Raw genomic sequence first — 1,153,433 nt, 5'->3', positions numbered from 1 at the left:
GTGGTACACAGCGGAAGGATCTCGTGGGGAGAGGCGTCTGGGGACAAGGACAACCATCTCCAGCCACTTCCTTTACCTCCCCTCAGTCCATGAGTGTCACCTTCACTTACATACCACGCACGTCCATGTATATATATGAGAGACTGAATACCATACAGTTACTGAGCCTAGTAAGAAAGGGTATGACCCAATGAAGACCTCCTTGACAGGTACTGCGACTTTGAGAAGGTGCAGAAGAATGAAGAGCCCTCTTAAGAACTTGAATGAGCATTCTAGCCATCATTGCCCGTACGTGGGTCATTTGCACTGCTGCCTCACTTTTTAGGGCCCCTCATATCGTATCACGTATGTCAGACTATGTTGAAGCTGTTTCACCACTCTCCACTAGCGAATTATCCACCTGAAAAATTATATACCTACACCTGTAGGACTAATGCCTTGTATATTACAGTAATGTTATGATTGAGGCGTATTGCTGTTGCTCCCACTTTATAGTACTAACTTGTAGTACTAATGCCATGTATATTACAGTAATGCTATATGATTGAGGCGTATTGCGGCTGCTCCCACCTTATTGTAGCAATTTTAAGTGACCACGGAAACAATACCACTGCTAGTTGCCTTAGTTCTTAGCTGCATAACGTTTCTAGCCTAATCTGTGATTGTCATACCTAGACAGACCCTGCTACCATATTGCCTCCTACTTACCTGAATTTGCGACTGTATTTAACCTTGCCTTTGTAGTTCTTAGCATATCTGTACCTGTCTAGTCAGCCTATGCCCAGTACCTTGCCCAATCTGCATTTGTCTAGGACTTGGTAGCTCATAGCATAATTGCACGTGCCCAGTCCACCCTACTTCCAGCACACTGTCTAACTACACAAGTCCATGCAGGGCCAGGTCCTAGCCTAACTTGTACTAACTAACTCAGGTACTCATTGACCACCACTATAATGAAAACTACCCAAAAGTATACAGTACACCTTGCATTTAGCCTCCTCACTATCATGGCCCTTGCACTCATTGCCTCTTGCCCACCTAAAGATAGAAACATGAGACTAAGGGCCAGACTGTCCTATCTACATGAACCATCATCCTACCACACATTCAGGGGCTATACCAACCTAACTAACCCAACGAACAAACGTTCACATCACCCCAAGCCTACTCCTCTCCTTCTAGGTGTCTCACCGCCCAAGCAGATTATATCTCAAGTAGCTACCTCAACCAAAAAGATGCAACCCCCCACTACCATACCAACTAGCACCCTTTTGTTAACTGGATCCCTCATTAATGCTAGATCTATGGTAGCCCACGCCACTGAGATTTCAGACATCCTAACTAATGATAATTTAGACTTGCTGTTCATAACTGAAACTTGGCTCCATGAGGCTGCGGGCCCTGCTATTATGCTAGCAATACCAGATGGCTACCAACTGCTAAGAGTTGACAGACCTAATACCAAAGGAGGTGGCTTAGCTATCATCCACAAAGCTAACTTGCCTATTAGACTAGTCACCACAACGACATCACTGTCCTGTGAACTCCTTGCTGCCAAACTCCAACTCTCATGCAACCGTACTCTCACCATCTATGTGATCTACAGACCACCTGGCCCACTAGGAACTTTCGAGGACGACCTAACTAGTATCCTGACTAACAATACAAAAGACCATGCGCAAATCCTACTATTAGGAGACTTTAACCTTGGCTTCAATGACCATAATGATAAACATGCCACATCTGTCGCCACACTACTGCATGATTATGGATTAACGCAAAAAGTCACTACCCCCACACACTCTAACGGTAGGACCCTAGATTGGGTTGCTGACTTGAACTGTAACACCAGTATCACTAGCATAACTACTCAAATATGGACAGACCACCATTTAATCTCATTCTCTGCCTCACTCGACCTTACCCACCCTAAACCTATAATTATGGCCCCGCCACTTCCCACTAGAAGTAAAAAAGACATCACAGCAGAACACCTCCTTCCACACCTTCTCCCCACCCTTAGCAACGTAGACAACATCACAGACCCGACCCTACTTGTGGAAACCTACAATAGCACTATGACTAAGGCATTAGATCTGATCGCCCCTACCAAAGTCCGTAAAAGTAAACAACTCTCACACCTGAATAACTGGTTCACTCCTCAACTGAAAGACCTCCGAACCCAAAAAAGAAAATTGCAATCAATCTGGCGACATTCGCCTACTGAGGAGAATAAAATCAAGTTAGCTACCCATGCCAAACGGTACAAAAAGGAAATTACTAACACTAAAAAGAATACCTACAACGACAGAATAGCTAAAGCCAAATCTGATACTAAGGAATTATTCTCCATCCTCCGGGAAATGGAATCACCCATACCACAAACTGATAATACTCCTAAAAATAAGATTTGGTGCACCAATATACAAAATGCCCTTGCAGGAAAAATCAGTTCTCTTCAAACCAAAATTGCCATCAAAAAAGCTGCATTGCTATCACCAGTGGAGCCTATCTCTAAGGCACAGCCCTCCCTAAACCAGCCCAACAACACCCCTCACCCCTTTAGTTTCAAACAGATAACCATACTAGAAACAGAAAAAATTATACTCTCCCTTAAGCCCTCTAATTGTAAAGGAGATAACTGCCCTGCCCAAATTATAAAAGATGCTGCGAGAGACCTATCTCCCTTCATCTCCAAACTGATTAACGCCTCCTTCAAGACCAACCTAGTCCCCAATAACCTTAAACAGTCCTGGGTCCTACCTTTGCTAAAAAAACAAACCCTCGACCCTTCCATCCCGACAAATTACAGACCCATCACCACTGTCCCATTCCTACTCAAAATCATCGACAGGGTAGCTTACCTGCAAATTCAGGACTATCTTGAAACTAACAACCTTCTGGGCTCACGACAATCCGGCTTCCGTCCCCTTCACGGCACCGAAACAGCCCTGATTGACCTCAAGACTCAAATCGACGAGTTGAAGGACAATGGAAAATCAGCTATGCTACTCCTCCTTGACCTATCGGCAGCCTTTGACTTGGTAGATCATGCAGTTTTATGCAATCACCTTGGCTCCGCTGCCCATTTCTCAAGTGATGCCATAAGCTGGGTACAATCCTTCCTTGCTAACCGGACAATGAGAGTCTTCTCCCCCCTAGCAGCTGCCGATCCCATACAAGTCTCCTGCGGTGTCCCCCAGGGATCATGTGTATCCCCCACTATGTATAACATCTTTACCAAACCTTTGTTTGACAAGTTGGATAGACTGGGTGTCATCTACACTAATTACGCAGATGACACTCAGATCCTGATCCCCCTTTCGGGTAACTTCTTGGAAGACTCAGCTCTGGTAAACAAGATATATCTCCTCATTCAGGCTTGGATGGCATCCCATGGCCTCTGCCTGAATGACGACAAAACGGAGATCCTGATCCTCGGCACAGAGACAGCGATTAAAAAACTTGACCCAAACTATGCCTCATTTAACATCGATAATAACTTCATTAAAGTGATGCCTGCAGTTAAAACCCTGGGAGTTTATCTGGACTCAGCACTCACCTTTAAGAAACAAATCAACTCCCTAGCCTCCTCCACCGCCTATACTTGTAAACTGATCCGAGCTTGCAGACCATTCCTAACAGAGGCTAGCTGCATTACCTTAGCTAATGCACTTATCATATCCAGACTGGACTACTGCAATGCTCTATATGCGGGATCCAACAAGTATATCCTCAACAAACTCCAAACACTCCAAAACAATGCTCTTAGAGTAGCCTTAAACATTCCCAACAGAGGCCATGTCTCTACCTCCAGAAGGAATATCCACTGGCTAAAAATTAAAGACAGAATCACCCTCAAAACTCTCTCGCTCACGTCGAAAGGGCTTAACAATATAGCTCCCCCCTACCTAGCAAATAGGCTTAACAAGAGAATTTCAAACCGCCCCACAAGAATGACCAACGCTTATACCCTGATGGTGCCCAGATACAAAAAGAGTACAGCTGGCGGCGCCAGCTTTCCAGTCATAGCTGCCCAAACCTGGAACAAACTCCCCTTAGAACTTAGAAAGGACCAACCTTATCCAAGTTTCAGGCGTAAGGTTCTTTCATGGATACGATCAAATGACATCTAACGGGATCACCCCCCTCTACTAGAACCACTCGTCTTGAGTGTCACCCCCTGACTATGCCCTTTGTTAACTTGACCTCCTTTAGGGACCCGTCCACCACTGCCATCATCTAGGAATTTCACTGGTTCTGTCCGAAACTACAAAACTGTGGCTGATTGTTACCTAGCATTGCATGCCTCCGATACATGGCATCATCTGTATAAGTATACTCAGACTGTAACACTGCTGAACTACCCCACTGCCTATTTTTGTGTGTCATTGCATATCTTTTGCTTGTCATTGTAACTAAGTTCTCAAGTCACCTTGTAAATGCTTGCGCCCGGCTACCTGCGGGTTTGGTTTTGCGCTATATCAAATAAACAAACAAACAAACATCATAAAGAGCAAGGAATTACTTAACCTTTTGTCAGACCCTCCCAGGAGGAACCACGAGCAAGAAGATAGTCCGGTGTGGGAAGGGGAGAATGCTTCTGTCCGGGCAACGACAAACTAGGCTCAGGCGTCTATCCAGTAACATGGATGGACTGGGCAAGAAGCTGGCGAAACCGAGGTCCAGGCGATTACAGGAGCAAGACCGCGAGGGAGACAGCCTGCAGGGGACCAATGACTGCAGAGACACCACTGGTTGCCAGGGGCCCACGGAAGCCGCAAAAGACCCGAACGAAGAAAAGGAGAAACCCAATTCCAACCAGAAGACGCCGACTACTAAACCTAAAAAGGTACAAAAGTTCTCAGGATGGTTGGGGGGACCACGAAACTGTTGCAGAGGCAGCAGAAAATGGGTGTGGGGGCATATGAAATTCCCTCGACATATGGGCATCAGTTAAAGTAATCTTCAGGGCAGTGTCTGCCAGGAGGGTGAACCAGGTCTGCCACAACAAACCAGTGGAAGGTTGCATTCTGAGAAAGGCCAGGGGAAGGGAGACATTACCAATGGTGTTGCAAAGAGTGAACTAGCCTGAGAACTGAACAAAAGTCAAAGGAGGCTGGGAGAAGGGAGACATTCTCCTAGTAGTCGAGCTTACATGGAGGACCAAACCAGTGATTCAGGGGAAGGGAGCCATTCCCCTGGAGTGAAGAAATAGTGAACTTTTCTGATGCAGAGTGTTAAAGGATCAGCAATCCGTTGTTGGTTAAGTATTAAAATCAGGGGAAGGGAGTCATTCCCCCCCGGATGAGGAACTGCCAACTAGAACTGGGCCACTCAGTCAAGACAAAGGGAGTCATTCTCCTGGACCAAGAACATTGGCACAACCTTTAGTTTAGTCATAAGTGTAAGCAACAGTGACGTTGACAGGACGGTGGACTCTAGTAACAAGGACATTCTGACAAACCCATTAGTACTTTAGTTGAGGCAGAGAAACCCCTCAGACATAGGAAATATATGTTTTTCTCCATTTTTACCCTTGAGGGGCGTAGAAGAATTCCAAAACGGGTCCCCGTTATCGGAAGTAGAAACGGTGGAGCTTGAGGCTCGATTAAACCGAAAAAATAAGATTTTCTCATGAGCATGTGAATCCATGCCAGACCCCATGCTGGAGAATCAAAACTATCAATCCAGACAAGCAAAGACACTTACCCACCTCAGTCACCCACAGCCTTCGGAAAGGCTCTAACCGCTTCCTGAGCAAGCAGTAAATCACTCATATTCAACTCATTTACCAATATTGCTCATTTGGGGTCCAAGGTTGCCTGGTTAATGTCAGTGGAAATCAGAATGCAGTGATTAGCCACCAAAACAACCTGCTTGATGGCGGTCTTCAAAAGCCCAAGCCTCAGCTCTACAGAGCGCAATACCAACGCAGTAGCCCCCCCTTTTCCACAGCAGGGTTCTGTCCCTTTTATTAGCCCAGCCTATTAATTTAATTTCTGGATCCCTGTTAATACCTCTGCAAGTAATACTGACAGAATCTCATCCTTTTTAGCTGGTAACTCATCTGCTTACAGCCCCTTTGGACGAATCTGCCCACAAAACTAGTTCTACCACCGTTTCAATTTTTTTCTGACTTCCTAATCACATTTGCATTTACAAATCTGGACAGTTTTACATCCCCTCTCCATCTTTTCCAGGTATTGAAATTACGATTGGCTAAGCAGCTAAAAGTAGCTCCTGTGTATCCAGGATTAGACAATGACCAGGAACTAGCACTGGGGAATAAGGAGCTAGTGCATACTGTTTCCGCAAATCTAACATCAACATAAGATGCAAAACTTTTAATTTCATCCATTATTATTGACCGTGTGTGTGTGTGTGTGTGTATATATATATATACATACACACACGTGTGTACGTGTGTATACGTGTGTGCATACGTGTGCGTGTGTGCATACGTGTGCGTGTGTGCATACGTGTGCGTGTGTGCATACGCGTGTGTGCATACGTGTGCGTGTGTGCATACGCGTGTGTGCATACGTGTGCGTGTGTGCATACGTGTGCGTGTGTGCATACGTGTGCGTGTGTGCATACGTGTGCGTGTGTGCATACGTGTGCGTGTGTGTGTATACGTGTGCGTGTGTGTGTATACGTGTGCGTGTGTGTGTATACGTGTGCGTGAGTGACAGTTGGCCTGATAGACACAAAGCCAGCCAGTCTTCGGCAACAAGCAGGAGCCAAATAGCTCTCAGGGCCACCCCAACCCCCCCCCCCCCCCCATTTGGGACCCTGCTTTCTCTACAGGGGGTTTTAAATTGATCTGGCTTTCCACTGATGTTTTGCCATTTTGAACCCAAGACAGTAATCCAAAAGGGACACTCATTGAGGGGCTTGGTCCAAATTATTACTTCATTTTTAAAACTTACCACATGCCCATGGGCATCAAGGCACAAAATGTATTGGACACTCAGTGTAAGAGTAGACCACACTTAACTACTGCTTTGAGTGCACCCAAACCTTAACTTCATTCAGCAGTTTACAAAAGCATGACATGGGAACAGAAACCAGTGCCACGAAAGAGCTTGGACTCCCCTCTGGCTGCTGTTAAATCCAGCATATGGTTCCAGGTAGATGAAAATCACCCCCACTATAGGGTGCGGTTCCTCTCAGGTCTGTCCATTCCCTTAGCCAACCTTAGAGCAATGCCACAGCTTTCGACACCAGTGTATTCTGTGAAGTAATGGCAGCCCCAGCTAGGAAGGGCTTAGCTGTGTGCCAATATCTCTTGTGTGGCTAGTCTGAAAATAGTTCTGAGGAACCCTGGCCTGTTTGTGCAGGTTTGCAGCTTTGTCTGGTGCTCCCAAGAAAAACAGCCATTTGAGTCAGGGCCAACAAGGACCCCTTGCAGACACTATTAAGATGCATGTGTGGGCATGGAATAGGAACATGGAGGCTGGGACAAAGGCGCTAAAGATAATTCAAACTCTTTAAATCAAGCAATGTCAATATACTTCCATGTACCCTACCTGACCCTGAATGCAGTGCGTGGAGGTGACCTAACAAATTAGCAATAGAGTAAACTAAAGTTAATTCATGTTGAAATGAACTACATTAGTGTAGCACTATGAGGCGCTTTGGCAAGTCTGAACCCACAGTGTAAACCTTGACACTTACCTTTCGAAGAATATCTTCTGCTAACGTGAGGAATGCCTTCTCTATGTTTACATTTGCTTTTGCGCTAGTTTCGAAAAACCTTATCCCATGCTCCCTAGCGATCTGGAAAAAAAAAAAAAATAGGACACTCCAGTTAATCAACGTTTGCAATAGTTTTACTCAATGCAACATGCTCCTCCGTTTTTTCCATTTTGCAGGCAATGCCCAACACTGCATTTGCCGAATCGTTAAACAAGTGTGCTTCAGTCGCTACAAAAAGGGGCTACTCCACTAAAGAGCACTGTCTTCATATTCAAATGCAAACGCTATGTTTTAACTTATGCAAGGTCAAAACTACAGGCTCCTCCCAAAAACAGTAATTGTCAGGGTGTGTGTGGATTAAATAAGTTTGCTATAAGTGAAACAGTTACCTTTGCATGTGCTGCATAGAGAACCTTTTATTGGATGGCCCATATTACACATAATACACTTAGTTACAAAAAGAAATGTAGGTATCGATAGGCTCCATTTAGGAAGTGTAAATGCCACCGACAATGCTTTTACCAATAGTACTCCAAGGCCTTTATCTGTTTTACAATCACATGCATTGCATGGTCCATCAAGTGGTTGGTCCAGAGTATTACAAGTTCTTAAATGAAAAAAGCATTGACAGGAGTGTTCCTGTATCTTTATTATACATGTACAGGTACCCAGAATGATCCTGCAAGTCAACACCCCTCAGAATCTTTTTCTTCCTAAAATAGATTTGCTGGTCAAAAAGACTTACCATTATCCGCTTTAAAGTTAGGTGTGAAGTGAGGGGGTTCAAAGAGTCCTGGTAGCAAAGTTAATGATCTTGTTGAGAGGGCAGAAAGCATAGTTGGGGAGACCAAAAAGGAGGCAGGTACAGTGGTCCAGTTTAGAGAAGAGTGTTGGAGATGATTGCTGGTGTTCAAAAGGAAAGGGGTGACTGATTTTCCTAATATTTAGTCGCTGCATTCGTTCTTTTGGCGATGAAAGTAGAAGGTTCTAGCTGAAGAAGAGTTGGTGAGAGTTTCAGGTGGGGACTGGATAGGCAGAGGAAGCGACGAGAGAGTATTTGGCAGGGAAGAGGAGCACCTCTTCTGGTAGAGTTCAACATCAGTGCGCAGAGCCATCCAATATTTAATTGCAGAGACGGTTGGAAATTATGAGAGCAATCCAAGGAGAATTCAGGAAAAGATATGATTTGGGTGTCGTCCGTGAAAAGTTGGTACGATAACCCAAATGAAAAGAATAGGGCCCCCAAGAGCCGAGGTGGAGAGTGTAAAGAGGAGGGGACCCAAGACAGAGCCTTGTGGAACACCAACAGTTACAGAAGTGAGTTGAGAGGTGGTGTTCCAGGAGACCGAATTGGTGCAGCACCATGTAGGATTCGATCCAGGCAAGGGGTCGATCGTGAATTCCAAGAAAAGAGCATTAATGGAGGTCAGAGGGGCAGACAGCGTCAATGGCAGTAGACAGGTCAAGAAGAATTATTGATTCTTTAAGATACATTTTATTAATTGCAATAAATGAACAAGTTACTTACCAACTGGTAACGTTCTTTCAATTGGATGTTCCTCCAACATATTCCTCATATTAAACGTATTCCATCCCGCTTTAGCTGCTTCGGCAAAACACTGGCAGAGGGTGCCGATGTCGTCCAGTCGATAGTCCCTCGAAGGCCTCCGTCAAGGGTGACGTCATTGGGTGTTATAAGTAGCACGTGTGGCGCCCGTTGGCCTCAGTTCTGTTTTTCCCCCTTTTACTATTGATTTTGCACTGTGTAGATTGAGCCGGCAGACAGATATTCGCCTTGCGAGAGTTGAAGTGGCAATAACCCGGAAAAATCTACAGAGGGGTAGGTTGGGAGGGCGATGAGGAATACGTTGGAGGAACATCCAATCGAAAGAACGTTACCAGTTGGTAAGTAACTTGTTCTTCGAGTGGATTGTGTCCTCCAACGTATTCCTCATCTTAGATAGACTCCCAAAGCAGTATGGAGAGTTTCTCTGGAAGAGGGGTTACATTTTTCGAAAGCCTTAGATTGCTGAATATAGTACTGCTTTACCAAAATTCAGCTCCTTAGACTGGGAAGCATCCAGACTATAGAATTTTGAAAAAGTATGCAGCGAAGACCAAGTTGCTACTTCACAAATGGACCTTATAGGAACACCTCTTTGTAGGGCTGTCGAAGAGGCGATGCCTCTGGTGGAATGAGTCCTTAGACCTTCTGGTGGGTCTTTTTGTGCTAATCTGTAGCATTCTGAAATGCAAAGCACAATCCAGCGTGATATTATTTGCTTCGTCACTGATTGACCCAATTTCCTTCCTGTGTAGCCGATAAACAGTTGATTGTCCCTTCCAAGCTTGGAAAGCCTAGAGATGTAAAAGCTTAAAGCTCTTTTTGGATCCAACCTGTGTAATCTTTCCTCCACCTTACTAGGATGAGGTGGAGGATAGAATGTGGGTAAAACAATTTTCTGACTTAAATGAAAATCAGACACCACTTTAGGTAAAAATGAGGGTTTAACCCTCAACACAACTCTAACCTTAAGGAACACAGTATAGCATGGCCCAGAAGACAGTGCCTTCTCGCTCACTTTTCTTGCAGATGTTAAAGCAACTAGGAAAGCAGTTTTACATGTCAGTAATCTTAATGGCCAAGTGTGCAAAGGCTCAAAAGGAGCACACATTAAGAATTTTAGGACCAGATTGAGATCCCAAATTGGCACTTGAAATGGGCAAGGAGGGAACACATTAGTGAGTCCTTTTAGGAATTGCACTACCAAAAGGAATTTTGAAATAGGAGCATTCTTCAGACGAGCGGTTGAAGATGGAAAGCGCCGTAAAATAACCTTTAATGGTTCCAACATTTAGAACTATGTGCTAGGGACAGGAGGAAGGACAGTACTTCCGAAATAGAACATAGAAAAGGATCGACATTCTTTTCTCTGCACCAGTTGCAAAACATTTTCCAACTGCAACAGTATAGAGACTTTGTTGCTGGCCTTCTTGCCGAAAGCAACACCTCCATGACATCATCTGGAAGGTCCCAATTCTTGTATCTCAGCCTTTCAGATACCAAGCATGAAGGTTGAGCGTTTTGACCTCTGGATGGAGAACCTGACCCTCCATTTGTGAGAGAAGGTTCTCTCCGAGGGAGACGTACTGGGGGACAGATGGAAATGTCTAGACGGTCCGGGTGCCACGTTCTCCTGGCCCAATCTGGGGCAATTAGGATCATGCAGCTCCCAAAGCGTCTCTCTCCTGATGACCTGAGGAATGACGGGAATCAGAGGGAACGCATACAATAGTGGGAAATTCCACTCAACCACGAACGCGTCCCCCAGGGCTCCTCTCGGTGGAAATTCCCTTTAGCAATACCTTTCGCAATTCCGGTTGATTCTGGTCACAAATCTGTCCACTTGAGGGGTTCCCGACAGGGCAAAGATCTCTTGAATGACTTCCTGAGCCAATTCCCATTCGTGGGACACCGTGTTCTGCCTGCTCAGAGCATCTGCAGTCATTCTCCTCCCCGGTTAGATGAACTGCCGTTAAAGATTCCTTCCTGAATTGTCCAATACCAGAGCTGCATTGCCTCTCTGCACAGAGGTACCGACCCTACACCACCACCTCTTTAGATAATGCATGGCCACTGTGTTGTCCGTCATTATCAGGACATTTTTACCCCTGACAGACGGCAGGAAAGCTTTCAGTGCTAGTCTTGATTGCTCTCAGCTCTAAAAGGTTGATGTGTAGTTTGGACTCCGATAGAGACCAGCGACCGCTGATTGTCAGATCGTTGGCATGAGCTCCCCACCCCATGAGTGAGGCGTCCGTCAGTACTGTGATCTCTGGCCATGGTTGCCAAAAAAGTTGTCCTTTCAGGATATTCTCTGAACAAGTCCACCATAGAGGATCATGTCGGACCTTGTTCGGAATCTGGAGAAGATCCGTCATTTGACCTGAGAACAGACCATTGAGTCTTTAGAGCCCATTGAAGGGATCTCATCCTCCGCCGTGCCTCCGGCACCAGGAAGATGCAGGATGCCATGAAGCCGAGTAACCTTAAGAAGTCGTAGTCCTGAAGATTTTGGAATTTGGAAACCATCTGAAGAATGTCTTGAGCCCTCGAACTGGGAGGCGAGCTCTTTCCCAGGGATGTGTCTAATACAACTCCTATATATTGGAGCAGTTGAGGTGTCATTTGTGACTTCGTAAACTTGAGGGAAAAGCCCCAGTCTGTGGAGGAAGTGGCAGGTGACTTTCAGGTGATCCAGTGCTTACTCAGCAGAACATGCTCTGATGAACCAATCGACTAGGTAGGAGTAGACGTTAAACCCCCTCTCCTGAGGTGCGCTACCATCCGTTTGGTGAAGACCCTCGGGGTGGAGGTCAATCCGAATGGCAGGACTCTAAACTGATAGTGCGAGTCACCAACTACAAATCTCAGGTATTTTCTGTGCTCGAGATGAATGGATACATGAAAATAAGCATCCTGGAGGTCCAATGACACCAACCAATCCTGAAGTTGAAGGGCCTGAAAGATGAAAAATATGGGGAGTACCATCCCTTGTTCCTCTACGCTGCAGGTACTGGTTCTATAGCACCTTTCTCCAGCAGGGTTAGAACTTCCTGCTGTAGGAGCGGGTCTGAAAACTTCAAAGGGTGTCTCCTTGGTGGATTGCTTTGAGGTTGTGTTAGAAAAGGAAGGCAGTAACCTTGGGCTATTATTTCTAGAGCCCAAACATCTGAAGTAAAAGCTTGCCATTCTTGCAGATGCTGTGACCGTCTGCCTCCTACAGGTGTCTTGTGATGCAAGTCATCAAAGTGGTTTAGTGGCAGTTGCTGCAGCCACTGTTGGCAAAGAGGCTGTTGCTGGTTTTGCACGTTTTACTCGTCCACCGCAAGTGGCCTCTCTGGCCCCTTTGACTGGCCATCCCTCTCGCCTTTCCATATGAGGAGTAGTAACAATAGGATCGTCCCCTCCAAGATTGTCCTGGCGCACAAAAAGGCTGAGGTTGCCTAATGGCAGCTCCCAAAGACTTGGCAGCTGCTTTTGAGGTCTGAAACCTCTCAAGGCTCTCGCCAGCCTTGCTGCCAAAAAGGTGAGACCCATCAAAGGACATGTTCAGAAGACGGTTCTGCATGTCTGGTGCGAAACCAGACTTACGTAACCACACAAATCTGCGCATTACGTGCTAGTGCCCATGGACCTGCTCACACCATCTACAGTGTCCAATCCAGATTCAAGGGATTCCCGCATGGCCTCCTTCCCATCTCTAACGATGGCTAGGAATCCTTCCCTTTTGTCCCATTCTGGTATGTGCTCTGCCGCCATTGCAATGCACTCCCACAGAGTGTACGAAAACATTTCCAAGGCACATGTGGAGTTGGGTCATTTTAACGACATACTCCCAGCTGAAAATACCTTCCGTGCCCAGCCATCCACACGCTTATCGTCCCTATCCGGAGGGATAGAAGGGTACGCCAGTTTGTTAGAAGCTGTGGCTGCCTGTATGACCAAACTCTCAGGAGTGGGATGTTTAGACAGAAAGCCGTGGTCGCTACTGGCAGGGCGGTATTTTGAAGTGAGGGATTTATTCACTGGCAGAATAGAATCCGGAGTCTCCCAATTTTTGGCCACCCTATTTTGCAAGGCTACGTGAAAGGGTAGTATTGGGTTTTCAGTAGGAGCATGATCCAAGTCAGTTAGATCATCTTGGATGAATTGGGCTGGAGGTCAGGCCCATCCTAAATAATCTATCAACTTTGTTATTAGCTGACGGTATGATGGACTGGTATGTTCTCCTGGTTCTGGCCTACCAAAGTCATTTTCAGGAGATGTATCAATGCCATTTGCATTGTGTAGTGATTCAACCAAATCCCTCATCCTGCTTTCTTCTGAAATCAGACATTCTGGGACATTTGGGGTGCCATATTCAAGCCCAAAGGGTATATTCTCCTCATCAGATTGCTCCTGTTCTTCAAAAATTGAGGTCAGGGACTTGAATGCCTTCCTAGGAAGAGGTTTGAAAACCTTTTCTGGAAGAGGTGGAGTATTAATGGGTCCTCAAGGCATTACAGGTCGTGTAACCTTCTTTCCCTTTTTTTCTTGTAGCCTTCTTTCCCTTTTTCTGGCTGATTTGGCCGAACTGGAGCTTTTGGCGCCGAGGGCTTCTGGGTAGACGTCGACAAAGGCGGTGATGGCGTTGACGTAATACCTGTCGACTGCGCCAGCTTCGAGGGCGTCAAGGCGCTCTTCGAAGACTTGCCCTTCGAGGTGTGTTTGGTCTCGGCGGCGGCGGTGACCTCGAGCAGTCGACTCATGGCTTTTCTCGCTCTGCGTCCTAGAAGGTTCTCTATCCTTCCTCTTTCGATCACCTGGGCTCGAGGGCGTGCGAGTGTCGGAGAGATGACGCTCCCGGCTGGCTTCCGAAGAAGGTGCGGATCGAGGCTTTGCTTTCTCGAACACCTCCATCATTTTGACCCTGAATGCTTCCCATTCTTCGGATGAATGTTTAGTGGGACATTTCATCCTTTGTGGGGGATTCGTCCGAGGACGAGGTGGAGGGGGACCTGTGGCATAGTTTCTTCGATTTTTTTTTGTCAAAGAGGACGCGCGATGGGAATCGCTTCGGGACCTGGACCGATGCCTTTCGCGTCGAGGAGACTTCTCACGGGACCTCGACGCTAGAGGCTTTATGGTCAGATTTACGATTTACCTGTAATTTTCCCCTCCTCTCGCAAGGCCTTTCCCGTCATCGCCCGACACTTCGTACAGGGCTCCATGTCGTGGCCTTCTCCGAGGCACCACAAACACTCTCAGTGCGGGTCTGTGATAGACATTTTTGAACTGCACGATTTGCACTTCTTGATACCCGATCTCAGGGTCGAGGTCGATGACGAGGACATATTCGTTATATTTAGATTATTCTCACAGAACTCGAGGCGCGCGAATCTCCTAAGCAACGTATACTGTGGAAAAACGTACCTCAAGGCCAACGGGCGCCGCGTGTGCGACTTATAACACCCGATGACGTCACATTCGACGGAGGCCTTCGAGTGACCATCGACTCTACGACAGACGCACGGCGCCCTCTTCCGAAATATTTTTCCAAAGCAGCTAAAGCTGGATGGAATACATCTAAGATGAGGAATACGTCGGAGGACAAAATCCACTCGAATATAAGTTACTCGCCGTAGTGACTAACGTACTCCTAGTCCATAGTCCCCTTTCCGCCATACTGCATAGGCGTCCCTTCCAAGAGACGGAACCTTTTTCACCAGAAAAACCTTCCCTTTAAATTTAGAGGCACGCAGGGGCACGGCCCAGGGAGCATGCGCTGCCCTGACTCTGCCGCCACACCTCAGTCCCCATTGACGCAGCGACAATGGATTTAACGTTGCCTAATGACACCAATATTAAGGGGGAGGTTGGTGGGACGTATAGAGGAAAGGGGACTATGGACCAAGAGTACGATAGTCACCACGGTGAGTAACTTATTACTTTTACGTCCTGTCCCGTTTCCTCTACTGTATGGGAAATTACAACTGATTGCAGCCACAGGGTGGACACAAGACCCTCCTTAAGAAAATAGGCTTCCGAGAACCGCCTGTCCGAAAGCCACATCAGATCTAGAGCCGGCATCCAAACAGTAATGCTTGCTGAAAGCAGAAGGAGAGGCCCAAGTAGCCGCCCTCCTTAGGACTTGCCAAGGGACATGGCGCTGGAATGCGATGGCCGGTGCCTTGGCCCTGACTGCGTGGGCATGCATGTTGGGTGGGAGCGGCTTGTGCTAGCCCTCATAAGCTTTCTTGATGTCAGAGACCATCCAGCAGGATATGGAGGCCTTAGAAGCCTGATAGCCAGGCCTCGTGTCGCTGAAAGTAACGGAGCGTCCGACTTGCGGAAGCCCTTGGTCCAGTCCAAGTAGGATTTTAGGGCATGCCTGACATCCAGGCAGTGCAGCACTCTGTGCTTTGCCCTTGGGATAGGGAAAGAAGGTAGGAAGGACTATTTCCTCATTCAAGTGACATGCCAATGGAACATTGGGCAGAAATGCCGGGTGCGTCCGCATGACTACCTTGTCCTTGTGAAAGGTGGTATATGGTTCAGAGGCGACCAGTGCCTGAATCTCGCCGACTCTGCGAGCCGAGGTAAGACAAACTAGTAAGGCAGTCTTGATTGTGACCAGCCCAATGTCCACGGACACCATTGGCTCGATTGGCTTGTGTGCCAGGGTGCCCAACACTATATTAAGGTCCCACACAGGGTTCAGTCTCTCGACGGGCGGGTAGAGCCGAGCAAGACCAGTCAGGTGTTTCTCGATGATGGGGTTGGAGGAGGAAAAGATGCCTTCCTCGGAGTTCCTGTAAGCCCCAATGACTGTGAGGTGTATACAGCAGGTCTTCCAAATTGCAGGACAAGAGGTCAATTCCCTTGGAGTCTGCCCAGTGGCAGAACCTGGTCCATTTGCTCTTGTACTGGGCCCTGGTGGCTTTGCTCCTGGCACCCTGTACGATTTCCAGATTGGCCTGTGAGAGGCTAAGGTGCCGAGTGTTACCCTAGCGCAGGGTGGATGATCCTGCCCCCCCCCTGCTGTGCCAGAAGATGTGCTGGGGCCCTAGAGAGGTATATCGGAGGCACCTCCAAGAGGCTGAGGAGCTCCAATAACCATAGCCTGGCCAGCCACTATGGAGCAATCAGAATTATGAGGAGTCGGCGCGACTCCTTGATCTTACAAATTACCCTGTGGATCAGGAGAGTCGGCAGAAAGGCGTAGGCCTTCATGCCGGTCCACTGGAGGTGAACTGTGTCGCCCAGAGAGTCGAGGCCCTCACCCTGCCAGGATGCGAACTGAGTGCATTTCTTGTAGTGCCAGGTGGTAAAGAGATCCATTTGGGGGAGACCCCACTTGTTGAAAAACTCATGCATAACGAGGTTGTTTAGCTGCCACTCATAATTGTCCGCTCCCAGCCTGCTGATCCTGTCCGCCTCCAGGTTGGATTCCCCGGGAGGTGCACTGCAGAGAGGTAAATTTCGTTTTGCAAGGCCCATTCCCACATGCTGATCACCAGTCTGCACAGAGGAGGGGATCTAGTGCCTCCCTGCTTGTTGACTTAGTACATGCTGGTCGAGTTATCTTTATGGATGAGTACAACCTTGCCCGAGGAGTGGTAGGAATGCTCCAAGCGCTAGCCAGTTGGCGTTCAGCTCCAACCAACTGATGTGGTATTCCTGCTCCTGTCGAGTCCAGGTGCCGTGGACCGCAAGATCATCCAGGATGGCTCCTCAGCCTTCAAGTGAGGAGTCTCTGGTGATGGTGGCCTGTGGAGAAGGCGGCCGGAATGGCTTGCCCGTCCGTAGGTTGCAGTCCCTGGACCACCAAGTTAGGTCCGGGTGGAGAGATGGAACGATCATCATTTCGGGATTGAGAGCCCTGTTCCCGAGTCCATGAGGCTGCAAAGTGCAGCTTAATCCTTCTCATCCTTAGTCTTGTGTGCGGAACGGCTAGTAGCACCGCCGCTAGAAGACCCAGGAGATGTTGATACCACCAAGCCGGGTCACCTCTCTGCTGAGGAAATGGACGGTGGCCCTCTTGATGGCCGAGAGCTTTTATTCTGACGGGAAGACCTCTGAGCACCTGTCCGAAATGAGTCCCAGGAATGTCAGAGTCTGCGTAGGGAGCAGCTGCGACTTCTAGAGGTTGAGCGCGAAGCCCAGGTCGTGCGTTGTGTTCATAAGGGCATGGGAGGAGTGGTGGACCGCCTCTGGAGATGTAACCCTGACCAGCCAATCATCGAGGTATGGATCGATGTGGAGGACCTGCTCTCCGAGGAGGGCTGCTACAGGGTTCATGAGCCTGGTAAAGACCCTGGGGGCCCGAGTTGAGGCCAAACGGGAGGACTTTGTATTGGAAATGGTAGCACATGATCCTGAACAGTAGGAAAGATTGGGGCTACCAAATCGGGATGTGTAGGTACGTGTCCTTCAGGTCTAGGGAGCACATCCAGTCGCCCTCGTCCAATGTCTCTGCTATAAAAGCTGGCTTAACCATCTTGAACTTTTGCAGCGGTAAGGAGAGGTTGAGGGTGGAAAGGTTCAGCACAACTCTTAGGCCCACCTGGTTCTTCTGAATGTCAAAAATCCTGGAGTAGAAGCCAAAGCCTCGCTGGGAGGCTGGAACTTCCTCCACTGCCTGGCTCTCTACGAGCGACCAGATCTCTGGCAAAAGAGTTGCTGTCCCAACCTGTGGGAGTGGAGGGGATGACAGGCTGGGGAGGCAGTACCCTGTGGATACTAGAGAGGATCCAGGGGTCTGCGAAATTCTGGCGCCAGATATTTGCATGAGAGCAAGCCCGTCTCCCCCCCCCCCACCTGAAACATGTAGACCCGAAGGGGCGTGTCATGCCTTCTTTCCCTCAGAGGCTGAGGACTGAAAAAATCCCTTACCCCTCCACCCCCTTTTTGTCGTTTGCGCTGGCTCTGAGACGCTCGCTGGATCTGTTCCTGGAAGCCGCGGAACCCTCCGCATGTACTACTCTTCTGCGCGTTGCAGAGATTGGGTGTAAGATTTGGGGTATAAGATTTGGGTGTGGTCTTTGTAAGAATGGACAAAGATGTTGCCGTTTGTGAGCTGTTCTTGTCCAGCTCTTCATCTGTAGACGAGTGGAAGAGCTTTCCCACCCCCCCCCCCCCTGAACAGTAGATCTAGAATGCGCTCAGGGACATCCAAGTTGAATTTCATCACCCGGAGCCAGGCTGTGCGCCTCATGTCTGAGGCAATGCATATGGCTTGGTCTGAGGTATTGATATACGCCACCGTGGATTCCATGAGGTTGTGTGCCACAAGGTTGGCCTCTGCTTGCCCTGCCTTAAAGCTTGATTGGCACTGGGAGGGGAGTTCCAGGAAGAAGTCTGCAATTTCCCGCCATAACCGTTGGTCAGCGGCAGCCAGCATGGCATCTGCGTTGGCCTGGCGCAAGGAGGCCAGGGAGTAGACCTTCTTGCCATAAACCTCCAAGATAATCTCCTCCTTGCCTAGCAGCACCTCAGGGGAGGCGGTGGCGGATGACTGAAGCTTGGAGTAAAAGTAATGCCACAGCGATCACTGCAGTGTGGCCGAGGATGGATCGAGAGCAAGAGTGTGTCCCACTCCATCTGCCCATCCAGGTGTCGATTGACCAGCTGGACCGAGTGTGGCTTAAGCCAACCCTTCTTGGCCAGAGAGATCACATCGGTTTGCAGTGGAATCCCCGTGTTGGCAGTGGGGTGTCTTGTGAGGACTTCAGCCAGAACCCCCTGTGCCGGCTGTTCGACCTCAGGCTGAGGGAGGCCGACGTACTCCGCCAGGTCAGCAAGACGTTCATGGAAGGCCCTGGCTGAGGAGGACATGTCTGGATCTTCCTCCTCGTCCATGTCCTGCGGATCTGGAGGGGTAGCTAGCGCTGGAGGCTGGGGTACAGAGACCGGAGGCTGAGGAAGCGGCGGAGGTTGTGGAGCTAGCTGTGGAGCAAGAGAAGGCGGCTGCACTGGGTCAGGGAGCCTGATGAAAGTCTGTGCTGCCGCTAGCATGGCGGGGAGGACTTCCCTATCTGCGTCCTTGATAACCCCCATCTGAGGAGACCTCATGAGGCCGAGAAATTTATCGAAGAGCACCTCCTCATTGGCCATAGGTGTGGCAGGGGGTACTGACGAGGTAATGGGAAATGCTGGAGCCTCTGCGTATCCAGACCGTATGGACGCATGGGAAAGTTGCCCTGCGCATATGAAGGGTAGACTGTAGGCCACGTACCTGGTTGTAACCGGTCTCACCTTGACACTCTTTCTTCGCCGAATTCGTGGAATAGCGTTGGACGGGTGTTCCTGTTTGGCGCTGTGGCCATCTTGTCAAGCTACCTGCCGCCGCGCGTTTCCCAGCCCGCTGGTCCGGCCTCGTCCAAAACACTCACGTGTGGATCCCCGAGACCTACCCTGCTCCTCGGGTCTCAGCCCGGTAGATGTGACACCCTCGACCACGGGGGTCGGTAGAGCTGAATATAGGCGCCCCCTCGGACATATTGCCGATATTAGGACGTAGCCCCTCAGATGTATTGCCGGTGACAGGGCATAGCCCCTCAGACATTGTGCCGGTAAAAGGGCATAGCCCCTCGGGTGTAGACCTGGTACAAGAACCTTCCGGTCACTCGACACTGCGTCCGGAAGGATCCGAGGACCCCTCGACCCGAAGGCCGGTAGCTGAAGCAGCCTCGGCGCACGTGCCTGTGGAAGGACCTGGCTGGTCCGTCCCGCACAGGAGAGACCCTGGGAAGGAGTCTTCCTTGCGGGGTGCGCTGGAAAATATCGGCCCGACCTTGGACCTGGGACGATGTTTGACAAAGTTCTTGAGATCCTCTGGATGCGACTTCTGGAAGAGATCCTCCACCTGGCTAGTCTTGTTCAGCGCCTTCGAGGACAGCGAGTCACACGTCGAACATGACTGCCAACCGTGGTCTGGGCCAAGGCAACGTAGGCAGAGGGCATTGGGGTCTAAAGGTGGGAAGAGCCCATTGCAGGATGGCCAGCTGCTGAACCCTGTAGAAGTCGACATGTGCCAGGGAGGAACATGACGCCGGAGGACAGAGTACCTGAATAACAAAGAAGTATCCGTGTGTGGAATTACATGGTTGAAGCCAAACCCAGGAGCGCTGGTGAATTCGGCCAGTTCCCGTTGACGCGGGAAAAGGGGACCGAGGTGTGGCGGCGGAGTCAGGGCAGCGCATGCTCCCTGGGCCACGCCCCTGCGCGCCTCTAAATTTAAAGGGGAAGAAGGTTTTTCTGGTGAAAAAGGTTACATCTCCCGTACCTTGGAAGGGACGCCCATACCGTATGGAGGAAAGGGGACAGGACGTAAGAGTATGTCAATGTTGATGTGATTGGTATGTTGTGTATAGTGATTTGATGAATTTGCAAAGGTTTTTGATAATAAACTTACATCACAATTAAAAAAAAAAGAAATTAAAAATAAGAATTAGGATAGGTTTGAGTTGTTAGCAGAGGCAATTTTGAGACATTTACGCAGTTTCCAGAAAGACAGCAGCAGAAACCTGTTTGTAGGCGGTCTCAAAGGCTATGGATGTCCAAGAATATTTTAAGACTGTTGAACACAAATCTTGAGCACTTCGGGTCAGCCCCTTGTTCTTTAGGAGAGGGATGACCATGGAAGTTTTGAAAATAGAGTGAAATCAAGCAGAGTAGAACAGGTTGAAGAGTTCAGCAAGGTGAAGGGCCACTAAAAGGGGCAAAATGCACGACTCGGGAGCAAGATGGTCCAATGGAGCACAGGAGGGGTTACTAGCTGTTCGAGGCAATGGATGATGGTAGAGTAGACAGAGCGTAGAAAGGAGGAGGGAGTGTGAGGCAGGTCAGGAGAGTCGCTCTAATTTTTGAAATGTTAGCAGCAAAATATGCAACTAGGTCATTAGCTGTGAGTGGGGTTGGCAGCCACAAAGTTAGGAGTGAGTTTAGGGTGCCCTGTAGCCAACGAGGATGGACTGAGTCAATGAGGGCGAGGTAGAATTCTGTTTTGGCTCCATCAAGAGGACTTGAGCACTCGGGGCAGTGAGGAAGTTGCAGGTCCTCGGGCAGGTGGGTACACCTCCATCTGCAAAGCGGCCAACAAATGTCTGTGCAGAAAGTGTAGAAATGGGGTGACCCATGGCCGAGGATGCTGAGATTTAGCGGTGAAAGCTAGCAGTGGGAAATATGAGGAGAATTAGACCTATAGTAGGGATTATAAATTGCAGAAAGCAGTGTCAACGGAAAAGGCATCAGTGTGAAGGAGGAGAAAGAACTGTAGGTCTGAGAGAAAGGAATGGCTGAAGTTTTCAATTTCCTTTTAGTAATAGGTGTTATGAAAGATTCCCATTTATGTGAAGTTGTCCCTCCAGTTGTGTACTCCCCAACTTTATGCTGCTGTTTTACACATAGTCTGGCTTTGCCAGTGGAGCACAGCCTTCTGCTGCACTGCCCTGGGCTTTTCGCTCACTGTTATGGGGAAACTGACATGCCCTTAAAGACAGTCAGTACTGGGAGACTGTTTAGCTTAGTCCTTGTCAATGTTGCAACGTTTCTGCGACATGTTGCAAGTGCACAATGTACCCTACAGTACAGTGCACTTGGGTCTTCGTGTCGTTTCTAAAGGCCCTAGACACCCTCAAAGGATTGTTTAGGAGAAGTGCAGCTGTTGCTTGGACAGGGCTGGTGGCAGCTTATCTTTTTCATGTAATTGTAACCCTTTCATGCCAGGTAAACCACGTTTAGCACAAATAGGTGGCCTGGCTCCAAAATAGCCATGCCACAAGGTTCTTTGTCCTGGCCTTTGGCCATCTTGCCGCTTCACCTTCCCCAGGTCAGTCCTTATTTGGGCATGCATTCTACCACGAAACGCCAAGCATTCGCAGGCTTCTGCATGCCTTGTGTGCTTACAGGACGTGGGTTGGAATGTCTGGTTCCAATACACATCCCGGGTGCCAGAGAGTCTGGTGTGCTGTGAATGACTGGGACCACCGTGGTCCATGATTGGTCCACGTATAGTGTGCCTGTATGTGAGCAGATCTCCCATTGGGTCCCCTTTGTTTTGGCGCAAAGGAGATTCTGGATGAGAGAAGGCTCCAAACACCCATACCATGTTGATCTCTGGAGTTTGAACGAAGGATCCAAGTATCCTGAAACTAAGAAGCCGAGTCAAGGAACCGCTGGTGGCCCGCTGAAAGGTTTGGCACCCTGAGCCCACTGTTGTTCCGCCGGACTTCTCTGCATTTGATCGAACTAGAATGTCTGCAAAGACACTTCGACCCATTGGAATAGTGAGACTAACTATTCTCGGCACCTTTATCAATCCCTCCAAGTAAGCCTTTTTGGAAGTGCGAGGACCCTTGAAACTTAGTACATCGCAAGCTCTGTGTTCACGGCACTCACACCGAATTTCATACACTTGGTGTTCCCAGGTCTGAATTAAAGAGAAAGCGCCCGAACCAGAGTGCAAGCGGTTACAGTGTCGCCGAGCCGTGGTGACAAACTTTGCAGGTGCCTTGCTGCTGTGGCCTCCCCCTAACCACCCCCATGCTTGAAGCCTGCTACAGTGAAAGTGGCCTGATCCATCCACCAGGAGCGGAGAAATCAACATTATCCCATTTGGAAATCAACATGTAATTTTGCTGCTGAAAGATGAAGAGCCGCACAATTGCTGCATTTGAACCTGCAACTGAAGTGGACTCGAATGCCAAAGTTTGGTCCGGAGTGCGCCCGGGGTCGGCGAGTACTTGCAACCCTTACCGGTGGCCCCTAGTGCATCCACCTGCTTTTACGCACAAGTGGCCCCTGAGGCCGCTTCTCCTTTCCACAAACAGCCCGAGCTATCGAACCATTCCCAACTCCTGGTACCTGTTCTGCCCCTTTGGGTAGACCCTCTACGAATAGTGGGAACTTATTCTGCCTCGCCTCACCCACCTTTCTGAGCTGCTACAGACCCTACAAGAGAACCCGTTATCGCCCATCTGCACTACCACGTGCGCCAGCATTGCAAGTACATTTGAGCAATAGGCTCCCCCTCTTAGGGACTGGACTGCCTTTCAGTTAGGATTATTACTGCAGAACTGCCTAAGGACTCTCTGCACTACCTGCTTCCTTCCCTTTTTAGATTGTGGACACATGTGCATTAACCCTTTAGGCCACTTGCTCTCATAAACATGTATTATAGTAGGATTGTGTTGGTTTAAAAATGTTATGAATAACTATTGTGTTTTAACTCGAAGGCCTAGAATAAAGGTATTTGTATTGTTGACATACCTGACAGTGATTTTTAAGTGCCTTTTACTCCGTGTGCTCATTGAGGTCTTTCAGTCACCCTCACCCCTCCTGAGACCTATGACAGCCACCAATGCTACCTTGATTGGTCTGGCTTGCCCAGAAGGTTACCCTGTTCCAAGAAGCTATGCTGGCCTTCTGAACCTCTGCCCACCAGGTCAGAGTTCAGAAATCCATTTTAACAATGGGTAAGGCAAGTAGTAAGGTGTTCAAAGGGTGCATGCAAAGGAGATGGTGGTGGAAACAGACAAGTTACTTACCAACTGTTAACGTTCAATTGGATGTTCCTCCAATTTCTTCCTCATCTTATATTTTAGATGTATTCCATCCAGCTTTAGCTGCTTCGGAAAACATTTTCGGCAGAGAGCGCCCATGCGTTGATGTCGAGTCAATGGTCCATCGAAGGCCTCTGTCGGGGGTGACGTCATCGGGTATACAAGTAGCCTTGCGAGAGTTGAAGTGGCAATAACCCGGAACAATCAACAGAGGGGTAGGTTGGGAGGGTGATGAGGAATACGTTGGAGGAACATCCAATCGAAAGAAAGTTACCAGTTGGTAATTAACTTGTTCTTCGAGTGGACTGTGTCCTCCAACGTATTCCTCATCTTAGACTCCCAGAGCCGTATGGACAGTTTCTCTGGAGAAGGGGTTAGATTTTTTTGATGCTCTTAAATGGCTTAATATAGTACTGCTTTACCAAAATTCAGCTCCTTAGACTGGGAAGCATCCAGACTATAGAATTTTGAAAAGTTGCTACTTCAAATGGAGTTTATGGGAACACCTCTTTGAAGGGCGGTCGAAGAGGCGATGCCTCTGGTGCAATGGGCCCTTAAGCCTTCTGGTGGGTCTTTCTCCGCTAATCTAACCAGGTTACTCACCGTAGTGACCACATTACTCCTAGTCCATAGTGCCCTTTCCTCCATACTTATGGGACATTCCTCGGTCCTGTGGAACAGGACCGGAGCACTTTGTAAAAGCATCAAAATTTAGCAAAAATGTTAGCCCTTCCTCTCTTTTACACGGGGTAATGCACGCGGCTGTATCCCCGCCCATCTTAGGTCCACCCTGTGCATCACCCATCAGTCCTTTTCTATCACAAGGTCAGAGACCTTTAAGCAATAATAGAGGAACCTTATTAGAGGGGACGGCGGGTGGGCGTATGGAGGAAAGGGGACTATGGATTAGGAGTAAGGTGGTCACTACGGTGAGTAACCTAGTTATACTCCTACGTCCCGTCCCCTTTCCTCCATACTTATGGGAGATTCCCAAGCACTCCTCACAGGAACTACGGGTGGATGGAAAAGTCCTTACTGAAAAAGGTTCTTCAGCACAGCCTGGCTAAACTGAGCGTCGGATCGGACGCTCGGGTCCAGCCAATAGTGTTTACAAAACGCTGATGGGGAGGCCCAGGTAGCCACTTTTGCGATCGTCTCCCAGGGGACATTTCTGAAAGGCAACTGCAGCTGCCTTGCCCAGCACCAGGTGTGCATAAATTCCTTTAGGAGGCTGCAGACCTTGTACAGTAGTGTAAGACTCCATAGTACAGGCTGCAATTCATCCAGAGATAGTCGCCTTAGAGGTCTGCCTACCTTGTGGATGACCAAAGGTCACCAATAGTTGAGAACTCAAATTCAGATTTTCTGTCCAGATAGAACTTAAGAGCTCTTCTAACATACAAACAATGCAAAACCCTTTCCGCTTCTGAAGCTGGATTTTGGAAGACAGGGAGGGAGATTGATTTATATGGAAATCAGAGACCACCTTTGGCAGGAAAGAAGGATTTGTCTGTAGGACCACCTTACCCTTGTGGAAAGCCAAGAAGTGATGCTCCACCGACAGAGCTTGGAGCTCACTCACACCTTGCTGAAGTAATGGCAACCAAAAAGGACACCTTCCACGAAAGGTGCTTAAGGCCCACCGTGGCCATGGTTTGAACGGCTTATGGCACAACGCCACAAGGACCACGTTCAGATCCCACGTCGGGTGCGGCCTGTGAACCGGAGGGTAAAGACGCATCAAACCCGCGAAGTGTCTCCTAATCACTGGATTTGACAATGAACAAAATCACTGGTCCGTGGATAGATAGGCGGATACCGCCGAAAGATCAGTTCAGCATGACATGAATGCCCGATTCTGCTAGGTGAGACACGAAGGACAGCACTGTCAATCGTAGCCACCCTGGGGTACAGCTGTTTAAGCACCAATGACAGAACCGAAGCCATTTGCTTCTATACCGAGACCTTGTCGAGGGCTTCCTGGCTGCCTGGATAATGCGCATGTTGTCAGCAGACAGATTGAGATGCTCTAAAGACCTGAACTCCGGCACCATGCTGCCAAGCTGAATGATTGAGGGGAGGGGTGCCACAGCTGTCGATCCCTCTGGTGAAGCAGATTGGGAATCACCGGTAGCCTGATCGGTGCACCGACAGGTGTTGAAGTTCCGAGAACCAGAACCTGGGCGGCCACCACGGGGCTATGAGCAGAAGAGACCAGTTCACCGTGTTCCTCAGCTTGCAAATCGTCCGATGAATCAGAGGCAGAGGTGGGAAAGCATAAACCCTCATGTTGTGCCAAGGGATCTCGAGAGCGTCCCCCAGAGAGAAGGCTCCCAGACCATTTCTGGAGGCATACAGAGGAAGTTTTTTGTTTGCCGATGTTGCGAAGAGGTCCACTTCCGGAGTGCCCAAACACAGGAATATCCATGAGAGGACCTCCGCCTTCAGTTCCTACTCGTAGCTGACCATTCTCCGCCGACTGAGGGCATCTGCCCTGACGTTCAGCTGGCCTGGGATGTGTACTGCTACCAGCCAGACACCATGACGAACCGCCCACTCCCAAATCTGGAAGGACCGATCCACAAGAGGAGACTTGGTGACCCCCTGCTTGTTGATGCAATACATTGACACCACATTGTCTATGCGGACACGGAGTGTTAGGGAGAATTCTCATTCTATGGCTAATTTCCCTAACCTATAGGGTCCCCTCTCTCAAAGGTTTCTGGCTGGTGGCAGTGGTTACTACCATAAATATTCAACTGCAAATATTTGCCTATGGGATTTTCCCATTGTTCGAGGCTACCACATTTTCTGACAGCCTCTAACATACCGCCGGTGTATTTTAATATTAACTTTACTCCGATAGGTTTTTATGGCCAGAACTTTAATATAACTTTTCTCGTGTCTTTCTCTAAACTCCTAACCCAGGTTGGGGTCCTTTTGGCGGGCTTCTGCCAAGAAGCCCTCCTTTCGGCACCACTGAGTCCGGGGTGGGTCCATTGTGTCCGGGGTTGGGGGGGGGGGGTGGGTTTAGTAGGACCCCTGGACAGGGTTCCCCCCGCAACCCATGTCACACTCTATCCTGATAGGCTGGAGGGTCTCCCGCCAAGATGACCACTCCACTGTGTGAGTGACAGCTAGGCTGTATGAATGGGGATCTTTTTGCATAAAAGCAGGGTCCCGAGGACTGGAAGAGCGAGACGTCGCCACTGGAACTAAGAAACCCGAAGAGGAGAGAAGCCAAAGACATCTGCAACGACTGAACCCCCAGTGAAGCCCTGCTGCAGCATCTCACCACTTTTATCCACACGACGAGAGAAGATCTTCATCTGCAAGAACCTTCTTCCCTTGAGCTGGTGGGGCCAACCAGTTTGCCAATCGCCTTCCCGGACCTGCCTTGGTCGAATCTCCCGTACCCTGTACTCTGAGGCCGGACAGCCAGGCACCAGTCCACACGGACCACGATTTAAAGGAGCATACCTTTTATTTGTCGGGCAGCACCGCGGTTGGTTTCATCCCTGGGTAGTGCAGGAAATCTAACCTTCCTCCACGACGGGAGCCTCTCTTCCTCTGGTGGATCACCCGAACTGCAGGAACTACCAGGAACAACCGCCACCGCAGGAGCCACTTCTCCATTTTAAGGTACATTGTTCCGCCAGGCCGCCCTTTCTTCGCAGTAGCACTAAAGGAGTTTCAAATCCTTTACCTACCTGTTGGGTTGGCCGCCCCTCTCAACATCGTCTTTTCAACGTCTGCATCCGCCTTTTTCACTTCGTTAACCAAAGACTTGACTGCAGCTACAATTACCAGGTTACTCACCGTAGTGTCCATAGTCCATAGTCCCCTTTCCTCCATACTTGTCGGACATCTCTCCGTCCTGTGGGACGGGACTGGAGCACTTTGTAAAAAGCATCCAATTTTTTTTCAAAAATGTGTCCCCCTTTCCTGCACGGGGCCCGGCACACGGCCGTATCCCCTCCCCCACCTTGGCTCCGCCCGCGCATCACCCATCAGTCCTTTTCTATCGCCAGGTCAAAGACCCATTAGCAATAACAGAGGAACCTTATTAGAAGGGACGGCGGGCGTATGGAGGAAATGGGACTATGGACTAGGAGTAAGGTGGTCACTACGGTGAGTAACCTGGTAATACTCCTACGTCCCGTCCCCTTTCCTTCATACTTGTGGGAGATTCCCAAGCACTCCTTACAGGAACTATGGGTGGATGGAAATACCCCTTACTGAAAAAGGTTCTTCAGCGCAGCCTGACCAAACAGAGTCAACTCTTGAGCTCATGTCGAGACAGTAATGTTTACAGAAAGCAGACGGGGAGGCCCAAGTAGCTGCCCTTGCGATGGACTCCCAGGGGACATATTTCTGAAAAGCAACCGCGGCTGCCTTGCCCCGCACCAGGTGTGCATGGATACCCGTAGGAGGTTTCAGCCCTTTGACGGTGAAAGGCTCCGTGATGAAGGCGGCGATCCACCTAAAAATAGTTGCCTTAGACGCCGGCTTGCCCCGAGGGTTACCGAAGGTCACAAAAAGTTGAGAACTCCTAAACTCGGAAGTCCTGTCCAGGTAGAACTTAAAAGCTCTACAGACATCAAGACAGTGTAGAACCCTTTCCGCCTCTGAGGCAGGGTTCGGAAAAAAGACTGGAAGGGAGATTGACTGATTCAGATGGAATTCGGTCACCACCTTTGGTAGAAAAGCCGGGTTTGTCCGAAGGACTACCTTGTCCTTGTGAAAGACCAAGAAAGGATGCTCCACCGACAATGCCTGGAGCTCACTCACTCTTCTTGCTGTCGTAACGGCGACCAGAAAGGACACTTTCCAAGACAAGTACTTAAAGTCCACCGTAGCCATTGGTTCAAAGGGTTTATGGCACAGCGCTGTCAGGACTACATCTAGCATGGCGGGTGCGGATTACGAACCGGAGGGTAGAGGCGTGTCAAGCCAGCAAAATGCCTCTTCACCACTGGGTTAGTTAGAGAATAAGAACACAGGTCTGTAGAAAGGTAAGTGGAAACCGCTGATATATAAGTCCTGCATGACAGGACATGAACCCCTGACTCTGCTAGGGAGGACACGAAGGACAACACCGTGTCAATCGTGGCCACCCTCGGATCCAACTTCTTCTCCAAACACCAATGACAGAACCTGCACCATTTACTCTTGTATTGAGATCTGGTCGAGGGTTTCCTGGCTGCCTGGATAATGCGCATGTTATCCGCAGACAAACAGATGCTCTAAATACTTGAACTCAGGCACCATGCCACCAAGCTGAGCAATTGTGGGGAGGGATGCCACATCTGTTCCCTTTGGTGAATATCGGGAGTTACTGGTAACCTGATCGGCGGATACACAGACAGGTGTTGATTTTCTGAGAACCAAAACCTGGCCGCCACCACGGGGCTATGAGTAGAAGGGAACAGTTCGCCAAGTTCTTCAACTTCCAAATTGCACGGTGAACCAGAGGCGGGAAGGCGTAAGCTCATGTTGTGCCATGGAATCTCAAGAGCATCATCCAGAGAGGAGGCTCCCAACCCCCCTCTGGAGGCATACTGAGGAAGCTTCTTGTTCGCCGCCGTAGCGAAGAGGTCCACCTCAGGTGTGCCCCAGCGTGAGAAAATCCATGAGGACATCCGCCTTAAATTCCCACTCGTAGCTGACCACTGTCCGCCAGCTGAGGGCATCCGCTGTGACATTCAGCTGGCCCGGGAAGTGCACTGCAAGTAGCCAGACATCATGAAGCACGGCCCACTCCCAAATCTGGATGGACAGGTCCATGGGAGGGTGGGGGTATGGGGACTTTGTTCCCCCCGTTGTTTGTTCATGTAATACATTGACCCCACATTGTCCATTCTTATGCGGACCACTTTGTTGACATTGAGAGGTCTGAACACCCTGAGCGCTAGGAAGATCGCCAGAAGCTCCAAATGATTTATGTGCAGGAGCTTGTCCTGAGGCGACCAGAGGTCTGAAACCTGAAGATCGAACGTCGCATCCGACCCTAGAAGGGAGGCGTCAGTCGTGATCGTCACCATGGGGACAGGGTCCTGAAACCCAGCGCCCCCAGACAGATTGCTGAGAGATGACCACCAATCCATGTCCACTCTCATGGAATCCGGAATCATCCGCATGGAATCCGGATCCACTGCCTGACGCCATGAACTCCGAAGAGCCATCTGGGTCCGTCTCATTTTGAGACGAGCAAGAGGAAGAGCCAGCACACACAAGGCCATGAGACCCAGAAGCCTCTGGAACCACCAGGCCGACATGCTCTCCGACTGCGCAAACATCTGACATGTGGCTAACAGATCAGCCATTCTGTCCTCGGTCAGATACACTCTGCAGTCGATGGTGTTCCAACGAAAACCCAGGAAGATCAGGTCCTGTGAGATCCTCATGGATGATTTGCGCCAGTTCATGGACAGCCCAAGATGGAACAGGAGCTGAAGGAGAGACTGAGGTTGCCCGCTGCTGCCAGCGGACAAGGGCTGCGTAAGAGCCAGTCCAAATAAGGATAAACATGGATACCATGGAGAAGACGATAGGCCGCAATCACCGCCATCTTCCTGAAGATACGCGGCGCCGAGCTGAGGCCAAAAGGAAGCACCCGAAACTGGAAGTGCTTCTCTCCCAATGAGAAGCAGAGATATCTCCTGTGTGGATTCCAAATCAGGATATGCATATACGCATCCTGAAGATCCACAACGCTGAGCCAATCGCCCATCTGTAAGGAGGAACGTTATCTGGCTGGGGGTGATCTTGAATTTCTCTTGGGGTAGAAAAAGATTGAACTGGGAAAGGTCTACGGTGGTGTGCAGGCCAGCCTGGTTGGGTTTGGGCACCGTAAACAGCCGGGAGTAGAAGCCCTTCCCTCGCTCCCCAAGGGAAACGGGTTCCATAGCCCTGAGGTCAAGAAGTTTCTGAACTTCGGCCTTGAGGGAGGGTGAGCCCGACAGCTGAAAGGGAGGGTTGAGGGGTGGGGTAAGGGGTAAAGGTAAGCGGAAGCCCGCTCGAGCGACTGACAAGACCCATCCGTCTTCTGTGATGGTCTGCCACGCCTCCCAATGAGACGCAATGCGTCCTCCCACCAGGGTCTCGTGCGAGCGCTGAAAACCCTCATTTGGCAGGTTTATCGGTGGCGGTGCCACCTGAACCTGATGAGGCTGAGGAGCGGGAGAAAAACCGCATGCGTTGTTGTCTATGGCAGTTATTCCCTGCAGGAGTATCCACTCTGGTTTTAGGGGCTTCCTCGACTGCAAATCTCGCAGAGGGTCGACTTTGCGACAACGGTCTCTGGGATTTGAAAGGAGCTTTGACCAGAACCGACAATGATTTAGCTGTCTGAGTGCTATCCTTGGTCTTGGTGAGCTCCACATCAGTAGTAGAATGAAAAAGCTCCTCACCATTGAATGGAAGGTCCAACACCTTGTCTTGCACTTCCTTAGAAAATTTAGTGGCATGCAGCCACGCCTGCCGTGAGGTATCACAACCCCAAGCACCAGGCCCCGAGCCGAGGTGTCTACGTGGTGATCCGCAGCCTCCAGAAGCTCCTGGGCCAAGACCCTGGCATCGGAAAGGCCTCCTTTGAAGTCTTTCAACTTCTCGACCGGGATGTGCTCCTCAAACTCCAACAGACCTTTCCCCATCGGCATGTTAGCTTTCGCCAATATCAACTCAGCTTTGCCCTGCCTGAGCTGCAAGGCTGAGTTGGCAAAATTTTCCTCCCTAGGGAGTCCAGGATCTTGCCCTCCTTTCCCAAGACCTGAGTAGCCGTCGTGGAAGAGGATGCTACAGGTCTGGATTGCAACGTAGCCACAGCCACCACTGTGGAGGAGGGAGGCGGACAAGACAGGGCCACCTCTTCCGAAGAATGCAGCCTGTACCTCGCGTCAATCTTATTGACAAAAAGTCCAGAGTGTGGTTTTTCCCAGACCCTGTGGACCTCAGCCAGAACGTCCTTCTGCAAGAACAGGCCGGTACGCTCCAAAGGAGACAGGGTGAAAGCCCCAGAAAGCATGCCCTCCTGCGGAGCGGGTGCCTTGAGCACCGGAACATCCAAGAAGCACATGTCCAGTACCCGGTCATGAAAGCTCTAATAGAGCGGGGCAGTTCCTCATCCTGATCGCCTTGCGCGTCGTCGGCCAGGTCAGGATCCTGCTGAGCCGTGTCGGGTGCTGCCTTGTCCACGGGGGATAATGTGGGCAAAGGGGGAAGAGTCAGGGAAGGCACCGTAGGCAAGGGAGGCGCCGGCAGAACCACCAGAGGAACGGGTGGAGCCGGAGGCGCGGGCGGACATATCTCCCTAAAAAGCCCTTTGAAATATTCCCTCATGGGGTCAGTACGCATGAGCGTTTGAAATTTACCGAAAAAGGCGTCCTCCAGGGACTGCTTTGGAACCCGAGGTGGATAATTCCAGGGACGTAACGGGGAAGGGTGCCACACCCACCCCTCCACCGACTTATCCACATAAACCAAAGGTGCAGACCCCGCAGGCAACGAAACATTGTGCAAAAGGGGCATCCGGGCGTTCCAATCATAAACTGGCCGATCAGGATGTGCACAAGGAACTGTTCACCCACGGAACGTAGCCCTATACCTGAGGCCGATGACGTAGTTGTAGGGGTAGCACCCAAAATGGCTATGCGGTTGGAACGGGCGCCTTTTTGTCATCGCCTGACGGGAACTGCGGCACGTGAGGAAGTGAGGCAGGGGTCCCCGTCGATGGATCAGGGGTCTTAACTTCAGCCTTAACATAAGGAACCTCAGCAGAGCCGGTACTATGAGGCCTGGAATGTTTCTGCGACATACCAACCGCCAAATTAGCCTTCCCAGGAAGGACCTCGGCACTGCCAGTAAAGGAAGAACTTTCCTTCTTTGCCCCCTCAACAGATCTGGTGTCGACGCAAGAGCGGGAACGGTGAGAAACAGCCATCGCCTATAAGGCCTCGTCAGGCCTCTCAGAAATGTTGGTAGCTTTAGCCTCTGTACGAGGGACCTCAGGCTCAGGCCCGGCAACAGCCTCATCTGCGCGGGCCTCGAACATCCGTTCGGTGACACCAAGCCCAACCAAGGCCTCGGGGCGGACCCCGGTCTTATTCTTGAGGGAAGCCGATAGAGAGGCCTCAGAGCAAGCTCCGGTACCAGACGTCTCAGTAGAATTGGGTCTACAAACAGCCCCCAGGGGAGGGGCCTCAGAGCGGGCTCTGGTATCCACAGACCCCTTACGGAGACCCTCAGAGAAAAAACTGGTACAATGATTAGGCCCAACGGGCACCTCAGGGCAATCCCCGACAGAACGCCGCTCCTCCCGGCCCGAGAGGAACCTGGAAAGGTATCCCCCGCCCGGGGTGCTCTGAAAAGTAAAGGACTTACCGGGTGTTTCTTCTTTTCGTCTATGAACGCCTGAAAATGCGAAGGAGGAGTTCGTCGGAACACCTCCTCCCACCGATCCAACCGACGTTGAAGTGCCTGGACCGAAAGGGAGTCGCAGTAAAAACAGGAGTCCCAACGGTGATCCGGACCCAAGCGCTCTAACCAAAGAGGATGGGGATCCGCCCTCGCGAAGCGTCAGTGACACGATGAACAATCTGGAAAGTCTAGTTTGAACGACAGACTAGTACACGATCGCTAGCGAGAGCCAGAGAGGAAAAATGGGAAGAAAATCTTCGAGGATGCAAGTGCGTCCAGTCCCGAACGAGCGGAGAAAAGGACTGATGGGCGATGCAGAGCCAAAGTGGGCGGGGTTACGGCCGCGTGCCGGGCCCCGCGCAAGAAAGAAGGAGAAATTTTTGAAAAAAAATGTTGGATGCTTTTTACAAAGTGCTCCAGTCCCGTCCCACAGGACGGAGAGATGTCCCATAAGTATGGAGGAAAGGGGATGGGACATAGAAGTAAGCAGGGTCACCCATGTATCCCCGCCCACCGGACATCTACAAATCAATCCTTGCACAAGGAACGCCATCAGAATACTTCAGAAACCTAACTCTCTCACTAGCAACAGGAACCGTACCAAGAACCTTCAAATCAGCATATATCAAATCACTTTTAAGAAACACAAGTGACGACATAGAAGACTTCAACTACAGAACGATCTCAAAAATTCCCTACAAAGCAAAACTCCTGGAAACATACGTATACAAATTAACCCAAGAACAAGTAGACGAACGCCATCTGCTAGGCCAGGCACAAGTCGGTTTCAGACCCGCAAGAGGAACCGAAACAGAAATACCATCCATCTGGGACGACCTAAAAACAAACGCAGACTCAGACACCACCTCAGCCCCGATTCTGCTCGACCTCTCCTCAGCCTTCGGCAGTTAGCCATGACACCCTAACCAGAAGACATAGGAATAACGGACATTGCAATACCAAACTCCACTAATTGGAATCTTCCAAAAATACTAAATTACATGCTACAACTACGCAGATGACACTCATAGCTACAAGATCAAAGACACGCAAACCGATCATTCAACACTAATCGAGTATCTAAAAAATCTTTTCCTGGATGAACGCCGACAACTTGAAAATCAACCCAGGAAAGGCAGAAATCATGATTATATCAAAAACCCAGAGAACAGCACCTATATTCCATGGCCGACGGAAATGAGAACTGCACCAACCCCATCTAAGGTAGTAAAAAAATCTGGGAGTCCTGAAGAATCTTACCCTTCCTCTCCTTCACCCACAAAACTCACAATTTTAGCCCTCATGTCAAGCATCAACTATACAAGCAGCCTCTATCGCGGGATACCAGAATACCTCCAGAAGAAACTACAACGGATCTAAAACACAGCAGCAAGAATGCTCCTCAAACCATCCAGAAGAGACCACATCACTCCAGCCCTAAAAGCACTGCACTGACTCCCAGTCAAACAACATCTCATCCTTCAAAACAATGTGCAGAACACACGGGGCAATCAGCGGACAAGGAGCTGAATTCCTAAAAAACTAATCAATCTACAAACCAACGACACCACCCCTCAGATCAAGCAACGAAATCCATCTGAAACAAAAACCATACCTTAAGAAAAAACATGGGATCCTCCTTCTCCCACATTAGCAGCGAAAACCTGGAACAACCCGAAAGAAATGAACACTGAAGACCACTTACAATTCAGAAAATTACAAAAAACCTGGCTCTTCATCACAGAAACTGAAAAAGCGAAACTACCGAACAGTAACGACAAAGAAAAGTATGACAAATGTAGGACGACACTGACAACACCCAGAACCGAATAAAGAAACTCTTACTACAACAAGAGAGGACACCAAGTCAAATAGGCCACAAGTGACACCCATAAGGACAGAAATCAGCATCCCTAGCCACTACTTCCAGCGAACAACCTCACCCGCTCCATAATTGCTATTGGAGATCATACCTGCACAGAGTTGTGTGAACGTCTACACTTGCCACCCTCAAACCAAGTTGTGGACACTGGCAGGGGCATTGACCGAAGGGAGTTGTGAATGAAGGCAGATGCCACCCCTGGACATAACTAAGCGTTGGCATCTGCCATGTTCCAAAAGGGCTGGGAGCAGTAGCAAGCAGTATCATGCATGAGCAACTGAATAAGATGATGAATGTTGAGCAGCCGCCACATATGGAAGAAATAACCCTGGGTGACAAACAGGTACTGCATATACGGCCCGTGCCCAACTTGGGAAAGGTTATGAATTTGAGTGAATGCCAGGTGGGAAAGGGACTGAGGATTGAATAGCCCCAGATCTAGACTGAGACGCAGAGATGCTCACGCACCCCACCTGAAGAGAATACAAAAAGTTAGCACCTCGCCCCCAGACAGCAAGGCCAATTTAACCAACCCACTAACAATTTCCCTCCTCTGCATACACCTCTCAAACTAACCAAACAACCACAAGCCTACAACACAACAAACAGCACAAACAGCACAAACAGCACAAACAGCACAAACAGCACAAACAGCACAAACAGCACAAACAGCACAAACAGCACAAACAGCACAAACAGCACAAACAGCACAAACAGCACAAACAGCACAAACAGCACAAACAGCACAAACAGCACAAACAGCACAAACAGCACAAACAGCACAAACAGCACAAACAGCACAAACAGCACAAACAGCACAAACAGCACAAACAGCACAAACAGCACAAACAGCACAAACAGCACAAACAGCACAAACAGCACAAACAGCACAAACAGCACAAACAGCACAAACAGCACAAACAGCACAAACAGCACGATCTGCACAGATCTGCACAGATCTGCACAGATCTGCACAGATCTGCACAGATCTGCACAGATCTGCACAGATCTGCACAGATCTGCACAGATCTGCACAGATCTGCACAGATCTGCACAGATCTGCACAGATCTGCACAGATCTGCACAGATCTGCACAGATCTGCACAAACAGCACAGACCTGCACAACGACCGTAAAACACCCCAAGCCCAGCCAACGGACTTCCGGGCCGAGGCCGCCAACAGCACATCACTGCTCTCTTGAACTTTTCCAGATTATTCCCACTAACTCACCCCACCCCCCCAATCTCCCTTATTCAGAGCTGCCAGAGGGTTACTCCGGTGATGCTAGTGTGCGGTACAAATATACTTTAACATTCTCTCCTTCCACCCTTTAAGTAAGCCAAGACTCTGAAGAAGAATCACGTGTGCAAACAAGCTCTACAGAGGCTTCTATCCCAATAATGCAACGAACCACCAAGTACTGAATGGTGCTGAACAACTCGGACTTCATAGGACTAGTAGGAATCACATTGTGTTCCGTTCCCTAGACTCAGTGGCAACATCTGGGTCATGTACCTCCAGAGTGCCAAGTTCCATTGCAAAGTACTGGGTGGCTCTTATGCGGCTCACATTTTGTCTTGTCCCCATCCTTCACATCATGGCCCACTCCCCTCCAAATGAGTAACATTGCCCTTAGAAAGCCATTGGAATGAAGTAAAGCACAACATGCCTAACCTCCAACAACTCAATTTTCCACGCCAACTGCAAGCTTGATTTGCCAATTGGATGGCAACCGGTTTTGCATCAGTTATAAACTCCCCTTGGAAAACACTGAATTCTGGACTAATTGGCAGTCACTGCCCTTCAGACTGCATACTCTAAAGTTACCTAGCTGTAATACACAGCATTTGTGTCTCCTGTAGGGGTCAATATAACACATGTGTACTAATATACTGTACGAATGAGCCATTGTGTGTTTATGCTACACTACCTTTACACTGCCCTGCTCCTGGTATCCAGGCATTGCATCGAATAGATAGTATCAAATGCAAAAGCACCGAACAAAATGCATAGAAAAAATGCATTTCTTTTGTAGGTAAAGATTTTTATACTATTATGGGTTTTAAGGGTTAAAAAGAAAACAGGGGTTTAAGGGACCCCCCCCCCCATTTTTTTTTAAATGCATTATTTCCATGCATTTTTTTTCCAATAGTTTTGCATTCGATTCTTTTGCATTCGATGCAATCACTAGGAACCCCTGCTCCCCTCTTTAGAGTATAGCCTTTACAGCTTTCCCACATTTATCTCCTTGAGGCGTTTGCCAAACAAACTGGGAGTGGATTAACTTTCCAGAATTCAAACTCTAGTTAGATCTATGAAAATTCTAAAACTGTTCTAGCCTCCATTTTGCACCTGCATAAGAGGTGGCCTTAATTGCTCATCTGCAGCAACCAATTGGTGAGCATAAGAGAGCTAATGATTGCCTAGGCAAAGCACGCACACAACCCATTTCTAGGACTGGGATTAAACTAAATCACAAATCAAGAAAGCATGAACCTTGGAATGAACACAAACATTCATATGAACAAAAAATACTCCGAAACCTTAAGGTGCTGCAAAAAAGATTTTCTTTTTGCATCACTTCTGCAGTTTGCCTCTTTCCATCCATGAGCAAACAATGGTAGGAGGAGAAAAAAACAAAATATTGCACCTATTAAAGGAGGCACTGTCGCCATTTACATCATAGAAGGATCTCCCAATAAAAAGTTGGTCCTTTTTTTTACTTTCATTGAGAAAACAAGTGACAAGTTCATCAGAACTAGATGTAGGCGTATGCAAAAGCATGGTGTGGCAAGTTAAAATCAGGACTCTTGACAAAGGGTTTATTTTAAAGGTTTTATTTTGCTCAGATTCACCCAATCTGTCCGTTAATCTGCAAGCTCCAGCGCCATCATATAAAGTACAAAGAGTGTTCGTCAGGATGTCTGTACATTAACAAACTCCTCTGTCCATAATCCTACTCCAACTAAAAAAAAAAAAAAACACTAAAACTAAGCAAGGCTTTCTAGAAATATTAACTGGAATGGATGGCTTCTAACCCAAGCTGGAACCTTTTTAGTAAAGGCCTTTGCCAATAGTTCAAGATTGACCGTTCTTGGTGTGTAGGAATGCTATGAACGTGTTCCAGCCCAGGCCTCTCAGACTCTTCCCATTTTGGGATTATTTTTGCCTTTCTCCCCTCAAGGATTCTTTCTGCTACATTCTGGGATTCCACAAGTTTCTCCTCACTCCGGGATTCTCAGTCCCTGCACTCCAAGGCTTCTTCGCCCTTCTCTGGGTTACGCTTTCTCTTTCTCCAGTCCCCATTCTGGGGTTCTCCCAGTTTCCCTCCACTCCTCTGGGGTGTTAGTCTTTCCTCAATCTGAACTTTTCCCCTCACCTTTGCCCGCCTCCATCTTCACCTAAGCCAGCACGTACCTGAATGTCTTGAGTGATGTTCCCAATGAGGGCCATTGAGTCGTTGCAGTTCTCCGGTCAGCAGGGAGCTCATGCTTCTCTTCTGCAAGGCTCCACATCGGTCTTCTGGGGTTTGAATCCCTCAAGCTGGCAAATCTGTCGGTATTGAGTCAATTGTGACACCACTTCTCTGGGCTCTACGTCTACCCACAGAGACACTTCTGGCTGCTCGGTTGTGCCATTGTGGCTTTTTCACTGGGCTGCGTGTCCCCTCTCCCTGTGTCCCCCCTCTCCCCGTGTCCCCGGGGCAGAGCTGCTTATGTGGCTTCTCCACTAGGCTCCACACCATCCGACAAGACACTCAATTCTCTCTGCCTCTCTGGGAAACTGTCAGCTGACACCCAGCACTCTTCTTGGTGCACGTGTTTGTCCTGCCTGCAAACACTGGCATTCTCCCTCCAGCCACAGCACTCTGCCTCAGACGCAGTCCAACCCTGTGGGGCCTGCTTAGACTCCGCAGAGATTGGTTGTTCCAGTGAGGATCACCCAGTGGGATGGCTCACTAGTCTCTCCACAGGAGAATTGACAAACCTAGGGTCAGAAGCCAAGTGGGCATTAGTAAAGAGGGCAGTCCCCTCCAGAGGGACCCCGCTTTCCCTGTGTCCCAGACTGGGAGTAGCAGACACTCCTCCTTAGTCCCAAAGGGTGTGGCTCCCTCTTGCAGAGAGGCAACGACAGCTCATGAATCGTCAATATAAATATAGACAAGATTAAGGTTACAAAATTTCTATTTGCATTTATTTCAGAAAAAGGAGGACTTAGTATAAAACAGAGTAAACGGGCAACAGAAAATAAAGCAGGGAAAGTTTCTCAAATTTCCTCAGTCAATAAGGCAAAAGCCAAGGTGGGCTCGCATACACCGAAAAAAATGTGTGCATGACGTGCATGCAGCTAATTCAGTTTCTGTAGCAGAAGAACAAGTTACTCTTACCTGGTAACATTATTTCGATGGGATGGTCCGACGACGTATTTCATATCTTTGACAGACTCCCAAAGCAGTACCAAAGCAAGGAGGTGGGAAAAGAATTTACAACACAAATTTAGCATGCCCAATCAAATTGTGGAATAAAGGACTGCCTTGCCAAAGGCCTGATCCTGTCCTCGGATGGAATCGAAGGAGTAGTGACGTACAAAAGTATGTACAGAAGCCAAGGTGGCTGCATCACAGATGTTACGAATAGGAACACCCCTCTGTAGGGCAGTAGAGGCAGCCATACCCCTGGTAGAATGGGCCCACAAGCCAGCGGGTCCTTACCCACCAAGCGGTAACACTCGGAGATAGCCAAAATAATCCAACGAGACAGTCTTTTTCAGCACAGCTTGTCCCAAACGCTTTCCAGCGTAACCAATGAAGAGTTGATCGTCCACTCTGACCCGGGACATACGTGAAATATAAAAGCACAACGCTCTCCTAGGATCAAGCCTATGGAGCCTCTCCTCTTCCTTACCAGGATGCGGAGGAGGATAGAATGCCGGAAGAACAACCTTCTGGCCCAAAAGAAATTCCGAAACAACCTTCAGAAGAAAGGAAGGACGAACTCTAAGGACAACCTTGTCCTTATGAAACAGTGAAGGGTGGCTTAACTGAAAGTGCCTGTAACTCACACTGCCAGCGGAAGTAACCGCAACCAAAAACACAGTTAACAGCCTCAAAGGGCAAGAATGCAAAGGCTCAAACGGGGCACCCATAAGAAACTTAAGAGCAAGGTTCAAATCCCAAACGGGCACCAGAAAAAGTGACCGGGGGGGGCCAGGGGGACACATTAGTGAGCCCTTTCAAAAACTGAGAAATTAAAGGAATCTTAAAATAGGAACATTCTTCAGACGAGCGCTTAAATATGGACAGCGCCGCCAGGTAACCTTTAGTGGTACCCACTTGCAAGACCCTGTGGGCCAAAGAAAGCAAAAAAGACAGAACCATGGAAATGTCACATTCAAAAAGGATCCACATTCTTAACTCTGCACTGGTCGCAGAATTTAAACCAACGGCAACGGTACAGAGACTTTGTTGCCGGCCGTCTGGCCGAGAGCAACACCTCCAACACGTCTTCAGGGAGGTCCCAATCCATATACCTCAACCCTTTCAGAAGCCAAGCGTGAAGGTTGAGGGATCTGACCTCTGAATGGAGAGTCTGACCCCCCCCCCCGTGAGAGCAGATCGTCTCGGTAGGGAAGACGACATGGAGGGCAGATGGACAAGTCTAGAAGGTCCGGGTACCACATCCTCTGGGCCCACGCCGAAGCAATGAGGATCATCGGGGAACTGAACCTCCGTAACCTCTGCAGTACTTGCGGGATGACGGGGACTGGAGGAAACTCCTACAGCAGTGGGAATGACCACTCCACCGCAAACGCGTCTCCTAAAGCTCCTTTTGGAGGAAATTCCCGCAAGCAGAACCTTTTGCACTTCCGGTTGACACTGGAGGCTAAGAGATCCACTTGAGGGGTCCCCCAAAGGGCGAAGATCTCCAGGAGAATCTCCTGAGCCAGCTCCCACTCGTGAGAGATCGTGCTCTGCCTGTTCAGAGCGTCCGCCATCTCGTCGTTGTCTCCGGCCAGATGAACAGCCGAGATCGAAACTTCCTGCTGGATGGCCCAGAGCTCGAGCTGCATCGCCTCCCTGCACAGAGGAAGTGACCCTGCCCCACCACCCCCCCTTTTTGTTGAGGTAGTGCATGGCCACCGTGTTGTCCATCAGGATCAGGACACTTTTCTCACACAGGCTAGCCCGATGGCCCTCAGCTCCAACAGATTGATATGGAGTCTGGACTCCGAGGGAGACCAACGACCGCTGACTGTCAACTCGTTGGCATGAGCTCCCCATCCCATGAGGGATGCGTCCGTCACGATAGTCACCTCCGGCCAGGGAAGCCAAAACGGAGCCCCCTTCATCAGATTGCCTTCGATGGCCCACCACAGAAGGTCCTGGGCAACCGAGAGCGGCACCTGAACAGGGTCTGACATCCTGCCGGAAGATTAACCACTGCATCTTGAGTGCCCACTGCAAAGATCTCATCCGCAACCAGGCCTGTGGCACCAGAAGAATGCAGGATGCCATGAGGCCGAGCAACCTCAAGAACTCGAACGCCGGGAGCGTCTGGGCAAGTTGAAACTTGTGCACCATCTGCTGAATGTGAATAGCCCTCACCTGGGGAGGAAAACAGCCCCAGGGATGTGTCGAGCACTGCTCCGATGTACTGGAGCCGCTGTGTTGGCATCAAATGGGACTTCTTTAAATTGAGGGAGAAGCCCAGCTTGTGAAGGGAGTGGCAGGTGACGGACAGATTATCCAGGACTTGCTTGGGAGAGCTCCCCCTGATCAACCAATCGTCCAGGTAGGGGTAGACGTGAATCCCCCTTTCCTGAGATGCGCTGCCACCATCACCATGAGCTTGGTGAAATCCCTCGGGGCGGAGGTCAATCCGAACGGCAGGACCCGAAACTGAAAGTGCGAGTCGCCAACCGCGAACCTCAGGTACTTCTTGTGCTTGGGATGGATCGGCACATGGAAGTAAGCGTCCTTGAGGTCGAGAGACACCAACCAGTCCTGAAGTTGAAGGGCCTGGAGGACTTGAGTAACCTTCTTGAACTTGTCCTTCCGGAAGAGTTTGTTCAAAGCGCGCAAGTCCATGATGGGTCTCAATCCCCCATCTTTCTTTGAAATCAAAAAATAAGGGAAATACCATCCCTTGTTCCTCTTCGCTACAGGCACCAGTTCTATGGCGCCTTTCTCCAGCAGGGCTTCAATTTCCTGCGCAAGGAGCGGATCCGGGCTCTTCAAAGAGGCTCCCAGGTGGATTGTCGTGAGGCCTCTGCCGAAAGGGAAGACAGTAGTCGTGGGTTATGATATCCAGAACCCACACATCTGAAGTAATGGCACGCCACTCTACAAGATGATGCGCCAGCCTTCCCCCCAACCAGCGAACTATGGGACATGGCCTCATGACTGAGTCGTAGCGGCTGCGGCGTTGCCTGAGGGTAAAGAGGCAACTGCCCAAGCGGCTCTGGCACCTAGAGTACCCTGTTTTCCACCTCTGGTACTCCGAGTGGCCTCTTTGGCTGAAAGCTCCTCTCACTTTACTGAAGGATGAGTAATAACGAAAAGGAACCTCCCCTCCATTGTTGTCCCCTAGGACGAAAAGGCGGAGGTTGTCGAACTGCAGCGCCCAACGACTTCGCTGCAGCTTTGGAGGTCTGCAACCTCTCAAGGCTCTCGTCAGCCTTGCTGCCAAAAAGATGTTCACCGGCAAAGGGCATGTTGAGGAGCCGGGACTGCACATCAGGAGCGAACCCCCGACTTCTGCAACCACGCAAACCTGCGTATTACGGTGCCATGGACCGACTGACACAATCTGCCATGTCCAAACCCGATTGAACGGCCTCACACATGGTATCCTTGCCATCCTGGACCAAAGCAAGGAAACCATCCCGTTCGTCCCCAATATGTTCAGCCGCTAATGCAACACAGTTCCACAGAGTGTGTGAAATGAGACAAGGCACATACGGAGCTGGCCGCCTGAAGCGCCATACCCCCTGAAAAAAACACTTTCTTTGCCCAGCCATCAAAACGTTTGTCGTCCCTATCCAGAGGATGGTAGGATATGACGCCTGTTTGCAGGGGCCGTAGCCGCCTGCACCACCAAACTCTCTGGAGTTGGGTGCCTGGACAAGTAGCAGGGGTTGCTACTGGCTGGATGGTATTTTCGCGACAAAGACTTGCCCACTGCCGGGACACTCTCCGGAGCAGTCCAAGCCGCCGCCACCCTCGATCACGGGGGGGACCGTGATCGAGGATGTCCGTGAGATCATCCTGAACAAACTCCCCTGGGGGAGCCGACCATCCCAAGTACTCGGTGACCCGAGACATAAGGCACCGGTACGAAGAATCTGCATGAGTGCCAGGCTGAGGCCTAAAAAACTCCACCTCCGGAGAGGTGTCCAGTCCACTGGCATCATGCAGCGACTGCCTCAGGTCTTCAAATTGGCTATGGCCCGAGAGAAGCTCATCTGGTACCGTATCCGGAACCGGAACCTTGCCGACCACCCGAGCCCGAAGGCATGCGAGCGGTGTCTCTCGACCCATCACGACTGACCCCACTCGGCGGCGCGGACGGACCAGTGCCCTGCGATTCGAGAATCGCTAACATCTTCTTCCCGAAGGAAGCCCATTCCTCCGGTGTTGCTTGCATGGTGGGATAAGCGACCCGCCGACGGGCGGAGTCATCAGAAGAGGACGGGGAAGGCTACCAATGCCGGCGCTTCCGGGAATGCCTTGAAGAGGCAGAGGAGTGGCGAGACCGACTCCTGGAAGGAGACCCACTGGACCTCAGACGATGACGCGGAGAGTCGCCTCTCGATTCATCCGTCGAAAGCCCCGCAGACCTCGACTTCCAGGGCTTAGACACCTTACCTACCGACAACAGCTTCTTGCGCTCCCGCAAGGCCTTGCCCGTGAGCGACTGGCAGTCGACAGTCCGCGTCGTGGCCCTCCCCGAGGCACCAGAGGCAGGCGCTGTGCGAGTCCGTTACCGACATCTTGGACCCACAGTCCCCGTAGTTTTTGAAGCCCGGACGTGGGGTTGAAGACGAGGTAGACATCGTCACGAACAGGCTTTTTCACAAACCCGAAAAGGTTCAATGAACCGAGAAGATTACAACAGAAACTCCAAAGAATCGAGGCGTACCGAGATTCACGAAGCGAACATGTTCGCGGAAAAAACAGAACTGAGGCTACAGGCGTCGTGCGTCCTACTTATCACATCGGGTGATGTCGGCCGTCGGAGGAGGTCCTCGGGGACGGCGCATCGACGTAGGACGCAGATGCTGAAATTTTCCGAAGCAGCACAGCTGTGGTGATTACTGTCAAAGATAGAGAATACGTTTGAGGACCCAATCCCCTCGAAGTAAGTTTACAGACCCATTTTTAAAACATAAAGGCAGGCGTGAACGAAATATACTGCAAATGTTTCCCATTTCATCCGCAGGCAGTATCTTCACTCACTCCTACACACCTCATTAAGACCACAAAGACGAAAAAACAAAAGCTGGGTGCACAAGTTAACAATTAACTGTAGCTACCAGTGATGCATAACTACTACTGTAGAGGGGGCATGGAATATTACTGATGTAAAGCAGCCTCTGTACACTTTGCAGGTGAAACACAAGTTTTATTCTTAGTTACATCAAGATCTTACAAGATCTTTTTCTCCCCCCGCATACCGCACTGGGTGATTACTACCCTTACTTTGGGATCTTTCTCATCTTTGTTCCCTGGGTGATGGAACTTGCATCAAGATCTTCCGTTAGAAGACACCACTGGGTCCAATTACACAGCTAGGCCCAGCTCCAACTGGCATAGGCTGGAACCTTCTCACACTCGCAGGACAACATTTTACAGCAAGACTCACATTCTCACATCTCATGCATTCACAGATAAGGAATTTGCAACATATCTCCCTCTTACTTCAGACAAAAACAAAATCTATTTCACATCTCCTTTTCTCACGAAAACAACGCACATTCACACAGCAACTTGCACCTTTTAAAGAGGGAGTGCTCCTCTAAAAACATCATGAGGTTGACCCCACTGCCAAGTTAGAAACACTGGTGGCTCCGGCGCGACCCAACCATCATCCAGTGGAGGCGTTACCTCTCACTTGACCTCTGTGTAAATCAATATCCCACCTAGGATATATGGCGGTAAGCACTACCTCCCCATGACAACTTTCAGGGACCCCTCCCTCTTCTAAGAAATGTTTCTTGGTGCGACCTAACCATTACCACCTTGCAGAGGCGTGACTTCTTACTAAATATAATATGAAACTTACTACTCCCACATATATATCAGAGTGCAGGTGTGACCTCACCCCCTTAACCACTGCTGAGGCATGACCTCGTATAACATCTTTGGGCATGACCCCCTACTTCACATCCCTACTTTAATCTGACACCCAGATTCTCAATGTGGGAGGCACTAGCTCCATTTATTTATTTCAGAAGATTAGATTAGGCACAAGCTCAACTTAAACATTTGAGGGTACACAACTCTTGCACTTTGACAATCACTCTCATCTTTGGTACATTTCAGATCACTTAGCGCTATACTTCCACCTTACCAAGAATGACCTACACATTAAAATTACTACAATATGGTATGGTTTTGCTAGGACCAAACAAACATGCATGGTGAAAAGTCATGTTTTAGTGCTAAAAATCAGTTCTATTGCACAACATAAACCCTGCAATGCCTCAAAAAGAATTGCCTCTAGCCCCCTTACACTGGCTCAATCATCTTGCTGTACCAGGCACATATCATGCACATACAATTGTCTAGCAAGACAATAACTAATTTCTATAAAGTCCATTAGTATCTACAGGCACCTGCAAAGCCTCAAAATCATTATCACTAACACACACAGGCTCTTCCATTTTGCCACTCCTGGCATTCTTCATGCTTTTCACTTAAGCACACTTAACACAATGACTTTCTAAAAAGTCCATAGATGCTGCAAATCCTAAAGTGACACCCTCTACTGCAGCATATGTTAATCATGAATTCAACCAACTACTTCAACATGCCGCTCTAGCACACATACATGTATGACAATTCCAACTAGAACAGACATCTCAAACCATGTCATACATTGTAAAAACGAATTTTTAAACAAAAGGATCCTGCATACGTAATTTCACCCGATAAGACATGCATTACTTACCGTAATAGCATTTCTGATAATTCTATCTGCTTAGATTCACATGCTGTGCATATGGTCCGACATCCAATGGTAACCGCCGAGTATTGCATCTCATCTTTCGGGGACCGAAAGGGGACGTCGGCATAGATGTGTCTGTAACACTATCCCTATCGTGGCGTGTAGTGTACCCAAAAGACCGCACGCGCCGAGGTCCCTCCGATTGAAATTTTTCTGCCATGAGGAAGCACAAGGCTATGGTGAGCGAGTACATAAAGAGAGAAAGTAGTAAGACGTCTATGTTCCTTCCACGCAGAGCGGGGAGGTAGGGAGGGCGCATGTGAATCTAAGCAGATACAATCATCAGAAATGCTATTACGGTAAGTAATACATGTTTTCTGATGCTTGTTAATCTGCTTAGAATCACATGCTGTGCATAGACTAGCGAGCAGTACCTGGAGTGGGGGGTGGGTTGTGATAAGGAACAGTAGAGAAAAAAGAGGTCTTAGTATTGCTTGACCGACCTGAGCATCAGACCTAGAATGAGTGTCTAGGCAATAGTGTTTTGTAAAGGTGTGTCAAGAACTCCAGGTTGCCACTTTGCAAATGGACTCAAGGGGGACATTTTCAATGAATGCTATGGAAGCCACAGTGCCCCGAGTAGTGTGCTCTAGGCTTGAAGGGCAGTTCTCTCTTAGCAAGAGAGAGAGTGTGATGCAAATGACAATCCACCTTGAGATTGCTGATTTAGAGACAGGGTCCCCTTCTCTACCAGCTGCCACTGAAACGAAAAACTGGTTTGTTTTTCTCAGTGGTTCTTTCCAGGTAGAACATAACTGCCATGCACACATCTAGTGTGTGTAGGCTTCTTTCGGCCATGCTAGTGGGATTCTGGAAAACGGCACGTATTTCAATCGATTGGTTCATGTGGAACTTCAAGATGAATTAAACCTAGCACTTGCAAATTGCTGGCTGCATTACCACCGTTTGTTGCCTTCATTATTTATTGTTATTTATCAGTTTCTCCTCTGCTTCGCACTTTCCACCTCTCCCCCTTCCAAGCACTTTTCCCCTCCCCCGCTCCCATGCACTTGCGCGTTCTCAATGTCACTGGGCCTAGTAAGATTGCCGTTTTGTTCTCCCCTGTCCCCCTGCCTTGCCTTGTCGCGCTCTGAAACACTTGTGTACGAGCGCGATAGAAATAAAATATCAATCAATTTAGGCGTGAATATGGGATGAATACGAAGAACTACCTTATCCCTGTGGACGGTCTCAATGGGGTCTAGAACAGAAAGGGCCTGTAGTTCGCTAACCCTTCTGATAGAAGTGATAGCCACTAGGAAGGCCGTCTTAGAAGTCACGTCTTTTAGACTTGCTTTATGCATTGGCTCGAAGGGAGCTCCAATGAGCCTGGTTAAAACCACATTAAGATCCCATCCAGGAGCTGGGTGAGAAATGGGAGGATAAATCCTCTTAACCCCTTCCATAAAGGGCTTAATTACTGGTATATTCCACCACGACACCTTTTGTAGTTATGTGGTGTCGGCTGAAGGTGCAGCCAGATGAACCTTTAGAGAATTGAAGACCAACCCAGTGTCCAACAGATGGGTTAGGTACAGCAATGTGTGTGGGTGAGCAATCTATGGGATTGACGGCCTTGGAATAACACCAAATGACAAAACGTTTCCATTTGCTGGCATAGCAATAACGTGTTAGGTTTTCTAGCTTCCCCGATTATGTCCATGCATCTCTGAGGGAGCTGTAGGTGTCCAAACTATGACCACAGGAGCCAAGCTGCTAAGTTCAGACTTTGTGGGCATGGGTGTAGGGTCTCCCCCTGTCCTGAGACAACATGTTGTATGGGCAGGTTAGTTTTACTGCTGGGGAGAGGGACATTTCAATTAGATGCGCGAACCAGGGTTGGCGGGCCCACATGGGGGCCACCAGTATCATGGTTACTGGTTCTGGTTGCATATTGTGCACTCTTGTTGAGAAGGGGAGTCGGGGGGGGGAGAGGGGTCAGCGTAAACACATTTTCCTGATCATGTATCCAGAGACTGTTCCCCCTTGGAGTGGTTCTGGGGGTGGGGGTACCTGGAGGCAGTCTTGGCATTGGGCGTTTTCCTGAGTTGCGAACAGGTCGATCTCTGGGAAGCCCCATTCTGCGAAGACGTTGAACACAATGTCTTCGTGCAGACCCCATTCGTATTCTGTGGGCAGAGGGAAATCTCTGCTGAGAACGTCTGCCAGAAGATTGAGTTCCCCTGGAACATGTTGGGACAACAGAAACATCTTGTGTTCGAGAGGCCACATCCAAATGTTTTGGGACAGCTTGGATAGCCTCGGAGTGTGTGTGCCCCCCTGTTTGTTCAAGTACTACATGGCTGTAGTGCTGTCTGCTAGGATCAGCACTGTCTTCCCTTGCATTTGACTGAAAGGCATTCAACGCCTTGAACACTGCTTATAGCTCCAGTAAATTTATATGGTTGGATGCACCACACTCCATGCGCTGTCTGCTGAAGCAAGTGAGCCCCCCCCCCACCCCGTGAGAGATGCGTCTATCGTGAGAGTGGCTTCCACTGCAGGGGTGGTGAAGTTTTTCCCCCTTCAGGTTTTCCAGGGACCACCACTGCAGAGAGAACGAGGGCTGGAGAGACAACTACCAGATCTTGTCTGCTGGCCTGACATCACTGGCTGTTGAACCACTCTTACATGGGACGAATGCCCATCCACGCGTGGGGAACCAAGTAAATGCACAACACCATCATCCCTAGCAAACATGGCTTTGTGTACCGTCACCTACCGACTGGCTACATATTGAGGGATCTGAAAAAGCATGTTCTGAACCCTCTCGTTGGAGGGGAAGACGAGGCAGTCTTTCGTCTGGATTATAGCTCCCAGAAATTTTTTGATTTGGCTGGGGACTAAACTGGATTTTTTTCTCGTTGATGGAGAATCCGAGACTGAACAGGTCTACTGTCTTGGTTGTTCAAAAAACATGTGTGGTACGAGTCTCTTGTTATGAGCCAGTCGTCGAGGTAAGGGTAAACCGGGACGGATAGTCTGCGCGTGCTGCTACTACTGCCAGGACTTATCTCCTCCCATGCCATGAGGAAAGAGGTTACTCGCCCCCTGACCGGGGTGACATGGGAGGGGACCTGGATCCGAGTGCCATTTCTAGGATTGGGGCCTCTGCCGCATCGCGACCCCTTGACAGGTAGTATGCAGTGTTTCCTGAAGTCTGTACAACATTAAAATTTCCTGTGCCATAGTTGTTCTGACTTGCACGGTACTGCCCTCGAAAAGACCGATGAGAATTACCCCCCTCTTTGGGGGAAGGTTTTTGGGTAATTTGTTGTAGAGGCTTAAGAGTCTCATGGTCCTTTTTGGCTGTTTCTAGGGCCTCATCAACCGCCTTCCCGAAGAGGTTAGCGTCTTCAATGGGCTTATTGATGAGGGTGGCCTGAGTCTCAGGCTTAAACCCCAAGTTACGCAGCCAAGTGTGACACTTAAGTGAAGTGCCCTGGGCCAGAGACCAGGCTGCTGTTTCAGCTGTGTTCAGAGTTTTTTTTTATCACATTCTGGTTCACCTGCTTGCCTTTGGGCACCAAGGCAAGAAGTTTAGATTTGACGGGTTCTGGGACCTCCTGGAGGCCTTCCGGAAGCAGGTTCCACTGAGCGTCAACATAACTCGCCAGCAGCATAGTATTATTCACTATACGCGTGGTATATGCGGCAGCCGAGGTAACGCGCTTGCCCAAGGCATACAGCCTCTTGGATTCCCTATCCTAGTGCCTACGTGGCATGGGGTACTCCTGCCCTTTTCCAGGTGGTAGTCACTACCTGAGAATCGGGGTTGGCATGCCCTTTAATGTATTGAGGGTCTGAAGGAGCTGGCCGAAATAATTTTTCAACCCTTCGGTTCACTGTCCGGGTCTGGGCTGGCGATACCAGGGAGGGAGCCAACCTTCTTTGGATAGAACTAAGGAGGGGAATGGCCTGGCTTGTTTTTTGTTTTTTGTGTTATGTTATGTGATATCTTTTGTGTCATGCAAATAAGTGAACTTTGTATTTCATGTTTGAGTAACTGTTTTTTAGTGTTTAGTACACTGTGTTAGGTGAGGGTAGTGTTTTATGTTTAAATTCAGTTCGAATTATTTGAATAAAAATTTGTTATACGCATTTTTTAATCAATCATAGCAGACGGTCCATTTTTTCAGGACTAGTGATGCCGGAAAACCTTATAGAGTTCCTGTGTAAAGGGGGTTGGATGTAAGTAAAACAAGACGTGTTATCTTACTCTTTATTGTATTATACATATTGATATCCCTGTCAGTAGAGTAGGATGTTATTATAGGGACTGTTTATACCTATTTGAACATACTACTCGAGGGGGGTTTCTCCTTGAGGAAGTCTTCAACGAAGTCTTGCTCAGGTACCGCCTCTTGAGTAGAGATTTGAAAATGCTCAGCTGCCTTCCTTAACATGGCATTGAAGGCTATTTAGTCGTCTACAGGCGAGGCCTGGCGAGCCGGTGTGGACTGAGGGGAATCCAGGACACTGATGTATTTTGCCTGATCATGTTGGGGGAGCGTCCATGGGTCTGTCCCCACTTGCTGGCTTTCTTCCCAATTGTCCATGGCATCCGCCTGGTCCTCATTATAGCCCTGCAGAAAGGTAGGTTACTCATCTTCACTGTATATGTTCTCATAAGTATCCATCTCGACGAAGTCTTCATGATGGAAGGGGACAGAGGGCTGATCTTGTAAATGTGAAGCAGGTTGAAGATTAGGATCTCCACGAGATCTTTTTGGGGAAGGATGTTCTGAAAAATTGATAGTTTTTTCAGAACTGTCCATACACCCTTCAAATTTCTCCCTTATCCATTTAGAGGGACCAAAAAGGCCTATGGGTGGAAAAGCGTCTTCCGCCCATTGGCGTCAAATTGTCTCTCAGGGTGTTGGAAAGAGGCTCTTAACTGTCCTAGGTATTACGAGAATCGGGGCACCATGTCGTATCTAAAGATGTCTGCGGCCTGCCCCATGTTTTTCGATGGAACGGGAATAAGCCCAACCGCTGAATTAATTCTTGCGATGCTATGCTCCATTACCGCCAAATCGGTATGAGTTAATAGGGACGAAGGTCTATCGGTAGACTTACCGCCTACCTAGCGGTCGATTTTTCGGCTTGAGGCCTAGTTGTCGTTTTTGGGCCTACCGGGACCATCGGAGCGTCGGATTATTGCGCTTCAACGTGTGAACCTGATTTAGGGGTAGCGCCCATTTGTTTTGAGATGTCGAGTCGCAAAACGCTGCTACAGATGCTGGGAAGGCTGTTGATCTGAAGGATCAGAGGAATCGGCCAAAATTTGACAGCCCTGCTGGCACTTTCACCTTTTTTGATCTACCCGTCGAGATAGGTGTAGTGGTTGTGTGTTTAGTGAAATGTGCTTGTACGTCCCTGTTGCCGGGTGCTGTCCCTGAAGCGAGATTAGTGCCAGGGCTTGAAGGGTCGGGACGGGCTGTCAGACCTAGAAGTGTCCGCCTCAAGGTCCATCACATCCCGTCACTTTCAGCGGGTGTGGCAGTAGGGGAAAGGGTTCCACCCACGACATTCCGTGCACAGCCTACCGCTTTACACGGCACTCCTTAAGGGTCTTGGGCCGAAGGAGTTTACAAGCCGCACACTGCTTCTCGTCGTGATCTAAGGGGAGACAGGAGTAGCACGTCCTACATTCGTCCTTCCATGGGTATCCGACTCAACAGCATAGCAAAAGGGGAAGATGACCAGACCTAAAGGGGAAGATGGGGAAGAGGAAAGACATACCGAAAATATGGCCACCCCGACCCCACTCTCCCTACTGTAAAGGCCGGCCAGAGGGCCTGACCATGTGGAAGCTTCGGCCGCCAGATCCAAGGCACCGAAATCCACCGCCGTAGACAAACCCCCCGCAGTCTTCGACGAAGTTGTTCTTGGCGTCGAAGTGAACGGGGAATAATCGACAAGTCGGTTTAAGATTAATGTCTCCTATGTAAGAGCTCTGCTATAGGGTGACCTGTTATCTGGGTGGAAAAAATCTGAGGGACCTCGGCACGTGAGGGATTTTGGGTACACTACACGTCACGGTAGGGATAGTGTTACAGACACGCCTATCCGGACGTCCCCATTCGGTCCACGAAAGACGAGATCCAATACTCCACGGTTCCCACTGGATGTCAGACCATACGCACAGCATGTGATTCTAAGCAGATTAACAAGCATCAGAACTTCATTTTCTTCAGAATTATGCTCCATTAATGTGCACAGCACTTCACTGCTTTATACCACCTCTCGCAAAAGAAATTGCTTCCAACGCTGTCCTGCTAGCCCCTTGTGGCTGCCATACAACTCCCATCATATCCTGAAATACTGCTCCAGGATCACTTTGCCAGGCGCAGCTCCATTAAATGCACTGGCTGGTATGTGTCTTTTGTAGTTCTATATTCACCATATCAAGGAACTGCTGAAGAACACAACGCCCAGTGCCTTTACAGGGCTACATGCGGTGGGCTGATTTTACTCTTCCCTGCTGCGGGGCGATTACGCTTCCATATGCAGCTCTTCATGCCCTTTTTTAATCCTTGATTCAGCGCTGGGACTATCTTTTCAACCTGCTTCATGCTACTTGATGCTGCATCCACTCTTGCACTGGGCTTTACGCCCCTTCACATTCACTATTGCTCTTTAGAGCCTACGCTGGGGAAACCTTTGTTCAGCAACCCCTTTGATACTGAGTGCCTCCTCTTCACTGGTGCCCTGGGTAAACGATGGGGCCTTTTTTCCTCCCCCTGCATATCGCACTGGGTGATTACTACCCTTACTTTGGTCTTTTCTTTCTAATCGGTGTTCCCTGGGTGATGGGACTGGGGCAGTGGTTCCTCTTCACATCTTGCTGCTCCCCCCTCAACAGTGTGGGGTACATTTACCAACCCAGCAGAGTTCCCCTCCATCACCAAGGAACACCCCCAAGAATGGCTGCCAGTGTTTTCCTTATGTGAAAAGAATTGAAAAGCAGCGCTGCTTTGCTGCTAGCTCAAAATTTCCCATTGAAAAAGTAAATATTTTACATTTAAAATGACTGCGACCAGATTCTCTTTTCCACCGTTTTCAACAGTACACAGTTGGTTCCAGTGAGACCCAGCTATGCCCAGCCATATTCAGGTTGTGCTCCAGCAAATTAAAGCATCCATCACTGAATGACCGGCTGTGTCAGGCAAGATCTGCGAAATAAAGAAACTTCACTTCAAGCCCTGTGCAAAATGCTTTACTTTGCAACAAAATATCACAACTAAATTTTTTATAAAAAGCCATCTCTCTCCTATATCATGTTAGTTTCAAGGGATCTTTATTTGGATAGATGCCTGTGCATTGGAAACATGACTGGGGCTTTGGAAAGATTCAGAAAATGAATGGGAGAAGGCCGCATTCGAAAGTGACATCCCAGCAGAATTAATCCACTGTAAAATGTGCTTTTGACAAACAAAGTAAATGCTGTTTAAAAGTGAAATGTTGAGTTAAGGCCCAGTCTTTGCACAGAATGTGAGGGGAGGGGGTGGGGGTTGTTGGTAAACATATGGGATATTTAATTTCAACAGATTTGCTTTCTGGTTCAGAAAGAAAGATAATAAATACATATACTGTGCTGAAGCCACAGAACAGGTTTCCTGGCCTGGTTTCAAATGACATTTGCTTCCTGGGAACAGCATATTCCCTCCCCCCAAGGGGACCAGCATCTGTAAACTATAAATGGACCAAGAGGAAGAATGCAACACGCTCAGACGGCTCTGTGGCAGTGCTTCAACCTGATACAATAGATTCTGGGACACAAGGGTGTGAATTTGTTAGTAACATCTCCCCTCAACTTAAACTGGCGAGCCTCAAAAGACCACTCCAGAGCAATATTTGGAAATATGTCCTCATATGGGAGGCAAAAGATAGCCCATTTGGGGTGAAAGACTGTTCTGAACGAATAAAGTTTGGACTTTTATTTCTGCAACCGGACAACGCAGTAATGCGAAAGTTAAACAGTTTAAATAGGATTTTGGGGGCATTAAAACAAGACATTGTAGACTTCCCTAGGATGTAGGGGACGCAAACAGCAGAAAAAGGTAAATCATGGGGAAAGTATCCATGGTGGCACGTTAAAAATTAATACAAACATGCTCTATGATAATATGTACACATGTATGGCAAAAGATTTAAAAGGATGAAACTATGTCGTACAGACCTGGGTGTTGGAATATTAGGCAAATGACATGCCACACAGGGCATGTGTGTTTTGCGAAAGTGCCACAACTGTATAAATGTGTGATTTATGTCCCGACTAATTTTTGGCAATAAAGACAGTGGGATGGCTTTGTATCTCATTAAAACACAACACCCTAAAACTGAGTCCCCTCCTTCAGCCCCATCTGCTTCTGAGGAGGAGACATAACATAGGCTGACCTATTAAGATTCTTAGGGGTAGGTATAGCTTAGTTCTGCCAAAAAATAAATCCTATATCGTCACCCGCCTTATAAAAAGGGGGAAGCTCAGAGACTAGGACACTTTAGAATTGTCCAGCTCCTGATATTCAATATCCATCCTGCCAGATTCCACTGCCAGGCCAGAGCATAGCTGACCCTATGCTGGCAGGACCACTGAGCCAAAAAGAAACCCCACGAAAATCCAATAACTGGAGAAAAGGGGTGGAGGGGAGGACAGCTGTGGTACCCTTTTTGAGAGCATCCTGTGACCAGACCTGCTTCTTGCCCCACTACCTGCATGCCAGCTCTACCTTCGCTATCCAGTGACCAGACAGGCCCAGCTTTCTTCCTTTAGGAGAGCCTGATGTTGTGCCGTGACTAGATCCTTTGAGTGCAGAAACCCAGCTGGCTGTCCCAAATCTCAAACGCAAGTGTGGATTGTGAGCATCACCGCAACACCTAGCATACCCCATCTTGATACCTTGTCTTTGTTCCATCCTCCAAGTAATCCCATCCATACTCTGATAACTTGTTTAAACATGTCAGAATTCTCTGTGCATCCGGTCCTTGATTTCCTAGTGTTAGCGCCATTCTTCCACTCATTTCTGTCATTTGTCCTTAATACTATTTTGATTAAATAAAGTAATTCTGCCTAAAAAGAGGCACACTGCATGAAGGGTTACAACTGCAGCGTAACTTCTATTCACTGGTGGTGTTTCTCTTTTCTAGCCACTAAAATCTAGTTAAAGTGAAACTTGCCATTTCCTTTCTAAACTGATTCTCTGTCAATTGCTTTTATTCTTAAAACCACATTTTTCTTATTGAGAATCTCATCCTGTCATTAATCTAGAGTCACTCTTTCACTTGCATATTATCCCTTTGATGTGCCTCTGTCAGCATAAAAACCGCATTCCGATTCGGTCCATTTCACCCGTTTTTCAAACCGTTTTGACATTTGAACCTGTGTAAATTAGCAAATGCAATTTCTATGCGTGCGATTTGGCTGCACTGTGTTGTCACTTCAAAGTTGATTTTTGAACTGTATGCCCTTTATTGGTACCTTGCCTTGAAGTTGCTAGTGTTTTTACATCCCCGATAACGTTATAACTCAGATTTCCCTCTTCATTCAACCGCACATTTAAATATTTAGTAATTCCGAGTGCTATTTTATGCAATTGCAAAGGCTTAAAATCCTCGTCTCATGGGGGGGCGGGGAGGGTCTCGGATTTTTATTCCATTTGCTGCCTAATATACCTGACTCCTTGATGTTCCTTCCTATCCACTCAAAATTGCACTAATAGCATTATAGGGGGGAATCTAACTCAGGTGCCATCTACCCGAACAGTAAATTGCTCCCATTCATTTGTGCTTTGGATATGTTATAGTAGAAGGTCAAACTAAGTCTATTAGGCGATTGTTGCCAAATATTAAATGTGGGATTTTCTTTGAATTTAAAATAAATATTGTATTACCACCCACCGGCCTGGTTCATGGTCCATTGTGACCCGGGGCATTTGTAAAAAGGGGGTGTGAGACAGGTTGGGTATCAGCTCAATCCGAATTCTAGGAAATAAAGCAAAAGTATTTTAATTGTGCGCTACATCCTAGGCTAAGGGCAAGAGCCCTGGTCTGGTGTACGACGTCCGATTGCAATCCTTAACAGCAGATTGTTCTTTACTTTCAGCACGCTTGCTCTTGGTTTGTTTTCCTCGTCGCCATTGATGTAAAGCAGCCTCGGTACACTTTGCAGGTGAAACACTTAATGTTTATTCTTAGTTACATAAAGATCTTACATTAGAGGACACCACTGGGTCCCATCACCCAGGTAGGCCCAGCTCCAACTGGCATAGGCTGGAACCTTCTCACACACTGCCAGGACAACATTCTACAACAAAACTCAACATTCTCACATCTCATGCATTCACAGATAAGCACTTTACAACAATTACAATAAATAAAAAAACATGCATGTTTGTCTTTGCTAGTATTACAATAGCGTTTGAGGTGAGCGAGAGAACCTGCTTAATCCATATGATCTACCACATTCATATCTGAATAAATTGGTGATACTGAACAAACCTACAAAAAAAGCAATCTTCAGCTTTTGATGCAAACAATAGAGCATCAAATAAAAAAATCCAGGAATACCAAATAAAATTAGAACACTAGAAGAAACCCTAAGGGAACATCGGCAGCTTTCAAGACATGTACTCCTGGTATAATGATGCAAATAACCAAGAAAAAACTTCAACCAGCAGCAAGCAGTCTAAACTAGGAAATCGCTTCTATCTTTTGATATAGTTCATAGTTCTTGCAGGGGCACCTAATCACACTACAAAAGCAGGGATACTACACCTGCAAACCTCGTTTGAATGCAGCAAGTAAAAGTGCATTTTAAATAAGGAAAACAAAAACTCACCTGCTCTCCTTTAGCTTTAGGTACAATTCGCTTGTCCTCCATGTCACACTTGTTTCCTAGCAGCATTCTCTCTACATCTTCATTGGCATGCTAAAAGAGAATTCAAAATTGTATTTAACAAGTAATCAATCCAGATTCAGGGTATGTACTAGAACGAAGACTAAATCGACTTGAGACCTTATTGACAACCACAGACTCATAAAAGAGCCAATTGCTTTGATGGACAGGTGCCAGCTGATTGGCTTTGAGAGGATTGGCGCGGGGCCTAATTAAAATTCAAAGTATTTCGTTTGGGAAAGCATCAAACATGTAGAAGTCTTTTCAATATCTTCATATAATCCAATTTTAAATTTGTAAGAAAACCAGTTTCAATTTCAACAAAACCACTAGGTGGCATCATATGCAAAAGCATGTTAATCTAGAATTGATTTAGATTACAAAATTTCAATTAACATTTCAGAAAAAAGTAAACCTAGTATAAAAAGGGCCTCAACGTAGGTGTGGTGAAATTGCAAAAACCACTGGAAGAGGATGGAAGAACTGGTGGGAAAAGCAACTTCCCATTTCACAGTTTTGGTGTACAGAAGACTATTTTTACAGCAAAACTGCATGCCTTCATGATGTATGTCATGTAATGTATAACACGCGTGTACACAAGTGTTTCTAGGCGCGACAAGACGAGGGGGAAACAGAAGGGCAAAACGATCTTACTAGGCCTTGTGCAAGTATGGTAAAGAGGGAGGCGAGAAGTGCAAGGGGCAAGGGGGAGGAGAAGTGCAGGCAGCTCAATGAGTGCTGCCGGAGGCTGGCTCATGAGTGCGGAGAGAGGGGACTGTAGGGTTGCTGATAGACGCTTAAGTGCTGGGGGAGCCCGGAGGCAGTGTACGGGCAACTGGACATGCATGAGCCTGTGTCAAAGTTCAGTGGGCCGCCAGGTAACCAGTGCACGGAGCAGTCCGGGACATCAGCAGGAGAGAGGAATAGAGAAAGCAAAAAGGAAGGTCTAGAGTTGCTTCCGGAACCGGAGGTGGTTCTGCTCAAGTTTGAGAGAGACAGGGAGGCTGTTCCAGAGGGAGGCCCCAGCCGAGGAGAGGGATCTGCCACCCACTCTGCTTGAGAAGCGTTTGCAGGGGCGTTTGTCTCCCACCCCTCCCCCAACTTGCATGGCACACACCATTCTGTACTCATTCATTTGGCTGGGGCACCTTTTCTTCAGATGTCATGTCCCCCCCCCCCGACCCACCATCTTTTAAGTTACTCTACTGAGCGTTTGACCCTCAGTTGGACGTTGATGAGCGCATAGCTCAAGAAAGAAGATGCGTAGGAAGAGAAAGTTGGAGGTATTGCGGTCCCAAGCCCCAGAAAGACTTGTGAACGATGCAAAGGCTCTTGAACTTCACTGTTGCAGCCACAGGGAGCCAGTGAAGAGATTTCAGAGCTGGAGTGATACGATCCCGGAACCTGAGGCCAAGAACAAGTCTCACAGTCCTGTTCTAGATAAGTTATAAATGTCGAAGAGTAGAGGCAGACAGATTTAGATCGAGGCTGTTGCAATAGTCCAGCATAGAGAGGAGCAGGGCTCGTGAGACCGTGAGCTTCTGGGGGGAAGTGAGAAAAGGCAGAATACCTCTGAGGAGGTGCAGCTGATAGTGTGACTTCTTAGAGTAGCATGAAGAGGGCCCAGAGTGGGCAGCAAGAGGGAAAGGAAAGGAGGGAGCAGGTGTCCCTATGAGGAGGATCTCATTCTTACTGGTATTAAGGCACAGATCATTGGTGGCACACCATTCCTGAATTGCGGCCAGAGTCTGGTAAGAAAAGGCATAGAGGCAGATGAGGGGAGCCTGAAAGAGCTGGGCGTCACCCGCTGGTGCCGGGTAGCGGTGTGGTTGAAGATCCAGGGAGAAAGGTTAGACCCCTAGGAAACACCACAAGTCGAGAGATAGAAGAGAAGAAAGACCGCAGTTGGAATTGGGAGGGTCGACAAGTGAGAAAGGTCAACCAGGACAGGGCCTGACCAGTGATACCCAGGTTTTCACTGAGGCGATGGAGCAGGATGACATGGTTGACCGTGTCGAAAGCAGAGGATAGCTCGAGGAGAAGGACGACAGAAAGAAGATTAGAGCGCAGATCTTCAACTGGTGTTCAGGATAGCGGTTTCAGTGCTTCTGGCAGCTCCAAAGCCAGACTGGTGGTTGTGAAGATGGCCAGCTTCTGCATGTGTTTGCCAAGGAAAGGAGTGATGGAGATTGCGCGATAGTTATCCGAAGAGGAAGGGTCAGCAGATGGCTCCATTAAAAGGGGGTGCACAAGGGAGTGCATAAGGGGGAGGGGAAGGTTCCAGTGGCAAAGGCGAGATTGCAGAAAATCAGCCTATGCTGGAGCAAGGGTTTCAATGTGGTCCTTGATGGTTCTGGATGAGCAGGGGAGAACCTGCTTTGACTAGACTTTTATAGATCGGATTCATAAACCTGAACAAGTATATTCATGATTTTGCAGGGTTTAAATGCAGATTGCATTTTTGAGAGCGGGATCAGACCTAAAATCCTCTACTGCAGATTTAATAAACCAGTATTGGTAAATGAAATAGATTATGCATGCTATTGCAAAGCACAGCTTCAAAAGTCCTAGTAAAGAAATCATACCCCTAGGAGTCTCCACATGCTAAGGTTTAACCAAACATTGAGCTGCAACCATCGTATCACATCTGCAGCCTCAAACATTCCAACAATATGTCACGTAAAACTTTGAAATTGATAAATACATGTGTATTCATGTGATTGCGTAAATTCCCTTGATAGCAACTTCTCTATTACATTTCCGCCTGACAAAAGTTTACAACCTATGACTAAACTCGCTTTTAAAATCCATTTGTACATTTTATAAAAATGCAATTTACAATATTAAGTCATAGGGAAAGTAATATCCTTATAACCCACAATCTGCCAACTAAATTGGGTTTGTGAGAATCAATCTCACTGTGGTTTTAACTTGCTGTAGTTTTACAATGGAACGGGCCTTTAGTAGGTCCAAGGCAGCAGCATGAACAGCAGAGGGTTGAACATTTCAAAACCTGGCTAACGGATGCTAGACATCTGGCACAAGATGTATTATAATCTGCTATTTCTCTACCCACCACAGGCATGTCGGCTAGAGAAATAGCCATATGAGTGGATCTTGTGAGGCATTGCTCCATACAACCAAATTTGCCAAGCACATTAAGAGAACCTGCTTCCTTTCGAAGGCAAGAAGCCCTTTCACAGCTAAATCGAAGGAGCTTGTAAAGAAGAAAATAAGTACCCTAACAGCCAAGTCACCCTCCAAACGGACTAAACCTACTGGTCAAAATTCCACCTATGCGCAAAGATCAGACTTTTGCGGCTTCAAAGAAGGCAAATCTAGACAGCCAGCCAATCTCCCAGATTTCAAAGCAGAGGACAGCAGGCCAAGGGTTCTTCTCCCAGTCAACTTCATCAGGAGCATCTTCTACGATCACTGACAATCTCCAAGTGATGTGCGGCATAGTAACATGCAACTCCAGTGGGGGGTATATTTCTCACAATCTGGAATCATGGCGGTCCTTAACTTACGCATTTGTCCTTTCAGTGACTTGCAAAGGCTTCCACCTTCCGCTCCACCCTGTCTATACCTCCCCTTTTTGTTTCCAGGGTGCAGGTCTAGTACCGGGCGCATGGTCAGATCTTTCTTTGGAACAAGGAAGTACGTTGAATAAAACCCCTTGTTTACCTTGTACTGCACAACTTCGATGGCGTCCTTGACTAGAGCCTTGACTTCCTCCAGCAGGATGAGTTCTTCCTGTGATTTTTTTTCTGGCGCGGTGGGAGGTTTGATGGTCTTCCCTGGAGTTCTATACTGTAAACTGTCACCGTCGACAACACCCACTTGTCCGATGTTATACCCTCCCATGCGTGGATGAAAAAAATATATTCGTCCCCTGACTGGGGAGGCATGGGAGGGGACCTGTAGCAGGGAGTCATTGCTTGGAGGGTGTCCCTCCACCTCTTGTGGGGGAACCTCTCCCTTTTCCACGACCCCTGCACTGACCTCTGGGGTAACCCTGGGTAGCCGGTTGGTGTTCCATGAGAAACCTTGGCTCCGATTATATCCGGTGCTTGTGTTTTGACCGCGAAAGCAACGAAAATTGCTAGTTGGCCAAGGCTTTTTAGTGTCTCATTCTTCCTTGGCAGACTTTAGAGCGTCATCAACTGCTTTACCAAACACATTCTGCTCAACAGGCATGTTGAGTAAGGTAGCTTGAGTTTCCAATTTGAACCCCAACTGTCTAAACCAGGTGTGGCATTTTATGATTGTGGCTTCCGCGACAAAGCGGCCAGCACTATCCACTGCATCAAAGTTGTTTTTCAGGAGAACGCCAGCTGTAGCTCTTCCTTCGGCAGCCAGAAGGGAGAGTTTGGAGTTAAGTGGCTCTGGTGCCGACTCTGCCAGGGCCGTCACCTCATCCCATTTGGTGCAGTCGTAGCTGGATCGTAAGGTGGCATTATTTGCTATCCGCGCTTGCTATGCCGCTGATGACGCTATATTCCTACCCATGGCATACAGTTTTTTGCTCTCCTTGGCCGGAGGAGCTTCGGAGGATGCCAAGGGGGTACCAGCTCTCTTCCTGGTAGTGGTGACTTCCAAAGAGTCTGGCCGAAGTTGGCACCTTATATATAAAGGGTCGGAAGGCGCTGGGCAGAAGAGTTTCTCAATTCTAGGATTTACCGCCCTGGTTTCATGCGGCCTAAGGATGGCTGAATCCTTCCTTGGACTGACTTGCAGGGGAATAAGTTGGGCTGCAGGTTTCTTGTAACCCAAGATATTTTCTGTAAAATCTTTATCCTGTTGGATCTCTTGCGTTTCGATCCTGAAATGTTCTGCAGGCCTTAGGAGTATATCATTTATCAGGGGCTGGTTGTCCACCTGGGAGTAGGGTAAAGGAGGGTTTTGCAGGACCAGAGAGTCCATTGCAAAAACTACCGACTGATCTAGATCCTGATCGTTCTCCCCCCACCCCCCTCCCAGTCGTACTCTTTGATGTCATCATAATAAGGCTCATCCTCATCTATGTATTCATCACCCCCTACATCCAGGTCGTATAGAGGAGAGGTGGGGAGTTTTAGGGACTGGCTCCACGGACAGTTCCACTGGGGGAAAAGATCTTTTCTTAGCCGGTTCTGCCAGTAATTGGTACTGAGAGGCTGTGGCTCTTGTTTTTGAGCCCGACGCCTGGGTAGTGGGAGGCGTGTTGGCAAGATGTTAGAACATGTGGATGTTCATCAAAAAAATTAGCCAAACAAGTCATACGACTCATGACTATCAATATCTTGTGGGGTCCATAAGGCTGAACTGGCGGCAGGCAGGGGTAGAATTAGAGGTGGGATATAGATCTTCCTCATCTACACAGATAGGATCAGGCTGCTCTGCTTGATCAGGCTCCTCAGAGGTGTGTTGGACAGGAATAACCACAGGTTCTGGGGTGGATGACTGCTCTCTAGGTCTGTCTCCCGCCCGCCCCCCCGCACGAGTCCTTATCCTTCGAGGAGCTGGACTTGTGCTTTTCTCTATGATCCTTGCTCTTGGGGGAAACTCTTTTGGAGATCGGGGTCGAGGAAGGGGCCTTCGGGGTCTGTTCAGCAGAACGGGCCAATCCCGACTCCCGGGCTTGTCCCCGGGTGTAGGTCGAGTCTCAACTGCAAATATGGTTTGCACAGCAACTTCAACGCCGCAAGGCCAGGTGGGAGAGGTTTGTAGTACGAGTCTCTTGCTTTAGTGGGCTTGTCGTGATAAGGCCGTTCAGGGCATTCAGGACTTCTGACCAGAGGATCTGCCCTTCGTCGTCGACTCGGTGTGCGACTTCGCTCGCAACGCCGTGGGGATTGTGTTTAGTGTGGGAGAGTGCTGTGCCCGGCCTGTGTTAGGGGCGGGGGCTGGCACTGGGGAACATCGAGGTTCCACGTCACCCTCGCCATCCGAAGGGACCGCATCACTGCCTTGGCTGGACGCCCTTTCAACGTCCATGGCAGCCTCTGCCTGCGTGGTGTGGTGGGCCCAACGCTTTGTCTGCCTGTCCTTGAGGGTCTTGGGTCTGAGCAGTTTACAGGGCCGACAATGAGCCTCGACCCTGTGTATTTTTTTTATTGCAGGGTAGGCAGAATTTAAAATGAGTATGACCACCCCCACTCTCCCTACTGTAAGGCAGAGGCCGAAAGGGCCTTCCAAATCTTTGTCAGACGGTCAGCTTCGTCGTCTTCCTAGAGTCTTCACCGTGTCGACACACAGTCGTTAAAGGTTAGAAAGTGGTACTAACTTAAGTTATAAAGGTCAATGGCGTAAGCCGAAATGCACTCCGCAGATATGCAACCGTTCACGATGGAGGAAAGAAAAACAATCTGAGGGAACTACACGCATGAGGGATCATGGGTACACAATAGGGATAGTAGTACTGGCACGTCCATTTTTCGAAAAACTAAGACTCTGCAGCTTCCACTAGATGTCAGCCTATGCATCATATACATATACAATTTACTTAAATTGAATAAGCTGTGTGCCTCCTTAAGTATCTCAAAGTCTTACTTTCCTTGGAAACTGTCTCGCCATTCTAACAGACCGTAGATAGGTTAACTTACTCACCTGTGAATTGGGTTCCTGTCTTCGCAAAAGTAATATTGCTGGTTTCACTTTATTATTCTTGTTAGGATAATTGTATGTGTCCCCTATTGGGTCTTGCTTCCCCCGACTTGCTGTTAGCCTGTCCACAATATGTCTGACTAGGTCATACTTACCTTTTAGGTTGCTGGTAGCTCCTTACAAAACGTATATAGGTTTTACTTAGCTTGAGTATAACATATCCTAAAATAAGTTAAGAGTTATTGATTTCACTAGTCTGAACTGAAAAGCAATTGTAATTGAATATTACACCCCAAGGTCCAACTCCCCTAGAATAACTTATCCTGAATCAGAGGTATAGGTGGTTACTGTTCCTAGAGTAAGGGTTGCACATTTTAGAAAAGTATATTGTCCAGTTGATTTACTAAATGATTTCTTGCTGAGCATCACTGCATAACTGACAGGGTCTACTTGTATTACTGAAAGTAATCAGAAAGAAGTTATTGGTTTTACTCACCAAGAATAGGTGCGACCTATACTAAATGTGTTTGATAAGGTCCGACTTCGCTAGAACTACCATTAAGCGTTCCAAATAAGGTTACAAGTTTTGCTCTGTGCACCTTCAAACAGTGCTGTGTTTTTAAAATTGTGGTTATATATAATAGGATGGTACTCATTTCCTCCAAGATTTATCTGGGTCTACTTGTATTTAAATCAAATTTTAATTTTACAATATATTGTGTTTAATTGGACCATTTGTATAACAATTTCTTTGTACAGATTCTACAGCCCTTTCTCCCTCCTAAGATAAGCCTGGCTACTCTGTCTACGCTACCTTGAACTCAGCTGGCAGAGCCTTATACTAAAAGTGGGGTCTTGTACTGCCTCAGTTGAATGGTTTTACTAAGCCCTTAGTTGGACTTCGGAAAAATTGTACTAACAGCTGCGAGGTTGGTAATGCCAGTGGGAATACAGAGAATAACAAAGGACATTTGGGGATGACTCAGATCAAAGGGATGTTGAAGGTAGATTATTGGTGGCCTGGGATGGATGCTGAGACTAAGGGCCTGGTGAAGAATTGTGCAGTGTGTCGGGATGCAGACAAGATGCTGAGGAAATTTAGTTCAGCCAGTTAACTCCAGTGAGTTGTCCAGTTAGCCTTGGAATTTTGTGGCAGACATATGCAGTCAGATAATTGGATCAAGAATGTTGAGGAAATAAATCATGGGACTGGTTTTACAAATGGGTTGAAGCACAAATTGTTTTTGAGGCAGACTTCAAGGTTGTTATCGAGTTTTTGGACAATGCATTTCAGAGAGTGTGTTTATCCCAGGAAGAATTTGACAGACAATGGATTTCAATTCATGGAGTCCTTGAGAACATTGGAGTGACATAATCCACCAACTCGTTATATCACCCTGAAACTAATGGTGCAATTGAGTGGTTTAATTGCAGACTCATGCAGGCGATCAGGATGGATATTGTCGCTAGACAGAGTTGGTAGTGAAAAGAGTTTGCGCATACTTTGAGGAATCAGGAATGAAACTCGGAAACAACCCGAGCAATGACCTCAATTCTCCAGGCTGCTCTCCCCCGGACTCCCCACCCTACTCACAATCTATGCAACACCTTAATAGAACACTTCCACAACATTGCTATAAGACACTCCGCCATCATCTCCAGATTAGAAAGAATGCACCCGCCCAGTACCCATCCACAGCCCAATCCCTGTCCAAACCCCTTTATACAAACCTTCACTTCTTTGGTTCCAATCTCACGCCAGGAGTTCCTCTTGCTCCAAGCACAAAGTCGCCCACCAGGCTCCCCCAAGGAGTCTTGCCCGACCATCATCCTCAAAAACATCATACCCTCAATCTGTGCAGGTAGAGGGTATGATGAGCACGCTCAAGCCACAACCACTCCAACATCAGGAACCTTCCCTGGAAGCCTTAAAGTCTCCTACATCAAACCCTTCCTCAAAAAACCTACAATCGACCCACTCCTCCCCCAGAACTACCAGCCCATCGCCAACACCCTCTTCCTGACCAAATTCATGGAACGCACAGCATACAAGCAGCTCAGCCATTTCACTGAAGACGACAAACTCCTGGACCTTGCCCAATCTGGCTTCAGACCGCTCAGAGGAACAGAGTCCTCCCTGGTGTCCGTCTGGGACGACCTAAAAAGAACAGCAGATGCAGAAGGTTGAACTGTGTTCATTCTCCTTGACCTCTGCCTCCTTCAATACCATCGACCACACCATTCTCCTAAACAGGCGACACTCAAATCAGACACTGCCCTCTCGGGTATCTCCTTGTTCATCTCTAATCGCTCACAAAAATCACACTCCACTTTTTTACCTCTACTTAACAACAAGTACCAAAAAAGGTCCCACAAGTAGCCTCCCCATCTCCCCTCTTCAACATTTATCTCAACCCACTCCCTGCAATCATCTGCTCCCACAACCTCACTGTCTACAATTATGCAGACACCCATTAAAATGTGTAAATCACAAGGCTCCAACCGTCCAGCCCCATCATCATGCCTCTAGGATATTGACCACTGGATGGCTACCAACCACCTCATCCACAATCCTGGGAAAACAAATCCTAGACTGCGGGGAAAAAAGCACCACTGCCCCAACCTGTTCTGTGGCCTCAAGCCCTAGACACCCCCACCGGCCCTCCATCGCGATGAAAAGCCTTAGATGCACACTGGATATGGTGTTATCCCTCTCCCAACACAACTACGTATCCAGAACCTGTTTCTTTCCTCTACAAATCCTCGGACATATCTTCCCATACCTCACCTATCCACAGTTTCTCTGCCATCATCTCCATCCTTCTCCCCCACCTAGACTATGCAAACTGCCTTTACCTAGGCGCACCAGCGTTTCAGAGGAGAAAAACGCAAAGAATCCAAAAACGGTGCGCCCCGCCTGCTCATTAGTCTACCTCCAAGAGAGCACATCAGCCCTACAGTAAGATATTCTACTGGCCCCCTATTGGTCAACGCAATACTCTCAAAGCCATCACCAGCCAGGAATTCCTCCAAGACAAGTCGCTACCACACCTCAAGGACACTCCGATCCGGCACAGCAGCTCTCCTAGTTGTCCGACATTACAACTCCACCAGATGGATGCATCCTTCTCCGTCCAAGAACTCTGCCCCTGCACATCTGCAACATCTGCATTCAGAAAGGCCCTCTTCAAACCCTCCTGCAATCCATACAGTCGAAAGGCGCACAGAAACACTGTCCCAAACCCAACTACACACCTATCCACACAACCTCCACAGATGCCAGCAGCGTTCGCAACGGCACACCGTGACATATTTCCGCCTTCCACACCACCCCCTCAACGACAGACTAACGCACATCACACCCTGCCCACAGACCAGCACCTCCGGGCCCCTCTCCCACTGCTCAGACTTCAAACTAGGGAGACCAGAACTGTCGAGACCAGCCAATCGAGTTGGACCTGGAAAAACATCAAAGATTAACTCCATCCAAGTTAACGGTATGTATACCAAGCACCACGAATGGACACAGGCCGTATGCACGACCACCCATCCATGCACTCTAGATTGCAGCTATGGCTATGTTACTCCTGTCTAGCAGCTTGCATAGCCGTCCACACAAACCCCAGACGTACCTCAACACCTCTGCCATTAGTATGCCGCGACAACAGACAAAATACTTTGGTCTAGCTGGGCACACATTGAATCTCCAGCACTAGCACTCTATCCTAAACAAACAGCAACCGCCCACAAGCGTGACCTCCGGGCTGCTTACTGGAGCCTAGGCAGCCCACCCAAGTCTTAGTCAAAATGCACACATGCATCTTTAAATCATCCACAAAAGGTCTGCAGTCACCAAGGGCGTTCCAAACACAAAGCGCATTGAGGCCATACGAATGGGGAAAGGGTGATAAGTAACAAATACAATAACTTATTGAAAATAAAAAGTGTTGAGAAAAGGCCACTCTGACGGTTGTAAGAGGAATTTCCCCGACTAAAACCATAACTAAGGATGTGTCGGTCAGGATGTCAATATCATAACTGTCCTGCTGTCCAAAGGTTCTATTCTGGCCCTCGCACTATAAACTAAACTTAAGTTAAAAAGGGAAAATGTTTTCAAACTTTGGTGCATGAGAAAGAATTGGTAAAGGAAGAATAAATAGTTCCAACACAAACATGCTTGAAGGACAAAAAAAAAAATCTTTGTTCCAGAGGGTGGTTCCCTACCCCCTAGTCTTCTTTAAAAACTAAAGGTTCTCAAAAGGAATGTAGGTCCTTGTTCCAGCGGATGGTTCCTTTCCCCTGGGTTCTCCTCTTAAAGCTAAATAATTATTTAACAGTTCCTTGTGTCTTTAGCACACAATAACACTCACTTTCAAAGCCAATTATAGCTATGTCTTTTTCAGGCTTAATGGTACCCTGCCTTCCAGGAAATTACTTTGTCTTTTAATCAACACCACCCCGATATTCCGCCTCAGTACTTTCTGTATCCACACTCTTGCAATTGCCTGGCATTCTCTGCTACCAGGGCTTTTTACAGTCATATTTGATATTGCCTGCTGTACTCTCATGCCAGGGCTTCTTGTAGTGTCAACGTTTCGCTCCACTCCAATTGTGCATCTCCCTGTTGCATAATATATCTTCTTGATATATCCTTTGCTTTGGGTTCTCCATATATTTCCATTCCTTACTTTCACATTACTGATTGGGATTTCACTTGCAATATTCTTTGTTTTACAATTAGGCTCTTGGCTTGCTTTCATTCTGTTGCTCCAATGATCATCGTTAGTTTTTGGCAAGGTCGACACGCCCCAGGGTCCCCTCTATCCTTGTGTTGACTCACCGGCTCTTGTGGGCATTCAAGAGCATGTTTGCGTTCAAGCAGCAAAGATGTACCCCCTGCTTTCCTCTTGTGACTGCTTTCTCTTTGTTCTTGTTTCTCTTTCCGCTTTGGTTCAGGCTCCAGTAGCTAAGTTATTGCTTTCTGCAGTCGGCGACTACCCCAGGAGTCTCCCAACGGCTCCTGGTGTTTCTGCAGCACGTCCCGTCTGCGCAGAATTTCTCTTCTCCCTTGCAGTTGAGATGCCCCCAGCTCCACCACACCAGGTCATTCTTCTTGAGCCTTGCAGAGGGGTGAGACATTCTCTCTCCAACACTGCCTTCAGTCATTAAATCTCCCAAGCACAAGTGCTTCTGAAAACTGCAACGCTCACAGGGCTTGAGGCTCCTTACGCTCACACTGCCCTTTCCCTCTTCCTCATCCTCATCCCAGTATTCGGGTGATTCTGGGAAAAGGGGTCCATTGTTGATGGTCGATCTAAACAGCTAGGAAAGTAACTTTCAATAGCTCTGTATGATTGATAATTAGAACTGGAAAAGGTGGTCTTGTTTCCCCAAAGCATATGGACCAAACTTGTCTAAAATGTGGAAAGATTTCCCCCTACTCTCCCTTTGGGGAAGATGTGGCAATAGGCATTGAGGGTATTGGGGATTAGAGGATTATCTTCAAGGGCAAATGGGGGATAGCATGTCTCATCCTATGAAGCCACAACATCTCCCCAGAGGCTGTCTGCTACATGTGATTCCTCCCTCATATAGCTGCCACAAGGATCAGGTAGATGCTGCAGTCTCATGGCCACACAGGAGGAAGTTACCGCCAGGGAATCAGTGAGGTCTCTTGGACTATCACAATACAGGCTAGCGCCACATGCAACCACTGGTCTGATTCAATTATGTTTTTTTTCGGGTTTCGAGGGGCAAACTGTAGTGGTCCGCGGCTTCCACTGGATGTCGGCCTGTGCACAGTATGTGAATCTTAAGATTATGGATATATATAGATATATATAGATATATAGATATATAGATATCCAAATTCTCAGCTATAACGTACCTTCGTAATGAATTTAGACTAATTATTGAATCCATTTATTGCTCCATCAAATGGTATCACAGAACGGTTATGTACATTTTATTCCGAAATGGTCTTTTGAGTTAATAATATTGCTACACTAGAAGACTTAATATAATGAGAAGCATTATTTGAAACTGGCATAACTGACTCTAAATGGTGTAGATATGTTACAAAAGAGCAACTGCATTATGTATAAATCCTCAATTCTAACTATGTAAGGGACTACTCGACACAAGTTAGCCATCTAACTACAAATGTCCAGGTCTTGTATACTAAGAAACCTCAACTATTAGTCTCGTTATTTAATGTGTATAAAGTTGTATAAGATGCTTCTTTTTTTTCCCCTTCCTCTTCTAATTTATATTTAATTTGATCTATATATTGAATCTGTTATAATGTAGTAGGTTAATCGCACCATAAACATGCTATAGGTGCAGTACTGTGAATAATCGCCTAAATTCTGATTCAGTTACAATTTAATTGAAAATGTTATAAATCCACTAAACCAAAAAAGGGAGAAAAAGACCGGAGACCTTGCGTGTAAGTGTTTATATATCAATAATTGTGTGAAACTCTGTTATAACCTTACAGCACACATTGACCCTTCATGAGATAGGCCTCGCTGCGCAGTCACTCTACCAACTTGTGTAGTGCATGCTTATACCAAATGTTGGGTTAACTATTGCCAAGAGGACAAGGCTGATGCAGTCTCCCACAGGGTACTGCATACAATCTTGGCTAACAGTGTGGCGGGCTGCTTCAGCCCAGTCAGTTTTAATGAGGTTGCTGCGCGCCTGCTCCCATGCATTGCCGGGAGGTTAATTCAGATCCTGCTGCTATCTGATCTAATCTCGCATGGTCCAGGCTGTCAGAGAAAATAAAACAGAATTTAAAAGTGGCAGCAGCAGAAGGGCGGTATGCACACATGGCTACTGTCCCCTGGTGTGACCACTTCTGTGGCGTTTGTGGCCTCCTCTCTTAGTTGCAAGCCCAAGGCTACTCTTCCTCTTCAGAGAAGCGCCAAATGAAAACCGAAAGTATGCAGCAGTGGAGTGAAGGACATGTGCGTTACCAGAAAAGTCTCCCATGTCCCAGGAGGCGGGTTGAGCCCTGGATACATGTCTCAGAGAGACTGGGAAGGGAAGGGTCTGCCTGGCAACACCAATAAATCTGCCTCTGGGCAGGAGCTTGCTTGCGTTACAATGCCATTTAGTGGTGGAAAGTATATATTTTTTAAATGAATAAATGCAGCGTACACGTACGCAGTAAAAAATGAAATCATCCATATTGGCTATAATTACATGCGTAAAAAGGCACCATATACACCTTATCTGGAGGGCTGCTGACAGATTTGAGCTCCAAAGGTGTCAGGCCTATTGTGCAACAAAAATTGCATAAACCCTGACATCCGGATTCACCATGAATTCCAAACATTGACCGTCACGAAAGATGGCTTACCCGGGAGCTGAACTGGATACTAGTGCCTGAGAGTTTTATTTAGTCTAGATTTAAAGATCTTTTTGACAATTGTCTTTATGACAATTTGCATACTGCTAGTGGGGTAGACCTGAAGCTGGTGAGCATACAAATGCATCATAAAGACAATTGATGTCTAAAGTTGTGGACTATATTATAGTTGCACTCAAACTCTGTCCCAGCATGTGAAAGGTGTCTATAATTGCATTTAGAACTGTACCCAATAGCCTCTCTGTGAAAATTGATTGTAGTATTGTTCCCACTACATTTAGAAGTGTACCCAATTGCATTTAGAAGTGTACCCAATCGCATCTAGAAGCTGCGCCCGACAGCCTCTCTAAGAAAGTAGAACATTGAAGTGTACCCAATCGCATCTAGAAGTTGCGCCCGACAGCCTGAAAGTAGAACATTGAAGTGTACCCAATTGCATCTAGAAGTTGCGCCCGACAGCCTCTAAGTAGAACATTGAAGTGTACCCAATCGCATCTAGAAGTTGCACCCGACAGCCTCTAAGAAAGTAGAACATTGAAGTGTACCCAATTGCATTTAGAAGTTGCGCCCAATAGCCTCTCTGAGAAAGTTGAATTTAGATTTGTGCGCCCAACTGCATTTAGAAGTGCCCCCAACTGCATTTAGAAGTGTATCCAATTGCAATTAGAAGTCGTGCCCAATAACCTCCCAGAGAACGTTACATATACAAGTGTACCTAATTGCATATAGAAATCACGCACATTAGACTCTGAAAACTTAAATTTAGAAGTGTACCCAACTGCACTTAGAAGTGTATGCCAATTACACTTAGAAGTGTATGCCAATAGCACCTACAAGCTGCACCCAATAGCCTCCCTGAGAAAGTTGAATTTAGAAAGTGTTCCGAATAACACTTAGAAGTGTACCCAAGTGCATCTAGAAATTGCGCCCAATAACCTCCCTGAGAAAGTTACACTTAGAAGTATACCCAATTGCATTTAGAAGTGCACCCAATTGCATATAGAAGCGTACCAAATTATAGTTAGAATTATAAACAATTTCTTAGAAGCACCAATCAATCTTTGACTAGTTGATCCTGGAAGTGTACCTAAAAGCGTGAGTCACCGATCCTAGAACTACAATCAGAAAACCCTCCTAAATCAACCCAAAGCTCACACCAATCATGAGCGCACCAACTCCACCAGTGACTGTCAAACAATTCCCGTGGACCTCCTCCACTCTCCGATCTGCCTTCCTTCCCACCCCCCCCTCCGCAATCCCTGCCATCACCCTCTCCAAACACCAAGCCAGGGGGGCACGATGGCGTGCCACTCACCCCAAGACCTTTCATCCCCTGAACCACACCGCCAACCCGCCAGCACCGCTCATGCCCGCTCCCCACACTACCACACCACACCCTGCAATCACCCACCCCCGCCTTGCCATCATACCCCTGCCATCCTTCTCCCCCCCCCCCCGACTGCACCCTTTCCCCTCACTAAAAACTGCGTGCCTAGCCCTAGCGAGAACCGAAGCTGCCTCCCTCTCCCCCCCTATCCTCTCTCTCACACCAGTCGCTGCAAAGAATAAAGAGGAAACGCTCCTGGTCCCCCTCAACCTCTCTGCTCTCCTCGCCTCCCTTGTGTCGACCCACCACCTCTCTCCCACAATCGCCCCCTCCCCCTTGACCTCTCCCTTCCTGGAACCCCTCTCCCTCGATTTCTCCTCAACTGTAACTGAAACTCCCAACCGCCCACTCCCCATCCTCAAATCCCCCACCCAAACCCTGTCATCCTATCTCATACAGCCACCCAACCCCGCCCGAAACCTGCAAAACTTTCGGCTTGCCCACTTTTCCCCCATCACCAACCTTACCCCTCTCCCTCCACCCTTTCCCCCTCTGCCCAATCCCACTCCAGCACCGATACCAACCTACCCACCGATTTGAACTGTATCCTATTTAAGGCCCGTTCTGTAGCAAAAAACAGACATTGCATCTTTGACCTCCTCGCCTCTGTCAAACCAGACCTAGTTTTCATCACTGAAACCTGGTTCTCTGATGACTTCAGCCCAATTGCAAGTGAAGCCTTTCCGCCCGACTACTGCCTCATCCCACTGAACCGTTCGTCCAGAGGAGGGAGGGGGGGGTAGCATTTGTCTTCAAATCTCTCTTCCGCGCCTCAATCATGGACAACCAACCCTCCATTCCATCCTGCGAATCCCTCCTCGTTAAACTATCCCTCTCCCCGTCGCTCTCACACACCTTCCTAATAATCTACAGGCCCCCTGGCCACGATAGACATTTCGCAAACAACTGTTGCGACTCTATTGCCACCCTCCAAATAAACCATCCCAACCTCACCCTTCTCAGAGACTTCAACATATGGCTCGACATCCCCGCCAACCCTATGACACTCGCCCTGGTGGACGGTCTAGATGCAATTAATCTCCAACCCCACATAAACGGCCCGACGCATTTTAAAGGACACACTCTCGATGCCATCTTTAGCTCCAACACCCTGATTCAGTTAAAGCCCCCTACCCCTATCATCTGGTCCGATCACTTCATTCTCTCGTTCGCCATCCCCTCACCCGGCCCCCTTCCCGTACTCGCATCTGAACCTCCGAACCTACGCAAATGCTGGAAAAAACTAATAATCACCCCGGACCTAGCCGAGGCACTCCCTCCAGTCCCCACCACCTACCTGCCACCCCAACAACCAACTAACACCTGAGGCCTTTGACACATGGCTCAACCCATCTTTGGTGCGACTCACCCCCCCGTGCAAACCATCAACCCGCTGTGGCCCTTTCCCCAGATGGTTCACTCCTGAGCTGAAGACCACTAAACGACACTACAAATACCTAGAACGCAATTGGCAGAAAGAGAACCCATGAGAGCAGGACCACCTTGGCCCGACACTTGTACCTGTACAAGGCCGAAATCCGGAAAGCCAAAAAAGCCCACTACAACACCTGAATCCTAAACTGCAAAAACTCAAGCAAAGAACTCCACAAAATCATCGCCGAATTCACCAATCCAGCTTGTAATACAACCGTCCTGACCCCGTCACAATCACCGACTCACTCTCCCTCCACTTTTACACCACAGCTATAGAAAGGACAAAAACTCTAAACACCAAACTGACTCTTAGAGCCAACCGACAATCCTCCACCCGTACCGGCCAGCCCGTCAGCTACAACCTCTACCCGACCAACGTTCGAATCCTTTAGTCCAATATCACCAGAACAATTTCTCAAACTTCTATCTGCCCGCAAACCATCTGGATCCCCCCTGGACTCCTGCCCAGCCACAACCCTTAAAGAAATGTTTGCTTCCACCTGCGCAGGAGAACACGCAAGATCTATCATAAATGCCTCCCTTTCCTCTGGTATTTTTCCCGAAGCATTCAAAATGGTACACGTCAAACCTCTAATTAAAAAAACCTTTGCTCGACCCTCTTGAGCCCAAAAACTACCGCCAAATCTCAAACACCAGATTCCTTGCCAAACTCATTGACCGAACCGCCTACTCAACTAAATGCCTTTGTCGAAGCCAACAATCTCCTTGACCACGCCCAATCAGGTTTCAGAACACGTCACGGAACTGAAACCACCCTAACCTCCATCTGGGACGACCTTAAAATGACAGCTGACTCTGCGGGATGTGCCGCTCTAATCCTTCGACCTATCCGCTGCCTTCGACACGATCAATCACTCAATCCTCCTAGACCGCCCCCACTTCCTAGGAATTCGTGGAACCGCTCTTAAATGGATAGCTTCATTCCTCAAAAACAGGCACCAAATAAAGACTCTCCAGCTTTACCTCCCAAGCTCGACCAGTCGACACGGGAGTCCCTCAAGGAGCGTGTCTATCCGCCCTCCGGTTCAATCTCTACCTGATCACCCTCACACCAATAATTCGTTCTCACAACATCCTTTGTTACAACTACGCCGACGACACAACTAATTCTAAAATTCCTGAACTCGAAACCCAACTCCCGACCCGACCTGGCATCCTGCCTCCTTAACATAGAACGCTGGATGACCCAAAGCCACCTCTTGTTAAACCCCTCCAAAACTGAAATCATGGTTTGCGGCAACACCGATCTTCCGCACCCACTACCCTGGCCACCCTCCATGGGCAACTCACCTACACCCTCCAACACAGTGAAGAATCTTGGGTGCACCCTGGACTCCGACCTAACACTCTCGCGCCAAGTCAACAATGTCTCAAAGTCCTGCCACTACCACCTTAAAACCCTTAGACGCATCTTTCCATACCTCTCATTTCCCAACAGAGTCTTCCCTGTCCAATCAATCGTTATTTCCAGACTGGACTACAGGAACCCCCTATACCTCGGAATCCATGCCTACCAACTGAATAAACTCCAAAGAGCACAAAACGCGGCGGCCAAAATGCTACTTGCGCTCGGTCCAAGAGACCACGTATCGCCAGCTCTTAAAACACTGCACTGGCTTCCAGTAGCCCATAGGGTGGCTTTCAAAACCTTATGCCTCTCCCATCGAGCACTGCATAAAACTGGACCTCAATATCTTCAAGACAAACTAATACCTTATAATCCCACTAGCACCCTAAAATCAAGCTCAGCCGGCCTCCTGGTAATTCCCAAGACAAATTCAGTCAGGCTAGGCAGATCATCATTCTCAGCCCTGGCTCCAACCCTGTGGAACTCGCTCCCACCCCACATCCGCCTAACTGAGAACTTAACGTCCTTCCGCAAACTACTGAAAACCTGGCTCTTCCCCTAAAACTAAACTAGCGTCATCACAATAATACCTACCCAACAAACTACCTGAAGCGAGAAAAGGACCGCCAAATAAACTAATGTAAACTAGAAAGACAAACAGACCTAAACGAGTAACAGAGATCAAAACAGTGAAACGGATAATAGGAATGAATCATTGAGAACCATAGGAGATGTGAACCGATGATAGGGACATAATGAATGAGGAGGGAACAAAGTGAATGGCATAAATTAAATAGCTAGAATGGATGAAACGTATAGAACAGACAAATATACTAAGTGGAAGTGTGCATGAGTGGAAGAACAGACGACTAGAAAGATCAAATGAGTATGGTGACCGGATGAAGTAGTTGAACATAATAATGCCAATGAGTATGAACAATGGTTGGATGTGTAGAGCGGCTGAGCGAATTGAGTGGATGAGTACGTATAGAATAACCGAGCACGCAAATACAGAGAAGCGAACAAAACGCAAGAGCGCATAGAACTCAGCTGGATAGTGCAAGAGGGCGAGGGCGTAGAACTATATTGAACGGACAAACGTTTAGACAGGGAAAAAAAAAGATTGTGCGCTGAAGAGCGGATATGCGGGGGCGAGCACCTAGAGTACCTTGTTTCTCACCTCTGGCACTCCTACGGTGGCCCCTTTGACTTGCAGCCCCTCTCGAGCTACCAAAGGAGCGGGTGAGCGTGGAGAGAGGCAAGAGTGAACAATGTCTGAATGTGGAAAGCGCAGAAGCAAGTGTGGAGAGCGACTGAATATGAACACTGGAGAGCAGAGGAGTGTGGAGAGCAGAGGAGTGTGGAGAGCAGAGGAGTGTGGAGAGCAGAGGAGTGTGGAGAGCAGAGGAGTGTGGAGAGCAGAGGAGTGTGGAGAGCAGAGGAGTGTGGAGAGCAGAGGAGTGCTTGGTGCGAATGAATGTGGAGCAGACAAGTGTGTGAAGCGGGTAAATGTGTGGTGCGGATGGAGCCGACGAGTGCCTGAGGAGCGGACGAGTATGTGTAACGAACGAGTGGAGCGGATGAGTGTACAGAACTGATGAGTATGTAGAGCCGATAAACGCATGGAGCAGATGGGTTTGTAGAGCAAACATACCCGCACGGAACTGCGTGACATACATATTATGCCTTGGAATGAAGGGAACATTTGAAAAACATACATCATACCACACCCCACCCTTACACCACCACTCAACTAGAACACAGATACTATGACACCATTCGGTATAACTGTTCCCATATCTACATTCTCCCGCTCACTCCACATCACTCTATGTAAACATTGCTGGTTTTTACACCCCCCAGCCAGGCGTTCTCCTCAGGCCTAACGCAGCCACACTCATTCTGGATAAAGCTGGCCAGAGCGAACACATACTCCTGATCTCTCATCCACCACAACTACTGCTAAGAAGCAGCTACCACTTGAATTCCGCACCAGCTGCACACATACCTGGTGCACACACGCACCTTTTAGACCCTCTACTGACCCGAACTTCGGTTCCCAAGGGCGTTCAACCTACCAGCGCCTTCAGACCATACCAATGGTATATAAGGCGCTATATTAATGCAAAATTACTTAACAGAAAGCCACATTCAGTGACCAACCTGCCGTGTTTGGGTAGGTCAGGAATTGCTGAGTGATGGGGAGTTGAGGGTGCGTGCCAGTGGGATACACATGAAAGAAGCGTTTGATGGGCAGAATCGTTTGAGAAATGGTGAGTGCGGAGCACTGAAGCGGCAGTGCCTGAGGGTAAATGGGCAACTGCTGAGCGGCTCTGGCACCTAGAGTACCTTGTTTCTCACCTCTGGCACTCCTACGGTGGCCCCTTTGACTTGCAGCCCCTCTCGAGCTACCAAAGGAAGAGTAGTACCGAAAGGGACCTCCCCTCCATTGCTGTCCCCTAGGACAAAAAGGCGGAGGTTGGCGAACTGCAGCGCTCAACGACTTAGCTGCAGCTTTGGAGGTCTGCAACCTCCGAAAGGCTCTTGTCAGCCTTGCCGCCAAAATGATGTTCACCATCAAAGGGCATGTTGAGAAGCCGGGCTTGCACATCAGGAGCAAACCCAGACTTCCGCAACCACGCAAATCTGTGCATTACGGTGCTCGCCGCCATGGACCCGCTGACACAATCTGCCACGTCCAGACCCAACTGAACGGATTCACACATGGCATCGTTGCCATCCTGAACAAGACCAAGAAAGCCATCCCATTCCTACCCTTCGGGAATATGTTTAGCCGCCAAAGAGACAATTCCACAGAGGATGAGTGACACGTGCTAAGGCACACAGTTGACCGCCTGTAAAGCCATACCCCCCTGAAGAAAACACTTTCTTCGCCCAGCCATCAAAACGTTCGTTGTCCCCATCAGGAGGGATGGTAGGGTACGATGCCCATTTTGCCGGGGCCATAGCCGCCAACCACCAAACTCTGAAGTGGGGTGCGTAGTCAAGTAGCCGGGGTCGCTACTGGCAGGACAGTATTTTTCGGCAAAGACTTGCCCACTGCAAGGAGACTCTCCGGAGCAGTCCAAGCCGCAGCCACCCTTCTTTGTAAGGCCATATGGAAAGGCAGTACCAGGTCAGTATGTGGACCTTGGTCCAAGATTTCTGTCAAGTCACCCTGCAGAAAATCTACTGGTGGGGCAGACCACCCCAAGTATTCTGTGACTCTCAACATGAGGTGCCGGTATGAGGATTCAGCATGCGTACCGGGCTCAGGACTGCCAAACTCAACCTCTGGAGAAGTGTCCAGACCACTGGCATCATGCAAAGACTGATGCAGGTCTTCTATCTGGCTACGACCAGACAATCTGTCATCAGGCCCTTCACCCACCTCAGAAATATAGTCAAGAGGCTGGAATAAATCCCTGGATGAGGGCACGTGTTTGGACTTGGCCAGAGCCTTCCTCAGGGTTCCACCAGTCTCCGGGAGACATCTGAGAAATATTCCTCGAAAGGAGTCGTGGAAATCAGCGCCGACGTCGTGTGTGGCGCCAATGACTTCGACACAGGCCTCGAGGGCAGAGCCCCTAGCATGTGCTTCGGCAGCCTCGACGCCAACATCTTCGACGACGTCACAGGCTCTGACGGTCTCGATGACGTAGAGGACTGGGACCTGGAGCAGGCATGGCTAGAGCGATCCACCTTGTCCGTCCAGGACCTTGAAGGTTCCCGGTGATCTCGACGACCGCTCGAGCCCGAAGGAGTGCGAACAGTGTCTCTAGGACGTTCCCTGCTGGCGTCTTTCGACGGTGCTGACAGAACAGAGCCCTGCAACTGAAAAATCGGCATTCCGTAAGGAATGAATCCCATTCCGAAGGAGTGGAATGGTTGGTGGGACAAGCAACCTGCCGACGGGCAGAGTCCGAGGACGGGGAAGGCAACCTATGACAGCGTTCCGTGAGTGCCTCGAGGAGGCAGAAGAATGGCGGGACCCACTCCGGGATCGAGACCACCCTGGACTACACCTACGATGCAGAGAGTCGCTCCTCGAATCGTCAGTCGAAAGCCCAGTGGATTTCGACTTCCGGGGCTTGGACACCTTACCGACAGAAAGCTTCTTCTTGCGCTCCCGCAAGGCCTTCGAAGTTAACGAAGGACAATCGTCCGTGGCGTGGTCCTCACCGAGGCAGGTGTCATGCGGGTCCATCAGTGACATCTTGGAACCGCAGTCCCGACACCTCTCGAAACCTGGCCGCGAGGTAGAAGACGAAGACATGAAAATCTTAAACTGGTTCGAAGATCCGATAGAACAACTCAGAAGAACTGAGGTGCGGCGAGATCTCCGAAGCAAACACGTTTGCGGAAAAAAATGTAACAGAGGCTGCGGGAGTCGTGCGTCCTAATTATAACATCCGGTGACGTCGGCTCGACAGAGGCCCTCGAGGACAGCGTATCGACGTCATCGACACAGGAGCCGAAAATTTTCCGAAGCAGCGCAGCTGTGGTGATTACCTGTCAGATATGGAATATGTCGGAGGACTCAATCCCCTCGAATGTAGATTATGTTGGCCAGAAACCAATCTCATGTGACAAACATCGCAAACACAGAATCCTCAATGTAACCAAAGGGGGTCCATTTTTTGAAATATCCACCATTTGCTTTTTCCATCTGTAAAAAGACGCATCACAAAATGTATTATGTTTCAAAGTCATGCACAGTGCGAGGCCACAGCCTCCATGTTGAAAGATCAACCAGGACAGGAATGCCAGATGATACAGAAATACATTGTTTTCCTCCCTCACAAAGCCCTTGGAGGCAAGCAAAAACTGCATCTAATCAGCGGCCCAGGTGCTGGCCTGTCTTACAAATGCTATAGCAATAGGCACTTAAAGCATGAATTATATTCTTATAGCGGTACTCCTTCACAGAGACTGGAATTTTTTGCCTCAGAACTGTCTGACCCTTGGTTCATTAATAGAAACACAGATAACGTACTAAGGAATGTTTCTCTCCTACGAACATGATATCCTTGCTTAACTTAGAGCTTTATGTTCTCCATAACAAAAAAATTCCTCTGCTACTGTTGCTAGAATAAGTATATTTAGACTGAATAGGGACTTGTCATAACTGTTATGATTGTCAATCACCGAACCCTAGCCCAAGAAGATACCTTATGGGCAGTCTGAATTGCCTTCAAAGATTACATGTTAGGTATATATATTGTTGCTCGCTGTCTTGCGTCTCACGAGGTCTGGGTACACACGTTGCGAGGCGTTAGACCCCAGTGAGCCGACTGAGTATACTTTGAAATAAACCAGACTTGTTTGGAAATCGAACCTTGTGTCTGGCGTGTCACTAGTATATGGTTCTTGTGCCTTGGTTTCCATATGAGGGGTCTTTTGGCCTAGCAAATATAGCACCCGAATAGGGACCCCTCCCCCTTTTTTCCTCCATCGTATACGTCAAATTTGAAGACAAACGAGTCGAGGACGAAGCCGTCGAGCCGGGATCGAGAGGTGTTCGGGGGGCCCCTGTATAAGTGATGACTCTTTTGCAGATCTGTACACAGCCGATCCCTGATCGACGAGCAGCACCGTGAGAGCATCGAAGCAAGGGTCCTGAAACAAGGCAGATTGAGCATGACATGCAGTCACGATGATTCTTGTTATGTCTGTATACAGACGAATTGCGTCCTGAGGGACAAATTGATCAGGTGAGTCGTGCCCCAATTCTAAAGCGTCCTGCTATTAAGTGTTGCTCTTGCAAGATCAAACACCCAGGGCAAGAAAAGGGCAAGGATTAACGATGCCTGGGAAATTGTCTTCCTGCTTAGTGGGATTTTTCCACTGCGGTAGACAATCTTTAGAAACTGGCCAGGTCGCGCCACCCACAGGGTCGCCGTCATATGAAATGTACATAAAATACAGTATTGGGGAAATAGTTTAATGCGATTTGTCATAGGCAAACCAGACATGTAGCAGACTTACAGTGGCCTAATAATGAGAGCTTTGAATTAGAACAAATAGAACACCTAGAATCAGTATTGCTACGTAAGAAGGCCAGACCAGCGGCGTTGAACGTCGTGAGAGACTGGAGGAAGGAAGTCGATCTCAGTTTGAGAAGTAGAGAGAAACACGCCCAGACATAAAATGCAGAGAAAGTGCTAGAGCTTGATCAGCATCAACAGACAGAGGCCCTTAGGCACATGGATAGGGCGTTCCAATTAGGAGTACAAAAAACATATCCACAACAAGATTTGCATAAATCAGTTGAGTAAATAAAATACTGGATGAACGAAGAAATGAACATCAAAATACTGACCCAGTTGCACCTCCCGTTCCCGTTGTCCCGTCTGCACGAGTTAGCCGCTTTGGTAGGCAGTTCTACAGAGGTGGGGCCAGTGCAAGGAAGCAGTAGAGGGACTCGTAGTATGGTTAGTAATGAGAGGAAAGTTGAGAAATTGGGCAGAAACATATTGAAGGTGGCGATGAAGCAGCCATGCAAAGTTCCATATCTGACTATAGAGGCCTCGGTGAACAACAGGTATTGCTAGAATGCATGGGGAATGATCTTGTGAAAAAAATTGAGTAATTTGACTGACACATTGGCACTGCAAGGGTTGCATGATTCGATTGTTCTCTCTCAATTGCGGGATAATGCGTCGAAAGCACGAGAACATGTAGGCCAAATATTTGTGTTTAAGCACGAGCGTGATCAATTGCATAGAGAAATAATGAAGAAAGATAAACAGTATGTGTCAGACATCCAGCGACGATTTTTTCCACCATTGAAACCTGTTAGTGAGGAGATAAGAATTTGTATGCGAGATGCGCTTAGATGGATTTCAGATGCCACCATCTCCCCAATTGAAGTGCATGATACGTTTAGAGAGTATTCACCAGAAATGCAGAGAAAGGTATTAAAGGTGGTAGTGTATTTGCAAGATGAATGTATGAAGAATAAGACCTGTTGTCCCGCTGATTTAATGAAGATTTATAAAAGCTTTTTCGCCTGAAACTGGAGTGAATGCCTTTTCTCTTGATTTAGCTTTATTGCTTAGTAAACGGGTAAATGTAGAAACACATAGTTTGCAATTACCCAAGAGGGAAGTGCCTCCCACGTTTGTCCAGAAAGTAGAAGTTGCCGCCACTGGAACAGTTGCAGCACACACAATAGAAGCACATTATATATTGCACAGTTTGTACGTGTCCCTTTTTCCAGACAAGAGGTAAATATCAGGCAGACAATCCCTAACATTAGAAAGAACCTGTCAGGGTTCTATAAAGAAATTGAATCGATTTTGAATTCATCTGTTTTTACATTAAGCGACATGGATTTATTGTTTCCCCGTGATTATTCCTGTAGACATATGGAAACAGGTTAGAAATGTAAACAACAATACGATGTTAGGAGAGACATGGGAGAATTTGATTAGAATTGCCAGTGAGAGAAAGGCTGTAGAAAAACTGTTGCAAATCATGTTGGTTTTACCATCGCGAATAGCAACGAAATTAAAAACTTTGGTGCCCGAGAAGAGAATAGTTTGGGATAAATTGACTGCTTGTTTACAGGGCAATGATGAAGGAGCAACGGTTTATTTTAATCGATTTGAAGTAGTATTTGCAGATTATAGTGGTGAAGACTTGAGTACTGAACCCGGGAAGAGCTTTGTTGAAAGGTTTGTGCGAGGATTGTTACCGAAAATTTAAAATTTAATGACGCCTGAAAGTGCATGGCAAGCTAAAACACAAAGTGAGGTATTACACATGGCCCAGTATTACGAGAACAGAGTAAATTCAGAGAAGGACAAGGAAATAAGGGACAAAGGGAATTTGAAAACTAGAGTATTGTTGAAGCAAGTAGCAAACAATAGAGGTGGCGGGAATGCACAATCCAGAGCCCAATATTCCAACATGCAAGGTGGTCCAGTAGGTATTAATCAATGCGCCTATTGTAGACAAGGCCATTGGCGAGCACAGTGCCCGCAGATACAGATTCGAAATGGGGTTTTCGCCGAGAAGACAGAATAGAGGTCGCCTGGGAACACAAGGACAGACTAGAAACCAAAGAGCGCCACAATTTCAGAATAACCAGGGGAATCAGAATCAACAGCGAAACAGCACAAATGATGGAAATGTTTTTGACAATCAGTCCAATGCATATTACTCTGGCGATTTTACATCGGACGATGTATTTTTTTTACTATGACAGCCCAAGACAGGGGTTGGAACCAGTATCTATTCCCGTAGACCAGAAAGGACCTTATGTAGAAGTGAAGGTTGGGAATAGGGAACACATTTTTCCAGCGGACACAGATGCACAAAAATGTTCGATTGACCATCAACAGGTTCCAGATATACCACTGTCAGGGCATGACAATATCTCAGTAGGGTTCTCAGGTACACCAGTAATTAGTCCAGTGTCTCAATCAGTACCTATAACACTAGGTCCATTCACCGAGTCTTGGCCATTACCTTTGACGAAAAATTGCGGTGAAAATTACTTGGGATTAAATTTTCTGAAGAAGTTGAATGTGATTATTTATTGCTCCGCTGATGGTGTATTTGACAATAGCGCCACAAAAGACAACTATCACAATCTTTGTCTAAACCATTACCGACTGAATTGAGTAAAGTACCGGCTTGTATATGGGCAGTGAACGACAATGATGTTGGTTGTTTAAAAGTAGAGCCAGTGAAAATTGTTTTGAAAGAAGGAATTACTCTGCCGCATATTCCACAATATAAAGTTTCGGCCGAAGGAGAAAAAGCATTGAAATGCATTTTGGTGGATTTGATTAAAAGAAACATAATTGAAGAAATTTCAGGTAGCACTTGCAATAGTCCAATTCTTCCAGTATATAAGAAAGGAGGTAATGACATTCCGTATCGTTTCATAATTGGTTTGCGCGGAGTGAATAAAGTTGTTGATCTGCAATTTCCATTAGTCCCGGATGTAAATCTGCATCATACTTTAGTGTTGTAGATTTGAAGTATGCGTTTTTCAGCATTCCAGTACATTCAGATAGCAGATATTGATTTGCTTTTACTCTAGGACGTTCATTTAGTCACGAATTCCACAGGGTTACACTGAAAGTCTGAGTATTTACAGAAGAGCATTAAAACAACAATTAAACATGTTAGAACTACCAGCAGGTTGTGTTCTGTTACAATACATAGACGATTTATTGATGATAGCAGACAGAAGAAATTTGTAAAGAAAGTACTGTTGCACTATTTACACATTTCACAGAACATGGACATATAAGCTTCATTAAAGAAATTCCAGTATTGTCAAAAGGAAGTAGCCTACTTGGGCTACCTCCTTTCGAAGGAGGTAAGAAGATGGACACCACAAAGGATAGAATGCATCTCTGGTATGCCTATTCCAAATACGCAGAAAGAAGTCAGGGCTTTAATTGGCCTGGCTTCATATTTTAAGCAGTGGATCGCCAATTTCTCTGATTGTGAAACCAATAGTGGCATTGACAAGGAAAGATATTTCCTTACCTTTGCAATGGAACATGGAATGTCAGGAAGAATTTGACCTGCTCAAAGCTGCATTATGTTCAGCTCCATTTTTGGGCACACCAAATTATGACAAGAGTTTGAAGTTATTTGCGCAGGAAAACAATGGTTGTGCTTTGGCTGTTTTCACTCAGGAACAAGGAGGGAGAAATAGACCATGCAGCTACTTCTCTTCCATGTTGGATCCTGTCGCATGTGCTTTGCAGCGCTAGTTGCGAGCTGTTGCTGCAGATGCGTCAGTAAAAAAACAGGTATGGTTTTAGGTCACGCTTTAACCATCATGGCCACACTCAGTGGACGTTCTTTTAAATAGAACACAGACGCAACACCTTACATCAGCTAAATTAACAAGGCATGAAATTGTCCTGTTTGCACTGCATATACAAATTAAGGTGTAGCGCTTTAAATCCGGCAGAGTTAATACCCCCGCCCAATGAAAAAGGACGCAAAAGAATTCCCTCACGATTGTTTAATGGTTACTGAACAAGAGACAAAAGGAAGAATTGACTTAACTGATACGCCACAGAAAGAGCCAGATGGAGAACTGTTTTGCGATGGTTCTCGTTTCAAATTACCCGATGGTACATCAACTGCTGCATATGCCATCACAACACTAAAAAGTGTTGTGGAAGCAAGAGAATCCCATACAACTCAGCACAAGCTGCAGATATTCTAGCTTTAACCAGAGCATGTGAAATTTCTGCAGACCTAAATGTAAACATACTGACAGTCAGTATGCATTTGGGGTGGTACACAATTTTGGCTGATTCTGCGCTGAAAAGGGGTTTCCTGACATCACAGAACAAAAATCCAACATGGCACTTTGATAGTGAGACTACGGTCTGCACTTGCGCTTCCCAAACGATTAGCAATAATGAAATGCAAAGCGCATAAAAAGGTAACATGCAACGTTGGAAAGGGAAAGGGATTTGCAGACAGAATTGCGAAACAAACTGCCCCCGATTTACACACAAAAATGTATGTTGAAAAATTAACAGGTAGTGACCACCTTACTCCTAGTCCATAGTCCCCTTTCCTTCATACTTATGGGACATCTCTCCGTCCTGTGGGACGGGACCAGAGCACTTTGTAAAAAGCATCCACATTTTTCCAAAAATGAGTCCTTCCTCTTTCCTGCGCGGGGCCCGGCACGGGTCCGTAACTCCGTCCACCTTGGCTCCGCCCACGCATCGCCCCTCAGTCCTTTTCTTTGCCAGGTCAGAGACCCATTACCAATACAGAGGAACCTTAGAGGGGACGGCGGGCGTATGGAAGAAAGGGGACTATGGACTAGGAGTAAGGTGGTCACTACGGTGAGTAACCTGTTAATCCTCCTACGTCCCCTTTCCTCCATACTTATGGGAGATTCCCAAGCACTCCTTACAGGAACTACGGGTGGATGGAAATACCCCTTACTGAAAAAGGTTCTTCAGCACAGCCTGACCAAACTGAGCATCAGCTCTAGAACTCATATCGAGGCAGTAATGCTTACAGAAAGCAGATGGAGGCCCAAGTAGCTGCCCTAGCAATGGACTCCCAGGGAACATACTGCTGAAAAGCAACTGCAGCTGCCTTGCCCCGCACCCGGTGTGCATGAATACCTTTAGGAGGTTTCAGCTTTTGGACAGTGAAAGACTGATACAGGCGGAAATGCACCTAGAAATAGTTGACTTAGACGCCTGTTTGCCTTGAGGGTTGCCGAAAGTCACAAAAAGTTGAGAACTTCTAAGCTCGGAAGTCCTATCCAGGTAGAACTTGAGAGCTCTTCGGACATCAAGACAGTGTAGAACCCTCTCCGCCTCAGAGGCGGGGTTCGGAAAAAAGACTGGTAGGGAGATCGATTGATTCAAATGGAATTCGGTTACCACCTTCGGCAGAAAAGCCAAATTAGTTCGAAGGACTACCTTTGTCCTTGTGAAAGACCAAGAAAGGATGCTCCACCGACAATGCCTTGCGCTCACTCGCTCTCCTTGCCGAGGTGACGGTGACCAAAAAGGACACTTTCCAAGACAAGTACTTGAGGTCCACAGTAGCCATCGGCTCAAAGGATTTATGGCACAGCGCCGTTAGGACAACATTCAGGTCCCATGGCGGGTGCGGATTACGAACTGGAGGGTAAAGGCGTGTTAAACCAGCAAAATGGCTCTTTACCACTGGGTTAGCCAGAGAGTACGAACACTGATCCGTAGAGAGATGAGCAGAGACCGCTGACAGGTAAGTGCTGCATGACAGAACATGAACCCCTGACTCTGCTAGGGAGGACACGAAGGACAACACCGCGTCAACCTTGGATCCAATTTCTCCTCTAGACACCAATGACAGAACCTGAGCCATGTACTCTTGTAGTGAGATCTGGTCGAAGGTTTTCTGGCTGCCTGGATAATACGCATGTTATCCGCAGACAAAGTCAGATGCTCTAAAGACCTGAACTCAGGCACCAAGCTGAGCGATTGTGGGGAGGGGTGCCACAGCTGCTGCTCCCCCTGGTGGAGAAGATCGGGAGTTACCAGTAACCTGATCGGCGGATAAACCGACAGGTGTTGGAGTTCTGAGAACCAAAACCTGGCCGGCCACCACGGGGCTATCAGTAGAAGAGAACAGTTCACAGAGTTCAACTTCCAAATTGCCCGAACTAGAGGCGGGAAGGCGTAAGCTCTCATATTGTGCCATGGAATCTCTAGAGCATCCCCCAGAGAGGAGGCTCACAGCCCGCCTCTGGAGGCATACAGAGGAAGGTCTTGTTCGTCGCCGCAAAGAGGTCCACCTGCTGTGTGCCCCAGCGTGAGAAAATCCCTGAGAGGACCTCCGCCTTCAACTCCCACTCGTAGCTGACCACTGTCCGCCGGCTGAGGGCATCTGCTGTGACCTTCAGCTGGCCTGGGATGTGTACTGCTACCAGCCAGACACCATGACGAACCGCCCACTCCCAAATCTGGAAGGACAGATCCACAAGAGGAGACTTGGTGACCCCCTGCTTGTTGATGCAATACATTGACACCACATTGTCTGTGCGGACACGGAGTGTTAGGGAGAATTCTCATTCTATGGCTAATTTCCCTAACCTAGAGAGTCCCCTCTCTCAAAAGTTTCTGGCTGGTGGCAGTGGTTACTACCATAAATATTCAACTGCGAATATTTCCCTATGGGATTTTCCCATTGTTCGAGGCTACCACATTTTCTGACAGCCTCTAACATACCGCCGGTGTATTTTAATATTAACTTTACTCCGATAGGTTTTTATGGCCAGAACTTTAATATAACTTTTCTCGTGTCTTTCTCTAAACTCCTAACCCAGGTTGGGGTCCTTTTGGCGGGCTTCTGCCAAGAAGCCCTCCTTTCGGCACCACTGAGTCCGGGGTGGTCCATTGTGTCCGGGGTTGGGGGGGGGGATGGGTTTAGTAGGACCCCTGGACAGGGTTCCCCCCGCAACCCATGTCACACTCTATCCTGATAGGCTGGAGGGTCTCCCGACAAGATGACCACTCCACTGTGAGTATGACAGCTAGGCTGTATGAATGGGGATCTTTTTGCATAAAAGCAGGGTCCCGAGGACTGGAAGAGCGAGACGTCGCCACTGGAACTAAGAAACCCGAAGAGGAGAGAAGCCAAAGACATCTGCAACGACTGAACCCCAGTGATGCCCTGCTGCAGCATCTCACCACTTTTATCCACACGACGAGAGAAGATCTTCATCTGCAAGAGCCTTCTTCCCTTGAGCTGGTGGGGCCAAACCAGTTTGCCAATCGCCTTCCCGGACCCGTCTTGGTCGAATCTCCCGTACCCTGTACTCTGAGGCCGGACAGCCAGGCACCAGTCCACCCGGACCACGATTTAAAGGAGCATACCTTTTATTCGTCGGGCAGCACCGCGGTTGGTTTCATCCCTGGGTAGTGCAGGAAATCTAACCTTCCTCCACGACGGGAGCCTCTCTTCCTCTGGTGGATCACCCGAACTGCAGGAACTACCAGGAACAACCGCCACCGCAGGAGCCACTTCTCCATTTTAAGGTACATTGTTCCGCCAGGCCGCCCTTTCTTCGCAGTAGCACTAAAGGAGTTTCAAATCCTTTACCTACCTGTTGGGTTGGCCGCCCCTCTCAACATCGTCTTTTCAACGTCTGCATCCGCCTTTTTCACTTCGTTAACCAAAGACTTGAATGCAGCTACAATTACCAGGTTACTCACCGTAGTGACCACCTTACTCCTAGTCCATAGTCCCCTTTCCTCCATACTTGTCGGACATCTCTCCGTCCTGTGGGACGGGACTGGAGCACTTTGTAAAAAGCATCCAATTTTTTTTCAAAAATGTGTCCCCCTTTCCTGCGCGGGGCCCGGCACACGGCCGTATCCCCTCCCCCACCTTGGCTCCGCCTCGCGCATCACCCATCAGTCCTTTTCTATCGCCAGGTCAAAGACCCATTAGCAATAACAGAGGAACCTTATTAGAAGGGACGGCGGGCGTATGGAGGAAAGGGGACTATGGACTAGGAGTAAGGTGGTCACTACGGTGAGTAACCTGGTAATACTCCTACGTCCCGTCCCCTTTCCTTCATACTTGTGGGAGATTCCCAAGCACTCCTTACAGGAACTACAGGTGGATGGAAATACCCCTTACTGAAAAAGGTTCTTCAGCACAGCCTGACCAAACAGAGTCAACTCTTGAGCTCATGTCGAGACAGTAATGTTTACAGAAAGCAGACGGGGAGGCCCAAGTAGCTGCCCTAGCGATGGACTCCCAGGGGACATATTTCTGAAAAGCAACCGCGGCTGCCTTGCCCCGCACCAGGTGTGCATGGATACCCTTAGGAGGTTTCAGCCCTTTGACGGTGAAAGGCTCCGTGATGAAGGCGGCGATCCACCTAAAGATAGTTGCCTTAGACGCCGGCTCTCCCCGAGGGTTACCGAAGGTCATAAAAAGTTGAGAAGAACTCCTAAACTCGGAAGTCCTGTCCAGGTAGAACTTAAAAGCTCTACAGACATCAAGACAGTGTAGAACCCTTTCCGCCTCTGAGGCAGGGTTCGGAAAAAAGACTGGAAGGGAGATTGACTGATTCAGATGGAATTCGGTCACCACCTTTGGTAGAAAAGCCCGGTTTGTCCGAAGGACTACCTTGTCCTTGTGAAAGACCAAGAAAGGATGCTCCACCGACAATGCCTGGAGCTCACTCACTCTTCTTGCTGTCGTAACGGCGACCAGAAAGGACACTTTCCAAGACAAGTACTTGAGGTCCACCGTAGCCATTGGTTCAAAGGGTTTATGGCACAGCGCCGTCAGGACTACATCTAGGTCCCATGGCGGGTGCAGATTACGAACCGGAGGGTAGCGGCGTGTCAAGCCAGCAAAATGCCTCTTCACCACTGGGTTAGTTAGAGAATAAGAACACAGGTCTGTAGAAAGGTAAGTGGAAACCGCTGATATATAAGTCCTGCATGACAGGACATGAACCCCTGACTCTGCTAGGGAGGACACGAAGGACAACACCATGTCAATCGTGGCCACCCTCGGATCCAACTTCTTCTCCAAACACCAATGACAGAACCTGCACCATTTACTCTTGTATTGAGATCTGGTCGAGGGTTTCCTGGCTGCCTGGATAATGCGCATGTTATCCGCAGACAAACAGATGCTCTAAAGACTTGAACTCAGGCACCATGCCACCAAGCTGAGCGATTGTGGGGAGGGATGCCACATCTGTTCCCTTTGGTGAATATCGGGAGTTACTGGTAACCTGATCGGCGGATACACCAACAGGTGTTGAAGTTCTGAGAACCAAAACCTGGCCGGCCACCACGGGGCTATGAGTAGAAGGGAACAGTTCGCCAAGTTCTTCAACTTCCAAATTGCACGGTGAACCAGAGGCGGGAAGGCGTAAGCTCATGTTGTGCCATGGAATCTCAAGAGCATCATCCAGAGAGGAGGCTCCCAACCCCCCTCTGGAGGCATACTGAGGAAGCTTCTTGTTCGCCGCCGTAGCGAAGAGGTCCACCTCAGGTGTGCCCCAGCGTGAGAAAATCCATGAGAGGACATCCGCCTTAAATTCCCACTCGTAGCTGATCACTGTCCCCCGGCTGAGGGCATCCGCTGTGACATTCAGCTGGCCCGGGATGTGCACTGCAAGCAGCCAGACACCATGAAGCACGGCCCACTCCCAAATCTGGATGGACAGGTCCACGAGGGGGGGGGACTTTGTTCCCCCCCTGCTTGTTGATGTAATACATTGACACCACATTGTCCGTTCTTATGCAGACAGCTCCGTTGACAATGACCGGTCTGAACGCCTTGAGCGCCAAGAAAATCGTCAGAAGCTCCAAATGGTTTATGTTCAGGAGCTTGTCCTGAGGCGACCAGAGGTCCGAGACCTGATGGAGATCTAACGTCGCACCCCACCCTAGGACGGAGTCGTCCGCCGTGATCGTCACCATAGGGACCGGGTCCTGAAACCCCGTGCCCCCAGACAGATTGCTGAGAGATGACCACCAGTCCAGGTCTACTCTCATGGAATCCGTAATTATTATCTGCATGGAGTCTGGGTCTACTGCCTGACGCCATGAATTCCAAAGGGCCATCTGGGTCCGTCTCATTCTGAGACAAGCAAGAGGAAGAGCCAGCACACACAAGGCCATGAGGCCCAGAAGGATTTCCGCCAGTTCACCGACAGCCCAAGATGGAACAGGAGCTGAAGGAGAGACTGGAGGTTGCCCGCTGCTGCCAGCGGACAAGGACTGCGTAGAAGCCAATCGTCCAAATAAGGATACACTTGGACACCCTGAAGACGAAGATATGCCGCAATCACCGACATCATCTTCGTGAAGACACGCGGCGCCGAACTGAGGCCAAAAGGAAGCACCCGAAACTCGAAGTGCTCCTCTCCCAAAGAAAAACAAAGGTACCTCCTGTGTGGGGCCCAAATCAGGATATGCATGTACGGATCCTGAAGGTCCACCACGCTGAGCCAATCGCCCGCAACGAGGAGCGAATCTGGCCGGGCGTGATCACCTTGAATTTCTCTTGGGGTAAGGAAAGATTGAACTGGGAAAAGTCTAGGATGGGGCTCAGGCCAGCCTGGTTGGGCGCCGTAAACAGCCGGGAGTAGAAGCCCTCCCCTCGCTCCCCAAGGGGAACGGGTTCCACAGCTCTGAGGAGCAGAAGTTTCTGCACCTCGGCCTTGAGGGAGGGTGAGCCCGACAGCTGAAAAGGAGGGTTGAGGGGTGTGGTAGGGGGTAAAGGTAAGCGGAAGCCCACCCGAGAGACTGACAAGACCCATCTGTCTTCTGTGATGGTCTGCCACGCCTCCCAATGAGACGCGATGCGTCCTCCCACCGGGGTCTCGTGCGAGCACGGAAAAACCTCATTTGGCAGGTTTATCGGTGGTGGTGCCACCTGATCCTGATGCGGAGGCTGAGGAGCAGGAGAAATCACACATACGCTGTGTCTACGGCGGTTATTTCTGCAGGAGTGTCTACTCTGCCCTATTTGCGGTCGAGGAAGCCCCTGAAACCAAAAGGTGGTCGACTCTGCGATAACGGTCTGAGGTTTGAAAGGAGCCTTAATCAGAACAGACAATGATTTAGCCGTCTGAGTGCTATCCTTGGTTTTGGTGAGCTCTACATCAATAGAAGAATGAAAAAGCTACTTACCATCGAATGGAAGATCCAAAACTTTGTCTTGCACTTCCTTCGAAAACTTGGTGGCATGCAACCACGCTTGACTCGAGGTATCAACCCCGAGCATCATGCCCCGAGCCGAGGTGTCTACGTGATGAGCCGCAGCCTCCAGGAGATCCTGGGCCAAGACCCTGGCATCGGAAAGGCCACCTCTGAAATCTTCCAACTTCTCCACCGGAATATGCTCCTCAAACTCCGACAGACCTTTCCACATCCGCATGTTAGCTCCCGCCAAAATCAATTCGGAATTGGCCTGCCTGAGTTGCAAAGCCGAATTGGCAAAGATTTTCCTTTCTAGGGAGTCCAGGAGCTTGTCGTCCTTTCCCAACACCTGAGTAGCCGTCGCGGAAGAGGATGCTGCAGGTCTGGACTGCAACGTAGCCACAGCCACCACTGTGGAGGAGGGAGGCGGACAAGACCACTTCCTCCGAAGGGTGCAGCCTGTACCTCGCATCAATCTTTTGACGAAAAGTCGTGTGGCTTCTCCCAGACTCTTCGGACCTCAGCCAAAACATCCTTCTGCAGGAAAGGCCGGTACGCTCCAAAGGAGACACGGTGAACGCCCCCGAAAGCACGCCCTCCTGTGGAGCAGATGCCTCGGGAACCGGGACATCTAAGAAATTCATGTCCAGTACCCAGTCATGAAAAACTCTAACAGAGCGGGGGAGGTCCTCGTTGTCCTGCTCGCCTTGAGGGTCATCGGACAGGTCAGGATCCTGCTGAACCGTGTCAGGCACTGCCTTGTCCACTGGGGACAACGGTGGCAAAGGCAGAAGAGCAGGGGCAGGCACCACGGGCAAAGGAGGCGTCGGCGGAACCACCAGAGGAACGGGTGGAGCCGGGGGCACTGGTGGACAAATTTCCTTAAAAAGCCCTTTGAAATACTGCCTCATGGGGTCGGTGCGCATAAGCGCTTGAAATTTACCGAAAAAAGCGTCCTCAGGAGATTGCTTCGGAACCTGAAGAGGCCTCTCATGAGGTGGGCAATTCCAGGGACGTAACGGAGAAGGGTGCCACACCGGGCCCTCCGCCGACGTATCCACATAAATCAAAGGGGCCGCCCCTGCAGGCAACGAAACATTGTGCGGAAGAGGCATCCGGGCGTTCCAATCAAACGGGCTGGTAAGGATACGCACAAGTGACCTTATGTTCACCCAAGGGACCGAACCCTACACCAGAGGCCGATGGCGTAGTTGTAGGGGTAGTACCCAAAATGGCCACCGTAGTCGTGGCGGGAACGGCCGCCATTTTGTCTTCATCTGAGGGGGAACTGCAGCACGCGAGGAGGTGAGGCAGGGGTCCCCGTCGATGGATCAGGGGTCTTAATTTTAGCCTTAACATAAGGAACCTCGGCAGAGCCGGTACTATGAGGCCTGGAATGTTTCTGCAACATACCAACCGCCAACTGAGCCTTGCTTCTTTGCCCCCTCAACAGATCTGGTATCACCACAAGAGCGGGAACGGTGAGAAACCGCTTTCACCGACAGGGCCCTGCCCGGCCCCTCACAACTGCTGGTAGCCTTAGCCTCTGTACGAGGGACCTCGGGCCTAAACCCGGTAATAGCCTTATCGGCATGGGCCTCGAACATCGGTTCGGTAAACGCAAGCCCAACCAAGGCCTCGGAGCGCACCCCGGTCTTATTTTTAAGGGAAGCCGAAAGAGAGGCCTCAGAGCAAGCTCTGGTACCCTGTGACTCAGCAGTACTGGGTCTACACACAGCCCCCACAGGGGGGGCCTCGGAAGTTACTCCGGTGTACACAGGCCCCTTACTGAGACCCTCGGAGACAACTCCGGTAGAATTATTAGGCCCGACAGGCACCTCAGGGCGAACCCCGGTGACAGAGCGATCAACACCCCTCACGGCCCGAGAGGAACCCGGGAAGGTATCCCCCAGCCGGAGTGCTCTGAAAACTAAAGAACTTACCGGGCGTTTCTTCTTCTCGTCGATGAACGCCTGAAAATGAGATGGAGGAGCGCGTCGGAACACCTCCTCCCACCGTTCCAACCAACGTTGAAGAGCCCGGACCGAAAGGGAGTCACAGTAAAAACAGGAGTCCCAGCGGTGTTCCGGACCCAAACACTCTAAACACAGAGGATGGGGATCCGCCCTCGCGAAGCGACGATGACACGAAGAGCAGTCTGGAAAGTCTAATTTAAAAGACAGACTATAAGACGAACGCTAGCGAGAGCCAGAGAGGAAAACAAGGAAGAAAATCTGAGGATGCAAGTGCGTCCGGCCCCGATCGAGCGGAGAAAAAGACTGAGGGGTGATGCGCGGGGCGGAGCCAAGTTGGGCGGGGTTACGGCCGCGTGCCGGGCCTCGCGCAGGAAAGAGAGGAAGGACACTTTTTTGGAAAAATTTTGATGCTTTTTACAAAGTGCTCCGGTCTCGTCCCACAGGACGGAGAGATGTCCCATAAGTATGGAGGAAAGGGGACAGGACGTAGGAGTAATGAAAGTACCAACCTGCATGATAGAAAATAGGATTGCCACAGTTAAGGAAATGCAAGCAGAAGCTACTGCATATGAAATAAAAGCATGGTCTGAAGGAGAACAAACGATGGATGTTGCCAAATGGCTATGTAACGGCAATGGTCACTATGGCCCACAGCCCAACACATGTGCTAAGAAAATGGTTCAACATCTGGATTCTGTATGGCAGAATCCACATATTAGAAAAACTGCTGACAGACCGGTCCAAAATTGTATGACTTGTTTACAACATAACATTGGAAAAGGGACAGCAACACCAACAGGATGTTTTGCCTCTCCCCCCCCAATGCCGTTTGAAGTCATCCATTTTGATTTCATAGAAATGGAAAGATGCCAAAACTATAAGTATATCCTCGTGGTGGTCTGTGCATTCAGCAAAGGGGTAGAGGCATATCCCCTGAAAGATTGTACAGCTATGTCCACAGTTAAAGTTATGCTGAAAGAGTACTTTTCCCGTTTTGGCCTACCCCATGTCATATGGTCAGATAACAGCCCACACTTTATTGCAGCCGTGATATTACAGATATGTGCAAGCCTCCAAATTGACAAACCATTCCGTTCGGCCAGACACCCGATGAGTGCCGGTTTGGTGGAGCGCTAGAATGGTATTTTGAAAAATAAGATCAGTAAGATCTGTGATGGAAGCAATTTGAAATGGCCCGATGCATTGCCGCTAGCTTTGTTGTGTATATGAACCTCTGTACAGGCAAGGACTGGACTCTGCCCCTATGAAATAATCATGTGGAGACCAGCATATGTTTGGAATGCCCGCAGCCAAAAAGTCTGCGAGACAGAGCACCCTTTGCTTATTAATTACTGTAAACAGTTAACTCAAAACTTGCGTTTGATTCATCAGCAAGTGCAGGAGGCTCTTCCTGTCAGATATACTGGGCCAAAACATCGTCTGCAGCCTGGCGACTGGACACTCATTAAAGAGTGAGAAAATCTTCGCTCGCACCTCAATGGAAAGGGCCCTATCAGGTGCTCCTGGCTACACAGACTGCAGTCAGAGTAGATGGCCGCAAGTCCTGGATCCACGCAAGACGCACGAAAATAATTCTGTTTCCTTTGAAAGAGCAGCCTGATCCCGACGTCGAAAGAAATACAGCTGCACTTGATCACAAAGCTAATATCACCAGTTCTTTGCCGAAAGTGCTTCCCAAACACGAAAAAGGGATTGGGGAGATTGCAACAAAGATCGAAGGACGAAAAGTGCCTCAACTTTGTCAAGAGTACTGCCGCGTCATCACTCATTGCATCGCAAGCTGGCACGGATTCTGCATCTGGAAATGAGTGCATTGGTCATCGATCATACTGTACCTGGAGCAAGGTACAATCTGCGTTCACAAAATCGGAAGTGATCTGTTTTGTTTTGCCTCTGTTCCCAATATGGATGAAGTGGGAAACGGAGGACTAGGGAAAAGGAGTCAATGAGCTGTATCAAGCTGCATCAAATTGAGAGCTCCGACACGCGGTTTGCCGGTGCTACCATTGAAAAGGTGAAGGACCAGTGCGACTGCATACGGACAAGCGGGGGGACATATAGTGCCGACACAATTGATGCTTGCTCCTGGCCTTTTTGGAGCCCTGCGCGAAATCACATCAGCTTGCTGTCATTCAATAAGCAGGCTAGCCTGTACTGGCCCGAGCGCTTTGCTGCAACTTGGACGCTTTGCTGTGAACGTGTGTTGCTGTGGAGAACTTTTCCGCAACGAACATTGAAAACCTTTCCTGAGATAAGCGTTAGACAATGCCTGCATTCACTCCTGCTCGCTCCTGCACCAGTGCTGATATTGCAGAAATAGAGACAAAGCTTGGTCCTGAAAAGAAATTGGTCTGGAAAGAATATGCCAATAATTATGATACTGCTTTGCATTTTATACACTGGTCCCTATGCGTATATTCTGGTATCTGGAAACTGTGCATCCTTTGAAGTCTTTTACCTGCTACCAATGCTCCTACTACAAGCAGCCCAGTAACATGTGCTCTTACACTCTCCCCTCACAAGAAGTGAAACATAGAAAAGGTTATGACAATAATACACTGTTATTGATTATGAATATGACATTACCTTGAACAGGTCCAGCTGTTGCGTCTGCTCTCATTTACCCCAGCACAGTGGAAAAGGAATGGTTAGTATGTACAGCCTATCATATCATAACGAGCACTATTTTATGGAAAATGGAACAGTGATACTGTCAGTTGGATGGAACAAACATGAGTTTGAAAGGGTGGTATTGGAACCGGTGGATTGTTCCATATTTAGAGGTGCAAGCAAAACAAACATGGTATCAACGAACCAAGTAGATACACTTTTTGGGCCTCACAAATCGGTACTCACTTTTAACATGGCTCCAGTAGGAAATAAGGATGCTGTGCCTCCCTCCTATATTATTACAGTCCACGTTCTGTCCCGTTTTGCTTACGGAAAAAGGGTTCCCATCCTTTGGGATCATTTACTAGATGCATGAATACTGCTATACTAAAAAAGGAAGGGGAACCATATATATATATATATATATATATATATATATATATATATGGTTCTGTTTATTTTATATGTGGCAAAAAGGCCTATTCATGGTTATCTAGGAATTGGGGAGGAACGTGTTATTTTGATATACTTTTCCCTGGTGTATTTCTCTCCAAAACTTCTGGATAGTTTTGATATTTCTGATCTAGACCACGGCAAGATGATGCAGCAGGATTAATTGCAAGCGATATAGCAAAGTCAGTCATACCATTTTGGGGACAAGCAATAAACTCATGGAATATAAGGAAACTATCCAGGGTGTTAGAAAAAACTATATATGAAACTACAGATATACTTTATATGACATTGGAAGAAAAAGCTGTCAGATTAATGAATTATCGATTAAAGAATAGAATGGTCCTTGACATAATTGTGTGATCATGGGGGGTATGCAAAATCGTGGGGTCAGAGTGTTGTGTATTCTTAAGTGACTCCTCCCCCACTATATTTGAAGCAATCAAGAAATTGCATGTTCTGATATTCATGTCCCCACAGGTGGTTGGAATCTAAATATAAGTTTATGGTTTTGGGAACTGCTGCGATCATGGGGATGGAAATTAATTGCAGTTTTAATCACGGTACTTGGAATCGCCATGTTCTGTGAATACAAGGCCTGCCAATCCTCTGCTCTCAAGTTGCAAATTAATGTGTATATGCAAACAAAATGACACAGGCCCCCTCCTCCCTCGCATGTTGGGTGAAGGTGCCCAACACGAAAATGAAACAAAGTTCATGCCAATTAATATTTCAGATGATTGCAGTAGTATGGGTAGTTCAGAATTCAACACATGGTCAGATGAAGATGCGATGTATGGATGATGCTCTTGGTTTACAGCCAAAAGGGTTTGTTAGACCAGAAACGACCCTATAGTATTTATATTATGTTGGCCATAAACCAATCGCATTATGTGACAAACATTGCAAACACAGAATCCTCAATGTAACCAAAGGGCGTCCATTTTGTGAAATATCTGCCACTTTCTTTCTGTAAAAAAATGTATTCGATGTTTTAAACTCATGCACGGTGCGAGGCCACGGCCGACATGTTATAAGATCAACCCAGACAGGAATGCCAGACGATACCGAAATACATTGTTTTCCTCCCTCACAAAGTCCTTGAAGGCAAGCAGAAACTGCATCTAATCAGAGGCCCAGGCACCGGCCTGTCTTACAAACGCTATAGCAATAGGCACTTATATATTCTTATAGCGGTACTCCTTCACGGAGACTAGAATTTTCTCCGTCAGAACGGTCTGACCGTTGGTTCATGAATATAAACATAGATCACGTACTAAGGAATGTTTCTCTCCTATGAACATGATATCCTTGCTGAACTAAGCTATGTTCTCCATAACAAAAAACTCTGCTACTGTTGCTAGAATAAGTATATTTAGACTGAATAGGGACTTGTCATAACTTATGATTGTCAATCACCGAACCCTAGCCTAAGAAGGTACATTATGGGCGGACTGAATTGCCTTCAAAGATTACATGTTATGTATATATATTGTTGCTTGAGCGTTGCTCGCCCTCTTGAGTCTCATGAGGTCTGGGTACACATGTTGTGAGACGTTAGACCCCAGTCGACCGACTGAGCATACTTTGAAATAAACCAGACTTGTTTGGAAATCGAACCTCGCGTCTGTCGCATTACAAGTATATGGATATTGTGCCTTGGTTTCCACATGCGGGGTCTTTTGGCCTAGCATTAGTGTCAACGCCCGTAGCCAGAGAAATTGGAAGAGGCCCCTAGATCTTGCCGGTTTTAAATATAGCCCCTAGTTACGCTTGGCAGGAGAGGTCTACTCCAACCATAAGGCCTCGAGCGGAAGTGTCTAAATGAGGGGCCAAGGCCTCCAGGATATCCTGCGCAAGAACTCTGGCTTCAGATAAGCCACCCTTAAAGTCCTCAAGCCCATCAGGAGGATTACATTCCTGGAACTCATCAAGCTCCTTCCAAAGCTTGATATTAGAGGCCGCTAGGATAAGCTCGGTATTAGCCTGATGCAGCTAAAGAGCCGAATTGGAAAATACCCTTTTCCACCAATGGCGCCAACAAGCTTTTTCCTCCTTGGAAAGAGATGCCACAGTGGAGGATGTAGAGGCTGGCTTCAACTAGAGCGTAGCTGCTGCCACCACCGATGAGGTGAGTGGACATGCAGACAAGGATAGGTCTTTAGACGTGTGTAGCTTGTAGCAAGCGTCAATTTTCTTGTTTAGGTGTTGCCCGGAATGGGGTTTTTCCCCCCCAGACCTTGCAGGTTTCATCCAGGACATCCTTTTGAAGGAACAGGCCAGTGCCCTCCTGTGTCGAGAGTAAAGGTTCCAGAAAGTATGCTGGAGGATCAGGTATTGGATGTCTAGCAACACCATCATATCCACAACCTGGTCAAGGAAGGCTCTAATAGAGCTGGTCCTGGTCCGTTTGATACTCATCCAGAAACCTGATGCTCTGCACATAGCGCCTCACGTCCCGAGGGCAGGGTTGACTGCAACAGTAGTATTTTCCACAGGAGAAAATGGAGGCAGAGAGGAGGAAGCCCCACAAGAAGTGGTGGAGGAGGTGGCACTAATAAGACCTACAGAGGGATTGCCGGACAGGGGCCGGTTCAGCAGCTTAGGTTACATTTCCTTAAATAAATCCTTAAGTACACCTTCATGGGATCAGAATGCATAAGCGCCTGAAACTTGCGGAAGAACGCATACTCATAAGGTCGAGTCACTTGAGTGGGTAGAGGGTGCTCGGAAGGGGCATAGACTCCCAGGATCGTAAAGAGGATGGTTGCCAAGATGGCCCTCCACCAACCAGAACCATGTAAACCAAAGGAGCAGACGTTTGGAAGAAGCAAGGCTGTGCAGCAGCGGAGTGTTACGCTCACCTGGTATCCACAGGGACGCTACCCAGCTGGGTTACTCGCTGGTATGCTTCCCAGCTTTGCCCTGATGTGGTCTGCGGGGAAGGTTCTGCCTGAAAATACAGGAGGACTGTGTTCAAGACTGACCGACTGGGGTAAGTATCCTCCCTCCACCCCTGTATGCTTTGTCCCTCTGGCGCCTCCTCACCTTGTGGTAGAATTAGGCATGCTCTCCGTCCTGCCTTCTTTGCAGGGGCGCGTTGTCTTTCATGGGCGAGTGTGGTCCAGTTACTTCACTGACGCCGGCCCGTTTGATATTGTTCAGGTAGGTCTTATTGCTTTTTAGTTTTGTTGCTATCCTGCATGCCTTTGTTTAAAATGTCTTTTCTCCCTTAGGTATGCAGAGCTTCAGCGCAGCAAACTGGCTGGTTGAGCCCCGCTGGTAAATGATGGCGCATTAAGAGCACTATGATGCGGTAAGTAAGCGCTATGCGCAGCGCTGCAACGTCTTGCCTTTGCTAATCTGTGTTTACCCTTCCTTGTTGGTTGCAGTGTTCTTCAGCGCGAGTGGAATGTCCGGAGTGGTGCCAGCTGAGACGCGACCAGCCAGGTAAGCCTTTTGAGCAGTTCGTAATTTGTAAATGTCTCTACAGCTTTCTTTAATGTTGCCTCCATCTTCCTCTTTCAGGTCGTTCAGTCCGGGAGGCGTGCAGATTCGAGGAAGCTGTTCTCAGTAGCTGCGAGTGTTTAAAGATGGACTGCAGGTAAGATGCTGCTGCTAATGATGTTCCTTTTCTCTCCTTGAAGGTTCTGCTTCTCCGAGGTTCGAGGGAATAGCTGGACACGGTGAGCGTCACGTTGCAAGCTGCAAAGTAACACGAAGCATGTTCTGCAGTCAGGGTGTGGTTTATATAGCCCAGGTAAAGTAGTACCAGGGAAAGTAGTTCCAGGCCTGCCACACCCAAAACCCTAGACCGCATTGCTTGGTTCATGAGAACCAAGCTATGTGGATGCCCCCATGTTGGCTGACAATACAATAAAGTAGTTCCCAAGCACATTGTTCATGGTGTATGAGCCTGGCGCCATAGGCGCCAGGACTGGCCCCATGAGGGCTTTTGAGGAGGATGCCAGGCTCTAGAGGCCAGAGTCCTGACTCCACCTGGCCAGTGGGTTTGCCAGAGGGGGTTTTGGGCGAGGGTCGTGACACAGTCAGAGCACGCCAATCCGTTGGAGGGCAGAACGTGTTCTTGTTATCCACAAATCGTGGAAAAGACTGCTCAACCCTTAAGACAGGGCCCTCAGTACCAGCCGTTGTGAACGTTGGTGTGAGAGGTAGACAAAATGGTCGCCGTGGACCACAGGGGTTGGACCGCCATTTTGTTAACGCCTGAGGTGAACTGCGTCACAGGTGCCAGTAAAACCATGGTCACCAACGGGAAACGGGACCTCTGCTCCATTCTAGCATTGAGACAAGCAATCTGGGCAGAGCTGGTGTTGGTAGACCGAGTGTTTCTGCGACCCCTTAGAGTCTGCTGTTAATTTAGCCCCCAGTGAGGGAACCTCGGCTGACTTAAGTTGTTGAACCGGCTTCTTTGCCCCCTCTGCAGGATCGGTTCGACCAGAGGCCTTAGTGTGGGATGGCTTAGAGTCATCCCCTGGAGCCAGAGCCCTCAAAGCGGGCCCCTCAATCTTGCTGGTCTTAGATAAAGCCCCAAGATAGGGACCCACTGGGATAAGCCCGGTATGTTTAGTCACTTTAACAGGAACCTCGAGCTGAGACTCGGTACACAGTTCCAGATGTGGAAACCTCGGGACTGACCCCAGTGACGGCGGCACCAGAAGTACTAGCCTAACATTAGCCCCCAAAAGTGGAACCTCGGATGAAGATCATAGCCTGGCAGTCCCTTTGCAGGGGACCTCAGAGGAGACCCCAGAATGCCACTTGGATCCTTTTGGGAGATACCTGTTAACAGCCACTTGAGCCCCTCCCAGACCCGAAGACCCCAGGAAGGAGTCTCCTGGTTGGGCTGCTCTAAAAAAAAAAAAAAGGAACAAACTTACTGGTCGTTTCCTTTTTTCTTCAATGAACTGCAGCAATGGTGGAGGAATTTGCTGGAACACCTGCCACCTGACAACACGAGCCGACGCTGAAGTGTCCGGACAGAGTGAGTTGCAGTAGAAGCACAAGTCCCACCGGTGTTCCGGGCCTAAGCACTCCAGGCAGAGTGGGAATCCGCCCTCACGAAACGACAAGTGCACGATGAACAAGACAAATCCCAGACACTCCAGCATAGACGAAAAAAGATTACCGCGGAACTGAAGCAGGAAAATTAAAGGACAATGAAAAAGAAAAAAAAAATTTGAGATGAAAGTACGTCCGACCATGACAACAAATGGACTGAAGGGCGATGCTCGGGGTTAGGCCGCATGCGGTACCCCGCATATAGAGAAGGACAACATTTTCAATTTTGATGCTTTTCAACTAAAGTGCTCAGGTCCCGTCGGACGGAATGTCCCACAAGTATGGAGTAATGAGGAATCCATTGGAACCATACTGATAAGGCAGGTAAGCTTTGATAGCCACCTTACAATGCTCTGACATTTCTTTGCTTAATTTTCATAATTTTTTATAATTGCGATTTACCATTACCTGAATCTATCTTTCGTTAACTACCATACATTTTGAAATAACTACGTGCACATTAACTTCTGTAAAGCAATGGCTGTTCTTCCTAATGGCAAAACGTCATCAGCATATGCCAAGCATGGTATGAACTGAATGTTATGAACTGAATGTTTCCATCGGTACATCGTCGTAAAATCCTTTGAAACTGAATCCAGCTCATTGACGTATAAATTAAAAGTAGTGGAGAAGTAACAAAGCCCCAACGTAAACACTGATTTGTAAAATTAGTTCTGCGTTCACCAGGTAGGCCTTATAAAAGGCAAGCTTTGTATGTGAATAAAATGGACTCAAAATAGCTATAGTTCAATGCCTAGTTTCTACAGATGGTTTTGAAGTAAAACTATCAACTTTGTTGAAGTTAATAGATACATCCATAAAAACAGATATAGTGGCAATGTTTAATACCTCCCTTTTACCCATTAGTAGGGACAAATTGAGCCATTGCTGCACTGTACCGAGGCCTTGGCGAAAACCTACATTGGCAAACTGGTACGATATTAATCAACACCAAGTGGTATCACTTAACAAATGATTACCCAGTATTTTCATAGCAATATCACTCAATGATCTAGTACCAACAGGTGGGTACCTCACAAAATCCGTTCTTAAAAATCAGAATGATGTTGCTTAGGTTCCATGTATCGGGGTGTTTGTGGGAAATCAAAAAGGCTCTAATCACATTAATGAGGGTGCTCACATGTCAATGTTAGAGTTATAAAAAATCCCCAGGTACAGCATCCGGCTCAGGAGCTTTAGCAAAGGCTAATTAATACAGAGGTGGCAACGTAAACTCTTCAGCCAACTTCTCACGGTTTGCCAAAGACAAATTACTGTCCTGTCCTCGACTAACAGTTGTACTGTATAATATGTATATTCACCTGCGGCTATATTTCCCTTAATTGCCTCATCCATAATTGTCATTAGTGTCCATTGTTATCAGGCGCCAATAATTCGTAGACTTGCCTCATGTAATAAAGTCTATTAGTCACACGGGACACACAGACCAGCTGTGGAGACTGGTGTTGATCCAGGTATGCTTTATTGATAGTTTATAGAGGTCCAGTTCTTCTTAGGTATATACACAGTAGTATGGGTGACAGGACATGGACAGGGATGGGTAGTACAGTACACATGAGTGAGAAGACCTACCGGCCATCCACTCACTCCAGCTCAGGCCCCCAACTGACTCACTCAGAACATTCATACACTGATGCACTCAACATTCTCCTGAGCTGCATTATACATTACATTCTATTGGCAATCACTCCAGGCCAATGACAAAGTCCAAGACTATATATAACATCTCCCTTTCTTACCAGATTCAAACAAAACATAACATCTCCCTTTCATACCGGAAGTACCCACGCGTGACATCTTCCTTTCATATCAGGTTCATACACACAAACATCATCCTTTCATACATGATGCAGGAAAGTCAGCCAAACACATCACTCACCCACCATAAATTTAAACACAACCAGAATCTCACACAGATAAACTACATGTAACAGATGGGGTGCTCCTGGCAGCACCGGAGGTCTTAAACTATCAACTATTACTAAAAGAACAGTGGTAAATACTTAATGACTGATACTAAAGTGCGCACTGTATACAGGTTATGTACATTTGCCAGCAATATCAAATTCTTTTTTTTTGGCACAACCATTCTTCAGTCAGTTGGCCAGTGCAACCCTTATTCAGTCAGTTGCCCACATAAGTATCTCACATTAGAGCGTACGCATATACCGCCATATCTTTGTTTTATTATGGCTCTAGTGTTAATTTGAAATTTTCACACTACCTTCAATTAACTCCACACTTATTGATTAGTATACGTTAACTGGAATATCCTGCACCGCGACCATGAACTGCAACACGTGAGTCATGGCCGGGATGGGACACAACAGTGGGCCACAACCTCACACAAACTGAGCAAGACAATGGCCCTTCGTCAATTGCAGGGTATCCAATGTACCTAATGTTTTGTTCAACAACTCTCCAAAGGGTAAATCAGACCCTTAACACCATAACCATAGAATAGGTTGTTCAATCATAAACATTTCTTAGTGATGGTGGAAAATTGAGAAAATAAAAAAATAATATTCATTGACTGTGCTTAAGAAATCTAAATTGATTTTTCCATTTATAATGCTCATGTTTTGCATTATGTCCACCCTTGTAAACTCTAAATGCGGTGGTGGCTTTTCCAGATACATTTGCAAAATTGCTGTATTACATTACACCCACCATTGTCAATTTCAAGGTTTTGTAAGATTCACTTCAGGTATAAGTCTATCAGTGGTGGCTTGATCAGGGCCACGCACAAAATGTAGCTAAACCCAAACATAGTAGCGATTACACGTATCATTAATAGTGGCTAAACCTCTGGGAAAAAGGAAAAAGGAAAAAAATGTTGTAAATTATCACGTTTGCATTATTGCCAAAAATAATTAAATCCAAATATTGGTGCCAAAGGAAAAAAACATGTTTTGCCGTAGCCCATTTAATTTATCTGCCGTTTGCCCACGTTGTAGTTTCAGTTCCGTTGATAAATGATAAATAAAAATGTCTTACAAAAGGTTCCTTAGAGCGCCCAAAATCAATGCTTGTTCATTACTTCTATTGAACGTTGGTTAAAACACCGGTGCTTGTGCATATTACGCCCATAGACATTGCTGAAATGAAATAACGTTGGTTCCATTTCACTCCGTAACATTTTTCAAACGAATGCGCTCACGTGATGTGTCTCTGGGCAGTCCTCCGAGTACGGTATAGTTCTGTACTAGGATACAGCAATACGATGTGTTTACTTCCTCATTACGTCCACGTAGTGACATCATTCCGTCAGGTGCACTTTTCCAAATTGTTCCCTGAAATGCGAACGAAATGAAACTACAGCGCTCATGAACTTGCATTCATGACGTTATGTCAATTGCCAACACCTGCAGAACATTCGGCTGCGTCATCACTTGCTTACTGGACAGCACGGAGGGTGGCCTCGTAGAGGCTCCAGATCAACGGTCACTTTCACACAGCATCTTTTAAAACATGCGAGTCAAATGATGTGCATGCCGCATATGTAGCCATTGATCTCCGGATATTGAAATAATGGCATGGCATAACAAAAACATGTCTTAAATTACGGGCTGCGCATTGCCTTTGTAAATTGTTTTCAGTTATTATGAGAGCGGGGAGCTCTGGCGCCACCCTGTGGTTTGCAGAATGTACTGGGTGGTCGATGTAACTGTAAGACGCTTGCATGAAGCTTCTGCATTTCATTGACACACGTAGTGTTTTAACATAGTTTAACATACGGCTGAGCAGCAAAATGTCAATCTTCAACTAGGAGGGCCCTTTTTGTCCCCATTAAGATCTAAGGGGCATTTTCCTCCTTTATGTGCACATTTCCATGGGGAACTCTGGGGAAATTATGGTGGCTGGGGACCTCCCTCCCAGAGTCCAGTGGCACATTATAAATCTTAAACCCTCGAGCTGGGCAGGATGTTTATTTTTGAGTCTTTGGGGGAACGGTGGGTCACTCTTAGGCTGCTTCCCCCCCCACAGCTCTCCTTACTGTACAATATTGTAGCTGCAGCTCCTCTGTTGCACTCTATTCCTGGGTTCTTTAACTCTCGTTGCCAATGTAATAAGGTCTCTTATTAGTCACACGGGACACAGACCAGCTGTGGAGACTGGTGTTGATCCAGGTATGCTTTATTGATACAGTATGACAATGCATTACTTACCGTAAAAGCATTTGATGGTTGTATCTGCTTAGATTCACATGCTGTGCATAGGTCCGACATCCAGTGGTCACTGCAGAGTATTGCATTTTGTTTTTCGTAGTCGAAAAGGGACGACAAGGCGTGTCTGAAATACAATCTCTATAGTGACTTGCGTTGTACCCACAATCCCTCACACGTCAAGGTCCCTCTGTTTGTATTTTTCTGCCCTGAGGGAGCCTTCTAGACGTGAGCGAGTACAGAAAAGAGATATAAAAGGAAGTCTATGTTCCTTCCATCCGAGCGGGGAGGAAGGGTGGGCGCATGTGAATCTAAGCAGATACAACCATCAGAAATGCTTTTACGGTAAGTAATGCATTGTCTGATGTTTGTTAATCTGCTTAGAATCACATGCTGTGCATAGATTAGCGAGTAGTACCCGGAGTTGGCGGTGGGTTATGAGAAGGAACAGTAGAGAAAAGATGTCTTAATACTGCCTGTCCCACCTGGGAGACAGATCTAGAGTGTGCAGCTAGAGAGTAGTGTTTTGTAAAGGTGTGCACAGAACTCCAGGTAGCCGCTTTGCAGATGGACTCAAGGGGAACATTTGCAATGAATGCTATGGACGCCCCCGTGCCTCGAGTAGTGTGCTCTTGGCTTAAAGGGCAGTTCTCTCTTAGCAAGAGTATAGCAGAGAGTGATGCATTGAACAATCCATCTAGAAATAGTGGACTTTGAAACTGCATCCCCTTCTCTTCCTGCTGCCACCGAGACGAAGAACTGATTAGTCTTCCTCAGTGGTCTGGTTCTTTCCATGTAGAACATGACCGCTCTGCGCACATCTAGTGTGTGCAGAGTTTTTTCTTTCAAGTTGGAAGGATTTTGAAAGAACGTTGGCAGTTCTATAGACTGGTTTACGTGGAATTTCGAGATGAATTTCGGAGCAAACCTTGGGTGTGTGCGTAGAACCACCTTATCTCTGAACTGTAACGAAGGGGTCTAGAACAGAAAGAGCCTGTAGTTCACTTACTCTCCTGATGGAGGTGATGGCTATTAAAAAAAGCAGTCTTTAGAGTGAGGTCTTTAAGAGTTGCTTTGTGCATGGGTTCGAATGGTGAGCCCACGAGTCTGGTAAGTACCACGTTAAGGTCCCATCCGGGAGCTGGGTCAGCTATCGGGGGGGTGTATTCTCTTCACTCCCTCCATGAAGGCCTTTATAACAGGGATCTTCCACCACGACACCTTGCGTTGGGAAGTGGTGTATGCAGAAAGTGCTGCTAGGTGGACTTTAATGGAATTGAACACTAGACCTGAATCTAATAAGTGGGTCAGGTATAGAACAATATGTGTGGGAGAGCAGTCTATCGGGTTGATGCTTTTTCCTTTGCACCAGATGACAAATCTCTTCCACTTGCTAGAATAGCAGTGGCGAGTGTTAGGTTTTCTGGCTTCCCTGAGGATGTCCATGCATCTCTGCGGGAGCTGTAGATGTCCGAATTCTATGATCTCAGGAGCCAAGCTGCTAAGTTCATGTTCTGGGGGCATGGATGCAGAGTCCTGCCCTTGTCTTGTGACAGCATGTTGTACGGGCAGGGGAGTACTGGGGGAGATGGAGACATCTCCATCAAGTGAGCGAACCATGGCTGTCGGGCCCACATTGGGGCCACCAGTATCATGGTCACTTGTTCCTGGTGCACCTTGTGCACCACCTTGTTGAGAAGGGGAGTCGGGGGGAAAAGCGTAAACAAATTTCCCTGACCATTGCATCGACAGACCGTTCCCCTTGGATTGGTTCTGGGGGTACCTGGAGGCGTAACAGGCATTGTGAGTTCTCCAGGGTTGCGAATAGGTCTATTTCTGGGAATCCCCATTGTGTGAAGACGTCAAAGACGATGTCTTCGTGCAGTCGCCATTCGTACTCTTCGGGCAGGGGGAAATCTCTGCTGAGTTTGTCTGCCAGCAGATTGAGTTCCCCTGGTACATGTTGTGACAGTAGGAACATGTTTTGTTTGAGAGCCCACTTCCATATATTTTGGGCCAGTTTGGACAGTCCTGGAGAGTGGGTGCCCCCCTGCTTGTTGATGTAGTACATGGCTGTGGTGCTGTCTGTAAGGACCAACACAGTCTTGCCTTGTAGGTGTTCCTGGAAGGCTTTTAGCGCCTTGAACACAGCTAGTAGCTCTAGTAGATTTATGTGTTTGGATGCTACGTTCGGAGTCCACACTCCGTGAGCAGTCTGATGGGATAGGTGATCCCCCTATCCTGTGAGGGATGCGTCTGTGGTTAGAGTGGCTTCCGCCGCGGGTGTGGCAAAAGGTTTCCCTCTTTCCAAGTTTTCCTTTGTCCACCACCGTAGCGAGAGAACCAAGGCCTACGAGACCACCACTAGATCGTCCCATAGTCCGCTGGCCTGACACCACTGGCTGTTGAGCCACTCTTGCATAGGGCACAGGCGCGCGTGAGGTACCAAATAAATACACGACGCCATCATGCCTAGCAAGCGCATTGCGTGCCGTCACCTCTCGACCGGTCACATATTGAGGGATCTGAAACAGCATGTTTTGGACCCTCTCGTTGGAGGGGAAGACGAGGCCGTCCTTGGTTTGAATTAGAGCCCCTAGGAATTGTTTGATTTGGCTGGGGTCTAGGCTGGACCTCTTTTCGTTGATGGAGAAGCCCAACTGGAACTAAAGGTCTACAGTCTTTTGGGTATTGGAGAAGCATGTTTCGTAAGAATCCCCTGTTATGAGCCAGTCGTCGAGGTAAGGGTAAACTGGGATGGACAACCTGTGCAGGTGGGCCGCTGCCACTGCCAGTACCTTCGTGAATACCCTTGGTGCTGATGCTATGCCGAAGGGTAGCACTCTGAACTGGTAGTGTTTGCCCTCTATCATGAACCTGAGGTATCTTCTGTGCGCTGGCAACATTAAAATATGAAAGTATGCATCTTTCATGTCCAATGTTGTCATGTAATCTCCCTGTGATAGCAGTGGGATCACTTCCTGTAAGGTCACCATACGAAACTTCTGGGGTTTGATAAACTTGTTCGCTGGGAGCAGATCTAATACAGGGCGCATGGTTAGATCCTTTTTGGGTACAAGGAAGTACACTGAATAAATACCTTCCGTTACATGAGATAGAGGCACGACCTCTATGGCTCCTTTTTCCAGCAGTTGTACTTCTTGGAGAAGGATGGCAAGGTGTTCCGATGTCATGCGTCGTCCCCTCGGGGGTCTGTATGTTGGGGAACTGTTGAATTTGATGCAGTATCAGTGGGCTACGGTGGAAAGTACCCAGCGGTCTGACGTTATTCCCTCCCATGCTGGAAGAAAGGATGTTATCCAGCCCCCGACCGGTGTTGCATGGTAGGGGACGCGAATCTTCGCGTCACTTGGTGTTGTTGAGGGCTTGGGAGCCTCTGGGGGTGGACCCCCGACCTCTCCCTTTGCCCCGGTGCTGGCCTCTTTGGCTGTACTGCCCAGTATTGGTCTGGTAACTGGTGGCAGGGTACTGTTGCTGCTGATTCTGCTGTTGGCGTTGGCCACGAAAAAAGCGTTTGTTGCCATAGCCGCGTCTGGTAGTGGGCTTAGAGATCTGGTCAAGAGTTTTGATAGTATCGAACTCTTTTTTTAGCCATCTCCAGAGCCTCATCCACCGCTTTCCCGAAGAGGTTTGAGTCTTCAACAGGTTTATTTATTAAAGACGCCTGTGTCTCCGGTTTGAACCCCGAGTTGCGCAGCCATACATGGCGTTTTAGGAGTATTCCCTGAACCAGGGAACGTCCCGCTGTCTCAGCAGCATCCAGAGAGTTCTTTACAATACTCTGCTTGACCTGGGTTCCTTCGCCAATAGTTGATAGGCGTGTACGTAGTGGTTCCGGCGCTTCTTCGGCGTCTTTGCGCAGTTTGGCCCACTGCGCGTCCGCGTAGCTAGCTAGCAAAGAATTGTTGTTCGCAATTCTTGCCGAAAAGGCAGCCGAGGATGTGACTCTCTTTGCAAGGGCATATAACCTCTTGCCCTCCTTGTCAGGTGGTGCCTCGCTGGTGGACAGCGGCACCCCTGCCCTCTTCCTTGTATTAGTTACTACAAGGGAATCCGGAATGGAATGTCCCCTGATGTACAGCGGGTCTGAGGGTGAAGGAGTGAAAAGTTTTTCAATCCTTGGATTAACTCCTCTGATTAGTGCGGGTGTGGATAGCGAAGGGATGATTCTTCTCTTCACTGAAGCGAGGAGGGGAATGGTCTGGCTGACTGGGGGTTTCTCCTTAATTACTCTTTCCACAAAGTCTATTTCAGGAGAGATCTCCCCAGTGTCCAGTTCGAAATGTGCTGCTGCTCTGTGCAACAGGGCATTGGAATGTGGGCTGATCGTCAATGGGAGACGTGTTTCTAACAGGTGAATTGTCAGGAGGATTTAGGTTCAGGACATCAGTGTCCGAATATACTGATGGGGATTGCCAGGGATGAGAAGGTCCTCCTTCTGGATTTTCTCTGAAGCCTTCTCCTACCATGTCTGGGCTGTCTTCCAGACCTTCCTCCTGGTTCTGTCTCTTCATCGTCCACAAATTCATCCTCCTCCTCTAAGTATTGTTCCTCACCAGTGAGGTCATACACATTATGGAAGTCTGAGGCTGTGTCCTGCTGGGGATTGACTAGTCTCGGATATTTGGCCCTGGGGTCCTCCCGAGGCCCTTCTCTTGTTCTCTTGGGAGTGGGAGGGTTCTGGGTCTTCATAAACCTCTCCATTCTCTCCATGCAGAGATGGAGCCTTTCCATGGTTTCATGGGGTACCCCTGAGCGGTCTAGCAGGGGAAAATTAGTGTCATCTAGCTGAAAACGGCTCGACCTCTCCCATAACGTCGAGGAAAGTGCCCCGTCGCCTTCCGGTGTGCTGGGGGTCCCCCCGACTGAAGGGGGTAGTCCCCGTCTTTCTTCGGGCTTTTTCGGCGTGTCTTTCAACCTCTGCGTAGCGCTCGGCGTGTCTTTCGGCGTACGCTTCTGGGCGTGGGCTACAACGATCCTCGACAAGCTCTCTGCGACTCGTTTGTCAGCGGAGGACTGTGGTTTCGACGTTACGGGTGTCCATCGTTCTACGGCGGCGTGCGCTCTCTGCTGGTGCGCGCCGGCCGATGGTTTGGGGGCGGCGCCCTTATTTGCCGAAAGCCCAGTCGCTGGTCGCGGCTGCGAACCTGAACGATCCGAGGAGGCCGCCGGTGGAACCTGCGTCTCCTTGGGCGCTGATGCTTTCTTCGTCTTCGACGAAGAAGAGCTATGGGTTGTGTGCTTATGTGTGGTATCGTGTGCGTCAGTGTCGCCGGGGTGTTCATCCCCATAAGCAGGGCGTGAGCCGAGCCCGTCGGGGCCGGGGACAGACGACAAAGAGCGCGAGCGCTCTTAAGAGGGGTGTACGACTTCCGTAGCGGAGGTCGTGTTATCACGTTCCTCGTCACGGTCGGTGGTAGCAGCGGCGGGTGAAGAACCGGCCTTCGACATAGCGTAGGCCGCCCACCTCTCGACCCTACGGTCTTTTAGAGTCTTTGGCTTCAGAAGCCGACAAGCCGTGCAACCCTCCTCTTTGTGATCGAGGGGCAAGCAGCGGTTACACCGTGAAAGCTTGTCCTTCCAAGTAAACTTGCCCTTGCAAAGGGGGCAAAACCTAAAGGGTGTCCTCTCCATAGCCGAGGCAATTAATCGTGATAACGACCCCAAGGGAAAGGAAGGGGAAAAGGAAAGGCATTCTCAGAAAAGAACCAGAGATTTCCCACGACCCCACTCTCCCTACTGTATTTGGCCTGCGAGGCCAGGCCACGTGTTCGGCAACGCCGAAGGATCTCCTCCGCTCGTCCCCTCCGTCGAAGATCTTGCTCGGCGGAGACAGCTCACAATTGCGTCGAGGGAGGGATCGATATGTTATATATTAAACAGGAAAAACGACCAAAGGTCGAGGAGATGGAATCTGCAATGTCTCTCGAGGAGCTCCGCATAAAGGCGACCAGTAGCTGGGCGGAAAAAAACAATCTGAGGGACCTCGACGCGTGAGGGATTGTGGGTACAACGCACGTCACTATAGGGATAGTATTTCAGACACGCCTTGTCGACGTCCCTTTTCGACGACTAAAAACAAAATGCAATACTCTGCAGTGACTACTGGATGTCGGACCTATGCACAGCATGTGATTCTAAGCAGATTAACAAACATCAGAAGAACAAGGTACTTCTTACCTTGTAACATTCTTTCGAAGGGATGTTCCTCCGACGTATTCCTCATCTTAGATATCTCCTTCCAGCTCTGCTGGCCTCGGAAAATGTTTTCTCTCTAGAGGGCGCTGCGCGTCGATGTCCCTCGACAGCCGCCGTATCGACGTCGACGTCATCCTGCCTATAAAGGCCGCGCGCAGCGTCCGTTGCTCAGTTCCGTTTTGTAGCCCACAATAATACTTTCTGGACTAAACTAATCACCCTGAAGGAGCATAAGCTGCAACAACAAGGGAAGTAGAACTGCGGGGATGGATGGGAGGGTCGATGAGGAATACGTCGGAGGACCATCCCGTCGAAAGAACGTTACAAGGTAAGAAGTAACTTGTTCTTCGAAGGGATTGTGTCCTCCGACGTATTCCTCATCTTAGATAGGCTCCCATAGCAGTATTCTATTATTGGAGGAGGGAGTACTGACTTCACACTGTCTTCTATTGATGAATAGAATGCAGTACAGCATTTCCAAACCTAGTCTCTTGACTGGAGGAGGAATCCAAATTGTAAAAACGTGTAAAGGTATGGACAGACGACCATGTAGCTGCCGCACAGATGTCTTTAACCGGCACGCCTCTTTTGAGGGCCGATGAAGCTGCAATTTCTCTGGTCGAATGAGCCCTAAGGTTTTGAGGGGGCTCTTTCCCTGCCAGTTTATAACATTCCAGAATGGCTAGAATGATCCATCTGGAAATGGTCTGCTTAGTTATTGGTAACCCCAGCTTGTGACCTGCATAACCTACAAACAGCTGGTCTGCCTGTCTTAACCTGGCTAGTCTACTGATCTAAAAACTTAAAGCCCTCCTAGGGTCTAGCCTGTGTAACCTCTCTTCCTCTTTCCCCGGGTGAGGAGGAGGATAGAAAGATGGTAGGGTAATCTTCTGAGTGATATGGAATTCAGAAACCACCTTTGGGAGGAAATTAGGCTTCACTTGCAGGACAACTTTGTCTTTGTGAAATATTGTGTGAGGGGGTTTACAAGAAAGAGCTTGTAATTCAATCACCCTTCTAGCAGATGTGAGTGCTATTAATAAAACAGTTTTAGGGGTAAGGAATCTTAACGAACAAGAATGGAGAGGTTCGAAAGGTGTGCCCATCAGGAAAGTTAGTACTAAGTTTAAATCCCATAGGGGAACTTGGAATGGTCTTGGGGAATAAACATTGGTTAACCCCTTTAGAAACTGTATTACCAAGGGTAATTTGAAATAGGATGGTTCTTCCGCAGTACGCTTAAAGATGGATAGCGCTGCGAGATAGCCCTTAATGGTGCCAACTTGAAGGCCTGAATTTGCCAAATATGGTAGGAAGGACAAAACCATTGGTGTACCACATGAAAAAGGGTCGATATTCTGTTCTCTACACCAGCTGCAAAATCTGTTCCAACGGCAGCGGTATAAAGACTTTGTTGCTGGCCTCCTTGCCGAAAGCAACACCTCCATATCATCATCAGGGAGGTCCCAATCCTTGTACCTCAGCCTTTCAGAAGCTAAGCGTGAAGGTTGAGGGTTTTGATGTCTGGATGGAGAACCTGACCTCCCTTCTGAGAGAGTAGGTTCTCTGAGTGGAAGTCAAATTGGAGGGCAGATGGACAAGTCTAGAAGGTCCGGGTACCACGTTCTCCTGGCCCAATCCGGGGCAATTAGGATCATGGTTCGCCGGAATCGTCTCAACCTCCTGATCATTTGAGGAATGACAGGGACCGGTGGGAACGCGTACAGAAGCGGAAACTCCCAGTCCACTATGAACGCGTCTCCCAGAGCTCCCCTCGGGGGAAATTCCCTTGAGCAGAACAGGTCGCATTTCCTGTTTAGGCTGGTGGCGAACAGATCTACCTGAGGGGTTCCCCAAAGGGCGAAGATCTCTTGAAGGACTTCCTGAGCTAGCTCCCACTCGTGGGAGACTGTTCTGCCTGCTCAGAGCGTCCGCTGTCAAGTTCTTCTCTCCGGCTAGGTGAACTGCCGATAGAGATTCCTTCTTGGATTGCCCAAAACCAGAGCTGCATCGCCTCTCTGCACAGGGGTAGTGATCTTACGCCTCCTCTTTTGTTGAGGTAATGCATGGCCACCGTGTTGTCCGTCATTATCAGGGCGTTCTTCCCTTGTACAGCTGGCAGGAACGCCTTCAGCGCAAGTCTGATGGCTCTCAGCTCTAACAGGTTGATATGTAGTCTGGACTCTGATGGAGACCAACGACCGCTGATGGTCAAGTCGTTGGCGTGGGCTCCCCACCCCGAGTGAGGCATCCGCGACTACTGTTATCTCCGGCCAGGGTTGCCAAAACTGTTCTTTCAGAATGTTCTCCTGACAGGCCCACCACTGAAGGTCTCGAGCTAATCTGTCGGGAACCTGAAGAAGATCTGTCATTCTCCCTGAGAATTGTGACCACTGAGTCCTCAGTGCCCACTGGAGGGATCTCATTCTCAGGCGAGCCTCTGGCACTAGGAAAATGCAGGATGCCATGAGGCATAGCAACCTCAAAAAGTCGAAGGCTGGGAGACGTTGGGCATGTTGGAACTTGATAACCATCTGTAGAATATCTTGAGCCCTCACCTCTGGTGGCGAGGCTTTTCCCAGGGAAGTGTCCAGGATCGCTCCTATGAACTGGAGTCTCTGCGATGGTATCATTTGTGACTTCTTTAAATTGAGGGAGAAGCCCAGTCTGTGAAGGAAGTGGCACACGTGATTTAGCTGGATCTGAGCTTGTTCCGAAGAAACAGCCCTGATCAACCAATCGTCCAGGTAGGGGTAGACGTGAATCCCTTCCCTCCTTAGACTTGCAGCCACTACCGACATTAACTTGGTGAAGACCCTCGGGGCGGAGGTCAGCCCAAATGGCAGCACTCGAAATTGATAATGAGAGTTGCCAATTGCGAACCTCAGGTATTTCCTGTGTTTGAGATGGATAGGCACATGGAAATAAGCGTCCTGAAGGTCCAGCGATACCAACCAGTCCTGGAACTGAAGGGCCTGGCGGATCTGAGAAAGAGTGACCATCTTGAATTTGTCTTTTCTGAGGAATTTGTTCAATTCTCGCAAGTCCAAGATGGGTCTCAGTCCTCCGTCTTTCTTTGGAATGAGAAAGTAAGGGGAGTACCAGCCCTTGTTCCTCTCCGCTACAGGTACCGGTTCTATGGCACCTTTCTCTAGCAGGTCCAAAATTTCCTGCAAGAGGAGCGGATCTGGAGCTTTCTGAGAGCTGATCCCCGGTGGATGACTGAGGTATACGTAGGAAAGGCAGGCAGTAACCTTGGGCAACTGTTTCCAATGCCCAAGCATCTGACTTGATAGCCTGCCATACCGCCAGATGTTGAGTCAACCTGCCTCCTACAGGTGTCCTGTGAGGGAAGTCCTCAGAGTGGTTTTGGGGCGGCTGATGCAGATGCCGATGGTAAAGAGGCACCTGCTGTTGCTGCGGCTTTTGAATATCTACCCCGTCCACCTCGGGTAGTTCTTTGTTCCCTTTGAGCCGGTCATCCTCTACCTCTTCCGAATGCGGAGTAGAAGCGAAAGGACTTGCCCCTCGCAGAGGTTCCTGTGGGAAGAAAAGGAGTCTGACGGATTGCAGCTCCTAGGGATTTTGCTGCTGCTTTTGAAGTTTGCAGTTTCTCTAAACTGTCATCCGCCTTTTTCCCGAACAAAGAAGAGCCATCGAATGGCATGTTCAAGAGCCTGGCTTGCACATCTGGGGCAAAACCAGACTCTCAACCAAGCGAATCTCCTGGTTGATGTACTAGCCGTCATTGCTCTGCTGATACTGTCAGCCGAATCAATGTCCGTCTGGAGTGATTCGCACATAGCGTCTTTACCGTCCTGTATAATATTCAGGAACGCATCCCTTTCTTCTCCCTCTGGGATGCAGTCAGCCGCTGTAGAAGCACACTCCCAAAGTGTATGGCTGAACCTAGCCAGGGTGCAAGTAGCATTAACAGATTTTAACGCCATGCTACATGCTGAAAAGACTTTCTTTGCCATAGCATCATATTTTTTATCGTCCCTGTCCTGTGGGACGGTAGGATAAGCCGTCTTGACATCGGTAGAGGATGCTGCCTGTACCACCAGACTTTCTGGGGATGGGTGTTTAGACAAAAACTCTGGGTCTGTAGAAGATACCCTGTACTATAGACAGTTTTTTATTTACTGCTGGTACGACATCTGGGGTTTCCCAGTTTGTCATGATCTTCCTCTGAAGAGCTTTATGAAAAGGCACCACAGGATCCTCCTGTGGGCCTTTGTCAAGAATATCCGTAAGGTCATCTTGTTGGAAAGATTGTGAAGGTGCAGACCACCCCATGAACTCTGTGATCCTGGCCATTAAGGCTCTATAGGGGGTTTCTGCATGCTCCCCCGGGTCTGGCCTAGCAAACTCCACCTCAGGGGAAGTGTCTAACCCACTTGCCTCATGTAAGGAATCATGAAGATCCTTTAACCTGCGTTCTTCAGAGGACAATTCCTCTCTAATTGGGGTTACAGGTCCCTGCAACTCAAATGTGTCCTCCTGTTCAGACAATTCACCCTCTTCCAAAATTGAGGACATATTTCTCAAATGTTCTGAACTCAAAGGGAGTAAATCCCATTTCCAAGGCAGAGGGTGCCGAACTTGTCATTATCGGCCTCGAAAACGTCGATGCCGACGGCTTCGAGCGTGGCGTCGAAAACAAAGGCGGAGGCCTCGAAGACCTCGACAGAATTGGAATTCTACTCGACAATCTCGAAGCCATCGACGTCGAGGACCTGGGGATAGTCACTCGGTGTGTCGTAACCGTGACTTTTCTTGGCGTCGAAGCTGGCGTCGAGTCGACAGACCCGTGTGTTGAAGGTCCCTTGGACAACGGCGTCGAAGACATCAACCTCGGCGTCGACGGAACCTTCGAGGAAGGTTTGGAGGTCATAGTCCTACTCGAGGGTTCGAGACGCGCTCGAGAGGTTTCCTTCGCCGGGTACTGCGACTCGCGGCGTTGACCTTCGGGTCTTTCGACCAGAGCATCGCTCTCGGCAGTCTTTGAGGGGGTCGAGGCCGCTTTCTCGAAGACGCTCATCATATTTTTGCGGAATTCCTCCCATTCAGCCCGGGAACTATGTTTCGTGGGGCAAGAGATTCTTTTTGGCGAAACAGAGGAAGAGTAAGACGGAGAAGGGGATCTTCGACGTCTCCTTTTCGAGTGCTTCAATCTCGAGGAGTGATGGGACCCACTCCGAGACCTGGAGCGCGAATGGTGACGAGGAGACGAGTGTCTCTACTTCGTCGACGAAGAAGCTTTAAAAGTCTTACCTTTCTCCAGCTTCCCCCTACGCTCCTTCAGGGCCTTAGCTGTCATGGACATACAGTCCTCGCATTCCGAACAATGGTGTTCAGCTGCCAAACAACAGACAAACTCTGTGAGGGTCAGTCAGCGACATTTTTCCCACAATCTCGGCATTTTTTGAAGCCGGATCGAGGAGTTGTCGGTTCCGACGAGGAAGCCATCGAGTACGGATTGAATAACTCGAGGTAAATAGGATTAATCTGACAAGAACTGAGCAACGGTATTCCGAGGCACTGAGTAAGCGGGGAAAAACGGAACTGAGCAACGGACGCTGCGCGCGGCCTTTATAGGCAGGATGACGTCGATACGGCGGCTGTCGAGGGACATCGACGCGCAGCGCCCTCTAGAGAGAAAAAAAATTCCGAGGCCAGCAGAGCTGGAAGGAGATATCTAAGATGAGGAATACGTCGGAGGACACAATCCCTTCGAAATACAGTTTCTCTTAGGTATATACAGTAGTATGGGTGACAGGGATGGGTAGTACAGTACACATGAGGGTGAAGACCCACCGGCCATCCACTCACTCCAGCTCAGGCCCCCAACTGGCTCACTCTGAACATTCATACACTGATGCACTCAACATTCTCCTGAGCTGCATTACATTCTATTGGCAATCACTCCAGGCCAGTGACAAAGTACAAGACTATATATAACACCTCACAACAAAACATTGCATCTGTCCCTTTCATAAGAGCGTTTGGCTTTATACAAAACATTTTTGTAACGATTTCAACGTGCCTATCAGTGCAGACCTATTTAACTATAGCTATTTAACAACCATATAATCTATGTTCTTATGGAATTCTTCTGCTGTAATGAAGACATTGAGCTCGAAGGGCAGAACTCATTTGAATAATTGCATTGAAAACCAACACTTCGTTCAGAACCAACACAAGTAAAAAGGTGAATTAATTCCAATCTTTTGGTTAAACTTACCTCGTCAATGTTTCGGAGCCATTTGCTGATATTTTCAAAGCTTTTGGCATTTGTGATGTCATACACAAGCATGATTCCCATAGCACCTCTGTAGTAGGAGGTGGTAATGGTGTGAAAACGTTCCTGTCCTGCCGTGTCCCTGTAGAGATCAAGAAAAAAAAGTTGTCACATGAAATGTGTGCTTGTAAAAAAGAAGCAAATATACATTAAGAGGGGAAACTGGAAGCCTGTCAAGACACATGCCTTCTTTCCATCACATTGTTAGAAACTCAATTTAAAAACCTTATCGTGCTTGTTGCGACCAGCCCCAGAGAGCCTGTGCTTTGCCACTAAATGTACTGGATAGCCTATTGTTGCTGCAGGAGTAATGTGGCGTCCCACTATAGAACATTTCATTGCAAGTAGATCTGTGCTGGAGTTTACCATTTGTGCCTAATTGCACCAACGGGATTGGTCACGGTCACCAAGGTTTCAAAAAGCATTTTGGATGAAGTCTGCCTAACAGATTAAGAGTTTCACGGGGGTATTTCCCTGGGCTCATGGCGTGAGGCCGCGTTTGAAAGGAGCTCCTGCCGAGATCCTTCATTATCCTGAGAACACATCAAAAAATAGTAAATCAAGCATCCGCGACAACACCCACCGAAGCTGCAACCGTTTCCGACCGTAATGTGGTCAGTAATCTGAAGAAAGCTGCTGTGGAAGTTGGCAGAGAAGAGGCGCCCCTGAATCCCCAAGATGGCGGACGCAGCACGCCAGAGATGACGAGAGGGAGCGGAGAGAGCTACTAGAGGAAGCGGGGGCGAGAAGCGAGGAGGGTGCTCAAGCACCGTGGTCTGTCTGGGACAGGAGGTGCAGCTCTGCACACCGAAAGAAACAAGGCGACCGAGCACCTGACGGCCCGCGGACTACGGCCCCCAACAGGCTTTGCCACATCAGAGCCAGGGAGCAACGGATGCAGCACGCTGACCCAGGAAGAGGGTACCCGGCGTATGAGAAGCTCCGCGACAGGAGCCATTGGGTGTAAAAGGTACACGCTTCAGCGAGGTGATGTGCGAGCGAGCCAGACAACACACCGAAGACGGTGGGGACCCCACAAGGCCCCCGCACTGGAGATGTGCGCGCAACAGTGCCCAGTGGCCCCAGAACGAGACATCGTCAAGGAGAAGCATGCAAGCCGAGCTAGATGAAGATTTGACCATGAAGGGGTAAGGCAGCCGCACACCTGAACGTGAGGCAAGCACCTGGCGCCATGGGGGCTCGAGGCTAATCGATCAAAGCATCAGGCAAGGTGGCGAAAGGGCGAACCTGGGACCACCCCAAAGTCCCTGAAGAGACATATGAGGGGCCCCGACCCAAACAGACCGCAGTGGTTGACCACAGTAAGGGATTCCCCACACACCGCACCGGCTGTAGCCCGAGCACACAGGGTCGGAACGCACCGCCAAGCACCAACATGTCAACCAGCTGGTCTGTCGCACCAGAGGACAGCAAGCAGCAGGAGCCGGCGTACTGAGAGGAGGGGGAATGGGTGAGCCCGCATGAAGCCGCAGACACGCGGTAGCCGGAACAATGCCCTGCTGACAAAGGGGGATGCAAGGAAGACACGGATTAAGCCCAGAGGGAAGGCAACTGCAAACCCCCATTCTGAGACACTCAACGAGGGGCAGCTCCAAATAAGTTCTACTTTAATACACCAAAACTGAACCCTCATAGTGAGACTCGAGATAAGAATACAACCACAGGGCAAATTAGCAGCCCAGTGACTGGGCATAGAACTGAAGGATCCCCACACAAGAGGGACGCTGCACAACCAACGAGTGGCATGCCACCCGGACTGCACCCGTTGTAAACCAAGTGGGGGCACTAGTGGCAACAAGCCCTCAATAACTTAAGGGGCAACAACCACATTGGGCTGCTTGGGACACGCACAAAGCCACACAGTGCTGTGAACCCCACACAACAGTGTCACCACCACAACTTGCGGCCAGTAAAATGGGCACTCGGACCCAAGGACGCCCCAATCAAACAGGGCGCCAGGATACTCGACATTTCAAAAAGGACCCTCATACGGATCGAACGAGAACACTAAACCAGAAGGGTGCCACCATCAGTATTACACTTTCGTCACACCCGGGCACCAGCGGAGACAAGCCCTCAAAAAAAACAGAAAGGACTTGCCAATCATGGACTCCATTAACCCTGCTAAACAGAAAGGGCAACCACATGGCGCGACCCCACCCCCCGGAAGCACAACTAGTGCAGCTGAATAAGGAATCGACCACCTCAGAGAACAAAGTGCTCGAAGCAATCGCTGCCCTGAGATCCTTCATTGACATAAAAATAGAGGTCAAATCTGATGTGCAATTGATGAGGCAAGATGTCTGCGAACTCACTGAAAGGGTCACAACGGCTGAAACTGAATGAAAGGAAATGACAGATGTCACTAAAGACCTAGGTAGACGGTTGACAGCTGGAGAGGGTGAATTCGGCACTGGAGTCCCGGGAGGAGAATGCAGAAGGGCGCGCCCGGTGCAACAGTGTACGCTTGCTGGGAGTTCCGGAAGGAACGGAAGGATCCAATCCGACAGACTTTGTGGAAAATCTAATACTACAAGAAGTTGGGCAGAAACGTTATGACAGGGATTTGTGGTTGAGAGGGCACATAGATCCTTGCAGAAGAGACCACTGCCGGGCTCACACCCTCGCCCCATGATCACAAGGATATTGAACTTCCGCGAAAGGGAAACTATCCTGAAATGTTCCAGAGAGGGCGGACAGATTCGCCGGGACAACGCCAGCATAGCCATTTACCCGGACTACACGCCTGCAGTGCAAAGAGCAAGGAACTTGTTTGTACCAATCAAACTCAGACTCAGGAAATTAAAACTTAAACACATGCTGATGTACCCGTCCAGACTCCAGGTGCTTTACAAAGGACGGGCAGTCTTCCTGGAAACACTGGCGGCGGCCCCAATGTGGTTAGAACATAACCGACGGGCACGAGTCATGAGGAGCACCTTATCCCTTTGCACACCTTCCGCCACTGGGACACCAATGAAGCTGCAAATGTGCATCAAGCAACAATGGAACACTTTCTCTCGTTAAACGGCAGGAACCTTGAATGGAGCATACAGTCACACCCCACAGACTACCAGAAGTCGGCCAGTTACCGACGCAACACAGCCCACACGCTGAAACCCAGATGGGTCAAGCAGTTGCAGGGGCGCTTGAGCGCCATGACTGAAAGGCGACAGCTGAGTGAAGTTCTTTAGTTATGGTTTGGTTCAATGTTTATATTAGTTTGACTCAGACACGGAGTAAGGTATGTGCCAAGACATGCGTGAATGAGGTTCTGTATGATTGGGCGGGGGCAGCCCGAGGTGGTAAGCAACAAGCAAGGTCCAATATGGAAACTGTTGACCCGGGGGATGAGAACCAGGGGGAGGGGTGGACCCACATATTGATATAGCCAATGAGATCAGAGTACGGACGTGGAATGCCCGTGGTCTGGGAACATATATTCGAAGGAATCGGGTGAACACCTTCATCAATAGCAAAAGGGTGGCTATTGCACTACTGCAGGAGACCCACCTGATCCAACATACCATGGCTGCGGTAACTGAACACTGGGACAGGCAATGTAGGGGCCCCCTATTCAAAATATGCCAGGGGGTGCTCATCTGGATAAGTCCGGCAATCCCATTCAAACTCCTGGGCTGGGAGGCGGATCTTGAAGGTCGGTACCCAATAGTGAGGGAATGCATTGAGTTGGTCCAAGTTTGCATAATGAACTTGTATTTACCCAATCATGGGATCCCGAAACACCTAGATGCTTTGGGGGCCAAACTAGCCCAATGTTGAGATGGCTTCTTCATATGGGGGGTGACCTCAAATGCGTCAGAGATTGGGAGCTCGATAGGTCTAAACAGACAACAGCCAGAAAGGACGCTGCAAACATCGCATTGAACACACTAGTAGAAAGCCTAGACCTAGTGGATTGTGGCGGGAGCTACACCCCGCAGACCAGAGCTACTCTCACTTCTCATCCCCACACTCCCACACACAAGAATAGACTACCTATTTGTAGCCAACGGCCACCAGACACAAATAGAATTTGTATTTATTTTATTTGTAAAGCGCTCCTGGCCCTGGGGCATCTGGGCCAGAATCAGCACACTATCTAGGTAGATAGCTATCGGACCACTCTCCGCTATTGATGACCTGGAAAACACGAGGGCCCATGCCTCCCATACTGCTATGGCGCATGACACCGGACGCCCTGACGGACCGGGACTTCACAGAAGGGCTACGGACAAACGAGAGGAATATGGACACAATAACGTTGGCAGAGTCAACAGATGGAGTACGGTTTGGGAGGCGATGTAGGTAGTGGGGGGGGGGCTAAGAGCTGAACTGGAGAAAGTGAAAGAAGAGATAAAAGGCAGTAGATACACGCGGGACCAGAGAAGAGGAGTCCGAGCTGGGACAATTGCACAAGGACCTCCAGGAAGCTTGGGGTAGGCTCTCCAAGTTTGATTATTCGGTAAAAACCGCAAGTGTACATGCTGAGGGAGATAAGCCCAGCAGACTCCTAGCTTGGCTATGCAGAGGGGAACACCTACGACTCCAAACCACAGAAATCAAAGACACGATGGGCACAACACATAAGCTGCAACAGGAAATCAATAACACGTCCGAGACTTCTACTCTCACCTCTATAGTCACTCCCACCAAGTACCACAAGAAGATATCTTGAACACTAGACGAAATAGGTCTCCCCAAAATACTCATCACAGCGGGAAACCCTGGATGCCCAAATTACAGAGGATATCACAGAATTAATAAGATCACTAGACTCCAGTAAAACTCCAGGAAGTGACGGACTCCCTCCGGAGTTCTACAAAACATATGAAGCAACCCTGATGCTGGTGTTGCTTGAGATCCTTCGGGAGGCATACACTCAGAGGGAGCTGCTGGAGTCTATGAGGTAAACACTAATTATACCACTGCCCAAACCCGGAAAGCCGGGGGACGAATGCAACTCTTACCGCCCGATAGCGATGCTAAATTATGATGTTAAGATCCTGACCACGATACTAGCCACGCGCCTGAACAGGATAATTGGGGGACTAATACACTGCGACCAAAACGGCTTCATACCCGGGCGCAGCACTGCACCTACGTAGACTACAACACATTCTCGCGCAAACCGCAGAATCCCAATTACAATACGCTATACTTTACCTGGACGCCACAAAGGCATTCGACTCAATATACTGGGAATGGCTGGTGACGACACTGAAGAAATTCGGATTTGGGGGGGAATTCATCAGATGGGTGCAAATACTATACATGGACCCAAAGGCCACGGCTAAACCAGGGAGTATAGTGTCAGCGACATGGGCCACAAGGGGGATGAGACAGGGATGTCCACTATCCCGATGCTATATGTACTGGGCCTAGAACCAGTTGCAATATTCCTCAGGAAACATCTAGATTCTGGGATCTGGGTTGGAGGCCAGGGACACTTACTATTGCTCTATGCTGACGACGTGCTGATGTACGTGAGGGATGTTAGGGAAAATTCTCATTCAATGGCTAGTTTCCCTTACCTAGTGAGTCCCTGAGCAGCTTTGCTGGATTTCTGGAGTTTATTTTTTCCACCTGGTAAGGGTGGAAGCTTTTCCCCGCACTCTTACCTGTGTTTTGCAATGTGTAGGTTGACTGTTTTTGGGATTGACGACTCTAGAGTACACCACTTCAGTAGCCCCACTCTTTTGTGTGTTACACAGCACCTTCAGTGCCGTAACATCGGGTTGTCTCTTATGCTTCCCACCGACTCCATTTGTCCACCGGAAAAGGGTTAAGTTGCCATTAACTTTACATAATCACTTAACCATGGATCCAGTAACCCCATCTTATGAGTATTGGAAGGGGTTAATTATTAGCCCTTTTTATCTGGGCCTCTTGGAGCATTATTTCACTCCCTTAACATTAAGAGTTGGCTGGTGGCAGTGGTACCTACCCTAATTTTTCCTACTGCGGTTAGATTATATAACGTGGTAACGTTTTAGGCTATTTTAGTAGCCTCGAACTTTAAACCCGCTTGCCCAAATCTTTTATTTCGTCTCCGGTTGGGTTTAAATCGCCATTTCTTTTTGTTAATATCCTTCTTGGGTCTTTCTTTGAGCGGCAAACCAGGTTTGCCTCCTTTGTTCGCCGACCTTTGGCGGGCTTCTGTCCAGAAGCCATCCTTTGGCGTCTGGGTGTCTAGGTGGGCTGAATGTGAGGGAGGGGTGTAGTCACCCCCTGCACAGGGTCTCCTTGGAGACCCAAGTCGCACTTTGTGTTGATTGGCTGAGGTGGCTGTCCGGGCTGGACAACCCCCCTGCTGAGTAATTGACCGCCAGGTTATGTGAATGGGGGATTTTGGAATAAAAGGCAGGACTCTTGGGCTGGAAGGCAGAGTCGCCACTGGAACTGCAAGGAACCGAAGAGAAGCGGAGAAGATGATGGCTGCTGCAACCCTGGATTCTGATGAAGCCCTGCTGCAGTCTTGAGCCATCTACCCTTAAACGACAAGAGAAGATCCAGTCCGGAGTCTTCTTCCCTTGAGCCTCGTGGGGATCAACCAGCTCACCCTTTCTTCAGTCAGAGCATCCTCTCCTGGGTCGAAATCACTGCTGTGGTGGTCCGGATAGCCATCAGAAGAGCCCTCTCTTTATTTAAAGGAGGCACCTTTTATTCATTATTGTCTTTTTCGCTGCTGCTGGCATAATCACTGGGTAGTGCAGATCGCTCCAGACGTCGAGACAATATCCAATTAGTCTTGGCATTTCGAATCTGGAATTGTTCAACTTGTGATCCTCGGCAAATGAGCATCTGCTCCATTGAAACTGGCACAGGCCTATTGACTTTAATATGTACCTTTGTCTAGGCAAGGGAATCGGAGGACTTGTTCAAACGCATTGCCTGTGATTTTATCCCCTTTTCCCTTGTTTGAAATTCTAAAGTACAAAGTGTGTTTTAACTTCGTGAGCATTTCTATCCACAGGTACGCGTTAGTATCACAACACCGGTCTGTCAAATCCTAATGTACGTACCTTGAATTTACTGGAACAAGTGGAAGTGGTTATGTGTGGTGTATTTTACGTGTGGTTTTGAATTTATAGAAGTTTAGTGTTTTATGAAGAGATGGTTTTAAATAAATGTACTTCTGTTTTACCTGAAACCTTGAGTCGCAGTAATTGGGGTCCTTTGTGTAGTCTCTACTATTGCTCATTTACTCTTGAGATAAGTCTGGCTGCTCCACTACTGCTACCACTTTAACAGTGTAGTACAGGCTTGTACCAAAGGTGAACTTTTATTACCACGTAGTCTTAATTGTGTGAAGTGGTCACTAAGGGCGCTGCACAGGATTCTGCCTAATAAGGGATCCGCACCTGAATGTACCGGTACTCCTGGACATCCTAAACAACTACACAATAGTGTCAGGAATCCACTTTAGCAAGACCAAATCCTGCGTATTCCCCATAGATGGGCTTAGAGGGAAGAGCATAAACGAACTACCAGAGGTGGGACGCAAATGGGAGAGACTTGTTTAAATACCTGGTGGTGAGCATCAGACATACACCTGAACAAATGCATAAACATAACATGGCAAAGGTGGTGCAGGGGTTGAAGAAATCGATGTTTCTGGTCTAGGCTGCCACTGTCGCTACTGGGGCGGCCATCACAAAAATTATAATCCTTCTGAGTTTTCTGTATTTTTTTGGCAACGTGCACTACTACATCAGGGCGTCCTTTTTCCGAACCCTAGAAGTACTATTGCGAGAATTCTTGTGGGCCGCTCACCGCCATAAACTTTCATTAACACCACTATACCTACCATACAATAAAGGGGATTGAAGCTACCAAACCTTGAGAGGTACTACCTTGCGGCTCAAATCAGCCATGTGATTAAATGGCTGGCGGATGAGCCCACCCTAGAAACAAACCTACTGCAACACCTAGTGGCCCCCATTAAGCTAAAAGACATACTACGGGTATCGCACGGGAGCCCGAAGCAGACCCCGCTGGTGGTTAAACTAGGCAGATCGGTATGGAGCAGTATAATCCCTGCTAAAACTAGAAAGACCCTAGTCACCCAAGGTACCAATAGCGGCGAACACATACAAAGATAGTACGGACATGGCGGTGGTGAGGAAATGGGAGGAAAAAGGGATATACACATGGGGAGATTCATACGAAGACGGGGTCTTCAGGGAATTCGGTTCAATGCAAGAAATAGAGGGACTCCCGCACGGGCAATTTCTCTGGTACCATAGAATCTGGGATATAGCCAAAGAAAGGTGGGAGGGCTGGCCAGAGGAACCACAAGCAAATTCCCTCCTGACCCAAATGTACAATCTAAATCATGGCTGGAAGCCAGTCTCTCGGCTGTACGGCATGCTAGTTGACACACCTAATCCTAAAAGCACAGCGCTGAAGCAGCACTGGGAGAAGGACCTAGGTGCAAGCATAATGGAGAAAGTGCAAGAGAATTCTGAGCTTTCCCAAAGCAGTATCGAGAAACCACCACTTTAGACTGATACAACTGAATGTGCTATACCGCACATACATGACCCAGCACAGGATAGCCAGATTCAATAAGAAAGCGAGCTTGCAGTGGTGCAATGGTGAAAATGTTGACCTGTTACACATGTTCTGGGAGTGTGCACGCGAGAAGCTTCTGGGCGCGCATAGAGCGAGCTTGCAGGGAGGCGGGTGTGACAAAGTATGAGTGGTCACTGAAAGAATGCCTCCTTGGTGTCTACCCCAGAATCAGCAAATACAAACATGTAGTTAGGTTCATGGACTTGGCATGCATATTAGCCAAGAGAAAAATCGCCATGGCTTGGAAAGCTGCTGCAGGACCACAATATCGAAAAGAATTCAAGGTGGGTAGAGGCGGAGACTAGGACATGGTGGAAGGAGCTAAGAGGGTGGAACCTGAGGGCAATGACAAGTGTGCAGCAAGGAAGGTGCTAATCTGGAACATGTTTCACTCATCTGACGATAAACCCCCAGGAGTGCACCAACCACACTGGGAACACCAATGGCATGCTAAGCCAACCATTCCACGACACTCGATTGACACCATCCAACTGGCAGCCACGTGGAACGCAAACATGTTAACTCCTAGACACTGTGGACCTTGCCCCCAACAGCGGTTACAAAACGGCACATGGGGGAAGTTGTATGTTAAGTTATTGGTTATTACTCTAAAATGCAGGCATGCTAAAAGTAAAACGACATTTACAGCTTCAACCATATATATGTCAATAAAAATTTGTGGAAAAAAAATGAAGTTTCACATTCACTTCAGCTAAAATAAAATCTCTGCACGAAAACACCAAGTAAGCACTACCCATTTTTCATTTTTTTTTTTTGCTTCTTAGCACAGGTTCGAAACTGATGAGCTATTTAAGATTGTAGACTGGGAGAACCAACAGATGAGGAGATATATTTGGCTGTCCAGGCCAACTTGTGCCTTACAAACATACATATGGTTAATTTAGAATTCGGACACATCTAGTACACATTTAATCAAAGGATACTAAATAATTGTCAAACAGTCAAATTGTGCCTCTCCTGTGGAAGTTACATTTGTGGTGCTCTTGTGTACACGCTCTTGGTTCCCCAATGTACGCTCATGCCCATTGGGTGAGGCCCAATACCCAAGAGCTGGTTTTAGCTCCTGATCACGTTTGCTTATTTTCGGACCCTGTAGAATAGGAGACTGTACAATACTTTAAACAGTAAACTATTGTGTAACTCAGCAAAAACTGAAAGCACCTTACACTAACCAACACACTAAATCTGGAGCCTACTAATTGCAATGCAAACTGCAGCAAGGTAGGAAATTACAGTGTGCGATTTAATAGAGGCAACTGTTTTAAAGGTTACAATAAGATCTGAGCACTAGTCCTGAAATGTTGCTAGTGTCAGCGGCTGGCTGACAAACTGGGCAACGCTGGGAGCTTTAACTGGTTCAGACACTGCCACAGACAATGGTACCATGCAAAACTGTCCAGCGCAGATTTATATGCTTTTATTTCCAAACTGGATGTAATTTCTTTTCATTTAAGCTGTATTTTTAAACATGTTTTGAAAGCGAAGATTGTTGCGAGAGTGTTTCTTGGTGCTGGTGCAGAGTGCGGAGAACAGTCTTTCCACCATTCCCTTTGGAGGCGGCAGCAACATTGAAAACACTCTCCGGACATGGAGCATCGCAGAGAATGAAGCAAGAGTTTCTTGGGATTCCTGGCTACTTAGTTTCCTTACCGCAGGCACTTTTACTAGAGAAATGGACGCGGCGCTGACATCAAAACCAAAAGAAGGAACGCAGTGTGATTAAAATCACCCCAAAAATTATAAGCCATAACTTTGCGCAACACATCAACTGGAAAGTGAATACTTTAGTAACCAGCACACAGTTCACACACGCACAGGGAATAAGAGACTGCCAACCCTTGCACGAGGAGTCAAGCCTCTTTGATGGCAGATATAACACATGAACACTTTTCAGCTAAACCCTCCTCACTCCCCACCCCTCTCACCCCCCACCCCCCCAAGAAAGAACCATTGGTAAAGGAAGCAGCCACCTGAAAGAGTGATTATGAAAAAGGGACGGAAAGTGAAAATCTACAAACAAATCTTGAAGCCCAAAACTTTGATCCCATGAACACAGTGATCACACCATACCCACCGACTCCCAACTCATATCTATAAAATATTATGGCGCAACGAATGGGATCGGACAGGCTACCAAGCATGCCCAAAGCAGCAAACCCTTGGAAGACACCGAGCCTTACGGTCTGACCGACAGATTCTGGCATGTGGAAACTGGGGAACAGGAAAAAAGAAAAATGAATCTGCAGACCCCCATGAAAAATAACGTAATGCCCTGGAGTGAGGTGCAGACACCCCACCCGATAATGGGAAAAAAATATAATCAAGAAATAAGTGCAATCTTGAAGACCACTCCTTAGTACAGGCACACCCATTACACCACCAGAATAAAAAGACTGTTCAACAATACTTCAAGGAGGAGAAACCCACAAGGGTGGATAAGACTGAACAACTGCCTGCACAACAAGAGACAAATCAGGAGAAATTTACATGAGTGAAAAGGATGTTAAACTTGCAGGCTGCTCCGGTAAAGTAGGTTTGAATCCCAGAAACAATTTTAAGTGTCATCAGCAAACACAAGCTCAAGTTAAACTCAAGCAAGAATCTTTTGAAAGAACCACCAAATATGAAAATAGCACATTACCAGGGAACCTAGGAGAAGTGAGGAAACCATGAGCACAGGCTCCAACGATCCCAAGAAGGGAAAAAAAAAATCTAGTCTGGACAAGCAACGGGTTCAAGATCAATTAAATGAATGCTCCCCATACAAAATTCCAGTACTCATATCGTCCACCTCCTCACTCGATGACTTTTCTCCCCAGAATTCCAGGAAATTCACTCTAAATCCACTGAATTCAACCCCATTTCAAACTCGTTGCAATAAGATGGCAGCTCTGAACTCGCTGGCTCCTTTTTCACATGCTACAACTACGCCGACGATACCCAAATAATCTTCAACATAAAAAATACCCGAGAAGAAAACACCACACTAGAGAATTGCCTTCGTGACATTCAACTGGATGAACCTCAACCATCTCAACCATCTCAAAATCAACCCAGGCAAAACAGATGATTGTCTCAAAAAAGGGAGGAGACAAAGTACATCCCCTGGCCAAGAGAGCTCGGCACCACACCAGAACCATCGACTGTAAAAAACCTAGGGGTCCTGATGGATAACAATCTCACTCTAGAGCCACAAGTAAACTCAGTAATCAAGAAATGTTTCTTCCTCCTGCAAGCAGCAAAAAGGATCCTACCGTTCCGGTCATTCGCCAACAAAACACTTCCCATCATCGCTCTGATCATGTCCAGAGTAGACTATGCCAACAGCCTATACCTGGGAATGCCCAGACGACTTCTAAAAAAACTGCAACGCATACAAAATCAGCCAGACTCCCCCTCAAGCTACCCAGGAAAGAACACACCACACCCGCGCTAACAATACTAACACTAAAACAAATAAAGTTCAAGTCCATGTGCATCACGCACAGAGCAATACACAAACAAGGCGCAGAATTCCTAAGCGACAAACTACGCCTACATCAACCGACAAGAACACTAAGATCAAGCACAGACATACGCCTGGAACCAAAACCCTACAACAGAAAAAAAAAATCAGGATCCTCTTTCTCCCACCAAGCATCCAAAACCTGGAATTACCCACCTAAGAATATACGGAACACAACAAACCACCTAGCATTCAGGAAACTCCTCAAATCATGGCTCTTCACAGGGTAACCACAATGGAGACGCACCAGAATGCGCAGACATTAAAACAACGATGAAAATAACTCCAATCCCGGCTACTCCCAACATGGACAAACTCAAACCAAAGAACTAACCACTCGACAGAGCATATGATAGCTTGGAAAATAGCCACAAAAGGAAGGCTCCAGAGACTGAACACAGACCCAGACGAAAGCCCTCAAGTGAATCACCCACTCGCATGTACCGGACACACCTTATCCAGACCGGCAGACGCATTTAGATAGAATTGAGATTAGCATGGCCACACGTGGATGGAATTGTGGACATTGGTCGGCGTCGCATCTAGAGGGAACTTTGAATGCTAGCATGCCCGCCCTTAGAACTGTGAATATTAGCATGTCTACAGCTAGAGAGAATTGAGAATATCAGCCTGCATCGCATCTAGATAGGACCATGAATGTTGGCATGCCTGCACCTAGGTGAAAGCTTAATGCCAACATACCCACACCTAGGTTTGTGAAATATTAGCCAGCGTTGCATCTAGATAGGACTTCTAACGTTAGCATGCCCGCACCTATGCAAAACCTGAACACTAGCACAGGCCACACATAGAATTGTAGACATTGGCCTGCGTCGCATCTAGATGGGATTGATTGAAGGATAGCAAGCCCGCGCCTAGATGAAACTTGAATCTTGGCGTGTGCTACACTTGGAATTGTGAACACCAGCCTGCATAGCATCCAGATAGGGTTGCGAATGATAGCATGCCCACACCTGGACAGATCTCTAGACGCTAGCTTGCGCCGCATCGGGATGGGACTGAATGTTGGCTTGCCCACACCCGGATAGCGTTCTGAACATTGGCTTGCGCCGCATCCAGATAGAGTTGTGGGGGTCAACTGGTGCCACACTGGGACAGAACTACAAATGCTAGCATGCCAAAGGTCAGGTAACCCACTAACCAATATAAGCTCAAACTTTGCATTCTTATCTCACTCAAACACACAACCATCTCTCGCACAACAAGCCGCACGCACTTCACAACACTGCAACAACACATAAGCCGGACCAACAGCACACGCAGCCTGTCACCGATCCAATACCCGCACCAAAGCTCAGCATCTGGTATATACCGAGTTGAAACTGCCAACAGAACACCACTCCTCTCACTATCCTACTCCCTCTTCACCTACTAACCCACGCCACCTTATTTACAGATCCGCCAGAGCGCCTTGGGACCAATTCCGTTGGCGACGGTGTGCGGTACAAATACCTTTAACATTTTTAAAGGTTTTACAAGGTGATAAACGAGAATTACAACTAACAGCCAGCAAGGATGAATTCTAAATTAATATTCACAGAAACATACATAACATTGCAATCGAGTTGATCAAGAAGCAGCTAGTGCAGCCAAACTAAAAAACAAGATTCGCTCAATGGAGGGCACAGAAAAAAAAACTGCAATTCGGAACTCTGCTGTAAATATTAAAAGAACGTGAAAATCTAAATTTGCAAAACGAGAAAGAAAACCATCAGACAAATTTAACATCTGCAGAAACCACAAGATCCAGTAAGATACTGACCATACACTATACTACAACTAAAAGGATTGAGTACAACTGTGAAGCCTATTTCTACAACTGTCATAGACCAGCCTATGGGAACACCAAAAGCCTTTTCCAGCTGTGGAAATACAAACAATTGTGTTGGAGCCGGATTTACCTAGGATACTAATCAAAAACTCAAATTCATAACCACCAACACTAACAAAAGGGGGCAGTGTTCATACAGGAATTGAAGAGCTAATTCTTTATACTGTCTTCCAAAAGAGTGAGAAGAAACGTAATGATCCAACAAAGGTGACCAAAGGGAAAGAAAAGAGTCAAACCTCCATATACTGGGAAGTCCAAATCAAATGTGACTAGCCTTTTTCCGGGATATCTCATGCCACCCAAAGGATGCAAAACCTGAATCAAGACTTAAACAATTTAACCTTAAATAAAGCAGAAATTCAGGTACCTTTGGAGGTGGGATGCGCTATTATTGAGAACACAACGAGAAGGGAAACACAGGACAAGCAAGCAAACAAACCTGATAAACCTTTCAACTTGTAAGGTAGAGGACAGAGAGGACGAACTGGACAACCAAGGTTTTGAGGAAAGAAGGCCCATAGGAGAAACAATTGAGACCAGGGCAAAAATCACACAAAGGGGGAGTAGGGGAGACATTGGATACACCCACACCTTTTCTGACTTTGGCAGAAAAATGGACTTCAGTTGAAAAAGGACAAGCGGAAAGAACCGAGACACTATCCTTCAGATAACACTAAAATCAAAGCGGTGAAGGAGGTGGTGGATAGAAGGGGAAACGAAGGATGCAAATTTGACTCAAAATTGAATAGACTTCCAAAAGGAATAAGGGGAGATCAAAGGTGCAAGCTAACAAAAGACAAACACCCATTGACAAAAGAAAGGGGAGCAAAAAATTGCCAAGACCTGGAAAAGCTGGATTACAAAAAACAGGCCAAACATTCACTATCCCAGAGATCTGATAATCCAAAATTTGATGGAAGGCAAAAGGAAGAAGCAAGGAGGCATTGCATTTACCTAAATTGGCTTCTACCAGCAGATGACAGCTTGATCCTGAATCGCCACAATGTGCTTAGATTGTTCCACCATATACCTGCGTATAGATTCTTGAAAACAGATGACAGAACGGTAGAGTTCCCAAATGGAGTGCTCAGATGGTGTCATTTTACATTTACACACAAACTGAGTTAAAAGCACTTTATTGGAAATGGCTACTCTTCCCCCTCCTCCTGGGATTCTAGCTGCTGGAGGAAATAAAAAAATGTTCATCAGCTCTGAGCCTTCGGACAAAGTGAGCACACTATTACAAAAGGAACTCGGAAGGAATAGAACAGGACATTCCACCAAAAGAGCTGGGAATCCAGGACAGAGTGAAAAAAGTCACTTAGGTAATCGTATAGCAAAGGAGGAGAGTAACACTGATGAGATTTTACCAACCGCTAACAATAACTCAACTACACCAATGAGACTAGACAAGAAAAAGATTGCAAAAGGAAACCAGGTGAGACCTCCAAGATCAATGGATGCCGACGTTTAGTGAAACAACTTGAAGGAAATTACAAATCGATTACCAGCCCAAACGAGAGAAACCATCTAACACGGATCTCACAGAACACAAGACTTCTACAATAACACCAACATGGATCAAAAAATGTGTCAAATTCTTTGTTTTCAGGAGACTTGTATAACTCCTCCCCCGATTGTGGATTACAGTGTCCACCTAAATCCTGCATTTAGGATTTGTTCCTGGAGAAAAAGGGCGACCTTCATCAGGCCTCCTCACCCTTATTAAATCAGGAAGGGGAATGGGAACCATTTCATCCTGGAACCCAAATCCCTTCATACAAAGGACCCTATTGATCCCAAAAGATCCCGAAATGTCACGGCAAAGACTCCTTTATACTCAATCTTTACTGGAGCCCGATGCCATGCAACCGCCAAGTTTCACCGACATTCTAGACTAGCATATTACCCTGCCAAATCCTCTACAAATATGAATTTGTGGAATCTCAATATTGCATGCCTGGACGAAACGGGTAATATCCAAACACTTCGAAAGTATGTCCAACAAAGCTGAGGCTAGGGCTACGTGGACAATGGCCATAGAGTCCAAGAACCTCGAAAATGTTAACAGCCAAATAAAAAGGGATATCCCAGGGAGAGCCACCTGGTCAAACAGGACGTACTTTAAGACCTTGGACTACCATCAGCACTTGTCAGGATACTAAAAATCAGGTAAGACACCTGGAAAGTGATAACAAAAAGTGATCATTTCCCTTTGAGACTAAATGCACACAAACTTGAGCAAGAGCTCAAATAAATTTGAGCAAAGAGAATTATATCCTAAGGCAGAAATCTGATACTCGTACAAAAGGAGGTTGATAGAATCACTTCCGGTTACATGTCACCCAAGCGATCGGGGAGGTTGAGTAAACTACCTCCCACTTCTACTTTAAGGTTTAAGTTACTTGCAACTATTGTTCTCCAGCATGGGTCTGGCATGGATTCACATGCTCGTCAATATTCCTAGTCGTCAAGCTGGGAATCCTCGGTAAAAGAAAAAAGTGTCACTTTCAACTAAACTGCATGCACTTCTCCTCTAAACCAATCAGTCTTCTGTGTCATACTGCTCCCATCAAATGACAGTCATCTCCCTAAAATGGCCTCTGGCAGCCATCTTCAGATTTGGTAAGCAGGTAAAGTGGCAGTATGACCAAGAAGAGCCGCAGAGGAAGGGTTTGCAAAGTTAAATCAGCCATGCCCCAATATTCAGGAACATTAACACATCCAATTTGGCCAATTCCAGAAGAAGGCAAGACCAGACCATTCCAACTAACACTCCACTCAACATGCGAAGGAAGATTGAACAGTCCGGATGGTTTGCAAACTTGTTTCTCAATCAGCAGGAAGAATAGCAGTAGATTGAGATTCTTCCATCGTTTGGACAGGTGATGTTCCTTCCAGCAGTCACCCCCATAAAAACGTGGGAAGCAACAGCAGTAATGCTTTTTATGGACTTGTGTATTCGCAAGACAAAGTGAAACAAAGTGTGGTTGGTGGGGATGCACTTTTATAGGAGCAACACTGAGCAACGTGGCAAGAAAAGCCACAGTGAAATTCCTAACGAAACAGCAATTACAAAGTTTCCCACACAGTCTGATGCAAAAGATTTCTAAAGGGGAAGAGCAGGACAAGAGTACTTTATCAGGAATGTCCACAGAGAAATTTCACATTTTCTCCAGCTATGCCACCTCTGCTCAAGTGCAATGAATGGAAAACTTTACAATCTGGCATGTAGAGCAGGTGGCAGACAGAAGACAGTCATGGACAAAAAAGTTGCACACTACTAGCCAGCACTAAAAGGTCCCTCACCACTCCAATTCTATACACAGAGCACACCATTTCTTACTCGCCAAGCGTCAAATATCACTAGCCAATGGCATGTGCACATTTTTCACCCAGATATAGGTTTCAAAAGTTACTTATTAGCGTGGCCAGTATGGGAATTGCATAAATGTCTATGGTGATATGGTTTTGTTCTAAAAAAAATAGAAGGTTCCTTAATCTGTCCAGTCGGTCATCTTTTTTGTGGATTTGTCAAACACAGTGTATTAAGGCTTCCAACAGTCAAATTGATTATGGGCCCATGTTATGCTTTCAGTGATCTAGTCGTCATCGGTTCACTGCTTTACAGCCCAGGTTATAGTGCAGAGATAATTTAGGAGCAAGTTAAAGACGTCTCGTCTCCTCAGCTTTCTTAGGTTTTGATGTTCTGCTGCAAGACAAGATGGGTCAGCCCCAAACTAAATTTCTTAAAGCGAACACTGGTTAACCTTTGTTTGTCCCACCTTTAGTACACTCCTTTCCCCTCCAGTGTCAAACTCCTCAGTCGCTGAGATTGGTGGCCTTGGCCCATGTGTTCTTCTGGGTCCAGGCCTTCCTCACAATCACATTCAGCCCCTCCCAGCACATGCCCTTGGCCACGCACTGGCCCGTGTTCACTCACAGTACAGCACTATCGGAAGATGACCACTCTTTACTATGTGACCTTTGCCAAGCACTTACCGGTTTCCTGGCAACGTACGACTGGATTACTTCCCCCCCCCCCCCCATCCCCTTCTCCCTCTCTGCACTTGCATGATCCGAATGCTCAGGTCCTAGTAGGACCACCTCCATCCTGTTCATTATTGTATTCTATTGCCTTGTCCCATGGTCCCTCCCCTGCCCGAGAGATATACATATGCTAACTGAGCTTTTATAAAACGCAGAATCACCACCAATGGTCACAAAGCACGTACCAAGCTTTAGGGCATATTGCTGCCCCACCGCTAGATCACTAGCCAGCCTGCTAGAAGAAACTTAAGAAAAAAGAAAATTAAGATAGGTGTAAAAGAAATAAAAGGACATTTGGAATATATGAACATGTGAATATGAGTATAAATAATGACATGTGGATGTATTGTATGAATGCATATGTGGCTCAAGCAGTGCTCATACCATTGTAAGTATAATAAAAGGCATAACTAACGAGGTCACAACAAAGTCCTTTAAAGGTCTAGAGAAGTACACTGCCAACGTCAAAACAGTCCAAAATGTGTGCTGCTATACAAGCTTTGGGGAAAAGGTAAAGATATTAGGAGGAAGAAGATTCCACAAGGAATTACAGGGTACAAACCAAAGACTTTTCAAAAAAGTAGCAGGCGCCCCTCTCCAGAATGACCAAGGCATAACCTGTGTTTTTTTTTCCCCACTTTTGAGAGTTCACAGCCATCGCTTTTTGCTCACTGTACCTTTCACAGATGGGAAATCTCCATTTGCATATCAGACTGTCCCGTCCAGATGTGCAGTCCAGCACCGAAATGCTATGGCAATTCCTTTCTGAACTAGAGTACCAACAGCAACCCCATACACGTGTTTAGGCCTTGTTGGGCTTCATCAGTGAGGTGGCGCTGTGCCTCTGAGCACAGTGTCCACGTCTGTGTTCCCCCAGGTAACTCAGGGTGACCAACCCCAAGTTCCTTGAAAAATATTTTCAAAAACAAAAGAAACCAGTGACTTGTGCGCATCAATGATTGTAATCAGGTTTTCTAGTTTGATATTAGGGGTACGTCTGGTGCAATTGGCCTCTGAAGCTCTAATACACAGGGAAAAAAGCAAATTTAAGTAACTAATGTACAGGCCCGTCGTGCACGCGTGCCAAAATGCAGGTTTTCATCCACACTGTAGGAGAACATTATATCCTAAGCTGATAGCTCTTTTAGTGGCAACAGGTGAAGCTAGGCGAATTGGACAACTGTAGATCCTGAAGCAACAGCTCCCTTTAGCAGAGCATTGTGCGTTCCAGCAGCCTCAACTGTTCATGACAGCATCGGACAAACATACATCTGGCCTTTTATTATTGTTAGATGTAATATCAGACGGTACAGAGAATGCTCTCTCATACACACTATACAGAATATAATATCACAAAAATCTACTGCAATGCAACAATTCGAAACTGGCCTACCCATCCCTGGAAAAACATTAAAAAGAAAAAAAGGTCGAAGTGACTGCAAAGTGGTCGATGCAGTTGGCAGTGCAGGCTTGTGTGCTTCAGACCAGTGTGACGGAGAGCGGTGTTGGAGGGGAGAAGCACCACCCCCTTCTACAAACACTGCAGGATCTGCAAAGGGGACTGCAAAGTGTCAGCGTCAGTGAGGATGCCCACCTTGATTGGAACGGAGGTGGGTCAGCGTTGGAGGAAGAGCCCTTGGTAGAAGGAAGCAGTTTTGTGCTTAGGGGGTGGTAGGAGAGAGAGAAGAGTCCCACTCAATGATAAAAATACCTGGAACTCAAGATCAAGGGAAAATAACAGACTTTCAAACAGGATAAAACATATAGCCAGGCACTACAATGTCACTCAGGCCTCTGAGGTTTCAATAATGGGGCAGTGCTGGAGGCAGCTGATTAAGTCTAAAATCTTGGAACCTGTACTGACGGCAGTTGAACACAGTCGAAGTCTGACTGTTAATTGAGCGAGTCAGCCTAGAAAAGTAAATTGCTGCCTTAGAGTTGGAGATAAAAAGTATTTCTCCAGCTATATTTAAGATCCAGGCAGATAACATCTCGCACTCTACTAGTCAGGAAGGTGATCCAGAACTCAATACTCCTATGAAAGGGACCGTATTGCTCTACAGTTTTTCAAGGTGACATTTTAACTAGTAAAGAACTGATCAAGGCAGACATGAGCTAGTTAGCAGCGCTGGATATAGTTCTGCAATCCTTCATAAGACTTTACGGCACAGTAGCCCAGTTAGACCTGACAAAGTAAGGAAGAGAAATCGAGGGCTGGAGAAAGACAATACTGCTGCTTGTCACATGACTCCTCAAGTGCCCTCACGGCTAGTTCAAGGCCCAAAAGGGCCCGGTTTTTATGGGTCAAGTCAAATCTACCTTAACTTGCAAGAAAAAGCCCAGAAATATGAAAGGGGTTCGACAAAACAAAGGCTCGAGAAAATTTGAGAGAACCAATAGCAGCTTCCAAAACAATTGCCCTGAGCCCACGTTATCTGAAGTACGTGCAGAACAACAAGTTACTTACTCATCGAGACATTCTTTCGACTGGATGTTCCTCCCATGTATCCCTTTTCTTATGATATTTCCAATACCCAGCTTAGCTGCATTGCAAAATATTTTCAGCAGAGGGCGTTGCACGTCTTATGTCGACTGTCCATTGAAGGCTTCGTTCGATGTTGACGTCACCAAAGGCATATATAGTGTGCGCCGTGTCCGTTGGCTACAGTTCTGTTTTTCTGTGCTAATGCTTCGTACACGGTATGCTTTGTTCATTTGTAAAAACAAGAGAAATCTACGAAAATGGCTTTGTCATCGGCGTCTTCTAATCCAAAGTCAGGTTTAAAAAAAAACTGACTGCGGGTCGAAGATGTCCATTACGGACCTCCACAGAATAGGCTTGCAGTGTCTGGGATCCGCTCACCCTTCATTTGAGTGCGAGGACTGCTTGTCCAAGATGAACGCTTTAAGAGCGCAGAGGGAAACTTACGGCTGTTAGGACCCATATGTTCCCATCAACTGTCGAAAAGGCACACCTCGGATGATTCGAGAACTGTTTCTCCTTGCTGTAAGTGGTTCCCACCATTCGTCAAGACACTAAGAAACAACGCCATAGGTCGCCGTCTTTGAGTTACTCTCCAAAATGGGCCGTATGTCCAATAAAAACAGACTCCCCAGCTGAGTGGAAAGAGTTTAGGCTCAAGATGATCAAACTATTTGAGAATGCAGCCTTGACCTCAAGTACTGTCAAAAGCCATGCTCACGTCAAAAGACCGGATAAGCATAAAACTTGTGCGCTGTCGGGCTCGGCAGGCAAAACTCCGAGAACGTTCTAAAGATCCCCTTGAGTCGAGGAAAAGTCCTTTCGAGGACTGAGTCGCTGACGCTGTCGGCGCCAAAAGCCCATCATAAAACCGACACATTGTGCTTCGAGCTGCTCTATGCAAGGAGAAGTCACTTTTTCCCCGACTCATGTATTTCTTTTTAATTTGAACTCTGTTTCTTTTGGTTTTGGAGTCTGACAAAACCCATAGGCATCTTTTTACATTTTGACAAAGCACCTTCAGTGCAGTGGCACAGCGAAGTTCCTTGCATTTCCCAAAGGTTTGAATACCTTCTCTTGGATAAACTGTTTCCAACAGCAGGAAGGTGAAATTGACTGTACTTACCTTTTGTAACTTTGTAGACTCGGCACACACAATCTTACATAGAGTGCTGGAAGGGTTACTTCGTATCCTCTGTCTACTTTCTCATGTAACATTTTATGTTAACCTTTCTACAATTAATGGCTGGTGGCATTGGTTTACTTTTTCCTAGCATTGAGTGTTTTCACTGCGGGCTGCGTTCGTAGCTGCAGTATAGCAATCATGGGTGCCCATTTTGTCAAAATAGCCCTTGTCGTCCTTTTTTGCCATTTCTTGTTGTAAAGTTCCTTCTTGAGATTTACTCTGCGCGCCAAACCAGGTTTGGTCCCTTTGTTGGTTTTGTCTTTGGCGGGGTTCACTGCTGAAACCCGCTTGCTGCAACTCCTGGACCGTTGGTTTACCCAGTGAAGTCCTGCTGCTGTGTTGAAGCTCCAAATTCGCCTCGACTAGTGAAGCCCGGCAAGGACGAATTCTCCCCTTAAGTTGGTGGGACCAATAAAGTCCAAAGTAAGCCACCTGGAAATCCTCTCGAAGCTGGTTGCAATTTCACTGCAGTTGCTTCTGGAACCGAAGTGTGCGTTGCTTTTAAGCTGGCCAAGAGCTCCAGGAAGATCCTCCGGACTCCTAGGAAGCAGGAATGACCGAGCCTGAGCCACTTCAACAGAGTACTGGACCCCAGATGCAAGGAAAGCCCAACTCGACAACCAAGAGTCCGCGGTGTTGCCATTTGCTTAGATGCGAGGAGCTGAAACCTCAAAGTGCCACTGAATATAAGTTGGTCCTTTTCTGCCACCGACCGTCCTGTTGCAGTGCAGGAGTCCTCCAGACGTCTTCCCTCTTGTCCCCACGACCGAGGCCCAGGAACACAGGATCTGCATAGGAACAGAATTGAGCTGAAACCATTATTCTTCTAACCAAAGGTAATGCAAAGTCTAAGAGAACGTATCTCTTGTTGTGTAACTGCACTTGTTCTCAGTTGAGACTTGTCATGGTTACCTCTGTAGAGTTGCCAACAGCTTCTTTACCACAAAAGCCTAATCAGCTTGTGGCCTTACTTTGATTTCTTCTTTTCTACAAAGACTTCTAAAATATTGTGCAAGACTTTACCTACAAAAATTGCTTCAGCTCACCTACACTTTTGCCCAATTGACTTTGGCCTGGCTGGCACCCTGAAGGACTTCTTCCCTCCGACACGGTTTGTCTTCCTCCCAGGAAGGGGTTAATTTACTTTGCATTGGGGGTTACCAAAAGTACTTACCTGCTACAGAATATTTGTGAGATCTCTTGTTTTGTTCTAATAACCTTTTTCTTTGACTTACTCATAAGTATTACTCTAAATGCAACAGTGATAAATAACTGGGGGTGGGTGGGTGCGTGTGGGCCATCCCAAATGGTGATTTGCTGATTTCGAGAATCTAAGGGTATTTTGGAGTGTATTTGTGTGTTTATTATATTGCCTCTTTGGAAGAAGGCTGACTTAATTGTTTAATCAAGAAACCTTGTGTGTAAGAGTTTATTTGAATACTTGTCACTGAATCTCTGTGCAACTCCCCTACAGCTCACATTGACCCCTCTTGAGATAAGGAACAAATTACTTACCTGTAACTGTTCTCCAGCATGGGTCTGGCATGGATTCACATGCCCATGAATATTCCCCGTCAGGCTGGGAATCCTTGGTAAAGAAAAAATCAGTTTCGTTTCTGAACTGTCTTTCTACTAATAACCAATCACTGGTCTCTGGGTCATACTGCCCCCTGCCACTGACTGCCCTCTACCCAAGCCCATCCTCTGGCAGCCATCTTCAGATTTTGTAGTGTGGGATATTTTTACCCATGGCAATGCACCCCATTGCACCCATTTGCCAATGGGGAAAGAAATATCCAAAAATGGATGCGCTAACCCCTGTGTGCACCAAATCTGCAAAATTGTGCATGTTTCATAAATCACAAAAGACTGAATACCCCTGCCCCACAGTCAAAGTTGGTGTAACAAGAGGACTCACTGAATGTCAGTGGGTGCCGTTGTCTGTCACATGAAGCAGGGCCAAAGAAATCCGAAAATGCCTTTAGATTGCAGCTTTTCCAATCAATTGCAACCTTCAACGTGCTGTTTTACTAAATTCAGTCAGTTTCCAAGTGAACTATTGAAGTGTGCTGAAACCACAAATCATCCAGTGCAGTCAGAAGAGAAAACCAGGCCTCACCGACTGACAGCAGCTGAGACAGATATTTTATTGAACACTAGTTCAGCAAGTTTGTTTTCAGTTATACAGGAAAAATGAGGATAAAAATGGCAACATATCAATTTCAGCTGTGCAGAGAAGGCTCCAAGCATAAGCTGAATATTTTTTAAAGTAAAATGTCATTGATTTATGAAATTAAACCTTACATTTGTATTCATCAAAATAAGTGGATGCATCGAAAGAAGAGAAAAATAATAAACAAAAGGAGCGGAAAAATAGAATTTAAGGACATTGAAAAGGAGTTTCAAGAACAAAAAGCATTTCAAGAAAACGGTATTCGACTACAATTTGGATATAATATCAGTCCAGAAGCGAACCACAGCAGTAATCATTAGTTTCCAGAAAGGAGTGACCAACGTTAGTCTGGATCCAAAGGTCTGACAGAGGTTAAAAATAACCATGCAATTGCAGTACGATGTTCTGTCAGTGCAGTACATTCCATCAGCAGATGATATATCGTTTCAATCGAGGTCGCTTGCGAACACAATCTACACGACTGACTGGGATACGTAGAACGATTTTGGATTCCATTCATTTGTTGTGTAGGTAGAATGTTCAGTCTCAACCTGAGAAATAAGTCTAATTAGGCGATCTGGAAATAGATTGAGGTAAGGTGGGAGATCATTTGATGCTCTGATATCATTAGTGCAATTTGTTAGTTTATATTGATTTTTAATGGTTCGAGTTCTTATCCAATCGAGTCTTGTCAGCTGAATACTTCCAGATTGCAGACCATTTCCAGCACTCAGACAGAATAATGCCGAGTTGAATGTGTGCGCTGCTTAAGAAAATAAGATGTAAAAACCCAGTTTAAAATGTGTCTTTTTTCCTGAAGAAATTGCAAAATTCGCTTGTTTAAAGCATGTTTGTGAAGGGCTTAATTCTTTTAAATATCCAAATCTCATTCAAAATGCTTTTCTGTATGTTTTAAAGTGAATTTTAAAGTAACCCAGTTTTGAGTTCAGTAAATACTAAATTCTGACCTGACAGTGCCCAGCCTGGGAAAAATGACACTTGATGATACTCCCTTGCTACAGGAAGCCTTGATGGATGCTTGAGGTTCCCGCATATTGACAACAAAGAGCACAGCAGACTTTCGTCTCTGGCTGAGCCAAGAACAATGGCAGCTGCCTACTGATCTCTACAGGGGAGATTCCCTCTCAAGGAAGAGGGCACACCACCCCGATCAAAGGAATGTGACAGCTGTTGCCTGTGAAAGGGAAGTTACAAAGGAAAAAAAATAAATGCCTGGAACTTGGTGTTTAAATACTATTTGTGATTAAGTTTGACACTCTTTAACTGTGCAACCTGAAGGAGGATACATCTAAAAATTGTTAGATGTTAACTTAATTTTAGGCCATTGCTTTGAAGACATTAATGAACTCTGTACCACCTAAGGAACCAAAGTTACAGGAACACCATAATTGTAGCTAAACTATTAATGCTGCAAGTCTAAAATTGTATATTCATGCTCCAGTGATAGTCGCCCAGATATATATTGAATTAGAAACTGTTATGATAAAATTCTATAGAATGACAAAGACAGCTCTCACAGAGATGGGGATTGAATGTGAAAATAACCCATCAACTATGCAATGCATGTGTCTGATTTTATTAAGGGGCATCATTTTAGAAATGTACATTTGTGCAAAAGTTTCGGTCAAAATCCTAAATCCCATCATAAAGATGACAGCTCTTTTCTGACTGCCAACCAGAACAAGGCAAGTGCCTTTGGCCACTCACAGCCGTGGGGGTATGTTTTGAAATTCTGCCCACACCATAAACTCATTTGGTAGGATAAATATAGGAACTTCACCACAGACTGCTTCCTGAATACATCCAGTTTTCCGCGCAGCGCTTTGTTCCTGACTTCATCTTGTCCAAAACTCTTCATCTTGCAGCTGATTCCAGACTTCTTGCCAAAATCCAGGCATTAGCATTTGTTGAACTCTTGTTAGCTAGTCCCAAATCCAACCATTCCAAACTTAAGAGAATTTAATTCTGATCCAGTCTGGCTTGCTACCATTAAGGCTTGCCTGCTGAAACTCATCCTGCTAATCTGCTGTGTCCAGTGACCAGAAAGGCCAATCCATTCCAAATCCAGTTGAGGTACCGTCCAAATTGGCAAGAACAGCCCAGCTGACTGATCCCTCCAGAAGTGCCCTGCTGCCGATAGACATGACCGAATCCAATGACCAGAACTCTGACTGTCCCATTTTAATTACATGGCACTGTGTATCAGTAGTGGCCCATAGTATATTTGCCTGGTCTTATCCTAATCTAAAACCATCCCATCTTTAACTGCAGAACCCTAGCATTGTCAGAACCATTCCTGCGCTGATTTTTCTCATCTGTTTCATTAGTGATTTGGATTAAAGAAATTAAATTCCCATACAGAACGGAAACTACAGTATCACACGTGAAGAGTTACGAGTGGCCATGAGTAACTGGAGATTGATGCGTGGCATTCTCTTTTTCATAGTCATTAATATAGTGTAATAAAACCAATGTCACTTAAAACCAAATGTTTTAATTTTCGCGCCTATTTTTCGAAAACGCCTCACTAAAACTTTCATTACTTCAATTTGATAGAACCCTAATTTCAACTCTCACTGTTACGTAAGATCAGCATCGCGGAACAGTGTATTTGACCAGTTTGATAAAAAAAAAACCTGCATAGTAATATTTTGCCGCAAATTTACATTTTTCTAAAGTTTCCCACGTGTCTCTCATTCAAAGTATTTCCACACTCCTATTCTGATCCAAAGTGTGTACTGTTTATCTTGCAGCTCATGTGTGTTGGGACCCGTTTAGTGTTGCTTCCATACGTATTTCTATCAATTTAAGCATTTTTACCCTTTTGCATTGTTTCACAAAGCCATTTTCACCTGTCATTTTAACAGTGTCAATTTCCAAAAACGGTTTTCTCTTGTTTGGGGAGGGAAGATTGCATTCAAACTCTAGACATTCTCTTTCATTCCTTAATACCTGCTGATTACTTACATCTGTGTAGGATTGCTCATTTGTGCCTTAAGAACTTTGCAGAGGGAAATTAACCTAAACGCCATCGGTTCAAACACCAAAACTGTTTTTTTTTCCTGTGTTTTCTATTCTGCGTTATTAAGTGAATTCAATTGCTTTACTATGATTTGAATTTAAAATAAATCTTAGAACAGCCTTTGCTCATTCTAGTCTTGATGCAAATCGAAGCAATCTTGCTGCTGCATCTATAAATTCCTCCTGCTTCGAGTCATGGTCCCATCTACCGAGGAAATAATCATACATCGAAGCAATGCAACGCAGGTTTTAGCGTTGTACTTCATACTATGAGTTTACTTGCTTTTATATGCTGTGAAAGTGAGTATTCAAGGTATTCTAGAAGCAATTACACACAAAGCAAAAGCTGCATAAATGGACCTAGTTTAGTGAATGTTGGTATGACTTATTCTGGTTACAATCAAAAGGGACAAGTGCTTCCAGCATTGGTAAACAAAGTTTGTGGAGGCCATTACTGGTGCGATAGTGGTATTCCATTAAATCATTCCCTGAATGCGTGATGGACTGAGGTGTGCTCTAGAGTTTGTAGGAGTTGTTGGGGCTAAGTGTTGATCTTACTTTTTGCCTCATTTGTGAGGGTGATTTCAGAGTCAAAAGTGGATTTTCAGTTTAGTTTTTAACCATAAAAGTGGCAAGGACGAGGTATCTCGTCCTGAGAACTAACTTTGCAGTGCGGAGTACGATATACCTAGTACTTTTTAGCACTTCAGTTTGTGCGATCGCTGCAGCCCTCTCCCCCAAATGGATGGGGTATGTAATTTAGCCCTCCCTGGGGGCAGATTGGCAGTGCAATCTGCCCCTAGGAAGGGTAAAAAGCATTTTTACTTGGTGGTGGGGGTCACTAGACCACCAGGGATCTGTGTGTGGACAGCAAAAGAAAGATGCTGGCTTTTTTGCATATAAACCAAGTGGCTTGCTGGGTGTGGATTGCTGAATCTGCGCCCAATAATTGCATTAGACATTGGTGTGGTTAATTTCCTGTGCACAGTATTTTGACAGATGAAATGAGCACCATAATAAGTTTGTGTGTTCTGAAGGAATGAACGCTGTGACTACTCCGCCCCCCCTCCACCCCCGTTACTCAGTAGTGCAAGCACATGGAACTGTATGTCTCATGTTTGTGCAAAGCATGACATACTATTCCATTCGTTTGGCAGGCTTAAGTCAGAAACAGGTGTGCTAGTAATGCAAATATTCATTCCTTCAGAGCATGCGATGCACACGTGCTATGGTGCTCATTTTCATTTTCTTTGTGAAAATAGTCCCAACAGTAAAATGTGTGAAAAGCATTAGACATATGGGTTGTGCAGAACCTTTTCTGCATAGGCCGACATCTAGTGGTAGTTGCAGAGCATTACATTTTTTGTTTAAGTTCGAAAAGGGACGTCGACTGGTCACGTCATTAATACTATCCCTAGTGTGACGGCAACTGTACCCATGGCCCTGCACACATCGAAGTCCCTCAGATTGCTTTGTTGCTGATATGAGCTAGTATAAAGTGTAGCGCAAGTACAGATGCAATAAAGCAGATCAGAAGCAATAAAGCCAGAAATATATCTATGCACCTTCTACTTCTACTCTAAGAGGGGAGGAAGGGTGGGTGCATGAGAATCCAAGCAGATGCAAGCATCAGAAATATGATTACAGTGAGTAATGTATCCCTTCTGAGGGTTGTGGATCTGCTTAGGTCACATGCTATGCATAGACTAGCGAGCAGTATCTGTAGAAGGAGGTGGGTTGTGAGCCGGTACAGCAGCAAATAGAAGTTTTAGCACTGCTTTTCCCACCTGTGAATCTGATTTATAATGTATTTCAATGCAGTAATGCAGAGTAAAGGTACGTATGGAACTCAAGTAGCTGCTTTGCAAATGGCGTCTAGAGGGACATTTGCAATGAATGCCAAAGTAGCTCCTGTACCTCTGGTAGAATGAGCTCTTGATGTGAGAAAGTGAGGGTTTTCTTAGAGAATAGCAGAGCAGTATGTACTCAACTATCCATTTGGAGATGGCATTCTTTGAAATGTGATCACCCTGCATGCCAGGTGCTATGGTGACAGTATGTCTTCCTTAGCACTTTTGTTTACATAGTACAAAACTGACCTCCTTACATTCAGTTTATGGAGGCTTCTCCAAGCAGAGTTTGATGGATTTTGAAAGAAATTGGGTAGTTCAATGTACTGGTTAACATGGAACTTGGATATGAATTTAGGTGAAAACCTAGGGTGTGTTCCGAGTTGTCCTTGTTTATGTGAAGGAGAATTTTCATTTGTGCTAATTTCCTCCCAGTTTAGAGACCCAAAGTTCTTTTGCTGTACTTCAGACGTTTTCATTTTAACTCCCGAGTGGGGGTGGGGTACGGAGGGGTGGTCTTTCTCACTTGTTTTTCCCCCCCGACTAGGATTTTATGTTTTCACTGTTTTTGGAGTCTGAAACTCCATAGGCATCTGATTTTTGTATAGTGACGCACAGCACCCTCAGCAGTCTCACTGAGAAGGCCCTTGGATTTCTCTCACGGTTTAAATATTTTTTCTTGAGTGAACTACGGTTCCCAAAAATAGTAAGGTGAAATTGATCTTACCTTTTTACTTTGTAGGTCCAGCACACACCATCTTACATGGAGTACTGGGGGTAAGCAAGTAGCCCCTTATCAGACTCATGTAAACATTTTTTGTTACCCTCACTACTTTAAATGGCTGGTGGCGGTGGCTACCAATGTGCATTTTTACCACAGGCTGAACCCTAAGTTGAAGTATGGCATCCCATGTGTCAATTTTGTCAAAATGACTCCAGTCTTTTTTCGCCATTTTGTGTTTGTGCGGTCTTTCTGGGCTTTTACTCTGCAAGTTGAGACAGGTTTTACCCCTTTGTGTGTCATGCCTTTGGCTTCAGACCTGAATACCACCCCTGGCTCCAGTGTGTCTGGAACGACAGGAAGTGACGGAGGGTCCTGAAACTCCCCTGTCCTTTGTCTCCAGGTGTGCCTGAACGAAACTAGTCCCGATTGGCCAGCTGGCTGTCCAGAAAGGACAGCCACCCTGCTATGTGACTGACATCCTAGGACTGTGAATGTATGAGAACAAGCTTAAAAGGAGAAGTTCTTGGGACTACAGGCAGGGTCGACCACGAAGAAAACAGCCGAATAAGAAATCGTGAAGAGAAGCCTTCTGCAAGCTTCTGGACCTCAAAGTGCTCAGTGAAGCCCTGCTACTTTGCTTAACTCCTTTTCCGCATCTACAGAGAAGCTCTGGACGGAACAACTTCTCCCCTTGGTCTGGTGAGAAGAACTAGCCCAGATACTAACTACACTTTGGCGCAATCCCAATGCCAGGGGACGAGTGTCCATTACAGAGTGCAACGTCTTCCACGGAACAAATCCAACCAAAAGCTCCAAGAGCCTCCTAAGGATACTCCAGAAGGGGGGGCGTGGCTAACCGCCATGTGAAGAGGACGTTCGCTCCTTGCGCTCCGCTTGATGCGACCATCATAAGCTGCTTTTAACTACTTTTTTCGGGGGCTCCGAACCCCACGAACCGCCTCATCGAGGGCCGACATCCTGCTGCACCTGCGGGTCGATTCCTGTGGCCCTGGAGGACCGGTCTCGCCCTATAGACCGTGCGACACGATCCCGCGGACCAGGGCCAAGATGGCGGCTCCCGAGCCCTGCAAGATGCGGCGGCCCGCACTCTAAAGCCGCTCGCGCCGTAACACTCAGCTGAGGGCCGAGGACACACGAACGCCCAGCTGGACTGACGAGGGGGGCCTGTGGGGCACCCGTGAAGCTTGGAGCGCGAACGACGGTGCCAACGGGACGACCAGCCTGGAACGTCCCGGACGAGGGCGCTGCCAGCCACAGAACCGGGAGCCAGGGTCTCGGAGGCCCTTCGAGGTGAGCGGGGGGGACTAACGCAACCGACACATACAGGCGTGCCCGGCCTGGTAACCCGAAGAAGCGGCCCCGGCGCACACTATCCGTCCCCCCTGTGCCTACGGAGCCGCCCACAGCATACAGCGATCCGCCATCGCGGCCCACCCGATACGGCTTCCTCGGCCACTCCATCGCGGCTCACCCCGGCCACCTCGGTAACAGCGAAGCCCGGAGGCTCAGTCGACATGTCTACCAAAGGAGCAAGGGCTAAGCAACGTCAGACCACCATCGACACGTTCACGGCGGCGGGGCCCACAGCGCCAGATAACATGAGCGAGACTCTTGCTGCAGACCTACCCGACCCCTTGGGGCCTTCAGCGGAACCTAGTAACACACAGATCCTTGAAGCTATCAAACTTTCCCAGGCAGCCGTGGAGCATAAAATAGACGCTGTCGCCATAGACTTGAACCTCCTGCGCCAAGACGTCCGATCCCTGGCCGGCAGAACAGAGGTGCTGGAGGCCCAGGTCCGCGAGAACACGGAAGCTAAGACAGTGCTCCTCAAAGATGTCGATGCACTTCAACAAAAAGTTAAAAACCTAGAAGACAGGGTCGAGGAGGCAGAGGGGCGCGCACGCCGCAACAACATTCGCCTCCTGGGGCTCCCGGAGGGCATCGAGGGATCGGACCCCACGAACTTCGTAGAGAATCTCCTGATACAGGAGATTGGAGCAGAAAAACTCTCTCAGGGCTTTGTAATCGAAAGGGCTCACCGATCCCTCACATCGAAACCCCCTCCTGGCAGCCCACCCAGACCCGTGATCGCAAAAGTACTTAACTACAGAGACCGGGAAACCATCCTCACCTTCTCGCGGTCAGGCGGCCAGATCTGCAGGGGTTCAGCCAAGATATCCATCTACCCTGACTATACATTTCAGGTTCAAATGAAGAGGGCACAGTTCATACACACCAAAGCAAGACTGAAGGCTGCAGGCCTACGCTACATGCTCCTCTACCCCTCCAGATTGAAGGTGATACGAAACAACAGAACTCACCTCTTCGATACCCCGGCAGAGGCCCGAGACTGGATGGACAGGGAGCAGATCCCAGATGTCGAAGTCAGGAAACGACAACCCCGCTGAGCCCCGTCTCTCAGGGCCCCGGTGCCTTTCGGAGGCCCCACCATGGAACGGCCACTTACGCCGCAGCTGACCGGATTTCATAACACGAGGCGCCCGGACGAACACTCTCCTACCCCTGGAAGTTCTTTCTTGTTAAGGGTACTCATTACCCGCCCGTAGGGCACCATGCGACCGTCCTTCGGTCTAAAGGAGCGGAAACGGGTCTGTCATAGTGAGGAGCTCCTCACTCGACCTGGTTTATGTTGGGGAAGTTCACAGTTACGGGGGGGAGGGATAGGGGAAGTTGGCACAGTTGTTAAGTGCCCGAATCAGGGACAACCAAGACCACCAACATCCATTTCAGTCAGCACGGACGAGGCACCTACCCTCCGCTGGATAGGCTGGCAGTCACTGAAGCAGAAGTTCAGGGGTGCAAGTAACCCGGCTGAGACCCGCATGCACGAATCTCCAGGAAACCACAAGACCCCCACGATCCTCCGGCCACTGGTGGTGCTCCCGGGGGCGTTGGACATAGCCACCAGAATCCCAAATCTCACATGGCCGATTCGTTGAAAATCCTGACGTGGAACGTCAGAGGCATGAACAGCTTCGTGAAACAACGGCGCATACTCTCCTATATTAAAAGAAGCAAAACCAAAATAGCCCTGCTACAAGAAACACACCTTACATCGGACAAACTGAAAGCATTGGCAAAGGCCTGGCGTGGTACCCTGGTAGGTTCCTCCTACTCCTCCTACGCCAGGGGTGTCCTGATCTGGGTGGACCCCTCTGTCCCCTTCCGGTTGGTCGGCTCCAAAGCAGACAATGAGGGCAGGATGGCAATTGCATGTGGCACCATTGAAGGGAGAGAGGTTTGTCTAGTCAGCACTTATGCACCCAACCATGATGCAACCACCTTCTTCCACTCCCTGTATCCACGCCTCGGCCCTTACAGGGACCAAACCATGATATGGGGGGGCGACCATAACTGCACCTTAGACCCCCTGAGAGACAGGTCGGACGATAAACATACACGCCCTTCCCCGCCTGCCAAAATTCTGTCAAGGTTGATACAGCAGTTACAACTCCGAGACTTGTGGAGAGAACAGCACCCAGATGCACGTGTGTTCTCCTTTTACTCCCCTCCTCACGCAGTCCACACTAGGATAGACTACCTTTTCGTGAGCCTAGAACAACAGGCAACGTTCGGCGGTGCTCAGTACCAGCCCAGAGTACTGTCCGATCATTCCCCACTAGTAGCCACCTGGGAGATCTACCCGCCTAGACCCCCGGTCCCCACCTGGAAACTTAGGGCTGAAGCTCTCCTAGACATAGCCCTCCGCGAACACATTGCTGATAGGACTGAAGACTACTGGGAAAGGAACCTCAACAGTGTTAAACACATAGGCACCGCCTGGGAGGCATACAAGGTGGTCCTGAGAGGGGAGATGATTGCAACCATGGGCGGAGCACTGAGGTCGATTACTTCCTCCTTAGAACATGCAGAGAGTGAGTTGGGGGAGCTCGAAGGCAGACTAGACCCATCCCCAGAACATTTACAGAAGGTGATTGACCTCAAACAAACCTGTCTCACGCACTGGGAGTCCCTGGGTAGGCTGAGCTATGCCAAACACACTGAACGTACCCACGCTCTAGGTGATAAACCTGGTAAACTCCTAGCTTGGCTGTACAAGAGAGAAGCCCCCAGAACACCCATTTGCCAAGTACTCAAACCAGATGGCTCCCTAGTGCACACCCAGACTGAAATTAATTCGGTGTTCTCTGACTTTTACAGCAATTTATACGCCGAACCCCCACCCGTGGACGTCTCCGACATAGAGGACATCCTGGACGACATAGATCTCCCCAGGCTAGAGCCCCATATGACGGACGCCTTGGACGAACCCATCACCCCAGATGAGGTCAAGGCAATCATTAGGTCACTCCCAACCGGTAAGTCCCCAGGCACTGATGGCCTCCCTGGGGAATTTTATAAATTGTACGAGGAGACCTTGGCCCCACTGTTGGCACAGGTGTTCAACGAAGCCTACGAGCGGGGTGCCCTCCCCGACTCCATGAGGGAGGCGGTGATTGTCCCTCTCCTGAAACCCGGGAAAGACGGATCGCACTGCGGCTCATATAGACCCCTCTCCATGTTAAATGTCGATTGCAAGATCCTAACCTCCCTGCTAGCTAGTAGACTGCGAAGGGTAATTCCCCACCTGATCCACCAGGACCAAACGGGTTACGTGCCCGGTCGCTCCATAACAGAGAACCTGCGTAGGTTGCACCATATTATGTACAGCACGGAGCAGAGGCCTCAGAAATACGCGGTGGCGTCACTAGACGCCACCAAGGCCTTTGATTCAGTGCGTTGGGAATGGCTTTATGCCACTATGGCTAAAATGGGGATAGGACCTGCCTTCCTGAAATGGACCCGGCTAGTCTACACCAACCCCACCGCTAGGGTGCGCACGAACAGGACCTTCTCAAACAAATGGGCGTTACATAGAGGCACTCGCCAGGGCTGCCCACTCTCCCCGATGCTATACATCATCGCCACCGAACCCGTAGCCACGTACCTTAGGCAGGAATACGGAGATGGGGGTATTGTAATCGACGGAGTGACCCACCTCGTCTCTATGTATGCGGATGATACGCTATTGTTCTTACATAACCCTGAACACCTCCTGCCCTACATCCTAGAAACACTGGACGGATTCAGTAGATACACGGGTATCCGTATTAACAAAGATAAGTCCTGCCTCTACCCGCTTGCCGCCCTACATAAAGATGGCCCTGGATCCCTCCCCTCCCTAGATCTAGAATGGCAAGCGACCTCCTTTAGATACCTGGGAATCACCATACACCGGGACCCATTCACGGAACATACACTTAATACGGTGAGAGCCAAAGACGCTCTAGAAAAATCTATGGAATTCTGGGGTAAGCTTCCGCTCTCGATGGCCGGTAGGGCCGGTCTACTCAAAATGGTTGCTCTCCCCTGCCTACTATATAACTTTACAAACGTTCCCTACAATATCCCCCCCTCCTTCTTTAAAAACATAAACAAACTATGCAGACGGTTCCTTTGGCAGGAGGGCAGACACAGGGTGGCGCTGGACACACTCCAAAGACCTTACGAGAGGGGAGGAGTTAAGGTCCCTAATTTCGAATTGTACTACCTGGCGAGCCAGCTAAGGCAAGTGATGCGATGGATGGCCGATGAGACCTCCTCGGACACTCGGCTCCTCCAACCTGCATTACCCTACCTCCTCCTGAGGGACCTACTGTGGGCACAGGGCAGATTCACACAGCCCCTTCCATACTTAATTAGACTTGGAATAAAGCTCTGGAACAGAGCGTGCAAAACTGTGGGGCCAGCTGATCCTTTCTCACCTCAAATCCCTATAGCAGCAATTATGGCTCATCAGCCATGGGGCTTTCACGAATCACGCACCCAATGGGAACCTTACGGAGTGGCCACCCTGGGAGACTTAATGCGGGATGAAGAGATCATGCCCTTTCCTGATCTCGCTGAAACTACGGGATTACCCGCTGGCCAATTTTTGCTCCATGGGGCAGTGATACACGCCATTAGGGTCAGATGGCCGGAGGCTACCACCCCCATGACGGAAAATACGGTCATAGAAACACTATTGAACACAGCCGAGGGCGGCCATGAAACCTCGCGATTGTACGAAACCCTGCTCCAGGGCACGACTAACACCGAGCTTAAATGTAGAGCAAAATGGGAAATCGAATTTGGCTTAGACTTCACGGATGCCGAATGGGAGAAAATAACCCACTACCATAAAAAAGTCTCCAGGAATGCCCGATTGCAACTCATTCAACTGTACATCACTAACAGAGCCTACCTAACACCAGAGGCTATATCTAATTTCAGGGGAGCCGAGGTCCAGCTATGCCCCAAATGTAGGGAGCCGAAGGCGGGTATGACGCATATGTTCTGGGGCTGCCCGGAGATACGCCACTTCTGGACACAGGTTCAGGGGAGGGTGGCGGACGCAGACATCGAGCTAGAGGTGAACTGCCCCGCAGTATGCATCCTGGGCAGATGCAAACGCAACCACAAAAACAAACCTCTGAACAAGCTCAAAGACTTGATCTACATAACTGCGAAGAGGCGCATAGCCATGGGATGGAAGAGCCCTAGGGCCCCGCATGAGGCATTGTGGTGGGGGGACCTGACTAAATGGATAACGGCGGAGACTGGCGCGTGGGAAACGGCAATCCTTGAACAAAGGCTAGACTCCAGCGGAGAACTACAACGCTGGGTGGCCTTGACTGAGCCACTTCTGCATCCTAATAACTCTGACGATGCCTCGGATGGATCGGACTTCCCTAGCCATCAATCTGGCCTATCGTAATGGGACAATAATGTTTACTTGGTCTTGAGTTGGGGGGGTGGGGGTGGGAGGGTTACGTTACTTTCTGATTATTCGTCTGATACTCAAGCGATGTATACTTGTTTTTGTTAATCTGTTAAAACCAATAAATACATTTAAAAAAAAAAAAAAAAGGATACTCCAGAAGCAGGAAATCCCTCACCAGAGTCCAGGACTGAGTGAGCAATGAAAGTCCAACCAGGGATATTCGTTCTGTATCAGTGCTGTTTGAGACGTGCTGAAATTGCGAAGAGCTGCTGAATCGAAGAAGATCCGTAGCTATTGAAGTCCTCTCACCCCACCCCTCCCGAGTACTGCCACAGGAGCCTACCAGACAACCTCCCTCTTGTCCCCACGACTGAGGGCCAGGAACAAGGGTCTGCTGGGCTGTAGCAAGACGGACTCCAGCTGGACCACCTTCTTCAAACCAGAGGTACTTTGGGGGCTTTGAACTATCTGACTTTGTGGAAGACCTTATCAAGAAGTACATCAGAATTAGACTTTGTCCAATTGACTTTGGCTGACTTGGTTCCTTAAAGGCACCCTTCTAATCTATTGATTTTCGCATTGCTTAACCCTTCATAGGTTGTAATTTGTTGGAACACTTTTGCTGCTAGGAAATGCTTACCTAGATTTCATTAGAGGATTCAAACTGTCTTCCTGTTATAAGAAAGTAGGTTCTAACCTATTTTTTAACCCTTCCTTGCTGAAACAAAAGAGTCTGAAAAGTATACTGGCGTTTATCATAAACGCAATACTAGGCCTTGAATCTTGTAGGCCTCGGAAACACATAACCCAGCGGGAGATGGATGGTTTTGATACATTTGTAACGAATAGTTGTGAAGAGCTTCCGAGTTCGCTCGTCCTATCGAGGTAGAAATTCAGAGCCCGTCTGACATCTAGGTTATGCAGAACCCTTTCAACAACGGAGACCGTGTTCGGGAAGAACAACGGTAAAAATATAGACTTTTAAATGGAATTCTGAAACCACTTTAGGAGGGATGGGTGGGTGGGAGCGAAGTCCTTAAGGAAAGTACGGATCGATGTACCACAGAAATAGCCTGAAGCTCACTTATCTGTCTTGCAGATGTTAGCGCAATCAAAAAAGTCACCTTCAAAGACAAGTACTTCAAGTTCAGTAGTGGCCATGGGTTCAAACCGCTCATGAGAATGCGTTGAGGACCATATTCAGATGCTGTTTGGGATGAGGGGCCCGAACCAGTGGAAAAAGAGGAAGACCTGCAAAGTGTCTGAGGACTGGATTAGCCTAGTGAAATAGAACAGCTGTCTGTAGATAGGTAAGCCGCAATGGCGGACAAATAAATCCTGCATAATTAGACATGTATGCCCGAGGCTGCAAGGTCAGAAACAAAGGACAGCAGCGTCAATAGAAGCATGCCTGGGATACAGCTCTTTGGCTAGACACCAATGGCAAAACAGAACCACTTGCTCCTGTATTGAGCTTTTTAGTGGGCCTTCTTTCCTCTACAATTATACACATGTTGTCCTCAAACAGTTTGAACTGCGCTTAAGATCGGAACTCGGGCACCAGGCCGCCAAGCTGAACGATTGTGGGCAGGTGTGCCACAACTGGTGATTGCTCTGGTGAAGAAGATCAGGTTGCCGCAGATTTCCGATCAGGGGAAGCACCGAGAGGTGCTGCAGTTCCGAAAACCAGGACCTGGCTTTCGGAATCAGTTTTAATAGGACGGCATAAGCTTTCGTGTTGTCCAACGGAATCTCGAGTCCATCCCCCAAGGAAGACACTCAGAGTCCGTCCCTGGATGCATAAAGAGGAAGTTTCCTGTTTGATGTTGCAAAGAGGTCCACCTGGAGAGTACCCAATGGAGAAAAATCTTGGCGAGAACATCTGTGTTCCAGCTCATGCTCGTAACTCGCTGCAGATTGTTGTCTGAGGGAGTCTGTAGCCACATTGATGTGACCCGGAATGTGTACAGCTTGGAGCCAGACATTGTGTTGGATAGCCCAATTCCAAAGTTGTATAGCAAGCTCCACCAGGAGAGGAGACTTGGTGACCCGCGCCCGCCCCCCCCCCCAAAAAACCCCTGTTGGTTTACGTAAACATTGCTCCGAAATTGTCGTGCGACTATGGACCACACTGTTGGTGATAGAAGGTTGAAAAGCCTGGAGCACCAGAAAAACTGCCAAGAGCTCCAGGTAATTGATATGGAACCACCTGTCTTGAGGCATCCACAAATCGTACACTGGGGCGACGCAGTGTAGCTCCCCACCCCAGAAGGGAAGAGTCTGTAGTAACAATTACTTGTGGGCAGGGCTCCTGGAAGGAGGTCCCCACTGAAAGGTTGCTGGCGGACGACCACCATTGATGATCTGCCGTCATGCCGAATGGGACTAAAATAATCTTGGAATCCAATTCCGTAGCCTGGGACCAGCTGCTCTGAAGAACAAGCTAAGAGCGGCTCATCTTCAGGCGCGCAAGAGGAAGAGCTAACATGCAAGACGCCATGAGGCCCAAAAGACACTGGAACCACCAAGCAGTCATGTGAGAGGACTGGAGGAAGAGCTGGCACGTGGTCGACAGGTCTGCAATGTCAAGAACATTCTGGTACTGACGGTACTCCCAACGTATTGAGAGACCGTCCGATTTCCGCCACTTCACCGACAGCCCAAGATGGAACAGGAGCTGAAGGAGTGACTGAAGATTGGCCATAGCGGTCTGTGGGCTAGGACTACCCAGGAGCTAATCGTCCAAGTATGGATATACATGAACCGCATGCAGTCTGAGGAATGCTGTGATGACCAACATCCTCATAAAGACACGCAGTGCCAAGCTCAGACCAAACAAAGGCACACGATACTGGCAGTGTTCTATCCCCACAGAGAACCATAGATATTTTCGATGCGGTCCCCAGATGAGAATGTGCATGTATTCATCCCGAAGACCTACCATGCTGAGCCAATCGCCCTTCTGGAGAGAGGACTTTATATCCGGCAGGGCGCAATCATCTTGAATTTCTCTTTGGGGAGAAAGAGATTGAACTTGGATAGGTTGAGGATAGTGCGCAGGTCAGACTGGTTGGGTTTGGGCACTTCAAACAGACTGGAGTAGTAGCCCGCCCCTTGTTCCCTGAGGGGAACAAGTTCCACTGCTCTGAGGTCTAGAAGTATCTGTACCTTGGCTCAGAGGGAGGGCGACCAAGCCTGCTGGAGAGAAGGGTTGAAGGGCGGGTAGAGGGGAGGGGCAAGCAGAAGCCCACCCGAGCGACTGACAAAACCCATTGTCTTTGGTGATGGTCTGCCACACCTACAGATGAGACTGAATTCGTCCTCCCACCGGAGTCTCGTGCAAGTGAGGAAAAATATAATTTAGATGTTTTATCGGCAGGGAGATTACCCCACCAGTTCCTGAAGTGGAGGCTGTAGGCTGAGAGAAAAACCGGCCACCTTGCTGTTGCTGTTTACGGCAGGGCCCACCAGCAGGGGCATATGATCAGTGCGCACGGCGGTCCTGAAAGCCTCTGAAACCAGAGAAGGACCTCGTTTGAGACCCCAATCTCTGAGTGTAAGGTGCGTTTGCTGGAGTTTTCGCAAGGACCGACAATGACTTGGCAGTTTGAGTGCTTGCCTTTGTGAGTTCCTTATCCGTGGAGGAGTGGAACAGTTCTTTACCCTCAAAGGGGACATCAAGCACCTTGTCCTGAACTTCCTTTGAAAACTTTGTAGAATGCAGCCACGCTTGGCGGGAGAGGTCTACCCAGACCATAAGGCCTCGAGCGGAAGTCTCTATGTGATGGGCCGCAGCCTCAAGAAGATCCTGCGCCAGAATCCTGGCGTCCAACAAGCCGCCTCTGAATTCAGAGCCTATCAGCAGAGGTACATTTCTGGAACTCGGCTAGCTCCTTCCAGTTTGACATTGGCAGCCACCAGGATAAGCTCTGCATTAGCCTAAGGCAGCTGAAGTGCAGAATTGGAAAACCCCTTTAACCTCCTCCCCCCCCCCAATGGCGTCAAGAAACGTATCCTCTTTGGAAAGGGTCTGGGATGCTGCAGTGGAGGATTTAGATGCCGGCTTAGACTGGGGCATAGCTGCTGCCACCACCACCACCACCACCGTTGACGAGGGGAGCGGACAAGGATATGTCCTCAGACACATGTAGTTTGTAGCGAGCATCAATTATATATTTTTTTTGGAGCTGCCGGAAGCAACTAGTTACTTACCTGTAAATGTTCTCCAGCATGGGTCTGGCATGGATTCACATGCTCATGAATATTCCCTTTACAAACTGTCTTTCTCCTATAAACTGCCCCCAGCCAATGACTGCCCTCTCCCTAAGCCCCTCTTCAGGCAGCCATCTTCAGATTTGGTAGCACATAAAGTGGCAGTATGATAAAGAAGAGGGGCAGGAGGGAGGGTTCGCATTTGAATCCATACCAGACCCATGCTGGATAACAGCTACAGGTATAGCAACTTGTTCCTTCTCCAACATGGGGTCTGGAATGGATTTAAATGCTCATGAATACATAGCAGTACACACCCACGGGAGGTGGAAAAGCTCAACAGAAGCAATTACTCTTACCTCCTCACCAGGCTCACCTTCAAGCAACATGTTGCGTAGCACTGCTTCGCTGACCCTGGACTCCTCTCTGGAATCCCTGTCGACGGAGTAGAATTTCATGAAGGTGTGCATAGACCACGTAGCAGCCCTGCCCCCCCCCCCCCACACCCTTCTCGCACACAGGTGTTGTCTATTTTGCTTGATTCTTTTACCCTGCTCCTCTTCCCACACCGACCTACAGCCAGCCAACTTGTGCAGTAGCCTGTCCCGACACATTCTGGTTTCACCATTACCGTCTTGTGGCCAATGCTTGATTTGACTTTATGGACTTCATTGATTTACGGTGCAACACCCTTTCTCAACTCTCATGCTGGACTTCCTTTGCATCTTGTACTCATGGTGGCCCCGAGTCATGCTGTTCCCATCTTCATCTTGTATCCTGGCTTGCAACATTGTGTTACTACTGACTTCTGCCATTGTATTCACTCTCCCCTCTTGCTGCACTTTATCAGAATTTTCCCTGGTCCTAATATGATAACAACCTAGTCTGTCTCCTCCCCTTACTTGTTTTTTCCTCCCCACCTCCCTCCAGCACTATCTGAAATGTTTTCAGGCCTAGTACGATAGTCTGTTTTGTTCCTCCCCTGCCTTTATGCACCCGTCTCCCTCACCTTTTGTTTTTCTCCGGCTCTACCAGAAATGTTGTCAGGCCTAGTACGGTTGTCGCCTGTCCATTTCCTTCCCACTCTCCCCCTCCATTCCTTATCTATGTCTTAGCTCTTGCACCATCTGAAATGTCAGACCGAATACGATAGTTCATTTCACATCCTTACTGTTCATGGCCTTTAAGAATGTCATTGTATTTTCCCTTGTTCGCTCCCCTGCCTTGAAGCGCTTTGAAACACATTGTGTAAAGGAGCTATATAAATAAACAGACATATCAGATTCCAGTAGGGGCACAGCAGACAGAAATGCTGTTGTCGCAGCGATCGGTCTGGTAGAATGGGCTCTCAGACAGCCAGGCAGCGGTCGGTTTGCCAACTGGTGACATTGAGTGATGCAGCCAGAGACGCACCTGGAGATGAAGCCTTGGACAAGGCCTTCCCATGGTTCACAGGATCAAAGTTCACAAAAAGTTGAGATGTATTCCGGCAACTCTTTGTGCGAACCACCTTAAACTTCAGCACTCAAGCCGCATCTAGCAAGTGCAAAGTCCTTACAGCCGGTGAAGGCGTCGGAAAAAACACAGGCAACACCAATGGTTCGTCGAGATTAAATTCCAACGGAAACTTGGGCATGAAGGAGGGGTGCATCCGCAGCACCACTCGTCTCATGGAAAGTCAAATAGGGCTGCTTGCAGGACAGGGCCTGGATCTCACCCATCCTCCTGGCAGGTGATGGCCACGAGAAAATCTGTCTTCCAAGAAAGGAACGAGAAGAGCTTGAGGCATAGGCTCAAAGGGAGCCCCCATGAGCCTAATCAGCAACACGTTGAGTTCCCACTCTGGTGCAGGCGCCGTCACTGGTAGGAATGATCTGAACAGTCCTTGATGAACTCCTTGACCAGACAGTGTTACCAAAGAAGACCATCCCAGAGACCTGATGTAGCGGGAGATAACCGCCAGATGCACTTTGATGGAGGAGTGCGCCAGCTCCGACTTAGCCAACGACAACAAGTACGGGAGGACTGGGTGGGGGTCTGTGGTCCTCAGAGGGTTAATCTTCTGCGACCGGCAGCAAGTCACGAAACGCTTCCATTTATGCCCGTAGCACTTAAGAGTCGACAACGCCCTCGAAAGGACCTCCCTGCAGTATGCCGGCAGCTCGTACCCACCGAACTCTAATGCTGCAGGAGGCAGGCCTTCAGGTTCAGCGATCTTGGGTCGTGGTGCAGGATTGAGTCTCCTTCCCAGGCAGCAGATCCGTGAACACTGGAAGCTTGACTGGAGGAGATACCGATATGCTGAGAAGATCCTGGTACCAAATTTGCCTCTGCCACACTGGCTCAACAGGGATAATCCTGCACCGGCACCATCTGAGTTGACCAAGTAGAGGCAGCGCATACAGGAACAGACCTTCACACGGGAAGGAAAAAGCTAGGGAAACCTGCTGGTGAACCTCTGCCACTTGGTCGCCGTCACAAACATATCGGTCAGGGGTCTGGCCCACCTGAGGAATAGATTGTCCACTTGATCCTGCTGAAGCCACCACTCCGGGCAAGAGAAAGTCTCACTGCGGAGAGTCAGTGACTGTGTTCTTTACTCCCACCAGGTGAAAAAGGAAGGAACAAGTTACTTACCTGTAACTTGTTATCCAGCATGGGTCTGGCATGGATTCACATGCTCATGAATAAAAGAATACATAGCAGTATACACATGCACAACCACGGGAGGTTGCAACAGGCTCAACATTAAGCAATACAACACCTCAACATTAAGCATCTTACCTCCTCACCAGGATCACCTTAAGCGAACAGGTTGCGCAGCACTGCTTGGCCGACCTTGGACTCCTCCCTGGAGTCCCGATCGACGCAGTAGAATCTCGTGAAGTCGACCTCCACGTAGCAGCCCTGCAGATGTCCAGCAGGGGCACACCAGACAGGAACGCCGTGGTAGCAGCGATTGCTCTGGTCGAATGGGCTCTCGGACGGCCGGGCCGCAGTCGGTTTGCCAACCGGTGACAATGCATGATGCAGCCGGAGAGCCATCTGGAAATGGAAGTCTTCGAGAGAGCCTTCCCTCGATTCACGGACCCAAAGTTCACAAACAGTTGACGTCTTCCGAAAACTCGTTGTGCGATCCACGTAGAACTTCAGCGCTCTAGCTACATCCAGCGAGTGCAAAGTCCTCTCGGCCGGCGTCAAAGGCGACGGAAAGAAAACTGGTAACACCAAGGGCTCGTTGAGGTGGAAGTCGGACAGCACCTTGGGCATGAAGGAGGGGTGCGTCCTCAGCACCACCCTCGTGTCATGAAAAGTCAAGTATGGAGGCTTGCAAGATAGGGTCTGAATCGCTCCCACTCGTCATGCAGAGGTGATGGCAACGAGGAACGCTGTCTTCCATGACAGGAACTTCAAAGGCGCCGAATGCATAGGCTCAAATGGGGCCCCCCCCCATGAGCATGGTCAGCACCACATTAAGCTCCCATGCCGGGGCAGGAGCCTTCACCGGCGGGAACGATCGAAATAGTCCCTTCATAAATTCCTTCACCAGGCGATGAGACCACAAGGACGCCCCGTCCTGTCGTGCTGGTATATCGAGAGATGGCAGCCAGATGTATCTTTATGGAGGCGTGAGCCAGTCCAGCCTTGGCCAGCGACAGCAGGTACGGCAGCACTTGAGGGGCCGTAATTCGCAGAGGGTTAATCTTCTGTGCACGGCACCAGACAGAGAACCTCTTCCATTTAGGACCGTAACACGAGAGTTGAGGACGCCCTGGCCTTTGCAAGAACCTCTCTGCAATCAGCCGGGATATCGTACCCTCCAAACTCTAGTGCTGCAGGAGCCAGGCCTGCAAGTTCAGCAACTGTGGGTAGTGGTGGAGAATGGCGCCTCCTTCTCTGGAGAGAAGATCCGCGTCCGCCTGCAGCCTGACTGGCGGGGACGTTGACAAGTCCAGAAGGTCCGGGAACCAGGCCTGCCTCGGCCACGCCGGTGCGATGAGGATCATCCTGCACCTGGACTTCTTGAGCTGGTTGATGAGGCGGAGCAGCAACAGCAATGGAGAGAACGCGTATAGAAACAGGCCGTCCCAAGGGAACGAGAAAGCATTGCCCATGCTCCTCGGCTGTGGGAACCTGCTGACGAACCTCTGGCACTTGGAGTTCGTCGCCGTCGCGAACAGGTCGATCTGGGGTTTGCCCCATCGTTGGAAGAGTCGATCCACTTGATCCTGGCACAGTTCCCACTCGTGGCACGAGCGCAGCTCCCTGCTGTGTGAGTCGGCGATGGTGTTTTTTATTCCTGCCAGGTGGAAGGGAACCAGAAACATCCCCTGGGCGATGGCCCAGTGCCACAGATCCTGGGCCTCCTTGGATAGGGCTGGGGGATCTGGTGCCCCCCCTGCTTCCGTATGTAGAACACCATTTTGTCCTTGAGGGACGGGAGGAACGACTTGAGCGCCCAGAACACTGCTCGGAACTCCAAGATGTTGATGTGAAGAGACCTCTCCTCTGGGAGCCAAAGGCCTCTTTCGTGGAGATCTCCGGTGTGGGCCCCCCCAAACCTCCAGAGAGGCGTCCGTAGTCACGGTCTCTTGAAACACCAGGGTTTGAAAGTCTGTGCCCGTCGTGAGGTGAGCCCAGGTGCCCCACCATAGGATCGCCCGACGGAACTCCTTGTCGAGAGGGAATCCTGTCCTCGAAGCAGCCCCTCGCCTGAAACCAGCGGGTGTCGAGGAACTCCTGTAGCGGACGCATCCGAAGTCTGCAAAGGGGCACAAGGTAGATGCATGAGGACATCATCCCGAGGAGGGACTTGATGGACCTCACCCTGGCCACGTCCGTGGCTAACGGGCGCTGCACCTTGCCCAGGATGGACTTGGTCCTCTCCTCTGAAGGGGAGGCCAATTGCTCCACTGTATCGAGCTTTGCCCCCAAAAACAGTGCTACTTGCGATGGAACCAGGTGGGATTTGGGGTAGTTGATGGCGAACCCCAGCTCTTTGAGCAACCGGACGGTCCTCACTGTATGATCGACGGCAAGTTCCCTTGACCTTGCCCGGATTAGCCAGTCGTCCAGGTAGGGGTAGACGTGGATCCCCTGCAAGCGCAGCTGCGCCGCCACTGGTGCCAGGCACTTGGTGAAAACCCTGGGTGCCGACTTTAATCCGAACGGTAGGGCTCTGAATTTGTAGTGGTGTCCCTGACCCACGAACCTGAGGAACTTCCTCTGCCTTTTTAGAATGGGGGTGTGGAAGTAAGCATCCTGCAGGTCCAACGACGACAGGAAGTGGCCTTCCTCCAGCTGTCCCAGCACGTGCTGGAGGGTGACCATCCTGAATTTCTGCACCTTGATGCATTAGTTTAACCGACGCAGGTCCTGGATGGGGTGCCAACCGCCTGTCTTCTTTCTGAAGAGAAAGTACACCAGAGCCCCGGAGCCCCCTGGGGACGGGCTCGATGGCACCTTTGAGCATCGCCTTTACTTCCAACAGTAGTTGAGGGACGCGATTCTCCTTCCTGGCCACGGGAGGAATGCGAGGGTACTTTTGGAATTCCAGCGAGTGCCCATTGGCCAGGGTGTCCAGCACCCATCGGTCGGTGGAGATGGACTCCCACACGCTGATGAACTTAGTCAGCCGGCCTCCCACCCGGGTGCTTCGGGTCAGTCTCGTTTGGAGGAGGCCTTGTTGCCTTGACGACGGTGGGATCCCCTTGCTTGCCGTCACCTCTGTAGACCTCCTGGGAAGAGGAGCGGGCCGCCTGGCAGTAAGCGGAGGAGCCACCGCTGGATCCTTTGGAGGCACCCTGTCTGCCTCCGGGGCTCCGAAAGGGCCGTCGCTGCTGAAGCACCCCAAGGGTCTGGGCCGTCGCCGAGTCGGCCTTGATGGCCTGTAAAGACTCATCCACCGCCTTACTAAAGAGGTTGTTGCCGTCGACCGGCATGTCCAACTCTCTTGTCTGGATGTCCGGGCGCAAGTCAGTCGCCTTGAGCCATCCCCATCTGAGGCAAACTCCGTTGCCCAGTTGGCGAAATCCGGTATCGGCGATGTCAGTCGCCACAGTTATGGCGTGATCCAACGCCACCTCGCCCTCCTGCAGAATTTCTAGGGCCTCTGCCCTTTTGTCAGGCAGGAAATCTAGCAGGGGAGCTATCTTGAACCAAAGCTCCCTGTCGTAGCGGGCCATGATCGCTAAGGCATTGGCCGCCTTAATCGTCGTCGCCGCCGACATGACTCGTCGTCCCATAGAGTCCAACTTCTTGCCCTCACTGTCTGGCAGGGAAGTGGAAGTTGAAGCCGCCGCGCCTGCTGCCTTCTTCTTAGCCGCTGCCGAGACAACAGAGTCCGGCGTGGGCTGGGCCCTGAGGCACAAGGGGGGAGGCATTGGGAATTCTGTACTACTTCTCGTACCTGTCCCTCTTGGCGGGTGTCGTGGCAAGGTTCTTGAGGACAGCAAGCCCCTCGTCCCAGATGTCGTCGAGTAGAGGCACCGGAAGGACCGTCTTCCTCTTAGCCTCTCGTCATTGGTACAGAAACCCCTCCTTTTTCTGTTCTTCACGGCAGAGCTGGAAGAGCTTGGATGCCCTGGTTATCATGGCGTTGAAAGAGCCAATCTCGTCTGCTGGGGACGCCCGGGGGAGGGGGACAGTGACGGGATGTTCGCTGTGTCATTGCCGCCGCCATTGTTCGTCGTAGTCTCCGTCGCCGTATCTGTATCCTCTCCCGGCGAGGGGGATGAGGGGTCCACCGGTCTCACAGGCACGAAGGGCAGAGCGAGGTAGATTCTCCTCTGCTTATTCGGAGGGCTTCCTGACGGGCCTGGTTATGACTCCTTCGTCGGGGTGCGTGGTAATCTTGTCCTTATCTCGGTCCATAAGGATTGGATTGCCAACAAAATGGCCACCGAGCTATCTTGGGGCTCGGGCAATGGCTGCGACGGACGGGATGGCCGCTCCATTGGGCCCTGTTCGTCGTCGCCATCTTCGATCACGTCAGCAGGGACCACCCCATGGGATCGAACCTTCTCAAACCTCTCATTGAGGTTTCTGAACCTCTCGTTGAGGCCTATGGACCTTTCTTTGAAGCCCTTCTCGGTCTCCACAGTTCCTCCTCAAAGGCTGATTCAGAGTCTAATGGCCACCGCCCACCCCCCTCTTTTTTAGCCGGGGGCTTTACAGGGGTCTTAGCGATGGGCTGGAAAGAGGATTCCCTCCTCGGCGGCAGGGATACTCTGGGCCCAGAGGCCGTTTCCATTGGCGTAGTCTCAGCCGGCTCTGCCAGGGTCGCAGCGACCACTTCGGTAGAGGCCTTAGCCGGGTGGATCAAAGCCCTCACCACCTTAGGTGCGTCCTGGGCCTTCGCCTAAGGGGGAGGGGGTGTTGGGGGAGGTGGGCGAGGGTCAGCGCCTCGCTCCTCCTTCGAGATCGACCGGGTCTGCTCCAGCAGCCTACCCGGGTTCTCGGACTTCCTCTTCCCCAAACCAGAGCGCTGGCTCATGGTCGAACGTGCTGGGGAAGTAGCGCCCTGCTTGGCAACCGAAGAGCCTGACCTTTCGGCACTCGCGGTGCTTGGCCTTCTGTTGGGCCCCCGTCACCGGGGCGCCCTCAAAGGACTTAGAAGCCCGCTCAGACTGCTTCTTCGCCTTCTCACTTGCTTTGCCCTTCTCCAGTCAGGTGGCGAGGCGGGAACGACGTTCTTGTTTGGTCCGTTCCGAAAGTTTCTTGCAGAACACAGTCCTTCTCCACGTGAGTCTTGTCCCCATGGAGGCAGCAGAGGCATCGCGAATGCTCGTCCTCCTTGAAAAACATAATCCGCATCCAGGGCAGTTCCTGAACAGCTTGGATCCGGGCGTCGAACTCCTTGTCCTGGGCCATGTCCGTTGAGGTAGGCCGCAGATCTTCCGGAATCCTCCAAGAAGTGTAAACTCGATGAAAACATCACCCTTGAGGGGCGTAGAAGAATTCCGAAACGGGTCCCCGTTATCGGAAATAGAAACGGTGGAGCTTGAGGCTCGATTAAACCGAAAAAATGAGAAATACTCCTGAAAAAGCGTGAAAACGCAGTAAAAAAACTCGAGTGCTAAACACGAGGACTCCCAACACTTGAGCGTGCGGTAAAAATCTGAGGATGGATGCCAGAGGCGGGGCTTAGAGAGAGGGCAGTCATTGGCTGGGGGCAGTATGACCCAGAGATCAGTGATTGGTTACTACTAAGAAAGACAGACCAGAAACGAAACTGATACCGATTTTTTCTTTACCAAGGATTCCCAGCCTGACGGGGAATATTCATGAGCATGTGAATCCATGCCAGACCCGATGCTGGGGAATGAGCAACATTTCCTGGGCAACAGCCGAGTGCCACAAGTCCAGCGAGTCGCAGGAGAGCTCAGGGATCTGGTGCCCCCCCCCCGCTTCCCAATGTAAAACATTGTGGTGGTATTTTCCGTGAAAACGCTCACCACTTTGCTTATGTCTCTCAAGGGCAAACACTTGAGGGCCCAAACCACTGCCTGTAGTTCCAGAACATTGATGTGGAGCGCATTCTCCTCCAGTAGCCACCGGCCTCTGGTGTAGACATCTGATGTGGGCTCCCCAGCCCTCCAGGGAAGCGTTTTTGGTGACCATCTCCTGGTATGGGAGGGCTCTGAAGGTTGGGCCACCTAGCCCCCGGGATGTTGGAGCCCACACCCCACAACCTCATCACTCGACAGAACTCTTCATCGAGCACAATCCTGTCTTTGAAGCTTCCAGACACCAGGATCCAGCAGGTATGCGAAACCTGCAGAGTGATCATGCTGAGCAGCGACTTGATGCTCCTCACCGTGGTAATCTTCAGTGCTATCAGTCGTTGCACCTTGCCTAAAATGGCCGCTATGCTTTATTTCGGAGGGAGCCGCCAGGCAGGATACCATGTTGAGCCTGCACCCCAGGAACAGAGCGTTGTGCGAAGAAATCAAGCAGGACTTTGGATAGTTTACTGAGAACCCTAGATCTGTCAGCAGCCGGACGGTCCGCTCCGTGTAATCGATGGCAATGTACCTTGAATTGGCACAGATGAGCCAGTCGCATAGGTATGGGTACACATTAATTCAATTTAGGCGCAGACGGGCCGCCACCGGTGCCAGGCACTTGGAAAAGACTCTGGGCGCCAAATACAGTCCGAAGGGGAGAGCTTCGAACTGGTAGTGCTTCCCTTGTGCGATGAAGTGCAGGAACTTGCAATGTTTTTTGTGAACGAGGAAGTACTCATCCTCTAGATCCAGCGACAACAGGAAGTCACCATCCTTCAGTTGGCTGAGCACGTGCAGCAACCGGACCATCCTGATTTTTTGGGACTTTGAGTAATCTTAGATCGAGAATGGACCTCCAGCCCCTGGTCTTCTTTCTTACTCCTGCAGCTGAGGGAGGCTTTGTTCCTGCCGGGCCACTGGTGGTATCCAGACACTCCAGAGTGTCTGTGGGCGAGATCATCCAGAAGCCATCGATTCGTGGAGATGAGTTTCCCTGAGCTGACGAAGTTCGCCAGGCAGCCTCCCACTGGGCTCCATGTCGGTCTTGATAGCCAGAAGAGGTTCATCAACAGCCTTTCCGAAAAGATGGTCTGGCGAACAGCATGTCCAAGACTCTCGAATGAACTTCCTGCCTAAAGTTGGAGGTCTTCAGCCTGCCACGACGATGGGAGTAATCCCGGTTTCCCATCTGGCAGAACCAGGTGTCCAGGGTCACAGTGATGGCGTGGTCCGACGCCACCTCACCCTCCTAAATGGAACTCCATCGCCTCCACCAGTTTGTACTCTGGGAGGAAATCTAGTAATGGGGCCATCTTGTACCATAACTCCTGGTCTTAAATAGCCAAGATAGCCAAAGCCTTGGCTGCCTTGACCGTCGCCGCCGAGGAAGAGATGCATTAATTACCGTAATAGCATTTGATGATTGTATCGGCTTAGATCCACATGCTGTGCATAGCATATAGTCCGACATCTAGGAGGTAACCGCAGAGTAAAGGATCTCGGCTTTCGAGGATCTAAAGGGGACGTCGACATGGGTGTGCCTGTAAACACAATCGCTAACATGACATGTAGTGTACCCAAAATCCCTCACGCGTCAAGGTCCCTCCGATTTGATTTCTTTTGCCGTGAGAGCCTTATGACTATCGTGAGTGAGTACAGAAAAGAGAAAAGTATTAAGATGTCAATGTTCCTTCCATCTGAGCGGGGAGGAAGGGTGAGCGCATGTGAATCTAAGCAGATACAATCATGAGAAATGCCATTACGGTAAGTAATGCATGTCTTCTGATGCTTGTTAATCTGCTTAGAATCACATGCTGTGCATAGACTAGCAAGCAGTACCGGGAGTTGGAGGTAGGATGTGAGAAGGAACAGTAGTGAAAAAAGGTTTGGTACTGTTAGTCCCACCTGAGAATCAGACCTAGAATGAGTGTCTAGGCAATAGTGTTTTGTTAAGGTGTGTACAGAATTCCTGGTTGCCACTTTGCAAATGGACTCTAGGGGAATATTTGCAATGAATGCTATGGAAGGCCCAGTGCCTCGAGGAGTGTGCTCTAGGCTTGAAGGGCAGTTCTCTCTTAGCAAGAGTATAGCAGAGTGTTATGCAACTGACAATCCACCATGAGATGGCTGATTTAGAGACAGAATACCCTTCTCCACACCAGCTGCCACTGAAAAGAAAAAACTGGTTCTCGTTAGTGGTTTAGTTCTTTCCAGGTAATACATGACCTCCCTACGCACATCTAGTGTGTGTAGGCTTCTTTCTGCCAAGTTAGTGGGGATCTGGAATAAAGTTGCAGTTCTATAGACTGGTTCACATGGAACTTGGAAATAAACTAGAACCACCTTATCTTGGAACTGTAACAAAAAGGTCTAGAACTGAAAGGGACTGCAGTTCACCGACTCTTATTGAAGCGACTGCCACTAGGAAGGCAGTCTTGGATGTAAGAGCTTTGAGACTCACTTCATGCATATGCTCAAAACAAGACCCCATAAGTCTAGTTAATACCACATTTAGGTCCCATCCTGGAGCCAGTTTAGAAATGGGGGATGAATCCTTTTAACCCCTTCCATGACTGGCTGAATAACTGGTATCTTCCAACACACCACCTTTTGTTGGGACCTAGTGTAGGCTGAGAGTGCATCTAAATTAACCTTCGGGGAATTAAAAACCAGGCCAGAGTATAGTAAATGAGTCGGGTACAACACAATATGGGTAGGTGAGCAGTCAATGGGATTGATGCTCTTGGAATTGCACCAGATGACGAAGTGCTTCCATTTGCTGGAGTAGCACTGTTGGGCGTTAGGTTTTCTTGCTTCCTTAAGTATGTCCATGCATCTGAGGAAGTTGAGGTGCCCGGACTTCAGGAGCCAGGCCACTAAGTTCAGAGTTTGCGGGCATGGATGAAGTGTTTCTACCGTGGCCCGAGACAGCATGTTGTATGGGCAAGGCAGAGAGCGCGAGACATCTCCGTCAGATGGGAGAACCAGGGTTGGCGGGGCCACCAATATCATGGCAACTGGTTCTTGGTGCATCTTGTGCACGATCCTGTTGCGAGGGTGAGTCGGGGGTTGGATGGGGGGTGGTTGGGGCGGAGAGGAGGAGCGTACACAAATTTCTCCGACAGAGTTATCCAGAGACTGTTCCCCTTGGATCGGTTCCAAGGGTACCTAGAGGCGTAATCTTAGCATTGTGCGTTCTCCAGAGTTGCGAACAAGTCAATCTCTGGAAAGCCCCATTCTGTGAAAACGGAGACGATGTCGTCGTGTAGTAAACATTCGTATTTTAAGGGCAGTGGGAAGTGTCTGCTGAGCATGTCCGCCAAAAGATTAAATTCTTGCGAAAGTGTTGAGACATGTTAAAGGTATTTGTACCATGCAGCGTCACCAATGGAATTGGTCCCCAGGCGCTCTGGCGGATCTGTAAATAAGGTGGGGTGGGTTAGTAAGGTGAAGAGGGAGTAGGATAGTGAGGGGAGTGGTGTTCTGTTGGCAGCTTCAACTCGGTATACACCAGATGCTGAGCTTTGGTGCGGGTATCGGGTCTGTGATAGGCCGCGTGTGCTGTTGATCCGGCATGTGTTGTTGCAGTGTTGTGAAGTGCGTGCGGCTTGTTGTGCGAGAGATGGTTGTGCGAGTTTGAGTGAGATAAGTATGTAGAGTTTGAGCTTATATTGGTTAGTGGGTTACCGGACCTTTGGAATGCTAGCATTCGCAGTTCTGTCCCAGTGTGGCACCAGTTGACCCCCAAAACTATCTGGATGCGGCGCGGGACAATGTCTACAATTCTATCTGGGTGTGGGCAAGCCAACATTCACAGTCCCGTCCAGATGCGGCGCAAGCCAGCGTCTAGAAATCTGTCCAGTGTGGGCATGCTATCATTCACAACCCTATCTGGATGCTGCGCAGGCTGGTGTTCACAATTCCAAGTGTGGCACACGCCAATATTCAAGTTTCATCTAGGCGCGGGCTTGCTATCCTTCAATCAATCCGATCTAGATGTGACGCAGGCCAATGTCCACAATTCTAGGTGTGGCCTGTGCTAGTCTTCAGGTTTTGCAATAGGTGCGGGCATGCTAACGCTCAAAGTCCTATCTAGATGCGACGCATGCTAATATTTCACAAATCTAGGTGTGGGTATGTTGGCATTCAGCTTTCACCTAGGTGCAGGCATGCCAACACTCATGGTCCCATCTAGATGCAATGCAGGCTGACATTCTCAATTCTGTCCAAATGTAGACATGCTAATATTCACAACTCCATCTAAGGGCGGGCATGCTAGCATTCAAAGTCCCCTCTATATGCGATGCAAGCCAATGTCCACAACTCCATCCAAGTGTGGCCATGCTAATATTCTCAATTCTAGCTAAATGAGTCTGCTGGTCTGGATATGGTGCGTCCGGTACGTGCGAGTGGGCGAGTCACTTGAAGGCTTTAGTCTGTGTCCAAGTATGTGTTCAGTCTCTGGATGCTTCCTTTTGTGGCTATTTTCCATGATATCTTATGCTCTGTCGGGTGGTTAGTTCTTTGGTTTAAGCGTTTCTCCAGATTGGGAGTGGCCGGGATTGGAGTTATTTTCATCGTTGTTTTAATGTCTGCGCATTCTGATGCATCTCCGTTGTGGTTACCCTGTGAAGAGCCATGATTTGAGGAGTTTCCTGAAAGCTAGGTGGTTTGTGTTCCGTATATTCTTAGGTAGGTCATTCCAGGTTTTGGGTGCCTGGTGGGAGAAAAGGATCCGAGTTTCTTTTCTGTTGTAGGGTTTTGGTTCCAGGCGTATGTCGGTGCTTGATCTTAGTGTTCTTGTCGGTTGATGTAGGCGTAGTTTGTCGCTTAGGAATTCTGCGCCTTGTTTGTGTATTGCTCTGTGCGTGATGCACATGGACTTGAACTTTATTTGTTTTAGTGGTAGTATTTTTAGCACGGGTGTGATGTGTTCTCTTCGGGGTAGCTTGAGGAGGAGTCTGGCTGCTGCATTTTGTATGCGTTGCAGTTTTTAGAAGTCGTTTGGGCATGCCCAGGTATAGGCTGTTGGCATAGTCTACTCTGGACATGATCAGAACGATAATGCTAAGTGTTTTGTTGTTTTCGAACGACAGGAACGGTAGGATCCTTTTGCTGCTCGCAGGAGGAAGAAACATTTCTTGATTACTGAGTTTACTTGTGTCTCTAGAGCAGTGGTCTTCAAAATGTTTTGGCCTGGGCCCCCCCGAGCAAAGTTTGGACAGGCCAGGCCCCCCAAAAGTGCCAGATGGACAGTATGTAGAAATCGCTATGAATTTTTGCGTGCCGTCACCGCACCCTACTCCCAGTACAGACCTGGGCTCTCCACACCCTACTCCCACCACTATCCCAGTGCTGCCGCCCACCCTGCTCCCACCACAAGGAGCATACACACATCCATACACTTAAAAAATTAAATCTGCATAAACGTACCTCGCATGGTTGCTAAAATGCCCCGCCCGTATGTACGAGGCGTAGCAATAGCGCCCCCTCGCACATACATACAGTGCCCCAGCCAGCATTTCCAATGCGCTATGCAAGGCTGGCGAAGCAAAAATACCCCAGCGTTGCATGGCTCAGTGATCATGTGCGGCTGGGAAAATGAACTGTCAAAGACAAACTGAGTTTCCCTTTGACAGTTCAGCCAGCCTAGGATCACTCCCTCAGCTGGAAAAAGCAGCTGAGGGAGTGCTCAGTGTTTCACTGGGCTGGCTCCTCGACTCCAACATAATGGCTGAGGTGGCCAGTGGGTGGATGCCCCCTCACCCATTATGGATGAACCGGCAGGCTTGGACTGGCCTATAGGGCAATGACCGTACCAAAAATGCAAAATGCTAGTGTAGGCCATTAAAAATGGGCCACATTTTTTGGCCAATGTGGGCCAGTTTGAGGAGTTACTTCACTATGCAGCTAGTAGTTTTGACCATAGGTGCATCACCATTTGTTTACATTTTAACAAAAAACAACCCCTTGGGTACTATTCAAACAGTCTACACTGAATATCCATTTGCAACTGCTGGCCATTTTTTCATTGGTGCCTAAGACCGTTTCACAGCCCAGTCTGACCATGTGACCTGCCCCTTCCCATTTCCTCCAATCTAAAAAAAAAAGTTTACATTTCATGGTGGGCTCTGATGCCCCCCCTCCCCCCTCGGATGCGGCCGCAACCCCCTGGGGGGGCACGTCCCACAGTTTGAAGACCTCTGTTCTAAAGCGAGATTGTTATCCATCAGGACCCCTAGGTTTTTTTTTTTTTTTACAGTTGATGGTTCTGGTGTGGTGCCGAGCTCTCTTGGCCAGGGGATGTATTTTATGTCTCCTCCATTTTTGAAACGATCATTATCTCCGTTTTGCCTGGGTTGATTTTGAGATGGTTAAGGTTCACCCAGTTGAATATGTCACGAAGGCAATTCTCTAGTGTGGTGTTTTCTTCTCTGGTATCTTGTATGTTGAAGATTATTTGAGTATCGTCGGTGTAGTTGTAGCATGTGAGGCTGTGTTTTTTGATGAGTTTGATTAGTAGGTACATGTAGATGTTCAATAGCAGCAGGGAGAAGGATGAAGCTTGTACTCTGCACATGGATTCTCTGGGTTTGGATTTAAAAGGTTTCATCCATACTGTCTGTTCTGTTTGTTAGGAAGGATTTGATCCATAGGGCAGTGTCTGTTATCCCTAGTCTTTCTAATCTCTTTACGAGGATGGTGTGGTTGACGGTGTCGAAAGCTGCAGACAGATCAAGGAGAATCAGGGCAGTACTATTGTCCGAGTCTGCATTTGTTTTTAGGTCGTCCCATATTGAGAGGAGAGCTGATTCTGTTCCTCTTATGGGTCTGAAACCAACTTGTGCCTGGTCTAGTAGGCAATGCTCTGAATTCTTGGGTTGTTTGGTAGACGTACGTTTCTAGCAGTTTGGCTATGTAAGGTATGTTGGAGATGGGTCTATAATTAGATAAGTCCTCTACGTTTCCTGTTGTGTCTTTGAGTAGCGGCTTGATGTAGGCTGATTTGAAGGCCTGTGGTACTTTACCTGTTGAGATTGAGGAGTTTCCTGTGGTATTCCATGGGGGTTCCTTGTTTGAGAATTGTTTTGTATGTATATGTCCGGGGGGCAGCGGTCTTCAGGAGAGCCTGATTTGTTGCTTTGGTTTACCAGTTTGGCGAAAGCCTCAACTGATATTTCTGGGAAGTTTCGTAGCTTGTTTACGTGTTAGTCGGTGGGGTTTGCGCTGTGATCACTTGGTCTGTTTTGAATGTTGTGTTGGATGGAGGTTGTTTTGATTTTGAAGTGGTCTCCAAGGTCCTCGCAGAGTTTCATCGATGGAATTGGCGTGTTGCAGCTCGGTGGGTTTTTTAGTTCGTTTATGATTTTGAATAGTTCTTTCTGGGCGTTTGGTGCTCTGAAGTTTCAGTTGTCGTAATGTTTCCTCTTCGCTTTTTGCATTTCCTTTTTATATGAGCGGATCTGTTGCAGGAATTTTAATTTGTTTGCGGAGGTGTTGGTCCTCGATTCAGATTCTAGTTTTCAGTTGTTTCTTTTCATGGCGTTGAGTAGTGGGGTGAACCACTTTGCTGTGGTTTTCTTACGTGACGGGGTGAAGGGCTTTTCTTTGGCGATGTCTAGGGTTGTTATGAACAGGTATGAAGTAGGGCAACTGTCTAGATCTGCTTCTTCCATGGTTGATGCTTGTGGTTTGCTGAGTTCTAGGAGTTAGGTTTGAGTTTATGGTTCTCCAATTTCTTTTCATCATGATGGGTTGTTTTTCTTGTTGCTTTTTTGTTGGAGCGGTCGTTGATTATGAATGGAATGATGAGGTGGTCGCTCCAAAGTATTTGAATTGGGGGTGCCGTGGTGATGAGATTCTTGTTGGCGAAAATTGCGTCAAGTGTGTGCGCTGCTGAGTGGGTTGCTCCTTTGACTAGTAGTTGTAGGTTCATGGCTGCTAGTTGGGGGGTTAGGGATTTTTGTGTAGTTGGGCTTTCTTCGTCGAACCAGATGTTGAAATCTCCGAGGAAGATCAGATGATTGTACTTGATGACTAGGGTGGTGATTGCTTCCGTGAAAGCGTCTATGAAAGTCGTGTCGTAGGTTGGTCTGTATATCAGTATGAATTTCAGGTTGGTTTTGGGGTTTACTGAAAGTCGTATTAAGGATTCGCATTTCTCGATGTTTAGAGGATCTTCCATTTTGATGGCGAGTTGTTCCTTGTGGATGATCGCTATCCCCCCCCCCCCTCTTTTGGATTTTCTGTTCGTTTGGATGCATTTGAAGTCTTCAGGCAGGCAGTTGTCGGGGGGTGATCTTGTAGTTGTCGTCTCGCCATGTTTCGGTTATAAATAATGTCTATGCCTCCTTCTGAAAGGAGGTCATATATTTCAGTTGGGTGTTTGGATATTGACCTTGCTTTTATTAGGTTGCAGTGGATTCTCTGGGTGAGATTTTGTTTTGAGGTTATTTGTTGTTCTAGTTTGTAGTTGTCCATTTGTGGTTTTTCCGCGTTGATGTCGGTAGAATGAACAACGGCAACTTCTTCATTGAAGCGGTCCAGTAGGTTGGTAACAGGGCTGATTATTCTTGGTTTTTCTGCTATGATGCTGTTCGGGTGAATATCAGCAGTGGTGAACATCTTGTGTTTGAGAGCCCACTTCAAACTGTCCCAGAACATTTTGGATACCCCTGGAGAGTGAGTGCCCCCTTGCTTGTTCAAGTAGTACATGGCTGTGCATCAGGACTGTTTTCCCCTGCAACTGAGTCTGAAAAGCCTTCAGTGCTTTGAATACCGCTAACGGCTCCAACAGGTTTATGTGGTTGGACACAACCACTGGGGACCAAACTCTGCGCCATCTGTTGAAGTAGGTGAGGGGGCATCCTCCCCCACCCCGTGAGAGATGCGTCCGTCGTGAGAATGGCTTCTACTGCAGGGGTGGTGAAGGTTTTCCCTCGACCACCACTGCAGAGAGAATGAGGGTCGCAGAGATAACTACTAGATTAATCATCGCACTGTCCGCTGGCCTGACACTAGTGGCGGTTAACCACTCTTGCATGGGACGCATGCGCAAACATGCGCGAGGAACCAAGTAAATGCAGGACGCCATCATTCCTAACAGTTGCATGGCCTTGCGCAGTGTCCTCTAAACTGGCTATATATTCTGAACGGCATGTTTTGTACCCTCGTTGGAGGGTAAGACTAGGCTGTCCTTGGCCCACATTAAGGGCCCCCACGAATGGCTTGACTTGACTGGGGTCTAGGCTGGTCTTCTCGTTTATGGAGAATCGCAGACTGAATAAGCGGTCCATTGTCTTTTGGGTATTGGACAGGCATGTCTGTAGGAAACCCCTGTTATCAGCAAGTCGTCGAGGGAAGGGTAAACTGGAATGGACTGTCTGGGCAGGTGTGCTGCTGCCACTGCTTTTGTAAACACCCTTGGGGCTGAGGCAATGCTAAAGGGAAGGACCTTGAATTGGTAGTGCTTGTACTCGAACATGAACCTGACATATTTACTGTGTGCTGTTAACATTGAAATATCAAAGTATGCATCGTGCATGTCCAATGTTGCCATGTAATCCCACTGCGTTAGCAGATGAATTACCTCTTGCAGTGTCAACATCCAAAACTTGTGGTTATGGAAATTTGTTTGCTGGGCGCAGGTCTAGCATAGGGCGCAGGGTGAGATCATTTTTGGGTACAAGGAAGTACAGTGAATAAATACCCTTGTTTACCTGTAGACGACGGACAACTTCGATAGCACCCTTTTCCTGCAGGATCTCAACTTCTTGCAGCAGAACCCATAAATGTTCTGGTGTTAGGCATCTTGATCTCGGTGGTCTGAATCGAGGGTCAGCTGAACTTGATGCAGTACCTGTAGGCGACAGTCTTGAGCACCCACTGGTCTGTTGTAATCCCCTCCCATGCGTGCAGGAATGAGGTTATACGTCCCCAGACCAGGGAGGCACGGGAGGGGACCTGGATCTGAAAGTTATTTTTTTACTGGAGGTCAGCCACTGGGGCTGGAATTACAGCCCCTTCCTCTACCATGGCATTGTCCCCCTAGGTGGATACTGGGTAGTGGAGGTAGACCCCTGTCCTCAGGATCAATTGTTCCAGGAACCATATTGGTTTTGAAGGGAGCGAGAACAGGATTATGCACGAAAGGAGCAGCGAGAACCTCCCGCTCTGTTGAAAGGGTCTTTGAGTAATTTGGTTCAAAGTCTTCAAAATATCGTGTTCCTTTTTTGCTGTTTCCAGCACCTCATCAAAGGCATTGCCAAACAAGTTAGAGTCCTCCACCGGCTTGTTGATTAGTGACGCCCGAGTCTTGCTTGATCTCGGAGCTCTTCAACCAGGTGTGGCGTTTTAGCAGAGTACCCTGGGCTAAAGTCCTACCCGCTGTCTCAGCAGCGTCTAAGGTATTTGAGAATGTTGTGGTTCACCTGCTTACCCTCAGATACATATCTTAAGCAGGCGAGAACGCACTGTTCAGGGACCTCCTTCGCCCCCACCCCCTTGTAGCAGGTTCCATTGAACGTCCGAGTAGCTGGCTAAAAGCGTGGGGTTGTTGGCTATACGGGTGGAGTAAGCTGCCGCTGTGGGGAATTCTCTCTCTCCCAGATCGTACAATTTTACATTCTTTGTCAGGCGGGCACATGCCCTCTTCGTCGTCATGACCACCAGAGAAACCGGGGTTGTATGCTCCCTAATGTAGAGGGGGCCAGTAGGGGCAGGGTGAAAAAGCTTTTCCACTTGTGGATTAACTGCCCTGGTTTGTGAGGGCGTTCGTAGTGAAGGAGCAATGAGTCTTAACAGAATTAAGTAATGGGACAGCCTGACTGGCAGGAGGCTGCTCACAAAATCCGAATCTGGCACTGCCTCCTGCGTGGCAATTTGGAAGTGTTCAGCTGCTGCTTTAAGATGGCATTACACCATCTGGTCTTCAACAGGTGATGCCTGACGTAATGTGGGGGAGGGGGATACATACATAGAGTGTCAGGGTCCAGCGTAGGGGATGCCCAAGGAAGGTCATCTACTGGATGCTAGTCCCTACCATCCCTGTGCGTGATCAGTAGGATCATCAAAGGGATCCTGCTGTAAATATGGGTCAATAAGAACTGTCACCAGTAAGGTCAAAGAATTCTTCATCATGAAGCAGATCAGAAGTCCTCGAACTTGGCCCGGGGTGTATAAGGGCGCTCTTCAGGAGACCTTTTAGGAGCAAATTTTTCTGAAAAGTCTGCAAACTTTTCCAGCCTATTCATGCAACCCTCAAACTTCTCTAGTCCATGAGGAGGAGCCAGGAGTCTAGAAGAGGAAAGTGCTCTTCCTGATCTTTCTCCCTAGAACGTCGAGATGTCTCACCTAGATTCATACGCAAGGATAGAGGGCTCTTGGTAATCATTCTGCTCTTCCTGGCATTTAGGAGTGTCTTGACACGTCCCGAGCCTTGTCCTTTTGTTTCACTGTCGAAACGATCTTAGCGATACTTTGCTGATGTTTGGCATTACAGCGAAGTGTTTGGGCAGTATAGGCGGTTGCGGCATAGATTGACGCAACCGGGGCCTTGAGCGGCGTCCTTTTCTGGGGCGTCTCATCGTCCGCGTGGCTGTTGGTGCTGGTGCTTTTACTCCTAGAATGCCCCAACGCATGCCACTGACGCAGTTGCGGGAAGGGCAGCCGATCATGCGAATCGGCGGGTCCGCCGAAATATCAGATGTACCTGTTGGCGCCTTGGAGCACTTCGACTGACCCGTTGATCCGGAACCAGGGGTTGTGTACTTTGTCTATCGTGTGTGTCCCTGTCACAGAGATGTACATTCCCCACAGCAGGACTTTAGTCGTTCCTAGCTGGGACGGACGTCATGGAGCGAGAGCACTCCGATGTAAGGTCAATGGCGTCTGAAGTGAAGCCTTGGTCGTCGCTTATCGCCTCATCCCTCAGCGGCGGCAGGGAGCTATCCTCTGCATGAGACATAGCGTAGGCTGCCCACCGCTTTGCTCAACGCACCTTAATAGACTTATGAACGTACAGGCCTCACAGGACACCTCGTCATGGTTGAGGAGCAGACACTTATTGCACGAACAGTGCTGGTCATTCCATGGGAATTCTCCCTTACAGGAAGGGCAGAATCTAAATGTGTCCTGTCCATAGCTCAGGAATTTAAAAGACGACAGAACCAAAATGAACAAAGAGGGACAAAGGAAAGGCATTCTTGAAAAGAAACCCCTAGACCTCACTCTCCCTATTGTATAGGCCACCCAGAAGGCCCGGCTACACGGTAGGCAGCGCCAACCGGAACACCAGTCATCGAAGTTCTCTTCATAGCCGTCTTCGGCGGTGGTTCAGGAATCAACAGTTTAGAAGGGGATAATATAAATGTGACCGGAGGTCGGGAAATATAACAATATTGCAATTCAGTGAGAAGAGAAATCTGCATAAGGCGACCAGCTAGCTGGGTTGAAAAAAATCAGTGAGGGACCTCGACGCGCGAGGGTTTTGGGTACACTACATGTCACGGTTAGTATTTACAGGCACGTCAACGTCCCCTTTCGATCCTCAAAAGACAAATTGCAATACTCTGCGGTTACCACTAAATGTCAGACTATATGCCCAGCATGTGATACTAAGCAGATTAACAAGCATCAGAAGAACAAGTTACTCTTTCGGCATCTGCGTCAATGCGCTGTCGAGGGCCTCCGTCGAGCCGACGTCACCGGATGTTATAAGTAGGACGCACGACGCCCGTAGCCTCATTTGTAGTTTTTTCCCAGAACGTGTGGCACCAATCTTCTGCCAGTATGTCCACAGAAAGCCTTGCGGAAACGTAAGCTGCAATCACATAAGAAATTCTGTAGCGGGTAGGCAGTGAGGGAGCGATATGGAATATGTCGTCGGACCAACCCATCGAAAGAACGTTACCAGGAAAGAGTAACTTTCTTCGAGGGGATTGGGCCCTCTGACGTATTCCATATCTATGACAGACTCCCAAAGCAGTTCCAACGTAAAGAGGTGGGAAAAGAAATTAGAATATACAATTTTAGAATGCCCAATCAAATTGCAGAGTAAAGGACTGCCTTGCCAAAGGCCAGATCCTGCCCATGAATAGAATCAAGGGAGTAGTGACGTACAAAAGTATGGACCGAAGCCCAGGTGGCTGAATCACAGATGTTACGAATAGGAACACCCCTCTGCAGGGCAGTAGAGGCAGCCATACCCCTAGTAGAATGGGCTCGTAAGCCTACCGGAGGGTCCTTACCCGCAAAGCGGTAACATTCAGAAATGGCCAAGCTAATCCATCTAGACAAAGTCTGTTTAGTAAAAGCTTGTCCCAAACGCCTTCCAGCATAACCAATAAAGAGCTGATCGTCCACTCTGACCCGGGACATGCGTGAAATGTAGAAGCTTAAATCTCTCCTAGGATCCAGCCTATGGAGCCTCTCCTCTTCCTTACCAGGATGTGGAGGATAAAATGCCGGAAGAATAACCTCCTGGCTTAAATGAAAGTCCGACACCACCTTCGGAAGTAAAGAAGGACTAACTCTAAGGACAACCCTGTCCTTATGAAACACAGTGAAGGGTGGCTTCACTGAAAGTGCCTGCAACACTGCGAGCGGAAGTAACCGCAACTAAAAATACAGTTTTAAGGGCTAAAAGTCTAAAAGGACAAGAATGTAAAGGCTTAAATGGAGCACCCATTAGAAACTTGAGAACAAAGTTAAGATCCCAACCCGGCACCTGGAAAGGTGATGAGGTAACACAGTGAGCCCTTTCAGAAACTGAGAAATCAAAGGGATTTTAGAATAAGAAACACTCCTCAGACAAGCACTTAAATATAGACAGAGCCGCCAGCTAACCTTTAATGGTACCCAATTGCAGGCCCCTGTGGACCAAAGAAAGCAAAAAAAACAGAACTATAGGAATGTCACATGAAAAAGGATCCACATTCTTAACCCTGCACCAGTCGCAGAACTTTCTCCAACGGCACAGGGACTTTGTTGCCGGCCATCTGGCCGAAAGCAACACCTCCATCACGTCTTCAGGAAGATCCCAATCCTTATACCCCGACCTTTCAGAAGCCAAGCGTGAAGGTTGAGGGATCTGACCTCTGGATGGAGAACCTGACCCCACCCCCCCCTCCCGTGAGAGCAGATCGTCTCGGTAGGGAAGATTACATGGAGGGCAGATGGACAAGTCGAGAAGGTCCGGGTACCACGTCCTCCGGGCCCATGCCGGAGCAATGAGGATCATCCGGGAACAACCTCTAACCTCCGCAGCACTTGCGGGATGACGGGGATTGGAGGTAACGCGTACAGCAGTGGGAAGGACCACTCCACCACGAACGCGTCCCCCAAGGCTACTCTTGGCAGAAATTCCCGCAAGCAGAACCTTTTGCACTTCCGGCTGACACTTGAGGCGAAGATATCCACTTGAGGGGTCCCCCAAAGGGCAAAGATCTCCAGGAGGATCTCCTGAGCCAGTTCCCACTCGTGAGAGATCGTGCTCTGCCTGCTCAGAGCGTCCGCCGTCTCGTTTTAGTCTCCGGCCAGATGAACAGCCGAGATCGAAATTTCCTGCTGGATGGCCCAGAACCAGAGCTGCATCGCCTCCCTGCACAGAGGAAGTGACCCTGCCCCCCCCCCCTTTTTGTTGAGGTAGTGCATTGCCACTGTTGTCCGTCAGAATAAGGACATTCTTTCCTCGCACAGTCGGCACAAAAACCTTCAGGGCAAGCCTGACGGCCCTCAGCTCCAACAGATTGATATGGAGTCTGGACTCCAAAGAAGACGGACCGCTGTCAACTCGTTGGCATAAGCTCCCCATCCCGTGAGGGATGCATCCGTCAATATCGTCACCACCGGCCAGGGCAGCCAAAATGGAGCCCTCCGCCCCCCCGCCATCAGATTGCCTTCGTCGGTCCACCACAGAAGGACCTGGGCGACCAAGGGCGGCACCTGAACGGGATCCGACATCCTGCCGGAGGACTGACCACTGCGTCTTGAGAGCCCACTGCAAAGATCTCATCCGCAGTCGAGCCTCTAGCACCAGAAGAATGCAGGATGCCATGAGGCCGAGCAGCCTCAAGAACTCGAACGCTGGGAGACTCTTGGCATGGCGAAACTTGTGTACCATCTGCTGAATGTGAAGAGACCTCACCTGGGGAGCAAAACAGCCCCAGGGAAGTGTCAAGCACTGCTCCGATGTACTGGAGCCGTCGAGTTGGCGTCAAGTGGGACTTCAAGTTGATGGAGAAGCCCAGCTTCTCCATCAACTTGAGGGAGTGGCAGGTGACGGGCCGATGATCCAGGACTTGATCGGGAGAGCTTGCCCTGATCAACCAATCATCCAGGTAGGGGTAGACATGAATCCCCTTTCCTGAGATACGCTGCCACCACCACCATGAGCTTGGTGAAGACCCTCGGGGCGGAGGTCAATCCGAACGGCAGGACCCGAAACTGAAAGTGCGAGTCGCCAACCGCGAACCTCAGGTACTACTTGTGCTTGGGATGGATAGGCACATGAAAGTAAGCGTCCTTGAGGTCGAGAAACGCCAACCAGTCCTGAAGTTGAAGGGCCTGGAGGACTTGAGAGTAACCATCTTGAACTTTTCCGTCCTGAGAAGTTTGTTCAAACCGCGCAAGTCCATGATGGGTCTCAATCCCCAGTCTTTCTTCGAAATCAAAAAATAAGGGGAATACTATCCCTTGTTCCTCTTCGCTACAGGCACCAGATCTATGGCGCCTTTCTCCAGCAGGGCTTGAATTTCCTGCGCAAGGAGCGGATCCGGACTCTTCAAAGAGATTTCCTGGTGAATTGTCGTGAGGCCTCTGCCGAAAAGGAAGACAGTAGCCGTGGGCTATGATCTCCAGAACCCACACATCTGAAGTAATGGCACTCCATTCTACTAGATGCTGCGCCAGCCTTCCCCCAACCGGCGAACCATGGGGCCTGTGCCTCATGACTGAGCTGAAGTGGCATTGCCTGAGGGCAAAGAGGTAACAGCCCGAGCGGCCTTGGCATCTCGAGTACCCCGTTTTCTATCTCTTGTACTCCTACGGTGCCCCCTTTGACTTGCAGCTCCTCTAGTTTTACTAAAGGATGAGTAATAACGAAAGGAACCTCCCCTCCATTGCTGTCCCTTAGGACGAAAAGGCAGAGATTTGCGAACTGCAGCGCTCAACGACTTCGCTGCAGCTTTCGAAGTCTGCAACCTCTCAAGGCTCTCGTCAGCCTTGCTGCCAAAAAGACGTTCAACATCAAAGGGCATGTTGAGGAGCCGGCTTTGCACATCAGGAGCAAACCCAGACTTCCGCAACCACGCAAACCTGCATATTACGGTGCTCGCCGCCATGGACCGGCTGACACAGTCTGCCATGTCCAGACCCGACTGAATGGACTCACATGGCATCCTTGCCATCCTCTATAATAGCAAGACAACCATCCTGTTCGTCCCCTTCGGGAAAATGTTCAGCCGCTAAAGAATTACAGTTCCACAGAGTGCGTAAAACGTGACAAGGCATATACAGAGTTGGCAGCCTGAAGAGCCATACCCCCCCCCCTGAAAAAAACACTTTTCGCCCAACCATCAAAACACTTGTCGTCCCTATTAGGAGGGATGGTAGGATACGACTGTTTGCTGGGGCCGTAGCCGCCTGCACCACCAAACTCTCCGGAGTGGGGTGCGTGGTCAAGTAGCAGGGGTCGCTACTGGCTGAACTGTATTTTCGCAGCAAAGACTTGCTCACTGCCGGGAGACTCTCCGGGTCAGTCCAAGCTGCTGCCACCCTTCTATGCAAGGCCATATGGAATGGCAGTACCGGGTCAGTCGGTGGACCTTGGTCGAGGATATCCGTCAGGTCATCCTACACAAAATCTACTGGTGGTGCAGACCACACCAAGTAATCCGTGACCCTCGAAATAAGGCGCCGGTACGAGGACTTGGCATGGGTGCCAGGCTCAGGCCTACATAACCACCTCTAGAGAGGTGTCCAGACCGCTGGCGTCGTGCAGCAACTGACGCAGGTCCTCAATCTGGCTATGACCAGATATAATGTTGTCTGGTACCGTGTCAGGAACCAACCCATCTTCAGAACCCTCATCCACCTCAGAAATATAATCCAAAGGCTGGAATGTGGCCACAGAAGGGACAAAGACATTCTTTGCCTTGTCCAGGGCCAGTCTGGGGGGGGGGGGGGGGGTTCCACTGCGCCACGGGTACCTCCGACGAAACAGCCTTGGCGTCGACAGCACAGACAGCTTCAACACAGGCCTCGAGGGCATAGGCCTTGAGGGCATAGGCCTTGAGGGCACAGGCCCGGGCGTGTCTTGACAGCCTAAACGCCGATGACGTCAACGAATTCCTGGGAAGACTTCACAGGTTCACACGGTCTCGAGGGCGTTGAGGACCGGGACCTGGAATGGGCATGACTACAACGATTCCCCTTGTCCGAGCGGGACCTCTCCCACGAATCGTGCCGACCACCTGCGCCCGAAGGCTTACGAGCGGTGTCTGTAGTACAGTCACGGCCGACCCCTCGGAGGCGTGGACGGACCGGAGCCCTGCGATTCAAAAATCGCTAACATTTCCTTACGGAAGGAAGCCCATTCCTCAGGAGTCGAATGCTTGGTGGGACAAGCAACCCGCCGGCGGGCGGCGTCCTCAGAAGAGGCGACCGATGACTGCGCTTCCGTGAGTGCCTCGAAGAGGCAGAGGAATGGCGGGACCTACTTCGGGACCAAGACCTCCCGGACCGACGACGAGGCAGAGAGTCGCCCCTCGAATCGTCCGTCGAAAGCCCAGAGGACCTTGGCTTACGAACCTTGGTCACCTTACCCACAGAAAGCTTCTTACGCTCCCGCAAGGTCTTCGAAGTAAGCGGCAGTCCACACAGTCATCCGTGTCATGGTCCTCCCCGAAGCACCAGAGGCAAGCGGCGTGCAAATCCGTCAACGACATCTTGGACCTGCAGTCCTGACACTTCTTAAAACCTGGCCGCGGGGTAGAAGACAAAGACATCATACGATAACTTCACAAACTAACAGGTTCGAGGAACCGAAAGAACAGAACAAAAAGAGTCGAGGCGCGCTGATATCTTCGAAGCGAACACGTTTGCGGAAAAAACGGAACTGAGGCTATGGGCGTCGTGCGTCCTACTTAGAACATCCAGTGACGTCGGCTCGACGGAGGCCCTCGAGGACAACGTCATTGACGCAGATGCCAAAAGATTTTCCAAAGCAGCACAGCTGTGGTGATTACAGTCAGATATGGAATACGTCGGAGGACCCAATCCCCTCGAAAGGTCCTTTCTATCCACAGCGTCCAACTTTTCCCTCACTGTCCAGGAGAACAGAGGCCTAGGACAACTGGTTGGATGACTTCTTCCGTGCAGCCGCCGAGACAGTCTGGGGACGGCTGTAACCGCAGACACTTGGGTGCAGACTCCGGCACCCTGCATTTCTTTTCTAGTGTCTCTCTTCGCCAGGGCTGAGGCGGCTTTTACAGCCGTGCCAGGCCCTCATCCCAACATCATCCAGGAGGGGCACCGCAAGAATGGTCTTCTGGTGTTGATACAGGAAGCCCTCCTTAGTCTCAACCGGCGTGAGCTGGAAGATTTCCGATGCGTAGGCGACCATGGAGTGGAAAGAGCCCACTTCACCCGGGGGAGAAGCCTGTGACGGCAGTGAGACGTTGCCATCTGGTGTCGGTTGTCATTGTGTGGGTCCTGTAGCCCGGGGGAGGGTGTTCCCGTCGGCATCCTCTTCTGTATCTGACAGCAGCGTGTGGAGGTTCGAGAGAATGTCCTGCAACAGATCTCCGAGGTGCCGGGGAAGTAGGGGTGCTGGGTCCAGCGCCTATGTAGTCTTCATCCCCGTCGACGTCATCCAGTGGTGACTACCTCCTCAGCGTTCCCGTCATCATCCCCAACGTCTTCCAGGATGGTGTGGACAGAAGCCATGTCCCCCTTGTTGGAAGAAGCTCCCAAACCTCACTTTTTTTGGTCCTTAGGGTTTGGTCACGAGCTAAGGGACAGCACCTTCTTCTCTGAGGTCTTTTCCACTTGTTTGGCCAAAGCCAGCCACCCTGGTTGCCGTAGGGGGTACCCTGAACCGGGTCAGCCCCTTTCACCTTTGAAAGGGCGGCTGCCACCAATTCGATAAATGAGGACTATTTAGCCTGGGTCAACATGGGCAGGTCGGACACTTTGTCCTGTTTGGCCTTCTCCGGTTTCTCCCAGTTTCCCTGGGGTAGCAGACATTCACTTCGATGGAACGACGATCACGCCCTGGCGGTTGCGGGAAACCGCTTGCGTGGGGACCCCTGACTGAAACAGACTTTCAGTGCTTGGCCTTGGCTTGGACCACCCTCAGATGGAGCACCCTCAAAGGACTTAGAAGCCCGCTCTGGCTGGCTATATCCGGGTGCCCCTGTGAACCACACTGGGTAGAGGCCCTGCCTTTAAGCCACGCCGTCAGTCTGATGTGCCGATCCTTCATAGTGCGCTTGGTAAAGCCACAACAGATCTTGCAATCCTCCCTGTGCGTCAGATGAAGACAAAAAGGCACTGGGAATGCTTGTCCTTCAAAAACGTTTCATTCCGCAGCTGGTGCAGAGCTTGAAAAGGGAAGCCCGGTCCTTTACCTCTAACATGGTCCGGCGTAGGCCCGATGGCCTTCTGGAAACTTTGAATGAGAAACACATCGACTATTAGGCCCTTGAGGTGCGATGAAAGATGCCGACAAATGGATCCCCATAAGCCGGATGAAGAAACTATGGAGCACACAGACTATCAAAATAAAATTGGAATTTCCTAGCAAAAAAGCACAAAAACCACTAAAAGCTCCAAGGAGCTAAACACAAGGACTTCCAACATTTGAACATGTGGTAAAAATCTGAAGATGGCTGCCTGAGGAGGGGCTTAGTGAATGGGCAGTTAGTGAATGGGCAGTCACTGACTGGGGGCAGAATAACCCAGAGCTCAGTGATTGATTTATAGGAGAAAGTTTGTAAACGAAAGTGAAACTTTTTTTAACCAGGGATTACCAGCCCCATGGGGATTATTCATGACCATGTAAATCCATGCCAGACCCCATGCTGGAGAATTAGGTTTTTGCCTAGACCTTATGGGCCTCAGCCAGGACGTCCTTCTGAAGGAACAGGCTGGTGCGCTCCTGTGTCAAAGTGAAGGCTCCAGAAAGTACCCCCTCTTGTGGAGCAGGGGCCTCAGGTATTGGAATGTCTAGCAGTGCCATCATATCGAGTACCTGGTTGTGAAAGGCTCCAAGAGCGGGGCAGTTCATCGCCATCCTGGTCCTCCTACGGTGAGGCAGGAGTAGAGGACTAATCCACCACACATTGCACATCATGCCCCAAAGGGGCGGTTGGGAGAGCCACTGGAGCCTTTTCCACAGGGGAATGTGGAAGCAGAGGGGGAAGAGGGCCAACAGGGAGAGGTGGAGGGCGTAGCACTACCAGAACCTGCATGGGGGTTGCCGGAGCAGGGGCCAGTTCGGGCGGCTTAGGAAAGATTTCCTTAAATCCTTAAAGTACACCTTCAAGGTATCAGAATGCATAAGCATCTGAAATTTGCCAAAAAAAGCGCTGGAGTGGGCAGAGGCTGCTCGGAAAGGGGGCATAACCACAGGATCGCAAAGAGGATGGTTGCCAGGATGGACATCCACTAATTGGATCCACGTAGGTCAAAGGCACGGACGGAGGAGGGAGCAAGACTGTAAGCAGCAGTGGAGTCCGAGCATACCAATCCATTGGAGGGCGGACCAGGTTCTTACTTTCCACAAAACGTGGAAAAAGCTGCTCTGCCCCAAAAACAGGCCCCTCAGCACCAGCCGTGGTGAACATTGGTGTAAGAGAGGTAGTCAAAATGGCTGCCGTGTTCCACAGGGGTTGGGCCGCCATTAAGTCCACGCCTGATGCAAACTGCGTTTCAGGAGTAAGTGAGGCCATAGTCACCACGGGAGAGTCAGGGGTCTTCTGTGCAATTTAGCCTTGGAACAAGGGCCATCGGCAGAGCCGGTGCTAGCAGATCTTAGGTGTTTATTAGACACCTGAGGGACTGCTGATGAATTAGCCTCCTCTGGGAGATCCTCTGCGGAGTCAGTACTGGAAGATGGTGTTTGACCAGCTTCTTTGCCCCCTCAGCAGGATTGGTTCCACCACAATTCTGAGTGTGGGACAGCTTAGAGTCACCCCCTGAAGCCAGGACCCTCAAGGGGTGGCCCTAAATCTTGCAGGTCTTCGATATAGACCCAAGAAGGCAAACCTCGGGAGTAACCTTAGTACGTTTAGTCACCTTGAGAGGGACCTCAAGCCGATGCTCGATACACCTAGTTCGAGATGTGGAAACCTCAGGGCTGACCCTGGCAACAACAGCCCCAGAAATACTGGGCCTAACTTTAGCCCCTGAACGGGGAACCTTTAAAGGAAATCCGGTTTTGGCTGCCCCTTCGCAGGCATCCTCAGATGAAACTCTGAAACGCCTTTTAGAGCCCTTACGTGACCCCTCAGGGAGATCCCTGGTAGAGCCACTTGAGCCCCTCCCGGACCTAGAAGACCCCGGGAAGTAATATCCCTGGCTGGGGTGCCCTGAAAAAGGAACAACCTTACCGACTGTTTCCTTTTTTCTTCAATGAAGAGCTGTAAATGTGGTGTCGGAGGGTTAATCTTCCACGACCGGCACCAAGTCGCGAAACGCTTCCATTTTTGCCCACAGCACTCGATGCCCTGGCCAGGACCTCCCTGCAGTCCGCTGGCAGCTCGTACCCGTAGAACTCTACTGCTGCAGGAGCCAAGCACTCAGGTTCAGCGATCCTGGGTCGTGGTGAAGGATTGCACCTCCTGCCCTGGTGAAGAGATCCAGAACCACTGGCAACTTGACGGAGGCGACACTGAGAGGCTGAGAAGATCCAGGTAACAAATCTGCCTCCGCCACGCCAGGGCAATGCAGATCATCCTGCATTGGCACAGAGTGTGATGATCACTTGTAGCAGGAGAGTCAGCGGAAACGCATACAGAAACAGTCCTTCCCACGGGAAGGAGAATGCCTCCCCCAGGCTCCTCGGTTGGTGCAATCTTCTGGCAAACTTGGCAGTTGCAGTTCAACACTGTCGCAAACAGATCGATCTGGCGGCTGCCCCAAGATGCGGTCTAACTGGTCATGTCCAAGTTCCTACTCGTGGCAGGAGCTCAATGCCCTGATGAGGGAGTCTGATCGTCTTGACTCTCGCTAGGTGCTCCCCCCCCCCCTGGCCCCCAGTTTACTGATGTAGAGCATCATGGTGGTGTCGTCTGAAGATTCTCACCACCTTGCTCTTCAGAGATGGAGGGGAATGACTTGAGGGCCCAGAACACTGCCCGTAGCGCCAGGATGTGGATACGGAAATCCTTCTCCGGCAGCCACAGGCCTCTGAAGTGCAGGCTCCCCAGCCTTCCAGGGAAGCATCTGTGGTGACAGTTTCCTAGAATGGAGGGTTTTGAAAGCCTGTGCGCCGGGCAATGTTGGAGCAGAAGCCCCACCACCGTATTGCCTGGCGGAACACGTCATCCAGCGTGATCTTGTCTGCGAATTTCCTGAAGAGGTTGCATCTGCAACCTGCAGAGACGGCTGAGGTAGAGGCAGGCCGACATCATGCCAAAGAACGACTTGATGGTTGGCACTGTGGCCCTCTTCATCGACAACAGCTGCTGCACATTCCCTTGAACAGCCACTACCCTCTCCGTGGGTGGCGCCAGGCAGGACACCGTATTGAGTCGGGCTCCTGGGAACAGCGAGTTCTGCGATGTCGTCAAGCAGAACATTGGATAATTGATGGAGAATCCCAGATCTGTCACCAGTTGGACGGTCATCTGTGTACAATGGGCAACTCGCGAACTGACCCAGATTAGCCAGTCGTCAAACTACAGATACGTGTATCCTCCGTAGACGCAGTTGGGCTGGCACTGGCGTGTCACCCTGGGGGCAGAATTAAGGCTAAGTGGAGGGCCTTCAGCTGGTAGAGTCGTCCCTGCAATACGAAGCATAGGAATTTTCAGTGCTTTCTGTGGATGCAAATGTGGAAATAGGCCTCCTCCAGGCCCAGCGATGTCAAGTCTCCTTCCAATTGGCAGGGCACGTGCTGCAACGCGACCAGCCTGAATTTTACGGGACTTGATGTAATTCTTGAGGCGTTGCACGTCTACAATGGGCCGCGAGTCCCCAGTTTTCTTTTTCACCAAAAAGTGTCCGGAGTAGACTCCGGCTCCTCAGAGTCATGGAACTAGCTCCATCGCCCCTTTCCGCAGAATGGCCCATACCTCGAAGAGCTAAGGGATGGGTTGCTCCTGCCGGGCCACCAGAGGGATCCACTGACACTTGTGCTGAAACTGCAGGGTATGTCTGTGGGCAAGAGTGTCCAGCACCCATCTGTCAGTGGAGATCTTCCACTCGCTGACGAATCCAGTCAGCCAGCATCCCACATCTTGCTTCTGCACCGGCGTTCTGCCTTGAGGGCAACAGCGCAGACTACCTCCACCATAGGCCACAGACCAGGAGGGCTGGCGGTACGACAAGGAGAATCCTTTTGTAGATTGAAAGAAAGAGCAGTGTTGCAGTGCTTGGGGCACGAGCAGTCTCTGTATACGCTTTGATGGCCTGCAGGGACTAGTCGACAGCCTTCCCAAAGATGTTATCCCCAAAGGGCATGTCTAGCACCCTGGTCGGGACCACCTGGTGGTAATTCGTAGCCTTCAGCCAGCCTCGACGACGAAGGCAGACACTGAGCCCCCCTCCCCCCACCCTCTCTGCCGGAAATCTGTCGGCGATGTACAGCGCCACTGATGGAATGGTCCAAAGCCACCTCTCCCCTCCTTGAAGATGGCGATCGCCTCGGTCCTCTTGTCAGGCAGGAACTCTATCCTACACGTCGTCCAGGAGGGGCACCGCCATGATTGTCTTCCTCTTGGCCTAGTGTAACGCTCACCTGATTCCCGTAGAGGCGCCGGTCTTGACTGGGCGTATACCGTATCTTCAAAGGTGATGTGTAACACACGGCTGGCTCTTTGGGCTGGACCTCTGTGCACTGTATGTCTGACTCGAAGGGTAAGAGGTCTGCAGATAGAAAATATGGGATTAAGGAACTGGGTTATTGAATGTCTCTTCTTCCCTTTCTCTTCTCCTGTAGAACCCCAAAGGTTAACGCTCTCGCCTTAGGTAAGTGAACGCCGTGCTCTCCATCTGCCTCGGGGCAGGGTGCTGTAACCAGTTTCTTCACTGGATAAGGGGAGCAGGCCTCTTGACTTCAGAGGACTGCGGTCCGTCGTTTACTGCACGAACTGTAAGTTTTGAGTAATTCTAATGTCTTTAAAGTCTTTAGTAATGATGTTTCTTGTTTTGCAGGGTTCCGGCGATGGCGGATGACGGGCTGAAGTGAGTTGAAGATGGAGCCCGTGTGATGAATAGAAGCGCCTGGAAGCACGTAAGTAAGCGCTTGTTGCCTGCTTCACGATGCGCTCTAACTGTCTTTTTATTTTGCAGGTACAAGTTCGGAGCGGCTGCAGGGTGCTGGAATACCCACTGGGTTAGATGTGGAAAGGAGTAATGGCACGCGAGTATTAAAGTTCCCCAATGTCTTTAAACGCACCTTGTTTTGTCTTTCAGATACGGGATGCAGCGCCGAAGGCCTCCGGAGCGTGCGAAGAGTAGGTAAGCCTTTGTCTTTCAGATGCCGGAATGCAGCGCGAGGCGTTCGTGACAGCCGATGGACCAGGTAAGTGAAGAGCTGTCACTGAAGACCGTAATGCTAACCTGTTCTTTCTTGTCTTTATAGGTGTTGAAGATTGGATTCAGGATGGTAAGCCTTTTTCCTTAGGCCCAGTATCAGATGCAGAAGACACGATGAGCGTTCTGCTGCAGAGGATGCAGAATAACGCAAAGCAAGATTCATCCATCGGGTGTGGTTTAAATAGCCTCCTGTAGTGCTTAGGTGTCTCCTTCCACAGCCACGCCTAGGTAAGAAAAGAGTTCCTGCTTTCCAGAAGAGTTCCAGTGTTCTGAATCTAGGGAGTGGCTCCTGCCCCACCCAACAGGAAAAGTAGTTCCAAACAGAAGAGGATCAGAGGCTCAACTGGCAGGCAAGTAAGCAGCATGGTCTGCTGCAGGTAAGTCCACCCAAGCATTATGAGCCCGGCGCTTCCAGCGCTGGGACTGGGCATATTTATGAGCCTGGGGCCACTGGCGCCAGGACTGGGTCCAAAAGGTCCCAATTGGGACTGGTTGGCACTCGGAACCTGGGTTATGGATCTGCTTCCAAGGGAGTTGGGAAAACCCTGACCTTTTGGAAGCAGAGATCATGACACCTAGCGCCTCTGGTACAGGAAGCTCTCCTATGTTTCCTCAGGCGCAAGTTGGAAATGTTTCGATGGAGGGGGGGGGCGCACATGGGTGTGGGGGCTGATCAAGGAGAGTCGGATGACGCTACCTCTTTTTAGCCGGAGGCCGATTCCGGGGCCACCAGCATCCTTTTCTGGATTTCTGACACCGACATGCATAGGGTCGAAAGGATGTCTAGGAATACATGTCTTGGCTGGGCTGGCGCAGTCAGAACACTAGGCCCTGTTGCCGCTGTGGTCCTCCACTTCCTCGTGGACCATGTGCAGGGACTCCTAGTCCGAGGATGAACCTTCCATGGGCTGGAGTACAGCCAGTTGTTGGCCCAGTGCTTAATCCCCCCCCTTACACCCTGAGGGGCCAGACTCAGACAGCATCCTCTTTGCCGGCGTGTAAGGAGGCTTTGCCGCCGCCCCAGCTGAGGCCTCCCGCCTCGGGGGCAGGGACACCGGGGTGCAGAGAATCTACCCTCACGCAGCACCAGTCTGTCGATCCTTTATCGTTTTCTTGGAGCAGCCAAGGCAGATCACACTCTTTGTGGTCCGGATGAAGACAGAAGAACTAAAGGTGTTTGTTATCCACAAGCACGTTCTGTAGTCCGCATCTGGTGCAACCTACCTTCTCTTCCGTCATAGCCGGAGGTGCAGAGTAGGCCAGTAGGCCTTCTGGAAACTTCGACGATCCTAGCCCTTGAGGGGTGTGGATTTCACTGAAACAGATCCCTGCTGTCAACAGGTGGAGAGAAGAGCACAGCGCCTCTTTTTGATAAAAATAGACAATTTTTTGATCGCAAACAAAAACTGCTGTAGCTCATGGAGCAAAACTCTAGGACTCCCAACACTTGAAGGTGGAGTAAAAATCTGAAGATGGCTGCCAGAGGCAGGGCTTAGGGAGAGGACAGGCATTGGCTGGGGGCAGTATGACCCAGAGTACAGTGATTGGTTTAGAGGAGAAATACAGTAAGTGAAAGAAGCTGTTTTTTCTTTTACCAAGGATTCCCAGCATGACAGGGAATATTCATGAGCAGGTGAATCCATGCCAAACCCCATGCTGGAGAATTATGCGACCTACATAAAGCCAACTTCCCTCTACGGTCATTCAGGGCTTTCGCCGTCATCAATAGGCAGGACCCATACTGATTTTTAATTAGTTGTACTTAATCACACCACAGACACCTGAAGGGGGTCTGCAAGGGCCATTTTTGCCCCGCAGACTGACAATTTTTGAACTCCGATCTCGGGGTCGACGCCATTTTTACTCATTTTGAAAGGTTTGCAAGGAACCGAAGCACGCCGATCTTCCAAAAGCGATGGCTCTCTTAGAAAATCAGAACTGACAGACTGAGGCCTTTGAGGGATATCTAGCCGACAGGCTGTAAGGAGAATTCTCATAAGTGTGCCAATTCACCTTAGAGACCCCCAGCTACTTTGCTGGATTTTGGGGACTTGATTTTTTACCTGGAAAGAGTAAGCCTTTTTTCCCCCCACTCTTTCATATATTTTGATGTGGGTTTTACTCTGGTGTTCGTTGATTATGGAGTCATCTAAAACTCCATAGGCATCTTCTCATGTGTTACACAGCACCCTCAGTGCAGTGACACAGGGAAGTTTTTTTTAGGCTGGCCCAAGGTTTAAATACCTTCCCTGGGATAACCTACTGTTCCCCAGAGAATGTAAGGTTAAATTGACTTTACTAGTCTGTTTAAATTCCTAGACCCAGCACACCCCATCTTACAATAGAGTGATGAAGGGGTTACCTAGTATCCCCTATGTCTAGAAACTCATGTAGCAGTCAAATGCTACCCCTTCCCATCGAAATGGCTGGTGGCAGTGGTTTCACAACCAACTACCATGATTTTTCCCGACCGTGAACACCAGTAGCTAAAAATCGCGGGAGCCATTTTTTTCAAGATGGCACCTTAAGCCCCTTTGTTTAAACAGCCCCCAGTCTCTTTTCGCCATTTCTTTTTGGAAAGGTCCTTCTAGAGTGTCTCTGCACGCCAAACCAGGTTTGGCCCCTTTGTTTCTATGCCTTTGGCGGGCTTCAGGGACTGAAGAAAGCCTCTGGTGTCCAAGTGTCTGGGGTGGTCAGGAAGTGAGGAAGGTGCCCGAAACTCCCTGTGCTTAGTCTCCTAGGTGACCCAAATGCACTCTGGCACGATTGGCTGGCTGAAGGTCCGGCAAGATAAGCCACCCGGCTGAGTGAGAGGCAGCTAGGCTGGAATGAACGGGAGAAAACTGTTTAAAAAGGAGTCTCTTGGACTGAAAGGCAGAGCCCATCACTGGAACGAAAGAACCCAAGACGAGCTGGAAGAGGACAGCTGCTGCAACTACTGGACCGTTGGTTTGCCTGGTGGAGCCCTGCTGCAGGTCCGAATCGCCAGGTTCACCTCGACAGAGAAGCCCCTTCAAGGACGACTTCTTCCTTTGAGTTGGTGGGACCAATCAACTTGTAAGCGACCTGGATACCATTCCCGGTGCTGGTTAGGATTAACCAGGGGGAAGGATACCAGCTTGTGTGCTTGAAGGAACAGCAACCAGAATCTAAGACTTGTCAATTTGCCAGCTTTGTGACCAGTCCCCGTGCAGGAGTCCTCACGACTGAGGCTCAGGAACAGCGAGATCTGCAGGAACTGTGTGTAGTGGTCCCAGAGGGTAGTACATGCAAACTCTGCCCAACACAGGCACCGATGTCCAGCACCCCCTGCTGGAAAACTTTTCCGAAGCAGTTAAATCTGGATGTGGCAGGACAATCCATTCGAAAGGTGGTTTTCAGGGTTAATAACCTGAATGACAAGAATTACCAGGTTACTCCCCGTAGTGACCACCTTACTCCTAGTCCAAATAGTCCCCTTTCCTCCATACTTATGGGACATCTCTCCGTCCTGTGGGACATCTCTCCGTCCTGTGGGACGGGACTGGAGCACTTTTGTAAAAAGCATCCACATTTTTTTCAAAAATGTGTCCCTCCTCCCTTTACTGCGCAGGGCCCGGCACGCGGCCGTAACCCAGCCCACCTTGGCTCCACCCCACGCATCGCCCATCAGTCCTTTTCTATTGCAGGGTCCAAGACCCATTAGCAATAACAGAGGAACCTTATTAGAGGGGATGGCGGGCGGGCGTATGGAGGAAAGGGGACTATGGACTAGGAGTAAGGTGGTCACTACGGTGAGTAACCTGGTAATACTCCTACATCCCGTCCCCTTTCCTCCATACTCATGAGAGATTCCCAAGCACTCCTTACAGGAACTATGGGTGGATGTAAATACCCATTACTGAAACATGTTCTTCAGCACAGCCTGGCCGAACTGAGGGCCAGCCCTAGAGATAGAGGCAGTAATGCTTACAGAAAGCAGATGGGGAGGCCCAAGTAGCCGCTCTAGCGATCGACTCCCAGGGAACATACTTCTGAAAAGCAACCGCAGCTGCCTTGCCTCGCACCTGATGTGCATGGATACTCTTAGGAGGATTCAGCTTTTGGACGGTGAAAGATTCTGTGATACAGGCAGCAATCCATCTTGAAATGGATGCCTTAGACGCCGGCCTACCCTGGGGTTTACCGAAGGTCACAAACAGTTGGGAAGAGCTCCGAAGCTCGCCAGTCCTGTCCAGGAAGAACTTAAGAGCTCTTCGGACATCCAGGCAGTGTAGAACCCTTTCCGGCTCCGAGGCAGGGTTCGGAAAAAGACCGGAAGGGAAATAGACTGGTTTAGATCGAATTCGGTCACTACCTTTGGTAGGAAAGCTGGGTTCGTCGAAGGACTACCTTGTCCTTGTGAAAGACCAAGAAAGGATGCTCAACGACAGTGCCCGGAGCTCACTCACTCTCCTCGCAGACGTAACGGCGACCAATAAGGACACTTTCCAGGACATGTACTTGATGTCAACCGTAGCCATTGGCTCAAAAGGTTTATGGCACAGCGCCGTCAGGACTACATTTAGATCCCAAGGCGGGTGCAGACTACAAACCAGAGGGTAGAGGCGTGTCAAACCAGCAAAATCTCTTCACCACCGGGTTAGTTAACTAATAAGAACACTGGTCTGTAGAGAGGTAGGCGGAAATCACAGAGATAAGTCCTTCAGGACAAGACATGAACCCCTGACTCTGCTAGGGAGGAGACAATGGACAGCACTGTGTCAATCGTCGCCACCCTCGGGTCCAATTCATTCTCCAAACACCAATGACAGAACCTGAGCCATTTACTCTTGTATGAGATCTGGTTGAGGGTTTCCTGGCTGCCTGGATAATGCGCATGTTAACCGCAGACAAACCCAAAGGCTCTAGAGCCGTGAACTCGGTCACCATGCCGCCAAGTTGAGCGATTGTGGGGCTGTTCTCCTTGGTGAAGATCGGGAGTTAGTGGTAACCTGATCGGCAGACACACCGACAGGTGTTGAAGTTCTGAGAACCGAAACCTGGCCGGTCACCACAGAGCTATCAGTAGAAGAGAACAGTTGACAGAAATCTTCTAATTGTTCGATGAACCAGAGGAAGAGGCAGGAAGGCGTAAGCTCCCATGTTGTGCCATGGGATCTCGAGTGCGTCCCCCAGAGAGGAGGCTCCCAGCCCCCCTCTGGAGGCGTACTGAGGAAGCTTCTTGTTTACCGCCGTGGCGAAGAGGTCCACCACCGGTGTGCCCCAAAGCGAGAAAATCCATGAGAGGATCTCCGCCTTCAACTCCCACTCATAGCGGACCACTGTCCGCCGGCTGAGGGCATCCGCGGTGACATTCAGCCGGCCCGGGATGTGCACTGCAAGCAGCCAGACCCCATGAAGCAAGGCCCACTCCCAAATCTGAATGAACAGATCCACGAGAGGGGGAGACTTTGTTCCCCCTTGCTCGTTTATGTAGTACATCGACACCGCATTGTCCGTTCTTCTGTCGACCACCTTGATGACAATGAGAGGTCTGAACGCCTTGAGCGCCAGAAGCTCCAATTGATTTATGTGCAGGAGCTTGTCCTGAGGTGACCACAGGTCCGAGACCTGAAGAAGATCTAACGTCGCACCCCACCCGAAAAGGGAGGAGTCTGTTGTGATCGTCACCATGGGGGCTTGGGTCCTGAAACCCCACGCCCACTGACAGGTTGCTGAGAGAGGACCACCAGTCCAGGTCCACTCTCATGGAATCTGGAATTATCCGTTTGGTATCCGGGTCCACAGCCTGACGCCAGGAACTCCGAAGAGCCATCTGGGTCCGTCTCATTTTGAGACAAGCAAGAGGAAGAGCCAGTACACACGAGGCCATGAGGCCCAGAAGCCCCTGGAACCACCAGGCCGACATGCTCTCCGACTGCGTAAACATCTGACACGTGGCCAACAGATCTTCCATTCTATCCCCGGTCAGATACACTCGGCAGTCTATCGTGTTCCAACGAAAACCCAGGAAAGTCAGGTCATGTGAGACCGTCATGGAGGATTTCCACCAGTTCACCGACAGCGCAAGATGGAACAGGAGCTGAAGGAGAGACTGGAGGTTTCCCGCTGCTGCCAACGGGCAAAGGCTGCGTAGGAGCCAGTCGTCCAAATAGGGATAAACGTGGATACCCTGGAGACGAAGATGGGCCGCGATCACCGACATCTTCGTGAAGACACGCGGCACCGAACTGAGGCCAAAAGGAAGCACCCGAAACTGGAAGTGCTCCTCTCCCAAAGAGAAACAGAGGTATCTCCTGTGTGGGTTCCAATCAGGATATGCATGTATGCATCCTGAAGATCCACCACGCTGAGCCAATCGCCCGCCTGCAACGAGGAGCGAATCTGGCCGGGCGTAATCATCTTGAATTTCTCTTGGGGTAAGGAAAGATTGAACTGGGAAAGGTCTAGGATGGTGTGCAGGCCAGCCTGGTTGGGTTTGGGCACCGTAAACAGCCGGGAGTAGAAGCCCTCCCCTCGCTCCCCAAGGGAAACGGGTTCCACAGCTCTGAGGAGCAAAAGTTTCTGAACCTCGGCCTTGAGGGAGGGTGAGCCCGACAGCTGAAAAGGGTGGGGTAGGGGTTAAAGGTAAGTGGAAGCCCGCTCGAGCGACTGACAAGACCCATCTATCTTCTGTGATGGTCTTCCACGCCTCCCAATGAGACGCAATGCGTCCTCCCACCGGGGTCTCGTGCGAGCGCGGAAAACCCTCATTTGGCAGGTGTGCCGGTGCCACCTGAACCGGATGAGGCTGAGGAGCGGGAGAAATACAGCGTACGCTGTTGTCTATGGCGGTTATTCCCCGCAGAAGTATCCACTCTGGTTTTAGGGGCTTCATCGACCGCAAAAATCGCAGTGGAAGTTCGACCTTGCGACAACGGCCTTTGAGTCTTGAAGGGAGGTTTAACCAGAACAGACGATTTGGCCGTCTGAGTGCTGTCTTTGGTTTTGGTGAGCTCTACATCAGTAGAACAGTGAAAAAGCTCCTTACCATCAAATGGAAGGTCCAGAACCTTGTCTTGCACCTCCTTCGAGAACTTAGTGGCATGCAGCCATGCTTGCCGCGAGGCATCAACCCCTAGCATCAGACCCCGAGCCGAGGTGTCTACGTGATGAGCCGCAGCCTCCAGGAGATCCTGGGCCAAGACCCTGGCATCGGAAAGGCCTCCTCTGAAATCCTCCAACTTCTCTACCGGAATGTGCTCCTCAAACTCAGACATGCGGATGTGGAGAGGTCTGTTAGCTCCCGCCAAAATCAATTCTGCATTGGCCTGCCTGAGCTGCAAGGCCGAATGGGCAAAGTTTTTCCTCCCTAGGGAGTCCAGGAGCTTGTCCTCCTTTCCCAAGACCCGAGTCGCCGTCGCGGAGGAGGAAGCTGCAGGTCTTGATTGCAACGTGGCCGCAGCAACCACTGTGGAGCAGGGAGGCGGACAAGACGACAAGGCCACTTCTTCCGAGGAATGTAGCCTGTCCCTCGCGTCAATCTTTATTTACAAAAAAGTCCTGAGTGTGGCTTTTCCCAAACTCTTCGGACCTCGGCCAGAACATCCTTCTGCAAGAACAGGCCGGTACGCTCCAAAGGAGACAAGGTGAACGCCCCAGAAAGCATGCCCTCCTGTGGAGCAGGTGCCTCGGGCACCGGAACATCTAAGAAGCTCATCATGTCCAGTACCCGGTCATGGAAAGCTCTGGTAGAGTGGGGCAGGTCCTCGTTGTCGTGATCGCCTTGAGGGTCATCTGACAGGTCCGGCTCCTGCTGAGCCGAGCCAGGCACTGCCTTGTCCACTGGGGACAATGGTGGCACAGGCGGAAGCGCAGGGGGAGGCACCACGGGCAAGCGAGGCGCCGGCGGAACGACCGACGGGACAGGTGGAGCCGGAGGTGTGGGTGGACATATCCTTGAAAAGCCCCTTGAAATATTCGCTCTTGCGGTCGGTGCGCATAAGCGCTTGAACTTTACCGGAAAAGGCGTCCTCAGGAGATTGTTTCGGAACCCGAGGAGGCCTCTCATGAGGTGGACAAATCCAGGGACGCAACGGGGAAGGGTGCCACATCGGCCCCTCCGCTGACGTATCCACATAAATCAAGGGAGCAGCCCCCGCGGGCAACGAAGCATTGTGCGGAAGAGGCATCCAGGCGCTCCAATCATAAACCGGCCGGTAAGGATGCACACAAGGGACCTTAGGTTCACCCGAAGGACCGAACCCTACACCAGGGGCCGATGGCATAGTTGTAGGGGTAGTACCTAAAATAGCCGCCGTGGTCGTGGCAGGAACGGGCGCCATTTTGTCCTCATCTGAGGGGAACTGCGGCACGTGAGGAAGTGAGGCAGTGGTCCCCATCGATGGATCAGGGGTCTTAATTTTAGCCTTAACGTAAAGAACCTCGGCAGAGCCGGTGCTATGAGGCCTGGAATGTTTCTGCGACATACCAACCGCCAACTGAGCCTTCGAAGGAAGGACCTCGGCACTGCCGGTAAAAGAAGAAACTTTCTTCTTTGCCCCCTCAACAGATCTGGTGTCACCACAAGAGCGGGAACGGTGCATTGTCACTGACAGGGCCTTGCCCGGCCAATCAGAAATGTTGGTAGCCTTAGCCTCTGTACGAGGGACCTAGGCCCGGTAGAAGCCTTATCGGCACAGGCCTCGAACATCCGTTCGGTAACCTCAAGCTCAGCCAAGACCTCGCGGCATACCCCGGTTTTGTTTGAGGGAAGCTGAAAAAGCAGCCTCAGAGTAAGCTCCGGTACCCGCCGACTCAGTAGGTCTACACAGCCCCCACAGGAGGGGCCTCGGAGTGTACTCCGGTGATCACAGGCCCCTTACGGAGACCCTCGGAGAAAACACTGGTAGAATTATTAGGCCCAAAAGGCACCTCAGGGCGAACCCCGGTAACAGAGCGATCAACGCCCCTCCCGGCTCGAGAGGAGCCCGGGAAGGTATCCCCTGGCCGGGGTGCTCTGAAAATCAAAGAACTTACCGGGCGTTTTTCTTCTAGTTGATGAACGCCTGAAAATGAGAAGGAGGAGTCCGTTTGAACACCACCTCCCACCGCTCCAACCGATGTTGAAGTGCCCGGACCAAAAGGGAATCACAGTAAAAACAGGAGTCCCGACGGTGTTCCGGACCCAAACACTCTAAACAAAGAGGATAGGATCCGCCCTCACGAAGCGACGGTGACAAGATGAACAGTCTGGAAAATCAAGTTTAAAAGACAGACTAGTAAACTAACGCTAGCGAGAGCCAGAGAGGGGAAAAACGGGAAGAAAATCTTCCTATCGTGCGGAGAAGGACTGATGCGTGGGGCGGAGCCAAGGTGGGCGGGGTTACGGCCGCGTGCCGGGCCCGGCGCAGGAAAGAGGGACACATTGTTGGAAAAAATGTGGTTGCTTTTTACAAAAGCGCTCCAGTCCCGTCCCACAGGACGGAGAGATGTCCCATAAGTATGGAGGAAAGGGGACGGGACATAGGAGTATGTAGGAGGTTCAAATGGAGCTCCATTGAAAAAACGTAGTACCATATTCAAATCCAAGGACGGAACCAGAAAAGGGACCGTGGGAAAGGACTGGTCAGTCCTTTGAGGAATTGTATGACAATCAGCACCACTAAGAGCCTTGTTATGGCATGCGATTAAAAATGCATAACACTGCCAGGTATCCCTGGAAAGGGTTCAAATTGAGAGGATTTGGGAGCTATTCAGCTCCTGCTTCTATCCTAGGAGAGCCTGGTTAGCCTAAAACCTCTGAAACTACTGACTGATTTCAGTACTACTGGTGTGCATGGACTGAAGTAGCCGTATGTTAGGACACCATTTCCCTTTATTTCTATTTGTATCCCACATGTCAGGGAAAGCTGTACATTCCCATGCGCCATACCTGAACTTTTGCTTAACTTAGCATCACCATTCATCTAAATAAATTGTACCTGCAGTAGGAGTGCTCGAGGAACTTTACCTATTTATTTAGCTTAAAACTAACAGCTACCAGGAGCTACTTCGGGATCCGCAGGCCAATTGGTGCTTCGTAAACATGCATATATGGCATTAACTGAGCATTTGAGAATACTTACAAAGAAGAATCGGGTCACAACAAGTACACATTTAAACAGAAGGAATCCTACCAAACTGAAGGTGTGCATCTCAGATGGAAGTTAGATTTGTGTTGTGGTGGGAACTCGCTGCTGGTTCCCCAACAGTAGCTCCTGCCTACTTGGTGATGACTGACAACCAGGAGCCGATTTTAACTCCTGCTTATTGAATCTAAATGTCAATCGCTGCCTGAACGGTAGCTACCTGCAGACCCTGATGGGCTAGGTGTAGCAAATAAAACAAAGCACTGCAAGAGAAAGGATCTATATCTTTAGCTCTACACCAGCTGCATAACTGGCTCCAATGGCAGCATATAGTGTTTTTGTTGCTGGTCCTCTTGCCGAAAGCAGCACCTCAGTCATGTCTTTCGGGAGGTCACAATCTTCATATCTTGCCCTCTCAGAAACAGACAGGAAGGTTGAGCGTTCCGATTCCTGGGTGACGATGGCCTCCCTCCTGTGAGGCCTGTGAGAGGAGGCCATCTCGTCGGGGAAGACTGAATGAAAGGCAGATGTACATGACTAAAAAAGGTCTGGGTACCATCTCCTGGCCCAATCCGGAGCAATTAGGATCATGGATTTCCCAAACTTCCTCAACCGCCTGATGACCTGAGGAATGACTTGGCTGGTAGGAATGCATGAAGGAGTGGACATTCCCAGTTCACTACGAACGCACACCCCAGAGATCCTGAGGGAATTCCTGTGCGACTTTGCTCAGGACTAGGCAAAGGTCCATCATCCTGCCTGATAATTGTGACCACTGGGATCTGAGAGCCCACTGGAGGGACCTCCTTAGGCACGCCTCTGGCACCAGGAAAATGCAGGAAGCCATGTGGTCCAGCAACCTCAGAAAGTCAAAGGCTGGCAGACATTCGGCGTTCTGCAATCTCGTTACCATGTGCAAGATAGGATAAGCTCTCAACTCAGGAAGCAAGGTCTTTCCTGACGTAGAGTCCAGGGCCGCTCCAATGAATTGCAGTTTTTGAGGAAATGCTATTGGGGACTTATTGAAATGGAGTGAGAAGCCCAGTTTGTGGAGTGTGGCAGGTGCTGTTGAGATGTTCCTGAGCTGTTCAGTAGAACAAGCTCTGATCAGCCTAAGGTCTAGAGAGAAAGATGTGAATTCCTCCCATTCCTAGATTCACGGGCATCAACTTGGTGAAAACCCTCGGGCAGAGATTAGCCCCAACGGCAGTACTACAAACAGGTAGCGCGAACTGCTAATGGTGAACCTCGGGTACTTTCTGCGCTTGGGATGTATAGACATGAAAATAATCATCCTAAAGATAGAGTGGCAGCATCCAATCCCGGAACTAGCAGGCTTGGGGGGTCTACAAGAGTATGACCATCTTGAATCTGTAATTCCGGAGGAATTTGAACAAGCCATCTCAGTTGCAAAATGAGTCGCAGTCCCCAGTCTTTCTTGTGAATCAGAAAATAGATTGGAGTATCAACCCGGATCTTGTTCTGCCACAAGTACCATTTACTAAGGCACCCTTCTCCAACAGGGAAATCTCCTATAGAAGGAGCGGATTCGGTCCCCGAAGAGATTTCTTGCTCAGGGGACAATCTGGCAGCCTTTGTGGAAATGGGCGACAGTACCCGTGGGCCACAGTCTGTAGTGCCCATGCATCTGAAGTAATGAAGTGCCAATCTTGCAGATACTGGGGCAACCTACCTCCCACCAGGGTCCTGTGAGCAGAGTGCTCAGAGGTTTTGGGGCTGTGGCAGAGGGCAGTGAGGAGGTGGCTGCCCAAGTAGTTTTCCCTCCAAGGCCTCTACGGGCAAGCAAGAGCCTCCTTTGTCCTGTGTACTCCGACCTCTTCCCCTTTGACCAAAAGAGTAGTACTGAAACTAACACCGTCTCCAAGGCTGTGTTGTGGCTGACGAACTGCTGCCCGTAAAGATTTCACTGCAACCTTTGAAGCCTGCAGCTTTTCTATGAGGTCATCTGCCTTTGGTCAAAAAATGTTGGACCCATAAGGGCATGTCCAGGAGCCTCGAATGGACATCATGGGCAAACCCATTCAAATGTCGAGCCCATACACCGGCTTACGCAGTCTGATGCATCAAGGCCTGACTTAAGGGAAGCCTCCTTACCATCGAGGATATTGCTCAAGCCATCTCCCCTTAAGGACTGTTTGCTGCCATCTGGGAAATGGCATGCCATAGCCGGTATAGCGCGTAGGTGTATTTCACCTGAGCACAAGCTGCATTGATGGCCTTCAATGCCATGCTTCCAGCAGAGAATACCCTCTCAACCAGGTGGTCGCATTTTTTATTGTCCTCATCGGGGAGTGGTGGGGGCATCCAACAAGTGTGGCCTTTGAGGTGAAAATAGCCGCCTGCACCATCAAACTTTCTGGTGGCGTTGTGCCTGGAAAGTAAGTCAGGCTAAACAAAAGAAGCTCTGTACTTCAACTCTTGGTTCACAGCAAGTAGCGTCAGGTTTCGGCTACATTTCTAAAATGGGGTTCCTTAGTGCTGTATGGAAGGACAGTGCAGGATTCTTAGGAAGAACTATCCAAAATATCTGAGGTCATCCTGGACCCAAATACACACTCAAATCACCCCATCATGACCGTCCTATAGGCTGCATTAGGATGAGCGTAGGTCTGGTGTCAGATTCCATCTCAAGAGGTATCCAGACAATCGGCTTCTTTCAGACAAGTGGCTAGGTCTTCAAGACAGGATTGGTCAGACACCAACTCTTCTGGAACAAGGGGAATTCTAAAATGTTCATACCTGAAGGGTACAAAGCCATCTTCCTCGGAGATGGACCCAATAAGGTTCTGAATTTGTTTTTAGTTTTTTTTATTGACTTAGATTTGCGTTTAAAAACTCAAAAGTTGTCTGAGGTTGGTCAAAGGGGAAGTCACACAAGCTTTTTGCTTCGATTAAGTCTCTGGTCGACGCTACTCTAGACAACATACCAGAGGTCTTCAGACCCTGCCTTTTGGGAACGCTGGTCAAAGTCTTGCTGTATTCCCTGTCGTTCTTGGAAGACAGTGGGCTCAACAGCCTTTTCCAGTGCTTTCAAAGGACTAGGAGGGACGCCTTCAAAAAGACAATGTATTCTCTGAACTTTCCCATTCAGCTGCTGGAGCAGTCTTATTAGGAAAACATGCCAGACACTTCTCGGACGAGGAGTCGAGGATGAGAAACGATGGCATGGCTCCTTTAACTTCTTCCATGACGACAAATAGGAAGATTCGCTCCTGTATCGGGACCGTTTACAATGTTGAGATTGTTTCTTTGGCCTTTGTGGAGATTTGGTCCCTGGTGGAGCTTCTACCTTCGGAAGACTCTTCAAAAGGTGTGTAAGACGGAGCGTTGGAAACCAACCAACTGACCTAGTGTGAGCTTCAATCTCCTCTCCTTCAAGGACTTGCAGGTCATACATAGGCAGGAGCCCACTCAATGGCTTCATGTTCTTCGCTGAGGCGCCAGAGGCAAATCCTGTGCGGATCAATGATCGACGATCTTGGAATCACAGTGCACACATCTCTTGAAGCCAGTCTTCGGCATATGAATTGTGAAGATTTTACTCTAAAAGGGTAAAGAAGTTAGTCGAGAGATGAGGCGAGTTGAACCTTCTGGGATCATGCTGTGCATGTGGACAAATTGACCCGAGTCAACATGTGCTGTGTGTGCCATTTATACGATCACGCGGGTATGGTAACTGTCGAGAGATATCGGATCATTGCCGCACACCGCCCTTTGCAGTCGAAATATTTGAGACTGCAAAGCAGGATATCGATATAGCTAAGCTAAGGAATCCATGGGAGGGGATATCCACAGACCAACAAGGACGTACCGAGGTGGTGCAACTCCCTGACGAGCACCAACCCAGGATCAGAGGTAGGCATGGGCTCCAGGGAACCAAGAGAGGAGAGTACCAGCCTAACAAGAAACCACCTCAACCCATGGCGAGGTCCTTAAAAGAGAAGAGAATGAGAGAAACCAGGCCAAGACACAGCAAAAAGACATTTAGTGGAGCGCCAGGAACAACCGATGAGAAAAGCTGGGAAGTTCAACCCCCTGGCTCATACTTTACAAAGAGGAGAGGAGTCTATTGAAAAAAAGACATGCAACGCTGGGGGTCAGAAGGCAACCACCAATACCTTGCTTAGGGCCCATGTGCATTTTTGTTGCGTTTGTGATTCTTTCCCAGTAGTAGCAGAAGGACAAAGTTAGCATAGGATTCCAGACAGAGGACCTTAGTTGTGAGACATCTTGACAAGCATCCTTTTTCATTTTGTCTATAGAATAGGTCCAAGCACCTTGGAAATGGGGACATCATAGGCTTTGAAGAATTTAAAAATAAAGGAAGGTTTGACCACAGTGCCACCTTCAGGGTTCAAAATAGGGGGGAGCTGGGAGCCATTTAGCTCCTGCTGCCTCTTTTGGCTCCTAAGGGCAATCAATGCTTTACAAACATGCATGAGACATTAAGTGAGTATTTGAGAATGCTAATCAAGAAGCATTAGGACACAACTAGTACACGTCAAACAATGAATTATTCATAATGGACAAAAAGGTCAAGTGTGCATCTCAAGTGGAAGTTAGATTTACAGTGCGCTAGGTACCTTCTCCTGGTGCCCCAGCGGTAGCTTTTGCCTTAAGGGTGATGCCCCGACACCTGCACATCGACTCAATTTCGAACCCTGCACCTTGTCAGTCTCCTGCTTCTGATCTACCACAGTAGACATTCGGTCTCCGAGTGCCATTTTGGGAGTATCAGCTGTCAGCCTATTTAATGCTAGGAAAAGAGAATTAATTTAAAAGGGCTAGAATGCATCCCAGCCTCTCAAGGAGATGGCAAATTAGGGGTCATTTTGACTATACAGCCAGAAAAATATCATCTTGGTGTTAATTGGTAGATGGTAACCTGAAGCACAAATGAATCCAAAGGGGGAAGAGAAAGGTTTTGAGTCCAAATGTTTTACAGCCAGTACCCAAAAGGTACATCTACCAGTTCTGGTCTTTCAAAAAGGTCCCAAAGGCTCAATCCTAGTTGGAAATCAGAGACGTAGCAATGCAAACCTACTTTAGAGCAAGATCTGTGAATCAGTGCTTTGAACTAATGCCATTCTAGACTGGATGCCAGTGGAGCTTAGAGAGAAAAAAAAGCTTTGCCATCACAACCCTTCTCCTGACATTACACAGAACATGGCAAATCAAAAAGGGAGTTTATTACAGTAATCTACTCAGGGATTAATAGCCATGAAACCACAGATCTTAAACCTGGGGGAAGCAGATGTGAACACTTAAGTGAAGGTAGAAGACAGGATTCATGGAGGTGGTGGTAACCGGAAGAAGGACAGGGACACTGCAGTCAATGGCTCTCAGCTAGGGCACAGGTTATGCATGAAGGGCCAGAATTGAATAGGCCAGGGTTGTTAAGATTTGCCTAACCCCCTTACCTCCTTTAAGTAGGTCCTCTGACACCGAGCTTCAGAGATTCTCTGCCTTCATCCACTAGCCAACAGAAATTGAGATACAGCAGAATAGTTGCCATGCGTTTGGGTCCAAGGATGGCCTGTGTGTGGTCATCCTAACTACAGAACATTTCTCTAGTGGCTTTGAAAACTAGAGATTATGCGAAATTTTAAAATATTCCCTTACCATATCTGTAGCTTTATCTTCTTTCCTTGCAGCTCAACCGTTTTGATCTTGAAGTCGATTCCTGCAATGAAAATATTCCACATTACATGAACGTTTCTCGAGACATTTTAAAAGCAAGTGTAAATCTATAGAGCAATAGACAGCACAAATCTACAAGGGCTCTTTTATAGATCAGAAGATAAACTGGCCTAGCTAGCTCTCTTGATTGGGAGACTATTGTCTGCCAGTTTTGGTGGTCTGTCATGCAACATTCCCTAACCTCAGTTATGAGCAAATAGTATGACCAGGCATGTAGATCTTGTGCGCTGTGGTTGTGGACAATGCAACCTAACCCTGCAACCACGTTTGCTTTCCGTTGGAAGCAAATAGGCGATGATTGGTAAATAAACAAATGCATTTATTTGCAGGATTCGGTATGCTGAAGCACATGCAGGCATTATATCTTGCAAAAAAGGTCACACTGATAACATGCAACAATAAGGGCTGTGGCCCAAAGCGTCTTAGTTTCTGTAGGATGTCTTGGGACTAGATAAGTTGTTTCGCTTAGTAGGAGGTGATCGAAAGATTGTTAAAACTATTGGGATGGTGTTGAAAGGGTGCGGAGGAGTAAGTACATGGGTGCTTATTTTTTCCCCTCCACTCTGCCGTGCGTGGGGGGCAGAGCGAGGGTTTGCCATTTGCTGACCACTATGGGTGAAGAACTTACATAAAGTGGTGTAGGGGTACCAGGTTTAAGGGTGTATACCTAGTATCATTTTACTGTTGCTGCAGGGGTCCTTTTCGACTTGTGAGCAGGTATTTATGTTCCCAATTGCAGGGAGAAATTAAATTTACAGAGCACATTTTTACCCATGATGCATTGGTCCATTGAGCCACACAATGCAACCTTTGAGTAGAGTGGTGCCGGGTAATTTCTAAGCAGGTAAGTGTTAACAGAGGACATGGTCTGATTTTGGACAACATGGCGCGCAGCGGTCCTTCCCAAACCACATTATTGGCTAGCACTTAGCCCGAGGTTCACCTCCCTCGCTCCCATTAGCAGTTCCCTCCCGTGCCCTCCTTTCGGAAACTTGTCCATTAATCTGCTCCTCGTTCCATCCCCATCCCCTGCACAGCCAAATGCCACAAGGCCTAGTAGGACCACGACGGAACAAGTTACTTACCTGTAACTGTTCTCCAGCATGGGTCTGGCATGGATTCACATGCTCATGAATATTCCCCGTCAGGCTGGGAATCCTCGGTATAGAAAAAAAAAACCAGTATCAGTTTCGTTTCTGATCTGTCTTTTAGTAGTAACCAATCACTGGTCTCTGGGTCATACTGCCCCCAGCCAATGACTGCCCTCTCCCTAAGCCCCGCCTCCGGCAGCCATCCTCAGATTTGGTAGCACGTAAAGTGGCAGTATGACCAAGTGAAGAGCCGCAGAGGGGTAGGCGGGAGGTAAGTAACTTGTTCCTTCTCCAGCATGGGGTCTGGCATGGATTCACATGCTCATGAATAAGAGAATACATAGCAGTACACACATGCACAACCACGGGAGGTGGCAACAGGCTCAACATTAAGCAACTCTTACCTCCTCACCAGGCTCACCTTAGGCGAACAGGATGCGCAGCACTGCTTGGCCGACCCTGGACTCCCAATCAACGCAGTAGAATCTTGTGAAGGTGTGCGTCGACCTCCACGTCGCAGCCCTGCAGATGTCCAGCAGGGGCACACCAGACGGGAACGCCGTGGTAGCAGCGATCGCTCTGGTCGAATGGGCTCTCGGACAGCCGGGCAGCAGTCGGTTTGCCAACCGGTGAATGCATGATGCAGCCGGAGAGCCATCTGGAAATTGAAGTCTTCGAGAGCGCCTTCCCTTGATTCACAGTCCCAAAGATCACAAACAGTTGTGACGTCTTCCGAAAACTTTGTGCGGTCCACGTAGAACTTCAGCGCTCTAGCTACATCCAGCGAGTGCAAAGTCCTCTCAGCCGGCGACGAAGGAGACGGGAAGAAAACTGGCAACACCAAGGGCTCGTTGAGGTATTTGTATTTATTTATTTATAACGCGCGAACCAACAGGCCCGGAGGCATCAGGGCGCAATTTGTACAAGGTTACAGATATGCAGGTATAACAGAGAATCATTACACATGGGTTCCGATATGCAAGTCTAACAAAGAATCATATACATTTGCAAGAGGATATTATATACATATGTACAGTAGTTTCAGTGCCGATAGGTGATAGTAGCGGTCGGCAAGTCAGGGTAGGTCGGGAAGAGGCGCGAAGCCGGCCTTAAAGCTGGTTGAAAAGCCAAGATCTAGTATTGGCTTTGAAGGTATTGAAAGAGTCTTCCGCTCTAATTGAAACAGGGAGGGAGTTCCATAACTTGGAAGCTAAGACGGGGAAACTTGAGCCCCCTGCTTTTTGCAATTTAAATCTGGGGATCGCTAGACAGTGGGATTGGGCTGTTCTTAGAGGTCGTGAGGTAGAGTGGCGCGATAGTCGACTACCAAGGTAGATCGGGGCTTTGTTGGCTAGGCATTTGTGCGTAAGGGCGAGTGTTTTGAGTGAGATTCTCTGTTTGACAGGTAGCCAATTTAACTTACTTCTGGTTTCTGTGATGTGGTGGTGTCGGGGAATGTTTAAAGCAGCACGAATGGCGTTGTTTTGTGTCGTTTGAAGTCTGTTCAGGTTCTCTTGGCTGGTGCCAAGATAAAGAGCACTGCAATAATCAATTTTAGCCATAATGAGGGTTCTCGCTAGCGTAACGCTGTTAGACGTAGTGAGGAATGGTCTGCAAGCTGCGATAAGTTTGCATGTGTATGCAGACGCAGATCTGACAGCATTAGTTTGTCGGGTTAATGAGAGTGTGGCATCAAGGTAGAAACCTAGCGTTTTGGTATCTTTTGAGACACGAATGATATTACCATCTATGTTGAATGACTGATAGGACGGCTCTAGTCTGCTCAGGCGTTGTGCAGTGCCCAAGATCAGGAGCTCCGTCTTGTCATCATTCAAGCACAACTGATGTTGGGCCATCCAGGCTTGGATGACCAAGTAGACGTCGTTAAGGGCCTTGGTGTCACCTAGATAATCACCAGTGATGGGGATGAGTATCTGGGTGTCGTCCGCATAGTTGGTATAGGAGACACCCAGATAGTCAAGCACATCAAAGAGTGGTTTCGTGAAAATGTTGTAAAGTGTAGGTGACACACAAGATCCCTGAGGAACGCCGCAGTGAATCGGGGAAGGGTCCGCGGCTGCGGATGGGGCAAAGACTCTCATGGATCTGTTGCTCAGGAAAGATTTGATCCAAGCCGCAGCTGAGGAAGAGAAGTTGGCAGCTGAATGGAGGTGCTCGCACAGGATCTGATGGTTGACCAGATCGAATGCGGCTGAAAGGTCGAGAAGTAGTAGCAATGCTAGTTTGCCTTGATCCTTTAGAACCTCGATTTGAGTTTTAAGGTCTAATAATGCGGTCTCTGTCCCGTGTCTGGGGCGGAAACCAGATTGTCGTAGACCTAGCAAGTTATTAGTTTCCAAGTAATTTTGGATCTGAAAGTATGCGGCACGGTCTAGGATCTTGAGCAGAAATGGTACAGTGGTGATAGGTCGGAAGTTAGTGGGAATGTTAGGGTCTAGGGAAGGTTTTTTAAGCAGTGGGATAACCCAAGCGTCCTTCAGATTGTCTGGGACAATACCTGTTTGAAAGGAGGAGTTGATGAAGGCCGTGATGAATGGGGCCAACTCATGCGCTGAGTCCTTGATAGTAGGGGCTGGGCACGGGTCACCTTGGCAGTTAGTTGGCTTAATTCTAAGAATTATATTTTCTACCTCTGCCACGGTAAGTGGCGAGAATGCGAATGGTGTGATATGGGTAGAGTCTGGCAAGGGGGCCTTAGTGAGGGAATGAACGTGGTTGTCGCGCTTCAGGCTGTCCTGTTTATCTTTGATTTTGTCTTGTAGTGTGGAGATTTTATTTAGTAAGGCTGCTTGGATGTTGGCACACCATTTACTATCTTTCACGCATGTGACAGGGGGGGCGACTGGAGTTTCAAGCTCTCTTAGGATTTTAAAGAGTTCCTTGGTGTTCGAGTCGGCTTGAATAATGCGGTTGTTGAAAGATTCCTTTTTAGCCGTGATGATGGCATCTTTGTAGGAGAGTGAGGCTAGAAGGAAACTGTCTTTATGCTCGTCTGAGGGGTGGCTTTTCCATCGATTTTCGGCGCAGCGTTTGGCTTTGCGGAGCAATCTTAACTTTGGTGTGAACCATGAGTTAAGATAAGCTTGAGGTTTAGCCTTTCTAAGTTTGAGAGGTGCTATACAGTCAATGGCAGTTCGCATTGTTTGGTTGTAGGTGTGTGCTAGTGAGGTTGGATCAGAGTAAGAGTTGGTGGCTGTGTTAAGGGACGGGAGTAACAATGGGAGGAGTTTCTCCTTGGTTATATCTTTTTTGCTTCGAGTTGGGAGAGCTGGGGCTAATGGTGAGGGGATTCGTGGTGTGGCTTCAATGTTGAAAGTTATAATGTGATGGTCAGACCATAGACAGGGGGTATTGTTAAGGACCTTGATATTGCAATTGGAGCCAGCTACCCAGTCAAGTGTTCTACCTTTAATATGGGTAGGCTCTTGGATGTATAAGGTAAGGCCGAGGTCAGATAGTGCGATCTCCAGGTCAGAGGCCACAGGATCTTTTGAGTCACCAAGACCCAAGTTAAGGTCGCCTAGGATGATTGTTTGCGAATTGATCTTTGTATTGTTGAGGAGGAGAGTGGAGATTTCACTGACAAAGGTTGGTGCGGGTCCTGGGGGTCTATAAATTAGGTGCATGGTGGCTGTTTGGTTAGGTGTGAGTGCTAGTTTAACAGACAGCAATTCGGCTGATGTGAGTTTGGAATCAGGTAATACTCTTAGGTCAAGAGAATTTTTATGGATGAAGGCCACACCGCCGCCTTTGGAAGAGGCGGTGGAGCGGTCACATCGTGTGATGCCGTAGTTTGGCGGTAGGGCTAACGCTAGTAAGGGGCCAGATGCGGCATGAAGCCATGTTTCGGAGATAGCTAAGAAGTCAAGGTCGGACGTGGTGATGAGGTCAGCTATGTCAAGTGCGTGTGCAGTGAGGGATCTGGCATTAATGAGGGCACCTTTGAACATGGGCAGTTTAACCTCGGTGGTGGTGGGTTTGCATGTGGTGGCAATTGACAGAGATCCAGGAGAGAGGGGGGTTTGTTTCCTGGTGGTGTGGCGGGTGTGGCGTAGGTGGAATCTGGTGCCTAGTCTCTTATTTCTAAGAGAAAGGGGGCAGGGTTGGTTAGGTGTAGGTTTCCTAGCAAAGTGATCCAGCCATAAAGCAGGGTTGTTGAGGTATTGGTTGGTATGGCCTACAGTGGGTGCTGCCGGGCTTATTCTAGGTGATGCGAGAGGTCGTGGGGATGACGTGCTGGTGGAAGGCTGGTCCATTTTAATCCAGAGTGTGGAGGTTGTTACTGTAGGTAGCTGGAGAGCTTGGGCAAGTCGAAGGGATAGTGTGTACAGTAATGGGAGGAGTACACTGATGTGCATGATGAACGTCCTGGTTACGAAGGTGAAAGATAAGAGCTGGGTGGCACAACAACCATGTACATAGACAGGGGCCACCTAAGATCAGATTGGCAGTGAGAGGCAAGGGCCAAAGACTAAAGGCGCAAATCAGGGCAGAACACAATCAGTTGTGGTCTATTTGCGACCATAAGGCACAGAGACTAAAGGCGCAACATAAATCAGGGCAGAACACAATCAGTTGTGGTCTATTTGCGACCATAAGGCACAGAGACTAAAGGCGCAACATAAATCAGGGCAGAACACAATCAGTTGTGGTCTATTTGTGTAATGTAAGCAAGCAATGTAAGAGGCAGCTTCAGGGGACAACTTCATAATCTAATCCCAAAGTTCGTATATATCTGCAGTCCATAAAAACTAATTTGAATTGGCATTACCTTCTAATTGTGAAGAACCTGGAGTGGAAAGGGCAGAGGTCCTGGCCCCTGGCTCCTACGGCTCCAAACAGGCACCCAACAGGCCTTAGTATGGCCGCCGGCAGGCGGATGCCGGCGGATGCAGAATTCGCCTTAATGCTGCTTATCGAGGCTGAGCCTCGTTTTCATGCCGCGTTGCGCCCGGCATATCAGGGTCAGGCAGGGTGGTGAGACAGGGTCAGGCAGGCCCCTGTATGCTGCGGCTGTGGATATGGATGCCGCTTCTGGGAGGGGGAGAGGGCTCCTGCCCTCTTCCCTTGGCGAGTGCGTCGGAGTGGGGTCTCTGGGGCACCCAACAGGCCTTAGTATGGCCTTCGTGTGGCCGCCGGCGTCCGCCTGCCGGCGGATGCAGAATTCGCCTTAATGCTGCTTATCGAGGCTGAGCCTCGTTTTCATGCCGCGTTGCGCCCGGCATATCAGGGTCAGGCAGGGTGGTGAGACAGGGTCAGGCAGGCCCCTGTTTGCTGCGGCTGTGGATATGGATGCCGCTTCTGGGAGGGGGAGAGGGCTCCTGCCCTCTTCCCTTGGCGAGTGCGTCGGAGTGGGGTCTCTGGGGCACCCAACAGGCCTTAGTATGGCCTTCGTGTGGCCGCCGGCGTCCGCCTGCCGGCGGATGCAGAATTCGCCTTAATGCTGCTTATCGAGGCTGAGCCTCGTTTTCATGCCGCGTTGTGCCCGGCATATCAGGGTCAGGCAGGGTGGTGAGACAGGGTCAGGCAGGCCAGGTGGAAGTCCGACGGCACCTTGGGCATAAAGGATGGGTGTGTCCTCAGCACCACCCTCGTGTCATGAAAAGTCAAGTATGGAAGCTAGCAAGATCGGGCCTGGATCTCTCCCACTCGTCATGCGGAGGTGATGGCCACGAGGAAAGCCGTCTTCCACGACAGGAACTTCAAAGGAGCTTGGTTAGCACCACATTAAGCTCCCACGCCGGGGCAGGAGCCTTACCGGCGTGAATGATCGAAATCGTCCCTTCATGAATTCTTTCACCAGGCGATGAGACCACAAGGACGCCAGTCCCGTCGTCCTGGTATATCGGGAGATTGCAGCCAGATGTATTTTGATGGAGGCGTGAGCCAGTCCAGCTTTGGCCAGCGACAGTAGGTACGGCAGTACTTGAGGGGCCGTAATCCTCAGAGGGTTAATCTTCTGTGCACGGCACCAGACAGAGAACCTCTTCCATTTATGTCCGTAGCACTTGAGTTGAGGACGCCCTGGCCTTTGCAAGAACCTCTGCAGTCGGCCGGGATGTCGTACCCTCCAAACTCTAGTGCTGCAGGAGCCAGGCCTGCAAGTTCAGAGACTCCGGGTTGTGGTGAAGAATGGCGCCTCCTTCTCTGGAGAGAAGGTCTGCGTCCGTCGGCAGCCTGACTGGTGGGGACGTTGACAAGTCCAGAAGGTCCGGTAACCAGACCTGCCTCGGCCACGCTGGTGCGATTGAGGATCATCCTGCACCTGGACCTCTTGAGCTGGTTGATGAGCCGGAGCAGCAACGGCAGCGGAGGGAACGCATAAAGAAATAGGCCGTCCCAGGGGAACGAGAAAGCATTGCCCATGCTCCTCGGCTGGGGGAACCTGCTGGCGAACCTCCGGCACTTGGAATTTGTCGCTGTCGCGAAGAGATCGATTTGGGGGTCGCCCCATTGTCGATCCACTTGATCCTGGCGTAGTGCCCACTCGTGGCACGAGCGCAGCTCCCTGCTGAGTGAGTCAGCGATAGTGTTTATTCCTGCCAGATGAAGAGGCACCAGAAACATCCCTTGGGCGACGGCCCAATGCCACAGATCCTGGGCTTCCTTGGATAGGGCCGGGGACCTGGTTCCGCCCTGCTTCCGGATGTAGAACATCGTGGTGGTGTTGTCGGTGAAGATCCTCACCACCTTGCCCTTGAGGGACGGCAGAAAGGACCTGAGGGCTCAGAACACAGCGCAGAGCTCCAAGATGTTGATGCCCGTCATCACAGTCACCTGGTGAGCTGGGGTCTGAAAGTCTGTGCCCGCCGACAGATGGGAGCGGGCACTCCACCACCGGATCGCCTGACGGAACGTCTCGTTGAGGGATCCTGTCCTCGAAGCTGCCCGTCGACTGGATCCAGCGGGCGTCGAGGAACTCCTGTAAGGGTCTCATCCGAAGCCTGCAAAGGAGCACCAGATAAATGCAGGACGACATCATCCCGAGGAGGGACTTGATAGATCTTACCCTGGCCATGTCCGTGGCCAGCAGATGCTGCACCTTGCCTAGAATGGTCCTGGTCCTTTCCTCCGACGGCGAGGCCAGCCGCGCCACTGTGTCGAGCTTGGCTCCCAGAAACAGGGCGACTTGCGACGGAACCAGGATTTTGGAAAGTTGATGGAGAATCCCAGGTCTGAGCAGCTGGACGGTCTTCGCAGTGTGCTCCACGGCGAGCTCCCTTCTCCTTGCCCGGATGAGCCAGTCGTCCAGGTAGGGGTAGACGTGAATTCCCTGTAGGCGCAGCCACCGGTGCGAGGCACTTGGTGAAAACGCTGGGTACCGACTTCAATCCGAACGGGAGGGCCTTGAATTGGTAGTGCCGCCCTTGGACCAAACTTTCGGTGTCTTTTTAGAATGGGGATGTGGAAGTAGGCATCCTCCAAGTCCAACGACGACAGGAAATAGCCCTCCTCCAGCTGTCCCAGCACATGCTGGAGGGTGACCATACAGAACTTCTGTGCCTTGATGTACTTGTTCAGTCGTCGTAGGTCCAGGATGGGGCGCCATCCTCCCGTCTTCTTTTTTACGAGGAGGTACCTTGAGTAAACTCGGCGCCCCTGAAGCCTCTTTGGGAAGAGCTCGATGAGACCCTTCTTGAGCATCGCCCTTATTTCCAACAGCAGTTGAGGGATGTGATTTTCCTTCCTGGCCACGGGTGGAATGCGAGGGCACTTCTGAAACTCGAGGGCGTGCCCTTGGGCCAGGGCGTCCAGCACCCAACGGTCGGTGGAGATGAACTCCCACACGCTGACGATCCTCGCCAGTGGCCTCCCACCGGGGTGCTTCGGCGGGGGCCCGACCCCACGGTCTGTTCAATCTTGTTTGGAGGCCGCCTTGCCTCCTTGACCTTGTCGACAACGGGCACCACCTGACTTGCCGCGTCCCCTGTAGGCTTCCTGGGACGAAGATCTTGCCACTTGGCGGTAAGTGGAGGAACCACTGCCGGATCCCTTGGAGGCAACTTGTCTGCCTCCGGAGCTCCGAAAGGACGGCCGTCGTTGTTGGAGCACTCCCAGTGCCCGGGCAGTTTCTGTCTGTCTTGATGGCCTGAAGGGACTCATCAACCGCCTTCCCAAACAGGTTGTTTCCGTCGAAGGGCATGTCCAAAACCTTGGTTTGTACGTCCTGGCGGAAATCCGTGGCCATGAGCCATCCTCGTCTCAAGCAAACGCTGTTGCCCAACTGACAGAAACCGGTGTCAGCGATGTCCGTTGCCACTGTGATGGCGTGGTCCGAAGAAATCTCCTCCTCCTGTAGGATTTCAAGGATCTCAGCCCTTTTGGCGTCTGGAAGGAAGTCTAACAGAGGGACGATTTTGAACCACAACTCCCTGTCGTAGCGGGCTACGATAGCCAGTGCGTTGGCCGCCTTGATAGTCGTCGCGGATGAGATGATCCGTCGTCCGATCGTGTCCAACTTCCTGCCCTCGCCGTCCGGCGGGGAAGTTGATGTCGATGCCGTTGCCCCCCCCAGCTTTCTTCTTTGCCGCAGCCGAGACAACCGAATCCGGGGTGGGTTGTGCCTGAAGGCACAAGGGGGCAGCGTCGGGGACCCGGTACTTCTCGTACTGGTCCCTCTTTGCCGGCGCCGTGGCAGGGTTCTTGAGGAGGGCGAGCCCCTCATCCCAGATGTCATCAAGAAGCGATACAGCGAGGACCGTCTTCCTTTTAGCCTTGCGCCGTTGGTAAAGGAACCCTTCTTTTCTTCGGGGCAGAGCTGGGAAAGCTTGGATGCCCTGGAAATCATGGCATAAAAGGATCCAATCTCATCGGGCGGGGACGCCCGAGCAGGGGGCGACGGGTGACACATCCCATCGTCGCCTCTGTCGTCATCTGTACCTGTCGTAGCTGTGTCCGTGCCTGTATCATCCCCATGGGTAGTAGACCAGGGGGGAAGGCAGAGCAGGCCGCAGAGGTGGGAGAGGTGGTGTAGGATGTGTCCTCTTATGCGGTTGACTCTCTGAAGGTCATGGCTCTGGTTCCCCCGTCAGGTCCGGCTCAGGTACCTCCGTCGGGGGAAGGGGCAACCTTGTCCTTATCTCCGAGCATAAGGACTGAATCGCTGACAAAATGGCCGCCGAGGTGTCCTGCGGCGCCGGAAACGACGGGCGCGAGGGCTCTTTAGGGGCCTTGTCGGCGACACCGCCGCTCTCGTCGTCGCCCTCGTCGGGATCCCTCCCTATGGGCTGCGCCTCTTCCATGACTTCGATGAGCTCTTCTTCAGAGGTCGTGTCCGTATCCACAATGGCCACCAGCCCCTCCCCCACCTTTTACAACGAGGACTTTGTGGGGGTCTTCTCAATGGGCCTGAAAGACTCCCCCCCCCCCCCCCCCTCCGCGGTGGCAGGGAGACTCTGGGTGCTGAGGGCGCCTCTACTGGTGTAGCCTCCACAGGCTGAGCCAGGGCCGCGGCGACATCCTCAAGCGAGGTCTTAGCAGGGTGAATCACGGCCATCGTCACCTTCTAGACACCTGGGGCCTTCACCTTGGGGGGGAGGGTCCAAGCCTCGCTCCCCCTCTGCCGGAATCTTCGAGATCGACCGGGGCCTCTCCAGAAGCTTCGCCGGGTTCTCGGACTTCCTCTTACCCGAGCCAGAGCGTTGGCTCATTCGTGGTTGATGGCGCCCGGGAGGATGCGCCCTGCCTGGCAGCCAAAGAGCCCGATCGTTGGGCGCTCCCGGTGCCCGCGGACTCGCGGTGCTTAGCCTTTTGTTGGGCCCCCGTCGCCTAGAAGACCGCTCCGACTTCTTTTTTCTCCTTCTCGCCTGACGGGCTCTTCCCTTCCAGCCAGCTGGCGAGACGAAGGTGGCGATCCTTCATGGTCCGCTCCGCATGGTCCCTCCTCCTTGTGCGTCTTGTCCTCATGGAGACAGTAGAGGCATAACGAATGCTCGTCCTCCTTGAAAACATTCTGAAGCTGGCATCTCGGGCAGGTCCTGAAAAGCTTCCTGGGCGTCGAGCTTCCTTTCTCCTGGGCCATGTCCGGGGTAGGCCTCGGAACTTCTGGAATCCTCCAAAAGCGTAACTCGACGAAATCTTCACCCTTGAGGGGCGTAGAAAACTCCGAAACGGATCCCCGTTAATCGGATGTAGAAACGGTGGAGCTTGAGGCTCTATTTAACCGAAAAATGAGAAAGAATCTGAAAAAGCGTGAAAACGCAGCAACAGCTCGAAAGCTACAGCACGAGGACTCCCAACACTTGAACGTGCGGTAAAAATCTGAGGATGGCTGCCAGAGGCAGGGCTTAGGGAGAGGGCAGTCATTGGCTGGGGGCAGTATGACCCAAAGACCAGTGATTGGTTACTACTAGGAAAGACAGATCAGAAATGAAACCGATACTGATTTTTTTCTATACCGAGGATTCCCAGCCTGACGGGGAATATTCATGAGCATGTGAATCCATGCCAGACCCCATGCTGGAGAATGTAGATTACTATTTTTGCCATTGTTATCATTTCCCCCTTCCCTTCACATTTGTCCTTGTGACGCTTTGAAACAATTCCGTTGTAAAAAAGCGCCTTACAAATGCTAAATAAAATTATTATGTATATCCATTTGATAGTAAAGGAATACTTGCCTGATTGCTTACACCGAGTGTTGGACCAGTACAACTGAATGGGTACAAAAAGTGGATTAGTTTGAGGAGCACGCCTTGTGCATGTATGGATTTTCTAGCACCGAGCATGTGTACCAACTAGGGAACAAATATGCCAAAGACAAACATTTAGGCTGGCATCCAACCACACAATGTTTTTTCAAGGGGGGGGGTGGTGGGGACCTGCTTAATGGGTTGCAACTTGCTACCAAAAAGCACTTGTCATTGCACCTCCCACTCCCCATTCAACATAAGTGTTCTAAACTATTCACTGTTCATTAATGTGTACTGCAGGGTGCTGACCGAAGAAGATGATTAAGCACACGAACTAGAAACATTCAAACTAGGTTGCATCTCAAAGCAAAGCAAATTGACGCAATCTTTTTTTTTTTTTAAACACTTCAAAAAGTATTATAATTTGTCCAAAGAGGCACACATACTTTTAACTATTACAGAAATGCAATAGACATGACCATGAAGTCATTTTACATAAGTTGAATAAGTAATACGACCCAGAAACATTGACGTTTTTGAAGGTGTGTGTGAGGGTAGAGGGTCACTTGACACCCCTAAAAGTTGTCTACCACAATGCAGAAAGTTTACCGGTACACAGAAATGTGACCAAATCAACCCCATACTAAACTGCACTGTCTTCCTCTCCAGGATAGGGTTCAGGTTAAGTCTGCATGCATCATATACAAAGCAGTCACAAGTAGCACGCCTGTGTACCTGGCAGCAAAGCTTCACATCTGGTGGCACACACTAATTGTGCAGCAAATCGACCAACTGGATCAAATCACAATTCATCTGCAGAAGGAGGACCCGCAGACAATCCTTCCTTTGTCATGAACCTACACTCGAACTCTACCCTGGTATCGGCTCAGAATGCCCCCCCACAATTCTCTAATTTCGCAAATCTTTCAAAACATGGCTCTCAACACCTGACAAAGCACTAATCTCAATGGATGCACAGACGACAGCTCCCAGGACTACACTACTTTTAAAAGATGCCAGCCCAAACGCTAGCTATCCAACACTCTGCACAGCGCTCCGCTGCTCTCGAGCCAGGTTCCCCCCACCCCCTTTTAACAAAAAAACCCCAAAAAATATGATCAAGTCACTAAAGAAAAATCCCAAAACATAACCACCACCGTCCACTAACATAGTGATGAAGCTTTCTTCTATTGGAATAGGGCTGTTGGGAGAAATGGGCCAGGCAGAGAGGAGCATTTCAAAGAGCAGTGTCTTTATGAATGCTCTTGTAAGGAGTTTTTCTATAGGGCCGCTTTGGCTGTTTGCATGTCTCTTGGCAGTTTGGGTCCTGAACGTAAAGAGTAAGGAGCATGCATTGGAGCTGAAACTGATTACATGTGCGAGGCAGTTCAGGTTTTGCCATGGTCCATGTGCAGGTGCAGAGTTCGAAATTGCTCGAAGCTATTTAGCTTCTACCCTAGGAGAGCTTGGTTGCCTTCAAACCAACAAATCAGGAGCTAGGTATGGCTCCTCAGCCCAACCAGTGCCTTACAAACACAAACACGCATATGTGACATTACCTTTGACTGTTTGCGAATGCACAGAAAGAAGAATTAGGACACATTTAAATACAATAGATCATACACAATGAGGTGTGCATCTCAAGTGGAGGTTTTGCAGTGCACTGTACTCGCTCCAGTTTTCCCTTCCTACTGGGTGGTGCCCAACACCCACAAATTGGTTTTAGCTCCTGCTCACCAAATCTTAATTTCGAACCCTGTGGTGTGGTTTAAGTAGGGGTTTACTTCCTGGTGTTAAGCAACTCCATTTATTCTTTCATTAAACTGAAAGGTTTTTCGAAAGAGATCAACACATCGCACCCAAAAATAAAATAACTAATTCAGAAAGAAAAAAATTTCCCCAGCATAAATGGCAGTATCTTTACAATACAAGCTTACAATAATAAATAAAAAAAAATTAAAAAAACACTACATATACTTCATTAATAGCCGGCGAGGGCGCAATAAGAATGAAACCCATTCTGATTGGCCCTCGCCGAGTCGTTACTAGGCCGGGAATCCCTCCGTCGGGATTCCACGGCCTTTGTCCCCAGCGGGGGGGCGTGGCAGCACCTCAGCCAATTAGGAGGCTCGAAGCAGGGCCATCCCCGCCCTGAGCCTCCCCAAGGCTGAGAGGCTACCTTCGCGCCCTGCCAGGGACAGAGGTAAGGCTTTTTTTCCCTTCCCTCCCTCCTCCCTGCCCTCCCCACCCCACTTAACTTATATGCCTTGGTCCCCGGCAGGGGACGATGAAAGCCTCCAGCCGTGTGAAGACTCGGAGAGGGGCCATCCCCGCTCTGAGCCTCCACACAGCTGGAGACTTCCATCGCCCCCCACCGGGGACCCAGGTAAGTTCCCCCCCCCCCCCTTTCTAAACCCCACTTACCTTCTTTTTTCCGGGAGCCGACGAGCTGGAAACACTTGTTTCCAGCGCGTCCGCTCCCGATGGCCGCCATGGAAAGGGAAAATGGACTCAGTTGTCCCTTTCCATGGCAGCCATATTCTTTTGATGTTTTTTTCCCCCGAAACGCTGCAGCGTTTCGGGAAAAAAAGAAAGATTAGTGCCCCGGTCATGCAGTTTTTGCGGCCCGGGGTACTAATAGCTATATGCCCCTCGCGGCAGGGGCATTACCGACTCTGGTAATGCCCTGGGGCCTTCGTTAAGGCCCTCGCTTCGCTCAGGGCATATAACTATGGGCCCTGGGGCATTACCTGACTCGGTAATGCCCCCGCCACTCGGGGCATATTGCTTAAATACATTACCAATACAGGTATTTCAAAGTGTATACAATACATAATCTGATGCTGTGGCCAAGCTTTTTGAAGTATACAAAATGCTGCATTGACCTAGTCTTCGTATTGGCCACCGGGCCATCTGGGCAAGTCAAATGCAATGTTGGAACTACCCCTGTCGTTCCAAACCGTTCAGGTCAACAGCTTTCCCAGGCACATTTTGTTCCCCATAGCAGTGCACCGTCACAAGCATATCAAAGTTGCGCAACTCCCGGTTTTATGTCGCAGTATATATTTAAGTTCGTCCTGATGTCATTCCAGATTTGAGGAGATGGATCAACTGCATACCTCTGTTGCAATTGCACCATTACCACCTCCTTTGCCTTCAATTCTCTTCTAATGGCACGCAATACTCAAAATTCTGTAGACATGGCGATACCCCTAATATACACTTCACCAACCCCCTCAGTGTCAAAATAGTTGGCAATATGTTCCATCATGCTCGCCCGGAAGACAGTACTTTAAGGAAGCTGGTTTAAAACGCCATTGCGTTCTTGGTGCAATGTTCCAAAGGATGTCTAGTGACAGCAGTACCGGGGAGAGATCAGACTATGGTCTAGGTAACATTCGACACTCAGCAGCCCGATTCAACAATTCGCGTGACACCAACCATAGATCAACGCGCATGTGCATGCAATCTGAAGCAATCCCTTGTGCATCCTCTTCTCAAGAAATCCACAACTGATCCTTCCTGTCTGGCTAACTATCGTCCAATTTCCATTATTCCCTTTCTGGGCAAACTCCTGGAAAAGCTGATCATCTCTCAGCCTAACCTTCATTCAGATTCTGTTGGCTGTCTCCATGACCACCAGTCCGGCTTCAGAGTTGCCAGAAGCACAGAAACTGCTCTCCTGGACATCCGCTCTCCAACCTCGACTAACATTCCCTCTGTCCTGATCCTTCTTGATCTCTCTGCCTTCGACACCGTCAACCACACCATCCTGCTCAAACGTCTGTGATAACCTGGCTATCACCGATCAGGCTCTGGCCTGGCTGACCCCTTTCCTCTCAGATCGACCCTCCCAGGTCCAATTGGGGTCCTTCCTATCATCTATCTTTTTCTCTACCACTGGGGTTCCCCTGGGGTTCCCCAGGGGTCTAACCTCTCACCCTGGCTTTTCAACCAATACCTGGCAACTCCTGCCCACTGTATTTCCATTTTCTGCTCATATTTCCAGTGCTATGCGGATGACTCAACTCATTTTCCAGCTGCCCTCAGCCACCTCCTCTCCCATTCAAGATTGGTATGCTGCCAATGATCTTTGTCTGAATGCCAGCAAGACAGATCCTCATCGGCACACCATCTTCATACTTTTCCCCTCACTTTCCGGCCTGCCTCCCTTGGCCCACCTCCAACCCCTACCTGCGAGGCTAAGAACCTTGGGGTCATCTTTGACCCTCTGCATTGTCAACAATACTTTCTGGGGCCTTGGTCCCAAATACCTTCAGCTATCCCTCCGCAAATACCTCCCCTCTCAGGCTCTTTGCTCCTCTACCTCCAACTCCCTCCTGGTCCATCGTTTTTCTTTTCAAAGAAACGAGCTGGGGGTAGATCTCCAACTTCGGCCTCCCTCGGAAACAGCCTCCCAGACACTCTAAAACGAGAAGAACCATCTCCCGTTCCGGAAGCACCTAAAGACCTCCCTCTTTGCTTCTGCATTTGCTCCCCCTCCCCTGCTGATCAGTTCTCTTGGCACCCTGCACCTGGCCACCCTCTGTCTTTTGGGCCCAGGTACCTGCTCATCCTGCCACCCTCCCGCACTGCCTCCGGGCCACCCCTTGCACTGGGGTCTGTATCTGTACCCATGCAGCCCCCCCTTTTTCTTCCTGCACTTATCAGACGTACCCTGTCTGCTGCCTTAAACCTAGCACTTGCAAATTGGTGGCTGCATTACCACTGTTTGTTGCCTTTATTATTTATTGTTATTTATCTGTTTCTCCTCTGCTTCGCAGTTTCCACCTCTCCCCCTTCCATGCACTTTCCCCCTCTCCCCCTCTCCCATGCACTTGCGCGTTGTCACTGGGCCTAGTAAGATCGCTGTTTTGTTCTCCCCCTTTCCCCTCCCTTGTTGCGCTCTGAAACACTTGTGTACGAGCGCGATAGAAATAAAAAATCAATCAATGGCTCCGACATGTGTTGGCACCCATTTTGCCCTCCGGGGAAGGGAAGCAACATATGAAGTTACCATGTCATGCTAGGACTTCCCTCATACAACTAGAATAGGTCGGACATGGTACTGTTAGTAGAATATAGTGCTATGCGCTTAATGAGCAGTGTAACACGATTCATTGAGAATAGCATAGTGCCTTGAAAATCACTAAACACTGAAAGCGCTAGATGCCCGAGTTAACCTGTATTTTATCATATTTTGCAAAAACAACCTTAGTTCGGTGTGTGTATTTACATGTATGAATGACCTTATGCAAAAAAAAAAGTGACGGCTGGAAGGTTTAGAATGGATCTTAACCACTGGAATTGCTCTGGGCCACCCTCCAGACCATTGTTCTTTGCCTGCCAAGCCATTACAGAAGGGGTAAGACCATATGCAAATCAGGCTTGGTCCCACCCCAAAAGGGTGCACGAGACCACAAGCATACCTAGCAGGCCTGGGACCAGGAGTGGGACCAGGCCTGATTTGCATATGGTCTTTCCCCTTCTGTAATGGCTTGGCAGGCAAAGAACGATGGTCTGGAGGGTGGCCCAGAGCAATGCCAGTGGTTAAGATTCATTCTAAACCTTCCAGCCATCACCTCTGTTTTTGAATGACCTGCATACATATTTAGTGCTGCACAGAATACTATAGCTTGTAGATTGAACAAGAAAAGAGCACCAGCAATTTTGTTTTAATTCCCCATAAAAAGATTGGACTAGTAGATCTGTGGATGCACTGTGCAAAGGGCCTTGCACTTTGTACACACAAGCATGTGATTGTGCTGTGATAACAGAATGACAGCACTAACCGACGGGGGCACAGAGCTGGGGACTAACATAGCAAAGAGATAGTCGCTTTGGAGCACCCTGCGCCAGAAACGTTATACTGGGCACAGATGAACGTGGCCTTAGACACTTATGGCACTTTTTATTGCAGATTGATAACCAGACCGACAGAGCAAGCTTTGCGTGCGACAGACAAGTCACTGAGAACTGAAAATTGTTTGCCCCAGGCGAAAGCTGAAGGGACATACTATTCAGATTGATATACATCACAATTTAAGGGCAGGACCTTAACGTCCCTGCAACACAGATTTGCATTAGAACCGGGGAGACTGTCCATCAAATGACATACAAGTATAATAATTAGGGGATTGCCATATAGAATGTGCATACGTTGCCATGGTAACCTGAATAGAGAAGGCTGACTAATTCGATAGCTGAGAAGACGCATGCTGTTAGAAGGTCCAGACACAGTTGACCAGCCACAGGGGATGTCCTGATTGACTTAGTAAACTGGCATCTCATAAGTGATAGGTTGGGGAATATCTTGCTTTAAACGTGTGCTCTTTATAGTTGTTACATTTTTGAGTGACACATGATCGCTACATTTACCAGTGCTTTTATTATTGCATTCCGGTTTTGCAATATTGTGAGAGTATTGGTTCATTTAATTGTGCTTGCATCATTGCATTTCATTCGAGTAAAGAACTTATGGGGATGGAGAAGGTACCATCACTAAAAATCCCTGTTAACGACCCACAGCCCTGCACAGAAAATGGAAGTTGGAATTGTGGCGCACCGATATCGCCACTAACCAATCTCATCCCTCTGCATTAACCTCACACAACCATACCGCTACAGCACAAAAACAGGTGATGATAGTATGCGGCATAAATCCTCCTCCTCCTCCTCCTCCTCCTCCTCCTCCTCTTCCCCCCCCCCCCCCCCCCCCCCCCCACGCGGAGGCTTTAGCGACACAAGACATGGACTCCTTTGGTTTCTCTGCTGCTCTTAAATTGGTCACGCCTGAACTGGATGATTTGCGCTCTATTCCGCTTTTCAATACACAAACTGAATTGGTTCAATCTATATTTCTTAGAATATAACCACACAATCTTACTGATTTGGGTTTTCAATTAGATTTTTCTATACCAAGGATGAGCTTGTTTGGTCTATGTTGCTTTTTGGCAACACAGGAACTGTACGGATTTGGTATTTTGCCGCTTTTGAATTTAGCCTCGAGCAAGGGGGTTAGAGAGTGGTCTTTTCTGGAGTACCGGGTGTCCTGGACACGGTTGTGGAACGGACATCTTCATGAACAATTTACTTACCAACTGGTAACGTTCTTGTTTGGATGTTCCTCCAACGTATTCCACATCTTTGGCATGTAATGTCCACAGCTGTGTAGTTCGGAAACTTTTTCGGCAGAGGGCGTCCGGCATCGGGTCGATGTCCCTTGAAGACCACCATCGAGGGCAACGTCACTGGATGTTATAAATAGGACACACGGCCCCGTAGCCTCAGTTTGTTTTTTCATCCATAATGTGCGACATGCACATATATCCAATGCCTGCTTAACTGCACATAGCCTTGCGGAAACGTAAGCTGCAATCACATAGGAAATTTTCCAGAGGGGCATTCTGGGAGGGCGACGTGGAATACGTTGGAGGAACATCCAATCGAAAGAATGTTACCAGTTGGTAAGTAACATGTTCCTCAAATGGATTGCGTCCTCCAACGTATTCCACATCTTTGACAGACTTCCAAAGCAGTACCAGAAAATGGAGGAAGAATTTAGAATACATAATCAGATGGCAGAATAAAGGATCACCTTACCCAAAGGCAATATCTTGACCATTTAGAGTATCACAGGAGTAATGTTTAACAAAGGTGTGTATAGAAGCCCATGTGGCTGCATCACAAATATTCCTAATAGGAACTCCCCGTTGTAGGGCTGTGGAAGTAGCCACGCCCCTAGTGGCATGAGCTCAACCCTTCAGGAGGGTCCTTACTCGCCAGTCGGTAACATTCAGTAATGGTGAGGATAATCCACCTGGACTAGGTCTGTTTGCTAACAGCCTGGCCCAATCGGTATCCAGCATATCCCACAGAGTTGACCGTCCACTCTGACCCTGGACATCTTAGAAATATAAAAGCTCAGCGCTCTCCTAGGATTCAACCTATGGTGCCGCTCCTCTTCCTTACCAGGATGAGAAGGATAGAAAGAAGGACGGACGAACCACTTTCTGGCTCAAATGAAATTCAGGTACTACCTTAGGTAGAGAGGAAGGACGTACCCTTAGTACAACCCTGTCCTTGTGGAACACCGTAAAGAGTGGCTTAGAGGAAAGTGCCTGTAATTCACTCACTCTGTGAGCGAAGGAACCGCAACCAAGAACACAGTCTTGAAGGACAATAATCTCAAAGGACAAGAGTGCAAAGGTTCAAACGGAGCACCCATTATAAATTGCAAAACCAAATTCAAATCCCAAACCGGCATCTGGAAAGGGGACTGCAGGAACACTGTCAGCCCTATAAGAAATCAAAAGAATCCTAAAGTAAGAGCATTCCTCAGATAAGCACTTAAATATAGACAGTGCCGCCAGTTAGTTTTTAATGGTACCTACTTGAAGGCCCCTGTGGGCCAAAGAAAGTAAAGACAAAAACAGGAATGAACACTGAAAAGGATCAACATTTTGGTCCTCTGCACCAGTCGCAAAACGTACGCCAATGGCACAGGTATTTTGTTGCTGGCCTCCTGGCCGAAAGCAACACCATCACATCATCCAGGAGGTACCAAACCTTATATCTCAACCTTTCCAATACCAAGCGTGTAGGTTTAGAGTTCTGACCTCTGGATGGAGAACCTAAACCCCCTCCACCCCCCGCCTGCGAGAGCAGATCCTCTCGGTAGGGAAGATGGCGTGGAGGGCAGAGGGACATTTCTAGGTACCACGCTCTCCTGGCCCAATCCGGAGCAATGAAGATCATGTGGGAACTGAACCTCTGTTACACTTTAAGAATGACGGGGACCGGAGGAAACGTGTACAGCAGTGGGAATGACCAAACCACTACGAATGAGTCTCCTAAGGCTCCTCTGAGAAAATTCCCTTGAGCAGAATCTCTTGCACTTCCGGTTGCCACTGGTGGTGAAGAGATCCACTTGTGGGGTTCCCCAAGGGGCGAAGATCTCCAGAAGGACTTCCTGAGCCAACTCCCACTCGTGAGAGATTGTGCTCTGCCGACTCAGAGCGTCCGTCGCCGCATTTCCGTCTCCTGCCAGATGAACTGCTGAAATCGAAATTCCCTGCTGGATGGCCCAGAGCTGCATTGCCTCTCTGCACAACAGGAGTGCCCCTACCACCGCCCCTTTTTTGTTGAGGTAATGCATGGCCACTGTGTTGTCCATCATAATCAGGACACTTCCATGCACAGACGACAGAAAAGCCTTCAGGCCTAGACTGATGGCCCTCCACTCTAACATATTGATGTGGAGTTTGGACACTCAGACTAACAACCGCTGGTAGTCAAGTCGGCATGAGCACCCCATCCTGTGAGGGAAGCATCCGTCACTACAGTCACCTCCAGCCACACTTGCCAAAAAACTGTTCCCCCTTCATCAGGTTCCCTTCGTTGGCCCACCACAGAAGATCCTGGGAGACAGACTGGAATCTGAACGGGATCAGACAACTTTCCCGAGAACTGCGACCACTGCATCTGGAGTATCCATTGCAGGGATCTCATCCTCTGCCTGGCCTGTGGCACCAGGAAAATGCAGGATGCCATGAGGCCGAGCAACCTTAAGAATTCAAAAGCCAGGAGACTCTGGGCATGTTGAAACTTGTCCACCATCTGCACAGTGTGATGAGCCCTCACCTTGGGAGGCGAGCACTTGAAGGACGTGTCCAACACAGCCCCGATGTACTGGAGCCGTTGGTGTCAAATGCGACTACTTGAAATGGAGTGAGAAGCCCAGCTTGTGGAAGTAGCGGCAGGTGAGACTGAGGCGATCCAATGCTTGCTCGGGAGAATGCGCACAGATCAGCCATTCGTCTAGGTAGGGGTAGAAGTGATTTTCCCCCCTTGCCGGAGATACGTTGCCACCACCATTAGCTTGGTGAAAACCCTTGGGCGGAGGTCAATCCGAAGGGCAGTGCCCGAAACGGAGTGCGAGTCACCAACTGATACAACAGTTACTTTGTGCTTGGGATGAATAGGCACATGAAAGTAAGCATCCTGTAGGTCCAGAGACACCAACCAATCCTGAAGTTGAAGGGCCTGGAGGACTTGAGAAAGAGTGACCATCTTGAACTTGTCCTTCCTGAGAAGTTTTTTCAACCAACGCAAGTGCAGGATAGGTCTCAATCCCCAGTCTTTCTTTGGAATAAAAAATAAAATGAGGGGAATACCATCCCTTGGCCCTCTTTGCTACAGGCACCAGTTCTATACCGCCTTTCTCTAGCAGGGTCAAGATTTCCTGCACAAGGAGCGGATCCGGAAGCTTCAAAGCGAGATTCCCCGGTGGATTGTCGTGAGGCTACATTAGGAAGGGAAGGCAGTAGCCGTGGGCTATTGTATCCGGAACTGACATTTGAAATAATGGATCGCCATTCTTCGAGGTGCTGAGACAGTCTGCCCCCAACCGGCGAACCATGGAACATGGCGTCAGTTTAGGGGCGGCTGCAGCAGCCCCTGAAGGCAAAGAGGCAGCTGCCCAAGTGGCTTTGGCACCTCCATTTCCCCGACCACCACAGGTACTTTTTCGCTGACCCCTTTGACTGGCGGCTCCTCTTTCTACCAAAGGAGGAGTAGTAACGAAAAGAAGCTCCCCTTCACTGCTGTTCCCTAGGACGAAAAGGCAGAGGTTGACACACGGCTGCGCTCAAAGACTTAGCAGCAGCTTTTGAGGTCTGCAACCTCTCAAGGCTCTAGTCAGCCTTGCTGCCAAACAAATGCATGCCATCAAAGGGCATGTTCAAAAGATGGGCTTGCATACCCGGAGCAAAACCAGACTTCCGCAACCACGCAAATCTGCATACAACGGTGCTCGCAGCCATGGACCAGCTAACATGGTCGGCCGTGTCCAAGCCCGACTGAAGGAATTCACACATGGTATCCTTGCCATCTTGCACGAAAGCAAGGAACCCATCCCTTTCTTCCCCCTCGGGAATATGCTCAGCCGCAAGAGAAACAGTTCCACAGTGTGTGAAAATCTTGCCAAGGCACAAATGGAGTCGAAGCATTTGTCGTCCCCATCAGGAGGGATGGTAGGGTACGCCGCCTGCATCTAGGTGGCTGTAGCCGCCTGAACCACCAAACTCTCAGGAGTGGGGCGAGACAAAAGGTAGCTGGGTTTGCTACTGGAAGTGCTCTATTATTTGGTCAACGATTTGTTAACAGCCGGAAGAGATTCCGGTGAATGCCAAGCAGCCGCCACCCTTTTTTGTAAAGTCAAATGAAGTTAACACCGGGTCAGAGGACGGACCTTGATCTAAAATGTCCTTTTGATCATCTTGCACAAAAGCTTCAGGAGGACTGGACCAGTCCAGATACTCCGTGACCCTAGCCATGAGTCGCCTGTAGGACGAGTCTGCATGAGCCCCAAGCTCAGGCCTGCCAAATTCCACTTCCGGAGAAGTGTCCAAACCACTGGCATCATGAAGAGTTTGTCTCACCTCTTCCAACTGGCATTCTCCTGAAAAGACAGGGGCCACATCAGGCTCAACAGGGTCCAGATACAAGTCTGACTTCTCCTCCTCATATGTCATCCAGAGGGAAGTAAAAACCCTGCCTCGGGGCAGAAGAGGGTCTGGAGTCGACCACTGGCCTCACAGACTTAGAAGAAGCCTTCCTAGGAGGATCCACAACATCAGGGCCCACCATCTGTAAATTTCGGGCAGAAATACCCAAAGGCGGAACCGAGGGCTGGAACAAAGGCACAGCTTCGACATCGGCATCAGGCAGACAGTGCCGATGGAGTAGATTCTGCCCTTCAGCCCTTGCCCGGTTTCTGCCGTCTTGCTGGAGACGAGGACCGAGACTGGGAAGCATATCTCTAGCGACTATCCTTAGCCTTGTCTGAACGGGTCCTCGAAGGTTCCTGATGAGTCGCGTAGAGGACCAGAGCCTGAAGGCGTGCAAGCCACAGTGGAGCCGGAGGCGCAAGCGGGCTGATCTCCCTAAAAAGACTCTTGAAATACTCCCTCATGGGGTCGGTACGCATGAGCGTCTGAAATTTACCGAAAAAGGTGTCCGGAGAGGGTTTTGGAGCTGCCGGAGAGGATAATTCCAGGGACGCAGAGGGAAGGGTTGCCGAACAGGCCCATCCCCCGAAGTGTCCACAAAAATAAAGGGTGCCGAACCCATAGGCAACGAGATATTGTGCGGAAGGGGCATCCGAGCGTTCGTCGTAAACTGGACGAAACGGATGCGCACAAGGAATCTAATGTTCACCCACAGACCAACTCCTACACCTGAGGACGATGGCGTAGTTGTAGGGGAAGTGCCCAAAATGGCCGCCGTGGTCATGGCAGGAATGGCCACCATTTTGCCGTCATCCGAGGGGAACTGCAGCACGTGTGGAAGCGAGGCAGGGGTCCCTATCGGTGGATTAGGGGGTCTTAATTTTAGCCTTTACTCAAGGAACCTTGGCCGAGCCGGTACTATGTGGCCTGGAATGTTTCTGCAACATACCAATAGCAAAACTAGCCTTCACAGGAAGGACCTCGGCACTGCCGGTAAAGGAGGAACTTTCACTCCTTGCCCCCTCAACAGTTCTGGCGTTGCCACAAGAGCGGGAACGGTGAGAAGCAACTTTCACCAATAAGGCCTTGCCAGGCCTCTCAGAAATGTTGGTCACTTTAGCCTCTGCACGAGGGACCTCTGACCCAGGTCCGGTAACATTACTAGCGCGGGCCTTGAACATCCGTTCAGTAACACCAAGCCCAGCCAAGGCCTCGGGGCACACCCCGGTACTTTTGAGGGAAGCCGATAACAAGGCCTCAGAGCGAGCTCCGGTACCCCACGACTCAGTAGAACAGGATCTACAAGCAGCCCCCACAGGAGGGGCCTTGGAGCGTGCTCTGGTATCCGCATGCCCCTTACGGAGACCCTCGGAGAAAACTCTGGTACAATCATTAGGCCTAGACGGCACCTCGGGGCAATCCCCGGTGACAAAGCGAACAACGCTCCTCCCGGCTCGGGAAGAGCCCGGAAAGGTATCTCCCGGCCGGGGTGCTCTGAAAAGTAAATAACTTACCGGGCGTTTCTTCTTTTCATCGATAAACACCAGAAAATGCAAAAGGAGTACGTCGAAACACCTCTTCCCACCGCTCCAACCGACGTTGAAGTGCCCAGACCGAAAGGGAGTCACAATAAAAACAGGAGTCCCAACGGTGATCTGGATCCAAACACAAAGATGATGGGGATCCACCCTCGCGAAACGATGGTGACACGAACAATCTGGAAAGTCTAGTTTGGACGACATAGACAGACTAGTAAATGATCGCTAGCGAGAGCCCGAAAGGAGGAAAAAAAAGGCTACAAAATCTTCCGAGGATGCAAGCGCGTCCAGTCCCGAACAAGAGGAGGAAAGGACTGATGGGCAATGCGCGGGGTGAGCCGAGATGGCCGGGGTTACAGCCGCGTGCTGTGCGTAGAAAGAGGAAGGACTAAAAATTTGACATTTTTGGATGCTTTTACAAAGCGCTCCGATCCCCGTCCCACGGACGGAGGATGTCCCATAAGTATGGAGGAAAGGGGACACGACGTAGGAGTAAGAGGGGAAACGAGGAGGAGAGGGAGAGATGGCCAAAGGGGGCCCGAGAGAGGAAGAGGAGATAGAGGACAGGGTGTGCTAAGTTTTAGAGGGGGCGTGAGGCCAGAGTCATACAGAAGGCCTGGGAGGGAACAGGAGAGGTAGAGACCGCAACAGGATTGGTCAGTTCCTTAAACACACTTGGTGCAACTCAAAACAAGAAGGCGTACGAGCCAGGACAACATGCTAATTGAACTAATGTGCCCACATAGGACACTAAAACCTATTCAGATTGAGTTTTATCCAGGATTCCTGATCAAAAGGCTATGTTAAGGATCGTTCCCAACACCGAAGTAAAGCCTGTTGAATTATGCAACTCAAACTAGAACTGCTTGTGTAAACTAGTTATTACTGCAAATCAAACATTTATATGAAAGCCCGAAGTGCACTTTTGCTTTAGGAGGTTACTTGATTATCTCAGCACTAGGAGTTAAATGAGCAGAGTAGAGGCAACAAACTCATTACATTTATGCGAAGGTCACACAGTATCAGGCAGTATAAAAGGACAATGGTATGCCGCTAGTTGTGTGCTACTGAACTAGACTGGTTCTTTTCACAGACTTTGTTGGGGCCAAAAATGGGACAGCCTGGGAAACTTGCCATCTGAATGGCCAACAAAGGCAGGTTTAGGAAAGCAACTCAGCTGAAAATGCCATAGTAAACTGGTCTAGTACCATTTAGCGGGGTGTCATTCAAGAACACTGAAGAAAATATTTCAAATAATGACCCCCCACGCAGTGTCACTTCCCAGCAAGGTTTGCGCATTACATGTCGAATACACAGATGCATACAACGGCAGCCATTGCTTTCACCGAGGATGGGTGCAAGCTTCTCATGGGTTCTGTCTCCCTTTAAAAACCACCTAGTGGAAAATAGGCAACAAAATACACCAAGTTACATTAAGTGCAATAGAATTACCTCTGCACAGAGGGGGATGAAAGCTAGACTAAGCAAAAGAACTAGCTACCACTACCACCTTTTCATCAAACCGTGCAATGAATAATGATGAGGACTAAGGAAGTTTATTTTTCTTTCTGCACGCAACTAAGGTTTATTTTTTTGCTGTGGGCTACTCTAAACGGGTGTGGGGGAGATCAGGGGTGAAAGGAGTCTCCTCTCATCGGCAAATTAACTATCTGCATGTTGTTGCTCTGAAATCTCAGGTGGGCAAGGCCGTAGTAGAACATAAACATGAAGCTAGTCTCTGCTTCAGCGGAGCGAAAAGGTAAGTCATGCCCTCATTTGAGATTTTAGAACTGATGTTTTACCATCGTCTCATTTTGAGTTTCAGTACTGTAATGCTTGCAAACCACCTATTGTGTAGAGAAATTGGTCTCAACACAAAAGCAATATCAGATAAGGCCGTGCATAAGCCGCCGAGATTCCCAAGCAGGGTTTGAAATTGAGATTCGAATAGAAGGAGCTAAAACTAGCTCCTGGGGTCGGTCATCACCCAGAAGGCAGGAGCTACCGCAGGGCAACCAGGAGTTACCAGACATGCTCCTTTAACTTTGTGTCCATTTTGTATGAACCATTGTGTTGTGTATTCAATGTGTTCTAATTTGTGTTTATTGACATGGTCAAATACTCAAAGTAAAATGTCACATTTACATGTTTGGAAGCCACCAGTTGGCCCCAGGAGCCAAAGGGTAGCCTCTGGTAGCTGTTGGTTTCATGCTAACCAGGCTCCACTATGCTAGGAGCTAAATAGCTCCCCTCAATTACGAACGCTGCTAGGGGATCGCAAAAAGGGTAATAAAGGAAAGATCTATACGATTGAATCATGCAGACCATTACTACATGCTTGCCATATACAACAGTGAAATTAAGCCTTCTGTGGGTAAACAGAACGCTTAGTACATCGCTTTAGAGAAATGTTTAGCATCCTGCTGCCATTAAAAAAAAATAAAAAATAAAAAAGGCTGTACTGCCCTTCGTGTCCATATTTCTCCCCTTTAATTATCCCCTTCTTGCACTTCCCTGCAAGTTGCAGTAAATGTACAATATTTAAATATTGATATCACTACTAGCATTCTGTACTTTCAACTCATTACTCATATTGTAGGGGCGGTAGCTTAAGTCTACAATTGTACTCAAACACTTTATAGAGATGGCATATGTTCCAAAGTACCAGCACTCGGGTAAAAAGGTTCTTTGCCTGCACCCTCACCTCTCAGGGTGTACATACAATTAAACAGGGAACGCAAGCTGAAAAGAACTGTGCTTATTGTAATAGTGCTTACCAATACATACAAAGCTAGAGAATGTTGGAAGATAAAAAATGAGCGAGGAAAACCCTGCAAACTTTCTGAAGAAGCTTGTTCAGAATATATGGTGTAAATATGCAAGTCCACATCATAAAAATGTGCGCAAGTATACGTTGAAAAACCTTTTAGCAGAGTAGTAAGCCATGGGTAGTGACGTGGCTGCCGCATGCTTTTGTGGTGCGCTGACGCTGACGATCGTTGGTATAGGCTCCACACCCCGTGAGTGAGGCGTCTGTCACTACCGTTATCTCCGGCCATGTTTGCCAAAAGAGTTCTCCCTTCAAGATGTTTTCTCAAGAGGCCACCATTGAAGGTCCAGAGCAACTCTGTTCGGTATTTGAAGATCTGAAATTTTGAGAATTGTGACCACTGGGTCCCGAGAGCCCACTGGAGGGATCTCATTCTCAGACGGGCCCGAGGCACCAAAAGGATGCAGGATGCCATCAAGCTGAGCAACCTCAGAATATCAAAGGCAGGAAGATATTGGGCATTTTGGAACTTTATCACCATCTGTAAAATGTCTTGAGCCCTCACCTCTGGTGGCGAGGCTTTTCCCAGGATGGGTCCTGGATTGCTCCAATAAACTCAATATTCTGAAATGGTATCATATGGGACTTCTTGAAGTTAAGGGAGAAGCCAGCCTGTGGAGGGAGTGGCAGACAATATGTAAATGATTCAGAGCTTGTTCCAGGGAACTTGCTCTGATCGCCCAGGTAGGGGTAGATGTGAATCCCCTCTCCTGAGACTTGCTGCCACAACCACCATTAGCTTGGTGAAGACCCTCAAAGCGGAGGTTAGCCCAAATGGCAGAACCCGAAACTGATGGTGAGCTGGCAATGGTGAACCTCAGGTAATTTGTGCTTCGGAATGTATTGGCACATGAAATTAAGCACCCTGAAGGTCCAGGAATACCAACCAATTCTGGAGTTGGAGGGCCTGAAAGATCTGAGAAAGTGTAACCATCTTTAACTGGTCTTTCCAGGAACTTGTTTAATTCTCGCAGGTCCAAGATGGGTCTCATTCCTCCGTCCTTTTTCGGAATTAGAAACTATGGTGAGTACCAACCCTTGTTACTCAACACCACAGGTACCGGTTCAATAGCACCTTTCTCTAGCAGGGTCAAAATGTCCTGCATAAGGAGCAGGTCTGATACATCAAAGTTGTTCCCCGGTGGATGACTGAGGTGTGTGTGTAGGAAAGGCAGGCAGTAACCTTGGGCAACTGTTTTCAATGCCCAGGCATCTGAAGTAATAGCCTGCCATTCTGTCAGATGTTGAGTTAACCTGCCTCCTACTGATGTCTTGTGATGCAAGACCACAGAGGGGTTTTGGGGCAACAAGCATATGCTGAGGGTAAAGCAGCACTTGCAGATGCAGACTTAGTACCCCCTTGCCCCGTCCTCCACAGGTGAATCGTTTCTGGCCCCTTTGAGCTGGCTGTCATCTGCCTTTTCCGAATGTGGAGTAATGGCGAAAGGACCTACCCCGCCAGGGCGTACCTGTGGGGCGGTTTGGAGTTTGTCCATTTGCAGCGCCAAGGGATTTGCTGCCGCCTTGGAAGTTTGCAACTTCCCCAAACTGTCAGCTTTTTTGCCAAATAGATGGGTGCAATCAAAGGGCATATTCAGAAGTCTGGATTGCACAACAGGAGCAAATCCTGATTTCCGCAACGACGCAAATTAGCTGCCATGGCTCTGCTGATGCTGTCAGTCGAGACCAGTTTGGTGGGATTCCCACATCGCATCCTTACCGTCTTTGATAATATTCAAGAAACTGTAGCGTTCCTGCCCTTATGGGAGACAGTCAGCCGCCATTGAAGCACACCAAGGGTGTGGCTGAATCTTGCCAGTGTGCATTTGGCGTTTGCAGACTTTAGCGCGATGCTGCATGCCGAGAAAACTTTTTTGGCCATGGCATCAACCTTTTTATCGTCACGATCCTGTGGGATATGCAGTTTGTCTTCCTGACAATGTTGCAGCTTGAACAACCAAGCTTTCAGGGGTTGGATGTTTAGACAAGTATGGTGGGTCTGCAGATGAAGCTCTATATTTCGCAGACAACTTTTTACTAACTGCTGGAATGACTTCGGTGTTTCCCAATTGCTGGACACTTTTCTGCAAAGCTTTGTGAAAAGGAACTATAGGATCCTCTTGTAGTCCTATGTCAAGTATGTCCGGGAGGTCATCTTGCTCGTATATGGGTGCAGGTCTCGCCCACCCCATATATTCCATGTCTGTTCATGAGACCTATAATTACTCTCATCAGGTCCCCTAGTTCAGGCTTGAATGTGGGTTCTAACTCTTTCTAGACCAAGAGGTCTTTCTAGATCCGAATCCTCTCCTTTCTCATAAATTGAGCATGGTAGTCGTTAGTAGCTCTATTCAAAAGAGGGGGGAGCTATAGAAGTCATTACAGGGGGGGCTAAACTGGTCCCAGTTGATGTAGAAGTCATTGGCCTCTATGACGTCGATGGAATTAACAGCTTTGATGTGTTCGATGAAAGCGTCAAGGATGTTGAAGTGCTAGACGTCGACAGGGTTCACAAACGAGGTGCGAAAGATTTTTCATCAGAGGTGCCGAAGGCATCTAGGACGCAGATATCAGCGATGTGTAGGTCTGCGTTGATGACGCAGTTATTGGCGTCAATGTGCAAGTCGACGGCGCTGACGTCTTGTGCGTCGAAGAGGCTTTGGTTCGACTCCAAGGTCCATGACGCTCTTGAGGATTAATCATCTTTTTTAAAAATTCCCCCCACTAAGCCGGGGAGCTCTGGGACATGTTACTTTCTTCAGTGAACCGGAGGATGATGTGGAAGGCGATCAGTGGCGCCTTTTTTTGGTATGTCTCGAAGTGGATGAATGATGCGATCTGCTACGGGACCTCGATTGGGAGTGTTTTAACAAGGAGACTGGTCTCGACTCGTCTGAGGTAATTTTAGAAGGGGTAATATAGATTTAGTAGGCCTACCTCTCTCCCGCTTCCCTCTGTGCTCTCTTAAGGCTTTTGCTGTCAATGAAAGGCACTCCACACAATCCAAACCGGGATGCTCTGCCCCTAGGCACAGACCGACCCTGCAGGGATCTGTCAAGGACATCTTTGCCTAACAATCTCGACATTTTTTAAAGCCGGATCTGGGCATGGATGAGTTGGTGAAAAGGCCATCTCGAGTATTCGAAGCATTTGACAGAGTCAACATTTTTTGTTCTCTTCACCAAACCGAGCATCACGTTCCCCAAGCTCATGAGGCGCGGAAAACCGAACGGACGCTGCGTGACTCTTTATACCAGTGATGTCGGGACGGAGGCCTTCGAGGGACATGGCCGCTCAGCACCCTTCTTGATGCATACAAGAAATGTGCTCAGTTATCACTTAAATGCAAAAAATACAGCGTTGGTAGATAATTTCAGCAGTGGAGTCAGATCAGCAAAATACAAGCAGGACAGCTCAAACTGTCTTATAGCACCATAAAATGTGCTTGGCTTCAGACCTTTTAAGTCACCGACTGCCAGGGCTATAGTAACACTGAGCCCAACAGACCCCAGTCATGTGACTTGAAACAAAACAGAGCTTGCTGGATGTGACACCAATGATTTCCCTAATTAAAGGTATGGCTATTGATTAACATTGCACTCATTTGTCATTAATAAAAGCTGTGCGGCGCCACAAGTTCATCCAGACCTCAAGATTGCAAAAAGCCTGTCAGTTCGATGTAAATATCAACTTCATATAAGGGGTGGAATTGCAGCTACAGTGAAACATGTGATTGTGGACTTCCTGTAAATAGAAATCCAAAAGTCGGTGAAATGGTAGAAAATAAATACTTATGCGTAAAATGAAGGATGGTGTCATAGGTCGTGACACTAGGGCTAAAAAATAAAAGACAAGGAGAAAAGAGGGAGACACAGACACTTGCTGGAATTTGCTAACTCTTTGGACTGGAGAATTTCACTTGGAAGATTCTGGGAATAACCATCGGAGAGAAGCCTGCGGCAGGTGGGACATTGTGGTGAATAAAGGCCTGAGGAGAGAGCTGCCTACCTTTTCCAAAAAGAGGGTCCTAATACCTGGCCACCTGCATGTGCTAATAACAGATGTCCCTATGTAAGTAGAATAGATCCTAATGTTAATAAATGTGTGGGGGAACTGAATGCCTTAATACTTTACCTTAATTGTGGGTGGGGGGCAAAACTGTAGATCCTTAGCTTAATTAAAAATAACAATGACTTCCCCTATAGAAAGATCACAGAATGATTCTGGTTAAAATTCGAAATTACCAAATCTCATTCCCATTGTACTTTAAAAGGAATAGCCTATTGGGTAAACCTATTTTCCATGAAACCCCAGGCTTCCTTTCATGAAAGGAGTCTTTTCCCTTAAAACGAAATTCCCTATGCTTACCCCCTTCCCCAGACTGTCAGTGCACAAAGGGATCACCTGGTCCGAAAATGAAAATCCCAACACCCGGCTTTCCTTTTAAATGTGAAATTGTCCAAAATGAAAATCCCTGTGAATCCCATTGTTCAAAACTCTGCTTTATAAAATAAAAGGAACAAGTTACTTACCTGTAACTGCTGTTCTCCATCATGGGTCTGGCATGGATTCACATGCTCATGAATATTCCCCGTCGTCAGGCTGGGAATCCTCGGTAAAGAAAAAACCAGTATCAGTTTCGTTTCTGATCTGTCTTTCGTAGTAGTAACCAATCACTGGTCTCTGCGTCATACTGACCACAGCCAATGACTGCCCTCTACCTAAGCACCGCCTCTGGCAGCCATCTTCAGATTTGGAAGCACGTGAAGTGGCAGTATGACCAAGTGAAGAGCCGCAGAGGGGTAGGCGGGAGGGTTCGCATGTGAATCCATGCCAGACCCATGCTGGAGAACAACAGTTACAGGTAAGTAACTTGTTCCTTCTCCAGCATGGGGTCTGGCATGGATTCACATGCTCATGAATAAAGAATACATAGCAGTACACACATGCACAACCACGGGAGGTGGCAAAGGCTCAACATTAAGCATTACATCAAACTCAACATTAAGCATCTTACCTCCTCACCAGGCTCACCTCAGGCGAACAGGTTGCGCAGCACTGCTTGGCCGACCCTGGACTCCTCCCTGGAATCCCGGTCGACACAGTAGAATTTCGTGAAGGTGTGCGTCGACCTCCACGTAGCAGCCCTGCATATGTCCAGCAGGGGCACACCAGATAGGAACGCCGTGGTAGCTGCGATCGCTCTGGTGGAATGGGCTCTCGGACGGCCAGGCAGCGGTCGGTTTGCCAACCGATGACAGTACATGATACAGCCGGAGAGCCATCTGGAAATGGAAGCCTTCGAGAGAGCCTTCCCCTGATTGACAGGTCCAAAATTCACAAAGAGTTGTGACGTCTTCCGAAAACACTTTGTGCGGTCCACGTAGAACTTCAGCGTTCTAGCCACATCCAGCGAGTGCAAAGTCCTCTCAGCCGGCGACGAAGGCGACGGGAAGAACACAGGCAACACCAAGGGTTCGTTGAGATGGAAGTCCGACGGTACCTTGGGCATGAAGGAGGGGTGCGTCCTGAGCACTACCCTCGTGTCGTGAAAAGTCAAGTACGGGGCCTTGCAGGAAAGGGCCTGGATCTCTCCCACCCGTCGTGCGGAGGTGATGGCCACAAGAAACGCTGTTTTCCACGACAGAAACTTCAACGGGGCCGAGTGCAGAGGCTCGAACGGAGGTCCCATGAGCTTGGTCAGCACCACGTTGAGCTCCCACGCCGGGGCCGGAGCCTTCACCGGCGGGAACGATCTGAACAGTCTCTTCATGAACTCTTTCACCAGACGATGAGACCACAAGGACGTCCGGCCCGTGGTTCTGGTGTATCGGGAGATCGCAGCAAGATGAATCTTGATGGACGCGTGTGCCAGTCCAGCTTTGGCCAGCGTCAGCAGGTACGGCAGCACTTGGGGAGCCGTAATCCGTAGAGGGTTAATCTTCTGCGCGAGGCACCAGACAGAGAACCTCTTCCATTTGTGTCCGTAGCATTTAAGAGTCGAGGAAGCCCTGGCCTTCGCAAGAACCTCTCTGCAGTCGGCCGGTATGTCGTATCCTCCAAACTCTAGCGCTGCAGGAGCCAGGCCTGCAAGTTCAGCGATTTCGGGTCGTGGTGGAGGATGGCGCCTCCTTCCCTGGAGAGTAGATCTGCGTCCACCGGCAGCTTGATTGGCGGGGACGCTGACAAGTCCAGAAGGTCCGGGAACCATATCTGCCTCGGCCACGCAGGTGCGACGAGGATCATCCTGCACCGTGACCTCTTGAGCTGGCTGACGAGCCGGATTAGCAGTGGCAAAGGAGGGAACGCGTAGAGGAACAGGCCCTCCCAGGGGAACGAGAAAGCATCGCCCATGCTCCTCGCCTGGGGAAACCTGCTGGCGAATCTCAGGCACTTGGAGTTCGTCGCCGTCGCGAACAGGTCGATCTGGGGTGTGCCCCACCGTCGGAAGAGGAGATCCACTAGATCCTGCCATAGCTCCCACTCGTGGCACGAGCGCAGCTCCCTGCTGAGTGAGTCGGCGATGGTGTTTTTTATCCCTGCCAGATGAAACGGCACCAGAAATATCCTTTGGGCGACGGCCCAATGCCACAGGTCCTGCGCCTCCTTGGACAGTGCTGGGGACCTGGTTCCGCCCGGTTTCCTGATGTAAAACATGGTGGTGGTGTTGTCGGTGAAGATCCGCACCACCTTGCCCTTGAGGGACGGAAGGAAGGACCTGAGGGCCCAAAACACTGCACAGAGCTCCAGGACGTTGATATGTAGGGATTTCTCCGTTGGGAGCCAAAGGTCTCTTGCGTGCAGATTTTCGGTGTGCGCTCCCCACCCTTCCAGGGAGGCATCCGTGGTCACTGTCTCCTGGTGGTCTGGGGTCTGGAAGTCCATGCCCGCCGTCAGATGCGCGCGGGTGCCCCACCACCGGATCGCTCGTCGGAAACTCTCGTCGAGTGTGATCCTTTCCTCGAAACTGCCCGTCGTTTGGATCCAGCGCACGTCCAGGAACTCCTGCAACGGGCGCATCCGGAGCCTGCACATGGGAATGAGGTAGATGCAGGAAGACATCATTCCGAGGAGGGACTTGATGGACCTCACTTTGGCCGCGTCGGCCACCAACATCCGCTGCACCTTGCCCAGGATGGTCCTGGTCCTCTCCTCCGACGGGGAGGCCAGAAGGGACACTGTGTTGAGCCTCGCTCCCAGAAACAGAGCGTCTTGCGCGGGTACCAGGTGGGATTTGGCGTAGTTCACGGAGAATCCCAGGTCCGTGAGAAGTTGGACGGTCCTTGCCGTGTGAACCACGGCGAGCTCCCTCGTCTTGGCTCGGATGAGCCAGTCGTCCAAGTAGGGGTAGACGTGGATCCCCTCGCGGTGCAGCTGCGCCGCCACCGGTGCGAGGCACTTGGTGAACACCCTGGGTGCCGACCGTAGACCGAAGGGGAGGGCTTTGAACTGGTAGTGACGCCCTTGGACCACAAACCTGAGGAATTTTCGGTGCCCCTTTAGGATGGGAATATGGAAGTAGGCATCCTCCAAATCCAACGACGACAGGAAGTCTCCTTCCTCCAGCTGACCCAGGACGTGTTGGAGGGTGACCATCCGGAACTTTTGCGCCTCAATGAACTTGTTCAGACGTCGCAGGTCCAGGATGGGGCGCCATCCCCCCGTCTTCTTCACGAGGAAGTATCTCGAGTAAACTCCGGAGCCCCGAAGCCTCTTTGGGACGAGTTCGATGGCGCCCTTCCTGAGCATCGCCTTTACCTCCAGGAGAAGTTGTTGAGGGACGTGAAGTTCTTTCCTGGCCACGGGGGGACGCGCGGACACCTTCTTTGAAACTCGAGCGCGTGGCCCCGGGCCAAGGCGTCCAGCACCCAACGGTCGGTGGAGATGGACTCCCACACGCTGACGAAGCTCGCCAGCCGGCCTCCCACCGGGGTGCTTCGGTGGGGGCCCGACCCCACGGCCGGTTCAATCCTGCTTCGACGAGGCTTTGCCGCCTTGACCTACTTGGCGACGAAGGCGGGGTCCGCCAGACTTGCCTCATCCTCTGTAGGCCTCCTGAGCCGACGAGCGGGCCGCTTGACGGTAGGTGGAGAAACCGCCGCCTGGACTTTTGGAGGCGCCCTTGCCTCCGCTGCTCCGAAAGGGCGTCCGTCGTTGCAGAACTCCAAGGGCCCGGGCCATCTCGGTGTCCGCTTTAATGGCCTGAAGGGAATCGTCCACTGTTTTCCCAAACAGGTTGTTCCCATCGAAGGGCATGTCCAGGACTCTGGTCTGAACGTCTTGACGGAAGTCCGTAGCCTTGAGCCATCCACGCCGTCTAAGGCAAACGCCGTTTCCCAACTGGCGGAACCCAGTGTCGGCGATGTCCGTCGCAACGGTAATGGCGTGGTCGGAAGCCACCTCACCTTCCTGCAGGATCTCCAGGGCCTCTGCCCTCTTGTCGTCCGGCAAGAAGTCCAGCAGGGGAGCCAGTTTGTACCAGAGCTCCCTGTCGTAGCGGGCCACGATAGCCAAGGCGTTGGCCGCTTTAATCGCCGTCGCCGCAGACGAGATGACTCTGCGTCCCATAGCGTCCAATTTCTTTCCCTCGCCGTCCGGTGGGGAAGTCGATGTGGAGGCCGCACCCCCCCCCCCGCTTTTTTCCTGGCCGCCGCGGAGACCACGGAGTCCGGGGTAGGCTGCGCCCGGAGGCACAGGGGGGCCGTGTCCGGGACCCGGTACTTCTTCTCGTACCGGTCTCTTCTAGCTGGCGTCGTGGAAGGGTTCTTGAGGAGGGTGAGGCCCTCATCCCAAATGTCGTCCAATAGAGGCACTGCGAGGACCGTCTTCCTCTTGGCCTCGCGCCGCTAATAAAGGAAACCTTCCTTCTTCTCCTCAGGGCAGAGTTGGAAAAGCTCGGATGCCCTGGTGATCATGGAGTGGAACGATCCAATCTCGTCGGGCGGAGAAGCCCTGGTGGGAGGCGACGACGGTACATCCTCGTCGTATACCTCATCGTCCGTACCCGTCGCTGCCGTGTCAGTCCCCGTATCATCTCCTCGGGTGGACGGGGAGGAGGGCTGGAAGGGGCGCGACGGCTGAAAAGGAGGCGGAGGGTGGATCCTTCTTTTCTTGGTAGGGGGAACATCAGAAGGTCCCGGTTCTGGGTCCCCCGATGGGAGAGGTTCCGTCGGCAACGGTAGTCTCGTCCTTATCTCTGAGCATAAGGACTGTATAGCCAACAAAATGGCCGCCGAGTTGTCTCGCGGCGCTGGCATAGGGGAATCCGACGGGCGATCAGGGGCCCCGTCGGTACCCTCGACGATGTCGTCGTCACCTGCGTCGGGATCCATCCCGACGGGCCGGTCTTCTCCCACGCCGAGGCCGTGGCTGAAGACCTCGACCAGCTCCTCCTCCGAGGTTGAGGCCGAATCTATGACGACACCCTGCCCCCCCCTTTTTCTTCCCCACGGGGGATTTCACGGGGGTCCTATCGATGGGCACAAAAGAGAACTCCCTCCGAGGTGGCAGGGAGACTCTGAGCCCCAAGGTCGCCACCACTGGTGTAGCCTCCACAGGCTGAGCCAGGGCCGCTGCGACAGTTTCGATAGAGGGCTTGGCCGGATGGATTAAGGCCTTCACCACCTTAGGTGCGCTCACCGCCTTATCCTTGAGGGGGGGGGGACACTGCCTCGCTCCCCCTCCGCCTTCGAGCTCGACCGGGGCCTCTCCAGGAGCTTTGCCGGGTGCTCGGCCTTCCTCTAACCCGACCCAGAGCGTTGGCTCGTGGTTGATGGTGCCGGGGAGGGTGCGCCCTGCCTGGCGCCCGTAGAGCCCGACCGTTCGGCGCTCCCGGTGCCAGCGGACTCGCGGTGCTTGGCCTTGTGTTGAACCCCCGTCGCCGGGGCGTCCTCAAAGGTCTTAGAAGACCGCTCTGATTTCTTACTCTTCTTCTCGCCGGACGGGCTCTTCCCTTCTAGCTAGTTGGCGAGACGTTGATGGCGGTCCTTCATGGTCCGCTCCGACATGTTGCCGCAAAACGCACAGTCCTTCTCCATGTGCGTCTTGTCCACATGTAGGCAGTAAAGACAAAAAGAGTGTTCGTCCTTCTTGAAGACGTTCTGCAACTGCCATCCAGGGCAGACCCTGAACAGCTTTCCGGGCGTCGAGCTTCTCTTCTCCTGGGCCATGACCGGGCCTGAGAAACTTCTGGAGTCCTCCAAAAGCGTAGCTCGACGAAATCTTCACCCTTGAGGGGCGCAGACGAATCCGACACGGGTCCCCGTTAATCGGATGGAGAATCGGTGGAGCTTGAGGCTCTTTTGACCGAAAAAACGAAGTTTTTGAGAAAAAACGTGAAAAAAATAGCACTAACGCTCGAGAGCAATAGCACGAGGATCCCAACACATGAACGTGCGGTAAAAATCTGAAGATGGCTGCCAGAGGCGGTGCTTAGGTAGAGGGCAGTCATTGGCTGTGGTCAGCATGACGCAGAGACCAGTGATTGGTTACTACTACGAAAGACAGATCAGAAACGAAACTGATACTGGTTTTTTCTTTACCAAAGATTCCCAGCCTGACGGGAATATTCATGAGCATGTGAATCCATGCCAGACCCCATGCTGGAGAACATTTTTTATCCCAAACTAAATTCCTATGTGTTTCCACTTCATAACTATGCCTTTAAACCAAGAGTAATTCTCCAGTTGGATAAATCCACTCTCTCCTGGGGTGGGCAAGTGACACCCATAGCAGAAAGGTTCGAGACTGCTTTGGGGTAAAGAAAGAACAAAGGTGTGGATTTTAAATGACTGTTTAAGATTACCCATGTGTTCACATGCGATGTGCACTGCGATTTAAATGTAAACTTTTATTCATTGAAAGTGAAACGTATATCTGCTAGTGAATAATAAATAGTTAGATATGTGCTGAAGAATCATGAGCTACGGGATTGGTGGCTTGTGTCACAGTGGTGAAGCAGTTATTCAGCGATTTAAATACGTTTTCTTCTATACACCGGCCGGGTTCCTGGCTCATTGGTGGCAAGGGGAGGGGGTGGGGGCTGAGTGGTATTATACAGGTCAGGAATGGACCCAAATAAGAATCCGTTCAGTATCTTATTGAGCGTCACCTTTATTGCAGAGGGAAGGAACTCCCCGAGCTGAGGGTGGCCGTCCAATAAATAGTTACAATGCCGGTGACTGAAGAGAGTAGAAAGGGGTGATTTAAAGTACCACAGTGATCAAAGAAGCAACAAACTCGGACTCTTGTGCCATTTGAATATTGGCACATTTATTTTGCACTGCATTAACCTTCACTATCATGCATTATGAACGGTGCTAGAAGAGTCGCCAAAGTGAAAAAGAGAATAGACTACAAAAAGCACAGCAAAACCAGTCCATGGGTTGAGTACACTTATGATGGCCACGCAAGCCATCGGTGCACAAGGGGGGTGGGGGGGGGTGTGAGGGGAGGTTACCCGCCTGGGAATGGTAAAATGTAGCCACCTTATCTTACTCGATTAGGACAGCAAAGGGTGAAAATGGAAGACACTTTAAAGGTTAGTATGAAAATAATCGTTGCACGATGGCTGAACCCATACCCCAATACCACCACCTCTCCCAGACAGTACATGCCTGCATGCAGCGAGTAGGTCCTGGTGCTGTCCCAATATAGAAGTAGGCATGCATTCACATTACCTATGCAGTTAAACAATTTGTAGAGTGGCATTCGGTTTTTAGTTAGGTGCTAAGGAAGCAATAGCTGAAGGACGGCTTTAAATTTAAAAACAAAAAACTGGAGTTTCTGCTTCAGATAAAAATCTACCTTTGTGTAAAGGTAATGAATGACTCCTGCACTTGAAAACTAAAACAGTGCCTTGCAGATTGTACTTTTTTTTGTAAAAAGTCGCGAAAGAACGTCTTCAAAGGAGGCCAACCAAGTTCAGAGCACCTAAACTGCTAAACAGGACCAACTGTATGAAACCAAGCTCATGGCAAAAAGGAAACCGTTACAAAAGTGAGCCAACAATAAAAGGTAACCTTTTGCTTAAAGACAGACGTTTTTATGGTAGGGCAAAAGGGGCATGCGCACCGGGCCCCCACCCTGAAGGGGGCCCCCATATGGCGGCCCGATTGAAATCAGTCAGTGCCCATTTGTTTTACAAAACTAAAATAACAAATATGCAAGTTTTCGGCAGCATTTTCGTATAATTGCACACCATTCGCAATTCAACAAAATCGCTGCCCAAAACACCCCTTTTTGCATTCTGTTTAAAGTTTCCCGTAGCACTGTGGAACCACCCTCACAACCCACCCCTCCAACACCTCAAAAAACAATCCAGTCATTATAGGAGCATGGAAGTTATTTTCAATTATGTGCAAAATATCTACTTAAACCAGCACAATTCAGATCAGACATACTTGTGAGATTTTTATTTGTTGAGAAGCACTTAATCTGTTGTTTACAGCCATGCCAATGCACATGTCTAGTTAGATGTGTACAGTAGGTTGTGACATTGCCTCTTTTCTCTGATCACACTCCTCCACATTACGAAAGTGCAATAAGCGGACCACCAAGAAATCTTGACTGGATTTCTTAATATACAAAAACACACATACAAACTAAATTGCAGGTTGTAGCACTACAAAAACCCACTAGAACGCATGTCACAAAACTTCCCGTGTACACAGGACCATGCCACCTCCAGTACACAATTAGTCTTTATTCACTCATAAAAACGAGCAACTCACAATACGTAGTATAATTAAGGCAGGCATAGATGACACCCCTAGCCAAATGGCATACAGGTAAAGAGAACACTCACCTCCTGGGGTGGAAATCGCCATGCGTTCCGCTTGATAAAACAAGCTTCTTCAGGCCAATGTATTGTATTCCACGTTCGTAGAATACCAACTTTAAAAGCGAAGAACAAGCATGAGGGTTAAGCTCCTCCCCACATTCTTGTGGCTTCAGATCACGTGATCGCCGATTACCGTGTAAAAGGCAAGGCGAGAAATTCCGCCATATTAGAATTGCTATATTAACTTAAATAAGTAGGTCAATGCATACTGCTAATGACAAACTAAATGTCTACAATTTATTTCAAGATGTTGGGGGTGAGTTTCAACTCCATGCCGTTTATTCCATTCTTTTTTCAAATGTATACAATAATATATTGATTCATGCGCACCAATGCGCTGTACAATTAAATATAATGTGTCAGCCATGACAAAACTTAAATCATTACGCCCCAAGAGTTGAGCATTCAAAGAAGCAACGCGAGGAACGGCACAACACACTTTTTCTATGTCCATATCATCAGGTAATAATGCTAGACCTTTCCTGCCTTTCTGCCATTGTTCACTAGAGGGACATCAGTCAATGCAAGTGCAACGTCATGGAGGCAGTTTAAAGCAACCAGATATATCCATCTCAAGTGCTAATGCTCCAACATATAACAGCATAGTGTTAATAGCAACATGTCAATTGCCCATATATAATGTGCCAAAGCAAAGAAGGGTAATATCATGATGCCAATCAGCAACATATGAAAGTACCAACATTACTGCGGTCAAGCTTAATTGCATGGTGCTATATCACAACATAATGTGGCAGTACAGATGCTGACATATTCAGAAGAGGAAACATGATGTAAAAGCACAGATAAAGAGTAACATAATGCAATAGAGGACAACAGCATAATGCTTTTTAGCAAAATAGTATGAAGGTGCAATGCTAGTGCAACAAAAGATAGCAGCACAATGTCAATTTATAGCATCATATAAAAGTGCAAATCCTCATTGAAAGGAGGCAATATAATGCCATCTAGCAGCAGGATGAAAAAGTGAAATAGCAGCAAAGAATAAGTTACTTACCACTGGTAACGTTCTTTCGATTGGATGTTCCTCCAATGTATTCCTCATTTTAGATGTATTCCATGCAGATTTAGCTTCTTCGGTAAGAAATTGGCATAGGGCGTCGTGCGTCAATGTCGAGTCGATAGTCCCTCGAATGCCTCCGTCGAGGTCATAGGGTGTTATAAGTATCACACGCGGCACCTGTTGGCCTCAGTTCTGTTTTTCCCTTTTTACTATCGATTTTGCCCTGTGTAGATTGTGCCGGCAGACAGGTATTCGCCTTGCGAGAGTTGAAGTGGCAATAACCCGGAAAAATCTACAGAGGGGTAGGTTGGGAGGGCAATGAGGAATACGTTGGAGGAACATCCAATCGAAAGAACGTTACCAGTTGGTATAGACTCCCAAAGCAGTATGGACAACTTCTCTGGAGGAGGGGTTAGATTTGTCGATACCCTTAGATGGCTGAATATAGTACTGCTTTACCAAAATTCAGCTCCTTTGATTGGGAAGCATCCAGACTATAGAATTTTGAAAAGTTGCTGCTTCACAAAGGGACCTTATAGGAACACCTTTATAGGGCTGTCGAAGAAGCGATACCTCTGGTGGAATGAGCCCTTAGACCTTCTGGTGGGTCTTTTTGTGCTGATCTGTAGCATTCTGAAATGCAAAGCACAATCCAGCGTGATATTGTTTGCTATGTCACCGATTGACCCAATTTCCTTCCTGTGTAGCCGATAAACAGTCGATTGTCCACTCTAAGCTTGGACAGCCTAGAGATGTAAAAGCTTAAAGCTCTTTTTAGATCAAGCCTGTGTAATCTTTCCTCCTCCTTACTAGGATGAGGTGGACGATAGAATGCGGGTAAACAATGTTTTGACTTAAATGAAAATCAGACACCACTTTAGGTAAAAATGACGGTTTATACCGCAACACAACTCTGTCCTTAAGAAACACAGTATAGGGTGGCCCAGAGGACAGTGCCTGCAATTCGCTCACTCTTCTTGCAGAATGAGAAAGCAACTAGGAAAGCAGTTTTCCATGTCAGTAATCTTAATGGACAAGTTTGTAAAGGCTCAAAAAGGAGCACACTAAGAATTTTAGGACCAGATTGAGATCCCAAATTGGCACTTGAAATGGGTAAGGAGGAAACACATTAGGGAGCCCTTTTAAGAATTGCACTACCAAAGGAATTTTGAAATAGGAGCATTCTTCCGACGAGCGCTTGAAGATGGAAAGCGCCGCAAGATAACCTTTAATGTTTCCAACATTTAGACCTCTATGTGCTAGGGACAGGAGGAAGGACAGTACTTCCGGAATAGAACATAGAAAAAAGGATAGACATTCTTTTCTCTGCACCAGTTGCAAAACTTTTTCCAACGGCAACGGTATAGAGACTTTGTTGCTGGCCTTCATGCCGAAAGCACCACTTCCATGACGTCATCTGGAAGGTCCCAATCCTTGCATCTCATCCTTTCAGATACCAAGCGTGAAGGTTGAGCGTTTAGACCTCTGGATGGAGAACCTGACCATCCATTTGAGAGAGAAGGTTTTCTCTGAGGAAGACATACTGGGGGACATATGGACATGTCTAAAAGGTCCTGGTACCACGTTCTGCTGGCCAAATCCGGGGCCATTAGGATCATGCGGCTCCCGAAGCGTCTCAGTCTGATGACCTGAGGAATGACGGGAATCAGAGAGAACGCGTACAATAGTGGGACATTGCACTTCACCACAAACGCGTCCCCCAGAGCTCCTCTCGGGGGAAATTCCCTTGAGCAATACCTTTCGTACTTACGGTTGATTCCAGTCGCAAATAGGTCCACTTGAGGGGTTCCCCAAAGGGTGAAGATGTCTTGCATGACTTCCTGAGCCAGTTCCCATTCATGGGACACCGTGCTCTGCCTGCTCAGAGCATCTGCCGTTATATTCTCGCCCCCGGCTAGATGAACTGCCGTTAGAGATTCCTTCCTGAATTGCCCAATATCAGAGCTGCATTGCCTCTCTGGACAGAGGCAGCGACCCTACACCTCTCGTTTAGATAACGCATGGCCATTGTGTTGTCCGTCATTCTCAGGACATTTTTACCCCTGACAGATGGCAGGAAAGCTTTCAGTGCTAGTCTGATTGTTCTCAGCTCTAAAAGGTTGATGTGTAGTTTGGACTCCGATGGAGACCAACAACCACTGATTGTCGGATCGTTGGCATGAGCTCCCCACGCCATGAGTGAGGCGTCCATCACTACCGTGATCTCCGGCCATGGTTGCCAAAAAAGTTCTCCTTTCAGGATATTCTCTGAACAAGTCCACCATAGGAGATCTTGTCAAACCTTGTTCGGAATCTGGAGAAGATCCGTCATTTGTCCTGAGAACTGGGACCATTGAGTCATTAGAGCCCATTAAAGGGATCTCATCCTCAGACGTGCCTCCGGCACCAGGAAGATGCAGGATGCCATGAGGCCGAGTAACAAGAAGTTGTAGGCCTGGAGATTTTGGGCATTTTGGAATTTGGAAACCATCTGAAGAATGTCTTGAGGCGAGTTCTTTCCCAGGGATGTGTCCAATACAGCTCCTATATATTGGAGCCGTTGAGGTGTCATTTGTGACTTCTTGAAATTAAGGGAGAAGCCCAGTCTGTGGAGGAAGTGGCAGGTTACTTTCAGGTGATCCAGTGCCTGTTTGACAGAACGTGCTCTGATCAACCAATCGTCTAGGTAGGGGTAGACGTGAATCCCCCTCTCCTGAGGTGCGCTGCCACTGCTACCATCAGTTTGGTGAAGACCCTTGGGGTGGAGGTCATTCCGAATGCAAAGACTTGAAACTGATAGTGTGAGTCACCAACTACGAACCTCAACTATTTTTTGTGCTTAAGATGAATCGGCACATAAAATAAGCATCCTGGAGGTCCAATGGCACTAACCAATCCTGAAGTTGAAGGGCCTGAAGGATCTGAGAAAGGGTAGCCATCTTGAACCTTTCCTTCCTGAGGAACTTGTTCAAGTTTCTTAAGTCCAGGATGGGTCTCAGTCCTCCGTCCTTTTTTTTTGGGGGAGGGGGGAATCAAAAAATATGGGGCGTACCATCCCTTGTTCCTCTCTGCTGCAGGTACTGGTTCTATTTCACCTTTCTCCAGCAGGGTTAGAACTTCGTGCTGTAGGAGCGGGTCTGAAAACTTCAAAAGGGTGTCTCCTTGGTGGATTGCTTGGAGGTTGCGTTGGAAAAGGAAGGCAGTAACCTTGGGCTATTATTTCTAGAACCCAAACATCTGAAGTGATGGGTGCCATTCTTGCAGATGCTGTGACAGCCTGCAGCCTACAGGTGTCTTGTGATGCAAGTCCTCAAAGTGGTTTTGTGGTGGTTGCTGCAGCCGCTGATGGCAAAGAGGCTGGAGCTGGCTTTGCACATTTTCCTCGTCCACCACGAGTGGCCTTTTCTCTGGCCCCTTTGACTAGCCATTCCTCTCGCCTTTCCATATGAGGAGTAACAACGATAGGATCGTCCCCTCAAAGATGGACCTGGCGCACGAAAAGGCTGAGGTTGCCCAATAGCAGCTCCCAAAGACTTGGCAGCTGCTTGAGGTCTGCAACCTCTCAAAGATCTCTTATCACTCTTGCTGCCGAAAAGGCGAGACCCATCAAAGGACATGTTCAGAAGACGGTTCTGCACGTCTGGTGCGAAACCAGACTTCCGCAACCACACAAATCTGCGCATTACCATGCTAGTGCCCATGGACCTGCTCTCACTACCTACAGTGTCCAATCCAGATTAAAGGGATTCCTGCATGGCCTCCTTCCCATCTCTAACGATGGCTAGGAATCCTTCCCTTTCGTCCCCTTCTGGTATCTGCTCCGCTGCCATTGCAATGCACTCCCTCAGAGTGTACCAAAACTTTGCCAAGGCACATGTGGAGTTGGCCGATTTTAACGCTGTACTCCCAGATGAAAATACCTTCCGTGTCCAGCCATCCACACGCTTATCGTCCCTGTCCGGAGGGATAGAAGGGTACGCCGCCAGTTTGTTAGAAGCTGTGGCCTGTATGACCAAACTCTCGGGAGTGGGATGTTTAGACAGCTCGCCAGGGTCACTACTGGCAGGGCGGTATTTTAAAGTGAGATATTTATTCACTGCCGGAATAGAATCGGGAGTCTCCCAATTTTTGGCCACCCTATTTTGCAAGGCTACGTGAAAGGGTAGTATTGGGTCTTCAGTAGGGCCATGATCCAATATGTCTGTTAGATTTAGGATGGGCCAGACCTCCAGCCCAATTCATCCAAGATGATCAATCACCTTTGTCATTAGCGGACGGTATGATGGACTGGCATGTTCTCCTGGTTCTGGCCTACCAAAGTCATTTTCAGGAGATGTATCAATGCCACTTGCATTGTGTAGTGATTCAACCAAATCCCTCATCCTGCTTTCTTATGAAATCAGACATTCTGGGACATTTGGGGTGCCAAATTCTAGCCCAAAGGGTACTTTCTCCTCATCAGGTTTCTCCTGCTCCTCAAAAATTAAGGTCAAGAACTTGAATTCCTTCCTAGGAAGAGGTTTGAAAACCTTTTCTGGGAGAGGAGGCGTATTAATAGGTCCTGAAGGCATTACAGGTCTTGTAGCCTCTTTCTGGCTGATTTGGTCGATTTCGAGATTTTGGCGCTGAGGGGGGGGAGGGGGTCGACCAAGGCGTCGATGTAATACCCATAGTCGACGGTGCTGGCTTCGAGGCGCTCTTTGAAGACTTGCCCTTCAAAGTGTGTTCGTCTCGGACGGCGTCAGTGACCTCGAGCGGGCGACTCGAGCAGCTTTTCTTGCTCGGCGTCCTGGAAGGTTCTCTATCCTTCCTCTTCTGATCACCCGGTCGAGGGCACGCAAGTGTAGGAGCAATGACGCTCCCGGCCTGCTTCCGAAGAAGGCGGACCGAGGCTTCACTTTCTTGAACACCTCCATCATTTTGACCCTGAATGCTTCCAATTCTTCGGATGACGAATGTTTAGTGGGACATTACATCCTTTTGGGGATTCGTCCGAGAAATGTAGAGGGGGACCTGTGGCATCATTTCTTCGATTTTTTGTCGAAGATGACGAGCGATGGGAAATTGCTTCAGGACCTGGACCGATGCCTTTCGCGTCGAGGAGACTGCTCACGGGACCGCGACTCGACGTTAGAGGATTTACGGTCGGATTTACGACCTACCTGTAGTTTTCCCCTCCTCTCTCGCAAGGCCTTCCCCATCATCGCCTGACACTTCGTACAGGCCTCCATGTCGTGGCCTTCTACAAGGCACCACAAACAATCTCGGTGCGTGTCTGCGATAGACATTTTTTAAACGCACGATTTGCACTTTTTGAAACCCGATCTCGAAGTTCCTTTCTTACCTGGTAACATTCTTTCGATGGGATGTTCCTCTGACGAATTCCACATCTTTGACAGCAATTACCACAGCTGTGCTGCTTTGGAAAACTTTCGGTGTAGGCGTCCTGCATTAATACCCTCCCTCGAGGACCTCCTTAGACTGTCGACGTCACCAGATGTTATATCTAGGACACACGACGCCCGTAGCATGTTGTATTTTTTTTCCCCAGAACGTGTGGCACCAATCTCCTGCCAGTATGACTACAGAAAGCCTTGCGGAAACATAAGCGGCAATCGCATAAAAAATTATGTAGAGGGGCAGGTAGGGACGGTACGATGTGGAATACGGAGGAACATCCCATTGAAAGAACGTTACCAGGTAAGAAAGGAACTTCGAGAAGATTGTGTCCTGCGACGTATTCCATATATTTGACAGACTCCTAAAGCAGTACCAACTTATGGATGTGGGAACAGAATTTAGAAATACCCCAATTGCAGAATAGAGGACTTCCTTACCAAAGGCCAAATCCTGCCCATTGATAGAGTCCAAGAAATAATGTTTCACAAAAGTATGGACAGAGGCCCATGTGGCTGCTTTGCAAATATTGTGAATCGGAACACTCCTCTGTAGGGCAGTGGATGCAGCCATACCCCTAGTAGAATTAGCCCGTAAGTCTACTGGAGGGTCCTTTCCCGCCAAACGATAACTCTCAGACTGCTTGGAAACAGCCTGACCTAAACACCTTCCAGCGTAACCAATAAAGAGCTGATCGTCCACTCTGACCCGGGACATCCGTTAAAGATAGAAACTCAAAGCTCTCCTAGGGTCCAACCCATGGTGCCTCTCCTCTTCCTTACCAGGAGGAGGATAGAACGCCGGAAGAATTACCTTCCTGTTCAGATGGAATTCCGACAACCTTTGGAAGAAAGGAAGGCCGGACCCCAAGGACAACACTGTCCTTCTAGAACACAGTGAAGGGTGGTTTGGCGGTAAGTGCCTGCAACTCACTCACTCTGCGTGCAGAAGTAACCGCAACTAAAAAAACAGTTTTAACGGACAATGGTAGCAATGGACAAGAATGTAAGGGCTAAAACGGAGCTCCCATTAGGGACTTTAAAACCGAATTCAAATCCCATCATGGGACCTGGAAAGGCGACGGTGGAAACACATTAGTTAATCCTTTTGGAAACTGAAATCAAAAGGGATCTTAACATAAGAACATTCCTCAGACGAGTGCTTAAATATGTACAGCGCCGCCAGGTAACCCTTAATGGTACCCACATGCAGGCCCTTGTGGGCTGAAGAAAGCAAAAAAAGAATTCTAGAAGGTCCAGGTGCCACGCTCTGCTGGCCCATGCCGGAGCAATGAGGATCATCCGGGAACCGAACCTCCGCAACACATGCAGAATGACGGGGACTGGAGGGAACGCGTACAGTAGTGGGAAGGACCACTCCACTACGAATGCGTCCCCTAAGGCTCCACTTGGAGGAAATTCCCGCTAGCAGAATCTCTCGCACTTCAGGTTGACACTGGTGGCAAAGAGATCCACTTGTGGGGTTCCCCAAAGGGTGAAGATCCCCAAAAGAACTTCCGGAGCAAGCTCCCACTCGTGAGACAGTGGATCCGCTGCTGCATTTTCGTCTCCAGCCAGATGAACTGCCGAGATCGAAATGTCCTGCTGGATAGCCCAGAACCAGAGCTGCATCGCCTCCCTGCACAGCGGGAGTGACCCTGCCACCCCCCCCCCCCTTTTTTGTTCAGGTAGTGCATGGCCACTGTATTGTCCGTCATAATCAGGACATTCTTCCCCCGCACAGATGGCAGAAAAACCTTCAGGGCTAGCTAGCCCGATAGCGTGCAGCTCTAACAGATTGATGTGGAGCCTGGACTCAGACTGAGACCAACGACCGCTTGCTGTCAGCTCGTTGGCATGAGCTCCCCAACCCGTGAGGAATGCGCCGTCACAATCGTCACCTCCGGCCACGGTTGCCAAAACGGAATCCCTTTCAACAAATTTCCGTCGACAGCCCACCACAGACGGTCCTGGGCGACCGAGGGCAGGATCCGACATCCTGCCGGAGAATTGACTGCATCTTGAGCACCCACTGCAGAGATCTCATCCGCAACCTGGCCTCTGGCACCAGTAGAATGCAGGATGCAATGAGGCCGAGCAACCTCAAGAACTCGAATGCCAGGAGACTCTGGGCACGTTGAAACTTGTCCACCATCTGAAGAATGTGATGAGCCCTCACCTTCGATGTACTGGAGCCGCTGGGTAGGTGTCACATGAGACTTCCTTCACAAGCTGGGCTTCTCGCTCAGCTTAAAGGTGTGTCAGGTGACGTACAGATTATGCAGGACTTGCTCAGATGAGCACACCCTTGTCAATCATCCAGGTAAGGGTTGATTTGAATCCCCTTTCCTGAGATGCGCTGCCACCACCACCAAAAGCTTGGTGAAGACCCTCGGGCAGAGGCCAATCCGAATGGCAGGACCCGAAACTGAAAAAGCGAGTCGCCAACCGCGAACCTCAGGTACTTCCTGTGCTTGAGATGAATCGGCACATGAAAGTAAGCATCCGTGACGTCGAGACACACCAACAATCCTGAAGCTGAAGGGCCTGGAGGACTTGAGAAAGAGTAACCATCTTGAACTTGTCCTTCCTGAGAAGCTTGTTCAAACCATGCAAGTCCATGATGGGTCTCAATCCTCCGTCTTTTTTCGAGATCAAGAAATATGGGGAATACCATCCCTTGTTCCTCTCCGCTACAGGCACCAGTGCTATGGCGCCTTTCTCCAGCAAGGATAGGATGTCCTGCGCACGGAGCGGATCTGGACGCTGCAAAGAGAGCTTCCCCGGTGGATTGTAGTGAGGCCTCTGGCGGAAAGGAAGACAGTAGCCGTGGGCTCTGATCTCCAGAACCCACACATCTGAAGTAATGGCACGCCATTCTACAAGATGCTGCGCCAGTCTTCCCCCCCAACCGGCGAACCATGAGCCATGGTCTCATGACTGAGCTGACAAGGCTGTGGCAGTGCCTGAGGGCAAAGAGGCAACTGCCCAAGCGGCTTTGGCACCTCGAGTACCTCGTTTTCCACCTCTGGTACTCCTACGTTGGCCCCTTTGACTGGCAGCTCCCCCGATCTACCAAAGGATTAGTATCGAAAGGCACCTCCCCTCCATTGCTGTCCCCTAGGACGAAAAGGCAGAGGTTAACGTACTGCAGCTCTCAAGGACTTTGCTGCAGCTTTGGAGGTCTGCAACCTCTCAAGGCTCTGGTCAGTCTTGCTGCCAAAAAGATGGACACCATCAAAGGGCATGTTGAGAAGCCGAGACTGTACATCAGGAGCAGACCATGACTTCCGCAACCACGCAAACCTGTGCATCACAGTGTTCGCCGCCATGGACCGGCTGACAGTCTGCCACGTCCAGACCCGACGGAACGGATTCACACATGCATCCTTGCCATCCTGAACAAGGGCCAGAAAACCATCCCATTCCTCCCCTTTGGAAATATGTTCAGCCGCCAAAGATGCACAATTCCAGTGTGAGTGAATCTTGCCAAGGCACAAACGGAGTTGGCTGCCTTTGAAGCCTTACCCCCAGATGAAAATACTTTCTTCGCCCAAACATCAAAGCGCTCGTCGCCCCCAACAGGAGGGATGGTAGGGTACGAAGCCTGTTTTTCTGGGGGCCATCGCCGCCTGCACCACCAAACTCTCCGGAGTGGGGTGCTTAGACAAGTAGCAGGGGTCACCATTGGCTGGACAGTATTTTTCCAGCAGCAACTTATTCACTGCCGGGAGACTCTCCGGAGCAGTCCAAGCCGCTGCCACCCTTTATAAAGCCAAATGAAATGGCAACACCGGGTCAGTGGGTGGACCTTGGTCCAATAGATCTGTCAGGTCATCCTGCAGAAAATCTACAGGTGGAGCAGACCACCCCAAATACAAAGTCACCCTCGCAATGAGGCGCCTGTATGAGGCGTAAGCATTTGTACCAGGCTCAGGCCTGCCAAACAACCTCCGGAGAGGTATCAAGACCACTGGTGTCATGTAAAGCTTGACAAAGGTCTTCCAGTTGGCTATGACTAGACAACAGTTATCAGAAACCTCAGGAGGCACAACCCCCCCCTCTCATCATCATCATCATCATCATCATCATCATCATCATCATCATCATCATCATCATCCCCTTCCTCCACCTCTGAAATGTACTCCAAGGGTAATTCCACCCTGGGAGGAGGAACAGAGTTTGGGTCAAACATAGGCCGCACAGACTTGCCGAGAGCCTTGCTCGGAGCTTCCACCGCTCTCCGGGGCACCAACGATAAATTCTCCTCAAAAGGCGTGGAGGGTGGCGACGACGGTGCGACTAGGATCATCCTGCACAGGGACCTCTTGAGTTGGTTCATGAATCGCAGCAGCAACGGCAACAGGGGGGGGGGCAAACACTGTTGCCCAACTGGCGGAAACCGGTGTCAGCAATGTCCGTGGCCACCATTAAGGTGTGGTCCGATGCCACCTCACCTTCCTGCAAGATCTCCAGGGCCTCAGCCCACTTGTCGTCCGGGAGGAAGTCCAGCAGGGGAGCAATCTTAAACCACAACTCCGTCGTAGCGGGCCACAATTGCTAGGGTGTTGGCCGCCTTAATTGTTGCCGCCGCCGAGATGACTCATCCCATGGCATCCAGTTTCTTCCCCTCACCGTCCGGTGGGGAGGTCGAAGGTGAAGCCGTTGCCCCCGCCGCTGTCTTCTTGGCCGCCGCCGAGAAGACTGAATCCGGGGTCGGCTGCGCCATAAGGCACAAAGGGGAGGAATCCGGGACCCGGTACTTCTCATACCGGTCACTCTTGGCGGGCGTCATGGACTGGTTCTTCAGGAGGGACAGCCCTTCGTCCCAGATGTCAAGTAACAGGATCGAGAGGAAAGTCTTCCTCTTGGCCTCAAGCCATTGAAAGAGGAAGCCTTCCTTCTTCCTTTCTTTGGGGCAGAGCTGGAAAAGCTCAGATGCCCTGGCAATCATGGCATGGAAAGAGCCAATTTCATCGGGCGGGGAGGCCAGAGGGGGTGGCGATGGCAGGCCCATCTCGTCACCACTGTCATCCATCCCCGTCGTGGCCGTATCCGTTCCCGTTTCCTCCCTAGGATCAGGGGAAGGCGATGAAGGCTGAGGGCCGCGAAGGCTGGAAAGGCAGGAGTGAATTAACTCTCCTCCGCTCGCCTGGAGGGCTTCCCAATGGTCCTGGTTCTGCTGGGTCGTCCGTCGGGGGCAAGGGTAACCTCGTCTTTATCTCCTTACATAAGGCTTGGATTGCCATCAAGATGTCCCGCCTCCCCCCGCCCAATTTGTCCTGAGGCTCTGGCACCGGCTGCGACGGTTTGGGGTGGAGTCCTCCTCTTCCACAGGCTTGTCGGTACCACAGTTTCTCTTAATCTGCCTCGTCGGGATTCCTCCCGCGGGAACGGACCTCCTCTAACCTCTTGCTGAGGACCTTCACGACTCCAACCAGCTCCTCTTCAGAGGCTGAATCCGTGTCTGTGATGGCCACCACCACCCCCCTTTTTCCACCAGGGTTCTCACGGGGATCTTCGCTATGGGCTGAAAAGAGGATTCCCTCCACGGTGGCAGGGAAACTCTGGGCCCCGAAGTCACCTCCACTGGGGTAGCCTCCACAGGCTTCGCCAGGGCCGTCACAACTCCCTCGATAACGGCCTTAGCCGGGTTAATCAAGGCCTTCACCACCTTGGGCACGCTTGAAGCCTTTACCTTGGGGGGCTGGGAGGGTCACTGCCTCGCTCCCCCTCAGCTGACTCAGATCGACTGGGGCCTCTCCAGCAGATTACCCGGGTTCTTGGATTTGCTCTTCCCCGGGCCAGAGCTTTTGCTCGTGGTTGATGGCGTCAGTGAAAGTGTGCCCTGCCTTGCAGCCGAGGTGCCCGACCCTTCAGCACACCCGGTGCCTGCAGACTTGCGGTGCTTTGCCTTCTGTGTATCCCCTGTCGCCGGGGCGCCCCCACAGGACTTAAATCGCTCGAACCTCTTCTCACCCATCACTGGGCTCTTACGTTCCAGCCAGTTGGTGAGGCGGATCTGCCGATCCCTCATGGTCCGTTCCGACATGTTCTTGCAAAACACACAGTCCTTCTCCATGTGCGTTTTGTCTTCGTGAAGGCAGTAGAGGCATCTAGAATGCTCGTCCTCCTTGAACACATTCTGCAATCCGCATCCAGGGCAGTTCCTGAACAGCTTGGATCTGGGCTTTGAGCTTCCTTTGTCCTGGGCCTTGTCCATGGGGTAGGCCTCAAGGTCTTCTGGAATCCTCCAAGAAGCATAACTCAACGAAAGCTTCGCCCTTGAGGGGCGTAGAAAATTCCGAAACGGGTCCCCGTTGACCGGAAGTAGAAACGGTGGAGCTTAAGGCTCGATTGACCGAACAAAAATGAGATTAAACTCTTTGAAAAATCACAAAACGCAGTAAAAGCTTGAGAGCTATAGCACGAGATCTCCCAACACTTAACGTGCAGTAAAAATCTGAAGATGGCTACCAGAGGAGGGGCTTAGGTAGAGGGCAGTCATTGGCTGGGGGCATTATGACCCAGAGACCAGTGATTGGTTACTAGTAGAAAGACAAACAAAACTGAAACTGATTTTTTCTTTACCAAGGATTCCCAGCCCGACAACGGGGAATATTCATGAGCATGTGAATCCATGCCAGACCCCATGGAGAATAAAGATTGCCAACGCTATCAGCTAAGGAAAGTCTTCATTCTATTAAAGACAAATAGGCAAGCATTATGCTTTTCTTTCTTTTAATTCTGCCATACCAGCACTTCAACTTAACTTTAACTTTTTTTTTTCTTTCAGAAAAAACAAAAGAATCAAATAAAGTTACAAGCTTCGTTTCCTTGAACAACTTGAAATGAGTTCCAGAACCACAACTCCCATCCCTTTGAGGTCTTCTGTAGTCCTGATCTCTGACCTTGCACCAATCAGTGTCCAGCTCGGGGTATAAATTACCTCACCCCTAGGTGCTTTGCTCTTTTTGCCATGATCACTCAATCCCATAAGCATCCAGAAAGTGTCCAAACTGTTCCATGAACTGTGTTTTGATCCGGATCTGGCTTAACTGCACGGCCCAAGGGGGACAACTTGCCAACGAATCACTGACGCATTTCCCAACTTTGCTCATGACGTCTTCTGCTCGTCTCCTGTGAGAACAGAGAATATCACGTGAGGGTGGGAAACAAATATCAATACCACGACTGCATCACAAATATTAGTAAATTTTAGCAGTGATGGGGGGGGATATAATGCTTGCCTCCTTGTCTTTAATAGAATGAAGACTTTCCTTAGCTGATAGCGTTGGCAATCTTTATTCTATGACACGACAGGAGGGTCACATTATGCTTGTTCAAAGCTTGTCAACACTCTGTTTGGTATATCAGAAATCGGTTTGAAATAAATCTTAAAGGTGCTTTCAGAGGACCAATCTGCAGACTTCATAATATCTTGCAATGAGACGTCTGTCACAAAAGCTCTAGAAGCCATTGCCCCTCTAGTGGAATGGGCCCCAAACAAGGATAAATCTATACCTGCCCATTGCAGGACTTCCCTCACCCATCTTGCAATGGTTGCTGTCGCTACTGCATGATGAGGCTTCCTCATGCTATAAGCAATTGGGTCACGCCGCGCGGTCTAAATTGCGCCGTCACTGCCTCATAATCTTTTATACACTGTGCGACGCATAACTTCTTATTCTCCGTAAAGTATGGGTAGGAAATTACTGTGGAATCTGTTTTAGTCCTTTAAGCGATATTAAACGCCACTCCCTCCGGATAGAAGATTTTCCTATCAATCTCCAACGCTTTCACGTCTGAGACTCTCCGACATGCTATCAAGCATAAAAGCATCGCTAATTTGCCCAACAACTGCGAACGGGACAGGGCGTCATTCTTTGGCCACCTGAGAAACACTTTAGACGTCCCATAAGACTGCGTATTTCGGCTCTGGCAGCCTCCTCAACTTTATACCTTTAAGGAGACGCAGTACTGCCGGGTGCTCACCTACCGGCTTCCCTTCCACTGCGCTGTGTCCCGCCGAAATGGCAGATCTGTAGACTCCGATAGTTCTATAGGCGCCCCCATCCTGAAATTTCGAAGCTAAAAAATTTAGGATGTACTAGAGGCGCTGAAATGGGATCCAAACTGTGGTCTGTACACCATTTCGCTCAACCGTTCCAAGCTGTGTTATAGCTCCTGACGGTGGAAGGCGCCCAGGAATCTGGGATACAATCTGCAGCGAGTTCCGAAATTCCTGGCAGGTTCCATCTCCTCCTGAAACCCTGCAGGCAATCAGCACAACAATTTTGTAACATTGAATAATACAGTTCATTTGTCTCATTTAGTAGACTGGTCTACTGATATAGAATGTTTTGTTTCACTCAATTTTCTTCTTGCTTCCAAGTCATACTCATAATAACTATTCCACCACCTTTGTCTGATGGACGTACGACTATAGAATGGTCATTCCTCAAATTCTCTAGAGCCTTGAATTGAAGAAAATTCAGGTTTCTGGAGGATGGTAATGTCTTAGCAGGTAATTTCTTAAGGTCTTGCATCACCAAATTTTCAAAAGTGTCAATAGCACCACACATTTGGACAGAAAATTGACTTGGGTTTAAAACTGCTAGGACAAGCTATCTGTTTGCATCCCAACATGATCTTCTAATATAACTTTGTCCAATACAGGAACTACTCCCGAGTGTGATTCTATGTGTTCCATACTGGCAAGACACATGAGGTTGTCATGTCTTTTTCCGTGAGGGGAGATATTTCTCTGTGGTCTATCTTTCTTCTGCCGCCTCTCATTGACCTTGGTGGTATAACATTTGGTCGATTTTAACTTTCTGGTGAATTTGAAAAGGTCCACTCTAGTGGGCGTATAGTCAGAGATATGTGGGGATGAAGAATAGACCTAAAGATAATGCTGATGTTTCCTCTTTAGCTCATTCTCTGGTGGAAATATTAAAGATTTTTAATTGTAGGTCTTTCTTCCTCTCAATCTCTTCCTTGGATTGCTGCCAGATGGTGTGGTCATGTTGGACGGGTTGCTTGTGCTGGCATCCCCACCTCGTTTTGTTTTTCCTACCTTTCCGGTTGCCTCTTCCTTGTCTGGCTTATTGGCCTCTTCCCTTCTTTTCCATCCTGCTGTATAGATGCAGTAATTTGACTTCTAAAAAATGTAGCCTTTTTGAAGTGGGCCCATCTGTGTCTGGCGTGTCCACTTCTGAACTACTCTGTCCTTCTAAAGTCAAGACAGGCGGTTGATTAGTGGCGATTTGTTCCAATCTACGTTTATCGGGGCATCAAATCATTTTGCAAATGTATAGATTCTGCCCTGTTCATAGTCCAAACGGTCCCGTTTAAACTTCTGATTTCTCTCTTATGTCTTTCCAAATTTTCTTCCACTCTGGACATTAGTTTCTTGCATTCATCCCCATCTTCAGAGGTAGTGTCTGAGGAGTTTTGTCCCATCTGATTTAGCATATTTGATAAGACTTTCAATCATTTTAAAAGAACATTCATTAATATGGTTAGGCCACTCATCTGTGAGTTTGGGGTCGATGAGACACATGGGGAAACAGCATAGGCGACATTGATCTGGTTAATTAGGTTTTAATGGAAGCGGGGGTTGCCAGGGTATACCCTTCAGGTTCCATGGGGTAATATTGATGCAAAAAATGGCTCCATTCTTGTATGGCGACATATCTGCAGTGATATTAACACATGGAACCCACCAAAGGAGGTAGTGTATGCGTGCCATTTTTACACTGTCACTAATGTGGAGCAGTAACACCAGAATCCATATGCAAATTACCCGTTTACGGAACGGGCGATTGCCAGGTTGGTTTAAGCCAATACTGGCAACAGGCACCTGGGTTCCTGAACTGGTGCATTGTGTGCTCCCTCAGTGAAATCTGAGACCCTCAGAATAGGTGTTCATTACCGAACAAGTCAGACTTTTTGCAATTTACACCTAGCCGAGGATCTAGATTTCAGTCTCCAAGAGCCATTTTGTTCTAAGGGTATGCTCTTCAAAAGATCTCTCATGGTTTTACTGGCTAAAGTGCTGCATTGTATATAATAATCGTGACCTTTGATCTATTGCACAAAGTAATATTTTCTTTACGGACCAATACCAAAACAATAGCTTCTCATTTATATCCACGATCTACGCAATCTGTCTACATGGTTGGGCAATTTTACCTTTAAGTAATCTGAGGCATCTCTCTATGCTGGGTTATGTGTGCCTTCAGCTACATATCTGTGCCCTGCATTTGCACTAAACCTTTCTTGTGGCTGCTATTTCTAAAGATGTTCCTGTACCTATGCTCAAACACAACTAACCTCATCCTGGACTGAAAACGTTGCCCTTCAAATGCTGCTCGTTTATTATCCCGATTCCAGCTAGTCTTAAAAAGGGTAAGGAAGACTGGTAGGGAGCCCCAGGCATATTTTCATTGCTGCAGGACAACAAATCAACCTGGAGGTTTTGATCGCGATTTGGGGATGGCGACCAGGGATTTGATCCTCGTAATTTCTTTGGTTCAGCTGGGGGTCCCAAGGGAGTGTGTGCCCCGGGCCCCAAGATTCCTTAAAATGGCAAGAGGCAAGTGTCTGGGCTTAACCTCAGAGAAAGAAACCGCCAAGTCAAAAGTCAGATGCTGGAAACCAAACGTGGAGAACAGGCAGCAACGAAACCTACATTTCGGGGGCGGAGGGCCAATTGGTGATGGAGGGGCCACTTCAGAAAATAGGTGGGGTAAACTTGGAGCCCGCCCCCCCCAATCCCCATTGTCTGGTGTGGGGACCAACTCATAGTATATTTTAAAGGGCAATATGCAGAAAAGCAATGGAATTCTTTCTTGAAAGTAACAGCTTTATAATTTTACTGGGTTTGTTCAAGTACATTTTTCTGAACACAGTAAAACTTTAACACCGCCAAGTTTGGGGAACGGCTTCCTTAACTCTTGCCCAACAAAATTTACATGCGCACATCCAGGGGTGCACCAAGGCTAAAATTTAAGCGGGGGCTAACCCTTCAAAAATTGGAAGAGGCGGTGGATGAGTGGCAAACTTACTTGTGTAGCTTTACGCATTGTAATGCGACTATCTAGGGCAGCTTCGATATTCAATATTACAAGCAGTTAACACCCACTTCTTGGAGATCCTGAAGGTCCTAGAAAGTGTGAAAATGGCACATGGTGTGCAATGAAAGCCTCAATCAATATCATAGCATAACAGGAAATTGCAGAGTGTGTGGCAGTACTCTGGATGGCCCAGGCAACTTCAGTGGCTGGGAGCTACAGGGGAGAAAATGTAATATTGGTTCTACCTAAGTTAGTCTGCTATACTAGAATCTCTGCTGCACTGACTTGCTGGTGAGAGTATGTCTGCCCGTTAAATCAAGTGTTACGAGACTGGGGAGGGCCAGTGCAGCAATAATGCAAATCTATGTGACAGTATTGGAGCCACTAGCAGAGGAGCATCAGGGTACACCAATGTGTCCTACACTTATTAAAATGGTCCTATTTTAAGGGTGTAAACATACTCCCTTATAAGCACTGTAGTTTTTGCAGTTCAAGCCAGGTTGAGATATTATTTGCCCGGGATCACAAACTTACGCTAAACAGCGAAGCAGGGCTTTTAACTCTCTGCAACTGAGGCTCAGCCACTTTCTTCCACACCACACTTAACTTGGAACGAATATTTAGGTGTCAAGACCTACAAAAATACTGTTCTAGAGTTTACTTGCAAAATACACAAGTTGCATTGTAAAGCATCATGACCACATGCACATTATAGCAGCATGTTGGGCCAAAATAATAGTGTACCTTTATTATCTACATCCTGAATGGAAAACCTTACAATGCAAAAGGCAAAATATTTAGCCAATTTATTTTCAGCGCTTTAGGAAACACAAAATAAGTTGTGTTATAAACTCACTTAGGTTTGGAGATTCGTCACAAACCTCCAGCGTGTTATGTATGGCGTTGAGAACGTTCAACTAAGGACATCAAAACAAAGTTTACTTTTTAGCATATCAAGCTATTAGACTTCATGGGTATGAACACATTTTCAAAGGGTGCTTTGTGTTGCTCGCTTTAACTGTCACATATTTGGAAATTCACCATCATGCATAAGAAAGGCTATGCTGATGACAAAATAAACGTGTTCAAGTTCATCGGCAGTGCTTGATCATCCGATCAGAGCAGAGAGTTGCCTAGGAAGAAACAAAATGCGCCCAGAAGCATGTTCCTGATCCTTTGAACTTATAAAGGGCACGGAAGCCCCGCCCCTCAGCTAACATTTCGGGTGGGGCTTCAGCCCGGTCTGCTCAATTGTGTTGCGCGCACTTTTGCCGGGTTATAAAAAGCACTTGCTATCAGAGGGAGCACTATCTTGCAGCTTTGAGTGTAGAAAGCCGGTCCACTGCTGCTGGAATGCGGAGATAACCGCTATGCCGAGTGCAAAGACCGTGGAATAGATTTCAAATACGGACCTGGCATGTTTCCTTAAGTTACGTCTGCCAAGTAGTGCCATGTTTGCAGCTTTTTTCCATGTACGTTCACACCCCTTCCTGCCTGCAGTCCACGTGCCACACCCAAGTTTACTCTAACAATCACTCAGATAAAGGGCTGGCGGGCAGGGATGCGGTTTCTTTCCGAGTTGTATGACTAAGCGGAGTATGATTCAAAAGGGAGGCACTGAAATCTAGTCAGACAACCTCCGCGAACTGAATCCCGAATACACTCCCCTGTGCAGTGGGGTCTGCTCTTTAAAATAGGTTAAATGCTTGTTTTAAAAAAAGCTTCAATAAATGGTTCATTTAGATGTGTATAGGTTTTTGAATTGCCGCCTCTATTGCAAATGCATACGGCACGGCTGCCTGGTTCTAAACTATTACCTCCCTCCCCTTCCACTGATGTCCCAACACCTTCGGGATAGAGCAGACGTTCTTGAAAACAATGCTAATCTAGTAAGGTGGTCCAAACCTCCAAGCGTTTCCCGCTTGTATTTAGATTGTATGGAGTAAAGGAACTGCATAAAGGTGGTGTTTGGCCTCGTTTCGGGAAGCACATTCACAGGAGGAAGAGAGATTACATCAAGATCAGATAGTGCACATTGATTTAGGAAGCCCAGGGATCAAGAGAAGTTGGGGAAATGACAATCTAAGCACGTAGGGGGAGGGAAGGGGTGCTGTAATGCTCGGATATTTACCGGCAATCTTCATTACTCCTAGTCATACTCTTCCTCTTCACTTTACTTCCTGAAGCCCCTGCCTCCAAAGAACTTTCTTCTATTTTTTTTTTTATTACTCCTACCCTTAACACTCAACTCTGTTTTGACATATCCAAGCCAGAGCATGAGACACACCCTCTTCTCCCCCCGCAGGGAGGGAGAGGAGGGTCGTCGGTACTGTGACGATATAGAGTAGGACTAGGAGTAAGGAGTAATCAAAGCATTACCACCACATCCACTCTTTCTTGTCCCAGTAGTTACTTTATGAGGCATACCAGAGCAGCAACAGGGTCCCAATGAGACACAGACTGAAGTGCAGCAACAGAAAGCACAACTGTATCGACTCCAATAAATCGCATTCCAACAAACAAAACACCAACCCCGAAAAGAACCATCCCCGGAGCGGGAGCCATTCAACCGATAGTGGTTGACAAAGGAGCTATGATCCACCCAGGTGGCAACCCTACAAATCAGACCCCGAGGCCACTCCACATTCCACCCACCAAGCGATTTTGGCCGGAAACCAGGAGCAAAAGAGGAACGTTCGCAGAAGACAGAGGCAAAGAAACTTGGAGCAGGGTGCCCAAACCTGATGCAGATCTCCGCAAACACTTTGTCTGACAGAATCAGGGAGGGAGGAAATTCGGTGGCTGAGCAAATCTGCCAGAGCATGGTCCACTCCCCTGACGTGAGTGGCCACCAGGGATAACACGTGTGACGCTCCCAGAAACCTATCGGAGTCACTAGAGCATTCATTCAAGGAGCGGCCGGACCCCCCCCCCTGCAGTTGACATAGGCTAAAGCTGTGGTGCTGTCCGTCCGGACCACCACTGCCCGGCTTTCCAGAAACATCCTGAAGGACAACCAGAGAATAGCACACAACCCCCACCAATTGGACGAGCCCACAACCCCTGGACCGAGAGGACTCCTAATGTGGCACCCTAACCCCTCCCGCTGGTGTCTGTAGTAAAAGTGGTCATAGGGGGTTGGATCACAGACACCCCTGCCCGGAGATTTGGAACCCGCAACCTCCACAGTAAATCGGCCCTCTGAGCATGCAACACAGGGATCAGGGCCTCGCAAGCCTGAAAAGCCAGGAGCCAGTAGGTTAGCAGAGAAGAGACCAGAGGAGGCAAATGAAGACAAGCCCAAGGGACCAGGAAAACACAAGAGGCCATGTGTCCCTGAAGCATGAGCAATAGGCAAGCCGTGACATTGTTCAGTCTGAGAACCCTGCCAATCACGGACAGCAGGTGCTGGACCCTTTCCCGGGACAGAAAAAACATTCCGATCCTGGTGTAAATCTGAGCCCAGATGAATACCAGATCCTGAGAGGGCTCCAGTTGAGACTTATGCCAGTTCACATGAAACCCCCCAGTCCCGTAATGCCTTGCAAACCAGCTGGAGATGTGCCAGGACCATCTGCCGGAGGGCCGCCTTGACCCACCAGTCGTCTAGGTAGGGAAAAATCTGAATGCCCTCAGATGGAGATGTGCCACCAGGGGAGTCACACGTTTGATGAACATCCTGTGGGCTGATTGCAACTTAAAGGGGAGTATTTGTAACTGAAAATGCCAAGACCCCACAGCAAATTGGAAGAACTTCATCTGGCAGGCTCACTGAGACATGTGGTAATATGCATCATGGAGATCCAGGGATGCCAGCCAGCTTCCCCGGCACAACATTGGGAGAATGTTCTGCAAAGTCTCCATCTGGAATCCTTCTTTTGGGACAAAGCAGTTTAGAGCCCAATGGTCCAAAATGAGGCAAAATGTTCCCGAAGGATTGAGAACCAGAAACACCCTCGAGTACAATCCCAGACTAAACTGTGGAAGAGGAAACGGCATGATAGCCTCCTTCGGATACAATTCGGACAGAGGTGTTGACATAGCCAATCTTTTGGGAAAAGAGCGGTGAACAGCAGTCCAAACCATGCAACCCTGGACAGGGGTAGATTGGAAATTCCCACAATAACCCTTCCGGACAGTGTCCAGAGCCCAAGAATCCGAGCACCACCGGTCCCATCCCGGAAATAACTGCTGGAAACGTCTACCTACAGGCCCACCAAAACAGTCTAAGCTTGAGAAGAGCGGAGGACCAGGGCCCCCTCGGTGTCTCCTAAAGGAGCGGGAGGAGGAACCAGCGAACAACTGTCCGGCCCTTGCACCCACATCAGAAGAGCATTTCTTGAATGTCGAGGAAGACTTCAGTCGTAATTTATCAATGCATTTGTTAGCAAGAAACACTTTATGCACTTTATATTCAAGTAAATCACCAGTTTGAAACCGACAAAAGAAAGCTTTAGGGCAGCCACCTTCTGCAAACCCTTGGTTTTTCAATCTCGCAGATGAACATCCCTCCGGGCCGACACCTACAACCATTTCCATGGCCGAGCCACACCATCAAATGCCAGCCAGATCAGACAAGTTCAATCTGCCGCTGCATGTCTGCCAGTAGCAGGGCACAGTCAGAGCCCCCTTCCGCAAACCACCCAGCACTGTCTTCACAGTGTAGGAGCTGTAGATATTCGCCCGAGGGCCAGATGCACACCAGCATGAAACTTCTTCAGGCTGGAATTCACCCTACGGTCCACTGGGTCTCAGACAGCCGCCTCTTCAGATGACAGGAGAGACCCACCAGACTAGTGATGATTTTTCACTCCCATAAAGCGGGGCATGGCAATCTTCTCCAGATCACGCCACTCAAAGGATTTTAGCACGGATGTCAGAGACCAATGGCAACCCCCATCCTCAGGGTAGGTTTATACTGTCCAATTGTGAGGCCTGTCCCATCCTCCTGCACAAAGGGATCCTACAACCCCACAGTTGCAAACGTAAGTACTTCCTCCACCTCTTCCCTGTCCAGATATTTCACTTATGGATCAGCCGATAAGTGATGGGAAATGGCTGAGGAGGCCACTGCCCCAGAAGAGGATGATTAAGATGACAAACACCGGTGCTTGTGCCCATGCGTGTGTACCTGTCTTCGAAGGTGCAACTTTTAATGTCTTTCTTAGCCAAGGAAAAACATCAACTTTTTTCCCCCTTTCTTTTGCGATGCCCAAAGTGGAAGAGGAAAGCGCAAGGTGCCTGAGCTACTCAGTGCTTTTCCCCACGGTGCAGCCAGAAGTACAACAGCAACAAACTGGAACACCAGAAACACCCCTGAGCCTTGCACTCTATTGTTGGCCTGCGAGAAAACCACCAATCGGGGAGAAAAACCACTAATTTCCCATGGCAGCGAGCCACCACAGCAGCGCCACTCCAAATCACTAATACACACACATAGGCAGAGCCAACCTGCCTCTGGAAGCCATCTAATCAGCCACAACAGAACGATAAAAGCGCATGACCATGATGCACGAAATATCACTCCAGGTCAGCGCTGAATCCGGGGCAATTATAGGGCCCCAACTAATTTCCAAGAGTGCAGCCCCATACCTTGGCCCCGGCCAGAATGACCCAGGGCAGTGGTGCCTCACATACCGGCCACGATGCCCGGCAAATGACCAGGAGAGGCTCCATGCTCAACCGGAGCCCAGCCCCTGTAGGTGAACCAGGAGCATGCTGCGCCCTCAAGAGAACCAAGGTTCCGCCACTCAGCCCCTTGAGGGTGCCAAACAGAGCTCCCTGGTGCCGTGCACCCGAAATAGAAAACCTGCCAGAGGCAGGAAAAAATTCATTTGAGGGTTAAGGGGAAGAGTTGCACAAAAGAAAATGGAAGAAAGTCTTGTGTCGGAGGGAGGGGCCTCATGAAGTAAGTACTGGGACGAAGAAGAGTGGACTTGGAGGTAATGTCTCTGGTCAGCTGCTGTCCCTGCCAGCAGGATCCTGTTCAGAGTGCCAGTGAGGCAACAAGTTGTTTGGTAACAGCTTGTGCTGAAGGATAAACATCTCACATAGGGTACGTTATATTAATAAAGTTACTCACCGTAGTCCATAGTCCCCTTTCCCCCATATTTGTGGGACAGTCCGTCCTTCGGGAATGGAGCACTTTTGTAAAAAGCATCAAAAATTGCAAATGTTTATTTTTACGCGGGGCACCACATGTGGCTGTAACCCCACCCTGCTGAGCTCCACGCATCACCCTTCAGTCCTTTTCTATTGCCAGGTCTGAGGCCATTTAAGCAATAATAGAAGATACTTTTTAGAGGGGACGGCAGGAGGGCGTATGGAGGAAAGGGGAATATGAACTAGGAGTAAGCTAGTCACTACAGTGAGTAACTATTATACTCCTACGTCCCATCCCCTTCCCTCCATACTTGTGGGAGATTCCCAAGCACCCACCACAGTTAGTTCCGGTGCAGGAAGAAAACAAAAAAAAAAACACCTTACTGGAATAAATTCTTAAGGACAGCCTGGCCAAACTGGGCATCAGCCCTGGAGCCCAGGTCCAAGCAATAATGCTTCCAAAAAGCTGATGGAGAAGCCCACGTAGCTGCCTTGGCGATTGTTTCCCAGCGAAGATACTTTTGGAAGGCAACAGCAGCCGCTTTGCCACGTACAAAATAGGCATGGATGCCCTACAGAGGTTGAAGGCCCTGAATGGTATATGCTTCAGAAATGCAGGAGGCAATCCATCGGGAGACAGTTGCCTTTGAAGCAGGTTTTCCTTTCGGGTCTCCGAATGTGACAAAGTTGTGAGGAGCCCTGAGTTGGCTCATTCTGTCGAGGTAAAACTTAAGGGCTCACCTGACATCCAAGTTGTGTAAGATTCGGAAAAAAAAAGTAATGAGATCGATTGATTCAAATGAAAAAAATAAAAACAATCGATAACCACTTTAGGCAGGTAAGAAGGATGAGTGCGGAGCACAACCTTGTCCTTATGGAAGGTGAGGAACGAGTGTTCCACAGACAGAGCTTTAATGTCACTGCGATCAATAAGGCGACCTTCCAAGAAAGGCATTTGAGATCAATAGTGGCTATTGGTTCAAATAGTTTATGGCACAAGGCATTCAAATCCCATTTGGGATGAGGATTGCGTACCGGTGGGAAAAGATGTAATAGACCCTCAAAATGCCTTTGAATGACTACATTAGTCAAAGAAAAGAAACAGCTGTCAGAGGACAGACAAGCTGCAATAGCGGACAGGCAAGTCCTGCAAGACAAAACATGAATTCCTGATGCTGCAAGGTGAGATGAACGAAAAAGCGTCAATCATAGAGTGCCAGGGGTCGAGCAGTTTAGCTAAACACCAGTGGCAAAAATGGAGCCACTTGCTCCTATATTGAGACCTCGTAGGTGGTTTCCTGGCCGCTTGGATAATGCGCATATTGTCCTGACAAGTTAAATTGTATCAATGATCTGAATTTAGGCAAAAGACCGCCAAGCTGAACATTTGTGGGGAAGGGGTGCCACATCTGGTGATCGCACTGGTGAAGCATGTCAGGAATCAACGGCAATCTGATCGGAGGAAGAATCGACAGATGCTGAAGTTCCAAGAACCAGAATCTGGCTGGCATCAAGGAGCTATTAACAGGAGAGTGCAGTTCGATGTATTCCTGAGCTTGCAGAGTGACCAATGAACCAGATGTAGTGGCAGGAAAGCATACCCTTAATGTTGTGTCAAGGAATCTCAAGAGCGTCCCCTATGGAGGAGACACCGAGACCGTTCCTGGATGCATATAGGAAGTTTCCCGTTTGTAAAAGTCGCAAAAAGGTCTACTTCTGAAGACCCCCATTGGTGAAAAATGGTGGAGAGATCATCAGTGTTGAGCTCCCACTCTTAACTGGCGGCTAAGTGAGTCTGCAGTTACATTGATGTGAACCAGAATGTGCATCGCCAGCAGCCAAATGTTGTGCTGGCTGGCCCATTCCCAAATCCATATGGCTAGGACCACAAGGAGAGGCGACTTGGTGCCACCCTTCTTGTTGTAAAACATTGCCACAGAATTGTCCGTGTAAATACAGACCACCTTGTTCGTGATGGATGGTTGAAAGGCTTTGAGTGCCAGAAAGACAGCCACGAGTCCCACATAATTGATATGAAACTGCCTGTCCAGAAGCGTCCACAGACTGAATACCTGGAGATGATCCAGTGTCACGCCCCACACCAAAAGGGAGGAGTCTGGTAACCGTCACTCCCACAGAAGGGTGTTGGTCGGAGACCACCACAGTAGATCCAATGTCATGTAGGATGGAACTGGAACCATCTTGGAAAGAGAGTCCAAAGCCTGAGACCAAGAGCTCCGAAGAGCCAGCTGAGTACGCCTCATCTTCAGACGTGCAAGAGGAAGGGCTAGCATGCAACAAGCCATGTGGCCCAGGAGTCTCTGAAACCACCAAGCAGTCATGTGCGAAAACTGGAGGAAGAGCTGACTCGTGGTGGATGGATCTGCAATTCTCTGTTAGGAACACCCTGGTATTGACTGTTTCCAACGGAAACCCAGAAAAATCAGTACTTGGGAGACCATCATGGAAGATTTCTGCCAGTGACAGCTCAAGGTTGAACAGGAGCTGGAGGAGAGACTGGAGATGTTCAATGCCATCTGAGGGCAAGACCGGCGTAGGAGCCAGTCGTCCAAATACAGATATACATGACCCGGAGGAAAGCTGCGATGACCGACATCTTCGTAAAGACAAGCAGCACGGAGCCGAGACCAAAAGGGAGCACACTGAACTGAAAATGTTCCCCTCCCAGAGAGAACAGCAGATATTTCCGATGCGGCCTCCATATCAGGATGTGCATTTAAGCATCCTTAAGGTCCACTACAATGAGTCAGTCGCCCTTCCGAAGAGAGGCCTTTATTTGGCAAGGGGTGATCACCTTGAATTTCTCTTGGGGAAGAGAAAGATTGAACTGGGAAAGATCTAGGCTAGTGTGCACGACAGCCTGGTTGGGTTTGGGCACTGAACAGACAGGAGTAGAAGCCCTCCCCTTGCTCCCTAAGGGGAGCAAGCTCCACCGCCCTGAGGTCCAGAAGTTTCTGTACCTCTGCTCTGAGGCAGGACGGGGTGGGGTAGGGAGGCGGGGCAAGCAAAAGCCCGCCCGAGCCATGGACAAAACTCACCGGTCTTCAGTGATGGTCTGCCATGCCTCCAGCTGAGACGAGATTTGTCCTCCCACCAGTCTCATGCGACCGACAAAAAATTACGATTTAGAGTATTTGTTGGCAGCGAGACTACCTGTCCCTGTAGAGGAGGCTGAGGGGCGAGAGAAAAACTAACCACCTTGCACTGGTTTCTTTCTGCCGGGCCAGCCAACCGGAGCTTCAGTACGACATGAACTGCAATCCTGAAACCCCCAGAATCCAGAGAAGGACAGAGTTTGGGACCCTGACCTCAGTGTATAACGGGCCTTAGCTGGAGCTTTCGCCAGGACCGATAAAGATTTGGCGGTTTGGGTACTCGCTTTAGTCTTTCCTCATCTGTAGAACAATGGGACAATTCATTGCCATCAAAAGGAATGTCCAGTACTTTGTCCTGCACTTCCTTTGAGAACTTAGTTGTGTGGAGCCACGCCTGGCGGGAGAGGTCAACCCCGACCAGAAGGCCTCGAGTAGAGGCATCTACGTGGTGTGCCGAAGCTTCCAGTAAATCCTGTTCCAACACTTTTGCGTCCGACAAACCAGCTTTGAAGTAGTCTAACCTATCCGCAGGAATACACTGATGGAAACCTGCAAGCTCTTTCCACAGCCTCAGATTGGCTGCTGCCAGGATGAGCTTGGTGTTAGCTTGACGGAGGTGGAGCGCCAAATTGAAAAGGCGTCCAGGAGCTTACCCTCTTTGGAGAGGATTTGGGCCGCTGCCATGTAAAATGCAGAGGCCAGCTTGTACTGGAGGGTGGCTGCTGCCAACACCGTTGACAAAGGGAGCGGACAAGCTGATAAGGCCATCTGCTCCAAGGCGTAAAGCTTTTATTCGAGCGTCAATCCTCTTGTTGTGATGTAGCCTGTTATGGGGTTTATCCCAGACCTTATGAGCCTCAGCCAAGACAATCTTCTGGAGGAACAGGTCGGTGTGCTTCCGAGGTGACCTTCCTGTGGAGTGGGGGCATCAGGTACTGGAATATTAAGCAGGGCCATCATATCCAGGACTCGGTCGTGGAATACTGCAACATAGCAGGACTGTTCATCACTGTCCTGATCCACCTGAGGCTCATCCAGCGAAGCTAGAACAGAAGATTGGTCCACTGCGCGTAATGCCTCAGGTTTTAAAGTGTTATAACGCGCAGCCAGTGCCTGCTCTATGGGAGACAGCGGGGTCAGAGGGAGGGCAGGATGGAGGAGGTCCCACAGGAAGAACTGGAGGAGTTGGCACTGCAAGGAACTGCATAAGAACAGCCGGGGCAGAAGGTGGTACAGGAGGTTCAGGGGTACATTTCCCTGAAAAGACCGTTGAAATATGCCCTCATGGGATCAGAGTGCGAATGTCTGAAACTTCCCAAAAGACGCATTCCCAGACGAAGGCTTAGGCGCTGGAACAGGCAGAGGCCGCTCGTGAGGGGCATACCCCCCCCCCCTGAACACTGAGGATGGTTGCCAGGAGGACCCACCACCAGCCGGATCCACATTGATCAGTGGCACAGAACCAGGCGGAAGCGACACTGAGGCAGCCGTGCCCGAGCACGCCAATCGAATGAAGGGCGGAACAGATTTTTTTTGTCCAGCACCAGCAGTTGTGAACGTTGGTGTAAGAGGTATCCCAAATGTCTGCTTTGGACCATGGCGGTTGGGCCACCATTTTGTCCACACCTGAGGAGAACTGCGTCATAGGCGAAGGTGAGGCAATTGTCTCCTCAGGGGACTTGAGTAACACTATAGCCTTGAAACAAGGATCGGCCGAGTTGGTGCTGGAAGATCTTGGACGTTTACTGGACATCTTAGGAACTGCCCCAGAATTTGCCTCCAGTGGAGGTACCTCGGCAGAGCCGGTACTGTAATGCCTGTGGTCCGTGATCGCCTTCTTTGCCCCCTCAACAGAACCGGTACCACCATGACCCTGAGCGTACAACGGTTGAGGAACGTACCTCACCGACAAGACCCTCAAAGAGGAGCCCTCAATTCTGTTGCTGGATTTAGCCCCAAGAAGAGGAACCTCTGGTTTTAAACCGGGACGAATAGCTCCCTCGAGAGGGGCTTTGAGCCATGACTCGGTGCAGAAAGCTCCGGGAATGGAGACCTCAGGAGGAACCCCGATATCCAGAGCCAAAGAACTGGGCTTAACTTTAGAACCCAAACAGTGAACCTCGGAACAGTGTCCGGTTTTTGGCAGGTCCGCTGCAGGGACCCTCAGACACAACTTGGTGCGCCTATTAGACCCCCCCCCCCCCGTGGGGCACCTCAGGGGGACCCCCTGGTAATAGAGCTACTCAAGCCCCCCCCCAGTCCTGGAAGACCCCGGGAAGGAGTACCCTAGCCGGGGCACCCTAAAAAGTAAAGAACTTAGCAGGCGCTTCTTTTTTTTAGTCGATGAAGCTGAAAATGAGGCGAGGAACGTGCTGAAACACCTCCTTTCACCAAAGAAACAGACAGTGGAGTGCGGGACGGAAAAGGAATCGCAATAGAAGCACGGGTCCCAGCGATGCTCCGGGCCTAGACACTAAGCAAAGCGTGGGGATTCCCCCCTTGTGAAACTATGTTCACATGAAGTACAGGACACGAACCCCAGACACTCGGCATAGACAGAGGTCTAGATGACCAGGGAACTGGAGCAGGAAGGACAAAGGGAATAAAGAAAAAATTGCAAATGATGCTAGTATGTCCAGACCGCACAGAGAAAAGGACTGAAGGGCGGGGTTACGGCGATGTGCGGTACGCCGCGTACAAATAAAAGGACATAAATCTAAATATTTGATGCATTTTTACTGAAGTGCTCTGAAGTCCCACAAGTATGGAGAAAAGGGCACGGGACTAAAACCTATCAAGTAGTCTGTCTCGCATTTCTGTCCCCTTGCATATTATTGCAGTGTTGTGTGATGAATCCTGAGGAGCCATCACTGATCCACCAGCCTAAGATCTCCCATGTGGCCGAAGGATGGCAGCCGCTACCTGACCCTGGAGGGGATATTATGAGTGATATCACATGGGAGGAGAAGGTACATTTTGAATAACGGGCAAGTAAATTTAAAAAGACTGAATTTGCACAATTCCTCATGCCTGAAATGTCAATATGGTGAAAGCTGGAGCAAATGTGATAAGCAGGTGAATGTTAAAGCTGAAAGACCAGCTTTGCGCAGGTCTACACACAAAGCTCATATGGGTTAAGTTAGAACAAGCATTTACATAAGTAAATAAGTACTAGTTAAGAAGTTAAGAATCAGAACTTAAACAAGTCTTCATATGGGAGAGGTCAATATAGGGAAGCTTGGGACAAGTTAAATCCAGAGTCAAAAGTACAGACCGTGCAAAAGTACAAATGTGCTATACTAACACATAAAGAGACCATTGAAAGAAGACCTGATAAGTGGGATATATAAGGCAGTGAGCCTTTTGAGGGAATGGTATCTGGTGGCAGGAGAGTACACCAGGGGTTCTATAGAACCCAGAAGGGGACGCCTGGCAAGAGTAAATCAGGGGATCTGAGGAAACTATTGAAGAATTCCTGGTAAGCGAGAATGCCAAGAAGCCATTATTGAAGCTGTTGTGCAAGTAGCACTTTGCCATATGTGAAGCAGTTGTATAAAAAAATTATTTTACCCGCCTTGAAATAAAACTTTTCCTAGCCGAAGAGACATTCTTGCCCTCCTTAAGGAAACATTTGGGAAAAGACATCTGTGCCATCCTTCCTAAAAAAAAAAAAAAATTTAAAAAAAAGAAAAAAAAACAGGAGTGGGAACTACCCTTTGGATCCAAGGAATGTTGGAATTATAGGTTTCATTTCTGAACATTTTCGCTAAACATAAGTTAGGCACGTTTTCCTTACACTCAGTTCATTTTAGTGTGAGTTATAGGTTTTGGACACAAGGACAGTTTATAGAATTTTGACAAGACACAGAATGATCTTTAGTTTTAGTTTCCTTGGCGGGGAAATGTTCTTTGGGAAAGAGACACGGGCCTTTATCCAACCCCTTTCTTTTAACAAAGATGTCTGATGTCGACTACTTTATTTCAGTCTCCCATATCTGACCTCTCACAAGTGACATTAACTTGAAGATTACATCAAAGTATGAGGCATCATGAGAGGCGCCACTACCATTACACTTGCATGTATTAGTTACAAAGGAATGTTATAGGCCTCTGGCAACCTTTTCCAGGTCCCCTTATTTCACAGTTTGCTTTTTTGTACATTTTCAAATTTTCTTCTGCACATCATGAATAACAATCCACACGTCTGTGTTTTCAATTAGTGTTCTGGTGCTTGTATACTTCCGATGGAAAAAATTAAACTAAAATCATGCTTCTATAAAATCAAATGTTGGGGTATTACTTGATTTGTGTACTTTCAAAGTCAAGTTTACAAAACAAGGTATTGTTTTACTTCATGGACAAATATTTGCATCTTACTTGACAAACTGGAAACTGGTTTTAAACTGTATAAATTGCGCACTGGGCTCAAAGCCTAAAGTGAGATATTGGGCATCTCATTAAAGTGGTCATTTTTCTATCCCTAAATATTTCTGAATTGCCATCCCCAAGAATGATTTAGTTCTCAGGATTATTCTCTAAATACCTCCGATAGCTTAAGTGGCAATAGTGTTGCTTCATAAATAATGACCATTGGTATAACGAACATAGATTGCTTACTAACATCAATAGCACTTGAAAACCCAGGCCTAGTTTCATTTACATCTTTCTGATAGCTTCTAATCTGTATGTGTCATGTATACAATTTTAGGTGTACCTCCTTTCTCATATTTTCAAATCTGTCTCCTATATCCATGCTTGAGCACTTTTCGATTCTGAGGCTGCTAAACCAAGCTCTAAATCTATATCGGGGTATGTGTTCCTTTTTCATACAGCTATTGCTCTGTGGCCATCTATACTAAAGCCTGTATACCTTTCTTGTGGCTGCTATTGTTAAAAAGGGCCTTCTATGCTAGAACACGAGTACCCTGGTCATAAACTGCTGGTGTACCCGTATTATTCCAAGAAGAATGAAGCAGCTAAGCAGACTTTAAGGGAGCATGCTTGATTATTGCATGATCAGAGATTCTGGATGCCTACATCGCTTTAATTTAGGGGTGGGTGTGGGCAAATTTGTCTGTGCCATAATGCCTTAGGATGGCCCTGGGATCAGTGCGGGAAGCAATCTGAATCTTCGGCTTGCGACAATTGTCTACATCGTCTCCATGTGAAGGTAAATTATCCTTCGCACCAGAGTACCATGAGACCAATCCGCAACATCAATCATTTGGCTTTCTTGGCTGCAGCAGAGGAAGGTTCTACTGTAGAGGTTGGAAGTAAGAAAACCTTGAGCAGAGGTCTTCTGCGTTTTCATTCCCCTCTGTACACTGCGACCAGTCCTGCGTGATTGTCAGTTACTGCAACCCATGAAAACCTGTGAAGTAACAGAAAAACAAATGCAGCCACAAGCTGCTGGGTTTTTCATGGTGGGTGGTTTAAAGAAAGCCAAAGATTGCAGTGAAAGTGCTAACCATTTTTGTAGTGAGTGCTTCTTCCGTCGTGGGATGCCAAAGAGCAACACCAATGGGGGAGTCCAAGGTTCTCCTCTTTAACCTCTTATAAACTTGGTGGCATGTAGCCACTTTTGCTAGGTTTGTCAACCTCTATGAATGGCCACTTATGGAAAGACCGCTATACGAAGTGTTAACGCGATGGGCTGCTGCAACAAGGAGATCCTACCTGATAAAACTCACCTGAAAGGCCTCCCTTGATTTTAATTTCTCCAAATTTCTGCAGGGATAAAATTCGACCAATCTCTCCATAGCCTCTATCTGGAGCTACTACAGCCGTAGCATTGGCCTGCATCATTGAAACACCAAATTGGCAAACATATTTCCAAGATCCTCCAGACCTCCGTCTGTGTTTTGTACGAGAGAAGACAGCAAAGCTGGCCTAGAATACTTTGCGTCTGCCGCCATTATGGATGGGTATGGTTGAGAGCAAGACCCTAGGAAGACCTGCTTGTAGCAGCCTGCACAACAGATCAGTCCTTTTGTTGGTAGGAGTTTGGCCTAAATCTCCCTCACATCTACCAGGAGGTCTTTCTGTAGAGCTACCCCAGATTTCTCTGACGTTTTAATGAACCAACAAACCTCCCAGTGCTTGGGCTGACAAGAGCATGACAAAAAAGTACAGTAAAAAAAGTGTCACACCGGTGTACTCCATGTACTAGAGAGAATGCGGTTTCGAAGCTGCATAGCAACGCCCACAGGAAAAACAAGAAACAAAGCCCCTTTGTCAGACAGATTGAAGAAAAGAAATACTGCAATGCCTCATACTATGGGAGAAAGATGGGAAGATTTCATACTGCTTATCTGGTCGGGTGGTGTCAAGGTCCAAACCTCAGACGTTTTCTGCTTGCATTTGAGATTTATGGAGTGAAGGAACTGCACAAGGGTGTGTGTTTGGAAAAGAAAGTACATTTACAGGAGGAAGATAGAGATTACCTTAGGATGGAATATATATATATATATTTTTTTTTTTTTTTTAAATGGTCTCTTCATACAGCAAAGTCCCGACTGTGCCATACTACTTCAATACAAAGTATGCAGAGAAAAAGGAACACAGGGCAAGGCCCAGAGGCGGTGGATAGGTAGGGGGTACCAAACACTGCATTGTGATGAATCTAGAGTATTACTCCCTTGCCCAAGGGGGGAGCGTACCCCTTGAGGCTAGGGGGTGAGCCTGCTCTAGAAGACCCTCCCCTTAGCTCTGGGCAAGTGGGAACTTGCTCAGAGAGAATCCTCTTACACTGACCCTCCAGCCTAGTAGCATATATGGGACTAGGGATGTAACGGTAGAACGGTATACCGTTAACGATACCGTGAACCACTCAATTGAACAATAATAATCGTCACATTGTTTATACCGGTATACCGTTTATACCGTTAAGTGTGCTTTTCAATCTGATTTGGAAAGGCTGCAGTAAGCAAGTGCTGCACAGTCTTGGTCTTGCACTGTTGGATGTGGCATCTGCCAAGTAGTTTCAGTTGGAGCAGTTTTTAATGACATTCCATAAACCACACGTGCCCGACACAAAATCAATATGTTAGCAATAGGAAGAATAAATACAGTGGCAAGAAGCGAAAGGTTTCACTTTGGTGGCTTTGGGGTTTAAATATTTATAATGGATAATGTTTGCTAAACATATGACAATGGGGTATTTGCCTGGTTCTATCATTGAATTTACATATAATAAGTCGCACTTCGAAATTCACTCATCTCTGTGGGTATTCCCTGCTGCCATACCAAAGGGTAACATGTCCGTGATTACATGAACACCTTTGGGCCCGCAAGTAAACTAAAGGCTGTAACGTAAAGGGGGGTGTGTGTACGTGTGTGTACGTGTGTGTACACAAGCTTATACTACCATCAGCCTCCATTGATCTGTGGCATGCAGGTTATAAAGATGGCAACATGTTCATCTCCACCAGTAGCCAGTGGGGGAGCTAAAAGCCACAATAACCACTTAAGAAAAGCTATTCAGTTTGCTTTGCCAGTCGCACCAGGGCTCCCCTCCCTCCTCCTCTCCACACATGTGTTTGGTGGAAGCAAGGGGTGGCATTTCAGTGGAAAGTATGTTGAAAAGCCCAATTCTAGCCCTGGGTGCCTGGTTGTTTGTGATGATAAATCTGACAATTTATGACCTTTTAGGAAATATTTGTTAAGATTGGTTAACTCCACCTGCTATACCGCGATAACCATGATATACCGTCACTTGGCAAGAAGGTTATCGTACCGTCATAAAACTAATACCATGACACCCCTATATGGGACCATCAGATCTGAAAACATTCAAGTACCCAGAGACTTGGCCAAACGTGAAATTAAAATTGATGAACAAGGAAAAAGATCGGTCTAAGAAAACACATACAAATGACAAGGGAGAGGAAGAACTAGCGGAGCCAACAACATGATGCCTGGAAGAGGCAGAGTCGTGGAGAGCCACTGAACCCGCGACTTTGAGAACACTCCTGACGACAGAGGGAAATGCTGGAGACCCGACCTTTACTGCCCGAGAGGAATGCTAATCTCCATGGTGGTGTGACCATGACATCTTCGCCGTGGGCCGTGCGGCATTGGATCACCACCAAAATCACCCAGCTGGGGAGTTGACTAGACAGTCTGCTACATTCATAGCCATACACGGTCACAATGATTGTGAAGACAGAGTACAGCTCACCAGTAGAGTCAAGAGGCACAAGAAGGCCTACAGAGGAAACCAACCCGAGCGAGTGCCAAGCCTGAGAGCATTCCCGAGCAGACCCAGAGATAACAGGGAAAATAGGGGAAATAAGGGCCACAGGGCTATCATTATGAAGTGGAAGAAACCTATTCCTGTGGAAGTGACGAGTTACTAAAATTAATTTAAGAGGAAGTGCGCTAGAGCGATAAAGAGGATAACAAATAAGGCAGGGGGAGAAGGCATTAAGATTTGGGCCCAAATACCCTGAGAAGAGGGGAAAGGACCCCAGAGCTTAAAAGATCAAAAAAAGAGTGGAACAACCTAGAGAAATGATATCAAGAATGTGAACTGAATGCAAGTGAGCTTGATAATGGAAATGTTGATCAAGTAGAACACCAGAATAGGGGTTTGGGTGAGGAGACTCAAACAACAAGAACGTATATCCCACCCGAAGAAGCCTGGGTTGCAAGAAACGGGAAGACACGTCAGTGTCAAAACTATAGGAAAGGGTTTGTTTATTTATTAATTTATATGATGCGCACCGGACCCAGGGGTATCAGGGCCCAAGCAGTACAGACAATGCGAAGCTTTATTAACAAGTTACATAGTTATACACAGAGAAAATTACAAAGTAGTGCATAGAATTGGTATAGCTGGGTACATAGGTGATATAAAGCACTGCCGAAAAGCTACCAGAAAGGGCGCGGGAAACCCAAGAACACTGACAGATACAAATACTAATCCAGAAGGTGGCAAGATATTATTGAATTATTTCCCATTATAGTGAACTTTGGAATAAAGAAGAGACTTTTTCCGTCAGACAAACTAGGAGACATTCTCCTGGTCCAATTTAGTGAAAATTGAGGTAGGATCAGTTAAAACTAGTTTTGGACGGTGGACATATTCCTGTGGGACTCCCAGACTACTGACGAGCACCTTTAGATATTTTATCTGAGCATGTCACCACTTCATTGGGTAGCCTGCATTGGCTTCCGGTTAGGAGACGGATCAAGTTCAAGATCCTCTGTATTGTTCACAGGGCCTTCTACCCCAACGGCCCCTCCTTTCTGGCACCACAAACTCAAAGCATATATTCCTCCCTGTAGGCTATGTTCTAGTGACAAAAATCTCCTTGTGCCACGATTCCACAAGTCGAGATCAAGAGGCCCTTTTCTGTCCAGATCCCTATGCCCCAGAACACACTGCCTCCCTCCATGCTCTACCTAAGCAGCTTAGTTTTCAGAAACAATTAAAGACCTTATAGTTCAACCACCCATTGTATTCTTTTCCCGGTTCTTTGTCTGTTTCAGTTATTGAATCCCACTGGTTTCTCTCCCCTTGAGCCCAGATGCCTCTGGGCCTTGGTTTGTGCTTTAGAAATGTCAATACATAAGCAGGGACACTCCTCTAGCAATAGAGAAAGATAGACCTTATCCTTATTTAAATACATTTTGAAAACGTCGGTTAAGTGTCCGCCTCCTTGCTCCAACCCACCACAGCATGTGCCAGGCCCAGTGTAAAAAGGACATTTCAGGTGCTACAAAACAAAAGCTTTGACCAGTCCCGTCAGACAGAATATCAAAATAGTATGGAGGCAAAGTGATGGGACTTGGAAGAAAAAAAAAGAAAAGAAAACACACATGGGTAGTAAACTGATAAGATTAAACACATAAGCCAAATTATATCTTCAAAGTATCGTACGAAGATTGGCTAGTGATAGAAACCCACCCAATCAGTATGCATTAACGAACTGTATGTGGACATAACGGAAAAGTAATAAAAAGATTGCAGAATACCAGCGCCAGTAGCTTAGGCTTCTGACCCAAATATACTCTGGAGCTGTATATAATTAAGTGCCTTTAAAAGGGAAAACATGCTTGCAAAGCATTCTAACAGAATCCAGCGCAAAGTAGTTCTAAACACGCATGGCATTTGTTTTTTAGATTCAATAGTGTTAGAAGAGGGGGTGGACGGCCGTGGGATTGGTGAAATGTAAAATTCTACAGTGGTGGGCTGGGTGAAAAACCACACTACCAAAAAAAGCCTTAAATACAATCTTCACAGCAGAGTGGTATGGCTGGACGACAGAATGACATAATACATTGCAGAACCAAAGGAATACATTGCTTATCAGGCAACTTTCAGAACAAGGGTCTTGTTTATGCTCCGAGGAAAATAGTGGGCATTTATGAATGACCTCAGGAAAAATCTTAACAGAAAACTTCCTGTTCTTCGCAGGAAAGCAGGCCAACAAGTGCAGACTTGCAACAAAGATCGTGGAAAAACAGCAACAACGAAAAATATCCGAGAGCAGGACGAAAGGTAATATTCAAAACTGAGCAGCTCCACAAAATGATCAGTTGAGAACAAGGTAGGAGTGTTACCTGCAGCTGAGCATTAGAACAACTGGTTGTGCCGCTCATTTGTGAAACTGCACCTCATGCTGGGAGGAAAGGGGTAAGACCGCCAACTCACATGCGAGACTCACGCTGGCAAAAAATAAAGGGGGTCCTGGGAGTCCCTCTGCCGGACAATAGTCCCAGTTACGAGGGACTTACCCAGAGTCTTTAGCTCACCATCTTTCACAGATGAGTAATATCTGAAACATATCGGTCTTTGTCTTGCCCTAGGACAGTCCACCACCAAAATGCTAAGCAATTCTCCTCTGAACAAGAGTACAGCACAGCCGGTACACAACTAAAGGCCTACAGAGCGAAACGTTGGGGTGGAAACTTTTGAAAACTAGTGGGAACTGGGAAAGCCAGTGGTCCCTAAGATATGAAGTCCTCCCAAGCTAACTGGAGTACACGGGGAGTAGGGCAGTTGGTACCTTTGGTAAGCACTATGGATGAATAGTAGAGACATTTGGCCTGGTTGTTGCCCCTTCGAGAAGTTGGAAAATGACATGTTGCCTTAGGAACCAATCGCAACAAATTTGATAATATTGGCATTGGCTAAAGTACATTTTGGTTTTGCCAAGAATTCTATTAAATATTTGTAAAAGGAAGGAAAAAAAAAACAGCCAAAACACAAGTGTTTCCAAAGGTTGCCCTTTGGTTCTTTTGCACTGGGTGGCCTTGCCCTCCAAGACCCAGCAATCCAATTCATAGGTAAAACATGTAGAGCTCATTCAGTGTTGGAAACGTTGGTGCTTCGTGTGGCTTTCCACGGTTACATCAGTAGGACTACTCATTTATAAACAGAAAAAATAAATTAAAAAGAATCACCTTTGTAAATGAACTCGACATCACATTATGAAACCGGCCAAGTTTGTTGACAATTACTGCAAGGCACATCCGGCTTTTACCATACCCAAGGCACCATAACAACCCCCCCCCCAATACGCACACCTTTAGCCCCTTGAGTGCCAAGGGCTAGGTATCTCGTCCTTGGGATTACCTCCCTGTTGCCAAGGACGAGATACCTCCTCCTCTTTGGCACTTCGTTTTGTGCGAACCCCCGGGTTATGTGAAGGGCGGGATCCTTGGGCTGGATTACCTTCAGTTTCATGTCAGCGTGCGTAACGCACGCCATGAAACAAAGTATTTTCACTGCGGCAGCCATTTTTAGCTGCCGCAGTGAAAACACAAGGTGAGTGTACACCTTGCTCTGCCTCGATCTGCGGCTGTATTTCAAGCCGGAAATCGAGAGTGGTGTCGTTGGAAAGGGGCAATTCTCCCCTTTCCAACGACCCTTTTGTGAAAGCATTGCTGGGCATGGATCGGGCTCAGAACGCTCGATCCGTGCCCAGGAATGCCCACTAGACCAACAGGGATTTATTTCAAAGTGGGGGGAGGAGGGGTAAGCAGCCCTCTCCCCCAGAACCCCCCAAAGCATGGGGGCACATATGGATAACCCGCACGGCAGAAGGCTGATCTGCCCCCAGGGAAGGGGGGCACATTGAAAACCAAAAAACAAAGGGAGATTTGGGTGGGGGGCCACTAGCCACCAGGGATATTTTGTTTCATTTTTGTTTTTTAAACACAAAAGGGGGTAGCTCTCCCTGGGGGTAGATTTGACCCCAGGCAGGAGTACATGAGATGCCCCCCCCATCCAATTGGGGGCACCAGTAAAGTGGGCAGGCCCCCAAAAGATGGGGCCAGCAGGTTAGGGCCCCCCTGGGGCAGACTGGTGCCCATCTTCCTCCATCTGTCCTAGGGAATGGGCCCAAGAGAAAAAAAATCATTGATGGTTTTGGGGGGAGTGCCCCCCACTACACCACCAGGGAAGTGTTTATGCAAAGGGGTGTCCCTTCCTGCACCCAAAATGGACAGAGGGTCATGTCATGCAGCCCTCCCTGTGGGCAGTTATCTGCTCCTAGGAAGGGGCATCTGACCCCAGGGAGAGCTGCACAAGATGCCCCCCTCATCTTCTCCCAGGGAGGGCTGAATGAGATGCCCTCCCCTGCATTTGGTGTGGGGGCCACGCTCCTTTACATTAGAAAGTTCCCCAGCAGTTTAGGATGCCCCTTAGCCCCCCCTAAAGTGTAGTTACCATTTTCAATTTAATTTTGTTTACCAAACTTCTCTTGGCACAGATGGGCACATTGGTGTGCCAATCTGCCCCCAAGTGTGTCCAAAACCAACTGCCCACCCATTGGGGGCCTGGCCAACATTTTGTTGTGGCCCTCTTCCCCCTCCACCCCCAATGGATGGGGGGGCACCTCATGCAGCTGTTCGTAAGAGCCCCAGGGAGGCATTAATGAGGTACCCTCCCCCATCCATTTGAGGTGGGGGCGGGGGGCCACCACAACATGTCAGACAGGTCCCCCAATGAGAGGGTCTGTAGGTTTTGGGCACTCTAGGGGCAGATTGGCACACTAATGTGCCCATGTGAGCCAAGGGGAGTTGTGTAAACAAAAGAAATTGAAAATGGTAGACCGTATTTTAGGGGGCTGTGGGGCAGGTGGCGGTCCTCTTCCCCCACCCAAAATGGTGTGGATCCATGTCATACAGCCCTCCCTGGAGGCAGATATCTACTCCTAGGAAGGCACACCTTATCCCAGGGAGGCGTGCATGACAGGCCCCCCACCCCCTTCTCTGCCCCCAGGAAGGATACATGAGATGCCCCCCTCCCTGCCCATCTGTGCCCATCTGCCCCAAGGGAAGGTGGGTAAAAATAAAAGAAAAATTCGAAGTGTTTGGAAGCAGTTGAGGGGGGGGCTGAGGGGCACCCTAAACCACCAGGGAAAATGGTAAAGGAAAGGGGGAGTGGCCCTTTCCCCCTACCCAAAATGGGGGGCACCTCATGTAGCCCTCCCTGGGGTCAGATGTATGCCCCTAGGAAGGGGCAAATGTGTTTTTACTGGGGGGTGAGAGTCAATAGACCACCAGGGATGGCTTGAATGGAGGGCAGTGATCGTAGAGTAGTACTAAGGATTTGTTTTGCTGGGGTGACTGTAGGTAACAAGTGTTTGTTTCATTCACACAGGTTTTTCTACAGGAACAGCTGCAACATTGTGCGAGTACCATTTTATTATTCTATGGTTAGGGCCCATTGTCAGTGGGGTGGATGAGACTGGGTTTGATTGTTGGTGTCTTCTTTTCGGAACTGCATGGGGTTCCCAGTTTTCCTTAGTGGCTTGGACACCCTAGGCCCAAATATGTAGGATGTGTGCCCAAATGCTTTGGGGGTTAGAAATGGTTCAGCCTTTTTCCTTTTGCGTCCAAGTAGGTGCACCCACACATGTGAGGTACGTTTTTCATCGGGACACCTGTGGGAATGCGGGAAGGTAGGACATGTGGCGTTGGCGTGTTTTGGTGGGTGGCCAGAGTGAAATGTCTGAAAATTGTTTTTTTTTTCCAACAAAGTTTGGACTTTGTTGGAAAAATTTTGCTGGGGATTGTGGGCAATACATTCTGGTGTGATTCGTGCAAGGCAGACCTCTGGTTTCCCACGGGTGTCCTCTTTTGGGAAATGCATGTGGTTCCCCGTTTTCCTTGATGGCTTCGCCACCCTAGGCCCAAATCTGTATGTTGCCCACATGAACAAAATGTGCTGTGAGAAAGGCCAAGGTTACCTGTGGGTTAGCCTTTTCCGCCCAAGTAAGTGCACCCACACATGAGGTATGTTTTTCATCGGGATAACTGTAGGAATGCAGGAAGGTAGGCCATGTGTTGCTGGCAGCGTCTTTCGGTGGGTGAGCCGAGTGAAATGTGCGGAAATTGGGGGGGGGGGGGTTTGCCACATTTCGGACTTTTCCAGGATTTCTGGGTAATTAATTCTGGGCCTATTTGCACAAGTCAGACCTCTGCGGATTCCCACGGGTGCCCACTTTTCGAAAATGCATAGTGTTCCCGGTTTTCCTTGGTAGCTTGGACACCCTAAGCCCATATCTGTATGGTGTGCGCTTGAGCAAAATTCCACAAATTCTGCTGTCCAAAAAGACTTTGGGTTAGCCACGTTTTCAGCTTTCCCCTTGGTGCCCAGGTAGCTGCACCCACAAATGTGAGGTACCGTTTGTCGGGACACCTGTAGGAACGTGGAAAGGTATGACATTTGTTGTGTTTGCATGGTTTTCATAACGTTTTGACCCGTTTGCTGGTGCCCTTTGTCACACAACCCTTTCATTACCCAAATGTGCCTTACATTTAGTCGCTGCTTTAGGCATCATACACTTCTGTAACCTGCACAAGTCACCTAACCTTGAAAAGGTCTACCTGTGCTCTTTCAAAAACTATATGCTTGCCCTGCCTCACCACATTGCTTTGCCTGATTTACACATGCCAAGTAAGTCTATTCAGGCCGTAAGCATAAAACTCCTGTGTACCATGGCTCCGTTTTTGGCTTGTGGTATTGCTTGTTTTGTGAAACACTACAAAATGTGTGATTTTCTAACTTCAAGAGTCTGGAGGAATGTAGTGGAGCATTGTTTTTCTCAAAATTCATAGACGCCATTGCCGTACCAGGCCAACCATGTCCACCACATACCTTTTTTCGGTCATTTTCCTGCTTCCCCCCCCCCACCCCAAACTATGGAATTTTTCCCTACCTAGTTGTTGCCTGAGCTGCGCAAATCACCCTTTCCTAACCTTTCCTTCCATTCCGTCCACCCATGTCCAATTGCCAAAAATGTCGAAAATCGCCTACCTCACAAACAGTTGATAAACACATAAAAATATGTTTCTTTGTTTCAATTCAACTTAACCTGTTCATGAAAGCCAGGAATTTGGGGAATTCAGCACAGCAAACCCTGTTTTCTTACAAGGAAAACCACCACAGGCTTCTTTGTACATCATTTTATTGGCATTTTTTGAAAAAAATGACAACTTTTCGGGTTTTTTCTCTCACCCCCCTACAGCAACCTAGGATCCCTGTGTGGTGTTACGACCGCCTACATGTGGGGGAAAAAAAAAAAAAAAAAGCAAAATTTGGCCCAGATATCTCATGTAACAAAAGTTACAAGGCAAGGCATTGAATGGCGACATAACAAAATCACCAAAAAAGGCCCAGGTATGGGGGGCATGGGGAGGGGAGGCATGCCGGTTAAAGCGCACTGAAGTGGGGAGGGCCATCATCGCTGCAGATTTAAAGGAAGCCAACGCATTCTTTCTCATACACACCAATACACGCAAGTTCTCTTTTTAGTTTGGGCTATTTGCGCCAAAACTATTGCATTAGAGTACAGATCGAGAGGAATAGCGAGGAGGGACACACAGCCTGTAAGTGTTTGTTACGTGTCCGCCTATTGACTGCTCATGACCAGCAGAATCACTAAAACACATCTGGGAGCCAAAGGTTGCAGACCCCTGCACTAGACCATTCCAACCCAGTTCCTGCTCCACCCAAAATATCTCCTCCTAGAAACTGAGCTCGATTTAATCAATCCTTATCATACAACTTTGCTCTTGGAAGTGCCTGCCAGCGTTTCTTCAAAGCTGTCATCTGAGAGTTAATGACTTAATTGGAGCTGTAAACGCACTACTGGTGTAAAAATTGTCTTAACCAGATCTGACCTCAGCCACTCGATTCATAAGCACTGCGTGTCCTTCCCTGAAGTCCTGTTAAGCCAACAGTTTTGGCTTGTGTACACGTATTAGGCGTTTGCCAGGCACCGCTATTAGATGCCCGGGTACTCTCACCATTTTGCACCTGCATGGCTGTGGCTTTCCCATGCCTACACACGCCGAAACTGGCATTCCCAATGCTCGTTTAAAAGCGCAGTAAGCCTTTGGGCCATGCTGAAACATCCTGTATTTTTGCTGCATTAACAAGCTTTATTGGCAAAGGGCAAGCTCAGTTGTTGGAGCTTGCAGGCACACTTCCCCAGCAGCGCTATGGTCCCAGTTTCCTGTTGGGGCTAAGCCACACCCCCAACGCATACAGCAGCAGTGGTCAACCCTTGCCGTCAAAGGGCAAGCCGGCTGTTTGGAGCCGCAGGCTGTGAAACTAAAGAGCACGGCTTCGTACAGGTCCCACGTTGCTACGACCCTGCTACAATCTACTATGATCTAATGAGACGCTTCCTTGACAGCAATTTTTAGTGAGTTTGTTTGCAGCTATCCTCATCATTCACATATCACAATTGTGTCTACATCTTTAGCGGCAGGTGGGAGGCGATTGTCATTTCTGGCAGTCTTCTGTCAAAACGACCGGGCTTTACTGGTGTGGCCCACCTTTCGTTCCGCAGAGCTGACTAACTGAATGTGTTACTGGCGATTTGTGACGGGAGCAAGAGGCGACTAGGCGTTGAGGTTAAGCGAGCTGAACGCTAAAGCAAATACGGATCTTTTCATTTCTGTCCAGACCGCCAAGAACCCTGGTCAGGGACGGGGCAGGAGTGGGGGGGTCAAAATTACTAATTTCCCTTTAAAATCAGCAGCAGAAATGTAGACGATGGTTGGGTGGAGATGGACGCATGTCTCGCTCTGCCCTCAGTGGAACTCCATATACACAAGGAAGGGGCAGCAGGGGACGTAGGGACGGAGAAGCACAATGATATCTTTGGAGAAGACTAGTTCCTCCACCTCAAATTTGGTGGATGGTAGGGGGAGGCCATGCACAAAAGTGATTAGTAAACTGTCAAGGGAGGAGGAAAAAAGGAAAAGGGGGAAAAAAAAAAACAGACATCTGGGTGTACAACAACAACTAGGAATACCTTCAAGGGAAGGTTAGCACACGCTGATGGGAAAGCATGTAAGACCCCCATCAGAAGCAGAGAAGGAAGGGTGTGAAGAAAAACAGGAAATGAAACCGATCTAATGGGCCCAACTGTGAGTAAACTCTTGGATTTGGGCAGTTTGTCAGAGATGATTAATGACATGGTGATAAAGATAAAAGGAGGACATTGCAGACGTTACTGACGGACGTCTTTGTTTTAACTAATGATTTAAAGGCTTTATAAGCCAAAATAGCCCCCTGTTTTGTAAGAACCACAGCTCAGTTGGCTCAGTGATTTCCCCCCCCCCCCCCCCCCCGAACTAACGTGTTTAATAATGCATCAATGAGCAGAACTTGGTCTCCAGTGTCCAAGACGGGTTCGGGTGACACTTGCCACCCAGAGGTTTGTTGCGCCCCCAAAAAAGTCATAGTAACCCATCTTGGAACATAAAGGATTCCCCAAAGAAAGCATGGAGGACGGGAGAGTCTAATCCACTGACAGGCTTTAACCAGCCCCCAATTGAAAACTGAGGTTTCGAAGCTCAGTGCCAGGATGTAATAACCTAAGGAATTTTTACTGAGCCGTGTCAGAGGCTGTCCATCGGTAATAGGCCAACGTACCTCAGCTGACCCTGGTACATTTGAAGAGCAAGATGCCCCGATAAGACATTTTGGTTTAGGCACATAAGGGGGTGTCTTTCATTCATGTAGTCAAACGCATAAGAGAACCAAATTTAAACTCAGGCTTCGACTATGTACAAGTCTTTTTGACATCTTGGGACTTGGCCGAGGGAATTTTGGGTACAAAGGCCAGAACCTATTCACCCCAAGATTGTCAACATTGTTTTGAAGTGCCCCAAGCTTTTTTTCCACACCTGAGGATCAAGGTGTCTAGCGTTAGCCCCCTTTTATCAAATATGGAGAACGTTGCACAAAAGAACATTGTTGAGCCAACACCCACAGTGGGAATGGACAGCACCATAGTTGATTTAGATGCAGTTGAGCGACTAGTGCCCTTGAGGTTGGGAAAGGAGATGGGAATTTATCGTCTTATCCTGGAACACAGGCGGCATTGACAGATATATTGAAAATCAGATTGGCCAACGTTCATTAGAGATTTTCAAATATTACTTTACCAAGAATCATGGGGTCTCACAACCCCTTTCTTACAGGGTTGCCAATCCTATGCAATTGCTGCCAAAAAGGGCTCAAAAGAAAGTTCGGTGGCTTACTAATTTGGATTGATAAAAACTCTACACGGGGTGGTGATACAACAAGACTGGTTCACCAGATTTGCAACATCTCATTCGAACAAATAGCAGAGAGCATGTCTTTATTGAAGATCTATAATAGACCTACCAGGACCCAGTGGTCTGGACATAGTGAAGCGCCTTCGTTGGAGGACGATTGTTTCGAAACTGAGGCAGCAAGAGTCAACTCTACTGGTTATAGGCAATCTAAAATTACAATTTGAGCCTTTGAGCAGAACAAGATCAGATGTGGGGTCTTCCAGACCACCAGGCTGCCGCCCCAAAAATAACTTCCATGCCTTGGAAACCTACTTGGCCCTGCACGAATTGAAAGGGCCTGTAATGGTAGGTTCATTAAAGACCAACCAGCAAAATATACATTTAATGGCCCAAATGGACAATCTTTAATTGACTATTCACGTATAACGCGTAAAGACAGGTTAGACATTCAATATTTTGAGGCAAAATGCAGAATAGTTAGTGATCACGATGTATTAGACCTAAAACCCTCGATGTCCATCAACCCCTGACTTAAGAACATTGCAGTATAGACCTCAAGGTATTGCTGTTACTGGTAATACCCGGAAGGTAGTAAGATTGACAAAACTGATTGAGGCAGATAAGAAAAGTAACCTAAACGGAGGTAGCCGAGGCAAGCATTGATGCCATCTGTAACAATCAAGTGCCCGGCCTATCCTAGCAGCATATGAAGAACTTAAGGTCAAACCTCTTTTCTTGCCCAGTGTCTCGAAGGAAAGAACAGGTTACTTTCTTACCTGGTAACGTTCTTTCGATGGGATGGTCCGACGACGTATTCCATATCTATGACAGGTAATCACCACAGCTGTGCTGCTTCGGAAACTTTTCGGCGTCTGCGTCGATGCGCCGTCGTTGAGGACCTCCTCCGACATCCGACATCATCCGATGTGATAAGTAGGACGCAAGATGCCCATAGCCTCAGTTGTTTTTTCCCCCAGAACCTGTGAAATTAGTCTACTGCCAGTCAGACAAAAAGCCTTGCGGAACGTAAGCTGCAATCGCAAAAACAATTCTGCAGCGGGGAATGTAGGGAGGGAGCGATATGGAATACGTCGGACCATCCCATCGAAAGAACGTTACCAGGTAAGAAAGTAACTTGTTCTTTGAGAGGATTGGGTCCTCCGACGTATTCCATATCTATGACAGACTCCCAAAGCAGTACCAGAGCAAGGAGGAGGGAAAGAATTTAGAATCAAAATTTAGAATTGCCAATCAAATAGCAGAGCAAAGGACCGCCTTGCCAAAGGCCAGATCCTGTCCTCGGATGGAATCGAGGGAATAGTGACGTACAAATGTATGTATGAAGCCCAGGTGGCTGCATCACAGATGTTACGAATAGGAACACCCCTCTGCAGGGCAGTAGATGCAGCCATACCCCTGGTAGAATGGGCCCGTAAGCCATCCGGTGGGTCCTTACCCACCAAGCGGTAACATTCCGAGATGGCCAAAATAATCCAGCGAAACAAAGTCTGTTTCGTCACAGCTTGTCCCAAACGCTTTCCAGCGTAACCAATAAAGAGCTGATCGTCCACTCTGACCCGGGACATGCGTGAAACAAAAAATCTTAAAGCTATCCTAGGATCAAGCCTATGGAGCCTCTCCTCTTCCTTACCAGGATGCGGAGGAGGATAGAATGCCGGAAGAACAACCTTCTGGGCCAAATGAAATTCTGTCACTACCTTCGGAAGAAAAGAAGGACGGACTCTAAGGATAACCCTGTCCTTATGGAAAACAGTGAAGGGAGGCTTAACTGAAAGTGCCTGTAACTCACTCTGCGAGCGAAGTGACCGCAACTAAAAATACAGTTTTAAGAGTCAACCGTCTCAAAGGACAAGAGTGCAAAGGCTCAAAGGGAGCACCCGTTAGAAACCTGAGAACAAGGTTTAAATCCCAATTGGGCACCAGGAAAGGTGACGGAGGAACACATTAGTGAGCCCTTTCAGAAACTGAAATCAAAGGGATTTTAAAGTAGGAACACACTTCAGACGAGCGCTTAAAGATGGACAGCGCCGCCTGGTAACCTTTAATGGTACCGACTTGCAAGCCCCTGTGGGCCAAAGAAAGTAAAAAGGACAGAACCATGGGGATGTCACATGCAAAAGGATCCACATTCTGAACTCTGCACCAGTCGCAGAACTTACGCCAACGGCAATGGTACAGAGACTTTGTTGCTGGCCGTCGGGCCGAGAGCAACACCTCCATCACTTCTTCAGGGAGGTCCCAAATCCTTATACCTCAACCTTTCAGAAGCCAAGCGCGAAGGTTGAGGGATCTGACCTTGGATGGAGAACCTGACCCCCCCGACCTGCCTCCCGTGAGAGCAGATTGTCTCGGTAGGGAAGACGACGTGGAGGACAGATGGACAAGTCGAGAAGGTCCAGGTACCACGTCCTCCGAGCCCACGCCAGAGCAATGAGGATCATCCGGGAACTGAACCTCCGTAACCTCCGCAGCACACGGGATGACGGGGACTGGAGGAAACGCGTACAGCAGTGGGAATGACCACTCCACCACAAACGCGTCTAAGGCTCCTTTTGGAGGAAATTCCCGCGAGCAGAAACCTCTCGCACTTCCGGTTGCCACTGGAGGCGAAGAGATCCACTTGAAGGGTCCCCCAAAGGGCGAAGATCTCCAGGAGAATCTCCTGAGCCAAGTCCCACTCGTGAGAGATCGTGCTCTGCCTGCTCAGAGCATCCGCCGTCACGTTTTTGTCGCTGCATCGCCTCCCTGCACAGAGGAAGTGACCCTGCCCCCCCCTTTTTGTTGAGGTAGTGCATGGCCACTGTGTTGTCCGTCAGGATCAGGACATTATTTCCTCACACAGACCGGCAGAAAAGCCTTCAGGGCTAGCCTGACGGCCCTCAGCTCCAACAGATTGATATAGAGTCTGGACTCCGACGGAGACCAACGACCGCTGACTGTCAGCTCGTTGGCATGAGCTCCCCATCCCGTGAGGGATGCATCCGTCACGATCGTCACCTCCGGCCAGGGAAGCCAAAACGGAGCCCCTTCATCAAGTTGCCTTTGACAGCCCACCACAGAAGGTCCTGGGCGACAGAGGGCGGCACCTGAACCGGGTCCGACATCCTGCCGGAGGACTGCGACCATTGCGTCTTGAGTGCCCACTGCAAAGATCTCATCCGCAGGCGAGCCTCTGGCACCAGAAGAATGCAGGATGCCATGAGGCCGAGCAACCACAAGAACTCGAACGCTGGGAGCGTCTGGGCATACTGAAACTTGTGCACCATCTGCTGAATGTGAAGAGCCCTCACCTGGGGAGGAAAACACTGCCCCAGGGAAGTGTCGAGCACTGCTCCAATGTACTAGAGCCGCTGTGTTGGCGTCAAATGGGACTTCTTTAAATTGAGGGAGAAGCCCAGCTTGTGAAGGGAGTGGCAGGTGACTGACCGATGATCCAGGACCTGCTGGGGAGAGCGCTCCCTGATCAACCAATCGTCCAGGTAGGGGTAGACGTGAATCCCCCCCCCTTGCCTGAGATGCGCTGCCACCACCACCATGAGCTTGGTGAAAACCCTCGGGGCGGAGGTCAATCCGAACGGCAGGACCCAAAACTGAAAGTGCGAGTCGCCAATCGCGAACCTCAGGTACTTCTTGTGCTTGGGATGGATCGGCACATTGAAGTAAGCATCCTTGAGGTCCAGAGACACCAACCAGTCCTGAAGCTCAAGGGCCTGGAGGACTTGAGTAACCATCTTGAACTTGTCCTTCCTGAGGAGTTTGTTCAAACCGCGCAAGTCCATGATGGGTCTCAATCCCCAGTCTTTCTTCGAAATCAAAAAATAAGGGGAATACCATCCCTTGTTCCTCTCCGCTACAGGCACCAGTTCTATGGCGCCTTTCTCCAGCAGGGCTTGAATTTCCTGTGCAAGGAGCGGATCCGGACTCTTCAAAGAGGTTCTCTGGTGGATTGTCATGAGGCCTCTGCCGAAAGGGACCACAGTAGCCGTGGGTTATGATCTCCAGAACCCACACATCTGAAGTAATGGCACGTCACTCTACAAGATGCTGCGCCAGCCTTCCCCCAACCGGCGAACCATGGGACATGGCCTCATGACTGAGTGGGAGCGGCTGCGGCGTTACCTGAGGGCAAAGAGGCAACTGCCCGAGCGGCCTTGGCACCACGGGTACCCTGTCGTCCACCTCTGGTACCCCTGCATTGGCCTCTTTGACTGCTAGCTCCTCTCGCTTTACTGAAGGACGAGTAATAGCGAAAGGAACCACCCCTCCATTGCTGTCCCCTAGGACGAAAAGGCGGAGGTTGGCTAACTGCAGCGCCCAACGACTTCGCTGCAGCTTTGGAGGTCTGCAACCAAGGCTCTCGTCAGCCTTGCTGCCAAAAAGGTGCTCACCGTCAAAGGGCATGTTGAGGAGCCGTGACTGCACATCAGGAGCAAACCCCGACTTCCGCAACCACGCAAACCTGCGTATCACGGTGCTCGCCGCCATGGACCTGCTGACGCATTCAGACATGTCCAAACCCGACTGAACTGACTCACATGGCATCCTTACCATCCTGGACCATAGCAAGGAAACCAAACATCCCGTTCGTCCCCTTCGGGAATATGTTCAGCCGCTAACGCAACACAGTTCCACAGAGTGTGTGTGAAACGAGACAAGGCACATATGGAGTTGGCCGCCTGAAGCACCATACCACCCGAAGAAAACACTTTCTTCGCCCAGCCATCAAAACGTTTGTCGTCCCCATCAGGAGGGATGGTAGGGTACGACGCCTGCTTTGCCGGGGCTGTGGCCGCCTGCACCACCAAACTCTCCGGAGTGGGGTGCCTGGTCAAGTAGCAGGGGGTCCCTACTTGCTGGACGGTATTTTCGCGACAAATACTTGCCCACTGCCGGGAGACTCTCCGGAGCAGTCCAAGCCGCCGCCACCCTTCTCTGTAGAGCCATATGAAACGGCAGTACCGGGTCAGTTGGGGGACCAACATCAAGGATGTCCGTGAGATCATTCTGCACAAACTCCCCTGGGGGAGCAGACCATCCCAAGTACTCGGAGACCCTAAGCCATAAGGCGCCGGTACGAGGAATCGGCATGAGAGCCAGGCTCAGGCCTACAAAACTCCACCTCCGGAGAGGTGTCCAGTCCACTGGCATCATGCAGTGACTGCCTCAAATCATCAAATTGGCTATGGCCCGAGACCATCTCATCTGGAACCTGACTAGGAACCAGGCCATCAGAATCCTCATCCACCTCCGAAATATATTCCAGGTCGTGAAAAGAAGGCACCCGAGAGTGCTTGCTCTTAACCAGAGCCTTTCTAGGAGGGTTGCCCCGTGCCACGGGGTACCTCCGACACCCCGCCTCGAAAGGCGTCGAGTGAATCGGCGTCGAGAGAACAGGCATCGAGAGGATCGGCGTCAAGTAAATCGGTGTCGACGTCACAGATGCAGTGCCGCCAGCATCGACGGCGTCCTCAAAGCCAGAGCTCCGAGCGTGTCCTTCGACGACCTGAGCGTCGATGGCTTCCTCGGAGCCTCAAGAAAGCCTGTCGACGCCCTCGACGCCTCAGGCGTCGAGCTCTTCCTCGAAGACATCACAGGTGCACACTGTCTCGAACGCGTAGGACCGGAACCTGGAACAGGTACGTCGAGAACGAGTCCCCTTGTCCAAACAGGACCTCTCCCGTGACTCGTGCCGGCCACTCTTGCGAGCGGTGTCTCTTGACCTCTGACGGCTGACACCATTCGGGGGCGCGGACAGCTTAGTACCCTGCGACTCGAGAATCGCCAGCATTTTCTTCCCGAAGGAAGCCCATTCCTCCGGCGTCGCACGGCTGGTGGGGTAAGCGACGTGCCGGGCAGATTCCTCAGAAGAGGACCTGGAAGACAACCGCTGTCGGCGCTTCCGAGAATGCCTCGAAGAGGCCGAGGAGTGGCGAGACCGACTCCTAGAAGGAGACCCACGAGACTTCCGACGACGACGCGGAGAGTCACCTCTCGAATCATCCGTCGAAAGCCCAGCAGACTTAGACTTCCGGGGCTTGGACACCCGACCTACCGACAACTTCTTACGTTCCCGTAAGGCTTTGGACGTGAGCGACTGGCAGTTCATACAGTCATCCCGTGTCGTGGGCCTCCCCGAGGCACCAGAGGCAGGCGTTGTGCGAGTCAGTCACTGACATCTTGGACCCACACTCCCCGCACTTCTTGAAGCCCGGACACGGTGTCAAAGACGAAGTAGAAGACATCTTCTTACGAAAGATTTTCTCACAAAAACGAACAGGTTCGAAGAACCGAGAAGAACAGAACTCCAAAGAGTCGAGGCGTAACCGAGATTCACGAAGCAACAGGTTTGTGGAAAAAACGGAACTGAGGCTATGGGCGTCGTGCGTCCTACTTATCACATCGGATGACGTCGGAGGAGGTCCTCAACGACGGCGCATCGACGCAGGAAAAAGTTTCCGAAGCAGCACAGCTGTGGTGATTACCGGTCATAGATATGGAATACGTCGGAGGACCCAATCCCCTCGAAAGAGCTCGTTAAGAAGGGGTGGTACGACTCCGAGAGCTGCAAGATAAAAGGATAGAATCGTTAAATGCATTCACAGGGACGCCTCTGCTAACAAGGTCTCTCGCTCCCTCTCATTTTCATTCCCAAGTTCCCTCCCTGTTGCCCTGAGGGCGCTTCAAAACAATTGTCTTGGATGTATAAGTGACTTCCAAATGCACAATAAATAAACATTCAACACTGAGACAAGGAAACAAGAGCTTCTTTGGAAAAAAAGGGAATTTTCACTGGGACAAACTTTATGAAGCAAGTAGAGAGAAAGATTGTATAACTTGTTGGCAACTAGTGGCAGGGGAGGCCAATAAAGTTGATCAGACTCCCATTTGTAACATCTCTGGGAGCGATTGGTCGGTTCGCTTCAGCACCCTTTACAGTGATCAGAGTAGCAGCATTGCTATTCACAAAGCCGCCCCGCACTGGCAGCCTGAAGATTAGTAGGACTGCCACAAGTTTGAAGGCGGCTGAGCAGGCGATAAGTAAGAAAGCAGGGTAGGCTGCAGACCCAGACTTTATACCTGCAGACCCATTTAAAGATAAAATCAGATATTGAGGTTAGGTACTTCACACAGTTTTTAATGCAATAATCAGGTCAGGAGTCTTTGCCACCGTCATGGCAAAGTGAGTTATTGGTTCCATTATATAAAAAGGGGAGGGGTATTCCCTGACAAACTAACGCTCGATTTCTCTACTGGATTCTGCAGGGAAAATATTTGAAAATTTTAAATAAGTTACAGGAGAATGTAGATGGCAACCAGGTAATCCGTCCCGTGCAGGCAGGATTTCAAGTTTGAAAAAGGGCGAATGGATCAATTATGCAGAAATATTAGTCTCTCAAGGGTGAAGCTGTACGCAGTGTTTTTAGACCTCAGAACCGCCTTTGACAGTGTGTCGAGGTACACCATTTGGGACATTTTGTGTAAGAGAAAGTGCCCAAGGTACTAAGAGGCATTAGTGGGCCAATTATATTCCAAGAATTTAGCTCAAGTAAGGTATGGTTTAGGAGGCGAAGGGACCACCCCCTGTGTTTCCAGTTGGCAAAGGGGTTAGACAGCTTTGTGGTAGCCCCTTTGTATTTCTGCCTATATGTACAGGTGATAGACACTATTGTGTTTGTTTGTCAGGACTGCCCCAAGCTGGGAGTTGTGAAGTATCCAACATTATTGTATGCAGATGCCGTGCTACTGGCTACGGAATTCAAGACACTTTTTTTTTAAACCAAGTGTAGAGAACTTTGCTTGGTAGTTCGAAAACAAAGACAATGGTATTTCTCCCAAAACACATGAAACCATACTCCCTCCAATTAACAGTGGATGATCTCTTACTGGAGCAATTCCATTGTTTCGATTATCTCGGCATCCGTTAAAGAGGATGCCGAGTGGGGAGAGCAGATCGAGAGGTCTAAACATTGTGAAGCAGTAAAATCTATGTTCTGTAAACTTGGAAGCAGAGCAGTCTCTCCGGCTTTATTGATGCATAGATGTCAAACAGTCCCCGCTTGTATATATGGTGCTAAACTGGGGCCAAGGAAATACAAAGGCCCTGGAAGTTACTGAATCAAAGTTTTTGTTTTAAACTAATCTCCTTAGAGGGCGCTAGAGAGCCGTCCAAGATGGCGGCCTCCCTGTGAGCTCGGCGTAGCTCCCACGAATATCCTGAAAAATCACTGCTTCCGTGGGGTGTATGCTGACAGACGCTGCCTCCCCCTTGTAGAGAAAGCGATTCCTCACAGAGGGATATATTCATTGCATCGATCCTGTGGACGTGTGTGGCAAATCTCCTACAAGATGGTGCCGCCCCCTCCTCTCCGCGGACACAAGGTGCGGCCTGCGTGGGCGACCGCGCGGCCGGCGAAGGAGCGGCCTGCCGTGCGCTGACCCGGAAGGAGTCGGCAGCATCCAACTGGGGCCCCAAGCGGCGAGAGGATTGGCGGCTGCTGAGCCAACACGGAACCAGTGGAGCCTGGTCGAACTGACAGGAGAGGAGAAGAAGGCAGACGCCTGGCCCAGGCGGACAGGTACGAGCGCTCTGCGTTCCCTCCTGCCCCCCGCAGCTGTCGCACAAATCCCTGGGTCTCCCCGAGTGACAATCATACGATCAGAGGCCGTCGGAGCATTAGACGGCTCCCGGCCCGGGTCTGCCCACAAATTGAGGCCAGCGGCACTCCAGGAGCACTGTCGCGCAGCCACAGGAGTCAACGCCGGGTAGCATAGGAGGCCTAGGCAGCTGCAAAACCCGGTCCCGGGGTGCGAGGGGGAGCACACGCGAGCGGCAGCGGAGACAGAGCCGCGGTCCGTAAAGCGGCAGACACCGGCGGCACCCCATTGAAAAAGACCACCACAGCCTCAAACAACCCAGCTTCTCAAAAGCCATCATTGACACGCCAAATCCTTGCCACTGCTCACCAAAGGTGGCACAGGAGTTTCCATAACAGCAACTATGGGGAAGACAGACAGACTCCAGAAAAAACTCAACTTCGAGGGCAGCTCTTCAACCAAGGCACCTGCGGCGGGTAGTCACTCTCAATCCCCTAATCACAGCGTAATCCAAGATGAGACTGTGGCGCAGGATCTTGATATCAGAGAAATCCTGCTCGACCTGAAAGCCGGTATAGGCAGCCTTGGGAGCAAACTCGACACCCTCTCATCCAAAGTAGACATGCTCCAGCACAGACTTGACAAGCACGTAGACAGATTGGACACGGTGGAGCAAAGGGTATCTGACCTTGAAGACGGCTCGACCTCCCTAACATCCAGAGTGACCACACTAGAATCACAAATGAAAGCGGTATGCGCCAAAAATGAAGACTTGGAAGGCCGCTCCAGGCGTAACATCAGGATAGTGGGCGTTAGAGAGCACCAATTGGCTACCAGGATGGAAGATCATGTAGAAAAAATCTGCATTGAGCTGTTTGGTGAAGAGATCCTTTCCAAGATGTTCGTCGTCGAAAGAGCACACAGAGTACCCAATACGAGGCCAATCCCAGGAGCGAACCCTCGTCCAATCATAGCAAAGTTGCTTAATTACAAAGATCGCGACAATTCTGAGAGCCGCCAGAGACAAAGGTGAACTCCAATTCGAGGGGGACAAAATTCAGTTTTTCCCCAGACTTCTCTCAAGCGGTACAGGCGCAAAGACGATCGTTCACAACAATGAAATGCAGGCTGCAGGAAAATCAAATTCAATACTCAATGCTGTTCCCAGCCAAGCTCTGCATCCAACACGAGGTCAGAACCCAATTTTTTAATACACCAGAAGAAACAAGTGACTACCTGGACCGCTCCGGATGCAGACCTGTCACGAACAACGGCAGACCACAAAGAGGCAATGGACCCAGAAGAGACCATCCGTAACTTTCGCCAGACGGCTACACATTAAGGCAAAGTATCACCCAGGCGCAACTACTTTCACCACCACGGAACAAATCTAGTAACAGACGTGGGGAACCAGCCCCTCTTGGAGGGCCACCAGCGCCCCATGCACAGCAACGTTGGCTGTTTTGCCAACCAGAGTTAGTTCAATATGGGCCAGTTGGGGGTTTCCCACTCAAGGGAGAGTTCCCAGTTCCAAGAATTCACCAAGTATCTCGTACCCTCATCTCTCGCCAACCTCACCACAGAAATCAAGCAAGCAGAAGCATAGACCTCAGATTCCCCCCCCGAATGCCTTGACTCCACGCCTACCGTTGAACCTCGGCCCAACATGCCCATGAAATTTCCCACACGAGACAATGACATAAGATTGCCATATGGAATATTCGCGGGGGCAACCACCCGGCGAAAACAAGGAACATCCTCCAATACTTGCGAAGACACAAAATTAACATCGCCTTCCTACAAGAAACACCTCACAAAGTCCTCGGAATCTCATTGGGCCAGATCATGGGGCTGCCACCGATACTTCTCATCCTATTCGTCATGCGCCAGGGGAGTCGCGATACTGATAGAGAGGAGAACGAACTTCAGTCTGATCGACTCAAGGCGAGATACCGAAGGGAGAGCTCTGCTGGTGAGAGGAATACTAGCCGGAAAAGAGGTGGTCCTGGTTAACTCCTATGATCCCAACACAGACGGACCTGATAACTTCAATTGGGTGCTGTCCAAACTGGGAGAGACGAACGCAACGACCATTATATGGGGAGCAGACTTCAATACCCCACTCGACCCCAAGCTTGACAAAATCACAATACGTCAGGGTCGCCCTCGAAAGCCAGTGCCCAGGTCCAAGAGATCTGCCATGCATTTGGTCTAACGGACACATGGAGAAACCATAACTAGAACGCCAAAGAATACACATTCTACTCAGCAGTTCACCACTCTAGTTCACAAACCGACTATATCCTAGCCTCAGCCCGCAGCCGGTTTGAATGGGGGAAAAGCCAAATCATGCCAAGGTCCTTTTCAGACCACTCCATGGTTGTACTTGAAACCACCCTAGCAGGCTCCACAATCCCTGGTCTTCATTGGAGATTTAAAACAGGTTTGTTAACTGACACCATCTTCGCAGCAGAACTAAGCCAGGAAATAATCTCCTTCCTTGATACAAACAAAAACTCAGTTGACTCAGCCAGTACAGTGTGGGAAACACTCAAATGCTATGTGGGAGGAATATGCCTGGCAAAAGAAAACAGCATGCTAAAGCAAATCCGCAGAGAACTCACGGATAGTGAGCATCGATTAAAAGACCTAGAGCTCAAATCCTCTGTCTCCCCAGACCCACGACTCCAAGCTAAGATGAATGTGAAACTCAAGAACTTTAGAGAAACAGCCGAAAGAGAACTAAAATTCTTGGGCCGCAGGCATCAGATTAGACAATATGGAGAGGGTCAGAAGCCTGGAGCCTTGCTAGCCCGCCTACTCTCGATCGATGCGAGGTGGAGTTTTATCGAACGTATAAAGAATGCACAAGGCCAACTGGTATATACGGTGGAAGACATCTACGAGGCATTCTGCGACTTCGACCGCACCCTGTACAGCTCAAAGGGTGCCGCAGATCCAGGAGCAATACAAGAGTTTCTTAATGACACTGAACTTTACTGGGTCAGTGCAGAACTACGAGAACCTCTGAACGCTCCGATCTCACTGGAAGAGATCCAGGAAGCAATAAAGGCCCTCCCAAACACGAAAGCTCCAGGGCCAGATAGACTAACTGGAGAATTTTACAAAGCACACGCTTCAATAGTGGCCCCCTCCTTCTAGGTCAGGTCTTCGAGGAGTCGACAGAACGAGGTTCACTCCCACCCATGATGTGCGAAGCCAACGTGATGGTACTATATAAGACCGGCAAACCTACAGAGGATTGTGCCTCATACAGGCCGATCTCTTTAATAAATCTAGACAATAAAATCCTGGCGAAGATTCTAGCAACGAGGTTGCTCCTCTGATGCCGGCCCTGGTGCTCGGCGACCAGGCCAGCTTCATCCCAGGTCGTAGCACAACCTATGGCATCAGGAGGCTGTTCGGCGTTATTGAGGCCCTTGACCCGTCACAACAGGCAATTGCAGTCCTCTTGGACGCTGAGAAAGCATTTGATTCCGTCGAGTGGCCCTTTATGTTTGCAACGCTCAGGCAGATGGGTCTAGGCAACTTCTTCCTTAAACTAGTGTCACTGTTGTACAACAAGCCACGCTCCTACATCACAGTTGTTAACACTAGGTCCCCAGGCATCACACTGGAACGCGGAACAAGACAGGGCTGCCCGCTCTCAGCCCTCATCTTCGCCCTGATGATGGAGCCCTTGGCGTCGAGGCTACGGGCCGAACATCATCACCGCGGTTTGAAACTAGGGCCCCATAAATTGATAGTTTCCCTCTACGCCGACGACGTCATGCTATTCGTCAGCGATCCCCAAAACAATCTGAACCCTGTAATAAGGCAAGTGATAACATTCGGGAGAATGTCAGGCCTCAAAACAAATCATTCTAAATCAGTAGTGTTTCCTTTAACCCCTCACACGACAGAATTCAGGGATGATCATGGGTTCAAATGGGAAAAGTCCAAAGTGCGCTACCTGGGCATTTACATGTCCCGCAATCATCACGAGGTATTTAGAGATAACTACCAAACAGTGTTACATTCCATACAAGAACGTGTCCAGAGATGGAAGTCTCTTCCGCTGACGCTCTGGGGCAAGACCTCCCTGACGAAAATGGTTATCCTCCCCAAATTGCTCTACCTCTTTATGAATATCCCACTACTCGTACCCAAATCCTACTTTCAAAAAGTCAAGAGTTTGATTTTAGAACTACTGTGGGCCGGGAAACCGGCACGAGTGGCCTACAACACCCTAACGTTGCCAACAGCGAAGGGAGACTTGGCTCTCCCGGATGTTGAAAAATACTATTGGGCAGGCCAGGCACAATTTCTGAGTCATTGGTACTCGGCTCACTACATCCGCCCGCATGTGCAAGTGGAAAGAGCCCTAGCGTCCCAGGACCTGCTTAGCGCGGTCATTATTAGCAATCTCCCAGTCCTACACAAGACACTAAACACAGTACTATCCCCCTACTTCCCATTAAATTCATCCCCGGAATACCCCTCACAAATGAAAGTGTTTCTCATATGGGTAGACAAATTGAACCTTCAAACTCTGGGAGATCTGTTCCCGGAGGGCACCTTTCTAACCCCTTCCTCTATTTTAGACTACGCCACACCCTCCAAGGGGTATTCCCCACGTTCCCTCAGCAGCCTCCCACGTGGACCCTGCTACACAGTGTGATCCAAGCTCAGGAAGAGGGAAGACTGGTGTCAACCTTGTACAAATCTCTTACACAAGACACTCGAAAGCCCAACCCCCGAGCCCAACGAAGTGGGAAACAGCCATTCTGGAGCCAATACCCACAGAGGACTGGGCATACATCCTCCGACGAACCCAAAAAAAAAACTCATTCAATACGATATAAATTAATCCACTTTAAATTTACCAAACGTACTATACTCCAGCCAAGAAAAAGAATCACCACCCAGAGACTTCGGCCCAATGCGAAAGATGCTCATCCGATAACGCAGATTTCTTCCACCTGGCATGGAGCTGCACAGGCGTGCACCGCTTCTGGTCCGCCGTCATTCAGAAAACTTCCAAAATTTTGGGAGAGCAGATAACCCCGCTCCCCCTGGGAGCCCTCCTGGGACTTACCAGACACATGCAACCAGCATCACGCAGACTGACAGCACTCCTCATGGTTCTGGCCCGGAGAAGAGTAGCAATGACATGGGGCAAAGGCCCGCTCCCCAAGATTGAAGAGTGGGAAAAAGATATCATATTGTCAAGACTTAGACACAGAATTCATTAGAACGCTTCCATTACATGCGCGTCACCCTGATATTTGGGGTCCATATGTGTCATACCTGATGAACAGCATAGAATCCTCAGAAACCCCGAACTCTCAAATAGGACAGACCGGGATAAATGGTCCTTTAGAGAAGAATACTCAGGAGTGAAAGCATCGAACACAGTGTCGACAAGGCATCTGCACAGAAGACGGGAGGGGAGGTGACTGGGAAGGGATGGGTATGAGGGATATTGTTTAATGTACACCCTGTTGGTGCAATGTTTGTTCTCTGTTGTGTACGGAAAATATTGAAAATAAAGTTTCAAAAAAAAAAACATCTCCTTACTGCCGCTGTGGGAATGGAATTAGGAGTCACCTTTATTGGATATTTTATCTCCTCAAGACCAGTATTTTACTGGCTAAGGCTATGTTCAGTAGAGTGATGGAAGGGCTGAAGCACCTTATGTCGTTAGAAGGGGGTGCGCCATGTGAAGGAAACTGACATCCTTGAGAGCAAACTCTTTGTGGGAAGGCTCCCAGGGAATGGTTAGTAAAAAGTAAGTTTGGAATTAAAAGTTTCACAAAGTAAAATCAGAATGACGTCTAGTTCAAGAAGCCGCTCTTCTAAAAACTGGCCCAGAATAGCTGGACCATAAACTGGTAGTTGGTTTTGAGAACTATTTGGACCAACCTGGCACAATAAGTGAAAAGGGTTTGTATGCAAGATTCAGATCGTCAATCCTACCACTGGCACAGACTAAGAAGGAATTGGAATGATCTGGGTGCTTTCCCACTTTGTGGCCAGCTAATGTAAACAATCACCCACTTTCTCTTGCTCTGCCCTCGGAATAACAAACTCAGGCCTTTGTACTTGTGAACATTAGACACACTAGAGAGGATGTGGATTTTCACAAATCTAGGTCTCGTCCACGTGTCATTTGCCACCTCCAGCTACATTTTCAGAAGTTTGTTTTTAAGCGAGAAAGCCCAACTTGTACCAAATTTGAAATGAAGCGGTTCGATCAACAGGAGGCGTTCCCTTCAGTATGTAGAATGTTTAGTTGGTCATGACATTTCAGCAATACTGCTGATGCTTTAAAGCAAAAGAAAAAGAAAATTGGTGGACATTTCCTCCCCTGGAATAGTCTTGACATATAACACATTGGTTCAAGAAATGGTTGACCGGGCAGCTCCAGCTAGGTGGAAACTATTTAGGGCAAACAACAAAGCACCAGAAATGGCTCATGCCCCAACTTGATAGTCTAAAAAACGAGAAAAGAAAGTTAGAACGAACATAGGTAAAACAAACAACCATTGAGAATAATAAGTGGAAGGAAGCAGAATCATGGTATACACAACTTATTACGAGCAAATCAACAAGGCGTCAAACTCCACGAGTAAGCTCTTTGAAATTTTGAGATCCTTAGAAAAGCTCAAAGCACTTTCTCCTCTGGACCAACTGTCTCAGGACAATTGCTTAAAAGTACAGGAGGCCTTTCAAGCCAAGAGAAACAATGGACGACCCGGGTTTCGTTGCCTCCCCAGAAAAATATCCCAACAGACCAGCAGGAGCTGGGCGAGGTGAAGAGATTTGATTTCTCAACTGTTACAACAAAGGACATGAGGTCTCTTATCCACTATGATACCCACGTCCTGTGCAAAGAACATCCTTCCCCCTAGGGTTACCTTAGAACACAGACATTGTTATACCTTTCTTTACACATCTGGTAAATGCATCATTTCGCGATAGTTGCGTACCAGAATTATCAAAACAGTTACCCAGTTAGTAAAAAAGCCTGGTTTGGACCACAGGGATCCTAGTAACTTACAATCAATCAAAACTGCAGCTTCTTGTTGAAGATCCTAGATAAAGCGGCCACATTGGAGTTGCAAGCCTTCGTTGAAGCATATAGCATCTTGCATAGGCAACAATCAGGCTTTAGGCCGGCTCATAGTACAGAAATAGCCATGCTCAATCTTCAGACCCATATGTTCCGCATTACGGACAAGTCTACTAGACTTGTCCACAGCCTTTGATTTGTTACACCAAGAACAACTTCTCTGGCGCACATGGGCGGTTGCTCAACAAGGGAAATTAAATGGGCATTTTCCTTGCTTGCCAATCGAAGATTGACAATTCATTGGGGTGATGCTTTTTCTTTCCTGGCGCCGATTAATTGTGGTGTCCCCCAGGGGGCCAGACTGTTGTAAGCGATATTCAATCAACACTGCAGCTAAGTCAATGCCTAGTCTGGGATGCTGAGGAAAACCCTTATTGGATGTATTTTTATATCCAGTTCAGTACTCTGGATGACAATTGTATAACACCCCCCTCTTAGAATCCCCCTGACCCCACTGAGCCAAGAAGTAGGTTTGTTTTGCAAATTAAAAGGTTTATTTGAAATATATATATATATATCTCACACTTCTATAAATAAATTTATAATGGATATTACACTTGTGAATATGAGCAGTAGTCAGCAAGATGTAACTTATGAATAGGAACAGAAGAATAAGGTGGGAAAGAATGCTTTATATGGTTCAAGGAAACGCAAGGTGGAATAAAATGCAGTACAGAAATAACTTGTAATGATTTTAGCAAAAGGTAATATGATCACTTTCTTTTGACAATTCACTCCCCCCCCCTATGCAATACAAGAAATGTAAGGAGAGCACAGAGTCTTCAAGAATCCCAACAAATCACACTTTATAATGCAATACACAGTTCCAGTTCTCCCAGCAAGCTTAGAGAAAACAGGGATGAGTTTTAAACACAGGCAAATTACTTTAATGTGGTTTGCAAGGAAGTGAAAAGGTGCTAAAATTGCTTTTAATTCCCTCTAGAGGTTCAGGGTAGGTGATGGCTACTTTATATTAGTTCAGGCTCACTTTAACAATACTCTATGAATGATTAGCAGATTGCAAACGAATTTTAGCAAAGAGAAGCAAAAAGCTGCTGATTTCTACAGATGAAGAAATCGGGCCAAATCGCGGTAAATTTCGCGAGTGCGTGTCTCACGATTATGGAAAAAGGATAGGGGGTAGGAAGTCGGTTCTAGGTTTGCTGGAAAGCCTAGATTCTAAGCTTTCAGATGAAAGTTAAATTTCATTCAAGAGATCCGGACGATTTAATAAAGGTAGATTTTCGGATTTAAAGTAAAACTCAAAATGACAGTTGGCAGCTTGCAGCTGCAGAATTGACAGGTGACAGTTGTGCAGCTTTAGAAATGACAGATGACACGATTTCTAGGAGGCTCTTCTAATTAGGTTAAAATAGCTTGAATTAGATTTTTTTAACAAAGAGTTTGGGTTCTGCACAGTTCTGGCGGATACTCACTCCTAATTTTGAAATGTATGGGCCTCGTCACGGATCTGGTCAACTGGACTGGACTTCGGTTCTCTCTGCTCGGCGGGTCAATCAGGCACCGGTTCTGCTCACAGCGGTCTGGGTCTCTCTGGATCTCTGGTCTGGTCTCTGGCAATTGTTCTTGGCAAAGAATTCAAACAGCTCGCCCGGCTGTGGAATAGTTTGCAGATGATTTTAAGGATGCTGAGGCCTGCTGAGAAGAGTTCAGTTTGTGGGTTTAGGCCCTTGCTTTAAGTTCTGAAGTAAAGTTCTGGTCTTTGGAGATTGATGTGAAGTCTGGGGTCTCCCGGCAGAGCGTCCCGCAGAAAATGGAATTGAATGTCTACCTGTCCCAGCAGTCTCTCTTTATGTGTTTTAAAAAGTGGGTGGAGAGGCTAGCATCCCTAAGCCTGCCCCTCTTGATTTGATAGGTCAATAGATTCTTTGGTCCCTGATTTGGGAAGGGATAGTGTGTCAGAGTGATGTCATTTTTATGACCTGCAGAAATAACACTCCCCTGGTCAATGTGCACACAAATCTATTCCTGATCCAGATACATATTTCCCAGATACACAGTTGTTTGACATCACATACACACATCATATATTACTAAAGATAGCCCCTGTCCCGACTCTGGCGTTTCTAGGAGCTTGCATTCAAAAATGGCAACTTATTTTCGATTTTAGTGGGTTTTGCAACATTGATTTTTCATCAAAAATTATACAACGGTGCATTTCCCTTCCACATATATCCCAGTAACTTTCCATGTCTCTAGCTTAAACACATTATCTACAATAATCATAATTAGCGCGGTTTTGCCCCAGAACATGGTACAAATTGGAGTTTGGACTCAAATCGTGAGGGCATTGTTCAAACTAAGACTGTCAAAGTTGCACATTCCTGTCATTTGGTTACAATAAATTATCACTCTTTCTATAAAATATATATTTGTTGCAATTCAACTCCCCCAAAGTATTTGGGTCCGCCTCCAGGAGTCTGGGTGGGTGAGTGATCACATGTCTCCTTGCTGGCAGAGGGCTGTTGACAGGAAACTCAAAATTAACATATCCCATTCAACAGAAAGCCTTTTGTGTGGGCTCCAGCAGGCTGCCTGGAAGTCTCTCCTCAATCAATCAACAGGGTCATGTGATATCCTGCCTCCTGGTGTGACATCTCTGAGGTGTTAAGGTTTCCCAGCCTCTTGGGCTCTGGGAACAGCAGGTGGCTAAGATTTCCAATTAACTAACAAGCTTTGAAGTCCCTGCCCCTCTTGCAATTCCTGAATACAGTTTCCCTGTCAGGGTTTAGACCGCTAGCGCCACCATGGGGAATTTGTTGGTACTGCATCCATTTTTGAGTTGTCTTGAATTACTGCATTTCAATAGTGGGGTCTTTTGCTTGATAGTATAGGACCCTTGCTTAACATTGTTTTGATGGCATCCTTACAGTAGAGTGGTGATGTGGAACCCCCCCACAAGAAGGTTGCATCTTTAGCGTGGTCTTGTGCCAACTGCGCAATTCTCCTATTCGGACGTGAATGTGGGCAGCGATAGCTCATCCCCACATCTACCCAGTCTATTGATTCAACATGGGTCAAAACCCTTGACACTGTCTCCCCTGCTTTTTAATCTTTACCTTATATTACTTTGCACTGTTCGAGAGCAATGGCGTGTTCTTCACAAATGACGCCGATACTCAGCTGGTGATAGAACTGAGCGGCAATTACAAGCTAGATGCCAGCAATCTAGCTACAAAGGCCTGGATGACAACCAACTAGATATGTCCTAATGAAAATGAAACCGATTGATTTTTGGATCACGGCAGGCACATGCCAAATTAGGCCACGAGTAGAAGACGTTCCAGATCTAGAACTCCACCATCCAGGTCGAAGAAAAGGTAAAAACTTTGGATTTCATCTTGGAAGCCTCACTAAATGCAGAGTAGCACGAGAGCAATGTCAACAAAAGCTGCCAATACCATCTGTCTGCTCAATCACATCAGACCATTTGTGAATGAAAATAATAGTGCTACCATTCTGAGAGCTATTATTCTATCTAGGCTGGATTACGTAAATGCACTGTTAGGAACAAACAAAGGTTGCATCGCAATATGTCAGCATTCAGAACAGTGCAGTAAGAATTGCGAAGAGAAAAAAAAGGGAGTATATAACCTCAGACAGAAGAGACCTGCATTGGTTGACAGTTGAACTGATCATGGTCAAGGCCAGGACCATGTCCACCAATGTTTTCATGGGCAGGCTCCTGCCTCCTGATAGATCTCATTTTCCTTTATATGCCAGACCGATCGTTGAGATCTGAATCTATGGGTCTAATCGCTTGCACAGCATTTAAACGCTCAAACTGGCTAGGTAGATACTTTCCGGTAAAAGCGGTCGAGGCATCGAGTGGACTGCCGACTTTAGTCAGACTAGTGAGCAGATACCTGGCTTTTCGGAAGGCCCTGAAGACGGCCATCTTTAAAACAGGCACAGCAGATTCCTTGTATGTTGTTCCTCGTCTAAATGTATGCACCCCCTGATGCCTACGGGCTTCGGTGCAACATAAAATACAAATAGTGTCCAAATAAGGAAACAGATATTCAATTTTAATTTAATGAATTTTGATGGGTTATGAAATATAATTATATTGTGCAGGGGATAAGATATCAAATGATTTGTTGCAACAATCCATAGATGTTTTTTTAATTGTATACAATGTTATAACCATTCCTTAGTGTAATTTTATATTTTGTAGGGTCTATGAAAAGTTTTAAATTATGGTACACTCGGATAGTCATGTCAATTTGGACATTTTAACTGCAAATGTTTTTATACATGCGTTGCCGATATAACACTAAATTTAGTTTTTATTCTATATATAATCCTTTATTTGCAAACACCAAGGCTTGACCTCGCAAATTCAAGCTCATACATGTAGCCAACATTTCACAAAATCGCATGTGGTTTCACACACTACTTTAAAAGTAGCTATTTAGATTGTGAAGAAACTAGGGTGAACTTCTAGAAACTTGAAGTGTAAGAGAATGCATCTTTAAAGACTACAGCCTCAGGACATCACGCATAATAACAATGCAACTCCAGGCTTGACAACTGTTGCTAACGGCTCATATGCCACATTAACAATGTGCAGAACATCTTTTGTTTCATACGAGCCTCTAAATTTTAGATGATGGCAGCAAAGCAAAAGCTCCTCCAGCCGCTTTTAATTCTTTCCCCAACTACAAGAGTCAGAGAAAGAAACAAGAATATAATTATCTGCGGCGTCAGGTGCATGAACACACAATCGGGCATTATCTGCAGCACACGAGTGATAGTCAACCGAAGATCAATTATCCATCAATCCAAGCACTCTTGCAAAATGCAATTCACAAGCATTTTGTCTACCTCGGTAATATTGTTTGGATGCTTGTGTTGTATTAATCCTGCCCTTTGTATTGAGTCTGCACGAGCCTGGCTGGTTAGAATGTTTGCTTGTGAGATGGGTGATACGTTCCAACATAGTCAGTTGGGACCTGAATGCTGCAGATGAAGGGCCGGTGGATGTCTCCCTCCCCTTAATATATTTACCCGTTTCTCCTCATGTTCTTTACCTCTGTGACCAGACTTTGAAAATAAAGTCTTGAACCCAAGATATTGAGTCAACGCATTTCATTGAACCTTGAAAGCCACGATTTAACAATGCTTCAATGCTGGCTTGATGAGTATAGCCTACCCTCACCCATAATACCTCATAGGTGAAGGAGCTGCACCATTCATGTTGTCATTAAATGTTCAATCTATTTTCTTTAAAAAGTACAGGAATTTTACCAAGTTAAAAAGGACAGGCAAACTAATATACTAACAACCCACCCCGCAATTCAATGCATAGGATATGCAGACTGTTGGTCGAAGGGGGCACTCTAGGAAGGACGCTATGGTTTTTGTCTTGGCAGCAACTTTCAACTTTAGGTTAGTAGTCTTTTCAAAAAGTGAAGTGAGGTCGTTAATTGTGACAAAGGGGCATATATAACATGGCCATGGGGACAGAACCACTGTAGATACCATAATACCTTCTTTCGGAGACTTAAAGGGTCAAGATAGGCTCTGCGTCGCTTTTTGGTACGTCTAATCTGATAGAGCTGGTGTGACAGGATTCAGCAATACAGTGCATTTCAATAAACAAAATGGCACTTTGCTTGTAGCAGCTTGGGACAGGCAGGCGATGTTCGGGTCTGTGCAGCTCGCAAGCACTTTAAGCTGGTTGACATTGCAGAGAGCCAAAGACCGCTTTTGTTCCTGCGATGCTGCAAGGCCCTATCCAGAGTCTGAGAAAAGACAAGTCCTGTAGGCTTGCCACTTCACCAGACAGTCCTGGATACCAGTGTCCAAGGAGCAGGCAGGCCTTTTAAAACACCAAGTCACTTCAGGTGTCCCCATGAAGTGGGTAGAGGAGGGCCTTTCTCCATTATTGGAAATCTCACTTCACCCCAATGGCTGGGGATTTTGGGCAGACTTTAAGGCAACAAAGTTTCAGTGAAACACTTCAATTTGGTTCAAAAAGTTTCAATTAAGGGGGGGGATCGGTGCTTTTGCCACAGCTGATTGGATCAACTCAAGTGTACATTCCTAGCTTCTGATGTCAGCACCAAAACTGCCTCGTCTTATCTGCAGAAAGGTATCGAGTGTGCGTTTGGGTGGGGGTGGGGGGGGAAGGACAAGAATAACTGTAGCCAAGACATTTCCAAGATGGTTAAACCCTTCTCCTGGGATACTCTTCCCCAACCACATCTGCTAAATATCAACGGGACCTGTGTCATAACCACCCCACAAACCCTCTTGTTGCGACAACCCTTGTGCATGGCCAGAGTTTACTTTGAAGAATCAGCCTTCACCCACCTGCTCTGGCATGTCCTGTTCCTCTGGGGAGCTGATCAGTCTTCCCAGCAGAGAGCAAAGGCCATTCTAGGCTTGGTTAACCCTCGTGAACGCAGCCCACACTTATACGCAGACACCTGAGAGAGACCCCTCACGTGCCTCGAGATGAATTACACTTTATCAGATTAAGTCTATAACATACATCCGTTCACCCTAGAGTACTGCATTAACATGGTGAAATGTGTCATTAGAGCTCTGTATGATGTGATGAGGTTCCCTACATAAATAACAGTTATACCACTTCTAGATGAGCACATTTCCTTTTGTGCATAGGTCAGGTAAAGTGTCCAACAGCTGCTTGTATGCCAATTACTGATGCCCAGCAGAAAGTATACATGGGGAGTGCCATATGGATGTTCCGAAATTCAATTATACACCTAAACAGCCAGCAGGCCCATCTGGGTATAAGCCACCACATAGCGCAGTCTGAAATCAAGGCCATTTAATAGATCGGAGGGTCCTGGCAGAATCAATTTCCAAGAACTAATAGAATTTCAAAAAAATCTTGGAGCTTCCCTTTAGCAGATTGAAATTAGTATCAACTAGACCTGCACCCCCCCTCCAAACCTATACAGTTATTGCTTCAAGATTAAGGTCACAGTTAATAGATAATGGCCTCTGCCAATTCAATAAGTAATCTTGTGATATATAGCTATTGTAGGAGACTGACCGAATATACATAATGCTTCAGAGTTACAAAATCAGTTCGTAGAAACCCCAGAATTCTAAAGAAATATTCGAAGAGCCATAGAGTCAGTTTAGCCCTCGGGACATGGCACACAACTTACTTTGCCTACAGAAATTTAGTACAATGCACTCAAAAAAACTCACTGTAGCCTTGCCACATGGCGCCCTTGGCAGATCTAAGAAACAGCGTTTAAGTAAGGAAAATTAACGTTTACACTCCTACTGGCTTTCAGAATAGAAAGGGGCGATGGTGATTTCGACAAACATATTGCCAAGTGCCTTATCATGGAGAACATTTGAAAGGATGAGATCACTGCATACACCCACGTAGACCTTCTGCACTAAATTAGTTTACTGCAACGCTTCAACGTACACCTAATTTCCAACTGTTTAACATCAGGATGGGGATGAGAGAAACATACCACACAATAGACCAGCATATATATATTGCAATAGCAGGCTAAAGAAAAAAGATGGCTGCAGCAATTAAATTGGGAACAAGTTCCCCTGACATGCAAACCATGCATCCTTTAGGTCTAGCTTTAGAGCTATAAAATGCTCCGATTACTTGCCAGTCATCTTCAGTACCGGTGAGGAACCAAAGCATTTCCACCATATCAAGTTAGTTAATTTTAAAGAAAATCAAACCTGTCGATGGATGAGCATATTACAAACCACTGAAACAGCTAAATATGCCAAATTCACATCCTATCACCACTTTATCATCTTTAGTAACTGGGCCTTTCACCCAGTGCTCAATACACTCGCCAAAGTTACCATCTCCGTTGCCGTCAGTAAGGCAATAGTGCTTTGTCAATGTGTTTTAGTTAAACCAGGTCTCTAAAATGCATATGTCCCGGTTTGGTACTCCTTAAGCATCCTCCCATGGATGAAGCCACCAAATATGTCGATCTACGGAATTGAGAGGTACCCCACTTCCAATACCAATATAACAGATGCTTTTCCCACCAGCCCCTGAGAAACGAAAAAAAGTGATGGGTGAAAACGATCATGCCATGGTTTCATAGTACTCCTCTTCTCGCCTACATTTTGCCAAAGTTACTCTTCATTCGAGAAAAGGTTTTTGAAAAATCACTTGTAAAACAAGGTTTTCTGACTGATGGTAACCTTTGACAGAAAAGAAGGATCACACAAGAGGGTGACCCCAGATGAATGTAAACCTTGCTCAATAGAGGCCCAACTTCACCCGGGCAAACATCCCAAAATATGGTCTTCTGCGACAAATATTTGCTGTCTTCATTCAAAAGGCTCAAATAGAGGATTATGCAGGACGCAGGGAGGAACCCCCTTCCGTCCTCCCCCCCGCAACTGCTCCAGAGGTCTGGATAGGTAAAGGCTCTTAAGAGCAGCCATAATGTTGCTCCCTAGGCCTTCAATTAATGATTCATACAGGTTCTTACTTCCGCTTATTGTCCTTGGCGATGAAGCTGCTTAACATGCTGCAAAGCCATCATGTAGGAATTATAACCGCATGCATTACACACTGGAGTATGAACTGAATTTCTGGCACACCACCACATCAATTTCTGCCAGTACCTTTCATATGCTTGCAAAATTGCAGGTCTGCTGGGCTGTTGACATGCTTGACCCAATCGTGGCATCAATCCTTTTCTCTGTAGACACCTCACAATTTTTCATGCCGACAATTTCGGGGCGAGTGACTACTTCCCCTTTCCCCCCACGAGCTCTGCCTAAGGGCATGGATTTGCCAGAAGGTGCCAAAAAGGAGCCACAGCAGGAGTTCTGGCAATAACAGGACCAACTCCACCAGGAGGGTACCAGCAGAGTGGCGTTCAATCCCTCATCTCTCAGTACTTGGGCAAGATTCAACCAAATTTTTCTTCACGGGCATAAATGATTTGCTTTTGTGAACACATTTTTCATGTGCGCGCAACAGACCAACAAGGTAAACCACTTTGTTAAAATGCACAATTAGGGAGCCATAACCTCTAAAAAGGGAGTGTGGAAGCGAATTTCAACAAATCACTACAATTCTTTATGAATCCGTTTTGAAAGGTGCACATTACAGGCCTTTTATATATATTTTGACAAATTGTTTTAAGAGCTCAAAAGCCAACCAAGACTTGAAAACCTGCCACAGCACCGAGCAAACTACTCATGCAGTTAGAATCACTGGCCTTTACAAAAAGGAAGCATTGTATGGAAAGTACAAACAGTGGATTTCGTTTTAGTTATTCATTTTTCGAGTGGCAAACACAGGAAATCAAGTTTATTTTTTATTTATTGTGCTACAATATAACACTTAGTATTAAAATAACTACACATTACATTTAAAAAAAACAAATTAAAAGAAAGCATGCACCATATTGTTTAACATATTTCCGAATTACACTATTCACATTCAATAGACCACATTACAAATATATTCAGTGATACTAGGAATCAATTTTTTCTCAAGTAAAGGATACACATTTCAACCAGATACAAAATGCAGAGGAAGAGGTGACCAAAGAACCAGTCGAGTAGAGGGCACTCCAAAACTGGTCCGTTCTAATAAAAGCCATGTTATCTAGCACATCTCGATAGCCCTTCAAGTTTACAATGGTCAACACAGGACATCCTGTTAAAACATGGCGTGGGGTCTCTACTGCGATGTTACAATCCCTACAGCTTCTTCCAGCGGCGGGTAGGTTCAACCAAGTCGGGAGACTTAAGGCGAGGTAAATCATAAACCTTGTTATTCTGTAAGTGGGGTACTTATAAAGGATACTCAGGTAGTCAGCTTGTAGATCCTCAGGTTACTTTAATCAGGTTACACCACAAGGAGATAGGAAATATAGAAGTATAGTCATAGGGAAGCCCACTGGCTCCCACCACCCAAGCTACATCATTACCAGCTGCCCAGGGTGAAATCTCATACACTCCACATTCCAGTCAGTCACACTCCTGGTAATGATGTAGCCTGGGTGGTGGGAGCCAGTGGGCTTCCCTGTGACTATACATCCGATCTCCTTGTGATGTAACCAGATTAAAGTAACCTGAAGCTCTACAAGCCGACTACCAGAATATCCTTTATAAGTACCCCACTTACAGACAAACACCTCAATTTCCCACTGCACAACTTAGTCTTGTAAATACAACTCTGCTGAATGTACTCACTAACGTTTATTCCTCTGCAAGTTACTTCGGCCCAGAATTAGGTAAGGACTGCATTTGATCCTCATTGTAGAGGATATTGTCAAAATGGGAGGCACCAGTATCCCTCAAAGCACTAAGAAAGCCCTTGCAGGACAAGGCAGCGGTGTTGAGCGGCGCAGGTGTTTGGTGGCGATGGGGTAGCAGCACAGACAGCGAGTGCGGATGACCTCACCCTCCTGTCTGTGGCCGCAAGGTAAGAATGTGCAGGGAGAGTTAGCTTTGCTACTTTCCAAGCAGCCTCACCCCTGACCTGGTGCCCATTGCACAAGTGTTGTTCCCCTGCGAGCGGTCTGTGCACTCCCTGCTTACTTGTGCTCCTCGCATCCTAGGCTGCTTGCGGCCCACCTTCTTTTAGTCACTACATTCCCCTGCATCTTGGGTCCCTGCATTCCCTTCCCTCTGATATTAGCTCCCTCCCTTGATCTATTGTGTACTGTTTGACGTTTTGTTCCTCCACCGTTGTTGGTTTACGTCGTCATTGCCTGCATTATTGTTGTGTACATTCTTTACTTCTAGGTTCCTTTTGTGATTGACCTTGTGCGCCCTTTGTTCCAATTTTGCGCTATTCTCCATTGCTCCTATATTGTGCCATTCACCACTGTTCTTGACATCACACTACACTGCCTGCTTCTTCCACTCTAGGGCCCCTGCTGTGCTCTGTTCTTGGCTCTTTGCATCGGCATCCTTTTTCTTCTAGGTTCCTTATTGTGCATAGTCAACTTTGCTGTTGACTATGTATTGCATCCGATTTCTCTTGTCAGTTGATTCTTGTCCATTATTTGGTGCCCCACCTGGTGCCCTCCACCCCCACCATCCCCCCAGCACTGCTCCGACCCCCTGCTCACCCCTCTGTCTTCCTCTCTGCACCCTCTATGGTGCTCTGTCTCACCTATCCTCTCACTGCTTTTCCCTGGACTATCCTTACCCTGCTCACCAAGACTGGTAGGAAGAAGCTCAAAAAGGACATCCTGGTCTCCAACCCAGGCATCCCTATCGCGGATACCTACACCAGTGCTTCCTCCAGACAGACCATTACCGACATCCTCTTTTTTCCACACAGACTCTCTCCCTCTCCTTTTTGCTCTTCTCCCATTAATGGTGGCACCTGGTGGGAGGGCCTCCTGGCCCCCTTCCACTCCTCCAAGACCATCATTAATGTCTATTTAAATGGTTCACGGCCCTCAGGCCAACCTACTCCTTTTTAATACACTTCCCACGCCTTAGCAACTTCCTTCCCTGCTATTCCTGCTTTCCCCCCTCTGGCACCCTCTTTCTCCTACCTGGCTACATTGCCTTCTCCCCCTCCCTGTAGCCTTCTCCCCCTTCCGCCTCGGGAACCTGCAACACTTCCGCAGGGCGTACCTCTGAAGTCCTTCAAATGCTCCACATTGCTACCCTCAACTCCCGCTGAGCTGTCAAACATTGACATCTGCCGTCTCCTGGAAGAACTTGATTTGGATGTACTCGGTCTCACCGAGACTTGGTTCACAGCCAGCTCTGTCACTAGCTTGGCCACTCTTCCTGATGGTTACAAGATCCTCTCTGAACTGAAAACCAACCATCCGGTTGGGGGTGTAGTGGTGATCTTCCCGGAGTGGACCCCCGCTTCTATCATTCCTTTGAAGCCCAAGTGCAACTCTTGGTACAATTCCGACCTCGTTGCACTTAAACGGAAGCTGAGGGAGGCTGAGAGGAAGTGGAGGGCATCAGGCACACCCCTTGACAAACTGGCCTGCCGTAAGCTCAATAGGCAATACAGACTCTGCCCCCGGTAAAAAGAGAGCCCACATCCGCGTCTCTGCAGCATCTAACAACTCGGCGGAACTCTCGAGAACCTCAAAGGAGCTGGCCAATCCTGCCGCAGTCACCAATTCTCCTGTTCCCACCCAGGCCCTATGCACTGCCTTGGCTTCTCATTTCATCACTAAACATCAGGACATCCTCTACCACCTCCTCCTTCACTCCTGGCCCGCCTGCGGCCGCCTCCTTTCCCTTGTTCACCCCAAACAATGTTTCTAGACAAGTCTGATCTATGAAAGCCTCGTCAAAGCAGGTTTTTACCTGCTCATACAGACCATCAAGGACCACACGAACACCCTCGCTCTGGCCTTGACCGTTTTTTCTGCAATCACTTTACCACTGGAACCTGCGAAGACCTGCTCTCTAAGCTGGACTCCAACCTTCCTTCTGTCCTCATGCTCCTTGATCGTTCTGCTTTTGATACAGTCAACCATGCTATCATGCACAATCGCCTCCGTGAAAACCTGATCAGGCCCTGGCCTGACTGACCTCCTTCCTCACCGACTGACCCTCGCCGGTCCAACTGGGGTCTTTCCTCTCTACCAGTAGTGTTCCAGGTAGAAAGGTTAGACACCCCTGGAGCTTTTCAACCACTACCTGGCACCTCTTGCCCATTGCATCCCTACTTTCTGCTACAACTTTCAGTGTTATGTGGATGACACCCAGCTCTCCTTCAGGCTCCCCTCAGCCACATCTTCCCCTTCTCTCATACCAGATTTTCTAGCCGCAATTCAGGAGTGGTATACCACGGAGATCTGCTTTAAGGCCAGTAAGACAAAGATCCTCTTCATCCAAGCACCAGCTCCCTTCTTTCCTCCCTCTGGGCTCTCTTCCTGCTCCTACCTGTGAGGCTAAGAACCATGGTGTCATCTTCAACACCCTCTCCTTCTCTCCTCACATCTGACGACTCAAAGAAATCAAACTATCAGCTGCAACTCCTCAGAGCTATTCTTCCTTTCCTCATTTTACCCCTGAAGCTCACTGACTCCAGAGAACTAGTCCTCTACAACTAATGCAGAACAAGACTGCAAGACTCGTCCCTAGCTTCAAGCCGAGGGAACATCTCTCCATATCTGAAATCTCTTGATTGGTTCTCTGTGGTGGCAATGATCAAGTTCAAGACCATTTGCATCATCCACAGGGCTTTCTGGGACCACACTACCTTCAATTCTCTCTTCCTAAACATCTGCCGTCGAGCTCATCCACCTCCAACTCTGAGGGTCAGACGCTTTTCCAAGGAGAGTTGGGGCAGATCTCTCTGGAACAGCCTCCCTGCCTCTCTCAAACTTGAGCAACACCACATCCAGTTCTGGAAGCAAATCGAGACCTTTTTAGCTTTGGCTTTCTCTCTTCCTCTCCCCTGCTGATGTCCAGACCACGCCCCAGTGGTCACCTGGCTACCCTCTGAACTCAGGCTCCTACATGTCCAGTTGCCCTCACACTGCTTCCGGGCTTCCCCAGCACTTATGGTCTGCATCTGCAACCCTAAGGTTCCTCTCTGCACTTATGAGCCACTTGCTGGCTGCAATAATTGAGTTACATGCACTTCTCCCTCCCCCCCACAGCACTTCTCCGCTTCCACGCACTTGCGAGATCTGAATGACAAGGCCTAGTAAGATTGTTGTTTTGTCCTCCCTGCATTAACTCCTCCGTGTCTGGTCGCGCCTAGAAACACTGGTGTACAAGCGTGTTATAAATGTCATATCATTAATACAAGGAGGCATCAGACGAGTTGCCAATAGCCACATTAATGTCTTGTTTTTTAAGGGACAGACTGCTAGCTGGTTATATAGCGTGCCCCGTTGGATTAGCCAACAAAAGTACAGTTCCTGGTTGTTTTCTCAGAGTTGGTTTGACTGGGCCGGTCATTCAGGAATTATGCCTTGTTTTGCTGAGGCACAATGAACTATCCTGGGCGTGGCAGGGCCTTTTTAATCACAGTAGCTTAAGAAAGAACGAATTAGCGTCCAAACAGCATTTTTAAAGGGTGGAAAAGTTTCATTTTGAAGGGGAATTTTGGGGTTCCCAGCAAAGCAGTGCTGCCTTTTCACTTTATTCCAATTATATGTTTCAGAACACACTGGCCCGCTCCTTCAGCGTGTCCCCTTGTTCCATCCTGCCTGAAGTGGGCTTGGCAGGACGGTGCAGCCATCTTTTTGTTGCTGCCAAACGCAGTTTTGAGGTCCTGGTGCGCACCGGAGCCAGCGCAGCTATGTTGCTGTTTCTTGCGCAAATGCAGCTTGGTGATGTGGGAAATACTGTTGAGTGGGTCAATATTGCCCACAGTATACACAGTGGTCCAGCATCATGTGGGTGCTCATTCAAAAATCTCTGTTAGGTAGCCAACTGAAAGGTAAACCAAATTGATGTGGTCATGAAATGTGTCAAGCAAAAACCCTGTGCACATTCAAAAGTCTTTGATGATTGATGTAAAATTGACATTGGTCTGAACCCGGCTGAGCAAGCCTAATTTGTGTTAAAGGGATCCAAGCCTGGCTGAGGGGGATCCGGGGTGTACAGGGAGTCACCCAAAAAAGGAATTTCCTATGAACATTTTATAGAACTGATCTGAGCCCGGATGAGAGGGATCAGGGGTGAAATAGTTAATCACCTAAAGTGAATACTTGTGAGGATCTAAAGAGGAAAGGAACTTTTTATTTGGTTTTCAGTCCCTCGAGGTGAAGAAACTTTGAGAACAAAGACTTGTGCGTCAAAGGCCCCGATGCCATTGCCTGAACTGTATCCACGTGCTAAAGAAGCCAGAGATTGTGCTACGCTGGAGTGAACAACCTTATCCCGTGCTGAAAGCGTGGGGAAGGGAAGCCAACGGCCTAAACATCCTGACATATAATTTTTGAACATCTTTCTTTGCCATAACCTGGTTTCCCACACTATTTTGTATTTAGAGGTAAGGATTGTCAATAGTGTTTTTTTTTTAGTATAGGCCCTTTTATTTTGACAAGACACGGCTAGGACTGCACTATTATTTGATGGTCATAGCTTGCACCCATTTGTGGATTTCGGATTAGATAAGCGTTTCACACCTGAACTTTGAATTTCAATACACACTTGAACCGTGGTAACTTGTGTCCGTCTTACTGTCGATGCCATGCCTTCCTTACCATACGTGTGCAGGTACCCATGATGCTCTATGCATCGAAATCCTCAGTTTTCCTGAAAGTGAAAGAAGAGTGAAAATAAATTGGGCAAGACGCCCCAGTGCCGAGATGGAACACACAATTCCTAGATGGAATTCCTAAAATTAGCCTAAGTCGCATCTAGATACAACTGTAAATGTTAGCATGTGCCACACCAAGATGGGATTCCTAAGTTTAGCCTGCATCGCAACTAGATAGAAATGGGTTTTTCTTTGCATATACCACACTCAGACGGAATTCTTAAGTTCTTAAGCAACATCTAGATAGAAATGCGATTCAATGATTTGACATGAGATTCACAGAGCCTGGACAAGCGTACAATCATGAATCAATAACCAACTCACTAACAATCTCACCCTCTGCATACATCCCTCAAACTCTAAAACACAGCCATAACTCTATAGCACAACAAACCGCACAAACTTCACTTCAATAACAAAAACACAGACTTGCACGACAGTACACGACGGCTACCAAACGGAAAGCACCCAAAGCCCAGCCAACGGACCCACCGGGCTGAGGCCGCCAACAGCACATCACGGCTCTTGCACTTTTCCAGTTTATTCCTGCTAACTTGCTCCTCTCCTTCCCTTTTTTCAGAGCCGCCAGAGCGCCAGGCGACCACTCCGGTGTTGATAATGTTAAAGGATATTTGTACTGCGCACTAACACCCTAACATGGAGTGTGGGAACTTTCCCTCCACCCGTTGAAACCAATTCACATCTCTCCAGCAATAATTCAAAGACATAAAATTGTTCAGGCACTAAGCTGGTGCAATAGATGGTCAGCTTTCCTTCAATGTCATTACCACCCTTAAAAAGCAAAACATTTTAATTACGACCCACTTCGAGGTTTTGGAGAAAATGTAGTCTGCATAAAAGATTTATACATGCACCTATACAAGTCCAAACAAATTTACTTGCTTAGGAGCGTCCTTTACCCAGTATCAAAATGTTAGTTTTGGTTTTATTTTTGGTAATTTGGGTCAGCGTAAGTCTGGAGACCTACAGGGGTGCGATCCATTAAAACTATCATCTGTGTAAAGTAGCCACCGTACCAATTATTTTCCTATAGGAGGGGAAATGTTATGCACCAATCCAAAGGCACTGTCCATGTCAGAGATGTACAGATTGAAAAGCAGGGGTGCCAAAATGCACAATTTTCAATCCCAGATTAGCACCAGTCTGCTTTTGAAAGAACTCCCTCCCGATTCAATCTGTCACCTTAGTGTCTGTATAGAGAGTCTGAATGAACAACAGCATAGGAGCCAAGCCCCAAGTTCTGAGCTTGTGCCAGAACAGGCAAGAGACAATCAAATAGTAAAATCTATAACGCAGAAGTATATTCGCCCATTGGGTTGCTTAGTGATCTCCTGGTCAAGAGAAAGTAAAGCAGAAAGAGTATGAATTGTACCAAGACCCTTCCTAAATCCAGTCTGGCACTTATTAAAGAGGTATTTCTTAGCGGCCAACTGTGAAAGTTGCTTCAAAAGCAAGGATTAATATTTTAGAACTAGAATCAAGCATGAAAAGAAAGAAGCCAATAGTTGAAGGGATCCTCTCCATTTCTTCTAAAAACCAGGGCCAAAATGAATTTCCACCAACTATTAGTTATCAAACCACCTGAAATACATTAAAATAGTCGGCCCGCCCAGAATTCAGGGTTTGCCTTCAGGACCACATTCGCCACAGAGTCAGGGCCCGGGAAGGCTCAATTTAAGAAACAACGTAAGGATGCAATCAGTTTCCCAGTTGAGCGATGAGTCTATATAGTGACTTTTTAGGGGAGAAGGTAGTTTGCTGCTGAGAATTGTCACAATATAATGCAGAAAGATGTTCCAGCCAAACACACTGATACAATATTCGTCATCAAGCCACTAGCATTAGAAAACTGTTGTCTGCAATAGGCCCAACATTTCCTGTTAAGTCCAAAAATGAACTTCCAATGGACACTGCTTGTCATGCCTTTACTAGCTCAACCAGTTTGTATACTTGGTACTAAGGGCAGCAAGAGATTTGGCCTTTACACTCTGAGAAGTGTTACCTCATTTTTACTCTTCCACTATAAAAGTTTTTATGCTGCTGTATGGCTACATCAAAAATACCATCACTACAATGGTATGACTTTCTTCCTTGTGAATTTATATTATAGAGACGACCAAGGAATTTGATGAATGCCTTCAGGTCCCAATTATTTCCTTTGAGCCAAAGTTCCAGGGAAACTGGGTCAGCATTTATAAATGAAGCAATCTTGCCATCAAACCAGATTATATGATCCCCCATGTAGGTTCACACTCCAGTTGATAGCAATCTCTTTAAAGACACATGGCTCTCCAAGGGTCTGGGACCAAGAAATAGGAAAATAGTCACAGATCTGAACTTCGGACAACTACCGGACTAGAACACACACAAAGGGGGTAGGTACAACAGAAGACAACCATTAGACCATGTCCAATTCAAAGGTTGGCCTCTTAATGCTTTTTTGTTGAGTCACACCAAGTCAAATGTATTACACAGTTTACCCCGTCCATGGTCGTCATAAGTTAGCCATGGTCTCATGTAAGAGAGTTGCTTCAACATCATCGAAATAACTTCAGTTTTGGTTTTCAAGAGAAAGGTGTAAATTAAGATACCCCAGATACGATGACGTTGCCACGCAGGAACCGATCAAACCATTCAGCCAACAGTGCATCCAGAATATCATGAAAAATTGTGGATGCCCGAGCATTAGAAGGATCATAAACTACCACAATCAGAAGATCGCTGCTAGTTAGTCTGACACAGGTGGTATAACCTGAAAGCAGGTTATAGACAACAGATCAGCAATATATGGTTTAACCCAAAAAAAAATTCAGACCCCCACTGCAAGGCCGCCAGAAGGTCGGCCTCTTCTATTAGATGGCAGAGCTACAATAAACGCAACCATCAACAAAACAAAAAAATAAGTCTCTTGCAAGAGAAACAGATCCGCTTTAAGGGGAAAAACAATATACCCAATGGATTGCTCAAAAAAGTTATATCCCCGGATATTCCAGGTTAACCATTTACATGTAGACCACACTGTTCACACTCAAATATGAACGGAACCCAACTAGCCACCTCCTTCGTATCCCTCCAAGAATGTTGATTGGATGCAATAGATATGTCGTGTTACCTTCCAAAATAGTCGAAGGTGGCTGATAATGTTGGAACTGGCTGTACCCACTTACCTAATAGGCCCCTTAAAGTCACTTGTGAGGGTTTGGGGTGTCATCACGGGCATGGTTTTAATCATGGGGAGGTTTTAATATTGCTACAGGCTCAGGTGGAGGTTGTTCAATCTTAAGAGTTGCAGCATCTTTGGTATTTCCCTCCCCTAGCCCCTCTCCCTGTGATTACATTTGTTCAAAATGGCAATCGGTGATCCAGTGTCTACCTCAACCATCATCTACTTGTGAAGACACCTTTATTTTTTGGGGACTGGACACCAATTCCTGCACATTTAAACTGGACTGAGCTTGGCGGCAGTTTCGCCATGGCTCCACAGCGCGGAGACGGCTTCCCCAGGGTTCCCACGGACCGGGGTTCCTCGCATTGAGGTTTCAGCAGGCTCGAGGCTGCTAAGGCTACACCTGCCAAGCGGTCCTAGGGAAACGCACCCTGACCTGGTTTGGCATTACACTCCAGAGGGATGTGCTGCAGGTGGAGCAGAAGGTCTGGGAGATGCCCAGGGCCAACCCCCAGATGAGCAAGAAGATGAACAGCAGGTTTAGGATGATGGGCGGCGATCCAATCCTCCTGGTCTCCCACCCGCAACCCCATTCTTATGTGGTGGCTGAGACCGCCTTATATTCTAAATAATTGTCTTAGTCTTCCTCCACGGGAAGCACCTCCAGTTGCCTCTCCAAGGAGGACAAAGTCCTTGAGTCCTTGGGGAAAATCCCCATCTCGGGACTGTAACTGCGACAGGCATACCCTCTTTGCTACGGCTAACCAGAAGCTGTGGCGGGAGCTCAGGGAATTTCTGCCCAGCCACCCTTCGGACATACCAGCCTCCTTCAAGGCTGGCTTCGCAGATGCACAGGCCATTGCGCAGGAACTCCATGGAGTCTTTGTCTCGCACATCGACACAGCCAGCAGAGGGCTCCGTCTTGGGGTCGAGGTGAGCAGGACAGCCTGGACTAGGCCACCAAGTTTCATCTGACGTGCAGGTGCGGATCCTACATCTGCCCTTCGAGGGCGGGGACCTTTCTCCATTTGTCCACTGATGACGAATTGACAAAGAAGAAAATCTCCACTCGAATCACCAAGTCCTTGGCCATCCTGACAAAGCCGGGTCTGAAATCCTTTCCTCAATCCCAGGAAGGACAGAGTTCAAACCCTGAACCTTCTCCGGCTTTAAGGGTTTCAGAGACCGCAGTACACGGAGGCTCGACAGGTCGCCCAGCGGAGGCTGACCGGGAAGCAGCAGAGGACGTTCTATGCGTTTTTCCACTCCCCCTCTGCCCCTGCCTTATGCCAAGAAGTACTGACAGGTGGTGGGGGTAGGGAGATGGGGGGGCGGGGCGGATGTTCCAGGACACCTGTAAGCGTGTCTTTTCAGTAACCCATGGATCCTTCCTGTAGTCTCCATGGGCTTCAACCCTCCCCTACCATCTTATCTTCCGTCAGATCGGGTCCCAAGGCGGTAGGGCACTTTCTGGCCAACTCTGCCACCTTGGCATTCTGGTACCGCACATTCTGGGCCTAATGGCTTCTTGCGTGCTGACTGTGCAGCACTCCCGTCTCAAGATGAGGCGCCTCCAGCACCACCTGGCAGCCAACTGGGATCAGGAAACTGGGTCTGTTAGACAGGATCCCAATACCACTGCTCCTTTGGCTCGACCTTCACTGGTGTCTGATGGACGGCAATGTTTCAGTGAGAGCCGCCTTTACCCAACCAGAGCCTACCCTGGCGGTGACGACTGACTCCTTTTTCAGGCGGGGGGGGGGGAGGGGGGTATACGATTCATGGAGCATGGTCTAGGACGGAAGCCCTCCTACAAATCAATCTGTTCGGACTGCGGGCAGTGGGCTTGGCCCACAAGGCTCTTTTGCCCATGATAAGGGACAAGTGTGTTCTGGCCAAGACTGACAATTCTACTACAATGTTTTACCTGAACAAGCAGGGTGCAATGCAGAACCGGATCACAGAGTTGCTCGAGTTTCAACACCTACAAGTGGGAGTTGCACAATGACTCCTTGTATCCCCCCACCTCTCTGAAAGCCAAGTGCCTTCAGTTTGCCTCATTGGCAGATCAGGGTTGGGGTCACTGGGAGACGCCTTCTGGATTTGCTGGCATGGCCTAGGTGTTAGCGTTCCCGCCCACCCCTTTGCTCCAGTGGTCCCTGCACAAGTTCTGGGCTTCCCTGGTTTTCGGATCTGCTGCAGTTGTGCTCTCAGGGTCTTGTCCATCTTCTGATCCCAAGCAGGGCCTTCCTGACACAGCAGGGTGCAGCAGAGGAGCAGCCAGACCCAGCCAAACTGGGCCTGGCTCCTGATCAGCTGAGGCTTCAGCATGCACAATTTTCAGATGACAACTGGGACACAATTCCAGAGGCCCTTGACTCATCCCAGTATAAAAGCAAATAGACTAGGTTCTGCCATTGGGCTCGCAACAAGGGTCTCAACCCTGTCACCTGTCCTCTGGATGACGTTCTGGCTATTTCAGTGCACCTGGCTCATTCTGGAGTTCATGTTGATGCTTGCTTCCCATATTTGGCAGCCATATCCCCAGAGCATGTTTTCGGCAGCCAATACAGTTGTCTGGGCTGTTCCCTCTGGTGCATAGGCCGCACCTCGTCTGGGACCTCCATGTGGTTCTTGCAGCTTTGCAACGCAAGCCTTTTGAACGGATGGCCTCTGTTGGCATCCACTTAGTGACACTGAACACAGTTTTATTGGTGGCACTCTCCGCTGCACGCAGAGTTAGTGAGCTGCAGGTGTTGTCTTCGTGCATTCCCTTCATAACAAGGTCATCTTGCGCACTCAAGTTAACGTCTTGCCCAAGGTGGCCTCTCCATTCCATCTGAAGAGATCTGCCTGCTGGTGTTCTTCCCGAACCCATAGTCTGAGGCAGAGGGGGCCCTATATTCCTTGGACCTCAAGAGGGTGCTCAGGTTTGCTCACTCAGACTAAAACATTCAGGAAGTCTGAGGCACTGACTTTTGGGGCTCCTCACCCGGCTCTCATGCGTCCAATGTTTCCCCTTGGAGGATCCAGGCCATTTCTGTGGCCTAAACGTCCATGGGCAAACTTGTTCCTGAGGGGATTCATGCCCATGCAGTCATAGTTAAGGCCATGGCCTTTCAGAGTCCTGCTTCTTGGGATGTCATCAGCAAGGCGGCTACTTGGGCCATTCCGTGGTCCTTCCATAAACACCATTCGCTGGACACCAGCTCCAGGCGCGATGCAGGGTATCCGCAGAAACAATCTAATCTCACACCCACCACTCCACCCCCCGGACCCCCAACTTTTTAATAAAATATAGGTGTGGGGTAAAGGTATTAGTTTGGGGGGGGGGGGCGGATGAGGTGCATATTTACCCAAAAAAATACAATTGTCATTTCTACTTTAGATTCTTTAATTTCGGTTATTTCAGGGTAATCCCGATGCGAAGTTTGGTCGGGCGGTTCACAAGAACCTTTCTGCCTCATCCTAGATAGGAGGCAGGTTGTCGGAGCTCCACCCTAGGCTCTGGTTCGGTGGAATCACCCAAAAGGATGGAGGAAAGAGACGGGACGTATGAGTAATTAAAGTTACTGTAGTGACTAGAGTACTCCTTGTCCATAGTCCTCTTGCCTTCATACGTCCCTCCCACCTTCTGCCGCTAGTATGCACATGGCTTAAAGGTAATGACTAGCAGGTATCTAAGCACCCGATATGTTCAAAGGGGGCTGAGATGAAGCGCCTGGGGGCGGTGTTTCCACGCCCAAGGCCTCACCCCCGCACACTATACTAAATTTAAAGGCAAAGCTCAAATTTCGCTGCCAAATGTTCCGATACTGTCCCCGTGTGTGGGGGGGGGGGGCGGGGCACCCACAAGGATTGAAGAAAGGTGACTATGGACTGAGTACTCTAGTCACTACAGTGACTAACTTAATTTTTCCTTGAGCCTATAGAGGCACCTCCCCGCCCCCTCCACCCAGAGTTAATGTCTTGTGGGCTGGGTTGCGGGTAAGCAAGGTCTTCCCACTGCTGTGTTCTCACTCTGGAGACTTCCAGTGGGGGACAAAGGGGCATTGCTGCGTACCCAGTCTAGTGGATGACGGGCCTTGGGTAGTATGGGGAGAATAACACTGTAAACCAGTTTAGTCCCCGTCCTAAAACTTGTATTTCTCATTTCAGTTTAGGCTTCAAATAGCTGTTTTTGAGATTAGTAAAAAATATTGAATTCCATATGCTATGAAAAGTAATGTTGGACAAATTGATTTCAATAGGTGCTGAATGCTTCCAGTGCCCTTACTACATAGGGTTGTTGCTGCTGCCCGTTTATACCACGCAGTGTGTACTAAGTGATGCCATTTTTAAACCATTTTTAATACACAAACTGGAAATGGACAACTAAGAATGTGTCTGAGGTTGGAAGTCACGTTTGGTGACTCCTTTTATTAAATAAAGTTCCTGAATTTGATTATAGTTAAAATGGGAGGAAATGCTGTACTCCGGATCAGCTCAGTTCATGAAGCTAGTTTAAACATTTACACAAACATCTTAAAATACTATTAGAGCAAGTGGCTTAGGTATACTTCTGGACCATGCCTATATACACAATACACAACCTTAGAAACTAACCTCGGTAGCTAAATTGAATATTGACTCAAATAATTGGTAAACTTCACTCCGCTAATATTTTTTTTAAAGTTACTCAGAAGCTGTTACAGTGCTAAAGCCCTGAAAAAACTTCACTTTTGTTGGTATTTTAGTTTAGCCTTCACATTTAGCTAGTGCGCCAGTTAAGAATTGTATAACCTATTTTTTAAAATCAGGAGTAAAAATCTGTGTTTTTATTTTTTACAAGCACATACAGAAAACAGAACCGTTTTGTATTAAGTATTTCATTGGACCTAGTTATTCATGCACATTAAAGGAACAAGTTACTTACTTGTAACTGTTGTTCTCCAGCATGGGTCTGGCATGGATTCACATGCTCATGAATATTCCCCGTCGTCAGGCTGGGAATCCTCGGTAAAGAAAAAAATCTGGCTCCTGCAGCGCTAGAGTTTGGGGGTTACGACATACCGGCCGACTGCAGAGGTTCTTGCAAAGGCCAGGGCGTCCTCAACTCTTAAATGCTACGGACACAAATGGAAGAGGTTCTCTGTCTGGTGCCACACACAGAAGATTAACCCTCTACAGATTACCGCTCCGCAAGTACTGCCGTACCTACTCGCGCTAGCCAAGGCTGGACTGGCGCCCGCTTCCATCAAGATTCATCTTGCTGCGATCTCCCGATACACCAGAACCACGGGACGGACGTCTTTGTGGTCTCATCGTCTGGTGAAAGAATTCATGAAGGGACTGTTCAGATCTTTCCCGCCAGTGAAGGCTCCGGCGTGGGAGCTCAACGTGGTGCTGACCAAGCTCATGGGACCTCTGTTCGAGCCTATGCACTCAGCGTCGTTGAAATTCTTGTCATGGAAAACAGCGTTTCTTGTGGCCATCACCTCCGCACGACGAGTGGGAGAGATCCAGGCCCTTTCCTGCAAGGCCCCGTACTTTTCACGACACGAGGGTAGTGTTCAGGACGCACCCCTCCTTCATGCCCAAGGTACCGTCGGACTTCCACCTCAACGAACCCTTGGTGTTGCCTGTTTTCTTCCCGTCGCCGGCTGAAAGGACTTTGCACTCGCTGGATGTGGCTAGAGCGCTGAAGTTCTATGTGGACCGCACGAAGAGTTTTCGGAAGACGTCACAACTTTTTGTGAACTTTGGACCTGTCAATCGGGGGAAGGCTCTCTCGAAGGCTTCCATTTCCAGATGGCTCTCCGGCTGTATCATGTACGGTCATCGGTTGGCAAACCGGCCGCCCGAGAGCCCATTCCACCAGAGCAATCGCAGCTACCACGGCGTTCCTATCTGGTGTGCCCCTGCTGGACATCTGCAGGGCTGCTATGTGGAGGTCGACGCACACCTTCATGAAATTCTACTGCGTCGGCCGGGATTCCAGGGAGGAGTCCAGGGCCGGCCAAGCAGTGCTGCGCAACCTGTTCGCCTAAGGTGAGCCTGGTGAGGAGGTAGGAGATGCTTAATGTTGAGTTGTTGTATTGCTTAATGTTGAGCCTGTTGCACCTCCCGTGGTTGTGCGTGTGTACTGCTATGTATTCTTTTATTCTTGAGCATGTGAATCCATGCCAGACCCCATGCTGGACAAGGAACAAGTTACTTACCTGTAACTGTTGTTCTCCAGCATGGGTCTGGCATGGATTCACATGCGAACCCTCCCTCCTACCCCTCTGCGGCTCTTCTCTTGGTCATACTGCCACTTCACGTGCTGCTAAATCTGAGGATGGCTGCCAGAGGCGGGGGTTTAGGGAGAGAGCAGTCATTGGCTGTGGTCAGTATGACGCAGAGATCAGTGATTGGTTACTACTACGAAAGTCAGATCAGAAACGAAACTGATACGGATACTGATTTTTTTCTTTACCAAGGATTCCCAGCCTGACGGGGAATATTCATGAGCATGTGAATCCATGCCAGACCCCATGCTGGAGAAATATACCCTTCTACCGATCAGCAAGTAATAGTTTCTGCATGTGGTATTACATTCATTATTGGTCCCAACATAACCATGGAGCAATTTTGGGTGAAAGCAGGGGCTTAATGTCCTAGAAAGCAGCACAATATCCTACGTGTCTGTCTTCTATTGTTCGTGGGAGTTTATTTTGACTGCCGGTTTATATTTGAGTTTTTGCTTTTTTTGGGGGTGAGGGGGGTAAAAGTGGCTGATACACCCCGTCTGTAGGGCTGCATTTAGCTATGTGATGTAGCCAGTGATTTTCGTTTTCATCACATAATATAGCTAAAGTTTACCTTTGAGTTTATTGATGATTTCCGACTTGAGGAAATCCCTATGACTTAGGATCTGCCATTGTGCAAGTCTAGGTGCATTGCAATCATTTCATATGGTAAAGCACCATCTATTTTCTTTAGCCACATTTTTTCCCTTTTCATCTGTTTGCAACATTTTTTTTAGTGGTTTTTCTATTTTTACAAACTGACCATTACTTATGGACTTAATGGACAAAAGTCATTTTCCTGAACACTGGCCACTTGTCGCCTAGCATCTTACAACCAATGTTTATTTGTAAAAGAATGTAAACCTTACGTTGTCGGAATACTTTTGAAAAAAGAAAATTATGAAAATTTTGAAATATGCATTTGTTGTTGGCATCTACTTTTGATCATTCTCTTGAGAACATGCTGAACAGAGGTACTACCTAGTCTTGACGAGAGGTCCCGGGGACAAAGTCCTTAAGGAGGAGAGGGGGAGAAGTGTGGAAGATCTCCCTCCACCACAACAGATTGTTCAATGCCCTGTTCAATGCCCTGTGACCGAGAGCACTGCAGGCCGCATACGAGTCCCAGTGGTGGTCGGGCCCCAAACACTCAAGTAGAGTGCATGGGGGTCTAAGGCCGGGAACGAGCAGTGGCAAGATTGACACCTTGTGAATCCTCCTGCGGCCGACATGCGCCAGGGAGGAGGAGGCACAGAAGGGAAGTGAAAAAGAATTGAAAAAAACAGGAGCAAGCAGAGCAAAAAGGTCTCTGCACTGGTTGCCAGGTGTGACACCGTCCGTGCAGAAAAAAAAAGTGACCGAGGTGACGTGCCGGTGCGTTCCCATTCCCAAGCGCTACACTAAATTTAATCGGGAAGCTCAATTTCTCACTGCCAAGATTTGCCATACCTTCCCCATGTTGGTGTTAGCCCACAAGGTGGAGGAAAGGGGATGGAACATACAAGTATACCAAGAATGCCCCAAACACACTCCGCTGAGAAAGAAGAAAAGGATTCTACCTCTGGCCAAGATGAAGTGTCAGACACTGGGATGGGCAAGCAAGTCGGTTGACCTGACAGAGCAAGCGGACAGTCCATGACACAAGTCATGGAAAGAAAAAAAGTGACATCTGTTACAACGGCAGGCAGGTCGGACAAGGTGTTCCACTAAGACCACTTAATTGGAGGCCTGGACATCTCCATCGACAGAGGCAGAATACCAAGTTACATCCAAGCAGTCCTCTAGAGAACAAACTCTGGCATAGGACGAGAGTAAAATGTCCCAGGCCACACATTGAGGACATTGTAATCCACCATAGAACCTGGAAAGACCACCTATACCATCTTCAATTCCTGTGGGCAGCAATGCTGGGAATGCTGGGAATATTTTTGCCTGTCCTCCGCGCCATGGTGCTTTACAAATGTGAATCCCCTTCTGGCAGCCTCTAAGAATGCAGGGTCCATCAGTTTACTTTGACATGACGATCCTCAAGTCACAGGGCAGGTACTGCCTGCTAGAGGAGTTTCCCCCTCAGTGAAGGATCTATGGCCGACAAGAAAGGGAGTTGATCCACCTGTTGGTTCTCTGCAGCAAGGTGGTTACTTGGTTTCAGCAGCTACATATCTACTTACCAGTCCAACAGGACATTTACCTGATGCATGTTGGGATCTAGGGGGAGCTACAGTCTAACAGGAGGCGGGAATAAAAAAAAAAGTTAAAATGGTTTTAGTCATGGAGGCGAGCGCCTTTACGTACTGGGATGAGGATGCAGGTAATAACATGCTTTAAAGTTTGCTCAACTTTAGGTCCGAACCTTTGGCTCACCTGACGTATTGGGCTATAACTCCCATCATACTTAAACGGCAATGTCAATAGTGAGCAGGTCCTGTGCTGGAGACTCTTATTTCAATTAAAGTTGTCCTCCACACATTGGGCACCCTCTGTGACTGAAGAATGCTTAATTTTTTTTTTTTAAAGTGGGCTTTTAGAGTTTCAGCACCCATAGTGGTGCTTAATTTGTTCCGCTGTGCCGAGGCCAATTAACATGTGGCGTAATTATTTGATATTATTTATATAGCGCCTTTATCCAAAGCGCTTTACAGAGCACATATTTACATACAATATCACCCAACCAAAACTGGTACTCATTTATCGACCTCGGAAGGATGTAAGGCCGAGTTGGCCTTTCCGGGATTCGCACCTGCCACCTGTAGTTCACAGCAGTGGGCGCTCAACCTGCTGAGCCATTTTACCAGCTATCTTCTCCTATTTGCAGGTATACCACTCCTGCCACCACCCGTTGCTTTATCTAAGATTACGACTCAAAGTGAAGCAACAAGGCAGAACTGAAGGTATACATTGACTAATGAAGCCTCAAGCTAAAGGGCGTGTCATTTTAAAAAGTGCATCTTTCGTGTGTAGTAGTGAAAGTATGGAGATTAATGAAGTTAAAGCCGTTTTGCGCTATGCACCCTCAATGATAATACTCACCACTGTAATGTGTGCAAGGAAACATTTTCCATCCTAATCTAAGCACCGCTTAGGTTGCACCAAACACATTTCTGTTCCTTAACTTATATAGATTGAGAGATCAGGCATCTGGCTACAAGGATACAAATGTGAACCAACAGAAACTGCTTGCGCTTAAAAAAAACATTTGTTCACGGACCGTTTCCATTTGAAAACCTTAATTACATCCGATCAATTCATTTTTGTGAACATATGCTGTCGGGATTTCCAAGCTCAAGGCAAAGGGGCCACAAACATTTTAAAAATTAGCCCTGCACAGCTTTTGCCAGTCCCAAAGGCAACAGGTCGTAGTAGTTGTAGCCCAAAACATCTGGAGAGCAACAGGTTGCATACTCTTGACCTAGAGAGTATAATTTCAACGGTTTTTCAAAGCATCACTATGCAAAGCTTGGCACAAACAACTACGGAATTTAGGAAGATTCCAAAACGAACTAAGAAAAGACAAAGCTATAGCAACAACTGAAATGTATTACAAGTCTATAAAACGTTAATCCAGAATTGGTTAACTTTCTGATGTATGCATATATTAATTCAATGTGTAAAAGGAAGCTATACTAGCCCATTCGTAAGCAATTCATTTTACATGCTATTTTCGACTCACATTAAAAAAGTCTTAAAAATAAGGCTGTTTTAAAACCGTACCAGCTTCACATTAGTACAGCCGAGTAGATTGTAGGGAAAGGCTTACAAAAGGATTAAAGAACGTGGCGACAATTCAACTATCTGCCATATCACAAACCTTGTTCCCACACTACCCATCTCTCCCCACCCAAAACACATCCTCCTGTGATCTCGGAGCTAGCTCCATCATGCAGCAACATATAAACTATGCTTACAAAGACTAGCAGGCCAGTCTGCCCGAGAGTCAATTATTTTATTGCTGATGTTTTATTATACCAGTAGCGCATGTACGACTTCTGCCACTTGATTTATATCTGTTCAATATACCGAAACCCTGTTAACACCCAGCAATGGCAAAGCCAACAGTTTTGCCTTGTTTACAGGCATTAGATACAGGCATTTGCCAAGCACCGATGTCACATGCAGAGGTCATCACACCATTTTCCAGAAGGTCTCCATCTTAAGGCACTGCCTGGCAAATGCATAGCCTAGATCTACACAAAAGCCACAACTGCTGGATTTGCCAATGCTGGCTTCATTTATACCCAGCGTGTCAGAGTGTTTTTCGTGTTGTCTGGCAGGCTGTGGGTGGTCTCTCTTCACCCTTGAACCCTGAAGGCGGCACACCTTTGTTAACATCTATACTCTGGATGCAAGAGTGTCACTGAGTGTTTCCCCATGTCCGGGTAGCCAGGTGTCCGGGAGTACAGACCTTGTGAGGCGCAGACAGTGAGGATCGCCACAACGGAAAAAGGGTAAGAATTGGTTAAAACGGCCATTTCTTTCTAACCTGTGGGGGTAAACTGCTCATTTTTGGGAATGTATCGGTTTACTTGTACTTTAATTTGTGTTGTGCAGCCATGGACCCCAAGACATAAGGATGCGGACAAGACGAACAGAATGAAGAAACAGATGGGACAGAGTCCCGGCAGGTAAGAGTAAGTCGTAAAAGCAGTGCCTAAGCGAGAGATCAGTAGAACCAGGTCTCGAGTTCCCTCCTGAAGGAACAGACAGGAATGTTGTCTAAGAGTCAGTGGTAACAAGTTCCACTATTTATAAGTGACAAAGAAGGCGGCACCATTCTCCACCTTCAGTTTACATCGTGGGACCACCAAAAGGTTTTGGTTACTCGACCTTAAAAAGATCTTCTACTAACCTTACTACAAGTCTGCATTTAAAAAACAATCGTTAATAGTCTAAACTTGGCTCAAGCCCCTACTGAAAGCCAATGTAGGGCACACCTGACATGATCACGACGGACTAAACCAGCAACCAACCACTCTTTCTGCTCTGTTCTGGTCCACTTGGGAGTGTATCGGAGTTGACCTTGGAGAGACCGACCAAAAAAGTCTCCTGTAGTAGTCTATCTTTGCCCCAAAGATAGCTCTGGCCTTAGATTCGACATTGGCTTGAGAAACAAAGTGCTCAAGTGAGCAAGAGGTTTTACATAGTAAGCCGCTGTCGATACAGTATGGGCCCTCATGTTAAGCAACTGGTCTAATTTTTTATTTTGTTTGGGGGGAAGAATTTCCACCAAGCCCAACCTGAATGATTTGTAGGCCAAGTCCAGTTTAGCTAAGTTGTTAGAGTTACCGACCATCATCAACTCTGTATTGCTTTTGTTTAGTGCAATGTTATTACGCATCATCCAATTTTCAATCAGCGCAAAAATTCTGTTGAGCTCCAGTTCATCCCGTGAATGTTATGACACACTGTCTTTGCCATAATTTGAAAAAATAATCCCTTCCTGCTCCAGCATATCGAAAAAAGGGGCCATATAGAGGTTATAAAGACAAGGAGAAGTGCTGGCTCCCTGTGGTACCCTGTAGAGCACAGAGACAGGAAAGGATTTGGCTTCAATTAGACAGACCCTGCTCTGTTCGTTATCCAAGAAGGATATGATCCAAGAAGCAGCAAGGGGGGGCGGGGAGTCCAAAGAGACTACAAGAGAAGACAGCCCTTTGTCCATGCATAAGTCTGGACTTCAGATCCAACAGAGAAGTCTCAGTGTCAAAGCACTGTCTGAAACCTGACTGATAATCGTTGAGGATTGGAAACTGGTTCAGGTGCTGAGAGATCTGCATATAGGTATCCTGATGCAGGATCTTTAACAAGAAAGGAGTGTTGGTGATTGGTCTGTATTGGAGTGGGTTATCTACTGACAACCCTGGTTTCTTCAAGATGGGGGTGACCCAAGCATGCTTTAGATCATCAGGAATACTTCCCTCAAGTGGTGCCCTATTCAAAGACTTAAAGATGGCCCTTAGGAGAAATGAGGGCGAGATGTTATCAAGGAAGAGCAAGGACCACCCTTGCATTTAGTTGCCTTTAGATGCTCAATCACGATCTTTAAGTCAGGCTCTGTTATTGGGTGAAAGTTAAATTGAGTAATCAATGGACTTCTGACGAAAGGTTTATGGTTCCTAGGAACTGTGGTAGATGGGAGGGCTACCTTTCTTAGCGGGATATCAGAGTTTGTTGTGCATGCCATTTTGTACTTATTGGCACCAATTAGCATCAAGGAGGGGTATATGCCCCTGCGGCTGGGGTACGGGTTCTAGTTCCTTTAGCATCCTGAAAAGTTCCTTAGTGTCCCACTTAGCATTTTGAATTCTACGATTGTGATGATTTTTCTTTGCTTCCATTCTCAGTTTTATATAGCTTGGCAGCCAATTTATATGCGACCAATGAAGTCTGTTTAGGGTTGGCCTTCCCAGAATGGAACAGCTTCAAGGAAGAGGATTTATATTTTTGTAGATCCTTTGAGAACCATGGCTGACTTTGTCCGCGGTAATTCATTTTAGATTTCAACGGGGGTAGGCAAGAGGATATGCGCTTAAAATTATCAATTAAACTTGTGGACATGTTTTGAATGGGAGTGGACTCCATATAGTTGATTGCTTGGTCCAAAAGGGGGAACAATTTTGTCTAGAGTAATATTTGAGGTTACAGGCACGAATGACTTTGGGTGTTTTCTTTTTGATTTTAAGAGGGAAGGCAACCGTAATAGTGGAATGCACGAAGGCATGATCTGACCAAGGACATGAGCTGGTATGGTGTCTTGGCAGGTGACATCAGCCACTGAGACCCAATCCAGAGTATGGCCCAGAAGATGTGTGGGGGCATAGATTTGTTGTGAAAACCTAGATCGGAAAGAGCTTATTATAATTCAGCATATACAGGGTCATCAATATGTCCAAGCCAATAGTTAAAATCTCCTAGGAGAATAAAAAACGCAGCGGTTACAGGAAGTTGGAGAGGGCTAAAGGGAAGTTAGACATCAAAGAGGGCGGGCGGTATAATAAGTTCACTGTAGTTTCCGTAGTCATACCCATTTTGATATGCAGAGACTCGGTGCTTTCAATAATTTGTCCTTGTACTACCCAGTTAGAAAGGGTAGCTTTAAGGATAAAGGCAACACCTCCACCTCTCCCCTCAAGTCAATCGTAGTGGGACATAGTGTACCCTACAGGAATTCCTAAATTAAGAGGGACCAGAGGAACTAGAATCCCAGGTTTCCAGTGGGCACAAAGGTCTAAATCATTATGTTCAATGTAGATGTTGACTTCATGAGCATGCTTAATCAGTGAAAGAGTGTTCAATAGCATGCAACATAGTTTAGTTGTGGGGGAACAACTGCACATTGGCGAGGGTCCGTGGAGAAATGCTGCTCTGAACCAAAGGGGGGGTGCTGACAAGGCCACGTCAGGGATCGGAGCCTGTTCTTCAGAATCACCAACCGCCCAGTCAGAGCTTCAGAGACTGAGAATGGGTCGGCTCTGAGGCAACAGACAAGGATACCTCATTAACATCGCTAGGTAGCATGGAAATCCAGACGAAGAGGGCACCGGTGTAACTGTCCGAGTAGCCAGAAATGGTGAAAACCCTGACGTCTGTACCGTGAATTAGCCTGATCTGTGAAAATGGTGCAGGCCGCAGCAATAGCAGCAAGGACTTCCTGGATACCCCATGAATGCAAACTAGTAGAGGCACAAGACACGCCCGGCACAACCAGCCACGGACTGCCACAGACGGCCTTGACACTCGCGCCAGCTGTGAACAGAGAAGCTCAGAGGATTGTACGGTGGTCCTAAGACCAAAGACTGGTGACTCACAAGAGAACGAGAAGCTATTTGCACCGAGCACACCTCTTTATACATGAAAATGTCGATGGACTGCCCTTTAGTACCCACACCGTCCCCGTGTACAAGACTTCAAATCAAATGTCAATAAGGGGGAGGTAGTTTATCCAAGAAACAAGCTTTTTTTATGACAGCAGCTACAGCAACTACAGCAGCAACCGCTCCCCCTCCCTTTGGCTGTGCCTTCGCTGCCGGGTGTAAAAGATGCGAAAACATGGAAAGAAGATTCTGTGGAGGGACCGAATGTGCCGGTCTTTCCAAAATCCTGAAAGCGAATGAAACAAATAAATCGAAATAGCCAATTAAACATGTCAGCAGCCTTTTAGTTCTTGGACAGGTGTCTTGGAATCGCCTTTAAAGCCTGCAAAAGGTGTTACTTACACCTTTGTCTGATAGAAAAGGAAGGCGGCCGAGAACATGATCTGACAGATGCGCAGATACTTAAAAATTGCTTCATATCCGGTTATGAATTCGCAACGTTTAAGCAAATAATTAAAGTGTCTGTCTGGTAGCTGAGCACCTAAAAGAGGATCTGCATCTTGTCGCGGAGAAGGATGTTACTTCTGACCCAAATGGAACGTCGAGATTCAACAGATGCCACTGCTTCATCTTGGGTCAGTGCAGTGTCAAACGCACCCTCATCTGTCATTGACAAGAACTTGTTTGCCTACCCCAAAAGCCTGTGATTATTCAATCTTTACCCGAAAAAAAGAATCCCTCAGAATTGCATAAGGAACAAGTTACTTACCTGTAACTGTTGTTCTCCAGCATGGGTCTGGCATGGATTCACATGCTCATGAATATTCCCCGTCGTCAGGCTGGGAATCCTCGGTAAAGAAAAAACCAGTATCAGTTTCGTTTCTGATCTGTCTTTCGTAGTAATAACCAATCACTGGTCTCTGCGTCATACTGACCACAGCCAATGACTGCCCTCTACCTAAGCACCGCCTCTGGCAGCCATCTTCAGATTTGGAAGCACGTGAAGTGGCAGTATGACCAAGTGAAGAGCCGCAGAGGGGTAGGCGGGAGGGTTCGCATGTGAATCCATGCCAGACCCATGCTGGAGAACAACAGTTACAGGTAAGTAACTTGTTCCTTCTCCAGCATGGGGTCTGGCATGGATTCACATGCTCATGAATAAAGAATACATAGCAGTACACACATGCACAACCACGGGAGGTGGCAAAGGCTCAACATTAAGCATCACATCAACTCAACATTAAGCATCTTACCTCCTCACCAGGCTCACCTCAGGCGAACAGGTTGCGCAGCACTGCTTGGCCGACCCTGGACTCCTCCCTGGAATCCCGGTCGACGCAGTAGAATTTCGTGAAGGTGTGCGTCGACCTCCACGTAGCAGCCCTGCATATGTCCAGCAGGGGCACACCAGATAGGAACGCCGTGGTAGCTGCGATCGCTCTGGTGGAATGGGCTCTCGGACGGCCAGGCAGCGGTCGGTTTGCCAACCGGTGACAGTACATGATACAGCCGGAGAGCCATCTGGAGATGGAAGCCTTCGAGAGAGCCTTCCCCTGATTGACAGGTCCAAAGTTCACAAAGAGTTGTGACGTCTTCCGAAAACCTTTCGTGCGGTCCACGTAGAACTTCAGCGCTCTAGCTACATCCAGCGAGTGCAAAGTCCTCTCAGCCGGCGACGAAGGCGACGGGAAGAACACAGGTAACACCAAGGGTTCGTTGAGATGAAAGTCCGACGGTACCTTGGGCATGAAGGAGGGGTGCGTCCTGAGCACTACCCTCGTGTCGTGGAAAGTCAAGTACGGGGCCTTGCAGGAAAGGGCCTGGATCTCTCCCACTCGTCGTGCGGAGGTGATGGCCACGAGAAAAGCTGTTTTCCACGATAGAAACTTCAACGGGGCCGAGTGCAGAGGCTCGAACGGAGGTCCCATGAGTTTGGTCAGCACCACGTTGAGCTCCCACGCCGGGGCCGGAGCCTTCACCGGCGGGAACGATCTGAACAGTCCCTTCATGAACTCTTTCACCAGACGATGAGACCACAAGGACGTCCGGCCCGTGGTTCTGGTGTATCGGGAGATCGCAGCAAGATGAATCTTGATGGACGCGTGTGCCAGACCAGCTTTGGCCAGCGTCAGCAGGTACGGCAGCACTTGGGGAGCCGTAATCCGTAGAGGGTTAATCTTCTGTGCGTAGCACCAGACAGAGAACCTCTTCCATTTGTGTCCGTAGCATTTAAGAGTCGAGGACGCCCTGGCCTTTGCAAGAACCTCTCTGCAATCGGCCGGTATGTCGTATCCTCCAAACTCTAGCGCTGCAGGAGCCAGGCCTGCAAGTTCAGCGACTTCGGGTCGTGGTGGAGGATGGCGCCTCCTTCCCTGGAGAGTAGATCCGCGTCCGCCGGCAGCTTGATTGGCGGGGACGCCGACAAGTCCAGAAGGTCCGGGAACCATATCTGCCTCGGCCACGCAGGTGCGACGAGGATCATCCTGCACCGTGACCTCTTGAGCTGGTTGACGAGCCGGATTAGCAGAGGCAAGGGAGGGAACGCGTAGAGGAACAGGCCCTCCCAGGGGAACGAGAAAGCATCGCCCATGCTCCTCGTCTGGGGAAACCTGCTGGCGAACCTCCGGCACTTGGTGTTCGTCGCCGTCGCGAACAGGTCGATCTGGGGTGTGCCCCACCGTCGGAAGAGGCGATCCACCAGATCCTGCCGTAGTTCCCACTCGTGGCACGAGCGCAGCTCCCTGCTGAGTGAGTCGGCGATGGTGTTTTTTATCCCTGCCAGATGAAACGGCACCAGAAGAATCCCTTGGGCGACGGCCCAATGCCACAGGTCCTGCGCCTCCTTGGACAGCGCTGGGGACCTGGTTCCGCCCTGTTTCCTGATGTAAAACATGGTGGTGGTGTTGTCGGTGAAGATCCTCACCACCTTGCCCTTGAGGGACGGAAGGAAGGACCTGAGGGCCCAAAACACTGCACGGAGCTCCAGGACGTTGATATGCAGGGACTTCTCCGTCGGGAGCCAGAGTCCCCTTGCGTGCAGATTTTCGGTGTGCGCTCCCCACCCTTCTAGGGAGGCATCCGTGGTCACAGTCACCTGGTGGGCTGGGGTCTGGAAGTCCATGCCCGCCGTCAGATGCGCGCGGGTGCCCCACCACCGTATCGCTCGTCGGAAACTCTCGTCGAGCTTGATCCTTTCCTCGAAGCTGCCCGTCGTCTGGATCCAGCGCGCATCCAGGAACTCTTGCAACGGGCGCATCCGGAGCCTGCACATGGGAATGAGGTAGATGCAGGAAGACATCATCCCGAGAAGGGACTTGATGGACCTCACCTTGGCCGCGTCGGCCACCAACATCCGTTGCACCTTGCCCAAGATGGTCCTGGTCCTCTCCTCCGACGGGGAGGCCAGAAGGGACACTGTGTCGAGCCTCGCTCCCAGAAACAGTGCGACTTGCGCGGGCACCAGGTGGGATTTGGCGTAGTTCACGGAGAATCCCAGGTCCGTGAGGAGTTGGACGGTCCTTGCCGTGTGGACCACGGCGAGCTCCCTCGTCTTGGCGCGGATGAGCCAGTCGTCCAGGTAGGGGTAGACGTGAATCCCCTCGCGGCGCAGCTGCGCCGCCACCGGTGCGAGGCACTTGGTGAAAACCCTGGGTGCCGACCGCAGTCCGAAGGGAAGGGCTTTGAACTGGTAATGACGCCCTTGGACCACGAATCTGAGGAATTTTCGGTGCCCCTTTAGGATGGGAATGTGGAAGTAGGCATCCTCCAAATCCAACGACGATAGGAAGTCTCCTTCCTCCAGCTGACCCAGGACGTGCTGGAGGGTGACCATCCGGAACTTCTGCGCCTTGATGAACTTGTTCAGGCGTCGCAGGTCCAGGATGGGGCGCCATCCTCCCGTCTTCTTCTTCACGAGGAAGTAACGCGAGTAGACTCCGGAGCCCCGAAGCCTCTTTGGGACGAGTTCGATGGCGCCCTTTCTGAGCATCGCCTTTACCTCCAGGAGAAGTTGAGGGACGTGAAGTTCTTTCCTGGCCACGGGGGGGACGCGCGGGCACCTTCTTTGAAACTCGAGCGCGTGGCCCCGGGCCAGGGCGTCCAGCACCCAACGGTCGGTGGAGATGGACTCCCACACGCTGACGAAGCCCGCCAGCCGGCCTCCCACCGGGGTGCTTCGGTGGGGGCCCGACCCCACGGCCGGTTCAATCCTGCTTGGACGCGGCCTTGCCGCCTTGGCCTCCTTGGCGACGACGGCGGGGGCCGCCAGACTTGCCTCGTCCTCTGTAGGCCTCTTGCGACGACGAGCGGGCCGCTTGACGGTAGGAAGCGAAACCGCCGCCGGAACCTTTGGAGGCGCCCTTGCCTCCGCCGCTCCGAAAGGGCGTCCGCCGTTGCTGCAGTACTCCAAGGGCCCGGGCCGTCTCAGTATCCGCCTTGATGGCCTGAAGGGAATCGTCCACTGTCTTCCCAAACAGGTTGTTCCCGTCGAAGGGCATGTCCAGGACCCTGGTCTGGACGTCCTGCCGAAAGTCCGTAGCCTTGAGCCATCCGCGACGTCGAAGGCAAACGCCGTTGCCCATCTGGCGGAACCCAGTGTCGGCGATGTCCGTCGCCACGGTGATGGCGTGGTCCGAGGCCACCTCACCTTCCTGCAGGATCTCAAGGGCCTCCGCCCTCTTGTCGTCCGGCAGAAAATCCAGCAGGGGAGCTATCTTGTACCAGAGTTCCCTGTCGTAGCGGGCCACGATAGCCAAGGCGTTGGCCGCTTTAATCGTCGTCGCCGCCGACGAGATGACTCTGCGTCCCATGGCATCCAATTTCTTTCCCTCGCCGTCCGGCGGGGAAGTCGACGTGGAGGCCGCACCCCCCCCCGCTTTCTTCCTGGCTGCCGCGGAGACGACGGAGTCCGGGGTAGGCTGCGCCCGGAGGCATAGGGGGGCCGAGTCCGGGACCCGGTACTTTTTCTCGTACCGGTCTCTTTTCGCTGGCGTCGTGGAAGGGTTCTTGAGGAGGGAAAGGCCCTCATCCCAAATGTCGTCCAACAGAGGCACTGCGAGGACCGTCTTCCTCTTGGTCTCGCGCCGTTGGTAAAGGAAGCCTTCCTTTTTCTTCTCCTCAGGGCAGAGTTGGAAAAGCTCGGATGCCCTGGCGATCATTGAGTGGAACGATCCAATCTCGTCGGGCGGAGAAGCCCTGGTGGGAGGCGACGACGGAAAATCCTCGTCGTATGCCTCGTCGTCCGTACCCGTCGCTGCCGTGTCAGTCCCCGTATCATCCCCTCGGGTGGACGGGGAGGAGGGCTGGACGGGGCGCGACGGTTGAAAAGGAGGCGGTGGATGGATCCTTCTTTTCTTGGTAGGGGGAACACCAGAAGGTCCCGGTTCTGGATCCCCCGACGGGAGAGGTTCCTCCGCCGGTAACGGTAGTCTCGTCCTTATCTCGGAGCATAAGGACTGTATAGCCAACAAAATGGCCGCTGAGTTGTCTTGCGGCGCTGGCAGAGGGGAATCCGACGGGCGAGCAGGGGCCCCGTCGGTATCCTCGACGATGTCGTCGTCACCTGCGTCGGGGCCCATTCCGACGGGCTGGTCTTGTTCCACGCCTAGGCCGTGGCTTAAGACCTCGATCAGTTCCTCTTCTGAGGTTGAGGCCGAATCTACGACGACGCCCTGCCCCCCCTTCTTCCCCACGGAGGGTTTCACGGGGGTCCTATCGATGGGCACGAAAGAAGACTCCCTCCGAGGAGGCAGGGAGATTCTGGGCCCCGAGGCCGCCACCACTGGTGCAGCCTCCACAGGCTGGGCCAGGGCCGCCGCGACCGTTTCGATAGAGGGCTTGGTCGAATGGATCAAGGCCTTCACCACCTTAGGTGCGCTCACCGCCTTATCCTTGAGGGAGGGGGCACTGCCACGCTCCTCCTCTGCCTTAGAGCTCGACCGGGGTCTCTCCAGGAGCTTCGCCGGGTGCTCGGCCTTCCTCTTACCCGACCCAGAGCGTTGGCTCGTGGTTGATGGTGCCGGGGAGGGTGCGCCCTGCCTGGCGCCCGTAGAGCCCGACCGTTCGGCGCTCCCGGTGCCAGCGGACTCGCGGTGCTTGGCCTTATGTTGGGCCCCCGTCGCCGGGGCGCCCTCAAAGGTCTTAGAAGACCGCTCAGATTTCTTCTTCTTCTCGCCAGACGGGCTCTTACCCTCCAGCCAGCTGGCGAGACGTTGATGGCGGTCCTTCATGGTCCGTTCCGACCTTCTCCACGTGCGTCTTGTCCCCATGAAGGCAGTAAAGGCAGAAAGAGTGTTTGTCCTCCTTGAAGACGTTCTGCAGCTGGCATCCAGGGCAGGCCCTGAACAGCTTTCCGGGCGTCGAGCTTCCCTTCTCCTGGGCCATCTCCGAGACCGGGCCTGAGAAGCTTCTGGAGTCCTCCGAAGTGTAGCTCGACGAAATCTTCACCCTTGAGGGGCACAGATGAATCCGACACGGGTCCCCGTTGATCGGATGTAGGATCGGTGGAGCTTGAGGCTCTTTTGACCGAAAGAATCGAAGTTTTTGTGAAAAAGCGCGAAAAAATAGCACTAACGCTCGAGAGCAATAGCACGAGGATCCCAACACATGAACGTGCGGTAAAAATCTGAAGATGGCTGCCAGAGGCGGTGCTTAGGTAGAGGGCAGTCATTGGCTGTGGTCAGTATGACGCAGAGACCAGTGATTGGTTATTACTACGAAAGACAGATCAGAAACGAAACTGATACTGGTTTTTTCTTTACCGAGGATTCCCAGCCTGACGACGGGGAATATTCATGAGCATGTGAATCCATGCCAGACCCCATGCTGGAGAAATCAGACTCCATTACAGGATCCTTTATCCATTAACACGGGAGGGCAGAGCCTCCACTAGCTGCACGTCTGGAAAGGGACATTGCCCTTATTAAAAGGAAAACTTCTCCAAAGTGCAAAAACGTACTAAGCCGGATTCTAGATCCGAGGCTTCATTGCCATACATGCTCCAACATAAAAAGGACACTACACAAGAAGGATGCTAAAACACTGGCAATCGTTGTGTGGTTCAGAATGAAGCAGAGGTAACTTGCAACGTTCACCCTCGGATGATATCTTACACCAAGAACAGCGTCAGACAATATTCAAGCAATTTTATCTTTATCATCTTCCTTGCTTGATGACTATTCTTTCACCCAGAACCATTCAAGGGCCAGAGAACCCCTATATTTGACAGCATTTCAAACACATGTAGTGTGATGTCTGCTCTAACCATCTCTTTGGCACAGCTCCTCAAGTTATATGAAACTGAATCAAAAAGTTCATCAAGCTACTTTTTTTGTTGATTTAATTGTAATACAATTTTTACAAAATTCACCTATCAAAGTTTCAATTTTCCTTTCGTTACTTCCCATGTCTTTAAATGTTTTGGGGCTCAGGTGTTCTCATGCGTCTAGTGCCCATTTTGTGCTCCTGTGCAAGTCCAATTTGTTTGAAAATAAGATCACAGCCACTGCCCATTCTGTTTTCTTCCCCACCCATCAAACGTGTCCACCATCCTCAGCTGTGCCTCATCAGCCATGATCCACTCTAAAAATATATATTATATATATATATATACATATATATATATCTATATAATGTGTATGTATGTATATACATATACACATATACTCACTTCTTTGCAAACAATAGTAGATCATGAAGCAGCCACTTCTTCCCAGTTACAGAAAAAAAAAAACTCAAGAGCTCTTGAACATTCCAATAAAAGTGGAATCAACGCTGGCGATTTTGCATGAAAATAAACTCGCTCCGAATCAAACATTTCTGGTAACCAGCCCTCAGCAGCAGGTTTGTAATTCAGACATACCGACATCTGAAAGCAGTCTAACTAGGTTGCTATAGGACATACCAGGCAGTAGGGCACAACCTCTCGATCAACAGTCCATCAATGGCCTCAAAGTGGAAAAGCAATCACAAAACAGCCGAGCTTTAGGCTCTGAAAGAACTCTCTCCAGTCTGCCTGCAATTGTCAATCTCAGAACCAGTGGCAACCCCTGTGTTGGGCGTGGAAGGGGACTTGCCCATCTTCCGTGCAAGATAAGTTGCGATATGCCATTGACATCCATCTGCTGCCTTTCCAAAAAGAAAGAAAGGGCAGTTAGTGAACACAAATCCTAGAGCTATTCCACAAGAAAGTCAAAAAACATCCAACAGAAAACTAACGACGTGAGGAATTTCTTGCGTAATATATCAATACCTGTGGCTTCCTCAAAACCATCTCCAAGTAGGAAAAGCAGACCATCGCTATGCCCTGTATCTACTAAAATGAGAATAGGCGGTCGGCACACAACATGGACAGAGCTGAAGTGAAGAACTTTTTTTTTTTTTAGAAGAAGCAGATGAGCTGAACTTTTCTACATACATGACAGATGAAGGAGAGGGGGCCGAAGATGGCTCGGAAATTGGAGCTGCACAATCTCCCCTGGTCTAAGCTAATTACACAGCCGACTATCAAGTGTTCCCTTCCTGCAGATGACAATAGTCTATTTCTTAACTTGGCTGAAAAATGGGGGGGGTGCAAATCGGAAATTTAGGTTGACGCGCGGCAGTCATGAACAGGAAGGGCCGACTGGCGGCCCTATGGCAATCATTCTAAAACCAGATATCAAAAAAAGATGCTGAGGTTTGCTTTAAGTTGAGACATGATGGGGTATTTAATCAGCCAACAAATGACAAAAAAACCCGGGGGGCTTACACTTGGTGTTCGAAGCACTTATTACCAGCTAGGGATGGCCTGATCATAAGTTTCAATCAAACGAGTCCATTTCATCCTATCCCACTATTACGATTTGTTGACAGAGGACATCAAAATTGGGGAATTTACTAATGAGTCCCAACTAGACGAAGTGACCATACACTTAAGTCTAATATGTGGTTAAAGCATCTTTACCCGAAGTAGCTGTGAGGAACTCATGGTGCCAACAAGTAAGACAGACACAAGTGATCACAGTTAAAGGGTGTTCATTAAACAATGAATTCTGTATGCAGGTTAGAAAAAACGCTTATTCTAAACCTAACTCTAGGATGGGAGCAAGCGTCGACCATCAAATGAAAAATAAGGTAGTCCTAGAGGCCTTGTGTCCAAAAAAAAAACCACAAAAACCCTATACAAGGAAACCCATTGCCAAACCTCACAACTAATACAAAAAGGGGGTGTGGGATAGTTCAAGCAAAGAAAGAAGTGGTCTCAAATATTATGTCAGGATGCGGTAACCTGGGCCCATCTTCCCCACGTTTTGCGCATGGGGTAAAAAGTTCTGGAGCATAGTACTGTCTCAGGCTTCTCTAGCCTGAGACAATAGTTCCAATGTTAGTTTTCAGGACCATCGATGGCCAAGTCTCATTTCTCTTGAAAGTCTCTTGCCTTCTAGGGCCTAAAGTGTTCGGCTAACAAAACAAAAGTTCCAGTAACAAATGAAAGACAAACAGTTCACAATGTTCGACGAGTGATGGCTTCACCCCGGGATCCCCCTCTTCTGGGTGTTGACCCTTCATGTACCGTAAGGGCTGAATCGAATAGTCATTACATAGAACAAAGGAAAACGAGAAAGAAAAAAAAAAATTCTATCAGTGAACTTGGTTACGTGGAAAAACCAAAACACATGAAGGCCTAGACAGAAACAGAAAGTTTACCTGTATGGGCTCTCAAAAATTGAGATAAATCATGTGGAGACGTAAGAATAAAAACTATATACAATATATGTAGTCATACATCATTCATAATGGAAGAACCTACCAAGATAAACCATAATATAGAAAAAGAAAAAAAGAAAAACGTTGCTAATGAAAATGTATCAAACAAATGACGTGAAACCATCAGTAATACACCAATAACCTGCCTCGACCGACATGTAAACTTCAAAATAATGTGTAATCCAGAACCTGGATGAAGAGCCCGTAAATGCGGTTAAGAGGTGAGACCACAGCGGTACATTGAAGCGGAAAGGGAAAACATATAGGCATTCATTAAACAATAGCGTTAAAAGTTCATGTTAACCATGTAAAGCGAGTGGGTCCCTCGGCGGAATGCCGTTCCGATGAGTCTAAACTAACAAAAAAATCTTTTAAACGTTTCGTTTGAATATCAAAATTGAGCTAAAAGGAGTCTAAAAAGAAAAGGATAAATAAAAAAGGTGGAGAAACTAGTCCATGGATATAATGGTGTACAAAACCGTGTAAAAACATAACCCAGCGGGAAACCCGAGAACATACTTTAAGTTGCATACTGGTATAAGATGGGCCAACAGCAAGGAAAGAAAATAAACGATAAACAGAAAGCTGGTAGAAATGCCTTTAGTTCAAATTAAAGAGCAATAACTTCAAATTACCAAACAGGGCAGCCCTAGACGCCAAAGTACTACAATGTTAACACTGAGTTGCAAATATATGAGGCACTGGTCTCCGAACGGGCCGAAAACGAAAGAACACCCACGCACCATGAAGTAAACACAACTGAAAAGGACTGGAGAGTAGGCCAGAGTGGAGTGCAGGGAAGAAGAGGAGCATCTGAATGAGAGGGAGATCTAGATGTACCTGTCCCCATAGAGGGTCAAACGGGAAACAGAAGAGATGGATCTGACATAATTGGACCAAATAAGAGGGCCTTAAATTAAAAAGGGGTGGTGACCCGATCTCTGAACCGATGGACCACAGGACAGTTGCTGCACACGAAAATGTACTAAAGAAATAAAGGGAGACATGCGGCACTGTGCCCGACACTGGGAGTTACATTTTATTTTCAAAAATAGCCCTATTGAGAAACTACACTTCTGCACACAAGTTTAATTCACCTTCAATAGCATTCTGCCATTCTAAATGTGTAATCCTGAAGTTCTTACCTACCTTTGAAAGGCATACTGCCAGTCTGAAAAGTGATCTTTGAGCTATTGCCTACCTCTGAATTATGTTCCACTATTCTAGAAAGTAATGTTAGTGTAACTATCGATTCTGAAGAAGAAAGTTGCATATGTTGCAAAGTGTTTATCTGTTAGTTTGGTAGTATAAAAAATATTATTCCTGAAACAGAACAACGTATACAGTGGCCAGACTAACTTGTAAGTGTTGGTATAGCCATAGTATTCCTGAAACAGAATAACACAGCAGGTTATCATCAATAGATCTGCTTACCTTGAATTGCATACAGTAATTCTAAAAGTATACTAATTTTATTCTCCATGAATAATATACTGCCATTCTAAGTGTGTATCACTAGGATTTACTCACCTTGAACTGCATACTGCTGTTCTTCATAAGGTTTATACTTTAGTTTTCAATAAGTATAGTGTTGGTTTTTTATGAATGTGTTGGTGAATTATACACACCAATATTTTGTGTATCAGTGTTTCTTTGGACCATACGTATGCTACAGTTGTTTGTACCCATCTACAGCCATGCTCTCACTACTAAGTGAAGTCTAATTGCTCTGTTCACACGGCCAGCAGTACAGGTGTACACCAAGTGGAGTTTACTGTATTGCCCATGGTCTAGATTTATAGAGCTCCTGGGTGGACTTTAGAAAAACTGTCCCAACACTGTTTAGAAAAACTTTAGTTGAACGCAATACTTATTTTTCTGATAACGCTTAGTAAGTTGCTGAAATTTAAGGTTATCAGTTTGTGGTCCGTGAATTGGAGTGTGTCTTTTACACCAACCAAGTGAAAACAGCCTTCAATCAACACCGGGAATTGCCTTTAGTACGACCACGCTCTGCCAAAACCGGATGCAGGCGTTATCCCTTCACAATTTCAGTGGGACCGTCTAATTTCTTCATTAAGAAGAGTGATGACATTTGAGACACTGCTGATCCTTTTACATCTCTCAGTAGCCTTCGATACAGTGGACCACACCCCCCCATGGTCTTCAATGGTTTGTTGTCAGCCAGGCTCTCTGGTCATGTCCTTTGTCTTGGTTTGCATCTTTTCTGTCGAGCAGGGACCACAATTTGGCCATGTCTTTTCTCAATCTAATACTGTCATGTGGGGTCCTGCACGGCTCCACCTTTTCTCCCACCCTGTTCAACGTCTATATTCAGCCTTGTTTTGCTCATTCACTCCCACTGCCTCCGCTGCTACTCCTATGCTGATACACAAGTCATTGTCTGGCTGGACTTAGCTCATCCGGACACAGCATTCAGTTTAGGGGTTGCCTGGCGGCAGTGGGGGGGGGGGAGGTGAGGAACCGGGGGACTGGATGAGCGGCAACTGGCTTAAGCTGAATGGAGAAAAGACAAAAGGCATTGATGGCTGGACCCTCGTCGTGCCCCTTTCCTACATTAGTCTCCGGTTAACCTACGCTTTAAGAATGCCGCCATCTAAGGGTGTGCGCAAGGTTTTACATTTTCTTCCTTCCCAACTCAGAGCTCCAGTTGCTGCCTCTATAATTCAGTCATATTTATTACTGCAACCCCTTCCTTGCGCAGCCATTGTATAGCTCTGACCAGCTGCAGCTACGAAAAAAATCCGGCAGTAGGAATTGCTACAGACACTCCCAGTGGCTCCACATCGCTGCGATACTCCACTCGTTCCACTGGTTGACTGTACCCAAACGTATTAAGTCCTTGTGCAGACATAGTTCATCTGACCTTCTGTGGCCGGGACGTAGAATATCTACAGGAACCTCTCATCCCTGGTCGTATGCTACGCTCGCCTGACGACCGTTAGTCAGGATGGGTGGCCGTTCTTTTTCCATTGCAGCTGCAGAATTATGCAACTCTTCCGCTTCCCCTCCGGGCTACTGAGGACCACTTCAAATTTAGACGCGCTTTGAAAACCTTCCTTTTTTAGGGTCTGGCCTTCTGTTGCATCCTGTAGTGCCAGGATGCCAGTCGAGAAAGTGCACTTAAATTCATTCAACAAAATAATCAGTGTTTTAGCTCCATGATTTAATTTATCATTGTATATTTGGATTGAGAAATGCGAAACAAAAGTGAAAGAAAGAACACAGCCTTTGTTACATCTTATCTGCAAAGTATGTAAGATTATTTAAGAAAGCAGGCAAGTAAATATTTCCTATAATAAACAAAGTGGGTTGTCTTGGTGAACAGGGAGAATGTTGGGGGCGGGGACAAGACTCAAAAGGGAACTTGGGACAGAGGAGGTTAGAATGTTTGGTTTCAAGAAAAGATGACGGCTGATGGTTGACCACTGAAGTTGCTGCTTGCAGAGACCTGAAAGACTTAATTCAGTATCTTTGTTCAGGTCAGTGCAGGAGGAGCAACAATGTTTTCCAATTATTTTTGAGGCTCTTTTCACTGCACAAGTGTGTCTCCTCTTCCCCCTGTCCTGCTCCCTGATCCACTTCCCTGTTCCCACCTCCAGTCCGTCCCCCACTTCGTTATTGGGCTAGTTAGCCCTATGTCAGACCCAACGCCCAGGACAGACTCCCTGACTGGGCAGCCCTTGGCGAAGCGCCCCAAGGCAAATGGCAGCTCGGGAAGAAAGTCCATGTTTGCTGTGTTCCCCTGTGAAGCGTGCCACTGTCAACCAGCAGAGACAAATAAGATAAGCGTGGTCTCTGTGCGGAATACAGCAATCACTGTATTCCAAAAAGCCCTACCACTCCCCTTATACATATAACATATCACACCAATGTTAGCCACAGAGTTAACAATTTTCCGATCGATATGCGGTACAAACATTTAGGTGGCTCTATACATGGATTTACTTTACTCTTGTGACCCCAATTTATGATCCCCCCCCTCTACCCAGGTGCCTCAAATCTAGGTATTCTTGTGTCTGCTGGCTGCATCGCCATTTAAGGCTTTTCTCCGACTTGCCAGCTACTCCAAATCTAGGTGTTGCTTTTCTCCCACTCCCCTGGTATCTCAAGTCTAGATGCCTTTGACTAATTGTTGCGTCTCCAGTTTAGACACTTGCACCCATCGCTGGTTCCTCCAACAATGCCCCACCAAGCACAGTGGGCAATTCCTCTGTGCCACTCCTCCCCCACTGCTGTGTCAACAACCAAGGGGCTGCCATCCACACTGCTGTCCCCACTCATAGGGGTCGTCCCTCTACCGCTGTACTCAAACCACAAGGTCTACCACTGCAACAGATAGCTAGCCACATAGTTTGTCCCCATTCGTACCCAGAGCCAATGTATAAATAAGCAAACAGAACACCCCATAGTCAACCTTAAAACCCACTGCCCTAGGTAATCCCACTCGGAGGCGCTGAACGGTTACTCACCCAAACCTACGCAAATCCCAACCACCCAAAGTTAACCAGAACTGCACTGGGCAACTCACCAACTGCAAAAGTCTCGGAATAAGCCAGGTGACCCTAAAACAATAATCAAAAAGGACCAACACATTGGAAACCAGAAAACGACCAAACCACAAGGGTAAACAACGCCTGTTTCTATAACCACAACCTTATCAACTACAAGCAACAACCAACCACAGTGAAGACGTAATCCCAGGGACCAGGAAACATACCAATACAAAGAGGACTGCAGCTCAAAACAATCCAACCCACAACCAAACACCATGCCTCACCACAAGAAAGAAGTTAAATGGACAACAGAAGTGAAAAGGAAACCTCACCTGCACATGAGACGATCAGGAAAATCTCACAACTCTTTGGAAGCCAAACTGCCCAAGGACACATACAAACACAGCAATGACAGTACATCGCTCGGTACTGCTCCACATACAACTGCTTTGTGAGTAAAAATGGATTACCAGCAACAGACCCACAGACAAGAAAAAAAAAACAAATACAGCCCCCCCCCCCCCCACTGGGATGCCAACCATAACACGGCAATTGATGAAATACCCCAACCCGGACAATACTCCAAGAAGAATCGGGGGGAAAAAAACTTGAATCCATTACCCTCTGCATCACCAAAGATTGGAGGAACAAAGGATAGGCACCAACACAACTCACAAGACAAAACTAACCAAAACCGAACAATCCTGCCATCAATCTAATCAGTCTACTCGAGGGACAGACTACCAAAGAACCCCATCTACCAACAGGAACAACCAGGAGAGAACCACCAGCAACAGAAACCCAATGAACTGACAATAGAACAAACAACCCAAAAAAAAAAAACTACACTGCAGCCTACTCCACGTGTGATCCATGGCAAAACACTACACAGAAATCCATGACCTAAGCGAAGGAGTCCAACATGCTCCTTCTTACAGAACCCTCGTTATCCCACAATTACAAGGCCATCGCAAACAAAGCCATACCAGACAATTTCAAAGTAATACGCGCCAATAGAGAAAACCGAAGAGGAAGCAAAATCGCAATCATTCAAAAAGGACACATCCAAGCAGCTCCACTCAACAGAACCGACAAAGACGACTGAATCCCTTCTCAAGATCGAACTCAACGACCAAACCAACATAGTATTCCTCCTGACAGACCACCATCCTACAACCCCAACTTAGCAAAACAAACTAGCAGACTGCCGCCATTCTATCAACCTACCACGACAACCTAGTCCTACTGGAAGACTTCAACACTTGTTAAAAAAAGATAAAGGGCAGCAAACTCACTCCGCACACTCCTAGACATTGCATTTCACGCAAATGGTAAATAGTTCCACCCAAAACTCCAGACACACCCTGGACACAACATTCTGCAGAAAGGACTATGTGCATCTGCACCATCTACTGATGGTATGGAGCGACTATCACCCGATACCATTCTAAATCACACCCTAAACCCGCCTAATAGCTGGAAAGGAAGCCAGCAAGAAAAGAAACAAAGAACGTAGACATTAAGGCCTTAAACTCACTAGACTCGACCCTACAGAACAGAGCAGAACCCACCAAAACCACTCTAAACACACTCACCTGATCACTGTGGCCCTAGACCACCTGGCACCAGTGAAACCGTTCAAAGCCACACAAAAAATAAATAAATAAAAGCTAAATGGAAAAACATCGAGAATGCGACAGGACTAAATAAAATGCCGACAGCTCAGACTATATAAATCAATAGTTCGCAAAGCCCAAAAAAAAGTATTACACTATAAGAATTAAATGGGCAAACAATCCACAGAAATAACTACAGAATCAAAGATTACAAAAAATACCCATCCTGCAATAAATCCGTCGTCCCGACACAAGCACTTTGTGATAGCATCACCAAACACCCGAGATCAAAAATATGAACAATCCAGCAGACCATCAACACAACCCGGCCTAACAATCACAATCGCCATACCACAGACCAGGGGCGGAACACAGACTACACCAAAACTCACCTGCCTAGAACCAATCACAGAAGAAACCTTTGCCACACTGATCAAGAACATCAACCTTGAAGGATCCCCTGCCCCCCACATCTTCAAAGAAATCCTCAGCTACAGAACCCCAGCAACACTTCCAGAACTTAATGAACCCATCACCAAAAATAGGTATCGTACCAACCGCCTTCAAATCTGCATAATCAAACCACTGATAAAAAAAGGATTCAAAGCGCAGAAGACCTGAGCAACTACAGAACGATATCCAACCTGCCCTACCCAGCTAACATCCTGCAGAACCATGTGTACAAGATCCTACTTAAATATGTTGAATCAAACGGAATACTCAGTCACAAGTTGACTTCAAAGCAATGAGAGGAATAGAATCAGCGATCTTATCGATATGGTACAACCTGAAAATAAACACAGATGATGGCGCCCAATCGGCCCTCATACGATTGGACATATCTGCGGCTTTCTACACCATCATCCATGCAACACTAATAAAAAGACCGTTGAAATTTGTTAAACAGGAATCTGCACTAGGCTTACCTCATTCCTCAAACCGAGCCAAAAGAACCTACCACCGTTCATCTCAAAACACCAAAAATATCTGCTGCAGAGTTCCACAGGGATCCAGCTCCTTTGCCCTGATTTTCAACATCTACATGTGATGACAATCATTGGCACCCACTGACTAACTGCCTACACCTATGCAGATGACGCACAAATTGTGAAGACTAACAACCCAGGGACACAATTGCCTCAACAACTGACTCACGGGTATCTATAACTGGATGACAACCAACAACCTCAACCAATCAAAAAGAGAAATAATGCTCCCACCCACAGAAATCAATGCAGCCAAACCACAACTGGGCTGGCCGGCCAGCAAAGGAACACAACCGGAGACTTCCAACGTAGTAAATAACCTAGGAATACTCATGGACAACAGACTATCCCTGGAACCGCAAATAAATGCAAAAAATGCTTCCTCCTCCCAAGACGGTTTATAGTCAAAGGTTCAAATACAAAAGGATCAAATGCAATACTTTCAAACCAAAAGGATCTTAAAAATGCCTGTTTTTCCCCACCCCAAAAACAGTTTTTTGGGGGAAATCCCACTAATTTCTCCTTTACGAAACCAAAATAAATATACATTAAAAAAAAAAAGGGCATTCGAACATCCCCACCCCCCCCCTCACAATCCTTTTGTTTCAAACATATTGCATTTCAAAACTCTATTCGTAACTTTGACTGGACCCCTTCCAAGACAAGTCCCATACACCTGCCCCCCCAACCCCCCCAGAGCCCTCACAAGCATATCCCTGATATTCACAAGAATTGACTAAACAAACAACCTCTACCTAGGAATGCCCAAAAGACTCAACAAGAGTGGAAACACAACAGCCAGGAACCTATTAATATTAAACAGAAGAGAACACATCAGAAGCTCTGAAAAGGCTATACTGGTTACCTTTTAAAAAGTATTAAATTCGAAGCACTCGTCATAGCCCATAAAGACTTGCACAGACAAGGAGCCGAATTCCTCCAAGCCAAGATCAGCCGCTACCGCCGAAGAAGGGACCCAAGATCAAGCAACAACCTACAAATGGAGACAATTCGGAGGAACAGCGTTCTCACGTCTAATTGCTAACCTCTGGAAAACCATGCCCAAAGAAATGATTAACACAAGACATCACATCACCTTTAGGAAATGACTAAACACCTGGTTATTCAACAGACAATGACAACCCCAAAAGGGACATCGACAGCAGTAACCTCGTGGACCAAAAAGAAATGCACTAAGTGACATGTCACAGAGCAACATATTTCAGAGGGCCAGAACACTCCACCACCTCTTGTCCCTCCACCCCCACCACCCCAAGCCACAACCATGCGCCACAACCATGCGCCACAACCATGCGCCACAACCATGCGCCACAACCATGCGCCACAACCATGCGCCACAACCATGCGCCACAACCATGCGCCACAACCATGCGCCACAACCATGCCCAACAACTAGAGAGCTACAAAAAGAAGGCTGCCCAACCAACACAGATTTTGGGGATAGCACCACGGCCAATAACTAGGGACGCCCAGCCGAGCACCTTCCCCCACTATATTTGAAATGCCTGCTGTGCACAACACACCGGACATTGGATCCTCACCCAACAGCCACAACTAACCTGTACGAACAACCAGGAACCCACTCTGTACAACCACCCACCCGCCACCATACACCACAGGGAAGTCAGCCCTGACCTATAGGAGAGGAGGTGGGACAGCGAACCACAGTCAAAATCGTTTGTAGATCCCATTAAGCAAGCAGCAATCAAAGTCACACCAGAGGCGATACCCAACTGGCTGACTTACTAACCATTGCCCCACTCTGCTCCTCTAATATAACCAATGCCACTACACTAGACTATGGGCTAGCCACACTACACAAACACCAAGAATCATCATGTTCACACCCTACCATCTCTAAGATTCTGAAAGTACACCAAGAGGGACAACCCCCTCAACCCCGGGCACATAGTCCATAAATACATCAACTAAACATTACACATCAAAAGCCATCCGCGACTCTAGAACCCTTATGGATACAACCAACCCCAATACACTGCACCATCACATGACAAACACAAACACTAGCACTAGCACACATCCGAGGCAGTGAGTTTTACCCATATGGTTACAACACACTGGGCCTCCCAAACCAACTTGCAATTGCAAAAGACTCAGACACCAGTTCCTCATGGTTCTGGGCCTTTCCTTTTCATCCTATACTCACTAACACGCACAGCCCTCCTTTCTTGCAGAGCCAGACTGCCCTTGGGTGGTAGCAGTGCATGGTATAAATCAAAATAAAACAGAAGTGGTAAATGTAGCACTCCAGAATGTGCAACAGGGGAAGCGATAAGGGCCACAGTCAATCGAAACAAAGGGGGTAGGATAGGGTACTGCCACCAACACACACCACTAAAAAACGCATCCTTCTGCATGTTATGAAATTTGTAATGCGCACGCGATACCCGAAGGCTGATGGGCGCAGACTGACAAACACAGAACAAAATGACACATGCAGCAGAACTATGAGCTGTCCCGTTATCGTAACTAGCAAGGCTCTAGACGAAGATCAATGTTGTCAGCTTCTTTTTTAAAAAGTTCTGTTGAGACCAATGTTCTTATTGAAGTTGGGAAGGCATTCCAGGCAGTGGGGGGGCCGCTACTTCAAAAGACCCCTGCCTTGTTTTGTTGGTTTTATGCCGAGGTACAATGAGTATATTTGGGTTATCTGATCTAAGTGACCTTCCCTTGTCTTTCACGATTATGGCTTCCTTCAGATATGATGGCATTTGACCTACAATGCATTTTTGAGTGATGAAGCCTAAACCAAATTCTTTCTCCAACCGGTAACCAGTGAAGGCTCCTTCTGGCCTCAGAGACATGATTTCTTTTACTTGGGCCCTTCACTACTCTCACTGCCCCATTTTTGATTACCTGAAGGTGATGGATCTCATTCTGGGGGATACCCACCAAAAGACTGCATCCATAGTCTAATTTTGAGCCAATAATGGCTCTAGCCAGTGTTTCTGAATTTTTTTCAGAAATGAACGTGCCAAGATGGAAGAGTAAGGAAATAGGAGGCTGACGAGACGAGGCTATTCACCTGCGCCTTCATGTTTAAATGTCTATCCAGACATACGCCCAGAGTCTTAACCTTGGACAAAGTTTTAATAACACAATTGTCCAGGTTGACATTCTTATATTCCGCTCCTAGTTTATACAATTTGCTTGGAGAGCCTACAAGGAGGAGTTCAGTTTTAGCACTGAACAGGGCCAAACCATTGGACCCCATCCAATTTTCGAATATATTACGTTAATGAAAACTTCATCTTTTCGGTATATTTCTGAAATCGGTAGAATGCATTGCGTGTCATCCGGGTAGTTAGCAAACACGATCCCTTCATCTTCTAGCATCTGGGAGAAGGGGATCATGAAGATGTTATAGAAACACGGAGACATGCATGCTCCCTGTGGGACTCCATACAATAGAAGCATGGGATCAGCTTCTGCCACATCGCTGGCAACTCTGATTTGCCTATCCTTTACGAAGGATATCCATTGAATGGCCTCTTCAGAAAGATACGCATTCTCTTAACCTGGTGGACAGGATCGAATGGTCCACCAGGTCAAAGGCCGCGGAAAGATCTAAAAATCATCAATAAGGCAATCTGACCTTTATCCATACCTGGATGAGATGGGATTTGAGTGCAAGAAGCGCTGTTTCCGTGCCGTGATTGGCATGGAACCCTGATTGATAGTTATGCAGAATTTGATTTTGTTCCAGGAATAAAGAAATCTGATTACACGCCACCCGATCTAGTATTTAAAAGGAGAAAGGCAGTATTGATAATAGGCCTGTAATTAGAAGGGGCAAGCGGGCATAGGTTGGGCTTTTTTAATAGAGGTGCAATCCATGCGTTTTTTCAGATTAGCAGGCAATACCTTTGACTCAAATGAGGCATTAACACATTTTTAAGAGCTGGTATAAAAGTGGGTAGGCATTCCTTAATTATGAAGGAAGAGCATGGATCGCCTTTACAACTTGTGCTCTTAAGTTGACTAATGGTGTTTGCCAGTTCCTCTTCAGATATGAGCGAGAATCTGAATATAGGTTGGTCGTTATCTTTAGCTGGGGCGTGTGTGGTGATCCCCCTGCTGATCTGATATGTTCAGGGAAAGTTTTTTGATCTCTATGGTTTTTGATCTTGTCTAATTTGTTAGACATAGCTGATTGAATTTCTGTGCACCAAGTCTTGCTTTTAATAATCAGGGCTGGTGTGGGTACTAGCGTGTGTGTTTGTTCTTTTAATATTTTAAACAGCTCCTTGCAGTCTAATTTGGCATTGGTGATCCTCTCATTCAATGCCTCCTTTTTAGCTGTTATAATCTCTTTTTTAAAGTTTGCAGCACTACTTTTATACAGTTTTAGGTTACTGGAGGATTTATCATTTCCCCATGCATGATAGTTTGTTTTTCTTGGATTTTAGTTCTGATAACTCCTTAGAGAAGCAGTTATTATCAATTCTCTTCGTTTTATTTTTAATAGGAGCAAGCTTGTTGGTCACTGTTTTCAGAGTTTGTAAACATATCCGACATAGCATCTAGATCCCCTAATTTACATATGTCGGTATTCAAGGATTGAGCCCAGGGATGTAACGCCTCTGTTCAAATTTTCACGATTTCTGCTGGTAATGAATAATTTAGGGAGGGAATGTTTGGTGCTAAAGGATTCCACTTTAGATTGGAAACCAATACTGAAGTGGTCTATCCACGGACAGGGTTGTACATCTACATTGCTTACAGGAACATTAAGGGTGGACATCCAATCCAATGTGTGAGCCTTAATGTGTGTAGCAGTTCTAACATGATGGACAAAACCTAAGGCGTCAAGGGTATTCTCCATTGTCTTTGCTATTCTGTCCGAGTCGCTACCCAGCCAAAGGTTAAAATCTCCTAACAGAACCAATTTGGTATTAGGTTTCAGAAAGGAGAGTAGTAAACTGTTTAGAGAGATGGGAAAGGTGGGGTCTGCTGAAGGAGCTCTATAAAGTAAAAACATTCAGAGCAGTTTCTGCGCTAATAGCAATTTTAATAAGTAGAATTTCTGAACCTGGAATGGAATCAATCTTAGTTTCCCACGTTTTCAAAGAGCATTTGATAATAAACGCTACCCCCCCCCCCCCATTCTGAGTTCTATCTTGTCTGATCATATAGTAACCTTCAGGAATGGTCAGTGACAATGTAGGGTCAGCAGCTTCATGGCTCCACGTTTCCATCAGGGCACAAATATCAAGATCATATTATTCTATGATCGAAGCCACCTCTGAGGCATGTTTTAGGACTGACCTAGTATTGAGTAACAGGTATTTAAGAGCATAACGCGGTACTGGAGTTGGGACTGATCTCATAATTATCTGTTGTATTTGTTGAGTCTATATGGATTTGGTCATCTTTGATGGAGATAGGCATCCCGCTAATGGGACATTATATGACTCCATGCTCATACGAGTGTTCCCTTGCGTGATACATACTAAATCCTCTCCGATTTCTATGTTAGGTGCATCCGGCGAGGCTACTGGCAGAATGGTGAGCAATATTTGTGATGTCTTAATAACCTCTGTCTGTAAGGTTGCTATGGCCTGAGACTTACAAGAATAGAAATAGTACTCTTAAGGTAACCTTGGAGTATGTTAAATTGAGTAATGTTGTCTGGCGCCCGAACACCTCTCAAACTCAAACCAACCACAACCATACCTCCACAGCACAACAAACAGCACGCACTTCAACAACTAAACAAACCACACATAGCCTTGCCCAACAGCACATGGCGGCTACCAAACGAAAAACACCTATGCTCAACAAACGGTGTAAACAGAACTGAAGCTGCCAACCGCACATCACAGCTCTCTTGCTCTTTTCTCCCGCTCAGTCCTACCAACTTACCCCTCGCTTTACAGACCCACAGTGCCAAGAAACCATGCAGGTGGCAGTGTGTGCAGTATAAAAACTTCATAACATGCGGGTAGTAGCTTTGACCAGTGTTACTGAATATTCTTGAAAATACACAATTTTGCACCACATTTTATCTAAAGCATCAACACTTGGGCACTACTCAAACAGTGTCACAAAGGAACAAAGTGCCATTTGCTACTGTGTGCCACGTTTACATTGGTGCCAGAGACAATTTTATGCCCCAGTCCGACCATGCCACCGATTTGCTCCTACCATTCTCCATCCCACAGTCCTTCCTTTGTTAGTGATCTGAAGGAGTAAATGCTTGCGAGTAGTGATACAAGACGCGAATAAATAAATCTCTTTAGATTAGGTTTGCATAAAACTGTGGGTTGGGCAATCTTGCAAAAGCACACTGCACCAAAGACTCAAAGGAATCGATTTCGTAACGTAATACTGCATGCTATGAAGCCATTTGTGCCAGCTCTAATTTTCTGCAGTGTCAACTAGGGTGAGCCTTCAACTGGACATTCCGCTTTACACCCCAGTCGAAAAGCAGGGGGCATAAATCCAAGTTCCTAGCTACTAGTCATACATAAAACTCACTCATCGCCTCAATTCCATAAATAGAAACTGTAAACTGTTTTTACTTGCCAAAAGTGAAATGTCACAAGCCAATGGCTAGTGGGGAGAACACATGTTGCACCCTGCGCATAGACAAAGCTTGGAACTTTGAAACTGAAGAAGTCCAGAACCATCCCCCCACTCCAAAACACACAAAGCCAGCTGGCTCATGATGCACTAGCGGTGCCTGCTCAAATGTCTCCTCCCAGTCTGCAAATCTCTTAACTGCAGTGCCCAAATTAGCCTTACTGTCGCTCACCCACCCTGTGCTCCCTCTCGTCCAAACTTCTTCCCGCCTACCACTGGAACTACATCCCTCACGACAGCAAGAGCATTACCACCATTCAAAGCTGTCCATAAACAGAAACGCCTCGTCCCCATACCCTTCTATCCTTCCCTCATCCACTATCTTCACTGTTCCCAACTGCACATAATTAAAATCAAGGCACAAGTCGATGCAAAGCGCGGGTGGTTGGTCATCTGGCTTTTTTTTTTAAATGAGGGCAAACCCTGTCCTCCCTCCGTTTCCAAGAAATGTACAAAAAAAAAAAATTGCTGCACCCATTTGAAGAAATGTGCTTTCATCTGTATTTGACCCTGATCACGCGACAGAGGGTAAAGACTTAAACACAAACCTACACGATTCTCATATCATGAAGCAGTGAAATGTCACTGTATATCATGTTCCGTTAGATAATTGGACAAAAAGGTGCACACTTTGTATGAAGAACAAAATGAATCAGAAAATATGTTCTCCTGGCAAATCCTTACTTCCCTGCACACTTTCTTTAGTCAGGAAAGACAAATCAGGAAAGACAAATTGAAATTTGCATACAACTCACTTTGGAAAATGATCACTTCCTGTGACGTCACTTAAGCGAGTTCAACCAACCAATTATGTAATGTAATGTATAATTATGTAATGTAAAGTATAAGCATCCTGTAACCAAGCTTCGAATCACCTTGCTGCTCATGCGCCCTCATACCCTCGGGTCTGGTGCGCAATACAAATGAATAAACTAAACTAAACAAACTAAACTAAACCACTTTTTTTAGGACCTAAACCTTGACTAAAATATTAACAGTCAGTGAATGTATGCATAGGTTTACCTATCCAAACTGACATCTCCCATTTAGGTTCCACTTTTCTCCTCACGCAAACGCTGATCTCATGTATTGCAGGGCACACAAATATGCACTCGCTACTAACCACTTGCTAGTGATAATTGACTCTTGGGGAATAAGAAATGGTGTGCCGGTTCCATGTATATAATTGGGGTGGCGAGTGACTTTATGGCTGGCTAGTAGCTTGCAATTTCAATTTTTGCATCCAGATCTATCATTTTGTAAAAACGACGTGACATTGCATGTCACCATTTATTTTACTGGTTTCCTTTGCCACAAGTTTTCTGTTGAAGGACTATGCAACGCAAGATAAATACAAGTCTGTTCAGAGTACGTCATAGTTGTGACACTAATAGTTCAGACCCATAATTGAGAATACTATGCTCTTAAGCTTTCCACAGCTGAACAACATTTTATTTGACAGCGTTCATAAAAATGGCAGTATCTGATAATACTAGCAAATGCACTGGGTGAACTGCTGTAATTAATGTTCACTGTAATGGGGCTTAAGCACATTGAACTGTTAAACGAACGTCCGTTAACAGGGACCATTATAAAAGTAAACTGCATCCCTACTGGCTGCAGGACCTTTTCACCAACAGACCACACCTCTCTGGGATAGAGTTTCGAGGCCCATCTGTGGGCGATGCCATGAGTAAGGAAACACAAGCCGAGCTTCGGATCCCTTTTCGGCAAGTGAAGGAAAGCAGGAAGAGCGAGCAGACAGCGCCATCAGTCCTGGAGCAGGGAGGAGAGCCTCCAGCTAAATATCAAATTCTTCTCATTTTCGTCCAGCGTGTTGGCAGTGAGAATACACCAAACAGCAGGCAGCACGAAGAGAACGTCAGAAACAAAGAATGTTCCCCTCCTCCCATCTCCTGCTCAGTGATATGGACGCAATTTGTCAAATAGTTTCCATTATCTACGAGCATTATTTGGGACCAGACAGAAATTTCCACCGAGTCCAAAAGGATCTGGAACAAAGAGTCAACCTGGTCCTGGGCACAGGAAAAGAGGTTCGATTGTCTCCCATTTTACTACATCGTCAAGGCATACATTTGTTTTCAAAAATTGATCAGCAGGGTATGCCTATTAAAAATGTCTTGATTAGCAAACAAATTAGATTTACAATTTGTACTAACATTTTAAAATTTCACCAGAAGTTAATTGTACCCAATACATAAAAGGAGCAACAATAATGTATGTGTGTGCACTGCTGAAGTGAGACAGTGAGATGAGTATCTGTAAAAGGTAAAGGTTAGCTGCATGAATGGACAGACAAATCTAAATATGGTAAAAGGCTCTAAAAACAGGTTCAGTGCAAGGCTCTGTGCAGCTGGATCCAGTCGGTGATGCATAGGGCAGTGCATGATCCACATGTCTGACCCATCATTGCTCTGCAAGGAGAAGTTTAGATGTTTCATAAATCAAAAAGTTCATAATGTTAAAGGAGAAGCCTGAGACTAAGTATTTAGTATGGCGTTGCAGCAAGCAGGGTTAATTGTCAGGTGGACAAGATGGCCCTGGCCCATCATTGATACGATATTCAATTCAGCATGAAATAACACTTGAGGGCAGGGCTGCTAATAACCTCCATCCCAAGCCAGATTGACTCGAGCACACCATTTCAGCCTTATACAACTATGAAAGTGGTATTTATCACCACTAGTACTAAGAGCCACCATATGTGGTACTTTGTAGGGCCTTTGGCACTTTAAATAGTAGAGGAGATTATTACTGTGGCCCGCTTTCCTTTAACTCCTTTGAACTTGCAGTCATCAGGGAAGAGGGTTGAGGGAGCCCTGAGGGTAAGAGGAATGCAGGGTGAGCTGTGCTTATGTTGAACAGGGTAATTTAAATAGCAAGCTGTGCTACACAAGTGTCAGTTTAATTAGCAAATCAACACAATTGCATAGCAAATTACTATGTGACACTGCTTATTTTATGCCTTTATCGTTCTCTGCGATCGGACTGGGGTCTAACGGCTGTTATTGGAGACTACAGCTACAGGTTTGTTTCTAGTTTATTGAAATGTATATTACAGTTCGAAGCATCATAACGCTCGAAGAGTTGACACATGTAACTGGTTAAATTAAAAGGTAATCAATTAAAGAAACAAATTGGGCATTTCATAGGCATAACAGAGGCTGCATTGGATGCCACCAGCACCAGTGTGTACATGTGTTCCTCTCCAAACACCACTGTGAACGCCTATCGACTTGGAAGTATTGACACAAAAAAAGTAGACTTCCATGTCACACATTGCTAAAATGGATGCATCAGCAGGTACTGGTTAACGTTTTCTCTTGCAACACGACTCTGAATCAGACAATACACTGCTAAAGGACATGGTAAAAATCAAGTATTCGAGATAATGTTGGGACTTCAACGTGTCACCTGCGGTACAAACGCAGATCTTAGTAGCAAGCACTCCGACATCTGTCCTGCAAGTGGATGTAAACTGTGTATATGACTTGTAACCAGCCATCTATTTAGAACGAGGGCGGGAGTAAGATGCTGCAAAAAGCATCAAGCGGTACCTTAACTACTCCAAATGCAACGCATAAAGTTTACCTTGGTTAACTCAACCACTCGTTGGTTAGGGGGGGGGGGCATGGAAGGAGAGGACGACGTAAATTGAGTCAGCCAAACCTTGCAAGCTTTGATGACAGGTTTCATGTGCTCTGTTTCATGTGCCATGCCATTAAAGTCCCACTGGCCATCAAAACCTCTACAGAAAATTGCCAAAAGGGCGGTTTTCACTCTGGGTACGAGTTGGCTACTACGCCATCGAACAGAGAAAGAGGGCCATATGAATCTGATAGTTATCAAGAAAACAAGACTTGTAGGTACAGTCAAAACCTCTTGAAAGAGACGAAAACGTAACCAATAATCAAAAGCAGAGTCTAAAGCTATACAGTACCAGTGGTAAAGATACCCAGATTGACCCTAGGGACATATATACAAATGTTGGCACTTTTTGCTTTCTTTCACAGAAACTTACTTTTCACTTCCCATCAATTTTCGGGAATAGGAGTTAAAGAGAAGGTACAAGGAAGATAAATGGGGAGTTCCGGGACAGTGACCTACAGGGCATCCTCTTTTTCACTCTCCATCTCACTTCCATCTTGTTGGGACTTTGATCAGAAGTGACCGATGGGGTCTGTCCAAAAACAGAAATATAAAGCCAGCCATGAAATGTTTTAATAAAAAAAGGGCACCGTCACCTCTATTTGCATACAAACAGCCTAGAATTGCGGTGGCGAGTTGATTTCGGGACTAAGACATTCGGATAGCACCAAGGTCGAGATGCAGTAGACAGAAGAAAAAAAAACGCAACAACCCACCCAGAGCAACAATTTTTGGGGCAAAGGGTCAGGAGAGGTCACAAAGGGAAAGACATGTCAGTGCCTGAACTGAAGAGGTGTGGTAATGATATATGAATGCCGGCGAGTAAGAAATGGTGTGCTGTGTGGATGTATAGAACGAAGGTGGCAAGCAGTTTCATAGCTGGCTAGTATTGTAATTTGAATGTTTGCCCCCTGGGTCACAGATGGGGTGGATCACGGACATGTATTATCTTCTCAAATCTACAGCAAATAAAATTGGTCCTTCCATGTAAGTCCCGTCATAAAGTTATAAACGGCAACGGGGGTTGTGGCTAACCGCCATGTGAGTAGGATGCACTCCAGGCAGCTCTGCTTGATGTGCCTTTGATTAGCTGTGTAATTGCGGATATATTCAACTAAAACTCCTGAAAATTGCCACAACAGAAGGTGGAAGCCCAGAGCACCCACACCAGAAATCTGGGGCAGCAGACACCCGCCAGCGCCGAGACACGCCGAATACGGGAACGAATGCCAGAGCTCGAAAATGGCGCCTGCTAAGTGAAGAGTGCGACGAGCGGGAACCCGTCCCATTTGCCGGCAACAGGGAAGCTCCAGGAGGCCGGCGGGTGCAGGCGAGACCCTGCGAGAAACCAGGGTGCGCTGCGGGAGGCCCCCAAGGCACGCCGGACAACAGACATCAAAACAGAATTAACGAGGAGACCTGCGGCCGAGCGCCCTCTGAGGGAGGATTGGCCCAGTGCTGCCGGGAGCACTTCCCCCTCTCCCAATGAGAACAATGGAGAACAAAATCGATGCCGTGGCAGTTGACCTAAATTTATTGCAGCAGGATGTCCATGCCATAGCAAGTAGAACAGAAGTGCTGGAGGCCCAGGTTCGAGACAACAATGAGGCGAAAACTAAGATCCCAAAGGATGCAGACATACTGGCACAAAAGGTTAAAAACCTGAAAGAGCCGACGAGGCAGAAGGGCGGGCACGTCGTAACAAAATCAGACTCCTAGGTTTGCCGGAGGGTAATGAAGGCAGCGACCCCACGAATTACATTGAAAATCTCCTACTGCAGGAAATTGGAGCTGGCAAGCTGTCCCAAGGCTTCACCATCGTGAGAGCCCACCACTCCCTTGCCAAACGGCCACCCCCCCGGGGCCCCACCCATGCCAATAATAGCAAAAGTACTCCACTACTGGGACAGGGAGGCGATTCTGCTCATGATCAGGGGGCCGCATACAAAGACTGCTAAAATAGCCATATACCCGGACTATACATTCCAGGTCCAGATGACGAGAGCACAAATCATCCCCACTAACGCAAGACTAAAAAAACGCAGGCTTACGCTACATGCTCCTTTACCCAGCTAAACTCAAGGTGCTGAACAATAAGGCACTCCTGTTCGACACGCCAGCGGAAGCCAGCGAGTGGATGGACAGGGAACAGATCCCAGACCTCGACACAGGAGAGAGCAGACCTCCATAACGACACTAAGTAACACACGCCGCCCAGTATTGAGGCTGGCAAGCACGGAAACTGGACTACACACAAACACAGCAACATTGATCCTTCCAGGAGTACTACTTGAGTCGGATTGCTCCCCAAGAGACAGCAACCGAAGCGGACCTACTCCTACTTCCAACCCCCAGGAGGAATTAGGGTATATTAAACCCGCCCGTAGGGCTCCAGGTGACCAACAAGAGGTCAATGGAGAGGCAACAGGGTAGACAGAACGGGGGGAACCTCGCTGGACTTGTGATGTTACAGGGAATTTTAAAGTTGAAGGGAGGAGGGAACCGAGGAGTTGGTAATCGAAGTTGGGAACCTTACTTATTCAAACCAAGACCACCCAAAGCATCGGAAGCAGCTAGAACCAAGCATGGAGGCACCAGGAGCGCGACCCACATTAGAACCACCACACAAGACTCATGGCTGACAAAATCAGGATCTTGACATGGAACATCAGGGGAATGAATAGCTATGTCAAGCAGCGCCGAATACACATTTATAAAGCGCAACAAGATCGGAATCGCCCTCCTGCAGGAGACCCACTTGGACGCACAAAAGCTAGCCGCACTTGCTAAAATATGGAGGGGGACACTCATAGGATCCACATATTCCACTTACGCAAGAGGAGTCCTGATCTGGAAAGCCCCGTCTATCCCTGTTAAAGTGATGCACTCCAAAACAGATGACGAAGGCAGAATGGCCCTAGTGCATGGCAACATTGAAGGTAGAGAACTCTGTCTGGTTAGCACCTATGCACCCAACCACGACACCAGTCTTTTTTCGCTCCCTCTATAAACTACTGAGCCCAGTTGGGGACTGCACCTTGAATCCCCTTGTAGATAGATCTGACGACAAACACGGCTGCCCGTCCCCACCAATCAAAATACTAAATGCGCCCACACAACAATACGCGCTCAGAGATCTGTGGAGAGAGCACCAACCAGAGAAACAAGAGTATTCCTACTACTCAGCCCCACATGCTGTCCACACTAGAATAGATTACATTCAGGGTCCCGTCAGATCATTCCCCACTGGTGACCACCTGGACAGTGTTCGCACCCCGACCCCCAGCGCCACCTGGAGGCTCAGATCTGAAGCCCTGGTAGACGGGGCCTTCTCCGAACAGATTGAAAAAAAGCACGCTAGACTACTGGCAACTAAATAGTAATAGTGTACAACGCATTAGTACTGCATGGGAGGCGTTTAAAGAGAGACGATTGCAACTACAGGTGGAGTCCAGAGATCCGTACTCACCTCACCCGCACACAATGAGGAGCTAAAAACGCTAGAAACAGAGCTCCCTGCAGACCCCACCCACCTCCAAAGAATAAGAGCATAAAAAAACCTGCCTAGGTCATTGGGAAAGCTCAGCTACGCAAAGTACATTGAACGCAGTCATGCCCTTGGGGACAAGCCTGGGCGGCTCCTAGCCTGGCTGTACAAGAGGGAAGCCCCCAGGTCGCCCATTTGCCAAGCCCGTATCCCGGACGGCACACTGACATACATGCAAGCCGGTATTAACCTGGCATTCACCCAGTTTTACCAAGCCCTGTACACTGAACCCCCCCCCCCCGTCCCTCGCCTACAGACACCGAAATAGAGGATGTCTTGGATATCATCGAGTTGCCCAAAATGGATGTGCAGTTTAGCTGAGGCCTTAGATGAGCCCATTACCCCTGAAGAAGTCATGGCCACTATCCGAACCCTACCATCCCGCAAGGCCCCAGGAACAGACGGACTTCCCGGGGAGTTTTATAAAAACGTACGCGGAAACGCTAGCCCCACTCATGCCCAAGTGGTCAATGAAGCATACGAATTGGGCACCCTCCCAGACACCATGAGGGAAGCCGTAATTATCCCTATACTGCAACCGGGCAAGGTCGATAGTGAATGCGGCTCGTACAGAACCCCCCTGCCATCTATGCTCAACGCTGACAAGATCCTGACAGCGCTATTAGCGAGAAGGCTGCGTAAAGCAATCCCATACCTAATCTACCAAGACCAGACTGGGTACGTACCTGGGCGAACCATCACTGAAAACCTACGCAAACTACACCATGTCATACTTAGCACTAATGGCAAGCCTGGAAAATGTGGAGTGGCGTCCCTAGACGCCACCAAAGCATTTGATTCAGTCCAATGGAAGTGGCTACATGCCACCATGGCCAAGATGGGAATGGACCGACCTTCCTTAAGCGGGCCAAACTCATACACTGACCCAACAGCCAGTGTGCGCACCAACAATTCATACTCTGAGAAATGGCGCCTCCATAGGGGCACGCATCAGGGGTGCCCGCTCTCCCCCATGCTATATATTATGCTGCTACAGGTTCTTTTGCGATATCTAAGGCAGGAATAAGGGGATGGGGGCATCATAATAGACGGAGTGACCCACCTGGTCTCTATGTACGCAGATGAGACACTCCTCTACTTGGACAACCCTGAACATTTATTGCCATACATCTTGGACACTAGAGGGGTTCAGCAGATACACAGGGATATAAATTAATCACGACAAGTCTTGCCTTTTCCCCCCTTGCGCCTCTAAGCAAGTCAGCGTTGAAAGGCTCCCAGTCATGGCCTTTAGATGGGAGACCACCTCAAAATATTTAGGGATAACCATCCACCGAGACCCCAAGACAGAGCATATCGTCAACACAGAGAGGGCTAAACATAACCTGAAAAAGTCAATGGACTTCTGGGGCAGACTCCCACTATAAGCAGCGGGAAGAGCGTGGCTCCTTAAGATGGTGGCGCTACCCCGCCTCCTACACTTTTTTTTACCATCGTCCCATATAACATCCCCCCAACAGTTCTTCAAAGACCTAGATAAATTATGCAGAGGATTTTTGTGGCAAGGTGGGAGACACAGAATGGCACTAGAAGTACTGCAAAGACCCTACGACAGAGGAGGCCTGAAAATTCCCAACTTTGAACTATACTACCTAGCAGGCCAAATGAAACATGTAATTCAATGGATGGCGGACGAAATCACAACGGACACCCGGCTCCTTCAGCCCGCCATCCCCCACATGCTACTCAGACTTGTTCTGGACCCCAGATGGCGCGAACCAACACAAACCATACCTAATGAAACTAGGTATCCAGATCTGGAAACGGGCCTGCAAAGTCATGAAGACACGAGACCCTTACTCACCTATATACCAATCGCCGCAATCATGACGAACAGGCCAGGGGGCTTAAAAGTAGTAAGGAGCATGTGGGTGCCCCACAGGATTGCCACCCTAGGCGACCTAGTAAACGGACAGCACATCCTAATGTTCTCAGGACTGCCAGTAGGACAATTCCTACTCCACGGCGCGGTAACAAAAGCACTAGTGAGCAGGTGGCCCGAGGTAAAGGACCTAGAAACTGGACTTGATGGCATCGAAAACATACTAAGCGCTGCCGAGGGAGGGCACGAAACCTAGGGACTCTACGAATCACTGCTAGACAGCGCAACCAAGCATGACCTCAAGTGCAAAGGGAAATGGGAACAAGAGCTGGATCTGCAATTCGAGGAAAAGGAATGGGATTCAATAGCTCATCACAAAAAAGTGTCTAGATGCAGCTCATACAGTTCACCAACAGAGCTTACTTCACACCCGAGGCCATCTCCAAATTCGAAGGAGCAAGAACAATGAAATGCTCGAAGCTAATGAACCCCGAGCGGGGATGACCCACATGTTCTGGGGATGCCAGACCATACAAACCTTTTGGTCACAGATCGCCACGAAGTTTGCTGATGCAGACATCACCTTGGAGGTACAGACACCCAAAAGCGTGTATCCTGGGTAGATACAAAAAAAGCAAAAAAACAAACCCCTCAATAGGCTCAAAGACCTGATGTACATCTTAGCTAAAAGACGCATCGCCATGGGGTGGAAATCCCCCAAAATCCCAAGCGTAGCAGCATGGTGGGAGGACCTTCGTAAGTGGACAACGGCAGAAACCGGAGCATGGGAAAATGCGCAAAAAGAGTAGAGACTGGACATAAGCGAAGGCCTACACCAATGGGTGGCGTGCACAGAGACATTGTTCCATCCAACTGAAACAGCTCCCGCCACTGATGAGGACTGCAGCCCATGAGGGGCCCCAGAACTCGAGGGGCAACGACCAATGGTGGTCTTGGCAAAGTTGGGAGGGGGAGAGAAGTGTCCGATGCAGTAACGATAAAGTTGTAAAATCAATAAATTGTGTTAAAAAAAAAGGTTAGAAACGGCAACAGCTGCCACCATCATGGGCTGCAAGGCCACTAACTGGCGTCTGAAAATTTGATCTTACGAGTGAAAGACTTACCCTTGGTCTCAAGCCCTGGGACTGTATCTCGCCAGCCCTAAAATCTCTCCACTTGATCCCTGTTGCTGCAAGGATCAACTTCAAGACTCTCTACATCATCCATAAGGCTGTCTGGGGCCCGGGACCACACTACCTGCAACTCTCGCTTATTTCTGACTCCCCCTCCGATCTTCTGACTCCCCCTCCCTGCTGATTAAAACGCTTCTCCAGAGAGCTTGGAGCAGATCTCCACCCATACGCTTACCTGTCTCCCCCCCCCCCCAAAATCGGGCACTCCCCTCACGCCACCCACCTTTCTCCTTTTCTTTCACTGAACTTGGATGCTCTGAATATCACCAGGCTTAGTAGGACCGCGGTTTCTTTATATTCATTGTTATTTCCATTGTCTATTCTTCTCCCTTGTGGCACTTTCAAACACTGTATTGCTGTACAAGCGCCTTATAAATGACCAATAGGTGCCCAAACCCCCTGCAGAAGTCAAATTCAGTTTAGGAAACGCCTATACTAAACTATTTTTTTTAAAGAGCATACAACACAAGAGTAATTAATAAGTAATAAGTCGGATGTACTCCTAAATGCTTTAGAGTAGTGCTTGGTGCATGACTTCTGAACAAGCAGAATTTGCAAGGTTAACAGACCATACCTCATTAAATCAGGGTGCAAAAGTTTTGTATTTGCCCACTGGCGAGTTAGAAATGGTCTGCTGGGTTTATGTATAGAGTCGACATGGCAAACGACTTTTTTAAGCTGGCAAGCAGCTTTCAACTTGAAGGTTTGCCTCCTTATTACATAGCGTGTGCTTAAAATTCTAAACTCTTGGCGACTGACTGCTTAATCTAAAAAGTCAAATTAGTCTTATCCGAATCCATTTACACGTGACAAAATATCCCAAGTTAACAAAATCCATGTTGCCATTATATTAGAACCAGTACAATACAATTAAACGCAGGATCAGATTTTCAATTCACAGCCAACGCTTTAAAACCCACTTTGCTATACAAGCGTAGTACTGAAAATTACCCTTAAGCCACCTGCTTCTGGCGCCATAGGCCGCCTTTACCACCTGTCAATTTTAACTCCCTGTACCATCAACGGCTCGCTAACTCCATATGCAATAAATAGAATTGAGATGGTCAAAACTATTCTAAGACACAATGATGAAGAAACCAGCCTGTCGCAGATAGGTTCAAGCGACAACAACCAGCCACACATTTCTACAAAATCAATTAAGTCACGCTGAATTATTAACACATGACAGAAATGCACTTTTCTAGAAGCATTGCAAAGTGGGTATGCAGCAAAACAATCCAGTGTGCCTGATAAATATATGTGTAGGACACCCACAATACATAACAGCTATTCCATTTGTTCGAACCAAAACATCTTTCGAAGGGTGCATCCTTGAACCAATCATTGCAGAATTTAAAATTATATTACAGTGCATAGCCATGCGTGATCAAAACAAAAGTATAATATTAAAAAAAAGAAAAACATTTTTACAAAACATATGGGCAAAAACAACAGTTTTGGCTAGTGTGTAGGCATTTCCCAGGCGCCACCTTTACGGTACTATACTACCGGACCACAAGAAATGGTGCATAATATGATAATGCTTGGCAAATGCCTAAACGTGAACAGAAACTATTGTTTTATTATCTATGCAGTGCAAGAACAGACGCATGGGCACACACTGCTTCGAAAATCAAGAGGCTGAAGGGGCAGACTTTAACACTATGAGCTGGTGTACAATCTCAATTAAGCCATTTCCCGTGCATAACGTTTCGAGTAGGTAGTGCTTATATCAACTAACGGCCAAAACATTTTTTAAAGGAGAAAAGGAAAAGATGGAAGCAATAAATTGAAGTGGAGATGCACAAACCATTTTGTTAAGGCAAAGCAAATAGGTGGTTCAAAAGGATGGCTTTATTTAGTTTGAGAGACCAAACGCCTACAGGAATTAACGAAATCTCTAAATGAGGATGCTTTTAAAGCAAACATCAACAACTAAGCCACACAAAGTCGATTGTTTTCCAGATGTCCAATTACAAGTTCTTAACAGAGTTAAGAATCCTTGTTCCTCCAGCGACACCCTTCTCTACCAAGAAAAGTCCAAAAGATAAGAAATGTTTAAGTCTAAAAACCCATAGACTAGCGGTTACTCTAATCCCTAAATCAAGTATAGCCAAAAGTAACCAAAATTAAGTTTACAAATCGTAGTTCCAACCCAATTCTGGGGGGTGTGGGAGGGTCCAGGCTTCACAACTGCCTCATGTTTCTCCAGCTTGATTTAGTTTAATGCAGTCGTCCTGGTGGGACTTGCTGCATGCTTCCCAACCTCTGGTACTTCAGATTATCCAAATCGGTCTCTCCTAGACTATGGGTTTCTCAGCATTCTCTGTACAAACAATGGATATTTCATATGCCCCAATTCAGGGGCCTTTTCAGGTAGACATTAGCATACCCTCAAGAGCTACGAGTCTTTAGGAAGTCCTTCGCCTTCAATCTCCACCGTGAAGCCTTTTCTCTAGGGCTGCTTCTTCATTCAGCATACCCTCTTTTGCACCCTCTTTTGCACCCGTCCCCAGAGTAAATGCGGGATAGTTTCTAAAATGTGCACCAACTCTTCTCAGGTAATGGTTTCCTCGTGTATCCATGGAGAAACTGGAAGCCTGTTGGCTACTTTCCAGCCTATCGTTTCTATTCCTTTGGTTTACTCCCATCTCTCATAGTCCCTTCTTGCTCTTGGAAACTGCAATTGGTTGGGGACGCAAAGGGACTTTAGAATCGCACCTTCTTTGTTTCACTTAAAATAATTTCAAATCAGTCTAAATGAGTCTCTCCACAATGGCCAAATTCTCTTACCCGTTTGTTCAGCAGGTGTAAATGCGGCTCGTAATGTTGCAGCCATCTTGAAACCCTACCCGGACATATTCAGGCTCCTGTGTCTCACCTCTTTGCCCCAATCATGGTTGGTAAATTCCCTTGTTTAGCGAGGTCAAGAACTTCCCTGTTCGTGTTCTGTAGGCTTCATACAAACGCTGTGCTGATGCGACGGAGCCTGGATCACATATTGCCTGGCGAAGTTTTACTGCAGAGAACTTGTGATGAAGACTGAAGCAGATATTCTCAGGATATTAGCGTGCCACCATTTTGTCACCGAAAGGTTTAATACAATGCCCCAGAGAGCCTCCAGGACGTCGCACATTCCACCCTCTTGAAGACAAACCCGGTAGTGACGGACCATTCCAGTCCCTACTAGCTTATCTACCTACCCCATATTATGAGTTTAATCAACTGATCATGCTTTAAAGCCTCAAACTTAAGCTCCCACAGAATGAAAATGCAACCATGGATTTGGCTGAACAAATGATATGCGCTAATTATTATCTCAGCATTTCACAAAAATGTCAGGAATGATGAGCAAATCCTTCTACAGGAAAGAAACTAGAGCAGACGGAGTCCTAAGAAAACAAATGCAAATAAGACAGCGAGTTCATCACATATTACTATGAGGAGGCTAGTCACTAGGGACCGTCGGTCCAGCTACAATATCTACCCCCCCCCCCACAGGGTTTAAGGATTGGGATCCTGTAGGCTCAACAACCTTACCAAGGTGCAATTTTCCACCATCAAGCGCGTTCAAGAAAACAAACCACGTTCAACAACTCGCAGAGCTCATGGGTGGAAAAGTTCCTGAACGTATTTGCCATTCAACGTGAGGGAATCGTGTGACAGTGACCAAAGTGGTCTGGAGCAGACACTGCTGAATATTCTCCTAAAAACGCAGAACGCCACAGACACATGAAAATGCACAGAAAAACACCATAGCAGGAATGCTGTGTACCGCCCATGAAGCCACAGACCAAATCAGTGAGAGCAACTTAATTAAATGCATTGAGGCTCAATTAAAGAGACATTTTAAAATCTGTTATCCAATACCGAACCAGGAAACAAACCTCTACCAATCAACAAATCAGTAGGGCTGTACAAAGCAGGCAAACCATGTAAAAAGGGTGGAAAATCCTACTCAGGGATGCTTTCACAGTACATAGTCAAAAAGGAGACAGGGGATGTGCTCCTCCCCGCTTCAAGCAGAATCAAAGGGAAACTCACCTGGAGGAAGTTGCTACCTTTGCTGTGGGAACTGCAGACCACCCAAGCCCTGACACATGTATATAAAGCCTGCCACAGGTCCAGGAAGTAACCTGGACAAGTAGCAGCTGAGCCCCTAAATAGTTGAGACCTGGATAAGTGAGTGCTAATACTTTATATAAAACTTGTCTCCATACAACAGAGTATCAAGATCATGGAGTTATGATCTACCAAAGCGACCTGACACCCCAAGTCAAGGAAGATTTGGAACCTTAAAACCCAGAGGTCTGAGGTGAAGAGACGGTGTGAAACAAAGGCTTAGAGGAGGTCTAGTGGTCAAGTGAAACCAAGGATTGACATAGAACCAATAGCATAGCAAGACAAACTGACCATTCAAGAAGACTCAGTAGTAAAGGTGTAGCATGAAGAAAATTCAGTGAATACAAGGACCTGGGAGAAGTCTAAAATGACGGGAATAAAACAGGGAAGCCCAAGGAGGGTTCAGACTGAAGAGAACCCTGAATGAGTTTCCCCTTTTGTGTTTGAAACTAGGGATGAACTTTGTGGAATAGGATTTTAAGAACTCTTGCTGGCCAAGGATTGTCGCATTTATTTGTAGGTTAGGGGCTAGCCCGGAGGCCAAGGCATTACATTTCTGTTGGACTCATCGTTTGGACATGGATTTACAGGCTAAGGGTTCCCTGTAGAACAAAGGATTGTAACAAAGCTCAACATTTGCACTTGCCAATAATCAAGGGCAAGTGATTACTCCCCCTTGAGGAAGAAACAGTGTGCAGATGAGCAATTGAGGGGCAAGTGACTTTATGCCTGGCTAATCATTTTCAACTTGAAATTGTATCCATCTCTGCCAAGTTAGTTTAAAAATGTATGCTTTTTGACTTGAGTAACTGGACGTGGTGGACTTTGAGGAAATATACTATGCCTTTAAAGATACAGTTTAGGCCACCCTTTTCAATTGAAGATGCTTCCTGGTGTCTGGTCTTACCGTTAACGCTGAAAAACGCATTGCCATTTATTTGAATAGGTTTTGCAAACCCTGAACATGAAATTTAGGGTATTATATGACAAATTGAGTTAAATTAAATTGCAGCATATGCATCAATTCATGTAGCTAAAAGTTGGATGTTCATCAAAAATCAATTTAATAAAGAAAATATTTATATAAACATTAAGCCAACATCTAACCAAGTACAGAAAAAGAAAGGAATAGAACATAGTGCCAACAGGCACAACAAACGTAAAGATTGTACCAATGAGCAAGCCAGTGCAGGCCCTGTGAATGGGTTCATTGCCTGCGTGTACCCCACTAAAAGTCAATTAAGTTTAACACCCACAACAAGGATGGTGGTATTGAAAGCTTTGGGTGCCATATGGCTCTTGTCACCTCCCAAGTTCCCTTAATGGTCATCTTGAAAGAGGATTGATTGGCTTTGCCACACCCTCAGTAATCACTCTTGGAAGTAGCATAGCTGAAGCTCAATGGTGTATATTTCAGACGCCAACAAGTGCTCCTATGGGCTTGCTATCTCCCATCGCGATCAGTATTATACCATCTAGGGTGGATATTAAGTTGGTGTTAGAGCCCACACTGTCTAATTTACCCAACAGTCAACTATGTAAGAGATTATGATGATAGGGCCCTCCTCTGGTACCTTTTCAAACAGACCTTAAGAAGATAGTTGAAGATTAAACAGTGGTACATTCTAAGGAGAAGACGAGGACAAGTCCAAAAGGATATCGAGGAGAAGGATCTTCTCCCAGGGACAAATATAGCTCAGATTCGGCTGATGAACCATCATATAAAGGAAAGAAAGGAGACCAGACAAGGGGAAAAAGGTTGTGTTCAATCGCTCATTGGAAATTCTGAGATCACCACCGCCAAATTGGTCATGGAAATCAACAGACATACATACAAAGAAACACAACTAGCAATCAGAAAGGCCAACCTGGTCCTTGCAGGATGACCAACTGGTAAATGCATGTTCCTTAGCGACACGGGGAAAATTCTTTATAGATATGGCCGCTTGGAACACGCGAGGCTTTAGTCACCTAACTGCAAAGAGTGACGTTAACCTGGGACAATGGGATTTATTATGTTTACAGGAAACATGGTTAACACAGAAACCGGAAATGGATGGATACTTAACATTTGACAAACCAGCAAAACAGGGGTTAAAGGGATGTCCTACAGCTGGCCTACTTACAGCAATAAGAGCAGGCAGCGGTTTGGAGGTGATGGAACAGAGGACCTCTCCCGATCAATTTCAAGTCCGAATAATATACTGGAAATACACAGACATTAGGAGTATAGAAAAGGAAGATTATATACTTCCAATTAAAACCTACCGGAATCCCAAGTGGGGACGAGCTATACCTGGAAAACATCATCATCATTCTAGATGAAGTCGCTGAAACCCAACTTTGCGACCACATAATTACAGGAGATTTTAATGCAATATGTAAGAATATTGGAAACCAACGCCCACACCTACCAAAATCGGCACCAATCCTGAAAAGAGGCGAGAACCTAGAAAAAACTCTGGGATCAAGAGACCTGCACTGGTTACGATCAGATAAAAATTTGGAGATCCCCTCCTGGCAAAGACTGGAACAATCAGGGACATTAGACCACACATTTGTGTCGAAGGAGTTGTTGGGAATGACGGTCAGTTTTGCATTGGTAAGGACCCTAAATAGTGACCACAATTTACAGCACACAAGATGGGTCAATTTACAGAAAACCCAGCAATTTCTTAACCATGACCTGGATGTGAACAGCAATGGTTCCAGGTTAAAACTAAACGAGAACGCAATTAAGCAAATTTCTGAAAAGTATTCTAGCATAATGGAAGGGGAAGCCAATATGGGAAAAAAAAAAAGAAGAAGGAGTAGCTGGTGGACTACACACTCCTGTTAATAAATAAAAAAAAAAAAAAAATACATAAAGACTGAAAAAAAAAAAAAAAAAAAACAAATCAAGGAGACTCCAAAGAACCACCTTCATGCCTATAATCAAGAACTAGTGACAAGAAGAATAACCTTACGAAAATTAAAACGGATAGCAAATAGATCCGGTACACAACTGGCGCAAGAAAGCTGGAAAAACGCCAATAGGAACTACAAATCCTGAATAATACAAAAAAGGCACTCCCTATATCAGGCAGACTCGGAATTAATGCTTACCTCCAACTATTGGTGGCGAAAAAATATCGCGCCCGTTATATGCTGACGATATCATCTTGCTGGATAACACTCTAATAGGTCTGCAAAGACAGCTCACGAATTTGATCGCATACCTGAAGCGAAACAACCTAAAGCTGAAACCAGAAAAAACCAAGATAATGGCCTGGGAAGGCAACAAAAGGAAGAGCCAAAACAAACAGAACTGGTTTGCGGAGGGATTAAAATTGGAAAAAGTAAAAGACTTCCAATACCTGGGAGTCATGATGTCCATCAGTGGGGCCGAAACTGCAATGAAAAATCTGCTATGGACAAAAGGTAAAGACTTTAACGATACAAGCACGGATGATCGATAAAATATGGGAAATTCTCATTATTGGCAGTAATCAACTTCTATAAAGCAAAGGTGGTACCTTCAATTCTTTATGGAGCAGATGCAATGTTCCTAGTACCAGAAATACTGTGGACTAAACTGGAGAGCTATGTCTGGAAGAAAGTCCTCAACTTGGCACAATCAACTCCGATGCCACTATTAAGGAGGGAACTATGTCATATCACTGAAAGCGATTCAGGAGAGAAATTGGCTAATGCTATCTCAAATGAAAAGTCCACTTGGAGAATAAACAAAACCATTTGAGATGGTGAACAAAGATGACAACTGACAAGATCCAGGCTCTGAAAGACTGGAAGTTGAGAAATATGGGCTTATTTAAAGATCAAACTCAGATAAAACAATCAAAAAAACTCTTTGAAGCAGACTGGATCAGGACGGAGGACATAGCGCGATAATACAAGTTGATGAAAGACTTTCCAACGGTCCCAAAAAAACTATAGGACACAAGAAGCTACTTGAAAAAGTTCCCGGATAAAAGGTTGGCCAGACATATGAGATTTCGGCTAAACCAACTACAAACTAATGAAATTCAATTCATAAGGAAAGGGTCATCACACAACAAATGTAGATACTGCAAATCGGCAGAGATAGTAGAAACCAGCCATCTCCTACTTGAATGTGAATGTACAACAACATCTAGATCTGTTTATCTAGGAAAAATAATGCAATCGTTCACCACTTTAACAGAGAATAACTGGTGGCAGGCCTTTAACGAAGGAGAAAATACCAAAAGCGGGATTGCGGTGGCATCCTTCTTCGAAAATATTGAGCTGCTAACAACTTAAAGGGATCTGCAGGTACTTTTCCCTCGTTAAACGTGTGATAAACCCAATCGAGGGGCGAGACTTCCGAGGTGAAAAGGTCTGAGCACGTCTTACAAACTTGAGTTAACACAACAACGTGAACATGGAGAAGCCTACTAAGGGATTAAATAAGCAATGGAAAGAAGATTGATAATATAAACTGGCTAATAAGCCTTAGTACAACCATGTTATGTAAGGAACTCAATAGGACAGGCTTCAGTAACATCGGAATTTGTCATAACGGACAACCGGAACTGGATTTCTGAAACACCCAAGGTTTAAAGGGATCTTTACGGATACATTGGACTTTTTTTTTTTATTTTTATCTTTGAAAAAATAGTTTGTGCAATTGAATCAAATAAAAAAAAAAAAAAACACAAATAAACGGTGGTACTTAATCATGCAAGATTTGCTGTTTCAGTCATCGCCTACTACTATCATTTCCTTTTCCTGCTTGCCTTCAGTTTAAGCTCCTGCCCATCTTCCTTCTCAAATGTATATGAAATTTCTAGGCTGGCCTGTTCGGTCTGCTGCCCTTCTCTTATTTACTGCCCCCCGTCTTCCCCATGCCCAGTACCTTTTCCCCTTCTTGCCCCCAAGTTATGGAATCATTTGTCCCACAATATACAACTGCAGCTGTACTGACAAGTGACAATCCCTTTGTGTCCCGTTAACAGACACTTTCCTATGGACCCTGTGCATCACTCCCTCCCCCAGTGCATCACTGCAACCCTCGGAGATGAATGGGGCCTTTGGGCAGTTATGACTCCCGGTTACCCTCCTCCTGTAACTAATGGTGCGGACGTTTTTCTGAACAGTTCCCAAATTAGACTACTACATTTTCCCCCGTTGCATTACGTGTTAGCTTTTTGCTATTGTATGCAGTTTTAACATTTCCTTTGCCGTGTACTGTGCCTTGCAATCGAGGCTAAAGAGGGATGGGTTACTATTGTAAATAAAGCATTAGTACACTTATGGGTGGGCTGATGGCATTGGGCACTCAACATACGCTTTCTTTGTTCCACCCAATATTGCACCCTCACCTCCCCCACAATGTTCACATGAGCTAAAGATGAACGCATCATGGAAGGGATAAAATCATGCTTTGTGTTGCATCTTTTAGAGCGTGGACCGAGCCCCAAAGTTCACCCGTGTTAGCGATGGAGACCCAGGAACAGGATGCTGGAATCGCTACACCCACGCAGCCTCCCACAATGCTTACCTATGGTAGAAATGAAAGTGGTGTTGAAGGCATCATCAGAAAAGCGGAAGAGCACGCAGGTCTTGCCCACCCCTGAGTCGCCGATGAGCAGCAGCTTGAACAGCAGGTCATAAGTCTTCTTCGCCATGGCGAGGGCGGGGTGGGCGGAAAAAATCCGAGCACCGGAATAAGTGGGGCTGAGAGGCCTGTCACTGGGCAGGGAGGGGGTGGAGGGCCTGGCTCGTCACAGGAAGCTGGACCTGCGACCGGCTCTGTCACAGGGGCCTGAGGAGCGGACCTGTCACAGGGCGGGGTGGAGCCGGGCCTCTCGGAATGATAGGGAAAGCCGGGCGGGGACTGTCACCCGCAGGGGGGAGGAGGAGGGGCGGGCGTGGTGGCGGCGGCGGCCTTCCTGCCCCACGCACAGCAGCAGCGGACACGGAGTCTGCTAGAAGCCGCGGAAGCCCGTCATTGCTCGCGTTCTGCTGTTCTCTTTAGCCGCTTCCGCCCGGCGCAGTTGCCGCTTTCCTCCCTCAGGCAGACTCACTCGGGACAAAATGGCTCCCGCTTACACTCCACTCCAGCCTCGCGAGCGCCCCGCCTCCGCCGGCCTCCCGGAGCATGCGCAGAGCGCACCCGGGCGAACACAAAACATTACTCGACGAGAGTGGGCGAGGGCGTGTCCTCTGCGGCGGCCATAGCGAGGCCAGGCAGACATTCCAGTGGCGAGGACACATACGTGAATGACGTTTAGCCTGACCCACATTCATCCACTCAAACAGCCGCTTTGAACGCGGTGCTGTGCTGCTGAATGACAACACAGCCCGGTGGTAGCAAGGCGCAGCGTTTTAGTGTCTGCCCCAGGGTGAGCTTGTAGACGCTGCCCATTTTCATAGGGAAGGCTTGATGCCAAAGAAACATTGTGTAAAGGCGCTATACAAATAATCAATTCAGTTAGTTCTAGTGCAATGCTCACATACACGTTTGCTTTCACATTAGATCGCTGAAATGCGTTATCAAATGTGCAAGTTTACAGGGGAGTATAATAGCATGTTTAACACGTTGGTATCGTTTCTTTATTTTATAATTAACTTTTCAAAGAGGAAGACCACTTTTTTCATGGGAAGGTGACAGAAACGGTAGCTCAGCTATGCGAGTTCTTGTTTAATCTCAGCAAGAATCAGCCATTTTCACCAATTTACTGCCTGATTCATGGAATTATTTGCGCCGAAAACGCAGATTTGCTCGGCTTTCTGCCCGAAAATCCCTGTTTGAAGTATGGGGATTTTCGGGCAGAAAGGCAGGCAAATCTGCGTTTTCAGCGCAAATAATTCCATGAATCAGGCAAAAAGTATCTTCACTGCGGGCACCACGTCCACTATCTTTAAAGTGTGAATCATACTGTATTTGTATTTATTAGGTTTATATATAATCCAAAGCGCTTTACAATATAACAACAGGATTACAAAGAATAATGAAATAGAAGCATATTTACAAACATGAAACAAACCAATGAAACAATATGTAGAACAATTTACCTAGGTAGAAGAAAGGTGAATGGAGGGGTGAGGACTAAGGGGGAGAGGAGGGAGTCAAGGTGGGGAATAAAGACAAAGTTTAAAGGGAGATGGGAGGAGGCATAAAGGGAAAGGAGAGGATAGAGGAGGCAGGTAGGAGGGAAAATAGGGAAGTAAGAGATGAGTAAAGGAGGTCAGGGCGGGGAATGGAGAAGAAGAGATTTCAGGGAGGCACGGAAGGAGGAGTAGGTGGGGATGGAGTGGATAGAAAGAGGTAAAGAGTTCCAGTGTAGGGGGGCTAGGAGCTGAAAGGAACAGAAACGCAAAGAGGCACATGGGGACGGGGGAACAGTGAGTAAGAAGATATCAGCAGAACAGAGGGAAAAGGAGGGAGTGTACAATGAGAGGAGAGAAGAAAGATAGGGGGGACATGGAGAGATTTCAAAACAAGACACAGGAATTGGAATTTAAGTTGGGAGTGAAAGGGAAGCCAGCCAAGGTATGAGAGCGAGAAGGAAATGGAATCATGAGGAGCAAGGAGACAAAGGGTACAGATAGAGGAGTGGTAGAGGGATTTGAGGGGGGCAAGTTGAGAGGCAGGAAGTCCAAAGAGAAGAGAAGAGCAATAGAAAAGACAAGAGAAGATAAGGGAAGAGATTAAGAGTTTAGAAGCATGGAAGGTGAGGGAGGAACAGATCTTGTGAATATTGAAGAGATGGTAGCGACAGGCGCGAGAGGTGAGAGAAATATGGTGGGAAAAGGAGAGGGAGGAGTCAAAGTGGAGACCTAGATTGCGAGCGTGAGCAGAGATGAGGAGATTAGAAGGGGGAAGTGGATAAAAGGAGGGGGAGGGGGAAGTGTGTTAGAAGGAAAGAAAAGGACTTGAGTCTTGTCGGTGTTGAGGGAGAGAAAGTGGGAAGACGTCTAGTTTTTGATAGCAGTAAGGCAAGAAGATAAATTGAGATGGAGGTCAGGAGTGAAAGAAGAGAATGAGAGGAAAAGCTGGGTGTCGTCTGTGTAGAAATGGTGAGAGATGCCGAATGAAGAGATAACGGGAGCAAGAAGGGAGGTATAAAGTGAGAAAAGAAAAGGGCTGAGTACAGAGCCTTGGGGAACACCGGTGTCCAGTCATTTGGTCGACTGAAAACTGGTCGAATGACATTTGGTCGACGCAATTTGGTCGAAAACCAAATGGTCGAATTTTTTTTTTATTTATATATTTATTTTTCGGGTTTTCGTTTTGTAAAAAAAGGGGTTTTTAGAGAAAAAAAGGGGGTTGGGGTGGGACCCCCCAAAAAAAAAAAAAAAAAAGGGTTAAAACAAAAAAAAAAAAAAATTCGACCATTTGGTTTTCGACCAAATTGGTTCGACCATTTGTCTGGTCGACCAATTTTTTTCGACCAAATGTCTGGTAACCGGGAACACTGTAGTCCAAGGGGATGTTGGAGGAGGTGCGGCCGCCCCTGGAAACAGCAAAAGAACGGTTAGACAGGTAAGAGGAGAGCCAATTGAGGACAGAGCCTTTGAAGCCAAAGGAAGAAAAAGTATTGAGGAATAAGGGGTGATCAATGGTATCAAAGGCAACAGAAAGTTCGAGGAGGATGAGGACAGAGGATTGCTTAGCTTGGCGCGCGGTAAGGAGAGAGTTGAGGACATAAGTGAGAGCAGTCTCAGTGGAGTGTTTAGGGCGGAATCCAGATTGAGAAGGGGGAAGGAGAGAATGAATGGATACAAAAGCTGAGAGTTGGAGTAGACTCGGCGTTCAAGAAGTTTCGAGAGGAATGGAAGGAGCGAGATTGGACGAAAGTTGGAAGCGAGAAGAGGGTTAGCAGAAGGTTTCTTCAGGATGGGGATGATAGTAGCTTGTTTGAGGGCTGAAGGAAAGGTAGCCGAAGAGAGACAGATGTTGAAGAAGGAGGTTAGGTAGGGAATGAGAAGAGGGTAAATCTTAGGAATAAGGCAGGTGGGAAGGGGACCAGAGGGGGCAGCAGTGGGATACGTTTTGGAAAGGAGAAGGGAAACACTGGACGGAGTGACAGGAGAGAAGTTAGATATGCAAGCAGAAGCAGAAGGGGGAGGAGGGGACTAGGAAGGGGAGAGGAGGCTGTTTTGGCATAAGGAGAGAATTTTGGAAGAGAAAACTTATCAAAGATGGAACGAGAGACAGAAGAATTAGCTGAGGCCATCAGCAGCAGGTTGGGAGAGAAGACGAGAAAGGGTTTGGAAAATACTGCGAGGGTGTGAGGCTTGTGAGATGAGAAGGTTAGAGTAGTAGGAACGTTTGGCTGAGTTGAGGCAAGAGTCATAAAGAGAGTGATATGAGAAATATGAGGTTTGGTTAGCCAGAGAGCGGGATTTGAGCCGGCGTCGTTCAAGGCGACGGAGGAGACGACGCATGGACAGAAGGTGAGGGGAAAGCCAAGGTTGGGAAGGTTTGCTAGAAGGGCGCAAGGAGGTAAGGGGGTTGAGTTGGTCGAGACTGGAGGAGATAGAGGAGAGGAGAGAAGTTGTAGAGAGGGGGAAGGTAAGAAGAGCCAGTGGGCCTCATTACGAGGTATGCCGGTAGCCATGCCACTATTGGCGGCATGGCTGCTGGCAAAACCGCATCCGTGTCCTCGGAATGAGGATTTACCGGACCATTCCGAGTTCGGATGGCCCGGTAATTCCTCACTCGAGGACACGGACACGGTTCATCCCCATTCCCATTTCAGCCCCCATAGGGCTGAATGGGAATGGGAGAGGGAGTAAACAACGGGCCATTACGAGATGGCCCGTTGTTTGCTCCCTCTTCCCCTCGCGGGACCCGGTATGCACGCCTGGGTTTCCCAGGCGTGCTTAACGTATCCCGCGAGGGGACCTCGTAATGTGGCGGAACGGGTTGAACGGCGCCGCAGCCTTTTACGGCGCCGTTTAACCCTGTTCCGCCAGGGTCGTAATGAGGCCCAGTGTTGAAAAAGAGAGAAGAGCTAAAGTTACAGCGATCCTGTCGAGAGAAGGAAGCAGGGGAAGAAGAGGGAGTGGACGAGGAGGGTGGGGGGAGAGAGGGAGAAGGAGAGTAAGGCATGATCAGAAAGTGGGGGCGGGAGAGATGAGAGAAAGGAGGTGATCCAGGTCATCATAAAAGGAAGAGAGGGGGCCAGGCGGTCTGTAGATAATTAGAAAGGAGATAGCGTGAGGGAAAGTGAAGCATTTGAATAGGTATTTAAAGGAAGGAAAGGTAGGGAGAGATAGATGTGGGGTGGAGGAAAGACATTTTAGAGTGGTAGAGGAGACCAATGCCACCTCCGCGACCAGAAGGGCATGAGACATGAGAGAAGGAGGGGTGGTGAGAGAGGCAGGTACAGTAAAATTGCTAAGGGGAATCCATGTTTCAGTAATAGAGAAGGACAGGTCTAGTGCAGCTGCAGTCTTGTTGCAGAGGGATCTGGCATTCCAGAGGGCAATGTTGATAAGACTAGAGGGCTCGACATTAAGGGGGTAGATGAGGTTAAGACAAAGAAGGACGGTAGGAGGGGGGTGGGGTGAACAGAGGAAGGGGTAAGTCATGGGGGTGGTCATGAGAATGAAAGGAAGAGAAAGGAGAAGGGGAGAATAAGGGGATGGGAGATGGGGAAGGAAGTAAGGAGGAAGGTGACCGAGGAGAGGAGAGTCTGGCAACGCGCATGACAGAGGGGGAAGGAGAGAGTGTGGAGCAGAGAAGAATGATGAGTTGGGAGAGGGGCTAAGGGGGAGGGAAAGTGAGGGGAGGGAGCTCCAAGGGAAGGGGAAGAAGGAAAGGGGAGAGAGCACTAGGCGTTTAGGAGAAGAGGACACAGGGAGCTGTTGATATAGAAGAGTAAAGGGAGTGGTCGGGGAGGGATGGGCTGGAAGGGTTAGGGAGAGTGGTAGAGGATAAGGCAGAGATCTAGGAAGCCAATGGAGTCAGGGATGACGTAAGAAAGTGAGACCGAAGGGGATAGGGCAGAGTATCTCAGCTGCTGAGCCTTGAGGTGGTTGAGGCAAGCAGATAGGAGGTCAAGGGTGGTAGGATAGTGGGAATGGGCGAGTGAAAGGGTGGGACGCTGTCTGTCGGTAGGTGGAGGGGTGACACCTGAGGTCGGGCTGTTGCAGGGAAGGAGGATGATGTAGTATCAGAGGAGGGTAGGGACTGATCGATGGTGCTGGTTCAAACACAAGTGGTAGGCTGGTGAGACATGCAATGACAATGAGGCTAGCTGCAGGGGTGGGGGGACGGATGACGCGCAGTGGAGAAGGGGCAGGCAGCTGGAGGCGAGTAGACTAGGGTGGGAGGGGCCGGCGTGAAGCAGTGTTGCAGTCTGAGTAGATGAACACAAGTGAAAGACCCACGTAGTAAGAAGTAGGTCGCAGGAGAAGTGTGGAGATCTCTCGGTTCAATGAAGCCTCACAGGCTAGGGCAGGGAAGAGAGGCAGAGAGTAGAGTAGATTGGGCAATCCAGGACAGAGAGGGTCTGAAGGGACGGGAGGGAGTGGAATCAGGATCAGGAGGAGGCACTTCACTGAAGGTCAGAGTAGAGAGGCGGTCCGAGAGCAGGACAGGGCAGGCAGCCACGGCAGCAGAGCGTCCTGATGCTGGTGGAAGAGGGCAGGGTAAGCCAGTGGAGGGTCCAGGTGGTGATAGAAATCCACAGTCAGGAAGGAGCTGGCGGCCGCAACAGTCAGACGTCCGCAAGGCAGTGATGGCTCCAGCTATGAGGAAGGAGCTGGAGGCCTCCGTAGCAGACGTCCAGGAGGCAGGAGACCATAGGGGTGATGGTGGATGAGGGCAGGAATCCTCCGGTGGAGGTGGGCAGGAGGTGGAGGAGGCAGGAGATCACCGGATGCTGGTGGAAGAGGGCAGGGTAAGTTAGTGGAGAGCCATGTGGTGAAGGAAATCCGAAGTCAGAAGGAGCTGGTGGCCGTGACAGGCAGATGTCCGCAAGGCGGTAAAGGCTCCTGCAATGAGGAAGGAGCTGGAGGTCTCCGTAGCTGACGTCCAGGAGGCAGGAGACCAGAGGGTCGATAACAGTGAAAGAAATCCAAAATCAGGAGGAGCTGGTGGCCGTGACAGGTAGACGGCCTCAAGGCGGTGAAGGCTCCTGCAATGAGGAAGGAGCTGGAGGTCTCCATAGCCGATGTCCAGGAGGCAGGAGACCAGAGGGTCGATGACGACTGAGGTCCGGTAAATACAGGAGGCCCTTGTCAAGGCAGAGCTGGCAAACAGGCAACTTAAGCGCAGCAGGACCTGGAGCAGATGCGGCCGCAGCGCCGCCACCCGGGACAGCGGGGCCAGCGATGGATAAGGCCCTGTAGAGGAGCAACGGTGCCAGCCAGTGGAGAGCCCGGGCTGCAGCAGGAGGCCCGCAATGACAGGAGGCAGTTGGCAAGAGTTCAACAGGAGCCAGTGCAGACGCGGGCGCAGCGCCTCCAGCCACCGGGCTTCAAGCCTCCAGCAGCATCATCGGGGCCAGCAATGGTCACGGCCCAGGAGAGGAGGATCGGCGCGGCCAGTAGAGTGCCCGGACTGCAGTGGGAGGTGGCGATCAGCAAGGACAGAGCAGTAGACCACCGCGACCAGATGACCAGAAGGCAGCTTGTGAGAGCACTGTAGGAGCCACGACCGCAGCGCCTCCAGCAAGGACGGCGGGGCTGGTGATGGAAGAGGCCCTGGAGAGAAGGAATGGCGCCGGCCAGTGGAGGGCCCGGGCTGCTGCAGGAGGCCCGCTGTGAGGACTGAGCAGGAGGCCTCATCAACCAGAGGATCAAAAGGCAGATGGCAGGAGGGCCGGTGACCGGAGGTAAAGAGTCAGGAGGAACGGGCGGCCAGAGCATATGAAGAGGGCCGGAGTTGAGAGGGGGGCCCAGTTGACGTCGGTGGAGGCAGGAGACCTGCGTAGGATGGAGCAGGCAGGAGGCATCGGGTAGTCCACAGGCAGGGGAGAGCACAGATGGGAATTGTCCGGGAGCAGCAGATGAAGTCCCAACGTGCCCGCTCACAATTAAGAGCAGGAAGAGGCCTGCAGCTGAGGTTGCAACAGGGGTTTTGATGCTGGGTTTAAGTTGAAGGAGAGTGGGATTCAGGATAAGACTTGAATCGTAGATGCCCCAAGGTTAAAGAGGCAGGAACAGAGAGTGGGGTTTAGGAAAATTGTAGTAAATATTAGATTCGTAAGGTTTGAATCAGCCTGAAGTGAGGAGACGCCGAATCAGGCAGCCGAGCTTCTGCGGCCCCTGGTGGTCGTGGTTACTGTCACACTGTCGCTTGAACCCAAACCTGACCCCAGTGAAAGCAAAAAGATGAGCCGATTACGTATCGGTAATTTTCATTACCTACACACGTCCTTTTTCCTTGTCTCAGACACATGATGTCATTGACCAAAGAAAAGGGCTGCAGCGGTCTCCCGTGCTGCAGTTGAAAACCTAACTCACTGACTCCTGCATGTATCCAGAATGAGAGGGCAGGTGGGTGCACAGCCCTATCCGACTGCCGCACAAAAATGGCGACGAAGGTCTAAGAAGCTTGTGTGCGGCCTGCAAACGTCGGAGCGCACGGCTGAGAGCGCTCGCCATGCAGAACCCCCAAGTCATGTGTTGGATCAGTCCGATGACCGTCAGCCATGCTGACGAGGTCCTGAGGTACTCGGGAGCCCGCCGCTGGAGTCCCCAGTGTGGGCTTGCAGCACCACCTGAAATATGTCAAGTGTAGTCCTGACAACCGCTGGTTTGCCAGCGAAGTCTCATGGTGCACGGGCACCCAGCTGCGTTTATGTTTAGAGGGACAAGTGTTAACTTGTCCCATTTCACTGTTTTAGATCAGATGTTGGCTTATCACGTAGTGGGGGAAGAGAAAAGTAAAATAAAGAGTTACACTGTGAACTACCTGGCTCCGTGTATTATTATATTGTACCCAACATCATTTGCATCCTGATCAACCTTTGATTAAAGATCCGATCGATGCCCAGCAGGGCCCTTTGCACAAGTAATGCACGCAGCTATCTCCCCGTGAGTGCCACACAGCCTCATTTGCCTGCAAAGTGCATCCAGCTCACAACAAGTGAAATGTTGCATTCACATGCACTTGGCTCATACATAAAGACAAAAAGGAAAACAACAAAAGCATCCGCATCTGCGTGGACATTATAGTACCCAACATCGCAATTGAAAAAGAACTACACATGTCCCCAAGAATGACTGATATGATGCACTTGCTACACAGTGCAAATGTTTTCTCCAAATTAGACTTAAACAAGGGATACCACCAACTTGAGTTGCACCCAGATTCTCGCTACAACCACTTTCTCCACACATTTAGGGCTGTTTCGCTACAAGCGCCTCAGCTTTGGGGTATCATCCACTGCAGAGATTTTTCAGAAATGAGATACATCAAATATTCAAACACATTCCTCAATGCCTCAACTATAGCGACGACATCTTAATCTTCGGTGCAACTCAAGAAGCTCATGATGATACACTGCGTCGAGTGTGCATGGTGCTCGAAGAAGCTAATCTGAGCCTAAAGGCAGATAAGTGTGAGCTAAGCAAAAGACGCTCAAATTCTGTGTGCACATCTTTTCGCATGACGGTTTGCAACCCGACCCAGACAAAGGGCAAGCCCCGGTGAAAGTGCCCATGCCGACGTCAACATCAGCCGTCAGATCCTTTCTGGGCATGATGAGCTATTGTATCAGGTACATTAAGAACGTTTCCACTGTAAGCACTTCCTTCTGTCTACTCACCGGCAAAGGACAAGATTTTACATGGGCCACTGACTGTGAAGATGCGGTTCAAGAAATTAAAAAGCGCACGCCTTCGCCTCATGCATGGCATATTATGATCCTGAACTAGAAACTGAGCTAACAGTTGACGCAAGCCCCGTGGGCCTCGGGGCAATAATTGCCCAAATGAAGCCGGGAGCCCCGTCCTCATCCGCACGTCACATAGTGGCCTTCCTTAAACCGTAGATTATTGTCGATTGAGTGCGCATACTCTCAACCAGAAAAAGAAAGCCTAGCGGCAGTGTGCGTGTGTGAGCACTAGCAACTGTTCCTTTATGGGTGGCCCTTCACCATCATCACCGACCACCAAGCTCTCACGACCATCTATGTCAAATCTACGGCCAAAATGCTGCCTCACATTGCGCGATGGGGACTCCGATTGCAAGAATATTCATTCATGATAATCCATCGACCAGGATGGGACAGCAACCCAGCTAAATTTCTGTCAACTACATTGGCCGTCATTCCGAGGTTGGTGCTAGTCATGGCGCTATTAGCGCCATGACTAGCACCAATACCGGTACCCCACCGACTTGGTGGTATGGGGATTTACCGGTCCGGTCTGACCTTGGCGGGACCGGTAAGTCCCCATTTGAAAAGCCATTCCCCATTCCCATTTAGGCTCCCATAGGGCTCAATGGGAAGGCGTCAATAACGGTACCGTAAATTGCAGTATCGTTATTGACCCCGGTATCCCTTTGCGGGTCACATCCTTAGGGACTGGCAAAGGGACCTCGGAATAGGGCGCAAAGGGATTACCGGCACCAGTGTCATTACCGGTGCCCGGTATCCCTTTGCGCCCAGGTCGTACTGATCCCCATTGTGAGCAATACGTTGCCCAAGTCTCCCACCATACCACAAATAACCGAAGGGATGCGCCAAGACAATCTTCTCATGACCATAAAAGACTGTGTAATGTCGGGAAGGTGACATCAAGGAGATCAAAGAGGAACATCCCAGTCGGAGCCAGAAAAGAAACAGCTCCAGCCTTTCCATCTGATAAAACACACAATGGGGGTCATTACGGGTTTGGAGGCAGCAATGGTGCTAATAGCTGCCTCCAAACCCGTGTCCGGGTCCGTGGTGTCGGAATGGGGACTTGCCCGGACATTCTGACCCTTGCGGACCCGGTAAGTCCCCATTCTGAAAACCATTCCCCATTCCCATTTGAGACCCATAGGGCTCAATGGGAATGGGGAAGGAGCTAATAACAGGCCTGGGAAATTGCGGGCCCGTTATTAGCTCCCTGGTCCTTTAACGAGTCCCGCTAAGGGCGGCTGGAAAACCAGCCGACCCTAGTGGGACCTGCTAAGGGACCTCGGAATGCGGCAGTAGCGGGTTAACGGCACCGGCATCCTTACCGGTGCCGTTAACCCCCTACCGCCGTACTCGTAATGACCCCCAATGTCAGTGTCCCCTGAAGGGTTACTGTTGAAAGAAAACTGAACATCATCCCTGAGAACATACAAGACCGAGTGATTGCCATGGCACACACGGGACACCATGGGATTGTATCCACCAAGAGACAGCTCAGAATGGAGGTTTGGCTCCCTCATATGGACGTCAAGGTAGGACAGATGCTGGGGAAATGCATCGCCTGCAAAGCTGTTGCCCCACACACTTTTCCTGAACCACTTAAAATGACAACAATGCCTCTGCACATCTGGGACGAAGTCGCTGTTGACATGTTTGGACCACTCTCCAATGGAAAATACGTTTTAGTCATCATAGATGAAATGTCCATATTCCCAGAGATACATTTAATACATTCCATGGCAGCAAATTCGGTCATCCCAGCCCTGGACAAGACTTTTGCAGATTATGGAATTCCCACCATTGTAAAATCAGACAATGGAGACCCTCGTTCAGCGGAAATGATTTGGCAATGTTCGCAGAACATCTGGAATTCCAACACTACAACGCCACACCTCTCTGACCAGAAGCTAACGGTACGGTGGAGCGATTCATGGCCAACCTGAAGCGGCCCCTACAAATTTGTTCAATCACAAGAAGATTGTTTATGCAGGCTATCTGCACACTCCTCAGAGACTATCGCAACACCCCGCACAGCTCCACTGGGGTATGCCCCTCAGAATTTATATTTGGTCGCGTCTTAAGAGCAACTCTCACGCACAACTCCAGCAAGGCAGTGACAGTGAACATTGATGCCAAAGCCAGAGCAAACGATGAAGAAAGCAAGGACAAAATGAATGCTTATGCAGGCAGCAGAAGGAAAGCAAAGACCAATGACCTTCACGTGGCAGACTAAGGTCTGGTATGCCAGACCCAAGGGTCGAAAGTGACACCAGCATTCAACCCCAAGCCTGTGACACACATTAAGGAATCCATGGTAACAGCAGCGAGCCCTACCGTTACCATTACAACAAACTCATCATTCTTCAGACAGGTTGAAAGTGACCTAGCTCAGCGGAGTGAACATTCAACCAGTTCTGAGGAGTCCTCTGATGATGTCTCTAAGTTCATAAACGGTGATGTGGACACGGACGGCAGGGAAAGTGGGAAGGACAATGGTGCTCCAGCGAAGCCCGTCGAGAAGAACAATTCGCAAACTCTCATGATGGATTGAGGAAATGGTTTAGAATACATGGTTTCTGTTAAGCAATCTCAGAATCTGTAGGTTTGGCACTCACACTGTCCTTCCCACTAGCCCACTGCTCACCTGATGATTCTGTGTGGGTCTTTACGGATTCGTCTGATGAGCTTTCCGGCTTTTCCCTCCAGGCTGTCTTTGTCGTTGTCTTGACGATCTTATTCTTCTGTTTGACGAAATAGGAGCGAGCTCCCCGGAGGCCACCTTGCCTATAAGCAATTAGCCCGGCAGCGGGGAACTCCGGGGAGCCCACCCCAAACCAGGGAAAAGCCTTGCCGAAAAACCCTGGAAGATTGTGTAGCTGTAGCTGGCAGGAAGTTGTTGGCGTGTGTCCGTACTTCAATAACCAGCATGCACTGGTAAGTGTTCTTTGTGAATAGGTATTACGGTCCAGTGCGGAACAGCACAAACAGTACAGTACTCCAAAGAACTTGGACAACGAAGAGTTCCCAGCAAAAAGGCGTCCGATGGCAGATAAGACGCTGAAGCAGGTGTGAGTATTAGAAGGCAGCGCAGAGCGCGTAAAGCAGCGGAAGCAGATAACAGACAGGAAAGCGGAAAAAACGGGAGTAGGAAACCGCGAACAGCGGTAACGGAAAGACACGGGCAGACTAACAGGGAAGGAAGGCACAGGAAACACAGAGTAACCATTGGAGGCAGAGCACAAGCGAGGTGTACTCACGTAGGCAGCAAGAAAGTTGCAACGCACAGGTGTTCTCCATTTTCCGGTACTTGTAGGCAGTACAACAGAAAGACTAGACCGCACCTTGCAGTTACTCGGAGTCTAGTCCTTCTTCCATATCGCCCATCTGCTCCATACTTTCCAAGGGCGATATATGACAGTATGACCCCTTCTCAGCGGTCCTCCTCCCGGTTTACCCGGGTGTAGTCGATGAAACCTTCGGATGAGTTGGGCTGCAGAGATGTGACTGACCGGTTCCCATGAACTTTCTGATCTTGGGTATCCTTTCCATAATACTAGATACTGTAAGGTGCCTTTCTTGTATCTTGAATCCAATAATCTGGATACTTCATACTCCTTCGATGTTTCAATGGGTAGGTTACCGGTTCCTCTCTTCCTTCTTTTTCGAGGATCTTCCACATATTCCTTTAGTAAAGAGGTGTGAAACACTGGATGTATCCTTTGGAGTTTTGCAGGAAGAGCCAATCGAAAGGCAACTGGATTGATCTTGGCAGTAATCTTGAAAGGTCCGATAAAACGGGGAGAAAACTTTCCTTGATGTACCCATCTGGGCAAAAACTTGGTAGATAACCATACCTTGGTACCAATGTCCCATTGTGGATTGGGTCTTCGCTTAAGATCAGCCCACTTCTTGTTCTCTATACGGGAGGTTTCAAGATTAGACTTGGTTCTTTTGTGAAGAGACTGAAGGGTGTCCAAAAGATGGTCCACAGAGGGAATGTTAGTAGACACCGGACCAAACAGAGGAATGTGTCTGGGATGAACACCGTAGGTACAGAAAAAAGGACTCATGCCTGTCGAGGAATGTCTTGTATTATTATAAGAGAATTCTGCCATAGGAAGTAGGTGAAACCAATCATTTTGCTCCTGATTACAAAAGCACCTAATGTATTGTTCCAATGTTGCATTAAGACGTTCAGTCTGCCCATTGCTCTCAGGGTGGAATCCTGATGACAGTGATCTTTTTATACCCAAGGTCTTGCACAAGGCAGTCCAAAACTTCGAAGTGAATTGTGAGCCTCTATCCGAGACTATGGATTGCGGAAGACCATGTAACCTAACCACGTCTTTCAGAAACACCTCCGCAGTGATACTTGCTGTCGGTAGACCTTTCAATGGTGAAAAATGCGCTAGTTTACTGAATGAATCCACAGTGACCATTATGGCCGTATGTCCATTGGAAACTGGAAGGTCTACAATAAAGTCTGTGGAAATGTGTTGCCACGGCCCATCTGGTAGAACGTCCTGTTGAAGTAAGCCTAATGGCTTACAATAAGCATATTTATTCTGAGCACATATGGGACACGTAGCCATATATTCTTTGATGTCTTTTTTCATGGTAGGCCCCCAAAACTGTCTAGACACCAATTCCATGGTGGCAAGTTGACCCTTGTGTCCTGCTGATGAGATGTCGTGACACCAAGCCATGGCCTGTTCTTGTAGATCCTGAGTCGGTAAGAATAAAGCATTTTTCATAAACGCCAGATTTCCTTTTTGGGTCATTCCATAGTCGTCTATCTTTCTGTTATTCTCTTGGGCTTTCTGTACTTGTTGAAGGAACGTGTTAACCATATTGATGAACTTTTTCCCTGCTAGAAGAATTTCTGGACCTTGATATCCTCCACAGTCACTCCCTTGACTGCGGGAAAGGGCATCTGCTAATGAGTTATCCTTTCCTGGTAAATAGGTGATTACAAAATCAAATTGAGAAAAAAAATATGCCCATCTGGCATGTCTGGAATTTCGGCATTCCATTTTCTGTAACACCTTTAAATTCTGGTGATCTGTACGAACTTGGAAAGGACAAACTGCTCCTTGTAATAAGTGTCTCCACTCCTCGCAGGCCTGTCTTATGGCCAGAAGTTCTCTTTCCAGCACTGAGTAATTTCGTTCACTGGGACTAACGGTTCTGGAATAATAAGCTATAGGGTGTTCCAACCCGTCTTCTTTCTTTTGTAACAAAGCAGCTCCAATCGCTCCTCCTGAAGCATCGGTCTCCACAATAAATGGTAAGGATTGGTCCGGTTGTCTCAGGATAGGTGCTGTCACAAATGCTTCCTTAAGCCTTTGAAATGCCAGATCCGTCTTCTGGTCCCAGAGAAACTTGACTCCCTTTTTAAGGAGATTAGTAATAGGAAGGATGATGTCTGAAAAGTTTGGTATAAACTTGCGATAAAAGTTTGCAAGTCCCAAAAACCTTTGTATATCCTTAACTGAATTGGGTGTGGACCACTGTGTTATAGCTTGAGTTTTGGCTGGATCCATCTGTACCCGATCTTCGGAGAGGATGAATCCTAAGTAGGGTACTGTAGTAACTTCAAAAACACATTTTTCAGGTTTGGCCAATAGACTATTGTGTCTTAACCTGTGGAGAACTTCTTTGACGTGTTGACGATGTTCAGTCAGAGTGTTTGAGAATATGAGAATGTCGTCCAAATAAACCACAACAGAGGAATACAACATGTCTGCAAATATCTTGTCCATGAAGCGTTGAAACTGGGACGGTGCATTTACCAAACCAAAGGGCATAACTCTGTACTCGTAGTGTCCCAGGGGAGTCCTGAAAGCTGTCTTCCATTCGTCCCCTTCACGAATACGAAGTAGGTGATAAGCTCCTCGAAGATCTAATTTGATAAAGAGATGTGCTCCTTGGACTGCCTCAATAATGTCTTTCATTAAGGGCATAGGATACCTGTCTCGTATAGTCAGACTGTTCAAACCCCGGTAATCTATGCAGGGTCTTAGTTCTGTGGTTCCTTTTTTCGAGATAAAAAAAAGAGATGCCCCTGCTGACGATGAGGATTCCCGTATGAGCTCATTTTGTAGGTTGATTGACAGGTATTACCTCAATGCCTCCTTTTCAGGTAAAGATAAAGGGAACATCCTTCCAAAGGGTACTTCAGCCTCCGGAATTAGTTCGATCTTGCAGTCTTCTTTTCGATGAGGAGGAAGATTCCTCGGTTGGGTGTCTAAGAACACGTCCTCATATTCCAGGTACTGGATGGGAACTGCATTGACACTGAGGACGGTATTTTGTATTGTTGGAAGCACCCAGGACAAAGCGGGTTCATTAGTCAAACACTGTTGAGCACAATACGTGGATCTGAACTCTACTGTGTTAAGTTGCCAGTCAATTGCCGGGTTGTGTTTTCTGAGCCATGGTATGCCTAATATGACTGGAAAATGAGCCGCTCGAATGAGATCGAAAGATAGGTACTCAGAATGATTTGACACTCTGACCCGTAATTTCTGTGTTTCCTGACAAATGGGTCCGGAAGTCAAAGGTGTGCCATCCACGCCTTCTACTGGAATCGGTTTGCTCTTAGGACGTCGAGGCAGGTGGTGTTCATTAGCCCACTTATCATCTACAAAGTTACCAGCAGCTCCACAGTCCAGCATAGCTAAACATTCAATAGGTTTAGTAGAGTGCCAGTCTAACGTAATCTTAACCACCATCAGTGTGTTATTGCTGATCAAAGCTGGCTGAGCATTAGCACAGGGATGCATAGATGTCTCCCCTTCCTTATCCCTGTTCAAGGTTGGGGTCTTTCGTTTCCCTGCTTTCTGGGAGGGACTTCTGGGTAATTTCGCAACAAATGTGTGTTGGACCCACAATACATGCAAAGTCCAAGATCCTTGCGTCTCTTCCGTTCGTTGGCTGTAAGTGGTCCTCTCACAGTTCCTATCTGCATTGGTTCTTCGTGTTCAACCCTTTCAGGTATTGAGGGTAGGCTAGTGAAAGGTACTAAAGACCGAGGCTTCCTCTTCTCAGCTTTCCTTTCCGACACACGGAATTCTATCTGTAATACCAATGACACGGGTTCCTGAAATGAAGCAGGTCTGGCTACTCTGGCCAGTTCGTCCTTTATGTCTTCATGCAGACCCCGACGGAAAATTGCCTGCTGTGCCGTTTCTGGCCAACCTGCTTCACTTGCCACCTTCTGAAAACAGGTAACATATGTCTGTATGTCTGAGTTTCCTTGACGTATGTCTAATAGGTTTTCAAAGGTGGAGAATAAGACTTCAGGCCTCTCGAATCTTTCTTTGAAACGTGTTACAAAGGCACCATAGTTATTTAACGCTGGGTCTGAGTTTGTCACTAGTGGGGTGGCCCAGGCTAGGGCATTACCAGCTAAGTTCGAAATTAGAAAACCCACTTTTGTTCGATCCAACTCGTATGTCTTGGGCCGAAAAGTATAGTGTATTGTGCAGGCATCCAGAAACTCCTTCAATTTCCTGGGGTTTCCCTCATATTTATCGCAAGGTAGGGATAAAGGAGGTAGTTCTCCTCTGTAATCATCTCTCTGTTGCCTCAATGCGGCATTATCAGTTTTTAGGGTTTGTACTTCAACCCTCAGAGCTTGTATGGCATTAACCATCTCCTGATACTGTTCAAGACTAGCCATCTTCTCTTGGCGTTGCAATCTCTCAGAATCTGTAGGTTTGTCACTCACACTTTCCTTCCCACTAGCCCACTCCTCACCTGATGATTCTGTGTGGGTCTTTACGGATTTGTCTGATGAGCTTTCCGGCTTTTCCCTCCAGGCTGTCTTTGTCGTTGTCTTGACGATCTTATTCTTCTGTTTGACGAAATAGGAGCGAGCTCCCCCGGAGGCCACCTTGCCTATAAGCAATTAGCCTGGCAGCGGGGAACTCCGGGGAGCCCACCCCAAACCAGGGAAAAGCCTTGCCGAAAAACCCTGGAAGATTGTGTAGCTGTAGCTGGCAGGAAGTTGTTGGCGTGTGTCCGTACTTCAATAACCAGCATGCACTGGTAAGTGTTCTTTGTGAATAGGTATTACGGTCCAGTGCGGAACAGCACAAACAGTACAGTACTCCAAAGAACTTGGACAACGAAGAGTTCCCAGCAAAAAGGCGTCCGATGGCAGATAAGACGCTGAAGCAGGTGTGAGTATTAGAAGGCAGCGCAGAGCGCGTAAAGCAGCGGAAGCAGATAACAGACAGGAAAGCGGAAAAAACGGGAGTAGGAAACCGCAAACAGCGGTAACGGAAAGACACGGGCAGACTAACAGGGAAGGAAGGCACAGGAAACACAGAGTAACCACTGGAGGCAGAGCACAAGCGAGGTGTACTCACGTAGGCAGCAAGAAAGTTGCAACGCACAGGTGTTCTCCATTTTCCGGTACTTGTAGGCAGTACAACAGAAAGACTAGACCGCACCTTGCAGTTACTCGGAGTCTAGTCCTTCTTCCATATCGCCCATCTGCTCCATACTTTCCAAGGGCGATATATGACAAGCAAGGGGAAGATGCAATGTCCAATGTTTATGTTTAGAGGGACAAACGTTCACTTGTCCCATTTCACTGTTTTAGATCGGAGGTTGGGCGATCACGTGGTGTGGGTGGGGCTACCGCCAATACGCAGTCAGAGGAAAGTAGAATAAAGAGTTGCACTGCAAACTACCCGGCTCCCTGTATTATTATATTGTACCCAACATCATTTGCATCCTGGTGAACCTATGACTAGAGAGTCAACAATTACCTACACACGTCTCTTCCTTGTCTCAGAAGACACACAATGCCATTGACCCAATAAAAGAGCTGCAGCTGCACCACAGTCACCCGTGATACGCTGACTCCTGCATGTATCCAGACTGTGAGTGCAGGAAGGGGCCCGGCCCTATCCGACTGCCCCACAACAATGGCAACAAAGCTCTAAGAATCTTGCGTGCTGCCTGCCCACGCCGGAGTGCACGGCTGAGAGCACTTGCCATGCAGAACTCCCAATTCATGTGTTGGATCCAGACCGACAACCATCAGCCATGCTGACGAGGTCCTGAGGAGCTCAGTGTAGTAATTTGACAGAGGCAGTTATTGCATTTGATAAGAGCTTTAATACTATGGCCCCCGAAGCAAGCACCGCCAGGAGAACCTCAAACAAACAACTCCGTCTCGCATTCTGGAACCCCTTTTACATGTGTTGGTTCCATGTCAAACATTCTACAAGCCTTAACTATAAACTACTGTAACATATCCCTCCCTTAAATAAAGGAAGAAAAAAACAAACAATAAAAGGATAGATGGAATAGAAAAAATTGTGGAAAAAGAAAAGGAGAAAGAGTGGCATTGGAAGAAGTAAAATTTACATTTGTTATAAAACTATCTAAAAGGATACATGAGACCACGATGATGGATCAATATTAGTAATAGAGATAGTCATTATTAAAGTTTCGAATAATTTTCCGGTTTCTCTTAGATAGTCCACCATCAATAATTTCACTCCTTCCTTAATGGTGATTATTTGCGGATTCCTTGTTTATGTGGTCAGACATCCCATGGTCTTTGTCTTTATTGGTATTTGGTCTCTTGATATTGTCTTCATTCATTTGGCCTGCTGTCTTTAGGTAAATGTCTTTACTTGTGCTAGGTCTGTTGAAATCCTTCTCAATTCTCACTACATCATCATAAAACCATCTTTTCCCATCCTCCAACACCACTGATTTGCCATGACAACACTTTACTCTCTGTGGCGATCTAAATCTGGATTCACCTTTCAGTGCTTTCGTGGGTTCTTTCACGCAAACCCACTCTCCCTCTTTGATAATCTTTACCTTCACTCCATTCCTGCGGTCGTAATAGCTTTTGTATTTTCCTGTTTTTCTTTTACATTTCTTAATATTTGATCAACATCCAGCCTTGCCTCACCTGTGTCCATGAACATCCAGGCAGGTCTCAGTCGATTAGATGCTACCCTGCCACGCATCATGGTGAATGGTTCAACATTCGTGGTGGAATGTGGAGTTAAACTATAAGCACACAGGGCTTCCTTGAGTGTATCTCTCCATGGAAGGGAGTTAGCTATGCCCAACTGAATCACACTCTTTACAAATGTATCCATTCTCTCTAGGAGTCCGCTGGCAATGGGATGATACAGCGAAGTTGTTATATGTTCAATAGCTCTATCCCTCAAGAATCCCTGGAATTCTAATGATGTGAACTGAGACTCATTATCAGATACTAACTCCTTAGGGTCCCCTTCTCTGTTGAAAACTTCAATCAAAAATTGTAAAAATATTTCAGTGGTAATGCTCCCTCCCGATACTCCCCACTCCACCCACTTAGAGGTGTAATCTACAAGGACTATAATGTATATGTTAGCTGTATCAAGATTTTCATATGGCCCCATGACGTCGATTGCCAACTTGGACCATACCTTGTTGGGAAGCTCTACCGGTTGCAATAGTGTCTTCCTCAAGATCTTTGATTTGTCGCTTGCAGCACATGCAGTGCAATTCTTATCAATCTCTTCCGCCTCTCTCCACATACTCGGCCACCAATAATTATTTCTTACTTTCTTCTTAGTTAAACTCCTTCCTAGGTGCCCTTCATGGGCCAGGGCAAGTAATCTACTTCTGACTTGCACAGGTGGAATTATACGATCACCTCTATAGATGTGTTCTGGGTCTATTGATAGCTCCTCCTTGATTTGTACAAAATCTCCCAGACTTTGTTCATACTCTTTCCAATCACTGGCTATGGCTTTTCTGATTTCCACTTGCTCCGGATCTGCATCGGCCATGCTTTTCCACTCCTCCTTAGCAATGCCCGGGTTTATGGTGGCAATGATATCTTCATCCACCAGCTCGATCTCAGTTTCTTGGATGGTTGACAATCTGGAGAAACAATCAGCTACCTGGTTTTGTGCACCAGGCGTATTACATATATGAATGTTATACTGCATTACATCCAGAATCCATCGCCTAATCCTACGTGATATCAAGTGGGGTGCCTTTGACCGGAGAACAGGCACCAGTGGTTTGTGGTCAGTCTTGTGAAGAACAGGTAAATCCCAAATTACGTTCCTAAAATGTTCTAGAATCCACTTCACTCCTAGGGCTTCCCTTTCTATTGTGGAGTAGTTCAACTCTGCCCCTCTCACCACTCTTGATGCAAATGCAATCGTTACCATCCCTTTCTCTTGAAGCTGTTCCAGCACACTTCCCAAACCAACTTTACTGGCGTCTACTGAAATAATGGTTTTTGCTTTACAGTCAAACATTCCTAAAGCTGGCGCTTGGTTGATCTCAGTCTTTATTCGTTCAAATTTATCTTTGCATTCATTTGACCATAAGTATTTTGCTGATTTTTTCATGAGATCTCTCATGTTCTTGGTTTTATTAGCATAGTCCTCCACAAATTTAGAATAATATTCCATCATACCCAAGAAACTTCTCAGCTGATCTTTGTTTTCTGGTTCAGCAATACTCAAAATGGTGTTCATTAATTCTTCGTTGGGACTGATGCCTTTTGCATCAATTGAGTGTCCCAGATACGACGCTTTGTCGTATTTGATTTTGCATTTTTCCAATTCTAAAGTCAGACCACTTTTCTGAACCACTTGTAAAACCCCCATTAGTTTTGCATCATGCTCCTCTTCAGTGCTGGCAGAAATCAGAATGTCGTCTTGGAAGCAGTGTATGCTTTCAAGGCCTCCAAACAGATGTGACATCAGTCTTTGAAATTCTGCAGCAGCTGGAGCTAGGCCAAAAGGCATTCTTTTGAACATGAATGCACCTAAAGGAGTGACAAATGATGTGAGGCATTTTGACCTTTCTTCTAAAGCAATCTGATGGTAAGCGGAGGACAGGTCCAGGGTACTGAAAAACTTGGCTGGCTTCATTGTCATCAATAATTTACTGATATTCGGAAGAGGATGCCTGTCTTTCCAAATGCTTTTATTAAGGTCTCTCAAGTCCACGCACATCCTTATGGACCCATCAGGTTTTTTCACCAACACTATTGGGGCGAGCCATTCTGAGCTTTCTATGGGCTCTATTATGTTCTGTTCACAAAGACGTCTCAGTTCATCTATTAATGCTTCCTTTGTGCCAATCGAAACACCTTGAACTCTATGCGCTATGGGTACAGCTCCTTTCATGAGAACAATCCTATGTTGAGAACCCTATAAAAGTCCGATCTTTTCCCTAAATACACTGGGGAATTGTTTTGCCAGTGCAGCTTTATTGTCACTGTTGTCCTTTAGTACGCTCAGTATATGAACTTCTTCTCCTGGGTGTATTCTGATTCGCAGAACAGCTTGTTCCTCCCAACCCACTACAGATGAGCCATCTTTTGCTACATACAGTCTGCAATATGTTTCTCTATCCTGGAACTTCAGTTTTACCCATGTACATCCGATAATATCTATAGGAGACTTTCCATACCGTGTTGCTCTCACCCCAGTACATTGTATCTCCTGCATTTTGCCAGACAATACTTCAACTAAAGTTTTGACATCCACCATGGTGTACGGGGATCCAGTGTCTACCATAATGGGCAAAAATACACCATTTATTTGCATATTTACCCATGGTCCACTAGACTTTTGTATCGATGAAAGAGTGAGTATTTGTACTGGTGCATTTCCTTGACTGATGGTCAACATGCTGTCCTGACCTTGATTCTCCTCAATGGCTCTTACAGCGCCTCTCGGCATCCTGTTGGAGGGGTATCTGCTGATTCTGCCATCCTGACACGTACATTTCTGCAGACCTTAGCAAAGTGTCCTATATGGCCACATTTATAGCACTCGACAGCCACTGCCGGGCATTCCTTATCACTGTCGTTATGTCTGTACCAACCGCATTTCTGACAGCGGCTTTGATATTGGTTCCCATAACATGTATCTCTGCCTCTCCTAGAACTGGCTCTTGAGTTATTGGTGGTCATTCTCCTCACCATCGCCACCAAGGACTCCTCTAATTCCTCTTTAGGCTTATCCTGAATCATTTTGATCACTTTCTCTTCGGTCTTGTCAAACCTTTTCTCTCATGCAGCGATCACCTAGTTACATACTTCTGGCTATCTCTACTGCTTGCTCCAATGATGGGTTTTTAGTTTTCCACAATCTCTGTTGTATGCGTGAATCAGCTATGTTCAACACAAGTTGATCTCTTAAATATTCTTCACCAACGCTGGTAAAATTGCATGTGGACATAAGTCCCCTGAGAGACGCCATGTAGACATCAATTGACTTACCTTTCAGTGGCCTCCTAGAGAAAAATGTGTATCTTTCCAACACAACATTAGTTTTGTTGCCAAAGTGTTTGGCAAGTTTCCCTAGTGCACTCTCAAATTTGCGGTTGTTGTCGCCAGAACCACCCTCTGCATCATCCAAATCAGGGAGTGCCCTGAATATTCTTAAAGCCTCTGCCTCAACACAGTTGAGTAATGTGGCCTGCTTGAGATCGTCATTGTACTTATTGCCACCAATAGCCCTCAGGTATACCTGAAAACCATTGATCCATTGTTTCCAGGGACATGTAGGATTTCCAGGACACGGAAGAAATTACACTGGTGCTGTGACATGCTGCATGTTGACAGAATACTGCTTTAATTACACTGTCTGTTTGTTGACTTTTAAAGCGTGGCTGCAGCTTCACAGATCAATCCCACCAAGAAGAAACCACTTTCTGTCATTCTTGTATACTCTCCAACTGTGCTTGTCATAAGATGTGGTGTTGCCCCACTGTCCTGCTTTAACTGGCATTAATTTATGGCATCCACTTAAATGCAGGGCCAAAATCACATCTACTGTGCTCCTGTATGCATATAGCCCTCTCCTGCCATTTGTTAGCAGCCTCGTGACAACAACAATTATATGTGCAGTTAAAGTGAGACACGGTGCCTTCTCACTCAGTAAACATTTTTCTTGTGTTAGTTACACTCTTGTTCTGGGCGTGTTGTTACAAACGTGGCACGCGTCTCATTAATTTGCTTTCATTTCTCTTTTTTTTCTTTTTTTATAACTGCCCGTGGTGCGGACAGCTTAGAGTCTTTACGCCAGCCGATGCGCGTATGATACGCTAAGTAACCAGTTGCTATGGTTACTTGGCAACTTGTTTCGAGTTTTAAAAATGGCCGCCACGCATTTGCAAGCCATAAGGTCCTATACTCTAATGAAATGAGGCCGTTGGAGATTCAGAAGACGCAGTGCTTGCGCTACTTGCTGCTGGTCAGTAATCCGCTTGAATATTGTTTTCTTTTTTAGTTCAATTCACCGGCACGCTGCTCTCACCTTGCTTAGTCTCTGCAGGTATACAGGAACTGCCTTTGTTCGTCCCCACGGCAGTTACAGCACTCCAATACCATTTATGTCATCAGTGCGGGCGCGTAGCTTTCTGGTGAACTGGTGACTGTTGCCTCGTAGAGGCCTTACGAAGGAGGACGCGCACACACGGAGATTGCACCTTGCTTCCTTTATTCTCCAAATACAAACTCTAACTGGCGCTCGAGGCGCCTTCTCCCACAATCCCCGTTTCCCTTTCCTCCTCCCGCCGTGTCAATAACTCCGCCCCCACAACGGTGGGGGCAGCACTCCTTAACCCATGAGTGCTTGGCAACATCACCCCCGAACAATATATTCAAACATCGAGATCAACATTCTTCAACAAGTCTCGTAGGTTTTCTTACAGTTCTCCGTGGCCTCTCCTCTTGGTCACCTGCCTCTTGCAGTTCCGTGGTCCTCACTTCTCTGCTTGTCCCTCCTGGGTCTCCTCCTGGTGGGACCCACAAATCGTCCTGCGGCTCTCGAGGCTCTGGAGAGGCCGACCGATATAGCGGCTCTGTTCCTTCTCGTCTGGAGTAGTGTCTGAATTGTTGACAGTTCCTGGTGACAGCTCTGCTTTGATCCTCGGCCGTCACCATCGTGCCTTTCACTGCGGTTACTCTCATGGGACTTGGAGCGAACCGCGGATCTGTCTTTCTGGGCTTTGGTTGCTGGACGAGTACTTCATCTCCAATGTGGAAGTCTTGCATCACTGCATGACGGCGGGCATCTGTCTCTCGTCTCGCTCTCTCCTTGGCTTCTGCATCCTTTCGGAGCACGTCCATGTCAAGCGGCTCCTCATCGGCTGGGTTGTACGGTATGCAGGTTCGTACTTTGTAGCGAAACATGAGCTCGGCGGGTGTCTTGTTGGTGGCTTCGTGAGGAGTGTTTCTGTAGTCCCGTAGGAGTCGGCACAGCGCCTGGTGTGGGTCGACCGCTTCTACTCTGGCTCTTTGTCTCGTTTTTTTGATTGATGCCATGAATCGTTCAGCCATCCCATTCGCTTGAGGGTGGCAAGGAGTTATCTTCGTATGTACAAACCCTAGATGTTCTGCTAGTGTTCCGAATTCATGTCCACTGAACGAGGGCCCATTGTCGGATTTGACTGTCTTGGGGATCCCCCACTCGCTGAACACTTCTTCTATCGCCGCTGCTACTTGGGGGAATGCGGTGGTGGTGACCGTTCTGACGATTGGGAAACGTGAGTGTTCATCTATTATGAGCAAGAGGTAGTCACCCTCTTCCGTGGGTCCATAGAAGTCCATGGCTACACGTTCCCATGGTCGTTCGGGTATCTGTGTGTGTTGGAGCGGGGGTGGATGTTCCGCGGGGGCAGTGCACTGACAGGCGTGGCAGTTCTTCACCCATTCTTCCACTGCCGCGTCCAGGAACGGGAACCAAACATGGCGCCTCAGCTGCCTCTTGGTGTTTTCTGCTCCTCTGTGACCCTCATTATCCGTGCTTACCACTTCATTCCTGAGCGTGGCGGGGATGACGATTTTGCACCCTCTGAGGAGGATGTCGTTGTCCTTGACGGCCAATTCGCTGTGTACCCTGGCCAGTCTTTCGATTTCTTGTTTGCACGCTCCTGGGTGTGCCAGCGTTGCTCTATGGTGATCTCTCCATTTGCTGGACAGTGTGAGGCTGATGGCGAGTGCCATGGTGGGGTCAGCAGCGGATGCGGCAGCCACTCTCTCCAGGGACAACGCCGGTGGTAGCGAGTTCGACGCTATGTACTGTACATAGGCGATGTCTCCCTCACGGGTCAGTGGGGCCCCCACTGGGTGACGTGACAAGTAGTCAGCGGGCTTAAGGTCGCCCCCGGGACGATGTATGATGTCATAGTCGTATTCCTGTAAACGGATTCCCCAGCGCTCGATTCTTGGAGGCATCTTGGTGTGCGGGTTGCCAAACAGCGAGAGCAGGGCTTGGTGGTCCGTTATTAGAGTAAACTTTTTCCCAATGATGAAGTCATGGAAATGTTCACACGCCCAGACGGCGGCTAAGCTCTCTTTTTCCGCCTGGGAGTAGGCCAGTTCTGGGGTGGACAGGGCTCTGCTCGCGTATGCGACAACGTGTCTCGGGTGGACATCCGCCCCGCTAGTTTGGGCTAGGATGGCGCCAAGGCCCACCGGGCTCGCGTCCACCACGATTTCAGTGTGCCATGCGGGATTGAAGTATGCCAGGCGGTGTGCTTCCATCAGGGCCCGCTTGATGTCGGAGAAAGCCTGGAGGCATGCAGGGGTCCATTCAAACACTGTATCTTTCTGGAGGAGTTTCCGTAGAGGGTCGGTGAGGGATGCGTAGTGCGGTATATATCGCGCACAGTAGCCAGCCATGCCAAGAAATGAGCGGACGTCAGCGACCTGTCGTGGTTCCTCCAGTTTGGTGATGGTGTCAACCTTATCCGGATCCGGCAGCATACCCTCGCTGGAAAAGATGTGTCCAAAGAATTTGAGCTTGGTCTTGCTGAAACGGCATTTTGCAATATTGAGGGTGAGGCCTGCTTCTTGGAGTGCTGCGCATGTGGCGAGCAGGGCCTTGTCGTGAGCCTCCTTCGACGAACCGAAAACGAGGATGTCGTCACTGTAATTCAGTGTGCCTTTGATTGGCCTGATCACCTGCCGGATGGCCTCTTGGAAAATTTCTGCGGCTGATGAGATGCCGAAGTTTAGGCGCCGATATCTGTATAGACCGTCATGGGTCGCGAATGTCGTGATGGGTCTGGATTCCGGATGCAGCTCCAGCTGATGGTATCCCTGGTTGAGGTCGAGTTTGGAGAACATCTGGGCGTTGTTCAGTTGCACTATCATGTCCTCGATGCAAGGGCCCGGGTGTCTCTCACGCTGAATGGCAGTGTTTGCCACCCTCATGTCCACACACAAACGGATCTTTCCTCCCTCTTTTGGTACCACCACGAGTGGGGAGACCCATGGTGTCGGGCCTGTGGCTGGTTCCATGATGCCATCGGACAAAAGTTGTTGGAGTGCGTCTGATACTGCTACTTGTAGGTGGAAACCCACTCTCCGGGGGTGTTGCGGTACTGGCCTCACTGAAGTGTCAATGTGTAGTCGGATGGGAGGGGCCTTGAGTTTGCCCAGCCCTCTGCAGAGGTTGGGGAAGTCTCTTGTGATGTCGGCCTGTGTGACCAGGTTCTGCATCTGGTAGCATGCGATGGCGCCAACTGTATCTTTCGCGTTCATGTTCTCGGAGGTTGCTGTGATGGAGTCTCCCGCCTTCACGTGTATTTCTATTAAACCCAGACGGGACGCCGTGTGATAACTGAGCAGGCATCGGCTTCTAGCAAGTGACCGGATGATGTGTATTGATGTGTCTACTTTCCGGCCATTCAGGAGAAGGCGTTGTGTGAAACATCCTACTGTCAGTAGGGGGGTGGTGGCACCCCACTGAAATATCCTTGAGCGGGACTGTTGAAGTGCAGGTGGGTTCGGTAGCATGGCGTAGTCCTGTTCGCCCATAATGTTAACGGTAGCGCCTGAGTCAATCATGAATTGGAATTGTCTATTCCCCATTTTGATGGGGATCTTCGGGGCTTCTCTGGCCTCTTCAGTGTCGAGTATGAGGTTGACAAACTCATCTTGGTCGTATGAGTCATATGGTATGTCATATGCAGCTCCCTGCACCTCCTGGTAGAGAGGTTCAGGCCCATATTCTTCTGGTGGATGGTCATATTCGTCGGTGAAGTATGTGGTCCGATCAGTCTGCTCTGGCTGTGGTGGGAATCCCGGCGTGTGGTATTCGTCAATGGCCCTGACGTATCGCCTCTGTCCTTGGCTTTGTTGGTAGTATCGGGGTTGAAAGTGTCTAGGAGGTGGCGGACGGACGAACGTCCTGACTGGCGTTTGGGGTCTCGCGGGAGGAAATGGTACGCCTTCCCTGCACACCGAGTGGAAATGGCCTTCTCTTCCGCAGTTTGTGCATCGTTGAGACAGAGCAGGGCACGATCCTGCGTGCGGGAAAGACATCCCACAGCGATAGCATTGTCTCTGTAGGCGGGGTGTTTGGACGTTTTGAGTTCTGTATGGCTGTGGCCCCCTGTCGCCTGGACGAGATGGTTGCATGGTTGCGATCAGTTCCGCAGCGTCGTGTCTGGGGTTGCTTGGGCTGGCCATGGATGTGGCTTGAGCATCGACCCTCTCATGTATGCGAGCGAGCTCGCTCACCTCCTGGATGGAGAGGGGTTTCTTCAAGAGCTGTTTCTTGAGGGCAGGGGATAAGCAACCTTCAATGACTCTTAATCTTATGGCTTCTTCCAGAGAAAATGCGTCGAATTGACAATTAGCACCCTTTACTCTCAGGCGGGTTATGAATTCATCAACTGTTTCCTGTGGCATTTGAGTGCACTTGTTGAAAAGGTAGCGTTCGTAGTCGCGATTGACTTCTATGATGAGGAGTTTGTCTAGGGCCTTTATTAAGTCCTTGAAAGTGTTCTGTTCAGCTGCAGGAATAGTCTTGACCACAGTCTTTATCTCGCCTCCCACTAGATTAAGGAAGATGTCTCTGATGTTGGGGGAATTTCCATCCCCAGATGCCCTGACGTAATGCTGGAAATCTTCCATCCAATCAGTCCATCTGGGTCCTTTCGTGGCTTGCGGGGTCATGGTGAAAGGGGGTGGTAGCCGCAGTTGAATCGGCTGCACTACGTGAGCCGGCGTAGGCGATCCTGGGTTGGACCCTGACGCGGAGGCCGGCGTGCTCATGATGCCGGACACAATATGTATTTAATGCTTTAGTTGGGTAGCGGACTCACCGGCCTCCGGCGTGTAGGGTGTCGCAGCAGGTGTCCAAAACGCTTCCCTGCACTGAGTTGTGCTGTGCCAGAGGCGTGTGGTGGTCCCGCTGGCTCCTTTGATCCACCGACGACCTTCTTGACCTTCTGGAGGTGTTGGAGAGAAAGGATGTCCGGATAGGAAAGGATGAGGCCTGGAGGTATTCAGGGCGTGTTGGTGAAGTACTGCGAGGAGGAAGAGGGCTTCCACTTGTGTGGGCTACCGGGATGCAGGAGGAGGAGGCCCGGGGCGTTCAAGGCGAGAAAATTTTGGCGGATTGCCAGAGGAGGAGGCCCAGGGCGTTCAGGGCGAGAACATTGGCGGACTGCCAGATGTGGATGCCTCGTGTGCGCTCGCGGCGCAGCGAGTGGCGGACAGCCAAAAGGGAGGAGCGGCGGATTGCTTTGTGCGCGCTCGCGGCGCGTCGGGTGGCGGAAAGCCAAAGGAGGAGCGGCGGATTGCTGCGGAGGATTCCGTGGGCGCACGAGGAGAAACCTCGTCGCCAGTGTTGCCTCGTAGAGGCCTTACGAAGGAGGACGCGCACACACGGAGATTGCACCTTGCTTCCTTTATTCTCCAAATACAAACTCTAACTGGCGCTCGAGGCGCCTTCTCCCACAATCCCCGTTTCCCTTTCCTCCTCCCGCTGTGTCAATAACTCCGCCCCCACAACGGTGGGGGCAGCACTCCTTAACCCATGAGTGCTTGGCAACAGTGACACAGGACAGACTCCGGGGACTCATATGACAAGCTCCTCATTGCCAATTGTAGTAATTTGACAGAGGCAGTTATTACATTTGATAAGAGCTTTAATACGAGAGCCCCCGGAGCAAGCACCGCCAGGAGAACCTCAAACAAACAACTCCCTCTCGCATTCTGGAACCCCTCTTACATGTGTTGGTTCCATGTCAAACATTCTACAAGCCTTACCTATAAACTACTGTATCACTCAGGCACCCGCCGCTGGAGTCCCCAGTGTGGGCTTGCAGCACCACCTGAAATATGTCAGGGGCCGTCCTGACAACCACTGGTTCACCAGTGAGGTCCTGTGGTGCACGGGCACCCTGCTGCTGGGAACCCAGGGCAGGCTTCATCGCACCATCCACGATGGTAGGGGCAGTCCTGTAGATCGCCGGTCAGCTGCTGAGGTTTACATGCACTGATGATCCCAAGGTGCACTGGAGCAGCAGCGAGAGGCACATAACTTGCAGATGTGGGACCGACGCCAGCCGCACGAACGGTGACAGAGAGGAACAGCGCTGCTTCTGACGTAGAAATGGAAGAGGACTCCCGGTAGCCAGGGAGGAGCAAATGAGACCGTAGCTGCCTGGCAACGTTTCTCAGCCGCGGACCCTCATCTCTGAGGGTGCCTGTGCAGCCTGGCAGACAGACTATCATGGCCCCAGTAATAAAAGCAGTTACTGCCAACAGGGCGCATGAGAATCACGGCCTACGCCGTGGTCATGAAATCGGTGTGTTGTCGCAGATGAAGCAAAGTGCTGCCTCAGCAAAGAAGCAGCGTGCTGCCGCTCGCAGGCGACACAAGTAAAACAGTCTGAAGGAGACTACAAGGCCCACCACCACTCTGCCACCTGAGAAGGAACCACAACTAATGTGGCTCCCGGCTTCCCCAGCATGAACTAGGAAACTACCTGTGTGAAGACACGTCACACATGATGTCATTGACCAAGTAAAAGGGCTGCATGGTCTCCCGTGCAGTTTTTGAAAACCTAACTCACTGACTCCTGCATGTATCCAGACTGAGAGTGCGGGAGAAGGCCAGGCCCGATCCGACTGCCCCCTGACAGACAGGACCCCTTTCTCACTCTTTCCTTTTTTACTGCTATGCCCTACCCCTTGCTCCTTCTGGACTATAAATCCCTCTTAATCCCATGATGCACTAGTTAAACATGTTTCTGCATCTGGGAAGGGGCTGTGGGTGTGCTGCAGGGTAGTATGACCAAGCAAAACAAAAGAGGTGATGGCTGGAAGGTTTTGAATTAATCTCAACCTCTGGCATTGCTCTGTGCAACCCTCCAGACCATCGTTCTTCGCCTGCTAAACCATTACTAAATGGGAAACACTATATGCAAATGAGGCTTGGTCTGATGTGAGAGACGGTATGCCCAGACCTGGGTCCCTTGCTCGCTGTGCCATAAGGAATTAAGCTGCACCTCACTGACGAGGCCCAACAAGGGCGACACATGTCAGGAGTTGCTTGTTTTTCTATGCAGAGGGGACCTGGCCTAGCAGTTCGTGCTGGTGGCAGTAACTAACTGATTTGCATATGGCTGGACCCCTTTTGCAATGGTGCAGATGGGCTAAAAAACGGTGGTGTGGAAGGTTGCCCAGAGCAATGCCAGTGGTTCAGATTTATTCAAAACCTTCACCCATCACTTTTTGGTTGTAGTTTGTCTCTGTATGTGAGAGGAATGCCCATATGTGGGTCCCTTGCTCGCTGTGCCATAGGGAACCAAGCTGCACCTCACAGAGGAGGCCCAACAAAGCCGAAACATGTCTGGGGTTGCTTGTGTTTCCGTGCAGAGGGTACTTGGCCTAGCAGTTTGTGCTGTTGCCAGTACCTGTCTGATTTGCATATTGCTGAACCCCTTTTACAATGGCGCAGACGGGCTAAAAATGGTGGTATGGAAGGTTACCCAGAGCCATGCCAGTGGTTCAGATTTATTCAAAACTTTCCACTCATCACTTTTTTGGTTGCAGTTTGTCTCACTATGTGAGAGATGGTATGCCCAGACGTGGGGCCCTTGCTCGCTGTGCCATTGGGAAACAAGCTGCACCTCACTAAGGAGGCCCAACAAGGCTGAAACCTGTCTGGGGATGCTTGTGTTTCTATGCAGAGGGGACCTGGCCTAGCAGTTCAGGCTGGTGGCAGTGCCTGACTGATTTGCATATGGCTGGACCCCTTTTGCAATTGCATGGATGGTTACCCAGAGCAATGCCAGTGTTACCCTTGCTTGCTGCGCCATATGGAGCTAAGCTGCACCTCACTGAGGAGGCCAAACAAGGCCGATACATGTCGGGGGTTGCTTGTGTTTCCTTGCAAAGGGGATCTGGCCTAGCAGTTTGTTCTGGTGGCAGTACCTGACTTATTTGCATATGGATGGACACCTTTTGCAATGGCGCAGATGGGCTAAAAAACAGTGGTGTGGAAGGTTTCCCAGAGAAATGCCATCGGTTCATATTTATTTAAAACCTTCACCCATCACTTTTTGGTTGTAATTTGTCTCCCTATGTGAGAGAGGGTATGCCCAGACGTGGGCCTCTTGCTCACTGTGCCATAGGGAACTAAGCTGCACCTCACTGAAGAGGCCTAAGAAGGTCGAAACATGTCTGGGGTTGCTTGCGTTTCCGTGCAAAGGGTACCTGGCCTAGCAGTTTGGGCTGATGGCAGTACCTGACTGATTTGAATATGGCTGGACCCCTTTTGCAATGGCGCAGCCAGTCTAAAAAACAGTGGTGTGGAAGGTTGCCCAGAGCAATGCCAGTGGTTCAGATTCATTAAAAACTTTCCACCCATTACTTTTTTTGGTTGTGGTTTGTCTCTTTATGTCAGAGAGAGTATACCCAGGTGTGGGTAGCTTGCTCGCTGTGCCATAGGGAACCAAGCTGCACCTAACTGTGGAGGCCCAACAAAGCTGAAACACGTCTGGGGTTGCTTATGTTTCTGTGCAGAGAGGACCTGGCCTAGCAGTTCGGGCTGTTTGTAGTTCCTGACTGATTTGCGTATGGCTGGACCCCTTTTGCAATGGCGCAGACAGGCTAAATAAAAGCGGTGTGGAAGGTTGCCCAGAGCAATGCCAGTGGTTCAGATTTATTCAAAACATTCCAACCATCAATTTCTGGTTGTAGTTTGTCCTCCTATGTGAGATGGGAAATGCCCATATGTGGGTCCCTTGCTCTCTGCATCATAAGGAACCAACCTGCACCTCACTGAGGAGGCCCAACAAGGCCGAAACATGTATGTGGTTGCTTGAGTTTCTGTGCGGAGGGGACCTGGCCTAGCAGTTTGGTCTGTTGGCAGTATCGGACTGATTTTCATATGGCTGGACCTCTTTTGCAATGGCAGAGATGGACTAAAACGGTTTTGTAGAATGTTGCCCAGAGCAATGCCATTGGTTCAGATGTATTCAAAACATTCCAGCCATCCCCTTTTTGGTTGCAGGGCAGTATGATGCCACATACACCTTCTCGCTGCTGGGCCTCTGAAGGGTAACCAACCTCTGCTGCAATCTGGTTGAGGGTCAGTTTGCTGGGTGATTAGGTTGCGGTTGTTGAGTACAAAGAGGAACAATTCCTCTGGGGCGAGGGGAGAAGGCCCTTAACGTGCCATAGAAACCAAAACCGACCGAAAGGAGCAGCATTAAAAAAGAGCATAGCCTGCACTTTAAAAGAAGGAAGCAGGCTAGATGCTAAAGGTGAGCTGCACCACCGATGAGAAGCCCAACGTAACAGTCATGAAGAGATTTAATGCTGGTTGTGGTCAGAAGAAGCGGTACTAATATACTGTATGGTTTTATCGCTTGGTGCACAGGCGTGGCAAGCAGGGTTGTTTCTAGGTCTGGAAAAGATCCAGGGATAGGCTAATGTTGGGACTCAGGGATAGCTAGCCTTTCTGTTGTAGCCCTTGAGCTTCTATCCAGAGCTACAACCAAAAGACACGGGGCACTAGCCTCCCAGTTACCTCCTAGCGACGCCTCTAGTGGCAAGTGTACATTTCTCTGACAACTGACTTATGCACCCACTGTCGGCAGATTGCAGGGTTAATAACGGATGCTGACACAGAGACAAAGTTGCAGCACGTCTTCATTTAGTGCTCGCTCGTGTGAACTGCCAGGAAATGCTTACTGTGTGTTTCCTGTCCAGGCATTCCTGAACAGAGAAAGTGGACTGCATTTCTTGAAACACTAGAACATTACATCTCCCTCCCCTCACATAAAACAATGCATACTTTAAATTACTTCGTCTCTTCAATCCACCTCGTGGGTCGACGTAAAAACCCGCTTAGACAGACTTCGACCACGTGGCTGCTCAGCTACCTCACTGTCACTGCTGTCGGCAGTGTCCACATCAGTGGCCATGCACTCAGAGCAGCTGTCGGAAGGGTCACTGTCATCAAAAGCCTCCCCAGACGAGACATCCTCTGTGATGAACTGTCCAATCTTCCAAAACAATGAGAAGTTTTGGGTGATCGAGTGAGCTTCATTTCCAGGCGACACCTTGGAGGCCTTGACGTCCGTTACTCATAGTGGCCTAGAATGGAAAGCAGGCGCGTCTTTCTGAGACTGCTTTTGGCACACTAGAATTGCGTGCCCTATATGGATCTCAGGCTCCCGAGCTCTCTGTCTTGGTTCAGCATACTTCTTCATCCTCCGCTTGTTGGCTTTGTCTGTTTCTCGAGCACGTTGTAGCATTGTGTCTTCAGGATTCATGCCAGGCGCATGGGGTAAGCATGTGCAGATCTTGCGATTAAACATGAGTTCCAAGGAGTATACCCCTGTGGTTCTATGCAGGGTGTCCCAAAAATCCCTCAATAGTGCACATATGGCTTGCATAAAAGATCTGTTGGTGATGGCACATACTTGTACTTGTAGAGTGTGTTTGATGTTAGCCATGAAAAGTTCTACAGTGCCATTGTCCTGCGACCACAGCGGTGTGATCTTCCTTTGCTGAAATCCTAGGTGTTCAGCAAACATGGCGAACTCCTGTCCACTGAAAGGAGGACCATTGTCAGTTTTTACAATGTCACCATAGTATGCAAATATCTTATCCAGTGCAGGGATGATGGCGTGTGCACTTGTGGAGGATACCAGGTGTACTTCTGGATTATAATATAATTGTTTTTTTATAACGCGGTTAATACCAGCTTTCTAAGTACGGGATCAGGATTCAAACCTGTGTTGTGCTGCATTGTCTTGCTTCCAAGACAAACGAGTTGCCCCTGGGCTATCCTTCCTCACCCTGTGACATCCCGTCCACTGCAACTATAATGTACTTGCCGTTTTCCAGGGGCTCAAAGAAATCAACGGCCACCTCATCCCATACGTTGAGTGGCATGAGTCATTTACAGGGGTTTAAGAAAAGTGCGGGGTGCTACAGCCTTACACGCCAGGCAGTCTTCCAGTGCCACCTGTACCTTGGCATCCATCTTTGGAAACCACACTTTGGTTCTCATTTGACGTTTTGTGGACATGATGCCCCTGTGACCCGCATGTGCCAGGTCAATGATGCATACCTGTAAAGAGAGCAGAATTGCGATGATGTTCTCCTTTAGTATTAGTCCTTGCGCCAACCTGGACAACATGTCCTTCATAAGGGAAAATGGTTGCATCATCTTCCGCTGGTCGTCTGCCAACACAGGCTCACCACTCACTTTGGTGCACCATCTTCCTGTGAGTATCTTCTCTTTTACCAGTGATAACAGTGTATCAACTGTTTCTTGCACTATTTCTTATATGGTCAGCGCTGCAGGGAGCGCCTTGTTTATGAGGTAGTTGACGTATTGATCCGCTTTGGAGGTCTGAGCCTCCACCTCGGCTGGGAGTGTGAACCTGGAGAAAAAAATCATCCGGGTTGTTCTTCACTGGCTTGTGGACTATATTGAAGGAATATTATTGCAGGCAAAGACCCCACTGAGCTGCGAGGAGGCATCTTAGGGTTGATTTGCCATAAATAGTGGTGAGGGCCTGTAGATTCATCACGATAGTTAAATTTCTCGCGCCCAAGTTCAGATGATAGTGCTCACAGGCCCACACCACTCCAACCTTTCCTTTGCGGGCTGTGAATAGGTGCGTTGGAGAGGCTTCTGCTGGCATAGGACACAATGCGCTTTGGCGAGTTGGATCCCCATTTGTTTTTCTCCAGAATGGCCCCTAGCCCTGCAGGACTTGCATCCACCGTCACCTCCATCTCTAGTTCAGGATCATAGTAGGCCATGCATGCAGCTGATGATATGCGTGACTTTATCTCCTGGAACGCAGCCTCGCACTGCTGGGACCAGAAGAACTCCTGCCCCTTTCCTAGAGTCGTGCTGACAGTTACAAAGTGTTTGATATACCTTGCACAGTAACTGGGCATTCATAAAAATGATAGCACCGTTGTGATGGAGGACTGAGTTGGTGTGCTGACCAGTGCCCGCACATTTGCTGGATCAGGTTGTAATCCATCACACGAGAAGATGTGGCTGAAGAATTTGAAAGTGGATTTACTGGGGGGTGCTGTTGCGCGGCTAAGGAAATGGGCGCTGCCTGAGAGGCTCCGGTGTCGGCCGTAATATCGTATGTAATATCCTTTGTTCTGGGACTCGGAACGATTGCCGAAACCATCTACACAACGTCCTGAACATATAGGGCTTCTGCTGCAACCACTGCGAGCGGCATTGGAGCACCGGCAGCAGAGCGGCGGGAGACATCCAGTCAAGGCCTAACTGCCCCGAAGGCTGTGAGAGGAGGAGGGGCGCCAGCACTGGAGTTCCTCCCAGCTCCCAGGGAGTGGACGTGCGTGCGAGTTTCTGCTGGAGGATCCGGGCCGTGGTCGCTGGCCCGCAGGGGAGATGAGGTAACCCTGGGCCTGCTGCCCGCTTCCCAGTGTGTGGGGAGGGAAGGCTCGACCCCCGCTGGGGCTGGTGGCCGCTGGGTGGATTGCTGCGGCAGGGAGAGCCGAGCCGCTCCAGAGCGGGAGGTTCCTTACCCCGCGTGTTGGAGGTCTGCGGGGTGTTCGCAGCTTGGAGGAGCTGCAGGCGGAGGCGGCCTCTGACTTCTCTTCCGACGTGGCTGCACACTGGCGGAGCTGCGGTGAGTGCTGGCTTGCGGCTTCTTCATCTGATCTGCCTTGGGGGGGTTCTGTGGCCTGACCACCATTGTGTCTAGAGTGGCGTTGGGCGATCCCTGCAGTGCGAGAGGCCTGGGTATTTTTGGCTGAACACACGATCTTCTTACTTTGATTCTGGAGGCACTATGGAACGTGGGAGATGGCCTAGCTACTACCTCCTGCCTGCTGCGTGAGAAACCTGGGATGAATCCCTGGCGCTTGGGGTGATCAGTTGCCCTGGATGTTTATGACTGGGGCACGCTCCTTGCCCTGTAAGCTGTTTTGACTCTGCTGCCCTGTTCAGTGCAGGATAGGACGTGGGCCGCCGGGCCGATCTTGCACCCGGGAAGGCGGGGTGCCCATACAGTGTGTGACCTCTTTGCTTGGGGGACACTGAATTATCCAGAACATTGAAGTGTCTCCTGGTTGGCCACTGATCCACCTGCCATGTTGCCTTGGCGTCCGTGTGAGTTGCAGCTGGCGTATACCACAAGCACTGGACTAACGCCCCGCACGGGCTGCAGGGAGACTGAGGCAACCGAGTATACCCCAGGGGATTGCTGAGAATGTTCTCGGGCTCCTTCTAGGGGCCTGATGAGATGGAGTCGTCTTGTGTCCAACGCGGGCATCAATTGATGGGCCTTAACCAAGTAGCAGAGTGTGTCCATCGGTCCCCTTGCCGAAGTGTCAAACGCAAGAGTTCTGCGCTGACCTCCGTAACTAAAAGACAACGGGCCTCATTACGACCCGGGCGGTAAGTACCGGTCATTACCGGCATGGTGGAAGTACCGTGTCCGTGCTGGCAATAGACCGCTAAAAGCGCCCTATTGCGAGTATGCGGGCACGAGCTTTGCGCCATGCCGGTAATGACCCCACCGCCATGCCGTAAAAGGGCGGAAAATGCCCCTTTCCGGCATCATCTGTAGTGCAAATATGTCCTCCGTTATCCAAGCCATCGGCATTAGCGGCGACCGCTAATAGCAGTCACCTCTAATAGCGGTAACTGCTATTAGCGGTGACCGCAAATAAGCGGAACCGGAAGTAGCGTCATCGCACAGGAACAGAAAAGAGCACGGCGGCCATCTTTAAAAACACAATCCATTGCCATCCACCACAAACAGGACTCTGCCACACCTCCAACAGTACCTGCTGCATCTCACCATGCCGAAAGCTGTCAATAAAACCACTGATCGCCTGCGCAAGGAGCGCTTCTCCCGAGAGGAGTTAACCATGCTGGCAGAGACGCTGCAGGAACATGCAGATGTCGTGTTTTCCTCAGACATGTCCCGTGCTGCAGTGCAGCGCAAAAAACAAATATGGGTGGAGGTCGCCCAGAAAGTCAGTGCCGTTGGCACCACACCCCGCACTCGCAAAGACTGCCGTAAGCGCTGGGATGATCTGCGTTTATGCGTGCGCAGCATCCTCTCCGCCAACCGCAACCTAGGGATGGCGACAGGTAGAGGTGCGGAGTCCCCCATCAAATTGCAACCATGGGAGGAGATTTGCGCCACCACCATAGGGACAGAGGCAATTCAGGGAGTCGGGGACATGGAGCGAGAAGCCCCGTCATCAGCCGATGCAGGTAGGTGTCCCAAATGATACAATGCTAATACCACCACGATGATGTCCACCTGAACTGACAGTGCAATGATGTAGAGCAGGGTCCACCAGACACATGAGTACAAGATTGCCTACAGGCAGTGCAGGGCATCACCTTGTCCACATGCAGAATGCACCCCATATGTGTCCGCCCAGATGCCTCCATGCATCACCCACCCAAAAGCCAAGCAACCCGTATGTCATTCCCCCAATGTCATATCATCTGCCATTCCATATGAATGCAGCCACCCCAATGCATGCCCGATGCCTGTAGACCCATCACTAACCCTCTTCCTCTATTGGTCCCCCACAGGCACGCATTCAGACAGCGGTGACGAGGACACCAGAGAGGAAGATGCCACACCACATAAGAAGGCCAGGGGCGAGGAGGGAGAACACCGCCCCTCTACTTCAAGGGGTATAGGCCAACCCGGCACCACAGCGGAAGGCCAAGAACACACCACAGGCCACAGCGCCAATGTGCACTACGGCCCCCACTACAGCACCCACAACAGCCACCAGCACCCAGGAGGCAGCGGCAGAAGGCACTGCATCGGCTGCCAGCAGCACAGTGGGTGAGACAGCTGGCGATGAGGAAGATGATCAGCTGCATGGTGCAACTCCTGCCACAGGCCCCCTGCATTCCCCACAACTATCCCCATGCATCATGCACGACAGCAGCATGCACGTGCTGTCCCCGGTTCATTCATGGCCTGCAACTCCCAGCCCCACGCCAACTGTGCCCGAGGAACATAGCATGTCGGAAACCCCTCCCACATCCACCGCAGCCCCAACCAGCCAAGAGGGGATCCGGGATATTCAGAGGCGCCAGGAGGAGCTCACAGGCCTGTTGACGCAGCATATAACGGAATGTGGGAGGGCAAGGGATGACATTCGGGAATGTGCTACATCCTTGAAAACAGCTATCGAGTCATCCTCGAAGGACATTTGTGCCGAATTGGCAGCAGTGTGGCACGTCCTCTCTGAAATGGTGGCAGCAATGCAGGCCATGCGTCCACCACAGTTGCCAGAACAACCTGGAACATCTTTGAATGCTAGTTCAACCAGGACCAGCCCCGTGCGTAGGTCTGGCAGGAACCTGTGCAGATCGGACAGGGGGGCACCTGGTGCTGGAAGAGGGGGAGGGCAGTAGGTACAGCCATGCATGCTGGTGCCATGTGTGGGGAAGTCAAGGGGGTAGGGGGAAGGGGGAGAGGGTGTGTGGGGGAGTTGAGGGGGGAGGGAGGAGAGGGTGTGTAGGGGAGTTGAGGGGGGAGAGGGTGTGTGGGGGAGTTGAGGGGGGAGGGAGGAGAGGGGTGTGGGGGAGTTGAAGGGGGAGGGGGGAGAGGGTGTGTGGGGGAGTTGAGGGGGGAGGGGGGAGAGGGTGTGTGGGGGAGTTGAGAGTGGAGGGGAGAGAGGGTATGTGGGGTGGAGGGCTTGTTCACTTTGTTATATTTCTTTAATACACATTTTGGTAACTTGTGATTCACATGTGTGGACATTGCTTATTCCGTACGTGTGCTTTATTGGTGAACTGTCTACAGTGTCTATGTCCCTGACACACCCAGTGCCCCGAGTGCCACCTCCATGTCACACTCCCCGTCCATGTGTGCTAGAAACATTGGTTGATCAGAGTCTGACGCATGGCACATCCCTCCTGTGCATCGCTGCCTCCCTGAGGTGCTGCCCCATCCCCACCCTCCTCATCCTCATCGTCAGGTGGTTGCAGTTCAGCGTCAGGGGGCAGGGGGACATTCCGTCTGATGCACAAATTGTGTAGCATGACACATGCCATGACGATCTTGGCCACCTTCTCATGGCGGTACAGGAGTGCCCCACTAGACCTGCTGAGGCAGCGAATCCGTGCCTTCAAGAGGCCAAATGTCTGCTCAATCACCACATGGGTACGTGTATGTGCACGATTGAAGTCCTCCTCGTGCCTGTTCTGTGGGTTCCGCACTGGGGTAAGGAGCCACCTCTTCAAGGGATAGCCTGCATCACCTGCATGTGGGCAACAATGTATATGTGTAAGTCATCACATCATATGGGACCTGTATCAATGACACCATAGCATGCATTGATTTCCTGATTGCAACCACATTCCCATGCATGAATGGAGACATACAATGTGACTGCTATGTGTGTATTCCTCTTATGGACTGGTGTGCGTGTCATCAACTAGTAGGCGCAGGGGGGTCCAGTTCCTTGTGAGTGCTCATGCACTGTGTTAGTCCACGCCGGTTGTTTCCATGATCTGGCTGATGTCCAGTAATTTGTATGCTTTCATCCTGGCACCGTTGATGTCAGCCTCATGATGATCTCACTATGCACAACAAATGGTGACATGCACTTTTGTTGGACCTCTGTGTCAGTGTAGTGGTGTATTAATGTATTTGGGCCTCATGTGACTCCTTTGTACGCAGTAATGGGGGACTGTCCTTTCAGTTGATGGTATTTGGTGCTGTGTATCGGTCATAGTAATTGCTTGTAGCTGCATTGTGTTGAGGGGGATTCGGTCTGATGAAGTACAGTGCACATGTAGATGGCTATGGAATGGTTGTGACACTGCATCATTTACACGGTAGGGCACCTTTCATCTTGCATTATGTGGTCAGGTGTCAGGTACGGTCTGTCCTGCTTTGGGGTATGGGCATGGTCCATCCTCTCAGGTACTCTCAGCTAGGTGAAGTATGCATCTTCCCCCATCTCAGCCAGGTGAAGTATGCATCTCTCCCCCCATCTCAGCCAGGTGAAGTATGCATCTTCCCCCCATCTCAGCCAGGTGAAGTATGCATCTCCCCCGCCCCCATCTCAGCCAGGTGAAGTACGCATGTTTCCCCCCCCCACCCATCTCAGCCAGGTGAAGTATGCATCTCTCCCCCCATCTCAGCCAGGTGAAGTATGCATCTCCCCCCCCATCTCAGCCAGGTGAAGTATGCATCTCTCCCCCCCATCTCAGCCAGGTGAAGTATGCATCTCTCCCCCAATCACCTAGCCACATCGCATTTCCATGAGCCTAACATGCGACTCACCGAAAAGCCAGGATCTCTGCCCTGCATGTCGCTCCATGTAGCGTGGTATCGTGGAGTTCTGCAGGACCATTGAATCATGGGTTGATCTGGGGTATCGGGCACAGCAATGTGTGATGATCTTGTTTGAGTCACATACCATTTGCACGTTGACTGAGTGGTATAGCTTACGGTTGCGGTACGCTATCTCCATGGCATGTGGGACCACCAATTCCACATGAGTGCAGTCGATGGCGCCAATGCAACCAGGGATGCTGGCCAGTGAATGGAAACCAACTTTGGTGTTTGAGATCTCCTGGGCAGACCGTGGTAAGGAAATGTGCTTGCCTGTGTGCTTCAGGAGGGCATCAAGCACTTGGTTCAGCGTACGTGAGAATAATGGTTGTGATATGCCATGCATGTGCCCCACTGTGTGCTGGTAGGTGCCTTTGGCCAGGAAGTGGAGCACAGACACTACCTTCAGTGGGGGTGGGATGGCGGTGCGTGATTCAATCAGGCTGACAATGTCGTCATGTATCATGTCCACAATGGTGGTGATGGTGTCCCGGTCCAGACGGTACAGGGTGTGGATCTGCTCAGGGGTTAGGTTGAATCGACTGGCTCTGATGCGAGGGATTGGGGGCTGCCTGCGTGGTGCCACTGGCTGCACTGGTGGAGCATGCTGGCCCTGCCTCACCCTCCTTCTTCTCCTGCGTCTCCTCTGTGCTGCCTGTTGTTGTTGTTGTTGCAGCAGTTCCACTGCAATCATGTCCTCCCGCCCCAGCATTGCTAGTAGTATTGGAATCATTTTGGAGTGTGACTGGGTGTGGGAAGGGGTGGGGTGTGCTCCTTTTGTGCTGGCCCAGTCTGTATTGCCTCCACCTGTGCTGATTGTGTGCACCTGTGGCAGTTGGGAACACTGCACATGGCCGTTTACGGGTGGTCCGCGATGCCGGTATTAGCTCCTTGCCGGTAAGGTACTTTTCGGGCTTCAGTAGGGCGTTATTTGCATGTCCGCCTGACTTGTGATGTTCCCCTGTTTGCGCCATGCCGGTATTGGCGGCATGAATGGTTGCGTGCCCGCGCTCCTGGCGCTATTAGCAGCACCGTTAATAGCGGGTTGGCATTTCCTAATCGTGCGGAGCGGTAAGCGATGCCGGTAATCCTTTACCTGCATCGTTATTCACTTACCGCCCGGGTCGTAATGAGGCCCAACATATACAACTTGAGAAAGACCGGCCGCCTAGCTGCAATAAATTTCTACAAGGTTTTCAGTTTCCCTGTCAAGCCTGCTCTGGACCACACCTTGAAGAGGTGTAGGGCTGGTCCCTGAGAAGCGGGCGGGAGCCAGCACAAATATGGTGAACACCAAGAAACAGGCTAGAATGGATCAGTTTGCCCGCACATACCAATCTAGCGCGCCCTCACCTTCTTCAAGTCAACACCAATCCCAACTGGATGTGGCGGCCCTAAATCAGACACTGCTGGCCCTGAAGAACAGCACAGACAACTTAGGGGCAAAAATAGATGCTCTTACATGTAAGGTAGATGTGTCCGCTGTTCAAATAGAAAAGCTGTGTGGATGCATGTCCGAAGCAGAGCAGAGGATTGGGGACACTGAAGGCAAGGTTGCTACTCTTCAGCGTGACATGGTAGTAATGCAACAAACTGTGAAGAAAGTGCTGGCAAAGAATGAGGATTTGAAGGGGCGCTCCGGGCGTAATAATTTCCAGATACTAGGGATCCCTGAATCAACTGCCATAGGAAACATGGAGAAGTTTGTTGAATCTCTGTAGTTGGAAATACTGGTTACACACCGCTGACGGCTATGTTCATGGTTGAAAGAGCTCACCGATCCCTGGCTGCCTGACCTCCTCCTGGCGCCCCAGAGCACCCAATAATTGAGAGGATATTCAATTACAGAGACCGCGATACCATCCTGCGTGCAGCCAGGGAGAAAGGTGAGCTACGCTGGGGCTCCTCTATAATTCGTCTCTTTCCAGACTTTAAAGCAGAACGTTTTGCCACTGATCTGCCTGATGCTGGGGGATCACCTGGTCGCTCCTCACGGTGATCCTGAATGTTAAATAGTGCCGGGGGATATTCAAGTGTGTTCGAGAAGTGATAAATTGATGGATGCCGCTAAATCAGTTGAGCAAGTCCCAGTAGACATTGTTTATCGGCCGATGCCACTTGGGGCCCATTGGCCGCCCTCAGAGCTCCACATTCTGCAGCCACTGAGGTTAGTTTAGGTTGTAGCATGAGTTTAGATGCTGGGGAGGGGTGGGCTTGTGGGTGCCGGTAGGTTGTTGTTTCTGGCGTGGGAGGGATGGGGTGGGAAGGAAGTTAGTGTTTTGCTTTGGTTGTATAATGGGCTTGGGGGGGTTATGGTTTGAAGTTGTATTTGGAGACTCACATGCACTGCATCGTATTAACATGAATAACGGCACAAGATATCATTATTCATAGCCTTTATGAATGTTACCGGGGACTAGTAAATATGGCCTTATTGGAGACAGGCCCACTCCACCTCTAGGCGGGACTCCCGGTCCAGTATTGACGTTCCTTTCTTGGAACATACTGATCGTGAACTATAGTAGAAACCACTGGGCGAATGTGTTATGCCTACAAGAGACCCATCTGGCTAGAGGGGCTCCTCTCCCCAAGCTCTCGGGGTGGGGAATACACAGATACGATTCATCCTACTCTACTCATTTGCGCGGGGTAGCTATTTACATCCACGTTTCGCTGCAATATAAACTGCACAAACAGGTTAAGGATGAGGATGGGCGGTTCCTCATGTTGGCAGGAGAGATGTTAGGCGGTAAACTTCTTTTGATTAATATTTATGCTCCCAACACTGATACCCCAGAGTTTTTTTATCAGTGCGCCAGGCATATACATAAATTCCCAGATTACGAAATCGTATGGGCCAGTGACTTTAATCTTGCCCTAACATTGGATCTCGATAGATCGGCTATGATGCAGTTATCCCTACCGCTGGTGGTTAAAGCCTGGAACACAATATCCCAGTATCATGGTCTGATCAATGTGTGGCGGTGCAAACACCCCACCTCTAGGGAATACACTTTTTATTCAAATGTGCACGGCTCCGCTTCTAGAATAGATTATATAATGACTACTACCCGCATGCTTCAGACGGTCACTACAGTATCCATACTTCCCCGGACTTTGTCCGATCACTCACTGGTAATGGCCCGTTTCGAAATTGCCTTGAATGCTCCTGCCCCGCTCCGCTGATGCTTTAGAGCTGCCGCTTTGGAGGATGTTGCATTCCGTGCAGAGATTGAGCGAGATATTGAGACCTTTTTCCAGGCTAACAAAGGATTTGTTCCAGACCCGGGAATAGTCTGGGAAGCCTTCAAGGTTTATATTAAGGGATGTTGTATCTCGAAAGAGGGAGGTATCTTGAATGCCATACGCCGAACCATGCGAGAACTGGAAAGCAAAATTTGTGAAGGGGAGAATAGGCAGGGGATCATAGATATGCTGGAACTACGGCGCGAGCTGCAGACCCAGAGGGAAAAACTTCTGCAATTGGCTAACGATGAAAAGTATATAGGGGACCCGATTGTGGTGGTGAGGCACGGAGAGGGGGATCGGCCAAGCAAAACACTGGCATGGGCCATTCGCAAGGAACATCCGGCCACCAATATAATAGAAATCGAGGGCCAGAATGGGATGCTGATTAGCGATGTAAAGGGAATCAATACTGCCATTAGGGAGTATTACGAGCGGCTATATACATCTCGTCCAGCTCCCGGGCATGATGAATTGATGCGATATTTGGATGAGGTGGCCCTGGGCTGGCTCGACCAGGACCTAGGTAGCGCCCTTAATGATTCTATAACGGAGGACGAAATACGTAACGCAATCAAATCCTTGCCTAGTGGGAAGGCGCCCGGGATGGATGGCATCACAATAGAATTCTACAAAGTATACTCAGATCTGGTAATTCTGCATTTGATGGCCATGTACGACAGCGCCTTGGCCAAGGGCTCCCTACCCGAGTCCTCTAGGTCTGCGCTAGTCACAGTCCTTCTTAAACCCGGAAAGAACCCTCAAACATTATCATCCTATAGACTCCTGTCTTTAATAAATACAGACAACAAAATTCTTGCAAAAATACTTGCTAATCGACTCCTTCCCCACATGTCGGCACTGGTTCTTCCGGATGAGGCTGGTTTCATTCCGGGTAGATCTACCCAAAATAATCTTAGGCGGTTATTTACACTCATGCATAATGTCAATCCGGAAATACCACTTGCAGTGGCCGCACTAGATGCTGAAAAAGCCTTGAATTCAATAGAATGGGCGTTTGTTTTCGAAGTGCTGCGTAGGTATGGGTTGGGGCTTCGGTATATTAGTTGGGTCCGGCTTTTATATACAGCACCACAGGCAGCTATATACATGAACGGGATGATTTCATCTTATATATACCCCACGCGTGGTATTCGCCAGGGGTGCCCCCTGTCCCCTGTTTTCTTCGCGCTGGCTATGGAGCCTCTTGCCTGTCACGTCCGGGAACTGCACGCCGCGGGATTCGGGTCCAGTCATTCCTTTCCACGATATCATTATACGCAGACGATATCCTGCTGTACATTAAGCAACCTCGGTAGAACCTAGCCCCCTTGACACAGGAGGTGACTAAATTTGAAGAAAACTCAGTGCTTAGAATTAACTGGGACAAGTCTGAAATCTTGCCTCTAACCCCAGCGGTGCAACAGTCTGACGTGGGTAACGAATTCTGGTTGTGCCCTCAGGGGATGCGGTATCTGGGCATCTTGGTTTCCACAACTCGGTTAGGGCTCTATAAAGATAGCTACGTCACCCCTCTAGAGGCCATAGAGCAGAAAATAGAGGCTTGGATACGCTTGCCGATCTCACAGGTGGCGCGCATAGCCCTGGCAAAGATGGTGATCCTCCCCAAACTCCTGTATATATTTAACAATGTACCCGTGTGGCCCCCTCTCACCTACTGGACCCGGATGCGCAGCATAATGACCAAATTGATATGGGCAGGGAAGCAGCCTAGAATTTCTCTGGACACGCTAACTTGTTCCTATGAATTTGGTGGGCTGGAATATCCGGACATGTATATTTATTATCTAGTGACTCAGCTACAGTACGTTGCAGGCTGGAACTCCCTGGCCCCTGACTCACCCCACTCACTGTTAGCGAGAGCGGTTGTTACTCCTAATGCACCGATGGGCATGCTCTGGGGCGATAAGGACACTGTTCCGAGGAGTGAGGTTCAGCCTTTGGCAGTGACATGCAAAGCGTGGGAGCGAATGAGTGAAATGCTGAAATCTACCTCTATCTACATGCCTGAACTACCGATGTACAATGTAGGGGAGATGGTCTATCTGTTTTTTTGTCTTGTAATTGTTAATGGTTAAACAATAAAGAAAGTTTTAAAAAATAAAGTGGATTTACTGAACTCTCATTTATTAATGTTCAGGGTCAAGTTCGCCTGTTGCAACACCATGCAGAGCTTGCATAGCGTGTCATTGTGAGCTTCTAGTGTGGTCCCAAATATTAAAATGTCATCACTATAGTTCAAACACTGGGATATGTGCTTGATGACCTGATGAAACTCATTTTGAAAGTAAGATTTTTGCGGCTGAAGACCCGCTGAATCTTAGAGGCTTGTACCGGAACAGCCCTATGTGCGTCGTGAATGTATTGGCTTTCCATGTGTTATTCCAGCTTGTGATACCCTTTATTAAGGTCCAGTTTTGAAAACACTTTGGCTCTGTGCAACAAATGCATCATATCAGTCATTCAGGGAGAGAGATGGCTTTCTCTTTCATTGCTTGATTAAGCATTTGCATGTCTACACACAGCCGTATTTTCTCGCTGTTTTCTCTCCTGGGTACAGGCACGATGAGGGAAACCCAGGGCGTCAAGCCTTTTTTTTCATGTTCTATGATGTCCTGTGCGAGTAGTGATTGCAGATCCTGCTCCACTTGTGACTGAATGTTTAGAGGAATCCCTTTATTGAGGAAGGCAGGCCAAAATAGGGAAGGCCGTGTGGGAGACCCCAGGCCGAGCCACAGTTTTCGGCCAGGGAATTAACAGACTCCGGTGAGGTGTGCGTTGTGTATGTGGACTGGGTCCCCACCTGGTAATAAAAGGCAGGCTACCCAAGATAATGGGAACACAAAAGAAGGCACCAACGTCTTTGCAGAAATCAGGAGGCAGATTTATTACAGACAGGGAAGCAGGTTTGTTGCCAGCGGAGTAAGTTAAGCATATTTTTATTGTTTTATTTTTTTATTTTTTTGTTTTGCTTTTATCAATTTTATGATTTAGCAAAATGGTTTTCCATCTTCCTCTTCATTTTCTGTTATCTTCTGCTTTTTTTTTATTTTATTTTTTTAGTTAGGCATATTAGACATTGATGATTGCACAAGGAGGGGAACTGATGGCAGGAATACTGGCTAGGCACATCCTGAGCAAGAGAGAGGAAGAGAGTGGAAGAGAGAGGGGAAGAAGAGAGAGGGAGGGAGAGTAAAACAAGAGATAGAGAGGGAGAGAGCGAGGGAGAGAGAAGGTGAGAGAGGGGGAGAGAGAAAGGCACAACGTGAGTGGCACAGGGAGAGCAAGTGGCACAGAGAGAGGGAGTGAGTGACAATAGAAAGTGAGTGGTACAGAGACAGTGTGAGTGGCACAGAGAGGGGGGAGAGAGACAGAAACAGAGAGAGACAGAGAGAGAGAAACAGAGAGGTAAACAGAGAGAGAACGAGAGAGAGAGGCAGAGAGGAAGGCTGGGGCAGAGGAGAGCAGGTTGGGGAGGAAAGGGCACAAAGGGATGGAAAAGAAGTAGACCGGACTGGGAGAAGTGTACCTGATAAGGGTCTCTGTAGCTCCCCTGCCCCCACCCACGCGTCCAGCACTGCAGCCAAAAAGGAGCCCCAGGCCTGGTTCTCTGTCCACTTATAAGGCGGTTGCTCCACCCTTGCAATGCCCGCCCAAAGGGTCCAAGGAGGAAGGGGGCGGGGATGACAGGGTGTAGGATGACACATGCAGGCACAGGTCCCCACTTCACATCTGTCGCTTCACCCCTCCAGAGGGGAGGAGAAGAGTTTCTCAGGAAAAGGTGCCATGATGAACACAGCTTTCAAAGTGACGGAAATGGGAAGGAGGTCAAAATAGTTCCCAGGGTCGAAGTGACAGGAAAAGGGCACAGGTTTACAGGGTGTTGGATGCACAGCCCCCTCCTTCACAGCTGTCCCAAGAAGGGGGATGGAGAGACCAAGGACTCATTGGCTATAGCTGTTAAACTACCTTGGATGATCTTGGCTTTCACCAACATGCTAAGGAATCTACCCACAGTAAGGGTAGGATTCTGGACTGGGTAGCTTCTTACGCTGTCAGCATATATAACATTGCAATTAATCTGTGCCCCATTGCAGATCACAAAGTAATCCAATTTCAGCTTCCCTGGTTACCATTACCTAAGAAAATAAAAAGGAAACTACTGAAAGTGAGTTGTCAGAACCTACGCAAGCTCACTCCAACATCCACAATGCCTTACTTTGCCTCTACCCTGGCTGACCTCTGCAACCAGAATTATGCTACTAAGCTTTCTGGAGTCTATCATAATATGTTGTCTAAGGCAGTGAATACTCTGGCCCCAGAGAAAACAAGGCCCACAAAAACTCAACCTTCTAAAACCTGGTATTCTGGCGAAACAGGAAACCGAAACGAAATAAAAGATAAAGCCCTATGCCAATGGAAACAGTCCAACCCAGCAGATGATAAAACCAGTTATATCTGTGCCGTTAAGGCTCATAAGATGGCTATTTGTAATGCCAAAAATCATTTTATGACAAGAGAATTAAGGAGGCTGCGTCCAACACCAAGGAACACTTTAAGATCCTCAGAGAATTGGAAGATCCCCGCCCCACCATCTCCAAGGTCATTAAAGACTCCAAATGGTGCAACGCCATACAAGACGTTGTGCTGAGCAAAATTGATCAAATAAAGGTAGATATTTTGTCTAAGCTAAGGACTATGGCCCTCATTACAACTCTGGTGGTAGCCATGCCATTAAAAACGGCACGGCTGCCACCGGAGTTGCATTTTTTCCGGAACCCGTGAATGGGCAAGAACCGGGTCATGTCGAATACGGCGGACCCAGTAATTGCCCATTTCGGGTGCCGGAATCAAGGGCCTCCTCATCCCCATTCTGCCCCATAGTGCTGAATGGGGACGTCAGATGCACCGGCACAAATCTGCATGTGCCGGTGCATCCAACATTCTCTGCTCGCGGGTGCCGTTACACCTGCCAGGAAAAACCTGGCGGGTGAAACAGTTCCCGCAAGCAGAGCCTGTAGTATGGCGGTCCGGGAAGTACGGTACCGACATGCTTACCGGACCCGTAATTCCCAGACCGCCATGCTCGTAATGAGGGCCTATAGCTAGACGAAACAGTAAGGGAAAGATCGTGACTTCCCTGCGACCCCAGTTTAAATTCAAGGATGTATCAGAAGCAGAAATTCTTGACATCTTAGAATTAAACCGACAAGTTGCAAAGGAGTTGTTTGCCCAGCATTTATTGTCAAACCCTGTGCCTCTCAGCTTGTTCCTTTCGTCACAAAACCTGTGAATGCTTCCTTTCATGAAAGCATTGTTCCTCCATCTATTAAACAGGCCTGGATCTTGCCTTTGCTAAAAAAGCCATCTCTGGATCTAACATGGTTGGCAATTACTGCCCCATTACTAATACTCCATTTCTTCTGAAGATCCTAGACAAGGCTGCTCACCTTCAAATACAAGACTTTCTAGGTCTCCACGCCATACTAGGGCAGAAACAGTCAGTCTTCAGGAGTGCTCACAGCATAGAATCAACCTTTTTGGACCTTATGGCAAATATTCTGCAGCACTGTGATAAAGGAAAGACTGCACCCCTGATGCTCCTAGACCTAACGGCAGCTTTCGATGTAGTAGACCATTCTCTCCTCGTCTCCAGACTGCAAGATTGTGCTTACTTTTCTCGACAGTCATCGAACTGGATAAAGTCTTTTTTTGGACGACCGATTAGCTAGAGTCTATCATGAGGATGCCCCGGCGAATGGTTGCCTGGTATCTTGCGGAGTTCCGCAGGGAATCTGTGTGTCTTTCACCTTATTTAAAATCTTCATTCTGTCCTTATTTGAGTTGCTGGACGCAGAAGGTGTAGTGTATGCCAACTACTCTGATGACACACAGTGCCTCATCCCACTCTCAGGCAACTACAGCGCCGACACCAACATGGTCAATACCATCTACAACCATACCTATATTTGGATGATTGATAACGGGTTGGCATTAAACAACGCAAAAACCGAGATCATGATCACTGGTACAGCACTCCAGCTGCGTGAACCGATGCCACCTATCAATCCTTTCAAAAAACTAAATGCATCTTGGCTACCCTGCCAAAGGTTAAGACTCTAGTGGTTGTCCTCAATCAAAAGCCTAGTATGAAGGCCCATGTCAACAGGCTAGTTTCAGGCACCTCCTATGTCAAATTACTGGCACAACTCAGACCTTTTCTTGATTCCACCAACTGCACCACTCTGGCTCGTGTGATTGTTGGAGCGTGCCTCAACAACTGTGCCAGCATCTTGCAGGGCATTGGAAAGAGTGAAATCAAGCGACTTCAGGTGGTTGAGAATAATGCAGTTTGAGTGGTGATGGGCCTGTGTAGATCTGACCACGTAACTATTGCCAGAAGGACACTACCCTGGCTTCCTATTGATAGAGCCATCACATTTCGGACATTGTGCATTACGCACAATTGTCTATATGGGAAGAGCCCAGCTTACCTATCAGATAAACTGCCATGGCTTCCTAATAGGAGAACCTTTAGGTCAAACAACTTCTGTCAGCTACAAACCCCAAAGGCCAAACTAACACTGGTCACTGTCGGATGCTCTCCCTATGCGGCACCAAGGTGTTGGAATGCCCTGTCTGCCAAATCTAAGTTCATGCTCCTCGCTGGTGCATTTTCAGCAGGGTCTAAAAACAATGCTCTCTGACTAATTACCCCTTGCTTGACGGTTCATGATGCCTTTCTGAGGGCCTTACTTGTCTTTGTTTTGTTTGTCCTGTCTACCGCTACTATGCCCATGGGCTTCTGTTTTAGAGCTTTAGAAATAAAATAAATAAAAGGGGGCGGTACTGCTCCCTGGCTGAAGATTTTACACTGGCTGTGGGGGATGAAAATTTATGTAATACATTGAAATGCAAGTGCAGTCCTATACAGTGTCAGATGAAAATACATGGAATATATTAAAGTGCATTAAGATGCAACAAGTGACTTATATGTGAAACACAGGTATCCACCCATGGAGGCTCATTTCCATAGCCCCCGTCTGGTCCCAAAAGGGACCATATGAACTGGGCCGGAGACCAGCGTTACTTCTCGATCCAGGACAGTCTGTGAAGTTCTTTGTTTAAGGAGTCGGATTCCAGGATGTGAGGGGGATGTGAGCCATGGTCAAGGAGAGTCCAGGGGTCTGGCAACACCTTGATATGAAGCACCAGAGCAGTTTGCAGATGGTAATTAGTGCAAGCAACCCCCCAGCAGCATACAGAAAATATACAAGCATTTTTCCACAGAAGGCCTGAATCAGTCTCTTATTCCATTCAGCAAGTCTTTGGATGTATCCCTGGGTGTGGCCCCAAGGGAGGTGATGTGAGCAAGTGTTGTCAAAGACTTTATCATAGGAGTCTGGAACAAATACACACACTGCTCTGATCCAATAAGTGCCCCCACTCTGCCATGGGAAGCCAATATTAGGTAGTCGTTTTTTAGCAATTTTTTTTCAACTCCCTCTGCTCTGCAGCCAATGTTCCCAGTGAGACAGTGACCTCATTCGCCACCTCTTCTAGAATGTGCTGATATACAGCCCAATCCACTCTCATGACACCCATCTGGGGTGGTGCCATACAGCTGTGTCTCTATCAGAGGAGTGTAGGTGTTCATGGGCTTGTTGTAGGTCACAGGCATTTGATGGTGGGCACCATGTGACCCAGAGCGCAACTGCCGCTCCAGAGTTCGGGCAGCTGCTTGTAGTGCTTGCTGCCTCAGTTCCAGAATAAGTCTTCAGCTGCCAGTTAGGTGTCTGTTGACTGGCACTAAGGTGTGGGTAGCTTCCATACCTTGCAGGTAATGTAAGGTATGAGGTGGGGCTGCATTGTTCCATTTTCTTTATAACCAGGGGTGCTTGTGCAACCGGAGCTCCGTGGACTGGCATCTGGTAGTGGTACCTACATGTACGGCCCCTTCTTCTCTTTCCCCCTTGAAGCACACAAGGTGGCCTTGTACCGCACAGATAGAGCCTCTTTTTTTCTAATGTGCACTGGGTTTCCCGGGATGGCCGAGGAGACACTGGCAGGTATAGCCTGGAGTGGGAACTGTATGCCCTGATGGGGAGGCATATGGTCATAGACCCAGCAGTTGGTTTGATTGAATGCATGGGCTGCCAAATGGCAGATCTGGGTGTAAGAGTTCTCTTGGTAGTCTATTAATGCAGAAGGGAGGAGCAGCGGGAGCAGAGCAAGCATAAACTGGCTGATGTACATTTAAGGATTGGCTTTGAGGACCCACAGGGAGCAAGAACACCCAGTTGGAGGAGAGCGTGTGAAGATGAGTCAGAGTCTCTCTGTCCTTCAAGACTTTCGGGGAGCAGATGAAAAGTTCACTATATCCATGGGAAAGCAGAGAGCTTACAATAAAGCAAGCTGGAAAGAAGAATGTGCACACAAAGGCAGGACAATGGCATAGTGCAATAACGAAAGATGAAATGCAAAATGCAGGACAATGGCATAGTGCAATAACGAAAGATGAAATGCAAAACAAGTAAGCTGGGTACACTGTATCCAAACATCGCCACTCACAAAATATCTTTCAAAGAGATATCAAGCATCAGAAAAACCCAACAAAATCCAACATTTAAAATTAAAATATTTTTAAAAAATTAAAATTCTCTAAATCAAAAAATGAAAAATCAAAAGAAAAATGTAAATGATCCAAATACAAAAGTAAAAATAAAAACATTAAAAAGTGGATGGGAAGGGGGATGGCTAGGGCGCGATGTGGTGTGCTGGGGTATTTAGTCTGGGTCCAGTTCTAGTAAAGCGAACTGGAAGGTACTGTGGTCTGGTTACTGGAGCCAGGGTTGTAAGGAAGTGCCAGAAGAGGCACCCTGGCTGTTCTCGGTACTGGTGGTGGAAGAGGGGCTTTGGTCTGGGATCTGGCATGGGGTTGTCCACATTGGGGTGCCGGGTAAGAACCAGCATTCTGATCTGGGGGTTGTGAGGGGTCAGAAATTTGAGGCGGACAACTTTTAGATGATTTTCTCACACTCTGCCATTTTATTACAGTATGGGTTTCATGAAACGCCTCACTGTCCTTACTGTGACAAGGATTCCGCTGCCTATCAAAACGAAAGGAAAAAACACTCGAACATAAAGAAATATATGGCATCTACAATGATATTCACAGTCTTCCTTGGTGACTTGGGTGAACTCCCCTTCCCCAGGTTTCAAGTTAACTTCAGTTCCAATGTTCAGCAAAAAGAAACAAGGAAATCCATATTTGTAATAAAGTCTCGATTCAGTTCCTGGTTCCTTCAATGAGTCAAAGAATAATTTTGCTGACTAAAGTTTAAATATCAGAAAAAATGTTTCCTCTTGCTGGAATGAAGACTTTCCACGTAATCAAATGGCATCAGTGTTATTTCCAGCCAAGATGCTTTGCCATAACTTATAAATGTCCAAGAAGAAACACCACAGTTCCTTCTTAGATTCAAATGGACACAACATCTGGTAATGTTAATAAAACACATCTACTGGTTAACAGTTAGTAAGTCTTTCTTTGTAATATTAGAAATCACAGTTTAGATCTTTGTCAGGGTAACATCACAGCACTTCTACTTCCATCTAAGCAACTCTCAGTGTTGAGTGACTTCTACAAGATTCATCATGGGGGTCTAATCCTCTGCCTCATAGTATTCTACCTCAATTGTGCTAGTGAAGTATTGAATCTGTTGACAACCAAACCACCACCACAGCTTCTGTACCGTTTATCTTTAAACTGTTTTTCAAATATGAAAAGAATCATTTTATGGCACTTGAAAATCTTTGAGTAAGCAAGGAACTCTTTCTCTGAATATTCCCTTTCAGAGGGGCAGCCTCTTTGCCACTTCTGTCTTTCAAACAGTTTTTCAGATATGACAAGAATCACTTTATGGCACTTCAACACCTTCAAGTAAACAAGGCACTCTTTTTCTGAATATTTCCTTTTCAGAGGGGCAGCCTCTTTGCCACTTCTGTCTGTCTGCAACAATGACAACCTACAATTATCTTTTGGATACATTTCTCTCTTCTTCCTATTGGCTTTGGCATTGTAGGTTGTGTCATCTTCTATTGAATAATTACAAGCAGCAAGCTTCCCTTACCTTGCCTTTATCTCTTTGTATTTTGTCAGCCAGGATCATTTATCCAGAAGCCTTGTTGCCAATCTCGCTTGGCTTCAGATAATACTTGCACACTCTTGGCTTCGGCAATGCTGATGTTCTGTTAGGCATATGACAATACTCTCACCATTTCTTGGCTTTGAGAAAGGCTAGTTTAACTCCTGATTGTGAAGACACATTATTCACTCTTGACTGAGGGCAATGCTTGTTCTTTCCAACTTGTAAAAAATGGTGTTCTAATGCTTGGCTTCTATTGTTAAAGTTGTTTAATTGCTTTAATAAAGATTCAGAGGTCACTCTTCATCTCAGTATCTTTATTAGGCACACTCAACCACTCCTTTATGTGTTTTTCACACAAATTAGAGTTCAAATAATAAAGGTTCACAGTGTTCCTTTCTCACGAGAGTGAAAGAAATTACGTTCACTTATTCGCAAGTGCTACTTTTTAAATGCCTTATTGTTTGACAATCAACAGTCAGCTTCACATCGCTTTTCACACACGCAAGTAATTGTTTAAGGATACTGTTGCCGGCAGTGTTCACGCAAGGAATCAGAACATTCAGCAAGATTCACTGGTTTCTCTTTTCCATTTCTTCGCGTGTTGCAGGACTTCTGCGACTTCTGGCTTCTATTTGGACCCACAGCCTTCCTTGTTGGGGGTGTCTCCAGTCCGGCCACATAATTAAGGAGCCCTTCTCACTCCTGAGACCCACGGCTTCACAGCAACCTCTGGCCACGCTCTCCACCATGCTTCCTGCTGCGTAATCTCTGCTATGAAGTTCACAAGGGGAAAAGCAGTTTTTTTTCAGGCCATCCGCTGCGCAACCTCTGCATTTCAGAGTTTGTGGAACAGGACCCTCATGGGATAAGCAGTTGAAATCTGCTGATTGAGAATCCCGGCATCGCTTCGGCTCTCCCACTTCTGCCTGGATTGCCAATGCTGAGCTTTCTTCCTTCTACTTTTGCTACTGCCACCAACACTTCATCCACAGTTTCCTCTGCTTCTAATGGCCTCCACCTGAGAGGGCCTCTTAAGCTCCCCACCCTCCTTCAGGTGTGGGCTGTTAAGATGAATTGCCTGACTACTGCTACAGCATAGCTCTTCAGTCCTCTTCCTCATCCCAGTACTTCTGAGATTATGGGAATTGTCGTCCCTAACAACATAATTGCGGTTTCTTGTACGTTTCTGAATTTTAAGGTCAGATTAATTTCCCTTAAAAGTATTTAAGAACAAATCATCAGAATTCACTGATAAAGAGGAAGGCAGTTTATTTAAGGCAACATTTATAGATTCCTTTTCACTGTACCTTTGGGAGAACAGGGGAATGTTTTCTTTATAGGTCTCAAATGGTCTTTCTTTCCTTTGAGGTTTTTACAGGTATTATATTGGCAGTACCCACATCCACAGGTTTAATAATTGGCTCAGATACATCATAGCGACTATATGCCATTACATGTTTTGGCAGCTTTACAAGTCTCTCCCCTTTTAAGGATAAAGACTGTTTCTCATCCCGCCAAATCTCCTCAACCCTGGGCCTTGTCTCCTCACAGGTGATCCTCCTGCAGTACACCACCTGTGAGGAACTTGAGGGCATCCTCACATCTTTTCCCCCTGGTTTCTCCTCTCAGGTGGACAGGGAAAGGCCATCGCTTTTGTATCCTAACCCTGGGGTTGGATTTGCGAGGGAGGATCACCTGGTTGGAGGGAATATAGGGAATGGGGGGAGGAGGTCCTTAGGTGAGACATTGTATCCCCCTTTCCCTTTTCACAATGAACGCTCTATTCCCGAATCCTTGGTAGGCTTCTGTCAGCCTCCTTTTGTAAATACAGAGATGAAGAGGAGTACAACACGATTAAGGCAGAATTACGGTTCTAATGCTGGGTTCGAAATTGCCGGGAGCTGGGAGCTAATGAGCTCCTGGTTACAGCCAAGGAGATCCTGGTTAGCTTCAAACCAACAGCTACCAGGAGCTACATTTGACTCCTGTGGCAAGTGGTGTCATATAAACCTAGCTATGTGATATTAACAATGTATGTTTGCAAATGTATATAAAGGAGAATAAAGAACACAGCTTAGGGGCATTTAGAGAATATTGGATAATATATAATGGACAAAGAGTTAGAGTTTGCATCTTGCGCAAAGTTAGGTTTGCTGTGCACTGTGTGCTAACTCCTGGTACCCCCGCAGTAGCTCCTGCCTAACTGGTTATGCCCAATACCCAGGAGCTGCTTTTTGCTCCTGGTCAACAAACCCCAATTCCAATCCCTGTAATGGTGAGCAGTCTAGTCTTTTATGGATTCAGTATGGTGGTGGGCACTTTCAAACCCAACCTCCGTTTGGAAATGGAGGCAGCTATGGAGACCGAGGCATTAGCTGGTGAAGCAACTCCAAGACAGTGATGTGGCGAGCGGAGGAATCAGTGACAGATGCAGAGTTTATGCAGCAGGAAGCGAAGCAAAGGAAAGCTGGAAGTCAGTAACGGACCACATGAGGGAGACCGGCATGACCGAGCGAAGCGATTGCAGAAGCTGGGTTGCAGGTGGAGCATTTCTGGAGAGCAATGCCACGAAGAGCCGCTGGGAGAGAAGCAAGGTCCCGCTAACGTAGGCGAGAACCCGTAGCAGCAGAGACCTCACAGCTCCATAAGCTCCGACCGGTGAGTGAATGGGAAGCACCGGGCTGGCAGGCGAATATGCATTGAACATTGTTGTTTTGGATACTGAACGAGTTGAAAGTGATTACGAATACTTTTGAATGCCGAAGCAAGTACTTTTGAATATCGAATGGACTGAAAATCATTACAAGAACTTTGGAATGCCCAGAGCATGTACTTTTGAATATCGAACGGACAAAGTCATTACAAGTACTTTGGAATACTGAACAAACTGAAAGTCATAATAAGCACTTTTGAATGCAGAACAGAGTAAAGGCAGGTTTTGAGCACTTGTGAGTGGAATGAAAGAAAGGTGGTGCATGTAGTAGATATAATGGAATGTATTGTATGAAACACAAGTATTGGCAAAGTCAAGAGAATACCAAGAAGGGTATGAGATGGGCAACTTTGTGAAGGGACGTTTTGCTCTTGATAAATGATTGATTCACATTTAAGGGAGAATCAGATTCATTACGGGGGATAGCACAGGGGCAACGCGCTGGTCTTGGAAGCAAGACCACACAGAGCAACAGAGGTTCGAATCCGGATCCGCGATTAGAAACGGAACTCAGGTACGGTATTGGACATGTTATTAAAAAACAATTAAATAAATAAATAAATTAGATGCCAGAGTATTCATGTTTGGTTTCCTGTGTTGATTATGACAGTTTTCACAACCAACAAGATGGATATCTTTGGGAAGGGAAACCTCACTCTGACAACAAGCCATTGCACATTCTGGTATTACAGAAATCTCTCCCTGAGGAAGAGAAATACTATGTCTCTCCCAAATGAGTACTCTTATTCCCTTGGGGCCCTTTTTCTCCCATGTGATCTTCCTGGCTAATACCACCCCCAGCGTTAGGATAAGGTAGCGGTTGCCTTCCCCTGGCCACCTGGGAGGAGACTCTAGGTAGGGTCTTTGTGAGGACTCTGCAGGATTCATCACAGACCTTAAATGCTGAGTGGTGGGGTTCCAGACATAGCATCAGCACCAGACTATGGGCACTGGGGTGGGGCGGGGCGGGAAAGTGTCTCCTCTCTAGATGATGTGAGCACAGGAGGAGAAGGCGGGATGAGCTCTTTATCTCCATAGCATACAGTACCTTAAGGATATTTTTTCAGGATACACCCCCTTAACTGGATACATTTACCACGGATGTGTTTGTCTTCAAGTGTGTTATTAACGGCATGCCATTTATTTATTAATATACCTGTCAACATTGGCCCATGAAATTATACAATAGTCCTGCTCCCAAAGTCTAGCGTGGGTGCTCAAGTGCTGTGCACTTCATAATGCTGCATTGGAGACCACCATTTCCATACCCTCTTGGCATTTCATAGTGTAACAACATGTATATTTCATGATAGATACCTACCGTCTGCAGCCTTACATCACACATAATTTGCAATGGGTAATGCAGCATGTAGTGTGGTATCCACCGGCATCTCCCAATTATATTCGCTCACATTCAGCCCAAGGAGAACTTATGCTTCACCCATAAATGCCATGCACTGACTGCTCTCCGGGATCTGACCTTTGTCACAGAGTTCTAGGGGTCTGTGTACTCCTTTCTGGCAGTCTTTGCTTGCAGAGGGTGAACGGGCTCTCCAGGATCCCCCATGTACTGCCTCCAGGGGTCGCACACAGGGAGGGTGATTTCCCCTGGCCTTAAGTCATCCCAAGTGACCTCATCCAATGCAGCCTCATCGCAGGAAACTGGACAGTAAGTCTGTGTTCCGATGTTTACTTCCACTTATGATTAACATACAGGCCTTTGTGCCATTACTGTAGGATAACCATAAGTGTCTTCCAGATGAATAATAATGGAGAGCCTCAACTGACCACGTGATGGTGGGACAATCTCACTCAATAGCTGAATACTCAGTTTCTCAGGGAATAGTGCAGGCTGATACACAAAATTAGCTTTTCCTCCCCTTCTTGGGGTTAGGTACAGTACTTAGACCTGCCCTTGAGGCATCAGTTCATTAAGTGACGCGTTGTTTGAAATCTGGAGTGATGGGCACAAAAGTGAAGGGTTGTTTGAAATCTGGAGTGATGGTCACTGAAGGATAACACAGTAAATTTGTTCAGGTCTCGACAAGTCTTTACATCAGGTTCATGGTGCTGGGTTTGTGATTCAACAGCATACGGGTTAATTGACTGCCCCGAGTGGAGAACTGTAGGATAAACTTCAGACAGGGCTCAAAATGTCTTTAAGTCCTTTTTGTCTCAGAAACAGTGATGTCATATTTGGCGTGGACATTGGTGACTTGAGGTTTGGCCATTTCAGTTGAAGCATTATATCCCAAATAATTCACTGATGACACAGTGATACAGGATTAGGCTTGAGACAAGCATTTCTGGAGGTGGAACAAGAACATCTCAGATGTTTTGAGTGGTCTTACAAAGGTGGATTGTAGATAATTATTCCTTCCAGGTATGTTCCGGCACACACTCATGGTGTTATGTTATGTTATGTTAATGAATTTGTTGCAAGAGACAATCCTTCTGTCTTGGAATGATTGCCAGAAACCGATGCAGTCCGAAGGTTGTGTAAGCAGATCCCCAGTTCAGGGGACCATTAATAGGGCGACACTGGAGCACTGGGTGCCTCCCCAAGCCAGTGGAGGGTCAGCATGGGTGTGGGATGCACTGGCCACTCATCCTTGGTCCGCGTCACCGAGCTGTGTACATTACAGAAGACAACTGTATGGACCCTCTCCACGACCAAGAGAACCTCATGGTCTCCCTTGGCAGATCCATGTGAGAGAAAACAAACACTTAGGCCCTCATTATGAGTCTACCTATATAAAACAGAAAGGGGTCCTGCCACTTACTGGTTTGAACATACCTTGGTTAATGATTGGTCAAAAAATGTTGGCTAGAGTTAATCTGCCCTTTGAACCCATCCAAGGCCTAATTCTAGGTTCGCCAAGTCATTATGCAAATAAATGAAGCTACAACTTGTATATATCAAGGCAGCCCTCTTTAATTGGCTGTATCATTCTTCTTCTTCATGTTTTTGCTAATTTCGTATAAACAGACACTCCAGTGCACATTAGCTTTGCCTCCCCTTCTTGGGGTTAGGTACTTCTTGGGGTTTTTGCTAATTTCGTATAAACAGACACTCCAGTGCAAATTAGCTTTACCTCCCCTTCTTGGGGTTAGGTACAGTACTTAGACCTGCCCTTGAGGCATCAGTTCATTAAGTGACGCGTTGTTTGAAATCTGGAGTGATTTCATTAGCAATTAGCAATTAGCAATTTCACATGCGCTGAAAATAACACGTGTAGAAAAAACACAAAATAGAAGTGTAACAAAGATGGACAGTGCAAAGTGCAGATACCGTCAATTCCAAAAACGGTATTCATGTGCATTGTTGCAAATATAGAACATATCCCAAACAACATATTGTTACAATTGTCAAACATATATGAACAAATAAGAAAAGAGAATTAGTGCAACAACTATACCGAGTCCATATATGTGTCCTCTTATGAGACCTAATATAGGTCCAACTGCAGGCAAAAGTGACCAAGCCGGGGTCTACGTCATGGTAGGAATCCCTAGGTGTGTTGTGGACTCTGCAGCAAGGGAAAAAGCTGGTTCCACGAACGTTTCGGCTACAGATAAGGGCCCCTTCTTCAGGGCCTTGGATTGTGTCTCTTGTGTGCAACCCCTTGGGGGGGGGGCAAAGTTGACCGTGAAGCAGTTTCTAAAGAGGTGCAGAGGCTACTGATGCGCCTCTATGACCTGGTGGTAGGGCATCACTGCTAATTAGGTGGAGCATTAGCGCCCTTGTGGATTGCGGGCTGTAGTCGCTGGGCAGTAAAAGGCTTTTATTATCCCGTTGTTCAGGAGTACATGATGAAAACGCAAGGGCGTTCTGTGTGGAAGTCGCCTATAAATGACACAATGATTTCTTCTTTCTGTATTGCGCACTGTGTGGTTCCTTTGGAAAAACATAGACTGTTAGCCGCTGAGGGACAGCGTCAACGCCAGACTCGCCTTACTGTTTCCACCGCTTGATATCCCAGTAATACCGGGAAATTACGGCCAGTAGAGTAACGATAAGTTCTCATTCCTGTGGAGTCCCATAGCACTCCAATGGAATGGGAATCCATCGGCATCGGCAACAGTGCAGATGCGTCAGTGAAATATCTGCCGGTAGGGGCCAGAACTACCGGCATGCTACACAGACCAAGCGAGCATACATTTATTTTTAACTGTTTTTATTGGCATTTATATAGTTACAATCGTGCAATACAACTTCCACTTTTCATGCCTGCATTTAGAATATTAACAACAAATAACAATTTCCTACACGTGCCATGTGCATTTATAACATTGGTCGGGGGCAAATGGTCCGAGTCTGGGGTCCAGCTTTATTTGTGTTCTTCGTGTCTTCCAGTTGGCCAATGTCAATTGGATGTTGTGGAATGTTTGGCTGGGTTCAGAGTGTGTGACTCCTGCCTTAATTTGTGTACTCATGGGGGTTTGTCATCGGACGGGTGGAACATGTCCCAGATCAGCACTTTCCATGCTTCAAACTTGTCGTTACCATCCGGTTCCGACCTGTTTGCTCCCTCCACCCACACCTTTGTCTCCGCCTCTTCCCACCTTTCAAATTCCTTATGCCATTTTCCATATTGTGGCCCCGCAGCAGTTTTCCAGGACATGGCGATAGTTCTCTTTGCTAGTATGCATGCCAGATCCATAAACCTAACCACATGTTTGTGTTTGCTGATTGTGGGGTAGGCGCCAAGCAGGCATTCTTTCAGGGACCACTCATACCTCACTACTCCAGCCTCCCAGCATGCTCGCTCTATGTGTGCCCAGAAACTTCGCACACGCACCCACCCCCAGAACATGTGAAGCAGGTCAGCATCCTCGCCTTTGTACCACGGGCATTGTGAACTTGCTTCCTTGTTAAACGTAGCTATCCTGTGCGGGGTCATGTATGTACAGTATAGCACATTTAGTTGTATTAGTTTGAAGCGCAGGTTCCTCGACACTGCTTTAGGAAAACACAGTATTCTCTCCCATTCTTTCTCTGTTATTTCTGCACCCAGGTCTTTCTCCCATTGCTCTTTCAGTGCTGTACCCTTGGGGTTAGGTGTTTCTATCAGCATGCTGTACAGCCGAGAAATCATCCTCCAGCCTTCATTTAAGTTGTACATAAGGGTCAGTAGTGCGTCCGCCTGTGGTATTCTGTACAGCCCTCCCACCTTTCTTGGGTCACTTCCCGGACTCTGTGATACTAGAGAAATTGCCCGCACAGTAGTTCTTCTTTTTCTTGAGTTGAATTCCCTGGAGACCCCGTCTTCATTTACATCTCCCCATGTTTATATCCCTTTCCCTTCCCATTTTCTTACCACGGCCAGGTCTGTGCTGTCTTTACATGTATCTGCCGCTATCAGCACGTCTGGTGAGTAGGGCTGTGTTAATTTCAGCAGGGCTTGTGTCCTTCCCCATACCTTCTTACCCAGTGTAACCATCAGTGGGGTGTGTTCCGGGCCCTCTTGTGTTACCCACAGCATTTCTTTTAGTTTGATGGGAGCCACCAGATGTTGTAGAAAGACTGTTTCTGAGGTGGACTCATCTGCTAGCCATTTAATGACGTGGCTGAGCTGGGCTGTCAAGTAATATCTCTCAAGGTTTGGCAATTTCACCCCTCCTTTGTCGTATGGTAGATATAAAGTTGCTAGTGAGAGTCTATGACGGTTAGCGCCCCATAAGAATTCACGGAGCAGCACCTCCAAGGAACGGAAAAAGGACGCCCTATATAGTAGTGCACATTGTTGAAGAAGTACATGAACCTGCGGAGAATAATCATTTTGGTGATGGCTACCCTACCTAACAGTGACAGTGGCAGCTTGGACCAGAATTTCATGGACTTCCTCAAGCCCTGCATCACCTTTGTCGTGCTGTGTTCATGCATTTGTTCCGGTGTGTGTCTGATGCTCACCCCCAGGTATTTGAACAAGTCCAACTTCCAGTTAAGGCCCACCACAGGCAGTTCGTTGACACCTTTCCCTCGTAGCCCGGCCAGTGGGAATATGCAGGATTTGGTCTTGCTAAAGTGGATCCCTGATACTTTGGCGTAATTGGCAAGTATGTCCAGGATCACAGGGGCATTTAGGTGCGCATCTCTCACGTACAGCAGCACGTCGTCCGCGTATGGTGACAGCAGGTGTCCTTTTCCTCCAACCCAGATGCCAGCATCTAGGTGTTGCTTCCTGAGATATATTGCTATTGGTTCTAGGCCCAGCACATATAGCATCGGGGATAATGGGCATGCCTGTCTTGTCCCTCTCTTTATATCCCAGATTGCAGACACTAACCTCCCTGTTTTGACCCTAGACTTTGGGTTCGTATATAGGATTCATACCCATAGGATGAATCCCCCCAAAACCAAATTCCCTTAGTGTCGCCACCAGCCATTTTCAGTATATTGAGTCAAACGCTTTTGTGGCGTCCAGGGAGAGTGTAGCGTATTGTTCTTGGGAGTCTACTGTTTGCGCAAGAATGTGCTGTAGTCTGCGTAAGTTCAACTCAGTGCTGTGCCCTGGTATAAACCCATTCTGGTCACTATGTATCAGGTCCCTCATTATCCTGTTCAGATGGTTGGCCAGTATTGTGGTCAGGATCTTGACGTCATAATTCAGCATCGCTAATGTGCGGTAAAAGTCGCATTTGTCTAATGGCTTCCCGGGTTTGGGTATTGGTATCACTAGGGTTTCCCTCATGGATTCCGAAGTTCCCCTTTGGTGTACACCTCCCGGAAAACCTCAAGCAACACCAGTGTTAGGGTTGCCTCGTATGTTTTATAGAACTCTGGGGGGAGTCCATGGCTTCCTGGTGTTTTACTAGAGGCTAGCGACCTTATTGCCTCCGTAATGTCATCCCCTGTTATCTCCGCCTCTAGAATTTCCTGTTGTGACAAATCTATCTTGGGGAGGCCTATTTCGTCCAATGTGTTTAGTATGTCGGTTTGTGGCACCTGGTGGTCATGGCTGTAGAGATGAGAATAGAAATCTCGGAATGTATCATTGATTCCCTGCTGTGTCTTGTGTGTTGTGCCTATTTTGTCTTTGATTTCCGTGGTTTGAGATCGTGGGTGTTCCCTCCTACATAGCCAGACTAGCAATCTGCCTGACTTGTCTCCCTCAGCGTGTGCTTTTGTGGTTTTCACTGAGTAATCAAACTTGGAGAGCCTTCCCCATGCTTCCTGGCAACTCCCTCGCAACCGTGCCAGCTCCCTTTCCTCCTCCCTTGTCCCCCTAGTGTCTGACTCTTTGTGTTTTATCTCCTCTTCCAGTTTCTCCAGATCAGCTCTCACTGTTTTCCGTAAGCCCCCCACTCCTGCAATGGCCTCGCCCCTCACCACTACCTTCATTGCTTCCCAAACTGTGCCCCATCTTTCAATGGTGCTTACGTTCTTTTCCACATATTCCTCTATTTTATCTCACAACTCTTCCGTGAAGGCCGGGTCTGTTAGGGCGTCTGATGTCATTCGCCACAGCGGTATGGGCAGTCTAGGGCCTCGTGTTTTCCAATTCATCAGCAGTGGTGAGTGGTCTGATATAGATCTGCCTAAGTACTGTGCCGATTCTATTTGTGTTTGGTGGCCCTTGGCCACAAATAAGTAGTCGATTCTCGTGTGCAGAGAGTGTGGAGATGAGAAATATGAATAACCTTTGTCTGTGGGGTGTAGCTCCCTCCACACATCTACCAGATCCAGGGCTTCTACTAGTGCGTTTAGCGCCCCTGTTGCAGTGTCATTTTGGTTGCTGTGGGTTTAGACCTGTCCAGCTCCCAATACCTAACACAGTTGAGGTCGCCTCCCCATATGAAAAAGCTATCTCGGCATTGTGCTAGTTTGGCCCCCAATGCATCTAGGTGTTTCGGGATCCCATTATTGGGAGAATACAAATTTATTATGCAGACTTCCACCAGCTCAATGCAGTCTTTTACTATTAGGTACCGGCCCTCCGGATCTGCCTCCCAGCTCAGTAGTTTGAATGGAATTGCTGGATTTATCCAGATGAGCACCCCCCTGGCGTATTTTGAGTAGGGGGCACTGTAACATTACCCATCCCAGTGTTCCATTACCAAGGCAATGGCCTTCTGGGTCAGGTGGGTCTCCTGTAACAGCGCAATAGCCACCCTCTTCCTGTTAATAAAGGATTTCGCCCGATTCCTGCGCATGTATGTTCCCAGGCCTCGAACATTCCATGTCAATACTCTGATTTAGTTGGCCATTTCAGTGTATGGATCCCCCCTAAGCTCCCCCGTTCCTCTGACCTCCAGTTGCTTTTTCAAGCTTTCCCAGTTGCGTTACTCCCCCGGTAGCCCCCACCACCATCCAATTGTGTAAAACCACATTTATACATTCCCTGGCACATACCTTGCTCCATGTAGGGTTCAAACCGTTATGAACTTCAAACAAAACCAGAACTAGTAAACTTCACTCAGCTGCCACTTTCCAACCGTGGCGCACGAGCGCCCCCGCATCTGCTTGGCCCATGCAGGCTTCAGCATGCGGGCTATGATGCGTCCGCAACTGGCCGGCGCCTTCCAGCGTTTGGGTTGTGTCTGTTCGCTCATTTTCGTGGTTCCCACCTTGCTCCTGCCGTTTTTCAATGCAAAGTACTTTATTGGTCCATGTCGCTCACCCACAGGTTTGCTGTTGACGTGTCCCCCTCGGACCCCGTTCTTCCCCCGGCTGCCTTTCATGTGTTCGCCTCCTGTCCGTCATCCAAGTTATTATGTTCCAACCACATTGTGGCCGCCGCCGGCGTTTCCAAGAAAACAGCTTGTCCTTTGTAGAGTACCTTCAGCCTGGACGGGTACATCAGCATGTACTTGAGGTTCAATTTCCTGAGTTTGAGCTTGATTTGCACGAATGAATTTCTTGACCTTTGCACTGCAGGTGTGTAGTCCGGGTATATAGCTATGTTGGCATTGTTCCTATGGATCTCCTCTCCTTCTCTGGAGAATTTTAAGATGGTTTCCCTGTCGCAAAAGTTCAGTATCTTTGCTATCATGGGGCGAGGGTGTGAGCCTGGCGGCGGTCTCTTTTGCAGGGATCTGTGTGCCCTTTCTACCACAAATCCCTGCGACAGTGTTTCTGCCCCAATTTCTTGTAGTATTAAGTTTTCCACGATGTCTGTTGGCTTGGTTCCTTCCATATTATTATTATTATTATTATCCCTGCCGGGACTCCCATCAGGCGTACGTTGTTGCGCCCGGCAGGCCCTTCTGCATCCTCCGCCCGGGCTTCCAGTGCCGCATTTTTCCATTCTAGTTCGGTCAGCTGCTTTTCTAATACTGTGGTGGTTTCTGTAGTCTCCTTTAACTCTGTTTCTGGCGTGAGGTTGCGGATGTCTTGCCTCATCAACTGCACGTCAGATTTAACCTCCTCCATCTTGGTATCTATGAAGGATCTTAGGGCTGCAATTGCTTCCAATACTTGGTTCCCTTTGGTGGTGGTTTCTTTGTCCGGCTGTGCTGTTTGTGTGTCTGGGGTGTCGTGCAGTTGTCCTTTCTGTTTGGCGGCGTTAAAGGAGTCCATAATCGTAGGGTCCTTGCTGTTTTTCGTTGAAGGCATATTTCCGTTGGTGTTTGGTTATTTACAGAGAGCGTTGCAGGCACTGGGCGCGCCTTTCATTTTTGTTGTTGTCCCTCCCGTGCGGGGTTCCCTCGGGTCTAATTGGCGCCTTGTTGTCAGGTTCCTTGTTTGTGCGCCTTGGGTCTGTGTTCCTTTGGTTCTGGCCGCAAGTTATGGGGTCTCAGTTCTTCTGTGTGGGGTTGCAGCGCGTCTTGTCGGCGCTGTGTTGTGTCCCGTGCGGTACCTTGCTATTATTATGATGCGGGTGCCGCAGCGTGTGGGCCTTGTTTTGCCTTTTCCAGCCCCAATAAGTGACATTGCGAGCGACCCGCTCGCCACAGTCCAGGTTGTGCCTTTGCAGCGCGCTTCTGATTTACACCGCTGTCCCTCCCATGTGGGTGTCCCTCAGATCCGTTCAGCACTTTGCTGCCAGATTTCCTATGTGAGCGTCTTTGGGTCTGTGTTTGCTTGTTTCTGGCCACAAGCTATGGGGGTCTGGCTTTTCTGTGAGTGGTCACAGCACTTTTGTTAGCGCTGTGCGAGTCCCATGCAGCTCGTGTGCTGTTGTTGCGTTGCAGGTGTCGCCGTGTTGGGGGCCTTGTTTCACCTGCTCCGGCCTCCGTGAGCGCCCAGCTCTTCGCCAGTTCTGGTTTTGCCTTTACAACGCACCTTGATTGTGTTATTGCCCCTCCCATGTGGAGGTCCCTCAGGCTTATTTGCTACAAGGCTTCTCGTTTGGGCGTCCTTGGGTTTGTGTTCTCCTGCTACTGGCTGCTGGTTATGGGGGTCTCAGTTCTTCAGTGTAGGGACTCAGCTCGTTAGTCAGTGCTGCCTGTGTTCCGTTTTGCACCGCACTGTTGTTGCGTTGTGGGTGCCGCAGTGTTGTGGGTCGTGTTTCCCTTTCCAGGACCCCATTAACGCCTCTGTGTATGCCTAACTCCCACCAGTCCGACGGGGACCCAGTCCCAGTGTACTGTTTCTGCTGCCTTTAGCTTTCACCTCTGTGATCAACTTTCAATCCCATGGATCCAGCCACCCATCGTACCTGGGTCCGCCGCACTGTTGTCTCGCGGGTCTGGGCTAGGTTGCTGCTCTCCCGTTGTCGTGGCCCGGCTTTGTGTCTCTTGGCCCGGCGCCTGCCGTGGGTAGCTTCCTCTGCCGTCCACCTGCTCAAGTACCTTCAGTGCCTCCTCTGGTTCGTTGTGATCTGTGTGTAGCCTCCTTTGTTGGCACACCGATTTGTGCTCCTTCTCCGTGCCGCGTAGTGCCTCCTGTGAGCTCCGGGCCGCCCACCGGGACACTGCTGCTGTGTTCGCGTGTTCGGGTTTGCGCTTCCAGCGCCCTACTGGTCTCGGTTCATTTGCTTCTCCAGCGGTCCTGCTCCCCGTGTGCATTCTCCGCCGGGCTCTTGTTGTCTGCAGTGTTGGGTCGCTACCTTCACCCTTCTGCTCCTGAGGGCCACGTGTTAGGGCTCTGCTTCCGCGCTTCTCCTTCGCTGTCCCTTCACCTGAGCTGGGTTCGCCGCCGTGTGCGCAGTGCGTCGCTGCTGCCGTGACCAACTCGCTTGTCGAGCCTTGTCTCCAGCCGCCGTTGGGATCCTGCGTCAGGGCTCCCCACATTATCTTGCATCTCAGCCTGTCTTCAGCTTCTTCCACCTCACCGCCAGAACGCCTCGTCCGCCATCTTGGATGTGCAGTGGGGTTCGCTTCACTGTCCCCTCAGTTTGCTGTCTCTTTCCGATTTTTCTCGCTTTTTCGCTCCGGGGTCGTGTAATCGCTTGCTATGTCCGCCGGTGTGCTTTTTTAAGTTCAGGCCGTCTTTTTTCGGGCAGTTATTGAAGATCTTTAAAGGATCTCGGCAGGAGCTCAGGACGTACGCAGCCTCACGCCATGAGCTCAGGCCACGCCCCCCCGAGCGAGCATAAAGTGGCAGTTTCGCCAATGCCAGGTGCAGTTTATTGATGATGATTGTCGGAACAGGCGGACGCGGCGCGGTGAGCAGTACGACCGATTTTTCCAGGGTGACCAAGACGGGAGAACAGTGAGAGGACCCGGACTGCGAGCGGTGACGGTAGAAAGCCCTGGGTGTAAGATGTCTTCTACAGCGTCCGGGTGCTTGCACAGGGCACCCGGACCTCAGTTAAGTGCATACCCGGGACAACCATGGAGGGGGCTTGAGGTAAAAGGAGATATGATTTCTACACCTGAATGCTGCGCTATTTCCGCATTCTATTGGAGGGACAGTATCTCTTAGGCTCCGAACCATTGGAGTCGACAGGAGAGTTACACTTGGCCTAATGGTGCAATTGTCTGCATGTAACATGCTAATTACTCAATGCATAGGTGTTGGGAAGGACATTTCTTTTCTGTGGTGCTACATGCTACGTGTTATGTGTTTCTATGTACATTTTGCTTCACTGGCCATGAGTTTATGTATCATAAGAGGAGATCCCTGTTGTTTGTCTCACATGCCATATTTTGTGAGGATAAATCATGTTGCATGTCATGAATGTTCTGGGTCCACAGAGGTCAGGGGAGAAGCATGTGAATAGGACATAGAGAGGCAGGAGGTGGTATCAGGCAGGTTTGGTCTAATCTAGGAGAGGTCAGGTTATGAGGTGCTTATGCAAAGGTATCAGGGTGTGTTTTTTCCCTAATTCCCGCTACCCATCCACTTTTCTTTCCTAACCCTCTTTCTGGTTACCCTACTTCCACTTCCCTATACACAACCGCTTCCTAATCCCTCTTTCCCCCATTGGCTACCACGTGGCCCTCTGTACTGCTAACATCAGGAGCCTGTGCCAACCACGGTGGGAGGGGTCGAACTCATTGGGCTTCTCTGGTTCGGGAATGGGTGTCGATACCCTTCCCTTCAAGTTCTTGACAAGGAGACCTCGAACCTTCCGAGGCCATGTTAGGCAGTACCAGGAAGGGTGAAGAAGCTGGCAGACACGCCAGATAACGGTTTGGTTGGTCCCCCCGAGTCCAAAGTAAACACAGGTGAACTTGAATAAACAGCCAACCCCCGCCTCTTCCCAGTTGTAAAACACAGTTGCTGACCATCACAGAGAGACCAGCTCAGGCTGAGTGGATAATGCCCTATAGAACACTGCGACCCAGTCAGTTGGTGGGGGCTGTTGGAGTGGAAGGTTAGAACGTGGAAGCTGGTGAAAGGGAAGAAGAAGGTGATAACATCCAGAGGGAAGGAAGAGGTAATAACATCCAGAGGGAAGGTGGAGGTGATAGCATGCAAAGAAAGGATAGGTGATAAGGTGTAGAGGGAAGGTGGAGTTGATAACACCCAGAACGGAGGATGAGATGATAACAATTGGATGGAAAGAGGAAGGATGTGATACCATCCAGAGGGAACGGAGTGGTGATCACATCCAAATGGAAGTAGAAGGCGCTAACATCAAGACAGATGGAGGAAGTGAGAAGGTGTAATTTTCAGGAGATAAGGCCAAGGTAGTGATTAGAGAAGGCGAGGGTGGCAGAAAAGCAGAGGTTGCAAAGGAAAAGCCAACATCAGAGTGTGAAGGTGATAGTGAGGCTGAGGTGGGAGCCTTGAGAACATAAGGTTGTAGTGAGGAAAGTTGCAAAGAGGAAGTACCTTTTGACATGGTGCTGAGAGAAGCATGGAAGTCCAAGGCAATATGAACCACTGGTCAGGTGGAGGGAGGAGGGGCTGTCAGTAGGCGGCATCAAGAGGTGAAAGGAAAGCAGAAAAACAGTGACCAGTCAGGGGTTTAGAGACCTAGCCGGCCAGTTTAGGGAGGTTCTGGTGGGCCTGTTGGCCCCTGGGCAGGGCCAGAAGGCAGGAGGAGGAACAGGAGTAGGACATGGAGAGTATATCAAGTGTAGAGAGACACAATGGGGTGTAGCAGAGGCCTTCATGATAAGACAGGCCCAAAGCAGCTCCTTATCCTCACTCCTTCTGGCTCTCCACGAGATGGCTACTGGTGCCTGGCCAGCAGAGAACTGTCATCTGTGGTTAGCCATTGGGATAGGGGACCCCAGAAGCATGCAATTAATTAACCACAAGATGAAGGGTTTGGAAACACTTAAGCCCACAACCATCCAATTAATGGTTTGGGGACCCCCTCATGTCTGCAACACAGGGGGAGCTGCAAAGGGATGAAACCCCCCTTTTGGGTCTGGGAGAGGTCCCAGGGGCAGATTGTGCTATGCTCCCCCTGGAGGTCCATCTAGGACTGGGAGAGAAAGTCATCCATATTAAATGTTTGCTGAGATTCTGTTTAATGTTTACTTGGCTACCTTGTGTACTTTATTTAAATAAACAAGATTGACATTAAATACTGGTTTTGACATGCTTCTTGTCCCTAGTCACATTGTGACAGTTGGTATGACTAATGAGAATTTATCACTGTTATATGACTGGAATGTGAAGAAGGGAACATTCTTTAATCTGTATATATGTTCGAATTCAGTTGTTAAGTGTTTATGTTTAAAAATGAAAGTGGAGAAAGTGGACAGGCCTTGGCCCCTTCTTTGTATTTTTGGCTAAATGCAACCTATGCTTGGTAAGTAAGTAGCGCCATGATGCTTTTTGCGAACAAGCGCTATTATTAAAACGACTAAAATAACATAACAAAATCCAAAATGATCAACACATAACAAAACCCACTCTTACATGTTTTAATGAGTCTCATGGTACCCATGGCTGTTCTCTTAAAGGTGCACCAATGATCATTAGTTGTAAAGGTGCCTTTGGGATATCGTTTCACATGTTTGTCAGCACCCTTTGATGCTGATATGGAATACTGTCCAAGAGAATCTGCTCAAGACATGATCTTGTGTTTTGACCTTTTCCAAATTAGCAGAGGTAAGATAGGCATGGGCTACATCTATGCCATGTTTTTGAAACAATATTTGGACAAGTGGTTGAAGTCATGTTTGTCAATTGCCAATTTAGGGTTTGGATCTACTCTGCTCTATACCAAGATCTCGACTCTCTTTAATAAAAAATGTTTGTTTCACTCTTTGCTAATCCCGCTTCATGTGGTGCTTTTGCTGAATACTTATTTTAAGAGAGCATCATCTTGTTCGGCTGTGAGTTAGTCAGGGGTAGATTTGCCTTTGGGTCTTCAGAGGTCTGGGTGGGTCCCATGTACTTGTAAGGGGCTGGGGTTGTTCATGTCACCTTGTGGCTGCATTTAGTGGCTGGGGAATCACTGGTTGCTAAGACTCTGGTTCCTCGCTCTGTGTTGTCAGGCTTTCTACCCATTCTATCTTTGGGTAGTAGATCTATTCACATTCGAGTGTAGTTTGTCTTCCAAGAAACAGATTTGGATGTAACTGTTGTAGAGACCTCAGAAGGCCCCTCTGCTTTGCCCTCAGCCGCTGTCACTACCATCATACCCAGTATATCAGTATGGCTCTACAGGCCCAATGTTTGCCTCATCAATACACTGCCAATGGGTCTTCATTATGGACCTTCTATGAGTAGAATGTCTCACCTCTTCTGTCAGGGTACAGTTCAGGTGGTATTTAGGGCACTCCCACTCTGTTTCCAGTCACCTATTAGTCTGTGACTAGGTCAGTACCCAGACCTTGTCAAAAGGAGAGGAGAACTCCTCCGTGCATACAGGGGAGGAGTCATGGGAGGAAAGGCAGAGTCACTTTTCAGCATGAGGATGGTGGCAAGGGAACAGGCCCCAGGTCCTGCCACCCGTTGTACCAGTCTGTTCCTATGCAGTCCACTTTAGTTTCTTAGCATACCTAAACAAGATGCTTGCAAGACTTCTCTTTTTCCTATGGACATCATACCCAAAAGAGAAAACAACAAGAGGCATTTGAGGGAAAACATTGATCCCAGACCACCTGCCAGCTTCCAGGAGACCAAGACCCGCCCACCAGGTATATACCCTGCCGGACTCGGCTCTCAACCGACATGGGATATGGAGCGGCAGAGAGAGAGGCAAGTGAGTGCACCTCCAGTCTGTGGCAGCCTGGAGAGCCATGCAGTGCTGCAATGTCGGCGTGGTGAACAACCTGAGCCACACTTAACTAATCTAGGCCACCAAGGTCGGATACAAGCCCTAACTCTACATCCAACACCAGGGGCCTCATTACGACCCAGGCGTTAACCATGGCGCTATTGGCGCCATGGTTGACGCCGGTACCTTAGCGATTCCGCCATGGTGGATGGTGGAATTACCGCCCCATTACAAGGTTGGCGGGGCGGTTATTCCCCATTCACCATTGGCCCTTCCCCATTCCCATTTTTCAATTACGTTACCGTAATTACCTCCAAGGTCCCTTTGTGGGTCCCGTCCTTAACGGCTGGTAAACCCAGCCGTTAAGGGGGGACCGGCAAAGGGACCTCGGAATTGGGCAGTAAGGGATTACCGGCACCAGTGCCCTTACTGGTACCGGTAATCCCTTACCGCGCAGGTCGTAATGAGACCCCAGGAATTACCTGTGTGGTGCAACACGCAGAGGGCCCAAACCTGAACTCCAGCTCTGAGCCTCCTGGACCACCATTGCTGGACCCCATTGGGTCCGCGTGGAGAAAGAGGACAGGCCTTTTGGCTAAATGCAAACTATGCTTGGTAAGTAAGACAGGGCCAGATTGGCCAGGGACAGAGGGCCCACCCAGAGAAGGGAGGAGGGAGTAATAGAGTTATAGTGGAGGAGGGAATAGTGGTGTTGAGGAGAGAGTAGGGTGTGGAGGACAGAGGAGTGAAGCGTAGGAGGGAGTAGTAAAGTGGAGTAGTAGAGTGTAGAAGGGAGTTGTAGTGTGGGGGAGGGAATGGTCGGGAGGTGGGAGTAGTAATACTTAGGAAGGAATAGTAGCAAAGAGGAGACAGACGTAGCAAGTTGAGAGGGAAGAGTAACATCAGAGGGTGGAGGTGAGACCTAGCAAGTGTGTAAGACACTGGAGGGACAGAGGAAAGAAGAGAGCAGAGACGGATGGAGTCAGAGGATGAGTGTAAAGAGACATACTGAGGGGGGAGGAGAGAGTGAACGTGAACGGGAACCTCGATTCTGGCATGGTGTCAGTAAGGCACAATACCTCAAACCCCATTTAGACCACTAACAACTAATTGGAGTAGGTGAGGTGTAGGAAGCCCCTGAGGGAGTATAGAGAGACATGGCTAAGGGGATTTAGGTTACCATTGCAGCCCATGTAGTGATTAACATTCTCAGGGTGAAACGATTGATAGATATTAAGCTAGGGCAAAGGACGTCTGGGCTTGGGAGGAGGTGCATTAAGGCGAGAGAAAGAAGTATGACCATAGAGCGCATTGAATCATCAATAAACCCTTGAATCGCTTCTGAGTTGGAGTGATTCTAGTGTTATCTGTGCCAAGTCTTACAGTATTATTCCCATGTCCAACCCATGCCCTTCCCCAGTAATAGTAGATCTCTCTGTGCTCCCTGGTAGTGTAGTTCAGATGTTCATTCACCGCTTTTCTGCGGTCCCATGGGCCAGTTTGATGTACTAGCTGGGGTTATATGGGCAGTTTAATTTCTTTTACTTTGTTATACAAGTCTCCAGATTTGTGAAGGGTTAAGAAAAGCCTTGAGTTCTGGCAATTTCCTGTAAAGCAGCTCCGAGTGGTGTCCTCAAGCAGGTTTTTCTCAAGCTTGCATAGGATTGTGCGCCCAAACTCTAACTGCCTTTCAACTACGAGAGTTGTACTGGTTGGTTGTGGCTTCTCCCACAATGGCCTTTTTCCGTCTCACCTTTCCTCCATTGATTTCGCACCTCCTCCCCTGAGACGATCCTTTCCCTGCTTGTTGCTGTTGCGCCATGCCCTGAGCAGATTCGCTGCATCGACCTCAGTGATAAGCATCATCCACAACGTATTCCCAGTTCAGTGGCTCCACTAGGAAGCACATTCTGAATCACCATAGTGCTGATTCCATGTGCTCCAGGTTTTCTTTCTTGTTTCCTGGACAGCGGTCTAACTTTTGAGAGAGTAGTGTTTCCTTTCCCTGTGAAGAACCCTCAGAATTGACAGAACGAGTAGTACAAGTGAAGCTGGGAGAGAATAGGTTACATTTAATCAGAAATACCCCATATTTTCTTTGCAGCAGTTATTTAGAACGTTCTAAGGTTTAGATAGTTATTTAAATCCTGACAGTTTTACAATATAGGTGGGGTAAAGTTCTTTATTTTAGGGTTAGTAACAGTTTGTAGCACCAGACTATAGTTGCATACTTATGAAAATCCTAGACAGGTTCCTGTGTTCGGCAGGTATTCAGGCTGCAGATTGGCACATATGCGAGGCAGTGATTCTTACCTATACTTTGGAAGTTCCAAAAAACCTAGTGTAAGAGTAATACTATCTTCAGTTCTTGAAACCTTTGTCATCTGGAGCTCAATGATGAGGTCATTTGTCTGGGTGCCGAAAGAATCAGGGGACATGTGCAAGTCTTTTGCCACCTCGAAGGGAGGTTTTGGACACTTGGTAGGATGTGTGGATCCAAGCCCACTTACTGTAGGAGGTAGGTCGGGAACTTAAACTACATCCAGTATCAATGTGAGTTCCCAAACTAATTTGGCTATGGGATGTCCTTCCTGTACTGAGTAGAGTAGAATCCTGCTGTTGTTTAGTAACACCCTTACATTGCTCCGGTAACCTGGTCTACCACCCCAGTACCACACATTGATAGGATGACTGGCAGCTGATCCAGACTTTGGTGCAAGCCGTCCATATGTATCCTGAGGTACCAGGGCTGGGAGGATAGCTCAGGGGCAATGCATTTGCCTTGGAAGCAAGACAGCGCAGAGCAACACAGGTTTGAATGCCGGACCCGCCCTTAGAGCCTGGACATCTGGTATTAAGCATGTTACAAAAGATTAATGAATTTACCTGCTTATGAACTTTAACAACTCTGAAGCTTTGGAGACAAAAGGGTCTCAGCTAGGTTTAAGTAGAGGTAGTAGAGATTGCAGACTATGTGGTTGTGTGATGATTGAATCTTTACAACACCTGCTTATGTGCTGTGAAAGTCTGCAAGAGTTGAGAATAACTTTTTTGAAATCTTATGATAACCAAACTGATATCAACGAAGTTGATGTAATATGGCAGAATTTTTTGAAAGGAGAGGATTCCAATCTTATTTATTTTTTAGTGAAATTTTATCTGAGAATTGTTGATATTTTTAAATGTTTAGCTTAACCGCAATGTTATGAAGAAATGTGGCTTGTTGTAAAGGTTTTAATGATGTTTTATTAATGTGTAATGGAATTATGTGGAATTTTACCAATGGATTGTGTATAATGTATATGTATGTGTTTTAATTGTTGTATATAAAAAGCTTAATAGCTGAATGTGTATTAAATAACATTTTAAATTTAATTACCAGTATTTTTTAATTGGTCTTGACTAATACCCAACCTCATGGGGTTAACACCAAATCCTCTGCACTATAAAAATTGAATCCAGCTTCCTAGTAAGAGGTAGCCGGTGAAGCATTTTAGCTTCAGCGGTCAAGTGCTCTACTTTGAGAGGGGGAGACAATGTAAGGGTGAACTCTGTTTATGGTTCTGTGCATTGCACGCCTGGCTCCAGTTTATCCACAGATCACACAACACTCAAGATTAGTTCAAGACGTTATTTGTTCTGTTCAGGGAGGTGTTAGAGGAATAAAAAGGGGAGATTCTTGGGAAACAGTGACCGAACAGAGATATAACTTGAAGTCTTCGAAAGAATTTCATAATCTCCCAAACCTAGTTTGGAGATAGTCCGTAGTTCAATCCATACTCCAATCCACACAATTCAAGATGTCTCCACACAGGAAAGTCTCAGGGTGTATTTAAGAGCTTGAGCACACTTTTAGCCTTGGCAGAAGATCCCAACTGTGGTAGTCCTCTGGGTCTTTGTAGCCTTGTGACCCACTCCTACAGCTGCAAGACCATCCTGCTGAACATCCTTGACTCAGGTTTTTCTTTGAACACACTTACACCTCCTCTATGTAAGCATTTCCACCAATCTCCTCATCTCTCTGGTTACTTTCCTCCTTGCTCCACCTGGTGTTCCTCATCTCCTCCTCACCACCATTATCACCCTCAACCTCTCCTTGAATGGTCTTCCACCTCTTTTCATCACCAATCCTTTCAACCTCCTCCTTTATACACTCCTCTGTCACACCTCCTATCACATCTCGATTATACCCCTTCACCTCTCCTTTTAGATCACAGTCAACCTCATCTGTACTGCTTCCTCCTTTCTCTCATCGTTTATCTCTCCCTCCACCCACCTCGATCCCTCTGTCGTTCCTGGTTGTCACCTCTGTATTCTCATTCACCTTCACAACAGTCTATCCGATAATCCTACTCACCACCTCCTTACTCTTCACTGCTTCCGGCCTCCTTTCCAGCTCTCTAGAAACCTTTCTCAAATCCCGTTACTCTGGATTCAACTCTTTCTGCTCTCATCTCCAGCTTGCTCCAACACTCCTTCTACTCCTCCGCAAACCCAGAGCACCCTCAACCTGCTGAGCTGGGAGGTGGCTCTTATATAGAGCTGAAGACGAATGTCTTTCTACTGATTGGCTGAAAGGGTCGTGTGATGGTCCTGGGCATGCCCAGTGGTAGGGATGCTTTGTAGTTCTGAACGCTGGGAGGAAGTCTTCAAATAAGGCATCTCCGTTTTTTGGGTCCCTTCCAGAATGCTATTTGTATTGGATGGGTTGCATAAGCTACTTTTTCTTGCTGCCTGCTTCTGGGACGTTTCCATCCTTTGGAGTTTGATTTATCTGACTCCTGCAGTCCACAGGGGACTAGGTGTAATGAGCACTTCCCTTGCGGGGTCGAAAGGCTGATGGTCCATTTACCATACCTGTGGCTTAACTGGGATGTGTCACCCATGCAGGTAGAGGACGTGTTTCCTACTGTCCCTCTCGGTATTAAGTAGAAGAAGGGTGTGTACTTTCATGGATGTCCTGTGGAGTGCTCATGTTTTCCCCATTGTTTTCCTGCCTCCAGTTCATTAACTGTGGTTTTCTAGTCTGGTCCAGGTTATCCTTTGGTAGCAATACAGGATTATGGGAGAGGTAGTACTTCTTTGTTGTGAGAGTCCAGGTAGCCTGGGTTGGGTATATCTACTCTGAGGCCCTTCTGGGTTTGGGGCTAGGGCTTTCCATGATGTTTCCCCTCAAGGATTTTCCTTCTGACCCAGTGGAGAATTCTGAGGCTTGTGGTTTTCAATATTGGTGTTTCCAAATTTGAGTATATGACTTGCCTTGGGAATATGCTGATCTTGAGGATCTGGGGAGGTCCTCTCAATGTCCATGTGAGGATGATCCAGAGGCAAGTTTGTCACGGAGAGCAGAGGCTATTGGAACACTGGTCGCGAGAGGACGAAGGCTCCATGTGTTTTACCACACAAAACCCACTGCATATTTTTTGCCGTACATTCTTTACTAAATGTTGCAGCAAAATGTGTGTGGGGCACCCCCCGAACATCACTACACTACACCCGCCCCCACTCTCTCTCCAACCCATATTACCTCACCGAACCCGACCCCCTGCATTTCGCTGCAAATATTCATAAAAGATTTGCAGTCAAAAAACTCTACTGTAAATTTTGCACAGTAAAAAGACTGTATACAGGGGACGAACACAACCCTGACTTCACGTACGCCCGATACTCCTCTGTCTGGAACAGTTCAGAAACAAGGGCCTCATTACACGGATGGCGGCAGGGATTTAACGTTACCGGTAATGTATTACCGGTAACGTTAAATCCCCATGTGGATCACGACCCGGCACACCGCTATTAGCGGCACCGCTAATTACGGTGCCACTAATAGCGGGCAGGCCGCGTGCGCGCGACCCTCCATCCCGTTAATTACGCCATGCCGCTATTAGCACAGCATCACAAGGCCAGTGCACATGCTAATAGCGGCATGGTAAATCCCCCCAAGCCCCTTACCGCCATGGTGCAAATACCGGCATCGCGGACCACCCGTTAAGGGAAATGAGCAGTGTTCCCACCTGCCACAGGTGCACCAAATCAGCACAGGTGAAGGCAATGGAGACTGTGGCAGCTCAAAAGGAGCACACCACACCCCTTCCCACACCCCTCCCCACACCAAGATGGTTCCAATACTGGCAGCATTACATGGCCTGGAGGACCTCATTGCAGCGCAGCTGCTACAACAACAGGCAGCACAAAGGAGACGCAGGAGGAGGAGGAGGGCAAGACAGGCACAGCAGGCACCGCAACGCCACCTAATCATACCACAGAGGCACCCACCAATACCCAGGATCAGAGCCAGTCCATTCAACCTGACCTCTGAGCAGATACACACCCTGTACCGTCTGGACAGGGCTACCATCACCTGCATCGTGGACATGATCCACGACGACATTGTGAGCCTCATAGACATCAGAACTGCCATCCCCCCGCTACTGAAGGTGGTGAGTGTGCTCCACTTCCTGGCCACAGGCACCTATCAGCATACAGTGGGACAGATGCATGGCATCTCACAACCAGTATTCTCACGCACGCTGAACCAGGTACTCGATGCACTCCTGAAGCATGCACCTGAACACATATCCATGCCACAGACTGCCCAGGAGATTGCAAACACAAAAGTTGGCTTCTATTCACTGGCAGGCATTCCCAGTTGCATCGGGGCCATCGACTGTACCCATGTGGAATTGGTGGTCCCACATCACAATGAAGTAGTGTACCGAAACAGGAAGCAATTCCACTCCATCAATGTCCAAATGGTATGTGACGCCAACAAGATAATCACACATTGCTGTGCCAGATTCCCAGGATCAACACATGATTCCATGGTTCTGTGGAACTCAACTATCCCACGCTACATGGAGCGACACACCGGACAACGTTCGTGGCTACTTGGTGAGTAGCAGGGCAAGCACATGGCTGCGTGATTTGGGGGGGGAGAGATACATACTCCAACTGGGTGTGAATGGGGGGGGAGAGATACATACTCCAACTGGGTGTGAATGGGGGGGGGAAGAGATACATACTCCAACTGGGTGTTGACTGGCGTCCGTAGGGAAAATGGACATACAGATGTACGCCAATGTCCTTCAGGGAAGGCCACGATGTACTTGAGAGGAACCCACATGCAATTCGAAGGTGCAGAACATTGAGAACAATGCAGGTTGCAAAATATCACACATCCATCCACATTGCACATCATGCCACGCCACATATTACACAAACCTGCAACATGGTGTCAAGACCGTAATACAGAATCAGTGCAGCACAACATCAATCCAGCAACGCGCCCTTGAATGCATGCAAAGGGATCACCCCTAGACATAGCACTGAACCACACACCTATGGCACCACTGAAGTGATGCTTCACAGCATGGCAACATCGGTGTCAGGATGTCAGTACACTAGCAGTGTGTTACCTAATTTGTATGGGCCAGGGACACCTAAGACCTGGCCTCACCCAAGACATGTCAATTACTGTTGGAGGCATGAATGTGGCATTTCTACTTGCAGGGTCGACCTCCCCCTTGCACGTTGCTGTCACACAGACCATCTGCATGAATGCTGTCAATTTAGTACTTGAATCACAATGCAATGTCAATTTGTGTGATGTGAACAGGCCGATCTTGAGGTGAACAGTAACAGGACCCCGTTCATTCCCCCATACAGGTGATGCGGGCTATCCCCTGAAGCCCTGGCTCCTCACACCTGTACGGAACCCACAGAATAGGCACGAGGAGGAATACAATCGTGCACATACCCGTACCCGCATCGTGATCGAGCAGACTTTTGGACTATTGAAGTCACGTTTCAGGTGCATTAGCAGGTCTGGTGGTGCTCTCCTGTATGGACATGAGAAGGTGTCCAAGATCACCATGGCATGTGTCATGTTGCACAATATGTGTATCAGACGGAATGTGCCACTGCCCCCTGACGTAGAAATAGAAGCACCTGATGAGGATGATGATGGTGATGAGGACGGAGGTGAAGGGGATGCAGGTGTTGCAAGAGGGGATGGCCAGGAGGGACGTGCTGTGAGACAGCATCTGATCCACCAAATATTCTGAGGAACATGTTTCCGTACTGTCACATGGATATGGGGGGTAATGCACTGGTGTATGTTTTGAAGCACGCAATGGACCCTGTTGCCAATAAAGTACACACACACAATGAAGATGTCCAAGCCTGTGTTTTGTTCAGAAACCAGTGTATTGAGTGACATGAAGGTGTAGTAGTGCAAGCCCAAAAACATCCCACCACCCTCCCCCCCAACAGACCCATAACACCCTTCCCACCCCCCCACAACATCCCAACACCCTTCCCCCCCCAACAGACCCATAACACCCTTCCCACAACCCCCCACAACAGTCCCTCATGTCTCTGCCATTTCTGCCATGGCCAATGCACACCGGGGTATCCCCATTAGCCCCCTAATTGCAATTGTCCTTGGAAGGGTCTTGAGGGTTGCCAGACGTGCGCCTGGTGGTTCTCATCGAGCGCCTGAGGGGGCTTGTTTGAGTCGACCCGGAAGTCGAGGATGGGGCAGACTGGCCTTGTGGGTGAAAGTGGCGGTCCATTGTGTCTGCCATGCGGACAAGCACCTCCCTAAGACTTGCAATTTCATTGCAGATCCTGTCCGTGTTGGCGTCCATGCGCTCAGTGGAGTGCCTCGCCGTCTGGACTATCTTCTCGGTGAGATTTGCTGCCTCAGCGACATGCTGCCCAACCAGCACGGTCAGCTCCTGTTGGCGCTGCAGGATGGCGGTGAATTGCTGATCAGTGCCGGGTGACCGTGCATTGGATGCCGTGCCCACAGATGGCTCCAATGCAACTGGTGATGGTAGCATGGGTGACATTATTGCAGGGTTGGTGTCCTCGTAAGTCCCATCAGAACCAGGGGTCTGGGATGCCATGGGCTCTGGGCTTCCTGGGGGGCTTGGGGTGTGCATCTCCATGTGCTGGAGTAGGGTGTCCTCTGGATCGGACTGGGGGCCAGTGGCGGCTGCCTCACCAGCAGAGCTTGCCGCAGCTGATGGTGGGCCCTGGGTGTCTGGCATTGTTGACAGTGGGTTTGCCTCCGGTGGTGGGGCCACAGTTGGTGGTGCAGCTACTGCTGCCCTGGCAGTGGCACTGTGACGTAGGCTGCCACTCTTCAGGTGTGGCCTTCCAGCCTTGCCCCTGGATGTTGCAGGGGTTTCCTCCGGCTCCTGTGCCCTTGGCCTCTTTGATGTAGGTGGTGCCTTTGATGCATCTGCAGCATCCTCCCCATCTGTATGTGAGCCTGTCAGGGACGAAAAGGGGGATGGCATTGGTTGCGTTTCAATATACTCAATGTAAATCACAGGGATTATGCAGTTGTGGCCATTGGGACTTAGCAGCTGTGGATGCAGGTGATGTGCCAGTTCAGTGCCTCATCCATGCATGTTTGAGTTTGGGACTTGTCTCTGGTGATGTGTGCATGTGTGTGTGTTTGGGTCTGACACTGACATGGTGATGGATGGGTGCATGTGTGGATGTGTGTCCATGCATGAGTGGGGTCTGGGCTCACATATGGGGGTGACTGTGCATTCACACCGCATCCTGTCATGTGTACACTCACCTGCATCAGAAGTGGTAGCCACGCCAACCTCCATGCTGCCCACTCCCTCAATGCTCTCGGTGGCAATCATGTTGGCGCATGTCTCCTCCCATTCCTTCAGGCGTATTGGGGAGCCATCTCCGCCAGCAGTGGCAATGCGGTGGTTCTCCGCCAGGATGCCCCTCACCCGCAGCCTGCGGTCGTCCCACCTCTTCCTGCATTCGCGCACAGTGCGCGTGCTGGTGCCCACGGCACTGACTTTGACTGCCACCTCCTCCCAGATGGCTTTCTTCTTGAGCAAGGTGGCACGGCGCAGATCATTTGCAAAGACGACCTCTGCATGCTCTGCAAGGGTCTGCGTCAACATGACCAGTTCCTCGTTGGTGTACTTTTCCTTCCGCTGCCTGTCACATGTTTTCTTCATGGCCTTGGGCATGATGCAGGTGTCACGGTCGATTTCACACAGCTCACTACTCCAATATGGTCCAGGGGGCAGAGGATGGCAATGGATTGTGTTTTTAAAGATGGCCGCCGTGCTCTTTCCCGTTCCGGTGCGATGACGCTATTTCCGCTTCCGCTATTTAACGGTCGATGCAAATAGCGGTCACCGCTAATAGCGGTCATCGCTAATAGCGGTGACCGCAAATAGCATGTACAGTGAGGGCGGAGGTGCTATCAGCACTTTGGTCGGGCCCGGTAAGGTGCTTTTGCGCAATGGCGGTAGGGTCATTTACCGGCATGGCCCTATGCGCGTGTCCGCTTACTCGTAATGGTGCGCTATTGGCAGTCTCCTGTGAGGGCGGACACGCTAATAGCGCCATGCCGGTAAATCCCATTTTTTAGTGCCTACCGTGTAATGAGGCCCTTAGTTTTGTGGCATGTACGCTGTATTCCGCCTGACTTCAAAATGGTGGACCGGGTTTTTGGTAGCCGCCACCCAAGCGATAATGAATTGCTACTACCACCGATCAGGGAAGAATCATTAGTGTTATGGGCTCTGGCGAGGCAGAGCCCATTGGTTTGAGGTGCTCGGGGAGACCGAGCCTCATGGTGATGGAGTTGGGTGGCAACAGGCGGGCAGGAAGCCATCCACTGGTATTTATTGGCATTAAGATGTGATCACTCGCATGTGATTTTACACACACCCTCGGGTGACGCGCTGCCATCACAACATCCCACGTCAAGGGTAAAGACAAACAAATAACGGCCTTTAAACATTTAAAACATACACACTGTAGACATTGAAACATAGAAATTTACAACATTAGGTTTAGCCAGTCAGTTCATGGATGACGGTACTGCTTGTGAAATTCTGGTAGGGCTGGTAGAACAATTACCTGTCTTATTACTGGATCCACTTTAAGCATAAACAAATATGCAGGATATCAGTTTAACACATACATCATCGCCCAGGGCACTTTTGGGGCGTATGTTATATCTATGCACTTCAACTACTTTATTAGTCCATCATCACAAGGGTGGAGGGTGCATCCCTATGCGGACAGGCAAAGCCCCACCCGTGTACAACAGGGGCCATATCTGCGGTGTCGGGCGCAGGTGGTGAGCATTTGTGGTGGGGCAGTTTATCTGTGTCTCCCATCAAGCAGAGGATACTGGTGGTAGTGTTTTGAGCTGTGGCTGTTTGGCAGCGACATGAGCACTCTGGCAGCAGCATAGGCTCTGCCATGTTCTCTCTCTCTCTCCCAGGCTGGCGCTTCGTCAACTTCATGCAGTGGCGGTGTCGGCCGTGCAGCTCCTGTACTCCCCCAGGCAGGAATTACTCACAGTAATGCGGTGGGGGCCACGTAGCTTCCTTTTCCCCAGGCGGGAGTCATTTGTGGTGGTGGGTGGGGCGCAGCAGAGCGTCACGCCAACCCATTACATCCTTCTATTGCATGATTTCATAGGTGTATTCTTGCAGTTTGGCTGCCATCCATGCCAGTCTCTGTGTCGAAGTCTTAGTGCCTCGTAAACTGAGCATATGGACTAGGGGTTTGTGGTTGGTGACCAGGTGAAACTTCGTGCCCCATACATACGTTCTGAAATACTGCACGGCCCAGGCGTGTGTGAGCATCTCTTGTCCCACCATGGAGTAATTCCTTTCTGCCTCGGAGAGTGCTTTGGATGCAAATGAGACTATTTGTTCAACGTCGCCTTTCTTCTGGGCGAGCGTGGCTCCCAGCCCATAGGCACTTGCATCCATTGTGATGCACGTCTCCCATGCTGAATTGAATGGGTTCAGGCACAGGGCATTGAATACTCTCAATTTGACTTCTTCAAAAGCAGTCTTTTGATCTTGGCGCCACTGATACTCTGCTCCCTTCCTCAGTAATTCTCTCAACGGGGCTGTGGTCTCTGAAAACCTTGGCATGAATTTTCATGTAGTACTCTGCGAGTCCCAAAAAGGATTGCAGCTCTTGTCTTGACCTCGGGGTTGGGGCCTTGACTATGTCTTGCAAGAGCTTCTTCTTGGGACTGACACCATCCCTCGAGATCCTGTATCCCAGATATTCCACTTCTTTGGCTTTTATTACACACTTTTCATGCGTCAGGCGAACTCCTGCTTCTTGTAGCTTCTCTAGTGCTGTTCTCAATACTCTGTCTTTAGTTTCGATATCTTCCGCGTAGATGAGAATATCGTCCTGAAAGTACAACACATACCCCTCAGTGCACAACAGGGAGTCCATCATCCCTTGTAATGTTGAGGTGGTGGATGACAACCCAAATGGCATGCGGGTGTACTGATATGTTCAAATAAAGGGTGTGATAAACGCTGTAAGCGGTCTTGACTCATTGTGCATGCTTCTCTGGTGGTACGCATCACGCATATCTAGTTTTGCAAAGTACTTTGCTTCTTCCATCATAAGAATGAGCTCATTAATGCTGGCTAGGGGGTAGCTGTCTATTATCACTGCCATGTTTAAGCTACGCAGGTCGATACACACTCTTATATCATTTGTCTGCTGCTTTTTGATCAGTACCACTGGACTCAGCCACTCGGAGGACTACACTGTCTCGATGGTACCTTCCTTGACCATTTTATCTAGTTGGGTCTGTAAGGCACTTCCTACGGTTGCAGGCACCAGCCTCACTTTGTGTTTGACTGGTATCGCATAGGGCTTGAGACACATTTTATGGACAGATTTAAATCTTTACTGCTTCTTCTGAAAACAGGGCAGGAAAGACTTCCCTTTACATTGACGCTCCTCCTGTATTCACTGAAAGCACCTGATCCTCTGTGCTGGGATACAGTTTTATTTTTAGCTTGTGTTGGTTGCTCCACCCTAACACCAATGGGCCTTCTTCCGAGTAGTAGACTTTAGTCATGGTCTGTCTGTCTTTGGACTCTACATAGGCCTTGGAGTAGCCCACCAGATCAACTGATGCAACTCAGAAAACCGTAGGCTTATGTTTGGTACTTCTAACTTCAACCTCCCGACGTCCTATCATGTGCTTGTATGTTTGGATGGGCAAGATTGTTAAGTCAGAGCCCGAGTTGGCCATTAATAGAGTCTTGTTTCTGTCCACTTTTATTATGCAATGTGGTTTCTCCCTCCTTGCCCTTGAATTGGTCACCATGATGACTGTCGGCCTATCATCAGCAGCTTCATCCTCCTCACTTGCGCATCCATCATCATCGATGTACGTAACTTTCCTTCCTCTCCACCTGCAGGCAATTGCAATGTGTGTTACCAATTTTATTCAGCAGTAAAACCATCAAAGTACATCCTAACACAAACATATACTGCAATGTACACAAATTTACAAAACTACAAGCCCATGAGAACACATCAGTTGTAGCATAAGGAATAATGCTCATTTATAGTCAAGGTGCGTAAAGGGGCTCTATAAACCCAATACCACATTTATTTCCAATCAATCTAGTACCTAAGGCTACAGGATTCGCACCAGATAGAACACAATTAAAAGGGCTACTTCCAGGTAAATCCACTGGTCCTTGGTGGGGGGATGAGCTAATTACAATCCTACTATTAGCAGTCCGGCCATTACTCCCAAGTATCCCCAATACACTTATAGCCATTCTCTGGTCCCAAAGGACAACTTTACGGAGTGATGGGGGTTATTACCATCACCAAACATTCTATAGCAATGCACTAAAGCTTCCCTGGAGCCAAAAGCACATCCCCCAACAGTATGAAGCCAGTGTATACATTTATTCAGGAGAGCGTCCTTTGGTTCCCGCTTGTTGGTGGGCAGTATGGCAATTGCGATGTGTCCGATCCTTCTGCAGTTTGAGCATTCTTTGTTCCTCGCAGAGAAGCCCCTATCATTAGCGAGGTGCTTTGTGCAGGTACGCCTGTGACACTTCAGGGGCTACCTCTTTTTCGCACCATTGTCATCGTCCCTTTCATTGTACCGCAGTTACATCAGCGGTTGGTGCGGTTCCCGCCCTCTCCTTCCACCTGCATAATGTTTCTTCCTGCGCACGGGCAATCTGCATAGCTTTGTCTAAGTTCAACTCTTTCTCCACGATGAATTGATCCTGAACTTTTCTGCAGTTGGTATGCACCACCTGCAAATCACAGATTATGTTCTCAGCATTTTCTCCAAACCCATACTGGGCCGCCAACTCTCTCATGCAGGTGATGTAATTATCCACCGGTTCCTCATTCTCCTACTTTCTGGTGTAAAATTTCAACCGGTGCAACACAATGTTCTCTATGTTTGAAAACCTATTTACGATACGGCAAACAGCCTCCTTGAACACATCGTCACCAGCTCCATTCACTGGCTTGGGTTTAAGGCCTGCAAATATTCTTTGGCCTTCACCGCCCATGGCATTGAGTAACAAAGGCTTTTTCCGACCCGCTGCATAGTCCAAGCCACCCACGGCCTCCAGATACGTATTAAATATGGGTTCCACTGCAGCCAAGGTATTCTGGGCCTACCTGCGGACTGGAGAAATATTGGAGGGGCTGTAGCCCCTTGCATGCTGGCATGGACATCTTCCTTCCCTGATCCTCGTCGCCAATTATGGAGTGGTGTAATAATGACAGGTACGAATAACGACAGGTATGGAGTAAAGTTGAAGATTTAATATGTATAATTCACATAGTGGTGGATAAACACTTTTTAAACAAAGGGGCAGGGGTCTATGTGATGGACAGCAGTTTGAAGCCAGATGCAGTCTCTATGTCCCAGAGAGTTTGTGGTAGCAGGCCTCAAGCCTGATGCAGGAGGAGCCCCGGGAAGCGTCCGCTTTGTCTCTGAGTGGCTCCTGTCTTATTTCACGCCTCTCGCGGATGCGCTACTGAGTTTCGTGAGGTCACAGCAGCTGCCATGATGTCTCAGGGATGCTCCCCACAAGCATGGACACGGGCGGCTATATCTCAGACACTAGAAGAGACCATGGGAAGAGATAGTGCTGCGGAAAAGTGAAATGAATGACACTAGGAGAGTCCAAAGTGAGAAAACAGAGCAAGAAACTGAATGACCTTCTGACGGCTGCATTTCACACACAGGGAGAGAGCAGGGGAGAAAACTATGAGAGAGGGCTAAACGTTGCTCAGGGTTCTATCTCAGATCTGGTGGAGGCCCAAGAAGACCTTGGCCCAATAGGGAGAACCGTGGCTGTTGGGTTACAATAATATCGCCTGACAAAAACCCTAGAAGAGGGGGGTGAAATACATACTATTAGTAGTGTGCAAATATATCATTGCCAGATCAGCAGGGTGGGCCGCGGCTAGACGGTGAGAATATCTGAGCCTGACATGCCCCATAAGCCAGCAGGGGGTAAGTATTCGCTGGTTGGCAAAGTCAAGTGGTGAACTGGGCGCAACAGCCATATACATGGATTAATACCACCCTGAACATGTTAGTGCAAGTGTCCTTTATCGTTTTCAGTGGACCCCCCCCTTAGGCCATTTTAGGAGTTAGCCCAACCCATCTGTTTCTACTTAATAATGGTGTTGAGCTTCACTCACGTTCATCACACAGTACACAGGGTATTCACTTAGATGGAAAAACTGGGGATAGTCTGCCATTGCCATCATTAGAACTGGATGAGTGGAAAGATACTGTCAGGGGGATAGCGCATTGCGGATGGCAGGAGGGCAGCACCAGCCCCCTGACCTCATGCAGAGAGTGCCATACTGGCACTCCATTCTGGTATGTCCAGAATGGAGGGAGAACCTCCGCTCTCCCGCCTCCCAGGGTAGGGGCCAGAATCTGGAATGTTAGGCTGCAGCACCAGCAGCACCATCAGTGGAGTCTCCCGCCAGCTTGAAGGAGGCTGCAAGACAACGTAAGAGACATAAACAGGAATCCAAAATCTCTCCCACTTCCACATAAGCTCCTCCTTCCCCATGAGCAACTAACATGCTACTCGTGCAACGTCGCCCCAACCACAAGGCTGTCAGACTAGGCTGCACCGATGATCCCTAATAAGGGTGAAACCAGTACGCACTGTTTGCTGCACATGCACCGACACCCCAACCACAAGGCTGTCAGACTAGGCTGCACCGATGATCCCTAATAAGGGTGAAACCTCTGTGCAATTGTCTGCCGCCTTGAGAACTGTCTGCCTTGGGTTGAAGAAGCTATCTATAAAATAGCGCTACCCTGTAAGTCTAAAGATAATTTTCTGTGGCTAAATGCTATTTGGGTTCATTTGCATGCACAAAATGCTTTGCACATGGGGCGCTGAACTGTAAGTGAACCTCCTGTGATGGTTACTGGGTGGCGCTGTAGCTGTGTGACTTGGCTCAAATGGTGTATTCTACTGTCATGTTTCCGCTGAAAGTGTATTTTTCCACGCCCTTTGAAACCCTACCATAATTTTGCTGGTGTTTCCTACAAAATGCTAGAGGGTAATCTCATCTATCAATTAGTACAAATCAATACAAGGCCATAGAAACTGGTACCTGTAGAAACTCGAAAATGTAAACAAGCTGTGCCATCACCTAAAGCATTTCTTGCAAAGTATCTTAAGCTGGTAGTCAATGTTATTGTCACATACGATAGGCCAGTAACTCCCATCGCCATCATTAGAAGGGAACTGGGCCTCTCATCTCTAGAGGCAGTGGTACAATGGAAAGAACTGGCCCTGCTCCGAAAAATCATGGCTGAAAACAAGATCATAATCATGAAATTAACAAAACATGAACTAACAAGAGGCAAAAACCTAATGCTAGCAAAATGGTCTGAACGGTCAATTAGCCGAGATAGCCTGTTCTGAGGACGATCTCCTGAGAAACCCTATGAGAGTGAAGAAGAAACTCCTTGAACAAGATTGGATTCTTACGGACGATAAAGCTGCCACCTATAAATTGACGGCTGACTTGCCATCGAACACCTGAAAGTTAAACCATCCCAGGAACTACCTGATAAAATTCCCAGACAAAAGATTCAGGGAAACCTTCATGAGGATTCGCTTCAATCAACTACCTACAAACGAGGGTAAGTGTATACGAGACTTGGTCCAGTCGAATCACTGCAGATTCTGCCAATTGCCAAAACAGGCAGAATCCATTAAACATTTACTAACTACTTGTGAAGCTCTGCAATCTGAATACGAACGTTTCTCTTGACCCTTAATAAAAAATCTAACCATCTTGGATGAGGAAGGTAGATGGTCGGGCGTGATAAATGGCGATTCCACAAAATGGGTCATAGCAACAGTTCTATTGTTTAACAAGATTCTGTCACTCGCTTAGGATCGTAGAAAGTAAGGCACCTGAAAGTCTTTCCCCTAGTTGAAAGCACATATATACATTCACAATGTTTACTTAGGTTATGATGACGGGCTTAAGGAACAATATTGTAAAGATTACATTATAATCAAATCAATTAAATAAAAAATAAAAAATAGGCCAGTTACTTGTATGTTTTGTCTTTTTTAATTGGCAAAATCAATCAATATTTTACAAGTAGTAAAACATTAGTTATTATAAATGAATACAGCACATTGTTGGTTGCTATACTTTGCCAACATGTGTTTCGACCAACATGGTTCTTTTCAAGGCAAAACCTGATTCAGCAACCTAAATCAATATGTCAATCAAATTTCCAAACAAAAATAGTTCTCTTGTAAGTCCATTACAAAAATCTGTCAATCATCATTTCATTTCATATTAAAAAATTGTTAGAAACTCTGTTGGAAAGTAAGTCCATTAATAAGTGCCCTCAAATATTCCCGCATACCATATTCCAAATGCTCTTCCAATCCCCGTACATCTCCAAGTCATTCTGAATAATGAATTGTTACTAAGATGATATACCCGAAAATAGGCACCTGATGTTTCTATTACTCTCGTCTCACAAATGAAACACCATATTCCATGTAAGCAGGATGCGAGATACATCTGTTGGACTGTACCTTCCTAGAGTAGGTCAGTACTCTCCTTCTTATCAGCCATCCCGAGCAAGTGAATCCTAGCAATAGGCAGTGTTCCTCAATTCATATTCGTCTCATCTGCTAAATCATTAAGCCTTGTACTACTCACTCTTATATTGGGCTTCATTACACAGTAAAATACCGGCACCGCCTTGGAGGAAAGGGGAATTACCGCCCTATTCCAAGGTTGGCAGGGCGGTAATTCCCCCTTCCCCCATTGCCCTTCCCCATTCCCATTTTTGCCCCATAGGGCATAATGGGAATGGGGAAGGTGCTAATTACGGTACCGCACATTGCGGTACCGTAATTAGCACCCTGGTCCCTTTGCGGGTTGGTTTTTAACGCCTGCCAAAAAGCAGGCGTTAAAGTACCAACCCGCAAAGGGACCTCGTAGTAAGGTGGTAAGGGTTAAAGGTCACTGGTACCATTACCGGTGACCGTTAACCCTTACCGCCTTCCGTCTAATGAGGCCCATTATGTTGAGAGTCCTGCTTCAAATAAAATGTGTAGTAACAATTAGCCTCTGATTCCATATACTCTAGAAATAGTAAATAAGCATGTCAAAAATCAGTACACATTCAATTCTATAGTGCTCCACCAACTGAAAAAGATACCCTGACTTACCCTGGTCACTACGCTTATTGCTTCTCAGTCAATATCAGTCCCATATTCAAAATGACTACAAGGAAACAGGACTAGATTACAACAGCCCATTCTGCCATGAAGTGGCCAGTCAGTTAAACTGTCTTAGTGGGTCGTGTTGCTCAACAGTCCCATATTAATGAGCTTCAATTCGGAAACATTAGAAAAGGCAGCCTTTTACAACTTGTGGTGAACTCTGAATGTATTAAAGTGATTGATGTTAAGGTTTATTTTGCTTGATTTTCGGCTGCACTTTGGTTCCTGATTCTGAGGGTGATCAGAATATTGGGAGGCACTGGAATAGAAAAATGGTGGATCCCTTCTTTGTGCGCTCGGTTTCTTTTTAGATTTTATTTGGTTAAATTGATGGTCCTGTTGACCTTTCCTTGCTTTAGGTTAGACAAGACACTTTCTATCGGTTTGCAATGGCTTTGTTGCCATGCCGTGATTTTAATTTCACCTGTTTCAACAACCCTCTACACGTGTTTCACTGTCACTGTCTTGCTGACAGATCCTCAGGAGGGATTTAGATTTGCAAACAACGAAGAAAAACAATAGAAAATAATAATCCTATTTTAAAAGATTGTTCTTATTTTTCTTGCCTAACATTTGCTTAACATTATTTGGGAGATAACATATTTGTCATGACTTATTAATGAATGAATAGAGTCGCACTTTTGAACCTAGGATTAGCAGAAAGGAATAAGTTGTGTACTTACTCGTAAGCTATAGCTGTCATTGTGGCTTTAAATAGGGTGAGTAAATCTTGTTTGTAAATTCGTTTTCTCTCCTTAGTTGTTATTGATAAAGGAGTTATCTGCTTCCAATTCGTTTGGATACATCAATGGAATGAGCCCATAGCTAATAGCCTTACCTCGAAATGATGTGAACCCTAAAGTCTGTTTGGGTTCCTTGTATTGTAGGACCCGACCTCCGTCTGGCGTCCACGTGCTTTCGCTCGTTGTTGTTTAAATGGTAATAGTGAGGGCACGACGTCAGGGTAGAAGTAAAAGTAAACAAATGATTGTTCGCCAGCCTCTTTGCTCCATTGTATCAACACTGTATTACAACTTCAACGTGCTTGGAAACCTTAACTCTCCATTATTTGGTGAGACTTATAATGAAGCAATAGTCTTATCCATCATTGGCCTCTTGTAATAAAAGCAAATGAATTTTCGAGTATATAGCTCTTCCAATTAAGTTAACCTATATAATCGGTTTATTACAAGCATTCATTGGTGAGCAAAAATATTTTTTTTGTTGAATCCTTCTTTCAACCTATACAGCTATTCCATTTGAGTTGCCCTTCATAGTAAGTTTATTACAAACAAAAAACATTGTGCGGTTTGTCATTTGTTCATGCTCTAACAGACATAGGGCCTCATTACACGGAAGGCGGTAAACCATGGTGCTATTAGCACCATGGTTGCCGCCGGTACCATACCAGTACCACCATGGAGAAAAGGGGAATTACCACCCCATTCCAAGGTTGGCGGGGCGGTAATTCCCCCTTTCTCCATGGCCCTTCCCCATTCCCATTTTTGCCCCCTGGGGCATAATGGGAATGGGGAAGGAGCTAATTACGGTACCGCAAATTGCGGGAGCAAGGAGTTGGAAGGAGCGGAAACGGGAGGAAGCGCAGGGGGATGGAGGTACAGTGAGCAGGAAATGGTCAGCAGAACGAAGGGAGCGGGAGGGGGAGTAGAAGGAGAGAAGGGAGGAGAGATAAGGAGGAGCAAGACCATGGAGGGATTTGAAGACAAGGCAGGGAAAGTTGAATTTTAGCTGTGAGTGGAAAGGTAGCCAGCCAAGGTAAGAGAGCGAAGAGGAGATGGAGTCACGGGTGGTAAAGAGACAAAGGGTACGAACAGCCGAGTGGTAAACGGACTTAAGAGGGGCAAGCTGAGATGCGGGAAGACCAAAGAGTAAAGAAGAGCAGTAGAAGAGGCGGGAAAAGACGAGAGAGGAGATTAAGAGTTTGGAGGCGTGGAAAGTAAGGGAGGGACGGATTTTGCAAATATTATAGAGGTGGCATCGGCAGGTGCGAGAGGTGAGTGAAATGTGTTGCGAGAAGTTGAGAGAGGAGTCAAAGAGAACGCCTAAGTTACGAGCTTGGGGAGAGAAAGGGAGATTGGAGGCAGGAAAGTGAATGAAAGGGGGAGGAGAGGGAGGGAGAAGAGAATTAGAGGGGAAGAAAAAGACTTCAGTTTTATCGGTGTTGAGAGAGAGAAAGCGGGAGGACATCCAGTTCTTGATAGCAGTGAGGCAGGAGGAGAGCTTAAGGTGAAGGTCAGTCGTGAAGGAGGAGAAGGAGAGAAAGAGTTGGGTATCGTCCGCATAGAAATGGTGGGAGATGTCAAACGAGGAGATGACAGGCGCAATGAGGGATGTGTAGAGAGAGAAGAGGAAAGGACCAAATACAGAGCCTTGGGGAACACCGTAAATAAGAGGGAATGAAGGAGAGGTCTGACCTCCCCATGAAACTGTGAAGGAACGGGAGGAGAGGTAAGAGGATAACCAGTTTAGGACATGGTCTTTAAACCCGAAGGAGGAAAGAGTGTGGAGGAGGAGTGGATGATCGACAGTGTCAAAAGCTGGGAAGAGATCAAGGAGAATAAGGATAGAGGATTGCTTGGTATGTCGAGCAGAGAGGAGGGCGTTAAGGATAGAGGTGAGAGCAGTTTCAGTGGAATGTTTAGGACGGAAGCCAGATTGGAAGAGAGGAAGGAGAGAGGAAGTATTGACAAAGGATGAGAGTTGAGACTAGGCAAGGCGTTCAAGAAGCTTAGAAAGGAAAGGTAGAAGAGAGATAGGTCTGTAGTTAGCAGTGATGAGTGGATCGGCAGAGGGCTTCTTTAGAATAGGAATAATAGTTGCATGTTTGAAGGCAGAGGGAAAGATTGATGAGGATAGGCAGGAGTTGAAGAAAGTGGTGAGGTAAGGGATAAGAAGAGGGTAGATCTTGGGGATAAGAGCGAAGGGGAGAGGGCCCGAGGGGACGGATGTGGGGTGGGCTTTGGATAGTAGAGAGGAGACTTCAGAAGGGGAAACAGGTGAGAAGATGGACATAACGGAAGCAGGAGGAGAGGCGGGAGGAGCAGAGGGGGAGTCGGAGGGGGAGTTAATTTTTTGCCGGAGGGTGAGGATTTTGGAGGAGAAGAAGTTGGCAAAGTCCAGAGGAGAAAGTGTGGTATCTCGTTCACTTTCACAATACAACCTAGTCCACTTCATTGCTTCCAGCAGTGCTGTCATTGGGGCGGTTTTATCGGCCTCCTCACCTCTAGCCAGGTCATATAGTGTAGATTGCCATTGGGCCATCAGCTCAGAATCCCTGTCCACCAGACTTTGAATGCATCCGGCAAAGATTTCCAGACTGATTATTTTGGTATGGATCGTTGTCATGAGGTCTTCTTGAGTTTTTAACGAATCACTCAGATTCTCATTCAGTTTTAGGAAGGGATTTAGGGCTATGGCTAGGGCAGCCATGATAGAGTCTTGTATTGTCGACATCGAGATTGGGAGAGCCTTATCTCTTTTGTAGTGGGCAGAAACCTCTGTCTCGGATAGCTTGCTTGAAGAAGACAAGGAGATTGTGGTATCTGCCCCGTTCACCGGTGCCAAGTTGTCCTCATTCAAACCCAGCTCGAATTAATTATTGGTCGAGTGGTTTGTCCGTTTCTGCCACTCTACCAATCCCTTAGAACCCTGATTTTTGTCCATACTTGAAACCTCTTTATCAGCTGGGGCGAATTCAATCTAGCAACCTCAGAGCGGGCTGGTGCTTTTAGTTTTGTTGTCGAACATTTAGTCGAGAAAGAGTCACTTAGCCGTCTCTGCCAGGCTAAGTTAGTTTAATATCCAAGATGTCCTTCTGGAGCCGTGCATCTAGCACACTATTCTGGATTTCCACAGAGCTAATTTGTCCATTTGCGCCCAAACAGGCAGTCTCACCCTGAGGCTCCATAAAAGGGAGGTCCTGTCGGCAAGCATAATCGGGAGAGTCGGGGTGTGAGAATTCCTCCTCTAAGAAAGTATAATGTTCATTCCGCATGGTGGGCAACATGCCATCACACATATTTTGAGCGCCATTCTGTTCGGGTTTATGGTATCCATCCAGATATTCACAAAACATGGGCTTCTCTTTATTAGGCGTAGGCCATTCCAGTTGTTCCTGTGATATTTGTAATGTCTGGTTGTCAGGTATGTTACCAGTAGATATTATTGATCGAGGGGAATTGCCCTTTCCTTTCGCTTGCTTCAGTTTTGTTACACAAGATCAGGAATCGAGCAGCTGGCTTCCGGAAATATCACCTTTCCTTCGTTTACCAATGCCGGGTAGCATTGGTGTTTGTTCTCCTCATTTTCCCTGAGGGGCGGGTAATTCTCCATGTTGAATTTCATATGGTGTTGACGCCACTAACGGGCAATTGTCTCCAGTCTCCCCATTTCCCTTAGTACATTCGAGCATGCGTTACTGCTTGAGTCATCCCTGTTCCCAACTTCGGGAATCGCTTGTGGCTCTGCAGAGAGGGTGGGCTTATTAGAGGACGACTCTTCCGCATCTCTCATTTTTGTTTGGCGTCAGGTGCAGGGACCACTTGCCATGCGCTTGGGAATATTGCACAGGACAGCACCTGAAGAATCAGCCCCCAATGCACTCCAAAATAAGTGGGGAAGTGGGAGATAAAGTAAACAAAGCAAAAGGTACAGTACAGCAGGTCGGAGGAGGATAGTGGAAAGCGCTAGAGTTAGTATGTGGTAGAGGCCAGCGGTTACTCTACTCAATCATGAGGAGCTTACCTCATAGTGTGAAACTCAAAGTGGAACGAGTCACTGTCTCGGTCACTTTCCTGGCCTCACAGCCTTCGCAGACTGCATAGACTGCCACAGCTCTGTGCTGGGTTGGTGGTTATGAAAAGTAGCTCCGCCTCTAATTCACTAGCACTGCAAACAGACTCCTGCAGACTGCATAGACTGCCGCACCTCTCCTATAGCTCCACGCTGCGCTCCGCGCTGGGTTGATGGTTATGAATAATAGCTACGCCTCCAATTCACTAGCACTGCAAACAGACTCCTGGGGACTGCATAGACTGCCACACCTCTGCTAAGCTCCGACGATGCACATGGTAGAAATGCTGAATCTATGAAATGAGACCTTGAACACAGTGATAATAATAAGAAACATGGGCCAGGGGGTGGGGACTTAATAAAGTATACAAACAGGAATGGGACGGAATTCAAAATACCACAAAACAAGATATGACCATTTCAGAAGTGAGCCCCCACCCCTTAGATGCAAGTAAACACAGATACATTTATCAATATCATGCACTTCATTCGTGGGCATGTAAATCATTGTCAGAGCTATGCTGGAGAACAATAGTTACAGGTAAGTAGCGTATTCCTTACTGTCCTGCAGACTCTAAAATATGCTTCTACCGACTCACCGCTTCTGGATAGTACTAGACAGGCCTAGCAGCCTCTCGTGTCATCAAGTTGATCATACCCATTCACCCCCTAGCTTGCCCTAGCTGCATACCGAAGACTGAAACTCTCCCAAGGCATCAAACAACTGGGCTGTACAATGTCTGTCCTGCCTGTCCCTTAGCACCACTACCTTGCTAGGACTACGTTGCATTGAGATATAGCCTGACCTATAACCAGTATCCTGCCAAGACCTACCCTGTAACCCACCACAAACCACATCTCTGTGCAGTGAAATCACCTTCCCTCTCCCACTTACTGACCCGGCCCCGGTGCCTCCTCCCTCCTGACCCCCTACCCAGATTGGCTAAACAGCAAGCTGTGCCTTGGAGCATCTAGGCCCCTTAGTTACAAATCCGGCATTTTGATGGTTGTTTTCTGCGAGGTACGCCGCTGCCAGCTAAGGGACTAAAAATAATTTGCAAGGTTTGTGGGGTGCATTTTTGTGCAGCACTCCCTGTGCGGTGAAATCACTTTCCCTCTCCTGCTTCCTGACCCGGCCCCAGTCCCTGCTCTCTCCCAACCCCCTCCCCTGATTGGTTATTCTCCGCTCTTAACACAGCCTCCCAGGGCAGCCCTCTGACCGTGCAGCCCCAGGGGCTATGGGCCCCAAGGCAAAGGGCGGCTCCTACAGCAGTGTCATACCCCAATCACCCCCCAACAGCAGCCAACAGAAAGGTGGTTGCAAATGCATAATCCCACCTGCATACCAGCAGTAGCAGCCGACTGCAGGGCCCAGACGCGCCAACGAGGAACAAACTGCCATCAACCCAACCAGCTTCAACGGATAAGGTAGGAACCATTTTCACTGATATTATACTGATATATCTGCCTATTATACTGTGAAACCTACTGTATTGTGAAACCTAGGCCTCTCTCCCACTACACAGGACTCTCAAATCTAGGTGTGTTTCCCATATCTGCCTCATATACTGTGAAACCTACTGTATTGTGAAATCTAGGCCTCTCTCCCACTATGCAGGGTTCTCAATTCTAGGTGGGTTTCCCATATCTGCCTATTATATTGTGGAACCCCCATATATTGTGAAACCTAGGCCATATCTGCCTACTATACTGTGAAACTTACTGTATTGTGAAACCTAGGCCTCTCTCCCACTATTCCAGACTCTCAAATCTAGGTTTATCCACCTTGTCTGCCTATTATACTGTGTAACCTACTGCATTGTGAAACCTAGGCCTCTATTCCACTATTCTGGACTCTCATATCTAGGTGACCCCCCATATCTGCCTATTATATTGTGAAACCTACTGTCTTGTGAAACATATGCCCCTCTCCCACTATACAGAACTCTCAATTCTAGGTTTGTTCCCCATATCTGACGGCTGTGTCACCTTGACAAAATATCACCCCATGAACAACAACTTCCTACCTGACACCTGGTGCTCACAAGCACAAGAGCTAAAGCACTCGAACAACAACTTCCTACCTGACACATACACCAGGGAAGCCAGCCGCATCCGCTGTGGCACACCCCAATAAACTCACTCGCCCTCACCGTTGCGACTCTCGCACCAGAGAGACCACGAATAATCAGATGATGCCGCCCGGACTGGACAAAGATCGCTACAGTCGAACAACATTGAAGCCTACAGTACGGATACCTCACACCAGGTCGGTAGACACAGGCCGCAGGCACGGCCAAGCATCCATGCACCGTAGAATGCAGCTATGGCTATGCTCATCCAGTCTAGCAGCACCCATAGCCGTCCACACTGAAACACCTGACGCACCTCAACACCTCTGCCACTAGAATACAGCAACTACAAACGAAAGAAATTCGGTATAGCTGGCCACACATCGACTCTTTGCAAACAATAGCACTCTATCGCAAACCACCAACAGCACCCACCCATGTGCCTTACCTTTTCTTCTTGGGCTGCTCAGTCGTGCCTAGCAGGCACCTAAATCCTAGACCGACGAAGAAATGCACACATGCATCGCCTAAACTAAAACTCTTAGAATCTTCAGCACAATGACTAGATCATTGACGGCGTTCCAACCACATATGGGGAAAGAGCGCGCTATATAAATAACCAAATACAATACAATACTTCATTTTTAATTTTGGCTATTAGGTGGCGCTGAAAGCACAACCTTTAAAGCCAAAACTATTATCATTAGAAAAAGAGCTGCAATAGGGGCTTTGAATGTAGGTGTGTAATGATGTTTAATGCAGATGACATATGAGGATGGATTTATGTAGTTTGGCTATGTGTCCCACCCACCTTTTTTATGCCCTGAAAAAAGCACAATGAGCACACAACTCGTATATATCATTACAACGTCGGCCCAAGTAACGTCGGCCACAGACAGTGTGCTTTTGTCTTTAACTGAAAATATAGTGTCATTGTGCAGAGTAGAAATGTCAAACAACGGGTATGCCAGGATTTTCAAAGTGTTACTATACCCGGACTGTGCAACAGTCAAACCCGGGACGCACAGGGTTTGTAAATCTTGGGTATGCTGATGTTGTCAGACTTTCAGTATGTTGGCTCTGTCAAACCGTGAGCTTAATGGAGTTGGAGAAAATGGTAATATACTGGGAGAATATACTGGTGCGCATTTGTGAGAGTGCTTGTGGAGTGCTGTTCGGCTGAGCAGTCTGCCGTTGATTTCAGCTCCTGAACCTCAGAAGATTTGCTACATTTGGATTGAGCCTTTGAACGTGCCTGGAAATCAGTAACTAGTGGTAGGCACACTAATCATCTCAAGCGGACGTACTCCAAGGACTTCGTTTTGGGTAAAGCCTTATATAATTTTCTCTTTCTTTCAGTGGCAAGGAAAGCCCCGCCCACTCTTCCCAGCAGGCTCGATATAATAAGGCACGCGCATGCATCCGCGCGTGCGCATTTGTGAGAGTGCTTGTGGAGTGCTGTTCAGCTGACCAGCAGACTGCTCTCCTGCCTCAGAGCACCCTTGAATCTTAGCCTGCTTCTTCGAGCGGCGCCTTGCCTGCCTTGACCCTGTCATAGCTTCTGAGAGAAAGCCCCCTGCTTTAAAAGCTGTGCGCTGGGGATAAAATGGTAGTGTGTTTCACCTCTGATCAAAGCAGCTATCCCTGGTTCTGATAGTAATGTACACACTGAAATCCGCAATGCCAGCACACGTTAACCCCTTTAGTGGGGACCATCAAGTAGTCACCCATTTGGTTGTTGAGCCTAAATTGTCCCTGACCAATGGAAAAAAGGATGAACGTATGGTCAAAAAAGGACAGCGTTCAAAATCTCTGAACGTGGATATCAGGAACTTCTGCCTCATTAAACCTATCGATGGAAACACACAACCGGTCCCCAATAAAACACAACTGGCAGGGGATACATTGGCAGAGGATGTTGCATTGGAGTCCTCTAAGCCCGATTTGAGACCCTCATACATAACCGATACTGAACTAATGGCCTGTCTGACACAAAAGGACTTAGCGCCAACGGGAGATCTTGCAGTGTATCATATGAATCCCCAGGTCCACAATGGGCAAGAAGTTCCAGCACTACGTTATGCTCAAGTAAATCAATGCCATAGTACAAACATTCCAATGCTTCATTCACAAGTACTCGTGTGGGGACCGCAAGTAACTCCAAATTTGAATGCATCAAGACTCCCAACTTGGGGCCCCAAATGTGGTGGTGAATCTGGGGCTGTTGGATGTGGTAAACCTGATCATAACAAACAAAAAAGTCGCAATACTAGAAACACAATGTGAATGGCAGGTAGCATTCAATTGACTGGCATTAAATCTATCAAATTCCCCAATAATGCACCCTGATTCTCCTAATACATCTTCGATTTCCTATGCTTCCTCAATTATGTAATTTGCTAAACCTACACCAAGACCCTCTTTCGGGCTAAATCACTTACAGCCCAGGAAACAACATTAAATGCCACGAATAATGGCAATTGCATCCTAACTAAAATGTACGAAATCTTAGATAAAAACAGAAACACACAGCACGGCATGGCTCCCTAGACTAGGGCATGCTGGCCACAAGGACCATCTCACCCCACTTTAGCACTAGGCTAGCCCCCACCCACAGGACAGCAGCATACCACTGCCACTGGCAGAGACGGCACTTGACCATCAAAACCTTGTAGCTTTTCACTGGAACTGGCGCCCCTATGGGCCTACCCCCGCTCCTCATTCCAACACACAGGATCATCACCTCCACCCACTTCACGCGGCACCTCCCGGCAGGAAAACCACTGACAACCCAACAGCCAACAGGACATGTCACCCAGTACACCGCACAGGTTATTCCAGGGCCTCACATCCCTCCAACGAGACACCCCCTCCACGAGCAGTGCCCCATAAGGACCTAACCACACCCGGGGTACAATTAGGGCACAGTGCATACCAGTAACCAGTTCTGCAATTCAAGGAACTCTCTTCTCCCAGGTAGACTCAATCGCTTTTCTACTTACAGGGCCCATGAGGAGCCCAGCTGCCTAACACAGGACTTACCACGACCAATAACACAGGACCCCACATGGGGCTTGAAAGTACCACCACTTGGTAAGAGGATATTTCACCCTCCTAAGCAATATACCTTCACCTAACTATACTCAACTAATCCAGCCTCTCCCTCTTCTCCAACTCTCTCTCTTCTCTTCCCGGATTAACTGATACTGAACTGTTCTTTACATAATTATATGTATCAAAATGTAATATGTTCTATTGGAAACTATATTGTGATTTTGCATTGACCGAATAACAAAACTTGTCACCACACCATGCACCTTGCACCAGCACAAATGTCACCCCCACATAACAACACAACTGTGGATATATATGTGAAATTTTAAACTTGCAACAGCCTTGATAAAGACCCACGAGGTCGAAACACGTGTCGGCTGACCTAAAATACAATCAATTTGATGAATAAAAAGCTGCACTTGTCAGCAAACGCAAAATTGCATCGGAAATCTAATTCTGAAAAACAATGACTGCGAGGTATCCAGGAAAACCCCTTATCGCACATGCATATGTTGAAACTGTTGGCTGACAAAGTGGATTGGATTGCTGCTGATTTAATAAAAAAAAATCTCAAAACCCATAGAAACGAAGCAACAATCCACGCAACCAGGAACTGAAACTATGCAGCAGCAATGCCTAGCCCCAAAGGATTGCATCAGAGTAGTTATAGTAACAGCAGAGAAAATTGAATGGAAATGGTGACGGAAAAAAGTATATTACTTTTTAGAGACGCAGATACCCTCTATAGCAGGGGTCCCCAACCTTTTGTGCGCAATGAGCAACATTGGCATATCAAATTAAATGGTGAGCAACATCCATTTTTCAACGGAATATATCGGCGCACAGTTGGCGGACAAATTGTTTGCAACACAAATTAGAAATGTAACAAAATTAAAACTGCATATAGAACATTTAATTTGCACTACTTAATAGTTATCTAGACCACGTGTTATTCTAGTCAAGGAAATGTGCAAGGCCTTTAACTTAATTTGACCTTAAGTGGTTGTTTACAAGGAATGTTGAGGAAATTGAGTGGTCAGTAGTACATTGATAGACATCTAGGACCAGTCCAGCTGTTCAAAAATAGATTAGGAGTAAATAAACATTACCAGGGGTTTCAGGTTCCCGAGCAAAATATTAGTGCAAATGTATGGACAGTAAAAATGGCCACAAACTGAGCCTGAGATTCTGCCTAGGATTTTATGGGATCTTTCATGGCAAATAGTGCATACCTAAGCATGCAAGATCGGCAATACTGTTCCACAGTCATTGATGACTGTATTGTCGATGTTTTTTTTCTTCAGGAATGTTATGAAATGTTACATTTCTTATTGATCAAAGAGTAAACACAATCCTCTTGAGTTCATTTTCCAATGGCCAGGGTAGGCACCACAAAGAAGATATCTGACAGCCAGAGAGGCTGGGTGGCGATGCCTACGCTCAAAAAGGAGGCATTGGAAAGAATTACTAATTCACAAGAAATTCATATATTCTCTTAAAACTGTTGAACAGTTCAGAGGCCACAAAGGAAAGTGTCTGTTTGTCTGAGTCTTTAGGAGAAACTATCCAGGACAGAGCTATTGGCAAAACGTGCCCCCAAGTTCAGGAGTTCCAGGTTATAGAAAGGGATGCACCATGGTTCGATGCAGAATGTAGAATCTCGAAAAGAAAACTGAACCATGATTTAATGAGGGGTGTGTACACTGCTGGTCAGATTTATAGTTTCAAAATGGCATATAAAATTGCATTAAGACAAAAAAAGAATTTGAGAAAAAAATGGAAGCTTTTTTGAAGGATACCAAAACGTTTTATGTTTATTGTTGTTGTCAAGACAGGCATTATGCCATCCCCTTAGACAAGTATTTCGTGGAACACCAGCCCCTCAAGGTTATAGGCCAATTCCCTTACTGGACATTGGGGCTTATTACGAGTTTGGTGGCATCTCAACGGTACCGTTACTGCTACTTGGTCCAGCGGTATCACTGCCAGATTCAAAGTGGTGGTTTGGCAGTGTTAGTCCGTAGCACTCCAGGGTGGATTTCGTCGGTATTTGATTGATAGAAACATAATGTGGCGGAATTTACATTTTATTGGAGTCTGTGACAAATCTGCGGATGCTGCCCCTTCTCCCCTATGGGGGAGACAATTCCCATGTGGCCAGGGCGGTACGTCCTTGTTACAATAGTTCCCCTGAGGGTGGTGCACAGGGAGAGAATCACATGGGAGAGGAAACCCCTCCTGGGACTAGGAACAACCCTACCCTGAGAACGCAATATACTCGCCAATTGCCAGACACTAGGACCCCCCTCCATTCCTATAACCCAAAGAACAACCCCTTCCCTAGATAAGTACTAGGACTATGAAGAGCACAACTGACCCAAGTGAGATCAAGGTTAGAAATACTGAGACGAGGAAGAATGGGGAAGAGTTGAAAGATATGTTATTGATAACCACTGAGACAAATAAGATGCATGGAGGAATGTAGAGTGTTCTGCATAACCAACATGAGCATTCTAGACAACTTGGAATAAGTACTGGGATGAAGAGGAGGAGCAGAGGCATGAAGAGTTCTCCTAAGAACCACAATGAGCAGTCTAGTTGTTGCTGGCTGCTCATTGGTCAATGCATAGTAGAAAAGGATGAGGGACTCAGGAAGAAGTTGTCTAGTCCTCCATGAAGGAGCTGCAGGAGCCAGCACGGTGCAGGAAAGTGCAAGGAAGCACACCAGGATGCCAAGAGGAGCTGGAAGGACAAGGGCCAGTCCACAGTGGAATGACCGAAAGGCGTGCTGGTGTTCCTGCAGACAGGGAAGCGCGTGAAAGGAAGACCACGCTGTCCTGGGAAAGATTGACATTGCAGTGTGACTGGGCAGACCAGAACCCACTACAAAGGGGAGCACTCAGGCTGGCTGGTGAGAAACTAAGAAGGTGCAGTCAGCATCTTAATAGTCACAGTCCCTGGCAGGCATGTGAACCATGTCTGTCCCCCAACAAGAGAAACTTAAGGGGCTGGGACCCACCAAACGAAAGCAACATGAGTCCGCCTCCTTGTGGCGGTACTTGGGAGGAAAGGGCTCCAAGTACCCACAAACAAAAAAGGTGTCTGGGACCCAATACATGAGAACCACACAAGTCATCTTCCTCGTGGTGGTACATGGGAGAAGAGAGCTCCAAGTACCCTCACGCAAAGAAGGGGGGTTTGGGACCCACTACAGTAGAAACATATAAGTCCTCTTCCTCGTGGTAGTACTTGGGAGAAGAGGGCTCCCAGTTCCCAAACATAAAGAGGGGTCTGGGGCACAATCCCATGAGATGAAGGGAAACCACAGAGTAATTTACTAAGGACCATACTTGGCAGGGAAGTGAACCAAATTGGCCCAAGCAGAAAGAGAGAAAGGCAGAGATCTAAGACCTACAAGAGAAGGGACCAGGGCAAAGGAGTCATTGCCCCTGGCTGTGGTCCAATAAATAGAGAGTTGCCAAGAGAAGGAACCAGAACAAGGGAGTTGTTGCCCCTGGTTGCTGCGAAGTTTGTTCAACAGAGAAATATCTAAGAACTTTATGGAACTTTGTTTTGAATTTAAGAACTTTGGGTTTGGAACCTATGTTATTTGGAACTCTTTAATTGGATCTACAACCTATTCTTCTGAATTAAGAAGACATTTTGTTTTTTATAGGTTAATAAATAGTGTGAGGGATGGAAATAGGCTTCGGACTTGTGACAGACAGTGGACTATTTACTTTAGACAAGACATACTGGCAGTTTCCTTAGTTTTGGTTGAGGAAGGGAAACCCCTCTTAGCTTTAGGGAAAGGCACGAGTTTCCCCAGTCCCCCACCCTTTTCCTTTCAATACAAGTATATGTCAATCAACATGAGCCCACTGTGTCCGAGTCCTACTTCTACATTCTTACAGTTCACTAATGGTTTTTTAAGTCTTATCCAATGTGATATGCAGACATCTCAACATCTGTCCAATATACAAGATTGTGGAATTATACATTGTTTTCCGACACAAATAAAGGTAACAAACAGGGATGTCAGTTGGTCCCAATGTATTCCTTTTGGATGTTGATTCTAGTACTTCTCTTAGGAAAGTTAATCCACCCTCCACCTGAAGGGTGCATTTTATAGCATGCACCCGTATGCAGAAGACACAACTAATTTGGCCTTGCCCCAGCAGGTCTCCAACAGGGCCTGCTAAACACAAGTTACTATTTTAGGAATTACAGTTTGAAATTAAATATAATACAAATAAAAATGATGGTGTTCAGGCAAAGGGTGAAACCTTGTAGATAGTTTTTAAATGAATGTAGAGATGAGGGGCAGTCTCATTTTTAACAGAGCCTACTCTTCTGAAAGAGCAGTGCTTGCGTCAGTAATTTTAATAAGATAGCTGAAAAGGCATCATTAATGATTAAAAGGCTTTTTACGTTGTTATTTCAGGTTTGCGGCATTCTGATTGGAGAAGTTGGAGGTATAGAAGACAAAGGTCTGCTCCATGATTTTAAGGCCGCAAAATCTAGGGTGGTTAGAACTGTCATTTCCTGGAGGGGTTGCAAAATAAATTCCTGTGCCAAATAGCAGGTCTCCCTGCAGATACACCTGCTAGCCCCTTGTGAGCCGAATTGGGGGTGTTCAATTTGAGTGTCAGGCCAGTTAAGAATGTTCCTTATTTTTTAAAAGCACATCTGGGATTTTCTGCTAATCATAAAGTGAATTTCAGTGCAAGTGCGATTGTAGCCTCCCCTGGTGAAGAGAAATACTTGTGGTTATGGGCGGTTGTAAGGCACTGTCCATTTGAATAGGGATGCAATATAACTACATTTGGTGCATTAAGCCACCTCAAGATAGCTGCAAAAGGAAGAGCGTTTCCAATGGAAAAAGAGTCAGATGTCCAAAATATACATAGGCTGCCCACTTTAGCCTTATTACATACTTACGTACACATATAAGATGGCAAGGCGAAATCTGTCAAATAAGATCCCCAGAATGCAGGAGGCTGGTGGTAATGGTACGTTTAAATGTACCCACTCCTCAATAAATTAAGAAAGTGTGCAGGAGGAAGCACAAAGTGCGCTTGCAAAATAGGAGTCAAAGATTTGGTTCATTTTCTGTTCATTTGCTGTTGTTTCTCTGTTTTGCATAAGCATGGAATGCATGGGAGTTATGTTATGTATAATTAATTGTAATGTTCAGACTTGTATATATAGCAAGTTTCATTATGTTGAAGTTGCTTTTTTATTTTGGGCTTGTTCTGTGTGAATTGTATGAAAAATATGAAGCATGTTTTTAAATGTTGCTGACTTAATGGAGAAATATAAATATGAATTAGTACTTCAGGTCATTACATGGTAGCCTTTAAAGATCACTTCATTGGGCCTTTGGAGGTTACCTCCTGAGAATTATTTGGGAATGTTATGGCAAATGGTGTGTATTAAAGCTCCAGAAGGCTGTTGCATTGGTGAAAAAGTGGTTAGGAATAAAAATAATACCTTTCTCAATTATTTGGAGCCTATTTACTCTGCCCAAAAGGGATTTTACACAAGACTTAGTGGCAAACATTGGTCAAACCTTTGAGCATTTGATGACCACTTCATAGAGGGGTGTGGTGGTGTTAACTGAGTATTTGAATCAATTAATTGACTTGTTAGTTTAAACATATTAACAATCAATTGATTGGATTGGAATACAGGGCAAATTAATTATGAAAAATGTGGCATGCATTTACCGTATCTGCCCATTAACCATGTGCTAGATGTGCAGGTTATCAAACGAAGACCATTTTTCCGCTAGGACACATTGTAATAATAAATACAGGAGACACCAAAATGAATATTGTCGATAAATGTACATGGTGGGATCAAACACAAACATCACTTGTACAGACAGTGTGCATGCACATTAAGGAAAGTTGGGTATGCATACCACCTCCTTGTCCATTATGCTCATACTAGTTGTACCAAAGAACAGAATATGCAAATTTTCTCCATGACACAAACATGGTTCAAATATTGTACTCATTAACACATTTGTCAGCTGGGCAAAGTAACTGGAGATGACAGGGTTTTAGCAATGACACTACCATAACAAGTAAGGACATTTACTGAAGAATTATGTGCATGGTGGCACCAAACAAATCTTGCATGTATAAAAATAATCCATCAGGAAACACAGCGGCTCATTGGCCAACATTCTTGCACAGTCCAGGACTCTGTCCTGACCACAGTGCTACTGAGGTCTCATCCATTCAGCACCTCCTTCTAGGCCTTCACACCATGGCCCAGGGCAACTGGCGAGCAACAATTTATGGTGCCGTGAGCAACATGTTGCTCCCGAGCTACACGTTGGGGATCCCTGCTCTATAGTAATTCCTGACTCCCAAGATCCTATTTATGATTTTTTTCAAATAACCAAACGAAAACAAGAAACAACAAAAGAAAATTCCAACCTAATTAAAAATGAAAAAATCTAAAAACCAACCCCCAGGTAAGAAAACCAGGAAGAAAGAAGCGAAAAATGTCATAGAGGCATTAACAACCCCCGCTAGAAATATTATCTCAACTCTAAGACCGATTTCTAAGTCACAAGATCCTGAAGATCAACAGAAAGAAATTCCACCTGAGTTGCAAATACCTGCCTCCTCAGTAGAGAAGGAACTTATAATAGTCGAAACTGAGGATCTGATGAACTACTCAACATACTCATAGCCTGATTCATGGAATTATTTGTGTGAAAAACGCAGATTTGCATGCCTTTCTGCCCGAAAATCTCCATAATTCAAACAGGGATTTCCGGGCAGCAAGCCGCGCAAATCTGCGTTTTTCACGCAATTAATTCCATGAATCATGCTGTCAATCTCCACGCTGCCGTCTAATAGCGAAGAACAAGATTCACTCGTTCTGTAAGAACAAACATGTAAACTCACCTTCCATCAACAAAAGCTCCCAGCTGAAAATTAGATTTTTCTTACCCTGGAACAAAAAATAACTCAAATTAATGCTCGAAATAAATCGCCAACAAGAGTTTAAAAACAACCAAAAGTGAATCCAGAAAATGAGTGTGGGCCCCAAGTGGGGAGACTGCGCTAGATCTCCAAAACAGAGTTTAAATGGTAATAGAAAGTCAAGTCTAATGGAGGAACTAAGCAGCTCAAAATTGGTGGTAACGGATGGCATTAAAAGAGAGCCTAGTAAGAAAAGAGAAAGTACACTTCACAACCATGACACATTAAATATAAAAATGAACGATAGGCTGAGAGGTGATCCATACCCAAATCGAGCTACTGTCTTAACTGTGTTTTCGAATGTTCCAAAGCTACAATTAATTGAATCGCATGATATTCAATCTCTGTATATAGAACGAAACCGGAAAATTGACATCAGTATTCTAACAAAACCCCTCCAGATTGTCAAACAAATAATCTGGAGTGAAAAAAATGCCTTTACAAAACTAGGCTCTACATTATCAATTAACAAAAAGCAAGACCCTGTGAGAGTGACTAGGCAGATAAAAGAGACCCACAAAAGAGCAAGTAGGGCAGAGACATTTCAGAAACAAAAGCGATCTTCATCAGAATGTATCGAACCATTAATTATAAACTGTGCAGGTACACGAGGCAATTTAAATAGAGCTGTATATATTGATAAACCAAGCCCTCCACCACGGGAAACGAAATGGAATTGGCTGAAAGCAGCAATAAAAGATACAAAACATAAGTTAAACCATTATCGCCCCCCTGTCAGAGGAGTGTTAGAATAGCTATATGGAACACAAGAGGTTTCAAGCACCTAACGGCTGCCAACATGAACCAACAAATCCTAAGTTACGATATAATTATACTCCAAGAAACTTGAATAATAAATACACCAGTCTGGCCAAATTATTCATTTGTAACCATTCCCGCTATAAACCAATCAAAAGGCAGACCTAGAGCTGGGATGTTCATTGGCATGAAAATAGACACCAGTACCAAGCTTTTAGCATGGGCCTCTCCACATCCCTGTATTCAACTTGCAAAAATGATAGCCACTAATGAAGTTGATAATGAACTCGCCCATGTAGCTATTTTAAACCTTTACTGGAATCTCGCCTTGATTAATGATGATAATTTTTGTAATTTTGTAAATCAAATGCTTGATCTGATTTCCAATGAAACGAAGCCATATAAAATATTGATTGGCGGAGATATGAATACATTATGTACACCACTGAAACCAAACGCAAAAACATAGTTAAACCTAATGGAAGAACGCCAACTTACTATCCTTAATGGAACAGTGCAGGGTGACCTCCCGCCCCAGCCAACTTGGACAGGAGACCAGTCTTCTGTGATCATAGATTATGCTTTTGTATCCTCGAAGGTAATAACATTGGTTCAGCATTTTAAAAACATATCTACTTGTCAAAGTGATCTTAATACCTTAGATATCACATGGACCATGACTGCCCGACTTTAACCAAATATTATACCCCACAGTGTCAAGTAACACAGGGGCGCAACTGCATTAAATGGACAGAGCCGAAAGTAAATCAACTATGGGCAAATCTTAAAGCAACATCGCAGAGTTAGCACTTAGAAACGATTCCAGAGTATACGCAGGCTCTTACTTTCCTCGCTGAGCATCGAGATCCCCATTGTCAACCAGCCTTTCGTCATAAATTCCATTTTGATCTATTAAAAATCTCAAAACGAAATAAAAGATATAAGAGTCTGAAACAGAAAAGAATATAATGAGAAAGCCTCCAAGATTCATGCTAAATATCAGAACGCAATAAAACAACATAAGGCACTGAAAAAACAAGCGGTAAATGTACAGATGCTAACAGCCTTAGCATCTAAATCCAGCGCAACGATATGGCAACTTCTCAATGAAAGTATAGCTACTGGTACAACATCATTACGTCTTAATATAATACCATAAGACTTATGGGTGTCGCATTTTGCAAAACTCTTTGCCGATCCATCTGTAAGCATGGCTGTGGAAAATAACCAAATCAATGACTTCTCGCCCCTTCGATTCAACAGTTTAGACATCCTGTTATTAATTAATAAATTGAGATGGTCTGTCAAACAGGCTTTTAAAAGCCCATCCTGAAGCATGGGCTAAGACTCTCTACTTAATATTCCAAGAGGTAAAATCTACAGGGCATATCCCAGACACCTGGAAAAACTCAATTATAATACCTCAACTTAAGAAGTGCAATCGGAGCCTGCCAGTAAACTACCGCCCGATTGCGCTAATTGACATTCCAGGAAAACATTTTGCAAGACTCCTATTAAAAGATCTAAACAAGTGGCTCAAAGAAGAAAAAAGTATGGACCCACTGCAAGCTGGATTTATTGCCAGACTAGGAACAGCTTTAAATTTGCTAATGTTAACAGCTCTAAAGAGCAAGTGTGGCATTCAAAAGAACAAATATACCTCGCATTTATTGATTTTCCACAGGCATTCGATTCCATATCCAGAGTGCGTCTATGGTGGAAATTAATAGAAGCGGGTTGCCCCAAATATTTACTCCAGGCTATACAGCAATTGTACTCCAATCATCTGTGCAAGTTAAACTAACTCAAGAGGGCCTGCTATCTAAACTGATTCCAACATTCAAGGGATTGAAGCAAGGTTGTATCTTGGCCGCCACACTTTTCAACTTCTATATGGGAGATATGGACAAACATCTACAAAGTGGAAGAGCTTATCCACCCAAACTTGCCATGACTCCAATCTCTTACCTTTTTCTATGCAGACGATCTAGTTACATGTGACCAAACGCTGATAGGTCTGCAAAGACAATTACAGGCCCTACTGAACTTTGCATCAGAGAGTATGCTTGTTATAAACATAAGTCAAATATATTGAGACTAATCCCAAATATAACTGCAAGAAAACTTTCATCATTGAATTGGAAAATAGGAAAACAAAAGCTGGAAATAATTTGAGAATATAAATACTTGAGGATAAATATGAATGATAACAAAGCTGATCAGCCCTACAAAAATGATTTAAAACAAAAACTCAATCGTTGTGTTTGCAGGCAAAACTGGTGCACACAAAATATTGAAAATGTTCTAATCGCCCAATAATAAAATGTTATAAAGAAAAGGTCATACCGGCTAAAACCCACGCTAAATAACCAGTAGATCATCCAGAATGAGATTATCTGGAAGGAATCTTCTGGAAGAATACTTTACCTATTCCCTATCCAAATAATCCGCTATGAGTTGGGATTGACATCAATGAAAGCAGTCGTAACTTGGAATGCGATAATGTTGTATGACAAATGCATGCATAAAGAAATTTCCCAAATCCCCTAATACCAACGCTGGCAAAGCTGCTGGAATCGGTTCCGCTTGCCTCCTGGAAAGAATATTGTTTAGAAAGTATGAACTCTACAGATATCGATCAGCTCCTGATCGATAAAAACCTAAATAGAGCTAAACAAAAATGCTGGCTCGCGGAGTGGAATGCGACATGGAGGGAATGTAATAATTACAGGGCCTTCACTACCGGTCATTTCATTAAAAAAAATGTAAACGAGATCCCAAAATATTTGGCTAAGTTTCCCGATCAAATATATCGAATACAACTCATGCGTCTTCGCTTCGATTTATGGCCGACAAATGCTTTGTTGGCTGTAAGATTGCGAGACACATCTAAAGCTACCTTCCGATTTTGTAAATTCTCAAAACATCCAGAAACATTGGAACATCCGCTAGTAGAATGTACATCTTTGAAAGTGTTGGGATATGAACAGTTTCATACATTTTTTGCTGAATATCGGAAGTTGAATACTCATCTGATTTGGATAATGATCTTCAATGCCAACCATATCTCATTAAATCTACCCACAAGGAGGTGCTTAACGAAATTAGAGATTAACCGTGAGCAACCATAGAGGTGTTTGTCTTTTTAAGGCCAGAAAAAGTGAAGGCAATTAGACAAACCAACTGCCTTAGAATACACTCTGTGAACGAGTAGGAAAATATATTGTCTGTTTTAATTTGCTATGGTTATATGATCTTGTAGACTAGAGTTGTTTTGTTTTTAGATCCTGTTTTAGTAATAGTACTTACATTGAACAAACTGCCCATGAATAGAAATTGGGAATGTATATGAAAAGGCATTGTTTATTTTAATTTAATCCAGCTGTATGTTTTAAAGATTAGAGTTGTTTTATACTTTGTTTTGTATAAATTTGCAAAGTTGCATGATCAACTGAAACAAAAAAACAGCCAAAAAAAAGTACTGGGAGAGTTTCAACTCGTGCTAACACGACTGGTTCCAGGACAGGACTCGACGCCGCTTTGTGTTACGCACGCAGGGATTGCCAGAAGCCGATGCCGCTTCTTGGCAACGGGCTGGGCGGGAGGGGTGGCAAGGAGGTGGGGGGGGGGGGTGGGGGCAGATGTCCTTTCGCTTAGGTCAGCAAAAATAGTTGCTTGGTGCTGCATGTGAGCGTGATCGTGTTCCAGGCGTGATGCAACACCGCCACAGCTGTGCAGATCACGCGCGTGCACCCACCGCAGCGCGCGGTGGCTTGGCATCTGCGGAAGGGCATGTGCGTGGAAGGAAGCTGGCAGGGTGAGCTTTTGCAAGGCAGTTTGGTCATCGACTCTGCCTACACGTGCTGCAACTCTGCTGGGGAAGGACGTGTGTTTCCGGAGCAGCACATTCTTTGTAGTAAGAGCGCCACCTGCTGCAAGAAATAACCAGATTTTCCTCCAGAAATCAGAGCGAGAATTTGGCACGTGATCTCGCGTTAACAAGCGTGTGCTCGGATGGTCGTCGCTGCCGCTGCGTCACGGCCGCTGCGTCACGGCGTCCCAGGAGCTCAAAGTTTGCAAACGTTGTGACAGTGTAGAGCGGATGGGCACGAGCTCCCGCCACGCCATAAAGACACAGGGGAACGTCAGCACTCGCCACCCTCCGGAATGTACGATTGACACAGATACCTGGGCTGCAACACGCTCGAACTCTCTTCCCACCCCCACAAAGAAATAGCCCTCAAAGGAGACACCCTCAACCATCCGAGATACCTGGGCTCTAAGGACATGTACCCTCTCCACCTCCATAAACAACCCCCAAAGGAGACATCCCCAACCATCCAAGATACCTGGACTCCAACTCTAAGGACTCGTACCCTCTCCACCCCCCATAAAGAAATACCCCTCGATGTAGACACTCCAAAATCTCGGAGACACCTGGGCTCCAACTCTAGGGACATGTACCCTCTCCACCTCCATAGACAACCCCCAAAGGAGACATCCCCAACCATCCAAGATACCTGGACTCCAACTCTAAGGACTCGTACCCTCTCCACCCCCCATAAAGAAATACCCCTCGATGTAGACACTCCAAAATCTCGGAGACAGACACCTGGGCTCCAGCTCTAGGGACGTGTACCCTCTCCACCTCCATAGACAACCCCCAAAGGAGACATCCCAAACCATCCAAGATACCTGGACTCCAACTCTAAGGACTCGTACCCTCTCCACCCCCCATAAAGAAATACCCCTCGATGTAGACACTCCAAAATCTCGGAGACACCTGGGCTCCAACTCTAGGGACATGTACCCTCTCCACCTCCATAGACAACCCCCAAAGGAGACATCCCCAACCATCCAAGATACCTGGACTCCAACTCTAAGGACTCGTACCCTCTCCACCCCCCATAAAGAAATACCCCTCGATGTAGACACTCCAAAATCTCGGAGACAGACACCTGGGCTCCAGCTCTAGGGACGTGTACCCTCTCCACCTCCATAGACAACCCCCAAAGGAGACATCCCAAACCATCCAAGATACCTGGACTCCAACTCTAAGGACTCGTATCCTCTCCACCTCCCATAAAGAAATACCCCTCGAGGTAGACACTCCAAAATCTCGGAGACACCTGGGCTCCAACTCTAGGGACATGTACCCTCTCCACCTCCATAGACAACCCCCAAAGGAGACATCCCCAACCATCCAAGATACCTGGACTCCAACTCTAAGGACTCGTACCCTCTCCACCCCCCATAAAGAAATACCCCTCGATGTAGACACTCCAAAATCTCGGAGACAGACACCTGGGCTCCAGCTCTAGGGACGTGTACCCTCTCCACCTCCATAGACAACCCCCAAAGGAGACATCCCAAACCATCCAAGATACCTGGACTCCAACTCTAAGGACTCGTACCCTCTCCACCTCCCATAAAGAAATACCCCTCGAGGTAGACACTCCAAAATCTCGGAGACACATGGGCTCCAACTCTAGGGACATGTACCCTCTCCACCTCCATAGACAACCCCCAAAGGAGACATCCCAAACCATCCAAGATACCTGGACTCCAACTCTAAGGACTCGTACCCTCTCCACCCCCCATAAAGAAATACCCCTCGATGTAGACACTCCAAAATCTCGGAGACACCTGGGCTCCAACTCTAGGGACATGTACCCTCTCCACCTCCATAAACTACCCCCAAAGGAGACATCCCCAACCATCCGAGATACCTGGGCTCTAAGGACATGTACCCTCTCCACCTCCATAAACAACCCCCAAAGGAGACATCCCCAACCATCCGAGATACCTGGACTCCAACTCAAGGACTCGTTCCCTCTCCACGCCCCATAAAGAAATACCCCTCGATGTAGACACTCTAAAATCTCGGAGACATCTGGGCTCCAGCTCTAGGGACGTGTACCCTCTCCACCTCCATAAACTACCCCCAAAGGAGACATCCCCAACCATCCGAGATACCTGGACTCCAACTCTAAGGACTTGTACCCTCTTCATCCCCATAATTAAATACCCTTCAAAGGAGACACCCCCAACCATCGGAGATGCCTGGGCTCCAACGCTAAGGACTTGTACCCTCTTCACCACCATAAAGAAATACCCCCAACCATTGGATATACCTGGAATCCAACTCTATATGGTCAAGTATCCTGTCTGCGTCTACATCGGAACACTGTACGAGGACCCACCATGGGGGAATACCCCTTCAGTGAGACACCCCCAACTCTCGGAAACACCTGGGCTCCAGCTCTAAGGACGTTTACCCTCTCCACCCTCATAAACAAATACCCTCTCAAAGGAGACACCCCCAACCAACGTAGATACCTGGACTCCAACTCTAAGGACTTGTACCCTCTCCACCCCTATAAAGAAATACCCCTCAAAGGAGACACCCCCAACTCTCGGAGACATCTGGGCTCCAGCTCTAAAGACTTGTACCCTCTCCACCCCTATAAACAAATACCCCCAACCATTGGAGATACCTGGAATCCAACTCTATATGGTCAAGTATCCTGTCTGCGTCTACATCAAAACACTGTAAAACGACCCACCATGGGAGATGTATCAGTTGTAGCTATGCAGTACAATACCACGTAAAGCAGTGCCCTGCAACCTGTGCCTCTCCAGATGTTTTAAACTACAGCTCCCATGATCCCTCACAATTGACTATGCCGGTTAGAGATGATGGGAGGTGTAGTCCATGACATCTGGGGAGCCAAAGATTGCAGACCACTGCTGTAAAGAAATACTCCTAAAAGAGGACTCTCCAACCTAACTCTGTCCACACTCTGCCCATCCCACAAAGAAATATACCCTGTCCTTTCGCATAAATAAATACTACTAAAAGGATGCACCCCAACCCTCGGGGATGCCTGGTCTTTAATGCTTTCCTGAATTCTGACAGAAGGGCCCCAGCTCCTGAGTATGATGGGATACAAGCATGGATTAAAGAGGCCTGGGGCCAGCCGTAGTGGTGCACCGGCAGAATACCAAACTGCCCCTGAGCCAGGATAACTATTCAGTCCCCCGCCAGCAGCAGATGTGTCAAGAGCAAAAGCCTAATCTGAAGGGTGGCTGGCATGCATTTGCTGCTTCTCGCTCTTCAACTTTTCAGTCCGCCCAACCAGGGCCATGTCTAGAGGCGAGTGCTGACCCCGGGACACATGTGATCCTTAAGGGCACAAGGATCAGCTGTTCTCAGCCAGTGTTCAGAGAGCTCTGTTCCTGATTACACGTTTCTGCGGGCTTTGCATTTCAAAGAAACCCACAGTGCTGCCTCTGCATTGTCAGAAGAGCATTTTAAAGTGTGATTAGTGTCAGATGACCAGCAGACAGCATTGAATGGGTAATTGGGCCGCATGATTGTTAGTGAGATGCCACTTAAAAGTACACCTACTGTGTGATTAGAAATAGGAGGGGTGCGCAATCAGCTCCACGCTTTGTGAATGAAAGGTGACCTTATTATGCATTTCCATTCTCCGTATATCTTTAAGTCTCGTTAGGATGAGGAAAATAAAGCTACAATCATGTTCTTTTTGCTGAACATGTTTGTATGATGATTCATATATTGCCCGGTTGATTTATTTTGTGATTTGTGTTCTTTTCAACATCTCTCTATAATGAAGAATATCATTTTAGCATAGAAAAGCCAAACTTGAACACACAGCTCGCCAGATAGAGCCACGAAGATATCTAGCCAAGTGCCCAAGTTGCAGACTGGGCTCAACTCCTAGCTTCACCACTTCCAAGTGTGTGGTCTCAGGCAAATCATTGAATGTCACTGTGCCTTAGCTTCCAAAATTCATAGTCAATAGAAGTGATTCAGTTTGCAGCGTATGCTAGTCCAAAAAAGTCTCACTTATGGTCCACTCGACTCTGGGATAGCATGACAAAGCCAACCACGATGGCTTGAGGACGGTGAACATGTTTCTTTTGTTCCAATGTATTCACACAAAGACATATTACTTGTTGCCAAATATATGGGCTCGCCTCCTCAATATAAAAGTTACTGTTATTATTAAGGTTCCAACAATTCCGTTTTTATCAACGTTTTTATTTTATGTTATGTGGCAGGGACCATATTGACTTTGCCACATGGACCTGGGTATGGTATCCACAGGACCACAGCAGCAGTTGTCTGTAGTAAATCCCTGGTCATATACCAATCCTTTTTGGATTAAAACCCCCCCTGAAAAATCTACATGCCCCATACTTCCCCCTTAAACAAAACCAAAACCTGCACTGGATCATGGGAATGGAATTTTGGACCCAGGAGGGGAGGGACCATACAGAACACCCGTCAGTTCACCTAGGACCGGAAAAAAGCTGGAAAACACGTCGCTGGGATAGGTGGCCCAAACCATGTTATCAAACCCACACAAAAGGGACTACATCTGCCATAATCCCTTGTTGCCAACAGAGGAAATCCCGAACCGGACTAGCACAATCCATTTACAGATTTGTACTCAGGAAGGTAACGGAAAAGACTGGGTAACACACAGAAGTGTTTTACACCTCACAAAGGGGGCAGTCTTGGGGAGCAGGCACCCATCTCCCATTTGATATCCAGAGTGGCAGAAGGAAGCCCAGTCCTCACCCGTATAGTTAATGGACACACAGACAGAGCCCCACTTCCTTCCCACACTATCAGGAACATTGGGGAGGAGAGAACTTATGTCTCCCTCACAATTGCCAGTGGAAGGGAGAGAAGATCGCCCACAGTTGCGGCCTCCATTAAAAGCAATGGAAAGGATACCCCCACTGATACAAACGGTATGCAGTAATAACATCGTGGCAAAAATATCACCTTTACAAAAAATTGCTGCAAAAATGCTGTGGTTTGACTTGGTAAAGGTGTACCCCATTATACCATTTAAAGGGAGCAGAGGTTGCGGGGGTGTCCCCCGCTTCCCTTAAATGGTCTAACGGGTCTGGTGGTTGCGGGGGTGTCCCTGGATCCTTTACATGGATTGCGGCAGCAAAACCACAGCCTTTTGCAGCGATTTTTTGTGTAAACGGCCATTTTTGCTGCGATTTTAAAACATGGAAACATACAAACAAAGGTGAAACGTCTTTTCCCAGAACTTCACCTAATGGATTAATGCTTAATACGTAGCCTGAGCTGTTTGACACAGGAGGACACCAAAACCAAAATTCAGATAAGGAAACATCCCCAGCATGAAACGGGAACAAATCAACAGCACCTTCTCTGCTAGCAACAAACACAGACTGAAGTGGGATCCAAGATGTTGCCTCTCCTATTTAAAGACTTCCTCCATTAACCTAGGACTTCAAAGCATCCTTGCCATGGAGTATGCCCAGCGCTCTAGCCAATCAGGTGGAAGCTAGTCAGTCCAAGCACTACAAAAAGGCCAGCTCCTATGACTAGTGGGAAAGGGTGGTTTGTGGTATAGAGAAGGCAAGTTGTGGCATTATAGAAGAAGAAGATCGCTCGAGCCGAGAGGAAGACTGCTGGGCTGGGCTGGGTGTAAGAACTGCTCAGCTGACTGTAAAACCTACAGTGGAAGGAAAGATGGCAGGACCCAGACAGGAGATGAAGATGAAAGCTATAACCAAGGATAAAGCAGAGCAGAAGGACAGAGAAGGTGAAGCCAGAGGCTCTGGCCAAGGATAAAGCAGAGCAGAAGGACAGAGAAGGTGAAGCCAGAGGCTCTGGCCAAGGGGAAAGGAGATACAGGAAAATGGCAGATGCTCTGACAAGAGAAGGAAGTGGCGGAGGCCCAAATAAGTGATCATGGCACTATATTTCTAGGTACGGATTAGTGAGCAGGGCACTATATCCCTGGGAGAATGACTATGACACTAAATCCCTAGGTGTGGACTAGTGAGCAGGGCACTACATCCCTAGGTGCGGACTAGTGAGCAGGGCACTATACCCATAGGTGCGACCTAGTAAGCAGGGCACTATAATGCTAGGTGCAGGCTAGTGAGCAGGGCACTATATCCCTAGGTGCAGACTAGTGAGCAGGACACTATAGCCCTAGGTGTGGACTAGTGAGCAGGGCCTTATAACTCTGGCAATGAATTAGTGAGCAGGGCACTATATCCCTGCGAGTGGATTAGTGAGCAGGGCACTATAACTCTGGGTGCGGATTAGTGAGCAGGGCACTATATTCCTTTGTGCGGGTTAATGAGCAGGGCACTTTATCCCCAGGTGGAGACTAGTGAGCGGGGCACTATATCCCTGGGAGAGTGACCAGGGCACTAAATCCCTATGTGAAGACTAGTGTGCATGTTGCTATATCCCTAGATGCGGCTTAGTGAGTAGGGCACTATATCCCTAGGTGCCGACAAGTGAGCAGGGAACTTTATCCCTAGGTGCGGACTAGTGAGCAGGGCACTATAACGCTTGTGTGAATTAGTGAGCAGGACACTACATCCCTAGGTGCAGAAAAGTGAGCAGGGTTTTAGGGTAATTTCTGGTGGTCGGCAGAGCCGTTACCGGGGTCTGCGGACCTCTGGCTCTCGGAAGGCCATAACTCCTTCCGCATCCCAAAGAAGTAGAAGGGCCACACAAGAGCAATTGGTTACTGTTGTTTATTACAAGAAAACAGGCAGGGACAAAAAACACGGAGCGTAGGTTCCAGGCAATTTCTCATCGTAGACAGGCTTGCAGGCCCATTTTGTACCTGAGTGACGTAACAATTTGCGTCATCTGCAAAAGCTCATCCCCAAACCTACTGCCACTCCGGGTTGGCTCCCCGAGTGGTAGGTTTAGTATGGGTGGTACGTTTGGTTCGTCCCTAAAATTGTTACTTCGAAAGTGTTACATGGAGAGAGTTAGTGATTTGTTGTGTGGTAATGTCGTCAGTGGTTAGCCGGCCGTGCCCTGATTGGTCGATCAGCAAGCCCCCAAACCTGGGACTATCGTCGTTGCCAGCCAGCGATGTAGCTTGTGCTGGCAACAATGTATGACTATGTGTCAGTGAAAGACAATGGACAGGTCCTGCTACTGCCATTAGAGAGCTCCTTTCTCATCGCCGCCTGTGTTGTTACAACTTTGTTGCAAGAGGGGTCCCAGATGTGGGACCCCAGTGCTTCTTCAGTCTTCAGGAATTGGCATTGTATCAGGTTGGCCTGATCACGCGTTGGGAGACCGTGGCTGATACAGAATTACGGGGATTTGATTTGTATTTTGCTTCGGGTAGTCGCAGCAGTGGCAAGTGTCATCTTGGCTTGGAGAGTGCAGAATGTGGATTGTAACATTGCAGCCTTGGCTACGGTGGCTCCAGCCAGGGGCTCTTCGGCATGCTCAGCACCTTGTGGCTTCGTATGAGCTGCTCCTGGCCTGTCATCTCTGGTCTGAGGCCTACTTCGGCTTGGTGGTATGTTGTGGCATAATGTCCATAAGGCAAGGGGTTGAGGGGTGCGGGTGTGGTTCCTTGTACATCGATCCATCTATAGGGTCTTGTCTCCAGGGCTAGTAGCATGAAGCCTCTGCAAGCTTATACATGAACTCTTCCAGCGTCTTGCGTTTCTGTGGTGCGGTTGCTAGCCTATGTGGAAAATAATAACGATGCATGTCTGTGAGGGTCCGCGGTCCGCTAGGTCATAGCACTGAGCGTGTTCTTCATGTGGATTGGTGTGAGTCTGATCCAGGTGCGCAGCAGCACATGTGTTTCTGTCTATTGTGGCTATATCGTCATGTCATCTCTAACAATGGCAACTTAGGTTGTGAAGCGTTTAGTCGAGCTGGTCCATGCGATTGGTCCCAGCTCCGTCTTGGTTCCCGCTGCATGTCTTGAGCGGGATTGCGGTCTGGTTTCACAGGTAGAGCATGGTCAAGGTGTGCAGTGGTATCCGGGGCAGTGGTTGGCCGTGATGTCATTTTCCACAGTTTGTACGTGGGGTGGGGGAAGGGAACATCCCATTTTTCCTCTGCAGTCCCCCCTCTGTTCGACTTGTCGACCACAAAATTGTCCACTCTTCTAACTCCTCATTAGAGCCACACCTTCGTTATTCCTGCCAGGTGTCCATAGCGGTTGACATGATCTTCGAACGACCAATACATGTATACACATTCACCACCGGGCTTTCAATAAACCCATTTCCCAACATATGTCTTTGGGTTTCGTGGATTTTCAACTTTGATTGGTGGTGGGTACAAGTCTGCTTCCACTATCTGCTGGCGTAGTCTTTCACGCCCCTCGAGGATCACTTCTGTGTGTATTTTGTCGTCTGCAGGCATAAGGACATGCATTCCTATCATCTCTTCTGCCGTCCGTTTTGATCTTGCCATCCATAACTTTATTCCCATCAGCGATGCCAGTCCCAATATTATACATCCTGCTACCACCTTGAGACCATCCGCTAGCCATGATGGCATCATGACCAGAGGTATGAGAACCAGCTTCCATCCTTTTTCGTTCCCTTAGCTTCGACTTCCATCTTCGCGTGCATCTTTGCCAATTGTGACACCGCTTCTGATAGTGTGCCATTATCTTCGTCATTCGCGGGAATGAATGTGCAGCAGGAACTCCCAATTTTTGTGCAAACTCCTCCTTCCATTGCAGTGAGGAGATACAGCATGTATCTGTTCTGTAAGGCCACCATTCGTATTGCTCTCAATTCTTCTTTAATGGTGTTGAATCTGTTCACTGTGGAGTTTAGTGCCATCATCAGCTACCACCTAGTTATCTGCAGCTATTTCGCATTCGCATATGCTTGTACCCCCGGATGTATTATCGAAAAAAAGAACATGGCTGCTCTACTAAACAGTGCTGTTTCTGATTTGCCCCAGAAGTAATTTCCGGTGAGAGGTTCTCTTTGTCTTTTTATTCTTGTCAGTGTCTTGCCTGTCGGGGTGACACTCTGGGATGTGCGGCCAATTTATCCCAGAGACCTTCTCCTTCTCTGGTTTCCTTCATCCATTTTGGGGAAGTCTTCCATTTTGATTTGTTTCTGTGGCACTACCAGGGAGGGTACTTTGACGTTTACTAAAGTACATACTCCACCCCATGATTGTTGTAGGCTGTCATACACAAACCAGTCCCGCCACCATGCACAGTCACACCAGCACACACAGGTACTGCCCCTGGGTTGCAGACCACCTCACGGGACATTTCCATACCTAGGGTGCGAGGGAGTCGCCATGGTCAACGAGGGCGGGCAGTGCGGAAGGTCCGACCCGGTTTGTTGCCTCGTTACCATTGGCAACTCCCATGGAGACTACGTTCGAGCTGGAACACCCGACTGCGTTTACTTCCTGGTTCCGCGGCGCTCTCCCGATCACGTGCCCAGAATCCCGCTCACGTGATCAAGAGCCGGCACGCATAAAACCGGGAAGTTTGAGTTCCATCACCGCTTCACAGCTGTTCCACGACTCTGTTCGGCTTTTGCAGCATTCACGATACCTGGATACAACGGATTTTTTGGACCTTGGCTTACGGATTACGGACTGGCTTGCTGACTCCTCGGATCTTGTTGCACGGATATTGTTACTTTGGACCCTCGGCTTTTGATTAACGGATTGCTTACGGATCACCCTTTCTTGACTCTACGGTTTTGGCCACTGGCGCTAAGTGGCAAACTCAGGTGCTCACCTAGTCACAACCAGCCACTACCATCTGGGTTACGGTTGACACGGCTGTCCAGACCTACGGCTCTCCCTCGCACCAGGCCCCCGGCACCCCAGAATCATCCCGGTTGGGTTTAGGTAAGAGATTTATACACGTTTCTGCATATCCCAGTCTTGTGTCTGCCTGTGCTAATCTTACCTTCCCTTTAACAGCCTCCGGGGTCCAGGACGTCATCAGATCTGACGAAGAAACACAACACCTGTGGCCTCAAAGCTCGCACAGGGAGTTTCTTTACTCATCCCTGTGGGTGATTTGTGGACAGAGGTCCATTACTCTTCACTACGCGGCAAGTCACGACAGACTGTGAAGCCGTTGCGTCGTGGAGAGTATGGAACCGGAGGACCCCGTGGCTGCCTTGGTACAGGCACTCACATTACTAAGAGCTGATATGGTTGCCGCCACTGCTACGATACACCAGAGGTTAGATCTAATACAGAGCACACAACACCCCTTGCCCGCTGATGCTGAGTTCGGGGAAGCTGCTGCTGCAGCGCAACCCCCAACTGCTCAACAGCCTCCTACTGCTCCTGCCGCACCCCAGGTTCCAATACTCATGTCCACGCCCTTTCCTTTGGCTGCCCCAGAAAGGTTCCATGGTGACCCCAGAAAGTTTCGCACATTCGTAAACCAGTGTAAACTGCATTTCCTCTGTAGACCTCAGGCTTTCCCTGACGCCACCACTAAAGCAGCGTTCACCTTGTCCCACCTGGCCGGCACCGCGGCAGAATGGGCCAATCCTTTGTTGGAGAACGACAACCCCGTCCTATACGATTTTGACCTACTAGTCACAGAATTGTCCCGTGTGTTCGACACGCGTCACAAAGCCCAGTCTCGGGACCTCGAGCTGTTAGATCTGACTCAAGGGAAGAATACCCTCCTCGAATACATAGCTCGTTTTAATCAATTAGTCGCTGAGACATCATGGCCTGAACCAAAGAGGGCGGTCGTTTTCTATAGGGGGCTTAATAACACCATGAAGGACGCTATGGCTGTGGTTCCATCTTTGCCCACGACCCACGCTGAGTTAGTGGATCTCGCATTACAAATCGACGCAAGACGTTCCGAACGTCGGTCTGAAACAGGAATCCCTCTTGCCACTCCACCCTCCTCTTTCTCTGGTACAGGCATTGAACCCATGCAAATAGGCGGCATTCGCAGTCCCATCACGCAATCAGAAAGGGAACGCAGAAGAACTGACCATGCCTGTTTTTACTGTGGTCTACTTGGCCATTTTGTAAAATCATGTCCCCGACGCCCTAAACTCAAGAATCCGGTTTTTCCGAATGCTCGACCCTAGATCCGGGGACTGGATCGAGCAATGTTCCCATTTCCCCGGATAGGAACCCCGCTTTTGGCAGAATCAGACCAGTGTTGGTACAGGCCGTGCTTAACCCTACACCCGATATATCTCATGCCGTCTCGATTTACATCGATTCAGGCGCCACGGGCAATTATATTGATATAACTTTGGCCAGATCCTTAAACTTACCTCTGATCTCCAAGCAACATCCTGAGCCGGTACAAGCAGTAGATGGTACAGCACTGATATCAGGCCCTATAAAGCAACAAACCGCCCCCATCACCCTCACAATACAAGACACACATCAGGAAATCATCGCCTTCGATTTGATTATGATGCCACAGTTTGGTATCATCTTGGGTCTTCCTTGGTTACATCTACATAACCCCTTGATTGACTGGAAGTCGGGGCAAGTCCATTTCGAATCTGAGACATGCCAGAATTTTTGTCTCACCGCACCTGATGACGCTGAATTCCCCCCACGGGCCCTAGGGGGCATAGCACAGCTCACTCTGCAAGAGGATATGCCTATGGCTCTCGAACCCCATGTAGTGGGGGCTGTTGCCGTTGGTTTCCCTGCGGATTACAACGATTTCCGTGAGGTATTCGACAAAGGTTCCTCGGAGGTGCTACCACCACACCGACCTTATGACTGCCCCATAGACCTAATTCCTGATTCCGTGATTCCCTCAGGCCGCATCTACTCCTTATCTCCATCAGAAGAACAGGCATTAAAAGATTATATACAGGTTGCATTGAAGGTCGGTCATATACGTCCCTCCACCTCTCCGGCTGCTAGCCCGATATTCTTTGTCCCAAAAAAGGAGGGCGATCTGCGTCCTTGTGTGGACTACCGCCGACTTAATTCCATCACCGTAAAAAACCGATACCCAATACCCTTGATCACTCCCTTACTGGACAGGTTAAGCCACGCTACCATATTTACAAAACTCGATCTCCGCGGAGCCTACAACCTGGTCAGGATCCGCTCCGGGGACGAGTGGAAGACGGCTTTCTGTACACGTTACGGATTATTCGAATACGTGGTCATGCCCTTTGGGCTTTGTAATGCCCCTGCTACCTTCCAACGTTTCATGAACGAGGTATTTCATGATCTGTTGGACGTATGCGTGGCAGTATACCTTGACGACATTCTCATATACTCACAGGACATAAATGAACATATAGTACACGTCCGCGAAGTGCTGTCCCGTCTCCGCCAACACTCACTCTACGCCAAACCTGAGAAATGCCTGTTTCATACTGAAAGCGTTGATTTCCTGGGATTCCACATTACACCTGGGGGTTTGGCCATGAACCAGTCCAAAGTCCGTGCGGTTTTGGACTGGCCAAAACCCGGCAATCTCAAGTCCTTGCAATCATTCCTTGGGTTCTCGAATTTCTATAGGCGTTTCATCCAAGACTTCTCATCTCTGGTAGCTCCTCTTACAGCCCTAACCAGCCCCAAATCGCCTTTTGTTTGGTTGGATGAACACCAGGCTGCTTTTGACGCCTTAAAGTCTGCATTTACTACTGCCCCTGTCCTGAAACATCCCGACCCAGAACTCCCGTTTATTGTGGAGGCCGATGCGTCCTCTTTTGCTCTCGGGGCAGTCCTGTCCCAACGTTGCCCTCATTCGGGTCATTTGCATCCGGTGGCATTTCATTCACGGAAATTCTCTGTTACGGAACTACATTACACTGTCACGGAGAAAGAATTGCTCGCCATCAAAGATGCTTTCTTGGTCTGGCGGCATCATTTGTTGGGAGCAAAGCACACAGTCATGGTATTCACCGACCACCGCAACCTCCAGGATCTGGCCTCGCTCAAATGTATTAACAGTCGGCAGGTGCGGTGGCATTTATTCTTTGCGGCCTTTGACTTCCAGGTCAAACATCGTTCCGGTCTGTCCCATGGGAAAGCGGACGCATTGTCTCGCTCTCCGGGTGGGGTATCCTTACCTGTGTTTCCAGAAACCCTGTTAAACCAACATGTTATTTGCCTTTGCACCCCTCCTTTATCTCTATTGGACTCACTTCGCACATGGGTTTCACAACATCCCGATCAGGTCACCGAGTGGGATCCAGAGTTTCATGAAGGGTTGCCCTATATCCGAAACAGGTTGTGGTTGCCTTCTACCGACACTCGTAACCTTGCTCTGAAATGGTCCCACGATAGCGCCATCAATGGTCATCCAGGACAGAAACGCACGTTGGACATGCTCAGGCGTTGGTGTTGGTGGCCCTCCATGAAACACGACGTTGAAGGGTATGTTAACACCTGTGCTATATGTGCCCAGTGTAAGCATCGTAGGGGGCGTCCACTGGGGCTTCTACTTCCGTTACCTGTACCCCCCAGGCCGTGGCACACAGTTTCCATGGATTTCGTAACCGACCTGCCCCGGACAAAGGGTTTCGACACCATATGGGTGGTGGTCGATTCGTTTTCCAAAATGGCTCGCTTCATTCCTTGTTCTGGCATCCCTTCTGCCCCAGCTTTGGCCGATCTCTTCTTTAAATCGGTCTTTTGTTTCTTTGGGTTGCCCACGATTATTATTTCGGATAGGGGGCCCCAGTTCACTTCTCGGTTCTGGCGAGCTCTTACGGCTCTCCTGGGTATAGATTCCCGCTTTTCCTCCGCTTACCACCCGGAGACGGACGGCCAGACTGAGAGGGTGAACCAGGCCATGGAACAATATCTACGTTGTTTGATCCTGCAACACCAGCAATCCTGGCTCGGTTTACTACATCTTGCTGAGTTTTCGTATAACAACTCCACACATTCCTCCACTGGCTCTTCCCCCTTTTTTGTATTGTATGGCCAGCATCCCCGCACCTTACCTATCCCGGACCTAGCCCCCTCTGACAACCCTGCTGCTGTCGCCTGTGCCCGCGACCTATCGGCTGTTCAGGCTCGGACCCTTACTCATCTGCAGGAGGCCCGGGAATCCATGAAGGCCATGGCGGATAGAAAGAGGGCGGTAGCACCTTCCTATGTTGTGGGGGACAGGGTTTGGCTCTCTTCCCGTCATCTTAGGCTACCTGGGTGTCGCAAACTTTTACCCCGTTTTGTGGGCCCGTACAAGATTACTGCTGTGATCAACCCTGTAGCCTACCGACTCTCAGTCCCTGCTTCCTGGCGCATACACCCCGTATTCCACACCTCTTTGTTGAAGTCCTGTCCGGCACCTACTCGTCTCCGGTCTACGCCTGGCCCGGTGGCGGTGGGTGACTCCGTGGAATATGAGGTTTCTGCTGTCTTGGGTTCTCGCTTTGTCAGGGGTGGGCTCCAGTATCTTGTTGACTGGGTGGGTTTTGGCCCCGAGGAGCGTTGTTGGGTTCCTGCTGGGGACGTCCATGCCCCGAGGCTTGTTTCACGTTTCCACCGGGATCACCCTTCCTGCCCACGTGGTCGTGGGCCATTGAGGGGGGGCTCTGTCATACACAAACCAGTCCCGCCACCATGCACAGTCACACCAGCACACACAGGTACTGCCCCTGGGTTGCAGACCACCTCACGGGACATTTCCATACCTAGGGTGCGAGGGAGTCGCCATGGTCAACGAGGGCGGGCAGTGCGGAAGGTCCGACCCGGTTTGTTGCCTCGTTACCATTGGCAACTCCCATGGAGACTACGTTCGAGCTGGAACACCCGACTGCGTTTACTTCCTGGTTCCGCGGCGCTCTCCCGATCACGTGCCCAGAATCCCGCTCACGTGATCAAGAGCCGGCACGCATAAAACCGGGAAGTTTGAGTTCCATCACCGCTTCACAGCTGTTCCACGACTCTGTTCGGCTTTTGCAGCATTCACGATACCTGGATACAACGGATTTTTTGGACCTTGGCTTACGGATTACGGACTGGCTTGCTGACTCCTCGGATCTTGTTGCACGGATATTGTTACTTTGGACCCTCGGCTTTTGATTAACGGATTGCTTACGGATCACCCTTTCTTGACTCTACGGTTTTGGCCACTGGCGCTAAGTGGCAAACTCAGGTGCTCACCTAGTCACAACCAGCCACTACCATCTGGGTTACGGTTGACACGGCTGTCCAGACCTACGGCTCTCCCTCGCACCAGGCCCCCGGCACCCCAGAATCATCCCGGTTGGGTTTAGGTAAGAGATTTATACACGTTTCTGCATATCCCAGTCTTGTGTCTGCCTGTGCTAATCTTACCTTCCCTTTAACAGCCTCCGGGGTCCAGGACGTCATCAGATCTGACGAAGAAACACAACACCTGTGGCCTCAAAGCTCGCACAGGGAGTTTCTTTACTCATCCCTGTGGGTGATTTGTGGACAGAGGTCCATTACTCTTCACTACGCGGCAAGTCACGACATAGGCTATGATATGCCTTTGCTCCACAGGGCCAATAGTGGCCCATTAGCACTGCTGTTCCAGCGCCCCCCTCAGGAAGCTTTACTATCCTTTTGCATCATTCGTTCATTCCTACAGCAACCTCTCCATCATGCTGGTAACATAGCGTGAGGGATGCCATGGGAATAATTGTTAATGGCTGCTCCTCCTTATCCAGCCATGTGACCAGCCTCGCACTCTTTGCCCACTCCTTGTAGCACTTGTCGTTTTCTTCTTGTACCATTACTACTGGAACTTTCGCCAACCTAAATATTTTGCCTCCCACTACTCCATCCACCCACCCGTTCTTTGTGTATACCTTGCCATAGGTCAGTATCAGTGGTCTTTCCCAGAACCCATGTTCACGTCCTACCTCTCTTGCGCTCCATTTACATGGCAGATAGTCCAGTGTCACTTCTTTTGTTTCTCCTTTGTCTGGCCAGTCTGTTATGTACTGTAGTCCTTCTTTGAGCTGCCAATAGTTGTCGAGCATAGGTAGTGTTTTAATGAAGTTGTCTTCATATGGATATGTTGACCTTGATTTCCACCTCAGTGTTGCCATTTTACCTTGGAATCGTCCTCGTGTCTGAAACAGTGCTAGATATAGGAGGCACTGTGCTGTAGGCACTGGTACTTCAGTGGCCACAAATGTTCGGGAGGCGCTCATGGCATACTGGACCAGAGAGTAAATGTAACAGTTGTCCTTTGTCGTATCTTTACCAATTTTAAACATGTGTTTATACCACATGCTGTTAGAGACGTGTGCAGATTCTGTAAAATATGTGTCGACCCCATGTACATCTAGGGAAACACTAAGTTTACCTCTTCTTACCTTTTGTCCCGTGCTACTCGTACCACCTGACACAGTGCTCCCCGCAGCTGGAGTAGGGGAAATGTTAGCATAGGGTGTTGTGGGTGCATGCAAAGCACAGTAGGCCTGCCAGACAGCAGCAGTCATCAGCCCAGTGGTCAGAAATACCTCCAACATTTTAATCACAATTGTTGCGACCACTGGCATGTGGATCTTACCTATTCTGCCGTCCTGCAGCAGTCGAGATGATATACGTGACCGCCTGAAATTCTCTAAAAGTTTGCATTGTTACTGTTAGTATTTGTTACTTAAGCCCTGCAGACCAAATAATCATTCAATGCCCATGCAAAAAGCTCCTCCCACTTTCTCCTAACTGCCCTTTCCCTCAGGGCAGGTAGGGCTATGTGGAGGTGTGTGTCTGACCGTACTATGAATTGGATAAAAACGTTGCAATAAACGCGTGGTCGTCTGGGCCTTGAATGGGTTGGACTTTTAAGCCTGTGTATGAACTGGTGTGTCAGTGCTTCTGGGTTTTCGATGGGAGGCAACATTTAAGCCTGGGCAGGGATCGATGTGCTTTTATCAAATATTTGCATATAACAGTACAATGCGCAAGACCTGCATGTGCGAGAGTACATGCACATGTTTACATAGTGTTGTGCATATTGCCAATACCCCTATCAGAGTCTGCTGTTTATTAACTTCTGTTGATCACTTATTTTATTGCATTCTCCATTACTCCAATATCATCTTTATATCAGAACTGTATTCATTGTTCAGTGGGGACATTTTGTGTTTGCGATCTCCTTGTGATGTGTCTTTTCCGTTGTCTGTCGTTGCTGTTGCTGATGCTTTGGCCCTGTCGCTGCTGTGGTGAGGCGAGTTTGGTGCTTTGTGGGGCTTGAAATGTGGATATCGTGGATATGTGTCCAAACACATATCCACAATATCCACGTGGATATGTCGTGGATATGTGTCCAAACGTCTTTATTTGTTAACTTTACCGCCCTGGGTGCCACCTTTTTTACGATATGTCGCCCGTAAATCTAGGAGTGTTCCACTTTCGGGTAAAAGACCTCAAAAGTACAGTGTCCCCTTCTTTCACCACACACTGTACTGTTTGGTCCTCGTTACTAGTTGTTTCCTGTTGATTGTTCTCTGACCCGCCCTGTATCTGTCGAATCTGTTGAGAGATAAAGGAGGCAATAGTAATCAAGGAAGTAACATAGTCATACATTTCTCGTCCAAAAACATAATTTGTTCCTTCACAGTCATACATGGCTCTTGCGGGTGGCGTTAATGGAAGGTGCATTTGGCACCCGGTCACCACCTCGTGGGGCGTGAGGTGGTGGTCCGAGCCAGGCTTGTTTCGCAACTCAAACAGGGCTAGAGGAAGGCAGTAAAGCCAATTCTTCTTAGTCGCCTGCTGTGTTTTAGCGATGGATTCTTTTAAGATGCCATTGAGGCGTTCACATACGCCATTGGCTTGTGGGTGGTACGCACAGGCAAACTTATGCTTGATACCAAGTAAAGCAGTGATGTACTGAAATAGTACATTCACGAAATGGGGACCGGTGTCTGACCTCAATACTTCGCAAACCCCCCACCTCGGGAACACCTCCCTCACCAGGAATTTTTCTGCCCGAAGCACGTCAGCATGGGAGCATGGGCAAGCCTCGATCCACCTTGAAAAGGGGCATACTACCACAATCATGTATCGGTAGCCTTGGCATACATTGATCACATCGACGTAGTCGAGGTGTAGGTGTAAGAAGGGTCCTTCAGGCCGCGGTATTGTTCCTTTGATCACTTGTAACGTGTGACTGGCCGTAAATTGTTTGCAGGTAAGGCAATTGATGCTGAAGTTTGTAACATGCACGTTTAATTCAGGACAGAACCATGACTAATTTATTCGTACTGCAATTACCTCTTTTCCTGTATGAGTGGGATGGTGCAGTTGGGCTAATGCTGTTTTTAGTAGGGCCAGGGGCATAACTACTTTTCCTGTGTTATTTTGTCTCCATAGTGCATCTGTTGGGGACATTGTAAATCCTCTTTTCACCCACAATTCTTTCTCTGCCATTGGGGCTGCTGCCTGTAGTTCCGTAATCTGTGTTTGAGGGAGGTGCCTGTATCCTTCTTTCATTATCATCTGTCTTGCCCTCCCCCTCTATTTTTGTTTTTCTTGGAGGTCCCACATTTCGCCGAAATATGCGGCATGCTTTGCATGGGAATCTGCTGCTTCATTACCTCTGGATATTGGGTCTTCACCATTTGTATGTGCCTGACACTTCACCAGTGCTAGTTCATGTGGGTATGTTATCACTTCTATTAGTTCGCCCAGGAGGAGAGCATGTTGCACTGGGGTATCATCTGCTCTTCTAAATCCCCTTCTGAGCCATCTTGTTAATCCCGAGTGTACTGTAGACGTGACGTAGACACTCTAGGAATATATTGTTACTCTTTTGCCATTGCTTTCTTCTAGGGCAATATGAGGGCCACTAGTTCTGCTGCCTTTGCTGAATACTGTGGGGGTAATTTGATGCATTTTACTTGTTCGCTTGTCCAGTCCTCTCTTAATCGCACTACAGCTGCACCTGTTCTTCTTATGCCATCACACTGATCAATGGTTGAGGACCCATCAATGTACAAGACATCAGCTAACTTTAAGGCATTTTTCTCTACCTTATGAATGGACGAGTAGTACTCAATGGCATATGTACAATCGTGAGCATGTTCTCTCTCTGTTATTACTTCTGCTATGAACTGTGCAGGGTTAACATTGTTGCATCTCACTATTTTCAGTTCTGGTCTTGATAGTATGATCTCATATCCCGTTGCTCTCTGGATAGTGAGTGTGCTTTTTGGCTTGTGCGGAATTGCAAAGAGGGTGTGTTCCACATACAGTGTTGTATAGCATCCCATCGTTATGGATGATGACTTTTCTATGGCAAACGCTGCAGCAGCCAAGTGCTGTTTGCATGGGAAGTGACCCATCATTACTGGGTTTAGATGTCCACTGTAAAATGCAAGAGGTCTGTGTTCCATGCTTGTTTTTTGGGTGAGCACCGCTTTCATTACCACACCATCGCAATGCAAAAAGATGTAGAATTCCTGTTTGTAATTGGGAGTACTGAGGACTGGTGCAGTTGATATAGCCTCCTTTAGATCATTGAATGCAACAGTCATCTCTCTTGTCCATCCCAACTTCCTCCCCCCTCTTTGCGCTTCCCTGAGGGCTGCCAGTAGGGGTCCTATGTATATGCTGTAGTCAAATACCCATGCTCTGCAATAATTGCACAGACCAAGAAATTGCTGCAACTCTCGTATCGTTTGTGGCTGTGGTGTATTCAGTATTGTTTGTGCTCTTTGTGGTGCAATGTTCCGCCCCTTTTGTGATATAATCTGTCCTATGTATAGTACCTGTTCCTGGCAGTATTGCAACTTTGCTTTGTCAACTTTGTACCCTTTCTCGACCAGCACTGTGAGCATTTTCACAGGGTCCTTTCTGCACTCCTCTTTGGTGGTGCTGCAGATGAGAATATCATCTACATATTGCAACACCGTGCTCTCAAGCTCGACATTCCCCAGGTCCATCTGTATAACTCTGTTAAAAATGGATGGTGACTCGCAATATCCCTGGGGTAACCTAGTGTGTTTCCATTTTGTGTTGCGGTATGTGAAGCTGGTCAGATCTTGTGAGTCTGGGTGTAGTGATATTGAAAAGAATGCGTTCTTGAGGTCAATTACGGTGAATCGTGATGCTTCTGCTGGTATCCCACACAATATTGTGGCGGGGTTAGCTGCCACTGGGTACTCTGCCTCTACAATGTGGTTGAGGGGTCTCAAATCTTGTATGAAACACCAAGACCCTCCCGTGGCCTTGCGTACAGGGTACACCGCAGTGTTGCATGGTGATTCTGATGGTACCAGTATACCCCTTTCTATTAGGGCACTTATTGTCTCATAAATCCCTTCATCAGCTTCTTTTGTCAGTGGGTATTGTCTGACTCTGGGCAGTATTGCTCCCTTTTTCAGTTTTATTTTCACACCGCCAATGCTTTTTATGCAACCTACATCATAGGGACTAGTTTTCCATGGTGAGGCAGGTACAGTAGCCAAGTCTTCCTCGCAAAAATCAGGTGGTGCTGGGAGGGGTGCCTCTAGTGCCATTGCCATTTTCTGTGCTACCTCCTTGTATTTCACTTTCAACCAGACGTAGACACTCATTTCGAACACCATCTCGCCGCCTCCTTCCTCGTCTGAGAACAGTTCCTAGTCTGACACCTGCGTTAATCTATACCCTTCCGCCACTGCTATTACTACTCTCCATGCCTTCCCCTTCTCGTCCACGGCATGAACGGCAATCCAGTCCTGCCTAGCTACTATTCCTTCGATGTCTACTGATATTATTGCCCCTTCTCCCTCCCCTGTGGGTGACTCTGGCCGGAAGAGGTATGAGGCTGGTCTCTTCCACACTTTACCTGCAATTCCTGGTAGCCAGGCTATTGCCATGTCTGTCCCATATTGGAAGATCACTGCGTCCACTGGCTTTGCTCTTGGTACTGTCTTGCCACAATAAGCCTGAAGTAGTTGTCTTGCCGTGAGCACGTGTATGCCTCGTGTGGTGCATATTATGCCGGTGAAGGAGATAGTCATATTCATTCTGATCATGATCCCGGCCTAGTATGTTAACTGGTGCTTGTTTGGAATACAACAAGGGCAGAGATAGGTTGTGATCTCCAACAGATAAGGAGATGTTATTAGTGAAAGGAACCACCCCTTGAGCCCCAGAAAATCCTTTTGTGTGCATGGCATCGCCTGACAATTTAAACTTTCCCTCCTTGATGCAGGATCTAGTGGCTCCTCTGTCAACTAGGAAAGAGAATGTTTTGTCACCTATCGCCACTTTATGCGTGGTTCCTCCGCAGGGTTAGGTGTTACCGACAGGATGGGACACAAAGAGGAAGTCTGTGTGCTGTCCTATTGGGGGTATAATGATTGTCCGCTACCTGTGTAGGGGTATGTCCCATGACTGTTACTCCCCCCATTTGTGTCATCGGTACCGTGGAGTCCATGGGTTGCTGTGCTGTTATCATTTGCTGTTGTGCTTGTTGTTGAGCAGGTCGGTGTGGTACCTGTAGTGTGTTGGGTGTCACGTGCGGTTGTTGTTGATGTAGTTGTGGCACGTTATATTGCTGTCCCATCTGCACCTGACCCATCTGCTGTGCTTCTTGTTGGTAGTAATTGGTTGCTCCCCCTTGGTAGCCCTGTTGTCCCTATTCACCCCATCCTGGTTGTGCCGGTCTTACCATGAATGTGCGTGCTACATGTCCAACCATCCCGCATGTCCAACACGTGGGCGGCTCCCGTGCCTGCCATGGTAACCCCACTGTGCTATCCAAGTACCCCTGCTGTCCGTATTGGGAGTATCCTCGAAACCCGTCCCCCAGTTGGTGTGCTGAAGGTCCAAATCCTCTCCCCCTGTTGAAACCCTCTCTTCCTCTGTAGTTGTTTGTGTAGCCATTGCCCATTGTCGTGTGTTCTCCCCCCATGGGTTGTGCGTATTGTTGTGGTGCTGTGTATGGTGGCGGGGGTGGCAATTGTTGTGTCCTGATATGATACGATATGGCATTTGTAACGCGCATATACACAAGTGTTTCAAGGTGCGACGAGGCAAGGGGGGGGCAAGTGGAGACGGACAACGATCCTACTAGGCCAGGTGTCATTCAGATCACGCAAGTGCAAGGGTAGAGGGGAAAGGGAAAAGTGCAAGGGGAGAGGGGAAAGTGCAGTACATGGTTAGTAGAATACAAGATAAATAATAGGGCCAGCTGGTGGCAAGTGCAAGGTAAGTGCCGGGAGGAGGGGTGTAGGATACAGAGACAGTCCCGTAGTGCAGGTAGGCAGTGCAGGGAAGAGTGGCTGGGCCAAGGACCGAGATCGGTGAGTGGCCCAGTTGCAGATTCAGTGCAGATTCAGTGATTTTAGCAGGGGAGAGATGGAGAGAAAGCAGAGGCAAAGAGGTAGGTTTTGAGGTGCTTCCGGAACCGGAGATGGTTCTCCTCAAGTTTCAGGGAGGCAGGAAGGTTGTTCCAGAGGGATGCCCCTGCTGCGGATAGAGATCTACCCCCAGCTCGTTGCTTGGAGAAGCGGCTGACCCTGAGGGAATTGGAGGTGGATGAGCGAAGAGCTTGAGAAGGAAGATATTTACGAAGGGAGAGTTGAAGGTATTTTGGCGCAAGGCCCCAAAAGGCCTTGTGGACAATGCAGAGGGTTTTGAACTTAATCCTCGCAGCCATTGGGAGCCAGTGTAGTGATTTCAGTCCTGGAGAGATACGGTCCCTGGGCTTGAGGCCAAGGACAAGTCTCGCAGTCCTGTTCTGGATGAGTTGCAAACGGTGGAGAGCAGATGCAGGAAGATTTAGATAGAGGCTGTTAGAGTAGTCATGCTTCAAGAGAACCAGGGCTCTAGAGACAGTAAGCTTCTGGGGGAAGGAGAGGAAAGGAAGGATACCTCTGAGGTGTAGCTGGTAGTGTGACTTCTTAGAGACATCAGATATAAGAGGAGAGAAAGAGAGTGTGGAGTCGAAGATGACCCCGAGGTGTTTTGCCTTGCAGGTAGGAGTAGGAAGAGGGCCAAGGGAGGCCGGCCAGAGAGCTGCAGGGAAGGAGGGAGTGGGTGTGCCAATGAGTAGAATCTCAGTCTTACTGGCATTAAGGCAGAGGTCGTTGGCGGCGCACCATTCATGGATAGCAGAAAGACAGTCAGAGATGAGGGAAGAGGAAGAGGAGGCCGAGGGTAGCCTGAAAATGGGCTGGGTATCATCCGCGTAGCACTGAAAGTTTGGAAAGAGAGCGGCAATGCGGTGAGCAAGAAGTGCCAGATACTGGTTGAACAGCCAGGGGGAGAGGTTAGATCCCTGGGGGACACCACAGGTAGAGAAAAAGATGTCAGAGAGGAACGACCCCAGTTGGACCTGGGAGGGTCGATTGGAGAGGAAGGAGGTCAGCCACGCCAGAGCCTGACCAGTGATACCCAGGTTATCACGGAGACGGTTGAGCAGGATGGTGTGGTTGACAGTGTCAAAGGCAGAAGAGAGATCGAGTAAAATGAGAACACAAGGGGTATTAGAGTCAAGGTTTGAGAGCAGGTCGTCACGGATGTTCAGGAGAGCAGTTTCTGTGGTCTGGCAGCTCTGAAGCCAGACTGATGGTCATGAAGACTACCAACAGATTCAGCATTGAGATTAAGCTGGGAGATGGCCAGTTTCTCCAGGAGCTTGCCCAGGAAGGCAGTGATAGAGATTGGGCGATAGTTAGCTGGGCAGGAGGGGTCGGAAGAGGGTTTAAGAAGAGGGTGCACAAGGGAGTGCTTGAGGGGGGATGGGAAGACTCCAGAGGCGAAGGAGTGATTGCAGAAGTCAGCCAGGGCAGGAGCCAAGTAGTCGATGTGGTCCTTGATAGTTTTGGAGGAACAGGGGTGGACCTGTTTTGACAAGACTTTCATAGATCAGACTTGTCTCGAAACCTTGTCAGCAGAAAAAAGGGGAAAGGCAGAGAAGGAGGGAGGAGGGGGGCTGCAGAAGGGCCAGAGGAAGAGCAGGGAATAGAGGGGGGGGAGGTGATAGGAGGAGAGTGAGGACAGGATGTCCTGAGTTTTTTAAATGAAGTGAGAGGCCAGTGCCGTGCAGAGGGCCTGGGAGGGGACAGGAGAGGTAGAGACTGCAGCAGGGTTGGCCAGCTCCTTGCAGATTTTAAAGAGTTCGGCCGAATTGTTGGATGCCGCAGAGATATAGGCTTGGATAAGGGCTCTCTTCTTGGTGAGAACGGAGAGCCGGTATTGCCTTTGGAGCAGGCGGCAAGCCAGTCTGTCAGAGGATGAACATGAAGCACGCCATTTCCTCTCTGCCACCATGCACTTGCGTTTAAGGGACGAGATCCAAGTCATACCAGGAGTCACATTTGGCTTTGGGCTTCAGGTGGATTCTCATGACAGGGGCAAGGATACCAAGAGTATCAGATATAGCAGAGTGGAGAGGGCTGTGTCAGGGTGGGAGTCAGCCGAAGGGGGGGGGGGCGAGAAGGTGGTAGTGAAAGCCTCAACTGACATGCACTTCATGGGTCTGATGACCACGAAGGTGGGTGGCAGTGATGAGGGTGGCTTTGCCTGTGGGGTAGGGAAGGTGAGGTGGGAGGATAGGAGAAAGTGATCACAGGAGAGAGGAGTGGAGAGAGGGACAGAGAGGGGAAGGTCAGAAGAGATCAGAGCATCAAGAGTGTGCCCTGCAGAATGGGTCGGCCCAGACGGGAGAATAGAGAGTGAGAGAGAGTCGCAGAGGTCGCGAAAGAGTCCAGAGGGAGGACAGGAGGCATCAAGGTGGATGTTGAAGTCTCCAAGAAAGAGGAGTTGAGTGGTTGAGGACAGGAGTGAGGAGGGGAGGTCAGCCCACTCATGGGCGGTACTTGTGGTTGCTGTATGGTTGGTTGTTGCTGCACAAGTTGTTGCTCCTGTGGGACAGGGCTTGTTATGAGGGCTCCCTATAGGGAGTATTTTGATAGTTTTTTCTGAACTAATTTTGCCTCATCTGCCTTCCTGTCTGCCTCCCTTTGTTTCATCTTCTCTTGCCACATCCTACAATGGTGCACTATAGTTAGTTGTATCTCAGGCCATGCCTTCGCTTCCATTCCCACCAACTTTTTCATTTGTCTCTGCACGGGTTCTGGGAGCCCCTATATCAGTATATGATAAAAGATAGCTAAGGTTTTGTCCCATGGCTCTCGCGTTTCCAAGCGCCACTTCTCCTGAATTTCTTGAATGTAATTAACCGGGTCCTCGTTGTCACGCATTTTGGTGACGTAATCGCCCTTATGGCTGATGTGTCAGGGTACTGTACCCTTAATGCCTGCCATACCGCATGTATACAATTTTCAAATGGCGACCTTGCATGCAATGTGTTGCTTATTGTCACCCCAGGGAACCCCGCCCCCTTCCAAATGTTATCTGCAGCATTGCCCAATATTGAAATTAAGAGCCCCTTGACGTTCTCAACCGCTAGCCTGTGCCCTGCAGTTAATTGTTCCATTTCATTTATCCATTTCCCTGCCCCACCACTCAAGGAGGGCAGCCTTCACTTAATGTTCTCCTTGTCTGCATGTTTCCAGGGTACATGTTGTGGCCTTGTCCCACCCCTTTCCAATAAGGACATCTGCGTGTATTCAGCCATTTTCTCTGGTGTACGCTTATGCTGTGTTGTCTGTATGTCCTGTGTGTCGTTCTCCATATCGGACAAGTCGTCAAAGCGGTCTATGAGGTTGCGTGCATTGTGCGTGTCTCCTGTTCCCTTGTGTTCCCCGCGTTTGTATGAAGTGCCCTTGTGTGCTATCGGCGGCCCTTCTCTTCTGCATCTGGGGAGGTCTCTGAGCCTGTTGACATATGGTGTGTGCGTGGCTAACGGTGTTACTGTTTGTAGTGTATCTCCCCTCTGCGTGCTTGTACCTTCCTGCCCGGCCGTGTTTTCTTCTCGTGTTTTGCATTCCCATGATGACCATGTGCCTGTACGTGTGATGTACAGCTTGCTAAGCCCCTCCCATTCTCATCGCTCTGTCCTCCCCATGATCCTTCCTCGTCACTGCAGAACCCCCCTGAGAATGTGATTTTTGTGCGTGGGCGTGGGTATCGTACTGTTACCATTTCCAAATCTATGTCCACACATTTACCTGCATCCATGGTATCCGTCCCTACCTGCGGTGCGGTCACCACTTCGCTACCGTGCGTACTCAACTTACGTCTCGTGGCCCTGCCATTTTTATTTTGCGCTCGTTCATCTGGTCGTTCGTCCTGATTTTCCGCATCCGCCCTGACCCTGCGTAATTCCTTCATTATGACATCACTTACCTCGCTCAGGGCGTTTGCATCCCTATCCCTTGTGCTCACTTCTCCACTGCCCCTCGCTATTATGCTGTCTGTTATCCTGCCCTCTTCGTACTTACGTGTGCTGTCTGATATGATCTTTTTCTTACAGAGCGTCATCTCCCTGTCAGCCTCTTCCCTTTCTTCTTCCCTTCTCCTATTCTCCCACTGTTCCATATGCGCTTCCCTTTCAGTAATATACCGTATGAGTGCCTCCTCCGCTCCCTTTCTTCTTTCCCCTGCTGCTCAAGTTCCATCCTCTCTCCTTGTTCCCTCCCCAGCTGCACCTGTCTCTCTAGTTCCTTTAGTTCAAGCTTCTTAGTGAGTATGCTTCGTGTTCTCTTTAAGTCGGCTATCTTCGCTTCCAATCTCTCTTCTTCCTCCCGTGCTGGGTTCCCTTTTTCTCTGCTACTTACCTCTTCCTCTCTCTGTGCCTGTGCTGTTTCCACTTTTTATATTGCTTCAATTGCCCCTTCTGCCTTCCCCGTGGTTGTTCTCTGTAGTTTTAAAAGCACCTGTACTGCTATCCATTCTTCTGGCCCTATTCCTGCTAACTCATGCTGTGCTTTCCTTATTCCGTCATCATTCACCTATGCCCCTTCCATACCTACCGTGCCTTCTTTAAGCAGCGTGTTTCGGTGATGTTGTCCTGATGCATATGGTGGGCGGGTTGTATGTAGGGTTTGAATAGCCCTCAGCTGCGGTCAATTCTGGGGGCTTGGCTGCTTCTTTTAATTCTCTAAGTGGGTATAGCCCTTCTCTCTCGTCTTCGCTCTCCTCAGCGTTGTCTGCGACATCGCTGGGAGGGACCTGAGGCGTAGTGCACCCATCTCCTTCGCTCTCCTCTTCTTTCTTTACTTGTTGCATGCTCATCATCCCTGGGCCGTACCCCTGAAACATTCTCCAAAGCTGGAAAATGTCTAAATGGTTTGCTAACTTCTTTCCCTTGTAGGTGTTGTGTAAGTACGCTAGCAGTGAGTGTTGTGTTTCCTTGCAGAAACTACCATTTGGCAGCCACATGGAATTCTTATTTTTTCATCTGTGCCTTTAGTTTATTCTATACTGTACTTTACTATCTTATCTCTGTGGGTGGCAGTGTTGTACAAATGTATTGGAGTGGTGTTGTTAACGTGTGGTACCCATGGTGGGTTCCTATTCTATAGTACGATGACATTTCTGAATATATACCACCGTTACCTGGCCCCTAGTTGGGGACTTCCGACTCTCCGCTGTCAGTAGGAAGGGAAAATGTGTGTTAAAATGCTCTTAATCACTTTTACACCTATTTCTCTGTTGTCTTGCACCGGCTGCTGTCCTAAGACACTGCGGCTCCAATCTTCATTAAATAAAACCCGATGTCCTATGCAACACTGTATGGGTGACGTCACCAGCTAACACAACGTACTACGTATACACAATTTGAACATATAATGCGCGCCACTTTCCTCACAAGAATAACTCCACAATCCCCACAGCTGTCTTCCCACTACGCCTGGAGTGGAGTATCCATTAATCACCTTTCTCAATATAATCGGTCTGCACCCGCTGCATAGCCTCGCGTGTGATACGTTCCCTTACCAGGGGATCTTAACCAGCCAACTATCTTCCGCAATCTGAGAGAGACTCTAGCTACCTCCTGTGGGAATCTGTCATCTATTCACCGAGCTAAAACACTCAATTAATAGGAATCCTCATCTACTCAATGAACTACAACGCTGACTCATAGGAATACCACATCCCTGTACATATGTTCGCCCTCTAGACCAATCAGCACGGCACTCCGTCCAACACGTGGGGACTCGTCACCCCACCCAATATACTCAACACAAGAAGGGACTACCTCCGCTCCGTTCCTTACTACAACTCACATGCCGATCAACACTGATATACCATATATTTGTGACAATGTAAAACCACCCGCCACCCTATTTACAATTCCTCCCCCCACCCGCACAACACAATATTGCTTGTTGTGTGGTCCATACTTACATTAGGCCTATGTCTAACGGTGCCGCTCGGCTACGGGCCCCCCTCCCAATCAGCTCACCACTTCTCCTCATCTAGACCACATCTGGACACTTGCCAACCGCGGGCGGGACATTTCTGAAGTTGTCTCCCGACGGCCAATCTCCGGATTGCGCAGTCAGGTTGTCTCGCAGTTCCGCCATGGTCCTCCAAGGGGGGCAACAGCGGAGGGGGCTGCATTGCCGGGCCACCTTATCACAGACGATCTCACCGGAGCCTCCAACGTGTTAGGGTAATTTCTGGTGGTCGACAGAGCCGTACCCGGGGTCCAGCTCTCGGAAGGCCCTAACTCCTTCCGCGTCCCAAAGAAGTAGAGGGGCCACACAAGAGCAATTGGTTACTGCTGTTCATTACAAGAAAACAGGCAGGGACAAAAACCGTGGAGCGTAGGTTCCAGGCAACTTCTCATCGTAGACGGGCTTGCAGGCCCATTTTGTACCTGAGTGATGTAACAATTTGCGTCATCTGCGAAATCTCATCACCAACCCTACCGCCACTCTGGGTTGGCTCCCCGAGTGGTCGGTTCAGTATAGGACCATATAGTGAAAGGGGTTATTGGTAGAGTAGAGGTCAGGTGGTATGCTGGGTTCGTCCCTAAAAATTGTTACTTTGAAAGTGTTACATGGAGAGAGTTAGTGAATGGTTGTGTGGTAATGTCGTCAGTGGTTCACCCCCCATGCCCTGATTGGTCCATCAGCGAGCCCCCAAGCCTGGGACCATCGTCGTTCCCAGCCTGCGATGTACCTGGTTGTGGCAACAATGTTTGACTATGTGTCAGTGAAAGACAATGGACAGGTCCTGCTACTGCCATTAGACAGTTCCTTTCCCATCGCCGCCTGTGTCTGAGTTGTTACAACTTTGTTGCAAGAGGGGTCCCAGACGTGGGACACCAGTGCTTCTTCAGTCTTCAGGAATTGGCATCGTATCAGGTCGGCCTGATCACGTGTTGGGAGACCGTGGCTGAGGCAGATGTCATCTTTGATGTCCTGGGTGTTAGTGTTAGCAGTGCACGGTGGCGCGAGTTATGGTTGCTTATGTTACCATAACTGCCGAATTTCAGGGGTTTTTCGGTTTTACTTTGAACCATAAAGTCCCTTTAACAAAGTATTTTCACTGAATTTCATAGGTTTTTACTAGCGCAACTTAACCATAACGTCCCTTTAACAAAGTTTTTTACTGAATTTCATAGGTTTTTAGTAGCGCAACTTAACCATAACGTCCCTTTAACAAAGTATTTTCACTGAATTTCATAGGTTTTTAGTAGCACAACTTAACCATAATATCCCTGACTTCATTTACATGTAACATAGAACATACTAACCCCCTCGTAGTGATTTTCATGTCCGCGGACTACCGCCATGTCCGCGGACATATCGAAAATCTGAGCGTGGTGAATGTAAATTTAAATAGTGTGCCCCATTTCACCTTTGAAGTTGGCTCTGAAAAGAGCTGTTTTTTTGTTTTTTTTTACAGATGCTTGACAGACACCTGTTATTTTGTATTTTTTTTCTTGTTTTTTTTTCTTACTTTACTCCTAAAATCTTCACATAACCTTCTCCAAAGCAACCCTTACATTCCAAAATAGAAAGGCATTTCCCGTAAAAGATAAAGAAATGCCATCTTCTTTAAAATTAACAGCATTACTGGCATCAATATTCTCATTGTTACAGAAGAACATACCAGCTCTAAGCATGAAGGCACACATGCCTCGGTTGATGACACACCTAGCAATGTTTTGCTGAGGACAAAAAAAACTGAACTATTGTCCCATATTGCCCTAGGTAGTAATCCAGAAAGAATTACTTTCGCATTTGGAAGGATCTTCATTACGGCTTGAACCAAGCGTTCCAAATCAGCCAACAAAGTAGGGGCACTGACGTTGCCCAAATGGAAAGCACCATAGTGCAAAACTACCACATGCGGACTGTTCATCGTGGCCATATCCTCACAAACTTGTACAATTCCCTGTACATTGCAATCAGGCACAGTGCTCCACACCACCTCCACTACTTTCACATCAAAGTTCTTTGCAAAATGCCTGCATTGAGCGTACTGTTGTAAACCATACACAAACATATCTCCAAGCAACAACACCCTGACTTTCTCTACTTCTGCCATCTTCACCACACACAGTCTCTTTCAACACAAATCCACAACCTCGACATCTGATTGGCTGATCCGTACAGTCTTCTTTCCATGTTGGATTTCCTGGAAAAACCCAGATGTAGCACGCCCTGTCCACGAACAGCCGCGGTGTCCGCGGACGGCGTTCACTTTACTCTCTGTGCCATTCCCTCATTGCATACAGCTAAGCAATCACACAATACGAATAACATCCTCAGAACACCCCCATTTTGTGAATTTTTGAACATTTCAGGACAATTATCATTTCATTATTCAACATATTAACATTACAAATATTATACTTTCATCTTGTACTCTGCACACAATGCTATGCTTCTCCATTAGTAGCTCAGTATACTAGATAGAATCCCATAATACAATGCTATTTATATCAATGCATCGTTCAAAGCACTAATAACGTTATATTTATTGCAATATCCTTGACACTTTTTTCGCAACATTATAATAAAAATCCCTAGTACACAAATTCCATGAAAAGTACATACACATGTGATGTCATCAGTGATTTCATCAATGACATTTGCAATGTCATTTTTGATGTCCTGGGTGTTAGTTTGAGCAGTTCACGGTGGTGGCGCGAGTTATTTTTCATAGCTTACCATAACTTGCGATTTTCAGGGGTCTTTTGGCTGTACTTAGAACCATAACGTCCCTTAAACAAACTTTTTTTAATATCACGCAAACAATATACAAACATGGCGTGCAAAAGCCAACTTCTCACAGATGGCTTTACACAGAATGTTGCAAAGTAAGAATTTATGCTCGTTCACAGTGAAGGTCAGCTGCTTCCATTTTTTTCTCGGGTCCCGGAGAGGCTCACGAAGCGGACTATAAGGTTGTATTGTGTTTTGATCTTGACAGACAGAGATTGTGATGAAAGACTTCTCTTGAAGGAGTGTTGCTAAAACGTAAGAGAAGATAAGGATGAAATTTCTGGAACGAAACCACTTTTATATATTATATCACTATGCGAAAGATCGTTCGCACACGCAGAGTCGTATTTTGGGACTGCACTACTCGTAGACAATGGAAATTGCAATTGTACTGTAAGTAACCCTTTAGATTATTTTATAAGAAATATAATTACAATATCGTAGCATTAAAGACCGCTCAAGTTGAACTTGTTCATTGAAAGTGGCATAATGTTTTCTACCGCGCACTATCACCGCTGAATTGATCCCTTGTCGTCTAGAGGGCTCTGAAAAAGGCAGACGACACAGAGTGGGTTAATAGAAATAATTTAACCGGTCTATAGGCGGTCAAGCGCTCTACTCGCTGTGCCACTTCACTGTAGCCTGTCAAGTGGCACAGCGAGTACAACGCTCGCTTTGACATCCGTGCACAGCTTGCTAACGCAAGTTCGAATCCCGGCAAGGCCAACCTAAGCCTTTCATCCTTCCGTGGTCGATAAATGAGCACCACACACCGTGGTTAAAGGATAGTTCCGGGACTTTTTTTTATTGTCCCTACGGTTCGGCCATGTGTTTTTAAGCATAAATCGGTAGATCGTAGAAAACTTTCCTATGGACCTTACCCGACTTTTCGTCCATTAACGCACTCGAAATCAGCCGCCATTTTCTGATAATCCTATCATTTCCCCCCATAACCCTGGCTCACCTGCTTTTGCGGCACTAAATCAAATCCCCCGCCCCTGAAACAGACTTTATCAAAACATTCATATTCCCCGCCTCTATCCGTGACGTGACTGTGCTATGTAGGCAAACGCGCCCAGGCGTCTTCTACGCGACTACACACAGAACCCGGAAACCAACAAAGATCAGCTCACAACACAGCGCGCCACAATTCGGAATATGAAACTGTACTTTTAAATCAAACCGCAAGATTGTAAATTTGGTAAAGTACATTTATTTGACATCAAATGTTTAGAGAATATTCAGCGATTTGCATTTTTATTTGCTCACGTTCCAAAAAGTTTGTTTTGAGGCATGCGATGTTCCTTTGCTGTACACAGGGTCTTAGATCATCTCACAATACAGCGCCACAATTCGGAATATGAAACTGTGGTTTAAAAGCAAACGGCAAGATTGTCCATTTGGCAAAGTACATTTATTGGACATCAAATGTTTAGAGAATATTCTGCGATTTGCATTTTTCTTTGCTCTCGATCCAAAATAGTTCGTCTTGAGGCAAGCGATGTTCGTGTGCAGTACACAGGGTGTTGGTTTACGATAAAATAAGCTCTTCGGTCGCACTGATAATCGCATGGCTGTTCCAACAACGAGGCACTAGGCCACCACAGCGGTCTATATGTTGCATCTAGCCGTTAGTACCACGTAAGGGCATACTTGTACTTGGCGATCGTCCCATAAAATGGTCAGGGTGGTAACGTTGTTCACGCGGAGAAGCAACTGGCGGTTATAAAAGCCATCCGCCGGTGTTTGGTACTCGTGACACATACAATAATGAAGGATGTACCTGTTTTAAAAACATAAAAAATGAAATTAGTCTCACCATCAGATCTTTATTAAAATTATTCATTTTATATATTAGGTCGGGAAATTATTTCATAGCTGGGACAGTGCAACTGGGTATTATACGTCAAGGGGGGGCTGTAGGATACTGAGACAGTCCCCCAGTGCAGGGGTTGACAGGGAGGCAGTGCAGGTGGAGAGTGGAAGGGCCCAGGACCGAGGTCGCAGACAGTGGACCAGTTGTAGCAGGGGAAAGGGAGAGAGAAAGCAGAAGCAAAGAGGAAGGTCTTTAAAGCTACTGTATAGTAATTAAATTGCGGTATAAACTCATCTAAACTTACATTATATTTGCATTTTCCATTGTGTCTGTGCGTAGGGCAGCCCCAAAATAACACTCCTTCTATGCCGAAGTTATTTCTTCTAATGAACGAACATTAAATGGCTTTCGTTTCTGAAATTATATTCATTATCGTTTACGTTATTGCACCACACCCCCAAAAAAAAGTCTTTCGGGATGGTCCCGGCCTGTCAAGGTCAAATAACAATAGAACCTTATACTGAGTCGTGGGCCATTCCGGCACCCGAGCAAAAAATCAAAGCAGCTGACCTTCACTTTGAACGAGCACACATTCCTAGTTAGCTACATTCAGTGCAAGGCCATCTCACAGGACTTGAAATTTACACTCCATCTTTGCATTTTTTCTGCGTGCATTTGCAGCCCCAGAGAACCATAAATACGGAGACATTCTATATTTTTTGAAAAATGATTTATATTACTGTTTGGTTTAATTTAATGCGCAAATGAACAAGGTTGGATAGACACATTGCATGTACATTGAGCAATCACTTTTATTTACACAATACATAGCTACACATATTCAATGGGCCTGCAACATGAGGAGACTCCAGAGAAAAGTCACAGGTGACACCCGGGTGGTTCGCACTACTGCACGGTGAAGGGAGGGGCAAGGGTGGAGAGACACATTGCATGTACACTGAGCAATCACTTTTATTTACACATTACATAGATACACATATTCAATGGGCCTGTGACATGAGGAGACTCCAGAGCAAAGTCACAGGTGACACCCGGGTGGTTCGCACAACTGCACGGTGAAGGGAGGGGCAGCGGTGGAGAGACACATTGCATGTACACTGAGCAATCACTTTTATTTACACATTACATAGATACACATATTCAATGGGCCTGCAACATGAGGAGACTCGAGAGAACAGACAATCAAATTACAATCATTTAAACCGTGATGTGTATTTCTCAATGAGCTCTTCTTTAGGTGGACATGGAACCGAGGCAATGTTGGGTGGCAAATGCAGTTGTCCCCTGCACAGGTTCGTTCACAACTCCATGTATGTGCCTATCTAGGACATCAACAATAAGTCTCTCAATAAACTCATATTGCATATCCTGAAACACTGGTTTGATCACCCATTGTTTACTTCTTTTAGTGAATGCCTTATTGTAGCGAAGCGTCCCTAAAGTTCCGGTCGTCCTACTTTGTTGACGGCCAACATTATGGTTATGTGCCAAGACCGCTAGAAGAGTCCGATTTATCATGCCCTCCATGCCAAAATGCAATCGTTTTGGCCTGTACTTTAGGCACATATTGTGGAACACCTCCAAATCTCCTGTGTGGCAGAATTCCGTGAGTCCCCTCAAATCTCTTGTTATAGTTTTATCAAATACAATCTTTTCAATGGCTTTGTGAGTGGGTGATGAAGGAATCAACCACTTCTTCTTCCGTGCCTCCTCTGTGGACAAATGGCCATGTTCACAATTGTGGAAATGTTGGTTTGTGGTCCAGCGGTGAACGTTGCTACAGTGTAGCATTACTGACCGCCATTTTTCCAGTAGAATTTCCAACGACCCTCCACATGTTTTTGAGCTCCGCCAAAGATGGTTGCTGATTGACTTGGACCACTGTGAAATACCTTGCATATCTTTTTTTTTACCTGCAGCCAACATTTTTTTATTGATTGTTTTTGCAAGATGCCAAACGTCAAATTGGTGATTTATATTTTTGTACTCTTCTCTCATTGTCTTGGCAATTGAAACGTGTCTGTCCGTGGCTATCAGGTCGATCACCATTCCCCGCGATTGTAGTTCTTGCAATGATGCTACAAAGCCAACTTTCTCCATGGCCACTGAGGATGTACTTTGTGACACCTGCACAACCACCGAACTCACAATTTTCTTACTTTCCATGTCCTGAAAGTGGTAGGTTCAGTACTTGGCTGAAAATCCTGGGCTGTCGCACTGTCCATCACCGGCTAGCCTGAACCGTTTGCCCGCGAATGTACTATCAATAGACATTTTTTCCATTCTCCAAGCTTCGCTAATGGCTGGAAATAGATAATCGGTTTGGTATTTGTAGAACTGAGTTTTCGCAATGAAATGGATTCCCACAAACTGAAAGAAAGACTCTAACTTTTTAAAACTTGAACCACTAAAAAGTGCAGCCGCTGCACAAAGTAGATTGCCTGCTGGCAGTTGCCCCAGCATGGGTTGTGCAGACCATGAGAAAGGATGATATTTTGTACAGGTGGCATGTATTTTAAGGTTAGTGCCTCGAATTGCACCAGTCACATTAATCAATGGCTCCCCACATACTTCCCCACCAACCGAATGCCCACATTTCATCCGAATAATAATATCAAACAACTATCGAATACAATGAATTTGGCCTCTTTCCTTATACTGTCACTCTGCATCCCAGCTGGTTCGGCCTGTAACGTTGAGGACATGTCACTCACATGAAAGGTAGAATCTCTGATATCGTCTTCCGCTATGTTCAGTGATATTGATGGTGTTTCATTGTCGTCCACTTCATTCTCTTCCATTGCAACATCTGTTCCTTCTCCGGCGATGGGTGAATAAAACAATTTCTTCAACTTTCTCGTGGTCTTAGTTTTTGCGGGTGTGGATTCTGTGAATTGATCTCCGACTGCATCCGAACTACCAGGAGGACATTCACTATCAATGGCTGGTGGTGGTATAGCTCCGTTGTCAATCACTTCATATTCTTCCCATTGGCACGATGCATCTACAGTCTCAAGTCCCTGCCAAAAGGTTTGACAAGCAACATCTCTCGTTCGCTTCACTGTCTGAGTAGATCTAGTTCGTACACCCACTCGCAACTAGAGGACAGATTGGAAAAGGGATGTTCAGTTTAAACACAACTTACAGTATTGAACTATTAACAGTGAAAAACAACATAATATAGTGACCAGGACACTAACCTTCTTTTGCTTTCTTTTCTTTGAAACTTTCTTGCCTCGAACTTCAACATCAGGACACTGTTGCTCCGACTCGTGTGTGCATGTCTCCACTTCCTCTTGCGCTGCAACGACTATATTTTCATGATAAGCACATCCATCACGCACTAACGCTCCATCGACTCCCTGAAACATAGAACTTTCATTAGTATGTATAATAATATTGAAAACACAAAATGTACTTGGGGACCAATACACACGTACATCTCAATAGCAAAACACGAATGAACGCTTTGTGTAGAACATTCAAACGACAATTATTCACGCATTGTTGATCTAGTTAGATGGAACTGTCAAGATCCATACCTCGGGCTCCTCATAGACTTCCATTGATGATATTATTGAAGATGATGCTTCAGTAACTCCCTGAAACACAGTAATTGCATTAGTATGGTTTTCTATTTTGTTAAAAAGAACATAAACTTTGTGCAGGCGTCAGCGGCTCATCTAAATAGACCTGCACAAATGATCAGTTGTCTAAAATAAATAATGGATATGTAAATATGATTCTATTTGCTCGATCGTTGGAAGTGTCACCACCCAGAGATCTGCATCAACTACTAGGGGTGATGTTCTTGTAGAAGAAGCTCCGTCATCTCCCTGAAACATAGTACTTGCGTTAATAAAGAAGGAAGTATAGCGGATGTAATCACGTCATATGATTTCGCTTGATTGAACTGTCAGTATCCATACCTCGAAATGCATAAGAACATCAAGGGACGATGTAACTGCGGTGCACACTTCTGCAAGCTGTTGCGCGGACCCGTAACTGCATGCTCCCCCTTCTTCTTGGACTAATGCTCCATCAACTCCCTGAAACATAGGACTTTCATTAGTAATGAACACAATATTGAAAAAAGAAGACACATAGGAGGGCGACGACAGTGGGACATATCAATGGCTAAAAACGAAAGAAACATTGTGTGTAACAATCACGCTACAAGAATGCAAGATCTGATGATCTCCATCGATGGAACTGTCCGGAAACGTACCTCGAGCATCTGAGTGACATCAACGGTTGTCGTCAATACGTTGGACTCCTCAGCATCTCCCTGAAAGACAGTACTTGCATTATTTTGGATAACAATAATTATAACTGAAAACAAAGACTAGAGGACGAGTACAAGGGTGTACCATTAGGTAAAATAATCACACGATAAATTAAAACTATTGATTTACATGCCCAAAACAAGTCAGTGGCAGAATAGCTAAGTAAGATTACCCGATAGGCGCTTGAAGTGGCTGATGACTGCAATAACGACACGGATGGAGAATCTTCCGCCTTCATATTGAGTGGATACATAAATGGGGAAATTATTGTTAGCTAATGCTACACACTACCGCAAGGCCGAGAGATAAATACGTAAACTTGACTCACCAGTGGAGGGATGTGGACGAATAGAGTGGGAATAGCGGTTGAGAGCAATTTTCGCCTCGCTCGCGGTGTGTTCTTCTTTATTAGCAATGATGTGGAGTACATGTCTGAGCTAAAGTGCCTGCTGCAGATGCGGTATCGATCACCCCTCTTGTCCGCAAAGACTTCTAGGACTCTACTTTCAAGCTCAGACGGTGGATATCCGCAATATCGGACCCATTCTCTTATCTGATCTATTGCCTTAGGGAAAACATGCATTATAGTACCTTCAGATTTATTATGGGTCTTCGAAGGGCAACCGCCAATGGAACAGGCAGGCATTGTGGAAAGTTCTGAAAAGTAAAGATCAACAATTCTCTATGAATACCAATGTGTTAAAAAATTAAATGACACATAAAAGGTTCAATGCAAGGTTCGTTTTGGTTCTTGGAACTATACACGTTATTCACATGCGGATAAGTATTTGAATAACTTTAAAAAAATAGAAAGATAATTTGACTAAACTCAGAACATGTGACTAGATCCTTGCATGTACTGTCTTGAACGAAAAGAAATTGGACGCAAAATGATTATGGTACATGGCCTTACCTTGACGAACAAACAGTTAGATGCAGGGATCAGAGTAGTTTCTTGTCGTAGAACAGGGAGCAGTTCACAGGTTGCAAACTGACGAGTTTCCTCGAAGTGGTCACGGAAGTTCACAGAGACGAAGAGCAGATAACCAGCACCTTCACGGGTTGACTAGCAAAGCGCAAAGAAGTTCTCATTAGAAATATGAAGTGGGTTATAAAGAATTCGAAACAGGGGTGTGTTTGTGAATGAATGACGTGTATATGTCGTGGCATTATGCGGTTTGCAGGGGGCCGTCCAGCGTGAGGGGGGATGCTTGGCAGGAGACACGGGGTCTGGAGGTAGACATGGGAACAACAACCCATGCTCTATAGACCACTTTGAAGTGTACATGGTCTTTGGCACCTCTTGGCCTTTATCGCTCCCTGACAGCTCCACTTGCCAGCACAAGTACCCTGGTGCGAACTGCCTTTGATAGGGTGGGGGGGGGTGGATTGGGGCGGTGGTCGTGCAGACAAGACACAGGAAGACTCGTGAATGGAGACACACTTATGTGGATTGCAGGGGGCCGTCCAGCGTGAGGGGGGATGCTTGGCAGGAGACACGGGGTCTGGAGGTAGACATGGGAACAACAACCCATGCTCTATAGACCACTTTGAAGTGTAAATGGTCTTTGGCACCTCTTGGCCTTTATCACTCCCTGACAGCTCCACTTGCCAGCACAAGTACCCCGGTGCGAACTGCCTTTGATAGGGCGGTGGGGGGGGGTGGATTGGGGCGGTGGTCGTGCAAACAAGACTCGTTTGCCGCAGGGCCTCACCAAGGAGAGGCCATCTAACTGCATGTAAGAGGCAGGCTGCAGGATCTAGTACATGGAAGGCAGGGGGGGTGAGTTTATAAATACCTCACCCTCCCAGGAGAATATATGGGTGCAGTTCACCCTGGAGACCCTGGATGCCTAGGTAGTTAGTCAGCAGCAGGCTGGCCTGTGGTGGCAAGGCGGCACGGGCCAGAGGGGGTCATCTCTGTACCCGGTGCCCAAAGGGATGATTTATTATGATCAACCATATGGATTATTTATCTATAACCATGTTTTGTATCAATAAAATCCAACGGCCTTCCTTTTATTGCCAACGCTTGAACAAAGTGGTGTGGTAAGTATTTTTGGGGGAGGAGGCAAGGCCGGGAGGCTTGATGCCAACCCGCAAAATAACATATGTATGTCTGCTGCATATGGGTTCAACGGTTATGTGGATTGAAGGTGGGCGGCCAGCGTGAGGGAGGATGCTGGCCGGAGACATGTGGTGTGACAAGACAAGGCACAGGAAGACTATTCAATGGAGACACACTAGATTCATTTAAAAAATCAAAACAACCATTGTTAAAATATATGTTGGGTTTTATTTTAGATCTTAATTTCAATTGAACATAAATTATAAACATTACACATTGTAAAGTTCCGGTTGCAGCACATCCAGGGAAAATCCGCGGTATTGTCCACTGTCGCTGGGGAAATGTTGTCTAATGGCAAGTACCGCACAGGCAGGTATTACTCTCCGAACGCGGTGTCCGAGCCTCCCGTGAAGCCACCAAGTGAAGCAACGATAGGCCACCAGCCTGTACCACCTCTGAAAATGAAAGATGCAAACTGTATTAAAATGACAAAACTTTCTTATCACTGTCGATTCAGGTAAAAAATGTCATTCTGCTTTGAAAAAAATTCTATCTAGAAAATGCACAATATGGAACCAATTTACATGCATTCGAATGATATGTAGATGTAATTTTATATGTGGGAGACGACCATGACATAGTAGTGGCATCACTGACATCACAACCAGAGTATACTTACTCGTTACTCGGATTACGCGGACGAACAGTGCAGCGAAGTTCGTGCATAAGCACCATCATCATCCTCAACACGGTCCGTGAGAGGCAGGCTTCCCTGAACTCTGGCAGCTCGGTGATGCATTGCGGACTTGGCTCGCCTTCCGAAATGTAGGCCAACCACCCGGAATTTTCACGGCAGCAGCAGTTCTCCTCCTCAGTTGGCATTAGCTCGCACCGATTGCACGTGCACCAGGTGGAGACGCCGTCCATGCGACATGGTCCAGGCTCTTCATCCATTGACTGGTCCTCCCAACTGCCGTCCGAATCCCCATCGTTTTCGCGTGCTTGCCTTTCCAGTAGTTCTTGCTCGGTGTACTCGGGCTCGTACATATACGGCATTATTGTAGCCATTGTGTGGTAAAGAAAGTAAAATAATTTACAGAGATGGTACAGGTGTTCACAAGGCCTAGAAGCGGCGAAGCTAGCTGACCAGAGCACAAAAACGAGTCACAGAATACTCAAAGTAACACAGAGAGAGTAATGGAATCGAAAATCTGCTGCTGTGTGTTGTGAAACGGTGTGTTTATACTTATAGAGGAAAGAGGCGTCCTGCCATTTCCATGGTGACACTTCATTAGCTGAGGCGCAGCGATTGTTGACACGAAACGTGCTTTGGCGTTGGGAAATGGGCGGTACGCGTCTGCTGATGTCAGGCTCAGGGGCGGGGGATTTGATTTAGTGCCGCAAAAGCAGGTGAGCCAGGTCGATGGGGGGAAATGATAGGATTATCAGAAAATGGCGGCTGATTTCGAGTGCGTTAATGGACGAAAAGTCGGGTAAGGTCCATAGGAAAGTTTTCTACGATCTACCGATTTATGCTTAAAAACACATGGCCGAACCGTAGGGACAATAAAAAAAAGTCCCAGAACTATCCTTTAATTATGAGCACCGCTTAGATACCTCACGGTTCTTAGCGCTATATGAATGGGAAAATATTATTATTTTATTATTCACATACTCCGTTGCACTATCTTCGATAGCAAATAGTTTCACGCCCTAATAAATAAAATGATGATTTTTAATGAAGATCGGCTGCTGAGACTAATTTATGTTTTTTAAAACAGGTATGTGGCCCCATTTTGCCTATGTCACGATTTACAGACTCCAGCGGATGGGGTCTTCAACTGCCAGGTGCAGGTCCAAATATGCAACTTCATGACCCTCACCATTTTATGGGACAATCGCCAAGGCCCAATATGCCCTTACGCAGTACTAGCGGCTACAAACAACATACCAACCAATAGGGTGGTCTAATGGCTTGTTGTTGGAGCAACCTTCCGATTATCAGAGCGACCATTTACTGCTTTTATCATAAACTAACAGCCTATCTACCGCAAAGGAACAACGCATGGCTCAAAATAACTTTTGCTGATCGACAGCAGAGACAATAGCAAATCACTGAATATTCACTAAACATTTCATGTGAAATAAATGTACTTTACCAAATGTACAAACCTGCTGTTTACTTTTAAACCACAGTTTCATATTCCGAATTGTGGCGCACTCAGTTGTAAGCTGATCTAACACCCTCTGTACCGCAAAGGAACATCGCGTGCCTCAACATGAACTTTTACGGATCGACAACAAAGACAAATGCAAATTGCTGAATATTCTCTAATCATTTGATGTCAAATAAATGTACTTTACAAAATGTACAATCTTGCTGTTTGCTTTTAAATCACTGTTTCATATTCCGAATTGTGGCGCGCTGTGTTGTGACATAATATGTGTTGTCTTCCGGGTTCTGTGTAAAGTCACTTAGGACTGGAGAGGACTGGGCGCGTTTGATGATGCACCCTGTAACGTCACGGACAGAGGCGGGGAATATGAATGCTTTGATAATATCAGGCTTAGGGGCGGGAGATATGATTTAGTGTCGCAAAAGCAAGTCAGCCAGGTCAATAGCGCCAGTCATAGGATTATAACATAATGCCGGCGCACACCAGCCGGATTTATCATTTCTTTAGTGGACAAAAAGTCGGTTGACGCCCATAGGAAATTGTACTATTAGCGGACAAAAGGAGTGGTCTTAAAACACTTTCACCCTGACAACGAACAATACAAACAACATTCTCAGAACACCCCCATTTTGTGTAATTGCAACCATTTCGGGACACCGCGAGTGTTCTTAGAATATATTTAACTTGACAGATTACAATACGGACAGCGTCCTGAGGACACCCCCAGTTTGTGTATTTACGAACAATTAAGTACACCGCGAGTGTTCATAGCTCATTTTTACCTTCCTTGCGATTAAAAATGACACATACTCCGTCCTCTAAACACCCCACCATTTAGTTTATTTACAAAATGTCAGAACAGCTGTGTTCTCTGCGGACAAATCGAATGCAAAAAAAATGTCCAGCACATAAAAAAACAAAACATTGAACCTATCTCATACTCCCCCACCCTCCCCAAACACTCTTACACACCAACACACGGCACTAAATACAATTTTTTATCCACGTTTCACCGCGCTGTACGCGGTCGACGGCGAATACAAGATGGCGGGCGCCACAGAAAATCTGACGCGCCCCACGCCCCTCGCCGTCCAATCAGCGAACACATCGCATGTCTGCGGACATGACGCAAGGCCATGGGCCAATCGGGGTGCTGTCCGTGGAGCGAACAGGGAAGTCCGTCCGTGAAGCGAACACAGATATCACTAATTTTTTTGCCTTACGTTTTGGTCATTTTATAAAAAACTACCGGACGGATTTACACCAAATTTGCAGAAGCACGCTTTCGGGACCAAGCCCCCGCTCCTGCCACAAATTTGGTGTAAATCCGTCCAGTGGTTTGGCCTGTGGCCGTGCGCAAAGTTTTTTCCCATTATGTCTATAGGAAAAAACACACGTTTTGGGACCCCCCTATAACTTTTCCCTCCCTGAACGAATCCTCACCAAGCTTTGCAACAGAATTCAGAATGGGCTATATATTTATTTCGTCCAGAGGGCGCGAAGTTATAAGCCACCCAAAAAATACTCTTCCTATGGAAACACCAACTTAACCATAACTACATGGACGCTACCGCGTCCATGTAAAATATATATATATATATATTACATGGCCACGGTAGTGGCCATGTAGTTATGGTTAAGTTGCTGTTTCCACCAAACCTCACCAAACTTTGCAAAAAAAGTATTTGGGTCACTCTGAATGTTTTTGCAAAGTTTGGTGAGGATTCGTCCAGGGGGGGAAAAGTTATAGGGGGGGTCCCAAACCGGGACGGATTTACACCAAATTTGGACCAGGAGCAGCGGCTTGGTCCCGAAAGCGTGCTTTTGCAAATTTGTTGAAAATCCATCCAGTATTTTTTTTTAAAATGACCAAAAAGTAGGTCAAAAGAAATTAGTGATATCTGTGTTCGGTTCGCGGACACACTTCCCTGTTCGCTCCGCGGACAGTGTCCTGATTGGCCAATCGTCTTGCGTGATGTCCGCGGACATGCAACGTTTTCGCTGATTGGACGGTGTGGAGCGTGAAGCGCGTCAGATTTTTCGGTAGCGTCCGCCATCTTGGATTCGCGGACGTCCACGGACAGCGCGGTGAAACTTTGTTCAAAATGTGTATTTAGTAGAGTGTGTTGGTGTGTAGGAGTGTTTGGGGAGGGTGGGAGTGTATGAGATAGGATGAAAGTTGTGTTTTTTATGTGTTAGATGTTCTTTTTGTGTTCGATTTGTTTGCGGACATCACGGGTGTTCTGAAATGTTCTAAATAAACTGACTGGGGGGTGTTCTAAGGACTCAATATGTGTCCATTTTGTTCGCAAGCAAAGTGAAACTGTTCTAAGAACACTTGCGGTGTCCGGGGAGTGTTCGTAGGGGGTGTCCTGAGGACGCTGTCCGTATTGTTCTCTGTCAAGTTGAATGTGTCCTAAGAACACTTGCGGTGTCCTGAAATGTTCGCAAATAAACAAGATGGTGGTGTTCTGAAGACGCTTCTAAGAACACTCCCGTTGTCCTGGAATGTTCGAAGGGGGTGTCCTGAGGACGCTGTCCGTATTGTTCTCTGTCAAGTTGAATGTGTTCTAAGAACACCCGCGGTGTCCTGAAATGTTCGCAAATAAACAAAATCGGGGTGTTCTGAAGACGCTTCTAAGAACACTCGCGGTGTCCGGGGAGTGTTCGTAGGGGGTGTCCTGAGCACGCTGTCCGTATTGTTCTCTGTCAAGTTGAATGTGTTCTAAGAACACCCGCGGTGTCCTGAAATGTTCGCAAATAAACAAAATGGGGGTGTTCTGAAGACGCTTCTAAGAACACTCGCGGTGTCCGGGGAGTGTTCGTAGGGGGTGTCCTGAGGACGCTGTCCGTATTGTTCTCTGTCAAGTTGAATGTGTTCTAAGAACATCCGCGGTGTCCTGAAATGTCCGCAAATAAACAAAATGGGGGTGTTCTGAAGATGTTTTTGAGAACACTCCCGGTGTCCTGGAATGTTCGTAGGGGGTGTCCTTAGGACGCTGTCTGTATTGTTCGTTGTTAAGTTGAAAGAGTTCTAAGAACTATCGCGTTGTTCTGAAATGTTCGTAGGGGGTGTCCTGAAAACGGTGTCCGTATTGTTCGCTGGCAAGTTCAAAGTGTTCTAAGAACACTCACATTGTTCGCGGACATTAAAAGTTTCCCATAGATCATAGTTGAAATGTTTGACTCTATGGATGTGATATGCTGTGGTGGTTGTTGCCAGGGCATAGAGTCTTGGGTGCATGGCCAATTGGACGATGCATTGATATAAATAGCATCCTATTATGGGGTTCTATCTAGTATACTAAGCTACTCATACAGAAACATAACATTGTGTGCAGCGTACAAGATGAAGGTATGATATTCGTAATGTTAATATGTTGAATAATGAAATGATAATTGTTTTCTTAATAGATTTTTGTGTACTGTGAAATATGTAATAAGTAGCTAATAAAACCCATGTATTACATAATTGCATTACTATATACAAAACACAAAGACACAAGAACACATACCAATATGGGTATATACAGGGAAAGTGAAGTTAGCAAAAAAGCACAAGTAGTAGCAGAAACAATTCATACCTTAATTGATTAGTTTCATGCAAATAAATGATTGCTCTGTTTCAAAGCTGCTATTTACCCTATGTATATGTATCACTTGATGTGATTGGACCCTAAGGAAAGTAGTGTGAGTACAATGTATACAAATATGACCATATACAGGGAAAGTACAGCCATAAAAAAACAACAGAACTATCAGAAAGTGCTCATAAGTCTAGTGATTATCTTTATGCACAAAAAGGATTGCTGTCTTTCAAGCTTGTGTTTTCCCATATGTATATGTTTCATATGGTGTGACTGTACTCTAAGGGAATTACTGTAAGAACCTACTAGAAGGATATGTCTACAAATAAAATAACATTCTTAGTTTCTGACTGTTACTGAAGAAAACCAAGTGGCCTAGATATGTCAGCAAAAGAAGAAATAGTGAGCCAGACATGTGATGTCATCAGTGATGTCATCAATGACATTTGTGATGTCATCTTTGATGTCCTGGGTGTTAGTCTTAGCAGTGCACGGTGGTGGTGTGAGTTATGGTTGCTTAGCTTACCATAACTGGCGAATTTCAAGGGTTTTTCTGTTTTACTTGGAACCATAACGTCCCTTTAACAAAGTTTTTTCACTGAATATATATATATATATATATATATATATATATATATATATATATATATATACTATTAATCTGCCATGCAATGCTTTTTTGGGCCATAGCAGAGTTTTTCATCGCTCCCTTTCTGTGGCTGGTATTCTTGCCAAAGTAAAAGTGAAACTGATTGTGTTTTCTGCATTGCGTCATTCGGCCGAAAACCTGCGAGATTACGGCATACCTGAAACATCCTTTGAAAACCCGTTCTTTGCATACTGACGAAACCGACATGTGAAGGAAGCGAGGGATACACCCGCAACTCCCAATCCCCCTTGACTTCTGCAACCTCTGTCCCTGGCATCAGATGACAAGCCCACGAACGGAACATTTGTAAGGCCCGATGAACATGTGATGCAAAAAATTCGCAAAGGGCAATTTCGCAGTAATAGGCGATGCGATAAAAAAAGTTGAAATATCCTGTACATGTTCCAAATGTAAAACTCTCATATGCATCCTATACATACAAAGACTTACATCAAAGTCAAACCTCACTATAATGTGAGTTTTTATAGATATGGGAGGGAGGCATATTGGATGTGCATTTCATATGACTTTACACCATGGGTGCACAACATACGGCCCGCGGGCTAGTTGCGGCCCGCCTGCTCTTTTGTCCGGCCTGCGAGGCACAAAGACATTCCTAATGGAGGGCGGCCCGCAAGCAGCATCGGCCGCCCTCCATTAGGAAAGTCTTTGTTATCTTCCGGGCCTCATTGGCTCAGCACACACGCACCATGTCGCTCCTACGAGCCACGTAGTGCGTGTGTGCTGCACCAATGGGGGGCCAGCACTACTGCTGGCGTGGTCCATAAGGCTTGATGCCGGAACGCATTTCAGCCTTGGACCACGCCAGCCGTAGTACGATTCCAGCGACTTCCAGCTTACCTGCCTTCCAGCACGTCTCCGGTAAGTGGTCTGTTTGTGTTTGTGTGTCGTGTCTGTTTTGCTGTATGTTTGTGTGTGTATGTTGAGATGCGGGGTGGGGCGGTGTCGGATGTATATGAATGTTTGGATTTGAATGTTTTTTGTGTGTATGTTGAGATGCGGGGGTGTCGGATGTGTATGAATGTTTGGATTGGAATTTTATTTGTGTGTATGTTGAGATGTGGGGGTCGGGGGGTGTCGGATGTGTATGAATGTTTGGATTTGAATGTTTTTTGTGTGTATGTTGAGATGCGGGGGGTGTCGGATGTGTATGAATGTTTGGATTTGAATGTTTTTTGTGTGTATGTTGAGATGCAGGGGTGGGGGGGTGTCGGATGTGTATGAATGTTTGGATTTGAATGTTTTTTGTGTGTATCTTCAGATGCGGGCGTGGGGGTGTGTGGGGGTGTGCCGGATGTGTATGGATGTTTGGATTTGAATGTTTTTTGTGTGTATGTTGAGATGCGGGGGTGGGGGGGTGTTGGATGTGTATGAATGTTTGGATTTTAATGTGTATGTTCAGATGCGGGGGTGGGACGGTGTCGGATGTGTATGAATGTTTTGATTTGAATGATTTTTATGTGTATGTTGAGATGCGGCGGTGGGAGGGGTGTCGGATGTGTATGAATGTTTGGATTTGAATGTTTATTGTGTGTATGTTGACATGCGGGGGTGGCGGGGGTGTCGGGTGTGCATGAATGTTTGTTTTGGAGTGTAAGTGCGGTGTATGTTGAGATGCAGGGTCTGTATGTGTGCATGCTTGCTAGTTTGTATGCTGATTTGGGGGGTGGGGGTTCTGGTCTGTATGGGTGCATGTTTGAGAGTGTGTGCTGAGTTGGGGGATGGGGGTTTGGGACTGTATGGGTGCTTGTTTGAGTTTGCTGATTTGGGGGGTGGGGGTTCGGGTCTGTATGGGTGCATGTTTGAGAGTGTGCTGATTTGGGGGGTGGGGGGTTCAGGTCTGTATGGGTGCATGTTTGTGTGTGTGCTGAGTTGGGGGGTTCGGGTCTGTATGGGTGCATGTTTGTGTGTGCTGAGTTGGGGTTGGGGGGCTTGGGGTTGGGGGGTTCGGAGTTGGGGGGTGGAGGTTTGGGTCTGTATGGGTGCTGATTTTGGGGGTGGGGGGTTTGGAGTTGGGGGGTGGGGGCTCGGGTCTGTATGGGTGCTGGTTTGTGTGTGTGCTGATTTGGGGGGTGGGGGGTTCGGAGTTGGGGGGTGTGGGGTTCGGGTGTGTATGGGTGCTTGTTTGAGAGTGTGCTCATTTGTGGGTTGGGGGTTCGGAGATGGTGGGTGGGGGGTTCAGGTCTGCATGGGTGCATGTTTGTGTGTGTGCTGAGTTGGGGGTGGGGGGTTCGGGTCTGTATGGGTGCATGTTTGTGTGTGTGCTGAGTTGGGGTTGGGGGGTTCGGGTCTGTATGGGTGCATGCTTGAGAGTGTGTATGCTGAGTTGGAGGGTGCGGGTTTGGGTCTGTATGTTTGCATGTTTGAGAGTGTGCTTAGTTGGGGGGGTGGGGGGTTTGGGTCTGTATGGGTGCATGTTTGTGTGTGTGCTGAGTTTGGGGGTGGGGGACTCGGGGGTGGGGGTTTTGGAGTTTGGGGGTGGGGGGTTCGGGTCTGTATGGGTGCTGATTTGGGGGGTGGGGGGTTTGGAGTTGGGGGGTGGGGGTTCAGGTCTGTATGGGTGCTGGTTTGTGTGTGTGCTGATTTGGAGGCGTGGGGGGTTCGGAGTTGGGGGGTGGGGGGTGCCAGGATGAATAACATCAGAGACAACGGGCAGCCTTGCCTGGTGCCCCATAGGATCACCCAGGCAGGTGAAATGTGTTTGCCAGTGCGAACCCTGGCCACTGGCCTGATGTATAGCAACTGCAGCCAGTGTATAAATCCCGGGCCAAACCCAAATCGGCATCACCACGTAGATCTGTAATAGCTTGTTTTGTTCCTCTCCTTCCTTTCTCCTCCCATCTCCCTCACCTTGTGTAATTCCCCGGCTCTACCAGAAATCTTGTCAGGCCTAGGATGGTAGTCGCCTGTCTGTTCCCATTTCCTTCCTATCTGTGTCGCTAGGCCGAGTACGATAGTTCATTTCGCATTATTGTTGTTCATGGCCTGTAAGAATGTTTTGTATTTTCCCTTGTTCCCTCCCTTGTCGAGAAGCGCTTTGAAACACATTGTGTATAGGCGCTATATAAATAAACTATCATAGCATATCATTAGACATGTTGAGCCAGAGTGTCAAGGGACAGCAGTGGGTGTGGTTTATTTGTACATTCCTAAAGCTTTCAAAACCGGCTGCAGCCTTTTCTAGTATGGTCCTGGATGATGTCTGCTCCTGTAATTTTGCAACTAAACTTCGATCAAGCGTTTGAGACCCATTGAGTGTGGGTAATTGTTACCTTTCTACAACCCCATCAAGCATTGTTCAGGGGGATAGATGCACAATAAAATTGATTAGAGAAGGTAACTGCTCTTTGAGGGCAAGCTTAACTGCAAAAGGACACTTAATGCACACTACGAATCATGCATTCAAGTGGACAGTTTGAGTTAATTGATCCAGATTTTATGTAAGGAAATGGCTTGCAATATTCAAACTGGTAGTACTCCCAGAAGAACCTATTTCTCTAGCACAATATGGTAGAGCTCCTGTCAGTTTTGCCATGTTCAGGAAGAAACTGAGATCAGTTCCTTTGTATGTTCACTAAAGTAATTGGACATCCTGTGATAATTCCTTTCAAAAGTTCATAATTTGGCAACAGCTTGTGCTTTGAAATGTTATATTTTTTTTAAAGAATGTCCTCAATTTCCACCTTAATCTCAAACATAGCAGGTTGATATGCTATGCAGCCCGCTATTCCTGAAAGTATCCATCAATAAGTGCATGAAAAGGTATGCTGGCAAAGCTATGTTCTTTATCTGATCTTGTTCTTTTGTCGCTTCTAGGATTCTCAAAAAAGTATATAATTTGTATATACTCTAGGCTTGGACCGTCGTAGTGGGAGCATAACAGTAGAGTTCGTATCGTTATCCAAAGATGTCCCTGCCAATGTTCAGTGCAGTAAAAAAAAGAAAGATTGACCAGGAGCACCGTCAATTTAAGGATGAGTGGACTGAGAAGTTTTTTTTCATCGAGTCCAAACCTAATGTGTACTCGTGTCTCATTTGTCTCGAACGCATAGCAGTTCCCAAGGAATATAATATCCGCCGCCATTGTGAAACAACACATTCACAATATAAGGATTTGCAGGGGGAAGCGAGAATTAAGAAAGCTGGGGAGCTAAAAACACAGCTGACTAAGCAACAGGGTGTTTTTGCCCAGAAATAAAAAAGAATCTAATGTGCCACCATTGCGAGTTATAAGGTTGCACAGCTTATTGCAAGGTCAGCACGTCCTTTCACAGATGGGGATTTCGTTAAAGACTGCCTGATGGAGATTTGCGAGGCAGTGTGTAAAGAAATAAAAGATGCTTTTCCAAATGTTCCCCTTTCACGTATGAGTATCCAGCAGCGTATTGTAGATATTGCTGACAATTGTTACAGCCAACTGAAAATGCGGTGTAAGGATGTCAAGTTCTTTTCAGCTGCCCTTGATGAGAGCACAGATGCAAGTGACACAGCCCAACTCTTAATTTTCATTCGGGGGGTCGATAATCAATGCAAAGTATTTCAGGAACTGGCTTGCCTGGTATCTTTGCATGGCAGTGAAGTGGGAAAATGGAAAAACAGGCTCCCATCTTCCCCCTCTCGCGCCTGGCCTAAAGGTTCACGGCCCAAGCACCCGCCACGAGAAGAGTTTGCCCATCTACCAGACGACCAGATACCCTGGTACAGGAACATAAGGATGTGTCCATCTGCCTGCCCAGCAGCCCGCCCTGCCCATGCCGATGCCTGCGGCATGGATCAACTAGACTAAAACCTATACGCCGTTAGAGTTGCCATGACGACCTAGCCAACGGATAGCACACCTGTGCCAATATACACACTGGACACTCCCGCACCAATCTACACGAAGAATATACTCAGTGCTATGACGTAGGCGACAGACATACTCACGGACGTGCATCTTTATTATTTTCCACATAGGCTCTCAAAATGCAGAAACGCAAGACGCACCATGAACTCATCTAAAGAGCTTGCTTACGCTTCTTCTAAACCTAGGTGCCATAATGAGAATTATAACGAAGACACGATACTGGTCATAAGACAATATGAGACTATAACCTAAAGCGCCTGTGCACCAAACGGTTCCACCTATACACCAGGCCTAAGTAGGCCGCAAGCAAGAGCTCCCGTGGACGTTAACAGAACAAGAGTCAGGTTGCTGATCCTGCAGAATGAGCCTGGCGAAAGCAGACAGCCAAGGTCGTAATGTTGCAAACCCACATTCCAAAAGCAGACCATCAAGGGCACGATGTTGCAACCTCGCACGCCGTGCACCAACATCAAAGTCGCACCTGCAAATTAAACCAGGCACACAGTGGAAAAACAATATTAATTGTGCAGAATTCTGCCTCAAACACGGTCCCACCTCACGTGACCAAGCCGAACCTGACAAGATGCCAAGCCCAGGAGGAAGGAGGCGTCTGGATCCCTCGTTACAAGACACAGGCAGATACACTTGAAAGGATCAATGAACATCTGCGACAGTGGGAGTAGTCGGCCATCCAGCTCATGAATAAGTCTTCACATTGTCTGCATGTACCCATAGTGAAACATTGTTGCAAATTGAAGGTACACCGAGAGCTGGGCACAGCGATGGTCCCAGGCAGGGAAGCTCACGGGCGCACCAATCAGAACATGGGGCTCTTATCACTGACACCATTAACATTAACCAATCATTAGGAGTCTTCATGTAACAATTCTCATGTATCTAATTGTAGGGACAACCCAGATATATCACCTGACTAACCCTTGTCCACACATATTATTCTCTATACGTATGCTATACTAACCCTACCACTCGAGCAACCAATTAAGAGTGGCGATAGGTTTTTTTTGTTAACTTTCTAAAGTGACGCAAGTAGCGCGTCATACTACAGTAAAAAGGGCCTGCGAGCCCCACGATTGTGTGTGTGTCAGGTCAGACGCGTATGATCCTTGACCCATCCCTGCCGTTTGTGTTTAATAAACAGCAGAGTCACCTTGCTTCTTGTGTGTGTCTCATACTCTATCTCTTTTGGGATATACGGGAGGAGTTGAGGCCTCCCTGCCCGGAGGTCTGCGGACGGCCCGGCCGACCCCGGCAGAATTTCCCCCCGACAAGTTGGAGGCACTGCTGAGATCTGTTTAAGATCCGCCTTTTTTATTTTTTGCTTTTTCCAGGCACTCCAGTTGCGAGGAGGCCCGGCGGCGCGGCCCCCTCTGCCGTCGCCTCCTTCTGAGGACTACAGGACCATCGCGGAACTGCGAGAAGATCGGACAGCGCAATCCGGATATTGGCCCTCGGGAGCCGGTTGAGAAGTATCCCGCCCGCGGTTGGCGAGTGTCCAGACGTGGTCCAGACGAGGGGAGGTGACGAGCCGCTCAGAGGGGTGCACGCAGTTGAGCGGCCCCGCATCAAGAGAACTTGGTGAGCATGCCACGCACAACAAACAATGTGAAATTGTGAGGGAGGGGGGAGGAATTAAATACGGGAGGCGGGAGGTGTTGCACAGGTGAACGGCGAAGGTTTGACAATTTAGTGTTAGAAATAGAATGAATGGTAGTTGAACAAGCGCGAGAGCAGTTGGGTACGTAATGCGAGAGAAGGGGGCGGTGCACGAAAACATCACGTGCGGCCGCTCGTAGACACTGATTGACCTAGGTCGTGACTACGTGTAAGGGTGTGTGTGTGTGTGGTTTCCTACGATTTGGCATTTATTGATCAATGAGTAGATGAGGATCCCTATTGTTCGAGCAAGACACTCGATAGGTAGATGACGTTTCCCTGTAGGCGGTAGCTAGTTAGTTGCCCAATACGGAAGATAATTGGCTGGTTAAGCCCTCCTGTCGAGGGGCGTATCACACGCGAGGCGACGCAGCGTGCGCAGTCCGATTATATTATTGATTTGATTACCTTGTTCCAGGAGTGACAGGAAGACAGCTGTGGGATTAACGGGGGTAGATTGCAGGTGTATTTTGGATTTAAAGAATATATGAAGAACTTACCAGTAGCTCTAAGAGATCGGTGACGTCACCAGTAGGGTTTTCATAGGATATCGCAAGCACGAGGCATCTTCGTTTTGAGAGTGGTGGGGAAGAGAACTGTGGTAAGGGAGTGGAAACGGAGATAAACGGTAAACGAGTTGATGGAGGAAAGGCGAAACGGGGAACGTGGCTGCGCACGGAGAACGCCGGCCACGGCAAGTGTAGAAGGGGGAGGAGCACGTGAAAACAGGACGACTGTATAAGAACGTAATAAGGGGTACGCAGCCGCAGGGGGCTATGTACGCCTCGGCCGCAGGGGGCCGTAAGGGTGTTGTATAAAGGAAGAAAGGCAGAGGAAAATCTACAAATGTAACATACTATATTTTTATAATTTTCCTTAAGCGGACTATCGTAAGTCCCCAAACTTACGGGGCCAGGTAACAATATAAGGCTGTGTACTGTAAACTACTAGTGGGATAAACTGATACCAGATTAGGGAAGGGTAGCAAGTGGAGCGCTACTATGTCATACGGAACAGGATCGGGAGGGTGGGGGAACACCCTCACCACGCCACTACAATACATATGCACAACGCTGCCACCCCATAGGGAGAAACTGATTAAGTATAGCATAGAATGGACCCAGGGGACGGATAACAAAATGCTAGCACTGTGGCCGCCTAACGGTAGCTTCGATCCATATGCCCAACATTCACTATTAAATCATCTGCACAATACATATAAAGGGAAGAAGTTGGCAAACCACGTGGAGGTGTTTAACTTATGGAGGATGTTGCAGGGGTCCCGACCAGGACCAAATGGAATATTCACTATGGGGGAAATACCAGAAGAAACAGAGATTAAGGAGGAAGGAGAGGATGGGAAACAGGGGAATGAGGACCCAAAGAACACGGGAAACAGAGGTGAGGGAGGAGAAAAGAATAATAAAGCAGATGAATTAAAAAAGGAACCGAGCAATGATATACCCCTAGCAACGGGAGTAAAAACAGAGGGAGGGGGGTTGTACCCTTTAAGAGAATTGGGAGAAATAGAAAGAGGACAGTTAAGGGCGGCTGAGGGATACTCGAACCCGGCATACAGCCCTCCACCATATGTGGCTCATAGGAAAATGCCAGCAGGGGAGGGGAGGACTGGAGAAGACCAGACTGTGGAAATAGGAAATGATGAATGGGTAGCTGCACAGATATTATTAAAATTACGAGGTTCATTAACAGGAGAAGAGAAGGAGGTAGTAAAGAAAACAGACGAGGATAATGCCAGGGAGAGTGAATTGAGGGGGGAAGAGCTGTTAAGACAAAAAGAAGAGATTCTGGAGGAATGATTAGCAAAATTAAGGGATGAACAGAATGAATTGGTCAAGCAGCTTGAGAGGGAGGAGAGAGAGAGAGCTAGGAAAAGGAAAGAAGGTAAGAACGAATTGGAAAAAATAAGGGAACGAACTGAGGAGCAAAGGAGAGAAGCTGACAGGGTAAAAGCAGCAGCAGAAAGGGTATCAAGAGTAGTACTGCGGGAAAAGGGAAGAAGAAGAAAAAGAAATGGCAATATGGAGGAGGAGGTTACTATCAGAATCAACTAAGAAATACGAAGAAGGGAGGGTGATGGAGAGTATAGTAGAAAAAGAAAGGGCGAAATGGGAAAGGAAGAAAGAGGATGAAAGACTATTAGAACAGATGAGAAGTGAAGTGATGGAGGAATTGAAAAGAAAGAGGGAGGAAAATAGTAAGGAGATGGAGGAAAGGTATGAAGGAGAACGAGGAGATAGGGGAAGGGAGAGTGAAACATGGGGGGATGTATATGATGACACAGAAGTAGCAACAACATCAGCACAAAGGGGAGCAGTTGACAAAGGAGAAAGAGGAGAACTGGACCTAATAGATTTACAAACAGTAACGATCAAGGGGAAAAAGACCGAGTGGGGGGTGCCGTTTATGACTAGCTTTTGTAGTGAGGAAGAGGGAGCGGAAAATGAAGGAAGAAACAGTGAAAGGGAAAGCTTAGATAAACTATACATCACCCGGACCAACCTAGACTCACCATGGATCAGTAGGAGAAAGGATGAGATGGAGAGAAGTGAGGAGGGGAAGCAAGGAATAGAGGAAAGACAGGCACATGAGGCCGCAACATCCCCATCCCCATCACGCCCATCACGCCCTCCCCTATCGCACCCTACATGCTCAACCACCTCACGTTCGTTACGCAAAATAAAACTAGCGCCCTTCACCGACGAACTGACACCCTATACATGGCGGTTTAGAGACCTCCCTAGTCGCAGGCAGGAAAGAGGTATAAACTTGCCCACATTAAATACAGAGAAAGATGGAAGAAGGGGAAAAGATGGAGAAGAAAGAGGTATGAGCAGGGGAAATACAAACGAAAGTGAAAATGTGGAAGAAAGGGAAGAGGAGGAAGGGTGTGAGGACTCAATATTATGGAACACAAAGGGTGAAACAAGACATAATTTAATGCCACTTTTGGAGAGAGGTGGGGTTAGAACACAGTATGTTCCTTGGAAGCATACCGATAAAGAAAATATAAAATGTAGGCTCCCATCATTAAGTGGAGGTGCGGGTTAATGGATATATGAAATGGAAAAACACACCGCAGGACAGAAGCTGGCAGTAGGAGATGTAAGGGGCCTTTTAATATCAATATTAGGGGATAGAGCGGATGACATCTGGAAGAGAGCGGGATTTCATGGGGTAACAATAACAAATACATCGCACGATGGGGCACCGTTCGCAAACTGCAGACATGCACTATGGCAGGCACTGAGGGTACAGTACCCAGACACATCAGATATAGGAGCAATTACATCCCGCAAGATGCATGAGAACGAAGATCCTGTTGATTATATCCAGGAAATTCAAGAGAAGTGGCGCATGGAAACTAGAGAACAATGGGATAAAACACCAGCAATATTTTACCATATACTGGTACAAGGACTCCCAGAAGGAGTTCAGAAACAACTAAAGAAAGTAGTGGGAATGGAAGCAAAACCATGGCCCGAAATACAACTGACTATAGTGCATCATTGTAGGACATGGCAAGGAAAAATGAAACAAAAGGAAGAGGACAGGAAAACGGAAGAGGCTAAATTAGTACAGAAAAAGCTTACTAAATACACAATGGAAGGGGCACTAATAACTACACCTACGACAATGACCCAAAGCCCCACACAAGTAGTGGCTGCACAAGATTGCTCCCAAATACCACCTTCACAGACTATAACACAACAGGTGCCGCCACTCCAACCATACACGCCCAACATGGGAGGAGGATACCCAATGCAAGGAGCTGGGTATTATAATTATAACAGGGGGAGAGGAGGAATTATGAGAGGGAGAGGGTACGGATATGGCACCCAACCGCAGGTGGGAGGACTTACAAATTCCTACCCCACAGGGCAACCAGTATACCAGGACAACACAGGGAGCTTTCCATGGCAGAATAGGGAACCACCGGTGTGTTGGAGCTGTGGACTATTGGGGCACATGTCACGCATGTGTAGAGTTAGACCAGGAACACCATCATGGAGTGATCAGGGACAACCAAGGCCCTCACAGGTACAGCAGGGCATACCACAACAGCAAATGTTGCAACAAGGAAATGAACAACAACAACAATTAACACAACAACAGCCCCAAACACTGCCACAACAACAGGTAGCGATGACACAACAACCCCAAACACCACAAACACAACTGGGTAGGGTGACGGTTTTGGGTCACAACCCTTATACCGGAAATGGCCAGTCATTGTACCCCCAATAGGACAGCCCACAGACGGCCTTGGTGTGTCCCATCCTGTCAGTAACACCTAATAGTGTGGAGGAACCACGCATAGAGGTAACGATAGGTGACAAAAAATGATCATTCCTTGTTGACACCGGGGCGACCCGGTCTTGCATAAGGGAAGGTAAATTTAAGATTTCAGGCGAGGCCATGAACACCCAAGGATTCTCTGGGGCTAGAGGGTTGGTTCCCTTTACTGATAACATTCCCTTATCTATTGGAGATTACGATCTGTCAGTTCCACTTTTATATTATAGTGCCTCACCAGTAAATATACTGGGGAGAGATATAATGAACAGGTTGAATATGACGATCTCCTTTACTAAGGACGGCATAATTTGCTCTACTCCGGGGATTAATAGGCTCACAGCACGACAGATTATGCAGGCATACTGTGGACAGACAGCGATTAGGGCGGAGCCAGTAGATGGTGAACTCTTCCAGTATGGAACGGACATGGCAATTGCATGGATGCCAGGGATAGAAGGGAAAATATGGAGAAGGCCAGCAGCCTATCTGTTCAGACCAGAAACACCTGTTAATGAACCAGAAGGGAAGGTGGTTTCAATGGATATTGAGAGCATTATTGCAACAGCTGATTATATTGCTGTACATGCCCAAGACAGAGAAGGAAGAGCATGGAGGGCAGTGATAGCATTAGCAGAAGGATGTAGGCTCACCCAGGTGTCAGATGAGGAGCTGTTTTCAGATGAAAAGGAGGAAGGTGAAATGGTGTTTATGATGAGTGTGGAAATATGGCTAAGAGTGGCCTACAAACAAGTAGCACAGAAAATTGCAATGGCACTTGAGGCACCCACATCACCCCGGTCCCTTTCTTTAAGGACGATATGTCAAAAGTACCCAAATCATTGTGGACTACTGGCCCCTATGACGTGGGCTGCATAAAAAGTATAGGGGGAGTAAAAATAAAATTGAAAAAAGGTGCAATACTCCCCCCAAAAGAGGCAGATGAGGGCATATATGAAACCATAACGGCCCTTATAAATAATGGTATATTGGTCCCCTCAGAATCACCATGTAATACGGCTGTGTACCCAGTGCGCAAGGCTAAAGGGGGGTCTTGGCGCTTTATACAGGATCTCAGGCCCTTGAACAACATAGTAGAAGCGGAATATCCCGTAGCTGCAAACCCGGCCACAATCTTGTGTGGCATTCCAGCAGAAGCATCACGATTTACAGTGATCGACCTTAAAAATGCTTTTTTCTCAATACCATTACACCCAGACTCACAAGATCTGACGAGCTTCACTTACAGAAACACTAAGTGGAAGCAGACCAGATTGCCACAAGGGTATTTTGAATCACCTTCAATTTTCAATAGAGTGATACAGATGGATTTGGGTAACATTGAAGTAGAAAGCACGGTGTTGCAGTATGTGGATGACATAATAATTTGCAGTAAAAATGAAAAAAACATGCAGAGAGGACTCCTTAAAGATGTTGACAATATTGGCTGACAAAGGTTACAAGGTAGACATGGAAAAGATACAGTACTGTCAAGAACAGGTACTTTACATTGGTCAGCTTATATCCCAACATGGAAGAAAGATCACACCACAAAGAGCACAAGCTATTTCGACCACTCCAATGCCACAAACTGTAAGGGAACTGCAGCAGTTCCTGGGGCTCTGCAACTACTGTAGAGCTTGGGTATTTGATTACAGTTCGTACATAGGACCCCTGCTTGAGGCGTTACGGGAAGCTAATAAAGGGGAGAAAAAACTGGGGTGGACGATGGAAATGAAAGAAGCTTTTGATGAATTAAAAGATGCGATATCAACTGCTCCGGTACTGGCATCCCCAGACTATGAGCGGCAATTTTTTATATTTTCACATTGCGACTCAGCAGTAATGAAAGCAGTGTTGGCTCAAAAAACAAGCATGGGCTACAAACCAGTAGCATTTTACAGTGGCCACTTAGATCCTGTAATGTTAGGCCACTTCCCCTGCGAACAAGGTCTCGCCGCAGCTGCTTTTGCGGTGGAAAAAGTATCAGCAATCACCATGGGGTGTCCGACTACACTATTTGTGGAACATGCACTTTTTGCGATATTAAATAAACCTAAATCCACCCTAACCACGCAAAGAGCATCAGGTTATGAGATCATTCTATCCAGAGCCGAACTATCAATTGTTAGATGCAGCACGGTCAACCCTGCAAGGTTCCTAGCAGAAGTAATTGAGGAGGGAGATTATGCCCATGATTGTACACAAATAACTGAAATGTACTCATGTACTAGAAAAGTTGAGGAAAACGCACTAGAGGGGGTGAGCTCTTATTTATTGATGGGTCATCAACTATCGATCAGAGGGATGGTGTGAGGAGAACTGGGGCTGCGGTGGTAAAAATGATGGAGGTACCGGTGTGTGTGGCAATGAAATGTGTACAATTACCGCAGCATTACTCCGCTCAAGCAGCTGAACTGGTCGCACTGATCTTGGCGTTGAAGGAAAGCTTTGACAAACGGGTGACCATATATTCCGACAGCGCATATGTTACATCCACTGTCCATTCAGGGCTGTCAAAATGGAGAAGAAGAGGGTTTAGGAGAGCTGATGGCACTCCAGTGCAACATGCCCTCTTATTGGCTGAACTAATTGAAGTAATTAATGACCCCCAAGAATTAGCTTTAGTGAAATGCACCGCACACACCAATGGTGAGGACCACGTCTCGAAGGAAAACGCAGCAGCGGACGCACATGCGAAGTATGCTGCATACTTTGGTGAGATATGGAACCCCCCAGAGTCACAGAGAGGGAGAGGGAGGGGAATGGCTAAGGAGATGTTGATAAGAGAAGGGTACACCCATCTCCCAGCCACACAAATTATGGAGTTACAAGCGGCTACACCAATGGCCGAAAAAGAAATATGGGTAAAAAGAGGATGTACAATGTCATCAACCGACGCATTATGGCGCCAGGGTGGCACTGGAAAGGTTGTAATACCATTGGCACTTTTGAACACCGCCCTGAACCAACTACATCATCCAGCCCACACAGGCAAGGAAGTAATTGCAGCACGAATTAGGGAAGACTGGTTCTGCCCCGAGTTAAATTTGCATGTGTCAAATTTTATCAGTAATTGTCTCACATGTCAACAGTTTACGGCCGGCCACACTCTAAAGGTGATAAGAGGTACTATACCCCAGCCAGAGGGACCTTTCCGGCATCTCCATATTGACTATGTTGATATGATCAATATATGTCAAGGAAATAGGTATATGATTGTAGTAGTATGCCCATTTTCTAGGTGGATTGAGGCAGGGCCTTGTTCACACCCAGATGCATTTAGAGCAGCTAAATTCCTAGTGAGGGAGGTCTTCCCCAGGTGGGGAGTGTGCGAGGTGTTAAGGTCAGACAATGGCCCACATTTCGCAAACGAGATGTTTCAGCACATTACATCACTGCTGAACATTAAACATAAATTTGCATGTGCATACCACCCACAGGCCAACGGTGTATATGAACGCCTGAATGGCCTATTAAAGGAGGCAATTGCAAAGATACAGCAAACAACAAAGAGGAGTTGGTTATATTGTCTTCCATTAGCCTTATTTGAGCTAAGGAATAGGCCAGGGTCCGACCACCACCTCACTCCCCATGAGGTGGTTACCGGACGTCAAATGCGCCTTCCCCTAACGCCAACGTCAAGAGCATTTACCGACCACGAAAGCACTGCAAGTGTTTTTGGTGATGAAATGTACCAATATGTGTCTTCTTTGATTACTAGTGTAGTGTTTGTGTCTCAACAGCTCGAGCGCACACGGGGTGGGTCTAATAGAAGCCAACAAGAAGACGCGGATAAAGAACTGGAAAAGGAAGGACTGTGTAAGATTGCTAAAGGTGACCACGTACTACTTCGCAACTTCAATAGGAAGTGGAACAGCCCACGCTTTACTGGTCCCCATCTGGTAGAGGAGGTATCAACAAGAGCAGTGAAGCTACAGGACAAGCGTGCCTGGAACCACCTACACGACGTAAAGATCTACAAACAACAGACCCGCCCCAGCGCCACCGACAGGTCCATTGAGAGAACAGCAACAACATCGACAACGGAGGAAGAAAGTTCTACCACAGCCAGCGGCCCAAGTATTCCCATACCTTGTCACTCCCCAGACTCCCCAGAGACAATAACTGAAGAAGAAAGGGGTGATCCCCATACAGCCCACCCCATGATCACACGCTCAAAGAGTAAAAGCCACGTCCACCAGTTGAGCCCAAAAACCCCCTGCCCGCCATCCACTGACCCCTGTCCCCATTACAGTAGTAACTGAACTGAAGGACATTGCCTTACACAAATACACATGTAAACACGTGAATGCTCTCTTTTCTTTTCTCTCGCACATGCAGGAACCGCGTATTATTGTACTGCTAAGAAAATAGATAACTAACAAATTCACTGCCCAGGAGTAGATGGTACCCTCAGATGATAATTACCCAGAAGAATTGTCACACCAATTTGTATATGAAATAAAAAGGCCAACGTACCTGAAAAGGAAAAGGGTACGTGTCTACTACACAGCATTCCTCTTGGCCATAGAATACTCGATGCCCCACCTCCACCCATACTTGCCTGCGCTAAGAGATAGATCGCTTAGATTAGCGTGGGAACAGCTCTTCGCCTGGGCACTGAATGACTATTTGATAGGGAGAGCTTAAAAAACAACAACTAACATTTAATAACCAGCATATTGAGAATTTTCAGGCGGGCAACTCTAACGTCGCAAGAATACGCTGCCGGACTGCAGCAAGGTAAGAGCAAAATGCCGGTGAAATTAGCATATGTAATAAAAGTAATAGGGATTTTGATAATCACCGGGTTCGTAGCTGCCTCTGTATGGCAGTACAGCTGTGCTATCAATATTATTGCTGTACCCAAACCTAACACACCCCCATCCCCAGCTGCAACAGGTGTTACGTCAGGTGATATTAGTAAAATTGCGCACAAGCAAAATAGAGTTCAACGCAGCACATACTCAGATAATAAAGGTATTGACAATTATATACAACATTCAGCACACGTCTCAAACAACATATGGTATCAACACATGACCCGCATTGGTAAGCAGACAACAGAAGACAGCTGCTACGTTTGCTCATTAATACCATACGCCATGAGCGCTTCTCGAACATTTGTTGCCACAGAAATAGACGAAAAAACAGCACGATGCATAATATACTTGGCACTGTTCCAAACGAAAGGAAGATTTCAAGGGACAGTGGTGCATATGACGTGGAAAACACGAGACTCATACCCATACGAAAACAACTTCCTCAAGACTTATTTGAGTTACCACAAGAGCAGTTTACATGCTGAAGCATTCAGATACATAACAAGTGGTCCTGCAAAAGGAGAAACAAAGAAAGTAACACTGCAATATTTATCATGTGATTGGTACGCCACTGAAGTTCCTGGTAAACTAGGATGTTGGGAGAGGCCACTGGTGACGATAACGGGGAAAGTGTACTTGGACAACAAATGGGAGATAGGAGTGGTTGGCAGCAACATGGTAACAAAAGAAACTATTTCAACTATCGATGCACACAACCACAGATGTTGGACGACTTGGATCAAATACGTGCCTATGCTCACATGGATAGAAACGGATGAAGACCCGATAACAATACTGCCGCTGACTGCGCCTAAAGTATGCTACCAACATAAAGGAGAGGTGGACGTAGGATACAACACCAATTGTGGAAGCGTGATGGAGTTATCTGAGGGGGAGCAGGAACAGCAGTGATAATGGACCATTACTGGGCCTGTGGAGAAAAGTCATATCACACCCTGCCCCCTCTGTGGAATGGTGTATGCACGATGGTGCACGTCAATGTACCATCACTAGTGGTACCCCAGAAGCATGTGAATGTGTCGAACTTTCCCAAAACGGATGAAGGGGAAAAGAGAAATAAGAGATCTGCACCACCTCAGGAGGAGCCAGGGAACAGGACCAGCGGCAATGATACTGTCCTAAATAGACGGAAAAGACAAGGAGAACCTCTGACAGGAAATTACCTATGGGGAAGGTCGGAAACGGCACTCACTTCAATCCCGCCAGAACACAGACTATTCAGCAGAGCAGCAATGTTCTTCTCCTCAATAATCCATCCGGGACTACAGGCTTACGCAAACGCAAAATGGCTCCAGATAACTAGATGGGAACTTATGATGACCATCAATTCTACAGTAAACGGATTCAACGCGATAAAAGAGGAGCTGCGAGCAATAAGGATGGTAGCACTGCAGAACAGATATGTATTGGACCTCCTCACTGCCATGGAAGGAGGAGTTTGCGCAAAGATAGGACAATCATGCTGCACATTCATTCCTGCCAACGATGCTGACAACGGTACACTGACAGAAGCAGTTTTACAATTGGTCCAGTTGCACTCCAAAATGGTGGATGAAAGTAAAGGTGTGAAAAAGGATGAGAGCTGGTTTTCGCTATTATGGTCATGGATGCCATCTTGGCTGTCAGATGGACTGAAAATTATAGTTGGTTGTTTTATTTTGGCTGGAGCTACATTGATCATAATAAGATTTTGGAAAGCCCGGAAGGCACGCACCACTGACAAGTTGCTTGAAATGGTCGGTATGCACCCACTGATGCCAGCAGATGACGGCCAACACACAGGCATAATCATACAAGAGAGAGAGAAATTACGCAACCAGATCATCACCAACCACCTGGACCCACCATCGGTGAAGGTCAAGAACCCAAGAAACCCCAGGAGTTACATAGGGAAATGGGTATACTGTACTCCTGGAGGAACCTGTGAATATATGTATTGGTCATTTGAAGATCATGTTAACCATTATGGACATTTAGGAGGAATAACTAAAATATGGAGAGTAAGAGGAGATAACGAAAAGGATATGTTTATGGTCGACAAGTCGACCAGAGGGGGGACTTAAGTGGGAAAATGGAAAAACAGGCTCCCATCTTCCCCCTCTCGCGCCTGGCCTAAAGGTTCACGGCCCAAGCACCCGCCACAAGAAGAGTTTGCCCATCTACCAGACGACCAGATACCCTGGTACAGGAACATAAGGATGTGTCCATCTGCCTGCCCAGCAGCCCGCCCTGCCCATGCCGATGCCTGCGGCATGGATCAACTAGACTAAAACCTATACGTCGTTAGAGATGCCATGACGACCTAGCCAACGGATAGCACAATTGTGCCAATATACACACTGGACACTCCCGCACCAATCTACACGAAGAATATACTCAGTGCTATGACGTAGGCGACAGACATACTCACGGACGTGCATCTTTATTATTTTCCACATAGGCTCTCAAAATGCAGAAACGCAAGACGCACCATGAACTCATCTAAAGAGCTTGCTTACGCTTCTTCTAAACCTAGGTGCCATAATGAGAATTATAACGAAGACACGATACTGGTTATAAGACAATATGAGACTATAACCTAAAGCGCCTGTGCACCAAACGGTTCCACCTATACACCAGGCCTAAGTAGGCCGCAAGCAAGAGCTCCCGTGGACGTTAACAGAACAAGAGTCAGGTTGCTGATCCTGCAGAATGAGCCTGGCGAAAGCAGACAGCCAAGGTCGTAATGTTGCAAACCCACATTCCAAAAGCAGACCATCAAGGGCACGATGTTGCAACCTCGCACGCTGTGCACCAATATCAAAGTCGCACCTGCAAATTAAACCAGGCACACAGTGGAAAAACAATATTAATTGTGCAGAATTCTGCCTCAAACACGGTCCCACCTCACGTGACCAAGCCGAACCTGACAAGATGCCAAGCCCAGGAGGAAGGAGGCGTCTGGATCCCTCGTTACAAGACACAGGCAGATACACTTGAAAGGATCAATGAACATCTGCGACAGTGGGCGTAGTCGGCCATCCAGCTCATGAATAAGTCTTCACATTGTCTGCATGTACCCATAGTGAAACATTGTTGCAAATTGAAGGTACACCGAGAGCTGGGCACAGCGATGGTCCCAGGCAGGGAAGCTCACGGGCGCACCAATCAGAACATGGGGCTCTTATCACTGACGCCATTAATATTAACCAATCATTAGGAGTCTTCATGTAACAATTCTCATGTATCTAATTGTAGGGACAACCCAGATATATCACCTGACTAACCCTTGTCCACTCATATTATTCTCTATACGTATGCTATACTAACCCTACCACTCGAGCAACCAATTAAGAGTGGCGATAGGTTTTCTTTGTTAACTTTCTAAAGTGACGCAAGTACGCATCATACTACAGTAAAAAGGGCCTGCGAGCCCCACGATTGTGTGTGTGTCAGGTCAGACGCGTATGATCCTTGACCCATCCCTGCCGTTTGTGTTTAATAAACAGCAGAGTCACCTTGCTTCTTGTGTGTGTCTCATACTCTATCTCTTTTGGGATATACGGGAGGAGTTGGGGCCTCCCTGCCCGGAGGTCTGCGGACGGCCCGGCCGACCCCGGCAGAATTTCCCCCCGACAGCAGGACTACTGGTGCTGACATTTTTAATGCCTTTCAAAAAGTCACTGATGATTTAAATTTGCCGTGGGATGCTTTGGTAGGCGTGACGACTGATGGGGCACCAGCCATGGTTGGGGAGCAAAATGGGTTTATTGGCTGCTTGAAAAGGCACTTGGGCGAGAAGGCTGTCCATTAAAAATACTATCACTGCATCATCCACCAAGAGGCATTATGTGCAAAACATTTGAAATTCACTGAAGCGATGGACTTTGTTGTGAAAACGGTTAATTTTGACCGTGCACGCTCTTTAAGTCACCAATTGTTTCAGGCATTTTTAGAAACGGTAAAGGCGGATTATGGTGATGTCCTATATCACACCGATGTCCGATGGCTTAGTCATGGCAATGTGCTGAAGCGATTCTTTGCTTTACGGCACAAAATAAAAGCATTCCTTGATGAAAAGGGAATGGACACTTCTGTCATGCGAGATATTGACTGGGTAGCTGACTTTGCTTTTCTGACTGACCTGACAGGCCATTTCAATGATTTAAATTTAAAGTTGCGAGGAAGCCAAAATCTCATATCGGATCTGTTTGAGGCAGTTTGTGCCTTTGAAATAAAGTTAATGCTTCTGACAGCCCAACTGGAGAAAGGGATGCTGGTACACTACCCCACATGTGCAGAGGTTTTCCCCCATTACAAGTATGTAGGATGGTATCGGCATGTGAAGGTTCCTGAAGGAACTGCAAAATGTTTTTGAGAATCGTTTCTCACAATTCAAATCCCAGCGAGCCTCTTTTAAACTTTTTGCAGGCCCTTTCTCAGCTGATGTTGAGAGTGTGCAACCTGAACTGGAACTGATTGAACTTCAGTGCTGTAGTGCCCTTAAAAATAAGCACAGAGAGATGCCTTTATTAGTCTTCTATCAGTCTCTGGACACTGCTCAATTCCCCAATCTGTCATGGGAAGCATTAAAGATGGTATCTATGTTTGGCAGTACTTACATTTGTGAGCATGTTTTTTCACAAATGAAACTACATAAATCCAGCCTAAGGACAAGACTAACTGACCAACATCTCCATGCTATCCTGAGAGTAGGAACAACCTCACTGGAGCCCGAGATCCAGAAACTGACAGCTGAGAAACGCTGCAATGTTTCTCACTGATCAACTATGTCTGGTTCACTGTTTCATCCTGTATGATTGGGGGGAAATGTATAGTACAAAATGTAAGTTTTAAATACAAATAAAACGGTACACCTCCAAAAAAGTGTTTTTTACAACTGTCATAGTTGGGTGGGGGGTGCCATGGGGCATAGTGTTTGGTTGGGGGGCGAGGGGGCCATGGGGCATAGTGTTTGGTTGGGGGTGAGGGTGCCATGGGGCATAGTGCTTGGTTGAGGTGAGGGGGCCATGGGGCATAGTGGTTGGTTGGGGGTGAGAGTGGCATGGGGCATAGTGTTTGGTTGGGGGGTGAGGGCCATGGGGCATAATGTTTGGTTGGGGGGTGAGGGTGCCATGGGGCATAGTGTTTGGTTGGGGGTGAGGGCCATGGGGCATAGTGTTTGGTTGGGGGTTGATCGGGACATGGGTCATAGTGTTTGGTTGGAGGTGAGGGACATGCGTCATAGTGTTTGGTTGGGGGTGAGGGACATGGGTCATAGTGTTTGGTTGGGGGTGAGGGACATGGGGCATAGTGTTTGGTTGGGGGTGAGGGGGCCATGGGGCATAGTGTTTGGTTGGGGGTGAGGGACAGGGGGCATGGTGTTTGGTTGGGGGTGAGGGAGCCATGGGGCATAGTGTTTGGTTGGGGGTGAGGGTGCCATGGGGCATAGTGTTTGGTTGAGGGGTGGGGGCCATGGGGCATAGTGTTTGGTTGGGGGTTGAGGGAGCCATGGGGCATAGTGTTTGGCTCGGGGTGAGGGGGCCATGGGGCATAGTGTTTGGTTAAGGGGTGAGGGGGCCATGGGGCATAGTGGTTGGTTGGGGGTGGGGGTGCCATGGGGCATAGTGTTTGGTTGGGGGTGAGGGGGCCCTGGGGCATAGTGTTTGGTTGAGGTGAGGGGGCCATGGGGCATAGTGTTTGGTTGGGGGTGAGAGTGGCATGGGGCATAGTGTTTGGTTGGGGGTGAGGGCCATGGGGCATAATGTTTGGTTAGGGGGTGAGGGTGCCATGGGGCATAGTGTTTGGTTGGGGGTGAGGGCCATGGGGCATAGTGTTTGGTTGGGGGTTGAGGGGGACATGGGTCATAGTGTTTGGTTGGGGGTGAGGGACATGCGTCATAGTGTTTGGTTGGGGGTGAGGGACATGGGTCATAGTGTTTGGTTGGGGGTGAGGGACAGGGGGCATGGTGTTTGGTTGGGGGTGAGGGGGCCATGGGGCATAGTGTTTGGTTGATGGGTGGGGGCCAGTGGGCATAGTGTTTGGTTGGGGGTGAGGGAGCCATGGGACATAGTGTTTGGTTGGGGGTGAGGGTGCCATGGGGCATAGTGTTTGGTTGAGGGGTGGGGGCCATGGGGCATAGTGTTTGGTTGGGGGTTGAGCGAGCCATGGGGCATAGTGTTTAGCTGGGGGTGAGGGGGCCATGGGGCATAGTGTTTGGTTGAGGGGTGAGGGGGCTATGGGGCATAGTGGTTGGTTGGGGGTGAGGGTGCCATGGGGCATAGTGTTTGGTTGGGGGTGAGGGTGCCATGGGGCATAGTGTTTGGTTGAGGGGTGGGGGCCATGGGGCATAGAGTTTGGTTGAGGGGTGGGAGTGCCATGGGGCATAGTGTTTGGTTGAGGGGTGGGGGCCATGGGGCACAGTGTTTGGTTCAGGGGTGGGGGCAATGGGGCATAGTGTTTGGTTGGGGGTGAGGGACATGCGTCATAGTGTTTGGTTGGGGGTGAGGGACATGGGGCATAGTGTTTGGTTGGGGGTGAGGGGGCCATGGGGCATAGTGTTTGGTTGATGGGTGGAGGCCAGTGGGCATAGTGTTTGGTTGGGGGTTGAGGGAGCCATGGGGCATAGTGTTTGGTTGGGGGTGAGGGTGCCATGGGGCATAGTGTTTGGTTGAGGGGTGGGGGCCATGGGGAATAGTGTTTGGTTGGGGGTTGAGAGAACCATGGGGCATAGTGTTTGGCTGGGGGTCAGGGGGCCATGGGGCATAGTGTTTGGTTGAGGGGTGAGGGGGCCATGGGGCATAGTGTTTGGTTGGGGGTGAGGGTGCCATGGGGCATAGTGTTTGGTTGAGGGGTGGGGGCCATGGGGCATAGTGTTTGGTTGGGGGTGAGGGTGTCATGGGGCATAGTGTTTGGTTGAGAGGTGGGGGCCATGGGGCATAGTGTTTGGTTGAGGGGTGAGAGTGCCATGGGGCATAGTGTTTGGTTGAGGGGTGGGGCCATGGGGCACAGTGTTTGGTTGAGGGGTGGGGGCCATGGGGCATAGTGTTTGGTTGGGGGTGAGGGTGCCGTGGGGCATAGTGTTTGGTTGGGGTGAGGGTGGCATGGGGCATAGTGTTTGGTTGGGGGTGAGGGTGCCATGGGGCATAGTGTTTGGTTGGGGGTTGAAGGAGCCATGGGGCATAGTGTTTGGTTGCGGGTTAGGGGGCCATGGGGCATAGTGTTTGGTTGGGGGTGGGGGCCATGGGGCATGGTGTTTGGTTGGGTGTTGAGGGTGCCCTGGGGCATAGTGTTTGGTTGGGTGTGAGGGTGCCATGGGGCATAGTGTTTGGTGAGGGGTGGGGGCCATGGGGCATAGTGTTTGGTTGAGGGGTGGGGGTGCCATGGGGCATAGTGTTTGGTTGAGGGGTGGGGGCCATGGGACATATTGTTTGGTTGATGGGTGGGGGCCAGTGGGCATAGTGTTTGGTTGGGGGTTGAGGGAGCCATGGGGCATAGTGTTTGGCTGTGGGTGAGGGTGCCAGGAGGCATAGTGTTTGGTTGAGGGTGCGGGCCATGGGGCATAGTGTTTGGTTGGGGGTTGAGGGAGCCATGGGGCATAATGTTTGGTTGGGGGGTGAGGGTGCCATGGGGCATAGTGTTTGGTTGGGGGTGAGGGCCATGGGGCATAGTGTTTGGTTGGGGGTTGAGGGGGACATGGGTCATAGTGTTTGGTTGGGGGTGAGGGACATGCGTCATAGTGTTTGGTTGGGGTGAGGGACATGGGTCATAGTGTTTGGTTGGGGGTGAGGGACATGGGGCATGGTGTTTGGTTGTGGGTGAGGGGGCCATGGGGCATAGTGTTTGGTTGATGGGTGGGGGCCAGTGGGCATAGTGTTTGGTTGGGGGTGAGGGAGCCATGTGACATAGTGTTTGGTTGGGGGTGAGGGTGCCATGGGGCATAGTGTTTGGTTGAGGGGTGGGGGCCATGGGGTATAGTGTTTGGTTGGGGGTTGAGGGAGCCATGGGGCATAGTGTTTAGCTGGGGGTGAGGGGGCCATGGGGCATAGTGTTTGGTTGAGGGGTGAGGGGGCTATGGGGCATAGTGGTTGGTTGGGGGTGAGGGTGCCATGGGGCATAGTGTTTGGTTGTGGGTGGGGGCCATGGGGCATAGTGTTTGGTTGGGTGTTGAGGGTGCCATGGGGCATAGTGTTTGGTTGGGGGTGAGGGTGCCATGGGGAATAGCGTTTGGTTGAGGGGTGGGGGCCATGGGGCATAGAGTTTGGTTGAGGGGTGGGAGTGCCATGGGGCATAGTGTTTGGTTGAGGGGTGGGGGCCATGGGGCACAGTGCTTGGTTCAGGGGTGGTGGCAATGGGGCATAGTGTTTGGTTGGGGGTGAGGGTGCCGTGGGGCATAGTGTTTGGTTGGGGGTTGAGGGGGCATGGTCATAGTGTTTGGTTGGGGGTGAGGGACATGCGTCATAGTGTTTGGTTGGGGGTGAGGGACATGGGGCATAGTGTTTGGTTGGGGGTGAGGGGGCCATGGGGCATAGTGTTTGGTTGATGGGTGGAGGCCAGTGGGCATAGTGTTTGGTTGGGGGTTGAGGGAGCCATGGGGCATAGTGTTTGGTTGGGGGTGAGGGTGCCATGTTATGTTATGTTACCTGAACTTGTAGAGCGCACGGTCGCCCTAGGGCATCATGGCGCTGGTGAGGAAGCTATCAAACAGGAAGCACAGTAATAGTCAGAGAGCTAAAATAAAGTAGTTTTCAGGGCTTTCCTGAAAGCCAGATGGTTGGAGATAGACTTGAGTGGCAGTGGGAGGGTGTTCCACAGCCTTGCCGCAGCAATGGAAAAGGCTCTGCCACCGAGTCTTTCCCGGTTATACTTAGGAACCACCAAGAGATTGGTGTTCAGGGAACGAAGGTTGCGTTCCGGGATATAACGGACAAATTTGGTTTGAAGAAACTCAGCACCTAGGCCCTGGATTGCTCGGTGGACAATACACAGTGACTTGAACTTAACTCGCTGGGCCACTGGGAGCCAGTGGAGTTGACGAAGCACTGGCGAGATATGAGCTCCATAGGGGGAACCTGTGGCTAGTCTAGCTGCCAGGTTCTGTATACGTTGGAGACGTTGGAGAAGGCCCGTCGGCTGAGCGAGGTATAAGGAATTACAATAGTCCAACCGTGAGAGGACTAATGCAGCTACCACAGGAGGGCGCATAGCCTCTGGGATCATAGGAAGGACCCTCTTAAGTACCCTGATCTGGTGGTGGGCGGATTGGCAGACCGTAGAGACCTGATTTGTCATGGACAGGGAGGTGGAAAGAATGACTCCTAAGTTTTTTACTTTGTCCACTGGACAGGGCAAGGGGCCCAGTGAGGTAGGCCAAATATCAGGGGTCCATAATGACGGGCAGGGAGGGCAACCCACCAACATCGCCTGTGGGGCATAGTGTTTGGTTGAGGGGTGGGGGCCATGGGGAATAGTGTTTGGTTGGGGGTTGAGAGAACCATGGGGCATAGTGTTTGGCTGGGGGTCAGGGGGCCATGGGGCATAGTGTTTGGTTGAGGGGTGAGGGGGCCATGGGGCATAGTGTTTGGTTGGGGGTGAGGGTGCCATGGGGCATAGTGTTTGGTTGAGGGGTGGGGGCCATGGGGCATAGTGTTTGGTTGGGGGTGAGGGTGCCATGGGGCATAGTGTTTGGTTGAGGGGTGGGGGCCATGGGGCATAGTGTTTGGTTGAGGGGTGAGAGTGCCATGGGGCATAGTGTTTGGTTGAGGGGTGGGGCCATGGGGCACAGTGTTTGGTTGAGGGGTGGGGGCCATGGGGCATAGTGTTTGGTTGGGGGTGAGGGAGCTGTGGGGCATAGTGTTTGGTTGGGGTGAGGGTGGCATGGGGCATAGTGTTTGGTTGGGGGTGAGGGTGCCATGGGGCATAGTGTTTGGTTGGGGGTTGAAGGAGCCATGGGGCATAGTGTTTGGTTGGGGGTTAGGGGGCCATGGGGCATAGTGTTTGGTTGGGGGTGGGGGCCATGGGGCATGGTGTTTGGTTGGGTGTTGAGGGTGCCCTGGGGCATAGTGTTTGGTTGGGTGTGAGGGTGCCATGGGGCATAGTGTTTGGTGAGGGGTGGGGGCCATGGGGCATAGTGTTTGGTTGAGGGGCGGGGGTGCGATGGGGCATAGTGTTTGGTTGAAGGGTGGGGGCCATGGGACATATTGTTTGGTTGATGGGTGGGGGCCAGTGGGCATAGTGTTTGGTTGGGGGTTGAGGGAGCCATGGGGCATAGTGTTTGGCTGTGGGTGAGGGTGCCATGAGGCATAGTGTTTGGTTGAGGGTGCGGGGGCCATGGGGCATAGTGTTTGGTTGGGGGTTGAGGGAGCCATGGGGCAAAGTGTTTGGCTGGTGGTGAGGGGGCCATGGGGCATAGTGTTTGGTTGAGGGGCGAGGGGGCCATGGGGCATAGTGGTTGGTTGGGGTGGGGGTGCCATGGGGCATAGTGTTTGGTTGGGGGTGAGGGGGTCATGGGGCATAGTTTTTGGTTGGTGGAGAGGGTGCCATGGGGCATAGTGTTTCGGTGAGGTGACGGGGCCATGGGGCATAGTGTTTGGTTGGGGGTGAGAGTGGCATGGGGCATAGTGTTTGGTTGGGGGTGAGGGCCATGGGGCATAATGTTTGGTTGTGGGGTGAGGGTGCCATGGGGCATAGTGTTTGGTTGGGGGTGAGGGTGCCATGGGGCATAGTGTTTGGTTGGGGGTTGAGGGGGACATAAGTCATAGTGTTTGGTTGGGGGTGAGGGACATGCGTCATAGTGTTTGGTTGGGGGTGAGGGAGATGGGTCATAGTGTTTGGTTGGGGGTGAGGGACATGGGGCATAGTGTTTGGTTGGGGGTGAGGGGGCCATGGGGCATAGTGTTTGGTTGATGGGTGGAGGCCAGTGGGCATAGTGTTTGGTTGGGGGTGAGGGAGCCATGGGGCACAGTGTTTGGTTGGGGGTTGAGGGAGCCATGGGGCATAGTGTTTGGCTGGGGGTGAGGGGGCCATGAGGCATAGTGTTTGGTTGAGGGGTGAGGGGGCCATGGGGCATAGTGGTTGGTTGGGGGTGAGGGTGCCATGGGGCATAGTGTTTGGTTGTGGGTGGGGGCCATGGGGCATAGTGTTTGGTTGGGTGTTGAGGGTGCCATGGGGCATAGTGTTTGGTTGGGGGTGAGGGTGCCATGGGGCATAGTGTTTGGTTGAGGGGTGGGGGCCATGGGGCATAGTGTTTGGTTGGGGGTTGAGGGAGCCATGGGGCATAGTGTTTGGCTGGGGGTGAGGGGGCCATGAGGCATAGTGTTTGGTTGAGGGGTGAGGGGGCCATGGGGCATAGTGGTTGGTTGGGGGTGAGGGTGCCATGGGGCATAGTGTTTGGTTGTGGGTGGGGGCCATGGGGCATAGTGTTTGGTTGGGTGTTGAGGGTGCCATGGGGCATAGTGTTTGGTTGGGGGTGAGGGTGCCATGGGGCATAGTGTTTGGTTGAGGGGTGGGGGCCATGGGGCATAGTGTTTGGTTGAGGGGTGGGAGTGCCATGGGGCATAGTGTTTGGTTGAGGGGTGGTGGCCATGGGGCACAGTGTTTGGTTGAGGGGTGGGGGCCATGGGGCATAGTGTTTGGTTGGGGGTGAGGGTGCCGTGGGGCATAGTGTTTGGTTGGGGGTTGAGGGGGCATGGGTCATAGTGTTTGGTTGGGGGTGAGGGGCATGCGTCATAGTGTTTGGTTGGGGGTGAGGGACATGGGGCATAGTGTTTGGTTGGGGGTGAGGGTGCCGTGGGGCATTGTGTTTGGTTGGGGGTTAAGGGGGCATGGGTCATAGTGTTTGGTTGGGGGTGAGGGACATGCGTCATAGTGTTTGGGTGGGGTTGAGGGACATGGGGCATAGTGTTTGGTTGGGGGTGAGGGGGCCATGGGGCATAGTGTTTGGTTGATGGGTGGGGGCCAGTGGGCATAGTGTTTGGTTGGGGGTTGAGGGAGCCATGGGGCATAGTGTTTGGTTGGGGGTGAGGGTGCCATGGGGCATAGTGTTTGGTTGAGGGGTGGGGGCCATGGGGCATAGTGTTTGGTTGGGGGTTGAGGGAGCCATGGGGCACAGTGTTTGGTTGAGGGGTGGGGGCCATTGGGCATAGTGCTTGGTTGGGGGTGAGGGTGCCGTGGGGCATAGTGTTTGGTTGGGGGTTGAGGGGGCATGGGTCATAGTGTTTGGTTGGGGGTGAGGGACATGCGTCATAGTGTTTGGTTAGGGGTGAGGGACATGGGGCATAGTGTTTGGTTGGGGGTGAATGGGCCATGGGGCATAGTGTTTGGTTGATGGGTGGGGGCTAGTGGGCATAGTGTTTGGTTGGGGGTTGAGGGAGCCATGGGGCATAGTGTTTGGCTGGGGGTGAGGGGGCCATGGGGCATAGTGTTTGGTTGAGGGGTGAGGGGGCCATGGAGCATAGTGGTTCGTTGGGGGTGAGGGTGCCATGGGGCATAGTCTTTGGTTGTGGGTGGGGGCCATGGGGTATAGTGTTTGGTTGTGGGTGGGGGCCATGGGGCATAGTGTTTGGTTGGGTGTTGAGGGTGCCATGGGGCATAGTGTTTGGTTGGGGGTGAAGGTGCCATGGGGCATAGTGTTTGGTTGAAGGGTGGGGGCCATGGGGCATAGTGTTTGGTTGAGGGGTGGGAGTGCCATGGGACGAGTGCCATGGGACATAGTGTTTGGTTGAGGGTTGGGGGCCATGGGGCACAGTGTTTGGTTGAGGGGTGGGGGCCATGGGGCATAGTGTTTGGTTGGGGGTGAGGGTGCCATGGGGCATAGTGTTTGGTTGGGGGTTGAGGGAGCCATGGGGCATAGTGTTTGGTTGGGGGTGAGGGTGCCATGGGGCATAGTGTTTGGTTGGGGGTTCAGGGAGCCATGGGGCTTAGTGTTTGGTTGGGGGTGAGGGGGCCATGGGGCATAGAGTTTGGTTGGGGGTGGGGGCCATGGGGCATGGTGTTTGGTTGCGTGTTGAGGGTGCCATGGGGCATAGTGTTTGGTTGGGGGTGAGGGTGCCATGGGGCATAGTGTTTGGTGAGGGGTGGGGGCCATGGGGCATAGTGTTTGGTTGATGGGCGGGGGTGCCATGGGGCATAGTGTTTGGTTGTGGATGAGGGTGCCATGGGGCATAGTTTGGGGGTTGAGGGAGCCATGGGGCATAGTGTTTGGTTGGGTTGTGGAGGCCATGGGGCATAGTGTTTGGTTGGGGGTGGGGGCCATGGGGCATAGTGTTTGGTTGGGTGTTGAGGGTGCCATGGGGCATAGGGTTTGGTTGGGGTTCAGGGTGCCATAGGGCATAGTGTTTGGTTGGGGGTGAGGGTGCCGTGGGGCATAGTGTTTGGTTGGGGGTTGAGGGGGCATGGGTCATAGTGTTTGGTTGGGGGTGAGGGACATGCGTCATAGTGTTTGGTTAGGGGTGAGGGACATGGGGCATAGTGTTTGGTTGGGGGTGAATGGGCCATGGGGCATAGTGTTTGGTTGATGGGTGGGGGCCAGTGGGCATAGTGTTTGGTTGGGGGTTGAGGGAGCCATGGGGCATAGTGTTTGGCTGGGGGTGAGGGGGCCATGGGGCATAGTGTTTGGTTGAGGGGTGAGGGGGCCATGGAGCATAGTGGTTCGTTGGGGGCGAGGGTGCCATGGGGCATAGTCTTTGGTTGTGGGTGGGGGCCATGGGGTATAGTGTTTGGTTGTGGGTGGGGGCCATGGGGCATAGTGTTTGGTTGGGTGTTGAGGGTGCCATGGGGCATAGTGTTTGGTTGGGGGTGAAGGTGCCATGGGGCATAGTGTTTGGTTGAAGGGTGGGGGCCATGGGGCATAGTGTTTGGTTGAGGGGTGGGAGTGCCATGGGACGAGTGCCATGGGACATAGTGTTTGGTTGAGGGTTGGGGGCCATGGGGCACAGTGTTTGGTTGAGGGGTGGGGGCCATGGGGCATAGTGTTTGGTTGGGGGTGAGGGTGCCATGGGGCATAGTGTTTGGTTGGGGGTTGAGGGAGCCATGGGGCATAGTGTTTGGTTGGGGGTGAGGGTGCCATGGGGCATAGTGTTTGGTTGGGGGTTCAGGGAGCCATGGGGCATAGTGTTTGGTTGGGGGTGAGGGGGCCATGGGGCATAGAGTTTGGTTGGGGGTGGGGGCCATGGGGCATGGTGTTTGGTTGGGTGTTGAGGGTGCCATGGGGCATAGTGTTTGGTTGGGGGTGAGGGTGCCATGGGGCATAGTGTTTGGTGAGGGGTGGGGGCCATGGGGCATAGTGTTTGGTTGATGGGCGGGGGTGCCATGGGGCATAGTGTTTGGTTGTGGGTGAGGGTGCCATGGGGCATAGTTTGGGGGTTGAGGGAGCCATGGGGCATAGTGTTTGGTTGGGTTGTGGAGGCCATGGGGCATAGTGTTTGGTTGGGGGTGGGGGCCATGGGGCATAGTGTTTGGTTGGGTGTTGAGGGTGCCATGGGGCATAGGGTTTGGTTGGGGTTCAGGGTGCCATAGGGCATAGTGTTTGGTTGAGGGGTGGGGTTCATGGGGCATAGTGTTTGGTTGGGGGTGAGGGGGTCATGGGGCATAGTGTTTGGTTGGGGGTGAGGGACATGCGTCATAGTGTTTGGTTAGGGGTGAGGGACATGGGGCATAGTGTTTGGTTGGGGGTGAATGGGCCATGGGGCATAGTGTTTGGTTGATGGGTGGGGGCCAGTGGGCATAGTGTTTGGTTGGGGGTTGAGGGAGCCATGGGGCATAGTGTTTGGCTGGGGGTGAGGGGGCCATGGGGCATAGTGTTTGGTTGAGGGGTGAGGGGGCCATGGAGCATAGTGGTTCGTTGGGGGTGAGGGTGCCATGGGGCATAGTCTTTGGTTGTGGGTGGGGGCCATGGGGTATAGTGTTTGGTTGTGGGTGGGGGCCATGGGGCATAGTGTTTGGTTGGGTGTTGAGGGTGCCATGGGGCATAGTGTTTGGTTGGGGGTGAAGGTGCCATGGGGCATAGTGTTTGGTTGAAGGGTGGGGGCCATGGGGCATAGTGTTTGGTTGAGGGGTGGGAGTGCCATGGGACGAGTGCCATGGGACATAGTGTTTGGTTGAGGGTTGGGGGCCATGGGGCACAGTGTTTGGTTGAGGGGTGGGGGCCATGGGGCATAGTGTTTGGTTGGGGGTGAGGGTGCCATGGGGCATAGTGTTTGGTTGGGGGTTGAGGGAGCCATGGGGCATAGTGTTTGGTTGGGGGTGAGGGTGCCATGGGGCATAGTGTTTGGTTGGGGGTTCAGGGAGCCATGGGGCATAGTGTTTGGTTGGGGGTGAGGGTGCCATGGGGCATAGAGTTTGGTTGGGGGTGGGGGCCATGGGGCATGGTGTTTGGTTGGGTGTTGAGGGTGCCATGGGGCATAGTGTTTGGTTGGGGGTGAGGGTGCCATGGGGCATAGTGTTTGGTGAGGGGTGGGGGCCATGGGGCATAGTGTTTGGTTGATGGGCGGGGGTGCCATGGGGCATAGTGTTTGGTTGTGGGTGAGGGTGCCATGGGGCATAGTTTGGGGGTTGAGGGAGCCATGGGGCATAGTGTTTGGTTGGGTTGTGGAGGCCATGGGGCATAGTGTTTGGTTGGGGGTGGGGGCCATGGGGCATAGTGTTTGGTTGGGTGTTGAGGGTGCCATGGGGCATAGGGTTTGGTTGGGGTTCAGGGTGCCATAGGGCATAGTGTTTGGTTGAGGGGTGGGGTTCATGGGGCATAGTTTTTGGTTGGGGGTGAGGGGGTCATGGGGCATAGTGTTTGGTTGGGGGTGAGGGTGCCATGGGGCATAGTGTTTGGTTAAGGGGTGGGGCCATGGGGCATAGTGTTTGGTTGGGGGTTGAGGGAGCCATGGGGCATAGTGTTTGGTTTGGGGTGAGGGGGCCATGGGGCATAGTGTTTGGTTGGGGGTGGGAGCCATGGGGCATAGTGTTTGGTTGGGGGTGAGGGGGCCATGGGGCATAGTGTTTGGTTGGGGGTGGGGGCCATGGGGCATAGTGTTTGGTTGGGCGTTGAGGGTGCCATGGGGCATGGTGTTTGTTTGGGGGTGAGGGTGCCATGGGACATAGTGTTTGGTGAGGGGTGGGGGCCATGGGGCATATTGTTTGGTTGAGGGGTGGGGGTGCCATGGGGCATAGTGTTTGATTGAGGGGTGGCGGCCATGGGGCATAGTGTCTGGTTGGGGGTGAGGGTGCCATGGGGCATAGTGTTTGGTTGCGGGTGAGGGTGCCATGGGGCATAGTGTTTGGTTGAGTGGTGAGGGGGCCATGGGGCATAGTGGTTGGTTGGGGGTGGGGTGCCATGGGGCATAGTGTTTGGTTGGGGGTGAGGGGGCCATGGGGCATAGTGTTGGGTTGAGGGTGAGGGTGCCATGGGGCATAGTGTTTGGTTGAGGTGAGGGGGCCATGGGGCATAGTGTTTGGTTGGGGGTGAGAGTGGCATGGGGCATAGTGTTTGGTTGGGGGTGAGGGCCATGGGGCATAATGTTTGGTTGGGGGGTGAGGGTGCCATGGGGCATAGTGTTTGGTTGGGGGTTGAGGGGGACATGGGTCATAGTGTTTGGTTGGGGGTGAGGGACATGTGTCATAGTGTTTGGTTGGGGGTGAGAGACATGGGTCATAGTGTTTGGTTGGGGGTGAGGGACATGGGGCATAGTGTTTGGTTGGGGGTGAGGGGGCCATGGGGCATAGTGTTTGGTTGATGGGTGGGGGCCAGTGGGCATAGTGTTTTGTTGGGGGTGAGGGAGCCATGGGACATAGTGTTTGGTTGGAGGTGAGGGTGCCATGGGGCATAGTGTTTGGTTGAGGGGTGGGGGCCATGGGGCATAGTGTTTGGTTGGGGGTGGGGGCCATGGGGCATGGTGTTTGGTTGGGTGTTGAGGGTGCCATGGGGCATAGTGTTTGGTTGGGGGTGAGGGTGCCATGGGGCATAGTGTTTGGTGAGGGGTGGGGGCCATGGGGCATAGGGTTTGGTTGAGGGGCGGGGGTGCCATGGGGCATAGTGTTTGGTTGAGGGGTGGGGGCCATGGGACATAGTGTTTGGTTGATGGGTGGGGGCCAGTGGGCATAGTGTTTGGTTGGGGGTTGAGGGAGCCATGGGGCATAGTGTTTGGCTGGGGGTGAGGGTGCCATGGGGCATAGTGTTTGGTTGAGGGGTGGGGGCCATGGGGCATAGTGTTTGGTTGGGGTTGAGGGAGCCATGGGGCATAGTGTTTGGCTGGTGGTGAGGGGGCCATGGGGCATAGTGTTTGGTTGAGGGGTGAGGGGGCCATGGGGCATAGTGGTTGGTTGGGGTGGGGGGTGCCATGGGGCATAGTGTTTGGTTGGGGGTGAGGGGGTCATGGGGCATAGTGTTTGGTTGAGGGTTGGGGGCCATGGGGCACAGTGTTTGGTTGAGGGGTGGGGGCCATGGGGCATAGTGTTTGGTTGGGGGTGAGGGTGCCATGGGGCATAGTGTTTGGTTGGGGGTTGAGGGAGCCATGGGGCATAGTGTTTGGTTGGGGGTGAGGGTGCCATGGGGCATAGTGTTTGGTTGGGGGTTCAGGGAGCCATGGGGCATAGTGTTTGGTTGGGGGTGAGGGGGCCATGGGGCATAGAGTTTGGTTGGGGGTGGGGGCCATGGGGCATGGTGTTTGGTTGGGTGTTGAGGGTGCCATGGGGCATAGTGTTTGGTTGGGGGTGAGGGTGCCATGGGGCATAGTGTTTGGTGAGGGGTGGGGGCCATGGGGCATAGTGTTTGGTTGATGGGCGGGGGTGCCATGGGGCATAGTGTTTGGTTGTGGGTGAGGGTGCCATGGGGCATAGTTTGGGGGTTGAGGGAGCCATGGGGCATAGTGTTTGGTTGGGTTGTGGAGGCCATGGGGCATAGTGTTTGGTTGGGGGTGGGGGCCATGGGGCATAGTGTTTGGTTGGGTGTTGAGGGTGCCATGGGGCATAGGGTTTGGTTGGGGTTCAGGGTGCCATAGGGCATAGTGTTTGGTTGAGGGGTGGGGTTCATGGGGCATAGTGTTTGGTTGGGGGTGAGGGGGTCATGGGGCATAGTGTTTGGTTGGGGGTGAGGGACATGCGTCATAGTGTTTGGTTAGGGGTGAGGGACATGGGGCATAGTGTTTGGTTGGGGGTGAATGGGCCATGGGGCATAGTGTTTGGTTGATGGGTGGGGGCCAGTGGGCATAGTGTTTGGTTGGGGGTTGAGGGAGCCATGGGGCATAGTGTTTGGCTGGGGGTGAGGGGGCCATGGGGCATAGTGTTTGGTTGAGGGGTGAGGGGGCCATGGAGCATAGTGGTTCGTTGGGGGTGAGGGTGCCATGGGGCATAGTCTTTGGTTGTGGGTGGGGGCCATGGGGTATAGTGTTTGGTTGTGGGTGGGGGCCATGGGGCATAGTGTTTGGTTGGGTGTTGAGGGTGCCATGGGGCATAGTGTTTGGTTGGGGGTGAAGGTGCCATGGGGCATAGTGTTTGGTTGAAGGGTGGGGGCCATGGGGCATAGTGTTTGGTTGAGGGGTGGGAGTGCCATGGGACGAGTGCCATGGGACATAGTGTTTGGTTGAGGGTTGGGGGCCATGGGGCACAGTGTTTGGTTGAGGGGTGGGGGCCATGGGGCATAGTGTTTGGTTGGGGGTGAGGGTGCCATGGGGCATAGTGTTTGGTTGGGGGTTGAGGGAGCCATGGGGCATAGTGTTTGGTTGGGGGTGAGGGTGCCATGGGGCATAGTGTTTGGTTGGGGGTTCAGGGAGCCATGGGGCATAGTGTTTGGTTGGGGGTGAGGGTGCCATGGGGCATAGAGTTTGGTTGGGGGTGGGGGCAATGGGGCATGGTGTTTGGTTGGGTGTTGAGGGTGCCATGGGGAATAGTGTTTGGTTGGGGGTGAGGGTGCCATGGGGCATAGTGTTTGGTGAGGGGTGGGGGCCATGGGGCATAGTGTTTGGTTGATGGGCGGGGGTGCCATGGGGCATAGTGTTTGGTTGTGGGTGAGGGTGCCATGGGGCATAGTTTGGGGGTTGAGGGAGCCATGGGGCATAGTGTTTGGTTGGGTTGTGGAGGCCATGGGGCATAGTGTTTGGTTGGGGGTGGGGGCCATGGGGCATAGTGTTTGGTTGGGTGTTGAGGGTGCCATGGGGCATAGGGTTTGGTTGGGGTTCAGGGTGCCATAGGGCATAGTGTTTGGTTGAGGGGTGGGGTTCATGGGGCATAGTGTTTGGTTGGGGGTGAGGGGGTCATGGGGCATAGTGTTTGGTTGGGGGTGAGGGTGCCATGGGGCATAGTGTTTGGTTAAGGGGTGGGGCCATGGGGCATAGTGTTTGGTTGGGGGTTGAGGGAGCCATGGGGCATAGTGTTTGGTTTGGGGTGAGGGGGCCATGGGGCATAGTGTTTGGTTGGGGGTGGGAGCCATGGGGCATAGTGTTTGGTTGGGGGTGAGGGGGCCATGGGGCATAGTGTTTGGTTGGGGGTGGGGGCCATGGGGCATAGTGTTTGGTTGGGCGTTGAGGGTGCCATGGGGCATGGTGTTTGTTTGGGGGTGAGGGTGCCATGGGACATAGTGTTTGGTGAGGGGTGGGGGCCATGGGGCATATTGTTTGGTTGAGGGGTGGGGGTGCCATGGGGCATAGTGTTTGATTGAGGGGTGGCGGCCATGGGGCATAGTGTCTGGTTGGGGGTGAGGGTGCCATGGGGCATAGTGTTTGGTTGCGGGTGAGGGTGCCATGGGGCATAGTGTTTGGTTGAGTGGTGAGGGGGCCATGGGGCATAGTGGTTGGTTGGGGGTGGGGTGCCATGGGGCATAGTGTTTGGTTGGGGGTGAGGGGGCCATGGGGCATAGTGTTGGGTTGAGGGTGAGGGTGCCATGGGGCATAGTGTTTGGTTGAGGTGAGGGGGCCATGGGGCATAGTGTTTGGTTGGGGGTGAGAGTGGCATGGGGCATAGTGTTTGGTTGGGGGTGAGGGCCATAGGGCATAATGTTTGGTTGGGGGGTGAGGGTGCCATGGGGCATAGTGTTTGGTTGGGGGTTGAGGGGGACATGGGTCATAGTGTTTGGTTGGGGGTGAGGGACATGTGTCATAGTGTTTGGTTGGGGGTGAGAGACATGGGTCATAGTGTTTGGTTGGGGGTGAGGGACATGGGGCATAGTGTTTGGTTGGGGGTGAGGGGGCCATGGGGCATAGTGTTTGGTTGATGGGTGGGGGCCAGTGGGCATAGTGTTTTGTTGGGGGTGAGGGAGCCATGGGACATAGTGTTTGGTTGGGGGTGAGGGTGCCATGGGGCATAGTGTTTGGTTGAGGGGTGGGGGCCATGGGGCATAGTGTTTGGTTGGGGGTGGGGGCCATGGGGCATGGTGTTTGGTTGGGTGTTGAGGGTGCCATGGGGCATAGTGTTTGGTTGGGGGTGAGGGTGCCATGGGGCATAGTGTTTGGTGAGGGGTGGGGGCCATGGGGCATAGGGTTTGGTTGAGGGGCGGGGGTGCCATGGGGCATAGTGTTTGGTTGAGGGGTGGGGGCCATGGGACATAGTGTTTGGTTGATGGGTGGGGGCCAGTGGGCATAGTGTTTGGTTGGGGGTTGAGGGAGCCATGGGGCATAGTGTTTGGCTGGGGGTGAGGGTGCCATGGGGCATAGTGTTTGGTTGAGGGGTGGGGGCCATGGGGCATAGTGTTTGGTTGGGGTTGAGGGAGCCATGGGGCATAGTGTTTGGCTGGTGGTGAGGGGGCCATGGGGCATAGTGTTTGGTTGAGAGGTGAGGGGGCCATGGGGCATAGTGGTTGGTTGGGGTGGGGGGTGCCATGGGGCATAGTGTTTGGTTGGGGGTGAGGGGGTCATGGGGCATAGTGTTTGGTTGGGGGTGAGGGTGCCATGGGGCATAGTGTTTGGGTGAGGTGAGGGGGCCATGGGGCATAGTGTTTGGTTGGGGGTGAGAGTGGCATGGGGCATAGTGTTTGGTTGGGGGTGAGGGCCATGGGGCATAATATTTGGTTGGGGGGTGAGGGTGCCATGGGGCATAGTGTTTGGTTGGGGGTGAGGGCCATGGGGCATAGTGTTTGGTTGGGGGTTGAGGGGGACATGGGTCATAGTGTTTGGTTGGGGGTGAGGGACATGGGTCATAGTGTTTGGTTGGGGGTGAGGGGGCCATGGGGCATAGTGATTGGTTGATGGGTGGGGGCCAGTGGGCATAGTGTTTGGTTGGGGGTGAGGGAGCCATGGGGCATAGTCTTTGGTTGGGGGTGAGGGTGCCATGGGGCATAGTGTTAGGTTGAGGGGTGGGGGCCATGGGGCATATTGTTTGGTTGGGGGTTGAGGGAGCCATGGGGCATAGTGTTTGGCTGGGGGTGAGGGGGCCATGGGGCATAGTGTTTGGTTGAGGGGTGAGGGGGCCATGGGGCATAGTGGTTGGTTGGGGGTGAGGGTGCCATGGGGCATAGTGGTTGGTTGTGGGTGGGGGCCATGGGGCATAGTGTTTGGTTGGGTGTTGAGGGTGCCATGGGGCATAGTGTTTGGTTGGGGGTGAGGGTGCCATGGGGCATAGTGTTTGGTTGAGGGGTGGGGGCCATGGGGCATAGTGTTTGGTTGAGGGGTGGGAGTGCCATGGGGCATAGGGTTTGGTTGAGGGGTGGGGGCCATGGGGCACAGTGTTTGGTTGAGGGGTGGGGGCCATGGGGCATAGTGTTTGGGTGGGGGTGAGGGTGCCGTGGGGCATAGTGTTTGGTTGGGGGTTGAGGGGGCATGGGTCATAGTGTTTGGGTGGGGGTGAGGGACATGCGTCATAGTGTTTGGTTGGGGGTGAGGGACATAGGGCATAGTGTTTGGTTGGGGGTTGAGGGGGCATGGGTCATAGTGTTTGGTTGGGGGTGAGGGACATGCATCATAGTGTTTGGTTGGGGGTGAGGGACATGGGGCATAGTGTTTGGTTGGGGGTTAGGGGGCCATGGGGCATAGTGTTTGGTTGATGGGTGGGGGCCAGTGGGCATAGTGTTTGGTTGGGGGTTGAGGGAGCCATGGGGCATAGTGTTTGGTTGGGGGTGAGGGTGCCATGGGATATAGTGTTTGGTTGAGGGGTGGGGGCCATGGGGCATAGTGTTTGGTTGGGGGTTGAGGGAGCCATGGGGCACAGTGTTTGGTTGAGGGGTGGGGGCCATGGGGCATAGTGTTTGGTTGGGGGTGAGGGTGCCGTGGGGCATAGTGCTTGGTTGGGGGTTGAGGGGACATGGGTCATAGTGTTTGGTTGGGGGTGAGGGACATGCGTCATAGTGTTTGGTTAGGGGTGAGGGACATGGGGCATAGTGTTTGGTTGGGGGTGAGGGGGCCATGGGGCATAGTGTTTGGTTGATGGGTGGGGGCCAGTGGGCCTAGTGTTTGGTCGGGGGTTGAGGGAGCCATGGGGCGTAGTGTTTGGTTGGGGGTGAGGGTGCCATGGGGCATAGTGTTTGGTTGGGGGTTAAGGGGGCATGGGTCATAGTGTTTGGTTGGGGGTGAGGGACATGCGTCATAGTGTTTGGTTGGGGGTGAGGGACATGGGGCATAGTGTTTGGTTGGGGGTGAGGGGGCCATGGGGCATAGTGTTTGGTTGATGGGTAGGGGCCAGTGGGCATAGTGTTTGGTTGGGGGTTGAGGGAGCCATGGGGCATAGTGTTTGTTTGGGGGTGAGGGTGCCATGGGGCATAGTGTTTGGTTGAGGGGTGGGGGCCATGGGGCATAGTGTTTGGTTGGGGGTTGAGGGAGCCATGGGGCACAGTGTTTGGTTGAGGGGTGGGGGCCATTGGGCATAGTGTTTGGTTGGGGGTGAGGGTGCCGTGGGGCATAGTGTTTGGTTGGTGGTTGAGGGGGCATGGGTCATAGTGTTTGGTTGGGGGTGTGGGACATGCGTCATAGTGTTTGGTTAGGGGTGAGGGACATGGGGCATAGTGTTTGGTTGGGGGTCAGGGGGCCATGGGGCATAGTGTTTGGTTGATGGGTGGGGTGCCAGTGGGCATAGTGTTTGGTTGAGGGAGCCATGGGGCATAGTTTTTGGTTGTGGGTGGGGGCCATGGGGCATAGTGTTTGGTTGGGTGTTGAGGGTGCCATGGGGCATAGTGTTTGGTTGGGGGTGAAGGTGCCATGGGGCATAGTGTTTGGTTGAAGGGTGGGGGCCATGGGGCATAGTGTTTGGTTGAGGGGTGGGAGTGCCATGGGTCATAGTGTTTGGTTGAGGGTTGGGGGCCATGGGGCACAGTGTTTGGTTGAGGGGTGGGGGCCATGGGGCGTAGTGTTTGGTTGGGGGTGAGGGTGCCGTGGGGCATAGTGTTTGGTTGGGGTGAGGGTGGCATGGGGCATAGTGTTTGGTTGGGGGTGAGGGGGCCATGGGGCATAGTGTTTGGTTGGGGGTTGAGGGAGCCATGGGGCATAGTGTTTGGTTGGGGGTGAGGGGGCCATGGGGCATAGTGTTTGGTTGGGGGTGGGGGCCATGGGGCATGGTGTTTGGTTGGGTGTTGAGGGTGCCATGGGGCATAGTGTTTGGTTGGGGGTGAGGGTGCCATTGGGCACAGTGTTTGGTGAGGGGTGGGGCCATGGGGCATAGTGTTTGGTTGAGGGGCGGGGGTGCCATGGGGCATAGTGTTTGGTTGAGGGGTGGGGGCCATGGGGCATAGTGTTTGGTTGGGGGTGAGGGGGCCGTGGGGCATAGTGTTTGGTTGGGGGTGAGGGTGCCATGGGGCCTAGTGTTTGGTTGAGGGGTGGGGGCCATGGGGCATAGTGTTTGGTTGAGGGCTGAGGGTGCCATGGGGCATAGTGTTTGGTTGAGGGTTGTGGGCCTTGGAGCATAGTCTTTGGTTGGGGGTGAGGGTGCCATGGGCATAGTGTTTGGTTGTGGGTGAGGGTGCCATGGGGCATAGTTTGGGGGTTGAGGGAGCCATGGGGCATAGTGTTTGGTTGGGTTGTGGGGGCCATGGGGCATAGTGTTTGGTTGGGGGTGGGGGCCATTTGGCATAGTGTTTGGTTGGGTGTTGAGGGTGCCATGGGGCATAGTGTTTGGTTGGGGTTCAGGGTGCCATAGGGCATAGTGTTTGGTTGAGGGGTGGGGTTCATGGGGCATAGTGTTTGGTTGAGGGGTGGGGGTGCCATGGGGCATAGTGTTTGGTTGAGGGGTGGGGGCCATGGGGCCTAGAGTTTGGTAAGGGGTGGGGCCATGGGGCATAGTGTTTGGTTGGGGGTTGAGGGAGCCATGGGGCATAGTGTTTGGTTTGGGGTGAGGGGGCCATGGGGCATAGTGTTTGGTTGGGGTGGGAGCCATGGGGCATAGTGTTTGGTTGGGGGTGAGGGGGCCATGGGGCATAGTGTTTGGTTGAGGGGTGGGGGCCATGGGGCATAGTGTTTGGTTGAGGGGTGGGGGTGCCATGGGGCATAGTGTTTGGTTGAGGGGTGGGGCCATGGGGCATAGTGTTTGGTTGAGGGGTGGGGGCCATGGGGCATAGTGTTTGGTTCGGGGTGAGGGGCCATGGGGCATAGTGTTTGGTTGAGGGGTGGGGGCCATGGGGCATAGTTTTTGGTTGAGGGGTGGGGGCCATGGGGCATAGTGTTTGGTTGAGGGGTGGGGGCCATGGGGCATAGTGTTTGGTTGGGGGTGAGGGAGCCATGAGCAATAGTGTTTGGTTGGGGTTGAGGGGGCCATGGGGCATAGTGTTTGGTTGGGGGTGGGGGCCATGGGGCATAGTGTTTGGTTGGGTGTTGAGGGTGCCATGGGGCATAGTGTTTGGTTGGAGTTGAGGGTGCCATGGGGCATAGTGTTTGGTTGAGGGGTGGGGGTGCCATGGGGCATAGTGTTTGGTTGAGGGGTGGGGGTGCCATGGGGCATAGTGTTTGATTGAGGGGTGGGGGCCATGGGGCATAGTGTTTGGTTGAGGGGTGGGGGCCATGGGGCATAGTGTTTGGTTGGGGGTTGAGGGAGCCATGGGGCATAGTGTTTGGTTGGGGTTGAGGGGGCCATGGGGCATAGTGTTTGGTTGGGGGTGGGAGCCATGGGGCATAGTGTTGCACTCCAAGAGTGAACCCAATAATAAAGCTAAAACAGGCACAGTTAGGAGATGTACATCCTTTGCTATTTGAGGAAACCTGACTCAACGAAGGCCATACTCCTCTTGGGCAACCCAAACAGCAAACTATAGCAGTCCAAAATAACGGAATGTCCAATCTAGGGTCAATAAAATATATATAAGTTAATTAAACAGACGAGATACAATAACTAAATAGAAATAAATTATAACAATGAAAAATGTGTAGTACAAAATGTAGGTTTGAAATGCAAATAAAAATCGTTACCCCTCAAAAACATATTCTTTCATGTGTTTAATACAAATTGGGGGTTTGAAAAGCCTCCTGCCACGCCCCGCCTACCGCCCCGCCCACATTTACTTTTCGGCCCACTATAGCTGTCAGGCTGGGCATCCTCCTCCCCTGACTCCTCCTCACCTGTTTTTCTTGGAATCTCCTCCACGCTGACTGTACTCTTCTTATTCGTCTTAATCCTTGCCCCTTTACCAGGTTTCTTCTCTTTTTTTTGACTTAGGTAGGGCCGCGCTCCCTCGGCAGCCTCCATGGTCTGAATATGCTACAGATCCGGAGGTGAACCGAGGAGCACGCCCTAAAACGGGGAAAAAGCCAATTGGCAAAAAAAACCCGGTCGGAATCCGGTCCGTATTCAAGGAGATGGCAATAACTAACAAGATGTCTTGCTGCCCTTAGAGGATCTGGTCAGCCGACCTTACCGATACAGAACTCTGATGATGTAGGAGGAAACAGGTAACTGAATAGACTCGTTCAGACAGAGGTAAACAGGTGGGTAGTGAGACCGTAGAGCAAGTGCGGTCACACAGTCTTCCGGGAAGAACTCCTGACTGACGGAACGTAGAAGAGGCGTTCCGAACAGGATACAAAGCTGCACAGAAAAGGAAACGGAGCTGACAGAACCAGACAGGTAAATAGAGAAAGAGAGATAAACAACCCGCGAAAGCGGATACTTACTGCTGAGGCTAAGAGAAGTCGCCAAGAGAGACACACACACGGAATACGCATAGTGATTGGAAGTACGCGTCATGACTGCAAGCACAGTAGATAGAACCCAGTCCCCTTACCTGCAAGCTTAGAGACACCACGAGTGGCAGTATAAAGAAAGGTCAGGCAAGACTTGAACAAAGGGAAATACGGGAAAGAGGAGTAAGGCTAGTCGCTATGAGAGACTGGCAGCACACGTAACAAGGAATGATACAACGTGCAGTGTGCTGGTCTGATTTGCCAGTTATAGGTTCCGTCGGCCATCTTGAAATAAGCTAGACTGTTAAAGTTGGGAAACCGGAAGCCATGTTAGTAGTACTTCCAACGGTGAACCAATTTCCAGGGCTGGTGCATGACAGTATGCCCCCTTCGATACTTTCGCCCTCCTGGTTTCCCTGGATACAGTCTATGGAAATGCTGTACAAGTCTGGTGCATGCACATAGGATCTTGGATCCCAGGTTCTTTCAGCAATAGGATAGCCCTTCCAATGAATCAGATATTGTAGGGTTCCTTTCCTGTAATGGGATCCACGATTCTGTCCACCTCATATTCCTCTGGTTCCTCAAGAGGAGTGATGACAGTTCTTCTCCGAGTTCTCTTGTATGGATCTTCTAGATGTGTCCTGAGTAGAGAGGAATGAAAGACTGGGTGTATCCGTCGCAAGGCGTGGGGCAGTTTTAATCTGAATGCTACTGGATTGATCTGTGACAGAATTTGGTATGGACCTATATATTTTGCTGCAAATTTCCCCATATGAGTCCACCGGGGTATGTATCTTGTGGAGAGCCAGACTAAATCACCCGGCTTCCAGAGGGGAACGGCACAGCGTTTGGCATCTGCATAGGTTTTATATGTCTTGTGACTGTCCTCCAGTGCTTGTAAGGCTTCCTTGTGGGTACGTTGGAGATCGGTGAGCATACTTTCCAAGGCGGGAGAGGTAGTCTGACCGCCAAGTTGGAAGCTCCTTGTAAGTGGTGAGGATGGTATCCATACGTGCACTTGAAAGGACTCATCTTGATAGCCGTGTGGTAGGTATTGTTATAGGCGAACTCAGCCATCGGCAGCAAGGCTGCCCAATCATCTTGCTCCTTGTTGCAAAAACAGCAAAGGTCCTGTTCCAAATTGGCATCTAGCCTTTCTGTCTGTCCATTAGACTGAGGGTGATACCCCGAGGACAGGGCTTTTTGGATGCCCAATTGGTTCCATAAAGAGTCCCAAAACTTTGAGGTGAATTGCGTTCCCCTGTCAGAAATGATAGACCGTGGTAAGCCATGTAATCTGACAACTTCACGGAGGAAGACTGTAGCGGTCTCTGAGGCAGTTGGAACTCCTGATAGGGATACAAAATGAGCCAATTTAGTGAATGAATCAATTATCACTAAGATCACAGTTCTCTCCTTAGAGACTGGGAGTTCTACTATGAAGTCTAAGGAGAGGTCTTCCCAGGGGCGTGTAGGTGCTGTAGCTTGATGCAGGAGTCCGAGAGGTCTGTGAGGAGGGGTCTTGTTGATGGCGCAGGTGGGACACGTGGACACGTATGAAGTTATGTCTCTTCGCATTGAGGGCCACCAAAAACTCCTGGAAACCAGTTTGAATGTTGCCTTTTCTCCCTTATGTCCTGCTAGGGGAAGATTGTGACAATAACTAATAGCTTGTCTTCGAAGAGTAGGTGTGGGTAGAAACAAGGTCGAGTTATGAAACCACAATCCTTCACGTTCCTGTAACTGGCAGGACCTTTTCTCCTCCTGCCTGAGAGCAATGGAGAAGTTCCTCTTGAACCCTTTAAAGAAAAAGGTTAGCAATCAGGTGAAAGTGGTGCCTCGGTAGGATCTTCTTCGTCTTAACCTCTGATAGATCTTCCTCTGCCCAGCTCCGGGATAAGGCGTCTGCGACACTGTTTTGAGATCCTGGTATGTGAGTGATCTGTAAGTCAAAGTTGGAAAAATAGTAAGCCCAACGAGCATGCCTTGAGTTTCTACACTCCATCTGTTGGAGGACCTTCAGATTACGATGGTCCGCGCGTATGATGAACTGATGTGAGGCTCCCTGAAGAAGATGACTCCATTCTTGACAAGCACTTTGTATAGCTAATAGTTCTCTCTCGAGTACTGAGTAGTTTCTTTCACTTCCAGTCAAAGTACGGGAGTAGTAAGCGATAGGGTGTTCTAACCCCTTCTTGAAGCAATACTGCTCCCAAGGCGCCCCCTGAGGCATCTGTTTCCAGAACAAAGGGTTTGTTCTGTTCCGGCTGGACCAGAACAGGGGCAGTGGTGAAGAATCCTTTTAAGGCCTTGATTGCTTCTTAAGTGGCATATCCCCAATGGAAAGCTACACCCTTCTTGAGGAGAGTGGTGATGGGTAATACGCGGTCAGAGAATCTAGGTATGAACCGGCGATAATAGTTCGCCAAACCTAGGAAACATTGAATCTCCTTGACTGAAGAGGGTTCTGGCCATCGGTCTATCGCCTGAATCTTGTTTGGGTCCATGCAAATCCCCTTGGCTGACAAAATGAACCCCAGTTAGGGTACCTCAGAGGCCTCGAATTGGCACTTCTCCGGTTTGGCAAACAGATTGTTCTCTAACAATCTACGGAGAACCTCGCTCAAATGGACACGATGTTCTTCCAAGGAAGGAGAGAAGATCAGTATATCATCGAGATATACAACTACCGATATGTATAACATATCAGCGAAGATCCTTTCCACAAATCGCTGGAACACAGCTAGGGCATTCACCAGTCCGAACGGCATAACGCAATATTTGAACAAACCCAGCGGTGTCCTAAATGCAGTCTTCCATTCGTCCCCGTTCTTGATTGTTAACAAATGATAAGCACCTCGGAGATTGAGTTTGGTAAATACCTTGGAGTTTCTGACTGCTTCGAGAATGTCTCTGATAAGTGGCATTGGATATCTGTCTCGGATGGTTATGCTGTTCAAACCTCTGTAATCTATACAGGGGCATAGTTCTTTAGAGTTCTCCTTCGAAACGAAAAACAAGGAAGCTCCTCCTGATGATCTTGATGGTCTTATAAGTCCATTTTCCAAGTTAGCTGCTAGGTACTCCTTCAATGCCTCCTTTCTGGTCAAGGATAACGGATACATACGTCCGAATGGAAGAGAAGTCTCTTCCTTGAGGCCTATGCTGCAGTCCTCGTTGCGGTGAGGTGGGAGGAGTCTAGGGTTCATCTCTTCGAATACTCGTGCAAATGAATGGTATTGCCTAGGTATGGATGATACAGAGAGGCTACATTGAGCTCGGACTAGACTGGATCGAACCTCTCTCAGGGGTTCCATAGCGTTCATGCAGTGTTCTTGACAGAATTCTGAGTCAAAATTAATCTTGTTGCTTGTCCAGTCGATTCTGGGGTTATGTCTTCTTATCCATGAAATTCCCAATATTAACGGAAAATGGGCTGCTCTGATAACATCAAAGCGGAGGGTCTCGACATGATGCTCCATCTTAACCGTTATGGGAATGGTTTCCATAGTAATGGGTCCGGATGAGAGCGGACGACCGTCCACGCCCTCTACAGGTACGGGTCTGTCCTGCTCCCTAAGTGGGATCTGGTTCTCCTGGGCCCTGGTCACATCGATGAAGTTTCCTGCAGCTCCGCAGTCCAGCATGGCTAATACCGAGAGGTTCTGCTTTGGTTTACAGGAAAAGGAAACCTGAAACACCATCAAACGGTTATCCTCTACTCCTTCAAGAGCGGGTCTGTGTCATGATCTGTCGATCACGCCCTTTCTGGTCTTCCTGGTCCCTGGTACATCGGGGGTTACTCGCTGTAGTACACCCAACATGGCGGTATACACGGAACGCGGTCTATCGACCTTTACGTCCTATGCAGCACGTTCTATAAATTAGTCACTCCCCTGTGGTTCCGCGCGTCTCACCGCTACCGATAGCTGTGGCCTGACGTGCTCCGTAGTTCGTTCTCCTGAACTGTGTTTCTTCCTGGTTCCCGGACCTTCCTCCTTCTCCTTTCCTTCTACCTTCCTTGATCCTGTTTCTTCTGTGTTCCACGCAGACCGCCTCCGTTTGCTGCCTCATTTCCAAGCTTCCTGGAGTTTCCATAGATCCCGGACGAAGAAGCTGAACGAATCCTGGAATCCAAAGACGGACGAGCAGGCTTGTACAAGACCCGAACTGCTCGGAAGAAAACCCCGACAAAGGACTCCGCAAAACAGAGAAAACAGGTGAGAAAAGGGGAAACCTGTCACAGTCTGGTAAGGTTGCTAGGGTTTGGGCGGTCTTCCCCATGATCTCCCTTGCAAACACCTGAGGTCTGGCGTTTCCCTGTCGCTTAGAGGGTATGTCAGGACATTCCTTGAGGGTATGTTTAGCGGACCCGCAATACATACAGAGATTTAAATCCTGTCTTCGTCTTCTTTCGGTCTTGGTAAGGGGTCCCCTGGTAGATCCTATCTGCATGGGTTCTTCCAAAGTGAGACGTTCTCTTCTTCCTTGAGGAGGGCTATACTGAGACGTTGATCCCCTTCCTCTTCTCCTTTCAGCCCGTCTTTCCTGTAGACGGTAATCAATCTGGAGTACTAGTGTAACTAGATCTTGGAAGCTGTTAGGAAGAATCACTCTGGCCAGTTCATCCTTAAGATCTTCGTTGAATCCTCGTCGGAAGATGGCTTGTTGTGCAGTATCTGGCCATTCTGTTGAAACAGCCAGAGCCTGGAACTGCGCAATATGGCCTTTCAAGTCCTGATTCCCTTGTTTGACCTCGAGGAAGGCGTTGTACTTCAAATACTGTGCGTCGGAACGCTCAAATCGGTTCTTAAATCCTTGTACAAACAGGGCATAGTCATTCACCAAGGGGTCTTGGTTGGTAACCAGAGGGGTTGCCCATGCCAGGGCGCTTCTGGTCAAGTTGGCTATGAGAAATCCCACTCAAGCCCTTCCGAACTCAAATGCTCGAGGCCTAAAGGAGAAGTAAACGGAGCCGGCATCGAGGAACTCCCTCCTTTGGCGTTGTATACTGTCAGGCTGGGCTCCTCCTCCCCTGACTCCTCCTCACCTGTCTCTTCTGGAATCTCCTCCACGCTGACTGTACTCTCCTTCTTCGTCTTAATCCTTGCCCCTTTACCAGGATTCTTCTCTTTTTTTTTGTCGTAGGTAGGGCCGCGCTCCCTCGGCAGCCTCCGTGGTCTGAATATGCTACAGATTCGGAGGTGACCCGAGGGCACGCCCTAAAACGGGGAAAAAGCCGATTGGCAAAAAAAAACCCGGTCGGAATCCCGTCTGTATTCAAGGAGATGGCAATAACTAACAAGAAGTCTTGCTGCTTGTAGAGGATCTGGTCAGCCGACCTTACGGATACAGAACTCCGATGATGTAGGAGGAAACAGGTAACTGAATACACTCGTTCAGATTGAGGTAAACAGGTGGGTAGTGAGACTGTAGAGCAAGTGCGGTCACACAGTGTTCCGGGAAGAACTCCTGACTGTCGGAACGTAGAAGAGGCGTTCCGAACAGGATACAAAGCTACACAGAAAAGGAAACAGAGCTGACAGAACCTGACAGGTAAATAGAGAAAGAGTGATAAACAACCAGCGAAAGCAGATACTTACTGCTGAGGCTAAGAGAAGTCGCCGAGAGAGACACACACACACAGAATACGCGTAGTGATTGGAAGTATGCGTCGTGACTGCAAGCACAGTAGATAGAACCCGGTCACCTTACCTGCAAGCTTAGAGACACCGCGAGTGGCTGTATAAAGAAAGAAAGGTCAGGCAAGAATTGAACAAAGGGAAATACGGGAAAGAGGAGTAAGGCTAGTCGCTATGAGAGATTGGCAGCGCACGTAACAAGGAATGATACAACGCGCAGTGCGCTGGTCTGATTTGCCAGTTATAAGTTCCCTCGGCCATCTTGAAATAAGCTAGACTGTTAAAGTTGGGAAACCGGAAGCCATGTTAGTAGTACTTCCAACGGTGAACAATTAACAGGGCTGGTGCATGACAATAGCCCTCATGCAAGGTACTTTCGGCCCTCTGTCAAAATCAGTGGTGCACCCCTGCTTTACACCAAATAAGCCATACATTTACACACCGGGTCCTAACACACCAAACACTCATACACCTTGCACCACACAAACCTATGACACACTCTTACAACACAGGCTCTTAAGGTACATGCCCTTACACCACACTTTTTACAACACAGTTTTGAAGCACACCTATGACACACGCACTTATGACGCATACTTAGGACACACATACCCCACATGCCACATACCAAAAACTCCTACTCAACTGATATTCCATAAACTCATAATTTTGACCACACCTGTGCACATTTATTAATACAACCCTTTGTTAACTCGATTCCCTTATCTGTCTGACGTGTCGATCAATGTCTGCTTTGTGACAAATGATAATTGTACACATGGCAATGGAAATGGCATATGCTTCACAAAACCACAAGTGCTTTGTGCTCAATCTGTTAATAACTATGTTCTCTGTGTGCGAGTCAGTGCCCTGATGAAATTAGCAAGGGTGGCCATCTTGTCTTTCTGACCAGTCTGCATGAGTACACCGACTGGCATCCACCACTATGTCAGTGCGTTCTTCAAGTAGCAGTACGACACTGTGACATCAGTGGTGAAACCATCCTTTATTGAGTGGAAGGACATTTGATGTCCGTCATCCAGTTCCATGTGGTGGTGCTTTTCATAATGCCACTCAGCGGATCAGTCAGCATCGGAAGTAAGATAATGAAGATTACCAGGCCAAGGAAACCAAAGTCTGAAAATATGTGCAGAGCAGGTGCAGCCTTATTGTCCAGAACTTTCTTTGTCCAGCTATGGTGTTGTCTCTGTTGAACAAATACAAAGGAAAAATCCAATCTGTGCTTGAGGATTCCACACTTTCTTGCTTATTATTAGCCCACAATCATGTGGTCATTTGATGTGCAGCAGATGGACTTTTCACAACAGTTTTGTGGGTTTCTACCCAACTGCATTACCCTGATATAGCAAGTATCATGGATTTGTCCCCATAGATTGTATAAACGATCAAAATATATGCATGTGGAGAAAAAAAGTTTGAGAACTACAGGCGTTCAGCTGATCCTGAACTGTTACGGATTTATCACATCAGGGTGCTCGTCTCAGGCAAGTCTGGGTTTTGGAGCTGCTCACCATGCAGACCTCTGTGAAGCGTGTGGAAAAGAGGTTTATGCCTTAGCCATAGCTCCTCGCAGTCAGCCATCCCTGGACATAAATACACACCATGCAAAGAAGAGACAAAAAGGCAGCCGGCAGGGAGCATCCGTTTAATCAACTATCTTACAAGCCGAAAAAGAATATCTCACTGCATGACCTCACCTATGCTAATCAGCATGATTTTGCTGTTTTCCAAATTTCACTAAACCACACGATATATTTAACAACCATAAAATAGGAAAAATCAGGTTTTGGAAATGACACATGCCCCAGACAACTGCCAATGTCACAGATTAAGCTGTCTAGTTTCTTATTGGCAAATCCCCCTTCTTTATCTATTCCTGACTCCATGCCAGTTTCATTTGTGAGCAACAAGGTGAAAAACCATATATTCTGTATTTGATACTGCCAAATTGTCTGCACTTGGGTTGCCCAGGACCAAGTTTGTAAATGACCTTGGCTCGCATTTGCTTATCTACTTTTCTGGGTTTTTCCCAACTCTCTATTCCTGTGATTTTAAGCACTTGTACACTCCCATAAGACTTAAGGCCTTTATTCATTTGGAATGCAAGCTGTGGAGTCCATTTTAAAAGAATGGACATCTGCTGCTGTCATATTTCTGTTGTGAGGGAACTATATTCTATATTTTGTATGTTGTGCGCAATGTAAGCATTCCTTTGTTTTTATGGTATCCTAAATAAATGTGTGCAGTGTCACCTATTTTCTACTGTACTTGCCTATAGCAAGGGCAGCCTTGCTGCCTCAATGAACAATGCTTCTAATTTATATAATATTATGCAGGAAGGTGGCCCCATGCCCTAAATAACATTTTCACCTGTCTGTCACCAAAGAGGGGGAGGATTTACTCCTCTTCACGTCCATATATGGACAGCATGACTCCCAAACACAAAGACACATTGAGTGGAGCCTTCTTCTGCAGTACCTTCCTCTGAGGCACTGCTGGCTCTGGTTTCTGAAGTGCACCAGTAATGGCGCTAAGACAACCATCCGACATTGTCCTAGGGGAGCAGGCAGATTGGGTAACGGCTCCACTCCCACTTCCCTGATGTGCTTTATGCCCTTTGAGGAGCTTAACCCAGACTAGATGCTTGTGTTTGGGTAGAATCGATGCTGCAGGACCTGTTAGTGCTTGATGCCTTTTCTCCAGGTGCAATTCTTTCATAAGAACTCTGTTTGGTGTGGTTTTTTGAAGGGATTGTCTCTGGTAAAAGTCCTCTTTTCTCTCTTCTACTTTTTGTATTGCGTGCGGTTTTTTAATTTTATTGTGTATGTTTCAACTGTGTTAAAACCATACATTTCTAATAGAAACAAACATTGACAATGCCAACACATGCTTGTTTAAGCAGGACTTCGGTGGTTTTTGCCAATGCTTACTTTTAACAGACAGGACTTCAGTGAAGAACACCCAGAGTAGTCCCAGAATGCAAAAATGTGTGCCTAAAAATAAATCCTGTTTTACACCACTGCACTGAGCAATTTAAGAAAACACTAAAATAAGTGGTGCAATAGAGTCACTGGGCACACACATTCTTTGTCACAAATTTCCAGCATGTTGTTATGGATGATGTTTAGAACATTTGACAGTCCACATAAAAGCAAACCTTTTTTTAATGTCAAGCTAGTAGACATGGAATTAAACTCATCTTTTAGGGGGAACTTTGTTATTCTGTCTTGGAAAAGGGCACATATTTGGTAGTTGATTGGAGCTGTGTGGGGCAATCTAAAAAGTCCCAATACAGTGTCAATTTCTTCAATATTTATGTAACAAAAGGTCTGCTGATAACAAAAGAATTGTGTTTCAAAAGTAATTCCGAGGTCATTAAAGGTTTGGCCGCACAGCACCGGATATTGCGTGGATGTCTGTATGGCTGTGCATGGGTAATTGCCATTGCTTCCAGGTGAATAAGCCCAATATTAAGTGCATGTTTGGTCAAACACGCGGCTGTACACTGCACTCTCTTCTCATCATCCAAGCCCAGCTGATGCTAAATTTAACTTGCAAAGGGCAAAAAGACAATCCGTGCAGGACATTTTTCAGGAGACTTTAAAGGAACGCAAAAAAACAAGAAATGGTTCAGTGTACCAATGATGTACATTACACTGCTACCTTTGACTGTGACAAGGAAGAGAAGACCGAAGAATACCATCCTTAAGCGGGGCATTCATTCCTCGCACGTACCTCTTCATCGTCCCTGCAATTCCATGTGGCGGATGAGGAAGAACAGGAACAGGGCTGGCCTTAGTGGCGGCAGCGCCCCGGGCAGCAAAAGAAAAGTGTGCCCACCCTGCGCGCCCCTGGCCATGCAGGGTTGGGGGGGGGCTCCCGAGAGCGGGGTGCATTTAATTTCAATAGGGCCCCTTGTTGCGACTTCTCCCATGGGGCCAGCTCGGGAGAGACCTTGAAAGACTGCCCCGAGCTGTCATGGCGGGGGAGCTTATGGCGCCCCTGCCCCAAGGCCAACCCTGAGCAGGAATAATACAGATTAATCCCTGCATTCCCACTCAGCCGCATCACTTCTGGGCCTCTCTCCCTTACCTCCTCCTCCTTGGCTAACACCCTCCTCATACCCCACTTCCAAACACACATGCACATAAACACAATTGGTGGAAGCGTTAATCTTGAACCACTGCAGATCACCCAGCAGGAAAGCTTCTTAGGAAGGGCAGAGAGAAATTAACCGTCTTCTTGCCCAAGACTCTCACATCGCTCGACTCGCCCTTGTCCTTCCACTCAATGATACATTGTGAGATAGTGTAAGACATTGGGCCTCATTACGACCCTGGCGGAATGGGTTTAACGGCGCCGGTAAAGGTGCCGGTGCCGTTAAACCCATTCCGCCTCATTACGAGGTTCACTTGCGGGACCCACTCTGGACATATGGTCAGACCAGACGTCCTTTGCTGGTCCCGCGAGGGGACCAGCATGCTAATAACGGGCCCGTTACTAACAGGCCTGTTGTTAGCATCATCCCCATTACCATTGAGCCCTATGGGGGCTCGAATGGGAATGGGGATGGTCCGGGTCTGGGTTCCCTGAATGGGGAAATACCGGGCCCTCCTAGGTCAGAATGGCCCGGTTATTCCCCATTCAGGGAACCCAGACCCGAGTTTGGAGACAGTCATGCCCTTATAAAGGGCATGGCTGCCTCCAAACTCGTAATGAGGCCCATTGACAACGTAACCAAGGTAACGTAGTGAAGGTGTAAGTCACGTGATGTTGATGTGTTGCTAGGACCCTTCCTCTAAAAGGAATGGATTGAAAGGCTTCATTAAAGCGAGCTCAGAGCTCAAAGAGTTCCCATGAGTTGAGGTTTTGGGCGGGGAGAGGCAGGGATCGGTGGGAATGGCCATAGGGATTAGCATGGCTATGGGCAGGGATGGGTGGGAATGGCCATATGGATTAGCATGGCTATGGGCACGAATGGGTGGGTACGGCCATAGGGATTAGGATGGCTATAGGCAGGAATGGGTGGGAACGGCCATAGGGATTAGCATGGCTATGGGCAGGGAATCGGCTCATAACCAAACAACACCTATACACTGTGTGCCCCTCCTCAAATGTCATTCCTCTCTGTCCCTCATCATATACCATTCCTCCCTATGTGTACATGAAGCTGTATTTGAATGCACTAGTTTGGGCTTTATATGTGTTGCAAACGACACCTAACAGCCCAAACTAAAAACAGAAATATGCGGAGGCTTTCTGCCTCTCTGCCAGGCGATTAAACCAAAACAAAGTTGCTGGCAAGATCCACTTGTCGGGTGAGACATGTCAGTGGGGCCATGAAAAGCTACCTCTTGGGGTGAGACCACCATTCCTTGCAAGCTATACAGACGAAGAGTGAAGCTGTGCTGGGATAACATGTATTGCATAACACCGGCACAAACTTGAGTCTGTCGACTATGTCGGTCACTGCTTCAACAAGCCCACTATGCCTTTAAAAAACGGACAAGTTTGTAAGTAATGTTATCTATAATGTACAGAGCAGAACTCACGCCCGAGACGCACCGTGGCGCTAAACACTGGGAAACGGCTGTGGCAGATGGCCGCAAGAAGCAACCACTGCCAAAGTTTTTATTATTATGAATTGAAATATAATCCAACACAAGGGCCATCCCCGCCTCTCTCGTCTTCCCCGGGGCTCCCTGCACCCTCGCCTAGTTTTCCCTAATCCACAAGATCATGACTAGAGATCGGTAACCCCTACTATCTAGAATCCTGCTGGCTCGAGGTGAAGTCCCGACGGCAACCTCCTTACCTATCTTAATCTCTCTGGAATCTTCGATGTGTATCCTAACTTCGCGTCACACAATAAGAATGATAAGTGGAACTGGTGCCTTGCAACCTCCGAGGTCTAACCTGATCTTCTCCCTCTCGCACTCTTGTACTCCTTACTGTCTTGTTCTGTCCTTCCTTTCCCTTTCTTCTCCTCGTCTTTCTTCTCTTCCTCCCGCTCTCCATTTTCTCTCCCACTCTCTGACTCTAATGTTATTCTGCCCCATGTCTACTCGAACTCTCCCTCTACCCTCTACTCCCCTCTCCAATACACTACTCTAGACTCTGACTACTCTCCGCTCCCACTGCTCGTCATTACTCTTTGCTCCTACTGCTCTCCACCCCTACTTCTCTCACAGTCACCACTTATGCGCAGCCTCACGTACTCGTCCACACTCCCACTTATTCTCACCTACTCACCTTACCACGTATGCCCTCGCACACCCAAGTGCCACTTTCTCTCACCAACCAATACCTCACCTCACACGCGCTCTCAGATAATCTCTTCCACGCTCTGCTCCATCGCCCTTCCTCCGCCTGGTCCCTTGGTCAACCTTCTCCTCCATTTACTCCACACGAAAATCCGCACTTCCTCGTTCTTCCCATCCTATTTTATCCTCCTCCTCTTTCCATTGGCTCTCATTCCCATCTGGTTCCCCTGGGACAAACTTTGTCTTGCTCTCCCCTAGTGGCTGGGTTACAGATATGGGAAACCATAAAGCGCCCTTTAATCTCCTCCCCTTTTCAAATGCAGGTCTGTCAGTGTCTCACAATGTCGCACGCTACAGCAAATGTCAATTTCAGAGGTTGTGGCAGATGAGACTCCTGATTGCTGATTCGCTGTGAGCAACATTCCGCTGGCTTGATGTTTGCCACTGCATCCCTCACTGTGGGTTGTAGACTCCCTCCCTTGCCCAAGGACATTTGGGATTGATAGTCCATCCTTAGAAAAGAAAGAGAGAAATCGTTAGCCAGCTTCAGGTATGGTTGGTGTGGGGGGACTGTAAGCAGTACTTTTTAATTGTGACCAGACACATGATATGATATGATAGGTTATTTATAACGCGCTTAATACCCAGAGGTTTCTAAGCGCGGTCCCGGGGATCAAACCTGTGTTTCTCAGTGTCGTCTGGCTTCCAAGCCGAGCGCTTTGCCCCTGGGCTCTCTTCCAGAGACCACATGCAAGCACAAGCAGTGATTCTGCCAATTTGTGTCATGATGCTGGAGGTAAATCCTCCACTTGCAACCCAAACTTCGACAGTGCGGTAAAAATGGCAGTAAATCTGTTACCACCAATAAAAGTGGTGGTAACAGAATTACAACCTTGTAATGAGGCCCAAAGACCTGTAAGTAAATTAATTCATAATGTCATACTAAGGTGTGAATCCAAGCTGATAAGGAACTGAGGCTACACATGTCAGAGACAGGACTGGGAGAAGGGCCCAGAACCACAGGATACAAGTATTCCAGGAAACAGTCAGGTGAAAGAGCCGATGCATGCATGGACACAAGGTCCATTATGCGCACAAAGAGACTTGAATATTTAATGCATCCTGGGGAATGAAGTCCAAAAACCCAGGGTGAGTCTGGCAAGCTTTTTGAGAGGGAGACTGGATGCATGCTGGGAAACTCAGATCAGTACCCAGTGTGGAGCTAAGAGTCAATTTGCAGAAGAGACTTGAGCATTTAATGCATGCTGCAAAACTAAGCACAGTATCCAGGACACAATGTGATAAGCAATTCAAGACAGAGATTAAATGCATGCTGGCCAGCACATAATGTAAAAGTAAAAGAGGAGAGAGTGTATGAAGAAGGGACTTGAATGTTCACTGCATTATAGAAAACAAAGTCCATTACTCTGTTCAGAGTTTCAGAATCACTGGGACACACCGGAATCACATTTTAGGAATCATCTTAGAAAATACTGGAGCTCATTTTCCACGACCCCATAATTTAGCGGCAGGGATTTTTTACGTTGACACTTCAACGTAAATGGATTCCCCGCCCCCATTTCCCCCATACAATTTAATGAAAATGAGCCTTGGCGTGAATGCGTGGCATAAAATCCTTATCCATTTACATTATGGCTCGGACGAACATGAGCTCCACTGTAATCAAAGTCTAGGAATCATTGAAAGAGCAGAGTTAGATTCGGGTTTTGGAAAGAATGTTGCTCTAGTCTAAGTCTATGAAGCATGGAGACTCTTATGCAAATGTACGAACCACAGCACTGAGCCAGTGAAATCGAATGCATGTTGTCAAGAGCATCCATTCAAAGTCTAATAATCACTGAGAGAGCAGAATCTGATGCAGGCTGTGCAAGGAAAGTCCAATACTCAAGTGCAAGTCTAAGAATCATCGAGATACACTGTATTCCAGGTCTGAAAGCCACTGCCAGAATCGAATGCATGTTGCAATATGAAGTCTACGAATCACAGAGAGAAGAGAATGCGATGCATGCTGGGGAAGTAAGTCTGTGCAAAGCCTAATAATCAGGAGCATAACCCAGTAAGATGCAGGCTATGAAGCGACTTGCAGTCAAAGGGGCTCATTCCGAGGTGGGCGGTAGGGGATACCGGGCACCGTTAAGGAGACCGGTGCTGGTAATCCCCTACCACCCAATTCCGAGGTCCCTTAGCGAAAACCATAAGGGACGTGTGGTCGGACCACACGTCTCTTACGGTTACCACTAAGGGACCAGGGCGCAAATAACGGGCTTGCCATTCGCGAGCCTGCTATTTGCGCCCTTCCCATTCCCATTGAGCCCTGTGGGGGCTCAGATGGGAATGGAGAATGTTTGGTGCAATGGGGACTTACCTGTCCCGCCAGGGTCGGACTAGACTGGTGAGTCTCCATTGCACCACACCAGAGTCGGTACCGGTATGGGACGCAACCATCGAGCTAATTGCTCCATGGCTACCATCATACTCGGAATGACCCCCAAAGTGTAAGAATCACTGTGAGAGGAGCGTTCGGTGCTTGCTCGGCCAAGTAGTCCAACATACTTTCCAAGTCTGAAAGAAGACTATAGGAGGGTCTGGATCATTGGAGCTAAGTCTATGGTAGACAGACAAATAAAACCTTGCTCGAAATCAGTGTCAGACAGAAAGGGAATTTCAACCAGTTATCCAAGATTTATGACAAGACTGAGAAGGGAATTGACCTATTGGGCGACAGTCTACGAAAGACTGAGAGTGGAAATAATTGCTATGAATCCTGAAGAGGTTCGAAAAGAAGCCGAATTAGGTAGCGTAAAAACACGTGGGTTTGACATTGAAAGTGGATATTGTGTTATCTGCTGGGATCCAATGTCTTCTATCCCAAGTAGAGAATAAACAGGACCAGGGAAACATCTTACTCCCTTGGTCCTGAGGAAGGCGAACATTAACCTTCACCACCGAAACATACTTACTCTTGCGTTCCGATTCAGACATGCAAGTGGTGTGCGCTGACTTGGCTTTGCACCAGCGCCATACGTAGACCCCGAATTGACCTAACCAGGTTTAGACTTTACACACACACAAGTATCTTAGAATAACGCATTAGCTTTACATTGTTCTTATTGTATCCAATAGGACAGTCTATTGTGTGTCGTTTAAAGCTGCTGCATGGATGGAATAATGTGCCTTATGTTGCCTTTAGACAAGGTTTTGGTCAAATGTCCTGCTAATAAGATAAGAAGACAATGGGCCTCATTACGAGTCCGGCGGTAACCGAGGCGGTAAAACCACCTGTTACCGCCGGACTCGTATTACCATTCCGCCTCTGTGACTCCCAGAAATACCAGGGCATTACGACCCTGGTGTCCCGGGAATTCTGGAGGCGGAATTCAGTAAATCACCATTCCCATTGAGTCCCATAGGACTCAATGGGAATAGGGAAGTGGAAACACCGGCACCATCTCGTGATGGTGCTGGTGTTTCTACGTCCGCCTGCAGGCGGGCAGTGTTAAACCCACCAGGTCAGACCTGGCGGGAACGCCACCTCCCGCCTGCAGGACTCGGGATCGGGCGGTCCGGAATTAACAGTGGTGGCAGGTTTACCGCCACTGTTATTTCCAGACCGCCCGACCAGTAATGAGGCCCAATGTTTTACATGCACTTTTGTTTAAATATTTCTTTCTAAATATTAGTACATGTTGTCTCGAATCCACATGCCATTGGCTTCTTTTCCTTCTATTCTTTGAATATGTACTTTTTCGATACATGCTTTAATTGTTTTTGGTCATACATTTGTATGCATTTTATATTGCAATTAATAAATGTGAAACCTACACAAGTGCTAGGATCCAGCACAGTGTGTCTTAGTTTTAACAAAATAGAGAGTTTACATGAGGAGATCACATAATGTGTTAATAACAAACGCAGTGTATGCAGTTTCCTTGAGACATTTTCAGCGACTTAATCCCCTTTTAAAACAGATGTTTTTACCTGTCGGGACACCCCTTTTTGCCTGTAGTTCAGAAAATATCATGGTCAGCAGTTGTCACTTACTGGAGAAAAGAGACCAAGCACCCCACTCCACGAGCCCTCTTTTGAGGGAAGCGAGACACAGGGGACTAGATTGATCCAGCTGCGACCTGATTCTTCACACACAGGGTGGGTGGTGCTGGGTCCCACTGGAGCACCGCCTTTGCAGACGCTGTAGTTCTTTGGCTTCAAGATGTGGTTCAGGACCTGAAAGATTAGACCCTAACTACAAGTACCAGGATGCCTCATGGTCGCCTACTAGGAAGAATGGTGCAAGGAATAAAGGTACCTGTCCTTCAAGAACATCTCGGGGCACTCAAACCTGTTACTTCCATTTCCCAGAAGCACCACTGGAAAACAGACGCTATGATTGTGCACTCAAGGCTCTCCCCAAGCCTGTGGTGATTGTGAGCAAGAATGAGCTGCCTTGCCCAACCAGAAAGCAATGGGAGGGCTTGCCGCTGAGGCGCTCCAGTGCTCAGGACAAGAAAGACACTGTATCCCACAGAGCCAACCACGAAACACTGCAGAGTCTCTATGTCCCATAAAAGAAAATGGCACGGCATACGTGGATGCTCATTACATTTTGCAGTCCCTATTATGGTATAATAAAAATAATTATTAATTAAACCAATCAAACCCTTCCTCTAATAATCATATAACAAGTGGGATTAAGACGTTTGGAAGGAAAACCAATCCCATGCAGGGGTACACGAGCAGTTGGGGAATAACCAATGAAACCACTTTTACAAAACACTTCAGCCTCAGGGTGTAAAGGGGAGCAGGGAGGTTAATTCAGTGTCTTGTTCCTGGAATAAACAGAGGTACTTTCCGAGGCTCCCATGATAAAATGGTAGATAGCTGAAGAGAGGAGCACTGGAAGGACTGCTGCCTGTAGAAGGGCAGTGCAATCCCAGAGAGGCTGGAAATGGAGAGGGGTACTGGAGGGACTGGTGCCTGAGGGAAGACAGTGCAATCCCAGAGAGGCAGGAGATAGAAAGGAGTACTAAAGGGGCCAGTGGCCGGAGGCAGGTAGTGCAAGCCAGGAGAGGCAGGAAGGAGGTAGGAGTATGGGAAGGACCGGGCCTGTAGTAAGGTAGTGCAAGCCTGAAGACGGTGGAAACAGAGATGAGTACTGGAAGGACTGCTTCCTGTTGTGATGAATCAGAGGATGTCATCACTTCTTTCCCTGGGGGTGTGTGATGAATCCTGCTGAATCCTCACAGAATCCCTGCCTAAAGTCTCCCCCCAGGTGACCAGGGCAAGGCAGCCTCCACCTGATTCTAACCTTTTGGCGTGATATTAGCCGGGTGGATCACCTGGGAGGAGAAGGCCCCTAAAGGAACAGGAGGACTCTGTTAGGAGAGACACAGTATTTATCTTCTCCAGAGAGGCAGATTTCTACAGTATGAGAATATTGAACGGCTTGTTGTCAGAGTAAGACTTCCCTTCACAAAGCTACCCACATTGAGGATGGTGAAAACTCATATATGTGGGAATCAGAACCTTAACACTCTGACTCTGAATCAACCATTAACCCCTCTAAAACCCTTCCCTAGGGATTAAATCAATAAACAAGGTAAAGTTGATATTCATGAAGAAAGAGGTTATCCAAGTCCCACAGTGTCCTAAGTACTGGGACGAGGAAGAGGGACTCAGAGGCACTAAACTGGAAGAAGCAGTCTAGTAGTTCTAATGACCCTCACCAGAGCAGTACTTTTGAATATATAAGGACCCTCAGGTGTAGGGCATTAGAACCAGAAGGTGGAGTTGCAGAGACCGCTTGTCACAGTTGTAGCAGAAGAGGAAAGGAAACTGATCCACTGCTGTATTGGAAGCCGGTATCGGTCCTGGGAGGGTCTCCAAGATTGATGAACTTAATCAGGAGAGAGAGGCTCTCCTGATTGTGTGTGGTGTCCCAGTGGCTGGCGACTACTCGTATGCACTAAGAGCGAGAAAAGCTCCTTCCCTATCGACGTGGGCCGTGGGAAAACAGAAGCAGTCTGCTGTCTAGGAGGCGGCAGAGGAAGCAGAACAAGCAGCAGCAGTGGATTGAATGGACACATGTGCAGAAACCAGTGAGTTTACTAATGTCGGATAATCCCGGCACCCTCCCTGATCAGCTACTGATAATAATGTTGAATACCGAACTAAAATAAGGAAGTCACATTGGCGTAATAAGAACTTTGCAAAAAAACAAGAGAAAGGTTACAATCATTACTAACAAAGCCAACACCATTGCCAAAGTAAAGAGGGGGCAATACTGAAGAAAGCTACCCATAACCACCATTTCCAAAGAAGTAAAGAAGGAGCAATACCTAGAAGGAGTTGTGCATGTTGACATTGTTGAAAGTGAAAGACTTTTACAAAAGGTGAGAAGTCGACTTCACCACAGAGTATTTGTAGTAGTGTTAGGAGCTTTTGTCCTGGCAGGTGAGTATACCAGCAAAGGACCCTTTTTGTGGTAGTCCTATCAGGTTAGTGGACCAGGAAGAAATCATTGAAGTACTGTATTATGGTTAAAAGTTGTCGAGAAGAAGAAGTGGCAAGACTACTAAAGTATTTAATAAATTGTGGGGGAATCATCCAGACAAAACATTGTTGTTGATACAGAAGAATTAAGTGTTTTCGTTTCTTAAGAAGAAGAGTGTTGTGTTGAACTCTTTTCTATAAGTGGCGAGATAAAGACTTGTTGCAGGGTGGCATTGTTGGTTAAAGTCCAAGTGAAAGACTTTAGGGGCAAGAAGAACTTCTAATGAGAACTTGGTTACAAAATAGAGCTTTCTTAATTGAACCTTTGATTGATAATCCTGCTTTGAATCTGGGGAAGGAGAATACAAACCAGGTTAAAAGGATACACAGTTATTAGGTTTATGTTGAACATAACTGTTATTTCTGTTATATGTGAATTGTCATATATTCCTTTTATGAGTTTGATGTATGCATAAGTGTGAGGGACAGATTCCTTTTATTACAGTGTTTTCCTTTAGTCTTATTTTGATAGGCAGGGAGATCCTCTTTAGGTTAGGGATAGTGAGCCGTTTGTCAAACACTTATGAGTTAATAAGATGGCTACCTGTGAAAAACCTTTACCAAGTTGTCTGCCTCACATTTCAGACCCTCACAGGTAGCTATATGAAGAGAACCACATGAGGGTGGGGGCAGCCCTCAGTGGGATGACGAGACATCATTACAGGAAAACACATATCCCCCATTTCCTTTCAGGGATACTCCTTCTCTTCCCCATGCCTTAAAGGCATATTGTAATTATTTCCTTCAAAACCTGGTTATGTCTGCTTAATACAGTCCCCAATATCCAACAGGAAGTGATGTGCTAATAACTGAGACAAGGAAGAGGCAGGGAGCAGTACTGATTACTCCCACTGAGCTTCATTGTCCGCTTCCTCAACATCATAGTGTAACTACCACTGAGACAAGAAAGAGGAACAGAGCCATAAAGATGACTAAAGATGACTAGAGCCGACAAGCAAACTGAGCAGTCTAGTCTTTGGAAGCTTCTTCAAGATTCTGGGAAGGTTAAATTCCCGACAACAGACACAAGGCAGAAGGGAGACCCATGGAAGATGGGTGAAGCTGAGAGCTGCGAGGAGACTGGACAGCAAGCTACCGCAGAGCCCGCTGGTGAAAGCAAAACCAAAGGGAAACCATATAGTGTGAAGGGAAGTCGAGTGGCAGAGGATCCACCTCTTATGTTGCAGAGGCAGTGGGAGTTGCGCAGATGCAAACCAAACATGACAAACCTACAGCGGATAACAGGACGCACACTGAGCTGGCAGGCGGCCCAAGAAAGCAACGAAGATGCGTGAGAAACGTGCAAAGCACCCGGGAAGCCCAGGGAGGAGAAATGGGTTACCGGTGTGCCTGAGAATGCATGCCACTCCATGAAAGTAACCGAAAACTGAATTAAACACGTCAAGGGTTTACAGTGATTTTGAACCATACCATGAACAGGTCACTGGACCCATACTTGCAAGGATGCAATATAACAAATAGTAGTACATATGTGGAAACAAACTTTATGAAATTGGCAGTAGCAAGCCAAGAGTGGGAAAATATCTCTTTTTGGGTAAAAGAGAAGAAAACTGCATGTGAGTCCTGGCAGAAGAGTATACCAGGCAAAGTAAAGCAATTGAAAGAGACTGTACATCAAGTTATTGAGAACCTTTATCAAGACCTGGCAGGACAATACACCAGGCAGGCTTAAATGTCAAAACCCTGGCAGAAGGGTACACCAGGGAAACATAGGTGTGTGAAAGAGTGTATCATCAAGTGTTTGAAAGACTACATCCAAGACCTGACAGGAGGGTACACCAGGCAAAGTGAAAAGGTGTGCCATGACCAACATTGAAAGGAAATTTCAAGGAGGACCCATGCCCTTCGTAAAGTGAGAAACCTGCCAGGGGAGTACACCAGGTGACCTGTCAGTATGGGAGCTGAACCCAAAGTTGAAGTAGTAGAAAAGAAACCAAAGGAACAGTTATACCTTTGGCATTGTAAATTGTTATGCATAGGAGAAGGAAACTGGGGGAGGGAGATGTTCCCTGGAACTGTGAATGTACCAGGAGGAGGGAGTTACCCTCTTAGGCTACAAGGAACTTGGTTATTCTTTGTTGGAACTTTCTTGTTTTATTTCATTGGAGAGAGGACATACTTTTTGATTTGGGCATCTTGAGAATGGACAGACCCTTAGTTTTGGTTGAGGTAGGGAAAATACCTCTTAGCGTGGGGATAGTGAGGCATTTTCCAGCACCTTTTTGATTTAATACAAGCCTATAACCAAAACCATGAGTCCTCTGTGTCCGTGTCTGTTTCCTGGCTCCTCACATAGGGATTCTGACTCAGTTGACACAACCTGGAGAACCCATCAGAATCACACATACATTTCCTGAGTGATTCCTTACATGATTTCGACAATAAAAAGTTTACAAGGAGAGGAGTTCATAGTCAATGTGACTGTAGACGAGATGATTTTTAACATCAAACAGGTGATATTGAATAAGTTCCTGTTACGCTCACCTGTTATCCACGGGGACGCCACCCAGCTGCGGGGACTCTGGTGCCCTTCTCAGCCACTCCCTGGTATAATCAGCGGGGAAGTTCTGCCTGGAAAACAGGTGGGCAATGTTCAAGAATGGGCAACTGGGGAAGAGCCTCCCAACACCCCGTATGCCCGCAGCCCCTCCCCGGACCTTTCCTCACCTTGTTATGGGTTTTGGCGTGCTCTCCGTCCTGCCTTCTTGGCAGGGGCGCGTTGTCCTTTGTGGGTGAGTGCGATCTAGTTACTTCACTGATGCTGCCCTTTAGAGTCTTTCAGGTAGGTCTTATTACTGTTATACTGTAAGCCTTTCTTGGATTCAATAATGTCTTTTCTCTCTCCTTAGGTGCGCGGAAGTTCGCTGTGGAACGTTGGCTGAATTTGGACTCACCGGCAGGTGATGGTGTTTCGAGAGCGCCTTGCTGCGGGAAGTAGGTGCTATCCACAGCGCTATGATGCCTTGCCTTTGCTAACCTGTTGTCTTTTGTTCCCGTAGGTTGCGGTGCTCATCCGGAGCAAGAAAACCCAAGGCGGTGCTTGTCGATGGGCGACTTGAGAGGTAAGCTGCCGGCACAATTGTAAATGTCTAATGTCTTGTTTCTCTCCTTTTGCAGATCCGACGGTCCGGGAGGCTCCTTGTTCCTTGGATGCTGTTTGCAGGAGCAGAGGGCAGCTAAGGGTGGAATCACATGTAAGATACTGCTAATAACGATGTCCCTTTTGTTTTTCAGGTGCTGTTCTCCCGAGGTTCGCAGATGCTGCTGAATACGATGAGTGTCACGTTGCAGGATTGCAAAGTAACGCGAAGCGTGTTCTCCAAGTCGGGTGTGGTTTAAATAACATCAAGAAAGTAGTTCAGGTAAAATAGTCCCTAGGCTACCACACCCAAAACACTATGTGGATGCCTCCATGTTGACTGGCATTGAAATAAAGTAGTTCCCAAGCACAAGTCTTCATTAAGTATGAGCCTGGCGCCAAAGGCGCCAGGACTGTCCCCAAGAGGGCCTAGACAAAGGATGCCTAAGCGTGTTGGTGGCCCGAGCCAAGACCCCTCCTGGCCCATGGGCCTGCCGGGGGGGTTTCAGGAAGTGGGTCGTGACAGTTCCATCTCTCTATCGACAGTCAGTGGCTTCTCTATCAAGGGCGCCCTCTGTCAAATGTGTTAAAGTTATCAGACTACGCAATAAAACCCAACTGTAAAATAAATCTTTCTGTTAAAACCAGGGTGGACTTCCCGCCAATAGGTTCCTTGGGAATTGCACCTATCCTCAAGAAACTGGTGAACATCCCTAAAGATAACCAAAACCTTGAAGTGTTTTTGCAACACAGTGTTCCACTTGAACAGACAACCCAAGAAGGAATATAGAACCCTCAGGAACCAGAAGAATTTTATGTTTCTTCTCATTAAAACAGACAGATGATCAGATTGAGAAAGTTGATCTTAAGGCCTTTGAGTGGGAAATTGTCTTCTCTGATGGGAAGTTTGCTAAAGCACCAACTATAGCTGAAGGTTATTTGACCAGCCCTCCCTGAGCGACACGCTGGCCAATCTAGAAAATCTGTTGGCTAAATTGACGGCCCACTAGATCCAAGCGGAAACACGATTTCGAGCTGGATTGGCTCAAATTGTTGCTCCCCGACAAAGACCCATTCTCCCTCACGAAGTGTTGAAACCATATAGAGATGGGGAGGAATTAGGAAATTTTTTCCTCAATTTTGAAACGTTTGTACTACAATTTCATTGGGTAGATGAATTAAAGACCTGTTATGTAGGCCCCTATTGAAAGGAGAACTGCAGAATTCTTACCAACTTTTAAATCGCCTAGGAACAACAACATTTAATGAAATCAAACAACAGCTGTTACATAGGGTGGGCCAAGCAGACAACGTTTACAAATAGAAGCTAAGGGAAATTAAATGGAACCCCGGAAAAACACTGATAGAGTTGGGTACACAAGTACAGCATACCATCTCTTTATGGTTCAGCAAGACAACCCTACCAGAAGTCATAGCAATCCTTACAATAGAACAATTTGTTAACTCCCTCCCCCCTAACCTGCAAAAAGCTGTCTTGCAGTTGAATAAACCCAGTCTGTTAATGGCCGTCAAAACAGCTTACAATCATGCCAAAGCCAATAGGCAACTAAGAACAAGCCACAGGAGTGAAGAAATAAAAAAGGATTCACAAGGATTCTCCCGTCCTCTGTATCCCACTGGAGAGAAACAATCCCCAAGAGATAGGAGTCAGGACAGCTTCTTTAAACCCAGACTAAACGATCCCAGGAAGGGGGGGGAAATGTCAGAGTTAATAAAGAAAGTTGCGAAACAAAATCAGAAGAGGTGCAAGCCTTCAAAGCAACCCTAATTGTGTGCTTCTCCTGTGGACAGTCCGGGCACTTGGCTAGACGCTGCCAATTAAACAAGAAATAGGAATCCATGGAAATTGGTTGTATGATTGGGAGAGAGTGGGAAAACGTACATTTCCCTGAGGAGGTTCTCCTATAACCACAAGTAACTATTACTGTGGAGTCACCCCGTTTAAAGCCCCGTTTAAAGCCCATGCATCTGCAATCGTAAACAGGATACCGGTTAGAGCTTTAAGTGACTCCAATAGTAGAAAAACAGCAGTAAGAGCTGACTTGATTCAAACTGGAGGGTTGAGCAGAGAAAACCCTGTAAAAATAATTGTTGTTCATGGTGATGAGGAGCTATAGCATCAAACCCCAGTAACCATTCCAATTCAAGGTGTAACATCTCAGGTCAACTTGGCTGTTATCCCAGGGCTACCAGAACAGACTATAATTGGTACTGATTTTCCAAATATTTTTTACCCTTTTTTGGGAAAATTGGTAACCATTCCATTGTCTATTCTCCTTTTTACTACTGGTATCTTTCTTGTAACTACTGTGACGAGGGATATTACTCCAGAGGCACTTTTCACTCTTTCCCAAACCTCTACCAGGTCTTCCATTGTTCCTGTTACCTTCTTTCTAGTGAGTGCATATCACAGTTTCTTCCAGGGGTGTTGATCTTGCTCGCTGTTGTTGAACGCTCTTCATGTCTCTCTCTCTCTCTCTCTCTCTCTCTCTGATTCCCGCTGCCCCATGCTGTCTCCGCGTGCTTCTTGGCCTGTCGGCATTGATGTAGTTGAAGAACACCAAAATCCACCTCTCCAGGGTCACGCCACCGTTGGCCTCTCTCCAGCTTCTCCGTAGGTCTGGTCTCTGCCTGACTAGGGAGTACTTTGTCAACTGCTCCAAGGGGTCCCCATAACCGAGGACCAGCTTCCTCTGCTTACTTGCTCATTCCCAAGTTTGAATCTCCCAGTGCTCAGAGGTTTCACGCTGGATTCTTTTCTCATAGAGTCCCTTTTTGGTTTGTATGTCCTGTAGCTGGGTCCTCCCCAGCGGAGTGCCACAGTACTTATTTGTATCAATGGAGTATGCTTCATGCTTCCTTGGGGCCACCTATTCTCAGTACTGTCTGTACTTGGAAAAGGAGTAGTTTGCACTACTCCTTCAATCTTCTTCTTCTCAGTACTTTTGGGGGATTACTTATTAATACTCTGTATCTTCCATGTGTGTCTCCTCGTCTTGTTGGTATTAAGCCTTAAGTGAGGAAAGGAGGGATTATTTCAGTAAAAAAATAGTGCTTTCAGGTTGGTTATGTTATGTTAATCATACTTATAAAGCGCACTATCACCAGAGGAATCTTGGCACTAAGCAGGACCAACCAGCAGGCTGCAACATAAACCAGAGTAAGCTAGAACAGAAACGTTTTTAGAGCATGTCTAAACTCTAAGTGATTAATTGTAGATCTTGTGGATCGAGTACCATCATTTTGCAGCCACCATAGAAAAAGCACAGCCACCAGTTCTCTCTAATCTAAAACAAGGTTCTCGAAGGACCTCAAGGATTTCATGGTCTCAAAAGCAAGGGCGTTAGCGGAATGGGAGTCCTCATGAGGGAAGTGTCTTCCTAGGAGGTCCCACTTGTTGCATGGCGGGCTTACCTCCCTACCCTCACAGGCAATGGCTCCCCCTGGGGAGAAGTGATGAGATCCTGTGAAACATCACACATGCCATAGTGAAGATGTGTTCAGTACCACGAAGGAACACTCATCATGCTGCCTTCACCCTTGATGACAGTCAAAAGTGCCATGCCACAGTGATGATTTGTCCAGACTGGACCCACCAATGTGTGCCAGTATAACGTCGGAACACTCATCATGCTGCCTTCACAACACAATGGAATTGTTTACTGGTGTTAAACAGGCATGGTATCAAGAGAGACACAGACACATGTGACACCGTTTCAAAACCTTTACTTTATGAATCAGGATGGGTAGAATGCCTATCTGGCCCCATCGCTATGACAGGATTGCCCTGTCAAAATAAACTAAGGATCGTCTACGTCAGCATGTCCAAATCAAAAAATCTGTCTGTGTCCTACCCAAGGTGGCCCTCACAATTAAGAGAATACTATGGTGAAGGGATGGTTCAACTAAAGAAGTGAATAACATAATGTTCGGAGCACTGGCTAGCTCCCGTTCCCAAATCAGGAAACAGTTCAAATAGTAGGATCTTGCAAGGCTCGTACCCTCTGGGGGATAGTCTCTGGTTTTAATCCACACAAAGTTCACTGGGAAAAGTTCAGTTCAACAGAAAAAGGTTCATAAGAAGTTCAGGTGCCCTTTCCCAAACTTCAGGTACCAGTTCATGAAGTATCCAGTTATCAAAAGTTCACAACGTTCACAAGAAACAGTCTTGTTGTATTCATGTATGCCTCAGGGTTCCCTTCCTCAAGCTCAATACAGTTCTTGCTCACAAAGCAAAGTTAATAGGTTCTTCTCACCTTGCAACTCTTTTGTTGGAGCCCCCTCCTGGACGTGGCAAAGTTTTAGACTGCACGGTTCACGGTTCACTCATAACAGGTCGTGCAACCAGTGGCTCTTTTTCCTTGGCATAACGTTGGGGCTTTTCTTTATATATTAGGGCTTCCTGGTCTAGGCGCAGTTTTAGACCAAATGGTCCACCCATTACAGGTCACGCAACCAGTCACCCCAGTGCTGCCCTCAGCCTCTTCTTTCACTTTGCCAACTTGCTTTTGTATAATCTTGGGCACTTCTCTGGCCCTTTTAATGATTCAAGCTCTTCAGCCTTTCTACAGTCTTTATCGTTCTCTTTATTCCATCTCTGGGCCCTTTTCTTCAGACCCACACTTTGCTAGGCTCCTCTGCCCATTTCTGACTTCCATAGCCATTCTTATATTCTCTGCTGGTTTTTGCTTCCACTTCGGTAGCCCCCCTCGGCAGTTTTCCACTCAGTGGTTTCGGGTGATTCCGGCCTATTACAATGTTATATTACTTTCCATTACTGGCCAGGCGCTCTCCTTTAGATTCACACTTCTACAACTTAGCAGCCTGCTGCACGTGCGGTCACAGTGTATCTTCAGATAAGACGCATGCCCTGTTTCATTCAGCTTCTGAAACTCACTGGCATTTTAGGGTCTCTGGCATTTTTGTTCTTCCGCTTTAAAGGCAGGGCTGCTCCACCTGCCTCTCTGACAACCCTGGGCTGACACCCCCAGCCAGGGTAATGAGCAGTTCTGGGTGTTCACCACAGGGACCACCTGCATACGCAGCTCCCTGAATCTCTTCTCATCTGGCTCCCTGGAGACACGGCACCCTCACCATCTTTCCTATGCAGACTTCTGACAACTCACCACTATGTTCTCTCGGGGACAATCTCGGACACAGCACCACTTCCTGCTGCTCCTCGTTCTCTGTTCTCTCTGGGTTGTCTGACTGTGTCCATTTGTTACTCCGAGCAATGGTTGATAGGCCACGGGTGATGGTAGTTCGTTTTAAGTGCCTGACATTGCCTGACCTCGTTAGTGGGACACATGTATTGACAGTACTGGTTTGCCTCTGGTCGCATCTTCTTCTTCCTAGTACTTGGTTAGTGATTTACATAGGAGGTTTGCCTATTTTCTAATTTCTCCTTCTTTGTCTCAATACTTGAATGGCACTTTGGGGAATAAATACTTTGGAGTCTAATAAGGGAAGTGGGTGTTGGGTTCTGATTTCCTCTATTCAGGTCATAGTGGTAGTGCCGGGGTACTGAGTCTATACAATATTCTCTGGGATTGCAAGAAGGAAAGACAAGGTTAGTGTCAAGGTTTAAGGAAGAGTTTGATCTCCCATGAGGTTTTCTCTTCCCCTTTCGTGAAGGAAGGTTTTGGGGTAGGATAGAACTTGGGTGGCAATATCCCATGAAAGTAGAGGGAGGGTTGGATTGATGAGTGTAAGGAACAGGGGAATACCATGTCTCATCCTTGGGGCCTCTCCCTGCAGTCCCCAAGGACCCCCTGCCCAGGTGATCCTCCCTTGCTTGTCCACCAGCAGGGTTGGGAGCCAAAGGTGATGGCTCTTCACTGGCCACCTGAACAGAGGATCCCCTGGTAATATGGGTGAGAATGCCATTTGGTTTCTCAAACTGGCCCTTAACTTTATGGCCAGTAAAACATGGCACAGTCACAGTAAGAGCTGCCATACCCTTTCCACTCCCCTTCCACCCTCCTGCCTCCTTCTCACCCCCAACCCCCACAATCAGAAGCCTGCTTCCTTGGTCCGGAACACCCACATCAACATTCACACAAACACACACACGCACACGCAATGGCATTCATTTTTCATTCACTTTCACATTCATGAACACGCATCAGCATTCATACTTCATTAATTCCTGGGCACCTCATTCACCTCTCACCCCTCTCCTTCCCTTCTTAGGTTGGGGGCAGAGGCCCCCGTGCCAGAGCTGCTTTCCTTCTCTCCTGGGCCACGCCAGAAAGACACAGCCTGGGCATGAAAAATCTACTGCCTCCCTCCCAGCACGCCTTAACTTATTAGGGCGGGGGGGGGGGGGGGGGGGGGGTCGGCCATCCACTCCACTTGCTGCTGCAGTCTTTGCTGGGCCGTACCTGGCAGATGCAGCTCGGCTGGTTTGTAAGCCTTGCGCCTCCCTCGTCATCACGTTAATACATGGGTGCTGGGAACTAGCCAGTCCCTAGCCACCACTCCAGGCAGATTGCCTTGTTTTGAGGGTTTAAGGAGCATAATAGCCATATAGACCATGTCCTCAGTCCCTGAAGATCTTATTAAACACCCTTGCTGCACTAAGGCCTTTAACTCAGTCTTCAGGGCCCATAACTCCGAGTATGGCCCTCGTGCTAAATCTATAAAGCTTAATTATTACACAGTGAATCGGATGACAAAGGTAGGTGCATCCTTATTAAATTATTAGTGGATTTAGAAGTTATTTCCATAATGAATATTTATGATGCTAGCATGCCTGATCCCTCCTTCTAGGTAAATATTAAAAGCCGCATATAAAATGTGATCGCCATAGTCAAGTATTGTGTGGGGAATTTAATGAGATAATGGATCCATTTTGGATTGGAAATCTGAAGTAATGTTCAAAAATAGTAAAACTCAAAGAATTTTTAAGATGTTTTTCAGAACCTGGAGTTTGGCTTACTGGAGTGATACAGAGTTTACGTTTCACTCACTTCCACGTAACACGTTATCTCCCATTGTTTACATTTATATTTCTAGGTCTCTGTCGGCTGCTTTGACAGATTGGCGCAAAATCACGCCAGGAGCATGAGGAGCGTACTACTTCTAAACCCTTGAAGAAGCACGCAGTGCGCAGAGAACACACTCTGTGCAGTGCGAAGCACGTGTTGGGCAGTGGATTTCCAAACACCATTGCCACTATTTGAAATGTTGACTCTATTAAGGGCAGTGGACCTATTAAAAGCATTGGATGTTTGTAATTAACCGATTTTTGGAACTTAGCAAGCTTTGAATTTGAATTTATATTTGAAGTGTAATTTAATTTATCTGTAACCAGATATCTATGTGGAATGTTTTCAAATAACTGTTATAGAATAATATTTTTGATTTAAACTCCAATCAAGAAACACATACTTGCATAGGAACCATCGATTTACTTCACAAGAACTAAGAGAATGGAAAATTAATTGACAAATTGGATTTAGATTTTATATATATATATATATCTTTCTATGTTTGCCGACCCTAGTCAAAATGAAAGGTATTTCTTAATAAACAGTAAATATGCTGCTAAACTGCTTCCAAGAGGTCCACTTCCGGCATTTACTAAGCCTTGCCCAAGCACTCTTCGTGCACGCCAAATATACACTAGCTAAATAAACCATCAGTGAACATTGTCTGAGTGGTTTATGCAATGCTTAGGGAATACATTAACTGCTTCCAGAAGAGAAATGCTTATCACTACTTGGGAACTGTATTTAAATATGGGAAACGTTTAGTTTTTTTTATTTTGTAACCCACTCTAATTTGACCATGCGCCTGATTTATACTCGAGTTCTCAAAATGGTGTTGCAGGTGTGTGAGGCAAAAAAGAGGCAAAGACCCCAACCTCTTAGTATAACCAAGTGAAGTAGATGGCCACACACCTTAACAAAATGCGGCACACTTGGTAGGTGAATCAAAATCTTTTTTTTGTTTTTTGAGATCATGTTCATTCGAACATCATGAGTGAAAACAAGCATTGCCCTATCAGATTACACGTGTTTCAACACATCAGTGTCTTTTTCAAATCAGGGCAAATGAGGTCTGTACAATTTACAATATTCATTGATCACTGTGTAAACAGAAAAAAAAAACAATTTGTGAACTCCAAAATAAAGTGTCATCCATTTTGTTGTTTTGAAGTCACAGACATCGAGGACAGGTGAAAGGGGCGGAGGTTTAGGGGATAGTAAAAGAAGGGAAAAATAAACAGCACATAATGTCAGTTCCAAAAACTTTTTTCTATACTGATGACAGCTTTTTGAAATTAAATTGCTTATATATATATGTATATATATATATGCATTTCAATACTTTACTCTAAAACAATAATAATGTTCTTGTAGGATCTTACCTAAGTTTCACGTTATGTATTCTAATCCGAGGAACCAAGTATTCACGGGTTAAAGCCCCCTAAAGAATACATTTGTAACAACCGTGGGTCAGAGGTATTTTGTATATCTCGTTACTTTCTGTCTATTAAGGCTTGTTGTAACCAGTATAATAAGTCAGTTCATTATGATAGGTGGGAGCAACCTGGCGTGTCCCTCTTTGTAACCTTGATTAGTATGTACAGGAATAATGCAGAGGTCTATTTGTATGTGCCATATATGCGGTTATTAAGTCAATTATCAAAAAATGTGTTCATAATAGAAGCGGATTGCATACCTTTCAAAGCATAAGGTTGTCAAATAAGTACTTTCAGAAATCAAATGATTCGCATCAAATGCTGGGTGTTTGAATAGCTTGTCCCTGTGCGATTTAACTTGTGTGCACTCTACTTCCTATTAAGAAAAGAAACTGTGTTGCGTGATGCAAATATTATATTATAACTGTCTGGGTCCCGTGTGGTTTTGAGTCACGCGGGTCCACGAGCTACATATGTTGCACTGGGTAGCCCGCTCAGTCGGGTTGTCTGTTCTTTAAGGGCTTACCTTAAAATTGTGCGTGCGGTCTCCAAGCATCGGCAGGAGTCTCGGTTCGCGTGGTTTGGCATTTTGGGAACAGAGGAAACAAAAGGGGAACATGTTCTTTTTCTCCTTAGAGACGACTTTCCTGATATTGCAACTAAGCACCAAATTTAGTTCAACTTTATTTGCTGATCATGCTATTCAAAATCATTTTTATCAGGTATTATGGCAATATGGACCGGTTTTCCCAAACACTGCGTTTTCTAACTTTGCGGTTAAGCACTTAACTAAGTTCTATATTTGTTGCCAAATCTGCTATTTACGCTCATTGTCAACACATAAGACCACACAACCAACTCATATTCGTAATCCTTAACAGACAGGAGCAGTCTGGGGGTTTCCCTGTGTTGTCCAATACTTATTATGTATATTCAGCCCAAAATATGGCGCCCGTTAGTTGTGGTATGTGCAGGGAGCCATAGACAATGTAGTAGGACAAACGTTATCACAGCAACGTTTGGTATAATCAAACCGCGCGATCAGAGACTCCTGCCGACGCTTGGAGACCGCACACACACTTTTAAGGTAAGCTCTTTGTCAGGATTCTTGGTTTAGGCACATGGAGAGTGAGAATCAGGGCTTCAATTACACTTCCCAGCAGGCAGTGGTTCATCATGTAGTTCAAGGATGTGTTTGCGCATCTAATCAGTTGCACCATCAAGAGCCTTCTTAACTGCCAACCGCCCAGCACCTGATGTAGATAATTAATGTATGGAGGGCACGGGCAGCGGCGGCGTCGTTTGCAGCGTTAGGAGGGAGCCGGAGGACTGCTGACCGGCGTATTGCGGCAGAGCTCATTCTACTAAACCTGTGTGTCTGCGGGAATTCCCGAGCCGCCGGTGGTGAGCGTGGGCAGCTGCTTTAGCAGTCTAATGTTTCCGGGTGCCACGTTGCATTCGGCTGGCGTACGCCGCAGCTCCAGATTCCCCGGACCGCAGCGGTGATACCGTCAGGCGGATTGATCTCCTGCTTCATTTTCACAAGTCCGGATTATCCTCTGAGGCCTCCAGACACTGAGATAAGTGGCATTAATGTATGTTTACAATGTTGATATTAAGTGCATGGGAGACATGGAAACACACAGACTCTCTTGCCTTCATTTTTTCCTTCCTGTAGGGGAGTGTTATGAGTTACTGAACTGGGCCATATTTTCATTACAGACAACAAGGTTCACAATCAGTCAAGGAGAGTTGGCTTACATCCACTTTATGTTTATTATGTGTTGCTTACGCTTGCCCAGGAGGCCATGTGTGCTTGTTTTCTCATCTAAGGGAATGCCCCTTTTGTTTTGTGCCATCAAGCTTGCAATTCATGTTACTGTCCAATGCTAAAAACCAGGATCAGTGTGTTGTATCCGTTATATGCCAGAAATTAACTTACATGTGTCATGTGCTTTTTGTGTGACCTAATACAGCATACTATGGCATTTAGGTCTACAGGAGGTCAGGAATAAGGTGTAGTCTTGTTTATAGGAGAGCAGGTCAACTATTATGTTGCTCATGTGGTAACGTTGTGTAGGTAGATATATGTATGTTTTCTTCCCTTCCTTTCCTTTGTCTTTCCATCCCCTTTCCTTAACTCTGTCTTCCCCCCATTGGCTGCCACATGGTTACCTGTGTAAATAGAATTCAGGTGCCCGTGCCAACCACGGTGGGAGGGTCGATCATTTCGGCTTCTGTGGTTCGGGAGAGGGGATTGATACCCCAACCCTTAGTAGTCTTGACAGAATTATCTGCCCCCCATTGGGGATATTGAACCACTCAGGCCAAAATGGAAAACCCTCCCTCATTAGCAGATGTGGTATAAGTGTTACAGGAGATTCAGTTGGAGTTAGTACAGGTTAGACAGGAATCGGGTACGTTAAAAACTCAGGTGCAGGGGCTGGTAGCTCAAAAGACACCATTGGAGGAAGCAGGAACTACTACTGGAATCCCGACGGTTCCAGCACCCAATGTGATTGTCCAACCGTCTAGTAGTGTTCCATTGGCTGCACCTGAAAGGTTTTCAGGTGACCCAAAGAAATTCATGATGTTTTTGACACAATGTAGATTGCATTTTCTATGTAAACCTAAAGCGTTTAACACTATTCAGGCAAGGACCACATGTGTCATTTCATATTTAACAGGAGATGCTGCAGCTTAGGCTATGCCTTTGGTGCAGAAGGATGATCCACTTTTGTACCATTGGGATAATTTTTTAGCGGAATTTGGCAGATTATTTGACCGCAGAGAGGTTTCTTTAGCCCATGATAAGGAACTATTGGCCCTAAAGCAAGGTACTCTGGATTTGGTTTCCTATGTGACACACTTTAATAGATTAGTTATTGAAACAGATTTGCCAGAAAATAAACAGACTGTGCTGTTTTATCAAGGATTAAGAGAGGAGTTGAAGGATGCAATGGCTCAGGTAGAACCACAACCCAGCACTTGCACAGCCATGATTGATTTAGCATTAAGGTTGGACCATCGGATGAATGAATGTAAAGGGGACAGGAAAAGACCAGAGGTGATGCCTTTTGTGAGATTGGATAAGGGAAGTAGGAGTGGAGAGGGAGAGCCGATGCAAATCGGGGGGTGGGGGGGAGAGGTCCCTTGACGTCAGCCGAGAAGGAGCAAAGAAAAGCTAACAATTTATGTTTGTACTGTGGGCAACCCGGACATTACATTGGAACATGTCCAAACACCCCGAAGAAGGTAGCAGGTGGAGACCGGAACAAAGGTGAGGCGGGAAAAGGTGTGGGCCGGCCTTAGGGGGAACTCAGGTGTCAGGCCCAGTGGAAAGTAGGTTCCCCGCTTGGGTGGCAAATACCGCAAGAAAGGATAATTCCCACTTGTATATCTTGGTGACATTATTTTTTGCTTGTACGAAGCAAGTGGTTTCAGCTATGGTGGACTCTGGGGCTACAGGAAATGTCATTGATATCAGTTTGGCTAAAAGATTAGAGTTACCTTTGAGAGAGAAAGCTCAGATGGAAGGGGTGCAGTTGGTAGATGGGTCTCCCTTAATTTCTGGACCTATTTGTCAGCAAACTCAGCCTATAAGGTTGAGATGTGAGTAAGGGCATATGGAAGAAATTGTGTTAGATTTGATAGCGGCCCCGCAATTCTGACTTATTTTGGGTATGCCCTGGCTAATTCAGCGCAACCCTAGGATTGATTGGGTGACACGGGAGGTGTGTTTTGAAGGCTCTGAGTGTAAGGGTCACATGGAAGAAGAATTGGGTCCCGCTTTGCTTCTAGCGGATCAAACTCCCGTATGTCAAATAGTTGGAGCCATAGGACCGAGTGTTCCAGACCAGTATCAAGATTTTGTAAGTGTTTTTGATAAAGGAGGGGCAAAAAGGCTGCCTCCCCACCGGCCATATGATTGTGTTATTGAGTTGGAACCAGGGGCTAAATTGCCTTGTAGTAGAATCTATGCGTTGACCGAGACAGAGAATCAACATCTGAGAGAGTATTTGGATGATATGTTGAGGAAAGGTTTTATTAGACATTCCACTTCTCCAGTTTCATCTCCATTATTTTTTGTTCCGAAGAAAGATGGGACACTCAGAACTTACATTGATTACCGTGCTCTAAACAAGGTGACAGTAAAGAACAGGTATCCAATGCCATTAATCTCAGGTTTGTTGGATCAGGTGAAGAACGCAAAGGTCTATACCAAACTTGATTTGAGAGGGGCCTATCATTTGATTCGTGTGAAAAAGGGAGATAAATGGAAGACTGCATTTAGAACAAAATTTGGCCTTTTTGATTATTTAGTTATGCCGTTTGGTTTATGTAATGCTCCTGCAGCTTTTCAGTATTTCATGCAGGAGGTGTTAAGGGAATTTTTGGACATTTTTGTTATTGTATATATTGATGACATTTTGATCTACTCGGATTCAATGGATCAGCATATTGACCATGTGAGAGCGGTTTTGAAAAAATTACACGAGTGTCAACTGTATGTATAATTGGAAAAATGTGCCTTTCATACCACTCAAGTGGAGTTTTTAGGATTTATTCTGACTTCGACAGGAATAATAATGGATAAGAAAAAGGTACAAGCAGTTACTGATTGGCCGACACCTCAATGTGTTAAAGATATCCAGTCTTTATTGGGTTTTTCTAATTTCTACAGGAGATTTATTGACAATTTTTCACAAACTATGACTCCCCTAACTAGATTATTGAGAAAATCAACCAAGTTTTGTTGGGATCAAGAGGTGGATAGAGCTTTTCAAGATTTGAAGATAGCTTTTACCTCTGCCCCAGTACTTAGACACCCAGATCTGCAGAAAAGGTTTCAAGTTGAAACGGATGCATCCAATATGGCAGTAGGGGCTGTATTGTCGCAACCGGATGAAGAAGGAGTGTGGCATCCAGTTGCTTTTTTCTCTCGCAAACTCACCAGTTGTGAGCAGAATTATTCAATTACAGACAAAGAGCTGTTGGCCATTCAGGCAGCCTTTTTGGAATGAAGGCATTATTTATTGGGAGCCAGACATCAAGTAATGGTGGTTACGGATCATAATAATTTGCAGTACTTTAAAACAGCCCAGGCAGTTACGTTGGTCACAGTATTTTAATGAGATTGATTTCTTGGTAACATTTCGACCAGGAAAAAGAAATGGAAAGGCAGATGCTTTGTCCAGGCAGGAGAATTGTGAGAACATTGTTAATGAGGTCAAGACAATAATTCCAGCAGAAAAGGCGGTGGGAGCTGTGGTAACCACCTTGTTGAAACAAGTAAAACAGGAAATGAGAAAACATAAGAATTGGGACTGGGGGTCGAAAGATCCTTTGGAAACTGTCAGAGATCAGCTTCCATATTATGCAGGAAGGTTATACTTGCCAACCATTGAGTTATGAAATAAAGCAATGCATAGGTGTCACAATTCGACACTGGCAGGTCATTCGGGAAGTTGAAAGACACAGAAAATGTTGGAAAGATATTTTTGGTGGCCAAATTTGAGGCAAGATGTCAGTAATTATGTGCAGAACTGTGAAATATGTATACGTAACAAAAGCAACCACACTAAGAAAGCAGGGTTGCTGAAACCATTGCCAGCTCCGGAGAAGGTGTGGACTCATATCTCGATGGATTTTGTCACAGACTTACCCCCGCATGAACAATATGATACCATTTGGGTTGTGGTAGAATACTTGTCTAAACAGGCTCATTTTGTGCCTTGTAAAGGTATTCCGGGAGCAGGGAAATTGGTAGAATTATTTTTGCAACATGTTGTGTGGTTACATGAAGCGCCTCAAAGTATTGTATCTGATAGGGGCCCTGAATTTACATCTAAGTTTTGGCGAGCCTTTTGTCGGTTATTGGGAATCGACTGTGCTCTGTCTACAGGTTATCACTGTCATGCATGCTGGACATTTTACCTCTGGATCTGGAACTCCGTCTGTACGCAGAACGGGTTATGCTCATAGAACTGCTAGACCGTTTTATTTGAGATGGAGGTTGTTTGATGTATTACCAGGAAAACGACCTCTGCATTATTCACGTTGTTGAATTCACGTGATTCAGGATTGTCACGTGTTTTACGGCAGAACGTTCATAAGCAGCGTGGATACGTGGCTCGCTGCTTCTGATTGAACATTTTGGCGTCTTGGTAGCTGAACTTTTCATCTGCGTCCTCGCATCCCGTCAGTTGCTTCTTTGGCCTTCATCGACGTGTTCCTTCACACGCGATCTCCTGTATCTGCCTTCAGCAGATTTTGTGAGCGTGTCTTCTCACACACGGGTTCCTGTTTCATTTGTATGCTGTTTTCCTGTCCATGTGTAAGTTTCCGCTTTCAATCCCACGCGGATGCTGGAACTCTTCAAGCGTGGCTGTCCTGGCTGCGTGTACTTGGTTCACGTGTAAAATCACATGCGGACGCTGGAACTCTTCAAGCGTGGCTGTCCTGGCTGCGTGTACTTGGTTCGCGTGTAAAATCACATGCGGACACTGGAACTCTTCAAGCGCGGCTATCCTGGCTGCGTGTACTTGGTTCACGTGTAAAATCACAGGCGGACGCTGGAACTTTTCAAGCGTGGCTGTCCTGGCTGCGTGTACTTGGTTCGCGTGTAAAATCACATGTGGACGCTGGAACACTTCAAGCGCGGCTGTCCTGGCTGCGTGCACTTGATTCGCGTGTAAAATCCCGCGCGGACACTGGAACTCTTCAAGCGTGGCTGTCCTGGCTGCGTCTACTTGGTTCGCGTGTAAAATCACACGTGGACGTTGGAACTTTTCAAGCGCGGCTGTCCTGCCTGCGTATACTTGGCCTGCGTGTATCCAGCATGCGGTTGATTTGAACCTGTGAAGAAATAACAGGTGGACTCATTTCAATTTGTTTTGTTCCTGGTGGGAAAGGAAGGTGTATCTACAACTTTTATTTGAAAGTGTCTGTGCACAGAACTATGGACGCTATCCTGTGGTGCGCCAACCCGGTATCTAGCGAGAGCCTTGTGCCGTTCGGGATAAGTCTCCCTTACTAACCTTCCCTCCTTTGTCGTTGGTTTTCTTTCCTGGATTTCTTCATTGACTTTGGTGAATACTCCAGTTCTAAGCCTACAGGTTAGTTTTGGAATTTACATTATTGCCATTCTATCAGAGAGGTTAGTTGAGATAGTTTCTCATTATGCTTTAGTTTTCCTAGGCTGCCTTCCTATTAATCTCCCACACCCTTTCCAGTGATCCTTCTCTTTGCCTGTTTTACCAGTCAGAGAGCTGTATCATTTGGAAGGTCTAAATTGACATCACTTCGATCAAATCGTGGGAATTCAAGGATCCGGAAGACCCCTATCAATTGTATCCTTTTTGGTTACCGTATCCTTTTCATAAAATACTTTGGGGATTTATGACAGAATCAGAAGCCATGGAGGGTACGGATCCTTTAACTGTTCTGACTCAATTAATCACAGATTTGAGAAATGAAATGATTACGGCACAGGACACATTGCGTCATCGCATGGATGTTATGCAAGACGCTATTCAGACTGCTCCTCAGGGAACACTGGCTCCAGCTGCCATTGCATCCGGATCCGGTACCCCGGTACCACAACAGGAAAACCTTCAAGTGATTATGCCAACGCAGTTTCCTTTGGCTCCTCCAGAAAGGTTCACAGGAGATCCCAAAACCTATAGAACCTTTGTCAATCAGTGCCGACTCCATTTCCTGTGCCGGCCTAACTCATTTCCTGATTTAACTACAAAGGCGGTCTTCGTGCTTTCCCATTTGGGGGGCACAGCTGCTGCTTGGCCTAATCCTTTATTGGAGACAAACAGTCCTTTGTTGTAAGATTGTGACGAGCTTCTATCTGCCATGAGCAAGGTCTTTGATATGCGTTATTCTACTCAAGCCACAGATCTGGAATTGCTTAATCTACAACAAGGTAATCAAACACTATTAGCTTGTATAGCCAGATTTAATCAATTAACCGCCGAGACCCAATGGCCTGAAGATAAGAAAACTGCGGGTCTCTCAGAAGAACTAAAAGACGCCTTGTCTACGGTTCCTGTGGTCCCTACGGGGTTCACAGAATTGCTCGATCTGATTCCTCAAATCGATGCTCGAAGAAATGCTCGCAAAGGAGAGAGAAAACCATTCTTGCAAGCATCAGTCCATTCTGAGGTACCAGCAGCCTCATCTAATGATCCTGAACCAATGCAAATCGGTGCTGTGAGAGGCCGATTATCTAATGCAGAAAGGGAAAACCGTAGAAAAAACAATCTTTGCATGTACTGCGGTTCAGCTGAGCATTTACTGGTGGCATGTCCCAAAAAACCAGTTAAGCATTTGGGAAACGCCAAAACTCAACACTAGAAGGAGTCCCTGTGTCGAGTGTTACATCGGACTCCCGTACCATTCCAGCTTATACACCTATAGCTGTAGAGGTGACGTTACATTTTGCTGATCAAGTGTTAGTTTCCAGGGCCATGGTTGATTCTGGAGCCACAAATAATTACATCGACATTACATATGCGAAACAATGCTCTATACCCTTGATAACCAAAAACAAACCTGAAACAGTGAGCACTGTGGATGGGTCAGTCTTGACTTCAGGTATGGTCACTCAGGAGACTGTACCTATTTGAATGACTTTATCAAATGGGCATTCAGAGGAAATGGTTTTTGATGTCATCGCGGCTCCTCATTACAAATTATTGCTTGGTCTTGCCTGGCTGACTCTTCATAATCCAACCATTGACTGGGTTACGGGATTGATTCAATATCCTTCTGCCTATTGCAACGAACATTGCTTTACCAGTCAAGGTGTGTCATCCAAATCACATATTCTGGCCTCTATGGAGGGAGGTTTTTCTATCAGTGTCGTACATCAGAGCAGTACACATATACCATGTGAATATACTGAATATGCAGATGTCTTTGACAAGGGCCAAGCAGAACAGCTGCCTCCTTATAGACAGTATGACTGTCCGATTGATCTAATTCCTGGGGCTAAGATACCTACTGATCGTGTTTATTCTTTAACTCCCAAAGAAGATGCTGTCTTAAAAGACTACATTGATAAGGCTCTTGATATGGGGTTCATACGGCCATCCCAATCGCCTGCTGCCTCTCCATTATTCTTTGTTCCTAAAAAAGAAGGAGACTTAAGGCCATGCATAGATTACAGGGCTCTTAACGACACCACCATAAAGAAACAATATCCATTACCCTTGATAAATGTTTTGTTAGATCAACTTGGCACTTCTGTGTATTTTTCTAAATTAGATTTATGGGGAGCATACAATCTGGTTCGCATCCGTGAAGGCGATGAGTGAAAGACCGCTTTCAAGACGCGGTACGGCCTATACAAATATCTGGTGATGCCTTTTGGTCTCTGTAACGCTCCAGCCACGTTTCAGTTCTTCATGAACGACATCTTCAGAGGCATGATGGACCAGTTCGTGGTGATATATCTGGATGATATATTGATATATTCATCATCTTTTTCAGAACATGTAAAACATGTGTCCTCCGTTCTACAAAGGCTCAGAGAGAACAAACTCTTTGTTAAAGCAGAGAAATGTGTCTTTCATACACAGGAAGTTGAATTTCTGGGTTACGATGTCACCAACCACGGAGTCCGAATGAGCCGTTCCAAAGTGAAAGCTATATTGAATTGGCCTATTCCACATAATGTCAAGTCTCTACAGTCATTCCTAGGTTTTGCGAATTTCTATCGCAGATTTATCCGTTCCTTCTCCAAAATAGTGGCCCCATTGACAGCCTTGACTAGTTCCAAAGTACCATTCTGTTGGAATCCGAACGCCCAAAATTCATTTGAGACACTAAAGGAAACGTTTACCACTGCACCTGTACTCCAGCATCCCGACCCTGATTGTCAGTTTATTGTGGAAGCGGATGCTTCCAGTGTCGCTATGGGAGCAGTTCTTTCCCAAATCTGTGCAGAAACCAAAGAGGAGCCTCTAGTTGCTTTCTTTTCTCATAAGCTAACACCTTATGAACAGAACTATACCGTTACTGAACGGGAATTGCTTGCGATCAAGGATGCTTTTTGAGAATGGCGACATCAGCTTCTTGGTGCCAAACATCAGGTGTTGCTGTATTCAGATCATCGGAATCTTCAGGCATTCAAAACTATGAAATGTCTTACTGCTCGCCAGGCTAGATGGCATATGTTTTTTGCTCAATTTGATTTCCAAATCACATATCGCCCTGCCAGACAACATGTCAATCGGATGCTCTATCCCGCATCAGTGAGGAGGTGAAGGAAGATCCTTCGGTTCAAAATACGTTGTTGGCAGATCATGTGATATGTAGTTGTTCTGCACAGTCTTCCCTCAAACATGAATTACAGGAATGGGTGAAACAAAATCCAAGATTGGTTCAGGAGTTGAATCTAGATATCCACAACGATTTACCTTTCACACAAGGGGTGCTTTATCTACCAACAGAAACCACTCGGAACCGGGCTCTCACTTGGGTACACGATTCAATTGTGGCAGCCCATCCTGGACAAAAGAAAACCCTTGAGTTGCTCAAGAGATGGTGTTGGTGGCCTTCTATTACATGAGATGTAATTGATTATGTTTCTACATGTTCAGTATGCATCCAATGCAAGAACACTCCCGGAAAACCAGTGGGTTTACTACAATCTTTACCTGTGCCTCACAAACCTTGGTACATGATGTCAATGGATTTTGTGGTGGAACCCCCAAGTAATAATGGTTAAAATACCATATGGGTTGTGTTAGACTACTTTACTAAATTGGCTCTTTTTGTTCCCTGTATTGGGTTACCAACAGCTGCAGTGCTGGCTGATTTATTTATCAGGCATATCTTCCGGTTTTTTGGTCTACCTTCAGTGATAATTACTGACATTGGCTCACAGTTTGCCTCCCGTTTTTGGAAAGCACTAACCTCGGCATTACTTATTGATGACAGGATGTCTAGTGCTTATCATCCCCAAACAGCCGGACAGATTGAGAGGACCAATAGCACTATGGAACAATACCTGCAGTGTTTGTGTCTTCAGTTTCAGTCAGACTGGATCACGGTCCTGCCAGCAGCAGAATTTGCCTACAATAATTCCTACCATAGTGCCATTGACATTTCACCTTTCTATGCTCTATATGGGTAACACCCCAAATCCATTCTGTTGTATTCCGGTTTGTCTTTGGACACTCCTGCAGCCGTTCTTAATCTCAGTGATCTAAAGAACATACAGGCGAAGGTAATACAGCAGTTGGAGCGGGCTACAAAACGAGATAAGTACTATGCTGATACTCACAGAGAACCCGCACTGGTCTACAAAGCAGGCATGAGAGTATGGCTGTCTACTAAGAACTTGAAGATACCGGGAAAAAGAAACTGCTACCTAAGTACATAGGGCCATATGAGGTGCTCAAGGTGATTAACCCGGCTGCTGTCTGCCTGGCATTGCCACAACGATGGCGAGTGCATCCAGTATTTCACGTCTCACTCATTAAACCATGCTCTGATGCCACTAGATTGCCTATACGGCCTGTTGCTGTTTCTGTGAACGGATCAGACGAATTTGAGGTACAAGAAATACTGGATATGAGATTACATTCGGGCAGGCCTTATTATCTGGTGGACTGGAAAGGTTATGGCCCAGAAGATAGATCGTGGGAACCTCTTTCCAATATCCATGCTCCCGCTTTATTGAGAAAATTCCACTTGAAGAGGGGAGATGCTGCTCCTTTGGGGGTGGCACTGTCATGCATGCTGGACATTTTACCTCTGGATCTGGAACTCTGTCTGTACACAGAATGGGTTATGCTCATAGAACTGCTAGACCGTTTTATTCGAGGTGGAGGTGGTTTGATGTATTACCAGGAAAATGGCGTCTGCATTATTCACGTCGTTGAATTCACGTGATTCAGGATTGTCACGTGGTTTACAGCAGAACGTTCATAAGCAGCGTGGATACGTGGCTCGCTGCTTCTGATTGAACATTTTGGCGTCTTGGTAGCTGAACTTTTCATCTGCGTCCTCGCATCCCGTCAGTTGCTTCTTTGGCCTTCATCAACGTGTTCCTTCACACGCGATCTCCTGTATCTGCCTTCAGCAGATTTTGTGAGCGTGTCTTCTCACACACGGGTTCCTGTTTCATTTGTATGCTGTTTTCCTGTCCGCGTGTAAGTTTCCGCTTTCAATCCCACGTGGATGCTGGAACTCTTCAAGCGTGGCTGTCCTGGCTGCGTGTACTTTGTTCGCGTGTAAAATCACACGCGGACGCTGGAACTGTTCAAGCGTGGCTGTCCTGGCTACATGTACTTGGTTCGTGTGTAAAATCACACGCGGACGCTGGAACTCTTCAAGCGCGGCTGTCCTGGCTGCGTGTACTTGATTTGCGTGTAAAATCCCACACGGACGCTGGAACTCTTCAAGCGCGGCTGTCCTGGCTGCGTGTACTTGGTTCGCGTATAACCTCACACGCGGACGCTGGAATTCTTCAAGCGCGGTTGTCCTGGCTGCGTGTACTTGGTTCGCGTGTAAAATCACACGCGGACGTTGGAACTCTTCAAGCGCGGCTGTCCTGGCTGCGTGTACTTGGCCTGCGTGTATCCAGCACGCGGTTGATTTGAACCTGTGAGGAAATAAAAGGTGGACTCATTTCAATTTGTTTTGTTCCTGGTGGGAAAGGAAGGTGTATCTACAACTTTTATTTGAAGGTGTCTGTGCACAGAACTATGGACGCTATCCTGTGGTGCACCAACCCGGTATCTAGCGAGAGCCTCGTGCCATTCGGGATAAGTCTCCCTTACTAACCTTCCCTCCTTTGTCGTTGGTTTTCTTTCCTGGATTTCTTCATTGACTTTGGTGGATACTCTAGTTCTAAGCCTACAGGTTAGTTTTGGAATTTACATTATTGCCATTCTATCAGAGAGGTTAGTTGAGATAGTTTCTCATTATGCTTTATTTTTCCTAGGCTGCCTTCCTATTAATCTCCCACGCCCTTTCCAGTGATCCTTCTCTCTGCCTGTTTTACCAGTCAGAGAGCTGTATCATTTGGAAGGTCTAAATTGACATCACTTCTATCAAATCGTGTGAATTCAAGGATCCGGAAGACCCCTATCAATTGTATCCTTTTTGGTTACCGTATCCTTTTCATAAGATACTTTGGGGATTTAAGACAATCACCCTCAGACAGACGGTCAAACCGAGAGAGTTAACCAGACTTTGGAACAGTATTTGCGCTGTTATTTAAGTGAGGATATGGAGTCATGGGTGCAAGCGTTATGGTTAGCAGAATTCGCATATAACTGTACCGAACATGTATCCTTGGGAATGGCACCAAATGAATGTTTATACAGACAGGTGCAAAATATGCTGCCAGAGCATTTGCCCGAAGTGGGGGATATGCCTGTCTTGCAAGAGAGGAAACAGTTGCTTCTAAATCTCTGACAGAAGGCTCGAGCAGATTTGGAGCAGGCTAAAAGGCAGTATAAAAATATGCTGATCAGAAAAGGTGGGTGGCTCCACAGTACAAGGTGGGAGACAAGGTATGGTTATCCACGCGAAATCTGTTGTTAGTTGGACCTCGTATGTTTGCTCCAAAATTTATTGGACCATATGAGATTGTGCAATGTGTATCAGAGATGGCAGTGAAATTAAGATTGCCTCACACGTTAAAGATACACCCAGTATTCCATGTGTCTTTGCTTAAACCTGCAGCTCCTGGGACACGGGTGCAGAGACCCCCCGCCATCATCAAGCAAGATCAGACGGAATACGAGGTGAAGAAGATTCTGGACTCAAGGCTAAGGCGTCAAGAATTGTCGTATTTAATCCAGTGGGCCGGATATGGATTGGAAGACTGTTCCTGGGAACCGGCTAGCGCAGTGCATGTCCCTCGCTTGGTAAGACATTTCCATGTACGACATCCTGAGAAAGCAGGCCCTGGGTGGAGCCCTAGGAGAGGAGGTACTGTCAGGATTCTAGGTTTAGGCACACGGAGAGGGAGAATCAGGGCTTGAACTACACTTCCCAGCAGGCAGTGGTTCATCATGTAGTTCGAGGAAGTGTTCGCGCGTCTAATTAGGTGCACCATCAAGAGCCTTCTTAACTGCCAACCGCCCGGCACCTGATGCAGATAATTAATGTATGGAGGGCACGGGCAGCGGCGGCGTCGTTTGCAGCGTTAGGAGGGAGCCGGGGGACTGCTGACGGGAGTATTGCGGCAGAGCTCATTCTACTAAACCTGCATGTCTGCTGGAATTCCCGAGCCACCGGTGGTGAGCGTGGGCAGCTGCTTTAGCAGTGTAATGTTTCCGGGTGCCACGGTGCATTCGGCTGGCATGCGCCGCAGCTCCAGATTCCCCGGACCGCGGCGGTGAGACCGTCAGGCGGGTTGACCTCCTGCTTCATTTTCACAAGTCCTGAGTGTCCTCTGAGGCCTCCGGACATTGAGATAAGTGGCATTAATTTATGTTTACAATGTTGATATTAAGTGCATGGGAGACATGGAAACACACGGACTCTCTTGCCTTCATTTTTTCCTTCCTGTAGGGGAGTGTTATGAGTTACTGAACTGGGCCATATTTTCATTATAAACAACAAGGTGCACAACCAGTCAAGGAGAGTTGGCTTACACCCACTTTATGTTTTATTATGTGTTGCTTACGCTTGCCCAGGAGGCCATGTGTGTTTGTTTTCTCATCTAAGGGAATACCCCTTTTGTTTTGTGCCATCAAGCTTGCAATTCATGTTACTGTCCAATGCTAAAAACCAGGATCAGTGTTTGTATCTGTTATGTGCCAGAAATTAACCTACATGTGGCATGTGCTTTTTATGTGAACTAATACAGTATACTAGGGCATTTAGGTCTACAGGAGATCAGGAATAAGGAGTAGCCTTGTTTATAGGAGAGCAGGTCAACTATTATGTTGCTCATGTGGTAACGTTGTGTAGGTAGATATATGTATGTTTTCTTCCCTTCCTTTCCTTTGTCTTTCCATCCCCTTTCCCTAACTCTGTCTTCCCCCCATTGGCTGCCACGTGGTTACCTGTGTAAATACAATTCAGGTGCCCGTGCCAACCACGGTGGGAGGGTCGATCATTTCGGCTTCTGCGGTTCAGAAGAGGGGATTGATACCCCAACCCCTTAGTAGTCTTGACACTCTTAAAGAACAGACCACCCGACTGAGCGAGCTACCGAGTGCAACATATGTAGCTCGTGGACCCGCGTGACTCAAAACCACACGGGACCCAGACAGTTATAATATAATATTTGCATCACGCAACACGATTTCTTTTCTTAATACGAAGTAGAGTGCACACAAGTTAAATCGCACAGGGACAAGCTATTCAAACACCCAGCATTTGATGCGAATCATTTGATTTCTGAAAGTACTTATTTCACAACCTTATGCTTTGAAAGGTATGCAATCCGTTTCTATTATGAACACATTTTTTGATAATTAACTTAATAATCGGATATATGGCACGGACAAATGGACATCTACATTAATCCTGTACATACTAATCAACGCTACAAAGAGGGACACGCCAGGTTGCTCCCACCTATCATAATGAACTGACTTATTATACTGGTTACAACAAGCCTTAATAGACAGAAAGTAACGAGATATACAAAATACCTCTGACCCACGATTGTTACAAATGCATTCTTTAGGGGGCTTTAACCCGTGAATACTTGGTTCCTCGGATTAGAATACATAACGTGAAACTTAGGTAAGATCCTACAAGAACATTATTATTGTTTTAGAGTAAAGTATTGAAATGCATATATATATATACATATATATATAAGCAATTTAATTTCTAAAAGCTGTCATCAGTATAGAAAAACGTTTTTGAACTGACATTATGTGCTGTTTATTTTTCCCTTTTTTTACTATCCCCTAAACCTCCGCCCCTTTCACCCGTCCTCAATGTCTGTGACTTCAAAACAACCAAATGGATGACAATTTATTTTGGGGTTCACAAATTGTTTTATTTTTTCTGTTTACACGGTGATCAATGATTATTGTAAATTGTACAGACATCATTTGACCTGATTTGAAAAAGACACTGATGTGTTGAAACACGTGTAATCTGATAGGGCACTGTTTGTTTTCACTCATGATGTTCGAATGAACATGATCTCAAAAAACAAAAAAAAAGATTTTGATTCACCTACCAAGTGTGGCGCAGTTTGTTAATGTGTGTGGCCATCTACTTCACACTGTTATTTAAATATGCTAACTGCTTGATAAGTGCTAGAGAAATGCCAAAAAAGCATTTGCCTTTGTCTCGAGTATATACCTACTATGTTATCATCATTATGTATTAATAATCATTTTAAATGAATAAATAACACATGATTATTTCAATCATTTTAGTAGAACTAGTAATATACATGTATTTCAGGTCTCATTTTCCATAAATATCTCATATTGTTCGATGTCAGGTGTGAGTACCTTATGTGGTTCTGCATAGTTACCAACATGGTAGCTTCCAATCTGTAGGTGCTTATCAGGTCCTGATTGTTGCTTTTCATTCTGGGACTTGTAGTTTCGCTTTTCCCATTGTGAAACTCAAACTACAAGTACCAGAATGTAAAGACAAAACAAAGCTAAACAAAAGATAAACAAAAAGCAAAAATAAAGATAAACAAAGATTAGAATGGATCCTGTTTGCAACTATGGTTTCCTTTTAATTTTTGCATTTTCGTTCTTATGGGTAATTTCAGTTTACATTCATGTGGAGAACTACAAGTTACCAAAATATAACAAAAACAACAGGATGGGAGGAGGTACTCCCTCCTGACATAGCTATGTTTTCCCCACATACAACACTTCAAATACAATTCTTTTGTATTGTGTTATGGTTAACCTTACACAAAACATTTGTACAAAATATGTGATTAAATACATACCATTACTAAAATGCACCATACATGATAAGTCAAATTAATACATTTACAAAAAATATTGCCAAGCTACTATTTACATTGAAAAATGTACAATACCCCTTCAATCAGAGATTATTTCTAAAAGCCATTTTTATAAAACATTACTGTAAGTCTTCAAGTTATAACTTATATATGATATTTGGAGACTGAACAGGTGCGTTTGATAGGGTGAACGGGAGCAAATTGTGGAAGAAAATGAGGCAGTGGGAGATTCCATCATCATTTTTAAAGATACTATTGTCCCTTCAGGAAGGTACAAAGATGCAGGTCTGTCTAAATGCAGAGGGTTAGGTTGTTGAACCCAGTGTCTACACATTGTGGTGTCCGGCAGGGGTGTGTATTGACCCAGCATTATTTAACCTCTACCTCTCAGATGTGGGGAACTGGTTGAAGGATGTTCGTGCATTCCTGCCAAATTTGGTGTCTTGTAAATTCCATTACCTGCTATATGCTGACGATTTGGTAATAGTTCACCAAACAGCAACAGGCCTTCAGCGTTCGTTGAATAGATTGGTACAGTTCATGGAGGACCATGGTCTTGAAATTAACATAAAGAAAACGAAGATTCTGCTTAGTGGCCAAAAAACGAAAAAAAGGTTTCAATGGAATGTAAAAGGTGAGACCCTTCAGCGTTTAAGTAATTATGTGTACTTGAGGTACACTATTTACAGCTTCCAGAAGAAAAATGAGTATCTAGAACGTATCAACAGGAAATGCAATGTATACCTGCCCAGCTGAAAGGCTAATAAGTATGCATTAGAGAAATTCTCATTAATCCATGCACTCACCTATTACAAAGACAAAATGTTATTCCCGCAATAACGTATGATATGGATTTCGATTGTCAAATGCATGAGAAGAAATAGAACTATCTGGAAGGATTGATATAGCAGAAAGTACTGGGGTTGGCGGTGATCTGACATGAATTGTGTCTTTTGTCAATGAGGACATGGTTAGATTGGATCCATTTATTGAAAGATCTGATCCCCTCCTGAGCACTTTCGCCTACCGAAATTACACATACTAAAGGGGAATAACTCCTGTTCTTATTTTTCGGGTTGGGTTAGGGAGATTGTCGAAAGCTATGGATCGCTCTGTATAATGCCTTGAGCAAGAACCATTAAAAATTACAAGGGCAATGGAGGACAGGGACTGGTTACATACTGGTGAGGTAGTCCTGACGTATGCTTTGTTTAGGAATGTACTGAAGAGTGTTAAAGCTTTCTAAATGCCAGAATTTTATATCATTATATGTCCCAGTCTGGCGTGGCGAAATACATTTCTAAGACTGAGTGTAACTCTGCTCTTGACTAATGGTATGCAAGAAAGAAAGAAAGAAAGAAAGAGCAGACTATGTAGATTCTGTAATATAGAGAGCACAACTGGAACACGGAAGCACCTTCTGCTAAACTGTCCCCATACAAGACAGATAAGACATCAATATTTTTTTTGATTATATCATTAGTTTTTAAAACTTTAACACATTAGAAAAACACAATATTCTTCAATACAATTAAATTAATACTTCATAAAACTTAAGTCATACACATCCAATTTCTTCCAATGCTTTTCCAAAATTCACTGATGTAAGACTATAGACATTTTCCCCTAACAGATGAATGTTTTTTAAAAAAACATATGAGAGCAAGAGAAAGTGAAGGATTAGCGCCCAAACAATTCATTCCAAAACCAATCAGAGCTCAGTTTGGTCGGCTGAGTCACAAATCGACTGAAATGATTAACACTGTCACCAGACAGTGCCGGAAAAGATATTACTTAGTGTCTTAGGGGCTCCAAGGTGTTTTCGCCATATCTACATAAACATATTTTCTTGTTTATAAAAGATTTTAGATTATACGATCATGATTGTTTTTGGTCAGAAATTTTAAATGGTAGGCGTTGTTTCCTTGTCTCTGGATGTCTTGCGATGATTGATGACGGAGTACACAAGTGGTTTTAGATTGGTTTACAATTCCCAAGTTTATTTTCTTTAATTATGCACAAGATGCTATATCAAAAAATATATATATTCAACATTTCATATAATTCTGTGGCCCATACTCTTAATTCATTCATTCACATTCATACTTTCTTCATCAGTCTCTCATTCTACACTTCATACTTTGGAAAAATGGTCTGTATATAAAAAACAGTAAAAACATCTGTTATCTCTACATATGTTTACAATTCATTGTGAAACACATCCCCACCAATTAGGGGTATTACACAAGTCTGTGTTCTGTTATTCCCACAGTTCTCACGTCGACACGTGTTTCAGTTGCTCTCAGCGAGCATCCACATTAATGCTCTCTTTGTATGGCAACCTTCTTCAGGACAAAACAACCCATTTTTCAGGCACATGTATTGACATGGGCCACACCATCTAGAAAAATACATAAAACACTATGAATATTGTGTATCCCCGTCACTCCTTTTCAAGTTATTTGATTGCATATTAATATGCTGTGTTCTATAATCACTAGAACAACAAACCAACTCACCTCCTATCCTGATGGGGTCAGGAGGAACAGTGGAATCTGGAGGCCAATAGTCCTCTCGTCTATGGGGTAAAAGATTGTATCCATTACCAAAAAGCTGTCTCCGTTTCACTTGATCGCAAAAGCCAATATTTTATTTATAACTTTACAGATCACTACGGGTGGAAGAGACCCAAGTTGAAGGCTAAGTCACTCACTCAAGGTAGCAACAGCCACAGCTTCCCAGGTGGGTTCATCCAAGACGGGGTGTTCTATGGATGAAATGTCTGAGGCGGAGGCTTATAATTCCAAAGCTATCCGTCTGTCAACGCCTTTTCTTCTGGTTCATAAATCTAAAAATAATATATAAACAATAATATATAAACACCATTGGTTGGTTTTATATATTGCACTTAAGCTAGATATTATTAGATGTGGAGTTATATTACTCCATGCTCATACACTTTTCTTATCTCTTTTGAATTGTCAACACAGAGGGAGTAGAATCAATATTTGTCCGCTTTTTTAATAAGACATTAATCTAAACTCATTTGTTCGGGTGACCAATGACTAGTACTAATCCTAACACATATAAGTCTCTTATGGTTAGAGAGACATGGATCGATCTAACGAGAACACGCGTTTTTGCCCATGTTAGTTATTTACAAAGCAGCTGCCTCCCATTTATACTTATGCCAGCGGCATCATCTCGTATGTCACAGGGGATTCATTTATACTGTCACTCTGATGGGGTATACTTACCCGATTCTCGCCGTCACAGATTTTCTTTCCTGCCTGCACCACAATGACGCATACAGCAGCCAGCGGGGTCGTGAGTGCCATCCACACGAATCCTCGTGTTCATGTTCATAGAAAGCGGACTTGAAAAGTTTACGCGTGCACCGAGGGACGTCTCCTCAATTTGCGCGCTCTTATGTCATGTCTTGATTTTTTATTTTGTCTTTTTTATTTTGTTTTGTGTGTGATCTCATCATCACATTTGGTTAAACTTCTAAAGGCAATATTTCTGTATCGATAGAAATAAAAGACAGACTAATCCAAAGTCTGTTACTAAAGGATTTACATTACCCCATTTGTTGTAAGGACGCAGAGTAAAACTCCTATTCAGGAGAATATACATTATCGCACGTCTTTTTTTCTTTTTGTGTAAATACCGCATACACTACTATACCATGCGTTGGTAGGCGTATTCATTAAAAAAATGATGGATGTTATCAGTTGTTTTGGTAACGTCTCTGGGTGTAAAATTCTAATTCGCTGCAAAGTAAAATGTTGCAGGGAACAAAGCTAATTTTACATATGGGCAATCAGATGATTCCATTCCACTGACAGGTTTAGGCCTCGTTTCACTGTATCTAAAGTGTATATCCAACGTTGTTCCTTCTGATGTAGGAGAGTGCCCATATCGCCACCTCTTCTTGAGGGTTTTATTACTTGTAAGACAAACCACGTTAGGTCTGTATCTTTGTGACCGTATCTCCCAAAATGTTCCACAAGCGGCTTATCCGCCACTTTATTCCTTATACAGGATCTGTGTTCTGAGATGCGTTGCCGTACTTCCCTAGTGGTCTTTCCTATATACAAAAGATCGCACGGGCATCTTATTACATAGATTGCATTCTTGGTTTTGCAATTAGTATGCATTTTTAGTTGCCATTTAATTTGTCTGTACTCGAAGTCGGTTCTCACCTCTGCCAGTGGGCAGGCTACGCATCCTCCGCATTTGTGGTGACCGATCACGGGGGGCAACCCCCATTGACTGAGTATCGTGTGATTGTGTTTTGGTTCCACATATGTATGTACTAGTTTCTGCCTCAGATTTTGATTTCTTTTAAAGGCAAACATTGGTCTCTGATGTAGAGACCCATCCTGTTTCACAAGGTCCCAATTGTGGTTGACTATCTTTTTAATCTGATTACTTATTGGGCTATAGGTGGTAACACAGACCAATCGTTCTTTTTTTACCTTAGGCTGATGGGTTAAACATATATCCCTATTGGTATTTTTTGCCCTTTTCAGATTGTTTCTGACCAGTCGTGTGGGATAGCCCCTCTCCACCAGTCTGGCTTGTAGCTGTTTGGAATGTTCCATGAATTCTTGACTGGTGCTGCAGTTGCGCCGTATTCTTAAAAATTGCCCATATGGTAAATTATATCGCTGGCTTGCAGGATGAAAGCTGGTGTAATGAAGCAAGGTATTGCGGTCTGTTGGCTTTCTATAAAGTGTTGTCTCCAATTTTGCTCCTGCTTTTCTGATAATTAGATCAAGAAAACTTACCTCTACAGTACTTGATTCCATAGTAAACCTGATATGGGTATCTTGCCTATTTAACCATTGATGAAATAGTTCTAGGGATTCTGCATTACCTGTCCATGTTAGAAAAATGTCATCGATATATCTATGCCACCCTTTCAGGTGTTGGCATAGATCTGGGACAGTTTGCAGTGCATTTAAATGTCCTGATATAAACTTGTCCTCAAAATCTGCCATATACAGATTCGCCACATCTGGGGCAAAAGTGGCCCCCATGCTGACGCCCTTGCATTGTTTGTACAACTGTTGCTTGTGTAAAAAGAAATTTTCGGTCATCGCTAATCTAGCGCATTCAAGTATAAAAGGTGTAGGTGGTTCCTGAGGTATTGTGCGGGTGTTCAAAAATTTACCCAAGACCTCCAGGCATTCAAGTTGCGGAATAGATGTATACAACGATTCTACATCCATTGTTGCGAGGATCAATCCCGGGGAGCACTCAATTTCTTGTATGATTTTAATCATGCTCGTGGAGTCCTTGACATAGCTAGGCATCTTTTCGACAAATGGCTTAAGAAAAACTTCCACGTACACTGACAGTGGCTCCAGTAGTGAATTTATGGCAGAAACAATAGGTCTTCCAGGGGGATTCATTTTATCCTTATGGATTTTCGGCAGTATGTAAAAGGCTGCCGTTTTCGGGTGACTTTTATTCAGAAAACCTCTTTCTCCCTCACTGATCCATTCTTCTCTCATAGCATGGTCGGTGAGGCTTTTTATTTCTTCTTTCAATCTCGAGGTGGGATCTTGTCCGAGGGTTTTATAAGAGTCTATGTCTCCCAGGAGTCTTAGGCATTCTTTTTCGTAATTGCTGGTTTCCATAATCACTATCCCGCCTCCCTTATCTGCGGGCTTGATGGTAATGCCATCTGTGTCACAAAGTTTTTTCAAGCTGTTTCTTTCAGCTCTAGTCAGATTGTCCGGTTGAAAATTTTTCTTTTTTATGGCTTCCTTCACTTCTTTTATAACCTTATGTTCAAACGCCAAAATCTCGGGCGGGCATGCATAAGGGGGAGGATTAAAGGTGGACTTATTCTTGAGACCCGTTCTATTAGGTGTGTCTTCGTTCTCTCCAGACACTCCTGATCGGGTCCGGTCTGAATTCGGTAAGAAAATCTCGAAATAATGCTTAAGTCGTATATTCCGGAAAAAACGATGAAGCTCTAATTCAGTAGTAAAAAGGTCAGCCTTTGTGGTAGGAACAAAAGATAAACCTTTTGACAGAATTTTCAATTCGTTGGCATTCAGAACAATCGTGGATAAGTTTATGATAGGTATTTTGTCTTGATTCTCTAGTGGTTCTGATACCATTGCCGGGTTCTCATCCCTGGTCCCTGATTGTATCGTCCCTGACTCTGTCTGGGGCGTCCTCTCTGATTGCCTCAGTAAAAACCCCTCTGTTGTTGACCTCTTCCTCCTATATTCGTGGATTCTTGATGATTCAGTGACGGATCTGAGCCACTTGATGAACCAGACGTATTGGAGAAGGAAACAAATTTATTATTTCTCCTATAGCTGGCTGTTCCCACCTGAGTAGTGAAGAAACCTTCCTTCAAATACGGATATGTTTTTTCTTCCGAATAGCTAGCCACATCTTTTTGAAATTTAAAGATTTTGCGATCAAGATTGATTTTCTTAAATTTGACAATTTCTATTTCCAGATCTTCCAATTGTTTTTTCGCATCTTTGATTGTTTTACTTTCTAAAAAGGCTTTTTCCAGAGCGGCTAATTCATCTCCCTGTTTTTTAGTTTCTTCCTCTGCTGTTTCAATTATGAGGATAATCCAATCCCGAGAACATTTGTTGCCAACCCCACTGAAGTTCTTCTGGAACTTGGGGTTGTCAACAAATATTCTCGGGACGTTTCTTACTTGGAGTCCCTCGGGGATAATCCCCGCTTGTAGATATTGCAACATAAATTTCCCATGTAGTTCGGTTCTGGTCAATTTTTTCATTTTTTGTGTAATTTTTTCAATGTCATCTATTCCTTCTACTGCGGGCACTGCCGCAATCACATCAGCCCCTAGTGCTGGTGTTCCCATGAGCCTTCGGAAGTGCTCCTCGGTAAACGAAATAACATGTACGTTTTCCATTATTATAGGGCTCGATAATCACCCACCAGTAATAGTTGCCCCTACAGCCGCGGGCTGCACTAACAATGCAATAAAGAGAAGGGGTACCTGTTTTAAAGTCCCTAGTTCTACAGGTCAATCTATGGAATCAAGTACTGTAGAGGTAAGTTTTCTTGATCTAATTATCAGAAAAGCAGGAGCAAAATTGGAGACAACACTTTATAGAAAGCCAACAGACCGCAATACCTTGCTTCATTACACCAGCTTTCATCCTGCAAGCCAGCGATATAATTTACCATATGGGCAATTTTTAAGAATACGGCGCAACTGCAGCACCAGTCAAGAATTCATGGAACATTCCAAACAGCTACAAGCCAGACTGGTGGAGAGGGGCTATCCCACACGACTGGTCAGAAACAATCTGAAAAGGGCAAAAAATACCAATAGGGATATATGTTTAACCCATCAGCCTAAGGTAAAAAAAGAACGATTGGTCTGTGTTACCACCTATAGCCCAATAAGTAATCAGATTAAAAAGATAGTCAACCACAATTGGGACCTTGTGAAACAGGATGGGTCTCTACATCAGAGACCAATGTTTGCCTTTAAAAGAAATCAAAATCTGAGGCAGAAACTAGTACATACATATGTGGAACCAAAACACAATCACACGATACTCAGTCAATGGGGGTTGCCCCCCGTGATCGGTCACCACAAATGCGGAGGATGCGTAGCCTGCCCACTGGCAGAGGTGAGAACCGACTTCGAGTACAGACAAATTAAATGGCAACTAAAAATGCATACTAATTGCAAAACCAAGAATGCAATCTATGTAATAAGATGCCCGTGCGATCTTTTGTATATAGGAAAGACCACTAGGGAAGTACGGCAACGCATCTCAGAACACAGATCCTGTATAAGGAATAAAGTGGCGGATAAGCCGCTTGTGGAACATTTTGGGAGATACGGTCACAAAGATACAGACCTAACGTGGTTTGTCTCACAAGTAATAAAACCCTCAAGAAGAGGTGGCGATATGGGCACTCTCCTACATCAGAAGGAACAACGTTGGATATACACTTTAGATACAGTGAAACGAGGCCTAAACCTGTCAGTGGAATGGAATCATCTGATTGCCCATATGTAAAATTAGCTTTGTTCCCTGCAACATTTTACTTTGCAGCGAATTAGAATTTTACACCCAGAGACGTTACCAAAACAACTGATAACATCCATCATTTTTTTAATGAATACGCCTACCAACGCATGGTATAGTAGTGTATGCGGTATTTACACAAAAAGAAAAAAAGACGTGCGATAATGTATATTCTCCTGAATAGGAGTTTTACTCTGCGTCCTTACAACAAATGGGGTAATGTAAATCCTTTAGTAACAGACTTTGGATTAGTCTGTCTTTTATTTCTATCGATACAGAAATATTGCCTTTAGAAGTTTAACCAAATGTGATGATGAGATCACACACAAAACAAAATAAAAAAGACAAAATAAAAAATCAAGACATGACATAAGAGCGCGCAAATTGAGGAGACGTCCCTCGGTGCACGCGTAAACTTTTCAAGTCCGCTTTCTATGAACATGAACACGAGGATTCGTGTGGATGGCACTCACGACCCCGCTGGCTGCTGTATGCGTCATTGTGGTGCAGGCAGGAAAGAAAATCTGTGACGGCGAGAATCGGGCAAGTATACCCCATCAGAGTGACAGTATAAATGAATCCCCTGTGACATACGAGATGATGCCGCTGGCATAAGTATAAATGGGAGGCAGCTGCTTTGTAAATAACTAACATGGGCAAAAACGCGTGTTCTCGTTAGATCGATCCATGTCTCTCTAACCATAAGAGACTTATATGTGTTAGGATTAGTACTAGTCATTGGTCACCCGAACAAATGAGTTTAGATTAATGTCTTATTAAAAAAGCGGACAAATATTGATTCTACTCCCTCTGTGTTGACAATTCAAAAGAGATAAGAAAAGTGTATGAGCATGGAGTAATATAACTCCACATCTAATAATATCTAGCTTAAGTGCAATATATAAAACCAACCAATGGTGTTTATATATTATTGTTTATATATTATTTTTAGATTTATGAACCAGAAGAAAAGGCGTTGACAGACGGATAGCTTTGGAATTATAAGCCTCCGCCTCAGACATTTCATCCATAGAACACCCCGTCTTGGATGAACCCACCTGGGAAGCTGTGGCTGTTGCTACCTTGAGTGAGTGACTTAGCCTTCAACTTGGGTCTCTTCCACCCGTAGTGATCTGTAAAGTTATAAATAAAATATTGGCTTTTGCGATCAAGTGAAACGGAGACAGCTTTTTGGTAATGGATACAATCTTTTACCCCATAGACGAGAGGACTATTGGCCTCCAGATTCCACTGTTCCTCCTGACCCCATCAGGATAGGAGGTGAGTTGGTTTGTTGTTCTAGTGATTATAGAACACAGCATATTAATATGCAATCAAATAACTTGAAAAGGAGTGACGGGGATACACAATATTCATAGTGTTTTATGTATTTTTCTAGATGGTGTGGCCCATGTCAATACATGTGCCTGAAAAATGGGTTGTTTTGTCCTGAAGAAGGTTGCCATACAAAGAGAGCATTAATGTGGATGCTCGCTGAGAGCAACTGAAACACGTGTCGACGTGAGAACTGTGGGAATAACAGAACACAGACTTGTGTAATACCCCTAATTGGTGGGGATGTGTTTCACAATGAATTGTAAACATATGTAGAGATAACAGATGTTTTTACTGTTTTTTATATACAGACCATTTTTCCAAAGTATGAAGTGTAGAATGAGAGACTGATGAAGAAAGTATGAATGTGAATGAATGAATTAAGAGTATGGGCCACAGAATTATATGAAATGTTGAATATATATATTTTTTGATATAGCATCTTGTGCATAATTAAAGAAAATAAACTTGGGAATTGTAAACCAATCTAAAACCACTTGTGTACTCCGTCACCTTTGCATTTGGTCTACTAGTTCAAATCCTGTGATATTTTTGTTAGATTGACCTGTAGAACTAGGGACTTTAAAACAGGTACCCCTTCTCTTTATTGCATTGCGATGATTGATGACATTCTGGGATTTTAAAGGGAAATTGATTTTATGATGTGTCACTTCAATTGTAAATTGGGTATTTTAAATCTATTTAAGTGATCATTTTATATAATTGGATAAGTGTGTTTTTTTGGAAGTATATAAAATGTGTATGGATTAATTGCCAAACCAAAACATAATTAAAAAATGTGTTTAAAAAAAAGTCTTCAAATTATAACTTTTCCCACACCATTATTAACGTTCTCATCCGAATTCATTAATACATCAGAAACTCAATATATGATTATATGGTATATAGCTGATCATATATATGATTATATAGCTGCTGAGGGAGGAGCATTACCCAATTAACTGGCACCGCAGGAAGCCCTAAAGCTCTTCCTAGGGGGGTGTGGGGACCCTGCCCAAGCGGCTTGGCAGAGGCAAGAGTAGGTACACCCATGGCAACCTAATGGCAAACCCTTCAACCATACACATCTCCACCCAAGGTAGGAGGAAGGCCTTCCCCACCTCATGACCATAAACCGCTAGTGGGGAAAGCCACCACCATGCACAAAACCCGGAGAATGAACCGGTACAAACGCCCAGCACACAGCACGGGCAGAGATGCTGAGCACAGAAGCCCGAACCAACAAGGTAAGAAAAGCCCCACTAACCCAACCCTAATATCTCAAGTTCCACATACACCTCTTAAACACAAAACAAACACAACCCCTTCTCTGCCCAGCAATCCACATGCATTTCACTACACTGCAACAACAAAACAACCCACACATAGTCCAGCACAAGAGCACATGGGAGCAGTGTCGGAGTGGGACAACAAATAGGCCCGGTCACCCAAAAAACAGTGGCCCACCCCTCGCCTCAAAAAAGTGGCCCAACCCTCGCCTCACGCCCCTTGACCTCTGATGACATCACCGGAAGTGATGTCATTTGACCCCACTCCAAAGTGACATCCCGGGAAGCGATGAAACACGACCTTTCAATCCTTGACAAAACAGGAAGTGGCATCAAATAGCATTGTTCCTAAGTACACTAAATCACTGGGAATTCAAGCAGACGTCCAAGGCCAAATAATAATATGTTATTGTATAGCACTTATGCTTAAGATCTTTTTTATAGAACAAATATGCATACAATATCACCCAACCTGTGTTGGTACTCATTTATCGACCTAAGAAGGATGAAAGGCGTTTTGGAAAAAAACCAAAAAATGTTGAAAAAAACTTCCAAACCGGCCCAGGCATGGCCAGAAACCGGCCCCCACTCCCCAGGGACGATATCGGCCCGGCCACGGGCCGAAAGGCCGAGGGGCCAATCCGACCCTGCATGGGAGTCCACCGAGCGGTAAATCGCAACCCAAGCTCAGCGAACGGAGCAAACCGAACTCAAGCTGTCAACAGGACATCACAACTCTCGCTCTACCTCTTCCCGCTATGCCCCACTAACACGCCTTCCTTTTCAGATCCGCCGGAGCGCCAGGGGAGCACTCGGTGGTGATAGTGCGCGGTACAAATGATCTTTAACATTAGCATTATGATTTTAGTGCAATTTACCACTGTGTCTCTGCCCTGTAGGAGAAGTCAAAGACCACGTCCCCCAGAATTCCCGTTGACACGCTGAGAAGGGGGTGTTGGGGGGGTGCAGCGAGGCTGCTGTCAGCTGCCGGTGGGCTGGGCCTGGGAGCAGAGAGGACGCCTCTCCCGTGTTTTTTCCTCTCTTCACACATCCTCTGGCAGCCAATGAGTCACTGGGAGCCGCCCCGCCCTCTCCGCCCTCCCCACCCTCCGGCAACACACAACAACAGCAGAGAAGCCCATCCAGCGGCAGCGGCAGCAGCATCCCTCCCGGGACGCAGTCCCCCCCCACCTCCCGGCTCCCGGGCTCTCTGGCAGACACACGTGCCGAGCAGGCGAGGCAGCAGGGACGTGCGGCAGAAGCAGCGAGGGGCCATGCAACGCTGCCCGCAGAAGCACCGGCAGAAGCAGCTGCGGCGGCGCCCATAGCACTGCAATGAATGGGCGTCCATCCTTAGGCGTGCCCCGCGCGAGAGGATCCGTGGCCCGCCCAGCCCCCGCATCCAGCATCCTGCCCCTCCCTCTCCACCATTCCCACTGATGCCTTCATGTGCGCTTCCCCTTTGGGTGCATATCACAGTGCCGGATCATTGCGGGGGGGTCCGGGAGGGACCGGCGCGACCTCTTTGTGCGGCGGTGTCTGGCGAATTGCTTTGCATGCATCTCGTGGGTGACCCGGCATGGGGGCGCATCTGTACGTGACGAGCTCCAGCGAGGTGTCTGTGCCCAGCCATCGCTGCTGCGGTGCACAGATGAGGAGGGGCGCCTGGAGGAAATAACTGGCACCCCCCGAGCCCCGACAGAGGTCCTCAAGGAGAAATTAGCCAAGAATTAAGGTGATCCTGCCTTGGATGTAGGCTGTCTGTGATACGCTAGTGTGCCACCCAGGGAGTGGCAAAGCCAAGATGTGTAGTAAACCCAAGAGCAGCGAGGCGCTGAAGGTGGTGGTCCGATGCCGCCCCATGAGCCGCAAGGAGGATGCAGCGGGGCACGAGCGCATCGTGGACATGGATGTCAAGCTGGGCCAGGTGACCCTTCACAATGCCAAGGCCTCCCCGGGGGAACTGGCCAAGACGTTCACCTTCGACGCCGTGTATGATGCCAGCTCCAAGCAGGCGGATCTGTACATCGAGACGGTCAGGCCACTGATCGACTCGGTCCTTCAGGGCTTCAATGGGACCATCTTCGCGTACGGACAGACGGGTACCGGGAAGACCTACACCATGCAAGGAGCCTGGGCGGACACAGAGAAGAGGGGGGTGATCCCCAATTCCTTTGAACATATCTTCACCCACATTTCCAGGTCCCAAAACCAACAGTTTCTAGTGCGGGCATCTTACCTGGAAATTTACCAGGAGGAGATCCGGGACCTCCTGTCCAAGGACCAAAGCAAGAAGCTAGAGCTGAAGGAGAACCCCGACTCTGGAGTCTACATCAAGGACCTCTCGTCGTTTGTGACCAAGAATGTGAAGGAGATTGAGCACGTCATGAACTTGGGCAACCAGTCGCGATCAGTGGCCAGCACCAACATGAACGAGCACAGCTCTAGGTCCCACGCCATCTTTGTCATTACAATAGAGTGTAGCGAGACAGATGCAGATGGAGAAGACCACATCCGGGTGGGCAAGCTCAACTTGGTGGACTTGGCTGGTAGCGAACGTCAGAGTAAAATGGGACAACATGGTGAAAGGCCAAAGGAAGCGTCTAAGATCAACCTGTCCTTATCAGCCCTGGGGAACGTGATATCTGCCCTGGTTGACGGCAAGAGCACTCACATCCCATACAGAGACTCCAAACTAACGCGCTTGCTTCAAGACTCTCTGGGTGGGAATGCCAAGACGATCATGGTAGCCACCCTAGGGCCTGCATCCCACAGTTACGATGAGACCTTATCGACACTCAGGTTCGCCAACAGGGCTAAGAACATAAAGAACAAGCCAAGAGTTAACGAAGACCCGAAAGACACTTTGTTGCGGGAGTTCCAAGAAGAAATTGCCAGACTTAAGGCCCAGCTGGAGACACGTGGCATGCTGAGCAAGAAGAGGAGGAGGAACAGCCGGCGGAGGAAGACGGTGGATGGGGATTCAATGGTGGACTTTGAGGCCGAAGAGGAGAACGAAGATAACATCATAGAGAAAAACGTGGAGAACTACTTGAAGGAGCAGACTGAGAAGCTGGAGCAGGAGAAGGCGGCCATCCAGGATGACCACAGTTTGTTGGCTGAGGAGAAACTGAAGCTGCTGGAGGAGAAGGAGAAGATGATGGAGGACCTTAGGAAGGAGCAGGAAGCTACTGAGCTGCTAGCGGTCAAATTCAAGGTAAGGCGTCTGATTTGTGACTTGCTTCCCTTTACGGTTGTGAAATATGAACAGTACTAATTTATCATGAAATCATTCTCCATTGGTAATTTCTTTATGTTTCATTCCTGTTCTAGACAGGCCTGATTTACCTATATCCTAAATTCTAGAGGCAGTAACATGTTTATCAAATACATTCTAGTAGAATCATCGCTGTTGTTCCAGCACTCCAGCCCAAGTGATTTACTTGTCCAGTGTTGTCTCCCAGAGTACAGGTGTCTTTTTTTATCCAGGGTATGTGTACATTTAAAAAGAATATATTGTTATTGATAGCTTGTTACTTGGTGTACTGGAACCTGCCATCTTCTTAAAGGCAGAACTTCCTGTAAGGCGCGTCAGTGCTGGAATGCTCTGATTGATAGAGGTCTCCCTCATGACTAAAGATGTATCACTGTGTGTTTCTCCTGCATAGAGTCAAAGTGGAAGGTCCAGGGGTCTGGTGGGGTGAGTAGGAGCAAGGTCCACCATTAGGATAGAGGTCTCCCTCATGACTAAAGATGTATCACTATGGGTTTCTCCTGCATAGAGTCAGAGAGGAAGGTCCAGGGGTCTGGAGGGGTGAGCAGGAGGGAGGTCCACCATTAGGATAGAGGTCTCCCTCATGACTAAAAATGTATCATTTTGGGTTTCTCCTGCATAGAGTCAGAGAGGAAGGTCCAGGGAACTGGTGGGGTGTGCAGGGGGGAGGTCCACCATTAGGATAGAGGTCTCCCCCATGACTAAAGATGTATCACTATGGGTTTCTCCTGCATAGAGCCAGAGAGGAAGGTCCAGGGAACTGGTGGGGTGTGCAGGGGGGAGGTCCACCATTAGGATAGAGGTCTCCCCCATGACTAAAGATGTATCACTATGGGTTTCTCCTGCATAGAGTCAGAGAGGAAGGTCCAGGGAACTGGTGGGGTGTGCAGGGGGGAGGTCCACCATTAGGATAGAGGTCTCCCCCATGACTAAAGATGTATCACTATGGGTTTCCCCTGCATAGAGTCAGAGAGGAAGGTCCAGGCGTCTGGAGGGGTGAGTAGGAGGGAGGTCAACCATTAGGATAGAGGTCTCCCTCATGACTAAAGATGTATCTCTATGGGTTTCTCCTGCATAGAGTCAGAGAGGAAGGTCCAGGGAACTGGTGGGGTGAGCAGGGGGAAGGTTCACCATTAGCAACCTTAGTTTGGGCCCATGATTACTAAATGACCATTTTGCTCACGGCCCACTGGCGGGGCAGCCGACAGGTTCCAGCCATACCATACTGGGTGTTAGCGTATTTGGTCCAACACTCTGTTGTCAGCATATGGGGTGTTTTGTCTTGTAAAGCTGCTTTGTTTTATTTTGGTGTCCCCTCCCCCATTTCTGGGGCCCAGTAGTTATGCGCATTCTTCAGATCAAAAGGCAGGAGCAGTAGAGCGCCCCCTGCAGTGCGGGTAAAAAATGCTGCCCGTGTAAATACATAACAAAATATAAAGGATGTGGTGGCAATGCTATGCCTCAGATCTATCTCTTTTTTTGGGGTTCGCGGGGATTGGGCTAAGACAGTGGATTTAGAAGAGTTAACCGATGGGGGCATTTGAGCTCTATTGAGGGGTGGGGAGTCGCTCCTTTTGATACACTTGGATACTTCTGAAGAGGGGATGTTATCTGGTCATTAAGTCGTTAGCTGTAGAACAGGAAGACCTTGGTTCAGATCCTAGAACCCCCACATGGCCAAATGATGTGATCCTGGGAAAACCACCTGATGCTTTTTACCAGGCGTATCCAGGGGAGTTGCTAGGTCTGGAAAAGACCCGGGGCTACGCTGATGTCGGAACTGTTGGGACTGGGGGCTAGCTAGCCTTTTGGTTGTAGCTCCTGAGATTCTATCAGGGGCTACAACCAAAAGACCAGGGGCTATAGCCCCCTAAGACCCCCCCTAGCAATGCCTATGGGCGTATCCCCCAGTAGATAATACTGGGTCATGTGCCCCACTGGTCCAGTATTGGTGTTTTGTTGGTTGTTGTTATTGATGTCATAGCGCGTGCTCCGATTTCCGTCTCTTGTTTTTCTGTTGACCACTGAGGACCCCTTGCGATGCAGTGGGGGCTAAACGCTATTGACCTCTGGGGATGGGGTTGTGCCCTCTGCGTGCATTTGAGAGGCTCTGCTTGCTACCACTTCTGCAGTGCCATGAAACAGTTAGTTCGGGCTAATATGATCACTGAAAGAGGTAGCCAATTACAATCTGTGCTATCGAGGGGGAAAAGAACTCCAAGGCAGGTTGTCAAGCTCAAGACTCCCATCAGACACCACTGGTGCATTGAGAGATCAGGCGCTCGTGCTCAGAACTGGGATCTTGGCAGGCGCATCAGGGGAAGGTTGTGCAACGGAAGGCGCGGGCAGACTCCCCCTCACCCCCCACACTTATGGAAGTGTGAATTTGAAAATGAGTGACCAGTTTGACATAAAAGTACACTTCTAAAAAACAGAAGACCCTGAAATGTAGCTGCAGACAAAGGTGTGTGGCCAGCAGGTGACAGGTCGAATCCTGGGTGGGGCGGAAAGCCTTCCGATGTCGCTGAAATGAGCAAGGGGGAATGCAAATGATGTCATTTCCGCCGGGAAGGCTTGGTCAATTTCCTTTTATTTTGCCCCTCTTCCAACATTCTAAGGGAAAAAAATACCTTCTCCCAACATTGGAACAACCACCGCCCTTTCATCTCTGCGTGGAAACGCAATGCAAAGCAGAATTTGGGGCTGCTTGAGATTGAGGACAAGGGATAATTGTTCGTTACATGGATGTGTGCAATCTATATTTTAACTGCATAAATGTAAGACGTTAATAAGGGATTGGATCATTGTTTTAGTTGTTGATCTAATTTGGATCTGTATTGAAGTACTTATTTGGATTTGTTTATTATTTGTATGGCGCCCCAAACCCTAGGGTAACTGGGCGCTTGAGAAATTTGAGGTTGCAGCAGGGATAGACAAGGTTATCAATCAAACAGGATATCACAACGAACGGACCCTGGGTTACAGGTGGGTCAGAGACAGAGGGAACAGAGAATCACAAGTTATTACCGACAAATGGACCCTGGTTACCTTATTTTGGCATTTCACACATAACCCTGGTTGGCTTTTGGATGATGTACTTGTAATGACTGATCATTGGGATTTTATGGGGCACTGACGGCGAAATAAATCTAACTGACCTTGAGCACCGTGGATTTGTGTAATAATATGAACTATTTAAAGTCGCGTGCATCCGTTTTCCACAGCCACTGTTTGAATGCTTTCACTATTCTCGTGCACACAGACCCACTTTGCTACACGCTGTTTTGTTTTTTGCACTTCTCCTGACTTGCATAGTCTATGTGTGCACTCTTGCATGCGTGTCAGACTAGTTCTGGCCATGGGGACAGTATGCAGGTGGCTTTGATAACTTGGCCCCACCAATCCAAGGAATTGGGGACTGGTGTTCTGGCAGACGGTGACTGGTTTCAGAAGAGATGCAGGTGGGGTGATCCTACACTCCAGGGTGTGCTTGGCCACTAGTTTGGCATCAGTGCCCTCTGATGGTGCCCACGCAGGAGAAGTGGGTGGGGCAACCAGGAAGGTCAGTGCCTCTGCCCTGCACCAGGAGACCTTTGCTCTGGCATCTAATGTGGTCAATACTATATTTCTTATGGGGAACCTTCAAACCTTTGCTCCTTGAGACCCTCTGCTCCAGTTGGGGATGCACGATCTGCCTTGGGTGCCACCCCTCAGGGTGCATCCGTGACCTTCAAGCCCAGAATGCCCTCCGGCCCGGTGGTGCTCCACTGTTTCAGGGTGGGGCCAAGCCTCATTTGCATATGGTTTTTCCTTTTCTGTAATGGCTTGGCAGACTGAAAAACGATGGCCTGGAGGGTTGCCCTGGAGCTGTGCCAGTGGTTATTATTAATTCAAAGCCTTCCAGCCATTGCCTCTTGTTTTGCTCTGTTCCAGCAGTGGCATGAGGTGCCCTTTGACCTTCTCTCAATCAGGCCTATCCTCCTCCCTACCTCTCTCCTTTGCTCATAATATTCTGAAGACATGGATCCTGCGGGTGAGGGCTCTGGTGTCTGTGCTGATGACCTCATCTGCCTGTGTCATGAGCATGGCGGACCATGGTCAAGCTGCCTTATATGTCGGTCCATTAATCCACGTAGTGGCAGGTGAGCTCCGCCGAATGCTCGGGCTGCTGTCTTTCTTCTCTATTTGATCCAAACGGCAGCACTGATGACCACACCAGCCCTTCTATCGCACAGTGACGACATCATGGGCTGTTCTGTGGCTCTGACTTAGGCATGTGAGAAAAATGATGTCATCTTCAGTCGGGTGACCTCATAGATCAGTCTGGCGCAAAAGATGGTTTCAGAACAATGAGGGGGAGATTTGAAGGCCTGATGGGTCGCCCTGGGGCTGGTGGTGCGCTTCCAATGTTTATAGGTGTGGGCTTGATGAGAAAGATATTGAGGGGCGGGGCTCTTCCACACACTGCATAGAGTCTGGGGATAATAATAATATCTAGTTTTATATAGCGCTACAAGCCCGCAGGCATCTGAGCGCTGAGATAACAGTTGATCAGCGGGACTTCTAACATTAGCTGAAGATATTCCTGCAGATCTGGTCTGGGACATGTTATGATAATTGTGGTCCTGTTTCTGTTTTCCAAGCAATTAAAAACAGTTAACTTCAAGGGCGTATCACAGGGATCTCTGGGAAATGTGAAGTTGAGTGTGAACATTGGCTTAGAAGCAGGCGTGTCTTTCATCCTGTGATCCGCTCTCTCCCTCGAGCGCCCCTCTCTCCCTCGAACGCCCCCTCTCTCCCCCTCGAGCGCCCCTGCCCCTCCCTCCCTCGAGCACCCCGCCCCCTCTCTCCCTCCCTCAAGCACCCCGCCCCCTCTCTCCCTCCCTCAAGCACCCCGCCCCCTCTCTCCCTCCCTCAAGCACCCTGCCCCTCTCTCCCTCAAGCACCCTGCCCCTCTCTCCCTCGAGCGCCCCGCCCCCTCTCACCCTACCTCAAGCGCCCCGCCCCCTCTCTTCCTCAAGCACCCCACCCCCTCTTCCTCGAGCGCCCCCCCTCTCTCCCTCGAGTGCCCAGTCCCCTCTCTCCCTCTAGCGCCCCACCCCCTCTCTCCCTCTAGCGCCCTGCCCCTCTCTACTTCTAGCGCCCCGCCCCCTCTCTCCCTTGAGTGCCCTGCCCCTCTCACCCTCCCTCGAGCGCCCTGCCCCCTCTCTCCCTCAAGCACCCCACCCCCCCTCTCCCACGCGCACCCCCCTCTCCCTCGAGCACCCCGCCCCCTCTCTCCCTCACGCACCCTGCCCCCTCTCTCCCCCACGCGCCCTGCCCCCTCTCTCCCTCATGCGCCCTGCCCCCTCTCCCTCGAGCGCCCTGCCCCCTCTCTCCCTCTAGCGCCCCGCCTCCTCTCTCCCTCTAGCACCCCGCCCCCTCTCTCCCTCTAGCACTCCGCCCCCTCTCTCCCTCGAGCGCCTCCCCCACTCTCCCCCACTAGCGCCCCGCCCCTATCTCCCTTGAGCACCCCGCCCCCTATCTCCCTCGTGCGCCCCGCCCCCTATCTCCCTCGTGCGCCCCGCCCCCTACTTTTGGTTGGTGAAGATGGCTGCCAGTCATAGATTGCAAGGGATCCCTACTGAATCCTGATTCATGGTGGCTTGTTTTGGGTATCGAATCTTTTTTATTGGGAATTTATTTTTGATCCAGGCTTTGTGATATGCATAAAGGGCACGACGTTCATTCATCGACAGTGTTTTTTCTGATGGGATTTTTGTAGAAATGTTTTTCTCAAAAAAACACATCGAAAAATATAGGGGGTTGTTGGTAAGAGTATGTAAGGTGTGAGGGGGTTGGTAATAGTGTAAAATTAATAGGGAAGTGGTAGGGGGCACCCCCCCAAAATAAAAATATACATTTTTGATTCATTTTTTCAAAGAAAAAACATTAGGCAAAAATCAGATCGAAAGAACGCTGTCGCTGAATGAGCACAGAATCATAAAGGGCTGCGCTTGTCTTTGCCACTGCCTCGTGGCGCTGTAGGAGTGTTGTGTGCTGATGGCGCATTTCCCAGTGGGGCGGGGCACCTTGGAGGCCTTATGCAAAACCTGGGATTGGGTACAAAATGAGACCTTGAGATCTGTACCCATTAGCTTGTTTGTGCATTTCCCTAGGGAGGGAGTGCTGGGGGTGTGCTCTGTGTGTGACCTTCCTCACCGTGGTTTGTGTTCAGTGTACAGGACACATGTAAAGATAGTGTTCCAGCCTCAAAAACCTGCCCTCCATTTGTGGGTGCTAGAGTGGGAATAGGTCAAAGACTTAACAGGGGACTGAAGAAAAAGAAGATGAGGATCAGGGGTGTACAAGTCCATTCCTCAAGGGGCAAATCCACTCCATGTTTTCACACTATCCTCCCACATCATTTGAATACATTGGGGCTTATGTTTCGTGGAGGGGCGTGAAATGCAGACATACAAACTTTATACACATGTATTTCACACCACGCTATATTTTCAATCATACATACCGAAAATTACGACTCCACTCCCCCTTCCTGTCTGCCATGCAAATACTCCAGCATTTACGCCCGCCTGGCATTTTCACCCGGGCATATATTATTCCTATGAAATCTGTCTTCTTTTTTACCCCAGCAAATAGGAATCCATTGTGAATGCTGCTTCAATGGCAGGCGGAATTTACTCACTTTACACTTTACACCTTCCTTTTGCACTCGCACGTGCAAATGATGGCATTTACGTGGAGGGGGCCTGCTTGCACCAAAGTTCAAACTTAACAGCCCCCCCCAACCCCCTTAGTGTAAATCACGGGCTCATTTGATCTAATGGGAGTCATTTTTATAGCGGATATCTTGGAAATGTGGAGTGGTTGGTTGCTCCCAAAATCCAGACTTGGAGAGCTCTGGTGTGGTCTTCAAACTGTGGGGCTTCCCTCTCCCCTTCCGTGCCCCCAGGGGGGTTGAAGGCGCTCCACATCTGAATAGAACATTAATGGTGCAGTGTATGCTCTTGCTACAAGAGAACCAAGGACCATCGGAACAGGATTAGACACAGCTAGAAGAGGGGGAGCACGGTGGGGAGGGGGGGGAGAGATGGGGGCCGGGGTGGAGAATAAAGGAGTCGTCCAGGACGAAGAAAAGAGATACAAATGCAGAGAAATCCGAAGCCTACCCAAAGGGGAGGGGGTAGTCAGGATTGGTCACTTCTTGTCTGCAGCCTGGCCAATGTTAGGTCATAGATTAGGACACCCACATAGACTCAGTAATGATGTTGAATTGTTCTTCTCTGCTCAGTTTACTTGTATTGAATAATTTGATTTGGTCCAAATCGCGTCCATAAGCAATGGCGTGCGTAGCACGTGTGTGGTTTACACGTTATATTTCACACCATTGTGTTCTATTTATTGTTTTGTTTTGAATGCATAAACACGAAAGGAAAAACTGCTAAAAAAGAAAAAAGCGGTCGGTAAATAACTGCCTAAAATGAAAAAAAAGCAGCAAATTAATGCATCCGTACATTCAAACAGTAATCGGCCACTTGTAGAAGGTGGCTTTGCTAAAAGTCTGCTGCAGAGAATGTTATTTATTACCTGTACAACACTGTGAACCCAATACCAGGCCTTTGAAGGGTCTGTAAGGCTGATTCTTTTCCTAAACTGTGATTGTATGTGAAACTAGTAAGTGGCAGGACACCCTGCGTTTCTTACCTTTATCCAGCCCCCAGTCCTTCCACATAGGGCACCCCCCCCCTTTACTTATCTAAGGCGAGAGATGTATGGACCGATCTAATGGACAGCGTCTGGAAATGGGGAGCAGGAAATGCATTGAAAAGGAATAAGGGGAGAACAGGCTTGAAACAGGTGGTGAAAAGACATTGACAAAAGGGGTGTGGCAGGGAAGCGGGGTTCCAGGACCTAAAGGCCTTGTGTCTCTGTATGGCCACATATCTCCTCCGTGACTTGATCTATCCTTGTAAGATACAATTGGGCTCCTGCAGCCATATGTTATTGGTCGGTTTATTGTGATGTTTTCGAATTCAGTAATTTCGAATGCATTAATTTCGAATCAATAATGTAGAAAAAATGTCTTTTTTTTAATGGGGGGTTTCCCCCCGGTTTTTTATAACACTTGTTTTACTAGCCAAACATCAAAAAACATAAAATAAAAAAATATTCGATTTTTTTTTTGTTGACATTATTTTTTTCTAAATTAATGCATTCGAAATTATTAATTCGACATTTTAACTGCACACCTTATTGATCTCCGAGAGAAGGAAGAGGGGGTCGTTTGTGAAGGAGGTCCGTAGAAAGGCGCAGAGACTCGAGCAGGGACCTTACAGCAAGTAGTGGGCATGAATCGCAGGGCGGAAAACATCAGATGGAACTGGTGGCTGCGGTTAATTTTCCACAGCTCAGAAGGTTGCTGCCCTGAGGAAGAGCCTGGTTTGCCGAAACATAAAGTTCTGTCTGTAAATACATTTTACACTCGGTTTATAAGAAATGTAATCAGTGGGGCCAATCACCTTCATTCCGAAGAAGAAAAAAAAGAAATGACCTATGCCCTTTTCTTAAGTGCTCATTTAGGGTTAAAGTGTCCCAGCTGGCGTGATAATGTCCAGCTATTAAACCCCTGGAGCCAGTGCTTTATATAGGATTTTGCCAAAGTCTGAAGCCTGTGAGACAGGCATGGTATCAAGAGAGACACAGACTCAAAAGTATTCGTTTTAAAACCTTTATTTGCTAAGGTTCCTGGGTTGAGGTAATGCCTGACTGGCGCCAACTCTAAAGGGATGGTTCCCTTGACTGATGTTTCTAAAGGCCTTCGATGTCTAATAGTCCAAAGTAAAAGTTTGTCTGTGTCTAAACCTATGCTTGACCTCACGCTTTACAAAAACGTGATAGGACGTCTTTTCAAAAGGAAAAATGGTGGTTGAACAGAAAAATGGAAACCAACATTGGTTTCAGGTGGTCTTCTCGCCAGGTGTAGTTTGGTCAATGTCACAAAAAATAGCTCATTCAAAGAGGGCTGTTCTTAAGACCTTCTCTGCAGCGCCCTTGCAGTGGTTCCAAATACCTTCTATGTCTTTGGGTTCCCTTCCCCAAGCTTCAACGTATTCAAGTTCCAAACAACCCCAAAGAAATGTAGAACACTTCCTTTGCAGCTTCCCGGGGATCCACGCACAAGCGCGCGCAGGATGCAGGAGCACTAACGTGCCACTCCGTGTATCAAGGAGGACCCACAGTGTCGTCCCAACGGTGGTGCTCCAGCCAATCTTCTCCCAATTCCATCTCCAGGTGTCCTACATATAAGGCCAATATTTAGTCTCATGGTGTTCACTATACAGTTGCACTCGGACACATAACGGCGTTCTGGACATCCAACAACATGTACAGAATACAGGTTATGCGGTCTCCTCATTTACATGTTATTCGCCCCACCCACTCCTACCCGTCTGCTTGTCTCTCGCCGCCACCTCCTACCCCCCTGGCTGCAACACATCCTCGTATATGAAATCTTGGTTCAGACAGAGTCTACACTGTGCCAGGCACAGCGCCCACTACGCGAGACGTTTCTGTAACAGGCCGCGATTAACCCTCTTTGTAAAGCGCCTAGCGGCTCATGGGAACTATGCCTGGGCTATATGGCATGTATTTTTAACCCCTTAAGGGGCATTTGGAAGGTCCTGGGAATGAAAATCCGCTGGGCAGACACCCCCACACTATAGCTTCACCGGGCTTGAGTGGCGCAGTTGTCCCACAACAGGAAACGCATTTCCTGGATGGAGGCCAAATGTATACGAGGCTGCTGGCGAGGGGATGCTCTTTTTGCATCCGTTAGCCTCACTGTCTTCGTAAATGATATCAAAAGCGTCCATTTAAGGCGAACCAATTGGTTGCAGATGCAGAAGGCAGACGTGGGCGCCTTCTATGCGCAACGCCCGTGCTCTGATCAGGAAGCCGTCCATTTGGAGCTGACTGAAGCAAACCTACTTTAATTTTTTTTTTGCATTTAACGGAAAATATAGAAGTTGCTATTAATGAAGACCAATGAAATGTCATTCTGTTTACAGGACTTTCACTCTTCTGTAAGACACAGGGAGCTTTGGAATGGACGTCATTGCTTGTATTTTTAGATTCTTATATACCTCTTTTACGTATTGGATTGATGCGTGTCGGTGTTTCTCCCTTTTAGTTGTTTGTGAAAAGTTCACTTGCAGAAACTCTGCCCGATAAAGCCTAAATGCAGCTTCTGGGCTGTGATCTGGGAGACACTATGAAGGCTTCCTTCCACCTGGATAAAGAAAACTTAATTGGCAATCTCGAACAGCTGGGAAACCCAATTCTTATTTGTTTACGGTTGGATATTTCGTGATTTTTCCCATCGGAAAGACTTTGGGTACAATTGTTCTCTTTTCTTGCAACCCATAATTTCTGGTGTACATTTTTTTAAAAGTTGTATTTTGTTATTTTATTTATTTTAATTTTTTTAAAATATACATCTAGCTATTAAGCTTTGTATATACAACATAAAACATCTTAAAATACCCAGATAAAACAGAATATTAAAATGCTTACAAGGTTATGACATACAATTAATACATGTAACACAACATTTGCATCTCTCTATAGATTTAAAAGATCGCAACCATCTTAAGATGCATTGAAAGTGACTGGATTTGAGGGTCTGTGGGTCCGATCCATTACATAGCTGGTAAATGGACCGCTGTTGTAGTTTGAGGCCAGTCTAACAATTCGGTTCTGATATGAAAGGTTACGCAGCTTCTGTTTTAGCTTTTTGGTGATAGCCGAGGTAGTACTCGGGAGAATATCTATATCAATCTGCCATCTATCAAAAACCTTTACTCGATTGCCAATAGTGCCCACATTCTTAAAATTCTCCAATCTGAGACATGACTCGATGCAATTTACCGCCTTCGTGCCGCTATCTAGCCTTGTCAAATGTATCCAGCTCGTAAAAGATCTTTGCACAAGTGTTGACACAATCCCAGTGAAGCCAAATTCTAGATATCAAAAAATCTACGGATAAAGCCGATGGCATATTGAATAGTTCCCGAAGAAGTTTAGCTTCAAAACGGATCAGTTCAGGACCATGTGCATGGCCCCAAATTCCCATTCCGTAGGACAGGACTGGCACTATTTTGGCAGAGAATAGCAGAAGTACAGTCTGAACTGATATACCCCCATTTCTACCTAATAAAGAACGTATAGTCTGTGTCATGAGCATACATTTGGCTTTAATTTCTTCCCAATGAAGGTTCCACTTCAAAAAGCAATCGACGTATAGACCGAGATATGTATAACTAGTTACAGCTTCCAGATGGGGACCTTCAAGCTGCCAGCTGGGCAGATTTTGGCTGCTTTAACGGTGGGAAAATGATGACTTTGCTTTTAGAGATGTTGACAGTTAGGCCATTTTGGGCGGCATAGACCCCTAGAGTGGAGATCATCGCCTGAAGGCCCTCTGGAGTATGATCTAAAAATATCAAGTCATCTGCGTAAGCTAACCAGCTCATAAACTATCACACGTGCTAAATGCAATGTGGAGTGAGGACCGGGGAGCTCCTCTCGTGGCATCAATGAAGCTCAGAACACGCATCCAGTCCAACCCCCAAAATAAGCAAGGTGAGAAGGCTATCGCGCACACCTAAATGCAATGTGTAGTGAGCGCCTGGGAGCTCCTCATGGCCTCAAGGAAGCTCCAGAACACGCATACGGTCTAACCCCCAGAATAAGCAAGGTGAGAAGGCTATCATGCACACGCTAAATACAATGTGGATTGAGGACCTTGGAGCTCCTCATGGCCTCAGTGAAGCTCCAGAACATGCGTCCAGTCCAACCCCCAGAATAAGCAAGGTGAGCAGGCTATCACGCACACGCTAAATGCAATGTGGAGTGAGAACCTGGGAGCTCCTCATGGCCTTAAGGAAGCTCCAGAACACGCATCAGTCTAACGCCCAGAATAAGCAAGGTGAGAAGGCTATCATGCACACGCTAAATGCAATGTGGAGTGAGGACCTGGGAGCTCCTCATGGCCTCAATGAGGCTCCAGAACACGCATCCAGTCTAACCCCCAGAGTAAGCAAGGTGAGAAGGCTATCACACACACGCTAAGTGAAATGTGGAGTGAGGACCTGGGAGCTCCTCATGGCCTCAGTGAAGCTCCAGAACACGCGTCCAGTCCAACCCCCAGAATAAGTAAGGTGAGCAGGCTATCACACACACACTAAGGGCCTGGGAGCTTCTCATGGCCTTAAGGAAGCTCCAGAACACGCATCCAGTCTAACCCCCAGAATAAGCAAGGTGAGCAGGCTATCACGCACACACTAAGTGCAATGTGGAGTGAGGGCCTGGGAGCTTCTCATGGCCTTAAGGAAGCTCCAGAACACACATCCGGTCTGACCCCCAGAATAAGCAAGGTGAGAAGGCTATCACGCACACACTAAATGCAATGTGGAGTGAGGACCTGGAAGCTCCTCAGGGCCTCAGTGAAGCTCCAGAACACGCGTCCAGTCCAACCCCCAGAATAAGCAAGGTGAGCAGGCTATCACGCACACATTAAAAAATATGGAGTGAGGACCTGGGAGCTCCTCATGGCCTCAGTGAAGCTCCTGAACACGCGTCCAGTCCAACCCCCAGAATAAGCAAGGTGAGCAGGCTATCACGCACATGCTAAATGCTATGTGGAGTGAGGACTGGGCAGCTCCTCATGGCCTCAATGAGGCTCCAGAACACGCATCCGGTCTAACCCCGAGAATAAGCAAGGAGAGAAGGCTATCACACACATGCTTAATGCAATTTAGAGTGAGGACTGGGGAGCTCCTCATGGCCTCAATGAGGATCCAGAACACGCATCCGGTTTAACCCCGAGAATAAGCAAGGAGAGAAGGCTATCACACACACGCTAAATGCAATGTGGAGTGGGAACCTGGGAGCTCCTCATGGCCTTAAGGAAGCTCCAGAACACGCATCCAGTCTAACCCCCAGAATAAGCAAGTTGAGCAGGCTATCACGCACACACTAAGTGCAATGTGGAGTGAGGGCCTGGGAGCTTCTCATGGCCTTAAGGAAGCTCCAGAACACGCATGCAGTCTAACCCCCAGAATAAGCAAGGTGAGCAGGCTATCACGCACACGCTAAATGCAATGTGGAGTGAGGACCTGGTAGCTCCTCGTGGCCTCAGTGTGAAGCTCCAGAACACGTGTCCAGTCCAATCCCCAGAAAAAGCAAGGTGAGCAGGCTATCACGCACACACTAAGTGCAATGTGGAGTGAGGGCCTGGGAGCTTCTCATGGCCTTAAGGAAGCTCCAGAACACGCATGCAGTCTAACCCCCAGAATAAGCAAGGTGAGCAGGCTATCACACACATGCTTAATGCAATTTAGAGTGAGGACTGGGGAGCTCCTCATGGCCTCAATGAGGCTCCAGAACACGCATCCGGTCTAACCCCGAGAATAAGAAAGGAGAGAAGGCTATCATACACATGCTAAATGCAATGTGGAGTGAGGACTGGGGAGCTCCTCATGGCCTCAATGATGCTTCAGAACACATGTCCAGTCCAACCCCCAGAATAAGCAAGGAGAGAAGGCTATCACGCACACGCTAAGTGCAATGTGGAGTGAGCACCTGGGAGCTCCTCATGGCCTCAATGAGGCTCCAGAACACGCATCCGGTCTAACCCCGAGAATAAGCAAGGTGAGAAGGCTATCACACACATGCTAAATGCAATGTGGAGTGAGGACTGGGGAGCTCCTCATGGCCTCAATGAGGCTCCAGAACACGCATCCGGTCTAACCCCGAGAATAAGCAAGGTGAGAAGGCTATCACACACATGCTAAATGCAATGTGGAGTGAGGACTGGGGAGCTCCTCATGCCCTCAATGAGGCTCCAGAACACGCATCCGGTCTAACCCCCAGAATAAGCAAGGAGAGAAGGCTATCACACACGCTAAATGCTATGTGGAGTGAGACTGGGGAGCTCCTCATGGCCTCAATGAGGCTCCAGAACACGCATCTGGTCTAACCCCAGAATAAGCAAGGTGAGCAGGCTATCACGCACATGCTAAATGCAATGTGGAGTGAGGACTGGGGAGCTCCTCATGGCCTCAATGAGGCTCCAGAACACGCATCCGGTCTAACCCCGAGAATAAGCAAGGTGAGAAGGCTATCACACACATGCTAAATGCAATGTGGAGTGAGGACTGGGGAGCTCCTCATGCCCTCAATGAGGCTCCAGAACACGCATCCGGTCTAACCCCGAGAATAAGCAAGGAGAGAAGGCTATCACACACGCTAAATGCTATGTGGAGTGAGACTGGGGAGCTCCTCATGGCCTCAATGAGGCTCCAGAACACGCATCCGGTCTAACCCCAGAATAAGCAAGGTGAGCAGGCTATCACGCACATGCTAAATGCAATGTGGAGTGAGGACTGGGGAGCTCCTCATGGCCTCAATGAGGCTCCAGAACACGCATCCGGTCTAACCCCGAGAATAAGCAAGGTGAGAAGGCTATCACACACATGCTAAATGCAATGTGGAGTGAGGACTGGGGAGCTCCTCATGCCCTCAATGAGGCTCCAGAACACGCATCCGGTCTAACCCCGAGAATAAGCAAGGTGAGAAGGCCCTTCCTCAATTGCTGTTAAAGGTGATTTATGCACGTGCAAAGGCAGGCGCCTGCAAGCTCGCAGCTCGAGTGATGCTATGAAAGGGCACATGGAGGCAATGCCCGCTTGGGTCAAGACGCATCACCTGGGATGGCAGCTCTGCCCACAGAGTCTAATGGTCAATCTGGGGCACAAAAGGCTCTGACAACGAAGGGCGGATAACTACTTGGCATATGGCACTGACGGACAAGGAGCACGTTGGACTGGAATACACAGGTAGTTCTACGTCTGAAAGCAAACCAGTTACACAACCGCACATACAGTGAACCTCAGTGAACCAAGGAAACGAAACTCAAAACAACAATGAAAACCTAACTACTCCCCCCCCCTAACCTTCAGCCATTCACAGGAAAGGAAAAAGAAGCAGGATGAGAAAATGAAGGAGGACTAGAAGATTAAATACACGGCCAAACAGTGCTGGGCTGGTTCAGGAATCCAGGTACACACTGCCGAGCAGTGCTGGTTCGGGAACCAAGACACACACTGCGAAGCAGTGCTCGTTCAGGATTCGAGACACCCTGCCAAGCAGTGCTGGTCCAGGAAACAAACCCATTGCCAAGCAGGACTGCTTCAGGAATCAAGGCACACTGCCAAGCAGCGCTGTTTCAGGAAATCAGGCACACACTGCCGAGCAGTCTTGGTTCAGGAAACCAGGCACACACTGCTGGTTCAGGAATTGCGGCACACTGCCAAGCAAAGCAGTGCTAGTTCAGAAAACGAAGCACACTGCCGACCAGTTATGGTTCAGAAATCAAGGCACACTGCCAAGCCTTGCTGGTTCGGGAAACCAGGCACACACTGCCGAGCAGGGCTGGTTCAGGAAAGCAGACACACACACTGCCGAGCAGGGCTGGCTAAGGAATCGAGCGCACTGCCAAGCAGTGCTGGCTCAGGAATCAAGGCACACTGCCAAGCAGTGCTGGTTCGGGAATCACGGTAAACTGCCGCGCAGTTCTGGAATTAAGGCACACGGTCGAGCAGTGCTGTTTCAGGAAATTAGACGCACACTGCCGAGCCGAGCGTCTTGGTTCAGGTAACCAGGCACACACTGCTGGTTCAGGAATCACGGCACACTGCCCAGCAAAGCAGTACTTGTTTAGGAAACAAGGCACACTGCCGAGCAGTTATGGTTCATTAATCGAGTCACACTGCCAAGCAGTGTTGGTTCAGAAATCAAGGCACACACTGCCAAGCAGGGCTGTTTCAGGAATCAAGGCACAGACTGTCGAGCAGTGCTGGTTCAGGAAAGACATTGCCAAGCAGGACTGCTTCAGGAAAGAAGGCACACACTGCCGAGCAGTTCTGTTTCAGGAAACCAGGCACACCGCCAAGCAGTGCTGGCTCAGGAATCGGGGGAACACACTGCAGAGCAGGGCTGGTTCGGGAAACACGGCACCCTGCCGAGCAGTGCTGGTTCAGGAAACAAGGCACACTGCCCAGCAGTTATGGTTTAGGAATCGAGGCACCCACTGCCGAGCAGCACTGGCTCAGGAAAGAAAGGTGACTATGGCACAGGACAAGCCCAGGTTTCGAGGAAACCCTGTATTGCAAACACGGGAATGGAGAATTTTCAGACACAAAGTTGGTCGGTCAGAAACGAGGATTAGTGACTAACACTACACTGATGCAAACAGAAGCTCACGTGGCACGAGTGCGATCGATCCAGACTAGCACCCGCCAGCCACACGAGGGGGCTGGGAGAGAGGTGGTCAGGGGTTTGCCATTCGAAGAATCAAGGGTCCCGGTAATTGTCGATAGTTTGGGCTATTAGGTGGCAAGTCGGGAGAAACGGCCTATGAGGAGGGATACAAACAAAACCTGTAAGTGTTTGGTTATTTGCCCGCCCATGGCCATGCTAATCCCTATAGCCGTCCCCACCCAGTTCCTGCCCCTCCCCACACAATACACCTCCTCATGGGAACTCTTTCAGCTTGCTTCATTCAAGCCTTACCATCAAGCATAGCACTCAAGGGGCCTGCCAGTGTCTTTTCAAAGCAGTCTTCTGAGAGTTATGGAGTTGAAAACCCTCTACTGGTGCAATAAAAATGTCTCGCCGCATCTGCATTCAGACACCCGATTTATAAGCACTCTGCGTGCCCTTTACTGAAGTCTGTTAAATACATCCCTTTGGCAAAGCCAACAGTTCTGGCTTGTGTGCAAGCATTAGGCATTTGCCAGGCACTGTTATTAGATACCAGGTACTCGCACCATTTTGCACCTGCTACCATCAATGGCCAATTAATACCCCTCCGGCAGTGCCTGGCAAGTGCCTTTCCCATGCCCACACAAAAGCCCAAGCTGCTGGCATTGCCAACGCCTGTTTTTCTGTTGTAGTTAATGCTGGGCTATCATTCACACCTCTTGGATTTAATTCGCCACTCCCAAGCAAGCCAAACCGAGGGACTGCAGTCAAGCAAGTGGCCTGCCAGCGAAGGGACCGGGCCGGAATGTACGGAGGAAACATAGCCTGCAAACATTCTGCACCCCGACCATAGAAGCCCTGTGTACTATATACAGGGATGTAAACTACTAGCAGGGCTACGAGTGGGGTAAGAAATCTAGGGGGTGAGGGCTCATTTGGGGGCGTGGCTTGTGGGATGGGCCTAAAAAAGTACAGCATTTATACATTTGTATGCGTACCTTACTATGGTCTGTGTAGTATGCAAGACATATTTTATAAACATAGAAATATGTAACATATTTCTATGTTTATAAAAGATCCATCTTTCATAAAGCTTTGCCGACGGACAAAGCCAGAGGCGTCTTTGTCCGTCGGCAAAGTTTTATAAAAGATGGCTTGAAGTGTGTACTTTTCATGCCATATTTTATAAACCTCACTGTGGCTGGCTGGCACTTTTGTCAGCTTGCCTGATTTAATGCGGGCGCATCTCCTGTCGCAGCTGCGGACGCGGCGGGATAATGTGTCCCGCCAACGTTATGGTGAGAACGGGGGCCCCTGGCTCAGCCCCACTTTTTGGAGACTGCCGCGGCCTGGACCCGGCCCACTTAAAGCACTGACTACTAGCGTACTGGGGGTCCCTGCAGCCCCTGCGATGTGGGGGACCTGCCATTGTATGTCCTGAGAGTGGGCCCTCCTGAAGAAAAAAGAAATAAACTTTAAAAAAATATATATATATCGTTTCTTTTTTACATCACTCTGCCTTCATAAAGAAATTCTTTCTGTAACAGAAATCATTTCTTTATGGAGGCAGAGAGACTACAAAAAGAAACTATTTCTTTTTGAAGTTGCAGGCCTCCATGTCATGAGTGGGGCCCTGAGACTTAGAAAAAAAACAGTTTCTTTTTGTAATCACTCTGCCTTCATAAAGAAATTCCTTTAAAAAGAAATGTATTTTTGAAGTTATACCCGGGGGCATGGCATGGAGGCCTCCAGATCCTCTGCAGATGACGGCAACAAGTGCTCCTGGTTGCTGCAGACTACGCATTAAAGGTAAGAAAATGTGTGTACGTGCGTGAAGTGTATGCATATATCTATCTATGTGATGTAATAACGAGTGAGTACATGATGTATGGGTGGCTGCCTGGCTGTGCCTGTATGGAGAAAGGTATACACTTGAATGGATGGGTGGCTGGGTGTGCGGGTGAATGGTGTGTGTGCTTGGGTTCAGGGACGCAACAAAACCTACATTTCAGGGGGGTCTAACCCTTCACATTCATGTGAGAGGTGCTAACTTCACAGGTTGTGGGGGCAGTGCAAACCTATTTGTGTGGGGGCATCTAACTTCTTTACGCATTCTAATGAGACTATTCTAGTGCAGCTTCAATGTTACAAGCAGTTAACTCTCTCATTTAAGTCTGAAAGCACCCACTTATGAACTGCTGTGAGAATACGTAGTCTCCTGTCCGCTCTCTACCCTTCCAATTATTTCCCTGGCATGCAAGTACTAAACTTACATCACGATTTCAATTGGCTAAAAAAAATATGCATTTGAATGCAGATACTAACAGTGAAATGCTTTTTGTTAGTTATTTCCTAACCCATTTAACATCTGTGTCCTGTTCAGTCCGTCATGACTCTTTAGGTCAGCCAGGTCAACATAATCCAAAATTGTGGGTGTGTGGGGCAGAGGGATGAAACCCAGTCATATCAATGGTGTTGCACCACTGCTTATTTTGAATGCCATGTTTACTTATTGGTAATCTTCATTACGCCTAACCGTATTCTTCCTTGTCCCAGTACTTGTATATGAGGAATTTTACCTCATACACAAGTACCGGGATGAGGTAGCGGGACATGGAGGTAATGAATGACTTAGTTACATGTAATATTCATTATTCCTAGTCCCACTCTTCCTCCTCCCAGTACTTCCCTATGAGGCAAGGTGCCTCATACATAAGCACTGGGACAAGGAAGAGGGACGTGGAGGTAATTCTGGGCAGAGGAGATGATTTTGGGGGCTGGGGCAGGAGGTGGGAGGGAGAGGGGATGTTTGGGGTGGTGGGCGGGGATTGTGTGATAAATCGTCATGGTCATCCATGTGCACGCTAAGCAGGCATGATATGCGGTATTAGTGGCCGGAGAGGAATTTTGGTGCAGCCAGTCAAGTCATTTCTTGGGTTGGCTTGATGTTTTAGTAACTGGGCATATCTGTTAAAGCGGTCTGGCTAAGTGTAATTGCCTGCCTAGACTGGCATTTGGGTGCTGCCAGTCTAGCCGTTTCTTACTGTGGCATTGTATATTTTTCTGGGTATTTTTGATAAAACAACCCTGATACTTGTTATTGCTTCGACTAGAATGTTGGTGCAATCAGTCTAGGTATGTCTAAATGTGGTCTGGCATGCTTTACTGTAATATGTTAGTACGTGTCTAGATTAGCCTGTATTGTGCAGCCAGGTGGACATGTTTTCACTGTGCCATGGCATTTTTAACAGCAAAGCATTACATTAATGAAAGCATTAATGTTCTTGTGCACTGTTGGTGACTTGCATGTATTGGATTTTTGGATTGGTGTTCCCCAACAAAACAATTGCAGATGCTGTGGCTTTTTAGCCAATTTCTCTTCGAAAGTGTGCTGTATGATAAATTAAAACACATATATATCTTCCTCCTACTGCAGTGTGCGGCGTACCCCTGCAGCAGCACGTTCGTACGTATTGCGCAAGCGTTGTAACCTAGGCCAGCCCAGAGTGTGGCGTGACGCGTGATTTTTGTTTCCGAGCTGGGGGCCCTCCTCATGGTTCGGAGGGGGGGGCACTGATTTAAACGATATACATTTAGGAACAGTAAGCTAGTGTAAGGAACGGAGCGCGGGTGAGATATGCGAACCATAAGAGATACCTGTGGCTACACGCGCTGCCAGGTTCTGAAGCAGTTGAAGACGATGAATGAGATTGAGGGTTGAGCAAGAAACAGAGAGTTTGAATTTGTTGTGCAATCGGAGGGTGCAATTGTCCATATTACTTGCTGTCCAATGGGTGGGTGATGTTGTCCAATAGGAGGCGCTGTACCTGGTGGGAGATGATAGTTTTCCAGACAGTGGGTGTGAAGTGTTGACCAGCATGATGAGTCCTTTTTTGATCCCATATTTGATCAATATTATTCCAAATTGGGTAACCGTATTGGAAATTGAGACTATGTCCAGTGTGCCATAGTGTCCTATATTGAGGGAAGGATCGCTTAGTCTGGTATTATTCTCTAGAAGAGTGATCTAACCATTGAGGGACTGAGTTTCCAGTCAGGGGTGCGGGTACAACACACTGTGTGCTCTTGGATTTATCATATTTTATCCATGTGTTCTGAAGGTATTGACAAGTTAGAGATTTGCCCCTGCTCTTTCAAGCTCTATTTCTCGGACACCACCATAAAACCTGATGCTACCCAAAGGTGGGGACACTCTTGTCTTTTGATGATTTCTGTCATGACTTTTGGTTCCTGGGCTCAATGGCCGTCCAAGGTATATGTGGGTCTGAAAACACTGACCACCGTCCAAGGAGACCGAAATGTCCAAGCACAGTAATGCAAGGCCATCACCCAGGTGGCAACCTAGTGCTTTTGCATATGATGTAGAAGGTGCCTCTAGACTAGATCATCCCAATATTATTCTGAACAGACCAGAAGCTTATGTGTTGCAAATGGTTTGCGCCGTTCTGCTGCCATAAACCTTGTCAATCTTCTCCTCTTACCCAGAGGGCTCTGGTGGACCAGGATCCCCAGACAAATGGCAGGGCTGAAAGTGTGTCCGGCCATTGGATGTAAAATCGCAACTCACCACTGGTATCTGCCAGCTGTGTTATGGAAGATCATTGGTATCTGCCAGCTGTGTTATTGAAGATCATTGCTATCTGCCAGCTGTGTTATGGAAGATCATTGCTATCTGCCAGCGGTGTTATGGAAGATCATTGCTATCTGCCAGTGGTGTTATGGAGGATCATTGCTATCTGCCAGCTGTGTTATGGAAGATCATTGCTATCTGCCAGCGGTGTTATGGAAGATCATTGCTATCTGCCAGCGGTGTTATTGAAGATCATTGCTATCTGCCAGCGGTGTTATGGAAGATCATTGCTATCTTCCAGCGGTGTTATGGAAGATCATTGCTATCTGCCAGCGGTGTTATTGAAGATCATTGCTATCTTCCAGCTGTGTTATGGAAGATCATTGGTATCTGCCAGCGGTGTTATGGAAGATCATTGCTATCTGCCAGCTGTGTTATTGAAGATCATTGCTATCTGCCAGCGGTGTTATGGAAGATCATTGCTATCTGCCCGCTGTGTTATGGAAGATCATTGCTATCTGCCAGCGGTGTTATGGAAGATCATTGCTATCTGCCAGCTGTGTTATTGAAGATCATTGGTATCTGCCAGCGGTGTTATGGAAGATCATTGGTATCTGCCAGCGGTGTTATGGAAGATCATTGCTATCTGCCAGCTGTGTTATTGAAGATCATTGGTATCTGCCAGCGGTGTTATGGAAGATCATTGGTATCTGCCAGCTGTGTTATGGAAGATCATTGGTATCTGCCAGCTGTGTTATTGAAGATCATTGGTATCTGCCACCTCTGTTATGGAAGATCTACATTAGGCGATTCTTGTATAAAAAAAAAGGATGTTTCTAAGCATGAGCTCATAGCATCCACCCTTCTCTCGCTGAACACACTTCTCTAACCTCCCCCAACTAGGGGTCATGTTGCAGATCGGTACCCAAGGGCTGTCTCAATCGGTATAGTTTCCAAACCCTTCCACGCCCAGTACCCTCACCACCCGCCCCCCACCACAGGCTGTCTAGGCCTAGATCAGGAAATGCTTGGCTCGCTCCTGGGGCATCACCTGGAGCCTATTTTGCTGAGGACAGAACCCTCATTAGGAGTTTGAAGACCTTCGTTTTTGATAAAGGTAAAGCCTAAAGAGGTTGCAATTGTAACAGCTTAGATTTATGTATGTTCTATGTTCTTTTTCGTCTTGTCGGTGCTCTGAGGCCTTTGGGTGAGTGGTGTGAGGTATCTGAGGGCGTCCTCACTTCTTTCCCCAAAATATCCTCCCCCCGAGGTGGCCAGGGAAAGTATATCTCTTTTGGATCTTGACCCAGGGAGTGGATATGCGAGGGAGGAACACCTGGGAGGAGGAGACTTGGGGAGTGGGCAGGGATGTCATTTCTCCAAAATGCCAGGGGTAGTGGAAGTGACATCACGTGACCCTTGATTTTTAATGACATCACATGAAGTGACTTTATTTGACTCCCACCTCGAAGTGACATCACAGGAAGCGATGGAACACAACCTTTCACCCCTTGACAAAACAGGTCATGGCATCCCATAGCATTGTTCCTAAGTACACTATGAAAAAAATGGTTAAGCGATATCACTGTAATTTGATATACATTTCATACAAGAATGGATCACTATATGTATCATTAATATTAGTATGTATAAGCCCATATTACCAAATTACTGTGAAGGCAAGCAGACGTCCAAGGCCAAATGATAATGTGTTATGATACAGCACGTACACTTAACAAATATACACACAATATCACCCAACCTGTGTTGGTAATCATTTATTGACCTCAGAAGGATGAAAGGCTGAGTTGGCCTTGCTGGGATTCGAACCTGCAACCTGCAGGTCACCCACACATCACAGCAGCGAGCGCTCGACCCACTGAGCTTTCTCACCGGCTACAGCTATTTTACGGACTACAGTAAAATGAGCAATTACATTTCTAAAACTTCTCAAAGTCAGAAAGCAAATTACACTCTCTATAGTGGATAGCATTAAACTGGTAACAGATTTAACAGCAGACCAGTTAATCTGCTGGTCTGGTGCAAAGTTGGCCACATGTCAAGCCTGCGTGGATTTACTTTTCAGGCTTCAGAGGTTGGCAAAATACATAGCATTGGGAGGGTTCATAACCATATATGAAAGAATTTAGAGTAGCACAGGGAAAGCAGCGCACTCACACGGCATCCTGTACTCTGGGCACTCGTTACCTCATCCATGAAAACAAACATCCTGAACAGCATGCCAGGGGGATAGGAAAGATTGGCACATTACAACAAAGCATTAATTGTGGCACAATGAAATCAAGGGCCACTTAATGTGTCATGGCCAAACATTTTTGCACTGTACACAAGCTTTTAGGCACAAGGATTGTGTCAAGTGACCGAGGACACTGAAATAGACTGTCTTGTGATGATCGTAACAGAGACAACGGCAGAAAAAAACATGCTATAACTGTAGCTTGGCGCAAAAGCAAAATACATAGTCCAAATTGATGCTTATTCTACTCTAAATGGGTTTTGGCCGTTTTCGTCTGTATTGTGAATTTGAGGTGTGTAAGAACAGACTAGTCTCCCACCCTGAATTGTGCCTGAAATAAACCTTTAATGAGTTTAGCAATTATTGTATAGAATTCCAGAAAGATACATTATTTGTTTTTCCTATTATTTCTTATTTAGGGTCACTGCTCAAAGTGTTACACTTATGGAATCCCTGTTTATTTCTTTTTTAAAGCGGCCTGAACAATAAAGCCAGCCACTCTAAAAATAAAAAGACAGCCCAGGAGATTGCATTAAAAAAGTGTTTAAGGGTAGCAAGGGAGGCCCCAGGGGTAGCAAGGGAGACCACAGGGCTTCCTACCCCAAATTACATCCCTTGGAGTGGGGGTGAGGCACCCTCGGGTGGGACGCGGTATCCCCCATTTCACTTTCATCAGGAATCGGATGTCCCCCAGGCTTTTATGGGGTATTTCCAATCCCTTCCCTATTGTGTTAGAAAAACATCTCCCAAAATATACCAAAATGCCACTGAGACAAAGGTGAGACCACATAGGTACACATATCCGTTCTTTATTAGTTCAAACACACACCAATACTACTCTGGGACTAGGAAGAGGGATGTCAAGTACCAAGACCGTTGTGTAATTAACATGAATGGCCCGCTCGGGTGAGGCTACGGCAGACAACAGGAACTCTGTGGAATGGGTATAGACGGAAATGCTGGAGGAAGAAGCAGGGAGATGTTTGTCCAAAGCAATGTGGTGCTGCATAGTCGCTGCAGCGGAAGCAGACTGTGGCTGGCATTGTCGGAAGGTCTCCGGTGGAAGGGGCAGGCTACCGACCTCCAGTTGTCACGAGGACTCCCTCTCCAACAGCCTGAGGTGGCAGAGACCCAAGATGAGGGGCCTGTCGAGCCAGTTGCAGCAGCCATGAAAAACCAAACAGAGCGGAAAAGGCCAACCCAAAGACAGCGTCCCTGGTAAGCCGAGTGAGGCTGTGTGATTCCGGGACACTGTGGTGCGAAACGCATGCCGAAGAATGGTTGGAAAGCTTGCTAGTGAGCGAGCAGAGGCAAGGTAACTGCTGCTTCGGAAACGTAAAACATTGATGCTGGATGCATACGATGTTGTGAAGGTTGATGAACCATATGAAAAGAGCGGTTTAAGACTACCGAACTATGTAGCAATTGAAAAGGGCACTGAAGGGCCAGAAAAGCAGTAAAGTTGAAAGTAAATTAAAAACCTGAGAACAGGCTGCAAATTCCCAGCAGGAAAGTGAACTGGGAACCATGGGAAAATGATAATGAGTGAATGCTACTTACATGGAAAGCAGAGGAAAATGTTCCCCCGATATAAAGCCACTGTGAATCAGATAAATGGATGAAAACAAGCATATGCAATGAATATGGTGGACTGTGAAATGTTGAAGTTAAGAAAAAGCAAGCATTGGCTAAATCCATAAGGAAAAGAGGAATTGTACAGGTTGTGGCAAAACTATGAAAAGGTTGTGATACTTCAACAAGTGAATAGTGGCCAGAGAAGTGTCGTAAGAGACTGCTAGAATAGAAGTCTGACACCACTGTTGAGCTGAAGCAGCGGTGGTGCAACTGTGGAAAAGAAGCCTATCGAATGTATTGGTTGCGTGACCTGTAATGGGTGGACCGTGTGGTCCAACAACTTTGCCTAGACCGGATACACCGCACTAAAGAGAAGCCACGTGAAGCATTTATAAGTCTACGGTTGAATCTACAGAAAAGCATGTGCATTGTGAATGATTTTGATGAAAGAGCCAAGAGCCTGAAAGCTGGGAAGAATCCGGAGGGATTGTGTGGTTGTGAAAACAATGAGAGACTTGAAAGCTCGGGGGAAGGGATCCCCTTTTTATTGACATTGAAGTATTTGGAATCCTGGTGAAGGGAGAACCCTTTTCCGACCAAGAGCTGGAAGAAGCTCAGAACCTTTGTGTGAACACGTTTTCCTTTGATGCTGACATCCCTATGCAGTTTGAACAAATAGATGTGAGGGCACATGTAGGTTTTGGACACAGACGGACACTGACTTTGGACTTCCTGACACAGGCTATCATTAGTTTCCGTTAGGTAGGGAAATCCCATTTTAGCATAGGGAAGAAAGGCCTTATCCCAACCTCACTGTGATTTTAGTAAGTTTGTAGCCCACACTTTCCTCAGTTGTCTGTGTCTACTTCCTGATGCCTTCACAGTGGCGCTATACAAACAATAAATATATATACGCAGATGGGCCATTTCTGGACCATAAAGCTGCTTGTCCTGGGACCTGTATCCCAGCTGCCATAACGTCAGTTGTTCACGGTTCGCAGATTCTTTTTAAATGTTCTCTTCCTCTGCCCTGGTCTCGGGCGCAGAAGACCAAGCAAGGACATGATGATTGCCCGATCACCTGCTCAGGCCCGTTTCCCTGGCACAGTTCTATAGCGTGCACCTCCTAAAAAGGTGATGCAGGCGGGGGAGCCGTAGCAGTGTCCTAAGGGGGATTAGTTCAGCAATGACCCATTGATTGTGCTAGATGTCTGGGAGGGGCTAAAGGGGGGAAAGAGCCAATCTATGTCCCACTATCCTCTTCCCCATGGTACGCTTCCCAACCTGCTGTTTCTCCACAAAGGGTGCAGTCAGTAGCTTAAAGGGGTGCTTGCGCAATCGCTAGTGCTGTTCAGATGTTTATAGGAGAACCTTCTAAGGGTTTTGAAGAGGGCGATCCCATGGAATTCTTAGGAATGGCCTTTGTTAAGAGGCGGGACTATAATTTCAAAGTGCCTCACACGATCCTATTGATGCATAGTTGGGTGTGGGTTCTAGATCGACATTACGGAGCTGGGTGGATGGCTCAAGTGGCAAGCGCTTGCCTCAGAGCTGCGCAAACACCCAGGTCAATACATGGAGTACCATTAACTTGAGCGATAGTAACAGCTACTATAGAAGCACCTAAAAGCAGGAGGAATTTGGCACTGGGTGCTATATAACAACCTGATATTAATAATATAACTTCAATTTCCCAGGCTTGATTCGTTTTAGATTTTAAAATGTTATATTAATTAAGATTCCCTTGCATTCTTTGTTTAATAGAACTAAATAGTGTAGAAAATAAAAGCGTTCAGCTAAGTCTGGGATTTATAAAGCGGCAATCCAGCTGAGAAGCGGCAGAGCGCTATACACCGGCCTACACCCAGGGGGTTACATGTGGGGTCCTAGATGCACTAGGATGGGGGGTTGCAAGTGGGGCGCATGGGTTCCAGACTGGGATGGGGGTTTCAAGTAGGGTGTGAAGGTAGCAAAGGTACTGGGATATGGGGTTGCAAGTGGGGTGCAGAGGTTCCATAGGCACTGGGATGGAAGTTTCAAGTAGGGTGCGGTGGTAGCAGAGGCATTGGGATGTGGGGTTGCAAGTGATGTGCAGAGATTTCCGATGCACTTGGATGGGGGTTGCAAGTGGGGTGCATGGGTACCCGAGGCACTCGGATGGGGGTTGCAGGTAGGCTGCGGGGGTAGCAGAGACACTGGGATTGGTACAGGGAACTACCAAGAGGGGGAAGTGGGTTTGATTGGAGCCATCAGTGATTGGCAAGATGTTTATTCAAGAGTGGGGTCTTCAGGTCCTTCTTGTAGTCAAGGATGGATGGGGATAGCTCCAACTATCTGTGGTTTAGTAGCACAGTATGCAAGCGTGTTTAGTAGCACAGTATGCAAGCGTGTTTAGTAGTACAGTGTGCAAGCGTGTTTAGTAGCACAGCGTGCAAGCGTGTTTAGTAGTACAGCGTGCAAGCGTGTTTAGTAGCACAGCATGCAAGCGTGTTTAGTAGTACAGCGTGCAAGCGCAAGCGTGTTTAGTAGCACAGCATGCAAGCGTGTTTAGTAGCACAGTATGCAAGCGTGTTTAGTAGCACAGCATGCAAGCGTGTTTAGTAGCACAGCATGCAAGCGTGTTTAGTAGCACAGTGTGCAAGCGTGTTTAGTAGCACAGCATGCAAGCGTGTTTAGTAGCACAGTATGCAAGCGTGTCTAGTAGCACAGCGTGCAAGCGTGTTTAGTAGCACAGTGTGCAAGCGTGTTTAGTAGCACGGCGTGCAAGCGTGTTTAGTAGCACAGTATGCAAGCGTGTCTAGTAGCACAGTGTGCAAGCGTGTTTAGTAGTACAGTGTGCAAGCGTGTTTAGTAGCACAGTATGCAAGCGTGCCAAGTAGCACAGTATGCAAGAGTGTTTAGTAGTACAGTGTGCAAGCGTGTTTAGTAGCACAGTGTGCAGGCGTGTTTAGAAGCACAGTGTGCAAGCGTGTTTAGTAGCACAGTATGCAGGCGTGTTTAGTAGCCCAGTATGCAAGCGTGTTTAGTAGCACAGTATGCAGGCGTGTTTAGTAGCACAGTGTGCAAGCGTGCCTAGTAGCACAGTATGCAGGCGTGTTTAGTAGCACAGTATGCAAGCGTGCCTAGTAGCACAGCGTGCAAGCGTGCCTAGTAGCACGGTATGCAAGAGTGCATGCGTGTGCCCTGCTCTGGAGAGAAGGTTTCGCCTTCACCCGCACGAGAGCTTCCAGAGAAGTTCTTTCTGGTTGTGTCCATGTTGGCTGCCATTGCTGTTGGAGGAGCGCACGAGGAAAGGTGACCTGCCCAGGGTCACACAGGTGGACAATGCAGCGTGTACACGGGTCTGCTTTACTTGCTTGGACTGGGGCGTGGTAGTTTTAGACCAAGGAAGCCAAAACGTTCCCAATGGCTCTAAAACATAAACACGGACTGTTCGAGAATTGATTTTCCAAACGACATTCGGTTTATTCTGGAAGAAAGGTGTGGGCAGTATCCGAGGGGGGGTCCCGGGTGGGGCGGACCCATGTGGAAATCTACACTACAGGGTCTTTTCACCCCCGTCAAAGGTATTAGAACAGGTAGTTTGAGGCACACAGCCACCTATTAATCAAACGTGTTTTGATATCCACGCGCCACCCCAGCCCCCCCCCCCCCACCCCGCCGCGAACCCCATTAGTTTGTACGCATTTCCAATCCCTCACGGTGACGGGGTGAAAGGTGTTTGCGATTGTTGAGCGTTTCTGAGAGATGCCCGCGGTTTCGTCATAGGATTTACATTATGACTTCATTGCGAACTTTCATTGAATAGAAAAGAAGACTTTCCTCTGAAATTGGCGTGCTTTCATCTGGATTCTTGCATAATAGCCCCCCTCCCCCAAATATTCAGGGTGGTTGAGGGGTCGTGATGTCTGTAGACTGTTAAGGAGAACTCATTGCGTGGTCTTTGCCCCTCCGCAGTCCCGATGAATTAGCATCCGGCTTCAACCCTGCCCCCACTAAGGCTCCCCACTCTCTGCGCCCCAACGTGTATTCTCCATCATACAGCCACGAATCCAGACCCTAAAATGCCACATCATAACTCTTGCTTCGGAATTAAACAGCAATCTTCAGAAGCAAAAGTCTTTTTAAAATCCTTAATCAGATCCAACAAAAAAGAATCCCAGGGCTGGTCTTTGAGGGGTCCTCAGTATGGGTTTGTTCTGGTTATTGCCTACACTAGGGTCGCAGTGGCAGTAAGAAGCTCACTGACCACCAGAGAAGGGGCTGCGATCCCAACAGAGGGTAACGCGGCCTGCCCAATAGTGCTCGATGGAACCCAATTCAGAAAGCGCTGACCTAGTTTACCATGAGGGCATCGATGGGTCGTCACCAGCCTTGGGTGGGGCCTTGGCACCTTCATTACTGTGGCAGTAAGGCCGGGACTGACGAGCTTGATGTGCAGATGTCCATCGTTGGGCTGCAACCCATGGATGAGCTGCATCACTGACTACAGTCCATTGGAGACCTATACTAGTGTCCGATGGACTGCAGCCTAGCACACTGCAGCCCATGAATGAGCTGAGAGGAATCAGTAGTTTGCACTCTGCAGCCCATGAATGAGCTGAGCTGAATCAGAGGCAGGTGCACTGCAGCCCATGAATGAGCTGACCTGAATCATTTGTATGCACACTGTAGCCCATGAATGAGCTGAGCTGAATCAGTAGTATGCACACTGCAGCCCATGAATGAGCTGAGCTGAATCAGTAGTATACACACTGCAGCCCATGAATGAGCTGAGCTGAATCAGTAGTATGCACACTGCAGCCCATGAATGAGCTGAGCTGAATCAGTGGCAGGTGCACTGCAGAACATGAATGAGCTGAGCTGAATCAGTGGCAGGTGCACTGCAGCCCATGAATGAGCTGAATCAATGGCAGGTGCACTGCAGCCCATGAAGGTGTTGAATCGGTGGCAGGTGCACTGTAGCACATGAATGAGCTCAGCTGAATCAGTAGTATGCACACTGCAGCCCATGAATGAGCTGAGCTGAATCAGTAGTATGCACACAGCAGCCCATGAATGAGCTGAGCTGAATCAGTGGCAGGTGCACTGCAGCCCATGAATGAGCTGAGCTGAATCAGTAGTATGCACACTGTAGCCCATGAATGAGCTGAGCTGAATAAGTAGTATGCACACTGCAGCCCATGAATGAGCTGAGCTGAATCAGTAGTATGCACACTGCAGCCCCTGAATGAGCTGAGCTGAATCAGTGGCAGGTGCACTGCAGAACATGAATGAGCTGAGCTGAATCAGTGGCAGGTGCACTGCAGCCCATGAATGAGCTGAATCAATGGGAGATACACTGCAGCCCATGAAGGCGTTGAATCGGTGGCAGGTGCACTGTAGCCCATGAATGAGCTGAGCTGAATCAGTAGTATGCACACTGCAGCCCCTGAATGAGCTGAGCTGAATCAGTGGCAGGTGCACTGCAGCCCATGAATGAGCTGAATCAATGGGAGATACACTGCAGCCCATGAAGGCGTTGAATCAGTGGCAGGTGCACTGTAGCCCATGAATGAGCTGAGCTGAATCAGTAGTATGCACACTGCAGCCCATGAATGAGCTGAGCTGAATCAGTAGTATGCACACAGCAGCCCATGAATGAGCTGAGCTGAATCAGTAGTATGCACACAGCAGCCCATGAATGAGCTGAGCTGAATCAGTGACAGGTGCACTGCAGCCCATGAATGAGCTGAGCTGAATCAGTAGTATGCACAGCAGCCCATGAATGAGCTGAGCTGAATCAGTAGTATGCACACTGCAGCCCATGAATGAGCTGAGCTGAATCGGTGGCAGGTGCACTGCAGCCCATGAATGAGCTGAGCTGAATCAGTAGTATGCACACAGCAGCCCATGAATGAGCTGAGCTGAATCAGTAGCATGCACACTGCCGCCCATGAATGAGCTGAGCTGAATCAGTAGTATGCACACTGCAGCCCATGAATGAGTTGAGCTGAATCAGTAGTATGCACACAGCAGCTCATAAATGAGCTGAGCTGAATCAGTAGTATGCACACAGCAGCCCATGAATGAGCTGAGCTGAATCAGTAGTAGGCACACTGCCGCCCATGAATGAGCTGAGCTGAATCAGTAGTATGCACACTGCCGCCCATGAATGAGCTGAGCTGAATCAGTAGTATGCACACTGCAGCCCATGAATGAGCTGAGCTGAATCAGTAGTATAGTAGTATGCACACTGCAGCCCATGGATGAACTGAGATGAATCAGTAGTATGCACACAGCAGCCCATGAATGAGCTGAGCTGAATCAGTAGTATGCACACAGCAGCCCATGAATGAGCTGAGCTGAATCAGTAGTATGCACACAGCAGCCCACGAATGAGCGGAGCTGAATCAGTGGCAGGTGCACTGCAGCCCATGAATGAGCTGAGCTGAATCAGTAGTATGCACACTGCAGCCCATGAATGAGCTGAGCTGAATCAGTGGCAGGTGCACAGCAGCCCATGAATGAGCTGAGCTGAATCAGTAGTATGCACACTGCAGCCCATGAATGAGCTGAGCTGAATAAGTAGTATGCACACTGCAGCCCATGAATGAGCTGAGCTGAATCAGTGGCAGGTGCACTGCAGAACATGAATGAGCTGAGCTGAATCAGTGGCAGGTGCACTGCAGCCCATGAATGAGCTGAGCTGAATCAGTAGTGTGCACACTGCAGCCCATGAATGAGCTGAGCTGAATCAGTGGCAGGTGCACAGCAGCCCATGAATGAGCTGAGCTGAATCAGTAGTATGCACACTGCAGCCCATGAATGAGCTGAGCTGAATCAGTGGCAGGTGCACTGCAGAACATGAACGAGCTGAGCTGAATCAGTGGCAGGTGCACTGCAGCCCATGAATGAGCTGAGCTGAATAAGTAGTATGCACACTGCAGCCCATGAATGAGCTGAGCTGAATCAGTAGCAGGTGCACTGCAGCCCACGAAGGAGCTGAGCTGAATCAGTGGCAGGTGCACTGCAGCTCATGAATGAGCTTAGCTGAATCAGTAATATGCACACTGCAGCCCATTGCTAAGCTGAGCTGAATCAGTGGAAGGTGCACTGCAGCCCATTGCGAAGCTGAGCTGAATCTGTGGCAGGTGCACTGCAGCCCATTGTGAAGCTGAGCTGAATCTGTGGCAGGTGCACTGCAGCCCATGAAGGAGCTGAGCTGAATCAGTGGCAGGTGCACTGCAGCCCATGAAGGAGCTCAATCGGTGGCAGGTGCACTGCAGTCCACGAATGAACTGAATTGGTGGCAGGTGCACTGCAGCCCATGAATGAGCTAAATTGGTGGCAGGTGCACTGCAGCCCATGAATGAGCTGAATCGGTGGCAGGTGCACTGCAGCTCATGAAGGAGCTAAGCTGAATCAGTGGCCGGTGCACTGCAGCCCACAAAGGAGCTGAGCTGAATCAGTGGCAGGTGCACTGCAGCCCATGAATAAGCTGAATCAATGGCAGGTGCACTGCAGCCCATGAAGGCGTTGAATCGGTGGCAGGTGCACTGCAGCCCATGAAGGAGCCTATCTGAATCGGTGGCAGGTGCACTGCAGCCCATGAAGGAGCTGAGCTGAATCAGTGACGGTGCACTGCAGCCCATGAATGAGCTGAATTGGTGGCAGGTGCACTGCAGCCCATGAATGAGCTGAATCGGTGGCAGGTGCACTGCAGCTCATGAATGAGCTAAGCTGAATCAGTGGCCGGTGCACTGCAGCCCACAAAGGAGCTGAGCTGAATCAGTGGCAGGTGCACTGCAGCCCATGAATAAGCTGAATCAATGGCAGGTGCACTGCAGCCCATGAAGGCGTTGAATCGGTGGCAGGTGCACTGCAGCCCATGAAGGAGCCTATCTGAATCGGTGGCAGGTGCACTACAGCCCATGAAGGAGCTGAGCTGAATCAGTGACGGTGCACTGCAGCCCATGAATGAGCTGTTGCATGCTTGTGAGTGGAATCAGTAGTAGGTACACAAGGTGTTGTCACTTCTCCCCAGGGGGAGCCCCTTTTCATGTGGCCAGGAAGGTGCGGCCGCTACCCAATAGTCCCCCTGGGAGTGGTTTAATGCAGGAGGACCTCATGGGGAGGGGACAAGGACGATCACCTGGGGAATAGCCCATTGAATATTGTCCCCTACATTCCCTGGCCCTCCCCACTGTTCAGAACCATTTTATTGAACGTAAACCTATGTATTGTTGCAGCAGCAAATAAAGCTATAGCCAAAAGTACAAAGGACGAAGAAGAGCACAGGAGCCATGAAGGGCACTGACTGTGCTACTACTGGTACGAGGTGGCCTCGAGGAGGCATGAGGATTAATTTATCAACAGAAACAAAGGACCTTTACCATCTGCCATAGCGGAACTAGCAACATTGTGTAAATATAGACCATGGAGGCCTGTCAAACCCAGCCAGGAGAGGCAACAGGTGCGGAAACAAGCAGGAGTTAAAAACGCTGTGGGCAGACCATAGTCGGAGAAGCGCAGAGGATGCTGGCGAAGCATGAAAGGAGTTCTTCATGGTTCCAGCTGACATGGACACGAATGCGAAGCAGGAGAGAAGAACCGAGCAGCATACCAGAGCGCAGAGCCGCTGCAGTGCTGTGCAAACCAGACCGAGAAGCCTGGTGCATCAGAGAGAAGAACCAGAGGCCCCAGAGGTCCCAGTGGCGTGCCGAAATCTCCCCGAAGGTAACGGGAGGTGTGAGAGACCCAGAGGGACTGGTCAGGGACCCCAACACTTGTATACCCAGCATCCGAGGAGAATTTCCTCGCCACAGTTGTGACAATAAGCCCACTGACCACCAAAGACGTGTCGGAGAGCCTAACCAGTACAAACCAAGCATCCAAAGAGAGCTTTCTCATCGCAGTGGCAACAATAAGTCCACTGACCACCAGACAGTCGCAGACCCTAACGAATGTAAAACAATTATCTGAGGAGAGCTTTCTCGTCGCAATGGCATAACTCCACTGACCACCAGAGATGGGTCGGAGACCCTAACTATTGGAAACTAAGCATCGGAGAACTTCCTCATTGCAGTGGCAGTAAGAAGCCCACTGACCACCAGAAAAGGGTCTGTGACCCCACAAATGGGAACTGAGCAAGCAAGGAGAACTTCTTTGTCACAATGGCGGGACTAAGCCCAGTGATCCACAAAGAAGGATGTGGGACTTTACTAACACCAAATCAGAGTGGTAAAGTGTTCATCAAGCTGAACAATGTGAGAAAGAACATTCTAGACACCAGGAGACGGGAGTCATACTCCTGGAGAAGGGGCTAAAGCTCTTGAAACATACTCTAAAGACGCCAGGGGAAGGCAGGCATGCCCCCTGGCCTTGTTGTGCACTGTGCCAAGTAATGTCAGGAGAAGGAGATCATCCATCTGGTCCCAAACTGAAGGTATGCTAGAGACGCCATGGGAAGGGAGTCATTCCCCCTGGTGTTATTGGAATCTGTATATAGCTACACCAGGAGAAGGGAGTCATTCTCCTGGACATGGCATTGTATAAATACTGTGTGAAACCCGCAAGCCAGGGGATGGGAGTCATTCCCCCTGGTGTTATTGCAAACTGTATATAGCTACAACAGGAGAAGGGAGTCATTCACCTGGACATGGCATTGTATAAATACTGTATGAAACCCACAAGCCAGGGGACGGGAGTCATTCGCCCTGGCGTTATTGGAAACTGTATATAGCTACACCAGGAGAAGGGGGTCATTCTCCTGGACATGGCATTGTATAAATACTGTATGAAACCCGCAAGCCAGGGGACGGGAGTCATTCCCCCTGGCGTTATTGCAAACTGTATATAGCTACACCAGGAGAAGGGAATCATTCACCTGGACATGGCATTGTATAAATACTGTATGAAACCTGCAAGCCAGGGGACGGGCGTCATTCCCCCTGGCGTTATTGGAAACTGTATATAGCTACACCAGGAGAAGGGAATCATTCTCCTGGACATTGCATTGTATAAAGACTGTCTGAAACGTAAGCCAGGGGATGGGAACCCTTTCCCCCTGGCATTCTTGTAGCAAGAGAATATTCTTTTAAACTTTATCTGAGCATCAGGAGAAGGGAGACATTCTCCTCGAGAATCAACTTTTTGTTAGATTACCCTTTAGTTGTAGTGTGAGGGATAGAAGTAGGTTGTGACACAGGATGGCAGAGTTTGATTTGGCGACACTCTGATGGATCCTTTAGTCAGACCCTCCAGTTTATAGCGATTTTGCGATCCTGTAAATGCAAAACGGCCGTTTTGCGCAAAATGCCGCAAAAATGGCCGTTTTGTGCAAAAACAGCATCTTTAAAAAACATTTTTTAAAGTAATCTGCAAAAATTACTGTTTTAAAAAAAGTAATACTCAGGGTGCCAGGTTCTCTACTTTTTTTTTTACACAAGAAATGAAATGCGCTAACGCATCTCATCACTTGCGCCCCAAAAAAGTGCAGCCCAATCCACAAGGGACACATGAATGGGCACATATTATATGCACGCCCATTCAGATGGCCTTTTTCACCTCCTTGATCAAATAAAGTGGCATTTCTGTCAATTTAAAAGCGCATCCCTCATTTCCAAGCAAGATGCACTTTTAAATGTGCAGAAATTGTAGGCAACACTACGCGCACGGGATGTGGGGCTGCCACTGCATGACAGGGTCTTTCCTGACCCTGTCATGCATTTCTTTTAAGGTATGAACCTCTGTTGTGTCGCTTGCATTTCTGTTCCTCAAACAGGATAAAAATGCATTTTTTGGGTCACATTTTACAGCGGCAGGCACCTGGAGGGCCTGTCCCTGTGAGAGGCGCTGGGAGCTTGCAGAACACTGTCGGGAGAGCGATTCTATTCAAAGTACTGCCCATTTTGATGACAAAAATCTATCGAATGTTACAATTTGACCTATTTCGTCCAGTACTATTCGATCGATTTTTATAAATACTGAACATGTTTTGTGGGGGTGTCACCCGCTCCCCATGTTCAGTATTTCTGGTTTAGGGTGGTTGCAGAAGTGTTTTCCCCTTTTTCCTCAAAATTGGAGGTGGGGACAGAAAAAAAAATAACGAAAAAGGGACCCTGCGCAGTCGGATCCGACTCGCGTTAGAGGGACGTATCTGACACTGCAGGATTGCAGGGGAAGCGGCAACGAACAAGCAGTTACGTAGGGGAGGGGGTGGGGTGGTGGAGAAAGGTACATTTGGGTTGTTTGGCTGAAGTGCAAATCAATTTGCAGCGAAAGTGACTCCGGTCAATTCCACCGCAAATAATTACACTTCGGTCAAACAACCCAGAACACCATTCAAGGCAGCTGGCCAGCACACAATTTGCGCTACAGCTCAAGCCTGTGGAAATGCGCTGGTCACCTTTGAGAATAAGGTGACCTGCTCATTTCCAAAAAGGGGTTGTCTAAAAATAGCATATCCTCCGTTCTTTTTTTAAATGCCCCATTATTTGAGGAACTGGGTCAAAATCTACATTTAAAAAAATGGTTACACTATGAGAGAGAGGGAGAGTGATGGGTGAGATGTGATGTGATAGCAAGAAAGCAGAGGGAGAGCACTGGGTCAGAGGAGGAAGCGCTGCACAAGAGAGCAGAGGAAGCAGTGATGCGGTGGGCCAGAAATCTGAGAGCGAGCAGCGGTACAGAAAGTTGAGGGAGCATGTGGTCAGTGAGCCAGAAAGCAGAGAGGAAGAGGTTGGCCATAAAGAGGCAGTGAGCTGCAGATTGGGAAAAAGGATGAGGGAAGAGTGCGATAGAATGGGAGAAAGGATGCAAGATGCAGAAGCAGCACAAAATAATGAAGGACTTTATATTGCAGGAGGAATTGTAGAGTGTAAGGTGTGAGTTGGGAGTATGATTTGGAGTGTGGCAGGGGCTGAGCTAGGCAGTGCAAATTGTGACTTGACAGTGTGACGTAGCAACTTGAGTGTTTGTATAACCGTGAGAGGTTAAGGAATGTAAGTTGTGATGGAGAGTTGGTGAGATGTGTGTTGGTGAGAGAGGTGTGTGTGTGTTTGGGGGATTGGAGAAAACAGAAGGGGATTATTTTCAGCATTACAATTTATAATGATCAATTTAGTTAATACTATTACATAGGCATGAACATTAAACCAGAAATGTAGCCAAATCAAACATTGTTCTGCCAAGCCAGATACATCTGGGACTCTTCCTATTAAATTAATACAAAAGATGCATAATAATGATACCCTGGCTCTCTTGTAGCCTTGCACTCTGCCTATTTCCTGCAATGTGGCAATCTTACACCCTCCAGTTAATACAAAATGTCCTGCAAAAATGACGCAATAAATAAAGGTTTGTGACGCAAAATTTGCCATTTCATGCCGCAAAATCCTGGAAGGTCTGTTTAGTATTAGTTTTGAGGCAGGCAAACCCCTCGTAGAAGTTACGGATGGTGGTGGCCTTTTTATGCAAAAATATATCTGTAACCACCACCATGCCACCTGCATGTCAGCTTCCTTCTGAGCGCATTACCAAATAAATAAACAAACAAACAAACAAACCCTTACAATGTACCCATTGCAAAACTGAGCTGAATCGGTAGCAGGTGAACTGTAGCCCAAGCATGAGCTGTAGACCATTGGTGAGCTGAATCAGTAGTAGGTGTACTGTAGCGCATTCATGAACTGTAGCCCACTTGTGAGCTGAATCAGTAGTAGGTGTACTGTAGCGCATTCATGAACTGTAGCCCACTGGTGAGCTGAATCGGTAGTAGGTGTACTGTAGCGCATTCATGAACTGTAGCCCACTGGTGAGCTGAATCGGTAGTAGGTGTACTGTAGCGCATTCATGAACTGTAGCCCACTGGTGAGCTGAATCGGTAGTAGGTGTACTGTAGCGCATTCATGAACTGTAGCCCACTGGTGAGCTGAATCGGTAGTAGTGTGCTGTAGCGCAAGCATGAGCTCTAGCCCACTGGTGAGCTAAATCGGTAGTAGGTGTGCTGTAGCGCATTCATGAACTGTAGCCCACTGGTGAGCTGAATTGGTAGTAGGTGTGCTGTAGCACATTCATGAACTGTAGCCCACTGGTGAGATGAATCGGTAGTAGGTGTACTGTAGCGCATTCATGAACTGTAGCCCATTGGTGAGCTGAATCGGTAGTAGGTGTACTGTAGCGCATTCATGAACTGTAGCCCACTGGTGAGCTGAATCGGTAGTAGTGTGCTGTAGCGCAAGCATGAGCTCTAGCCCACTGGTGAGCTAAATCGGTAGTAGGTGTGCTGTAGCGCATTCATGAACTGTAGCCCACTGGTGAGCTGAATCGGTAGTAGGTGTGCTGTAGCGCATTCATGAACTGTAGCCCACTGGTGAGCTGAATCGGTAGTAGGTGTGCTGTAGCGCATTCATGAACTGTAGCCCACTGGTGAGCTGAATCGGTAGTAGGTGTGCTGTAGCGCATTCATGAACTGTAGCCCACTGGCGAGCTGAATCGGTAGTAGGTGTGCTGTAGCGCATTCATGAACTGTAGCCCACTGGCGAGCTGAATCGGTAGTAGGTGTGCTGTAGCGCATTCATGAACTGTAGCCCACTGGCGAGCTGAATCGGTAGTAGGTGTGCTGTAGAGCATTCATGAACTGTAGCCCACTGGCGAGCTGAATCGGTAGTAGGTGTGCTGTAGCGCATTCATGAACTGTAGCCCACTGGCGAGCTGAATCGGTAGTAGGTGTGCTGTAGCGCATTCATGAACTGTAGCCCACTGGCGAGCTGAATCGGTAGTAGGTGTGCTGTAGCGCAAGCATGAGCTGCAGCTCATTGGTGAGCTGAATCGGTAGTAGGTGTACTGTAGGCCATGCATGAGCTGTAGCCCACTGGTGAGCTAAATCGGTAGTAGGTGAATGTAGCCCATGCATGAGCAGTAGCCCACTGGTGAGCTGAATCGGTAGTAGGTGTGTGTAGCCCATGCATGAGCTGTAGCCCAGGAGGGACACGCATGGGTGGAGCTCTGTGAGAATCCAATTCTGGGTCTGCTGACTGGCATTGGCAGAGCTGTGAGAGAAGGTGCACAGCGGGGCAGGAATGAAGTACTTTGGAAGAGTTGGAAGGTACTGGTAGTATGTGGAGATGGGGCGGGTTAAATGGCATTGACTTGGGTAAGGAGGGAGTAAAACACAGATTCTTCTAAGTTTTGGAGTTCATGATGGTGGCAGGCGCCCCCTCGCAGCCCTCCCCGAGTGATCACACTTACTAGGAACAGCAATAATAATACATTTATATAGCACTTCAATCGGGTTCCTCCTGCTTCTAAGTGCTGCAATAATTGCTGTTATTGCCCAATGTAATGGTACTCCGGTCCTCGCCTCGGAACGACGAAGGGCTGAGCTGTCCTAGTGTTTGAATAGGGTAGCAGAGCTCTCCATGTCATTGGGGACCCACGCCCCAGTTTTGGGCTTTTGTTTCCCCGTCATTTACATTCGCAGCGTGTGTCTAAGGTCACTTACATTGAATACTTGAAGCTGTGACGGCGGGAAGCACATCACACCAATTACTGTTGCGAGCGCTCAATTTACTGAGCGATTGTACCTGCCTATATCTACATGTGCGTGAAGCCCTTGTCAGCAGGAGAGGCTCATGGGAATTGGACAGACGACCAATAGCCAGACAAGACCATCTCCCCTGAGTCGCATGGACCAGCCACCTAGGTACAGCTGAAGATAAATCTGACGTGTCATCCAGAATATGGGTATAAGTGAACACTCGTAAACTGACTCATCCCAGGCTGGAGAAAGCCATCCAATCCTGTCCGTCCCCTCCCCCTGGATTTCTGGATTTTCCATTTTAAATGTAGGACTACAAATCCCAGAATTCAAACTGGAGGGAAACGGGGCTAGATGGCTTTCTCGTCCACTGAAAGGGAAATCTCCACAGCTTCTGTGAATGAACTGTAGGATTGGGGTGCCAGAGAAGTGTGCTGGGGATAGCGGAAAAAGCAGCGAATCCGGACCGTGGTGCATGAGCCGAGCAGTGAGGGGGTTTCAGGCCTGGAGAAGAGCAGGGGTGCACGCTCCGCATGAAGGGACAGAGCCATCTGCCTTGTAAGGTACAATGTAGGTCAGGACTACGGTACATTCGAAGAGCTATGGGAAAACGCGGCACTGGGGTCTCAGAAGCCGCGGGCTGGACTTCCAGTTGAGGGCTGCCATAGCAACAGTGCGGGCTATTCCAAGCGCTCATTGGTGGACGCCGGTGGGAACTTAGTGTCGCGAGTGTAATGCAGGCGAGAGCTGAGGCGGGAAGCAAGACCAGGGCAGGGCTAGGGTATAAAAAGGGACGACTGGATTACCTCTGGTTATCTGCATTGCCCCTAGTCCTACTCTTCACAGTCACAGTCCTGACATACTCCGGATAATTCTACCTAGGGCGACAAGATTTTCAAAATAAAAAAACGGGACAGGGCCACAAACATAAAAGTAGGACTAACCTTTGGCAGTGGCTGCCAGGACACGACACTTCAGTAGCCTACACTCCAAGTGGTGGCAGCTAAGGGGCGGGGTGGCGCTAGTCCTACCTCAAGATAATCGATACATTTGTTTTGTATTGCTGGGCAGGCCCATCCCTTCTTCACAAGGACCATAAGAACGCTACTTCCACCCAAATGCCTCCCAGTTTTACCAATGCGTATCCTTGATGCTGGCACCCATTTGATTACCTTGTTTGTGAAGACAGTAAGGAAGATTACCCATTCCCCCTATGCCACCTTTCCTCGTCACAGCCCTGACTGGAGATGCACTGGCTACCCCTTCAAGCATGCATTATGGTAATGTCCGTCGGCATCACCTACAAAGCAGTCACTAGCACACACCACTCTGCTAGGCTGACAAACTCACCACCTCAAGAGGACAGCGCAACAGCAGTAGCGTAACACAAAATGTGGGGGCCCCCTGCGAGCCATGCTGACGGCCCCCCACCAACTCAGCAACAAATCACGGGTCGCGCCACACACTAGATTACCATGCTTGCTCAATACGCACAAACGTGCTGCTGCAGTGGTACGCTGCACACAGCACTAGGAATATCTGTTTTAATGCATTGTACAGCACACTTTCTGAGAAAAATTGGCTAAAATGACAGAGCGTTTCCAATTGTTTTGTAGGGTAACGCCAATCTAAAAATCCAATATATGCAAGTCACCAACAGTGCACAGAAATATTAATGCTTTAATTAATATAATGCTTTGCTATAAAAAAATTCCATGCCACAATGAAAACATGTCCAACTGGCTGCACAATGTAGACCAGTCTAGACCTGTATTAACATATTACAGTAAAGCATGCCAGGCCACATTTAGACATACCTAGACTGGTTGCACCAAAATGCCAGTCGAAGCAATAACACTTATCATGATTATTTTATCACAGATGCCCAGAAAAATATACAATGCTGTAGTAAGAAACGGCTAGACTGGCAGCACATACACGCCATTCTAGCCAGGTAATTACACTTAGCAGGACTGATTTATCAGACATGCCCATTTAAAAATAAAAATCAAGCCAAACTAAGAAATTACTAGATGGGCTGCACCAAAATGCCTCTCTAGCCACTAATACCACATAGCAAGCCTGCTTAGCCTGGACATGGGTGACCATTTCGATTTATCGCACAATCCCCATCCCATTCCACCCCCATACATCCCCTCTCCCTCCCAGACCCTGCCCCAACCCCAAAATCTGCTTCTCGTGCCAGAATTACCTCCCTGTCCCCTTTCCTTGTCCCAGTGCTTACGTATGAGGCTCCTTGCCTCATAGGTAAGTACTGGTATGAGGACGAGTGGGACTAGGAGTAATGAAGATTACAGGTAACTAAGCCAAGTATTACCTCCTTGGCCCCCCTACCTCATTCCAGCACTTGTGGTGAGTCAAAGTACCTCATGCACAAGTACTGGGACGAGGAAGAATAGCGCTACGAGTAATGAAGATTACCAATAACTAACCAAGGGATTAAACACAAGCAGTGGCACAAAACCATTGAGCTGACAGGGCTTCAGCCCCCCCGCCCCCCAACACTCCCCCTTGATATTTTGGGCTATGTTGACTCGACCTGGCTGACCTACAGAGCCATTGTTAAATGACACCTGGGTTTCACAAAGGCCCAGCAATTACTAACGTAAAGCATTTCACTGTTAGTGCCTGTATTCAAATAGATAATTCTTTAGGCAATTGAAATCTTGATGTGGGTTTAGTACTTGCATGCCAGGGAAGTGATTGGAAGGGTAGAGAGGGGGCAGAAAACAGCTTATTCGCATAGCCGTCCATACGTGGGTGCATTCACACATAAAGGAGAGAGTTAACTGCTTGTAACATTGAAGCTGCACTAGAATAGTCTCATTAGAATGCATAAAGAAGTTAGATGACCCACACAAATAAGTTTGCCCCTCCCCCACAGCCTGTGAAGTTAGCACCTCTCCCAACATCTGAAGGGTTACCACCCCCCGAAATTTAGGTTTAGTTGCGCCCCTGAACACAAGCACACACATCAGTCAACATACATACACACACATGCACACCCAGCTACCCATACATTTAAATGTCTACTCTTTCACCATACAGACACACCCAGGCACCCACTCCTACATTTAAGTGTGTACCCTTTCACCATACAGGCACATACACCCAGGCAGCCACCCATACATTTAAGTGTGCACCCTTTCACCATACACTCGACATGCACACCCAGACACCCATACTTTCAATTGTGCACCCTTTCACCATACACTCACACAGACAGCCACCTATACATACATTTAAGTGTGCACCCTTTCACCTTTCATCATACAGGCACACCTAGGCAGCCACCCATACATTTAAGTGTTCATCCTTTCACCATACACTCACACACACACGTCATGGGTTTGAGGGGAGCCCTAGTACTTGAAAAATAAATTGTTTCTTTTTTAAGTCACTCTGACTTCATAAAAAAATTATTTCCGTTAAGGACCGAACCATAATGGAAATAATTTCTCTATGAAGGCAGAGTAACTTCAAAAAGAAATGATTTCTTTTTGAAGTCATAGAGCTCCCCCACCCATGACATGGAGGGCTCCAGCCTAGAGGCTTCCATGTCATGGGGAGGAGGGATCCCTCAGACTTCGGAAAGAAAGTTTATTTTTATTGTCACTCTGCCTTCATAAATAAATTAGAAATAAGAAATGATTATGAAGGCCCCTCCCAGGACATGTGGTGGTGGGGCCCCTGCACCGCAGGGGATTCGGTGGCCCTGTTAGGGCATTGACCACCAGAAACCACAAAATCACCAAGAAACAGAATTGCAATAGCGAAAATTACATGAAACAGGTCTTTTCCTGCTTTGCCTCCTTGTCCAGGGCCCACATATTTTGTAGCACCTCTGATACTTTCCTGCAACTCCCTGGGCTACTCACAATAGTGTCAACATATTTGGGTTAAAGCTGCAACCTGCATGGGCTCTTTGGGGTTAATGGATGCACTGATTATGGCAAATATGCTATGTACACATAACCTAAAAAAACATAGCATACGAGTTGTATCTTGAAATGAAACACGTTTAATTGCTTCTTTAAACACATAATCATTGTTAACACTTTGCTCTGATTCCAGCCGTACATATAAGGGGAGCATCAGCCACTTTTGCTCCCTAAAAACAGGCAAATACGCCCAAAAAATACAAACAAGAAGTAAAAATACTCCCAACAAAAAATAGGAAATGGAGACATGGGAGCTTGCCCCTTTGCCTTCACCAACACAGCTGAGTGGATATGTTTGGACCAGTAGTACACATAGTACCGGAGTAAAAAAACGATCATTATTGCTGCCTGACCCAAAGAGGTAAAAAGTCATCTTTTAATGCGCATGAATAACTTGGTGCAAAGAAATATATGTATTACAAAATATTTTTGTTTTAGTTCAAACATATTTTCACTTGATTATAAAATACTCCATTTTGAATGGCACTTCCTTTTTTACTCTTTAAAAAAAAATCCTTTTAATGCCATAAATAGGGAATAAAATTCTCCCACTTACAAAATCTGGAGCACTGTCTGGTTCTACAGGTGGCAAGTGGACCCGTTTGACTGTCTAGCCCCAATAAATAGAGCAAACATGCTTTCCTCCTTTGGTATATTGATGGGCAAAATCATTACTGAACTGACAAAGTTTCCTGTGAAACACTGCAGCAAGATCTTGGTTGCTCAGGACAGGTGCTCCTCTTTGGCAGCAGCCTTTGTCCTTGCATTGCCAATGCTGGTGCTGCTGGATGCCCTTGTGTTGTCAACACACCCTTCTGTGGCACTGCTGCTGGTTATTACAGTAAATGACCAGCTGCACCATGTTATCCAGGTTGACTGGAGCGGTGTGTGGGCATGGTCAGCACGAAGACCCACCATTGTCAACTTCCAACTCATTGTTATTCCTGGAAAACTAGCACTGCCACACCAGTGTGACCGGTACAATTCATGTACTAGAATGAGCTAGGCCAGGGTGTAGACACCTGCCTAGTTCACAATGTTGCTTGTTGTGCAACTACTCCTGACTGACCTGTAAAATAACAAAGTTGCCAAAACACCACATTATAATGAAACAGAGTCTGAGAGATTAAGTGCTGGGGCTCACAAATAAGTGCCATGGCTCAGCCCTGGCAAGCACCGCACCAAATTAAGCACTGCCCTTGTGTCTGGAACAGGTTACCAACGCTGATATGACTGCCCCCCCGCAGAAGACGCTACTCCTCAAAGAACATCTAGCCACTCACGTATTGCTCCACTCAACCCTTTCTCCTCTCTGGAGTCCCTGCCTCCCTCTTATCCGTTCCAACTCCTTTGCTGCCTCTCCACCCTACTTGCTACCATTTGGTGTGTCCCCTTGCCCCCCCAACTAGATTTGCGTGTTATAAATCCCACACATACAGTAGTGGACTGTGGCAGGCAAATGTGTTTGGGACAGCCCATGTGGCTGCGCGGCAGATTTTGGGAAGGGAGCGCTGTTGAGCTCCACTCATGGTCATGGCGCTGGTTGGTCTGCACTGAGATACTGCATACTGCGTGTACTTTGGAGTCTGGGAAACGTCAGCTGAGGAGTATGCAAGACTTATGGCACTCTTAACCCATCTGCTAAGAGAAACAGAGGTGGGCTTTCTGCTGTGACTGGCAAGGCTGAATGTGACGAAGATAGTTGCGGGCTTCCGAAAGCCCAAGGTCATCCCAGCATACATAGGGACAACCCTTCTAACATCAAGAATGTGTAGGGCCTAAACCTACGCCATAGTAGTTGGAAGTCTGGTAAGAAGGGAGAACAATCTTGAACCTATGAAAAGTAGAAAAGACCTTGAAAGCACAGCCTAGTCTGAGACCTAAAGCCTCTTGCTTGACCACCAGGAGAGGTTCCCCATAGGGGACGGCTCCCGCTTTACATATGCTATGGGCAAAGGGGATAGAAGGGATTGCAAATATGAAGGGAGATATAAATTAGAAGACCTTAAGTCCAACCCCATCAATTCGATACAGTCGCTATACAAATGACTACTTTCCTACTTACTCTTTTAAGGGCTTAGATGGAGGAGACTGCATGGCAGATCCCACTCAGGAACCTGTGATTAAGTGGGAGGTCTGGACAGCAAAACCTCCTAAGAAGTTGTCTAACCAACTCTGTGGCACTCATTGCTTTTCCCCCTCCCCCACCGCCAGGGTAGCCAACTGATGTCTCGGCATGGACACCGAGGGGCACATGGAAAACCCCTCCTACAGGAATGGTGGAATTGTGAGCGTATAATGCCTATTGCAACACTTTTCAAATAATGCCCAGTGCCGGACATAGGATTTCAGTGTGGATGGTCTTTTCAGCATCTGGACCAAGGAGACCACCTGGCATGACAACCCCTTTTGCTCTAAATTCTGGCTTTAAGTTTCCGGGATGCCAACTGAAGGGTTGCCCCCTGGTGGACCCTGACCTTACCCTGAAGGACCTGCAATGGGATGAAGGCCAGTTTGAGACGGGGAAGAATTGCGAGTTGGCAAGCCAGAGGAAACCAAGCCCTGCAATGGCAATATGGAGTGATCGGAGTACAGGAGTGACCCTCTGGTTTATTCCTTGCCAATACCAGGTACATCTGAGGGAAAGGAGGAAATACATACAGCAGCAGAGAAGGCCACTGCAGCGAGAGGGCCTCCATCTCCATGCCACAGGTCCGGAGTCTTGGAACGGAATCTCCATACCTCGTCTAGAAGTACAGGAAGGGGTGCACGAATGCGCTGTGAACCATTCTGGAAATAATGGGCGAGAGGGAGAGGAATTCTGAAAGAAAGGCTCTGCTGAGACGGAGGCGGAAGTGGAGAAGATGGCATTCTGCACATGCTGCCTGGCCAGGAAGGAAAGAGTTGGAGGTCTCGTTGGTTGATGTGCACTAAGGCAAGAAATCGATGTATTCCATTTGAGGCAGGATGTTCTTTAGCACCCTTGAAAACTGCTGCCACCGCCTTCCTGATTGAGTGTCATTGTTCCTCTTGGTATCTCTGTCCCCCCTTAGTGTTCCACCCCATCCAGTGAACTGGTGTCTGTTGTTACCTCTGGTGTGGGAGGGCAGAACTAAATATTCTTGGAAAGCTTAAATGTGATCCCTACTAATGTAGTTTCTGACAAACCTTCTCTGTGAAAGGGATCCTGGCTTTGAATTCGTCTTAACGCGATTCCATTATTTCTCCAAATTTGTCTTTATGGACCTTGGATATAGCCTGGCGCATGCCATCATAAATACGCAGGCTATCGGGTGTTCCAGCAGCCTCAATAACTGCCTGGCCGTTGTTGATGGTGATTCTGTGATGGTCTGTAGTACTGACCGAAGCCTTGATTCTCAGTCCTCTGGCAGGAAGACTTTGCCTGTCTTTGGGAAAAACCTGTCCCTAATGATAGTTTGATTCTGCATCAGTGTGAGCTTGAACCTTTTGCAGTTCAAGAGGAAACCATGGCTGGAGGGGAGCTTACCTACCTGCTGGATATTGCTAAGCAAGGTCTCTGCTCTTGAATTTTTCAGCAGCCAATCATCCTGATAAAACGTGGATGGCTTCTCCGTGCAGGATTTTCCCTAGTGGAGTGAGTACTTTTGGTGAAAATTCAAGGGGCAGACTAGAGTGGTTTCCCAAAACAGAGGTGTGAGTACCTATGGCGTCTTAGGTAGTACAGAATATGCAGATATGCATCAGAGTAAGCAGGTATTATTTGGTTAAATTGAGAGATGCCAAAAATTCCCCTTTGAGACCAGGGGAATTATTTTTTGTGCACTCGCCCCATTGAAATGGACAGTTCTTATGGATCCATTGAGGAACTTCAAGACCAGCCAGATCCCACCAGAGGATTTTCGGATCATGAAGACTCTTCCCCTCCTTCCAGTGGGAGACCGGCAGATGCATGTCTGTAAGTTTGGTTCTCTGGTGCTATTGCATCCTTTTTGACTGTGGATGTTGACCACAGAGTTTGTCGTTCTCTGTGAGGGAATGGATGCCAGATCCAGGGCATGTCCTTCCAACTAACTCTCCTCTGCCAAATTAGCACATAATAATAATGTCTTTCTCAGAGAATTTAACATGCCTTGGTCTCATGCTGACAACCACAATCAAAGCATGCTTTTCGCACTGACCCGATACATGGACCTTAAGCATATTGTGCTCTCCCCCACGCACAACAAAGACTAACCCTAATACTTAGTATTTACATCATACCCCATATCACTTGTGCAGACTCTATCCCACTCGACTGGTCAGACCACGCTGCCATCCCACTGTCTATCACCCACTCGACCACAGCCACAAAAGTCAGGCTAAACACCCCCTCACTCAGCACTGCTCATTCAAAATCTTTCCCGTTCATTGACTCAAAGCAAACTTTGCAGACTTCCCTACCACAGGAAATGCCTCAGGCCTCCTAGAATTAATCAACAACTCTGCTATGAAACTGGTTGACAGTCATGCCCCCCCCCAAAATATAGCCACGCCAAGACCAATCCATCCGCACCTTGGTACACCCTGAGCTCGCCTCGAAAGAAATGCTCAATCAGAGCCCAGAGAAACGGTGGTGCAAAAACCCTAACCCTGGAGATCTCGCCAACCTCTCTCTGTGCCAACTGTAGGATTCTTATTACCAAAGCCAACGCTACTTACTACACCACCACCATCACGGCAGCCTCTAACCAGAGCAAAACCTCTTTTAAGTAGTAAAACATCATAGCAGACCCCAAGGGGCCAACAAATGAGGACAAATTGGATCAATTCAAGCACATTATTATTGAAAAATTTGACAAAATCCAGCAGATCATTGAGCCATTAAGCATTAGCCACCCCCCCCCACCACCACACTCCATCACGCACACTGCCCCCACTGGACTGGATTCTCTGTCCTCTCTCCCCCAGACCTAAAAACAATCACCTCCCGCAAACCTACTTCCTACTCTGAAGATATCAGCCTGGCCTCCATCATTAAATAATTAATGCGGCTGGCACTCAACGCACTTCTCAGCATTATTAATGCCAACCCTCACAGAAGGGTAATTCCTGAACACTCTTAAGACTTTTCTCATGCATCCTCTTTGGGAAAACAACGTCCCTAGACCAGATGACCTGGCCAACTACCTACCCATTACGAACCTCCCATTTATTGGCAAAATCTTGGAAAAAGTTGTTGCTACACAACTGCTCGTCAGAATCTAACAACTACACCTCCAAAACGAATAATAGTCGGGGTTCCGCCCCAAGTGTAGCATTGAGAAAGCCACCCTCGATATGGTGAATGATGCCCTTCAATTCATGGATATGGGCAACTCATGCCTCTTCATCCCCCATGACCTCTGAGCTGCTTTCGACACAGTTGACCACTGCCTCCTCCCCTGCCTCCTTGCCGACAAGATGGGATTAACTGGCACTGTCCTGAATTAATTTACTTCCTACCTCTGGGGGTAGACACAAGGTCGTCCAGATGAACACATTGCATTCTAATCGACTCCCAGTCTCCTGCGGAATCCCCCAAGGCTCCATCCTCTTACCAATCCTTTTGAACCTTTACACAGAGCCTCTGGACACCCTCCTCAAAGATCATCCAAGTAGTCTGTTGTACATTGGGGGAAAAATGCCTACAGGACAACCGTTGTCTCCGTGATTCAGTCCAGGATGTCGACTTCCTACCTCAAACGTAACCCGCCCAAGACTGAATTGGTCCTCATCGTTCCCACCACTAAATAGCAACTTGCCCAAAAATGGCTCAGTGGTGTGCACCGAGAAGGATTTGATCCGCAGTTCTCAGATTCAGCGAAATCCTTAGGCTTCACCATTGACAGAAGCCTGTTCTTCCAGAAATCCAAAGCCAAGAAGGCCCAAACAACCTGGATCCAAATCTTCTACTCGCTAGAGGTTTTGGGCAGGGTGGTTTTGCCCATGGCAAGTACAACCACAAAGTGGTGTTGGTGAAACAAATGAAGGAGCAAATATGTACCAGAAGGTGCGCAAAAAAGAGGCACTCTCCAGTGTGGTTGCTTTGACCCGAATACCATATTTTAGAACAGGACTCTTCATGTCTGCTCTTCAAGAGCCAAACCAGCTTCAGGTCTTCTGGAGATACGCACAAAATATATTTGAATACAGTGAATCTAAATGGAATGCTTAGTGGTGATGACGCTTTAGCTGCATCCTGATCTCACCCCTCCAGCACTATGTTGGCATGAAAATTCGCTGAACACGGCAGTAAATGTCTGTGCGCCCTTGCTCTCCTGCTTTTCCTCCAGACAGCCATTTTGCTTGGTCATACCGGAGCCCTCGCTGCATTGTTTCCTTGCTTTCGTAGCAGCGAGTGTGTCTTGGCAGGCATGCAGTGGGCTGGTTGTTGTGGTGGGGGGGCCTCACTACACCATCCGTTTTCGGTTTCTAGTTAGTGTTTCAGCGGCTGTCTGCTCCCTTCTAAACTGCTTCTGCCCTGCGTGACTCCCTGTTCTGCCTTTATGTGCTTGGCTTCCTGTTTTGTTGTCTCATTGCTGTGCCAGGCACCAGGATGCTAATGGGGCAGGGGAGTGACTTTACGCTATCAGTTAATAACAACATTTAGCCCTCTGTAAAGGACCCTTATGCACTCTGCTCCATACTTGCCAACCCTAACGATTTAGGCGGTAGGATACTGCTTTTTAAGCAGTCCTACCGCCTACCAATTTATTGGCACCAAATACCGATATATTTTGTTCTTTTTTACATTTTTTTTTTTTTGCTCACGCCAGCTCGGGGTGTCTTTCAAGGGCTCCCCTGAGCTGGCGTAGTGGGAGAAGGCACAGCATGCAGGCTTTTGATGTCGAAGGCACCCACGGCGGTGGGTTAAATGCGCCCCTCCGCCGCGGCTTCCTTTGACAAAAGGCGCCATTAGGCCCCCACCACGCCAGCTCAGGGGAGTCTTTCAAGGGCTCCCCCGAGCTGGCATGGTGGCAGAAGGCGTGGCAGGCGCCTCATAGTCATTGAATGCACCCGCGGCAGCGTGCTCATTCAGTGACAATGGGCTGTTGACGCGCCCTATTCCTATCATTACCTCCTCGCCTATTTTTGAAACTTTAAGATTCCTACAGATTTTTGGTCACAGAATGTTGGCATGTATGCTGCTCTATGCCTTCAAGCTAGTGGGCCGTTACTACTAACCCCATAGTACTAACCCCATAGACCGAGCCAAATGCCTGCTTAACGTTTCTCAAGCAGTAGGACTGTTTAAATAGCAGTTCCCAAGCCATGATCACCATTTGTCTTCTAGAAGCAGTTTTGTATTCTCTAAGCTCTGAGCAGACAGATCAGCAAATGTCCACTGAATATTTAATGTACTTTATCATCGCCTAGGATGCGGAAGGTGGGACCGGAAGTGCTTTCAGAGAGCTTTTCAGAGTCTTCCGGCTGGGCTGAGAAGGAACTTGCCGTGGTTCCGGTATCCCTGTAAACATGAAGCATCTGTTCACGACGCTCACGTGCGCGTCCACGCCGTGCAGCCTCCCGCCTCCACGCAGCTGCGCGACCTCAGAATCACCCGGGCCTGCCGTGTAAAAATAGCGCGCTCAACGCGACTTCCCATATTCGTAAATAATAGATACGCTGCGCCCCGAGAAGTCCCTGAACAGCCTGCAAGCCGCGAGCCCCACGTGCACTCTCCCAATTCCAGGAATGATGCCTCACAAAACCTGACGCTGTGAGGCAGGCGGCATGTGTAATTACAAATATCCCTCTCCCTGGTCTGAGTGGGTGTAGGAGGATCTGTAGTGATTGAGGGGTGGGGGGCACATGGAGGCACTGGTTTGCTAAACGAGTTGAAAAGTTCAAACATTAACTGGTAGCAAGGAGCCCAGACGTTCCTTGGCCAGCCCATGTTGGGAGAAGTGCAGTCTCGGACTTGCCTATAGGCAGTGGTCGAAGTGTACGAAAAGAAGTAGTGGAGCTATGTTCCCTGCCGGTCTGCCCCACTCCCCACAAGCCCCATTGCTGCGCCCCTCCCACACACAGTCCAAACCCCCAAACAAACACACCTATTATTTAAGGGAATGTTCAGTGCACTGCACTGGTGCAAGCTTCAACTTCTTCCTAAACTTTTATTTTAAAACTAAACCGGTCAGGAATGGTTTCTTTTTAAAATATGATTAGGAACAGTGAAACTGAAAAATAAAAAGGTATAGGAGCACCGCTCCCACCCACTTTGACCTCTGCCTATAGGGCAGTGCTAGGATGGGCCATTGTGGACCAGAGTTGAATTAGTGCTGCTCCAGAGGTCTGCAACCTGTGGCTCTCTAGATGTTTTGGGTTCCAACTCTTGTGATCCCTCACCACTGACTTTGTGTTACGCCACTGAGCCCTCATGTGGGCGCCCCCTGCGAACCATGCTGCGGGCCCCCTCCACCCCCTAGCGCAGAAACAAATTGCGGGTCGCGCCACACTCTGGATTGCCATGCTTGCGCAATATGCACAAACGTGCTGCTGCAGGGGTACGCCGCACACTGCACCAGGAGAAGGATATAAGTATGTGTTTTTAATGCATTATACAGCACACTTTCTGAAACAAATTGGCTAAAAAGCCAGAGCATTTGCAATTATTTTGTAGAGTATTCAATACATGCAAGTCACCAAAGTGCACAGGAACATTAATGATTTAATTAATGTCATGCTTTGCTGTTAAAAATGCCACACCACAAAGAAGACATGTCCAACTGGCTGCCCAACGTAGACTAGTCTACACACGTAATAACATACTACGTAAAGCATGCTAGGCCTTATTTAGAAAGACTCAGTCTGGTTGTACCAAAATGTCAGTTGAAGCAATAACACTTTTCATGGTTATTTTATAACAGATGCCCAGGAAAATGTAAATTGCCACTGTAAGAAACCGCTAGACTGGCAGCACCCAAATGCCAGTCTAGCCAGGTAAATACACTTCGCAGGACTGCTTTATCAGAGATGCCCAGTTAAAAAAAAAAGTCAAGCCAAACTAAGAAATGACTGGACTGTCTGCACCCAAATGCCTCTCTAGCCACTAATACCACATATCATGTCTGCTTAGCCTGGACATGGATGACCATTACGATTTATTGCACAAACCCCCCCCCACCACCCCACACACATCCCCTCTCACTCCTACGCTCTGCCCTAACCTTCAAAATCAGCTCCTCGGCCCAGAATTAACTCCATGCCCCTCTTCTTTGTCCCATTGTTTACGTATGAGGCACCTTGCATACAAAAGCCAGGGCCACTTGAAATACCTCTTAATGCTTGTCTTTATGGCTCAATGGTGTCAAGACCGGCTTCTAGGTGCTTCAAATGAATTCAGTTGGTGTTGATTCGGTGATTCTCACTTGGGTAGCTTGCGTCAAGATGGTTTAGTCAGCTCGAGATGGTCCAACGATGCGATGCACTTATATAGCGGCGATTGGTTCAAATTCGGATGAAGAAACCAGGCAGCGATGGGTTAAGTCGGCTTGAAAGAGTCCCACAATGTGATCTGGTTCCTCGAAGGTTATCTGCTGAAACTCTAGAGTGCATCCAGCGCATCAAAACAGTAAGCATCAAAGGTTGCTCCAGTGACTTGCAGCGTCTTGAAAAGTGTCTCAAAGAGGCCTAGCCAGCTTAAACCATTTGAAGCTGGAAAACAGTGTCTACAAATGGGGCTTGACACTGGGTGGACCCTGTCCAGGCTCTCCAAAGACAAGGAAAGTGCTTTCTTCTGTGCCTCCCAACAGGAAGTTCTATAGAAAGCACTTGCAGGGTTCTGTCTCCTCAAGTGAGCAGGTCAAGTAGGTCTTGTCAAGCCAGCAGTCACCCTAAATATTCCCTTTGGGTTATTAGAGGAATAGCTTCCCTCTTCCTTAGAGTTATATCTTCTCCTCTATGGAAGAAGACTGGAGTAGACTGTACTGCTAAGAGGGTTCAGAGTACAAAGATGAATCCACCAAGGGACCCATCCCCCTTCTATATAATCCAAAGACTACAGTGAAGCACGACTCCTGTTTCAGAATCTTATTGCCTGCTGATGTCATGCCCAGTGGGCTTTGTCTGCAGGAAATTTAGACGGAGATAGGACGTTTGGGTGCCCTAGGAAAATCTAAGATGCTGGGAGCCCTCTGTGAAGTGTGGCCCTCTCCTGGGCTGTTCTAGCTGCACCCTCTTCCTCTGACTGACTACATTGCAAGGTCTTGAGTAACCGGAACCCTGGTCCGAGCTGTCCATTGGACTTGCCTTTGAAGCACTGATTCCCTTACCCCCCCCACTGTGCCCTGGAGAAGGTGACAAGCCTTCTCAGGAGAATCAAATAGAGGCTTTTGTGGGTGGGACCCACATTGTTGATTTGCGTGAAACCAGCCCAGACACATTAATACACACCACACCCTGTCATTAAAGAGTCACTGCCCACCAACCTGACAAGAAAATTACATCTGCTGCTTGTGGCTGTATAATTGTGTAATCTGTGGTGGGTCAGAAGAAGGATGCGGACTCTGAAAATCCATTTCACTGAGCTATGTATTCAAATAAAAGGGTAAAGGCCTACCTTTCCCTATACTATGAGGCTTGCCTACCTAACAACTAAGGTGCTTTCCAGTGGTCAGTGAATGTCTTGATGGAACCTGTCCACCGCCCTACCTAACCCTTTCTGACCATACCACTATCTTAACAACTAAAGGTAGAAGAATGCCCCCCTCTCCAGGGGATTTGGCTTCTGATAAAGTTCAGTACAATAAACTATTTTCAAGTAGTCTCTGGTGACTTTTTTTATCAACTCGTATAGTTTATTCAATGTGTTATTGGACCTTCGTTCATTCTCTTTTTGGTAATTAATTTTTGCGTTCCTTTCTTGTTCTCTTTTTGAGAAATTTTATGAATGGTCCTTCCCCTGTCCCAAGCTAAAGTTATCCAATACTTATTTTTCCCTCTGACTTTCTTTTCATTGTGGTACAGTTCATATTCTTTGGTCTCTAGCTGAGAGTTGTCTTTAAACTTATTCTCTGCTTCAACCTTCTCTTCAGGCTTTTCTTTTATGTCTATTCTTTTTAATTAGACTTTCTTAGTCCTGACTGATACCAGTATGAACATTCCATCAGTGATTTCTCATTCACTCCTCTATCTTTCAATATGTGAGTCTCTTCTTCTTGTCGGAGATGAGTATGAGCATTACAATAATGATTCTCATTCTCCCTGCCGGGTCTCCCATTTTCCCTATTACGAGGGATAACGTCACCACCTTTGTTCTCCGTTTGGGTTCTTCTCTCTGTGTTGTCAGGTTGAGCTCTCGTGTTCCTTCAGTTGCTTATTCGTTGTGCCGCCTCATCAGCTGGTTCCTCAGTATTGCATTTCCGAATTGGTTCCGCGTTTGCCCTTGCAGCCTGGTATCAGCATTGTTCTCGGGACCCCGGTTCCACCATGGATTTGCTGTGCTGATGTCACCACCCTTTCGTTCTCCTTCTCTCTCGGTATTGGGATGCCACACGCCCGCCTTGGATTCTCTCTCTCTCGTGCATCTACTTCTGCTTCTTACTCCCTTGCCGTAACAGGACGCGGTGCGTCCATCCTCTCATCCATATTAGCGAGTCGATTCAAAACTCGCAGGCTTCCTCTTTCTGTTTCCAGTCTCCTCCACACTTATATTACGTAGCCATGGGACTTCCCCTGCCTGATTATTCTTGCGTGGGGGTAGGCTGTGCTCCTGTGGTGGTGTTCGAGTCTGCCTGGCCTTTTGCATTGCTTGTTGCATTTGCGCTGACCTAAACCTTTGGCTTGTTTGCCTGACATTTTATTGGACCGTCGGATTGCTGTCTGGATTTGCTTAAGCTTGACCCTTTGGTTTTGTCTCCTTGGACTTGCTGACCACGAGTTAGCAGACACCTGGACTGTGTATTTGATCTGCTTTGCCTGACTCTGTTCTTTCTCTCTCACTCCTGCTCGACCTATGGATTGTGTACTGGACATTGCCCTGCCACTGCATCCGTGCAGGGTGGGGTAAGGACATCTCTGGTTTGAAACTTCTGGGCTTCCCTCCATATTGCATTGGTAAATTTGGCCTCGTTTTGGGAGGACTCTGTCTGTTTTTTGCATCCTCGTTCCCCCGGGGCTGTTTTTTTTCTGCGGTTTGGTCACTGTTACACTCTATATTTCACCCTTGTTATCCCCTGTGTGGAACATTAAGGCTACCTTGGGTGTACAGGGGAGACGAGGAGGTGAGCAGCCCCTTTGGGAGCCTTCAGTCTGACCTATTTCCTCGTCTTAGCCCAAGAGGAGTTCAGTCCAGTGTTCATTGCACCCACTCATCTCCCTGGTCACGTTTCCTCTGTGGACCTCTGTTCTACATCCAGCAGGTTTGTTGGGGTACCCTATGCGCTGAGGACAAACACTGCCAGCCTCCACCAGTGACCTGAGCTGATGTCTCTCTCTCCAAGGGCTTGCAAGGGAACAGCTCTGAGTTAATTGAGTTCATCTTCTATAGGTTTATGGGGTTTCTATATGAGGCCGGGTGCAGACACTATAACATACCCAGAAGGCTGTCTGGGAGCCCCTCTAACAAGACGGAACATGGCCAAATAACCGGTTCTATGTGAAGGTGCCCCCTCGGGAGGGTCTACAACCACGGTTTAGTTCACTGCATCTTTCACAGAGTAGAGATATCCATTTCCATATCATTCTCGTCCCACCATCTTGGGCAGTCCAGCACTGAAATGCAAGGTATTTCTCCTCGCAGGCTCAGCTTCGCTTCACTGAGGAAGGCCCAGCATGGCCGAAACACTGTCTGGGGTTGCTGGTGGTACTCTTGTTCAGAGGAGATTTGCCTGGCATTTCGATGCCGGACGGCCCTTGTGGGCGGGACCAGATGGATATGCAGAGGGATCTTTCTCCTCTGTGAAGAGTCATTCAGCTAAAATGGGGCTGTTTGTAGACCCCCCCTGAGTGGAAGAAATGCCATAGAGCAGGTTATTTGAACTGTGTGCGTTCTCAGTTGAGGGGCTCCCACGCGCTTGTTGAAACAATAAAATACTGGTGGGCTGTCCTTTGAAGATAGAACCCCTTCGTCCCCCTTCTCCCTCCCCACAGACTAGAGAAGCATCAATTGACATGCAATAACAAGTGGTGGAAATGTATAGCTTTCCCCGGATAATACACTAATGTCCAATCGATACTCTGCCCTCCTGCCGGTGCAACACAACCCCCCATGATATATATCGCCCACAACCCTATGACCGATGTCCTCAAACTTTGGCCCTCCAGATGTCTTGGACTACATTTCCCATGAGGCTTAGCCAGCAATCAATGCTCCCTGATACGGTGGCAGGGGTGGGTTCCCTTGAAAACTGCACGTTTCAGGCCTCTGCCTTTCGGAGCATTCAGATTGGAGGTTTGTGAAAGCAGGCGCATTGCATCACAGACCCCCAAGTGCTGGAAAGGCTGCTAGTAAATCTGATCTCATGCCCCACCCCTCCCCAGACCCATTATTACAGTCCATCAGGCTTGCCTTTAGGATCCTTTTTTATATGCAGCTCCCCCCTCCCCCCAGCCACAGTAGATTTCAGGCGGGCCAAGAGACTCAAGCAGAAAAACAATAATTGTGCCTTAAAGTTCCCAAATTCAAGGAATCAAACTCCAAATCAGCCATTTTGTCCAGCAATGCTGTCTTTTTCCGGAACAAAACGACGAGGTGATGGCTGGAAGGTTTAGAATTAATCTGAACCTCTGGCATTGCTATGAGCAACCCCCAGACCATCGTTCCTCGCTTGCCAAGCCATTACAAAAGGGGAAAGACCATGTGCAAATCAGGCTTGGTCCCACCCCAAAAGGGGCAGTCCAGCCCCCCGAACTGCTAGGTCACATCCCTTCTGCACGAGCCCACAAGTATCCTCAGACATGTTTCGGCCTTGTTGGGCCTCATCAGTGGGGAGTAGTTTGGGTCTCTAGGCCGAGCAGGCACGGGACCCACGTCTGGGCATACCCTCCCCACTCAGGTTGACTGTAGTAAACCAAAAGAGGTGATGGCTGGAAGGTTTAGAATGAATCTTAACCTCTGGCATTGCTCTGGGCAACCCTCCAGACCACCGTTCTTCACCTGCCAAGCCATTACAGAAGGGGAAAGACCATGTGCAAATCAGGCTTGGTCCCACCCCAAAAGGGGCAGTCCAGCCCCCGAACTGCTAGGTCACATCCCTTCTGCACGAGCCCACAAGTATCCTCAGACATGTTTCGGTCTTGTTGGGCCTCATCAGTGGGGAGTAGTTTGGGTCTCTAGGCCGAGCAGGCACGGGACCCACGTCTGGGCATACCCGCCCCTCTCAGGTTGACTGTAGTAAACCAAAAGAGGTGATGGCTGGAAGGTTTCGAATTAATCTTAACCTCTGGCATTGCTCTGGGCAACCCTCCAGACCACCGTTCTTCACCTGCCAAGCCATTACAGAAGGGGAAAGACCATGTGCAAATCAGGCTTGGTCCCACCCCAAAAGGGGCAGCCCAGCCCCCCGAACTGCTAGGTCACATCCCTTCTGCATGAGCCCACAAGTATCCTCAGGCATGTTTCGGCCTTGTTGGGCCTCATCAGTGGGGAGTAGTTTGGGTCTCTAGGCCGAGCAGGCACGGGACCCACGTCTGGGCATACCCGCCCCACTCAGGTTGACTGTAGTAAACCAAAAGAGGTGATGGCTGGAAGGTTTAGAATGAATCTTAACCTCTGGCATTGCTCTGGGCAACCCTCCAGACCACTGTTCTTCACCTGCCAAGCCATTACAGAAGGGGAAAGACCATGTGCAAATCAGGCTTGGTCCCACCCCAAAAGGGGCAGTCCAGCCCCCCGAACTGCTAGGTCACATTCCTTCTGCACGAGCCCACAAGTATCCTCAGACATGTTTCGGCCTTGTTGGGCCTCATCAGTTAGGAGTAGTTTGGGCCTCTAGGCCGAGCAGGCACGGGACGCACGTCTGGGCATACCCGCCCCACTCAGGTTGACTGTAGAAAACCAAAAGAGGTGATGGCTGGAAGGTTTAGAATGAATATTAACCTCTGGCATTGCTCTGGGCAACCCTCAAGACCACCGTTCTTCGCCTGCCAAGCCATTACAGAAGGGGAAAGACCATGTGCAAATCAGGCTTGGTCCCACCCCAAAAGAGGCAGGCAGTCCAGCCCCCCGAACTGCTAGGTCACATCCCTTCTGCACGAGCCCACAAGTATCCTCAGACATGTTTTGGCCTTGTTGGGCCTCATCAGTGGGGAGTAGTTTGGGTCTCTAGGCCGAGCAGGCACGGGACCCACATCTGGGCATACCCGCCCCACTCAGGTTGACTGTAGAAAACCAAAAGAGATGATGGCTGGAAGGTTTCGAATGAATCTTAACCTCTGGCATTGCTCTGGGCAACCCTCCAGACCACCGTTCTTCACCTGCCAAGCCATTACAGAAGGGGAAAGACCATGTGCAAATCAGGCTTGGTCCCACCCCAAAAGGGGCAGTCCAGCCCCCCGAACTGCTAGGTCACATCCCTTCTGCACGAGCCCACAAGTATCCTCAGACATGTTTCTGCCTTGTTGGGCCTCATCAGTTAGGAGTAGTTTGGGCCTCTAGGCTGAGCAGGCACGGGGCCCATGTCTGCGTATACCGCCCCACTCAGGTTGACTGTAGAAAACCAAAAGAGGTGATGGCTGGAAGGTTTAGAATGAATATTAACCTCTGGCATTGCTCTGGGCAACCCTCCAGCAACCATTCTTCGCCTGCCAATCCATACCATTGGTGGCAGTACCTGACTGATCTGCAAATGGCTGGACCCCTTCTGCAGTGGCACAGAGGGGCCAAAAAACAGTGGCATGGAAGGTTGCCCAGAACAATGCCAGTGGTTCAGATTCATTCTAACCCTTCCACTCATCACTTTTTTGCTTCTAGTGTTTTTCCAGAAGCTGTGAGAACCAACCCGTAGGATTTACCTATTGGGTAAGTGCTGGAGACTTGACCCTTCAAAGCCATTCCCGGATTGTACCTTTCATTGGTTGGATCTCTTTCTGGCTTTGTATCACTTTTAGTTGCGATGCATAGTGGAGTTTGCAAGTACATTGTTTTAAAAGGATTGGATTGCAATTTTGTTTCTCTGTGCTCTGGCATGTGTTCTAAATAAGCATTATGAATATATAAGGCGTATCCGGCCCTGGGATGTTGGCATTGATTGAGGGGTGAGTGGGTTGAGCGTTCTCGAGGTGCTGTTCGGCTCCAATTTCCATGGCAACAGAGAAAGAAGGTATTTTGATGGTGGAGACAATATAGGTGAGGCCATCAAGAAAACACACATGGCAACAGAAGACGGCTCGAAATTTACCAACAGGAGTGAGGGGTTACTGTTCAGGGCCAACCCACACAGATATTTCCTCCCTAAACCCAGGTGAGGGAAGACGGAAGGATACCACCAGCCAAGGAGTGGTTAGTATAGAAAGTAGGGAGGAAGCCAATTGACTTGTTCCGTCCCAAGCTGCAAAAAAAACAAAGAAAAGGTCCTTGTGTAAATTTCCTCAATAGTCGATGACCTAAGTCAGTGAGCGTACCTGAATCACGGAGAAGCCAGAAAGGGGAACCCGCAATCCGCAGGAGGTACACAGGGGTCGCAGCGCTTGACCGTCCTTTCCCAGCTATGGTGTTCTGGTTCACACAAGGAGACCCATTGTCTTGGTACCCAGCTGGCACATGCATGCCAAAAAGGCCATGGTTATTCTCTTGGAGGAACCTGGCAACACGTGGTCGACCAGTTCCAAGTCCCAAGTAAAGAGTCAAGAGGAAGAGGAACAGGAATAGGGTCAGAGGGTGGAGAAGCGGGAGGAAAAGGAGGAAACACCTGATATCCCAAAGGAGGAAACGCCGGATAAACCAAAGGAGGAAACGCCGGATAAACCAAAGAAGGAAACGCCGGATAAACCAAAGGTCAGAGGAGTGGTTGAAGAGAAGATCGCCCGTTGTTGTTGGAAAGGTAGGACAATGGGTGCAGTGGCGTAACACAAAATGTGGGGGCCCCCTGCCAGCACTGCTGAGGGTCCCCCCCCCACTGCCAAGCTTCCCACTGCTGGGCATGGGCAGCATGGGGCCCACCGCACTGCGGGGCCCCCCCGTTACGCCAGTGATTGGGTGCAGCTGGTGCATCATGGGGCCTCTTGACACATGAGGGAGAATTTACGCCATTTTGATTCCTCCAGAAAGGATTACATCTGCTCTGTAATGAGTCCACCAGGAACAATGGACTCTGGGAATTGCTGCAAAAGGGGGTGGACATTTATATAGAAAGGGGTCCCCGTGGATCTTCACAACCTTGAAGTTAAAGGAGTAAAGTGGTGTATTGGGACCGGGAAATGGAGGGCTCATACACCTCCGGAGAAAGCAGACATTGGGAAAGCCCTTCGTGAAAATGCTGTTTACTGGGATATTGAGTCCAAAAATCCCAGAACTCATTTAGAAAGCCAATCCTGGCTGACCCGTTCTAACCTGGGCTACCGAGCTCTGCATCGCAGCTTGAACCGAGACCACCCCAGGTCTGTCTGAGGCTATGGAGTCCTATGTCCCAGTGAGGGTTTAAAAAGCTATTCCTGACAAGGGCATTGCATGCTAAGTACCGCTTCACAGCACATGGAATCCCCGACTTCTTAAAACATCGGAGAAATAAACATGAAACCGAGATACTGCATACTGGGTGTACTTCAAGTACTGCAGAGACACTCGACCTCCCTTTGCCCCCACCCTTCCCAACCACTAGTGCACGCAACACATTTAAAGATCAGCCTGTGAAGTCTCCGATCCCGACCACCTCAGGAATTGACAATAAAGTTCCTTCTCGACCTTCATTACATGCATCCATCATGTATGTTCAGAGTCTGTGACTGCTCCTCATATTGAGCTTTTCATGGGCCTGCTCCTGTGTGTGGTGGCATGTTCAAGGCATGGGCTTGGTCTTCCAGGAAATTGGTCTTGGTTTGAAAGACCACTTTACTGTTGCCGTCGTCTACTCCTGGCCTGTCCTACGGCCGCTAGCAATGGACCGATGCAGACAATATGGAGTCCGTGTGCCCACTTGCCACAATCACCGTTGTATCTCATACATTGAAATCAAACAAGTGTTGACTTTGCAGCATTGATCAATGTCCTTTCTCTGTTCATTTTCTTTACGGGGTGCCAAGGTGTGGTTCTCGCACCCTGTGCTTTCTTAAGGCAAATGAATAGTTTGGTGGCCTTTTGAATTATGGGTCTGAAATGTGCGCTACACGTCACTCCGGAATGTATCCAGTTGGCGTGATCCTGCCTCCTGGCTTGGAAATATGCATCACACATGTAGAGGGATGCGTGTCGCCGGACTTCTCTGCTCAGTGGGTAGAGATAGAATGGAAGAGTCGCTCTGCTCAGTGGGTAGAGATAGAATGGAAGAGTCGCTCTGCTCAGTGGGTAGAGATAGAATGGAAGAGTCGCTCTGCTCAGTGGGTAGAGATAGTCGCTCTAGAAGACCTGAAATAGAGGAATGCAAGGTATGCGTTTTGTGATCCTCTGTCATATAGTTTCCCACTTCTGCTGGAGCCAAGAGATCCTATGAGAATGTAGAAGGGCCTGCCGTGTGCCATAAGCCTCCTACAACTTTCTAAAAATAGAAATGTCTGGTATCCAGGGAAAACAAGACGGTGTATATTTAGGGAGAATATGGAGACATGTACACTGTCTAGGTTTATTGCCCCACATACATATGGGTCACTCTGTGCTGTATAATATCTATGTATTGACCTTGCCACCTTTCCAATAGCCCCCCCCCCCCACCCCTGCCCCGACCCAGACATCCTGGCTGAGTGGGAATGAGTGATGTGTCTCATCAGGCCTGCCCTCATGTCCTGCACTCTGGCTGCATTGGCTGAGTTCTACCCCCTTCCGCCTCCTTATCTCCATGGCCCTTAAATGCCCTCTTCTTGCGTATCCATTTTGCCTCCCCCTTTTCTAATCCTTGCCATAGGCCACGGGCAACCTTCAATTTTAGACTCCCAGCAACCTGCTGACACAGTGAAGGCATAACTGCACTTCATGAGCAAATAAATGGTTATATGTGCTTTTTCCAACCCCAATTTCAGAGTGGTACATTTCATCGTGGCCATAATATAGAAACACAACAATTTAATTTTGTTTTAAAATTTGGGGGGTCCGCCCCAATCCCCCTGCTTTTCAACCCGTATAGTGCCACCCCAACCCCATCCTGACTAATTTTAACCCCACTACCCCATATATTTTCGGTGTTATGTACTTCGGTGAAATGTACCACTCTGCTTTGTATTCAGTTAAATGACTGGGTATCAAATAAATGTGCACCAGTTGTTGATCATCCATAAACCCTTCCGGCGCCCTTTTGCCAGACAGCCTTCTGGCACCAACGCCAACTTTTTATTGTGAGAGAGTTGGGGAAGGCCATTGTTGAAGCGAGGGAGGGAGCACACATTTTCGGCTCTTTACCCTAAGCCTATCTGGCCAGTTCATCCCTCGGACAAGTATCCTCACGGGTACCAAGGAGCATCTCTAATGTATAGTTCCTCCCCCCCGACCCCCGGGTGACGGTGAGCACCTTTGCTGTTGAGTTCTGCCTGGATCGTGTGGATGTCTCACAGGACGCATGTCTGCTGCAAAGTTACCCTGGAATTTGCAGTAATTTGCACTTTCTTATCCAGATTAGGGATGGGATATCCTTAAAATGCCCCCATGATTGTACCATATTGTATACACTTGGAGACTTCATCACTAAGATATACTTTGGAAGCCATAAACACACACTACCTGTTTCTAGGAGCCTTCCTTGAAGCCTGAGGCGCATTCATTGTCATGTAAGTGGCGGAACCGACAGACCAGCCAAGCCAAACCTCTCTGCTAGACAAGACTTTATTATTCTGGGTAAGTGGGCAAGGCCAAAACAACAAACAAAAAGGTTCTTAACCAACTAAAATGCTAAGGATGGATGCCCTCTCCTGGATCTGTGTAGTTTCTTTGGAACTGAATGGAAAAATGTGTCTCCTGGGGGCGGAGGGGACGGTGCTCAAGCAAAAACCTCCTGATTGGTTTGGATCTCCCCTCTGTCCTACTTTGTGTGTTTCTAGTCCCCTGTGTTTTCAGAGGTACCCGAATTCTTTTCTCTATCTCTGTCTAGGGGTTTCTGCGCCGTTCCTTTAAAAGTTCCCAGGCTGTCCCAACCCGGCTTCCATACAGGTTAAAGGGGAACGGGCAGAACTGGAGTTTCTGCTCCAGAAGAGTGTCACACACACACACACACACACACACATGGTATCACGGTTTCACTGTTAGTTTGTCAGTTCCATCCCCTCCTGATACCTTCCAATCACCTCCTGATCTGTCAGCTCCTCCTCCAGCCACATCAAAGTGTTCACCTGCCTCCTCCTCATTTTCTCCAACAACCTCCATGCCCCCTCTATTGTCGCCAGCTTCTCATGTGACTCTATGACTCGTTTTCCTCCTCCCACCTCCTACCTCCTGAGAACCTTTAACCTCCTCTTGGTTCTCTCTGCCCCCCTCCTTTTGATATTCTCCCGCCTCCTCTTGGTTTTCTCCACCGACGTGGCTCTGATATTCTCTACCAAACTAGCTGTTCTGTTGTTTTCCAGCTCCTCTTATAGTCCTGAGTTGGTGGATGATTATGCAACCTAGCTCGGGATTGGTTCCCTTCCTGAGTGGGTGGTTTCAGGTCTTGTGATTGGTTGCTTCTAATTTGAAATGCCAATGGCCTTGTTTTGTGATTATCCTTGTGCTCTTCACATTGGCCAAGAAATAATTTGACTCCAATGAGCTTCCGTTATGGACTCTTGAGGCTTTCTCATAGTATAAGGTCCTTGGGGCCATTTTTGCAGCTCTGTGCAACTCTGCAGTGTCTGGTGTTCTTTTTCCAAGTGCGGTGGACCTTGCTTCCTTTTCTTGAGTGGAACGTGTGCCGTCTGAGTTGGGGATCCGCGGGTAGGCTGTTTCTTTGGAGTGTCCATGGTCTTCTGGTCTTTCATGTTTGGACTTTTCCAAAAGCTCAGAGGTCCAGTGAACTCCGCGATAAGGCCTCTCATGCTAAGGTTTTTTTAAAAAAAATTCTGCCTTGTTTGTCGTTGCCCATGGCTTGCCAGTTTAGTGGTTGTCTACTGCTATTTTCCGTGGGCCTCATGGGATACTGGGACTTGTAGTCCTTTGCCTGTTTATGCAATATCTTTCTACACGAGGAAGCGATATACCTCTTCCCTGAGGGGAGGGCGAGCCTGCAGGATCCCGCTCCTTCCTCCCTTTGGGAGACACATGGAGTAGCCGCTGGATGATCCTAGCCACTAGACCACCCCACACAGTATGAGGGGGAATTAACTCGCCACAGTTCCAGCACTGCTCCTGCCCCCTGGATGTGTCGGTAGGTAGGTAATACTTTATTTGCCTTTCCCCATTTACATTTAGCACAAAATACGAATTCCATAAAATGTAACCAAGCATTTGCACATGCAAAAAATAGAGTACAAGTCAATAATACATGCAGAATTGAATAAAACATTTAAAAGAATTAAACAGCCGTTAAAATGTCTAGATAACCAAACTTGAATTATAAGAGGCTTAAAACATGCATTAACATTTTCTGGCCAAACGCTTAAAAGAAGCAATAACATATTTGCTAAAATCGGGAAAAAAACGACTCTCTGTACATGACAAAATAAACTGCGCGGCCGGCGAGATTGTGCTAATGTTCTAACAAATGAAATGGCGGTGCTAATGCCTCTTCCTTACATCTAACAGCAATTTACACATTAACAAAAAGTGGGCATAATCTTCGACGACCCCGGCATCACACGAGCAGTGCTTCTCCTTAAACTGCCAGGACATACGAGCCGGCAATACCCTTGTCTTGGAAGCAAGAGACGCAGAGCAACACAGGTTCGAATCCTGGGTTTGCACGTAGCAGTGGCGTCGCCAGGAATCAAATTTAGGAGGGGCACAGAGGGGGCCAAAGACAAAAGTAGGGGGGGCACAGACAAATGTAGGGGGAGAACATGGTCGCTGCTCGTCTTAGGTAGGGGGGGCACAGGGTATCACAGGGGAGGGGGGCAGCCCCCCCAGAGTCCCCTAGCGATGCCACTGGTGCTTAGAAACCTCTTTGGTATTAAGCACGTTATCAATAACCATTATGCATTATAAATGATATGATGTTAGTTGGAGAAGGTTTGTGGATGAAGAACGAAGCTCAGGGTTACTCTGTATGAGACCGCGGTGGCCTGGGCAGGACGGAGGGGCACCGCCCATTGTGCGTGTGCCACCACTGCCGAATGGCATGATAATCTGGGAGGAGTTCTGCCAGGACCCGGGGACAATGGGCACGAGCACATGGGGTGATGCTCTGTCTACTCAATGGAACACTGTGTAGCCTGGCACTGCTTGAGCCCAAGAGCAACTTGCCTGGTGTGCAAGCGGGATGAGATGGTGCTACAAAAACAGCACTTAGGGCAGGGCCTGGGAAGTGTCTGGTGCCACCTAAGCTCGGGGGTGTCCTAACACACATGTTCCAGTTTTCAATCTCTCTCAATCAAGGTGTACCTGGTTTCAATGGGATAAAAGTGGATTATAAAATTAAACGGAAAATAATAAAATATAAAAGTCCCAATCAAAATAGGTCAGTGCGGGTTCTAATCCCAATTCTAAATACATAAGTAAAATCAAAATGTGTCAATTGAGATATGATAGCTTAGGGTGTTAACGTGCCTGCTGCAGACGCACGTTTGTGGCCTGCAGGTCTGAGAAGCGCCTGTGTGAAACATAAAAGGCGCGAACCCCTGCTCTAAAACAGAACATCTGTGTGCCCACCCGCCCTATTCCAGCCAACCCCAAAAAAGTGAAATCGTCTTCTCTTAGTTGGAAGACACTTTTTCACAAGCCAGTCAGTTTTGTTAATCGATCAAGAAGTCGACTTTTAGGGTTGCAGGTCCTTCAGGAATTGAAGGGTGAGCAGGGCTGCAGAATGGCAGAGGCGGGGAGCATCGGCCTGTTGAGCGCCCCCTTCTCAAGGATGAATTGGAAACCCTGCCAGGGGCCAAGCTGATTATAGAAAGCCATGAATGTGCCTTCGCTTTTGGGTGGGAGACCGAAAGACGGACCTTTTAATAGTCATATAATGTGCCACGTGCCCGGTGACTGCACGCATCAATACCTTGAGTCCTGGAAGCTGACGGGGAATTCGCAGCAATCCAACTGCACACACAGTGCCCATCAGTGGTCTTCAAACTGTGTGGCACTGGCTGGCCCCTTTGGCGGGACCCAAAGGGTGTTCAAGGGGCAGCGGGGGGATGGGGGAGTTGGTGGGCAAAGCTCTTCCAAAAGGGAGTACAGTGACTGATTTTAATAGAAAATATCCACAGAAATCACATCTAGGGGGGCCCAGCAGCAATATTTTTATTCAGGAGGGGTGGGGTGGTCGGCAACACCATTTTTACTCGAGGGGTCTCGGCATAAAAAGGTTTGAATGCCACTGCCATAGGCTCTGTCTGGTCTCCAGTTTGGAGTAGTGTGTGCGTGCTGCTTGTCCCATCTTGGTTTGTGTTCACCATCAATATTATGGTGGCATTCAGAAAAACAATGAAAACAGCTTCGACCTGTCATGTGACCAGCATCGAAATAATGATATGGTGAGCAGGGCCAAACAGCAGCTCCGGACTACCTGGCATCGCGTAGTGCGCAGGGGTGACTTCTGGGGAACGAGGAGCTAGTACATAGCATGCTGCAAACCTAACTTCCACACGAGGTGCAAACCAGACCCCTATGCCGACCATACATCGCCCATGATGCCATAAGTGTCTGTTAAATGTATCCCAATACTTCACGCACATTCCAAAACATATCTGATACGCATGTGTGTGTATGACACCAGATGACCTAGGAATCCAACTCCGCTCCTAGTAGCTGTAGCTGTTGACCCAACCAGGCTCTCCTAGTCTATAACCAGAATCTAAATAGCTCCCAGCAATTTCTAGGCAGTGCCATTTATGCTAATAAAGGCGTGCACAGCAAAGTGCCATCAAGTGGCCATCACTGGAAGTTCATCTTCAGACCATCATGGCTATGCACATTCACGGAAACGTTTGCTGTTTTGCTCCATAAAAAAAGTTGTCATGCTCTTATAGGGTCGTGCTCTTTCATACATGGCTTCATAATCCCAAGAATGACGGCTCTCCGGGGTGCAGCAACTGCCCACACACTTGTTTCACCCTCCACGGGGGATCATCCATGCAGTGTAGGTTGATATCCGTGAGATTGCAGCGCGGAGGCATGTTTACGGAGCACTATCAATATTACAGTGGGCTTTAACATGCAAAAACCAAACCCTTCTACCTGTAATGGGAGTAGACTAGACAATTTCAGCTGAGAAGACTTGACAAGGTAGTTCCACCAAGTAGCTACCACTGGAAGTTCACCACCAGATCAGAGCCACACAGCGATGCACAGCATAGGAGAACCACACGAAGCCAGGATGACCTGGATGCATTCAACAGCCAGACACTACCCCAGCCCACTGCAACCCACCAGACCTCTCAGAATGGGAAGCCACTGAATGAATAGGGCAGTACAGCAACCACAAGAGGCAAAGGACAGATGATGTACTCATCTGTGCGCACTGGAAAATGTTCCAGTGCCAACTGCAGGTGGAAAAGGATGCTGGTGTTAATGAATCGTGTACTAAGTCAGACATAGGAGATGGACAGGAGGACATACTTTATTAAAATGAATAATGCCTCCTCTAAGCCCTACTTTTAATTCACATTTTATAAAAATGTACCAACAGTTCACAGAAACCAATTACAGCTTATCTCCATAATCCCCTCCCAACAAAACAAAAAAATAAAAAAAACCCATAGATCGCTTCATCAGAGCTAGTACGTGTCCAGGAAACTACCCCATATCTTTTTTAAAAAGACCATTTTTTTTCTTCTGGCGATAAATGACCCTTTCCAAATCAGCCAAATTCAACATCAGATATCAACTTCTGGAGACAATCTCGATTTCCATCCTCTCAGTATCGTTTTATTGACCATTTTCGTTGCGCAGTACATAGATCACTCAGCAATTCATCGTCACCCAGTATTAATGTATTAAAATCATAATCCATGGTCTGCCCTAACACATTGGTTAAAATAGTAGAGTCTTCCCCAGAAATGACTCACTCTTACACACTCCCAAAGCATGTGTTCCAAGGTGCCTTACTTAAACCCTACTTCTTAGATGGGTTGCCTTCTCCTAAAACAACAAACAGGTGCTTGTCAGGACGTCTTACATAGAAAGCTCTGTCCCCTGTCAAAGCCTACGATATCCTAACATCTACCCTGCCACTATGAAAAGCAAAGACAATGTAGGTTTTCGCTTGGGATAGGTTTACTCTCCCTTAGGTACATTAGTGGTGGCTGGGTTTCTGACCCTGACCAAAGAGTTCTCAAAGTCTTTTCCAGCCTTTGACCTGGTATAATAGTCCCAACAAAAAAAGGTCTGTTTTCCTCTTGGCCAAAATAGCAGCCTTGTCAGCCAGTCCCAAAATTCCTACTTTATCCCATTTTCTGGGATGTATTCTCCTTGTTAGATGTGACCGGTTCTCCTGACCTGGGTAGGTCAGTGTTCACAGAAACAAAAGTCTCTCTTTCCCTCTCGTGGGGTATTTATACTTTCAGCCTCACATGGGATATGTGCCTGCTCAGTCCTGCTTTGGTTGTCATTTCTATTACCCCCCCCACCCCATTAAGTATCTGGATTATTACCCTTTGTGCAGGCTATGGACCTACTCAGCCTTGCTTTGGTTGTCGCTTCTCTCATCCCTGTGGGGTATTTGCATTCTCAGCCCAGCGTGGGTATGGCCAAGCTCAGATCTGCTTTGCTTGCCGGTTCCGTCCCACTTTCGTGGGGTGGGGGGCAGATTTTTAGTCCAGTGTGGGCTCTGTCATGGCCTCACTGTCCTCCACCCACTCCTCATACGATGCCACATACCTTCTGTCCAGCAGCGGTGCTCGGTAGTGGAGGCAGTCTTTCTGGCCAGCACGGATCCGCAATCTCGACCTGGCTTTGCTCTGTGCGGTTGGCGTTATGTCCCTTCTTCCCCGGGACTTCAGCGCCTTAAAGGCAGGATGCCAGTAGGTTTCTTCTGGTTTGGATTTGCTTGCTTCCTTGGTGGCTCCGAGCTTGTCGGGCGCTTTGCCTACGTGGAAGTGGCAGTGTTTTGCGGGTGGCCTTGGGCCTCCCCCCACCACGCAGACTGCGTGTCTGTCTGGCTCAGCTCCTCCTGAGAGGGAGAGTCTCCCTCTTCTGCGTGCCTGTGCAAGATGGTGTTTCTCACTCTTGCTGATTCTATCTTTCTCCCTCTCTCTCTCTCTCTCTCTCTCCATCTCCATCCAGCTGTCTGTATATTTTTGCCTGGAATGGAAGGGGAGCTTCCATTGGTTCCAGTCTTTACAAAAGGGAAGCAACTAATACCAGTCAGAAACCAAGCCATCCACTTTAACAGGGCCCTGTATACAATTGCCCCGATCAATTCCCATATAACCAACAAACTTGGGACTTTCAAGTAAAGGGAGGTGGAATTAAATCCTTACTTCAATATTCCTTGTCCCCAGAGGGGATGGGGGTCACCCCTGTGGGATCCCACTTGCCCTGTCCCCTAGGGAGAGTATTGTGTATCAGGCTCCGTCCCCCCCTTATCCCCAAGGAGGTGGCTTTCCCTTGGGCAGAAGGGACACATTCCCTGGATTGGTCACAATGTGCAGTGGCACAGCTACAGACATCTGCTTGGGTTCTGCAGGAGAAGTTGTAGCAAGTGCTAAAGCACATTTAGATGGGCACGCTTGGGGAAATAATATTTTAATACTCTGCCTCCCAGAATCTACACAGCCTCAAAGAATTGACCTTGTAGTGCTAATTACTTTCACTCCCGTCAATTTCGCGCCTCTTTCCCCATAGGAAGAGCCCGCAGATCCATCAGGCTCAGGCATGTCCGGTCCATGTAGCCAAGCCCATAATTGTACGCCTTGCGAGCCTCGGACAGAGGGAGGGACACACACAACAGGATGTGAGACTTTAGAAAAGCTAGAACTGCAACAACCAGTCTCTGACAGATTCTAGGGATAGATACACGGGTGCAAAGAAAGCTCCTGAGGATGGTGCCAATTTACATGATACTTCTTCCCTGATCCCAAGTAGGGCTTTGACCGGATCGGGAACAATAAAAGCCCTGTCAAAGCAGTCGCCGTCACCATGTTGACGTATTGGCTTTCTGAATACGGTTGATGCTGCACGTGGGAATACGTGCTGGAGGGGAATGTTATTACAGCTGAATTCTTCTTCTCATTAGTTTGAGTTCCGGGAGGGCAAGCAAGCCTTGTATGTGTACTTGCAGCTATGGAGGAATACGTTGAAGTGTTCGCTACCCGCCCTCAAGCAGGACTGGCGGATATGTGGAGAGATGTGTGGATGGATGGATGGATGGATGGACAGATAGATGGATGGATGGACAGATAGATGGATGGATGGATCGATCGATGGACAGTCAGACAAGTGGGCAGTTGGCTAGATGTGCAGATGGATGAAAAGATTGACAGACAGATGGACCAATTGCATAGTAAGAACTCAGGGGTCCAACTGTCTCAGCACAATATTCTGGTTTTAAATAGAGCAATCATTAAGAAATAGAGGACTGTCAATGAATCAGTGAATAAAGATGAATTACTTGCATCGTTATTCCTTCTAGAACCTTGGTATGTGGACAATAACTCCCACCTGTCCTATCCAGCGCAGCCAATGATGAGAGATCTTGGGAACATCTGGAGAGTTGCAGATCCTTGCTCTATTTAATCATTCTGCTACTCTATGGGTTCATCGCTGGGTAACCGGCAGTGATATAAGAGAACACCACATGACCAGTGCAAGGAAGGCATGGTATCACACCTTGAATACAGGCGCAAGTGATCACAGTTCAAGGTGTTTATTGAACTTTAATAAGTTGGTTGAGCGCCTATCTAAACCTAAATCTAAGGATGGGAGCAAGCTACGACCATCAAATAATAATAATGCAGTCCTAGTGGAGTCTTTGTCAAAGTAAATGGGCCTTTACTAATAAACCTATTGCCAATCCTTACTTCTAAATACAAATGGTGTGGGCCAACAATGTATGCAGAAAGAAGTGTTTGCTAAATGATATGTCAGGATGTTCAGACTGTTGGCCTCCATTCCCCGCGTTTTCAACACGGGACTAGGTGGTACACTCAAGCTTAGCACAGTCTCTGGCTTCTTTAGCACGAGGATACAGTTCAGTCATTAGCATCAGGGCCTTCCGTACCCAAGTCTCTTTGTCTTTCAAAGTCTCTTCTTTCAGAGGGCCTGATGAGACAAACAAACAAACAATATGTTATTTTCCTCTTATGATTTCACAAGTACTCAATTTCTCAGGCGATTCACTATTCACCTCGAATCCCTCTCAGCCAGGCTCAGATCCTCTTAACACAATGCTTGTAGGATATTCACGATTCACCTCGGATCCCCCTCTGCCAGGCTCAGATCCACTTTAACACAATGTTCACAGGATTTTTACTTATCCAATTTCTTGGGTGTTTCACTTTTCACCAAGGATCCCCCTCTGCCGGTCTCGGATCCTCTTTAACACAATGTTCAATTAGTCTCTCCCACCAGGCTCGGACCAATTTCAACTTAACCTTTCAACACAAACTTGTTTTAACCAAAGGCTCTCAGCTGATCTCCCTCTGCCAGGCTCAGACCAACTTCATCTATTTTGTCATCAACTTTCATTACTGTGGTTAACATCGAAGGACCACCTCAATTTACAATTCTTTGTGACTCTTTCATTTGTATACCTTACAGAGACTTTCAAATAAGCACGCATGTGCTGCTCGACCACTCTGTCTAAGGTATTGTATCTTGGCTTCAAAGTTGAATCACTCATCTGTTGTTTAATTTTATTCAAGCTGATTATCACATACGCTTCATACAATGTTCGCCTCAGCGTTCACTGCAACCTTGGCTGCTCCGCTGCTTGCAACCTTGGCTTCAACACAGACCAGACTGGTATCAGTCTCCTCAACTCACTGGCTGTGCTGACTTCATTGGTGCTTCTTTGTTGTAGGAGCCAAGGACAGTACGACGGCGGCAGCCATTCTCCCCGCCAGGACCATCGACACAGGAGAGTCCCGGGTACCTCCAACACAATGCAGGATTTTTCAGTCTTGTTTCCTGGTCTTAAGTTTTCTATTCTCGAAGGTTCATGAAAGTAACGGTTCTTTGTCAAAAAGGTCCAGGCCACTTCCCTCCTTGATCCCCTTCAGTTTTGCCATCTTTTGCCTTGTATTAAACTGCCATCTTGGAACTGCTGCTTCCTTGTGTGTTTTGCAGTGATCAGAGTGTGCTCTTGTGCTCCGCCTTTTATCCGTGTGGGGAAGTGTAATGGGAGTCCGGTGTGTATAATGGTCAGTAATTATCTGACCCTGCCAGACCATTGTATTGGGACATGTCAGGTATACAGCTTGGGTGTTAGTCCGTTTTTTCTCACAGTGAGCTGTCCGTGAGACAGTATTTGTGTTGGAAAAGGGGGTGGGGGTTGATTTTCCTAGTATCTTACCTGGTAGGATGGGGTACAGGTGTTACAGGGAAGGGGACACCATGTCTCACCATCCGGGGTCCCACTCCCACTTCCCGAAGACCCCTCACCCAGGTGATCCTCCTGCACTGGTCCAACCCCAGGAACTTGATCCAAAAGTGTTGGCCGTGTCCTTGCCAGCTGGATGACAGATCCCCGGGGACTAGCGGGTGTGATACCTTCAGGTTTCTCACACCAGTTTCCCTGAACTGAAGCTGCCAACAGCACATCAAAGCACTCTTGTTCTTCTCCCTCTCAATCCTACTAACAAACCTTGCAATCCTCCTTCCTTTGCAGACCGGCAAGAGCGCCAAAAGGCCACACAAGTGGCAACAGTGCGCGGTACAGGGGCCCATTAATATTAACATTAACCATGGCACTTGTGACCTCCTTACTATAACTTCGGTGTAGATAGAAACAGGCTGGGAGAGTACCTGTAACAAAGGGGTAGTTCGGTTTTGGGAGCTAATGCCCCCTATGCTCTGGATCCAGTAGGCCATACATTTCCCCTTACCTCTCCAGTTACCATGGGAACTCTTTGGAAGCCCCAAGATTAACAATGGGGGCTGATCCTCCCTACATGATGTCTAGACATTGGGCCAGTTGTTGATCCTATTCCCTTGTCCCCTAGGCTGCTGGTAACCTTTGAACTTGGATCCTGGAAAGCCTACAGGGTTCTGAGACTTGAGGACTCACAGCTTTAAGGGGTCCTGGCGTCAGGCTAGTGATGGGCTGTGGAGCCTGGGGAATCGTCTGGGTACCCCTTCTGAGGCTGCATCACAAAGCGAGCAGTGCCACGTGGCCACCAGGGTCACCCCGCCCCCATCAGACCCCAGCATGGTACAATGCCACAGTATGAAGTTTGCTTTCCATGCCAGCTCTAATATTTCCTTGGCTTTATTCCACATAGATCACCCCAACATACGCCCTCCATGTGATGGTAACAAGACCTTGGTGTGCAAGACAAGATGGCCGTTTGCGGCCTTGCATTGGTTTTTGGAACCATGTTTAAGCTCGCCCTAGACTGAGGATAGTACACATATGTGTCAAATATTCCAATTTTATAATATAATTAGATACGTCTGAGTTATTGCCATTGACTGATGAACTCCAAAGAATTAATAGGCTTCGGGGTTCAGGTAGGAGGGTGTTTCTATCAGGTACTTTGTGATGACAAAGAGAAAGGCATAATTCTCGCCCGCAACATGGACAACTTATCGACTGTGATCAATTTACAAGAGAAGATTGGCAGGGCACCTGAGACATCGCTTCTGTCCTGTCCATCACTGATACAACAGTTGTCTTAAGTAAAGACCCCTAATTGCACTAACACATTTGGAGGGACCTTGTGGACCACTGCGGCTGCTGGATCACCCCAAGCTCTGGGGAACCCCGCACAGGAGCAGAGCGAGATCTAGCCTCCTGTCTGCTTTCCAGATCCCTCAGTAGAAGAGGTTCTACTTTCATGTCCCCTTTTCCTCCTAGATGGCATGGCTGCAAACAAGCTTACAATACATCTCTGACCTACCCGAAGCAATGTACTGCATTCAAAGACAATCCTGCTGCCTTCTGGGTCATCCAGGGGTTTCTGCGCAGCACCTCTTTGGGCGCAGTCTGATCGATGCATTCCATAGAGTGAGAGATTCTTGTTTCAGCGTGCACCAGGTGGCTGCGCTCACTAGAGCAGAGTGACTGTCAGTGTGGCGCTGCATGACAGGTAATTGCCCCCTCTTCTTACAGCCCACTCTCCAGCCAGAGCCGCTACGGAAGCTTCCATAAGACTAGGAGAGGGCATCTCAACCATGGCGTTCATGTAAATGCTTGTGAACAGCCAAGCACATCCTCCAGTGGTGAAGAACGTGGGAAGAGTTTGGTGTGCAGATGACCCTTCTAGCCCCTCCCCCTGAGTGGGGGTGGGGTTTGGAGTTCAGGTTTGCCAAAAGGAAAAGCCATTCTCTGAGCTAGAACTACCTTATTGATGAGGACTAGCACGAGGAAGAGGGAATATGGAGTATGGTAGGACTTTAGTGAAGTGCTGGAATGTTCTTGTCAAGGCTCTTAAAGTACTGGAGCTGAAGTAGGTGGAAGATGGAGTCAGAGAGGTATTGTGGTTGAAGAAAGGTCAGCGTGTCGCCATGACAAGAGTGTTGCCATATTGCATTTTAAAGCCTAGAACACGATAAACAGAATAAAGGCCCTGATGTGGAGCTGTAGCTCTGTTTAGCTCAGTCCCAAGGTAAATCCCTTTTCCATTCGCCAAGAGAGAAGCCGAGGTCAGAGGCACCCACGCAGCGCAGATAAACGCTAATTTATCCAGCTGCAGAGCCTGAAGCGATGGGAATGGAATGTTAGTTTTGGGGAGGGCAGGTAGGGAGGCGCCCTTTGAAGGACACATTCTTGAGAATAGGGCACGAGGCTCTGCTATGCCAATAGGCCATGTGAAGATTTAGAGCACAATTGCCCTCCCCAAGGAGCGGTCATCCCATTTGAATTACAGGTAGACGCATAGCCAAAGCAAATAAATCCCTGAAATTCAGACTCGAGAGTGGTGCCCTAGTCACGTCCTGTCTGGGCACCTGGGGCTTGAAGGAGATAAAGTGGGGAGCTGTGTCTGGAACGTTCGTGATTTGGGATAGGAGGAGCAGAAGTTATGCTAGTAACTTCAGTACAAGTTCAGAGGTGCAGCTTGTGTGCGCCACAGCGTCTGGTATGATGAGAAGGCCCATTGTCTTATTAAAGCAGAGTTGGCCTCGCTAGTCTTACTTGGAACGTTTCTGGGTTAGGGGGGCTGTGCACATCATATGACGGTCATGATTTATTAGTGTATAAATTTACTGGTTAACCGAACATGTACCTGGATTCAATAGTGACGATGTAGTGGGCCACGTGGATAGAGAAATGGGTTTAAATAGGGTGTGGCCAGTCGGCCCACGGAATATAGGAGGATATTTAGAATGTTCTAAAGGTGGTTGCAAATGATGGTGGTGGATGACATTGGAACGTATGCATGCTAATATGCGGCTTTCCGCTATATAACCTGTAATTTGTTGAGGCGTGACGTGCTGCGTGCCAGTTCGGTTCTACAGGACCATCTGAGACCTTTGCATATAATAAAACTTTGCTTTCTCTTGCATACCGGTGCAGTGGCTGTTTGGCCTTTTGCATTGGTTTTGGATCACGTCTTTCTTTACAGAATATTAAATGTACAGGTAGGTGCAGGGGAAGAATTGGGGCGGAGCAAGACTGAGCTGCGCTCTGGCAAAAACTGTCTTGCCGGAGTGCCGTTCTGGGTAGACACGAAGCCCAAGCATCCCCAAGTTGAAGCAAATCTCTTGCACTGACTGCCGCCGTTCCTCGTGTCTTGTGCAGTTGAGCAGCGCACGTTTTCACAGACTGCAAGTGATCCTTTGCTCAACAGCACAAACTTAAACCATGAAGCTGTCCAAAGCTGTATACATTTCTTATGCTTTGCACACATTTTACTCTCAGGGTGAGTCTTCTGTCAGAGGAAATGAGCACCATACCCAGCGTGCATTGCGTGCTCAGAAGGAATGAACATTTGAATTACTAGCACAGATATGTTTGATACATTGGTGGTCTTTCTATTGCTCCCAAAATGCACTTTGTTTTTATGCAAAGCAGCCAGCATCTTATATTCGGGCACGCACATCCTTCGACACTGAGCTCTGCCCCCCAGTCCCACCCACACCACTGAAAATTCAGCCCCAGTCTCGCCCACACCACTGACAATCCCCGCTGCTCGCAAACGACGTGGGGAGAGGAGTTATCCCCCAGTACATTTTGCCCTTTTTCAGCACTGTATAGGTGCACATCACAGCCCCCTTTTTAGTATTAGTGCTTCCTCCACAATCGCAGACTGCATGAGCGCCATTATTCGTGATCCTGTGCTTCCGCTAGCAGTCTGCATATTTGTTGTTTCGCTGTCGCACGCCCCCGCTAAAGGGGTTATCAAATTGGTGCTCCCTGGGCGTTGCAAAGCAGACATACCATGGTCGGTGGAACATGCGCCGCCTTCTAGAATAGTCTAATCCCTTCTTAACGCTGCATGTGTGTGGCATTGTATTGCTGCTCTGCGACTCGCTGAATAACTGCCCGATTCCTGTAATGGGCAGAAGTCTTGCTTGTAGCCCTGCGGGGCAGTGTGTGGAAGCCGGCACAAATCAGACCGGTGGGGCTGGACATTATGTACAGACCCAGAGGCGTAGCCAGGATTGCCTAACAAGTGGGGCCTGAAGCTATTGTAATTGAGCCCACCGCAGTGACACTAACATCTATGAACGCCCACACACCGCTGCTGAATGGGCATGTACAGATTTTGGGTGGGACATGCCCACTCGGGCCCTACCCCGTCTACGCCCAGACCTGCCATGCAGGCACATAATTCGCTTACGCCCACTGGTACGTATAAAGGTGGCATGGGGTACAGCGATTTGAAGAGGCATCATCATCATTTGTTGGTTTGCTGTTAGTTTATGCATGTTTATAACACAGCGTGCAGACCATGGGCAACTTTCGAACGCTGCACACATACCGCACAAATAATCATGAATATGTTACACCTGGATATTTATGGTATGTTAGGGGGCTTTCGTACTGCACCAATCATCACTGTAGTGCTCTTAGAGCACCTGACTCCAAGGCAATGCCTGGCTGAGGAGCTTTAGCCCCGAGTCTTTTGGTTGTAGCCCTGGATAGAAGCTCAGAAGCTGCAACCAAAAGGCTAGCGAGCCCCCAGTCCCGACCTTAGCGTAGCCCCAGATCTTTTCCAGACATAGCAATACACCTGACCTACGTGTCCGAGGGTTGTCCAGTCCTTAGTCTATGGAGGAAAAGGACTAGGAAGCAAATAAGAGCCCGGGAATGCCGGTGAAACGCAGAAGACATAGCTGGCATGGGGTGATGTAGAAGAAGAAAAAGAATGCTTGGAGATTTCGGGAGGATAGCTCAGAGGCAATGTGCTCGCCTTGGAAGCAAGACGACACGGAGCAACACAGGTTCGATCGTCGGGTCCGCGCTCAGAAACCTCTGGGTATTAAGCGCGTTCTAAATAACCGATCATATCATAGCATAGCATAGCATAGCATAGCATAGCTTGCATTCGTGTGGATCAATAAGGAGTCAAATAGATTGGGATTGCAGAAAGGAAGGAATGGCCTAAATGTGCCTGGCATCAACAGGATGGTCGATGTGAAGCAGTAGTTCATGCCCTGTAGTGTTTGGCTATCTGTAGGGCTCTTGATGCGCTCCAGCGGCCCATTTGAATGGTACTAGGTTTTTGACCTAGAATGACCTTGTACATGAGCCAGCTCCCAGTTAGTAATCCTGGACTGCAGAGCTGGGAGTCCAGACGTGGCCCGATCCAGGATATTGTGTGTAAGGTGAATGTAGTTGCAGAACAAAAGGAAAGGATGAGTTCCTGTGGCTCTCTGGACACCTTCTAGGATGTGTTGCAAGCCTGGCGCTCAGAAAGAGGGGCAGAGCACTTTGATATTCTGAGAGTACCGTCGCTACAGCGCTCGGGGGGGGGGGGGCTTCTGCGTGTTTCATGACCGCTGTCACATAAGCCTTGATATGCTGGTCGCAGGCACATTGCACTATATGCTATAGCAGGACCACCTCACAGGAACTCTGGGAACAGGGGGGGCATTTTGCAGCTGCAAGCCAACAACGTCAACACCAGTGGACCCAAAGGCAAGAACTGCAGAACACCTCTGCCCCCACCCCCAAGCGGCCAGTATAGATCAGTGGGTGACCCCAAAGACACTTCCAGGATTAGGGGGGCTTTCTGAAGACTGTTCCCTGCTGAGGATAAAGGCCGGAGCCATTCAAGAGTTGGGTGGAGCAGGTTATGTTTCTTTGTGGCATGATGGGGGCAGGAAGGCACTTTCTTGGATTGGGGACACTGCATCATTCCTCTTGCCAGTGTCCTGTGTCATGGCCTGGAGATCCAGCAATGACTGGAGACCATTTAGGAATTCACCCTTAGTTTTATTTTTGGTCCCACAAGGTAACGATTAAGATTGAAGGGGCACACAGGATGGGTGAGGGATAGAACAGTCAGCATTCTGGGTCGCCCCTGTATGCAGCTGGCTTGACCCCAGGAATCCATCAGCTGCCCCCAACGGTGTTAAGGCTTAGGCTCTTTGTTTCCTATTCCTACCTATCGAAGTAAAACAAAATAAGAAGACTAAGGAGTCTGAGAATGGACAAGTCAGGATTCCATGTATCACAAACTTGCAAGCCAATAAACAGCCTGCATTTACTTGGCCCACCACACAAGCCAACCCAACCTCACCTTCCCCTTATATCCCTTAATAGTCTGGCCCTTGCAATACATGTCACTTCTGTTTGATCTATTCTTCCCCCAAAACACAACAATAGCACTCGTACATTTTTAGAGTCTGTCTTCTGTTTCCATCTCATCTCGCATCCTCACGTGGTCCTCTGTTTCCGGGTCAGTCACATTGGTCTGACAACATCCAGTGTCCACCTCCTCAGGTGAGTAGTGTTGGACCGCCGCCCCCTGACGTGGTTCCGGCAAGGAATAAGGCTCTATTGTTTCGACAGGTGCAGGCTGGGTGGGTGAACTTCACCCAGATACGCTCAGAGCTTCCGAAAGTGCTGTTTCAGCAGTCCTACAGCGCAAGTCCCTTTAAACGGTCCTCAGGCTTAAGCATTACCTCAAGCCAATAGATGGTGATTTCTCTACCCAACGTCTGCTAGAATTTAAAAGAAAATAAATAATAAACTTGGGCTTATAGGAAGCGAGTGACAAATGAGGTATTTAAATATCCTCCCAGACTTCTCCCATATCGTAATTTACCCATATCTTAAGACCACTGTTACAGCATTTCTTTAGGGCGTCATCACAATACAAACCCTGCCCTCTGTCCCGCGGTTGTCAATAATCACAGACCCTTACTTGAACCCTCCTCCTCCACTTTAGGAACACGTTTTCACCATGTTGTCGAGGACTTCACAGACGTAGCCTCAATTACTTTTTCACTTCTCTCCTGATCGTGGTGACCTACTCTCCGTGTCTTTCCTCATTCCTTGCCCTTTCTACCTCTTCTTTCCTCTGGCCGCTTTGCACCTTCCCGCTGTCTCTCCTGTGTTGTTTCTGCTCCTCTACCTTTGCTCCCCTAATTCTCCTCCGTTAATCCGATGTTCTTCCTCCTCCACAGCCTCTGTTCTCTTACCCACTCTGCCTTTTCTCCTTCTCTAACATCTCGCTCTACTCTTTCTCTTTGACGCTACACCTATGATTCACTGTCTCCTCTACTCTCCCTGTTTCTTTCTCTCCTTTTACTTTCCATCTCCTCTTCCTCTCTTCCCTTCTCCTCCTCACCACGCCACCACACTCTACTTTGGATTTCTCTCCTGCACCTATTCACACTGACTGCCAACACCCACACTGTTCCCTCGTATGTGCCCGAGAGGCGCTGGGGCATAGGCCATGTTACTGTGCGATCAGTGTCAACTGTATTGAGGGTATGCGTTTTTCTGATGATTGGTGGCTCATCTGAGTTTTACCCATTTACCCTGGCGGCTAATGTTGCATAGCAGACCGTCGCACAGCTCTGCGTACAGACAGGGGTTTAAGTGGGGCGGGGCTAGCCGAGGCCTGGCCGCAGCAGTCTCCTAAATGTTCTTCTGAACCGGGGCTCTGCCGCCCCCCACCCCCTCCTCTTTGGTCCCTCACAACCAATAAAGCCCTCACAACTTCCAACCCTACTCACCTTTCTCCTGCAATGGCGACGTGCCCCTCCGTCTGTCCTGTGTTACAAGGGCTGAGTTGTTGAGCACTCGCTCCTCTCTTCTTAGTTATCTTTTCTGGCAGCTATGAAGCAAGGTGCACAGCGGGTGACGAGAGTGCCATTAACAGACCAGCGCCACCCAGCTAACAAACAGCTCGCCAGTGCGGGAATTAATGGTGTGTTCATGGCGCTCTTAGCATCTGCTGTGCCTGTGTGCCCTGGTTTGTCTTAACACAATGTTGCGGGCAGAGCAAGCAAAGCAGTGGGGAGGGGCAGCAGCTCAGCTCCTGTGTTACAGGGCTGAACAGGCTGAATTCTGCGTTTGCCGGAGTGGGGAAGAGGTAGGGTGACCAGGCGTCCTGGTTTCGCCAGGTCTGTACCGGGATTGGGTGCTCTGTCCCCTTTTCTCAAGATCATTTTTCCACTGGAAAATGCAGTGGTCCCGGTTTTTGGTAGTAGGTCTTCATAGCTGGCAGGCGGGAATGCACAATCTCATACAGGAGAAATGCTGCATTTTGTGAATTAAGATAGTGGTATTTTGTGATAAATGAATTATAATGTGTGTGATGAATCAACTTCTGGGGCTTTCTAAACCATCAATCAGCGCCACACCTCTAGTACACCAGAAGGGATTTGAACAGATTTTGAACACAACCAAATTATCAACCTCCTTGTCAAATGTTGGTAACCTGTACAGAACGGCAGGCTTAACTCTGCAAATTGTGCATCGTTGGTTAGTTGCAACACATCGAAAATACAGTTAGTACCCAGTGATAAAAGGGACTGTCCAGTCAAGGCTGTATAAGCATATCAACTTTATTATTATCACAACAGGTAGTTCTAGCACACTACAAAATACAACCCACCCTGTAAAGGAATTCAGAGGACAGACAGTTTTAAGAAGGAAAAAGGATGCACTCTGGATACTGACAGGAGGGTAGTCAGTAACGTAATTAATCTCAATAGTTCAAGAATACTTGGTTTCAGCAAAAAGGGAGCAATGGGTCATAGAAAAGGTCACTAGGGGCCTTCGGGGAAGAGCCAGGGGGACAGAACCACAATGTACCTTGTGCTTGTAGAAGTTCTTGGTGCTTGACAGTGGAGGGTTGGTTTCAGGGCGCTTTGCTGCTTCTGCGACAGAGTTCAAGATGGGAGACAGCTGTGGATATCAGGCGGCAGGCAGTTCGACGAGCGAGGCAGGACGGACGGCTGAAGGCTGGCCTACACAGCGGCTCGAGTCAGGAATCGTTATCTTAGTGCTGGTTGGCAAGTCTGAAGCACTGGTTGAGGCGTCTCGGATGACGTCAGCGACAGCGGTGTGACAACAGTCAGCGGTGCAGTCGGTTGCAGCTCGAAGAGCTCGACTGGCGCGAAAATGTCCTTTAAGACAGACACTGGTTGATGCTTGTTGATGCACTCCTAGCTTCTTCACTGGGCTCTTGTCGTCCTTTAAGGTGGATGGCCCAAAGCTGAGGAGAGTGTTGCAGGCAACAGCCTTGTCCTTCGTTTTGTTCAGAGAATCTCTGGCACTTCCCACCTAGGAAGCTTGCTACAGTGCCTAGCAGGGCACGCTGTGTGCTGGCTGCGTACCGGTTCTGGAGCTGCTGGAGGGTCCTCTGGATTCAGTATCTCCCTCTGTTCCCTGGGAAAGTTTTAGGGGAGGGATCTTGCTTCCCTCTTTGGAAATCCTGGCTTTCCTTCACTGGCGGAAGCTGTAAGGCAGACTGTACCTTCAGACAGGGTCCAAATGTGTTCTTCTTGTTACTCCTTGTGAAGTCTTCAGATGATCTGCCCAAAAGACGGGTTTGACCCTCTTTTAAAGCCAAATGGTCCACAGTGATTGGTCTAGGCTAAACCTATCTTAATGAATAAATCCCGGGTACCCACCAAAAATCTCCTGTATGCATGAGGTCATAGCCAGAGTGCTTTGCAACAGAACAAGTTGAAGGGGTGAGAACATGTAATACTACGTCCCACCCATCTAACTGTCTGTTGTGGATCTAAGGGTCTCTCTGGTTAATTGAGCTCTATGTGGTTCCTGATTAAAGCGGCAGGTCTCCCTTGAAGCTGTGGCGAGAACAGACTTTCTGTCACCATACAATCACATACTCTTACCCTCTGAATGGGGTCCCCCTGCGGGGGTTGCCTATTGTAAACACATAGTCCCACACATGACAGTTCACTGCCATTGATACTGAGAGGTGGGAGCTGGCTTCAGGTTGAAACCGTGCATATCAAAGGTTGTTGGGGTTTCCTGCCTCCTTTGTTAGTCCTGCATCGAGGCCCCATGTGGGCCTGTTTGAAGTATACTCTATCAGTATGTTAATTGCTGCCACCATCTGCAGAGGGTAAACAAATGAACAGGGTGAATCCATGGAGCCTTTGATGGTTAATTAGGGTGGCCATGCCACGAGGGAGGTTTTGGGCCTCCCCCTTCTGAGAGGCATCATGTACTCCACCTGTCAGATCCCAACTAACTATGACCGGGAGGACTGCACCTATAGGCTGTGTCCACCAGAGTACCCAGGTCTATGTGTATGTCGTGCAGTGAGCATAGGAAAATGTGTGCAGATTAGTCCCACATATTTTCCAGAGGTTGATATATCATCAATCAATTTCATAAGAAATTTCAAAAAAGCTCAGTTGAGCGCACACCCATCCTGCGGATGGTTGAATTCCTCACCGTTTTTAACTTTTTAAAATCTGGTCACCCTAGGAAGAGGATAACAGATGCCGTGGAGAATGGGAATGGTTCCATCCTTTAATCGCCCTTGGCACAAAAAATAAGTTTGCACTTTAAAAAAAAGAAATTGCTCTGGACGGTTGGGGAAAAATGTGCTTTTTGCAAACCAGGGCACATGGCCTGTGGCTCTGCAGCATTCCCTATTCCCATACAAGTATCCCAGTATACATCTACTGCGCCCCACACCTCTGTCATCCCTCTATTATTTATGCACATATTAGTGTTTCTGCTCTTACATGGCATCCTTTTAAAACAAAAAGCACGTTGGTGTGTTAATAAATTGTAAAGCAATGATGACTTCTAGGAGAGTTTATCAAGAGTCTATCTGTTATATGCGTGTAAGGAAATATTTCCAGTAACACTCTTGTGACTTTCATGCTCGTACTAGCGTAAGAGCCGGTGTACACGGGCCCAAAGTGCAGGTTTTCATTAACACAGTAGGACCACTATATATCCTTAGGCAACAGCTCCTTCTAGCGGTGACAACAGGCGAAGCTACTGCATCGAACAAACATACAGAACAAACATACATCTGGCCTTTTATTAAAGTGTTAATTAGATGGTTGCAGTAAGATAATGCCTGCATGCTTTCATTTCTCAGAGACACAAGAATACAGTGACTGATGAACTGGGGCTCAGTGAAAATGTCTTTGTGTGATGCAGAGCAGGGTATCGCGTAAAAGTCTGTCAATGCCCTGTTACTTCCTACGTACCAAGTTCCATTCAACAGATGTTGGCTAGTTCAGTCATTTATTGTGCTCTCTAGGATTTGTGGTTCTGGATTTATAATGGGTAATCTAAGACTACAAGTCCCAGAATGCAAAGGAAGAAACAGGACTAGGCAAGGACGCTGTACAGTGCAGTTGAATGTTCAAAGGCAAACTACATGAACACTGAATATCACCCAAACATGGCATTTTCTCGTAGGTACTAAAACAATAAAGCACACATTTCTAAAGTTTGTTGTCAAGTTGAACTACCATTTTTTAAGTTGATCACGACCCTTTAGATCATCTCCCAGCATTCATGCCACACCCCCTTGTTAGAGCCCTCCCCTCAATTTCTCATCCCACTTAAAGCACTGCTTACATAGATCAGAAAGCGTCAGTCGCCATTTTGAAATAAGTCTGACAGCAACATTTAGTTGGCCAATTCCCCCTGATGGACGTCTGGCCATCTTCTTGGGTTTTCCTCATGGCATGGAACACCCCAAAAACATCGGGAAACATTTTTTTTAGATGTTTTTTCTTCTTTCGAAATTCTTTCTCAGTTTTATTATTCAATAAAATCACATGTAACCGATATATTGTCATGTTTCACATGAATGTCAAGTGAAACATTGTTCTATACAAGGTGAACAAGCCCATTGAAGCATGCAAAGGACTACAGGTAGCACTCCAAAAACACATAGATACATAATACATGCAGGCGACACTCGGCTCATAAAAAGGGCCATAATTCCCAAAGTAGACCTGCAAGTTCAGCTTGTAAGCGGACTCCCCTGTTGAAGATGGGAACTCAATGCTGCTTCTTTTAGAACGGACATTGCAGCCCAAGCCAATGAGGGGTGGACAAGGCTGGATTATGCAGATTAACTCCCAGAAGAGCCCAGCGTCAGCCCAAGACGAGTCCTGCCTCAGACACCAATATAACCATCCCAATAAAGTTCCTAATAGGACTCCAGAACTTCCTGTAAGCCCGGTCCAGGACTTTGCTCCTAGAGGACTCGCAGTTCAAAACCCAGCCTCCTTTTAAAAGTGTTCTTAGTTGCTCCCAGCTTTCCTGTCCCTAGTACCTGCCTATTTGTGACTGATTGAGGCTTAGGGAAGTGGAAGAGCTTCGCTCTCCAGCTTCCTTGTATCGGGTTTCAACATGCCCTGGCTCATAATGCCACCATGGCACTATGGAAGTCTAAAGGCCTGACCACTGCAGAGCCAAAGACTGTAGGGCTACACTGCAGACCTCTGCCTCGTCTCCCCCCTCATACCCCGCTTGTCACGTCCACATTTACCTTCTCTTGGCCTGTTGCCTTCGTAGTCCGTCAGGTAATATTCGTGAGTTTTTGTGGAAATATATGAAACCTAGTCGCGCTCAGTGAAAGATGAGCCACTTCAAGGCGCTGTTTGTAGTGTATGGCTGTGCAATGTATTTGACATGTGCTCATTTTGTAATCTTTCACATTTAAACCTGCCCTCAAGTAAGTGCTCAAACACATCTCAACTTTCTCTTAACTCTGCACATTTCCCATTTAAGGCTTTTTAGATCATCCTACACCCACACTTTCACAGACGTTACCCCTCTCGATTTTACCTAATAGTTTGTCATTTCTTTTGTTAGCACTGTAAGGGGTCATGAGTAAGACTCGGACACAGTGGCACCTTAAGTGTGGGGTATAAACCTGTATTTATCACAAAAGGAAAAGGGGGTTGGATAAATCCTATCTGTCCCTAAACCTAAGAGGGGTTTCCCCGCCTCAACACAACAAAGGGGCATCTTTGTCAGGATCTACTGTGAAGGCATCATAGAGCAAGACACAGACAACAGACTTAAAGTTCAAACAAAAGATATTTATTAACTTAATTGTCAGGCAGGTTAAAGGCCTAACGTGCCCTATACTAAGGTGGGATTTCCCTACCTGAACAAAACCAAGGAAAGTCTGAGTCAAACTGTTCAACTTAATAGTCTGTCTGTTTCCATAAGCTATTGTTGCCCTCACAAGTAGAACAAACAAATGTGTAGGGATGTCAAAGTCAAAAGAAACAGTGTTCAACTTAAAGTTCTGAGCTTCTTCCAGCTCACAGCTTTCTCTCAGCTCCTCTTCCCCACGCATAAGAAAGTTCCATGAAAGAGTCTTGAGGTTTACCTTTCTCCAGTTCAAGGCAATATAGTTCAGAACCAATCCTGGGGTTCCCTTCCCCAAGCTTTAAATAATACAATTCAAACAAAGAGGGTCGTGAGACTCTAATCCCAGAACAACGCATATGAATCTGCCAAGGCTCAGGGTTCCCTTACCCAAGACTTAGTCTCTTAGTCTCACACAGGTTCCTTGGTACATGCTCCTGAGCAGCAAGTCACCTTTATTTGGGTTCTGAGTTTGAGGTGTGTTCTTAGGTTCTTCTGGTTTCACCTTGGCCTCCTCGTGGGTTTGCCACCATGTGCTACACACCCCTTTTCAAATGGTAGCCTTGTCAAGCTGTATTCACCTTTTATGATGTGCTGTTTCGGTTTCCTTCAGACTTCAATATATTCAGCTTCAAAGTTTGGGTTCATTCCTTATGCAACTATAATTTAGTATTTCAATTGCAGTTCAGGGTTTAATGCAATGTTGCATTGCTTTGATGCAGTGCTGTGTTGCTTAGTTATATTCAGATTCAAGATTTGAATTCATTTGTTGTGCTACATGCATTCAGCATTCAAAGTGTACTGGTTTGCGTCAATGTTAAATGTCTCTTAGGTTCGATATTCAATATGCCTTGGCTTTCTTTAAGCGTTCCTTTTAGTTTGGTGTTCAATATGCAATGACTTTCTCTCAATTACACAGTTCATCCGCGTTAATGCATACAAACATTTCACCCATATTAATTGATTCAAAAGGAAGTATTTGTAACGTTCAGAGACTTTCGAAAAATGTGCTTGTTCCTTTAGCACGGCACGTAACCACCCTGCTACATTGTACCAGTCTCTGCTCTCATTCAACAATAGCAGTTCACTTTATGAGCCTTGAGGTTACAGTAGTACCGGGTTTCCCGATCTGGGAAACTCACCAGCTCACGGTGCAGTACAATTCCATATGGCGCTGGCCACAAATTTGATAGCTTCCTTCCAGGGGGTCTTTCTCTGCCCTTTAGGCACTCTCGTGCTCTTGCAGTGCCATAGGAGAACGAGCAATCCCTTTGATGGACTGAAGGATGACCCGTCATCTAGCCTCCTTCCTCAGCTGCTTCAGTCCTGAGTGTGCTTCTTCGGGTGAAGAACAGCTCACCATGGCTCCCATCAGTGTCCCGCCTCTCACTCCCCATCTTCCTGCCTACACCCCTTTTATACCCCTGACTTGTGTAAATGAGTTGCAGGTGGGAGTCCTTTCCCTGACTTGCCTGACCATAGTTAGACTGATTAGTAAGACATGTCTGGTCTTGACAATGGTACTCTTCTGAGGCCCTCTTCCTCGGCTCAGTACCAAAGTGGTGTAACTGCATGTTAGTGTGCATAACTCCTAGTTGTCTCTTCCTCGTCGCAGTACTGTCAAATGTCCCATGTGTAAAAATGAGGGAAGATAGCTTATAGTAACCCATAAAGGTTGGGGGAGTGTTAGGTTTATCATCAATAGAAAAAGGGGGTACCATTTCTTATTCAAGGGTTCCCCACTCCCAATTGTCAAGGACCCTCTACCATGTGATCCTCCCTTGCTTTTCCACCCCCAGGGCCAGTATCCAAAAGCAATGGCCTTTCCCTGGCCACCTGCACAGAGGATCCGAGGGGAATAAGAGTGAGAATATCCTTAGGTTTCTCACAGTACATAAAATAAAGCGTCCTCTGTCCTGTGTACAAAAACCCTGAACTGACCCATACATGCTAAACTACATACAATGTGTGAATGGGGATCTTAACAAAGTTCAGAAACCTAGGTTAATAAAGTGCCAAAAAGAAAAGGAATAACGTTCCTCTAGTGAAGGGACATCCGTTCCACTAGATTTCTTCCAGTGGTTTCTATAAAATTTTAACAAAGTTCCAATTTGCTCAAGGGGGGAATGCTCTTCCCTTGATCCTTCTCAAAAGTATACAGTTCTCTTCAATCACAATATAGTTCAAGACAGAGTTATCTTGAATCCTTAAAAGGGGGTTAATGCTTCCTTTTGCCGTTACACACTTTCACATATGGGGGTTTGAACCCTGTGCTTTTTCAATCCGTCTTCTTTTCCCTGGTATACTCTCCTGCCAGAATGTTTCATCTCGCTCCTCACCTTCCCTTCTCATCACTGTTTCACCGTTTCTTCTTACCCCTGGTTTACTCGCCTGCCAAGGTATCATCACTTTCTTGCTTGGGTGTGACTCCCAGACTCACCGTTTGCCTGGCTTGAGAGTCCGTTTTGGAGAAAATTGCCTTGTGTTGCAACCCTATTCTCTCGACTCTGAAGACTGCAAAAGCAGGTTGGCCAGTAAACTGAGCTGTTTTCCTAAAGCTTTTGAGTTCACCTCACTGCCATCTATTAGCCTAACTAGGCAATTGCAGCTCCAGGGAGTGGTTGGAAGAAGTGGTTTGTATGCAGATCTTTCCCAGAGCTGCTTACAAGGGGCCCACCCTCCACAACAACCCTGGAAATCTCAGAGTTGCTGGCAGGACCTGATAAATGCTCACGCAGTAAAACCCTGGCGGCAGTAAAACCCTGGCAATGTGCTTTGACCTTTCAAGAAAGCCACCATGTTGTGCAAACCCTACCCCTTGCAAGACCTACTACCACTTTATAGTTCCTTCCAATCTTTCCTATGGACAAGGACTTTTCTGTATGCTCCACCTAATGACTGCCAACCCTCCTTTTGCCTCGAGCCTACCAAGTTTGTGTGCTACACCCCCCTCATTTGGGAGTACAGCAAATTGTGGGACACCGTGCATGATGTCATTGCCACAATCACTGGGGTATTTACTTGCACAGGGAACAGCCTTATTCTACGGCACCAACACTTATTTCCAGACGTATTGGTTTTGCCAATATGTTGTTTGAAAGCTTGGGGGTATGTTCTTTCCTTTTCAGTGAGTGTGTTATGGGAAGAGAGTTTGGTAGTCTGAGGTTAATTCCAGAATTGATGGTGTGTGCCTCTCTGTGCTAGCCCCTAACCTCTGGCACTCCGAGTATATGCATTTCCACACACCACATGGCATTGGCTTTGGCTGTTTTGACGACCAACTGCGCCAAAGGCATTGTGGGAAAGTCTTTCATCTTCTCTATTACCCATTGCACACATCGACGGAGAGTGAGGTTTGTGGCTGTCCGTCCTTTCTTGGCTGTACTCACAGTAGCCTTGCTCGGATAAAACCTTGTTCTCTTTATTTCGATGCCCGCCTCCTTCAAATTCTTCCTTACGGTCTCCACCCTTGTGTCTCTAGGGAGGCACGGTAGTGGATTCAAAGACTGTGCCTTCGTCTTTTCTGCAGCAAGCTTTCCTCACAATCGCTCGTTTGTCTGCCTCCCTGACAACAGCTGTGGGTGGTTTTGTAAATAACATCAATTGTGCTAATGAAAGTCCCTGCTCTTTAGCTTTGGATCATAGTGTCGGCGTAAGCCGCCTGCAGGAGAAAAAATATATTGGTATAGAAAGGCTGTGGGTCTGCAATTTTTTCTGCCATATTATTTTTGTTGTTTCTTTTTTATACTGCACCAGATCACCACCGTATTTGTCTCAAAGCACAGAAATCTTGTCTGAGTTAAGGTGCAGTAAGTCCTGCTCGGAGAGATGGGCAGTGTGTTTTAAAAGGTCTGAGGACACATTGATCCCAACAGAATAAGAAATTGCACAACATGTTTCTGAAGCTTAAAAACATAGTATTGTGTAGCATAACAACAGTGTAACATAGCAAACCTAACTGAGTGTGGCACTTCAAGACAGGGCAAGGCAGGCAAATAGCAAAAGAGTGTGAAGGCTGAAGATAAAATGGCCAACTGAAAGTTAATTGATTCATTGCCGCTTTAAAGTGGCTCTTTGTCTACATTATTATCACATTAACGTGATTTAAGATAGACATTTTTGCCTGCAAAAACAGCCAGCCAGGAGGTCTTTTGCTTAAATGATCTTATTAAGTAGCTCCTGGTGTAATAAAAACGCCTCTGTCAAAAGCAATGCCTATTTCGTAAAAAAAGAAGTGCTGGGGCTCAAATATTTTTTAACAAGCTCCCCACCCACTGTTGCCTTCACGCACAGCTGCGCTCCCCACACTCTCAACATATATGGGGTTAAAGCTGCAACTCCACCAGCTTAATGTGGTTGACAAATGTACTCACTACGGCAGATGTGTGATTTACAACTGCCAATCCACCTTCACATGCAATGACATACTACTCATGTCTTGTCGTGAGACACATGTTTGTGTGTCTTTAAGCACAATCCTTTACATTGTGCTCTGAGTCTATAGGTGTTTATTATGTGACTGGCAGTTACAATAATAAAGTTGCCAAAACACCACATCAGAATCAAACTGTGTCTGAGACAATAAGTGCCGGGGCTCAGAAATAAGTGCCAGGGCTGAGCCCCAGCAAACACCCCCACAAATTAAGCACCGGCCAAAAGTGCTTTCTGCCACTAGAAATTTAGCATCTCAGCTCACAGCCCTGAATTAAGTTTGTTTTGTTTTATTATTTGTAACACGCACCAGACCCGAAAGTATCGGGGCGCAAGAACAGAAAAATGTTCAGCTTACAAAGTTACAGATGAGATACCGCATGTGCATAGCTGGTTACAAATAAGGTACATATAATACAAAGGTACAATACGGGTAACAGTGGTGGTCATAGAGGTGATACATTGCAAAAGGTGTCAAGTGAAGGTATGATACTGGTTATTCTAATTGTAGGCGAGACCGTATATTAGAGTTAGTAGGTTTCTGTGGAAAGGGAAGTGTAGAGGCGGTACCAAGTTTGAGTTAAAGATCATTGGCTTTAAACCAGTTACTTGAATTCTTTATTTACGTTTTTATCAAACAGTAAAAGAACATATGATAACATATAACGTGTCAGACATATCATACAGAAGATACAGACAAGAATAGGAGAGAAAAAAAAAGATTTATATACATGTTGAGGAACTAGTATATACTCAAGAAAACATCCCACATCTTTGCATGTAAATGTATTTTCCCCATTCTTCTGTAAATAACTATTTCAATACTCGCTAAACAGTTCATTTCTGTATTCCAGTCATCAGAATTTGGAATTTCCACCCCCTCCAAAATATTTTTTTTGCTAATTGATTCACCCCTGACTAAAAACTTTTTCTCCGATAAAGAAAGGTCCTCAAGCAAAGCACCACCACCCAAAACCATTGTTTTGAAATCCAAATCGATATTGTGATTCAGAACCCGCAGACGCATAGTGCAAACCTCTTGCCAAAAACCTCAGACTCGAACACAATCCCAGAGTAAATGTTCCATACTGCCCACTTCATTTCCACAACACCAGCATACATCAGAGTCTGACATGCCCCTCTTTTTAAGTCTTTCCGGGCACCAGTAAAACCTATTGAGAATTTTAATTTGTCTCGAGCGCTCACCCAAACTGATCCAGCAAAGCTTCACATTAGCACACATCGCAAGCCATACACCAGATGTAATTTCACACCCCAATCTTCTACTCCATTCATTCATTAAATCAAAATGATCTTTATAGTTTGCAACAATATGATGATATACCTTGCTTGCAAGCGATTGATTGCCTACAGTGAATAATTCCATACGCACAGTCCCATTCCAATCAACCTCACCAATACATCTCTTTAATTTTCTGTATTCTGTAACAGAATGTCAGACTTGCTGCGTCGTGAAGAGTATTAGGGCCTCTGTCTCCAAGTTTCCCACAGCGAAATACAAGTAAATTCACTGTGCAAGCCTTGAAGCCACAGGTGTTGGTGTTGTATCACAGGAACCAGGCGCCGCCGAAGACCCCAGGGCTATTGGAGGGAAGGTAAGTGTTAGCACAAACAATCACAGTACTTCAATTAGTAATCAACGTAAGATACCAGAGAGGCTTACCTAAACCCAACAAGGAATGACTCGGGATCGAGGGTTGTGGTGCAAGGGGCGCGCAATCAGTTCCTGCAGTCTGGCACAAGATGGAAGTGCCGACCGTCAACACCTGCAGGGGTCGTGGAAGGTGCGTAGTTCTTGGTATAATGTAGTAGTACTGAAGGGACAAAGCAGAGACGAGTCCCAAAACAATCCGAAGGTCAGTAACAGGTGATCGTGATCAGTTCGACAAAACCAGGGATAAGGCAGAGGCAGTCCGTGATCCATTTTCCAAAGGTCAGAGATACAGCAGTTAGTGAAGACAAATCCAACGAATAAGAAGTTGCAATCCGTGAGACTTGATCTTGAAACGAGACGCTGGACAGTGTTGCAGAGGAACAGCTGTGAAGCAACGAGTGGTTTGAAATGGCCGGCTTTATACGCAACCCTGGTCACGTGATCCATGGAAGCATTTCCGGGGCGAATTGGCATTTCCTGTCCACCTCTAGCCTAGTCTCCTATATTATAAGACTCTTCAGAAAAGCCAGCTCTCTTTTTGGGAAAGTCCAACAATTCCATTATAAAGTATTTGGGAATCATTTAATTTTCTTGGAAGACATAATATATTTTTTCCATGTGTAAAATAGTCGTAATGAATTACGTCGATTACATGAAAAAAAGGCGAAATGATATAGCTTTATAGACCGGGGGAGCACCCGTTATCACGGGATAATGTTAGCTGAGGGCCTTAAATTGGGGAAGGGTTAGTATCAGCTAAGCGACAATGACACCTGCCGAGGTCTACAAGGCAATTAGTAGTAGCAATACATGTTTTGGAGGACAAGCAAAACATTTTACTTTAATACTGCATAAAGTAAATAGGCAACTGAGTTAGTAAAGTAAATGTGGTTTTGGTCTGCCATACTAAAATAATATAGTTCTTAAAAATGAAGCATTTTATTTGCAAACTTGGTTTAACTAATACTGGTTTGACATGAGCATGCATTTGGTGTCATGAAACAAAAAAACAGTTTCTCTATAAGAAATAGAATGCATTTACCCCCGTTTTAGCTTTCTCTTTCAAGTGTTTAATAGGATGTTGCAGCCAAAAAAAGGTCCTCTCAGAGAGGAAGGGTCTCGTTGAAAGAAATCCTGCCTGGAATTTGCATTGTTGTTTCCTGGTCTGCTTTTGAAGACAAAGTTCAGAGCACAGTAGTCAATAACAGTAGTTATTTACTGCACTTTAAACATTCTGGTTGGCTGAGGTGACTTCAATAACAATCTCCATGTGCTAATAGAATAAAAAAGAGGAAGAGGGGAGGCCTGACGAGGTTCCAAAAACTCAGGAAAACGAAGGCGCTGGGTGGTGAGTGCGCAATGGGGCACTATGAAAGAGAAGAGACTGGGATAGCAAGAGGGTGGTGACAAACAGAAACGAGGGTGACGGAGAAAGACTGGCAGAGGTAAAAAACAGAGGGGTATCAAAATGGAGGAAGAATGAAAAGGAAGGAATGCCAGAAAAAAACCCTAGAAGAATGAAACCAAGAGCAGAAAAAGACCTTTACAAATTATAGAGTAGAGAACGCTGTAGGGAGTTACAGAGGCAGGGTGAAAGCAGTGACCAAGCAAGTGCTGCAGAGAGCAGTGATCAAGCAAAGGATGGGGAGAGCAGTGATGAGGCAGGGACTGGAGAGAGCAGTGATGAGGCGGGGGCTGGGGAGAGCAGTGATGTGGCAGGGGAGCAGTGATGTGGCAGGGACTGGAGAGAGCAGTGATGAGACGGGGGCTGGGGAGAGCAGTGATGTGGCAGGGGAGCAGTGATGTGGCAGGGGCTGGGGAGGGCAGTGATGTGGCAGGGGCTGGGGAGAGCAGTGATGAGGCGGTGGCTGGGGAGAGCAGTGATCAAGCAAGCGACGGGGAGACCAGTGATCAGGCAAGGGATGGGGAGAGCAGTGATGAGGCAGGGGCTGGGGAGAGCAGTGATGAGGCGGGGGCTGGGGAGAGCAGTGATAAGGCAGGGGCTGGGGAGAGCAGTGATCAGGCAGGGGCTGGGGAGAGCAGTGATAAGGCAGGGGCTTGGGAGAGCAGTGATGTGGCCGGGGCTGGGGAGAGCAGTGATGAGGCGGGGGCTGGGGAGAGCAGTGATGAGGCGGGGGCTGGGGAGAGCAGGGATCAAGCAAGGGATGGGTAGAGCAGGGATCAAGCAAGGGATGGGGAGAGCACTAATCAAGCAAGGGATGGGGAGAGCAGTGATCAAGCAAGGACTGGGGAGAGAAGTAAAGAGGCAGGGCCTGGGGAGAGCAGTGATGTGGCAGGGGAGCAGTGATGTGGCAGGGGCTGGGGAGGGCAGTGATGTGGCAGGGGCTGGGGAGAGCAGTGATGAGGCGGGGGCTGGAGAGAGCAGTGATCAAGCAAGCGACGGGGAGACCAGTGATCAGGCAAGGGATGGGGAGAGCAGTGATGAGGCAGGGGCTGGGGAGAGCAGTGATGAGGCAGGGGTTGGGGAGAGCAGTGATGAGGCAGGGGTTGGGGAGAGCAGTGATCAAGCAAGGGATGGGGAGAGCAGTGATCAAGCAAGGGATGGGGAGAGCAGGGATCAAGCAAGGGATGGGGAGAGCAGTGATCAAGCAAGGGATGGGGAGAGCAGTGATCAAGCAAGGACTGGGGAGACAAGTAATGAGGCGGGGCCTGGGGAGAGCAGTGATGAGGCGCGGGCTGGGGAGAGCAGTGATGAGGCAAGGGCTGGGGAGAGCAGGGATCAAGCAAGGGCTGGGGAGAGCAGGGATCAAGCAAGGGCTGAGGGGAGCAATGATGAGGCATGGGCTGTGTAATGTAGTAATCAAGCAAGGGCTGGGGAGAGCAGTGATGAGGCAAGGGCTGGGGAATGCAGTAATCCAGCAAGGACTGGGGAGAGCAGGGATCAAGCAAGGGCTGCAGAGAGCAGTGATCAAGCAAGGGAAGGGGAGAGCAGTGACCAAGCAAAGGATCGGGGAGCAGTGATCAGGCGAGAGATGGAGAGAGAAGTGATGAGGCGGGGCTGCGGAGAGCAGTGATGAGGCAGGGGCTCGGGAGAGCAGGGATCAAGCAAGGGCTGGGGAGAGCATGGATCAAACAAGGGCTGGGGAGAGCATGGATCAAGCAAGGCCTGGGGAGAGCAGTGATGAGGCATGGGCTGTGGAATGCAGTAATCAAGCAAGGGCTGGGGAATGCAGTAATCAAGCAAGGGCTGGGGAGAGAAGTGATCAAGCAAGGGCTGGGGAGAGCAGTGATTAAGCAAGGGCTGGTGAGGAGAGCAGTGATGAGGCAAGAGATGTGTAGCGTTGTCCTATGTATTCCTTTTTGTGTGTATTTTATTGATCTTACATTTTTGCATTATTTCTTCATTTTTTTATTTTCCCTTTCATTCCATCTTTCAATCCTATTTCCTTTATTTCCCTCCCCATGCTCTTTCTTTCTGTCTTATTCTTTCTTTTTTTTTCGTTCTTGCCGTCACTCTTTCATCGCTTTTTTCCTTTATCACATCTGTACTTTTTCTCTCCTTCGCACTTTTATTTCACAAGCTCCGCCCCAACTAACCTCCTTGTAGTTATTGTTATCTGCATTTGAAGATCTGAGAAATAGAACTGAAATCTGCTCCAATCATTTTTCAATAAAGGAAGATAAACCTTACCCCGTCACTAAGTATCCCGATCGCAGCGCAACCGCATCAGCCCTTTCTACGACGGGCAGCAACCTCTTGGCACTCGTCCAGCCTGGAATCATATTCGGGCTGGGAGTGTTTACCACTAAATTGAGCCTATTGCAAAGGGCACCATTTCACACTCTAATAAAAACCTTTCTTGTAACTTTTTCAGTTTCCTCTTTTAGTTATTTCTCCCTCTTTTTTCTTTCTTTCAATTCTGCACCAAAGAATATTTAGTCTGTGGTCTGTGTTATGTCCATAGTCACTATGACATCAACTTGTGAGCCTGATGTAGTGTGTTTCCTTGTTTTTTTTTAAAAGCCTCTAATCTTCATGTGATATTAACTTACTCTGATATTAAATTACTTGATACAGTCCTTTAGCACCCAGGGTGGAGGGAGCAGCCAATCGGGTTCCTTGGTTCGCTGGCTGAAACCGCTGATCTCGGCCTGCGTTCCATAGAGCCGGCAGGTGGTCTCCCCCGCCCCGTACCACCGTCTTATCCCTACCCTCTGTTCCTCCCCAGCCCAATTTACATGATTGTAGCGACGCCCGCTGCCGCCGCCGCTGCTTCTCGCCTTCTCCCTTTGCTTTCCATCTCCATGGTGGCCATCTTGGAGCAGTTTTTTCCATGAAAGTACGGGACGCCGCGAGGCATCCTGTTAATTCATAGAAAAGTCCCCTGATATCAGCAACCCGGGTTACCACTTTGGTTACCCGGGGTGCAAATGCCGTTTAGTAACCTGTTCGATGGGATATTCGTGGGGAAGTTTACGTCCTGGTACCCTCATTAAACGCCCTCACTTCGCTCGGGCCTTTAACTTTAGCTGCCGGGCTGTTACCCCCCGGTATAACGCATGGAATCCGTAACTAACACCATGTTATATATGTGGTCGAAGCAAAAGACTGAGGTGAATTTTGAGTGTTTGTGTGAAACTTCCACAAGTGACGTTTCGGAAGTGGCTTCCGTAGGCAGTGGTTGTTGCTATAATGCTGGTTTAGCGAAGTACCTAATCTACCTTCCACAAAAACATAGAGAGACCGTATGTCCTTCCACTGAGGCGGAATCCAGAGGCTTAACGACCAATAGGAAAGTGTTTAGTTCCAGTGTCAACCACTGCTCCTTAGGGTTCCTCGCTCCTTCCTCTTACTCCGGGTCGGAAGAGTGTGAGTACTTTGCTTCCAGCTGTCGGAAGGGCTGATGTATGGTTACCCTCTTTCTAATGTTCTCGGACAGGGCGTGAGGTTGGTCCTTCTTTTCCGACACAGGATTGGTAAATAATTCCGTTGGATTAAACAGATGTTCTAATAGCTCCTCCAATAGATGCAATGGATTATTGCACGGATGTCCACAGGCAGAAGGCAATGGAATCTAGCGGAGCTAGTGCTGTCTATCAGTGTAAAGAAAGAATGGGGAAAAGGAGGAGAAGGAGAAAGAAAATGAAAGAAAGGAACAGAGAACAATGGAGGGATAGAATGAAAGAAAAGGAAAGTGGGAAGGAAAGGGAAAGAAAGACAAAGATTTGGATAGCTGGAAGGAAAGCAAGAAAGACACATACGGGATAGTAGAAAGAAAGAAAGAAAGAAAATAACCAGGAAGGAAGCAGGATGGATGAGGGGAATGTTATGAAGATGGTCAAAAAGAATCAAATATAGAAAGTTAGAAAGATGGAATAAATTAAAGAAGGAAGGAAAGAACAGAAAGAGAGAAAGAAGGAAGGAAGAGAAAAAAGAAAGTCGGAATGAATGAAAATCTAAGAACTGAGAAGGAATGAGGGATGGAAGTAAAGATGCAATGGAAGAAAAGACGTAAAGACCAAAAGAAATTAAAGAATTGAAGAGAACATGGATGGAAGAAAAGATGGAATGAGGGAAAGAAGGAAAGATGACGGAGGAATGAAGTATAACGGGGTTAAATGAAATACAGCAAGAGAAGAAAGAAGGGAAATGAATGGAAACATGGAATAAGAGGAAAATAGATGAAAGAAAAAACCAGGAAAGAAGGTTGAGGAAGATGGAAGGACAGAAAAGAACAGTTACTTAAAATGAAATAAAAAAGCATGTGTGAAAAAGACAGAAGGAAAGAAATAAGATAAGAAGAAAGTGAAAGCAGTTTAGAAAAAAGACAGGATGAAAGAGGACCAAGGTACTGGTTGATACTTTGTATCAGCAGCCAACGCCTCGCAACGTCGAAGGAAGTGATACTTTGTATCAGCAGCCATCGCCTCTCGCTGTTTAAGGGAGTGCCCTGCAGGGATCGGGGAGCCCATTATTGATACTTTGTATCAGCAGCCATCGCCTCTCGCTGTTGAAGGGAGTGCAGTGAAGGGATCAGGGAGTCCATTATTGATACTTTGTATCAGCAGCTATTGCCTCTCGCTGTTGAGGGCGTGGCCTGCAGTGATTCGGGAGTCAATTATTGATACTTTGTATCAGCAGCCATTGCCTTGTGCTGTTTAAGGGAGTGCCCTGCAGGGATCAGGGAGTCCATTATTGATACTTTGTATCAGCAGCCATCGCCTCTCGCTGTTGAAGGGAGTGCAGTGAAGGGATCAGGGAGTCCATTATTGATACTTTGTATCAGCAGCCATCGCCTCTCGCTGTTGAAGGGAGTGCAGTGAAGGGACCAGGGAGTCCATTATTGATACTTTGTATCAGCAGCCATTGCCTCTCGCTGTTGAGGGCGTGGCCTGCAGTGATTCGGGAGTCAATTATTGATACTTTGTATCAGCAGCCAACGCCTCGCAACGTCGAAGGAAGTGATACTTTGTATCAGCAGCCATTGCCTTGTGCTGTTTAAGGGAGTGCCCTGCAGGGATCAGGGAGTCCATTATTGATACTTTGTATCAGCAGCCATCGCCTCTCGCTGTTGAAGGGAGTGCAGTGAAGGGATCAGGGAGTCCATTATTGATACTTTGTATCAGCAGCCATCGCCTCTCGCTGTTGAAGGGAGTGCAGTGAAGGGATCAGGGAGTCCATTATTGATACTTTGAATCAGCAGCCATCGCCTCTCGCTGTTGAAGGGACCAGGGAGTCCATTATTGATACTTTGTATCAGCAGCCATTGCCTCTCGCTGTTGAGGGCGTGGCCTGCAGTGATTCGGGAGTCAATTATTGATACTTGGTATCAGCAGCCAACGCCTCGCGACGTCGAAGGAAGTGATACTTTGTATCAGCAGCCATTGCCTCTTGCTGTTTAAGGGAGTGGCCTGCAGTGATCAGGGAGTCCATTATTGACACTTGCCAATGGCTCCAGGCGAGGCAGTGCATAGATGGCTGCACAAAGGAGAAAACTGGAGGTCTTATTTTTGCGGCTGTTTATCATTTCTTCGCTAGCCGATTCGTGTTCGGGGCCGCTGGTACTTTCTTCGCTAGCCGATTCGTGTTCGGGGCCGCTGGTACTTTCTTGAATGTTAAAAAAAAACCTCATGTTAATAAAGCATCCTGAGATAATAGATGTTGTGGGTTGCACTAGAATTGTGAATATTCATACTAAAAGGATAAACCACGGTAGAAAAGAGCACAGAAAGGCTGGTGAGATATAGAGTTAAAAAAGAAACCCCACAGGGAGGTAAGGGCACAGACTCTGTAGAGCAGACCTCATCTCTGGTCATTCTCTGACCTATGCCCTTTGACTTCCTGTGCTAATTCTGAGCTTCGTGTTTCTGAACACGCGGCGCTGGTGGTTTATTTGCTGTTGTAGTGCTCCCAGGACTTCCACGTTTTCTGTAGCCCCCATGCGCCGGACCAGAATTCTTCCAGCCTGGGGCCACCCTGTGACAGACCATTAGACGTCCCGAGGGCCTCTCAGCAGCTGCTAATAACCATTAAGAGACACACACGGAGGCCGAGGGCAGGAGGTCATTGCATACCGGTGGCGTTTCAAGCGGCCACTCCCTGTAACCAGACGCCCAGAGCTGTGTCCCCTCCATAAGGGCAATCCGGCCACAGCAAAGCGCTCCGGCCAAGCCATTGCACGGGTGATGGGCGTTCCGCGAGGAGCCTCCTCTGCCATCCAGCCTCCATCACACACGCATGACCCGTGACCAAACATCATCCCGCCCTCCACAGCCCATCGACGGCCCTGGGAGGTGATACTGAAATGTCCCAGGATTCTGGGACTTAAAGGATGACCCTGGCATCTGCTTCCACTTTGCCTGATGTCCCGAGGTCAGGCTAGCCGGAAAGTGACCCGGAAATGTACTGTGACAACTTCCCCTGGGCAGAATTGGGTAAAGAGGAATTGGTAGGTTTGGTTTGGGATGGGTTGGCACCTTAGCTTTTGATCTCCAGAGGGACTTGGGGGTGGGGGCAGGGAGTGTCAACTCAAGAAGGCAATAGCTACGTGAGTGGTTATGTATTTGGTAAGCAGGAAAAGGGAGGGGTAGACGGTGGCGGAAGTCGATGCACAGGAGACTGGCCGGTCTTGGGTTTGACCTGCATGTCTCAAACTCCTGAAAAAGAGAAATGCTTGCTCAGGGACTACATTTCACCAAAATGCCAGGGGTAGCGGAAGTGACATCACATGGCCCTGTACCTTTGATGACATCACAGGAAGTGATGTCATTTGACCCCACCCCGAAGTGACATCACGGGAAGTGATGGAACGCAACCTTTCACCCTTGACAAAACAGGAAGTGGCATCACATAGCTTAACAAATATACATACAATATCACCCAACCTATGTTGGTACTCATTTATCAACCTCAGAAGGATGAAAGGCTGAGTTGACCTTGCCGGGATTCACACATCGCAGCAGGGAGCACTCATCCCACAGAGCTATCTTACTAGCTATAGCTATTTTACCGGCTATAGTAACATGAGCAAAACTCTCCTTAAAGAAGTCTGCAACGAATCTATTTAGCTCAGAGTCATGTTATGCACTGGCTGGAATGAGCTAATTGCAATGTTTGCACAACGAAAGAAAACCTGGATAATGTTTGCAATGCAATGCCATGCAATGTATGTCCGAAACATTCTCTGAAACATGTGTAACAAAAACTACATGTATGTAACCAAACTCTTAAGTTCAAGCGCCTAGATACCTCTGAGTTATGTGTGCTTTATAAATGTTTAAATAAATACATACATAAATAAATTGGCAATTACATGTCTGAATATTCTCAAAGTCAGAAAGCAAATGACACTCTGAAGTGAACACCATTAAACTGGTAACTGAGATTTAACAGCAGACCAGTTAATCTGCAGCTCTGGTGAAAAGTGTTACACTTGAGGCCTAAACAAGAAATCCAGCCACCCTAGAAACTAAGAGCAACATGGCACTGACCAATAAAAAAAATGAACTTTCGTTTTTATGGGGTAGCAAGGGAGACCACAGGGGTAGGGAGAGCTCGGGGGTCGCAGGTGCGACCACTGGTGACACCCAAATGACGTCCCTGTGCTTGCTAAACCTTTATCAAGCAGTTGATATCTTTAAATAACAGTTTCCAAGCAGCAAAGCGATAAGCATTTCTCTTCTGAAAGCAGTTCATTTATTCTCTAAGCAATGAGTGAATCGTTTAGAAAATGCCCAGTGACCGGGGACGTCATTTCATCAAAATGCCAGGGGTAGCGGAAAGTGACATCACACGACCCTTGAGCCCCTGATGACATCACAATAAGTGATGTAATTTGACCCCGCCCCAAGTGACATCACAGGAAGTGATGGCAAATGACCTTCAGATGTTTTAGATGCATCTAGCACCCGTGTTTCCAGGCGCTCTCATTTCAGCCAGATATAAGAACCGAGGCACAGAGAGAGGCATGATTTGTCCACGATTACACATGTGGGGAATGCCATTTTCCAGATTGACGTGGTGTCTCTATGTAAAACATACATAATGCAGTGTTTCTAACAAGGAACAAGGAAGCAGAATCTCTAATGCAGGCTACAGCTAGTGTATGAAACATCTATAGATCAATGGAGACAGAAGTACGTGTTATCTGTGGCATTGCTGTGTTAAACAAGCCACAAAAAGCACTGACCTGGGGAGGCGTGCGCTGCTGTTTAACCAAGAGAAAAATGCTGCATGAGCAAGGCCTGAATATTAAATCATTTACCAGGATTTTGTATCAACAAAACTCCCTGTTCTAAATGAATATATGAGTCAGCTACCACTACGATAGAAGAAACCTATTAGAGTGGTCTGCATGCACAGAGGGGAGTGCACCTGATAATGTTATCTTTGCTGGAGTATAATACCTGGGAAAGTTTCTTTCAATATACTCAAGACCCCCCCATAGTTTTTATTATCTAAGCGTAGTACTGGGCGCCAGAAGACTTAAAAATAATACCATTTAATGTAATATCATTGCTGCACACATGCATTCATAGCACCACACAGTTTAAAATTGAAAACACCCACAAGTTGCTTCTCACCCGGAGCCTCACTGGCAAACTTCAAGGCGCGCACTGCACACTACCCCTTTGTCAGCCCCAGTGGTGCCCAATGGCATAGCACAACATTTGCCAGCTCCTCTGCAAGCCACGCTGTGTGGGCCCCCCCCCAAGCTCCTTAACAAAGCACAGAGCATGCCACACCCCGGGCCAGTCCGGACCACGATGTGTGCGGAATGTCCATGATGATTATGCCGCTGCAGGGGCATGCACTACTACAAGTGAAAGAAGTAAATATGTTTTTCAATCAAAGCTTAAATCTTTAACATAACATAGAGAGAAGGGGGCAGTGCCTGGTTCACAAATAAACCAGCCACCAGTGGTTGCTGGTGAGTTATTTTTTTGAGGGTGTAAATATTTGCCACAAGTATGTGATTGACACTGGGCATAGCGAGGGAGCCCGAACTAACGAAAAATGGAGGTGAAGGGGTGACGGGGGGGCTTCTTCTCCCTCCCCAGAGAAAATGTTTTGAATAATGGGTTAAAATGATGCATTACACAGCACGCTTTCTGGGAAAATTTGGGTAAAAGGCCAACAATCGGTTTTGTAGGGTGTAGAGTAAATCATGAAAAAAGTACAATAGATGCAAGTCACCAAAAGTGCACAGGGCATTTCCCGATGCATTATCATGCCAGTCCCTGCAATATATGCCTGTATAAAAACATTTGTATGCTGGCTGCGCCCATACATTTCCATGCTTGGTCCACCAACATATGCTAGTATTCCCATACAAGTCCATACTTATGTTCGCGTTAAGACGTTTTTCTATAGTATCATTACTGGAACTGGGCACAAAACTGGCTCTGCCCATATATGCCAGCACTCCTATGTAAGTACATACCCCTGTTGGCTTGGCCATTAAAAGTGACATGTCACAATAGGAAAACCTTGCTAAAATGGTTCCAATGTAAGTCAGTCTAGACCCATAAGAACACTTACCTTGGTTGATTCATCATAGATGCTCAGATCATAAAAAGTCATGCTACAGTGAAGACTATAGAGGCCCCGATGCCAAAACATCAGTCTAGCAAGGTAACACTACTTATCATGCTTGCTTTTATAAAGATGCTGAGTAATAAATGTCATGCCGCAGTAAGCAGTGGCTAGACTGACTGCACCAAAATGCCAGTCTTGCCAGGGAATGGCACACATGAACTTACCTTTGCCCAGAAATACCAGTAAAACATGTAAAGTCAATAAAGGATGTGGCAAAAACGATCCCCAGTCTCCCAGGGCCTTACACACACATTCAACCCCTTTTACCCACCGGTCACTCACCCATTTCCTCTCGCACCCGCTCACACTGGATTCACTACACAGACACACACCAAACCCCACCCAGAACATTCAAACACACACTACCACATGTATGCTCATTCACCCACCAGTCACTCACATACACCTTGTCTTACATGCACTCATTGCAGTCTCTACACAGGCACACACCCATCCACTCATTGCATTCTCTACACAGGCACACACCCACCTACCCAGAACATTAAAAAACGCACATCACATCACTTCTCATTCACCCACCAGTCACTCAGACCCTCTCTTACATCCACTCATTGCATTCTCTACACAGGCCCACACCCATTAAGGGTATCTGAAAGTTACCGCTAATGCCCCATGGCAGCCATGGTGACAAACCCTCCTAAATAGACCTTCCAAGCCTGGAATGATCTTCCCACAGACCTGCGCCAAGAAGAAAGACTTCTGATTTTCAGGAGACGTTTAAAAAGGGTCTCTTTGAACAAAGCTAGTCGAAAGTCCTTCTCTTTGTTGGGTCTCATCTAACTGATCTGTCTGTGTTTTCATGTAGCGCCCTGATGCCTACGGGCTTTGGTGCTATACAAATGGAAAAATGAATAAAGATCAGCTCTGCAAATGCCAAGGGCAGAGAACAAGGGGAGGGAAGAGCAGGGCCCTCCATCTTAAGCACTGAAGCATGCGGGTTAAACTATTATTACGATAACCTGGCGCGGGGACCCTTCCACTGACGCGCACATAATCTGATATGTCGATCATATTACGTAGAATCTATAGAGGCTTATGAACTGCGCCTTTAAATAAACAGCAACTTCACAGAACATGAATATTTTATAAATGCATCAGTAAGTGAATCTAAAACTAGGGCAATGGGAGATGGATCCAGCAGGTCACCGCTATGAGCTCATTTATATGATCTACTTGTGGCTGATCAATATTCACAAATCACAGACCTCTCTCGCCCTTTCACATGCCCCACCCCTGTTTGAACCCCCTATTTGTTTTATTTGTGCCCTCCTTCATGCACCACTTTTTCAGTTTTCCTTTCCTCCGCAGACTACGGTCTGGATATATCCTGGGTGTGGCGTGTGGTTTCAGTAGCCCACCTTCCAGGCAAGCCTTGGCACCCTGAGCACACTATGGTGGCGATTTGGGGCCAGAGCAGAAGATATTTAGCCCAATGTAACATAAAGCATTAGCCGCCCAGAGGGCACGGAGGGCAAACCACCTGGAAAACACCCTACTTGACCTGAGTCCTAAAGGTATTCATATAATTGTTCGGTTTTATTTGACCGAATGTTACATTTGACTGGATTTGGTCAGGTACATTCAATCGAATTAAATCGAACAATTAGGCTAATACATACTGAACATGTGGAGCTGGGGTTGCAGGGGTGGCCCCCGCTTCCTTAATATTGGAGGCACGGGACCAGCAAAAAAAATATTAAAGAAGAAAAAGGGACCCTGCTGCGTTGGATCCGACCCACAATAGAGGGACAGATCTGATGCCCCAGGGCTTAAGCGCACCAGACAGGGAGGAAGGGGGATGGTGGGTGGGGCATGTGGGGTGGCTTGGTTTAAGCACGTTTGATCATATAACGCATGCAGGCTGTTTTTTTTTCTCGAAGTTTGCCCGATCACTTTTCATACGATCAAACGCCCCCAAACAGTTCTAAAGGCCTCCTAACCTACTTACTGCCAGGGTCGGCGACAGGCGTGTGTAGCATGTGCGGCTGTACTTGGCCCCACCCTGATGGAGACCGCGCAGAGGGTGCCGTTGATTCCCTGTTTTTTGCAGGCTGCAGCACGGGCCGTGTGCTCAAAGTAGCTACACGCGCGGCCCAGCTTCAGCATGCATGATGGTGGGGAAGCTTGCCTGTGGGTTTATAGACATAATTTCGAAATCAAAAATTTCGAAAGTCAAAAAGTCGAAAAAAAAATGTCGAAAAAAATGTCGAATTTATTTTTTATGACGTTTTTTTTTTTCGAAATGGGGGGGTTCCCCCCCAACCCCCGTTTTTTCTTTTTTTTTTTTGTTTTTACCTATTTTTTTTATATAAACTAGAGCCCAAAAAAAAATATCGAAAAAAAAAATAATTCGACATTTTTTTTTTCCACATTTTTGATTCGACTTTTTTGACATTCGAAATTTTGTATTCAATATTATGACTGGACACCTTGCCTGTGTTGTAGACTATCTTTTCAAATGCGGCTGTTCTGCCTCGAGGCTGAGCTCCCTTTTTGTTTGTCCTTTGAGGCAACGTGTCACATCTCAACCTCCTGCTGCGACTTTGGAGAGATGGATACCCTCCCCACAGCGGCCCAATAGGCATTGCTGAACTTTTGGGCACTGCTGCTCACTTTATTTCTTAAAGCAGAACATTTAAAGTGGGCGTGATTTACAAGTGATGGCCTTTTTAAGAGACCATTGTTTTGGACAACGCGTTCTTAACGTGTTAATAACTGCAAAGGGGCATTTTTATTTTTAAAGCACATGCAGTTAGCTGCTTAGAATCTGTGTCCTCCTCCAGCACATGTTCCTTTCTGAGTTTTTTTAATCAGAGTGTAGACTCCCAAAAGCACAGAATGTGTTAAGAACACCAAATGTCTTCAAAATAGGCAATGAAATGTAATTTGAATTGTTAGCACCTGCATTCATATGTATACATTTCTAGGCAATTGAAATCCAAATCGTGATGTGGGTTTAGAACTTGCATGTCAGGGGAGTGATTGGAAGGGTAAGGGGCAGGAGGCAGCTCATTCTCACAGTAGATTGAGAGTCTTCTTAAGTGTGTGGTTTCAGATGTGAAGAAGCGTTAACTGCTTGTAACATTGCAGCTTCACCAGAATATAATAGAATATAAAAACTGGGACAGCACCTCAACTAGCCCCATCACATGTTGGGGTGATCATTGGCTCCAACCAACAGTGCAGGCCTGTCCCCCACCCAAACTTTCAGGATAACATGCTGATGGCAATGTGGGCAATGTGGGCAACCCAGGTAGGCATTCACCCACAATCTCGTAATCCCACACTGGGGAAAACGAATAGACGTTACTAGCGGCACATTTCCATTATTGAAACTTGAGAATAGGTGCAGCCGTGGTTCCGTCCAAATCAATGTGGCTCACCGTGTTTTGGACTGCGATTCCCATGATCCTTCACTACTGGCAATGTCCTCTGAAGTTGATGCGAGTGGAAGTCCAAAACAACTGGCAGGCCATCGAATGAGTTACCACGTGGGCCTAAACCCTGATAGCCAGTCACCCAATACGTCCCTCTCCTCCACACAAGCCTGGATGTGGATGGCAGCGTCCTTATCCGGGTTTCTCAGCAATAAGGACTTGTTGCTAATTGGCCTGTAATTGGAACAGGTGTCTGAGTCGAGCGATGACTCAAACAGGGGCATCCCCATGCTGGGACCCTGCCCACTCTATAACTGAGATGTTAATAAATTCAGTGCAAAGGAGGTCACACACTCTTTAATCACAAGAGGCGGGGCTTTGGGTCATGAGGGGGGAGAACTATGAAGGCAGGTGGCTATATTCAGACTTTAATAATATTAGGGCTTTGGTTCACAGAACAGCCAGAAATGGGAATTGTGACCATTTTCTGATCCGCTGCTGAGAACAGTAGTGTCGTCAGGGTTGGCGGGTTTATTGGCCCTACCTCAGTGGTCGAAGTGAGCATGAACGATCAGGAGCAGAGTTCTACCACTGCCCTACCTGACTTGTGATTCTCCAACACCTGTTGGGAAAGGATCGCGGTCGATAGGTGAGATGTAAGCAAGTCCTCACAACACATAAGTGCTGTAGGTTTAACACTAGAGAATGCAACGCTGCCCAAAGCGATGGCGGTAGCGGAGAATTCACACGGTGAGGATATCTGCACCACTTGTAATATAATGCTGCTGTCTTGTTGCAAATGTATCGGAAAGCGAGAGTTAATTCCGCTAACAAGGGACTGATGGTCTATTGAAGGAAGGAGGCCTGAATCATGGAAGAATATGCATCACCGATTGGCCAAGGTGCTTAATGACAAGGCCAACTCATGTACCACTGAGCCAACCTTCGATTAGGCCTCACTGTTGTCAAGTTTTGGGGACACATCCCCAAAAGGCTATAGAACGGGTAAGAGACCATCATAGGACGCCTACTGGTTTCCGCCAGATGTCTTATGAGGGGGACGGTCAGGGCTTCAGCCTGTATAGCCTGGAAGAGAGGGGGTGGATATGTAAAGGAGGGTATTGCAACACCTCTGTAGTATAAACATGGTGAGTAGAGCAGCCCAGTCATGCTCACATGAGTTTCTAGCACCGCGGTCAATTAGATGAGTCTGGCCGGGGCATAGGGAAGGCTCAGAAAGAGCATCTGGATGTTGCCTGGACAGCCCCAACCCTACTTGAGAGGAAACTTGATAAGCGGTGCAAGTGACTGGGAGGGGTTCCTGGGGAACAGGGCCCTTGAGGTGGGGAGGCTCAGGAAAAGCATTGGGATGTGCCCCAGAAAAGTGGTGTTAAGTAGGGATTGGGCTTTCCAGGCCACCATACATTTAAGAGTAAGCTTGATGACCGGTGCCCACGGCTGGGAGGATGTGTCCTGGGAATGCATCAGCAAGTACTATTTGCCCATTGTCACTGGAGCTTCGGCGCGGTCTTGGGCCTGTATTGTAGACCTCTTGCGGACTCTATGGATCATCGCAGCGTCCGACGAAAAGCTTGTCGATATCCTAACGGAGTGAATGCACTAGCATAAAAGGCCTGCCTTGAGGCAGTCGGAGCACATTAGCGGGAAGTATTGCCCACCTGATGCATATCCGCCTTACTTTGCTTTCGCGAACCTGTATCCGACCAATCTAGAATTTAGGTGATAACTGCTGACCCCCACACTCCTGAACTCTGTGCGATACCCGCACCCCTGGGTGCTAGACTACGTTCTGCCCCATTGATCATACCCTGCTAGAGACTCTCCGTAAATCATCCATCCTCTACAAACCCCACTCTCCCAGCCACCCTCAGCTCCCCAAATGGGAAGCGGTCATTACTGCCCCACGGCAAATAGTGCTGTATAGCTGCGAGTGGGAGGGACAAAGGGGCACCACAATCTCATATCATGGCCTCCACTCCGCTGAATTATTTATTGGTTATTTATATTGCGCTTATACAACAAGACAGTGTTTCAAAGCGCCACAAGGCACAAGGGAAGGGAGCAAATAAACAGTGGAAAAGACAATGAATAAATAAAGAAATAAAAAAAAAGAGTGGTCCTACTAGGCCTTGTGACATTTGGAGCATGCAAGTGCAGAGAAAGAGAAGCGGGAGCGTGAGGGGGTAAGTGCTAAAAGGGTCCTCCAGCGGGGGAAGTGCCAGAGGTGCCTGTTGGGGTGGCAACAGTTAAGTGCATGGGCGGAGACATCACAAGCCAAAGAGGGAGGTCTAACGCCCATCAGGTAAGTGCAGGGCTGACACAAACCACCCAACTGGAACATGTGGGCCCAGAGGGCAGTGCAGGAGAGGGCGGATGCTGAAGGCGATTGGGCAGATGGCCAGGACCCTTATGAACTCTTGAGGGACCAGACCGCCAATCTCAGCGGCTGTGCGGATGGTTAACACAGGAAGGAGAGAGGGGAGGAGGAGAAGAAAAGAAAGGTCTTGTTGTTTACAGAATTTGAAGTGAACCGGTTCAAGATGGAGATAGAGAGGGAGACTGTTCCAGAGGAGGGAGTCACCCGAGGAGCGAGATCTGCCCCCGCTCTCTGCTTGGAGAAGCGTTTGACCAGCAGAGAACTGTTTCAACTACGGGTGTGGAGTACGCGGAAACACATCTTTCCCAATATGGTCCTAAGGGGTGGGAAGAACCAAGACCCTACCCCTCCCCATGTGCCAAAATGTTTTATGCAGATCAGCTGACACTCTAGCCTTCAATCCAACAACAGAGACTGGGTAGGGTTATTTTTATTTTCACAGAACTCTTCACTCCACAGACCAAAGCACAGCCCTAACCAGGAGAAAAACCAGAAAGAACGCAGAGGTTACCGAATAGGAACGATGGAGCAGCATCAGTACCCAGCACCGGTGGACGCACCGATGCTACACGAGCAAGGCAGAGATGCACTGCAGCCCAATGCAAAAGGTCCGGTCCTGTCCCCAGAGAGAGTCCGAAAAGCCGCAACTCTCCGCAGGGGCCCCCTGGGCCACTGGGAATTAATAGGGGAGCAGTTCAAACCATCTCTGAAAGGACTCTTCCCCCAAATCCCAACGGAACAGGACCCAAAAATGGGAACCTTGATCCCAAAATTTGAACCTTGATCCTAGCATTCCTCCCCAACAAGCCCGCACGGAAGGAGGCGGGGTTTAGCCTTATTCTTATAGTTTTTCATTATACACACAGGCCCCATGGAGAAAAGAGCAGGTTATATTGGTTATGGAGAGGGGACCAATCCCAAAAGGAAAAAGGAGATATAAGGGAGAAATGTGGTACAGGAAGTGTGAGTTATCCGGGTGAGGTCAGAGGAGACCGTCAGAAGGAAGGAAGGAAGGAACGGCGGCTTGTGGAGATTTCTTGGTTGGGGAGTGAAGGCGTCGCTGTAGTTTGAGTGTGCGTGTTTGTGTGGCGAGTGTGTAGATAAAGTTGTGTAGCGAGTGATTGTGAAGCGGATTTACTGACCCAAAGGAGGGTGTTTGAATTGTGCTTTAGACGGAGTAATAGTAGTGGGAGGAGGAGAGTATTCATGGTATGAGTGGAAGGGTATTGGGAGGAGAAGAGTAGTGGAGTGGAAGAAGAGGTAACCTCAAAGGGTGGAGGCAAGAGCCATGAGTGAAACGTCGGACGGACAGACGAGTTGTGTATAGAGTACGGTGGAGGGGGAGGCAGTAAGAGTAGACAGGAAAAGGGGAGACTGAGCATGAGTGAACAGCTTGAACCCAACAGGATACGCGTAAATCCCAATCCCAAAACCCTGTTAGAATGCAAGCAGCTGGATAGCGCGGGGGCAACTAGGAAGTCCCTGGGGCAGTTTAGACAGCGTTTTAGGCAAGCACCTTGAGCGTAAGAGACAAGTGCTTAGATGATAGAGGGTTACCATTCGGTAGCACTAAAGGGGGATACGGACCCCTGGGTTAGGGAGGAGGCGCTAAGGGAGACGAGAGAGAGAAGACGAGAGAGGGAGAGAGAGAGAGAGTGAGAGAGACAGCCCACAAAAATGCAAACAAAAACGCCTTATTGTGTCCCCCAGCCTTTAAGTGGTTTGCCCCATCCGTGACATGGACGATTTAGACTTAAGATGGTTGTCACTTCCCACACTCATTGAGTTGCAAGTATCTTATTGAGATAAACCTTAACTCTAGCTTTGATGACATTTTTTCACTGAACTTCAAGGGTTTTGGAATGCTATATGTTCACAGTCCACTAGCCATATTCTTCAGCTACATATCCTCCTCACTAGTAAGTAACCAGATCCCATATCTATCCACCTTAGAAAGACTATGGCCGAAGCACAGAGCCCGATAGGCTATTGGTCAATGCCCCCCTTTTATTCCCCGCCTTCTTTCATTCCCGCGCTAGTTTATTGCGTTAACAATCCCTGGGTGCATCAATGCTGTCCTCTTTTCCCATGGGAATTTTTCCCGACAATCATTCCGGTGCCGACGCAACGTATGCTGATTCCCATGGTAAGAGGAAAACGCTTGAAAATGTAAAAGTCTCCCCCATGGCCATTCACCCCGTGTCCCTCTCCTCTTCTCTGTCCCCCGCCCGCATCCCCACACTTCCTCCTCTTTCTCGTTGACATGTGTGTGACACAACTTCTTTTCCAAGCACAGCTTTTGACGTTACTGGGGGAATCAATTGAGACGAAAACGTTCTGGTACAAATGAGCTTTCCAGCCCACCCTTAACTCTCCCTCTGCACATATGGACTTGTTTCTCCCTCTCCACCTGTAGCCTGATATGAAACCACCCATTTCACTGCAGATATAATTTTCAGCACTTTTTTTCCAGCTTCACCTGGTATTACCGCGGGAATCGCTTGTATAGAGCAAAACAAAACGGCGGCTTTTCATTTCTGAAAAATCTCACTGCTGCAATGCTCCATGGGAGATATATAACATTATTTGGGACCGGTGGCAGCTCCTCCCCTTGTCAAATTTTTTAAAACCATGGTACGGTTTTACACCAAACCAACAAATGCAGCCAGCAGTTTTCACACAGCGGATGTTAAATGGAAAACCCTTTTTTCCTGTGGGAAAATGAATGGGACTAGGCTGAAAACGTTTTTTTTTAAATGTTCTTAATAACTTTTGAATGTTCAACACATTTTTCCCAAAATGTCGAATTTGGATGGGCATGGGCCAAAGCTTTCTTTTGGAAAATTTTATTCAAATACATCCAGTGAATTAAATATTATTAGCAATAGAATTTTGTGAAAAGTCCATGCAAGCAGGTTTTAACTTAACTATATGGTGGCGACTGCATCCTATAACAAATATATGTAGAATAATCCATTAGAGCCAAGTCACACATGCCACAGCACCACCTAGCAACCATCGCTGGAATTGTCTGAACTCATTGTGAGTTCAGACAAGTTGTCCGGATAGAAAGGCTTGCATATGAGGTCATGTGCATACCCACAATGCATTGCTGATGTGGCTCTGAACTGGGGTTAACCTTCAAGCGATGGTTACTAGGTGGCGCTGTGACATGTATGACTTGGCTCAAATGGATTATTGTACTTTCACATTTCTGGTGAAAGTTTTTTTTTCGAGCCTTTTTAAACCCACAATAACTTTGCTGTTTTTTCATATGGTATGATATGATGTGGCATTTATAACGCGGCTGTACACAAGTGTTTCTATACATACAGACAAGAATACTTGAAAGGTTAATGCTACTTTTATGTACACAGATGCCTTTCCAGATACAACTAAAGTTGCATCACAGGTGACGTTGACCCCCTCCTTGCTTTTTTCCTGGCCTGTTATCTCCGCCATGACTCTAGGCAATGCTTCCAATTATAGCACTGACCACATACCACGCACTCCGCCACTTCGGGACCGGTCTGCCACTTTGGTCCTATCTCAATCCTTCCGTGGCAGAATGCCATCTGGTGAGGGCGGAATAGCCTGAGCTTTTTTGATGTTTAATATTCACATTACGCAGTCAATTCTTTTTTTTGAAATGGAGGGCCTGCTCTGTTTCATAAACTGAGAGACCCCCATTTCATAAATGCTCTATGCCAAAATTACATTGCACACATGTGCCTTGGCTGAGACAACCTCCCAGCACCCTCAGCAGCAGCCCTGGAGTGGCTCAGAGCAGGCTCAAAGTTCACGTGTGCATTCCTGACTGCTGCTGGAACACAAAGGTCTGGCAGACAGAGATGGTTTTTTAACTGTCTGCACCTCGTCTAAATGTAGATAATTATGTAATCTTGTCAGTTTGGTCACACGTAAATCTGTAAATGCAAGCCATGCCTGGGTTGGCCTGGTGGCTGCTAGAATCACACAATTATAAATCTACATCAGTCTAATAATGCATTAGTGTCAGCTCTATGAGTAGGACTGCAGCTATGACAAGATTGACATTTATTAGTGTTTGGTCTGACTGTCTCCACTACATCCATTTAGAACAATGGTTAGGATGCTTCCCCTTTGATTCCCCTGCAGGAAAGGTAACACCTTCCCTCAAGGCGCTTTAATACTCCCCAGGAGGAACCAGTGCCTCAAATACAGCACTGACCTAACAAAGCCATTCTCACTCCAGGGTGTTTACCACTGGTGTCCCTTTGAAGCCAGCAGGAACGGGAAGGGGGTGGAGTTTGAGTATCCAGAAGGGTCCCGCCTTCTTTATTTCTGTAAGCGCTCTCATACTTTTTCCATCCTCTCCATTTCCTTCAGGCGGGTTACATGGCTGTGATGTCATAAGACAAAGGGCACTTGTTACAACTGGAATTGTACACTTACAGTAGGCTTGCTTTGGACAAGTACTCTGGGTCATTTTGCCTTTCAAAGGTGAGGGGCACTCCCCATTCCTTGGTTCATCTTTGAGCTCTTACAAGTGCATGACTGATTCAATTGACCGCTGTTGGAAGCAATGGCTACTTCAAAGTCCTCTGCCATAGACTTGAAGACAGAAGGCATCCAATGCATGCAGAGGTGCATTTTGTCTCCTAACCACACACAGGGCTACGTTGAAACCATGACACTATTCACTTGAGAGCAACAACCCCCTGTGGGTGATGGCCAAGCTAGCTGGGGTTGGAGTTTAGAACAGCTGGACTCACCCTGTCTTGGCGCCTCTGGACAGAAATCCAAGAGCAACTGGATTCCTTTTGCACCACTTCAGGATATCTTGGAGCCACTTTGGTCATGCTCAACACCCTTCGAATCGATGCACGACCCGTTGTGCTGACTGTGGCACCCTCTGAACTGCTTAATAGCTTCTTCTAACCATCTTGATGCAGACTCGCACCAGTGAAGGGCATCACCGCTGAGATGCAAGCACCGGCACACCACTGAGGAAGTGCCTGGCTTGCGCATTCCTAGCGCTGTACAACCCAACAGAACATTGTCTTTGTGTCTCGACCCAATTCAACCACTGACCAGACCCACTGGATGATATTGTAACCTGAGCTGGCTTCGCGCTCGAACTGTGGGGTCTGTTCCAGTGAGGGAGAGATGAGTCTCCTGAACCCCAGAAGAGGGGTGTGTTCAAGAGCAGGCGGAGGGTCCTCACTGAGCCCCAAATGTGGAGTCTTCTCCAGTGAAGGGGCGAGAAATCCCCACATGCACCCCAGGAGAGGGGTATGCTCCTGTGAGGAAGAGGTGACACCCAGGGACTCCAAAACAGTGGTGCGGTCCAGCAGACGAGGATAACCCTGTGAACCCAGAAGAGGGGTGTGCTACAGTGAAGAGAGAGGGTGAGCAGGGCACTATATCCCTGGGTGTTGATTAATGAGCAGGGCACTATATGCCTAGGTGCAGACTAGTGAGCAGGGCAAGATATCTCTGGGGACGGATTAGTGAGCAGTTCACTATATCCGTGGGAGAGCGAGCAGGGCACTAACTCCCTCAGTGTGGATTAGCGAGCAAGGGCACTATATCCCTGGGTGTTGATTAATGAGCAGGGCACTATATGCCTAGGTGCAGACTAGTGAGCAGGGCAAGATATCTTTGGGGACGGATTAGTGAGCAGGGCACTATATCCCTGGGTGTTGATTAATGAGCAGGGCACTATATGCCTAGGTGCAGACTAGTGAGCAGGGCAAGATATCTCTGGGGACGGATTAGTGAGCAGTCCACTATATCCGTGGGATAGCGAGCAGGGCACTAACTCCCTCAGTGTGGATTAGCGAGCAAGGGCACTATATCCCTAGGTGTTGAGTAATGAGCAGGGCAGGATATCCTTAGGTCCGGACGAGTGAGCAGGGCACTAAATCTCTGGGAGAGCGAGCAAGGGCACTATATCCCTGGGTGTGGATTAATGAGGAGGACACTATATCTGTGGGTGCGGATTAGTGAGCAGGGCACTATATTCCTGGGAGAGTGCGCAGGGCACTATATCCCTAGTTGTAGACTAGTGAACAGGGCACTATATCCTGGGAGTGGAAGCGTGAGGAGTGCACCGTATCTGAGTAAAAGACAGAGGTGGGAGAGCCCATTCTCCCTGGAAGAGGGTAATGAGTAACAGAGTGAAGGAGAGCCCAAGTAACAGGGAAGACTTTTGGGACACTTGGCAAAGGGAGGAAGCCCAAATGCAGAGCAAGGCGGAGAGGCCTTGTGGTCCCCAGAAGTGATGAAGACTGAATGCTAGAGCGACTTAAACACGAGAACTTCCTGTCTGGAACTTTCTGAAGGCTGTTCGGCTTCCTTTATAATCCTAGGATTTTTCTCAAGAAGCTTATTCTGGTATCCCCAGTTGTATGTTCCCACGGCCATGTGAACTGAATCAATTTTATTCACCTGGGAATGTGTGTGCATTCTCCGTTCCCTCTGGAACATACCTGGTTGAAGCTCATCTCTAAATGACCCCCTTCCCCTTGCCCTGATCACCTGGCTGGATAAGAACCTTTGGAGGACCCCAAATGAAAAGAGCCGTGCTATAGAAAGACAAGAGTGCTGTAACATAACATAGAGGATTGTTGGGAGATGGACAACTTAGTGACTCGAAACCCTGTGCCTTATCCCTTAGGCCACATTTCCCCTGCCTCAGTAAGAATTATTTCAATTTCCAGTGGGTGGGGGCACCCTCCCACCGCCAGTGGATGGGTTACCCTCCCACCGCCAGTGGATTGGGGGCACCCTCACGTCGCCAGTGGATTGGAGGCACCCTCCCACCACCAGGGGATTGGGGGCACCCTCCCACCGCCAGTAGACGGGGGAACCCTCTCACTGGTGGATCGGGCACCAGTGGATGGGGGCACGCTCACACCGCCAGTGGATGGGGCACCCTCCCACTGCCGGTGGATGGGGCACGCTCACACCGCCAGTGGATGGGGGCACGCTCACACCGCCAGTGGATGGGGGCACCCTCCCACTGCCAGTGGATGGGGCACCCTCCCACCAGCAGTGGATGAGGCACCCTCCCACCGCCAGTGGATGGGGCACCCTCCCACCAGCAGTGGATGGGGGCACCCTCCCACCGCCAGTGGATGGGGCACCCTCCCACCAGCAGTGGATGGGGCACCCTCCCACCGCCAGTGGATGGGGCACCCTCACACTGCCAGTGGATGGGGCACCCTCCCACCAGCAGTGGATGGGGGCACCCTCCCACCGCCAGTGGATGGGGCACCCTCCCACCGCCAGTGGATGGGGCACCCTCACACCGCCAGTGGATGGGGCACCCTCCCACCAGCAGTGGATGGGGGCACCCTCCCACCAGCAGTGGATGGGGCACCCTCCCACCAGCAGTGGATGGGGCCCCTCCCACCGCCGGTGGATGGGGGCACCCTCCCACCGCCAGTGGATGGGGCACCCTCCCACCAGCAGTGGATGGGGCACCCTCCCACCGCCGGTGGATGGGGCACCCTCCCACCAGCAGTGGATGGGTGCACCTTCCCACTGCAAAGGCTTAAGGAGCACAGCTAGCAATGGCTTGCTGGTGCTGTGCGATGGTGCCTGGCTAGGCCTGATAGACTAATGTCGGAAAATGCGCTCCACGGCACACAAGCCCGGGGCCGGCCAGGCTGCCTCCACGCTCGGCTTCCCTCCTTCGGAGATCGATTGTTCGTACAGTGAAATATTCATTAGCTTTCAGGCCATGATTTTATTTCTTACAGTATCTGTGTTTAAAGGGCTCGATTTACTGTTGCAGCTCGTGTGGCTTCTCAGACTGCATTAGTAATATGGAAACTTTGATTGCCGAAGGGTTGTGGGGGTCGTGTATGGAATTAGCTACCGCTTAATCATGGAGGCTTGTAAATGTGTATTTATATGACCCCCTGGGGTGATAAAGTAGGTCTACTTCCACGTTGGGCTGAGTTACACTAGGGGTCCGAACTTATGTCAGCTAATTTTATTAGGATTTACAAGACTCATAAACTCAAGAGGACAACGAGCACTGAACATTCCAATAGTTTGAGCTTTTGTATAGGCATTGAACATGCATTCTGCATTATCCAGCTGCTATCGTTATTTGACCTGGGAGTAGCCAGTGACACCATACGGCTGTCACTTTCCAGCTGGTTACATGACATGATCAGGTACTCACACCACTGCCAGGGATGCACATCAAATGGCCAGATAATCACACCATTGGCCAGGTATTGTACATTTGATGTAGTAAGTGAACCCATGCCTTCACGCCTCCACCTTGAGACACACCATGGTCAGGGGGCATGCCCTCCACCACGCTCTGATTTGATTGACAAATTATCCCTTTGCAGCCCTAACTGGTATGACATCTACCATGAATATTACAACTGTTGACAAGTGTTGGCTGTGCCACCACTCAACACTCCACCAAACCAAAAGCGTCAAGGAATTGGAAGGTAGCAAGCAGCACAAAGGCAGTATACGTTGTGTACAGACGCTATATAAATAAACTATCCTATCATATCACGTCGGCCTATGGGAGCTACAAGGGATCGTAGAAAATAGAGGAGCTGGGGCTGCCACCAAAAAAGTAGGCCACGCAGGCAAGAAGCAGAGAAGGTAGCAGTGATGGCAAAAGCACAAAGAATATTTCTCAAGCATGAGAACAGAGATGATGACTACTGTGGGCAACCTGTGACCGACCACGGGGAAGCCACGGATGGAGCAGTGGGCCAATAGTTGCCGACGTCGTGGTTGGTGCCAGCCCTTAGGTGCCCAGAAAGCCGCCTGTCTTAACTTCCCCAACAAAAGCGAAAGCCATTCAGGAGGTTTGAGGGTACCTAAAGGCTGGCCCTGTGCCCTGCTTGTGGATGGTAGGGGCACGGGTGCCGGGAAGATAGGGACCTACCCCCAAGGCAGAGAAAGGTTCACGATAAAGTCATGGCGACCTTATAGGATCTCGTCTTTCCCAGCCCAGAGCAAGCGCCCACACAGCCCCATTTCATAAAGATGGGAGCTGTCATTGTCCCAGCAGGATATCTGGGCACCCTTTCACTTTTTCTCAAAAGGCTCCAATTGGTACTGGGTGACCCATAAGCCTCTCAGCGGCTGCCTGCACGGTGTTTCTGTGCATGGAGGTTGGCATTATGCCGAATCGCTCCAGTTCTCACTGCGGGAGGAGGTGATCATTTGATTCAATGTCCCATAAGCAGCTACAACACCTCACCCGACAGCCCATTATTCGCCATCACTTTAGCATCCGACAAGCATTGTGTTCAGCACATTTAACCCTAGTTGGTTGGTGTCACAGAAGGCCTTAATAACGCCTAGAGTCTCTAGGAAGATTCAAGGGTTTTATTTAAAAAATACAGCAAAAGGTATATCGACCGTTCTCTTGTCAGTGGGTAGATTACCCAGTATAGAGGCAGGTAGATGCTTCAATAGAATGCAACATCTGTAAAAGAGGTTGGAGGAGGCTCGCTAAGGGCCTTCCCTCTCTCCTATCTGAAAAATATCTCCTCCCGAACCCAGGCGAACCTGGCCCTTAACCCAGGCGTCCCTGGCCCTTAACCCAGGCGTCCCTGGCCCCTAACCCAGGCGTCCCTGGCCCCTAACCCAGGCGTCCCTGGCCCCTAACCCAGGCGTCCCTGGCCCCTAACCCAGGCGTCCCTGGCCCCTAACCCAGGCATCCCTGGCCCCTAACCCAGGCGTCCCTGGCCCCTAACCCAGGCGTCCCTGGAACCTAACCCAGGCGTCCCTGGCCCCTAACCCAGGCGTCCCTGGCCCCTAACCCAGGCGTCCCTGGCCCCTAACCCAGGCGTCCCTGGCCCCTAACCCAGGCGTCCCTGGAACCTAACCCAGATGTCCCTGGCCCCTAACCCAGCCGTCCCTGGCCCCTAACCCAGCCGTCCCTGGCCCCTAACCCAGGTGTCCCTGGCCCCTAACCCAGGCGTCCCTGGAACCTAACCCAGACGTCCCTGGCCCCTAACCCAGCCATCCCTGGCCCTTAACCCAGGCATCCCTGGCACCTAACCCAGCCGGCCCTGGCACCTAACCCAGCCGGCCCTGGCCCCTAACCCATCTGTCCCTGGCCCCTAACCCATCTGTCCCTGGCCCCTAACCCATCTGTCCCTGGCCCCTAACCCATCTGTCCCTGGCCCCTAACCCAGGCGTCCCTGGCCCCTAACCCAGCCGGCCCTGGCCCCTAACCCAGGTCTCCCTGGCCCCTAACCCAGGCGTCCCTAGCCCCTAACCAAGGCGTCCCTGGCACCTAACCCAGACGTCTCTGGCCCCTAACCCAAACGGCTCTGACCCCTAACCCAGCTGTCCCTGGCCCCTAACCCATCCGTCCCTGGCCCCTAACCCATCCGTCCCTGGCCCCTAACCCATCCGTCCCTGGCCCCTAACCCAGGCATCCCTGGCACCTAACCCAGCCGTCCCTGGCCCCTAACCCAGGCGTCCCTGGCCCCTAACCCAGGCGTCCCTGGCCCCTAACCCAGGCATCCCTGGCACCTAACCCAGCCGGCCCTGGCCCCTAACCCATCTGTCCCTGGCCCCTAACCCATCTGTCCCTGGCCCCTAATCCAGGCGTCCCTGGCCCCTAACCCAGACGGCCCTGGCCCCTAACACAGGTGTCCCTGGCACCTAACCCAGACGGCCCTGGCCCCTAACCCAGGCGTCCCTGGCCCCTAACACAGGTGTCCCTGGCACCTAACCCAGGCGTCCCTGGCCCCTAACCCAGCCGGCCCTGGCCCCTAACCCATCTGTCCCTGGCCCCTAACCCATTTGTCCCTGGCCCCTAATCCAGGCATCCCTGGCCCCTAACCCAGACGGCCCTGGCCCCTAACACAGGTGTCCCTGGCACCTAACCCAGACGGCCCTGGCCCCTAACCCAGACGGCCCTGGCCCCTAACCCAGGCCTCCCTGGCCCCTAACCCAGGCGTCCCTAGCCCCTAACCCAGACGACCCTGGCCCCTAACCCAGGCGTCCCTGGCCCCTAACCCAGACGGCCCAGGCCCCTAACCCAGGCGTCCCTGGCACCTAACCCAGATGTCTCTGGCCCCTAACCCAGATGGCCCTGGCCCCTAACCCAGGCGGCCCCAGCCCAGGTTAGTAGATAGAGTGGTGTCTGTCTCCGTATGCTAAAGTCTCCCTTCTTGACGAGAGCCTAAAGGCTAGTGCCACGTCTGCCAAGGCTCTCTCAGGACTTCCTAGACTGGCCCTACGCTATCCATGTTAGTTCGAAATTAATAGAGTTGTACCTTACAGACGCTCAAGCCCCACTCTGTCTTCCTTCCCGGCCCTACTGTTCCTCTCCCTATATTGGATGTTGCTCTTCCTTTTCTCGTCCTATTCTCCTCCCTCCTACTCCGCCTACTGTCTCTCCTCACACTCCCTGACACTTCCTTCTCATTCCTTCCAGTGTTCCTCCGGCCAATAGTCGCCGACGCCACCTTCACAAACACTCTCCTGTCTCTCTCTTTCACTTCTTACCTCCACCATCTGATCTTGTTCACCACTACTCTCCCCTTTTCACACCTCTACTATTCTCCCATCTCTGCACCTCTACTACTCTCCCCTCATCTCACTACTACTACTCTCCCCTCTCCTACTACTCTCTCCTATCTGCACCCCTAATACTCTCCCCTCTTCGCACTACTAATCTCCCCTCTCCTTCTACTCTCCCTTCTCCGCATCTCTAATATTCTTCTGTCTCTACACCACTACTACTCTCTCCTCTCTGCACCCCTAATACTCTCCCCTCTTCACGCTACTAATCTCCCCTCTCCTTCTACTCTCCCTTCTCCGCATCTCTACTATTCTTCTGTCTCTACACCACTACTACTCTCCCTTCTCCTTCTACTCTCCCTTCTCTGCACCTCTACTATTCTTCTGTCTCTACACCACTACTACTCTCCCCTCTCCTTCTACTCTCCCTTCTCCGCATCTCTACTATTCTTCTGTCTCTAAACCACTACTACTCTCCCCTCTCCTTCTACTCTCCCTTCTCTGCATCCCTACTATTCTTCTGTCTCTACACCACTACTATTCTCCCCTCTCCTTCTACTCTCCCTTCCCCGCATCTCTATTATTCTTCTGTTTCTACACCACTACTACTCTCCCCTCTCTGCACAGCTTCTGCTAATCTTCCCTCTCCACAATACTACTCCTCTCCCCACTACTGCTACTCTCCTATACTCCGGGATATGGTGCACTGCTCATCCGTCCAGGGACATAGTGCCCTGTTCACTCTCTCAATATACGCACCCTCTCCCTCGTCTCTCCTGCACCCTTCTCCCCACACCCCGTCCCTATACCACTCTCTACTATCCTCACTCTCTCCCAAAGCCCTCTCACTACGATTCTCACTGCCCTACTCCTATCTCCCACCCTTCCCCTACTACTACCCCCACCTTCACAAACACTCTCCGACTCACTGCCGCACTCACAAACTGGTACTGCTTTTCCTTACAAATAATTCTCCTTGCAAACTGCCCGAGTAATCTACCTCATTGCGAACCTGCACCGTCCTTTCTCCACCTGTTCTCTCGGTTTACCTCTGCCTCCTATGGCCTCACCTGAACAACCCACCCTCTGCCTTGCCGTTGTCTCCTTTTATGCTGTGTTGCTGGTGGTTCTGCCTCCCTTTGCCCCTGCCATTGGCTGCAGCCCTCACCTGACTCTAGGAACCAATTGGTGCCTCTCTTTTCCCAGGAGATGGATTACACAGGTGAGACCCTCTAAGCCTCTCCTTTTGCCTCTTCCCTTTTTACAGCATGGTGTTGGAGACCGGAAGTTCATTTTTTCGGTGGTTGTAGTACATTATTTACTTTTCTGAGGCGCTGAATGCTGTTGGGTTATGGTGTTGGTTCATATTCTGTATTAATTGCTGCATTTCAGGTTTTGTGTTTGTTTACTTCCTGTCTGAGTTATTTGGGCTGCTCCCAGGGGTATTGTGGGAGTTGTGTTTCTAGAAAGGATTAAAAAAAAAAATTAAAAACACCACTGGCCAGAAAAAGTGCTGGGAGCTATTTTGCAAAGGAGGGTGGTACCATTAATAAGAGGCATGGCACCTGAGCAGGTTTCAGAAACTGGGGTCCCCCTATCTCTCTCTCTCCCCCCCCCTCTCTGACAAGGCTCACGACCTTGTACACTAACTCCTGCTTCTGTGCGTGGGAATGTACAATGATAGCTATTTCGCATCTCTCCTTTCAACGGTGCATGTTGTGGTGGCTGCTTGTACGGTGTGTGGCGAACCAACAGAGCCTGTGGAATCCTCCTGCCTCGGGAGGATAGCTCAGGGGCAACGTGCTCACCTTGGAATCAAGTCGACACGGAGCAACATAGGTTCGAACCCCGGGTCCGCGCTTACAAACCTCTGGGTATTAAGCGTGTTATAAATAACTTATCATATCATATCATGCAAATAAGCTTTCAAGGATTTCCGCCTGGGGAAAGAGATACACACTTGTAGGTATCAGGGCTTTATCTAACAATGAAAAGGAGGATTTTACCTATCGAAAGGTCCAGGAGCAGGGACAAACTAAAGTGGGTTAGGGTTTTCCCATGTATCTGCAATGGAATGCCCACAGGTGGCAGGGCTTTAGCTGGAAATGGAAAGGAGGCTCTCCAAGCAATCGATGCAGAAAGGTGAAGGCGCTAGCAGCATCATTTTGGTGATGTGGGGAGATCCATAAGCAGCTTTATTTGGTCCTTTGGTACTGTTGGACCCTGTCCGGGGTCCCTGGGGAAAGTGGAGTCCATCTTATGCCCTTCCAAGCCAGGAAGGTGGCCAAGGACACTTGAAGGTTTGCCACTTCAGCAGGCAGAGTCCTAGTGCCAGTGTTTCAACAGCAGACAGGCTTTCCAACAGAGGTTGCTTGACATGTTCCACTGGAGCTGCTAGGGGGAAGGTCTGCACCCTCCTAGGACATCATTATCTTCACCCCAATGGCTGAAGGTGGTGCACAGTCTTCACCCCAACAAGGCTTGAGTAATGAAATCTCGGGAATGGTTCCTGAGCAAGTTCTATTCAAAGAAGAGCCCATTAAAGGGGGGTGTAACCTTTTTATAGTCCTTTTGCCACAAGGGATTGGTCCCTTCCAAGCTTTTTACGAGGGGCAATCCCTGCTGCTGCAAAGGGGGATTCACTTTCTGGTGTAAGCTCCCAGAGTGCCTTGCCTGTAGGAAGTTAGGAGAGGTCACAGAAAGGAAGTGTGGCCTAAGTATTTTCAAGATGGAGGGGGGGGCGTGTTCTGTCATTCTACTGATCCCTTCCTCGGCTACCCTTTATGTCCCACTCCTTCCCCTGTCTGTGTGCGATCAAAAGCACTCCAATAATTATCCTCCTGTTGTTGTCTTGCCCTTTCTGTTGGACATCTCCTTGAAGTACCCATTTCTCACTCTCAGCCCTGGGGGTCTGTCCCGTCCATCTGAGAAGGTGTCAACCCGTCCCAGCAGAGAACAACGGGCATCAAGGGCTGGGCCCAACATCAGTGTGGGTGCAAACCCCCATCCCAAGACAGCAATACAAGTGCTGTGGCAACTGCCAGTGTTCCAGCCAGGAAACTAGCTGATATTAAAATGACATCAGATGGGTTATGGTAGCTGTTACTCTATCTCCTCATCGGTCCCTATAGCAAGCTAGCTATAGTGTTCTATTTAAATAAAGTACTGCAACCAGGCCATGAGGCTATACAATTACAGTTGAGTCATGGGTGCCCACCGTTAAAGGCAGCTCGTGGCTGTTTGAACTAATGGGATTCCAGCAGGCTGTTCCGGAATGCGCGTTACTCTGTAGCTGCAATGTTGCCAAATGAAATTGCAGCCAATGGTGTGTCAGGAGACCAGATCCAGAAGGGTTACACGTGTGGTGTGTCCCAAACTTCTTGTTTTTTTTCGTTGAGCATTGGAAAGTGAGGTCTGTTTAGCGGAGCTCACTTTCAATGAGCGAACACCAGAATCATAATGCATAGCAAAAAATAAACAAGATAGCACAACTTCGTAGGTGGCATTCTGCCAGAGGTGGGTTATGAGATGTTTTTGGAGTGCTCTCTACTCCTGGGATGTGTACATGTACAAATCGAGTGACTGGTTCATTTCTGGCCCTCTAACCAGAATTCCTCCTTGACCTTTAACTGTGCTGATACGCTCTGTGACGTTCTAATTTCTGCAAATGTGCTATCAAAGCTGTCGCGGCCAGCGTCCAACGAGCACTCTACAGAATTGGTAGAGGTTTCAGATATACAGTTGGAGGCCATGTTCCATAGGACCCCATGAAACACAGCCCCCATTTGAGTAACCTCTATGTGTGCCATTTTGTTGTCAAGCTGGATGTTACTGGTGCATCTTCGATGCTTCTACAAAACAAGCTCATGTTGCTTAAAGTGCCATTTATAAAACAGTTTAATTCATAAAAATGTAATAAATTGACCTGTGATAATCGAACAGCCTCTTTAAACTGATTCATCGGACGCAATCCTTTTATTGAACTCAGACGAAGAAAGTGTGAAGTCGATTCTTTGACATGCAACTTATATGCAAATCCCAGAATCAGGTGCTCGGCCCACTGAGCAATCACGATTTTAGGTTACAGCCCTCTATGGCGCTGCATGACCAGCAGTATGTGGCCTTTCATGTAACATTGATAATGTGGTTTATTCACTCTGAGACATAACTCGGTCACTTTGTAGGCCTGAAAGCCAAGGTAATAGAGAAGCAGGAGTGAACCTTCCCTGTCACAGAAGCCTCTCGCCCCCTTCCCACAGCAGACCCATACCTGTGCACCTACCAGATGCTGTGCCATGTGTCACACCACGAGTCAAACCTGTTTTTCCATGGCATTCTGGGAATTTTAGGCTCATACTTAAAATGGGGAAAGCAAAACTACAAGTCCCATAATACAATAGTAAAACTAGGACGGCCCGAGGTGTGGCGCATAGCACAGGGCAACTTGGCAGCTATATCAGTCATGCCTGCAGGCCCACGGATGGGGCAATATATAAGTTATGTTAAGTTGACTTATACCGCGCACTGTTACGATAGGCATAGTCTCAGGTGCTCACGTGGCTCTGTAAAAATGTAAGAAAGAGGGGAGGGGGTTAGTGAAGGAGGAGCTATAGGATTGAAGATGTGCTTTTCCGTTGGTGATAGAGGAACCAGGAGAAACTGGCTACCTGTGTGAGCGACTTTAATTGTGTGCACTGGCTTGTTTTATCCAGTTGGCCAAGGCCCAGTATCAGTGATTGTTTGATGTTTGGTTTGTTATGTTGGATGTGTGTATTATGTGTAATTTGGCTGGCCCATAGGCGTGTGTGGTACTTGGGAGGTATGGGGGAGCAGAGGCATAGACCGGGTATGGCCTGAGTGGGCAAGGCCCACCCAAAATCTGTAAATGCCCCCACAGCAGCGCTGTGTGGTCATTTACAGATGTTAATGTCACTGCGGTGGGCCCATCTACATTAGCTTCAGGCCCCACTTGTTAGAGAAACCGGGCTACGCCTCTGTGTGGGAGAGGCGCAGGAGTGGGGGCGGTTAGTACATTGGCTACTCAAAAAAAATTCGAAGTGCAATACCTTGGCTACCATCTCAGTACTTCTAAGTTGTTATGTATAGGCTAAACTTCACAGTGCAATACATTGGCAATCCTTGAGAAATCTCTTAAGTACAATACCTTGGCTACCCTCAGTACATTGCAAAGCAATGATTAGCAGAGTGGGAGTGTATGGTGCGGGGACAGATATGCACGCTAATAATTTATTTTGCTGTTAAGATAGCTCAGTCAGTGGGTGGATATATCAGCTGCAAAAGCACAAACATGCAGGCAACCTGAAAACTACAGATTGAAATCTTTCTTGGATGTACTCAGCCTTTCACCCTTCTAATTGTTGTATACAGCGTTTGGTTAATAGTAATGCCTTTCAACAGCTCAGCCTGCGAGGAGGTTTTGATTTAATGTGGCATTGAAGGCAGGGCCGGCCTTTGGGGCAGCAGCGCCTTGGGCGAATTTGCGCCCCCCCCGTCCCAGCAGGGCGGAGCCAGGGTGTGCCACTTTATTTATTTATTACCTCCTCGCTTCGGCGAGGAGGTAATGATATGAATGGGTGCATCAGCACCCTATTGTTGTTAAATGCGGTCCACCGCAGCAAGCGCATGCAACAACAATGAGGCACCTGCCACGCCTTCTGCCAACACGCCAGTTCGGGGGAGAGCTTAAAAGACTCCCCCAAGCTGGCGCGGTTGGGGGCTAATGGTTCCTTTTGCTATGAAAGCGCCTGCGGCGGAGGGGCGCACCGTATAACAATAGGGTGCTGAGCACCCCTGTCACCAAATGCACCCGCCGCCGAGGACGCATCCAACAGCAACAGCGCGCCTTCTCCCACAACGCCAGCTCGGGGGAGTCTTTCAAGGCTGGCACGGGGGGGCTAAAGGCACACCAGGGGGCCGGGCGCCTTCGGGCGGTCCACCGGCTCGTCCCCCACTAAGACCAAGCCTGGTTGAAGGCAACATTGCACAAGTAGTTAAGCACTGGTACCAGATGTCGGTGTTCAGACTGCTTGGAAACGGATTTCAAGGTTAAAAAAGAAGTACCCTTTAATTGGGTGACAAAATAACCTCTATTACAGAGCTTGGGCGTGGGTGGAGTGCGGAAATTGGCGCTATATAAAAGGTGGCAATGCGATCATTTGTATCTGTCTGTGCCAGACTCCGGGAGGAGGGCTTCCGCCCTGCTCTCCGGATTTCCGAGTGTGAGTGGCGCTGGGATTAGGAGGCTGCATGTCATGTGACGGGCAGCGGCAGCCATCCAGGCCACGTGTTGTCAGGCTCAAGGGCACGCAGGCTCGAGCCCCTTCAGTCGCCTCGCGCCGCGCCCGCTTCCCAGAGGCACCTGCGCAGGGGAGCCAAGAATAGAGCGGGTGATTGACAGGCGCATTCCTGACCAAGAAGCGCCCGCCTCGCGCTGGCTGCGCGCGCAGCCCACAGGCCTGAGTGACGGCGCGCGCTGCCCCCAGAGACGGCGCCCTCGCGGGGTCACCCAGGGCGGTCTTTGAAGGACACCAGCGACGACATTCCACCAATAACGCAAGGGTTATCACCCTGACCCTGCGGGAGTGGAAAGATACGTGAGCCTTTCTTTCAACAACAACAAAAATATGAAACCAAATGCTGCCTTTTAACACGCGCTTTCTAAATATATATTACAAGCAGGCTCGAACTGGCCTATAAGGCAATGCCCGAACCAAAACTGGAAAATGCTATTGTGGACCAGTTTTTTGGGGCCAGTTTGATGATTTACTTCACTAATGCAGCTAGTAGTTTTGACCACTGTTGCTGAATAAATATTCTATCAATTGCACAATTTGCATCACATTTTTTTTACTCCCCCTGGGTACTATTGAAAAGTCTGTCACAAAAGGAGTGAATTGCCATTTGCAATTGTCGGCCACTTTTTCATTGGTGCCGGAGACAATTTTATGCCCCGGTCTGACCCTGATTACAAGCTCGGTGCGAAAGAGACAGTTCTTATGTACTGCTAGATTATAGTACAAGTGTTTCAAACCTGTGCGGCCAATGTGAGACTGGGCGCTGCTGCAGTATTTCTTGAGTGCTAGGTCCTGCATAAATATTCCAGCGTGCTACCAGTAAAATTAATCACTATACCACAGTGCTGTTCATTACCCAGGAGGATGGGTCACGTGTTAGGCACTTGCCTCTGTCATGCTGCAAGCCTGAACATGTCAACCTTAGATCCTGGCATGGCGTCTTAACCCTTTATCCTTGCGTGATCTGTATTACCATTAAATTGGGTAATAGCAGAGATTGGGAAGCACAAGGACTCGGTCATGACTTTTTTAATAAAACATTATTATAATGTTAATTACCGTGTGGTGGGCCAGGCTTGGCAGGTAATGGCCTGCCAGCCCGCCCGAGCCACGGTATACCTGAGCAAAGCGGGGACCTATGCGAGGGCTTGTGCTTTCCATTATTGAGCCAGTACGCTCCACTGCACGATTATTAATGCTATTCGGACCCTTAACAGATCCAGGAACTGATGGGGGTTTGGATCTTTAAAAAAAACTAAATCTGTCGGCAAAATCAAACTGGGCGCTTTGCATGGAGCCCCTATTCTGTTTCACTTACTGGGGACATCGGAGGAGAAGGCCTACTGTAGCAATAATAACATACAGTGGTAATATGCGCAGAGTCTTGTGTTTTCAAACAAGTATGAGTTTCTAACCAATTCAAATTTGAAAGAAAATATTTTTCTTGTTTATTACAAAAGGTTTTGCTTGTGGAATTGGTGAAAAAGTGTAGACTTCCCAAATACCTAATTTTACAATATGCCAACATCAACCTAAAGGGGCACGGGCATATGTTTCACCCAATGTGGGCTTTCTCAAGGCAAAACCGTCCGTTAAATTCATATGGTTTCATCAAGTTAACAGCTTTTTATATTGGTTATCAAATGTTGATCACATTCTTTTCACTGCAGTTAAATTCGCCCAAGTCTAACTGTGAGCAATTTTCAGTTGCGTGTTTCCCACAAATAATTGTTTTCATTCAACAATAGGGACCCTAATGGTTATAAACATTCTGCATCATATCCATAGTGCTCCATTCCAGTATAGTTCCCATATGTCAATATCACATATGTTCGTCAGATTTTAATCGCAATGTATTAGTGATCCCTTATATGAATATTTATATCTTGTTTTATTTTAATCGTGAATAATTAAGCGGCCCCTCATATGGAGAATTGTATCAGTCATTCAATATTTCCTTTATATTTCGTATATGTATTCCAATTTCATCTGTATGTTGGATATCTTAACACAAATGTATGCTTCTGCATTTTTTGTTTTTTTCTTTTCAAGTTTTCAGGATGGCGGAGTTCTGCTCGTTCTCACACGCGGAACGCCGCCATCTTGAAAAGAAAAAACAATGAACGCGGATCATTATCCAATGGGAACGTGAACAACACCAAGCAATACGCTGCTACGGGGCTGCCAGTGTTAGATTTCTGACCAGTCTTCTGACGGGTAATGGCTGAATTGCAGCTGTAAATCGGCTCCTGCTTTAATAGAAATGACTTTACCAAGTGTACCTTCAGCCATTTGATTTACAAGTAATATTTGTGTCTTTGAATCTGTTCCTTGCACTCATTTCCTGTCAGGCATTGGTGAAGCCTACAGTTTTGGCTCTTGTTTAGGAATTAGGCAATTCATAGGCACTGATATCATATGCCCGGGCACTCGCACTGTTTGCCAGCTGTTGCCATCTTATCATGAGGCAGTGCCCTGAGGGGTTGGCTAATTTCATGCCATGCTTGCACAAACGACAAAACGGTTGGCTTTGCCATTGGTTATTAGATGTTTGAGCAGGTGTCCACAGAGCACAAACGATTGCTGTACATGGCAAATGTGGTTGAATACACGTGTGCAGCTCGGGTGATATGGTGCCTATTATTCCCTCGCTTGCTTGGAGCAGTGTGATTTGCTGGCAGGTGGATATTCCGTGTCTGTCTTAGTTGCATGTCGTTGCATCTGTTCTCAGTGTAATTTAAACTGTCCCGGAAGTCCCGCCTTCGCAGAACAGGCATTGTTATGCGCTAGTGATTGAAGTGCGTATCTTATCGCCTGGTTCGGTGTGCATTTTAATGCTGCCCTTTAGTCATAGCAGGAGGTTTTGGGGGGCATTTGAGGGTGCATGACATTTGACACTAAAAACTCATTGGCATTGACCATGCTGGTTTCATTATGTCCCTGTGTAGGTGGTGTATCTCACTTGTAGGCATTAGCGTGGGACTGTGTGTTGTGGCCCGGGCTGTGGTATGTGGGGGTCCATTTGGCTAGCGCCACACATGTGCTCGTGTCGCGGGGCATAGTGACCTTGTTTTTGTAGTAAGTAGAGCATGATCTGTTAGGTATTTAAAACATGTATTAGTGGGCGGCACTCTGTCCCTCGGCTTTTTTATCCCAGTCTATAGTGAAGGCATTTTTTAAATGGTGTATCTAGTTTCAGATATTTTGGTAGGAAAATAAATGATGTGGCTTGGTAGGTATGGTTTGGGGCGACAAAAATATGCCAAGAAAGAAGAAAATATTTCGTTCTGTTGGTGTTTCTAGTGTGTCGCGTCTCACTGAGTTGCAGTTGGAAAGCCACTCAAAACCACAAAAATTGGTAATATTATGAAACGAGACCGCGCCAATTGGTAAATCAAAAAACCAAGTGTTGGTTTTATTTAAACGATTGCCCTTTCTTATGACACGTGTTTCGGCTTAAAAACCAGCCTTTTTCAAATCAGGGCATTATCACTCATTTGGTGTTTAATTTTTACATGAAAGTCCAGGTAAGTATCATTCAGTCGATGGGTTCGATCCCTTGGTTCTGCAGTGGAGGCGCTCAATCGCGTGCTAGATATTTTCGTGTTGCATTTTAATGACTTTTCTGTAAGCATGAGACGGCCCCTCCAATACAACCGACTTTATTTGCTCGGGTTTTGACAGTCTGTGCTTCCCTTGGTTCTAGTGGCGCCAATATGGTGATAACACCTGAGGTGGTGAGCTTTACCAGCCCATAAAGGCCTGCTAGCATTAATTAATGGCACAGAGAGCAGTGAGTGCCGTTACAAAGGCCCATGGGCCGTTACTGGCCAATACAGCCCGCCACGTCAGCGTTTATCGCCAGCAGCACCCCTGTGCAAAACACATATAATTTGCAGGTGAAAAAAAACTGCAATTCAATGGGGCCGAGGGCTCTGTTAGAGCCCGCCTTACATTTTCTTGTTGACACTGGAGCTGGCTAGGAACAGGATGCAGAGTCGAGGAGGCCAGTAAGCGCAGCTTCAAATGGAGTATCCTACAAGAGAGGTTATTTAAGGGTGTTTGACGTGAGTGGAGGGCGGGGGAAGGGGAGAGGGCGAAGCCAGGTGAAATAGGCGTGTTCCACTAACTTCTTGTTTGGGAAACAGCCAGGCATATACTGCAGAGGACCAAGTGGGTGGGAACCATTCAGGCAAACCCTTTATCGTAAAGTCACACGGAGCACCGCCCTCGGACGTGCACATTGATTTTTTGTCTTGTATACATCTCCCCTACCGGAGATTTGAACCAGGGACTGGTGTCCAGTGTCGCACCTCACTGCGCTATGTTGCAGGGGGATGGATTCAGGTGGTTTATGTGAATGGACTGCTTGGCACAGACATCATGCCCATCACCAGCCGAAGAGCCCTGCTGGGCTGTGATCTTCCTCTGTCATTGCTGCAGACAGACGAGTCTGTGCAGTAATTGGCAGGGTGTATCTACGGCTATAGTCCTGAGCATGTCCCTTAATGGTGGGTGTTTGGAAAGGGGAGGGGGCACAAAACTGCATGCTTTGGGGGACAATGATGGACACTAATAGGGAACATTTAAATGCATTGTGTTTCACTGTGTTTTCTTTAGCCTTGATAGAACGGTTGCAACAGCAGGACTCAAGTATGGGGTTCGAGTTGCAGGTGGGGAGTTGGCGGTGAGTGTGGGGTCTGCATGGAACGCGGTGGGCGGGTGGGATCGCAGTGCCACTACTTTTGTATCTACACTACGGCCACTGATCTACTGGCTAATAAAGCCACCATCAGAAGCTTCTGATTGGCTGCTTGCAGCCACCAGGCCACTAATGAGGGCCTAGAGAGGTGGTGATTTTTTAAATCTGGTACTAGCCGTGGCCGTTTGTTTAAATATCGTGGGTACAGATTGAGCATTTTGTGAATTGACTGCAGTTGGGAGAGTGTCTCTGTGAAGCTGCCGTGTTTTTTCACAAATAAATGTAGCAGTGCACATATAACTGCTGGCCTATTATGAATTCCTGTGCAAATAGGACGAACATACTGGCCCTTTGCGCTTCTGGGTCTGAAGGACACTGAAGCTACACAGTAGGACTCCCGCCGCAATTGGGTGTGGGTTCGTGTGGCTTCCACTTGTCTCTCAACCACGTAGACTTTTAGTATCTCCTGCGCTGTTGATAGCCGGGGAGTGAGAAGCCAAGCTAATGACACATGCAGTAAATATTCCAGGCGGAAGTGACTCTACAGTACACCAGAAGCCTTTGCGCTGCTCCAGATGTCTGCGCCCACGTGGCTGTGCTTCTGGCTCGACGCCTGGCGCATCTGGGTTTGTTCGCTTCCCCCTGGCTATCTTCGACACGTGGCAGTGGACACGTAAAAGCAAAGTCTTTTTATATAATGCTTGTGTGATAGGGGGCATTTTCATAGCAATTCTTGGGGCAAGCATATCACTTGGATGATCCAGATCTGGCCACCATCGGTGGGGCCGGGTGGGCAAGTCCGGCGTAGGCACTCTAGCCACTAGGGCACCTCTCCTGCCTTTAGACGTCTTGGCCGGATGTTAGATGCCTTTGTCACTAGTGCTCGGAGAGTGGAGGAACCCCGGGTCACTCAATCTCCAGGCTCGAAGTCTCTGGAAATCTAAGGCCGCCATCAACAGGGCACATTGAAATAGTAGCACTCTGAAGCGGCCAGACTTAGTGCTCTACAGAGGCCCTTCGAGAGTTTATGGGTCGGAGGGCAGAGGTCTGGCTAGTGGTCGAAGTGTAAGAAAAGAAGTAGTGGAACTATGTTCCCTGCTGGCCTGAACCCAGTCCCCACAAACCCGATTGCCACGACCCCTCCCATACACAATACACCCCCCAAACATTTGCACCTGCTGTTTAAGGGAACGTTCAGTGCATTGCACTGAAAGTGAAGGTTTCAATTTCTTCCTACACTTTTATTTTAAAACGAAACCATTCCGGAACGGTTTCTTTTTAAAATAAAAGTATAGGAGCTGTAAAAGGTCATTTAAAAAAGTAGAGGAGCACCGCTCTCAACCGCTCACGCCCACTTCGACCACTGCCGATGGCAGTAGCATCTGTCCCTCCGATACGCTCTTCCCGTCCCCTCTCCATTTAAAACTGGGACCCTGAAGGAAGTCCTTTGCCAGTAAAGGATGCCTTGTGTTTCCAGATGTAAAGTAGGGGGTGGGGGCATAATTGTCCCCGTGTCTTTCCCCCTTATTGAAAGGCTCAGGAGATCATGACACAGGGTGGCCTCTTTCTCTGGCTGGCCAGTTGGAAGGCCAATACACAGGGCTTTAAGTGGGGTAAGAAATAGAGGAGGGCTGCAACAAGGGTATGGGGCATCAGTAATGGGCGTGTCCTGAAGTGTCCCCAGCACGGGCCAATAAAAAAAGAAAAGAAAAATTGGTTACTGCCGGTGTCGCATTACACTGTGCTATTTCATTGGTGCTCAATTTCTTTTGTTTCATTTAATGTCTTGGGAGGATAGCTCAGGGGCAATGCGCTCGCCTTGGATGGAAGACGATGCAGAGCAACACAGGTTCGATCCCCGGGTCCGCGCTGGGTATTACGCGTGTTAGAAATAACCAATTATAATTATAATAGATTGATTCACATGGCTTTATTTGTCAAGAAGTCTGTTCAATGAAACAAAATAATACAGCGTCTCAGAAATAGCACAGTGCGGTGTGACGCTGGCTTGTCACTGCCAAGCCTCTGGTTCGAATCCCCAGAGCAGGACAATAAACAACATTTGCTTTTTTTAATTTTCTGGTATTTGTATTTTATTTATTTGTAAAGCGCAGCCGAACCCTGAGGCAACTCAGTGCTAATCTTACAAGTTACACAAGCATAAATATACAGGCATTACATATGGTCATATAAATGGTACATACATTGCAGTAGATATTTAGAAAATAGGTGCTGGGGATTGGAACCAGAGCCCTGCTGTTTACAAACCAGTGTCGCATAGCACTGTGCTATTTCGTAGGTGTCCAATTGCTTTTGTTTAATTCAATATAGCCTGTAACAGTCTTTGTGTCAAGCAGTCTATTGAATGAAACAAAAGAAATGCAGCACCTTCAAATTGCTATTTCTTTTTCATTAAATAGACTGCTTTACACATTCTATTGCGTGAAACAAAAGAAATCCAACACCTACGGTATAGCACAGTACAATGTGACACTCACTACTCACCAGCAGTGTACAGGTCGAAACCCGCACATGGATGTCAGGGCTGTCTGCGGTAGAGTGAGCCCTGGCTCAGTGGAGGTTTTGGGAGACTGCAAGGGCTCAGCCCCGGTTCACTTAAAGCCCTGGCAGTACATATCTGTATTGATAATCACTGGCATTGATCCTGCTGAAATGAAGTTGAGCATTGGCCGGTAGAGAGAGAAAGAAAGAGTTGAGGGGATAGGGAGAGTGAGCCATGGGGATAGATAGGGAGAAAGAGTCCGGGCAAGAGCGCGTCTGGGAGAGAGAGAGTGACTCTTGGAGAGGGAGAATCTGGGGGATTGGGAGAGAAAGTTAGGGGGAGCAATAGAGGGATGGTTTGACACATTTCCACAAGCAAGTAATCAGACTAGTCACAGTGTGAAGATCTGAAGAAAGACTAAAGGGACCTCTGGCAGGCCAACCACAATGCAACACTTGTGTATAGGCGCGTTAGAAATGCCATATCATATCATATCATATCATCATGCCGTCCATCCTGGACAGCTACAGGACCTGGGCGATAGCCTAGAAATCTGATAGGCCTATGGAAGGCAAGGTGCGATCCGCCTGACTGGAGCAACTAGGTAAAGGCATATATTCTAATCGTGGCAGTGTGGGCCATGGACTTTTCGGTGGGGATGTGTGTCGGACGGATGCCAAGTTACAAGAGTCCTGAATGGCAATTTTGAACAGGAGTTGGAAAAGTGGAAGGAGCAATGTTCGCCTTTTCAGGATTGAGCACAAAGAAGTGGAAAGACATACAATCCTTGATGCCACAACGGCATTCCGAAAGACGAATGACATCAGCCGCAGATGCCACGCTAGGAGAAAATGGCGGGGAGTCCTCAGCTTACTGGTGGAGGGAGGAGACGGCTGAGGTGGCCACCACATCCCATAGTTGTTCCACTTAGATTTTAAAAGACACCAGCAGTAGGATGGAACATATTGTTCTCCCTCTTGCACCTGTGCACTGGCATCTCCTTCATGGACCATTTCGCTGCACGTTCTCTCTTCTGCCGCTTACCCCACTACAGAGTTCAGTATTGTTGCACAAGTATACAGCGCTCAATCTACAGGAAGTATTCACAGTGCAGACCTGAAATAATACAGGCACGCCTGACTTGTTTTTTCCCCAGATGGAAACATTCCCAACCCTCTTCCTGGACACAGTCGCCAATTTCTCTAACCTTGAAATTGGTGGCTGCATAGCTCAATTATTAGCGTTCTATCCCCGTCCGTGAGAAGCATGCACTTCGATTAACTTGAGGAAGCCAGTGGCTTTAAAAAATACTGGTATAATGATTACATGACAAAACCAGTCCGCGTTTCTATTTTAGCCTGAGCTTATTTATGTTTTACTCTAAAGTGTCCTGATGAAGACTTTGAAAGTAAATCTCACTAGCCGAAACATAGTAACCTGCTAGTCCTCTGTGGAGCACTTTGATAGGGTTACCAAGTGTTTCAGAGAGCATAGAGCATGAAACGGGCAAGGAGAGGAGCATCCACTCGAATGATGGAAGAGTGTTGAGATGCGTCAGTGACCTCCTTATGCTTCCAGGTCTGACACGCTGCTGTACCTGACATGGGCATACACCTTGGCCATCTTGAAATGGGACGCGTGAGCTCAAGTGCGGGTAGAGCCTCGAGCGGATACCTACTCCATGACACTTGGCTTTTTATAGTACGGGCTGAGGACTCTAGCTGACAGTTGTTGCATTGAGGCGAGGTAGCAAGAGAAGCGCACAGGCAACTAGAAGATGCATTTGATTTTTAATAATTTGAGGGCTGAAGGGCGCATGATAATTTGGCATGAGTTGCAATGTTGTGCTATTTCGGTTGTTGAGGTGGGAAGTGGAGCAAAGGAGGTAGTACATGGTTGCGGTATCCCTGGGCATGAGTAGTCACTCCCTGGGCACCACCGAAAACGAGTATATATTCTGCAAGGCAGAGTATTTCATCAAGGGTGGTGGGATATAACAGGGTAGGGATATGTTCAGTACCCCTGGAAATTGTGAAACGAAGGAGGAACGCAGTCACTCTAAAAACTGTCAAGCAGTTTGAGATCAAAGCCCTTGCCCGGTGACCTGGCCAGAGAGGCAGTGTCAGAATCCCCTTTACCGAATACTATGTTGCCGCCACAGCTCTTGCTCTTTTGGAGGAAGTCCCTACCATAATAACTTGTCTAGTTTAAGGGACCCCCCATATTCCCCAACACCATGAAGATGCCCAATCGCCACCTGTCTGCAAATGCTTGTCATTGCTGGAAATATGTAGGCCACAGTTTTACTTAATATTTACATCAAGACCAACACAACACATCAGCAGGTACTTGGGGGAGACAAATAACGCACACCCACTCCAAAAGCATGCCAATACCCCCCACCAACCAACACTCCCCATGCATAACGAACAACTTCAGTTTCAAGCGACACCCCTTTTAACCAATGCAGCATTTCCAAACACGCGGTCCCGCTCCCCAACCTTGCCCCGGGCCTTGGCTGTTTCAAACGTGCTGGCGCAGGTGCGACCGGTAAGGAGTGATACCTCCTTGTGCGTCACCAGGCTTGCAAGCTGTGAGGCCGTAACCCAGCTCTGTCTGGACTCTGCCCTGTTAGGCCTTCAAAAGAGCGAGGAACAACTTTGCCCATTTATTGATGGGGCCCAAGCCGTGACGTCAAATCACCAAAATGGAAAGGAGAGCCGGCAGATCTCGCGTTATGATGGACACCTAGAGTATGGGTCTGGAACCTGCGGCTCTCCAGGTGTGTTGGCCCACAACTCCCATGATCCCTCACAGTATACTATACTGGTTATGACTGATGGGAGTTGTAGTTCAAAGCACCAGTAGAACCACAGGTTGCAGATCCCTGAACTAGGGCATTCACACCAGCTAACTAGCCGTGCATGATCGCAGGCTTTATTGACGGATGCAAGCCTGTGTTCAAAGATAGTAGCTGGTGCCTGGTCCCTTGCTGCCCTATTTGTGGGCCTGCACTTGGAGTCCGCCAGCTGACCTCAACACAGAACTGTGCAGACCTAGTCTCCAATCTCCTGCTCCCGCTGCAAAGCGCATGCCTTGGAAAAGGAAATGGAAATGGGACTCTGCGCGGAATCCTGCCTTCCCTTTGCATGGCACTGATGGCAGCCATGTTTCTTTTTTTCAGCTAAACAACAGAATACATGGAGTTGGAGTTTTCCCCATTCCGTGTGTTCCCCCCCTTTACCTCCCCATAGCACCCTGCGTGTTAATAGCCAGCTATGCAGGATGTATTCACCTGGGCTTCAGAGCGCTGCATGATTGCTTGAATAGAATACTTTCTCCTCTCTCGGGCAATGTGAACCGTCTTTTCAGAGCAGTTCCTAGACGATCTGGCGCAACGCTGAAACTCTGGCGTGCACCCCGTATCGCAAATCCGGCTTAGTGACATCACCCCAACATTATAAAATTAATGACCAATATCCCCTAGGCTTCTTTTGCAGAAGTGTCTTTTGCTGCTGCCTTCTCTATTTTTGTGCGTGCTCATTTTGCTCACAGTTGAACGTATAGAAAGTAGAATTAGAATTTTGAATATTGAATTTGGACGATTTCAATACCGAACACAAATGATATATTATGGTGGCCAGAAATATCCGACTTCATAGTTAAGTGATGTCCATATCGTGCATTTGGGGATTTTGTGACAGTGTGCTTTTGTGATTCTGTGAGATTGTGAGATTGTCTGGTTAATGTTATGGGAATTGGGAATTGTGATCTTTGAGATTGTATGTCTGTTTTTGCAATTTGTAATTTTATGATTATTACTAATCGTGTGTAAAGTTCTTTGTTATGTTATGTTATTTTGCATTTGTATAGCGCCTTATGTACCATTGGTATGATCTCAAGGCGCTGGTAGGTGGAACGTCCTGGGGAACTGCAGTTCAAGTCAGGTGAGAGAGAGAGAGTCGTAAAGTGCGTGGGCGCACCAGGTATGTGTGCAGCTGGTGTGGTTGTTGCATGATAGCTGCTTCTTAGGGGTCGGTCTGGTGCTGAGGAGATCAGTTGAATGTGTTCAGTCTGGAGTGTGGACATCCAGACTGAGTTCTGGCTGCGTTAGGCCTGAGGAGACGCCTAAGCTAGCCGGTGTGTGCTAGCTAGCTGTCTTTTATTAGGATGATGGGTAGTTTGATGAGTCATGTTAGTATGAGAACAGCTTTACCGAATGTGTCATAGTACTGCTGTGTTCCAGTTGAATGGTGGTGTATAGGAGAGAGTAAGCAATTGTGAATTGTGATTGTGAACTAATCACAGTAATAATAAATAAATGGAATAATAGAGAAAGTAGCAACATCTTCAGTTTAATTTGCTGGAAGTACTCTCACCTATTGCTAACAGCAACTGCAACCAAGATTCCCAAGGTGACCCACACACTGGAAACCACAAACATGTATTAAACATGTATGGTGAATATTTTCCAACAATGAAAATCTGTTTACTTTCCAGAAGCCATAATCTTTGACGTTGCCAATTGGACATTAAGATCTACATGATCATTTACGCTCTGAACCAGATAACTATAAGGGACTCGTATTCTGTCTGATAAGGCACACTGTGGTTACATGATTGTCCAGGATCACACACTCAGTAACATCCCGACCTCCCCACTTAACCACTGTTTGTAATTTAAGCACATGAACACATATCTAACCAGCTCTAGTTGGTACTGATATGTGCCAATGTTTTGCTTTCGTGGGCTAAAATAATGGTTTGCTTTTCAGAAATTACGTTAAATGTATACAAATCACATACTAAACCAACCTGACAAAATATAAATGTTACAGAAACGTGTTGTACAAAAACGTATGATTGTAGCTATATTTTTTATTTACATGTAACTGAAGGGCAGCAATCAGGTCAGGAATGCTTGTCATGGAGGCCTGGTATTGTTTGTATTAATTTTATATTTATTGAATGCTATACACCAAAGCAATGTACAAGTATCACATCACTGTACAATAAAATCAGTTACAATTTCATGAAATCAACAAAGAAGATCGGCTTTAAGAGCAGAGTGAAAAAATGCATATGAAGAGAGAGAGCGTAGGGCAAGAGCGTTCCAATTTAAAGGAGCAAGTAAAGAGAAGGAACGGAAAGTAGGCTGAGCACAAGGAGGACGTGGCATAGTCAAAAGAAAAGAGACTGAGAGCAAAGCAATGGTAAGGAGGGGATCAGATTATAGAGATTTAAAGACCATAGAGAGGAAATAGACTTTAAGCTGAGAATGGAAAGACAGCCACCCAAGAGATGATAATGACGAAGAAATAGAGTAACGATGGGGTCTGGGGCTGAAGCAGGTGTAGGCATTCTCTGTGATCTCCGAAGCAAGATAAGGGAGGAGCTGTAAACGCGATGCTTCTTCTGTGAGTGGCCACGGTACAGATTTCCCTGGCGCCTTTCAGTGTCTGGGGAGGGAGGCAGCACTCCAGCAAGGGGAAGGTACCCCACATGTAGCGCAGGGGCAATGTGCTGGGAAAGAGGAGATCAATGCCCAGTGCCGGACTGCCAGCATAGGAAACCCTCTGCTTGCGGGGAGCTTGCTTCTGTGGCTTCAGGTCAGTGGTGGCACTTAAAGTCTCGCATGCTAAACATGCTCACCCTTATTCTTTAAAGCATTCAATTTCCTTGTTTCTAACCTTTTTTTGTTCACCCCATTGCTTGTTTACAAAAAGGAGTGTGAAAGTCCATTCAAATGCGCATGTGCTTGGAAATGCAGATTGCCACCACTTGGTTGCCAAAATAGACTCTTCTTCTGAAAGGTTGGGTCCTCGTGTTAGGCATACTTGGTTCCTTTGGAGGCCTTCATTGGAAAGTAACCTTTGTACAAGACCTCCCTGGCCTGCTTTCTCACCATCCCTGCATCACAAGCTCTGGCCATGAACTACTCTAGGGAAATTAAAATGGCAGAAAGAAGGACCCCCCCCATCAGCATTTTAAAAGCCCACTAAAGCTTGTAATGCAGACAAATCACTGCACACTATTTTTCTCAAAATAAAAATATGCAGAGTCAGACCAGCCCCAGCTTCTTTACTGCATGCTAATTAGCATTCCTCTATCTTTGTAGTTTTCTACTTTATTAAGGTCTGCCTACGAGTACCAGAATGCAATATGATGTGAGCCTGGCAGCCAGGACTGGCTGATACCATACGACACATAAGAGCCACATAAGTCTTTTAACCACTGTTTTACAGCGGCACACATCTTGTTATGCAGGACCTGATTACAAATGTGTAATTCCGCAAACATGGCGAGCAGGTTGTCCTCATGTCATCTAAGCAGACACAAGACAGACTGGTCTGCATTGTTTATGTTGTGATGTTTTTACTTTGGAGTTGGGGCAGACTGGGGGGCTTTCAAATCCTAATGGGCCTGTCCCGGGGAGCTGTGAACTCACACAGAAAAGGGCCAGTCCCACTCACCATTCCACACTTGTCTCCTCTGCGGTCTGCAATGACATGCATGCCAAACCAGCTGCTTAAAAGAAGCAAGACAGGTGCAATGCAAAGGACCTGCGGCCTTTAAGGCCTGGCTTGGACAGTCCCTCTGCATGTTAAAACAGCCCTTCGTTAGAATGGAGGCAGAACCCAGTGACCACTCTGCACCTTAGTAAGAACTGCCAAACAGAGGCGTAGAGAAGGTGGGGCCTGAGCGGGCAAGGCCCACCCAAAATCTGCAAATTCCCACTCAGAACCGGTGTGTGAGCATTTATAGATGTTAATGTCACTGCGGTGGGTCCAACCACATTAGCTTTAGGCACAACTTGTTAGACAATCTTTGATACATCTCTGCCGCAAAGGGGCTTCAATGTTAGCTGTCCCAGCCCCATGTGCTCCAGAGCAGTAATTATTGGTGGAGCTCGAGACCCCTTGGCCCATGTGACCTGGCACCTATGCTGTAGGGCCCCCCCTGCAAGCTATGCTGAGGGGCCCCGCTGCAAGCCATGCTAAGGGCCCTCCCACCCCAGCTCCGCATCATTTCATGGGTTGTGCCAAACTCTGGGCTGACCTAGACGACCACATCCAGAATTACCTCCATGTCCCTCTTCCTCGTGGTCAGTGCTTACGTATTAGGCACCTTACCTCAAAGGTAATTACTGGGACAAGGAAGAGTGGGACTAGGAGTAATGAAGATTACAGGTAAGTAAGCCAGGCATTACACCCATGTCCCTCTACCTCGTCCCAGTACTTGCGTAAGAGGCAAAGTGCCTCATACACAAGCCCTGGGAAGGAAGAGTAGGTTTAGGAGTACTGAAGATTACCAATAAGTAATCCAGGCAAACAAAGGCACACACACCATTCACCACACACACACACACACGCACACACACACACGCGCACACAACACACACACACACACACTTTCACCATACACACACGCGCACACACACAAACTCTTTCACCATACACGCACGCGCACACACACGCACTCTTTCACCATACACTCACACACGCGCACCTAGGCAGCCACCCATACATCATGCATTCACACACATTAAATTTTATATATACGCACACACTAACATGCACACACATTTAAACAAAATACATTTTCTTAGCTTTTTCAATCCGTTAGTCCAGGGAACGAGGGTTGTTCCTGTCATTGCAGATGAGCTGGAGGCCTCCATGTCATGTCATGTCATGTCATGGAGGGGTGGGGGCTTTAACTGCAAAAACAAATAGTCTCTTTTTGAAGTTACTCTACCTACAAGGCAAAGTGACTACAAATAGAAGCTCTTTCTTTTTGAAGTCATAGGGCTCCCTCCAAACCATGACCTGGAGGTTTCCATGTCACGGGGTGGGAGGGAGCCATCGAACTTTTCAAAAAGAAAGTGGCCCCCCATCCATGTGGCAGCAGGGCCCCCTTCTACGCCAGTGTACCTACAGCAAGGGGATATATATATATATATAGCTCTATGTATACCCGCTGCTGCCCCATTTTTTTATAAGGACCGCTGACCCGTACACAGAGCTGGGCATCTAGATGTTGGAGGCACTTTTAGGGAAGCTAAACCGGAACTCCTACCATGGACTGGATCAGTGACAATACACGACTAATAATAATAATTTGGCCTTTATATAGCACTACAAACCCACAGGTATCTGAGTATTACCCACAGTGTGTGGTGCTCATTTATCGACCTCGGAAGGATGAAAGGCTGAGTTTGGCCCTGCTGGGATTCGAACCTGCATCAGCAGGCTCTGCACAGATGTCAAAGTCAGCGCTCTACTCGCTGTGCCACTTGACCGCATTGACTGATAACGAAACCACCTACAATTACTGCAAATCCTTCTAACCGCTACTCGCGGCCCATCACAGCACTGTCCATGTGGCACGATAACACAGATCATGAAGCAACCCAAACCGTGACTACGCTTTCCACCGAGGAGGCGAGGCGGCAACGCACTCCTTTTCAGTTTTCTGCGCGGGCATGCCTTTTCTGTGGAAAAAGCGACATTGTTAGCAGTTTCTATAAGAAAATTGCAGTTAGGGCGTGGTGGGGGCGTTTTCATGAGGCAACCCAAAACTGCGTCACCTCAAGGGCTCAAGTCGAGGGAACACGTGGGTGCCGGTTCGACAGAATCCACCCACTTTTTTTCAGAGGGCGGATGCCATCCTCCCTCTGTGTCTTAAATTAAAACAATTTAAGAAGAATTGCTGCTGCCACTTTAAAGAGAGAGCTGTGTCCGGGATTTGAACCCATGTTGCGTGCTTCAGAGACAAGAAACAAAGCCGTGAGACGATAACAATGAGCAGGTGCCTGTAGTGAACTCCTATTGACTCTTTGCTGTACAGGATACTTTCTGTACACATTTTAAGACAAAAGGTTTGTTTGCACTTTTTCTATTTAGCAAGCAATGTTTTAAGAAAACTTGTTCCTTCAGTTGCGAAAGACACCCTAAAACTAAATACGCAATGTACGTTCGCTGCATGTGACGTCATGTCCCACTGCATACAACAGAGTCCCCCCACTTTTCTTTTTTGGACTTGAGCCCTGGAACCCAACTCACACTTTAATCCGCACCCCACCACCCCCACTACATTCGGATTGGCCCTAGATTTGCTACGTAGAAGTCGGGCCTAATCCCGTGGCTCCAACCCCCTTTTTCACGGGTTTGACTCAGTCTTTGGTGCCGGATTGTATGTGCCAACAGCCCCCTCTCCACGCTATACTGGCTTCCACTAGTCCCCGCTGGTTTCGCCCCTTGCTGTGTCATTTTCTGCGCCCATCCCCCATGCTGCCCGTGACAGTGGAGGCGGGGAGCGAAGAAGAAAAAAGTGGGGGGACTACATACTCGCCAACCCTACAGATTTAGGCAGTAGGCTACTGCATTTTAAGCAGGCCTACTGCCTACAGATTTGGGTGACAGATCCTACTGCTTTTTACAGTGGCAGGTAATGTATGTGACTCTAAGGCAGGCTGCATGACACAGCATGACACATGAATGAGTCTGTCTGTACAGTGGACTGGTGGGTTATTACTTTGATTGGGCTCAGACCAATCCGCTGACCTGACAGCTGCGTGACTCTGCCCTGCACTCTTGCCTCAGTGAAAGCAAATGGCAGAGTGTAACACCATCACACAGCAGCTGCCCACCATTTGGTGTTAAGTTACCATTCAGAATTATAATTTTTTTACATTTCAACATCTTTCCATGTTGCGCTGTTTGTATGTTTCGTATTTTCCTGTGATGTCCTTGTTGTGGGAATTATTATTTTTGAAACTTGAAAAATCCTACATCTTTTTGGTCACTGAATGTTGGCAAGCATGGGACTCTGTCCAACCGCGTGTACCCTCGACTGGAGGCCTGTGAGGGGCAGGAAGGAAGACAGAAGCTTAGCACGACATGAGGTGCCTCTCCCGCGAGCAAAACCGGGACAAACCCGAGCGTTGGTGGCTTCCCCTAGGTACTGCGGGACTGCCCATGCGAAACCATAACAGGTGGCCACACACCAGTGCATGCACCAGCGTGCGCTTCTGAATGCACGTCGGCCACATTAAAGCTTCGAGCATCGCAAGTGGGCCACGTACACAGACACACACCGGATGCCGCGTGACACATGCAGATCCTGGCAGCAGATCAGCGCGCGCAGACAGCTGTGTCCCATCTCCTTCCTGCTGCCATTGAGGGAAGCTGCGGCGCCCGGAAGCAGGCGAATAATAAAAGAATTCGCTTGACACAGTCCGGCTTCAGAGGCCCCTCTCTTCTCTTGCACAACATCTGGGATCCGCCGCCATCAAAGGGGCTCTGTCTCCCTGGCAAGGGGGGAAAGGGACTCTGCCCACATGGCAGATAAGGGGTCAGTGCCACCTGCTCCACATGACGGGGTTCACTGGATCCAGAGGGATAATGGCTGACCTGCCAGCCAAGGTTCCTCTTCCCAACTCGGCACTCTTACAGACGTGCTTTCAGAGTGCCCCACAGACCTTGTGGGCATAGTGTGGACTGGCGGCGGGTGAAGGTCCAGCCAGCCCGCCAGTACCATCGCAGTGGAAGGGGCGCCGCAGCAGAGGCCGTTCCCTGGGCTCACGTTAATGCTCAGAGTATGATGTGTAGTAAGCAATGTGCCCCAGTGCTCACTACTGGAATCTTGCTAAGCGCTTCTCCGTCTTAGTCATGGCGGTGCCCACCCCTTGCCGCTTCCACTAGGGTGACCAGACATCCCGGTTTTTACGGCAAATCGCCCTCTGTCCGGGGGTCCCCAAAGTTTTTGCATTTTTATAAATCCTGTCCTGGGATTGCTTGGATGGGTAGACCCGATTCCCAAATCCCGAAGTCGGGCCCAGCGCAACGCTTCCTGCGTGTGAATGGGGGCCCCCATTTCCTCCCCCTTCCCCTCACCTCACCGGCCGCTCTCCTCCAATGAGAGGAGTGTGCCTGTGAGCACACCACCCCCTGCTGTAGGCCAGCGACATAGAAGTGGGACTATAGTTTTATTTGTGTTTACTTTAGTCCTACTTCTATGTCTATGGCATGTCCCGTTTTTTTTGTATCTGATCACCCTAGCCTCCACCCTTTCATAGAGAGTCTAGGGGCCAGAGAGGGCACAGTCCTTTGGCAGGAATCCTAGCATCTTTAGGTCAGTACAATGCTATCTACATAGCATACTGTAGAATTTCACTGCCAATCAAGTGGTCACGTGTCTCTGTGCCCATATATGCAGCAATTGAGTATTTCAGAGGGGTCCTGGGGTATAGCTGTTACCACAATAACATTATTCGAGATTTGGTGACAGTCACAGCTTGACTTGTATTACCCTCCTCTCTTCACAGAGGTGACTCACACGGAACCAGAGCCCTTTAATTGATCAGGTCGTGTGTTCTGTACCCCACTACCCTCCCACCCCCCCCCTCCCTGATAAATGTATTCTCAGGGATACCTCCCAACCCCAAGAATTTGAGCGACACCCTGAAATGATATGATAGGTTATTTATAACGCGCTAAATACCCAGAGGTTTCTAAGCGCGGACCCGGGGATCGTACCCGTGTTGCTCCATGTTATCTTGCTTCCAAGGCGAGCATGTTGTCCCTGATCTATCCTCCCGAGACTGGATTCGAATACTTCCGACTTGCATTTATTTATTCATCTATCTATCTCTTGTGCATTTGTAGGGCGCTTATACATCAAGTAAATTGTGTTTCAAAGCACCCATCAACGCTGCAGGTTTGGCATCTGCCTCTCCCTCTGTCCCAATAACCCCCCTCCACTTTTCTTGCAAGGCCATCAAGGCACCACTTTAATCTTCATTACACTGCCCCTATGTTCATGCCTGGCTGGACACGCGGCATGAATGTAACTCTTGCATGCCTGATGATATGATGGGGAAACTCGTTGGCTTGTGTTAAGATGAACCTATTGCTCTGCCTTACAGTGAGGCTCGGGCAGCTACTGAGAGCCTTTATACACTTCCATGGATCAGTTTCACTAGGCCTCTGGTAGCCCAGTGGCTACACTAAATCTGCCCCTATTTTGGCGTGTTCCCATCCCATGAGTAAGTTGAGCTTTCCTAGTTCTTCTTGCAGGTATTGAAAAGGCAGACGGCTGAGGCGTATTCGCCCCGTTGACCAGCACGCTTCCTCTCCCGAGTCTGATCCTCTTCTGATTCTCCTCACGGTGCCTTCGCTTTCCTATATGTTTCCTGTTTGGGTTAATGCCGGAGCCATTGACGGAATAAAAGTTAGCCACACATATCACTTGCTTTAGATCCAAGTCTCGCATCACCTACTCGAAGGGATCTAGTGAATTTGTTGGCCTGACGGCCTCCTTGTTGGGGCCATGTTTTCAATCAATTTCTCCACCACCACGGTCAGGGAGCTAGCTTCTTCCCTGCTCCCGCCGTCTGTTCTCTAGTCCTCCAGCACCAGTCCCGCCTCCAGAGAGAGGTTCAAAGTGGCGACTGTGGCCGTCAGTTTTTTTGTTAAGCTTCATCAATATCGTATCCTCACCACTACCTCTTGAACACCTTCAGTTACGGCCAGCATATGCACACCACATCACAATCTCACCACAGCACACCACACCACAGCCTCACCACGCATCTGTATCTGGCCATAAATGGCAAAACCATCTTAACGGCACCAGGGAGTTTAGATAACATCTGTACAACAGCCGCCGGCCCCTGCCTCCCTCCCTCACCCAATGCCGCTAATCATGCCCATCTGTTACTAAAAGGTCAACACTCGCTGCCAATTGAGGCGGCCACCACTTTCCATCTTTTAAGAATGTCACGCTGTTTATCACGCTACATGTCCAACCCCTCCTATGTATAAGCAGGACATTAATGAAATAAGGCTACTCATCACCTCCAGGAGACACACCTGCGGCAGCAGGTGCGTAAGGTCTCTGAAGCAAGCGTTTAACTCGCTGAGGTATTGTACTTACTGACAGACTTTCTTGGGGCTTTCTGGTGTCTTCAGGGACATTGGTGTTCCTCCGCCCAACCTAGACCGATAATACGAAACTACGTCGGATCTTCTCCATCCGTATGTCAAGATTAGTCTCTGATCGCCTTGCCACCCCGGGTTGTCCCCTGGTACTGGAGTAACTGGACGCAAGAAGAACTTCGATAAAGTTAGTGTAGAGATCAAGGTATGAGCTTCTTATGAAAAGATAGATGCTTCTCAGCGAAGCAAAGGCCCGTGACTAGCACCCTTGCATCTCCCTCCTTGCACCCATCCAGAATCCATGCCCCCACGCTCCCTCCCATGTCCCTTTCATTGTTAAGCTTCAAACCTAAAAAAAAAACGGTTTTGTTTTTAGGGTTTTCGAAGTCTTACTTGGTTTTTAATCTCTTAACCGTTTCCCTCACACTTTCTTTTCTGATCTGCACTCTTGTCTGTTACTGCCACATTTCCGGGAGAGTGCTCTAAAGGCTTGCAGGCTGCAGTTCAGCTTCATAAACTCTATCGACTTTGACAAGGATTTCTGCATTGCTCTGAGGTTTCAGAATTCACATTTCTGAGCCGTGCATCTGTATAGAATTTCTTTTCCCGTAAAATGCTTCGACTGGCCTCAACATATGCGCTTGCCATTGGCGAGTGACGATTAACTCTTGGCAAGAAAGGAATGGCGTGATGTTTGCATGTGGAATAGGCGGTTGGGGTGGAGGAGGGGCACGTGACTTTATACCTGGCTATAGGGTGACCAGACCTCCCGGTTTTGCCAGGGACAGTCCTGAGAAATCGCCCTCCGTCCCAGGGGCCAGGGAGTTTTTTGTTAATTATATAAACTCATCCTGGGATTGGATAGTGGGTGTCTACGGTCCTGGTTTTTGCCAGGAACCGATTCAGAACATCCTGAAATCGGGCCCGCCGTGACTCTTCCTGCGCGTGAATGGGGGGCATGAATAGTCATTCACGCCCAGGGGTGGAATGGCCTATAGGGAACTCTGGAGATTTCCCGGTGGGCCTCTGCACCCTGGGCCTCATTTCTGTGGTATTTTCAAATTTTCTCATAGGAAAAGCATTGGGCTTGCTGAAAATGTGTCATATGGGCCACTTTTAACTTTATTTTCAGGGCCTCTTTTGGTGCCCAGTAATTATTTCCAGGTCCTTTTTTAGTTCCCAGTCCAGCCCTGTTCACGCCCCTATTTCATCCCCCTTTCCCTCCTTGGCCGCTCTCCTCCAATGTGATGTGTGTGCCTGTGAGCAGACCCCACCGCAACAGGCCAGCAACATAGAAGTAGGACCATAGTTGTATCGGAGTCCTATTTGTGTTTACCGTAGTCCTACTCCTATGTCTATGGGCTGTTCCGTTTTCTTTGTGTTTTTTTTTATCTGGTCGCCCTACCTGGCTAGTAGCTTGCAACTTTCAATGCTCACCTTGGAATCGGGATACGTTGTCTAGAACCGTTTTAGCCGTCTGAGTTTGGGCAGAACACATCTCTTTAGTGCAGATTAACTTTAAGAATACTGTTAGTTTTGAAGTTACCTAAAAAGATAAAAGAACCCTCCAAAACCCAAAGAGCTATGATTGACAGTGGGAACCAATGGAGCCGACCCATGGTCATGAAAAAGTGAGGTGGGGTAAAAATGGCATTTTTTATGTTTAAGGATGAATAATGGGTAGGCCTACGGTTCTCTGTTACAATAAAGGTTCCCCGCGCCGCTGCCAATAATAGAAGAATCACTTACGCGGAGCCGTCAGCCCGGGCAATAGCTCCGCTCCCTATGTTGGCAAAGATTTTATTCGATCGGAAATGGTGGACTTTTTTTATAGCTGCCATAAAGGAAACCGTTATTTTTAGAAAGTTGCTATTAGACTAACATGACGGCAAGAAATAATGAGCGTTGCCACGCGTGCAGGGCAGGCTGCGCGCCCACTCAGAGCCTTCTAGAATTGACTGCAGCTGCTGACACGCTGCATATAACGGAAGGTTGCAGGCCAATTCAACTTAATTGTCATGCCTCTTTTTGGTATTTATTTAGACACTCAGGATGGCAGTTGGAGCAGAAATAACGCACCAGGTATCATTAGTGGTAGGTGGTAGATGGAAGAAGGAGCATAGACCAGGATATTAACAAGGGGCGAGGCCTACATAGAATGAACACACTGGGCATGGTGCTGTTATCATGTTTAAGCAATCTGCATATGGAAATATTTGCGTTCCTGAGTGACATTATGTCAGGGAGGCGTGGCAGTTTGAAAGAGGTTGGCTTGGGGAGGAGACCTTTCCTGACTAACTAGCAGGTGGTATTTGAGTCAAACGTTTTCGAGTTTTTGGCTATTCCACTGGAGGGGACAAGTAGGGAGAAAGAAAAGAAGTGGGAGATGGCGCAGATTGGTCTAGGGAAAGAGAGGACCTCGGCGAACGAGAGGGAGAGTAGAGAGAATTGCAGTCAGCATTGTATTGGTGGGGCCAGACCAGGGATAGATTTGAAGACGAGGAATGCACCTTGACGTGGCCTGTTGCTGCGATTATAGTCCTGCCCCCTGAACTATGACTACTGAGAGGAAGGACTGGGGTCTACCAACCTAACTCTCACGGGTTCAGACCATAACAATGAACCCTGCATAAACTCATAAATCCCATGCTTTTCTATAAGGGATCCCTGCCACTCTGTACCCACATGCCGGCAAGCCCTCTGTAAGGCAACACACACATACCTCATTATGTTTTATCTCACAGTCTATAGCATATTGCTTAACTGCCATAGTGGCCACATATATAACAAAGGCACAGTCACTATGTACATCGTCTCTTGCCTTGTGTAATCAGTGACAACGTATGGAACTGCAGACGGGTTACCATGCTAGACTCCTAATGCTCCAAATATTCTTGTTTACTAGCCTAAGCTTAGCTCTGACATCCCCAGTACTGCCACTATTGCGCCATAGCCTATAGTAAGCTCCTTGTTCCTTAGCCAGTATTGGCTGCACTGCTAGTATTGCTCCCTAGCCTCTAGTGATTGCATTGCCACTATTGTCTCCAGCCTGTATCGACTGTACTGCTAGTATTGCTCCCTAGCCTCTAGTGATTGCATTGCCACTATTGTCTCCAGCCTGTATTGACTGCACTGCTAGTATTGATCCTTATTCTCTAGTAAATTACATATTGCCCTTAGTGCTAACAGCCGCTCCAGGTTATTACTGCCCTAAGGAATAAATGCCAGTTAGACTGACAGGTCTTGACTGCCACCCCACTCCAACATGCACATCCTGCCGCTACTCATATGCATGCTAGGCACCTTGCTCACACACGATCGCAGGCCAGGGCAAGACACCCACGCGTACAACAGCACCCTTAACCCCAACACCATAGACTTCCTGCTTAGGCCCGCCCAACACACCCACCACGCTCGCAGCCATGCATCCCACTACACTGCACTCCAGACTATTCAGACTCAGGAACCGCACTCAGCCTACGAACCTTGCCACCATACCCTCTTCCATTCACTCAGAAATAACCACCTAGGATCTAGGACCACCCGCAAAGCTAACACCAATCACCTCTGCCCAACTAATTCCAGCACTAGCAGCACCAAGGTGCACCACCAGACTCCCTCCCACAAGAATACTAAACAATCCTCTTCATCTCTTAAATCAGAAATCAAAGAACCTACTCAACTAACCACCAACACCTTCGCTACAAATGCGCCCTTCTCAATGTTCGCTCGCTCAATGCCCATGCGCTAAAAGTCAATGATCTTATCACCAACCAAGATTTAGACATAATGGCCATCACGGAAACCTGGCTCCACCAAGCCTCCGGCCCAGCCATCACAATCACACTCCCCAAAGGTTACTCTATCCTCAGACAGGACAGGCTAGCCAAAACAGGAGGTGGAGTAGCCCTAATATTCAAAGAGAGCATATCTATCAGACCTATACCCCACCAGGGAGAAGGAAAGCTAGACATCCTATCCACCAAAATAGCCTTATCACCTAATAGTACCATAAATATCCATGTGGTTTACCGCCCTCCAGGTACTCCGTCAGACTTCATAGGACAAGTTACCCTCCTTCTAGGAAATAATTTTAAAAAATCTACCAAAACGCTACTCCTAGGCGACATCAATCTAGGTTTCAACGACACCAATGACAAAACCGCCACATCCTTCACGAAGGACCTTAGTGACCTTGGCTTCTCTCAAAAAGTCACTTCTCACACACATGCAAAAGGTCACATTTTAGACTGGATTATAGACCACAACTGCAACACTAACATGGTTTCCAATACTGCCCTCCCATGGACAGACCATAACTGCCTGCTATTCACCATCCCCATAACGCCATGCGCCAAGCCCACCACTCCAGCACTGGCCACAGTAGCCAGAAGCGCAAAAAAACTCACTGCAGAGAACATCAGTGCCTATCTCCACCTCCCCTGCCTAGCACCACCATTCTCTCCCGACCCTGTCATACTAGCAGAACTATTCAGAGACACACTGACTAACGCCATCAACACAGTCGCCCCGCTAGAAAACAAAAAAGAAAAGAAATCCTTCCACTCCAACTCATGGTTCACAGAAGAGCTCCTTATCCTGTGTAACCCCTGTGACACCACTAAAGATATCTTCCGAACCATCACAAAAAAATACTAAGAATCTATATTCAAAGCCAAATCAGAGCCCTACAACAATAGAATCTCCTCGGCCAACTCACACTCCAAAGAGCTATTTACCATCTTTAAAGAATTAACAATACCTCCCACCTGCACGGACGAAATCGTTAAAGATGCAGCCTGGTGCTCCAGCATACAAGCTGCCATGCTAATAAAAATAGACCACCTCCAGAACAAAATCTCTGACCATTACAAATCATTACCTAAACAGAAGCACCAGAAGCAAACCCACCACAAGCCCTCAGGCATCATCCATCCCAATTTCTCCTTCTCTGAAATATCGGAGACAGAGGTCTTAGACATCCTAAAACATCTCAAACCATCGCTATGCAAGGGCGATGTATGCCCCCCAAAATCATCAAAGAATGTGCGGAGCAGCTCGCTCCACTAATCACCGCCTTCATAAACGCCTCATTCAAAACAGGTATAGTCCCCAACTGCCTCAAAGAGGCGTGGGTACGTCCACTCCTAAAGAAACCTACATTAGACCCCTCCCAGCCAAATAATTACAGACCAATTACAACCGTCCCATTTCTTCTTAAAATATTAGATAAGGCTGCCCACAGGCAAATCCAACTGTACCTCGAAACCAACTCTATCCTTGGTAAGAGACAATCAGGGTTCCGCAAAGGACACGGAACAGAAACCGCATTACTAGATCTGAAAAAACAAATCACTTCCATCCTTGACATGGGTAAGCCTGCCTTACTCCTGCTCTTAGACCTCTCAGCAGCGTTTGATCTCGTTGACCATAACACCCTCACAAAACCACCTTACGCATGCTGCACACTTCTCCAATCACGCAGCAACATGGATCACATCCTTCCTACAAGGCAGAGCCATGAAAGTGTTCTCCAATATAGCAAACGCTGAACCCACTATCATACACTGTGGTGTTCCCCAGAGATCCTGTACTGCCCCTATGCTTTACAATCTATTTACAAAGCCACCCTTTGATAAACCGGATGTACTTGGGATCACATATACCAACTATGCTGATGATACCCAGGTGCTCCTTCCCCTCACTGGGAGCTATATCAAAGACGCTTCTACCCGCCAACAAATTTACTCCACAATCCAAGCCTGGATGGCCACCAATGGATTATGCCTCAATGGGGATAAAACTGAAATCCTCATTCTCGGTCAAAAATCCCCGCTAGCCAAACTAGGTCCAACCTATCAAAACTTCTGCATTGACAATTGCATCATCCCAGTCCTTTTGTCAGTTAAAACGCTCAGAGTCCACATTGATGCTACACTATCTATGGATAAGCAAGTTAGCGCCATTGTATCAGCCTCCACTCTGAGTACCAAACTAATCAATGCCATAAAGCCGTTTCTAACAAAAGACAATTGCCTCTCCATTGCGAGAGCCACAATAGGAGCTAAATTGGATTACTGCAATTCCCTCCTAGCGGGGACATCAAAAAAAACTAAGCCAGACTCCAAACCACTCAAAACAACTCTCTCAGAGCAGCTCTAAGTATTCCTAAAAGAGAGAACATCTCCCAAGCAAGAAAAAACGCTCACTGGCTACCAGTTAAAGACCGAATCTCCTTCATGATTCTCTCCACCGCACACAAATGCATCAACCTAACGGCACCCTCTTACTTATCAGACTCTCTAGTCAGAACACAATGCACTAGACTCACCAGACTCAAGTACACCAACCAACTCACAGTGCCACGAATCACCAGGGCCAAAGCAGGAGGTCTGGGATTCCCCTATCTGGCACCTAAACTCTGGAACACGCTACCCACAGCCCTCAGAGCGGAAACCTCTCTTCAGGCCTTCCGAAAAAATCTAAAAACTACACTCTTCAACTAGCTGCTAGCTCACTGTATATACCTGCGCACTACTATGCTCTCTGCACCTATGCGCTACAAGCCACAATGCCATCTCATGCTGTATGTATTTACGTGACTACTGTAACTAAGATATGAACATCTACTGTAACCAGCGCCACAATGCCCACGGGCTGCTGTGCGCTTAACAAATGTGAATAAATAAATAAACCAGCAGGGGTTGCCACTGCATAGTGACTGAGATGCCTCTAGGTGCTCTCAGATGTACTAATCTTCAACATCATTACATATGGATTATTAAAAGTGTGTATTGTTTTTTTTTTTTGCGAGACACTGCCTTCATTAAGGCCTGGCGGTACACAGTGAGATTTTGGATTTTTAAATATAATTGTTCAAACTTGAAACCTTTAATACCATGGATGTTCTCAAAATAAGTGTTTTCAAAAGGTAACCTTAAGAGTCATACTCAGTGCTCCAGATAAGATTTTGAGGTGGGAGTATTTTACTCCCTATTTTTAAACTTTGAGAGTAAATGGGATTTTAAGAGAGTAAAAATGACATTTCTCCTTTGCAAGAGAGTAAAATGTATGTGAAATCCAGCTTACGTGTGCAAAAGCAGTATGGAAATCATTACAATGCAGTAGCTTTCTGCATTGTGGCAGAATACACCCGTCATTATTTCTCTAGCTTCAGAGAAATACACTGCGTTTCAGAGGCATTTATCCCTGGCTTGCAATTACATCCATGCAGCTAAAAATCAAAAGTTTCTTTCTGGTTTCTTTCAAGTAACCCGACCCTTGCACTGCCCTCTGCTCTAAACTTATGTACACAGGAAAATAATAATGCTGTCGTAGTTACAAGGTTTTCATCTGTAAAAAGGCCAGGTACGCACCTTATCTGTATGGCTGGTCATACTTCAGCATTGGATTTTATCATGATCTGATCCCACACCCGAAATCTGCTCTGCCTCTTTCTAGTTCCATGCTTCCTGGTTCTGCTACCCGTAGCCTCGCAGTTGTGTCCTTCCTTTATGTTTGTTTAACGGTGGAAGGAGCTCAACCACAAGAGAGTGAGCATGTAAGAGCTTAAATAGAAAAGCCCTGTCATTATTGAAGAAGAAATCACAAAACAATCAACTTCACGTTCTTAAACACATTCTACCACTCTTGAATATGTCACAAGGACGCAGTGCTGAAAATGTCGGGGGGGCATGACATTTGAAGAAAAGGTGCCCCAGCCAAAGGAATGAGGACAAAATGGTGTGACATGAAGGTTGGGTGGGGGACAAACACCCCTGCCCCCCCTAAAATTATGCCCATGCAAGGACGACAAATGACAGCCGCAAAGGTGATCTTGTGCCCAGACTATAGCAACAGTCTCCTCTTGCATCTCCCCAAAGGCCTCTTCCAGCAACTTCAGACTAGCCTGAGAAAGGCTGACTGGCTGCTCTGTGGACTTAAAGCTTGGGACCAGGTCAAGCCTGCATCATTTTCAGAACTCTGTCTGGTACAGAGCGTTTTCTGGAACTTCAGTCCTGCTTATCCCAAGCATACTGTGACGAAATGCCTCCCTTCATAATTCTCTGTATCGAAGTCTTTAGTGCCATGCCTTTCAAGAGAAAGAAGCAGGGTGGTGGAACACTGTACGTTGCGTTAGCTACCCTATGGAATGAGCACCTTCTTGCCACCTGAGCCGAGGAAGACTACATTTGGTTCTGCCAAAAATGAAAAACCTTCCACTCCGAGCAGGCAAAAACCATTTATACTTTGCTCTGGATCTGCAAAGAAGGTTTGAAATGTACTTTGTCTCATGAGAGGGTGTGCCTGATAGCCCGAGCGAGATGGCCGCAGGGTGACGGAGCTCCAGTGCAGGCGAGCTATATTGCATGAGTTTTATACCATACCGTCTTAAATGAAGGAGATGATTTCCAAATATGTTCGCAGTTAAGGAGACCTACCGGACAATGTCCAAAAGGCAGAGAGAACGGATCTCTGATGCCTGATATACCCTGTGTTTTTGCTATGGCGGCTCACGATTCTGCATCATCCTCTCGCCCTCCGGCAGACCTAACCGCAGTGTGACTGGGGATATATTTGTGTGCTCCGGGACCGTTGCCAGCTGAGAATGAGTATACGCCAAAACCCTAACCACAGCCCTAACCCCTATGCCTGTTAGGCCCCGACACAGCAGGCAGTCCAAGGGAGGAACATGGCCTGCTTAATCTGGCTCAAAGAAGATCTGCCATCTTGCCCATCCGAGACACAGGATCGTGCTGCAGCCCTTCATCGCCTCCATCGCAGCAGAGCCCAGAGGCCTGCCTGTTCACAAACTGATATGGTAGGGAATGGCTTGCATAGCGGGTGATGTAAAGAGGCATACGATGTCGGTAGCATTGTTTCGAGTGCCAGCATAGCACTACTGATTTAGACCTGCCATAACCGGCCAATCGATCACCATGCTGCTGAAATATCAAACTATGCAGAGCTTCCAGGTGCTGGCCCTTAAGGCCTGTTCGATAAGGAATCTGCCCACATCTATCTAAACCTTCCAGCCATCAACTCTTTTGTTTTGCTATTGTCACCCGATTGGGAAGGGTATGCCTAGACGTGGGTCCCTTGCCTGCTGGGCCTTGAGACCCAAGCTACTCCTCACTGATGACGCCCAACAAGGCTGAAACATGTCTGGGGATGCTTGTGGTCTCGTTCAAAAGGGATGTGACCTAGCAGTACGGGCTGGACTACCCCCTTGGGGTGGGGCCAAGCCTGATTTGCATATGGTCTTTCCCCTATTGTAATGGCTTGGCAGGCGAAGAACGATGGTCTGGAGGGTTGCCCAGAGCAATGCCAGAGGTCAAGATCTATTCTAAACCTTCCAGCCACCAACTCTTTTGTTTTCCCACATCTATGCACACCAGCATTGAAGGATTAGTGCTTCGCAGATGGCCAATAAACAGATAAATGCAAGCTCCCTCCAGCGCTAGAGCTATAAGGATGGAGACGCATGAACCAACAGGACCTTCGCCTATGGCATGAATCAACAAGACCTCTTCATATGGCGGTGGCTGCTGGCCTATGAGAGTGGCCTAATACTGTGCCTGATACCTAGGTCGAGTGGATGCACAGCAGTGCTCAAGAAGCTCCTATTTCCCTAGCGTTTCTACTGGGATTCACTTCACGTATCTGAGGCTCATACAGCTCTATTCAAACAGCTACAAAGCTGTGACGACATTAATGCCATTCCTCGATCATCCAGATCTGACCTGTGCCCGAATGTAAATGCATGTGAGCACCACCAGCAGCAGGGTTATGCCACATACATCCACAGACTGACAAAGATTCTGCGGTCAACAGGCCCACAAGCACACCCCTGCGTCGCTCGTCTAGAAGATACCTGAAGATGGAAGTTCAAAGCAATTGCAGGCTATACTGACCAAAATGAAGGCCATTGGACTGCAGACTCAGGAAACGAATAATACTGTTCAGGACATTATGAGAGAGTTGAAGGATGTGAACAGCTGACTAAACGCCCAAGCAGAGTGCACCACATATAGTGAACAATGCAGGACAATCATGATACCATCTCTACGGATCTAGACAGGGTGATTAAAGTGGTGCAGTGCTTGGGGACCAAGATGGAGGATCAAGAGAATAGGTCCAGGCATGGTAATCTGCGCCTCATTGGGATTCCTGAAAATGCGGAGGGTACCAATTGGAAAGATTCATTAATGTCCTACTTCATGAGAAGTTGCAAATGGAGTACTCGGTCTTAGATCATCAAAAGAGTACACAGAGCGCTGTCCCAAAACTAGCTGCAGGGGACCGCCCGTGCATTAGCGCCTGGTGAACCTTCAGCATAAATTGGCAATTTTGAAGGTGCATCGAGCAGCATGGGGTATCTACTATAAGGATCTTCAACGATTTCTCGCTGGAAGTCTCCAGGCGCAGAAAGGGCTTCAAACCCTTGTTTGAGGCACTGAAGGGCTTTGAACATAGATACGACCTCAACTTTCCGGCGGCGTGGTATGTACAGATCAATCGACAGTGGCACTCATTTGAAAATCCGGAGGAGGCCTGACGATTCTTAAGTTAACAAGATATAATTTCTACTGACTATTCTCTGTTGGTAGATAAGAACATGCAAGTAATCCCCTCCTCACCGCAGCCACAACACAACCCCAGGGCGCGTGATGGATAAAGGCTGGTAAACAACCCCAAGACCCAGAACATGGATGAGAAACAAAACTGAAATAGTGACGGTGCAACCTGTTGGGGCTGACAGATTTCCTAACCGGCACCCCCACTCGGTGCTGGTTTATATACTGGTGGTATAATGGCTCATCTAGACCCTAGGTACGGTAGACTGCCATATTTGGACCCGAGCTATGCAGAGAACCGATCTCCTACATCCCTCTTGAAGGGATGAGGCGCTACGAATAGCTTGTCACCCGGGGTGCACCTTTTAACCCCTTACAATCTACAATGCTCTTATTTAGAAATATTGTGTCCGGCGTCCCCTGCCAGGGGACTTTGCGATGCAAGGGGGTGGGATGCGGCCTGAGGGCTTCACCCTTGCTACCCCACGGATGGGCATCCTTGTTTTTTTGTTGTGATCCAGTTCCTCGATTCCAATAGTCCAGTTTCTGTTTGTTTAATAGTTGGGGAAGGTTTCAAGTGCCTGTTTTTCTTTTTGGATGTTGATATGACAGTTCCTAGAATGTGTGGGACACTGATCGCTTGCTTGCAGGGCCTTTCATACACAGTTGGATGACCTCCCTCACATGCATTACACTTGACATCCGGGGCTTGGGCCATCCCATTACAAGACGGCAGATGCTCATTTATATGAGGGGCTTCCAGAGGGATATTATCTTTTTATCAAAGACACCCTTCAATGCTATCGAATCCACGACGCTTGGTCGTGGCTGGGTTGGAATGGCAGCTCACTCCCCATATCAGGGAAAGAGAGGGGTCTCCATTTAAATTCATAAGCACGTTCCCTTTACACAAACGGACAAGGAGGGTCTGTATGTGCTGATTCAAGAGGCCCTCCAACAACAACCTATTGCTCATCATCTGTTGTCAAAACACTACTCTTCACGTAACCATGCCACACCACAGCTACCTAACCGACACCTGCCTGAATGCTTAATGTAATGTACCGTTTCACCTAAATGCATAATGTAATGTAAGCTTCACCTAAATGCATAATGTACTTTACTGTTCCTGTAACTAAGTGTAACTACAAGTAACAGCGCCGCAATGCCTAGGGGCTGCCCTGTGCGCTATACAAATGTAAAAATAAATAAACAAATACATCTCTGTACCCACCACTGATACCCCAAACATCTTCAGACCTACCTTTGCAGCAGGTGCACAATTTATGGGTAATTTGACCATCGTGGGAGGAGATCTAAATGTGACCTTGAAACCGCAATTAGACAGACATGGCACAGGCTCGACTCCCTACACCACCCCCAAAAAGCGTGCCACTCTCTGCTCCCTCTTGAACCAACTCTGACTGAGGGATGTCTGGCGGTCGAGACATGAGGGGACTAGGGACATTACCTTTTATTCTAGTCGACACCATAGCTATTCCAGGCTGGACTACTGGCTTCTCCCCTCTAATGCTCTGCACATGGTAGATAAAGGCACTATACTTCCCATGACTCTTTCTGACCATGCACTGGTTTTACATGACATTCACGAGCACGCCAAAACGAGTATCTTCGTGGCGATTGAACCTGGTGGCCTTGAGATACCTGGATTTTGTGACACATATAGGGGAGGATTCCATACATTTTGGCAGACTAATCTATCATCGGAGTATACAGCTCATAGATGCTTATAAGGCATACCTACGTGGGCAATGCATATCGAGATGGTGCCATAAGCTTAAGAAATGGTCGGAGCGTGTGACGCAGTCTAGCTCTGACATTCTCGACTCTGACAAACTGCATAAACGCACACATGACCCCAACACATACACGCCTCTATTGAAACTCCATGCAGAATTAAAACAAGTGTTGTCACTTTGTGTTCAAAAGATCTTCACAAGCTGGTCTCATGCATTCTATGCAGAGTGGCAGACCATTACATAAGACGGCGCTAGCATTAAAAGGTAGATATAGGGCCCAAATAATGTATTCAATTAGGGATAGGCAGGGCGTCGCTCTCATGGGGGATGACAATATTAACACCCGATTTGCAGTATATTATAAAGAGTTATACGCCAAACCTGCCTATCGAGACATAGGGTCACAGCGGCCCAATCGGATGTTCTCAACGCTCTGATCACTGTGGGCGAAATAACCAGTGCAATTAATGCCCTGGCACCAGGGAAGGCATTCGGTCTGGATGTCTTGTCTATTGAACTTTATAAATCTATGGCCAAATCACTAGCCCCAATATTGGAATCAAGCGGGTGAGTGTGGTTTTCTTCCAAACACTACGCTCACTGCTAATATTTTAGTCTTCCACAAGAAAGGCTGTGACCCTGAATAACGTAGGTCCTACCGCCCTATCTCACTGGTCAATTCCAATGCAGAAAGTATAGCAAAGTGTTTAGCAAATTGGGTCGAAGGAGTACCTCTGTTCTTGATCCACAGGGATCAGATCGGATTTATCCAAAAAGGCATTCAGCGGATACTTTAATACAACTATTGCACATCATTGCAGAAGAGAGACCCGATCCTATCCCTAGATGCCGAAAAGGCTTTTGATAAGGTCAAATGGGATTATATGTTTGCAGTCCTGGATAGATTTGGTTTCACAGTTCCGTTCACATGGTTGATCAAACTGCTTTACACCGATCTTAAAGCCTCCGTAGTGACAAATTGCAACACCTCCACCCCATTCTCCTTACACACTGGCACACGCTATTGCCTCTTTTGTATGCCCGCGCAATAGAGCCGCTGGCGGTGAAACTTCGCAATGATACACTGTGGTCGGGTATCGTAAGGGGACCGGAAGAACACCAGATATCCCTCTATCCAGACGATATCCTGCTCTACATGAGCCAATGTGCAGTGTCTTGACCACATATACAACATATCTTGCAGGTTTATGGGCCCATAGCAGGTTATAGGGTCAACAGGGACAAGTCAGAGGTTCTTCCTATGAGAACGGATATCCCTTGAGATCCAGGCAGAGTCGTGCCGTGCAGACTACAGCAATTTCAAATGCTTAGGGATATATGTGAGTGTGAAACTCAATGAAATGCTCGAGCTGAATTACCCGCCAGTACTTCATAGAATTCAGTTGGACTTGTCCAGTTGGGGCTCGATGACGTTCTCGCTTACGAGCAGAATAAATGCCTTTAAAATGAATTCTCTCCCCTCAAATGAATACATCTGGCCTCAATGATACCTAAATTACCCACACTTAAGATGTTCATGTCATTGGACACACACATCTTCAAATGTATATGGCGAGGAAAGAAAGTGCATCTTAATCAGAAAAGATTGCACGCATCTAAGGCTGATGGTGGTCTGGCACCACCGTCTTGGAGAATCTACTATCTAGCGGTACAGGTGTGTTGGGGTAGGAGATGGCTCAACCCTTAGGATTTATAGAGCTGGAGAAAGATGGAACTCCCTTTACTGCACCCGCATTCACTGCTGGAGATCCATGGCCATTCCACTGACAAAACTTCCCATACGCATTAAGAGACATCCCGTTCTATGTCCGACGATTAGACAATGGTACAAAATGAGATCCACGGTGGGAATAGACGCACACGCGTGGCCCCTGCTTGGATTAGCGTGAGAGCGATGTCATATGGACTGAAACATAAATTACATCCAAAACTAGACAGATTGGCAACATATTAGAGTAATGGACCCATGCAGTGATTTGGCACCTATATCGTTCCTGGGCTTGGGGGAATCAGATTGGCTTTGATCTAGAACCCTGCATTCATTGATCACTGCACACACTTCTACACAATCCCAGAGCGGCGAACCGCCATGCGAAATGGAACTAGAACGTGAAGTGACAATGTTCCCACGCCTACGTGCGTTTAATTGTATCTGCATCTCCAATAACATGGGTAGAAACACTACATTGGCCGCGATGTGGACTCGTGACCTGGGACTCGTGCTGGATGTTGCAGACATTTATGAATATTTTTCCAGTATTCCAACTGTCTTTTCTACAAAAGAGGGAAATTCAATTTCAAATAATTCAAATTTGGGCATATTATACCCCAACCAAATTATGTAGCGTGGGACTGGTGCAATCGCCAAGATGCTGGAGACGGTGTGGGCACTTGGGCACTATGGGACATATACTGTGGTCTTGCCCCCAAATAAGACCATTCTGGGATCCCATGATGCTTTGGTAGGGCAAAGACAACTGTCATGAGGATCCGCTGAGATGCAAACGTATTCATAGTCAGATGTTTGCGGCTCGCAAGCTTATCGTTCTTCTTTGGAAGGCAGAAACACCACCCAATAAGGCCCTTGGTTCATCAATACTATCTAAACTCTGCGCATTGGAACGGAGTAGGTACAAACGAATATATAGATTTTGGGAACTGGCGGACTCTTATGTATAATGGGGATCACATAATGGACGCTTGTTTGACAACGCACACTATGATAGGTCGAATTAGAATAGTTCCCTAGACAACTGTTCACAACAGCTTAGACCAGGGTATTTTGTACTCTGTCCTACAATTTGATTTGTTCTGTATGTCTCATTTTGCCTTTTGTGCACTTTGAGGCCCTTGGACGAGTAGCGCTTTATAAAAACGAAATAAATAAATACATTATGGGGCGATATGGGGCTCTATGGGAATCCAGCAGGCTACTTATGTCTCTCCATATCTTTTTCCATGTGCTCTATTGAGGTAAGCGGGAGACGCATAGGTCTAGATGCATGTACAGCACCATACCCGGGTTGCTATGTCTGTTTGGTTGTGTGTGTACTTCTGCTATAGTTTTTGTATTATTCTTGATGATGGCCTTGTTGTTTGAGCAGAAAGGCAACCAGGACAACCGCTCCACTAACAAGGAACTTGTTCAATATTGCGGAAAGTCTCATCACTATGACGTGTGACGTAACACGATATGTAGCATGCAGTCTGGGGGAATGGGAACCGGGAGGGGGAGGCAGATGAATAGACACATGATTTATAATTTAGATTTCATGTTTCCATTGACTAACAATCGCAAACGCCATTTTGCAACTTGCAAGAGATTCGAATGGGTATGATTCCAGATGGCAGTTATGAATTGCAGTATCTAGTAGTTAGTTCATTGCAACGTAGCATTTTTGCATTCTTGAAGCCTGCACATTTGAGCAGCACTGGTTTTGCACATGTTATGTTATTGGGACTTGTACCGCGCACCGCTGCCATTTGTCATCGTCTTACGGCACTCACACGGATTTGAAAAGAAGGGGGGTTGGGACGGTCAGTGGGTTGAGAGGGGAAAGCGCAATAAAGCTTTGATGTGCTGGTGGTAGCTTCCGTTCAGAAAAAACGATCCCTGTTTGCGGGTATGAATTTGGAAGACTGGCATTTGTGTGTTGCGTGTGGACATTATCTGAGTCTATTGGGTGGGAAGGTAGAGTTCATTGGTTTTGGTGTATCGTGTCTAAGGGCCTCATCACGAGTCTTGCGGTAACCCTTAAATGCAGCGGTAGAGCTATTACTGTCAAATTTAAGGGTCTGCCAGATCATAGGCTTGGTGGATTTGCCCCCAGCTCTAAGCCAGCGGCAAATCTGCAGCAATTCGGCTGATTTTCGGCGCTATTACCGCCGGCAGTAACACCGCTGGCAGTAATAGCACGAAAATTCCCCATTGGGCACAATGGGGAATTCCCGAATGGGCCCAATGGGGAATGGGAACCAATCGTTCAGCCAAACTTGTGATCCGGCACTAATAGCGCCGGGGGGTTTGTAGTAGCGCTAATAGCCCCGGCTGTAATACCGCCGGGGTTGCCGCCCAACACGTAATGAGGCCGCAAGTCTTGTATCAAGTCAGTTATGTAATGGGAGGTGTACATTTGATACGTTTGATCCCTGATTTGTTTTTTCAGTTACTCCATTTTGTTCATGACTTAAATAAGGATAATGATTAACATTTTTGAACATTTAAAAAAAAGTGTTTTTGAAGTTTTTAATGTGATTTATTATATGAAACAACTACTACGGTTACATGCAATTATAACTAATGAAATAATAACTAATAAAAAATAATTAATACAAAATAACTAATTCCAAACTAAGTAATTCATTTTTTGTTGTTTTGGGGGGTTCCCCCCTGAAACTTCCTTTTCTTTTTTTTAATAATACTTACTTTTCCCCCACCCCCAAAACCACTATTGCCTCTCACAACCCCATTTTTAGTTTTTTTCAAAATGTGTTATTTTGGTATTAGTTTCATTTGTTGTTTTGTATTTCGATATAATCACTGCATACCACTATTACACTTTAGCTGAATACTTGACAACCTATTATGTATTCGGCGGAATACTAAATATGCTATTCAGTACAGCCCTAGTTGTGACACTTGCTTGTCAGTACATTAGCGTGCTGAAGGCGTTTTCTAAAAGTAAAACGTGTTGGCCTTAAATCCCTTAACCGTTCATCGGAGAATGAAAGAGCAGGCGGACAAGCCGGGCCACCCAGGCAGCCAAGAGTTGCACATTGGCTAGAAAGGCTAGCCGGAGCGTGCCAGATTTCACTTGGACCGATTGTTTCACAGCGCCTTACGCAGAAGTCCAGGAATTAAATGTTTATAAACGCTATGACAAAGCCTTCAGTATGTTTTTATAATAGGGTAGAAAATTGTAATCTCTACAAAATGTAATGTTTGTGAATCCAATATTTATGGCAAACTGCCATGTCTTACCAGTGGTCGAAGTGTACGAAAAGAAGTCGTGGAACTATGCTTCCTGCTTGCGGGGCCCCGCTCCCTACAAACCCCATTGCCACACTCCCTCCCACGCGCAATCCGAAACCTCAAACAAACACTTACTGTACATGAAGCCAGAGTCCACATTAACAATCGTACAGCCCCTCACATTACTTTGGATATGAGGATACACATCATTATAGAACTAATTTCGGCCTAGGAATGCCATTGAGATGGCACTCACCATTCAGGGAGACTGATGCATTCTAAAAAGTTCCTCCCTTGGCCTCTAAAAATAACACAAAGGTTCAAGGAAGGGATTGTTCCAACCATAAACAAGCACTGACAAAGCCAACAGTTTTGGATTTTGTGTAGGCATGGTATAAGCATTTGTCAGGCACTGCCACAATGGTGCTACCTGGCCATAAAATGGCACCATCTAGAAAATTATGTGAGCAACTGGGTATATGGCAAGAGTGCCTGGCACATGCCTCTCTAATACAAAGACACACGTCAAAATTGTTGGCTTTGACTACGATTGTTTTGAACAGGTTGTTCAATGCATTGAACAAGTATAAATCAAGTGGCTGAAGGTACACTTGGTTAAGATGTTATTATTCCACTAGCGCATTCACTCTCAGCAGACCACTTAGAAATAATACTGGCGGGCCTACGTTTTATGTTGCTACTTGGTAACGCTAGCTCAAATAGATTCCATTAGAGTGTGTTTTTCGGGAGAGGAGGGGCAGCTAGTGGGCGGGAATGGCCTTAGGGACTAGCATGGACAGTGGGCAGTAATGTGTGTGTAAGTAACCAAACAAAACCCAAAATGTGTGTCTGTACTCGCATGTCATTTACCCTCCTATTAAATAATGTTGGCTTATCAGCGTTCCTTATGCTCCACCTAACAGTTAAAACTAAAAATGACTCCAGATCACTTTTAATCGAGAAGCCTATGGACGAAATGACAACTCTGTGCCGTTGAGGGCATGCGCCGTGCCGCAGTCTGTCGCTGCATCGTTAATGAAGTTTCTCAATTATTTAAAGAGTGAGAGTGAAATGCTTGACAACCTGGTCCACGTGACTGGCCCAACTGTGGCTCAGAATGGTTGTGTTGACATGCGGAAAGGAAGGTGCAGTGGCGGAGAAGTTCTTGGGTTCCGTTGGGAGGGACATGGGCGGGAGTGGGGAGAGACAAGGCGATGATGTTAATGTTAAAGGACATTTGTACCGTGCACTATCACCACCGGAGTAGTCCCCTGGCGCTCTCGATGTGCAGAAGAAGTTATCTCAAACACGCCTATTGTTACACAGTGAGCAGCATACTCTGAGCATCAGTTCATTTTTTGGGAGAGGTGCTCATAAAAACCAATGCCTACAAATGCAAAGGTTTGTCCATTTTTTAGTGGTCAAACTGCTTTCATGTCCCTTCCAAATGCTGGAATTAAATGATTTCTCTGACAAACGAAATGACATTGAGTAGTTATGTTACAAAGCTTTTATACTGCGCCAATTACCCTGTGAAGTACTCAGTGTCCACATCGCATCCAGCCCACTGCCCACCTTAGAGTAGGACTGATAGGACATCGATCCTCAATCCAACTCGACCACTTAAGCATCCTGAATGGGTATCACGCAGTTTTAACATCAGCAATTACTTCGAAGTAATTTACTTTGAATTTACTTCGATTTAAATAGTTGTGGGTTAAGGGGTGAAAAGGACGTGGGAAGGGGTAGTAGTAAAGGGGACGGGGCATTGGGGGTACCCCCCCAAAAAAATACAAAATTGAAGAAAAAGTTGACATGGAAGTAATTGCTTTGGGAAAATGACGTGGATCCGCCTGAATGTTATCTGGCGCCAAGTGAAGAATTGATGCCCAAGAAGGGGGAGGCCTTTGTAGACTAACCCCACAGGATTCTCCCCAAACACCCTACCATGGAATCCCTCTAAATTGGACCCTGGATGATAAGCAGACCTGCCCTCAACTATTCCAGAACCTCTTGGAGAGGAACTGTTGTGGAACCAGCAGGTCACAAAGAAACACAGTATTTGGGGATGCATCGGCCATTATGCATCAGGTGTGGAAGTCCAAAACCCGGAGCGTATTCCGGAATGTCTTTCAGGCATTTAGAAATGGATGTGCTGCCGGGGAAACAGTCCGGTGTGGATCCTGGAAGGGAAGAGCCTGACGTATGTCAGCCCCCCACACCCCAGCAACATTGCTTGTGAAGGAGAAGGGTTTTCTCATGCATCATTTAAGGGGAGAAATGCTTACTTCCCCTTTCTCAAAGAAAATCGATTTTGCACAGGTGGGAACTTACTGGAGAATTTCCTGTACTTTTTGATGGCCTTTTAAATTCCCGAAACCAACACAACGAACTTACATGCCGGGAGACAGCAAGGGACCAACGCAGGAGCAGAGCAGGAGGCAAACACCAGCTCCTGCACTGGAAACAAACTGAGAGAAATCCAAAAAGGTTCCATACTTATTAAAGAAGTCACTCCTTGGTTTGGAATAAGAAGCCAATTAACTAATCGCTGCAAAAGTCTGCCTCGGCCAAAGGGAGTATGCTGAGGGTTTTAAAACCGAGGCTAAAATCCACAAACTGGGCTGAGGAACCGGTTACCCCACGAGGGGGTGAGCGGAAGGATTAAGCAGCCAGAGCTGGTTAAGCCTATAGCCTACAGGAGGCTATGAAGGTGAACGATTCAGAAAGAAAAAAGAGTGAAGTTTGCTTCTGTTGTGAATACGGACCCATCCAGGTCTGGAGGAGATTTCTCAGGAGACTGGATAAAGAAAAGACTCTTTGCAGTATCTGACGAGGAACGTTTTGCAACCAAAATGGATAGCCGGGGGAGGGGGGGGTGCATTTTTGTTTTGGGGTTTTGATACTTAAGCAAGAACTGAAAGATACCGGAAGAAATCTTTGTTGGGGATCCCCACTATATCATCAAAAAGGGGAAGTTACCCCACCCTAAGCTCAAGCTTAGATTCTCTGTTCTTTCTTGCTTTCTTTTTACGGTGGTAAGACAGAAAATAGGTTAGAACAGATTTGGACAGAGGTCTGTGTTTATTTTTGAGACATCATGACATGCACTCATTTATTTTCTAGAGCAGGCACCCAGGGACCCCTTTTTAGTAATAGGATTAGAGAAGTTTTTCTTTAATTTCTTCAATAAACTCAATAGTTGAACCATGTCCCCTAGTTCGTCTCGTATGTGTGACTTACCCCACTACCTGCCGCCTATTTTAGGAAGTTATTTGGTGTCTTCTGCCCTCTGTCCTGCTGCAGAAAGCTCTGTGTTAGCAACCTGCTCCCCTGGTTCAATCCCTAAGTCGCCCACTTCCCTGGACTCTGGCCACACATAGCGCTTCTTGCGTAAAGCTTTGCATTCTTTACATTTAGACACAAAATGGCCTGCACAGCAATTTACCTTTTGTGGGGCACATAAGGATTTTCCGCAGCATGAGCTCATTAATCTAGACACCCGTTAGTTACATTGAAAGACCAGCAGGCGCAATGGCTCTGGGCATTCTTTTTCCAGTCCTGGGCCTTCTGTTTACAAGTTAGCTGACCAATCGAAGTGCTCCAACTCTCAGAACAGAATAGTTACTTGTAAATGACAATGTGCCCCATTAAACTCTGGCAGTAGCCGTGCCGGTAAATACCGCCAAGGCTGCCACTGGAGTCATGAAATTTCCAGCACCTGGGAATGCGCAATTATTGGGGCATTACCATCGGTCAAGTCCTAAAAATTAAAGTGGGGGGACTCATCAACAAACGCAACGGGATGTGACGTCGCCAGAAATTAGCATATCATTAAATTGTCTTTTCATAACCACCCAAATTGAACAGTACAAATGCCTTTCATAAAATCAACACACGCACAAAACCAAGATAGGATATTTTCTTTTAATAGTGCTTTTGAAAACGTTGAAAGGTGTGCATGTTTTAAACTCCAAGAACCACTACAAATGTTTTCCCTGGGACTTGCAGTACCGAAATGGGATATTTCACCTTTAGTTGTTTATTTTTGATCGGTTATATAGGTCAGTGATGAAATGTCCGGCTCCAAACCTAACTACTGCGGTCCAGGTCAGCTTTAATTCATGAATTCAAAGAGTACATCCAATGTTTCTATTTTAGCTGGAGGGGACTGAGTCCCCCCTCTGAATAAAGTGGGGGACTCCTTCCCCCCGCGTGTAACCTCGACTTGAGCCCTGGGCATTACAGCCCCGGTGGACCAGGTAACTGCTCATTCCCGGTCGCCGTAAAATATTACTCCCCATTCCCATTTGAGTCCCATTGGACTCAATGGAATGGGGAGGCCGGATTCACCAGCATCATTCATGAATGGTGCCGGTGCATCTGTTGAGGTCTGCTCGCGGGTGCCGGTCCGCCCCCAAGGTCAGACCTTGCAGGCAGAAAGGCAACCACTCGCAGAAGTCATAGTTTGCCAGTCTGGAAACAACGGTACTGGCAAGCCTACCGGTACAGTTGTTTCCGGACCGGCAAACTCATAATGAGGCCCAATGCCTTTGTCAGGGTCCTGGGGGCAAAAAAAAGGGCTACAGGGGTTTGGACAACAACAAAAAGGGCTAAAAGGGGCAAGAAAAGAGACTAAATGGTCTGAGGGCCAGCAAAGGGGTCTGGGGGCAATTAAAAGGACTAAACGGAACTGGGGGCAGCAAAAGCAGCTTAAGGTCTTGGGTGTAACTAAAGGGTCTAAAGGGACCTAGGGGCATGAAAGCGGGCTAGAGGGCAACAAAAGTGGCTGAACGAGACTAGGGCATCAAAAGCTGTGAGAAAAGGGACTAAACGTAATTGGGACCAGAAAAGGGGCTGAAAGGAACTGGGGCGAGAAAAGGGGCTGAAAGGAACTGGGCAAGAAAAGGGGCTGAAGGGGGCAAGAACAGGGGCAAAACGGGACTGGGGGGGTCAAAAAAGAGGAATACCAAACTGTGCAGCTAAAGGGGTTGAGAGGCAACAAAAGGGGCTACATGTAACTGGGGGGGGGTTAAAAAAGGGCCAAAACTGGACTGGGGGCAGCTAAAGAGGTTGAGGGCCACAAAGGGGCTAAATGGGACTGGGTAGTAAAGGAAAGGGCAAAACGGGACTGGCGTCAGAAAAGGGGAAAAACGGGACTGGGGCAGGTAAAGGGGTGGAGGGGCAACAAGAGGCTAAATCGGACTGGTGCAAAACAGGACTGGGGGAAGCTAAAGGGTTTGGGAGCAACAAAGGTGGCTAAAAGGTACTGGGGGCAAGAAAATGAGCTGGTGGGGCTTGCTTACCTTTTTTAATTCCCTGCCGCTTCACAGTACAAACAGGAAGTGTACCGGTCCTGAACCAGCCATTCAACGAGTGGCTGGGGCGGAACACCCAAAAAAGACATGCGCCTGGTGTGCTGGCAGTACTTGCAGACGCGCTCCTGGGTGTGCTGTCAGCACACCAGGAGATCATTTTTTTTCTTCTGTGCAGTAGTGGTTGGGCATGCGGTGGGGCTCATGGCCGGCCCCTACTTTGGACATGCACTGACCCGAGAGGAAGGTTAGGCCAGGGCCCTATCTGAGGCTCAGGTCGGCCTGAGCCCCACGGGGCTCACCCATCTCTATGCAAGACTGGAAAAGTGGCGTCCCAATGCTGTTGGACTCATCTGGTCATAAGGTGTAAGTTGGGAGACAGTGGCCCTCATTCCGAGTTAGGACTACACCATGGAGTAAATAGCTCCATGGTTGGCAACCATGGAGCTATTTACTCCATGGAATACCGACATGGTGAATGGAGTAATTACCGGTCCATTCCAAGGTTGGATGGGCCGGTAATTCCCCATTCACCATAGCCCTTCCCCATCCCCATTTCCGCCTCCATAGGGCTCAATGGGAATGGGGAAGGAGGTAATTACGGCACCGTAAATTACGGTGCCGTAATTTACTCCAAGGTCACTTTGCGGGTCCCGTAATTTACTCCTGCTAAAAGCAGGAGGTAAAGAGGGACCCGCAAAGGGAACTCAGAATACGGAGGTAAGGGATTACCGCCATCGTTGCCCTTACAGGCGCCGGTAATCCCTTACCTCCAACCTCGGAATGACCCCCAGTGACTTCTGGTGGCATGCACACTGTGCAACAATCCTATTAAAATTAGACATCCATAGGCCCATCTATTAGGGGAATTAAGGGTGATGTTAGGATCCTACCCGCTTGCTACTAAGCATCTTTTAATGCACGCCTGCATAGACTCTGTTTATAGCATCACTACCGTGTTAAAACCCACAAACTGCCTCTGCATTTATTTATCTGTTTTTCCTGCTGCCGTTTTGAAGCAAACTAATGGGTTGTGGGTTAAATCAGCAGATGCATTCTGGTAGTATGCTGTCCAAGAGGCAGAGGGCTGGCAGGTGCATATTAAGTGCACGCACTTGCAGCAAGTTACTAAGTGCTGGCGAGGCCCTGGTTACATTCACCTGTTGCAGGCTACTGCAAGTGCGGCTGCCAAGAGCATGAGAGACCTTCATTACAACCCACTGCCACAGGCTACTGATGGCTGGAGGGGGCTTATTTGGACACAGCTGCCTCAGACTGCAATCAGCTCCACCCTGTTGGGCTCTGGGCCTGGAGGGCTTTCATAAGCTCGCTTTCAACAGTATCCATTATTCTATCAACTGCATTTAATGGAAGCTTCTGCTTGGTGCTGCTATGCAGAGTTTTCAAACCTTCCATTACTATCCAGCTTTTGCTATGGAATACTGCCCGCTGCAGCTGCTGGTCAGCTCCTGTCTTGTTTGCTGTTAAAGCCAATTGTTTTTCTGATGGTATTTGTGCTGCTTTTCTGACTTTCTTCATACACCCTGTTTTGCGGTGAGCACTCCCCCAGCTCACAGACTCGCCTGGTTTCTGCCAAACCTGTTCCTCTTTCTCTCTGCAATCGAAGTTTCATGCCTTACTGCAGTGGAGTAACTTTGCTGAACATTTTGCGGGGGACATGACAGCTGATGGAAAGGTGCCCCACCCAAATGAATGGGGCCAAAATGGCATGCCATGAAAGTTGGGGGGGGTCAAACACCCCTGTCCCCCCTAAAATTACACCCATGCCTTACTGTCATTTTCTCCTGTTTTTCAATTCCACGTAATTGCTAAGTTAGCAGCAACCTGGAGTAAATCAGCCTGTTTGTTTCATGCTGTATTACTAGACCTCCATCCATAGTGCAAGTGCTTGCCCTCTAGTGCACTTCGTTTCCAGAACCATGTATTTGCTGAGTTTGCAGTGACCTACTGTCTTAAACATGACTAATGCTTTGTGTTTCATGATATTCCTAGAATGTTGGGTTTTCAAGTTTTTGTGCTTTTCCTTGCCTACTTCCCTGCTAGAGCCTGATACCTGTTTGGTTCTTGGTACATGATTTCCTCTATGCCAGCACTCATGTGTGCCTTCTAAATTGGCGATTGTGTAGTTTCTGTCTACAGCCTATTAGCAGTTTTCGCTCTCTGCTTCTTTTCTCTGCCTCTCCTGTACCTGGTTATTTCTCTCCACTCTGTTTTCCTGCCTTGATTGCAAATGTGTCCACGGTTCGGCTTCAGCTCCTTATCCGTATACTGTGTGACCCCCCCTGGGTTATTCTCTGTTGCGATCAGATCAGGGAAAGCATTCTGTTGTCTTCGTCTGGTCTGCTGGAGTCTTACCTGTCGCTGTATATTGTCTCCAGCTCTATTCTTACAGTGAGTACAACCCATGACGCCACTGCATGAATGTTGCAACAAGTATAATCTGACGATGCAGATATCAAGGGCTTTCACTAATCTCCCCGGAGACCCCTTATCATTTGCCAGTGTACCGTTTATTTCCGATTGATCCAGTATATTTGCATGTATTCTCTCTCCCTGTCTCTTTGCATTCAGCCAGATCCTGTCCCTTGAATATCTGTGATTTCCTGCCTCCGCCGGGTTTATACCCGGTTCCTGTTATATGCTAAGTGTTACCTCCAGTATCTCCACAAAACTACAAAGTGTACTCCGCCATACAGCTATTGCCCTGATGCTGTACAGCCCACTTGGCCCACCCGTGGTTAATCTGTTGCTAGGGTAAAATGGCCGACCCATTAGAAAGTTTGAATCGGGGCCAGGGCGATCATGACTACGGTTCCTACGTAACAGCTTACATCTCGGTGACCTTTTCTTTGCTATCCTCCATGCTGTAATCATTTGCAGCTTTTCTGTCAGTCAAGAGCTGCCCAGCATGCAACAGTTGATGTAAAATGGGTCATGAAGGCGAGCTCATTTTCAGTTCAACTTTAGTGTGGAAAGGTCCAAATCTTCTACAGTTCAACTTTAGTGTGGAAAGGTCAGAATCTTTGTTAATCGTGCTGTTATGAGTGATGCGCCATCTGAATTTTTAATCCAAATTCCCGTTGTGGTAATTTGAAGCAACTCCTTATCCTTTTGTGTGAGGGGGAAAAGCTTCTGTGGACTGGGGTAGCCCAGCCACTGCCCGAAGTCCTCTTACGAGGGTAGGTGGAGCGGGATTCCCTGGTGCCTTCTCCCCTCGTGTAACACTGCTGCATCAGACTCGGCACCCATACGCGGGCTGAGGCAATAAGACTACGTTCCCTAGAAGGCTGTGCTGCTTTGGCGGTGGCAGGTCCGGAGCTGATGCACTATCTAATGTGGATTACCTTAAAGCTTGAGCATAGATCCATAGAAGGGAGATGCACAGAGAACAAGCCGAGAGCTCACCATTGGGCTGGTTGGAAAAGGTGCACTAATACACCCGGTGTCTTCAGGTAACTGCGGAGCATCGATTCTGCATTTTCCCTATTCCGAAACAGCACTGTGTCCAACGCCTATGGGCGAAGGAAAGGGGCCTAACTTAAAAGTAATCCAATCACAGGAAACCTGTAATAATTGCTTAATAGACAAATGTAAGCAACCTTGCAAACCTGACCAATGAGAGTGCATGAAGCAGGCCAGTTCAGTAAAGCACTAATCCCAAGAGAGATTGCAAATCGTGCCACCACTCCATGTGCATAGAAAGGGGCTGGGAGAAGTCAGTGGCTGTTGACCCGGAAGAAGCAGACATGCTCTTTAAAGCTCGCTGGATGGAAAATGAGGCCCCTACCTGGAGAAAGGCGGCGGATTCCTAGAGGGAGTGGCTGTGCAGAGTGTGGGAGAACTATTTGCAACCACTAACGCTGATCTTGCGTGAATAGACTTGCCCCAAAAAACTGCCGATCTCCTGGCACCTTTCAGAGAGAGAGAGAGAGAGACAGAGACAGAGAGACAGATTTGACTTCAATTCCACATACATCGACTTTTGCATGCAGCAGTTCGAGAATATATATTTCCCTGTGCAATTACGCTTGTTTAACAAATACATAGCTATTTAGTGATGCTATTTAGTAACACACTCGGTCCATATAAAATGACACCCCGAAATTGCAACATAGACCTATCCCCCTTCTTCTGTATTAACAAGTCCTTATATATGCCAACCGCCAATTAGCCCTTACTCTGTCAGAGTTTGAAATTGAGATTTAATGAGCAGGAGCTAATACCAGCTCCTGGGTGTCGGGCACCCCCCTGTAGGCAGGACCTACCTCAGGAGAACTAGGAGCTACCGGAGATGCTCCTTTAACTTTTTGTCCATTTTGTATGAACCATTATGTTTAAATGTGTATTAGATGTGTTTGAATTCTTCTTTATTAACATTCTCAAATGCTCAAGGTTAATGTCACATTTACATGTTTGGAAGGAACCAGTTGGCTAGAGGAGCCAAATGTAGCTCCTGGTAGCTGTTGGTTTCAAGCTAGCCAGGCTCCACTGTGCTAGAGGCAGGAACTAAAGAACTACCCTCAATTTTGAACCTTGCTCTGTTCATACAGCGCTGCTTAATGTGCAAATCTTGAATGCATAGCACCGGTGTGCAGCTCCTGATGGAGCTGCACTGGCTACCCCTTCAGGCATTTATCATGTTCAAGACAGGCTGCGTCACCTAAAAAGTAGTCGCAACCCAAACACCACTTGACGTGGACTGGAAACTCACCATCTCGGGAGGCCAGCGTGCCACCAGAAGCCAAAGCGTAGCCTCTGTGGGATGTATTGACCCACTCTGTGATGTTATGCGGCATCACCCTGCCAGTTATGGGGAAAGAAACAGCAACAATGGCGGCAAAACTCTTGTGCGCGCCAAAAACCTACAAAAACCATGTGCTTCACCACACAAAAAGAGGGATGCACAATCTGCCACCCATGGTGTATTTGCAGTGGAATAGAGCACACCCTGCAGAACTGTGCCATTGGGTCCCATGACCAGCAAACAGAGTGCAGAGAGAAAAGCAGCACTTTGTAAATGAAACCCAAAAATGCGCTTACAAATGACATTTGTTTTGTTGCCAAAACTCCAAAATGCCTATAACCCAACACTTTCAACATTCACAATCTGGCCTGGTGCTAAAATTCATGTATCAAATGAAACATTGTGTAACATACAAAGTCTGAAAAATGATTGCCTCTATGCCAAAATCTGGGTGCAGTACCCGGGGCTGCCTGAATGACAGCTGTCAGAGGAGTACTAAGGAAGATTTAAAATGACCTAACACTAAAAAGTCTGCTGAATTAGCAAACATTAACAGGATGGTTGCCAAAAAGGAATACAGATTTTAGTTGTGTTTTTGATTCCACAGATTTTAAGGCCAAGAAAGAAATGTATTTGTATGCGATGCAACAGATGTGGTTTTTGCTAAGTTTAAAAGTTAATTAGTTTGGCTGAAGCTGCAAAGAACTGGAAAATCCGTTTTTTTTCTCCCAGAAGGAGGGACTTCCTCTCAGCAGAAACTCACGGGGAGGTGTTAATTGCAGGTTAGAGCAGAATCTTGTCTACAGAAGGCAAAGGAACAATGACCAAGCTGCAGCCCAGTAAATTGGAAGTGTGAAAGGGGCGTAAATGGCCTCTGGAAGGAACAAGCAAGGAGGGGGATGCCCTGGACTGCAGGGAGACAAAAAGAGGCGGAGCCAAGCGACCATCTGTTGCTAAACATGAACAAAGAGCACATTTTAAAAGACTTATAACTTGCTATTCAAAATGGTGAAAAATATAAAAATGACAGAGTTGTTAATTTAATTTCTGGCTGCACGTGTGAAGAGGCGGCAGAACTGTGTGACATGTTCTGGAGAGGAATAGCAAGATATGGGGTTTTATGCAAATGGTATTGCTGTTAGAATTGTAAAAATGTACACACATATCACTATGTTAAACACGCACATTTGTGGAAATTTGCAGAAAAATTGGAAAGTGTGTTCATAGCAAAAAGGGAAAAATTCTGTAGAAAGGGGAGACAAGATCCTACCACTGCAGGGTTTTGAGGAATAGCTGCTGTGTAAAATATGGCATCTTTACGTGTGATTTGTATAAAGGTGACCAATGTAGAAATGTACATTTAATAGAAAATCAGATTTTGAGACCAGTGGATAAAGGGAGGTCTCAGAGGATTGTAAAGCAAATCATAAAACCTGACATCACCCAGCCTTGATCCAATCACTCAAATTGCAAGGCGGAGATGAAGTGGGGTCCTATCCCAGCTCACAGGGGCAAGCTTAGCTATGCCGGCACACACCCCCCCTTTGTGATGTCATTCTATAGCATAAATAGAGACAGCTGACAACACATAGGGACTCACAGATCCAGCCACTTTCCTGATTCCGGCGAAGCACTTCGATACAGCTTTCTACATCCAGCTTTAAATATTCATCCAGATCCAGATGCCAAATCTCTTGCCATCAATATAGACTATTGATTTCGAGCAAGGCCCCAATCCTCAAATGGTTTCCGTCCACTCAGTAAAGCGCTGTGTGGCGTGAGAAGGCCTTTTGAACCAGTATCCAGAAGTTCTCTGGCTTGACACCACTAGGCTTGCCTGAGGAACTCGCCATCCAGCTGATCCAAATACTCACAGACTAGGAGAGCAGATCCTATGCCAATGCGGCGACCGGCCTAGAGGATGCAGTCCCATGCCTGATGTGCTGTCTTTCCTAGACCAGACCCAATCCAGGACCAGAACTGACGTCTCATTAAAAAATGTATCCTGTGAGTATAAATAGGGAGAACTGTGTCCCATAGCATATGTCCCTTGCATAGTCTTGTCCCTATCCAACCCATCCTATTGTTCATTCAGAACCAGTATTGTTAGGAGTATCTTTACCTTGTCTTATCCCTAGCTCAAACCCATCCCATCTTTCCTTCAGAACCAGCATTGTTAGAACTATCTTTGCGCTGACCCTTTTCTCATCTGAAGAAGTCGAGTTTCCTTATCAGGTGGGTCACCCTGATCAAGTAACTGTAATATTCCTGTGTGGTATTGGCTTCTTCATAGTCATCCTCGAGTGTAAGCAAACCTATTTGTCATTTTAAAAGTGCATTCCTGTTTTCCATTCTCACGCCTATTTTACAAAAACGACCTTTACTAAAACCTCTATAACTCCCTCAGTTTTTGTGATAGAAACGAAATTCCAACTCCTACTTGTATCCATATCATATTGTAGCAAATCAGTGCGATTCTCCCGTTATCGCGAATATCGCGCAATGAAAAGTTTGCCGCGATTTTAAAAATCTGAAAGTTTTACACGTGTAAAATAGCTCTAAATTGCTTCCGACTTGGACCTTAAGATTTCAATTGTATTCTGCTGACCAAAGCATTGCTTGTGCTTGTGTGCAACTATCCAAAGCGGCTCCCATAGGAATTTATAACAATTTCAGTATTTTTGACCATATTTGGTGTTATTGCCTAGTCCATTCTAAAGATTTTGAAAGCCAGTCTGACAGCTGAAATGTCAATTCAGTTTTTCTCTAGTGTTTGCTGGGGGAAAGTGGGACTGATATTCTGTTTGATTTGTACCATTCCTGAATACCTGCTCTCTCCTCCTATGTCTTTACATTGCCTATTGGGGGTTCAGGGGTGTTGCAGGGGGAACTGCTAACCACAGTGCTATCTGATCTGAACCAACACAAAAGTATTATTTTCTGTGCTGCATTTGTTTTGCTCATTACCTATTCCTCGTGTATTAAAGATATTATTCAGTGTTCTGTCACCCCATTGGTGATTACTGTTTACCTATTAAAATATATTGTGATTAAATCTTAACTACATAAATAAATATTTACCTTTGTAAACCAGCCTGATTCCTGGTTCAGTGTGACCGGGGGGGGGGTGGGTTCCAGCGAAAGGGTGTGATATGAGTGGTATATCTTTCAGAATATTGAACTTTTAGACAAAAATAAATAAGGATTTCAGTTGTGCACTACATGCTGGGCTTTGACTTGGGTGTGTGCTGGATTGATATCACTTACAGCTTGGGGGCTTGTCCGGGATCCTGAATTAGACATACCACTCGTGACAGTCTATCAGCGTGCTAACTGACGGGGTACATACACCTTGTTGGGTTACCATATGCAAAAGCACCTTTCAAAAGAAATACTCAAAGGAGTTGGGCCTGTTTGCAAAAGTAAAATAACCCTGAGATAAGCCAGAAGGAAATTAATATTTCTGGAATTGTGACCCCAGTGGAAATCAATATTGCAAGGGAACACCTACTGCACAAATTGTTTGTCAGGGCTGAATGGGTAGAACGGGACGAACAGGTATGGCTGCAGGGAATAAAACAAGAAGTCACTGAAACCAACCTTAATATCTGGCAGGACAAGAGGCCATTACATCAAGCACTCAGTGAGCTGTACATGACCCCTAAAATAAAAGAGGAGCAGCAATGCAAAATTGCCAAAATAGCAGCCTACCTGTACCTCCACATAGAAGTCATACAGGAAAAGTATGCAGACCATGTAGACAAACATAAATAAGGATTTCAGTTGTGCACTACATGCTGGGCATTGTCTTGGGTGTGTGCCGGATTGAAATCACTTACACCACACTTGGAAAATAGAACCGCATGACGGGAGAAAACAGAAAACAGGCCTTTCCCTGCTAGGGGCCAGGTAACCAGCACAGATACGACTGGCCCCCGTCCATCACACATTTAATAAAGCATCTGTAGACCCTACTCTACAAAGAACATCTTACTTATCACTGATGGCGCCACTTAACCCTACCTCTCCCCATCTGGAGATCCCCAGCGGTCCTGCGGTGCCCCTATCCACCGCCGCTCCTCTGCTACTCCTGCACCCATATTCGTAACCTCCTGGGTGTATCCTCGATGTACAGCGCTTGCGTCCCAGCTGGGTTTGTGTTTCATAATTCCCTTATATACATGCACATCCCCGACATTATCTGTCCCACTCGGAATACGCAAGACTCTAGCAGTTTCATCTTCCATTCACAGGCCATGTCAATGCTATGGTCTAAAGCAGTGCGAGCTTCCTCCAGCATTGCCCTATCAGTGCTACAGTAACCCAGCAATATAAGCTTCCACCAGCATGGCCCTATCAGTGCTACAGAAACCCAGCAATGTAAGCTTCCTCCGGCATTGCCCTATCCGTGCTAGAGAATCCCACCAGTGTTAGCTTTCTCCAGAGGTACATTGCCAGTGCATTTGGGATTATCAGTGTAACCTTCCACCATCGTCACAGATTCCTACATCGGTATGGTCCTCTAACCCTATAGCTTTATCAGTGCTATTGGACTCCAGCAATGTGATACTCGCAAGTACATGCCACCCTATAGGATTTTAGCAGTGTGGTGGTAGTGCTAGAGGACTCTACTGGGAGGATGTTTGTGGTGACGGAGCTCTAAATTCTTGGCGAGGCACTGAAATTAGATGGCAATGTTGGGTTACGTTCGTTGATGAAAAAGGAGTGGCCATTGCCACGTCCAAGTGCTTTTTGTGACTAAATTGAGAATGAGCTTCAAGATGATGGTCAGTAAAGAGCTATGAGGTCCGCACTCAGTCTAATGCAACCATCAAACAGAGGGACTTTGACACTTTGACTTGATGAGCTGTGAAGTCTGCAGAGAAGAGTGGCGATGAATGGGGCAAGGAGAGGTATGGGCTATGCTGAGGCTGAAGTACTCTGCTGGGCTCTGAGGTGCTGATGCTTGTCTTTTATTCTGCAAAGTCACCAAAACTTCTAATTTTGTCAAAATTATGTTCCTCCAGCAGAAGCATATGAATATAAGAGCTGGTGGCCTATGAACCATGAAAGGAGGAGCCATGCTCTATACAGGACCAGAGGCTCAGAGACTCCACTGGACCAAAGGGATGTTTTCCTGTCTCCAGATTGCCCAACCCGCCTCTGCCATCAATGAAACCATTATGGTCAACAGTAATCTTTAGTCTTTTGATCTTCCCACTTGACATCTCTTCTATGTCCACCCTTCCTCCTGCTCTCCTCATCTCTCCTCTCTCCCAGGCACCACCTCACCCCCAGAACAACCAAGGAACTTACCAGGGAGCCTCTGCCTCCAACGCCGATGCGCAACACCAACCACCCGCCCTCCTTTTCTGTGGAATACCTGACACGTTTGCCTCCTCTGCTCTCTGTAAAAGGGATCAAACTGCTCCTGAATATAGGAGCCTTAAATAGCAGGTCTGCCACCAGGCACGCCTCTGATACCCACAACCTCTCACAAGATCATGGTCTGCTGGCCATAACTGAAATGTGGTGCCAATCTTTCTGGACATCCTCCTCCCTGAAGGCAGAGAAATCCTTGTAGAAATTAGGACCAAGCCCCCAGGCAGAGACGTTGCCTTGACCTACCCCACATACCCCAACTCGATGGAGAGTTCTACAAACCCCACATGCTCGTTTGCAATGTCTCCCTTGATTATAACACAAACTTGACCCTGGTGGTCACCTACAGACCCCCGGATGACTCCTCGACCTTTGTGAATGAATGGTCATAAACCTCTGCCTTCATCGGAAACTCACACAGGGGCGACCACACGCTGAAGGCAATCATCACTGCTAACCTGCGTCTCTCTGACCACAGCATCACACCCCTGCCCTGGTCGGAGCAGCACCCGTTACGATGGAATGTGACAAAAACCCACTAACTTCTCATTCTCCTCATAAATAGACCTCAGTTCCTCCAGGTAATGGGCCTTTTCTCTGGCCTTCAGTGCCGCTGTCCAGTTAAAGCATAGACTGTCAAAAGGGTCGAATGGTCACAGGATCGACTCAAAAGTACTGAAAACAAAAGGATCGAATTTTTTTTAAATTATATATATTTTTTGGGGTTTTCGTATAGGTAAAACAAATGTTTTTTACCCAAAAAACGGGGGTTGGGAGTGACCCCCCCAAAAAAATAAAAAATGTTAAAAAAATGAATACAAAATTCGATCCTTTTGTTTTCGGTACTTTTGAGTCGATCCTTTGACCATTTGACCCTTTTTCTTTGATCCTTTGACTGGCAACCTTCAGTGCTCCCTCCCTGGAAACGGTTTCCTCTCCCCACTTAATGATTGCATCTATTGAGGAAGGCATCAGTAATATTCTGGGTATTCCTGCTCCCTCTCTGCACAAAACTTGAAAGCTGCATGGTAAGAATAATAAATGGTTCAATTGGCAAACTGGCTCTGCTAAAAAGAAAAACCCGGCAACAAGAACGCACATGGCACAAAACCAAAAGAGGGAGGTGCCTTTTGCATAATGCACCAAAGAGGCTATCATCACGCCCTAATCGGTGGCAGAGGGCGAGAGAGGGCATGATACATCCACGAATGTTTTTCCAAATTATTCGAGCGCCCAGGATCCCATCTGATTTCACCACAGCTACTATTGCCTCCCAGAACCAGGCTGGGGATCTCGCAGCATCCCCGCAGAGCAACGTCAGTGACATCTCACCTAACATGATGTCCCCGGCAGATGCAACTTGCCGCCAAAGCGTCCAACCACATGTGCTAGGTCCTTCATATCTTTCCAACCCATCACCCCCTGAAGATCTGTTCAAACCTGTCTCCAAAATGAATGCCACCTCTCCGCAGAGCCACCAATGTCCACGTCAAGAAGAAGATCAGCACCTTGACTCTTGCCTCGACACCCTTCTCAACTTATCTTTCGCTCGTGGCAAAGTGCCTTCTGATCTTTAGAATGCCATCATTGTGCCCCCAAAATCATCACTGGACTCATCAATTCTAGTAAAACTATCACCCAATCAAAAATGATCCCTCCACAGGCATGCCCCTGGAAGAAAATGGTCACTAAACCGCTTTTGTATTACTGGGAAATAGAAAATGTCTTTCGCAGCTTCAGATGTAGCTTCTGCCCCACGCGCTGCACAAAATCTGCGCGGCTGCACACAGAGGTTTCCCCGTTTATGGCAGCTAATGTGCCAGCTGTGCACCTTGACACCTTCCACACAGGTGACCACACTACCCTGCACTAAAGCCTACAGCACACTCTGGGTCTACGGCCACCACAGTGCAGGACAGAACCTCTCCAGTGCAATGCGGCTCTTTCTGCTCCAAACCATTCATCACAGCCTCCAGCGTTCCCCGAGGCTCCCTCGCCGCTCCACTCCTCTTCAGTTGCTAGATGAGGCCACTTGCTCTCCCTCGCACTCCACTCCTTTCAGTTGCTAGATGAGGCCCCTTGCTGACCGACGGGAGACCTTCACCACACCTTTCCAGATGTGTGTTGATGATCCACACATCACTTCAAGATGTAAAACTCTCTCTAGTCACAGCAAGAGATCCTGTGCCTGGTCACCCTCCAAGACAAGTCAACTGATAACCATTGTTTCCTAAAAGTTGATAAAACTGAGATCATTTTCATACGCACGAGTACTCCCTACACCCTCCCGTTTGCCCGGCCTCCTTCCCTGCCCTGGTCCCTGAAGACAAAATCCACGGCTTTTTATTTCATTGCACCGTCTCGTTAAGCAGATCAGAAAACTCCCCCAAGCATACGCTCAAAAGGATCCTGCTTTTCCTGAATATACAGCACAACGTGGAGGTCACACTGGCGATGGAAATAGCCGGGCTAGACTATTGTAACAGCCAGCGGTGTTGCTATGTCTGGAAAAGGGCTACGCAGATGTCGGGACTGTCAGGACTCGGGGCGAGCTAGCCTTTTGGTTATAGCCCCTCATCTTCTATCCGGGGCTACAATTAAAAGTCCCAGGGCTATAGCCCCCTCAGGCTCCCCCTAGCAACGGCTCTGGAGTCTAGATCTAGGCCTCCCGAAGCACCTGACTGATCCTCCAGCTTATCCGGAATGAAGCGGCCAGGCTTATTCTGAACCGCAACACGTGCGACCAAATCACACCAGCACCAAAGGCCGTGCACTTGCTTCCACTGCAAATATAATTTATTTTAATTTCCTATGTTGTTGGTTATTTATGACGCACTTATTACCCAGAGGTTTCTAAGCGTGGAGCCGGGATCGAACCTGCATTGCTCTGTGTCATCTTGCTTCCAAGGCGAACACATTGCCCCTGAGCTAGCCTCCCAAGACTAAATGCCTTATTCTTAAGGCATTGCACAGCTAGGCCCCAAAATACTTGGCTACTCGTATCAAAAGACACGACTAGCCCTCAATAACCTTTAGACCCTCAAAGGCAAACACAATGTTGCATGCTACCTTCATAAAATAACGACGGAGGCAATGCTCTATCAGTGTGAGAGGCCGCCCACCTGTGCAACACCCTTGCTGCTGACATCCAGCAAGGAGAACGCTTGGCAAAATTCAGGAACAAAATGAAAATGTACCTCTTCAAGCAAACCCACCCCCTCAATGAATCTCCTTCTTGACTTCCTTCTGCCCTGGCACCTGGCCATCTGCCAACCTCTGCTTTTGTGATTACTCCGTGTGCCGTCTTGCTCTCCACTGGCTGCTGTTACCCTCCTGAATGCCCTTTCTCCCTCCAGCACCGGGTTATTCTTGTTTCCTGGCCTTTAAGCTTGCACGCTGATCTGTATGATCCGGTTTTTGTTGTACCCTTTGCCCCACAAGGTCTACCCTCCCCTCCCTCCATCTTGGGTCGCTGCAAATTAATTTTGTAACATATGGCCTCATCACGAGTTGGGCGGTAACGCTGGCGCTAATAGCGCCAGCTCTAATAGCCTTACCGCCAAACCCCCGGCGCTATTAGCGCCGGATCACGGGTTTGGCGGAAGGGTTATTGCCCATTCCCCATTAGGCCCATTCTGGAATTGCTCATTCCCCATTGGGCCCAATCGGGAAAATTTGCGCTATTACTGCCGGCGGATTTCCCGGCGGCGGTAATCGTGCCGAAAATCAGCAATTTTGCCGCGGATTTCCCCCTAGCTCAGAGCTGGGGGGAAATCCTCCAAAGCCATGATCTGGCAGACCCTTAAATGCGGCGGTAATAGCGCTACCGCCGCATTTAAGGGTTACCGCCAGACTCGTGATGAGGCCCATAGTCTGGCGCTATATAAAACCACAATGAAAAATAAATAAATAATCTCTCGTGACGCTAAAGAAAAAGGCAACAGTGATCGGTCAGTTTGGTTTGAAGTGCCCAATGAATCCGTCACATTAGAGGTCCGGCGTATATGGACTGGGTGGTCCTTTCCGTCATTTCAGTCCTTTTCTCTTCCTGACATGACCAAGGTGACCAGGCGTCCTGGTTTTGCCGGGACAGTCCCGGAATTGGGTGCTCTGTCCCCCCTTTCTCAAGATTATTTTTCCATTGTAAAAGGCAGTGGTCCCGGATTTTGGTAGTAGGTCGCGGGCAGGCCAGAATGCACAATCTCGCACAGAAGAAACGCTGCATTTTATGAATTAAGATAGTGGTAGTTTGTGATACATCAATTATAATGCGTTTATTCCACCAGTAACCCTTAAACCACCTTCCCCTCCAACCTCTACTGAAGTGTAGTGCCTTGACAGCCACTTTCAAGAGTTAGTCCTACTTTTATGTTAGTTGCCCTGCCCCGGTTGTTTACTTTTTAAATCTGGTCACCCTTGCCATGACTCCTCCAGTGACTCCCTTCTGCTGCCCATCTCTTCTCTTCCCGGTTGTGCTAGGCTCCCCCTCACCAGGCTATTTCTCTTGCAACAGGTCTGGGCTCTCTTAATCAGTTTCCAGCGTCAGTAAGAAAGAGGCTATTGCCCCAGTAGGCAAGCAAACAGCAGCAACATTTCTACTGAACTATGACCCTGCAGCCCATTGGCTGAGAGGCTCTGACAATACTTTTATAAGTCGGATCAAGAATATGGGCCTTATCACGAGTCTGGCGGTAACCCTTAAATGCAGCGTTAGTGCTATTACCGCCGCATTTAAGCATCCGCCAGATCATGGCCTTTGCGGATTTCCCCCCAGCTCTGAGCTGGGGAGAAATCTGCAGCAAAAATGCCGATTTTTGGCACTATTACCGTCAGTGGGAAATCCGCCGGCAGTAATAGCGCATATTTTCCCCATTGGCCCCAATGGGGAATGAGGAATCCCTGAATGGGCCCAATAGGGCATGGGCACTAACCGTTCCGCCAAACCCGTGATCCGGTGCTAATAGCGCCAGGGGTTTGGCGGTCGGGCTAATAGTGCCGGTTCTTTCTGCTACTGTGCATTTGTAACTACTGCATCCTTTCGTTTAATAATAATTATGTTTAAGCGATTTAAAAAGAGCATTTAAAATATGTAGGTCCTGTAAATGTCCAAAGAAAACGTACACTGCTATATTTGTTGTATTTTATCACCAGAGGATAAAAGAACACGGATTCATGGATTTTATAAAGGCTGTTAAGTATATTGAAGTAAAAATGCGCTCTTATTTTCAACATGTAAACAATATTCTATGGTTCATTTGCCATTCCAAATACAGCCTTGCTTCCGGAATCATAATTGGTTTTGCCCAGTGCTGGGTGGACAGTGGCCCACCTACCGGCAGTGAGGTATATGAAAGCCGCGCACTTTTGCTGTAAGCATCAAATCCCAGGAAAAGCACAATGGGCCTGATTCACAGAACGTTTCCCAATGGGATTGAGCCATTATAAAACTCTTCTGTGAATCAGGCCCCTAGTGTGGTGGCGTAGATACTGAATTAATTGCGCAACACTGCCATAAAATGGGGTCCCTCTATTGCAAACCTTATGTACAATTGGCCCTGTGCTCTCCCTCTTTCCGAACATTTAGACAGTGGTGGCTCCCCTGTGGCAGTCCCGCCTTTGACCCGGAAGCACCTCCTTCATTAACATGGCGTCTTTCAGCTACTTTATCAGACCTTTTATTAACAGTACATACATCCTCCTACTGGCATGCTACATTTGCCAAGGAGAGAAGTAGTAAACTCGGTTACAATTTCACGAACTGTTGAGAGTGGTAGCCCCCTTTAGCACCCTAGAGCAGCGATATTCAAACAGTGGGGCGCGACCCCCAGGGGTCTGCGGGTGCATCCCTGGGGGGCCCTGAGAGCTCAGCATGAAACCTTTTTATCTTTTTTTTTTTTTTTAGATTGGAAGAAATGGGCAGGGGTGGCTCACATGGTGGGGCTGAAGCATGAAACTGTCTCAGGCAACAATGAAAAAGTGGCCCGCAGTTGTAAATGGATATTCATTCCTTTAGTCACAGACTGGGCCTCATTGCAACTATGGCAGTATGTTAACAGCGGTGCCGGTAAGCTACCAGCAACGTTGCTACCGTACCGCCATAGTAAGAGTTGTGCTAGCAGGTGCCTGACAGCCCACCAGGTCTGACCTGGCAAGCGGTGCGGCACCCACGAGCACAGCTCGTCGGATGCACCGGCATCATTATTAACGGTGCCGGTGCATCCGAGGTCCCCATTCCCATTGAGCCCTATGGGGCTCAAATGGGAATGGGGATCTACCGGTACTGGCACCCGCGAAAAAGGGCAATTATCAGGGCCGCCTAACTCGGCATGACCCAGTAATTGCCCATTCGCGGATGCTGGACCCGGATGCAACTCCGGCGGCAGCCGTGCCGGGTTTACCGGCGCAGCTTCTGCCAGGGTTGTAATGAGGCCCACTGATTCAATACTACACAAGGGGATGCTTTGTGTTAAAATTTAAGTAAATTGTGATCTATTCAGCAACAATGGTCAAAATTACTAACTGCATAGTTAAGTAACTCATCAAACTGGCCCACATTGGCCAAAATGGTGGCCCATTTTGACTGGCCCACATTAGCATTTTACATTTTTGGTACAGGCATTGCCCTATAGGCCAGTCCGAGCCTGGCGGCTCATCCATAATGGTGAGGGGGCGCCCTCCCAGTGGCCCCTGACCCATTATGGAGGAGCTAAGGAGACAGCCCAGTGAAACAGCGAGCACTCCCTCAGCTGCTTTTTCCAGCTGATGGAGTGCTCCTGGGCTGGCTGAACTGTCAAAGGGAAACAATGTTTCCCTTTGACAGTTCAGTTTAGTTCCCCAGCCGCACATGCTCACTGAGCAATGCAAGTGCTGGGGCATTTTGCTTCGCCAGCATTGCATAGCTCATTGGAAATGCTAGCTGGGGCACTGCATGTCTGTATGTCCGAGGGGGAGCTCCTGCGCCTCCTCGCACATACGGACAGAGCAGCCTGGAGCAGGGCGTTTCAGCACCGACACGCAGGCCAATGCAGAAGGTATGTTCATGTTCATTGTTTTTATTTAAACATGTGTATGGATGCGTGTATGCTTATGTTATGAGTGAGTGTATGGTGATGGATGGTCATATGAATGATAGAGTGATTGCTGTATGAATGTGCAGCGCCTTGTATACACACATGATCATGTTGACTGTGTTAGGCCCCAATGGGGCCCAGGGGACAGGGATGGTATCTTTTTACTGGACATCTATCATAGATGTCCAGTAAAAAAAAATGTCATGCATGCCCCCTAAGCCCCCCAGCACCAATTGCAAACTGTTTGGCTATTTACCCATTTATTTGTTAAAAGTATCCTCTACAATGCAACATTTTAACCCATTATTTAAAAAAAATTCACAGGGAACCCCCCCCCCCCAATCCCCTTTATTGGTTCGGGCTCCCTCACCATGCTCTGTCGCTATGGCATTTTTGGGGGAAATAGTTATGCCCTTTCACTTAAAAAAATCACCAGCCGCCACTGGCCCTCAGACTGTGTTGGGAACGGGATGGGGGGAACCCAGGGACTATCGTGGGAGCACAATGGGCGGGAACCATGGGATAGTGGTGGGAGCAGAGTGGGGAGAGCCCAGGGTGTGTGATGGGGTGGGGAGAGACCAGGGACTGGGTAGGAGTGGGATGAGGGAGCCCAGCGACTGTGAAGGGAGCAGGTGACGGCATGCAATATATACTGTCCATTTGGCATTTCTGTGTGGTCCCGACCTGCCCAAATTTTGCTCAGGGGGGCCTAGGCCAAAAAAGTTTGAAGACCACTGCCCTAGAGAAAGAGAAACGCTTGCTTACATTTCTGAAGCCCTTCCTACGTCCTTGGAATGTTTGAATAGCCTTTCCCATCCTTGGAATGTTTAAATAGCCTTTCCCAAGCACTGAAAATCATTTCTTTTCCACAAGCAGCTGATTTATTCCCTGGACCTTGAATAAACTGCTTCGAACGTATGCACTGTTTCGCTCATTTAAATTGTATTTGCTCTATACAGGGCTGGGCAGAGCATATTAAATGCTTAAATAAGACTGCTTCATTTAGACTATGTCAACGGCTACTCAGACCAGACTCAGTAGCATGTAACCCCCGAGGTTGTAAAGCTGTCAAGACAGCGATCTGATGCTGGCCCCTCCCTCCTAACACCCCTTCGACACCCCGCCCCTCCTCAATATGGCTGTGACTATTTGGGCTGCCGCGTGATTACTCGCTCCCTGCATGTGTCTTTATTTCAAGTCTGACCCAGGCACTCATCCTCCCCGTCTTCACAGGATGGCTCCAGGCTCCTGCTCTAATGACCCGGCTGGGCCTCCATCTTGCAATCGATTCTCAGAATGTCTTTAGACAGAAGGTTGATGCACCGCCGCCCTCCCCCCTCCCCCCTCCCCCTCCCAGATAAGAGACTGAGTTCTGCAGACCGCATGGCTCCGCTCCGTCTCCAAGGTTCATTGTGTTGTTTATGTGAATATTCATAACCAGACGTGGCCGCAGCGCACTTTGTGGACGCAAATAAGACAGAGAAATAACCTGGGCCCTCCATGTCGCCGCAGAATCGCCTTGCCACCGACCTTAGTCGCAGCATCCAACCGGGAAATAATGGGGTGGGTGGAGGCGACCCCCAGTGAAGTCTCACCCAGCAGCTGAAACCACGGGCCTGGGCAGCTCGTCAATGCTTTCTATGGGTGTGCCACCATGCACGGGTATTAATCAGGAGGCTGCTTTCAAATGCCATACGGGACATGTTCCCACCATAATACAAAGGGCGAGCAGCCCTCCAACATGTCAGTTCTTTTGCCCATGCAACCAGGAAGAATTTGATTGTGTTACCCGGTGTGGACCCGAGAGGCTCTCGGGTAACCGAGAAGGAGGGTATGTTCAGGATAACCTTAAGGGGGCGGGGGGGCAATCTCAATCCATTTAAAGAAAGCTTGACAGCAGGCATCACTTTGCTAACAAGGGGGCACACTCGTTGGCATGCAACAAGCTGTCTAGACATTGACAAATGTATGGTATTTAAGAGTCCCTTGATTATCAGGGTATGTTTTTTTATCCTTGGGGGGGGGGGGGGGCATCAAGTATTGAGGAAGGGACGTGTACCATCCACCCAGAGGCTGGTCCCAGGGGGTGTGAACTGGGTGAGGGACTGTCTAAATGCCCTGATGGAGCACACTTGGATCACTGCCAGTCATTCTTATTCATAGTTCAAGCCTCGCCTGCCGCTTCATTCATGCTTTCATGACAGTGATATGATATGATGTAGCATTTATAACGCGCCTGTACACAAGTGTTTCTAGGCGCGACAATAAGGTTGCAAGGCCGTCTTCTAGTGCTTCCAAGGGGACGTTCTTAGAGGAGCGACGAGAAGACCTAGCTGGCTTCCCTTGTCTTTTTTTAATTGGGATGGTAATGCGTAAGGAGGATAGGGATGGCGTGTGGTCTGTCCAGTCAAGTGGCATCTGGGGTAGACTTTTTACCTGGGGCGATGCAGGTCGAGTATGTTTGCCCCAATGTGGTTGTTTATTCAATCACCAGTACATTTTTTTTAAATGTGCCCAATTTCGTTTTATAAGTTGTAATTGATGATCGAAATGCATTACTCTACCTTGGCCCATCACTACCAATCGATGTTGCCAGTAAATACCTCTGTGCTGCTACTCAACTTCGTTTTATTGCTAACGCGGCCACTCGGAACAGACAAGTGCATTTCTTCTGCCACTCGGCTGAGGACGGCTCATCTCCATCCCATTACGGAGGGGTGAGTGAGGTCTGTATAAGATATTAGAGTATATGGATTCAGATTCCAGCAAAGACGGCAGACATTAGCTTCTTGGGAGGAATCTGAAATGAGAATGTTAATGGCTTCTGTTTAGCAGTGCGTCAAGAAATGTCACATTGGAACCGGGCAAGGCAAGCGAACAGCGGCGGGGAGGGGGTGAAGGGCAATTGGTTAAAGGCTCCTCAGCCGCCAGGGAGGAGGAATCCACCATGCAGTGCTTGATAGCGGTTCTGGTTGGATTGCGCAGAATGACATTTCATGTGATCCGATAAGGGACCTGAATTTCATCCATTGGTTACCGTGACCTCTATTTTATGGGAGAATCCAGAGCAAATAGGAGGGGAATTCATTACAGAGCAATCAATGGTGGCGCATTTGTTTTTGTTATGGTCTGCCGATAAGAAAAATGTTGTAATGGCCAGTGTGATGGGTTAGTAACGCGAGGCAGACAACTGTTTGATGTTTTAGCATGCCATTTTATTCTTAAAATAATATTCAAGAATGCCTCACTGTCCCTACTCTGCTGTTTTGTAGCCATAGTTTGCTTCTTGTACACAACAGTCTGTACAAGGCCAAGGTCTCTTGAGATTGGCATGTGTGCAGAGAGCTAGAATTTCTTTTAAAGCAGTGATTTTTGACATTTTGTAGCAAAAGTCAAGTGTTTTTCTGTGTAGCTGAAGTAAAGCGTTTGTTGATTTCCCCAGATTTAGCTTGACAGAGCCTGTCATTCAGGATTCATGCTTTCTTCTGCTGAAGCACAATGTGGCTATGGAGGCAAAAGTATTGTGATGAGGAATCTGAGGAAAAGAGCATCAGAGCGGCATCATTTTTAAATGTAAATATTTCCCCTTTTCAATGGGAACTTTGGGTTTGCAGCAAAGCAGCACTGCTTTTTCAATCCCCTTATTTTGTACATGTAAGCAACATACTGGCAGGCTTTTTCAGTGGGCTCCCTTGTTCCATTCGGCTCAATATGTGCTTGGCAAAATGGTGCAGCCATCTTTTTGTAGTTGCAAAACTCTGTTTTGCCGTGAGGCAGTGGTGCTCACAGGAGCCAGCGCAGCCATTTTGCTGTTTCTGCTGAAGTGCAGCTTTGTTATGGAAGGGAGTACGGCTGAGTGGATCGATGTAGCCCACAAAGTTAACACAGGATAACTGGCCCACACACTAAGCAACAAATATACAGAGAACATATATGGCAATACCACATGAAAAGTACATTATTCACAGTTTCTAAATTACTTTTTAATGTCCTGGGAAATGCCCCTTCCCCAGGATTCAAAGTCACTTCTGCAAATGTTCAACCAAAGATAGGACTGTCTTGAATCAGTTTCGAAAAGTCAGAATGAAAGTTCATTAACAAAAGTTCCACTGACAAAAATATATAAGTAAATAAACTAAACTAAACTAAAAAATCTCTTCTCATGGGTGAAATATCCACTTCCTACTTCCAGAAAAATAGCACCAATGGTAATCCTGGTCACGATGCTTTGTTACCTCTTCAAGAAGATTTGCCACAGTCCCAAAGAAAATGCAATATCCACACTGTTGGTAACATACAGTCTTGTTCAACAGTTAGGAATTCTTTAGATACAGTCTTTAGCATTTACAATGGTATATTTGTCAGGATGACTTCTCAGTGCTGCTGCTTCCACTTCAACAACCACCCTTCTACCTTATTTACCATGAGAACAGTCACCTTTGTCCCACCGTACTCCACTTTATTTAGTCTACTACAATGTTGCTTGTACTGACAACTGGATATACTACCACCGCTTCAGTACTTTGAACGACTACCACATCTTCAGTGATTTGGACTTTTGGACAGGCTGTGACAAGATATACCTTAAAGTACTTCAACACCCTCTTGTAGGCAAGGCACTCTTCCTCTGAATAACTCCTTTCAAAAGGGGCAGCCTCTTTGCCTCTCTTGTCTGTCTGCCACAGTGACAATTTAAGTTTGCCTTTATGTCCCACTTCTCTCTGTCTTCCACAGTCTTTGGCACTACAGGTTGTGTCTACTTCAAAATTATCTTTACAAGCAGTCTATTTCCCCTCCCCAGCTTTACCTGTACCTTTCTGCCAGCTATCAGCCCAGGCAGTTACACAGAAGTCTTGGTGCCTGTCTCTTAGCTTCGGGTAATGCTTGCACATGTGTATCTTAGCCCGATTAACTGTTAATAACTTCACAGTACAGATAGATTGCTTTCCAACTTCAAGAAAAGCATGTATTGGTGTGAATATGGGGAGACTCTTGGCTTGGACAATGCTTTTCTGCTTCAGTGACATATACACTTTGACTTCTTGCTCAGAAAAGGTATGCCTTGTTAGAGTAAAGCATAGAATGCAAGCTGACTTCAGAAACCACAGTTCGGCACACACGACCACTCATTGATGTTATATTCAGAGTTTAAAGTTCAGTGTTAAATTGTACTCCCACATAAACTGAAGGATAAAGTTCTGCTCTCCTTTGGGAATCACAATTAGGCGCACACGACCACTTCTTGATGTTATATTCAGAAGTTAGAGGCTACAACAATGGGTTTAACAATGGGTTTAACAAGGTTCGGTATGGTAATGGTATTTGCAGTGTTCACTTTCGATAATTGGTGACACACGACCTACTCCTTCAGATATTAACAGTCTTACAATAGTGAACAACTGATGTAAGTAATAATTCATTTCTATGCAAGTTAAAAGACTTTTCATTTACACACGGGTGCTACATTTCTCATTATTTAAGAAATTCAAGTTCAATGAACAACTTCCACTCATTTTACTTATACGCAGGTGTACGGCGAACTGGATACTGTTGCCATCAATGCTTGCGCAAGGTATTAGAATGCAGAGCTTCTCTCTGCCACGACTTCTGTTGCTTCTGGCTGCTTAAGGACCTGCACCCTTCCTCTGTGAAGGTGTCTTCGGTTTGGCAATATGTTTCTGGAGCCTCTTTTGCTCCTGAGACCCACAGCTTGGTAACTGCTTGTCGCCTCAGTCTCCAGCACATTCAGTATGCGGCAACCATGGCAATCAGGCTCACATGAGGAAAGACCTCTCTCCTGTACGCCTTTCCGCTGCACAGCCACTGCACTTCAGACTTTGGGGAAACAGGACTCTCTCAGAACATGCAACTGAAATCTGTTGTTTCCACGTTCTGGCGTCCCTTTTTTTCTCCCTCTAGTGCTTGCTTTGCCAGTCTCATGCCTTCTTTTTCCCACTACTACTGATGCGGCTTGTATTCCAGTCACAGTTCCAGCTCCCTCATCTCCTTCCTCCCATTGCCTACACCGCAGGGGGCCTTTTATGCCTCTCGGGTTCCTTCAGGTGTGGGCTGTTAGACTAAATTGCCTGACTGCTGCAATAGCTATTAGGCTTAATTGCCTTACTGCTGCAACTGCATGCCTCTTCAGCCCTCTTCCTCGTCCCAGTACTCATGGGATTATAAGACATGTAGTCCCCTTCAACAAAGTTAGCTTTTATAACATTAGGTTAATTTTAAGGGCAGATTTATTTCCATTAAAATTAATTAAAGGATGGACTGTTGGAATGAGTTGTTATAGAGGAAGACATTGGTTCTAAGGCGCTTTCTCTATATCCTTTTACCATATAGCTTTGGGAGTAAGGAGGGTGTTTGTCTTGAGATATTTTGAAAGATGTCTCTGTTAATGTGGCTTGCTCAGCTTTAACAGAACTTGTACCCCGGGTGACAGATATATGTGTGTCAGGGACATAATAATGGCAATATGCCATTACCTGCTTTGGCAATCGAGCAAGGCCCCTCCTTTCAGAAGACAAATACAGTGTCTCCTCCCACGGGATCTCCTCGCCACCCTGGACTCTCTCTCCTCCCAGGTGATCCTCCCGCAGTCACCACCCCCAAGGTCAGGATCAGGAAGCGTCTGCCTTTCCATGGCCAGCGGGGAGGAGACTTTAGGCAGGGTTTCAGTGAGGGATCCGTAGGTTTCTTCACAGCAGATTTCCAAAAGCAGTTCCTTCTGAAGGGAGCCTGGCACCAATCTCTTTGTTGACAATTTGCCCAGCCTTCCACACGTGTCCAGCCTTTGGGGAATGGGACGTTGAACATCAGGGTTTAGTGCTCTTCACGGCCCCCGACCATGCAACATCACGGACTCGGTCCTTGTCGAGATAGGCTCAATAAGTGACCCTTACCCCACATGCCTCCACGAGATCCCCCACATTTCTGCCCCCCTCAGCTAACATTGCAGGAGGGAGAGGCCTGACCAGTGGTCAAAGTGTAGATAAAAAATAGTGGAACTATGATTGCCCTGCTCCTAGCTTCCCACCAACCCCGTACCCACACTACCTCCCCAACCTCCCAAATAATAAGCTCTTACCTGGGTCCCGCCTTTCCTATACTCCACCCCCAACACTGTGTTTTACAACTGTACTATCAAGACTGAAAGACATACAGGGAAAGAAAACCATTGCGATCCGTCACGGTCACTCTCAGCATGCCGCTTTCTGCACCCTCCCCTTCTTATCACCCACCACTCGCATCTCTTCAGGGACATGCCAAGGACGATGGGCACCCATCCACCCAAGTGTAACCTGCACACACAGCTGTGCCTGCAGCAATATCACATTAATGGTGCTTAAATGCACAAGGCAAACGCTGATTCCGGTATCCTACTATGTGGCAGCTCTGGAATGGGAATTCTATCCCTAGAAGTCTATTGAAATAATCAAAAGCAAACCAGCGCCTGCAAGGCAGCTCAACATGCTGTGACACTAGAGCAATCTCAGGTTCGAATCCCCAGTGGGGTGAGGAGGGGGTGGAGCAAACAACAATAGTGGCCTCTGCTGGCCGTCCAGGAACAGGACTTCTGGTGGTAGAGTAAGGGAAGGGTGTGGAATCTTCCCCAAAAGTAGAGGAACGTTGTGCCCTTTAGTTCCCATGCACTTTGACCTCTGGGCCTGGCACTAGGACAGCTACTGTCCTGTGGAGTTGCAGAAAGTCACCCCATTCATTGCGCGCCTAGATGAATAGTGCAGAGAAGGAACGCCCCAGAGTAACCTCTCTCCCCAGCCCTACTACTGCAGAAATCAACCAGCCATGGTCCTGGCAGTACCCGCGTGCTACTGCTGCTTGGCAACGTAAGAACCAGGAAAGTATAGAAAGTACCCAGGCGGCTTGAGGAATTTTTAACGAGGGAAAATGTCACAGTAAATTCTCTTACCCTATCCTCGATAATGGCCCTAGACAAAGAGAGGTGTTTTCTTAATGTTTCTCAGGTCCTTATCAAGCAGTTGGGATATTAAATTAACACTCATATAACATTGGTACGAATTTCTCTCCAACAAGAGTCCAGGTATAGATTATACTGCTTAGAAAATCTTCACGGACTGTTTATTTTGCTCATTTAAATGTTTTAATGGTGCCCTATGCACGCCTGGGTAGGGCTTGTTAAATGCTTAAATAAGGCATTTTGGTTTCTTTGCTCAGAAAATGCTTAAGCAATGTCTTTCGTGTTGACGACAGTCAGTTTGTCACCAAGAGAACCTGGATTCGTGTTTTAAAGAGGAAGTGCAACTAAGTGTGGTGTCTCCTTTTCAGTTCAAACATAAATTCCTCTGCATCCAAAGGAAAAAACCCGCCTAACTGGGTTGCCGGGTTGGGTAGTTGGGGGGCAGCCAGATTGAGGGGTCTGGGGATGCCGGTTCCATCCAGCCTCCCAGGAGACCGTTCGCAGGCTTGGGGCACGGCTGCACCAATCTGGGGCTTAGATAGAGCCCTGGGGGCGAGGAGAGTACAGTTCTCTGCCTTGTCCCCTTGTAATTGTTGCTGCAGCGCCTGCAACCGCTTGCCTAGAACCCCCCGGATCGCGCCCAGTGGTCGAAGTGTACAAAAAGAAGTAGTGGAACTATGTTCCCTGCTGCCTGCCCCCGCTCTCCACAAACACCATCACTGCGCCCCCTGCCACACACAATCCAAACCCACAAACACACCTGCCTTTTAAGGGACTGTTCAGTGCAATGCAGTGAAGTGCAAGCTTCAACTTCTTCCTGCACTTTTATTTTAAGACTAAACCATTCCAGAACGGTTTGTATTTAAAATAAAAGTATAGGAACAGTGAAACTGATCACGCCTAAGTTCTTTATCGTTTTCTGGGATTCGCCTGCCGTCTGGACGTCCCTGCTGTCGTCGCTGCCCTGCTTACCCTGGATGAGGAGGAGCCCCTTGCGTTGAATTTGGGAGCCGGGATCTCCCGTCCTCGTGCCACAGGCAGTGATGCTATGAGGTAATGTGGTGGTGGGTCTGGTGGTGGGTCAAGCCTAGAGCAGGGAGGGGAGTTTGGTGTGGGTGGTGTGCAGGTTTGGGTCGGGTGCAGGCAATTTAAGTGAGACTTTGGAGGTGCTGCACTAACATGGGCCATGGGCGGCATTGTGAACAGGCTGGCTTAGCAGGAATCGGTTAATAGATTGCAGGTAAGATTGTAAGATTTGCTGGCTTGTGGGGCTTTTGCAAGTAACAATCTGATTGTAGAGAAATAGTTTGTTTTACTTACCGTTAGCGGGAATGAGTGTGGGAATACAGCTTTTTGTATTTTGCTAAATTCCTTGCCGCTCCTGTTCAGATTGAGGTGGTAACTGGCACGCGGGAACCTGTGGGGGATTGATGTTGTTTTTCACTCAGAAGAGATCACTGGGCAGGGTGGGATTGTAGCAAGTGGCAAAAGGCAGGCCTGAGGCAACGCAAAAAGAAAAAATAGAAAGGTAATCTGGGCAACAGGGCTTATGAGCAGGGGAGGAGTGGCTTGTTTGAATTTTGGGCATGATTAACCAAGAAAAGAGGAACACGGGGAACCACATTTTGGCTGGATTGATAGTGTGTCGCACCAACCAAAGTCCGAAGGAACTCTTCTTTAATTCTGTACAGTAAAGTGGGGATTTCTGATTGTGTGGGTCACCAAAGGAACAAGATATCAGGATAAAGTGCATCTTTGCGGGTAATCCTCAGCAGGGGAAGGTATACCGGCTAGTTTTAGAAAAAGGACTGCTATATAGGAGTAGGGAAATGCACCCAGGTACCTTGGCAGCCATCATTGCTCTATTACAGGGCAAGGAGTTGGAGGCAGTATTAGGATCCCTCCCTAGTGGCAGAGGAACGCAACCAATAGGGGTGCCACAGGGAAATGGGGAGGAGGACTCACCACAAGCCCCTCCATCTAGGCCCAAGAGAAAAAAATGTATCTACTGGGCCTCATGAAGATGGGATGGGTGTCCCTCCGGGAGGGAATTAAAGGAACTGGCAGGGTGGGCCCCCACACCAGGGCTGTGCAGGCCCAGGCAGGTCTGACTGGCCCTAGGAACAACACCCGAGGGGGGGTCACGCCCAAGCAGAGCATGCCACATGGGGGGCAAATCCAACCCCAGTGGAGGTAGCAGAAGGGGCAAGTAATGTCACGAGAACAGCGAAGACTACACAAGGGGGTTCAGGTGAGCTAAGAAGGTTGAAAACCCAATGGTTGGTGGGATTGTGCAAAATAATGAAGTGGGAGGAAAGGCAGCAGGTACAACAGCTGTGAACGTGGTGTCCTCGCTGGTCAGGGCGGACAGGCAGGGCAAGCCTCCGTCCCATTACAGGTGGCAGTATCGGGTATGCTTACCTGACATGTGCCTCTGAAAACAAAGGAAAAAATATGGAAGGAGAAATACATTGACATATTCTCACTGCTGGATTATAGAAGGGTAGAAGAGAGTTAAGAGTGAGGGGGCGTAGAACAAATTCTTTGTGGAAAGATCTCTTGCCAACTGGGCAACAGGGTTTTTAATATTTGCAGCTATATTACTGGAAATATATCCGGAGTTGCATCAAAAGTTGTGGTCGTACCACCATTTGGTTTTGACAATGTATCATGATTGTGTATTTGGTGCCTGGTTGGAATATGATGAGAGATTTAGGAGCACAAAGGCGGGAAATGTTACATTGGACTGGGGTAGTAGGACACTGGATTTGTGGGCAAGTTGCATGGCAGCATGACCATCTATCTGTAGGTAGAATGTTTCGCGAGCAGGGGGGTGCAGAGATGCATTTGTGTCCATATGGAAGTGTTGTGTGCCCCTGGGGCTACGGTGGATTGGCCGGTGTAATGGTAATCTACTTGTAAAGGTGTAGTTGGTTCTGTTGGTCACATTGTTAAATTAGTGCAAATACTTCCTACAGTGCTAAGGAGCAAAATGTGGTGGGTCACCAATTCAACAATGGCATGCCGCTAATAGAGTGCAGCCGTCCATGGAGTGCAGCCGTCCATGGAGTGGATCCTTCCATAGAGTGTAGCCACTCATAGAGTACAACCATTCATAATGTGGATAAAACGTTAAACTCGGGCGAGCAATTCACACGTGGAGCCAACAGTTCATCTAGAAGGCAACTATGAGTGTGTGAATGTGCACAAGGGGTGCACTTTCTTGAAGTGTGAGTGCTTATGCAAGTGTGACAGTACACAGGAGATGCTGAGGCTTGTTGCTGAAAGAAGTGGGTGACTGCAATAAAGGTGCAGAAACAAGGGAGGTGTGATTGTGAATGCGGAAAAAAGGGCGTATGTGTGCGGGAGGTGAAAAGGTAAATGTTGTGGAAGGAGCAAATGCCTAAACGCGTGGATGAGTGCTAGAGAGGTGCTGGAACACGTGGGCGAGTGCTAGAGAGGTGCTGGAACACGTGGGCGAGTGCTAGAGAGGTGCTGGAACACGTGGGCGAGTGCTAGAGAGGTGCTGGAACACGTGGGCGAGTGCTAGAGAGGTGCTGGAACACGTGGGCGAGTGCTAGAGAGGTGCTGGAACACGTGGGCGAGTGCTAGAGAGGTGCTGGAACAGGTGGGCGAGTGCTAGAGAGGTGCTGGAACACGTGGGCGAGTGCTAGAGAGGTGCTGGAACACGTGGGCGAGTGCTAGAGAGGTGCTGGAACAGGTGGGCGAGTTCTAGAGAGGTGCTGGAACACGTGGGCGAGTGCTAGAGAGGTGCTGGAACACGTGGGCGAGTGCTAGAGAGGTGCTGGAACACGTGGGCGAGTGCTAGAGAGGTGCTGGAACACGTGGGCGAGTGCTAGAGAGGTGCTGGAACACGTGGGCGAGTGCTAGAGAGGTGCTGGAACACGTGGGCGAGTGCTAGAGAGGTGCTGGAACACGTGGGCGAGTGCTAGAGAGGTGCTGGAACACGTGGGCGAGTGCTAGAGAGGTGCTGGAACACGTGGGCGAGTGCTAGAGAGGTGCTGGAACACGTGGGCGAGTGCTAGAGAGGTGCTGGAACACGTGGGCGAGTGCTAGAGAGGTGCTGGAACACGTGGGCGAGTGCTAGAGAGGTGCTGGAACACGTGGGCGAGTGCTAGAGAGGTGCTGGAACAGGTGGGCGAGTTCTAGAGAGGTGCTGGAACAGGTGGGCGAGTGCTAGAGAGGTGCTGGAACAAGTGGGCGAGTGCTAGAGAGGTGCTGGAACACGTGGGCGAGTGCTAGAGAGGTGCTGGAACACGTGGGCGAGTGCTAGAGAGGTGCTGGAACACGTGGGCGAGTGCTAGAGAGGTGCTGGAACACGTGGGCGAGTGCTAGAGAGGTGCTGGAACAGGTGGGCGAGTTCTAGAGAGGTGCTGGAAGAAGCGGGCGAGTGCTAGAGAGGTGCTGGAAGAAGCGGGCGAGTTCTAGAGAGGTGCTGGAACAAGTGGGCGAGTTCTAGAGAGGTGCTGGAAGAAGCGGGCGAGTGCTAGAGAGGTGCTGGAAGAAGCGGGCGAGTGCTAGAGAGGTGCTGGAACAGGTGGGCGAGTGCTAGGGAGGTGCTGGAACAAGGGGACGAGTGTTAGGGAGGGGCTGGAACAAGTGGGCGAGTGCTAGAGAGGTGTGAGGCAAGTGGACGAGTGCGAGAGAGGTGCTGTAACAAGTGGGTGAGTGCTAGAGAGGTGCTGGAACAAGTGGACGAGTGCTAGAGAGGTACTGGGGCAAGTGAGCGAGTTCTAGGGAGGTGCTGGGGCAAGTAGGCGAGTGCTAGAGGGATGCCGGAGCAAGTGGGTGAGTGCTAGGGAGGTGCTGGAACAAGTGGGCGAGTGCTAGAGAGGTACTGGGGCAAGTGAGCGAGTTCTAGAGAGGTGCTGGGGCAAGTGGGCGAGTGCTAGAAATGTGCATTTCTGTTAATATAAGGTCAGAGTTGACATTTAGCTAAGAGTGGAAGGATGTACACACAGATGGGGGAGGGGAGTTGCTAGCTCTGGAAAGGATGGGGGCGGGGGGTGGGGGGGCTAGGCTAATGTTGGGACTGTTGGCAAGCGGTTGCTATATTGTCTAACCATTGAGTAAACAGGTTATAAAATGCTCAGTTTATTTTGCTAATTTACATGTGCTGCATTCGTGGTGCAGAGGTACAGCATTCATTTGCAATCCAGAGGTTTTGCATTCATTTGTGATGCAGAGGTGTGGCATTCTTTTGCAATCCAGAGGTGCTGCATTCGTGGTGCTGAGGTGCAGCTTTCTTTTGCAACCCAGAGGTGCTGCATTCATTTGCAATCCAAAGGTGCTGCATTCATCTGTGGTCCCGAGGTGCTGCATTCCTTTGCTGCTCTGCAGAGTTAGTATCTGGTGCAGCGGGCGCAGTGCCAGTTTGCAATGCAGCAGGTATAGCAATCACCTGACACCAAGGAGGCTGGCATTTGCTAGTTTGCGATGCAGCAGGTAGAGCAGTCCTTTGTGATCCAGAGGTGCAGCATTCGCTTGTGATCCAGAGCTGCAGCATGCATCTGCTTCACACCGCAGTCAGTGCTTGGCTCTGATGCAGTGGCGCAGTGTTTGTTTGCAATGCAGTGGGCACACAGCACTCACTTGAGACCAGTGCCTTAAGTGGCACTACAAATCGAGCCGGGGCTCATCGAGGGGGCGTGGCCTAACAACGGGGGCCTTGATGGCCCGTTAGGCCACGCCCCCTTGACGAGCCCCTGCTCAATGGGCTACTGGCACCCCTGCCAGGCAGCCTTTTGTAGAGATTAGCACCCTCTCCCCTTTGGGGGAGAGGGTGCTGATCTCTGCATTTCTATTCTATAGGCTTGCCTGGCAAGGGACAGCGCCTCTCCTATTCAGCCTTAATGGTGGCGCTGCCCCTCGCCAGCTGGGGAGGGGCAGCGTCACCATCAAGGCTGAAAGGGTGAGGCCACTGAAAGCAGAGGCATTTTTCCTAAAGACTGAAACTCACGGGAATCCGCGGGAGTTTCAGTATTTAGAAAGCAAGGCCTCTGCTTTCAGCGGCCTCACGCTTTCTCCATAATGGTGGCGCCGGCCCACGTGCATCACTGGATTAAAGGGATGCCTCGTAGGTGCGGCGCCACTATTATGGCTGAAAGGCATTTTTTCTGAAGCCTGAAGCTCTCGCACACGAGCGAGAGCTTCAGGCTGTAGAAAAAAATGCCTTTTCGTGTAGTGGCCGGGGCTGCCAGGGGAGATTAGTGGGCCCCGGCAGGGCCCCGCCTCAAAACGAAATTTCGGAGCCTGCCGGGGCCCAGCCCCGGCAGGCCCCGGCCCACTTAAAGCCCTGCTTGAGACCATCGAGGGTGGCATTTGCTTATTTGACACGCAGCATTTTGCATTTATTTGCAGCGTCTGCCGCTTTCGTTTCTGGTGCAGCGGGTACCTTGCTTTGGTCTCTTGCACTGCTTGAGGTGACGGCACGCGCAGCACAAGGCCCCCGCCCAGAGAGACCAATTTTAGAAATTGACGAGTGGTTGGTGGTGTGCGTGTTGGGGAGTTTGCAGGAAGCGAGCAGTTTGATGCTTTGCTCTCAAGGGCTCCTTCCTGCCTGGTAAAAGAAACAACTGGAGGTGCTACAAGCGATGATGGATAAATATAACAGCAGGCAGCGAAGCGTGGTGCTGCGCGCGCTGCCGCAGAACCAGGCCATCTATTCAAGAGCTACAAGGCATGCATGCAGGGGTGGACTGGGAACCAAAAGAGGCCCTGGAAATAGTTACACATTTTCAGCACACCCAACCCTTTTCCTATGAGAAAATGTGGCTAGTACAAAAGAGGCCCAGGGTACAGAGGCCTACCAGGAAATCTTCAGAGTGCCCCATAGGCCAATCCACCCCTGCATGCACGACGTGGAGGGCTGCGCGCAATCATGCTATCGTGCAGGGGTGTTGCTAGGTCTGGAAAAGACCCGAGGCTATGGTAATGTCTGGACTGTCCGGACTCGGGGCTAGCTAGCCTTTTGGTTGTAGACCCTGAGCTTCTATCCGAGGATAAAACCAAAAGAACCAGGCCTATATTAGCCCCCTCACCCCCCCTAGCATTGCCGCTGCAGTATCGTGTGCCGCAGTGGCCGTTTCAGGCAGCATCAGCATGCAGGATGGGATGGGCTATGGAAAGTTGCTCACGATTTAGGAATTAATGTGAACTTCTTTATATTTTGCAGTCGAAGTGTACAAAAAAGGTCCTGGAACTATGTGCCCCTTTACCCGCCCACTCCCCACCGACCTCATGCTCCCCCTCATCCCACCCTTGCTTTCACCCCACAAATGCCAACCTTATGCCGGAGTCCTGACTTCACTCTGTTCCACCTGCAGCACTCTTTCAGAACTGTAAACCTACACTACCAACACTACTCTGCCATTGTTTGCTACAGCATGCAGCTTGTACACCCCCCCTTTCTAATCACCCCCCATTCCCACCTCTTCAGGGGCATACCCAGGACTGTAGCCACCTCCCCACACCCCATTACCTGCACACACCGCTGTGCATGTGGCAATTTCACATGAATCCGGCTTATTTGCAGAAGACCAACTCTAAGCGGAGACAGAGTTATTGATACTGGAGTCAGGTCCCCCTTTTAATAAACTTGAAGCATTGTTAGAAACAGTTTGTAATTGCTGACTTCGCCATTCTGGTGGCCTCCCATGTTAAGACATTAGACATGTGTTTCGGACTCACAGCTTACCATGCAGAAGCACGTCTCGCACCCAGTGGCGTAGCACAAAATGAGGCAGGCCACCCTGCAAGTCATGCTGATAGCACCCCCAAAGCCACAAGCTCGGCAACAAATCACAGGTCGCACCACACTCTGGGACGGCCTAGACTACCACGCTTGCGCAATACACCCGATGGTTATGCTGCTGCAGGTGCACACCGCAGACTGCACTAGGAGAAAGATATACACATGTTTTTATTATACAGCACACTTTCTGAGAAAAATTGGCTAAAAAGCCAGAGCATTTGCAATTGTTTTGTATGGTAACACCAATCCAATAATCCAATACATGCAAGTCACCAACAGTGCACAGGACCATTAATTCTTGAATTAATGCAATGCTTTGCTGTTAAAAATGCCATGCCACAATGAAAACCTGTTAAACTCGCTGCACAATGTAGCCCGGTCTAGACACGTAATCAAAATATTACAGTAAAAAATGCCATGCCACATTAAGACATACCTAGACTGGTTGCACCAAAATGCCAGTCGAAGCATTAACAATGATCATGGTTATTTCTATCACAGATGCCCAGACAAATATACAATGCCACAGTAAGAAACAGCTAGACTGGCTGCACCCACATGACAGGTAATTACATTTAACAGGACTGCTTTATCAGCGATGCCTAGTAAAAAAGTGTGGCACAGTAATAAATGAGTAAACTGGCTGCACCAAAATGCCAGTCTAGCCACCAATAACACATATCATACCTGCTTAGCCTGGACATGGATGACGATTATGATTTACCGCACAAGCCCCACCCCCATGCCACCACCCCACACATGTCCTCTCCCTCCCACCCCAACCCCCAAAATCAGCTCCTCGGCCCAGAATTACTTCCACATCCCTCTTCCTCATCCCAGTACTTATATATGAGACACATTGTGTCGTAGTTGAGTACTGGGATGAGGAATAGTGGGGCTTGGAGTAATTAAGATTACAGGTAACTAATCCAGGCATTACCTCCACATCCCTCTACCTCATCCCAGTACTTGTGTATGAGGCAACATGCCCCATACACAAGTACTGGGATGAGGAAGAGTAGGGCTAGGGCTAATGAAGATTACCAAAAAGTAATCCAGACATTAAACACAAGCACGCACACATTAACACGCCATTCACGCACACCCACGCACACCCAGTCACCTATACATTTACCCAGGCAGCCACCCATACATCATGCATCGCTCAATCACACACATTACATTATATACATATACACACTGTGAGAAACCAAAGGGTATCTCACTTATTGGTCCCCGGGGATCTCTCTCTCAGGTGGCCAAGCCTGTGGTATTAACCTTGACTCGTGAATCAAAGCCGCAGAGACAAGAAAGGAATGCACACACCCGGTGAGTTAGTGAAAGACATGGAAGGCCGGTTTGTGTCAAGGAAAGATTGAAGCCACAACAGTGTATCTCACAAGTGAAGGTTGCGCACATGCTGATGAGATGCGAACGAAAGATAACCAGTGATGAACTTTGAAGTGGCTGATAACTGTGAAGCCAGTGATACAGAGCAGCAGAGTGGTCTGGCGAAAGGAAGTAGACCACTCCAAAGTCTCAGCGAAATGTGAAATGTTTTGTTATAAAGCTGCAAATTGAATGAAATGCGTAATGGTCAAGATTAACCCCGGCAAATGAAAAGGTGAATGCTAAAAGAGAAAGATTTCTGTGAACTTTTGTGCTTATTGTACTGAACTAATAAGACCAAGAGACACTCGGGCAAATAACATAAGAGTGTGAGCTGAAGAAAAAGTCAGTGTCCTTGCAGAAGTCTATGGCAAAAGCCTCGCACATTCGAAAATCTTCATCATGTAAAAGTTCCGAGCCCGCCTCAGGTAGACCGGAAGGGTGATAAATTAGGGAAGGAAACCCCTAACGAATAATGTGAATTAAGTTTGGGGGAGGGAAGCCCTGCAAGTAATGTGAGCCCGGCTGAGGGAGATCTGCGTTGAATCAGGTACTTAATGATTGAGAGATCCGAGCCCGGCTGAGGGATACCTATATGAACTGTTAAAGCGTTGAGAGGTCTGTGAACTTTTTGTTGAACTGTGAAAGACCCTTTGGAAGGTTGTTATTAGTGACTTTAACGTGGAAGGACAGGCGGGCCTCGATTCACGTTTTGAACTGCCTTTGTTTTGAGAACCTGAGCCAGAGTGCGTCATCCTGTCTATGGGGGCCACCTTACTCTGTGTTGTCCAACGTGGGGTGGAGAGCTGACTCAGCCGTGTTGAGCCTTTATTTTATAAAACTGATTTTCCTTTGCATACACATGCCCCATTACACACTTTTGGTATAAGAGATAGGGCAGGCATTAGGTTTTGTTAGCATAGGCCATCTTTGATTTGACAGAGACTGACTAGGACTGTGTTTTCTTTATTATTTGGTGGTGGAGACTACTCCCATTTTAGCTATAGGGCAGAGTAGGAGTTTTTCCAAACCCCAAAAAGATAATAAAGGTTTTGAAATGTATAACCCTTGTGTCAGGGTCATACTTGTTATACCATGCCTCCCTTTTAACACACACACTTACAAGCATATACACACATTTACACAAAATACATTTTCTTACCGTTTGAATCGCTGGTCCAGGGAACGAGGCCTCCAGTTCCCTGCAGCGGTCGTTCCCGTCATCGCAGAGCTGTTTGAGGCCTCCATATCATTGCGAGGTAGGCACTCTACGACTTCAAAAATCTTTTTTTTTAAGTTACTCTGCCATTTTAAAGAAATGATTTATCGTAACGGAAATAATTTCTTTATGCGGGCAAAGTGACTTCAAAAAGAAACTATTTATTTTTGAAGTCTGAGCCCCCTCCAGGACAAGTGACGGTGGGCCTCCCTGCACTGAGGGGGGGCCACTACACTAGTGCTTTCACCTGATGGTCTATCTGAGTACACCAGTGCTTTCACCTGATGGTCTATCTGAGTACATGTACTTAAATCAGACCATACCTGTCTGATAACAACAGATCCTTACTTGCCTGTGCCCTAGTCAATTCCAAACTGGACTGTTGCAATAGTATGCTTGCTTCTGCCGCCAACTTACAAAATCTCCAGACCATCCAGAATGGGGCATTAAGGGCTGGTAAGGACATTGGTAGGAGAGAACATGCCACTCCTGCTAGAATGGCACTTGGCTGGTTACCAGTTAACCTTTTAACTGCCATGGGTTCCCCCCCCCCAGTGCCAAGGCCTTTTTTGGTGATTTTGGTAATTCGCCATTCAGTGCCTTCTAACGTTTTCTGTTTCATTAAACCCTTAAGTGCCAAGGACGAGGTATCTCGTCCTTGGCAACAGGGAGGTAATCCCAAGGACGATACACCTCACCCTTGGCACTTAACAACAAATCTCTCATAAGATTCTTACTCTGACCCACAAATGTAGTTCTGGGAATGCACAGGAGTACCTCGGTGCCCGACAGAAGGACACCCAGCAGAAGATTACTCCGTTCCAATGGAGACAATAAACTCTTTCAGCCAGTTGTATGCGGGCCCAATGTTTGATACAGTGGTCTCTTGAGTCTGGAATGGGCTACTGGGCTCTTTAAGGGCCATTCCTTGTTTGTCTGATTTTAAAAGAGCCCTAAAAATGTATTCGTTTAACCAGAGGGATCATTGTTGATTTCTATTCTTACCTCTGTTCCTCTAGTTTGGAATTTCTCAGTTTAATGTTCATTTTATCTTATTTACAGTCTTTTATTTGTATGTAAATGTGAATGTTGTGTGTGTGTGCCCAGAGGCCGTATGGCGCATTAAATAAAAAAGAAAATACTTCTAATAATAATAATAATGACTGCAGTGCGGGGCTATGTGGTGGTTTGGGGATGGGTGTCAAGCCCCCAAGCAGGGTATTCAAGTAAACCTGCAACCAATGAGACTAGCGTTCCGAGCGGGAGCCGGGTTCGAATCCCTAGAAGGGGAAAAGTAGAAAACAAAAGGTGTCATTCCCTGCTGCACAGGAATGGTGCTCCAGGTGACACACATTTAGGCAACAATGGCAGATTTTCCCGTCGCACCGTTTAGTTCCCGCCCACTTCCACCACTGCTCAAAGTTCCCTGTGAAAAGGCCAACTTTGGTGGCTTTCTTATGTATGGAGGGCGGGGGTGTGGTTCTGTTCTGGAGTGTTCTTGTACTCTGAGGGCACACATGGTTGGTGCTAGTCACTAGCAGTCCAGGAGCGTGAATGCAGATAGATTAGACCCTAAAGAGCCTGGTCTTCACTGCCTTCCTAAAAACCAGATGATTGGTTAGTGACCTGAGGAGGCAAATTCCAGAAGTGAGGAGCAAGCATGAAGACAGCTGAGCCACCTTTCTTTTTTGCGACTCCGGTTTAGCGCAGAGTTGGGTTGCTGGTAGGGCAAGGGGTTCGGTGGAGTCATCTAGCTTGTGACATATCAATGTATGGGAAGGACCTGCGGAAAGTGCTGGGGGGTCACTAGAAGAAGAGCTGCTGAACCCAACGCCATTGCAGCTGGCGATGAAGAGGGAAGGCGTCGTCTATCACAAGAGCCCTAGCAGAAACATGTGCACGAGCCCTAGCAGAAACACTTGCACGAGCCCTAGCAGAAGCCCGTGCACGAGCCCTAGCATAAACAGGTGGCCGAGCCCTAACAGAAACACGTGCACGAGCCCTAGCAGAAACATGTGCCTGAACCCTAGCACACGAGCCCTAGCAGAAACACGTGCACGAGCCCTAGCAGAAACATGTGCCCGAGCCCTAGCAGAAACACGTGCACGAGCCCTAGCAGAAACACGTGCCCGAGCAGAAACATGTGCACGAGCCCTAGCAGAAACATGTGCCCAAGCCCTAGCAGAAACCTGTGCGTGAGCCCTAGCAGAAACACGTGCACAAGCCCTAGCAGAAGCACGTGCACGAGACCTACAAGAAACATGTGCACGAGCCCTAGCAGAAACATATGCATGAGCCCTAGCAGAAACACGTGCCCGAGCCCTAGCAGAAACATGTGCCCGAGCCCTAGCAGAAACACATGCCTGAACCCTAGCACACGAGCCCTAGCAGAAACACGTGCACGAGCCCTAGCAGAAACATGTGCACGAGCCCTAGCAGAAACATGTGCACGAGCCCTAGCAGAAACATATGCATGAGCCCTAGCAGAAACACGTGCACGAGCCCAAGCAGAAACACGTGCACCAGCCCAAGCAGAAACACGTGCACGAGCCCTAGCAGAAACACGTGCCCGAGCCCTAGCAGAAACACGTGCACGAGCCCTAGCAGAAACATGTGCACGAGCCCTAACAGAAACACGTGCACGAGCCCAAGCAGAAACACGTGCCCGAGCCCTAGCAGAAACACGTGTCCGAGCCCTAGCAGAAACATGTGCCCGAGCGCTAGCAGAAACCTGTGCACGAGCCCTAGCAGAAACACGTGCCCGAGCAGAAACACGTGCACGAGCCCTAGCAGAAACACGTGCACAAGCCCTAGCAGAAGCACGTGCACGAGACTTAGAAGAAACATGTGCACGAGCCCTAGCAGAAACATGTGCACGAGCCTTAGCAGAAACATGTGCACGAGCCCTAGCACACGAGCCCTAGCAGAAACACATGCATGAGCCCTAGCAGAAATACGGAAACACGTGCACGAGCCGTAGCAGAAACACGTGCACGAGACCTAGAAGAAACATGTGCACGAGCCCTAGCAGAAACATGTGCACGAGCCTTAGCAGAAACATGTGCACGAGCCCTAGCACACGAGCCCTAGCAGAAACATGTGCACGAGCCCTAGCAGAAACACGTGCCCGAGCCCTAGCAGAAATACGTGCCCGAGCCATAGCACACGAGCCCTAGCAGAAACACGTGCCCGAGCCCTAGCAGAAACACATGCCTGAACCCTAGCACACAAGCCCTAGCAGAAACACGTGCACGAGCCCTAGCAGAAGCACGTGCACGAGACCTAGAAGAAACATGTGCACGAGCCCTAGCAGAAACATGTGCACTAGCCCTAGCAGAAGCACGTGCACGAGACCTAGAAGAAACATGTGCATGAGCCCTAGCAGAAATACGTGCCGGAGCCATAGCACACGAGCCCTAGCAGAAACACGTGCACGAGCCCTAGCAGAAACATGTGCACGAGCCCTAACAGAAACACGTGCACGAGCCCAAGCAGAAACACGTGCCCGAGCCCTAGCAGAAACACGTGTCCGAGCCCTAGCAGAAACATGTGCCCGAGCCCTAGCAGAAACCTGTGCACGAGCCCTAGCAGAAACACGTGCCCGAGCAGAAACACAGAAACACGTGCATGAGCCCTAGCAGAAACACGTGCACAAGCCCTAGCAGAAGCACGTGCACGAGACTTAGAAGAAACATGTGCACGAGCCCTAGCAGAAACATGTGCACGAGCCTTAGCAGAAACATGTGCACGAGCCCTAGCACACGAGCCCTAGCAGAAACATATGCATGAGCCCTAGCAGAAATACGGAAACACGTGCACGAGCCGTAGCAGAAACACGTGCACGAGACCTAGAAGAAACATGTGCACGAGCCCTAGCAGAAACATGTGCACGTGCCTTAGCAGAAACATGTGCACGAGCCCTAGCACACGAGCCCTAGCAGAAACATGTGCACGAGCCCTAGCAGAAACACGTGCCCGAGCCCTAGCAGAAATACGTGCCCGGGCCATAGCACACGAGCCCTAGCAGAAACACGTGCCCGAGCCCTAGCAGAAACACATGCCTGAACCCTAGCACACAAGCCCTAGCAGAAACACGTGCACGTGCCCTAGCAGAAGCACGTGCACGAGACCTAGAAGAAACATGTGCACGAGCCCTAGCAGAAACATGTGCACTAGCCCTAGCAGAAGCACGTGCACGAGACCTAGAAGAAACATGTGCATGAGCCCTAGCAGAAATATGTGCCGGAGCCATAGCACACGAGCCCTAGCAGAAACACGTCCACGAGCCCTAGCAGAAACACATGCCTGAACCCTAGCACACGAGCCCTAGCAGAAACACGTCCACGAGCCCTAGCAGAAGCACGTGCACGAGACCTAGAAGAAAGATGGTAGCGCCATTTTGAATCATTTGTATGCTTCTGATTACAAACATAGGACAGTCATGATATAGCACATTTCTGCAGTCTGACCTTGATGAAACGGTGGTAGTCACATTGATTAGAAGATGCGAGAAGTTGGAGGACGGCGCGCAAACCGATAAAGGGAGATCTGTCTAAAAGCCGAGATTTAAAACACTTTGCTGCCCCTCCACCACAATCAGAACCTATGTTGTGTCTGAATTACTTTTCCACCACAGTCTACCTGTCCAGTTTCACACAATTCCTGAGAATGTCTGCTGACGATCCTCTACTACTGTGTAGGAGGGTTTGAGTGTCATCGGCATGAGATTAGAATTGTAGGCCGGAGGAATGCGTAATGGCTGCCAAGGGGCCCGGTAGTTATTAAACAGTATGTGGGACACCGAGTAGCCTACAGCAACCACACAGGTCGGAGGAAGTGGATCGGAGGAAAAAGGGCCCAGAAATACGTGGCTTTTTCAACAACACCTGACCAAGGACTAACCCTAATAGATGCACAGACCCCAACTCACAATACTGTGCTACAGTTCAAAGGTGCAGCCCAAGCGCTGGCTCCCACTCCCTGCCCAGCGCTCAGTTGATCTCAAGCTAGGTCTGCACTTTAAACAATAAAATACAGATCGGGCACTATCACTCGTAAAAGACTGCAACCAATGTAACACGGAGTCGGCCACTCGCGCTGCCCCGCGCCGCTGCAGAGGCAGAGTGTGGTCAACAGTGCTAAATGCTGCAGAGAGATCTAACTAGTCAGAGCTGTGACATGGCCGCCAAGAAAAGGTTGCTGAGGACCGAAAGTGAAACGCGTTCCAAATCTCCAGCAGGTAACACGGAGTCGGCCACTTGCGCTGCCCCGCGCCGCTGCAGAGGCAGAGTGTGGTCAACAGTGCTAAATGCTGCAGAGAGATCTAACTAGTCAGAGCTGTGACATGGCCGCCAAGAAAAGGTTGCCGAGGACCGAAACCAAAACTCGTTCCATATCTCCAGCAGGATGGGCTCTCGCCTGGGGATCTAAAGACGGTGCAGTGGGATCCTTTCATGATCAGTTGGGTGGTTCTAACTATGAAAAGAATGCGTGGGATAGGCTGCAAATGTCAAGGGAATCGGGGACCCCAGGCTGGTTTTGTCTGTAGTATGATAACGTAAGTCTGTTTTAAGGCAGATGGACCTGTACCCGTACCCGAGCTGGGAGATCCATTAACAGGGACAGGTATGCCAGGGGGAACCGGGCATTGGTGCTTCAAGGAGCATATCCCTGGGCAAATAACTCCATGTAAATACTGAGGCGAAAATAATGAAATTCTAATTTAAATGAATGGTAATCCAAAATAAATGAAGGGAGTCCATCATGCCTTCTATGGTCAAGGTGCATGATTTCTCCAAGATACATTCCGCCCGTACGTGCCTACCAGGACCCTCCACTCTGATAATGCCCTCCGCATCCAAGTGCCCCGGTTTCATCACACCAGATTTGGTGGTTGCGCTTTTTCCGTCGCAGCATCTATTCTCTGGAACAACCTGCCGCTGTCTGTTTGCTCTACCGAAGACCATCTTGCTTTTTGTCGCCAAGTCAAAACATTTCTGTTCTAAACGTCCTGTGTGATTCTTTCTGGCTGTTCTGTGTCTTTGTCCCTCTTCTAGCGCCATGATGCCTCCAGGCGACCAAAGTGCTTTATAAGAGCAGTATAACCTAACACGCACAGCAGGTAGGGGTATGCCATATTGCCACCTTAGCAACTCCGGCCTTGTGAAGGGAATCGAGAAATCGAGGAGGGGTGGCCTTCTGTCTTCGTAAGGGACCGGGCGTGATTTTAAAGCCAGCTCCACGTCGGTTTTGTTTCGTTGAGCAAAAAAAAAAATAAAGCAACAAAAACATTGGCCAATATAACTCGGGAAAGATTCAAAACAAGGATAGTTCATTCATATTACTTATTCATTGAACAAATTCCATCAAAATACCATCCCTAACTTTCCCTATATTTTACAAATGTACAAAAATACAATACAAAAATGTACATCTCAAAAATGTTCAGCAGTTTCATTCATAAATGAATTCACAAACAGAAAATCTTTCCTAATCAATTTGAAATCGCAATACATTTTGTTTCTTATGTTTCCAATCTGTGTCATATCCTCCATTTATCACATCTTTCCTCTTACTGACAGTTTATTCTAGGGCTTCCTCCAGCCGGCCAAGACCCACGTCTTCATCAGCCTGAACTGGTCCTCACTCAGTCTTGCAGAGTTCATAAATGTGTTCCCATCTACACCTGCACTTTTGAGAACCGTGTCATTTCTTGCGTACATGGAAATATCCTTATTGCCCTTCTGCACCCTGATACCCTTGGGTCTGGCGCGCAATACAAATATTAAAACAAACAAAACAAAACAAACATGTGGGCCCAGGGTAAAGCAATGAGGATAGGGCAGGACCTGGGCGTAACAAGAAGTGAAGGTTTACTTTGGACCGCATCCTGGTGAAAGACTATCTAGACACAGACAGAGGTAATTGGGGCACAGTCTCGGGCCCGGGGGAGGGGGGTGGGCAGGGGGGTGGAGCAGGGAGTTACTCCGCTGTAGGATACCCCAAATGGAGAAGCGCCAAGACGGTTTGTTTACGCCTGGCCTGTGTTGCATCTCTAGAATTAGGCCACATGCAAATATGGAAATTAGCACACAAAGTAACACTTCTAATGTATTGCTTCATGGAACTAGAAGTAGCAATTGTGTTGTGAATATGTTATTTACCCTCTGTCTGAAAGTGAATACAGGGCCACACTGTATCTCTCCACTACACAGTAGACAGCATAGCTGAAGCTGTCATTTCTATCTAGCACTCTCTCTTGCGTGCTTTCTCTCTCGCTCTCTCTAGCTCTTGCTTGCTCTCCCTCTTGCTTGCTCTCCCTCTCGCTTGCTCTCCCTTGTTCTCGCTCTCTCCCTTGCTCTCGCTCTCTCCCTTGCTCTCTCTCGCTTGCTCTCCCTCTTGGTTACTCTCCCTCTCGCTCTCTCCCTTGCTCTCACTCTCTTGCTTTCTCTCCCTTGCTCTCGCTCTCTCCCTTGCTCTCGCTCTCTCCCTTGCTCTCGCTCTCGCTCTCTCCCTTGCTCTCGCTCTCTCCCTTGCTCTCGCTCTCTCCCTTGCTCTCGCTCTCTCGCTTGCTCTCACTCTCGCTTGCTCTCCCTCTCGCTTGCTCTCCCTCTCGCTTGCTCTCCCTTGTTCTCGCTCTCTCCCTTGCTCTCGCTCTCTCCCTTGCTCTCTCTCGCTTGCTATCCCTCTTGGTTGCTCTCCCTCTCGCTCTCTCCCTTGCTCTTGCTCTCTCGCTTGCTCTCCCTTGCTCTCACTCTCTCCCTTGCTCTTACTCTGTCTGAGAGAGGGAATTAGATTAGAAGTATTGACATTCCATTTGTTTATAGCTTTACTGCATAACACAGATATGCAATGTGGCTGTGTATTTAGCATCAGACAGGATGTAGCGTAGCTGAACAATGCCAGGCTTCCTGTCATCAATCCATTTGTGTTACTTGGTAAAAAGAGTAGCAACAAGATGGCTGCCCACAGGGCGGGTTCATGTTGGGAGCTAATTGTACGTGTAGTCACAGGCTATTCTCCCAGGTGCCACCCATGACTGTATCCAAGTGTTAAATAAAGTATGATGCCTAATACTACTCCTTTAAGGTGCCAGTGGGCAGTCTGGAGGGAACCCCCAGGCAGTTCACTACAATTTGTAGGCCCTGGCATAACATACCATGACTGGGCATAAAATCAAATAAAGTAGCCTAGCAGTGTTTTTTTGCCTGACCACATGGTTTCTGAGCACACATAAACAACACAGAAGAGCAGGAGCCACAATGCTTTCTATGTGTGTGAAATGAATGCAACCTCTTTGTTGATGCTTCCAAAGTCATCTAGGTTGTCTGCGACGGGTATTGGGTGGCCTGATGGGCAAAGTGTGGCAACAATAACCAACTATAAATCCTTCTCCCTCCCACCGTAACCAACAACACATCGCAACACAACTTCAGCACCAAAGCACAGGCTTACACAGAGAAAAGTATGCCATCACAAGACATATGTCTACGCTCAGCGAGAACTTCAGGCTTTAGGAAAAAAGGCCTCGGCTTCCAACAGCCTCACCTTTTAGCCTTAATGGCGCTGCTGTCCCTCAGAGCCGGCCTTGGGGGGGTGAGCCGGGCGACTGCCTGGGTCGCCTCGCTCCCCTGGGTGCCTTTTGCCCCTGCCACGCCAGCTCGGGAGAGTCTTTCAAGGGCTCCCCCGAGCTAGCGTAGTGGGAGAAGGCGTGGCAGGCGGCCTTTTACTGTAAAATGTGCCCGCGGCAGTGGGTGCATTGAAATGCGCCCCTCCGCTGCGGGCACTTTTCATAAGAAAAGACGCCATTAGCCCCCCACCACGCCAGCCCAGGGGAGTCTTTCAAGGGCTCCCCTGAGCTGGCGTGGTGGCAGGCGCCTCATTGTCATTGAATGATCCCACGGTGGCGGGCTCATTCAATGACAATGGGGTGCTAACGGGACCTATTTAACCACCTTGCCGGAGCAAGGAGGTTAAAAAAAAAAAGAAGTTGCCCATCCTGGCTCTGCCCCCTTCCGCCCCGCCCCCTGTTAACCAGGGGGGCGCATTAGGCAAGGGGGGGCGCCAATTCGCCCAGGGCGCTGCTGCCCTTAAGGCCGGCCCTGCTGTCCCTCCCCAGGCATGATGCGTGGCAAGGGGCAGCGGCACCATTAAGGCTGAAAAGGCGAAGCGCTGTTCCCTGCCAGGCAAGCAGTTAGTAAATAAATGCAGAGATCATCACCCTCTCCCTCAGCGGGGCTGCATGTAGCCCATTAAGCCAGGGCTCATCAAGGGGGCGTGGCCTAACAAGCCGGCAGGAAACCCCTCGCTGTTAGGCCACACCCCGCTCATATTCCAGTACCACTTGTGAGAAACTTAAATGTGTCACTTCAGCCAGTCCCCAGGGATCAGTCATCCAGGTGGCCAGGACACAGTCATCGCTTTTGGATCCAGTTCCTGGTGGTGGGGCCAGAGCGGGAGGATCACCTGGATGAGGGGTCTTTGGGGAGTGGAGGTGGGACACCGGAGGGTGAGAAGCGGTATCCCCTTCCCTATAACACCTTTTCCCCATCCTACTAGGTAGGATACCTAGGAATTCACCCCACCCCCCTCCTGACTTGAACACTTTCTCACGGACAGCCCACCGTGAGCGACAATAGAATAACACTAGAGCTGTATACCTGACATGTCCCAACACAACGGTCAGGCAAGGTCAGGCATTTACGCATTATTACATACACCTGACTTCCATCACACTTTCCCACACGGATAAAAGGCGGAGCACAAAAACACACTCTGAGCGAGGCAAAGCACACGACGAAACGGCAGTTCTAAGATGGCAGTTTAATGCAAGTAGAAAGACGGCGAGACCAGAGAGGGTCGCAAGGAGGGAAGTACCCTCCCTTGACTTCTAGAGACTGTTATTTTCGTGAGCCTTGGAAAGAAAGAAACCGAAGACCAGGAACTAAGGCTGATCAAACCTGCACAGTGTGTCAGAGGTACCCGGGGCTCTCCCGCTTCAATAAAAGGCGGGGAGGAGTGATTTCTGCTGTGCTACTGTCCTTGGCTCCTACAACAAAGCCGTGTCTGAAAAGACAGCATAGCCTGTGAGTCAGAGAGACCGATACCAAACCAGCTTGTGTTTTGAACCAATGTTGCAAGCAGCAACATTGTATAAAGAGAACAGTGTGTGAGGCGTTTGTGATGAGCGACACAAATATATTTGGAGACCAAAGGAGTAGTTGAACTTTATAATTGAACTTAGGGAGTCAATAAAAGATATCATACACAGAGTGTGCCGGCACCATGTGCTCCTTCGAAAATCTCTGTTAGGTATCCAATTGATGTTGAGTGTGAGAAAAAGAATGCTGAGATCAAAGTGGTCATGCAAAGGCTCAAGCTAAACCCTGTGCACATTCAAAAGTCTTCTACATCACAAATGGTCCGAGCCCGGCTGAGAGAGACTAATTGAGCGAAAGAAAAGGATCTGAATTTGGCTGAGGGGGATCCAGGGTGAACCATGAGTCAATGGAGAAATAATTATGTGAACATAATTGGAAAGGGATCTAAGCCCAACGTTGAAATTTTGTTTTAAAAATAATCTTAGCTGGGCTGAGGGGGATCCAGGGTGAACACCCAAATTGAATACTGGAAAAGGAAAAGGACGTTTTTCTTGTTGTTTTTGTATACCAGGTCCTCTGAGTCAAGAAACGTACAAGAATTAAAGAGGCTTGGACACAGATGGTCCTGAACTGTGAAAATGGAACTGTATCCCTGTGCCGCAGAAGCCAGAGTGTGTGCTTGGCTCGAGTGAACCTCCTTGTCCCGTGCTGAAAACATGGGGAAGGGAGGCCGACGACCCGAATATACTGACTTATCATTTTGTGAACACTTCTTTCTTTTTTAATGAACATCACCCCACATTTTTAGTAAATTTGTGGTAAGGATTGGCAATATTATTATTTTTTTTTAGTATAGGCCCTTTTTCATTTGACAAGACCCCTCTAGGACTGCGTTGTTATTATTTGATGGTCGTAGCTTGCTCCCATCTGTAGATTTAGGTTTAGATTAGGCCTTTTTCACACCCTTGTCACATGATATATGATATGGCATTTATAACGTGCCTATACACAAGTGTTTCAAGGCACGACGAGGCAAGGGAGGGGGAACAGAGGGAAGACAGAGACAACAATCCTACTAGGCCAGGTGTCATTCGGATCACGCAAGTGCAAGGGAAGGGGAAAAGTGCGAGGGGTGGGGGGGTGGGCCAGTGCAGTACATGGGCTACATAGAATAAATCAAACAATAATAAAAAAAGGTTTAATAAACCCCCTTGAGCTATGGTTACGTGTCTGTCTTACTGTTGATACCATGCCTTCCTTACACACTTAAGGCTCCGTTTGTCAACCTTGGAAGGAATGGAACTTGCAAAGTGTAGGCTATCCCCATGCCAGAGGCGAGCACCCGTGAGCTATCCATCCGCACACATGGAAAAACATATTAAAATGATTAATATAATTTAAGATGTACAACAGCAGGGTGCTTTATTTATTTATTTATTACGAGTGAATAATCACCGAAGGGATTTTTACAAGAAGATGAACACAGAAAAGAAAAATATAAAGACTTCAATTGATTAATATAATTTAAGATGTACAACAGCAGGGTGCTTTATGTCTCCCTGTGCGCACATAAACTGCAGTGTATGCTTTTTTTAAGTGTGAACATGTGTGCAGTGAAGGAAAGGTATTATTTTATAAAGTTCTTTGCACTTGGATTCCTGTCCCTCGTCATTTGGGGGATGGGGCTTCACCAGAACCAGTCACCATGTGCATGACGATGCTGGATGTCATGGCAACCACTTAGCTGCATCGATTTCCATCCTGTGCCACGAGCTGTAGAGAGTGGGGGCTGGGCAGGGAGCGTCTCGCAGTCCAGTGCCTGTGCGTGGAGGTGACATCATCACGACTAATGCCCCTAATTAGCATAATTGCTAATGGCACGGTCTGGCTATCCGGCTAATGCGCGAGACTGGAAGCCTGTCCTTATGCACTTTGCCTGCCTTCCCATCCTCCTTGCAGCTGCGCAGCGCCAGCCGGATGCGCGAGGCAGGAGCTGCACCGTCCAGTGCAGGGCGTGGCCGCGCGGGAGATGCGCAAATCCCGCGCAGGCTTGGTGCCCACCAATACAAACATTACATTTTGGGGCCCTCGCACTGGAAACCAAACCAGATTGGCTGTTTGTGGGGCCGTTCTTGCTCATCCTGCTGACAGCACTTTAAGCGCCTTATTTTATTGCATGTATTAGTGTTTTATACCGCGCCTCTTTGCAATACAATCCTCCCTTCAAAGAGGGAGGAGGAGGGTCAGTGATAGACGCAACTAAAGGTGGGTGGGGGAGGGTAGGGTGAGGCCGAGGGACAACCTCAAGGGGCAGGCACAGCTAAACCTAGCAAAGCTCTCTGAGATTCTCCCTGGGAGGGAAAGAGGGAGAGCAGGAATCTGTTGCCTTGCCATACATATTTATTTATTTTACTTATTCATTGGGTATTTATAACGCACCTATACAGCCAAACAGTGTTTCAAGGCGCATCCAGACATGGGAGGGGGGAGGTATAGGGAGAAAACAAACAATAACGTTCCTACTAGGTCTTGAGGTGCACGGAACGTGCAAGTGCCGTAACAGGAATGCAGGGGAAGAGGCAGGGGAGAGAGGCGAAGGATGGGGGACAGGGAAGATGACAACAGTAACGTTACTACTAGGTTGTGCAAGTGCAGTAACAGAAAAGAGGGGCGAGGGGGAGGAGGGGAATTGTAGGTTGGGGATGAACAGGGAAGAAAGCAAATAATAGCGTTGGAACGTGCAAGTACCTAATAAGAATGCAGGGGAGAGGGGAAGGGAAAGTGTAGGTTGGGGAGGAAGAGGGAAGGAGACGAACAATCACGTTCCTACTAGGACGTGCGACAATTCAGAGCGGGCAAGTGCAGGAATGTAAAAGAGGGGCAGGGGGAGGAGGGGAAGTGAAGGTTGGGGAGGGACTGGGCAGAAGACAAACAATAACGTTCCTACTAGGCTGTGAGATGATTCAGAGCATTCAAGTGTAGTAACAGAAAGAAGGCAGGGGAGGAGAAGCGCAGGGCGGGGAGGAAGGATAATGCTCAGGTGGGAGGGAGGAGAAGGGAACATTAAGTGCAGACGAACAGATTCCCTTGCACTTAGAGAGGGTGCACAAGGGAGTGCTTGAGGAGAGGCGGGAAGGAGCACAGTGGAAGGAGCGTTTGCAGAGTCCGTCAAGGCTGGAGCAACGGTGGCGATGTTGTCCTTTAAAGTTCAGGAGGATCAGGGGAACACCTGTTGGATGAGAATTCTCAGTGAGTGGGGCCGTCCATGGACCTCACCAGGTGATGTGAGAGAGAAAGGAGAGTAGGAGGGGAGGGCGAAGAGAAGCCTGAGAGCGGGAGAGGGAGAAGCAGGAAGCAACTTCAAGACAACAGCAATACAACCATCTAGAAACTCGAGTCCAGGAAAAAGGGAAGCCTAGGTTCCAAAATACAGCAGAAAAAGCAAAACACCAAGAGCGAGTTACCTGGAGGGGCCTAGGTGCCCGAGAGGACATGCAACAGTGGGCGATGTACAGCAGACTAAAGCATTGGTAGAAGGCGTAATAAGAGAGGATGGATTTAATATGGAGCAGTAATGGCTGTTCCCCCTGCCCGTACCTTTCTTACCTTGTCAGTTGCTGCTGGTTGACGGCTGCGCTACATGCTCCACCAGCGAACACAGGAAAACATGCTCAGGAGCTGCTACTGGAGGAACTGCCCTTAACCTCGGGGCCCTTCACCACGAGGGATATATACACTGTGGTATATACACAAGGGTATATATACTGTGTGTCTAGCCCAAAGTTTTGCCCTACAATTCCCATGACCCCTCACCATTTACTATGCTGGGTGGAGTTGATGGGAGTTGTAATCCTCAACACCTCTGAGTGCCAAAGTTTGCAGACCCCTAACATAGAATCTGCCTGACCTGCCTAAGCACCGGGATTGTCCCAGAGCCTCAGGGTTTTCATGCTCGTCCCCGTGCCTGAGAGAGACAGGGTACACAGTACGCTCTGGCAGGGTGCAAGGCGCATGGTTCTCACTTGGGCATGTAAACAGTGAACACCTCTGTTTTAATGGTCAGTAATAAGAACTGGGGGTTCTTGAGGGCATTAATTATTTTGCACCACAAGGCCAAATAAAGATCCAGTTAAACATCCAAGTCTGTGCCTTCTTTCAAGAGAAAGACACTTAAACAGTCTCTCATTTTCATTATGTGTTCTTATTTGACCCACACAAATAAGGATTTGCATTTATGCAAAAGTTTACATTTTCTTCATTTTACATATATGTAAGAAGGATGCCTGGGTTAACCAATACGCAGGCGATCTTATAATTTGTATTCCCCCATTCAAGGGGGCAGGAGGGGGAAAAAGCTTAAATGATACTATTTTTGCTCAATACATCTCTATAGGGATTTATTTATTTATCGAGCAGTTTTATGATATGTGGTCAAGTGCTAGTCTCAAATCACAGCTTCACCACTAAACTCTACGATCCTGGGCAAATCATTGTATTTCACTGTGCCCTTCCTAAAGAATTTCAATAAAAACTCTGTAATCCTGCTTTTGCCCTGAATAGATACATATCTTATAACCAAACACAACACATGTGTGCATTTACGTAAACATTTTAACAAAGCATGACTATCTATGTTCTGTCATGTTGATTTATACCGCGCTCCGATACCACCCAAGGGCAGCCTCCAGGCACTCACGTGGCTCTGCAAGAAAGAGGACGTGGTGGGTCAGTGAAGGAAGAGTGATAGGATAGGTCCAGAACCAGGAGAAACTGGCATCTCTGTGTGTTGGCTTGCAGATGGTAGGTTGCATGCACTGGCTTGTTGTATCCGTACGGGTAAGATCCAATGCCTGGGATGTTTTCTGTGTGGCTGTTTGTTGTGTTGGGGTGCGTCTGTGTGTTTTATGTGTAGATTGCTGGTATTAAGGGTTCTGCGCACTGGCTTGGATCCATGGTACGAAGTCCTTTCATCACGGGATGTTTTTTCGCAGGGTTTTTTAGCGCGATTTATTTTCTCAAAAAAACCCATCACATTTTTTTGAAAATGGGGGGGTTGGGGAGGTAACCCCCCAAAAATAATGAAAAAAAATTCGATGGGTTGTTTTCATTAAAAAAATCACGGTAAAAAACCCTGCGAAAAAACATCCCGCAATGAAATGACATGGAACCGTATCCATACTGATAAGGTCCAATGCCTGGGATATTTCTTTGTGACTGTTATGTTGCGGTGTGTATGTGTTTTATGTGAAGATTGGCAGGTATTTAAGCTTCTGCGCACTGGCTTGTTGTATCCGTACAGGTAAGGTCCAGTGTCTGGGTTTGTTTGTTGTAAGTGTATGTTGCTTGTGTTGGTCGTGTGTTGGGGTATAGGTTTGCCAGCCCAGTGGGCGCGTATGTTGTTTGGGTGGTGTGTTTGACGAAATAGACGCAGGGTGTCGGAAGAATTTAGGGAGTAGCCAAAGCACTATGTGGCTAATCTTCACTGTCCTTTCTGTTGACATAAATGACTCACCTCCATAATCCTATCTAAGTGTGACGCATGGCTAAACTTTACAATTCTATCTAAGTGTGACACATGGTTAATCTGTGTATGGTTACATACATAGATAAGTATGGTAACATAGGTGCTTCGATGTGTGTGCACACCACAGGTTTCAAATCTCTGGGATTTTTCATTTTCAAATGTAGGCAGGTCTGGGAAGCGTCCTGTGAAATAGGGGAAGAATGGATTGAAATTGATGGCAAAGACTGATCGAAGGCCGGTGGCCGCTGTCCGACCTGGACTGATTGGACTAGAGGAACTAGTCCGAGTTCATTAGAACTGGCGTCACGGCGGTGGAGGAACGGAGCCACCTTACCGAACCATGTCCCTCACTGCGTATATTCTAGCCCGCGTATTCACTGTTATGCTATGTTGACTCAAACCGCACCACACTACCACCACAGAGGCGGTCTCCAGGCTCTCACTGCAAGGAAGTGGACGGGGGGAATTAGTGAGGGTAGAGTGATGGGATAGGTCCAGAACCAGGAGAAACTGGCATGTGTATGTGTTGGGGTGCAGCTGCCTTGATTGCCTGCATTGGCCTGTTTTATCCACAAGGGTGAGGCCCAATGCCTGGCTTGTTCATTGTATGTGAATGTCTGAGTATATCCTAGCCCGCGTATTCACTGTTCGCCTATTTTCTGCTCACGGTCGCCCATCTCTGTTGCATTTATTGCAAAGGATACTCCACATTTGCTGTAAAGGTTATTCCGAACAAAATGCAGATTTCTTAAGGCGTTTTCCTGCAGGGTTTTTTAATGAATCTCAGATTTTTTCTCTGCCAGCACTTCCAGGCAGAGACTTTGACAGTATGTGGCAGAGATGTGTGTGAGGCGGTCAAATGCTCTAAACGTCATAGGTTTTAGTTTAAAACGTTCAGACTTGTTGAAAATATACAGTGAGAAATACTTCATATCTCAGCATTGAGGTCCTTCATTTGAGAAGAGGCATTGGCAAAGACAACAGTTTTGGATTTTATGTAGGCATAGGATAGGCATTTTGCAACCACTGGAGTAATGGCTTAAGATGGCAACGGGTGGCAAATGGGGTGAGTACTTGGGCGTATTCGGGCAGTGTCTGAAAAATAACTAATAGTTCTATACAAGCCGAATTTGCTGGCTTTTTCCAGTTCTTGTTTTTAACAGGAATTCAGCACAAGGAACTTGTGCAAGGACACACATATTGCTTATAAATTAAGTAACGGAAGCCACACTTGGTTAAAAGATTTGTATTACAATTACACCAGGAGCTGGCTTGCCGCTACATTAAATCTATTACTTTATTTATAAAAGACTGCTTAGAAATAACATTGGCATCCCCTTGAAAGCACTGAGCTAACTCAAATAGAATCGAAATCCCAGGGGTGAGCGGTTTGGGTGGCAAGTGGCAGGTAGTGTGAGGGCACAGGAATAGGGACTCCCATGGACAGGGCAGGTGAATGAATAGGTAAAACCCAAAACACCCCCGACGGGCTGTGTCCCTCACCAAAACCCATCTTTTTGCTATCTTCACTTTCCATGCCAATAGTTTTGACTTCTAGGCAGCACTTAAATTTCCACCTAATAGTCCAGCCCTAAAAATAATGAGCATTTTTCACATCATTTTCATCTGTCAGTTTTTCTCCACAAATTTGATAAGACATAACACTCGAGATTCTGAATACACCTAATGCGAATTATAGTTGATCAATTGCAAAGGATTTCTCCTGGATCCTGTTGTGACACCTATGTATTTTTTTTAGCATAATAGGTGTCAATAACCAGTTCCAAAATGTAACTGGAATCTTTTCCGGAGTAGATCAGCAGATTTTAGCCTGGGTTTCCTGGTACTACGGTTTGAGGATCAGGCAACATTCCTTCCCATCCCATCTTTAGTTTTACATCAGCGGAGAAGCATTTCTGCTGAGTTGTGTCTCAAAGTGTGACCAAGTACTATCTGTTCAATAAAGCTAACCTGCAACGCACCAAACCACATAGTAAATCAACCTGACGCTACATGAGGATTCTTCATAGAAAAGCGTTAGTTCAAATAAAAGGTCTGATTCAAGTGCCAAAGGGCATAGGAGAAAGCGTGTGTGCCTGCAGAATAAATGAAAGGCAATCAAAAAAGACAAATACATCTGTCATTTCCATAATACAATGTCAAATGCAAGGAAAGGAAATTACTTTGTATATGTTATAATCGGAGAACTCTACTGATTTACAATGAGTACTTATTTGGAAAGTTGGCCAACTTTGTAAAAAAAAATAAAAAAACTCTTCCATATATTTATTAACTGATAAGTAAAGTTTGTGTTCTGTGATATATAAGACAGCGATGGTAAACTAGCTGAGTGGGTTGAGGACCTCCTGGAGAGTGGGAGAATGAGAGAGCTCTCCAAGTCACAGGTTCGAATCTTGGTACGGTTGACATTGAGCAGCTTCATTCTTGGGTCATTCTAAAAATGACCACACCGTCATCAAAACACCAATTTAATGACCCATCGATGACAAAACCTGGGGCCTATTTATCACGCGCAAAAATTCTGCCACTCTAGGCGCTATGTTACTGTGCCTTCACACTGCGCCAAATCGACACAGCAGCAGTTTCAGAGCGCAAAGGCTTTCCCCTGGAGTGGCACATGCAAAGGCCAGCCCCCAAACTGCTGGCGACTAGACTTAATCCTCTGGCTCGGGGTGGCCCAGAAAGGCAGATGCCAGTGCAGAGGGTTATAAACGGCTGCCGGGAGGATAGCTCAGTGGCAACGTGCTTGCCTTGGAAGCAAGACGACACAAAGCAACACAGGTTCGATCCCCAGGTCCGTGCTTAGAAACCTCTGGGTATTTAAGTGCGATATAAATGTGCAACTAAGACAAAAACAAAAAAAATCTGTAACAGCGCCTCGATGCCCCAGGGCTGTGTGAGCGCTTTAAAAATGCAAATAAATAAATAATAAAATAAATAAATATCTTAGCCAGACGTTTTCAGGGGGACATCATGATTCGATTTCGCAACTAGCAATATGGGGTATAGCGTGGATTAGGGAAGTGCACAGTAGTAGTTTGGCTGGAAAGTAGCTTCTGACATTGGTCAGGTACCCAACATGAGAATGCGGATGGTCTCTCTCCAGAGAGTGTGAGTGACTGGAACCAGACAGCCACCCAGGAGTGGATTAGATCGTCCTTTTCCTTAGTCTGGCTGGGGGTGGGGAGGTGAGTGTTAGGGAGATTTATCAGTTGTATGCTTAACCCCTCCCCTCTTTGTTAGACCCCCAGCTCTTTTTGCTGGAATTCTGGACCTGTTTCTTGTTCTCCTGAATGAGGGTAAACGACTGCCCACTTTCGTTCTCTACCGCCGCCCCTTCATTTACACACATTTCTGAAAATGAGGCCAAGTTCCTGAGTTGCCTGATGGCATATCAGAACATTCTGCTGGCCCTGTGTGTGTAGCCCAAGCCTTTTTGCTTTCTTGTGCAAGAGCAAAGTGTCATTTTCCAAATGTAGAACTGGCGCCTTTGCAGGGTGAGGTGAGCCTGAAGGCCAGGCCTGGTGGCCCGTTGGGAGGTCTAATAGATCGATGAAGGGGGGGTGGGGGCTGGCGGGGAGGGGACGACATTCCGGCAATGCATTATGTGTTGCTAAGGGGTATCATGGCTTGTATGGCACCCCCAGCCACTCCTGACTGGTGGGAGCAGCAGAGGAGTTGGGATGGGCCTCCACATGCAAAGTCATTCATGTCACAGATGGCCTAAAGGACACGCCAACTCCCAGAGATGTGTCAATGGTTAACATGCTGTCCCTTGCCCTGTCCTCTAAAGTAAGGAGTTTCCACCCCAGCCCTAACCTCCCAGCTTATTGACCCCTACTGTCAATGCCCTACATCGCTGTAAGTGAGGGTCGAAAGGCCATTGCCTTATCTGTCTAATCTCTCTCTGCTGGACCTACTCTGCTGTTCAGGTGAGTTCCATGGGGTTGCATGGTTGCTCCTTTCACACACTCAAGGCCCGCTCTCTTCTTCCTGCCACGCTCTGCTGTTCCTCTCCGGGTGGATCTCTATTACTGTTCCTACCTCCCGCTTCCCTCCTCTCTTCCTGCTGTTTCCTCCTCTGTCCCTCCAGTGTCTCTCTCTCCTGATACAACCTCCATCCATCCTCTCATTTTACTTTCTCTTACACCCCCCCTATCCTCTCCCCTCTCCACTCTACTGCTGCTCTCCCCTCTCCACACCACTACTACTCCAGCCCACCTTCTGCTCAGTAACCCTCCTGTCACTCTCCCAATCATCTTCCACTCAGTCTCTCACTCACCCGCCTTGCATGCACACTCGCCACACCGTACCACTGGCTCTCGACAACCATTACCCCCTCTTTTCTCAAAAAACACCTCTTCACTCCAGTCCACCGTCCTCCCCCCTGTTGGTGTCTTTGTCACTGAAAAGAACGTAGCAAACCTGGGGGAAGATTGCAGTTCGTGTCAGGGAGCTAAGTTCAAGGTACGTATTGGGGGCCGTTTGGGGATTTTCACTGTTGTTAGAGGCTCTCTTGTGGTAGGGTGACCAGACGTCCCGGTTTTCCCAGGCCAGTCCGGGGAAATCACCCACCGTCCCCAGAGTTTTTAAAAAATGTTATAAACCCCGTCCGAGTATTTAAAATGTGGACGGCTATGGTCCGGGACCGGATTTCAATCGTGCAACTCTTCCTGGGTGAATGGGTGAAATGCTTTTCACGCCCCCATTTCCTCCCGCTTCCCCCCCCCGCGCTCTCCTCCAATGAGAGGAGTGTACCCGTGAGCACACACCCTCCCCACCCACCACAACAGGTCAGCGACATAGAAGTAGGACTACAGTTGCATGTGTATTTGCTGTAGTCCTACTTCTATTTCTATGGCCTGTCCGTTTTTTTTTTAATCTGGTCACCCTACCTTGTGGGGTCTGTAGTTGCGGCGGATGAGTGGCAGGTACTGGCAGGGGCGTCTGTGGTTGCCCGGAATTATGAGAAAAGGACTGGCAAGCATTTGTTTGAAGATTTATCGGGTGATACAAAGTGGCACCACTTATTCACATTTAGGGGTAAGTCCTGATTACCTTGCAACGGAAAGTTTTTATGTTGAATCTTATCAATAAAAGATTCTCACGCTGGATGTAGTGTTTCTAAGTGTATTTCTTTATTGTCAATAGTGTAGACACATAGGGCCTCATCACGACTTGGGCGGTAACGCTATTAGCGCGGGCGGTATTAGCCCTACCGCTGAACTCCCCGGCGCTAATAGCGCCGGATCACGAGTTTGGCGGTAATGTAAGTCCCCATTCCCCACTGAGCCCATTCGGGAATGCCCCATTTCCCATTGGGCTCAATGGAGAATCTTCGCGCTAATACTGCTGGCGGATTTCCCGCCGGCGGTAATAGCGAGAATTTTCGGCGGATTTCCCCCCAGCTCAGAGCTGGGGCGAAATCCGCCGAAGCCCTGATTTGGCGGACCCTTAAATCCGGCGGTAATAGCGCTACCGCCGGATTTAAGGGTTATCGCCGAAGTCGTGATGAGGCCCATAGTCTAACAAGTGGTTAGCCGACACGTGTTTCGACCCTGGAGGGTCCTTCTCAAAGCAGGTTGAAAATATATGCTCAATGGGTTTGTTTTTACTTTTTAGACTATGCGTCTACACTACGGACAATAAAGAAATACACTTGGAAACACTGCATCCATCGTGAGAATCTTTTATTGATCAGATTCAACATAACAACATTTCCGTTGCAACGTAACCAGGCCTTTTCCACTATTCCACTGTAAGAGGTGTTGGGTTTATCTCTTCCCACCTGTGTCCTTGTACGAACTATCAAAACCAACAAACTAAAAACCGAGCTCAGCGCAGGAGTGTTCAATTCTAGGGCCCACCCTTCCCCTTCTTCTCTATTCACATTTAGGCACTTATTTATTTATTTTAGTTTTCATACCGCGCCACTAGCCCATGGGCCTCAGGGCGCACTTGGGGAGGGGACTGGAAATGGGGCCGTCTCAACTGCCGTAGCCTACTTCCTTGCACCTGTAGTATATGTTTATTCCATCTACTGCAAGTGCGGGACTACAGGGACTGCAATGCAAAGAAAAAAGGCACTTGCGCTGCTTGAGCGCTCTTTCGAAGGTGCACTTCAAGGCGCAGAGTGCAGTTAAACTGATTGTTTGTGCTGCAGTTTGCTCTTTTTGATCTGAATTGATTTGTTAGGTGCTGTGCGCGACAATCGCTCGGCGGTGCCTTGATCTAACCCAAGGGATCCAGGTATGATCATGTCGAGTGCGAGTGATCTCCCTGTGCTGTGGGTCGCTCTGCATTCTGGTACTTGTAGTTTTGGCTTCCCATCATGACTGCAGAGTTGCAAGGGACCGAATGGGAGAAAAGGAGGCAGGGCTGGGTGTGTTGCTCACACATGACATGTAGGACCTCTTACGGTGTCTGTATACTCTTCCTGTACTTTGCTTGTAGTGTCAATGAAGGCTGTCATTTGTGTTCCTCTATTAGAAACATGTGAAGCTTGCTGTTAGGCATTATTGGAATAAAATGTGCAGTTTTGCAAAAAAGGTCAAACAAGAAGGTCGTTGTGACTATTTTAAAAGCATTTACTTGACCCTTGCCGTCACAAATTAACCAATATGCTCCTGGGAGCTGTGGTGAGGACATGATATTAAAGTGAGTTAAAAGTCCTAGCCCAGCAGGAGCACTTTTCATTAAGATTCAGCACTTTTCACATGAAAGTGTCACTTGAGATGAACTTGCCATATGGTCCATTTCACATGAATGCACTTTGGAGGGCCCTAACTGAACACCTAGAAACCCAAACTCGAATTCAGGGTGGAGCGGGACATCTTCACGAACCCTTGCCATGACCGCTCTGCTCCAATACACCTTCAGGCCCGACAGGACTCTCTTAATCCGATGCCAGAGTAAACATTGGGCAGAGGTGGGACCACCCTTGTATCCCTCTGAATCAACGCTGCTATGGGTACTGGGGCAGGGCAGAAGGAGACAGACCAAAGCTTGGCATTCTTAGAGATGTTATATTGAAGCAATACATTAAAAGGCATCACTATCTCTAATCCATTGATTTCCCTGCCTAACGAAACTAACTAGGGTGCCTTCGTCTGTTGGGAAGTTCAAAGCAAATTGTCTGTCTTCTGTCCAAACCTAAGCTACACTGACCCAACCACTAAGACAAAACAACAAAAGCCCAAGAGAATGACTCTTCTCCTGGATGGGCTTCCCTAGTCTCAGTACAGAAAGCCCAGAATGACGACTCCCCTCTCCTGGTTGGGCTTCCCCAGCCTCAGTATAGGAAGTCTAGGAGAATGACTTCCTTCACCTGGATAGGTTTCCCCAGCCTTAGTATAGAAAGCCCTGGAGAATGAGTCCCTTCTCGTTGGTAGGCTTCCCCAGCCTCAGTATAGAAAGCCCAGATTGACGACTCCCCTCTCCTGGATAGACTTCCCCAGTCTCAGTATAGGAATTCTAGGAGAATGACTCCCTTCTCCTGGATAGGTTTGCCCAGCTTGAGTATAGAAAGCCCAGGAGAATGATTCCCTTCTTTTGGATAGGCTTTCCCAGCCTACGTAGAGAAAGCCTGCCCCATAGAATGACTCCCTTCTCCTGGATAGGCTTTCCCAGCCTACATAGAGAAAGCCTGCCCCATAGAATGACTCCCTTCTCCTGGAAAGGCTTCCGCAGCCTCAGTATAGAAAGCCCAGGAGAATGATTCCCTTCTTCTGGATAGGCTTCCCCAGCTTCCGTATAGAAAGCCCAGAAAGACGACTCCCCTCTCCTGGATGGACTTCCCCAGCCTCAGTATAGGAGGTCTAGGAGAATGACTTCCTTCTCCTGGATAGGTTTCCCCAGCCTCCGTATAGAAAACCCAGGAGAATGACTCCCTTCTCCTGTATAGACTTCCCGGGCTTCAGTATAGACAGCCCAGGATAATGACTCCCTTCTCCTGGATAGGCTATCCCAGCTTGAGTATAGAAAGCCCCGGAGAATGACTCCCTTCTCCTGGATAGGCTATCCCAACTTGAGTATAGAAAGCCCAGTAGAATCACTCCCTTCTCCTGGATAGGCTACCCTAGCTTGAGTATAGAAAGCCCAGTAGAATGACTCCCTTTTCCTGGATAGGCTTCCCAGCCTCAGTATACATAGCCCAGGAGAATCACTCCCTTCTTCTGGATAGGCTTCCCCAGGCTCAGTATAAAATTCTTTGATAGTTTTTGGCTACCTCTTTATAAGCTTGTTCAGTTCCGTTATGAGACTTGTCCAAGTCTTTTTTTCACCTCTTTCTCGATTTTGTAACCTTCTCCTCCTCTGCGTTCTTGGCCTTTGAATTTCTCTCTTTATACTTTTCTCAAATGTCTCTGAAAGTCTCATTTTCTCTGATATCTCTGAGGAAATAACATCTTCCTTTATCTTCTCACTGTCTTGGTTATCTCTCGTATCACTGATATGATACGTTTTGGTCTCTCTGCTCTTTCTCGAAGGATTGGGATGAGTAGGATGAGTCCATGGATGTGTTTCACTCTTTCGCTTCATTTCCATATCAATGAGATGAATATGATGAGTCCCTTGATGCATTTCACTCTCTCTGTTCTTTCTCGTGTAACTGGGATGTGTATGTTGAGTCCCTTGATGTATTTCACTCTTTCGGTTCTTTCTCGTATCAGCGAGACAAGTATACTGAGCTCCTGACTGATTTTCATTCTTCTTAGTATTTGACCATTCACCGGAACGAGTAGGCAGCAGGTACTCATTAGACCTGTGTTACCTCCCGGGTCACCCGCCATCCCGTTACCTTTTTTCCTACGGGTTGGCGTCACTGGGCCTGCGTGCGGGATAGGAACTTCTCATTGTGTGGTGAGGACAGCTTCTTCATTCCCTCCTACTCTCTCTGCTTCTTGTCCACAGTTCCGCGGGGCCAGTGTTACAACGGTCTCTGCGTCATTGCCAGACTGCACAGTCCACCTCTCATGGGTCACACCACCTTTCACGGCTGGCTCTATCTCTTGGGGTTCTCCTCCTCTACTCTCCTCTGTCTTCAGATCTCCAGTTGCTTCTCGCACCTGCCAGCTGGTAGCTTCCTCCCTCTGGAGGGTCTCCCAGTCTCGAGCTTCGCCGATATTGCTGATTTGAACTGCTACGTTTCACGTCTCCTTCAAAGTGGTCCTTCTTCCCTTTTTATGATACTATTGTGGGGCTTCCTTAGCTTCTCATGATAGTCATTTTCTTGTCTCTGATTCACAATCTTTGAGTCCTTTTGGCTTCTTTGTCCCAGTATCTAGCACATACTTATTCACTCCTACTGTACTTTTACTCGTCTCAGTATTAGGTAAGTATGTATCTCTTCTTGACACATCACAATAGTAAATACAAGGGGTTTCTTCTGTTTTCATGTAAGAGAATTCTGAGTGAGACAGAAAGCGAGTTCCTCCCCGGATTGGGAGTCCCTGTCCCCATGTCGGGAGTCTGTCCCTGTGAGATCCCGCATTGCCAACACCCTAAGGGGGAACATTATGTAGTGGGCTCACCTCCCTAGTCTCACAAGGAAGGCCACCCCCGAGGAGAAGTGACTGAATCCCTTGTTTCGTCACAGTACCCAATATGGTTTTGTGGATGTGACAGACAGACCTCCATCAGAAGGAGAGCGCTTTTGTCCAACCGCCACGATCAGTATGTCTTCCTTTGATATTTTTCTCCATCTCATATTTTTTCCTTTAAATTTTCCCAAGCAGGCTGGAATATATATATATATACATACATACATACATACATACATACATATATATATATAGTTGTGAACAAGCGGCGAGGGAGTCGCGAAACGCCTAAACACCATTAATTTTCCCACAATGGGAGTACTTAGATTGTTCTAAGAAGATATCGAAGAGTGCTTTTTTGAACTGAAACTGTATCCTGAGGATTACTAGTGACCACGGAGAGTGCTGCTCGCCAAACTGATGCATGTTCAGTAAGAAACCAATATATATATTATCCTTGTTTCAACATACAGCAGAGTCTGTCTTTTATTTCCATGTTTGCAGGTTCTGACTGTGAAGTCTGTTTTCTATATTCATTGTTTTGTCCTAGTATTTCCACTGCACTCATCACCACCCAAACATTGAATTCCACAATGAAGACTGCATATATAGAATATTGAGTGTATTAATGTCATCTTGCATCATATAGATTTAGTTTGTTCAAAATTATAACCCAAACACCTTACTGAATCACACCTTCAGGAGTTGGAAGACTATGAAAAGCTGAGAAATGCAATTACAGTTAGTAATTAGTACATTTATGCTTGGTGGAATTTTTCTCCTGGCATTCTGACCTGTCTCTCTAGCCAAGTTGTTTGACAGTGATGGCACCCTCGCAGCGGGTCCATATGTGCCAGTTTTCCGCCCGCAGCAGATGGAGAAACTGAGACAAGTGTCTTGTAGCTTCCAAGCTGCCTGCAGCAACCCTCCCCAGATAGATGAAGCTGCTATGACTACACACAGATGCCACACTCCCCGCATGTTGACTTTCTACTAGGGCAACCAGATGACTCCATGACACCGGTCCAATAGGAGTGCATTCGCAAATCATTGCTATTGGAGGATTAAGTCCAATTTGTTCAATTAAATTAAACCAAGATACCAGCTTTCATAATGTATTAGCTTGCTGGATGAATTTGTACTGCAACTTTTAAGGTTGGTTAAGACTTGCGTCTCAGAGACTAATTGTGCCACCCTGGTCCGTGCCCCAATAATGCCAAGGATAGATTACTGTAATTCCTTGATGCTGGGGGCTAGTAAAAATAGTCTTAAGTGCCTCCAGGTTGTGCAAAACGATGCAGTTCGGATCGTTAAGAATATACCCAGACACAAACCAATCTCCTCCCATAGGAGGAGTCTGCACTGGCTCCCGTGGAAGCTCGTATTCATTTTAAAGTGCTGACAATGGTGCACACATGCCCTTATGGCCATGCCCCAGGCTATCTTAAAGAGTGTGTTAAGATCCACAGCTCGGCCAGATTCACTAGATCGAGTGATGGGATCTGTCCCGAGGATTAAGCGGGTCAGAGGGATGGGCAGATCTTTTGCCTCCCAGGCTGCCATTCTATGGAATAAACTTCCCAGACTTCTGCGCGCCGACAAAAATCTTCCGAAGTTCAGGAAAGGGGTGAAAACAATTGTCTTTGAGTAAATCTTTCTCCTGTTTGCACTTTCATGACGCCATCTCTGTCTCCTCCGGTCTTACCTTCTGCGCCCTGCTGCCTCCGGTGGGGGTGTGTGTGTGTGTGTGTGTGTGTTTGTGTGTGTGTGTGTGTGTGTGAGAGAGAGAGAGAGAGAGAGACATGGAGTCGTCTGGTCATTCTTTATCCTATGCCTCTTGGTGTTCCTCAGTTTCCGCTCCTATTTGGATTGTGTATCCCTGTGACCTGTCTTACTTGTCAGAGGCCTCCAAATATTTCTCCAATGGAACTGGGTGGGTGGCCTGAGCTTTTTGTGAATTGGGACCTTCCTCAAAGACTGCTCTGCGTATGTGAACTTGGGAGAATTCTTACAGAGACCCTGGACAGTGTTGGGATGGATTTCAATGCTACGCTGATGATCACCAGATTCCGAATACACCTGGACACCGATGCCCAGAAAAGTAACCAAAAGATGTGTGTACCAATGATTCAGCATCAACAACAAACTGTCCCCTGAAACTCTTTAATGAAAACTAGGACAGCACTAAAAACTCTGCTGTTGAAAAAAAGCATTCTCATAGCACGAGTGACCAGCCTTTTCTGATCAACATGACATTGCACTTAATGAGATGATATTCCTGGTTTAATGCTGATTTGTAGCCATGGCTGCAGTTTGCTGGGTATTATCCAAATTGACCTTTTACAATTGACCTTTTGCACAATTGACCTAATTTTAGTGGTCCTAATTGACCTGTACAATTGACCTTCATATTATTTTAGTTATTTTATATATGTATTGGGTTGGTTTTGGATTATAAATAATATAAGGGGATTGGGTGGGGGGCTGCAGAGGGTTTTGGATTGGGTAAGGGGTTGTGGGGATTTTCCCCCCGCATATATGGTCTAGTTGACCTTCTAAATTGGGAAAATTCTCCCGAGGTCAATTGTGAAAAGGTCAATTAGTACACAACCGTTTGCTGTCCTGCGCAGCATTGGATGTTCTTCTAGGCTTCTATCCGGTGTGGGGTGGGTAAGACCCCGGCCACCCCAATCACGAGACCCACTCACTCGGAACTATCCTTTGCACTGGTGGCACATTTCATAAAGCTACACCTCGAGAAACAAAGTGGGCACCACCCATGTGGGTGAACTGGACTCAATCTCTTTACTGTGTCATTTCCAGAAACCATGGAGTTGCAATCAAATCAGTGACGTTAACTGGCAAGACCCCTTGCCAGAACGCTGGCCAGACCCCCTCTAGAACATCTACTGGATTACATGCACATCTGTTACACGTGTTATTCAATAACACTCAGATTAGTCAAGTAAAAACATTTTTAATAGCCGACACAAACGTTCCCCAATGCATTTCGAATGTCAACATCCAGCCTCAGGGATCTAGAAAAAAGGAACTTAAAATGTATCTTTATGGTATGGATTTCCCGCTCAAATGTAGTTCGAGTTGATCAACTGGAACGACTGTAGCAGCTAGAATTCTCGAACCGCCCAGATCCAGGCTGATCTATTCCTGGTAATGACAAACGTTACGTTTGTTCTGTTTAGATCACAAACAGACACGACCAAATGGAGTCCCTGAGGTTGGATGCTGAAATACATTGGGAACGTTTGTGTCGGCTATGAAACATGTTTTCACTCAACTAATCAGAGTATTGTTGAATAACTCAAAAAGCACACGTGTATTTTAATGCAGTGGATGTTCTACGGGGACCTGACCAGCTTTCTGACATGGGAGTTTACCAGATAACTTCACACATGTTCAAAGGCAAGGTAAGTGGCAGCATTGTGAAGTAAACCGCCTGAAATGGCGATCAGCAGTTAGCTGAGGTGCTGGGCAGAATTCCACTGGCTCATACATGTCAAATCTCAGAACGACGCGCAAGACTCGGCAGTCAATCGGATTAGCAAGCATCGAAATCCGGGCAGAGACAAGGGCACGAGGGGGTTCGTGGCAAAATCACAGCCGGTTTACGCCCACTTGCCAAATGGCCGACCTTATTTTAAATACTCTGCCATCGGTTGCACTCTGGGGCTTTCTGGCTGACATTTTTATATGAAGATTTGTAACTCTTTTCTGGCCTAAGAAAGGGCCCGGCTGAAGCTCTTCTCCTAATTAGCGTTTAGCTCTCATCATAGGATCACGGTTTTATATAGCGCTTTATGTCTCTCCCTACCTCCGACTTCCAGGCGCTGTGATATTCAGTATTATTATTATATAACGTAATGGTAGTTCATTTATCGGCCTTGGAAGGATGAAGGGTGAGTCTGCTGTGCCGGTGTTTGGATTTGCTTAATACAGGCTGAACCCATGTGTGAGGTGACTGGTGAGTGCTTAATTTGCGTCCTATGTACTTGGAGCGCTACTGTGTTGCCCTCCTAGGCATGAAAAGAAATGCAATGCACTCTTATAATAATGAGCATGATGATTGAGTCGTATAAAAGCCATGGGTGCTGAAGAAGAGCCTCCACTGATGGGCGCCATCCTTGCCACCCCGTAGGCACTGACCATGAGCTTCTACTGGTGGCCCCACCCATGGGTGCTGAAGAAGAGCCTCCACTGATGGGCGCCATCCTTGCCACCCCGTAGGCACTGACCATGAGCTTCTACTGGTGGCCCCACCCATGGGTGCTGAAGAAGAGCCTCCACTGATGGGTCCCATCCTTGCCGCCCCGTAGGCACTGACCATGAGCTTCTACTGGTGGCCCCACCCATGGGTGCTGAAGAAGAGCCTCCACTGATGGGCCCCATCCTTGCTGCTCCGTAGGCACTGACCATGAGCTTCTACTGGTGGCCCCACCCATGGGTGCTGAAGAAGAGCCTCCACTGATGGGCCCCATCCTTGCCGCCCCGTAGGCACTGACCATGAGCTTCTACTGGTGGCCCCACCCATGGGTGCTGAAGAAGAGCCTCCACTGATGGGCCCCATCCTTGCCGCCCCGTAGGCACTGACCATGAGCTTCTCCTGGTGGCCCCACCCATGGGTGCTGAAGAAGAGCCTCCACTGATGGGCCCCATCCTTGCCGCCCCGTAGGCACTGACCATGAGCTTCTCCTAGTGGCCCCGCCCATGGGTGCTGAAGAAGACCCTCCACTGATGGGCCCCATCCTTGCTGCCCCGTAGGCACTGACCATGACCTTCTACTGGTGGCCCCACCCATGGGTGCTGAAGAAGAGCCTCCACTGATGGGCCCCATCCTTGCCGCCCCGTAGACACGGACCATGAGCTTCTACTGGTGGCCCCACCCATGGGTGCTGAAGAAGACCCTCCACTGATGGGCCCCATCCTTGCTGCCCCGTAGGCACTGACCATGACCTTCTACTGGTGGCCCCACCCATGGGTGCTGAAGAAGAGCCTCCACTGATGGGCCCCATCCTTGCCGCCCCGTAGACACGGACCATGAGCTTCTACTGGTGGCCCCACCCATGGGTGCTAAAGAAGAGCCTCCACTGATGGGTGCCATTCTTGCCGCCCCGCAGGCACTGACCATGAGCTTCTGCTGGTGGCCCCACCCCTGGATGCTGAAGAAGAGCCTCCACTAATGGACCCCATCTGTGCCGCTCCGTAGGCACTGACCATGAGCTTCTGCTGGTGGCCCCGCCCATGGGTGCTGAAGAAGAGCCTCCACTGATGGGCCCCATCCTTGCCGCCCCGTAGACACGGACCATGAGCTTCTGCTGGTGGCCCCACCCATGGGTGCTGAAGAAGAGCCTCCACTGATGGGCTCCATCCTTGCCGCCCCGTAGACACGGACCATGAGCTTCTGCTGGTGGCCCCACCCATGGGTGCTGAAGAAGAGCCTCCACTGATGGGCCCCATCCTTGCCGCTCTGTAGGCACTGACCATGAGCTTCTACTGGTGGCCCCACCCATGGGTGCTGAAGAAGAGCCTCCACTGATGGACCCCATCCTTGCCGCTCCGTAGGCACTGACCATGACCCACTGACCATGACCTTCTACTGGTGGCCCCACCCATGGGTGCTGAAGAAGAGCCTCCACTGATGGGCCCCATCCTTGCCGCCCAGTAGACACGGACCATGAGCTTCTACTGGTGGCCCCACCCATGGGTGCTAAAGAAGAGCCTCCACTGATGGGTGCCATTCTTGCCGCCCCGCAGGCACTGACCATGAGCTTCTGCTGGTGGCCCCACCCCTGGATGCTGAAGAAGAGCCTCCACTGATGGACCCCATCTGTGCCGCTCCGTAGGCACTGACCATGAGCTTCTGCTGGTGGCCCCACCCATGGGTGCTGAAGAAGACCCTCCACTGATGGGCCCCATCCGTGCTGCTCCGTAGGCACTGACCATGAGCTTCTACTGGTGGCCCCACCCATGGGTGCTGTAGAAGAGCCTCCACTGATGGACCCCATCATTGCCGCTCTGTAGGCACTGACCATGAGCTTCTACTGGTGGTCCCACCCATGGGTGCTGAAGAAGAGCCTCCACTGATGGGCCCCATCCTTGCCGCCCCGTAGACACGGACCATGAGCTTCTACTGGTGGCCCCACCCATGGGTACTAAAGAAGAGCCTCCACTGATGGGTGCCATTCTTGCCGCCCCGCAGGCACTGACCATGAGCTTCTGCTGGTGGCCCCACCCCTGGATGCTGAAGAAGAGCCTCCACTGATGGACCCCATCTGTGCCGCTCCGTAGGCACTGACCATGAGCTTCTGCTGGTGGCCCCACCCATGGGTGCTGAAGAAGACCCTCCACTGATGGGCCCCATCCGTGCTGCTCCGTAGGCACTGACCATGAGCTTCTACTGGTGGCCCCACCCATGGGTGCTGTAGAAGAGCCTCCACTGATGGACCCCATCATTGCCGCTCTGTAGGCACTGACCATGAGCTTCTACTGGTGGTCCCACCCATGGGTGCTGAAGAAGAGCCTCCACTGATGGACCCCATCCTTCCTGCTCCGTAGGCACTGACCATGAGCTTCTGCTGGTGGCCCCACCCATGGGTTCTGAAGAAGAGCCTCCACTGATGGTTGCCATACTTGCCGCCCCATAGGCACTGACCATGAACTTCTCCTGGTGGCCCCAACCATGGGTGCTGAAGAAGAGCCTCCACTGATGGGTACCATCCTTGCCGCCCCGTAGGCACTGACCATGAGCTTCTCCTTGTGGCCCCACCCATGGGTGCTGAATAAGAGCCTCCACTGATGGGTGCCATCCTTGCCGCCCCGTAGGCACTGACCATGAGCTTCTGCTGGTGGCCACACCCATGGGTGCTGAAGAAGACCCTCCAAGGATGGGCCCCATCCTTGCCGCTCCGTAGGCACTGACCATGAGCTTCTGCTGGTGGCCCCACCAATGGGTGCTGAAGAAGAGCCTCCACTGATGGACCCATCCTTCCCGCTCCTATGCACGGACCATGAGCTTCTACTAGTGGCCCCACCCATGGGTGCTGAAGAAGAGCCTCCACTGATGGGCCCCATCCTTGCCGCTCTGTAGGCACTGACCATGAGCTTCTACTGGTGGCCCCACCCATGGGTGCTGAAGAAGAGCCTCCACTGATGGACCTCATCCGTGCTGCTCTGTAGGCACTGACCATGAGCTTCTGCTGGTGGCCCCACCCATGGGTGCTGAAGAAGACCCTCCACTGATGGGCCCCATCCTTGCCGCTCCGTAGGCACTGACCATGAGCTTCTACTGGTGGCCCCACCCATGGGTGCTGAAGAAGAGCCTCCACTGATGGTTGCCATCCATGCCGCCCCGTAGGCACTGACCATGAGCTTCTCCTGGTGGCCCCACCCATGGGTGCTGAAGAAGACCCTCCACTGATGGGTGCCATCCTTGCCGCCCCGTAGGCACTGACCATGAGCTTCTCCTAGTGGCCCCACCCATGGGTGCTGAAGAAGAGCCTCCACTGATGGGTGCCATCCTTGCCGCCCCGTAGGCACTGACCATGAGCTTCTCCTGGTGGCCCCACCCATGGGTGCTGAAGAAGAGCCTCCACTGATGGGTGCCATCCTTGCCGCCCCGTAGGCACTGACCATGTGCTTCTCCTGGTGGCCCCACGCATGGGTGCTGAAGAAGAGCCTCCACTGATGGGTGCCATCCTTGCCGCCCCATAGGCACTGACCATGAGCTTCTACTGGTGGCCCCAACCATGGGTGCTGAAGAAGACCCTCCACTGATGGGCCCCATCCTTGCTGCTCCGTAGGTACTGACCATGAGCTTCTGCTGGTGGCCCCACCAATGGGTGCTGAAGAAGAGCCTCCACTGATGGGCCCCATCCTTGCCGTTCCGTAGGCGCTGAACATGAGCTTCTGCTGGTGGCCACACCCATGGGTCCCGAAGAAGACCCTCCACTGATGGGCCCCATCCTTGCTGCTGTGTAGGCACTGACCATGAGCTTCTACTGGTGACCCCACCCATGGGTGCTGAAGAAGAGCCTCCACTGATGGACCCCATCCTTGCCGCTCCGTAGGCACTGACCATGAGCTTCTGCTGGTGGCCCCACCCATGGGTGCTGAAGAAGACCCTCCACTGATGGGCCCCATCCTCTCCGCTCCGTAGGCACTGACCATGAGCTTCTCCTGGTGGCCCCACCCATGGGTGCTGAAGAAGAGCCTCCACTGATGGGTGTCATACTTGCCGCCCCATAGGCACTGACCATGAGCTTCTACTGGTGGCCCCACCCATGGGTGCTGAAGAAGAGCCTCCACTGATGGGCCCATCCTTGCCGCTCTGTAGGCACTGACCATGAGCTTCTACTGGTGGCCCCACCCATGGGTGCTGAAGAAGAGCCTCCACTGATGGACCCCATCCTTGCCGCTCCATAGGCACTGACCATGAGCTTCTACTGGTGGCCCCACCCAGGGGTGCTGAAGAAGACCCTCCACTGATGGGCCCCATCCTTGCTGCTCCGTAGGCACTGACCATGAGCTTCTCCTGGTGGCCCCACCCATGGGTGCTGAAGAAGAGCCTCCACTGATGGGCGCCATCCTTGCCACCCCGTAGGCACTGACCATGAGCTTCTACTGGTGGCCCCACCCATGGGTGCTGAAGAAAAGCCTCCACTGATGGGCCCCATCCTTGCCGCTCCGTAGGCACCGACCATGAGCTTCTGCTGGTGGCCCCACCCATGGGTGCTGAAGAAGAGCCTCCACTGATTGGCCCCATCCGTGCCGCTCCGTAGGCACTGACCATGAGCTTCTACTGGTGGCCCCACCCATGGGTGCTGAAGAAGAGCCTCCACTGATGGGCCCCATCCTTGCCGCTCCGTAGGCACTGACCATGAGCTTTTGCTGGTGGCCCCACCCATGGGTGCTGAAGAAGAGCCTCCACTGATTGGCCCCATCCTTGCCGCTCCGTAGGCACTGACCATGAGCTTCTGCTGGTGGCCCCACCCATGGGTGCTGAAGAAGAGCCTCCACTGATGGGCCCCATCCTTGCATCTCCGTAGGCCCTGACCATGAGCTTCTACTGGTGGCCCCACCCATGGGTGCTGAAGACGAGCCTCGATCTTTCCTGGGTCTGGAGCTTCTAGGGATCACGCACACATGGGAATATCAGTGCGCGTGTGTCTATGCTGGACCCGGGGTCTCAGCCCTGGTGCTGATGTGGTGCTCTCATGTCTGGTCTCTTCCACAGCTGTGACCTGTCCAGGGTCTGGCGGATCACGCATGGGAATATCAAGTGCACGTGTGTCTATGCTGGAGCCAGGGTGATGGACAATTATTTCGCTGGAACGCAGCTCAGTCTTGTTCCGGCCCAATTCTTTCCCTGAGGAAAACTCAAAAAGCTTGGTTTACCAAGTTGGCAAAAGAGGAATAAATGCAGGTGCTGCGCCTTAGGAGCTCTGTCACAGGGGCTGCCCGCGCCCCCCTTTATGGTGCTTCATATGTTATGTTCCCCCATCTGTTGAATTGCAGTCGTGCATCGCCCCTTTCATCCCATTGTGCCCTTCTGCTCTGCACGCTCGCTGCCCTCCCTCGGCTTCCTGTCTTCCCCTGGCATTGCCACGCTACTCTTGCTCCAGCACATCCTGGCTTTCAGCTGTTGGCACCAGCAAACGCCACCCGCCAGGCACCTGGGCACCCAGTGCCCGGGGGAGGGGGGCAATGATACATGCTGTCCACTCTATCCGCCACTGCCCGCTCAGGCACTCTGTGTGTGTGTGTAATCTCCAGTGTGTGTCCTTGGCTCAGGGTCCAGACCCTCAGCTTTGAAAACATTCCCATCCATTCAGCCCCTGCCAATGGCCTCCATGGCTGGAGCCCAGGATAACAGTGTGGGGGTCACCGCTGACGAGGCACCATTCCACAAAGCACCCTGTGTGCAGGCCGGCCCGCCTCCCGACCAGCCTACACCCTGAGCCTGCCCGTCTCACTGCATCTGCAAGAGTGCCCCGGGTGGCAAACCGCTCCTGGTGAGGCACAATGAATTGACCCCACACGCCCCTTCCTAACCAATCCTGATCTGTGCCTGTGTTCATGGTAACTATCGCCTGGATGCCCACGGGCTGGGTGCGCTGCTATACATCTATAAATAAATAAGTAAATGTGTCAATATCAAGGCTGGCCATTTCCGAAGTGGTTCGCCCTCAGTTATTGAACTGCAATGCATGGCAGCGACAATACCAGTCTACAATCCTGAGACCAATGTTAGTATATGGTGCTTCAGTTGTGACAGCACTACTGCTCTGTAATCAGTTATTCCGCTTCAGTTGTGACATGACTACCGCTCTGTAATCAGTTGTGAAAGCACTACTGCTCTGTAATCGGTTATCATGCTTCAGTTGTGACATCACTACTGCTCTGTAATCAGTTATTACGCTTCAGTTGTGACAGCACTACTGCTCTGTAATCAGTTGTGACAGCACTACTGCTCTGTAATCAGTTATTCCGCTTCAGTTGTGACATCACTACCACTCTGTAATCAGTTGTGAAAGCACTACTGCTCTGTAATCGGTTATCACGCTTCAGTTGTGACATCACTACTGCTCTGTAATCAGTTATTACGCTTCAGTTGCGACAGCACTACTGCTCTGTAATCAGTTGTGACAGCACTACTGCTCTATAATCAGTTATCACGCTTCAGTTGTGACATCACTACTGCTCTGTAATCAGTTATTACGCTTCAGTTGTGACATCACTACTGCTCTGTAATCAGTTGTGACAGCACTACTGCTCTGTAATCAGTTATCATGCTTCAGTTGTGACATCACTACCGCTCTGTAATCAGTTGTGACAGCACTACTACTCTGTAATCAGTTATCACGCTTCAGTTGTGACATCACTATTGCTCTGTCATCAGTTATTCCGCTTCAGTTGTGACATCACTACTGCTCTGTAATCAGTTATTCCGCTTCAGTTGTGACATCACTACCGCTCCGTAATCAGTTGTGAAAGCACTACTGCTCTGTAATCGGTTATCACGCTTCAGTTGTGACATCACTACTGCTATGTAATCAGTTATTACGCTTCAGTTGTGACAGCACTACTGCTCTGTAATCAGTTATTACGCTTCAGTTGTGACGTCACTACCGTTCTGTAATCAGTTGTGACAGCACTACTGCTCTGTAATCAGTTATCATGCTTCAGTTATGATGTCACTACCACTCTGTAATCAGTTGTGACATCATTGCTGCTCTGTAATCAGTTATCATGCTTCAGTTGTGACAGCACTACTGCTCTGTAATCAGTTATCATGCTTCAGTTGTGACATCACTACTGCTCTGTAATCAGTTATTCCGCTTCAGTTGTGACATCAATACTGCTCTGTAATCAGTTATTCTGCTTCAGTTGTGACATCACTACCGCTTTGTAATCAGTTGTGAAAGCACTACTGCTCTGTAATCAGTTATCACTCTTCATTTGTGACATCGCTACTGCTCTGTAATCAGTTATCACGCTTCAGTTGTGACATCACTACTGCTCAGTAATCAGTTATTACGCTTCAGTTGTGAGAGCACTACTGCTCTGTAATCAGTTGTGACAGCACTACTGCTCTATAACCAAATATCACGCTTCAGGTGTGACATCACTACCACTCTGTAATCAGTTGTGACAGCACTACTGCTTTGTGATCAGTTATCACGCTTCAGTTGTGACATCACTACTGCTCTGTAATCAGTTATTACGCTTCAGTTGTGACATCACTACCGCTCTGTAGTCAGTTGTGACAGCACTACTGCTCTGTAATCAGTTGTGACAGCACTACTACTCTGTAATCAGTTATCATGCTTAAGTTGTGACATCACGACTGCTCTATAATCAGCTATTACGCTTCAGTTGTGACATCACTACTGCTCTGTAAACAGTTGTGACAGCACTACTGCTCTGTAATCCGTTATCATGCTTCAGTTGTGACAGCACTGCTACTCTGTAATCAGTTATCATGCCTCAGTTGTGATATCACTACTGCTCTGTAATCAGTTATCACGCTTCAGTTGTGATGTCACTACCGCTCTGTAATCAGTTGTGACATCATTACTGCTCTGTAATCAGTTATCATGCTTCAGTTGTGACAGCACTACTGCTCTGTAATCAGTTATCATGCTTCAGTTGTGACATCACTACTGCTCTGTAATCAGTTATTCCGCTTCAGTTGTGACATCAATACTGCTCTGTAATCAGTTATTCTGCTTCAGTTGTGACATCACTACCGCTTTGTAATCAGTTGTGAAAGCACTACTGCTCTGTAATCAGTTATCACGCTTCATTTGTGACATCGCTACTGCTCTGTAATCAGTTATCACGCTTCAGTTGTGACATCACTACTGCTCTGTAATCAGTTATTACGCTTCAGTTGTGAGAGCACTACTGCTCTGTAATCAGTTGTGACAGCACTACTGCTCTATAACCAGTTATCACGCTTCAGGTGTGACATCACTACCGCTCTGTAATCAGTTGTGACAGCACTACTGCTTTGTGATCAGTTATCACGCTTCAGTTGTGACATCACTACTGCTCTGTAACCAGTTATTATGCTTCAGTTGTGACATCACTACCGCTCTGTAATCAGTTGTGACAGCACTACTGCTCTGTAATCAGTTATCATGCTTCAGTTGTGACATCACTACCGCTCTGTAATCAGTTGTGACAGCACTACTACTCTGTAATCAGTTATCATGCTTAAGTTGTGACATCACTACTGCTATGTAATCAGTTATTACGCTTCAGTTGTGATGTCACTACTGCTCTTTAATCAGTTGTGACATCACTACTGCTCTGTAATCAGTTGTGACAGCACTACTCCTCTAATCAGTTATCACGCTTCAGTTGTGACATCACTACTGCTCTGTAGTCAGTTATTATGCTTCAGTTGTGACAGCACTACTGCTCTGTAATCAGTTATCACGCTTCAGTTGTGACGTCACTACCGCTCTCTAATCAGTTGTGACATCATTACTGCTCTGTAATCAGTTATCAGGCTTCAGTTGTGACATCACTACTGCTCTGTAATCAGTTATTACGCTTCAGTTGTGACAGCGATACCTTCTGCCACCACTAGCAGAGGGACAAATAGCCTAAAATGTCAAGGGGAGTTGGGGGAGGCTAAGCCTTGAAATGTTGAGAGAGGGTCAAACTTCAGAGACTGTGTGGGAGGGGGGTGGGTAATCTACTTGTGTGGGGCACCTAAAGCGGCTCTTTAGGTGAAGCTTCGATGTTAAAAGCAGTTAACTCTCGCCTTGATGTCTGAAAGCAGACCCCTAAGTACTGCTGTGAGAATGAGCGGTCTGCTCCCCCTTCCCTCTACCCGTCCAATCACTCCCCTGACATACAAGTGACCAATCTCCATCCCGCTGCCCCCCGAAACCATGCAGCCATGGGCACAACCACTTATGGGAGTCATTCCCCCCACCTCCATCCTGGGGTCGTCTAAAAATGGATGCCAATTTTAATTGCATAACTACAAAAAGGTTTACATTATAATAGGGTGGCATTGCAAGTGAGCTACCTAAGCTATCGTCTCGGGAGGATAGCTCAGAGTCAATGTGCTTGCCTTGGGAGCAACACAGGTTCGATCCTCGGGCCCGCGCTCAGAAACCTCGGTATTCAGCTTGTTATTTATTTTTTTTTTTTATTAAAATGATATGGTTCAAATTTTAAACCTTTCATCTTTTATACATTCCAAAACAGAAAGAAGGTCTCTTTCTTAAACCATCTCCTTTCCTCTATTAGATTCAAATAATACATTAAAAAAACTGACAATTGTGAAAATGTCTTTCTTTGAGCCACTTTATAGAAATTTCGCCCATCGATCTTCTGGTTAGAGTTTGATTGTAGATGGGAGATACATGTCTCTAATTCGGGATTTGGATTCAGCGCCTTATAAATAACCTATCATATCAAGGCTGGGTAAGAGGGCCTAAGACGACTAGTTGTAGGACACAAAATAAAAAAGCTGTCATCCAATGTATTTTGATAAGGAATGAATCGTCTGCTGAAACGCTTTTTAAAATAATACCCCTCATGCAGCTGACAATTGTATGCGCTGGCAACTGCATCTGATGAGATCAGGAGCCAAACGCGATAGTAAAGGTGATAAAATTATGAGAATTGCAGAGTTTGGAATTCGGAGGACGGGATATTTGCTAATGTTGGTAATGGTAATGTTTATTTATATAGTGTCTATACACAAGGCAAGTGTTTCAAAGCGCTCATACACTTTGTTGCAAAGTGTAGACCAAAGGGGCATAGCTCCTACCACTGCCATATTGAGGCACTGTATATACTGGGGCGCGCACACCAGGTGGAGCCGCAGACACTGCCGCCTGTTGTGACCCCAATCAGATGTAGACAGACAATACTATATAATCAATAACGACTCCGCGCCTCAGTCTGTCTCCTTATCCTTTTATTACCTATCCTTGACTACCAGCCGTATTTCCTCCCTGCACCTTCCCTGTCCCCATTCCATTCTTTTCCCGAGCTCCCTTCCATATTCCACCCAGCCACATTCCACGCTCCACTCAGCCACAGCACCCCCCCCTTACTTATCATCTAAGTTCATAACATATATATTCAGCAAGTTCCCAACTACATCTGTTCAATAAGGCGTGAGGGCTTGCCGACAACCCTCTGTGGCCGACCAGTTGCAGATGCCTCCTGGACTTCCGGACCCTGTAAGCGAGGTGAAAACCGTCCAGAACATTCAGGTGGCCCAGCACACTGTTCCTCATCTTCATCCGTATCTTCTAATTCTTCATCTGAGTCATCCTGAAACATCCTGCAAAAGAACGAGGCATTTCTGGTCATTTCACCATCATCCCCTACAGCTGTAACCATAGGCCCTTCAACCGCCTTGACTACTAGGGGCACTGGTCTGTTTCTAGGATCCACCTTCCTCCGTTGTCTCTGCTGGACCAGCACGGTCTCACCCACAGATATCTGATGCTCTTCCGCTCTTCTCTTGCGATCTGTCCATTCGAATCCGAGTGATACGACCGCGGCTGATGTGGCCGCGGTTGGAACGTTCGCATGGGAAAGGTGCGAACTACCAAATGTTCGCACCTTTCTCATGCAAACACACATAGTACGGGGGCTGCAGGGGGTGTCCCCCGCAACGCCTGTGAAGTATAATGAGCCGGGTGTTGCTGGGGACACCCCCACAGCCTCTGTTTTTTTTCTTTTTTCATTTTGTTTTTTTACGGGTGTGCTGCGGGGGTGTCCCTCGCAACACCCCGCTCACTGTACCACACAGTATAGTGAGCGGGGTGTTGCGGGGGACACCCCCGCAGTCTTTTAAAAAAAATGATACTTACCTGCAATGCTACCACCAAAGATACAAACTTTTGGTGTTCGAACCTTTGGTGGTAGCATTGTTAGAACTTTTGGTCATTACGAACATTTGTTCGCGGTAAAATCGACCTAAACCGTCCATTCTTTATCTCTTTTCCTTTTCTCATTTTCTCTTTCCCTGATCTCTTCATCTTCAGCAGGAGTATAGTCCTCAAGTTGCGGGAAGCGAGTTCTAGGCTTATATTGTATAATCAATTCGACAGGAGTGCGCCCAGTCGCTTCATGTGGTGTACTCCGATAACTCCTTAGCATTTGTGATATTGCTTGCCTCATGGCCATAAGATCTGTAGCAGCCTTCTGACGTGTTCGCTTTATTGTGGCCATGAACCGCTCAACCATACCATTAGCTATGCGCCACACTGGTGTAATCTTCTGATGCTTGAAGCCCAAGTGTGCTGCAAACCTCTTGAATTCTTGTCCCTGGAAAGGTGGACCTTTGTCAGTTTCAACTGTGTTAGGGGCACCCCACTCACTGAATACCTCATCTAACACTATTACCACATGGTGAAATGCCGTGGATACCACATGTTTGACTAATGGAAACCGAGATTATTCATCTATCGCCATCAACAAATGTCCTCCTTCTTCTAGTGGCCCATAAAATTCAATTGCAACTCTCTGCCGGGGCCCATCAGACGTTGGCACTATTTGAAGTGGGCACGGGTTCTTACTTGAATCATTCACTTGACAAGCCACACAGTGTTTTTATGGCATCTTCCACGATCGCATCACGTGTGGAGGCCACACCTGATTCCTTAGAATCTTCTTTGTGTTTGCAATTCCTCGATGCCCCTCATGTGCTATGATCACAAGGGCCTTCCTCAGACTTTTCGGAGCCACTAATCGACTCCCCCGGAGCAATATCCCTTGAACTGTTGCAGACAACTCACTGTGTATTCTTGCCAATCTCTGCAAATCCCTTCTATCCACCTCTCCATCTTCAAATTGTTCTGCGTCCAGGCATCTCCACCTGTTAGTCTTAGTAATCGGAATGGCTGCTTGGATTGTGGGATCAGCCTTACTCTTCTCTGCAAACAATTCCTTTGTTATAGCCGGAGAAAGAGCATTGAGGGACAAGTATGCTATGTATGCTTCCGCCTCCATTTGCATCACAGCCTCAGATGTCCCCTCAAGATGCTGAGAGAGAGAGAGTCTGCAGGATTAGCCTCCTTTCCCGGCTTATGTAGTATGGTGTAATCATACACTTGCAGACGAACACCCCACCGCTCTATGAGCGGAGGCATTTTAACTTTAGGATTTCCGAAGAGTGATAGAAGAGCTTGATGATCTGTGATGAGGACAAATGGCCTGCCAATGACAAAGTGGTGGAACTTCTCACACGCCCAGACTGCAGCAAGGCTTTCCCGCTCTGCCTGCAAATACGCCTGCTCAATGGTGTTTAAAACCCTGCTGGCATATGCTATGATGTGTCTGTCAGGCCGTCTCCCTTTAGGATCTGTCTGAGCCAGGATGGCAACCAAGCCAACCGGACTGGGATCCACTGTAATCTCAGTATCCCAATCTGGGTTAAAGTATGCAAGTTGTCGATCACTGATCAGTTCACTCTTGATTGAAGCAAAGGCGGCTTGACAGGCCTCATCCCATGTCAATATCGAATCTTTCCTGAGCAGTTGTCTGAGCGGATCAGTCATCATTGCATAATTCGGGAGATAATGGGCACAATAACCTGTAATCCCCAAGAATGAACGCAGTTCCGCCACATCTTGCGGGGCCTTTAGATTCATGATGGCATTAACTTTATCCGGATCTGCTCTGATCCCTTTGAAAATATGTGACCAAAGAAACATAGATTGCACTTGTTGATGCTACACTTTGGGCCCTTCAGAGTTAAACCATTATCCTGCAGGATAGTGCAAGCCTGTCTCAGTGCTTCATCATGTTGAATTTGAGTAAAGCCAAATATTAGAATGTCATCACTATAGTTAAAGGCGTTTATGACAGGTGCAATGAGTCGCCTTATCGTTTCTTGGAATATTTCAGCCCCAGAAGATATGCCAAAATGAAGACGTTTGTATCGAAAGAGGCCTTCATGAGTAATGAATGTAGTGATGGGCCTAGATGCATGATCAATTACTAGTTGAAGGTATCCTTGATTTAAATCCAGTTTTGAGAATCTGGTAGCTTGGTTCAGCCTGATTATCATATCCTCAATATTAGGCCCAGGATGTCTTTCTCTTTGTATCGGAGTATTGCATATATATACAGAGACGAAGACGCCCATCTGCCCTCGGTACCACCACCAAAGGAGATACCCATGGGGTGGGACAATCAACTCTTTCGATGATATAATTTTCAAGCAATTGTCGCAACTCATGGGATACTCTTGCGTGAAGGTCAAATACTATTTGTCGTGGATGTTGTGGGACAGGACGAACAGTAGGGTCAATGTATAGATGTATGACATTATTTTTCAGCTTGCCGACACCTTGGAACAGTTTTGGAAATGTATCCATTAGTCTGTCAATATCTAATTCCCTCCTTGACAAGGCTTGCAAGTCATGAGTTTGCGGAGGAAATCCTTGTATTATTTGAGATTGGTCGTAGTGGACGTCAATAGGTTGCAGTTCAGTAGCATGCTTGCAGCTCAGGCGGCACCTTCCCACTACTGGGCGGTTTATGACGTGTATGTTGACAGAAGCACAATGTCCTTTGTGCTCCAAGTCACACCAAAATTGTCCTTTGGATGCCAGGGGTTGAGCCGCACCCCATTGAAAAATGTGAGCTTGCGATGGCTAAAGAAGGGTATATGCTTGCTATGCTCTCATAAGTCTTCCCACTTATAACGTTTACAGTGGCTCCCGCGTCACTAAGAAACGGTATGCGTTGCCCTCCTGTATGCACTGTTACCTTCAGAGCGACACTATCATCCGAGGTATCATAAATGAGTCTAACATATTCCCTACTGTATCTATCACATTCATGATACTGGTCTGCATTTAAGTGTTCCTCTTCAATTGGAGGATTCTCATAAGGATCTCCCAACAGTGTCTCTCTTTCTTGATTTTGACTTTCCATCTGATATGACTGTACATTCTGATCATGTTCTTGAATGGTACGTTCAGTTGTTTCCATTTGCATGTCTTCCATTGCCCTGATAAATCTTGGCTGTGTTTGATATATTGTTGCAGACCTGTTAAGGTTAGGATGTATGCTGTCTCTCTCTTGGTAGAATTTTGTGCTGGAGTTCGTTTTGCATATCATATCATATCTTCTATTCGGCCTTTCTGTATGTTAGGCTTGTATGCTGGTAGCAAAGGGATTCTTTCTCTACACATAGTTTGAAAATGATTTTCTTGGCCACACTGCATGCACATTTGACCCAGGGCTGGGCATTGACCTTTATGTGGAAATTCAAATCTGTGTCGATAACACAGTCTTTCTGGTGGGTTTCTACAACTGTTATTCCATGAATCTTGGCGAGATGGCATGCCTGAATATCGTGATTGTCCCTGCATGTTTGGTCCCAAAGCGGCAATGGTGTCTATTTAATTGAGATTTTCAATGTTGGCTGCCTGTATATCAACTCTCTCATATACTCTTGCCAGTTCTAGGACATCTTTTAGAGGAAGAGGATTCTTTAGAAGATGCTTCCTAAATTGAGATGGTATATATCCTTCAATTACTCGCAATCTTATTGCCTCATCGTCATTGAAGCCAGCAAATTCACAGTATGTTGCTTTCCTTTGTAGTTGTAACACAAATTGTGCACTAGTTTCATGTGGAGCCTGCATACATTGGTTGAATATGTAGCGTTCATAGTCTCTATTACGAGGGATTACTAATCTACCACTAATGGCAGTGACTAAAAGTTGATATGAGTCGGTATGGTCTTAATGACACTTTTCATCTCTTTCCGCACCAAATTTATGAAGATGCCTAATTTGTTTGTGGCATCTTGATTTCCTACTGCTCTCAGAAATTCCTCAAACTCAACTATCCATTCCTGCCATCGCTGTCCTTGATCATCTTGTGGTTCAAGATTGAATGGGTTTGGACGGCGTAGGTAATTAGCTGGGTTTGTAGGTGTCCCAAGCATGTTTTGTGATAGTGTTGTATCCTCACTTGCATTATCAGAAGACATGCCTGCCTGTCTCTTTTCTTGCTTCTTGTATTTGCGTGTTTCACTACCTTAATGTTGATGTTGTTTTAGACGTGGCCACTTCTATTGCAGCGTTTTATTAACTTTATTGATTAGCTAGTCTGTGCGGTTTTACCACTCTCTCCCTGCTGTGCCCGTTGCTGTATTTTGTTATTGTATCCTTTTTCGTTTGATTGCACCATTAGCTTGTGTAATCTTTAGTTGGTTAACCCTTTTTATTGACTCTGTGCTTTGATATTGTAACTGCGGTTCATTTATTTTATGAATCCGGTGTTGAAACGGTTCAAATGCTTCCTTCGCTTTACGTTGCTATGACAACATTTGCGTTGTTGCTAGCTGAAGCCAATATGGCCACACGTCGTCTTACGTTCCTGGGTCCTTTCCTCTAATATAAGTTAGCGTTACACACTGCTTCTTGACATAAATACTGGCTTGGAACCCAGGTCTTCACGCACTAGTGAGCAATGCAGCTTTTAAATATTTCAAAGATGCCAGCTGATAAGTACTTTTGCAGTGGCGTAGTACACATTTTATATTATCATGCACGCTGCAGCATAATTTTGTAACAGTTAAAAACATAGTGCAGTTCTTAGGGCTTGGTTACTTTGTAAATGTGTCTGTTTTTCTATGCAGCGTAGCGCGTCTTACCGTCTGGCTTGTTTCTGCTCCTTTCTTTAGTTAGCGGCGTCGCAGCTTTCTTGCGTTACCCTTGTTCTGCTTTTTCTGCTGTGACCATCCGCTTGCGTCTCGTTCTTGTTCCTTTAGGCAGTTTTCATTTGCCAGTTTCGGTTTCTCCCGGCAGCCCTTTTCCTTCACCTGGTCTGTATCTCTTTTAAAGTCTTGATCTTGACCTCGTAGGTCAGTCACTCCTTTCTCCAATGTCCTTTTCTTCACTTCTGACCCGATCAGCCACCTCCACAGGCTGTATGCTTTTTACTGATTCCGTTACTCTGGGCACTTTACTTTCTCTTCTTATGTGTGGGTCATCTCCTTGTCGCCAATTGCTGTGTTGTGACCCCAAACACGTCGCTGAGGAATTCCTGGGCTTGGCATAAGGTCAACATGATGTATCACTCACACCCCATTATGCTGGAATGTTGTATAACCTGACTGTAAGCGTTTGTGTACAACCCAGCTCCGACAAGCTTTGAACTGCAGACTGGAAGTCGAAAAGACAAATTAGAGCTTGGAGAGGCCCTGAACTCCCAAATTACCAATCACGAACCGCAGCCAATTATACCAGGCCATCTCCTGCTGACACGACTCCTTTTGCTGCATAAACCACCAGGGAGGCCACCCCAATACATTCACTACAGTAGGGGGCAGCCACAGCAGCGTTCTTCAAATTGCAGATTCCTTTGTGGTCAGACTCCAGCTTATTGACCCTTCCTTCTATCCTGCTTGTGTATGGTCGTATATAGTCTTTCGCTCTGTATCTCCTGATGAAGACGTTGTTCAATATACACTCTACGTCGAAACCAGTTGAGCTTACTCCCAAGGGATGTGATCTATACAACATTCTTTCTTCTAGATCCACCCTTGTGATAGATTGTTTTTAATTGTCTCTATTGTTGTTTGTGTAAAAACTTGAAATATTAAAATAATCAGATGGGACGTGAGGAATGTTTATCCCACCTCCTACTGCTAATAAATTTTGTCATGTTTTTTAGCTACTGTTGTTTGGTTGAATGTCACTGAGTGTGATGTATGGTTTGAATGCTGCACTATGAATGGTTGTTGTGATGGACTAATTTTAGCCAGTTTTTATGTACTGCCATGTTGTCGTGTTATGTGATATAATGATGCTATGTAAAGTAACATGTCATTAATTTAGTTTTTTTGAAAATGTTTTGTATCATGGTGAATAAAATTTGATACACTTTTGTGATTAATACAGTTTTGCTCTCTGGACATTCCTTCAGACTCGTGATTCATAATAATACTCTGGTCCAGAGTACAGAGTCTTCCTGCTTCTTTCTGTTATTGTGGCCCAAACACATCTAGACAGACAATACTATATAATCAATAACGACTCCGAGCCTCAGTCTATCTCCTTATCCTTTTATTACCTATCCTTGACTACCAGCCGTATTTCCTCCCCGCACCTTCCCTGTCCCCATCCCATTCTTTTCCCGAGCTCCCTTCCTTATTCCACCAAGCCACATTCCACGCTCCACTCAGCCACATGAGGGAGAACGAACGCCCTCTTCCGGGGGACAAGTGCAAAGCAGCTACCTTCCAATCCGTATCGGGGCTGTCGGGCGAAACACCTGTGCATAAGTGTTCAAAGGCCCCCGCCCATGTTCTGCCTCGTTCAGACATTATGATGATCATACTCTTTGGGGGGTGTAATTTCTCCAAAGTTACAGGAGCAGCGAAACGGCCAACACGCCACCCTATGACGTCACAGGCCGTGGGGCCACGTGATCCTTGACACTGGACCATTGTATTTTTAAAAATAAGTCATGATATGAAGCGCCAGGCCGTCCCTCTACTTAGGCTATAATTCTATCATGGGTGGAAGGCAAGTTAACGTAGCAAAGAGAAGAGGGCGGTTAGTGAAACCGGACATCCGGTAGAGCACGTCCTGTGTTTTTCGAGCCTGCTGAGGACCTGCTTTTGGACCCACTCTTGCAGGGGTCTGCAACCTGCGTCACTTCAGTAGACCTGGGGGAGCCAGAGAATGTATGGGGGGGGGTGAGGGGGTCGGCTCATAGGGCCAAGCACGAGCCGAGCCTGTGAAATGGGCATTCGAAACAGCGGAGGGGCCTGGTTGGGGGGCAAGAAAGGGGGTGGGGCAAGAAAATTAGCTAAAGGGGTCAGGAGGCAACAAAAAGGGCTAAAGGGACAAGGAAAAGGGGCTACAATGGACTGGGGCAACAGAAGGGGCTAAAGGGACTGGCGGATCAAGAGAAGAGGCAAAACTGGTCTGGGCAGCTAAAGGGGTTAAGTGGCAACAAAGGTGGCTAAAGGGGGCTGGTGGTCAAAAAAGGGGTCTGAGGCTGCTAACGTGTTTGGGGCAAGAAAAAGAGCTAGTGTTCGACAAAGGGGCTCGCTTACCTGTTTGAATGCACTGCTGCCTCACAGCACCACCAGGAAGTGTTCCAGTCCTGCCCCAGCCAATCAGTGAGTGGCTGGGGCTGGACAGAAACAATATGAAAAGACACGCTCCTGGTGTGCCGGCAGCACTTACAGGAGCGTGTATGCCTGACGTACCGTCCCGCCCCGCCAACCTGGCTTCCTGTCCTGCCCGAGCCAATCAGTGAGTGGCTGGGGCTGGACAGAAACAAAATGAAAAGACACGCTCCTGGTGTGCCGGCAGCACTTACAGGAGCGTGTATGCCTGACGTACCGTCCCGCCCCGCCCCGCCCACCTGGCTTCCTCTCCTGCCCGAGTCAATCAGTGAGTGGCTGGGGCTGGACAGAAACAAAATGAAAAGACATGCTCCTGGTGTGCCGGCAGCACTTACAGGAGCGTGTATGCCTGACGTACCGTCCCGCCCGAGCCATCAATGAGTAGCTGGGTAGGGGACCAGCAGTCAAGCGGCCAAAACCATAAGACAGGCAGACGCACTCCTGTATGTGTGTCAGCACACCAGGAGCGCAACATCAACAAAAAAAAAAAAGAAAGAAAGAAATGCTATGACTGGTTGGGCGCCCGGTGGTGCTCGTAGCGGGCCCCTCCTCTGGGCAGGCGCTGGCCCAAGAGGTGGGGTCAGACCTGAGCCTTAAGTGGAGCTCGGGCCAGCCCGAGCCACACCAGACTCGCCCAGCTCTAGTCTCCAGAGGTTTTGAATTATGACTCCCATGCTTCCTCCCGTTGACTATGCTGGCAAGATCGATGGGAGTGGTAGTCCAAAACATCTGGAGAGCCAAAGGTTGCAGACCCCTTCACTAGTGGGTATTGTGTCAGATATGACAGATGTAGCAATGTCCTTACCAATTTTGGCTGGAATCCAACTTTCTTTGAGAAGGCCTTTCAATGTATGTTATGGAAAGGGTGACCAGACGTGTTTACTTAAGTCCTAATTCTATGTCTATGGCCTTTCACCTTAGTTATGGCACTATGCTTTTCTACTGCATAGACATTTCAACGGGCCTGTCCTTGTTCTTAGAATGGCGCATTGTGCGGTGCCACAGCCTAGGGTAACCAGGCCCAAGTCTGCTGAAAAGGAACAGAGTTGGAATTAGGGTAACCTACTTGCCAGCATGACCCATTCCAATCTGTAGGTGCTTATCCAGTCCTGTTTTTTTTCTTTGCATTCTGGGATTTGTAGTTCCACTTGTCCCATTATAAAACGCGGACTGCAAGTCCCAGAATGCAAAGAAAAAACCAGCAGGTCGATTCATGGAATAAATGTGCGCCGAAAAAACGGCCCACGCGTGCGAAAACGTGCGATTTGCAGTAAAATAGCGAAAATCGCAGTGCAAGTGCGATTATCGCACAGAAAACATCGTACATCAATTCCTGGAAGTCCGTGCACGCGCAAAATGTGGGATGTGCGCTGAAAAAGTGCGCAGCGCACGCTGGTGCACGCTGGCGCACAGGTCATCGAACGCCGTGCGATAAGGCCACAGCGAATTTGCACATAGCGCGGCGCACATAACAAAAGTAGGCGTAACACGGGGCGTCGCACGCAGAATGGGGAACAACTCGTGAAAATGTGGGCATCACGGGGGAAGTACAGGAGACAAGTGCGCAGAACGCCCACACGCTCACCTGCAAAACGTATTCATGGAATCGAATAGGGAAAAACCGCACGGCCAAAGACGCGCACAGGCCCATACATGTCCGCCACACGAAAGCAGGCGGTAGCGTCCCTGCGGAGGAAAAAAATGTGCGCCAGAGAAGGCCCACACGCGATCGGGCCTGGGGGAGCGTGTGCGTGTATCTCAGAGGTGCGCGAGAAGTTTCACACGCGATCGGGCCTGGGGGAGCGTGTGCGTGTATTTCAGAGGTGCGCGAGAAGTTTCACACGCGATCGGGCCTGGGGGAGCGCGTGCGTGTATTCCAGAGGTGCGCGAGAAGTTTCACACGCGATCGGGCCTGGGGGAGCGTGTGCGTGTATTTCAGAGGTGCGCGAGAAGTTTCAGACGCGATCGGGCCTGGGGGAGCATGTGCGTGTATTTCAGAGGTGCGCGAGAAGTTTCACACGCGATCGGGCCTGGGGGAGCGTGTGCGTGTATTCCAGAGGTGCGCGAGAAGTTTCTCACACGCGATTGGCCTGGGCGCATGTATTTCAGGGGTGCGCGAGAAGTTCCACACGCGATTGGCCTGGGCGCGTGTATTTCAGAGGTGCACGAGAAGTTCCACACGTGATTGGCCTGGGCGCGTGTATTTCAGGGGTGTGCAAGAAGTTTCACACGCAATTGGCCTGGGCGCGTGTATTTCAGAAGTGCGCGAGAAGTTCCACACGCGATTGGCCTGAGCGTGTGTATTTCAGGGGTGCGCGAGAAGTTTCACACACGATTGGCCTGGGCGTGTGTATTTCAGAGGTGCGCGAGAAGTTTCACACGCGATTGGCCTGGGCGCGTGTATTTCAGAGGTGCGCGAGAAGTTTCACACGCGATTGGCCTGGGCGCGTGTATTTCAGGGGCTTGTGGGTGTTTTTGCACGCGATCGGGCCTGGGGGAGCGGGGTACGTGTATTTCAGGGGCTCGCGGGTGTTTTTGCACGCGATCGGGCCTGGGGGAGCAGGGTACCACTCACTGTCTGCCTTGCGTGTAGAAGAACGCTTAGCCAACACCCACCTGCTGTGAAGTAATAGCGTGTGAACCCCAACACCTGCAAAACACACGCACCGCACCCCACGAAAAGCAACGCCCGTGCGCGATACGTCACAGACACGCATACGCGCTAAGGGCCTTTGGTCCAATGGAATCGCGTATGCGTGCTGACGCGCTTACGCGCTAAGGGCCTTTCCTCGATTCACACGCTGACGTGCAGAATTTTCACGTGCCAAATCACTCCGTATCAAGCTGGCCACGCGTAAGCACACGGAAGACCACGCTCCTGCCCAAAAGGCCGAATTACTGCCCCCTAGAGCCCCGAGCAGCCTCCCACGAGCCATCTGCTGCTGCCTGCCTGCCTGCTGCCACCGTGCCCTGCCATTTGGTGCCTGCACATCAGCCATCTGCAGGGGTCCAGTTGCTGTGTCCACCCCTGCTGGAACAGAACACTCCCGACTGGGATACCATCACTCCACAGCCCAGCCCCAGAACCCAGTTGCCCACCCACGCCTGCCTCGGGGGTCGCAATGTCGGGGAAAACGCCATCCGAGACCACTGGCGACCCCCAGCCAGAGGGGCAGAGGGCCACCAGCTTCAGTCAGAAGGAAGTTGGTGTCCTGGTGGAGCTTGTCCTGGGGCATTATGATGCCCTCTTCGGATCACCACGCGCCGACAAGGAAGGACGGGACAGGATCTGGGACGACTTTGTGGTTGCCATCAACGCGGAGGGGGTGGCAACCCGCAACATCAAGCAAGTCAAGAAGCGCTGGGAGGACTTCAGGTCCAGGACCCTCATAAAGGCCCGGCGCCTCATGGAGGGGGGCCGGGGCAGCATGAGTACCATCCAGCTGAGGGTCCTGGAACGCGTACGCCCAGCGCTCCATGCCCAGATCCTTGAGAGGCAGACCCGTCTGGAGTCGAGTGGTAAGTGGCCAAGCATTGCTGTGTGAGACAGGGCATGTTGCAGCGTGCTGGTTGTCTGATACTTGCCTGTATGTGTGACATAGGCCATGTACGCGTGTGTGTGTGCAGGGACATCATGGTCATGCATGTGAGACCAGTAATGTGTGAAGCACACGGTTGGTGTATGTGTTGAAATGTAACATGGGGAGCCCTATGCGGAATGGACACATGAGAGCATGCCAGTCTCTGTTCCTGGACATGGGTGTGGGTGAGGGATGGGTGATGATGCCATGTACATGTATGGTTTCCATGTCTGTGTGTCTGACCTGCGTGTCTGTGACTTGTGAATGCCATGGATGCATGACACATGTCTGTGACAATGTTCAGATTCACTGATGCAGCCTAGTTATCCTTGCATCCACTGTGTCTGGGGTGTACGAGTCCAGATGGATGAAAGTACGTTGAAGTGTGTGCATGTGATAGGCATGACCCATGATGCATGTGAGTCCAAAAACAACATTGTATGTTTCAAGAGTCCCTTGGACATGTTTGCTAATGTCCATAGCATGTGCCATGCCTGTTACTGCATGTGTTTTGCCTGCAATGACCCATGTGTTGTGGATGGACATGATGGAAGTGATCTTTGACAGTGCCACTCATCTGCTATTGCTTCCTGTCTAGGGGACCATTGTACAGTACCCCGATGCTTGTGTTCTATGTCTCCCTCTACACAGCGCAAAGTGAAGAAGAGGGCGGAGACGGCGCTGTGGAGCTAAGCAGCGGGGATGCCCCCACGGCTGCAGCGGAAGGGGTGGGTGAGCCCCCACAGGGGCTTGCAATGGCGGAAGACGGTGTGGAGCCATCCAGGTTGGTGGTTTCCACAGAGGAGGAGGAGGCCGCTACTGAGCCGCACATGGGGCCTGGTGGGGGCATCCCTGCTGGTGCAAGTGGTGCAATCCAGGGGCAGGAGGCAGCACAGGTCGCCGTGGAGGTGCCTGTGCATGTCACTGTCCCTGACACTGTGACTGCACCACCATGCACCAGCAGGGATGCCCCATCCCAGGCCCGTCCGCAGGTAGGGGGGATGTCCATGTCATCTGACTCCCCTCCACCTACGGACGAGGGGACCCCTGGCCGTATGGAGAAGGTCCTGATTGGTGTCGTGTTGCGCACGGCTGTCATTCGTGATGAGGTGCGTGCTTCCCGGGGGGAGCACGCACATCATCACGAAGAGCACCGTGCCAACGTGGCCCAGTTGGGAGCGGTCATGTTCGGGGGTCTCATACATGTGTTGGGCACTCTGGCGACCCTCTCCTCCTCTGTGGAGGCTATGCGCCAGTCGTACTCCATGCCGTCTTCCGGCCCAGATGCCACCAGGGCCCCCTGTGGACCTGACCCGACCAATGCAGCCACCTCGGTGGGGATCCCATCCCTGCCACAGTCGGGAGTCGGAGGTCCAGCAGGGGTGGACACACCAGCAACTGGACCCCAGCAGATGGAGGATGTGACGGCATCATCGGGCAGGGCACGTGCACGACGGCGTCTGTGGTTTCCATCAGCCTGGATGCCGTCGTGCTGGCACAGGCAGTTGCGTCGGAGGCAGCGGCAGGCTCGACGTGGGAGGCATCATGGCTCGGGGCCATCAACATCAGGGGTGCAGGCATCGGCCGGAGGGCAGGAGAACCCTGGAATGGGAGTGGCTTCTGTGTGGGAGCGGTTGGGCCAGCAGATAGCTGCGGAGCGGCAGCGGGCAGAGGAGGAACGGCTCACAATGGTCAGGGCGGAGAACTCCATGCGGAGGGCGCTGAGGCGGGCTGAGTGCCTCGAGGGTCTTCGCAGGGAGTTGGAGCTGGACACTGCATTATCCCTGCGGGACCTCGGGGCCAGGGAACATGCCCGCCTCCAAGCCATTGAACAGGAGTTCGATGATGCCCTGGCCCATGACAACAACCAGTGAGCCGTCGGACTAGCCCGCTGCCCTTGTAAATAGTTATGTAGTTAGTGTTAGGTTTCCTTTGCTTTTTTATTTATTTTGGACCTTTTGGACAATGGGCCACATTTTTGTATATAGTTTTATTTTATTAGGTAGTATTTTTATGTAGGTTTCATTTCTTCAGTTGGGATCATGGACCCTGGTTTGTTTATCTGTATACAGTTGACTGTTGGATTTTATTTATTTTTAGTGATTTACCCATGGAGCAATGGTTTTCGGTTTTGTTTTTACCTTGGGTTTACTTTCTTGAACTGTGACTTTGGACACCTTTCCTTTGGATTATGATTTGTCGTTTTTCATTATTTTACAGACATGCTGCTTTTGGTTTTTGATTCCCATTGTCATTTGTTTATTTTTTATTCCATTTATGCTGTTTTTAATACATTTTTTTCATCAAACTTCAATGTGTAGTATCATCTCATTGGTATCATGCATATCCTGATATGGGTTTTGAGATTCACTAACACCCATTGGGTGTATGTGAGGGACATGTGTTCATTTCCAAACTTGCTATTGGGGTTCTATCATGTCATTGCCATTTCTAAGTGGGTGGATGCAATACTCGAGTGGGTGTTTTGCATTTGGAGGCTGACCATAAGGGCAGGGATCTAGATTGTGATGACATGTTGGCTGGGGGACATGTGTGGGGGCCTGCTGGCAGGTGCCCCGCAATGCTGGGGGGTGACGGTGCAGGGGGACATGAGTGGGGGCCTGCTGGCAGGTGCCCCGCAATGCTGGGGGTGGGGGTGCAAGGGGACATGAGTTGGTGATCACTAGTGCAAGGAGACATGTGCCTTTGCTGGGGGGCATGCCCATGTTGGGTGGGCTGCCTGCGGGACATGACCAGGGATGCAGGGTAGTCCCCTGTGGTGTGGGCTGCCTGCAGGGGCCGTGGAGGGTGTACAGGGGACACCTTGGAGGACCCACACTGCCAAATCACATGTAGGACTCCCCGCCACCCCTGAAATACAAGTACCCTGCTGAAATCCTGTGTGAAAATTCTCGCGCACCCCTGAAATACACATACCCTGCTGAAATCGCGTGTGAAAATTCTTGCGCACCCCTGGAATACACGTACCCTACTGAAATCGCGTGTGGAACTTCTCGCGCACCCCTGAAATACACGTACCCTGCTGAAATCACGTGTGAAACTTCTCGCGTACCCCTGAAATACACGCGCCCAGGCCAATCGCGTGTGGAACTTCTCGCGCACCTCTGAAAGACACACGCCCAGGCCAATCGCGTGTGGAACTTCTCGCGCACCCCTGAAATACACGCACACGCTCCCCCAGGCCCGATCGCGTGTGGAACTTCTCGCGCACCTCTGAAATACACGCGCCCAGGCCAATCGCGTGTGGAACTTCTCGCGCACCCGTGAAATACTCGCCCACGCTCCCCCAGGCCCGATCGCGTGTGGAACTTCTTGCGCATCTCTGAAATACACGCACCCAGGCCAATCGCATGTGGAACTTCTCGCACACCCCTGAAATACACGCACACGCTCCCCCAGGCCCGATCGCGTGTGGAACTTCTCACGCACCTCTAGAATACACGCGCCCAGGCCAATCGCGTGTGGAACTTCTCGCGCACCCCTGAAATACACGCACACGCTCCCCCAGGCCCGATCGCGTGTGGAACTTCTTGCGCACTCCTGAAATACACGCACACGCTCCCCCAGGCCCGTTCGCGTGTGAGACTTCTCGCGCACCTCTGAAATACACGCACACGCTTCCCCAGGCCAGATCTCGTGTGAGACTTCTCGCGCACGCGTGTTCCCGAAACCCGTAATACACGTTCCCCGCTTTGTGTTTGCTGTTTGCCAGTCCGGTAAACTGGCACATGGTTGGCGCAGCCCTTTGCGATGGTTTTGCGATCTTGAAGGCTTTTCCTTGCGCGAGGGCGTTCTTGGGGGCGTAACTGGCGCTGCTGCAGGGTCGCTGCGCCACTCTGCGCCACGTCTGCTTTTGGAGGCGAGAATCCATGAATACGCTGTGCGCGGAAATTGATTTTATCGCACGCGGCTGGCACAGACATTCGCACGGGCACGCTGTGCGCCACCCGCGTGCGACACTTTTGTGAGGAATTCCATGAATCGGCCTGCAGGACTGGTTAAGCACCTACAGATTGGAATGCGTCATGTTGGCAACTATCTGGCAAAAGACGCGTATAGCAATGCCGCCTGGTGGGGGCGGGGTTGCGGGTGTAGCTGGTGTCTGAGCTTGTACTGGGAGATACAAAACCTGTGGTGTGGTCCTGGTCACCAGCATCATTGTGATGGTGTGCACTGTATGCTCAGGCCTCGATTGCCCTGTGAGAGCTTGGTCAGGGCAAGTTAGGAGTCAGGGCACGTTAGGGGTCAGTAAGTAGGTAAACCTGTATGAGAATAGCACCTGCCTGTACACATTGAAGCCAAATGAAACTCAGCGCACATTCCCCGTCCACGAATATATACATGAATAAGGCCCGCCTAAGAGGGCAGTAATGGACACAGTGGGGCCTTTTATAGACCGGCTCATCCTGGGAAGGGAGGAACAAGCGCAGGTCTGTGTAGCAGCATTCCATGCTGCCTCCGTGCCCCTCCCCCCTGGCCCAGTCACTGCACCCCGAACACGTAGGCGCGAGAGGGGTGCGTGAGAGCTGCCTGCCCGCCCATCACAGGGGCCATTGTTCCTGCTGACGTCACATATCTCCAGCGGCAGCCTCTGCCTGCCCAGGAAGGGGCAGTGGGTGCCTGTCAGTGGTCTGCGGGGTTTCTGTGCTTTGTCGAGAAGGGGCACAGTGCTGCTTGTGTCACGCTATCTGCCATCTACAGCTGTTAAACATTGTAAATCAGGCAGCTGTGTCTTGGCTAAATGCTGCAAGCTCATTGGCTGCCGACCGGTTGAAGTGGACCGCAATAAGAGTGATAAGTGAATTGGGCAAGGCAATGTAATGTAAATAAATATGTTTATTGTAACCATAAACTTAGATTAAATATACATAAGAGGAGGGAGACAACTTGCAGCACCAAGAGCTGGACGGTTGTGATTCAATTCCCGTCCTTCGTTCTGGAACTCCGGTGACTTGCTTGCTAATGTTCTGATCTCTCCATGCCATGGTATAGTCAGGCATGTCCCGTAGAGATCAGGCAGCAACCATCCGTATTGTAGATGCTACACATCTCCTTTCCTTTATATTGTTCACCAACTATAAACAATAACTATATACAAGGAACTCATGGAACAAAGTTCTCATCTGGCTCATGTAAACTCCACATAGTCCTCCATTTTCTTTATATTGTTCACAAACTATATACAAGAAACTCCTGGAACCTAGTTCTCATCTGGTTCATGTAAACTCCACATAGTCCTCCATCTTTTTCGGCAAACGATATGCTCTGCCAGATCTAGACATGCATCCACCATGTCTGGAGATGGTTGGCAAGGAAAATTGAAGTTGCTCAGATTTGTTATTACACTTCTTCTCAACAGCACTACCACATTTCTTCACACTACTGTTTAAATTTCTAGAAACTTTATCATCTCTGACTAAATCCTGATCTACATTTTCCTTATTCTTCTTGTTACACTCATTACTTTCACACATCCAAATTCTTTCTACATTCCATATCCTTTTGTCCTCTGTCCTGACAGCATGACGAAAAGCCTCTATAACTCTAATAGGGTTGGACCATTTGCATGGTCCATTTCTTAGAGCAGGAGGGAGTAACACCTTGACCAACTTACCCACAGCTGTAGACATATCATACTTGTTGCTACGTACTTTCTTATCATAGTTTACTTTGTTTCTCTTTTGTGTTTTCCTAATTTTGTCTTTTGCATGGGCTAAATTCTTTTCTATTTCCTTATTCTCCTTTACGAGCCAAATGGGAGCTAACTTAGTGTTCGCTTTTCTTCCTCTACTATACTCAAAGGGAGATAGACCTGTACTGGTGTGTGGGGTAAAGCGATGGGCAATTATTTTCTCCTTGACTGCATCCTCCCAATCTATCCCATTGGCCCAAGCCATTCTGATGGTTTCTTTCAAGATTTTATTAAATCGTTCCACTAATCCATTCGTCTGGGGATGATAAATAGAACTAGTCTTGTGCTCAATAGTAAATTTTTTACAGAATTCTGCCACTTCTTTAGATTTAAATTGGGTACCATTATCGGAAAGAATACTTCCCGGATATCCCTCTCTCTCACATAAATTTGATAAAAATTCAACTACAGTTTTACCTGTGATACTAGGGGCAATTAAAATCTCTGCCCACCTGGTGAGTAGATCTATGACTACCAGACAATATTTTTGTACACCCTTGCAACATATGGGACCTAAAACATCCATGCTTATATCCTTCCAAACACTACTGGGAATATCAGTAATAACCATTGGTTGCCTAGAACCCACACATCTCTTTTCATCATTGCAACAAAGGATACATTCCCTAATAAATCGCTCGATCTGCAGGTCACAACCAGGCCACCAATAGTCGTTCCTAATTCTTTGTTTGGTCTTTATCACTCCTTGATGACCTTCGTGACCAAGCTCTATAATCTTCAAACGCAGATCCGTCGGAGGGATGACTTTATCTCCCCTCATTACTAAATCACCCTGAACATGTAGTTCATCTGCAACAGGCCAAAAAACGCTTAATCCAACCTCTTCAAATTTTGATTTCTTCATAAAACCTTGGCTTAAAATTAATTCTTTCAATTTCTTGATGTCATCATCATTAGATTCAGCGTGATCCCAAACATCCTTAGAGATGGAGGAAGATTCTACACAAAAGACAACTTCATTATCTTCGTCTTCATCTACAATCTCAGAAATGTTAGTCAATCGAGATAAGCAATCGGCAGACACATTTTTTATCCCTGGAACATATATCACGGTGTAGTTGAACTCTTGCAGCATCATCACCCATCTTCTCATCCTGTTGGATACTTTATTAAGACCTTTTGACATGAATACTTGAGTTAACGGCTTATGATCAGTTCGAAACTCAACTTGGTTTCCCCATATGAAGCTTCTAAACTTGTCAGCTGCCCACTTAATAGCTAAAGCTTCCTTCTCTATAGTGGCATATGAAGTCTCTGCTCCCTTAAGTAATCTTGAAGCAAAAGCGATTATTGCTTCTTGGCCATCCTTCTCTTGAGACAATACAGCCCCCAAGCCTATGTTACTGGCATCTGTAGTGATGATGATCTTGTCATTGATACAAAAATTCTTCAATGCCGGAGCAGAATTTATTGCACTTTTTATAAAATTGAATTCACTTTCACATTCCATGTTCCATTCAAACATTTTCCTCTTAAGTGCTTCTCTTAAAGGGACAGTGTGGATGGCAAAATCCTTGACAAATTTTGAGTAATACTCAGCCATGCCAATGAATGTGCGAATCTCATCTTTGTTATTCGGACTCGGCATCCCCAAAATAGTATTGACCAATTGCGGTTTTGGAAGAATCCCTTCTGCTGTAATTTTATGTCCCAAATATTCAATTTCTGTGCAATTTATCTTACATTTGTCTTTGCTTAATGTCATTCCTGCATCGCATAATTTTTTACATACATGTAGTAACCTCTTGTCATGTAGTTGTTGAGTATCGGCATGAATCAATATATCGTCTTGAAAACAAATCACTCCTTTAGTATTCTTGAACATGCTATACATGACCTTTTGGAAAACTGACGCTGCCGACACCAATCCAAAAGGCATTCTTTTAAACTGATACAACCCGTCAGGTGTTATGAAAGCAGTAAGTTTCCTTGAACTTCTGTGTAGTTTAATCTGATGGTAAGCGGAGGATAGATCTAACGTTGAAAATATTTTAGAAGGCCCAATTGTAGAAACAATTTCCTGTATATTTGGTAAAGGATGGCGATCAGGTATGACGCATTTATTCAACTCACGCAGGTCAACACAAATTCTAAGTTTTCCTGATTTCTTTTTTATAATGACTAGTGGGGAAACCCATTCACTGGCATCAATACTTTCTATGATTCCATCTTCTTCCATCTTCCTTATCTCCTTACTGACTTCTTCTCTTACAGCTAAAGGAATGCTTCTTAATCTTTGGGCTACAGGTTTCTTGTCTGGTTTGAGTAATATCTGATGGGTATATCCTTGGAGACATCCTATCTTGTCTCGAAATACCTGTATCAAACCAGCCTTGCGTATAACATCATTGTCATTGATCAATTCAGAATTAGCACTGCTTATAGACAAAACAGTTTCCTCGCTGGTGGAATCCACTTTCACTCGTAATTTGCTCTGGTGAGTCCAGCTGAGTAGAGCCGTTTTCCCTTCACCAGTGATATATATCTTGCCTTTGGCAATCCTGTTCTTAAATTTCAATTTTCCCCAATGCCAACCGATAACATTAATCTTCACACCTCCATAAGCTCTAGGATTGATATCCGTTTCATGTAAATATTCATGTTTATTCTTGTTCCACAATTGCCTCGGTAAGAGTGTATATTTTGCACCGGTATCAATCATCATGCATACTTCATTACCATCAATGGACACCATAGCTCTGGGACTTTCCAACACTTCTTCATCATCATCATCGGTAATGGTACACACGCAATCCTCTTGACTTTCCTTCTCACTGCTATCATTATCAGAATTATCTCCTATCCAATTCATGGCGTCATCACGTGATCTGCAACATTTAGAGAAGTGCCCCTTCCCTTTGCACTTACTGCAAATGATTTTTAATGCTGGACAATCTGGATCATCAGCCCAATGATTCACGTTGCCACACCTGTAACACCTTCCTGGGCGTTTTTTTCCAGTTTCCTTAATGGATTCTCTGAACTGTCTTTTTTTAGAGGCTTCATATGATAAACTTTTTTGATCATATTTGTTTAATTTTTTATCTGTTCTCAACATATTGCATTGTTGTTTGGTGACATATCTCTTCTTAAAGGTATTATCCTTGATCATAGCAACTGATTCCTCATCAGGTGCATCATGCATTTTACTAATGCCGCTTCCTATTTTTACTTGTTTCATCTTGTTCTCCAATTCTTTGACACACTCTTCCGTGTGTTCTACTTCTTTTGCCACTCGGAGAACAGTGTCGAGGGAAGGATCACTTTCCGACCACACCCTTTCCCTCACTTTGCTACTGCGACACTCTAGCATAAATTGGTCTCTGAGTCTCTCATCCAGCTGCTCATTGAAATTGCATGACTTCGACAATTTCCTTAATGCAGTGACAAACTTCTCCACACTTTCTCCCTCCTCTTGTGTGCGTTTGCCAAACTTATAACGTTCCAAAATTATGCTCACTTTCTTTTCAAAATGTTTGTCTATTTTTTTCACAGCTCTCTGATAATCATTTAGATCAACACTCTCCTCATCTGTTAATTCTGGAAGTGTTTCATATTTTTCTTGTCCAACAGGACCTAAACAGTGCAAGAGTAGTGACTTCCTCTTCTCTGCGCTACAATTAGGACCACAAATTACTCCTGCATAGTGTTCAAAGGACTTTATCCACCTCTTCCAGGGCAACGCAGGTTCATCAGTGCTAGGCATAAAGAAAGCAGGTGGAGGCACACTACTAAATGCCATGATCAGTTATGTTTATTTAATATCGTATATATGATTCAATTAAGACTCCATACAATGCATAATTGTGCAAATCCGACTATGCTTGAGTATTGTAATGTCCATGCAGGTGCGATGCACCGGAATTTCCTGCAAGATCCTTGTAAATACGTATGTGTTTACTTTTAATAGGGTAATTAGCCAAATACCCCCTTTTTTTTTTTTTTTTATTTGCATCCCATAAAGGAATGGATCCTTAACATATTTCAGAGGATAATTCTCCAGTTGTGATATTCCTTGCCTTATTTCAACAACGTTTCAGCATTTTCACTACGTAAAAGAAACAGAAACTTGCACTGGAGAAATAGATGTACTGCCCCTTTAAGGGTTCCTTCTCCCTTCGCTGCCTTCACGCATGCGCGAGAATCGCTGTGATTTATGAGTCCTCGGCGTGTAACACACAGCCCTCTCACACCATCATGGTCGCTCTATTTGATGAACAGCTGGTTACAGCACTGCAAGAGACTTTAAAGATAGTTTGAAGTAAGCGTCACCTTCAGGAACTCGACGACGGAGCCGCTGCTACGCTCGGGCAAGAACGGAGCAGCTCCGTTGACATCACTGAGCCATCCTCGTCGCCATTTGAAGTGGACCGCAATAAGAGTGATAAGTGAATTGGGCAAGGCAATGTAATGTAAATAAATATGTTTATTGTAACCATAAACTTAGATTAAATATACATAAGAGGAGGGAGACAACTTGCAGCACCAAGAGCTGGACGGTTGTGATTCAATTCCCGTCCTTCGTTCTGGAACTCCGGTGACTTGCTTGCTAATGTTCTGATCTCTCCATGCCATGGTATAGTCAGGCATGTCCCGTAGAGATCAGGCAGCAACCATCCGTATTGTAGATGCTACACCGGTCAATAACTAGCAGAGTGATTCATGAAGAATCTGAGATCCCCCCGCCCCACACACATAAGAAATCTCAAGACAATCGACAAAAGCAGAACTATTTCCTGTCACGAGGCAGATACCGTGTCATATCTCTCACAAGGTCTAGAATGCGGTCAGTTCAACTCTTTGGATCTGTGCAGGAACCCGAGAAGTAAAAAGCTCCAGTGCTTCAAAAGTGTAGCCTTTCAAACATTTTGGCAGTACTTCAATTAACAACTCTCAACATAAACAATACGTTTATTTTCATTTTTCAAGCAAACAAAAGGAAGTCCCCACAAAAGTCCCCGCCACAACTGCAGGAGACGCTGAAAGAATTAATCTTTTTTTGTGTGCAAATTTGTCGTGAGTTCAATTTAAATGTAAAGGTTGTGTTTCGGTGGGTTAGGGGGAGAAGGGGGTGTAGTACTCTCCGGTTTGCCTGAAGTCCCTACACACCTGTGTGGTCTTCGGGATAACCACTGAATATGCAAATGATTTCCCATGTGTCTCTGCCGTATGCAAATTTGATCTCATGAAAATTCACGATGGATGTTCTCCCAACCGAACCCTCTCAGGCCTGGAGTTATGCAGCCCCGCTCTTACTCCACACACAATTGAAACACATTGTGTATAGGCGCTATATAAATAAACTGTCACATCATATCACAATCAAGTGACCGCTCACATTTGCCACAAGCTGTCGCCCGCTTTGTGGAGGGCCCCCACCATCACAGACTTGGCTAATGTTAATTATCATGGCTGCGGTTTCCGGGTGTCTCTTTTTAGTGACGTGCGACAGCATCCTGGCTAGGAAAGCTACCAGGCAGGCCGGGCTGCTCCTTACCTGTGCATTTCCTTCTAGGGGCGGGGCTTGCCCAGCTGGCGCTCTCAGTTGCCAGGATGCCCTCTCCAGCAGATGCCTCGTAATTCCATATTTCCTGGCTTCTGAATGGTGGAAGCCTCCGGAACAAGGCCCTCCGTCTGCGCACATGTTTGGCAAAGTGGATTAATGTGATTGATGAGACAAGTTGGGCCGCAAAGTGCTTTCGGAAGAAGGCGGGAGATGCGATGGGGGAGGGGGGGGCTAAACCGAAGGGGTGCAGTTAGAACAATAATAATGATGATCATTATTTGATGGTTTAGGTAATGCTTTTCATGCATATTTCTGCAGCTTCTAAGCGCTTTGATGATTGGTGTCACTGTTATTATCCAGCGCTCCGTTAAGCATCTGTATTGTTGTAGACCTCTATAAAGCGCTCTGTTATGCATCTGTACAGTTGTATACCGCTGTAAAGCGCTCTGTTATGCATATGCATCGGTACTGTTGTATACCTCTGTAAAGCGCTCTGTTATGCATCTGTACAGTTGTATACCGCTGTAAAGCGCTCTGTTATGCATCTGTACTGTTGTATACCTCTGTAAAGCGCTCTGTTATGCATCTGTACTGTTGTATACCTCTGTAAAGCGCTCTGTTATGCATCTGTACTGTTATATACCTCTGTAAAGCGCTCTGTTATGCATCTGTACTGTTGTATACCTCTGTAAAGCGCTCTGTTATGCATGCTCTGTTATGCATCTGTACAGTTGTATACCTCTGTAAAGCGCTCTGTCATGCATCTGTACAGTTGTTGCTCTGTTATGCATCTGTACAGTTGTATACCGCTGTAAAGCGCTCTGTTATGCATCTGTACAGTTGTATACCTCTGTAAAGCGCTCTGTTATGCATCTGTACAGTTGTATACCGCTGTAAAGCGCTCTGTTGTATACCTCTGTAAAGCGCTCTGTTATGCATCTGTACAGTTGTATACCTCTGTAAAGCGCTCTTTTATGCATCTGTACAGTTGTATACCGCTGTAAAGCGCTCTGTTATGCATCTGTACAGTTGTATACCTCTGTAAAGCACTCTGTTATGCATCTGTACAATGCATCTGTACAGTTGTATACCTCTGTAAAGCGCTCTGTTATGCATCTGTACAGTTGTATACCTCTGTAAAGCGCTCTGTTATGCATCTGTACAGTTGTATACCTCTGTAAAGCGCTCTGTTATGCATCTGTACAGTTGTATACCGCTCTAAAGCGCTCTGTTATGCATCTGTACAGTTGTATACTGCTGTAAAGCGCTCTGTTATGCATCTGTACAGTTGTATACCGCTGTAAAGCGCTCTGTTATGTATCTGTATTGTTGTATACCTCTGTAAAGCGCTCTGTTATGCATCTGTACAGTTGTATACCTCTGTAAAGCGCTCTGTTATGCATCTGTACAGTTGTATACCTCTGTAAAGCGCTCTGTTATGCATCTGTACAGTTGTATACCGCTGTAAAGCGCTCCGTTATGCATCTGTACAGTTGTATACCTCTGTAAAGCGCTCTGTTATGTATCTGTATTGTTGTATACCTCTGTAAACCGCTCCATTGCTTCTCGAAGCCAGGCGTGTGCTCAATAGATACCATCAAGATAATAATATATTTAACTTGTGGTATATGGTCTATCGACCTCCTGGAGGATGGAGCCAGGCAGACCTGTCCTGTCCTTATCCCGAGGTCAGCCTGTTGTCCTTGAGCCGTCTGCCCAAATGAGAGACAGAAGGCGGAGTCAAGCTGCGCCCCTTCTTGCGCCTCTTAGGCCGGGCTCGAGAAACATCACTGTCCTCCACAGTGTCCCTTGGGTGCTGGTCTGGTCGGTGGTCAGCATTAGAGCTTTCATGAACTGCCTGCACTGGGTAAGGACCCAATGCGGGAGTGCACCAGGACTCATGCCGGTGACTCATAGTCCTCCACAGTGTCCCTTGGGTGCTGGTCTGGTCGGTGGTCAGCATTAGAGCTTTCATGAACTGCTTGCACTGGGTAAGGACCTAATGCGGGAGTGCACCAGGACTCATGCCAGTGACTCCTAGTCCTCCACAGTGTCCCTTGGGTGCTGGTCTGGTCGGTGGGCAGCATTAGAGCTTTCATGAACTGCCTGCACTGGGTAAGGACCTAATGCGGGAGTGTACCTGGACTCATGCCAGTGACTCATAGTCCTCCACAGTGTCCCTTGGGTGCTGGTCTGGTCGGTGGGCAGCATTAGAGCTTTCATGAACTGCCTGCACTGGGTAAGGACCTAATGCGGGAGTGTAGCAGGACTCATGCCGGTGACTCCTAGTCCTCCACAGTGTCCCTTGGGTGCTGGTCTGGTAGGTGGGCACGATTAGAGCTATCGTGAACTGCCTGCACTGGGTAAGGACCTAATGCGGGAGTGTACCTGGACTCATGCCGGTGACTCCTAGTCCTCCACAGTGTCCCTTGGGTGCTGGTCTGGTCGGTGGGCAGCATTAGAGCTTTCATGAACTGCCTGCACTGGGTAAGGACCTAATGCGGGAGTGTAGCAGGACTCATGCCGGTGACTCCTAGTCCTCCACAGTGTCCCTTGGGTGCTGGTCTGGTCGGTGGGCAGCATTAGAGCTTTCATGAACTGCCTGCACTGGGTAAGGACCTAATGCGGGAGTGTAGCAGGACTCATGCCGGTGACTCCTAGTCCTCCACAGTGTCCCTTGGGTGCTGGTCTGGTAGGTGGGCACGATTAGAGCTATCGTGAACTGCCTGCACTGGGTAAGGACCTAATGCGGGAGTGTACCTGGACTCCTGCCAGTGACTCATAGTCCTCCACAGTGTCCCTTGGGTGCTGGTCTGGTCGGTGGTCAGCATTAGAGCTTTCATGAACTGCCTGCACTGGGTAAGGACCCAATGCGGGAGTGCACCAGGACTCATGCCGGTGACTCATAGTCCTCCACAGTGTCCCTTGGGTGCTGGTCTGGTCGGTGGTCAGCATTAGAGCTTTCATGAACTGCTTGCACTGGGTAAGGACCTAATGCGGGAGTGCACCAGGACTCATGCCAGTGACTCCTAGTCCTCCACAGTGTCCCTTGGGTGCTGGTCTGGTCGGTGGGCAGCATTAGAGCTTTCATGAACTGCCTGCACTGGGTAAGGACCTAATGCGGGAGTGTACCTGGACTCATGCCAGTGACTCATAGTCCTCCACAGTGTCCCTTGGGTGCTGGTCTGGTCGGTGGGCAGCATTAGAGCTTTCATGAACTGCCTGCACTGGGTAAGGACCTAATGCGGGAGTGTAGCAGGACTCATGCCGGTGACTCCTAGTCCTCCACAGTGTCCCTTGGGTGCTGGTCTGGTAGGTGGGCACGATTAGAGCTATCGTGAACTGCCTGCACTGGGTAAGGACCTAATGCGGGAGTGTACCTGGACTCATGCCGGTGACTCCTAGTCCTCCACAGTGTCCCTTGGGTGCTGGTCTGGTCGGTGGGCAGCATTAGAGCTTTCATGAACTGCCTGCACTGGGTAAGGACCTAATGCGGGAGTGTAGCAGGACTCATGCCGGTGACTCCTAGTCCTCCACAGTGTCCCTTGGGTGCTGGTCTGGTCGGTGGGCAGCATTAGAGCTTTCATGAACTGCCTGCACTGGGTAAGGACCTAATGCGGGAGTGTAGCAGGACTCATGCCGGTGACTCCTAGTCCTCCACAGTGTCCCTTGGGTGCTGGTCTGGTCGGTGGGCAGCATTAGAGCTTTCATGAACTGCCTGCACTGGGTAAGGACCTAATGCGGGAGTGTACCTGGACTCCTGCCAGTGACTCATAGTCCTCCACAGTGTCCCTTGGGTGCTGGTCTGGTAGGTGGGCACGATTAGAGCTTCCATGAACTGCCTGCACTGGGTAAGGACCTAATGCGGGAGTGCACCAGGACTCATGCCAGTGACTCATCTTCATGTGGCAGTCCTCATGTACCACAACCCTTCTCAGTGCCAACGCATCTTTGCAGTTTAGGATATATTGCCTGATAGAAGGATCCCCAAAACTACAGCGCACATTACACCCCCCACAAAACATACAGTCGAGAATATTTTGCAGGAGATGTCATTAACACCAAGGATGGAAGCCAGCTCTTTCACAAGCCTTCTTTTCTACACATTTCCGTGCATTCTTCCTTTCAATGCACACATTGGATTAGTCTTCCTCATACATTTCTTTGCCCCGTACATTTAACATTTTCTTCTTTTGTGATGGGAGACTCTGCGCGCTGCTCTGTGCCACTGCTCCTCTGTTCCCCAGCGGTAAGCAGAGCAGTGTCCCTTTTCGGACATATCTCCAGCGCTTTGACCGTATTCTCTCCCATCCGGATGGCCTTGGGCATTCCGTTCTGGCAGATAACCAAGCTTCTGGGGTCCCCCAGCCAGAGGCGTAGCCAGGATTGTCTAGCAAATGGGGCCTGAAGCTAATGTAGTTGGGCCCACTGCACTGACACAAATATTGGGCATTTCCAGATTTTGAGTGGGCCTTGCACCTTAGGCCCTACCCTGTCTACGCCTCTGCGCCCCCAGCGGGCTAATCTTTGAGGCGGCTCACTGATGCTCTGAGGCCTCTAATGATGAGTTTTGTAAAAGATTCTCTGTTTGGGGGCACGCATCCAGCAATAACGGTTGTGTTTTCACTATATACTTCTATCCAAGACTTCCTGCTGTGAAGTTGACACAGCTATTGCTAATTTTTCAATGCTATCAACGCATGTGTGCAGAATTGAGGTCTCATTTGTGCTCTGATGGCTCAAAATTAGACCGGTGCCTCTTCAGGGTTTGGATGTCTTCCTTTAACACACTAAACAGATCATCCACTATTGCTGCTCAAGCCAAGAAAGATCCCGGGATGTCCCCTTCCATAGGTCTGTTAAGATTAGCCGAGGATACAGAGATGTCCAAGGTGTTAGACGATTGTGCTAAAAACAGATCTTGACTCATGCCATGAATTCATTGGGTTTCAGGCAGACCTGGTGTAGCAGAGTCCTGGTCATCCTCTGAGTCAATTTCACCGTGCACTTCCTCCACAACGTCAATTACGGAACTCTGCCCCCTTCATGTCACTTTCACTTTGCCAAATCAACCATCCTATCCACAATGATGTGTTCACACAAAGGTAAAGGCACAACGGGACGAGATCGTGTTGGACATGGCACTGCTGGAGACTTGGATTGGCTGAGTGAGGGAGCCGTTCTGTTTCTATTCTTGTACGGGCTACCCTAACTTTAGTTGGTTCCCCATCCCTACTTGAATTTTGTTTTGCACAATTTTCCGCATATAGCCCGTCAATAGACCGCTCCAGAGCTTGCAGGATGGCACGGTCTGAAGGTACCGCCTGCTGTATATTTGTCTGTCTTGCTGTTTCTGTCGCTTTGCCGACTTGAGGGACAGGACACTGAGACCGGCTGTCCGCATGCTCCATAGAAGTTCCGTCTACTAGTGATAGCGCTGGTAATGCCGGTATCATCGGCTATAGTCGGGGCAACCTCCTCTGTAAAGCCTGATTTGGGTGAGGGCACCAATTCACCCTCATCTCGCTCGGACATACCGGGCTTACAGATATGATATGATAGGTTATTTAGAACGCGCTTAATACCTACAGGTTTCAAAGAGCGGACCCGGGGACCGAACCTGTGGTGCTCCGTGTCGCCTTGCTTCCAAGGCGAGCACATTGCCCCTGAGCTATCTTCCTGAGACAGAGTGAATTTAACACAACAGAGTGCCCTGTCTGCAGCTCAGGACTTTCCCCATTTGGAGAAGGAGTAATAGCTATACTAAACTATGTAACGGGGGTAACAGCACTGCCTATTGGCTCATTGATATCTTCCCCTTGATTCGGGACCTGTGTCGCTGCCAGTGCTTTCTGGCTTCTTAGCACCCATTTAATTGTTGATTGCGTGTACTGCCTTCTACTACGCAGATTCCGTCCGTAGTTGGAGGGGCGGGGGTGCGTATTCCTCATTTTCATTGTTGTTACAGCTTTCTTGAGCTTATTGGTCTGGTTATTGGTCCACACCGTTGTGAAAGCGCGCCTCAGTTCACTTTTGCTATTCCGGCTGTCCGGAATGTGATGTGCCTGGTATAAGCTCCCCAGTGGGACTATCGGGAAGCAGGGTTCATGGGGAGAGGGGTAACCGGCCAAGCCTTACCTTCATGCGTCCTTTCCCTTACCCTTTCCCTTACCCTCTGCCCTCTTCCCCACTGGTCTTGCACTTCGCCACCAATAGAGGCTGCTGGTGTCGGCTATCCTGCTATACCAGCTCCTCTCCGGCAATGATTTGGTGCCCAGTATTTATCCTCGGTGTTATCCCGGGGTGCCCCCCGCCGCTGCCGAGGATGTGGGGGATAGTCGCTTCCATAACTCTCCCAGCTGCCCATGTTGTTTATGCTTGGGGTGCCTAATTCTCACCACGCAAGCATAGTGGGCATTGGATATAGGAAATGCTGGATCTACGTCCACCCTCTGATATGATATGTCATTTATAACGCGTCTGTAGACAAGTGTATCTAGGCGCGACAAGACAAACGATCTTACTAGGCCTTGTCTCATTCAGATTGTGAAACTGCGAGAACGAGAATTGCAAGGGGAAAGGGAGGGTGGGAGTGCAAGTGAGAGGGAAGGGGAAAACAGAGCAGCAATGCTCTGAGTAAGTGCAGCCAGGACAGCGCACCTCTGGGTAGTGCAAGGAGGCAGGGGACTGTGGGGTTAGAGTTACAGGGTAGGCCCAGAGGCATTGCAGGGGAGACTGATCGTGGAGAGCCTGATACCCAGTAAGACTCTGAGGATAGCCAAGCAGCCAGTCGGTGCAGCAGACAGATAGGTCAGCAGGGGAGCAATAGAGAGAAAGCAGAGGAGAAAAGGAAGGTATTGAGCTGCTTCCGGAACTTCAGGTGGTCCAGCTCAAGTTCAAGAGGGGCTGGGAGGCCATTCCAGAGGGAGGCACCTGCAGAGGAGAGAGATCTACCCCCCACTCTCTGCCTAGAGAAGCGTCTGACCCTCAAAGAGTTTGAGGTAGCTGAGCAAAGAGCTTGCGAAGGAAGGTATTTTGAAAGAGAGCATTGAATGTAGTGACAATAATTGCCACGCTGCCCACTCTGCATACCACTCGTGCGATGACCTTATTCTCTGACTCATTATCTGCGCGCCCTAGTTTCAGGATGGGAAAGCAGCAAGCTGCTCGACAGGCTGCTCTGCTGCACGGTTCCTCCACATCGTCAGCTGACCAACTCCTGCTGCTCCAGGACCTCTCTTGGCACTCTAGCAAGCTTCCTCCTTCTGGATTAGAGAAAGGGACCTAGAGCAGCGAACAGGGACACAATGTCAAACCGTACTGCGCTCACACAGCCTCTTCCGAAGTGGGTGAGAGTGGTGTGGGTATGAAGATACTCCGAGATGCCAAAGGAGCCCACTGCGGAGGAATAGTTCAGCCATTGGGTAGGTCGCCGCACCGAAGCACAGCGGAGGTCCGACACTGGAATGGGTGCAGTGGGTCTGGTGTTTTTGCAGACTGTAGGTAGAGATTGAGTAAAGGTACATCTTTAAAGTAAAGTTGTAAAACCCAGAGGATATTTGTTAGGCTCTGTAAGGGCGCAGAAGTAGACACAGGACACACATGTGGCCTGCTTGTTGGCATAGACATTTATTGAATAGAAAGTAAAGAAAACCTCTATCTGTCCCTACAACAAGGTTCACTGCCTCAAACACAACTAAGGATGGTGTCAGAATGTCCGTCAGAAGAAAAATAGTCCACTGTCCTGTGTCCCAAAACCTATTTCTGTCCCTTACACTTCAAAAGAAAACCATATAACTTCGACTCCAAAATAGTAGCTCTTCCCTTCCTGGTAGTTTTAATGCAGTTTGTGCCTGTGGAGGCATTATCCCTCTTCCCCTGGCCATCACTAGGCCTTTTTATATAGTTCAAGTATTTTTAGAAAACTCTCTACAGTTTCTAAAAGATGGGGGAAAATATCTCGCTTCCCCGAGCCTCTCTTAGACTCTTTTCCTATATTCCCAATGATGTCCGTAGTTTTGCCAGAGGATACATTCTGCCTCCCCCTGGCCTTCTCTTGACTTCTCTTCCAGTTATGTGAGTCCCAGGCCCCTTCCTCAGTCTTATAATGTCTCTCGCCCAGCCCTGGTTACTATCCTGCCAGGCACTATTTTGCATACACAATTCTTCAGTTCTCTCAACAGTCGGGTCCCAGGCCCCCTTCTCAGGCCCGATTCACTATCCTGCCAGGCACTGCTTCTCACACGGTATTCTTCGGTCCACTCAACATATGGGTCCCAGGGCCTTCTTTCTGGTTTGCAATTAGTAGAAAGAGGAGGTAAAGAGGATGGGAGTGTGTTGGCCCTAACAGTGTGGGTGTGTGTTTTTGGGGTTAAAGTGGTGGTAGTTATGCCACGTTTTCTCTTAAGTCTTCGATTCCTCCTAAGGGGGTGTCCCCTCCCATGGGAACCACCCGCTGAGTACCACCCCAGCGGGACTATCAGGTAGTAGCTTCACCTCCCTAGCCACATGGAAGGGGCATCCCCATGGGAACAGTGACAATACGCTGGGATTCGTCACCGCTCGCATTTCTTTGAAAGCTGGTACGTATAGGCTTCCATTCAGGGCAGGGTGAGATGAAACTACAAACAACCTCCTTTTGCACAACATGAATCTTGACGAAAAAGCATCTGCATTTTTAAGCACAAGGCCCGGATTCTTGGGGGTGGGTGAAACTAAAGCCGAAAACAAGGCAAAGGGGTGCTTTGAATAATGAGGACGATCATGGGGGCACCATTAGACATAGTGCAACCACAGGGGTTAAAGATTGACCCATTTCCTGGGGTGGGCGACTGCCTGGGGAGCACACCTAAATAGCTTGGGGCTTGAGAGGGGGCGCATGAAGGCCCCCCCCCTAGACTGCTGCTTCTGAGCTGCCGGAGAAAAAGTTAAGCATTCCTTTGTTACAAACAGAGGACTGCATATTGCGAACTCCGCCTCTCAGATACTCTGTAGACAGACACCCTGTGGCCCTTGCCTGTTGTGTTGACAGAGCTTTTAAAGTGGGGGTGATTTATAAGTGATGGCTCATTTAACGAGTCATTGTTTTTACACAGTATGTGCTTAACATTTCAGTGTTAAGAACTGAACATGGGGCTTTTATATTCTGAAGGCCAGCACAAAGCATCAGTTAGCTGACCAAACACACACATTCTTCCAAGAGAATTAACGTGCAGCACAGAAAAGGTTTTAAACTATGTTTTTTATTTTCATGTCTTTCTACTTGACACACCAAACGTTTTTTTGTTTGTTTTTGGTATAGTGCTTTTTAGTTATTCTATTAGCTGCTTTAGGACATGGACTAAATGCATCCACTCTGCATCAAAGCTCTTTCCATTTTCTTGACAACCCAGCCACTGCCTAGTGCACGCCAGATGGCACCACAATGTGACTTGGCACCTTGATTAGGAAAGCAGGGTTCATTGTGCGTCACCGTGCAGACAGTAGTCCATGGCAAATCAGTGCAGTGATATGTGTGCAGCAATGATTTGTGCGCTGCACAAGTCACCACCCTGTTGTATAATGGTGTCTATGTGGTGCTCCCCTATGCAACAGCACATATGCCTGTTTTTGTATGATGTGTCCCATGTCCATACAATAGCACACTGGAACCTTTTGTGTATGTGGCTCTGACGAGTGTGCCATATTGTCCCCACACATACAGCAATCAAAGAAGTTTCTTCAAGTTGTCCACACTTGGCCAAACGCCTTTTCTACACTGCCACACCATGATTTTCACTAGCCTCAGGCCAGCACTAAGAGATGCTAATGCCAGCTCTTTTAGATAGAGCATATGCCTGCTCCTTTTGCAGCTATAACCCCTGAGGCCTGCGTAATAGTGAGGAGGTAGTGGCGGAGGAACTGTGTACCCTCTGCCATGCATTAGAAACCGGTTTTATTTAAAATGCTTCATCAGCGTATTACTGATCAGGCTAAAGTTTGTAAGAGGTACAATCCCTTTGGTGTATCCATTCTGAGCATTGTTTATTGTGCGCCTCTTCTTTGGTATCCTTTCTTTGGCGAGACCCAGCCTCTCCTCATCTAAAATTCTCCAAAAACAAGAAGCAAAAGAGCCCTTGTACCACATTTGAGTGGCTGATGTTGCAGCCATTTTGTACTTGCATCCAAAAACCTAAGTTCTCCAAATGAGTATGTATGGTTCATGGTTACAACCATTGTAATGTTAGGGTGTGTGTTATGTGAGCACCAAGCCATGTGTCTGATATGTATTTAGAGATTCACACATACAACCCTTTTATCACAGACTTGTTTATCAAATATAGAGATCTCACTGTTCTATTCCTGAAATGCTCTTGTGATTTAATGCAAAACAGATAGGAACACTCATTGGTGCTATTTGTCCCATTTCCTCCTCTCATAGACGTATTTTGAAACAGTACAAAAGGAGCGCAGTAGACTGTCCATCTTGGAATGAGTCGAACAGAAAATAATTCATATAGTTAGTCTAGTATTGCCCCATGCGAAATGCATGTGAGGTGGTACGAACAGAATGCCTGCAACCCAGGGGCAGTGGTCAGTGGGCCCTCAGACCCCGGCAGGCTGGTCACACTGCAGTGGGCCAGTACGGACAGTTTGAAACTGCATTCAGGCAGGGCCCTCCCTAAGAGCAGGTGACAGAAGAACCATTTACTTGGGCAGCAACAGCTCATTAGATTTCTTCTGTAAAGTACTTGAATTGCAAAGCAATGAAACCAGCTTAATTTGTATAGCAATGATTTATTGATCTGGAGGAGGGGTTTTGTCGCACGGCACAGTGTTATAGTTTGCTAGTGACGTGGGCCAGTTGTGGGGGAGGGGGAGTCAAGCGCATTCTAGTGTTTGAGGGGCACCAAGTTAGCTAGAAAGCCCTGGTTAAAGGGCTAATTAGGCAATGGGACAGCAGAGAATTCACAGTAGCGGTTAAACTCTGCACAGCGCAGCTGAGTGCTGAGCAATATTAACGCCCCACAGCGGCCCCGCCTTGAGATGGTGCCACCCCAGAGCAGCTGTGGCCTCTGGAAAGTACATGGCTCCCGGTCCTGCCCTTGTAATTGTAATTGGTCATTTATAACGTGCTTAATACCCAGAGGTTTCTAAGTGCGAACCCGTGGATGGAACCTGTGTTGCCCCACGTCGTCTTGCCTCCAAGGCGAGCGGGTTGCCTCTGAGCTATCCTCCCGATACCTTGCTGTGGACCTCTCCTATTGCATCCAGTGGGCTGTCGGGGGAGCTGGAAGTGCTGTTCCCTATTTAGAACTGGCTGCATCGATTGTTCCATGCTGGCACTGATCCAGGCAGTGTTAATGGGCATTGATGGGTTTGGAATTCAGCTGGAGGGGTCACAACCAGTGCTTAGAATAATACTGCAAGATCACGGGGGGGTGGGGCGGGGGGGTTCAGGGTGCATGAAGCGAGACCTCACTTGGATATGGTATATCACTAACTATTCCACTTTACTACCTATAGAATCCCAGACCCAAACCCTTTCCATGATCTCATACAATATCACGTGCTGATCTGTCACACCCCACGCATGTGTGTGGGCGGCGCAATAACAGTTACTACTTTTTTCATCTCCGAGATACTCCTTTTTTTAACCACAGGAAGATGAAAGGCGGTGCTCCGCCTCGCTGGTTGTATTTGCCTTTCATTTGATCAGAAATGACTTACACTACCACTTTTACAGATGGCGGAGGCATTCCACGGAAGGGTGCCTCCACAATAGCACAAAGACGAGAACGAGTGATGCACCGATTCATGAGGGTGGGGACAAAGTGCAGCATCGACTGGGACCAACAAAAAAACAGGTGAGTTACAAAGGTAAAATTCACCTGGAGGCAAGTGCTGCAAACCGCAGTGGAGTACCATACGTATATACGAAATGGCATTATTCCGCAGCACTGGAGGCAGAGGCGGGGTCAGGTAAGGAGGATGATGGAGAGGGCAGGGGGCGCTCCCTCCTTTGTCAGTAAGTGAAGTTTAAGCTGAGCTTTGAAGAGATCCACAGTTGGGCTGGCTTTTATGTTATGCCATCGGGTGACATTCAAGCGCACGGATGCGCAGATCTAGGAATCTGCGACGTCTAAGCAAATGAGGAAGGGGTACACTGTTAAAACGTCTCCTTCAGACTGGAGTGGGAGTCTGGGGGAGGCCTTTCAACAGCGAACCCCCTCCTCATTGACTTAGAAGTCCCAGATTCCTAGATCTGCGTGTCCGTGCGCTTCAATGGTGCCCGATGCCATAACATACACACTGGTCCTTTCTTGTGTCGATCGCCAAGTTCCAAGGGCTTGGGATAGCTGGCCTCTGGGGTCTATTGTGCTACACCAGCTGGGGGAGGGGACAAAGACTGCACCTTCTACCACCTCCAGAAATCTCATTGCTTAGTGGGTGGCTTTTACCACCTCCAGTGGTCTCATTGCAATGCTTAGTGGGTGGCTTTCTGCACCTCCAGTAGTCTCATTGCTTAGTGGGTGACTTTTACCACCTCCAGTGGTCTCATTGCAATACTTAGTGGGTGGCTTTCTGCACCTCCAGTAGTCTCATTGCAATGCTTAGTGGGTGGCTTTCTGCACCTCCAGTAGTCTCATTGCAATGCTTAGTGGGTGGCTTTCTGCACCTCCAGTAGTCTCATTGCTTAGTGGGTGGCTTTCTGCACCTCCAGTAGTCTCATTGCTTAGTGGGTGACTTTTACCACCTCCAGTGGTCTCATTGCAATGCTTAGTGGGTGGCTTTTACCACCTCCAGTAGTCTCATTGCAATGCTTAGTGGGTGGCTTTCTGCACCTCCAGTAGTCTCATTGCTTAGTGGGTGGCTTTTACCACCTCCAGTGGTCTCATTGCAATGCTTAGTGGGTGGCTTTCTGCACCTCCAGTAGTCTCATTGCTTAGTGGGTGACTTTTACCACCTCCAGGGGTCTCATTGCAATGCTTAGTGGGTGGCTTTCTGCACCTCCAGTAGTCTCATTGCAATGCTTAGTGGGTGGCTTTCTGCACCTCCAGTAGTCTCATTGCAATGCTTAGTGGGTGGCTTTTACCACCTCCAGTGGTCTCATTGCAATGCTTAGTGGGTGGCTTTCTGCACCTCCAGTAGTCTCATTGCTTAGTGGGTGACTTTTACCACCTCCAGGGGTCTCATTGCAATGCTTAGTGGGTGGCTTTCTGCACCTCCAGTAGTCTCATTGCAATGCTTAGTGGGTGGCTTTCTGCACCTCCAGTAGTCTCATTGCAATGCTTAGTGGGTGGCTTTTACCACCTCCAGTGGTCTCATTGCAATGCTTAGTGGGTGGCTTTCTGCACCTCCAGTAGTCTCATTGCTTAGTGGGTGACTTTTACCACCTCCAGTGGTCTCATTGCAATGCTTAGTGGGTGGCTTTCTGCACCTCCAGTAGTCTCATTGCAATGCTTAGTGGGTGGCTTTCTGCACCTCCAGTAGTCTCATTGCAATGCTTAGTGGGTGGCTTTTACCACCTCCAGTGCTCTCATTGCAATGCTTAGTGGGTGGCTTTCTGCACCTCCAGTAGTCTCATTGCTTAGTGGGTGACTTTTACCACCTCCAGTGGTCTCATTGCAATGCTTAGTGGGTGGCTTTCTGCACCTCCAGTAGTCTCATTGCAATGCTTAGTGGGTGGCTTTCTGCACCTCCAGTAGTCTCATTGCAATGCTTAGTGGGTGGCTTTCTGCACCTCCAGTAGTCTCATTGCAATGCTTAGTGGGTAGCTTTCTGCACCTCCAGTAGTCTCATTGCAATGCTTAGTGGGTGGCTTTCTGCACCTCCAGTAGTCTCATTGCAATGCTTAGTGGGTGGCTTTCTGCACCTCCAGTAGTCTCATTGCAATGCTTAGTGGGTGGCTTTCTGCACCTCCAGTAGTCTCATTGCAATGCTTAGTGGGTGGCTTTTACCACCTCCAGTGGTCTCATTGCAATGCTTAGTGGGTGGCTTTTTGCACCTCCAGCGGTCTCATTGCTTAGTGGGTGGCTTTTACCACCTCCAGTGGTCTCATTGCAATGCTTAGTGGGTGGCTTTTTGCACCTCCAGCGGTCTCATTGCTTAGTGGGTGGCTTTTACCACCTCCAGTGGTCTCATTGCAATGCTTAGTGGGTGGCTTTTTGCACCTCCAGCGGTCTCATTGCTTAGTGGGTGACTTTTACCCCATCTCCGGGTTTTATGATAAGATTGGTTATTTATAACGTGCTTTATACTCAGCGGCTTCCAAACGCGGACCCTGGGATTGAACCCGTGTTGCTTCATGTCGTTTTGCTTCCAAAGTGAGCACGTTGCCCCTAAGCTATCCTCCCGAGACATTATTGCTTAGTGGGTGGCTTTTACCATCTCCAGAGGTTTCATTGCATAGTGGGTGGCTTTTACCCCCTGCAGCGGTTTCATTGCATAGTGGGTGGCTTTTTCCAACTCCCCATGTCTTACTGCTTAGTGAGTGGCTTTTAGCACCTCCAGTGGTCTCATGGCTTAGGTGGGTGGCTTGCTCACCTCCAGAGGTCTCATTGCAATGCTTAGTGGGTGGCTTTTACCACCTGCAGAACTTAGTGGGTGGATGTTACCACCTCCCACGGTCTTATTACTTAGTGGGTGGCTTTTAGCACCTTCAGTGGTCTCACTGCTTAGTGGGTGGCTTTTACCCCCTGCAGCGGTTTCATTGCATAGTGGGTGGCATTTTGCACTTCCAGCGGTCTCGTTGCTTAGTGGGTGGATTTTACCACCTCCCGAGGTCCTATTGCTTAGTGGGTGGCTTTTACTATCTCCAGATATCTCACTGCTTAGTGGGCGGCTTTTAGCACCTCCAGAAGTCTTATTGTAATGCTTAGTGGGTGGCATTTTGCACTTCCAGCGGTCTCGTTGCTTAGTGGGTCGCTTTTACCACCTCCCACGGTCTTATTGCTTAGTGGGTGGCTTTTACCACCTCCCGAGGTCCTATTGCTTAGTGGGTGGCTTTTACCACCTCCCGAGGTCCTATTGCTTAGTGGGTGGCTTTTAGCACCTTCAGTGGTCTCACTGCTTAGGTGGGTGGCTTTTACCCCCTGCAGTGGTCTCATGGCTTAGGTGGGTGGCTTGCTCACCTCCAGAGGTCTCATTGCAATGCTTAGTGGGTGGCTTTTACCACCTGCAGAACTTAGTGGGTGGATGTTACCACGTCCCAAGGTTTTAATGCTTAGTGGGTGACTTTTACTAGCTCCAGATATCTCACTGCTTAGTGGACGGCTTATAGCACCTTCAGTGGTCTCACTGCTTAGTGGGTGGCTTTTAGCACCTTCAGTGGTCTCACTGCTTAGTGGGTGGCTTTTAGCACCTTCAGTGGTCTCACTGCTTAGTGGGTGGCTTTTACCCCCTGCAGCGGTTTCATTGCTTAGTGGGTGGCTTTTTCCAACTCCCCATGTCTTACTGCTTAGTGAGTGGCTTTTAGCACCTCCAGTGGTCTCATGGCTTAGGTGGGTGGCTTGCTCACCTCCAGAGGTCTCATTGCAATGCTTAGTGGGTGGCTTTTACTATCTCCAGATATCTCACTGCTTAGTGGGTGACTTTTACTATCTCCAGATATCTCACTGCTTAGTGGGTGGCTTTTACCACGTCCCAAGGTTTTATTGCTTAGTGGGTGACTTTTACTATCTCCAGATATCTCACTGCTTAGTGGGTGACTTTCCCACCTCCGGAGGTCTCATTGCAATGCTTAGTGGGTGACTTTTACTAGCTCCAGATATCTCACTGCTTAGTGGGTGACTTTCCCACCTCCGGAGGTCTCATTGCAATGCTTAGTGGGTGACTTTTACTAGCTCCAGATATCTCACTGCTTAGTGGGTGACTTTCCCACCTCCGGAGGTCTCATTGCAATGCTTAGTGGGATGCTTTTTGCACCTCCAGCGGTCTCATTGCTTAGTCAGTGGCTTCTCCTGGCCCCAGTCTGTCCTCCACAGCTGGTCTGTCCAGTGGCACTTTGCCACACCCCACAGGTCCTCTGTGGTTGTACTAATACCTCCCAAGTGCCGGCTGAATGCAGCATGCCCAGGATAAAAGGGCATTACACCGTGGGAATGAGAGGGTGGTCTTCTGATTGGTTCGTACCATAGTGGGCGATACAGGCCGTTTCCCATTAGACTGACCGGGGGGGACAAACCAACCCATCATTCTGGCAAGGTGGAGACAGCAGGTGTGTTTAACCAGTGCTGTGAAATTGATACATATGATCTATGTGTCCTAGTATGTGCCTCTCGGGCAGCATTAGGGCACATCTCCGAACACCTGCGAGATGTGCCCTAGCTGCTGGCATTGGCTGCAGAACTAGGTGCCAGACCTCCAATCCCAGCTTAACCGTTGGGATACATTGTGTGATCCTCCGCACCGCCCGCAAAGCCTTAGTTCCCCTTTCTGGCAACAACTCGGAGTGCTTGCAAGCCTGCTTTACTAACATCAACGCTCCATTACCTTTGACAGAACCCCACAGCCGTTTCTTCTCATTTATCAACTAATCCAAAAAGTCATTTTGCCACCTTATTTTTTGTTATTATTAAATATTTCATAAATGGGTTATGCGATTCTCAGGCCTGTGAAAGTGCGACCCGTGGATCCTTCTGGAAAGGCCGCGGAGCTCGGACATCTGATGACAGCGCAGGCGCCCATCACAGAAGGCCCACCTTGCCCCCCGCAACCCCCACTGGAATTATTTATAAAGCCAGGCCACGGGTCGCAGGGCAGCGCCTGCGATCAATGCTGAGGCATTAGGCAGACGTCAGAAGCCTCGTGCAAATGAAATTAAAATGGACGCAAGAGACAAAGGCCGTCCGCGCCCCCGCGGTGCTGGAAACATAAAACCATGCTTCAAATCCGACCCTCCGTGCTGAGGAGATGGACAATGATAAAACAAGGAGTGTCTGGTAAGTATGTGGGCGGTGTTTCTGGGGTGGGGCGGCATCGTGCAGGCCTTTTCTTTCCTAGTGCCAATTACTAGCAACCAAGGTTACATTTCTCAGAATGCGCCCCCTTCTTACATGCAAGACCAGGCCAAACTGCTTAGTGTAAAAACTGGCCTAGAGGCCCCGCCTTCAAATTGCATGGCCCGCCCCCTGGCCACGCCCCTATACAAGAGCGGCTGGGACACTCTTTAGCAGTCACCCCGGCTACCTGCAAGAGGATACATGGGCCCCACCAAAATCCCCGCCGCCAGAACGGAAGACGCATCCGTAGGGGAAATGTCACTGGGCCTCATTACGGTCCAGCGGTAACCCTGCCCATGCTACCAGCGGGTTGCCGCCGGACTCGGAATAATTTACCAGCACCTGAACTCCCAGCGCCACCGGCTCATTACGAGTCCGGCGGCCGGGAAGTCAGGCGCCGGTATATTTGTTAATCCCCATTCCGATAGAATCCTATGGGACTCTATTGGAGTGGGGACACGGGAGCACCGGCACCGTTAGCAACGGTGCCGGTCCTCCCCTGAAGAGTCTGCCTATCGTGGCCGCTGCACCGGGCAGGTTCAGACCTGTCGGGCACAGCGGCAGGCAGATTCGTAGTTTGCCGGTCTGGAAACAAGGGTGCCAGTGAGCTTATCGGCAACCTTGTTTCCAGACCGGCAAACTTAGAATGAGGCTCACTGTCTTCATTCACAACTAATGAGAGGGATCGCAATCGAACTGCATCACGGTTCCAGAGCTCTCATCTTCCAAACATGGGTTGCCCCCTTTTAACCGTGTATGACATCACAAAAACAAGTTTCTTCCGTAAAAAAACTATCAGAACAGGTGATTGGTCGGTTTAGTAAGGCTATATATACATTTCATAGGGGTTAGTAAATCTATTGGATAGCATGCCGGGTGGCTCTACCTTGGGCCACCCCTAAATGTCACAATTACAAAGTTGCAGGTTCTCAGAGAAACTATTGGCTGCTGCAACATAATCTACTCCTAACAGGAAAGGTAGCTACGGATTGGACAGGACAGGTCTTCCCAGCCTTGGGGGCCTGGACAGTTACCAGGCTAAATGAAACTACCCAAGGGGATGGGTCTGTTCACGAAGGTGCTGCGTGTTCCCACCTAGCTACTGTCTCTGATCGGCTGAGCCCTGAGAAAGAACATCCGTCTTTGAACTTATGCAGTAACTGTATCTTTCCACCTTCTGTCTGGTGGGAACCGCTTCTCTCCACCTGCTCTGAGTGAATAGGCCTTGTTTTCTCCCTTCCTGGGTCACGTGTTTGTGGACCACAGAATTGAGCTCTCTTGCTTGTAATTATGAGGATTTTAGACTATAATTCCTGCAGGTGTCGCGTTCTCTTGGTGAGCTGGAACTGTCCTCCTCGGCTTGTCCTAGGCGCGAGTGCACACTGTGTCTGCGCTGGAACTCGGTCTATCCGCCTTCAGCTGGATCAGGCTGTCGTCCTTTCCCTGTATTTCTGAGCGCACCTGACTCCATTCACTTCAATGTACTTATGGCTTCCATCTTTGTCCTCATGGCTGTTCATATTAGTTGCAATTGAGCATGTGCAAGCTGGTTAAATGTATTCTTGGCTTCTCGATCAATGACAACTCTAACTCTTCCCGATTGTCGATTGGATATGGTTTGAATGGCTGTCTGAGCGAGTAACAGTTTTCACATCTGCAATATATTGGTGATGGCAGTGAAGGGCCTAGAAGTGACATGCACCTCTCGTTTCTCAGTTTTCGAGGCACGAATCGGGTGGGGGGGTCACATGGGCCACACTTGGGCCCCCCTCTCTTTCCCTTTGCCATGTAAAGTAATGGCTTGTAGCTTTGGTATATTATGTTGTAATATGCATTTGGTACTTTAGCCATTGTATTGCTTAGCATATTACATGCAATCACGTAGAATAGTTTGGTCTAGAGCAGTGGTATTCAAACTTTACCATACCAGGCCCCTCCTCACCCTTGAGTAAAAATATTGTTCCTGGGTCCCCTACCTAGGGGTTGTCTCCCCTAGTCGGCACAAAGGGTGGCCAGGGGCCCCCAAGGCTCTTACAAATACAAGCAGATTTCCTACTGATTGTATTTTCTATTAAAAGCAGTCACCTTAATGCTTTTGTATATTAAAGATAGTCATCTTAATCCCTTTTTAAAGAGTCTGCCCCCCCTTGCATCCTTCGGCGCCCCTAGGGGGGATCAGCCCCCCAGTTTGAAGACCACTGGTCTAGAGGGTTTGCATGGTTTGATCAGTTAACCCCTAATTTCCAGGACGATGCCCAGAGAACTGAATTTAAAGTGGGAAAGGCAAAAACTACAAATCCCACAATGCCAAAAATAAAACTGTTCTTGCGTGCACTGGGGACACTTGAGGTTTTATCCAGCAGCAGTGATCATTGGATACCGAGGGTTGAGCCTCATTACTCCATCCTCCCGGAATGAGTGTAGTCGTGGGTTGGATTTCTTCATGGTCTGTGTGGACTCTCACAGCAGAGGCGTTGCTATGGGGGGGCTAAGGGGGCTATAGCCACTGGTCTTTTGGATGTAGTCCCGGATAGAATCTCAGGAGCTACAACCAAAAGGCTATAGCCCCCAGTCCCGACAGTTCCAACATCAGCGTAGCCCTGGGTCTTTTCCATACCTAGCAACACCCCTGTCTCACAGTAGTGCTGGTTTCACATGGTCTTCGCCATTCTGGTCTGCGTGTAGCGGTCAAAATCTCAGTGCGCGCCAGGATCTCCCGTCCTTATATGCCCACCCTCTATGCAGATAGTGGAAGTGATTCACAGCTGGGGTTTGAGCAGGAGTTAAAGATGGATAATCGCCCACAATCAGCCCCACTTGCCTGGGTGTGTCTGAGCAGGTATGAGACCTGTGCTCTGGCTGGTGGGGAGGCAGGATGCCAGGTATGGGTATTGTGCTCTGGGTAGTGGGGAGGCAGGATGCCAGGTATAGGTATTGTGCTCTGGGTAGTGGGGAGGCAGGATGCCAGGTATGGGGCTTGTGCTCTGGGTAGTGGGGAGGCAGGATGCCAGGTATGGGTATTGTGCTCTGGGTAGTGGGGAGGCAGGATGCCAGGTATGGGGCTTGTGCTCTGGGTGGTGGGGAGGCAGAATGCAAGGTATGGGGCTTGTGCTCTGGGTGGTGGGGAGGCTCGATGCTAGGTATGGGGCTTATGCTCTGGGTGGTGGGGAGGCTCAATGCTAGGTATGGGACTTGCACACTGGGTGGTGGGGAGGCAGGATGCTTTGTATGGGGCTTGTGCTCTAGGTGGTGTGAGGCTGGATGCTAGGTATGGGGCTTGTGCTTTGGGTGGTGGGGAGGCTGGATGCTAGGTATGGGGCTTGTGCTCTGGGTGGTGGGGAGGCAGGATGCTAGGTATGGGGCTTGTGCTCTGGGTGGTGGGGAGTCTGGATGCTAGGTACGGGGCTTGTGCTCTGGGTGGTGGGGAGGCAGGATGCTAGGTATGGGGCTTGTGCTCTGGGTGGTAGGGATGCTGGATGCTAGGTATGGGGCTTGTGCTCTGGGTGGTGGGGAGGCAGGATGCTAGGTATGGGGCTTGTGCTCTGGGTGGTAGGGAGGCTGGATGCTAGGTATGGGGCTTGTGCTCTGGGTGGTGGGGAGTCTGGATGCTAGGTATGGGGCTTGTGCTCTGGGTGGTGGGGAGGCTCGATGCTAGGTATGGGGCTTGTGCTCTGGGTGGTGGGGAGGCAGGATGCAAGGTATGGGGCTTGTGCTCTGGGTGGTGGGGAGGCAGGATGCAAGGTATGGGGCGGGCTTGTGCTCTGGGTGGTGGGGAGGCTGGATGCTAGGTATGGGACTTGCACGCTGGGTAGTGGGGAGGCAGGATGCTTGGTATGGGGCGTGTGCTCTGGGTGGTGGGGAGGCAGGATGCAAGGTATGGGGCTTGTGCTCTGGGTGGTGGGGAGGCAGGATGCTAGGTATGGGACTTGCACACTGGGTGGTGGGGAGGCAGGATGCAAGGTATGGGGCGGGCTTGTGCTCTGGGTGGTGGGGAGTCTGGATGCTAGGTATGGGGCTTGTGCTCTGGGTGGTGGGGAGGCAGGATGCTAGGTACGGGGCTTGTGCTCTGGGTGGTGGGGAGGCAGGATGCTAGGTATGGGGCTTGTGCTCTGGGTGGTGGGGAGGCAGGATGCAAGGTATGGGGCGGGCTTGTGCTCTGGGTGGTGGGGAGGCTGGATGCTAGGTATGGGACTTGCACGCTGGGTAGTGGGGAGGCAGGATGCTTGGTATGGGGCGTGTGCTCTGGGTGGTGGGGAGGCTGGATACTAGGTATGGGGCAGGCTTGTGCTCTGGGTGGTGGGGAGGCTCGATGCAAGGTATGGGGCTTGTGCTCTGGGTAGTGGGAGGCTGGATGCTAGGTATGGGGCTTGTGCTCTGGGTGGTGGGGAGGCTCGATGCTAGGTATGGGGCTTATGCTCTGGGTGGTGGGGAGGCTCAATGCTAGGTATGGGACTTGCACACTGGGTGGTGGGGAGGCAGGATGCTAGGTATGGGGCTTGTGCTCTGGGTGGTGGGGAGGCTCGATGCTAGGTATGGGGCTTGTGCTCTGGGTGGTGGGGAGGCAGGATGCTAGGTATGGGGCTTGTGCTCTGGGTGGTGGGGAGGCAGGATGCTTGGTATGGGGCTTGTGCTCTGGGTGGTGGGGAGGCTCGATGCTAGGTATGGGGCTTATGCTCTGGGTGGTGGGGAGGCTCAATGCTAGGTATGGGACTTGCACACTGGGTGGTGGGGAGACAGGATGCTAGGTATGGGGCTTGTGCTCTAGGTGGTGTGAGGCTGGATGCTAGATATGGGGCTTGTGCTCTGGGTGGTGGGAAGGCTCGATGCTAGGTATGGGTCTTATGCTCTGGGTGGTGGGGAGGCTCAATGCTAGGTATGGGACTTGCACACTGGGTGGTGGGGAGGCAGGATGCCAGGTATGGGGCTTGTGCTCTAGGTGGTGTGAGGCTGGATGCTAGGTATGGGGCCTGTGCTCTGGGTGGTGGGGAGGCTCGATGCTAGGTATGGGGCTTGTGCTCTGGGTGGTGGGGAGGCAGGATGCTAGGTATGGGGCTTGTGCTCTGGGTGGTGGGGAGTCTGGATGCTAGGTACGGGGCTTGTGCTCTGGGTGGTGGGGAGGCAGGATGCTAGGTATGGGGCTTGTGCTCTGGGTGGTAGGGAGGCTGGATGCTAGGTATGGGGCTTGTGCTCTGGGTGGTGGGGAGGCAGGATGCTAGGTATGGGGCTTGTGCTCTGGGTGGTGGGGAGGCAGGATGCTAGGTATGGGGCTTGTGCTCTGGGTGGTGGGGAGGCTCGATGCTAGGTATGGGGCTTATGCTCTGGGTGGTGGGGAGGCTCAATGCTAGGTATGGGACTTGCACACTGGGTGGTGGGGAGACAGGATGCTAGGTATGGGGCTTGTGCTCTAGGTGGTGTGAGGCTGGATGCTAGGTATGGGGCTTGTGCTCTGGGTGGTGGGAAGGCTCGATGCTAGGTATGGGTCTTATGCTCTGGGTGGTGGGGAGGCAGGATGCTAGGTATGGGGCTTGTGCTCTGGGTGGTGGGGAGGCAGGATGCTAGGTATGGGACTTGCACGCTGGGTAGTGGGGAGGCAGGATGCTTGGTATGGGGCGTGTGCTCTGGGTGGTGGGGAGGCAGGATGCAAGGTATGGGGCTTGTGCTCTGGGTGGTGGGGAGGCAGGATGCTAGGTATGGGACTTGCACACTGGGTGGTGGGGAGGCAGGATGCAAGGTATGGGGCGGGCTTGTGCTCTGGGTGGTGGGGAGTCTGGATGCTAGGTATGGGGCTTGTGCTCTGGGTGGTGGGGAGGCTGGATGCTTAGTATGGGGCGTGTGCTCTGGGTGGTGGGGAGGCTGGATGCTAGGTATGGGACTTGCACGCTGGGTAGTGGGGAGGCAGGATGCTTAGTATGGGGCGTGTGCTCTGGGTGGTGGGGAGGCAGGATGCAAGGTATGGGGCTTGTGCTCTGGGTGGTGGAGAGGCTCGATGCTAGGTATGGGGCTTGTGTTCTGGATGGTGGGGAGGCTGGATGCTAGGTATGGGGCTTGTGCTCTGGGTGGTGGGGAGGCAGGATGTAGGTTTCGGACTTGCACGCTGGGTAGTGGGGAGGCAGGATACTAGGTATGGGGCTTGTGCTCTGGGTGGGTGAGAGGCTGGATGCTAGGTATGGGGCTTGTGCTCTGGGTAGTATAGGGCAGGATGCTTGGTATGGGGCTTGTGTTCTGGGTGGTGGGGAGGCAGGATGCAAGGTATGGGGCTTGTGCTCTGGGTGGTGGGGAGGCTCGATGCTAGGAATGGGGCGTGTACTCTGGGTGGTGGGGAGGCAGGATGCTAGGTATGGGACTTGCACACTAGGTGGTGGGGAGCTCGATGCTAGGTATGGGGCGTGTACTCTGGGTGGTGGGGAGGAAGGATGCTAGGTATGGGGCTTGTGCTCTGGGTGGGTGAGAGGCTGGATGCTAGGTATGGGGCTTGTGCTCTGGGTAGTATAGGGCAGGATGCTTGGTATGGGGCTTGTGTTCTGGGTGGTGGGGAGGCAGGATGCAAGGTATGGGGCTTGTGCTCTGGGTGGTGGGGAGGCTGGATGCTAGGTATGGGGCTTGTGCTCTGGGTAGTATAGGGCAGGATGCTTGGTATGGGGCTTGTGTTCTGGGTGGTGGGGAGGCAGGATGCAAGGTATGGGGCTTGTGCTCTGGGTGGTGGGGAGGCTCGATGCTAGGTATGGGGCTTGTGCTCTGGGTGGTGGGGAGGCAGGATGCTAGGTATGGGGCTTGTGCTCTGGGTAGTGGGAGGCTGGATGCTAGGTATGGGGCTTGTGCTCTGGGTCGTGGGGAGGCTCGATGCTAGGTATGGGGTTTATGCTCTGGGTGGTGGGGAGGCTCAATGCTAGGTATGGGACTTGCACACTGGGTGGTGGGGAGGCAGGATGCTAGGTATGGGGCTTGTGCTCTGGGTGGTGGGGAGGCTCGATGCTAGGTATGGGGATTGTGCTCTGGGTGGTGGGGAGGCAGGATGCAAGGTATGGGGCTTGTGCTCTGGGTAGTGGGGAGGCTCGATGCTAGGTATGGGGCGTGTACTCTGGGTGGTGGGGAGGCTGGATGCTAGGTATGGGGCTTGTGCTCTGGGTGTTGGGGAGGCTCGATGCAAGGTATGGGGCTTGTGCTCTGGGTGGTGGGGAGGCAGGATGCTTGGTATGGGGCGTGTGCTCTGGGTGGTGGGGAGGCTCGATGCTAGGTATGGGGCTTGTGGTCTGGGTGGTGGGGAGGCAGGATGCTAGGTATGGGACTTGCACACTAGGTGGTGGGGAGGCTCGATGCTAGGTATGAGGCGTGTACTCTGGGTGGTGGGGAGGAAGGATGCAAGGTATGGGGCGTGTGCTCTGGGTGGTGGAGAGGCTCGATGCTAGGTATGGGGCTTGTGCTCTGGGTGGGTGAGAGGCTGGATGCAAGGTATGGGGCTTGTGCTCTGGGTAGTGGGGAGGCAGGATGCCAGGTATGGGGCTTGTGCTCTGGGTGGTGGGAAGGCTCGATGCTAGGTATGGGGCTTGTGCTCTGGGTGGTGGGGAGGCTCGATGCTAGGTATGGGGCTTGTGCTCTGGGTGGTGGGGAGGCTCAATGCTAGGTATGGGGCTTGTGCTCTGGGTGGTGGGGAGGCTGGATGCTAGGTATGGGGCTTGTGCTCTGGGTGGTGGGGAGGCTGGATGCTAGGTATGGGGCTTGTGCTCTGGGTGGTGGGGAGGCAGGATGTAGGTATGGGACTTGCACGCTGGGTGGTGGGGAGGCAGGATGCTTGGTATGGGGCGTGTGCTCTGGGTGGTGGGGAGGCTGGATGCTAGGTATGGGGCTTGTGCTCTGGGTGGTGGGGAGGCAGGATGCTAGGTATGGGACTTGCACACTGGGTAGTGGGGAGGCTCGATGCTAGGTATGGAGCGTGTACTCTGGGTGGTGGGGAGGCAGGATGCTTGGTATGGGGCGTGTGCTCTGGGTGGTGGGGAGGCTCGATGCTAGGTATGGGGCTTGTGCTCTGGGTGGTGGGGAGGCAGGATGCTAGGTATGGGACTTGCACACTAGGTGGTGGGGAGGCTCGATGCTAGGTATGGGGCGTGTACTCTGGGTGGTGGGGAGGAAGGATGCAAGGTATGGGGCGTGTGCTCTGGGTGGTGGAGAGGCTCGATGCTAGGTATGGGACTTGCACGCTGGGTGGTGGGGAGGCTCGATGCTAGGTATGGGGCGTGTGCTCTGGGTGGTGGGGAGGCAGGATGCTAGGTATGGGGCTTGTGCTCTGGGTGGTGGGGAGGCAGGATGCTAGGTATGGGACTTGCACACTGGGTGGTGGGGAGGCTCGATGCTAGGTATGGGGCGTGTGCTCTGGGTGGTGGGGAGGCAGGATGCTAGGTATGGGGCGTGTGCTCTGGGTGGTGGGGAGGCAGGATGCTAGGTATGGGGCTTGTGCTCTGGGTGGTGGGGAGGCAGGATGCTAGGTATGGTGCTTGTGCTCTCTGTGGTGGGGAGGCAGGATGCTAGGTATGGGGCTTGTGCTCTGGGTGTTGGGGAGGCAGGATGCTAGGTATGGGACTTGCACACTAGGTGGTGGGGAGGCTCGATGCTAGGTATGGGGCGTGTGCTCTGGGTGGTGGGGAGGCAGGATGCTAGGTATGGGGCTTGTGCTCTGGGTGGTGGGGAGGCAGGATGCTAGGTATGGGGCTTGTGCTCTGGGTGGTGGGGAGGCAGGATGCTAGGTATGGGGCTTGTGCTCTGGGTGGTGGGGAGGCAGGATGCTAGGTATGGGGCTTGTGTTCTGGGTGTTGGGGAGGCTCGATTCTAGGTATGGGGCTTGTGCTGTGGGTGTTGGGGAGGCTTGATGCTAGGTATGGGGCTTGTGCTCTGGGTGTTGGGGAGGCTCGATGCTAGGTATGGGGCTTGTGCTCTGGGTGGTGGGGAGGCTCGATGCTAGGTATGGGGCTTGTGCTCTGGGTGGTGGGGAGGCTCGATGTTAGGTATGGGGCTTGTACTCTGGGTGGTGGGGAGGCTCGATGCTAGGTATGGGGCTCGTGCTCTGGGTGGTGGGGAGGCTGGATGCTAGGTATGGGGCGTGTGCTCTGGGTGGTGGGGAGTCTGGATGCTAGGTATGGGACTTGCACACTGGGTGGTGGGGAGGCAGGATTCTAGGTATGGGGCTTGTGCTCTGGGTGGTGGGGAGGCTGGATGCTAGGTATGGGGCTTGTGCTCTGGGTGGTGGGGAGGCAGGAGGCCAGGCACTGGGTTTGTGTGCTGGGTAGTGGGGAACATGGTGCCAGGTATTGTGATGAATCCAATGGAGTCATCACGGATTTCCTGGTGGGAAGTTCCTCCCATGTGCCAGGGGTTGGCAGCCGCTTCCTGATCCTGACCCTGGGGGTGGTTATATGAAGGGGGATCACAGAGGAGGAGAGAAATACTGGGGAGATGCTATGACTTCATTAGAGGAGTCACAGAGTTTCCCCCTTTGCCATGAGGAAGATCCTCTGAACCCCCAGACCTTAATGGACTATTGTCTGACGATTCACCTCTGTAGAGGAAGTCAGGAAACCTTTTCTCTACATCATTCTAGTCAGGCTCCCACTTTCCACCAATAACACATTTTGTTCTTGATGTGCCTTTATGTTAAGTCCAGGAGAAAAACCATTGAAGAGTTAAAATCTGAAAGCAAGTTATGGACTTAAACTCCCATAACCCCTCTGGTACTGAGACGAGGAGGAGGACAAGGGAGTTTGTGCAAAGTGACAGGAGCTCAAAGTACAGCATGCGGACCAGTTCTTTTTCTCAACCTGCAATGAGCAGGACATTCACACGAAGGCTTCTGAACGTGAGGCACAGAGAGAGAGCTTGTGAAGCAGAGAAGGCTGCTGGGACAGGCAGAGAAGCCGGGTGCGAGCACGGAGGGCTGTGGAGATTCCGGGAGCAGTGTAGAAGCTCCTGGAGGTTGAGCTGCTCAATGGGACAGCAGTCTCCCACTGGGCCACCAGAGAAAGCTGGTGGGTTACTGCGGAGCCACGCTGAATGCCGGAGAAGCATCTGCATACTCCAAACTGGAAGACGAGTAGAGAAGCCAAACCGCAGAAGCGCCAGCAGCATTAGAGACCCTGTAAGAAATCAGTGAGTTTTCCCAAAGCAGTTGAGGACCCCGGGGGCATTCTGACAACTGTGCCAACAAGTGATGGAATGGTACAAGATTGCTAATGCAGAAAATATACAAAACAAAGTTTGTTTAAATGCAGTCAAGGCAAAGTATAAAGGCAAGATTCAATAATAAGAATGTTTGAATGCAGACAAGACAAAGTATAAAGGCAAACCCCCATCAAATACAAATGCATGTGATACCAATGTGGGGGAGACGTTTCAGCAAGTACATTTGAGAAAATATTACGATAGATAGATATATCAAGCACCACATGGTATATGCTATTGTGGTAGATCAAGGAACTGTGAAACAGATAAGAGCTCTGGCAAGTGAATACCCCAAGGCAGCTGAAGTTGTATCAAGGAACTGTGAAACACATAAGAAGTCCTGGCAGGCGAGTATACCAGGCAGTTGAAGTTGTACAAAGCTTCCTGGCAGGAGAGTACACCAGGTGATCTGAAAACCCTAAAGAGAAGTCCTGGCAGGCTAGTACACCAGGCAGCGGAAAATTGTGTAAAGATTCCTGGCAGGGGAGTATACCAGGTAATGTGCTAAGTTACAAGAACCTTTACAGAAAGACTATTACAGAACTTTGTTTTGCTTGAACAGAACTTTTTGGTTGAACAGGAACTTGAGTGAAGACACAAAGGAACTGTTAAAGAGACATTTTGCCATCCTGTGTAAGTCCCAGGGGAAGGCACCACCCTCTGGATCAAAGGGTCTTTAACGTGGAGAGCATTTTCATTGGAGTCATTCTTACCCTTTTGGTTTTGAACACTTTTTTCTAACATCAAGTTAAAGACATTTCCTTGCACCTTTTGATGTTTGTTTATAGGTGTGAGGGTCAGGATAGGTTGTTTTGGACACAGGTACGGCTTTTCAGTTATCGAATTAGTTTTAGTTTCTAGGTAGGGAAGTTCCTCTTTAGAATAGGGCCCAGAGAGGCATTTTTCCAACCCATTTCTAGTTAATAAAAATGTCTTTAATCAAGAATACAACAAATTTGTGTTTGTCTCTCATTTATGACCCCTCACAGTATGGGGCTTGCAACCTTGGTGGTAGGGGGTAGGATGCCAGTATAGGGCTTGTGCTCTGGGTGGTCGGGGACCAGAATGCCAGGTTGGGACTTGTGCTGTGGCTTGCGGGGAGGAAGGATGCTGGGTGTGGTGTTTGTGCTCTTGGTCGTGGAAGGGCAGGATGGCAGATCTGGGGCTTGCAATGATGGTGGTGGGGGCAGGATGCCAGGTACTGAGCTCGTTTTCGAGGTGATGAGCAAGCAGGAATCCAGGTATGGGGCTTGCGCTCTGGTTGGTGGGGGCAGGGTGCCAGGTAGGTGACTTCTGCTCTGTGTGATGGAGAGACAGAATGCTAGGTTTGGGGCTTGAAATCATGGTTATGGGGGCAGGATGCCAGTTACTGAGCTTGTTGTCTAGGTGATGAGCAGGCAGGATGCCAGGTATGGGGCTTGCGCTCTGGTTGGTGGGAGCAGGGTGCCGGGTAGGGGACTTCTACTCTGTGTGATGGAGGGACAGAATGCTAGGTTTGGGGCTTGCAATCATGGTGGTGAGGGCAGGATGCCAGTTACTGAGCTTGTTTTCTAGGTGATGAGCAGGCAGGATGCCAGGTATGGGGCTTGCGCTCTGGTTGGCGGGGGCCGGGTGCCGGGTAAGGGATTTCTGCTATGTGTGATGGAGGGACAGAATGCTAGGTTTGGGGCTTGCAATCATGGTGATGGGGGCAGGATGCCAGTTACTGAGCTTGTTTTCTAGGTGATGAGCAGACAGATGTTTGGGGCTTGCAATCATGGTTATGGGGGCAGGATGCCAGTTACTGAGCTTGTTTTCTAGGTGATGAGCAGACAGATGTTTGGGACTTGCAATCATGCTGGTGGGTCCAGGTTGTCGGGTACGGGGCTTGCGCCGGTGTTGGGGCATTTGAGGTTGGACTTGTGGGGTTCTACCTTACATCTGGTGACTCTAGCAACCGTGTGCCTGGCTGTATTGGGGCATTTCAAGCTGCACCTGGCCTATTATCGCAGCCCTTGCAAGGCTATACATTACATATGGTGCCTGGCCAGGCATATGATGGAATATTTGGTGGATTTGAGGCTGCAGTTACATCAGGAGTAGGGTTGGGCACTGATGGCCTGGCACTGTTGGAACTGGCGTCATATTGAATGTGATTAAGTAGAGTTGTTTGAAACCGACAATGATATGCTTAACTGGCAGGCTGGCACGCTGCGCTAAACATTGCTGATTTTAAGAGAACTATAGTGTATTTAAGCATTACCCCAGGCAGGTTGGATCCTTTATTTGTAATCCAGCAACTTGGGTCACCCAGAATTGACAGCACTGTGCGCCATTTGAGCAACACTCAGGTATGCCTTGAAGCAACCTGCCATTTTGATAACACCTTGCAACTAATTCTGTTGTATTCTGGCACCTCCCAACCCAATCTTGTGTACTGCATGGTATCTTGGCACAATATTAAAGCTGGTGTTTTTTATACTGTCCTAAGATGAATATTTGGCATTGTGCTTACAGTTGATGCCCTGGCATCAGAAGTAACAGAATATTAAATTGTTCCTACAAAATTGCTTCTAAATGTCTTTTTATTCAACTTTCTTAAAACATTGTGCTATAAAAATGCACCATTTTCACTTCCCCAGGTTCCCTTTGGTCTTCTTTGCCTGTGTACATTTTCTACAAATATTCACATCGTCCATTTTAGTTTCCCCACCCCCAGTGATTTTGCCTGTGGGCCCTTCTTGGCCCCCCCCCCTAAATTTGATTCTCGGTCGTTGTACTCAACAGATGATATTGAGCTGGAGTGCGGCTATGTGTGGTTCTGAACTGGAGTGCGGCTATGTGTGGTTCTGAGCTGGAGTGAGGCTATGTGTGGTTCTGAGCTGGAGTGAGGCTATGTGTGGTTCTGAGCTGGAGTGCGGCTATGTGTGGTTCTGAGCTGGAGTGCGGCTATGTGTGGTTCTGAGCTGGAGTGCGGCAATGTGTGGTTCTGAGCTGGAGTGCGGCTGTGTGGTTCTGAGCTGGAGTGCGGCTATGTGTGGTTCTGAGCTGGAGTGCTGCTCGGCTATGTGTGGTTCTGAGCTGGAGTGCGGCTATGTGTGGTTCTGAGCTGGAGTGCTGCTATGTGTGGTTCTGAGCTGGAGTGCGGCTATGTGTGGTTCTGTGCTGGAGTGCGGCTATGTGTGGTTCTGAGCTGGAGTGCGGCTATGTGTGGTTCTGAGCTGGAGTGCGGCTATGTGTGGTTCTGAGCTGGAGTGCGGCTACGTGTGGTTCTGAGCTGGAGTGCGGCTACGTGTGGTTCTGAGCTGGAGTGCGGCTACGTGTGGTTCTGAGCTGGAGTGCGGCTACGTGTGGTTCTGAGCTGGACTGCGGATACGTGTGGTTCTGAGCTGGACTGCTGCTACGTGTGGTTCTGAGCTGGACTGCGGCTACGTGTGGTTCTGAGCTGGACTGCGGATACGTGTGGTTCTGAGCTGGAGTGCGGCTATGTGTGGTCCTGAGCTGGAGTGCGGCTGTGTGGTTCTGAGCTGGAGTGCAGCTATGTGTGGTTCTGAGCTGGAGTGCTGCTCGGCTATGTGTGGTTCTGAGCTGGAGTGCGGCTATGTGTGGTTCTGAGCTGGAGTGCGGCTATGTGTGGTTCTGAGCTGGAGTGCGGCTACGTGTGGTTCTGAGCTGGAGTGCGGCTACGTGTGGTTCTGAGCTGGAGTGCGGCTACGTGTGGTTCTGAGCTGGAGTGCTGCTACGTGTGGTTCTGAGCTGGAGTGCGGCTACGTGTGGTTCTGAGCTGGACTGCTGCTACGTGTGGTTCTGAGCTGGACTGCTGCTACGTGTGGTTCTGAGTGTGGTTCTGAGCTGGAGTGCGGCTACGTGTGGTTCTGAGCTGGAGTGCTGCTACGTGTGGTTCTGAGCTGGAGTGCTGCTAAGTGTGGTTCTGAGCTGGAGTGCGGCTACGTGTGGTTCTGGGCTGGACTGCGGCTACGTGCGGTTCTGAGTTGGACTGCGGCTACGTGTGGTTCTGAGCTGGAGTGCGGCTATGTGTGGTTCTGAGCTGGAGTGCGGCTATGTGTGGTTCTGAGCTGGAGTGCGGCTACGTGTGGTTTTGAGCTAGAGTGCTGCTACGTGTGGTTCTGAGCTGGGGTGCGGCTATGTGTGGTTCTGAGCTGGAGTGCGGCTATTTGTGGCTCTGAGCTGGAGTGCGGCTATTTGTGGTTCTGCCAGAGTGTGGCTATTTGTGGTTCTGAGCTGGAGTGCGGCTATTTTTGTTTATGTTCGTAAGGCGAGGCGGGTGTCGCCAGTGCTTTAAGTGGGATCAGAAATCGGAGGGGTGAGGGGGTTGGGGGTCTCCAACAGGTCATGATGCAATATGTGGGGTCAGGGTCCTAAAAAGGGTCTCGCGCAACTTCACTTCCCAAGTACATAATGAACATTTCAGAAGAGGTGGCGCCTATGTAACTAAAGGGGTGACCCAACCGCGCCAATCCAGTTTTCATGTTTAATGAAAAGGAGTACATTTTTCTTTAAAATATGTAAAAATATTGACCAAAGTAAATATATTCAAATATAAAATAGGACATCAACTCAAAATAGGTCAGTAGACCGTGCAATCCCACAGTTCTTTTGAAAGAAGTCCGTGATTCTTACCAATTAAAATCATTATGACAATTCTGTAATATGTGCTTTAAAAAAACAAATCAAAGATGGATCTGTTCATGAAATGATTAATACAAATAATGTAACCTTAACAAAAAATCAAACCATGCATTCTGGTATCATTTCTATTCAGTGTGTGAAAACAATCACATTTCTTTAACTTATGCTGTGGTTCTAAACCTGGCTGACAGTGACCTTTAGTGTTGAAGAGCAGCATTGACACTCACTTTCATTTGCATCCCTGCAGAGAATACATCAGGTAGGGTGGTCAGTTCGGGAGCCCTGACAGAGCTCTGGCTCAACTGTCAATATTTTGAGACTGCTAGAGCTGAGCCCTGGCCCACTTAAAGCCATGCGTGTCTCACCGTTTCCGGCGTGGTTGTGTACTTCTGCAGTCCACCGTGTGACATAGTGAGTTTGCAGTTATGCAGCTTCCCATTCCCAGTAATTTGTGTGAGCCAGAACCAACGTGTCCTGTCTAGAAATATTGGACGGGCAGCGCACAGGTTAAGCGCTCTCCTCTGCAGTTAGCAAAGTCGAATGCAGGCAGAGATGAAACCGCCTTTCACCCTACCATTACTCTGGGAAATGAGAGCTGCCATTATTTCAACGCTCTAAGACCGTGCTAGAGTTTGGGCTCTGCAGACTGCCTGCATTCTGGGCAGTGGCATCCCATGCAGTGGTCAGGATTGCAGGTTGCTGACGAACATCGCACCTCTGCAGACAACCTGCAGTTGAAAATGCCCCCCCACCACCCCCCAAACCCACCTCAATGCCTGTTTTTCCGAGAGTTAGCTATTGATGTGGCGATCACAGCGGGCGGGGGGGTTGGGGGGGTAGATTTCGAGAGGCCGTCAATAAACCAAGTCCGCGGTCTTTGCTTTTTCGATCATCCGTCACAAGGCGCGTTTCACGGGCCCCGTCTTTAATGTTTCCTTGGATTAGTGGCCGGTCTCCTGTGACCGAAACCGTGGGATTCGAATCACCAGTTTTGAGAACTGCCGTCTCTCCCTGCAGTGTGTGTGTGTTTGCCGCTTCTAGTTTACTGGTGGGGTTAACAAACAAATAGAAAAATGCACCCTCTTCCCCCCCAAAGGAAAAAACACAAGTACACCGCCTTTTGCCTCGCACTTTTGCACTCCGCGGTGCATATGAAGCAAAGGCTGCCTGCCTATCGTGCTCGCATGGCAGGCAGCGCTTCCAATTACCAGGTGCCTGCCTATCGTGCTCGCATGGCAGGCAGCGCTTCCAATTACAGCGTGCCTCTCTGGGGTACGGCAGCTTTATGCTGGCGATAGAGCCGGCGGGCTACATAGAGATCTGCAGTATGTGCGCTGGCGTGAAAATGCATGCTGGCACACATACTGGGGCATTTGCACATCAGAGAGGAAGGGAGGCGGCAGAAAGGTAAGTTGAATTCCGCCCCTCCTCTCCGCCATACAAATGGACGAAACGAGCCGCGTGGACGCATGCCGTATAAGCCTAGCCCCAGGCTTTTACGCCGTGCATTCATTTATGTTACGGCTCTGATGAAAGTGACACCCACTGGGTCCTTGGGTTCAAGCAAAGGGCGTAGGGATCTGCTGGGCAAGTGGGACCAACGCACTACCATTCTCCTCAATGGATGGGATGCAGAAAATGGGACAGCCAAAGGCCAAACTCTGAACACTGTTTGTTCCGAGGTCTTGAATGTATGTTTCTCCAGATATTTTGCACTATGACCCCCCCCCCCCACCCCCGGATTGACTGTGCTGGCTGGGGCTGATGGACGTTGTAGTCCAGAACATCTGGAGCACCAAGTATGCGAACCTCTGTAATCATTGGGTCTGTTTGGGTATACTTTTAACCTGGCAGCTGAAATGTGAATTGCTGGAATTCTTAGAGGGTGCCAGGTGGGCATTCCCCCTGGGTACCTCAGGTTCCACTGCCCCACTCCCCATCAGCCTGGGGTTGCCAGGGGGGCATCACCCCTAGGTGTCTCAGGTTCCACTGCCCATACCCTCCCCCCACCCCCCTAGGTGCCTCAGCTTCCACGGCCCCAGTCCCCATCAGCCTGGCTGGTGGTTGCCACACAGCTAGGCTTGCACTTTGTGAATCCCATACGCACATGCAAGAGGCCAGAGACAGTTAAGAAAAGTTAATACATTGAAGGTTTCCATTTTGTGCTTTACCTGAAGTAGTTGCAATGACCTGGATCCCTCCAGGCTCTCAGGATTATCCCAATTAATATTCATGAGAAAATGTTCATGTGATGTATCTGAATAGGGGTTATTAAATATTCCTCAGTTAGACTAAAAACCCGCCCTATATGCCCCACGGGGAACCCCAGGAAGTGCCACGTTGTGAGTTTAACAAGCACTTCAAATACCAGTCAAATGGCATATTTATTTTAAAGCTGCTTAAAAATGAATGTAAAACTATAGCATTTTCAATGTTATCCTTTCGATTTGATATCCAAAATGGCTCCCTGTCTGTAACTTTCCATATCTCTGGTGACTGTTGGGATTGGCGCCCCATGCGCCCTTCTTCTACACTTTTAATGACCTCTCATTGGAGTACATTTGTATGTGAAATTGGAATGTGTTTGACTGAGGGAGCAGGATTTAAAGCAACACTGCTTTTTAGGCGATGAAGAGATCAAATGAGCAGGGAGCTTTGTGGTTCCTGCTTGTGCTGCCAGAAGAGCCTGGTTAGCATTACACCAAAAGCTATTAAGAGTGCCTTTGGACTGGCAAGCATGCCTAGGTGACATTAGCACTGTGTGCATGGGAATGTAAATAAAGGAGTATTCAGAGTCACTGGCAAGGCTTGTAAAGCTTCATGGGTCCTGTAACATGGACAAAGTTACAGTTTTCTGCTGGGGTGGAAGTTTGGTTTGAGTCATGCTATGCGGGGGCGTCGAGTATGCGGGTTGTCTGGTGGCCGGGCCACCAAACCGCCCCTCTACCCCACAACCCTGGAAAAGGCCATCTGCGTGAAAGTCCCTATACTTACAATGGTGCGTCCTGAAATGCTGGTCACCCCCCCCACACCCCTTCCCCCCTGGAAAACCAAATGTTTGCTCCTGTGATGCTGTGTGCTTGCTCCTCCTCCTCCTAAGCTGTGCACTAGCTCCTCCTCCTCTTATGCTGTGCATTCGCTCCTCCTCCTCTAGATGGAGCTCATGCTCACTGGTTAATGCAAGATACCCAGAAGCTTCTTTGGGCTCCTGCTCTCGGAACCTTTATTTCCATCCCTGGCTATGACATAGATATGTGTTTTTCTTTGTTGCTTAGTCACTATTTGACTACCCATGGGTTCGACATTACTCTTGCCTCCGTTTTGAGATCTGTTGAGTGCAGGAGCTGCACTGCAGAGTTTATTTCCCCATTTACTTGTTTCTCAGATCATTGTGGTTCGTTGATCAAAGATTTTCTTCAAATTGACAATATTTTTCAGCTGTCACATTACTCGCTGAATCTCTATGCTCAAGTTGATGTAGAGGAGGTGGTTGAGTTTGAAGTGAAACAAGGACCCTAGTGAGAGCCAGATATCTCACTGATGGCTCTGCTGTTGGACAAGGAATTCATTTTTCATCCTGGTGAAGGCGAGGCAGTAAATTATGCATTTTGTGTACAATGATATGCTCAACAATATTTTACTTCATTTCTTTAAATTGCATTTAGTTGGCTTCAATTAATGAAAAATGAAGTTTGTGGAACTAAATATTATACACCAGTTTCATTTTACCTTTTTCAATTTTAGGTTTTTCCTTTTCATTCACATTATACTTTTACAGTCTTCATTTGCCTTGTGTTATGTTGAGTTATCCCAAAGCTATTCCCTTGTACACGCCATTGACTATTGATTCAATTCTTTCCAAGAGATATACAGCATCATAACATTTTTGGGAAAAGAACAAACATTGATTCAGTACAAAAATATAATAAAAACATAAATATAAGCAATACCGAGGACGTATTCCTCGTCTATCCCCAAATGTTGTGATTCCTCTATACACCCAAGTCCTGATATACAAAAATTCCTTATAAAAAGGTTTACGTCTCAGAAAATGTATTAGTTACATTTCTCCTATGATGAAAATGGCTTGCAGAGGGATCCTGGCAACCCCCTCCTGCTATCCTGATGTTTCGGTGGAATAGCAAGTTAGCCGCCTTCTTCAGGACCTCCTATTATTATCACCTGACGCTGAAAGACAACATAAAAAAGTGTGTAAGCTACTCCTTTCTTTTTTAAAACACTATGTACATTCATTTCTAGAGTTCCAATCTACATCCTCATGTAAGTGTAACGGGTTTCTTGCTTCGCGTCTCGCTTGACATCTCTTCTTTCCTTTTTGGATATATATTGTGTAGCCTCCTGGATCAGGTATCCTATTTCTTTACCAAGCACTGTGTAAAAAAACAAGGAGGTACTGCCAGTCACTATAAGGCATTGTGCCAAACTGCCAACATTCTGTTGGTGTGGGTAAGGACATGTACATATGCTAAAATTTAAATGCGCTCCCCCCCCCCCCCGATGTTGGGTGTCTGTGTTTAGCTAGTCCAGTGCCTTTATAAAGGCAGGGTTCCATATTGTCCAACTGGCTCTGGTGAGTTTAGTTTAATCCTGTAAAACATGGATACATTTGTATTGATATCCATTCCCAGTACTGCCACCCCCCTCTGTACTAGAGTAGGGTCATCCCCAATAGTTGGGAGTCCAGTTGGTGGGAATTCTAAATTCCAAATGGTCCCCCCATTTCTTGGTTGTCTAGAAGCAGTGCTCCTGAGACACTGCCGCCTGTGCCCCTGGCTGTTTGAGAGATAATATCCTCCTCCCCTAGGCTAGCGGTTTTTAGCTGTGCTGGCCATTGCATACAACTGCATGGATTTATTTGGACCTCATATGTGTCTGCGCAGGATGAATGGGACCCACACTGAGTCGTCTGGGCGGCTCCTTGTGTGGCCTATCAAAGGTGTTTGGTGGGCGGGGCAAAGGGTGCATACTGAAAAGGAGCTCTAATCATGTATCTAAAACATGCATATTGTCTCAACAGCGTTTGTCTCCCTGCCACAAGAAGCAGGGTCTTTCCTTTTGCAACGCCCACGTCAGGGACATAATTTCACCAAAATGCCTGGGGTAGCGGACGTGACATCACACGACCCTTGACCCCCTGATGACATCACAGGAAGTGATGTCATTTGACCCCACCCCGAAGTGATCTTGCGGGAAGCGATGGAACACGACCTTTCACCCGTTGACAAAACAGGAAGTGGCATCACATAGCATTGTACACTACGAAAAATATGGTTGCGATACCACTACAATGTGATGTACATTTCATACAAGAATGGATCGCCATATCTATCGTTAAGATCAGTGTGTATAGGCCCATATTACCAAATTACTGTGAATGCAAGCAGACGTCCATGACCAAATGATAATTATGTGTTATTATATAGCACATACGCTTAAGTGCTATATATAGAAAAAATATACACCCAATATCACCCAACCTGTGTTGGTACCCATTTATCGACCTCAGAAGGATGAAAGGCTGAGTTGAGGCGTTTAAGAACAGACTAAATCAGTGACTCACCCCCTGAAGTGTGCCTGAAATAAACCTTTAATGAGTTTAGCAATTATTGTATAGAATTCCAGAAAGACACATTTTTTGGCATTCTATATTCCGTCTTATTTAGGGTCAGTGCTGAAAGTGTTAGACTTGAGGCACTCCTGTTCCTATTTTTCTTCTTTTTTTAAGGGGCCTGAACAAGAAAGCCAGCCACTTCAGAATTAAAGAGCCACATAGTGCTGGCCACAGCCCAGGAGCTTGCATTAAAAAAAAACAATTTTTTTAGAGGTTGCAAAGGAGACCACAGAGGTCGCCCTTGCGACCTCTGGCGACCCCCAAATGACGTCCCTGGCCCACGTTCTGTTCATCGTTCGGACGAGCTCCTATGGATCGTTACCATGGGCCTCATTACGACCCAGGCGGTAAGTTACCGCCTGGGCCGTGACTTTACCACCATGGCGTAAACTATGTTTACGCCATGGTGGTTGGCGGACTTACCGCCCCATTCCGACCTTGGCGGGGCGGTAAGTCCCCAATCCCCATTTACCCTTCCCCATTCCCATTTTTGCCCCATTGGGCATAATGGGAGTGGGGAAGGCGTTAATTACGCCACCGTAAATTACGGTGGCGTAATTAACTCCATGGTCCCTTAGCACCATGGATTTTAACACCTGCTAAAAGCAGGTGTTAAATCCGCCATGGCGCTAAGGGACCTCGTACTCAGGCGGTAAGGGTCGGCGCTGTTTACGGCGCCGTAAACCCCTTACCGCCTGAGTTGTAATGAGGGACCATGTCTCTGTATATTTCGGGGTGCTGCGTGACAGAGGGAGTGAAGGTATAAATGAATAAGGGCTATTCTGAGCCGTAACCCAACCTTTGTACGTGTGTGTTTCTGCGGCACTTCGTTTCCCAGGTCGGCGGAACTCACAGTTGGCGTTCTGCTCGCTGTGTCTTTCGCTGCTGCAGCAAATGCTGATGCGTTGCTAGGAGCAGAACACAAATGGACAGACATGCCTTACTGCAATAGAATAGCTTTCACCCTCTTCCATTAAAACAAAATCTTCCCTATAGGCAATATTTAATGATGCAGAGAAATTGCTCATCTCTCAATCTCAACCTCTTTTGGCCACTCCCCATTGTTGCTCGCAGCATTTGAATCGGTCTCTGTTTGCTTTGGCCGGTGTTCGCTGGTCGGGCTAGTTTCCAGGGATGGCGGTAAGTTGTTTCTCTTTCGTCGTTGCTGGCGCGACCAGCACAGAGAATCCTGGTTGGTTCCTACGGTAGCAGCTCCGTTCAGTAGACCTTTGGGCTTCTTTGATGCCACATTGCATGTTGGAACTTGCAGTCCTGAAATGAAAAACTCTGACCAGCATTAACAGTGCAAGGCATTGGATGGCAGACAGCAGTACCAAGATCAATCATCGGGGCAGAGTTTGGGGAGGGCTCGAGAAGTGGGGCCGTCCCAACTCCCTCACACCGCCTCTGGGGGTAGGACTGCCTCTGGCATACGCCCTCGTAGGCGTACTACCCCAGGTTGCCCGGGGTCCTTGTTCCCCTCTGTCAAGGTTAGGCCCCTGGCCCTGTCACAATATCTGCTGTTTCCTGGATGCAAACATGGTTCTCTTTTTTCCATTTAAGAGGTTGTTTGGGACTTTGGGCACGTACACAAAATATCATCGTGTGGAGTGCAGGCTATAAACAATGTACTACTTTATGTTTTTTTTAACATCTTTATTTAAATTTTAAGACATAAATAACAATAACACTAGTCGTGAGAATCACCAAAATAACAATATTCTAACAAATTTCTTTAAATACAAAACTTCAACCATAAAACAATAAGATCACTCCTAGATTCCTCACCCTAAACCTAAAACATATATTAAAAACACATACAACAAACATACACACACAAACAGAACACCGCAACACCAACTCCCTCCCTAACCCTATCATCTACCAACCGACCAACCCACACTTCACCCAAATAAATCATTGAAGGATTCCCAACTTTCACAATAAGCATCTCTCGATGAAGCCGATAAGCACGAGACTTTTCATGTCCCGACAATGTATGCATATCCACTAGCCAATCATCAACAAGTGTTTTTTCCCGCGATTTCCAAACCCTCATAATGTGTTTAATAGCTGTCATCAGTGGGAGGGCTCGAGAAGTGGGGCCGTCCCAACTCCCTCACGCTGCCTCTGGGGTAGGACGGTCTCTGGCATACGCCCTTGTTGGCGTACTACCCCAGGTTGCCCGGGGTCCCTGTTCCCCTCTGTCAAGGTTAGGCCCCTGGCCCTGTCACAATATCTGCTGTTTCCTGGATGCAAACATGGTTCTCTTTTTTCCATTTAAGAGGTTGTTTGGGACTTGGGGCATGTACACAACATATCATCGTGTGGAGTGCAGGCTATAAACAATGTACTACTTTATGTTAAACGCAGGCGAGGGACTCATTTCTCTGTTTTGGCCTTCATATACATGCAGCATCTTTGTGGTGTTACTAGTGACCATAGGGCGCAGAGGCCCAAACGTTGATATCCCTCAAAAAGTTCCTCACACCTTTTCATTTCAGGCTATAAAGAGCTGGAATAATGACTAATATTACGCTTTTCAGTGCCGTTCGAATGGATATATATTTATAACAATCAAGTGCTCTTTTTGCCTTCATTTTGCCTGTACATTTCCTATTTGGACTGGTAACATGGTGACGTGCGCCTGACAGATCAGGTGACTTCCAGGGGATTGGTAAATGAGTCCCTGGCTCAGGGCTCCCCAACAACTCCTGGCAGGATGAATGGGGTTCTTCAAATGCAAACATCTCTCAGAGATGATTGCTATGAATTCTGCTGTGGAATAGACTTTCATCTGGTAATAATATATCATTGATTCTGGAGCTCTGTAGTTTATTAAAATGTATTTTTTGATGAAATTGTCATTTTTATGCACGCTCCTATCATGAATTATGGCAACTTGTATGTATGCTTTTATTCTGAGTATTTTTAGTTTTATATGTAATGTATTGTGAACTTTAAAAAAAAAACATAATATAAGAAAATAAAAGAAAAAATGGAGTTCTTCAGAGCAGTTTTTATTTCAAATACAGACACCGGCTCAAGCAAATAACCAGAGCTCCCAGTGCAAGGACTTGCTCTGGGTGTGAATCACTTCGGTTGCCAGTACCACCCGCTGTGCCAGCAGAGCCACGTAATGGCTCATGACTCCATCAAAACCTGACCGCGTCCCCAGCGGGTACCTATGAGGTCAGGGCCAAGCACAGTGAGTCAGAGTTGCCTCATGGTGCAGTCATATCTAGAGTGTACTGTAGTGCTCATTTTATTATTTTTATTAGTTGAGTTATTTCATATAGTGCAAGGTTAGCCCCTCAAAGCAGCCAAGCAGAGGGACGCCATTTGGAGGTTGCCGGGGGTACCCCTGGCTCCGCCCCTAGACCTGTCCCTGCCACCCCTGGACCACTGGACAAAGAGGCAGTGCCATGAGCAGAAATCTGTGCCGCACCGGAAAAAGGCAGTTGTAAATGCAGCTAAATGTCGCACCGCTTTTTTCACCTGGAATCTCGATCTCGTTAGCTGGAGAAATAACAGAGATGCAGGAAAAACCATGAAGCAGCATCACTAACAGGTTGGCAGCCCATTAGTGAAGAATGCCTGAATGGTTGGGTACAGAGGCGGGGCTGCCGCTGCAGCTCATGCCCAGTACTGTAGCAACAGGAAGGGTATGGGGGCTGGGTCTAGCTAGCTGGGAATGGGTAAGAGCAGCCTACAGTACTCAATGACAGCACAGCATGAACGCACATCTCATCAGTGTGTCTCGTTGTCTGCTTTGCACATCCGGTGACCCACTGGGCCTGTGATGAGAGCTGTGTGCCCCAGTGGCTTCTTCCACCAATTCTGCCTGGGCACTGTGTGACCTGACCCAATCTGCCTGACCTGCTTCACAGGCACACCTAGATAGACACAAGGTGAGATAATTTACATGAAGTTTCCGCCAGCACTTGAAGTACACCAACTGTTGCTTCCTCAAGCAAAAGAAATATATATTTAGAAGGAGAGCTCAGGGGCAAGGCACTTGCTTTGGGGACAAGAGGATGCAGTGCAATATGGGTTCCGTTCCTGTTCCAGTGCTTAGAAGCTGTAGAAGGCTGGCATTAATTTAGCAAGATATAAAGGACCAAAGGGAATAATACAATTGGCCTTTTCTAGGGGTGATGTCATGGAGCTGCTGCAGTTTAATAAACAAAACTGTAATTAATGTGACCTGCAACACATCCTTCCCCTCCATCTCCCATCTAACAAAAAAAAGGTGGGTTACTTAACAAATAAGTCAAACAGAAAGGGTGATGGCTGGAAGGTTTCAAATCACTCATAACCACTGGCACAGCTCTGGACATCCCTCCCCCCCCGCACCCACAGACCATCGTGTTTCAGCCTGCCATGCCACTACAGGAGGGGAAAAACCATATGCATATCAGGCTTGGTCCCACCCCAAAAGAGACAGGCCAGCCAAACTGCTAGGTCACATTCCTTCTGCACAAGACCACAAGCATCCCCAGACATGTTTCAGCCTCTTTTGGCGTCATAGGTGAGGAGAATCCTAGGCCTCTAGGCCCAGCAGGCTTTTCAAGGGGTGGTGTCGTGGAGCTGCTGCTGCTGTGTACATTAAAAAAAAAAAACCTGCAATTACCGTGACCTGCAACACATCCTTCCCCTCTATCGCCCAACCAACAAAAAAAACGGTGAGGTAACTTACCAAATAAGCAGAACAGAAATGTCCTGGCTAGAAGGTTTCAAATCTTGCATAACCACTGGTACAGCTCTGAGCAACCTTCCAGACCATCGTTTTTCTGGTTAGCCTTGTGTTGGTCAGTTGCTCTTTCCAGTCTGAGGCAGACACTTGGCAGGCACTGGATGTCTGCACTTTGGGGTGAAGACCTTTTTGACATGCTCTGTCTGTTTACAGTGTAGCCCAAGTGATGTACAATAGACTAGGTTGTTGTGTTGGATGTCTTTTTACATTCACAGCAATTTCGTAATATGGCCCTATAGACACTGATGTTAATGCTGTATATGGTGATCCATTCTTGTATGAAAGGTATAACATATACAGTGATATCCTGAGCATATTTGTCTTAGTGTACTGAGGAACAATGATATGTAATACCACTTCCTGTTTTGTCAAGGGGCGAAAGGTCATTTGCCATCACTTCCGGTGATGTCACTTGGGTGGGGTCAAGTTACATCACATCCTGTGATGTCATCATGAGGTCAAGGGTCATGTGATGTCCCTTCCACTATCCCAGGCATTTTGGTGAAATTACGTCCCTTGGAGGACTGCCAGCATTTATTCTGGGTGGCAAGTTTACTTTTCTGGCCAATAGCGCAATGCCCCAAACCGACAGCGCAGTGGCCCCAACATCCAGAACAAGCAACCTCAATGCCAGTAGTAGTCTTGCAATTAAGCCTAACAAACCACTCCTGAAGGAACCAGGGAGGCATAAAAGGCCCCCTCAGGTGCAGGCAATTGGAAAGAGCTGGTACTGTGACTGGAGTGTGTGCTGTAGTAGCAGAGGCAGATAGAAGGCACAGTGTTGGCAATCTATGCAGAAGTGAGAGAATCAGAGGGAAGCCGGAACGTTGATAGAGCCGATTTCAACTGCTTGTTCTGAGACGGTTCAGTTCCCCCAAACTCTCAGTTGCAGAGGCTGCGCAGCGGAAGGCATGCAGGAGAGCTGCCTTTCTCACGTGAGCCTGATTGTGAAGATTGCTGTGCCAGAGGTGTGTCGGAGGGTATTCAACGAAAATACTGTATCTAAAATCCTGCATCACCCAAAGTCCTGCATTTTGGGAGTACAAAAATCTCATATTCCAAAATACCAAATTAGGGGAGCGGGGGTGGGTGCGGGTGACCCCTGCTCCCCTAATTTGGTATTTTGGTCTGCGGTGGTCTTGGGGGGGGGGATGTCCCCCGCATACACAACATGTTAATGTTAAAGGACATTTGTACCACGCACTATCACCACCGGAGTGGTCCCCTGGCGCTCTGGCGGTTCTGAAAAAGGAGGGGAGGATGAGTTAGTGGGACGAAGCAGGAAAAGTGCAAGAGAGCAGTGATGTGCTGTTGGCAGCCTCAACCCGGTGGGTCCGTTGGCTGGGCCTGGGGTGTTTGCGGCCGATAGACGTTGTATACTGTTGTGCACGACTGTGTGTTTTTGTTTCGTTGTTGCAGTGTAGTGAAGTTTGTCCGGTTTGTTGTGCTGTAGGTTTGGTTGTGTTTGGTTTGGCGTTTGAGAGGTGTATGCAGAAAGGGAAATTGTTAGTAGCGTTGGTTAGTTTGCGTCTCTATCCTGAGTTGAGGCGCTCGGTTTGCGTGGTCTCCCCTGATGCAGCTCTGTCCAGATCTGGGTCCGACTGGCATAGAAGGTTCCTTACTCTTCAGGCCCCCACCTCTAACATGCTCTCTCAGTGCTCCCCTTATTCTCCTTTAATACTCCTGTGGGAAGTGCATCTGCCAATGCCAACCTCTTAGGTAGTGTGGTGATTGTCAATATTTCGTCAATTCCATACCACTATGGTACCTGGCGGTAACTAAGGGCAAGCGAGGTGGGATTGTCTGGGGTAGTTGACTCAGTCTCCGTGCGCGCCGTCTTGTGTTTCAGTCTGTCCGGAGTCACCCGTCCAGGTGTCGTGTGAGTTAAGCTCTCGGTCGGGGATGTCTGTCTCCTTTCCGGTTTAGTCACCCTTTTCTTTGGTTTTGGTTTCCAGATTTAGTCTGTGGCGTTGAAGAGCCAGGTTTTTAGTGATTTCCTGAATTTTAGGTGATCTTCAGTGTTTCTTATTTCTTTTGGGATGTTGTTCCATGTTTTTGCGGCTAAGTGATAGAAGGAGGTGCCTCCAAGTTTTTTCTTAAGGTATAGTTTGAGTTCCAGGCGGATTTCGTTGCTTGATCGGAGGGGTCTCGTTGGCTTGTAGACTGTTATTTATTTTTGTAGAAATTCTGCCCCTTGTCGGCTGATTGCCCTGTGCGTTATGCACATTGTTTTGAAGGTGATGCAATGTTTTACTGGGAGCCAGTGTAGTGTTTTTAGCGCTGGAGTGATGTGTTCTCTTCTGGATAGTTTGAGGAGTAGTCTTGCTGCTGCGTTTTGGGTCCGTTGCAGTTTCTTCAAGAGGTATTCTGGTATTCCGAGGTAGAGGCTGTTTGCGTAGTCGATTTTTGACATGATTAGGGCGACGATAGTGAGTGTTTTGTGCGTGAAGGAGAGGAAAGGTAGAATTCTTCTCGCCGTGTGGAATAGGAAATAGCATCGCTTCACTGTTGCATTTATTTGTGGTTCCAGGGTTAGGGTGTTGTCCATTAAGACTCCCAGATTCTTTACTACCTTCGATGGTGTTGGTGCGTTTCCCATTTCCGTGGGCCATGGGATGGTAGTTTCGTTCTCTTGGTCTTTGGATATAATCATGATTTCTGTCTTTCCTGGGTTGATTTTCAGTTTGTTGACATCCATCCAGTTGAAGACTTCTTTTAGACAGTCGGTTAGGGTTGAGTGGTTTGCATCAGTGCCTTTGATTTTGTAGATGATCTGAGTGTCATCTGCGTAATTGTAACATGTAATGTTGTATTTTTTGAAGATTCTGATGACCGGAGTCTGATAGATGTTGAAATATAGTGGAGATAGTGAGGATCCTTGTGGGTCTCCGCAGTCGTTTACTCGTGGGGTTGATTTAAAAGGTTTTATCCATAGCGATTCTGTCATGTCTGCTAGGAATTATTTGGTCCAGCATAGTGCTGTGTCTGTTATGCCTACGTCTTCTAGTCTTTTGGTCAGGGTGTCGTGGTTAACTGTGTCAAAGGCTGCGGAGAGGTCGAGCAGAATAAGGGCTGAGGTAGTGTTTGAGTCTGTGTTAGTTTTGAGATCGTCCCAGATGGATAGTAATGCTGTTTCCGTTCCTCTCGCTGATCTGAAACCGATTTGAGCTTGGTCCAGCAGGTGGTGTTTTTCTACGTGTTCTTGGGTTAGTTTATATACGTAGGTTTCTAGAAGATTTGCTGGGTAGGGGATGTTGGAGATCGGCCTGTAGTTGGAAAGGTCATCTACGTCCCCACTTGTGTTTTTCAAGAGTGGCCTGATGTATGCTGATTTGAAGATCTTCGGTACAGTCCCTGTTGATAGTGAAAGATTTAGAAGGTTTCTGTAGTATCCTGCTGGCGATCCTTGCGCGAGGATTGATTTGAATATGTCTGGGGGACAGGGGTCCATGGGTGATCCCGCTTTCTTGCTTAGTTTTACCAGCATTGCGAATGCCTCTGCTGATATTTCAGGGAAGCTTTGGAGTTTGTGCTTTGGTTCCGTGTTAGGTCCGTTGGGTTGTGTGTTGTGGTTGGTTGGTCGCTTTTGTATGGTTTGTCGGATGTCATTGATTTTTTTTTAAGTGGTCTGCCAGGTCGTTGCAGAGTTTTTCTGAGGGGGTTGGGGTGTTATCGCAGCCTGGTGGGTTTATCATTTCTTCAATGATGCTGAACATTTCTTTTTGTGTGTTGGTGGCATTGTTGATTCTGTCATCGTAGTGTCTTCTCTTTGCTTTTTGAATTTCCTTCTTGTATGCGCGGATTTGTTTCTGGTACAGTGTTTTTTTCCTTGGGTTGTATTCTTTCATCCATTCCAATTCCCTCTTTTTGTTTTTCTTTTTCATGTCGTTTAATAGTGGGGTGAACCATTTTGCCATTGCTCTTTTTTTTGATGGCGTGAACGGTTTTTCTGGGGCAATCTTGTCTATTGTATTTGCGATCCATTTGTGCAGTATCTCTGCTTTCCCGTCTAGGTCCGCTAGCTCCAATTCTGTATTTGAGGGTTTCGTTAATTCCAGTTGTTCGAATAGGTTGCTTTCTTTGACGTGTTTCCAGTTTCTTTTGGTGGTGGTAGTGAGTTTTGGATGTTGGATGTAGGCTTGGGTAGGCAGAGTGATCACGAATTGGATGATGAGATGGTCGCTCCACAGTATTTGTATCGGCGGTACCGTGGTGATGAGTTTTTCTTTGGCGAAAATTGCGTTTAGGGTGTGTCCTGCCGAGTGCGTTGCTCCTTTGACTAGTTGTCATAGTTTCATGGTGCTGAGTTGTTCAATTAATGAGTTTTGGGGGTTGGCGTGGCTGTCTTCAAACCAGATGTTGAAGTCCCCCAGGATGATTAGGTGTTCGTGGTTGATGGCTTAGTTGGTGATGGCTTCTATGAAGTTATCGATGAATGTTGCATTGTATGTTGGCGTTCTGTATACAAGGATGAATGTGATGTTGGTTTTTGGGCTCGCTGTTAGGTATATTACCATGGTTTCGCAGTTGAGGATGTTGAGTGGTATGTCAATTTTTATTTTCAGGTGTTCTTTGAATGCTATAGTGATGCCTCCTCTTTTTTTGTTTTTCCTGTTTATTTGTAGGCATTTGAAGTCGGTCGGAAGGCAGCTTTGGAGTGTGATTTTGTAGTTGTCGTCCAGCCATGTTTCTGTGATGAACAGGATGTCAATGCTGTTGTCATCGAGTAGGTCAAAGATTTCTGTTGAGTGTTTTGACATGGATCTTGCGTTTATTAGATTGCAGTGAAGTTTGGAGGTTTTGTTTGGTTTGGTCTTTGTCGAGGTTGCCTTCTGTTCGGTGTTGAGGTTTCCTTCCTGGTCGGTCAATTGTTCGACTGTGGGATTCGGGGTGTCAACGTCTTCGAAGAGTTCTTCTAGATTTTGTCTTGGGTTTTTTGTGTTTTCATCACGTTCGTCTTCCGGGAGTTGTGGTTGTTGATTGGAGGTTCCTCTTGTTTTGGTGATATAGGGGGTTATTTCGTCGGTCGTCTGTTTGCTGTTATTGTTGGTTGTCCTTCTTCTGCTTGCTTGTGTTAGGTTGTTTGAAGTTAGTGCTTCTAGTGTTGGGTTGGATTGCTGTGGTGGCCTGCTGTCTGCGAGGTATGGAGTTAGGTAGAGGGATTTTTCTCTTCTCTCAGAGTTGCCCCGGTTTGTATTCCTGTTTTTGGGGGTCCAGTCTATGGTTGATCTTCTAAGATGCTGTTCTGGGGTGTTTGTTCTTTCGTCTCTTCGTCTTTTCCTTGGAATGGGTCGTTTACGCGGCATTGTAAGATTGATAGTTTGTTTAGTCTTTGTTAGGTGACGTCTAGTTGGTCCTGCTTATTTGGTTTGGTTGTCTTGTGGTTTTGTGGTGTAGTGGAAGGGGGTGGTAAGGGCTATTAAGTTGGGTGTTATTGGTGGGTCTCTTTACTTTCCGTCTACCTGAGCGCGGTTCACTGTGGTGAGCAGGCTGCGTGGGTTGGGGAAGGGTATCTGTTGGTTGGAGGGTGGCTTGGACGGGCGCTGTTTGGACTTTTGCCTTTTGATGCGAGAGGCCCTATTTAGAGTGACCCCCTACCGTAATTCACTGGTGACTTGAGAGTTAGCTAGATTTGAGAGTGAGCTAGATTTGAAATACCTGTATAGTGGGAGAAATGTCTACCAACGCAGTTTAGAGATCAGACAATGCAATTTGGGCACAGAGGCCCTGCTATCAATGCAATTTGGGGAACACAGAATGCAATTTGGGCATAGAGACCCTGCTGTCAATGCGATTTGGAGAACACACAATGCAATTTGGGCACAGAGGCCCTGCTATCAATCCAATTTGGAGAGTACACAATGCAATTTGGGCACAGAGGCCCTGCTAAGTTTGAGGCAGCTATATAGTGGGAGAGAGGCCTGTCAATGCAGTTTGGAGAACACACAATGCAATTTTGGCACAGGGCCCTGCTATCAGTGCAATTTGGAGAACACGCAATGCATTTGGGCACATAGGCCCTGCTAAGTTTGAGACATCTATATGGTGGGAGAGAGGCCTACCAATGCAGTTTAGAGATCAGACAATGCAATTTGGGCATAGAGGCCCTGCTGTCAACGCAGTTTGGAGAACATCTAATGCAATTTGGCACAGAGGCCCTGCTATCAAATGCAATTTGGAGAAGACACAGTGCATTTGGGCACAGAGGCCCTGCTAAGTTTGAGACACCTGTATAGTGGGAGAGAGGCCTATCAATGCAGTCTGGAGATCACACAATATAATTTTGGGCACAGAGGCCCTGCTAAGTTTGAGACACCTGTATAGTGGGAGAGAGGCCTATTGATGCACTTTGGAGCAGACACAATGCAATTTGGGCACAGAGGCACTGCTATCAATGCAGTTTGGGGTAGTGGGCGGTGATTACATTGTTCGACATTGGTTTTGCCTAGTGGTCCGGTATCTGGGGTAGAGTTGTACCTCTCCCCAACCCAAGCCACCCTACCTTACAGGTGCTTGTAGTTGCTGGTTGATGGCTGGCCACTGGCTTCCCCTGCGGACACCTGCAGACACTTCCTGGAGCTGCCCCTGTTGGAGCTGTCCTTGGCCTCGGGGTCCTTCGCTGCAGGGGCTGCTCAACATGTGTTGAGGGGGACCAAAAAAAAACAAATTCTCGAATTACAAAATGCAAACCTATTGTGTTCATAATTTTGTAGTTCAAGATTTTAGTTTTCGTGATATTAATGTACATCCGTGTTGGAGACCGAGGCGAGGAGCTGCAGGCAAGCCGTGGATCTCAGGAGCGAGAGGGGCTCTTTTTCGAGTGGACGGAACGCAGACACCTTCAATGAGGAAAGGTGTGGGTCTCTGTGAAGCCACAAGCAGTAGAAGTTGTACCCGAAGTCGTGGAAGCTGTGCAACCCTCAGAACAAGGATTGCAGAAGCCAGGGAACCTGCCATTCTGATTCCTTGCACGAGCACTGCCAGCAACAGTATCTAGTCCTGCCTTCACTCGCATATAGAAATAAGCAAACTGAAGTTATTAATTAAACTTTTGACAATGGAACTATGAGAAAGTAGCACACGCGTGTGTTTAGTAATCTCGTTATTTCACTTGCCTGAAGAGCAAATGCTACTGAAAGACATTGTCGAATATTTTGAAGTTGTAAAACTATTTGAAGAAGTAGTTGCGTGTGCCTAATTTCACTTTCCAAAGAAAGATTGAACTTTTATATGTTTATTCACACAAACATTTGAAGCATATACACCTTGTAGCTACCATGGAAGAGAGAGAGAGAGAGAGAGAGAGAGAGAGCACGCATTGCCCAAGCCAAGAGTATTCCCCTATTAAACCCTCAAGCAGCTTTTCTTAAAGCCAGAAAACCACCTAAGACTGTGAGCCTACAGAAAGTTTAACATTGCTTAAGATACAAGCGTGCAAGTATTTCCTGGAGCCAACGAAGTGGCACCAAGGCTTCTGGGTAATTATTTTGGCTGACAGTTGTCAGATGAATGAAGCCAAATGTTGGGAAGGGAAACTTGCTGCTCATAATATTTGCCTGAAGTTGAAACAGACAAGGGAGGCAGAGAGGCTGCCCCTCTTGAAACAATATTCAGAGGAAGAGTGCCTTGCCTTTTGGAGGGTGTTGAAGTACCTAAATCATATCAAAACTAAAAATCATTTTTGTATTGCAAAGTACTGAAGCTGTGGTATTATTGCTAAGTGTCAGTAGATGCAACAATTTAGGAGCTTAAATGAAGTGAAGTACTAGGAGACAAGGGAAGAAGCTCTCACTGTAAACTTGAATAGAAGTGAAGTTGCTGAAGTGGAAGCAGCAGCATCGTGAAGCCGCCCTGACCATTATACTCATTGTGAATTCTAATCTTGTGACTGATGACATATTAATTGTTAACCAAGAACTGTGTTTCACTGACAGTTGTAGAAGTGACTTTTCTTTTGAACCGTGGCAAAACTCCTTGAACTACTGGACGTGATGGCAAAGCATTGTGGCTGGGAATGCCATTGATGCCGTTCTGAGGAAGTGGAAAGTCCATATTTTATCAAGGAGAAAAGAATTGCTATTGTTAAAACCTTGTTTAACAAAAAGTAACTTTGACATTACATTTCAAGAACCAACTGGAGATTCTTCTGTCTACAAGGATTTCCTTGTTTCTTTCTTTTGTTGAACCTGGGAGTAGAATTAACTTTGAATCCTGAGGAAGGGAGCACACCCAGGTTATTTAGAGGTTACCAAGAAACTGTGAGTGCTGTTCATGTCATTTTAAATTGCCATATACCTTTCTTTGTGTTTAGTGTGAGGGCGAGACATCCTATGTTAGAGTGTTTCCCCTCAGTTTTTGTAGGCAGGGAAATCCTCAGCAGAGAAGGGATAGTGAGGCATTTAATATTATTTATACCTTGATAAAATAGCATATCTTGAACAATCATCAAACAGTTGTCCGCCTCACCTTTCTGACCCCTTACACAGTATAAAGAACAAGTGTTCCCTCCCATTGGTAACCCTGTCACCCCACTTTCTGCTCCTCAGCAAGCTACCTCAGCTCCACGCTGCTACACTCCCCCTTGCATGTGACATATCTAGCACCACCACCATTCACCTCGCAAGTGCTGGACCCTGCATACCTGCAAGTCCAGGGTTTGAAATTGAGGGAAGCCGGGTGCTTTTTAACTTCTACATGTAGCCTAGAAAAGCCTGGTTAGCTTGACAGCAATAGCTACAAGGAGCTACATTTGGCCTCCCAGGCCAACTGATGCTGAACAAACACACTCATGTGAATTTAACTCTCTGCATTTGGGACAATCTGTAAATGAACATTAGAACAAATCTATATGACATTGAAAGCATAAGGCGTCATATAAAAAATGGACAACATTATATTTATGCATCTTAAGTAGAAGTTAGATTTGCAGACCTATTTGTACCAGTTTCTTGTTCCTCAGTGGTAGCTCCTGGTCACTGGTTAATGCTGGATACTATGAAGGAATCATGAAGTAAGACACAGACAACAGCTTCACTTTTCTACCAAATAGTTTATTCTTCTTAAATGTCAGGATGCAGTAAGCCCTACCTTGCCCTATGCTAAGGTGGGATTTCCCTACCTAAAGAAACTAAGGATAGTCTGTGTTATTAAGTTCAACTTACAAGTCTGCATGTGTCCAATACCTATACTTGCCCTCACAACTAAAGATAAACAATGTGTACAGATTTCAACAACAAAAGAAACAGTGTTCTAGCATAAAGTTCTGAGCTTATTCCAGCTCCTGGCTTGCTTTCCAACTTCCCCATGTTCCAAAAAGGTCTTGGGGTGACCTTCCCCAAGTTCAAAATAATTCCAAAAGGCTTTGGGGTTCCATTCCCCAAGTTCAACACAGTTCGCAATATCTTAGTATTCCCTTCCCCAAGAAGGCAGCTCTTCCATCTTCAAAACCACAGTCAGTTCAAATCTCTCAACGTTCAATAATATTTTCAGATCAACTTTGTAACCATTCAGGCTTTTCAATAGTTCACACAGATTGTTCCTTTCTTCAATCATTTCAGCACTTATTACACAAAACAACTTCTGTATCTTGACTTTCCAAGTAGGGGTTACTCGGTCTAAGCACAGTTGTCAGACCACGTGGTCCACCCTTTACAGGTAACGCAACTGATAACCCTTGGCACCTTGTGTAAAATTCCGTCCCCAGCCTTGGTCGTTTTGCGATAAGTGGAAGACAACTTCTCATTAGCCATTCCTCAGGCGACACGCTCTAACAGCCAACAATTCAATGACTGCCTCCATTGCCAAGCACGAAGACGTGTAATGCCAACCACAAGATGACCGCCCTACGTTCCTTACATCAGACGCAATAGTGGGAGGAACACCAGCTCCTACAGACCAACACTGACGGTAAACGCGGCTCCTCTCCTTGCAACTTTGTTGCTACTACAGAAGTGTTTCCAAACCTTGTGCTTCTGTTTCTTTCCTTCTTGTGTCTTCTGTATTCTATGAGCCCCCTCACTCCGTCCTCCCTGTGCCTTCTGCCGCTACTGTCTCCTATCGCAGAAGGACCACGCTACATCTTGATTCAGTTTAGTTCTGTTCCCGGGAATTGTTCTCTTCATCCACTGCTTTGGCGACGCTGCACATTTCGTGCAGCTTGGTCTATCCACACAAGACGACCTGCACAGACCTTCGCAAGGTTTTTTCACCCCTAAGGGGGGTTTTCCTTGGGTCGGGCCTTCCTGGCAGCCAGTCTGTCCTGTGTTCCTCCAGAGGAGTCCAGCAGGCCAGGGAGGACCGGCTCCACTTACACGACACCAAAACCAAGTCATCAAGCGTGCCGCAGGTGAGGAGCAGATCTAAAACCTTGTTAGATTTATATGTTCTGGTTGGATTTCCTTGCCAACATAGGTTTTCTCCCTGAACATGTGTCATTAGTCCAAAATCAATTCAAGTTTTCCTTGCCTGCCTCTTTGCTATGCCACAACGTGAATTTCACACAACTCACTCTGTGGTGTTTATTCCTTTCCACCACCTTGCTTTCAGATTGTCCATTAGTGCTTATCACTGGCTTTCCGCTTGGTTCATGAGTGCTCATTACTGGATTTCACTTTGTTCATACTTTCACATTGTTCATTAATGCACGTCACTTTCTTTTCACTCCTGTGGTATTTTCATATCATTTATTTTCTTCGGTATTCAATTTATTTATTTATTTGTGTTTATCGGGTATTTATAATGCGCCTATACACAATGTGTTTCGATAGCACATCAAGACAAGAGGGTGGGGGAAAAAGGGAGGACAAACACAAAATGATCGTACTAGGCCTTGTGACATTCGGAATGTGCCAATGCAGTAAGAGAAGTGCAGAGAAGAGGGGAGGGGGGAAAGTGCCGGTCAGGGCGGACGGGCCCATGAGAAAAAGCGAGTGCCAGGGGAGGCCAGGTAGACAAAGACAGGGAAACGCAGAGAGTGCTGGGGAAGGAAGGTCCACAAGCTAAGTGCTAAGTAAGGGGCTGGACCGTTACAGTGGTGCAGACCCAGCTATGCATGTGCAGGGGGACGAGCCCGGAAGGGCAAGTGCAAGAGGAGGGTGCCGGACCCGGGGAGACCAACTGCAGGGGTAGGCTGGGATGGGGGGCCTGATGCCATGAAGACCCTGAGGGAACCAGGCAGCCAGTCAAGTGGCTGACAGGGACATTAGCTGGGGCAGGGGAGAGGGAAGGAAGAAGAGAAAAGGACGGTCTTGAGAAGCTTCCAGAACTTAAGGAGATCAAGCTCAAGTCTGAGAGGGGCAGGTAGACCATTCCAGAGGGGGGCACTTGCAGAGATGAGAGATCTACCCCCCACTCTCTGGTTGAAAAAATGGCTGATCTGCAGAGAGTTAGAGCTAGACGACTGAAGGGCTACAGTAGGAAGGTATTTAGGGTAAGAGAGTTGGATGTAGAGGGGTCCCAGACCACAGGAAGCCTTGTGGATGATGACACTTTTTGCGTTTCAAAAGTACTTTGCAGCTTGTTCCGTATTCAGTGTTCTTCTATTCAGTCTTCCAACTCAATTACTATAAGTTTCTGTTTGATCAGCATTTCCATCTGCCCAATTCCAGCCCCTGCAGTGCCCCGGTATGAGTATACCTGTCTTTCACTCACCAGTGTGCAGCCGCTCCTCCGGGTGTCTTCTTTCTCTTCTCCGGCTTTCTCTCACTCCACTTGTGCATGTCGGGAGCTCCAGCGATCAGCGTTCTCCACCTTCGAGCCTTGCTGCAGCAGTCTGCAGCATTCTGGAGTCTTCTGTGTCTCACAGTTCCGGCTGTAGACACACGGCACAGGGGTTTGCAGGTGTCTTGACCCTCTCGTGGTGCAGGTGTCTCGACCCTCTCATGGCCCATTTGGGCCCTGGCGTCTCACTCACCCATCTGCAACGTTAACCTGTAGCCTCTTAATTGGTTGCATGTGCACGTCCTTTGCCGGACCATAATTTAATCTATTAGTGGGACATGCCAGGCCATTGTAATGGTGTATTCCTCCATAGTCCTCTTCCTCTTCCAAGTACCAAAGTGGTGTGAATGAATGGAAGTGTGCATAGTTCCCAGTTGCATCCTCCTCGTCCCATCTTTAAAGGAATATGATTGTGGGACACTTTGTGTGTTTGAAAGAGGAAAAGACAGACAACCTACGAAGGCAGGGGGAGGGTAGGGTTCATTCTGACAAGTGAAAGGGGGATACCATGGCTCACCTAAAGACATCCTCTCCCTACACCCCATGGGCCCTCCACCCAGGTGATCTTGCCTTGCATAAACTCCCCCAGGGTCGGGATCCAAGAGTGATGTCCTTTCCCTGGCTGCCTGTGAGGAAGATCCAGGGGGATTAGATGGGAGGATGCCCTTGGGTTCCTCACAATACCCAGAAGCTGCTTTTAGCTCTGGCGTATCCAGTCTTAATTCCGATTGCTCAACAGCTGTACTTGCTCCTACTCAGGCAATAATGGCAGTTCTCATCTCTGGGCACCTGCCATATGACCAACATCACTGTAAACTAAACAACCTGTGGCATAACTGGCAAACCTTGGTTTTCTTTGATGCCCCTTGTTTCAACCAAGGGTACTGGCTGGGGCGTGGGGTAGTGGGTGGTCATAGGTGGAAAGACAGGAGAAAGGGGAAAGAGACAGGCTATCTGCCAGGAATCTGTTTTTGATGGAGAAGGTCAGAGCTCACCATACGCTTCCTATATTAGAAGCACACCTAAAAAGGGAGGTTGGAGGCCTACTGGGCTTTTGGATCACATGGGGGTGTTCTTGGGAAAGTACTGAGGGAGGGCCATCCTGAAAGTTGGAATTGAAATGAGGATACATTGTAGCCAGACTGTGCTTCTGTACTCGACCGGGCATCTAGGAGAAAGAGAACTAAAGTTAGTGAGAGAAGATCAGGGAATCAGAGAATGACTGGCTTGAAGAAAGACCCTGGGACAAACCTCCCTCAAAGACTCGAGGGAAGTTCCGTAGGTCCACACTAAATCCAAAATCCAGAAGAGAACTTGGATTAATCCAACATGTCCATCTCACAATTAAGCAGATGTTTTTGGGCAAGAACGCCTCATAAAGTTTCACAAAGTAGACGCAACGTGTATAGGCGCGTTACAAATGCCATATCATATCATAACGTGAACACACTCATTACAAAGGTGGTTGCTCTGTCATAGGCACATTTCGAATGCAATAGTTCAACGTAAAAAGATACAAGTAAACTATGGAGGGGTCCCCTAATGCACCCCTAGACTTTATTCTGGTGCTTCCTGTACTATTTTCCCACTCTCGCGACATATTGACCGCTCCCCTTAGGCAAGCACTGTGAATTAGAGATCTTCCACATGTCCACGACCCTCACCTTCCCAGCTCTAGCAGCAGGGGGACCCTCACACGCTTTGACTTGCGCGCCCTCCTCTCCTGGTGTAAACTGTATTCAGAAGAGAGGGTTCAAGCACACCCATTCACCGCCGGTGGTGCATACCCGGACCATCCTGCAGTCAGCTGCTGCCATGCAGAGTAGGCGGGTGTGTGGAAGCATGGGAGGAGTCTCCCATCTTGGACAGCTTTACTTTGCCAACACAAGTCAGTGGCCCCGCGTGTGACCAAAATGACTACAGCTCTTCAGGAGTACAAGGATGAGTTGTGGCTAAAGCGCCTACTCCGCCCCACACTACTACTGAACCAGCAGCCATCCCAATCAGAAAGGTGAAACGGGTACAATCAAGAAATATATCTCCTTTGCCTTTTGTGGTAACGTGGGCCGATGTGTGACTGTGATAACAGTAACAACCCAAACCGTAATAGTCCAAAATCAATGAATGTCCTATCAAGTTTCTGCATATGTATATATGCTTTAATTAAACCCACCAGCATGCAATATAAATGAACTAGAAAACACTAACAAAAATCCACCTTTGTAAAAAACTACAGAAAATGCAGAGAGAAGATGGAGCAAGCACACTGTGTAATGCAGCGTGGGTGAAAGGCAAGAAATTGCAGCAACCTCCCTCAAAAGGATATGTCATAGTAGAATGCAAATGGATGGCTCATCAGTCTTTACAGTCCCAAATGTGGACGATGCGGGCTGTACCTCTCCAAAGTACACAAATCTGTTATTGGGCAGTTCAACTGTGTCTAACCAGGTTGAACAGTGCTGTACACACAGGTTTAACCACGTTTGGATGCAGTGGGTCGTGGTGATCCAACCGGGAGTCTGCGTCAAGGCACGTTCGAGATGAAGCTTCAAGCTGCACGATGCAGCATTCGATAGATAGGGGTTGAGGATGCCACCAGTGATGGTAAAACGTTGAGGGTGCCCCATTGATGATGATTCTGGTGGTTCAATGTGATGTTCGAGACATGGCGGCTCATAGGCTTCTGCAGCGACAAGCTTCTTGTTCGAGCTGTAACAGATGATGCACCCGGGTGGCACGAGGTTAGAAGAAGTGCCAAAGGCAGCACTGCGAGTCCTGATAGAATCCATGGTATTCAAGCGTGGTCAACTCATTCACAAGGTTGGTTCACAGTTACAGATACAGGAATCCAGCTGTTTGGAGGGACAACATTGGTACATTTCCTCTTAACACCCACCCGGGTAAGATAACTGACACCTACAGGGGTCCTTCACTTCCAGTATGGAGCCTGGGTACCGGTCAAGTTCTTGATCCAACAGCAGTCACCCCAAATGTTCCCTCTGGATGGTTAGGTTACAGATTTGGATGGTTGGAACATGTACCATCACCTCACAACTGGAGGAATTTGGACTGCTGAGCCATCAGGGTCCAAGCAAATTCTACTTTTCTTCTTGTAAAAGTCCCAAGGAATCATAGAAGGATTGGTAGACCCCTTCATAGAAAGCAAAAGGCCACCAAGGATTGGATGAAAGCAGGCCTACTTCAAGGGGTCCAATCCCTGTTAAGGTGACAAGTGACCTTTGTTGTCTTGCATCACGCCCAGATTGCTTTGTTGTGCAGAAAATGTAAGAGACAAAAAAACAAGGTTGAGGTACCATTCCTCCAGCCCTTCCGCTCTGTTTGACTGTCCCAACTCTTCCCCCTTCCCAAGCCTGACCCTTTGGTATGCAAAACTCTGGTGCGAGGCTGTCCCTTTTGTTGTGGGTGTACCTCTTTGAGGCTTGGTTCCCAGGGGTCATCCTGCTCAGAGTTTCCTGAGCTGTAGTAGTATTACCCAACCTCCCAAGTGATCAGAGGAGACACAACGTTATTGCCTATTGTCGTGCTGGCTGAGCACAAACAGGCAGTCTGACTAGAATCTACATATCCTTACCACAGCTGGCCTAGGTTCACTGTGCTGACGTGTGATACAAATCTGATGTGGCTTTAATAATTGTGGGAACTATCGGTCACCATACCAAAACCCTGTATGTCTTATTATTAGCGATTACCCTGCCACCAGACCAATAGTTCATCATAATTATTATGGAGGTGCAGATTTAAGTGCAGCCTCTGTTTGCAGTGAGGTTAACATCACAGCAGCTGTCAAAGAACCTGCTCTCTGTAGCTGAAGATCCGGAGCTGCAGATCAGGTGACCGATGCATCAAGGCACAGATGTATACTATTCCTTAGGTATGTAGCTTTCTGAAAGGAGGGTCTACTTAGCAGACCCCCCTTTCTGAGATGAACAACCCCCATTATTTCATTAATAAAAAAGCCAGGGCTTCTACACCCTTGCAAGATGGTATTCCTTGATACTGCGCGCATGAGCCTCTATCACACCCTAATGCAGGGGGCCCTGTACTCTGCCATCTTGGATCTTAGACTGTCTGCTGCCCTAGTTGGTACCAGTATTGGAAACACTGTTGTAATGTCATTAATAATGGCAGCAATATTGTACTGGCAGTGGTACTGGGGTGTTTTTACGCTGTCACCGATCAAGTCTGCACTCTTATATTGCTGCTGCTAATGGTCACTGATTCTGGAGACTCTTTGAGATCGGTGGTCTGACAGTTGATGTTGGGGCCACTGGTCACCCTAATACACCCTGTCAGCCCGAGAACACTGATGCATGAGAGCAGACACATTTGCCCTGATGCTGGCAGTCATTGACATCCCGGTGCTGTGTTTTACTGATCAGTATGCGTTTCTGAGCAGCAGTAGACAGATGCCAGAATAATGAAGGGGAACTTGCATTCTGTTTCGAAAGATGTACAGAGAAGTGTGTACTTAGAGGATGCATAATAAAGACCAATCATTTTTCACACCGTCGTATCTGCTGTAGCAATTGACAATTCACTCCCAGTAGCTACAAGAAATCATTTAAGAGCAAGCCATTGCCCCCAAATTCCCATTTATGATCAGTGTTCGGGGGTCAAATGATGGTTAGAATAATTGAATCTGCACAATTTGCCACCAGTTCTTATTTGGGGGCTAATCCCAGGCATGCATTTCAAATAATTGGTGTCTCTTTATTTTAAAATCTATATAAATAAAAATGTAAATGTTTGTTTGTTCAAAATCTTAAATCTCCGAAAGTTCTTCACCGAATGGTTTGAAATTTTGACACAACGTTGCATTCGAATAGGCGCGTGTTTTTATATGCCTACTATACATAGATGTCACACCTGTGACAGGTAAAAACATGCTTTTTCTGAAAAACAGCGCCATCTGTTGGACGTAAAATAAACACACGCTATACTGAACATTTTACTGCAAAACAGCACCATCTGTTGGACGGTAAAAGCAACACACGCTATTTTACGATTCCATTTCGATGGTTCCGATTTAGAATGGCTCAAAAACGTGCTGAGGAAGCAGCACAGCGACATGCAGCCAGACTTTAGGATGCACGGTTGCGAGCACAGCGATCGTGTTCTGCAGTTTCAGATCTGCTTCGTTCTCAACAGAATGAACGCGACAGGTTGAGACTAGCTAAAAGACGTCAACGAGAAACAGCAGATCAGCATCAAACACGACTCCGTGCTCAGCAATCACGCAATTACAATCGCCTTGCATTCCGGTACAAACCAGCTGATGATTATAGTTTGAGCCGGCATGTTCTCATCAGCACCATAACTGAAGTGTGTCCTTATTGCAAGGCTCTGAAATGTAATGGAGAAACGAAATGAATGTGTTGCGCCGCTGGAAAAATTAAACTGCCTCAACTTGGAGAACCGCCAGAGCCAGACTGAGCCACAGCAACGCGTGGCCGGGGGCAGCTAGTTCTTAAATAATATCATGTTTCATGTGTTTTTAATATGTGGTTGAGGTTCAGTTGTCAAAACCCTGTAGTGATAAATGTCTCAATCTTCTATCTTTTCTACCATCCATGTGGCTTCTGGTAGGGCTAAGAGTCATCTATTTTGAGCTTGTGGTATAATTGTACACCTCCCCCAGCTTTTTCGAAAGGCAAAGCACCTGCCAGATCGAGTCTCTTCACCTACTAATTTCCCCATATGTTGGTGGGTAAGGATACGGTGAAGAATCTTGCAATGCTTCACGGCGACAACGGTTCATCAACGTCCAAGCAAGTGCTAATGTCAAGAGGACCTTTAGTTCTAGTTGGTACCTCTGAAGCGGATTATGTTGTAGCTTTATTATTATTATTATTATTATTATTATTATTATTATTATTATTATTATTATTCTGGTATTTATTGAGCGCAGACCTGGCTTCAGGAAGCAACAGAGCGCTTTACACTCAGTGGCCGAGGAGCAAGGTTAGGGGGCAGAGAACCAAAGGAGTGGGGATTTAACAACAGGGGAGGGAGGGCAATTATCAGCAATGGGTCTACAAGTAGCCTTGGGAGGACACAGTGGGGATCAGATCACCCCGTGTCGGGTAGGGTGGGGAGTGGGGGGTGTGTGAACCTAGGTGTTGGAGGGGAGCCATTCTTTAAAGAGGATGGACTTGAGCTCCTCTTGTAAAATCGCCCCCTCACTGTAGAAGCGAGGGGGCGAGTCGGATGTTGATGGGCAGGCGGAGCCAGTGCAGTTAAATGAGGGTAGAGGTGATGTGGTCGAATTTGTTGAGTCCTTTGATGAGTCATGCTGCACCCTGCAAGACACATCTCAGAGGAGCCAAGGTAGTCGCCGGAAAGGTGGGAGAGGACCAAGGCCTGGACAGCAGATCTGAAGTTGTTTTCTGGGATGAAGGGCTTGAGTTTCCGCAGGAGAGAAGGTTGGTACCAAGCTGTTTGTGTCTTCCTTGCTACGTGCAGTTTGAAGGGGAGGTGTCTGTTGATGCAAACCCAAGGGACTTGGCGCCGGTGGCCAACTGGGATGTGAAGCCCTTCGAGGTGCATAGCAGAGAGTCATGTCCGGGTTTTCGCTGCTGTTGGTCAGCAGTAGGAATTCCATCATGGACGGGTTGAGCTTCATGGAAAGCACTTGGCATCCAGGACTGGATCAATGATAGACATGCTTTGAGCCTGTGGATGTATTCAATGGAGGATATCTTGAGGTAGAGCTGCATGTCATATATGTACTGGTGGATGTTGTGTGGAGCGAGGAGGGTTCCAAGCGGTTCCATGCCAAGATTGAACATCACAGGGGAGAGGATGGGTCCTTCCGGGACTCCACAGGAGATGGGTAGAGTTGGTGATCTGGCAGAATCCATTTGTACAAACTGGTGTTGATTAGCAAAGTAGAATTTGAACCAGCTGAGGGTGATCTTGCTGATCCCCCAATGCAGTGATGTAGATTGTCAGTGAGTTCCTCGTGGTCTACTGTGTCAAATGCTGCTGAGAGGTCAAGGAGAACCAGGAGGAAAGGATGGCCATCATCAAGATTTTGAGGGCATTGTCAATTATCTTAAAGGTAGCCGATTCTGTGCTGCTTCTGTGTCTGAAGCCAGATTGGTAGAACTGAAGGAGGTTGTTGGCTTTGATGTGTTGGAGAAGTTGCATAGCTTCTGCTTTCTCAGGGATTGCAACTAGGAAGGGAAGATGGGTGATGGGACGGTAGTTGCTGAGGTTCTCAGGGTTTAGTGTTGGTTTCTTGAGAACTGAGAGGGTTGGTCCGGTGTTCAAGGTCAAGGGGAAGGTGCCTTGAGTTAGGGAGCTGTTGATGGTTGTCTTGAAAGTTGTCCAGGTAATTGTGGTTTAGCAAGGTGGTATGTGTAGTGTGCTGCCAGTTGTAGCATTGGTGGCTATGTGTTGACAGAAGATGCTGATCTTATTGATGAAGAAAGAGTTGATGGGAGTGGATTCCTTGATGGAGTGCAGTACGGGTGAGTCGAGCAGAGGGTTGATGAAGTGCCTGATGGTTCTGAAGAGGGCTCTGCTTTCATTGTTAGCCTTGGCTATGGTGTTTTGGTAGTAGTTGGCCTTGGCAGTGGTGATCAGTCATCTGCATGTACCAGAGAGTTCCCAAGGTTGGATGTGCTGCAGGATTTTCACCAAGTCTTCTCTTGTTTTCTGATGACTCATTTGTTGAAGTTGAGTTCCTGATTGTAAAAGGGTGCAGAAGGTTTAGGTTTGATGGTGCATTGTTTCACTGGGGCATAACAGTTGGTGTTGGTTGTGAGGGTGGTATTGAGTTTCTTGGAGGAGTGAGTCGCAGTCCTAGGTCAATCAGCCCATGTGAATTGGAGTTTGGCAAGGTCGTCCTTGAAAGCCTCCACTGGGATATTCTTGAATTAGTTGAAGGCTTGTGTGCAGGGTTTCCGATGGGTTTTGATTGACTGGTATCGTGTGACGAATGTCAAAGGGGATTACCAGATGGTCTGACCAGTGGAGCGGGATTGGAAAACTGTGATGGAGGGTTGGCAGGGCCGTGATGATGAGGTTGAAGATATTACCTTTCCTTTCAGTTGATTCTTTTGTATGCTGCATGAGGATCAGAGTGTTGAGTAGGCAGTCGAGATCTTATTTCATTGACTTGGTTGCTGGGTTGCCAGGGATGTTGAAGTCGCTGAGGAAGATGTTGTTGGCATGCATGAGAGACATGGTGGTGACCAACTCCATGAAGTCTTCGATGACGGAGGTGGTTGGCTTGGGTGGTCTGTAGATGATGTGAAAAGTGACTGTGTGCGTCCGGGACAGGAGGTGCATGGCCACACTGTGTGCATCGGGGACAGGAGGTGCATGGCCATGATGCCTTGTGATGCCTTGTGAATGATGGGAAGGCCTCCGCCAATCTTGTTTGGACGATCTTGCTGTAGATTTCTGTAGCCGTTGTGGATGAGGACATCTAGAATGAAGATGGAGGTGGATGTCATCCAGGTCTCAGTAATAAAGATGGCGTCCAAGTCATGTGTGGTGATAAGGTCGGCAATGACTGCTGCATGGTTGGTTGCTGAGCGGACATTGTCAAGGCCACATGACCATCAGCTTCCTCAAAGCTGTCTATCTGGAGTTCTTAAGTAGCTGCCTGGAAGACGCGAAAACAGGCGGTGGGCAGAGCAGCAGAGTGGCGGGGTCTGGTCATGTGTCCACAGCTTCCTGAAAGCCATCTATCTGGAGCTGGCCTGGAGTCCTTAAGTAGCTGCCTGGAAGATGCAAAAGCAGGTAGGTGGAGCAGCTGAGTGGTAGGGCCTGGTCACGTGACCATCAGCCTCCTAAACCTGTATCTTCCCAAATCAGAGCAGGCCTGGATTGAATTATAAGTAGCTTGCAAATTCTACACCGATTATTGCAATGACCAAAGGCCAACCTGATATGCTGGCCTGGAAATGAGACCACCTTTCTGCAGTGTTAAGAACCATGCATTGGTTTCTCACAGAAGCCCTCCTTCCATTGTAGATTGGATGCATCTTCCGTAAAACTCTGTTACCAGCATACCTGGCTTACTTTTAAGAGATAGTGTATCCCTTCACGCCCGCCCCCTACACCTAATGTACCCACATTTTACTAAGGAATGATTAACGTCTGATTGTCCTCAAGCAAAGATTCAGGTACCCTATTTTTGCACGCAGTCTACTGGCCGCACACCACTTCTCCAAGATGGTCTCTGCTTGCCACTTTGAGGCAGCTAATTCCGTAGGCGTCTGACCCTAGCGAATACAGCCATTAATTCAATTCATCATTATGTACTTTAGGGTGTGCTGTTCATGGTGCATAGAAGATGGATAGCATTTGCTCCATCCAAGGCCGTGCTTCCACATTGAGCATGTAAATGCAAAATGCCATATGAGAAACTGGCATACTTGTGAAATGTATCCTGTGAAACAGCATTTTACATGTAAATCCTGAAGAAGTGAATGTGTGAGCCCGAAACATGCGTCGAGGCTTTTTGTTTTAAAGTGCACAGTTGAAGTACAAAAATTGCTGTCTCATCAAGTGTTTAAAAAATACAAGGGATTGCATTTATAGTAGGTGTACCTCATCTAAGCCCTGGATTGTGCTGTAAAGGACCTTGTCACTCACTATCTGCAAGGGGACTATCTAAAGGTTGATTGTGTAAAATACTTAATGCTGGTATGTTGTGTGTTTAATTGGCCTGAGCCGCCAATGTATGTTTTCATGCACCCGGCTTTTTGCTTTTATAATCTGACCCTTTGATTTCTCCTCCCAAGGCAATGGAAAGCAAGCTGCTGATTGGTGGGAAGAACATCATGGACCACACGAATGAGCAGCAAAAGACGCTGGAGCTGAGGCGTCAGGAGATCGCCGAGCAGGTGAGAGGCGCGTCCAAACTATCTTCACATTTCCATTTCGTTAGATTTTCAGATTGGCTCATCCTTTCTTGCAGCTTCACCAATTTTAAAATGTTCCTGATAAAAACGGTGCGATCAAACATGGGCAGATGGCGAAGGGGTTTGGTAACCATGGTGCAGAAGTCCTACAATTTATTGGTCGTCGGGTGGTCCCTTGCCAATCCAGGTCTATTGGCACTCTCCAAAGGCAAGTTACTCTGGAAGCAAAAACTGATGGTGATAAATATTCATGTCCTCCCCAAAATCAAGCAGACTAGCAATTTCATGGGAAATCTCTTCTCCCTACGGGACTGTCAAGTGTCGAGGAAGACCGTACATTACTGATTGGAGATTTCACTGCTAAGTTAGGACGCAACATGGGAATTCCGCTTGACACGATCAAGGTGGAAGAATCCTGTGGAATTCCAAAGAAAAGTGTCATTGGGGACAATTTGCAATGGTCTGCCTAATGGACTCTTTTTATGGTTAAATATCTTATCTTATCTAAATAAAATTTATGGAGCTCAATGGAAGATGTTCGGAGGGGATGTCCCTTAAAACCCCACCTTTAAGTCTGGCCTGAGGTAAACCATAACCGATTATTGTTTGGTTGATTGCTTTTCTTTCTATAAAGTAAGTTGTTTCAAAATACAAAATTGCATGGAGAGTGATCATAATCCTTCTGGTGTTGGAGCAGCAGGCGAGTACAATCGCGCGACATGCTGCCCACAATACAGAAGAGCTTCCCTGTCCAATGCGAAGGATTGAGAGCATCGAGATGCTAACTTTATTCCAAGATGGGGATATTTTTGGATTACGCAATACACTTTTAGGGTCACAGCATCACCAAGAGTTGGTGCACCTTTTTGAGCTTCTTCAGTCTCAAATAACTAGACTAGCCCCATGCATCTCATATGATAATGGGAATAAGAAAGGCTTCTCCAGAGTTAACGCTCCCTGGTTTGATGCTGGGTGCCGACATGCAGAAAGGGCACCTCATCAGGCCTCCCCGATATCTCTAATGACAGCAGGTTAACTGTACTCAATCCTATAGCAGACTCTAAAAATCAAAATAGGGACAACCTATAGATGCTCAATGGGACCTGCCCGCTAGGACAGTAAGAGAAAATCAGCCAAAAAGATTCTGCAAGCTGGTCGCTAAAGGCTTTGATAAGGGTAGTGAGGGCGATGCAGGCAAATCTCCCCGGAATTATGTATCTCCTACTTTCAAGAAATGCTTTTGCAATCAGGGGCCCAGGCGTTAGTAATCCCGCTAAGTGGAAGCGAGGAACATAATGATGTGTTATTCTTGCAGGAATAAATTGGGGCTCAATTAGGAACTCTTCAAAAGGGTAAAGCCATTGGGCTAGATGTCTTTAGACCCAATGTTTTTATTGGGCTCATGGACTGGTGGATGACAGTCCTGACAGAGGTTAACTCAAACGCATGCACCCCCATCCTCCTGCTTTCTTGGAAAAATAGCTTGATCATCCCCCTGTTTAAAAAAGGCCAGATGACTGACCCCCCGTTTCTATCGTCCAGTCGCCCTAATTGACGCCTCTAATAATGTCTTTGCTGGGTGTCCGGCAGTCCAATTGGAAGAATGGGGCAGAGAAAGCTCCACGCTCCCGGCTATACAGGCTGGTTTTCGTAAAGGCTACTCCACTATCGATCAATGCTTTTTCTATTGAATACGATAGCGATAGCGGAGAAGTACACAAGAAGGAGGAAAACTCATATTTTTACTGCCTTCTTGGATCTATCCAAAGCCTTTGACTCAATAAACCATAGCCTATTGTGGGCAAAGGGTGGGAGGATTGGGGTTTCCCCCGGGCTCATTCAATTAATCCAGCTGTTTTATGTGGACACGTCAGCTATGGTTAGGTGTTCCAAGAGCCATCTTTATTCAAGGGATTTACATTTTAAAAGGGACGTGACGCAAGGCTGCCCACGAGCCCTACTTTTATTCTTATTTCGTGTATTAAATTTAGTACCCTACTGTACGCAGATGATACAGTCCTTATTGTCAGGAACAGCGGGTGGAAGATTTGGAATAGTTGGAGGCTTTAACTTACTCAATGGTAAGTTCTAGTCCTCACTCAACATGGCGTTGGTTCCTATAAATACCGACTCCGCCCCCTAAACTGGTGCGTTGTATCTGTTCTTTTTGCTATAACGCTCCTCAGTGCTCGTAGCGTATCTCTGCGAATTCCCTCTCTGGTTCCTCCTTGTTGGCTACTGTGTCGTGTTCTTTCCATTTCTGTCAGCCTTACCTTTTTCTTCGTTTATTACTTTCTACGGCCGGCTCGTGTGGGGTTGTTTACGAGCGGCTGCATTTTTCTCTCCTACCTCTCTCGCTCACTGCTCGGAGTCTGCCTTTCCTTGCTCGGCTGCCGGAGTTGTCAAGGATGCGAGCCGCAATCTCCTCCTCCTGCTCTAGCTACCTACTTTGCCTGTCATTCCACGCTCTGCAGTCTTCAACCACCTGGGACGCGAGCGGCAACCCTTTCCTCCTCCTGCTAAGTTTGAGCCTCTCAGTACGCGGCGCCTGCCGTTTCTCGTTCGAAGCTTGCACTCGCCTTAATACTGTCGGGCAAGTCTGTTTATTCTTTATATTCCGACTTACCTTACAGCTTATATATTTTCCTTCTTACGCTTTCTTGCTTGTTTACATTCATACTTACTCTGCTGTCTGCTTCTTTGCAGTATTTCTTCACTTTCCATATTTACTTCCCTTCTGGCATATCTTACTCCTATTTCTACACATCATTTCCTTGGGATCCTTAAGACTATTGAAAGGATTATTGAACATTCCGCTGAACGAAGGTGTTTCTCCTATTGGACCTTGATTATTTGAACCCTTATCAGTCACCTTGCATCTTCATCATCTCCAGGGTTTTTTCTGCCTTTCGGCTTTTTCCCTGGTAGTGAGGCTGGCCCCCCAGGTTCCCCCAAAAGCAGGTTTCCATCTCTGCCAAGGTGGCCTCCGGAGGGGCCAGACCTTATTTACACGAGAGAAAGGCTCGGACACCCAAGGTCAAGACTTCCAAGAAGAAGAAGGACCGTAGAGAGACCAAGACTGCTCAGGAGGAGCTGGATTCCGAAGAATCGGGTGAGGAGATTGGGGAGGTAGACCTGAAGCCTGACAGTATACAACGCCCTACTTTAAACATGGCTTCTTTGGAGCAGTACCAAGAACTTGTAGCGGCCATGCAGAATCTTACTGCAGAGATTCAAATACTGAGAACGGAGGCTATTGCTCTCCGACAACAGGTGGTATTACACCGCAACGATCACAGCGATCTGCCAACAATGCCGCTCTCTTTTTCCAAATATGACTGCCACCCTGGAGAACTTAAGGATTTTCTGGATGCCTGTAAAGTTTATTTCGCCTTTCGGCCCCATGCATATGAGACGGCTAGATCTAAGGTCGATTTCATTATTGCTAACCTCACTGGAAACGTCCTATCCTGGGCCACCCCATTGGTCACTGGTAATGACAAGTCCTTGAATGACTACAATCGTTTTGTGGAGGCATTTAAGGAGAGATTTGACAGACCCAAAGTATTCTACTCCTCTCTTGAAGCTATCCTGGATGTTCGCCAGGGGAACACTAATGTCCAAACATATATTTCCCGCTTCCAGAGACTAGCAGCCAAGGCAGACTGGCCGGACTCTGCTCGGCAGACAATATTCAGACGAGGTCTCCATGATGAGATCAAGGATGAACTCGCACGAGTAGCCCGTCCCGCCTCTTGCCAGGATTTGATGACATTGTCCCTCCAGATAGAGTTCCGCTTGCTGGAAAGGCAGCAAGAAAGAAGACGGCTTCGAGGCACCCCTCAGGCTATCGGTCTACTTACTCCATCACTGACAATGAGGTCCACGGCTCCTACTGAAGAGCCTATGCAAATTGGAGCTACCCGGGGTCCCCTTACTCCAGAAGAACGAGGAAAGCGGCGAGATGCCGGATTGTGTATGTACTGTGGTTCCTCGAAACACTTATTGAGAGACTGTCCAGAAGTACCTCCTCGACGGAAGGAAAACTCCTACCCCTGATCTGCTGCAAGGGAAGTTTCGGGGTAAATGCCAAGTTTGAGTTGAGCAACAACTCAAGAACAATAGGAAGTCCGGAGGACAACAGTTTGATGGTGTTCCAAGTCTATCTGTGGTTGTCCGAGTCAGGTCCTACTGAGGTGTTTGCCATGTAAGACTGCAGAGCAGCTGGAAATTTCATGGACTCCAACTGGGCAATAGAACACCTTGTGTCTACTAGACCTAACACAACTCCTATACAGGTAGGAGTGGATGGTATGCCTTTGTCCTCAGGACCCATAACCAGAGAGACGGTTCCCGCAAAGATGAGGTTGGGTCACCATAAAGAATATCTGGTCTAGCCCTAGCTAATACCTTAACAGATTTAGGTTTCACTCACCACATACAGGAACCCACCCACATTAAAGGGTGGCCCCTTGACTGGCTTAGTGACACCAATTGCAATATTAGTGTAATGTCCAACGCCCCTTGCTTGTGGTTTGACCACCATGTCATCACTTTCAGCATCGAAGCAGCCCCGCCACCCAGGCCTTTGGTCGCCCCAGCCACCCTCACTAGAAATAAAAAGAACATTACGAAAGAAAAACTACTCCCCCTTATCCTTCCCACACTAAATTACGCTCCTGACACTTGCTCAGACCCCACCAACCTAGCCGACATGTATAACCAGTCACTGCTTGCAGCCATCAACTCTATTGCCACGCTCAAACTGAGGAAACCCAAACAACGAGCACACCTTAACTCGTGGTTTACTCCCCAGCTAAGAGTGTTACGCAAAGAGAAACGCACAGCAGAGTCACGCTGGAGAAGTCACCACTCCTACGCCCACAAGGACAGTCTTCTGATAGCCACCCTTAACTATAAAAAAGCTGTACTCCAGGCAAAACAAGATTCTTATAATAACCGCATTATGTCAGCCCCGTCCAATACTAAGGAACTCTTTAATATCCTTAAGGAACTCGCGACACCTGCATCCCCCCCCTGACTCTTGCTCCAAAGACAACACTTGGTGCACCAATATTCAGTCAGCACTCCTGGATAAAATTGCTACCCTCCAATCTAAAATCAGGGACAAACAGAAATCTCTACAGCTTGACCAACCACCAAGCACACCTACACTTAATACACATTTAACCTATCCGCATAAACCTTTCTCCTTCTCCCCACTCAATACTCTCAAAGTAGAAAACATCATAAACAATTTAAAACCTTCCAATAGCCAAGGCGACCCCTGCCCAGCACCTATTATCAAGGAAGCATCTCATGAGCTAGCCCCGTTCATTACAGCATTCATAAATGCTTCTTTCAAGACGGGTATTGTCCCCGACAACCCAAAGGATGCATTGGTTATCCCACTCCTCAAAAAACCCTTCCTTGACCCTAATATCCCAACTAACTTCAGACCTATCACTACAGTCCCATTCCTGCTCAGGATCCTGGACCGCGCAGCCTACCTGCAGATTCAGGATTACCTCGAACTAAACAATCTCCTGGGCTTAAGACAATCAGGGTTCCGCCCTAAACATGGCACGGAGTCAGCTCCGATTGACTTGAAAACTCAGATGGAGTCACTGAAGGACAATGGGAAGCTAGCTCTTCTCCTTCTCCTCGATCTCTCCGCGGCTTTTGATCTGGTCAACCACCAAATACTCTGCCAGCATCTCAAATCCGCAGCCCACTTCTCCGACTCTGCCAATGCCTGGATCCACTCATTCCTGAGCAATAGATCCATGAGGGTCTTCTCACCGCTGGCATCAGCGGATCCCTCCCCTATTCATTGTGGCATTCCTCAAGGCTCGTGTGTATCCCCTACGTTGTATAACGTATTCACCAAGCCCCTTTTCAATGTGCTTGACTATCTGGGTGTCTCCTACACTAACTACGCAGACGACACCCAGATACTCATCCCTATCACAGGAGACTACACAGCTGACACCAAAGCCCTTAACGATGTTTACTCGGTCATCCAGGCCTGGATGTCACAGCACGAACTTTGCCTTAATGATGATAAGACTGAGCTCTTACTTTTAGGATCAAATCATCGGCTCAACAAACTAGACCAAACCTACAAGTCCTTCATTATTGACGGAAATGACATTAAAGTCTCCAAAGATACTAAGACGCTAGGGGTCTATCTTGACTCCTTGCTTTCTCTGAACAGACAAATAAATGCAGTTAGGTCAGCTTCGGCCTATACCTGCAAACTTATCACTGCCTGTAGACCCTTCCTAAATTCCACCAACTGTATCACATTCGCCAGAACTCTTGTTATGGCCAAAATCGACTACTGTAGTGCTCTCTACCTAGGGACCAGTCAGTCTAACCTTAATAAATTGCAAACTGTACAAAATAATGCCTTAAGGGCAGCCTTAAACATACCGAGACACTCTCATATCTCCTCCGTCAGATCAGACTTACGCTGGCTCCCGGTAAAACAGAGAATTGCCCTGAAAACCCTAGCTTTGACTCACAAATGTCTGAGCAACAACGCCCCACCTTACCTGTCTGCTCGCTTCTCACGCCACACCTCCACTCGACCTACCAGAACAGCCCAAACTCACAGCCTCATCGTTCCTAGATGCAAACTCCAAAAAGCTGGTGGGGTGAGCTTCCCCGTCCTGGCCTCCAAACTCTGGAACACCTTGCCCACACCTATCAGAATTGAACCATCATTCCACTCCTTCAAGAACAATGCTAAAACATGGCTGCTCTCCCAAGACTCATGAGACCTTGACACAGTCCAGACTCCATGTGGGGTACAGGACTGAATATACATTTTCTCTCTGCTCTGTCCCTGTATTATACGCTGTTAATGGTACCCTTCGGTACATGTATATATGCTGTATATTTTTGTAACTTCTGTAACTACTGCTTTTTGTAACATGTTTAAGAGTGTGCGCCCGGTTGCCCCTGGGCCTGTTTTTTTGCGCTTTATAAATAAAATAAAATAAAATCAAATTCGATCAAATCTGAGCAGCCCACTTCCCTTTGGTGATTGGAATTCCTTGGTTGAGAAGGCATAACCCTCACATAGACTGGATGGGCCAACAGGGTGAGCTTCAATTCACTGTTCTGTAAATCAAACTGCATGAACCTGTCTACCACCTCTGCCATCAAGATGCTATCTGAAGAAGGGACTCAGGTCCCCAGTCCCTTAATTGTTGCCTCTGTTCCACTCCAGTATCAGGACTTTTCGGAAGTGTTCCTGGATGCTCTTCCCCAACAATTACCTCCACACAGGGCGGAAGATTGTTGTATAGACTTGATTCCAGATACAGTAATTCCCTTCGGGCGCATGTACCGTTTGTCACTTCCTGAAAGGAGTGCCCTGCGAGACTACCTTGATGCTAATTTGCAAAATGGGCTCATTCAGGAGTCTAAATCCTCGTGTGGAGCCTCCTTATTTTTCATTCCGAAGAAAGACTCGGCAGAACTACACCCTTGTATAGATTACAGAGGCCTTAACAAGGTAACTATCCGGGACAGGTATCCCATGCCACTAATACGGACTATCTTGGAAGCAGTTCAAGGGCCGGTCTACTTCACAAAGCTTGACTTGAGAGGGGCTTATCACCTACTAAGAATAAGACAATGGGACGAGTGGAAGACGGCATTCAGACCCCCTTTGGTCTATACGAATATAGGGTGATGCCATTTGGCTTAGTAAATGCACCAGCCATATTCCAGAGATACATGGACAAGGTGTTCGCTAACATGTCGTTTGTGTTAGTGGTGGTATACCTTGATGATAATCTTGGTATTCTCAAAGACATTATCTGAGCACAAGCAACTGGTCAGACAGGTCTTACAGCGCCTACAGATCCACCAATTGCTGGTCAAGCTAGAGAAGTGCCAGTTTGAATCCACTTCTGTGTCCTACTTGGGATTTATTTTGTCTGAGACAGGAATAGAGATGGATCCGATAAAGGTCAAGGCCATCAGAGAATGGAAGGAACCTGTTAACATCAAGGAGCTACAAAGCTTCCTAGGACTGGCCAACTTTTATCGACCGTTCATTCCAAATCTTTCTAACATGGTACTTCCTCTTACTTCTCTATTGAAGAAGGGTGTCAAGTATGTCTTTGGAGATGAACCTAGGGAGGCCTTTCTTGCTCTTAAGAAATGTTTCTCTACAGCACCGATATTGGTCCAGCCGGATCAATCCAGACCCTACGTTTTGGAAACCGATGCTTCTATTGGGGCGGTATGAGCCATTTTACTTCATAAATCAGCTGATGATTGTGAACACCCAGTGGCTTACTACCCCAAGACCCTGGCTAGCAGTGAACACAATTATTCTGTTCTTGAAAGGGAACTATTGGCTATCAAGTTGGCTTGCCAAGAGTGGCGCCATCTCTTACAAGGCGCAACACACTGCTTTACCATTCGAACAGATCACCGTAACCTTCGGGTGTTACAACAAATGGAATGTGCTAACACACGTCATGCCAAGTGAGCCTACTTTTTCCTTCAGTTTGATTTGTAATCACATACATTCCTGGAACAGAAAATAAGTAGGCAGATGCCTTGTCACGGAGCCTTGGGGAAGGCTCAGTTGCCTACAAAGGTCAGGACTTAATCTTTCCTGGACTTAAGATTTTGGCATCAACTGTTTCTTTTTTGCAAGAGTTGATCCCCCACTACCAAGCCTGCACAGAATCACCTTCCACGATCATCCAAGCTAGAGACGGGTTATATTATCATGAAGGGGCTTTCTTCATTCCCACCAAAAACTCCAGAAACTAGTCCTTTCTTGGTGTCATGATACTCCCTTAACAGGACATCCTGGTATTAGAAAGACGTATGAATTATTGCGCAGGGGGTTTTGGTGGCCGACTCTCAGGAACGATGTAGGCCAGTACGTCTTCACTTGTTCAGTTTGTGCCTCTAACAAACATCGGACGGGCAAACCATTAGGACTACTGCAGCAACATACCTTACCTGAGCGCCCCTGGGAGCACATATCCACAGATTTGATATTGGATCTTCTCCAGTCATATGGTATGACTGTGATCATGGTGACTATTGACTCGTTCAGTAAATTAGCCCACTTTTCTGCTTTCAAGCAGGTTCCCTCCGCTTCAGAGACTTCTGCGGTTTTTCTCCGGGATATAGTTCGGCTGCATGGGTTGCCCCGGACTATAGTTTCTGATAGGGGACCTCAATTTACGTCTAGGTTTTGGGCTTCTCTCTGTCAGATCTTGGGAATCCACAGGGCTCTTTTGTCGGGTTATCACCCACAGAGCAATGGACAGGCTGAAAGACTAAATGCCAGCCTGGAACAGTATCTGAGTTGCTTCTGCAGTCCTCAGCAAGAAGAGTGGTATCATTTCCTTCCGCAAGCTGAGTTTGCATATAATAATGCACTACACACTTCGATCCAGAAGAGTCCTTTTTTTGCACTTATGGGTTTCATCCCCAACACCTGCCCTGGCTAAGTTCTCCTTCCACCAAGATTCCTGCCTTGGACGGAGTACTGAAGGAACTGCATGAAGTACACAAACTCGCTAAAAGAACCCACCTGGTCAGTCAACAGGCACAAAAGAGTTGTGCCGACAAACACCGAAGCGCTAATCCCAGGTGGAGGCCTGGGCAACTAGTCTGGTTATCGGTGTCCAGTCAACTCGTCGAAAAAAAACTGGTCGACTGCAATTTGGTCGATGCAATTTGGTCGAAAACCATTTCGTCGAAAATTTTTTTTTTATTTATATATTTATTTTTTGGGTTTTCGTTTTGTTAAAAAATGGGTTTTTAGAGAAAAAAAGGGGGTTGGGGGGGGGGACCCCCCCAACAAAAAAAAAAAAAAGGGATAAAATAGAAGAAAAAAAAAATTCGACGAAATGGTTTTCGACCAATTTGATTCGACCATTTGTCTGGTCGACCAATTTTTTTCGACGAATTGACTGGCAACCCTGGTTATCCACCAGATTCTTACCAAGATGGGTCCATACTGGGAAATTCTCCTCACGTTTTCTGGGACCATACCCCATTGTACAGCAGATCAACCCGGTGGCGTATAAGCTCAAACTCCCCGACTATCTCAAGAGAGTACATCCGGTCTTCCATGTCTCACTATTAAAGGAGCATAAGGTGGACCCTTTTTGGAGACTTGTCCATAGAGGGCGTACTCGGGTGACTCAAGTTCCAGAAGAATATGAAGTGGCCTACCTGGTTGATTCCAGATACCGCAAGGGCCGGTTACAATACCTGGTCCATTGGAAGGGTTATCCTGTGGAGTAAAGATCCTGGGAACCTGTGAGCCTCATCCATGCACCTCGACCTTTGAAGAGGTTTCACCAGCTCTACCCAGGAAAACCCGGGGGTCCCCCTAGGATACGGGGGTATACTGTCAGGAACAGCGGGTGGAAGATTTGGAATAGTTGTTAAATAATGGTTTCTGCAGATCAAGCAGATCAAACAGGTGTATATTCACAGGCACCTTTAAGGGAATGAGTGGTTAGGTAACAGCAAATCTATTTTCAATACACACCTTAGTGAGGAATCCCAGCTAGACCCACATGTTCAGACTCGTCTGTCGTCCACCTCCAGTTTGTGCACTACCACACGACCCACTTGTGGCATGTTGGGATGTGTAGTGTTAAAGTACAGTGTGAACCTTTCGTAGGTTACACGATGGGCAGATGGGTACGGTGGGACGAAAAGGAATTTCTAGGCTGTTGCCTACAGTGCCACAGCAGAGAGCCCCTGGTGGGCACCACATTAGCCCACAATCATCAAATCCAACCCCTATTTTATGGGGGTTGGTGGGGATGCCAGAAGGAGACTATGGGCCTCATTACGGGTCCGGCGGTGACCGTGCCGGTGATACCGGCGGGTTGCCACCGGACCGTAAATATTTACCGGAGTCTGACTTCCCGGTAACACTGGGGGATTACAAGCCTGGCGTTCCGGAAAGTCAGGTGTCGGTAAAATGTTGTTCCCAATTCCCATAGACTCCCACAGGGCTCAATGGGAGTGGGGACCATTGAAGCACCGGCACCGTTAATAACAGTGCCGGTGCTTCCGTGACGGTCTGTCTTCCATGGCTGCTGTGTCCGGCAGGGTTAGACCTGTAGCATGCCGGTGTGGAAACAATGGTGCTGGTAAGCTTACCTGCACCGTTGTTTCCGGACCGGCATACTTGTAAGGAGCCCCTATGTCTGGGGCATCACTTAAGCAGGAAAGTGTCATGATGCTCTGGGTTCAAAGTGTGGCGTGGACAAGGAAACCAGGAGTCTGCAGAGGCTAGGTATCTTGGTTGGAGGTACCTGCCATGCATCTGATGCTGATGCCCTGTGCAGATAAGAAAACTGCAGTGAGGCTGGCGGGTGCCCCAGATGTATTGTGGACTATGATTAATACCCACCTCAAGAACATTTCTTACACATTCTGAAAACCAGGCTCTTGCTGGGTCTCTGAGTCAGGGTACCGACAGTCATCTATATTTTAGGCTTCATAGTGCATGTTGCTGAGCCCCACATCACATGCGTGTCTTTCAGTCTATGCAATTCTCAGAGGGCCTGGGAAAAGCTTTGCTGGGAATGTTTCTTCTCACACAGGTGTGCAAACACAACAGGTATGGGCTTTTCACAGGATGTGGAACAACTTCTTCTCCAAAATGTCCTTGAACAGTCCATCTGTGCTCTTAATGCCCTAGGGAGGCGGATACCCCTTCACCCCCCCCGTATGGCTGGCCCGTTCCTTCTCTGATGCCCCATTCTCATCCAACTGCCACTGGATCCTTCTTCTCCTTCTTATGGGATCTCCCAACAGGCACATGCAGAGAGCTGATACAGAGGTTTGCTATCCCTGAGGATCTGGTACAGACTTGATCTAGTCTGCTGACTGCTGATGATTGCTGGACCCTGTACAGGTCATAAGGCTGGTAGGGAATGCTGTGTGATTTAAGGGTGCAGAAGTAAGACTCTGACACAGAGGGCTCATGTTGATTGTTAGAAACTTCTATTCAAGTGTACAAAGGGTAAGAAAAGCCTATCTCACCCTAATTCTAAGGGGGGGCTCTCTGCATCAACTGAAATAACTAGTCTCAGAATGTCCAAAACAAAAGCCTCAATGTCCAATGATCGAATCCTATCTCTTTCCCTCACACTCGAAGTTAAAACAAAACCAAAAAGGCTATCTTCCTGGTCCAGAGGAATGACTCCCTTCCCCTGGATAAAAGGTAGTTCTTGGTTTGAAAGTATATAAAGTATCTCAATATAGTCCCTTAACTGTTGGGGGAATGTCTCCCTTCCCCAGCCCTCCCCAGCCTTTATGTACATTTCATCAACGGTTGGGGGAATGTCCCCCTTTTCCCGGCCTTCCACAGGCTTAGGACTCCGTGAACAGTTCCACAATTGGTGGAGGAATGTCTCCCTTCCCCAACTGCCTTTCTCAGGCTTCTTTCTGGGTCCCTGACCCTGATTGGCAGACCTGGTTCCATCTGACCAGATACCGTGATGAAGAAGAATAGCTTGGACACACTCCCAACTGTGATGTCAGATACAGGCTTGGTTTACTCCTCTACCAAGTACTGCCTTCATGCATATCACATTCTCACAGTTTGCTTTGGCAACCTCCTAGTTTCACGCGTAAACTTGGTTTACTCGTCTGCCATGTAATGCTTCTCCCACAAAGTTCATCAGTGGTTTCAGAATCATTTGTTTCTGAATCTGGGTCCTCGACTACTTTATAATATCACCTGCTTGATCCCTGTTAAATCTTGCGGGTCTACAAATGTCTATCTTCTGTTAATCAAAAGGGGTTCTTTCTGTATCCCTTCTCAAAGGGCTGTAGGTCTCCCACACCATATTCAGTCCCCCAACCATTGTCTTGGTACCTATATGGTTTTGGCCGTAGCACAGTAGCTTTTCACTCTGTCTCCGATGTCTGTCCCGGCTCCTTTGACAACATGGAGGCTTTTCAGGTCTGCCGACACAGTTCTGCAACCTTTCACTGTCTGTCTTGCAAGCGGTTTGCCCTGACCATGCGGTCCCGCAGTGTGGCTCAGTTTGCTGTTGGATCTCCCCGCCTCTAGTTCTCTCACCTGGTTCACTCGGTCTGTGGGGACTGCCTTGCCAGTGCCTCTGCATCTGGATCTGACATGGCAATTTACCTTCTGGACTTGACATCCTCTGGGGCGACTCCGCAGCCTGGAAGTATGGCCTCACCCACGGACTGCCCCTACAGCTCTGCTTGGGCCTTTACTCACCTTCTCTTTGGCTTGCCTTCCCTTGCATCGTCTTCATCCCTCTCGTCCGTCTGCTGTTTGCAGAAAGTCCTGGGTCCTCTCGGCCCTCCAAACATGACGGCTTGCTGGGCCCTTGCCTATCCATGGAGGACCTCTTTCCTTTATTTTTATTTATTTATTTATTTGTATTGTAGCTCGCAAGCTTCGGGGCGCAGAGACATGTACATAAAGGACAGTCAAATGCAGAGCATATAACACAGGACATTAAAATAATAAAGGCGCAGAAAGGGTTGGATTATAGGTTTTACTTAAAGATGTTTGTTTTCAATAGTTTGCGAAAACGTTGGTAATTTGATTCCAGCCTTAGCTGAACTGGGAGGTTGTTCCATAAGCCAGCCACTGATACGGGGAAGGATTTACCTGCACCTGCCTTTCCTGGGCACACTCCGTCTAACGGTTCCTCCAGGGTAGCTTTGACAATTGGTCAAGTCCTTCTTTGCTTTTAACACAGCTTCTTCCAATCGACTGACGGGAACCACAAGAATGGTCAAAGTGGGTCTCATAAGTATTCTGTACGGCTCGCGCCTCCTCCTCGTCTCAGTACTGAGTGAGTTCTGAGGTTGCAACTCACTAGAGATCTTCTTTGTCCCAGTAATCTCTACTTCTGCTGGACTACAAAAGTACAAGGGGTATGAGGTTAGGGGAGAAATGAAGCAGGTGAAGGAGAGGTCGGGTTATTGTTGGAAGGGGGTCTAGGGTCAGGTGAATAGCAGGGTTTCTGCATTCTTGGTCCTAAAAAGTGTTTCCCCTCCCATTAGATGCACCCTCCGAGTAACACCCCCAGAGGGAATATCGGGTATCGCCTTACCACCCTGTCCGCATGGGAAGTGGCTCCCCCTTCGGAAGCAGTGACGACATACTGGGATTCCTCACAGGGAACTCCCCACTGAACTGGAGAAGAGATGAAAGATCGGCAAATCCTTCACTAGGAGAGGGTCTGGTCAACCCCTCCAGGCACCTCCTGCCTGCGGCTGTCTCTCATGAAGGCAGGGACAGAGCGTATGAGAGATCAGGGTGAGCAGCAGGCTTTCTATGTGCTCTCCTCCTACAGTCCAATGAATGGATCCTGCCAGACGGCAGATAGATTCCTTCACCTGATGACTGACAGGGTCACTGGCCCATTAGCACTGTGCTCATTAAGATGACCACATATAGTGCCCTCTAAACTCTGGAGAACATTGCAGTAATGTGGTGTGAGGAATCCAGCGTACTCTTCACTTCTTCCCTAGGGGGAGCCACCCCCTTTGAGGCTAGAGAGAGGAGCCCGCACCATAAAAACCCTTCATAGGGGTTTGGGAAAGGGGGATCTCACTCAGAGTGACTCCCCTTTAGGGAACAGACCCCCATTTGCATGGGGGACTCCCAAGTCCCAATGTACGATCTGCCTACATGGGAGGAAGAAATATTGACAATACCTCTATGTGTTTGGCTCAAGATAATGCTGACCTTTTCACATGCTTGACAACCTGTGGTGAACAAAACACCCCTTCTGAATACCGGAGCAAGAATAAAGGGCCAACAAGCCTTCAATGGAGGAGGAGAAACTTAACGCTGAGGTGAGTCTCAGACATCAGAACATCGACATGCAGAGGAGCCACACAGACCAGCAGAGCCAGCTTCAGCACGGAAGGAGGGGGAGACGCCATATGCCAAACAAAGGAGCCTGCCCAGTCAGAGTGACAGAGGTCACGTGGAGGAAACCGGACCTGGAGGCGCAACCACGTAGAGGACGTGGTGGGCCTGGAGCCCACAAACAGACCCCGTGCCCAGGGACGAAGGGAAGACTGGGACCTCTAGTCTCGAACTGAGAGTCAGAGAGATACAGAGCCGAGACAGGCGGAGCGTTACATGAAGACGGCTAGCATCCACTGTGTAAAAGCGGAAAGCCATGGAGAATGCTGCTGTCACATATGAGATGGACTCTTACTGGAGCAAGCACTGCAATACAGCAGGTACACTGGTTTCCCAGGTCAGAGGGAGGAGAAGCGAAGAGGGAACGACTGTCCTAGCCCCATCCAAGGGTCACAGGGACCTGAGCCAAGAGCAAATGAGACAAGGAAAAGGGTTACTGGAGCCCAAGAAACCAGAGCAGCCTAAACCTCAAGAAGGGTCAGAGAGGGGTCACAGGAACCCTAATAATAATAATAATAATAATAATAATAATAATAATAATAATAATAATTTTGCATTTATATAGCGCTACAAACCCTCAGGTATCTGAGCGCTGCTTATTTATCGACCTCGGAAGGATGAAAGGCTGAGTTTGGTCCTGCCAGGAATCGAACCTGCGTCAGCAGGCTCTGCACAGATGTCAAAGCGAGTGCTCTACTCGCTGTGCTATCGGACCCTAACAAACTAAGTGAGATATTGGGTCAGAGGACCCCAAAGTAACCAGAGGGCCAATAAGCAGATTGACAAGAGAGAACGAGACAACTCAAAGGTGTGATGAAAAGTGGGATTCAGTGACTTCCCTGTGAGGCTAGAGAGTTGAACCTGTGATGTAATATCCTCCCTAGGGGTAGAGGCAAGCAGGACATCACCTCTTGGGGACAAGGACTCCTGGTCCTATGAGGAACTTCCTAAACAAACCACCTATAGTCCGGCAGTAATAACACCTACCAGAAGAAAATATGAACAACAAGCCGATATTTGTTATTGTCATGTAGAACCCTTGAGTAAACCTGAGAAAGACCTACTTATATGGTACTCAGACAAAGAAAACCACTGGAGCAGTACAGAGTACAACAGAAAAGAAAAAAGAAAGACTTTGATGCTCATAAATCTGAGAGGACGAGACCTGGGAAGGAGAGAAGTCCGGGAGATCAAAAGCATCTGTGATGGCGCAGCTGAAAGAGACGAAGACGCACGGCTGCAGGGGCGGAGAATAAGCTGGCGGTTGAGTCCAGGCATCTGACCATCAGGAAAACCTGAGGCACGAGAAGAGGAGGACTAATACAGTGTCCAAGGAGTTACCGAGTGAGAAGTGGTGGCGTGACCGAAACCCATTGTACTTGGGCGTCCCTAAACAATGTCGAGCCCACTTACCCGAAGGCACCGTTGAGCGTGCAGAACGAAGAGGAAAAAAAGAGCCAAGAAGCCAACCTGACAATCGCTGGGAACAGAATGCAACACACTGTAACATTAAATTCACTATAGACTACAAATAAAATGAGACAAAGGAAGGGGCAGAGATTGCCTGCTGGGAACCCAGCAGCCAAACTCTGAACAAAGCAATAACAGAAACACGAGCGAGGACAAGAACGGTAACAGAAATATCTATAGAAGAATAGGCAGTGAAAGTAAGCAGGCTCAAGACGGAGACCAGGAATGAAAGAGGAAAAGCAAGTAGAAAAGAATCGAAGTGCAATGGTATAGGGGCTGGAACTGCATACTAGAAACTAAGGGCTGGTGTCAGGCAACAGCGGACTGAACAATAGACCAGGAACAAGGAAACTCTGGACTGAAATTCTAGACTAGGAAAACAAAGGACTGAACAGCAGATTGGTAACAAGGAATTCGAGGAACTGTACACCTGGACTGGAATAACAAGGGCAGGACTGCATACAGATAATAAGGAAACTCAGGACTGAAAACCTGGAAGCTAAAGCCAGATAACACAGACTATGGGCATAGAACAAGGATCTGCAGGCAGGGAACAAGAGAATTGGTGGAAGGCAGCAAGGGGCTGCAGACGGGGAACAGGAGACTGCAAGCAGGGGAGCAGGGCTGCAGTGCAGGAAGAACAGAGGCGCAAGCCACAAGGCAAAGGAGAGCAGGCAGAATAGCTGGGCTGCAAGGCAGGGAGCACAGGGCACTGGAGCTGGAGCCGGAGCATGTACTGGCAGCAACAGGGAACAGCGCAACTCCGAGGCTCAAGGCACACAGGGCTAGGAGCGAACTCAATGCAAGGGCCCTGTGCTACCGCAGGCAGCTGCTTAAATACTGACCTGCCCTGTGCTGAAGCAGGCTCATTAGCAGCACCTGGAGCAGCACACCTGAAGGTAATTGCCCTCCTCCCTCTTTGGACCTGGGAAAGTGAAAGCCACACTGATCTTTAAGGCTTCTGGGGATTGGGGCTCCAAGACTGATGTATAGGAATAACCTGGCAATGAAAACTGACACAAGGTGCATTGTGGGAATTGTTTCGGATATACAGATTTGTGAAAGAAATATTAAATAATAATTTAGGGTCTTCTCTGAAGATGGCAGAAAACACCCCGGAGGTCTGCAGACAATGCCACCCAGAGGCAGAGATGCAGAAACATGACACACACCCTCAAAATGAGGTCCCGTTTGGATCCCACTGGCTTCGGCCTCAGGACTTCTGTACGGAAGACATGGTATCAAGAATAGACAGACACAAGTGATCACATTTCAAGGGTATTTATTAAACTATATAGGTAAGTTGGAAAAATGCCTAATCTAAACCTAAATCTAAGATGGGAGCAAGCTATGACCATTAAATAATGATAAGGCAGTCCTAGTGGTGTCTTGTCAAATAAAAGGGCCTATACTAAGGAAAACCTATTGCCAATCCTTACAAATAAATATAAAAGAGTGTGGGATAGGATTCCCGAAAAAGAAAGAAGTGTTCTCAAATGATAAGTCAGGATGTGGTAGCCGGGAATCTCCTTTCCCCATGTTTTGAGCACAGGACAAGGCGGGACTTGTGAGCACAGCACACACTCGAGCTTCCCCAGCACGAGACGACGGTTCCGCTCTTCAGATATCAGGACCTTCACTGGTTAAGTCTCTTTTCTACAAAAGTCTCTGGCCTCTGAGGACCTGATGTGATCCAAAATAATAAACAAAAGTTCCTTCCTGTCTGTACGTTGGGTGATGCCATTCCACCCCTGGATCCCCCTCTTCCGGGCTCAGATCCACAAACAGTCCCTTTCTACAAAAATCATAATAAAAAGTTATTTTCAGATTGCCCTTGGATGATGATTCTTCACCCGTGTCCCCCTCTTCCGAGCTCAGACCCCTCTTGAATATTAACCTCCCTCCTTCGGGTTCACGCTTGATTGTATTCAAAAGATCTCTTCCTTTGCATTTGTATCTCGGTGGGGTGATGATTTTTCAACCTTGGATACCCCTCTTCCGGGCTCAGACCCCTTTGGAATGTTTGCCTCCCTCCGTCAGGTTCACTATGGCCCTTTTTGGTGGGTGATGGCTTTTCACCCCTCGATCCCCCTCTTCCGGGCTCAGACCCTGCTCAAATGTTAGCCTCCCTCCGTCGGGTTCACTATGGCTTTCATCAAATCAACTTCACTTATGACATTCACAAATCTCAAGATCTTTTTAAACAGTTCACTGTGGACATCCCTCTGTTGGGTTCACTTTTGTCAACACACTGTTTATCGCAATCTTCTGCCGGTCAAAGACTTCCTACTGTACAGAGGATTTAGCTAGACCCCTGTATGACCACTTTGAACCCTTTTCCACCCCGTTCCCAAGGCCTTCTGGTAAGAGTAGTTTCAACAATAGGGTAATCGCCCAGAGTTTCTTGAGTGAGCAACCACATGGTGCCTGTCTCTTCTGTAGCTGGATTTCCCCTCTCGCATTAACAGTTCTTAGTACTTATATCAATTAGCCGTTTGTTACTCTTGTTCAACACAGTTTGGTTTCTTATCGGCTCTCTCCTCGACTCACCGGCTGTGATGAACCGCTTGGTTTTCCGTGGATCTGGAGTCAATGACGATACCACAGTGGCAAGCGTATCTACCCGGCTTGGTTACCAGTGGAGGAGGGCCCTGTGTACCATTGACATCTGCTGCAACACATGCTGGCTATTGTTCGTGGTTTTACGATTCCTTCTCTGGAGGTTTCAAGGGTCTGGGTCGAAAAGGGCAAGACCGCGTCTCTCCTTGTCACCCTTTCCTTTCTTGCTGTCTTTCTCCTCCTCTTGAACTGCCGTACTTGGATAGCTGAGTCATTGTGCGGTCTGCCTTACTCGTATTGTGCTCTCGTGCTCCACCTGTTATCCCTGTGGGGAAGGGAAAGGGCCGTCGGGTGTGTGTGGTTCTGGTCAGTTGCCTGACTCTGCCTGACCCTTGTATTGGAACATGTCAGGTAAATGGCTCTGGTGTTAGTCTGTTGTCTTTCGTACTCTGCAAAATTGTTCAGGTCGGAAAAGGGAGCCGGGGGGTGTAGAGTTTCTGAGTATCCTACATAGCAGGATGGGGAAATGGTGTTAGAAGAAGGGGGATACTGCATCTCACCTGTTGGCGTCCCACTTACACTCCCGAGGACCCCCCATCCAGGTAATCCTCACTGGTCCACCCCCAAGAACTGTATCCAATAGCGATAGCTGTGTCCTGGCCACCTGGATGGCAGATCCCTGGGGACCAGTCAGGGAGACACCTTCAGGTTTCTCACACTTCCCTCACTTCTATCTGAGCTGCCTCATGCCCTCTGTCATGTGCCTCATGCCCACTGAGGCACATGACTATGGAATGGCTGACCTCTTAACTACCAAGCCGGTCCAGAGCACTGGGGCTTACCAACCTTTCTCAGGCAATGAGAAAGCATTGCCTAGAGTCCATTCATTGTTTTGGAACTCTATAAATGAAATAACCTGTTTTCAGGCTGCCGTCCGCCTTGCCAGAGGATGGGGCGATGGGTGAATCATTGCCCCCAGTCCTCTGGGGCCCTCCTCTAATGACGACAAAAGCCCTGGAGTGCTTAGGGGCCTTGTACATGCTCACGTCTTGCACCCCTTGCAAAAGGTGACGTGATCTCCGGCTTGAAAGGTACTGGTGCCAATTCAAACTTACCAGCCGATCTGAAGCACCCTGTGACAATGTTACCCAAGTGGGCATTGGGTATGCATTGACCTAGCACATCTGACCGTTCCCACTTTCCCTGTAACCCTTCCTCCGGAAACACTGCGGTGTAAGTTCTGGCTGGAGAATCACGTTGCCTCCACCTTCTGTGGTGGAGAGTGGTGTGAGGGGGTTTATCCAAGTATTGGGTTTGTTTGTGATGAACTCTTGTGACCCAATGCGCAATCCGTTTATGTGGCATTGTTGCTTCTTATTAGGATGCATTTATATGTATTTTGCAAACTCTAAAACCCATCACTTTACTCATTATGATAGTGAGAGCTCATTTTATTTTTTCAGCACATTATAGTTCCAATTTTCAGATTATTTTTATGGATTGCATTCAAACCAGTAATTGTACAACCTCATCTCGTCCTGCCTAAACCAATTTGCGCTGTTCCCGTAGCCTCATAGTTGCATTAGCCAACACGTGTTTCGACCTCTGAGGTTCTCTTCAAGGCTATCAAGTGGCAAATCTGAAGTTCAAATGTATACAAAATAATTGATTGTGTGTACATTCAAATGTAAAAAGTAGATCCTAGCACATAAGTCCATCGGTGATCATTATAACAATACATATCTAACAAAAGTAAAAAGGTGGAGAAAAGAGAAATGAACAAAACCAATAAAACAGTAAAAAAAATGTTTTTTTAAAAATGAGCAAAAGAGGCAAAATGATTATTCATTTTTCAAACATCAGTTCATCTCTCAAAAGTTAATGCACCACTTACCAGAGCATACCATGGTGATTGCACCTTTCTTAGGATCATGAAGTCATGTATCTGCTCCACGAGGTATGGTCTTAATTCCACAGCTCTGTTGCCATATGGAGGACTGCAGCATTTTGCACCCATTGGAGCTTCTGCTGATCGCTTTTGGGCTGCTGTCCACTACCCTTCACTGCAGTGGGATAGCTGTGTGTTGATGAATGCATCCACTGTCACTAAACAATTTCTTTTACAGAAATTAAAGTAACCCCAATGTTCCACTTCCTTCCGAGCCAGGTACATGTTCCACATCACTGTGAAGGCGTCATGAAGGGTCACCCCCAAGCGTTTCACTAGGGCTTCCCGGCAAAAGTTTCCCTAAAAGTTGGAAGAATGTCCTCTTGTCTTCCCACCCTATGACTGAACTTCTGGGGCCAAAAATAACCTCTTTGCTTTTTTGACATGTTTTCACTTGTGAAACATAGGCCATATTTGGGTTCCACTGGGGCTGCAACCCCTATCCTCCGACCTCTCCGCTTTTAGATGGGTGTCCACCAGAATCTTGAGTGCTGGCAGAAGAAGGAATATGGGTGATTGTTGTGAGTCACTTCTCCTCCACATTACCCAACAGAGGGCTGATTTGCAGGAATTAGGTGTCACATTAACTGTAACAGTGTCTCCTCCTCTGGGGGGGCGCTGTTGCGCGCAACTAAGATGGCCGCCTGATCGGAGCGCTCCCATCCCACGAACATCCTATATATAAATAAATCCTTTTTGGAGCCGCGGAGAGTAGAAACTACTACACCGTCCGTTTCCCGTACTCCTGCTGCACATTGTGTGCAAATCCTGCTCGAAACCGCGGAGGCGTGAGGGAGTTTGCAGCCCCCTTTGGACTAACAGCTTCTCCAGTGGACCGCGCCCCACCCCAGGGCTCCGGAAGAATCCTACGCCAGACCGAGGCACCGTCATCAGCACAAGGCCGCGTGGGGGAGGAGCGCCGATCACCACGGTGCAACCCCATGGCACAGGCCTGGGGGTGGACCGTGTGGGCAGACATCAGGACCCAGGGTGGACACGAGGTGGTCTGTGGCTCCATCCCACCTCCTGGATAACGACTGGGTCAGCGCGCCATCTTTCACGCAGGGCCCCAGCCGACTCATGCCTCGGGCCTGCCGCCGAGCGAGCCCTCGTCCGACGTTGCGAAAGCAGGTGAGAGATGTAGAAGCGTGTGGACCCAGAGACAGTGGCTGTGTCACGAAGTAAAGTTTTATAAAATCCTTTTAACACTGGCTGCCACCCAGAGACAGTGCTAACGTGGGAGGTCGCAGAAAACCGAAGACCCGTGTGGCAACGTCACATACGCTACATAAGATTCGGTACACTGGTACCCAACAGGTTGCACAATATAGGTATTGACGTTCTCTACAGGCCATACTAATCCTGTGTAGACGGCTGGCCTGACCCGCGTCATCGACCCTTGCTCTGCACAGGTGACCCATGGGCCGCAACGAGAAAAAAAGCACAGGTGTGAAAAAAAACTGGCCCAATGGACTCCTATGCCAGCTCCCAACCTCAGGGGACGCCAGCCGCCATAAACATGAGGGATTACAATCCTGCTGCGATTGAACATGACGACAGAGAAGACCGCCTAATGACCATGGTACAGAACGGCTTCCTGGCAGTGAACGTCAAGCTGGACGATGTTGTTTCAACTATCAGCTCCCTTAAGGCTAGAGTGGACAAGGCGAGCACTTGCGTTACAGAAGCTGAGAACAGAATCAGCACAAATGAAGATATGCTAACACAACATGGTCGAGACATAGCACAGCTGAAAGGGGAACTGCGTAAGACTCAAGCAAAATGCGATGACCTGGAATCTCGATCGAGAAGAAACAATATCCGTATTGTCGGCATTCCAGAATCCTTCTGTAAGGGTCCGATGGAGCGACAAGTTGAGGTCCTTTTGAAAACTCTTCTGGGCACGGAATCCTTTTCTAACCACTTTCTTGTTGAGAGGTCTCATCGCACCCTAGTGCCGACACCCAAGCCTGGGGCGCACGATTATTGTGCGCCTCTTGAACTATAGGGACAGGGACGCGATCCTAAAACTTTCAAGGGAAAAAGGCTCTCTGCAATATGAAGGAAACAGAGTCCACATTTATCTGGATTTTTCAACCAGCGTCCAGATGCAACGCAGATCCTATGAACAAGCCAAAAAGCTTCTGAGATTGCGTCATGTCCCATACGCCCTCATCTTCCCGGCGAAACTACGGATTCAACATGGAGGCAGGTCGCATTTCTTTGAGACCCCTGCAGGAGTCATAGCGTACATTGAGGCGTCCATCCCCATTCCTCCCAAAGAACATCCACGAGATCGGAACAGGCCACCACGACCGGGAGACGAAGTCCCGGACTCAGCCGACTGAAATGGAGTTACGGAAACATACTTACTTAAGCTGTGAAGACATCTCTCGCGAGAGCAACGGCTCCAATTGATATTGTTTGAAGAAGGTGGGATCGTGAGCCTCTACTGATGGAGGCCCTGCGACTGCAACTAGCGACCCTCAGGAAAGTTCCACAGGGTATGGGGAAAGGGTTACATCATCGGGTTGGGGTTGATGGTGCGGGCGGGGGTGGGGGTAAGGTACAAAGCTTTGCCACGGTTGGCAAGAGTTCTAAAATGCAGAGACTGGTTGCATCGGGTTCAACTGTTAAGGTTGGTGGCGTAAGCGAATCACTTCACACATTGATAGTAATAGAATACCATGGTACTGGGTGACAGGGGGGTAACAGTTAAACTTCTTTCATGGAATATCCGGGGCCTAAACAACCCGATTAAGGCCAGGAAAATCGCAGCATACATAACCAGACAAAACCCCCAGATCGTGTTACTGCAAGAAACTCACGCACTGGGGCAGGTCTGTTCCAATTTGATCCCTAGATGGGGCGCATTGCGATATTATACTGAATCTTCCTCCCAATCCAGATGGGTTCTGACCCTAATACATCCGAATCTGGGCTTCCATATCCAGGACGCAAAAACTGACACACAAGGGAGATATGTTGTAATTTGGGGAAAGTTGGCGGGACGGAAGATGGTTATAGTTAACACGTATGGCCCCAACATAGAAGACTCTGAATTCTACAATGCTATATATAATTTGTTGGTTGAAGCTGAGGATGCAGCAGTGATCTGGGGAGGTGATTTTAATACGATACTTGACACGACCCTCGACAGATCTACAACTTCCCATAGAACCTTGACCAAAACCGCATTAGCTATACGACAAATAATGCAACAGATGACCATGGTAGACATCTGGCGAGAACTACATCCCCAAGAACAGCGCTTTACTTTCTATTCATCAGTGCATGATTCTGAATCTCGAATTGATTACTAGTTTATCAGCTCAACACTCACGAATATGGTCCAGCACTGCGATATGTACCCCTGTACCCTCTCAGATCACTCCCCTGTGTCAATTACTTTGTGTATCGGCCCGGCTGCCCCGAGGGCCAGACGCTGGAAAATGCCCCCTGTTCTACTAAGAGACCCTAACGTTTGTGAATCACTGCACACTGAAATAGAGGAATTTTTTCAACTAAATGAAGGGTCGGTAGACCGGTGCGCTACACTGTAGGAAACATTTAAAGTATGGGTATGTGGTGCAATTATGGCCAAAACTACGGGTCTACTGAAGGCAGTTAGGCAAGAGTTGGACACAATGGAGGCCAAACTTGAGCTCCTGGAGTTTGAATACACATGTACACATAGTAAAGAGGCCCTACTGGATATTCACACTACACTGGCAGAATTTAATAAACTTGCTGCGAGGGAGGTACAATACATGGCTGCCCCGGTCCGAGCTCGTAGATACGGGGAAAGTAATAAAGCAGGGAGATTCCTAGCCCGGATGCTTAAGGCCGAACACGGCCATCCCCCTATAGCAACAATCCAGACACCTAGTGGTGACATAGTCAATGGGGACCAAGAAATTGATGATATGTTTGCCACATTCTATAAATCACTATATTCCAATAGGGACACCAAAAATAAAGAAGAAATAGTGGAGTATCTGGACGTGATTGATCTCCCAACCCTAACTCCAGAGACACGCATGATATTAGACACCCCCATATCACTTGAGGAAATTACAGAGGCAATGAAAGCATTAACATCAGGTAAAGCCCCCGGCCTGACGGTCTAGGTGCCGAATTATATAAAGAATTCCATGACATACTAGCCCCTTCCTTACTGAAAGTATGGGAAGAGGCGATGGAGTGCGGCATACTGCCAGACACTATGCAAGAGGCAGTGATAATGGTCCTTCTTAAACCCTGTAGACCCCCTCAGGACATGGGGTCATATAGACCCCTCTCACTCATTAATACTGATGCGAAGATTTTTCGCAAAGGTTCTAGCTACCAGGCTCCTGCCCCATATACCTATATTGGTGCATCCCGACCAGGCTGGCTTTATACCAACAAGGTCTACTGCTCTTAATCTGCGCAGACTCTTTGGAGTGATGACACAGATAGACCCAGCGGCGGATGCGGTGGCGGCGTCCCTTGATGCCGAGAAAGCTTTTGACTCTCCTGGGTCTATCTGTTTCAGGTCCTTGAGAGATTTGGGTTGGGAAGATACTTCATTAGCTGTGTCAGGTTACAGTATACTTGCCCGGGAGCGAAGGTACTAACAAATCAAACCATGTCATCCCTGTTTCGCCTGGGTAGAGGCACCAGACAGGGCTGCCCCTTGTCCCCAATCCTTTTCGCACTTACAATACAACCCATGGCTGAATACATCCGTCAAAACCATGCATGTAGAGGTCTTCGTATGACAGGGAGACCACAAATCATTTCCTTATATGCGGATGACACCCTACTATATATTAGGAACCCGGAGGTAAACCTAGCGCCAATGATGGCTGAGGTTAAGAGGTCCTCTGAATACTCGGGGTACAGGGTTAATGTTTCTAAGGCAGAACTGTTTCCGCTTACACCTAAAACCAGAGATATGTCAGACACACAGGGATTCAAATGGTCACCAACACACATCCGCTACTTGGGGATCAGGGTATCCAGAGACGGGAGTACATTGCTCGCAGAAAATCATGGTGAACTCCTACAATCCCTAACTGTTAAACTACAAGTCTGGAACAAGCTCCCCCTATCCCTATATGGGAGAATATCATTACTTAAGATGATAGTGCTACCCAAACCCCTATACCTTTTTTGCAACATACCGATTTGGCCGGGCAGAACATTCTTCACGAAACTCAATACGCTCGCCACTACATTTGTATGGGGAGGGAAAAAGCCCAGGTTGAAGTGGTCCAAAATGACAGAACCCTTTGCAAAAGGTGGGATTGCAGCACAAGACTTTGAACTTTATTACCTAACATCACAGGCACACTTCGCGAGACACTGGTTTGACCCAGAGGACACGGCACCACACATTACCCTGGAAAGATTTGCGGCATCCCCCTCAGACCTGCAAACTGTTATGTTTGACCTTAATCGGAAGGACACGTGCAAATATGATCCTGTAAGTGCCACTGCGCGTGCATGGGCCAGGATATATAAGAGACTTGCCATTACAACCCCGTATGATCCAGAGGTACCGTTGTGGAACTTCCTGGGCATAAACCCCACATTTGATAAGGCACTCCACGGTACCTGGGACCCACGGAAGCAATTTAGAATGCGAGACATGTTCCCGGAAGAGAGATACTGTGCATTAGATGATTTTGTCGGGGCAGTGGGTGGAGATCACCTTAAGCGATTTCAGTTTCACAGGATGAAATCTGCCTTCGCCGCCAAATGGCCCTCCTTCCCAGAAGAGCCACCCACACACAAATGTATTGCAGCCTTGACGGAACCAGGGGGACACAGGAAAAGTCTGTCTGCACTATACAGCCTTGTTCAGATCCATTCCAAGCCATGCAATAACATTAAAGAGACCTGGGAACGAGATCTGGGTGTGGAGCTGTGTGAAACCACTTGGTTGAGATATTGCCAGTTAACTAAATGTGTATCCATGAACTCAGGGCTACGTCTTATTCAGTTTAAAGTTCTGAACCAGTTGCACTACACCCCAGCCAAGTTAGCTAAGTTTGTGCAGGGCCACACGGGAAAATGCCCTAAATGTGACACCCCTGACGCAGACTCCTATCACATGTATTGGGCCTGCCCACCGATAACTAACTTCTGGGGGGAGGTGGCGGAGATCCTGGAAGACATTACCGCAGTACCTGCTACAACCTCCCCACGGAAATACCTTTTTGGGGATATTGGTAAAGCTGCAACTACCACTAGACGATCGTTCAATTTAGCATGTGTGGTTGCGAAACGAAATATACTGAAATGTTGGAAGTCCATTAATCCTCCCAGGCGACTGGACTTCTTGAAAGACCTGTTGATGGTTAATGAACTTGAAGAACAATTTATTATTACATTGCCATTGAGATGCCGCCCCAAAGACATATGGTCGCTGTTCAGGCTCTATCTATGTAATATGTTATCTGATGAAGAGGACAATCCATCGTCACCACTGTCAAACAAAGTGCAAATGTGTGTTGTATACTGTAAATGTTCATCTATGTTGTTATATCATGTTGTGATTCGCTAGCCGCTGGCCAGTTTGGTCTTGTTGTACCTCTCTCTGAACAAAAATAAAAACTAAAAAAGGAAAACAGTGTCTCCTCCTCAACACCTAGGCCATCATGTTGCCCTCCGCACCACCTGACTTGCTAGACACGGCCTGCCCCTCTCCTCCCCGCTACCCTGTATAGCTGTACCCCTCCTCTGTATCCCACCCCCCTGTATAACTGTTCTGTTGTTACCTCTGTAAAGTGCTCCGCTATGCATCTGTACTGTTGTATACCTCTGTAGAGGGCTCCGTTATGCATCTCTACTGTTGTATACCTCTGTAAAGCGCTCCGTTAAGCATATGTACTGTTGTATACCTCTGTAGAGGGCTCCGTTATGCATCTCTACTGTTGTATACCTCTGTAAAGCGCTTGATTATGCCTCTGTACTGTTGTATACCTCTGTAAAGCAGCCCATTATGCATCTGTACTGTTGCATACCTCTATAAAGCGGTCCATTATGCATCTGTATTGTTGTATACCTCTGTAAAGCGCTCTGTTTATCTCTATATTATATACCTCTGCAAAGAGCCCTGTTGCTTCTCGAAGCTAGGTTCCCGCTCAATAATTACAATAATAATAATAATAATAATACAGGGTCAGCAATTAAGGCTACCAGCGGTTGCGTTCACGTGATCTCTTTCTTTGAGAGTTGTACATTTGTTTGTTATGTTGTCTTTTTACGGGATTTTTAGATTTGTGTCTTACAAGTATATGAAAAATATAATGAAAGAAAAAACTTTCATTGTTTGCCATACTGTAGTTCTTATTCTTCGTCTCTGCAAAGTATATTGTCCAAATCCTCAATATTATTAGACATTAAAGTGGCATATGTGCAGTAAAAAAGTTGTTTTCTTGATCATGTCTAAATAAATTGGACAATGCAATAATTTGTTCTGAGGTCTATTCACCCTTCCTTGCCAGTTGCCAATCTGTTCAGCATGCGGGCCCCCATTTCCTGTACCAACCGTAGTATTCAAGTTCATTCTTCCAGTTTGTGTGCACAGAACCTTTTATTTAGGATTCCAGATTTACAGTAATCTTGAATTCATGTTTTTGGAATGAAATGTAAATCTCTTCCATACGACTTAGTATCCGCTATTGTTCTAAGTATTTCTTAAAACGCACATCAATCCCTTTACACGTGATGGCTTTTTCTATCTTTATTTGACAGGTCAATATTCCATACATTGTTCAATTTTATTTTTGGACAGTTTTTTCACTCCTCGATTTCTGCCCAAGATATAATCCTTGTGTATGAGTTTGAGACCCTGTTAAATCGTGTTTAAGATGACTCATAATTCTCCTGGACAATGTTTGGAGATGCCTACACCAAATGTTTAATACAACTCGTCATCTACCCATTGTTGTATGGGAGTCTCTGTTCAGTCCGTACCGCTGTTATTGGTACGTTAGTTGATGTTCCTAGAGTCGCGCACCAATAGTAGGTTTGCTCTACACAAGCAAACATTGAAGTTTCTTTTTATTACCATCAATATTATTAATCTTTACAAACCAAATATGATTACCGTTTCCTGTCATGTTGCTTTCCAATATGGAATTTCCATTTTAGATTGGAGAAGTAATAATTTAACGTTTTCTATTTGAAGCTCTTTAGTCTTATAAACTTTTTTCTGCAAAATACTACTAATTTCTTTTGTACGTTTATCACTAAGTATTTCCAAGAAAGCTGATTATTATTTCTACAGACTAATCAAGAATCTGTCAAGTAACACAGCATTATGTTGATGTAATAAGACTGATATTCACCTCCCCACGCCCTGTGGCTTTTGAAGAAAAGCTGGTAGCATGACAACAAAGATGTTAAGCCTGGGAGGCTCAAATATGCATCGCTGGCTGAGGATTTCTATAAAGTCAATATGCTTTGCCAGTGAACTATCTTCAGGGAGGCTGATTTACGAGCATCTCTTGGCATGAAATTTGTGTTGTCAGCACTAGAACTATTTTGAGGTTAACCATCTTATCCATTTTATTTCCATAGTACAAATTTCTCTGCTGAAGCAAAACCATTTCTAAGACATTCTTTTTTTTTTTTTTTTTTTTTTTTTTTATTTGTATTTAATCAAAAGATTTTTACAAAGTTTGAGGTTTCTGTCTGTGTCTGTGAGCGTGGCGAAGATAAAAAGGAAAGAAGATGATAAAATGAGAACAGCTCTCTAAAAATGTGCCTTTATCGGCCAGTTTATGGCTTCCAAGATTTTGTAGGATGCTATTTGCCATGATGTTTTGTCGCCTCCAATCAAACGAGACCAACATGTTTCTTCGTCCTCTATGATGAAATCTGAGAAGGTTGCTTTTAAGTATCTTCTTCTTATATGTTGGTTTGAGGCACATTTTAGGAGCAAGTGGCGGATTGTTTCCTTTTCTTGTGTCTCACAAAATCGACAATTATTGTTCTCCGACTGGCCTCTAATTGTCAGGATCTCATTTGTCTGCAAGACATTTAGACGGGCTCTCATCAGCATGTCTCTCCCTTTCCTGGATGGGAACTTCTTTATATATTCCTGGAGTTCATTGAGTTTTTTCGTGGTTGACGGCAGGTGTAAGGTTAGTTTGTTTTTTCCTGCTGTCTCCAGGGTGCTTATCCAGTCGAGTTCTTTGATTTTGGTGAAGGTTCTCTTTGGGTACTTTATTAGTTGTTCTTCGTCTGCATTGACCTGTTCTAGCAAGCTGAAGTTTTCTTCTTTCCATTTTTTGAGGGTTTTGCTTGTATTCCTTTCTATTTCGAGGTTGATGAGAAAGTATATTGATGGTGGTTCTAAGACATTCATAAGAATAAGACGGCAAATCGTTTTTCTTCTTCAATCATTTTTGGTTTTCTCTTGACCCAGTCTTGTTGATACACTGATACGTTCTTAGTGAATAGTTTTTCAGGTATATCAAGTAACAATGCAAGTCTATAATTTTCTGAGAAATTGTTTTCTGTTTTAATTATTTTTGTCTTGGCTGTATTTTCAGTTTTATGGCATTACACCCTTTTTAAAAGAAGTCACTGCTTGAAAGACATGGTGAATGATTTCTAGAGCATAATCAATACTTTATCTGGATAAGGTTCTCTGTGGGCCAACGTAGAGGCTGTGCCACATTTCCACAGTCCAACCATTCTCGTACGTTTACACAACTACGCAAATCCAGAAAAAAGGAACAGGGAGATTATGAAGGACCGAGCAGAAATAAATATTGGACTGATGTGAACCTGCAAGCTCTGCACGGTATAGGGAATGGCAGTGCCACCATTCCCATCTCGGTACTCGTATCGAGGTTTCTGATGCTCCTGGCCAGCCACAGAGAGAGTGTGTGTTCTCAAGGTACCACGGTACCTCAATACTTCACACCCTCACCCTCCAATGGGATGGCTCCATGTCTTCATTTTGTCACAAATTTCCATTGCTGATCTTTATTGACCTGTGCCAGATTTCATGTGATTCAGGTCAAGGTGGAAACCAGTAGGTGGACTGCCAATCCCCCAACAAATACAAACTGTTTCTGTGGTGCTGACCAATCCCTGGCCCATCTGGTCATCTTTTGCCCATTGTACCCGGATCTATGGAAACTTTACCTGTATGATCTTTTTAAGGGCCTTGGTCAATGTCATTGGCAACTTGTTTTCTTTAACTCCTTTTGTCGCCAGCTGACGCAATCAGTGCGTTTCAATTCGCACGTGTTCTGCACCACGCATGGAAAATAAGAGTTCTGGCCCACAGACTCATTTTCCGAGATTGAAATGTGAATATTACGATGTGTGCTGTGAACATTTTACTGTTATTGCTCCATGGGGGATAGCTTAGGGGCAACACGTTTGTCTTGGAAGCAAGATGACGCAGAGCAATGCAGGTTCGAATCCCGTCCCAGCTTGGAGACTGGTCTCCGGTATTAAATGTGTTACAAAAGATTAATTAATTAATTAGTTGATAGTAGTCTAGGGAGGGGGTTGGGTGGGCTGGTGTTATGAGTGTGTACACAATAGCTGAGGCTGGGGTGCATGTTGGCTCATTCCATGTGGTAGACCACCCTTCAATGGATTGTCAGCATTTTACATAAGTCTGTAGTGTCACAAGCCCGTCACGGTCCCACCAACATGCTAGAACCATATGATTTGGCTCTGCCGTGAGCTTTCAGTAGTTTGGCAACACCGGGCAAGAAGGGAAGTTTAAGACTCTCAGATGACTAGGCAAAAGTTATATGCACACCAATCGGGATCTAATGTTCTTTTATTTTATTATTATTTTTCTATTAGTATTAGGTTACAAAATAACCTTTTACCAAATACATCTTAATCAACACAATTCATATCTTGTCCAAACAATCCAACACAATCCAACACAATCTCATTTGGTGAACTCAAAGGACAAGTACAGCATCCATCCAGACAATCAATAACATCAGTTCATGGCAAAAAGAACCAATAGAAGTAGTTTGCCTTATTGGATGCTATAACCAGAATCCATTTTTTTTTTATTTGAGAAAGACTTAATTTAAGAAGTTTAATAGTGCCAAGGTCAGTGACAGACTTTCCCCCATAATTAGTTGATCCCACTATTGGTCTATTGAAAATGACAGAAATTCATCAATAAAGGTGGCCAGTCATTTGGTTCTCATTTCTGTTATAAGCTGGACATATAAGGACCACATGTTGCAGTGATTCAATTGAGGCTTTAGAGAAACACAGTCTGCAAGTCAAATCTGCCTCCATGCCATCCATAGCCCTCCGGACACTCAGAATTTCTCTGGTTGGAAAAACGTTTAAGCGGAAGCGCATAAACTGGGTACGAAGGTAGCTACTTGGAAAATTAGCCAGTTGTTTGGGCAGTGAATTAAGCGCACAGGCTTCCAAAAGAGCTTTCCCGTAGAGCCGGAATTTCAATCTTTCATTCCGAGTTTGAATCCAATCCATAGCCCACAGTTTTCGTTTTACTTTACATGGATTACTGATTAGAAGGTCTTCAGTGGCATCAAGGCTCTAGGCTCATTGTAAGGCTCTTTAGAATTCCGGTAATGTGGATCTAATTTATTGAGCACCATTACAGTTCTGTCGGGCCCAATGATATAGGAGTGTTTTACTGCCAATAGTTTTTTGGAGATATACGTACACCTTTTCCCAATTTTGTTTGTCCCCACTTGATCATAAAAGAGTGGGAACATGGACTTCATTTGTGCGTTCCTCCTCCACGCCCCCCATGATCCTATCTTGTCTTTTCCTTTTTCTTAGCTTTCATTAAGGCTCTGCTAGGATCTGTCCCTAGTCACTGAGCCTCTGTGAGCCCCCTCGTCATATTTCCAGCGCCTGTAATTTTACTAATCCCATCTGCCCTCCCTTTTCCCCACATTCGCCACTAATGTTTCTGAGCCCTTATGGGAGGTAAACTCTGTCTGTACTAAGTCCTTCTTTACTCCTGACTGTTGTTGGAGTTACTGAAACCTGGACTACCCCATTTAAGATGACCACTCCTGCTGCCATGTCTACAGCCCGCCTTACTGCTGGTGATAAGGGTATCCTCTTCCACTCTTCCTGGAGTCCTATTCCTTACGGTTTTTTTATTCTGCCGTTTCTTCTTTATACTGTATTTCTTCAAAACACCTGATGTACTTGCTTTTTTGATTATTGTCCTCAAGACCCACTTTTCTCTTTCCTCCTTCTGTGAAATTTTTGACTCTCTTCTTGCTCTTCAGCTATCTTTTGATTGTCCATTTTCTCTTCTTGGCCACTTCACTCTCTGCCTCCAGGATACCTGGATGCCACTTCCTGCCATATCCTCTCTCCCCGCTGCTTATCGTGATCTCCTTTCATAACAATACTAGCTAGCTCACATCACTGCTCTCGTTAAAGGGAGGGAATATTGTGAAGTTGTGTTGAAATTGAGATAATGTGTAATCTGTACTCTTAGTATTCAGCTAATCGTTTTTTAAACAAAGTGCCTGTAACTTATGGTTGGCATTTTCAACGTTTGTGACCTTACTTTTTTGTTCTTTTGGAGTGTTGGTAGTAAGCTTATGGATGTCTCGGGAGGATAGCTCAGGGGCAATGTGCTCACCTCGGAAGCAAGACGAGGTGGAGCAACACAGGTTCCATCCCCGGGTTGAGCTTAGAAACCTCTGGCTATTAAAGAGCTATATAAATAACCTATCATATCATTCCCAACGTTTGTCGGCTACTTTTTTGTTCTTTTGGAGTGTTGGTAGTAACCTTATGATTGGCATTCCCAACGTTTGTAGACTTTTCTTTTTTGTTCCTTTGGAATGTTTGTAGCAACTTTATGGTTGGCATGCCCAATGTTTGTCGACTTTACTTTTTTGTTGTTTTGGAGTGTAATAGTAACCTTATTGTTGCATTCCCAACGTTTGTAGACTTTACTTTTTGGGTTCTTTGGAGTGTTGGTACTAATTTTACCATTGGCTTTTATTTTTTAGAGTAGTAACCGTAACCCTTTTTCAAGATAAGTTTCCACTTAAATTTATAGACAGATGAAAAAAAGAAAGCAGCGTCCCGAATATACATACAAGGTTATCTCTGTAAGCTGCTTTAGGTGGGTACACGTTTGAAAGGCAGCGGCATTCATACACCTGAACTGTACGCTTTCTGCGTTTACCTTCCAATGCACTGGAAGCAGGAAGCCTCACGTTTCCCTCAATAGCAAAGCAGAACTTTCAATTAAAGGGTAGCGCAAATTCAAAACACAGTAGACAGACACACAGGACTTGTGAAATGTCAATGAGCAATGAGGGAATAAGAAAATGACCTGATGGTCCAGGTGAGGTTGGACGGCAGGGGTGCGTACACACTACCCATACTCACCAATATGGGGCTGAAATAGGGGTGTACGCTGGCGGCCAGCCTGTTCAACATTTACCGGTGGATTTGCATGTGATCTTGGCAAAGGTGGATAACAGCCCTCTGGGTTAGGTGATGAAAAAGTAATTTGCATAATGCATGCATAGTCCTGGTCACTGTTAACCACTTTGTGTCTACACACTGTCAATGCCAATAGTCCTGGTCACTGTAAATCACTTTGTTTCCACAACCTGTCAATGCCAATAGTCCTGGTCACTGTAAATCACTTTCTGTGTCCACAACCTTTCAATGCCAATAGTCATGGTCACTGTAAATCACTTTCTGTGTCCACAACCTGTCAATGCCAATAGTCCTGGTCACTGTAAATCACTTTCTGTGTCCACAACCTGTCAATGCCAATAGTCCTGGTCACTGTAAATCACTTTCTGTGTCCACAACCTGTCAATGCCAATAGTCCTGGTCACTGTAAATCACTTTCTGTGTCCACAACCTGTCAATGCCAATAGTCCTGGTCACTGTAAATCACTTTGTTTCCACAACCTGTCCATACCAATAGTCCTGGTCACTGTTAACCACATTCTCTGTCCATGCCAATAGTCCTGGTCACTCTTAACAACATTCTGTGTCCACAACCTGTCCATGCCAACAGTCCTGGTCACTGTAAATCACTTCCGTGGGCTCAGCATGAGCCCACAAATCAGCATTGTTACTCTGGGCAGACCCTAGGCCGTCTATGCTGTCGCCCATGGCCCTGCACTCATGGGAGCCCTGCAGCAACCAGCTGCTACATCTGTGCAGGGTAACACTGATTGTATTCCACAGGTGGTACACTGCTTGAGGCACAAGGCAATCTTTTCTGCCTATCCCAGCAAGGCTGTGCAGTCACCTCCCACAACCTCGTGTAACACTCTGGAGACGAATATCCCACTGAACCTTCATTAATACTTGACTACTTTTCACTTTGTTTTAGGAGAACATTTGAAGTGAAAGTTATTTCTAAGTGTTGACTCCTTAAAGTATCAATTGCCTTGGACAAGAGTCCTTAACATTTTGTGACAAGAACTGCAAAAGGGGCATTTTCGTTCTGAAAGATCACCAGTTAACCCCCCAAATCGTCTTCCAAGAAAATTAAAATGTCACCCAAAGGATTCAAATGGTCTTCCTTATTTGTGTTTCTTTTTTATTTGACTCAGCAAAACAGAGTTTATTTTTTGGGTAGAACGTCACATTTTTCCTCACATCATATATTAAGTTTACCTTTGTCAGACAATGAAAAACCAACAGGTTCTGTGTGTGTGACCGCACCACACCGCCCCCACATCCCACCTTATCCCCCCACATAGGAATGCAACTACAGACACAATAATAATTCTGAAGATGCCATGGAAGTGCTATTGATTTTGAATTTCCTTATACGAATAGACAAAGTGTACCCTCCTTCAGCGCCTCTTAAAGTGCACGCAGTCACACTTTTGAACGGAACTAAACACACTTGGAGTGCCGAAACCCAAGTGGTGTTTTTCAGCCGATCAGTATTCTTTCACTGAGCAATAAATCCCTCTTTGACAACATTATCATCATTTGGGTATTCACTGAGCACGGACCTATCTTCCGAAAGCAACCAAGTGCTTAACAAATCATAGGTGGGAGTGCACAGGGGGGGTGGGGTGCCTGCGGGCTATGGCGCATTAGAAATAAATAAATAAGGAAAGCAGCGATACAATGGAGCGTGGAGGTAACAGCAGTGAATGGGGGAGGGTGGTAAATTTGGCAGCAATGCATCTACAAGCAACCAGGGGAGGAAACGGGGGATGGGTGGAACTGGCGCAGATAGGTGAGGAGTGTGTGTGGGCCTATCTGTTAGGGAGGAGACACTCTTTGAAGAGGATGGTCTTGAGCTCATTCCTGAAATGTAGAAGCAAAGGGGGCGAGTCTCATGTTGACGGGGACGAGGTTCCAGAGACGCCTGAGCTAGTAGGTCAGTGTTGTGTCCCTGGTCCCGGCCGAAACGTCGGCGGGAATCAGGGAGAGGTAGGCCCTCGTGGGTGGGCCTCGCTGCGCAGCTCCAGCTGGAGCATGAAAGACACGGACACCTTCGTGTTGCTGCCTTGCCCCGGAACTGCCTCTGCGGTGCGGGGCGGGGCCTTTATTGAGCGCCTTGCATCACCGCGTAGCAGGACGCAAGGCGGACATAACATTCCTCCTTTATTATAACTGAATAACAAACAAATATGCATTTCTCAAAAACCGGCTAACTCCTTCTTATCAAGTCTCTCATGGGGATTCTCTACCACTCATAGTCTTTGAGTCTGGTTGGAGGCTGGGTGGTGGTTCTTAACCCATATCTTTCACCCCTGGGTATGGCCCCCTGTGTCACTTCGGGTTGCTCACCTTCATTGTCCTGCTCTCCTGTCCCTCGTCCCTCGACGGATCCTCTCTCGACGGATTATCTTCTTCTTCTGGGGGGCATTCGCCATCTGTCCACAAGTTCCTTGGCACTGCCTTGAACCATGACGCATTTCTCGTCACTTGTCTTTGCCCCCTTTTTGCAGTTATCATGGCGCCCTGCCGTCTACTGATTGTCCACGGGGCTGCGTCATAGCGGGTGTCTAGTTTGTATTTGGAAGAGTTCCTCACCATGACCACTTGATCACCAACTCGGTGATCGGACAGCTTGGCACACCTTTTGTTGCTCATGTGGGCATTGGCTCCAGTCCTCCTTGATTCGGTGCGCTCGTGGTCGAACGTGTCTGGGCTCCTACTCGGGTGATGTGGTATGGAGGAGTTGATGAGTGTGCTGTACATCAGGTCTGCCGGCGGTATCCCTGTCATGCTGTGGGGTGTGACCCTATAGTTCCGTAGGAATCAGTATAGGTCTACCTGCTATGGGCTGGCTTTGACGCGTGACAGGCGCAGTACCTTGTTAATTGTCCGCATGAAGCGTTCCACATCACTGTTTGCCTGCGGACATCTCGGCATGATGTGGTGATATCGGTTGTTGAGCTCCTTAAGGTATTTTTTTTAACTCTTACTCCATGAAGGGTGGACCATTGTCGCTCCTGATTCTTCTTGGTAGTCCATGCGTCGCAAACATTTTCTTGATCGCGGGTATGACGACGTCCGCTGCCGTGGAGTTGACGATCTCGACTTGCGGGTACCTGAAGTGGTCGTCAATTGCCACCAGTAGGTGTGTGCCTTCCTTTATTTTGAAAAAGTCTATGCTTATGGCGTCCAATCTGGTGGATCCTCGCACAGCCTCCTGGATGGGCACCGGATTGGGCGGAGGCCCTGTTATTTGGCATGGGAGGCATGTGCTGACCAGCCTTTCGACCTTTCCGTCAATCTGGGGGAACCCCACCCGGTGCCATATACAGGATTTGGTCCGTACCACTCCCTGGTGGCCCTCGTGTGCCAAGGCCACGATCTTGTCCTGTAGGATCAGGGGGATTATGATTCGGGTATCCTCGTAGGATTAGTCCTTCTTCCGTGATGGAGAGGTCCTGCCGGGCCGCGAAAATCCCTGTGAGGAATTCTTTGGCTTCTGCTGTTTTGTTGTGGATGTTTCGCAGGAACGATCTCCATTCCCCTGAGATGATCGTGTCCTTTATCCGATCGCAGCATGGGTCTCTTTGGGTGGCCTCTCTTGTGTCCTCTAAGCTGATCGCTCGAGGCATCATAGCGTGTACAACCTGGCAGATATGCTCTTCCATCTCTTCTGCTACGTGGATCTCCTTTGGTGTTGCCACTCTCGGGTGTCTTGAGAGGAAGTCTGCCGGGTTGCCGCTGCCTGGCTGGTACGCCAGCTCGAAGTCATATTGCTGGAGGTGCAATAACCACTTGGCAATCCGGGCAGGGGGGTGAGATGATGTGCCCGTGAAGATGGGGATCAACGGTTTGTGATCTGTGTACGTTTTAAATTTCCGACCGTACAGATATAGGTGGAAGTGGCGGCAACTCCATAGTACGGCTATCGCCTCTTTTTCGATATGGGAATATCGCTGCTCCGTCGGTGTTAATGCCCTGGAGGCATAGGAAATCGGCATTTTGTCTCCCGTGTTTGTCACCTGTATAAGAAGGGCCCCTAGGCCCACAGGGCTGGCGTCCACGTATAGTTCAGTGGGACGTGCTGGGACGTAATAGGCCATTGTGGTATCAGCTGACAGTGACGCTTTGATGTGTTCAAACGCCTCTTGGCAGGCGGGTCCCCACTCCCACTTCGTGTTGGCCTTTGTGAGTTCTCACAGAGGTCCCGAGAGTGTGGCCAGATTCGGGATAAACCTCCCACAGTAGGTGGCCATGTCTAAGAAACTGCGCACCACCATTGGTGTGTTGTGGGGTGTGGCAGCTTGGATGTCCGCCACTTTTTGGGGGTCCGCTGAGATGCCTGTGCCATTGACCATGTACCCAAAAAATGAGATTTCATCCTTCAGGAATTCACATTTTTCTTTGTGTATTGTCAGGCCTGCGCTTTCCAACCTGTTGAGTAGCATGTGCAGCCTTCTCATGTGTTCCTCTTTGTTGCTGGCATGGATCAGAATGTCGTCACTGACATTTAAGACTCCCGGTATGTCTCGGATCACCTCCTGTATTGTTTGCTGGAAGACCTCGGCGGCTGAGGAGATTCCAAAACTCAGGCGCTTGTACCTGCGTAGGCCAATGTGAGTTGAAAATGTCGTTATGTACCGTGAGTCCCGGTGCAGCTTCAGCTGGTGATAACCGGCATTCAGGTCGACCTTAGAGAATATCTTGGACCCGGTGAGGTCTGCCACTATCTCATCCAGGGTCGGGGTGATATGGCGCTCCCGCTTGATTGCTTTGTTGGGTAGGCGCATGTCTATGCATATTCTGACCTTCCCAGGTTGTTTTGGCTTTTTTGTGACGACCATGGGAGAGACCCACGGCGTGGGCCCCGTCACTTCCTCGATGATGCCCGCTTTCTCCAGTGCCCTTAGTTCCTTTTCCACTTGGTTGTGGATGTGGAATAGCGTCCTTTTGTGTCGCACAGCTCTTGGTTGGACTGACTCATCGATGTGTAATTTGATCGATTTGCCTTTCAGGCATCCTATGCCCTTGAGTAGGTTCGGGTATTTCTCCAAAACGTTCTCGACTTCTTGCGAGTCGTTCACTTGACAGATGAAGCTTACCAGCCCTAAGTCCTCTGCTGCATCTCCACTTAGGAGGCATTCAATGCCCGCATTTAACACGTAGATTTTTGATTGCAGTGACTTTTCACCGTAGCTGATGGGGCTACAGAACCTGCCTACTATGGGCAGTGGGGTCTTGCATCCGTATGCAACTAGTAGCGTGTCTGTTGCTTTCATGTCTGGTGGGGGCACTAGTGTTTTGAACATGGTCAGTGGCATCACGTTTACAGAGGCCCCCGGTGTCTATGGTCCTCAGTATGTTTTGGCCCTGGATCACTACCTGGCATTTTCGTCTTCTAAGTTTCCTCTTTGGCGTGCTGTTTCCATGGTTGAGGGCAGACACCAGGTAAACTTTCCTTCCTTTCTTCCACTGCTCATTCGCAGAGTCCTGTTGGAGCTGTGCTGCGTCATCTCCTTCCTCCTCTGTGGAAGAGTTTGTGGTTTCGATCCGCCAGGCGTTGGCCTGATTTTTTCTTCTTTCCCCCACTCCTGTCCTGGGATGCTTGTGGTGTCTGTTGTTGCACGCCAGACGACCTGCATACCTTGGCATAATGGTCTTTCCTGCCACATGCACCGCATGTTGTTCGCTAGCCGGGCAGTTGCGTCTTCCGTGGCGAGGCCCTCCGCACCACCCACATTCCGTGGGGCCCGGGTTCGGGGCTGCCATCTGGGGTGCGTGTAGTTTCACCGGTTTCATCCCTCGTAGGTTGGCGATTCGTGATCTGGGCCACGGTGGCCGATGTGAGGGCTGGTTGTAGTTTCTGAAGGGGCATTCCCATATGTGCTGCCCTGGTGTGTGCTAGTTCCCTCTGGCGGCCCAGTTCAAGGATTCGGGTCAAGGAAATGCCCTTCTCGCTCAGTACCATCCTTCTCAGTTTTTCTGACTGGATTCTGTTTGAGTTGTCGTCGGATTTCCTTCTCAATGTCTGTGAATTCACACGATATTGCCAGCTTCCGAAGTCTGGTGTGGTAGGCACCTAGCGTCTCCTCTTCCAGCTGGATTGTTGTGCAGAATATGAATGTCTCGTAATCTGGGTTAAATTGGGGGAGAAAATGGGCCGTTAGGGCGTCCTTCGTCTGCTGGTAGACATCAAGGCTTACATCGATGGTCAGTGAATTGCAAATTCGTAATACTTCATCCCCCACATTTAACAATAGGTGCGACTTCATCTTCCTTGCAGTGGTAATGTCTTTACACTCCATTGCCATCTCAAACTTTTGTAGCCACGATTGCCATCTTGGGCCAACTGATGATGGGTCAGTGTATGGGTCAAAAGGATAGAGTGTCACTGATGAGCCACCTTGTGGTCGGGCTTTTGGCGTGGACACCGACAGGTTTGCGGCCAGTCGGGATGGCGTGCTGGGCCTGGGGGTGGATGTGCCTGTCGCCATGTTTGAGAGTCACTTGGTCACGTGTGGGGGTCGATGCCTCACCTGGCGTTCCCCTGTGGGCGTCCTCAGCCTTCTTTGCGTGTTTCCACGTGCTGGGCGTGATGGAGCGCTTTCTCCCCTTCCAGGTTCCTACTGCACCGTGTAGATGACCTCTGGCTCTGTATGGCTGTGTGGCGTGGCCAATCCGACGTTGTAAGCGGATTAGGAGAGATGTAGGAGGAATGATGCAGAGAAAAAACAAATGTAAAACATTTTTTTTTTTTGGTTGGGTGGGGGTTTGTGTGCCTCCCTCCCCACCGTGTTTCCAAAAATGTCGCAGTTGATCGAGGCTTCAACAGCTGTTTGGCGGCGGTACGCGTGCTGTGTGTTCGCTTCATTCGTTGCCAGTGTTGTGTCCCTGGCCCCGGCCGAAGCGTCGGTGGGAATCAGGGAGAGGTAGGCCCGCGTGGGTGGGGCCTCGCTGCGCAGCTCCGGCTGGAGCGTGAAAGACACAGACACCTTTGTGTTGCTGCCTTGCCCCGGAACTGCCTCCGCGGGGCGGGGCCTTTATTAAGCGCCTTGCGTCAACGCGTAGCGGGATGGAAGGCGGATATAACAGTCAGTAGGGTCGCAGAGGCAGTGCTGGGGGGTAGAGACGTTGCTAGGGAGGGCTTAGAGGGCTATAGCCCCTTGTTCTTTTGGTTGTAGCCTGGGGAGAATCTCAGGAGCTACAACCAAAAGGCTTGCTAGCCCCCAGTCCCGACAGTTCCACATCAGCGTAGCCCTGGGTCTTTTCCAGACTTAGCAACACCCCTGCTGGGGAGGGGGAACAAAGATATTGCCTGGGGTAGCAGCTGGTATCCCTAGCTATCCCCAAATGAGGTCCACGAATTTTGGTCTGGCGGAAACTGAATGTTCAATTGTTTATGGAAGGTTTCCGAAAACAAGAGTTTCGGGAAGGTTCTGGTGGCTTTCCTCATAGATTAGAAAATGCCATGTTCTGTACTATCCTTCACATGTGACCATGTTAAGTCAATGGCATGTGTCCCTCATTTTCCCCATGCTTGTGCAGGTCAGTAAGCCTTCCTTGTTCACCACATGTCCTACGGATGATAGAACATGCAAGTTCAATAATGTTCGATTTCATGTAAGCCCCTGGTGTTTGGGTCAAGCACACATGTCTTTGTCTGCAGTTAACATTCATGTCCTCAATGCCAACTAGCAAATCTTTGTGAGAATGGGATTTTCCTGAACAAAGACCTCATTGGAGGCGGCGTCATCCTTTTTTTCTTCCTGCCAGTAACATGCAGAAATAAAGTAAAATGGAGAGTGAGCGCTCACTCGTTCAGTCACTTGGCACTCACAATGTCTTGATAGAAACCACATTTCACATGTGTAGGACAGGGCACGTTTGTAACCACATTGATTATACAGGCAACAGAAACCCTTTGGGAAAAAAGTGTAATAGTCTTTGTTTTCCTTTCTTAGATTTGTGGAACTAGCACCTGGGGTGTGGGAGCCAGCCAATCAAGTTGCTCAGATCACAGGCTGAATCCCACGATCCAAGCCTGTGTTCCGAGCGACCTGAAGGCTGCTCTCCCCTCCGATCTCCGGTCCCTTCCCTTCCCACTTATCTAATGGGGGCAGTGCCCCCCCGCTCCACTTCCCTGCTGGCAGCCATAGAAAATGAAGAGGGGCTCTCCATGGAGCTATGTCTTCCATCTCCACGGTGGCCATTTTTGGTAAGTATTTTGTTTGGATGAACAGGAAGTCGTGAGCGCATCTCGTTCATTAAAAGAAATAACATTGCTGTCAGCACCCCATATTTTTCAGATTGAAAACCCAGGATGCTAATGGCAATAAAACCCGATCTGGCATGTCAGATCGGGTGGTAGCGGTGCCGGGGGCCATCATTAAGCTGTAACTTGGGCCTCGGACCATTACCACCTAATCCAGTGGAGAAGGATTGCTTTAATAATGTTTTGACTATGTTGGAATGACTTTCAGTTTGTCAACATTTCTGGATCAAACATCAGGGGTTATTACTGGTGATGAGTGCAGAGGATATGAAGGTTTAATCTGTGGTTGTATTAATGGGTACTACTGTGAGAAACCAGAAGGTGTATCACCCGCTAGTCCCCGTGGATCTTTCTCTCCGGTGACCAGGCCACGGCCATCGCCTTTGGATCTAGACCCTAGGGGTGGACCAGTGCGGGAGGTTCACCTGGGTGAGGGGTCTTCGGGGAGTGGGAGTGGGACACCGGACGGCGAGACGCGGTATCCCTCCCCCCTGTAACACTATTACTGCATGCTGCCAGGTAGGATACGTGTGAACCTTACCCCCCACCCTTTCCCTTCTCCAACACTTTCACACAGACAGCCCGCTCTGGGAGAAAACAGGCTTACACTCGAGCAGTGTATCTGACATGTCCTGCTACTATGGTCAGGCGAGGTCAGGCAATTACTGACAATCACTCAAATCTGACTTCCATTAAACTTCCCCACACATATAAAAGGCAGAGCATGAGAGCACACTCTGAGCGAGGCAAAGCACACAAAGGTACAGCGGTTTGGAGTCGGCAGCTGAACGAGAGGAGAAAGACGTCAAACCAAAAGGGTTTGTAAGAAGGAAATTACCCTTGACTTTTTCGGCAAGATGCTGTTACTTTCAGGAAAACATTGCGGCAGAAAGCGTAAGGCCAGAAAACCAGACTGAAGAATCCTGCATTGTGTGTCGGAGATACCAAGGGCTCTCCCGCATAACTGACCAAGGCAGGGAGGAGCACAGCCACTGGGGTATCGTCCCTGGCTCCAAGAACAAAGAAACGCCAGAAAAATCAACACAGCCGGTGAGTTGGGGAAACAGATGCAAGACCGGTCTGTGTTGAAGTCAAGGTTACAAGCAGCAACATTGTATAACGAGTGCTGGAACAAACATTGTTAAATGTGTGTGATGGAAGACGCGAGTAAAGCTAAGCTGCTGATGAATGTTTGAACTTGAGAAGGAAAGATATGATACAGTTGACAGAGTGGTACGACACAGTGAATGTGCTCAATCAACGGTCCCTGTAAGGTATCCCGCCAAGAAAAATGAAAGTAGACGATTGATGTGAAGATTTGTGTGAAGTGAATCGAAGTGGTCCTGCAACGGTTTAAGTAAAACCCATCGCACATTCGAAAGTCTTCGATTTGGATATTAAGAGGATCCAAGCCCGAATGAGGGAGATTCATATCAAGAGGATCCAAGCCTGAACAAGAGAGATCTATACCAAGAGCATCTGAGCGCGAATGAGGGAGATCCATGATCCGAGCCCGAACGAGGGTGACCAAGTGTGAACATTATGATATAAAGGGGGCCTCAGCCTGAAGGAGGGAGAGCCATGATGAACATTGAAAGCGAGAACTTGTGGATGTGAAAATCCCGATAAAAATGGAACTTTGAGATTTGGCTGTTACGACAGACCCTCTGCAGTTAGAGACTGATATTGGAAAAGAGGCTTTGGCAGAAGGCCCTGATGTCTGTGCTTTGAACTGTATCCTTGTGGCCAGGAAGCCAGAGTGTGTGCGAAGCTCGAACGTGCCGCCTTGCCCGTTTTGAAAACTTGGGGAAGGGAAGCCAACTGCACAACCGTACTGACATATTATTTCTTGGACACTTTCCTTTTTGCATACACCATTGTCCCACACCGTTTTGTATTTTGAAGTAAGGATTGGCAATAGGTATGTTATTATAGGCCCTTTTATTTTGACAGAGACTCGACTAGGACTGCTTTATTATTATTTGATGGTCCTAGCTTGCTCCCAACCTTATATTTAGGTTTAGATAGGCATTTAACCAACCCCTTTGAAGTTCAATAAACACCCTTGAACTGTGCTCACTTGTGTCTGTCTTCACTGTTTGATATCATGGCTTCCGTCTAGCAGCATTTTACATTGTTTCCTACCATTAGCACTTGAGATGAGTTGATGATTTGACCTCGGTATAGCACCTCTCTTGTGCTGTAGGGAGGCATTTAAAACTCTAGTAACAATGGTTACCTAAAACAAATTGTTGAAAAAAGTATTCATTTTACCAAAAAGCATACTGACTGCTGCCCTACACATTGAAACCAAATGCATATTCGATGAGCTACAGATTAAACCAGAACTTTATTGGATTCGATTGGTGGCCTCTCCCGATCTTGCTAATTATAGAGAAGCACTTTCATCTTTGTTGGCCCAGGATGGTGGATCACCTCTCCCGTGGTCTAAACATGTAAAGTCAGTCCTGGTCACACTGGGATTTCCTCAGTTATGGTTCAATGCAAGAGATTGACGTAGGCACAAAGTTAGAGATCTAAAGAGTTCATGCCACCTGAATAAAAGAAAGGTTACAAGTTCATTGTGAATCATCGAACCAGCATGTGTTTTCTGGGCCAGTAAACAAGAATGAGGAGTATCTAGATGTGATTAGACCACCTTTTGCTCAATCTCTTGTGAGGAATCTGAGGGCGCCCTCAATTCTTTCCGCAAAATATCTTCCCCCCAGCTGGCCAGGGAATGGCCGTCGCTTTCGGATCCTGGCTCTGGGGGTGGATGAGTGAGGCAGGATCACCTGAGAGGAGGAGACTTGGGGAGTGGGGTTCAGACATGGTATCCCCCATTTCCCGTTCATCGGGAATCAAATGTCCCCTGGGCTTTTATGGGCTATTTCCAATCCCTTCCCTGTTGTGTTAGAAAACCATCTCCCAATGCACACCACTATGGTACTGAGACGAGGAAGAGACCACATAGGAACTTACACTCATCCTTTATTAACTCAGACATACACAAACACCACTCTTATACTGGGAGGAGGAAGAGGGATGCTGAGTACCTGGAACGGTGTTAAATCAATGTGAATGGCCTGCACCTGAAGCCAAAGGGGTGGTATAAATGGTCTGATCAGGTGAGGCTAACGGAGGAAGGGAAGGGGGGGAAGGAGAAGGAAGCCAAGTGCTTGCAGACCGAGAAGCCAGAGGTGAAGGCATAGAGATTTGTGTCTGATGCGCCAAGGTGCTGCAGAGTTGTTGCAGGGAAAGCAGTTTGTGGCAGGCGTTGTCGGAAGGTCTCCGGTGGTAGGGTCCAGCTGCTGAACTCCTGGAGTCAAGAAGACTCCCTATGCGGTAGCCAGAGGTATCAGAGACCCAGTAGGAGGGGCTTGCTGAGCAGGGAACAGCAGCAGCCACGAATAACCAACCAAAGCAGAGAAGGGCACATGAGGACAGCGTACCAGGTGAGTCAAGTAAGACTGAATGACTCTGGGACTGTGTGGTGCGAGCCGCGTTGTGAATGCTGATCGAAGCACTCGCCAGTGAGCGGAGGACAGTGGAGGCAATGGGATTATAAAAACAGATGTTTGACAACCATGATAATGTGAAGGTTGATGGACGGAACGGTTTGTGAATACCGAACTGTAATGATATTGGAAAAACTTTAAATTGAATGAAGAGCCTGTGTGCATGAGCAGGGCACAAATTCCCAGCAGGAGAGTGAACTCGGAATTTGCAGTTACGTTGTTGTGATATGTTTTGAATACTGTACCAAAGGAATGTAATAATGAGGGAATGCCGCATGAGTGGAAAGCAGAGAAAAGAGTTCCCTGATACATGAATCTTGGAAACTAAAGAAAGCAAGCATTGGTACTAAATATAAAGAAATGTGAATTGTACAAGCTGAGAAAAAGCGAGCATTGGCAAGACCCACAAGGAAAAGAGGAACTGTACATATTTAAAGTTGAAACTGTGATGATACTATGAGAAGGTTGAATAATCCAGCAAGTGAATTGTGGTAAAACAAGTGTTGAAAGGACTGCAAGAATATAAGTCCAATACCACTGTTGAGCTGAAGCAGTGGAGGTGCAACTGTGAAAAAGAAGACAATCAGGTGTGTCGGTTACGTGACCTGTAATTGTTGGACCGTGTGGTCGGACAACTGCGTCCAGACCGAATACACCGCATTCAAGAGAAGCCACTTGACTGATCTATACATTTATGGTTGGAAATCCAGAGCAGCTTGCATATGATGAACTGACAGAGTTCAACTTTGTGATATTGATGAAAAAGCCAAAAAGACCGAAAGCTGGGAAGAATCCCGAGGAATTGTGTTGTTGTGAAAACAGTGAGAAACCTGAAAGCTCGGGGGAAGGGAACCCCTTTTTATTGACATTGAACTATTTGGAATCCTGGGGAAGGGAGAACCCTTTCCAACCAAGAGCTGGAAGAAGCTTGGAACCTTTGTGTGAACACTTTTTTAGTTGATGCTGACATCCCTATGCAGTTTGAACAAATAGATGTGAGGACAAGTATAGGTTTTGGACACAGACGGACACTTACTTTGGACTTCCTGACACAGACTATCATTAGTTTCAGTTAGGTAGGGAAATCCCACTTTAGTGTGGGGCATGATAGGCCTTATCCCAACCTCTTATATGATCATAATAAAAGTTTGTAACCCAAACCTTCCTCAGTTCTATGTGTCTACTTCCGAGAGCCTTCAGACTCTATGCAGGGGGAAACGTCTCATGTTGAAAGCTACTAGCCAGCCTTAAAAAGTAACTCGCCACCTCATTTCTACACACGCACAGTGCACGCCATTTCTTACTATCCAGGAGTCAATAATCACTAGCCATTGCACATTTTGCACGCCGTCCATATATGAGGTTTCATCGAGGTACTCCTCTGCTAGCCCTAAACATAACATTCCAGGTGTGTGTTAGAACCTTACACCTGTCCACAGAGCTCCAGATAAGATTCTTAAGTGGGAGTATTGTACTCCCTTTCTGGGAGTAAAATGATTTTTAGGGAGTAAAAACATATGCCCCATTCCCAATGTGAATATTTTAAAAGGGACAAAAACTATGTTGCCACCGTGAAGCGGAAATGTTTTTGAAATAAACATTTCTTTGCTCCTAATCATTCTTACACATTAAAAGATAAATGTTTACCTCTTCAGCTCAGCAGGTAATGTTGGAACTTTCTCCCTGTGGCATTGTGTGTGCGACTGGTCCAAACAAATCCATGGAGTTGTGTGGCTGAAAGCAGGGGGACAAGATCCTGTGTGTTGCTTTCCAATTTTTTGTTGAGGGTATTTTGACTCCCTAATTTTCTTTTTTGGGAGTGTTTGTCTAGTTTTAGGGACTACAAGCGGATGATAACACACCGTAATGTCCAGGCTGCTAAACAAATCAGCTAAAAATAGCAGAGTAACCGTTGCTGTCACAGAATATATTTACACAGCATGGCAAAGGGGAAAAGTGATAATGGGCGTTTTGAATAAAATATTAAAGATGCAATATTTAGCAGAAGGATGGAAGGCCTATAGCCAAATTGCACGTTCAATACTCTTTAAAATGTTGTAGATTTTATTATTTTATTATATTAATGGTTTTAGATGTACTGATGAAATAAGTACACCTGCTTGTTAATGACATGTATTATTGATTTTACAAATACAAACGTTAAAATACTTAACAAAGTTAAAACATTTCATCTCATACATAATCAAAATCAAGGTTACAATATAACTCATCAATTTTTTCCATTAAGCAGCTGCACAATATTCATATTTGCAATTAATCATGTTTCCACGTGGATTAGCTCACGTGTTGATTATTACTGTTGATTGCTTGGCGGTGCGTATAACGTCTAATGAAGCTAATTTGGAAGATAATAAATCTCCAGTTACAATTAACACCGACTTCAAATTTTTAATTTTCTTAAGTTAGAAAAAGTACAAAAGCGCAACTCTGACTGACTCGAGGTATTTGAACATTGTAGAGCCAGTTTGGCTACTTGAAGTGCACCATAACAATGATAATAAAGACAACACTTAAAATAGTCATTACAACTGTTTCTAAATGAAATACTCCAGTATTTGGTTAAGCAAGTGAGGTTTGAAGGTTTTCTGAAAAGCAAGTGAAGAAGGGTGGGGATAAGGCTGGTATTTCACAAACTTGGACAGCCACAGAAAAAGCATCAGCCGAAATGTGTGCCTGGCGTAACCAAGATATGTTCAGTTGTAGAATAGCCTGGCTGATCGCACTTAAAGCCCCGGAGGACTTAAACCTGGCTGCCAAATAGGTAGGGTTGGCCAAGACCCCCAGCCTTGTAAATCTTGGAAAAAGTGGATGTGAATGACTAACCACGGAAGCGGAATCTAAATCGGTGAGATATGGTCAAACTTCCATGGCCGGGGATCAGCCGAGCTGCCAAATGGAAAAGGTTTTTTTAAGGGTGCTAGAGAGGAGGCTGGGCGTCTCATCAAGTTAGCATTTCCTCCGTCCATCCATGATTAAAGCACTACATACATTTACATAGAACTAGAGCTAGTACTGCTGTGTTGAACTCTAAAGACGGACTAGAAGTGTACATTTATTTTCTTATGCAATAGCTGAAAAAAGCTTGATTTGGTGATTTGTACAATGTGACATGGTCGGACATCTGAGTGGGGCGTGGATCCCTCTCAACCTGGGGCAGGAGTCCTACCAGGGTGTTTATCAGAGCCAGTCCTGCCCTAGAGCCAGTGGGCGTGAGTTGGAAGAGCTCTAGTTTCTGACCCTTCTACCTGTGCCTGGCTAAATGAATTAAGTACCACCTTTCCTTGTCCCATAACTGTTGTGCATAATGCTGGCCAGTCTCTTTCCATTTGGCCCATAGGACTACATTACCCAAAATGCTTAACAGTGGGAGAAAGAGCAAGCAACCCAATCGGGAGAGAGCCGGCAAGAAACTTCAAGAATGAAGAGCAACCCGTACATCAAACCAACAATCCAGAAGCTCTGGGACTTGAACTGTGAAACTGATTATACCTTCAGCAGGACCGCAGAGTGATCCTTATATCAAACTGGCAACCCAGACACTTTGTTTGGTCCTGATGTGAACTCTGAAATCGACTATACTTTGAATAGGCTGCCATTACCAAACGTCAGTAGACCCATTATATTTGTTTGTTTACCAGTAACCCAGCCCTTAGGGAGAAGGCAGCCAGCAGTTGGCCTGCTGAATCATTTGGGCAAGAGAACCAATGGAAGGGGAATGGGTACAATAACAAGGTACTGGAAATCAAGCAGCGTGGCTTACTCGGGTTTGATTTATGATTTATTGGATATATTTAAAGCGCTTATACAACAAATGATGTTTCAAGGGTGGTCAAGGGAGGAGGAAGACCAAAAGACGAAGTGGAGGGACGGATGGTGCAGAGGCGTACGGAGGAGGATTGCCTAAAGCATGTGCAAGAGGAATTATTGGTTGGTGGGAGGAAGTGGTACTTGGGTCTGAGACTTTGTGGAAGGTGAGCGAGTGAGACTAATAGAGGGAAGAGTAGGGGGTGAATGAGACGGAATGAGAATTTGAGTGGGAGAGTGATAGGAGGGTGGCTGTGGGAGAAGGCGTGAGTGGAGAGGAGAGAGTAGTAAAGTGGAGAAAGAAGAATAGAAGCAGAGGGCAAAGGAGGGTAGGAGTAGAAAGAAGAACATTGGAGGTATAGAAAGGGAACCGAGTGGGATAGTAAAAGGAGAGTGGGAGGAAGAGATGGGAGAGAGTAGCTCAAAGGGAAGGGAAGGATAGGACATCACAGTGAGTAGTACAAGGGCATACAAAGAAAGGACAGAGTGAGACCTGGGTGACTGGAAGATACCTTTCCTTGATGGCCTTCTGATTGTGGGACCCAGGTGAGGATCGACCTAGATTGTTCCCAGAGGAAGTAAGATAGAATAAGCAGAGAGAGAGAGAAAGAGACACCAACAGCGAGTGATTGAACCCCTCCCTCGGGTGCCCTTCTCCACCATTTCAATAAAAACCCCTGAACTGCCTCCAAGAGTTGGTGTGTTCTTGAGGCCATCTGTGAAGTCTGTGAAGTAAATCCAACCTTTAGAGTTAAGATTTGAATCAAGAAGGAAAGCTAGAGATTTGGCACTGAACACCAGGGCAGGAGTGAGGCCTAGAGAAGAAAGCAAGGACAGACATTCTTGGAAGCACGATCCAAGGGAAGAGGAAGAATTCAATAGAAATTCCATCTTGGTGGGACTGAGCTTTAACAAACTTAAATACATCCAGTCCTCAATTGTGCCCATGTGTCTCTCGCGTGCAGGATGTCTGCTTTGGGTGATGCACTTGGATGGAATCCAGTGTTATTGGCGACCCTGGTTTATGGAGATACCAGAGTCAGCAATCTGACAAGTATCGATGCTGAAAGGTATCAGGCAACAATACCACATGGGAAGAAGATCCAACCCAATGGGGCCTGCCTGCACAATTCGGTAAAGGCAAAACCAAACAATCCTTAATGCTTATACTACTTCAACTATGTTTTCTCTTTTCATTACAGTATACATTTAGTATTAATATTGACTGTTTGGTTCTTTGTAATGGGGTTGCTTGGATTTAAATCATGACTGTTAAGTGTTGTGGAAATTGAGTTGTATAATGCATGTCAATAAATCCAGATTTCCACTAATATATGTGTATAGTTAATCCTCCACTCAGGTGGCTTTACAAAAATTATGAGAAAGCAGAGACTGTTTCATATTCATACTCCTTGTTATCAGTCCACCACGGCTCCTAAATTAGAAGCACATGTGACAAATACAGGGAATTTGTCCCTTCTCTCCAAGGGGGAGCCGCCCCCTTTGGGACTATGGAGGAGAACCTGCTATGATTAGCACCTCCTGGGGGACAGGAATCTCACTGGAGGTGACTCCAGCCCCTTAGGGGACAAAGAATCTCCAAGTAAGGATTTTGCTCCACCTCCCTTTAACACAGAATCATCCAAAGTGTATGTTGGCTATATAGAAGTTGAGCACTACAATAGTGTACAGAGCCCTTGAAAGGCGGATGGTTTAGTTTCTGACCAGGGTTTGTTACCATCCATGCATGAAGAGAGCATCCCATGAAGTTGATCTCCACGTTACAGAGAGGAACATAAAGGGCCCAAGAGCCACACACACACACACACACACACACAGATCCAGCCCGTGGACGAAAGACAAGCCCGGGCTGGAGCGCAGAGGAGACATCTAGCTTCCAGGAGGAGCATTGGCGCACAGACATGCAGATGGCATGGCGGGAAAAGGAACAGAAAAGCCTGCGGCACACTGCCATGTCCAGTAGAAGACTGGCATATCAGTGTTCATCAGGCTCGATGCAGAAGTCCTGTCTGTCACAGACAGGCGGAACCAAAGCGGAAGACTCAACCACGAAGAAGTCAGAATCGCGGTTCCATGTCGAACAGAGAAGCCGCCTCCCCGATGAGCGCAGCCACCAAGAACCAGGTACGCAGCTGACACAGAGGAGTGGGAGGAGGGCGGCGAAGACCAAGATAACCCATGAGGGGTGAAAGCTAGGACAATCCCAGAAGAACGTGGCAGCCGCGTAGCCCACACCAGGCTGAACAGCAAGTTACTCTGCAAGGGAATGAAAATAAGGATAATCCTAGAAGTGCCGGGAGGCGCCCTAACCCACACTGGGCTAGGAATCAAGATATCACACAAGGGGTGGAGAGATTCAATAACTTAACCAGGGCTGAAATGCCAGGAGGTTCACGCTGGGCTAAAACACATGATAGCCCAAGAGGGGTGAAACACCCAGCAGGGGTGAATAAGAGAACCATCCAAGTGATACCGAGATGTAAGAGACCCTAAGCTGATGCAAAAGATGTTCCGAGTTAGGAGAAGTGAAGCCAAGACTGACTCACAAAGCCTGTTATGACCGACAAGGGGCATGCTTACAAAATCAGTTGACCCACTTGACGCTTGAACTGTTTGAACTGATAAAAACATTTGGGACATCATTTGGGAGTTGCTAGTGTTAAAATGGATTTCTAAACTCTGACCCGGTGGGCAAAAGTTTAGGAGGCCACCCTAGTTTAGTGGAACAGGAGAACCTTCTGGACAAGCCAGACCAATCTACGGTAGCTTGGCAGGTGGTCAACACTAAGTCTCAGAAGGGGTGAGAGTGATCGGAAGCCCACAATGATCACACACAGTAAAGCTCCCAGAATACGTTTAGACAAGTGTATATCAAAAATACATGTATTATAGGCCATATAACTAAACACAAATAAACCACAGTAATAACAGTTACCACACACGCCTTACACTATGAAACATATATACACATTTGTTTAACACAAATAAACCACAGCACTAATAACAGTTACCTCACACGCCTTCCACCATGTAACATATATACAAATCCGTTTTGCCTAAAGCGGATAAGGGGGAGAACACAAACACAACCTGCAACAGAACAGGTAAGTTAACACAAATATCGCATTAGGCAGTTCTTTAGAGTCGATCCCTAACTTATGCAGTCCATCCCTACAAAGTGGGGAGCCTTATGCTAAAAAGTACAGCAGTGCGTTAACAATGCACGGTCGTGTGTAAAAGCAGAAGCGGGTTCTCTTCAGGGAGCTGTAGCAGTTCAGGAAGGGGCTTGAGGCGATGAAGAACTGGGTCCTATTATTCCTTGCAGGTAGAGCAACCTTTGAGTTTCGGAAATAGCTGGAGAGCGCAGGCTAGCCCAGCTAAGATGAGTATCTTTTCAGGGATTCTTATGCGTAGAGAACAATGGCTGTGCCAGGGGGCCACTGGTAAGTGATGCAAGTACTCGCAGACCCTTGATACCGTGTAGGCCAAACTTTTCCAGTCTAGGCCAGGTCGCTTGTAGGTTCAACCCCTGCAGTTACACATTGCTCCAGCTCTCAGCTGCTGCGGGACAGGACAGTCGTCCGTGGCGGGATAGTAGCCTTTTCTCAGCTCTCGGTGAAGAAAGGAAGACAATTCCAGTGCAGCATTGTCTCAGGCAACAGGGGGGCGGGTATGCAAGGCTCCTACAACGACCATCACCACAGCAGTGCAAAACAGGGGCCGCAAAGGCTCTCGGTGTGGCGCAATCTCATGAATCGCGACCCAGAGGAGCTAGCACTATGAGTTTTGGCAGGAGAGGGCCCTGGACCACAAGTTGGCGATTCCCAAGGTTTCGAGCGTCAACTCGGGATGGCTGTGTTCCTATACGATACCCCAGTTTCGAGCTGGTTAGTTCACTGAAAGGCCCAGGAACACTTCCGAGGAGGCTCTTTTCGAGGGTAAGCAGGATGTGCCGAGAGTAGTTAGCCCAACTACTCCAAAGGGTCAAAGCGCCCTTGCAGGCCTTCTGTTACGATACAAGAGCAGGGGTCTGATGGGACAACGGCGGGGCCATGGTGCCAAACCTTCCAGCACGTCTCCGGCGTTTCCACTGGTCTGCTCTTTCATTTCAGGATACTTGGCTCCTTCTGTAGTTAAGTGTAAACTTCAGGGGATCAACCTGGAATGAATCTGGAGCCCCTTCTCTTATCCAAGATTTGTTTCATGCTCAAATCTGGGATAGACTATGGAAGATCTGCTCTCTTGCATTCACGCCAGACGCGGGCCAATCATGGCCCACAGCGGTCCCAGTCATTCAGGCGTACCAGAAATACTGGCGCAAGTAGTGTGGATTGAGACCAGACAGTCCCCACCCTTTTCATAGGCACTAGAACATGTGACATGGAGGAGCCCGCGCAAAATGCGGTTTTCGCGGGAGGCTGTATGCCCAAATAAGGAATACCCGGGTCACTCGACCTGGGGGAAGGCAAAGGGACAAAATGGCCACAGGACAGAACAAAAGACTTTGTGGCACAGCCATTTTCGGCACTGGCCACAGTCTTGAGCCAAATGCGGTAAACAAGTTTTTGTTCATTAAAAAGAAGTAAAAATACTTTGAAAGTAAACTGCTGCCACCAGTTCGTCCTAGGCACACTTGTACAATCACCAAAAAATCCATATAATTTATTTACCAGTCTAGGCCAGGTCGCTTATAGGTTCAAACCCTGGCTAGGGGTGGGCTAGGGCCATAGCCGGTTCAATAGCAAAGCGAGTAGAGCACTCGCTTTGACATCTGTGCAGAGCCTGCTGACACAGGTTCGAATCCCGGCAGGGCCAAACTCAGCCTTTCATCCTTCCGAGGTCGATAAATGAGCACCGCACAATGTGGGTAATAATAAGCAGTGCTCAGATACCTGAGGGTTTGAGGGTTCTTAGCGCTATATAAATGCACTATTATTATTATTATTATTATTATTATAAAATAAAAGGACCCCTATGCGTGGTACTGTAAGGTACTTGGCACATAGATAAAAAGTTACCAAGAAATAGCTACATAGTCAAAGAGTAAGGGAAACAGTTTCCCAGTACTGACAGCCTGAAGGACTCCATAACAAATGAGCAAACGCCCAGAGGAGTGCTGCTGAAGGCTGTGCTCCACTGGAAAAAGTCAGGTTAGGGAAGTCAAACAAAAGCAAAAGGTTTGTGGGGTGTCCATAAATGGAGGAAAAATTGCACCTAAGGGAAATGTTCCTAACAGCTAGCAACTGCGACCCCTTGAAATCCCTGTGCGATCCCTGCCACTGCCTCTGCGACCCCTGGGGGAGGGCTCGGATTTCAAAAAGAAATAATTTCTTTTTGAAGTCACTCTGTCTTCAAAAAAGAAATAATTTCCGTTTCGGTTTTTCATTTTGAAATCCAAGGCTCCCCTCCACCCAGTACATGGATGGCTCTGGCTCCTGTGCTCTGCTGCACATGACAGGAACCAGAGCTGGTGACTTGCGTGCATGCTAGAGCATGGAAGCCACAGTCATGCCTAAAGAACAGGAGCAGCGGATTCTGGAAGGTAAGTACATTTATTTTTTTAATGTATAAGTGTGTGTGTGTGTATATATATATATATATATCATGTAATGTGGGTGAATGAGTGCATGATGTGGACATGCTTGTGTGAGTGATTGGTGAATGAGTGCATGTGTAAATGAGCAAGTGGTGTATGAATGTGTGTGCATGTGTGAAAGACCTGGAATACTTAGCAGTAATCTTTATTACTTCTAGTCGCACTCCTGCTCTAGGAAGAGGGACGTTGACGTAATACTGGGCCGAAAAGTTGATTTTAGGGGTTGGAGGAGGAGACTGGGAGGGAGAGTGGAAGTGGGGGAAGGGCAGGGCAGGAGAGGAGTTCGCTAATACATAAGAGTCATCAATGATAAAGCATGCATGGTATGTATTGATGGCTGGCTGGCATTTTGGTACAGCCAGTCTGGTCATTTCTTATGGTGTCACGACATTTTTACTGGGCATCTTTAATAAAGTAAGTATGATAAGTGTTATTACTCGCCTGACATTTGGGTGCAGCCAGTATATCCTTTTCTTACTGTGTCATGGCATATTTCTGGGCAAATGTAATGAAAGAAGCATCATAAGTGTTATTATGTGGCTAGACTAGCATTTTGGTGCAGCTAGTCTAGCAATTTCTTTCTGTGGCTTGAGATGTTGTACTGAGCATCTCTGATAAATGTAAGGAAGGCATGGTATCAAACAGTAAAGACAGACACAAGTGATCACAGTTCAAGGGTAATTATTGAACTTTCAAAATGGGTTGAAAAAAAACCGGTCTAATCCTAAATCTAAAGATGGGAGCAAGCTTTGACCATCAAATAATAATAAGGCAGTCCTAGTAGAGTCTTGTCAAAATAAAAGGGCCTATACTAATAAACCTATTGCCAATCCTTACTTCTAAATACAAATGGTGTGGGAACCAATTTTATGCAAAAGTAAAGTGTTCAAGAAAGGATATGTCAGGATAGTTGAGCCGTTGGCTTCCTTTCCCCACGTTTTCAGCACGGGACAAGGCGGCACACTGAAGTTTAGCACACACTCTGGCTTTTCTAGCACGAGGATGCAGTTCAAAACCTCAGTATCAGGCCCTTCTGTGCCAAAGTTTATTTGCCATTCAAAGTTTCTTATTACAGAGGACCTGATGTGACAAACAAACATTAATGTTCCTTTCTTCTCAGGATTTCCACATATACAATTTCTCGGGTGATTCACTGTTCACCCCGGGTCCCGCTCCATCGGGTTCAGACCCACATTAACACAATGTTCTCAATTGGCCTCCCTCGATCGGGCTCGGACCACTTTATCTAATTTTCCAATCTTTCCTTTCTGTATCAAAAATCGAAGACTTTTGACTGTGCGCAGGGTATTGCTTAACCCGTCGCATGACTACCTCGATTCACAGACTCTTTCTCCTTACAACCCTTTAACTTTCACTTCTGCCACTTCTCGGCTGCATACCTTACAGAGACCTTCGATTGAGCATGCACACGGTGCCGGACCACTCTGTCAACGGTATTGTATCTTCCCTTTCGAAGTTCAAGCATTCATCAGCAGTTTAACTATACTTGTGTCTTTCATCACATGCGTTTTAACAATGTTCATTCCAGGGCTCGTTATACAATGTTGCTGCTTGCATCCTTGGATTCAGCACAGACCGGTCTGGTCTCTCCAACTCACCGGCTGTGTTGATTTCTTTGTCCCTACTTTGTTCTTGGAGCCAAGGACGGTACCACGGCGGCTGCTGCTTCTCCCTGACTTGATTAGTCATGTAGGAGGAGCACGGGTACCTCCAACACACAATGCCGGATTCTTCGGACTGGTTTTGTGGCCTTAAGCAGTCCAATCTCAAGGTCTCGTGAAAGTAACGATTTCTTGCTGGAAAAGTCAAGGGAATTTCCCTCCTTGAAAACCCCTCGTAGTTTACCGTCTTTCGTTCCTCGTTCAGCTGCCGTCTCGAACTTGCTGTTTCCTTGTGTGCTTTACCTCGCTCACAGTGTTTTTTCGTGCTCCACCTTTTATCCATGTGGGGAAGTTTAACGGAAGTCAGGTGTCTGTGATGGTCAGTAATTGTCTGACCATTGTATTGGGAACTTCAGATACACTGCTTGGGTGTTAGTCTGCTTTCTCCCAGAGTGCTATGTGCGTGTGAAAGTGTTTGTGTAGGAAAAGGGGGGGGGGTAAAGTCCCTATGTATTCTATCTGGTAGGATGGGGTAATGGTGTTACAGGGAAGGGGATACCGTGTCTCGCCATCAGGTGTCCCACTCCCCGAAGACCCCTCACCCAGGTGATCCTCCCGCACTGGTCCACCCCCAGCAACTGGATCCAAAAGCGATTGCCGTGTCCTGGCCACCTGGAGGACAGATCCCCGGGGACAGGTGGGGGAGACACCTTCTGGTTTCTCACGTAAAGAAATCATGATAAGTGTTATTACCTGCCTAGTCTGACATTTGGGTGAAGCCAGTTTAGCCTTTCCTTACTGTGGCATGGTATCTTTTTCTGGGCATCCGTAATAAAGGAAGCATGATAAGTGTTTGTGTTTCACTTAACTTTATTCGTTTAAAACCATAAAAGTATCTTAGCATCGCAATTGTTATAAAACATATTAATACCAGCAATCCATAAAATACTATCCCATTATAGTATCCAACAATTTTCTTATACAAAGTTAGGATATGCATTATTAGAATTTAGTGTAAATTAATTTTACGCACTATAATTCATTGGCAATAACATATTTTTAGGCATGGTTTTACTTTACACTTTTGCTCTTTGGAGCAACGCTCTGTGAAGGTAATTAAATATAAAGTACACTGCGTTTACATCAGCAGTGCTTTTACGAAATGCAACTGCTGTTTCACTCGATCTAATGTGCCTGAGGCGAAAAAGCAGCAGTAAATAACATCTCCTCCGCCCGGTATACCCTGGGCAGAATATCAGGACCTCTTTTATCGATTCCTCTACATTCCCACAAACTTTACATTGTGCTTCTGTTGTACTTGATCACCATGGCCACATTGAGAGCATTAGTGTTTAGTTGGAGGAATAAGGCTCGAACGTAAGCAGGCGTCACGCAATCCAGGTAGGTTTTAAAGCCCTCAAGTTGCTTAATCATTATATATGGGGCTCCAGTTCTCAGTGCAACTCACGCCCTCTTCTTCTTCCTAATAGTGGCTTCATGGCACTTTATCCAAACCATCGCCTTGGAACTGGGTAATAGCTTACCAAATCCAATTCTTCAAAACCTTTGTTTATGAACCCGAGTCATGTAAGTGAACCAAACCCAGCTACATTCTGTAAGCAAGTGAGCACTTCTCTATACTTTACAAGTTCTGGTGTGCTCCACCGGCTGATCCAGTATAACAGTGAATCGTTTGGTAATACTTCGATAATGGGCTTCAGATCACATTCCCAGCGCAATCTGGCCATAGGGGGGCACCCTTATGTTGCATTAGCAAACACCCCAAAAAATTGTTATCAACTACATTTATTTCTCTTGTTTTACTATGACCCCACAGCTCGGCCCTGTACGGAGATGCCGCCCATCCCTGGGCTTTGTACAGTTTTAGTGCTGGGGAAATAGCACCAATGCCAGGCCTGTTGTAAAAGCAGCGAACACTGCTGCTATACTTTTGCAGCCTTGCTGTGGCTTTTGACAGGTGGGCCGACCAGGTCAGGTCATCCGAGAACCTAGTCCCTAGGTAATCGTAATGACGGTTTATAGTGATATTTTCGAAACCCATATTTTCGAATGCCATTTTCTCGGCACCAAATTTGCAGAAAATGTATTTTTTCGAATGTTTTTTTTTAATTTTATTTTTAAAATGGGGGGTTCCCCCAAACCCCTGTTTTTTTTATTTACACTTTTTTTTACTAACAAAACCCCAAAAAAAAAAATCAAATAAAAAAAAACATTCTACAAATTCTTTTCCGGCAAAATGTTTTCGACATAATGGTCATTCGAAAATATGTTTTCAAAAATATGACCGGATACCCGTAATGACATAGTTGCTCCAGAACATAACCATCAACCAGAACCCATAGTTTAACCTTCTTACGGTTTTTCTGACCAAATACCATTACCTTTGTTTTTTCCAGGTTCAGTGTCTTTGCAAGCTCTTCACATTTCTCATTGGTGTAGTGGATACTAGCACAGCGTCATCTGCATAAAACAGTGCAGGGAATTTGTCTTTACCCATCTTAGGGGGATCTAGACCGGCTACCAACAGTTCCTCTATTATTACGTGGCTAGATTAGCATTTTGGTGCAACCCATCAAGGTATGTCTTACTGTGGCATGGAATTCTCTACTGTGCATCATCAAGACTACAGCAAACATAAGTGTTATTACATGTCTAGCCTACATTGTGCATCCTTTTTTGACATGTTTTCGTATTGTGGCATTGCATTTTTAATAGCAAAGCGGTAAGATAACTCAGCGGGTTGAAGGCTCGCAGCTGCGATCTATGTGTGATCTGCAGGTTTGAATCCCGGCAAGGTGAACTCAGCCTTTCATTCTTCTGAGTGATAAATGAGTACCAACTTCGGTTAGAATGATAATTGTTTTTAAATATGTGGCTTTGGCGGAAGCACTATGTAAATAAGAAATCCTTCTCATGAATCAAAGCATTAATGGTCCTGTGCATGTGCATTGTTGGTGACTTGCATGTATTGCATTTTAGATACTGTAATATCGCAGCAGCTGGCAATGAAAGGGCTCTACTTATCATATAATGACAATACCTGGCTTGCAGCTATAACTGGCATAATATGGAAGTAACTGGCCATACAACGCTGACGTGGCATATCTATGGCAATGCCTCGGACTATGTTTAATCTGTTTGGTCTAACCCTATCATATTATGACACCATCCATTGCCTATGAAGGCAGCTCCCTTGTTAAAATGTGGTTGGTATCTAAAGTATTCTTGTCTGCTTTAGTACCTATTTGGTATTTTAAAACTTGTGCACTTATGTACTTTGTTTAATGCCTGCAAGCCACTTACGGGTCAAAGAGGAACTGATGTTATCCAGGTCAAAGGATATGTGGCATCGCTCCCTGTGATGTCATCCGGTGTGTGATGTCACTACTACTATGACTGTCAATCTGGCGACTCGACGTCCCTGGGGCCAGCAGCCAACTCTACCGGGAAGAGATGGAGCCAAAGAGACATTTTAAACTGCAGCAGCAGGACGAGCGCTTGAGAGAAAACCAAAATTCTGTGGGTTGGGGGGAGGGCCTGCAAAGGGGGAATGGAGAGTCAGAAACCAACCACCACTAGTCAAGTCAAGGGGGAGCAATCATACCTTGGCTGAGTCTGTTGTTTTTCATTATTGACAGGCAATACTTTTGGATGGAATTTGAACTATCCTCATAGCAGATAGGACAGGGGAGGCATTCTTTCCTTTAATACAATGGAGAAGCTAAAATCATGTCTTCTGGTCCATCTCCTCTATCTGACTAACCAGACACCACACAAAGCTGTAAACGATCTACAGGTATCGAACAATCTGTTTATTTTGTCGATGCCCTAGCGAGTGCAATTTAATAATCTTGGTCTTTGGTGCAGTCTTCTGTTATCCTAGTCCTGGATTTGCACACATTAATATTCTGGTTCCATTGTGTCTGAATCTTTGGTCACACTGTCGATGAAGATGGCAACTTCTTGTGTCGAGTCCTCAGAGCTTTTCAGACTTTACAAGAGCTATATGTTTGGATGTTTGTTTCATTCCTTGCTTCCTCACTTTCTTATACCAAAATGTAATATGTTGCATAGACATGTTTGAATGTGTGTACGTTTCTTGGTCATTTTGGAGGAGTTTCTTTTTTTTATTCTCTTTTCTACGCTCTTGGGAGGATAGCTCAGGGGCAACGTGCTCACCTTGGAAGCAAGACGTCACGGAACACCAGAGGTTCGATCCCTGTGTCCCTGCAGAAACCACTGGGTATTAAACACGTTATAAATAACCTATCGTGTCATATCCTACTCCTGTTGGATTGGTGTGCCTCAATGCCATTACAGATGTTTCGAGAGCGAATCAATGCTGGTCAATGTCAGACTTCAACTCAATCTAGAAAGGAACACTGCTACTGTGTCCTCACCAATATTTCACTGTCACTCATTTGCTGGGAGAAATTATATTAGTGCAATTTATTTTGTCTGAATGTTTCGTATTTCATGGATTTCTCTTTGTAGGTGTAAAATATTGGTTCCATTGACTACCTGTTCTAGTGTCATAGGGACCAGATTGCTTGTGTATGATAGTTCCAACAAATGTTGACATTAATGAAATGGAGTAGTAAACATCTGCTTGTACAGTCCCCCTGTGGAGCAGCTTGTCCTTAAACCATGTGTCCATTCTCTTCTAGAAACGTCGGGAGAGAGAGCTGCAGCAGCAGATGCTACTCCGGGACGAGGAGACGCTGGAGCGACGAGGGACATACACCTCTTTACAGCAGGAAGTGGAGATCAAAACCAAGAAGTTGAAGAAGGTGAGAGTTCTGATCTTCGCTCTGTATGGGGTGAAGGTGTATATAGAAGAGTTACAACGAATGGCGATGGAGCGTTCTATGGGAGACGTGGCTGTGTATGTCACTGGTGATGGAGCTCTGCACGAGAGACAGAACTGTGCATGTGAGTGGAGATAGAGCTCTGCATGGAGATAGAGCTCTGCATTGCGATAGCTGTCCATGTGAATGCAGATAGACTTGTTATAGGCGATATAGCTGTGTCTGTGAATGAAGTTAGGGCTCTGACTGGTGATTAAAATGTGTATGTGAGATGACGTGACAAGTGCCACGGAGGAGTAAAAGGATGAGAAGTGGTTAAATGGCTTGCTCAAATCTCGCAACAGTGATCCAATCATAAAGATGAACCTGGCACGGTCTAGAGATCTGCTTCCTTCACCTTTTGTGGTAGCGTGGCCGCGGGAACGCTATACTCTCAAGAGGGGTGTGAATGTGGTTCAGTAGCAACCCAAAGAGCAATAATACAACAGTCAATATAAAGGAATGTCCAATTGAGGTTCTATACAAATATATATACTTTAATTAAACACACCATATGTAATAACTATACTAATAAAACACTGTCAAAAACCCATCACTGTGGAAAGCTCTCTGGGTAACATGGACGGGGTGAAAGGAAAATAAAGCACAGCAATGCTACCAAGAGGAAATGTCTTGATCGAGAAAAGATCCAAATGGGTGGGTGGCTTAGCATTCTCCAGGGACATAAATGTGGACCAAGAGCATTGGGGCCTTGCCATAGTACCTTTCTCAGTTTGTGGTGGTTTGACAGTGTCAAACCAAGCTTCTTAACATTGTGCGAGGGGGTCAAAACAGATTTGGATACAGTGAGGTAAGGTGATCCAGACAGAGAGCAGGGGTCAAGTCGAATTAGAGATGAAGCTTGTTGCAGTACAGTGCCACGCGGAAAGGATGCAGGTCGAGTAGGCCACCAGGGTCGGCTCGGCTGTCGAGCTTGGGTCGATGACGAAGATGCTGATTGTTTGAGGTGTGGTTCGAGGCGTGGCAGTTTAAAGCATTCCACAGCTGTAAGGTCTTGTTCGAGCCAGATCAAACGATGCACTCAGCTGGTGTAGTGCAGCAGCAAGCTGGTTCGAAGAGCAGTAACAGTGGTTTCAAAAAGTGCCAATAGCAGCCCCCTCGGACCTGTTTCGAATGGCTTAGAATGCGGTTGAGAATTGTTCAATAGCGGTTCAACGCTGTAGCATAAAGCAAACCAGCTGCTTTGCTTCTCCTGGAGTTGAGTCCCAATTCAGGTGCACAGGGGCAAGATGTGTCCTTGATCTCTTCACTCCCAACCCTAGGGAGGCTGGCTAGCACCTGCAGGAGTCCTTTGCCTCCAGTGAGTACAAGTGCAGCGGGCAGAGAAAGGCAGGTCTTGCTCCAACAGATCACCCTCAATGTGCCCTGGAGATAGGTGGAGCAGAGCTTGCCTGTGCCCTGGAACACCTGCCTTCACCCCACAACCGGAGGACTCTGAAAAGGACTGTTCTAAAAGCAGAGTCCAAACAAATTCAAGTGAAGTCCTGAAGGTCCAAAATTAATCAAGGAAGGCGACCCAGGATTGCACAAAAACCTGCCTGCTTTAAGGGGTCTGTGGTAGGTGAGAAATAGGAGACGGACACAAAGACATGCTTTACTGATAAAACATGTATTTAAGTACAGAAATGCCTACTTCTAATGATGATGGTTCCCTATTCTAAAAAATAAGAAAATAGTGCTTGTCAGGATGTCTTACAAAAGAAACATTCGTCTTCTGTCCCAAAACTATTCTGTCCTATTCCCCGCAGTGATGAATCCTGCGGAGTCCTCACAAAAACATGACTAAAATCTCTTCCTAGGTGGCCAGGGGAAGGCAGCCGCTACCTGATCCTAACGCTGGGGGTGGTATTAGCTGGGAAGATCACCTGGGAGGAGAAGGGCCGCAAGGGAATTACGGGGACTCCATTGGTTGAGATGCAGTATTTGTCTCCCTCGGAGGAAGAGAGATTTTGGTGAATCCAGAATATGTAATGGCTTGTTGTCGGAGTTCGATTTCATGTCCTAAAGTTATTCAGCCCTGGGCTAGCGAAGCCTGTTTTAGTCATTTGTCAGGCATGAAGCTCGCCCTCTTAGAGTTGCCCATATTTGTAGTGATGGGACCTCTTGTAGTCGGCGACAGTGCCACTCCAAGTTCTGATAGAGCTAGCACTCTGGTGACGTAAAACAACCAGTGACACCTTGTAAATTTCCTCTTGAAAACATGATCAGTAATTTATTTATTTCAATTTTTATAAAGCGCCACATGCCTATGGGCCTCACAGTCAAAGAAATGAAAATTAAGTAGGTTTAGCTAAACATTATATGTGAAAGAAAGTCTGAGAGACCCTCAACCGGCAGAAACACAGCCCTTTGACCTGTTCTTGGGTGGATGGCCCTGGGAGAGTCTCAACCACGCTTTAGCTCACTGCACTTTTCACAGAGGAGAAATGTCTATATGCATATCAGTCTTTGTCCCACCAAAAGGCAGTCCAGCACTGAAACGCTTGGCAAATCTCCTCTGAACAGGAGTACCAACAGCATCCCCAGACACGTGTTTTGGCCTAGTTTGGCCTCATCAGTGAGGTGGAGTTGTGCCTCTGTTAGTACAGGGAGCAAGGGGTCCATGTCTGAATTACTCTGGTAACTTAGGGTGAGACCCCAAGTACCTCAAAATATGCAAAAGAAGGTCTGGGAGTCCCTCTACCGGCATAAACACAGCCCATTGACCTGCTTTTGGGTGGATGACCCCCTCGAGAGTCTCAACCACGCTTTAGCTCACTGCGCTTTTCACAGAAGAGAAATGTCCATATGCATATCAGTCTTTGTCCCACCCAAAGGCAGTCCAGCACCAAAATGCTAGGCAAATCTCCTCTGAACAAGAGTACCAAGAGCAACGCCAGAGGAACTCCCAAAACCCCCCTTGTTAAACATTATAGGTAGAGAGAAAAAATTAGTTGTAACATTGGGGACTTCAAGTCCCACAATGCCCAAAGTACTCGGATGAGAAGGAGAAATTGAGGGGCACCAAAGACACCGTAGCCGCTGCTGATTGGGAAGTGGATGGCGGTTTCATGAGGGTCTCTACCCGGGTATGCAGAGATTGCACAGCAGGAAGCAATACGTTTGAAGGCTTTCTCCCTGAGGATCTCGGGTGCAGAGGCTGAACGGCACGAAGCGTTAAAGGAAAAATCTTTCCCCAAGGTGAAGTATGCTTTGGTGGCAAGCGAGCACCGGAGCACTTGTGGAGCGAGGAACGCTCTTTCCCTGACCAGTGTGGGCCGTGGGGAGCAAGAGAAAGCAACCTACCATGGAGCGGGAAGCAATAAAGGCAGAAGACACGAAGGCAGGGGAGCGAGCAGACGCGTATATGCAACACCCAATGAGTTCACTAGTTAAATGCGACCTCGGAACGCTCCATGATCACCCGCTGGCCTGTGCCAGTAGTTTTGAATAACGATCTAATATTAAAAAACAAAAAGTGGCGGATTGGGCATAACTGTGCATACCAAGATAATGCTTACCAGCTAAAGTGGCAGAATAAGAACATTGGGGGCAATTGTCATTCTAAAGGTGACAAAATCTACTATTGCCAAAGCCAAAAGAGGGAAATAGGAAAAGACATTAACAGCAACCAATATTGCCCAAGCCTACAGAGGCCGATTGAGAAGACCAATTGTAAAGCCTATTGTCACAAAGAGGAAGAGGCAATAATTAAAGATCCAAACAAGCATTGTCTAAACCCAAGAAGAGCTATGGTGATTACAAAGCCAATTTCAGCCTTTGAGTGATGTAAGAGTGGGGAAACATGTGTGGCAGAAGAGCTGCCTTCCTGATATCCAGCATTCAGGAGGAGAGGAGCGTAATCTGCATTGCAGGTGGCAATCGCAAGGGTTGGAACTAACAACATCAATGTGTTTCATGTTTTGCCAGGAGGAGTAGCCCATATTGAAGTTGTTGATACTGATGTTGATGAAAACTAAAAGACTTTGTTGTAGCAGAGGAGCTGCGCTCCTGATATCCAGTATTCAGGAGGAGAGGAGGATAGTCTTCAGTGCATGTGGCGTAAACAGCACCAATGTGGTTCATGTCTTTCTAGAAGAAGTGTATATTACTGAAGTTGTGGCAAGTCAAAAGACTTTACAAAGTTGTTGCTATAGAAGTTGGTGAAAGTCAAAAAGACTTTGCGAAGCTGTTGCTAAATGCACTTTACCACAGAAGTACTTGCAGTAGAGTTAGAAGCTTTTAGTCTGGCGGTTACACCAGGCCAAGGGACCTTGTAGCGTTAGAGCTGGCAGGCAAGTAGACCAGGTATTGAAGTACTCTACTGTGGTTAAAGACAGTGAAGAAGAAATGGCAAGGACACCGCCTTATATTGTGAGTCATTGTAGAATCATCCTGACAAACTATTTCTATTACCCATAAGGAATTGTAAAAATGCTTTTGGTTCTGAAGACATTTTTGTTGAACTTATTTTATCAGTGACGAACACAGATTTGTTATTTCTGTTAGAATTGCAAGGAAGTCCCCTTAAGAGACTTGTTGGAGCAAGAAGAACATTATTTTCCAGATGGGTTAAAAAAAAAACGGACCTTTCCCATTTTGAACTGTGGATACAAAATTCCTGCTTTGAATCAGTTGAAGGGAACATTAGCCAGGTTACAAGGAGAAACCGTTATTAAGTATATGTTTAATATAACTGTGGTTTTGTTATATTTTGAATTGCAATGTATTCCCGTCACATGTTTGTTGTATGTATAAGTGTAAGGGACAGATTCCTATTGTTAGAGTGTTTCCTTTAATTATTTTGATCGACAGTTATGAGAATGTGAGGGCTGTGTGTAAGATTGGTGGGGTTGGTGCACATCCTCCTTTTGGATGGGGAAGCGCCTGCGTGGGTCCGCACACGCATTCAATAATTGGAAAGAAAGAAAGACAGGGAAATTCTCTTTAGGGTATGGAAAGTGAGGCGTTTATCAAACCTTTTAAAGTTAATTAAAGGGCATCTTATGAAAAACCTTCACAAAGTTGTCCGCCTCACATTTCTGACCCCTCGCACTGCCCTGCCACTAATAATGAAAAGAAACATACATTAGGCCATGGAAGTATTCTCCCCACCCTCTCTTGGCTTGGGTTGGCTGGTGTGTGACTCCCCACTCCTTTTTTCATGTTCAGTTCCTTTCTTGTTTCAGGGCTCTGCCTGCTGTGAGTGGTGAGAAATGAGAGGCGTACACAAGGTGTAATGTTTTCAACATCAGACATCTTTATTAAAATGAAAGAGTTGGATAAAGGCATCTCTGTCCCTATCCTAAATAGAGTTTTCCTACCCAGGAAACTTAAACTAAAGATCAGTCTGTGTCTTGTTGTCAACATTATATACACTGTCCTTGTGTCCAAAACATTAATCTGACCCTCACACTAAACTGAACTAAGAAAAACGTCTCTGAAAAAGCCACTCAGGCTTGGCAAAAATGTTTAAAAACAAGTAAATCAATCCAACAAAATAATATTTGGATCCAGAGGGTGGTCCCCTTTCCCTGGATGTCTCAGGTAAGAATGCAGACGTGTCTGTTTCAATTAATGCCCCCTTAAGGATGGCAAAAGTGTCTCTTTTAAAACAATAACTTCTTACGGAAACCTCCTGGTGTACTCCCCTGCCGGGAAGCTTTTAGTAAGTTTATCAGATCCCCTGGTATACTCTCCTGCCAGATATCATCCCACAATGTCAACTTATTTATTTAACTTCAACTTGCTTGGTGCTTGGTCAGACAGGACTTCTTTTCATCTGATTTACTGGTATACTTTCCTGTCAGGTATCTGCCCACATTGTCTGTGTCCTCTGTGTATTTTAGATGAATTTCCTGGTGTGCACCCCTGCCAGGAATCCCTTTCTGGGGTCTACAGATCCTCTGGTATGCTTCTCTGCCAGGTATTGATTGATTGATAGTTTATTTCTCCAGCATTTAATCTTTCATGGATTCACATGCTTAGAATATTCCCCGTCGTCAGGCTGGGAACCCTCAGTATGTTTATAAAGACGTTGTCCATAGGAATAATTTCAACACTTCTGTGTCCTATCTACGTCGTTTTGGGCTGCTTACACCTGCGCCAATAGGACGTAGTGGTATAAATAGCCCCGCCCACACGGCTCCCTTCAGATTTCAACCGTCTACCAAAGTAGTGGGATCACCTCGAGTAGCTGCTATTTTACAAGGTTGAATGGGTTTTTTCTTTCCCAATGTCTGGGAAGGCATTGTTTCATCCGTGTGCTACATGCGGATTAAAAAAGGTGTACGAAGGAGATGGGCGTATGGACTGCTTAGACTGTCTTCATCCTCATCATTCGGCTGACACGTGTGAGATCTGTAAAGGCTTCTCACAGAAGACCCTGAACCGGAATAGACGCCTGGTGACATGGCTAAATGACGGCGCGGGAGCGTACCCACCATCGGAGATATGCTCTACTCATAGCTTGGCCTCAAGGTCTAAATCTCTGGTACCCTCCCGCCGCTCTGTATCTGCAGAGCTGCCGGCGAAGAAACCACGTTCGATGGAAAAACGTTCTTCTGAGAAACATTCTGTGAGGGACTCTTCATCAAAAGGAAAGGCTTCATCTTCTTCCTCCTCGTCAAAAAAGGAGAGAAGGGATCTGTTAAAGACCTCCTCAGGAGACCACCACAGGTCTTCCTCGAGTCGAGATTCGTCGATACATAAGTCAAGTTCAAAAAAGGCGGGAACGCCTAAAACTCTGCGCCACAACAAACGTCGACGCCTTCATTAACATCAGCGCAAGCTATTCCTGCGATCATCCGTCGATTCCGATGACAACTGTTGAGAAAATGGCATCGTCGACGGTGGCCCCTTCGGAGGGGTGGCAACCAGAGGTTTACGATCCGGTCTTACCTGAGGCCTTGTTACAACAAGAGGCGGCCTTCTCCATATCATCAGTAGAGGACGACCGTGCCGCCGTAGTGGGTCCATCGGATCTTGGATTGCAGGAGGTCAATTTGTTGACGGTCTCAAGTGGACGAAGTATCCCAGTCACCACGCCTTTGCTGAATCTCCAGGCGGTATTGTCCCTGGAATGTTGGCCACATTGCAGAAGCTATTGGGCCGTTTGGATGCGCAATTGCCTCAAATTAGTGTACCTGCAATAGTACATGCTACGCCAGCCGACGACGAGCCAGGTCCTGCTCCGCGATCAATGGCCAGGGTACCAAAAACTCTTCTTGTTAGCAAAGATCATCCTCGCTCACACCCGGAGGAAGGAGAGCTACCTGAGTCTGAGTCGGAACGAGAGGAGCCTTTTTTATCCCCCTCAAGAGACCCGACATGGGAGTCGGAGGCTGAGGTGGAAGCTCCAAGAAGCCCGGCACAACCATCACCGCCAGATGACATCAGTTCCTTCCATGCAATGATGGGAAAAGCATGTACAGAGTTTGGCCTGGCCCCGAAGGAGGAAAAGAAAGACTGTTTCTTGTTTGATCATATGGGGAAAAGAAGGAAGTCAGTGTTTCCGATCCCCATTTTAGACCACGTCTGGCCAGAAGGGTTTCGAACCATGCGTCATCCATTCTCAGAGCCTGCGGTTAAAGGAAGACTAGAAAAGAAGTTTAAAGCTCCGGAGTCAACTCCAAAGTGTTTATCTTCTCAACCTTCCCCGGAATCGGTTGTATCGGCAGCGGCTGCAAGAAAGGCGAGGTCACATCATAAATGCACGACCCCCCTGGACAACGAGGCCAGGAGGCAAGACGCTTTTGGCAAAAAAGTGTTGTCGATAGGAGCGACGACAGTAAAGGCAGCCAACTCTCTAGCTATTATGGCGAGATATGACAGAGAGATGTGGCATCGTTTAGCCCTCATCCTGGAACATCTACCAGAAGAACATAGAAAGTCAGCTATGTTGCTGGTGCGTGAGGGGGAAGAGGCATCAAATCACTCAATTAACATCGCCGTTGGCCTGGCAGAATCAGGTTTTAAACAAATCAATAATGGAGCCGTGTTGAGGAGGCAAGCCTGGCTTAAGTGTACGACTTTTAGACCAGAAGTACAATACAAAGTGCTCGATATGCCGTGCGAAGGGGAACAATTGTTTGGGGAGAAAGTGGACGAGGCCTTGAAAGGCATGAAAGAAGACTCGGATACAGCACGCACTCTTGGAGCCCTTCAGAGTGGCAGAAATTTTCATTCTTTTCGTCCCTTGAGAGGGGCATCAGGAAACTCCCGGTTTGGGTCATCTATGGACCGAGGTTTCAGCAGACCATCCTACTCCTCTCAAGGCTACAGACGAGCTGCCCAAGCAACTCGAAGAGGCCGAGACTATAAGGCTTCAAGAAGAAGAGGAGGTTATTCATCGTCCACGAAGGACAAGCAAGCAAAGACCCAGCAATGACAAGCTTCAGGACGTCCTGGGAGGCAGAGTGTCTTGTCGCGTCGAGGAGTGGGAGCGAATAACATCGGACCGGTGGGTTTTTAGACACAATACATCTGGGCCACTCTCTACAATTCAAGGACGTGCCACCGCACATTCCACCTGTGTTTTCGGTGCAACCCCATCTTCAAATATTACAACAAGAGGTGGCGCTTATGCTAAAAAAAAGGGTCTAAAGAACTGGTCCCGGTGGCAGAGAGAGGGCAGGGAGTGTATTCCCGTTACTTCGTTGTCAAAAAACCCAACGTCAAGTTGCAACCCAATCTAGATCTATGATATCTCAAAAAAACACTAAAAAATTTGAAGTTCAAGATGCTTACGCTGCAGGATGTTATCCGATCTATACAGCCGGGGGATTTTCTGGCGTCGTTAGACCTGCAAGACACCTATTTTAATATACCAATGCGTCGATAACACAACAATTCTACGGTTCGTAGTCGGACGAACCCACTATCAATTCAAGGTACTCCCATTCGGACTAAAGTCATCTCTCAGGACGTTCACAAAATGTTTGGCTACAGTAGCGGCTTGGCTAAGAAGAGAAGCAAGAAAGTATATGTCACTACTAGGGGCCATGGCGTCGTGTGTCCCCTTAATAAACAACTGTCGTCTCTTCATGAGACCGATATAAGAATTCCTGACGGACTGATGGTCCCAAAGTCAAGGACTATGGTCAGACAAATTGACCATCGGCAACAAGCTTTTGCAAGCACTGCAGTGGTGGAGAATCTCCACAAATCTAACGAAAGGAATGTCCCTACAGGAACCAGAGTTTCAGATGACGGTGGTGACGGATGTTTCTCTGACTGGATGGGGAGCTCATCTGGAGTCCCTGCAAGTGCAAGGTCGGTGGTCATCGGAGGAGTCCACCCTTCATATCAACGTGCTGGAGTTGAGGGCGGTACGTTGGGCTCTGAAATCCTTTCTACCACGCATAAAGGGATCGGTCGTACGGATACTGACGGACAATACAACACCAATGTTCTACCTGAGAAAACAGGGAGGTTCTCGCTCCAGAACCCTCTCGAACGAAGCCCAAGAAATATGGCATTGGGCTCTCGAACAGAAGATAAATATATTGGCTTTCCACCTGCCAGAAGTAAAAAAAATGTACAGGCGGACTCTCTCAGCAGAGAGATGAATCGACTGCACAAATGGGAATTGAACGACCAACAACTAGAGAATGTCTTCAGAGAATGGGGCCGCCCTGCCCTGGATCTTTTTGCAACGAGAGAGAACAAGAAGTGCTCGCAGTATGCAAGCAGGTGGCCACAAGCCGACTCACTGGGGGAAGCATTCTCCTTCCCGTGGACGGACAAGTTTCTGTATGCGTTTCCTCCATTTCCGCTCATACGTCGGACTCTACAATGTATTCACAGATACCCGTGTTGTGTGATCCTGGTGACCCCGTACTGGGCAAGACAACCATGGTTCTCTGATCTACTTCAGCTATCGATAACAAAACCAGTGAGGTTCCAGAAGATCCCGAACCTTCTATCTCAGGACAAGGGAGCAGTTTGGCATCACGACCCGGACGGCCTCAGCCTGACAACCTGGCTCCTGACTTCTCCGAGTTTGGGGCTCTAACCATTTCATCGGACTGTTGTCGAATTTTACAAGCTGCAAGGGCTTCGTCCACGAATACTTTGTATGCGTGTAAGTGGAAGAGATTCTGCATGTGGTGCAGGGAACAGCCAGGATTGCACCCGCTAAATATCACGCCAGAACAGCTTTTTCCATACTTGCTGCACTTAGCAAAAAAGGGTTTCTCTTTTTCTTCGATAAAGGTTCATCTGGCAGCTATTTTGAGATTCACTCGAAAAAGACATTCAACACCATTATTTAGTGACCGTTTAATTAAACATTTCCTGAAAGGTGTATTTCGAACTTTTGCTCCAACTAAAAAGTTTCCTCCAAACTGGAGTCTTAACCTGGTGTTGTCAGCGCTAATGAAGGCTCCTTTCAAACCTATGTCATCATCATCATTAAAATTCTTATTGTGGAAATTAGGCTTTCTGGTGGCTATTACTTCGGCACAACGACTTTCGGAACTACAGGCGTTAGTTATTGATCCACCATACTTGAGATTTTTCAAAGATAAAGTGGTGTTGGCATCCAACCCTCATTTCATACATAAAGTTCCAACCATGTTCCACAAACATTCCTCTATGGTACTACCAACATTCTTCGCAACACCTTCATCTGTCGCGGAAAAAACTTGCCATACATTAGATGTGAAAAGGGCTCTGAAGTTTTACCTCCATCGTACTCAAGACCTTAGAGGTACAAGACAGCTATTTGCTTATGGCCCTTCCGCAAAGGGAAAAGCAATCTCAAAGCAAGGACTGACCCTCTGGGTACCGTCAACGATTGCTTTTTGTCACTCGAAAGAAGGAAAACCGCTGGAAAAGCATCCAAGAGCCCATTCGACGAGATCCACTTCGTCATCGGTGGCATTGTGGTCTGGAATTCCGCTGGGAGATATCTGTCAAGCGGCATCCTGGTCGGTGCCACATACATTTACCCGACATTATTGCCTCGAGCAACAAAATGCAGATGATATACAGATGGGACGAGCAGTTCTAGGACACCTGTTTCAGTAAGGTAAGCCCCGTAGAGGGGTATATCCTTCTACCAATGTACCTTAATGTGATTTTTGCGATTAATGTACTATGACTTGAAGTTGAGCCATGGCAAAATGCATGTGTGGCAATGATGATATTTTTTTACATACACACCTCCAAAATTGGGGGTACTGATATACAATCTATTCTAAGCATGTGAATCCATGAAAGATCCAATGCTGGAGAAGGGAATAGTTTCTTACCTGTAACTCCATTTCTCCAGCTTTGGTATCTTTCATGGATTCACATGCGCCCGCCGGACTCCCCTGCATGCAAACCATATATACCCCATACTACTTTGGGGGTTAAAATCTGAAGGGAGCCGCGGGGGCGGGGCTATTTATACCACTACGTCCTATTGGCACAGGTGTAAGCGGCCCAAAACAACGTAGATAGGACACAGAAGTGTTGAAAGTTTTCCGTCTTTATAAATATACCGAGGGTTCCCAGCCTGACGACGGGGAATATTCTAAGCATGTGAATCAATGAAAGATACCAATGCTGGAGAAATGGAGTTACAGGTAAGAAACGATTCCCTTCTCCAGCATTGGATCTTTCATGGATTCACATGCTTAGAATAGATTGTATATCAGTACCCCCAATTTTGGAGGTGTGTATTTATTAATTAATTAATTTAAATACAATTTTGACAAACAGATTCCATCTGCCACTAATACTGTGGCAACACAAGAACAAAATGACTTCCGTAAAGGCACCAACATAGAGATATGCTGTCACAATGAATTCCTTTTTAATCAACCACCAATACAAGAAAATAACAATTCAACACACACAGTGATTGTAGACTTTGTTATGCTTTTCTCCCAGCAACCCTCACCCTCCAAACATCAATTAGACTTGACTCCTAGAATGGAAGGCAGTGGCAGAGAGTGAGAACACAATAGGGAAACCGGATATGGGGTCTTTCTCACAGAAACAATATGAAAGAAAGAAAAGCAATGGAAATTCGTTTTGCCAATAACACACAGGACTTTGGGTTTTTTATCAGAACACAAGGGGAAAGTCGATTTTGGGAGATTTAGCACTGCTGCAATGTGAAAGAATAGAAAGAAATGGGAAATTCGTTTGGCTACACCTAACAATAACACACAGGGTTTTGATCAGAATAGAATGGGAAAATCAGGTTTTGGGTTGGAATCACAGATGCAATCTGAGAAAGAAAAATGCAAATGGGAAAATTTGTTTTGCCACACCTACAAAGAACAGGTGGGGCTTATGGGGTTTTGGTCAGAGCACAATGGATACAAACAGGCAATTTCGTTCTGCACCCTGCGCCCAGACGTGGAAGCAGGGTTTGGGGATTAATTATTTTGGCAAATCTTTATGTCTATACCGGTTCAAAACACACTGGGAAAAAGGTTGTTGGTTTCGAATGCCAACAATACAGATCCTGTGAATAACTAAAACAATGCAGGAAGAATATAGGGGTGACACAATCTATGGCTTTGTGGTAGTTCTACTTACAGGGGACACCTGTAACTGGGCATCAGGGAGCATCGGGGCACCGCTGGGACAGCAAGGGGGTCAGTCAAGGGTCTCCTCTCTTTCCTCCAAGGGGTCCCAATCCGCTTCTATATCTCCTGGCTCCTGTCTCCAATGCAAGACTTAAGCCTCTCTGCTGGGACGTTTCTCGCCAGATTTCAGCAGAAGATCGCCTCTCGGGATTATTGGAAGAAGTCCAGCTCTGATGCAAACTGGCTTATTTATAGAGTAAATTACATCACAAATGTGTCATGATTCTCGCGAAAGGGATTGGTTGATTATCACTCCCCACCTCCCACCTGTGTGCTGGCTGATCGGACAAGGGCTGGGGGAGCGCTTTGGGATAGCTGTGGGAGGAGAAAGCTTCATCATCTCACTTTGACAGGTGGGTTCGGCATGCTTTAGGACATAGAAATCTCACAACATGGCAAGTACCCTTAATTTCCAAATCTTTACATGTAGGAATATATTTCTAAGAAATACATTTTAAAGCAAATCAGATGAGACTAGTCTGGAGTCTGCACGTCCTCCCTGTGCAGAGATACCATTTTTCTTTGTTTACTCAGGAGCCATATCAATGAAAAATATAATTATAACGGGCATGCTTTTATCAACTTTCTCTTCTCTTGGAATTAAGGGAAGGCCCAAATTACATTTCCATTAATAACTTTAGTTGTGTATATCCCACCAGAATCGTTTTAGTGACTGTCACCTTTAATAAAAGCCTGGAATGACCGTTGTGGCATGTACGCTGCTCCTTGTATGCGATAACATTTATTTCTCCCATTTAATCACACTGCAGTTTGATATCCACTCTCTCTCTGGCCCCCACCCTTGCTCCCTGAGTTTCATTTCTCTTCGGGCACATGACCTATGCAGAGAGGTCTGTGTTTAGATTTTGCCTCCCCCTTCATTGCCTAATGGCCACACTAATGCACTTTTTATGGACCTCAAGGTCACAAGTAATGGCAGAACAGACATGGCTTATCAGTTCCTCGTATATTTTTAATCTAAAGCATCATATTTCTTTCTATCTAGTGAAGTACTGGCTTTGATTGATGATGACAACCAGGCCAGGTCTTCAGTGCAGCAGAGGAAAGAATGTTGGAGGTTAGTTTCATTTCTGAAGAAATGGCCTTTCATGCACCCAGCCGCAAATTGCATTTTAAACTCACACACAAATTCCCTTTTAAATGACATTTTATAAGGCACTCAGCATATATATAAGTGTCACTTCTAAGTTGTCCCTTGCATTCAGTTGTTAGATGAGAACATCATATTCACACTTTTTGTGGTTTTGGTGAGCATTTCGCTTAGCAGATTGTCAATTTGGATGAGGGAAAAACGAAAATGACATTTTAAATGTAGGGAACTCTGTTTTACTTCAGCTGCTTGGAACACCATCTGGTATTCCATTGAAGATACTTTGCACTGTAGTTTCTTGAAATATCAGTGCAGCTCTCCATGGATTGCCAGCCACAAGTCTTCCTTTTCCTTCCTGAAATGCATTGCACACATCTTAGCGTTTTCGGATTTAGTCCCACTTTCTTTCCTTGTGATTTAGGTTCAGTAGGCCTTATGTCGGACCTAATTACTGTGCTGGCCTTATATTTCGGTTAGCCCTCATAACTGACTCTGGCCTCTGTATTTCTGGTATCCAGGGGTTATATTTCACCCCACAGGCTTCTCTCTCTATTGTAAATGCGGACACAATTTTTAAACGTCCCGCACAGTTGGTACTCATTACAACAACTAGCCTCCATGTTCGGCTTAGTGTTTCTCTTGATCCATATTAACTCCTTCTTCCTCTTCCTCATCTCAGTACTTAGAGGGTTTATGGGAGTTGGAGTCCATAGGATTGAGGGTGATTTTGTTTGGGATTTTTTGGTTAGCACAAAAACATGAGACAGGAGGTGTTATGTATGTGTTATGTGCATATGAGGTGTAAATGGTATTCTGTATAGAAGGTCTGGCAGGAAGGGTTTTAGAACTGTAGGGATGTGTGTAGTGACAACATGCCATCAGGAATTTAGGAATTATAGGGTGTTCTTCAATTAGAAGCGAAGAATACAGTGCCCCTCCTGGTGGGGTCACCAACTCTCCACGACAGCAATCTCCTCCCATGTGATCCTCCCCCATAATACCACCCACATGGCCAGGATCAGGTAGTGGCTGCCGTCCCCTGGCCACATGGGAGGAGATTTCTGGGTGGGGATCAGTGAGGACTCCACAGGATTAATCACACTGCGGATACAGTTAAAAAACAGGTTTGGTGTCTCTCTTGGCACTCTGAAAAAGGCAACTCCTGACTCCCTCACCAAGGTTCCAACACAGTTTCAAATAAGTTCTGTGTGATTCTTTTGTCACTCTGGAAAAGGGATCCCTGATCCCCTCATCAAGACTCAGGTAAGCTTATAAAGCTCTGTTTCTAGTTGAAAAATCTTTTTTTAATTCAGACACTTGTGTCTTGAAGCTACGTGCTCTCTCTTGCTCACCCCTACAGGGTTGTCTTACTAGTTCTCGGTGCTCTATCAACCTCACATACCAGGTCGTAGGTTTAATAGCATGCTCTCACCCCCTGCAGGAGTCCTGGATCTCTCAGCCTACCGTGGGCCTACCGTGGGCTACTTGGCCTTGTTGGCCATATGCTTAATGCAATGTTCTCACCCCTCCAGGGGTCCTAGGTCTCTCTGCCTCTCATGGCTGCTCGGCCTTGTTAGCCATGTGCTTGATGCAATGTTTTCACCCCCACGTGGAGTGCTTCAGAGTTTCCTTGACCTCCTCCCCTTTCTTCATACTGGCTATGTACTTCTGCTTTGGCGGTGCTCGCTGAAGGAGGCAGTGGCTTCAGAGCCATACTTTTGTGGTCATTGGCTCTCTTGCAGCAGTTCTTCACGTTGGCCACTTGGCTCAGGAGCGCCGATGCGTCCAGTCTCTGGCAGTTCGCTCTTCCGCTTCAGGCGAGCTGCCATCGTCAGGCGCTCTGTCTTCCTGGGCTGGGCATTGCTCTGTGGCTCCAGGATTCCTCCGCCCCACAACAGATCTGGTACAGTCCTGCCTACAGGATTGATCCGCCCAGTGTAACTGCACAGGTTTCTTCCCCGGCAGGTACGAGCTAGCATCCTCTTACGTTCCTCTGGGAAACAAGTGAGAAAGCAGGATTGGTTCTGCGTCTCCTGAACAGTGGTCAACAAAGTGGGGTCATCAGCCAACCCATTCCTAGTTAAAGGGCTAACCAGTAAAAATGTAGCCAACATAAATGTCAATGAAAAAGTCCTGGCGAAAATACCTCTGTAGGGAAAAAGTTGGCAAGCAAAAAGTAGTCCATAAATGCAACTGCTTTGTTATAGGAGCCAAGGACAGTACCCCGGCGGCAATCGCTCCTCCCCGCTTTGGTTATCGACCCAGGAGAGCCCTGGTTACCTCTGGTACACTGTGCAGGTTTGATCAGCCTTAGTTCCTGGTCTTTGGTTTCTTACTTTCCAAGGCTCACGAAAGTAATGGTCTTTAGAGTTCACGGGTACTATCCTCCTTGCGACTCTCTCTGGTCTCACTGTCTTTCTCCTTGTATTAAACTGTCATCTTGGAACTGCTGTTTCCTCATGTGGTTTGCCTCGCTCAGAGTGTGCTTTCGTGCTCCGCCTTTTATCCGTGTGGTGAAGTGTGATGAAAGTCAGGTGTAATAAGCCATAATTGCCTGACCTTGCCTGTCCATGGTGTTGGGCCGTCTCAAGTAGACGGCTCTGGTGTTAGTCCGTTGTCACTCACGGTGAACTGTCCGTGAGGAAGTGTTTGTGTCAGAAAAGGGGGGGGGGAGGTGGGTTGAATTCCTAGTTATCCTACCTGGAAGAATGGGGAAAAGGTGTTATTGGGAAGGGGCTACCGCATCTCACCATCCAGTGTCCCACTCTCACTCCCCGAACACCCCCCATCCAAGTGATCCTCCCGCACTAGTCCACCCGCAGGAACTTGATCCAAAAGTGATGGGCGTGTCCTGGCCACCTGGATGACAGATCTCAGGGGACTAGCGGGTGAGACACCTTCTAGTTTCTCACAGGCCCTGATGCATCATGCAACCAGGTTTCATTGATGGTGAGGAAGGCAAGGTCTTTGTCAAGTATAGGCTGTGTTGTCCACCGCATGGGTGCAGACGGCACGAGCATTAATGAGGGCCCAATTGAGGTGATCAGGTTCACGAGGAGTGGGGGCAGTGACAGAAGGTGTGGATGAGAGGGCCTGAGTGGAAGGGGACTTTTGTTTATCTGAGTGCCTTTACGTGGTGGGTGGCAGAAGGCTTGTGTGCAAGAGCTGAGATGTCACAGTCTCTCGATGCTAGTGCAGGCTAGGGAGCTGGTGACCTTGTGAGTGGTGTGAGATACAGGGCTGTTAGATAATTGAGTAGTGGTGGTAATGAAAGATTTGTCACATGTGGGGGTGGGACTGGGTGGGGTACGTAGGCGATAGTTTAGATCTGGGTGAAGCCCAGAGGCAGGGGTGCCTGTGGGTAAAAAAAGGTGTGGGAGAGGGTGTGGTGATGTAGGTGGCACAGTAAAGTTTAACAGTGTTTTGTAGTACGTCAGGAGGCGGGCACGAGTAAGTCGGTGCAGCAGCCAAGTGGTAGGCAGCCTAGTAGATGGTAGATGCTTGAGGGTTCTATTGCCGGGTAGTGGGGATGGAGGATTGTCATGGGGCAGTGTGCTAGATGTGGGTGTAGGTGGCCATGTGTAGTGGGCTGGGCAAGTGCTGTGAAGGTATCCCATATAATGGAGTCAGGGGAGGAGGTCAAGGTTCTAAATGCTGACTGAGTTGGGTGAGGAGTACCAAAGGGCAGCGCACTAGGTAGGGGTACAGCACACAGGAACGGTAATTGTTAGTTTCTGGGGTGGTACTGGGTTTCATGATGCAGGCTTGTGTTCCTCAGATAGGGCTATTGGACGGTCTGGGCAGTGCAAGGTGGCACAGATCAGTATTGGCAGAATCACAGAAGAGCATGTTCAGGCAGGGCACAGACGGACATGGCCGGTGGTTGGAGGCACAGCAGTCAGTGGAAAAGTAATACATTAATTCACTGCCCATGGCCATGCTTATTGCTATGGCCACTCACTTTCAGTGAGAACTCTTTGAGCTTGCTTTATTCAAGCCTTACCATGAACCTTTCCACTCAAAGCAGTCTTCTGAGATTTAATGACTTAATTGGAATTGTAAGCATGCTACTGCGGTATAGAGTTGTAAACCTGCTACTGGTGCAATAAAAATGTCTTAACCAGGTCTGCCTTCAGCCACTCGATGTATAAGCACTCCGAGTGTCCTTTTAAAAACAAGCATTGGCAAAGCAACCGGTTTTGGCTTGTGCATAAGTATTAGGCATTTTCCAGGGGCTGCTATTAGATGCCCGGGTACACTCACCATAAACAGGCAGTTAATACCACTACGGCTTTGTCTGGCAAGTGCCTTTCCCATGCCTGCACAAAGCCCAAATTGGTGGCATTGCCAATGCTTGTTTCAATATGTACATTCCCTGGTGGTTCAGTGGAATTTATTCCTTAAGCTTCAGCTGATGCAATCTGATGGTCGCCACATGTATTGCAGTTTTGCCTTGCAGAGCTACTGGGCAGTCCATTAGCTGATGGCGATCCCCTGTGTAATCTGTAGTTTTCATAGCTGCCAGCCAATACCGAGACACATCTGCACTGCAATCACAGCTGGTTCCTCCTATGCAATTCCCCAGCCACAGCCCAAACCCCTGCTGAGATAACAAGGGAATGGTGCTAAGGGGAACCGTGGGACTTAGGGGTAGAGAGGCAATGGTGCCGTTTTGAACTTGGTAGTGTGGCAAGGTGGAGAAGGATAGGGAGCGAAGAGTGGAGAAGGGAAATTTACTTGACAAAAAATTAAGAGCACTAAAAAGTTCAGAAGTAAAAATAACTCGACTGGAAATAGCTATAAAAGAAGAAAGCAAGACTAAGCAAACTTAAATATTTATTTTAAAAACAAAAAGTCAAATGCATCAATACAAAACCCTAGACACCTACCCAAGAGGACAGAAGAATTCTGGTCTAGATCACGTGAATTCTGGTGGAGGCAGTGCAAATGAAGGGGCGCTAAGTTGAGTGGGGGTAATGGGGGCTGGTAGATTCCACCCAAAGTACTTACTTAATTATTAGGTAACCAAAACACATTCTTAAAATCAATGTGTATTTGGGTATAATTTCTTTTTTTGTTTGTTGAAAAAACCATTAAAGATGCATTTTTATATTTTTACTTAATTTATGTCTTTGAAAGTAATGCGAAAAGTAAAATACAATGTGAAATGAATTACTCATATATCTGTTAAGATGCATCTGGGCCAACGGCAAGGATATGTGCTATGATTGAGGGATAACTTGCATACGTTGGCCTATGCCGCAGCTCCTGGTGCTGGCAATTTTGGAGGGCTACGGTGACGCATTGATTTCTTGTATTTTCCTTCCCCAGCTTTATGCCAAGCTGCAAACTGTGAAAGCAGAGATACAGGACCAGCACGATGAGTATGTGCGGGTGCGGCAAGACCTGGAGCAAGCACAGAACGAGCAGACGCGTGAATTGAAATTCAAGTAAGTGCCGCAGGGCTCAGAAGAAGATTGGTGCCATAAGACCCTCGTACCAGCAACTGGACATTATGCTCTTCGCCCAGGCCATCTAGGGTGACACAAAGGGTAGGCCACTAATCACAGGAACCCCACCCCATAGTGAGCCTTGACTGAAGGCAACCCCCTCCGCTGTCTTTCTAGATAGTTTGAGATAGGAATTTGGAGGAGAAAAAGAGAGCGCGTAAGAGAGAAACACACGCCATGCCCACTATACCTCTGCCACCCAAACCCCTCCGACCTCTCATGCCATCTAGATAAAAGCCACAGAAACCTGCATTCCTCTAATTTAATATGTCCCTGTTGCCAGTGACTCTACCAGTTACTCCACCTGGATCCTATGCGGATTCATGTCTTTGGCAGGTTAAAGAAAATAAAATTAGAATCTGGAGATTTCTGGAGGGATAAATCAACAACAATAGGATCTCAGTGGTTGAAAAGGCACAAAACCAGAGCATCATTTTCCTATGAAATTTGACAAAATAATGCAAATGGAAATGCTCTGAATAGCGTCTCAGAAAACTAAATGAAATGTCTTTTTAGGTTTGAAAAAAGTACTTGAAATTAGATTTCTGAAATTTGGTGACAAAATAATGCAAGTGAACATTTTCTGGATAACGTCTCAGAAAACTCAATGAAATGCCTTTTTGAGTTTGCTCAGTGTCTTGCACCCTCACCTCAATTGAATGGTATCTAAACATGTATAACATTTAAACTAGCTGTATTTATATTGGAAGCTGCACAACTTCACTCGACTCTGTGCAGTTGCCCAACTCCAAAGTGTCCAAGACGTTTGGGAGGTAGTCCAAATCTATGGAAAACGTTGTGAAAATCTGTAGAAATATTTTCCATACTTTTGTGGAGTCGGAGAATTCCATAGTTCTACCGGAAATGTCCAAACCTTTCAATATTTGCAGGCGATTTCTAAAATGTGCTGAGAAGTTTGAATGAAATCCAAAGATTTGGACCGTCTCTCTTTTTAACGCATCGCCTCCTTTAGTGAGGTACCTAGCCTGTCCGGCAGAGTCCCGGTCTTCTGTATGGCAAACGCTCTGGGTTAGTAACCTATGTGCATTCCCCCTGCAGATCAGTAACTCTGGTCATCCAGGCTGATGGAAAGCCTTGTCAGCTCCCAAGACATAACAGAGTCCTCAATGCCGCCTTCTCCTGCTCCTGCCTTGAACCATTCCACTATCCTTCACCATTTCCCTTTTAGAAAAGTCTACGCCGGTACCTACCACCATCGTGCCATTTCTATTGCTATGAAGTATTGCATTTTTGAGAGGGGTAAAAAGCAGCAATTGGTCAGCAAAGACGCAACATTAAAAAATTCAATCTACTCTTTGATCAGCAGTTAGGGTTTATCTCGGGGGAGACTAATGATGACAATTATTCCAGGTGTTGTGACAGATGAAGGCGAAGCCGCGTTGCTGATGTCCCATTTATTTGGTTGGTTTTAATGTATTTGATCATAGAATGAGGCTCGTATATAATCCGGGTACCCACATCTGATAAGGAAGGATTAAGCTCCTTCCTCACTAATTATAACTAACAGCTTTGAGCAAACTATTGTCATTGTAGTTGGTTATTTATAACGTGCTTAATGCACAGAGGTTTCTAAGCGCGGACCCGGGGATTGAACCTGTTTTGCTCTGCGGCATCTTGCATCTAAGGCGAGCGCGTTGCCCCTGAGCTATCCTCCTGATCATAGCTAAGGTCGTGCTGTTTTCCTTTAGGATCTACATTTTATCTACTGCCTTTGGGCCATACTTGCATGCAAGCAGCAATTGCATGTTGTGAAACAGGTATGGTATCAAGAGAGACACAGGGCCTCATTAGGACCCAGGCGGAGTGGGTTTCCGCCAGCGCTAATCGCGGCGGACCCGTCCGCCGTACTACGAGTTCCCTTAGCGCCATGGAGGTTTTCTCCGCCTGGTTTTACCAGGCGGAGAAAACCATGGCGCTACGGGACCTCGTTGTTAATTACGCCACCGTATTTTACGGTGGCGTAATTAACTCCTTCCCCACTCCCATTATACCCTATGGGGCAAGAATGGGAATGGGGAAGGGCAGAATGGGGATTGGGGATTTACCGCTCCGCCGAGGTCGGAATGGGGCGGTAAATCCGCCAACCCCCATGGCGCTATCGACGGCTTTCCGCCGTGCTTCGCGGTGCATTTAGCACCGCGAAATCCGCCTGGGTCCTAATGAGGCCCACAGACTCAAAGGTAACAGTTAAACACCTTTATTTAATAAGTTCTGGGGTTGGTGTAATACCTAACTTGCCCTAACTCTTAACGGATTGTTCCCTCAACTGATGTTTCCAAGGTCAGTCGATGTCTGAAAGTTCAAAACCAAAATTCGTCTATGTCTAAACCTATGTTTCCCCTGACTCTTTACAAAATGTGATAGGAAGTCTTCTTAAAGAAAAATAGTGGTTCAGCAAAAAAAATGAATGTAAACCACAGCTGGTTTCAGGTAGTCTTAGCAATAGGTGAAGTTCTGCCAGTTCAAAATAGTTCAACTCAAAAGGGTTGCCCTTGGAAGCTTCCACGTGGGGCTCTTGCAGTAAGTCAATGGAGTTTACAATGTCGCTGGGTGACTTGGGGTTCACTTGTCCAAGCTTCAATCTTTCCAGTTCCAAAAAAAAGACACAGTTTCTGTTAGGCCTCTTAGGATTCCCTTCCCCAAGACTAGGCCCCTCTTTGCGAAGTTCAAAACAAAACAAAATATAACACAATTCTTCTTAGTTTTCCCTTCCCCAATCTTACGCCTCTCTGTTTCAAACACGAGTTCATGTTCCCAGGCTGTACCTTTCTCTTACATGCAGTTTCTTTCACATACAATCCTTCCATGGGGTAGAATCGGGCTCTTTAATCCTCCTAAGCGCGACCACTCTGATCTTTCACCCCTCTCTTTATTTATTGTACTTGTTTTCCATCTTTTGCTTTACTTTCTCACAAGGGAACACACATTTTTCTGAACACCACCAACAGCATACAGGCTGCCTCGCTCCGGCTCCCTAGCCACGCTGTAGCCCCTCACGAACACCGGACCAGCATCTTGCCATGCCGTTATCCTCCGGATCCTCCAGACTTCTCTTCCTGCAGCTCCTCTGGTCCAGTCATCTTCATTGCTCCTGATTGCCTCTTCCTTGTCCAGTACTTATTGGAAATGGGGAGGGGGAGATGGGGTGTGATTGAAAGTACCCCATGAAGGCTGAGGGGAGAGTGGGTTGGTGCATATTTGGCAATGGGGGAATACCATGTCTTGCCCTTGGGCATTCTCCCAATCTCTCGTGACCCTCCACTCATGTGATCCTCCCTTGTCCAGCCCCAGGGTCGGTATCCAAAAGCAATGGGCCTTCCCTGGCCATATGAATGGAAGATTCTGGGAAGTAGGCGATGGAATACCATCAGGTTTCTCACAATGTTTTCAGGAAAAAGTTGCCTTGTGATTTCACACCTATGCTAAAATCGAAGAATTAATGTTCAGGATGACCTATGCAAAACGGGGCACTTTTGCTCAAGAGCACAAAATGTATGCATTTTCCACATTTTTTATTTACAATCTTGAGATTTCTAGAGGGAAAAATCAGCAAAAAGTTGGCTATGCAGGGTTAAAAAATGCCCATTAAAAAATCATAGCAATCTGGCAATTTGGTGAAAATCTATGCAAATTAACCTTTTCTGGATAACCTCTCAGAAAACCCAATGAAAAGCCTTTTTAGGTTTGGAAAAAGGTTGTTTAAATCAAATGTCTAAAGATTTATGTTCTCCGAAATTTCTTCAGAGGTAGATTTTCAAAATAATTTAATAATTTCGCAGTTTTATGAAACGATAATAATATAAATTTTGCACAGTTGCAGCTGCAGAATTTAAATTTCACGCGTGCTTACTTTAATTCTTCAGTTAGAAATCAGAAACTGAATACACAATCAGTATCCAAGTTTAAACAACAGCGATCTCAAGTTCCAACTCACGGGCACAAAGTGCATTATTGACATATGCTCCCGTATAATCAGTGCCAGGCCTTCCTCCATTTCCTGGAACCAGGAGGGAGCAGCCAGCCATTTCTAAGGGAGTACTACTCGACAGACCGGGATCTGTAGCTTCCTTGGCTCACGTATGGTAGCAGCGGCCAAATAAGCCAGGCCTGAGGTCCTCAGAAAGGGTCTATTTGTGTTGGCACCAGATACAACGTAAATGAATATCCACGTTCTGTGAGATTTGGATACTTTATGGAAGTTCTAGCTCTTATAAAACAAAAAAACAGGCAGAAAATTTGGTGTCTCTAATTAACCTTTCAATTCTTTTGACCACAAAAGGATTGGCTGCAAAGGCGGGGCTATCACAGCCATAGGAAAGTGTAGCTTGATTGTTAGTCTATGGTGTCATTTTCATTTAATTTCATTTATTGAATTAATAAAGTGCCTTTCACCAAAAGCGCTATTATAAAATATTAGTGAAACGGTACAATGTACATGACAATGCAAAAAACAACTAAAAGCATAAGGGGGGGGGAGAAACAGAAAGTCACTAAGTAGAAAGAAGGGAGAGAAGATGTGCTTTCAGGATAGATTGAAAGATATGAAAAGATGAAGAAGAGCAGATGGAGAGAGGGATAGAATTCCAGTGTTTAGGGGCTAAGAGGACAAAAGATCAGAAACTGGAAGACGCACAGGGGGGGTTAGGGAGACAGTGAGAAGAAGCAGATTCTGTGATCAGAGGGCCCAATACAAGAGGGAGAATAGAACGAGACTAGCGAAGTAACATAAGGATGAGCCAAGACATGAGTACATTTAAAAACAATAGAAAGAACATCAGAAGACATGATTGAAAGGGAAGGAGTGAGACAGTAAAGAAGATGTGATAGAGGAGCGAAAAGGTAAAGAGAAGATGAACCGAAGAATTATAAACAGATGGGAGAGGAAGAAGGTGCTAGGGAGGAAGGCCAAGAAAAAGAGAAGAGCAATGGTCAATATGATAAAAGACCAGGCAGAACAGAAGAAGTTTAGTAGCATGAAATGAGAGACTGGGCTGACCACGACTGATGTTAAAAAGGGCATAGCGGCAGGAACGAGCAATAGAAGAGATGCAGTTTAAAGGAAAGAGAGGGATATAATATGATATGGCATTTATGACATCCCTGTATACAAGTGTTTCTAGGCGTGACAGAAGGAGGAAAAAACAACAATCTTACAAGTCCTTGTGTCCTTGTGTCATTCAGATTGTGCAAGTGCAGGGAAGTTGAAGGGGAAAAGTTCAAGTGGGGGTGGAGAAGTGCAGGTAATCAAAAGTGCAGCCAGTAGGTGGCTCAGTACAGGTAATTAGAAAGTGCAGCCAACGGGTGGCTCATAAATTCAGAGAGAAGGGACTGTAGGGTTACAGAAACAGACCACAAGTGCTGAACGGCCAAGAGGCAGTGTGAGGTGCAGATGGACAGACAGGGACCTGGGCCGGAGTTCAGAGGGTGACCAGGTGACCAGTGCGTGGAGCAGACGGATCATCAGCAGGGGAGAGGAAGAGAGAAAGCGGAAGCGAAGAGGAAGGTCTTGAGTTGCTTCCGGAACCGGAGGTGGTTCTGCTCCAATTTTAGAGGCAGGGAGGCTGTTTCCAGAGGGAGGCCCCAGCAACTGAAGAAAGAGCTCTGCCCCCAACTCTCTGCTTGAAAAAGCGACTGACCCTCAGAGAGTTGAAGGTTGATGAGCAGAGCGCTCGAGAAGGGATAAAAGAAAACCCCCAAATTGTGTGCAGAAGAGGAAAAGGGCAGAGAGGAAGGAAGAAAAAAAGAGACGGATGAGGAATAGTAGATGAAATAGTTGAAGCCGGAAAAAACAGAACATCACTCTTAGAAGGATTGAGGTGTAGAAAAGGCGTCCCGTTTTGGACAGCAGAAAGGCAAGTTGATACAATGGAGTGCAGAATAGAGTCAAAGGAAGAAAAAGAGAGAAAGATTTGTGTATCATCTCTGCACAGTTGAAAGGAAAGATTAAATGAAGAAATAAGAGCAGAGAGTGGGGCAGTATAGAGAGAGAAAAGGAGAGGACCAAGTACAGAACCTTGAGGGACACCGTATAGCAGAGGAATTGAGGAAGAGGTGTGCCCAGCCTTAGTTACAGAATAGTACCACTGAGAAAGATGGGAGCGGAACCATTCAAAGACAGACCCAGTAATACCCAAAGAAGAAAGGGAGGAAATAAGAGTGTGGTCCGCAGTATTGAATGCTGCAGGTAGACTGAGAAGAATAAGAATGGAGGAGAGCTTAGAATGACAAGCAAAGTGAAGAGAGTTAGAGACATGCAAAAGAACAGTCTCAGTAGAATGAGAAGGACGGGCTCCAAATTGAGGAGGTGGTAGAAGAGAATTGAGAATTAAGATTTAAGAAACTAGCAACCTGGCATATGCAGCCCGCTCAATAATATTAGAGGGAAAGGGAAGAAGTGAAATTGGTTGAAATTTTGCAGGAGTGGAAGGGTCAAGAGTCGTTTTTTTGATAACCGTGCCGGTGAATAAGTGCATACTTAAAGGTAGCAGGTAAAAATGAGTTAGAAAGATAAGAATTAATGAGTGAAGTAAAATAAGGAAGAAGATGGGAATAGACATGTGGCATAAGAGAAGAGGGAAGAGGATCAGAAGGAGGCGCAGTTGGATGAGCACAGGTTAGAAGGGCAGAAGTAGCAGAGTCGGTAAGAGGAGAGGATGAGGATAAAGAGTATGAAGGTAAACTGGAAGGAGGAGGCGTGGGAGATGAAGCAAAAGCAGAATGAAGATTAGCAACTTGAAAGAGATGAAAGGAGGGATGGTCAGGACATTTAGGAGAGAGGATGTTGTGGAAAAGTTGGAAAAGACGACGAGGGTGGTGAGAAAGAGAAACAGTAAGATCCGAAAAGTACGATGGTTTTTGCTGCAAGTAAGGCAGAGTAAAAACAAGAGTGTAAAGATGAAATTGCAGCAAGATCAGATGGTGATCTAGATTTTTTCCAGTGTGGCTCATCCTCAGGGGAGTTGCTAGGTCTGGAAAAGACCCGGGGCTAAGCTGTTGTCGGAACTGTTGGGACTGGGGGCTAGCTAGTCTTTTGGCTGTAGCTCCTGAGATTCTATCCGGGGCTACAACCAAAAGATCAGGGGCTACAGCCCCCTTAGCCCCCCCCCCCCTTAGCAACACCCCTGCTCACCCTTACGCAGAAGTAAGCCATGGCTGAGGAGTTTTATGAGTGGGAGTAAAAGGACAAAGAGGAGAGACCGAGTCAATTACAGACAGCAAAGTAGAATGTAGGGTACTAGCAACCACATCAGGAGACAAATAAGAGAAAGTCGGAAAATATGGAAGAGAAGAGTATTTTCTTATTAATGGGGCAAATCTTTACCTGAAGTCCAGACCTTTCAACTGCTCGTGTGTCTGTGAGGGATGGTTCCATGTAATTTCATCGTGGGATGTTTTTTCGCTGGGTTTTTTACCACACATATTTTAACGAAAAAACCCATTGACATTTTTTTGTACATTATTTTTGGGGGTACCCACCAAACCCACCATTCCCTTTCATTTTTTATCTATTCCCAAACACCCACATCCCATATATATATAATTTTGTAACCTCAAAAAATTAGATGGTTTTTTTTCATTAAAAAATTTGCTGTAAAAAACCTGGGGAAAAAATGGGCCGCGATGAAAGGACGTTGTACCGTGAGGGATTAACCCTTGCATATATTTATCTGTTGGTCCGTGGCCTGATGTTTTGAGGCAGTTTGTTGTTTTTATACCAAATATCGTCAAGAAATGGAAAACAACCCCGTTCATCAACTTAAACAATGATAACGAGAACACGTTTCACTTTTTAAAAAACACAATTGATCAGTTGTTAATTAAAAAGCTCAAACATATCTTCTGATCGATAAGATAGATTCAAAACCATTGACGGATGAGGAAAATGAATTGCAAATACGGGTGTACACCTGCGACCATAATAAAAACATATATTTATTTTTTATAAAACTAGAAAAACATTAAAAACCCATCAAATTAATGGGACATGCCATACCAGACATATGGCCTCATTACTGGTCTGGCGATAACCGAGCCGGTGATACCGGCAGGTTGCCACAGGATCCGTAATTATTTACTGGCGCCTGACTTCGCGGTAACACCAAGGGATTACAACTCCGGCAGCCGGGAAGTCAGGCGCCAGTAAAATGTTGTTCCCCATTCCCATAGAGTTCCATAGGACCCTATTGGAGTGGGAACCACGGAAGCACCAGCACCGTTTATAACGGTGCTGGTGCTTCTGTGAAACTCGGCGGGCAGGTGCCAGTCCACCCGACAGGTCAGACCTGCCGGGCGGGAGGGCACTTGCCTGGCAGAGTGGTAGGGTGCCAGTCCAGAAACAACGGTGCCGGCAGGCTTACCAGCATTGTTGTTTCCGGACCGGCATGATTGTAATAAGGCCCATAGACTATCTTGCTTTGATTCTGTGGGTGGTGCACGTCAGATGTTCCACAATTACTGACGTGTTGATTTTTAGATGTTCAACATTCCATACATTAATTTGATTGCTTAATTACATATTTCAGAGAAGTCCACACGTCGACGCAATGTTTTTCGGCCTGTAACAAACCATCGGCTCATTACAGAGAAGTAGACCTTACGCGCCAGGAATGCTTGTATTCCATGAACGCTGGTGATGATCCCGCTAAGCCTTGACGTATCTTTGCAACTTGCAGCATGCGTTGTGCTGTCATTTTGTTCCCTGACGTGGATCTGCTGTATCTTCTTTCTTGAGGGTGTTGCTCAAATGGGCTGGGCAGCATTGACTGGTTATTTTTCTTGGCAGTGGGTTCTCGTTGCAGTTCTCTGTCACCTCTTTGGTCAGTTAACAGGCAGAAGCATTTTTCAGTAGTCAAGAGGGATTTTTCCAGGCTATCTTGAATAGGAAGGAAGCAGGCACTTCATCAAAATCCCACCTTGAGAGGTCTGTGCTTCAAGGCCCTGTGTCTCTGAAGGGGAGTAAAAATGACTGGGGCTGGATCCTTCAGTATTTATAGTTGATGTTGAAGTGGGAAAGTGGCTACAACCCTTCCCACACTGTTGTATCCATGGGAATTTCAAGCTCTGGGCCAATGAGGGCCAAGTGCGTCCCATTCATACTTTTCAGGAAAGCACATACAAGAATTTCCTGGAGAAAGCACATGTGCAAAAAGGCGGGTTACTTTAGCATCTGCTACTCGTTTCCTCATGGAAAGGAGCTGTTGTTTTGGGATTACTTGGATTGCCGTTGCCGAAACTAGTAACTGGCACAAACAAGGAAAAAGGAGGGTAAGTGTGTAGTCCCATTCCACAGAAGCCTAGCGACGATCAGGCTAACATCAGCATTACCATCCTGTCAGGTCTCTACGGACCAAAGTCCTGTGAGTACAGCTCAGAACCAGCAAGATGAGGAAGGGGAAATGAATCTGAGATGCTGCACACTATTCACAGTTTAGGGTGGTTCAGTCTCACAGGTAGTCACTTTCTTACTCCAAAGTTCCTATGATTTCTGCAACTATCTCCAAGGCTGTCGCAAATTAAATTCATCAAAAACCTCCTTCCACCGATTGAAGTAAATTGGAGCTTCAAAGAGCTATAAGCAGTAATAATTATCATAATTGTTATGATTATAATGTACATGGCTCACAACACAAAGCTAATTGACCATGTCGAAACTCGCAGATCTAGAGCTCGAAAATATCTTTACACTTAAAAACTTGAAAGGGTTAGCTGTAGGATTAGAACAAAAAGTGATACACAGCTCTGCACCACACAATAAGGTTGTAAGCATTTTTCAGTCGAATGCGGGTTGCCTTTGTGTATTTCACAAGACTATCTAGTTCGAAGGACATCTTCACTGATCGAGCGGCAAGCTATGAGAGCAATCCCGGCTATTGAGTTGATTAAATGTATATGTTTGGATGCCATATTTGCCAACTGATCCTATGACATGCCCGACACCTTCAGCTAGTTTTTAGACACCTGCCCTTTGCTCGCTGGGAGTGGTGGCCCAGTAGGTCTATTCAGAGGAGCACCACTACAAGAGCAGGAATGCCAAGTGCCATTGGCTGAAAAGCCAGGAATGGCTTGAGATGTCAGACATGGCATGGGCCCGCTGTGATGTGAGGAACTCATGGTATCAAAAGGAGAGTCACAAACAGGAGATGCAAGTTCAACAGCTTTATTTATAACTTTGCAAGAAGTTGGAAACTCCCAAGGTTGGCCATAAAGTAAAGGTAAAACAGTCCTAGTCAGTAAAGTCAAAACAAAAGGTTCTAAAGCTAATGCCTGCCCTAATTCCGATACAAAAAGGTGGACGCGAAATGTGCCCAAAATGCAAGATCAGGATGGCAAGGGGTTCGAAGAAGTGATGAATCCCTTCCCCACGATTTCACCTTGGGACAATAGGGTTTGAGGGCATAGGGACTTGGGCAGACCAGTTTTTCCCAGTGAGGCACACCATGGCTTACTGGGGGGAAGTCAACAGAATGTTCAGGCTTCTTTCATAATCAAATGTTAGTTTGGACTTTCCAAAACAAAGGTTGCAAATGTTTTCCACAAATAGACTTCTTCGTCTTGAAACAAAAACCTTAACAGTCACGTTCTTTCTCAAAGATCTCAGGGATACCCTTCCCCAAGATTTGTTGGTTGAAGACTTTCGAGACGGCATAGGTTTGGCTTCTGACTATGCCTGACCACTTAGACAATGGTCACATTTACCTTCTCCTAATGCTTTCTGGTACTTGTAGTTGCACGATTATGGGCTTCTCTCATTCGGACTCAGACCTCTTAATTTTCACATCAGCCTCCCTCAGTCGAGCTCAGGCTTTCAATACCTTTTCCATAGTTCGCACAAGCCTCCCTCAGTTGGGGGCATGCTTGAAATGTGTTTCTCCAGCTCACACAAGCTCCCCTCGATCGGGCGCAAGCTTCAATCCACATTATTTTCTATTTCCAACAATCCCTTTTGCCTCAGGACTTTGAATAGTCAGGCATGTTACTACAGAGACTTTTGACTGTGCGGTATCCAACAGCAGGACCACTCTGTGTACATTCTATCACAATGCCCTCATTACAAGTCCGGTGGTAACCTTGCCAGTAAAACCGACAGGTTGCCACCAAACTTGTAATGAATTACTGCTGCCTGACTTGTCGGATATCCCGGGTCATTACATCCCCGGTGGTCCGGTAAGTCAGGCAGCAGTAATTGTAACTCCCCATTCCCATTGAGTGCCATAGGACTCAATGGGAATGGGGAGCATGGAACACGGGCACCGTTAATAACAGTGCCGGTGCTTCCATGAAGGTCTGCGGGCGGGTGCTCGTAGTGTGCTGGTCTGGTAAGAACGGCACCGGTAGGCTTACCGGCACCGTTGTTACCGGACCAGCACACTTGTAATGAGGGCCACTGTCTCTTTAAAGCATCGATCTTTCTTTACTCGCGGTTGCCCTTGTATGCACAACCTTGTTTTGATAGTTACTTTCAATTAAAAACAACCAGGCCTTTGTTCTTCTCTTCTGTTAACTCACCGGCTGTGTTTTAATATTGTTCGCGTGTCCGAGTTTAAGGTTCTTTTACTCGTAGCTTTATTAATCCTCCCCAATTCAATCCTTCACCGGGAGGGAGGCAGGCTTCTCATCAAGGTTCCCCAGAAGGACGACTTCCAGCTCAGGTTATCAGCTGCTTGTTGCAAGTGCGGTTCATTTGCCTGTCTTTCTTGAGACTTCTCCACAACTCGTAAAGTCCTCTTGCTTTCTGCCCTCCAAACTCGCATTCACAACAACTCCTGAAGTCCGGTCCCTTCTTGCTCCCAGCCCCGCTCAGAGTGTAACTGTGTGCTCTGCATTTTATCCCAGGTGGGGTTGATTAGAAAGGGAGACCTGACCGTGCCTGGCCCCATTATCAGGACCCAGCCAATGAAAAGAGTCAGAGGCAATCTTCATGACTCTGTTCCTGATCTTCCCCGGCCCAGTAGTACTGATAGAGTAGGAAGGGTGAGGATCATGGGAGTTGTAGTGTCCTACAAAGTAGGTTGGGATAGGGGTACCGATTATGTAAGTGAAAAAAAAGGGGGGAACAAAAACTGTGGGGCTGGTATTCTCTCCTGTAGTAAGAATAAGCGGATCCCTGAAAGGTGTTTGATAAAGAAGGGGTATTCCTCATCGGTGTTAAGTGCGGTAGAATTTATTTCCGTCCTGGTTGGTATCCCAGGTTTGTTTTCCAGTAAGCGATAAGGTTATGTGGAGTTGGTATAACAGTAACCTGCAAAGGCTGAGGGAATGTCGGGTAAGTAAGTTGAAGCAGGGGAGGGGTAATACCATGTCTCACCTTTAGGTGTTCTCTACAAGGTCCCCAGAGATCCTTTACCCAGGTGATCTTCCCTCGCTTGTCCACCCCCAGGGTTGGAATCCAAAAGCGATGGTCCTCCCCTGGCCACCTGAGCGCAGAATCCCTGGGTTCCGGCAGTGGGAACACCGTCAGGTTTCTCACACTGACTGGCAGGCTACTTAAATATACATCTGCTGAAATCTAAACAATGTTAGCCTTTAGATGGATTCACACAACGCATGAAATGTCATCCTAGAAGACTGAGCTGGCTGTTTCTGTATAGCGTTCATGTGGCTGTTTCACCTTCTCCCTTTCACAATTATCCTTTCTCCAGGTACTTGATCATTGAAAATTTCATTCCCCCGGAGGAGAAGAACAAAATCATGAACCGCCTCCTGTTTGATGCCGAAGAGGAGCAGTGGAAGTTCCAGCCTCTTGTGCCTCCCGGGAAGTAAGTGCACCATTTGCTGGCAATGGATTATGCTAAGTGGGTTTTCTATACTTGTTGATGTACATGCCAGTCTGTGTTAGAATAAAAGCATTCCATATAGGTTCCCCCACCGAGTCCCAGGTGCAAGTGTGAGAAACTCATGGTTACAGCAAGTAAGACAGACACAGGTGATCACAGTTCAAGGGTGTTTATTGAACAATGAAAGTGGTGTGCGTGTTGGAAAAATGCCTAATCTAAACCTAAATCTAAGATGGGGACAGGCGTCGACCATCAAATGAAAATAAGGCAGTCCTAGTGTCGTCAAAGTCAAATAAAAAGGGCCTATACTAAGAAAACCTATTGCCATTTCCTTACGCTAAATACAAAGGGTGTGGGAATTAGGTTTCGCGAAAGAAAGAAGTGTTCTCAAATAATATGTCAGGAGGCAGCAGCCTGAGCCTCCCTTCCCCACGTATTGAGCGTGGGGAAAGGTGGAGTTGGTGGAGCACAGCAGTGTCTCGGGCTTCTCTAGCGTGAGACGACAGTTCTCAAGACCATCGATGGCCACTTCTTGTTTCCTTAGAAAGTCTCTTGCCTTCCAGCCTGATTCGTTTCAGTGGTGGCAAAAACAAAAGTTGCTTTAACAAATGAAAGTTTGTTTACCAAAATTCCACATCAGTGATGGTTTCACCTCTGGGTCCCTCTCTTTTGGGCTGACGCCTCTAAATTGTAATCTACAGCATAATTAGGGTGATGGCTTCACCCCTGGGTCCCCCTCTTCTGGACTGACCCTTTTCAATTCCATTCCAAAGTTAAAAATGGGGTAATGGCTTCACCCCCGAGTCCCCCTCTTCTGGGCTGACCCTTCTCGTATTTCTCTTCACATAATGTTTTGATTAAAGTTTTGCCCTTGGATCTCTCTCGGCTGGGCTCGGACCCCTCTTGAATGTCAGTACTCAGGTAGTGGCTTCATCTATTTCTTAATAGTATTTCTTTGCATATCTTATTCTTTTCTCATTAAACTTTGGGTGATAGCTGAACTCCTTGGATCTCACTCGCATGGACTCTGACCTCTCTCAATTGACAGCCCATCAGTGACAACTTCACCCCTGGATCTCCCTCTTCCGGGCCCGGACTCTTCTTTACTTTAACAGGAGTTAATTTCGCTTGGATTCTCAATGTTCACTTTCGCTATGGGATTCACTTCAGTTTCTTTCACAGTGCTTGTAGATCAAAGTTTTTCGATTGTACAGGGATTTTGCTTGACCCTCTGTATGACCACTTTGACCTATTTCACGGACCTTCCTACGGCTTTCTGGTACTTGTAGTTTTTCAGTCTCTCGAATTAGCACCCACATGGTGCCGCTTTCTCTCTGCCGCTGGTCTCCCCTTCACACTTTTAATAGTTCATTCAAATTCTCTCAATGGCTTTGGTTCGAAGCTTTCCACTCTTGCGATTGTCACTCAACACATCCCGGTTTTTATCGGTTCTCCCCTCGACTCACCGGCTGTGATGAACCACTTGGCTTTTGGGTTTCTCTGGAGTCAAGGCTGGTACCACGGGCGCGGGATCTTCCCTCGCTCCTGCTTATCGGCATAAGCGTACCGTTGACATCTGCTGCAGGGCACTTGTGCTATTGTTCGTGGTTTTAGGCTTTCCTCTACAAAGGATCTGCGGGCCTGGGATAAAAAGGACAAGGTCACTTCTCTCCTTGCCACCCTCTCTATTCCTGCCAACTTTCTCCTTCTTTTGAACTGCCGCGTGATAGCCGTCTCATTGTGCATTCTGCTGTACTCGCCTTGCTCATACTGTGTTTTGCCTGACCCTCGGGTTGGGTCTTGTCAGGTTAACGGGTTTATTACAAGTGCGTTGTTTATTTTGTGAAAAAGCATTTGTGCCGGAAAAGGGGAAGGTTGGAGTGTCAGAGTATCTTACGGTATGGGATAGGGAAGGTTTGTGCAATGGACGATAATAACCGGGATGCAGAACAGAACACAGGGGATTTTGAGAATGGTAGTGTTCTGTCATATCAGATTGGGTCACTTTTGACTGGGAGTTTAGAAAGTGACAATCAGAGGGACGGGATTGGTAGGGTTTGCGGGATAAACAGGAATACGTGGGTTTGTGGGATTGGTAGTATCCTCTCCGAACCGGTTGAGAGAGCAGGGAATAATAATCAGAGGGTTGGGAAGGAGGATTGGTTGTATTCTGATGGGAAACTGAAAACCAAGGATTCTGAGGAAGATGGTTTCTAAATGCAGCTGGTGAGTCATGGATACATTAGAGGCAGAGGGGATGATGCATTCCAGAAAAGGAAGTTTGTCAGATGTGAGGGAGGTTGAGTTAATACAGCCCATAAAAGCTTTGGGGACCTCAGCTTCCTCATCCCTTTCTCTGGTGTAATACCGCGTCTCACCTGGGCCAATCCTCCCAGCATAACCCTGTGTTCCTTTATCCAGGTGATCCTCCCGTACTGGCCCACCCCCAGGAACTGGATCCAACAGCGATGGCTGTGTCTTGGCCACCTGAATAAGGATTCCCAATGTCTTACTGGGAGAATACCCTCAGGTTTCTCGCACAATAGTAGCAGAAACTACATAATCTCCCCAAGTCTGCATCAAGGCACTGTAGGTCACCAGTCCAGCGTTTAGGGTCATATGGCCCCCATGTTCACCATCGCTGCAGAACTCAATTAGTTATTCATATGTATTTGCCTTGGGAAAGATAGGAATTCGAACAGAAGCTCTGTGCAAAATGGAAAATAGTAAACAAACCAACCCTGGTTCCCGATTGTTTGCAGGAGGGTAGACACATGCGGATGACGCAACAACCTGCCATGTCATGAACAGAAACAACATATACTAACAGTATGGGTATTGACAGCCTGTACATGTAATGCAATTAAGTTGGACAATAGAAAAGGAATTTCAATGGTGGTATAATATCACTGTGAAGCAAGGGAGCTCCTTCAAGAGACAGGACATGATTTCTTTAGGCAATACTCAGGGCAATATTCAAGGCCCGAACAGTGGTTTGGTTTTCGAATTCAGGGGTGGGGAGCCAGGACGGCGAAGGTGCCGAAGAGGGGGGCAGAAGAGGGGGTGGTCGAGGCACAGGAAGGTGGAGGAGGGTGTGAGATCACAGGATCGAGCAGGGGTGTAGCAGATGCAGAAATAGCAATGTAGGTGGTTGAGACGTTCTGTGGATGGATACAAAGATGAGAATAAGGAATTAAAAAAGGGTAGGGGGTAGTGCTACATATAGAGCTAGGCCATGCTGATAAAAGAATATGTCCCCACACAACGTTTGATGGTACCATCCTGGAAAACCGTTACTCCATTGGTGTAAATACTCATCCATGACGTTCATGTTCAAATGCTGTACCTGCCGGATAGAGGAAAGGTGAGAGAAAAAGTGACGCGTGTGAGAAGAAAGGGATACGGTCAAGTGATGCCATCTTGGATTGGTAGTAAGCTAGGCTGATGCCGTTGGCTGGTTGGATGCAAGGACAATGGTAAGAGCGACTTCAGTGGCAGCTATAATCCTTTTGCAAATCCACATTTCTTTTCTCTGGTTGGAGATGGGGGCATGCCAACTGGGAAGGTATACTTCTGAACTTGTGGGTGTGTACGTTTCTTGTTACACTTGGGATCCTCCTGTCAGTTCAGTAATGCACTGGGCACATTAGGAGATACATGTGACATGGAAACTATGTTATGAGGGGGAGCTGCATTAAGGGATTTTTTCTGAGGCAATATTCAAATGTTTTCAGAATATGCAACGCTTTGTGTGAGGTGAGAGCAGGGATGAGAGGATTTCAGCAGAGTATTGAATACTTGTGTAATATTTAGGAAAAGGCTTGGTAGCGTATAAGGTATTTATTCTAGCATCGAGAGAGATGATACTTTGGCTTGTATATATCCCGCATCAATGTGAGACAGGTTTTGTGGTTTAAAATGTAGCCATAGACTATTATTCATGAACCCTATAAAAGGGGGTAGGTCCGGGCACATGCGTGGTGTTCACAGGATCCTGCCTGAGGTGTGTGCATGTGTATGTCATATGGATCCAGACCTTACTTATGGACCAAATACTAGACCATGCAAAGGGATGCAGGTGCATCCGATTGCTGCTTAGCAGCAGCACAAAACTGAAACAGCGACGGAAGAAACAAAAGTTGGAAACAAGCTTCAGGTAAACAAGCTCTGGAACTGCCATGGCGGGGAGCTGAAAGTTGTCTGTACTCCTTACCTTGGCCAAAAGGCCGAAGTAAAGGGCCAGAATCAAGGCTTTCTCTGGACCAATCCACTGCAGCATTTTGCCTAAACAAGGGAGGGGAAACCATCCCCTAGTTCTTTCTTTGGACTCCAAGACGAGAAGGATTCATCTGGAACTCTGTTGGGGATACAGTCTATTCCAAATTCCTTTACCATAGAGGTGTAGACAGAAGGCTCTAGGAAAGAGGAAAGCTCTTCTCCCTACTCGCGTCAAGGGCATATTTGGGGGGAAACATCCAATGACCAGAGCCTTTCTGCTGCCAGTGCACTGGAACCAATATCCTACTCATTCGAGGTGAAGGACCGCTGCAGTTGTCAGACAATCTTCATTTCGTAGAAGTGTGGCGCAAGTGACACATCCTTTCCCTGAAGATCCTGGACTGGGCCTCCGAGCAACTAAGAAGCCCTGAAGCAGCTTCTCCTCCACAAGATGCTTTTTGACCATGGTCAACTCACCTTGAGCTGCTAGAGGACATGCACTGCTGCGTTCAGCACTCTAAGCTCTCCATTTCACTTATCTGCTCTTCAAGCTTTCTCAACACTGACTCGACCCAATGAAATGTATCATCTCATCTTGACTCAACTGCCAACGGCTCTGTGGAAGGCCCCGGCTCGATGCACCACGACCCTTTCGGAAGCATTGTCTCTACCTGACTCGACCTGTTGGAAGCCATGGACTTCACCCAACTGGAAGGCCAACTCGATCCACTGTGATCCCTGTCCTGAAGTCACCTCGATGCTGACTGCTGTAAATCCGACACTGTTGAACATCAAAGATGAGAGCCGGAAGATATTTGAAGTGGTCCTGTCCTCCTGGTCCAGTTTAAAGGGCACTAGTGACTGAATCTTTGCCTGAGCACCCCTCTCTGAAAACCTAAAGTACCTCTTTACTTTTACAGTCTGCTTTCTGTGTGTATTTCCTTACAGCGGTTAGAAGTAGGGTTTAAATAAACATCCTATTTTCATTGAGCCTTGGTTGGCCATTCTTTTGTATTGGTGGCAACATCCTATTGTTGTTAATGTTGCTTCTGTGCTATTTCAGACCCCTCCAGAAGTGTATAGCCTGACTTCAGCCCACGTTACCAAAGGAGGCAAAGGAGGTATACCTGTCAGGCTGGCTGTGCCTATTTCATCTTTGAGTGGGATCACTGCTGGTTTAGTTTGAATATGGCTTTCATGCCACAGCGGGAGGGCGGACATGGCCGGTAACGGCCCACCAACCAGAGCCATGGTAGGCTCAGGCAAAACGAGGGCCTTTCGGCTCGGGTTGTGGCCCGTTACCGGCCATGTCTGCCCTCCTGCTGGGGCATGAAGCCATTTGCACCCTGGAGTTCATACGGGGTACAAATGGCTTTCTTTTCTTTCTCACAGAGATTGGCACCACAAGCGATGCCATCTCTGAAGGAAAAAAAACATTTCTATGGTGGCGGCCGCAGCGGTACGTGCAGTGGACCGGAGCTCAAAACTCTGGTCCCGCAGATAAGTTGAGAGGGAGGGGTTGGAGAGAGGTTTTGTTTGGTTTGGGGGGCATAGGGGAAGGCATTAGGGAGAGGCTCTCTGATTCCTCCCCACATAAAAAAAAAGAAATGGCGCCACCCGGGGAAGGGCCTCGGGTGGCTGGAACAGCAGGCAGGAATGGATATTCTCACCCGCTGTTTAAGCCATCTGATTGTCCAATGGCATAGCTCTAAACCTTTTGTGTCGTCAAGGTGGGTGAAAACACCAGATATTTGTTTTTGGGCCGATTGAGAGCCAAATGAATGGGCGTGTAGGGGGCTTGGCGGGTGAGTCAGCTGATTGAAAGGTGGGTGAGTTAAGAGCTATGGCCAATGGCCCTTCCCTGGGTGTGAATAGGTGCTCCAGCCACTACTCGTCCCTGTATTCCTGCAGGGTAGTCGGTTCATCACACCAACATTCTTCATTGTTCAGTGTACCTTCTGCAGTACCTCCCCTCCTAGTGAGTGCACGCAGGTCATACTTGCCTCTACCAGTCTGACCAGCCAAAACGTGGCATGGTCACTTGAGCCAGGGACAAAGGGTGCTCTATTGAGCTGGGTCCACCCACAAAACAAGGCCGTACTGCTAAAAAGAGCCATCTCATAAATAATGGATTTGCATCAGGAAATACCAATTTTTGGGAAAATTCACTTCTGTGCATAGTAAACTCATAGGGTCAATACAAGCAGCTGCGATTAACCAAGGACCAACACTGGGCTAAGACAAATGGAAACCTTCTAAGCGGGCAGAAATGATCACATGCCTCAGCTTAGAAACTGGCAACTATCCAATACAGGTGTGCTGCTTCCTCCACTTATTCCTGGCCTACAGAAATGGGGCTGAGAACTTTTACAAAGGATTCAAGGCATATATTTCTTGGGAATGATACTTATCGTGGCTGTAACAACTAGACATGGCTCCATCTCAGAGAAAAGTACTAAAGCTTGACTTTCAATCAACTTATTGAAGTTCTAGGTGCAACAGGGGTGAACTGGCTTATAGGGAACTCTGGAGATTTCCTGGTAGGCATCTGCACCCTGGGCCTCTTTTGTGTGGTAACCTATATTATTTCCAAATGTTCTCATAGGAAAACGGTTGGGCTTCCTGAAAATGTGTAATATGGGGCCACTTTGCAGGGTCTCTTTTGGTTCCCAGTACACTCCTGCACTGGACGATAAGCAATGCCTGCTAGTGTCGAGCACAAGCGACGAAGTATTAAATCATTCCTTGCAGCATTTCGTTCCTGTTTGTTGTATACTTTTTGAGCTGTCTTTAATTTTCTTTTAACCATTCTCTGGACAAACAATATTACTCAACACTCTTAGGGCCCTTCTCCTTTTTTTATGACTCCGGGGACACTGAGGATGTCCCCCACGGGATCCCGCGAGTCTTAAGAGGAGAAGTTAGATTCTGAGTTTGCTGAGAAACATAATGAGAAGTGTCCTTAAGGACCTACTCGGCGTTCTCAAACTCATTAAGGGTGGACCGGTGTCCTGAGATAACGAGGGTCCTGAGAGAGCAACATCTGCCTTGGTCAAGAACAAAACATACTTCAAAGGTCTCTGCCAGGTGCACAAAGCCGTATGCTGGTTAGGCCTTTTATACAGAGATGTCTCTGGAGAGATGTCTCTGGATGTGGGATGTATCCAGAGACATCTCTAAGGCCTATACACATGAAAAGGCCAGCATAAGGAAAGGATCCCTACACACACAGCATGCTACAGGCTCTGGAACAGTCGCCAAAGTCTCCTTCCTCAGGAGACCAATTTCCGTCAGGGGCTGAATGGCCATTTGTTCAGCCAAGCATATGGACTGTAGCGGCTGAGTCCTAGGATACAGGGTTACATGCAAGTAAATCTAGTTTTAGCCCTTCTCTCCTCATCAATGTATTCACTTTCTAATTAAGGATAGCTCTATTTTTTCTTTCACTCCTATCCCAGTTGTTATGTTATATTATTTGATATTTGTATAACCCCTACTGCCATTCTCCTGGGTTTGAAGCACTGTTGGCTGGAAGGCCCTTCAGTAGACCGTAGCATGTGCAAACATGAAAAGAGAAACAGCATTACATTGAATGCAAATAATGATTAGAATTAGGTGACTATTCAATTACTAGCAGAGATGGCTAGTTTAAAATATAAAAAATCATGCAGGTTTGTGTTCAGGCACAGAGATGACTGCTATGTCAGTGACTATGTGACAGCTGGGCTAAATGTTTCATGGGACTCCAGTGTATTCTGTGGGTTGCAGTGCAAGAGGGGGAATGGGTATTATAAATAGTCTACCAAACCCTGGGGCAACTGTCTACAGTTGAGGGCTCTGCTATACCATTTATGCAGGACATCTGCACACAGAATAACATGCAGTCACATTACTTTCACACTCTTCCTTAATATTCATTACTTGCTTTTCATTGTATTTCATGAGATTTGTTCTTTGCCTTTCAATATTTGTCACAATTTCTTCACACCAACTTGCATTCCATTCATAGGTTTGTCAGAACTTTCCTTTAGATCGGTATTCCAGCTCATATTCTTTCACTTGCAGTTCAACTTGTTCGTAGAGTTCACTACAACCCTTCACTGTGAGTTAATCTTCGCTTGCACATCTCATTACGTTCATTCAGCCAATACTTTTGCCCTGTTTAGCCCCCAGAAGCACGCTGGTACGAGTGTCCCATTTTGTTCATTCACCGGTCCCCGGCGGCTCCTCCAGGAGACTTCTTTCCTCTTCTTCTGCTCTGCACACAGGTCTCTGTAGTATTGCGAGCCACGCTCACACACTGCTATTCCCACTGTGGGTTGCCATCAGCTCCACTCACCTCTGGTGGACGCTGACGGTATCTTGCAGCAATAGGCTCTCTTCTCTGCCCCACAGCTCCTGCTGTGGGCACCCGACCAGGGGAGGCTCCAACCACTGCGACCCTCTCATGGCCCGGTCTCAGCATCACAGTCTCTCCTGAGTATGTACCGGTGTCCTGGCCTCCAGGCAAGACCCTCCCCGGCAGCCTCCTTCTCAACAGGATGTCTCCCCTCACAGGCCAAAAACACTCAGCCCGGCTTCTCTCCTGCTGGTCTCTCTTGCCTGATTGTCAGCCCCACCTTTTATGCACCTGCAACCATTTAACAGGTTGCAGGTGTGATTCCCCAAGTCCAGTTGCCTGACCATAATTATTGGTATTCTCTGGACATGCATGACCATCACAACAGTTGTCAGGCCTCTTCGTCTCAGTACCAGAATGGTTAAATGACATGTTATTGTTCACTACTCTTAGTCGTCTCTTCTTCGTCCCAGTACTATAGAGGTATGAATGAGGGGAAATGGAAGGGACGTGATTTGCAACAGCCTATACAGTCAGGGGGGGGGGAGGGTACGGTTGGTTATCACAAAGAAAAGGGGGATACCATGTCTCTCCTGCGGACATCCCCAATGGGGAGAGGAAACAGACTTTTGGTGGTCAGACTTTTCGACTCGATAATTTCACGCAGATCCGTTTTCTAACAATATGTATAAATAGCGGGACTAACAAGGTAACAATATCTTTCTGAAATGTATGGTATTACTTAAAAATCAAGTCTAACACATAAATGAGGACATATGGGTAAAGGGCCCATCCGTGTAAAGCATAGTAAATCATGCAGAGCATCATTGATTGTGTATATAAATGAGTTCCTTCCAACCAGGAGATTCGGTTTGGTCATCTTCTCACTTTTTGCCCAAAATATTGGTTCCGTGCAAACTGTCTCCTTGTTTCTATGGTTCTTTTGCAGTTCTTCATGCTGTGGGTCCTGTAGGCTATATTTGCAGTTGCCTCTCTCATGGTCCCGAGTCCATCCAGTCATTCATGTATCGCAATTGAAATCGCATTGCAAGGATCGCTGTGAGAGAGAGCAGAAAGGACGGCCTCCTCCAGTGGATACTGCTTCTGGTCCAGAATATGAAGTGGCCCAAATAGGTGATTCCCATTACTATCATGGACGATTTCAATATCTTATTGACTGAAAAAGCTATGGAATATCTAATCGTTCTTGGGAACTAGCTTCCACATTTCATGCCCCATCATTGGTGAAACGGTTTCATAGACTCCCTCGATGGAACCCTGGCCCTCTTCCTCCATGAGGGGGGCATACTGTCAGGAAGCGGTTTCCTTACTGGTCCTTGTGGCATAGGTAGAAAAGGACGAGTATACACGCTGCATTAGCATCACCAAGATGGCGCCGTAATATGCCTCTGAAGTCTGCTTCGTCACACAGTTCACACCGCGTCAGGAGCCAAATGCCACAATCAAAACGAACCTGATAAAAGCAGAAGAGACAGTAAGAGCTACGCGCCACTTCGCTTCTGCTGAGCCCTCCATTTGCTACCTCTTCAGTCCTGGTTCCTGTTGTTTCCAGCTTCCTCCTGCTAGTTCCTGGCCCCTGTGTTGTCCTGTTTTCTCCTGCTTTTTGGGTCCATGTTTTCTTCCTACTCTGCTGCCTTCTCCTGGAGCTCAAGTCTCCTACGCAATTCTTGTTGATCTGTTACCTCCACCTGAGTCCAATCCAACTCGCTGGCTGAGGCATCCTTGGGGTTCCTGGACATCAGATCCCTAGCTCAAGGTTTTTCTGGCCCAAGAGGTTTTCCCTTGAGTGTTTCCCTAAGTGTAGACAATCTCTTGTTCCAATTCAGGAGGCTGGATATTCTCTGGCATCCATTCTGTAACATCTGCAGCTGTCGTACCTGCAATAAGGTCCGTGCTTGCTACATTGTCTGATAAAGGTATACCGTGGCCTTCATAGTGGAAAAGATGCTCCATATATCTTATTTGTTAGGTCTATAAAGGAAATTAAATACAATTGGGTAGTTCACAGAATTTGGGATTCCCAGCCCGTGTAAGGCAACATTTGTTTTTGATTAGACCAAAAGAAGGCTTTGTGGATTGTACTTCCTCTACAATTTTAGGAAATGTGGTATCCCCCATCTTACGTGGCAAATGCCTATTTCCTGGTATTCCGCGTGTTCACTGGCAGCTTACCTTCAATGTATATCCGCAGCATACTGCGTGTGATGTGATCACGTGTGATGTCATGCCTCGTGGCTGCATAACAAACTAACATCATGTATATTTACAAAACAAATGAATGCTACATGTTGTGTTACTCAAGAACTGCGCGACCATTGTGCGAAGATTCTAGTGCCACAGGTGTTACAAATAGGATGCATATGTGTTGGTGTATTTATATTCAATTACCCATCCCCATTAATGATGGAGATAAGTACAAGGTTGTTACGCCATACCAGAGGTTATTTATATTGTGTCAAATATAAGGGAGTACATTGCACCTTCTGATGATTGATGGGTTTTTGGATTTGTGGCATTTAGCACAGGTTTATATCCTATGCCGGATAGGAATAGATAGTGCCCAGTATTTTGCAATGTGCTTCTTGCTACATTTGCACTATGCCTTTAGTGTGTTTTGAATATGTGTTTCAGTGTTGTCTGATGTGTTGTTTTGTGTGTTATTAGGGAACATGTTCATGAATTCATTTATATAACTTGTACGGTTGGTGAATGTTTTTTTCATGATTTTTCATTTTATTGGTCTATATGTGTTCAGCAGCATTTCATATTCATGAATTTGTCATCTTGTCAGAATGTAATTTAATAAAAACATTTTTGATAAATATCCTTCATCAATTGGTGTTTGCTCATAACATCTTAACTAGTACACATACGATCCTTTCCTGTGTCACCTGACTTCTTCTGAGCCAGGTTGTACTAGTCTTATAACTGGGACTTTAGATGGTTCGAAGCTAACGATATTTGGTTTGACGTTGATGTAATCCGCTAGATCTTTATTGTGGGATAACAAATGGCAGTGTTTGGCTAATATTTGGTACGCAAGTCTATTATTACCGCTGCATTGTGTGATGAAACATACTGTGTTAGACCTCGCTTTTATGTGAGCTCTAGAGCTTTAGGTTTTAATAGATCTTTTCTGGTTCTCATAAGTCCTTTCTTGCCCTTTGAATATTGTCTATATTGTAGCCTCTGTTTATAAATCGATTTGTTATCAAATCATATTCCAGAACTCTTCCATTAAGTTCACTAGAGTTTCTGTGAGCTGGGATCAATTCCCCAGTGGGGCTATTCTCTATGTTGCACCTCCAATGGCAACTAGTGGCATGGAGTGTGGAATGGACTTCACCACTTTTGCGGATGGTCTTAGTGTGGAGTATGTTATTTTTCACATAGATAGTCAAATCTAAAAATGGATTTTCTTTTTGCTACACTGTTCAGTCAATCCTATTTTGAATTTACTGTTTAAGTATTTGGCATATTCCTGTCGTTCACTTTCACTTCCATTCCATATGACCAAAATATCATCTATGTAACAAATCCACTATATAATATTATGTTTTGTGTGAATTTGCCACGTGCTAAGGCACGGGTAATTTCGTTCTGACCTATAAAAAGTTTGGCTCGCGATGGTGCAAAGCAAGCACCCATTGCAACTCCTGATGTGTGTTGGTAGTACTCATCAAATATGAAAATGTTGTTCTGTAATGTGAATCTCCACATCTCCTTAATCATTGGGTACTGTAGCTTCTATGTCGCTGATTTGTTGGTAAAGAAATAGTCCAAAGATTCTAGTGCTAATTCGTGTCTGATGGAGGTATATAATGCTGTGATGTCAAAAGTAACTAGGATATAATTCTTGTACCATGGGATTTGTTCTTCGAACAAGTGGCACATTCCAAAGTGTTCAAACTGTTTCATATCAAATGTAGCTTACAATTTGGGTTGGGGGGATTTCTGTGTCCCTCCTGCTCCCCTGCAGTCCCTTCTCACTCCGTTTTCTGTTGCCCCCACCGTTCATGTCGGTTTCATCTTGGTTTGGTCGGTTGGGTTTTCAGTGTCTCATCTATGTTTAAAAAGAAAATTCCCAGTGCATTCCATTTCTGTTTTCGATTCTATTCCCCTGGTTCCGGTCTGGGTGTTCTTGGTTGCACCCAGAGGCATTCTGGGAGTTGCTGTCCTGAAGAAGAGAAGATAACTCTGGCTAGAAACAGTACTGGGAGGCATCATTTGACAGAAGGTGGCACCCACATTAACATTCAAGGCACGTGAGGGGGTTTGAGAGGCTACCCCACCCTCCCCAATTACCACACCCAACCTCTGGTAAAAGGCTGGCTCCAGCTTTCACTCTGGCTTTCCTTTGCCCCAGGTCAGGAGGGATCCCTGCTCACCCCTTGGTGTAGGGTGCAGTCCTGGACCCAATCACAACAATCAGACAACTACTCCCAACTACTCGTCTGTGTAGAGCGATCAAATTCCTGTTCCACAGCCCTGACATACTTATATTGGCTACTGGTGAAGAAAGGCATCAGTTTCCGAACTCTTGACTTGAAGCACAATGTTTACACTGGCCAAGAACCCCCATACTGTGCCAGTGTGCTCTTATTCTACCAACCAGCCATATTTCAAGGGTTCGACCATCCCCCGCCCTTCGTTTTCAAGGCTCCCGCCCCTAGCACCATTCCACTCCACTTCCTACTCGAACCAGAACAATTGTGGTATAAAAGAGCACTGGAAACACATCAGTTCTGCTCTGACTACAAATCTAAAACCCATGGAGCTGCCCCATGACTACCACTGCTGTTCTTTCCCTCCACTGTATTCTCCCAGCTCCCACCACCCACCTAAGCACTTAAAATGAACCTGCTGGCAGTAAGAGGACTCTGCAAGTGAACATAACATGAAGAGTGATGAGCTCATAAATTCTCTTGCTCTTTAGTTCTGCCTTTTGTGAATTCTCTCTGCCCTCCCGTCCCTCCCCACACTTTAAAGTCTAAGGGGTGTAGCTATTTATAAAACATTTACCCTTTTATTCTATGAAAAATCTTTTATCATTTAGTGAAGAAGGATATTTAGGTCAACGTTGGGAGAAATCACTCCTTGTGTGTTGGAGGAATATGCTAAAGAAGTACTTTTGGGGTTGCGGAGACAGCTCGGTGCACTGCTGGCACATGCCCCCACACACACACAAACAGCTGGCCTACTTTCTATAGTATTCAGCAAAGAAAACAAGCATAGGACTATTGTTACCAGCCTCTGCTTACACAAAGGGGCCATTTTATGTTTCCAGCAAGTTGGCTAGAAGCCAGTCATCCTTTTAATTTGAGTAGCTCGGGAACACATGGACTGGTATATGGGGATGTGTGCGGGAAACGCACAGCTTGTTTACGTAGCCAATCTGGGTATTAAGCTCTAGTCTTCCTGTACCTGCCTTGAGTAACTCCCCTGTTCGAACACATCTCCACAGACGCGGGATCCATTTTCAGCGTGGAGAGCAAATCCTGCCCGGATCAGGAAGGAGATCACAGGGTTGCGGCTTGTCCTGGATTTAGAAGAACAGTCTCTTATGTTTTTATTTCTTTTCATGTTATGTGTTCCCTGGCCTTATATTGTTGGCCTCTCCTCTCATGCAGTGTCTCAACATTTTAATTCATGGACATTTCATCGGAAGCCTCTTTCGAAAGCTGGCAACCCTAGGGAATCAGCACAGACCTGAATGTGTAATTATGCTGCTTATCATTGGCAGCACTTTTCACCATCAGGAAGAGGCATCGCTAGATGGGGTGATGAGCGGGGATATAGCCCTGGGTCTTTTGGTTGTAGCCCCGGATAGAAGCTCAGGGGCTACAACCAAAAGGCTAGCTATCCCCGAGTCCTGACAGTCCTTTCCAGATCTAGCAACATCCCTGCCATCAGGTTAGTATCCCTCCGTCCCTCTCACCCCCATTGATACGGCACCTCCGTGAACAAAGCTTTATTTCATTCAGCCATACTTTGAGTATTTTCATAGAATGATTAACTCTTCCCTATCGAAAGCATTACTACGTCTGATCATAATTTTGGTTGACACTGATTCTCCTGTGGAGACAGGTCATAAATTAGAAAGTCACATGTATCTACCAGCACCTCCTGTTTTCAGTGCTTATAACCAAACTTGTATAGTTCCAGCAGTCTTTTGATCCAGAATCTCTTAGGTGCTTGAATCCCTTTCAGTTCATTTAGGGTTTCATAGAAAAGCTGGTGACATGCTTTCTCTGACACATACGTCTGTGAATTTGTTGATTTCATGACGCCTTTAACACCTGTTTCGCTCTCGCCCCATGTGTTATGGTGACAGCCTATTTACTCCATACGGTTACACACTATGCCAGTGTGGCCCAAGCAGTGCACATCCTTATGTTAGTTTTCAGTCATTGCCGAGCCATCTTCTTCACTGTTCCATCGATCGATGAACCTCCATTGTTTGATGGAATGCTCAGGAATATCCGTATCTTTCCCGGGTTTAATTTGCATTATTTGTTCCCCAAAGGTCATCTCGTGATCTTGAAGACTAACTAGACTGATCTGTCCGTCAATTTAGACCTCAGATTGACTAACATGTAAAATAATTGGTATTTCGCTTAGTTTCCAACACACAATTGGCTCACTACATCAACAGTGTTGTTCTTGCTTGTTCATTTACCCAATCAGTGTTAGTACACTACTACACTTGACTGTGAATCTTGCTTAAACCTCAGATCAGCTTTGCATGCCCTGAAACTAACTGATCTGGTGTGGCGTGATGGAGTAAGGAGGCTGACATGGTGGTATCATTTTGGCTACAGACGTAGATTCAAATAAAGAAAAGAACCTGCCTCTCCCTATTTCTAGAGGGGTTTTCCCTACCTCAGCACAGAATAACTCGGGTGCTCGTCAGGATGTAAGTCAATAAAACAATAAACCGTCCTCTGACAAAACCAACTACTTTATCCCTACCACTAACAAATAAACCACAAAAAAGGGTTCAATGAACTCCTTATCCAAACCACCAGGAAAATGGCTCCTGGTGAATCAATCCAGGCTCCTCACCACATTTATTTTTGAAATAATGTGCAATAAATCGAGGGAAAACTATTTAGGGTTTTCGGATTCAGAGTAAAAGGAATCTATGTATTCACGTAGATTCGATTTAAGAGCTGTCTCTTGTACCAGGGCCTGAGTTACCAAATACACCTAGACCAGGAGAATGACTCCCTTCTCCTGGTCTATCTGGAAGAGTTTTGGAAACTGTTCCTTGACGGTCCTTTGTACAAGTTTTTAGAAGTTTCTTTACTTCCTCTGAAGGATTTGCGAACAAGTTAAGACTTTTTTATTGCAGGCGCTTTGTCAGGACTTTTTATATTTTTACTTTTGTGAAGCTTACTCCCCAACAGTTCTTGGTCCTTTAGGTATCTTTCACACATATGTTGGATTTCCCACTTTGACGAGGGAGTTCACTCCTGAGGCACTCTTGAGATGTATGGTTTCTCGTGTCACCACTGTGATGAGGGAGATCACTCCTGAGGAATACTTGACTCCTTGTTCTCTGGGTATCACTACTGTGACAAAGAAGATCACTCCCAAGGAATATTTGACTCTTGGTTCACTACTGTGATGAGGGCGATCACTCCAGAGGAATACTTGACTCTTTGGGCTCCCTGGACCCCACCCGGCTTTTGCGCAACTCCCGTTACATGTATCTTCACTGGGAGCGCTACCAGTTCTTCCCAGGGTTTCAGGCTGCTGTCGGTTATGCACTCATTCAGTGTGTATTCCTGCTTTCCTCCTGTTTGGTCTGTGTGGATCCACAGAGCCATTGCTGCAGCAGTCTCAGCGTGCTTTATGGACCACCTGGTCCACCTCGGAGAGGCCACGCCACTGCTGGATTCTTTCTGCTTCTGCAGTGAGTCGGTTTTACTGCAGCTTGCGTGGTTCCTTTCAGCTTCTCATTCCGAGACTTATTGTCTCTTGATGCTTTGGGCAGTGCGGGTTTGAATTTCCCAGGCCCTGCAGTATGGACCCTCACTGCTTTTCCTTCTCCCGAACACCTTGAGTCCTTCTTCAGTGTTTACTTCATATTGCTGGGCCCATCCCAGCATAGCATCAATGTTTGTCGTCAATGCCTTTAACGTTATCTTCTTGCCTCCTAGTGGCCACCTCGTTAGAGTTCTTTGGTAATCCCTTCTACTGTTCTTCTGTACGTTTCTTTGATTCTTCTTCGTCTCAATTCCATCTGGTCTTACAGATGCAATAGTAGAGACTTAATAACACACAGTAGTAGTTTCAGGTTGGGAGGGAGAAGTATTCAATAGGGCCATGGCTTCTGGGAACAAGGGTTTAGGGAGGTCTTTCACGGGACGCGAGTCCTTATCCCCATGGTGGGAGTCTCTCCCTATGAGGAGGTCCTGGTTTTTACCATCCCTGGGAGGACTATTGGGTAGCGGCTTCTCCTCCCTAGCCTCATAGGGAAGGGCTCCCCTCTGTGGAGAAGTGACGAGATCCTGTGAATCGCCATACTGGTCTATGATCACTTGTCGCTATGTTACAAGGGACCAGAACTCGCCCATGCATTTCATCTGTGGAGCAGGCAGGTTTGATCATTGAGCAACTTGGAGAGCCCTACTCCACTCACATCTAGAAGAAGATAGTCCTAATCAAGGCTACTTGTCATATATACATAACTCCTTGCAGGTTCCTTTAATTAGCTTGCACAATCTATTTATTCCGTAGCACAAACTGGTCCATGCAGTTCATGAATGTGGCATCTGTTGCCACTCAAAGAAAAAGAAGCCTTTTTCTTTAATCTGTAAATGCCTCTGCAGCTATTGGAATAGATAGGGGGCGGAGTGGCCATGGGGGTCCCACATAAGAGGAAATGGGGAAGAAGAAGGGCAAACTCACTGCAGAGGGATGGCAAGAAAGCTGGTTTCAATTAAACATGGCTCTGCTCAAACGAATCAAGTTTTCTTCCCATCCCTGTTCTTCAATTTCACTCTCCCTCCACTTCCCCTTGCCCTTATGGGGGGGATCCATGCCCACCCTAGCCTTCTCTTACCCTTTTATTTATACTTTTCTCCTATCCCCATGTATATATATTGGTTCCATGTCATTTCATCGCGGGATGTTTTTTCGCAGGGTTTTTTACCGCAGATTCTTTTTCGAAAAAACTCATCAAATGTTTTATTTTTTTATTTTTAGCGGGGGTTACCACCCAAACCCCTCATCCCCTTTAATTTATTTTATATTCCCATACACCCACACCCAATTTATATAATTTTTTAACCCAGTTGTATTTGTATATTTGTATATTTCCCTTCCTATGATGTCAGTATGAGCTTTGCTGGTTACAATGTTGACTTGGAATGTTTGGCTGTGAGATGGGTGATACGTTCTAGGAGAGTCAATTGGGACCTGAAGAGTTGTAAATTAAGGGCCGGTGGATGTCTCCCTCCACATTAATGTACTTACTTGTTATTCCTTATGTATTTGCCTTTGTGGTCAGAAATTATAATTGAGTAAAGGCTTGAACCTAAAATATCTACTCAGCGCATTTCTTTGACCCTGGAAAGCACAATTTAACAACCCCCCCCAAAAAAATTCGATGAGATTTTTCAGCAAAAAAATCACGGTAAAAAACCCTGCGAAAAAACATCCAGCGATGAAAGGACGTCGTACCATATCTGGGCACTTTTGAAATTCAAATTAGTAATCCCTTTTCGAAATGAGGGAGTTTTCATTGATTTTATTTTCACTGATCTACATTCGAGGTCACAGATTCCCAGGATACATGGTGTTCACTTACTAGTTTGAAAACCTGAAACTTTGCGACTGCTTCACGACTCTGTGGGTTCCAGTGATGCGTGCTTTACCGAACTTGTGCAGTGACCCAGAGGAATGCATCGCGCACCCCGATGACATTGGATAAATGCTTATCCTAGCAGAATTTTACATGGTACACTGATGCAGTGTTCCTGAATTAGTGATTTCACAACAGGATATATTTGAGTAAACCCTTGTAGGTAGCCATGCCCTTTGCCGCAGTGGGATGTGAGTGCATTGCACAGGATTCTGTCTTCAGCGGCCAGTGAAGAGATTTCTACTCATGACCCACCTGAGATGGTTGATAATTATATAAAACAATTTATTACTGTAACGTTCTGAAGGGAAAAGTGTGCAGGTTGATGACCAGGAGTTTGAGATGGGTCTGACTTCTGAGTGTGGAGACCCGATCCAACTTCTGAATGTGGAGACCCGATCCAACTTCTGAGTGTGGAGACCCGATCCAACTTCTGAATGTGGAGACCCGATCCAACTTCTGAGTGTGGAGACCCGATCTAACTTCTGAGTGTGGAGACCCGATCTAACTTCTGAGTGTGGAGACCCGATCTAACTTCTGAATGTGGAGACCCGAATAAGGAAACTGTCGTCTCCTTGAACATTGTATTCAGTTAGAGGTTCGTCAGCAGAAGGTGCTTGCCAGTGCTTTGGCTGAGGGTTAAATGCAAGAAGGCTGGGGGAGGTACACATGGGGGTCTTCTGTATTCAGTTTCTGACTGCATTCCTTGCTGTTACTAGACCCAGTAAAGGCTTCACAGAAAAGTATACATCAGCTCAAGTCTTTTTAAACCAGAGATGAACCTTCTTGGCATATTTTGGACTCTCAGCAGTTGTTCAAGTAGATGCACAGGAGATCCTTTGGTACGCTTTGCTGTCAGGGTGCCGATCACAGTTTCTGGAGGTCAGCAAGTATACTGTTGGATTGTTGTGAATGGAAGGTGGCATCAGTGTGGTAGGACGAATATAAGGAGTTTGTGGGAGCTGAAATGTATGATAATATAATACTTCCTGTTCGAATGGCTGGTTTGCTTTCTGACCACAGGAGTCTACAGTCATCGCCTGAAAAAGCAGAACAGAGGATGACCTAACCCCCGGGAGGAGCATCGGATAAATAGCCAATCAGAAGTGGCAAGAGAGAAGCCGGGGGGGGGCTGGGGGGAGGGGGGAGAGAGAGAGAGAGAGAGAGAGAGAGAGAGAGAGAGAGAGAGAGAGATGCAAGATATGCAAGGCAGAGCAAGCCTACGTCAGGTGTGGCATTCCCAGAAGCAGAAGATGACATGGAGAGGTTGCAAGGCTCGCCAAGCAACCTGCATCTGACGCCGAACGCAGTTGATGAGTTGTGTAAGTGTCTCTGCTTCAGACTGGCTCACTGACACTGCCAAGGAGCACCGCCTGAAGAAAAAGTTATGCAGTGTGTGATGAATCGTGGGATTCATTCTCTTTCTCCCAGAGGGGGAGCCTCTCACTGTGAGGCTCGGGAGGTGAACCCACTATGCGATACCCTCCCTGGGGGGAGACCCCACTGGGGGATACTCCTTTCCCGAAAAGCATCTACCTAAATTACTTACTCACGATCCAGTGGTAACTACAACTACTGGAAGAAGACATACAGAGCAAGTCAATATTTATTATTGCCAGATAGAATCTATGACAAAATCTAAAAAGACAACTCCACTGGTACTGAGACGAAGACAACCATTAGAGTAATGCATGCTGATTACTAACAGAACACAGAAGAAGGATTTAGACGTTGCTCGGGGGAAGTCCCAAGGCCACGTCATAAAAGAAGCAGCAGGAGTCCTGAGAGAGTGAGAGACAGAGAGAATCCCGGGAGTTGGAAATCAGCTGAGCAAGTGAAGCTGATGGAGAGAGGGATGCACAGTTTTCAAGGCTGGAAGAAAACTGTGCAACCCGAACCCGGAGGAAAAGCGAATCCAGAGAAGTTGGAAGACTGACATCTAGCACAGGCAAGTTAACTCGAAGTGGTGGAATGGCCGAGAGTCGGTGGACGGTGAACTCCGAGAACGACGCTGAGACCACGTACTGAATTGCAACGCAAGGCGTGCACAGTGAAGTAGAGATGGAAGCTAAGAGGCAAGAGACAATCGGACAAACAGAGAAGAAAATCCCATCCTAACTGAAGGGCCTGGTGAGGTAACTGGGAAGGTGCGAGACCGGGGAGGGATACCAACAATAACGAAGGGAAGAATCCTACTCGTCCTAGTGGGGAACAAGTACATAAAAAGAATGAGAATCATTATGTGAATACTCATACTCATCCCAGTGACGAACTAGTGTGGAGGAAGAGTGAGATTCATTATGTGAATAATCATACTCGTCCAAGTGACGGACCAGTGTGGAGGAGCAGTTAGAATCATTACTGGGTTACCCGTACTTTCCCCAGTAAGGAAGTAGTATTGAAGGAGAGTGAAAATCTTTACAGGAGCAATCAATCCTGTGCCAGTAAAGGATTGGTGTTGGAAATACATAAGAAGAGTGAGACTGATAATTGGAATATGATACATTATCCTAAACCAGGAAGAGACTGGACATTGAGTCAAGAGAGGGTCTCAAGTGTATTTAATAAAAGAGTACTAAAACGAGAACCAAGAGAGAGCAACCACCAAAAGCAATACATCCACAAGAGACAAAGTCTGAGAGATAAGTGGAAAAACCCTATTGATGAACTATGTGATCTGACAAAAGTAGTCTCCAAGAAGTACCTTTGACTACTTTATTAAAGTTCACTGTTGCCGAAACCAGTACACAGTCGAAGGGAGTCATTCTCCTGTATCTTAGTTGTTTTTAAAGTGGTAGGATCAGTATAGGTTTGGACTAGACAGATTAGAGAAAAACAGGCATTTTGATCTTTTCTTTAAATAAAAGTTGAGTCAAAATGGAAGATACAAGTCTGAGTCCTTCCTCTGAACCAGCAAAGCCAGAGCCAAGGAGAATATCGAGAAGGCTCCAGATAGGGAAAATTCAAAGAGACCCCAAGCCGGGGTGAGAGCCTTGACCCCAAGGCTGGGAGAGCACAGGACAGCTCCAGAGTGGAGAGTACCGCGAGAATCCTCAAGGCAGTCACCCAAAGAGACCCCAAGGCGAGTTGAGATCCAAGAAGCCCTAAGGCACGGAGAATACCAGAGTCCCCAAAGCAGGGTGAACACCAAGAAGGCCTACAGGCCGATGGTAACATAGAGACCTCAAGGTGGGGAGTGTGAGGAAATGCTGGAGTGAAGTGAAACACAGAGAACAACAAAGAGGGGGACGAGAGTGAGATAAGTCCCAGAGTGGGGATATGAGCAAGAGGTCCCAGAGTCGGGATATGAGCAAGAGGTCCCAGAGTGGGGATATGAGCAAGAGGTCCCCAAGTGGGAAAACAGGAAAAGAAAGAGATTGAAAGAAACACCAGTGTTGTGGGAAGGTGAAAAGGATAAGCCCCCATCTGGGAAAACCGAGGAGAGAAAGACTGATAAGATCCCGGATTAGAAGGGAGGAAGACATTTTGCAAAACACAAGTTGGGAAGGAAAGAGACTGAAAAGACACTCTGTGCATGTTTGGGACTGTGCATCTAGGACGAGGAGTCTATGGTAAAAAGGCACCAGTGTGCGGGTCAGGAACCAGTCACAACCCCTTTATTTGGGCAATGACCCAAAGTGTGTCTTTGTCTGATTTGTGTTTTTCCTTTGCAGTGGTTGGGACAGACCTCAGGTCAGAATAGGATTCTCGACCGAGCACTTAAAACATCTTGACGAGCACACTTTTCCTTGTTCCTTTGTAGAGTAGGGCATAGAATTGCTGGGTTAGGGACAGCTTAGGCCTTGTTTTAGTTACAGAATGAAGAAACATGCAGCTGCGTCAGTCTCTTGATTCTAACCTAGCACAGTGGACAGTGATTTACGTTGGAGTGTACACTTGTGAGCATCTCCAACATTAATAGCAGTTTTGCTAAATCCAGCTTTATAACCAGAGACGTAATAAAAGTACAGTCTGGATGAGGGAAATCTGAGGATCGGTTTATACTGAGTCCACACCCCTAATTCCACACCCCATACCCCTGGTATGACATTCGACTTTGATATGAAGCAATCTTACATGTCACTGATAGGATCCACTGTCCCCGGATGATACCCCATCTTGTTCTCTCTAAAGCATGTACATTGCTCCCAAGCCAGGATTATGCAATATAACACATGAATACAAACACTGACACGCGCAGATCTGAATGTTAACTGTGTACAAATGAGAACTAAAGCATGGGTCTGTGAGCTGAAGGTTCCTTGATTCAGTGCTTGCACGCCTATCCTAAGCATCTCAGTGCAACGATACACACAAGACTGATTGACATTATACGGGTTGGGAAAATGCTTGCAGGTTCTAGAGGTTGAACGAAAACCTGTAATCATTTCCCTAAGTAGGTCTGTGGGCAGGTTAAACAAAAGCAAAGTGATATTTCTTTACTGTGTCTAACACCTTAAGCTTAAGGGTTTCTCCTTGTAATCTGAAGTTCCTAAACCTATTCTAGTTTGGGAATGCCCATGATTTTACTCGGTCTCAACCAAGTCTCTCTGCTCTCATCTTGTACCACTAGTCCTCTTCAAGGGCTATAGACATTTTGTGCCAGGTTCTTCGTAGCCTTATGGGGTTTTACCTTTTCACAACAAATCTTTGGCTCAGTCCTAGCCTTTGTCAGGATTCTAACTAGGTCTTTCTTGGACCTCGACTTTCACAAGCTTCACTATAGGCCCCTCGTGGACCTCAGCTGGCTCAGAATGCTTTACAGGCCTCCCCTGAGCTTTAGCTTTCAGAGCATTCACAACAGGCCCCTCCTTGATCTTCTCTTTCTCAGGATCACAATGGGTCTGTCCTGGACCTTGGATTTCTGAGGATTCACAGTAGCTCTCTCCTGGCCATTGCTTTCTCTGAATGTATTATAGGTCCCTCTTGGACCTTGACTCTTTCAGGTTTCACGATAGGTTCTACTAGACCATGGCTTTCTCAGGGTCTACAAGGAGTTCTTCCTGGACTGCACACTTGAAGAGATAGGTGTTTGTTTCTCCCGGCCTATCATGGTCTTCGTCAGACAGCTGATATTATGGCAGGTCAGGTCTTTGCTTCCCGCCTCCTGGTGTCACTGGTGGGAGGCCTTATCCGATTTCCTCACTGTGGTGCAAGTGTTCCTTGAGTTCCCAGGCGTCTTGCTCCTTTCAGGATCCCCAGCCCTGGACCAATGTCAGATAGGCCTCTTGGATCTTCTTCCAAGCGTTCTGTGCTTTCCCCCAGATATCACTCCTCTCCTGGGTTTGGATTCTAGGGGCCCCCCTTTGTATCTGGGGAGAATGAGCCTTGCTGGTTTATGAACCCCGTGAGTTCACGGAATTCACTGTTACTTGCAATGTTTAACAGTCGCTCCAGTTTCCAAGTTGTGGGTCTCCTTTGCAAGGATTATTCCTGCTAAATACTGACAGCTCCCAGTTATCCAGGAACCAGTGCCTTCAATAAGAATTCCTGGGTGTTGTAGTCCTTACTGTCATGATCCTTCAACATTGCTCTTAGGGAGGTGGAAAGCCGGTGGGATCCCTCCTCAACGTCTGGGAGGCACATCTGGTAGAGGCTGGACAATCCCAGTCCCTGGTGGCTCACTTCCCCCACATAACAGAATGGGGCGTTCTGCCAACTCACAACATAAAGACATGAACCAATGGCTGAGATCAGACACTCACTAAAGTCAGTGCTACCCTCCAAGTCTACAGACCTGATGCCTCTTTCATCCATAGCTTCCATCTTAGATTGTGTAGGAGTACTTGGATGCAAATGTTCTCCTAGGTTGTATACATTGGGTTGAGCGATTGTCGTATCTTACTTAGTGACAGTAACTAATAAGGCACAGTTTCAGAAACTATGAGATGCAACTGTCATCATTGTCATTTTTACACATATAGGATCGCATCACGGCCTTGGCGGTATCCCGGCGGTAAATGCACTGGGATACCGCCAATGCAAATAGCGTTACCGCAACTTGGTCCAGCGCTATTGGCGCGGGATCCTGAGTTGCGGTAAGGCTGTTACTCCCCTTTTTTTGTAGAGTCCATAGGACTCTATGGGGCAGTAATGGCGCTATGAGCGCTGTTATAATAGTGCTGAAAATGGGCGGAAAGGTGAGTTTTTTTACCTCCAGCAAAAAGCTGGAGGTAAACCTTCCACTTTCCGGCCAAACTCTGGATTGGGCGGAGCGGTAATGTATCAATAATAGCGTTACCACTGCATTTGTATAGCTCCACCCAACCCCTGATGAGGCCCATGGTCTTCAGTTCTACCCACATCACCATAACATCCGCACAGGTGCAGCTAGTGACATGCGTTGTGTATCCAGTGACCCTGAAAATGTGCCATAAATGAGTGTGTTATTAGCACATTGGTGTCATATAGGATTATTCCTTCAAATAATATGTTCAGCGAGCTAAAATAGAACCAAAGGGCAATGTGGGACTTGTGGTGAGGTCCCAGTTCTTTCTCTGCTGGGACCACCACATTGCGCTCTCCAGGGTCCCCCTGGTTTCCCCAAGAGTCTCAGAATGATCAGAACGCCAATTATTTGTCATAAGCAGGTCTAGTGGATCCGGATTCTGGGTTAGCAGACTTATTCGGGTCCACGGGCTCATATGGCCTTAGGATAGTCCCCTTACACACCCCTTGACCCTGGGTACATGGTCCAAACAGGGGACAGACCATCCTCTACAGCACAGTTGCAATCACTATGCTCGGGCTACCTTCAAGGACAGGGGAACTGGCCTTTAAAAGGCAGCCGGCCCAGACAAGCATTGTCTGTCTGTGGGAGAGCTGCCAGCAGGAATACTGCAGATACTGGGAGACCTTAAGCATGGAAGCTTGTTAAGAAGAGAGGTCAGAAGAGGATCCTAAGATACCGGTACTCGCGTGTGGTGAGGCCAGAGAATTATGGGGACAGATAACATAAGCCAATAGATGTTCATTTTTGTTTGTGAAGACAAACAGATTTGTTTGGGAAGGACGTTACTAATTTGGAATGAGAATAGAAGTTCAAGTCAACGGCAGAGTGAGAAAGTCTTAAGGAAATGGAGTTGGTTATAAAAACAGATACAGCGTTTGCAAGTTTAAAGATAGGTTTATTGGAGTTTTGGGAGAGGCTACTTGAGCAGAATGGAACTGGTTTGTCTGGGAAGAAAGAGACTACGTTGGTCTTAAAGGGGGTGTATAAGTTGGACACAGAGAGAGAAAGTATTTTGGAAAAGCGACAGGGGGATGCTACCTTTGAAAGAAAGAAAGGAATCTTCTAGAAAGGAGTCAAACAGGACAGCATTACAGGAGGGAGATGAAATGGAAACCGTCTGATAAACAAGAAGGTGAAAGATAACAGCTCCCTCCTGGTATTGTTCGCTTCCCTCCAAATCTCCCTCCTCCCTACACTAATCCTGCCTCTACTCTCTTCTACGCTCCTGCCTCTCCTTCCATCCTATGCCTATCTCTACTATCATCCACCCTCTTGCATCTGGCTTCCCTCTCTCTCACACACAATCTCTCATTTACTCCTACTCTCCACTGCCCCCTGCTTTCCTTCCAAAATTACCATCATTCACTCACACCCAATTAATAGCACTCCATCAGTCCCACACTTAGATTCATTCCCTCAAAACCCTCCAAAAGTCTCCTCCAGGTTCTACTTGACCTGCTACACCCTCCTCTATGGTCTTTGGTCTTCCTCCAACTCTTCCAACCCCACCAAAACACCTTTCACTGGCCACTGACCGATGGCTTTTTATAGCCCTCCCCTTCCTGTATAGAAGGTTCTGTCGGCTCCCAGTGAGTTTCTGAGTCCCTGGGCCAATTAATCTGAGCTAATCCCAGCTCCTCCCATCTCCGCCCCTTTTGGCCCGAGACTTCCTTTACCCAGGCCCGCTTTACAGTCTCCATTTTCCTCCACCCATCCATGCAGTCACTGTGGTTATTTGTTCTCTGGTTCTTTCCTGTATCTAGTAAGTCACTGTTCAGACAGTGTTCCTGAGTCTCCATATTCCTGTGCAGTCCCTTTACAGTTCCGCTGCTGCTGTCCCACTGCTCCTGTGTACCCAGTCTAGGGTATGTTGTCTGTGTGTTGGCTCCTGAATGAGGAATGTGAGGGTGTAGAAGAAGGAGTCTGACAAGAAGGGGTCATGTTTGGGGCCACAGACTTTTATTATGAAAGAAAAAACCTATTTCTGCCTACTTCTAAGGGGCTTGCCCTGCCTCAACCTAGGAAAAACTTGTAATGACCTGTCTGAATGTCCGTCCAAAATAATGTGTGCTCTGTCCTCTGTCAGAAACCTAGCAATCTAACCCTAACACTTAAATCAAAAGTTCTTTCACCAGGAGAATGACTCCCTTCTCATGGTGTCTAGCTTCAGTCTTCTTGTAATAGTAGTTATTTCAGTGTCCCCTTCAAACAGGGCCAGGGGAATGACTCCCTTCCCCCGGTGCCCTTATCAAAGTTTTCCACAGCGATCCTTCTGAACTTTTACAGCAAGCTTGTATATATCTCTTCAACTCTTTCCAGGAAGTAGAAAAGCTCACTGCCTTATTTAGCTTCCCTTTAACGTCTGGATGATAGATATCTTTTTCAGGCTCCTCTGTATCTTTCTTGTCAACCTTTGGCAAGTCTACTTGAGCAGTGCAGGTGTTGGGCCACTGCGACTAGGGAGATGTATCCTGTTGCACTGTGATGGAGCAGCGGTATAGCCTTGGCCACAGCAACGAGGGAGATACCTCCCAAGATACACTTCTTAAGCAGTGGTATGGGCAGTTGACTCCTGAGGTACAATGCTTGAGCAGTGGGATGGGTTTGGCCACTGCGACGACGGAGATAACTCCTGATGTACTTGGTGTGAGCTGTGCCTCTTCCCGGCCCCCACCTCGTCTTCCCATCATTCCCATTAGCTGTGGAGCCTTGAGGATGCGACTCTGGTTCTTCCCAGAGTTGCAAGGGCCTTTCCTCCTTCTTCTCGCTGCCTGCGCGGCTCCGCGACAGTGTTGTGGTTTCAGCATCATTTCTGGACTCGCCGGTCCACCTTCCAGCTGCCACGCCACCACAAAGTGAGTTGGCTACCGGCAGGGTCTCTTGAAGCTCCTATCCTTCTTCTCTCACTCCCAGAGAGACACAATTGCTCTGGCTACAGTGTTCCAACTTTGGACTTCCCGGGCTTCACTTACATACTTCTGCCTTCCGAGATGAGATCTCCTTTGTCCAGTCTCGCTTGCCTGTTTATACTGTTGACGCCGCCCTTGCGTAACGTCAACACCATCTATGCAAGTCTCTTTGGCATTCTTCATGCCTCCCGTGAGCCACCTCGTTACAGTACTTGGCTGACTCTTCATCTGGTTACTTCATATGCCTCTTATGTTCTTCTTCGTCTCAGTAGGTCTTATACTTGTCACAGTCATGAGTTCACAGTAGCACATGGCTCTACTATGAAAGGATGATGAAAAAGGGTGACTGTGAGGGTAGGGGTTTTTGCTGCGGCGGTGGTATGGAGGCTTTCCCCCAGGTGAACGTCCTTATCCCCAGGAAGGGAGTCCCTCCACCACCCCTAGGGGGACTATTGGGTAGCTGCCTCACCTCCCTAGCCCCTTAGGAAAGGACTCCCCCCTGAGTAGAGGTGACAAGACCTGGTGAATCGTCGCAGGAAGGACAGAACATTTCCATTAGAGCAACAAGTCTGTTGTCAGGTCTGCCCAGGTGCATTCCTAGGGTTATGAAGAATGTGGTGCATTCTGGTAGCTGTAGTGTGTCAAGAACTACCTTGAAGAGAAGATAACGTGGCCTTTCAAGCCAGAGGCTTAACTAGGTCAAGCCACTGGCTTGACCTGGTTGGGTGCTAACGCACACTACCTGCACCTACAGTCCTCGTGGAGTGTTACGTCCCACGTAGAGGATGCTATATAAGTATCATTGTATTATCAGCAGAAGGCGCTTAGTCCACCATCTATCATCAATTTCAATTTAAATGGTAATTTTGTAACAGCGTATTAGACGTCTTTTGAATTTTGTATGAGGCTAAAGTAGATGAGGCTGAAGTAGATGAGGCTGGAGTAGATGAGGCTGGAGTAGATGAGGCTGGAGTAGATGAGGCTGGAGTAGATGAGGCTGGAGTAGATGAGGCTGGAGTAGATAACATAAAGAATGAGCCGCTTGACTTGGAAGATATTGAAGAAAAACATTGCCTTTTTAATCAATATGCTGCCACCATAAGATTAGTTATTGTCTAAGAAAGGGCCTTCAATAGCCCAATAAAATCTCCCTTTCCTTTATGTCAGCCTATAAAACCCACCTATAAAATAAAATGCTGATGGATTGTTGTCTATGCCGGCTGATTTAAAGACAGGCTCTTACCCTTCGTGACTTATTTTATTTTCCTTCATATTGATCAATGATCCTGCACATTTTTGCCACCAGTTTTTTTTTTCCGAATGCTTATCAGATTTGTAATTGGCTTCATACTTCTATTTTAAAAACAATGTTCTTTTCCTCGCTCCAGTGGCAGCGGCACCCAAATGAAGAGGAGACCATCGTCGGCCGTGGGATACAAGAGGCCAATCACCCAGTTTGCCAGGGTTGCCATGACGATGGGATCCCATCCCAGATATCGGGTGAGTTCTCAAACCACTGATGGAGAACAAAGGGGTTGATCCATGGAGGCATCAGGGGAGCAGGGAGAGCATACTGCAGGAATGGCTGATGTGTAGGTTGGTGGGTGGATGTCAGGGTTTTGTATGAATGGTTTTCAAGGATGGGTGGATAGAAGGGCGGGGGTAGGTCCTGCTGCATGGCTGAGTGTTTATCTTTTGTGTGGTGTTCATAACACACCAAACCATCTCCATACGGTGGTTGGGGGGAATTGATACAATATGTGATTGGATGCATGCATTGATGGATGACTAAACTTAGATAGGTGAATGGATGGATGTATCATTCCGTAGTTGGTTGTTTAAATAGTTGGTCACTCTGAATAATGGATTGACACATGTATGTGTAGGAATTGTGGATGGATGGATGGATGGATGATATTGGAGGCAAAGAGCCATATCAGAGCCCCACTGCTCTTCATTTTTGGCCAGAGATCATGTTTGGGTGGTTCCCTGTGGCACCACTCAGCTGGTGGTCTAGACAGCTGCTTAGAATCGCCTTAAGATCACTGCGGCCCGTGGCCAAATGATCTCTAGGGAGTGTGTTAAACCGTATGCAACGTGTTAATTTAGGATAAGAGACTGCCATCACCAGTTATATTCTATGGCTTTGAAATGTTTTTTTTTCTTCCAAAAAGGCTGAAAATATCATGTTCCTGGAGCTGGATCTCACACCCCCAACCGTGTTCGAGATGGACTTCACAAGGGACCGGGCCGAGCAAGACCCGCGCACCTTTCACCTGGAGAGGCTAATGCGCCTTGATAGCCTCATGGAACGCCCTGCAGCGGTCAGAGTCCGGAAGTCTAGGTCCTGGTTAGTACCTTCCTAAGGGAGGACATTTAGTTTTGTTTTCGTTCAGGATTATGTGTGCTCTGGGTTGGAAGGCAACAATTGGGAGAAGCCCTCGCCATAACCTGATATGTTCCCTTTATCATCAGTTGTCTGCACTGTTTTGTGGTGATGGGAAATGATAGGCTGTGTATCCCACCCGCATTATCTCATCGAATCTGCTAGGAGGGCTTCCCTGGCACTTCCTGACTGTTTGCAAAAGTACTGTGCGGGCATTCCTTTGTCCAAGAGAATATGGATTCAAATCCGAGGGTGCCCGAGGTAACCTAGAGGCAACATGAAGGTTGACATACCCTAGGGTTAATTATCAGCCCAATGTGTATTGAAGACTCTGTAGTTCCAGTAAAAAGGAGTACTCGCACTCGGGAACCTCCATAATGGAAGGTGCATGGCAGTAGAGCGCCATCTTGGATTGGGATTTGTCATCGGGGTGTCATGCCACGCTGGGAGGCATGGTTACAATCAAGGGGTGTGGCAGAAATTCTGAAACTTGCCTACTGGACATGGATGCTGCCTTGCTGTAGAACGCCATTTTGGATTATCATTGGGCAGTTGGGCATCATGCAGTTATGATCAGGTGATTTGGCCATGGAAGTACTAGGAGTGTACAACCTCCAAAACCAATTTCTGCGATGTTGACTAGCAGTAGCTTACCATTTAGCATTATAGGTGGCGAGTTGGAAGCCACGTTGTACAGAGTTGCATAGTTTTGCTGAGGGAATGCACCCAAGCGCAAACCTAGCTGAGATGCAATGGAGCACTCTACAAAGGGACACTCAATGTTCAAGCATAACCAATCCTCATCACATGAAATGGCTATCACTTACAGCATGAAGACTGGGGCCAGGGGTCACCATGTCCTTTTGCAGTCTTTAAGCCGTCAACTCACTGAAAACAAACTGGGTACCATCCGTACTCTGGTGTGGTCATTTTAACATCAGTGTCTGTGGTCCGCACCGCTGGATTTTGATAAATTTCAAATGTGGTGGGAAACGGCATGGGGATCTGGGTGGGCACTCTGTTCTCTTGCCATTTTCCAAAACTGGTGGCAAATGCACTTTGATGACTGCTGTGCGGGCACACGCCCTTGGCGGTGATGAGTACTGTCAGCCTCCATGTACACACATGGTGGCAGTCATTACAAAGGAATCCCTATGGACTCTGCCTATGATTTTCTGACGTAAAGCAGGAGGAATCCACAGGGATTCCATCCTCTCCGCCTGGATCAAAATCAGATGCATGTAGAGACTCTGTCCTTCCTCCTCGGTTTCCCTGCTCGGAGTGGGAAAACTCGCAGAGAAAACTTCCCGCTCCGTACCCTGCTCTGTCTGGATTCACCTATAGAAAATGGCCTGTTGCTACCAAGCTTGCTTCACGCTTTATAGACCCCATACATAAATCCCATATCGTAATAATGTGTTTGGCACAAAGCGAGGTCTTTAAATTCACTGTGGACTGTGGTTCTCTGTGCTTGCTTCTTTCGTTTGGTTCAAGGCCACCTCACAGATCGCTCAAACAGTTACTTAGTCTTTGTGTCGTTTTTAGTGGCCAAACCACTTATGTCTTGGTCTGTCTTTCTTGCCTGGTGTAGGGGTCACCAGGCATTTGTGCTGCACCTTCCAAACTGTGCTACAATGCACCCCTCACCCAGTGCTCCTAGCTCATCAGGTGTTGGACAGATTTGGACCACAGGGTATATCAACCTTTCCACTCATGTTTTTTACCAGACACCCTTTCACTTAGGTCTGTATTAGAGGTCACCACCCCTGGGTCCACCTTAACTCTTGCCCTTGATATGGCCCCTCTCTGCCATTTTGGAAGCACTCTGCTAGCCCAGGTCTTAACGGACTCTCATTCCCTTTCCTCTAACACCCCTGATCTCCCTTAGGGGGTTTGCCCCTCCTGCTGTTCTTCGTCCACCTCTTCTCTGTTTCTCCCTGTGCCCACTCATTGCTTTCTTTCTGTTTTCCTTCCTGCATCAGCAAGTGGTTTTGATCACCTTCTTGCCTTTCTCCTTCTTTAGTTGTCTCTTCCGCATGTCCTTTCCTTTCACAATCTTTAAATGTTTGACCTCCTCCTCTATCCCGTGGTCTTCCTTATTTATTTCCTCTTCTCTACCAACTTCCTCTTATTTCTCGGTCATCCCCTCCACACTCATTAATTACCTTTTCATCTCTCTCCTAATAGTGTTTCCCTTCCTCTGTCCTCTTCTCTCCCCTGCGGTGTCTCGTCCACCTTCTCCACGCTCCTGTCTTGCCTCTCTCTGAACCTTGCATCTCTTCCTCTGCTCCACTTTCTCCCGCTTCCTCCATTTCAATCTCTTTCTATATGTCCTTGCTCCTCTTCCCCTCTGCTTTCTCTCCCCACGTTCACCTCTATTTCTCCTATCCTCCCCGCCTCACACTCTGCTTGTCTTGCAACCAATACTTAACTCCCCCACTTCCCCTCTGGCATTCCCGCTTTCTGTAGGTTAATGGGGCCTTGTAAGTGTGGGATGTGGACTGCTGTGTGCAGTTCGGGAGCAGGCTTTGTGACTGGGTTCACATCTAGGCTACACAATGGGCATCCAACACCATAAAATCAAGTGGCGCTTCTCTTCTGGCCGCCTGACTTGACGATAGTCCTGGTGTTTTCTGCTGCAGGAGTCTACTGGGGGTATGTTGTCTAGTTTCCCCTGGTTTAGTGTGTGATCCCAGGGCATGATGTGAACAGGACTCATGTCGGTTTCTGCAAAACGCTGCCACAAGCCAATTCCCACTGGTCAAGTAACACGTGGGACTCACACATGCTTAAAAGTATTCATGCTTCCTGTTTCTGAACCACATTTTTACCTTCTATGCCTCACTGGGGGTCTCTGGTATCTATCTGCTAGTTGATGTTCGATACTAGGGAAGGGATGGAAACTCCTTAACTTCTCAAAGTGTCTCAGCTTTGCATCTTGCACTGTGTTCACCCCTGCTGCTTTTCTCCCACCTCTCTACACCTTCTCCAAACCCACGAGCTCTCTATCCAAAAGTGGTCGCACTTCAAATTCCTTCTAGGTTTCTTTAAATGAATGTGTGGCCTTCACCCTCTCCTCCCCCTTGATCTGGTACCTCTATCTCCTGCTATGCCCTTCCTTCCACTCCCCTCAATCTTTCTGTCTCTCGCTCCACCTTGTGCGTGCTTGTGCTACTACTCCTTCTCACCCCCCACTCACTTTTTTCCCTAAGTAAATTTAGGCTGTGGTCAAACAAGATCTCTTGTACTGTTCGATAGAACCGCCGTAGCGGAGGATAGACCCCTTATGAGTAAAGGCAAACATGGTGTTGACATGTTCATCAAGCAAGCAAGCAAGCAAGGAGTGTATGTGATAGAAAACAGTGCAGCGAGAATGTAGGTTGTTTAGAGTGTTGCAGAGTATTGTTATAATTATTTAGTACGAAAAAATGTATTCATTTTTGGGGGATCTCTGTTATCTCAAACACATTGGTATAGGTTTAGCTATTGCTTTTGGACAAATACCAGTGGATTAAAAAAACATTATTAGTGTTGGCGATTCCATACATCAATTGTTTTCCATAACTCACAGTGACAATATAAATCCTGGGAATTATGGATTTCAACCAATTTGGTAATATGTGCCATTACACATTGATATTAACGCTGCATATGGTGATCCATTCTTGTATGAAATGTATATCCTATTACAGTGATGTGATATAACCACATTTTTCTTGGTGTACCGAGGAACAGTGCTATGCGATGCGACTTCCTGTTTTGTCAAAGGGTGAACGGTTGCGTGTCATCACTTCCCGTGATGTCACTTGGGGGAGTGGTCAAATTACATCACTTTCTGTGATGTCATCAGAGGTCAATGATTATGTAATGTCACTTCCGCTACCCCAGGCATTTTGGTGTAACGACGGCTCTGGGAAGCCTGCAGACTCAGCTTAGTCAATTAGACTGATCAAAAGTACACCATGCAATGAGCTGTCCTTTGAATTAGCTTTCAATTGCTGTAGGTTGTTAGCTGGAGATTATAAAGAGCAGCTTGGAAACCATTTGATCAAATCCATTACTTCAGTCAGTACTCTACCCGCATGGGAAGAGTAAACGACACCTATTCATAATCATTCCCTGCTTTCAATTGTCAGAAGCTGAGAAAATGCAATAGTATTGGACACATGCTTATAGCTGGCATGAATAATTCTTTCCATTCTTTTAATGACAGAATACTTACTCATACCTTGGTTCTATTGAACCAATGCATTATTACACACCATTGCAAAATTCATAACTCCCATCTCTGAAGTCACCCGAGTGAAATATGAGTCATATTTCACTGTGGTTGTCTCACACACCTGCACACCTACCTGATCAGCTCCTTGCACCTGACCGAATGCTGCAACGCTCCCCACAGGCCCCGCTTTACGCCGCTCCCTCTTACGCCTCACAGCAGCCTGAAGCCCGCTTAGAGCCTGCCCGCCATGCTAAACACCTAATCTAGCTAAACCATGTACTAGCCAAAAGTGCATTCCAAGCTCTTTTGAAGCCAATGCGACTGCATGAACCACCACTTCCTTTAACATACAGTTGCTGATAATGTTCCTCAGGGGAGTTGCTAGGTCTGGAAAAGACCCGGGGCTAAGCTGATGTCGGAACAGTTGGGACTGGGGGCTAGCTGGCCTTTTGGCTGTAGCTCCTGAGATTCTATCCGGGGCTACAACCAAAAGATCAGGGGCTATAGCCCTCTTAGCCCCCCCCTAGCAACGCCCCTGATGTTCCTAAATAGTTTACAGGCTTTTGCATTACACCGCGTTGTTGCATAGAAGCCCCTTTCAATCATTGAATCCTCCTTATCCCTCTAACCATGATTATGGATATGGTTGATTAGACAAGCAGAGAGAATAGAAAATTGGTCCTAGCTACATGTGCTGTAGATCCCGCTGCCAGATGTGTGGCAGGTTCTTTTACTGAAATCGGTAGTCTGAATGCCAGCCCAGGGCTGTGTCACAAGCGCTACGGAGGTTTGACATAGTCCTGATGAGAAAGTTAAAAGCCTCTAAAATAGATTTCGAGCTGTGTTGATCGTTGCATCAATTACTTAGGAAAAATAACTTTAGAATTACCTTTTCATACTTAGGGTCAAATATTGCATCATCAGTTGTCATGAGCGCATGAGATTTGGAATACTAATAAGCTTCATCCTTGTAAGTGGTCTAGCTCGGGTTCTGGCCATTCACCACATCCAGACTGTTTTAGGGTCCCTTCCAGTTCCTCTAGCCTCCTGCGGATAGTCTTGAGGACACGTGCTCTTTGGATAGGCAGACCCCCCTTCAAGTAGGCCTTGCACGCCTCCGACACTGCACCAAAATCCCGCACTGACCCCTCGTTATGATCAAAGTATTCCTGTAGCTCACTTAGAAGATCTCTGGAGAATGAAGCAGCTCTAATGGCATCGTTCTTGAATCTCCATGGGGGGGAGGAGGGAGAAGTGACCGGACCAAGGTCCGAGAATGTCCATGGCAGAATGTCACAACTATGCACAGGCCCTTTTAACCCTGGTGATGCCAACCAGTAATCAATGTGCATGGAGCTGTCGTCGGCCGGCAAGCGGAATGTGTACCGTCTCTCATGTTCATGTGTGGTCCTCCAAATATCCTACAGGTCCAGGATCCCCATCATTTCCCCAACATTGTGCAGCTGCCGTGTGTGGGTTTCTGTGTTTTACTGAGGATCTGTCAAGCCTCTCGTCAAGTATGTTATTTAAATCACCATCCATGAGTATATGCGAGCCAAAGTACGGGTCACACTTTTCATATATGTTTTGAAAGAACTTGGGAGCATCATGGTTCGGAGCATATACATTGAGAAATATGATACGTTGCCCAGATATTTCTCCATGTGCCAAAATATACCGGCCTTCAGGGACCGCTGTATGTGACACCATTTTAAAGATTATTTGTGCTCCAAGATCATGACTCTGTGGTGCTCCTAGAATGTGATGCAAATGATCCGACCACCCCCCGTTCCTGCGCTATTGTCTTGTGTTGTGCATCTTGTAAGTGTGTTTCTAAAAAGAGCACTTTCACTCCATGCCTCTTAACGTATGTCATTGCCTTCCTAGTCTTAATTACATTTTGACGCGCTCTGACATGCAGTTCTGAAAAACCATGGCGTCTTTATATATGTTGGATCAGGACTGGGCTTATGGCCCACCCGTAATTCCACAGTTGTAATCGCAAACACCCACTCCACCATCGTAATGAATAGTGCATATAACTTGCCCAACTCCACCCACCCCCACCGCTTCCCCAACTCAGCAATGGATACATCCCTCCCGGTTAACATAATACAACTAGCTACTACACTTACGTGGGGAGGTAGGCTTCAGCTCCAGCCTATGCATGCTAACCTTGTCTAAAGAAGCCTCATTTTATCAGTCCCAAAGTTAGGGGGCGGCTATCTAAACCTGGTTCTCACCTGTGCGGGTCATCAAGCCGCCAGAGTCCTGCGCCATTGCGTGGGTGGCCCTTCACAGTCACTCGGCTTGTGCAACGCGATTCTTATTGCTGAGGTGCAGATCTATAAACTGCTGGGCATCTGAAGGTGTGGCAAAGAAATGCACCTTGTTCATGTATATACTTTAGGCCTTGCAGATAACAGAATTTGCTATTGAACATTGTGTTGCCGCAGAGACTTCTTGATGTTCCAGAAGGTCTTGCGAGCTACCTGGACGGATTGGCTGAAGTCGGAAAAATCCTGATCTGCATGCTTCCGCATTTAATTTGTACCACTTCCCTTGAGGCCTTCTGGATCAGGCGGCTCCTATTATTAAACATGCATGCCATGATAGGCCTCGGGGGTTGGCCTGGAGCAGGCCTGCGTCCAGACGCTCTGTGCGCTCCCTCAGTTTGAAAGTGCTGAGAGAAGGCCTGGTTTTTCAGTGCCTCCAGCCGAACCTTCTCCAGGAGAGGCTCTAGCGGGCTGTCTGCTGGACATTAAGAGAGCCCTGCAACCCTGTTGTTTCGCCGTGATTCTAAACCTTCTTTTGGCTTTGTCCTCAGCAAGCTCCTTCTTTAAAGATGTTAGGGATAGCTCTTGCGCCTCCACTTTGGTCTCTGCGTCGGCAATTCTACCTTCCGCCTCACTAACACGTGCGCAGAGCTGCGGTTCCTTATTGCGGTGCTTGCACTCTGTGTCAGAGCCTATATTTTGCTGTCCACTGTCTTTATTTCTGTTTTGAGCCCGGTAAGGAGTTCCGTCAGGCAGGGTTGTTATTATTATACTTTTTTTCTTATAACACGCCACCTGCCCATAGGCCTCAGGTCGTGCAAAGAACAAAACTCACAGACAGAACAATTATCAGGGACCCAAATTCAAGGCTGCCAGTCAGTTTAAGACCAGACTAATCTTGTTGAACAAGTACGTTTTAATAGCTCTCTTAAAGTCAGACAATCGATGGATGACATGTATAGAAGCCAGCAATCCGTTCCAAACACGCGGGGCCCATGCATCAAATCTCATACCCACTAGATTTCTGCAATTTAACCCGTGGCTGAAGCAGCTTGTTGTCTTCATTAGAACAAAGATTTCTCCTATTGGGGGGCAACCTTCAGGCGGTCACTCAGATATTGGGGTGCATTACCAGACCTAGGTTTATAAGTAGAGGTAAGGATTTTGTGGGCAATTCTCTGCTTTACTGGGAACCAATGAAGAGCCTGTCTAGCAGGAGTGTCACGGACCTTCCAGCCTAGACCATGAATAGACCTCACAGCTCTGCTGTGAATAGTCTGAAGCGTTTGGAGATTGGCAACAGAGGTTTCTCAGATAGCTATGGTCTAGTCTGTCTCAACAATTTGAGAACATATGCACACGTGGACTTTAAGTGAAGTGTATGCTTCTGCATGGAAAGTTGGGAGTCCAAGTATACTCCCAACATCTCAACCGAAGAGGCAACAGAAATGAGACGGCCAACAATCAAAAAATGGCTTTAACAAGTTTCTCAACCGGGACCAGAGCCAAGATCAAGAGTTCTGTTTTGTTATCATTTAGAGCGAGTGAGTTAATAGCCATCCATGATTGTAGCGTCTCATACATCTGATTAATCGCCTCAGAGCCTCTTCCATAATTACCTGTGAGTTCTTGGATGATCTGGGTATCGTCAGCATAATTGGTGTAGCTGACATCACAACCACCCAAAAAAATCGAACAAAGGGCGGGTGTAGATGTTGTATAGTGTCCGTGAAAGACAAAAGCCGTGTGGAACCCCACATGTCAGAGAAATGGGCACGCTTTAAAGTCGCCACGGAGAGCCTGGCAGTACAATTGCTGGGAAAAGACCCAATCCACGCGACAGCGTCTCTTGAAGCATTGGCAGTCTCAGCCAGCCTACTGACTAACTGTTAATGCTGTTAGGGAACTGTATAATTATGAGTAATAAGCTGTTGTAGTACTAAATCAAGTAATAGCTCACAAACAGCTCACCTTGGCAATCGATGACTCCAACCTGGAGAATAATAGCAGCTGTGAAGATTTCCCAGTGACAGCCCTGGCCACTCAGCCCAGGGTAATGTGACCCAGGAGAGCGGGCAGGACTCCCAGGGAAACCCTCAATGGGAAGAAAACCCTGGACGAAATCCCAGCTCGTGCAGATCAGGCTGATGGTGGAAGGTTGGACGTCTCTGACAGGAACCCCCGGGAATCACACAAGACACCTTGTCTGCAGGAATGAGAAGTGAAGAAATAGGGAGCAGGTTCGAGGAGGGCCCAAAGAAGGGAAAGGAAAGGAGAGATCAATGGGAATTCTCTCACCCGAAAAGGACTGAGGGAAAGTTCGGATCTGGAACCTGCCGGAGTAGGAAAGCTTCGGGCAAGTCGGGAGAGTCTGGAAGGATAACAGGAGATGAGGACCAGGAAAAATATTCAAGGGAATCCTAGAGAAAGGGAATTTACTCAGATGGGGATCTGGCCGGAATGGGAGACAAATAAGATTGATTCGCAAGGCCGATTGAGAATGAAACCAGCGAAGGCTGAGGGGAGGATCTGAAGAGAGAAAGTAACACTGGGTAAGTAGGAACCGCAAACAACAGAGGGAAATGAGAGCATGGAGAGAGAGGATTCAGAAGCAAACTCACGGAGCGTCAAAGGCAGAAGCGACGCGAAGCTCTGGCCGCTTCGTTTCCGGATAAAGGATCACGTGATCGGTCGTCCGCACGTCAAGGGAGCATGCAACTACTAGACCGCTGCCAGCTGGTCGGGGAAATTCACCAGCCTCCATCTTAGGAATGTTAGGAATCAGAGCGCCGCACAAGCGGGTCCATGCCCATAAAGACCACTTGCGGCGATGTGTAACAGTATGCCCCCTCCGCTGGGAGGGTGCCCCTGGTTTACCCGGATGAAGCAGGAAAAAACGCCGCACAAGACGGGGTGCGTGAACCCCAGAAGCTGGCTCCCAAGTTCTTTCAGCAGGAGAATAACCCTTCCAGTCAATCAGAAACTGCAATCGACCACGATGGAATCGTGAGTCACAGATAGCAGCTACCTCAAATTCAGGACCACTGTCAGTGAGAATCGGAGGAGGTAGAGAATCTCCATCGCGATGAAAACGATCCCGCACCACTGGCTTAATCTGAGACAGGTGGAAAACCAGGTGAATCCGAGAGCAGGAAACAGGTAAGGCAAGTCGGACAGCGGCCGTCCCAATCTTGGAGAGGACTAGAAAGCAACCAAAGTACCTGGGAGATAGCTTAGACGGGACCAAATGACGAGGAAGAAATCTGGAAGCCAACCAGACCGAATCCCTGATGGTCAGTTCCTTAAAGTCTCGACGGTGAAGATCAGCGTACTTCTTTGCTCCATCCTGAGCTTTCTATAACGACTGCTTAGCCAGTCTCTGTCCCTCATGGATATCTGCAATCAGAGAATCCACAGCCAGAATCGGAGGGAGACACATTCGGAGCAAAGGAAGGGTGATAACCATAGGTACGGTGATAACCATAGGTACAAAAGAAGGGAGTGGACTGGAGAGCAGAATGTAAAGAATTGTTGTACGCAAACTCTGCGAGTGGGAGCAGTTCCACCCAATTGTCTTGAGCCGCAGAAATAAAGCACCGTAAGTATTCCTCGAGGGTTTGGTTCAATCGTTCAGTTTGAACGTTCGTCTGGGGATGGTATCCAGAAGAGAGGGCACGTTTAATACCCAGAATGCGACAAACCTGTTGCCAAAAGATAGAGGTGTACTGTGGACCTCTGTCCGACACAATTGCGTCTGGCAGACCATGGCGAGAAAACACCTCAGAGAGAAAAATGTTGGCCATGGAAGGAGCATTTGGTAATCTTCGCAAAGGAGTAAAGTGTGCTAACTTGATGAAGCAATCGATCGTTACCATGATAGTAGTCATATTCGCTGATGGCGGTAGGTCAGATATGAAATCAGTGGAAATGATTTGCCAAGGACGGTCTGGTATGGGCATTCTTGCCAATAACCCTAACGGTGGTGAGCGAGGAGACTTGGCAAGAGCACAGATCTTACAGGCGGCAACATAGTCCCGGACATCAGATCTCATGGAAGGCGACCAGAAATTTCGTTGGATGAGTTCCAGTGTGGGAAGTACACCCCTATGTCCTGCAGCTCGTGAGTCATGGCAGATTTTTAACACCTCCAGTTGTAAAGAAGGAACGGGAATCAAAACTTGAGTACCATGAAAGTAGTATTCTGTTTCCTTGGAGAGATGATAAGTAGATGCCAGGTCTTCACAGAAAGTTTTATTAAGACTGGTGGCTGTTCGTACCTCTTGCAGGAAATCAGTAAGTACTGCAATGAACCGAGCATTGGGAAACATCTTTTCTGGGCAAAAAGAAGAAGTTGGAGAATCCTTACGGGATAAAGCATCTGCTCTTAAATTCTGTCTGCCAGGCCAGTAAATAAATTCTATCCGAAAAGGTAAGAAGAAGTAAGCCCAACGTGCTTGTCTGCTGTTAGTGATGTAAGCATTTTGAAGAACCTTGTGATTTTGGTGATCTGTACGCACCAAGACAGGAAAGGGTGAACCCAAAAGCAAATGTCTCCATTCCTCGAAGGCACGTTTGATAGCCATCAGTTCCTTCTCAAGTACTGAATAATTTATCTCAGCAGAATTAAATGTCTTGGATAAGTATGCCACCGGTCTTTCTTCACCTTGTTCTGATGACTGTAACAACACAGCTCCTAACGCATTCCGAGAAGCGTCTGTCTCGACAATGAATTGTTTGGATTGGTCAGGGTTGATCAAAATGGTTGAGGAAGTAAACATTTCCTTCAAAATATCGAATGCCTTCTGAGCTGATTCATTCCAAACAATGATACCCCTTTCTTGAGAAGTCGAGTCAAGGGAAGTATGATTTCTGAGAAGGAAGGAATAAATTTACGATAAAAATGTGCGAACCCCAAAAACCTCTGTATGTCCTTTATCCCTGTTGGAATAGGCCAATCCACAACTGCGGATATCTTCTTGGGGTCCATGGAAATACCCTGGGAAGATAGGACAAATCCTAGATAGGTAACTTGTCTTTGATGGAATTCACACTTGGATGCTTTGCAGTAGAGATGGTTGGATTGCAGGCGTTCTAGCACGGTGTTAACATGATGAATATGTTCCTCTTGGTTGTTGGAGTAAACAAGGATATCGTCGAGATAGATGAAGACGAACCGGAACAATATGTCGGCAAATAGATGGTCCACGAATCTCTGAAATATCGCAGGAGCATTCACTAAGCCAAATGGCATTACGTGATATTCATAATGTCCAAAAGGAGTCCGGAATGCGGTCTTCCATTCGTCTCTGGGTGCAATACGAATAAGATGGTATGCACCACGAAGGTCCAACTTGGTATACCAAGAAGCCCCTCGAACAGCTTCAACAATGTCCGTGATGAGAGGCATGGGATATTTGTCAGTAGTGGTTATTTTGTTAAGACCACGATAATCAATACAGGGACGGAGCTCATCGGAGTCCTTTTTGGGGATAAAGAATAATGATGCCCCTGCAGGAGACACCGACTCAGAAATGAGACCATTCCGTAAATGGGTTTGAAGGTATTCTTTTAATGCCGACTTTTCTCTTTGAGAAAGAACGTACATGCGGCCAAAGGGAATGGGCTGATCGGGAAGCAGGTCTATGTGACAATCATCTCTTCGATGAGGAGGGAGATTAGGAAATTCAGGGTTTTCAAACACTGATCGGTAAGGCTCATGACAGTCAGGAATCTCAAGTTGACTGATGGAAGATACAGCCAGTTTGAGAGTCTCATCTGAAGGTATACGGATCCCCACTGATTGTTGAGGAAGACAATGATGGACACAATATTCAGATCCTAGAAAAAGGGTTCCAACAGCCAAGTTTATGAATGGGTTATGTAGTCTCAGCCAAGGGAGTCCTAGAATAATTGGGTAATGGGCAGTTCTGATAACATCAAAAACCAGGGTTTCTTTATGACTCGATATCTTACAAGTGAGCGGAATGGTTTGCTCTTTAATGGGACCCGAACTCAGAGGGGTACCATCTACTCCCTGAATAGGAGTAACCAAAGTCTTTGGTACCTGAGAGATACCGTGTAATTTTGCCCACTCCACATCCACAAAGTTACCAGCCGCTCAACAGTCTATTAAGGCCGGAATACCTGGGATGACATTTTCTGGTAGCAGGATGGAAAGAGAAACTACCACCATGGACTGATTGCTGAGTGTAACGCTCACCTGATTCCCGTAGAGGCGCCGGTCTTGACTGGGCGTATACCGTATCTTCAAAGGTGATGTGTAACACACGGCTGGCTCTTTGGGCTGGACCTCTGTGCACTGTATGTCTGACTCGAAGGGTAAGATGTCTTAGGTAAGTGAACGCCGTGCTCTCCATCTGCCTCGGGGCAGGGTGCTGTAACCAGTTTCTTCACTGGATAAGGGGAGCAGGCCTCTTGACTTCAGAGGACTGCTGTCCGTCGTTTACTGCACGAACGGTAAGTTTCGAGTAATTCTAATGTCTTTAAAAGTCTTTAGTAATGATGTCTCTTGTTTTGCAGGGTTCCGGCAATGGCGGATGACGGGCTGAAGTGAGTTGAAGATGGAGCCCGTGTGATGAATAGAAGCGCCTGGAAGCACGTAAGTAAGCGCTTGTTGCCTGCTTCACGATGCGCTCTAACTGTCTTTTTATTTTGCAGGTACAAGTTCGGAGCGGCTGCAGGGTGCCGGAATACCCACTGGGTTAGATGTGGAAAGGAGTAATGGCACGTGAGTATTAAAGTCCCCCAATGTCTTTAAACGCACCTTGTTTTGTCTTTCAGATGCGGGATGCAGCGCCGAAGGCCTCCGGAGCGTCCGAAGAGTTGGTAAGCTTTTGTCTTTCAGATGCCGGAATGCAGTGCGAAGACCCCCGGAGCGCACGAAGAGTAGGTAAGCCTTTGTGTTTCAGATGCCGGAATGCAGCGCGAGGCGTTGGTGACAGCCGATGGACCAGGTAAGTGAAGCGCTGTCACTGAAGACCGTAATGCTAACCTGTTCTTTCTTGTCTTTATAGGTGTTGCTGAAGACTGGATTCAGGATGGTAAGCCTTTTTCCTTAGGCCCAGGATCAGATGCAGAAGACACGATGAGCGTTCTGCTGCAGAGGTTGCAGAATAACGCAAAGCAAGATTCATCCATCGGGCGTGGTTTAAATAGCCTCCTGTAGTGCTTAGGTGTCTCCTTCCACAGCCACGCCTAGGTAAGAAAAGAGTTCCTGCTTTCCAGAAGAGTTCCAGTGTTCTGAACCTAGGGAGTGGCTCCTGCCCCACCCAACAGAAAAGTAGTTCCAAACAGAAGAGGATCAGAGGCTCAACTGGCAGGCAAGTAAGCAGCATGGTCTGCTGCAGGTAAGTCCACCCAAGCATTATGAGCCTGGCGCTTCCAGCGCTGGGACTGGGCATATTTATGAGCCTGGTGCCACTGGCGCCAGGACTGGGTCCAAAAGGTCCCAATTGGGACTGGTTGGCACTCGGAACCTGGGTTATGGATCTGCTTCCAAGGGAGTTGGGAAAACCCTGACCTTTTGGAAGCAGAGATCATGACAGTACCCCCCTCAAGGCCCCTCCCAAACCGGGCTTCTCCGGGGGTTTTGGCTTGTCAGGAAATGTTCGGTGAAATCTTTTGATTAGGCGAGGAGCGTGGACATATTCAGCAGGTTCCCAGGATCTCTCTTGGGGGCCGTAGCCTTTCCAGTCAATTAGGTAAAATAGTTTAGATTTGGAGATCTTGGAGTCCAGAATGCTTTTGACTTCAAACTCGAGTTCTCCATCAACTAGGATGGGTTTTGGAGATTTAGTTAGTCGGGTTTGAGGTTGCACGGGTTTTAATAGAGAGACGTGGAAGACCGGATGTATCTTCATGTGCGGGGGCAAGTCCAACTTGACCGCTACTGGGTTTACTATGGTAGTGATGGAATAGGGACCAAGGTATCTTGGGTTGAATGTGCGTGGCCCTTTTAGAGGTAGATATTTGGTGGATAACCAGACTTGATCCCCTACTTGATATTGAGGGGCTTCCTTCCGATGTTGATCTGCTCCTTTCTTGTATTGTTCTTTAGCCCTTTGAAGGTGAGAAACAGCTTCCTTAAAGGCTTGGGTGATTGTAGAATGCAGGTAGTCTACTGCTGGTGTTTCAAGATCTTGGAGGGGATCCAACTCTGAGGTTCGAGGGTGACTGCCATATAACAGAAAAAACGGGGTTTTCCCAGTTGCCGAATGGACAGAGTTATTGTAGGCATATTCGGCTATCCAAAGGATGTCTTTCCAAGTTTTTTCAGTTTGTTGCAGTATGCAGCGTAAATACTGTTCCAGAGTTTGATTGGTCCTCTCGGTTTGTCCGTCGGTCTGAGGGTGGTGACTGGTCGATAGTCTCACATCAATTTGAGCCGACCGACAGCAACTTCGCCAAAAATGAGAAATAAATTGACTACCTCGATCCGAAATTAGAACCGAAGGAAAACCGTGCAGTCGGACGATGTTTTCGAGAAATTCTCGGGCCAGAGTTGCTGCTGTTGGCAAGCCTTTGAGCGGAATGAAATGCGCCATCTTGGAGAATAAGTCCACGATTAATAGAATCGTATTGTATCCGGAGCATGGAGGTAGATCGGTGATGAAGTCCATAGAAAGCGTATGCCAAGGGCGAGGTGGGATGTCAATAGGGCGTAAGAGGCCTGCTGGTCTTTCCTTTTGACTCTTGTTTTGGGCGCATACTCCACAGGACATTATAAAGTCTCTGATATCTTTTTTCCAAGACGGCCACCAGAAGTAGCGCTTGATCTTTTCTGAGGTCTTGGCCATACCGGGATGTCCTTCCATTAAAGAATCGTGATAACAAGAGATTACTTTTTTCTGTAAATCTGTGCTGGGCAGGTATAATCGTTCTTGGAAATACAATAAGTTGTCCTTTACTGCAAAGTCCTTTCCCTGCAGATGCCAATTCTGAATGTCTGCTGGAGTTACAAGTTGCCTGGCTTTATCCTTAACTTCCTCTATGGATTGTGTGGCGATTACACCCAGAATTCTTTGTTCGGGAATGATTGGTACAGGTTTAGGGTTGATCAAGTGCTTTCCACTCCTATCCAAGAAAGGGCATCAGCTTTACCGTTTTTTGTACCAGGTCGATAGGTAATTATGAAGTCAAACTCGGCAAAGAATAATGCCCAACGGAGTTGTCTAGAGGATTGGGCTTTTGCGGTTTTCAAATATTGCAGGTTTCGGTGATCCGTAATCACAGTAACGGTGTGTCGGGCCCCCAGCAGATAATGCCGCCAAGCCTTAAAGGCAGACTTGATAGCCAGAAGTTCCTTGTCAGTAATCGTGTAATTGATTTCAGGAGGCGAGAATTTGCGGGACCAAAATGCCACGGGATGCAACTGATTGGTTACCGGGTCCTTTTGTGATCGAACTGCCCCCATGGCAAGGCTTGAAGCATCAGTTTCCACGATGTAGGGGAGTTCGGGGCGAGGGTGTTTTAAGATTGGTGCAGAGATAAATTTAGTCTTCAAATCCTGGAAAGCTTGTTCCGCCTCGGTAGACCATTCAAAACGTTTGTTTTTCTTTAACAAGGCAGTGATGGGCTGGACTATTCGAGAAAATTCGGGGATAAACCTGCGGTAAAAGTTAGCGAAGCCTAACATGCTTTGCACACCTTTTACGGAGGATGGTGATGGCCATTTGAGAACTGCATCGACCTTCTTTGAATCCATACGCACTCCGCTAGGTGATAATATGAATCCCAAGAATTCAACTTCAGTCACGTTGAAAACACATTTTTCCAACTTAGCGAAAAGTTTGTGTTGACGCAATCTTTCGAGGACCATTTTCACATGTTTCCGATGTTCAGATTCCGATGAAGAATAAACGAGGATGTCATCAATGTAAACAACAACACACACGTCTATGAGCTCTCTGAGGACATCGTTCATAAAATATTGAAAGGCGGCCGGGGCATTGCAAAGTCCGAAGGGCATGACCTGATATTCAAATAGCCCATATTTGGTGCGGAAGGCCGTCTTCCATTCATCGCCCTCTTTTACTCGTACCAAGTGGTAGGCTCCTCTAAGATCCAGCTTTGTATATATACATGCTTTTCTGACCTGGTCCAGGAGTTCAGGGATCAAAGGTAACGGATATCTATTCTTGACGGTGATCTGGTTCAGGGAGCGATAATCTATACAAGTTCTAAGGTCTCCTTCCTTTTTTGGAACGAAGAACAAAGCTGAAGAAGCAGGGGACTTGGAAGGACGAATAAACCCATTTGCCAGGTATTGATCCAGGTATTGTCGAAGGTGAAGGTTCTCAGGCTATGTGAGGGCATAAATTCTACTACAAGGAGGAGTAGAACCAGGTATAAGGTCTATCTGGCAGTCATAAGACCTATGAGGAGGTAGAGAGTTAGCCTGATCCTTCCGGAAAACATCTTGGTATTCTAGGTATTCGGGAGGTAACTGGGGAGTCTCTGAAGAAATTGCTGCCAGTGCAACACCAGGTGGAGGGTGACAAGTAGAGACACATTCTGGAAACTGGACCGTTCTTGCTCGCCAATCGATCAGAGGATTGTGTTTCTCTAACCAAGGTATTCCTAGAATAATCTGAAACTGAGGAGCCTTGATCACATCGAACACGATCTTCTCATGGTGTCCATCTTGACTTACTAGCGTCACTTCTTGAGTGGTATGCGTTACTGGTCCGGAGGCTATCTCCGTTCCATCCACCGTAGTAATGGCGTCCTTTACAGCCTTGGGACAAAGAGTTAGATTCATCCTCAAAACCATTTCATGATCCACATAATTGCCGATGGCACCGCTGTCGACGTAAGCTTCAATTGCATGTAATCGATCCGGATTATCAGGGCTAATGAGGACCATAGGTATCACGAAATGCAAGGTCACGGAACTGGTTTTCACGCTCGGCAAGAGGACCTCTATTCTTGTCGGGCGAGGTCGTTTCCCTGCTCAGAGTTTGTAACTTTGGTAACTGCAGCTCCTACTGCCTTCTTGGCAGGTTTCACCGGACAGTCTCGAAGAAAGTGCCCTGAGTTTCCGCAATAGAGGCATAGTTGCAACGGTTTTCTCCTTTCCCGCTCCTTTTGTGTTAGAGGACCTTTCAGGCCCCCTATTTGCATGGGTTCCCCGGAGTCTACTCCTTTGGAAGGAGTTGGCGGTTTGGAAAATACTCGAGCATCAAACTTGGAACGATCGGCCTTCCTGTTCTGCAGTCTGTGATCTATTTGAACGACTAAGTCTATATAGTCCGAACAATCTTGTGGGGGATTCACTACTTGGGCTAACACATCTTTGAGCTCTCCACGTAGACCTCTATAAAACAGCGTAATCCTTTTATCCTCAGGCCATTGAGTTTCCACTATCAGTCTGTTGAAAGACGCAATATAAGCCAAAAGGTCTTGATTACCTTGTCACAACGAAAGAAGCTCATTGTCCAAGGCCTGCCCCTGTGAATGTCTTGCGAATAGTTTTTCCATACTGAGCTGAAAAGCTTGAAAATCATGGCGGACCGGATCATCTTGATTTACTAGAGGGATCGACCAGTCTGCCGCATTGCCACTAAGGTACGAAAGCACGAAAGCTACTTTAGCTGGATCAGTTGGAAAGGCTGCTGGCCGGCATAAGAAATGCAACCGGCACTGATTGATAAATACTGCAAACCTCTTTGGGTCACCAGAAAATCGTTCGGGCGGAGCCAGAGGTACATTCCCTAGGTAGGTTGATCTGCACTGGATTCATAGAGGATGTAGAAGGAAGATTTCCCCCAGATGCGGGTAACGGGGTCTGTCCGGCTTGTGACTGTAGCAATTGTCTAGCGAGATCATCTGTTCGCTCCTTGGAAATAATCAGTTCCCTTCTTAGAGCGTTCGTTTCCTGACGGGCTGCATGCACTTCTGCCCTTAGTTCCCCAAGTAACTGGGCTAGCTGGTCGGTATCCAAGGTTTCCATAGCGCCTGGACGGGAGTTTCGCGGTAGGCTTTGCGTTCTGTAACGCTCACCTGATTCCCGTAGAGGCGCCGGTCTTGACTGGGCGTATACCGTATTTTCAAAGGTGATGTGTAACACACGGCTGGCTCTTTGGGCTGGACCTCTGTGCACTGTATGTCTGACTCGAAGGGTAAGATGTCTTAGGTAAGTGAACGCCGTGCTCTCCATCTGCCTCGGGGCAGGGTGCTGTAACCAGTTTCTTCACTGGATAAGCGGAGCAGGCCTCTTGACTTCAGAGGACTGCTGTCCGTCGTTTACTGCACGAACGGTAAGTTTCGAGTAATTCTAATGTCTTTAAAAGTCTTTAGTAATGATGTCTCTTGTTTTGCAGGGTTCCGGCGATGGCGGATGACGGGCTGAAGTGAGTTGAAGATGGAGCCCGTGTGATGAATAGAAGCGCCTGGAAGCACGTAAGTAAGCGCTTGTTGCCTGCTTCACGATGCGCTCTAACTGTCTTTTTATTTTGCAGGTACAAGTTCGGAGCGGCTGCAGGGTGCCGGAATACCCACTGGGTTAGATGTGGAAAGGAGTAATGGCACGTGAGTATTAAAGTTCCCCAATGTCTTTAAACGCACCTTGTTTTGTCTTTCAGATGCGGGATGCAGCGCCGAAGGCCTCCGGAGCGTGCGAAGAGTTGGTAAGCTTTTGTCTTTCAGATGCCGGAATGCAGTGCGAAGACCTCCGGAGCGCACGAAGAGTAGGTAAGCCTTTGTCTTTCAGATGCCGGAATGCAGCGCGAGGCGTTGGTGACAGCCGATGGACCAGGTAAGTGAAGCGCTGTCACTGAAGACCGTAATGCTAACCTGTTCTTTCTTGTCTTTATAGGTGTTGCTGAAGACTGGATTCAGGATGGTAAGCCTTTTTCCTTAGGCCCAGGATCAGATGCAGAAGACACGATGAGCGTTCTGCTGCAGAGGATGCAGAATAACGCAAAGCAAGATTCATCCATCGGGTGTGGTTTAAATAGCCTCCTGTAGTGCTTAGGTGTCTCCTTCCACAGCCACGCCTAGGTAAGAAAAGAGTTCCTGCTTTCCAGAAGAGTTCCAGTGTTCTGAACCCAGGGAGTGGCTCTTGCCCCACCCAACAGGAAAAGTAGTTCCAAACAGAAGAGGATCAGAGGCTCAACTGGCAGGCAAGTAAGCAGCATGGTCTGCTGCAGGTAAGTCCACCCAAGCATTATGAGCCCGGCGCTTCCAGCGCTGGGACTGGGCATATTTATGAGCCTGGTGCCACTGGCGCCAGGACTGGGTCCAAAAGGTCCCAATTGGGACTGGTTGGCACTCGGAACCTGGGTTATGGATCTGCTTCCAAGACAGTTGGGAAAACCCTGACCTTTTGGAAGCAGAGATCATGACACTGAGAGAGTTGTCAAGTGACATACTGGTCTGATACGGGGAAGAATGTTGCTGGGCACTTACCGGTCTTCCCCTAACGGTAAGGCTTTGAAGTTTCCCGACTTGGGAATAGGAGAGCGACGAGGAGGAACTAAGTGACAGTCTTTCAAAACATGAGTAGAGGACCCACAGTACATACATAGTTTCAAAGATCTTCTCCTCTCCCTTTCAGTAGCTGAAATCGGTCCTCGAACGGTCCCAACTTGCATGGGTTCTTCAGTAGGAGACAGATATTTCTGAATGGTTGAGGAATAATCCCACTGTGGTCGTGTTCCTTTCCCCTTTTTCTTTTCGCATGTCCTTTCATGCATTCGGTAATCAATTTGCATGGTTAACGTGATCATATCAGCTAGATTAGCGGGACGAGGGACTTTAGAGACCTCGTCTTTTAGTTCATCTGTGAGACCTCTCTGAAAAAGAGTGAGGAGACCTTCATCTGGCCAGCCTAGTTCAGAGGATAGTTGTTTAAACTGAGTGATATACCAAAGTAATTCTTTGTTTCCTTGTTTTAAATCGAGAAGTCTCTCTTGTGTGGCAACCGAAATCTCCTTTCTTCCAAACATGGTTTTGAGGCTGTTAGTGAAGGTGGTGTAAGAATCAAGAATAACATTGTTGGAGGTAACTAAAGGAACAGAAAGGTGAGAAATAACATAGCCTACCTTATCTTTATCGGTAGGGAAAAAGCGAGGTTTGAATGTGAATTGGATGGTACAACTGTCAAGGAATTCTTTTAGTCTGTAGGGATCACCGTCGTACATAACGGAATGTAAGGACGACGGGGGAGTGTCTGAAAAGGCTCTAGCTATGTGATGTCGTAGTTGAGCATTATCCTGTTTCAAGGATTGTACCTCTAATGACATGGCCTGCATGGCCGCCATTAGCTGCTGTATTTGTTGTTCTATTTGGAATTACGATTGCCAATATTCCTTCTGGCGTCGCTTACTGTTAATACTGTTAGGGAACTGTATAATTATGAGTAATAAGCTGTTGTAGTAATAAATCAAGTAATAGCTCACAAACAGCTCACCTTGGCAATCGATGACTCCAACTGGGAGAATAATAGCAGCTGTGAAGATTTCCCAGTGACAGCCCTGGCCACTCAGCCCAGGGTAATGTGACCCAGGAGAGCGGGCAGGACTCCCAGGGAAAACCTCAATGGGAAGAAAACCCTGGACGAAATCCCAGCTCGTGCAGATCAGGCTGATGGTGGAAGGTTGGACGTCTCCGACAGGAACCCCTGGGAATCACACAAGACACCTTGTCTGCAGGAATGAGAAGTGAAGAAATAGGGAGCAGGTTCGAGGAGGGCCCAAAGAAGGGAAAGGAAAGGAGAGATCAATGGGAATTCTCTCACCCGAAAAGGACTGAGGGAAAGTTCGGATCTGGAACCTGGCGGAGTAGGAAAGCTTCAGGCAAGTCGGGAGAGTCTGGAAGGATAACAGGAGATGAGGACCAGGAAAAATATTCAAGGGAATCCTAGAGAAAGGGAACTTACTCAGATGGGGATCTGGCCGGAATGGGAGACAAATAAGATTGATTCGCGAAGCTGATTGAGAATGAAACCAGCGAAGGCTGAGGGGAGGATCTGAAGAGCGAAAGTAACACAGGGTAAGTAGGAACCGCAAACAACAGAGGGAAATGAGAGCATGGAGAGAGAGGATTCAGAAGCGAACTCACAGAGCGTCAAAGGCAGAAGCGACGCGAAGCTCTGGCCGCTTCGTTTCCGGATAAAGGATAAAGGATCACGTGATCGGTCGTCCGCACGTCAAGGGAGCGTGCAACTACTAGACCGCTGCCAGCTGGTCGGGGAAATTCACCAGCCTCCATCTTAGGAATGTTAGGAATCAGAGCGCCGCACAAGCGGGTCCGTGCCCATAAAGACCACTTGCGGCGATGTGTAACACTAACATCGAATTATCTACCAGATCAAAGCTTGTGAGATGTCCAATAACATCAATAGTGCAGTATGGCCATTCTCAACGATGGCAGAGATATTGGCCTTAAGGTCTAACAGCGATGTCTTCGTACCATATTTGGCCCGAAGGCCCGACTGGCACCGGTCCAGTAGTTCATTAGACTCAAGAAACTCCTGAATCAGAATGTAGGCTTTTTTTTCTTTTTTTAAAATCTTTATTTATCATTTTCATAGTACAACATTAAGCAGAACATAAACATAGGCTCAGGAACAACAGGACAGGAATTACAATAAATCAAGTGATAATCTCACTTGATTTAGGGAGTAACAAGGGAGTAACAAGAGCTTGTCCTGTCCATAGTTACAAAATCACTCGATTTATGGACATCATAAACTACCAAGCCCATACCTCGTTACTAAACAGAACCAAGAGCATAAAATACGAACATCAGCCACACCACACGACATACAGACACACATACACAAACAGCTCCATATGTAATCTCATCATGCCTATGATCGCCTCATTTTCAAATCTCAGCTATAAACGAGATTCAATTTCAGCCATACATCTCATTAAATGGTCCCCACATTTCCAAGTAATCACTCTCACATTTCTGCTTTTGCATCAAGAACTTCTCATAGCTTGACAATGTCTGCAGATCCAACAACCAACCATTTACTGACGTTTTTATCCTTGTTTTCCAAACCTTTTAGCTACATCGCATCTTACTGATCCTGCAAGCAAAATCACTGGACATGCTGACCTTGGAAACGTCATACCCAGAATCGCATCCATTCTGTCAAGACCTTCTCCCCAAAAGTCAGTCACTCTAGGACATGCCCAAAGCAAATGTAGCAGTGTGCCGCCCCTTTGACCACAGCCCCAACAGGACCCCACATTCGTCATGCTCAATTTAAACATCAGCTCTAAGGTCCAATACAGATGAAACAGAATCCTCTGATGAGTGTACCGTAAATTCAAGTCCATTTTAGATCTTGTTCCCACTCACAGCAGGCTATCCCATTCCTTAACCGAAACCCCCCGCCATCACAATTCTCCCATCCATGCCTGCCTTAACGTCTCCCAGAAGGCTACATAAGAATCGTCGAGAGGCATCATTTGCATGAAAATTGATACCAGGCATGGAGGTGAATCAAACACGCTACATGGCACACGTCTGTCTTTCATTGGTTCATTTAACATTCCCTGTCTCTGTGACAGCAGCTATCTCAGCTCCACATACCTCCTGAGCTCCCTCTGTCACAGGCCAAACTCTGTTCTTAATCTATCAAAGGGAGCAATTTGCCCTTCACTCCAGACATCAGCAATTCTCAAGATCCCTCTCTTCACCCAGCTTCGCCAACACAGAAGCTTATTCTCTATCTGTAGTGCTAGGTTAATCCACAACGAGGCACTATAGTTAATCCGTAAATTCTCACCGCAACCAATTAACCATGAAGCAAGCGCCTCTCTAGTCACCTCTGTAGTGGGTAACTTTGCTGCCAAATTGGGCATTTTACCCATTGACTACACCTCTTTTAGCAAGTACGGCAGAAATCTTTCCCTTTCAATGGGTAGCCAAAGTGATGTGGAGTCCGCCCTCTCAGCGATATAGTACGCAGATTTGTTCAAGAGAAACCCACTTTCATATTTGTCGCGATTAGGATCCCGAACCCCCCCACCTCTCATGCACAGGGCCCATCAAAATATATCTTGGGATCCTCAGCCTCTTACCCTCCCCCCACAAGAAAGTCTGGAACACCTTGTCAATGCGTTTGAGTGCCTGCCTAGGAAACTTCAGGGGAAGAGTCTGGATAATATAGAAAACCTTACGGAATAGCATCATCTTAATTGCGTTCACCTTCGCCCAGAGGTTGAGGGTCAAGCGGTCCCACTTGCGCACGACCCTTTCAAGTTTTTCTATCAATTTAGCCACATTGATTTCAGCAATCCTTTTTACTTCCTGAACCAAATCGATTCCCAAGTATTTACCACTCGTATCTGCCCATTGGCAATTCCTTGGGGGCCCAAGTCTCCACGTGAAACAGTTCGGTCCAACCGGAAAAATCACTGATTTCTCCCAGTTAATCTTATGGCCTGATAACAGACCAACCTCCTCAAACATTTGTTTCATTCGGTTTCCCCCTTCCTCTGGGTTTGCCATAATCACAGTCTTGTCATCCCCATAGCAGAGAACCTTAATTTCACTATTGCCCACAACTGCTCAGTTAAAAACTCAGTTGACGCAGACAGTTCCCCATTTACGAGAACCCTTGCACTGATTGTTGAATGTAAAGCACCAATTGTTTTCAGGAAGGTGGCCGAAGGCCATCCTATTAAATGTAAAATCAAGAGATTTCCAATTTACTCGATCAAATGCTCGTTGGGCATTCAACAGCAATTTTTTCACCTCAGTTTTTGGGAGACCCAAAATGTCACAAATAGTCCAGGCATTGTCGTAGTTATGTCTCTCTCACATGAATTCAGCCTGAGATTTGTCTGTCAGAATGTCAATGCATTTATCCAGTTTGTTGTTTTCCTGGTAAAGATCTTAACATCTACACTCAATAGTGAAATTGGCCTGTGAATTTTGATTGGTCCCTACCTGGTTTTGGGATCAGAGTGATAATTGCCTCCTTCATAGATTGACGTAAGGTTCCCTCTGTAATAAAGTAGTTATATAGCTTGCTTAAGAATGGCACCAAGAAATGGCCACAAGTTCTATAGAACTGAACCGTCAATCCATCAGATTGTGGAGATGTACCTGTATGTAACTGGTTGAAGGGAAGCAGTTTCTCTTCCTCACTAATTTGCTGATCCAAGGTTGTTGCATCATTGGCAGCCAGTCTTGGTAGCTCAATTTTATTAAAAAATTCACCAAGGTCAGACTCAGGCGGGGGGATAGTTTTGGTATATAAGGACTGATGGAATCTACGAAAGGAATCACTGATATCTGTTCTTTTCACCATTGCACTGCAATGATCGTCCTCAATCCTATGAATATACCACCTTTCAACCATACCTTTAAGCTTGCTAGCCAGGATTTACCGCCTTTATCCCCTTCTTCCCAGTATTATTGCTTCATATAAAATATCCCTTTCCCTACCTGCAGATCCATCTCACATTGCAGTGCCTCCTTCGCTCTATCCATCTTTATCCTATCTTCCAAATTCCTTGTCACCTGGTATTTGCATTGCGACACACCAAGGGCATTTTATAAGCACTTTAATTCACTAAAACCTGACTTCCTTGCCCGGGATGTCAGGTCAATTAGCTCCCCACGCACAGTCGCCTTGAAGCTATCCCATACCACCATCATATCAGCCGTGCCTATATTTGTATCAAAGAACAATTTTATGAAAGTGTTTCAAGACGTCCTCCTCCTCTAGTATAAAAGGTTTCAATCGACCATCCTGTAAAAGTCACCCCAAACTATCCGTATTCAGCCCCAGTGTCATCATTGAATGGTCTGATAATTCCCCCTCTCTAATTTGTCCACACTATCAATGAGCCTATCAGAGATTATGAAGTAAACGATTCTCGAATAGGAATCATGTACAAGCGAGCAGAAGGTGTATTCTCTATTCCCAGAGTGTAGGGCTCTCCAGACATCCGCCAAGTTGAACCTATGCAGTAACCTATCAATTTCTTTGCTGGCCCACATCAGAGTATACCTGCAAGATGCTGAGCAGCCAATCCTATAATCCAGAACACAATTGAAGTCACCGCTCAAGATAAAGCATTCACCAGTCATCTCACTAAACAAGGAAGAAAGAGTCGCAAAGAAAGGCCCTCCTACTGAACATGGCCCATAAGTAGATCCAATAGATATTATACTACCCTCATAACACACATTAATAAGGATGATCCTGCCATCCTCGGCCATGAATGTAGGCTATTCTGTCCAGGATTTTTAGCAGAAAAAAAAGAACATTTGTGATAAGACGATAGTTGCTGGCCACAGCAGGCTTCAGAGAGTTCTTGTTTAGCAATCGTATAATCCATGCTTCTTTAATGCCCACAGGTACACAGGAGGCTGAAAAGTAGGAATTCACAATTTTAGTAATCCAAGGGGTTAAAGTTTCTAGCAAATCCTTAATGATGTTTACAGGACAAATATCCCCCGTGCAAGACGTTGGGTTTATGTTCTTGACAATGTTAAAAACCTCAACCTCTGAGACTTGTCTAAAGGAGAATTTAGGCTGATCGTTATTAATGACAGGAAGGCCCGTTTCAAACGGCAGAGCTTGAGATACCAATCATTGCTGCCGCTTTTTAATGGTCTGTTGTTGATTTTAAATTTTTCTCATGAATTTGTCTTGTATATGTTAGCATCATAGGTCACTAAGGACAGTCTCCAAACTTGGCACCCTTTTCCATTTTAACTCCTTTAATATGGAGAACAATTCCTTTGAGTTGGACTTGGTATTAGTAATCCTAGAGTTATGAACTGACAGTTTAGCCAAAATCCGCTCACAAGCCCTGTTGGCCTTTCTACACTTAATAGTTTCATCACAAAACCAAGTGTTCCTCCTTACCTCAGTTTTGACCACCTTCTGTCATTCCGGTGCAAGAGTATTAATGGCCAGTGAGGTTATATGTTGGAATTGATCAGCTAATTCTTTTGTGTCAAGATTTAGTACAAGATTATCAAACAGAGGTTTAACAAAGGATGGAAAGGCTTCCAGAGTAACATTTTTCAGATTGCTAATCTTTTTGCAAACTCTAGAATTAGATTCCACGGGTAACTTGACCAGGAGCTGTAGGGTATCTGGTAATATTATCCCCATATATATGGCCGCCATGCATAATGTCGCAGGGAAAAGGTTGTGGAGACATTCTATATGGTGACCATATATCTGGGGTCAAGGGAAGCAGGGGTTGCAGGGGTGTCCGCCACTCCCCTTGAAAAGAAAAGGGGGTTTGAGGGTTGTGGGAGTGTGCCCCGCATGTTCAATGTGATAATGTCCCTGCAAAAAATGATAATGTCCCTGCTGTAGGTCAAAAGAAACCAGATGGTGATCTGACCATGGACAGCGGGAAACGATAACTGGAGATACGATTTTCTGTGTAAGAACCCAATTCAAAATGTTACCATCTTTATGTGTAGTAACATTCACATAAAGTAGTAACATTCCCCTGTTGCACAACGGCCATTGCCTCAAGAGAAAGGATTAATGAGTCGGCTTCAACATCCGAATCATTCAAGTCCCATAAATTGAAGTCACTCAGTATAATCAAACACGAGGTTGGTTTCAAAGCATCATTAACTAATGCTAAAGGTTGTTCCTCAAATTGCGTCTTTTTTTGTGGCGGCGGCCTGTGTAGTATTAGCAAGTTCATAGTGGTGTTGGGATCCACAGTCAATGTAATCAAAACATGTTCACAACTATCCAACACCTATGCATTAACAGCATGCATATTAAGGGAGCCCCCATAAATAAGAGACACCCCACGCCCTATGGGAATCCAATTGGCGTTAAACATTTTATATCCCTCTGGTGTTGAGAGGGCGGCGGCATCATGCAGCCATGTTACGGTGACAGTATATCAGTCCCTCCAGCAATGATGTAGTGACCGAATTCAGCAGCATACTCAACAAGGGATTGAGTATTAATAAGTGACACTTTTAAGTTACAGCAAACGCAATCAGGGCATACACTGCGTGTCACCACTTTCTGCATGTTCTCTAAAGAACTAGCGGGAGCCACTAAGAAAGATGTACTATGAGAACCGTGGCTATCCCATGCTGGTAACACAGTACCCGGAGTCTGATCAGTAAGAGAGACTACAAAGTTTGATTCCAGGTTGGATAAATCTACAGTGGATGGCAGGCCTAGTGATGCAACAAACACAAACCTAAGCCCCCTACTTCGGACTTCGCCCTGCCAATTCTGTCTGTTGATGTTGCTGCTTTGGTTCCTTGATTTGCATGGAAAGGTAATTCTTCTTGGCCTTCTTGATTTTTGCCATCTGTGGCCTGGCTTTGTGCCTTTAGGGTGAAGTCTTCATCTTGGCCTGCTTTTTGGTCTGCAATGTTTGGGACCTTCTGCATGTTGCCTGTGGACAGCTGTGCGAATCAGCCCTTTCTTCCACTGATCACGTCTGCTGCTCAGTTGTTTCTTGTCACAAGTTATCCGGCTCTGTGCAGCAGGGGCGTGCCCACAAGGCTGTGGCCGGCTCTAGCTTGCCGCCTGACCCACGCTCTCAGGGCTCGGCAGTGTCAACTCAGGGGCAGGACCACGGCCGGCCACCTCCCCAGTTACAGGCCTCGACCTCTGACCACAATGTTCTGCTGCGCACAATGGCAAAGTACCCAGAGTTTCCAGCGATGGTGGGTCAGTACTTATTTGCTCCTTCTCTTAGCCCAGAGAGCCCCTCACTTGAGACTGCTCCTACTCTGAGAGTCTCTGGGCATGCCTAGACCAAGCCGCTGTTATGTTCTTGCGGCCACTGGCATGCAGTTTTAATTTGCGCCCAGCTCACCAGCGGTTCATCCACAGTTGCTCCAGGATGCGGACTATGCCTTGCAAGATCCCCGTTCATAACCCATAGAGCGGTCTCCTCTACGGTCGTGGATCTCCAACATCTCCAGGGGCTGAGCGGGGAGGGGGGAATTTTCAGCCACAGTGTGGACTCGGTGCACCCCACCTGGGCTCACAGGCTCTCTTCTGCCACCCGGCTTCTCTTGCTGCTCCACGTTCAGCGCCCTAGTCCATACACCATGCAGCCTACTTTCGGCAAGTTACCAATGTTGTTTGCTGCCTGGGAGCGCATTGCGTAGCTCTCCACCACTTGCCTCAATGCCTCCCCAATCTTCGCTGCCACGCTGGCTTTCATTAAGCAACTTGAAGTAATGATTTTTTAAAGGGTATTAAGGCTGGCATCAAAGCAACATGCTTATGCAGCCATTTTGGTCATAGCATGCTGGGGCACCCCTCTCCCCTAAGCTTAGATCGCATTATAGCACCAGATGACCCACATACAACTTTGAAAGCTTAAGCACTATGAATTTACTCTCAACATGCACATATTCTCAGCCAGCATGTTTATCTTTATATTATAACCTGCACTAGATCAACATACTTTGGCATACTCAGGGGCACCCTTATCAGTGCTGTTAAGCATTGCTTTAACATTAATAAAAAACAGATACTGTGTGCAGTTATTCATTTATCCATACACAAAGCAAGTAGTGTGCGGATGCCCATAATAGTCTATTTATTCATGCTGTAGTTTTAAAGTTGAAACTATAATACACTTCCAAACGATGCAACAATTCAATTGAGGTGTCAGTACTCTGAGACAGCCCTTCCAGCATTGCTTAAAAAGTCATAACTATCTGGTTGGTCAGGCTACAAAAAATGTTTAAGAGAAAATATGCTGCACTTGGAACTATTCTGAGATTGTGTGAAAATGCCATTCAACTCCTTATTCATGAACTTGCTCGAGGCCCTCATGTCCACCATATCTCCCTCCTGCTCCTATCTGTGAGCTGTCTGCTTTGGCTCGCTCATACACTGCCCCCAGAAGCTCCAGGAGACATCTACCATGCCTCTGATCTGCCTCAGGTGAGTGACCTGATCCAGACTGTGTTGTTTTAGCAACATTTCCTCCTATTGGAACTCCATGTTTACTTAAGCTAGACCCTGTTCTGAGCCGCCCAAAAATAGGTTTCAGTAGACAACTGCTCTGCTTCCACTACCAAGTTAGTGACCCCTAGACATGTGGGCACTGTGGTGCACAGAAGGGCACCTTCCAATTGTAGGACGGCATCACATCTCCAGCTTTGCTCAGATTGGCTTGCATCTATTTTGAATTTGTGGGTAACAGGGCTAAAAACCAGCTGGTTGGTGACCCATGATGGCCGGCACCCTAGGCAGCTGCCTACTTTGCCTAGTGCTCACGCTGGCCCTGGGTGGGTGGCCGGCCAAAGTGAAGAGATTAGCAAGGGTATTTTGAGAGACAGAGGTTGAGTGGCGCCAAGTTATTCAAGTGCATTGTTTAGAAATATGGGTAGTAAAATAAGATTGCTCTAAAAAATTATGATAATGATATAATACAAAATACTAAAAATAAAGTGGGTTACGAGAAAGAGGCCAGTCTATGCAATCTCTCACTTTCTCTTTTCCATTTACAGGTGCCAGCAACCCAGGCAGCTTCCATCTTCTGCAACCCATGTCTCGCTGTCCTCCAGCTCTCAGCGCCCCACATTGGCACCGACTCACGAGTGATACCGGAATCAGGCCCTTTCAAAGTACGCAAGGCCACAGCTCGGCCCGTAGCGCCACCTTCCAGCCGGGGGTGCAAGGCAAGAGGAGTAGCCCTCTGGAAACCTGGCTTCTTTTTGCCTTCATCATTTCTCGCTATTTTCCTTTTTCACCGAAATGGAGAGCGAGCAAAGTGGCCCTCAGGGACTTGGATAGTCCATTGCAAAATGTATTTATTTAATATATTTATTTATATCAACGTATATGTCAAACTTTCCAGCCTTTATTTGAAGTGCACTCGGCTGGAATTTTGTTCGGATATGCAAGAAATGAGCAGCTCCCCTGCATTGCACAGGGACAGGCACCACAGGTGGGTGTTTTCTTTGTTCTGTATCCTCATCGCCTTTTCGGGTGTCACTGCTATTCATTTACTAAGAGCTACAGAAAAGCAGCTGCAATCTCCTCCAATTCCTGCAGGGTACTGGGAGGAGGCGCGCAGCTAAAAGCACCAAATGGCACCTGCATTGCTTATGCCATGCCAAGTACCTGACGCTTAAGAATGTTCCATTGTGGAAATCCCCATTGTGGTTTTTTTCTATTTATTGTCTCACTTTGAAGAATTCAAGGGGATCATGCCAATCCTTCATGCAAAAGAGTTGACAAGACATATATGATGGTGTGTGGATGCCACAGTTCTAGCGGTTGAAGGAAGTGCGTGCTGGCCCGCTACTTAATAGTCCATCAGAAACCACAATGGTAGGACATCTGTTTCATTGTTCTCTTCCCTGTCGTCATTGTTGTTTGCTAGCTGCATGGATATGAGATACAGAAAAAACATCTGGGCGTGGCCTCTCTCACTTCGGCTGCAGTCCAGAACATCATCATTATGCTATACAAGCACAGAAGCTCCAGCCTCGCTGAAGACATCCTCTTTTACCAGTTACGTGACCAATTGCGACAATATCTTTCGGGAAGTGTATAGAACGGGAAAACATTAACCTCCACTCACAAGGGGGGATCCTGTGGAAGAACAGCATGTCTACAGCTGCACTTACTTAGTACCACACTCAGTCCATTCAACGGCAGAAATCAACCAAACAAATGACTGATGTTTGATGTGAGAAGAGATGGTTGCACAGGATAAGGTGACAACGCATCCACAGAATGAACATGTGCACTGGAATATATTCCACCAGTTGCGGTATGTTGCAATGCTATCAGCTTGATGGGGAAGGGACAACCGGAAATGCAAAAAGGCTGTTCATCCAAGAGAAGACGGTGAGGATAGAGATGAAAAGGACAATTTCAGACTTGTGGAGCTATTAGTGCGTTGAAGTGTTGTCTTGATGAACGCATCGATATTGTAAAATTGAGAAGGCCAAACATATTTAGGCTGGAGATTACCGTAGAAACATTTCACAACATTACAACATTTGGCATGGGTGCCAAGAGTGCTCTGTTACCATTTGCAGCTAACCCCTTAGCTCTTAGGAATGCCAAAGGAATCCATGCTCTACTTGGTGGCCCAAAAGCTGCAGCAAAGCATCGATGTCAAACTAATGCATTGTATGAGTGGGTGACATAGGCGCTTGCCTTCGATCGTCTCTAGGATTGAAATTGCCAACACTGCTTTGCAAGGGGAGGCTAAACTTGGCTTCGCAGGTTGTAATTTGACAGGTTGTGGTTTCTGTTCATAAAAATGTGTAATGAAGATGGTTGTTAAAATTGTGATTGGTTTTAAAGTCGTGGTTCACCTACTGAGAATAAATTGACACAAGAGAAGAACTGTGTGTGGACACTTAGGAGCAACCCTTTGTTTCTCAATTGTTCTTCCAACCAACTGCATACTTTCAGAGACTAATATATGACACTGCTGTACCGCTTCATTGGTATAACCCGCAGAGGCTAGTGTTTGGCCTTGTCTAACAAATAGTCATTCATAAACTAAGCCTACAGGAAATTAGCCTATCCACTGTTGAATACAGAAATCCAAGTTCTAATGTGCCGTAATTCAAGTGTTAATGTGCAGAACTACTGGTACTAATGTGCATGTGGAGAAAAGAAAACCACAGGAGGAGAAAGTGGCTTGCTTTTTGTTTAAAGAGAACAAGTCAGTTTACATTTCATGTTCTTAAGGTCGGTCCCTGAGTGGGTCATCGCAAATGTAGTTAGGCCTTATAACATTCTCACTCATGTCTCCACCTCCCTGTCAGCAAACTCCAAGTTTGTCTTCATGTCCCATGTTTTGTGTACCTTTCTCTTTGTTTGTATTTCAATATCTCTGCACTCTTGCCTCTCTCTCTCTCTCTCTCTCCCTCTCTCTCCCTCCCTCTCTCCCTCTCTCTCTCACACACACACACACACCTATCTAATTCCCTGCACTGTGCTGCAGAACTGAGACCAGAAGTATATTTCAAGGGCGTTTATTAACCAACTACTCAGAAAATAATATGGTCATGATGAGCAGTGATCATGAAACATTGTGTTGGGATTGTCACTCCAGGTGTCAGGCTAAAACGCGAGGGACGGTTCCAAGTGTCACAGGAAATGAGAACTTCCCCTCTCCAACCGGGTGCTCAGTGTCCCAGAGTTCAACACAATCCAAATCCAGTAGCCAGTGCAACACAAGTGCCTAAAAGGCTTCGTAAGCCCAAAGAACTCAAAGGTCTTACCTCTTCAATGAGAGTCTTTTGTTTGCCCTCCAGGAGTCTGTTGGGGATGGGTCATCTTGTCCTCCGACTATATACCAAGCTGCAGGCTTTCCCAGGCTCATGGCTGATGCCTCTTGAGCAGACAGGTTTTCCAGGGGCCTCTCTTAGCATAGAGGCAGGAGCTCCTCACCAACCTGGGCACATAAGTGACACTTGTGGAGCTTTTCAATGCACCCTGGTGGGGTCCTGCAGAGAAATGCAGCCTTACTTTTCCCTTCCACACACTTCCCCCCTCCTCCCATCAGCATTTTTGTTTGGATCCTTATCCAGTCTGATTAACCATGTGCTGTCCTCCCTGATCCCTGGTGTATTTGAACCATCTCATGCCTCCACCCACCTCTGCAATCTCTCCCGGATTTACCTTATCTTCTGGAACCTCCCTCGTCTCCTCAACCTCCTGCTCCACCATAATCGCACCCTCCTCTCTACTCTGTTCTTCTCTCAATCAACACCCTCTCCTTTCATCCAGGTCTTCAAGTTTTTTTTTTAAAACAATTTTTATTACTTTTATTAATAACACTCCAAACATTACAAACATTGAGGACATTCGCATTTGAGCTTCACGTCATTATTTTCACATGTGCGTCACAGTCCTCCCCCCTCGTGTCCCCTTAACTCAAGCCCCTGCTTCAATGCCACCTTCTTGCGTATCTCCGGGCTTGTCTTCCACATTAATCTCCCTAATATCGTCTTCACTAAGTTCGGCCTGGGAGGGTCCCACCATTGTGGCCACCAGTTGTCTCTATGCTATCAGGGGTCCCGCTTCCTCCTCCCCTCCCCTACTGATTGCTTCATACCAAGCTGCCGTTTCTGCATCTGCCCACTTCAGGAGGTCAGCCCACCATGTCTCTATTCTGGGTCGTTGGGCTGCCTTCCAGCCCATTGCGATTCTCCATTTGGCCAGGATGTAGGCCAGGTCTTTCATCTTACTATTGTGCTTCAGGTTGCGTGGTCTGGCAAAACCCCCCAGCATGCATGCCCAAGCTGACTCCACCTCCAGTGTGATCCCTTTTTCGGCTAGGCATAGCTTAACCTCTGTCCAGAATCTACCCACCTCCGGGCAAGCCCAAAACATGTGTATCATCCCAGCTTCCACCTCCCCCCACCTTGGGCATTTCTGTGCCACCGAACTTCCAAACCTGGCGATTTTGCTATGGGTCATATATGCCCTATGAGTAACATATAACTGGATCTGCTGTAATCTTGCGTTTCGGGACACCTTCTTGTGGTACCTTTGAGCTCTATCCCATTGTCCATCCAGCATGGGTTCCCCCACCTCCTCCTCCCAGTCCCGCCTCAGTTGGAGAACTCCTTGCCCACCCTAGTCATCAATAGTTCATATATACGGGATATTTCGTGCCCACCCTCCGAAATATCAGACATCGTCTCAAGGACCGCATCGGGTTGCTCCGCTAGCACTGCCTCAGACCACCTTTCTCGCACCCGTCTGATAATTCTTGTATAAGTAATATATTGGCCTTTGTGCACCCCGGTGTCCTCCATTAATCTCTGGAAGTCTAGTGCCTCCCCCTCCTGCCATACATCTCCGAGGGTCGCAAGGCCCATCGGTTCCCAGTATCTACGGATCCCTTTTATCATTTGCGAGTCCTCCCCACATAGCGCCACTAGCGGCACCTGCTGTGAGCATGGGGTCAGATTTCCCACCGTTTGCCATGCTTTGCTCCATATTTCCCGGCCCAGTACCAACAGTCTCGCCCTTCCTTGCAGCTTTGATTTAGGCAACCACACCACCTCTCTCAGAAAAAAGGGGGCGGTGTCCTTGCACAATAACCTGGCTTCGGCCGTCTCTTCTTCGGACAACCACCTGGCCACATACTGGAGCTGTCCCGCCAGGTAGTATAACTCGAAGTTTGGTAGGTTTATACCCCCACTGTCACACGAGTTTTGCAACTTCCAAAGGGCCACCCTATTCCTGGAGTTATGCCATATAAAGCCCCTGCATAAACTGTGGAGTTTCGCAAAAAAAACGTTTGGGGAGCATATACGGGATGTTAGTAAAAAAGTGTACAGGACCACCATCTTGATCAAAGCCACCCTACCCACCATGGCCAGGGGTAGCCTGGACCAGAACCCCATGCAATTCTTAACGCCCTCCACTGCCCTTTCCGTGTTGTATTTGTGTTCCTCCTCGGCCATATGATATGTCGATTCCCAAGTATCGGAATGTCCTGGTCTGCCAGGGTATCGACAAGACCGGTATGTTCCTATGCAGGGCCCACCTGTATCTCCCCAAAGGGAACATGCTTGATTGGGGTTTACCGCTATGCCCGAGAGGGTGGCGTAGCATTCCATCACCTCCAGGAAATATTTAGGGTTTTCTTCTGGGAAGCGCAAGTATAGCAGTATGTCATCGGCATACAATGATATGAGGTGCGATCCTCCCTTCGTGAGGATCCCTATCTCCCCATACTGTTGTCTGAGGCAGATTGCCAGTGGTTCCAGGGCAAGAATGTACAGCATGGGCGACCAGGGGCAGCCCTGTCTAATGCCCCTGCTAAATTGCCATTTGTCTGAGATTATTGCGCAAGTTAACCCTGGCGATTGGGGAGCTACATACCATTTTGACCCACCTCAGGTTCCCCGGCCCCATCCCATATTCTTTCAGGGCCGCTAGCAACCACGGCCACCTCACCGAGTCGAAGGCCTTAAGGGCATCCAACGAGACTATTACCATGTCGCCGGGGTCCTTCTCTGTCTGTTAAATAATGTGGTGGATTGTCGGTTATATTCCTGCCTGGAACATAGCCTGTTTGATCGGGGTGTATCCGTTTGCCAATAACTCTTTTGAGCCTGTTTGCCAGCATAGCTGTGAGGATTTTGCTGTCTTGGTTGAGCATCGATAGGGGTCTATAATACCCACAATCTGTGCTTGGCTTGCCCGGTTTTAGGAGCGGAATGACCACCACCTCCCTCAGGGACTCTGGCAGCCTCCCTCGTTCAATCGCCTCGTTCAACACGGCAAGCAGCGGGGGGAGTACCTCCTGCTTGTATGTCTTATAAAATTCACTTGGGAGCCCGTCTGACCCCGGGGCCTTACACGTGGGTAGGTGCTGAATCACTGTCTCTAATTCTTCTAATGTGATTTGGGCATCCAGGTCCTCCCATTCCTGGTCGTCTAATTTGGGCAATCCTATGTCTTCCAATGTTTCCTGAATCTCTCGACCCATCTCCTCCCCTGTGTCCTCATAAAGGCGTTTATACAATCTGAGGAACTCCTCATTGACTCCCTCCTGGGTGTCCCAGGTCTGGCCTTCTTCCCCTTTTATCTCCCTGACCACTGATCGTGGTGTTTCATTGTTGTATAACCATGCCAGCAGCCTACCCGGCTTGTCTCCCCTGCATGTTGTCTTTAATATATTTTTTATAGTTCATTTTACATAATCTATCCCAGTGCTCCCTGCTAGTTTGTTGTAACAGCTTCGCCCGTTCGGCATCCTCCTGTGAGTTGCTCCCCCTTTGCATTATTTCTTCCAGCTCCTTCTCTGCCTCCTGCAGCTCTCGCTCTATACCCCTTTGGTTCCCTCTAGGTTTGGATATGGCTGCACCCCGTACTACCACTTGAACGCCTCCCATAACGTTCCTTCTGACTGCACACTCCCTGTATTAATGTCAAAGTACTCAATAATCGCCTCTGTTAAGTCCTCACAGATTACCGAGTCCTGCAGAGCCTCGGCTCTGAGCTTCCATGTTGGGATTCTCGCTCTAGGGGGCTGGTGCCTCTGATCCAAGACCAAGGGGGAGTGGTCCGAAAGTACTCTGGCCTTATATTCCGAGATTATCTTTTCTCCTACCAGCTCCGAGGCAACAAACATATAATCCAGTCTCATGTGCAGGTTGTGTGGGGCCGCGTAATGTGAGTACTGCCTGTCTTCCGGGTGTAGCTGTCTCCAAATGTCTTCTAGTCCAAAGTCTCTCAGCAGGGCCTGTAATGCTCTTGCAGCCGGGGTGGGTCTATCTAGTTTACTGTCTGACCCATCCATTTTGGGGTGTACTGTACAGTTACAATCCCCTCCACATATGATCACGCCACCCAGTAGGGGGCTCATTTTACCATATAGGACCCTAAAATAGGCCACTGTGTCTTGATTAGGGGCATATGAGTTTATAATGCTCACGTCCCTGTTTTCCAGCATCCCCCGCACCACTATCATTCTACCATCTGGGTTTACTGTGGACTGAAGCAACTGAAATGGTACATGAGGTGCCACCCACGTGACCACCCCCCTTGCATAAGCAGAGTATGTGGCTCCTGTGGTGGTCCATCTCCACTTTCTCTTAACCACCTCCAGTTTCTCCTTAGTAAGGTGGGTTTCCTGTAATAATGCTAAGTCAACTTTCAGCCTTCTCAAATACATCATTACTTTATTCCTCTTCAAATAACTCTTGAGGCCTCTCACGTTCCAGGTTACAATTCTAAGGCTACCCATTGCCATGCATGGTTTGTCCCTCCTGCTCCCCTCCCGGTTTTCTTCTCCAGTCTAGTTTGACATGAAATTGGACTCGTACCCCTCCCTCTTCCAACATAAACTCCCCCACTAACTCCCCAACTAACCCCCCTTCCCCAACTATAATACACTGCACACAACCCCTTCCCTCCCCCCTCCCTACCCGTCCCCAACTGGTGCCCAGCTCCATCCCTGAATCTCAGGCTCCCCCGCGTTTGGTCCTGCCTCGGGATGCCGAGATCAGGAACCCAGCATGGTGTCACCGGGCTACCGGTAACCTAACTGGTCAGTTTGTGGGGGGTGTGAGGACTAGTTCCGTTAGGCTCCTACTCCTTTTACTAAGTTCCCGTGCTCAAGGATCATATGTATACAGCCCTGGTCTCTCTATTCCGACAGGCTGTATCCTGTCCAATATTCTAGTCCCAGTGTCTGAGACTGCAATACCCTAGGTACCGCAGTCTCCATGCTACTTATCTGCACCATCTTCCTTCTGGATACCCGATTCCTGGGGACAGCTCTGTGTATCCAGCCATTCTGTCACATCCTCCGGGGTATCAAAAAACAGTGTTCTGTTTTTGTGGAACACTTTCAGTTTTGCAGGGTAGATCAGCATGTACTTGTAGCCTGCTTCTCGCAATCTTCTCTTCACTGCACCAAAGTTCATGCGTCAGCGTTGTACCTGCAGGGTGTAATCCGGGTATGCCGTTATGTTTCCCGACGCTCTTTGTATCGTTCCTCCCTTCTGGAAATGCTCTAGGATTTTTTCAGGTTCTCGATAGTTCAGGATCTTGCCAATTACCAGCCTGGGGGGTGGGGGGAGGGGGTTCCCAGTGGTGGCTTCCTCGTCAGGGCCCTGTGCGCTCGTTCCACCGCAAACCCCTGGGTCAGCACTCCTCCGGTTATCTCATGCAGCAGCATTGATTCGATGTACTCTGTGCGGTTGGGTCCCTCGGCTCCTTTCGGGCAATCCCACGATACGTATATTGTTCCTCCGGGTGCGTCCCTCTGCTTCCTCCACCCTACTTTCCAGGTTGCCCACGCATTGTTCTAGGACATGGAGCTCGGATTTGTGGGATGCACATGCCGATGTATTCAGGGCCACTTCCTTCTATAAATCGCCTGTGCGTTCTGCTAGCACTCTGACGTCTTCCCAGAGGAGATTCACGTCCTCCTGTCCTGCCCCAACTTTGACCTCCAGTGCCGCCTTCAGTTCAACCATGGCCGATTCCAGTTTGGTTTCCCAAGCCACTTTCAGGTCTGCGATTGCTGCATGGATCTCCTGGTCTTTGCTCGTGGCATCTGTGCCCACGATGGGGGCTCTCTCCTTGCTCCTGGCCCCCTCTGCCCCCGGCGGTGTTCTGGCATATTCATCAAGCGTGGGTTGTTTGCCCTTAGTTTTAGGCAGATTATTGGCCATCTTAATGTTTCCGGGCTTATGTGTATGAGCCCCTCAGCGTTTGGTCTTTGGCTTCCGTCGAGTTGGTCCCCGGTTGGCAACGGGGCATAGGTGGGTTAAATTGGGGGTTTACTTATGCAGCTGAGTCTGTGTCTGGAGTGGATTGTATCCTCCCACGTAATTGTGCAATGGCAGTTCTTATTCCCCTCTGTGTGCCCCCGCTCCTGTGCTGGTGTGTCCTCTCGTCAGATAGCAATTCCCCCTCTAGACCCAGTCGCTGTATTGACTTTACTTCTCATGGCACTATCAGTGTTATTGTTATTGGGGCCGTGAAGTCGGCGCAAGTATCCGTTCTTGGATTCCTACTAAGTTCGTTTACCCTGAAGAGCCCGCCCAGATTGTGCACAGTGAGATCCAGTTGTGGAGCTCCTCCTCATCAGGGCCCTTGTCCATGGGAGTAATAATTCTGTTTACCTGCACCGCGCACGTTAACGGGCATGTGGTTAGCTGCCCAGTTTGGTTTCCTCAAAGATTGGGTCCATTAGTTCCTTCTCCGCCGGCAGCTCCGAGTTACTGAGGACGTTTGCCAGTGTTATGGCCCTGCAGATACAGTGTATCGCTTCCGAACGTTATGTGACCAATGCAATGTTACTTTCTTTTTTGCAGAAGGCACTAGCAGCGCCGCTGCATTTAAGCTTCTGTTTCAGCACTGAAAGGTTTGCGGTGCCGCTCCCAGCGTGTTTTCTCTTTGAGCTATGTGGACTTGCAATGCCGTCAGGTCTTCACCCTCAAGTTATCAAAACTTGAGGTCTCCAGGACCGCGGTCTCCCAGGGTGTGCTGCTCTAATTCTTCTTTCAGCTTTTCCATTTTGGGATTTGCTCCTCTTGCTTGGTCTCCTAGAGAATGATGCAGAGTAACTGAACTAGCTGGTTTTTAATGTCTGGTAGCTCCTACCCTTGATTGGTTCTTGAGGATGAGCACATGTGTAGTATGGTCTGGGCTGCACAGTAATTTGGCCTTATGCTTGTGATCATGTGGGCTAAGAGTGATATGGCCTGAGGCTATATTAAGGCATGCCACCATTATATATTTTACAGTGGCCAGGTCTGTGTTTTCTTTCCATCCCCTCTGAGGCTTTGCTGCCATGGTCTGCTATGATCTGTGTTCTCCTTCCTACCCAGCGTGTGATTCAGAAGCCTAGTAAACAAGGAATTGCTAGTTTACTTTAATCGCAAGGACATTGTTCCATTGTAATCCATGTAACTCGAGTAGGAGTACATTGCTGGTTTGTTTTCTCCCTTATGTGTTCATCACACATAAGGGAGAAAGAAAACGAATTGGTCATGCACCTATTTCTCTATTCTATGTCTTACCGTTGCTTCATTTCCCATGCTGCTCTTCTGGCATGTATATTTGCCGTGCTAATGCGTTCCCTCTGTTCTCCTATGGGGTCCCTGCCCTGGTCTTTCAGCTTAAAGTGGGTCCCTCTTCACCCTCTGTTCCCCCACTGCCATCCTCTTCCTTTGAAAGGTTCTCTTCTTCACCCCTGTAGTGCATTTCATGTCCTCAGCCCCAGCACCTTCTTTTCTGCCATATGCCACCCTTCCCTGTGCTCCCTGCGACTTCCAGGTCATTCGCCTACTCCTCTATCCCTTTTTCCACCCTCTGCCAATTCCCAGACTTACCCTCAAGACCGTGTTGCCATTGGCAGTGTGTTGAATACCAGTGTGGGAAAGACACACAAATCTATTTCTGAAGCACGAAATGGGAGGCAGAGTTTTGAGAACTTGTTTGAGAAATTGCCTCGGCAGTGATGCCAAGCGAAGAATTGTAGCAAAACCTCTGGAGAGTTCCAGAGGCAACAACTTTGTTCCCTTAAAGGCACATGCCCTGATTTCTAGGTTGGGTGTTTAGGTCTGGTTGGAAAATGCATCAGATTCTCTACCTAGCGAGGGGACTCCTGTCTTCACCTTTCACTGGCCTTGTTTTGATTGATTTCGACTATTTTTAAACGTGCAAATCCCTGAAGGACACTGGACAGGGAAACCTGCACCTAGGCGTAGTGGATGATTATTCCACACAACAGATCCTGTAGTTTATTGAGTGGACATATAACGTTGATCTGATGAAGTTCAAAAGGGAGTTGGTGTCATTGTCTTGGCCACATGACCGAAACGCACCTTTCACCTCTTGTTTTGCATCTGGAACAAGGGATAATCATCAGGTTGAGTGTAGAGTTCTTGCCTTAGTATGAGAACAAATTCTGGATTTGAGATAGAAGTTCATGAATAGAACTGAATGCTAGACCGAACCTTGAAAATGATGCGCTGACCAAAGGGAAGTCAATGTAGGGCTAATCGATACGAAGAAATTGAAGAATGTTTATGAAGTTTGAAAATGGGACAGAATTATTCTGAACCACCTATAGATGGTTCAAAAGATAATGAATGAATTGAAATGTATAGAGCGAAACGTACGCCCGAAGGCATTGTGGCGCTACAGAAAGAGAGAAGCGAAGAGGCCAATGAAATTAGAAGAGAAACGTTTTAAGCATTGTAATCTGAAATCCCAGCCTGTAGAGTGTTAGTATAATCCAAGTGGGCATCGATAAGAGGCACCACTACTGTATCCGGCTCATCTCCTGGTAGATAACGAAGAGTACGAATGAGTAGGCGGTATGGCGAGCCAGAAGGATGAGGACACTCTAAGGACATGGTTCACTGATTGTTTGTTAAGTATGATTTTAAAGCCTAGCTTTCCCTATCACTGTGGGTGATCCCTGTCTATCTTCTAACCAAGGCGCCCGTCCATCCTATGTGAAAGTCTACACAAAAAAAGAAATCAGTCTGCTGTCCAAACTAACCTATCTGAACCTACCACTATGAAAACCAACGTACAACAGGATAATGACTCCCTTCTCCTGAGGGTACTTCCAGTACCAGCCAAGAGTGTTCTTACTTAATACACCATTCTTAAATATTCTTTTGTGACTTCAATGATTAGTCTTTGTAATTCTTCAAAGGAACTACTGACTGTTCTCGGCTCCTTGGAAATCCCTTTTGGCAATCTTTTGCTAGATCTATTATCCAGGTTGTTGATTTCAACATATTCTTGGTTTAGATTATTATACTGACAGCCATTTCTCCTGGCGGATTATCATTCAGTTCATTCTGCTCTTCTTGCCTTGACACAGATTTCATTTTTGGTTAGTTCTTCTGAACTCTGATTCATAAGGTTCTTTCTCTTTACTGTTCTGTATTTCATATAGAGAATGTTGACTGGTTTCCCCCTTTTCCCAGGGTATTATTATCCACTGCTCCTTTCTCTTCAAGCTTATATTATTATATATATAAAGCGCTCACCAGCGCCTCGATGCCTGCGGGCTGTGTGAGCGCTTTATAAATGTAAAATAAATAAATAAATAAATATTATTAGAATGTGTTACTCTAGAGTCACAATCTTTAAAGTTCAGTAACTTCTGATTTAACTTTGTCTCGTCTCTTCTACTGAGACGAGTTACTTGCACAGTATAACGATCCCCGAGAGGCCTCCTGTGACTCCTGTTCCCCCTGTTAGTTTCAAGTATACTTGAGAATTTCCTCAGCAGTCTCGTACCTCGGGAGCCTTCTACTCAGTATTGTCTTGCCGTCTGCATCTCCGTCAGCGTTCTCTGCTTCAGGTTCCCTTCGGCCCGTATGTTGTCTCAGTGATGGGCTGGATGCTGCACCAAAATGTCTCTACAGTGGTGTCGGCTACGTTTTGGGGACCGACTGTCCACCACTGCCGTTTCGTGGTCTCGCCACCACCTCTCTATGGGCTACTGCCCTTTTCGTTGCTTCCCCTTGGGATTTGCTGTAGCATCGGTGTTTCGCGTTGCAGCATCAAGCGAGCTTGAAACTCACAGCGCAGCTAGCCTATGCGTTTCTCTTTCTCTCTCTGGTTGTTACATAGCTGGGGGTCCTCCCGCATCTACATGTGGCTTTCTCTCTCGTCAGGTGTTGCAGAGTCGGCATTCTTCAATGCACTCGTCCTAGGGGATTGGACGTTTTGAGTTAAAGGGACATCTTCTTCTTCTTGATAATAACAACGTCTGTGGAGTGTTTGTTCGTGCCAGTCTTGATCCTTAGTAATTACTCGTATTGTACAACATCCCATGTAGGCCACTTCTTCTCCTTCTCTCATCTCTGACTGTCTGTCTGCTATCCAGGAGTGGTGTGCCGCCAATGATCTCTGCCTTAATGCCAACAAGACTGAGATTCTCCTCATTGGCACATCTGCTCCCTCCTTTCCTGTCGCTCCCTGGCCTGCCTCCCTTGGCCCTCTTCCTGCTCCCACTTGCGAGGCTAAACACCTTGGGGTCATCTTCGACTCCACACTCTTCTTCTCTCCTCACATCTCTGACGTCTCTAAGAAGTCACACTACCAGCTGCACCTCCACAGAGGTATTCTTCCTTTCCTCTCCTTCCCCCAAAAGCTCACTGTCTCCAGAGCTCTTGCTCTGTCTAGGCTCGACTACTGCATCAGTCTTTCTAAATCTTCCTGCTTCTACTCTCCGCCTCCGCAGCTCATCCAGAACAGAACTGCAAGACTTGTCCTTGGCCTCAAGCCCAGGGATTGTATCGCTCAAGGACTGAAATCTCTGCACTGGCTCCCAGTGGCTGCACAGATTAAGTTCAAACCCCTCTGCATTGTCCACAAGGCCTTCTGGTGTCTGGGGCCTGAATACCTTCAACTCTCTCTTCATAAATATCTTCCTCCTCGAGCTCTTCGCTCATCCACTTCCAACTCCCTCAGGGTCGGTCGCTTCCCAAGCAACGAATTGGTGGTAGATTGCGTTCTTCGGCTAGAGCCTTCCTCTGGAACAGCCTCCCTACCTCCCTGAAACTTGAGGAGCACCATCTCTGGTTCCGGAAGCACCTCAAAACCTTCCTCTTTGCTTCTACTCTCTCCTCCTCTCCCCTGCTGAGCTCCTGTCTGAAACTGAAACTGCACTGGTTACCTGTCCACCCTCTGAGCTCGGGCCCAGGTGCCCTCCCCTGCCAGTTGCACTGCTTTACTGGCTCCCTGGCAACCCCTGCACTTGGTGACTGTTTTCTGTATCCCTACAGCCCCCTTCCAGCACTTGACACCTGATGTCTGCACTTACCCTTGCACTTGCCAAAAGCTGGCCGCACCTTTTACTTATTGGTTTTATTTATTCTATTTTTGTTTTTTTTACTGTAGAGTCCTTGTACTGCACTGCCACCCTTCCCAGTTCCTATTGCGCGTTTCCCCTTCCCCCTTCCCCTGCATTTGCGGGATCTCAATGTCACCTGGCCTAGTAAGATGGTTGTCTTTGTCTTCCCTCTGTTCCCCCTCCCTCGCCTCGTCGCGCCTTGAAACACTTGTGTTTAGGTGCATTATAAATGCCATATCATTTCATAGCTGTAGGGAGTACCTCACAGGAACGGGAGTCCTTGTCCCCAAAGGGGAAGTCTCTACCGGCGAGCCCCTAGGGAGGGTGCTGCAGTCGGGCTCACCTCCCTAGCCTCACAGAGGGGAGGTGGGAACACCCCCTTGGGGAGAAGGGGCAAATTCCCTCGATTCATCACAGCGGATCCAGAGGAAAGCTGATCTAACGATTTAATTAACCTGGCAGGTAACAAAGAGATCAGTCCCCCAAATCACCCCTAGATTCTCACTTTACTTATGAAATTAGAAGGCAGTCCAAACAGAATTGGTGGGGAGGCAATAGACTTCGGGTCCTTCAGCAGGTGTTTTGGCCCCGGCAACATCACTCCAGTCTTGGGAAGATTTAATTGGAGACCACTGTTTGTCATTGCATTGTCTAACTTCAAAAAGACAACCCTCTAAATGTGAAGAATTCCTGATTAAATCGGATGTATTGATGTAAGTCTGGGTATCCTCGGCATATGAATGAAAATGCAGATGATGATTCTGAAAGATACTCATCAGAGGATGCAGACAAATGCTGTATAGTAGCGAGGACAGGAGATTCCTGCAGCACTCCACAGGGGAAGGGGAAGGCATATGTGCCTACTCTAACCATTAGGGACATGCCATCCAAAACGCTACCGAACCCATGCACGGGCTTGGCCTGTCATACCTACCGTATGTTTCAGATGGGCACAGATAATGGTATGGTCTACCATGTCAAACGCCGCCTACAGATTTAACATGACCTGCAGGGACATACAGTCTTCACCAGCATGCTTCAGAATATCGTCCCACGCTGAACCCAAAGCTGATTTGGTTCCATGCTTAGGACTTACACCAGATTGCAGGGTATGCAAGATTTGATGTTCCTCAATAAATTGCTCGAGTTGTAAGTTGGCTAATTATTCCAAAGTCCTTGCATCCAAGATCCATGTTGACCCTGCTATGGTCCAAACATTACTCAGGAAGGTGGGATCAAGTGTAGCCATCTTTAAAAGGAGCGAAATTAGCACTGGTTTTGAGAGATCTCTTAGCCCCTTGAAGGGCCCATGGAGGGTCTGTGGAGCCGCTTGTGACTGGCCTCTGGATAGAGGTAGAGGGATTCATATATAACACTACTTTTTTCATTGGCTCAAACAAGAATATTTGACCAACTAAAATATCCTCTATTGCCTGCTTGACTGACAGTGCTATGCACCAGTCAATGTTGGCCAGATGATGTTACTCTACTCGTAGCCAAGCAAAAAGCATTGGTCGTCAATCGCAAGCTACTCACACTCCCTTCCCTCCCTTCGTTCCAATGTGCCAGCCCAACAGCTATACTGTGCATTAAGAGGGCACACATCCAATAACCAAATTTGGCACCAACACTAAACCACTCTGAAACACAGAGGTCTTCCTTACAGACACCCTGTTCTCGTTGACCTGGACTGTGTCCCTGGGGATGCACATTTTGTATGGCCACTTCCACCATTGTAGGGAACACCCTGCTCCTGCTTCGCTGTCACAGAAAAAACAATCCAAAATTACAGGTAGAAGATTCCCTACATTAACCAATCAACATTTACATCAAATTCTAGAACGGAAAGATACAAATGGCACTACCATTTATTATTAAAACCCATGTTGGGGTTTTTATACTTGAAATATTGTCTGCACCTTTGCAACATATGTGATATTGCACTTCTCTCATGCAGTCAATGTTCCCTCTATGCAGCCTAAGGCCTCGCGATATTATTGCTATTGGGAATATTGGACTCTCTTGGGGGTAATATTCCAGCATGGTAGACTCCAATTGCTGTCAAGAATGCTTGTTAAGTCACTGGAATTCATCAGTACAGATTGTGGAACATTTTCCATTAACAAAGCCTTATTGACAGCAAATTTGGTGAATAATGCCAACAACATATGGTCACTTTTCTACATTTTTTTCTTAATTTGGGAGAATGCAATCTTCTTATGCTCTGTGTTAGCTGAACAAAATTGCATTGTCTGCTAAATCAAAATGCACTTCACTAGACTATAGTGTCTGTAAAAGTAGGATGGAAGGTAACATGGGTAAATGATTAAATGTATTCAAAAGACAATCCAAAAATAAAATAAAACAGGTAATCTATGCATCCCTTTGGAATGCAAACTGGCACTGTACATTTAGGAGTGCATTTAGACAGAGGGTTCAAATGTATGCATCCTGCGTCATCAAGGGAAAACCTGAACAAATACCCAAAAGACCTGTCTCTATGATGGGTTTGTGGAACGCATGTTTTTTTTGACTGGTATTTCATGCATCAGTTTGGCCGATAGGCGACAATCGCGTGTGGACTGCACGGGCAGTCCATAGCAATGAATACACACATCTTGATCCATCATTCTCTTCTTTTATCTCTCTCTTTCATCGAAAACTCACTTTATATCTGTTATTGCTTGATTCATCTCTCAATGTACCGCTGTCTCGGCCTAGCCTCCCATCATTCCATCTGCCATTACATCATCTGTCTATTTCCATATGCATTAATCTTCAGTATCAATATATTTCGCCTGATGGACAGACCAGAGGAGAGAACACAATGGCCCTCTGATCGCCATCCATCTTTATGATGGAGAGAGCGCGGAGGTAAGATATTTAAGTCCTGTAATGGGCACAAAAGGCTAATTTATTGTGAAAATATAATTCTGAGCATACAGACCTGATGTAACTTCAGATGCCACATATATCCATGTCACAAAAGGGTGTGACAAGTTTAGCACTAAGTGATATGCAACAGCCTCTCCCCCACACCAATTTAGATCTGGGGTGGAAGGAGTAACCTATTTGCTGTCCAATGATTGTAAAGAATACAAACCTGTTCGCACCTATCAGTGTCTACTGTGTTGTGTTGACAGATGACTGAGTGCTGTGACCTGTGCCTAGCTGACCATTAAGTTTGTGGGAGAACTTAGTACTTGCTGCAACAAATATTGTGACAAAATGTGTATTCAATTCCACTTTTGTGTTGGCAGAAATCCAAACTGGTGCAGAAGCCCGGAGTAACATCCCACTTCTCCAGGTGGCCCTCACTCTTTGATCAGGAGTTCACCTCCCTGGGTACACATTTTAATTTAAAGTGATGGGTTGGGCAGCCTTTATGTAGTGTATAAATTCTACTACTGGGTGAAAAAGGTCAATGAGCTTCCGTTAAGGCACAAACCTCTTCCACCTATGAACCCTATGGTGAAAAGAAATATTGATCGCAGGCTGGAGTGAATGTATCTCCAGTGAGAGGAACGTGGGTTGGACTATCATGAGACTTGCCGTAGTCAGGCCCACTCTTGGATTTCTTCGGGGCTGAGCTGGGACTAGTAAGCTGGCAGTTGAATATCCTGAAGAAGGATCTGTTATGCGAAACATGTAGGGTTCACCTGCTGTTTAGTTAATGCAACATGTATATACCTATAGATAAATACATTACATTCCAATCTGCACCAAATTTAAATGACTGCCCACCTCTATCCTGCATTTCAAGTGAATGTATCTCCAGTGAGAGGAACGTGGTTTGGACTATCCTGAGACTCGCCGTAGTCAGGCCCACAAGTCATGTTACTCTTGGCTTTCTTCAGGGCTGAGCTTGGACTAATAAGCTGGTAGTTGAATATTTCCTGAAGAAGGATCTGTGATCCGAAACATGTAAAGTTTACTCGCCGTCTAGTTAATGCAACATGTATATATCTATACATGAATAAATTACATTTGACAGGTGAACCCTACATGTTTCACATCACAGATCCTTCTTCAGGATATTCAACTGCCAGCTTACTAGTCCCAGCTCAACCCCGAAGAAATCCAAGAGTGGGCCTGACTACGGCAAGTCTCATGATAGTCCAACCCACGTTCCTCTCACTGGAGATACATTCACTCCAGCCTGCGATCAATATTACTTTTCACCATAGGGTTCATAGGTGGAAGAGGTGTGTGCCTTAACGGAAGCTCATTGACCTTTTTCACCCAGTAATAGAATTTATACACTACATAAAGGCTGCCCAACCCATCACTTTAAATTAAAATGTGTACCCAGGGAGGTGAACTCCTGATCAAAGAGTGAGGGCCCACAAGTCATGTTACTCTTGGCTTTCTTCAGGGCTGATAAACTGGACTAATAAACTGGCAGTTGAATATTTCCTGAAGAAGGATCTGTGATCCGAAACATGTAAAGTTTACTCGCCGTCTAGTTAATGCAACATGTATACATCTATACATGAATAAATTACATTTGAATCTGCACTCAAATTTAAACAACTGGCCACCACTATCCCGCAATTCAGGAAGGCCCTGAAGACCCTTCTCTACAACGGACATTTTGCCAATCACTGATCATGCCACTCACTCCCGTTCTACACCTCTGGAGTTCCACCACTTCCCTGCTCCCCTCAATCCCAGTCCCTTTGCTGCCCCTGCAACCTAATTGTAACCCCCTTGGTGGGTCCAGTCTGTACAGCACTTCATTGCCTCCCAGTTACGTTTACACTTGATATACCATACATGCATATATTGAAGATATTTTGGGATAATCCCTTGTAGAGCGCACCCTGCGCTTGTATATACATTCACTCCAGATTCCAAGCATTGCAAGCATTGCAAGATTCTCATGACCAGTTGCAAATGGGTGCCACTGGAATCCTGTTACTGACATAAGCATAATAACACATCTATGCAACTGCTGTCTGTGAAATGCACTTAATCCAGTTTTCTTTAGAAGAATCTGCTTCCACGTTGCTCTTCTGAGAATTTAATTGAAAACCTCTAAGGGTGTGTCTAATGATTATATTCCTTCCCAGCACATATTGTATTTACTTTACGCGTATCCACACGTCGCATTAATTGCAAGATTGAACCAGAGGATACATCAGGGCTCAAGCCCTGGCTTCTGACATGACACCAGACTCAGCCCATCATCCTTCCGAGTTCAATAAAAGATTATCTTTACATTGTTTAATAACAGTTATTACAGAGCTTAGAAGGGGGAAGAATCCAGCGTGAAGCGCTTTATATAATGTCATTTATTTTTGATGAGATATACTCAGAAAAGTCAGGGTAATACTGGCGATGTTGTGGTGTACATTCACTCATTCATATTCTATGCACATGTTATATCGGTTACATGTGATTATAACAAATTAAATTTCAGAATATGCTTTAGTAACAAAACGTTTATAACGCGAAATAATGATTTATTTTAATTTTATTTTTAGGGGGTTCCCCGTAAAGCCCCATTTTCCTATGCTTTTAAACCCACTCCAACCCCCTCCCCACATGTTTAACCCCTTAACCCACCACCGATTACATTTTAAACCAAAATTCGATATATTTTCGTTATTATTGTTTCTTTATTAAAGTTATTCTCTGTTTTATATTTGTTAAAATCACTGGATACCCTTATATCATAATTGCAGATGGTATATGACATTTAGTTCAGATGTATTTATTTTGAATACCAAATATATATGATCACAATCTGTAAGATCATCCATCCGTATTATACGCAGCCATGGTGACTGTTTTTTAGCACCTTTGTAGAACGTATTGCTGATCCTAGTAGCCTATTAGGATGCCTCAGTTCTGCACACTTTTAAGAAATAGGTTTGCAGACTTTCTGTACTATTCTGTCTGGATGCACCCCATGTTCTCCGCACCGCACTGCTGCATAAAGTTCTTGTTCCTCCTGTTGCTTTCTGCCCGACCCCCTGCTCTCTGTGTTCACCTCGCCCTCTGGTTGAGAACACCACATTGCCTCTACCTCTCGCAGCAACTACAGTCTGCTCTCACCCAACGTGGCGCTCTCAACTCATCGCTGTAGCCTGCAGCATCCTACGCCATGCCTCCACGCGTCATGTTGCGTTACTATGGTAATGCACCTCAGATTTTTCTTCTCATGCAGCTTTCAGAAGCAGTTCTCCACCCAACTGCGCCCCACTCTAGAGATGTTATGTTGATTTATAACGACTGGGCAGCGATACCACCCATAGGCGGTCTCCAGGCGCTCACGTGACTCTGCAAGAAAGACGACAGGGTTGGTTAGTGAGGGAAGAGTGATAGGATAGGTCCAGAACCAGGAGAAACTGGCATCTGTGTGTGTTGGCTTGCAGATGGTAGGTTGCATGCACTGGCTTGTTGTATCCATATGGGTAAGTTCCAATGCCTGGGATGTTTTCTGTGTGGCTGTTCGTTGTGTTGGGGTGTGTCTGTGTGTTTTACGCGTAGATTGCTGGCATTAAGGGTCCTGCCCACTGGCTTGTATCCATACGGGTAAGATCCAATACCTGGGATTTTTTTTGTGACTATTATGTGGGGGCGTTAATGTGTTATATTACAGATTGGCAGGTATTTAATGTGGTCCTCACTGGCTTGTTGTATCCGTACAGGTAAGGTCCAGTGTCC

The 1,153,433-nt window shown here is 47.9% G+C and overlaps 2 protein-coding genes across 3 annotated transcripts in view; one reads left to right on the top strand and one right to left on the bottom strand.

The window, feature by feature from the left end:
* Nucleotides 1–387,027, bottom strand: part of RAB10 (RAB10, member RAS oncogene family) — a 482,537-nt gene extending 95,510 nt beyond the window's left edge. Inside the window, exons 1-5 of the mRNA XM_069605573.1 lie at nt 386,335–387,027; nt 208,922–208,982; nt 119,359–119,497; nt 57,180–57,269; nt 7,681–7,782 (exon numbers count right to left, since the gene is read on the bottom strand). Coding sequence (XP_069461674.1) covers nt 7,681–7,782; nt 57,180–57,269; nt 119,359–119,497; nt 208,922–208,982; nt 386,335–386,461 — 519 coding nt within the window. The 5' untranslated portion in view covers nt 386,462–387,027. The remainder of the gene's footprint in view (nt 1–7,680; nt 7,783–57,179; nt 57,270–119,358; nt 119,498–208,921; nt 208,983–386,334) is intronic.
* A 258,015-nt stretch (nt 387,028–645,042) lies between these two features.
* On the top strand, nt 645,043–1,149,877 carry KIF3C (kinesin family member 3C). Of its 2 annotated transcripts, none has more exons than XM_069605572.1 (8): nt 645,043–647,231; nt 978,821–978,922; nt 1,040,823–1,040,945; nt 1,060,032–1,060,150; nt 1,072,870–1,072,986; nt 1,101,983–1,102,094; nt 1,102,769–1,102,938; nt 1,132,942–1,149,877. In XM_069605572.1, exons 1-8 carry the CDS (start codon nt 645,819–645,821, stop codon nt 1,133,033–1,133,035), a joined length of 2,250 nt encoding a protein of 749 aa, XP_069461673.1. In that variant the 5' UTR covers nt 645,043–645,818; the 3' UTR covers nt 1,133,036–1,149,877. The 2 variants fall into 2 exon arrangements, with proteins under 2 accessions (XP_069461673.1, XP_069461672.1); XM_069605571.1 differs by having other exon boundaries at nt 645,045–647,231; nt 1,102,769–1,102,944.
* Nucleotides 1,149,878–1,153,433: the final 3,556 nt, after the last annotated feature.

This window comes from Ambystoma mexicanum, chromosome 4p, assembly GCF_040938575.1.
Source record: "Ambystoma mexicanum isolate Mex_15411 chromosome 4p, UKY_AmexF1_1, whole genome shotgun sequence".
In the NCBI taxonomy this organism is placed as follows: Eukaryota; Metazoa; Chordata; class Amphibia; order Caudata; family Ambystomatidae; genus Ambystoma; species Ambystoma mexicanum.
This window is presented reverse-complemented; position numbering and strand designations above follow the sequence as displayed.

Excerpts from the sequence above, each read along its gene's own strand:
- KIF3C (XM_069605571.1), top strand. The coding sequence starts at position 645,819 with ATGTGTAGTAAACCCAAGAGCAGCGAGGCGCTGAAGGTGGTGGTCCGA. Across the intron at positions 647,232-978,820 it reads TGCTAGCGGTCAAATTCAAG|GCAATGGAAAGCAAGCTGCT; the intron begins GTAAGGCGTCTG and ends TCTCCTCCCAAG. Across the intron at positions 1,102,945-1,132,941 it reads GTCCGGAAGTCTAGGTCCTG|GTGCCAGCAACCCAGGCAGC; the intron begins GTTAGTACCTTC and ends TTCCATTTACAG.